The sequence below is a fragment of the Hyperolius riggenbachi genome, chromosome 5, assembly GCF_040937935.1.
Source record: "Hyperolius riggenbachi isolate aHypRig1 chromosome 5, aHypRig1.pri, whole genome shotgun sequence".
NCBI lineage: Eukaryota > Metazoa > Chordata > Amphibia > Anura > Hyperoliidae > Hyperolius > Hyperolius riggenbachi.
The window spans coordinates 35870115-36965114 of NC_090650.1; the positions used below are offsets into that span (position 1 = coordinate 35870115).

Here is a 1095000-nt window from a genome sequence, read left to right on the forward strand (position 1 = left end):
TTGTGGCCTGCAGGAAGGGAGCCAGCACTAAGCACACCTGCTGCATGTGCCTCCAGTCATCATCGGGGACGATGGACGGGAAGTTGCTGGTCTTGTCCCTTCTCTGAGCTGCGGAAACAGTGGCCAGGGCAAGGTACTGTTTGACAGCGCGCCTCTGTTCAACCAGACGCTCCAACATCGCCAGGGTGGAGTTCCAGCGAGTCGGAACGTCAAGGATCAGCCGATGGCGTGGCAGATCCAGCTCCTTTTGCACGTCTTCCAGGCTCGCACAGGCTGCAGCCAAGCGCCGGAAGTGACGCACAACATTCCTTGCCGTTTCCAGCAGTTCGCCCATCCCCTGGTAGGTGCGCAGGAACTTCTGCACCACCAGGTTCAGCACGTGGGCAAGACAGGGGATGTGGGTCAGGTTTCCCCTGTCTATTGCGGCAACCAGATTGGCCCCATTGTCGGCCACCACCTCTCCGACTCTGAGGCCTCTGGGGGTCAGCCAAATCCTCTCCTGCTCCTGGAGTTTGGCCAACACATGGGTTGCCGTCAGCTTGGTCTTCCCAAGGCTGACCAAGTGCAGCAGCGCTTGGCAGTGGCGGGCCTTCACGCTGCTGCTGAGGCGGGGGGTTTGGCCAGGTGTGCCGGAGGATGGCAGAGGATCGGAGGAACCTGCTGCAGTTCCCCTGAGCCTGCGGGGTGGCACCACCCACTGTGTTGCTGCTGCTGCTGTGCCCGCTGCTGCTCTCCCATCCTCACCCCCTTCCACCAAGCTGACCCAGTGGACAGTGAAGGACAGGTAGCGGCCTGTCCCGAAGCGGCTGCTCCAGGAGTCCATGGTGACGTGGACCCTTTCACCAACCGCGTGCTCCAGCCCTCGCTCCACATTGGCCATCACAAAGCGGTGCAGTGCAGGAATGGCCTTGCGGGCAAAGAAGTGTCTGCTGGGGAGCTGCCAGTCTGGGGCTGCGCAAGCAAGCAGCGCACGAATGTCGCTCCCCTCCTGCACGAGCGTGTACGGCAGGAGTTGGGAGCACATGGCCCGTGCCAGCAAGCCGTTCAGCTGCCGCACGCGACGGCTGCTGGGAGGCAGAGCCCTAACCACCCCCTGGAAGGACTCGCTCAAAAGGCTCTGGCGTGGCCTTTTGCTGACACGGGAATCAGCAGACACAGCAGAGGAGGCCACTGAGGACTGGCTGCCAGAACAGGCCTCAGTGTCGGCGGCAGGAGTTGCAGAGGGGGGAGGAGCAGTGCGTTTCCGCACTCCTGCTGGTGCTGCTGGAGGAGCAGGAGGGCGGGTGGCTGCTGTTGCTGCTGCTGCTGCTGAAGGCTGTGCAGTGATGGGTGTGGTGCCACTGCCAGCACCAGATGCCTTCAGCCTCTGGAACTCCTCATGCTGGTGGAAATGTTTAGCCGCAAGGTGGTTGATGAGCGAGCTGGTGCAGAACTTTAAGGGGTCTGCACCTCTGCTCAACTTCCGCTGACAGTGGTTGCAAGTGGCGTACTTGCTGTACACAGTGGGCATGGTGAAATATCGCCAGATTGGTGACTTAAACATCCCCCTACGGCATGGAAGCGCTGCTGCCTGTCTCCCTGTGGTGGTTGGGGGGGGGGGCTTGGGGGGCTTGGGTGCGGCTGGTGGTGGTACTGGCAGATGCTGCTGCTGCTGCTGCTGAGCCTGAGACACCAGCAGGCTGTGGGACCTGCCTACTGCTGCTGCCAATGCTTGCAATGATGCGCCTCCTTGCAAGGCCCACAAGAGCATCCTCCTCCTCCTCCTCAGAGCTGCTGAGGACGACATCCCCTGGAGGTGGTGGCACCCAGTCTCTGTCTGTCACCGGGTCATCATCATCCTCCCCCTCCTGAAACATGTCCTGCTGGGATGAGGACCCCCCAAACTCCTCTCCTGATGCATGGATGGGCTGCTTGACTGTCGCCACAGTCTTGCTGTCCAATCCCTCATCCCCCAAAGTGCCCATCAGCATCTCCTCCTCAAGATCGCCAACAACAGCAGACAATTTACTCATGATGCCTGGGGTCAAAAGACTGCTGAATGACAGGTCGGCGAGTGACGGTGAACTGGCCTCCTCCCCAGACCCTGCTGGGCGGCTGCTGCGAACAGGGGTGGTGGTGGTGGTGAGGGTGGAGGCCTCGGATGCAGAGCTGATGGCGGGCTGCTCATCCTCCGTCATGAGTTGCACCACAGTGTCTGCATCCTTTTCCTCAATGGGACGTTTCCGACCCGGCTGGAGGAAAATGGGAGCAGGTGCTACACGCTGCTGCTGCTGTGTCTCTGCAGCGTGAGTTGCAGATGCTCCTGCTGGGCGGCGCCCAAGGCGTCCACGGCCAGTGGCTATGGGAGGAATGTTAGCCACTGACGCTGCTGCTGCTGCTGCGGAACTGTGCATGGTGGCGCGCCCGCGGCCGCGGCTTGCCACAATGCTGCTCCCTCTCCTCCTGATTCCCTTGCTGCCCTTCCCCTTGCCCAAACCGCGCTGGCTGCCACTTCCAGACATCTTAAATGTTTTGGGCGTATAGACAAAAGTTTTGTAAAAGGGCGGGTGAAAAGTGGGGTACTTTAATGGAGTGGGTTGGTTGGTGAGGTGACTGAGTGAGTGTCCCCTAGTACAGTAAGTAAGTAGTAACAGTCAGGAAGTACAACTAGCAGTTACAATAATCAGTAGTAATCACAAGTAAATTTAGTGTGTGTACACTCAGACAGTGAGTGCACGCACGCAGGAGCTAGTAGCCTATGAACACAGTGACTGAGTGTCCTAGACTCCTAGTACAGTAAGAGTAAGTAGTAACAGTAAGTAGAACTAACTAATTACAATAATCAATCAGCGATCAGAAGGAAATGGAGTGTGGGTGTGTGTACACTCAGACAGTGAGTGCACGCACGCAGGAGCTAGTAGCCTATGAACACAGTGACTGAGTGTCCTAGACTCCTAGTACAGTAAGAGTAAGTAGTAACAGTAAGTACAACTAACTAATTACAATAATCAATCAGCGATCAGAAGGAAATGGAGTGTGGGTGTGTGTACACTCAGACAGTGAGTGCACGCACGCAGGAGCTAGTAGCCTATGAACACAGTGACTGAGTGTCCTAGACTCCTAGTACAGTAAGAGTAAGTAGTAACAGTAAGTAGAACTAACTAATTACAATAATCAATCAGCGATCAGAAGGAAATGGAGTGTGGGTGTGTGTACACTCAGACAGTGAGTGCACGCACGCAGGAGCTAGTAGCCTATGAACACAGTGACTGAGTGTCCTAGACTCCTAGTACAGTAAGAGTAAGTAGTAACAGTAAGTAGAACTAACTAATTACAATAATCAATCAGCGATCAGAAGGAAATGGAGTGTGGGTGTGTGTACACTCAGACAGTGAGTGCACGCACGCAGGAGCTAGTAGCCTATGAACACAGTGACTGAGTGTCCTAGACTCCTAGTACAGTAAGAGTAAGTAGTAACAGTAAGTAGAACTAACTAATTACAATAATCAATCAGCGATCAGAAGGAAATGGAGTGTGGGTGTGTGTACACTCAGACAGTGAGTGCACGCACGCAGGAGCTAGTAGCCTATGAACACAGTGACTGAGTGTCCTAGACTCCTAGTACAGTAAGAGTAAGTAGTAACAGTAAGTAGAACTAACTAATTACAATAATCAATCAGCGATCAGAAGGAAATGGAGTGTGGGTGTGTGTACACTCAGACAGTGAGTGCACGCACGCAGGAGCTAGTAGCCTATGAACACAGTGACTGAGTGTCCTAGACTCCTAGTACAGTAAGAGTAAGTAGTAACAGTAAGTAGAACTAACTAATTACAATAATCAATCAGCGATCAGAAGGAAATGGAGTGTGGGTGTGTGTACACTCAGACAGTGAGTGCACGCACGCAGGAGCTAGTAGCCTATGAACACAGTGACTGAGTGTCCTAGACTCCTAGTACAGTAAGAGTAAGTAGTAACAGTAAGTAGAACTAACTAATTACGATAATCAATCAGCGATCAGAAGGAAATGGAGTGTGGGTGTGTGTACACTCAGACAGTGAGTGCACGCACGCAGGAGCTAGTAGCCTATGAACACAGTGACTGAGTGTCCTAGACTCCTAGTACAGTAAGAGTAAGTAGTAACAGTAAGTAGAACTAACTAATTACAATAATCAATCAGCGATCAGAAGGAAATGGAGTGTGGGTGTGTGTACACTCAGACAGTGAGTGCACGCACGCAGGAGCTAGTAGCCTATGAACACAGTGACTGAGTGTCCTAGACTCCTAGTACAGTAAGAGTAAGTAGTAACAGTAAGTACAACTAACTAATTACGATAATCAATCAGCGATCAGAAGGAAATGGAGTGTGGGTGTGTGTACACTCAGACAGTGAGTGCACGCACGCAGGAGCTAGTAGCCTATGAACACAGTGACTGAGTGTCCTAGACTCCTAGTACAGTAAGAGTAAGTAGTAACAGTAAGTAGAACTAACTAATTACAATAATCAATCAGCGATCAGAAGGAAATGGAGTGTGGGTGTGTGTACACTCAGACAGTGAGTGCACGCACGCAGGAGCTAGTAGCCTATGAACACAGTGACTGAGTGTCCTAGACTCCTAGTACAGTAAGAGTAAGTAGTAACAGTAAGTAGAACTAACTAATTACAATAATCAATCAGCGATCAGAAGGAAATGGAGTGTGGGTGTGTGTACACTCAGACAGTGAGTGCACGCACGCAGGAGCTAGTAGCCTATGAACACAGTGACTGAGTGTCCTAGACTCCTAGTACAGTAAGAGTAAGTAGTAACAGTAAGTAGAACTAACTAATTACAATAATCAATCAGCGATCAGAAGGAAATGGAGTGTGGGTGTGTGTACACTCAGACAGTGAGTGCACGCACGCAGGAGCTAGTAGCCTATGAACACAGTGACTGAGTGTCCTAGACTCCTAGTACAGTAAGAGTAAGTAGTAACAGTAAGTAGAACTAACTAATTACAATAATCAATCAGCGATCAGAAGGAAATGGAGTGTGGGTGTGTGTACACTCAGACAGTGAGTGCACGCACGCAGGAGCTAGTAGCCTATGAACACAGTGACTGAGTGTCCTAGACTCCTAGTACAGTAAGAGTAAGTAGTAACAGTAAGTAGAACTAACTAATTACAATAATCAATCAGCGATCAGAAGGAAATGGAGTGTGGGTGTGTGTACACTCAGACAGTGAGTGCACGCACGCAGGAGCTAGTAGCCTATGAACACAGTGACTGAGTGTCCTAGACTCCTAGTACAGTAAGAGTAAGTAGTAACAGTAAGTAGAACTAACTAATTACGATAATCAATCAGCGATCAGAAGGAAATGGAGTGTGGGTGTGTGTACACTCAGACAGTGAGTGCACGCACGCAGGAGCTAGTAGCCTATGAACACAGTGACTGAGTGTCCTAGACTCCTAGTACAGTAAGAGTAAGTAGTAACAGTAAGTAGAACTAACTAATTACAATAATCAATCAGCGATCAGAAGGAAATGGAGTGTGGGTGTGTGTACACTCAGACAGTGAGTGCACGCACGCAGGAGCTAGTAGCCTATGAACACAGTGACTGAGTGTCCTAGACTCCTAGTACAGTAAGAGTAAGTAGTAACAGTAAGTAGAACTAACTAATTACAATAATCAATCAGCGATCAGAAGGAAATGGAGTGTGGGTGTGTGTACACTCAGACAGTGAGTGCACGCACGCAGGAGCTAGTAGCCTATGGACAGTGACTGAGTGTCCTAGACTCCTAGTACAGTAAGAGTAAGTAGTAACAGTAAGTAGAACTAACTAATTACGATAATCAATCAGCGATCAGAAGGAAATAGAGTGTGTGTTGTGTGTGTACACTCAGACAGTGAGTGCAGTGCGCACACGCAGGAGCTAGTAGCCTATATGAACAGTGACAGTGAGTGTCCCTACGGGTACAGTAAGAGTAAGTAGTAAGTAAGTACAACTAACTAACAATAATCTATCAGTAATCAGAAGGAAATAGAGTGTGTGTACACACAGACAGTGAGTGAGTGCACACACGCAGGAGCTAGCTAGTAGCCTATAAACAGTGACAGTCAGTGAGTGTCCTACTCCTAGTACAGTATAACTACAATACTATTAGTAAAGGACAGCAGAAATACTGGTATAGATGAGAGAAATAAACAGAGGACAGCTGCCCACAGAGGCAAGGCCCCCCTGAGGCCTAAACCTGTAAGCTTGCAGCAGCTGCCTGTCTCTAATGTAACACACAAGCTACTAACTAAAATACAATGTCTATCTAACTAACAACAATATAGGTGTATATGGCAGGTGTAGGTGAGCAAAAACGCTAGGTAAATGATCACAATAGAGCACTTGCTAAGCCAAAGCACAAAGGAGCAACTCTCTCTCTGTACAAGTCTCAGGCAAGCATGGAGAAACGGAACATGGCGGCCGCTATTTATAGGGTAGGGGCTGGCCAGGGTCCCCCTCTGTGATTGGCTGCCGTCAGAGGGCCTGGGAGCCCTCTGATTGGCTCTAAGGACATCAATCTGGGCTATGACGCTATTCGAGCTCGGTACCGAGCTCGAATAGCGCCGAGTTGCTCGAATAGCTCGAATAGTGAATGGGCTATTCGAGTGTACTCGGATAGCCCATTCGAATAGCTCCAGCTATTCGGAGCTCGAATACCGAGCTCGAATAGCTGAAAAAGAGCTCGAATATTCGAGCTACTCGAATATTCGAGCTCTGCTGAGCACCACTGATTAGGACTAGTACATGATTTGCATCTGATTTGCATTCAAGGCATGTATTTAGCCCTGTGGGGCTCTGCATGCCTCTGTTGGTCTACAATTCAGTTGCAGCCTATGAGCGCTGTCATTTGTTTGATGTCTGTTTAAGAGAAATGTGTAAACCATTTTATGACTAGCAGCACTAGGAAAAAAATATCGTGTTTTTATCGGTAGACTAGCGGTAGGTCTTCCCCGAGAGGACCTGTCATCGCCGTGGGGAAGTCTAGTAGGGAATAATTTGTGCACATATTATTTATACTGAAGCTAACGTCCTCCTTTGCTGTACCTGTTTTGAATGTTCTGTATTTATACTAAAGCTAACGTCCTCCTTTGCTGTACCTGTTTTGAATGTTCTGTATTTTAGTCCACAATTGTGGAGCTCTGCACATCTATTGCAGGTAGTCAACTCAGGTGCAGCCTCTGTTTGGAAGCGCTGCCAATGTCTCCTGCTGTACATAGCTAGTATAGTGACCAGTATAGCTAGTATCGTGCCCCAGTATAGCTAGTATAGTGCCCAGTATAGCTAGTATAGTGCCCCAGTATAGCTAGTATAGTACCCCAGTATAGCTAGTATGCCCCAGTATAGCTAGTATAGTGCCCCAGTATAGCTAGTATAGTACCCCAGTATAGCTAGTATGCCCCAGTATAGCTAGTATAGTGCCCCAGTATAGCTAGTATAGTGCCCCAGTGTCGCTAGTATAGTACCCCAGTATAGCTAGTATAGTGCCCAGTATAGCTAGTATAGTGCCCAGTATAACTAGTATTGTGCCCCAGTATAGCTAGTATAGTGCCCCAGTATAGCTAGTATAGTGCCCAGTATAACTAGTAAAGTGCCAGTATAGCTAGTATAGTGCCCAGTATAGCTAGTATTGTGCCCCAGTATAGCTAGTATAGTGCCCCAGTATAGCTAGTATAGTGCCCAGTATAGCTAGTATAGTGCCCCAGTATAGCTAGTATTGTGCCCCAGTATAGCTAGTATAGTGCCCCAGTATAGCTAGTATAGTGCCCAGTATAGCTAGTATAGTGCCCCAGTATAGCTAGTATAGTACCCCAGTATAGCTAGTATAGTGCCCAGTATAGCTAGTATAGTGCCCCAGTATAGCTAGTATAGTGCCCAGTATAACTAGTAAAGTGCCAGTATAGCTAGTATAGTGCCCAGTATAGCTAGTATAGTGCCCCAGTATAGCTAGTATAGTACCCCAGTATAGCTAGTATAGTGCCCAGTATAGCTAGTATAGTGCCCCAGTATAGCTAGTATAGTGCCCCAGTATAGCTAGTATAGTACCCCAGTATAGCTAGTATAGTGCCCAGTGTAGCTAGTATAGTGCCCCAGTATAGCTAGTATAGTGCCCAGTATAGCTAGTATAGTACCCCAGTATAGCTAGTATAGTGCCCAGTATAGCTAGTATAGTGCCCAGTATAGGTAGTACAGTACCCCAGTATGGGTAGGTAGTGCCCTAGTATAGCTTTCCCCTCCGCGGCCGACACTGCTGTTACCTTAGCCAGTGGCCGCTTCCTCTATATTCCCCTCTCATGCCGTGTAAATGATTCACAGCAGGGCGTCCCGCGGCTGCTGTGAGGAGACAGGAAGCAGGAGAGAGTTTCCTGTAGCGGTGATGTGTATCGCCTTTAGTATGGGAACCGTTCTCTCTCTCCTGCTTCCTGTCTCCTCACAGTAGCCGTGGGGTGCGCTGCTGTGAATCAGTTACACGGCATGAGAGGGGAATACAGAGGAAGCGGCCGCTGGCTAAGGTAACAGCAGTGGCGGCCACGCGGGGGGGGGGCTGTCTTCAGGGGGGCAAGAGGATAGTACCCCGGCCCAATTGCAAACATCCCACGGACCAGCAGTGGGCCGCGGACCGGTGGTTGGAGACCCCTGGTGTAAACCATCTAAACTTTAGATAAGATATATAGCCAAGTTTCTTGCTATAGTTATTTTTTTCATCTCAGATCCTCTTTAATGGAAAAAGTAATGTTTATTTATGCACGTAGACAACTCGCTTCACGGGTCTTGGCCCGCTTCCTCAGGTCAATACAAGTGTCTGTAGAATTTTCGGTCACGAATGTGAGCGCCTAAAAAAAACCCAAAAACTTAATTTTATCAAATCTGGTCCACAATGTTCATGCTTGGTAGAAGCGCACCTGCCTGCCATCCACGCGGTCTCCTTAAACCTAATTGATATCTGACTATTCCGCTGCGTGAATCTCTACACATTACATTCACAATTAGGGTTTTATCTCTTAAGCGGTTGCATATAGCGGCTGCTTCTTTGCATACCGTACAGAAACCGTTCCCGCTAATTTGCATGAAATATGCAGAGGAAAACAGTGACAGATCCGCAACGTATCTGTCGAAATGTGTCTCCGACCTAGAAGGCTTTTGTCGCTCTCTGTGCAATTAATTTTTTAACACACACAGACTTTGCTAAAATGATAAATGCTCTTTAATCCAGCTTAATTGTTGCATAACCAGCTGCTGCACGTTACACTGGAGACTCTTCACGATAATGGGAATGGGTAGATTCTGCATAAAAATGTGCATTTAAGGAATGTATTTGTCAATTTGCGCTGAATTAAGTAAGCAGAATATGTACTGTAACTCATTAAAGTTCTTTACTTAGTTAGGTTTATGGAATCCTTTTATGCAAATGGGCTTTTGTTCTATGCTCCCATTCGGGTGGCGGTAATACGGATGACTTTAAAGCCCAACTCTAGACGCAAATGTTTTGCTATTCATGTCTCTGTGAACTGACAACTGTCGCTGTAGGCTACAATGTGGTGGAGAGTTGAGTCTGTGCCCCGCCCCCTTTCTGTCTGAATGAACAGGATAAGGAGCCCAGCAGAAGTAGCGATCTTGCCTGCTGTTAAAGGACAACTGAAGTGAGAGGGATATGGAGGCTGCCATGTTTATTTCCTTTTAAACAATAACAGTTGCCTGGCAGTCCTGCTGATCTATTTGGTTGCAGTAGTGTCTGAATAACACCAGAAACAAGCATGCGGATAATCTTGTAAGATCTGACAGTAATGTCAGAAACACCTGGTCTGCTGCATGCTTGTTCAGGGGCCATGGCTAACAGTATTAGAGGCAGACAGGGACAGATGTACCATAAGGCCCTATACAGAGTCCTGAGTAGAGTGTAAATAAGAGGCTACACACCCAGCTCACTGCATTACACAGCTGAGATCTCCCTTCAGTCAGGGGAACCTCTAGCTTCTAAATACTGAGGGTACCTCTGGCTACGTAATACTACTAAGTGGCACCTAAGTGACGGCTGGGAGTCTGGGACAGCCAGCACACTTGTGCTGCGGTTTGATGGGATGAACTCTAAGGTTCCAGGACAGTGATCTGCAAACTTGGCTCTCCAGCTGGAAAGGAACTACAAGTCCCATAGTGCATTGCAGGAGTCTGACAGCCGCAGTCATGATTCATAAAGGCAAAATGCATTGTGGGACTTGTAGTTCCTTAACAGCTGGAGAGCCAAGTTTGCAGATCACTGTTCCAGGACATCATGGGCGTCCGCACATATGGCAAAACCGGGCATCTGCCCGAGCCTGGCCGCCCGCTGCCCCCCCCTGGCCGCGTGCCCGTGCAGCCAGCAGGAGGGGAACACGCAGAGAAGAGAGAGAGCGCTATGGGCACAGTGGGGAAGGGCGGACGTCTCCCCCCCCTTCCCTCACCTTAGGGGTCTCTCTCTCCCTCGCTGTCCCCTCCGGAATGAAGTGTGCAGCGGCTGGCAGCGGTGGGCGGAACTTACCTCCTCTCGCTCCTGCGCCGGAAGTTCTGGTGCCGCACTCTGGTCTGGATCAGGCCAGAGTAGCGGCTAATCCATCCGGCGCGTGCGACGAGAGGAGGTAAGTTCCGCCCACCGCTGCCAGCCGCTGCACACTTCATTCCGGACTCCGGAGGGGAGAGCGAGAGAGGGAGGGAGAGCCCCCTAAGGTGAGTGCCCATAGCTCTCCCTCTTCTCTCCGCTGCTCCCCTCCTCCTGCACACATGGCCACTTTTTCTGGGGACATATCCCCCTGGCTACATATACCGGGACATATACCCCTGCCTACATATACTGGGACATATACCCCTGCCTACATATACTGGGACATATACCCCTGCCTACATATACTGTCTGGGACATATACCCCTGCCTACATATACTGTCTGGGACATATACCCCTGCCTACATATACTGTCTGGGACATATACCCCTGCCTACATATACTGGGACATATACCCCTGCCTACATATACCCCTGCCTACATATACTGTCTGGGACATATACCCCTGCCTACATATACTGTCTGGGACATATACCCCTGCCTACATATACTGGGACATATACCCCTGCCTACATATACTGGGACATATACCCCTGCCTACATATACTGTCTGGGACATATACCCCTGCCTACATATACTGTCTGGGACATATACCCCTGCCTACATATACTGTCTGGGACATATACCCCTGCCTACATATACCCCTGCCTACATATACTGTCTGGGACATATACCCCTGCCTACATATACTGGGACATATACCCCTGCCTACATATACTGGGACATATACCCCTGCCTACATATACTGGGACATATACACCTGCCTACATATACTGGGACATATACCCCTTGCCTACATATACTGGGACATATACCCCTGCCTACATATACTGGGACATATACCCCCGCCTACATATACTGGGACATATACCCCTGGCTACATATACTGGGACATATACCCCTGCCTACATATACTGGGACATATCCCCCTGGCTACATATACTGGGACATATACCCCCTGCCTACATATACTGGGACATATACCCTTGCCTACATATACTGGGCACATATACCCCTGGCTACCTGTTCTGGGGACATCTCTACCCCTGGCTACCAGTTCTGGGGACATCTATACCGCTGGCCACCTATTCTGGGGACACCTATAGACCTGGGGCTACCTATTTTTGGGGAACCACTGCTGTCAGATTGAGTGTATTTTGGGGAACTGCTGCCAGGTGAGAGGTGTCTACATATTAAGGGGGCATTCTGCCTATTTATGTGAAAAGCTGTCTATTTATGTGCCTCATGACTGCTGAATTTGTCTTGTTGCGGGCCTCATGGTTACTGACTTTGTCTTGTTGGGGGCCTCATGATTTGTTGGGGGCCTCAAGATTGCTGAATTTGTCTTGTTGGGGGCCTCATGATTGCTGAATTTGTCTTGTTGGGGGCCTCATGATTGCTGAATTTGTCTTGTTGGGGGCCTCATGATTGCTGAGTTGGTCATGTTGGGGGCCTCATGATTGCTGAATTTGTCTTGATGGGGGGGGCCTCATGATTGCTGAATTTGTCTTGTTGGGGGTCACATGATTGCTAACTGCGAGACTATGGAAAAAGCTGAATCATCATCATATGAGACAATAGCATTAAACCTACTTTTTCTGCTTTTTAAAACAGAAAATGAAACTGGGAGGTTCTAAAAAAAATGAATAATTTTTTTCAGGAGTACGATGGATGAAATTGTTTATCTTCACAGTTTATTTTCAACTTAATTTTCCATAATGTTCATGTATGAGTTAAAACGTTTGTATTTAGTTTAAATTGCTGTTGGCACTTTGTGATAGTAAAGTGACTTTGCAGTTTGGACACTCGACCTCCAAAAGGTTCGCCACCACTGTCCTAATCTAATGTCCCACCATTGCTTAGTTCATGTAAACTTGTCTCCACCCACGACCACACCCACATTCTGGTTCATGACCACACCCATAGCTCCATTTTTTGGCGCGCGTAGCGCGCCACACAACACCAGCCCAAATTTTTAACTCCCCACTTTTTGCCCCCCCCTGGAAAATTTTCTGCGGACGCCCATGCAGGACATATGTGCCTATAGGATCCTGAGATGTAAATCCGGGGCTGGAGGCAGAGGATCAGCAGGACGGGTCCATTTGAAAATGGCGCCTGCGAATAATGGCGCACGGTGTTGCCGCTAATCCGTTTGACGCTTATCGCTATTTAACGTTAAAGCCTTATCACTATTTAACGTTAAAGCCTTATTGTTATTTAGCGTTAACACACAGAACCCTCTCTGTACCTATCCCTAACCCTAAGACCCCCTGGTGGTGCCTAACCCTAACCAACCCCCTCGTGGTGCCTAACCCTAACCACCCCCCTGGTGGTGCCTAACCCTAACCACCCCCCTGGTGGTGCCTAACCCTAACCACCCCCCTTGTGGTGCCTAACCCTAACCATCCCCCTGGAGGTGTCTAACCCTAAATCTCCCCTTGGTGGTGCCTAACCCTAACCACCCCCCTGGAGGTGCCTAACCCTATCCACACCCCTGGTGGTGCCTAACCCTAACCACACCCCTGGTGGTGCCTAACCCTAAGACCTCTTTGGTGGTGCCTAACCCTAAGACCTCCCTGGTGGTGCCTAACCCTAAATCTCCCCTGGTGGTGCCTAAGCCTAACCTTGACAGTGTTACATTAAATCCATTCACTGTTTTGCAGTTAAATAACGTCTGCAGTTTGGCTTATGTAGGGCGCTATTGATAAATAACGTTACTGTGCACAATAAAGTCTGCTGTTTGGCATATGAACGACACTATTGATAAATAACGTTAGTGTGTGCCGTTTTCCTTCTTTTTTCCCCTGTGCGCCATTATTATGCAGTACTAACGATAAATAGCGATTAGCGTATCTTTTTAATGCGGCGCCATTTTTATGCATAGGCGCTATGCGCCATTATTCACTGATCCGCAGCAGGACAGCCAGGCAACTGGTATTGCTTAAAAGGAAATAAATATGGCAGCCTCCATATCCCTCTCACTCCATTTGTCCTTTAACTCCTGATGGCCCTATTTACCTGGCCCAGTGACTAAGTTTTGTTAAATTGAACACCTGCTTTATCTTTCAAGTGCCAGATCTCCTGACTGCTCCCCAGGACAAATATTGGCCGTTTTGGGGCTCCAGGAAAGGCACCTTTTGTCTCCCTACCTTAATCTAGTGAACAGGGAGAGCATAACAACAACACATTTGTAACATACCATTCTCCCATAGGACCCAAAGCGTATAAGCTTGTCTCAGATCAGTACATAGTGATGTGTACAGGGGAAAAGTTAAGTGATCATAAATGTCAGACTAAACAGGTGGCTTTTCAGCTTGGCCAGGGTTGGAACTGTTTTGATTACGTTTGGCAGGGCATCCCCCAGGATAGGGGCAGCATGACAGAAAGCTCTGGCTACAAAGGTTTTTATTTGAACTCTATGGGCTTGATTCACAAAACGGTGCTAACTGTTAGCACGGCTTTTGTTTTCACGTGAAAAAACGATTTTCGCACACGAAAAAAAGTTATCGAGCGCAAAAATTCGGGTTCACGCGATAACACGCATTTATCGCGTGAACACGAATGTTAACGTGTGAAAAATTCACATTAATGCGTGAACGCAAATTTTTGCACGTGATAACCGTTATCACGTGAAATTTCACGCAAAGCACTTTTCACAGCGTGCTAACAGTTAGCACGTTTTGTGAATCAAGCTCCTTGGGTGGTCAAGCATAAACTGCATTAATTAGTTTTGTGGGTACCAATAAGAAATTGATTAATTGTTTATTAATTGATTACGCAGAAATAATGTTGTTTCTCAAAATACATTTGTAAAGGATACATAAATTATTACCAGGCCATATAAATCTCACTAGAGTTGGGCCGAACCTCCGATTTTAGGTTCGCGAACCGGGTTCGCGAACTTTCGCGGAACGTTCGGTTCGCGTTAAAGTTCGCGAACCGCAATAGACTTCAATGGGGATGCGAACTTTGAAAAAAAAAATAATTATGCTGGCCACAAAAGTGATGGAAAAGATGTTTCAAGGGGTCTAACACCTGGAGGGGGGCATGGCGGAGTGGGATACATGCCAAAAGTCCCCGGGAAAAATCTGGATTTGACGCAAAGCAGCGTTTTAAGGGCAGAAATCACATTGAATGCTAAATGACAGGCCTAAAGTGCTTTAAAACATCTTGCATGTGTATACATCAATCAGGTAGTGTAATTAAGGTACTGCTTCACACTGACACACCAAACTCACCGTGTAACGCACCGCAAACAGCTGTTTGTACTAGTGACGGCCGTGCTGGACTGGTGCGCACCATGGCGAGAGTGCAGGTTTTGGTGGCTTTACAGCCCATATGGTCGGCCTGGCTGATGTAGCTGAATGACAGAACAGTGACTGTCCAGCTGATCAAATTTGGTCTGACCACAATGAAGCAACGACCTTATTATCTTTTGTGTGCCCCCCGAGACACTCATCTAGGCGCCGGTCATTGCTTCATTGTGATACGCAAGCCCCTTCACCACGGCAAGGTAATGATCACGAAGGGGAATGGGCGCATGTACATGCCTTTTCTTTTGTTGTTGCAGCTGCCCTCAGTGCAGCCAGAAAAATTAGGCAGTCATGTACACGCACCATAAAAATTATTACAGCGGCCGCTGCTAGCAGCGGCCTAAAAAATTCAGCAATCCGCCTGGAGTCCCGGACCCTGTTGGTGGTGGCGGAGAAGGTAGTGAAGCGGCCTGCAGGCAGACATGCTGTGTGGAGGGACTGGGAGCGACTTAGTCTTTTTGGGGCAGGCCAGGCAGCCAGTCACACGGCGTGCAGGCAGAGATGCTGTGTGTGCGGGGACTGACTTAGTCTTGGGGCGGGCAGCAGCCCTCCGGGATCCATGCCTCATTCATTTTGATAAAGGTGAGGTACTTAACACTTTTGTGACTTAGGCGACTTCTCTTCTCTGTGACAATGCCTCCAGCTGCGCTGAAGGTCCTTTCTGAGAGGACGCTTGCGGCAGGGCAGGAGAGAAGTTGGATGGCAAATTGGGACAGCTCTGGCCACAGGTCAAGCCTGCGCACCCAGTAGTTCAAGGGTTCCTCATCGCTGTTCACAGCAGTGTCTACATCCACACTTAAGGCCAGGTAGTCGGCTACCTGCCGGTCGAGGCGTTGGTGGAGGGTGGATCCGGAAGGGCTACGGCGAGGCGTTGGACTAAAGAACGTCCGCATGTCCGACATCACCATGAGATCGCTGGAGCGTCCTGTCTTTGACTGCGTGGACACGGGAGGAGGATTAGTGGCAGTGGTACCTTGCTGGCGTTGTGCTGTCACATCACCCTTAAAGGCATTGTAAAGCATAGTTGACAGCTAGTTCTGCATGTGCTGCATCCTTTCCACCTTCCGGTGAGTTGGTAACAGGTCCGCCACTTTGTGCCTGTACCGAGGGTCTAGTAGTGTGGCCACCCAGTACAGCTCATTCCCCTTGAGGTTTTTTATACGGGGGTCCCTCAACAGGCAGGACAGCATAAAAGACGACATCTGCACAAAGTCGGATCCAGTACCCTCCATCTCCTCTTGCTCTTCCTCAGTGACGTCAGGTAAGTCAACCTCCTCCCCCCAGCTGCGAACAATACCACGGGAAGGTTGAGCAGCACAAGCCCCCTGCGACGCCTGCTGCGGTTGTTCTCCTGCCGCTGTCCCCTCCTCCTCCTCCTCCTCCTCCCCCAAAGAAACACCTTGCTCATCATCCTCTGAGTCTGACTCGTCTTCTGCACACGACCTCTCTTCTTCCTCCTCCTCCCCCCTCTGTGCTGCCGCAGGTGTTGAGGAAACAGCTGGGTCTGATGAAAATTGGTCCCATGCCTGTTCCTGCCGTAACGGTTCCTGGTCACGCTCATTCGCAGCTTCATCCGCCACTCTACGCACAGCACGCTCCAAGAAGTACGCGTAGGGAATTAAGTCGCTGATGGTGCCCTCACTGCGGCTCACCAGGTTGGTCACCTCCTCAAACGGCCGCATGAGCCTGCATGCATTTTTCATCAGTGTCCAGTTGTCGGGCCAGAACATCCCCATCTTCCCAGACTGTTTCGTTCTACTCCAGTTGTAGAGGTACTGGGTGACGGCTTTCTTCTGTTCTAGCAGGCGGGAGAACATGAGCAGGGTCGAGTTCCAGCGAGTGGGGCTATCGCAAATGAGGCGTCTCACCGGCATGTTGTTTTTACGCTGAATTTCTGCAAATCGTGCCATGGCTGTGTAAGAGCGCCTCAAATGCCCACAGAACTTCCTGGCCTGCTTCAGGACATCCGCTAAGCCAGGGTACTTTGCCACAAATCTTTGAACCACTAGATTCATGACATGTGCCATGCAGGGTATGTGTGTCAGCTTCCCCATATGCAAAGCGGCAAGCAGATTGCTGCCGTTGTCGCACACCACGTTGCCTATCTCCAGGTGGTGCGGGGTCAGCCACTCATCCACCTGTTTCTTAAGAGCAGCCAGGAGAGCTGCTCCAGTGTGACTCTCCGCTTTGAGACAAGCCATGTCTAAGATGGCGTGACACCGTCGTACCTGGCATGCAGCATAGGCCCTGCGGAGCTGGGGCTGTGTAGCTGGAGAGGAGAACTGCCACTCAGCCAAGGAGGAGGAGGAGGACAGCGAACAGCATGTAGCAGGAGGAGAGGAGGTGGCAGGAGGCCTGCCTGCAAGCCGTGGAGGTGTCACAATTTGGTCCGCCGCTTTCTGCTTGCCATCGTTCACCACCAGGTTCACCCAATGGGCTGTGTAGGTAATGTAGCGGCCCTGCCCGTGCTTGGCAGACCAGCCATCCGTGGTCAGGTGTACCCTTGACCCAACGCTCTTCGCAAGAGATGACACCACTTGCCTCTCAACTTCACGGTGCAGTTGGGGTATGGCCTTTCTCGAAAAATAAGTGCGGCCTGGCATCTTCCACTGCGGTGTTCCGATGGCCACAAATTTACGGAAGGCCTCAGAGTCCACCAGCCGGTATGGTAACAGCTGGCGAGCTAACAGTTCCACCACGCCAGCTGTCAGACGCCGGGCAAGGGGGTGACTGGCCAAAAGTGGCTTCTTCCGCTCAAACATTTCCTTCACGGACACCTGACTGCTGCTGTGGGCAGAGGAGCAGGAACCGCTCAAGGGCAGAGGCGGAGTGGAGGAGGGTGCCTGTGAAGGTGCAAGGGAGAAAGCGGCAGAAGCAGATGATGCACCTGAAGGAGGAAGAGGAGAAGGAGGGTGACTTTTCTTTTGTGTGCTGCTGCTGCTTTTGCTCAGGTGGCCATCCCATTGCTGTTTGTGCCTTTTCTCCAGGTGCCTTCGTAAGGCACTTGTCCCTACGTGAGTGTTGGCCTTTCCACGGCTCAATTTTTGTTGGCAGAGCGAACAGATGGCTTTGGTCCGATCTGAGGCACACACATTAAAAAATTTCCACACCGCTGAGCCACCCTGGGATGTGGGCACTATGGGGACCTCAGCAGCTGATGCTGAAGGGCAAGTTGGCTGGCTGTACATAGGTGGCGATACATGGTGCCGGACTCTGCCACCAGCTGTTTCTGACGAAGAGCTGCCCCAGCTTCTTTCAGCAACTTCTCTCCTCCTACTACTCTCTGACTCCCCCTCTGAACTGTCCCCCTCTTCATCTCCTCTATTGGGAACATACAGAGGATCCCTATTACCGTCATCATCGTAGTCATCCTGCCCAGCTTCGCTTGCCTCAGATAAATCCAAACTTGCACCATCAGTAGGTCCTTCATCCTCCTGACACGTTACATCCATAGTGTTGCCGCGTAACTCAGACATATTAGCTGGTGAAAATTCATCTGGCTGTAACAACAATGGCTGTGCATCAGTGATTTCAACACTAAATAATTCTTGCGAAGTGTCAAATGCAGCGGAAGTGGTGCTAGTAGTAGCGCTGGTGGCTGAGCAAGATGAGGTGTTCTGTGTCGCTAAATACTCAACCACGTCCTGACAATCTTGGGAGGTGATGGGACGTGCCTTCTTCCGAGCACTGTACTGTGGGCCAGGTCCACACGAAATTACATTTACACGACCTCGCGCAGACCTGCCGGGTGGCCTTCCTCTGCCTCTGCCACTACCTCTTCCTCTTCCTCTACCTGTTTTGTCCATATTGGGTATGCACGGAGTGGTATATCACACTGCGTGCACTCACGTAGGTAGGTGGGTTCACTTAACTGCACAGGTATGCGCACTGATGCGGTGGGTTCACTGAACAGTACAGGTATACAGTGGCAGGTTCACTGAACACAACAGGTATGCAGTGGCGGGTTCACTGAACAGGTATACAGTGGCGGGTCCACTGAACAGAACAGGTATACAGTGGCGGGTTCACAGAACAGGTATGCAGTGGCAGGATCACTGAACACAATAGGTATGCAGTGGCGTGTTCACTAAACAGGTATACAGTGGCGGGTCCACTGAACAGAACAGGTATACAGTGGCGGGTCCACTGAACAAAACAGGTATACAGTGGCGGGTCCACTGAACAGAACAGGTATACAGTGGCGGGTCCACTGAACAGAACAGGTATACAGTGGCGGGTTCACAGAACAGGTATGCAGTGGCAGGATCACTGAACACAATAGGTATGCAGTGGCGTGTTCACTAAACAGGTATACAGTGGCGGGTCCACTGAACAGAACAAGTATACAGTGGCGGGTTCACAGAACAGGTATACAGTGGCGGGTCCACTGAACAGAACAGGTATACAGTGGCGGGTCCACTGAACAGAACAGGTATACAGTGGCGGGTCCACTGAACAGAACAGGTATACAGTGGCGGGTCCACTGAACAGAACAGGTATACAGTGGCTAGTTCACAGAACAGGTATGCAGTGGCAGGATCACTGAACACAATAGGTATGCAGTGGCGTGTTCACTAAACAGGTATACAGTGGCGGGTCCACTGAACAGAACAGGTATAGAGTGGCGGGTCCACTGAACAGGTATACAGTGGCGGGTCCACTGAACAGAACAGGTATACAGTGGCGGGTCCACTGAACAGAACAGGTATACAGTGGCGGGTTCACAGAACAGGTATGCAGTGGCAGGATCACTGAACACAATAGGTATGCAGTGGCGTGTTCACTAAACAGGTATACAGTGGCGGGTCCACTGAACAGAACAGGTATACAGTGGCGGGTTCACAGAACAGGTATACAGTGGCGGGTCCACTGAACAGAACAGGTATACAGTGGCGGGTCCACTGAACAGAACAGGTATACAGTGGCGGGTCCACTGAACAGAACAGGTATACAGTGGCGGGTTCACAGAACAGGTATGCAGTGGCAGGATCACTGAACACAATAGGTATGCAGTGGCGTGTTCACTAAACAGGTATACAGTGGCGGGTCCACTGAACAGAACAGGTATACAGTGGCGGGTCCACTGAACAGGTATACAGTGGCGGGTCCACTGAACAGAACAGGTATACAGTGGCGGGTCCACTGAACAGAACAGGTATACAGTGGTGGGTTCACAGAACAGGTATGCAGTGGCAGGATCACTGAACACAATAGGTATGCAGTGGCGTGTTCACTAAACAGGTATACAGTGGCGGGTCCACTGAACAGAACAGGTATACAGTGGCGGGTCCACTGAACAGAACAGGTATACAGTGGCGGGTCCACTGAACAGAACAGGTATACAGTGGCGGGTCCACTGAACAGAACAGGTATACAGTGGCGGGTTCACAGAACAGGTATGCAGTGGCAGGATCACTGAACACAATAGGTATGCAGTGGCGTGTTCGCTAAACAGGTATACAGTGGCGGGTCCACTAAACAGAACAGGTATACAGTGGCGGGTCCACTGAACAGAACAGGTATACAGTGGCGGGTCCACTGAACAGAACAGGTATACAGTGGCGGGTTCACAGAACAGGTAAACAGTGGCGGGTCCACTGAACAGAACAGGTATACAGTGGCGGGTTCACAGAACAGGTATGCAGTGGCAGGATCACTGAACACAATAGGTATGCAGTGGCGTGTTCACTAAACAGGTATACAGTGGCGGGTCCACTGAACAGAACAGGTATACAGTGGCGGGTTCACTGAACAGGTATACAGTGGCGGGTCCACTGAACAGAACAGGTATACAGTGGCGGGTTCACAGAACAGGTATGCAGTGGCAGGTTCACTGAACAGGTATGCAGTGGCAGGTTCACTGAACACAACAGGTATGCAGTGGCGGGTTCACTGAACAGGTATACAGTGGCGGGTCCACTGAACAGAACAGGTATACAGTGGCGGGTCCACTGAACAGAACAGGTATACAGTGGCGGGTCCACTGAACAGAACAGGTATACAGTGGCGGGTTCACAGAACAGGTATACAGTGGCGGGTCCACTGAACAGAACAGGTATACAGTGGCGGGTTCACAGAACAGGTATGCAGTGGCAGGATCACTGAACAGGTATGCAGTGGCAGGATCACTGAACAGGTATGGAGTGGCAGGATCACAGTACAGGTATGCAGTGGGCTGAGGGCTCACTGAACAGAACAGGTATGCAGTGGCAGGATCACTGAACAGGTATGGAGTGGCAGGATCACAGTACAGGTATGCAGTGGGCTGAGGGCTCACTGAACAGAACAGGTATGCAGTGGCAGGATCACTGAACAGGTATGCAGTGGCAGGATCACTGAACAGGTATGCAGTGGCAGGATCACAGTACAGGTATGCAGTGGGCTGAGGGCTCACTGAACAGAACAGGTATGCAGCCAGGAAGAAGTTAAGCCTAACTAATCTTTCCCTATATGAGAGACTGCAGCAGCTCGCCCTACTCTCACTAATGCAGGCACACGAGTGGCCGTAATGGCCGCCGCTGCCTGCCTTATATAAGGGGGGGTGGGGCTCCAGGGGCTAGTGTAGCCTAATTGGCTACACTGGGCCTGCTGACTGTGATGTAGAGGGTCAAAGTTGACCCTCAGTGCATTATGGGGCGAACCGAACTTCTTCCGCAAAAGGTTCGCGTGCGGTACCCGCACGCGAACCACCTACGTTCGCGCGAACCACGTTCGCCGGCGAACCGTTCGGCCCAACTCTAAATCTCACTGATCCAAACTCTCTGAACCCATGTAACACACCCTTCCAATAATGGTTATGGAGGCTGTGTATCCACTTAATGAATATTATACTTAAGGACCAGGGGATTTTCTTCTGATCGGTGCTGCGTGGACTCTCCAGCCCGCAGCACCGATCAGGAAATAGCCAGGGCGATCAGACTTCCCCCCTTTTTTTCCCACTAGGGGGATGTCCTGCTGGGGGGGTCTGATCGCCGCCGGCTACCCGCACTTTCCGGGGGGGGGGGGGCTCTTCAAAGCCCCCCTCCGCAGCGCTTTCCGCTCTCCCCGGCTTTCCCTCCCCGGATATCCGTCCTGCGCCTGATAGGATAGGCTTCAGCCTATCATATGCCGGCGATCCCCGGCCAATCAGAGGCCGGGGATCGCCGATCTGCGTCACGGCGCTGCTGCGCAGCAGCGATGTGTGATGTAAACAGCTGGGATTTCTTCCCCACGTGTTTACATTTTGCTGGCGAGCCGCGATCGGCGGCTCTCCGGCTGTTCACGGAGACAGCCTCCGTGAACTGGCATGGAAAGGCCGCTCGATCGAGCGGCCGTTTCCATGCTATACCACTGTCGACCCGCCGACGCCTATCGGCGTTAGGCGGTCGTTAAGTGGTTAAGTACAGCCTGGGTCTTTTCATGTTGGAATATTGGAATTCAATATTATATTGAATATTGGATGCACCAATATTGGAATATTGGTCTTGGAATTCAATCAGAGTTGCAACATAGTGATGATTGTTAAAGTTGATCAACCACTTTGGGGTTAACTAAACTTCTTCAGGTTACAGTTGTTATTTTTAACTACATTATTTTTTTATGTAACGCTTTATTACTGTTTCTAAAAACACATATTTCTGCCACTACACCTGCAAAGTATTAGCAGGGGGACAGGGCATGACCTCTACACTGCCCAGGAGGCAGTCTTATATGTTTCTGTCCATTAGGGAGTGCTGGATATGTAAGAGTGGAGCTAGTACACCAGGAGGAGGCTGCTATGAAAGGAGGAAAGGGCTATATATGGCACGGTATATATATATATATATATATATATATTTTTTTTTCAGCAGGTAGGATAGATGAGGTTTTTCCCCACACTGTCAGGCTCTTGTCTTGCTGCTCTGCAAGGACGACCATGCTGAAATGTAATGTTAAGAGTTAAAGAGGAACTGTCGCGAAAATCTTAAAATTTTAAATACATACACATAAGAAGTACATTTCTCCTAGAGTAAAATGAGCCATAAATTACTTTTCTCCTATGTTGCTGTCACTTACAGTTAGTAGTAGAAATCTGACATTACCGACAGGTTTTGGACTAGCCCATCTTCTTATAGGGGGGTTCTCAGGGTTTTTTTTATTTTTAAAAGCACTTAGTGAATGGTAGTTGCTCTGTCCAACTGCCAAAATAGTGTGCAGCGAGCAGGGAGGCTGAACAACATCTTTGTATAAATCCTTTTCAGGGAATGGATTTATAAAGAATAAAGGCCATGCTGAGAATCCACCATGAAGAGATGGACTAGCCCAAAACCTGTCGGTAGTGTCAGATTTCTACTACCTACAGTACTACCTACTGTAAGTGACAGCAACATAGGAGAAAAATAATTTATGGCTTTTTACTCATTTTACTCTGGGAGCAATGTACTTCTTATATGTATGTGTTTTAAATTTTAAGATTTTTGTGACAGTTCCTCTTTAATTGTGCATTGTGCATATACGGACCACCTAGCCTTACTGAGTGGGGGCTTGGAAATAGATAGAAGTGCTACAGTCTAGTGTTGAGCCAAAATTTGCATCATTTAGTGTTTCCATAATTACGGACGAAAATTTTGCCACTACGTTGCGAATTTGTAATTTCGTAATTGCCATACAACAGTAATTCGGAATTCCATAAGTGAAATTTCCGTCATGTAATTTCGTGTTTCAGCACAAATTCGTGTTTAACCCAAAATTTTGTGTTTTCTATAGAAACAGTGATTTTAATTACGAAAATGGATTTAATTTAGTTTTTAATAATAATTGTGCAAATTTAAGTAATTACTAAACTCAGGAAATCCACTCGTTTATTGCAATTACTAATAATGCAAAGGCCCCTGCCTGTGCTGTCGCTTTAAATGCATCAGGAGGCTCTACCTGTAGCCACTTCTAAGACAGGTGCTCTTTGCCAAGCTGCACTTAGCTGTTATGCATGCTGAGACACTTGGTTTGGGCCTTGCAATATCTGATAATGCAAAGGTCCCTGCACGTGTTGTCACTTTAAATGTATCAGGAAGCTCTGGACTGGAACACAATTTCGAGAACGGCCGAATTTCCGCATTAAACACAAACTTTCGATTCATTTCCGCTATGAAAACGATTGTGATTACAAAAAATGATCGTAATTATGAAATGTCACCTAAACGCCAACTTTCGTGTTGTAATTTCACGAAATTACGAATTTTCGACTACAGTCAAAATTGTTATTTTGCGAATTACACGACACTTCACGTATTTGTAATTAGGTCATTACGCTCATCACTACTATGGTCTTAGCTTGGCTTGGGTGGAACAAGACAGCAGAAAAGAAGAGGTCTCACCTACCCTACCTATGGGAAATAGCAGCAGGAAGGTGGTGAAGTGGCAGAGGAATTCTGATTTAGCCAGCACTAGCCCTGCTATGAAGTTTTCTTGGCAAAGATACAGGAGTGCTTTGCCATTTCCTTCTCCATGGATTTGCGTTTTTGTCTTAACTCTCTGCTATGACCTGTCCGTGTTAAGTGGCCCTGTACAGCATAAGGCCCGGTTTACATCTGCGATTTTTTCCGCAACGTAAGCAGAACGTATACTGTACAAACTGAATGGATGTGAATGGATGCAATGTTAACCTATGGATCAATTCACATGCGTCCGTTGGTACGGGTACGTTCCGTACGTTCCGGCCCCCGGATCCCAAAAATGCCGCAGGCCCTAATTTTCCGGACCGTTCTGCCTAGCGAAACGGATCCGGAAAAAAATACTGCTGCATTGGGGGCAATGGGACACGAAACGTTTCTTCACACTAGTGAAGAAACGTACCGTGCCACGGGGATGGGGGCATGGGCCGACACGATCCTGAGCAACGGGAGGGTGAGGGGAGGGTGCAGCAGCCGGGTGGGTGGGCAAGCTTAATACATACCTAATCTTGGGCAGCAGCCGGCGGTAGAGGCTTCCGTCTTCTTCCGCGTCATGTGACTACATGACGCATCATGTGACTAGTCACATGACGCGCTGTGTAATCACAGCGGAAGAAGAGGAAGCCTCTACCGCTAGCTGCTGCCCAAGATTAGTTATGTATTTGCTGAGTTTAAACGTGCGTTTGCATTTTTCCTATACTTAACATTGGAGGCAGAAATGCCTCCGCAATCCAAAGAATGCCTCAGCCCGGGAGTATGCGTTTCTGCAAAACGCCTCCCGCTCTGGTGTGAACCACCCCATTGAAATACATTACCCTAGCATATCCACAGCCGCAAGCGGCTGCAAAAACGCGAGACAACCCGCTCGGTGTGCACCAGTCCATAGATCAGATTTCAGCAGCTTCTGCAGAGAGGTGAGGTGATTTATCTTCTATTTCCCTTCTCAGCATCGTGTCACACCGAACTGCCCTTAGCCAATCAGCAAGAAGGATGAATTTGGGAGGGGCGATAACATGGCTTTTTTATTTAGCTTCCCTCTACTCGGCAATGTATGAGAAAACAGCCAGGCTGACTGAGATAAGATTCATTACAGTAGACACATTTATGATTATATTGAAATGCTTGCAATGAAGGGTCAGATTGCAGACTACATAATAAACACAGATTAGTGGGAAATTGGAAATTGATTTTATGGCTGAATATCCCACTTGGAGGGGATTATGAGAAGGGGATAATGAGAATGAGAAGGCAGGACTCATTGGAGAATAACCTGATGTTGGGAAAATCGGAGGGCAAAAGTAGGAAAGGGCAGCAGAGGATGAGTTGGCTAGAGCCGCTAATCAATATCATGGAAGCAACGAACATTATTATTATTATTGATGTATAAAGCGCAAACATATCCCATGGCACTGTACAAAGTATGAAAAACAAACACAGGGTACAAAATAATACAGACAATGGTGTACACCAACATACAAAACACAGAATTAGTGACAAAATACAGAATCAATACAAAATACAGAATAGGAAATTACAGTGACAAAAGTAATACGATGAATAAAATGTATAATGAATTCCAAGTCACAAAAGCACGAGAGAGCCCTGCCCTTGGAGGTGGGGTAGTATACAATATTCATACCTAGAGGCAGTTTGTTTTAGCATATCTAGTAGGGATACAATTTAGCCTTAGGTCGGGGGGGATGACCTAAGGTAGAGTGTATGCTTGCCGGAAAAGTTTTTTAGAGAGCGTTTCAAGAAATCAAAAGTGGGGTGAAGCACATGAGAAATTTTGTATTCATGAATGCGAGGAGATGATTCTAGAGGAGGACATAATAAGTCCATGTCTGAGATTGCGGTTGGGTTGGTATCTGGAAACTAGTGAGGAGATGTACAGGGGAGAGCAGAGCGACTGTGGAGAGCTTTGTAGGTTAGGGCTTAGAGTTTGAACAGGACGTAACTAAAAATCATGCCCCCCACCTGCAAAACGTTGATTGGGGCCCTATTAAGGTTCACAAATCTTCCTTTGCCTCTTCTTGGTGACCCTCACAGCCATCTTAATAGAGTCATAAAACAAGTGTGGCCATCAGGATTTTCAAACCCATAACATGTGTATCCACAAAAAAAACTGATGTTGAGTATCAGAGGGTAGGAAGGTTATTAGTTGGGGCCCCTCTACACCTCTGGGCCCTCCTGCAGTCATAGGGGCTGCTTCCCTGTAGTTACACCCGAGTTTGAACTGGATCCTCTGGTTCATTGGTATCCAGTGAAGAGCTTGACCTAGAGGAGCAGCAGAGGAAGAGCGAGACAAGCTCCAGGAGGCAGTAGAGGATAGAGGGGCCTGACGTTCTGTGGTCCATAGGGTCAGATGCGACTAAATAGCGACAGAACAACAACAAGCCCTGCTATACTTGTTTTTTATCTTTAGAAGAGCTCCAAAGTTTTCTCCCCAGAAAGTTCCTCCGCCCAACACATATTGGTCTGTGTTCATTTTTGGGCGAACAGTCACAATCTAGAGGATCTACAGTGATTATAATTTTAACGATACACAGAGAGCAACTTATTTCTTGCTAGATTGAGCAAAATGGCTCCTCTCCAAGCCTCCGAAGTAATTACCAGGCTTCTGCCCCGAGACGCCAGGCTGCGATTTGACAAGGTGTGAAATGATCTTTATTTTTATACATAGCTGTAAAGAAAAACGTATTTTCTCAAAATCCTCGTTCTTTCTCTAGGTTTTGGCTTTATAGGTGATTTTCTCATTATATTTACATATAAATAGTTCAGGCAGTAAGTGGTGCTTCGGATTTGTCGGATGCTCCCACCGAGGTAGACGCTTCGCAGTAACTGCTGACAAGGACGATAGCTGGAAATGCAATCTATTCTCCGGATTTCCAATATGTGTTATGTGAATGGGGATGTGTTGTGGTCAGTGCCAGTTATCTGCCTCTGATCTGCTGTCGTTAGAGAAAGATTGTGAAATGGTGTCAGCAGAATGACGGGGAGTGAAAGGCGCTTTTGTCTTGCAGCGATAGAGTCCCAGGTTTGACTCTTAAAGCGGATCCGAGATGAAAAACGAACTATAACAAGTAACTTGTCTTTATATCTTATCTAAAGTTTGGATGGTTTACACAGCAAATCTAGCTGCAAACAGCTTTAATAGAATAATAATATTTCTTCCTGTGATACAATGACAGCAGCCATGTTGTTTGTAAACAATACACAGAGGCAGGCTTATCTGCATCTTGAGCCATCAGCCTAATCCCCTCTCCTCCTCCCTCCTCCCCTCTGCCTCTGAAATCAATGGCTAGTAACACCTCCCCCTCCTCCTGCCCAGACTGAGCTCCCATGAGCCCTTGCTACTGCCTTGGCTCTCTGAAAACCTGTGGGCGTGGCTTTTTTAGTTTATAGGGAATTAGAGTATTAAAACAAAAACAAAAAAAATATTTGGCTTGAGGAATGCCCTATAAACAATAGGAAAGGAACACAATTATGCAATGTGTAAAAGTTCACCTCGGATCCACTTTAAGTCAGGCTTGAGGTTACTGCTCTGAGCTGTGGTTTTCGGCCCCGAGCCTGACTCAGGGTTACCTCCAGGGAGTTTAAGAGAGATTCCCAATGTCCAGGAATCTTCCTATTCCCACCCACTATAATAAAGCATGATCCCGTAGAGATAACACTTCCCTCTTTCCCGAAACTAGAACAAGGTTCTAATTCTAGAGTCCTTTATCAGAACACACTGTAGGAGGTCTTAGTGAATGTTAAAAGCCAGACACATTTCGCTGTGTTGTATCCAGTGTGAAAAAAAATGACATTTCCTGTGATTGCAAGTGTTTATTTGTTCCCTTTTGTTTTTATTGATGTCTCCGTAATTCATAGGGGAACCCGCGGAGTGTGACGCAGCTCGCACTGAAATATTGCAATAAGAGTGTAACAAGATTTTCAGCCTCTCTTTGTAAAAAGTGAAAACTCATTTACTCACGTCTGCCATGTAAATCCAATATCAAAAATGCAATTTTGTTTTTTGTTCCCATCTGCGTTCCTGGTGAAGAAAAAAAAAAAAAAACGATACATTTTACAGCGAATCAAGACGGAGACGGCTTGATTGAATTTATTTTGCCAATATATTGTATGAGACTAATCTGGACAAGTAATCGGAAAGCATCTTTTGACCTTGGCCTTCCTGTGGTTTATGTAGGTTTTTTTTTTAATACTGTTGTATCAAACTGAGAAAGTCTTGGCTAAAGGCTCATATACACGTCCAACTCAATGCACAACCAACCGCACAAGTTGTTTACATGACAAGTACGTACACACATACCAATTAACTAAACAACCAACTCGGTTAACCACTTTAGCCGCAGTAACGTGAGCCTCATATCCATGGATGCTGCGGCTACAGTTTGGGGGGCTGCACGTGCGATTACACAGATGGAAGCCCGCGATCGCGATGGTCCTGGCGACAGGGGGGATTGGTGGCAGAAGACAAAAGTCCTTTGAGCCAATCCGTTCTTGTCCGGCGAGAATAATCACTGGTTTAGTTCAGAACCAGTGATCATTCTCAAATGATGCCGCCGCGCTGCCTCACGCTTGCTCGTTACCACCGCTCCCACCGCTGATCATTAGATTAATGAATGGGAACATTTTCCCATTCATTCATATCGCCTCTAGGCCCTCGTGATCGCAGACATCAATGAGGTGTCTGCATCACTACCGAAGTAACACAGCCACGCATTACTTACTATTGTACGCTAATAGAAAAAAATGCGCGAGGACATCTTATGGCCACATAGTAAAATAACACGTACATACAATAGGGAATTAAAAATGTTTAATATGTCGTCAAGAGAGTATATTACTATTAAATTATGGGCTTGTGATTAGTGATGGATGTAAAACTGAAAAAAATGCAACTTTATTTCCAAATTTTAAAATTCTTCTCATCCATAACGTGAAAACAACCCGCGGGCTAAAGTGGTTAAAGGAAACCTAAAGTAAAAAAAAAGTAATACGTAATATACAATGCTGAATAAGGAATCCAAGATGGCGGCCGCGATTTTGATGCGAAAATAGCGAAAACTAAAAGGCGTAGGGTAGCGGTTTATATATCATTGGAAAGAGGAGAAAGAGAGCTTCAAAATGGTATGCATCTTTCCATAGTTACTGCACTGCTTGGAGTCTCTTTAAAGGGATACTGTAGGGGGGTCGGGGGAAAATGAGCTGAACTTACCCGGGGCTTCTAATGGTCCCCCGCAGACATCCTGTGTTGGCGCAGCCACTCACCGATGCTCTGGCCCCGCCTCCGGTTCACTTCTGGAATTTCTGACTTTAAAGTCAGAAAACCACTGCGCGTGCATGCCCGTGTCCTCGCTCCCGCTGATGTCACCAGGAGTGTACTGCTCAGGCACAGACCATACTGGGCCTGTGCTGTGCGCTCTTGATGACATCAGCGGGATCGAGGACACGGCAACGCAGGCGCAGTGGTTTTCTGACTTTAAAGTCTGAAATTCCAGAAGTGAACCGGAGGCGGGGCCGGAGCATCGGTGAGTGGCTGCGCCAACACAGGATGTCTGCGGGGGACCATTAGAAGCCCCGGGTAAGTTTCCCCTGACCCCCCTACAGTATCCCTTTAAGCCTTGAGAACACGCTTCAACTAAAGTTGGCTGAGGTGACCGCTGCGGCAGCTGATAATCAACCATGTGTACTAAGGCTCGCGACACCCAAACCACAATGTGCAAGCGTTCCATCCTGCGGATCTACTCACCCCTAGAGACGTCACATACATTAAACTTTGGATTCAGGAACACAAACTTCTGCAAGTGGTCGGGAACATGCAAACCTGCCATAGACTTCAATGGGCAGGCGAATTTTAAGACATACAAGACTGTTTCTGCCCACAAAAGTGATGGAAAAGTTGTTTCAAGGGTCTAACACCTAGACTGTGACATTCTGGAGGGGGATTGATGCCAAAAGTCTCACCAAAAATTAAGAAGTTGATGTAGTCGTGTTTTAATTGCGAAAGGGCAGAAATCACATTACATTGCTACAAATAATGCACTGGAGTGGTACTCTGTGCCTGCAACTTAATGTGGCCACAATAGAAGTAGTGTGCACAGCTATGGGTGTCACTGGGCTGTGGAGTGTCACACACAAAATAAAAAACAGGAGACGGATGTACTAGCCCTCAAAAGTGCTTTTTTTTTTGGGGGGGGGGGGGGGGGGGGTTCAGCAAGCAGTCAGTGAGGAACAAGAACACAGGCCTAGCTAATGCTTTCCCTACCTATCTGCAGCAAGTCTGACCCTGCTCTCACTAACAGCAGCCAGCAGAGAATGAATCCAATATGGCACCGCAACTGCTTTTTAATAGGGGGGTGGGGATCAGGCAGCTGGATCCCTACTGTGGGCAAGTAGAATTGGGTCCCCCCTGTAGCCATGTGTCCCCCGTGTAGCTGGCAGCCTGTACTCACCTCCCAGGCTCCAGCGATGAGCAGCTGGGGACACCTCCGTTCTCTCCGGCATCTACGCTCGTACTGCCGCTAAGTTCCGGGTCACACTTGATGATGTCATCAAGCCTCGACCCCGGGACTTACGTCAGAGCGAGTGGGGATGCCGGCGAGAGGGGGGGGGGGGGGGCGCTGATCGTCGCGGAAACAACAGGGAGGTGAGTGGGTCCTATTCTTCCCGCCCTACCGCCGCATCACTAATGGTGATCACTACGATCCGCCGGTGATCGTAGTGATCACTTGATAAGAAGCCAAACGTGATGGCTTCTGATCACTGAGGGAAGATGTCAGCTGACATATGACAGCTTAATCTCCCCTCTTGCGTGCGCACGATCATGTCGGGAGCGAAAATGGCGGGTGGCATAGATCCTACGTCGCATCAGAGTTATGCGGCCACATGTGCGGTGTAGGATCTACGCCATTGGTCCTCAATAGGTTAATTGATTCACTATTACTACACCATTTGGGCTTCTTTTGTCTCTGTGTTTGTTTTTGAAGGTGTTAAGTCATCCCATCCCCCGGTTGCCTCTTGCAGACAAACACCAGAAAAATAGAATCTATACACTGCATAATATGCAGTGTTTCAGTAGGCATAAAATACCTGCAAATCTGCTTATAGCTACAGTGTAGCGCCAAGCCAGTGATCTATGCTGTTCATTTGTTGTCACTGAGAGGGCACACATGCCCATAGAGATGTTACTAATAGCACTTTAACACCACGGCAACCTTAGATTTACTGTTTCCTGGCCAATAAACAATCTCATTAATGACACAGCCGCTATTACACTGCTAGGCCTATGCTTTATTCATGCCTATGTGAGCGTGGAAGCTCTGCTTGGGAACCAGTCCAGATTTTCTACTGGGACATCATGTTTACAATTTTACTGTAAAAAGGGAAGCAACAAAATCAAACAGGTGACAACGTCAGTACAGTATAATCTCGTTATAATAAACTATAGTAAACATTAAGGTATAACAAACTACCTCTACAGGTCCCGTCTATGGGAGTAACACCCTGGTATAGTAAATCATGATATAATAAAAGCTCTGTTATAGTAAACATGTTTTTTGGCCCCTACCTGATGCTGACTCTGGATATAGTAAACAGTGGGCAGTGCCTGCGTCAGATGATGTCAGTGGGCAGTGCATGCGTTATATGTCAGTGGGCAGTGCATGCATCATTATTCAGTGGGAAATCCGTGGTCAGCTGCTCTCTTCAGGCTGTCTGCAAGTGAGTTGATAACAATTGTAGTGTGTGTGTGGGGGGGGAATAATGTGAATGTAAACAAAAGAAGATGCAGTGTGCGTGTGTGCGTTTGTGTGTGTGTGTGTGTCGCGATCACGCGAAAACGGCTTGACCGATTTGAACGAAACTTGGTATGCAGATACCTTACTACCTGGGATGATATGTTCTGGGGGTCTCGCGTCCCCCCTGCACATATGGGCGGAGCTACAAACAGCTAATCAGATTCCTCACATTCATGTCAATGGAAAAAATGTAAAAGGCTGCCATTCTCACAGTAATCAAGCCAGAGTCCCCACACTTGGCACAGGTGGTCACTTGGTGACCGAGGTTACAAATCCAGGAAAAGTGGGCGGAGCCTAAAACATCCAATCAAATTTCAGCCATTCATTTTGAATAGGAAAATGTAAACTGCAGCCATTCTTACACTGTTAATTGCAGGGTTCTCAAACTTGCCACAGTTGGTCACCTGGTGAATAAGATTAAGATTCAGGAAAGTAGGTGAAGCCTACAACAGCCAATCAAAATTCACCTATTGATTTTCAAGGGGAATATTGAAACTGCTGCCATTCTCACACTCTTTATGGCAGAGGCTTCAAACCTGCTACAGTCAGTCATTGGGTGACTGGGGTTTAAATTCACCAAAAGGGGCGGAGCCACAAACAGCCAATTAGATTTCCTTGCTAGATAAACAGCTTCCATTCACACATTTTTGATGCCAGGAACCTGAAAGCTCACAAACTTGGTTATTGAGTGACTGTGTGTCCAGGTTACAAAAAGTGGGTGGAGCCAAAACACATTCCACTGGGAAAATATAAACTGCAGCCATTCTTACACTGTTAATGGCAGGGTTCCCAAAATTTGCACAGTTGGGCATGGGGTGACTGGGATTAATATTCAGGAAAATGGGTGGAGCCTACAACAGCCAATCAAAATTCACCTGTTGTTTTTCATGGGGAATATTTAAATTGCCGTCTTTCTCACACTGTTAATAGCAGATGCCTCAAACCTGGTACAGTTGGTCACAGGGTGATTGGGGTTCAAATTCAGAAAGGGGGTGGAGCCACAAACAGCCAATCAGATTTGCTTAATTTCAATGGGAACATACAAATTATTGATACCAAGGACCCCAAAGCTCATAAACTTGGTAATTGAGTGACTGTATGTCAAGTTTAGAAAAAATGGGCAGTGCTAACAACTACATTTTTTACATGGGAAAATATATACTGCAACTATTCTTACACTGTTAATTGCAGGGTTCCCAAACTTGACACAGTTGGCCACTGGGTGACTAGGATTAATATTTAGAAAGTGGGGGGAGCCTGCAACAGCCAATCAAAATTCGCCTATTGATTTTTGAAGGGAATATTTACATTGCTACCATCCTTACACTGTTAATGGCAGAGGCCTCAAACCTGATACAGTTAGTCATTGGGTGACTGGGGTCCACATTCACTAAAGGGAGTGGAGCCACAAACAGACAATCACATTTGTTAGATCAATTTCAGAAATTCTGTCATTGGCAGGGTTCTCAAACTTGACACAGTTGGTCACTGGATGATAGGGATTAATATTCCGGAAAGTGGGGTGCCCGAATCAGAGCAGGAGGAGAAAGATATGTCACGCTTCCATGCGGAAGCTGAGGAAGATGAGGTGTTCTGTGTTAAATAGTCAACTACGTCCTGACAATATTGGGGGTTGATGGCACGTGCCTTCTTCTGAACACTATACTTTGGTCGAGGGCCGCACAAAATCACAACAGCGCGACCTCGAACAGACCTGCCAGGTGGCCTGCCTCTGGCTCTGCCTCTTGTTTTGTCTATATTGGGGGGGATGAAGTGAAAGGTATGCACTGACTTGGCTATTACAATGTGCAGTTACACAGGTGCAGTGAAAAGGTTGCAGTGACTGCTGGTACAACAATGTGTGGTTACACAGGTGCAGTGAACAGGTTGCAGTGACTGCTGGTACAACAATGTGCGGTTACACAGGTGCAGTGAACAGGTATGCACAGACTGGTATATAAAACAGCATGTGGTCACACAGGTGCAGTGAACAGGTATGCAGTGACTGGTATTACAAATGTGCAGCTGTCACACACAAAGGTACCCTGAACAGGTATGCAGTGACTAGTATTACAAATGTTCAGCTGTCACACACACAGATACAGTGAACAGGTATGCAGTGACTGGTATATAATATATCACTGCGTGCGGTCATGTAGGTGCACTGAACAGGTATGCAGTGACTGGTATCAATACAATGTGCAGCTGTCACACACACAGGTACCGTGAACAGGTGCAGTGACTGGTATATAACACTGCGTGATTCTGTACCGCAGGTGCAGTAAACATGAACAGGTATGCAGTGATTGGTATTGCAAATGTGCAGCTGTCACACACGTGCACTGAAAAGCCTGAATGTGCTGGGCCTGGCAGTGGCACAGTAGGAATTAGCAAGGGGCCAAGGGCCAGCTGCAACTGACTGACAGGGCTGTATATGTAAGTGTCAGTGGGACACACACAAAAAGTCTTTTTGGATACTTATGTATGTATTATTTGGGTGTATTGTATGTTATATATGCACAGGCTAAAAAGCAGCTATATTGTATATGCCATATGTTATATTTTATATACATGTTCTTAATATTCCTCATGTTATTTTATACTCATATTTTTTATATGGACATATATATATTTTTAACTTTTGCCACAAAAGCCTCCTCGATTCTATAGAATTCTTAAGCATATGGACTATTGATCCTACTCTACACAATATATATTATTTGTATTGTATTCAAAGACTCTTATACGCTGCATATATTGCATATGCAGAAATATATACCATCTCTAATTAGAAGTAATGATAATAAGCTCATTATGGATAAATAGTCCAGATCCTTAATATAACCTGTATTAACCTTTTAGCAGAGACTAATTCACTAATTGATCGATTGATCAAGCTAACAAATAAGTGACCCATTGGAATCCTGAATTAAAATCTAACCCTGAGTGATTGCACTGTTATGATACAATTGCATAACGCACAAATGTTTATTGTTGTATTATTACATAGCGTGGTCTATACTGTTATATTGAGGAGCCCTTTTACTATTGTAGGCACATTTTATTGGCCTGATGAAGCGGGCTGAGACCGGCGAAACGCGTTGCCTGTGCTAAATAAAAATCTTTTGTGATGTACAAGGATTTCGTCATTGAGGTAAGCCACCTCATACTTTCATTTTTAAGCTGTTTTTAGACGCTTTTATTCTACTAGGGCGCCTCTTTTACTCCTACTGTGCTTAGTATTACAAATGTTCAGCTGTCACACACACAGATACCGTGAACAGGTATGCAGTGACTGGTATATAATATAACACTGCGTGCGGTCACGTAGGTGCACTAAACAGGTATGCAGTGACTGGTATCAATACAATGTGCAGCTGTCACACACACAGGTACCATGAACAGGTGCAGTGACTGGTATATAACACTGCGTGATTCTGTCACGCAGGTGCAGTAAACATGAACAGGTATGCAGTGATTGGTATTACAAATGTGCAGCTGTCACACACGTGCACTGAAAAGGTAGGCACTGAATGTGCTGGGCCTGGCAGTGGCACAGTAGGAATTAGCAAGGGGCCGAGGGCCAGCTGCGACTGACTGACAGGGCTGTATATGTAAGTGTCAGTGGGACACACACACAAAAAAAAGATCACAAGAACAACATTAGCTCTCAAAAGAGCTGTTGAGGGGTGCTTTTTAGCAATAAATATTAGCAGGAGCAAGCTAACAAGCCTAACAAGAGCCTAACTAAGCTTTCCCTATGTCTACAGCAGGTTCCCCTCTAATTACTGCAGCCACACGAGTTAGTGAAATGGCCGACACTGCCTGCCTTTTATAAGGGGGGGGGGGGGGGGGGAGAGAGAGATTAATCATAAGATAATCAGATAAGGAGTGATAATTCATGAGATGAGTTTTGTGAATTAACCCTTTATTTACTTAGGATACAATTTTGGCCCACATGCGATTAGCATTTTATCCTGAGTTTTCTCCTTTAAACCAGCAGCAAGTAAGCGAATACCCAGAATCTACCTAACTATCTAACACCTACTTTTGGGAATTTTTTTCAATTGCACAATGCTGAAAGTTTTTTTTTTTAAGATAAGATGATAAATGATCTCCTAGGAGAAAACGCAGGAGAAAAAGTTAATTGCATATGGCATGCATTTTCCATAAGTGCTATTCACGAAGGTCTTCAGCACAAGTTTATTACTGGTCACATGCATTTGTGTCCCTTACAAATAAAGTTTCTTTAACCACTTCCTGTCCCTATGACGTGAATATAAGTCTCTCCTCCCTACAAAATCTTAGATAACACTGTTTATTTATCTCTGAGCTGATACAAACTCTATAGAGTTGAAAAGGAAGGACAGCAAACCCATCTCCTTCCCCCACGGATCTCAATAGCAGAGTTAATTAGTAAACAAGCGTAAAATACACATTTCAGGAGCAGACAGTAGCAAATTGTATTCATTACTTAATTGTTACATCTAGTACATTATCAAAACAAATAAACTGTTGAAATACACAGGAGGGATAGACAAATAAAATGTGTGGGTTTAATGTACAATAGAACTGTTTACAATAAAGCTTCAATGTATAAAAGTGGATAAATTGTGTATTTTTTCACTTTTTTCCTTATTTTCCTTTTAAAATGCATAGCAAATAAGGTAATTACTAAATACAAATATCAGCCACAAAAGCCTAATTTGTCCTGAAAAAAAACAACATATAGATCATTTAGTTGTGATAATTATTGATAAAGTTATTGACAAAGTAATCAGAGCTGAGCTGAACTGTGAAAATGACCAGGGTGAGGGAAGTGGAAAGTGTCATCCCCAAAATCAAATTCTATTTACCCACCGCTTTGTGTTTATTATGCAGCCTACAACCTGATAATGCATTGCAAGCATTCCAATATAATCATAAATGTTTCTGCTGTAATAAATATTTTCTCAGTCAGCCATTTGGTACATTGCAGATGAGAAGGAAGCTTGTTATCTTCCCTCCTACATTCCTGTTCCTCACTAAATAGCTGAGGGCAGTGCAGTGTGAAGCTGCTGAAATGCAATGTGTGTTGTGCTCACATGCACTTACAAAGCAAGCTAGATATGACAGTGCAGTTTTTAGGAGAAAAAAAAAGTAAGAGAGGAAATAACATCAGGATTGGCTTCAGTCAGAGGCAGTACAGGTGAAAAATGCCTGGAAAAGTTTTCTCGTAATTTATTATATAACATTCACTGAAATCAAAACGTGGACAGTTCAATGCATACAGTATGTTACACAAGTAGAACAAGTATTTATCTACATAAATATATTTTTTTCTGGGATATTATGGCTGTCCCTGCTGCTTTAAGTAACCCAAAGACTATTGGTAGGCGAGTGACAAGCCTCTGACCTTTTCCACATTCATCCTCAACCTTTTAATCATTTTATCTCCTGAGGTGTCTTCTGCTGCTTATAATAATTCATGCAGAAATGCACCTTCAAAACCTTGTCTCCCCCCAGAAATGAGATAATTACGGGATGTGTGCCGAATGGGAAAGGACATGTTGGCGGATTGCAGGGATTCTGCATAGATAAGCACAAGAGTGCTGAGAAAGTGATGGAATCCTGTAGAATAATAATGTATATCAGGCTCTAGTGATGTTTTTTCTTCTCCTCTGTGAAGGTTTCACATGTATATCGACTGGAACGACCTTAGCAGGAGGAACATTCATCTTCTCTAGTTGGGCTTGCTGGTGCCAGGCTGCGGTTATCTATAGAGCTCCTGCCATCAGCTAAGTAGCTGGAAGCTAGACGGTTTCATCAAAGACGTACATAAATCAATCTATGGGCCCTGAATGAAGCTGTTACCTTCTTATCTAGGTGATGAAGAATGCTGCAGTTTAGGTCGGCAGGATAGGCATTCATCTGGTACAAGACATCTTTCCAAGCACAATCAACGTAGGACAACTTGAGTTGTGGTGGAGACCAGGAGGAGCATGGTACTATGGCTAGGCATAAAGGGGCAGCTGTCTGTTGTTACAGAGAAGAAGCTTGGCCTGATGATGTCTCGTTTGGTAGTTTGGTATAGTTGGCATGTGCATATAGGTGCCACTATTAGAGGCTCTTGTCGAGAGGGACTACTGTTGGAGGTAGACCTGTTTCAAAGCCATCCAGCCATCCGATTGCTAACCAAACCAAAAGCCACTATTTCTGCAAGCACTGCTGCTGCCTTTTCATATTAATGCCACCTGCTAAAGATGATTTAATGTAAACATGGTGCCACAGTAAAATAAAACAGTAGATAGCCATTAGTAGAATCTTCAACTAGTTAAATCCGATCATAAAACTGTGACGGATTGCGGAATAACTGCAGCGCGTTCTGACAGTGAGGCGGCGGAATCCGCGCACAGAGCGGCGGTTTCCCCACAGCAACATGCTTCTGGTTTGCCTGGACCTAGTAGTGCACACAGATGGAGCGCTACGCGCGCGCGTGCTGCAAGACAGGCTCTTTATGCCAATAGGAGAAGGGTCAGCTGATCGAGGCGGTCAGCTGATCCCAGCTCAGCAGGTGATTGATTGATGGGAGCTGGGCAGCGCTGTGGAGCGCTTTACTATATATATCTCTTGCTGTTCAGTTGCTGGTTGTCTGGCGTTGCGAATACCTATGTGTTAGCACTCATACCTTAGTCAGATCCTTCAGTGTGGTGGAACCAGGAGGACCTGGGAATCCACACTTAGCCAGTTTACTGTGTATCATCTGTGTTATTCCTTAGACCAGTTCCAGGGTGTAGAGACCACGGACCTCACACCCCAGACTAGGAATACTGTGTATCATCTGTGTTATTCCTTAGACCAGTTCCAGGGTGTAGAGACCACGAACCTCACACCCAGACTAGGGAACTTGTGTTGTCATTCTGTTTACATCAGACTAGATCCAGGGTGTAGAGATCACGGACCTCACACCCAGACTAGGCATTGTTTGATATCTGTTATGACTTATTGCTTTCCTGACTTTCCCTCAGCCTTCTGATTTGGTACCTTGCATCTCTGATTACCTGTTGCCAAACCCTGCTTGCCTTGGATACCGAATCAGCTTCCTGTCTTTGTACTTTATCTGTCTGTGTATTGCCGACCCGGCCTGCCCAACCATTCTGGCTGTCACCCATCCCTTGGGTGCTCAGCCTTCCCACAGGGGTCCCCTGCTCCTCAGAGGGGGCACTGCTGCTTAATCAGTCAGGGTCTCCTTCTCCTGGAGTCCTTGACTGCAGTAGAGTCTGTCTCTACTCATTGGACCACCTGCTACCCCGGTGGTCCAATTTCTACTGTTACACCAAACACTTACACGCTTCAGGTGTCCAGAGGTTAGCAATATATCTGTATTATCGGTGATTCTGCAGATCATCAATAATCAGGTATATATCTGTATTCTTGGTGATACTGCAGATCACCAATAATCAGATTCTCTCTGCGTGCTGACACCGATCGTTACAAAAACATTGGTAAAATCTTTATCAATCTTTTACTATAACCTAATCTAACCTTACCTATTATAACCTAATCTAACCTTAACACGAGTCCTTCCTCTTGGTGCCTAACACTAACCAACCCCCTCTGGCGATGCCTAACCCCAAGGATCTACCTTGGCAGGGCATTTTTTAGGCATAGGCAAACCAAGCAGAGGCCTGGGGTGACAGCTCTGGTAGGGGGCACCACAGAGCTAGTCTTAGCACAGTCTTTGGCCTGGGGCACACCAAAACCGCTAGCAGATCCACAAAACGCTAGCGGTTTTGGGTGCGGATGACAGAGTTTAGTCCCAGGCAGATCTTGATGCGATCCGCCGGCCTCATCCGCCTGAGCATCCGCGTGGCTAATGTATCTCTATGGGCTGGTGCACATCGGCGGTTTGAGGTTTTAAGCAAACCGCAAACGTGCAGCAAGAGGTACGTTTGCGGTTTGCTAAAAACCTCAAACCGTCGGTGTGCACCAGCGCATAGAGATACATTAGCCACACGGATTTTTAGGCAGATGCGGCCGGCGGCTGCTGCCGGCGGATCCGCCCGGTGTGCACTGGGCCTTACTTTATGCAAATCTTATAGCCAATTGCTAGTTCCATTAAAGAGAATCTGTATTGTTAAAATTGCACAAAAGTAAATATACCAGTGCGTTAGGGGACATCTCCTATTACCCTCTGACACAATTTCGCCACTCCTCGCCGCATTAAAAGTGGTTAAAAACAGTTTGAAAAAGTTTGTTTATAAACAAACAAAATGGCCACCAAAACAGGAAGTAGGTTGATGTACAGTATGTCCACACATAGAAAATACATCCATACACAAGCAGGCTGTATACAGCCTTCCTTTTGAATCTCAAGAGATCATTTGTGTGTTTCTTTCCCCCTGCAGTTCTCATGCACTGAAGTTTCAGGCTACTTGTTTCTTCCTGCAAACAGCTTTGCCCTTGTCTGTAATTCTTCAGTATGTGAAAGCCCAGCCAGCTCAGAGGACGATTCATCCAGCTTGTAAAAGATGAGAGAGAAGAGAGAAGCTGCCCTAATCTAAATAATACACAGGCAGTGTGCAGAGAGGGGCCTGGAGGGGGGAGATGCATCACAGAACCACAACACTGAAGAACTTGGCAGCCTTCCAGACACAGGCTGACAAGTCTGACAAGAGAGAGATAAGTTGATTTATTACAGAGATGGTGATAGTAGAACGTGCTGCAGTAAGCCAGAACACATTAGAATAGCTTTTTGAACTTGTAGGATGATAAAAAACAGGATGCAATTTTTGTTACGGAGTCTCTTTAAGAAATGGAAAGATGGTTATTTTAACATCTAAACAGGAACTGTTGTGTTGATAGTTGCAACTCTGGTTGGAATTACCTGACAATATTCTATTCTGTAAAGACCCTGGCTGTACATACACAATATAATGTTTATAAACTGGATACACACCCCTCAAAACCATTACTGGAAGGGTTAGTTATATGAGTTCAGCAAATTTGGGCCAGTGAGATTTATATGGCCTGGTAATAATGTGTGTATCCTTTATAAACTTTTGAGAAACATTATTTCTATGAAGAAACTATCAATTTCTTATTGGTGCCCACAAAACAAATTGTTGTAGGCTATGATCTTCCTATTCTCTAGATTTAGGTAGGGAGACAAAAGGTGCCTTGCCGGTGGCGCCAATCTCTGCCCTGCCGCTTGGTGCTGTCTAACTGAGCCCACTCCCCTCTGGCACCTAATCCTGAAGAACTCCGCTATTTGTAATCCTTCTGGCAGGGTCCTCCTCCTTGTGTCTCCTACCTGTTCATGCACCTCCATTACCATATGCGAAATCCTTGTCACTAAAGATCTAGCATGCTGGATCTTTTGATGACATAAATGGGTTCCTTCTTACATGCTATTCTTGTCTGAGATGGTCCTTAATGGGCCACCTTGGCTAAGTCAGTGTCATTTAGTGAGAGAACCTGGGGCACCGCCCACGCCACGCCCCTTCCCCTTTATATGGCCTGCTGCTCCCAAGATTATGCTGCTAGCATGTTCCCATATCGCTGGGTGATTTAAAACATAGGTTAGGGTGGGGACCCCGAGAGAAGGCTGCACGAGCCATCCCTGCTGTTGAACTGATGTCTCTCTTAATAAGAGAGTAACCAAGCAGCTCAGGGTGACCCAAACTACTAGGAGTGTATAGGGGGATAAAAGGGACCAAAAAGCCCTCTTACTAAAAAAGCAAAGCTTGGTGTAATTGCCTTCTTAAAACAGAAGGAAATTTGCAATAATTCAGTTATAAATGAACATTTGTGGTTACCCACAATGCACTTCTACTAAATATGCAAATTATCCCTTTTCGCCCTTGTTAAGCCAAGCAAGCATCCAGAACCGCTGGTGTATAGCAAGCCTATAGCTTTAAGTTTTACACAGCCATATCAAACCCACATGTAGACAGCCTGTTTTGGACTTTTGGCCCTCATCAGTACATGGCAGGGATTGATAAGGCTGTATGAAATAGGGCTTGGACCACCAAATTCTCTCAATAAGAGAAGGGTTAGGACCCCTAATAAGTTAATAATGTTAATGCATAAGTTTGCTTCCATTATTTGTATTGTGAGATGCATTAGTTCTAATGCACCTGTTCTACTGCAATGAGCACAGTTGTGCCTTCGAGAGGCTTATCAGCCCTATGCAATGTCAGGCGCATCTTGGTTAGATGCGTAACCATTTTCACTTTCTTTTGTGTAAATATGAGTCAATGTCATTTAGCATGTGTACAGTGATGAGCAGAAATTACGCCCATGCGTAACTACGCATCATAATATGCAATTACGCAGCGTAATCAACATGAACATTTTCGGGGGAATAACGTAACTAATTTTGTAGTTAATTATTACCATTCGTAATTATGCATGAATTTACATGTAATTTACGCATAATTTTGTGCCGACTTTGGCGGTAAATAGCAAAGCCTCTATACATGCTATTGCTACCAAAATTTCTACATATATTAAGAAGGATAGTGGGTACAAGTTACAAAAAGAACTGTTCAAAAATACCTTGCCGTTTTTGAGAAAATCGATTTTAACTATACAAAAAAAGATTTTTAAACACATTTTTCTGGGTTTAAAAACCATTTTTCTTTGCATTTTTAAAAAAGATTTTCTCAAAAACTACAAGGTCTTTTTGAAAAATTATTTGTTTGACTTCTACCCACTATTCTCCTTAACATATGTAGCAATTTTGGTATCAATAGCATATATGGGGGCTTTGCAATTCACCACCAAATTCGACACGAAATTACGCGTAAAGAATGATTATACAAAGTCAATCGAGTTTAAAATTTGTATTACGTATAGGCGTAATTACGAAAATGTATGCATAATTTTGCGTAATCGTGTATAGCAGATTACGATCATCAGTAGGTACATAAAGTAAACCCAAGGCCCCTCTTGAAGTTCATGATCGCGCTCCTTATCATGCACAAGTGTGGCTGTGCTACACCAGCATGACTATGGCCACACCTACGCTCTTGTTTTAAATGGTGAAAATCATGATTGTTGCGTGTTTGTGTGCTAATCGCAGTTTCCAACGGAGAAGAGGCCTTATGGTGTATAATGTAAACATTACCTATTAACCTGTACAGCAAAGTCAACTTAGTGCCCAAAGTCCCCTGTACACTTAATCCAGGAATGCAGAACTGCAGCCTGTCGCAACATACAATGGTACCGTCTTATTTCCCATATAGTTTTTCTACCTGCCTTTGTCCCAGAGTAGTGTCAGGTGCTGGTAGGAGCCATTATGTCAAACTCAAAGCTACATTTTTCTAGTGCGAGAAGAAAGCCTGCTGTTCTTTATTATGAGTGCAGTTTTCATGTCACGCAGATAAGCTTCCACCTTTGTTTACTAAGCAAAGAGAAGTTTATCTCCTACTCTCTGTACACCAATGAAAAATCTCACAACAGTGAGAGGAGTTGAGTGCAGCACACTTCCTGGCAGTACAGTCACATGATCGGACTACAGGGTAACCGTAATCAACAAATTAACCGTTTCAAGCTCTTTATGCGGCTTGGATTCTGTTCTAGAACGTAATAATTCTGTTGCACATAATAGCTTTGCAGAACAAGACAAATGAGCATGACTTTCTGCATAACCCTCATATGTTTAGCAGTTGTTGTTATTGATGGCATTCTGGGAGACTCATGTTCGGGCGCAGAGGAGTAGGAGGTATTTGTCATGTCAATTAAACCCACATAGTGATGCATTGTTTGAGATTTCTCAAAACATACACACATTGTTAATAGAATTAGATTAAAACACACACACACACTCACACACACACACGCGCGCACACACTCACACACACATGCGCACACACACACACACGCGCACACACACACACACTCACACACACGCGCACACACACACACATACACTCACACACACACACACTTACACCCACACACATACACTCACACACACACACACACCCACACACACACTCACACACACACCCACACACACACTCTCACACACACATACACCACACACTCACACACACACGTGCTCACACACACACACACATACACTCACACACACGCACACACATACACTCACACACATGCTTACACACACACACACACACACACACACACACACACACACACACACACACACACACACACACACACATCACACATACAACACACACACATACATCACACACTCACTCACTCGCGCACACACACACTCACACATGCGCGCGCACACACACTTACACACGCGCGCACACATACACCTCACACACGTGCACACACACTCACACACACGTGCACACACACACACACACACATACTCTAACACACACACACTTACACACACCCACACGCTTAGAGATGAGCGTAATGACCTAATTACGATTTTGCGAAATTTCGCGTAATTAGTGTAATTACGATTATGGCCGTAAGTACATAATCGTAATGAAGAAGGATTTCGCGAAATTTCGCGTAAGCGTAATTTTCGCGTAATTTTCGCATTACAGTCGTATCATGCCGTAATTTCGCATTAAACGCTACCGTAATTTCGCGTTAAACCGTAACGCTCCGTATAATATAAAAAAGCCGCCGACTTTAAGGGTTAATAGCAAAGCCCCCTTAAATGCTAAGAGCCTCAAATTTGGAGAATATATTAAGGAGATCAGGAGGATTAAGAGGAAATTTTTTTTTTTCAAAAAGACCTTATAGTTTTTGAGAAAATCGATGTTAAAGTTTCAAAGGAAAAATGTAAACATTTAAAAACCCGCCGACTTTAACGGTTAATAGCAAAGCCTGCTTAAAGTTTAGGAACACCAAATTCCCAGGGTATATTAAGGGGATCAGTGGGAATAAGAGAAAAAAAATTTTTTTCAAAAAGACCTTATAGTTTTTGAGAAAATCGATTTTTAAGTTTCAAGGGCGAAAATGTCTTTTAAATGCGGAAAATGTCCGTTTTTTTTGCACAGGTAACAATAGTGTATTATTTTCATAGATTCCCCCAAGTGGGAAGAGTTTTACTTACTTCGTTCTGAGTGTGGGAAATAAAAAAAAAAAACGACGTGGGGTCCCCCCTCCCAGACCTCTTTAACCCCTTGTCCCCCATGCAGGCTGGGATAGCCAGAATGCGGAGCACCGGCCGCGTGGGGCTCCGCACCCTGACTATACCAGCCCGCATGGTCCATGGATTGGGGGGTCTCGGAAGGGGAGGGGCAGCCAAGCTTTCCCCTCCCCCTCCGAGCCCTTGTCCAATCCAAGGACAAGGGGCTCTTCTCCACCTCCGATGGGCGGTGGAGGTGGAGGCCGCGATTTCCTGGGTGGGGGGTTCATGGTGGAATCTGGGAGTCCCCTTTAAAAAGGGGTCCCCCAGATGCCCACCCCCCTCCCAGGATAAATGAGTATAGAGGTACTTGTAGTACCCCTTACCCATTTCCTTTAAGAGTTAAAAGTAAATAAACACACAAACACATAGAAAAAGTATTTTAATTGAACAAAAAACATAACCACGAAAAAAGTCCTTTAATATTCTTAATTAACCATTAATACTTACCTGTCCCTTTAAATAAATGATCCCACGCAATATCCTCGGAAATGTTCTATCAGTTACAATGTAACAAAGTTATTACAATATAACAACTTTGTTACATTGTAACTACGCCGCACCCGACGTCACTCACCGCCGCCGCCGCCGCCGCGTCTGCGATGCAGGACCCGACAGAGCTCTGAGCTATAGCTCAGAGCTCTCGAAAGCATCTTTGTATTTGGGCTCCAAGGAGCCCCATTGGTCCTTAGCAGACCAATGGGGTTCCTTCTGATTTGAAGGAACCCCATTGGTCTGCTAAGGACCAATGGGGCTCCTTGGAGCCCAAATACAAAGATGCTTCTCAGAGCTCTGAGCTATATAGCTCAGAGCTCTGTCGGGTCCGTGCAGGACGCTAAGTCCCCGCCGGCTCCGCTGCCCTCCCCGCCTCTCCCACATGTCACCCACATGTCACCCACATGTGGGTGACATGTGGGTGACAGATGTGGGCGGGGTGGACAGCGGGAGCTGCGGGGACTTAGCGGCGAGTGGCGTGGGGTGCGGCGTAGTTACAATGTAACAAAGTTGTTACATAATAACTTTGTTACATTGTAACTGATAGAACATTTCCGAGGATATTGCGTGGGATCATTTATTTAAAGGGACAGGTAAGTATTAATGGTTAATTAAGAATATTAAAGGACTTTTTTCGTGGTTATGTTTTTTGTTCAATTAAAATACTTTTTCTATGTGTTTGTGTGTTTATTTACTTTTAACTCTTAAAGGAAATGGGTAAGGGTACTACAAGTACCTCTATACTCATTTCTCCTGGGAGGGGGGTGGGCATCTGGGGGACCCCTTTTTAAAGGGGACTCCCAGATTCCACCATGAACCCCCCACCCAGGAAATCGCGGCCTCCACCTCCACCGCCCATCGGAGGTGGAGAAGAGCCCCTTGTCCTTGGATTGGACAAGGGCTCGGAGGGGGAGGGGAAAGCTTGGCTGCCCCTCCCCTTCCGAGACCCTCCAATCCATGGACCATGCGGGCTGGTATAGTCAGGGTGCGGAGCCCCACGCGGCCGGTGCTCCGCATTCTGGCTATCCCAGCCTGCATGGGGGACAAGGGGTTAAAGAGGTCTGGGAGGGGGGACCCCACGTCGTTTTTTTTTTATATTTCCCACACTCAGAACGAAGTAAGTAAAACTCTTCCCACTTGGGGGAATCTATGAAAATAAAACACTATTGTTACCTGTGCAAAAAAAACTGACATTTTCCGCATTTAAAAGACATTTTCGCCCTTGAAACTTAAAAATCGATTTTCTCAAAAACTATAAGGTCTTTTTGAAAAAAAAATTTTTCCTCTTATTCCCACTGATCCCCTTAATATACCCTGGGAATTTGGTGTTCCTAAACTTTAAGCAGGCTTTGCTATTAACCGTTAAAGTCGGCGGGTTTTTAAATGTTTACATTTTTCCTTTGAAACTTTAACATCGATTTTCTCAAAAACTATAAGGTCTTTTTGAAAAAAAATTTTTCCTCTTATTCCTCCTGATCTCCTTAATATATTCTCCAAATTTGAGGCTCTTAGCATTTAAGGGGGCTTTGCTATTAACCCTTAAAGTCGGCGGCTTTTTTATATTATACGGAGCGTTACGGTTTAACGCGAAATTACGGTAGCGTTTAATGCGAAATTACGGCATGAACGAAACGCGAAATTTCGCGTTGAAAATTACGCTTACGGTATTTTCAATTACGATTTTAATGGCAATTTCGCTACGCTAATTTCGCATCGTAATCGCAAATTTCGCATGCGTAATTATAGTAATGCGAAATTACGAAAATTTCAGCTCAACTCTACACACGCTTACACACACATACACATACACTCACACACACATACACATACACTCATACACACGCATACACACACAGGCACACTCACAGACACACTCACACACACACGCAGACACACATGCACCACACACACACCACACACACATACACCACACACACTCACACATGCGCACACATACACCACACACACACAGGCCCTTACCGTGAGGGCGTAGCACCTGAGTAAGGCGCGGCTATTGCAGCAATGCCATAGTCAGCGCCCCATGTACAAGTAATTTGGGAATCTTGTGATTGCAGGACCCTAAATTACTTCTCCCTCCAAGTTGCTACGAGGGTGAATAGTAATTAGCCCTGGCCGGAATATCTGCGGCCGCAGGGTGAGCCATCATTCGCCTCACCCTGCGCCAAAATGACATGTGGCCACAACAAATATATGCCCTTACCTTTGGGGTAGAAGCTTGCATGCCGGGTGTGGCTTTAGTTCTGAGGTGTAGGGATGATTTTCAAGTCATTTTCAACTCAAAACTTTCAGGGTAATATTATGGATTTTCAGTTTTTCACAAGACATGTATTTTTGTGATAATGAAAACCTTTTTGAATCTTTGTTTGCTCAGCCCCTATACTTTTGCAAATATTCTCATTGATGCAAAAATGGGAAAACATTTGTGGTATATTCACCCACCACTACTGAGGATAGAGCATGCTTTCATTGGGGTTGACTCACTATATAGTGTGCCTTATCAGAGTTAACATGCCTTATCAGAGTTAATGTGCCTTATCAGAGTCAGCGTGCCTCATCAGAGTTACAGGTTTTTTTGAATGCTTACACACTAAAATTACAACTTTCCCACAATTTACAGAACCTAACACTCAAAGAGCAAAATACATTCTCAAATAGGCACAACTATAAGTACATTGTCAGCTTCACACTTTTTGCAAAACTCTACACACAGTGATTTTCAAAACACTAAACACAATTTGTGTACATTTGACTCAAAAATCATTCATATAGACACTTCCTTGCAATATCAAAGCAAAGGCTCTCAAATGAACACTGAAATGAGCCAATTGGTTAAACACAGTCACCAGGTGTGCGCACACACAAGTGCATAATTATGCACACACCAATCAGGTTTTTAAACACTATAAAAAGGCAACAAGATGCCTATCTTCAACAAAAATGGATGGTGTCAGAGCAAGAGGGAGAGTGTGGATGGGAGGAAGCATCCAGACAGAACAAGGTGGAGGTAGATGGAGAGGAAGAGGGAGAGGAAGACCTGGAGGAGGCATAAGATGTGGACAAAGAAGGCAACAAAATCTTTCGAATGAAATTCGTACTACGCTTGTGGACCATGTAATAAACCATGGACTTACAATGAGGGAGGCTGGGTTAAGGCCCTGTTTAAACTATGCGGGTTTGCAGAACGCATAGAAATGCAAAGAAAACTCAAGTTGAAAAACGCATGCGTTTGCATTTGTTTTTCTTGCGTTCAAATGCGTTTTGTATTTTTTCACACAGGAAACAGGAAAGAAATATGGGAAACGCAGAGTGAAAGGTACGCAAAAAACGCAATAGTATGCGTTTTTGATACGCGTCCATAGACTTTCATTGCGTCCGTTTCTGTGCGTGACGCACAGAACTGCGTGCAGCAATGTGGATGAGAAACGTATGCGTCGCATACACATACATGTGAGCGAGGCCATTACAAAACATTAGTAGCCGTTTCTATGCGCAAAGTCTGCCCGTACGCGTTCTGTAAAAACGGCTAGGAACGTGCATAGTCTGAACGGGGCCTAAGAGTTCAGTCTAACCTAAGCAGGTACACAGTGGCATCAGTAGCCTGTGCATTTTGTCAAAAGAACAGGTGAGGAACCTATCTTCTGTCAGCAGTGTAGTAGTGTGTGTAGGAACCTTTTGTGAATACTTCACATAAATCGATACTACTCACACTGGGTGGTTGTCCAATTGCAACTGGATTTTTAGATTTTGAAGAAACCCATCACCACCCAGGTCTTTACTGTAAAGGTGGGTACACACATCAGATGAAAGTCTGTGGGAAATGAAAGATCACAGACCAATTTTACCCCCTACCATGTAGTATGAGAGCCAAACCTACACAGTCTATTCTATTGAGCTGAACTCCCCATCAGATAAAAATCTGTGCAAGATACTGTACACAAAGATCCGGTACACATGCAAAAGATCAGTTCCTGCAAAAGATCAGTTCCTGCAAATTGTATTCATAATCTAAGATATCTGCAGATCCCATACACACAGACATTCATCTGCAGATCAGACAATCATCTGCAGATCTGAAAATCCATTCTGGTGGATCTGATCTGCAGATGAATGTCCGTTACAGTAAACAAGGTGTGTATGAGATCTGCAGATATCATAGATGATAAATGCAATTTGCAGGAACTGATCTTTTGCAGATACTGATCTGTTGCGTGTGTACAGTATCTTTGTGTACAGCATGTTGCTAAGATTTTTATCTGATGGGGAGTTCAGCTCAATAGAATAGATTGTGTAGGTATGGCTCTCATACTACATGGAAGGGGGTAAAATTGGTCTGTGATCTTTCATTTTCCAAAGACTTTTATCTGATGTGTGTATCTAGCATTAGTCCTCTGGCTTCTCTGTACTGTAATATACATGTTTGGGTCAGCAGTAGAAGTAGAAGGAGGGGGGGGGGGGGGGGGTAATCTGCAAAGAAACTTGGATCTACAGTGTAAAATGATGAAAAAAGGAAATAAAATAAATTTTAAAAATTACAGTAAGGGCCTGTCTATGCTCATGCATTTTTACCATAAAGGTATATCAAACTGCTGTAAAATGTGCACATAAAAATGCATACAATTTGCTTGCATTTTTTCTGCTTCACAAGAAAAATGCATATTTATAACTACAGTATTCTGGGAGTGAAAAGGTGGTTACATTTATACATTGTCGGGCAGCGGTGTTGCGGATGCGGAATCGGCCTGTAGTGTATGGGTGGCTTCGATGAATAGACAAATTTATCTCTAATCAGATTAAATTAGAGATAAATTTGAGCCTATGTGGAATCTGTCGATAATTGTCAGGTCTATGGCCACCTTTAGTATTCCTTTTATATATATATATATATATATATATATATATATATATATATATATATATATATATATACATTCATATTCTATCTTTATCCAGAATGATTTGCCTGAGTTTATATTTTTTTCAGCCTTGAACTGAATTATTTATGTTTTTACAGTTAGCCTAAGAGTACAAAGGTATATTCAGCAAATACAGTATGATAAATGTAAAAAGTTTTTTGTTAACTGTAAAAGTTTTTTTTTTAATTGTCACAAACGAACTTGAATAGATGAAAAGCAATAAAAAATGTCATTGGTCTGAATAACTTGTACCATGTAGTGTTGAAGAATGTATTTTTACACTTTCTCTATGGAAATGCTAACAGTGTTTTAAGTTAAACACTGGAGTGTTTAAATGATTTAAACAGAATCTGCTCATATGATGACATGTTTATCTGTTTGACAAGAAAATAGGGTTTTGGCAAGAAAGTGTACAGTTTTGACTAATGTGGTCCATTTTGCACATAATCTGACGTGTTGTGCTACTTGTGTGTGGTGTTGTGAAAATTGTGTGAAGTGTTTTGAAAAATTTTACATTTTGTTGAAAATTGTGCTTAAAGAGGAACTCCAGTGAAAATAATTTAATATAAAAAGGTGCTTAATTTTTACAATAATTATGTATACATGATTTAGTCAGAGTTTGCTCATTGTAAAATCTTTCCTCTCCCAGATTCACATTCTGACATGTATTACATGGTGACATTGTTACTGTGGGCAGATTATGTAGCTGTTCTGGCTTTAACAGACAGCTATAAACAGCCATTTCCTGTGTGTGTCATTGTTACATTGTGGCAGTTTGCCCAGAGTACCGTACGGTACCAGAGCCTCTTGTGGGAGGGGTTTCAGCACAAAATCAGTCATACAGCGCCCCCTGATGGTCTGTTTGTGAAAATCATTATATTTTTCATGTAAAAGTGGGTATCAGCTACTGATTGGGATAAAGTTCAATTCTTGGTCGGAGTTTCTCTTTAAGCAATTGTAAAAAACTGTAACATGCCTTATCAGAGTCAGCAATATTTATTTTATTATTTTTAATTAAAATTCCATATTTTTTTATTATTTTAATTCCCCTCCCTCACGGATGGGGGGATTCACAGGAATTTCTTTATTTTCAAAATGCACTTAGTGAATGGCAGTTGCCGCGCCTGCTCGCGCATATCCCACTGCTTCACCTGAGATATCTGACATATCTGATAAGCATTGTCTTTGCTGAGTGGTGCTATTCTGTATTCATTTTGGTAGCCATGAATGTCTTGTTAATTTAAAGGTGTAGTGTACCTCCAAAGCCATGATTTTTGTTGGTTCATTTATGCTTGTTGTGTTTTATATATACTTGTTGGATATGTTATCATGGCTGGACTTCCCACTGTGTACGAGTGCAGCCGTAGTGCGGCAAAGTGAGTTCGGCTGTGCCTCCGCAGTAAGCCAGAGCACTCATCCATGAATGGTTCCATGTTCCTCGCTTGGGTGCAGCACAGCCACGCTTATACACGAGTCACGGACTTGCAGAGGATCACAGGCTGCAGTGGTGGTCTTGAGGTGGAAATGGGACACCTCTTGATTAACCTTAAGCTTTCCTCTTCATAGGTATCTTTTTTGTTAACATCTGCCTTGGGTTCTGTTTAAAGTTGCTCCTCTAAGAACTACTTCTGCTCACAGTTTCAATCAAGCATAGTCAGTCAGGAAAAGCAGAGGCCTGTCGTGGAGGTTCCTCTATAGCAGAGGTCCCCAAACCTTTTCGGTCAAGAGCCGGGTCAACATACTTCAGACTGCTGGGGTCCGGAACATACATAAAATTATGCTGAAAAACATTACATGGAAACTAGGTATTGATTCCCCCCAATCATACCTGGGGGAGAACTCTCAGCAGCAGCTATTCAGTCATGCGGCACTTGAAGAACGCCTTTGTGAAGCATACCCAGGTGACAACCAGTTTCAGTTGGACAGCAGTGTCACCTGATGAAGTATTGGATTGGAAGCCAGCAAATAACTGCTCACTGTGGCTTCTACAGTATGTGGATAGGTGATGCCAGCACTGTTATTCTATATGCGGGCAGCCGATATTTAAAGGTACATTTTGTGTTTGGGGGGCCAGTGGAAAAGCCTTGGTGGGCCGCATTCGGCCCACGGGCCTTAGTTTGAGGATCACTGCTCTATAGACATCAGTGGGCAAGAATGGATTTATATTTTTTCCACCCCTAGGCCAAGTGTGTTGGGGCTTCCCTTTCAAGTGCGTACATGAAAAAAGGGCACCAGGAAAAAGAGGGCCTGGCTGGATAATGAAATGGCGCTGGTGAATAACAAAATCTCAATAATGATAAACATTGTTAATGAAATTGGTTAACGATAAATAGTTCAAAAAAAGACGGGAGTTGATAATGAAAATATATTATCATTAAAAATCATAACGTAATTCAACAATACAGCTTAACCCAACCCTATTCTCACACAGAACCCTCCCCTGGTGGTGCCTAAGTCTAACCCCCCCCCCGGTGGTGCCTAACCCTAACCACCACCCCCCCGGTGGTGCCTAACCCTAACCACTCCCCCTGAAGAAACAGTCTAACCACCACCCCACTGGTGGTGCCTACCCCTAACCCACCCCTCCCCCCTGGTGTTGCTTAATCCTAACTGCCGCGCGGGTAGTGCCTAACCCTAACTACTCTCCTTGGTGGTGCCTAACCCTAACCACTCCCCCTGCAGAAACACCATTTTACACATAAAAACGATAATATCGTTGATAACGTAAAGTCTGTACATACAAACAGAATAATATGACAAAAGCTATAACTTTGCAAGCTTCTAAAACGATAAAATAATTCAAAAACTTTAATGTTCTAATGTTGTTAATGATATTTATCGGGCACCCTTTTTTCGGCTATTTTCGCCGTATTAACGAGAATCGCATTAGAGTCTATGGCGGCGCCCTTTTTGTCCACTAGCTGTGCCCCTCTTATGCCATGTGCAGCTCTTCCATGCATAACATCCATAAACTGCAGCCTCTATCTTTCATTTACAACTTTGTACATCAGTTTCCCTTTTCATGTGTTGCTCGCATCAGGGATGGTCGGAATTGATGATTTCCGATTCCGTGGAAATTCCGCCAATGTAGATTTCTGCTACCGCTGTATTTCGGTGGTATTTAGCAGCATTCTGACGGTATTCCGATTTCCATGGAAAATTCTGCCTATCGCTTACTGCACTACCATTCCTCATTCTCTGATTGGCTTATTCATTTCGAGTCTTATGATTGGCTTAAAATTACCGACTAGTATGGTGGATTTCCACTGAAATTTCCACTACCGCTTATCGTACTACAAATCCTCAATCTCTGATTGGCTGATTCATTCCGATGCAAAAATTAGATTTTTCCGATCGGAAATGCGGAAATTTCCATTCCGCGGAATCGGAATGAGCTTCCCTGCTCGCCATTTGCAGCCTTCTTTTTCATGAGTAACAACCCCTATTTAATGTCCAAGTACCACCTTGGTCTCCACCTGCCAAAGGCGCAGGCCTTTGTGGCCTGTCCAGAAATCTAGCCCTGTCAGTGCGAGCAATTGTGTTTTTTTTTGTGGTACAAATATATTTTTTCTTCTCCTCTATCTGTCCTAAGATAAATGAGAAAACCAGAGCAATGTGGCTACGCTGAACTCAATCACTCGAAACCTCCAAATGGGCATCCCGTCCCGGGTCTCATCAGGTCAGCATTGCTGCAGCTGAGTCTCCTCCGGCCAGTGATTGCAGGGAGGTGGACAGCTGGAGGAATCTAGAGGAACAGAATGTTCCATTCCACATTGCCTGTGGCTAACTAACTCCCACCAAAACAGAACGATGCATCTGGAAGCTACACTAAGTGATGCTTATGCACGACAGATTCTCCCAGCTCTCACGCTTTCTCACATTTCTGTCTTAAAGGACCGGAAAATCATTAAGTCTTATCTCAGTGAATATATTGAAATAATTTTAAAGGACAACAGAAGCAAGAGGGACATGGAGGCTGCCATGTGTATTTCCTTTTAAGCATTTTACAATGGGCAAACACTGACTAAATAATCTATAAATGAATATAGTAAAACATAATGAAGTTTATTCTTTATGTTATTTTCAGTACAGTTCCTCTAAACAATCATTTATATGATCGCTGCAAAACCGGCAAAAGTCCATGAGGATCGGAACGATCCTCCAAAATATTTGCAATGAGGATTACATGTAATTACGATGTCAAAGCACGGTGGTGTAGTGGTTAGTGCTCTCTCATCTTCCAGTGCTGGGTCCTTGGTTCGAATCCCGGGCAGGTTAACATCTGCAAGGATTTTGTATGTTCCCCCTGTGTCTGTGTGGGTTTCCTCCAGGCACACCGGTTTCCTCACACAATCCCCAAAACATACATGTATGTTAAATGGCTGCCCCCTAAATCGGGCGTAAACTATGATACATACACTACACGATACATACATAGACATATGACTATGGTAGGGAAGGATTAGATTGTGAGCTCCTTTGAGGGATAGTTAAGTGAAAAGACAATATACTCTGTACAGTGCTGCGGAAGATGTTGGCGGCGGCGCTATATAAATAATAAATAAATAAAATTTTACATGAAACATTCATAAATGTCCCATTTTGGGCATGATTCACTAAACAGTGATAACTCAAATATCACACCTTATTAACGATATCACACCGTATCAACGATATCACACCGTATCAAAGATATCACACCTTATCAACGATATCACACCTTATCAATGATATCACACCTTATCAACGATATCACACCTTATCAACGATATCACACCTTATCAAAGTTAACACACCTTGTCAGAGTAGCGTAGTGAGCGCTACGAACTCGCAGGGGCTCAGGGCAGGACGAGTGCCATTGCCAATTAGCAGGCATAAGTTTGTAGCGCTCACTATGCTACTCTGATAAGGAGTGATAACTTTGATAAGGTGTGATATTTGAGTTATCACGGTTTAGTGATTACAAACCTGGCAATTGTAAAGGATTTTTCATTTACATTTCTTTTTCAAAAAGACTGTAGTTTTCCAGAGAATCGATTTAAAAACAATCTGAAGAAAAAATGTTTTTTGAAACTCAGCAAAATACAGTTTTAGCACATTTTTTTTAACTTGTTACGACAGTATAACATTTTGCATTTTTGCGTAATTACGCATAATTGCAAAATTATGGAATATAATTATGGTTAGACGCAAAATGAATTACAAATTTTCCATTAAGATTTTGCACCGTAATTGCGATCTGAAATTACAAATACAGTATGCAAAATTTCAGCTCAGCGCAATTCTGCAGCTCTGACTGCAAGGTGAGCTGAAATTGTGAACTAGACAAACGATGTTATTTAGAAACTGGTTTAAGCGGCAGAAAGTTAAGTTCGGGTTTTGCTGTAATGACTGCGCACTGAAGTCTGTTCCGTCTGTATAATCACACTGTCCTGTTTATCTTCCCTTGCCGCAGACTTCACCGGCTGCTTTGTATAATGGGCCTAAAACCTGGCATGTTTTGGCAATACGCCACTTGGATTTTTAAAAGCTGTAAAGAACCCATTCTGGAGATTTATAGCGGCTGGCTCTGACATTTTCCCAGATAGACACACTTTTAAGTGAGTTTTAGTTTAGATATCGAATGGATTTCAGGGAAAAAATGGTTGGCGGGCTACATTTCTTCCCCGGCCGACACACACAAGCCGCTCGTCAAAGAGCATTTTGAAAATATGTCCTTTTAATGACGGAATAAAAGAAGCTGTAAAATCGATAAATCTACTTAATGCAAGTTTAAAGTGTGTGTAGGAAAGTTTAAGAAGTGAATGTGGCGACGCCAGTTATCTCGTGATTCAGATTCAGGATCTGTGCAGAACAGCAAAAGGCGATGCCCCTGAAAAAAGGATATTTGTCAGAATCCATTGCTTTTCAGGGCCTTGTGGTCTAGTTGGCCACTGGCCAGTTTCCTGCAAATTGTCCATCTGTTTGTCATGTGAGCTTCCCTATTGGTCAGTAGAGATGTCCCGAACGGTTCGCACGCGGACTTATTTTACAACGCGTGTTCATATGAAATCACGAACTTTATGCGAGTTCGACCCACCCCCTATACTACTTCATTGGGCTAAACTTTGACCCCTACATCACAGTCAGCAGACAAATGTCAGCCAATTAGGCTACACTCCCTCCTGGAGCCCCCCCCCCCCCCTTCCTTTATATAAGGCAGCAGCGTTGGCCATGTTCTCACTCTGTGTGCTGATGTATTAGTGAGTGAAGGTAGAGACATTGGAGAGATAGGGAAAGCGATAGTTAGGAGATCTGTTAGCTTGCTCCTTGCTGATATTTGTTGCTGAAAAACACCCCAAAACAGCTCTTTTGAGAGCTAATATTTTTGTGATGTGTTTTTTTTTTTTTGTGTGGCCCACTGACACTGCATATACAGCTCTGTCTTGTCGCAGCTGGTCCTTGCTAATTGCTATACTGTGCCAGGCCTAGCACATTCAGTCCCTAGTGTGACTGCTGCACATTGTATTGTAATACGAGTCACTGCATACCTTTTACTACACCTGTGTGACCGCACGCTGTTTTATATAGCAGTCACTGCATACCTTTCACTGCACTTGTGTGACCGCACGCTGTTTTATATAGCAGTCACTGCATACATTTCACTGCACCTGTGTGACCGCACACTGTTTTATATAGCAGTCACTGCATACATTTCACTGCATCTGTGTGACCGCACGCTGTTTTATATAGCAGTCACTGTATACCTTTCACTGCATCTGTGTGACTGCACACTGTTTTATATAGCAGTCACTGTATACCTTTCACTGCACCTGTGTGACCGCACACTGTTTTATATAGCAGTCACTGCATACATTTTACTGCATCTGTGTGACCGCACGCTGTTTTATATAGCAGTCACTGTATACCTTTCACTGCACTTGTGTGACCGCACGCTGTTTTATATAGCAGTCACTGCATACATTTCACTGCACCTGTGTGACCGCACACTGTTTTATATAGCAGTCACTGCATACATTTCACTGCATCTGTGTGACCGCACGCTGTTTTATATAGCAGTCCCTGTATACCTTTCACTGCATCTGTGTGACCGCACACTGTTTTATATAGCAGTCCCTGTATACCTTTCACTGCATCTGTGTGACCGCACACTGTTTTATATAGAAGTCACTGTATACCTTTCACTGCAACTGTGTGACTGCACAGTCACACCGACTATAGTCAAGTCAGTGCATACCTTTCACTTCATCCACTCCAATATGGACAAAACAACAGGCAGAGGCAGAGCCACTTGGCAGGTCTGTTCGAGGTCGTACTGTTGTGATTTTGTGCAGCCCTCGACCAAAGTACAGTGTTCAGAAGAAGGCACGTGGCACCCCACTTAACACTCCGTCGGCAGCCATCACCAAAGTGCCATCATCCCAGAGCTCAGTGGTGTGGAAAATTTTTAGCGTGTTTGCCTCAGATAAGAGCAATGCCATCTGTACTCTCTGCCACTGAAAATTGAGCCGTGGAAAGACCAAGACTCGCGTAGGGACAACTACCTTACAAAGGCACATGATGAAAAAGCACAAACTGCAATGGGATAACTATCTGAGGAAATGCAATGTGATTTCTGCCCTTTAGGGATTATAACCCTGCTGTGCGTCAAAATAATTTTCCCCGGGACTTTTGGCGTGTATCCCACTCCGCCATGCCCCCCTCCAGGTATTAGACCCCTTGAAATATCTTTTCCATTACTTTTGTGGCCAGAATAAGTGTTTGTAGTTTTGAAAGTTCGCCTCCCCATTGAAGTCTATTGCGGTTCGTGATGTTTGCCAGTTCACAAACTTTTTTGCAAGTTCGCGAACCAAAATCTGCGGGTTCATGACATCTCTATTGGTCAGCAAAGCCATACATCACATAAAAAGACCAATCAGAGCTTGATTTACACTTTGTGATTCCCCTCACCTTTTTGTACTGCCCTTTCTGCCAAGTACCGCCTATGGCCAGATTTCAGACAAGGCCAAAAAGGGTATTGCCTAGGACACCAGGAAAGCAAGGGGCTGGCTGTGAGCTGCAGGGTGGAAGTAGCACTAAGCCAGGCGAACATTCATCCTGCTACGCAGAGTTTGCACGTAGCGGTGGGAGGCTATGTGCAAACGTGTTTTGAGGGGCCTAACACCTGAAATGTTGCATGCCGGAGTTGTATTCCCAAATGTATGCAATTACGTGCTCTAAAACGTCCGACGTGCATCCATGTTCATCAGGTAGTGTAGGAGATAGACCTGGTTCACACTAACAGATGAAACACCTTGTTTAACACACCACAAACAACCGCAAAGAGCTTTAGTGACAATGTCAGGTGAGCAAATCATTGTTTTTGCTAGTTGACACCTCCAGGACATAAATGTTAGTCCTCTCTGCAGCAGTCTTTGTGTAGTGGTGTGTAGTGGCCGCCATGCTTGTGCACACATTTGTGGGAGTGCAGGCGATCGCGGTTCTCCAGTCTCTATGGTCAGGTTGAGGTAGTTCATTGACAGTTAAGTGACCAAAAAAACCCACTGATTATGCACCGAGGCCTTATAAAAGGGGCAGTAGTGGATACTAGATGCCAGTAGTGGTAGTGAAGGCGTATTGGGTTGTGGTCGGTGCACTACTTGGACCAGCAGTGCAGACTGGTCTCCAATAGCTAATTTGTGCACTGGAAACAGAGCAGCAATAACAAGAAAAACAATGTACCAGCCCTAAGACGGGCTTTGCTGTTCAGGACACAGTGGTAGCGGCAAGAATCTGCACTGAGGACACAGAACACAGGCCTACCTAACGCTCTCCCTGTCAGCAACACACTCTGCCTGATCTGCATAGCACAGAAGCCAAACACAGATGGCAAAATGACTGCTGTGCTGGTTTTCTGATAGGCGGGGGGCGGTCCAGGTGGGAGAGATAGCTGATTGGCTGCCATGTGTCTGCTGACTCTGGGGAAAGGGGTCAAAGTTTGGCTCCATTATAATGTATAGGGGGCGAATCTAACATGCCATGTGTTTGCCTGAAGGGGTGAACGCAAACACCCTATGTTCGCCGTGAACTATTCATCGGCAGAACAGTTCGGGCCATCTCTACAGAGGACTTCATCTGCATGCTTGTTCAGGGTATATGGCTTAAAGTATTAGAGGCAGAGGATCAGGAGGACAGACAGCCAACTTCTTTTGTTTATAAGAAATCAATATGGCAGCCCAGGGCATAGGCATAGGCAGTACAGGCCATTACCTGGAGTGCCATTGGTCCTGGGGGGCGCCACGTTGCAGAATTAAGCCCCACCCCCAAATTAAGCCCCACCCAAGATGAAGCCACACCCCTGTGGCTGTTCTATTACTTGCTTCTGCTGAATCAACTTAGCGTAAGTTGCAGGCAGCTGACACCTCTGTGCCTTGTGCATCCTTCTTTCCCTCTTTGTGCCATCTCTGCCTCCTTTTGTGCCCTTTGTGCCTCCTTCTGTCCCCCTGATCCCCCTTCTGTCCCCTTTGCCTTTATTTGTCCCCTTGTGCTACCTCTGCCCCGCTGTTCCTCCTTTAGTCCCACTCTACCTCCTTTTGTCCTCCTGTGCCTCCTTCTGTATCCCTTTGTGCCTCCTTCTGTCTCCATGTGCCTCCTTCTGTCCCTGTGTGCCTCCTTTAGTCCCTCTGTGACTCCTTCTGTCTCCCTTTGTGCCTCCTTCTGACCCATTGTAGAGGGTGCCAGGCCGACCAGGCGGGCATAAGTGCTGTGCAGGGGGGACATCGGTCACCCCCCGCCAGATGTTGTGTCCCCAGGTGGTGAACAGGCTTGCGGCGTCAAATAGACGCCGCTTCAGTTCACTGGCCCACAGCACATAGGCTACCTTCTGCAGCCTTACATTACGTGTATTTTCTGGTGAAACACTGCCCACATTGCAAATTTTCTGATGAAACGCTGCCGAATTATGATTATTTCTTGGTGAAATGTTGCAGCACTACAATTATTTTCATGGAAGGGCTCCATAGGGGTGGGGGGCGCCACAGATTTTCTCGCCTGGAGTGACAAAATGGCTAGAGGCGCCCCTGTGGCAGCCTCCAGTCCATATCACTCTCACTTTGGGTTTCCTTTAAGACAAGTAGCACTGTGCTGAAACTACAGTAATTGTTACTTATTTTTCTGACATTTATTGCATTGGTCGGTGCGAACAGCTCTGGTGCCGAAAACCCAGAGGGCCAATCAGTGCTGAGCCGAGACGCACGCCACCGAGAGGGAACATTTCTGCCTAAAGTTAGGCTTTGATACATCAACTGCTTTATGCCTTAGTGAAGTCTTTTTCTTAAAATACAATATAATTATAACCTGTTAGAATGATCAGGCTGGGTAATGTATTCATTTATTCAACAACTAGCAGAACATGTTTTTTTTTTCACAGACCTCACATCCCAATCACGCGATGAAGTTTAATTTGCGGTGTCACTCAAAGTGATAAAGGCATAAAAAATGTGACAGCTTGACACAAATGAGTGAGGAGCATTCAACAGAGGACGATGACAGCCCGGCCGGGATTCCTTTCAGCTTCAACAATTGTTTAGATTTTTTTTTTACCTTCCTTTGTAGGAATGACAGTTGTTCTGATTACGCCTATAAAATGTAATTTTTTATTTTTTTCCCTCCTAAATTAGCAGAGGTTGTCAAGATGACACCACCAAAACTACCTCATGTAATGAAATGCTGTGTTTCTCATACAGGTTTTAACCACTTCAGCCTGTGGGTTGTTTTTACCTTAAGGGTGGAAGCAATTTTCCCCAATCAGTGCTCCTCCCATTCATTCATCAATAACTTTATCACTACTTATTACACCTAAATGATATTACTTGTTTTTCTTTTTAGCCACAAATAAGGCTTTTGGGGGTGATACTTGATTTCAGTAATTACATTATTTTATATGCATGCAAGAGATCACCTCTAAAGGTGTGCACACACCTAACAACTGATGCCGCCTGTTGGGGATCAGGACCCGATCCCCTTGGGCAACATCGCTGGGCATTCTGCTATGCTATGTGGGTGGGGTGGGGGGGCATGGAGGGCTAACGGAGGGGCATGTGCATGACGTCACAGGGTTGGCGGGGAAACGGTGTCAAAGAAGTTGACTTTCCGGGGCTGACAGCAACACAACAGAAGGGACTCCCATGGCATCACAGGAGCATACAAACTACTTATACCTCCATACCCCTTATCCCATCTTCTCCACCATACACAAGATCTCCTCCTGCCTCTTGACTTTCTCCTCCTAGATGTCAGCCCAGTTCCTGACGCTTAGATTGGATAAAACTGAGCTCCTGATTTTTCCGCCCCACAGCACTTCCATCCGCCATACCTCCTAGGTCCGCTCAATGGGAATCACCATGGAATCTGCTCTCTTCTTCAGCCCCCACATCCAAAATGTCACTAGGACTTGCCATTTCCACCTTCACAACATCTCCAAAATCCACTCCTTCTTGACCCTGGACAATACCAAACTTCTCAGTCACTCCCTAATCATCGCCCACCTTGACTATTGCAATGCCCTGAACCTCTCTCCTTAAAGAGCATCCCCTCCCCTTCCAGGGCCGGCGCTGCCATAGAGGCAAAAGGGGGAAATTGCCCCAGGGCCCCGACCTCTGCAGGGGCCCCGTGCCACCGACCCTGCTGAATTCTGCCTGCTCGCCCGATCGCACTGCTCCTTGGTGTCCTTGCGTGACAAACCGCAACAGTAATTATTCACCTCCTGGTGGGTGGCAGCGGCACAGTCCAGGCACTATTTCCATGCAGTCCTTTTCCTTCTCTATGACATCTCGCGTGTTTACGCATAACATGCACCGGGTCATAGAGAAGGAAGAGGACAACGTAGAAAGAGTGTCTGGACTGTGACGCCGCCACCCGCCAGGACAGATGAACAATTACTGCTGCGGCCTGTCACACAGGGGCCCTGGGGAGCAGAGAGGAGAAGTAACTGCCATGTGCAGGGGGAGGGAGCTGCGGTTTGGGCAGGGGGCCCCCGATTCAGTTTGCCCCAGAGCCCCTTAAACCGGCCCTGCCTCCTTCAGTCATTAATGCAGACTTACCTGTTTTGCTTCCACGTCTCCCCTCTGCCCTACACTTGTTCCCTATACACTGCAGGATCAGTTTCTGTGCATGGCCCACAAACCTGTGCACAAGACTTGCTCAACCTACATCTCAAAGCTCGTCTACAGATATACATTGCCTGCCCCCTTTCGGACCTCCAATGACCATCACCCCCTCTGTTCCAAACATTTCTCACTCCTGTGCACACCTACGGAACTTATCAAGAGCTGCCCCCACCCTATTGAACTCTCCCCTCCCCCCCAACTTGCCCCTTAATTCAACACCTTTAAACCAGAAAAGTTTGCCCACCCATGATCTAAGCCAATCCCCTTCAACCTCTGGCCGAGTTTTGCTCCTTACCAAATAAAACTGTAATAGATTGTGGAGACGCCGCCGCAAAGACAGGCGGTATGGTGGCGGTATCCGCATATCAGCCGGCGGCGTCTGCCACGCGGCTTCATGATGCTGACATGCCTGGTCCTTCCTTTGCACATAGGCGGAGAGCTACGCGCCAGGAGACAGGACCTTTATGCTAGCAGAAGGGGAGTCAGCTGATCGGGCCGATCAGCTGACTCCAGCCGGACTCCAGATTGGCTGAGTGTCTGGGGCGGAGCTGGGCAGCGCTCTGACTATATATAGACTTGCTGGTCAGTTGCAAGTTGTCTGCTGTTGTGAATACTTATGTGTTAGCGCTCAGACCTTAGACTAGTTCCAGGTGTTGAAACCAAGGACTTCACACCTAAGAATAGGATTGTATATTGTATTATTATCTGTGTATGACTCTGGCTATTCCTGACTATCCCTTACTCTTTACGTTATTGTACTTCTGCCTATCTGATTCAAGTTGCCGACTCTGCCTGATATTGACACTGAATCAGTCTCCTGTCTTTGTACCTCATCTGTCCGGTTGTTGCTTACTCGGCTAGTCTGACCTCTCTATCCTCACCGGTGGGCATAGCCACTGGTGAGGGATCTGTAGCTTGCACCTGCTCCTCAGGTGAAGTTCTAGTGCAGTACAGTTTGTTACACCTGCACCTCAGGTGTCCACCGGCTGCAGTACTGTGTTAATCACCTGCTCCTCAGGAGATTAACTCTGATACTTCAGTATAGTATCTGTTCATCTAGTGTGCTTCCGCTATAGTTCAGCCGGGTTCACCTGTTCTTCAAGTGATTCCTGGCTGCAGTATTGTCTGAAAGTCACCCGCTCCTACATTCACCAAACACCTACATTCTTATCAGCCCCTTGTGTGTTTGCTATACTTGTATTATTGGTGATTCTGCAGATCATCACATAATCAGGTATAACATCTGTATTATTGGTGATACTGCAGATCCCCAATAATCAGAAACATCTGTTCTTGCTGACACGAATCGTTACAAAAACCTATAAACACATTGCCTTTAGGTCAACATATTGTATATCTTCCCACCTCTTGTTTCCTCCATCCATATACCTTTAGATTGTAAGCTCGCAAAGGCAGGACTCTGTCACACTTTGGTGATTTGGAATTTGCTATACATTTTGCTTATCTTGTTACATATACCAATTCTGTATTATGTACCAATGTCTATATTTTGTGTTCACCTTTGTCTGTATAATTATATGCCCCATGTTTGTTTCTTACTCTGTACAGCATTGCGGAATAAGGGAGAGAGGTACCGTTTCTTACACAGGCTTCCGTCTCATGCCCTTGTGTCACCAGGAAGCATGGTAGTCACATGATGCAACATGAGATGCAAAGGGAAGAAACCGAAGCCTGCGTAGGAAACCCTCCCTCCCTCTCTCCCTCTCCCACCCGCCCACTCAGAAGTTTAGCGTCCCCAGTCCCCACATCCCACCAGACCCCCAACCCCAGTGGAATGTCCCCACCTCCCCCCAGACCCCCACCCCCAGGTGAATGTCCCCACATCCCCCCCAGACCTCCACCCCTAGATGAATGTCCCAACATCCCACCAGACCCCCACCCCCAGTGGAATGTCCCCACATCCCCCCAAGACCCCCACGTCCCCACATTCCTCAGATCACCACCACCGTGGATTTTGCCCCTTAAGGGTTTGTTCCTTCACTAGTTTGAAGAAATGTTCCATTCTCTTAATGCCCCAATTGCAGCGTTAAAGCTTCCGTTTTCCAGTCCGCTGGGCTCAGTGGTCTGGAAAAATTGGTGCTGCAGCAAACTTGTGGTCCATTCAGCGGATCGTGTGGCACGGATCCATTTGAATGGAAGTGATTGAATCCATAGATTTACATTGGATCCATTCACATCCGTTCCGTTTGTGCCGTATCCGCTCTATTCCAATCCACGAACTAACCATTTTTTAATGCAGGTGTGAACCGAGCCTAACCCTAGACGACACAAAAACCCAAAGAGTCTGTATCGTTCCCATCATGCCAGACTCTGATGTATGTATTATAATTAAAAGTGTTGCGGTTGTGTCGTGTACGTTTTTTACATCACGAAGATTATAGACGACATTATGCAACATCCATTTTTTTTTCTTTGCCTGCTGAATATGCTTTTTGCTTCATCAAACGTCTTTGTCTCTGTGTATTGCAGCTAAGCTTACGCTCACAAACAGCTACTGGAGGGTGAAGTAGACCAAGTAATTATTCATTGGCTGCTGTATAATTATAAATACATGTTGTGTTGCTGAATACTATCCTTTTAATAAAAAACCATTTAAGTCACCTCTTTCACTCAGCTTCAGTTATTATCTTGTAAACAGACTCCCCGTGTTCCGGAACACTTGCGCCTTCATGTTCTGGAACACTCCACACTCGCAGCACAGTGTTCTGTCACTGCTTCAGCTTGCTAACTCTGTTAGAACTCTGGAATTTGATCAGATCTATTCACATTATTTTCTTTTCGTATCTCTTTCTTTCTCTCTTTCTTTCAGTTTACCTATCAATAGAGATGGGCCAAACTGTTCTGCCAGGCAAATAGTTTGCGGCGACAAAGGGGTGTTCGCGTTCACCCCCTCAAGCAAATACATGAAGTGTTCGATTTGCCCCCTATCTATATATATAATAGACTAAGTGCCTCAACCTTCAAACAAGAAGAAGAAGTACTTTGCATGAGAAAATTTATGCGTGCTCAAACACCAAGTTTAAGGCCTCTTTTCCACGGACTGTTGAGCTGTGTGCTCAGCAAGCAGTTACCAGGCAGCAGTGAGCAGATACCAGGCAGCAACAAGCAGTTACCAGGCAGCAGCAAGCAGTTATCAGTCAGCAGTGAGCAGATACCAGGCAGCAACAAGCAGTTACCAGGCAGCAGCAGGCAGTTACCAGGCAGCAGTGAGCAGATACCAGGCAGCAACAAGCAGTTACCAGGCAGCAGCAAGCAGTTACCAGGCAGCAGTGAGCAGATACCAGGCAGCAACAAGCAGTTACCAGGCAGCAACAAGCAGTTACCAGGCAGCAGTGAGCAGATACCAGGCAGCAGCAAGCAGTTACCAGGCAGCAGCAAGCAGTTACCAGGCAGCAGCAAGCAGTTACCAGGCAGCAGTGAGCAGTTACCAGGCAGCAGTGAGCAGTTGTGAGAGTTTGAGAGCCATTTCACTGCCTATTCACAGTCCATGGAAAAGAGGCCTTACCCTAGCAAGTCTGACATTGCAAATCTGGCCTAATTGGCTATTCATGAGGCAATGCTCATGCAAATGCATGCACAAACCAATACCACAAAGCAGTCACCCTGCTACATGCTACATTAGCACTATCCGGCTTAGTGCACACCAGAGCGGTTCGGCAGCATTTTACGATCCACTTGCGGCTGCGGATACGCTTGGGTAATGTATTTCAATGGGCTGGTGCACAACAGAACGGGAGGCGTTTTGCTGAAACGCATACTCCCGAGGTGAGGCATTTTTTGGATTGCGGAGGCGTTTCTGCCTCCAATGTAAAGTATAGAAAAAACGCAAACCGCTCTGAAAAACGGCAGTTCAGAGCGGTTTTGCAGGTGTTTTTGTTACAGAAGCTGTTCAGTAACAGCTTTACTGTAACAATATATGAAATCTACTACACCAAAAACGCTTTACAAAACCGCAAAATGCTAGGTGAAATGCTACAGAAAAATAAGAAAAAGCGTTTCAAAATCTGCTAGCATTTTGCGGATCTGCTAGCAGTTTTTGGTGTGCTCCAGGCCTCCAGGAGTGCCACGGGGAGGATTCCCAATGCCCCCTTTTTATACAACTGGGGGGACCGCAGGGTCCCAGGCTCTCTCACTGTCTGGAAACCACAGCGGCACTAGTGATGGGCGAACACCTGGATGTTCGGGTTCGGGAAAGTTCGCCGAACATGGCCGAGATGTTCGGCATGTTCGGGCCGAACCCCGAACTTTCCGAACATCCAGCTTTTGGGGGCCATATGGGGTCGCAGGCATAAGGGGGGAGCATGCCCCGATCGCGGGGGGGGGGGGTCGGAAATTCCCCCCACCCCCTCCGCTAGCGCTCCCCCCTCTGCCCGCTTCCCCATTCAAAAGTTTAAGCAAAGTACCTGTAGTGGATGGCCTGGCAGTGGGCGGCACTGTGGAGTGAGGAGGAGGAGTCCGGAGAGTGACGAGTTGAGGGAGGCCGGGCAGCGGGCGGTTCAGCGGAAGTACCCTTGTGGTACTTCCGCCCTTTCTCTGACCTCACGCCCGCTGCCCGGCCTCCCTCAACTTGTCACTCTCCGGACTCCTCCTCCTCACTCCACAGTGCCGCCCACTGCCAGGCCATCCACTACAGGTACTTTGCTTAAACTTTTGAATGGGGAAGCGGGCAGAGGGGGGAGCGCTAGCGGAGGGGGTGGGGGGAATTTCCGACCCCCCCCCCACGATCGGGGCATGCTCCCCCCTTATGCCTGCGACCCCATAGGGGGGCAGTATTCGGCCGAACAGGGGCCCTGTTCGGCCCTGTTCGGCGGCCATTAGAAGTTCGGGGCGAACCCGAACTTAAAAGGCCGAACACCATCAGGTGTTCGGCCGAACGCGAACATCACCCGAACAGGGTGATGTTCTGCAGAACCCCGAACAGTGGCGAACACTGTTCGCCCAACACTAAGCGGCACCCCGGAGGGGGATGCTGGGTGGCGTGGACGACCCCCCCCCCCCAAGTGTGGCCAGCACCGGGGAGAGCCGTCTGCACCCACCTCCCAATATTAAAAACAGGCACTTACCTTAACGTCCATTGCGTTCTGCTACATGCGCATTAATTTGGGGGCACCACATGAGAAAGGAGAGAAGCATGGGTCACCCCGAGCTTTAGAGCTCAGGGCTGGCTCACATACAGCACTCCAGAGGGGGGGGCAGGCGCACTCACTCCTGGGTTCACACCACCGGAGCAAGCCATCCACCACCTGCCTCCAAAGGATACAAACTGCACAAAATGCTTTCCATGAGAAAATTAATGCGCATGTAGCACAACCCAATGGACGTTAAGGTAAGTGGCTGTTTTTAATATTAGGAGGTGGGTGCGGATGGCTCTCCCCAGCGCTGGCCATGCTTGGGGGGGGCGCGGCTGCGCCACCCAGCCTCCCACTCCGGGGTGCCGCTGTGGTTCCCAGGCAGCGAGAGAGCACTTTGCAGTATTGGATTTTTTGACCCTGCATAGTTTGGCATGCGAAAGCAAATGCATATTTGCATGAGCATTGCCTCATGAATAGCCAATTAGGCCGGATTTGCAAAGCCAGACTTGCTAGGGTTAAACTTGGTGTTTGAGCACGCATACATTTTCTCATGGACAGCCTACTTCTTCTTGCTTCAAGGTTGAGGCACATACTCTATTAGATAGATAGATGCGGCGTATGCTACGACGCGGGTTGGCTAGTACATTATAATGGAGCCAAAATTTGACCCCTCATCCCAAGTCAGCAGACACATGGCAGCCAATCAGCTATCCCTCCCATTTGGACCGCCCTTCACCACCTATCAGAAAGCCAGCACAGAAGCCATTTTCCAGTCTGTGTTTGGCTTCTGTGCTAGGCATATAAGGGACAGTGTGTTGCTGACAGGAAAGGAGTTAGGTAGGCCTGTGTTCTGTGCTCTCAGTGCAGATTCTTGCTCTACCACATTGTCTTGAACAGCTAAGCCTTTTTTAGGGCTGGTACATTTTATGGTTTTTCTTGATATTGTATTGCTCTTCTGTGGCCAGTGCACAAGTTATCTGTTGGAGGCCGGTCTGCTGGTCCTTGTAGTGCACCGACCATAACCCAACAATCCTTCACACCACTACTGGCATCTTGTATCCACTACTACCCCCTGTATAAGGCCTCAGTGCAGAATCAGTGTTTTTTGGTCACTTAACTGTCACTGGAACTACCTCAGCAAGACCATAAAGGCTGGAAAACTGCGATCACCTGCACTCCCACGATTGTGCGCACAAGCATAGCACGGTGGCTACTACACACCACTACACAAAGATTGCTGCTGAGAGGGCTAACATTTATGTCCTGGAGGTGTCAACTAGTGAAAACAAAGATTTAAATGACATAATCATTAAAGGTCTTTGCGGTTGTTCGCGGACTGCAGTGCGTTAAGTGTGAAGCAGGCGTAACCCTCACGTTACCTGATGGATGTGTACACACGCCAGCACTTCATTCCAATAATTTAGGAATGTAATGTGATTTCTGCCCTTTAGCGATTAAAACACGACTCTGCGCCAAGTACGTAATTGTTGGTGGGAGTTTTGCCATGGATTCCCCTCCGGCATCCATGTGTCATGCCCCTTGAAACAACCTTCCATCACTTTTGTGGCCAGAAACAGTCCCTGTAGGTTTTAGAAATTGTCTGCCCATTGAAGTTTATGGCAATTCACAGATTCGGCAAATTTGAGAACTTTTGCGGAAATTCACATTCGCCGTTCGCAAATCTTAAATTTGATGTTCGGCCCATCACTACCTATCAATTCATTGCAAGGTGGGGTGACCAAACACCCAAAAAAAGAACACAGAGACAACGGGAGCCGAAATGGTGCAGTATGTCACAAGAAGAGTGATGGAAGACAAAAAGTATTAGGGCACTCACAAAGGAAGGTTGTACAAGTGGCAACCAACTGTCAAGAGCAGGTGGAGAACTATAAACCGGATTTCACTCGGGTATCTGGCTGGAGCTGGATGCGGTTGCACTATTGGGAGAAAAAACAAAATCTCCTATCTATGGCAAAGCCACTAGGTACCAACGTACCACCCTCCCAAAGGAGGGTGAAAAGCAGGTGCTCCGTACCTGGCTTTGATGCAACTCTGGAGCTTTATTTGGCCTGAGGAAGTGGGTGCACACTCACGAAATGTGTTGCCTGTGCTTATTATTAAAATTCATATTGTTCTGAACTCCGTTTTTACGCACACCCCCATCTTGTTTAGTGTGCCGCAGAACCGCAGTTTAAAGCAGCCATGGCAATGTTGCATGCCCCCACCCGCCCCAGTGCATGCCAAAAGATGTAGTCCATTAATGTAACTACATCTCCCAGTAACTACATTTGCATGATCTTGTTTTTTGTTGTGAGTTCTTTTTATGTCCTACCTTGAATGTTAACCACATTTATCTATTGTGCAGCGCAGTGCTATGTTGGAGCTTTATAAATACAATACATGATGAAAATCACGTTTGAAGCTTGACATAGGTATTTTGTCCACCACTTTGGTAATATTAACCACTTAAGCCCGAAGGGTTGTTTATTTTTTTGCATCTGAGCAACTTTCACCTCCCATTCATTTTCCAATAACTTTATCACTACTAATCACAATGAATTGATCTATATCTTGTTTTTTCCGCCACCAATTAAGCTTTCTTTGGGTGATACATTTTGCTAAGAATTTTATTATAAATCCATTTTAACAGGAATATTAAGAAAGAAATGGGAAAATATCATTATCTCTCAGTTTTTGGCCATTATAGTTTGAAATTAGTTTCAATAGGTTTTTATTGGGGTTTTCAAAAGATTGGTTAACAGCTTCATAAAAATAAAGCATAGTATCTTTAAAACAAACAAAGATATGCATTCAAGATACTTTTTACATAGATTCAAACAAATCACATAACATATAGGTCATAATAATATCTACATGTATTGTCCATTTTTCCATTTTTTCCACTCAGTAACTTTCCGCGTGGAGTAGGTCAACCTGGGAGCTGGGGGACTAAAACCACCCTAGTAAGTTCCCAAGGTCCCGTCCATCTCTTAGTATTAATTTTTATAGTTTGAAATTAATACATGCTACTGTAATTAAAACCCATGTATAATATTTGCCCATTTGTCCCGCTTATTACACCATTTAAATTACGTCCCTATCACAATTTATGGCGCCGATATTTTATATGGAAATAAAGGTGCATTTTTTCAATTTGCGTCCACCATCACCATTTACAACCCATAATTAAAAAAAATATATCAATATACTCCTTTGACATGCATATTGAAAAAGTTCAGACCCTTGGGTAACTATTTATGTTTTGTTTTTTTGTATAAAAAATTGTATGTGGGTAATTTTTGGTGTGGGAGGTAAACAGCTAATTATAAATGTAAAAAAAATGTATTTATTAAAAAAATGGAGGTGTGTGTAGTTTTACTATTTGGACACAAGATGGCCACAGTGAAAAAGTCCTGGAAGCGTGATGGTACGCTTCCAGGAAGAAGAATAAAGACGGAGAACTTTTTGAAACTCAGAAAAACCGCAGCGTCTGATGAGGCGCTGTTGGCTTTTTTGCGGGGGGCTTCGATCAATGAAAGGGATTTATAATCCCTTTCATTAATTGCTGGGCTAACGGCCGGTGGCAGGAGCGCGCACGGGAGCACGTGCGGCCTGCGGGAGTGCACACTGCCCAACTGGACGAGAATGTTCGTCCAGTTGGGCTTAAGTGGTTTTTATGTTCACTTATCATCCTGATTGCTATTAGAATGTATTAAGGGCTCTTTCACACTTGGACGTTGGGTTTGATGCGACGTTAAGGTTGCATAACGTGCCCCTAATGCAACGCATGTTAGCTTTGAAGTTGGGCATTACATTGCACTGCGTTATGCGTCTCTTGATGCGTACGTGATGCGTACTTTTTGACACATACGGATCGAAAGAAAACGGCGCATGCGGCACATTTTAAAACAAACAAATAAACATTACTAAGCATGTGCAAACAGGCTAACGCAGCCAAATACGAGTATTACGCACAGCACGCTGCACTTTCATTTAACGTGCAGCGTTATACTCCTATGCAACGTGTGCACTGTGAACAGCCCATTGATTTTTCATTACTGTGAGTTGGGCTGCGTTACAGGCTGCTGTAACGTGGGACTTTAAAGTCCCACTGTGAAAGCAGCCTTAGTCCAGTTTTACATCTAGCATGGGCTTTAAAGAGACTCTGAAGTCTCATAAAATTCAGGTTTTTATATAAAAAATCTCTTTAACATCATTGCCCTAACTAAAACGCTGCATCCCCGCAGCTGAACACTAACTAAATCCCCCCAAACTCCCCAGCAAACATTCACATCTTTCTTGGTTGTGTATTTTGCTGCTGGAGGAGGCAGAGCTTTCAGCTGTAGCTGTAGCTCTGCCTCCATGCGGTTCAATCCGCACGTATCTCCGCCTCTCCCCGGCCCCTCTCAGTGAAAGAAGACTGAGATGGGCGGGCGGAGGCGGCGATCCGCGCTGATGGACGCGTGGAGAGGCAAAGCTGCAGCCAAAAGACCTCTTCACTGAAGCGATCCCCGCAATGTGCCCCGGGGAGTTTGGGGGGATTTAGTTAGTGTGCAGCCGCAGAGATGCAGCGTTTTAGTTAGGGCATTGACGTTAAAGAGATTTTTTAAAATAAAAACCCAAATTTGAGACTTCAGAGTCTCTTAGTAGTGGTCTGAAAGTCAGCATTTCTACTTTGCTCTAAAAGATTCCTCACAGCTTGAAAGCTACTATCCCAGAAAAAAATTCTAGCAGAACATCACTGAATTGGTTAAACAAAGCACTTTCTCCTGCTATTCAGCTTCAAATCTGCATCCAAACTGGAGATAACAGTATCTTTCTACTTGTTAAACACCAATGTATCAACACTGGAATGTAAACAAACACTCTCTGAGAAACCGTCACACACAGTGTTCAGAATAGTTCATTAGAAGATTTTAATATATAATAAAAAGCAGTCATAATTGAAAAAGAATAAAATGCAATGCCAGCTTTCAGGGCAAGAAAAACTACACTTTGGAAACTTGTAATTTGTAAACAGACAATATTAGGTGTGCACAAAAGCAAATATGATAACTGTGAGTAATAAAAAGTAGGAAAACACATTTTTATTGAATGCTATGTCAGAGTTTCAGACCACTTTAAAAGCAATCTGAAGTGAAAATAAACTTATGATATAATGAATTGTATGTGTAGTACAGCTAAGAAATATAACATATCCAGTATACAGTAGTGTACTGGACTCATGTCCAGTACAGGAAGAGTTAGGAAACATCAATTGTTATCTATGCAAAAAAATCTTCTCTGAGCTCTCTGACTAATTTAATCAGAAAGAAATGCTATTTTCTGAAGCATATATATATATATCAAAGAAACAGTGAACGATAACTTCAGATAAGGTTTTACTGCAGATATGTTCAAAGGGTTGTTAGCTCTGCTCTGATTCATAGTTTAAAATGCAGAGTGTAGCGTTTAAAGTGCAAATATTAGAGAATGATACAATGTTATGAAAAAAAGCTATATAACTGAAAATTAAAATATGTGACTCTTTTCTTTGCTACTAATGTACTATTAATTATCCGTACTATGCATACAATGAATTATAGCGTAAGATTTTTTCGCCTCAGTGTCCCTTTAAGAGCCTTTTCACGCCTTTGTACTTTCTAATGCATATGCTTGTTTTTCGAGGCATTGTGCATGCATTTAAGACATGATCTTACATTAAAAGCTATGATTTATGTGCTTTGGGAGCAGGAAATTAATTTAGAAAGCACACATACGGCCTGATTTAATATGCTGAGGGACTGCAATTTACATTTGCTTGGCTTCATGCAGCCGCGATCACCAGCCTGGAGGCAGAGCAGCGATCGGCTGTGATGTGCGGAGACTGGATTTCTGCACATCAGCAGACACGAGGAACGCCACGGAAATGAATAAGTAAAAAGGGAAGGGCGGCGCTTGCACATTTACCTCTGCCTGGCCGGAGACTGCAGTGCTTGGTGTGCAGCAGACCCCTCACACTATTTATTAAATTCATGTGCTGCAGGCATGTGGTATGATGCCCAGAGATCAGGTTTTTCCCATACACTGGTCGATTTCAGCCATCGATTGATCGATTCTATATAATTGATCAATCAGAAATCGATTCTTTCAAATCTATCAATCGATTTGTGGCTAGGGTTGCCACCTTTAGGGTAAAAAAATACCGGCCTGTGGGTGTGGCCTGAGGGGTGTGGTCTAAAAGTGGGAGTGGTTTGTCGCGGACTTTTTAAAGGACAACTGACCTGAGAGGGATATGGAGGCTGCCATAATTTATTTACAAATGCACATTTCCTGGCTGTCCTGCTGATCCTCTGCCTCTAGCTATAGCCCCTGAACAAGCATGCAGATCAGATTTTTCTGACTAAAAGTCTGACAAGATTAGCTGCATGCTTGTTTCAGGTGTTTGATGCAAACATACTAATGCCAGAAAGCTTAGCTGGAGAGCCAGGCAACTGGCTTTGTTTAAAAGGAAATCAATATGGCAGCCTCCTTATCCCTCTCTCAGGTCAGTTGACCTTTAATGCTAGGTACACACTATACAATTTTCTGACTATTTCCAACAGGTCCGATCGATTTTCTGATTGATTTTCTGTTTATTTCTATGGAAAAAAATAGTCAGTCTGACAGTAAATCAGTCAGAAAATGGTATAGTATGTACCTAGCATTAGGCTAGATCTGGGTCTCTTAGAGGCAGCATTAAAGGGTACCTACACTAAGAAGGAAATGGCTTTTTCCTTTTAAAATAATACCAGTTGCCTGACTCTCCTGCTGATCCTGTGTCTCTAATACTTCTAGCCACAGCCCCTGAACAAGCATGCAGATCAGGTGCTCTGACTGAAGTCAGACTGGATTAGCTGCATGCTTGTTTCAGGCGTGTGATTCAGCCACTACTGCAGCCAAAGAGATCAGCAGGGTTGCCAGGCAACTGGTATTGTTTAAAAGGAAACATCCATATACATCTCAGTTTAGGTTCCCTTTAATGGGTGTATTTATATTTACCCGGGGAGCTTCCTCCAGCCCCATGAGGTGCCTGGGTTCCCTAGCCAGCTGCTTCATTCACTTGATATGCTCCCCCAGTAATATCTGGCTGGCCTCGCTCTTCTGTGTCATGCGTCTACCCCTGTAGTGCTCCCGCAGCGGAGAGCATTCTGCTCCTGTGCAGTAGCGGCCGGGTCGTGTATATGCAGAAGCACATGGCTGGCCGTGATTGTCCAGATTACCGGGGGAGGCGAGAATATCAAGTGAACAGAGAGGCTGCAAGCAAGCCCACACACCTCATGGGGCTGGAAAAAGCCCCCAGGTAAGTATAAATACACCCAATAATAACATTTCAAGCATCAAGTCCTGGGGGAGGACGCTGAATGATGGAGTGGAGTTCCGAGATTAGCCTGCCTGCTTGCGATCGTGGGCGGCAGGCTGTTACACATAAAAAAAAAAATTGTTTATTTACACAGGGGCGGGGGAAGCGGGAAGAGCAAAGTTTCAACTCACCTTCCTCATTCCCCACACACAGCCTCTATCTTCATCCTGTCCCGGCATCTGTTGCATTGGTAAGAGCTCCCCCTGTGATGACATGCTGTTACGTCATCACAGGGGGCACTGTTACCATCGCAAAAGATGCCGGGACAGGATGAAGATAGAGGCTGCTGTGCGGGGATCGAGGAAGGTGAGTTGAAGCTTCGCTCCGGCCGCTTCCCCCACCCCTCCTGCCCAGGGTCGGACTGGGACACTAAGGGTCCACCAGATAAGTTTAAGCCTGAGGCCCACATGCTCAGCCCCCTACCACCTCCCGATTTGGAGCTCACATACGGATTTTGAGCAGATGTCAGTGCTATATAAATACATAATTTGGTAGGACATCAGACTATGACAATGGTAGGGACAGGGGCGTAACTAGAAATCACTGGGCCCCCCTGCGAATATTTGGATGGGGCCCCCCCCCATAGGTGCCAAATAATCGTAATGGGGCAGCGTTTCACTGTAAATTAATTGTAAAGTGGGCAGCATTTTACCAGACAATCGTAATGTGGGCCAGAAAATCGTAATGTGGGCAGAGTTCACCAGAAAATCGTAATGTGGGCCTTTAGAAAATCATAATGTGGGCAGAGTTCACCAGAAAATCGTAATGTGGGCACCAGTCACCAGAAAATAGTAACGTGAGCAGCAGTCACCAGAAAATTGTAACGTGGGCAGCATTTACCAGACAATCGTAATGTGGGCAGCGTTCACCAGAATATCGTAATGTGGGACAGAAAATCGTAATGTGGGCAGAGTTCACCAGAAAATTGTAACATGGACAGCATTCACCAGACAATCGTAACTTGGGCAGTGTTCACCAGAAAATCGTAATGTGGGCCAGAAAATCGTAATGTGGGCAGCGTTCACCAGAAAATCGTAACGTGGACAGCATTCACCAGACAATCGTAACGTGGGCAGTGTTCACCAGAAAATCGTAATGTGGGCCAGAAAATCGCAATGTGGGCAGCAGTCACCAGAAAATCGCCATGTGGGCAGCAGTCACCAGAAAATTGCAATGTGGGCATCAGTCACCAGAAAATCCTAATGTGGGCAGCAGTCACCAGAATATCGTAATGTGGGCAGCAGTCATCAGAAAATCCTAATGTGGGCAGCAGTCAGTCACCAGAATGTCGTAATGTGGGCAGCAGACACCAGAAAATCCTAATGTGGGCAGCAGTCACCAGAAAATCGCAATGTGGGCAGCAGACACCAGAAAATCGCAATGTGGGCAGCAGTCACCAGAAAATCGCAATGTGGGCAGCAGTCACCAGAAAATCCTAATGTGGGCAGCATACACCAGAAAATCGTAATGTGGGCAGCAGACACCTGAAAATCGCAATGTGGGCAGCAGACACCTGAAAATCGCAATGTGGGCAGCAGACACCTGAAAATCGCAATGTGGGCAGCAGACACCTGAAAATCGTAATGTGGGCAGCAGACACCTGAAAATCGTAATGAGGGCAGCAGACACCTGAAAATCGTAATGAGGGCAGCAGACACCTGAAAATCGTAATGTGGGCAGCAGACACCTGAAAATCGTAATGTGGGCAGCAGACACCTGAAAATCGTAATGTGGGCAGCAGACACCAGAAAATCGTAATGAGGGCAGCAGACACCAGAAAATCGTAATGAGGGCAGCAGACACCAGAAAATCATAATGTGGGCAGCAGACACCTGAAAATCACAATGTGGGCAGCAGACACCTGAAAATCGTAATGAGGGCAGCAGACACCTGAAAATCGTAATGTGGGCAGCAGACACCTGAAAATCGTAATGTGGGCAGCAGACACCTGAAAATCGTAATGTGAGCAGCAGACACCAGAAAATCGTAATGAGGGCAGCAGACACCAGAAAATCGTAATGAGGGCAGCAGACACCAGAAAATCGTAATGTGGGCAGCAGACACCTGAAAATCACAATGTGGGCAGCAGACACCTGAAAATCGTAATGAGGGCAGCAGACACCTGAAAATCGTAATGAGGGCAGCAGACACCTGAAAATCGTAATGTGGGCAGCAGACACCTGAAAATCGTAATGTGGGCAGCAGACACCAGAAAATCGTAATGAGGGCAGCAGACACCAGAAAATCGTAATGAGGGCAGCAGACACCAGAAAATCGTAATGTGGGCAGCAGACACCAGAAAATCGCAATGTGGGCAGCAGACACCTGAAAATCGCAATGTGGGCAGCAGACACCTGAAAATCGTAATGAGGGCAGCAGACACCTGAAAATCGTAATGAGGGCAGCAGACACCTGAAAATCGTAATGTGGGCAGCAGACACCTGAAAATCGTAATGTGGGCAGCAGACACCAGAAAATCGTAATGAGGGCAGCAGACACCAGAAAATCGTAATGAGGGCAGCAGACACCAGAAAATCGTAATGTGGGCAGCAGACACCTGAAAATCACAATGTGGGCAGCAGACACCAGAAAATCGTAATGAGGGCAGCAGACACCTGAAAATCGTAATGAGGGCAGCAGACACCTGAAAATCGTAATGTGGGCAGCAGACACCTGAAAATCGTAATGTGGGCAGCAGACACCTGAAAATCGTAATGAGGGCAGCAGACACCTGAAAATCGTAATGAGGGCAGCAGACACCTGAAAATCGTAATGTGGGCAGCAGACACCTGAAAATCGTAATGAGGGCAGCAGACACCTGAAAATCGCAATGTGGGCAGCAGACACCTGAAAATCGTAATGTGGGCAGCAGACACCTGAAAATCGTAATGAGGGCAGCAGACACCTGAAAATCGTAATGAGGGCAGCAGACACCTGAAAATCGTAATGAGGGCAGCAGACACCTGAAAATCGTAATGAGGGCAGCAGACACCAGAAAATCGTAATGAGGGCAGCAGACACCAGAAAATCGTAATGTGGGCAGCAGACACCTGAAAATCACAATGTGGGCAGCAGACACCAGAAAATCGTAATGAGGGCAGCAGACACCTGAAAATCGTAATGAGGGCAGCAGACACCTGAAAATCGTAATGTGGGCAGCAGACACCTGAAAATCGTAATGTGGGCAGCAGACACCTGAAAATCGTAATGAGGGCAGCAGACACCTGAAAATCGTAATGAGGGCAGCAGACACCTGAAAATCGTAATGTGGGCAGCAGACACCTGAAAATCGTAATGTGGGCAGCAGACACCAGAAAATCGTAATGAGGGCAGCAGACACCAGAAAATCGTAATGTGGGCAGCAGACACCAGAAAATCGTAATATGCAAAGCCCCCCCCCCCCCTGGGGCCCGCTCGGAGTTTTGTGGGTGCTGGAGGGGTGGCAGCATGAGGGGAAAGCCTTGCCCACAGTCGGCGGGGAGAGGGGTAGTTCCCCCCTCTCCCTCACCTCGGGGCTCTCCCCTCTGTGCTCCCCTCCAGCTCGTAAGTGTCTGTGGGGCTGTGGTGGGCAGCGAGCGGCGGGCAGATACATACCTGCTTCCGTGCGTTCCATCGGAGACTTCTCCCTCTAGCGGCTGACGTCACCAAGTGACGTCAGCCGCTAGAGGGAGAAGTCTCCGATGGAACGCACGGAAGCAGGTATGTATCTGCCCGCCGCTCGCTGCCCACCACAGCCCCACAGACACTTACGAGCTGGAGGGGAGCACAGAGGGGAGAGCCCCGAGGTGAGGGAGAGGGGGGAACTACCCCTCTCCCCGCCGACTGTGGGCAAGGCTTTCCCCTCATGCTGCCACCCCTCCAGCACCCACAAAACGGCCCCAAGCGGGCCCCAGGGGGGGGCCGGGCCCCCCCACGGGCGCAGAGGCTGCAGGGCCTATTCCTACGCCCCTGGGTAGGGAATAGGTTGTGAGCTCTTCTGAGGACCGTCCATGACAAGGCTATGCAGGTGCTGGATTCACTGTCGTGGGATATGGTTACCTGCGGCGTGCACATGTAACCATCAGATTCATACCTCAGATCAGCAGCGACCAGAGAGAGGCAGAGTAGGGTGCACACTACCCACCTGGACCTAGTGCACTTCACATGCAGAAAGTGACCAATTACGTCACTTCCACATTTGAAGTGTCCACGTCCTGCACATAGTGTGCGCCCTGCTCTGCCTCTATCTGGTCGCCTGAAGTATAAAGAGAGGCAGTGGGGATTGGGAGCCACACTACGCGGGGGAGGCGCCATAAGAGAGCAGCGCTGGTGCTATGGCAACTGGCACCTGCACCATTTTTAAAGCATACCTCCCAACAGGACAGGAAAAAAGGGCCAAAAGTGCATACTAGCAGCGGTGACCGGGGGACTGGAGTCGCGCCGGCGGAGCAGGTAATGTGTGCCGCTCTATTGTGTCGGTCGTTGGGCACTTGAACGCCGCTAGCGACGTGTTCCCTACCCGCGGGGGATCGACGGTAATTTTCCGCACGGAGCGATCGGACGAAATGGATCGAAATCAAGCCTACCAATGGCTCGATTAGATGGATAAAGAGAGATAATATCAAACATGTTCGATCACTAGTCGTTCGTTTTTGGGGTCTATTAATCGAAACTATAAGGAGATTATGACTATTTTCACATACGTTTTCAACACTCGATTCGTTTACCGAACGAATCGAAGGTTTAAACGAAGGCAAAAACGAACCGTGTATTCCCAGCATTAGTGATAAAACAAGTTTGTGCCAGAGACATTGGAACACTTGATTGATGTGTATCCCATTCTCAAATTAGCTCACTGCAGGGGTTCCCTTTACAACAGGACCACAATGCTGATAACAAGCACTCTCCTCCATGCAACAACACATAATCTCACCCTGAAAAGCTATAAAAAAAAACCGGCAAAGCTTATCAGCTGCTGTTAATGAAAGCACCAGCACTTTGAAGGACTTTACCTACTTCCAGGCTCTCTCTACTCCAGAGTGACAGCAGCACATTGAGCCAGGCCAGATCACAGCAGGGACTGTGAAGTCTCCATTCAGAAGTCCTGCCCGGGCATGAAGGAGGAGGGGAGAGGGGAGGGCCCTCCTGAATCTGCATTCACTCCCACAGCTCACTCTCTGTCCTCATGTGAGAGAACTGCAAGCTAGTGTTGTCCGGATCATGAACGATTCGGATCTTTGATCTGAATCTATTTTATGAGTCGATCATCCGAATCATCAAAATGAACGATTCGGATCGCAAAAGGGGCGGGGCCAGGAGCGACACGCCCCCTCTCAGCGGGCAGCGGGGTCCTGGAAGCAGGGATCGCTCTGTTGGATGGGAGCCAGCCTTGCAGGGAGACAGGTAGATAAGAGAGAGGGGACATCGGTGCCACTGCCAGATATGTGTAGAGCACACATACTGGCTGCAATGTGCTGCCCATTATAGGCTGGCTGTTCCGTAGTGCTGCACAGTGACCACATTGGAAGCTTTTGGCACAGCTCAGTAACTTTGCAGGCACTGTGATTGAAAGGCAATATAATCCTCCTGCACTGGGCAGTAAACAGCTGCACTTATCTTCTGGGAATGCTTTCTTTCACTGTGCGACCTTTTCTTTCAAAGTGTACAGATGAACATATAGGTGAAATATATGTAAAGCATATGATTGCAGCATGTGGGTATTGTGTGCAAACATTTCTGCTCTCTGCTCGTCCCTCCTCCCTTCTCTGTCCACTCCCTGCCCTCTGTCCATCTTCTCCCCTTCTCTGTGTGTCCACTCCCTCCCCGTCTCCTGTCCACAGACCTGTCCTGCTGTTCATTTCACCCCGAATGCTTCCGGTAGTAAAATGATCCGAGATTCGGATCAAAGATCCGGATCTCTTCAATGATCCGATTCGAATCATCCGGATCATTGAAAAGATCCGAACTTCCCATCTCTACTGCAAGCAGTGCAGGGCAGAGGTGATCCCAGCTGACTTCTCTGCAGTGCACATGATTTCTGTAGTGCAGAACTGCGCGGGCTTCTTTGAAATGCTGCCCCTCCCTCCACTTCTTATTGGACATTTGGAGCCACAACAGCAACAGCATTGGCTAGTCCTAAGCTGCTGCTGCTGCTATTGGCCAAACTCCTGATCTGTGAGGAGAGGAGGGCGGGTCTAGTCTCTGCTCCGTGACAGGGAAAATGTGACATTTGTGCAGAAGAGAATTCTACCGCATCTTCAGCGTCTCCCCCTCTGCACTTGTGGAAGTTGGAACAGTCTGTCCAAATTACCGGGCAGATACATTGCCGGTAAAAACATTTTTCCGGCAGCGGCTTTTTAATTGATTTTACGGCTGGGCCGGGCAGATACCGGCTGGGTGGCAACCCTATTTGTGGCTGATTTTGATGCATTTGATCTATCTGACAGGATGGAAAATCTAGGTCGTCAGAGCGATGGCCCATAGAGTTGCATTGGATCTAATGGTCCAATAATGCATTTATATAGATTTCCAATAGATTTCATTCTGAAATCTATTGGAAATCTGTTCCTAGTGTGTGGCACACATCAGATAGATTCCTGTCAGATTCTACTTGACAGTCATCTGACAGAAATCTATCTGATGGTCAAATTTGCTGCAAATCTATAAGTGTATGGCCACCTTAAAGAGAATCTGTATTGTTAAAATCGCACAAAAGTAAACATACCAGTGCGTTAGGGGACATCTCCTATTACCCTCTGTCACAATTTCGCCACTCCTCGCCGCATTAAAAGTGGTTAAAAACAGTTTTAAAAAGTTTGTTTATAAACAAACAAAATGGCCACCAAAACAGGAAGTAGATTGATGTACTGTATGTCCACACATAGAAAATACAACCATACACAAGCAGGCTGTATACAGCCTTCCTTTTGAATCTCAAGAGATCATTTGTGTGTTTCTTTCACCCTGCAGTTCTCATGCACTGAAGTTTCAGGCTGCTCCTTTTTCTCCTGCAAACAGCTTTGCCCTTGTCTGTAATTCTTCAGTATGTGAAAGCCCAGCCAGGTCAGAGGACGATTTATCCAGCTTGTAAAAGATAAGAGAGAAGAGAGAAGCTGCTCTAATCTAAATAATACACAGGCAGTGTGCATAGAGGGGCCTGGAAGGGGGAATTCATAGCAGAACCACAACACTGAAGAACAGACACAGGCTGACAAGTCTGACAAGGGAAAGATACATTGATTTATTACAGAGACTGTGATAGCAGAAAATGCTGCAGTAAGCCAAAACACATTAGAATAGCTTTTGGAACTTGTAGGATGATAAAAAACAGGATGCAATTTTTGTTACGGAGTCTCTTTAAAGGGGCACTACGGTGAAAAATTGTAAAATGTAAAATATGTGCAAACATATACAAATAAGAAGGACATTTTGTCCAGAGTAAAATGAGCCATTAATTACTTTTCTCCTATGTTGCTGTCAGTTACAGAAGTTAGTAGAAATATGACAGAAGCGACAGGTTTTGGACTAGTCCATCTGTTCATAGGGGATTCTCAGTGATTTATTTCTTTTCAAAAGCACTTAGTGAATGGCAGTTGCTCTGTCCAACTGCCAAAAAACTGTGTAGCAAGCAGGGACGCTGGCCAGCATCATTGTTCAAATCCTTTTTAGGGAATATCTTTATAAAGAATAAAAGCATTGGTGAGAATCCCCTATGAAGAGATGGACTAGTCCAAAACCTTTTACTTCTGTCAGATTTCTACTACCTACTGTAAGTGACAGCAACATAGGAGAAAAGCAATTTATGGCTCATTTTACTCTTATTTGTTTGTTTGCACGTATTTTTAATTTTACAATTGTTCGCCATAGAGCCCCTTTAAGATCATACATGGACAGTTTGGGAAAAAAAATTGTTTTAGTTAACACCCTCCAACGCCAATCAGGCAGGTTGTGTGGCCATAAAGGCGGTGCCTGTAGGTATGGGGCTCCCCCTCCTACTCAATACCAACTGACACAGCTTTTAAAGTGCACCCAAGGCAATATATGGAAGTGACAGCTTCTGTCTTGTTGGCAGCTTGTCAAGAATATAGTAAACATCACTGATAAGCAAATAACAGCCATAAAAGTTTTTCAGGCAGAATACAACTTCTAAGAGCAGTGGAGAGATAGAAAAAGATCAATAGTTTATACATTTTCATTTAGGGACACTTAATAGGCTGCCACTTAGCAGAGACAACAAAACATTTAGTCTAGTTTATAAATGTTTAAATATAAAAAACCAAGGGATATCTAAAAGAATGTCATTTTTAGGATTAGAAGGATAAATACAATTGTTTATTTCTAACTCGGGTTCACTTTAACACCCTTCAACCCCAATCAGGCAGGTTGTGTGGCTATAAAGGCAGAGCCTGTTGGTATGGGGCTCCACCTCCTGCTCAATACCAACTTACACAGCTTTTAACATTGATGAGGAAATACCTTGTAAAGGAGATGGAGTAGCAAAATCTCCCTCTCTTTTAACCTTACTGGCGTTAATCCCGTGCTATGCTTGAGCTAGCCACCAGGAGCTCTATGCAGAGTATAGCGCGCAGCGAGCGTTTTTACTCACCTCCCGAGGGATCCAGACGTTGATAGCCGTTCTCCTTCCTGTCCTCGGAGGCTTTGAATCATTCTGGTGAGATCGCCATCATTGATCTCACCAAAGTGTTACATCGCCACCCGGAGGACAGAGGGAAAATTGCAGCACTGGAGCCCAGGGAGGTGAGTAAGAGCAGGGGCTGCTGCTGGCGTTCTGGCGGCATGATTTTTTCCTGGTTTTAATCAAACAAAATCCGCTTTACTTACCTGGGGCTTTCTCCAGCCCCTTGCAGCCGACTGTCCCACGCTGACTGCTCCGCTCTCCGCCGCTGTCCCGGGCTCCACCTATGGTGCAGAGGCTGACCTCGAGGTCGTCCTTACTGCGCCTGCATGAAACGCCGCTGTCAATCATGGCCACGTTGTCCGTGGCGTACTGCGCAGGCACAGAACTACCTCGAGGTCATCCTCTGCACCGTGCAGTGCCACGGGCCAGTGGCGGAGAGCTGAGCTGTCAGCATGGGGCAGTCAGCTGCAAGGGGCTGGAGAAATCCCCAGGTAAGTAAAACGGATTTTGTTTGATTTGGCTGATGATTCCTTTAAGTGCTTCCTCACAACTGACAAGCATATGCTCTAACTTAGGCCATTCCCTTTCAACCTCTGGCCAAGTTGTACTCTTTCTAAATATTACCTAAAATCACTGCCTCTAGGTGCACATTTTGTATATTACCCCACCTCTTGTTTCTTTCCTATTTCTTTAGATTGTAGCTTAAAACATTTTGTTTCCTCACGTTACATTTGTCATTGTAATTATAGGACAATTGGATAAAAACAATCGGTTGTACAGAAAAATTTAAAGCTTTTTTTTTTTTTCATTCATTCAAGAAATCTGATTGAATTTCCTGTTTTTATTCATCCCAATGCAAATGAAGAAGGCATCTTTCCCGACATAGTAGAACTCCAAAAGGCTCATACAATGAGGGGGTATCAAGGTGCTACGTAGGCATCTTAATAAGGTAAGGACAAAATATGCACCCCCAACTAAGAAAAAAATAGACTAAAAGGTCTAGAATCACCTCTTTGCAATCACATATGCAAGATTTCTCATGTGCCTCACCCGTCCTCTGGAATCCACTTCCAAAACACATCCGTCACTCTCCAGCCTTTGGAATGTTAGATTTTTCTGACCAATTTATATGAAAATTGAATGGTGTATGGTAAATTGACAATGTCTTTGACATCCAAGGTGAAAATAAACTCATGAGAAAAACAATTGTATCTATCCTCCTTCTCCTAAAAATGACTTTTTAGATATCCCACAGTTTCATTTTATATTTTAATCAACTTTTTAAGTTTTTACTGTTTCATTGTCTCTGCTCAATAACACCTTCATTGAAGCATGCCAGAGCTCAAATCTATTAATTATTGACCCTTTTTATCTCTTTCCTGCTCCAGGAATCCATTTAGTGACAGGAAAGTATTTTATGGCTGTAATTACTTATCAGTGAGGGTTATGCTATAGTCGGACCCAGTCCGACCCGGTCCCGACCCAGATAGAAACTGTCACTTGCATACCTGATGTTTAACTCTTTCAGGCAGAGAAAGGAAAAAAGTAACACAGTATAGTTATTTGTGTGCTTGGCACTGTACATACACATCTGTCTCATCATGTCACATGTCACCTCGGGTATCCTTTAAAGAGACACTGAAGCGAAAAAAAAATTATGATATTATGATTTGTATGTGTAGTACAGCTAAGAAATAAAACATTCAGATTAGATACATCAGTCTAATTGCTTCCAGTACAGGAAGAGTTAAGAAACCGTAGTTGTTATCTCTATGCAATAAAGCCATTAAGCTCTACAACTTTCAAAGTTGTGGAGAGGGCTGTTTTCTGACTTTTATTATCTCAACTGTTTTCTTTTTCTCTGGCAGAGGAGAGCAGTGGTGCTCAGCAGAGCTCGAATATTCGAGTAGCTCGAATATTCGAGCTCTTTTCCAGCTATTCGAGCTCGGTATTCGAGCTCCGAATAGCTGGAGCTATTCGAATGGGCTATCCGAGTACACTCGAATAGCCCATTCACTATTCGAGCTATTCGAGCAACCCGGCGCTATTCGAGCTCGGTACCGAGCTCGAATAGCGTCATAGCCCAGATTGATGTCCTTAGAGCCAATCAGAGGGCTCCCAGGCCCTCTGACGGCAGCCAATCACAGAGGGGGACCCTGGCCAGCCCCTACCCTATAAATAGCGGCCGCCATGTTCCGTTTCTCCATGCTTGCCTGAGACTTGTACAGAGAGAGAGTTGCTCCTTTGTGCGTTGGCTTAGCAAGTGCTCTATTGTGATCATTTACCTAGCGTTTTTGCTCACCTACACCTGCCATATACACCTATATTGTTGTTAGTTAGATAGACATTGTATTTTAGTTAGTAGCTTGTGTGTTACATTAGAGACAGGCAGCTGCTGCAAGCTTACAGGTTTAGGCCTCAGGGGGGCCTTGCCTCTGTGGGCAGCTGTCCTCTGTTTATTTCTCTCATCTATACCAGTATTTCTGCTGTCCTTTACTAATAGTATTGTAGTTATACTGTACTAGGAGTAGGACACTCACTGACTGTCACTGTTTATAGGCTACTAGCTAGCTCCTGCGTGTGTGCACTCACTCACTGTCTGTGTGTACACACACTCTATTTCCTTCTGATTACTGATAGATTATTGTTATTTAGTTGTACTTACTTACTACTTACTCTTACTGTACCCGTAGGGACACTCACTGTCACTGTTCATATAGGCTACTAGCTCCTGCGTGTGCGCACTGCACTCACTGTCTGAGTGTACACACACAACACACACTCTATTTCCTTCTGATCGCTGATTGATTATCGTAATTAGTTAGTTGTACTTACTGTTACTACTTACTCTTACTGTACTAGGAGTCTAGGACACTCGGTCACTGTCCATAGGCTACTAGCTCCTGCGTGCGTGCACTCACTGTCTGAGTGTACACACACCCACACTCCATTTCCTTCTGATCGCTGATTGATTATCGTAATTAGTTAGTTCTACTTACTGTTACTACTTACTCTTACTGTACTAGGAGTCTAGGACACTCAGTCACTGTGTTCATAGGCTACTAGCTCCTGCGTGCGGTCACTCACTGTCTGAGTGTACACACACCACCCACACTCTATTTCCTTCTGATCGCTGATTGATTATTGTAATTAGTTAGTTCTACTTACTGTTACTACTTACTCTTACTGTACTAGGAGTCTAGGACACTCAGTCACTGTGTTCATAGGCTACTAGCTCCTGCGTGCGTGCACTCACTGTCTGAGTGTACACACACCCACACTCCATTTCCTTCTGATCGCTGATTGATTATTGTAATTAGTTAGTTCTACTTACTGTTACTACTTACTCTTACTGTACTAGGAGTCTAGGACACTCAGTCACTGTGTTGATAGGCTACTAGCTCCTGCGTGCGTGCACTCACTGTCTGAGTGTACACACACCCACACTCCATTTCCTTCTGATCGCTGATTGATTATTGTAATTAGTTAGTTCTTCTTACTGTTACTACTTACTCTTACTGTACTAGGAGTCTAGGACACTCAGTCACTGTGTTCATAGGCTACTAGCTCCTGCGTGCGTGCACTCACTGTCTGAGTGTACACACACCCACACTCCATTTCCTTCTGATCGCTGATTGATTATTGTAATTAGTTAGTTCTACTTACTGTTACTAGTTACTCTTACTGTACTAGGAGTCTAGGACACTCAGTCACTGTCCATAGGCTACTAGCTCCTGCGTGCGGTCACTCACTGTCTGAGTGTACACACACCCACACTCCATTTCCTTCTGATCGCTGATTGATTATTGTAATTAGTTAGTTCTACTTACTGTTACTACTTACTCTTACTGTACTAGGAGTCTAGGACACTCAGTCACTGTGTTCATAGGCTACTAGCTCCTGCGTGCGTGCACTCACTGTCTGAGTGTACACACACCCACACTCCATTTCCTTCTGATCGCTGATTGATTATTGTAATTAGTTAGTTCTTCTTACTGTTACTACTTACTCTTACTGTACTAGGAGTCTAGGACACTCAGTCACTGTGTTCATAGGCTACTAGCTCCTGCGTGCGTGCACTCACTGTCTGAGTGTACACACACCCTTCTGATCGCTGATTGATTATTGTAATTAGTTAGTTCTACTTACTGTTACTACTTACTCTTACTGTACTAGGAGTCTAGGACACTCAGTCACTGTGTTCATAGGCTACTAGCTCCTGCGTGCGTGCACTCACTGTCTGAGTGTACACACACCCACACTCCATTTCCTTCTGATCGCTGATTGATTATTGTAATTAGTTAGTTCTTCTTACTGTTACTACTTACTCTTACTGTACTAGGAGTCTAGGACACTCAGTCACTGTGTTCATAGGCTACTAGCTCCTAAGTGCGTGCACTCACTGTCTGAGTGTACACACACCCACACTCCATTTCCTTCTGATCGCTGATTGATTATTGTAATTAGTTAGTTCTTCTTACTGTTACTACTTACTCTTACTGTACTAGGAGTCTAGGACACTCAGTCACTGTGTTCATAGGCTACTAGCTCCTGCGTGCGTGCACTCACTGTCTGAGTGTACACACACCCTTCTGATCGCTGATTGATTATTGTAATTAGTTAGTTCTACTTACTGTTACTACTTACTCTTACTGTACTAGGAGTCTAGGACACTCAGTCACTGTGTTCATAGGCTACTAGCTCCTGCGTGCGTGCACTCACTGTCTGAGTGTACACACACCCACACTCCATTTCCTTCTGATCGCTGATTGATTATTGTAATTAGTTAGTTCTTCTTACTGTTACTACTTACTCTTACTGTACTAGGAGTCTAGGACACTCAGTCACTGTGTTCATAGGCTACTAGCTCCTAAGTGCGTGCACTCACTGTCTGAGTGTACACACACCCACACTCCATTTCCTTCTGATCGCTGATTGATTATTGTAATTAGTTAGTTCTACTTACTGTTACTACTTACTCTTACTGTACTAGGAGTCTAGGACACTCAGTCACTGTGTTCATAGGCTACTAGCTCCTGCGTGCGTGCACTCACTGTCTGAGTGTACACACACCCACACTCCATTTCCTTCTGATCGCTGATTGATTATTGTAATTAGTTAGTTCTACTTACTGTTACTACTTACTCTTACTGTACTAGGAGTCTAGGACACTCAGTCACTGTGTTCATAGGCTACTAGCTCCTGCGTGCGTGCACTCACTGTCTGAGTGTACACACACAACACACACTCTATTTCCTTCTGATCGCTGATTGATTATCGTAATTAGTTAGTTCTACTTACTGTTACTACTTACTCTTACTGTACTAGGAGTCTAGGACACTCAGTCACTGTCCATAGGCTACTAGCTCCTGCGTGCGTGCACTCACTGTCTGAGTGTACACACACTAAATTTACTTGTGATTACTACTGATTATTGTAACTGCTAGTTGTACTTCCTGACTGTTACTACTTACTTACTGTACTAGGGGACACTCACTCAGTCACCTCACCAACCAACCCACTCCATTAAAGTACCCCACTTTTCAGCCGCCCTTTTAAAAAACTTTTCTCTATACGCCCAAAACATTGAAGATGTCTGGAAGTGGCAGCCAGCGCGGTTTGGGCAAGGGGAAGGGCAGCAAGGGAATCAGGAGGAGAGGGAGCAGCATTGTGGCAAGCCGCGGCCGCGGGCGCGCCACCATGCACAGTTCCGCAGCAGCAGCAGCAGCGTCAGTGGCTAACATTCCTCCCATAGCCACTGGCCGTGGACGCCTTGGGCGCCGCCCAGCAGGAGCATCTGCAACTCACGCTGCAGAGACACAGCAGCAGCAGCGTGTAGCACCTGCTCCCATTTTCCTCCAGCCGGGTCGGAAACGTCCCATTGAGGAAAAGGATGCAGACACTGTGGTGCAACTCATGACGGAGGATGAGCAGCCCGCCATCAGCTCTGCATCCGAGGCCTCCACCCTCACCACCACCACCACCCCTGTTCGCAGCAGCCGCCCAGCAGGGTCTGGGGAGGAGGCCAGTTCACCGTCACTCGCCGACCTGTCATTCAGCAGTCTTTTGACCCCAGGCATCATGAGTAAATTGTCTGCTGTTGTTGGCGATCTTGAGGAGGAGATGCTGATGGGCACTTTGGGGGATGAGGGATTGGACAGCAAGACTGTGGCGACAGTCAAGCAGCCCATCCATGCATCAGGAGAGGAGTTTGGGGGGTCCTCATCCCAGCAGGACATGTTTCAGGAGGGGGAGGATGATGATGACCCGGTGACAGACAGAGACTGGGTGCCACCACCTCCAGGGGATGTCGTCCTCAGCAGCTCTGAGGAGGAGGAGGAGGATGCTCTTGTGGGCCTTGCAAGGAGGCGCATCATTGCAAGCATTGGCAGCAGCAGTAGGCAGGTCCCACAGCCTGCTGGTGTCTCAGGCTCAGCAGCAGCAGCAGCAGCATCTGCCAGTACCACCACCAGCCGCACCCAAGCCCCCCAAGCCCCCCCCCCCAACCACCACAGGGAGACAGGCAGCAGCGCTTCCATGCCGTAGGGGGATGTTTAAGTCACCAATCTGGCGATATTTCACCATGCCCACTGTGTACAGCAAGTACGCCACTTGCAACCACTGTCAGCGGAAGTTGAGCAGAGGTGCAGACCCCTTAAAGTTCTGCACCAGCTCGCTCATCAACCACCTTGCGGCTAAACATTTCCACCAGCATGAGGAGTTCCAGAGGCTGAAGGCATCTGGTGCTGGCAGTGGCACCACACCCATCACTGCACAGCCTTCAGCAGCAGCAGCAGCAACAGCAGCCACCCGCCCTCCTGCTCCTCCAGCAGCACCAGCAGGAGTGCGGAAACGCACTGCTCCTCCCCCCTCTGCAACTCCTGCCGCCGACACTGAGGCCTGTTCTGGCAGCCAGTCCTCAGTGGCCTCCTCCGCTGTGTCTGCTGATTCCCGTGCCAGCAAAAGGCCACGCCAGAGCCTTTTGAGCGAGTCCTTCCAGGGGGTGGTTAGGGCTCTGCCTCCCAGCAGCCGTCGCGTGCGGCAGCTGAACGGCTTGCTGGCACGGGCCATGTGCTCCCAACTCCTGCCGTACACGCTCGTGCAGGAGGGGAGCGACATTCGTGCGCTGCTTGCTTGCGCAGCCCCAGACTGGCAGCTCCCCAGCAGACACTTCTTTGCCCGCAAGGCCATTCCTGCACTGCACCGCTTTGTGATGGCCAATGTGGAGCGAGGGCTGGAGCACGCGGTTGGTGAAAGGGTCCACGTCACCATGGACTCCTGGAGCAGCCGCTTCGGGACAGGCCGCTACCTGTCCTTCACTGTCCACTGGGTCAGCTTGGTGGAAGGGGGTGAGGATGGGAGAGCAGCAGCGGGCACAGCAGCAGCAGCAACACAGTGGGTGGTGCCACCCCGCAGGGTCAGGGGAACTGCAGCAGGTTCCTCCGATCCTCTGCCATCCTCCGGCACACCTGGCCAAACCCCCCGCCTCAGCAGCAGCGTGAAGGCCCGCCACTGCCAAGCGCTGCTGCACTTGGTCAGCCTTGGGAAGACCAAGCTGACGGCAACCCATGTGTTGGCCAAACTCCAGGAGCAGGAGAGGATTTGGCTGACCCCCAGAGGCCTCAGAGTCGGAGAGGTGGTGGCCGACAATGGGGCCAATCTGGTTGCCGCAATAGACAGGGGAAACCTGACCCACATCCCCTGTCTTGCCCACGTGCTGAACCTGGTGGTGCAGAAGTTCCTGCGCACCTACCAGGGGATGGGCGAACTGCTGGAAACGGCAAGGAATGTTGTGCGTCACTTCCGGCGCTCGGCTGCAGCCTGTGCGAGCCTGGAAGACGTGCAAAAGGAGCTGGATCTGCCACGCCATCGGCTGATCCTTGACGTTCCGACTCGCTGGAACTCCACCCTGGCGATGTTGGAGCGTCTGGTTGAACAGAGGCACGCTGTCAACCAGTACCTTGCCCTGGCCACTGTTTCCGCAGCTCAGAGAAGGGACAAGACCAGCAACATCCCGTCCATCGTCCCCGATGATGACTGGAGGCACATGCAGCAGGTGTGCTTTGTGCTGGCTCCCTTCCTGCAGGCCACAAACATGGTGAGCAGGGACCATGCTATGGTCTGCGAGTGGGTGCCCCTGGTTTCTCTGCTGAACAGGGCCCTCGATGCTTTGCTGGAACAGGGAGCGGCAGCCTTGGACCAGCAGGAGCGGCAACCAGCTGCGCAGTCCACCTCTGAGGGGGAGGAGGAGGAGGACTTTGTGGAGGTCCCTGACCTGGCTGCTGATGAGGGGGATCAGCACAGCGCAGCTGAGTTGGTGCGGGGGTGGAGAGAGGATGAGGCGGCAGAGGAGGAGGATGAGGACAGCACTGACGTCGATGTGCCAGCAGACGTGGCCCGCCTCTTCCCAATGGCAGCGCACATGCTGACGTGCCTGCGCAGGGACCCCAGGGTGATCCAGATGAAGCAGAGGGAGGACATCTGGATCAGCATGATGTTGGACCCACGCCTCAAGGGGAAGTTGAGCCAGTTCCTGCCGCCTGCAGGAGGAGACCCAGCGCAACAAATAAGGAGCTTGCAGCAGGCCCTTGTTGAGCGCTTGGAGGAAGCCTTCCCCCAGCCTTCCACCCCCACTGTCCAGCAGCCAGCACAGAGGCAGCAGCAGGTGCCTGCATCCAGCAGCAGCAAGCGCCCCACAGACCTGCTGTCTCTCAGCCACGAGCTCTACAGGACTGTAGAGGCTCCGGCAGCAGTGACTAGAGAGGAGATGCATGCAGCAGCATCCTCCTCCGGTCACAGCCAGCGCCTGACCCGCATGGTGGCTGACTACATGGGGTCGTACAGCGGGCTTGACAGCGATGCCCCTGTTGATCCCATGGAGTATTGGGTCAAGCGCATGGAGATCTGGAGCGAGCTGGCGCAGTACGCCCTGGAAGTGCTGTCCTGCCCCCCTTCCAGCGTGCTGTCCGAGCGCTGCTTCAGTGCAGCTGGTGGCGTGGTCACCGAGAAACGCTCACGTCTGTCTCACAAGTCTGTGGACAGACTGACGTTTCTCAAGATGAACCAGGCGTGGGTGGAAGGCGAGTTCCTGGCCCCTGTTGTCGGCGAGAGGGGGACATGAACTGGCTGCCGGAACCATCGTTAATGTGCCTTACCACCCTTTACCACCTCCTGGCTCCTGCTCACTAAGCCAGCCTGGTTCACTTTGACTATTACGTCGCCTGCAGCCACACATTTTACACCTACAGTGGGCTGCTGTGTACTGCCCTTCTGCTGTCTGTCTGTGTTTCCCACTGCCAGGGTACACAGAATTACCTTCTTCTGCTGCCACTCTGCCACCAGCTATTACGTCAAACAATAGCTATATTGGTTGCAAAACCAAAACCAAACAAACCATTAAAAAAAATAAAAGGTTTAATTTTTCGGAGGTGCCCGGGTTGAAAACTGTGTTGTCCCAGTTGTGTATTGGACACAATGTGGGCTGCACGACCGCTATCTGGGACCTCCTGTTGTGTTTATTTACAGCCCTGGTATCACCGCTAGGTACCAGGGCTATTATGTCACGCTGCCTACCTGCTGCCACACTCACACTGCTCCTCCACACCTCCTCCTGCTGCTGCTGCTGCTGTCTGTCTGTGTTTCCCACTGCCAGGGTACACAGATGATTTACCTTCTGCTGCCACTCTGCCACCAGCTATTACGTCAAACAATAGCTGCTCGCCTACTCCTCCATTCCTCCTCCTGCTGCTGCTGTCTGTCTGTGTTTCCCACTGCCAGGGTACACAGAATTACCTTCTTCTGCTGCCACTCTGCCACCAGCTATTACGTCAAACAATAGCTATATTGGTTGCAAAACCAAAACCCAAACAAACCATTAAAAAAAAAAAAAGGTTTAATTTTTCTGAGGTGCCCGGGTTGAAAACTGTGTTGTCCCAGTTGTGTATTGGACACAATGTGGGCTGCACGACCGCTGTCTGGGACCTCCTGTTGTGTTTATTTACAGCCCTGGTATCACCGCTAGGTACCAGGGCTATTATGTCACGCTGCCTACCTGCTGCCACACTCACACTGCTCCTCCACACCTCCTCCTGCTGCTGCTGCTGCTGTCTGTCTGTGTTTCCCACTGCCAGGGTACACAGATGATTTACCTTCTGCTGCCACTCTGCCACCAGCTATTACGTCAAACAATAGCTGCTCGCCTACTCCTCCATTCCTCCTCCTGCTGCTGCTGTCTGTCTGTGTTTCCCACTGCCAGGGTACACAGCATTACCTTCTTCTGCTGCCACTCTGCCACCAGCTATTACGTCAAACAATAGCTATATTGGTTGTAAAACCAAAAACCAAAAAACCATTAAAAAAAAAAAAAGGTTTAATTTTTCTGAGGTGCCCGGGTTGAAAACTGTGTTGTCCCAGTTGTGTATTGGACACAATGTGGGCTGCACGACCGCTGTCTGGGACCTCCTGTTGTGTTTATTTACAGCCCTGGTATCACCGCTAGGTACCAGGGCTATTATGTCACGGCGAGCTGCCTGCCTCATTGACTGCCTGCTGCCACACACTCATCCTCCTCCTCCTGCTGCTGAATTTACCTCCTGCTGTCTTTGTGTTTCCACTGCCAGGGAGCACATACAATGGCGCTTCCAACATGCGTGCGCCCACCAGCTATTTGTTACGCTCAAAAATAGCTGCATTTCTTTAAAAAAAATTGAAAAGAGAAATACGTGAAGATGATGAAGAAGAAGATGAAAAAGAAGAAGAAGATAAAGAAGAAGAAGATGAAGAAGATGAAGAAGAAGAAGATGAAGAAGAAGATGAAGAAGAAGATGAAAAAGAAGATGAAAAAGAAGAAGAAGATGAAGAAGATGAAGAAGAAGAAGATGAAGAAGAAGAAGATGAAGAAGAAGAAGAAGAAGATGAAGAAGATGAAGAAGAAGAAGAAGAAGAAGATGAAAAAGAAGAAGATGAAGAAGATGAAGAAGAAGATGAAGAAGAAGAAGAAGATGAAGAAGATGAAGATGAAGAAGAAGATGAAGATGAAGAAGAAGATGAAGAAGATGAAGAAGAAGATGATGAAGAAGAAGAAGAAGAAGAAGATGATGAAGAAGAAGAAGAAGAAGAAGAAGAAGAAGAATATCTAGAAGAAGAAGATCTAGAAGAAGAAGAAAGATAAAGAAGAAGAAGAACAAGTATATACAGTAACACTACTGAACAAAATTTAGGACACAACTTCTCTTTCCACATTTTTTTTTAAAGGAACATCCCCACATAATCACTTGCTGTTGTTACTTGGAAAAAAAGATGTTTCTTGCATCATTCACCCTCAAAACAAGTGTTGGAAGCTATTTAAGGCCAATTCGAATAGTCAGCTCGAATAGTGAGCTCGAATACCGACTCGAATAGTGAGCTCGAAGTCCGAGGTCGAATCGAATAGTAAAAATTATTCGACTCGAATATTCGACTGACCTCGAATAATTTACTATTCGAATTCGACCAAACTCGAATTTTAAAAAGGGGTATTTGAGCATCACTAGAGGAGAGGTCATTAGTTCACAGACTGCTCTGAAAGAATCATTTTGAATGCTGAGTGTTGTGTAATCTGCACATATTAGAGAATGATGCAATGTTAGAAAAAACACTATATACCTGAAAATAAAAATATGAGAATATTTTCTTTGCTGCTAATCTTCTAGTAATTATTCATAGTACACAACCAATTAATTATATCATATTTTTTTTCCGCCTCAGTGTCTCTTTAAGTATGGACCCAAGCAATTATTTTCTGCATTTTCGATCATTTGTTTTATAATTGGGGAAACATTGAACATGTGTGTGGTACATTGGTAAGATTATAGAAATGTTACAATGGGTCAGAAAAATTAATTTCAATTATTGAATTGAAAAGATATTTAAAGATAAACTGAAGTGAGAAGAGAGACTGCCATATTTATTTCCTGTTATACAATACCAGTTGCCTGGCTGCCCTGCTGGTCTATGTGGCTGCAGTAGTGTCTGAATAACACAAAAAAACAAGCATGCAGCTAATCTTGTCAGATCTGACAATAATGTCAGAAATACCTGATCTGCTGCATGCTTGTTCAGGGAATAAGGCTAAAAGTATTAGAGGCATAGGATCAGCAGGTCAGCCAGGCAATGTGTGTTGCTTAAACTGAAGTAAACTGACAGCCTCTATATGCCTCTTTCTTCAGTTGTACTTTAAAAAAAAATTGTATGGTGTGTGGCCATCTTTAGGGAATTCTGAAGATATCCACCAAACTTTTATCTGTTTAATGAAGCAATGGCACTTTTGTAACGTACGTGGGATCTCACTGTCATTTATAATAATATTTGCTGATCTTGGGCAGCACGGTGGTGTAGTGGTTAGCACTTTCACCTTGCGGCGCTGGGTACCCGGTTCAAATCCCAGCCAGGTCAACATCTGCAATGAGTTTGTATGTTCTCTCTGTGTCTGTGTGGGTTTCCTCCAGGCACTCCAGTTTCCTCCCACATCCCAAAAACATACAGATAAGTTAATTGGCTTCCCCCTAAAATTGGCCCTAGACTATGATAAATGCACTACACCATACATACATAGACATATGACTATGGTAGGAACTACATTGTGAGCTCCTCTGAGGGACAGTTAGTGACAAGACAATATACTCTGTACAGCGCTGCGTAATATGTTGGTGCTATAAAAAATAAATAAATCTTGTAGAGCCCCAGTGTGATTCTCCAGAGTAATGTGTGCCGCGGAGAACCGGATCCATTGTCTTTGTGCCGTTCAGCTTTTTGTGCACCCGCAACTTTCTCTACTGATGTTTTGATACAAGTCAAAACTGTGGAGAGAGAGAGCTTTGATGATCAAAACATGTTTCCCAGTGTTGTCTGGGATACCATTGTTTTAGTTATACAACTAGTTTAGATCCAAATCAATTCTGAATTCACTGAGGGAATATAATATCATTAGTACATGGCAAAGGAAAACAAAAAACAACAAAAACAACAAGCCTGGGGCTACCCAACGCTATGCTCTCCCTCGCCCCACCCCTGCCTCCACCACCAAGAGAAGAAAAAGCATAAACCAGCCCGTTATTCCGCTGAATACTCTCTCATCTATCCCTAAAGAGTAACCGAGCAGCTCGGGGTGACCGAAATCACTAAGGAAGTATAAAGGGCTAAAAGAGACCCAAAAGTCCTCCTACTAAAAATAAATGCTTGGTGTGATTTCCCTTCTTATTAAGGTACTTGCAATATCTTTCATCTTGAAAGCCTTGTTCACATTATAAATCGCCAGCGCTATCACAAGCGCTGAGCGATTTTTTGAGCTTTTTTTAAGAGCTTTTCTCTGCGTTTTGCACTTAAAAACTCGCTTTTGTAAGCGCTTTTGCTGAGCTATTCACTTTTTCACTTCCTGACGATAGTCAGGAAGTAACTCTTTTACCCAGAATGAGTAAATACAATGGCGCTTACCAGCGCTAAGTGTTAGCGCCGGAGTGAAAAGCCATTTAGTGCCCAAAAAGTAGCTTTGCGGGCACTAATGGCCGCGCAAAGCTACATCATGCACAGCCCCGAGCAGTGCGTGCGCAGCCGTCAATCAACGTTTACAGGGCAGCGGGTGCAACGTTATTGTCGCACCGCGCACTATTGACGGTTGCGCACGCACTGCACGGGGCTGTGCGCGATATTTGGGCGCAAACCACCTAACTCCATGGTTTGCGCCCACTAGCACTTTAGGCTCACTAACCAGCTTAGCGCCGGTTAGTGAATCAGGCTGAATGTATTTATTCATAAAAGCGCTCAGGAAATCGCTATAGAAAGCGCTTTTTCAAGTGCTTTGTGATTTCCCTGTACCTTCCATTGAGCCAAAGAACTTAGAAAATGGTACATGTAGCACGTTTGCGATTTCAAAGAAATCAAAATGCTCCCATGTGAACACTTTCATAAGAAAACATTTCAGATATTTCACCCAGATACTGCGCTCACAGCTTCAAACCGGCCTCATTTTGTATTATAGCTCAAAGAAAGAGGAAACACAAAGGACATAGCATAATACTGTTTTAACAGGCTTATTCCTTCCCACAACACCCAGTGCTGCAAGCAATGCTTTCGTGTGTTTCCACCCACAGGGTCTCACAGGTCCTCACCGTTTTACGTGGCTGCCAGATCACAGACAGCTTTATAAACCTTATGGTGTCACCAGGCACACAAGCGTGTCAGCAGACCAGATATCCCAACACCTTCACTCATGGACTCTCACCTGCTCAAAATGCCATCCAGATTATAAGACAGCCTTAGCGTTTTTCTTGATTGTCAAACCAGCACCTCACCCGCAGATGGATCTCCAGCACACCCTTTGCTCTTATTGCCTAATGAACTGAAGAGCCTCACATAGCGTAAAAAAGTACTTTAATTTAAAAATTTTAAAATCAGTGCACTCACATGATCCAAAAAGTTTTCAAGCATAAAACAAAGTTATCCACGCCAGCTCTGCACGTCTGTAGCTCCGCCCTACGCGTTTCGTGCATGCGCACTCATCAGGGGCTGGAGACGTGACTCAGGCCGGCGTCTTAAATATAATATCCTCCTCTATCTCGTCCAATGGGCTCCATTGCCCATACCCATAATGGCCACTACTTAACTTCCGCCCTTCCTTTCTCCACCTATCTTGTATCACAGCGCTCCGAGAGATCATTCCTCTTATGCCACGTCAGGGAAGGCGGGGCTGGAAGCCGTCCAGCCAACTTTCAACCTCCGCACTCCCACATGAGCGCATCCCGTCATCATTACGTGTGCGGCTCCGCCTTCCTGCATCATCTCGTGGACTATGCATCTCAGCTCAGCCATTGGCTATTACAACCAGCAGTGATTGGCTAACAGCAAGCCCATTGCTTACCACAGTATAAGTCTTACTAGTCACCTCTCAAACCCCCGATGTTAGCGATTAACATTATAACAAACCATAACATACATATTCAGACGATCTAAAACCATAGCGTACACAGGGCATTAGTCAACCATATTCCAAAAATGAATGTACATATAATCTTGATCATAGATATCCTTCTCCTAATGCATATATCAATTAAAACCTATATCGCAGAATCCACCTTCCAATACTACACATATTATCTTGCATAACAGTGTGTGCAGGGGGCGCAGCCCCACTCCATAACATTGGTGTGCGACCATTCCCACCACACACAGACCCCTCCCACCCACAAACCTCATTCTCTCATACCCACCTGTGCCCCCCCCCCCCCCTTCACCCCTCTCCCCAAATAGTAGTGGTTATGCCATTCATAGATTCACAAAATGCGGGGTACACCCATGTCCCAATAGGGGGGCATGCGTGTATCCCACCATCAGTCATCAGAAATGAAGCAATTTAAATCGAACTCAACGTTGAGTCCCCTAGGGTGCAGAGTTTTCAGCTCGTATATCCAGCGCGACTCCATCCTTGACAGTCCCTCATCTTGTTACATCCCCGCCATTTCGCCCGTAATCTATCAATACCACAGAATCTCATTAGTCCAGGGTCACAGTTGTGCTTCTCAGAGAAATGTCTAGACAAATTATGGCCACTATTACCTTTCTTAATGTTCCGGACATGCTCACCAATATGCTCCTTCAGCTTCCTAGTGGTTCTTCCAATATACTGGTATCCACACGGACACCAGCACATATAGACTATATGGCTCACGTTACAAGTTATGCAATCTCTGATCTCATAGTTTTTACTATTAACCACCCCTATAAACCCATTTCCCCTTACCGGCTCTGCCTCTCTGCATCCAACACAGTCACGGCAAGGAAAGAAACCCTTATTACCCCCTATATCCCCCCTACTAATCTTAGGCCCATCTATGAAGCTTGGGACCAAGATCTGTTGTAGATTCTTGGCTCTTCTATACAGGAATCGTGGCTGTGCCGGTATAACCTTCCCCAAAACCTTGTCAGCCCTCAGAACATTCCAATGCTTTCTAAAGGCCTTCTCTACCTCCATGTGCCTGCAGTTATAGTCCAGAGTTACTGCATAGTCATACCCGTCAACCTTTCCCCTTCTGCCACCACCCTGTGTCACCATTTGTCCTCTATCCTGTCTTTCAATATCATCACGTATCTGTGTAAGTGTCTCCCTCTCATACCCTTTCTCTACAAACCTATCAATCAGCATGTCCGTTTGCTCTCTATAGTCAGTGATCTCGGTGCAATTTCGTCGGATTCTATACATCTGTCCTTTGGGAATGTTTTTCAGCCATTTCTTATGGTGGCAGCTAGAATATGCAGGGGCGTAGGAATAGGCCCTGCAGCCCCTGCGCCCGCGGGGGGGCCCGGCCCCCCCCTGGGGCCCGCTCGGGGCCGTTTTGTGGGTGCTGGAGGGGTGGCAGCATGAGGGGAAAGCCTTGCCCACAGTTGGCGGGGAGAGGGGTAGTTCCCCCCTCTCCCTCACCTCGGGGCTCTCCCCTCTGCGCTCCCCTCCAGCTCGTAAGTGTGTGGGGCTGTGGTGGGCAGCGGGCAGCGGCGGGCAGATACATACCTGCTTCCGTGCGTTCCATCGGAGAGTTCTCCCTCTAGCGGCTGACGTCAGCCGCTAGAGGGAGAACTCTCCGATGGAACGCACGGAAGCAGGTATGTATCTGCCCGCCGCTGCCCGCTGCCCGCTGCCCACCACAGCCCCACACACTTACGAGCTGGAGGGGAGCGCAGAGGGGAGAGCCCCGAGGTGAGGGAGAGGGGGGAACTACCCCTCTCCCCGCCGACTGTGGGCAAGGCTTTCCCCTCATGCTGCCACCCCTCCAGCACCCACAAAACGGCCGCGAGCGGGCCCCAGGGGGGGGGGGGGGGGGGGGAGGGGGGGCCCGCTCTGAAAATCTGCAGGGGGGGCCCGGTGGGGCCTAGTTACGCCCCTGAGAATATGGTATATATCCGTTCCTGTCTGTTTTCTTGAAATGTGTCCTCATCTGCAACCTCTCCCCTCTTCTATATAGATCCAAATCCAAGAAGCAAATTCTGTCCATGTCACTCTCCGCAGTGAGTCTAATCCCTTTATGATTACAATTGAGCCACTGTATATATTCATCCAATTCCTTCTGATTACCTCTCCATATTATGCACAAATCATCTATGTAACGGAACCAGTGTTTCACTGGACTACTCTTATCGTCATCCAGAACACTTCTCTCCCACTCGTCCATAAAAATATTCGCCAAACTCGGGGCGAACTTTGCCCCCATGGCACATCCTGTGATCTGTCGGAAAAAATCCCCAGCGTACCAAAAATAGTTGTGCCGTAATACAAAATCCAGTAATCTAAGTATGAACAGAATTTGCTCCCTCTTTATGCTTCCCTCACTTTCTAAGGCTTTTTCAACTGCCCACACCCCCTGGTCATGTGGTATAATAGTATACAGTGACGCCACATCGGCTGTCACTAAAATATCACCTTCCTCCAGATATATTTTCTCCACTTCCTGGATCATCTGTTTGGTATCCTTTATTAGATATGGTAATTTCCTTACTATCGGCTGCAAAAACACATAAGAAAACATTGCACAGGCGCTTTTAAGGCAATTTCTAAAATTGCCAGCGCTTAAAAAAAAAACAGAGTGGCTCACAGTGTGCGAGCCCTAAGTGAACATATGTGGTTACCCACAATGCACTGCTACTGAATATGCAAATGATCTCTTTATGCCCCAGTAGCCAGGCTTGCATTCAGAGCCGCTAGTGTATAGCACGCCTATAGCTTTACATGTCAAGCTAGAGGCGTGCTATACATCAGCGGTTCTGGATGCAAGCCTGGCTACAGGGGCATAAAGAGATAGGTAGTGGTGCATTGTGGGTAACCACAGATGTTCACTTAAAGAGAGTCTGAAGCGAGAATAAATCTCGCTTCAGACCTCCTAGATAGCAGGGGCATGCGTGCCCCTGCTAAAACGCCGCTGTCCCGCGGCTTAACAGGGGTCCCTTCACCCCCAAATCCCCTCGGTGCAGCGGGGGAGCGATTCCTGGTTGGGGCAGGGCTAACCGCCGCAGCCCTGCCTCCCGTGCGTCTGTCAGCGCGTATCTCCGCCTCTCCCCCGCCCCTCTCAGTCTTCCTTCACTGAGAGGGGCGGGGGAGAGGCGGCGATGCGCCGCTGATAGACGCGACTGGAGGCAGGGCTGCAGCCGTTAGCCCTGCCTCCAGGAACGACCAAAGTTTGCGGGGGTGGGTTTGGGGTGAAGGGACCCCCGTTTAGCGGCGCGATAGTGGCGGTTTAGCAGGGGCACACATGCCCCTGCTAACTATGAGCTCTGAAGCGAGATTTATTCTCGCTTTAGAGTCTCTTTAAAGCTGAATTATTGCAAGTACCTTCTGTTTTAAGAAGGTAAATCACACCTATCCATAAAGTATAACGTCTCTATTGCAATGGTCTGTGCATACTGTCATGCTGCTCTGCAACCTGCAGGAATGCATTTTATAGCAAAGCTCAGCGCCTGTGTTGTTCTGTGCTGGGTGCTGTTGCTGGATGCTATTCCATCATACTGAATACTTGAAAGATGTTAGAGACAGACGGAAATGTCGATTTCTGATTCCACGGAAATTCTGGTTTCCACCAGTGGCGATTACCGAATTTCCGATTCTCGAGGAGTCTCTTTTTTTTCCATATTTTTTTGCATCCTCTGATTGGCCAAATACTTTCAAGTTGACTCTGGATTCTCTGATTGGTCCAATGCTTCAGAGTTCTGTGATTGGGCTAGCTGGATGTGGTCGCGCTCTGGATACAAAATGACTAAGGGCCCTTTTCCACTAGCGCGTTTGCGCTAGCTGAATCGCAAAACCGCAAACCGCTAGCGATTTTACAATCGCTACGGTTTGCTTTTTAACATAGGAATCGCGGTAGGTCATTTCCACTACCGCGATTCGTTTTTTACTTGATCGCGATCGCGCCGCGGAGCGACTTTTGCCGCGATTTTGCTATGCAGTGCATAGCATAGCAAAATCGCGGCCGCAAACGTCGGGAAAACGGCGGAATTGCGATTCAGCAATCGCTAGCGTTCAGCGCGAACGCTAGCGACTGCTAGTGGAAAAGGGCCCTAAATGTTTCCAAATCGTGACAGAGCCACTAATGAGCCAAATAGACCACCCCTCCAAAGGAGGGTGAGAAGTAGGGATGATCGGTAAGTGCAATTTCCGATTCAGTGGAATTGCGGAATTCCATCCGCGTTAAATTCCGTAACCGTTACATTCCGTCGGAATTTTGCATAATTCAGTGTAATTCCGCGTTCAGACGGAAAAATTTCAGTAACCTTAATTTAAACCTCGTTTTTGATAAATTGTAGGCCATGGGACCTAGTGGCTGTTCCACCGTTTTTTTTTTTTTTGTTTTTTGCAGGAGTTGTCGCGTAAGCCATGGGACCTAAAGGTGGTTCCGCGGCGGACATTATAAGTTTGGGATGGGGCAGCAGGAGTTGTCACGTAAGCCATGGGACCTAGAGGTGGTTCCACGGAGGTCATTATAAGTTTGGTTTGGAGCAGCAGGAGTTGTCGCGTAGGCTATGAGACCTAGAGGTGGTTCCACGGCGGTCATTATAAGTTTGGGATGGGGCAGCAGGAGTTGTCGCGTAAGCCATGGGACCTAGAGGTGGTTCCACGGAGGTCATTATAAGTTTGGTTTGGAGCAGCAGGAGTTGTGGCAATTTCCGATTCCGTTACATTCCGTTGGAATTTTGCGTAATTCAGCGGAATTCCGCGTTCAGACTGAAAAAATGCAGTAATCTCAATTTAAACCTCGTTTTTGATAAATCGTAGGCCATGGGACCTAGTGGCTGTTCCACCGGTCTTTTTTTTTTTTTTTTGCAGGAGTTGTCGCGTAAGCCATGGGACCTAAAGGTGGTTCCGCGGCGGTCATTATAAGTTTGGGATGGGGCAGCAGGAGTTGTCACGTAAGCCATGGAACCTAGAGGTGGTTCCACGGCGGTCATTATAAGTTTGGTTTGGAGCAGCAGGAGTTGTCGCGTTATGGGACCTAGAGGTGGTTCCACGGCGGTCATTATAAGTTTGGTCTGGAGCAGCAGGAGTTGTCGCGTAGGTTATGGGACCTAGAGGTGGTTCCACGGCGGTCATTACAATTACAATTGGTGCTGAAATAATTCTGATTTTTCATGCAGAAATCCTGTTGGTTGGTTTATGTTAAGCCTCTAATTGGTGCTGAAAATCCGATTTTCCTGCAGAAATCTTGTTGTTTTCACTTTAAGTTTCTTCTAGGGTCTTCCTTGTGATTGGCGTAAAAAAATCCGCATTCCGACGGAATTCCGTTGGAGCGGTAAAGCAATTCCATTCCGATGCGACGGAACGGAATCGCCAATTTCCGACCGGAATCGTGGAAAACGGAATTCCGCGGAATGCGGTGAGCATCCCTAGTGAGAAGCACAAATGGGGGAAAGAGGCATCCAGGGTATCAATAAAAGTAGGTTAAAAACACATACAATAGAAAAAAGTGAGGTAGCTTACCTCAATGAAGACAAATTCATGTAGATACTAGATAATGACTTTTAATATGCACTGGCAATGTCACCTCTAGACTCAACGCAGAGCACCCTTTAGCACTTTAGTCTTCATTCAGGTACAGGGCCGGATTTGTACTCTTTACCGCCCAAAGCCAATGTCACCAGCTGCCCGCCTTTAGTATAGGCAACGAGATGACCCCTCCCCCCTTCCCACTAGTATAGGTAGTGTCATGACTCTCCCAGTATAGGTAGCCAGATGACCCCTCCCCCTTCCCTCTAGTATAGGTATCCTGATGACCCTTCCAGTATAAGTAGCCAGTTAACCCTTCCTCCCTTCCCCTCCAATATAGGTAGCCAAATGACTCCATTAATCCCTCCCCTCCCTTCAGTATAAGTAGCCAGCTCACCTTCACACCGCAGCAGCCATCCGTGTCACTCATTTCTCCGCTCATCTCCAGTGCAGAAGCTTCTTCTTCCTTTCCATCTCCAATGCTGCCCAGGTCCATAGCCGCACAGAGAGTAACGTGGCTGCTGCGCAGGTGGCTAGCAGCAGAGTACCGCGGTCAGGCACTCTTCTGATGTCCCTGCATTGCATCATTTGCAAGCTGCACCAAATGCTGCACCAGTTCAGCCTGCTGACTTTGTGCCCTTGCTTCTGTGGTGCCCTAGGCCATGGCCTAGGCGGCATTGGCCTAAATCCGGCCCTGTTCAGGTAAGCTACCTGACTTTTTCTATTTTATGTGTTTTTAACCTACTTTTATTGATACCCTAGATGCCTCTTTCCCTTATTTGTGTCACAGATCTGAACTTAAAACTTTTTTGAGTTCAGTTTTATGCAGCATTGTATTATTTTCTGTGATTTAGCAGAGCTTAGCCCATCTCACACTTTGTAGCTTATAAGCCTGTGTGTGTGTTTTATTTTTCTTTCTTCTTGGACTTGTTCTGTTCAGAAAGATAAAACTCTGAGTGAAGCAATCACTATAAGCCCGGCATTGTCTGGCTAAACTCTCGGAACGCTGCCGCGTAAGCACAACCGCCTGATTGCAGCATTTGTAAATTAGAGATAACTTTAATCTTCTGCTGTGCAGATTTTATGAAATATTACTCTAAATGTAGGTTTCAGCTTCGGGAACAAATTGAGTTTTAGGAAACAAAGGCGACCGAGAGAGACCTATAGATTACCGCGGCCACCGCGTGGCATAAATTGGGTCTAATGCCTTCTTCTCGGCTAGGAAGGTTGAAATGTTTAAGGGAAATTTGCTTTACTTTGTCACATTAGAGCAGAATGCGTTCTCCTTCAGCAAAGCACATTAAAAGATTTGGCACTTTGCGCGGCCTACATTTTATGTATTACAAAGTCTGGGCTTTTCGCAAAAATAATTACTTAAAAAGGTTATGTTGAAACGGAGAATTTAAAGTGTGTCTTCGATTCCACAAAGAGGTCAGTATTGCTTTCAACGTTGCCATAGAAATCCCACAGCCTGTTATTATATGACTGAAATTACTGTACCGATATTATGTCTTCTACGTTTGACAACAATGTCTGCCCTTTGCTCCTATTGAATGAGCATGGTCAGAGAAATGCACTGCTGGCTCCACTTCTGATTGTTTGTATAAATATTATTCAATTTCTGGCTTCTTACCTGCTGCAAAAGACAGCTCACCCTGCTGCAGGAAAACTCCTGTGTAGTGTTAATGCTATTCCTCCTCTGAGTTGTCGCAACTCTGAAGGAATACGTAATTTGGGCAGCGGCTATTGCCAGCAGCCTAATTACCTTTTTTTTTCTAGTTTGTGCTCTGGCTGTCTGGCAATCACTGGCACCCAAATTTGCCACTGAGCGCGGCTATAGCCATAATTCTCATTATGGCCTATGGTGGTGCCCAAATGATCGAAGCAGGGCTTCCAAAATGAGCTGATTTGCTGTTGTGCACTGTAAATGCCCACTGTGTCACCACCTATATTTATTCTGAAAACCTCCCACCTATGCCCAAAGGGGGATAGAGGCACCCAATGATAGATAAAACAATATTAAAACAGCTAACATAATAAAGGGTGAGGTGGCTTACCTCAATAATGACACATTCATACACATAGGAAGTCCAATCATGCAAAGGCGTTTCGTGGCTCCAATTCCCACTTCCTCAGGGCAAATACAGTGCCAGAGATGTATCTAGAGCCAAGAACGGAGCTCTTCGCCCTCTTTGTGGTTTTCACCCTTTGTTGGAGGGGTGTACTCTGGTACCCAGTGGTTCTGCCATTGATAGGTCCTTTGTTGCTTTGCCAAGAGTGTATACGGATCCAGTTCAGGCCTCTTGCACACTACATGCGATTCCGAATTTTTATACAATCTGATTTCATTCTGATTAAAAAATGTAGCAGCATACAGTACTTTTTTTAATCGGAATCAAAAATCGGGTCGTATAAAAAATTGGAATTGCATGTAGTGTGCAAGAGGCCTCAAGCTGGTCACCCGAGTGGAAATCTTCACCTGCCTTCAGTGGTTGGTTTCCCCCTGTGCAATCTTTGTTTATGAGTACTGCAACCTTTTTTTTTTTTTTTTACAATTTATTTAATACTTTTATTTATAAAGCACCAACGTATTCACGCAGCGCTGGACATTAGTTAAAGAAGAACTTCAGCCTAAACAAACATTCTGTCATTAAGTTACATTAGTTATGTTAATTAAAATAGATAGGTAATATTATCTCTTACCCACCCTGTTTTAAAAGAACAGGAAAAGGTTTGTGATTTCATGAGGGCAGCCATCTTTTTGGTTGAAAGGAGATGACAGGGAGCATGAGACACAGTTCCAACTGTCCTGTGTCCTGATCACCCCTCCCAGTTGCTAGGAAACAAGAACATCAGAAATCCCATCATGCTTTGCATTGGAAAAATGCTCGCGCAGTTTTCTTTGATGGGGCGGAGCTTAGCTTCTAAGCAGCTACAAATTAGGCTTGGGTGTGAAAAACAAAGTTCTGATGCTATGAACCTGTTAAAGAAACACCAAGCCTTTTCAGTGCTGCTGAGTAGTTTTTTAGTCTGGAGGATCACTTTAAGGTTACAGACAATATTTAGGGGTGACATACAGCAATGAGACAATACTGGAATACATGCAAACCAGATCACACAGCACAGTACGAGTACAAGGTAATGCTTAGTCAGCCACTGGATGGGAGCATGGAGATTAGGCAAGTTGAGTTCACTCAGATGCATAGAATGGGTAAACAGTAATGGAGGTGCATGATCTGGTAGGACACAAAAGGATCAGGACCCTGCCCAAAGGCTTACAATCTAGAGGGAGAGGTAGGGACCCGAAAGGTAGGGGACCAGAGTTCAGCTGCGGGTTTAGAGCATTAGTGAGGGGTGGTAGGCCAGAGTGAAAAGGTAGGTGAGTTTTGAGGGCCATTTAACTTTAGACGTACTGCACCATTTGGATTGTTTCTGTGTTGTTCTTTTTTAGGGTGTTGAATTGATCACCCTCTACCACAGTTCCCACCAGGCCCGGATTTACATCACAAGAGTCTGTAGGCACAGAAGTCCCAGCACCCTAGTCTTTGCCCTCCATGAACCTACAGACACCCACCGAACTGCTGCGCAAGCTGGCTGGTCCAGCTGTCACTTCCCACTTACTTCCCTTTACTATAGGTAGCTACAGGTTTCCTATAGCATTAGGTAGCCAGCCAGACCTATTCTCAGTATTAGGAAGCTAGAGGTGCCCCCAAATGAAGGGAGATCCGGTAAGTGGAATGCCAAAACCCGGGTGAGTAACCGCTTACTATTTCTCTGTTTGGGACTCTGCATTGGCAAGGTGGGAGGGAGCCCTGGTTCCCACCTATGCTGGCTGGCTCGGATATTTAGTTGATTGAAAACAATTCATTCAATTCATTTTGTTATTTTGACTACGGTCATTCTATAAAAAGAACAAAAACGAAAAAAAAAGATTTAGGCAGCACAGATACATTTATAGCATTTTTTTGAAAGTGTCTCTTTAAATTGTCTTCTAAAAAAAAAAAAAAGCAATAATTCATATATTCGCTTAGAGATAATAGGATAGCCGTTCCTATTTCCCAGTATAAACCTGGGTCTCGCTCGTTTTCTAATTATTTATTTTGAAATCTTTGGCGGCCTTCCAGATTTTTCCGGCAATTTTTTATTTTATTTTTTTTACAAAGCAGTGTGTTGACAACATGCCAAAATATTTTATGTCATTCTCTTGTTATGCCATCTGGTGCCGGAGAAGCGATCAATGTAAAGCAAACCTCTGAAATAAATGAAATCTCGTCAGACAGACTTCCTCTCTTAATCCGAGCCTACTTGTCGCCGGGTAGGAATATTTGTGCAAGGAAAAGGCCAGCGTCTCTGGATATTACAATGAAAATTACCTGCAAATGTACTTTGCTCTATTCTTAATATAGCTGTGAAGAACGGAAAGGGAATACAGAAGGTATTTGCATATTATCCCTTACTTATAAACCCCAAGATCCAGCAATTTATTCAAGAGCTGCATAGACACATTTGAATTCTCTCTGAAGGAAATACAGTATGTTAAAGGGTGACTCTGCTTCAGGACAAAAATCTATAAAGCATATCATCACCATGGCCTCAATTCCTTAAAGAGAACCCGAGGTGGTTTGTGGGGGCGGGCAGATGGGACACAGATCCATGATCTCTGCCTAATGACATGCCTCTGTGTCCCCACACCGCCGCTCTCTGCCCCCCCCCCCCCCCCACCGCCGCGCCTTAGCCCCCTGAGATTGGTGACATTATTTGTCGCCATCTCAGAGGTTAACACAGGGGAGATGGATTCTCTGTTCAAAGCGCATTCCTAAAGGGTTTCCATTGGGCAGCTCTTTCTCCCTGGCCACGCCCCCGCCGCTCCCCCGCCTCCCTGCACGTTGTGAATGAGAGAATGAATCTCTCATTCCAACGTCGTGACCCAGAGGTCACAAAAGTGAAAGTGGGTGTTTTTTGCTGCTCGCTGATCCGCTCAGCCCCCGGATAAGGTAGCCTACTTTTTTGTTAATTTTATGAGCCCACCTCAGGCTCTCTTTAAGTATTACCGCATTCGATAATGCAGAAAACAGCTGATTTTACTGATCACCTTGCCAAATGCCAACTCACTAAACCTATTGCCGCACTAAAAAGTAAAATTACTGACTAGTGAAATAAATACCTCAAGAAATTGCAATTCACAAAGATTAAAATATTCGGTAAGTCAAATAAAATTGTTTGGTATTTATCTCCAGCTCTCTCCATGCAGTAACATTGATAGATGTAGCAGACAGCCAATAGGGAGAGACACACAGCCGTGCTTCTCACCCCATTTGATCTGATACTCTGGTGGGCAGGAATTCAGAAACGTAGAGCAAAAAAGGCTTTTCTGTATCCCTGTAGATGTGTTCATCTACATACTGGTATACAGAAGAGCTTCCTCTAGTGCAGGGGTGTCAAACTCAAATATAAAGTGGGCTGAAATTGAACACTGGGACCTAGTAGCAGGCCAACCTCAATGTCTGGTGGCCACCTCCCTCCCTTATAACGTTTTCTGGTGTCTAATGGCCCCCTCCAACCCATATACAGCTTCCTGGGGTCTAATGGCTCTAACCCCTATAGAGTTCCATGGTGTCTTGTGGTCCTCCTCCCTTCCCTATACAGTTCCCTAGTGTTTAGTACTTTTTCCCTACCTCCCCCATATGGCTTCCCTGGTGATTTAGGGATTTATCTCCAATACAACTTCCCTGGTGGTCTAGAGTGGGACAAACATAATGCAAAGCGGGAAACCACTTGGGGGAAAGGGGGGCAAAATTGAATGGCTCTGAGGGCCAGATTTGGCCCGTGGGCCAGAGTTTGACATGTATGATTTAGTGGCTGCAGCACATCTAAAGCACTGTCAAGCATGCACTGGACAGAAAACTCATGCACACCACTTGTGGGATGACTCCCAGCTTCCTGCCTGACCTGCTCCACAGCTGGTGAGACTTACCGAGCTTACCACCTGACTTACCACCTGTGATCAATTTCATTTAAATCAGGGTGAGGAAAGATTTTACAATGGGAAAACACTGACTAAATCATTTATAAATGAATATTCTACAAAATAAGCAATTTTATTCATAACACTATTTTCACTACATTTCCTCTTTAACCTTCTTAGCGGTAATCACGAGTTCAGCTCGGGGTGGAAAGAATATGTCAGGAGCGGTAACCCCGAGCTGAACTCGTTGTAGCCGCCTGGAGGTCTATGGGCGTTTTTACTCACCTCCCGGAGGATCCCGGCGTCAGCCGCCATTCTTCTTCCTCTCCTCCGAAGCTCTGCTTCCCCCTGGTGAGATCGCCATCTGTCGTCATGACGACATGCGGCAATCTCACTATAGGGTTACAGCGCCACCCGGAGGATAGAGGGAAAACTGCAGCGCTGTATCCCAGGGAGGTGAATGAGTGCTGAGCTGCTGCAGATCTCACTAGCAGCATGATTTTTTTTCCAAGTTTTAGGATCTAAAAGCCTGCAAAAAATTGCAACGCTTTTAGACCCTAAAACCCGGAAAGAACCATAATGCCAAAGGGGCTTAATCCAGCCTTACAATAAAAGAAAGAAACGGACCGAAACTCCCTCCCTGCTCTAAAGATAAACAACAGCATAATAACCTTTAAAGAAAACATTTATTTGTAATAGCTGATACAAATCCTGCAATAAATCTGCAGTTGTGATTAGACACAGATGAGGGGGAATTAGACAGGCTAAACTCTCTAAATACATACAGGGTGCATTTCTCAGGTAGGCCCAGGGCCGGTTCTCTCATGAAGCTAGGTGAAACATTTGCATCAGACGCAGAAATTACAGGGGCAGCATGTTTCTACCGTGTTTACGCTAACAGCATGCAGTCAGAGTAGGAGGAGAACCGAGAGGAGAGTGAGGTGCAGAGGTCATCAATTAGGGAAAATCAGCTTGTTGTGCTGTGTGAGGAGTCTGAGGATGGGGGATGCAGGAGAGCAGCAGTGTTTCATTTGACTTGCACAGCAGAAGGGAGGACGTGGTACTGTGCTGTCCTGACTAAAAAAAAAGGCTTTGTTCACATTGGCAAACGCGGACGGCCATTTGTTTGGAATGCAACGCGTACGAACGCATGCCATCCGCGTTTGTAAGCGTTGCGTGGCTGATCCCATTCACTGAAAGTGAATGGGAGAGCCGCGCGTTTTGGGAAAAATTGCGTGCAGCATGCGTTCCCGGACCGCACAGGTCCGGAACGCATGCAGTGTGAACATCAGACAGTGCAGTCTATGCACTGTCTGATGCCGTGCGTGTCGGCCTCCTGCACGCGTTCCCGAAACGCGGATGGGAACGTGTGCAGTGTGAACAGGTAGGAGGAATGGAGTATCTGAGGGTGAGCAGTTTGTTTGTCACTGTTGTGACTCACAGCCAGCCAGCCAGTGTGCTATTGTGTTGAGCTGCAGCATGTCATGTGAGAACATTAAATGAAGCAGAATAAATTGTCGGGTGCTGTGCGATCGATCATTCCAAATCGGGAGGGTGGGTGGGGGTGTCATCCTCAGACGTTTGCCTCAGGCAGCAAAAAGTCTAGAACCGGCGCTGGGTAGGCCTTTCGTTCGAATTATTTGCTAGGAGAGATATCTTTTCTTTTTTCTTTCTGCTTTGGTTTTCATCTATCAGTGCCAATGTGTAAACATGTGAACTGTATGCCTCTTGAGATTCAGGGGGCGACGCTGCAAGGTGCAAAATGATTTTGGGAATTTCACAAATGGCACAGGTATTAATCTACATGAGCAGCTCTCCCAGTCCCGCTACAAAAAGAAACACGACTCTGTTTATAAAATGTGATCCTCAAAGCGAACAGCTAGTCTATTATTTCCGCGCGGCAGTGGAGGGCCCGGCACGATTTATGCACATTTAAATGTCAGATTTGCATGCCCGCGGTTTTATTTGGGGGGGTCCCTCAGTCACATGGAGCGATATCCTTTTCTCCTCCTGACTAATGCTCTATGATAAAGTCATTTTCATTGACTAATGCTACATTAAGATTAATACCTCGCCTGCGACGGCTCTAAACCACTCCGATGGAGTTAAATGCAAATGAGGGAACCTGATACAAGCGTTTGCCGTTATTTGATATATATCACTTGAATAATCTGTTCCGTGCTCCGTCTCATGTTAAATATGAATTATGCAAACTTGTTACAAGCATTCCTGAATTCAGATTGCTTTGCTTGTTGTTTGTTTTTTATTTTTTTTTATTTTATTTCTAATGTAATGGAGGAATATCTGCTGGAGCTATATCAGGAAATACAATTAGAACATTATTTTGAAACAACGTTTATTAAAATAAAAACCGGAGCCGAAGCTCAGGTTCAAAATAGGTCATTACCAGGGGCGTCGCTAGCCCCAAAGATCAGTGGCACGTGCCCCAGATCTATTTTGTCCCACAGGTAGAGTAAGCAATGTTGCCTCAATGATGGGCATGCTGGGAGCTGTGGTGCATCAATCCAGGGTATGCTGGGTGCTGCGGTGGCTCAACGCGTGCATAATTGGCACTGTGGTGCCTTGCTGGGCACTGTGATTCCTTTGTAGGGGCATGGAGGGAGCTGTGGTTCTTCTATGGGGGCATGCTGGGAGTTGTGGTTCCTGAATGGGAGGCCCATGGGAGCATGTTGGGGTGAGGCTCCACTAGAAGGTCAGGGAATGCAATGGGGGACTGGCAGACAACCTGGCAGCAGGCCAGCCCACCCAGCAGAAAGCCAGACTAGCCAGCACAAAAGCCAGGTAACTCTGCCTAGTCATGTGGTTGTGACACTACTTATGTGATAAGCTGCATTTTTTTTTTATTAATGGAGAGGGGGGCTTCATTCAACATTTTGCTGGGCAGGACTACTTAGACAGATGTTAAAATTATGTAAATTTATATATAAACCACATTCTGGAGCATGCCCACACCTATTTTTGGCTGGAGTTCTCAAAAGTGCCCTGGATCTCTTTGGATCCTAGCAACACCCCTGGTCATCATTACTCTACAGAGAGGGAAGCTTCAGGATCCTATTTATGCTTCCCTCGGTGGTCCGCAGCAGTGGTGCTCAGCAGAGCTCGAATATTCGAGTAGCTCGAATATTCGAGCTCTTTTTCAGCTATTCGAGCTCGGTATTCGAGCTCCGAATAGCTGGAGCTATTCGAATGGGCTATTCGAGTGAACTCGAATAGCCCATTCACTATTCGCGCTATTTCGAATACCGAGCTCGAATAGCGTCATAGCCCAGATTGATGTCCTTAGAGCCAATCAGAGGGCTCCCAGGCCCTCTGACGGCAGCCAATCACAGAGGGGGACCCTGGCCAGCCCCTACCCTATAAATAGCGGCCGCCATGTTCCGTTTTTCCGTCCTTGCCTGACTTTGCACAGAGAGAGATCTGCTCCTTTGTGCTTTGGCTTAGCAAGAGCTTTATTGTGGTCAATCACCTAGCGTTTTTGCTCACATACACCTCCTATATACACCTATATTGTTGTTAGTTAGATAGACATTGTATTTTAGTTAGTAGCTTTTGTGTTACATAGAGAGAGACAGCTGCTGCAGGCTTACAGCTTTAGGCCTCAGGGCCTGCCTGTGTGGGCAGCTGTTCTCTCCTGTCCTCTGTTTATTTCTCATCTATACCAGTATTTCTGCTGTCCTTTACTACTGATTGATTGTATTTTGTATTGTAGTTATATACTGTAACTGTACTAGGACACTCACTGTCACTGTTCATAGGCTAGCTCCTGCGTGTGCGTGCACTCACTGTCTGTGTACACACACTCTATTTCCTTCTGATTACTACTGATTATTGTAACTGCTAGTTGTACTTCCTGACTGTTACTACTTACTTACTGTACTAGGGACACTCACTCAGTCACTGTTCATAGGCTAGCTCCTGCGCGTGTTTGCGCGTGCGTGCACTCACTGTCTGTAGTGTACACACACTCTATTTCCTTGTGATTACTACTTATTATTGTAACTTCTAGTTGTACTTCCTGACTGTTACTACTTACTTACTGTACTACGGACACTCACTTAGTCTCTGTTCATAGGCTAGCTCCTGCGCGTGTTTGCGCGTGCGTGCACTCACTGTCTGTAGTGTACACACACTCTATTTCCTTGTGATTACTACTTATTATTGTAACTTCTAGTTGTACTTCCTGACTGTTACTACTTACTTACTGTACTAGGGACACTCACTCAGTCTCTGTTCATAGGCTAGCTCCTGCGCGTGTTTGCGCGTGCGTGCACTCACTGTCTGTAGTGTACACACACTCTATTTCCTTGTGATTACTACTGATTATTGTAACTGCTAGTTGTACTTCCTGACTGTTACTACTTACTTACTGTACTAGACACTCACTCAGTCACCTCGCCCACCAACCCACTCCATTAAAGTACCCCACTTTTCACCCGCCCTTTTAAAAAACTTTTGTGTTTATGCCCAAAACATCGAAGATGTCTGGAAGTGGCAGCCAGCGCGGTTTGGGCAAGGGGAAGGGCAGCAAGGGAATCAGGAGGAGAGGGAGCAGCATTGTGGCAAGCCGCGGGCGCGGCCGCGCCACCATGCACAGTTCCGCAGCAGCAGCGTCAGTGGCTAACATTCCTCCTATAGCCACTGGCCGTGGACGCCTTGGGCGCCGCCCAGCAGGAGCATCTGCAACTCACGCTGCAGAGACACAGCAGCAGCAGCGTGTAGCACCTGCTCCGATTTTCCTCCAGCCGGGTCGGAAACGTCCCATTGAGGAAAAGGATGCAGACACTGTGGTGCAACTGATGACGGAGGATGAGCAGCCCGCCATCAGCTCTGCATCCGAGGCCTCCACCCTCACCACCACCCCTGTTCGCAGCAGCCGCCCAGCAGGGCCTGGGGAGGAGGCCAGTTTACCGTCAGTCGCCGACCTGTCACTCAGCAGTCTTTTTACCCCAGGCACCATCAGGGTATTGTCTGCTGTTGTTGGCGATTTTGAGGAGGAGATGCTGATGGGCACTTTGGGGGAGGAGGGATTGGACAGCAAGACTGTGGCGACAGTCAAGCAGCCCATCCATGCATCAGGAGAGGAGTTTGGGGGGTCATCATCCCAGCAGGACATGTTTCAGGAGGGGGAGGATGATGATGACACGGTGACAGACTGAGACTGGGTGCCACCAGCTCCAGGGGATGTCGTCATCAGCAGCTCTGAGGAGGAGGAGGAGGATGCGCTTGTGGGCCTTGAAAGGAGGCGCATCATTGCAAGCATTGGCAGCAGTAGGCAGGTCCCACAGCCTGCTGGTGTCTCAGGCTCAGTAGCAGCAGCAGCAGCATCTGCCAGTACCACCACCAGCCGCACCCAAGCCCCCCCCTCAACCACCACAGGGAGACAGGCAGCAGCGGTTCCATGCCGTAGGGGGTTGTTTTTGTCACCAATCTGGCGATTTTTCACCATGCCCACAGTGTACAGCAAGTACGCCACTTGCAACCACTGTCAGCGGAAGTTGAGCAGAGGTGCAGACCCCTTAAAGTTCAGCACCAGCTCGCTCATCAACCACCTTGCTGCGAAACATTTCCACCAGCATGAGGAGTTCCAGAGGCTGAAGGCATCTGGTGCTGGCAGTGGCACCACACCCATCACTGCACAGCCTTCAGCAGCAGCAGCAGCAGCAACAGCAGCCACCCGCCCTCCTGCTCCTCCAGCAGCACCAGCAGGAGTGCGGAAACGCACTGCTCCTCCCCCCTCTGCAACTCCTGCCGCCGACACTGAGGCCTGTTCTGGCAGCCAGTCCTCAGTGGCCTCCTCTGCTGTGTCCGCTGATTCCCGTGCCAGCAAAAGGCCACGCCAGAGCCTTTTGAGCGAGTCCTTCCAGGGGGTGGTTAGGGCTCTGCCTCCCAGCAGCCGTCGCGTGCGGCAGCTGAACGGCTTGCTGGCACGGGCCATGTGCTCCCAACTCCTGCCGTACACGCTCGTGCAGGAGGGGAGCGACATGCGTGCGCTGCTTGCTTGTGCAGCCCCAGACTGGCAGCTCCCCAGCAGACACTTCTTCGCCCGCAAGGCCATTCCTGCACTGCACCGCTTTGTGATGGCGAATGTGGAGCGAGGGCTGGAGCATGCGGTTGGTGAAAGGGTCCACGTCACCATGGACTCCTGGAGCAACCGCTTCGGGACAGGCCGCTACCTGTCCTTCACTGTCCACTGGGTCAGCTTGGTGGAAGGGGGTGAGGATGGGAGAGCAGCAGCGGGCACAGCAGCAGCAGCAACACAGTGGGTAGTGCCACCCCGCAGGGTCAGGGGAACTGCAGCAGGTTCCTCCGATCCTCTGCCATCCTCCGGCACACCTGGCCAAACCCCCCGCCTCAGCAGCAGCGTGAAGGCCCGCCACTGCCAAGCGCTGCTGCACTTGGTCAGCCTTGGGAAGACCAAGCTGACGGCAACCCATGTGTTGGCCAAACTCCAGGAGCAGGAGAGGATTTGGCTGACCCCCAGAGGCCTCAGAGTCGGAGAGGTGGTGGCCGACAATGGGGCCAATCTGGTTGCCGCAATAGACAGGGGAAACCTAACCCACATCCCCTGTCTTGCCCACGTGCTGAACCTGGTGGTGCAGAAGTTCTTGCGCACCTACCAGGGGATGGGCGAACTGCTGGAAATGGCAAGGAACGTTGTGCGTCACTTCCGGCGCTCGGCTGCAGCCTGTGCGAGCCTGGAAGACGTGCAAAAGGAGCTGGAGCTGCCACGCCATCGGCTGATCCTTGACGTTCCGACTCGCTGGAACTCCACCCTGGCGATGTTGGAGCGTCTGGTTGAACAGAAGCACGCTGTCAACCAGTACCTTGCCCTGGCCACTGTTTCCGCCGCTCAGAGAAGGGACAAGACCAGCAACATCCCGTCCATCGTCCCTGATGATGACTGGAGGCACATGCAGCAGGTGTGCTTAGTGCTGGCTCCCTTTCTGCAGGCCACTAACATGGTGAGCAGGGACCATGCTATGGTCTGCGAGTGGGTGCCCCTGGTTTGTCTGCTGAACAGGGCCCTCGATGCTTTGCTGGAACAGGGAGCGGCAGCCTTGGACCAGCAGGAGCGGCAAGCAGCTGCACAGTCCACCTCTGAGGGGGAGGAGGAGGAGGACTTGGTGGAGGTCCCTGACCTTGCTGCTGATGAGGGGGATCAGCACAGCGCAGCTGAGTTGGTGCGGGGGTGGAGAGAGGATGAGGCGGCAGAGGAGGAGGATGAGGACAGCAGCACTGCCATCGATGTGCCAGCACACGTGGCCCGCCTCTTCCCAATGGCAGCGCACATGCTGGCGTACCTGCGCAGGGACCCCAGAGTGATCCAGATGAAGCAGAGGGAGGAGATCTGGATCAGCATGATGTTGGACCCACGCCTCAAGGGGAAGTTGAGCCAGTTCCTGCCGCCTGCAGGAGGAGACCCAGCGCAACAAATAAGGAGCTTGCAGCAGGCCCTTGTTGAGCGCTTGGAGGAAGCCTTCCCTCAGCCTTCCACCCCCACTGTCCAGCCAGCACAGAGGCAGCAGCAGGTGCCTGCATCCAGCAGCAAGCGCCCCACAGACCTGCTGTCTCTCAGCAACGAGCTCTACAGGACTGTAGAGGCTCCGGCAGCAGTGACTAGAGAGGAGGTGCATGCAGCAGCATCCTCCTCCGGTCACAGCCAGCGCCTGACCCGAATGGTGGCTGACTACATGGGGTCCTACAGCGGGCTTGACAGCAATGCCCCTGTTGATCCCATGGAGTATTGGGTCAAGCGCCTGGAGATCTGGAGCGAGCTAGCGCAGTACGCCCTGGAAGTGCTGTCCTGTCCCCCTTCCAGCGTGCTGTCCGAGCGCTGCTTCAGTGCAGCTGGTGGCGTGGTCACCGAGAAACGCTCACGTCTGTCTCACAAGTCTGTGGACAGACTGACGTTTCTCAAGATGAACCAGGCTTGGGTGGAAGGAGAGTTCCTGGCCCCTGTTGTCGGCGAGAGGGGGACATGAACTGAAGAACCATCGTTAATGTGCCTTACCACCCTTTACCACCTCCTGGCTCCTGCTCACTAAGCCAGCCTGGTTCACTTTGACTATTACGTCGCCTGAAGCCACACATTTTACACCTACAGTGGGCTGCTGTGTACTGCCCTTCTGCTGTCTGTCTGTGTTTCCCACTGTCAGGGTACACAGATTTACCTTCTGCTGCCACTCTGCCACCAGCTGTTACGTCAAACAATAGCTGCTCACATAATTACTCCTCCATTCCTCCTGCTGCTGCTGCTGTCTGTCTGTGTTTCCCAACGCCAGGGTACACAGATTTACCTTCTGCTGCCACTATGCCACCAGCTATTACGTCAAACAATAGCTATATATCTGTGTAATTTGTTTTACAAACAAAACCAAAAAACCATAAAAAAAAAAGGTTTAATTTTTCTGAGGTGCCCGGGTTGAAAACTGTGTTGTCCCAGTTGTGTATTGGACACAATGTGGGCTGCACGACCGCTGTCTGGGACCTCCTGTTGTGTTTATTTATGCCCTGGTATCACCGCTAGGTACCAGGGCTATTATGTCACGCTGCCTGCCTGCTGCCACACTCACAATACTCCTCCATTCCTCCTGCTGCTGCTGCTGTCTGTCTGTGTTTCCCACTGCCAGGGTACACAGAATTACCTTCTGCTGCCACTCTGCCACCAGCTATTACGTCAAACAATAGCTGCTCACATAATTACTCCTCCATTCCTCCTGCTGCTGCTGCTGTCTGTCTGTGTTTCCCAACGCCAGGGTACACAGATTTACCTTCTGCTGCCACTATGCCACCAGCTATTACGTCAAACAATAGCTATATATCTGTGTAATTTGTTTTACAAACAAAACCATAAAACCATAAAAAAAAAGGTTTAATTTTTCTGAGGTGCCCGGGTTGAAAACTGTGTTGTCCCAGTTGTGTATTGGACACAATGTGGGCTGCATGAGACCGCTGTCTGGGACCTCCTGTTGTGTTTATTTACGCCCTGGTATCACCGCTAGGTACCAGGGCTATTATGTCACGCTGCCTGCCTGCTGCCACACTCACAATACTCCTCCATTCCTCCTGCTGCTGCTGCTGTCTGTCTGTGTTTCCCACTGCCAGGGTACACAGAATTACCTTCTGCTGCCACTCTGCCACCAGCTATTACGTCAAACAATAGCTGCTCACATAATTACTCCTCCATTCCTCCTGCTGCTGCTGCTGCTGTCTGTCTGTGTTTCCCAATGCCAGGGTACACAGATTTACCTTCTGCTGCCACTATGCCACCAGCTATTACGTCAAACAATAGCTATATATCTGTGTAATTTGTTTTACAAACAAAACCAAAAAACCATAAAAAAAAAGGTTTAATTTTTCTGAGGTGCCCGGGTTGAAAACTGTGTTGTCCCAGTTGTGTATTGGACACAATGTGGGCTGCACGACCGCTGTCTGGGACCTCCTGTTGTGTTTATTTACGCCCTGGTATCACCGCTAGGTACCAGGGCTATTATGTCACGCTGCCTGCCTGCTGCCACACTCACAATACTCCTCCATTCCTCCTGCTGCTGCTGCTGTCTGTCTGTGTTTCCCACTGCCAGGGTACACAGAATTACCTTCTGCTGCCACTATGCCACCAGCTATTACGTCAAACAATAGCTGCTCACATAATTACTCCTCCATTCCTCCTGCTGCTGCTGCTGTCTGTCTGTGTTTCCAAACGCCAGGGTACACAGATTTACCTTCTGCTGCCACTATGCCACCAGCTATTACGTCAAACAATAGCTATATATCTGTGTAATTTGTTTTACAAACAAAACCATAAAACCATAAAAAAAAAAAGTTTAATTTTTCTGAGGTGCCCGGGTTGAAAATTGTGTTGTCCCAGTTGTGTATTGGACATAATGTGGGCTGCACGAGTCCGCTGTCTGGGACCTCCTGTTGTGTTTATTTATGCCCTGGTATCACCGCTAGGTACCAGGGCTATTATGTCACGCTGCCTGCCTGCTGCCACACTCACAATACTCCTCCATTCCTCCTGCTGCTGCTGCTGTCTGTCTGTGTTTCCCACTGCCAGGGTACACAGAATTACCTTCTGCTGCCACTCTGCCACCAGCTATTACGTCAAACAATAGCTGCTCACATAATTACTCCTCCATTCCTCCTGCTGCTGCTGCTGTCTGTCTGTGTTTCCCAACGCCAGGGTACACAGATTTACCTTCTGCTGCCACTATGCCACCAGCTATTACGTCAAACAATAGCTATATATCTGTGTAATTTGTTTTACAAACAAAACCAAAAAACCATAAAAAAAAAAAGGTTTAATTTTTCTGAGGTGCCCGGGTTGAAAACTGTGTTATCCCAGTTGTGTATTGGACACAATGTGGGCTGCACGACCGCTGTCTGGGACCTCCTGTTGTGTTTATTTACGCCCTGGTATCACCGCTAGGTACCAGGGCTATTATGTCACGCTGCCTGCCTCATTGACTGCCTGCTGCCACACACTCATCCTCCTGCTGCTGAATTTACCTCCTGCTGTCTGTGTGTTTCCACTGCCAGGGAGCACATACAATGGCGCTTCCAACATGCGTGCGCCACCAGCTATTTGTTACGCTCAAAAATAGCTGCATTTCTTTAAAAAAACAAAAAAATTATATATACTTTTTATTAATACTGTGTGATATTATTTTTAGAGGTGTCCGGGTTGAAAACTGTGTTGTCCCAGTTGTGTATTGGACATGATGTGGGCTTCACGACCGCTGTCTGGAACCTCATGCTGTGTATTTACGGCCTGGTACCACCGCTAGGTACCACACAGCCTATTATGTCTCGCTGCCTGCCTCATTGACTGCCTGCTGCCACACAATCATCCGCCTCCTCCTGCTGCTGCTGCTGAATTTACCTCCTGCTGTCTGTGTGTTTCCACTGCCAGGTAGCACATACAATGGCGCTTCCAACATGCGTGCGCCACCAGCTATTTATTACGCTCAAAAATAGCTGCATTTCTTTAAAAAAAAAATATAAAAGAGAAATAAGTGAAGAAGAAGAAGACGATGAAGAAGAAGAAGAAGAAGAAGAAGAAGAAGAAAAAGAAGAAGAAGATACAGTACTGAACAAAATTCTGGACACAACTTCTCTTTCCACCTTTTTTTTTTAAAGGAACATCCCCACATAATCACTTGCTGTTGTTACTTGGAAAAAAAGATGTTTCTTGCATCATTCACCCTCAATACAAGTGTTGGAAGCTATTTAAGGCCAATTCGAATAGTCAGCTCGAATAATGAGCTCGAATACCGACTCGAATAGTGAGCTCGAAGTCCGAGGTCGAATCGAATAGTAAAAAATATTCGACTCGAATATTCGACTGAATTCGAATAATTTACTATTCGAATTCGACCAAACTCGAATAATAAAAAGGGGTATCCGAGCATCACTAGTCCGCAGTCCCCCTGTTGCTGTGTGCGGCACCTCCTCCACATCTGGGCCGCGCAGCTCCTCTTCTTGATTCATGGCTGCGCACAAGACGCACGAGCCCGCCCGCACATGTGCAGTAGCACAGAGCCCGCAGCTGTGGCTTACTGTGCATAAGTGGGCGGGCTTGCGTGTCTTCTGCACGGCTGTAAATCGGGAAGAGAAGCTCAGCTGCCCCGATATGATTAGAGACAATGCCTTGTCGCTAATCTTTGGGGGGGGGGGGGGAGCACTACGTGACATCAAAGCAATGAGGGCAGTCTCAATAGGATACTGAGGCGTCCCTCTCTTTAGGTAAGGATCTCAGCTCAGTTACACCTTAAAGGAGTCATCAGGCCAAATCATACAAAACGAGTGCTACTTACCGGCAGGGCCGGATTTGTACTTACCAGTGCCCTAGGCCTGCTGTCACCAAGCGCCCCCCCCCCCCCCCCCCGCAACCACCACCACCAAAAAACATTCTGGCCAACTATCTGACTAGCGATCACTAGTGTTGGGCGAACATCTAGATGTTCGGGTTCGGGCCGAACAGGCCGAACATGGCCGCGATGTTCGGGTGTTCGACCCGAACTCCGAACATAATGGAAGTCAATGGGGACCCGAACTTTTGTGCTTTGTAAAGCCTCCTTACATGCTACATACCCCAAATTTACAGGGTATGTGCACCTTGGGAGTGGGTACAAGAGGAAAAAAAAATTTAGCAAAAAGAGCTTATAGTTTTTGAGAAAATTGATTGTAAAGTTTCAAAGGAAAAATTGTCTTTTAAATGCTGAAAATGTCATGTTTCTTTGCACAGGTAACATGGTTTTTACCGCCAGGCAGTCATAAATGTAATAAAGATAAGAGGTTCAATAAACAGGGACCGGTAACGCTAACCCAGCAGCAGCAGCAGCACACGTGATGGAACAGGAGGAGGCGCAGGAGGAGAAGGCCACGCTTTTTGAGACACAACAACCCAGGCCTTGCATGAGGACAAGAAGCGTGCGGATAGCATGCTTTTTACCGCCATGCAGTCATAAATGTAATAAAGATAAGAGGTTCAATAAACAGGGACCGGTAACGCTAACCCAGCAGCAGCACAGAGCACACGTGATGGAACAGGAGGAGGCGCAGGAGGAGAAGGCCACGCTTTTTGAGACACAACAACCCAGGCCTTGCATGAGAACAAGAAGCGTGCGGATATAGCAGCAATGCTTTTTGCCGCCATGCAGTCATAAATGTAATAAAGAGAAGAGGTTCCATAAACAGGGACCGGTAACGCTAACCCAGCAGCAGCACAGAGCACACGTGATGGAACAGGAGGAGGCGCAGGAGGAGAAGGCCACGCTTTGAGACACAACAACCCAGGCCTTGCATGAGGACAAAAAGCGTGCGGATATAGCAATGCTTTTTGCCGCCATGCAGTCATAAATGTAATACAGATGAGAGGTTCAATAAACAGAGACTGGAAACGCTAACCCAGCAGCAGCACACATGATGGAACAGGAGGAGGCGCAGGAGGAGAAGGCCACGCTTTTTGAGACGCAACCCAGGCCTTGCATGAGGACAAAAAGCGTGCGGATATAGCAATGCTTTTTGCCGCCATGCAGTCATAAATGTAATACAGATGAGAGGTTCAATAAACAGGGACTGGAAATGCTAACCCAGCAGCAGCAGACGTGATGGAACAGGAGCAGGCGCAGGAGGAGAAGGCCAAGCTTTTTGAGACACAACAACACAGGCCTTGCATGAGGACAAAAAGCGTGCGGATATAGTGTGGCTGAACGAGCGGTGTACCACTATTCCCAGCAGACACAGAACAGTACACAGAATGCTATATAGTGTGGCTGAACGAGCGGTGTACTACTGTTCCCAGCAGACACAGAACAGTACACAGAATGCTATATAGTGTGGCTGAACGAGCGGTGTACTACTGTTCCCAGCAGACACAGAACAGTACACAGAATGCTATATAGTGTGGCTGAACGAGCGGTGTACTACTGTTCCCAGCAGACACAGAACAGTACACAGAATGCTATATAGTGTGGCTGAACGAGCGGTGTACTACTGTTCCCAGCAGACACAGAACAGTACACAGAATGCTATATAGTGTGGCTGAGCGAGGTACACAGTGGCAGTAAACAATGCTATATATAGTGTGGCTGAGCGAGCGGTGTACTACTGTTCCCAGCTGCGACACACAATGACTGGGGGGGACCCTGGCTAGCGTGGCTGGAGCGCGAACTACCCTGCCTGCCTACCCAAAGCTAAACCCACAGACAAATGGCGGAGATATGACGTGGTTCGGGTATTTATTTACCCGAACCACGTGACCGTTCGGCCAATCAGAGCGCGTTCGGGTCCGAACCACGTGACCCGTTCGGCCAATCACAGCGCTAGCCGAACGTTCGGGGAACGTTCGGCCATGCGCTCTTAGTTCGGCCATGTGGCCGAACGGTTTGGCCGAGCACCGTCAGGTGTTCGGCCGAACTCGAACATCACCCGAACAGGGTGATGTTCTGCAGAACCCGAACAGTGGCGAACACTGTTCGCCCAACACTAGCGATCACTGGTTTGAATGGGCCCATTTCAGTTGTGCTGCTGTGCCCCTCATTGAACAAAGAATCAGTGGATGCTCTCTGTCCTCTCACGATGGAAATTTGCGCTCCTGCCCGAATGTGCACAGCAGCCGATAGTGTTCTGGGCATGCATACTTGAGAAATTACGGTGATGTATGACCGGTACTTGTCAAGAATGCATAACACTATACTGGCCTCGGTTGCTGTGCACATCTGGGCAGGAGCAGGAAATTACAGGGAGCTCAAGTGGCCAGAGCATGCGCTGCTTCTTTATCCTCTGTGCAACTGGCAGCAGTCAGAGCCACAAACAGGTGACAGGGAGCGCAAGTGGCCAGAGCATGCGCTGCTTCTTTGTCCTCTGTGCGACTGGCTGCAGTCGGAGCCACAAATAAGTGGCAGGGCAGAGCAATGGAGAGAAGCCCATCCAAAACAGAGAACAGGTAAGTAGCAAGCATCCTGTCAAGACCCACTTTGGATGTTTGGTTGTAATTAGTGTGGACCTGAACTCAGAACTTCTTCTCTGCTCTAAAAGATATGCAACAACATAACCTTTACATAAAAACATTTTTGTTACAGCTGATACAAATCCTGCAATAAATAGACAGTGTGTCTAATTCCTACTTTCATGGAAGCAAATATATTAACATCTTGTGCTTTAAAATAAGCTTATATGCTGTGGCAGCCAGGTGACACAGGGAAGATATCAAATTTGTGATTAGACACAGATGTGGAAGAATTCGAAAGGCTCTCTAAATACATACAGAGTGCATTTCTCTGCATGGTTTCCTTCTGTCCTGTGCAAGAGTTCAGCTCCACTTTAAAGCATCTGAATGACATTTATTTATATTTGCTGAAAAATCTACGTATCACTTTTGAATGCTGAATGTACACAATAATAACATATTGGCAGTATACAGCAACATAGTATGAAGAAGGCTTATTAGCAGAAAGATTACTCTTTTTCTTTTAAGCCAATAAATGGTATCATCCTGATTCAAAACTCTCTGCTTTTGCTGATGGCTAAGATGGTACAATGCTCTAATGCTACAGGAAAGCAGAAGGATGCCAAACCATACACACTAGCATAGAGGTAGTAACAGCTCAGGTGACAGTGACAGTTTAGCAATGAAAGGGAAGCATACAGCATTTTTATTCCAGGCTGCAGCAGTTCTCATAGATGGTCGGAGCTGACGGACAGAAAATGAGTCAGGAAAGAGTTAACTTAAGCAGAGAAGTGATCACTGGCTAGGAAGAAAAAAAAGCAATAAATTACGGCTAGATAAGAAAAGTGTAATTTACAACTGCCGGGGTCAGTCAGTGTCACAGCTGTAAAAAAGAAGGCAAAGAAACTAGCAGAAATGTTTGTGAATGCCTGCATTAGAACTCAGCTGAACTTAGTTTTATCTGCTTTGTAATGTAAATCCCTGGTATTTCTTACATCCACTTGTACTGTATGTCGATCATAATTGGATCATCAGGTAACAGTTATGATTGATCCTGATTGTTATAACACATCAGGAAGTGAGAGGTGCAGGGATTGGGGAACTCTGGAATTCATCTATTAGTGCAGAGCAGGGCGCTGGGTGGCTGCGCTGTGGGAACAGAGGAGATGATTTACTTTGACATATGACCTCTTCTCTCTCCAAGTCCTGCCGCCCTTCTGATCTTATCTGATTTTATCGCCCTAGGCCGTGGCCTTTGTGGCCTTTGCAGAAATCCGGGCCTGCTTACCGGGGGCTTCCTCCAGCTCCAAGCTCCCAGGACGTCCCTTGCCGCAGCTCTGCAGCCAGCCGTTTGCCGGAGCTCCGACCCGGTCCCCGGTGATGACGTCAGAGCGAACTCGGGGTCGCTCTGTACTGCGCCTGCGCGAGCGGCGCTGTCAATCCCCACCACGTGGGCCGGAGCGGACATGCTGAAATCGATTCACAATTTGTTTGCAGTAAAGGCAGCCATACGATCCCTCTCTGATTAGATTCGATCAGAGAGGGATCTATCTGTTGGTCGAATCTGATGGCAAATCGACCAGTGTATGGCCACCTTAATACTTTTACCATAGACCCTAAACAAGCATGCAGATCATGTGCTCTGGTAGGGAGGCCTAGCTACCTTTTGAAGGAAGGGAGGTAGGGCTGCATATTATTTAATATAAGAGATATGTCATGGAGAGGGAAGGGTATTGTAACACTGGATTAGGCATACAGAGTGGAGCTAAACTAACTGTCATCTTTGTCCATCAGTCACATTGCATTGGGTTGACAGCTCAGAAGCCAAAGCTAACAACGATGAACTGTCAGTGCTAAATGTACACAAGTACAACGCAAGGTCAAGAATCAGTCACAGCATGGACTCCTATCGGAAAGCTCTGCGCAGAGAACGAGCAAGCAAAGGGCGCCAAAAACGAACTCACTCCAAGTCATCTTACTTTCAGAAAACCGACACCTCTCTGTTCTACATGCCCAGCTACATTTAGGACAAAACGCAGGTACGTTTCAACAACTGCTAACAATCTAACCCACAGGCGGCCGCTCAGAGTAATCCACAACAACAAGCACCTATTGATTCTTCTAACACTCCGGCAGAAGATGGGGCATTAGCATCCAGCGTTATATATTTGTAACCTCTCCCTTATTTTTAATAATCGCATCTTGTTCGCCGCTGTCATGCTTGTATCTCACGCCGCTGCATTAAATGTGGAATTTGCAGAAAGGTCAGCAAGTCTCCAGAGTTGTGATTACTTTTTCTTGTTGACATTTATTGATTTCATTACATTCACACTCATATTTCAAGGATTTTTTTTTTTTTTCATTTTGTTACCATTTCAGAAGATGACAGAAAAACTGCTCCGTTCGCTCTGCTAGATGGGGATGTAATTAAAATTTGTGCCATGGTTCACGTTTCATCAAAACCTCCCTGTCAGAGACATCAGCATGCGCTCTGTGTTTGCGCGGGAGGCCCCCGCTTCTACAGGGGGTGATTAGAAAAATGACTGTAGAAGACGTTTGGTGGGTTGGATTCTCCGGGCAGCTGTGTGGTTAGCTCTCATGCCTTGTGGTGCTACAGTGCCGAGATGACATTCAGGTCAAGACAGGCAATCTGCGAGTTTGCTTGTTCTCCAGCGTATGCAGGCCCGGATTTACATTACAGATGTTCTGGCACCCCAGACTTCAACCTCCATGAACCTACAACAAACCCCCACCGAACCACTAGTGTTGTCCGGATCATGAACGATTCGGATCTTTGATCCGAATCTATTTTGCAAGTCGAATCAGCCGAATCATCAAAATGAGTGATTCGGATTGCAAAGGGGGCGGGGCCAGGAGCGACACGCCCCCTCTCAGCGGGCAGCGGGGTCCTGGAAGCAGAGCAGAGATGGATCGCTCTGTTGGAGGGGACTCAGGGGAGCCAGCCTTGCAGGGACAGGTAGAGGGGACATGGGTGCCACTGCCAGATATGTGTAGAGCACACATACTGGCTATAACGTGCTGCTCATTATAGGCTGTCTGTTCCGTAGTTGTGCACAGTGAACACATTGAAAACTTTTGGCACAGCTCAGTAATGTTACAGGCAGCATGCTGGGCTAGGACAGGGCAGGCACTGTGATTGCTGTGCAATATGATCCTCCTGCACTGCTCTAAACAGGTGCACTTTACTTCTGGGAATGCTTTGGGGAATGGGAGTTGGGAGTATACAGATGAACATGTAGGTGAAATCTATGTAAAGCATATGATTGCAGCATGTGGGTATTGTGTGCAAACATTTCTGCTCTCTGTTCGTCCCTCCTCCCTTCTCTGTCCACACCCTGCCCTCTGTCCATCTTCTCCCCTTCTCTGTGTGTCCACCCCCCTCCCCTTCTCCTGTCCACAGCAGGGAAAGACCTGTCCTGCTGTTTATTTCACTCCCGAATGCTTCGGTAGTAAAATGATCCGAGATTCGGATCAAAGATCCGGATCTCTTCAATGATCCGATTCGAATCATCCGGATCATTGAAAAGATCCGAACTTCGCATCTCTACGAACCACACCACAAGTATTCTGGCTGTCCCCACTGTCACTTCACTCTTAGCTCCCTTGCCTGTCATAGGTCGCTACAAGTGCCCGATAGCATTAGGTAGCCAAAGCTGTCCTCGGTATTAAGTAGCTAGATAGAGGTGCCCCCATGTATTAGGTAGCTAGAGGTGCCCCCAGTGAAGGGTGATTTGGTCAGTGGAATGCCGAGATCTGGGTCAGTAACCTCTCATTTACACTTTGTTCTGGATTTGGCATAGGGAGGGTGGAAGGGAGGCACTTGGGGAGGGGAGTGATCCGCCTTTCCATCATTGGGCGCCTGTAGGCATCTGCCTACAGTCAGTCGCATAACAATAGGGGCTGCAGCCCCTGAACACATGGGGAGGGGGGCCCGCTCAGGGCTATTTTGGATGGGCAGGGGGGGAAGCGTGGCCACACATTGGCGGGCAGTGGGGGGAAGTCCCCCCCTCCCCTCGGGCTCTCCCCCCAGCGCGCTACCCTCCTGCATCAATTAGTGGCAGCAGGCGGCGGGCAGGAACACATATCTCCATCCAGAACTCAGGTTCTGATCTCTAAGTGTCTGACGCTACTTCCTGTTTAAGCAGGTAGTAGCGTGAGGCACACAGAGATTGGACCTTTGTGGAGGATGGAGATATGTGTTCCTGCCCGCCACCTGCTGCCACTGATTGATGCAGGAGGGTAGTGCACTGGGGGGGAGAGCCCGAGGTGAGTCAGGACTGAGTCAGCCACTTACATACCTGATATTTAACTCTTTCAGGCAGAGAAAGAAATAAAGGAACACAGCATAGTTATTAGTGTGCTAGGCACTGTACATACTCATGTCTATCGCATAATCTCACATGTCACCTCGGTTGTCCTTACGCTGTGTTGGTGTCGTTCCTGGTGTTTTCTGTCTTTTCTTTCCTATCTTTTCATTCCTCATGCAATTAGAGTGGCCATTATCTGCCACTACCCCATCCCTTCACACCCACACCAAGGGGGTCCACCTCTCTTTAGCCCCACCCTGTGCCATAATGTAGAGTGAACCGCAGCAGAAGCCAAAGAACTACCATATTCCCGCACCTGCGGCTGGATCCTCTCTCTGTTTCTCACTCATGCAGTCTTCCTGCATCACCGTTCCTCTGCCTCCCAGTGTCACGTGACATGCATTGGGAGCCGGAGGTATGCTGATACTCGCAGTCTAGTGTGAGTGAGAAACAGATGAGAGGGCCTGGGGCTGGAATAGGTATGACTGTGGCTTGTACTGCGGCTCACCCTTCATTAAAGGGAGAGAGAGGCGCCCATCCCCTTCCCTAATGACAAGAAATGTGGGTCTGACTCGTGTACAAGTCAACCCCTATACTTATATTTCATGAGTCAGACCTAAACAACAGTCAATCCCAGCCTTTGTCATTTTCAAAGCTGGATTTATACTTTTTTTTACCGCTAGGCCAAGTATATCGGGTCCTTCCTTCCAAATGCAGCAGAGCCCCTCTCATTCCATGTGCCGCCCTCTCTTCCATGTGTATCATCCATATACAGCAGGCCCTCTCTTTCCCGCACGGCTCTCTTGAGCATCAGCTTCCCTTGGTCTGCAGTCGCCCAAGACCCGGGCCTTTGTGGGCTTCTCAGAAATCTGGCCCTGGTCATTTTTGACTAACATATCATAAAGTGCAAAGGACTGGTGCTGATTCTTGTTGGCTGTAATCGCCTCCAAGTATCTGGATGGGAGAGACCAGGAGCTTAATGGTGCAGCATCGTCTGTCAAATTTGGATAAGTTGATATGTAAGTATTATGCTCACAAGGATGGGTTACACTGTACTGTCTGCAACAACCATTCAGGCTTGCGGGAAAATAACCATCCCTGCTCTGTATTCCAGGTCCACTTGGCCGGCTCTGCTCTGTCGCAATCCTTGGGTTAATTGGGAACGCAGTGTTCATAATATAAGGCCCTGAAGGGTAAAGCTAATCTATACACACTGTTGGAGGAACCCTAAGTTTCTGGTCATCAAGTAATATCTATAAGTATGTGATTCTTGTCTCATGTCCATGATTTACTGCTTTAAAGGCACTTTTGTATTGACCTGAGGAAGTAGGCTGGCACCCATGAAACATGTCTTTTGTTCATGAATAAAACGTATACAGGTAGTCCCTGGATAACAAACGAGATAGGGACTGTAGGTTCGTTCTTAACCTGAATCTGTTCTTAGAAACAAACACTGTATTGACAGAAATCAGAGCAAACAGAGGCACACAACGTTTCGGGCATAGCCCTTCATGGTTGTGTGCCTCTGTTTGCTCTGATTTCTGTCAATACAGTGATTGAACAAGCCTTCTGAGTGCGGTCTCTGTGTTTGTTTCTTGGCATTGGCTTAACACAGGAGTGGTGTACCTGTGAGGGACCAGCACTGGCACTCAGTTCCAGGAGCCCTGGGCTGATACAAGGGTGTGGAGGTGTGAATTTTCAAGTGAATCTGTTCTTAAGTTGGAGCACTGTGCCATCTCTGTCCCCTGTACCTCATCTGTGCCCCCCTGTGCCTCCAGTGTCCCCCTCTGTGTCACCTCTGCCCTCTGTACCTGCTTATACAAGTTTAAAAACCATTTTTTCTTTGAATTTTTTTAAAACGATTTTGTAACAAAAAAAAGTCCAATTTGAATTTTTTGGGGGGGGGCGGGGGGGGGGGGGGGCTTGTTTCCATGGAAACACAGAATCCATGCCGTTCGCATGAGCGGGTCGTTCATAAGTCGGACGTTCCTAAGTCGGGGACTACCTGTACTTACCCTACCTTTGTGGTTTGTCCTTAAAGTGAATGGGAACTGCATTTAAAAAAAATGAAGCAAATACTTACCTAAGGAGAGGGAAGGCTCTGGCTCCTATAGAGCCTTCCGGCTCCTCTCTCGATGCTCTCTATCCTGTGCTGGCTCCCCCCCCCCCCCGTTTCAATCCCCCACCGAAAGGGTATTTGGAAGTCTTCGCGAGCCGTGTCCTCCTGAAGACGTGCGGCTCCATACTGCACAGGCGTGAGCGTGTAAGAGAGCGTGCTTGCGCAGGCGCAGTACAGGGCCGCCATTTTTCAGGAGCACTTGGGCTCCCTGAAGACTTCTGAAGCCTCCATTGGCCGGGTAAAGCTGCTACCGGGCGAGCCAGCACCGGAACGAGGGGACCAGGAATGGAGGTGGAAGGCTCTATAGGACCCAGAGCCTTCCCTCTCCTTGGGTAAGTATCTGTCTCATTTTTTAAAATGCGGTTCCCATTCACTTGAAGGAGGTAAGATTGACACACTCCTAGATATTACTTGATGATCAGAAAGTGGAATGGCTGTTTTTGATATAGCCCCGTGTCCAGTCCTCAGTAAAGTAATCCCTGTGCAATTTCTGAACTTACACCAACCCTGGCACGTCCTGGGATGCCGATGCGTCGCTAGCAGAGACATTCCACTTTTCCACTTTTGCAAACATTCTGTAAAGACAAATTACCCAAGGACTACCCTTGTCTAGACTGATTTACCATCTACTGAAAAAGTAATTACCCAGCTTTTGGGCCAGCGGATTAATGGGACTTGTCCATGCTTAAGCTGTGCCCAGGGTGGTGGTGTCATTAAATGCGACACTTTCCTCTATCCTCATTTAGGATGGAGGGGTTTATTTCCACATTTTCACAGTTGTCACTCTCCATTTGTTATTTATGGGCACAAATGACATTTTCAGTGAGCAAAGTGGCGAGCGGGCCCGGCGATGAAGGATCGTCTCTCACAAGGAACATTAGGGATAATAGCGGGATCTTCTGCTGCACAAAAATGTTCAGCATAATGAAACATTACACACTTTATAACCAATATCTAAAGAGCTCGCTGGAAGGGCTCTGCGGAGGGCCGTATATATATCATGTGGGCAAACCAGACATGTGCCCGCTGAGGGGATCATGTGACGGGGCCGCAGCCTTGGTGCTGAGGGAGTGGAATTTGTTTAACCCTTTAGTAGCCAATTAATTTAGATTCTTGCAAGTGCTGCAGGCCATTTTATTTGAGCACTTTTTTTGTTCCTTATTTGTTACATTTCCTTGCTACTAATTAATACTGATGTAATGTGTATTTATGGCCACTTGTCACTAGGGGGCAGTGTGAGACAATAACAGAGGACTTCTGCTTTCAGTTTCTGTATCCTCTGCTAGCAGAGAGGCATCAAAGAATTCCAAGACTTTACAGCACAACATGTTCTGTCGGCTGAAGGTAAAAGCAGTTCACTTATCTCAAACAAGACAATTCCTTTGGCGCTGCTTAAAGGTTAAAGAGGCACTGTAGCAACATATAGTAGAATGCAGTCAATTATTCAGGATACCCAATTTTACATAAATTTTCCTGGTTTCAGCATCATAAACACTTCCAATATCTACAGTATATATTGCTGTATATTGGTATGTAGCCCCTCCCTCCCAGTGATACTTAGCTTAGGCTGTTTAGCTATGCTGAATTCTTCCCCCGTCCAAGAGAATTCTGGGAGACCAGGTATATTTTGTGTTGGCTTCTTAGCTCTCAGTACACAGGCATTACTGCAGGGATGCACTAGCCAGCAGTAAAGATGTCACCACTTGTGGTTTCAGAATGTAAATCAGCGTGAGGAAAGACTTTACAATGGGCAAACACTGACTAAATAATGTATAAATTGATATTGTAAAAACAAATATGAATAATTGTATTAATTATGTTATTTTGACTACATTTCATCTTCTAGTAAATTATCGTTACTGCAATTGTTTTAAAATAAGGCAACAGACTGAGTACACAGATATCCTGGTCACTATTGCTGAAACCTTGCACAGGAAAAAAAAGTATCTGATAATCAGTTTACTGGGGATTACCGGTGCCCGGAATTCCCCCTAATAGCGGGGCTGGTGCAGTGTCTGGGGACAGGCACAAGTTGAGACACCAAAATGTCTGCTGACGTCCTACTGCTGCTGTCTGCATTATCTGCCTCCACACCGCTTTTCTTTCCTGGCTTCAATTGACTGTGGATGTAGCAGCAGCGTGTGTACAGAGCATGGAGCAGCAGTGTGTGTGCAGAGCATGGAGCAGCAGTGTGTGTGCAGAGCATGGAGCAGCAGCGTGTGTACAGAGCATGGAGCAGCAGCGTGTGTGCAGAGCATGGAGCAGCAGTGTGTGTGCAGAGCATGGAGCAGCAGCGTGTGTGCAGAGCATGGCACAGTTCTGGGGAACATGACTGAGCACAGAGCCCGGTGTGAGCACAGCCCTGTGCCCCTGCTGTGTGCTAGCAATGCAATTCACTTTTCCCTTTATTACAGATGTTGGCTGTCCTCATTATTATCTGTGTCCACTGAATATGCTGCAGAGGCCAGTGAATACAGATAACAATGCGTATAATCAAAATTTTCAAAAGAGCTGCACACAAATGGCCCTGTAATCCAAACTCTGACTTCCTATAAGGGAAGTATAATAAGGCAAAGTCCAACTACGTTTTTTCCAGCTGGAGGCTATCCAACTTCCTGCTTCAGTAAGATACCACCATCACACGCCAAGCAGTGGGCACTCACCATTACTTTATGACCCTCAGCTAGATGGGTCCACGGCACCCATGGGGTTATCTGGCCGACCTCTGCCTCTCTGGAAAAACCGTACCTGCTGTCTCTTACCATATATACTGGACCATTACACCTCAAAGGTAAACATTTTTGGGGCCAAAGTAACGTAAAAATTGTAAAACCACTTTCATCATCGTGTTAAAAGAATTAAACACAAATGAGTCAGATGTAGCAAGCACACTGTTTTATTGGGCTCTAACCCGTGCGTTGACCACTGAGTCAGCTTAACCGCGTTGTTAGTTTTGCTGTCCCACTCCACATCAACGTCCACCCTAGGAGACTGTTAGATTGCGAAACTGCCGTCTTTTCACTCCGTACAGCGCTGCGATCTACGGCAGCGCTGAACTTGGGAACAGCCGTGTGACACAGCTGTCCCCTCCAGAGGATCAGGGGTGATCTGCTGTCATAGGCTGAAGCCTATGACAGCTGATCACAGTGATTGGCTGGCGGGGGGAGGCAGGTCAGGGTTGAAAAAAAAAACAAGGACATTTATTACAAAAATATTAACATAAATATTTGTAAAAAAAAAAAAAAAAAACACTGGGGGAGCGATCGGACCCCACCAACAGAAAGCTCTGTTGGTGGGGAGAAAAAGGGGGGGAGGAATCACTTGTGTGCCGAGTTGTGCGGCCCTGCAGCGAGCGCTTAAAGCTGCAGTGGCCTATTTAATGAAAAATGGCCTGGTCTTTAGGGGGGGTTTAACACTGCGGTCCTTTAACCACTTCGCATCCAGACCTTGTTTTCCCCTTATTGACCAGAGCAGTTTTGACGCTTTAGCGGTGTCCCTGTTTAATCACCAATAACTTAATCTGTACTCGTGCCACATAAATGATCTATATATCTTTTTTTTCAAGACAAACTAAGCTTTCATTGGGGGGTATTTGGTCCCAAGTAAAATGTTCCTCTCTATGCATGTTAATGGGAAAAAGGGGGGGGGGGGGAATAAAAAAATTTCACTATTTCTCAATTTTGACCAATTTCTGTTTAAAAATAAAAAGTGCGATTGACATAAAAACTGTGCCACCAGTTAAAGTCGCCCCAGTATAGATATCCAGATGTGTCCCCAGTATCACCCCACCCCCCAGTACAGCCAGATGTGTCCCCAATATTAGCCCCCCCAGCATAGCCAGATGTGTCCCGTGTTTGCTACCCCCAGAATAGATTGATAGATGCACCCCCAGGAATAGTGCCCCTCTTTATAGCCAGATGTGTCCCCAGATCAGGATTACCCCCATTATGGCCAGATGTACCCCCAGGATTAGCGCTGCCCCCCATTATAGCCAAACATGCCCCCAGTATTAAGTTATGGGCCCCCCCAGGTGCCCAGATGTGCAAAATTTGTAAACCCCCCTCCCCTTGGTTCCTCAGATGCCCCCCAGTAAACATGTATACCCCCCTTTGCATATTTGCTCCCCCCCCAGGAAACTATAGCCAGATGTCCCCCCCCCCCCATCAGGCAGCCCCCTCCGTGCACATATAGTTAATAAAAAGGCACAAACAAGCAGCCACACTCACCTTACCTCGGTCCTGCGACTGTCCTGAAGCCTGATCCTCCCATCCCCGCTCTGCAGTCAGCCGCATATTGCCGGTAACCCGGGTCCCGGCTTGATGAAGTCATCACTACTGCAGCGATCATTCATGGGAGGAGGGTGGACTAATTGGCCAAAAGGGAACATGTTCCCTTCCACCAATTAGCATTGCAGCTGACAGTGCCGGAGGGTGCGCTCTAAAGAGCACCCGACCGTGCACAGCAGGGCTGCAGCCAGGTCAGTATATCTACGTCGCTGTGGCTTGGAGGGTGCCACAGCTGACGTAGATATACTGTAGTGGAGGGGAAAGTGGTTAAATGGTTCAAATACAGAGTTTAATTTGTAAACTGCAAATATTATGAGAATAATGCAATAATATAAAAAAAGCTATATAACTGAAAATAAAAATATGAAACTCCTTTTCTTTGCTACAAATCATCTATTAATTATCTGTACTACAAATACAATTCATTATATCATAAGTTTTTTTTCCGCTGCAGTGTCACTTTAACAGGTCAACATGAACATGTAGGAAGCTTTACATGTACTTAGAATTTTTCTGCGAAGTAAACTTTGCAGGACCAGCTCCAGATATAAATAGTATTTTTCTTACCAGGCTTATCCATTTGCAATCCTTGAATCTGTTTATCTGCCTATATTTAGCACATTATCTGCACACGATATTATATCCATGAAGGAAATAGCAAGAACTCTAATTACTCACCCGCCGAACTTCTTCCCAAAGCTAAAATTAAATTATACATCGTGTGTTATTAAGCTTAATGTGCTTAAAGTGTTGGAGGAACAACCTCGACACGATGCCGTGAAGGAAAAAGCAGATTAAGAAATCACACAAATAAGCACATTGAAGACCTTGAACTGAAATAAAAAGAATTCAAGGAGTTCAACTCTGAGTCCGCTTACCCGATTTCCAATTCCTCCTGCAATCGTGAAAGATGAAATTTCAATTGTTTTGACTCTGAAGGACGTCCAATCTGAAGCAGCCATTTATGGGGAGCCGTACAGAGAAAATCAATGGCCTGTTTTGTATATTCATTTGAAAGCTCCGAGTCTGACTGGTCATTTTAATGTCTGTGTGATGGTTCCATGGTACACGATGTTCTGTTTTATGACCTACAACAATTTCTTATTTTAGTTTTTTGGTTTACTTGGAACATAAAACAGCCGGAATGTGGAATCCGTTTGCTTTACATTCATGTATTCACTGGTGATCTTTGGAGTTTTTTAAAGGGGTTCTGTGGGGGGTTGAAAATAAAAATGGTCACTTAACAGGGGCTTCTACTGGCCCCCTGCAGCTGTCCTGTCCCATGTCGTCCTTCAACGATCCTCCATTCTCCGCCGCTGGTCTAATTACAATTTCAATAAGACTGCAGCTGAGCACGCACGCGGCCACGCCTGCGCAGCCGCAGTCTTATTAAAATCGTAATTAGCCCGGGACTGGCAGCAGAGAACGGAGGATCGTAGGAGGACGGTGCGGGACATGACAGCTGCAGGGGGCCGGTAGGAGCCCCAGGTAAGTGTCCATTTTTATTTTCTAACCCCCCCCCCCCCAAAAAAAAAACCCTTTAACCACTAGGTACGTCCAGAAGGCCATGTGCGCTCCCACGTGCTCCCGCAGCCGATTGCACGTGTGCACGCTCTCCCAGCAGTGGATCGTTAGCCCAGGAATCAATGAATCGGGCCATGGTGCCCGATCACTGATTCCTCTCCCCCGCAGAAAAAGCGACAGCCTTGCTTTTTCTGCCTCCTACGTCCCCCTATGTCCCTCTAAACATACATGTTACGCTTAGAGTGACGTCTTGTCAACAAATCTAAGGTTGCCATCTTGTGGCCAAAAAGTAAAACTACATCTACATAAAAAAAAAAAAATAAACATATATTTACATTAAAAAAATTACTATTTACATCCCACCCTCCCAAAAATACCTGTCAGAATCCGCTCCGCTGGCCTTGATTCCCTGGACAGTTTGTTGCTTTCCTATGCAGGTTGCATAGTTCAGTCCAGGGAAAAGAGGCCTTTTTGTCAGTTTGCAAGATTCGGGAGGCTGGCTGCTGTAGTGACTGAGTTACATCCACTTATCTTGCAATCTGCTTGTCTGCTTATTTTGAAGGTTTTCAGTATAAATGTCACTTCCTCCCAGAATTCCTTGCTCGTCATAGTTTCTGTTTAGTGAGGCTAACCTTAGAGCCTCTGCCTTTTGGTATCTTGTTGCTAAAATATTCTAGCCAGGGATGCTCGGATGTGCCTCATCCACGAATTCGGAAATCCGCGTGGTTGCAAAAAAAAATCCGCATTCGGCCCCGCCGCATGCGGATTTTCGTCCGCGTCCACGCAACCACGCGGATTTTTTCCCGTGAATGGCGTAATCACGCGCGGATTCACGTCCGGAGGCGGATTTTCTTTTAACGTTAATAACAAAGCCCCCATACATGCTACAGTCCCCCAAATAGCATGGATTATCGAGGAGATAAGGGGCAACATAACTTCAACATAAAAAATTCCCCCCCAAATTTTTTTTCTAGAGAAAATGGATGTTAAAGTGAAATCAACACTTTAAATGGGGCTATTAATTGGTAATAAGTGGTTTTAAAAAGGGATATACGCGTTAAGCAGTCAAAGAGGTGAAGGTGAGTTCCAATGGCACTTGGCGGCGAAGGTACCGCTGGAGGAGGATGAGTGGCTGACGGCAAAAAGGCTCCAGAGAGGTTTTTGTAATTTTTGTTTTTGTTTTTTTTGCAGCAATTAGCAATGACATCGCAGCAGAGTTGTCAGTGGACACGGGCAGTGTGAACGCAGAGTGCAGTGGTGGTAGCGACTGAGTCAGGAGAAGGACTATGCAGGCGGTCAGTTCAGCAGCACAGAAGGACCACGGCAACATACTGGTGGTAGTAGTAGCAGCACAGCGTCATAGTGCTGGCCAAAAAATTAAATGCACCAGGCGACCCGGGCAGTGTGAACGCAGAGTGTAGTAGCGACTGAGTCAGGAGGACAAAGCGGGCGGTCATTTCAGCAGCAGCAGCACAGTAGTAGTAGCACAGCGTCATAGTGCTGGCCAAAAAATTAAATGCACCCGGCGACCCGGGCAGTGTGCACGCAGAGTGTAGTAGCGACTGAGTCAGGAGGACAAAGCGGGTGGTCAGTTCAGCAGCAGCAGCACAGTAGTAGTAGCACAGCGTCATAGTGCTGGCCAAAAAATTAAATGCACCCGGCGACCCGGGCAGTGTGAACGCAGAGTGTAGTAGCGACTGAGTCAGGAGGACAAAGCGGGCGGTCAGTTCAGCAGCAGCAGCACAGTAGTAGTAGCACAGCGTCATAGTGCTGGCCAAAAAATTAAATGCACCCGGTGACCCGGGCAGTGTGAACGCAGAGTGTAGTAGCGACTGAGTCAGGAGGACAAAGCGGGCGGTCAGTTCAGCAGCTCAGAAGGAGGACCATGGCAACTTACTGGTAGTAGTACCATAACACCAAAAAATTAACCAAGGTAGGCACTAGGCAGGTAGTAAATGTCTTTATAAAGGCAGGCATAGTTAACAACAGCACATGCAGCAGCCACTTCATGTCCCCCTCAGTGGTGCTCAGCAGAGCTCGAATATTCGAGTAGCTCGAATATTCGAGCTCTTTTCCAGCTATTCGAGCTCGGTATTCGAGCTCCGAATAGCTGGAGCTATTCGAATGGGCTATCCGAGTACACTCGAATAGCCCATTCACTATTCGAGCTATTCGAGCAACCCGGCGCTATTCGAGCTCGGTACCGAGCTCGAATAGCGTCATAGCCCAGATTGATGTCCTTAGAGCCAATCAGAGGGCTCCCAGGCCCTCTGACGGCAGCCAATCACAGAGGGGGACCCTGGCCAGCCCCTACCCTATAAATAGCGGCCGCCATGTTCCGTTTCTCCATGCTTGCCTGAGACTTGTACAGAGAGAGAGTTGCTCCTTTGTGCTTTGGCTTAGCAAGTGCTCTATTGTGATCATTTACCTAGCGTTTTTGCTCACCTACACCTGCCATATACACCTATATTGTTGTTAGTTAGATAGACATTGTATTTTAGTTAGTAGCTTGTGTGTTACATTAGAGACAGGCAGCTGCTGCAAGCTCAGGGACGGATCTAGGAGGGGGCAAGCGGGTCTCTTGCCCCAGGCGCAGTTTGTTGAATTCTTAAAAAGGCGGCAAAATTTGGATGGAGAATGACAGTTTAGGCGCCAAAACCTGACCTTGCCCCAGGCGCAATTTGAGGCAACTTGGTCTAGATCCGTCCCTGTGCAAGCTTACAGGTTTAGGCCTCAGGGGGGCCTTGCCTCTGTGGGCAGCTGTCCTCTGTTTATTTCTCTCATCTATACCAGTATTTCTGCTGTCCTTTACTAATAGTATTGTAGTTATACTGTACTAGGAGTAGGACACTCACTGACTGTCACTGTTTATAGGCTACTAGCTAGCTCCTGCGTGTGTGCACTCACTCACTGTCTGTGTGTACACACACTCTATTTCCTTCTGATTACTGATAGATTATTGTTATTTAGTTGTACTTACTTACTACTTACTCTTACTGTACCCGTAGGGACACTCACTGTCACTGTTCATATAGGCTACTAGCTCCTGCGTGTGCGCACTGCACTCACTGTCTGAGTGTACACACACAACACACACTCTATTTCCTTCTGATCGCTGATTGATTATCGTAATTAGTTAGTTGTACTTACTGTTACTACTTACTCTTACTGTACTAGGAGTCTAGGACACTCAGTCACTGTCCATAGGCTACTAGCTCCTGCGTGCGTGCACTCACTGTCTGAGTGTACACACACCCACACTCCATTTCCTTCTGATCGCTGATTGATTATCGTAATTAGTTAGTTCTACTTACTGTTACTACTTACTCTTACTGTACTAGGAGTCTAGGACACTCAGTCACTGTGTTCATAGGCTACTAGCTCCTGCGTGCGTGCACTCACTGTCTGAGTGTACACACACCCACACTCCATTTCCTTCTGATCGCTGATTGATTATCGTAATTAGTTAGTTGTACTTACTGTTAATACTTACTCTTACTGTACTAGGAGTCTAGGACACTCAGTCACTGTCCATAGGCTACTAGCTCCTGCGTGCGGTCACTCACTGTCTGAGTGTACACACACCACCCACACTCTATTTCCTTCTGATCGCTGATTGATTATTGTAATTAGTTAGTTCTACTTACTGTTACTACTTACTCTTACTGTACTAGGAGTCTAGGACACTCAGTCACTGTGTTCATAGGCTTCTAGCTCCTGCGTGCGTGCACTCACTGTCTGAGTGTACACACACCCACACTCCATTTCCTTCTGATCGCTGATTGATTATTGTAATTAGTTAGTTCTACTTACTGTTACTACTTACTCTTACTGTACTAGGAGTCTAGGACACTCAGTCACTGTGTTCATAGGCTACTAGCTCCTGCGTGCGTGCACTCACTGTCTGAGTGTACACACACCCACACTCCATTTCCTTCTGTTCGCTGATTGATTATTGTAATTAGTTAGTTCTACTTACTGTTACTACTTACTCTTACTGTACTAGGAGTCTAGGACACTCAGTCACTGTGTTCATAGGCTACTAGCTCCTGCATGCGGTCACTCACTGTCTGAGTGTACACACACCACCCACACTCTATTTCCTTCTGATCGCTGATTGATTATTGTAATTAGTTAGTTCTACTTACTGTTACTACTTACTCTTACTGTACTAGGAGTCTAGGACACTCAGTCACTGTGTTCATAGGCTACTAGCTCCTGCGTGCGTGCACTCACTGTCTGAGTGTACACACACCCACACTCCATTTCCTTCTGATCGCTGATTGATTATTGTAATTAGTTAGTTCTACTTACTGTTACTAGTTACTCTTACTGTACTAGGAGTCTAGGACACTCAGTCACTGTCCATAGGCTAGTAGCTCCTGCGTGCGGTCACTCACTGTCTGAGTGTACACACACCCACACTCCATTTCCTTCTGATCGCTGATTGATTATTGTAATTAGTTAGTTCTACTTACTGTTACTACTTACTCTTACTGTACTAGGAGTCTAGGACACTCAGTCACTGTGTTCATAGGCTACTAGCTCCTGCGTGCGTGCACTCACTGTCTGAGTGTACACACACCCACACTCCATTTCCTTCTGATCGCTGATTGATTATTGTAATTAGTTAGTTCTACTTACTGTTACTACTTACTCTTACTGTACTAGGAGTCTAGGACACTCAGTCACTGTGTTGATAGGCTACTAGCTCCTGCGTGCGTGCACTCACTGTCTGAGTGTACACACACCCACACTCCATTTCCTTCTGATCGCTGATTGATTATTGTAATTAGTTAGTTCTACTTACTGTTACTACTTACTCTTACTGTACTAGGAGTCTAGGACACTCAGTCACTGTGTTCATAGGCTACTAGCTCCTGCGTGCGTGCACTCACTGTCTGAGTGTACACACACCCACACTCCATTTCCTTCTGATCGCTGATTGATTATTGTAATTAGTTAGTTCTACTTACTGTTACTACTTACTCTTACTGTACTAGGAGTCTAGGACACTCAGTCACTGTGTTGATAGGCTACTAGCTCCTGCGTGCGTGCACTCACTGTCTGAGTGTACACACACCCACACTCCATTTCCTTCTGATCGCTGATTGATTATTGTAATTAGTTAGTTCTTCTTACTGTTACTACTTACTCTTACTGTACTAGGAGTCTAGGACACTCAGTCACTGTGTTCATAGGCTACTAGCTCCTGCGTGCGTGCACTCACTGTCTGAGTGTACACACACAACACACACTCTATTTCCTTCTGATCGCTGATTGATTATCGTAATTAGTTAGTTCTACTTACTGTTACTACTTACTCTTACTGTACTAGGAGTCTAGGACACTCAGTCACTGTCCATAGGCTACTAGCTCCTGCGTGCGTGCACTCACTGTCTGAGTGTACACACACTAAATTTACTTGTGATTACTACTGATTATTGTAACTGCTAGTTGTACTTCCTGACTGTTACTACTTACTTACTGTACTAGGGGACACTCACTCAGTCACCTCACCAACCAACCCACTCCATTAAAGTACCCCACTTTTCAGCCGCCCTTTTAAAAAACTTTTCTCTATACGCCCAAAACATTGAAGATGTCTGGAAGTGGCAGCCAGCGCGGTTTGGGCAAGGGGAAGGGCAGCAAGGGAATCAGGAGGAGAGGGAGCAGCATTGTGGCAAGCCGCGGCCGCGGGCGCGCCACCATGCACAGTTCCGCAGCAGCAGCGTCAGTGGCTAACATTCCTCCCATAGCCACTGGCCGTGGACGCCTTGGGCGCCGCCCAGCAGGAGCATCTGCAACTCACGCTGCAGAGACACAACAGCAGCAGCGTGTAGCACCTGCTCCCATTTTCCTCCAGCCGGGTCGGAAACGTCCCATTGAGGAAAAGGATGCAGACACTGTGGTGCAACTCATGACGGAGGATGAGCAGCCCGCCATCAGCTCTGCATCCGAGGCCTCCACCCTCACCACCACCACCACCACCACCCCTGTTCGCAGCAGCCGCCCAGCAGGGTCTGGGGAGGAGGCCAGTTCACCGTCACTCGCCGACCTGTCATTCAGCAGTCTTTTGACCCCAGGCATCATGAGTAAATTGTCTGCTGTTGTTGGCGATCTTGAGGAGGAGATGCTGATGGGCACTTTGGGGGATGAGGGATTGGACAGCAAGACTGTGGCGACAGTCAAGCAGCCCATCCATGCATCAGGAGAGGAGTTTGGGGGGTCCTCATCCCAGCAGGACATGTTTCAGGAGGGGGAGGATGATGATGACCCGGTGACAGACAGAGACTGGGTGCCACCACCTCCAGGGGATGTCGTCCTCAGCAGCTCTGAGGAGGAGGAGGAGGATGCTCTTGTGGGCCTTGCAAGGAGGCGCATCATTGCAAGCATTGGCAGCAGCAGTAGGCAGGTCCCACAGCCTGCTGGTGTCTCAGGCTCAGCAGCAGCAGCAGCAGCATCTGCCAGTACCACCACCAGCCGCACCCAAGCCCCCCAAGCCCCCCCCCCAACCACCACAGGGAGACAGGCAGCAGCGCTTCCATGCCGTAGGGGGATGTTTAAGTCACCAATCTGGCGATATTTCACCATGCCCACTGTGTACAGCAAGTACGCCACTTGCAACCACTGTCAGCGGAAGTTGAGCAGAGGTGCAGACCCCTTAAAGTTCTGCACCAGCTCGCTCATCAACCACCTTGCGGCTAAACATTTCCACCAGCATGAGGAGTTCCAGAGGCTGAAGGCATCTGGTGCTGGCAGTGGCACCACACCCATCACTGCACAGCCTTCAGCAGCAGCAGCAGCAACAGCAGCCACCCGCCCTCCTGCTCCTCCAGCAGCACCAGCAGGAGTGCGGAAACGCACTGCTCCTCCCCCCTCTGCAACTCCTGCCGCCGACACTGAGGCCTGTTCTGGCAGCCAGTCCTCAGTGGCCTCCTCTGCTGTGTCTGCTGATTCCCGTGTCAGCAAAAGGCCACGCCAGAGCCTTTTGAGCGAGTCCTTCCAGGGGGTGGTTAGGGCTCTGCCTCCCAGCAGCCGTCGCGTGCGGCAGCTGAACGGCTTGCTGGCACGGGCCATGTGCTCCCAACTCCTGCCGTACACGCTCGTGCAGGAGGGGAGCGACATTCGTGCGCTGCTTGCTTGCGCAGCCCCAGACTGGCAGCTCCCCAGCAGACACTTCTTTGCCCGCAAGGCCATTCCTGCACTGCACCGCTTTGTGATGGCCAATGTGGAGCGAGGGCTGGAGCACGCGGTTGGTGAAAGGGTCCACGTCACCATGGACTCCTGGAGCAGCCGCTTCGGGACAGGCCGCTACCTGTCCTTCACTGTCCACTGGGTCAGCTTGGTGGAAGGGGGTGAGGATGGGAGAGCAGCAGCGGGCACAGCAGCAGCAGCAACACAGTGGGTGGTGCCACCCCGCAGGGTCAGGGGAACTGCAGCAGGTTTTTCCGATCCTCTGCCATCCTCCGGCACACCTGGCCAAACCCCCCGCCTCAGCAGCAGCGTGAAGGCCCGCCACTGCCAAGCGCTGCTGCACTTGGTCAGCCTTGGGAAGACCAAGCTGACGGCAACCCATGTGTTGGCCAAACTCCAGGAGCAGGAGAGGATTTGGCTGACCCCCAGAGGCCTCAGAGTCGGAGAGGTGGTGGCCGACAATGGGGCCAATCTGGTTGCCGCAATAGACAGGGGAAACCTGACCCACATCCCCTGTCTTGCCCACGTGCTGAACCTGGTGGTGCAGAAGTTCCTGCGCACCTACCAGGGGATGGGCGAACTGCTGGAAACGGCAAGGAATGTTGTGCGTCACTTCCGGCGATCGGCTGCAGCCTGTGCGAGCCTGGAAGACGTGCAAAAGGAGCTGGATCTGCCACGCCATCGGCTGATCCTTGACGTTCCGACTCGCTGGAACTCCACCCTGGCGATGTTGGAGCGTCTGGTTGAACAGAGGCACGCTGTCAAACAGTACCTTGCCCTGGCCACTGTTTCCGCAGCTCAGAGAAGGGACAAGACCAGCAACATCCCGTCCATCGTCCCCGATGATGACTGGAGGCACATGCAGCAGGTGTGCTTTGTGCTGGCTCCCTTCCTGCAGGCCACAAACATGGTGAGCAGGGACCATGCTATGGTCTGCGAGTGGGTGCCCCTGGTTTCTCTGCTGAACAGGGCCCTCGATGCTTTGCTGGAACAGGGAGCGGCAGCCTTGGACCAGCAGGAGCGGCAACCAGCTGCGCAGTCCACCTCTGAGGGGGAGGAGGAGGAGGACTTGGTGGAGGTCCCTGACCTGGCTGCTGATGAGGGGGATCAGCACAGCGCAGCTGAGTTGGTGCGGGGGTGGAGAGAGGATGAGGCGGCAGAGGAGGAGGATGAGGACAGCACTGACGTCGATGTGCCAGCAGACGTGGCCCGCCTCTTCCCAATGGCAGCGCACATGCTGACGTGCCTGCGCAGGGACCCCAGGGTGATCCAGATGAAGCAGAGGGAGGAGATCTGGATCAGCATGATGTTGGACCCACGCCTCAAGGGGAAGTTGAGCCAGTTCCTGCCGCCTGCAGGAGGAGACCCAGCGCAACAAATAAGGAGCTTGCAGCAGGCCCTTGTTGAGCGCTTGGAGGAAGCCTTCCCCCAGCCTTCCACCCCCACTGTCCAGCAGCCAGCACAGAGGCAGCAGCAGGTGCCTGCATCCAGCAGCAGCAAGCGCCCCACAGACCTGCTGTCTCTCAGCCACGAGCTCTACAGGACTGTAGAGGCTCCGGCAGCAGTGACTAGAGAGGAGATGCATGCAGCAGCATCCTCCTCCGGTCACAGCCAGCGCCTGACCCGCATGGTGGCTGACTACATGGGGTCGTACAGCGGGCTTGACAGCGATGCCCCTGTTGATCTCATGGAGTATTGGGTCAAGCGCATGGAGATCTGGAGCGAGCTGGCGCAGTACGCCCTGGAAGTGCTGTCCTGCCCCCCTTCCAGCGTGCTGTCCGAGCGCTGCTTCAGTGCAGCTGGTGGCGTGGTCACCGAGAAACGCTCACGTCTGTCTCACAAGTCTGTGGACAGACTGACGTTTCTCAAGATGAACCAGGCGTGGGTGGAAGGCGAGTTCCTGGCCCCTGTTGTCGGCGAGAGGGGGACATGAACTGGCTGCCGGAACCATCGTTAATGTGCCTTACCACCCTTTACCACCTCCTGGCTCCTGCTCACTAAGCCAGCCTGGTTCACTTTGACTATTACGTCGCCTGCAGCCACACATTTTACACCTACAGTGGGCTGCTGTGTACTGCCCTTCTGCTGTCTGTCTGTGTTTCCCACTGCCAGGGTACACAGAATTACCTTCTTCTGCTGCCACTCTGCCACCAGCTATTACGTCAAACAATAGCTATATTGGTTGTAAAACCAAAAACCAAAAAACCATTAAAAAAAAAAAAAAGGTTTAATTTTTCTGAGGTGCCCGGTTTGAAAACTGTGTTGTCCCAGTTGTGTATTGGACACAATGTGGGCTGCACGACCGCTGTCTGGGACCTCCTGTTGTGTTTATTTACAGCCCTGGTATCACCGCTACGTACCAGGGCTATTATGTCACGCTGCCTACCTGCTGCCACACTCACACTGCTCCTCCATACCTCCTCCTGCTGCTGCTGCTGCTGTCTGTCTGTGTTTCCCACTGCCAGGGTACACAGATGATTTACCTTCTGCTGCCACTCTGCCACCAGCTATTACGTCAAACAATAGCTGCTCGCCTACTCCTCCATTCCTCCTCCTGCTGCTGCTGTCTGTCTGTGTTTCCCACTGCCAGGGTACACAGAATTACCTTCTTCTGCTGCCACTCTGCCACCAGCTATTACGTCAAACAATAGCTATATTGGTTGCAAAACCAAAAACCAAAAAACCATTAAAAAAAAAAAAAGGTTTAATTTTTCTGAGGTGCCCGGGTTGAAAACTGTGTTGTCCCAGTTGTGTATTGGACACAATGTGGGCTGCACGACCGCTGTCTGGGACCTCCTGTTGTGTTTATTTACAGCCCTGGTATCACCGCTAGGTACCAGGGCTATTATGTCACGGCGAGCTGCCTGCCTCATTGACTGCCTGCTGCCACACACTCATCCTCCTCCTCCTGCTGCTGAATTTACCTCCTGCTGTCTTTGTGTTTCCACTGCCAGGGAGCACATACAATGGCGCTTCCAACATGCGTGCGCCCACCAGCTATTTGTTACGCTCAAAAATAGCTGCATTTCTTTAAAAAAAAATTGAAAAGAGAAATACGTGAAGATGATGAAGAAGAAGATGAAAAAGAAGAAGAAGATAAAGAAGAAGAAGATGAAGAAGATGAAGAAGAAGAAGATGAAGAAGAAGATGAAGAAGAAGATGAAAAAGAAGATGAAAAAGAAGAAGAAGATGAAGAAGATGAAGAAGAAGAAGATGAAGAAGAAGAAGATGAAGAAGAAGAAGAAGAAGATGAAGAAGATGAAGAAGAAGAAGATGAAGAAGATGAAGAAGAAGAAGATGAAGAAGAAGAAGATGAAGAAGAAGAAGATGAAGAAGAAGAAGAAGAAGAAGAAGAAGATGAAGAAGAAGAAGATGAAGAAGATGAAGATGAAGAAGAAGAAGAAGATGAAGATGAAGATGAAGAAGAAGAAGATGAAGAAGAAGATGATGAAGAAGAAGAAGAAGAAGAAGAAGAAGATGATGATGAAGAAGAAGAAGAAGATGAAGAAGAAGAAGAAGAAGAAGAAGATATAGAAGAAGAAGATCTAGAAGAAGAAGAAAGATAAAGAAGAAGAAGAACAAGTATATACAGTAACACTACTGAACAAAATTTAGGACACAACTTCTCTTTCCACATTTTTTTTTAAAGGAACATCCCCACATAATCACTTGCTGTTGTTACTTGGAAAAAAAGATGTTTCTTGCATCATTCACCCTCAAAACAAGTGTTGGAAGCTATTTAAGGCCAATTCGAATAGTCAGCTCGAATAGTGAGCTCGAATACCGACTCGAATAGTGAGCTCGAAGTCCGAGGTCGAATCGAATAGTAAAAATTATTCGACTCGAATATTCGACTGACCTCGAATAATTTACTATTCGAATTCGACCAAACTCGAATTTTAAAAAGGGGTATTTGAGCATCACTAGTCCCCCTGTGTCCGACAATAGGGGCCAGAAACTCACCTTCCACCCAAGCCTGGTTGATTTTCAGGAAGGTGAGTTTGTCCACAGAGGCGTGGGAGAGCCGAGAGCGCTTCTCTGTGACCACGCCACCGGCCGCACTAAAGCATCTCTCTGAGAGGACACTGGAAGGAGGGCAGGATAGGAGTTCCAGGGCGTACTGGGAAAGCTCGCTCCAGATGTCCAGTCTCTTGACCCAGTACTCCAAGGGGTCCACGGGGCTGTCGGTGTCATTGAGCCCGCTGGATGACCCCATATAGTCAGACACCATGGTGGTCAGTCGTTGCTTGTGCTGGTTGGTGGTGGATGCTGTGGCGGGCACCTCTGTTCTGGGCTGCTGCACTGCATACAGGCTCTTGCTTAGGCTCTTCAGGTCTCCGGGGCGCCAGTTGCTGCTGCTGCTGCTGGTGGTTGTTGTTGTGCTGCTAGTGGCAATGGCAGGCACCTCTTGCTGGCTTGGCAGAGCAGTTACAGTGGGGGTGGAAGGCTGGGGGAATGCTTCCAGTAGTCTGCGCACAAGGGCCTCCTTCAACTCCCTTGTGCGTTGCTCGGTGGTGGATGGCGTCATTAAGTCTCCCAGCTTCCCCTTCAGACGGGGATCAAGCATCAAGGTAGTCCAGATGTCCTCCCTTGAACGCATCTGGATCACCCGGGGGTCCCTGCGAAGGCAGCGCAACATGTGCACAGCCATGGGAAACAAGTGGGCCCTGCCAGCAAGATCTTCCTCGTCCTCGCCATTGTCCCATAACGCATGCCTGTCCTCTTCCTGTGCCATGTCGTTGTCCTCCTCAAACCGCCATCCACGTACAACGCCTGCTGCACTCTGCTCCTCCTCCTCCTCCTCATTCAGGTTAGGGACCTCCAACTCTTCCACTACCTGCTGCGAGCCCTCCTCTGAGCTGGACTGTGCTGCCATCTGCTCCTGTTCTTCCAACTGCCTCAGGGCTTCATCCCCACGCTCAATTAAATTGTCCATTGCCTGCTCCAGTAGACAAACCAAGGGCACCCACTGGCACACAGAGGCCCGCTCCTCACTGACCATCTTGGTTGCCTCCAGGAAGGGACTCAGCACCAGGCATACTTGCTGCATCAGTGTCCACTGAGTGGCAGTAATCATGGGGACTTGCTGGTTGCTGGGGACACTTGGGTCTAGCATGTAGGCCCTAAGAGCCAGCCTGTGCTGACACAGCCGCTCCAACATGGCCAGAGTCGAATTCCAGCGAACTGGCATGTCGATGATCATCCGGTGTTGTGGCCTTCCATACTGCTGCTGTAAGGTGGACAAGAGTGCAGAGGCAGTGGCTGACAGGCGGTAAAAGCGTACCACCGCCCGGGCATCCTGCAGCAGCTCGCTCATCCCCTGGTAGGTGCGCAAGAAGCGCTGCACCACAAGATTGAGCACGTGGGCCAAGCAGGGGATGTGCTGGAGGTTTCCCTGCTGCACTGCTGCCACCAGGTTGGCCCCGTTATCGGCTGCCACATACCCCACTTCCAGGCCTCTGGGGGTCAGCCACCTCCGCTCCTGCTTCCTGAGGGCGGCCAGGACGTTGGTGGCCGTAAGCCTCTCCTTCCCCAGGGTCACCAATTTTAAAAGGGCTTGGCAGTGCCGAGGCTTGGCGCTGCTGCTGCCGAGGCGGGCTTGCTTTCCGGGTGCTGAGGGAGTGTCGTGACAGGACCCTTCTGCATCCCCCCTGATCCCGCGTGGTGGCACCACTAGCTGGGCTGATGCGCTCTTGTCCTCCCTCCCTTCCATCAGTGTCACCCAGTGGGCCGTAAAGGACAGGTAGCGACCTGTCCCAAATCTGCTACTCCACGAGTCCATGGTCACGTGGACCCGCTTGCCCACAGAGTAGTCCAGGGAACGGGCCACGTTTTCCACCGCAAACTTGTGGAGTGCTGGGATCGCGCTCCTGCTGAAATAGTGGCGACTGGGGACTTGCCACTCGGGGATGCCAAATTGGAGCAGCGTCCGCATGGCGCTCCCCTCCTGCACCAGGGAGTAGGGAAGCAGCTGTGATGCCATGGCCCGGGCCAGCAAGCCATTTAGTTTGTGGATCCGCCTGTGGCTTGGAGGCAGAGGCTTGGTCAGACCCTGAAAGGTGTCGCTCAGCAGGGTCTGACGACGCTGGGATGCAGGGGAGACAGAGGAGAGAGACGAACACTGGCTGCCAGCCTCAATGTCTGTGTCCTGAGCAGCCGAGGTGGAAGAGCGCTTGCGTGCTACTACTGCTGCTGCTGTGGGGGATTCACGACCCTGAGGGAGGGAGGATGCTGCTGCGCTGGTGGGCCTTCTGCTCTCAGGAACCCCTGCCAGCAGTGCCTGCCTGCTTCCTCTTAAAGTCCGCATACTCGCGGCAGTGGCGGCTTCTCAGGTGGCCCTGGAGGGATGAGGTACCCATCTTGCTCAGACTTTTCCCACGGCTCAATCTTTTGCTGCATAACCTGCACACCGCATACCTTTTGTCATCAGTACATTCCTCAAAGCAATCCCACACTGGTGACTTTAATTTACTGCGGCCCCCACTAGCAGAGGGTGCAGCGGAGCAATGTGTGGTAGTAGTTGCCGGGGGTTGCATGGTGGTGGTGCCGGCTGAAGCAGTGTCCTGTCTACTTCCTCCACGCCCACTGCTGCCGATGTCCCTGCCCCTGCCTGACATATGGCGATATCCTTGCCTAGGCCGAGGTGACTCGTCATCCTGCTCTGACCATTCTTCCACGGACTCAGCAGGCTGCACATAGTTAGGGTCCACAACGTCATCATCAGCAGCATCATCATAATCCAGCTCTTCCTCTGACTCCCCCGCCTCCTCTTCTGTCCCTACATCCCCAGACACAGACCCCTCTTCTTCATCACCAGAACTCAACAACGCTTGTGATTGTGGCCCGATCTCAATCTCTGCCACATCAGTCCCCAGTAAGTCCTGTGCTTCTTGCATCAGCAGGTTCCCAGATGCCGGACTGAGGGACAGAACGCTGTCATCCTGGGAGGGCTGCTGACCAGTGGGTGCTGGGGTGGATGTCACAACAAGCGTGGGATGTTGGCTGCTGCTGCTACTGCTTGGAGTGGTGCTCACAGTAGAGGTCTGGGAGGAAGTCATGATGTCCATGAGTACGTCAGGTTCCATTTGCTCAACCACCACACGGGGACCAGAAACTTTAAAATATTTGGACAATGGCGTCCGCTGACTCGGCCCAGGCATTGCTGCCCCCTTTTCTGCTGCATCACGACCACGTACAGCTGGGCGTCCTCTCCCTGGACGTGGAGCAGTCCCAGAAGTGGCTGAGGCAATTGAACTCCCTTTCCTCTCACCCCGCGAAACCCTGCCAGACATGTTGCTAGTAATGAATCACTGGATGCAGTGGGCACAGTACAAGGTCACTGAAGGATGCAGTGGGCACAGCACAAGGTCACTGAAGGATGCAGTGGCCACAGTACAAGGTCACTGAAGGATGCAGTGGGCACAGCAGTGGGCACTGGATATACAACTAGGTCACTGAAGGATGCAGTGGCCACAGTACAAGGTCACTGAAGGATGCAGTGGGCACAGCAGTGGGCACTGGATATACAACTAGGTCACTGAAGGATGCAGTGGCCACAGTACAAGGTCACTGAAGGATGCAGTGGGCACAGTACAAGGTCACTGAAGGATGCAGTGGGCACAGTACAAGGTCACTGAAGGATGCAGTGGCCACAGTACAAGGTCACTGAAGAATGCAGTGGGCACAGCAGTGGGCACTGGATATACAACTAGGTCACTGAAGGATGCAGTGGGCACAGTACAAGGTCACTGAAGGATGCAGTGGGCACAGCAGTGGGCACTGGATATACAACTAGGTCACTGAAGGATGCAGTGGCCACAGTACAAGGTCACTGAAGGATGCAGTGGGCACAGCAGTGGGCACTGGATATACAACTAGGTCACCGAAGGATGCAGTGGGCACAGTACAAGGTCACTGAAGGATGCAGTGGGCACAGCAGTGGGCACTGGATATACAACTAGGTCACTGAAGGATGCAGTGGCCACAGTACAAGGTCACTGAAGGATGCAGTGGGCACAGCAGTGGGCACTGGATATACAACTAGGTCACTGAAGGATGCAGTGGGCACACAAGGATGTCACACTGTGTAATGAGATGCTCATATGCCAGCGAGCGAGCGAGCAGTGGGCACTGGGCACGGCACAAGGTCACTGACAGAATGAATGAACAGCGCTGGCAGAGAGTGGCGGCGCCGGCGGTGTGACTGGCTGCCTGCAAATAGTACAAGTGTATAACTGTCACTGGAATATACAAGTGAACACTGCAGCTGCACTAACCTGCCTGCCTGCACTCTACACACAGATAATCCCCACTCCCACTACACTGCAGCACTGAACCTGCCTGCACAGCACTACACACAGTTAAATAATCACTAGACTCCCACACTCCCACTACACTACACTGACTACAACTAACTACAGCAATCACTCACTGACTAGCTAACTGTGTACAGTATAAGAGCAGTGTTAGCAAAAAAAACGCTTTGTTTTTAACACAATAAATGCACTTGCTCAAACAACAATGGCCTGGAGATAATCCTCTCAGCACCACAGTCTAGTAGCAAGGACAGAGCTTTTCCATTATGGCCGCTGCTTTATATTCAGGAGGGGAGGGCATAGCTCCCCTCCTGTGATTGGTTGCTAGGGCCTGGCTGGGGCACTCTGATTGGCCTGCAATGTGTCACTTCCGCATAGTTTGACGCATTTCCGCACACCACGACTTCAGCCCCGGGTTTCACGAGCGTGAATGCGGATTTCTGTCCGCATTCACGCGTAGCCGAAGCAGATTTTCATGGTTGAAAATCTATTCACGGCTTAGCGTGTCCGAGGCGGAATGCGTCAAAATGGTCGTGAATCCACGCGTAAGCGTGATCACGACCTGGCGGTGAGCTGAGCACCACTGATTCTAGCATAGTTAATTCTTTGGGAATGCATTTTGCACTCTTACTAGTGCAGTCAGTTTTGTGCGTATTATTTGTATTGCCTAGTCTTGTCTTGTCTTGTCCTTGCGATTGCACTATCTCCTGCGGTGGCTGATAGTGAATAGCTCAGGCCTGTTCCTAGATCGCATCTGCCCTAGCTCTAGAGGTGGTGGATCTTTCCTGTCTGTTTCTTGGAGTATAACCTTGGCAGTGGTTGCTACTGGTTACTCCTTCAGTGTATTTGGTCTGGAACGAACGCTTGCTGTTATCTGGTGTTAGACAACAGATTAGCAAGCGTTCCCGCTATCTGTTTGTCTTTATTTTCTGTGTTCATCTGTTAGTTAAGGTTGGTACGTTTTGTCACTGTTGCGCTTAACGTGTGGTGACCGTGTTATAACGCGCTTGTCACTGTTGCACATAACGTACGGTGACCAAGTTTAGTTAGTTCATTTGTTATTTTCCTTGGCGTTCGGATTGTGGTTGTTTGCTGTGTCTTCCATTACCCATTCATGCTCTGTCTTTGCTCAGTCTTGTGTTGCTGATAGCAATCGCCTCTCTTGCGATTGGCTTTCTCACTCTGGTCTGTTCTATTGTGATATGCCTACCGTCGCCAGGTGGCGACTAGATTGGTAGACATTCATATAGTCTGTCTCTGTTCTTACTCTCTTTTTAGTTGCTACCTTGTTTATATTGCCCTGTGTTGCTTCATTGTGCAATTTCAATCTGGCATCTGTGGATGTACAGAGGACTTGTTCCTCTGTACTCCACAGCTCCACCTGCTGGTTGGAATTCCCCTTTACAAATATATACTTGGTACTCTGCTTCTGTGATTGTGGGGATTTCAATCTGCTTCAGCGCACTTGGTGTGCGCTGACTGTGGAAATCGCCCCCACATCATTACAATGCCCAAATAAAATGTTTAATAATAAAAAAAAGACATTACAATAAAAAAAACACAAAATATTTACTTAAGGGTCTAAACTTTTTAAATATCTATGTAAAGATGAAATGTTTCTATTTTTTTAATTATAAGCTTGTAAATAGTGATGGATGCAAAATGGAAAAAATGCACTTTTATTTCCAAATAAAATATTGTCGCCATACATTGTGATAGGGACATAATTTAAATGGTGTAATAACCGGGACAAATGGGCAAATACAATACGTGGGTTTTAATTATGGAGGCATGTATTATTTTAAAACTATAATGGCCGAAAACTGAGAAATAATGCATTTTTTCAGTTTTTTTTCTTATTCTTCCTGTTAAAATGCATTTACAGTAAGGTAGCTCTTAGCAAAATGTACCACCCAAAGAAAGCCTAATTGGTGGCGGAAAAAACAAGGTGTAGATCAGTTCATTGTGATAAGTAGTGATAAAGTTATAGGCTAATAAATGGGAGGTGAACATTGCTCGGATGTATAAAGTGAAAATGACTGAGGGCTGAAGTGGTTAAGGACATGTTTATGGGGTTGGGCTGAATGCTAAAGGGAGCCATACATCTAGTGAAGTGACAGGGATATGGAGGCTGCCATATTTATTGCATTTTAAACAATACCAGTTGCCTGGCTATCCTGCTGATCCTCTGCTTCTAATACTTTTAGCCAAAGGGCCTGATTCACAAAGCGGTGATAACTCAGTTATCACGCCTAAAAGACTTTAGGCGTGATAAGCCGTGCACTGCTGAGTTAGCACCGCTTTTGCTCTTTATCGCGCGCAAAGTTTTGCGCGCGCAATCGCGCAATTCAGCGCGCAGCGCCCATAGGGTTTAATGGGCACATCGCGCGAAGTGCACCGTGCGCCAGGCAATTGCGCGCAAAAGTTTGCGCGCGGAATTTCGCGCGAGTTTCATTTTATCACGCCTAAACTGAGTTTAGGCGTGATAAAGGGCTTTTCACAGGCGTGCAAACACTTTGCACCGCTTTGGGAATCAAGCCCATAGTCCCTGAACAAGCATGCAGCAGATCAGGTGTTTCTGACATTATTGTCAGATCTGACAAGACTAGCTGCATGCTTGTTTCTGGTGTGATTCAGACACTACTGCAGCCAAATAGACCAGCAGGGCTGCCAGGCAACTGGTATTGCTTAAAAGGAAATAACTATGGCAGCCTTCATATCCTACTCACTTCAGGTGTCCTTTAACCACTTTCCCCACCACTACAGTATATCTACGTCAGCTGTGGCACCCTCCAAGCCACAGCCAAGCAGATATACTGACCTGCTTGCAGCCCTGTTGTGCAGGAACAGGTGCGCTGCAGAGCGGACCCCCCGGCACTGTCAACTGCCTTACTAATTGGCAAAAGGGAACATGTTCCCTTGTAGCCAATTAGTGACCCCCCCCCCCCCGCGGATGAATGATCATCGCTGTAGCAAACAGCGTGATCATTCATCTCTCCCCCTCCGTGGTCGGATCGTAAAAAAATGCCCCTGCAAGATGAATATCTCACCTTACCTGGTTCCTGCGATCATCCTGCAGCTCCAGCTTCCATTCACCGCTCTTCACTCAGCCCTGTGACGCTGAATATCCGGGTCCCCGCTTGATGACGTCAGGCGTAGTGGTAAGGGGGGGGGGGCACATCTGGCTGCCCATAACAGAGGGTGGGGGTTCTAAATCTGAAGGGGGGGGTGAAATTACTATTAGGGCCCATCTGATGGTCCTGAGGGACATAACTGAATGCTGGGGGCACATATGGCAATAATGGGGCGGGGGCGCTAATCCTGGGGGCACATCTGGCTACATTGGAGAACACTGATCCTGAGGACACATCTGGCTATAATGAGGGGTGCTTTATTGGGGTGCGCAGCTGTATATAAATATGTGGGGGTAGCAAATGCGGGGAATTATCTGGCTATAATGGAGGCTGGTATTGGGGGGCACATCTGGCTATACTGGGGGGGGGGGGTCTGATACTGGGCACACATCTGGCTATCTATCCTTGGGTTACTTAATATTGATGGCATGTCTTTTACCTACTGTAGCACTTTTTATTTTTTACTAGAATTGAAGAAAACCTGAGAAATAATGCAATTTTAACGGTTTTCCCTCTTTTTTCCCACTAAAATGCGCAGAATTTTTTTTTTTTATAGGGAAAAAATATACCCCAATAAAAGTCTAGTTTATCCTGAAAAAAACGATATCTAGATCATTTAGGTGTCGTGAGTAGGGATAAAGTTATTGCTGATTGAATAGGGACATAGCTATAAACGTCAAAACTGCTCTGGTCAATAAGGGGAAAACAAGGTCTGGATGCGAAGTGGTTAAAGCACACTAGTATATAATATTATAATTAAAGAGAACCAGAGACGAAGCACCCTCATGTATTTTACCATATATATCAATGGGAACATGATAGTGAACACCTACCCTGCTCTTTGTTTTATTCTTCTCTGCTAAATCTGCCTGTTATTAGCCGTGATAAGAATCCACGACTGAGCATTCAGTCTAGCTTTCACCGGAATGATTATAGCTGGGTCAGTATTCTGTGATGTCTTTTTAAGACCAGGTCTGCCCCTTTGTGGCTCTGCTTTCCTGCTATTTATCCTCGAAGCAGCAAAGCAGAGCCACAAGGGGGCAGACTTGGGCTTGAAAAGACATCACAGAAGACTCAGCTATAATCATTCCGGTGAAAGCTAGACTAAATGCTCAGTCGGGGATTCTTATCAGGGCTGATAACACATAGATTTAGCAGAGAAGAATGAAAAAAAGAGCAGGGTAGGTGTTCACTGTCATGTTCCCACTGATATATATGGTAAAATACATGAGGGTGCTTCGTCTCTGGTTCTCTTTAACCTTTTCGGGACCACGTGCATTAGATTCTACGCCGCACTTGTGGCTGTTCTAGCCTGATGCGGCGTAGAATCTACGCCGGCCTGCAGTTTCCGCTCCCGGCGCAATCGTGCGCACCCGGAGGGGGAGATTAAGTTGTCATATGACAGCCGACATCTCCCCCGAGTGATCAGCAGCCATCGCATATGGCTGCTGATCACGTGATCACTACGATCGCCGTCCGATCGTAGTGATCAGTTTGACAGCTGCGGCGGCAGGGGAAAAAAGAAGAGGATCCATTCACCTCCCTGCCGTTCCCGCGACGATCGGCACCCCCTCCGCTCTGGCCGGCATCTCTGCTCCGTCTGACGTCAGCGCCGGGTCCCGGCTTGATGACGTCATCAAGCCGCGACCCGGAACTGATCGTCAGACAGAACGGAGATGCCGGCCGGAGAAGAGGGTCCCGTGCGGCTCATCGCTGGAGCCTGGAAGGTAAGTGAAGGCTGCTGGCTGAAGGGGGGGCCCAGGCCACCATGGGGGGACAAAAATCTAGGCAGCCACAAACGGAATCCGGCCGCCTGACCCCCCCCCCAAACGTGCGCACCCCCTTCCCGCGCAAAATGCCTGGTCCTTAAGGGGGGTAGGTGGCCAGTCCCGAAAAGGTTAAATTATACCAAAAAAAAAAAACCAACAACAAAAAAACAAAGCTATGCTGCAGTGATTCCCCTTGCCAGCATACATTTTAGAAATGTAAGAATGTAAATCAGGATGGAGTAACATTTTACATTGGACAAACATGGATTAAATAATTTATAAATTAATATTGTAAAAAATAATCAGCTTTATTCATTACGTTATATTTAGTAAACATCCTCTTTAAATTAGTTGGCAATCAATTAACCAGCATCTGTTTAATTGGCTCAGTTTAAAAAAGAGAACCCAAGTCCAAAATGTATTAAAAAAAACAGATACCTAGGGCTCGATTCACAAAGCGGTGCTAACCCAGTTAGAGACTTTAGGCGTGATAATCATTGCACCACACTGGTGAAAAGCCAGTTTAGGCGTGATAAGTTTAGGTGTGATAAGTTTAGGCATGATAAGTTTAGGCATGCTAAATTTAGATGAGTTTAGATCGCGCACAAAGTCCAGCACGCAAAGCAGCGCCATTAAACTCTATGCGAAGTGCAACAGACTTTGCTAGCACAAAACTTTTAATCAGCTGTGCACTGCGGTGCTAACCCAGTTGGTGCTTAAACTTATCACGCCTAAACTTATCACACCTAAACTTATCATGCCTAAACTGAGTTTAGGCATGATAAAGGGCTTTTCACCAGCGTGCTCACTGTTAGCACCGCTTTGTGAATCAGGCCCCTAAGGTGAAGGAAGCCTCTGGACCCTAGTGAAGCTTCCCTCGCTGTCCTCAGGTTCCCCGTTGCAACTCGCGGTCCCTCCAGCTGATCGGGGTGGCACTCCTCTTCAAGCACGAGAGTGGCTGCACTGCGCCTGCACAAGTACGACCACGCCTGTGCAGTAACACGGTACCGCTCATGCACTAGAGTCTTACTTCGCAGGTGCAGCCGGACTCACACAGGCACAGTACGGCTGCAGTCCTGCATGAAGAGGAGTGCGCCCCAATCAGATTACCAACAAACTCTTGTCAGTAATCTTTGAAGGGTCCATGGCGCTCGGTGATGGAGGACCAAAGGAGAGCAAGGGGGGGCATGGCGGAGTGGGATAGACGCCAAAAGTCCCGGGGGAAAATCCGGATTGGACGCAAAGCAGCGTTTTAGGGGCAGAAATCACATTGAATGCTAAATTGCAGGCTTAAAGTGCTTTAAAACATCTTGCATGTGTATACATCAATCATGGAGTGTAATTAGAGTACTGCTTCACACTGACACACCAAACTCACTGTGTAACGCACTGCAAACAGCTGTTTGCATTGTGACGGCCGTGCTGGACTGGTGCGCACCATGGCGAGATTGCTCTTCCTCAGTGATGTCAGGTAATGTCTGACTGCCTTATCAACTTTCAATGGTTCTTTCTCTACCATTGTTAAAGCTTACATCTATTTTTTTAAATACATGTTCTGCTTGCTGTTCAGTACCTGCAAGTGCAATGAGAATCTTTTATCGAGGGCAAGTCTGCCATTGTGAGTGACCACTGGTAATGGCCGGGGAATCCTGGTTCGATTCCGGTCCGGAGTGGGAGCCTAAGAAACGGCTACCACCACCACACATCCAAGGAAGGCAGCAGGCATGCTGTGGGCAAAGGAGCAGGAACGGCTACCACACATCCAAAGAAGGCAGCTGGCATGGCATGCACATCCCGAGGTAGTGACCAAAAGGAGGACTTTCGAGGCCCTGCTGTAATACTGAGAGACTGTACTACCTGTAACGAGAATCTGTTATGGAGGGCAATTCTGCCATCCATTCAAGTGAAAGGTATGCACTGACTGCCAGGTATAATACAATGTGCAGTCACAGATGCAGTGAAAGGTATGCAGTGACTGCAAACAGCTGTATTACAATACAATGTGCAGCTGTCACAAAGGTGCAGTTAACAGCCAGGTATGCTCGGAGTGGTATATTACACAGAGTGTGGTCACACAGGTACTGTGAACAATTATGCAATGACTGGTATTACAAATGTGCACCTGTCTCACACACACACACACACACACAGGTACCGGGCAGGCACAGCAATAAGAATCAGCAAGGAGCAAGCTAAGAAGCCTACAAGAGCCTATCTAAGCTTTCCCTAAGAGAGTCTGCAGCAGCTTTCCCTTCTCTAATTAATTCTGGCACACGAGTGAGTGAAAAGCCTGACGCTGCCTGCCTTTTATAAGGGGGGAGTGGCTCCAGGAGGGAGTGTAGCTTGATTGGATACAATGTGCCTGCTGACTGTGATGTAGAGGGTCAAAGTTGACCCTCATGATGCACTACAGGGGCGAACCGAACTTCCGGAAAAGTTTACAGTTCTCCATGATCGCGAACCCCGGAAATTCGCCGGGCTATGCCGCCGGAAGGCACCGCTCACTTTGCTAGCTGCGTGTGCTATGCGATCGCCGCCGCTACCCGCCGATCTGCCGCTATTCGTCGTGCCGCGGCCGCCCGCCCCCCCCAAACCCCGTGCGCTGCCTGGCCAATCAGTGCCAGGCAGCGCTGTGGGGTGGATCGGAGTCCCCTTCGACGTCACGACGTCGGTGACGTCATCCCGCCCATCGCCATGGCGATGGGGGAAGCCCTCCAGGAGATCCCGTTCTTTGAACGGGATCTCCGATCGCCGGAGGCGATCGGAGGGGCTGGGGGGATGCCGCTGAGCAGCGGCTATCATGTAGCGAGACCTTGTCTCGCTACATGAAAAAGAATTTTTTATTTTTTTTAAAAACGGATTTGCTGCCCCTTGGCGGATTTTTAGCAAACCGCCAGGAGGGTTAAACAACAATTAAAGAAACAAACATTGCACAGGCCAACGCAGGCAAAGTTATTGTGTAATTTTGTAAAAGTAAGAAATATTCAAACTTGCCTCACAAGAATGTTTTAATTTAAACAAATAATAATAATTCCATTTATTCAATTGAACAGCAGTAACAAAAAAATTAATTAAAAAGAGAAAAAAATGACACCAAAAGCTGTCACAGGTTATTACAGTGTCACTGTGTTACTGGATGCATTGATCTTATAAAAAATATTCTAGTCTTAAGAAATATTTAAATTTGGACAGCATTAAGATGAACAAATGAAAAAAAAAAGTCACCAAAAGCAGCGCTAGCGAAGAGAATTTGTCAAAACAAATGGAAGGCCACTACATTGCCTTGACTTTAAAATTATAATAATAATTCAAAGAGCAGTACATTTTTGCAAAGTAATGACAATGACAGTGGCGTTAAATAAAACATTCTTCGGAAACAAGCTTACTAATAGCAAAAAGGTAATTGAAGAAATCCAACCGCATAAAAAAAAAAAAAAATCAATGACACTGTAAGGCCTGGCAGTAGAGATGGCACGAACGGTTCCTGGCGAACTTCGGTGGTTCGCGTTCGCGGAGAACCGCAAACTTTTCCGGAAGTTTGATTCGCCCCCATAGTGCATCATGAGGGTCTTTGACCCTCTACATCACAGTCAGCAGGCACATTGTAGCCAATCAGGCTACACTCCCTCCTGGAGCTCCACCCCCTCACTCACTCGTGTGCCTGCAGTAATTAGAGAAGGGAGAGCTGCTGTGCAGAGACCTATGGGGAAAGCTTAATTAGGCTCTTGTAGGCTTCTTAGCTTGCTCCTTGCTGATTCTTATTGCTAAGAAAGCACCCCTCAACAGCTCTTTTGAGAGTAAATCTTGTTCTTGTGATCTATTTATTTTTTGTGTGTGTGTGTGTGGCCCACTTGCATTATATACAGCTCTGTCAGCCAGTCGCAGCTGGCCTTTGGCCCCTTAGTGGTATAACTATTACTACTGTGCCAGGTGCACATTGTAATACCCATCACTGCATATACCTACCTGTTGTTCACAGTGCACCCACCTACCTACGTGAGCACATGCAGTGTCACTGTGCCTGTCTGGTATCTGTCTGTGTGTGACAGGTGAACATTTTATTACCCATCACTGCATATACCTACCTGTTGTTCACTTCAGTGCACCCACCCAGGGCCGGATTACCGACCAGGCAACAGAAACAGTCCCTTGGGGCCCCATTCAGAGTCAAAGGGGCCCCATCAGCACATAATCCAGCCCTCGCTATCCTGTCAAAGGACGCCGCCCGCTGCTGACTGTCTTCAGAGCCGGGCTCTCCTCCTGGGTCCCTCTCCTGCTACTGTGCGCTCTGCTGCTGCCCGCTCCTCCCTTCCTTCCCACAGAGAACCACAGCTGCAGCGGGCAGGAATGATAGCAGCAGATGACAAACGCCCACTCACCTATCTGTGATACAAGCGATAGAGGTCCCATCATTCGAAACCCATCTGTCTCCTCTACGGTGCCGCCACTTGCTCTGAACTTCCTGATTCTCAGATCAGACAGGAAGTAGGAAGTAGTAATAGTAGTAGTAATAGAGCAGCGGCACTCTAGTGGAGACAGATGGGCTCCGGATGACGGGACCTCTATTGCTTGGATCGCAATAGGTGAATGCGAGTCATCTGGTGCTGTCATTTTCCCCTACTGCAGCTGCCCTTCTCTGCAGGACTACCGTATTCACGGGGGTGGAGGCTGCATGGTGGATGTGGCTGTCTAGTTTGGGAGGAAATTGGTTGTTCGGTGGTGGTGGGGGGGTTATGTAATTCTGTCTGGGGAGGGGGGGGGCGGCTTCAAGTTTGGCGGAGTCCAGAGCTTTTTGTTATTGCAAGGCTGGAGATGCAGGGGGAAAGTGCTGCTGCTGTGATATCTGGCACCCTCTTTACAGGAGTGCCCCGAGTGACAACGTCCCGGCCATTCAGCTCTCCCTCTGCATGTAGGTGCTGCTATTCTGTGCATTGTGCACCTGCAGAGGAAAGCGGGCTGTTGCCCATAGCAACCAATAGAGCGACTGCCCCGGTGTGTCTGGCGTGTTACTGTGCACACAGCAGCTGCATCTTCCCATTCTAATATGGGGGGGGGGGGGGGCAAATCAGTTACTTTGCTTAGGGCCCCATTTAGCCTTAATCTGGCTCTGCACCCACCTACCCACATGAGCGCATGCAGTGTCACTGTGCCTGTCCGGTACCTGTCTGTGTGTGAAAGGTGCACATTGTAATACCCATCACTGAATATACCTACTACCTGTTGTTCACTTCAGTGCACCCACCTACCTACGTGAGCGCACGCAGTGTCACTGTGCCTGTCCGGTACCTGTCTGTGTGTGACAGGTGCACATTGTAATACCCATCACTGCATATATCTACCTGTTGTTCACAGTGCACCCACCTACCTACATGTGCACACGCAGTGTCATTGCGCCTGTCCGGTACCTGTCTGTGTGTGACAGGTGCACATTGTAATACCCATCACTGCATATACCTACTGGTTGTGTTCAGTGCACTCACCTACCTACGTGAGCGCACGCAGTGTCACTGTGCCTGTCTGTTACCTATCTGTGTGTGACAGGTGCACATTGTAACACCCATCACTGCATATACCTACCTGTTGTTCACAGTGCACCCACTTACCTACGTGAGCGTACGCAGTGTAATATTTAATACCACCAGTCACTATACCTGTTCACGGTACGTGTGTGTAACAGCTGCACATTTAATACCCATAACTGCATATACCTACCTGTTGTTCAGTGCACCCACCTACCTACGTGAGTGCACGGAGTGTGATATACCACTCCGTGCATACCTGTTAACTGCACCTGTGTGAGTGCACATTGCATTAGTCAAGTCAGTGCATACTTTTCACTTCATCTCCCCCCCCCCTCCCCCCGATATGGACAAAATGGACAAAACAGGTACAGGCAGAGGTAGAGGCAGACCCAGAGGAAGGCCACCCGGCAGATCTGTGTGAGGTCGTGCTGATGTGATTTTGTGCGGCCCTGGACCAAAGTACAGTGCTCAAAATAAGGCACGTCCTATCAACTCCCAAGATTGTCAAGACGTGGCTGACTATTTAACACAGAACACCTCATCTTCCGCAGCCACCAGCGCTACTACCACATCCGCTGCATTTGAAAGTTTGCAGGAGTTATTTGGTGGGGACATCACTGATGCACAACCATTATTGTTACAACCAGATGAAGGCGCTAAGCAAGTTACACCACCTCATATGTCTGAGTTAGGCGACACTATGGGCGTAAAGTGTGAGGAGGAGGATGATGAAGTACCTGCTGTTTTGGAGGTGTCTAAGGCAAGCGAAGCTGGGCAGGATGATTATGATGATGACGATGATACGGATGCCACGTGGGTTCCTAAGAGACGAGATGACCAAGGGGACAGTTCAGAGGGGTAGTCAGAGAGGAGTAGGAGGAGACGAGTTGCTGAAAGAAGCAGGGGGAGCTCATCGTCAGAAGCAGCTGGTGGCAGTATCCGGCGCCATGTATCGCCACCTATGGACAGCCAGTCAACATGCCCTTCAACGTCAGCTGCTGATGACACCATAGTACCATCACCCCAGTGGGGCTCAGCGGTGTGGACATTTTTTTATGTGTCTGCCTCAGATTGGAGCAATGCCATCTGTTCTCTCTGCCTCCAAAAATTGAGCCGTGGAAAGGCCAACACCCCTGTAGGGACAAGTGACTTATGAAGGCACCTGGAGAAAAGGCACAGACTGCAATGGGAAGAGCACCTGAGGAAAAGCAGCACACAAAAGAAAAGCCACCCTCCTTCTCCTCTTCCTCCTTCAGGTGCAGCGTCTTCAGCCGCTTTCTCCCTTTCACCTTCACAGCCACCCTCCTCCACTCCACCTCTGACCTTGAGCGGTTCCTACTCCTCTGCCCCCAGCAGCCAGGTGTCTATGAAGGAAATCTTTGAACGGAAGAATTTCTGCCAGTCAACCTCTTGCCCGCCGTCTGATAGCTAGCTTGGTGAAACTGTTAGCTGTTACCATACCAGCTGGTGGACTCTGGGGCCTTCCGTAAATGTGTGGCATTGGGACACCACAGTGGAAGATACCAGGCCGTAATTATTTCTCTAAAAAGGCGATACCTAAACTGTAACGTGAACTTGAGAGGCAAGTAGTGTCATCTCTGGCACACAGCGCTGGGTCAAGGGTCCACCTGACCACGGATGCCTGCTCTGCCAAGCGTGGTCAGGCTCAGGGCCACTACATTACTTACACAGCTCATTGGGTCAACCTAGTGACTGATGGAAAGCAGGAAGTACGTGGCTGTGCAGCGGACCAACTTGTGACACCTCCACGGCTTGCAGGCAGGCCTCCTGCCACCCCCTTTTCTCCTGCTACACCCTCTTTGCTGTCGTCATCCTCCTCCTCCTTGGCTGAGTGGCAGTTCAACTCTACTGGTGCTGCGATCTCCTCTCCAGCTACACAGCCCCAGCTCTCCAAGGTCTATGCTGCATGCCAGGTACGACGGTGTCACGCCATCTTAGACATGTCTTGCCTCAAAGCGGAGAGTCACACTGGAGCAGCTCTCCTGGCTGCTCTTAACAACCAGGTGGATCAGTGGCTTACCCCGCACAAGCTGGAGATCAGCAACGTGGTGTGTGACAATGGCAGCAATCTCATTTCCGCGTTGAATTTGGGAAAGCTGACACATGTACCCTGCTACCCTACATGGCACATGTGCTGAATCTATTCATTCAAAGATTTGTGTCAAAGTACCCAGGCTTAGTGGATGTCCTGAAGCAGGCCAGGAAGTTGTGTGGGCATTTCAGGAGGTCTGACACGGCCATGGCACACTTTGCCGATACTCAGCAGAGAAACAAGTTGCCGGTGAGACGCCTCATTTGCGATAGCCCGACTCACTGGAATTCGACCCTCGTTATGTTCTCTCGTCACACAGTCTGGGGAGATGGGGATGTTCTGGTCCAACAACTGGACACTCATGCGAAATGCATGCAGGCTCATGAGGTAGTTTGAGGAGGTGACCAACCTGGTGAGTCGCAGTGAAGGCACCATTAGCGGCTTGATCACGTACACTTAGTTCCTGGAGCGTGCCATGTGTAGAGTGGTGGATCAAGCTGTGGAGGAGCATGAACAGGAACAGTTACAGGAGGAAGCGTTGTGGGATCAATTCTTATCAGAACCAGATGTTTCCTCAACACCTGCGGCAGCACAGAGGGGGGAGGAGGAGAAAGAGTTGTGTGGGGAGGAGGAGTCAGACTCAGATGATGAGGAAGGTGTTTCTTTGGAGGAGGAGGAGGTGGCGGCAGAAGAACAACCGCAGCAGGCGTCGGAGGGGTCTGGTGCTGCTCATTGTACCCGTGGTATTGTTCATGGCTGGGGAGAGGAGGAGGACTTACCTGACATCACTGAGGAAGAGCAAGAGGAGATGGATAGTACGTCTGGATCCAACTTTGTGCAGATGGCGTCTTTCATGCTGTCCAGCCTGTTGAGGGGCGCCGTAAAAAAAACTCAAGGGGAATGACAATTACTACTAGACCCTCGGTATAGGCACAAAGTGGCGGAGATGTTTCCAAATCACCAGATGGCAGAAAGGATGCAGCACTTGCAGAACAAGCTGGAAACTATGCTTTACAATGCGTTTAAGGGTACCACTGCCAGTAATCCTTCTCCCATGTCCACGCAGGCAAGGACAGGACGCTCCAGCGATCTCATGGTGATGTCGGACATGCAGACATTCTTTAGTCCAACGCCTCGCCTTGGCCCTTCCGGATCCACTCTCCACCAATGCCTGGACCGGCAGGTAGCCGTCTACCTGGCCATAAGTGTGGATGAAGACACTGTGAGCAGCGATGACTACTGGGTGCGCAGGCTTGACCTGTGGCCAGAGCTGTCCCAATTTGCTATCCAACTTCTGTCTGGCCCTGCCTCAAACATAATGTCAGAAAGGACCTTCATCACAGCTGGAGGCATTGTCACTGAGAAGAGAAGTTGCCTAAGCCACAAAAGTGTTCAGTACCTCACCTTTATCTAAATGAATGAGGCATGGATCCCGGAGGGCTACAGCCTGCCTGAAGACTAAGTCAGTCCCCACACATAGCATCTCTGCCTGCACGCCATGTGACTGCCTGCCCCAAGACTAAGTCACTCCCCGCACAGCACCTTTGCCCGCAGGCCGCTTGACTGCTTTCTCCGCCACCCCCAACAGGGTCCAGGACTCCAGGTGGATTCCTAAGTTTTTAATACCGCTTTTTAAGGCTGGGGGGGAGGGGCATACCCAAGATAATAAGGTCGTTGCTTCATTGTGGACAGACCAAATTTGATCAGCTGGACAGTCACTGTTCTGTCATTCAGCGACCATATGGGCTGAAAGCCGCCATCACCTGCACTCTCGTCATGGTGCGCACAAGTCCAGCACGGCCGTCACTACACAAACAGCTGTTTGCAGTCACTTCATACCTTTCACTGCATCTTTGACTGCACATTGTATTATACCTGTCAGTGCATACCTTTCACTTGAATAGATGGCAGACTTGCCCTCCATAACAGATTCTCGGTAAAGGATTTAAAGTTGATTCATCTCATATACAGCAGGGCCTCAAAAGTCCTCCTGTATTGTTATTTTTGGTCACTACCTCGGGACGTGCATGCCATGCCTGCTGCCTTCCTTGGATGTGTGGTGGTGGTAGCCGTTTCTTAGGCTCCCACTCCAGACCGGAATCGAACCAGGATTCCCCGGCCATTACCCATGGTCACCATGCTACTAAGAAAGTACCATTGAAAGTTTCACACAGTTGAATGAATGGCAGACTTGCCCTCCATAACAGATTCTCGTTAAAGGCAAGTGGTGTCCTCTCTGGCACACAGCATTGGGTCAAGGGTCCATCTGACCACAGATGCCTGGTCTGCAAAGCGCGGTCAGGGCAGGTACATTACTTATACAGCAAATGGGTCCTTACTTGGATGTGTGGTGGTGGTAGCTAGTTCTCAGGCTCCCACTCCAGACCGGAATCGAACCCTGATTCCCCGGCCATTACCCGTGGTCACTCACAATGGCAGACTTGCCCTCCGTAACAGATTCTTGTTGCAGGTACTGAACAGCCAGCAGAAAATGTAATTTAAAAAAAATAGATGTAAGCTTTAACAATGGTAGAGAAAGAACCATCGAAAGTTGATAAGGCAGTCAAACATTACCTGATATCACTGAGGAAGAGCAATCTCGCCATGGTGTGCACCAGTCCAACACGGCCATCACTACACAAACAGCTGTTTGCGGTGCGTTACACAGTGAGTTTGGTGTGTCAGTGTGAAGCAGTACTCTAATTACACTCTCTGATTGATGTATACACATGCAAGATGTTTTAAAGCACTTTAGGCCTGCAATTTAGCATTCAATGTGATTTCTGCCCTTAAAACGCTGCTGTGCATCAAATCCAGATTCTTCCCCGGGACTTTTAGCGTGTATGCCACTCCTCCATGCAAAAACTCAGATGTTAGACCCCTTGAAACATCTTTTCCATCACTTTTGTGGCCAGCATAAGTGTTTCTAGTTTTCAAAGTTCGCCTCCCCATTAAAGTCTATTGCGGTTCACGAAAGTTCGCGTGAACCGGATTTTTGCGGAAGTTCGCGTTCGCGTTTTGCGAACCGAAAATCGGAGGTTCGGGCCTACTCTACCTGGCAGATGCATACTTTTATATACACCACAGGTGAGCTTGGGGCAGGGTGATTCGGATGACAGTCCATAGACTGTATGCTTGCACCTTGTGTGTCGCTCAGAAACGCACTGCAGACAGTGCACTGTTCTGTCGGTACTCGTATCACCGAACACAAAACTACTAGTCTGGAATGTCCTATTGAAATATAAATATATAGCATTTTGATGTGATTATATTGTCCGAGGCGCCGCAACGCAATGGTCATAGTGTGAAAGGAACCTAAAAGTGAAGAACAGAAGCCCCACTGACCTGTATGGAAGAAGACAAAAAAAGCTGATAACCAGAATTAGGCCTGGTGCACACCGAACGTTTTTTGAAGCGTTTCGCAAACTGCTTCCGTCTGTGAAAACGCTTGGCTAATGTATCTTAATGGGATGGTGCACACTAGCGGTTTGAGGTTTTGAGAAAACCGCAAATGTGGCTCCTGCAGCATTTTTGCGGCTTGCAGAAGCGTTTCTGCCTCGATGTAAAGTATAGGAAAAGAAAAAAACACTCAGAAAAACGCTAGATCAAAGCTGCTTTCCAGGCATTTTTGTTACAGAAGCTGTTCAGTAACAGCTTTTACTGAAACAATATTTGTAATCTTCTACACAAAAACGCTCCAGAACACGCTAGGCATGTTTAGAAAACCTCTCCAAACATGCCTAGTATTGCTCTGAAATCTGCTTCAAAAACCTCTAGCGTTTTGTGGATCGTGTCTAGTGAAAAATGGCGCCGACAAAATACTCATTTCTCCTGGGAGGGGGGCAGGCATCTGGGTTCCCCTTCTTAAAGCGGACTCCCGGATGCCACCATGAACCCCCCCAGGGAGTCGTCGCCCCCACCTCCTCCTGGGGCACCGGAGGTGGGGAAGAGCTCCTTGTCCATGGATTGGACAAGGGCTCCGGGGGGGAGGGGAAGACTTGGCCGCCCCTCCCCCCCCCCCCCCCCCCCGAAGCCCCCCCATACCATGGACCATGCGGGCTGGTATAGCTCAGGGTGCGAAGCCCCAGTCGGCCGGGGCTCCGCATTCTGGCTATCCCAGCCTGCATGGGGGACAAGGGGTTACAGAGGCTCGGGAGGGGGGACCCCACGTCATTTCAAAAAAATTCCCACACTCTGAACATAACCCAAAAATTTAAATTAAAAAAAAAAATTAAATAACATTTTTCAATTTTTTAAAAAAAATATTGTTTCCCAGTATCTTTTTAACATATCCTGCAAATTTGGTGTTGCTAGGATTTAAGGGGACTTTGCTATTAACTGCTAAAGTCGGCGGGAATTGTTTCCGCCGCGGAAATGTCAGTACGCGATTTAAATAGATACATTTTCCTCTTTGAAGATTTAAAATCGATTTTCTCAAAAACTATAAGGTATTTTTGAAAAAAAAAATTTCCTCTTGTTCACAATTTTCTTCTTAACATTCTCTACACATTTGGTGTTTCTGGCATTTAAAGGGGCTTTGCTATTAACCGCTAAAGTCGGCGGGCGTTTAATTTTCCCACGGTCAGAAGAAGAATATTCAAAATCGATTTTCTCAAAAACTATAAGGTCTTTTTGAAAAATTGTTTTTTCCTCTTGTTCACAATTTACTTCTTAACATTCCCTGCAAATTTGGTGTTTTTAGCTTTTAAGGGGGCTTTGCTATTAAACATTAAAGCCAGCGGGCAGATATTTTCCAAACGGCAGCAAAGCAAGGGTGAAAACGAAAAATATCGTTTGGGAGCAATACAAATATAAATATAAACAATAAATTTCGTTTTTAAAGCCGGCGCCGTTTTTTAGCTGTCAACCACTTCACCACTGAGGGGTTTTACCCCCTGACCACCAGAGCAATTTTCACCTTTCAGCGCTCCTTCCATTCATTCGTCTATAACTTTATTATTACTTATCCCAATGAAATTAACTATATCTTGTTTTTTTCACCACCAATTAGGCGTTCTTTAGGTGGGACATTATGCCAAGAATTATTTTATTCTAAATGTGTTTTAATGGGGAAATAGGAAAAAATGTGGGGAAAAATTATTATTTTTCAGTTTTCGGCCATTATAGTTTTTAAATAAAGCATGCTACTGTAATTAAAACCCATGAAATGTATTAACCCATATGTCCCGGTTATAAAACCATTTAAATTATGTCCCTATCACAATGTTTGGCGACAATATTTTATTTGGAAATAAAGGTGCATTTTTTTCAGTTTTGCATCCATCCCTAATTACAAGCCCGCAGTTTATAAAGTAACAGTGTTATACCCTCTTGACATAAATATTTAAAAAGTTCAGTCCCTAAGGTAACTATTTATGTTTTTTTTTTATTGTATTTTTTTTTTTTTAATTACAAAAAAAAAAAAAATTGGGGAGTGTGGGAGGTAATGAGTTAATTTATTGTGTAAATGTAATGTTTGTATATGTAAAATGCTTTTAGGGTGTAGTTTACTATTTGGCCACAAGATGGCCACAGAGTGTTTGTTTACATGCGACCTGTAAGCGTCCGGAAGGACGCTTACAGGAAGCAGTAGGAGGCTGGGAGACGCACAATGATCTCGCTGTTTCTGAAAGAAGCAGCAGATCATTGCGGGGGCTAGATCAACGAACGGGAATGGATTTTCCCGTTCATTGATCTCCGGGCGAGCGGGCGGCGACGTGCACGAGCGGCGGGTGCACGCGCACGAGCGGCGGGAGCGTGGACAGCGGCGGTAGCGCGGAAGGTACGGATTTCTCCGTCCCTGGTTTTTTAGGAGGGAAAAAAGGGGCGGAGAAATTCGTACCGCTGGGGGTAAAGTGGTTAAAAACGAAAAATAACTAGCGATAGTGGTTCTCTATGGGGCGCCGTTTTTTGACTACGGTAACTGGCGCTATTTTTAACGGACCCCGTGAATCTGCTAGAGGTTTTGGTGTGAACTGGGCCTAAAAGCGCTTTTGCCGTTTTCACTATCAAAGTGCTAAAAAAAAATTATTTTATACAGAAGGAGATATGGAGATATTCTCAAAACTGGAGAACTTTGAATTAAAAACGGAAAGAAAAGAACGGAGGAATAGGATGTCTGTTACCATAAATAAGGTTTCTGGAGTCCATGTGGAGTCCATGTTTTCTCCCACATAAGATTCCATGCTCCTACTGGTCAATTAACCCATAAAGCCAAAGGCATTATGGGTTACCATTAACCTCCTGAGCGATAATCCCGAGCAGGGCCGGCCCTAGACTTTTTGCCGCCTGAGGCAAATTTTGATAAAATTGACGCCCCCGCCGCCCCCCCCGGGGGGGGGGGGGCGCTCTGGGGGGCCGCTGAGTTGGAGGGGTAGCTGGCAGGACGGGGGTATTGGGCCTAGCGGCGGGGAGGGGGTCTGACCCCCCTCCCTCGCCTGGGTCCCCCGATCTGCGCTCCCCTCCAGCCTTAAATCGAAGCAGCCGCTATTAGTAGGCACGGGCGGGGAGGACTCAAGACTCACCTCTTCCCAGCGTGCGTTCCACTGACGGCACTTCCTGCAGCGTTGCAGGAAGTGACGTCAGTGGAGCGCACGCTGGAACGAGTAAGAGGTGAGTCCTCCCCGCCCGTGCCTCTTACAAATAGCGGCTGCTTCGATTTAAGGCTGGAGGGGAGCGCAGATTGGGGGACCCAGGCGAGGGAGGGGGGGTCCGACCCCCCTCCCCGCCGCTAGGCCCAATACCCCCGTCCTGCCAGCTACCCCTCCAGCTTGCCGGCCGGCTCCCTGCACCCACGGACGGGCGGGTGCCGCCCCTGGAAATTTGCCGCCTGAGGCAAAAGTTTCACCCCGCCTCATGAGCGGGCCGGGCCTGATCCCGAGCTGAGCTCGGGGTATATCGCGCAGGAGGATTTCTCAGGCCCTGGTGGGCCGATTTGCATAATTTTTTTTTGTTACACGCAGCTAGCATTTTGCTAGCTGCGTGTAACTTCCGATCGCCGCCGATCCGCCGCCGCTCGCTGTGCCGCGCAGCCCCCTCCTCCCCGACCCCTTGCGCAGCCTGGCCAATCAGGCCAGGCAGCGCTGAGGGGTGGATCGGGACTCCCTCTGACGTCACGTCGTCCAAGACGTCGGTGACGTCATCCCGCCCCGTCGCCATGGCGACCGGGGAAGCCCAGCAGGAAATCCCGTTCTGAACGGGATTTCCTGCTTACTCTGATCGCCGAAGGCGATCGGAGTGGGTGGGGGGATGCCGCTGCGCTGCGGCTATCATGTAGCGAGCCCTGGGCTCGCTACATGATTTAAAAAACAAAAAATTTAAAAAAATAGTGCTGCGCCACCTCCTGGGTGATATAATTGTATCGCCCAGAGGGTTAAAACAATATCAGTACCCTCAGGTTGCGCTCCACAATCTTTTGGGTCAAAGGTTATTACACAATCCAATTATTCAACTTCCACGTGGTGCGCACTATTTAGACAACCACGTCCATATATTCCAATATTCCCTTTAGTTGTGCTCAATCCTTCGATCCTTCACATCCAGATTCCCAGGACCAAACTGAATTTGCACCTTAATGAACAAAAAGTATATATAGTGTAACCTGTTTCGACAACCAAATAGATTAGCACCCTTTTAGCGACAGACACACTCTGGGAGCAGTGTACATGCATAGACCAGGGTTAGATGTCCAACACCACCTAAATCAGGCACTCCCCCCCCCCCCCCCCGTAGTTATCCCTGCTCACCAGCAGCAAAATTACAGCAGGCTTCACATCAAGTCCACCACACTGCTAGATGCCCCGTATTGTAGTCACCATGGGTTATGAGCTTTGGACATAATCTAGGGCTCAAACAAGAAGGATCATGTGTAAAACCGTATTTTTAATAAAACATTAAAATTAGTAATGCCCGTACATGAAATCACAAGTAAACAGCTTAAAGAGAGTCTGAAGCGAGAATAAATCTCGCTTCAGACCTCATAGTTAGCAGGGGCATGTGTGCCCCTGCTAAAACGCTGCTATCCCGCTGCTAAACGGGGGTCCCTTCACCCCCAAATCCCCTCGGTGCAGCGGGGAACGCTTCCTGGTTGGGGCAGGGCTAACCACCGCAGCCCTGCCCCATGCGCGTCTGTCAGCGCGTATCTCCGCCTCTCCCCCGCCCCTCTCAGTCTTCCTTCACTGAGAGGGGCTGGGGAGAGGCGGCGATGCGCCGCTGATAGACGCGACTGGAGGCAGGGCTGCAGCCGTTAGCCCTGCCTCCAGGAGCGACCAAGTCTGCGACCAAGTGTTGCGGGGGTGGGTTTGGGGGTGAAGGGACCCCCGTTTAGCGGCGCAATAGCGGCGCTTTAGCAGGGGCACACATGCCCCTGCTAACTATGAGCTCTGAAGCGAGATTTATTCCCACTTCAGAGTCTCTTTAAATATCACCATCTCTGGGTCAGGAAGATAGCAGCGCCCCGCATCCCCTCTCCGTGTATCCCGCTTGGTGTGTAGGCCTTGGCTCCGGCCTTGCTGTAATTTTGCTGCTGGTGAGCAGGGATAACTAGGGGGGGAGTGCCTGATTTAGGTGGTGTTGGACATCTAACCCTGGTCTATGCATGTACACTGCTCCCAGAGTGTGTCTGTTACTAAAAGGGTGCTAATCTATTTGGTTGTTGAAACAGGTTACACTATATATACTTTTTGTTCATTAAGGTGCAAATTCAGTTTGGTCCTGGGAATCCGGATGTGAAGGATCGAAGGATTGAGCGCAACTAAAGGGAATATTGGAATTATGGGTTACCATGCCTGATTTTCCCACAAATCGTGCAGTTGTTCAAGTGCTACCAAATCGAGCACACAGTATTCAAAGAGATTTTTAATGTCACCTTGAACTTAGACCGTGACCAGCAACACTAGTGCTAATTTCTGTGAACTATTTGGAATTTAAAAAAATGTACAAAAAAGTGCCAAAAGGGTAGCTACCTAATTGGAGGGAAGCCATGGTGCTGAGACCCCTGAAACTCGTCTACAAAGGCTTGCAGACTGCACTGCGCAGGTACACACGGCCCACACCTGCGCAGTGGCACGCAGCAAACAGGCTTGGCTTTTCCCACAAAGCTTGAGTGGTGGCTCCATGCTATTCTGCAGGCTGCGCTTGTGTACATAGGAGAGCATGGCCGCGGCTTTGGGGGATTCCAGCATTGGAACAGGGAAGTGGAGGAAGACGGTCAGGCCTGGATTTACCTCACAGGAGCCTATAGGCACAAATGTCCTGGCACTTTAGACTTTGCCCTCCATGAACCTACAAATCCCCACCAAACTGCACCGCAAGTGTGCTGGCTGTCCCAGCTGTCACTTCTCCCTTACTTCCCTTGCCTGTCTTAGGTAGCTACAGGCGTCCCTTAGTAGCCAGAAGTACCCTAAATATTAAGCAGCTAGAGGTGCCCTCAAGTATTTGGTAGCTAGAGTAACCTCAGTATTAAGTAGCTAGTGATGCCCCCGAATGAAGAGAGATCTCGTCAGTGGAATGCAGAGCAGGGTGAGTAATTTCTCATTTACGCTCTGCTCAGGACTCTGTATAGGGAAGGAGGGAGGGAGGCAATTGGGGAGGAGACTGACCCGCCTTTCCATCATCAGGTGCCTGTAGGCTTGTGCCTACAGTGCCCTATGGTACATCCCTGGAGACAGGGAAAGTGTCTGTAAGATCAGGGACGGATCTAGACCAAGTTGCGCCTGGGGCAAGGTCAGGGTTTGGCGCCTAAAGGTCAGGTTTTGGTGCCTAAAGGTCAGGTTTTGGCGCCTAAACTGCCACTCCCCATCCAAATTTTGCCGCCTTTTTAAGAATTCAACAAACTGCGCCTGGGGCAAGAGACCCGTCTGCCCCCCCCCCCCCCCCCCCCTTAGATCCGTCCCTGTGTAAGATCCATAGGCTTATCTCTACTGAGGTAAGTATGTGACTCTTTTTTTTTAACCTCACAGGTTTCCTTTAACTGATTTGCGTGCTTTATCTGAATATATCATAGGAATTCAATGGTTGCAAAAAAACGAGAAGCCGAATGTTTACCCAAATGCAAAACTGCCTGGCTCTACAGCAGACGCTGTTCTCACACAATGTTCTGAAAACGTGGGAGATGCGAGGAACAAATAAGCAAGAGGATAAGCACTGACAACTCCAATGGAGAAACAATATGCTCAGGAAGAGGCGCTGGAAATATGAAGCGCGCAGAACAAAGTATTACAGCTGGGAACAGATTAAAAAAAAATAAACAGAATGACATAGGTGAAACAAGATCAGCATTATCGCAAGATATTCCATATTACAGCTCCCTGCTCAGACACATCTGCTACATGCATTCCACAGAACATTGTTCACAAATGAATTACTCATAGATAAATGTTTTGTAAGAAATAATATAGCTTTAGCAAAAGAAAAATGAGAATATCTGCTGAAACATTATAGAGATCCTCGTCTTCTCCTCAGTGACTTACAGCTCCCCGCTCACACTCGGTCAGTCTGGACCACACCCCTTTTAGTTACAGGGGTTTGTGGGTAAAGACGAAGTTTTAAATTAGGATGATACCATTTATTGGCTAACTTAGAGGTAAATAAAAAGTAAGTATTCCAAAAAGTTCTCCCCACTCCTTCCATAAGTTAAAATCACAAGTCCTTTAATATCATCATAGAAAATGTAGCAAAAAATATGGCACCATGCAAGCTGACACGTTTCTGACCTAACCGGGTCCTTAGTTGTGAAATAAAAAGTACGCTTTTGGCTAATAAGCCTTTATCGGATTTAGTTCCTGCATATTGACAAGATGTTAAGAAACAGCTTATATACACTGGACATTCAAAGAAGATATATACTTTTGCAAACATAAATAAATCTAAATAGATGCCTTAGAGTGGATTTGAGATTCACTTTTACTCATTGCATAATTGTGTTCCTTTCCTATTGTTTACAGGGCATTCCTCAAGCCAAATACTTTTTTGCTTTTGTTTTAATACTCTTATTCCCTATAAACTAAACAAGCCTCGCCCACAGGTTTTCAGAGAGCCTTGGCATTTTCAGACAGTAGCAAGGGCTTATGGGAGCTCAGTCTGGGCAGGAGGAGGGGGAGGTATTACTAGCCAGAGATTTTTGAGGCAGAGGGGAGGAGGGAGGAGGAGGGGGATTAGGTTTTTTCACAGGTTGAGTGCTGAATATGCAGATAAGCTTGGCTGTGTGTAATGTTTACAAACAACATGGCTGCTGTCATTGTATCACAAGAAGAAATAATCATATTCTATTGACGCTGTTTGCAGCTAGATTTGCTGTGTAAACTATCTAAACTTTTGGTAAGATGTATAGACAAGTTACTTGTTATAGTTAGTTTTTTTTATCTCGGATCCGCTTTAATTGCCATTTCAGGAGGGTCTTACAACAGGTATGCTGTCCAATTTATGATAGATGAGACCACTAGTTTGCTAAACCACTACATACCACAGATGGGGAGACATCATAAATCCAGAGTTCAAACGTGACTGAGCAGAGTACATACACCAAACACCATTTGTTCTCTTTAGCTTATAACAAATAGTGTATGTACTCTGCCCAGCCATGTTTGAACTCTGGATTTACAATGCCTCCCCATCACCCACAGTCTGTGGTATGTAATGGTTTAGCAAACTACTGATCTTATCTGTCATAAATTATCTAGCATGCCAGTGAAACCCTCCTAGCAATTAAGGCATTTATTTACATTTATTTATGTTTGCAAAAGAATGTTTCCCCTTTAAATGTCCAGTGTATACAGTAAAAGCTGTTTAACATCTTGTCAATATGCAGGATCCAAGTCCAATGAAGGCCAAAAGCTTACTTTTTATTTACCTCTAAGGCCCAGTTCACACTTGCATTACAGTGGCAAACAGATACGTGAAAACGAATGTGATCACCCATTGATCTGATCCGTTTTCACTCATTTCGGTTCCGCTGCTTCTGTTCCGTAGCCCCACCCCTAAAGTGGATTTTGCCCTTTCGAATTGTAGAAACATTCTAATTTCTCATTTCCTACAATGCAGTGTTTCAGCTTTCATTTCCATTCCGCTGGGCTCAGCGGTCTGGAAAAATTGGTGCAGCAGGAAACTTGCATTCTGTTCAGCGGATCAAGCGGAACGGATCCGTTTGCACAGACGAATGTGAATGGATCCATAGGTTAACATTGGATCTATTTGCATCCGTTAGGATCTGTTCCCTTCTGATCCAGGAACGGACTGTTTTTTAATGCTAGTGTAACCCGGGCCTAAGTTAGCCAATAAATGGTATCATCCTGATTCAAAACTTCTTGTTTTTACTGATAGCGAACACGGTACAACACTCTACCGGGTAAAGATGGAAAGGTTAGCCATGGGGGGTGGGTAGTTAAGGTTAGGCATTCGTAGTGGAATTGTTCAGTGTGAGAATGGGCTTAGGTTTAGCTGTAGTGAAAAAAAAAAAGATATAGATCATTTAGGTGTGATGAGCAGTGAGAAAGTTATGGCCAAATGAATGGGAGGAGCACAAGTTGAAAATGGCTTTTGGCAGTAAGGGTAGGGTGAACTTGGTTAATATCTATATTTTACTATCATTTTTTTTTTCACTTTAATAGTAAAATCTTGGTGAATTTACTGCTTTTCATGGCAGCCTTTTTTGATGTGTGTGCAAAGATTGGCCATGCTCCCATGTGATCACTAATGGTCTATTTCAGGCAAAAAACAAGCTTTATTAGGAAGAACTCCTAATATAGCTTCTTTTTATTTTCTTGCCTGAAATTTGTGTCTTCTGTTTGGAGGTAAGTCCACCGTTCTACCAATTTCTACATTACCTATTGTCCACCATCAGTGGAGAGGTGTTACCCCGTGCTTCCAACTACTGCAGAGAGTGACTTCTTAACCCGAGTGGGGTCAGGTTTGATCTCCCCAGCTGCTCTTACAGTGGTCTATTTTGGGTGCTGGAGGCACCAGGGTAAAAAAGGCATCACCATAGGCACCCATATTCATAGCCACCTATGGTGGTGCCTATATTATCGTCAGAAGGAGACCAGAGATAGGCATCAGAAGAGGTTAGGCATCGGAGGGGGGTTTTAGAGTCAGGCATCTGTGGAGGGGGTGGTAAGGTTTAGGAATCGGAGGGGGAGGGTGGTTAGGTTAGGCATCAGCAATTCAGACTGAGAGGAATACAGTGAGAAGAGAGGACAGTGACACCTAGTGGCTGCAGTGGGTGCACCAGAGAGACCCGACAGGGAAAAAGGTAAGCCCTGTCACTGCAGTCGTGCTTATCTGTAGGTCTGGATGGCAGAGGGAGGGGAGCGTACCAGAGTGTCCAATGGAGGAAGGAAGGCTGCCCCCCCTCCCAACTGGGCATGGGGGTAAAAGGGGGAGGGGTTTAAGAAGGGTGATCCCGTCAGGGGTATTTACACCCCTGAAGAGGCACTTGCTGATGTTGCCTATGTTTGTTTGAGAAAACAAGCTTTTCATTATTATGGACAAAGTTTCTGTAGATGTCAAAGTGAGCAGAATTACTTCTATTACTAAATTATAATAATAATTGTAATAAAACTGATAATATTGGGGGAGTCTGGAAACTGCATATGATTGTAGTAATACTTTAAAACCTCATACCCATGCTAGATCATCTTCAGCAGAGTCAGTCTTTCTGTGCCATGTGTGCCAAAATTCTGGTGTGGGTACATCTGTCCCCCGACTTCCTTTAGCCAACCGTCCCACTGAAATGCTAATTGATGAGCGAAGAATTAGTGGCACTTATGTATTATCCCATTTGGAAAGATTGGCAGCTTATTATTAAAGTTCTGTTTGATCCCCTAGCCAGATCTAACCATTTTTGGAAAGCGGAAAGTCACTGCTTTCCTTTGCACTGGGTCCCGAGTCATTGTGATGCCCCATTCCCAAGTTAGGTGGGGTTTGGGGGACGGGTGTCCCTTGCACTTTGCTGCAGAGAGCACAGTGGAATTGAGTCTCTTGCCCAGGCCAGTAAGACAGAGAGGTGACGAGGGTGCATAGCTGTGCTGCTCCTTCATCTGTAATGAGAGACCCAGGCCCTTTGATATAAGTTTTGAAGACACAGATTTATGCTGCAAAGAAAGAAGAAGATCTACCGAGTGTGCTGATTATCATCATGTCGGGTTCGTCCCGAACTTCTGTAATTGCACTTTCTGCAGCCAAGTTCAGGGGACAACCCTCCTTCAAAACCCCATAACTTGGGAACTGAGCATACCGACTCAAGACTGCAACAGAAAGCCGGGACTTTCAGCTTTCCAAAAATGGTCAGATCTTCCTGTGGAGCAAACAGAACTTTAACAAACCAAACTTTCCAGACGGGATAATACGTAAGAACTGAATTAGCCCATTGAGTTCATACTGACCTGACCTCTGCAAGCTACTCCCTTGAGCTCTGCCCCATTGCCCGCCGCCCCTCTCCTTTGACAAGACTCCCTGCTTGGCTATTCTGCTAACAGGCTGGTTCATAAACCTAAACCCTTTAGCTAAACCTGTACAGGATTGTATCTTCTCGATCTGACAGTAGGACTCATTGGAACATTGTTTTTTAAGAACAAATATGCAAGCTTACGCTCAGGTTAATATTCTTTTGCCACTTCAGGCAGGATTTAAATCATGAATGAAAAGACAAGTGCCAAAAATCTATGATAAAACAAACAACATAATTTATGTAGTTATATCCGCATCACCCAGACCTTCAATGTTCCCTCTCAAAATCTCATCTTGTCAACATCCCTCCATAACTAATTCTTGATAGGAAACAAAAAAATATATTACCTATAAATGAATTAACCACTGGGGATTGTTTTCTGGATAAGACTCAATCTAATTTACGGTATGAAGTGCCGGGGATATTGTTACTTGCACAAGGCTGCGCAAATTGTGAGAACTCGGGCTGCTCTGAGAGTCATTTATTAATAGATAGGCTGGGATTCGCTGCGAGCAAGTCTGCACAGGCAACTTTTGTTTAAAGGGAAACGGGCAAATTTCCAGTGGCTGCAACTGATCTTTTTTGTTATCTACTGTCTTCTGGACTGATTGTGTGTAGCTATTATCATGGCAGTAAAAGTGGCCCTGAACTCTTACGCAGGACAGCAGGAAGAAAGCCTAGAGAAATGCACGCTGTATGTGTTTAGAGACTTTAGCCTGTCTAATCCTCCCTCATCTGTGACTCATCACAACTGTAATTTGATCTCTCAGCTGTGTCAGCTCAGGAATCTCTGCTGCCTCGGCAGAGCAGCTAATTTGTAAACACAGGGTATTAACACTATGTCTGCAGAGGCTGCCATCTTCCAAGTACAGACGTATCTTCGTTCCCTTATAAACAATGTGAGTTGCCTGGATGTCATGCTGAGCTTTTGGCTTTAGTTGTTTTGGAGTCAATCACCTCCAACAAGCATGCAGCCAGTGGAGTCAGACCATGTGATCTGCATGCTCATTTTGGGGGAAACAGAAAATGTGGGCGCCCACTAGTGGCAAAAGTTTCAGCTCCACCATAGGCCCCCATAGAAATGTTGGCAATGCGGGAAAGCGTCCGCTATTTGTAGGCATCATTTGCATTGCAGGCGGCACTGGCACCTAATATAAATCATGTGGCACAGTCACCCAAACTTTTCCTCATAGCCATTATTTCCTCTTTGGGCGCCCATGGCGGCATCTGAAAATTTGCACTTTTGTGTATTTTTTCCCGGTGGAATGGTGACAGTGGGTTGCGGTTAAGGTTAGCTGGGAGGGGGTGGTTAAGGTTAACCGTGATGTTGGTTAAGGTTAGACATGGGTGAGGGTGGATACCGTTAGCTGTGGAGGTGGGGGGTAGTTAAGGTTAGCCATGGGTGGTAGTTAAAGAGACTCTGTAACATGAAAAACATCCCCTGGGGGGTACTCACCTCGGGTGGGGGAAGCCTCGGGATCCTAATGAGGCTTCCCACGCCGTCCTCTGTCCCACGGGGGTCTCGCCGCAGCCCTCCGAACAGCCGGCGACTGTGCCGACTGTCAGTTTAATATTTACCTTTGCTGGCTCCAGCGGGGGCGCTGTGGCGACTTTCGGCACGGAAATAGACGGAAATACCCGATCTCCGTCGGGTCCGCTCTACTGCACAGGCGCCGGAAACTTGCGCCTGCGCAGTAGCGCAGACCCGACGGCGATCGGGTATTTCCGCCTACTTCGGCGCCGACAGCCATCAGAGCGCCTGCGCAGGAGCCAGGAAGGTAAATATTGCGTCACCGCTGTACGGAGGGCTCAGTGAGACCCCCGAGGGACGCAGGACGGCGTGGGAAGCCTCATTAGGATCCTGAGGCTTCCCCCACCCGAGGTGAGTACCCCCCAGGGGCCGTTTTGTCGTTACAGTTCCTCTTTAAGGTTAGCCATGGGGGAATGGTTAAGGTTACTTGTGGGTGTGGTGGTCAAGGTTAGCCTTTGCAGAGTGGTTAAGGTAAGCCATGGAGGAGGGAGGTTAAGGTTACCCGTGGGGAGTGATTAAGGTTAGTTGTGGGTGGGGTGGTCAAGGTTAGCCTTTGAGGAGTGATTAAGATTAGCCATGGGGGAGGGTGGTTAAGCTTAGCCGTGGGTGGCATGGTTAAGGTTTGGCATGGGTGTATAAGGTTAGCTGTGGGGGCATGGTTAAGGTTAGCTGTGGGTGGAGTGGTCAAGGTTAGCCATGGGGAGTGGTTAAGGTTAGCTGTGGGGGGGTGTTCATGGTTAGACATCGGTAGTGCGTGGGTTTAGTGTGAGAATAGTTTCACTGTAGTAAAATATTGGTATCTATTACCGATATTTTGCTATCATAATTTTCACCGTAACAGTAGAATATTTGGTAAATGTACTGATATTCTATTATCTGCTTTTCTGAGCACCCAGAATCCCTGGCCCCCTCTTTTTATATACGCCATTGTGGGTCAATGATTTGTTGTATTAGAGGCAAAGCATCAACACAAAAGTCAGGCAACTGGAAGTCTTTATTAGAGAATGAACATGGCAGCCTCCATATTCCTTCTCTTTTAAGGTTTAACAGTTGTCTGTTCACAGAAATAATACTGTACTGCTCAAGAGCCTGGTTTACAAACCTCTAGGCTCTGGAATTACCTCCTTACCCCCCTTCTCCTGACACCCCCACCCCCCAAATATACCTTTTCTGCCCATTGCCCGCTAGCATTGCACGGTTCTTGCAGGGGCGTACCTAGAAATCCCCGGGCCCCCCTGCAAAAAAAAAATCTGGGCCCTCCCACCTCCCTAGGGCCCACTCAGGGACTTTTGTGGGGCAGGAGGGGTCGCAGCATAAGAGGAGAGCGTGGCCGCAGATCCCCCCTCCCACCTCCCTCACCTCAGGCTCTCCTCTCAGCGTTTTCCCTCCTGCAATCATTGGTAACAGCGGCGGCGGCAGGCAGGCTGAGCACATACCTCCTTCTCGCCGGAGGTCTTCCGATCACTAAGTGCTTCATGTAACTTCCTGTGTAAACAGGAAGTAGCATGAAGCTCTTAGAGATCGGAAGATCTCCGGCGAGAAGGAGGTAATGTGTTCAGCCTGCCGCCGGGCCTCCCCACGGTGGCAGGGATCGCATCCCCTATTGTTACGCCAGTGCGCTCTTGGCTGTTTCTTCCAAGAACATTGCGGGGGTAGCATACTTCAGGAGACATACACAATTGAAGTGGTGCCTGGCCTTGAGGGGATCTAGTATTAAGCTCTGGTAATCAAGAGGCCCTTATTCAATTAATTTCTTCTCCGCTGTTTGTGGTGAAGGCGAACATATGGCGTGTTTGACCCGCCCCCTACACATCATCATGGAGCCAAACTTACCCTTTACCTCACAGTCAGCAGACAGCAGACACATGGCCGCCAATCAGCTAGCACCCCCTACTGGAACCCCCACCCCCCTAAAACTTACCCTTTACCTCACAGTCAGCAGACACATGGCCGCCAATCAGCTAGCACCCCCTACTGGAACCCCCACCCCCCCTATTAGAAAGCAGTTGTGGTGGCCATATTGGATTCATTATCTGCTGGCTGCTGACAGTTAGTGAGAGCAGGGTCAGACTTGCTGCAGATAGGTAGGGAAAGCATTAGCTAGGCCTGTGTTCATGTTCCTCACTTGCTGAGGAAATAGCCCTTTTGAGGGCTAGTACATCAGTCTCCTGTGGGTTTTTTTTGTGTGTGACACTCCACAGCCCACTGACTCCCAGAGCTGTGCACAGTACTACTGCTATTGCTACATTAAGTTGCAGGCACATTATCACTCCAGTGCATCCAGTGCAGGCACATTCCCACTCCAGTGCATTATTTTTAGGAATCTAATGTGATTTCTGCCCTTTAGGAATTAAAACCCGACTTTGTGTCAACTCTGTAATTTTTGCTGGGACTTTTGGCATGGATCCCGGTCCAGCATTCCCCTGTCCAGGTGTTAGACCCCTTGAAACAACTTTTCCATCACTTTTGTGGCCAGAAATTTGCCTGCCCATTGAAGTCTATGGTGGTTCGCATGTTTGCTAACATTTGCGGAAGTTCGCTGTTTGCGAATGGAAAATTTGAAGTTTGCGGCATCTCTACTGATTGGCTGTTGCTGTCCAGAACAATTTGTCCTTTGAAATGTATATAAAACAAGTCTGTTTTGTGGTTTCTTTAAAAACAAATTCTCCGCTCTCTACACCCCACCCCTTTAAATCCACTGATTATTTATCACGCTTATCTAATTAAAGTATAAAATGATCATGGAGTTCTCCATCACCACGATAGAGAATTTATAAGATTGATTGATTACGAAGTGAAATATTATAGAAGAAGCAGACAGTGACGGATGACTTGTATTGAGTCATAAAAGATATATTAATATGTTTAGATGATGGGAGGAGCAGTTTCCTCTGTCATTTATTTCCATAGCTAATAAAGTTGTTAATTTTGTTTTAATAGACACTACAGGGGTCCTTTTAGAGATGTGTTATAAAAAAAAAAAAACATTTTAGAATCTGCAAGAGGTTATTTTTGACTCTTGTCTTGGCCCATATTCTATTAACTTTTCTCCTGATTTTTCTCCAATGAGATATTTTCAAACCTTACCAATTTTTTTTACACCTTCCACCAAGCAGGGACATAGTCAAATAAGTTTTATATTTGTTTTAGCTTATTCTTAGTACTTTTTCAATTGCTTGGGGCTGAAAAAAAATATTTTTTAGATAAGACAAAATTATCTTCTTGGAAAAAACTCAGGAGAAAAAGTTAAATTGGATAAGGGCTAATGGGCCTATATGCAATTAACTTTTTCTTCTGAGTTTTCCTCTAGAAGATACATTTTCATCCGACATCTCACTAATATTATACACTAGCTGGACGCCCAACGTTGCCCGGGTATGTATTTGGCTGGTGTTGGATCTGCCCATTTTTTCTAACCCTAACACACAATTACTTAAAAGTATGTGAGCTTTGCGGTCTTTGGCATCAATAATTTGCAATGAAATAAAATTAATCTGATTGGATGTGGCTCCACCCCTTTTCTGAATTTTAACCCCAATCACCCAATGGCCAACTGTACCAGGTACAGGTGATTAACAGTGTGTGAGAGATCGCGGAAAAGCCGCCACATGTGCTACTGAGCAGACGGCTGATTCCGCGTCCAGTGCGGCGGTTTGCATGCGGAAGCGTGTGTTTGGTAGCAGGGCACAATGTGGAAAAGCCGCCGCATGCAACAACAGTAAGGCGGCTGGTTCTGCGTCCAGCGCGGTGGTTTGCACGCGGCAGCGTGTGTCTGGAGTGGCTGAGTCTGTTAGTGCACATAGACTTAGGAAGACACGCGTGCGCGCGCGCTGAGAGGCAGAATTCTTATACTAAGCAGGAAGAGTCAGCTGACCACGCCGATCAGCTGACTCCTGAGTGGGATACTATTGGTTGAGCAATTAGGGGTGGTGCTGGAGACTACTCCATATATAGTTCCTGCTGGTCACTTGCAAGTTGTCTGCCATTGCGATCACTACATGGAAGCACTCAGACCTAATCAGATCCTTCAGTGTGTTTGAACCAGGTGGACCTGCGAATTCACACTTAGCTAGATTATTTGAATTGTATTCTGTTTATGCTTAAGCTAGTTCCAGGGTGTAGAGACCAAGGACCTCACACCCAGCTTAGGGAACTGTGTTATCATCTGTGTTATACTTCAAGCTAGTTCCAGGGTGCTGAGACTACGGACCTTGCACTCAGTCTAGGGAACTGTATTATCATCTGTGTATCTTTCAGACTAGTTCCAGGGTGCTGAGACTACGGACCTCGCACTCAGTCTAGGGAACTGTATTATCATCTGTGTATATTTCAGACTAGTTCTGGGGTAAGAAGGGACTTTATCCCTACATCATGAGCAAGTTAATACACTTCTTATTTAGCTCACTCAACATTATTTGTAAGGACTTACTGTGCAAGTAGATCTATCTCTGTCTCCAGGATCAGAAGAGGATCCTTATTAGAACGCTGATCCACTGCCTAGACACGCTGGCTGCAAGGATGTCAGTGAGCCGGCGGAGGGACTACACTTCCGGGTATGACGTCACTGCCCTGTCTACTGAGGGCGGAAGTGACGTGTCTAAATAAATTTGCTGCTAAAGGGATAAAAGTTGGACAGATTGATTGTATGTGGCCTCTATAACAGTTAAAGTGCCCATTAATGGTACAATTTTTCAACAAATGTGATCTTTCGATACGATTTGAACGATCATAACTAATCAGAAGGCAATTATCAATTGTTCACATTTACTGAAAAATTCTTTCTTCAAATTCAATCATAAAATTCAGCTTTCGTATTGATTTTATCCTACTTAGCAATCGACCAAAGAATCGTTACTTATCTATTGCCTTCATAAACGGCAAATTTTCTATACAATTCGATGATTAAAATAACATCAAAAGATTGCATTTGGTGAAAAAATGTTACCGTTAATGGGGACTTTTAGATAGTTTGGTTGGAAAAAGACAACCGTCCATCAAGTCCAAAAGTAAAATTAAAAAAACAAAAACATAGAGCAGAAATAAAATGATACTTTTTCTACAAGATGCAATATTTCTTTGCTAAACAAAGCATTTAGGCACCAGCAGGCAACGGCATCATATTATTGCAGTAATTTTGAAGTCTTAAGCTCTGCCTAAGGCAATTTCCTCCATGGACTAGGCCTTGGCCCTGCCCTCCGCTTTGCTTATTTGTAATAAGTTCTAGTGCTTGAATCTTACATTGTCGATTCCTCGCATGTTTTTCCTGCTGACGTTAATCTTTCGCTTTTATATGATTTCCACTTATTAGATTTGCTCAGTGTCTTGCTCCGTTAATCTTTAATCTCTCTTCCTATTTGCTTTACGTCTATTTGTTTACTCTTCTCCTTCTTTATCGGTGCTCTGTTTTGTCACGCTTTCCTTCGCTCTCACGTCGCACATTTCATATTCATTTTTATCCAGTTGGCGCGGTGACATCTGTTGTTAAAGTTTTAGGTGTAAGCAATCACTGGCAGGTGAATATGGGGGGGGAGGCGATGTCAGCGGGCGAGACTTTCTCTATGACAATCTATAGGCTATAGATGAGTTTTATGCTCCGCCGCCTTATGTCACAGGGCTGTGTCAAACTTACATTATCTATAAATACAGAATGTGGAAGAGAAATCGTGCTTACATGAATTACATTACACAACAGCGGAGGCCTGTTACAACATATGGAACATGGGATAATATACAGTTTATATCAGTATACAAGGTTACCTAGATAAAGATTAGATCTAATCTTCAGTAGGTGGTTAATAAAACCCGTGTATGAAAAAGAGGCACCCAAGTTCGGCCAGTGGAATGTCCCATATTCTACTTTATAAATTGGCAATTACTATAGTAATATATTGGTAAATAATACTGGTGGGGAACGCCTGATGCCAGATACATGTGCTTGAGCAACTGGCCAAAAAAACCCACACACCTCCCCCCTTACTCACCGAGTGTCCAGCGCCGTCTTCCAGCCTTCCTATAGCTCCTAATGGGCTTTTAACAGCTTTCCGGCATCTGTGTACGGCTCCCGGCATGTCACCTGACCTGCGTTGGGTCACATGACACACTGGGAGCCGTGCACAGATACCGGAAAGCCGCTAGGAGCTACAGGAAGGCTAGAAGACGGCGCTGGACACTCGGTGAGTATTTTTTGCCCTGCAAAACCCTCAAAGCACTGTTCCCGTTATCCCGTCAGGCATGCCAGTTAGTTGAGACTTCCAGTTGCTTGAGTTCTGGATAACGGAGATTAATTAATTGCTTTACAACTAAATCTAACCCTATTCTCACACAGAACCCTCACTCTACTTTTGCCTAACCTTAACCCGTCCCCTACCGATGCCTAACCCTTAATCTCCCCCCTAAAGCGTAACCTTAACCGACCCCCCATGCCTAACCCTAAAGACTCCCCCATGCCCACTGGCGTAACAATAGGGGATGCGGGGTCGCAGCACAAGAGGAGAGCTGTGGCCGCAGATCGGTGGGGAGGGGGGAAATTCCCCCCCCCCCTCCCTCACCTCAGGCTCTCCTCTCAGCGCTCCCCTCCTGCAAGCAATCATTGGTGGTGCTCGTGGCAGCCGCGGCGGCGGCGGCAGGCAAGCTGAGCACATACCTCCTTCTGGCCTCCGATCACTAAGTGCTTTGTGGATGAAGCACTTAGTGATCGGAGACCTCCAGCCTGAAGGAGGTATGTGCTCAGCTTGCCTGCCGCCGCCGCTGCTGCCACGAGCACCCCCAATGATTGCTTGCAGGAGGGGAGCACTGAGAGGAGAGCCCGAGGTGAGGAAGGGGGGGGGAATTTCCCCCCTCCGCACCGATCTGCGGCCACAGCTCTCCTCTTATGTTGCGACCTCTCCTGCCCCCAAAAAGTCCCTGAGCGGGCCCTGGGGGGGGGGGGGCTTTCTAGGTACGCCCCTGCCCATGCCTATAATTATAGACCCTCCCCCCCCCCCCCCCCACACACACACACATAACCTTAAAAATTTCCACCCACGCCTAACTTTAAGACTCCTCCTACTTATCAGATGCCGCAGGCGTCCAAATGTCATAATACGTAAGGTGAGATCATTCAAAAGAAAAGCTTTGTGAATCAGTCTCATTGGTGGTTATGACCAGGGATGGTCATTGAGATGCAAATAATGTTGAGTTAATGCAGGATTATGCAAATTTTATATGCAACTTAATGCAGCTTGAAAATGGACCAATCCAATTTTACCTCAGCATGATTTGATTGGTTCATTTTCAAGCTAAATAAATGTACATACAACATTTACATAATCCTGCCTCAACTGGAAATTATTTGCATCTCATTGACCATTCCTACTTACCGGTATGCCACCATGGTCCTGATGCTATAAGGGCTCATATGCAAATAACATTTTCTTCTTTGTTTTCTCCAAGTGGATATTTTTACACCTTGTTATTGTTAATAAAATGCCCTTTAAAGAGAACCCGCCCTCTGCACCCCCCCCCCCGCACTTTAGCCCCCGGGTTTTGCGACATTGTTTGTTTCTATCGTGAAGGTAAACACCGGGGAGAGGGATTCCCTGTTCAAGAAGCCCGCCAAGGGCGTTCCTACAGGGGGCCATATGCAATTCAGTTTTTCACCTGAGTTTTCTCCTAGGTGATATTTTGAAACTTGTCAATAAAATGCGTTTTAAACCCCCAACAAGCAAAAAAATACTCAAAATAATTTTGATAGTACCTTTTCTCCTACTTTGTGGTACTTTTTCCTTTGCAATTTGCTGAAAACGTATTCTAAATTGAAGATGAAAAATTATCTCCTAGGAGAAAAGTCAGGTGAAAAAGTGAATTGCATATGGGCCTGGGTCTCCAGAGCTGCCATTGGGCAGCTCTCTCTCCCTAGCCGCGCCTCCTACCACTCCCCTGCCTCTCTGTGCGCTGGTGAGAGAATGAGGCTCTCGTTCCAACGTTGTGACCCAGAGGTTACGAAAGTGAAGGTGGACCAGTGCGGCCCACAGGAGAGGTGATTTTTTGAGGGAACTTGATCGATCAGCCACCAGGATCAAGTAGCCTACTTTTTTTTTTCTTTATGAGCCCACCTCCGGCTCTTTAAACCACCAGCGAGAAAAAAAAATACTCTGAATAATTTTGAGTACTTTTTCACCTTCTTTTGATACTTTTATCACAAATTACTAAAAAGCTATTTTAAAGAGAAGATGGAAAATTCTCTCCTAGGAGAGAACTTAGGAGAAAAGGATACTTGTATATGGGCCAATGAAGTAAACTTAAACTTTGCTTGTTTTCATGTCAAATAAACAGCCAGATTCATGAAAATATTTAAACAGTTTTTACCTCTCCGCAATATCCGGCTTATTATTTTTTTCACATAACATCTACATAACACCTTTTCAGCACACAGCAAGCAAAACACACACAGAATATATTGCACCTGATTCACCAATACTATACCAATACCAATCCTTCTCCTAAAAATGACTTTTTAAGATATTCCAGTGTTTTAATTTATATTTAAATCTACTTTTTAAGTTTTTACTGTTTTATTGTTTTTGCTCAATGACACAGCGTGCTTGGCACTGTACATACACATGTCTATCTCATCATGTCACATGTCACCTCGGGTATCCTTTAATGCATTTCCTCTATTTACTTTGTTAATTAAAATGTGATATTCAGCCACATTTACAGCACTGCGTTGCAGTGTAACGACTGCTGCGTAACGCAGGTAACCGCAACTGCAATGCACCACCACACTTACAGTGTGGCAGGCACGTTGTGGTATAACGAGTTACAGAATCGTACCCTTCATCATGCAGTAAATTACCGGTAAATCCGCACGTTTAACAGTAAAAATTAAGAATACTTTTCATTAACTGTATGCTTCACCGTACCTCAAGCAATACGAGTGTGGGCAGGAGTCCTCATGCTTACCACGCCTCTTGTTCCTTGATGCCCTCCTCGATTCGTCTGTACAAAGTCCAAGCTAGTGTGCATAACTTAGCCAAGTTGCGCACTGGCGCGGGTCCTTGTTCACGCTCCCACGGCTGGAAGCACTCTGTGCATGCATGGTTATGTGGCTTAAAGGGAATCTGAAGTGATTAAAAAAAAAAACAGATACTCACCTAAGGAGAGGGTCCTATTATCCTATAGTGCCTTCCTGTTACGCACGTTCCCCTCGTTCCAGTCCTGGATCCCCCCTTAGCAGTCTACACTGCCCTTTGACACTGTGGGAGGATTTGGCAGTCTTCGGGAGCCTGAGTTCTTTTGCAGTTGCGCACGCGCAGTACGGAACCACTCATCTTTGGGAGCACTCACGGTCCCGAAGACTGCTGAAGCCTCCTGCGGCAGGGACTTGAACGGGGAAACCTGTGCTGGAACGAGCGGACCAAGAGAGGTACGCTCTATAGGACCCAGAGCCTTCCCTCTCCTTAGGTGAGTATCTTTTTTTTTTTCAGTCGCTTCAGACTCACGTTAATGTAGTTTGCATGCACAGAGAGAGGCAGGACCATTTCTAGACTTTTTGCTGCCTGAGGCAAACATTTGAGGTCCCCTCCCCCCCGAATTGGAATGATCGCACAGCACTCGACAATTTTCACCGCACGTTATAGCTGCGGTGAGCCCCACAAAAAACACCCTCAGTATAGGTAGGTAGCCAGGTATAGGTGCCCCCAGTATTGGTAGCTAGGTACAGTTGCCCCCAGTATAGGTTAGCCAGTTACATTTGCCCCCAGTATAGGTTGGCCAGGCACTCTCTTCACTTTCTGTTTCTGCCTGGTGCTGCCCCCAGACTTCTGTTGCCTGAGGAAGTTGCTTCACTTGGCGCGGATGGCGTCCTCCATGGATCTGGATTTTGAAAAGGTATTTAACTTTTTTCACATTTGTGGCTTCGGAAGTCCTTTAAATATTGTTTCCTGCTACCTTTTTAACATATCCTGCAAATTTGGTGTTGCTAGGATGTAAGGGGCCTTTGGTATTAACTGCTAAAGTCGGCGGGTGATGATAACCAACCAGAATTATAGGGGTGCAAAAGTGCTGAATTCTGCCATAGGCTTCCATTAGGCTCCCTATTTCACTTTCAAAAATCTCAAATCTTTTCAAAGGGCAATTGCTCAGCAGTGGCAAATTTTCTAGCATTGTAGGAACTGTTAGGGGAATCATAACTGGTGAGTTTCGGGCCCCTAGGCCAAAGAGGTCATGTGGACCGGACCTGACCCTAGACATCTCATTAGGAAGGCCTGTCACAACCATTTCCTCTTCGGTATGCTTTCACTATTTTTGTCAGCTAGATAAACACACTTTTCACTGTACATATATCGTAGCCTTGGCATTGCGTGCACAGGAAAGTAGAGGTGGTGCGGATCCCATTGTTTGTTTTGGATGGTGGGAGTTAATCTGAGGACTCCTCTAGTCACTGCATTTAATTGGTCTGTGTTCTTCTATTCATCATGATAAATAAATTAGATATTGTGAAGAGGTCTGTCATCCTTCAGGCAGCAATTACATAAGTCTGCCTAATGTATTTTTATTTTTACAGATTCATTTTTAATTGGGACTCCCCAATTGGGAAGTGAGACAGTTTCACCTTCTAGCAAATATTTATATCTCTATTGTTTACCAGAATAATAACGGAAGAATAATGGAAACGTGATATACAGTGGTATGGATCGTCGGAAATGGCGTTTTTCTGATTCCACGGAAATCACGATTTCTGCCAATACCGATTACCCATTTCACGCATTTCCATTTTTGGAGGAGTGGTTTTTTTTGGGTCATTTTTTGCATTCTCTGATTGGCCAAATACTTCCGAGTTGACTCTGCATTTTCTGAGTGGTCCAATGCTTCCGAGTTCTACGATTGGGCTAAAATGACCGAGTTGCGGTAATGTAGTATTTCCGATGAAATCGATTTCTGGTTTCCGATCAGAAATGCAGAGAGTTCAATTCTGGGGAATCCGAATGAGCAACCCTATACCGTAGTTACGTTAAGGGCCCATATACACATTTGCAAAAAGCGCGAAACGGTAGTGATTTGCATGGGTGATTTTCGAGATAAAATCACTGTACACTTCCACGATTCAGAGCAATTGCGATCATCGCTTTATTAAGCACTGTATTGTGAAAAAATACTGTAAACATTATTTTGAGTATTTGTTTGCTTGCTGGCAGTTTAAATGGCTAAAATTATCACCTAGGAGAAAACTGAGGTGAAAAAGTTAATTGCATATGGACCAGAGAGAGAAAACTGGACCAACTAAGTGTAGTATAGTGAAAGAAAAATGTATAAGTAGCTATCGTACTAACAAAATTGGGTTGCCAACCACCATAAGGGCAAACTGAGAAAATTGCCAACCCTGGTCTTATTGCTATTGCAAGCAGTAATACTAACTACACACTATCTATCTATAGTATAAACTGGAAGTTGCTTACAAAATTGGGAGAATGTAAAAAAAGGGGAATCAGTGCACACTTATCTTTATCACAATCATAAGGACCACACTGGTAAAATATGGTGCTTCTAAGCTAAGAATAAAATGCAGAATCCAATCTTGAAAGTGTAAGGATAAGCACTTGTTGGAACTGCAACCCAGGACTGAATTTCATCCCAATCAGTAGCTGATACCCCCAGGGCCGGCCTTAGGTTTCACAGCGCCCTGAGCGAACCAGATTTTGGTGCCCCCCCCCCCCCATTCATCCTCTTCACGCATGCAGACACAGATTGCACACATGCAGATCACACAGACACATGCAGATCTCGCACACACACATACACACACTCACAAATGCAGATCTCATACAAGCAGATCACACACACACGCAGATCTCGCTCTCGCGCGCACGCGCGCGCACACACACACACACACACACAGATCTCGTACACACACATGCAGATCACACACACACATATACACACTCACACACATATACATATATATATATATATATATATATATATATATATATATATATATATATATATATATATATATATATACACACTCACACATGCTGATCACATACAAGCAGATCTCGCGCACACACACATGCGGATCTCACACATAGACATATACACACTCATACATGCAGATCACATACAAGCAGATCGCACACACACACAGATCACATACAAGCAGCACACACACACACGCAGATCACATACAAGCAGCACACACACACGCAGATCACATACAAGCAGCACACACACACACACGCAGATCGCATACAAGCAGCACACACACACACACACACGCAGATCACATACAAGCAGCACACACACACGGGCAGATCACATACAAGCAGCACACACACACGGGCAGATCACATACAAGCAGCACACACACACGCGCAGATCACATACAAGCAGCACACACACATGCGCAGATCACATACAAGCAGATCGCACATACGCAGAACACAAACACACACACACACACACACACCACACACACACTACACACACACACACACACACACACACAAATAAGAAGCCCCCTGGCACTCAGCTTCCCTCCCTCCAATAAAAGTATCTTTCCCCGGCACACAGCTTCCCTCCTTCCCTTTGATTAATGCGCCCCGCTCTGAGCACCTGTCATTTCCCTTCCTTCCTTCCCTCCCTCCCTCATAGAGAATGGTGCAGGCAGTGTCACTTACCATCCATCTCGCAAACAGCAGCTCTGGTCAGCTCCCGGGACATAAGGGCTTTGCTTGATGACCTCATCAAGCGAGCACCCTTAAAGCCACAATGCAGAAGAATGTCCCGGGAGCTCAGCTGAGCAAAGCTGCTGTTTGTTTGCGAGATAGACGGTGAGTCAGAGCCACTGCCTGCACCGTTCTCTAGGAGGGAGGGAAGGAAGGAAGGGAAATAAGAGGTGCTCAGAGCGGGCGCATAGGGAAAGAGGGAAGCTGTGCGGCGGCCGGCGGGGAAGATACTTTTATCTTAGGGAGGGAAGCGTTCGCCCCCCTGAAAGCAGGCGCCCTGAGCGACCGCTCCGGTCGCTCAGGTCAAAGGCCGGCCGTGGATACCCCCTTTCCCACAAGAAATAAGCCCATAAATGTATGATAAAGTATACACTAAATATTTTGTTTCTTGCTGCCCAGGGCCAAGACACTAAGGGCCCTTTTCCACCTGCAGTCGCTAGCGTTCACGCTGAACGCTAGCGATTGCCGAAACGCAAAACCGGCGATTCCCCGACGTTTTGCGGCCGCGATTTTGCTATGCTATGCACTGCATAGCAAAATCGCGGCAAATATCGCTCCGCCTCGCGTTCGGGTAAAAAACGAATCGCGGTAGTGGAAATGACCTACCGCGATTCCTATGTTAAAAAGCAAACCGTAGCGATTGTAAAATCGCTAGCGGTTTGCGACTTTGCGATTCAGCCAGCGCAAACGCGCTGATGGAAAAGGGCCTTTTATGGACATACAGGGTTAACATACATTTTGTAAATAGCAACATACTTTATCAAGTATGTTGCCACAGGAAGTCATTATGGCAAACTCTATACCTGCATTTAAAGGGGGCTTAGATGCTTTCCTTGCGTTGAAAGACATCCATGGCTACAATTACTAGGTAATTATTACTATTATTTATATAGCGCCGACATATTACGCAGCGCTGTACAGTGTATATATATATCTTGTCACTAACTGTCCCTCAAAGGAGCTCACAGTCTAATCCCTGCCATTGCCATATGTCTATATTATGTAGTGTAAGTACTGTAGTCTAGGGCCAATTTTAGGGGGAGCCAATTAACTTATCCGTATGTTTTTGGAATGTGGGAGGAAACCGGAGTCCCCGGAGGAAACCCACGCAGACACGGAGAGAACATACAAACTCTTTGCAGATAATGCCCTGGCTGGGATTCGAACCAGGGATCCAGCGCTTCAAGGCGAGAGTGCTAACCACTACGCCACAGTGCTGCCCTAATGATGTTGATACAGGGATTTTATCTGATTGCCATCTGGAGTCGGGAAGGAATTTTTACCTTTTGGGGCTAATTGGACCATGCCTTGTAAGGGTTTTTTCGCCTTCCTCTGGATCAACAGGGATATGTGAGGGAGCCGGCTGGTGTTGTACTTTGTACTGGTTGAACTCGATGTAACTATGTAAGTATTTAAACAATGGTGGACCTGTCAAAGAATTAAGCAATTAAAATATAGAAAGGGTAAAACAATTAACAATACTTTCCTTCCACTAATCGATTCATTCTTTGGCACCTTCACCATTGTATAGTTCAAGCAATTTAATTACTTATCCTTCAGAAAGGCTCATTATCTCCTGCCCCCACCACATAAGCCATACACCCTGAACAAGCATGCAGCAGATCAGGTGTTTCTGACATTATTGTCAGATCTGACAAGATTAGCTGCATGCTTGTTTCTGTTGTTATTCAGACACTACTGCAACCAAATAGATCAGCAGGGCTGCCAGGCAACTGGCATTGTTTAACAGGAAACAAATATTGCAGTCTCCAGATACAAGTGGTGTGAAAAACTATTTGCCCCCTTCCTGATTTCTTATTCTTTTGCATGTTTGCCACACTTAAGGGCTCGTTTCCACTGTTGCGACGCGATTTCGCCGGCATTCTGACGCTTGTAAAAACGCATGCGGATGCGTTTCCGCATGCGTTTTTACCCGCGATTTCGCATGCGATTTCGCATGGCAGGGTGCCATGCGAAATTAACCATGACACTGCCAGGGCAAAATAACATTGAAAAAGGTGCAAAATCGCACGCGAAATTGCGGGTAAAAACGCATGTAACAAACGCATGCGTTTTTACTATTAAATACATTAGCGGTGATTCGCACAGATTCCCGACGCAGGCGAATTCGGTGGGTCCCGTCGTGCAGATTTGGCCCGCCGCCAAATCGCTCCCGCACGCCGCACATGTGGAAACAGCCCCGGCCACTTCAGTGTAACAAGCGAATCCGCATCTCGTCGCCGCATGCGGATTCGCTATGGTGGAAACGAGCCCTAAATGTTTCTGCTCATCAAAAAACGTTAACTATTAGTCAAAGATAACATAATTGAACACAAAATGCAGTTTTAAATGATGGTTTTTATTAGTTAGTGAGAAAAAAACCTCAAAATCTACATGGCTCTGTTTGAAAAAGAAATTGCCCCCTGAACCTAATAACTGGTTGGGCCACCCTTAGCAGCAATAACTGCAATCAAGCGTTTGCGATAACTTGCAACGAGTCTTTTACAGCGCAGCGCTCTGGAGGAATTTTGGCCCACTCATCTTTGCAGAATTGTTGTAATTCAGCTTTATTTGAGGGTTTTCTAGCATGAACCGCCTTTTTAAGGTCATGCCACAACATCTCAATAGGATTCAGGTCAGGACTTTGACTAGGCCACTCCAAAGTCTTCCTTTTGTTTTTCTTCAGCCATTCAGAGGTGGATTTGCTGGTGTGTTTTGGGTCATTGTCCTGCTGCAGCACCCAAGATCGCTTCAGCTTGAGTTGACGAACAGATGGCCGGACATTCTCCTTCAGGATTTTTTGGTAGACAGTAGAATTCATGGTTCCATCTATCACAGCAAGCCTTCCAGGTCCTGAAGCAGCAAAACAACCCCAGACCATTACACTACCACCACCATATTTTACTGTTGGTATGATGTTCTTTTGCTGAAGTGCTGTGTTACTTCTACGCCAGATGTAACGGGACACGCACCTTCCAAAAAGTTCAACTTTTGTCTCGTCGGTCCACAAGGTATTTTCCTAAAAGTCTTGGCAATCATTGAGATGTTTTTTTAGCAAAATTGAGACGAGCCTTAATGTTCTTTTTGCTTAAAAGTGGTTTGCGCCTTGGATATCTGCCATGCAGCCGGTTTTTGCCCAGTCTCTTTCTTATGGTGGAGTCGTGAACACTGACCTTAATTGAGGCAAGTTAGGCCTGCAGTTCTTTAGATGTTGTCCTGGGGTCTTTTGTGGCCTCTCTCATGAGTTTTCTCTGCGCTCTTGGGGTAATTTTGGTCGGCCGGCCACTCCTGGGAAGGTTCATCACTGTTCCATGTTTTTGCCATTTGTGGATAATGGCTCTCACTGTGGTTCGCTGGAGTCCCAAAGCTTTAGAAATGGCTTTATAACCTTTACCAATCTGATAGATCTCAATTACTTTTGTTTTCTCATTTGTTCCTGAATTTCTTTGGATCTTGGCATGATGTCTAGCTTTTGAGGTGCTTTTGGTCTACTTCTCTGCGTCAGATAGCTCCTATTTAAGTGAATTCTTGATTGAAACAGGTGTGGCAGTAATCAGGCCGGGGGGAGGGGGGGGGGTGACTACAGAAATTGAACTCAGGTGTAATAAACCACAGTTATTTTTTAACAAGGGGGGCAATCACTTTTTCACACTGGGCCATGTAGATTTGGAGTTATTTTTCTCACTAAATAATAAAAACCGTCATTTAAAATTGCATTTTGTGTTCAATTATGTTATCTTTGACTAATAGTTAATGGTTTTTGATGAGCAGAAACATTTAAGTGTGACAAACATGCAAAAGAATAAGAAATCAGGAAGGGGGCAAATAGTTTTTCACACCACTGTACCTCTCACCTGCAGTTCGCTTTAAGTTTTTGGGTTGTGAAAAACTAGATCAAGCACATGGAGAATGTACAAACTTAATTGTATCTGCGGTAGGAGCTGAACCCAACATGCCAGTGCTGCGAATCCAGTGCTCTGTCTAATTTAAAAACCATAATTAACAATAATTACACTCATGCAATATTCTAGCAAAATTATGATTGTACTTTTTTAATTATCATCCTTATTTTTGTTGTTCTTGCATACATCCTCATCTTCTTTCTGTTATTGCCTCTATCCCCTATAGGCGGCAGTATAGCAATGCTGAATGGCTATAGTCATTATTTTATGTCAGTATTTTTCCCTGTTAGCAAAACACAAATGTAATATTTTCTTGGCCTTTCCAGCATCTCTCCAACAAGGAGGAGAGGATCTGAGGATAATTATTCCGTTCACTTTTTAGTCAAAAGATATAAAATTATATTTTTTTGTCAAAGTGTTCAATTTAATGTGAATGAACTAATCCGCCACCTAATTAAAATGTCGCTTTCGCGCAGATGCGCTTGTTTTACTCACATGCATGAAGAACAGTTCTACAATTATTTCAGACCAAATGGTTCCATATTCTAATACAAGTCAATTTAACCACTTCCTAATCCCTACTAAGGGTTTTTTTACCTTATGGACCAGAGCTAATTTTACCTATCAGCGCTCCTCCCTTTTTATTGGCCAATAACTTTATCAATACTTATCACAACAAAATGATCTAAACCTTGGTTTTTTTGCACCAATTAGGCTTTCTTTGGGTGCTAAATTATGCTCAGAATTATTTTATTCCAAATGCATTTTAACAGGAAAAAAAAAATGAAAAAAAAAATAGAAAAAAAAATCATTTTACTCCGTTTACCGCTATTATAGTTTTAAAATATGATGTGCTACAGTAATTAAAACCCACATATTTTGTTTGCCCATTTTATTATTATTATTTAGTATTTATATAGCGCCGACATCTTCTGCAGCGCTGTACAGAGTATATAGTCTTGTCACTAACTGTCCCTCAGAAGAGCTCACAATCTAATCCCTACCATAGTCATATGTCTATGTTGGTATTGTGTAGTGTATGTATTGCAGTCTAGGGCCAATTTAAGGTGGAGCCAATTAACCTATCTGTATGGTATTGGGGTGTGGGAGGAAACCGGAGTGCATGGAGGAAACCCACACAGACACGGGGAGAACATACAAACTCCTTGCAGATAATGATCTGGCTGGGACTCGAACTGGGGACCCAGTGCTGCAAGGCGAGAGCGCTAACCACTACGCCACCGTGCTGCCCCCGGTATTACACGGATTAAATTATGTCCCTAGCACAATGTATGACAACAATATTTTATTTGGAAATAAAGGTGTATTTTTTCAGTTTTGCATCTGTCACTAATTACAATCACTTTTTTACCAAAAAAAAAAAATGTAATATACTCTCGTGACACACATATTTAAAAAGTTTAGTCCCTAAATTAACTATTTATTTGTTTTATATATATATATGTGTCAATCAAGTCCACGTGATACGCTGCGTACTGCGCAGGCGCACAACTACTGTGCCTGCGCTGTACACATGTGGACTTGATTGACAGCGGCACTCGCGCAGGTGCAGTAGAGGAGATCGGCCTCTGCACACGGCATGGACCCCAGGCCGGCGGCTGCGAGCGGAGATGCTGCGAGGGACATGTCGGATTCTAGGGGCTGGAGGAAGCCCCAGGTAAGTATATCATGGTGCAGGAAAATGTAATTGATGCTTCTTTTAACCACTTTACCCCCACCCGTACGAATTTCTCTGTCCCTTTTTCCATCCTTTTACCACCAGGGACGGAGAAATCCATACTTCCCGCACTCCCGCTGCTGCCCGCGCTCCCGCTCGCTTATGCGCGCACTCCCGCTCACATGCACGCCGCCGCCCGCTCGCCCGGAGATCAATGAACGTGAAAATCCAATTCCATTAGTTGATCTAAGCCCCGCAATGATCCGCTGCTTCTCCGATAAGCAGCGGGATCATTGTGGAAAAAAAAAAGTTCCCAGCCTCTTTGTACTTCCTGCAAGCGTTCTTCCGGACGCTTGCAGGTCGCATAAACAAAATGTTACTGTGGCCATCTTGTGGCCAAATAGTAAAACTTCACCCTAAAGCATTTTTCACATACAAATACATTACTTATACACAAAAAATTAACTCATTACCTCCCAAAATTTAAAAATGTACAATTAAAAAAAAATACATAAATAGTTACCTTAGGGACTGAACTTTTTAAATATTTATGTGAGGAGGGTATAACACTGTTACTTTATAAACTATGGGCTTGTAATTAGGGATGGACGCAAAACTGAAAAAAAATGCACCTTTATTTCCAAATAAACTATTGGCGCCAAACATTGTGATAGGGACATAATTTAAACGGTTTTATAATCGGGACAAATGGGCAAATACATTTCATGGGTTTTAATTACAGTAGCATGCATTATTTAAAAACTATAATGGCTGAAAACTGAAAAATAATGAATTTTTTCCCACATTTTTCCTATTTTCCCATTAAAACATATTTAGAATAAAATAATTCTTGTCATAATGTCCCACCTAAAGAAAGCCTAATTAGTTGCGGAAAAAAACAAGATATAGTTAATTTCATTGTGATAAGTAATGATAAAGTTATAGACGATTGAATGGAAGGAGCGCTAAAAGGTGAAAATTGTTCTGGTGCTCAAGGGGTAAAACCCCTCAGTGGTAAAGTGGTTAAAATAGCATTGAAGTTGTAATTTTACTTTTTGGCCACTAGATGTCCCCCACACTTTATTTTGTATTAACTTTTGATGGCATACACGCGTTACAAGAAGCAACATGTGTACGCTATACATTGATTTTTGTCAGTGAACGCTGACAACTCATTGATGCTGGTTTTCATTGATATCAGGCAATTAGATCAGTGAATAGTAACTGTGTTCCCGTTCACTGATCTGTATACAAACGGATTGTAATGAGGACAGCGCCTGGGAGCCAACAGGAGCACACAGAGGGGCGACCCCGGCGAAAGACTAATATTTATGTCCCTGGGACTTAAGATGAAGTCCTGCGGGACGTAGTTATACCGCCTGCAGCGCAATAAGTAGTTAATTTTACTATATGTTTATATTAGGGACAACAGCGAAAAACTGTACAATTTAAAATATGTGCAAACATATACAAATAAGAAGTACATATTTTCCAGGGTAAAATGAGCCATAAATTACTTTTCTCCTATGTTGCTGTCACTTACAGTAGGTAGTAGAAATCTGACAGAAGTGACAGGTTTTGGACTAGTCCATCTCTCCATAGGGGATTCTCAGCAAGGCTTTTATTCTTTATAAAGATATTCCTGAAAAAGGATTTAAACAATGATGCTGGCCAGCTTCCCTGCTCTCTAGTCTCTACACAGTTTTTTGGCAGATGGACAGAGCAACTGCCATTCACTAAGTGCTTTTGAAAATAAATATATCCCTGAGAATCCCCTATAAAGAGTTGGACTAGTCCAAAACCTGTCGCTTCTGTCAGATTTCTACAACCTACTGTAAGTGACAGCAACATAGGAAAAAAGCAATTGATGGCTCATTTTACTCTGGAAAAGATGTACTTCTTATTTGTATATGTTTGTAGATATTTTACAGTTTTTCGCTGTAGTGCCACTTTGGTGTTAATTAACTAATCCACCACTTAATTAATATGTCGCTTTTGCACAGATGCCCTTGTTTTCCTCAAACACCTAAAGAACAGTTCTACAATTATTTCAGACCAAATGGTTCCACATTCTAATACAAGTCCATTTAATACACTTTTTCCCCTTTTAACTTGTGCAAAAAAAAATTATAAAATGCAAATCATTTACATTGCAGAAGAAAAAAAAAAGATTGATGAATCAAATATTTATGCAAACATTAAAATTTGCCGGCAAACGCGAGAGCGGCCTTTCCACGTTTTATCTTTCTGACAAGAACTTAATTGCGGCAGGAATGGGATAGGACATTACTGCGATATTTATGCAAGCTCCTCAATCTTTATAACAATGGTCACTTTGCCATTGTCACCAAACTGCTGATTCTGTTCCCATAAAAAGGCAAACCTACAATGGCTTCAGATAAATAACCAGCCAAAGTCATATTGGAAATCCTTAAACTATTTTATTATTGTTGTAATTGAAAGAGAACCTGTCTTAAAAGTGAGAGCAAGCAAACCGTCTTTTAAAAGGTACCCATAGACTAGTTCAACTTCCCGTCGATATACGGCAGATTTAATCAATGTGATTGAATCCGCTGTGAAATCGTTAATGCAAACGTTGACCAATCGATCGATTTCCAGCTGACATCAATCGATTCAATAGATCGGAAAATTGTGCTCGATGCCGGCAGGTTGGGAGCATGTCGCTAGTGGCATTCGATGCCGTGACGACGACACAACATAGCGGCAGCAATAATCTCACCTGTCCACTGGCATGAGTGCACGGGAGTCCGTGCTGTCACTTCTTCCGTCTGGCCTTCTTCTCCATGTTCTAGTCACTTCCTGTCCTGTCCTGTGACAAGCCAAAGTTCAAACAGAAGAGCGCCCTCTACTGCTTGCCACAGGATGGGACAGGAAGTGAAGAGGACAGGGTGATGGCGTGGACCCCAGGGACTCACGCCGGGGGCTTGCGCAGGCGGACAGATGATGTTATAGCAGGCGGTGGCTCCACAGGTTTTGTGGAAATTCATGCTGAAATCGATTCAAAATCTGTGTGCAGTGTATGGGCAGCCAATAGATCCCTCTGTGATCACATTCGATCGGAGGGGGATCTATCTGTTCTGTCTGATCTGTCGATCTGGTGGCTATCAATCATTGTTCTTCTGCAGAAAAAACAGAGGTGTGTGTGTGTGTGTTTGTTTATTTGTTGTGATCATGGAAAATAGGAGACATTGGCCTTGAGGTTTAATTTTTTTTCCTTATGGACTATTTCATATGATTTTTTTTATTAATCTATGCTATACTATTGCGGTACCTGGCAAGCAAAACAATTCCAAGAGATAATTTGAGAAAAGTAATATAAAAGCCAGTAAAAAACAACTTATTTTGAGCGCTTTCTGGCTTGACTTACAGTAGGTGCTAAAAATTTTTTTTACAGAAAACAAAAATAGGGAGGGGTGTGTTTATTTTGTTGTGATATGAGTTATATTTTTTCCCATGGGCTATTTAACCTGATCTATTTTTTATCTATATAATACCTTTTCCGCCCCTAGCAAGCAGACATTTGTAAGAAATTATTTGAGAAAAGGAGAAAAGTAACATAAAAGCCAATAAAAATCATTTTTGTTGAGTGTTCTTTCTTTTGTATGTGTTATTTGCTAAAAAAGTTATTTTTATAGAAAAGTTCAAAAAACAGATACGAAACATCTTGGATGAGTTTTCACCTTTTTATCTTATCTTATCACTTCTTATATTCACCTCACCTAATGCTGGGAATACACGGTGGTTCGTTTTTGAGCCAGATAGATGGCTCGATAGATAATTTCCGACAAGTCTGATCTCCCGTTCGATTGTTTCGCCGCTTGATTTGTGATAGAAGTGAATGAAAAAAGATAAGAAAAACGAGCGGAAGATAAGAGAATCAACTGCGGAATCGAGCGGCGAAATGATCGAATGGGAGAATCGAGCGGCAGAAACAAACTGTGTATGCCCCAGCATAAGACCTCTTACCACAGGAGGCTGAACTACATGCTTGTTGGGCTGGTCAGCCTCCTGGCCACAAGCTCCATTAGGCTGCATTTATATGCAGCCGAATGGCAGTATTTGGTAGCACCGCGTGTGTCACATTTGGCACATGTTGACATTACATGCTTTCCATGAGAAAATGTATGCGTGCTCTAACACCAAGTTTAACCCTAGCAAGTCTGGCTTTGCCAATCTGGCCTCATTGGCTATTCATGAGGCAATGCTCATGCAAATATGCATTTGCTTTCGCACGCCAAACTATGCAGGGTCAAAAAACCAATACGGCAAAGCGGTCGCCCTGCGGCAATTAGTTCATGCTACATTAGCACTATCCAGGAGCACCACGGGGAGGCTTCCCAATGGCCCCAGACAACCGGGGGGGACCGTGGGGTCCCAGGCGCTCTCACTGCCTGGGAACCACAGCGGCACCCCGGAGGGGGAGGGCGCGCAGCCGACCCCCCCTCCCCCCCCCCCAGTGTGGTCAGCGCCGGGGAGAGCCGTCCGCACCCACCTCCCAATATTAAAAACAGGCACTTACCTTAACGTCCATTGCGTTCTGCTACATGCACATTACCTTGGGGGCACCACATGAGAAAGGAGTGAAGCATGGGTCACCCCAAGCTTTGGAGCTCAGGGCTGGCTCACACACAATACTCCAGAGGGGGGGGGAGAGGGGGGGGGACAGGCGCAGACAACTTACTCCATGTTGACATTACCCAGCAGCCAAATACCATCTCATGTCGCGTCTGAGGACAACAATATGTGTGTGTGAGGCACCAGTCCACTATCCAAGGCAAGTGCTAGCAAGCTTTAAGCCAACGTCCAGGAGCAACTGACAGGCAGGGCCGGGCCGAGGCAGAGGCTGAAGAGGCTCCAGCCTCAGGGCGCAGTGTAGGAGGGGGCGCACAATTCATTCAGCTGTCATTCCCAATTGTGTTTGAAGCACAAAGAAATAAGAAAAGGGCATACATAGCAGTGACTGCAAGGCAGATAACTAGAGATTAAGGTGTTGGGGGCCCTGGGGCGCCTCTTACTCTAATAGCAATTAGTGTGTGATGGCTGGGGTGGGAGGGATGGAGGGGCGCACTTTTCTGTCTCAGCCTTGGGTGCTGGAGGACCTTGTCCCGGCTCTGCTGACAGGTGGCGAATTATTGCCTTCAGCTGCTCCTGAAAAAAAGGCCTTATTTGTGCAATACCTTTTCAAGCAGAAAATACTTAAACATGGTCAAAAACGTAATCTCAGACTTCATCTGAGGCAGTTTATTCTTAGCAACATTTTGTTTGCTGTTGTTGTCATTGTGTACTGTGAATGTTGTGAGAAAAGGGAAATAACTGGAAAGAGTAGTGCATCCGTGCTAACATTGGATTATGCATGAGGTCTGATTTACTAAAGCATATCTACAGCCCTCAAACCATCCCCAGTGGGGAAATCATAAATAACCCAACATACTGGGCTGAGTTTCTTAGAAATCATAAACGTATCTGCTGTGCCGTAGCAGCTGGATCGTACCAATAAAAAGCAAGGAGGGGGAAGCACACATGTATCAGGGAGCTATTGTGCGTAGGCTTGCAGTCACAGCACTGCCAGGACTGTAGCAGCAAAACAGATGTGCAGGTCAGTTCCATTGTGTACTAGAAAAAACTCTACCAAATGGTCAAAAAGACAGTTTATAGCTTACACAGGGACAGCTGTTTCAGGCCACATGCTCCATTCTTATCAGAATATCAGGAGAAATCATTCCCCATTTATGTGTATTATATTGAACTCTTCACCCAAGTAAACAAAACAAAACAACCACAAACTCAACTACTTGATTTTATCATCTTTCTCTACTTGTGGGAGGAGTTGAGTCTCTTTGATCAAGTTCCTCATTGGGTCCTCTCCTTGCACACTAGACTGTGATTGGCTTATGTTTTTTTTTAGTTTGATTATTGCTCTTGTATTGGATATATAGGGCTTGATTCACTAAGACAAATAGCATGCCTTATCAAAGTTAGCACGCCTTATCAGAGTTAACATGCCTTATCGGAGTAGAATAGCGAACTTATGCCTGCTAATTGGCAATGACAAGAGCTTCACTCGTCCTGCCCTGAGCCCCTGCGGTTTCGTAATGCTCGCTGTGCTGCTCTGATAAGGCATGTTAACTTTGGTAAGGCATGCTAACTTTGATAAGTCATGCTATTTGTCTCAGTGAATCAAGCCCATAGGGTGAATGCTTTCTCCTTTGACACTTTGATTTGCTTCTCAGGGCCATATGCAATTCTCTTTTTCACCTGCGTTTTCTCCTAGGAGATAATTTTTCATCTTCAATTTTAAATATCTGTACACCATTTTCAATTTAAAAAGTACCAAAAAGTACATGAAAAGGTATTATCAAAATTATTTTGAGTATTATTTTACTTTCTGGAAGCTTAAAAGGCATTTTATTCACGAGTTTAAAAATAGGGTGTGGAGCCCAAACAGCTGTCTGTCCCTATGTACGCTATATAAATGTTATGCCTTTTTAACCATTCAATAAACCACTTTTTACAACTCGCTGGTGCCAGCCTACATATCTACTTTGGTTCATACCAATATGCATCGGGGGTGCTACAAGGTTTGTAAATTAGCAATTTATTGGCCTTTACTCTCATCTGATATGACCTAGGCTAAGATGGCAAACACCAACCAATTAAAAGCAAGGTATTTTTGATTAATCCAGGTTGTATTTGCTAAAATATCCTCAATGGGGGGGGTGCTTGGAGACCTACAGCGATGCCTTTGCAAATTAGTCTCACATACATTTTATGCACAAGGGCCCTATTTTCTCATATATTTTCAGCACCTGTACAACAAAACAGCTCAAAACAAACATCCCTGAGAGTATAAAGACTACTGTGAACACACAATGGGCCTGATCCCACTCACTTTTTTTAAGTTTTCTCCTAGGAGATAATTTTTCATCTATTGTTTAAAATAATCTTTCAGCGCTCTATAAATGAAAAAGTACCAAAAATTAGGTGAAAAAGTACTATTAAAAATAATTTCTTTATTGGTTTGCTGGTGGCTTAAAGAGAACCCGAGGTGGGGTACTAAGAATGATATCTGCACACAGAGGCTTGGTCTGCCTATGCAGCCCAGCCTTTGTTGCTATGTAGTGTCCGCCCATGCCCCCCTGCGCTCTGTTATGCCCCCATAAATCCCAGCCATGCTGTCGACACGCAGCGTGTCGCAGCGGGCTGTGTTTACCTATGTAGTGTCACTCTCGCTGCTCCCCCGCCTCCTGCATTGCTCCGGTCCCCGCCCGCATCCCTTCCCTCCAATCAGCGGGAAGGGATGTGAGCGGGGACTGGAGCTATGCAGGAGGCGGGGGGAGCGGCAAGAGTGACACTACATAGGTAAACACAGCCCGCTGTGTGTCGACAGCGCGGCTGTGATTTATGGGGGCATAGCACAGTGCAGGGGGGCCTGGCCAGACACTACATAGCAACAGAGGCAGGGCAGTATAGGCAGACCCAGCCTCTGTGTGCAGATATCATTCTTAGAACCCCACCTTGGGTTCTCTTTAAAAGGAGTTTTATTGATAAGATGTGAAAATATCACCTGTATACTTGAAGTAAAAGTATGTTGGATTGGGCTCAATTATTTTTTTTAATTTGACATACATAAATAAGTGTTTGAAAGTAAAAGAAGTTGTCTCTAATTAATTTAAAGCAAACTGGTAGAAAAAAGAAACGGATGAAATAAAGAATTGTATAGGGCTGAAACGTTGCTGTGATTTTCTTGAAAAGAGAACATTTGTCACTGCAATCGTTTTTGTATGCTAGGGGCTTAATAATAGGCCCCAGGGCCCAGGGGGCTCAGGGGAATGGGGTCCTGCTTGTCCCTGCCACTAGCCTTGCAGAGCTTTAGTGCAGCGAAGCTATGTGACTATACTTACCATTATCCTGCTACCTTGTATCTCCTCTTCCTCCTGTGAGCCACTCATGACTCCTGATCTTGTGTCAGCCACGCCCGTTGAAAGAGGGGGGCCCAGGATAGTTTTGTTTGCTGGGAGCCGGGGCCAGTTTAAGAGGCTACGGGGCAAACTTAAAGTGGTATGAAACCCAGAATTTCTTCTTTGCTCTAAAACATTATTTACAGCATATAATATATTACCACTATTATTATTATTTCTAGCAAAACAGCATTCAAATTCAAACAGTTAAACACATAACTTAAGGGGCCCATACATTTATATGATTTCCCGCCAATATGCAACAGATGCGATCACTGTGATCGAATATGCTGTGAAATTGTTGCGCAAACGCTGACCGAATGATCGATTTCTGTCCAAAATCGATCGTTCCTATCGATCTGTCCGCGTCGATAGCCGCGATCTAATGTCCGATGACCGACGCTAGCGGCAATATATCACCTGTTCCGCCAGCGCGTGTTCCCGCTCTCCCCGCTGTCTCTTCTCCGCTGGGTTCCGGCAGGCTTCACTTACTTCCTGTCCCGACAGGAAGTTTAAACAGTAGAGCGCCCTCTACTGTTTAAACTTCCCCCGACAGGAAGTAAAGTGAAGCTGGAGTCCTGGAGTCCAGAGTGGAGAAGAGACAGCGGAGAACAGGGTACTCGCGCCAGCTGGATCAGGTAATGTATGTTTAGAGGCGGCATCGGTAGCTCCACAGATTGTGAATCGGTTTCATAGTGAAATCAATTCAAAATCTGTTTGCAGTGTAGGAAGCCAATAGATCCCTCTTTGATCAGATTCGATCACAGAGGGATCTATCTGCTGGTCGATCTGGTGGCAATTGACCAGTGTATGGCAGCCTTTACTTTTTCAATAGAAATCTCTCTGCAGTGAGAGTCACACAGTGCTGGGCCGAAATTACGCATTAGCGTAATTACGCATCGTAATTCACTACAAATGCACCGTAAGCATTACGTGTAAGGTTACGGTATTACGCGTAATTAATTACGCGTAGATCGCATGGTTACGTTTTACGCGTAACAAATTACGCGTAAGACAGTAAACTCCCATTGAAATTACACAGTCTGCCGTAATCGCGTAATATTACGCTCCCGTATAATATAAAAAAGCCGCCGACTTTAAGGGTTAATAGCAAAGCCCCCTTAAGTGCTAAGAGCCTCAAATTTGGAGAATATATTAAGGAGATCAGAAGGAATAAGAGGAAAAAAATTTTTTTCAAAAAGACCTTATAGTTTTTGAGAAAATCGATGTTAAAGTTTCAAAGGAAAAATATATACATTTAAAAACCCGCCGACTTTAACGGTTAATAGCAAAGCCTGCTTAAAATTTAGGAACACCAAATTCACAGGGTATATTAAGGGGATCAGTGGGAATAAGAGGAAAAAATTTTTTTTCAAAAAGACCTTATAGTTTTTGAGAAAATCGATTTTTAAGTTTCAAGGGCGAAAATGTCTTTTAAATGCGGAAAATGTCAGTTTTTTTTGCACAGGTAACAATAGTGTTTTATTTTCATAGATTCCCCCAAGTGGGAAGAGTTTTACTTACTTCGTTCTGAGTGTGGGAAATATAAAAAAAAAACGACGTGGGGTCCCCCCTCCCAGACCTCTTTAACCCCTTGTCCCCCATGCAGACTGGGATAGCCTGAATGCGGAGCACCGGCCGCGTGGGGCTCCACACCCTGACTATACCAGCCCGCATGGTCCATGGATTGGGGGGTCTCGGAAGGGGAGGGGCAGCCAAGCTTTCCCCTCCCCCTCCGAGCCCTTGTCCAATCCAAGGACAAGGGGCTCTTCTCCACCTCCGATGGGCGGTGGAGGTGGAGGCCGCGATTTCCTGGGGAGGGGTTCATGGTGGCATCTGGGAGTCCCCTTTAAAAAGGGGTCCCCCAGATGCCCACCCCCCTCCCAGGAGAAATGAGTATAGAGGTACTTGTAGTACCCCTTACCCATTTCCTTTAAGAGTTAAAAGTAAATAAACACACAAACACATAGAAAAAGTATTTTAATTGAACAAAAAACATAACCACGAAAAAAGTCCTTTAATATTCTTAATTAACCATTAATACTTACCTGTCCCTTTAAAAGCCAGTTCCCACGCAATATCCTCGGAAATATACTAATCAGTTACAATGTAACAAAGTTATTACAATGTAACAACTTTGTTACTTTGTAACACCACCGCACCCGACGTCACTCGCCGCTCACCCGCCGGCCGCCGCATACACTCTAAGTCCCCGCCGGCTCCCGCCGTCCACTCCGCCCACACCTGTCACCCATATACATGCTGGCACCCATGGGTGCCAGCATGTATATAGGTGACATGTGGGAGAGGCGGGAAGGGCAGCGGAGCCGGCGGGGACTTAGCGTCCCTTCACCCGACAGAGCTCTGAGCTATATTAGCTCAGAGCTCTCCAAAGCATCTTTGTATTTGGGCTCCAAGGAGCCCCATTGGTCCTTAGCAGACCAATGGGGTTCCTTCAAATCAGAAGGAACCCCATTGGTCTGCTAAGGACCAATGGGGCTCCTTGGAGCCCAAATACAAAGATGCTTAGAGAGCTCTGAGCTATAGCTCAGAGCTCTGTCGGGTCCTGCAGCGCAGACGTGGCGGCGGCGGCGGCGGTGAGTGACGTCGGGTGCGGTGGTGTTACAAAGTAACAAAGTTGTTACATTGTAATAACTTTGTTACATTGTAACTGATTAGTATATTTCCGAGGATATTGCGTGGGAACTGGCTTTTAAAGGGACAGGTAAGTATTAATGGTTAATTAAGAATATTAAAGGACTTTTTTCGTGGTTATGTTTTTTGTTCAATTAAAATACTTTTTCTATGTGTTTGTGTGTTTATTTACTTTTAACTCTTAAAGGAAATGGGTAAGGGGTACTACAAGTACCTCTATACTCATTTCTCCTGGGAGGGGGGTGGGCATCTGGGGGACCCCTTTTTAAAGGGGACTCCCAGATGCCACCATGAACCCCTCCCCAGGAAATCGCGGCCTCCACCTCCACCGCCCATCGGAGGTGGAGAAGAGCCCCTTGTCCTTGGATTGGACAAGGGCTCGGAGGGGGAGGGGAAAGCTTGGCTGCCCCTCCCCTTCCGAGACCCCCCAATCCATGGACCATGCGGGCTGGTATAGTCAGGGTGCGGAGCCCCACGCGGCCGGTGCTCCGCATTCTGGCTATCCCAGTCTGCATGGGGGACAAGGGGTTAAAGAGGTCTGGGAGGGGGGACCCCACGTCGTTTTTTTTTTATATTTCCCACACTCAGAACGAAGTAAGTAAAACTCTTCCCACTTGGGGGAATCTATGAAAATAAAACACTATTGTTACCTGTGCAAAAAAAACTGACATTTTCCGCATTTAAAAGACATTTTCGCCCTTGAAACTTAAAAATCGATTTTCTCAAAAACTATAAGGTCTTTTTGAAAAAAAAAATTTTCCTCTTATTCCCACTGATCCCCTTAATATACCCTGTGAATTTGGTGTTCCTAAATTTTAAGCAGGCTTTGCTATTAACCGTTAAAGTCGGCGGGTTTTTAAATGTATATATTTTTCCTTTGAAACTTTAACATCGATTTTCTCAAAAACTATAAGGTCTTTTTGAAAAAAATTTTTTTCCTCTTATTCCTTCTGATCTCCTTAATATATTCTCCAAATTTGAGGCTCTTAGCACTTAAGGGGGCTTTGCTATTAACCCTTAAAGTCGGCGGCTACCTAACATTGATCCATGCGTCAACTTTTCCGCTTGGCAGCATGACCTTACGCATTAATTGCTAGCAGGATTTTACGCGTAAGCCTATAACGTAATAACCTGCACTACGGTATACTTACGCGTAATTGCGTAAGTGCTATGCGTAATTATGGACATGTACCGAAATTTACTGTCTATGCCGTAAGCGTAATTTCGTAATGCGTAATAGCGTAAAATTACGCGTAATGATCCGTAAGCGTAGCTTTCTCCATTACGACCAGCACTGGAGTCACATCCGAACTGGTGATAATATTTTTTTGTGTTTACTTAATTGTAGCAAGTGAAGAATGTAAACATCCCTTGCCAGTGCAGAAACGCCTTCTAATTCAGGGGTGTTAAACTCAAATAGACGGAGGGCCGAAATGTAAAACTTAGACCAGATCGAAGGCCGACAAGTATTATTTATCCCCCCCCCCCCCATTTGGAATGACCGCACAACACCCCACAATTTGCACCGCTTGTTGTAGCTGCGGTGCATTTGTCTCCGCCCACTTTTTGGTTATGGTAATAAAAAGAATACTATGTTATTCCAATTAATGTATTCCAAGCTGTGTTATTCCAGGTAATGTACTATGCGTGTGCCAAATTTCATTCAAATCCGTTCAGCCATTGTTGCGTGATGGAGTAACAAACATCCAAACTTTCACACTTATAATATTAGTGAGGTATCATAACCTGAAAGGCTACTTACCATCGAAGAAACTGTCATCTTCAGTATGAATTTCACAGGATAGTTTCCCATGATACTCACCTGAAAATCATGCCCTGTGGGAGATTCATGGTCTAGCGGCCCAGACTAATGCCTGTCAGCTATTGTCCTCTGGGATTTTCATGGGCTAGTAGCTCAGGCTGGGCAGCATAGAGTTCTGTCCCTCTGGAGATTTCATGATCCTGTGACATGGGTTGGTTACCAGCGGGCTATCCTCTGAGAATAATTACATCGACTAGTAATTCAGGCTTGAAACCAGAAACATCTATGCTGGAATCTTATTTCATTTTAGTAATTGAGACGGGTTAATTGAGAGTGATGCCCTTTATGAATTCCTGCCTGGGATTTTCATAGATGAGTAACTTAGGCTGATTCTCTGTGAATGGTGTCCTCTAAAAATATCAGAAACCAGCAACCCAAACTGATTAACTAAGACTGCAGTGCTACCTCCTGAAATTTCCTTTAAAGAGACACTGAAGCAAAAAATAATAATTATATAATGAGTTGGTTATGTAGTACAGCTAAGAAATAAAACATTAGGAGCAGAGACATAAGTCTAATATTATTTCCAGTACAGGAAGGGTTAAGAAACTCCAGTTGTTATGTATGCAAATAAGCCATTGAGCTCCACGACTTTCAAAGTCGCAGAGAGCTCTGTTTTCTGAAGGTTGTTATCTGAACTGTGTTTTTTCTTTTGCAGAGAACAGTTCAGGACAGATCAAAAGTTCACTGCCTGTTCTGTAAAAATATTTAGGGCTTGATTCACTAACCGGCGCTAAGTGATAACGCCAGAGTGAAAAGCCACTTAGTGCCTGAGAAGTAGCTTTGCAGGCACTAATAGCCACGCAAAGCTACATCACGCATAGCCTAGCGTAGTGCACGCGCAGCTGTTAATAGTGCGCGGTGCGACGATAATGTCGCAGCCGCTTCTCTGTAAATGTTGTACCGGGTGCACCGTTTAGAGGACAGCGTTATCGTCGCACCGCGCACTATTAACGGCTGCGCGCGCACTACGCTAGGCTATGCACAATATATGGGCGTAAACCACCTAACTCCGTGGTTTGCGCCCACGAGGTATTAAGGCACACTGGTTAGTGAATCAGGGCCATAGAATGCTGAGTAGTGTGTAAACTGCAAATATTAGAGATTGATGCAATGTTATAAAAGCTGTATAACTAAAAATAAAAATATGAGTATATTTTCTTTGCTACTAATGTTCTAGTAATTATCCGTACTACACAACCAATTTATTATATCATACATTTTTTTCGTTTCAGTGTCTCTTTAAAAGGGGACAACATCCAGCTCTAGTCTGAATTATATCAGAACAATAGAGAAGTAAGGACCGAAGATGGCACCTAGGAGATATAACACTCTGTATGAAGACAATCTGTCCTCTGCAATGAATCCGACAATAATGCTTCCGATTCCAAATTCCAAGGGTCTTTTTATTGGTAATTTTTCACATTCTGTGTTTGGCCTAACAATTCTGAATTGATTCTGCATTTTCTGATTGGTCCAATGCTTCGGTGATTAGGCTAAAATTACTAAGTTGCAGTAATGCGGTATTTCCACAGAAATACGTTTTCCGATTTCCGGTAGGAAATGCATAAATGTGACTTCCATGGAATGTGAATGAACATCCCTAACAGGGATATACACCCAGGTGCTTGATAGTTAGTTCAGGTGATGTCAGTAAGTAGACTCTGCACTGCCTAGCCCAGACTGATTACCTGGGACTGCTGTCCTCTGGGAATCCAGTAATACTTGCTGATGAACCGAGAATGCTCTCCTTCGAGTATTTCACTTCTTAGCTCTGAATACCCTGAAGTGTTCCTTCAATAGAATCCCCCTCATAGTATTTTTTAACTTGAGAAGCTTTCATTATATGTCATAAATTGTGCTTGCCGTACTTGCATCTGAAGGTTTCTCTATAATGTGAGGAGCTGCATGGGAAATTGCGGATAGTCGCCATTCAGATCTAGATGGGGAAATTGACTATAGCACACGGTTTATAGCAGAAATCCCATTTAGATATTGTTCAGAGAAGTCTTGTGTACAATAGAGAAAGAAATTGGAACATTTTCAAAATGGCCACTCTGGAGAAGAAAGGGAGATTGCAGGAACGGGAAAGAGGCTTGCGGTTAAATTAGAAGTATACTTCATCGTCGTGTATCCTGCGTTATTAGACACAGTGAAGTCATTCTTGTGATATATGTGATACAGACGAGAACTGGCCGCTTAATTGAACGGGGGAAGGAGGATTCCGTATTGCATTGACAAATTCATTCTTTATATTCTTTGACTAATTAGAGAATGGTTGACAGGTTGATATGTGCAATGCATCCATATTTTTCAGGCACATTCAGTTAAAAAAGATTTAAAGAGGAACCGTAACAATATAGTAGAATGAATATCCTGTTTCAGCATCAGAAACACTTCCTATAGCTATAGCTAGACACTGAGTGGCCAAAAAAATTAAAGACACCCTCTAATAACTGTTATAAACTGTTCTTATCACCTTGCTTCGACACCAGTAACTTCTTACAGTTACGTCTCACAGACTATTGAGATCACTTGACTCTCCACACAGCAAGCAGGAGATAGACTTCCTCAGGCTTCTTCAAGGTTTACGTTATTTATTCAAGTAACAGAAATACAGATAGATACAGTTTATCATCTCCTGGCAAAGCAGACTTCCATGTTGCGTTACAGCGGCGTGAGTATCTTCCTACTGAAGATACCCAGGTCTTCTTGTATCTACTCTATGTTACATCTAGACTACCTATGTACAGCAGACATTATATCAGATTACAGAAAAGAAGAACATACTTAGAGGTCCCAGTCAGCCTTGCTAGCTAGTGTGAAAGTAAAGAGCAGAATGCTCTCTCCATCGCTCACTCCGGGTTTAATACCGACTAGGAAAGAGTTAAATATGACATCATCTTCGCCACCCCCTAGCTCAGATTATTTGTGGACCCACTCGTGGTGTCATCATACACACCTACTTGATTAATAATCAATGAGGCATTTGACCTATATGCAGGAATGTGGATGTTTAGTAAATATGGCTGATGTTTACTGTTCCTGTGGTGTACGTGTGGAGGTCAGAATAGGCCGATGGCCTTCTTTTAGGAACATGTTCTCAGTATCTGCGTGTATCCTCTGCTACACGCAGACCCTGAGATGCCTCTGCCTGCATCACAAAACCTCTATTTATTTTAAAGGCATACACTGCGGACAAGCCTTTTACATAAAACTCAGGCCAAGTAACTGAGGCCTACTTAAATTATAACAATGAGTTGGTCCACCTTTGTCTCTGATCACAGCCTATACTCTTCTTGGCATGGACTCAACAAGATGCTGATACCGTTGCTGAGGAATGTTGGCCCATGCTGACCTAATGGCAGCTCTCAGTCGGGTCAGATTGGATGGTGGCATTTCCAAGCTTTTAAGTGATCTTTCGACTTCATCCTACAAATGCTCAATAGGATGGAGGTCAGGGCCAGGGGCCTGAGCTGGCCATGGAAGCAGGTTAAACAACTGATTGATATTTGCCAAATCAGTTTTATACCGATCGAGCATGGTGGCAAGGGCCCACAACAGGCGTCTTTTCCCATATAGGGATGACCAATGAGATGCAAAAAATTTGCATACATTTGGGCACCTGTTTAAAATGGGGCAGGATAGTAGTAGAAGAATATCAGTAAATTTACAGATATTTCACTACTTCATTCATATAGTAAAATATTGGTAATAAAACATTTATTTTTTTAGCGCAAATGTTTGCAAAAAAAATGTAAAAAAAATTACAATATTAGTTGAAAATTATTTTCAATGGCATTTTTGCTTTAAAGTTGAATTTAACATTTTTTTTTTACAAAAAAAATGTGAAAAGAATATCAGCATTTTCGCTCATCACTGCTGAACTCTATACAAATACATTGCTATGGAGGGAGGTGGAGAGATAATGTGATCAGGGGCTGTTTGGAAGTCAGGAGTTTCCGTGTCTTTAACCACTCTGCGACCGCCTAAAGCAGGATGGCGGCAGCAGAGTGGCTCTCTAATTCTTCGGTCACGCTAGTTGGCGTGACCTCGGGAAAGCCAAGACTTGCATGGAACGAGCGCTCGCACCTTCCGTGCACTGCACACATCGGCACACAGAGATCAGCCTGCCAGCCACGATCGGAGCTGGCAGGCTGTAATTTAACCAAAAAAGCAAGTAAATATGTGTACAGCGCTGCGATCTAGTGCAGAGCTGTACAGGGGACAGCCTTGTCACTTAACTGTACCTCCTAATGGCTCACAATCTAATCCCTATCATAGGCTAATGTGTGTGTAATATGGTGTATGCATCGCAGTCTAGGGCTAATTTGTTTTTTTTTTTGGGGGGGGGGGGGGATAAAAGAAATTGTTGTTTTTATTAAAAAAAAAAATTATTAATAAAAAAAAAAAAAAACTGCCAATCGCAGCAGCAGCAATCAGAGACCACCAAGAGAAAGCTCTATTGGTAGGAAGAAAAGGAAGTAAAATTCATTTGGGTGCTAAGTTGTATGACTGAGCAATAAACCATTAAAGTTGTGAAGTGCTGAATTGTAAAAAATGGCCTGGTCACAAGGGGATATAAACCTTTGGTCCTCAAGTGGTTTAGCTACACTGGGCAGCTGCTGCACACACACTACATATCTACATGATCCTCGCCCAGGCAGTCTATTGGTTGCCTCAGCTGAGCTTAATCTAGTGTGTTCATGTAGCTTTACTCATAGGCATTGTTTACTTTTTTTTCAATTAAACTTTTCCAATCCTATGTCGGACTTTATGTCGGACTCTGTCTTTTCCAGTATAGGCCCAATGACAGACATGATCATGTCTGACATAGGAAAAATGTCTGCCGCTAGGTGGCGCTGTATCTGGATGAAATTCGACACAGGTTCAGCCTCTTCAGATGGCCGCCACCCCAACTTGTGCCGATGTGCCACGTAATGTAAATATTACATGGGCGCGTTCGGTCTTGCCGTAGGAGTGCCGTAGCTGGATCTGGTCCAACAAAGCATCACCCTATGTAGGTTAAAGTGCCAGACAAAATCCTAGCACCACTCTGCACCATGTAATAATGGAATTACGCAGGCACCCATGCAAGGGCGGCCGAGTTGGCACCCAACCTCCCTCCCCACGGACACAGACACACTGATGGCGGGTTGCCTCTAGAGCAAGCAAGTTCAAATCCTCTGAATCATATCACATCCCTTCCTTTCCCCCCAGCACAATGGAAAAAAAATAAGTGCTGGGGGGTGGGCATACATATATGTTTGCCGCCGGTGAGCTGGGCACAGGGAGAGCTGAATGACGGCTCCCCCTGCTGAAGCTCAAAACCATGGTGTCGTTAAATACTAGGGTGAAAAAATTACCTTCACCTTCCCCACACACTATAGCATTACTGCTATGGCAGTGCCTAGCTTCGATGCTGAGCGCCAAGCTCCACAACTATCTGCTTCTCTGGGGGGATATGGGTGATCACAAAAATAGATTACAAAGGGTAAAATATATTATACATAAACGCAATTTCCATCATTTATGACTGAAATGAAAAGGTATGGCAAGTCTTACTCACATGTAATGTGCTAGTAAATAGAAGTAAACCCTCATCTGAAATATTTGTTCATTGTCTCAAACCGCAGCGCCACCAGCGCACATTATGCTCACCTGACCTGTGTTTTTCAACAACCAATGATATTGACACCTATCTGGACCTCCAGCTCTGCTCAGTAATTGTCCTTGCTCTTTATCCAATTCCTCTATGACCTTCAGCTGTTTCATAATCCATCATAGTTTACAGTGAGATAAACATAGCCCAAACAAAACCAAAAAACAAAAGTATTATACAAACGCTAGTTTTAAGTTTAATGTTTATAAATGGAGTGGAAATGGCTCTTAGATAGTGATGGTCATGTCCAGGAGAACTCATGAAAAAGCATATGATAAATTTGGTCAGGTGATATGCAAGTATCTTTGCATTATCATTGCATTAGTCTCAATATCTATGATTTGCAAAAATAACAATAATATGCCATCATGGCATACATATTTAAAAAGCCAAGTTCCTAAGGTAACAATATATGTATTTTCCTTTATATACTGTCACTTTGTTTTCATTTTACAAGTCTTTTATAGAAATGGCCCGAACTGTTCGCCGGCGAACGGTTCCCGGAGAACTTCCGTGGTTCGCGAACGCGGAGAAATGCGAACTTTTGCGGAAGTTCGATTTGCCCCATAGTGCATCATTAGGGTCAACTTTGACCCTCTACATCACAGTCAGCAGGCACATTGTAGCCAATCAGGCTACACTCCCTCCTGGAGCCCCCCCCTCTTATAAAAAGCAGGCAGCGTCAGGCATTGGACTCACTTGTGTGCCTGCAGTAATTAGAGAAGGGAGAGGTTGCTGCAGAGACATTAGGGAAAGCTTAGTTAGGCTCTTGTAGGCTTGTTAGCTTGCTCTTTGCTGATTCTTATTGCTAAGAAAGCACCCCTCAACAGCTCTTTTGAAAGCTAATGTTGTTCTTGTGATCTATTTTTTTTGTGTGTGGCCCACTTGCATTATATACAGCCCTGTCAGTCAGTCGCAGCTGGCCTTTGGCACCTTTATTCCTACTGTGCCACTGCCAGGCCCAGCACATTCAGTGACTACCTGTGTGTGTGACAGGCAGCTGCAAATTTGTAATCCCAACAACTGCACCTGTTCACTGTTCAGTGCACCTACCTACCTATACCTACGTGAGCGCACGCATTGTTAATACCACCAGTCATTGTACCTGTTAAGGGTACCTGTGTGTGTGTGACAGGCAGCTGCACATTTGTAATACCAGTCACTGCAACCTGTTCACTGCACCTGTGTAACCGTACATTGTTGTACCAGCAGTCACTGCATACCTGTTCACTGCACCTGTGTAACTGTACATTGTTTTAGTCAAGTCAGTGCATACCTTTCACTTTATCCCCCCAATATGGACAAAACAAAAGGCAGAGCCAGAGGCAGGCCACCTGGCAAGTCTGTTCAAGGTCGCGCTGTCGTGATTTTGGGCGGCTGACCAAAGTACAGTGTTCAGAAGAAGGCACGTGCCATCAACCCCCAATATTGTCAGGACGAAGTTGACTATTTAACACAGAGCACCTCATCTTTCTAAGCTTCCGCACGGAAGCGTGACATATCTTCCTCCTCCTGCTCTGATTCTGGCACTCCACTTAACACTCAGTTGGCCGCCATCACCAAAGTGCCATCACCCCAGGGCTCAGTGGAAATTTTTTTGTGTGTCTGCCTCAAATGAGAGCAATGCCATCTGTACTCTCTGCCACCGAAAATTGAGCCGTGGAAAGACCAAGACCTGCGTAGGGACAACTACCTTACGAAGGCACATGTTTACAAAGCACAAACTGCAATGGGATGACCACCTGAGGAAAAGCAGCACACAAAAGCAAAGCCACACACCACAGTGGAAGATACCAGGCCGCATTTTTTTCTCAAAAAATGTGATACCTAAACTGTACCGTGATGTTGAAAGGCAAGTGATGACATCTCTGGCACACAGCGTTGGGTCAAGGGTCCATCTGACCACGGATGCCTGGTCTGTAAAGCACGCTCGGGCCTGCCCGAAGACTAAGTCAGTCCCCACACACAGCATCTCTGCTTGCACACCATGTGACTGCCTGCCCCAAGAGTAAGTCGGTCCCCACACAGCATCTCTGCCTGCAGGCCGCTTGACTGCCTTCTCCGCCACCACCAACAGGGTCCACCAGGACTCCAGGCGGATTCCTGAATTTTTAAGGAAAAAAATATTGTCCATCACTTTTGTGGCCAGCATAAATGTTTCTAGTTTTCAAAGTTCACCTCCCCATTGAAGTCTATTGCGGTTCGCGGAAGTTCGTGAACGTTTGCAGAAGTTCGCGAATGCGGTTCGCGAACGGAAAATCGGTGGTTCGGGCCATCTCTAGTCTTTTACTTTTGTACAGAATATACAAAAAAATATACAAAAATGTTATTGCTTTTGATTCAGTTTGTCACTAAAAAGAATACAAAAACATATGCCTAAACCCTAAAACACACTAAAATTGATTCCCCTACTTATCAGCGTTAAAATGTTACCACATACTGACCCATATGCAATTCATTTTTTCACCTGAGTTATCTCCTAGGAGATAATTTTCAACTTCTTTGCATTTTACAATTGAAAAAGCACCCAAAAGTTGGTGAGAAAATACTATCAAATTTATTTTGAGTATTTTCTTGCTTGCAGCTTAACCACTTAAGCTCTCAGTCGTTTTCACTTTTTGCATCCGAGCAATGTTCACCTCCCATTCATTCGCCTATAACTTTATCGCTACTTATCACAATGAACTGATCTATATCTTGTTTTTTCCGCCACCAATTAGGCTTTCATTGGGGGGGGGGGGGGGAGGTACATTTTGCTAAGAGCTACCTTACTGTAAATGCATTTTAACAGTAAGAATAAGAAAAAAACAGAAAAAAATCATTATTTCTCAGTTTTTGCCCATTATAGTTTTAAAATAATACATGCCTCCATAATTAAAACCCACGTATTGTAATTGCCCATTTGTCCTGGTTATTTCACTGTTTAAATTATGTCCCTATCACAATGTATGGCGACAATATTTTATTTGGAAATAAAGGAGCATTTTTTTCCGTTTTGCATCCATCACTATTTACAAACTTATAAAAAAAAATATATAGAAATATTTAATCTTTACATAGATATTTAAATAGTTTAGACCCTTAGGTAAATATTTATGTGTTTTTTTTTATTGTAAAGTTTTTTTTTTTTTTATTAAACATTTTATGTGGGTATTTTTGGGAGGGTGGGAAGTAAATAGTGTTTTATTTAGGGAAATATTTGTGTAGTGTAATTTTTTTTTTACTTTTTAAATGTAGTTTTACTCTTTGGCAACAAGTTGAGTTTGTTTACATGAAGTCACTCTAAGAGTACAATGTACGCTTAGAGGGACATAGAGTCAGAAAAAGCGAAGCTTCCGAAAGAAGCTGTCGCTTTTTCTGCAGGGGAGAGGAATCAGTGATCGGGCACCATAGCCCGATTCATTGATACCTGGGCTACCGAATCCACGGCCGGGAGTGCGCGGGAGCGCGCATGTCCTCCTTGAAGTTTTTATACGTCAAGGAGGACAGAGTGGTTAACCCTCCTGGCGGTTTGCTAAAAATCCGCCAGGGGGCAGCAAATCCTTTTTTAAAAAAAAAAAATATTTTTCATGTAGCGAGACAAGGTCTCGCTACATGATAGCTGCTGCTCAGTGGCATCCCCCCAGCCCCAAAGAACGGGATCTACTGGAGGGCTTTCCCTGTCGCCATGGTGACAGGCGGGATGACGTCATCGACGTCGTGACGTCAGAGGGGACTCCGATCCACCCCACAGCGCTGCCTGGCACTGATTGGCCAGGCAGCGCACGGGTCTGGGGGGGGCGGCCGCGGTGCGTCGAATAGCGGCGGATCGGCGGGTAGCGGCGGCGATCGCATTGCACACACAGCTAGAAAAAATTATGCAAATCGGCCCAGCGGGGCCTGAGCGGTGCCTTCCGGCGGCATAGCCCGAGCTCAGCTCGGGCTTACCGCCAGGAAGATTAAAAAGCATTTTATGACAAATTGTAAAAATATCACCTAGGAGAAAACTCAGGAGAAAATGTGAATTGCATATGGCCCCGTATGTCTTATGTAGTGTTGCTATAATAATTTTACAAAAAATTAAAAAACTACTTTTTATGTTGGATTGAGTTTGTCCCTCCCTATTTTTATCTGATGTGGGTCCAAGCTTTTAAACACACCAAAATGTATTCTACAACTCGTCACAGTTGAAATGATACCACATGTCCCTCATTTAGTAACAAACTGGTGGTGCATCCACCACAACCACACTGGACGTATATACAGTATACATCCAGTTTAAGAGACTGGGTTCCACGACTCTCTCAAGGTTAATATACTTTCAATTACTGTATTTAACCTATTTTGGTTCCTGGACGTAGAAACTACGCCCAGGAACCATGCGCGCTACTGTGCGCTCCCGTGGCCGATTGCGCACGTGCACGCGCACTCCCGGCCGCGGATTCGGTAGCCACGGAATCAATGTATCGGGCTATGGTACCCGATCACTGATTCCTCTCCCCCGCTGAAAAAGCGACATCTTCTCTCGGAAGCTGTGCTTTTTCTGGCCGTTGCCTCCCCACTGCGTCACTCTAAGCGTGTGTTACGCTTAGAGTGACGTCATGTAAACAAACTCATGGCCGCCATCTTGTGGCCAAAAAGTAAAACTAAAAGTAAAAAAAATTGAAAACAACACACAATTACATTATAAAAGTATAGTTTACATCCCACCCTCCCAAAAATACCCAAATAAAATGTCTTAATATAAAAAAAACAACCATTACAATAAAAAACAACAACGTGTAAATATTTACCTAAGGGTCTAAACTTTTTAAATATCAATGTAAAGATGAAATATTTCTATATTTTTTTTATTTTAAACTTGTAAATAGTGATAGATGCAAAACGGAAAAAATGCACCTTTATTTCCAAATAATATATTGTCGCCATACATTGTGATAGAGACATAATTTTAACGGTGTAATAACCGGGACATATGGGCAAATACAATACGTGAGTTTTAATTATGGAGGCATGTATTATTTTAAAACTATAATGGCTGAAAACTGAGAAATAATGATTTTTTCCGTTTTTTTCTTATTCTTCCTGTTAAAATGCATTTACAGTAAAGTGGCTCTTAGCAAAATGTACCCCCCAAAGAAAGCCTAATTGGTGGCAGAATAAACAAGATATAGATCAATTCATTGTGATGTGTGAGTAGTGATTGTGATGTGTGAGTAGTGATAAAGTTATAGGCTAATGAATGGGAGGTGAACATTTCTCAAGTGAAAACGACGGAACGCGAATGGGTTAAAGAGAGATTGTAAACCACAAAATCAAATTCCATTTACCCACTGCACTGTGTTCAATGTGCAGCCTGGAACCTCGCCCTGCATTACAGGTACTCCAGGTCTATTCAAAAATGTTTCTGCTGTAATAAATCTTATCTCAATCAGCCTTGTTCTGTTTTTGCCATTGCCGATTAGAGGAAAGCTTGTAATCACCCCTCCTACATTCCTGGTCCTCACTGATTGACTGAGGGCAATTTAGTATGATGTTGCTGCAATGTGATCTTGCTGTGCTTGCATGTTTTCGAAGCAAGCTAGTTATTTAAAAAAAAGTAAGGGAGGAAATGACATCAGGATTGGCTTCAGTCAGAGGGAATCAAGATGGCAAAGGCCAGTAACAGAATTCTCTTTATTTACTATATAAAATTTACTGAAATCAAAATGTGGACAGTACAATACATCAGTTATGTAAGTAGAAGAAGTCGTTATCTACTTATATATGTTTTTTTTCCTGGCATAGTATGGCTGACCCTTCTGCTTTAACATTTATTACAGAGTGCATGATATGTATGTAGAGTGGAGTATAGAGCAGAACTACAGTATATACTCGAGTATAAGCCGATCCACGTATAAGCCGACCCCCAACTTTTCCATAAAAAACTGGGGAAAATGACTGACTTGTGTATAAGCCGAGAGTACGAAATGCACCAGCTACTGACCCATCTGCACAACATTACACCTTTAAATATCTATTAAAAAGCCCATTTTAAAAACCCACTAAGACAATATTGAAAACATTTTATGGAATTGTTAAGTATACTGTGCAGGTGTTAACAGAGGCGTATCTATAGGGGTGCACATAGGGCACCTGCCATGGGCACCCCTTGTCACTCACCTGGGGGGGGGCGCATCCCCTGTAGGCAATAAATCACCCCTTTTAGGTCCGCCAAGAGAGCGGAACTGTCTGTGTGTGTGCGCCGCGCTTGGCCGCCTATTCACTTCCGCTCCTCCCCGCTGCTCTGCCCCCAGCTTCAGTGGTCGCCATAGCAACGTCGGCAACTGTTCTGCCTCGCGCCTCCACTTGCTGCCTTCCATCCCCGGCGATTCTCCTCTCCTCCTGATCGGCTTACTTCACCGCCGGTCCACGGGTCAAGACATTGCTGCTTCCCGCTGCTCGGCCCCTGCGTCTGGTCACCATAACAACGTCGGCGACTCGCCTCCAGGCTCCTCTTGCTGACTCGATCGCATCCTCCTCCTAATCGGCCGGGCGCCAGTCCAGACTGTCTTCCTCCCCGCTGCCCCGGCGGCTCCTGGCCACTTTGTTGCTTCTCATTCCCGGTGAACCCCCTTCCTGATTGGCTGCCTCCGTGCCGCTAGGGCTGATGGGTGTGGGAGAGGAAACCGTGCGTAGCTACAGGCGGTCAGGTGTGACAGTGCACATAGAGTGACTGTCTGAAGCGGCTAGCGGGAAGCACAGGCAGCAGAGAGAAATCAACTGGGTCTGGCTGCTGGTGAAAGTTACACAGATGGGGACGCAGCGGTGGGGAAGAGGTTTGCACCAGGATACAGGTACAGCACGCAGCCTGCACCCAGAGACCATTCACCCTGCTCAGCCATCCTGCTCTGCACCCAGGCAGCCACCCTTTACCTAGACTCAGCCACCCTTCATCTACCCACCCACCCTGCACCCTAACCCAGCCACCCTTCAACCTGCCTCAGCCACCCTGTACTCTGACCCAGCCGCCCTGCACCCTGACCCAGCCACCCTGACCCAGCCGCCCTACACCCTGACCCAGCCACCCTGCCTGCACCCTGACCCAGCCACCCTGCACCCAGACCCAGCCACCCTGCACCCTGACCCAGCCGCCCTGCACCCTGACTTAGCCATCCTGCCTGCACCCTGACCAAGCCACCCTGCCTGCACCCAGACCCAGCCACCCTGACCTAGCCACCCTGCCTGCACCCTGACTCAGCCGCCCTGCACCCTGACCTAGCCATCCTGCCTGCACCCTGACCCAGCCACCCTGCCTGCACCCAGACTCACCCTGACCCAGCCACCCTGTCCCAACCACTCTGCACCCAGACTCACCCTGACCCAGCCATCCTGCACCCTAATTCAGCCACCCTGCACCCAGACTCACCCAAACCCAGACACCCTGTCCCAGCCACTCTGCACCTAGACTCACCCTAACCCAGCCACCCTTCAACCTGCCAAAGCCACCCTGCACCCAGTCACCCTGCACTCTGTCCCAGCCGCTCTGCACCCAGACCCAGCCACTCCGCACCTAGACTCACCCTGACCCAGCCACCCTGCACCCTAACCCAGCCGCCCTTCAACCTGCCCAAGCCACCCTGCATCCAGACTCACCCTGCAGTCAGTACCAGTCACCCTGCACCCTGACCCAGCCACCCTGCACCCACACCCACCCTGCAGCCGGTCCCAGTCACCCTGCACCCTGACTCAGCCACCCTTCATCCAGACCCAGCCACCCTGTCCCAGCTACCCTGCACCCACCCTGCAGTTGGACCCAGCTACCCTTCATATAGCCACCCACCCGGCACCCTAACCTAGCCACCCTTCAAGGGAAAAAAGGTGTGTGTGTGTGGGGGGGGGCGCACTTTCAGTGTTTGCCATAGGCGCCATATTACCCAGATACGCCCCTGGGTGTTAATACTATTTACATTCAATCAGGGACTTCATTTAAACATCAAGTTTAGAAAGCCATAGGCGACATGTAGGCATCTTATATAATATTTAAAGGCTTGTTTAATTATATTATAGAGCCACTTGTACTTGCCTGGATGTTTGCATTAGACTCATGTCCTTTTGACTGTATTGATCCCTCTCTGTGTGCCTTCTCCCTGCACCAATGGCACAGGAGAGCAGTGTGGGGACAGTAGTAACAGCTGTGTGCACTTTGTGGCATGCCGCTTCCCCCCTCCATGATAGAGCGCATGCTAATTTACACAGTGAGGTGATGCCTTCTCATGCTGCTCTCACTTCTGTCTGGTCCCCATTCCCTTTTTCCTTTAGTTTTTCTAGCTCTTCCGTCCCCTTGTACCGGTCTTTCTCTTTCGCGCTGTCAGCAGCACGGAGATCCGTGTCGTCAGGACACAGTGCGCATCCAGGAACATCATAGTCTCGTTGCTATGACGCCATCTAGTGGCGCCTCTAACAACGTGCAGCAACGATACTATGACGTTTCTGGCTGTGCACTGTCCCGACGAGACCGGATTTCCGTGCTGCTGACGGCATGGCACGAAGTGCACACAGCTGTTACTACTGTCCCCACACTGCTCCGCTGTGCCATTGACACGGGGAGAGGGCACCTGAAGTGGGCACTCAGAGGGAGGGGGGGTAACAGTAACTTGTATATGACTCAAGTATAAGCCAAAAACCTCACTTTTGGGCCACTTTTTTGGGCCCAAAAATTCGGCTTATACTCGAGTATATACGGTAAATTAGCTAGGCCTATTTTTACAACTGAGTCTTAAGCAATCAATAAGCACACTTATTCAAGATCAGCCTCTTCCCGTCAGTGCCAGATACCCGAGACTCTACTGTACATTCCTACTGAATTATGGCTCATTTTATACTCCTCCTTACGGTATGAACTGCCCAGCTATCAAAGACTCTTTCCTACAGATAAATATTCCAGGCCGGCTATCTTTGATTTGTTTCAGCTAAAATTGCACTAAGTGCAAAATAAATTAAAAACAAAATTCTCCCAGCATCTATCTTCTCGATGGTAAATTTCCGGTTCCAGGCAGATTTATTTGATTCTGAGCAAATCTGAAGCGATCATGAGCACAGCAAGGGAGTCATAAGGTCAGCTGCGCTAAATAATTTCATCTTCTATTTTTTTTTTTTTTTAATTTTCCACTTTGTTAATTAAGCAGCCATTCAGCTGTTAAAAAGGGAATTACTGGCTGATCACATGAAAGGTCACTGAGAAATGTAGCCTGGTGTAAAAATATATGTGCACTTACTGAGCCGGCTTATTTCATCACACATTAATAAAGAAAAAAGCGCCACCGAAGATGCGCTGAGATTTAAAGGGGAACTGAAGTAAGAGGTATTAGGAGGCTGCCATATTTATTTCCTTTTAATCAATACCAGTTGCCTGGCAGCCCTGCTGGTCTATTTCTCTGCAGTAGTATCTGAATAACACCAGAAACAAGCATGCAGCTAGTCTTGTCAGATCTGACTTTAAAGTCTGAAACGCCTGATCCGCTGCATGCTTGTTCAGGGGCTATGGCTAATAGTATTAGAGGCAGAGGATCAGCAGGGCTGCCAGGCAACTGGTATTGCTTAAAAGGAAAGAAACATGGCAGCCTCCATATACCTCTCTCTTCAGTTCCCCTTTAAAGCAAACCTGAACTGAAAATAACAATGCAAGAGATAGTTATTTTTATGTGTCGTAGCAATGGTGTATAAAACATTCCTTATGTCTCACATTGTCATGTTTAATCTAAGGAGTTAACTTTAACCCATTAGTATCTTCCATAGAGTTGTCTCCTTTGAGATAAGTGCACAGCTTTTGACCTCATCCGGTAGAACTCGCTGTGCTGTAAATTCTTGGAATGCTTTGATGTCTCTCTGCTAGCAGAAAATATAGAAACTGAAAGCAGAGGTCCTCTGCTATTGTCTCACACTGCCCCCTAGTGACAAGTGGCCATAAATACACATTACAGCAGTACTAATTAAAAGCAAGGAAATGTAACAAATAATAAATAAATAAAAATGTGCAAAATAAATTGGCCTGGAGCACTAGCAAGCCTCTAAATAAATTGGCTGCTAAATGATCACAAAACAGCCCCCTGTAGTCTGTCTGAATCTCTTGTCACCATCCAATCCTCTCGTTCTGCAGCTGGGATGTCTGTAATCTAGCTGGGCTATGGGCCATTGAGCATGTGCTGTTCCAGGCCACACCTCCTACATTGCGCTTCTCAATGCAGAGAACACTCCTCGCCACGAAAGGGCAATCGAGTGGTGCACACCTCCAGGACCGTACATGCGCAGTAGTCCACAACTGAGTCGAATCTTGGACTTTTCAGGGCTGAAAGCAGCACAACTAAGGGGACCAGCCTGAAAGTGAGGGAGAAGACCGACTACATGAGGCTGGAAGAAGCCTCAGGTAAGTGGGAAATCCTTGTATCCATTTGTCGCAGGTACTCTTTAAGACTCTGTTCTCAGTGGGAGCTGCGTTGCGATCCCTGTAAAAACAGGCTGCATTACACTGTCTCATCTGCATACATAAAGTACTAGTTTGTTAACCCTTGCACTGAAAAAAAATAGAAAAAGAACACATATAAACTCTATTGGTACTTTATATAACTATCTCATCATGTCACATGTCACTTCAGGTATGCTTTAAAGAGAAACTCCGACCAAAAATTGAACTTTATCCCAATCAGTCGCTGATACACCCTTTTACATGAGAAATCTATTCCTTTTCACAAACGGATCATCAGGAGGCGCTGTATGACTGATATTGTGGTGAAACCCCTCCCACAAGTAACCCCTCCCACAAGAACAGTTCAAACTTTTGGCAGTTTCCTGTCTGTGAACCTTGTTGCACTGTGGGAAATAGCTGTTTCCAGCTGTTTCCAACTGCCAAAAACCATGCCGTAGCTACATCACCTGACAACAGTAAAATGTTCACTGGAGTTCCTCTTTAAGGTTCCATTTTGCAACCTACAAAACAACTGAACAGCCTTGTTCTCTGGGACCAAAGGAATAAGTGCCATCAGCTTGCCCCTGTGGCCACAGTATCCGTTTGCATCATTGTCTAGTTACTGTATCTATTCATTAAAGAGGAACTCCAGCCTCAACAAACATACTGTCATTAAGTTACATTAGTTACGGTATGTTAATTCAATTAGATAGGTAATATAATCTCTTACCCACACTGTTTTAAAAAAAACAGGCAAATGTTTGATCTTTTTGGTTGAAAGGAGGTGACAGGGAGCATGAGACACAGTTCCAACTGTCCTTTGTCCTGAGCACCTCTCCCGGTTGCTAGGCAACGTGAATAACAACATAGGAAATCCCATCATGCTCTGCACAGCATCAGGGAAAAAAAGCCCGGGCTTTTTTTCTTTGATGGGTGGAGCTAAGCTAAAAATGCAGCTAAAAATGTAAAATATATAAAAAAAGAATATGATACATGTTTTAGATATTTTTTTCTATTTCTTTTCCCCTCCATTCTCCCCCCCCCCCCTTCCTTTTGCTTTCTTTATAAGACATAGTTACATAATTACATACTTATTTGGGTTGAAAAAAGACATGCATCCAATCGAGTTCAACCAGAAAATAAAGTACAACACCAGCCTGCTCCCTCACATATCCCTGCTGATCCAGAGGAAGATGAAAAACCCTTACAAGGCATGGTCCAATTAGCCCCAAAAGGGATAAAATTCCTTCCCGACTCCAGATGGTAATCAGATAAAATCCCTGGATCAACATCATTGGGCATTACCTAGTAACTGTGGCCATGGATGTCTGACATGTTTAGATTATATTATTGTTTTGTCTCTTTATGTTTGCATTATTGAAAGCCATTTATTTTTAGCTGCATCCATTAAAAGGGACATCAGGGATTTTACATCTTACCCACATTCTAGATCCATCAGTCTCATTACTGTATCATGTCCCTCCTGCAATGTTGGCACTTCTTTTCCTGGCAATTGTTCACTAGAAGTTTTTTTGAACGATCCTGTAATCATGTAAATGAGTGAGTTACTTTTCCTATCTAATGAGCCTTGCTTTTCACCCATAATTGCTGTCCTTGCATCCAAGTTAGCTGTTGGTTCTATATGGTCTTTTATGAAGCCATTTATTTTTCCCCAATTTGTATTTTTTTGTCACAACACCATAATATGTGCATGTAGGTCCCTTGATTTTGGCATCCCCAGCACCTACTGCATAGCTCCCCTTTTTTTGGAAGGACAGTCCCTTTTTGGGAAACAAATTCCCCTGTCCCTCTTTCTTCCTAATTTGTCCCTCTTTCAAGACTAAAGCTCAACACACACCATACAATCTTGGTTGTACAGATTTACCATATCTATGTAGTATAAGGGCCAACAGATTGAAAATATCTTGAAAGATTGATTGGATAAGCTCTTATACTACATGAAAGTGGTAAGATTGAACAACCAAGATTGTATGGTGTGTGTTGACCCTTATATACAGATCTGTGTACATATGTGTATTTTTCTACTAAAAAAAAAATGTTGAATTGACTTTAAACTTTATGCCTATCATTTAAATTGATATATTTTTTTATTTTCAAATGTTCAAATGAAGGAAAACACTGATGATAGAAAGGACCAGTGTGGTTCGATTGATAAAAGTACATCTATTGCCTCTGAATTTTTTCTGATATGCATGACTAGGGGTGTGGTTGGGCGTGGATACAAGTAACACTATTTAAAATAAACACATAAATATTACATACTTACCTTACCGTCAGTTCACCTCTCAGAAGCTCACCATTTTCTTCTAACAATGATCCCTTCCAGGTCTGACAAGATTTTGTCAGAAGTGAAATATACCAGTTGCTCTCAGTTATATCTAAAAGGACAACTGATGTGCACTGAGGATAGGTAATTCTACAGATATTGAATACTATGAGCAGATTGTGTCGGTAAACCCTCATACTAAATGGAGATAGTAAAATTTGTCAGTTTATTGGCCAATCATAATTTAAAGTATGTGCCGGGCTTTAAAGTGGATCTGAGGTGAACTTTTACTCATTGCATAATTGTGTTCCTTTCCTATTGTTTACAGGGCATTCCTCAAGCCAAACACTTTTTGTTTTAATACTCTATTTTCCTATAAACTAAATAAACCATGCCCACAGGTTTTCAGAGAGCCTTGGCAGTAGCAAGGGCTCATGGGAGCTCAGTCTGGGCAGGAGGAGAAGGAGGTGTTACTGGCCATTGATTTCAGAGGCAGAGGGGAGGAGGGAGGAGGGGGGATTAGGTTTTTTTCACAGGCTGAGTACTCAAGATACAGATAAGCCTGCCTCTGTGTAACATTTACAAACAACATGGCTGCTGTCATTGTATTACAGGAAGAAATAATCATATTCTATTAAAACTGTTTGCAGCTAGATTTGCTGTTTAAACTCTAAACTTTAGATAATATATATAGACAAGTTACTCGTTATAGTTAGTTTTTCATCTCGGATATGCTTTAAGTACACACTTTCAATTATAATTGGCCAATCACTGACCAGTTTTACCAGCTCCGTGTAGTATGAGGGCCAGGGGTACACACAAGATAAAAATCCCTAAAAAATAAAAAATCAAAGTTAGCAGATAATGTTTGTAAAAAGGTTTTCAAAAAACCTCAAAAGATACCAACAAAAGATATTTATCTCTTGATCTTTCAGATCCAGCCTGGTGGATCTGATCTGCAGAAGATTGTTTATTAAACAAGGTGTGTATGTACGAGATCTGCAGATATTTCTTAATTTTTGTGTGCACAGGCATGAGTGAGAAAAAGTCAGCATCAGTAATTTCGCCAAGCGTAACAGGGTCATGCCCGAAATTGGATTTGGCACAATACGTAGCTCAAGAATAAGACATAGATAGATGAGTGCACAAGCATGCAAAAGTCATCAAAGGACATCAATAACATTTTACATTGTTTGTTGTACATATCAGATCCTCCTGTAATTTCTATCTACATACAGTTCCAGTCTGACATAGAGATGACCATTCAGTTAGTCCTGTGGTTTGATCGATGAATTGGTGGGGTCACAGCCCAGGCCATGGCATGTTGGGGGGAAGAGCACTGATGGGAGCATATGTAGGGAGTTTAAAAGGCTGACAGCCGAGGGGAATAATGAATTCATGTGTCTAGAGGTCCTTGTGGAGATGGCCTGAAGCCTCCGGCATAAGTGAGGGGAGGGGTCTCCTAATGATCCTCTCCGCCGACCTGATGACCCTCTGTAGTTTGTGTCTATCGCTGAGATTGGGACAACACATACATTTGGGGTTAGAATGACTGAGGGTACATCGCTCATCAGGAAAACAAGCACTGTTATCGCGACACACGATCGAGCAGGAATGGATTAAGATGAAATGGAGCCCTAGGCAAAATAGCAGTTGTTGCCCACCACTGATGGACACATGCCTTTTTTGGTAAGATTTGGTGGGGGCTAGCAACCACCTGGCCCCTAGACTCTCTCCAGGCCCTAGGTAACTGCCTATAAGTGCCTTGTGGATGAATTCAATCAATCCTTTTGACAGATTTTGATCAATCGATCGGGTGGCCATTTTGCAACATCGATATCTGCCAAGTTTGAGCATTATGAGTGAATCGGCCAGATATGGATGCTGAAAATCAAGTTATGCTTGGGCACCTTTAGGCTGGTTCCACACTTCTAACCGGCGTGAAATGTGCACTGCAGTGCAATGATTGCACCGCAGTGCTAAAAATAGCCTTAGGAGATTACCGCGGCAATGCGCGGTAATCTCCCTTCTGGATGCAAGCCAAGCAGGAAGTGAGGCTCTCTAGCGCTCACTTCCTGTGGCTAAAATTAGAATTGCACAGAAGTGTATTGACAAAATATGCTTCCCCGCATGCGCACCGCACTGTTGTTGTTGCGTTGAATTCGATATTTCCGGCGCATCGGTATAAAAAGGCCACTAGGTTTTCATTGCTATAATCTGCAGTAAAAAAAAAAGGGAAACGCCACCCAATGAAAATGGGCCAGTGTGAAAGAGTACTTATTGTAGCAGCTTGCTACAAATAAACTCGTGGTAAAAGCGACAGACATTGGGAGACACCTGTACTAACGCTAGACTGTCAGCTGAAACACTACTAATGATTCTTTTTGTCCTGCGGGAGGCCGCCATGGCAACAGCTGTTGGGCTCGCAGATTGGGCTAGACCGCAGCCTCCCGAACATGCTGTTGGGAGATCTGACAGGATGAGCTCCCATGGCTCTCACTGTCAATACGAGATCTCACACCAAGCGCTGATTTTTTTCAGTTACTGTTGCGGCAAAAGGGATTGAGACTTTCCCTGTGTAAAATCCCCGCACAATCATATTCGCTATTTAAATAATTTGCGGTGTGTCTTTGTTTTCTTCACACGAAGAAAGGCTTTTTCTAGAGTACACAGCATACATAAATTTCACTGCCATTTATGCAAGCAACAGGCATTGAGAAAATAATGCAACTCACGTTAAGTACAGAAACTTCTTGAACAATAATTACATTATTTGAGTAAAGAGTGTTATAATAGCAAAGTGTATGCTGTGTACATAACGCAAGTCGTACACACTGACCACATTTACAACCTCTATGTAATATGAGAGCTTACCCCACACACTCTGCTAATAGTATTCAATATCTGTTGACACTGAGGCTGGTCTCACACCAGGATTCAACTTTCCAAGTAAAGACTCACAGATGCAGGGGAACAGAGGCGCCAAAAGGATAAAATGAAGCTAAATGAGCTTAAAAACCAAATTCTTGGTAAATAGAGGAGGTAGTGGTGGACTTACCTTCTCCAAGTAGACACACAACGACTGTAGTAAAGACAGTCAATATATTTTATTTATGAACTCCAAATATGCAACGCGTTTCGCAGGTTTGATCCCACTTCTTCAGGCAATAACAACGAAGCATATGTGGTCAGTAGAAGAGCCAGGCACCTCACAGAGGTGCCTGGCTCTTCTACTTACCACTTATGCTATTGCTCCGGTGTTATTGCCTGATGAAGCAGGATCAAACCTGCGAAACGCGTTGCATATTTGGAGTTCATAAATAAAATATATTGACTGTCTTTACTACAGTCATTGTGTGTCTTCTTGGAGGAGGTAAGTCCACCACTACCTCCTCTATTTACCAAGAATTTGTTTTTTAAGCTCATTTAGCTTCCTTTTATCCTTTTGGCGCCTCTGTTCTCCTGCATAATATTGAGTCCACCCTGGGTGGAGGGTTGAACCCCCTTTTTTCTCATCTACAGAGAGCGACTTCTTATTCCTGAGTGGGGTCAGGAAAATCTCCCCACCTGCCTTTACAGTGGTTGCCTATTGGTAACCCTGGTTTGTGAGTATTAATATTTACTCTATCTAGTAACCATTTATCAGTACATATTACACTATTGGGGCTCTTGGTGTTCCTGGTTTTTATTTTTAAAGACTCAAAGATAGTCTGGCCCTAATATAGGGCCTGAGCCCAATTATTATAAATGCCCCACCTCCCTGTTAATTTTGATTACAGTAAATAAGTCTTTGGGAGTTTATTGGGGACCAGTATATTGAGTAAACATAAAGTCACATGCCATTGCTCAGTGTATAAAAAATATTATTTATTTAAACATCTCTAAAATCACATAAAAACAAACATGTATAAAAGAGAAAAAATCTAGCACACCCAGATCCAGAAAGTTCAATAGACGTTATATCCAAACCCTGTTGATCAAATAGGACAGATTGCCAATAAATCTAATTGGACATGTTTCACTATTTGAATGACTAAGACTATAAATGCCTCAAACTATCATCAGAAGTTGAGTAGTAGGAATAACTAAGTAGATCAAGGCCAAGCTTGTGGCTCGATGCGTTTCGTGAAGGACAAAGCTTCACTTCTTCAGTAATCGTTTGGCTCTTGATAAGCATATAGTAATTTTCATTTGAGATGCCCCAAACAGGTGGAATTCCAAATTACTTGTTTGTAAAGATGATAAATCACAGTATTCTATATATCACAGTTTGTTTAAAAAGAAACTCTAACCAAGAATTGACCTTTATCCCAATCAGTAGCTGATATTCCCTTTTACATGAGAAATCTATTCCTTTTCACAAACAGGCCATTGGGGGTGTTGTATGACTGATATTGTGGTGAAACCCCTCTCACAAGAAACTCTGAGGTACTCCTGGCAGTTTCCTGTCTGGGAACCTTGTTGCATTGTGGGAAATAGCTGTTTGCAGCTGTTTCCAACTGCCAAAAAAGCAAGCAGCAGCTACATTACCTGCCAACAGTAAAAATGTCACCATGTAATAAATGTCAGAATGTAAATCAGGGATTTAAAAGATTTTACAATGGGCAAACACTGACTAAATCATTTATACATAATTATTGTAAAAATGAAGCACTTTTTTATCACATTATTTTCACTGGAGTTCCTCTTTAAGTTTATAGACATCCTCCATAATAAAGCTGTATGATTTGTTAAGAATCAATACATAACAAGAGGTCTAGCATCAGACAAATAGTGGTCCTCTCCCTCCCTTCTCTACTCTCCCCTTATAGCTGTAGTTGATACATTGAAAAAACTTAAAATATGTGGTAAAGTAGTGGAGCACTGAGAAAGATGGCACCTGGGATGATGTAACAGGGTGATGTATAAAGACTGCAGTGACCCACAGAGAGATCGATGTAGTGGTTTCACACCAGCAACCAGCGTTTTGGATTCCCATCTCACTGCACCGCGACAATAAAAACCGGCTTGGGAAATAAGGGCGGTAATGGGCGGTATTCTCCCCTCTGGCTGCAAGCCAAACTATCAGTGAAGCTCTCTAGCTAGGGTTGAGCCGAAATTTTCGAAATTTCGCGTTACTATAATTTTATGGTAGCGTAATTGCCATTAAAATCGTAATTGATAATACCGTAAGCGTAATTTCCAACGCGTAATTTCGCGTTTCGTTCATAACGTAATTTTACGTACAACTATACCGTAATTTCACGTTAAACCATAACGTAATTTCGCATTTCTTTATAATTTCGCAAATTTTGTAATTACTTGTTAGATATAAAAAGAAATACATTTTCTTCCTGCTCAACTTCCTGTTGTTTTTGTTCGCATTAGCCAATCAGAAGCGAATCAGCGGTAGCCAGACGAACACTAACAAATTTTCGCATATGAACGCTTTTTCGCGTTAAATAATGTAAAAACTAAGCATGCGCAGTTCAAGGGTGTATTGACAAGAATGTTTCTACGCATAGAGCAAGCTTTTTCGCAATAATTACACTGTGATCAATGAGAGTAATATGAACTATCGCGAAATTACGTTACGTAACTACGCTTACAAACGTTTGCATGCAAGGCAAACGTAATTTCGCGATACCCACTGTAATGCGAAAGCTACGCGAAAATTACGCTTACGCGGAATTTCGCGAAATCCTTCTTCATTACGATTATGTACTTACGGCCATAATCGTACTTACACTAATAACGCGAAATTTCGCGAAATCGTAATTAAGTCATTACGCTAATCTCTATCTCTAGCACTCACTTCCTGTGGCAGAAATACAAATTACATGGAAGTGTACTTAAAAAATATGCTATCCCGCATGTGCACCGCAAGGCAAAAAATGTAAAAACATCTGCCGAGCCATTGACTTCAGGCCAATGCACGTCACTGCGGATGTTGACTGGAAACGCGCTGATGCTTTCGCATACACCACCGTATGTGGAGTGCGGCGGAGACGGACAGGTAAAGTATAGTGCACCGGTGGTACATTTGCCATTGGGGGGGGGGGGGGCAGCGCTGCGCATTTCATCGCATTCGTCACTTGTCCCGCTATCGCTCGCCATAACCACCGCACACCTGATCAACCACGACAGCCCGACATCTTGCGGCATGTGTGATCGACATGCTCAGCCCGAAATTGGTGGCATCGTCCATCGGACATGCAATTGCTACATGTATGAGTACCTTTACTGTGTGCACCAGATTATTCCGGGGATGTTTACACAGCATACAGCTGATTGCTGTTGTAGCTATGTGCAGCAAATATTTTTTTGTAGGTAAAATACCTCATGAGGTATTTTCCTATTTTTTTAAGCAATTGTGAAAGATCTTTCTCCATTTCAGAACATGAGGTAAAACATGAGGTAAAGGCATAAAGTGTAATAAAAAAATAGAGGTATTTCAGTGGTAAGCCTGCAGTAAATAAATAATAGTAGTCTTTAATTGTCTTCCATAAGTTAGGATAGTCTTTGGAAGAGTTTTTTTTTATTTTTTTTGAGGGGGGGAAGGGGTATTTGATTATGTAGCAGCCTATGAAAAGTATATTTATTGACATCCCTTATTAAAAAAAATCCAGTAAATATTTGGAGTTTTATTTCTACTATTCTTCTCTATTACACAGCCTTAATAGGAACTACACTAAACAGTGGCGTAGCTATGGAGCTTTGGGCCCCGATGCGAGTCTTACATTGCGCCCTCCCCCCAGCACTCTATATGTAACAATTGATATGGCACATCAAAACCTGCCACCAAGGTCATCTACTGTACTAGAGATGCAAGAAGGGGATGGGAAACAGTTTGTTAATGATTACTACTATTCAAAGCATCTATAGAAGTGATTATTACTACCACAGGACCAATAAACAGCTTATACTGTGATTTAGGACCAAGGGCCCCGATGCGGTGGCTACCTATGCAACCCCAATTGCTACGCCACTGACACTAAAACAGCTATTAAAACTCCACTAAAAACTGCAAAATGCGTACAAATTGACTTTACCTCCAGGTACAGGTAGGTCTTGGGGAATTGATTGGTAAATTATGTGCTAACGTGTCCTCTAATTTCCATGAGAATGGCCATTTTCGGTAAAATGAATGTCAATTACCTCATGAATTACCTCATAATTTACCTCATGAGGTAAAACATGACTAAAACCTACCAGAATTGCTAAATGTAATTACCTCATGAGGTAAATTAACTCACATGAGGTAATTTGTTTGATAACCCTATCAGATTTTAGGCCATTATCGTGCTGATTCTCTTCTGACCCCTTTTGGCGTTTTTTTACGTAACTCAAAGGAGAATTAGAACACAGGATACACATCGTCCGTTGCTGAGATGGTATGTGCAGTCTTGTAACTGTTATTACTCCTAGGAATACAGACAATTGTTGTGATCGCAGCCCGCCTAACTGCATTTTTATAAAGATGATAATGCCGGCACTATCCGCTTACAGCAATTCAAAGTTTAATTATAGCTCTTTATGTGTAAAACATTGCTATTGCTCAATGCTCAATTACAGAGGCTGAAATAGCAGAGATGTTTTGGGATGCAGATCTCTTTTTTAAGCTTGGGCCACTGTAATTACTTGATATTACAGCCTTTTGTATATCTGGTAACAGCCAATCAATAAAGAGTTTAACAAAAGTATCTATCAGGAGCTAAATAACAACGGAGCATTCACTATCACACAATACAGCATATTAACAAATGTTTATAAATATCTGCAACATCAATCTGTAGTCAGTCTGTATGTAAACTGTGGTTTCTGTACCTTACATTTTCCCCTTTCCCAACTACCCTCTACTTGTTTCTTGTTCCCCCCTCCCCCAACTTTTTTTTGTACCACCCTTTTTCTTCCTCCCTCCACAACCCCCACCCACCTTGTTTCTGTACCAACCTACCTCATTCACCTTCCAATCCCCTCATTACCCCTGCCCCTGGTTTCTGTACAACCTCACTTCTTTCATTCCAATCCCCCCTTGTTTGTATTTGTATATAACTCCCTCTCTTCTCCCCCCCCCCCCTCGTTTCTGTACCACCCCTTTTCTTTTTCCCTCCCAATCCCCCTCCCCCAACCAATGTTTCTCCCTCCAAATCCTCTCATTTACCCTCCCCCTTATTTCTGTACCACTCTACTTCCTTCTTCACCCCCCCCCCTCCTTTGTTTCTGCACCACCCTTCCTTGCCTTTCCTCCTAACTCCCCACCCCTTACTTGTTTTTGAACCACACTACCACTTCCTCCCTCTCTATCCTTCTACTTGTTTCTGTACCAGCGTATCTCTTTCTCATCCACATCCCCCACTTTCACCCTCGCTCTTGTTTGTGTACCACTCTACCTCTTCCTTTTCCCCCTCCCCCCCCCCCCCCCCGCCCCGTTTCAGTACCACCTTCTCTCTTTCTCCTTCCTAATCTCCCATCCCCCTACTTATTTCTCTTCCAATGTATAATGTTCACACTTCACAAACTTTCAACGCCTAGAGATATTAGATCTTAATGCGGGTGCTTACACAAATGCACACACAAATGGCTTCAGCAATTCAAAACTGTATGTACACAATACAGTTGTACACAACTGTATTGTGTACAATACAGTTGTACACAATACAACTGTACACAATACACACAGTACATAATACAGTTGTACACAATACACACTGTACACAATACAGTTGTACACAATACACACTGTACATAATACAGTTGTACACAATACACACTGTACACAATACACACTGTACACAATACACACTGTAAACAATACAGTTGTACACAATACACACTGTACACAATACAGTTGTACACAATACACACTGTACACAATACACTTGTACACAATACACACTGTACACAATACAGTTGTACACAATACACACTGTACACAATACAGTTGTACACAATACACACTGTACACAATACAGTTGTACACAATACACACTGTACACAATACAGTTGTACACAATACACACTGTACACAATACACTTGTACACAATACACACTGTACACAATACAGTTGTACACAATACACACTGTACACAATACAGTTGTACACAATACACACTGTACACAATACAGTTGTACACAATACACACTGTACACAATACAGTTGTACACAATACACACTGTACACAATACACTTGTACACAATACACACTGTACACAATACAGTTGTACACAATACACACTGTACACAATACAGTTGTACACAATACACACTGTACACAATACAGTTGTACACAATACACACTGTACACAATACACACTGTACACAATACAGTTGTACACAATACACACTGTACACAATACAGTTGTACACAATACACACTGTACACAATACACACTGTACATAATACAGTTGTACACAATACACACTGTACACAATACAGTTGTACACAATACACACTGTACACAATACAGTTGTACACAATACACACTGTACATAATACAGTTGTACACAATACACACTGTACACAATACACTTGTACACAATACACACTGTACATAATACAGTTGTACACAATACACACTGTACACAATACAGTTGTACACAATACACACTGTACACAATACACTTGAATTGCTGAAGCCATTTGTGTGCCGTCTCCATTCTGTTATTTCTCTGCCACCCCATCTCTACTATTTGGAAGCAGGAAATTTGGGCGCATGAGGCAAGTGGACAAAAAGGGCGCTGCCATTGACTCTCATGTTAAATATCGTTTGATGGGCGCCCGCCTAACGGGAATTGTGGGTGCCCAGTGAATAATAATGTTTACAAACATACTTACAAGGGATGCTCATTCGGATTCCATCAGAATTCGGAAATCGGTAATACAAGTGTGGCAGACGTATTTTCACGGAAATCGCAGACATTTTTGCGGAAATTTTAGCTGACTTTAACATTGATTTTCCCGAAAAGTACACAGTCTTTTTAAAAGATTTTTTTTGCCTCTTGTTCCCACTCTTCTACTTAACATATACTGAACATTTTTAGGGTATGTTAAGTAGAAGAGTGGGAAGAAGAGGCAAAAATCTTTCAAAAAGACCTTGTACTTTTTGAGAAAATCAATGTTAAAGTCGGTGGAAATTTCCGCAAAAATCCGCATAGGAATGCGGAAATCGGTAGCGGAAAACGGTAGCAGTAATTGGCAATGGCGGAAAGTGGAATTTCCACGAAATCGGAAATTGGCAATTCCGACCACCCCTATAATGTTTACAAACGTACTAACTAGTGTTGACCGAACAGTGCTCGGCCAGGGGCGTCGCTAGCCCTGTTTTAGGGGGGCACGTGCCCCCAATCTTTCCTGGGGTGCCACGGATCTCCCGGCCGCCGCTGCCCCCTCTGTCAGCGGCTCCCTCCAGCCGCCGCCGCCGCGTCTCAGACCTCAGGATCAGGCGGCGAGCCGGCGACCAATCGTGCGGGCGCTAGGACCCAGCGCCCGCACTGATATGCGGAAGTGACATCACTTCCGCATATCGAGCGGGTGCGTCTAGCGCCCGCTCGTACATCTGGTCGCCGCTGATCCTGAGGTCTGCTGAGAGGTAGGGGGGGGAGCGGCGGCGGCTAGAGAGGGGGCCTCCCTGTCACTCACTCAATCACTCACTCACTCCCTAAAGGGGCTCCCTGGCACGCACTCACTCCCTAAAGGGGCTCCCTGGCACTCACTCACTCCCTAAAGGGGCTCCCTGGCACTCACTCACTCCCTAAAGGGGCTCCCTGGCACTCACTCACTCCCTAAAGGGGCTCCCTGTCACTCACTCACTCCCTAAAGGGGCTACCTGTCACTCACTCACTCCCTAAAGGGGCTACCTGTCACTCACTCACTCCCTAAAGGGGCTCCCTGTCACTCACTCACTCCCTAAAGGGGCTCCCCTGGCACTCACTCACTCCCTAAAGGGGCTCCCCTGGCACTCACTCACTCCCTAAAGGGGCTCCCCTGGCACGCACCCACTCCCTAAAGGGGCTCCCTGGCACGCACCCACTCCCTAAAGGGGCTCCCTGGCACGCACTCACTAAAGGGGCTCCCTGGCACGCACTCACTCACTAAAGGGGCTCCCTGGCACGCACTCACTCACTAAAGGGGCTCCCTGGCACGCACTCACTCCCTAAAGGGGCTCCCTGTCACTCACTCACTCCCTAAAGGGGCTCCCTGGCACTCACTCACTGCCTAAAGGGGCTTCCTGTCACTCACTCACTGCCTAAAGGGGCTTCCTGTCACTCACTCACTGCCTAAAGGGGCTCCCTGGCACTCACTCACTGCCTAAAGGGGCTTCCTGGCACTCACTCACTGCCTAAAGGGGCTTCCTGGCACTCACTCACTGCCTAAAGGGGCTTCCTGGCACTCACTCACTGCCTAAAGGGGCTTCCTGGCACTCACTCACTGCCTAAAGGGGCTCCCTGGCACTCACTCACTACCTAAAGGTGCTCCCTGTCACTCACTATCGGGGTCCCTGTCACTCACTACCTAACTGGAGGCGCCTGTCACTCACTAGCTAACCTGGGGGTCCCTGTCACTCACTACCTAACTTGGGGGGGCTACCATATTAAGGGGGCATTCTGCCTATTTATGTGAAATGCTGTCTATTTATGTGCCTCATGACTGCTGAATGTGTCTTGTTGGGAGCCTTATGATTTGTTGGGGGCCTCATGATTGCTGAATTTGTCTTGTTGGGGGCCTCATGATTTGTTGGGGGCCTCATGATTGCTGAATTTGTCTTGTTGGGGGCCTCATGATTGCTGAATTTGTCTTGTTGGGGGCCTCATGATTTGTTGGAGGCCTCATGATTGCTGAATTTATCTTGTTGGGGGCCTCCTGATTTGTTGGGGGCCTCATGATTGCTGAATATGTCTTGTTGGGGGTCACATGATTGCTAACTGTGAGACTATGGGAAAAGCTGAATCCTTATCATATGAGACAATAGCATTAAACCTACTTTTTTAGCGTTTTAAAACAGAAAATAAAACTGGGAGGTTCTAAAAAATTGAATACATTTTTCAGGAGTAGGATGGATGAAATTGTTTATCTTCACAGTTTATTTTCAACTTGGATTTTCCATAATGTTCATGTATGAGTTAAAACGTTTGTACAGTATTTAGTTTAAATTGCTGTTGCCACTTTGCGATAGATACCGGTAAGTGACTTTTGGGTTGCAGTTTGGGCACTCGGCCTCCAAAAGGTTCGCCACCACTGTCCTAATCTGATGTCCCACCATTGCTAGGTTCATGTAAATTTGTCTCCACCCGTTACCACACCTATATTCTGGTCCATGGCCCACCCATTTTTTTGGTGCGGCGCGATAAGCACGCCACACAACGTGATCGTCATATTTTTGGCACGCTAGCTGCAGTGTGCTGAATTCTGCTGCCTACAGTATGTACAGTATACGCTGTTCTCTAGTGCTTGCACTGTGTGCTGATTTACCTCCAGTGTGTACAGTGTAAGGTGTTACTCTGTGCCTTTATTGATTGTAAACCAGCTGTATTGTATGCTGATCCCTGCTACTTTCAGTATGTACAGTATTAGCTGTAAAGCCTGGTACACACATACAATTTTGATTAGCCAATTTTAGCTCTGTTCATAAAATTCATTGTCTGTTGGCCCACTTACTGCACGGGGGTGGGAAATTGGGGGTCAGTGATTGACCAATCAAAATTGTATGTGCGTATACATCTTTGATCTATGCCTATACTGATTGTAAATGATCGAAATAAAGGACAGGGGGCTCCGTCCAATATTTCGATGGACAGGCCCGTTATCCGTAGCTTACACCGCTGCTAAGTTCATGTACATTTGGCCCCACCCATGGCCACGCCCACTCACCACATGGCCACGCCCATTTTTTGCCGCGGCGCGCCCCTCCCGGTGCCCACAGGTGCCACTGATCTCCAGGGACCCTAGAAACGCCCCTGTGCTCGGCACTGTTCGTTATTCCCTGAACATTCGTGTGTTCGGGTTCGGGTCGAGCACAGCCCGTGCTCGCCGACGCTGTTCGGTCTCCTCCCCTCGCTTATTGATGCCTTTGCAGGCAGCCAATAAGTGGCGACTATGCTTTTTCCACAGCTATGGTCACACAGCCTAGCTGGCTGTGACCATAGCTGTGATTGGCCGAGCGGGTCAGGTGGTTCGGGTATATAAATACCTGAACGCGCGACTGACTCTGCCATTTACATTTGGGTTTAACTTGGGGTAGGTAGGAGCTAGCGGTTAGGTGCCAGCACTGCCAGCCAGGCCAGCCACAGTGCCCCAGCCTCACCACCACTGCCAGCAGCAGCCACAGTGCTCCAGCCTCACCACTGCCAGCAGCAGCCACAGAGCCCCTGCCTCACCACTGCCAGGCATTGGCAGCAGCCACAGTGCCCCTGCCTCACCACTGCAAGCAGCCACTAGATCTATGTGTAAATGCTCTCCACCCCCCCCCCCCCCCACTAATTCCAGGCATGCTCGGATCCCCATTGACTTCAATTAGGCTCAGTGTTTGGCCGAATATCCCGAACATCTGGACCATGTTCGGCCGACCCGAGCCTGAATAACTGGGTGTTCGATCAACACTAGTACTTACCATAGTTATCGTTTCAATCTACATAAAGTTTCATAACTAAAATTATATTCTCTGGAAAATAAGAAATCTATATATATATAAAATCGGATGTATGTATGTATGTGTGTGTGTATGTGTGTGTGTATGTGCCGCGATCACGCCAAAACGGCTTGACCGATTTGAACGAAACTTGGTACACAGATCCCTTACTACCTGGGATGATATGTTCTGGGGGTCTCGCGGCCCCCCCTGCACACCTGGGCGGAGCTACAAACAGCAAATCAGATTCCACCCATTCAAGTCAATGGAAAAAATGTAAAAGGCTGCCATTCTCACAGTAATCAAGCCAGAGTCCCCACACATGGCACAGTTGGTCACTTGGTGACCGAGGTTACAAATCCAGGAAAAGTGGGTGGATCATAAAACAGCCAATCAAATTTCAGCCGTTCATTTTAAATGGGAAAATGTAAACTGCAGCCATTCTTAGACTGTTAATCACAGAGTTCTCAAACTTGCCACACTTGGTCACTGGGTGAATGCGATTTGGATTCAAGAAAATGGGTGGAGCCTACAACAGCCAATCAAAATTCACCTATTGATTTTCAAGGGGAATATTTAAACTGCTGCTATTCTTACACTTTTAATTGCAGAGGCTTCAAACTTGCTACAGCCGGTCATTGGGTGACTGGGGTCCAAATTCACTGAAGGGGCGGGGCCACATACAGCCAATCAGATTTCCTTGGTGGATAAACTGCTTCCATTCACACATTTTTGATGCCAGGAACCTGACAGCTCACAAACTTGGTCATTGAGTGACTGTGTGTTGAGGTTACAAAAAGTGGGCGGAGCCAAAACAACTTTTACTGGGAAAATATAAACTGCAGCCATTCTTACACCGTTAATGGCAGGGTTCTCAAACTTTGCACAGTTGGTCATTGGGTGACAGATTAAGATTTTGGAAGGTGGGTGGAGCCTACAACAGCCAATAAAAATTCCCCATTTTTTCAAAGGGAATATTTCATCTGCTACCATTCTCTTATACTGGTAAAAGCAGATGCCTCAAACCTGGTACAGTTGGTCACTGGGTGACTGGGGCCCACATTCAGGAAGGGGGCAGAGCCACAAACAGCCAGATTTGTTTATTTTTCAATGGGAATATACAAAGTATTGATACTGTCAGGAACCTTGTATTGCCACTTTCTGCCTGCTGGTGGCAACATGGAACAGGACTGTCCTGGACTTCTTTTATTCCACCAGCAGAGGGCTCTGAGGACTTTGAATTGTCCTGAACCTCCACCATCCACCAGCAGGGGGCCTGTGAATACTATTTTAAGGACTTGCAGTTCCTTGTTTGGCCTCCGGGTGGTTTCAAGTGAACTCTCACCACCAGCTGCATCCTGTTTGCTATCACATGGACTATTTAAGGACTGCCTCTTCCCCCTGCTAATCGCCAGAACTTTATGTTCCCAGGTCTGAGTTCTGGACACCCTGGTTCCTGGTCCTTGCCCTGATTCCTATGTATGCCTTCCTGTTGCCAAACCTGTTTATGCTGTCTGAGACCTTGCTTTTGTCTAATCCCTCGTACTGTGCTTTCTGATAACCTGTTGCTGACTTTGCTCTCCTGTTTGACTCTGATATTCTGCCTGATCCCTGTCTGTACTGCGATTGTGAATATATTTCCTGTATATATTATTGTGCACTTTAGATAGATAGATAGTCAGGTGTTACATATATTTGTCACTGCTTCCCGGGTTATTCGTATATATTGTGTGCTGTACATATGTTTGTGTGATATTTGCATTACGCTTGCATGTATGCGTGCTCTATTGCATTTGCAATAACTCATTATTTTTGCACCTTAATTCCTGGTTCCAGTGTCTGTGTACTGCAAACTGTGGTCAAACCCTGTTTCTCCGCTCAGGCCCCTGACAGAAAGTTCTGGCCATACATTTACTGACCACTGCAGTTATACAGGATACTGAGAATCTGTTGTCTGTCAGAATGAGTCCGCAAGATCTGGATTATTATGCATTATTGGCTGAGGATGCAGAGGATGAATGTCGTGATTTCTTTGCAAACTACCCCAGAGAAGAGTTGCTAAAGTTTATTAGCCAAGTGTATGGTTATATTAAAGATGGAGCTTTTTATGCACCTGATTTTGAATGCATAATCAAACTGTGGTATGATCTTGCATTCCCCACTCCAGGAGACCACTACCTGCCTCCATTTACCAATAAAAAGATAACAGTTCTGATTAATTTGTTTGAGAGTGACCGAGCAGGATTTCTTGATTATTATTCAAACAAAAACAAGCAGACTGTTCAAGCTTGCATAGATTCCCTCCAGACTCTGATCAATCAGGGAATATGCAAGTATGGGAAAGCCTCCTTCTTGCTGACTGCATGGCAGAGAATTGTCTCTGCATCATGTTCTGTAGCTTCTGCTTTACCTGCTAAAAACCCAGTTAATGTTGATTTCACATCTGAACAGGTAGATATGTACTATAGATATCTGAAGAGGGATAGAAGTGCTTTCTTTGAATTCTATTCCAGACAATCTACTGATTTTGTCTCAGGTTGTAAGAATAGCGTGGAAAAGTTAATGCATAAGAAATGTTGTAAGCATGAACCAGCTGCTGCCTTAATTGCTGCCTATTCAGAGATCCTGCCCTTAGATATTCCTTCTGTTAACCCTCTGAATACCACTCACTCCCAGTCCACTGCAGTTAAACAGCTCCAATGTCAGTCTCCCAGCAAGGAAGAATTTAATTTTATTTTTGACTCTGAACTGATTGATGATTTGTTTGATTTTCTGAGAAAGGATAGAGAAGGATTTATTAATTATTACTGTGAGAAAAGTGAAGGTTTTGTGTCTGCCTGTATACAATACATGCAACTGAGTCACTGATGCTGCATAAGCTCTGTAAGCGTGACTTTGCTTCTATGTTGGTTACTGTCTGGCGTGAGATCCTTTCTTCCTGTTTCCACTCTCCTCCTTCTGCTCTCCCTCCATATACCTCCAACCATGTACAGAGCTCAGAACCTGTAAAAAGCCTGTAAAATTACAAACCGCCATCAAATCCACACCTTGGTCATGGCAATTTCCGGTTACTTCACAAGAACCTGTTCCTGTTTCCAGATTGGTTCATAAAACAAAACGCAAATACTTTCCAACAGCATCCATTACTCCAGTCAGTTCCTGTCTGGTGCAACCTCCAGCCGACTCCTGTCTGGTGCAGCCTCCAGCCGACTCCTGTCTGGTGCAGCCTCCAGCCGACTCCTGTCTGGTGCAGCCTCCAGCCAATGTTCCTGTGACACAAGTTATACAGACTCTAGCCTTCATTTCACAACTCTTGCAGATTTTACATACACCAGAAACCAATCCAACCGTTTTTTCCGCAGAATCATGCATCCAGTCTACAGAATTTTCTCTCCAGCCCGCACAGGCTCCGCTCCAGCCCGCACAGACTGTATCGGGGTGCTCAGCCAACGGCCCAGCCAGGTGCTCAGCCAACGGCCCAGCCAGGTGCTCAGCCAACGGCCCAGACCCCGGAGGTTCTCCAGCCTGTTGCCACCCTGTCTGAAGTTATCCAGCCTGTTGCTACACGGCCTGCTACCCAGCCGTCACAGACTTCTGCTGCTGCCCAGCCGTCACAGACTTCTGCTGCTGCCCAGCCTCCACAGACTTCTGCTGCTGCCCAGCCTCCACAGACTTCTGCTGCTGCCCAGCCTCCACAGACTTCTGCTGCTGCCCAGCCTCCACAGACTTCTGCTGCTGCCCAGCCTCCACAGACTTCTGCTGCTGCCCAGCCTCCACAGACTTCTGCTGCTGCCCAGCCTCCACAGACTTCTGCTGCTGCCGCCCAGCCTCCACAGACTTCTGCTGCTGCCCAGCCTCCACAGACTTCTGCTCCTGCCCAGCCTTCACAGACTTCTGCTCCTGCCCAGCCTCCGCAAACTTCTGCTGCTGCCCAGCCTCCGCAGACTCTTGTTACCAACGCTCCTGATGGTGCCAAAACTGTTGTCTGCCCTGTTGGTGCCAAGCCTGTTGGTGCCTGCCAGTCTCCTGCTCATCTTGATGATGCATGCCAGTCTCCTGTTCAGCCTGATCTTGCTCAGTTTCCTGCCAAGCCTGATGATCTTATCCAGTCTCCTGTCTTGCCTGATGTCTGCCAGTCTCCTGCTCAGCCTGATGATCCTCTTCAGTCGCCTGCTCAGCCTGATGATGCATGCCAGTTTCCGGCCAAGCATGTTGGTGCCTGCCAGTTTTCCGTTCAGCCTGAGCCTGTCCAGTTTTCTGCTCAGTCTGGTGATCCTGTCCAGCCTCCTGCTCAGCCTGATGATCCTTTCCAGTCTCCTGCTCAGCCTGATGATCCTTTCCAGTCTCCTGCTCAGCCTGATGATCCTCTCCAGTCTCCTGCTCAGCCTGATGATCCTCTCCAGTCTCCTGCTCAGCCTGATGATCCTCTCCAGTCTCCTGCTCAGCCTGATGATCCTCTCCAGTCTCCTGCTCAGCCTGATGATCCTCTCCAGTCTCCTGCTCAGCCTGATGATCCTCTCCAGTCTCCTGCTCAGCCTGATGATCCTCTCCAGTCTCCTGCTCAGTCTGATGATCCTCTCCAGTCTCCTGCTCAGTCTGATGATCCTCTCCAGTTTCCTGCTCTGCCTGAAACCTGCCAACCCGTTTTCAAGCCTGATGCCTGCCAGTCCGCTATGTTGCCTGAGACCTGCCAACCTGATACCTTGCCTAAAGTCCTCCAGTCTCCTGTTTTATCTGCTTCCTTGTCTGATGATTTCCAATCCATGTTCCAGCTTCCTGAGGTCCAAGTTTTGAAACTTTTCATTGCACAGCTGGTCCAGTTCATGTTTTATTTTTTCAGATTGTTTCCCTCCCTGCCCGCCCAGTTTTGGTATCCACTATCCAGTGTTCTGTTTGCTTTTTTTTGGATCCTGCCTGATACCTACCAGCCTGCTGTTATGTTTGATATTTTTGTTTTCCAGTTTCTGTTCCAGTTTCTTGCAAACCAAGTTGCAAAGTTTTATTTTTTGTTTCCCTCCCTGCCCACCCAGCATTGGCACCTGTTATCCATTCTGCCAAGGTGTTTGCTGCCTGCCACCTCTTGGGACCCTGGTGGTAAGGTTAATAGATCATGGTGGAGCGTCCTGAGGCCGCTCCTTAAGGGGGGGGGGATATGTCAGGAACCTTGTATTGCCACTTTCTGCCTGCTGGTGGCAACATGGAACAGGACTGTCCTGGACTTCTTTTATTCCACCAGCAGAGGGCTCTGAGGACTTTGAATTGTCCCGAACCTCCACCATCCACCAGCAGGGGGCCTGTGAATACTATTTTAAGAACTTGCAGTTCCTTGTTTGGCCTCCGGGTGGTTTCAAGTGAACTCTCACCACCAGCTGCATCCTGTTTGCTATCACATGGACTATTTAAGGACTGCCTCTTCCCCCTGCTAATTGCCAGAACTTTATGTTCCCAGGTCTGCGTTCTGGACACCCTGGTTCCTGGTCCTTGCCCTGATTCCTATGTATGCCTTCCTGTTGCCAAACCTGTTTATGCTGTCTGAGACCTTGCTTTTGTCTAATCCCTGGTACTGTGCTTTCTGATAACCTGTTGCTGACTTTGCTCTCCTGTTTGACTCTGATATTCTGCCTGATCCCTGTCTGTACTGCGATTGTGAATATATTTCCTGTATATATTATTGTGCACTTTAGATAGATAGATAGTCAGGTGTTACATATATTTGTCACTGCTTCCCGGGTTATTCGTATATATTGTGTGCTGTACATATGTTTGTGTGATATTTGCATTACGCTTGCATGTATGCGTGCTCTATTGCATTTGCAATAAATCATTATTTTTGCACCTTAATTCCTGGTTCCAGTGTCTGTGTACTGCAAACTGTGGTCAAACCCTGTTTCTCCGCTCAGGCCCCTGACAGATACCAAGGAACCCAAAGCTGATAAACTTGATAATTGAGTGACTGTATGTCAAGGTTAGAAAAAGTGGCCAGTGCCAACAACTTCATTTTTTTTACATTGCAGGGTTCTCATACTTTACACAATTGGCCACTGGGTGACTGGGATGAACATTCAGAAATGTGGGTGGAGCCTACAACAGCCAATCAAAATGTACCTATTGATTTTCAAGGGGAATATTCACATTGCTACCATTCTTACACTGTTAGTGGCAGAGGCCTCAAACCTGATACAGTCAGTCATTGGGTGACTGGGGTCCAAATGCACTAAAGGGGTGGAGCCACAAACAGCCAATCAGATTTGTTAGATTGATTTCAGCCATTCTGTTATTGGCAGGGTTCTCAACCGTGACACAGTTGGCCACTGGGTGGCTGGGACTAATGTTCAGAAAAGTGGGTGGAGCCTACAGCAGCCAATCAAAATTAACCTTTTAATTTTCAAGGGGAATATTTACATTGCTGCCATTCATACACTCTTAATAGCAGAGGCCTAACATTTGCTACAGTCAGTCACTGGGAGACTGGGATTTAAATTCTGAAGGGAGCGGGCCAAAAACAGCCAATCAGATTTGTTTAATTTCAAAGGTAAAATGCAACTTATTGATGCCAAAGACCCCAAAGCTCATAAACTTGGTCATTAAGTGACTGTATGTCAAGATTAGAAATAGTGGGCGGAGCCAAAAACAACTAACTTTTTACATGGGGAAATGTAAACTGCAGCTTTTCTTACACTGTTAATGGCCGGGTCCTCAAACTTCACACAGTTGGTCACTGGGTGACTAGGATTAATATTCGGAAAAGTAGGTGGAGCCTACAAGAGCCAATCAAAATTCACCTATTGATTTTCAAGGGGAATATTGAAACTGCAGCCATTCTCACACTGTTAATAGCAGAGGCCTCAAACCTGCTACAGTCGGTTGTTAAGTGTTTGGGGTTCAAATTCAGTAAAAGGGCGGAGCCAAAAAGAACCAGATTTCTTTGCTGGATAAACTGCTTCCATTAGCACAATTTTGATGCCAGGAACCCAAAAGCTCACAAACTTGGTCATTGAGTAGTGACTGTGTCAAGGTTATAAAAAGTGGGTGGAGTTAAAAACAGATTTTTCTGGGAAATTGTAAACTGCAGCCCTTCTTCACTGTTAATGGCAGGGTTCTCAAACTTAGCATAGCTGGTTACTGGGTGACTGGGATTAATATTCAGAAAAGTGGGTGGAGCCTAAAAATGCCAATCAAAAATCACATGTCACTTTTCAAGGAGAATATTAAAATTGCTGCAATTCTTGCACTGTTAATGGCACAAGCCTAAAACCTGGTACAGTTGGTCATTGGGTCACTGAGGTTCAAATTCAGAAAAGGGGACAGAGCCACAAACAGTGAATCAGATTTGTTTCATTTCATGGGAAAGTACAAATTATCGATGCCAAGGACCCCAAAGCTCACAAAAGTGGTCATTGAGTGACTGTGTGTCTAGGTTACAAATAGTGGGCGGAACCAAAACCAAATTTCACTGGGAAAATATAAACTGCAGCCATTCTTACACTGTTAATGGCAGGGTTCTCAAACTTTGCCCAGATGGTCACTGGGTGATTGAGATTAATATTCAGGGAAGTGGGTGGAGCCTATAATAGCCAATCAAAATTCGCCTGTTGATTTTCAAGTGGAATATTTAAATTGCTGCCATTTTTACACTGTTAATAGCAGATGCCTCAAACCTGCTACAGTTGGTCATTGGGTGACTGGGGTTTGAATGCTGGAGAGGGGCGGAGCCACAAACAGCCTATCTGATTTGTTTCATTTCTATGGGAATATGCAAATTATTGATGACAAGGACCCCAAAGCTCACAAACTTGGTCATTGAGTGTTTGTGCGTTAGGGTTAGAAAGTGGCCGGAGCCAACACCAGTCAAATACATTCCCGGGCAACGCCGGATCATCAGTGGTTGGAGACAAATACACATTTCACTGGGAAAATGTAAACTGCAGCCATTCTTACACTGTTAATGCCAGGGTTTTTAAACTTTGCACAGTTGGTTACTGGGATTAATATTCAGAAAAGTGGGTGGAGCCTACAAAAGTGAATCAAACTTCATCTGTTGCTTTCAAGGGGAATATTTAATTGCTACCATTCTTGAACTGTTAATGGCACAGGCCTCAAACCTGGTACAGTTGGTTATTGTGTGACTGGGGTTCAAATTCAGAAAAGGGGTGGAGCCACACACAGCCAATCAGATTTGTTTCATTTCAAAGCAGATTATTGATACCAAAGACCGCAAAGCTCACAAACTTGGTCGGTGAGTAATTGGGCCTGATGCAATTGTCAGACTCGCCAGTGTTAAACACTGGTGAGTCCGATAATCAGGCTACTATAAAGTCGCCTGATTCAATTGCATTTAGCCCTAAGCAGGGTGCTAAAAGAACTCGCTTGGGCGATATTATCGCCCAGCAAGTTCCTTACACCCTATCCTATTACACTTTGCATGCCTCCGGGAAGCGATGCTTCCCGGCAGACATGAGCGTTAGCTTAGACCTGCAAAAAGCAGGTCTAAACATGCTAACGCACGACATCGCCGCTGCATCTGTCTGGGGGTCTCCTTTAATAAGGAGACCCCCAGAGCTCCCTGCCGGCCGCCGCTCGTCTCCGCAACCCCCCACAAAGTTGCAAAGTTACAAATTGCTTAAATACCTTACCGCCGCTTTACACCCGTCGGCCGCCGCATCTCGCCGCAAGTCCCCGCTGTGTAATTACAGTGTACGAGGTACTGTAATTACACTCGCTAAGAACAGAGTCCCGGCAAAGCATCTTTGATTCAGCCGCCGGGGCTCCCCATTGGTTCACAGGCTGAGCCATTTTCATTGGCTCAGCCTGTGAACCAATGGGGAGCCCGGTGGCTGATTCAAAGATGCTTTGCCGGGACTCTGTTCTTAGTGAGTGTAATTACAGTAACTCATACACTGTAATTACACAGCGGGGACTTGCGTCGAGATGCGGCGGCCGACGGGTGTAAAGCGGCGGTAAGGTGTTTAAGCAATTTGTAACTTTGCAACTTTGTGGGGGGTTGCGGAGACGAGCGGTGGCCGGCGGGGAGCTCTGGGGGTCTCCTTATTAAAGGAGACCCCCAGATGCAGCGGCGGAAGATGGCGGCGGATGTGCGGCGGGTTGTGCGCATGTGTGGGGAGAGAGGCCGTGGTGCTGATGGACAGCACCACAGGGTAAGCCTCGCTCCCCATCGCCCGGTAATAGGGAGCATCGCTCAGGCTTTCGCCTGAGTAATGCTCCCTAACGATCGGCCATCGCACGAGTGAAACTGGCAATAGGATTTGCCGGTAATCCTCGTGCGATGGCAAGGTGATAAGTAGCTCGCATCTGCAAGCTACTTATCACCTGGAATAGCATCAGGCCCATTATGTGTTAGGGTTAGAAAAAGTAGGCGGAGCCAACACCAGCCAAATACATACCCGGGCAACGCCGGGCAATCAGCTAGTACTCAAATAACTAAATATATCGATTTAAAAAATAATTTGATAAATTATATGGGAGTTTTAGGGTTAGGCACTACTAGGGGAGTTTTAAGGTTTATGCACCACTACGGGGGTCTTAGGGTTAGTCACCACCAGGGAAGTCTTAGGGTTAGGCATCACCAGGAGGGGGGGGGGGGGGTTAGGGCTAGGTAACACCAGGGGAGTTTCTGTACAACCCCTTATCTTCCTCCCTCCTAATCTCCATATCCCCCTACCCGGAAATGGATTAAGATGAAATGGTGCCCTAGGCAAGATCCTGTTTTTTCCCCACTACTGATGATCACCTGGCTTATTTAGTACGATTTGGTGGGGGCTCCTAGACGCTCTCCAGGCCCTAGGCAACTGCCTAGGTTTGCCTTGTAGATGATCCAGCTCAGCCCATACCTCTTCCTCTGTCACAATCCCCCCTCCCTTCTCCTTTATCTTTTTTATTCTTCTCATATTGTTTCTTCACATTCTCATTTGACTGAATTCACAATTCTTTATTTTGTTTTATGCATTCTAATTTGTTGCTTTTGTTGTTTCTTTGTTTTTAACTTGTTCTCTTGTCTTCAAATCAATGTCACAATTTAACATCACCACAATGGAGCTGCTAAGAGATATTGGATGTGCTGAAATCCGACCGAAACATCTTATAGAATTATAGAAGTCATTCTTACTTTTTCTCTACATTCAAGATGGTAATGATTGTAAACATTGTTCTAATTAACAATAGTATGTTTTTTTATCCGCAAATTGTCTTGGATTTCGAGTGCATTATTAATACACAAGATGTTGGGCCCATAAAGATGATTTTTTTAATCGGTTTAGAAATATTGTAAAACATTATTGTTCTGTTATGTATCTATCTATGTCTATTTTTAAATTCTTTTTTTATATGGATTTCATATTTATTTTTTTCTTCTTGTTTAAATATTTGTAAAAAGTTAAACATAAACTTATAAGATCATTAATAGAGATGGCCCGAACCTCCGATTTTCGGTTCGCGAAACGTGTTCGCAAACCTCCGCAAACGTATGCGAACTTCCGCGAACCGCAATAGACTTCAATGGGGAGGCGAACTTTGAAAGCTAGAAACATTTATGCTGGCCACAAAAGTGATGGAAAAGATGTTTCAAGGGGTCTAACATCTGAGTTTTTGCATGGATGAGTGGGATAGACGCCAAAAGTTCTTGGGAAAAATCTGGATTTGATGGAAAGCAGCGTTTTAAGGGCAGAAATCTCATTGCATGCTAAATTGGAGGCCTAAAGTGCTTTAAAACATCTTGCATGTGTATACATCAATCAGGGAGTGTAATTAGAGTGCTGCTTCACACTGACAGACCAAACTCACTGTGTTACGCACCGCAAACAGCTGTTTGTGTTGCGACGGCCGTGCTGGACTAGTGCGCACCATGGCGAGAGTGCAGGCGATGGCGGTTTTCAAGCCCATATGGTCGCCGGGCTGAGGTGATTGTCCAGCTGATCGAATTTGGTCTGTCCACAGTGAAGCACCAACCTTATTATCTTGGGTGTAGCCCCCCCCCCGAGACACTCATATAGCCGGCGGTCATTGCTTCATTGTGATACGCAAGCCCCTTCACCGCGGCAAGGTAATGATCGCGAAGGGGAATTGGCACATGTATATGCCTTTTGTTTTGTTGTTGCAGCCACAGTGCAGCCAGAAAAATTAGGCAGGCATGTATACGCACCAGAACAATCAGTATAGCGGCCGCTGCTAGCAGCGGCCTTAAAAATTCAGGAATCCACCTGGAGTCCTGAACCCTGTTGGTGGTGGCGGAGAAGGCAGTCAAGCGGCCTGCAGACAGAGATGCTGTGTGGGGAGCGACTTAGTCTTGGGGCAGGCAGTCACACGGCGTGCAGGCAGAGATGCTGTGTGTGGGGACTGACTTAGTCTTCGGGAAGGCCTGACCGTGCTTTGCAGACGTCACGTGGTCAGATGGTCCCTTGACCCAACGCAGTGTGCCAGAGATGACACCACTTGCCTTTCAACATCACGGTACAGTTTGGGTATCGCCTCTTTTGAGAAATAATTGCATATCTTCCACTGCGGTGTGTGGATTTGCTTTTGTGTGCTGCTTTACCTCAGGTGGTCATCCCATTGCAGTTTGTGCTTTGTAATCATGTGCCTTCGTAATGTAGTTGTCCCTACACGGGTCTTGGTCTTTCCACGGCTCAATTTTCGGTGGCAGAGAGTACAGATGGCATTTCTCTCATCTGAGGCAGACACACAAAATAATTTCCACACCGCTGAGCCTTGGGGTGATGGCACTTTGGTGGTGGTGGCCGACTGAGTGTTAAGTGGGATGCCAGAATCAGAGCAGGAGGAGGAAGAAATGTCACGCTTCCATGCGGAAGCTGAGAAAGATGAGGTGTTTTGTGTTAAATAGTCAAGTAGGTCCTGACAATATTGGGGGTTGATGGCACGTGCCTTCTTCTGAACACTGTACTTTGGTCGCGGGCCGCACAAAATTATGACAGCGCGACCTTGAACTGACCTGCCAGGTGGCCTGCCTCTGCCTCTGCCTTTTGTTTTGTCCATACAATGTGCAGTCAGTCATACAGGTGTAGTTAACAGGTATGCACGGAGTGGTATAACACACTGCGTGTGCTCACGTAGGTAGGTGGGTGCCAGGGCCGGCCCGCTCATGAGGGGTGAAACATTTGCCTCAGGCGGCAAACTTCAAAGGGCGGCACCCTCCCGGGGGGCCGGCCGCCGAGCTGGAGGGGTAGCGGGCAGGTCGGGGGTATTTGGCCTAGCGGTGGGGAGGGGGTTGGACCCCCCCCCTCCCTCGCCTGGGTCCCCCGATCTGCGCTCCCCTCCAGCCTGTAATTAGTAAGCTGCTGCCAGATCGTAAGAGGCACGGGCGGGGAGGACTCACCTTTTCCGCGTTCCAGCGAGCACTCCACTGACGTCACTTCCTGCATCGCCGCCCACTGTATTGTAAGTGGACGGCGATGCAGGAAGTGACGTCAATGGAGCGCACGATGGAACGCGGAAAAGGTGAGTCCTCCCCGCCCGTGCCTCTTACGATCTGGCAGCAGCTTACTAATTACAGGCTGGAGGGGAGCGCAGATCGGGGGACCCAGGCAAGGGAGGGGGGGGTCCAACCCCCCTCCCCACCGCTAGGCCCAATACCCCCGACCTGCCCGCTACCCCTCCGGCTCGGCGGCCGCCCCCACCCCCGGACGGCGGCGGCAGCAGCTCTGCTAAATTTGCCTCAGGCGGCAAAAAGTGACGGGCCGGCCCTGGTGGGTGCACTGTGAACAACAGGTAGTAGGTATATGCAGTACTGGGTATTACAATGTGCACCTGTCACACACACAGGTAGTCACTGAATGTGCTGGGCCTGGCAGTGGCACACACACAGTATGGATTATCAAAGCTGTCTATGCAACACAAGTGTCAGTGGGACACACAGAAAAAAAAATAGCTCACAAGAACAAGATTAGCTCTCAAAAGAGCTGTTGTGGGGTGCTATTTTAGCAATAAGAATCAGCAAGGAGCAAGCTAACAAGCCTACAAGAGCCTAACTAATCTTTCCCTATTAGAGAGTCTGCACTGCAGCAGCTGTCCCTTCTCTATTTACTGCAGGCACAAGAGTGAGTATAATGGCCGGCAGGGCCTGCCGTTTATAAGGGGGGGAGTGGCTCCAGGAGGGAGTGTAGCCTTATTGGCTACAATGTGCCTGCTGACTGTGATGTAGAGGGTCAAAGTTGATCCTAATGGCGCACTATGGGGGCAAACCAAACTTCCGGAAAAGTTCCCGGTTCACCGCGATCGCGAACCACGGAAGGTTCACCGGGAACCGTTGACCGGCGAACCATTTGGGCCATCTCTACTGTTTGCCTGAAGTTCCACTGAAAGGAATATAGGTTTATATGAACAATGATATTACTTTAAATAATAAGTAGCACATGTACATTTTCAGAAAATTGTTAAATACATTTTCATATTTTTTGCATAATACGGGATTTTATTTTTTATTTTTTTTTAGTATTGAATTGGTGTGCTAAGCACACAAGGCGTGAGTTGTTATATAATGATATTTGTGCTTTATAGAGTAAGTAAAGTCAAGTCATTTCAGCAATGACCAGTGGCGTAGCTACAAACCTCTGGGCCCCGATGCGGAATCTGGATGTGGGCCCCCCCCCCGGCAACAACAGCCCCCCCTCCCCCGGCAACACCCGACGGATGCACACACATATCAAAATCCCTATAGCCAGCTATAGGTACCCCCAGTATAGGTAGTCAGGCATAGGTAAGCCAGTATAGTTGCCCCCGGTATAGGTGAGATAGGCAGGCGCCGCCGGTATAAGTTAGATAGATAGGTGCCCCCAGTACAGGTTAGCTAGGTGGGTGCCTCTAATATAGGTAGCCAGAATAGTTGCCCCCAGCGTAGGTTAGATAGGTAGGTGCCCCCAGTATAGGTTAGTTAGGTAGGTGCCTCCAATATAGGTAGCCAGTTTAGTTGCCACCTGTATAGGCTAGCTAGGTGCCCCCAATACAGGTTAGATAAGTAAGTGCCCCCAGTATAGGTTAGATAGGTAGGTGCCCCCAGTATAAATTAGATTAGGTCGGTGCCCCCCAGTATAGGTTAGATTAGGTAGGTGCCCCCCAGTATAGGTTAGATTAGGTAGCTGCCCCCCCAGGATAGATTAGGTAGCTGCCCCCAGGATAGATTAGGTAGGTGCCCCCCAGTATAGGTTAGATTAGGTAGCTGCCCCCCAGGATAGATTAGGTAGCTTCCCCCCAGGATAGATTAGGTAGCTGCCCCCCAGGATTAGGTTAGATTAGGTAGCTGCCCCCCAGGATTAGGTTAGGTAGCTGCCCCCCAGGATAGATTAGGTAGCTGCCCCCAGGATAGATTAGGTAGCTGCCCCCCCAGGATAGATTAGGTAGCTGCCCCCCAGGATAGGGCAGGTAGGTAGGTGCCCCGTCCCCATAATGGAGGGGGGGGGCCGCAGCCGCGGGGAGGGCAGCCCGACCTCTCCCTCCCTTCCTCTCCCCGGGGGCCCCCCCTCAGATGCAGAGTGAGCGGCTCACGGAAGCGCTGTAGGCAGAACTCACCTCCGTCCCTGGTTCCAATCGCCGCTGATCTCCTCTCTGGCTGGCTCTGCATAGATGCTTACACACGCAGCTTCCTGTTTAGCCGGAAGCTGCGTGTGTAACAGCATCTATGCAGAGCCAGCCAGAGAGGAGATCAGCGGCGAGTGGAACGCAGGGAGGTGAGTTCTGCCTACAGCGCTTCCGTGAGCCGCTCACTCTGCATCTGAAGGGGGGCCCCGGGGAGAGGAAGGGAGGGAGAGGTCGGGCTGCCCTCCCCGCGGCTGCGGCTCCCCCCTACCAGCGCGCACGGGCCGCATGGCCCTCCAAACGGAGATGGGCCCCCCGGGCCCCTCCCCCGCCTCCTCAGGAGCCGGGCCCGGTCGCCAAGGCGACCGCTGCGACCACAGGCCCTACGCCCTTGGCAATGACAAATTGTTTGGATTTGGTTTTGGAAATGTAAAGCTAAATTTCAGGATCATAAGTTGACAAATAATCTTTACATTAAACCATGTTTAGATACTTGGCCCTGATTCATTAAGTTCTTATCCCGAGTTTTCTCATTGGAGAGATGTTTATACACCTTTTCTATTGAATAACATCTTCCAGTACGCATGAAAAGCACAAAAACTAGTTGTCCTAAATTCATATTACTTTCCCTACCTACCGACGCTACCGTATTTTTCAGACCATAAGAAGCTCTATAATAAACAAATAGTGGGAGTGCTAAACGCTATGTAGCAGGACATACGATACCAGAAATAAATCTGATGTAATAACTGCAATAAACCCATATATATGCAAAAATATCAAAATGTATTGAATAGTGTAACGATAATAAAATCAATAAAAAAATCCATGGGATGGCCACCCCGTCACTACACGCCAACTTCTGCAGCCAAACACACTGACACCCATACGCCGGCAAACTACTGAGGGACAGTCAAATAGCAAGAGTCACAATTCCATAGGATCCTGATTGGTATCCACATCAACCACAGTAAAGGTCCCAGCAATATATCCCATGCAGACAGTGTGGCGGCTCCCCGACAGTTTCGCCACATTCCGGCTTCCTCAAGGGGGCGTAGTGGAAAAAATAGTAAGTGTCCATGGTACAAGGGCATCTTGTGGATCTTCTCTCCCCAAATATTAATATTAAACCCCTCTTGTACCTCATGTCCCCCTAGTACACATGTGTCAAACTCCAGGCCTGGAGGGCCAGATCCATGCCAGTGTTTAGCATGGACTGAGAAAGAAAGGAATGTGTTCTACCTGGTGGACCGCACCTTTCCTGATTCAGACCCATCAATTAATTTGAGCTGTGTCAAAATGTCCTCCTCTGTCCTCCTCTGTCCTCCTCTGTCCCCGATTCCCCCTTTCTGTCCCCTTGTGTCCTCCTTTGTCCCCCACCTGTGTCCTCTGTGTTCTCTTCTGTCACCATATTTCCTCATCTGTCCCCGTGTCCTCCTTTGCCCCCCTATGTCCTCCTCTGTCCCCGATTCCCCCTTTCTGTCCCCTTGTGTACTCTTCGGTCCCCACTTCCAATGTGTCCTTCTCTTGTGTCCTCTTCTGCCACCCTATTTCCTCCTCTGTCACTGTGTTATTCTCTGTCCCCTTATGTCCTCCTCCTGTGCCCTCATGTTTCCCTCTGTGTCCTCTTCTGTCCCCATGTGTCCTCCTCTTGTGTCCTCCACTGTCCCTCTGTGTCCTCTTCTGTCCTCACAGTGTGGCTAATTGGTTGGAACTGAGCAGGAAAATGTGTAGTTTTGCTTTATCTCTAGGATCAACAACTGACACACCATTAAAGCACTTCATAACTCTTCCCAGTGCAGTTTCTCAGAGTTTTCATCCCATCCCTGCTTTCAACTTTGTCTAGTTGCTAGTTTGTCCTATCTGCTGCCTTCCACGACCTGCAGAACAACTGCATATTACTCTGTCTGCCACTTAACCTGACCTCTGGCTTTTCCCCAATATAATTCGTCTTAATGATTCCGTGCATTGATCCGGTTCTCTGCTGGTTGCCAGCTGTTGACATAAAAATATAAATAAAAAATAAAAAGTAGACAATGCTGGCGTTCCTCCAGTCCACAGCTATTAAACTGCTGAAGTCAGTGCATCAGAGGAAGGCAGAACATATCTTGAATGGGGATAATGGAAAAAAATAAAGAAATGAATAAAAGTAGATGCAAAGGTGAGAAGAGGATGTTGCAAACATCTAAAACTTTCTCCTTTTGGGGGTTGGATAATGCTGCATTACGTAAGCAATCAAGGAGAAATGGGATGGAATTTTTTCAAAGAGACCCTGTAGAGGGACAAATCAGTTTCACAGCAATAAGGGCTTGTTCACACCTGTTTTTTTTACACGCCGGCTTGTGCAATGATTCCCTATGAGAGAGTTTACATCTGAGCGGTTTGTTTCCGATCCACTCAGCAAAGCGGTGCTTGTACATTTTTAGGGTGATTTTGCTACAATGGAAGGTATAGGAAAAACGCAAAACACTCACAAAATCGCTGTGTGCGGCGATGGCGTTTGCGCTTTTAAGAATAAATTCATTGTGCAATAAGGGATTGCAATAAGGTTTTAGGGATGCGCAACCCCCCTTTTCCTAATTTTGCTAGTATGTAACTACCAGGTTAGCTGCTCCCAGGCAGCCCGCACTCCTGAGTTTCCTGTTTGCATGGTAAGTAATAGTAGTTATGCATATGTTTTGCATCTGATTTGGATGCAAAGTGTGCAGATAGCTTAAAGAGGTGCTGCACATGTGAGCTGTTGGTCGTTTCAGATGCAGCCTGTTGTGGTATGCGCTGGCCCTCTCCTCGCAATAAATACATTGTATTTATTATTTTCCGGGTCAAAGAGTTCACTTCCTGAGTCAGGAAGTGAAAAAACAAATCGCTCTGCAAAAACGCTTAGAAAAGTGCTTTACACAAAATCGTAGCGCGGAGGTAAGCACAGGGAGGGGGGGAAATCACTCACAAAATCGCAAAACGCTGGCCACAGAGATTGCGATTTTAGATGTGAACAACGGCTCAGAGTTGCAAATCGGGATGGTAAGAAATGCCGATTTCTGGTTCTGCGGAAATTCAGATTTCCACCAGTGCCAATTACCGATTCTGGCGATTTCTGATTTTCGAGGAGTCTTTTTTTTTGTTGTTGTCATTTTTTGCATTCTGAGTTGACTCAGAAGTATTGGACTAATCAGAGAGTGCAGAATACCATGGAAATTTTAGGCCAATCATAAGACTCATTAATACTCCATGGTTTCTAAATCTTGTGATTTGTCTAAAATTACAGCGGCAATCAGATTTTCACTGAAAAATTCTGCATTCTCTGTTTGGTTCAATGTTTCAGAATTCTGGGACTTGGCTAAAGTTACAGAGTTGCAGTAAATCAGATCTCTGCAGAAATCCTATTTCTGTTTTCCGGAAATTTAAATCCCACAGACTCCAAATGAGCATCCCTAGTTGTAACTACACCAGAGCCCCCGGACCTGAGGGACCCACATAGGACCCCCTCTAGTTGATGCATTAACTCTCTATTGTTGCTATTGTAGTAGTAACGATCACCTCTGTGCATCAAAAGGTAATGAGTAACTAACGTAACTAATAAAGGTAAGGGGTTTGGCTAAACTATAGCTGAGATCACAAAGTAGCGGGGACCGAAAAATCTTACTCCAAAACGAGGACTGATATAGGATACAAAATAATTTATTCCAAGTTAATTCACTCTTACCTTGAGACATTATTTTATTGACCTGAGGAAGCGGGTGGATGCTGCAAAATGCATTTTCCATTGTTTTTTTAGGTGAAGCAGATTATTTCAGCGTGCGCTCTTCCCCGCGCTGCCCCTGACCTGGGCACCGCCATAGACATAATGTTATTATGTCTATGGCCTTGCTGTGGTGTAATTCGAGTGCTGGTGATCACCGGATCCCAAATGACTTCTCCTATTTAGTTAATACAACTCGGAGGGGGAATAATAATTAACCCCACCCAGGATTTGTGCGTCAGCAGGGTGGGCCGCCCGTCATTCGGCTCACCCTGCGCCAAAATGACGAGTAGCGAGTATCCCCAAACGCATTTTTAAGGGGTAGGAGTGGGGAAGGAGGCGGTTAAAGTTAGGTGTGGGGGCCTTTTTTTTAAAAAAGAGGAGCTGTCAGCCATACTATCTCAGGAAAAAAACACATATACAAGTAGATAAATACTTGCTCTACTTACATGTATTGCACTGTCCACATTTTGATTTTAGTCATTTTTCTACAGTAAAAAAGAGAAAATCCTTCTTAACATTTCCCATTTTAAGTGTGGCTATTTTGAAGCCAATCCTGATGTAATTTCCTCCCTTACTCTCCTCTGCCTGATTTGCCTGCCCTCATTGTCTCAGCATGAGACATATTGGCCAATCAGAGAAGAACAGATGTGTGGGAGGGGAAAACAGGAGGGAAAGAGGCTTCAGCCAATCACACTGCTTTAGTTAAGTCTGAGGGGAAAGTAGAGAAGCAAAAAAAAGGACAACCCAGCATGCTGCACCGCCCACCCAAGTTGCATTTTGTTAAAAGCGCTTTTCTAAGCGCTTTTCCAAAGCGTTTTATTAATTCACTAACTGACACAAGTCAGGAAGTGAATTATTTGACCCGGGAAAGAATAAATACAATGGGCTTGATTCACTAACCGGCGCTAAGTTGGTTAGTGTGCCTTATCTGGGGTTAGTGTGCCTTATCTGAGTTAGTGTGCCTTATCTGAGGTTAGTGTGCCTTATCTGAGGTTAGTGTGCCTTATCTGAGGTTAGTGTGCCTTATCTGAGGTTAGTGTGCTTTATCTGAGGTTAGTGTGCTTTATCTGAGTTAGTGTGCCGTATCTGAGGTTAGTGTGCCTTATCTGAGTTAGTGTGCCTTATCTGAGTTAGTGTGCCTTATCTGAGTTTAGTGTGCCTTATCTGAGGTTAGTGTGCCTTATCTGAGGTTAGTGTGCCGTATCTGAGGTTAGTGTGCCGTATCTGAGGTTAGTGTGCCTTATCTGAGTTAGTGTGCCTTATCTGAGGTTAGTGTGCCCTATCTGAGGTTAGTGTGCCTTATCTGAGGTTAGTGTGCCTTATCTGAGTTAGTGTGCCTTATCTGAGGTTAGTGTGCCTTATCTGAACTTAGTGCCCCTTAAGTAGCTTTGTGCACACTAAAAGATGCACCCGCTATACTGTACATGATGCGACCTTAAGGTCGCATAGGATGCGACCTAAATGGCGCATCAGTGCATCGTTATCGTCGTATCCTATGCGACCTCATGGTCGCATCATATACAGTATAGCGGGTGCGACATTATCGCCGCACCGCGTGCAAAGATCGACGCATTACGCTGTGCGTGCTGTGCGCAGTGCAGTGCACGATGTAGCTTTGTGAATCTTTTAGTGTGCACAAAGATACTTAAGGGGCACTAAGTTCAGATAAGGCACACTAACCTCAGATAAGGCACACTAACCTCAGATAAGGTTAGCGCTGTAGTTTGTGCCCACACCGGCTTAGTGCCGGTTAGTGAATCAAGGCCAATGTGTTTATTCTTAAAAACGTGAACGCAATCGCTGCGCAAAACGATTTTGTGAGCGTTTGCATTTTTCCTATACCTTCCAGTGAGGTAAAATTGGCTCAAAAATCAGAAACGAACCGCTCAGATGTGAACTCTCTCATAGGGAATCATTGCACATGCGTTTTTTTGGGCGATTTTAAAAATCGTCTGTGTTAGAAAAAAGGGCAAAAACGCCCCTAGTGTGAACGGGCCCTAATTTACTATGATGATTTACATTTTTAAAACTTAGAATATCTGTAAGTTTCACCGATATTCTATTAGTCGAAATTTGGTGCCCAATTTTCCTTGCGCCCTTTTTTTGTGCACGCCTCCAGACCCCCTTCAGGGGGATTTCTTTAGCTCTCTTGAAAAACATCCATTCATGGCAATCTGTACATTTAAGGAGAAACTGTATTTAAAATAACATAATGAATAAAATTGCTTATTGTTTACAATATTCATTTATAGATGATTTAGTCAGTGTTTCCCCATTGTAAAACCTTTCCTCTCCCTGATTTACATTCTAAAATTTATCACTGGTGGTGACATCACAATATGATTCTTTGTACGATTCGATTACGATTCTATTTACGATCCAATTAAATCCGACATGTCCGATTGGTATTCGATTCGATTCAATTTGATTTGTCATTACAACAATGGCAAATCGAATTGAATCAAATCGAATTCTGTCTGGTGATCTGTACGGAATGTTTGTTACTGAGAGTTCTATGCACAGAGGGAGAAAATGATTGCTTGGCAGTTGGAAAAAGCTGTTATTTCCCACGATGCAACGAGGTTCACAGACAGCAAATTGTCAGGACCATGGTCATGACCTCACACTGGGCTTGATTCACAAAACAGTGATAACTGAGTTATCACGCCTAAAAGCTTTGCACGTGCAAACGTGCGTGCAAGCCATTTTGCTTGCAAAGTTTTAGCACTCACGCGGTAACTTTAACCGCGCGTGCGGCGTAATGTCGTACGCGCTATAAGTCCGCTTTGCACGTGAAGACTACGGCGCTTCGCGTGCTAACCTTTTAGAGTGCATGCTTAGCATGCCCATGCTAAGCTGGTTTGCACGTGATGTAATCCGCGCAAAATTTTACATGCGCAAACTATTGACTTCACGCAAAGTCATTAGTTTGCACATGGAAAGCTTTACGCGCATGATATCACGTGCAAAGCAGCTTTGCACTGGCGTGCTAATTGTTAGCACTCTTTTGTGAATTAAGGCCTCTGAGGGAGGGGTTTTACCACAATATCAGCCATACAGACCCCCCTGATGATCCGTTTGAGAAGAGGAAAAGATTTCTCATGGGAAAGGGGGTATCAGTTGGCTGATGGTGTAATGGTTAAGGGCTCTGCCTCTGACACAGGAGACCAGGGTTCGAATCTCGGCTCTGCCTGTTCAGTAAGCCAGCACTAATTCAGTAGGAGACCTTTGGCAAGTCTCCCTTACACTGCTACTGCCAATAGAGCTCGCCCTAGTGGCTGCTGCTCTGCTCTGGCGCTTTGAGTCCGCAAGGAGAAAAGCGCAATATAAATGTTATTTGTCTTGTCTTTGTCTATCAGCTACTGATTGGGAGGAAGTCCAATCCCTCGTTTGAGTTTCTCTTTAATAATTAAAATAGTTAAACACGTTTATATTATACACTAAAACGTGGCTATGCAATTAGCCATTTTTGTCTAATTTGTAATTGTACATTGGTGCTAAATATCACACTCGGGTATGTCACAGCTGTGATCAGACTCAGCAGGGGCCGTGTGTGTGTGTGTATCTGATTCTGCGGTTTCTCTGTGGTTGAATAAGCTGCCTGTTCACTCCGCTGCTATGTGAGAAATAATGACTTGTATTGATTAATTTAGAGAAAGAGGCCAAGATTGAGGATCGACAAAGAAGGTTGCATTTCAAACCTATCTGCTGTAACAATCTCCTTTCTGCTGGATTACTTGACCTCTTACTCAGCGATGGGAATATGATTGCCAGATAACGTTTGTTGCAAGGTATTCATTGCCCCGAACGCCATAGATCTTGTTTAACACAGGACAGCTGGGCTGGAGATTGTGCATGTGAAGAGACAGAACCAATTATACCTTCAGCACCATCTTGTGGTCTTTAGTCATTCTGAACTTTTTTTTTTCTTCCCAGCACCGTAGCAGGATGACACTTAAAGTGGATCCGAGGTGAACTTTTACTCATTGCATAATTGTGTTCCTTTCCTATTGTTTATAGGGCATTCCTCAAGCCAAATACTTTTTTTGTTTTTGCTTTAATACTCTAATTCCCTATACACTAAAAAAGCCACAACCACAGATTTTCAGAGAGCCAAGGCAGTAGCAAGGGCTCATGGGAGCTCAGTCTGGGCAGGAGGAGGGGGAGGTGTTACTAGCCATTGATTTCAGAGGCAGAGGGGAGGAGGGAGGAGGAGAGGGGATTAGGCTGATTGGTCAAGATACAGATAAGCCTGCCTCTGTGTATTGTTTACAAACAACATGGCTGCTGTCATTGTATCACAGGAATAAATAATCATATTCTATTAAAACTGTTTGCAGCTATATTTGCTGTGTAAACCATCTAAATTTTAGATAAGATATATAGACAAGTTACTTGTTATAGTTAGTTTTTCATCTCGGATCCGCTTTAAGCTGAAAGGTCTGGCCTTAAAAAGCCGCAGTAGCGTCCAAGCGGGGTTGACCACCAGGGTGTGACTACAAGCAGAGTGGCAGGAGCAGAGCAGAATTATCCACCAGGCAACCTAGGCAGGTGCTTGGGGCCTAGTCGGTGTCAAGGGGCCCAAATGACACCTTCTTTGACCACCACTTCAGCTTACCAAAAGGACTACAAGGGGGGCCCCAAATCATCTACTTTGCCCAGGACCCCATAATATTTTAATCCATCTGTGGGCAGGGGCGTAACTTGCACAGCCCGGGCTCCCTAGCAAAATCGGCAGGTGGCCCCCCTCCTGAGTCCCGAACATTTGACTCCTGATCACCTCTTTCCCCCACCTCTACTCCCTTCATCTCCTGAACACGGGCCTCCCATATCACCCCCCCCCCCCCGTGATCGTGCAAAAGCAGCCACAACAGAGCATATTCTTACCGAATTCAGGCAGGACAGGTCCTCTTCACTACTCTGTGTACACAGGACATGCAGCCTTTTAGCTTGTGGCTGCCCTGACACTGCATGTCATGTGATTGGAAGTAATAGACTGCACGGCATGGCCACACAGAGTGGTGAAGAGGACCTGTCTCACATTAGGTTAAGGATGCGCTCTGCTTTGGCTGCTGCTGCTCTACACAGTCTTGGAGGTACAGGGAGGAGAAAAAGAGTTCTGGGTGGGTGCTACTTTGGATGATGAATAGATGATTCCCCATTTATTCCAGTTGAGAATGTTACTTTAGAAGGAGTTGCTGTATTTGGGTAGGTGGAGGGATGCCACTAAAGAAGGGCATTATAATGGGAGGGGCACTATAATAAAAGGGCAAAATTCATAGGCATAGAGTATAGGGTAGACGCAGAGTTTCTGCAGGAACAATAGTAGCAGTAGAGTACAGTAAAATACGCATGCAAAATCGCACCCGCATGCGATTTCGTCAGAGAGGGATCCGCGGCGATTCAGTACTGCACAAGTGGAAACGGGCTCTTAGTTAAACAGTTATGGTAACATTCTCTCCGGAAGGCAGGATTCTTTGCCCAGGATATTCAGAACAAGCACTTAGATAAACCATTCTGAATCATTCATTTTATAATAAAATAAATGCAGAAAAATGAATACAGAAAAATGACAAAAATTAACAATGAAAAGGATTGATATAGTAAAATAATAGGGATAAAAAGTGAAAATGATAACTGGATAAAATCGGAGCACTCTATGGAATTACCATGTCCAAGAATGTTGGTAGAAAGTCCTTTATTAATAGTTCAAAGATAAAGCCTCAGGTCCAATTGGGCTAGCAAATCCGAGATGGTATGGATTGGCATTGAAGGACAATATGATTTGCAGTAGTAGGTAACATTTGTAAAGCAGTTGACATTATTTGGCCTGAGGAAGTGGATGCAGTCCCAAGAAACGTGTTGCCATCGCACATTACAAGTCAATCATCGTATGATTGTGTCTGCATTTCAGGGCAGCCTCCTCAGCTTTTTTCTTTTAAACTGGTTTTAAAGAGGAACTCCAGTGAAAATAACGTAATAAAAAAGTGTTTCATTTTTACAATAATGATGTATAAATGATTTAGTTAGTATTTGACCATTGTAAAATCTTTTCAATCCCTGATTTACATTCTGACATTTATCACATGGTGACATTTTTACTGTAGGCAGGTGATGTAGCTGCTGCATGCTTTTTTTGGCAGTTGGAAACAGCTGTAAACAGCTATTTCCCACAATGCAACAAGGTTCACAGACAGGAAACTGCCAGGAGTACCTCGGTCCTCAGAGTTTCTTGTGGGAGGGGTTTCACCACAATATCAGTCATACAGCGCCCCCTGATGGTCTGTTTGTGAAAGGGAATAGATTTCTCATGTAAAAGGGGGTATCAGCTACTGATTGGGATAAAGTTCAATTCTTGGTCGGAGTTTCTCTTTAACTTTGTTTTATCGAACCCTGGATGCCTCTTTTCCTCTTAAAACAGGAAGTGCTCACAGCAAATCAGAACCTTACAAATGTATCAGCAGATGAATCTAATAACATACTTGTCCATGAGTGCTGCTTCGCTTGTGCCTCTCCAGTCTGGGATTGCCCCTTTTTCTCATTTTCAAATATTGACAGGTATGATATGCAAATACCGTAATTCCAAGCTGATGCAGAATGAGGCAAACTATGTGTGCAAATGTATGCAGCTTAAAAATGAACAAATCAAATTCCACCTTGGCAGGATTGGATTTGTCCACTTTCAAACTGCATACAATTGCATACATAATTTGCATAACTCTGCACAGACTCCAAATTCTTTGCATCTGGTTGACCATCCCCAATGATAGGGACGTTTATTTATCTTCTTTCTGGTTGCTCCCACTGGCCACAAGATGGAGCTCTATTGCCAAACAGATGGGTAGCTTCACATGTATCCCAGCTCAGATGTGTCTATCCAGTTATGTCCATCTATCAGTGCTGGGGGGAGCAGCTGCAGGAAATATACACAAACCTTCTACCAGCTGCTTCCATTGGTTATGCTTTCTCTCTAGTGGTTGAATATCAGCTGCAAGAAAACACGTAAACATCCATAGGATGGGCAGGGGAGTTTAAAGGGCACACGTTTCATTACATAAGTACTCAAATCATTTATAAAATGTAATTAAAGATGCCTATAAACATCTGATGTCAGCCAGCCTGGGAATGTTCCGCTCCAGCCAGCAAAAGTGCTTTTACAAGAAGACCTTTACTTAAAGGTAACCTAAGCTGAGAGGGATATGGATTTTTCCTTTTAAACAATACCAGTTGCCTGGCAGTCCTGCTGATCTCTTTAGCTGCAGTAGTGGCTGAATCACACACCTGAAACAAGTATGCAGCTAATCCAGTCTGAGGCCTAGTGCACACCAAAAACCGCTAGCAGATCCGCAAAACGCTAGCGATTTTTGAAGCGTTTTTTCTTATGAAGCGTTTTGCGGATTTGTGTAGCGTTTTTTTGTGTAGCAGTTTACAGATATTGTTGCAGTAAAGCAGTTACTGAACAGCTACTGTAACAAAAACGCCTGGAAAACCGCTCTGATCTGGCGTTCTATCAAGCATTTTGCGTTTTTCCTATCCTTAACATTGGAGGCAGAAATGCCTCCGAAATCCAAAAAATGCTGCAGCCCGGGAGTTTGCGTTTCAGCTAAAACTGACCCGCTCTGGTGTGCACCAGCCCATTGAAATACATTACTCAAGCGTTTCCTCAGCCGCAAGCGTCCCTAAAAACGCGACCGAACCGCTCTGGTGTGTACTAGTCCTAACTTCAGTCAGAACACCTGATCTGCATGCTTGTTCAGGGGCTGTGGTTGAAAGTATTAGAGACACAGGATCAGCAGGAGAGTCAGGCAGCTGTTTCACTTACCTGGAGCTTCTGCCAGCGTCCAGCAGCCGTCCTGTACTGGCGCCATTTCCAAACGATCCTCCATTGCCCCTGGCCATTGCCCTGGCCACGCACATCCTTGTAGGTGCTCCCGCGGCCAGGAGTGTCCTACGCAGGCACGGTACGTCAAAATCTTTACTGCGCCTGCGCAGTATGCTCCCGACGACGGAAGCGCAAACGAGGACACGTGCAGCCAGGGCCGAGCAAGCGCAGTGGACGGAGACTTCAAGAAGGGAACGTGAGCCGCGGCGGGGGATAGGAGGATTGTTTGTTACTGTTGCGGGCACGGAGTGGCTGCAGGGGGCTGGCAGAAGCCCTAGGTAAGTGGAACTCTTTTTTTTTATTTCATCGTCAGATCCACTTTAACCAAGGCTTGAACTTCATTCCAATCAGTAGCTGATACCCCCTTCCCCCAAGACATCTTTCCCTGTTCTCTAATAGATCATCAGAGGGGTCTGTATGGCTGATATTGTGGTGAGACCCCTCCCACAGTGTGATGTCATGACCTTGGTCCTGACAGTTTGCTGTCCGTGAACCTCATTGCATTGTGGGGAATAACGGCTTTTTTCAAGCAAGCAAGCAGTACCTCCCTCAGTGAATAGAATTCTCAGTAACGAACATTCCATACAGATCACCTGGCAGAAGATGCCACCACCAGTGATACATTTCAGAATGTAAATCAGGGAGAGGAAAGATTTTACAATGGGCAAACACTGACTAAATAATCTATAAATGAATATTTTAAAAAGTAAGCAATTTTGTTCATTATGTTCTTGTCACTACATTTACTCTTTAATGCTCAGGCAGGTTTCTCCTTCGGACGCAACCCCCAGACGTGAGGCTGTGTTGTCTAAACACTGTGTCACCCTCTGCGCCCAGGACGAGAGAACCGTGCACAGCTCCTATAAATAAAGCATTGTGCTTCCTCTACCGACTCCTCGGATTGTATACTAACGCTGTAGAAGATTATTTACACTCTGTAGATCAGGTGTTCTGATTTACGGCGTGATTGCCGCTGCGGGAAGAGATTGAGCCATTTGTCTTGTTATGGAAAAAAAAAACGTTATTATGAAGTTTTTACGAGAATGCGTGTGCGCAGAGGCGTTCTGCCTTCCTATTGGGCCTCTTCAGGGTGAGCAATGCCAGGCAGGCTGCGGCTTTAAGCTGAACAGGGGGCTTTTTAATACTACATTTAATCACACTAGTGAAAAACATTGCTTGATGTAAATATTCATTAAAGCTCTTCTTCAGGTATAAACATTTTCCTAGTCCCATGCTGCAGAGCTTGCTTCTATCCGCGTAGGTTCTCTTTGATTAACTGTCAAATGCGTCAGTTTTAAAGTGAACCATAGGAATCCCTCCGCTGATGCCTAACCCCAAATATCCCCCCAGCGATGCCTAACCATAAGGACGCCCCCACTGATGTCTAAACGTAAGGACCTCCCGTGCTGATGCCTAACCCTAAGAACCCTCCCCCCCAGCCAATGCCTAACCCTAACCGATACCCCTGGCAATGCTTAAAGTGAACCTCCAGACTAAAAATCTACTCAGCAGCACTGAAAAGGCTTGGTGTTTCTTTAACAGTTTCACAGCATCAGAACTTTGTTTTTCTTACCCAAGCCTCATATTTAGCTGCACAGAAGCTAAGCTCCACCCCATCAAAGAAATCTGCAGGGGCATTTTTCTCCTGATGCTGTGCAAAGCATGATGGGATTCCTGATGTTGTTGTTGCCTAGGGCGTGCAGCTGGGTGGGGTGATCAGGACACAGGACAGTTGGAACTGTGTGTCATGCTCACTGTCACCTCCTTTCAACCAAAAAAGATGGCTGCCCCCATGAAATCACACACATTTGCCTGTTCTTTTAAAACAAGGTGGGTAAGAGATTATATTACCTACTATTTTAATTAACATAACTAATGTAACTTAAAAGAGTTATCAGGCATTATTAGTCAAAATAAGTGCTACTTACCCGGGGCTTCGTCCAGCCCCAAGCTCCCAGCACGTCCCTCGCCGCAGCTCTGCCCACAGCCTGTAGGCACGTGCTCATCAGGCGCCTGTAGGCACGTGCCTACAGTGCCTTATGGTAATTCCAGTCCTGTCAGATATAGTAAACTACCTCTCCAGGTTACGGCCAATTTCCATTATAAATCTATGGGAGCAATGCCTGGTATAGTAAACTCTGATATAATAAAACTTCTGTTATAGTAAACATGTTTTTCGGCCCCTACGTGAGGCTGACTCTGGATACAGTAAACAGTGGGCGGTGCCTGCATCATATATCAGTGTAAAACCCATGATCTGCTCTCACTCTTCTACTCGCTGCAAAACTAAGGAGAGAGCAGAGCGCTAATCCCCCCCCCCCTACACACACAGGAAGCCAGTGGCTGCCTCTTTTCAGTGACGGCTGCAATCTTTAAGGAGCCCTGGATACTGTACTAGTGATTTCTCCAGCCTGGCTATACAGGCCTAAGGTATACTTAACCTTGTAGTCCACCAAATGTGCAAGTGCTTGTACTGTACAAATGATGAGCAAACATGGCGATATTTTTTCGCATTAATTTTCATGAAAATAATGTTCAATTTGACTGTTGAGTGAAAAATGCCATCGGAAATTATTTTAAATAAAATTGTGACTTTTCACATTTTTGCTAAACAATCAAATTTCTTTGCGTTTTAGCGAATTTTTGCATTTTCAATGCAAAAATAACTTTTGGCAAAAATTTGCGAGCAACACTGGATGTAACACACTATAGAAAAAACAGAATACCCAGATACCTTATGGTGACCCAGAACCACTATGAAAGTAAAGGGAACTAAACAAGACTGAACAACCCTCCTACTAAAAAGCAGCACTTAGTGCACCATCATTTTCGGACTATAAGATGCTCCAGACTATAAGACGCACCTAGGATTAGAGGACAAAACCAGGGTAAAGCAAATACTGTATATTCTAAACCTCTTGCATCCATGGTGAAGGCACATCTTGTGGATTATGCCCCCTTTGTACCTCTTGTGTCTCCCTGTGTCCTTGTATGTCCCCCTTGTGTCCTCCTGTGTCCCCCTCTGTCCTCCTTGTGTCCTCTATGCCCCCCTCGTGTCCTTATATATGTCCCTTTGTGTCCCCATTGTGTCCTCATCTATGTCCCTTTGTGTCCCCATTGTGTCCTCCTCATTGCCCCTTTGTGTCCCTCAAGTGTCCTCTCTGCCCCTTTGGGTCCCCCTTCCCTTGTGTCCTCCTCTTTGCCCCTTTGTGTCCACCTGTGTCCTCCTTTTGGCCCTATACCTATTTGTGCCCCCCATGTCCTCTGTTTGTCCCCCATGTCCTTCTCTGCATGGGCACAGTACAGGGAGTCCCCGACATTGCGGCGGGTTGGAGGTTCGTATTGGTAGGAGTTCACAAGTCAGGAACTCCCTGCATTTGGGCTATAAGACGCAGTGACTTTTTCCCCCACTTTTGGGGGAGAAAAAGTTAGTCTTATAGTCCAAAAAATACATTAAATGCTTTCTTAAAGCAGATTTCCAGCCTAATATTAAAATATAGTAGCCTTCCTGTAAAACAAAGTTATAGTTACCTGCGCTGCCTTCTCCCTCAAAGCCTCCGAAGACCCTGAATCCCCCGACTTCTGGAGCATGGCCCCGCCTCCTCTACCTGGAGAAAACGCCAAGATGTTTACTCCAGTAAACTTCTTGATGGTTTTTCTTCGGGGTGGAGGGGACACGCTCCAGAAGTCAGGGGATATGGGGTCTTCGGAAGGCTTTGAGGGAGAAGGCAGCGCAGGTAACTATAAATTTCCTTTACAGGAAGGCTACTAGATTTTAATTTTAGGCTGGAGATCCACTTTAAAACAGAAGGTATTTGTGATAATTCAGCTGTAAGTGAGCAACTGTGGTTTCCCATGATGCATCACTCCTGAATAGGAAATGATGTCTTTATGCCCCTGAAGCCAGGCTTACATCCAGAGCTGCTGGCGTATAACAAGCCTATAGCTTATACATTTTACAGAGCCACGTCAACCCAACATGTAGACAGCCTGTTTAGGACTTTCTAGTATTCATCAGTGCATGTCTCTATATAAAAATTGTAAGCTATAGGCTTGCTATACATCAGCGTCTCTGGATGCGAGCCTGGCTTCAGGGACATAAAGGAATCAGAGGTGTCAGAGTAAATAAACCTATTGTGAGTGACAGTGACATAGGAAAAAATCATTTGCAGTGCATTTTTCTCTGGAACAAGTTATCTATTAAATGTACTGCAACCTCCAGAAAAGCCACTAGATGGCACTGTTATAGTTATTCACAGTTCTTTTCAGTATGCATACTGCTTTTTTTTTCCTTGTTCCTCTCTGTCTCTAAGATTCAGCATAGTGTTAAAGGGAATCTGAATTGAAAATAAACTTATAATATAATGATTTGTATGTGTAGTTCAGTTAAAGCGGAATGACACCCAGCATTTCTTCTTTGCTCTAAAAGATTATTTACAGCATATTATATACCACCACCATTTCTTTTTTTTACTAGAACAGCATTCAAAGGGTTAAACACAGGAGTTACAAGCTCAGTGCAGAGAAAGCAGGACGCATCCGAACTGGAGATAATGTTATCTTGTTTTTTATTAATTGTATCAAGCGTGGAATGGGACACATTCTCTGACTGTGCAGACTCTCCTGAACACAGACAGACACTCAGAAAGCATTTCTGCTTAAAATAAAAGATGAATAAACCTGTTATGAATAAAATGCAAAGTCAGCTTTAAGAGCAATAAAAATGTACTTTGGGAACTTGTAATTTCTAAATGAATAATAATACGTATGCGCAAAAGCAAATATGGTAACCATATGGCATATAAAAAGTAGGAAATCATGTTTTTATTGATTATTATGTCAGGATTTTATACCGCTTTAAGAAATAAAACATTAGCAGCAGAGATATGAGTCTAATATTGTTTCTAGTACAGGAAGAGTTAAGAAACTCTAGTTGTTATCTATGCAAAAGAGCGTCTCCGATCTCTCCAAAAGTCGCAGAGAGCTCTGTCTTCTGAAGCTTATTATTTCAAGTGTCTATTACTGTATTTTTTTTTCTGCAGAGAAAAGTTCAAAAGTCATTATCCTGCTCTGTGAAATCATTTAGAATGCTGAGTGTAATGTGTAAACTGCAAATATTAGAGAATGATGCAATGTTATAAAAAAAACAAAAAATACTATATAACTGAAAATAAAAATATGAGACTATTTTCTTTCTGACTAATGTTCTATTAATTATCAGTATTACACAACCAATTCATTATATTATTTATTTTTTTTCGCTTCAGTGTCACTTTAATGGCTGATAAAGTTTTTATTCTTTATTTATCTAGGGCCAACATCTCTCATAGGGATGTACATAGCCAAAAACAAATAGTGGGTAGCATAGATACATGAGACATTTAATATGCTACGCTGTACAATCAAGACACCCAGCAATACACATATTTACATTGTTGATGTGTGGTTTGAGACATCCCCAATACTGGTGCTGGTCTTCCTACACCGAAATAGCGTGTGGCCAATTAATCATAGAGCTTAAAGGGATACTGTAGGGGGGTCGGGGGAAAATGAGTTGAACTTACCCGGGGCTTCTAACTGTCCCCCACAGACATCCTGTGCCCGCTCAGCCACTCACCGATGCTCCGGCCCCGCCTTCGGTTCACTTCTGGAATTTCAGACTTTAAAGTCTGAAAACCACTGCGCCTGCGTTGCAGTGTCCTCACTCCCGCTGATGTCACCAGGAGTGTATAGCACAAGCCCAGTATGGTCTGTGCCTGCGCTGTGTGCTCCTGGTGACATCAGGGGAAGCAAGGACACGGCAACGCAGGCACAGTGGTTTTCAGACTGTAAAGTCGGAAATTCCAGAAGTGAACCGGAGGCGGGGCCGGAGCATCTGTCAGTGGCTGCGCGGACACCCTAGTCTGCACCCAAGCACACTGATTTCCCCCCCCTGCCCCCTGATCGCCCACAGCACCCCTCAGACCCCCCCCCCTGCCCACCCCCCAGACCACTGTTTGCACCCAATCACCCCCCTAATCACCCATCAATCACTCCCTGTCACTATCTGTCAACGCTATTTTTTTTTTACTCCCTAAACTGCCCCCTGCTCCCTCCTGATCACCCCCCTCATATTCTCCCCAGACCCCCCCCCCCCAGACCCCTCCCCCTGTGTACTGTATGCATCTATCCCCCTGATCACCTGTCAATCACCTGTCAATCACCTATCAATCACCCCCTGTCACTGCCACCCATCAATCAGCCCCTAACCTGCCCCTTGCGGGCAATCTGATCACCCACCCACACCAATAGATCGCCCAAAGATCCGACGTCAGATCACTTCCCAAGTGCAGTGTTTACATCTGTTCTCTACCCTAAACACCCACTAATTACCCATCAATCACCCATCAATCACCCCCTATCACCACCTGTCACTGTTACCCATCAGATCAGACCCTAATCTGCCCCTTGCGGGCACCCAATCACCCGCCTACACGCTCAGATTGCCCTCAGACCCCCCCTTATCAATTCGCCAGTGCAATATTTACATCTGTTCTTCCCTGTAATAACCCACTGATCCCCTGTCAATCACCTGTCAATCACCCATCAATCACCCCCCTTCACTGCCACCCATCAATCACCCCCTGTCACTGCCACCCATCAATCAGCCCCTAACCTGCCCCTTGCGGGCAATCTGATCACCCACCCACACCAATAGATCGCCCGCAGATCCGACGTCAGATCACCTCCCAAGTGCAGTGTTTACATCTGTTCTCTACCCTAAACACCCACTAATTACCCATCAATTGCCCCCTGTCACTGCTACCTATCAGATTAGACCCCTATCTGCCCCTAGGGCACTCAATCACCCGCCCACACCCTCAGAACGCCCTCAGACCCCAGCCCTGATCACCTCGCCAGTGCATTGCTTTCATCTATTCCCCCCTCTAATCACACCTTGAGACACCCATCAATCACCTCCTGTCACCCCCTAGCACACCTACCCATCAGATCAGGCCCTAATTTGCCCCGTGTGGGCTCCTAATCACTCGGCCAAACCCTCAGATCCCTCTCACACCCCCTTCTGATCACCTCCCCAGTGCATTGATTGCATCTATTTTCCCCTCTAACCACCCCCTGAGACACCCATCAATCACCTCCTGTCACCCCCCTAGCACTCCTATCCATCAGATCAGGCCCAATACAACCTGTCATCTAAAAGGCCACCCTGCTTATGACCGGTTCCACAAAATTCGCCCCCTCATAGACCACCTGTCATCAAAATTTGCAGATGCTTATACCCCTGAACAGTCATTTTGAGACATTTGGTTTCCAGACTACTCACGGTTTTGGGCCCGTAAAATGCCAGGGTGGTATAGGAACCCCACAAGTGACCCCATTTTAGAAAAAAAGACACCCCAAGGTATTCCGTTAGGTGTATGACAAGTTCATAGAAGATTTTATTTTTTGTCAAAAGTTAGCGGAAATTGATTTTTATTGTTTTTTTTTTCACAAAGTGTCATTTTTCACTAACTTGTGACAAAAAATAAAATCTTCTATGAACTCGCCATACACCTAACGGAATACCTTGGTGTGTCTTCTTTCTAAAATGGGGTCACTTGTGGGGTTCCTATACTGCCCTGGCATTTTAGGGGCCCTATACCGTGAGGAGTAGTCTAGAAAACAAATGCCTCAAAATGACCTGTGAATAGGACGTTGGGCCCCTTAGCGCACCTAGGCTGCAAAAAAGTGTCACACATGTGGTACCGCCGTACTCAGGAAAAGTAGTATAATGTGTTTTGGGGTGTATTTTTACACATACCCATACTGGGTGGGAGAAATATCTCTGCAAATGGACAATTGTGTGTAAAAAAAAATCAAACAATTGTCATTTACAGAGATATTTCTCCCACCCAGCATGGGTATGTGTAAAAATACACCCTCAAACACATTATACTACTTCTCCTGAGTACGGCGGTACCACATGTGTGGCACTTTTTTACACCCTAAGTACGCTAAGGGGCCCAAAGTCCAATGAGTACCTTTAGGATTTCACAGGTCATTTTGCGACATTTGGTTTCAAGACTACTCCTCACGGTTTAGGGCCCCTAAAATGCCAGGGCAGTATAGGAACCAGTGTTGCTCGGATACCCCCCAATCACGGATCCGCATGCGGCCGTGATTATTGGAGCCGCATCCGTATCAACCCGTGATCGGGTCCCGTATTTTTTTCCGCAACCGGCTCGACCCGTCTTTACCCGTGATCAGTATTGTAAAATCCGCACAGTCGTGTCGTGGTCAGTAGGAACCCATAATGTTTAATGCGTATCGCCATGCCGCCATGCGTAGAAATGTACGTATTAAAAAACTGAGATTGCGCAAGCGCATGCATAGCAATAGGCCATGCGACTCACTGACTGCGCATGCGCATCTGTATCAGTAAGCCATGCGGTTATAAAATCCGTGAGTAGTCGTCTAGAAAACAAATGCCTCAAAATGACCTGTGAATAGGACGTTGGGCCTCTTAGCGCAGTTAGGGTGCAAAAAAGTGCCACACATGTGGTATTGCCGTACTCGGGAGAAGTAGTATAATGTGTTTTGGGGTGTATTTTTACACATACCCATGCTGAGTGGGAGAAATCTCTCTGTAAATGGACAATTGTGTGTAAAAAAAAATCAAACAATTGTCATTTACAGAGATATTTCTCCCACCCAGCATGGGTATGTGTAAAAATACACCCCAAAACACATTATACTACTTCTCCCGAGTACGGCAATACCACACGTGTGGCACTTTTTTGCAGCCTAACTGCGCTAAGGGGCCCAAAGTCCAATGAGCACCTTTAGGCTTTACAGGGGTGCTTACAATTTAGCACCCCCCAAAATGTCAGGACAGTAAACACACCCCACAAATGACCCCATTTTGGAAAGTAGACACTTCAAGGTATTCAGAGAGGGGCATGGTGAGTCCGTGGCAGATTTCATTTTTTTTTGTTGCAAGTTAGAAGAAATGCAAACTTTTTTTTTTTTGTCACAAAATGTCATTTTCCGCTTACTTGTGACAAAAAATAATATCTTCTATGAACTCACTATGCCTCTCAGTGAATACTTTGCGATGTCTTCTTTCCAAAATGGGGTCATTTGGGGGGTATTTATACTATCCTGGAATTCTAGCCCCTCATGAAACATGTCAGGTGGTCAGAAAAGGCAGAGATGCTGGAAAATGGGAAAATTCACTTTTTGCACCATAGTTTGTAAACGCTATAACTTTTACCCAAACCAATCAATATAGGCTGAATGGGTTTTTTTTAATCAAAAACATGTTTGTCCACATTTTTTGCGCTGCATGTATACAGAAATTTTACTTTACTTGAAAAATGTCAGCACAGAAAGTTAAAAAAATCATTTTTTTTTTGCCAAAATTCATGTCTTTTTTGATGAATATAATAAAAAGTAAAAATCGCAGCAGCAATCAAATAGCACCAAAAGAAAGCTTTATTAGTGACAAGAAAAGGAGCCAAAATTCATTTAGGTGGAGCAATAAACCGTGAAAGCTGCAGTGGTCTGAATGGAAAAAAAATGCCTGGTCCTTAAGGGGGGTAAAGCCCACGGTCCTCAAGTGGTTAAAGGGAACCTAAACTGAGAGGGATATGGATGTTTTCTTTTAAACCATACCAGTTGCCTGGTAGTCCTGCTGATCTCTATGGCTGCAGTAGTGGTTGAATCACACACCTGAAACAAGCATGCAGCTAATCCAGTCTGACTTCAGTCAGAGCACCTGATCTGCATGCTTGTTCAGGGGCTGTGGCTGAAAGTATTAGAGACACATGGTCAGCAGGAGAGTCAGGCAACTGGTATTATTTTAAAAGGAAAAATCCAGATCCTTCTCAGTCTAGTGTTCCTGAGATGTAATGCTATAAAAGTTTTATACATACCTGGGGCTTCCTCCAGCCACACCGCACTAATCCGTCTTCCTTTACCTCGTTTGCCCAGTAGAAGCCCTGTTAGCTTGGCCAGTCATTGCCAGTCGGTGCAGGCACAGTTCGCCCGCACACCCCGTCTCGCTCTTATAGTACTGTGCAGGCTGCTCCTGGGATTGGGAGCGCGGCGGGGACCACGCACGTCGCCGGGCCATGCATGCACAGTGCGCTCTAACTGGCCAACCTAACGGGCTTCTCCCGAGCCAACATGGAGGTGGAGGAAGATGGCGTGGGAGCGATCGGAGCAGAGAGGGCTGGAGGAAGCCCCAGGTATGCATAAAACTTTTAGGCTGGGTTCACATATGACATAGCGTCAAAAAAGTAGCATTTTAGGAACGTGCGTTTGCGTTTTTGTAATGCGTTTTTGGTACGTTTTGCGTTTGCGGTTTTTTTTTTTTTGCACAGATGCGTTTTTCATGCGTTTTGCATGCGTTCAATTGCATTTGCGGTTCGTTTATACAAAACGCATACGCGTTTGTATGTGTTTTTAAATTTAAATATATGCAAATATATATATAAATATATTTTTTAATGAAAAACGCATAAAAAATACAAGCACAACGCAATGCATATGCGTTTCCATAGACTTTCATTATGTGTGTTTTGGAAACCATCCTGCATAATATGCAACACTACCAGCGTTTTCGGAATGCGTACTGTACAATCGCAGTGCTCCGCAGCTTCTTACGCATCCTATAGACTAACATTGTGTAAATTTCACGCAACGCTAGCGTTTCTGCTATGGGTACACCCAGCCTTATAGCTTTACATGTCAGGTACACTTTAACCTCCCTGGCGGAAAGCCGGAACTTAGCTCGGGCTAAGTCGCCGCGGAGGATTTCTCAGGCCCTAATGGGCTGATTTGCATCATTTTTATTGTTACACGCAGCTAGCACTTTGCTAGCTGCATGTACATACCGATTCGCCGTGTCTGGCCATGTTACATTGCAAGCACACGGGAACTCACAGTGTACAGTAACATGAACATCCATAGATCACCATGCTTGTCGCACAAAGGGTGCAGTGCATCATAACATAGTATGAATGAGCCCTAACTGATATTCTGCTATCACTTTACTTAAAGAGACTCTGAAGCGAGAATAATTCTCGCTTCAGAGCTCATAGTTAGCAGGGGCACGTGTGCCCCTGCTAAACCGCCGCTATCGAGCCGCTAAACGGGGTCCCTTCACCCCCAAATCCACCCACCCACAAGACTTGGTCGTGGATTTGGTCGTTCCTGGAGGCAGGGCTAACGGCTGCAGCCCTGCCTCCAGTCGCGTCTATCAGCGGTGCATCGCCGCCTCTCCCCCGCCCCTCTCAGTGAAGGAAGACTGAGAGGGGCGGGGGAGAGGCGGAGATACGCGCTGACAGACGCGCGTGGGGCAGAAGCTGCGGCGGTTAGCCCTGCCCCAACCAGGAAGTGCTCCCCCGCTGCACCGAGGGGATTTGGGGGATCAGGGACCCCCGTTAAGCCGCGGGATAGCGGCGTTTTAGCAGGGGCACACATGCCCCTGCTATCTATGAGGTCTGAAGCGAGATTTATTCTCGCTTCAGACTCTCTTTAAAAGAAACCCGAAGTGAGAGGGATGCGGAGGCTGACATGTTTATTTCCTTTTAAATAATGCTCATTGCCTGGCTGTCCTGCTGATCCTCTGCCTCTAATACTTTAAGCCATAGACCCTGAGCAAGCATGCAGATCATATTTTTATGACATTAGTGTCAGATCTGACAAGATAAGCTGCATGCTTGTTTGAGGTGTGTGATTTAGACCCTACTGACCAGAAAGATCAGCTGGACTGGCAGGTAACGGGTATTGTTTAATAGGAAATAAATAGGTCTCACACCTCGGGTTCCTTTTAAAGTGTACCCGACCCTAAGCTCGGGTACAGAATGAGCGATAGTCACCTAAAGAGCGGGAAGCTTAAGGATTCTATGGAGGCCTGCCTAAGTGCTTTGATCTCCCCCTCGCTGAGCGTGGCCCCCCAAAAGATTGGCACAAGTCATTGTCATGTAAGGGCTACACACCTGTCATCAGTGCAGCCACGCAGTAGCTGGGTGAGCACGCCCACGCAGTAAGCGGGAGCTGCTTGTGTACAAGTGGCTCCGTGCTGCAGCACATGCACGCCCATGCTTGCACAGCAGCGCTCGGAGCAGGAGGAGAGTGCGGCCCCGATGTGCAGGTGGTGTGCGCTGAGTAAGGAGGGACATCGGAGCTCGGAGAGAAGCCTCAGTAGAGAAGGGAAGCCTCAGTAGAGGAGGGAAGGCTCAGTAGAGGAGGGAAGGCTCAGTAGAGGAGGGAAGCCTCAGTAGAGGAGGGAAGTCTCAGTATAGGAGGGAAGCGGGAAGCCTCAGTAGAGGAGGGAAGGCTCAGTAGAGGAGGGAAGCCTCAGTAGAGGAGGGAACAAGGCTCAGTAGAGGAGGGAAGGCTCAGTAGAGGAAGGAAGGCTCAGTAGAGGAGGGAAGCCTCAGTAGAGGAGGGAAGCCTCAGTAGAGGAGGGCTCAGTAGAGGAGGGAAGCCTCAGTAGAGGAGGGAAGGCTCAGTAGAGGAGGGAAGCCTCAGTAGAGGAGGGAAGCCTCAGTAGAGGAAGGAAGGCTCAGTAGAGGAGGGAAGCCTCAGTAGAGGAGGGAAGGCTCAGTAGAGGAGGGAAGCCTCAGTAGAGGAGGGAAGCCTCAGTAGAGGAGGGAAGCCTCAGTAGAGGAGGGAAGGCTCAGTAGAGGAGGGAAGGCTCAGTAGAGGAGGGAAGCCTCAGTAGAGGAGGGAAGCCTCAGTAGAGGAGGGAAGGCTCAGTAGAGGAGGGAAGGCTCAGTAGAAACCTGATGATTCCCTCTGTTTAGGTAAATATCTCTTTTTGAACCCCTTAAACAATCTTCTTATGCTAACCCACCCTCTACCTCAGTCTTTCTCTACCAGGGTTCCTTGAGTACTCTGCAGGGGTTCCTTGGCACCCCCCCCCCTCATGGGAGAAGTATAATAGAGCACATCATAATAGGGGGTACTGTACAAAAAGGAACACATTAATAAAAAGCATTAGGATAAGGAGACAGTTTGCCCCCACATCCCAAAAACATAGATAACTTATTTGGCTCCCCCCCAAAAAAAAAATTGGCCCCAGACTGCGATACATACACTACACGATACATACGTAGACATATGACTATGGTAGGGATTAGATTGTGAGCACCTCTGAGGGACAGTTAGTGACAAGACTATATACTCTGTACAGCGCTGCGTAATATGTCAGCACCATACAAATACTAATAATACCAGCTTACCACTAATAAAGCTGTTAAAGGAGTCAGGGGCGTAGCAATAGGGGGTGCAGAGGTTGCGCATTGGGGTCCTTGGGCTAGAGGGGCCCCAAGTGGCCTTCCTCAATGGCAGTATTAGCTTCCTATTGGTCCTGTGCTCATAATAATCACTTCTATAGATGAATAGTGGTAATCATTAACAAACTGTTCCACATCCCCTTCTTGCACCTCTGACACTGTAGTTGCCATTGGCAGGTTTCGGTGCATCACATCAATTGTTATGTATAGAGTGCATGGGGGGCCCCGCCCCCAATGTAAAACTTGCATCGGGGCCCATAGCTCCTTAGCTACGCCACTGAAAGGAGGGGGTCCCTTTGGTCCAGGGGCCCTGGTGCAGTCGCCACCTCTGCACCACCCTATTGCTACACCACTGCACACCCACACACAATGCCTAGCCATTTACTTCCCACTGCCCTGTACAAGGTGTGCTGTTTTGCAATCTAAAAGCCATTGATTCCAGGTCCCTTATTATTTTTTTTTCACTTCCTTTCCATGCTATTTAGGGCTGAATTGATCAATGCACCGGCCAGCTGGGAGCTACTGCTGCCGCCATGCCTGCCTACTGCTTACTACTGAGCAGGAGCTGAAACTGGCAGGTAGCAGAGACAGGCAGAGAGAGGGAGAGGAGAGAGAGGGAGAGGAATGACTGGGGGTGGAGTATGAAGCCCAGTCACAAAGCTTCAGCATAGCGACACACAGAGAGAGAGAGAGCAGCATATGGAAGCACGCAGACACACACATAGAAAGTTAACACAGCAAATTAGTGTCATTGAATGCTAGGAGGATGTCTACGTGAGGCTGCTGCAGCCGGAGAGGCAGAGAAAAGGGCAGCAGCACGTTGCTGGATCAGCGCTGATTCTGCCGGAGGAGAGGCTTGGATATCCCCCCTCTCTGCACTGAGGCTCGGCAGAGAGAGAGAGAGAGATGAGCGGCGCCTGGCGCTGACATTCCGGCAGAGCGAGAGGCGTTCAGGATGCGCTGCCTGTTTCAGCACCGCGGACAGCAGCCGGAGCACCGCCGCATGGGAGCCCAGGCAGGCTAGGCAGCACCACTACCACTGGGCTGAAGCCTGGACTGGCTCTTCTGCTTTTTTTGGATTGTGCTTTCCTCAAACTCACAGCTGGAGAATTAACAACAGTGAGTGAGAGACAGAGACACTTGTAAAGCCTTTATTTATTTATTATTATTATTATTATTATTATTAATCATTAGCACTAACATTCTATGCCGTGCTAGGGGGCTCCAAAACACCGAGCACTACAAACTATGACACAGAAGGTAAACAGGAACCTTCCCAATTCAGCTTAGAGGATCTCTGGTCCTTCTATGGAATCTGAGCTCTGGAGGACCTGAAGAGGCTGTTTTATGCACTTAGCAGCCACTGCCAGTGCTAACCTGGCCCTCGTATGCCCTACCTGGCCACCTATGGGAGACTGTGGACCGTATGGCTTGCTACTACCTTGTGATCAGCTCCACTCATCTCAGCAATGGGCACTTCCGTAGCATCAAGGGAGTCTTCAGAGGACCTCTGTGCAAGACGGGCACCACCTTAACGGTAGGGTTACCCACTCTTAATATCTAGTGGTGGTGGGCTGCTGCTGTTATTGTGTTGCTGGGGGCAAGGCTTGCCCGATGCTCCACCTGAGCCTTATGCTGTTGCTGCATGCCCAGCTGGCACTTTTTTTGGAGGTGGGAGGGGGGGGGGGGGGTAGATGACTGTTTTTCATGCTCACAGAGTTTCCCCCCCTCCAATGAAGGGATTTGTGAATTCCCAAAAAGGCTGCACTGTGTGGCATTGGTGCATATGCTCAGAAATATATATATATATATATATATATATATATATATATATATATATATATATATATATATATATATAGCCATGGGCAGGATACAGAAGCATATCGTGTTTGAACTACTTAGTGGCGCTTGCAGACAAAAGTAATTTTCCTGAATGAATATTCTAATGGAGTTTCCTGTGTATAGGAAGGGAGGCATTTTCATTTTTTTTTTCCTTCAGAAAAAGCACAAAATCAATGGAAATTGATATTACAGCTGTATTGATCCACATCCTGGCTTGCCAGCAAGCTACCTGGATCCCATTATTAATGGATCCAGGCATGCACTTTCTTGATAAATACTTAAACTGACTCTTTCAATCACTTGCCCCGTAATCAAAGCCAGTCAGATTTGTTAAACAAGATACATGTGCTTAGTTTTTTTAGCTGGCGGTTCTACGTCAGAGCTTGGCGCCTGTTCTTAAATGTGGGGGCTTGGAGATAAGCGGCGTTGCTAGTTGCTACTTCTTAAAACTCTTTGTGCTCATCTTCAAGTGAACAAGCATTATTTTCTGCCGTATCATATGAAGCCTGACAGAGTAAGTCCAATGCATGTGTTTATTAAGCTGAAGACGTGTGACAAACACTCTCTCTCTCGTTCGCTCTCTCTTGCTTTCTCCGACCCAAATTTTTAAGCAACTGCCCATATCTCAGCAGTGACCCATTACTTTGACATGCGGAAAATATCCAAACTAATATCTCTCTGTTTTCGGAAATCCTACCTCCTTTCACCATATGGGAACAAGCGTTCAGAGTCATTCTAAAATCTGCTAGTGGGTATGTCTGTAAAATGTTGTTCTCTTTGCAAACAAAATTGAGATAGCAATTGAAAAAAAAAAAAAGATACAGTCAGGACTTCCGGAGATTAGTTATGGTTTTATTTTGGAAGGTGATAGGTGTGGTTAATTCTGATGTTACTTACTTTAAAAGGAACCTGAAGCTGCCATATTTATTTCCTTTTAACTACTGGTAATACCAGTTGCTTGGCAGTCCTGCTGATCTTTCTGGTCAGTAGGGTCTAAATCACACACCTGAAACAAGTATACAGCTAATATCATCAGATCTGCATGCTTGTTCTGGGTCTATTGCTTAAAGTTGTAGAGGCAGAGGATCAGCAGGACAGCCAGGCAATGTGCGTTATTTAAAAAGAAATAAACATGTCAGCCTCCATATCCCTCCCACCTTTTAAGTTCCCTTTAAATACGTGATTCAAAAAGATCACCTATACTTTTTGACCTTGAGAAGCTAAACCGTGTCTTTACATTTGTTTAAAACTGCCGCCTGTAGCATTTGCAAAAACTCAGCCATCACTCAATAATTTCAGTAGACTTTTAGTGGGTTTGACTTACTCTGGCTAGCTGACAACCTGGCAGGTTACCCTGTCCGATTCAGCTGTCAGCCTGCACTCACTGGCTCTGAAAACCTTTTATTCTGAGTTATGGGTTGGCGACTGCATTGGGGGTGCAATGGGGGATGTTCAATGACAGTATGACAACGATAAGATAAATGAGACAATATATTATTACCCAATGAGCAAGCAGTCTACACTTTTAGTGGTGTTATTCCCTTTGGTGTGTTTAGAATTCTAACACCACCAAAATGCAATTTATTTTTTGGCCAAGTTCACAATTTAAACAAGAGCAGCACAATAATCAACTTTGTAAATTGGATTCATTACTTATTTTGTTCCCCAATGCTTTTATATAGAAACTTGTAACTTTACCAATGCCGGTGTTCCAACATCCTAGCATACTTATCAAAGCAGCATTCATTTACACAGTTATACGTGGCCTCCCGGGGGATGGGGGGTATTAATTTCCTCAAGGTTGTTATTAGCTCCCTCCAGGTCGGGGTTTTTTAGTTGCCCACCAAGCGGGGGTTATTAGTTCTCTCCAGGGGGGCTATTAGTTGCCAAGTAAGGGGGGTTATTAGTTCCCTCCAGGGAGGCTATTAGTTGCCCAGTAGGGGGGGTTATTAGTTCGCTCCAGGGGGGCTATTAGCTGCCCACGAAGCGGGGGTTATTTGTTCCCTCCAGGGGGGCTATTAGTTGCCCAGTAAGGGGGGGGGGTTATTAGTTCCCCCAGAGGGGCTATTAGTTGCCCACGAAGCGGGGGTTATTTGTTCCCTCCAGGGGGGCTATTAGTTGCCCAGTAAGGGGGGGTTATTAGTTTTCTCCAGGGGGGCTATTAGTTGCCCAGTAAGGGGGGGTTATTAGTTCCCTCCAGGGGAGCTATTAGTTGCCCATTAAGAGGGGGGTTATTAGTTCTCTCCAGCGGGGTTATTAGTTGCCCAACAAGAGGGGAGAGGTTATTAGTTACCAACCAAGGGGGGTTATTAGTTCCCTCCGGTAGGTGGAAGTTATTAGTTGCCCACCAAATGGGGTTATTAGTTCCCTCAGGAGGGTTGCTAGTACCTTCCAGTGGGGTTATTAGTTGCTCACAAGGGGGGCTATTAGTTCCCTCCAGGGGGGAGTTATTAGTTGCCCAGCAAGGGTGGAGGGTTATTAGTTCCCTCCGGGAGGGGGAGGGGTTAATTGCCCAGCAAGGGAGGGGGGTTATTAGTTCCTTCCAGTGGGGTTATTAGTTGCCCACCAAGGCAGGGTGGCATTTTCCTGGCTGCCATGTGAGGAGTACAGTAAAAACGATAAAAACACGATGAGGTTTGTATGTGGATATTCGGCAGCTATTTGTGGCTGGTTCGTAGCTTCGCCCACATGGCTCATGTAAAATTTAAATGGCGTCGTTGATACTTCCAAATCCTGTACAGGCAATTTTTGTTTTTCACCGATCTGCTTTGAAATGAGCAAATTTGTAACAAAAAAGGCACTTTAAGGCTTCAAGCAGGTAGCATACACTTTGACCACTCTTTACAAAGTGCCGTGCGCCACTCCAACCGAAACTGCTCCCAATGTAAAGGCTGAAAATTGAAAGTTGATTGGCTGCTGCAGCTTGTTGTTGAAGATTCCTCACGCTGTGTAATGGCTTAAGCCCCCAGCTAAAGCCGAGATTCTGAGTACTGGAAGCAAACTCTTTCGGGTTAGACTAAGATTAACCTAAATTTACTGATGCCAAGTCACAATACAGTAATCTGCTGTTGATGTTAGCATATGCTGCCTGCATGGCAGGACTTGGCAGGGGCAGACGTACAGATGTTGAGGAACAACATAGACCAGCATGCCCTGCCAGTTCCTATCCTGGCCAGTTGGGAGCTCAGTGATGCCCAATCCAAGTCATTTCTGCCATTATGCTTGTAAATAAGCTGCCTCTGCACTTTTGCCTTATTTGCTATTTTTACCCATTTAAAATTGTTATATGGAATTCTTGTGTTTAGGTCAATTATATTTCAAGTGTAGGGCTTAGGAAATAATAGAACCACAAGGGTTATGCGCACGCACCGCCTATCTAGTTCAGACGTAAAGATTGATTAAAACATATTTTCATCTTTTTTATAAAGCAATCTGGAGCACAGCCTGCTTGTAGACCTGGTAGACCTGGTATGGGCGACTCAGACTGCATTGCAAGTAGCAATATAATGCCCCTTAAAGGAACCCTATAGTGACCCCAAACTAAATAAATGAAACCCAACCCCACATAGGGTGCTGACTGTCTCATCGTTTACCCAATTCACATTAGTCCAGTAGAGTATTTACCAGTGTCAACTTTGTGCCAATCTGACCATCAGATGGGGCAGGAGAGGAAGGTTGGCAAGGAATGATGGCATAGTGTGCATGGAGAGGGGTGAAGTTGACCACTACATAGTTCTAGCTATGTGTGACCATTTTTATTTATTTATTTAAGTATTTATATAGCGCCGACATGTTCCGCAGCGCTGTACAGAGTATATTGTCTTGTCACTAACCGTCCCTCAGAGGGGCTCACAGTCTAATCCCTACCATAGTCCTATTTGTCTATATCGTGTAGTGTATGTATCATAGTCTAGGGCCAATTTAGGGTGAAGCCAATTAACTTATCTGTATGTTTTTGGGATGTGGGAGGAAACTGGAGTGCCCGGAGGAAACCCACGCAGACACAGGGAGAACATACAAACTCCTTGCAGATGTTGACCTGGCTGGGATTCAAACCGGGGACCCAGCGCTGCAAGGCAAGAGCGCTAACCACTATGCCACCGTGCTGCCCATGCTGATGGTTGGATGTACATGGAACTTGACACCAGAGATGCTACAATTGCTGATTAGGTAGAACACAGCATTTGATGTAAGTATATATCTTAAGTTTAGGGTCATTACAGGGTCCCTCTAAACTCTCAAAACCTTAAAGGGAACCAAGCATTACTTGTTTTCCCTGGTTTCTAGTAGCTATACAAGCTGCCAGCCCCTCCCTCCCCATCTATCTACCCATTATTTATCCAGGGGAAGGTGTGAAGTAAGCATCTGTAACTTCTGTAAACTCTTTGAAGCACAGTGTCCGATCTAGCCCCACACACACACACACACACACACACTATTGTTTGTTTTCTCTCTGCTAATGTGTGCAATAAAATAATTACACCAGTCCTTATCTGCCTGATATTAGGTAATAAAACCCTCTGCCAAAACTTTAAATGTAAAAAGAAGAGTTAAAATTGAAGTTTTTTTTTAAATTAATGAACCTCATTGTTGGCATGCATATCTAAATGGTTTGGTTCACTTTAAGAAGTCGTGTCTGGAAACCACACAAAGCTACCCCCAACATAGAGTTCCAAGACAGGAAGGAAAAAGGGTCATGTGATCACAGTTTTGGGTTATGGATTTAACTACAACTCTGAACAGTATAATAAAACCACCCAATACCTGAATAAGTTATGCAATACAAATATGGAATCCTGATGGTAGTTGGGTGTTCAGCCACTCATTTAACAGCACATTTGTTTCTTTGAGAAGAGGGGGGTGTGGCAGAGACCTAAGCAGCAGAACATCTTGTACATTAGTCTGCAGTACCGGGAGAATGAGATGAACAATCCAAAAGGCTTAAGTGCCATTTTCAATTGTCAGTCTATACAAGGATCACTGACAATGTCAAATTAAACTTTAGCCTTTTGGGCTGTTTGTCTCATAGGTTAGGAAAATGTAATTATTTTTTGCTCCTGGTATTGAATTTTAAAGTCTTTGAGTACTCAGGAGGATGAAGCTCAAATGTCATCTATAGTTTAAAGCATTAATCACAGTATAAAACTAATAGGTAAATAAAAAAAAGTATACAGTAAATGGTTTTTAAGCTTATGGAAGGGTTAATACTTAATCCTCTGTTTCATTCATAAGCTAATTGATAACATTGCCATTGCCCTACTTAAATGACTGCTCCAGAAGGAGCAGAGAACTTTTTCTACTTTGTTTGCTCATGAATTACTTAATTACAAGACAATCTGCTAATTTGTCCTGCAACCAGTAATGTTATCAATAAGCTGCTATGAAATGTTGGAATGACATCGGACCAATCTTTTTATGTTTCTGATTTATGTTTTTTTGTTCTGTTCAATGCTTTTTGAACTAAAATGTAATATTGAGTTTTATACCACTTTACGTAAGATAAAATGTCTTAAAAGGGGATGTAACCAAAAAGTTCACTATATTTATGTTAGTGAATTTGACCCTGTTTTAAAATTCAAGCACACAATGTGAAATTACTCATAAGTTGTTCTTACTACCCTGTACTCAGTATTTGCTGAAGTGATAATTGGATCTCAACAAACACGGAGAAGAAGGCAAAGATAGAAAAAAAAACAGCACTTTTGAAGCAGATTTTTCCAACAGAGATCAGCACACACTGCGGCTAATTTTCTATCAGTATAGACACAGGTCATACTGTGCTGGGGAAGGTGACAGATCAGTTTTATAAATGGGAGTGTGGGTCAGCACAGCAAACTTACAGTATTGGAGTTGCATTGTTGATAAGGGCTCTATTTTAAGACATTTCAAGCACAAGTAAGGTGTACCTGTAAATTAAAAAAACAAACAGAAAGAAAAGAAAAGATAGATGCTTTATTAGCAGGAACCTTTTGGATAACCCAGAGGCTTACCCAGCCTCCTTGCCCCACGCATTAGACATCAACCCTGGAGTCTGGACCCCTATGTCAGAGGTGGTGCCCTTAAAGAGACTCCGTAACAAAAATTGCATCCTGTTTTTTATCATCCTACAAGTTCCAAAAGCTATTCTAATGTGTTCTGGCTTACTGCAGCACGTTCTACTATCACCGTCTCTGTAATAAATCAACTTATCTCTCTCTTGTCAGACTTGTCAGCCTGTGTCTGGAAGGCTGCCAAGTTCTTCAGTGTTGTGGTTCTGTGATGCATCTCCCCCCTCCTGGCCCCTCTCTGCACACTGCCTGTGTGTTATTTAGATTATGGCAGGTTCTCTCTGCTCTATTATCTTTTACAATCTGGATAAATCCTCCTCTGAGCTGGCTGGGCTTTCACATACTGAGTAATTACATACAGGCAGAGCTGTCTGCACTCTGCAGGAAGAAACAGCCTGACACTTCAGTGGAAGATAGCTGCAGGGGGAAAGAAACACACAAATGATCTCTTGAGATTAAAAAGGAAGGCTGTATACAGCCTGCTTGTGTATGGATGTATTTTCTATGTGTGGACATACTGTACATCAACCTACTTCCTGTTTTGGTGGCCATTTTGTTTGTTTATAAACAAACTTTTTAAAACTGTTTTTAACCACTTTTAATGCGGCGAAGAGCGGCGAAATTGTGACAGAGGGTAATAGGAGATGTCCCCTAACGCACTGGTATGTTTACTTTTGTGCGATTTTAACAATACAGATTCTCTTTAAAGCAGGAGTGTCACCATAAAAATCTAATTTCAACAGCAACTGGTCTGAGTGTATTAAGTGATAAAGATGCTAATCCTGCATTCAAATCTTTCAAAACGTTTTCTGCTGTTATGATTTGGAGTTATCACATACTTAAGGAGCACTGGCCCTTTAGTAGTCAGTTCCAAACAGTTGCATGCTGGGGGTTCTTTTTATCTATAATATATTTCTTCTCTTCCATTTATTTCCCTGCTTAGCTGCTTATCTGAAACACGATCCCCTGCTCACTTGTGTTTACAAGCAAGGCTGAGGTGACTCAGCGATTGGTGGAGAAAAGAAAAAAAAGTAAAGGGCAGAAATGACATCAGGATTTAGCCTCAAACTGTGGGCAAAAGACATGGCCCCCACCAGGAACACAATTCTCTTCATTTACTATATAAAATTCACTGAAATCAAAACGTGGACAGTACAATACACCTGTTATGTAAGTAGATCAAGTATTTACCTACTTATATATGTGTTTTTTCCCCCTGGCATAAAATGGCTAATCCTACTGCTTTAACCAGTACTCTATTCAGCTGCCATCCACTAGGCATCCTAGGCAGGTGCTTGGGACCTAGTGGGAGTCAAGGGGCGCACCTGCCATTTTCGTTTGCTCTTCCTTCCCTGCAGCTTACCAAAAGGACCTGGATCCACCTTGTCTGGGGTTCCATTACATCTTATTCCATCTCTGGGCAGTTCTCCTTTGAAATGATGAAAAGACATAAAATCTATTGTTTCCTAAATAAAATAATAACACCCCAGCTTCCATCACTTCGGTTTCCTCTCCAGCTGCTTCTCTTTCACCTCCTGTCTCGAGAGTTAACTTGCTTTCGGGAATCTATCCCTCAGGAACCTTATTTAAAATGACTGTCACTCCTGCACTTAGACCACAGTACTGTAAAACAAGGGGCCTGATTTAATAATGTTCGGTTCAGCTTCACGCTGCCAGAGGAAGTCAGAACTCTTCACTCTCTCCCGACGCTAATTTCAGACCGGCTTTCTTATACATCTGTCCGCCCATGCATGCGCGATGGCACGGGGGAAGCGCGGCTATGCTAATGGACCATCGCTGGGATGTAGCCTATTATGCAGGATCAGTTACTAAAAAAAAACCTCAGAAAAATGTTCAACCTACAGAACTTCCAGCACTAAACTAGAACATGTTCATAGCATTAGTGTAGTGATGCTTAAAGGAGCACTATGGCGAAAAATTGTAACATTTAAAATATGTGCAAACGTAGACAAATAAGAAATACTGTATATACTCCCGTATAAGCCTAATTTTTAGGCACAAACAATGTGCTAAAAAGTTACCTCCTCTGCTTATATGCGACTCAGTGGAGCAGAACGGATGGGAGTCAGTGGAGCAGAATGGGTAGGAGTCAGTGGAGCAGAACAGATGGTGGAGCGGGTTTTGTTACTAGCAGAGGAGTGTAAGGATTGTGCACTAGTAATCCTGCTCTTGCCAGCTGGCTCTCTGCTGTGTCCCCTGGCTTGTGGAGCGGAGTGTGCAAGCAACGTGTCAGCGGTGCAATGATCTGGGATTCTTCCTGTGTGGCAATCGTTGTGTCTCATACCTATGATGCCATCTAGTGGCATCCTGAGACACAGCTGTATCATCCTTGGGACACATCTAGCTATGGGGAGGAGGGCTGACTTGTACTGGGGGAACATCACGCTACTGTGGAGGGGGCTATACTGGGGTGGAGGCTTATATGCGAGTCAATAACTTTTTCCCGGTCTCTAAGGGAAAAGTGGGTGGGTCGGTTTATATGCGAGTATATACGGTAGGTTTTTTTTCCAGAGTAAAATGAGCCATGAATTGCTTTTCCCCTATGTTGCTGTCACTTACAGTAGGTAGTAGAAATCTGACAGAAGCGACAGATTTTTCGGACTAGTCCATCTCTTCATAGGGGATTCTCAGCAAGGCTTTTATTCTTTATAAAGATATTCCCTAAAAAGGATTTAAACAATGATGCTGGCCAACTTTCCTGCTCGCTACACAGTTTTTTGGCAGTTGGACTGAGCAACTGCCATTCACTAAGTGCTTTTGAAAATCAATAAATCCCTGAGAATTCCCCATGAAGAGATGGACTAGTCCAAAACCTGTTGCTTCTGTCAGATTTCTACTACTTACTGTAAGTGACAGCAACATAGGAGAAAAGTAATTTATGGCTCAATTTACTCTGGAAAAAAACGTACTTCTTATTTGTTTATGTTTGCTGTTTGCTAAAGCAGCGCAGCTTAATGACAGGAGCGCGAGCTAAGCGCACGCTATGCTGCAATAGCCTGCGCTGGTAATTTACGCTCGCTCCTTCTAATTAATGGCTTCTCCACTGAGCCCGCCCTGAGCCCCGGCTGGACCAGCAGTTTTAATGGACGTGATCCCGTACTTTGATTGACTCAGTAGGCTGCCTGACACAGGCAGCCTACTAGGCCAATCAAAGTGCTGGGAGCGAGTGTAAGCTACCAGCGCACGCTACCACAGCATAGCGTGCGCTGAGCTTGCGCTCCTGTCATTAAGCTGTGCTGCTTTAGCAGCCCAGCTTGATGACTCAAAAATCAACCCATATGTTTTTGTTTTTTTTCTTTTTTAATATTTGATAAACCGTTGTTGAGTAATTAGCAGTGGAATATCCTCGTTTTCTGTCACCTCTTCCCAGCACGAAGCTGCAGGGATCCCCGGCGTGCAGACACTGCTATGAACCTGGCGACCACACACAATTATTCACAATGACCACGTTCACGCTGGATTTACCGGTGCATGAAATGAATGTGGACAGGTACGGGCTCTGCGGCCTGTCCTTTCATCTAGCCAGTGAACTGAAACAGATGGAGGGTTTGCCTTGTTTTCTGTGGAGGAGGGTGGAAGTGCAAATGTACAATATAGAAGTCTGACCAGTGCACACCAAAAAGCGCTAGCGTAATCGCAAACACTCAGAGCTTTTTGAAGTGATTTTTCAAGACGATTTCAGGCATGTGCCTATCGATTTTCTATTTATATCTAGTGTTTTTGGAGCGTTTTTGTGTAGCATTTTTTTTAATGTACAGTACAGCTTTTAGTGTACTGGTTGTGTCACAAAAACGCTTGCAAAATCGCTGTGTTCTAGCTCTTTTTAGAGCGATTTTCCACTTTTCCTTTACTTAACATTAAAGTGGTCTAAAACTCAGCATTTCTACTTTGCTCTAAAAGATTCCTCACAGCTTGAAAGCTACTATCCCAGAATTTTTTTTAACAGAACATCACTGAAAAGGTTAAACAAAGCACTTTGCCCTGCTATTCAGCTTCAAATCTGCATCCAAACTGGAGATAACAGTATCCTGGTTTGCATTCCAATGTTGATACATGTGTGTAAACGCAGTGTAACAAGTGAAAAGGAGCTCTCTGTGAAGCTCTCTGTGGTACACACACAGACACACACACACAGACACACACACACACACACACACACACAGTTCAAAATAGCTCATTAGAAGATGTTAATATATAATAAAAAACAGTTTGCATAAAATGCAATGACAGCTTTTAGGGCACAATAAACTACACTTTGGAAACTTGTAATTTGACAAAACAGACAATATTACGTATGCACAAAAGCAAATATGAAAATATGATAACTGTATGAGTAATAAAGTAGGAAAACACATTTTTATTGAATGTTATGTCGGAGTTTCAGACAACTTTAAGGCTGTATCTCCTCAGAAATGCTGCAGGACCCGCGTTTGGGAAAAAAAATCACATCACGTTATTACGCACTGTTCTTTTTTAGCTGCCTTAGATGATTTGACAGATTCTGATCAGTGAATTATCTGATGATTCTAAAACACATCAAAGGAAAAGTTCTAGAAACATGAGAAATAAAAAAAATAAAAAAAAATCAATCCAGGAACTTTAGAAGACAAAAGAGTACCGTCATTTAAAGTGAAAGATACCTACTATTGAAAACATAAGCCAACCCTTTTAGTTAATGATCTGTCCATTGCTAGAATTATTGGCAAATATTATTTCAGCTGCCTTAAGGTGGCCACACACAATACAACAAAATTATCCGATTTTACGCCAATTCGATAAAAACCGATCTCCCGAAAAAATCGAAAACTTTTTTTTCATTCGACTGAAAAATCCGATCGGATTTTCCGTTTTCTTTGATTTTTATTGATCCGGAATGCCAGATATTTTACTTCAATCTTCCTAAAGATTGTATGGTGTGTGTTAGATTGTCAAATTATTTATATACAGACCCTAGCAATTTTGTCAGTTTCCAATAATTTTTATCATAATTGAGGAAAACATTGAACATAGGTGTGTGGTACATTGGTCATATTTTTGAAATGTTACAATCAGTCAGAAAAATTGATTGCAATTCTTAAATTGAACAGATATTTAAAAAATTGTATGGTGTGTGGCCACCTTTAGGCCTTGTTCACATTGTGTTCCGTTCGCGTGTTTGTCCGCGTTGGCCTTCTTTTGAGGCAATTTTTTTTCCTTTCCTGACGCTTGGGTGGACGATGCGTTTTTGTTAAAAGTACTTTTTGTAAGTGCTTTTCCCGAGCTTTTATTCTAATTCACTCCCTGACGCAAGTCATGAAGTGAACTATTTGACCCGGAAACCTTCTCATAGACCTTCATTGCACCAGCATTCGGAGAAGGGGGGGGGGGGGGCGTTATTAAAAAGCACACGTACGTGAAAAAAGTAAGAAAACGCCTGCAGTGTGAATAAGCCCTTACTTTGTTTTCTGGGCATACGAAAATGTATCTGTTAGGGCTGAGACCCACTGGGATTCTCAAAAACACTTTGCCAAAGAAAGTGAGTGGTGGGTAACCCAGTAGTGCGATTGCGATTAGGGCTAGTCAAAACAGCAGGACATGCCGCATTTTGCGCTCAATGCTGTGTATAGTAGTGCTGCAAAATCCCTTTGAGACGCAATATTGCAGCAATTTGGGGGTGAGTGATTGAAAATTTGAATAAAGATAGTTATGCTTACTTTGTACGTATTCCCAGTTTTTGTCCGTAGCCCTTTTCTACTTTAAGAAATTTTAGAAGAAATGGAGTAAGCTATCGGCTGTGAAGCCTTACGGCTTGAACCCACTAGGGTGATTTTGGCAGCATATTTGGATCGTTGACAATTGCTGGCGATTCCAAAAAACACTTTGCCAATGTATCTTAAAGGGATACTTAAGTCTGGCCAAAAAAATGAGTTTAACTCACCTGGGGCGTCCCTCAGCCCCCTGCAGCTGATCGGTGCCCTCGCAGCTCCACTCCGATGCTCCTGGACCCGCCGGTGATGACTTCCGGTTTCGTTCCCAGCCACAATAGCACCCCTATGCGACTATTGAGGCAAGAAGGCCGCAATAGTCGCATAGGGGGTGCTATTGTGGCTGGGAACGCGAACAATCACTCGCGTTCCCATGCCTGTCGGCCGGTGACGGCGAAACCGGAAGTTGTCACCGGCGGGTCCAGGAGCAGCGGAACGGAGCTGCGAGGGCACCGATCAGCTGCAGGGGGCTGAGGGACGCCCCAGGTGAGTTAAACTCATTTTTTTGGCCAGACTTAAGTATCCCTTTAATGGTGGGGAACACACCAGTGCAATTACGATCAGGGTTAATTGCAGTCGCAGGACATGCAGCATTTTGAGAGTGTTTGCACTGAATGTTGTGTATCGAAGTGTTGCAAAACTGCTTTAAAAAACGATTTTGCAGCAATTTGGGGAGCGAGCATTTGGAGTTTTAAATAAAGTTAATTATACTTAACGGTGTCCCGATGTCCGGCTTTCTTTTGTAGCCCCGCCTCCTAGCAGAACAGGTCACAGGCACTTCTCTGATTGGTCCTAGAGAAGCACCTATGGCCTCCTACTTTAAGGGTGGAGCTATGGAGGTAAGCATTATTAAAAAAAAAAAAACACTATTCAGAAATGCTGTACAGTTTACTATACAGCACTTCAAATCGCAATCACCCTAGCATTTGCTGCACACAGCGCTGGCGTTATTTAAAAGCGCTGCCGTAATTCCTAGTGGGTTCCAGGCCTTAGTCTGAAGAAGGCTTCATAGCCGAAAGCTTACTCCTTTGCTTCTAAGTTAGCCAATAAATGGTATCATCCTGATTCAAAACTTCTTGCTTTTACTAATGGCTATGAAAGTACAATACTCCACTGCTGCTGCTTTACCCCTCTGGGCGATACAATTGCATCGCCCAGGAGGGGGCGCAGCACTTTTTTAATTTTTTTTTATTTTTTAAATCATGTAGCGAGCCCTGGGCTCGCTACATGATAGCCGCTGCGCAGCGGCATCCCCCCACCCACTCCGATCGCCTTCGGCGATCAGAGTAAGCAGGAAATCCCGTTCAGAACGGGATTTCCTGCTGGGCTTCCCCGATCGCCATGGCGACGGGGTGAGATGACGTCACTGACGTCATGGACGTCGTGACGTCAGAGGGAATCCCGATCCACCCCTCAGCGCTGCCTGGCACTGATTGGCCAGGCTGCACAAGGGGTCTGGTGGGGGTGGGGGCTGCGCGGCATGGCGGGTAGCGGTGGATCGGCGGCGAGCGGCGGTGATCGAAAGTTACACACAGCTAGCAAAGTGCAAGCTGTGTGTAACAAAAAAAAATTATGCAAATCGGCAAACCAGGGCCTGAGAAATCCTCCTGCGCGATATACCCCGAGCTCAGCTCGGGATTATCGCCCAGGAGATTAAAGTGTACCAGAGCCAAGGAAAAAAAAAAAAAACGTTTTATACATACTTGGGGCTTACTTCAGCTCCATGCACTTGGATCGCTACCACGCTGCTGTCCTCAGTCTTCTCTGTCTTCTGTACCGGGTCCTGTAACTTCCTCCGGTCGCGGCCAGTCTGCGCTAGAGAAGTACGCCCTCTACTTATCTCACTGGTGGCTGCTGGAGAGATTTGTTAATAGCGCACTTCACTTGCGTCAGACTGTCCACGACTGGAGGAAGTTACGGGACCCGGTACAGAAAACGGAGAAGACTGAGGACGGTGGTGTGGGAGGGATCTGAGCGCATGGGGCTGGAGGAAGCCACAGGTATGTATACATTTTTTTTTCCTCAGCTCTGCTTTCCTTTAAGAAGTAATATAATTATTATTATTTTTTTTCAAAAGAAAGGTCTCAATTCAGGACTAATCTCGGGAATCGCCAGCGAGAACACAGATTCAATCAATTCATAATTACGCCAAGCGGGATGATGGCAGCGATGAAATGAAACGGAGATCCTGCGGGATTTCCCCCTGTAAAACAGCTGATTATTACACAAATGAACAGGCCGCTGCCTACACCGCGGCAAAAGTGGACGTACAGCAGACCTCCCTATTAATTCTCTAAGCAATATTTGCTGGCGCTCGAGCTTTGGTGGCATTAAAACAGCGTGACATTATAACGCCAAAGATTTCCTGTTATCGCTAAAGGTTAATATAAAACATTTCAGGGAAAAAGATGAATATTATTAGGTTTAGTATTTTTATAGCACCGACATCTTCCGCAGCACTGTACAGAGTATAACAGGAGGAGATGGCAAAACTTCCAAAACGCAACTCGCATTCAACACAAATGGAAGGCGTTAGCTTTCAATAAACAGTTTGCACTCTGTTAAATTGCTAGCGTGCTGTTTGTTGCTACTTGTGGCTAGCTGCATCCATTTGTATCAGTTTACATTCAATTTTATCTAGTTTAGGCTGCTTTCACAGTGAGACGTTAAAGTCCCACGTTAGAGCAGCCTGTAACGCAGAGTAACGCACAACAATGAAAAATCAATGGGCTGTTCACAGTGCCCACGTTGCGTAACATTGTAACGCTGCACGTTATTGGAAAGTACAGCTTGCTGTGCGTTATACGGTTAGACTGTGTGCACATGCTCAGTAATGGCCTTTTTTGTATATTTTGCTGCAGGAGAGGAGGCGGGGAGAGTCCGCTAATGTAGCCAGCCACATGGCTACTTAATATTCACTGCACTTGCAGTGTTATCTTCCTGAAGCGGTGGCTGATTGGCTGGCGGGACCACGTGATGCAGAGTGGAACACTCCGAATCACGTGGTCCCGCCAGCCAATCAGTGCCACGGAGACCACGTGATCGGAACAATCACGTGGTCTCCGCAGTCTGTACTGCGCAGAGCACATAAAGAGCTGCATAACACGGCTCACTCTGGCTTCCTCCTCCAACACCACCAAGCGTTGCGTTAGGGGCACGTTATGCGACCTATAACGTCCCCTAAAATGCAACGTCTTGGTGAGAAAGAGGCCTCAGGGTTTAGTGCATAGTTTGCATCTGTTTTAAATTTAAGGCGTTTATTTAAGTCTCGAAGGGGGGGGGGGGGGGCATTGCACATCTCTGTTGGTAGTCATTTCAGTGTCATTTCAGTTGTAGCCTAAATAGGAGCACTGCCATTTCCTTCACTTTACAGAGTACAGGATCTTCTCAAAAAATTAGCATATTGTGATAAAGTTCATTATTTTCTATAATGTACTGATAAACATTAGACTTTCATATATTTTAGATTCATTACACACAACTGAAGTAGTTCCAAGCCTTTTATTGTTTTAATATTGATGATTTTGGCATACAGCTCATGAAAACCCAAAATTCATATCTCAAAAAATTAGCATATTTCATTCGACCAATAAAAGAAAAGTGTTTTTAAAACAAAAAAAGTCAAACTTCAAATAATTATGTTCAGTTATGCGCTCAATACTTGGTCGGGAATCCTTTTGCAGAAATGACTGATTCAATGTGGCGTGGCATGGAGGCAATCAGCCTGTGGCACTGCTCAGGTGTTATGGAGGCACAGGATGCTTCGATAGCGGCCTTAAGCTCATCCAGAGTGTTGGGTCTTGCGTCTCTCAACTTTCTTTTCACCATATCCCACAGATTCTCTATGGGGTTCAGGTCAGGAGAGTTGGCAGGCCAATTGAGCACAGTAATACCATGGTCAGTAAGCCATTTACCAGTGGTTTGGGCACTGTGAGCAGGTGCCAGGTCGTGCTGAAAAATGAAATCTTCATCACCATAAAGCTTTTCAGCAGATGGAAGCATGAACCCACTTTTGAACCAGAAACAGCGGCAGAGGCGCCTGACCTGTGCTACAGGGAAGCAGCACTGGACTGTTGCTTAGTGGTCCAAAGTACTTTTTTCGGATAAAAGCAACTTTTACATGTCATTCAGAAATCAAGGTGCCAGAGTCTGGAGGAAGGCTGGGGAGAGGGAAATGCCAAAATGCCTGAAGTCCAGTGTCAAGTACCCACAGTCAGTGATGGTCTGGGGTGCCATATCAGCTGCTGGTGTTGGTCCACTGTGTTTTATCAAGGGCAGGGTCAATGCAGCTAGCTATCAGGAGATTTTGGAGCATTTCATGCTTCCATCTGCTGAAAAGCTTTATGGAGATGAAGATTTCATTTTTCAGCAGGACCTGGCACCTGCTCACAGTGCCAAAACCACTGGTAAATGGTTTACTGACCATGGTATTACTGTGCTCAATTGGCCTGCCAACTTTCCTGACCTGAACCCCATAGAGAATCTGTGGGATATTGTGAAGAGAAAGTTGAGAGACGCAAGACCCAACACTCTGGATCAGCTTAAGACCGCTATCGAAGCATCCTGGGCCTCCATAACACCTGAGCAGTGCCGCAGGCTGATTGCCTCCATGCCACGCCGCATTGATGCAGTCATTTCTGCAAAAGGATTCCCGACCAAGTATTGAGTGCATAACTGAACATAATTATTTGAAGGTTGACTTTTTTTGTTTTAAAAACACTTTTCTTTTATTGGTCGGATGAAATATGCTAATTTTTTGAGATAGGAATTTTGAGTTTTCATGAGCTGTATGCCAAACTCATCAATATTAAAACAATAAAAGGCTTGAACTACTTCAGTTGTGTGTAATGAATCTAAAATATATGAAAGTCTAATGTTTATCAGTACATTACAGAAAATAATGAACTTTATCACAATATGCTAATTTTTTGAGAAGATTCTGTATATCATCTTATCACTTAAAGAGGAACTCCATTGAAAATGACGTTTTCTCTTTAACTGTCCCTCAGAAGGGCTCACAATCCAATCCCTACCACAGTCATATGTCTATGTACGTATTGTGTAGTGTATATATCCAATTTAGGGGGACACCAATTAACGTATCTGTATGTTTTGGGGATGTGGAAACCAGAGTGCCTGGAGGAAACCCACACAGAGACGGGAAGAACATTCAAACGCCATGCAGACAGTGCCCTGGCTGGGATTGTAACCTGGGGCCCAGTGCTGCAAGGCAAGAGCACTAATCACTACACCACGGTATGGGCTTAAATTAAAAAAAACAAACTATGGCGCTATGCTAGGTGGGCGCCTTTATAGGAGTACATTTGGTGTAAAAGTCTGGCTAACAGCTTTTGCATTTTTTACGGTAAACAAGCATCAACGTCGTTCTATGAATCACGGCTTTCTGTGAGTCAGGATGACCCAGGGCTGAGGGACATTGACCAATTAATTGCGGTGTGCCTTCTACAGCGCTCGACAGACAATGACTATCAGTAAAGCCTAATGGCATCCTTTATTCTGCGCTGTTTGTATTTTGTGCACTTCAATGTCCAGAGAAGTGTTGATTAGATCAAACAATGTGTCCTCAGCCTTTTCTATTTTTGCAGGTAAATGAGTTAATCGGAGAATAGATGCAGCTGCTTCTGCATGACATTCCGTCACTAGGTGGCAGTGTTGAGCACCTGTGACTGATCAGGAAAGGAAAGAGAGCCGCTATATCAGGAATGGGGAGAGAAAGGAATATGCTTGTTTGTTGACAAAAAATAAGAAGGCCATGATTTTCCTGAAAAGCAAAGAGCATTGGGAAAAACATCATTTTTTTTTTTTTTTGCAAACATAGAAGCCTTATAGAGAAATAAGGCTTTTTAACAGCAATCAGCCATATCATTAAAATACCTGCCTAATGCTGCATAAGGGCCCATTCATACTTGAGGTGGCAAAACCAGTAGGGCTTAGCGCTACCATTTTGTGCGAGTGTTTGTACCGTAATTAGTGCGGTAAAATCACTGTACACTCTGGCGATACCCGACGATCGCAATCAGCACTTTTTTAAGCACTGTATAGCGATCACTCCAGAATCGCTGGAAAAGGCTGCAGGCAACACGTTTTGTGATTGCCGCTAATCGCAAAACGCCTGGCAACAATCGCGGCTGTGAGATCACTGCTATATAATTACAATTGCGCTAGCGCTTCAGCGATTAGCGAGAATCACCCACTAACCGCCCTAGTGTGAATGGGCCCTAAGTCCCCCTTGTGCCAACAAAACAGCTCTCACCATTCAACATGGATTTCATCTGGCCTCTGAAGCTGCCCTGTGATATTTGGTGTCACCAAGACGTTAGCAGCAGGTCCTTTAACCACTTCAGCCTAACTGGACGAAAATTTTCGTCCAGTTAGGCTGCGCGCACTCCCGAGGGTCGCGCGCGCTCCCGCGCCCCCCTCCCCCCCGTGCGTGCTCCCGCTGGGGGCAGTTTGCCCAGCGATCAATTAAACGGGATTATAAATCCCTTTCACTGATCGGACCCCCCCCCCCCCCGGAGAAAAGCCGACAGCGTCTCTTCAGACGCTGCGGCTTTTCTGAGATCAAAAAGTTCCCCTGCTTCTATCTTCTTCCTGGGAGCGAGCTCGATCGCTCCCAGGACTTTTTGACTGTGGCCATCTTGTGGCCAAATAGCAAACTACACCAAAAATCACCGTACATTGAATAAAATTAATTTTTACACATGTAAAATCCCCTGTTTACCTCCCACACCAAAAAATACCCACATACAAGTTTTAATAAAAAATAAAATAAAAAATTCCAATAAAAAAAAAATACATAAATAGTTACCTAAGGGTCTAAACTTTTTAAATATTCATGTCAAAGGAGTATATCAATATGATTTATTAAATTATGGGCTTCTAAATAGTGATGGACGCAAATTGAAAAAATGCACCTTTATTTCCACATAAAATATTGTCGCCATACATTGTGATAGGGACATAATTTTAACGATGTGATACCCAGGACATATGGGCAAATACAATACGTGAGTTTTAATTATGGAGGCATGTATTATTTTAAAACTATAATGGCTGAAAACTGAGAAATAATTATTTTTTTCCGTTTTTTTCTTATTCTTCCTATTAAAATGCATTTACATTAAAGTGGCTCTTAGCAAAATGTACCACCCACAGAAAGCCTAATTGGTGGCGTAAAAAAAACAAGATATAGATCAATTCATTGTGATGAGTAGTGATAAAGTTATTGGCAAATGAATGGGAGGTGAAAGTTGCTCAGATGTAAAAAATTCTCAACCCTGTAGGCTGAAGTAGTTAAATAGGACCTTTTCCCCAGGATTGAATTTCATCCCAATCAATAGCTGATACCCGCTTTCCCCCAAGAAATCTTTACTTTTTCTCAAAGAGATCATCAGGGACCTCTGTATGGCTAATATTGTGGTGAAACCCCTCCCACAGCATGATGTCGTTGACTTGGCCCTGACAGTTTCCTGACTGTGAACCTCATTGCATTGTGGGAGTTGCAATATATATTTATATATATATATGTATGTATATATATATATATATATATATATATATATATATATATGCCTGCCTAATAAACACATGCTAGGCCACAGCCGCGACCCCACCTCGCAACGCACGCATGCCCGTAACCTGCACCTGTCCTTCACTGCTGTCAGAAGACCGCCCACGTCCTGCACATGCATGCCAGACAGACACATGTGCCACATGGACCCGGGGGGGGGGGGGGGGGGGAGGGGGGTTGGAGGTGTTATTTTATAGAATGAAGTGTAGACTTTCATATTTAATTCGGCGGGGTAAACAAAACGATTGCATAGAAATGTGAGGCAACTAAAGTACTTTTTTTTTTAATAAGTTCCAGTTAAAACTAACTGGGGGTTTATTTGGAGATATCAGGGTTAATTCCCAATTTAAATATCTTTATGCGAAAGTCATACACCAGTAATATTGACAACAAAAGTTGACACGCCTCTTGGCCTATAGCAGTCCCATGCAGGGGCATAAAGGAGGAGTCCCTTCCACCGCGAGGGGGCAGCGCTGTAAGGGGGGACCAACTATTACTTCACTCCCTCTGATAAAGGGGTCCATCGTTCAGATTAGGTGGTTTGCGGCTACACTTATTATAGATGTGCGATTATGATGGCCACACTTGTCTTATGACCTTTACAAGATGCACCCCCAGGCTGCGAGGGTCACACAGGCAAGAAAAGGCTGTGAACACAGGGGGGCCGCTTCAAAGCTTTGCTGGGGGACCCCATGTTTTGTAGTTACGACCCAGGTCAGTCACATGATCCACAATGGTTTCACCAGTCACATGGCCTGCATAAGACACCACTGCTGTCAGGTAAAGTGATTTGTGATTGGCTGATGCTCCTTTTTTTAATTAGAATGAGTGCCTTTCACCAGCAGGCAGGGAGGAGGGCTTTGAGTGACAACTAGTCAATTAAAGATCATCTCTTTCTGGGGTCGCAAAGTTCGCTTCACTCAGCCGCGGCTCCATTAATCTGCCTGCGAAGCCAAATCGCCCCCATCTATGTATAGAAAAATAATAACTCATTATTACTGCGTCTGATTATTGCTGTGAGCGGCTGGAATAGCGGCTGAAATAGGCCACTTAGTCTAAAAGCTTGTTTTACCGCCGCAGCGCAGCCTGCTTGGTGGACTTCGCTTTCAAATTAAACCCGAGTACACAAGATGAATGCCTGTAAATATGTTCTTTAAAGGCTGTATGCTGCAACTCTTCAGTCTGGGAGGGTCAGGAGTCTGACTGAGGCCTCTCGGGCTGAAACGGCGATGCTGCTTGACGAGGCCAAAAGTGACATCGCAGGGCTTATTTCTCTTATCATCCCCCGCCTATCTGGAAATTCTCCTTAAAGAGAACCCGAGGTGGGGTTCTAAAAATGATATCTGCACACAGAGGCTAGGTCTGCCTATACTACCCAGCCTCTGTTGCTATCTCAATCCCCCCTAAGTTCCCCCTGCGCTATGCTGTCCCCCATGTACTGTCACTCTCACCGCTCCCCCCGCCTCCTGCCTAGCTCCGGTCCCCGCCGTGTCCCTTCCCTCCCCGCTGATTGGAGGGAAGGGATGTGGGCGGGGACCGGAGCTATGCCGGAGGCGGAGGGAGCGGTGAGAGTGACAATACAGAGGTAAACACAGCCTGCTGCGTGTCGACAGCGCGGCTGTGATTTATAAGGGCATAGCAGAGCGCAGGGGGAACCTAGGGGGGATTGAGATAGCAACAGAGGCTGGGCTGTATAGGCAGACCCAGCCTCTGTGTGCAGATATCATTCTTAGAACCCCACCTCGGGTTCTCTTTAAAGGACCACTATCGCAAAAAATGTAAAATACATGTAAACACATACAAATAAGAAGTATGTTTCTTCCAGAGTTAAATGAGCCAAAAATTACTTCTCTCCTATGTTGCTGTCACTTACAGTAGGTAGTAGAAATCTGACAGCACCGACATGTTTTGGACTAGTCCATCTCTTCATGGGGGATTCTCAGCAAGGCACTTATTCTTTATTAAAACATTCCCTGAAAAGGATTTATACAATGATGCTGGCCAGCCTCCCTGCTCACCATAGAATTTTTTGACAGTTGGATAGAGCATCTGCCATTCACTAAGTGCTTTTGAAACTAAACAAAACCCTGAGAATCCCCCATGAGAAGATGGGCTAGTCCAAAATCAGTCAGTTCTGTCCAATTTCTACTACCTACTGTACAGCAACATAGGAGAAAAGTAATTTATGGCTCATTTTACTCTGCGAGAAACGTACTTCTTATTTGTATGCGTGTACTTGACAATTTTCACGATTGTGATCCTTTAAAGTGAGAGGGCAAACTCTCACACTGTGTGCATTTTTTATGAGGGATGGTCGGAAAAGCCCGTTTGCGATTGTGGGGAAATTCCAATGTCTGCCAATGCCAATTAATGTTTTTTTTTCCAATTTCCCATTTTTCGGATATCCGAGGAGTATTTTATTAGTCATTTTTTTGCATCACAAATGCAAAAAAACGAAAGACAAAAAAATCGGAAAAATAGAAAATCAATCATCGGGGTGATCCGATTTTTGCTGAAAAATTATGTATTCTCTGATTGGTCCATTGCTTCCCACTTCCGTGATTGGGCTAAAATGAACGAGTTGCGGTAAATGGGATTTCTGTGGATTTCTGTTTTCCGATTTCTGAATTCTGATCGTGAATGATGACATTTCAATCCCGCGGAATCTGAATGTGCATCCCTATTTTCATATAATGTACACATATTTTTGCATAGAGTTCCATAAACTCCTCCGCACGACGAGACACACTGCATCCGCATTTTAAAAAATTGTCTATATATGCCATTTTTGTTTTCTAGAACACAAGCGACGCAGTTTTCCCATGAGAAATCTTTTCCTTTTTTCAAACAGATAATCAGGGGGCGCTGTATGGCTGATATTGTGGTGAAACCCCTCCCACAGCGTGCGGGGCCGGATTTAGGCCAAGGCCTCCTAGGCCATGGCCTGGGGCACCACAGGAGCAAGGGCACCAAAGCAGGAGGCTAAACTGGTGCAGCATTGGCAAGCTTAAAAATGCTGCAATGCAGGGAAATCAGGCGAGCGCCTGACCACGGTACTCTGCTGCCAGCCGCCTGTGCAGCAGCCACCTTGCTCTCTGTGCATGTTTGCATTGTAGCCAGCGGCTCTGGACTTGGGTAGCATTGGAGACAGAAAGGAAGAGGAAGCTTCTGCACTGGAGACGAGCAATGAGTGACACTGATGGCTGCTGTGGCTACCTATACTGAAAGAAGGGGTGGGAAAAGGAGGAATTAAGGGAGTCATCGGGCTACCTATACTGGACGGGAGGGGTCATCTCGCTACCTATACCGAAGGGGGGCGGCTGGTGACAGTGGCCTTGGGCGTTAAAGAGTACAAAACCGGCCCTGACAGCGTGATGTCAGCGCCTCACAGCACTGAGGTACTGACATGACACTGTGGGAGCCTTGTTGCATTGTGGGAAATAACAGCTGTTTACAGCTATTTCCAACTGCCAAAAAAAAAGCAAGCAGCATCTCCTTCCACTGACATCACCTGCCAGCAGTAAAAATGTCACCATGTGATAAATGGCAGAATGTAAATCAGGGAGAGGAAAGATTTTACAATGGACAAACACTGACTAAATCATTTATACATAATTATTGTAAAAAATAAGCACTTTTGTATTACATTATTTTCACCGGAGTTCCTCTTTAAATGATATGCTTTGAAGTAAAATAAACAGTCCTCCAAAAAATTGAATGCAGAGAAAATAAATAAAATTGTAAAACAACCTAAAATCTGACATCATTTCACTTTATGGTGTTTCCATGCTCTATCAGCATACACTAGATAGCTGATAAATAGAATAAAAAAAAAAAAGTCTTGGAATTCCCATTTTACGGCCAATCAAAGTATTGAAGGCTGGGAAGGTGGCTAAATATATACATGTCTGTTGAGCTGATTTAGAAGCCTTGTTCCTGTCAATACCCATTCAGGGAACGCACCGGCCACCAGTGTTCATTCGCCATGCAGTCTGAGCCCCGGACGCTAATACCAATTAAGCCAATTCCATTAATTTCTGAGAAGTGACAGTATGAGATAATAATCAGTGGATTGTGCAGAGCCGAGTGCAGAGGAGAAACCAGCATGGTAATTAGACAGATCATGACTTTAATCAGAAAGCCAAAAATATCGACTGGGCCGTTATTGAGATTCCTGGGTGAGGCAGGACTGCTTAGAAGTGAAGAAATCAAGCATTTTATTGAATATAGATTCCCCCTCGCTTGTGCTGACCCAGGATACCTTTTGCTGACTCCGTCATAAAGTTCAGGAAAAAAAGCTAAATATACACTGAGGCCTAGTGCACACCAGAGCGGTTTGGCAGCGTTTTACGATCCGCTTGCGGATGTGGAAACGCTTGGGTAATGTATTTAAATGGGCTGGTGCACACCAGAGCGGGAGGCGTTTTGCAGAAACACATACTCCCGGGCTTCTGCAGATTTTGGATTGCGGAGGCGTTTCTGCCTCCAATGTTAAGTATAGGAAAAACGCAAACCGCTCTGAAAAACGGCACTTCAGAGCGGTTTGCCAGGCGTTTTTGTTACAGTAGCTGTTCAGTAACAGCTTTACTGTAACAATACATGAAATCTACTACACCAAAAACGCTTCACAAAACCGCAAAATGCTAGGTGAAATGCTACAGAAAAATAAGAAAAAGCGTTTCAAAATCTGCTAGCATTTTGCGGATCTGCTAGCGGTTTTTGGTGTGCACCAGGCCTTAAAGCGGATGAAAAACTAACTATAACAAGTAACTTGTCTATATATCTTATCTAAAGTTTAGATAGTTTACACAGCAAATCTAGCTGCAAACAGATTTAATAGAAAATGGTTATGTCGTCCTGTGATACAATGACAGCAGCCATGTTGTTTGTAAACATTACACAGAGGCAGGCTTACCTGCACCATCAGCACTCAGACTGTGAAAAAAACCTTATCCCCCCTCCTCCTTCCTCCCCTCTGCCTCTGAAATCAATGGCTAGTAACACCTCCCCCTCCCCCTGCCCAGACTGAGCTCCCATGAGCCCTTGCTACTGCCAAGGCTCTCTGAAAACCTGTGGGTGTGGTTTATTTAGTTTATAGGGAATTAGAGTATTAAAACAAAAACAAAAAAGTATTTGGCTTGAGGAATGCCCTATAAACAATAGGAAAGGAACACAATTATGCAATGTGTAAAAGTTCACCTCGGGTCCACTTTAAATGGAATCCGAAGTGAAAACAAATGTATGATATAATGAATTGTATGTGTAGTACAACTAAGAAGTAGAACATTAGATGCAAAGAAAAGAGTCTCATAGTGTTTCCAGTACAGGAAGAGTTAGGAAACTTCTCTTGTTATTGACGCAAAAGAGCTTCTCTGAACTCTCTGACCAAGCTTGGTCGGCTGCAGTGCTGTTTTCTGAAGCACCTATCTCAACCTGTCTCTCACTGCTTCTTGTTTGTTGAAGGCTTTGCTGCAGGAGAGTTCTAAGGATCATTAGCTCTGCTCTGTTTCATAGTTTAAAATACAGAGTGTAGTTTGTAAACTGCAAATATTAGAGACTGATGCGATGTTATAAAAAAAAAGGCTATATAACTGAAAATAAAATTATGAGGCTCTTTTATTTGCTACTCATGTTCTATTCATTATCCGTACTATAAATACAATTCATTATATTATAAGATACAGTGCTGTGAAAAACTATTTGCCCCCTTCCTGATTTCTTATTCTTTTGCATGTTTGTCACACTTAAATGTTTCTGCTCATCAAAAAACATTAACTATTAGTCGAAGATAACCTAATTGAACACAAAATGCAGTTTTAAATGATGGTTTTTATAATTTAGTGATAAAAAAAACTCCAAATCTACATGGCCCTGTGTGAAAAAAGTGATTGCCCCCCCTTGTTAAAAAATAACTTAAAGGTGGTTTATTACACCTGAGTTCAATTTCTGTAGTCACCCCCAGGCCTGATTACTGCCACACCTGTTTCAATTAAGAAATCACTTAAATATGAGCTATCTGACTCAAAGAAGTAGACCAAAAGCACCTCAAAAGCTAGACATCATGCCAAGATCCAAAGAAATTCAGGAACAAATGAGAACAAAAGTACTGTAATTGAGATCTATCAGTCTGGTAAAGGTTATAAAGCCATTTCTCAAGCTTTGGGACTCCAGCAAACCACAGTGAGAGCCATTATCCACAAATGGCAAACACATGGAACAGTGATTAACCTTCCCAGGAGTGGCCGGCCGACCAAAATTACCCCAAGAGCGCAGAGAAAACTTATCCGAGAGGCCACAAAAGACCCCAGGACAACATCTAAAGAACTGCAGGTCTCACTTGCCTCAATTAAGGTCAGTGTTCACGACTCCACCATAAGAAAGAGACTGGGCAAAAACGGCCTGCATGGAAGATATCCAAGGCGCAAACCACTTTTAAGCAAAAAGAACATTAAGGCTCGTCTCAATTTTGCTAAAAAAACATTTCAATGATTGCCAAGACTTTTGGGAAAATACCTTGTGGACCGACGAGACAAAAGTTGAACTTTTGGAAGGTGCGTGTCCCATTACATCTGGCGTAGAAGTAACACAGCATTTCAGCAGTAGAACATCATACCAACAGTAAAATATGGTGGTGGTAGTGTGATGGTCTGGGGTTGGTTTGCTGCTTCAGGACCTGGAAGGCATGCTGTGATAGATGGAACCATGAATTCTACTGTCTGCCAAAAAATCCTGAAGGAGAATGTCCGACCATCTGTTCGTCAACTCAAGCTGAAGCAATCTTGGGTGCTGCAGCAGGACAATGACCCAAAACACACCAGCAAATTCACCTCTGAATGGCTGTAGAAAAATAAAATGAAGACTTTGGAGAGGCCTAGTCAAAGTCCTGACCTGAATCCTATTGAGATGTTGTGGCATGACCTTAACAAGGCGGTTCATGCTAGAAAACCCTCAAATAAAGCTGAATTACAACAATTCTGCAAAGATGAGTGGGCCAAAATTCCTCCAGAGTGCTGTAAAAGACTCGTTGCAAGTTATCGCAAATGCTTGATTGCAGTTATTGCTGCTAAGGGTGGCCCAACCAGTTATTAGGTTCAGGGGGCAATTTCTTTTTCACACAGGGCCATGTAGGTTTTGAGGTTTTTTTCTCACTAAATAATAAAAAAAATCTTTTAAAACCTGCATTTTGTGTTCAATTATGTTATCTTTGACTAATAGTTAACGGTTTTTGATGAGCAGAAACATTTAAGTGTGACAAACATGCAAAATAATAAGAAATCAGGAAGGGGGCAAATAGTTTTTCACACCACTGTATATTTATAAGATTTTTTTTTTTTGCTTTAGTGTCACTTTAAAATACCACTATGGCAGAAGATTTCAAAATGTAAACTATATATGTAAACAAATATAAGAGAAAAGCAGGGGCGTAACAATAGATCCTGCAAGGGATGCAGCCGCAGGGGGGGCCAGAAGCCACAGGGGGCCCTGTCCTGAGAGACTGCCAACTGAGAAGGAGAGACTCCATCTGCTCAGCCACTGATAAGGAATCATACAAAGTTTTGCAGACACAGAGTTGTAGACATTCCCTATTCAGTGTGCAGCAGGCTCTTGTGTACAGCACCCCTCCCTAAGTGCTGTATTCTGTACTGTACTGATGCTGGAGGAGTCTGCAGAGCCAGTTCTGCTTCATCAGAGATGGACAGAGTGAGCGTAATAAGCTGAGGCTTGGAGCAGTTTGGCGAGAGGGGGCCCCATCCAAAGTTTCGCAGGGGGGCCCAGTGATTTCTAGTTACGCCACTGGACAAAAGTAAAATGCCCTGAAAATCAGTTTTTTTTCTTATAGGACTGTCACGGTGCACTGAAAATAATTTTTTTCCTATGTGACTGTCACTTGTGGTATTTATCAGACAGCTTCATTTGATATAATAGTTGATTCATTTTGACTGTATACCATTCCATTCACTACTTTTAACTGGCTGTCCCCTATCAAGTCCAGGAGTAAAATATCTTACAATTGATGTTTCTAGGGATAAGCCCTGTACATACACTACATGGTTTTGGGCTGAGGCGGTTAGTCTGAATGGGAACGTAACATGAGTTTGGCAGCCCCAATGCATTACTGAGAACCCTGGGGGGGCTGATTGCACTGTCCCTCCTTCTCACAGTGTCTGCCTGAAGTCGTTTCATCCTATGCTACGGCATTGTCTCTTCTCTACTTACCATTATACAGCAATCTATAGATATACCCTCTTTCCCCGAAATTAAGACATCCCCTGAAAGTAAGCCCTAGTAGGAATTTTTAGCTTACTTGAAATATAAGCCCTACCCTGAAAGTAGGTAGGGAGGGCTTCTGGTGCTAAAACAAGGAAAATTGCTAAATATTTTACTGCATTCTACTGTATGTCACTACAGTGCCTCTTTAACCTGTTAGCATCTTCAAACAAAATAATCAATTTTAACCTCGTCTGGCAGAACTCGTCAGGACCTTGGTCATGACATCACACTGTGGGAGGGGTTTCACTACAATATCAACCATACAGAACCCCCTGATGGAAAGGTAATGATTTCTCATGTGAAAGGGGGTATCAGCTACTGATGGTGATGACGTTCAATCCTTGGTTACAGTTCCTCTTTAAAGAGACGCTGAAGCGAAAAAAAATAATACGATACAATCATTTGTATGTAGTACAGCTAAGAAATAAAACATTAGGAGCAGAGACATCAGTCTAATATTGTTTCCTGTACAGGAGGAGTTAAGAAACTCCAGTTGTTATCTATGCAAAAGAACCATTGAGCTCCACGACTTTCAAAGTCGCAGAGAGCTCTGTCTTCTGAAGCTTGTTATCTCAACTGTCAGTCACTGTATTTTCTTTTTCTCTCCAGAGGACAGGTCAATAGTTTATTGTCCTGCTCTGTAAAAACATTTAGAATGCTGATTAGTGTACAAACTGCAAATATTAGAGAAGGATGCAATGTTGTAAAAACACTATATAACTGAAAATAAAGATATGAGAATATTTCCTTTGCTACTAATGTTCTAGTAATGATCAGTACTACACGACCAATTCATTATATCATAATTTATTTTTTTTGCTTCAGTGTCTCTTTAAGTACATCAGGCTTTTTTGCTAATGAGTTTCTAGCCTGCACTCTTCTTCTCTACTAACTGGATTTAGAGGAATCTTCTCTTTCATTTGATATTTTTCTTTCCTTTTCTCCCCGGCCAGCGAGTCTGCCTGCTAGGTAATTTCGCACTCAGCCTGGTAAATATTCCTTCTGCGTTCCATTTTAGTCTATCTAGCACATCTTAAATTCTATTTTTGCTTTCCGGAAATAGACTCTGGCTTTCTGGCAAAACTTCTTAATAGCCTGCGATGTGCATAATTTCTGGCAGATCCCATCCAAACTTCCCTCGCACGGCTTTCACCCTAGAATGATTCGCACATATTTTAACAGTAGCTCAATTTCCTGGAATTTAAGTGGTTTGAGGTGAAAGGAGTTGGTGATGAATTGGAGAGGATAGATTACAGCGCAGCAATGAAGGCCCATGCAGGCCCGCTGTATTTCATTTACAGAATTGCTCCAGACTCCGCTAGGTGACAAATTAATTGCAAACCACGTGTCCGTATTGATGGAGCAGAGTGGGCTGTGCACGCAGATAGGCACCCGATATAACAAGTTAGAACTCTTTACTGAAGAAAAACATGCAGAGATTAAAATCTTGAAGAAAGTTTTTTACCGTGATTTTAACATAAGTCAATAGGAGCATTTTTAAACGTTCAGAAAGCCCTGAGAGTCAGAAAAGCACTCAGAAGGCACTCACAGTGTGTCTATAGCCTTAGTGGGTGTTGGGAGACTGTCAGCTGAAGCAATCAGGAATAATCATTTAGTTTGGCTACAGTCTACCAGCGCAGTGGTTCCCAACCGTGACACATCACACCAAATGCTCAGATCTCCGTGACACATCACCCTCTCCGATTTGGAATGCTCGCACAGCGCCGACAATTTGCACTGCGTGTTTTTATCCCAGCCCCCCCCCCCAAACAAAAAAACCCTCAGACTCAGTATAAGTAGGTAGTTAGCCAAGCATAGGTGCCCCCAGTAAAGGAAGTCAGGTGTAGATTCCCTCAATATAGGTAGCCAAGCATAGGTGCCCCTAGTATAGGAAGTCAGATGTAGGTGCCCTCAGTATAGGTATGTAGATGCCTGCAGTACAGGTATGTAAGTGCCCACAATATAGGTATGAAGGTGCCCTCAGTATAAGTATGTAGGGTGCCATAGGTAGCCAAGCATAGGTGTCCCCAGTTTAGGAAGTCAGATGTAGGTAGCCAACCATAGGTATCGGTGCCCCCCCAAGTAACATGAGCAGGCGGCAGCCGCGGCTCACTCATCCAACTCCTTGGATTCCAGCGTTGACGTCTCTTTTCCGTTTATAAATAGAGCATGGCTACAACAAAATGGTTGCCGACATCCATGTCTGTGGACATCGGCAGCCATTTTCTTGTAGCCCTGCTCTAATTAAATGGAGCGGAGGCAGAGAGCGGATGAGGGAGAGAGCATGGCGGCGACACATACCTGAGGTTGCCGCGACACATGAATGTGTCACGGCACATGGGTTGGGAAACGCTGTACTAGCGCCTTCCCTTACTTACCTCTTACCCTAACCCTTCTTTATGTATGCCTGCTGCGTAGCCTTCGCATTAAGCTTCCCCCCAACATGCCCACCACAAGGGTTGCACACTAAATTGATGTGACACAGCGCGCCTGAAGTATCCAAACTGCCGCATTCCCCACGCAAGCAGGAAGTGTGAACGACAGGATCTCGAAGCGGCACACATGCCTGGACAGACGGGAATCCCAATGATGTACTTCCTGCCCAGCAGGAAGTATGTCACTAGCAGGGGGGCGAGCCTCTGCATATGACAATGTTGCAGCCCCGAAGCGCAAGGTCATGTGAAGGCTGATTTCTGCGTGCACCGCTAACCTTAGGTGTGAAACCAGCCTTAAGCTTTTCAGGCCAGCTCCAGCAAATGCAAGATGACCAAAAGCACAGTAAAGTAATCAGCTGAAACGTAAAAATATACGGCGAAGCTGTGAATTTAAACAGTTTATAGCTTGAGATAAACGGGTCAGCTGGCATCGGCCAGGAATATTGGCAGCTGTAAGTGACACAAAAGTCTTTTCTAAATCGCTGCTGAAATACAGCGGGCAAAATCTAATGATACAAATAACTGAGGAATATTTTCTCCCCTCCTATTTTCCGCTGTTGCTGCTTATTCTAATTACCATCAAGGAAATTATTCTAATTACACAAATATGGACATATTTATCAATCCTTTTGATAAAGGATAGCAAAGGGCCTTACAAACTGCTGGCAAGTTTGTGACTGCTGGAGCAGAATACAGAATAGATACAGTATGTTCCTTTGCGCTATGCCCAGATTTTGGAGGGCACTGAATGGTATTTGAAGTGTACCGGAGGCAATATGTTACATGATGAGATAAACATGTGTATGTAAAGTGCAAAACATATTAATAACCAGGCTGTTGTACTTTGCTGTCTAAAAGAGTTAAGGGGCCCATACACCTAACAATTTTGCCGCCGATATACAGCCGTTTTGATGACAGTGATCGAAACGGCTGTAAAATCGCCGCACACACCGCTGACAGAATGATCGATTTCCGTCCGAAATCGATCGTTCCCGTCGACCCATCTGTGCGGAAGATTTTTCTCGGTCGCCGGCAGGTCGGGAGTGCGTCGTTAGCCGCGTTCGAATGCCCGACGACCGATGCAATACATCGGTAATACATTACCTGCACCAGCCGGCGCGAGTCCCCGCTGTCTTCTTCTCCGCTCCGGCTCCGCTCCGGGGGGGGGGGGGGGGGGGAGCGTATGCAGCGGCAGCTCCACAGATTGTGATCGGTTCCAGGCTGAAATCGATTCACAATCTGTTTGCAGTAAAGGTGGCCATACGATCCCTCTCTGATCAGATTCGATCAGAGAGGGATCCATCTGTTGGTCGAATCTGATGGCAAATCGACCGGTGTATGGCCACCTTTAATTTCTAAGCATTGAAGTGACAGCTTCTTTCTTGTCTGTACCTTGTTGGGAATATAGTAAACATCACTGATAATAATACAACTTCTGAGGACAGGGAGAGATAAAATACATGAACTATTGACCTTTTTCTAACTCCGGGACACTTAATAGGCTGCCACTGAATAGAGCCACTAAAACATTCAACCGACTTTGTAAATGTTTAAATACAAAATAAAACCATGAGATATCTAAGAGAAAGCCATTTTAGGAATAGAAAGATAAATATAATTTTTTATCTCATCAGTTTATTTTCACCTTGGATTCACTTTAATGTGAAGTTGCAATGGGGAACTAAAGGCCATCATGCATTATTCAATCAGGTAAACAATCGCTATCTATCTATCTATCTATCTATCTATCTATCTATCTATCGATAGTGTATCTGCTTGCCACTTTGGACCACTTGATTTTAGGCCTTGCATTACTCTACGTACCATAGTTTAAAGGTAAAGCAGCCATCCATCATCCACAGTGCCAGCCGAGGCTAATTCAAGCTGCCACTAAATACAAAGAAAGAATTCCCAGACTTAAAACACATGAACTATTGACCTTTTTATATCTCTCCCCTGAGCTCAGAAGTTGTATTCTGCCAAGAAAACTTTTATGGCTGTAACTTGCTCATCAGGGATTTGTACTATATTCCCGACAAGGTACCGACAAGAAGACAGAAGCTGTCACTTTGATGGCTAGAAATTTACTCTTTCAGGCAGCAAAATAAAACAAGTAAAACAAACAAACAAAAAAAGCCTGGATATTAATAGGTTTTGTACTGTACATACACATGTTTATCTCATCATGTCACCTGTCGTCTCCGTACACTTTAAGCTAGTGATTTGAACTTTGAGTTCTCCAGTGATGCCACCATCATCGGGAGCCTGTGTAACACGATTAGGAGACATTCCCGTGGCTGTGAATAACGTAACATTGCAATTAACCAATCATAGCCGCCAGAATGATACTACTTTGCGGTGTTGCCAAACAATGGAAACACTGTATCCGCCTCTCTGTCTTACTGCGGTTTTTGCACTAGGAGAAGAAACATGCAGATAGTGGGCTTGGGACATATGTTTGTATTATCAAAAGCCCCATCTGTCCTCTTGACTAAAAACAATATATAGAGGACTACAAAGCCAAAGTCGATTATAAAAAATAAAGTACATCTCTCTAGCTTGAAAAATAGTCTAATCCTACAGAGTATTAAAGAGGAACCGTAACCAAGGATGAAACTTCATCCCAATCAGTAGCTGATACCCCCTTTCCCATGAAAAATCTTTACTTTTTCTCAGAGAGATCATCAGGGGGGTCTGTATGGCTGATATTGTGGTGAAACCCCTCCCACAGTGTGATGTCAGGACCTAGGTCCTGACAGTTTCCTGTCTGTGAACCTAGTTGCATTGTAGAAAATAACAGCGGTTTTCAAATGCCAAGCAACCAGTATCTCCCTCTGTGCATGTGTACAGTGCTGCCCATAATTATTCATACCCCTGGCAAATTTTGAAATAAGTGTCCAAGCTAAAAAAAGAAAGATCCACTTACCTGGGACTTCCTCCAGCCCGAGGCAGCCGTCCTGTACCCTCGCAGAACTACTGCGCCTGGGCAGTGCCCTCCTGATGATGTCGGCCGGACTATGTGAGCTGCACGGTGGAGCGCAGAAGACGCCGACCCGGAACCCCACCTGGCAAGGTCGGGTTCTGCAACGGAGAAGACCGGGGCCTCCAGAGCTGTGGCGAGGGCACAGGACGGCTGCCACAGGCTGGAGGAAGCCCCAGGTAAGTGGATCCTTTTTTTTAATATCCTTGGATGTTTACTTTAAAGTTACTTTTTATTCAACCAGCAATTCATTTTTTGACAGGAAATTACAGAGGTGTCTCACAAAAGATAATAAGACAATGTACGAGAGGCATTATTGTGGAAAAAAAAATACTTCTCAGCTTTTATTTACATTTAAGCAAAAAGTGCCCAGTCCAAAATTATTCATACCCTTCTCAATAATTAATAGAAAAGCCTTTATTGGCTATTGCAGCAATCAAATGCTTCTAATAATTGCAGATCAGCTTTTTGCATGTCTCCACAGGTATTTTTGCCCATTCATCTTTAGCAATGAGCTCCAAATCTTTCAGGTTGAAGGGTCTTCCTGCCAACACCCTGATCTTTAGCTCCCTCCACAGATTCTCACTTGGATTCAAGTCAGGACTCACGTTAATGTTGTTGTCTGTTAACCATTTCTTAACCACTTTTGCTGTGGGTTTTGGGTCATTGCCACGCTGAAATGTCCACTGGTGCCCAAGGCCAAGTTTCTCTGCAGACTGCCTGATGTTGTCGTTGAGAATTCTGTATGTGTATGTGTATGTGTATAGAACTTTGGATTTCCCCACAAACCGCGACAGCTTGAGAAGGGTATGAATAATTTTGGACTGGACACTTTTTGCTCAAATATAAATAAAAGCTGAGAAATGGTTTTTTTTTTGTTTTCTTCACAATAATGCCTCTTGTACATCATCATATTATCTTTTGGGAGACACCTATGTCATTTCCAGCACAAAAATTACTTGCTGGTTGAATAATAGTAATTTTAAGTCAAAATTTCCTGGGGTATGAATATTTACCGGCAGCACTGTATATCTATAAAAAATAGCCTTTTAGCCTATCACATTGTTAGGGGGTGTTGTTATAGATAATGGCAGTTGGAGCTCTCTGCTTTTTTGTTTTTTTTCATGTCTCCCAGTAGTAAAGATGATGTTGTGCAGGCTGATTGTGGATCAAACAACATGAACAAATTACATGGCGAATATCAATCATTTCTTGATCTCTCTTCTATTTTGTAACTTCTCACATTGCAATGTTTTGAGTTATTTCCCCCCCTTTTCGCTACAGTTCCACTTTAAAAATTCAGAAAGCTTAGTAGTTAAGTAAGGTAGTTAAAGGGACACTTAAGTCAAACAAAAAAAATGAGTTTTACTCACCTAGGGCTTCCAATAGCCCCCTGCAGCTGTCCGGTGCCCTCGCCCTCTCCCTCCGATCCTCCTGGCCCCGCCGGCAGCCACTTCCTGTTTCGGTGACAGGAGCTGACAGGCTGGGGACGCGAGTGATTCTTCGCGCTCCCAGACACATTAGCACCCTCTATGCTGCTATATGGTATATGATATATGCTATAGCAGCATAGATGGCGCTATTGTGGCCAGGAATGCGAAGAATCACTCGCGTCCCCAGCCTGTCAGCTCCTGTCACCGAAACAGGAAGTGGCTGACGGCGGGGCCAGGAGGATCGGAGGGAGACGGCGAGGGCACCGGACAGCTGCAGGGGGCTATTGGAAGCCCCAGGTGAGTAAAACTCATTTTTTTTTTTACTTAAGTGTCCCTTTAAGTAAAAAAAATAAAATGTACTTTGTATTTTGCTTTATTTTTGGAATGCGGGGAATGTGGGACCATGTTAGGGCGAGAGATGTGAGAGGTGCTGTTGTGCGGTACGGGAGGGGACCTGACTTCTGAGCTTGCATCTTTATGGCTGCCAAAACTGGTCTCATACATTTGGAAGTCTGATCATGAGATGTAATTAAACCTACAGTAATCCTCCTATCCTAAATTGCTTGGCAGATGGCAATTTGGTGGCCAGATGGACCCGACTGAATCCTCGTTCGCTGTGTGCGTGTAACTGATACGCGATAAGGGCATCAGGAGCTTTCAAGCCTGTCAATACCATTTTAATTCCAAACGGCAATGAAACGGAAAGAAAAAAAGTATTTTATTGATTATTTTTCATTGAAAGTGGTGGTATACTGTTATCCCATCAATTTTCCATTATTATGTTTAATATCCTAAATAAAACTTTTATGTTTTATCAAGTTAATATGAAATATGACGTATGAATACTTCACTTTGGCCACATGAAGCCAGCAGATGGCACTCTGGGCAAGATCAGATGCTTTATATGGACACATGACGGTCACTGTTCTGTAGTAGAGCCAAAGTGCTAGAGAGATCAAATTACACACTATAAAGTAGATGATCAATTTATCCAGTGGAAATTTTGCTGGAGGACAGTTCATGGAAAAGTGAGTGATCACATGATTGATCACATGATTAGTTTTTTGGTTTCTAATTGGCTGGTGACAATCGTGTCTCACTTTCCCTTTGTGGCAACATTCACAGTGACGGTTAAGTTGCATTTCCTTTGACCATCATGCTCGCGTTGCGTCAGGTACAGTGAAGCATACAGTTGATGAAAAGTATGCTTCAGGGCTCTTTTTAACGCTACATGCGATTTCCATTTTTAATGCAATTCTACATGCGATTCTGATTTTTGATGATGTAAAAAAAAGTCCAGGATGTTTTTTTTTTTCCTGTATTTTTCTACTTTTGTTGTTATCACACTGTGAAAAGTGCTTTGCACAAAAATTCACGTGAAAACGGTTATCGCGCGTTAACGTTTGGGTTCGCGCGGAAATGCGAAAATTTTTGGCCGTTAACATTCTGTGTTCACACGATAAATTTGCGTTATCGTGCGAACGCGAACATTAACACGAGAAAAGAGTTCCATTAATTTCAATAGAAGTCAATATCTATGTTAAAACTATGTCTGTGCCAAACTGAACTGTGTTGCACCTAATTCTGCCCATTGCGGCACTGGTTCCTGATGACCTCGGCACAGCGGGTTTTGGTGCTGGACTTTTTTATTTCTTCTTGACTGTCAACCTCTTGAACTCCCTCCACACCGCCCTTTACCCCCTTTAGGGTTTTGTTCATTGGGCACTGGTATTGACAAATTGTATATTCAGTTACTTCCTCTTGAATGTGTCTTGTTTACAATGCTGTCTATTGTGTTTACTTTTCTGTATTGTTTTTCCTATCTCTTGTCTTCTACTAAATTCCTGTCATGTGCCAAATCCATTGCCGAGTACAACCCAGTCATGCTTCGTGAATAAAATGAATCTGATTGTCATTCTGACTTGGGGATTTGTTTATTTAGGTTTTGGAGATGGAGGAGGTTAGGGTTAGGCGTTGAGGGATGTGGGGCTTGGGGCAAGGGTTGTTAGGGTTTGGTTTTGGTATACCCGGTGGAATTATGGCTATATTATCGAAAAGGGAAATACAGTATTTATGTTGTGGTTGAGGTCATAGCTAGGTTACAGAGGAGTAATTGACATTGAAGCTGGTTATGGCTTTATTAGGGAGGAAAGAATGGTATTTCATGTTGGAGAGAGTTGTAGTCAGGTTATGGTAGACATATTAGTAATTTATGGTGGAGGAGAGGTCATAGTTCGGTTCTGGAGAGAGGAAGTTGTTTTTTTGCATGGAAGGGGGGTTGGCTGTTATGAAGGGATCATCAATAAGATACATTAGAGCGGGTTGTAGCTAGGTTAGAAAAGACAACATTAATTAGCATTAGGGTGGGTTATACTTAGGTTATGGAGAAATACATATATATGGGGACGGGGTCGGGGATTGTAAGGATAGAGGAAGGGCTTCATAGTATTTTATGTTAGGGGTAGGGTATTGCAAGGATGTAAATGAGTAATGGTTTTAAATGTTGGGGGTTATGGCTAGGTCATGGTGCATGATGAGTAACTAATTATTTATTTTGCTTAGGGACAGGGGCATAACTAGAAATCACTGGGTTCCCCTGCAAAACTTTGGATAGAGCCCCCCCCCCCCCCCGCCAGCACAGAACAGCGCTGTACACAAGACTCTGCTGAATACTGAATAGGGACGGTCTACAAATCTTTGTCTGCCAAACTTTGCATGATTCTTGATCAGTGGCTGAGCAGATGGAGTCATTAGAACAAATGCGCAGAGAGCAGAACGTGTTTTCTCTCCTTGCCCTTAGTTTCAGTCTCTCAGGATGGGGCCCCCTGTGGCTTCTGGGCCCCCCTGTGACTGCATCCCTTGCAGGGTATATTGTTACGCCTCTGCTTAGGGAGGCAGCACACTTGCAAAAAAAAAAAAGAAGAAGAAGAAGAAGAAGAAAGGGGTCTATTGCCAGTGTTTACACTACTGTGCCCTTGGGATGATCAATGAGATGCAAATATTTCAGAGTTTATGCAAATGTATGTACATTTTTATGCAAATATACGCAGCTTGAAAATGGACTAATCAAGTCCTATCCAGGTTTCATTTGATTGGTCCAATTTCAAGCTGCATATATTTGCATACACATTTACATAATTTTGTATAAACTCGGAACTATTTGCATGTCATTGATCATCTCTACTCTGCACCAACACTGCCAAGCTGTCAGCGCCGAAACCAAACTTACGGATCAGAGTGGGCGTGTCCTCGACCTCACAAGGAATTATAATAAGGCTGTCACTAACTTCTCTATCCAGCGGATAAAGGAGTTTATTTTCCAACAATCCTCACCAACAACATCTCAGAAGAAAAAAAAAAAGGGAAGAGCAGATTTGATTCACGGCGCTTCGCTCTCGGTGCCAAGAATGCTTTCATAATTTTGTCAAAAGGAAAGATAATTCTTCTTTATATGGCGCTGCAGTGGAGATGCTACAAAGTGGGACAGGTTTAAGTAAACTATTAAATCAAATCTCAATTAAGTAATTAAACTGAATATTTAATCCATAAAAACCCTCTTAAGGTGACAGCTTGCACTGAAGGGGCTCAAGCGAGGTTTCAAGATGATAAAATTCACTTAATAACGCCGAGACATCATTTCAGCCGCTAATTATCCGGCGTCTGCAGAATCCACAGCGTTATATTTAGAACTTGCGCTGTCTAGATTAATAAGGGAGCGGGGAAGGGGGAAAGGTGCTGTGCTTGGCAAATCGATCTACCAAGCTCTACGTCCAACCAAGACTGACCGATCTCAGCTGAATGAATCTTAACTGCTCTGTTGGCTCACCCACCAGTGTGTGTACCAGAGACGGCAGATACTTACCTTTTTATACATACCTGGGGCTTCCTACAGCCACATGGGCCCGGACCGCTCCCACCCCGTTGTCCTCCGCTGCCTGTAGCTCCGGTACCGGGTCCCATAACTTCCTCCAGTCGCGGCCAGTATTGAAGTGCGCTATACACGTAAAGACTAAAGAGTGCACTTCTTCTTGTGCAGACTTACTGTGACTGGGCGAAGTTATGGGACCCGGTACTGGCAATAGAGAAAGCTGAGGACGGCGGCATGGGAGCGATCCGTGCCCATGGGGCTGGAACCCCAGGTATGTATAAAAAGGTAAGTATCGGTCATCTCTGGTTGCCTTTAATATATATTATTTTTTATAGTAATAGAAAATATATATAAAAATGAATAATAAACTAGGGATGATCCGAAATGCCAATTTCTGATTCTGCAAAAATGACAATTTCCGTTTTTCACATTTCTGTTTTTCTGATTTTCAAGAGTATTTTATTAGTCACGTTTGCATCACAAAAAGAAAAAAATCTAAAAAATTTGAAAAATAGGAATCAGAAAGATTCAGAATCAGAAAGTCTTGCGATTGGTCTAAAATTTCTGCGGTGATCTGATTTTTGCTGAAAAATTCTGCATTCTCTTATTGGTCCAGTGCTTCCTAGTTCTGTGATTGGGCTAAAATGACTGAGTTGCAGTAATTGGATTTCTGCAGAATTCAGTTTTCTGAATTTCTGTTTTCCAATTTCTGATCGCAAATGCGGAAATTTAAATTCCACGGAATCCGAATGATCATCTCTATAATAAACAAAAAAGATAATGAGTGTTATTTTAGGGCCCCATTTTTGTTACAAAAAGTAGAAAACAAAACATGATGGACATATGGCTCTTTTTGGATTTTCACATTGGATATTTTTGAAATGGATGATTTCATTTGTTAAATAAGTTTTTTTTTTTTAACTAGACTTATGCTGGTTGTTGTACTGACCCAATTGGGTGATTAAATACTGAATGGCTACCTTGAGCATTTCTATGTGGATGTGGTTGGTAATTATTTTTGTTTAAAGAGACACTGAAGCGAAAAAAAATTATGATATTATGATTTGTATGTATAGTACAGATAAGAAATAAAACATTAAGATCAGATACATCAGTCTAATTGTTTCCAGTACAGGAAGAGTTAAGAAACTCCAGTTGTTATCTCTATGCAAAAAATCCATTAAGCTCTACGACTTTCAAAGTCGTGGAGAGGGCTGTTTTCTGACTTTTATTTTCTCAACTGTTAGTGAACAATTTTCTTTTTCTCTGCCAGAGGAATCATTTTGAATGCTGAGTGTTGTGTAATCTGCACATATTATAGAATGATGCAATGTTAGAAAAAACACTATATACCTGAAAATAAAAGTACGAGAATATTTTCTTTGCTGCTAATCTTCTAGTAATTATTCATAGTACACAACCAATTCATTATATCATATATCTTTTTTTCGCTTCAGTGTCTCTTTGAGATTGTATAGGTAGTTTATGGTTATATGAGATTTTTAAAGGATTTTATTTCTTGATGTATAGGTACTGCTCTTTAATACATATTGTTATGACTGTTGAGCTGCAATTTCTTGCCTCTGAAGAAGCGGCTGTCATAGGGTCGCAAAACATGTGTTAGGCTGCACATTGTATATTAACAATTACATGACATACTGCGATATTGTTGTTTGTTTAGCTATCTGACAAGTTTACAGTACAATAAAAATTATGTTTTATACTGTTTGAAAAAAAACTTGAACCCTAAAACCTAATTATCTTTTCTTTTATTTTTTGTTTATTATTCATTTACTTTTGATTTAAGGGGTGGACATTTTTCTATGAATTTAGTAAGATAGAGTCTGTTCTAGTCAATCAAGCTGGAAACCCTAAGGGGGAGTTCCCACAGATGTTATTGGTTGTGTAGAAAAATATATATGCTCTTTTCACTTAATGCTACCAGCCCAGCTCTCTGTACCTTTGGTCCCCATTAATGACCTTCGAATACAGTAGTTCTTAATTAACCAACGAGATAGGGACTGTTGGTTTGTTCTTATCCTGAATCTATCCATAAGTCGAAACACTGTTCCATCTATACACTGTGCCATCTCTGTCCCCATACCTCCTCTATGCCCCTTTGTGGCCCCAATGTCCCCCTTTGTCCCACATTTACCTCCCACTGTGTCGCCTCTGTCCTCCTGAGCCCTCAGTGTATCACAGCAAATTATAATTTTACCAGTTAAAAAATCTTTTTTTTCCTGTCAATTTTTAAAATCAATTTTCTCAAAAACTGCAAGGTCTATTTGAAAAAAATGTTTTTGACTTGTCCCACAGATGCAAATTACACATTTCTGGGCCTTTTGAATCGCCAAATTGTTTGTAAGATGTTCAACTGGGCACCCTCTTAACAGATGCACCTATAGTGTCTCTACCCCACACTGTAGATTGTAAGCCTATGGCAAGGCCCTCCCCCTTAGTGTTTCCAGCTTGATTGACTAGAACAGACTCTATCTATATCGAACTACTGTTATCAAAGATATTTCCATGATCTTGTTTTTTTGTGAGCTTCTTGTATGCCCTACCTACCAATTTTTACATATACATACATACATACATACTTGATATATTGTATGCTTCCACTCTACTACTCTCCCCAGATTCTTGCTTCATTGTGGGAACCAAGTATCAAATGGCCTAGACACTCAAACAGCAATATTTTTCAAGCATAAAATTTTTACTTTTTACTGCTCTTACAAAACACAGATAGCCCAGCAATGACCCAGGAACCCAGGAACTCTCTTTTTTTCTGTCTATGTAATTAGCTGCATGCAGCAGATTGCATTGTAACTCTAGAAAAGTAAACCTGCACTAGTCAGAAAACGTATATTCACTTTGTTGGCAAAAACACTGAGCTTATAAGCGAGGCTTAAAAAGATATAAAAAGAGAGATAATGGAGAGCCCTTGATAATGTAAGCTAGTACTAGAGGGTGTCTATACAAATAACGAAAGAGAGGTACTCACAAAGGTGGGTTACCACTAAGGCAACCACTGTGGTGGCAGGTGGTGGGGGGATTAAATCTGAGTCAACTTGGGTAAAAAAGTTTCTCTCTGTAGACAGGAAAAATAGCAGGGTGACACCCCTCCACCAACTTTTAACTAGATTGTAGACTTAATATTTTAACACAGACACCATAAACATAGTAAAATGTTTAAAATCAGTTTAAGAAGGGAGGTAATGGTGGACCTACTTCCCCAAATGGAACCTAAACAGTCATTTATCAGCAGTAAAAAAACCTTAATTTGTAACTCCAACATTTGCAACACGTTTCACAGGTCTATGCCCACTTCATCAGGCTCTAACAGGAGCAACTGTTATTGAAATCCAAGCCAGCAAAAGATTGATTTTAAAGTGGATCCGAGATAAACTTTTACTCATTGTATAATTGTGTGCCTTTCATATAGTTTATGGGGCATTCCTCAAGCCAAATACTTTTTTTGTTTAAACACTCCCTATAAACTAAACAAGCCTCGCCCACAGCTTCACTAGAGTGCCTTGGCACTCTCAGCCTTAGTAGCAAGGCCTTATGGGAGCTCAGTCTGGGCATGAGGAGGAGGAGGTGTTACCAGCCAGAGATTTCCAAGGCAGAGGGGAGGAGGGAGGAGGAGGGGGGAGTGAAGTTTTCACAGGATGAGAGATGGAGAGACAGATCAGCTTGCCTGTGTAATGTGACAGAACATGGCCGCTCTCATTGTATCACAGGAATAAATAATCATAAACTGTTGAAGCTGTTTGCAGCTAGATTTGCTGTGTAAACTATCTAAACTTTAGATAAGATATATAGACAAGTGACATGTTATAGTTAGTTTTTCATCTCAGAGCCGCTTTAAACATTTTTTCTCGGTTTCTGGCGCCTCTGTTAAAATACCAGGTATACTGTTTCAGCAGGTATAACCAAACTAACTGATTTCAAATATTTGAAAAATCACCTCTAAAACTCCAGAACTAATCTTGATTTTTTTTTTTCGCTCAAAAGAAGCAAAATATAATTTTAAGAAAGGTCATAATGAGTTTGTTTCCTAGCTCTCTTAAGATACCCTCGGCGGAGATGCTAAGATCTCCAGAGAGTAAATCATATTGACAAAGTTGACACAGAGTAGAACATTTCTTTGCAAAACTGAAATGCCCCTTTATACATTTTGCTGTAAGCGAGAGTTGGAAATAATTGACAAAGGTTCAATGCATGTCTGTTCTTCCCTTATCTCCAAGCACCTTTTTACACGGACTCGGTGTGCGCCCATCCCTTTGTGAGTAATCCAGTATTCAATGGCGGATTAGATCACCGCATCTCCTTGCGTGTTCCCGTCACGTTGGGGAGGTAATCCAGCATTACAGGCGGATTAGGTTCCGGTATTCTTCACATATAATGTTTAGAGCCGGGATTTATCTAAGTGAAGAATGACTATTGAGATTGACTTTCTGTCTTTAAAATAGTGTTTATCCTCCTTTTTTCAGAAAAAAAAATTAACCCCTTCATGAAAGCCTGATAGTTAAATTAGATTCTACAATGTGCGTTGGGGTGCGTTACAGGCTGCTCTAACGTGCGCCTGTAACGTCCCACTGTGAAAGCAGCCTAAAAGTAGATAAATCACCCAACTCTCTAACACATTTTGCAGCAATTTTACATAACAGGTGCTATTACTATTATTAATGTTGATTTATATAGCGCCAGCATCCTCCCTAGTGCTGTATAACAGCATACAGGGTATAACAATACAAAATCAACAATACAAAAGTAAACAATACAAGACAATGGTGGAGTTGAATGAATACAGTGAACAAAACTACATATTTTTACACAGGAGTGGAAGATATGTAGACACATTACACAGAATTGTGAGATAAAAGGGGAAGAGATCCCTAGCCAAAAGGCCTTATAGTCTAAAGGTTTAAGGGATAGGACAGTAGGTCCCATAGGGAAGCTGTGTATGAGATAGTAGAAATGGTGGTCAGTGGCCGAAGTGTCCTAGGTAGGTGTGTATGCTTGCTTAAAGAGGTGAGTTTTCAGATTGTGCCTAAAAAGGGTAAGTGTGGGTGAGTGGTGGATGTGTTGAGGGAGAGTGTTCTAGAGGAGGGGAGATGATCAAGAGAAGTCTTGTAAGCCGGAATGAGAAGAGGTGACCAGAGAGGAAGGGTATTGTTAGTAGAGTGGAGTTTGCGTGTAGGATGGTGTCTGGAATTACGTTTATTTACTGTATATTCTGGCATATAAAACTAATTTTTATTTTTAACCCTTGAAAATCACCTGAAAGGCCAGGGGTCGTCTTATACGCCGGGTGTCACTGATGTCGGGTGATACGCCCTATCCTGTTACCGCCTCTCAGATCTCGCTGCTGAGGACTGTAGTGCAGCAGCGCATGCGCACATGTGCGAGACCTGAGAGGCAAAGAAGAAGGTAAATAGGATACAAGGGTGGGTCAGAAGGGTGAAAGAGGCGTGTTTTATGGGCACAGTGCAATCTATTCTTCCATACTGCTCTGATATACAGAGAGACAGGTAGAGTTGACCAATCCACTTAGGGAGAGGGTGAGTTTAGAGATGAGCGTAATGACATAATTACGATTCCGCGAAATTTTGCGTAATTAGTGTAATTACGATTATGGCCGTAAGTACATAATCGTAATGAAGAAGGATTTCGCTAAATTCCGCGTAAGCGTAATTTTCGCATTACAGTGGGTATCGCGAAATTACGTTTGCCTTGCATGCAACCGTTTGTAAGTGTAGTTACATAACGTAATTTCGCGATAGTTCATATTACTGTAAGTGTTAATTTTCGCGTTGTTTTCGCGTTACGGAATGCTGAGTTGTTTTTCGAGACTTCGAGAAGCGAAAAACTCGGCGAATATCTTCGCGTTAATTTTCGCATTACGAGGAGTATCGCAAATTTACGTTTGCCTTGCATGCAAACGTTTGTACGCGTAGTTACGTACGTAATATCGCGATAGTTGCCCCTGATACTGTCTACATGTGCTATTTCGCATATAAAATTCACCATGTAGTGATATTTCGCATCAAAATTCGCCATGCAAACGAAAATGCGAAAAAATTAAGCTAAATTTCGTGAAAATTAAGCGAACTCGAAAATGGCATTTTCACATCGAAAATGCCTTTGGCGAAAATTCGCGAGCAACCCTGCTAACAAGTAATTACGAAATTCGCGAAATTACGAAGAAATGCGAAATTACGTTATGGTTTAACGCGAAAATACGTTATGGTTTAACGCGAAATTACGTTATGACCGAAACGCGAAATTACGCGTTGAAAATTACGCTTACGGTATTTTCAATTACGATTTTAATGGCAATTACGCTACCATAATTTCGCATCGTAATAGCAAATTTCGCATGCGTAATTATAGTAACGCGAAATTTTGAAAATTTCGGCTCAACACTAGGTGAGTTGACCAATCCAACCAATCATTCCCCTGTGTACTACTGGTTACCTCATACAGTACAGCACCAGTATCTATTCATACATAGCACCGGTATATGATTAATTAAATTTTTATTTGGTGTGCGTTGGAAGAGGGGTAGTCTTATACGGCGAGTATATCCCAAACTCTATATTTTATCTGGAAAAGTTGGGGGGGGGGTCGTCTTTTACACCCAGTTGTCTTATACGCCGGAATATACAGTAGATGTGAAGGAGCTAGGTTGTGGAGAGCTTTGTAGGTGATTTTTAAATACTAATTAATTTAGTAGGCTTGTAGGTGCTATATAAATACTAAATAATAATAATTGGGCTTCAGACTACAAATATGTATTTTTCTCCATTGCGAAAGAGCTACATTCATTTAAATATGGACACATTTTCCCTCTTATTTTTTCTTGCCTAATAAAAATAGCAGCGATATGACTAACTACAGGGTATGTGTAAATCAGTCCCAGAGAGACCCGTCAGGAAGCAGAAATCCGGATTTCTATATATAAAAGAGAACATGTTGATTTTTTGCGCACAGAAAACGCTCCTTGTCTTGGTTTGATTCATCGTAGTACGGGGATGTCCGTGGTGGTCTTTACGTACTGCTCACCTTCGTAGAGTGGATTGATTGCTTTGTTCTCCGGTCGATGTATGGACTCCTCAGTATGCACAAGTGGTTGCTTGCGGCACATAGACCACAGCACATTCGCGGATCTCCTCTGCATAAATAAAGATGCTGCTTGTATTTATAACTCCCCCGCATAATGCCAGGAAAACATCCCCACTTCAGACGTCCTCTTATGTCCAGCTTGTGTATTTTTACTCTGTGAGCTAAACTTTGATTTTGCATGTTTTGGAGTCATTTAAATCTCAAGGCCTTAACCACTTAAAGACAACTGGATGGATGTATTTGTCCAGTGTATTTGTGGAGAGTGCACCACCGGTTTGTTACCAAATGAGGCACATGTGGTATCATTTTAATCATGACAAATTGTCGAATACAATTTGGTGTGTCTTAAAGCTTGGATTCACGTCACATAAAAAATAGTGAGGGACAAACTCAATGAAACATAAAAAAGTCATTTTCAAAATTATGATCAAATTTGGAAAAGTTTTAGCAAAACTACAATATTTTAACGATGATAAGTAGTAGAATAGAATTCAGAGAGTTTTAGGGGTGAGGCCCATGTCTTGTGTATTCTTTTTAGCCACAAAGTGAATCAAAAGCAATTCAATTTTCGCATATTGTGAATCAAAATAAAAAACTCGTAAAATGAGAACAAAGTGACAGATTATAAAAGAAAAAAACTTATATTGTTACCTTAGTTACCTTAGGAACTTGGCTTTTTAAATATATATGCCATGAAGGTATGTTACTATTATTTTTGCAAATAAGGTCTGGTAATCAATGATAATGTACTATGAGAAAGCAAAAAACAAAAAAGAGAAAAAAAGACACCTTTATTTCCAAATACAATATTGTCGTCATACATTGTACTAGGAACATAATCTAAATGTTGTAATAACCAGGATGGACACGTAAATAACATTTGTGGGTTTAGTTTATAGTTGGCACTAATTATTGTAAAGTTATAATGGATGTAAATGGAGAAAAAGTGTGTTTTTTCTATTTTGTTTTCACTTATCTTCCCACTAAAATGCATAGAAAATAAGGTAATTACTAAACAAAATTATAACACACTAAAAGCCCAATTTGTCCAGAAAAAAATCACATTGGGAAGTATTCTGTTCCCTAGTCTGTTTTCAACCGGTTCTCAACGTCCATGTTGGTTAAACCACCTCAGGTTCTTATAGGTGCAATTTTTCGACCTGCAACTACTGTGTTGTTCAGAGACCTACACGTTCTGTTGTATCCTTTTCTAACGGAAATATTTTTTCTATGAAGCAATACATTAATTGCGATACTAAATCCGTGGTTTACCTTATTTCATGTTCCTCATGCCAATTACAGTATGTCGGGTGTACTACCCGACATCTTAGGCAGCGAATAGGTGAACATTATAGGGGTGCCGGGTGGGTGACCATGGAGGTATCAAATGTAGCCAAACACTTTAAATCTGTCCATCTGGGCGATATGTCCTCTTTTTCATTCCAGGGTATTGAGCGTGTCCATAAGCCAGTGAGAGGAGGGGATGTGTACAAACGACTTCTCACTCGAGAGGCATATTGGATCTTTAAACTAGGGACACGCTCACCGAGTGGCCTTAATGCCAGATGGGACCTGAATTCGGTTATCTAATGTGGATTTACTGTCCTTGGCTGTAACCAGTGCAATATCATAATAACAATAATAGCTGTCTGTTTATGTTATTTTTTGTGATGATTATTTGCCTGTTGCTGCGTAATATTGTGCCATGTATAATCATATGTATTTACATTTTTACTGTGTACTATATGTTTTTATCTATTTGATTATATAATTGAGGTTGTTTCTCAGTTTTTTAATGTATACACCTCTTTGTGGGTGGGGTCTGTGAACATGTGACTTTGGGTGTGGCGCCTTTCTATTTAAGGGTCATCCCTGTTCACTTGCACCTATGTTATGATTAAGGACGTGTAACGTCCGAAACATGTCAGCATGTGGTGATGGATTTTAGCCTGTCATGTACGTGATTGAATAAAGCAAAGTTTGTTTCTACCGACCTAGTGCGGAATCTACTCTCTACTGTACTGGACTTGGGGTTCGAGCAGCCCGTTTTTACTGCACTGTTGGTAGACGGAGTTGTGAGCGGAGTTCCACCTACATCACAAATAAAGTCTGGTAATCAATGATAATGTACTATGAGAAAGCAAAAAACAAAAAAAAGAGAAAAAAAGACACCTTTATTTCCAAATACAATATTGTCATCATACATTGTACTAGGAACATAATCTAAATGTTGTAATAACCAGGACGGACACGTAAATAACATTTGTGGGTTTAGTTTATAGTTAGCACTAATTATTGTAAAGTTATAATGGATGTAAATGGAGAAAAAGTGTGTTTTTTCTATTTTTTTTCACTTATCTTCCCACTAAAATGCATAGAAAATAAGGTAATTACTAAACAAAATTATAACACACTAAAAGCCCAATTTGTCCAGAAAAAAAACCCAAAACAATAGATAGATGATCTAGGTGTGATAAGTAGTAACATTCTTATTGGTGAATGAATGGGAGGAACGCTGATATGCAAAAATTGCTCTCGTCCTAAAGTGGTTGAAGTACTCCTGAACTCGCAGTTTTAGATCTGTAAAAAAAAGCAGTGCCACACAACTCACTCCTGGATCTGATCCTTGTCTTTTCTGCGCTGTCATTTCTCCCGTTCTGCTGCCTTGTCCACCATATCTGCCGGCATCTTTACTGCTATGGCAGTGACCTGGAAATAACCTGAAAGTACGGCAGAACAGGAGGGCTGACAAGGGGCAAAAGGCAGCGATCCAGGAGTAGGTGAGTTGTGTGGTGGTGCTTTCTTTTTTTTTTCGGGTCTTTATAGCATGACAGCTCATTAAACTCTGGATGTGTGTAGGCACCTGCAGCCTGATATACACATCCAATTTTGATTGGCCAATCTTCCATGTAGTATGAGAGCTGTTGAAAGTACTGTATTCAAAATCTGTTGGACCTCATACTACATGGACCCAAATTAAAAATACAAGTGGACCCAAATTAAAAATACAAGATTTCAGAAATAAAATCTATTTTCTAAATTATAATAATAAATAGCAGCATTTTTCCAGCTGCATGATGACAAATATAAAATATTTTACATTTATTGGAGGAACCCCTCCCTCCTTTCATGTTGCCGGGACAGAATCCGGCAGACTGGTGGAGGAGATGAAAAAAAAACACAGGCTGCTACTGATGATGTCACAGGGGAGGTGATCTCAGCTTGTGTGAGATTTCACGTAGATGACGCCCCTGTGAGGGAGGGTAGCTGATGACAAACACACCCATGATCTAAAACCTCCTACTAAGCTCAGAAGTAATGGCTGCCACCTGTATAACGCTAATTATGAAAAGAGAAGGGTGAAAAGCATGCACTGAATTGCTCATACTCTTGAAGGAGTGTTTTTTTATCTTTGTATGTGTCAGAGTGGTGCAATTAAATATTTTGAATTAAAAAAATGTTTGGGTTGGGTCCACTTGAAGGTGGCCATGCATCAAGCAATTTATCTCAGTAGGGGAAAGCCACTATATGATCCAGAGGCTTCCCCCATCCCCCTCGCCTCCACCAATCCAGCGTGTTGGACGGCCACGCCCCTGTCCGTGAACGAGTGCTGCTTCACAGCGCAGTGGCAGAGAGCCGATCGGGCTCAGCCTTTTTTTTGCCCGTGTTACTGTACATGTGGAGGCTGCAGTGTGGCTCCCCTCGCTCATGGATAGAAGCATGGCTGTAAACTTCCAGAGGGGCCAGTGCTGGATTGGTAGTCTCAAGCAGGGTGTGGGAAGCCTCTTGAGGTTTTAGTGGCTTCCCTTTACCAAGGTAAGTATTACATATTACATTTTTTTCCCCACCTGAGCTCACAGGTTTGCTTTAAAGAGTACTTTAAGGGGACCTTAACTGAGAGGGATATGGATGTTTCCTTTCACACAATACCAGTTGCCTGGCAGTCCTGCTGAGCTCTTTGGCTGCAGTAGTGTCTGAATCACACACCTGAAACAAGCATGCAGCTAATCCAGTCTGACTTCAGTCAGAGCACCGGATCTGCATGCTTGTTCAGGGGCTGTGGCTAAAAGTATTAGACACAGGATCAGCAGGAGAGTCAGGCAACTGGTATTATTTTAAAAGGAAAAACACATATCCTTCTCTGTTTAGGTTTCCTTTAAGATTAAAATGACAGGCTCTGTCTGAATGAGAACGGATGGGGGTTGCGGGGTTAAATACACACTTGTCCTGATGTCTTTGGGTCACTGGAGACACTCCGCCTCCCTCCTCTGCAGTGCAGTAGCCATGTTTCCGAAGACTGCTGAAGCTCTTTGGGCACCTCCAACTGTGTGGCCGTGGCCCGCCCCCAGCTCGGCAGCCTCCAATCAATCCGCAACTGCCAAGCTGGGAAAGGGACATGGGCACGCAAGTGGGCATTGCCAAAGACCTTGCCAGGGCTCGTCCCTGAGAGGGGCGGAGCTGTCACCTGCCTGGAGGGACGGCGTCAGCACAGGTGAGATTTTAGCCCGTGACACTTCCCCCCTCACCCTCCATCATTTAGACAGAAAAGTGTCATGACAGGCTGTCATTTTTATTTCAAGCACTCTTTAACCCCCTCCCGACTGCCTAATGCCTATTGGCGGTGGGAGGGTGGCACCTACAAGACTGTCTAATGCATATTGGCATCAGGTCCTGTAGGCTCCGCACCGTAAACAGCCTGCCAACCACGATTGGAGCTGAAGTTTGAAATTACTTGTACAGCTCTACGATCTAGTGCTGCACTGGACAGGGCACTTTAAATACACATTTTTTGTTTTTACAAAATTGTTAAGAGGAACTTTATCAAAAGGGGGGGGGGGGGGGGGGATCAATACATTGCAAAGTGAGAAGTAAAAAACTAGAGGAGAGATCAAGAAATGATTGATATTCAGCATGTAATTTTATCATATTGTTTGATCCACAATCAGCCTGCAGGTCATCATCTTTACTACACCACACCCCCAACCAATGCCATAGGCTTAAAGGTTGTTTTTTTAAAGACATACATATGCAGAGAGAGAGAGAGATACTGGTTGCTTGGCAGTTGGAAACAGCTGTTATTTCCCACAATGCAACTAGGCTCACAGACAGGAAACAGTCATGGCCATGACATCACACTGTGGGAGGGGTTTCAGCACAATATCAGCCATACAGACCCCCCTGATGATCTATTCGAGAAAAATGAAAGATTTCTGGTGGGAAAGGGGGTGTCAGCTACTGATTGGGATGAAATGCAATCCTTGGTTACAGTTCCTCTTTAAGGATAGGTATAAAACGCAATCTACTTGAAGCCTCCTTGTTTTTTTTTCCCACTGATGTAAGGTGTATCTGCCTTTGTCGTAGCATAAAATGTGCAGGTAATACAGAAATGCACATAAACAAGATCTTATTAGTGTTAAGATGGAAACATATAAACATTCTATGAAGCATCCTCTCTCCTCTAGTCTCTGTTATGCATGAGCTCCTATTGTGAGCAATGTAAGACAAAAGGATGGCTGATTGGGTAATAATAGTTTCTCAGAATGCCTACAAAAAAAAAATAGATTGCAGAGGAGAAGTTGGGGCTGTTTTGACGTCAGTGCATATATCACCAGAGGAAATGAGTGCATTATCTTTTATCATCTGTAATCGGCCCCCTAAAGGACACCATTGTCTCCATAATTTATCAGTGAATTGCAGTCAGCGCTGAGCAGTCATTCACAGGCCTGATTCCACCTAACATCCAAACTCTAAACTCTCTGGAATTAAAAAGCCTGTATTCTCGCTGAAATCATCTATTTCACTAAAGTGTCAGTGAACTTATCCTGATGTCTGCCTAGAATTTCTAAAAAACAATGGTGCCCTGGTAAAGGAAGCAACACTGAGTCTAGCCTTTTTTTCTAATACTTGCATGTCAATCCCCCAAACTCCCCCCTCCCCCCCTAACTCATGGATACATGAACAAATGATACATGAACAAATGAACTATAGATAATAGAAAGTAATTCATGCCAATATTTTACTACAGATAAACCAAAACCTATTCTCAAGACAGAGGCGCTAAGCATTCTATGTAGAGACCCAACTTAGTAGCTCTTTTAATGCCTGGTGAAGCAGAATTACACCTACGAAATGCATTGCATCGTGGAGTAGTTAATGAAAGTGTTTATTTTTTTTGTTTTTTTTTTACTGAAACCCTATTTATGTCTTTGAATGGGGAGGTAAGTCCACCACTACCTCCCATTTTATATATTTTTAGCAAAAGTTGTTTTTATCCTTTTGGCGCCTTTGTTCAAGTTTACCGTGCACTGTACATACACATGTCTATCTCATCATGTCACATGTCACATGTCACCTCGGGTATCCTTTAACCATTTCTCCCCACAGCTAACCTTAACATCCCCCCCCATGCCTAATCTTAATTGCCCCCCCCCACCCAGGCTAACCTTAACCTTTCCCCCCATGCCTAACCTTCTTAACTTTAACCCTCCCCCCCTCCCCCACATGCCTAACCTTAACTTCTACCCCTGCTGCCAATCCGCCAGAAAAAAAAACGCTAACTTTCAGGACGCCGTCATATGCACCCATTTAAATACCGGCAATGTGGGAACATTTGACCAATAAATATTGGGCACCAAAACTGCCCGCAATGCAAAATAAGGCTATAAGTATCATGTGCTAAATGGGTGCCTATGGCAGTGCCCAAATTTCCAGCAATAGCAGGTGTCCAAGCTTTCTGCCGCCCCCTCACCCCACCTCAATATGTTCCCATTGCTTATAGAGTGTGCAGTGCTTTCTCATGCGGTAAATTGCCCATCTCTGCTTCTTCTTAGCATCTCTGTGCAGATCTTATACTGTAAGCTGTTCAGTAAAGTACAGTTAGGAATGAGTCATTTATTTTGATCCATAATCACAGTAGTCGTCGAATATGTTTGTGTGATTTGCTATACTGAGGGCATACCATATTTTTTGGAATATAAGATGCACCTAGGTTTAGAGGACAAAAACAAGGGGAAAAAAATATACTAAACCTGGTGCGTCTGTGGTGCAAGGGTGTCTTATGGACCTTTTCCTCTCAAGTTATCTTTATCTAAACTACACTGTCCAGCTATACCTCTGTAGATAGAAGAATCTAGACAAATCCAGGATATTCTTTTTACTGTACAGCGCTAATAAGGTGTTTCGTGGCTATTACGGAACTTCATCAGGTATTGTGCCACTAGAAGTATACAGTCACTTGGCTAATGCCTTCATGCCATTTTTTGCACTTACAAAATTATACACAATTAATTCTATACTTCGGTGAAACAGACGTTTTTTTTGTTTAAAGTCCCTAAACTAGTCCTTTAAGACGGCAGTAGTGCATCATTTTATCCAGAGAAATACATTTGAATAATATGCAGATTGGGAATAGTGTCTGTGCATTTTGTAAATAGTAGCATACTATAATAGAAGGTAATATTTTTAGCACAGAGCAGTGTATATTTTACCATTTTGAGAATAAAAATATGAGAAAGAATTGTCTCTATTTAGCAAAAGCCAGGTAAGTGCCCAGTTTTCAGCCTCGGTAAATGGTATAAATATCTGGCAACAAGCCTTGCAGTATTTTTAGAATCTGTGAGGTCTATGCATAGAGCACATATGGCTTGTATTGATTTGGATCTGCCCCTCCCCCCATCATCCCTCCCCCCGCCGTAATGCATATCTAGTGGAGATTAGGGTTCTCCGTATCATAAAAGGGATTTAAATCAGCAGAGTGCTTATCTAAGGCATGGCTGTGATGATAGCCACTCACTGTATTGCTGGCAAAGGTCGCTACACTCCGGATATCGACTTTATTGACGTGATTGATTAAATGAAACAAATTGTCAGCACAGCAGGTCGCTTACTCCATTCTATCGAAATAAACACACTTTTTAAAGCGGAATTCAAGTCTAACTGAGAAATGAGCGTTCCCTTCCTTTTCACTAGCAGTCAATATGCGTGTATAAAAAAGGGGCGGAGGGGAAAATGGGCCCAGGTTTCGTTAATAAAAATACAGTTAATATCCATTTACTTAATAAAAACATTGTTAATTTCTACCAATGTTCCTCACTTTAAAAAGTGTAGATGGTGTATATTACTGTAATATTATTGCTTAATAAAAATTGTTAATAACGATAATAGAACAGTATAAAATCTTACCAATATTTTACTACAGCTTAATCTAACCCTCTCAGCCTAACCCTAAGACCCCCCTGGTGGTGCCTAACCCTAACCCTAAGACCGGGGGGGGGGGTGTCTAACCATAAGACCCCCCTGGTGGTGCCTAACCCTAAACCTTCCCTAGTGGTGCCTAAGTCTAAAAACCCCCTTGGTCTGCCTAACCTTATCTACAGATGGGCCGAAATATTCAAGCAGCAATTTTTTTTGCGGCAAACAAGGGGTGTTCACGTTCGCCCCTCAGGTGAATACATGCTGTATTTGACCCGCCCCCTATACATCATCCTTCAGCTAAACTTTGGCCCCATACCTCACAGTCATCAGGCACATGGCAGCCAATCAGCTATCCCTCCCACCTGGACCACACCCACCTATCAGAAAGCCAGCACAGAAGCCGTTTTGCAGTCTGTGTTTGGCTTCTGTGCTAGGCAGATGAGGGACAATGTGTTGTGACAGGGAGAGAGTTAGGTAGGCCTGTGTTCTGTGTCCTCAGTGCAGATTCTTGCTGCTACCACATTGTCCTGAACAGCTAAACCCTTCTTAGGGCTGATACATTGTTTTTCTTGCTATTGTATTACTCTTCTGTAGCCAGTGTACAAGTTAGCTGTTGGAGTGGAGACAGGTCTGCTGGTCCTTGTAGTGCACCGACCATAACCCAATAATCCTTCACACCAATACTGGCATCTAGTATCCACTACAGCCCCCTGTATAAGGCCTCAGTGCAGAATCAGTGTTTTTTTTGGGTCACTTAATTGTCATTGAACTACCTCAACCTGACCATAGAGGCTGGAAAACCGCGATCACTTGCACTCCCACGATTGTGCACACAAGCACGGCGGCCACTACACACCACTACTCAAAGATTGCCGCTGAGATGCAGTATTAATCTGAGAAATGTGACAGGTTTTGGAGTAGTCCTTCTGCTTCCAGGGGATTCTCAGTATTTTCCTTATTCTTGAGAAAAGCACTCTGTGGAAAGAACCTATATAAGGATGTCAGCCAGCTTCCCTTCTCACTTGCGTGATATTTTGGCAGTTGGGGTGAGCACCTGCCTTTCAAGAAGTGCTTCTGAAAAAAAAAAGAAAACCCTGAGAATCCCCTGTGAGGAGATGGACTAGTCCAAAAAAACCAAAAGTCAGATTCTTACTGGCTACTGGAAGTGACAGCAACATGGGAAAACTAAAGTAATTTCAAATTCATTTTATTCTGAAGCAAAAAAGTTATTATTATTTTTTTTTTGTTTTTTAAGGTCCCTAAACTAGTCCTTTAAAGAGAACCCGAGGTGTGTTTAAAGAATGTTATCTGCATACAGAGACTGGATCTGCCTATACAGCCCAGCCTCTGTTGCTATCCCAAACCCCACTAAGGTCCCCCTGCACTCTGCAATCCCTCATAAATCCCAGCCATGCTGTTAGGCTGTGTTTACATCTGTAGTGTCAGTCTCAGCTGCTCCCCCCGCCTCCTGCATAGCTCCGGTCCCTGCCCCCGTCCCTTCCCTCCAATCAGCAGGGAGGGAAGGGATGCAGGCGGGGACTGGAGTTCTGCAGGAGGCGGGGAGAGCAGCAGACTGACACTATAGAGATAAACACAGCCAGCTCTGACAAGCTGTTTGTCAGCAGCGTGGCTGTGATTTATGAGGGATTGCAGAGTGCAGGGGGGCCTTAGGGGGGTTTGGGATAGCAACTAAGGCTGGGCTGTATAGGCAGATACAGCCTCTGTATGCAGATAATATTCTTCAAACCCACCTCGGGTTCTCTTTAAGACAGCAGTAGTGCATCATTTTATCCAGAGAAATACATTTGAATAATATGCAGATTGGGAATAGTGTCTGTGCATTTTGTAAATAGTAGCATACTATAATAGAAGGTAATATTTTTAGCACAGAGCAGTGTATATTTTACCATTTTGGGAATGAACATCTAGAAAGAATCGTCTCTATTTAGCAAAAGCCAGGTAAGTGCCCAGTTTTCAGCCTCGGTGAATGGTACAAATATCTGGCAACAAGCCTTGGAGTATTTTTAGAATCTGTGAGGTCTATGCATAGAACACATATGGCTTGTATTGATTTGGATCTGCCCCTCCCCCATCATCCCTCCCCCCGCCGTAATGCATATTTGGTAGAGATTAGTGTTTTCTGTATCATAAAAGGGATTTAAAGCAGCAGATTGCTTATCTAAGGCATGGCTGTAATGATAGCCATTTACCGTATTGATGGCAAAGGTCGCTACACTCCAGGTATCAACTTTATTGACGTGATTGATTAAATGAAACAAATTGTTGTCAGCACAGCAGGTCGCTTACTCCATTCTATCGAGAAGTTTTAAATCAGGATGATACCATTAAAAATGAATAAGAATAAGTAAGCTTTCGGCCTTGCAGCCTTGGTCGGGCTTACATCCTGTTAGTTTGCAGGCTGGTGGTACAGACAGCTATATACATGCAACATCAAAAGGGAAAACAGATTTTTTTTCAAGCATAAATACATGTCATTGAGATGACTTAAAGAGGAACTCCAGTGAAAATATTGTAGTAAAAAAAGTGCTTTATGTTTTACCATAATTATGTATAAATGATTTAGTCAGTGTTTGCTCATTGTAAAATCTTTCCTCTCCCCGATTTACATTCTGACATTTATTACATGGTGACATTTTTACTGTGGGCAGGTTATGTAGCTGCTCCTAGCTGTTTTGGCTGTTGCTGGAAGTGACAGCAACATGGGAAAACTAAAGTCATTTCAAATTCATTTTATTCTGAAGCAAATGCACATTTTATACGTATGTATACATGTAGTGTACATTTTACAATTTTTTTTTACTATAGTGGTACTTTATTTTTTTATTTTTACCTTAGATGAGAATTCATTTGACATTTGTACCGTAAGAGGGATGATCTCTGAGTCATTTAACTATTGCGGCACCTTGTTAGCGGCCGGCGAGATTGTGCGCCGCCGCTGAAGGTTATCTCAGCATGATCCGGTGTTAACCGTCATTCAATCCGAGTCAGCTAATGCGAGATCAGGGACAGATAGACGCCCCTCAGGAGTAGGTAATCCTGCCTCCGCCTTTGTGTCCCTCTATAGTCAGATTTCAAGTAATGGAATTCTGAGATAAGCAGCCAAAGAGCTCAGCGTACTCCCGGCCGAGTCCCTTTCTCTTTAGAAGGAATTAGCTTCGAATTATTAAGTCTTTCACAACAAAGGTAAGGGTGATGCCATTCTCCGCAAGACAAATAAGCCTAAGAAATAGTAGTAATAATAAAAGGCAAACAATACCCGAAAGCAAAGCAATAACATCATAGATGCCTTTTGGAGAGATAAACGCTATTGTGTAACCATATTTCCACTCCCTTTTCCTGGAGGCAGCTGATTTCGGTGGAGTGCTGCATTCCTGATGTTACTAGTCTGGCTGATGCTGCACAAATTAGTAATAAAAAGAGTAATTCGGCCGCAATAGCTGGTGCCCGAATTTCATGTCCCCCCGAGTTGCTACAACAAGGACTCCGTTGAGTGGACGTGCTGCCGTTGTTCACACTGGAAACTGCGGTTGCGTCGCTGCCCATCTGCTATCCCATCTGATGGTACTTCCACCACTTTTCTCGTTGTCTGTGCCACCCCCGTTCGCTGGCACTCATCCGCCGCTCCCCCAAAGACCAGGAAGCATGGGGAAGCTTCCTCTTGTTTTTTCTTTAAAAATTTTTTGAATCCTACCTAGCAACAGGATTCTCATTGGTCCACATAAACCAATGATAATTTTCTCTGTTGCAGGAGGATTCCCATGGGTTCTTTTGCAAACCAACAGGAAGCCCTATACTTCTTGGTCTCAGGGCCGGAACAAGCCGGGACAGGGTGCCGAATTTCTACAGGTTAAGTAGTGATGGAAAGACTATTGGGAATGGACTCTGTCCATTCTCATAGGTTTGCATTGCGTAGGATTTGTGCTTGCAGTTAGCGTATTGCGGCTGTGGAAGAATGCAGCAGGTTGGCATTTTGCATTTTGGGCAGGTAAGTCATGCATATGAATTACATTCATCAGTATAAACACATCCTATTGATAGCAAAGGATGCATTTACCATCTGCTTGTGCGTTGTTTACAATGATCGAACCTGCCGGTAAAAATCATTGCGTTTATGTCCTGCTTTATTTAACACTGTAGAAGTGGTGGGGACAGATTTTTATTTATTTTTAATTTTTTCTGACCTGGGAGTCAAACTCATGACCTTATGCTTCACAGTCAGAGGCAGTACCTCATGTCCATATCAGCTGACTGGTGGGGACAGCTTTAGAGTGCATTAACTTTTCAAGCACTGTGTAATAGCTTATTCAGTACATACTGCAGGTGATAAGCCTGTATCTTAAAGGAGTTCTGTGGGGGGTTGTGGAAGAGAAAAACGGACACTTACCTTGGGCTTCTATCAGCCCCGTGCAGCGGTAATGTCCCACGCCGTCCTCCTCCCATCTGCCATTCTCCGCCGCCGGCCCCGGTCTAAGCGGCATGGGATCCAACTGCGGCTGCGCTAGAGTGGCCGCGCACCCGCTCGCTTCCGCCTGCGTCATGGGAAGCTTACTGCGCAAGTGCAGTACAAGGCTCCGTTGTACTGCGCCTGCGCAGTAAGCCTCAGATGACGCGAGCGGAGGCACGGCAACGCGCATTATTCGTCTGTATGTCAGACGAAAAATAGCCCGGTGCCGGCTGCGGGGAACGGCGGATGGGAGCAAGACGGCGTGGGACATTACCGCTGCATGGGGCTCATAGAAGCCCAAGGTAAGTGGCAGTTTTTCTCTTCAGAAACCCCCACAGAACCCCTTTAAGATTAGGCTAAAATGAATAAGGCAAATATATAAAATTATTGATCAGGGCCTTGTTTTATTGTTTTTCCTGTTTTTAGCAATACAGCTTACAAAATAAAAATAAGTTGGGTCAAAACAAAGAAAACTCTCCGAAGCTTTGCTCTTTAAATGTCACTTTTGGCTGAAATTTTAAGAGTGACCGGAGTAGAATGGGTATTGCTAAAGTAAAGTGAAAGTAAGTCAAAGTGAGAGGCTAAAACCCGTTTAGGAAGAATGGCCTTTACATGTCACTTTTGGCAGCAATACAACAGCGGGATGAATCTGCAACGAGAAATAATGTTCTGAGGTGCGGAGTGACAGCTAAAGATTTACACTGAACACTATTTCCAAGGCAGCACACAGAACAAGAGTCAGGCTGACATCCAGGCAAACAACTACATCTAATGTTTAACCCCCTTAGCGGTAAACCCAAGTCAGGCTCGGGATGGAAATCTACAGTTCAGAGCAGTAATCCCAAATCCATCGGAGGTTTGGAATGTGTAGGGCTGCCGCAGATCTATCAAGCAGTATGAATTTTAGGGTCTGAAAGCTTGTGAAAAAATTGCACCTCTTTTAGAAAGAAAATCTGGAAATAATCATACCGCCAGGGAGGTTAAAGAGGCCCTGTAGTGATATGTAGTAGAAGGTAGTACATCATTCAGGGTAGGGACGTTTCTAGGCTGTATTGCACTCTGGGCAAGGGTGTAAAAAATCACTAGGCACATGCCTTGAATCGCCTAGAAAAATCACTTCAAAAAGCACTTGCGATTACGCTAGTGCTTTTTGGTGTTCACTGGCTCTAACTAGAATAAATATGATAGTGAGTGATAGCATTAACAATTGTCGGGTAGCCAACTCTCAAGGCAATCACTTATGGGGTTTCTGTAGGTAATGGGAAGAGGAGACACCCAATAATATAAAAACAATTAAAAACAGCCTAAAATGTAGAGGCAGTGGTGAGACTCACCTCTCCCGAAGAAAGAAGCCTTTGGTGACTCTATTTGCACAAGATGATTTATTTATATCGAAAAACAGACCCTTGCTTTTGGGTATAAATACATTGGGCTTGATTCAGTAAACGGTGCTAACCTACTTAGCATGCCTAAAGACTTTAGGCGTGTTAACCAGGGTGCTAAGTAGGTTAGCACTGTTTCTAAAGACCCGTGCACAAAAGTTTGCGCGCACAGCGCGGTGCGCGCAAAACATCGCATACATGTGAATGGGCACTTCGCGCGGACTTTGCGCGCGGATCTTTGCACGTGATCTGATTTTAACACGCCCAAACTGAGTTAAGGCATGATAATGGCCTTTCAGAAGCATGCTAACAGTTAGCACTGCTTACTGAATCAAGCCCATTGTCTTTTTTAACCCATTCAGCGGTAGAGAACAGCTGGGATAAAACTACAAATCCCAGCATGCATTTGCCTTTATTAATCATGACTGCAATTGTGGGACTTGTAGTTCCTTAACAGCTGGAGAGCTAAGGTTTCCTACCCCTGCATAATTAGCAGCTTGAACAGAGTGATCTTGTTTGAGATAAGTGCACTGCTTTTTACCTCAGCCGGCAAAACTCATTGGGCTGTAAGTTCTTGGAATGCTCTGATCTCTCTCTGCTAGCAGAGGATATAGAAATTGAAAGCAGAAGTCATCTGTTATTGTCTCACACTGCCCCCTAGTGACAAGTGGTCATAAATACATTTTACAGCAGAACTAATTAGAGGCATGGAAAATGTAACTAAATAAATAAATAAAGGTGCTTAATAATAATAATAATAATAATAATAATAATAAATAATAATAAACTGGCCTGGAGCACTTGCAAGCCTCTAAATAAATTGGCTGCTAAAGGGTTAAATAAAGTTGCCATTTGCTTTTTTCTTCAGAAGAGGTGGGTCTCACCGCTGCCTCTCCATTTTAAGCTGTTTTTAATTGTTTTATATTTGGTTGCCTCCGCCGTCTTCTCATAACAATTTACGACTCCATCGGATGTTTGTTGTCTTTATCAGTCTGGTCTCCTCTCGGGGACTTTGCTTATAACCAGAAGTGCGACCTGTGAGGACCTTCTCATACCCGAGCAGTGACGGGAATTCCCCCGTATGCCCAACTGGTGCTTGCAATCAGCTTGCAACCTGAAACATGTAAGCCAATCTCCTTACACACATCATTACTCGATGCTTTGATATATTGCACTATTGGCTGCTGTTTTTCTCTTTTGTGTATCCTTCCATTCCTGGATTGTCCGAGTCCAACTCCCTCTTCATTTCTAGGGGTAAAGAGTCTTTGGACTGCCCACTATGTCAGTCAGAGTATCTTGATGTATCTCTCGTTGGCACACTTTTACTCTCATGATAGGTGACAAAGATGGTAAACCCCCATTGTGGGGACAGTGTGTCAAAGCCCTAGAAACTAGGGAAACTTAAACTGTTACTGAAAACTGAACATGATGCCTCCTAATGTAGTAATTAACAATGTAGTAATCAACAAAGAAGGGTAACTTGCCTGATGAAGCCAGGTTTTTTGGGCGAAACATGATGTAACAAATAAAGACTTCCTACTTCAAACCACCCAGCCAACAACCATTATTGCTTACTTCATTTGGGCCCCTTTTGTTAAATTTTCAGTACCAGTTGTCACCACTTTGCTGTCATCTACCGGGTCTGTACTTAGTTTCAAAGATTGACTTTTGAGCAGAGCCCTTTTTCGCCCACACAAGCGCTCAGGAAAGAGAAGAACGCACAAACAACATTATTTTGTCAGCCGAGGAGAGCGATCGCAGCTCACCTCCACCAGCGGAGAGAGTTCATCTTTAGTAAATCTGGCCTGCAGTGTTGGGTCTTTGTGAGCGACTAATTACCTGCTAACAAAGACAGCTGCATTGTTCTCCCCATAATACAGTGAGTTGTTATTTTGCTTCTGGAATTAGCCTAGCCTGGCAGGATTTAATGAAATCACTTTTTCTCCCATGCCTGGGCTTTTAATGTGTCTGCCTGCGAAATAATTTGTTGTTTAAAATACCCTCAGCCTATGAAACAATGGGTGGACTTTTATAGTCATGCAGCAATGTATTATAATTAATTCAAAGTAATAATGCTTGTTCTGCATGGCGCCCTGGCTTTTGTTACTGGCGGTACACAAGTGCAAAGGTGGCGGTACCCTGTTATCCGGATGTGACAGCTCGAGAACCAGCGGCAATTAAAAGAAATTGTTTGAACCTGCACCTATTCTCCTACTAAATTGGATATTGGTTTTCACGCCTGTACAGTTCGTAACAGCAGCAGAAAAAAATTAAAAGAACTTTTGGGGGTGACATACAAACAGTGATTCTCAAACTTTTTGACAAAGGTGCTTTATGGAAGGTCAGTCCAGAGTTCAGGAATCCAATCAAGGGACGGGTACAAGCTCAGGGATTTCAACTAGAGAATGTACCAAACTCAAGAATCCCAACAGGGACCATTTCCAAGCTCAGATATTACACCAGGGGTTAGTTTCTAGTTCAGGTATACCATGAAAAGCTGCAAACAAGCTCAGATACCCCATCGAGAGTTAGTTCCAAGCTTAGGTACCTCATCATCAAAAGTTTGCTCGAAGCTTAGGTACCCCATCAAGAGTTAGCTCCAAGCTCAGGTACCTCATCATGCCTTCCTTCCAAAGCTACAGACAATTTCAAGCTCAGATACGCTCTAAGATTTCAATCTCAAATACTCCATCAAGACTTAGGTACTTCGTAAAGGGTCAATTTCAAGTTAGAGACGCCATCAAGGGTCAAGTCCAAGTTATGGTACTCCATCATTATTTAACTCTAAGTTCAGGGACTTCTTCAAGGTTCAGTCAGGAGCTCAGGTACCACATTAGGGGGTCAGTTCCAAGCTGAGATATCTGTCAAGGTTCAGTTGTAAAATGTAGGGGCCACGCTAGGGATCATTTCCAAATCAAGATTCCCATCAAGGTTCAGTTGTAAAATGTAAGTGCCACATTAAAGGTCAGTTCCAAGTTGAGATACCAATAAAGGGTTACTCCTGAGCTCAAGTACCACATTTGAGGATCTTTTCCAAGCTCAAGTACTTTATTTGCTAGAAATACTGTGTTGCGATGTTCATTTTTGTACCTATTTATTTTGAAAAACCCGAAGACAGAATATAATCACTTAAAAAAGTATTTATTTTTAACTCGTACACTCCTATTCTCACTCCTCCTTTAGCCATGCCTAACAGTGCTGGTATATTTGGGGGTTAAAGTGGACCTGGATCTAGCACGGGACAGAAGCGAAGCGTAGAGAAATGCACCCTGTATGTATTTAGTGAGTTTAGCCTGTCAGCTGGCTGCCTTGGCAGAGCAGCTAATTAGTAAACAGAGGATGTTAACCCTATGTTTGCTTCCATGAAAGCAGGAAGTAGACACACTGCAGGTTTATTGCAGGATATGTATCAGCTGTAACAAATTAATGTTTTTCTTTAAAGGTTATCATGCTGTTGCTTATCTTTTAGAGCAGAGAGGAAGTTCCAAGTTCAGGTCCTATTTAATAACGGGATAGGGCAAAGTTATTTTTCCCTGGACTTCCACTCCAATCAAAGGCTCTTTTTCTATTGCTACATTTGTTAATCAGAATCAGAATCAAGAATCAATTTTATTTCGCCAAGTAAGTTTGCACCTACAAGGAATTTGTCTTGGCAGTTTCTTAACAAATACAAACAAAAACAATACAAGGACAGACAGTATGTATATTACAAGTCAAGGACATTATAAGTATAGTGGCAGTAAGCAAGGTAAGAATTGTTCATGTTTAGTTCTGTGCTGATTACTTTCAGTCCTAGCAGCTCTAGCGGGGTTCAGCATTAAGTATGGCTACCGCTTGAGGAAAAAAGCTGTTCCTGTGTCTGGAGGTTTTGGAAGCGATTGACCAGAATCTTACTCCTGAAGGCATGCGCTGGGAGATGGAGTGAGCTGGGTCAGAGGGGTCAGAGGCAATTTTGCTTGTTCACTTTCTGCACCTGCTAGCATAAAGATCCTGCAGGGAAGTTAAGCTACAGCCAATTATCCTTTCCGCTGTTCGGATGATGCGATGCAGCCTCCCCTTTTCTAATGTTGAGCAGGAGCCGAACCATACAGTCATAGATGATGTTATGGTGGATCCGATGATTGCAGTGTAGAACTGCACCATTAGATTTTGAGGTAGGCCAAACTTTTTCAGCTGCAGTAGATGGTACATCCTATGTTGCGCTTTCTTGACAATAGTGGCCGTATTGTTATCCCATTTTAGGTTGTGTGAGATCGTGGACCCAAGTAGTGTTGGGCGAACACCTGGATGTTCGGGTTCGGGCCGAACAGGCCGAACATGGGCCAGATGTTCGGCATGTTCGGCCCGAACGCCGAACTCAATGGGAGTCAATGGGACCCCCGAACATGCCCATTTTGGGGGCCCTATGGGGTCGCAGGCATAAGGGGGGAGCATGCCCCGGTCGCGGGGGGGGGTCGGAAATTCCCCCCACCCCCTCCGCTAGCGCTCCCCCCTCCGCCCGCTTCCCCATAAAAAAAGTTTAAAGCAAGTTCAATAGTACCTGGGCTGGTGGCACTGGCTGGCAGTGGAGTGAGGAGGAGGAGGAGTCCGAGTAGCAGAGTGACGTTGAGGCCGGGCAGCGGGCGGTTCAGCGCTAGTACCCTTGTGGTACTTCCGCCCTTTCTCTGACCTCACGTCCTCTGCGTGATGACGCATACGAGGACGTGAGGTCAGAGAAAGGGCGGAAGTACCACAAGGGTACTAGCGCTGAACCGCCCGCTGCCCGGCCTCAACGTCACTCTGCTACTCGGACTCCTCCTCCTCCTCACTCCACTGCCAGCCAGTGCTAGTGTTGGGCGAACATCTAGATGTTCGGGTTCGGGCCGAACAGGCCGAACATGTCCGCGATGTTCGGGTGTTCGACCCGAACTCCGAACATAATGGAAGTCAATGGGGACCCGAACTTTTGTGCTTTGTAAAGCCTCCTTACATGCTACATACCCCAAATTTACAGGGTATGTGCACCTTGGGAGTGGGTACAAGAGGAAAAAAAAATTTAGCAAAAAGAGCTTATAGTTTTTGAGAAAATCGATTTTAAAGTTTCAAAGGGAAAACTGTCTTTTAAATGCGGGAAATGTCTGTTTTCTTTGCACAGGTAACATGCTTTTTGTCGGCATGCAGTCATAAATGTAATACATATAAGAGGTTCCAGGAAAAGGGACCGGTAATGCTAACCCAGCAGCAGCACACGTGATGGAACAGGAGGAGGGTGGCGCAGGAGGAGAAGGCCACGCTTTGAGACACAACAACCCAGGCCTTGCATGAGGACAAGAAGCGTGCGGATAGCATGCTTTGTACCACCATGCAGTCATAAATGTAATAAAGATAAGTGGTTCAATAAACAGGGACCACGCGGCAACGCTAACCCAGCAGCAGCACACGTGATGGAACAGGAGGAGGCGCAGGAGGAGAAGGCCACGCTTTGTGAGACACAACAACCCAGGCCTTGCATGAGGACAAAAAGCGTGCGGAGAGCATGCTTTGTACCGCCATGTAGTCATAAATGTAATAAAGATAAGAGGTTCAATAAACAGGGACCACGCGGCAACGCTAACCCAGCAGCAGCAGCAGCAGCAGCACACGTGATGGAACAGGAGGAGGCGCAGGAGGAGAAGGCCACGCTTTGTGAGACACAACAACCCAGGCCTTGCATGAGGACAAAAAGCGTGCGGATAGCATGCTTTGTACCGCCATGTAGTCATAAATGTAATAAAGATAAGAGGTTCCATAAACAGGGACCGGCAACGCTAACCCAGCAGCAGCAGCAGCAGCAGCACACGTGATGGAACAGGAGGAGGCGCAGGAGGAGAAGGCCACGCTTTGTGAGACACAACAACCCAGGCCTTGCATGAGGACAAAAAGCGTGCGGATAGCATGCTTTGTACCGCCATGTAGTCATAAATGTAATAAAGATAAGAGGTTCCATAAACAGGGACCACGCGGCAACGGTAACCCAGCAGCAGCAGCAGCAGCAGCAGCACACGTGATGGAACAGGAGGAGGCGCAGGAGGAGAAGGCCACGCTTTGTGAGACACAACAACCCAGGCCTTGCATGAGGACAAAAAGCGTGCGGATATAGCAGCAATGCTTTTTGCCGCCATGCAGTCATAAATGTAATACAGATGAGAGGTTCAATAAACAGGGACCGGAAACGCTAAACCATCCCAGATGTTCATCGGTCATGTTACTTGGTTGGGGTCCAGGAGTGTTGCGTAGTCGTTTCCAATCCAGGATTGATTCATTTTAATTTGAGTCAGACGGTCTGCATTTTCTGTGGAGAGGCGGATACGCCGATCTGTGATGATGCCTCCGGCAGCACTGAAACAGCGTTCCGACATAACGCTGGCTGCCGGGCAAGCCAGCACCTCTATTGCGTACATTGCCAGTTCGTGCCAGGTGTCTAGCTTCATGCCCGGTTTCAGGTCCAGCGGTGCCAGCCACAAATCCGTCTGTTCCTTTATTCCCCTCCAAATTTCCTCCCCTGTGTGCTGCTTATCCCCAAGGCAGATCAGCTTCAGCAACGCTTGCTGACGCATGCCAACAGCTGTGCTGCACTGCTTCCACGATCCTACTGCTGCTGGTGCTGGGTTAGCATTTCCGGATGAGGTACAGCTTTGAGATGCGTTGGAGGAGAAGGAGTCAGAGAGGTAGGTGCTGCTGTTGTTATCCAGCTGTTTGCGGCGTGGGCAACACCCGCGCCGTAGCAGGTGAGGAATCGCTGCCAGGCTCCACAAGGTTCACCCAGTGCGCGGTAAGGGAGATGTATCGACCCTGGCCGAACGCACTCGTCCAGGTGTCAGTGGTGAGGTGAACCTTGCAGGCAACGGCATTCTTCAAGCTTCGGGTTATTTAGCTGACCACGTGCTCATGCAACTCAGGCACTGCAGAGCGCGCAAAGTGGTAGCGGCTGGGAACAACGTAACGTGGGATGGCCACTGACATCATGCCCTTGAAGCTGTTTGTCTCCACCACTCGATATGGCAGCATTTCGCAGGCCAGAAGCTTGGCTATGCTGGCTGGCTGTTACTGCCACGGCCCGGGGGTCATTTGCTGGCAATTTCCTCTTGTGCTCAAACATCTCAGAGACAGACAACTCAACCGTAGCGCTGCACACCGAAGGGCTGTTGGTTGTTGTGTTTGATGAACACTGGGAGACCTCAAGAGCACTAGTCCGGAAAGTGACAGTGTCAGCATCGTCTGATGTTTGTGAATGTTGTGAACCACGCAATGGCTGGGCTACTGCTGCTGCTGAGGCGGGTCTGGTGGTGAGTCTGGTGAACCCAAGGGAGGCAGTGTTGCTGGTGGTACCCTGTCCTGCCGCGTTTGCCCACAGAGTGGGATGTTTGGATAGAATGTGGCGGCTCATGCTGGTGGTGGAGAGGTTGTTAATACTTTTCCCCCTGCTCAGGCGGGTCTTGCACACCTTGCAAATCGCCATGGTAACATCCTCAGTGCAGTCTTCAAAGAAAGCCCAGACTTTAACTGGCTGAGGACTCGGACCTCGTGCGTGATGTGCTGGTGCTGCTTAACCCACTGCTGGACGCTTGAGAGGTCATCCAAGTAATTATCTGGTCCTGTTCTTTTGGATCTGTGAGGGTTGTTGTCCTGGACAACATGGGCAGTATTGAGTGGGTTTTCTTGGGTGCTCCCCTGTGGCCTGTACGTGAACCGTCAGGGGAAACACCTCTTCCCTTGCCCCTCCCTCTTTCACCGGATTTCTTCCTCATTTCACTTATCCTTAAAGTACACGCTGACTGGCAGCAGTACAGTGGCAGTACAGAAATGCTATACAGTGGTGGGTGAGCGGTGTACCACTATTGTCAGCAGTGACACAGAGCACAATGCTATACAGTGGCGGGTGAGCGGTGTACTACTGTTCCCAGCAGACACAGAGTGGAAGTAAACACAATGCTATATAGTGTGGCTGAGCCGTGTACACAGAGTGGCATTAAACACAATGCTATATAGTCTGCTATATAGTCACACCGAACAGGGTGATGTTCTGCAGAACCCGAACAGTGGCAAACACTGTTCGCCCAACACTACTGGGAGGGAACGCAGATTTTAGTACCTAAACACACGATACAACATGTTTTCCGGGGTCGGACTCTGAGGCACATACAGATGGTCCCGATCATCATCCTCATCATACAACTCTTCTCCTGAGTCTGACCCACCCACCACCTCTGCCACCCCAACATCCCCAGACACAGACCCCTCATCGTCCTCAACATTAACTTGGGATGCTGGCCTGAGCCAGACCTCCTCCTCCACATCAGGCCCCATCATCTCCTCAATGGCAGCCCTCATTAATCGCTCTGGCGACGGACTGATGGACACAACGTTCTCCTCCGGGGAGGGCTGCTGCTGACCACTGGCTGCTGGGGTGGATGTTATAGCTTGCGTGGGGCGTTGGCTGTTGCTGTTGTTGGGAGTGCTGCTCACAGCGGAGGTCTCTGGGGAACTCATGTTGAGCTCATATAGTGGTTGACGGTGAGTGGAGTATTACTGATCCCAGCAATATACACACTGACTGGCAGAGTACGCAATGCTATATAGTGTGGCTGAGCGGTGTACACAGAGTGGCAGTAAACACAATGCTATATAGTCTGGCTGAGCGAGCGGTGTACTACTGTTCCCAGCAGAATCAGAGTGGCAGTAAACAATGGTATATAGTCTGGCTGAGCGGTGTACACAGAGTTTCAGTAAACAATGGTATATAGTCTGGCTGAGCGGTGTACACAGAGTGTCAGTAAACAATGGTATATAGTCTGGCTGAGCGGTGTACACAGAGTGGCAGTAAACACAATGCTATATAGTCTGGCTGAGCGAGCGGTGTACTACTGTTCCCAGCAGAATCAGAGTGGCAGTAAACAATGGTATATAGTCTGGCTGAGCGGTGTACACAGAGTGTCAGTAAACAATGGTATATAGTCTGGCTGAGCGGTGTACACAGAGTGTCAGTAAACAATGGTATATAGTCTGGCTGAGCGGTGTACACAGAGTGGCAGTAAACACAATGCTATATACTCTGGCTGAGCGAGCGGTGTACTACTGTTCCCAGCAGACACAGAACAGTGAACAGAATGCTATATAGTGTGGCTGAGCGAGCGGTGTACCACTATTCCCAGCAGACACAGAACAGTGAACAGAATGCTATATAGTGTGGCTGAGCGGGCGGTGTACCACTATTCCCAGCAGACACAGAACAGTGAACAGAATGCTATATAGTGTGGATGAGCGAGCGGTGTACCACTATTCCCAGCAGACACAGAACAGTAAACAGAATGCTATATAGTGTGGCTGAGCGAGCGGTGTACCACTATTCCCAGCAGACACAGAACAGTGAACAGAATGCTATATAGTGTGGCTGAGCGAGCGGTGTACCACTATTCCCAGCAGACACAGAACAGTGCACAGAATGCTATATAGTGTGGCTGAGCGAGCGGTGTACCACTATTCCCAGCAGACACAGAACAGTAAACAGAATGCTATATAGTGTGGCTGAGCGAGCGGTGTACCACTATTCCCAGCAGACACAGAACAGTAAACAGAATGCTATATAGTGTGGCTGAGCGAGCGGTGTACCACTATTCCAAGCAGACACAGAACAGTGAACAGAATGCTATATAGTGTGGCTGAGCGAGCGGTGTACCACTATTCCCAGCAGACACAGAGTGGCAGTAAACAGAATGCTATATAGTGTGGCTGAGCGAGGTACACAGAGTGGCAGTAAACAGAATGCTATATAGTGTGGCTGAGCAAGCGGTGTACTACTATTCCCAGCAGACACAGAGTGGCAGTAAACAGAATGCTATATAGTGTGGCTGAGCGAGGTACACAGAGTGGCAGTAAACAGAATGCTATATAGTGTGGCTGAGCAAGCGGTGTACTACTGTTCCCAGCAGTGACACAATGACAGGGGGGACCCTGGCTAGCGTGGCTGGAGCGCGAACTACCCTGCCTGCCTACCCAAAGCTAAACCCACAGACAAATGGCGGAGATATGACGTGGTTCGGGTATTTATTTACCCGAACCACGTGACCGTTCGGCCAATCAGAGCGCGTTCGGGTCCGAACCACGTGACCCGTTCGGCCAATCACAGCGCTAGCCGAACGTTCGGGGAACGTTCGGCCATGCGCTCTTAGTTCGGCCATATGGCCGAACGGTTTGGCCGAGCACCGTCAGGTGTTCGGCCGAACTCGAACATCACCCGAACAGGGTGATGTTCTGCAGAACCCGAACAGTGGCGAACACTGTTCGCCCAACACTAGCCAGTGCCACCAGGTACTATTGAACTTGCTTTAAACTTTTTGTATGGGGAAGCGGGCAGAGGGGGGAGCGCTAGCGGAGGGGGTGGGGGGAATTTCCGACCCCCCCCCCGCGATCGGGGCATGCTCCCCCCTTATGCCTGCGACCCCATGGGGGGCAGTATTCGGCCGAACAGGGCCCTGTTCGGCCGAACAGGGGCCCTGTTCGGCCATGCATTCAGCAGTTCGGCGAACCCCGAACAGTTTGGCCGAACACCACCAGGTGTTCGGCCGAACTCGAACATCACCCGAACAGGGTGATGTTCTGCAGAACCCGAACAGTGGCGAACACTGTTCGCCCAACACTAGACCCAAGAAACTTGAATGACTCTACCTGGGTTATTGTGGATCCATTTATGGTTAAGGGGAGGTGCTTGGGGGGAGATTTCCTAAAGTCTATTATCATCTCCATAGTTTTGAGAGCGTTTAGTTCCAAGTTGTTGCTGCTGCACCATTTGTCCACCATGCCATGTCCAGGAAGTTTAATAGTAAATATGGCGTCATCATTGACCAACACAGAGTTCTTCCATGGCGCTAAATCTAGGAATTAATGCCAATTACAACTACCCTTTTTTTCCCTTCGATAATTGAGAAGGCATAATTATTTTTTGTTAATGCCAGTTTTATTTTCCGCATAATAAGATGGTAATTCCTCTGCATTTTTTTGCCTCTTTTTTTTTCCGTGATTACCGCCATAGTCTGGAAGCAACCCGCTGTGCTGGGCATACAGTCAGGTAATTTCAAAATTAGGGTTCTGTACGGCGAGTTAATAAAACTGATAATGCGATTTAATTACCGTCATACAGAGCGGCTCGGGATAAATATGTTTGAAGACTGCATGTAAGAGATTAGAAGATTAGTTTGCTTGAATAAGCAGTCAAAATAGCAAAATACATAATTACCAGGCACCACATATACTCTATCAGTGATTTTAATAGCCTATAGAAAGACTTCCTCATTAGTTAGTAACTACTTATTATAGTTTTTTTTGTTGTATTGTATTTTTTATGGCAGTTTTCCCACGTCCCATATTTTAATCTGGGCTTCATTTTTTTTGTAAAGTACTCAACGGAATTTTTTTTTTACTGTAATTAGTCAGGCTATATTCTTTCCTTTTTGAATGGAATCACTGAACCAGATTCGGAACAACAGGAAGACTGAGGGATCTTGGGAGGCTTTTGTGATGATGAGCCACCGGTGAGGTTATCGAGAAACGACTTTTTAATTGGCCGCCGGAGCAGCACTGTGCTGGCTGCATTTTGGGACTTGAGAAGCTGTTTGTTACATGATTAGCATTGAAAAGAGGTGCTTGCCTATTTCTCTAAGTGGCTGATCCCAGAATCAATCAAATATGGCAGAGGGTTTGATTCGCTATAACAAATAGCGTGCCTTATCAGAGTCAATACGCCTTATCAAGTTTCCTGTCAAGTGACAGGCAGTCTATTGGGCCAATCAAAGTGCGGGGATAATGTCCTTTAAAGTGATTGAACCCGCAGGGGCTCAGGGCAGGACGAGTGGAGCTCTCGTCATTGCCAATTAGCAGGCATAAGTTCGTAGTGCTCGCTATGCTACTCTGATAAGGCATGTTGACACTGAAAAGGCATGCTAACTCTGATAAGGCTGTTAACTCTTATATGGCACACTATTTTTTATAGTGAATCAACCCCAATGTGTGGAACGGTAAAGAAGAACCCCGGAACTGTGGCCTCCGATATTTAATCACCTATACACAGGAGATGGCAATATATAAAATAATAAAATAAAATATGCAACAAGAAATGCGAAAAGAGCGGGGCCTTAAGTCAAAGCAGGATCATCCACAAGGCAACCTAGGCAGGTGCCTGGGGCCCAGTGGTTGTCAAGGGGCCCAGATGTCACCTTTTTTTGTACCCCTTTCTCACATCACTCTCAGGTGCTTTTCAGCACTTTGCTGATCGCCGTTGATCATCAGAGCGCTGTAGCTAATGTATACGTGTGGGATCATTCTCACTGCAGCATTTGTGATTTGCATAAATTGCAAATGTACTGCATGCAGCGCTTTGGAGGCTAGTGAGAAGTGAATCTCGTTCTGTTGAATGGGAATCACAATGCAAATCGTGGCAAAATTGCAGCCCAAAATTTGCGTCCATAGTGTGGCCACGCACAACGGTTGCACGCGTCTGCTCCCGTTGGGAAAATTGCAGCCCAAAATTTACGTCCATAGTGTGGCCACGCACAACGGTTGCACGCGTCCGCTCCTGTGGGGAAAATTGCAGCCCAAAATTTGCGTCCATAGTGTGGCCACGCACAGCCGTTGCACGCGTCCACTCCTGTTGGCGTGCTACGCATGCGCAGTATTAGAAATTTCATACTGGGCATGTGCAAAACAGCGATGGCGGCTGGAGCACGATCTAGGAAGCGCGCAGCCAGGGCGGTGCAGGTGCAGAGGCTCGGCGCCTGGCCAGTCACCGAAAACTAAACTGGTTTGCTGCGGGGGACCGAAGGATCGGTTTGTTTTGGCACAGGACATCTGCAGAGGGCCCAGAAAAGTGAAACTCTAACCCCCCCCCCCCCCCCAGTTAAGGTTCCTTTTAAATACAGTTTAATGTTAATGACCTTCATTTATAAATATGGAAAAATATCAAAAAGAGGATTTCATTACAAACGCACTGAAAAATGGCCGATTTGAAGGCAAATTATTCATGCATGCGGAAAATCTCATGCAGAAAACGCCATGACAAGTGTGAAAGGCCCCTAAGCCACATGTACGCTTTCGGAGGTTAAAAACTTTCTATTTGGGTTAAGTTAACCTTTTTAGATAGCATCTCTGGTAGTCAGCACTGGCGTTATTGTGTGATTAGTCTTATGTCACTTTAGTAAGGCTTTTACAGTCATCAGCAGTATGGGTGATGGTGCTGCCATTGCCATTATCAGAGTGACTGTTACAACAGGCATAATTGTAGCTCCATAAGTTCGCGCTGTTCCTGTGTTCCAGTTAAACTGCTCACCGCAGGCTCTGAGTCTGCCGGCCTTGGTTGCTGAGGATGAGCAGTTTCTGCTCTGACAGCTGTGTCAGCTGGCAACTCAGAGACAAAATACAAGCTGGGACCAATGGGCTGCTTTGATTTACCATTTACAGCTCAGCTCCACTCAACCCTAGCCTGCTACAATCCACAGAAAACTCTGCAGCTGCTTTTTGTGCTGTATTTCTCCAGCCCCCGCAGGAGTGCTCTGCCTTTGGTTTGCCCTGAGCTTGACAGAGCGGAGTATTATTCCTTTGTAATAAGAATGACGACAGAATATGGTTATTGCAGATTGTGAGCACTAGAACTCCCTTTTTTAAAGCCACTGCTCAGTGTGCCATACTTAGGCGCCATCATAGCAGCAATGCTGAACACCGCCTGCACAAGAGTAATTTGGGGCTACAGCGTTAGCCAGACCCCAAATTTCTTCTCCCTCCGAGTTGCTACAAGTATTTAACGCTGTATTGCTAGTATTTAACACTGCAGGGGAGTTTAGCGGTAGCATGGGGAGCCGTCATTCGGCTCGCCCTGCGCCCAACTTACTGGTGGCCGAACTATAAGTGCGCCTGCTCAGGGCCGCTTATAGACTTTTTGCCGCCTGAAGCAATACATTGAGAACAGAGCCAGGATGAGGTCCTCCAGCACGCAAGGCCGAGACACCAAAGTGCGCCCCTCCATCCCTCCCACCCCAGCCGTCACACACTGATTGCTATTAGACTAAGAGGCACCCCAGGGGCCCCCAACACCTTAATCTCTAGTTATCTGGATTGCAGCCACTGTCATGTACCCCCTTTTCTTATTTCTCTCTGCTTCAAACACAATAGAAGAATGATAGCGTAAGTGAGTGAGTTGTGCGCCCCCTCCTACACTGCGCCCTGAGGCTGGAGCCTCTCTTGCCTCTGCCTCGGCCCAGCCCTGATTGAGAGGGCAACCCCCCTTGTGTGTGTGCAAAGCCGGACCAGAGAGGAGAGATGCATTGGGCTGTGCATTGCAGGCTAGTTGGCATATGTTTCAAGAACCTCGGCTATGTCCTGATATGACTCAGGCCAGGGCTTCGAATATTTGCCACCTAATAACAGAGACAGAGAGATAGAAAAAGAAGAAAAAGCCAGTCCAGATTTGCTGATCTTCTCACTGTTCCCCTGTTTTTTGCTCTGATGTGATTGGCAGTTACTTGGCTTGCTTAGTGCACTGTGCAGCCATAAAAACCCGTACAATAAAATATACAGACCTTCCAGAGACAGTAAATGCAAGAAAGGTTCATCTCGCGTTAGATCTTGGTGTTGACTGTCAGGACAATGAAGCTAAAATGTCACTGTTTGGCATCAGTCTTTGGTAATCGGATATCTGTTAACATAGGTCAGCAGTAATAATGAAATTGGGGATAGTGATTGAAATGTAAATGCTTCATCCAGCGATCGTCTATTGGTGAGTGATTTATTAGGAGAACACACTGGACTGCCAATCAATACTCTTCAGCCACACTCACTAAGCTCCTTCTGAAGAGATCTTAAATGACAACCTGACATCAGCCCAAGATAAAATTACATTGGAGCTTCCCCCCTCTCTCATCTGTCTTCTCTTTCTGCCATTCAAATTTAAATTGAGCTTTATTGGCAGGACCAAGATACATATTAGGATTGCCAGAACAAAAGTAAAATGGGATTGGGAAATAGGAAAAAGGTTAAATCCTCCTGGCCTGGGAGGGATAGTGTAATGATCAGTGTCAGCATGCAGAGAGAATCTGATTATTGGCGATCTGCAGTATCACCAAGAATGCAGATATATACCTGATTATTGATGATCTGCAGAATCACCAATAATACAGATATAGTACTAACCTCTGGACACCCAGCAAGGAAACACAATAAAGACAGTAATATGTCACGGTAATGTGGAAATATCCACCACACGGCAATTCCTCAGAGGTGTGGTTACCTCTGAATAGGAACCCCGTGAGTGAGATCCTCTAACCAGGCAGAGTGAGGAATCTCGACCCCCAGCAGCAATCGTCTGCTTAGGGCAGGCGTCTCGGAGAGGCAAGCCTCAGAGATAACCCTCCAGTGGGAGACGTTCCACTGAAGGGAGAAAGGTCAGACAGGCAAGGGTTCAGCAACAGAGATGGCGGCAGCGGTACAGGAGCGGAAGGCTGAAGAGTAATCGGTAATCAGGCAGAGGTCGGCAACAAGAATCAGATAGGCAAAAGTACAATAGCGTAGAGAGAGAGAGTAGTCAAGGATAGCCGAAGTCAAAACACAGATACAATATCAAAATACAATCCTAACTAAGGTGTGAATTCCTTAGTATCAACACCAGGGCACTGAGCTAAGGTCTGAGCGCTAACACAGAAGTGTATTCACGACAGCAGACAAGGAGCAACTTAACACAGGCTCCTTATATGCTGGGAGCGCATCTACAGCGCCACCCAGCCGCCCAACCAATCAGAAGGCCTCCTGAGGTCAGCTGAGTGGAGAGTCAGCTGACCCTCCTACGTAGGAGGTAAAAGTCCTGCCTCCTTGTGCGCGCGTGCTACCCTCTGCCTCTGTGTGCTGGAGAGGCCAGGCTTGGGGTCCGCGTACGAATGCGGACCGAGGTCCGCCAACTGCGCTGCAAGACCCGCCGTCGTGCCACCAGCCGCGGCGGCGGTATCCCCACGCACTTGCGCCGGTGATTCCGCCTGTGACGCGGAACCCGCCGGCTGGGAAGCGGAGACCGCCGCCATGTTGCTCTGCGGCAAGAAAAAACTAGTTCCTGGAACTCACAGGTATTGAGCTATGAATACCACAAAATAGTGGGAGCATGGGACTGGCAATGGCTAAACCAGAAACAACAATCGAAAGGACAGACCCTGCTTCACATTCAGTAGAAAAAGTTTATTAAAGCATGAAAACATCACTACATAAGCACCATAGTGTTACTGTAGTAACACTATGGTGCTTATGCAGTGATGTTTTCATGCTTTAATAAACTTTTCCTTTCGATTGATGTTGCTCTGCGGGGCGGCGTTGTCTCCGCAACTTATTACAGATAGAAGGATAATGGGTGGCTGTCTGGGGATGTTATCAGATTAGACTGATATAGGATAAACAGAGGTGCCAGAAAGAATAAAATACACTAAAAATAGTTTAAAAGTGGGGGACAGTGGGGGACTTACCCCCCAACAGATGACACAGTGGGTCTATATCAGCATAGAATGCAATTTTATTGGAATTTTACTCCACTTTGTTGCAACACGTTTCGCAGGTTGAGCCCGCTTCTTCAGACAATAGGGGAGTTACTGCAAGAAGTTTTTCAGTGCATGGGCGCCCATGTACTTAGAGACGTCTCATGGTAACTGTATCTGTCTAGTTGTTGTCCACCCTTAGTCGAAGGGTGTCGCCCCTTTCTTACTACTACAGAGAGTGGCTTCTTAACCTGAGTGGGGTCAGGTCTCCCACCTGCATTTACAGTGGTTGCCGAAGTGGTAACCCACACTTGTGAGTATTATTTCAGCTATCAAAGTTTTGTTTCCTGCCTCCTCCTGTGACCTGTCTCACATCTTCTGTTCTCTCTCGCGCTCTCTCTCTCTTCTGTTCTCTTTCTACCACTCTCTATCATCTTCTTCTCTCTCTCTCTCTCTCTCTCTCTCTCTTCTGTTCTCTCTCTACCACTGTCTATCAACTTCTGTTTTCTCTCTCTCTCCTGTTCTCTCTCTACCACTCTATATCAGCTTCTGTTTTCTCTCTCTCCCCTCTTTTGTGTTTTCTCTACCACTTTCTATCAACTTCTTTTCTCTCTCCCTCTCTCTCTTCTGTTCTCTCTCTACCACTCTTTATCATCTTCTGCTTTCTCTCTCTTCTGTTCTCTCTCTACTACACTCACTATCAACTTCTGTTTTTTCTCTCTTTCCTGTTCTCTCTCTACCACTCTCTATCATCTTCGGTTCTCTCTCTCTCTCTCTCTCTCCTGTTCTCTCTCTACCACTCTTTATTATTGTCTGCTTTCTCTCTCTTCTGTTCTCTCTCTACCACTCTATCATCTTTGGTGACCTCTCTCTCCTGTTCTCTCTCTACCATTCTTTATCATCTTCTGCTTTCTCTCTATTCTGTTCTCTATCTACCACTCTCTATCATGTTTTGCTCTCTCTCTCTTCTGTTCTCTCTCTACCACTCTATCATCTTTCGTTCCGCCTCTCTCTCTCTCCTGTTCTCTCTCTACCACTCTTTATCATCTTCTGCTTTCTCTCTCTTCTGTTCTCTCTCTACCACTCTAGATCAGCATCTGCTTTCTCTCTCTTCTATTCTCACTCTACCACTCTTTATCATCTTCTGCTTTCTCTCTCTTCTGTTCTCTCTCTACCACTCTATCATCTTTGGTGACCTCTCTCTCCTGTTCTCTCTCTTCCACTCTTTATCATCTTCTCTCTCTCTCTCTTCTGTTCTCTCTCTACCACTGTCTCACATCTTCTGTTCTCTCTCTACCACTCTCTATCATCTTCTCTCTCTCTCTCTTCTGTTCTCTCTCTACCACTGTCTCACATATTCTGTTCTCTCTCTACCACTCTTTCACTTCTTCTGTTCTCTCTCTCTATCACTCTCTCTCTTCTATGACCCATTGCTGCGCATTCTAGGTTGCATTTCTGGATAAGGCATGTAAAAAAAACGTTTTCCCGCAGAGTCGACGTTGTGCAATGCCTGCACTGTACGACGGTCGATGCGCAGCGTACATCACTTGAACATAACCCTTCCTGTATAGAAAGCTGAACTGAAGGGCTTGCACTCTTCTCAGAATCAGATTTTCCTTTAAAGGGAACCTAAACTGAGAAGGATACAGATTTTTCCTTTTAAAATAATACCAGTTCCCTGGCAGTCCTGCTGATCCTGTGTCTCTAATACTTTTAGCCACAGCCCCTCAACAAGGATGCAGAGCAGGTGCTCTGACTGAAGCCAGACTGGATTAGCTGCATGTTTGTTTCTGGTGTGATTCTGCCACTACTGCAGCCAAGGAGATCAGCAGGACTGCCAGGCAACTGGTATTGTTTAAAAGGAAACAGCCAGTCATATCCCTCTCAGTTAAAGTGGATCCGAGATGAAAAACTAACTATAACAAGTAACTTGTCTAAATATCTTATCTAAAGTTTAGATAGTTTACGCAGAAAAACTAGCTGCAAACAGCTTCAAAAGAAAATGATTATATCTTCCTGTGATACAATGACAGCGGCCGTGTTCTGTTTGTAAACATTACACACAGGCAAGCTGATCTGCATCTCCAGTGCTCAGCCTGTGAAAACCTAATTCCCCCTCCTCCTCCCCTCTGCCTCTGAAATCTCTGGCTAGTAACACCTCCCCCTCCTGCTGCCCAGAGTGAGCTCCCATAAGCCCTTGCTACTGTCTGAAAATGCCAAGGCACTCTGAAAAACTGTAGGTGAGGCTTGTTTAGTTTATAGGGAATTGGAGTATTAAAACAAAAAATAAAAAAAGTATTTGGCTCGAGGAATGCCCTATAAACTATATGAAAGGAACACAATTATGCAATGAGTAAAAGTTTATCTCGGATCCACTTTAAGGTTCCCTTTAAGGGCAGGCAGACGGTTGTGAGGGCGGCCATGTCTTGCCTGCAGCGCTCTTGTCATTGTTGGACAGTTGTTTGTGTGTGTCTAAACAGAAATGCGTCTTATTTGTGCGCTGTTGTTCCCATTATGCTAATATTTGCTCCAGATTAGACAGTCCGCCCACACTGTCATTTTATCCAAAACGAGCGTCTCGCTATGTGAAATGGTGTGTGAAGCGGCAGCAATCTGTGGGACTCCTTCATGCAGACGCTGCATTATCTCCGGCGTATACCGCGACTGTTCAATGCTCCTGCGTTATGACAATTAATGTAATTAGAGTTTATGATGAAGCGTGGCTGACTCGCTGATGTTATCGGGCAGATTCCGCAACACTAATTCTCTCGCTGCTGTATGTTCTGCCACTGGCAGCACGGTCTTTAATGCTGTGTTAGGGCTTGTGTACACGGCCACTCAGTGCAGTTTTCTGAAGGCATAATGTTTTTGCTGTGTTCAGGAACACACACAATGTAATACAACTGCTTTAGTGCAATACAAATCAATGCATTCATATATGGAGGTAGCGGTGTGTTTGTACTGTAATTTGCATACACCAGCCCATATGTGACCTTAAAGCTTTTTTTTTTTTTTTAATAAAATTGCATCATACTGCCACAGTTGCAGTTTTAAAACTACACTCTGTATTTAAATCACTTCAGCCTTCAGTGTTTTTTCACCTTATGCATCCGAGCAACATTCACCTCCCATTCATTCGCCAATAACGTTATCACTACTTATCACAACAAAATGATCTATATCTTTTTTTCGCCACCATTTAGGCTATCTTTGGCTGGTACATTTTGCTAAGAATTATTTTATCCTTAATGCATTTTAATGGGAAAATTAAGAAAAAAAATGGAAAAAATACATTATTTCTCAGTTTTCGGCCATTATGGTTTTAAAATAATACATGCTACCATAATTAAAACCCACGTGTTTCGTTTGCCCATGTGTCCCAGTTATTACACTGTTTAAATTATGTCCCTATCACAATGTATAGCGACAATATTTTATTTGGAAATAAAAGTGCATTTTTTTCAGTTTTGCGTCCATCACTATTTACAAGCGCATATTTCAAAAAAAAAAAAAAAAATAACATTAATATAGCCTCTTGACATACATATTAACCACTTCAGGATCACAGGTTTTCTTCCCTTAAAACCAAAACAACTTTTACATTTCAGCGCTCCTCCCATTCATTCACTGATAACTTTATTGCTACTCATCACATGTGAATGATCTATAGGTTGTTTTTTTCGCCACAAATTAGGCTTTTCAAGGGTGATATTTTATTTTAGTAATAATGTTATTCTCTATGCATTTTAAAAAGAAAAAAGAGAAAAAAATGAAAAGATACACTATTTCTATATTTCCAACCATAAAAAAAAAGCAAGGGAGGCTAGGATTAGATCAGGGTTGATCAGGGTTAATCAGGGTTGATCAGGGGTATATAGTCCTGGTATATTTATTTATAAGTCCTGGTATATTTATAAAATCCTCTAGGTGGCAGTCAGACTACAAGAAAAGAAGATCCAGTTACCTTGTAATCCTCTCAGGAGTGATTACAAGGTAACTGTATCTTCTTAAGTGCTGGCAACATTGTTTGTAAACCTCACAAATGAATGAGCACTGCTATTGGCTTATAGCAGTGCTCATTCATGGTTACAGGCATCTGATTGGTGATGGGAGTAATTACTCCCATTCATCAATCCCACCCAGAAATAAATGAAGCTGGTGCACGTGCACGTGCACGCACGGGGGCGCGCACCCGCGGGCGGGAGCGCGCGGGAGCGGGGGCGCGCGGGGGCGCGCGGGAGCGCGCGCGTGCACGCGCGCGATCGCGCCCGCACAGCACAATAGCGGCAGGGGCGTTTATAAACGCCCCTGATCCGCTAATTAAGTCAATAGGGGCGTAGTTAAGCGTCTGGGAAATCCGAAAGTGGTTAAAGAAGTTCAGTCCTTAACTATTTATGTATTTTTTTGTCATTTAAAAAAAAAAAACATTTTAAATGGTACTATAGGAGAGTGTGGGAGGGAAGCAAATAATTGTACATGTAAGTGTGTGTATTTTTATTAAATGAAATGTGCTTAGATGTAATTTTACTATTTGGCAAAAAAATGGCCTCAGTCATTTTTTTTTACTGTCCTTTAAGCGTGCGATCACACTTACAGGAAGTGAGGGGAGGACGTGAAACTTTTTTTTTCTTCAGAATGATCGCGGCTTCTCATAGAAGCTGTCGCTTTTTCTAACGGGGACTTAGATCAATGGGTGGGAACTGCGTTCCCATTAATTGATCTCTGGGCTAACGGGCGGCGGCGCGGGAGCACACATGATCGCCCACAAGAGCGTGCAGCAGCGGGGAAGCAGCTTTTTGGACGTAGCAGCTACATCCAAAAGGCTTAAATGGTTATGCTATAAAACAAAGCAGAAAGAATGACCCTTTGAACTTTCCTGTAGTAAAACCTTATCTCAAGCTTTCTCTCACTGTGTTTTTGCAGTTTAAGTGCTTCAGAAAACAGGACCGTATTCTACCCAGTGGAAGAGCTCAGAGAAGCTCTTCCGTATAGATAACAACTGAAGATTTTTAACTCTACCTGTACTGGAAAACAACATGAGACTTTTCTTTGCTACTAATGTTCTATTTCTTAGATGCACTACACTTACAATTCATTATATCGTAAGTTTATGTTTGCTTCAAGTTTGTTTTAAAGAGCAACTGAAGTGAGGGATTTATGGAGGCTGCCATATTAATTTCCTTCTAAAGAATACCAGTTGCCTGGCAGCCTTGCTGATCTATTTGGCTGCAGTAGTCTCTGAATCACATCAGAGACAAGCATATAGCTAATCTTGTCAGATTTTACATACCTGTTGGAAACATCTGATCTGCTGCATGCTTGTTTGGGCTCTATGGATACAATTATTAGATGCAGAGGATTAGCAGGATGCCAGACAGCTGGTATTGTTTATTAAAGAGGCTCTGTAACAACATTTTCAGCCTTATTTCTTCTATCCTACAAGTTCCTATACCTGTTCTAATGTGGTCTGGCTTACTGCAGCCTTTTCTAGTTGCACCGTCTCTGTAACATATCTTATCTTCTTTTCTTTGTCAAGCTTTGTCGACCCAGGGCTGCCTTTGTTGTAATGGGGACAAGTTATGCACGCCCCTTCCACGCCCCCTCTAGACTCGCTCCTGTGTGCTTTTTTTATTCCTCACAGGCAGCGTCCCTGTTCTCAGTTTCAGCTTGTCTGTGATGCAGTCTGTGAGGCTGAGGGAGGAGGGAGCTGCCTGTCACATGCTGAGAAACTATTAAAAATGTTCCCCCCAAAAAATAACAAATACTTTGGTTATAAAATCAATCTTCAGTAGTATACATTTTCAAAATATTGATTTGCCACTTGCCTCTCTTGATGTCTAGCTGCAATACTTGTGAGCTCAGAATGAATGAGCTTTATATTGCTTCCAGCTCAGTGCACTAGCGCTGTGCATGTTCATGCAAAACGAGAGGACATACAGCACATGCTCTAATTTGCGCTCCTTGACTCATGGACGCGGCCACTACACGCGTGCACACTGCTCCGCCCGACATGACTTCCTGGTTAGCGGCCATGTTTGTTGTTTGTAAACACTGCCTAAAACTGGCGAGTAAAAGCCAGGATAGCGGCGGGGAGCGGTGGAAACGGGAAAAAAGAGACAATGAGGGACCCAGGAGATCACAGTGACTCGATTGGAAAATTCTTGGGCGCCACTATAGGAACCTAAAAATATTGTCATTTGGGCATCCATGGTGCCAATATATAGCGGGTGCTCCCTATTTAACAGTCTCCCAAATACCGATATTTTACATTGTGTGTAATATTCTGAGCAGAAGGCCTGTCCGTGAAAAGAAGGGGATGCTGAAATGTACATCACTCCATTCTAATGCAATCTCTGCATGTCGTACACATTCCGCCGCAGCACTAAACAGCATCCCGCCGCCGCTGCTGCACCCCCCATCTCAGCTTGTCAATGCGCATTGGCTTGTTATCTGCAACAGATTTGTATTCGATTAACTTTATTGATCATCACTCTCCCTTTTATAAACCTATAAATGTGTGGCAAGGTCAGGCGGGACGACAGAATGAGTATAAAGAACAAGGAGGAATAAAAATTTCGGGGAAGAGTTAATTTCTTTATTGCTGCCTGATAGTAACTCTGCTAGACGCCAAGCTCCTTCTTTTTCCAGAATTACATTGAATTACGGAGAAGCCAGGCCACTAGATCCACATTTAACCTGTCCCAGGGGGCCGGAGGGGCCAGGGCTGCGTGCGGATAAATGCAATCATTTTTTCTGTTGTGTAAGGGAAAAAGAACAGCCATATTCCCATTTTCCTCTCCCTCAATATAATTATGCCCCAGCCCTTCTATATTGGAAATAAAGGTTGATTTAAACCTCAGAGATTGCTGAGAGTCGCCGCTGGTGGACTGGTTCAATATATGCATACATTGGTATTTTTATTTTTGCAGCGCTTTGCATTTTTTCCATATTGCTTTCCTATTTATTTATTTTTTTGATTGTCACGACATAAAATTAGTTTTATTATAGTTATTTATATTAAAGGAGAAGTACCAGAAAAGTAATATTTTAGTTTTGGATGTTGCGAAAAGGAGTTAGGAAAACGGTTGGAATTTTGAGGCCCCTTTTACGCTAAGCCTGTTTCATTGCGTTGCGTTACTGGGAATCCCAGTGATGTACTTCCTCTCCAGCAGGAAGTATTTCATGGGACGAGGGGCGTCGACGGGTGGTGAAGGTCTGTGGGGAGCGTGTGGGGGCGTGCACAAGGGGGGGAGGGCGTCGCTATGCATATGACCCTGTCAGCGCACTCTCCGGCAGGGTCATATGAAAGTAGTTTTTGGTGTTGCGGTGTGATGCAGTTGGGGCAGAGCATTGCACCGCAGTGCTTCGGCCAGGTGCTAAACCAACCTAAAGGAAAACTCTACACAATGGTAAACAAATGTACTTGGTATTCTGATTATACACTATTATACTTTTGGACAGAGGAAGGGAGGCTCAGAACCTCAGTCAGACAAAGCCAGGCATGATACAGGGTCTCTGCGCTTGGGGTGGATACAGGGGCGTAACTACAAAGTACTGGGCCCCCCAACAAAAGATCTGTTTGGCTGGGGCCCCAGCCACCATCCTTCACCCGGTACCCAGTGCTAAAGCCCCTGTCAGCCAATGTAGAGTTATATGCAGAGTGGTGGCAGCAGAGCCTTATGCAGTACTGGCTTTGGGCGGCGGGACAGGTCTTCTTTGCTCCCCTCTTCAGTGCACTATACAGCCAATCACCACGCAGGTCATGTGAAAGGCATCATGAGCCACATAGTGATTGGCTGCCAGGCACACGGTTACGCTGAAGAGGAGTGAGGAGGACCTGTCACATCGCCGGAACAGGTAACGTAGAACTCTCTGCTGCTGCCACTCTGCATTTAAGTCTCCATACGCTGACAAGCGCAGTCCCGCTTAGACCCCAGGCAGGGGTCACGGGTGCTATTGTTATGCCCCTGGGTGGATACTATTGTATGCAAACAGCACCCCCACTAGGGGACATAAATCTGAATGGACAAAAAGCTAACACTGTTGCTCGCTATAGATACCCATGTGGCCTCACCCAGCTCTTGAGATTAGCCAAGCGGCTTACTGGGGAGGGAATATGCTCAACTAGGCGTTTTGGTTGCAAGGGCCTTCCAAACTGAATTGCACACAACCACCTCCCCTTTGCTACTCTTAAAGGGAACTAAGTTCCACCTTTTTTTCCCCTGTGGTTTGTCCTGTTTTCTAACAGCTATAGGAGCTACTATATTTCCCCCTTCTAGCTGCTCATTATTTATCAAGGTGGGAAGGTGTGAAGATAGCATCTGTGGCTTCTCTAAACTATTTGAAGCACAGTGTCCTATCTCTCCATCCCCCTTACTGGTGAATGCTTTTGTTTGCTCTCTGCTAATGTGTACAATAAAATAATTACATCAGTCCTTATCTGCCTGAAATTTCTGAGGTCAGGCCTTGGAAGTCGGGTAATAAAAGCCTCTGCTAAACTTTAACATTTAAAAAGAAGAAGTGAAATTGAAGTTGTTTTTGTATAATGAGCCACATTGTTGGCATGCATATTTAATGTGCTATTGAGATGCTGTGGGTGCTAAAAATGATGCTAGATTCACTTTAATCTCTCAGCATGCATCATGGTAGGCATAATCACATGATCACATGTCTGGCTAGAGGTTTTAAAGGGAACCTTAACTGAGAGGGATATGGATGTTTCCTTTTAAACAATACCAGTTGCTGGTCAGTCCTGCTGATCTTTTTTGCTGCAGTATTGGCGGAATCACACACCTGAAACAAGAATGCAGCTAATCCAGTCTGACTTCAGTCAGAGCACCTGACCTGCATGCTTGTTCAGGGGCTGTGGCTGAAAGTATTAGAGACACAGGATCAGCGGGAGAATCAGGCAACTGGTATTATTTTAAAAGGGAAAATCCATATCCTTCTCAGTTTAGGCTCCCTTTAAGGTTTTTCCATTTTTTTTTACAGTAAAAAGTAAGAAAAACATACAAACAAAGGCCTGCTGATGATGCAAAGTACAGATCCGGTTTATAGGTCTCCTTTGAACTCACTTAACAGATCTAAAAATACCACTTTAAGAACAAATAATAGAAGACATCAGCCTGCAGAAGGCAGATTACAGCCCAGCTACGCATTCTATTCCGCAGCCAAATGCAACCCGCGCCGATCGCTTTACAACTTGTGAGCGGTGCGGTCTTCCTGGCCATCACAGGCGCAAATGGAAAATAGTAATCACAGCATTTAAAAGAAGCCTCCATTCTCTTTAAATTAATCATTTTTTCTCCCGCATGTGGGCAGATGACGAGCCGCCATGAGCTGCCAGGCTTCTCATATTCCTGCAGCTGATTAAACAGGGGGAACATTCTAATGCCAGTGGAGCTGTAATAACGCGCTCCCAGGCATTGTTTATCCAACACGTTTTACAGTCATTATTAATTTCATTCTGCTGTTTCCTCTGCTGACTCAGCTGAAATATAGGCAGAGCCGCATGCGCCACTGATGAGAGGGAGTTCACAAGTCGGAGTCTATAGGCTGATAGCAGGTGGCTGGCTTGGCAATAGTCAGTATTTAATCCAGACAACCAGTAGACGGTTTATTCCTCCTTAAAGAGAAACCGTAACCAAGAATTGAACTTCATCCCAATCAGTAGCTGATACCCTCTTTCCCAGGAGAAATCTATTCCTTTTCTCAAACGGATCAACAGGGGGCTCTGTATGGCTGATATTGAGGTGAAACCCCTCCCACAATGTGATGTCAGGACCACGGATCTGACATCACACTGTGGGGAGCCTTGTTGCATTGTGGGAAATAGCTGTTTACCGCTGTTTCCAACTGCCAAAAACGCAGGCAGCATCTCCTTCCACTTACATCACCTGCCAGCAGTAAAAATGTCCCCATGTTATAAATGTCAGAATGAATATCAAAAAGAGGAAAGATTTTACAATGGGCATACACTGACTAAATCAATTTATACGTAATTATTGTAAAAATGAAGCACTTTTTTATTATATTATTTTCACTGGAGTTCCTCTTTAAAGAGAAATTTTAACCAAGGATTGAATTTCATCCCAGTCAGTAGTTGACACCCCATTTCCCACAATAAATCTATACCTTTTATCAAATTATTTATCAGGGGGTCTGTATGGCTGATAGGGTGGTGAAACTCCTCCCACATTATGATGTCATGACCATGGTCATCACAGTTTCCTTTCTGTAAACCTTGTTGCATTGTGGGAAATAAGGGCTGTTTTCAGCTGCCAAGCAACCAGTATTTCACTTTGTCCATATGTATATCTATATAAAAAACCTTTTAGCCTATTGTATTGTTAGTGGGTGTGGTTATGCATAATGGCAGCTGGTGCTGTCTGTATTTTTTTTCATGTCTGCCAGTAGTAAAGATGTTTACATGCAGGTTGAAGGTGGATCAAACAATATGAACAAATGACATGGTGAATATCAATATTTTCTTGATCTCTCTATTTTTTAATTTCTCACTTTGCAATGTTTTGATTTATTTTCCCCTCTTTTTGCTACAGTTCCTCTTTAACGCCCCTTTTACACTTGCGGGAGAAACCTGCATTGCGGTATCCTTTTTAACGCAAGTGGCTGCAAAAGCAATGCAAGCCTATGGAGCCTTGCATAGTTGTTGCGGTCCTTTCCAGAGTGCTGTAAAGCTTCTGATCCGATGCAAGGGCTGCAGTGCGATACATCAAGCATTGCGCTTAATGCACAGAGCTTGTTCTAATGAAAGTCGATGCCCGACGCACATAGTGTAAACGGCGAAGCGCAGTGTGTCGCGCATGCGTGGACCATTGGGAATCTCAGTGACGTACTTCCTGCCCAGTGACCAAAGAGAGAGAGAGGGTGCGCAGTACCTGCGCGAGACGTTTTTACATGTGGGAAGTGACCAATGACGTTCCTTTTCCGAATCTGAAGTGCTCTGCGTCTGTTGTCACTGTGCACCCTCTCTGAGAGAGGTGCCGGGGCAGGTATGGTGGCGCAGCACAGGGGAAGGCTGTGACGCCCATGACAAGAGGCATGCCAGCACCCCACTAGATACGCCCCTGATGGTGCCTCTTTACTGTACACTTTGGGGACGTTTTTCTTTCTCTCTGGAGCTTTAGTGATGAGATTTCCGCCCTCCTTTTTCCCAGTTTTTGGAAGCTATTTAAACAGAACATCCTACTCTGTATGTCCTTCTGGTAATGCATTTTATATTACGGAGGATGTGGTAATATCCCAGCCATAGTAGGAGGAACGGGTCAACAAGATAAATTGTAATAAAGCCGGCAGTCATGGCAGGAAGATACTTCAACCCTCCGGACGCCAATTATGAGTGAAATATGGCTGCCGGGTGGCCGGTCCCTTCCACTCCCGCGCTTGCCTGTGTGTTAGTCACTGCCGTGATTACGGAAATGTGCTGGGCGTGTTGACAGCAGACATCATGCCAAAGCATTGCATGGGAGCCATTTAGGAGGTCACAAGTAATCCCTTCAAGCTGGCCACAGACTTGCAACTAAAAGCCCAAATACAGACAAAATGAAACAAGACAAATTCTCAGAGCAATTATGTTAATTATACACAAAAGAGTTTGTCAGCACCCCAAGTAATATTGACTGCGTGTGATGGGGTAGAACATGTATACATAATACTATAAGAGAAAAGATACCCCTATAAACAGCACCACTGCAGACCATATGTGTCAATCAAAAAATATCTTTATTACAAGCTTTGCAAACACATATCAATGATACACAAAATTAATTAAAAACATCTAAAAACAGCATAATATTGTATTTCCAGCCATATTCAATATAATGAGCCTGCTAGATATAATAATCTATTATGTTCAATCTCAGTGGATGTACAACCTGTAAGTAACCACTGGGGGCTCAGAGATTGAGCCCCCTTGTGGATGAACCCGGGTTCAGTAGGAGTTATAAAGTGCAAAAAAATCTGTGTATAACAGTGCATATCAGCCCTACTTGGAACCATGAAAGTGCATATAGTGCTATATTTACACAAACAAACAATCATTCAGCATATGCAATGAACTGTGCAACCTATCAGACTAAAAGTGCACTTTAAATACTGTCAGAGTCACTAATGACCAAGGGAAAGCAGCCTATAGGGTCTGCAAGGAAGTGAATAAGTAGAAGATATACTTAGCCGGGTATAAAAAAGAGAGGCAGGCGCAGACTGGCTTGGAAAGACGGAAATATCCCCTCAGGACATAGCCCACATGCTCTGCGGTCGTCACTCCGCTTTGAAAGGTGAGGTGGATAGCCGTCTCTCCATTTATTATGCTGTTTTTAGATGTTTTTAATTAATTGTGTGTATCATTGATATGTGTTTGCAAAGCTTGTAATAAAAATATTTTTTGATTGATACATATGGTCTGCAGTGGTGCTGTTTATAGGGGTATCTTTTCTCTTACAGTATTATGAATTATGTTAATTATGTTACGATTAATGGAAATCTGCAAGAAGTTTTGAATCAGGATGATAACATTTATTGGCTAACTTAAAAATATATAATAGTTAGCTTTCTGTTATTGTGCCTTCATCAGACTGAATCCGGTATGTTTACAAGATATTAGAACAGATAGCTACAGTATATACATACAACATCAAAAGGGGATACATGGTTTTTTTTGGAAACATAAATACATGTCATTACAATGCCTTCATTGAAACAAAACATCCAAATACGGTTTTGAGAGGATGTAAGCTGATTTATGACAAACAGATAAGACCACTTGTTTACTCATTCTTCACGTAACTGAGACTTTGCCTGGCCCAGAGGCATTGTAAACTCAGAGTTCAATAGTTAGTTACAAGCAGAATGAATGCAATTAGTCTGGGCTGAAAAAGTATTATGACATTATCATCAACCTCATACCAATTTAAAGGACTATTGTCGCGGCTCACTCCCTACCCTAGTAGCTCCCTCCCTCTTACTATGCAGAGTCCTGATGAGAGTGTTAATGAGAGATTACTCACCCTGCTCTTGGCAAAATCTCCCTTCAGTCACGGGCACCTCTAGCTACTTAATATTGAGGTTCCTCTAGCTACCTAATATTTGGGTGCACCTCTAGCTACTTAGTATTAGGTAGCCAGAAGTACGCTCAATAATAAGGGGCACTACCTTTGACGGGCAAATGGAGAAGTGATGGCTGGGACAGCCAGCACACCTGCTCTGAAGTTTAATGGAGGTTTGTAGGTTCATGGAGGGTGAGGTCTAAGGTGCCAGGACATCTATGCCTATAGGCTCCTGCAAGGTAAATCTGGGACTGGATAAGGGGATAGCAGAAATGCTGCACACAACTGACATTACTATGGTTAATTTTCAACGCAGTTTTCAGATGGCTGGAAGAGGAACGTTTTTACGGGGTTGGAGACAGCAGCGGTTCAGTTTAGTAACCTCTTCTCCTTCCGGATATAGTTGTGGATTCATAGACTTGGAGAGGGGAGCTAGGGCAGCGGGGAGTCCGGCGGTGATAACTGCACAGGTGTTAAATCAATTTAAAGAAGTCTTGGAATGCATTCAGCATAATGAAAAGTAAAGGCTGAACTACACCGGAGATTAATCTAGCAGGAGAACTGGAATAACAGGGAAATTAATCCCCACAAATTAATTGCATGGCCAAGTAAGGCCAAATGGGCTATCCGTCTAATTAAAAAAAAAAAATCAGAATCTGGATACAACCAGTGGAGAATTTTGCAGACTTGCAAACGGGCGTAACTACAATTCTTGGGGTCCCTCAGCAAAACTTTGATGGAGCCCCCCAATGTTCACATCCCTTGCCTGGCCTCTGCTTGGGGCCCTTCACAGCCTGGAGGCCCATCTCACAAGGGTCATAAAACAAGTGTGGCCATCCTGATCTTCACACCCATAACAAGTGCAGCCACAAAAACACCTGATCTGAAGTATAGTCCCCTGTATCGGAGGAAGGGAAGGTTAGTAGAAGGGGCCCCCCACAGCTCTGGGCCCCTCTGTGAACGCCGGGGCTGCTCCCCTCTAGTTACACCCCTGCTTGCAAAGATAAAACACAAACCTGTTGAAAAAAACGAGTTGTTCAGCTGCCATTCTAATATTTTGGTTTCCGTCATTTTGGGGAGACGCCAGTAACAGGCAACAGTTATTGGTGTCAGGCAGAGCCGGTTCTAGATTCTCTGCTGCCTGAAGCAAACTTTGGAGGATGCACCCCCCCCCCCCCCCCTCGCCAATAAATACTGTATTTTTGGGACCATAAGACGCACCTAGGTTCAGAGGACAAAAACTAGGGGAAAAATATATACTAAACCTGGGGCATCCATGGTGAAGGGGCATCTTGTGGATTATGCCCCCTATGTACCTCATGCCCCCTTGTACCTCTTGTGTCTTCCTGTGTCCTCCTCTGCCCTCCTTGTGTCCTCCTATGTTCCCCATGTGTCCGCATCTGTCCTCCTTATGTCCTCCTCTATGTACCTGTGTCCCCCCCTTGTGTCCTCCTCTATGCCTCTTTGTGTCCCACTGTGTCCTCCTCTATGCCCCTTTGTGTCCACCTTGTGTCCTCCTCTATGTACCTGTCCCCCCCCCTTGTGTCCTCCTCTATGCCTCTTTGTGTCCCACTGTGTCCTCCTCTATGCCCCTTTGTGTCCACCTTGTGTCCTCCTCTATGCCCCTGTGTCCCCCTTGTGTCCTCCTGTGTCTCTCATGTGTCCTCCTTGTGTCTTCCTCTGTGCCCCATTGTGTCCCCCTTGTGTCCTCCTGTGTCTCTCATGTGTCCTCCTTGTGTCTTCCTCTGTGCCCCATTGTGTCCCCCTTGTGTCCTCCTGTGTCTCTCATGTGTCCTCCTTGTGTCTTCCTCTGTGCCCCATTGTGTCTCCCTTGTGTCCTCCACTATGCCCCTTTGTGTCTCCCTGTGTCCTCCATGCACCTTTGTGTCCCTGTGTCCTCCATTTGTCCCCGTGTCCTCCTCTGCATGGACACAGTTCAGGGAGTCCCCGCCATTGCGGCGGTTGGAGGTTCTTATTGGCCGGCGTTCACAAGTCAGGAACTCCCTGCATTTGGACTATAAAACGCAGTGACTTTATTCCCCCACTTTTGGGGGAGAAAAAGTGAGTCTTATAGTCCAAAAAATACTATATTTTATATATATATCTCCACCATTATATATTTTTATGTAGCATGCCTCGATATCGCTGTGCCTAGTGGTCGGTCCTCTCCAGTCTTGTCATTGGAATTGGCTTGCAGCGGTTAGATATATTTAAACTACATTTAGTTCTTCCTGGCAGAAGGTAAAAGAAAAAAGTCTCCTAATTATCAGTATTACATGTTTGGTATGACTTCAGCAGGTATACACAGTATTTATTTACCCCCATGTTGGTTGTCAGTACATTTCTGTTGCTGCCCATCTCATTAACATCAGGACCCTGGAGAGGGAATGTGCAAATATCACAGCTGATTAAAAGCATGTCATTGTGTGGTCTTCCCAGCAGTTTGACAAGACCACATCTACTCATCCGGATCAGCATAGGTCTCTGAGGCCTGAATAACAAAAAGCAAAGAAGGAGTTAAAATACAAGGTATATACAGTATAATCCAATATAACTAGGGATGGTCAGAAATGCAGATTTTCGTGGATTTCCGATTTGTTTTCCGATTTCCAAGGATTCTTTTTGGTAATTTGTTGCATTGTTTGATTGGCCAAATACTTTCAAGTGAACTCTGCATTCTCTGATTGGTCCAGCGCCTCCGAGTTCTGTGATTGGGCTAAAATGACAGAGTTGTGGTAATGCTGTATTTCTGCAGAAATCTGATTGCCCAGTTCTGATGAGAAATTTCATTTCCGAGGAATTCGAACACGCATCCCTAAATATAACTAACATATACTTAAAGGATACCCGAAGTGACATGTGACATGATGAGATAGACATGGATATGTACAGTGCCTAGCAAACACATAACTCTGCTGTGTTCCTTTTTTTTCTTTCTATGCCTGAAAGAGTTAAATATCAGGTATGCAAGTGGCTGACTCAGTCCTGACTCAGACAGGAAGTGACTACAGTGTGACCCTCACTGATAAGAAATTCCCCTTTTTACCTCTTTCTTGCTCTCAGAAGCAATTTTCTGCTAGGAAAGTGTTTTATAGTTGGAATTTCTTATCAATGATATCAATGAAGGTCACACTGTAGTCACTTCATGTCTGAGTCAGGACTGACTCAGCCACTTACATACCTGATATTTAACTCTTTCAGGCAGAGAAAGAAAAAAAGGAGCACAGCATAGTTATTTGTATGCTAGGCACTGTACATACACATGTCTATCTTATCATGTCACATGTCAGTTCGAGTATCGTTTAATTTACTGATTTGAAATTTTTGGCCTTTGATGGACTTTAAAGGGAAATTTAAATCACACAACACCACGGCTCTGTCTAAAGGTGTCCATACATTTACCGATATTGTGGGCCGATCGACCATTAGATTGAACAATTTTATTGAATTTAATAAAAGTCAGTGCTGCAGCTTGTCCGCCTGATCGATGATTTGATTGATTGTGGGCCAAAATTGGGCGAATGATTTGACCGGACATGCTGTAAAATCTCGGTTGAAAGTGCTTGATCAGATGCTTGGCGGTAACGGTGTTTGATATCGCAATGACCATTATAAGCGACTGACCATCGGTTGATGTCCGTCCAAGTGAAAAAAGTTTCTCTTCGACACTGTGCTCTGTAAATTCTCACCTGCTCCGTTGGCGTGACTCCCAGCATCCTCTGCTGTCACCCTGTTACCGCAAGTACCCATACCACATGGCACAAAGCGAATGTACAGGCCACATGGTGCAGGCACTCCTGGCAATGGGGGCAGCCAGGCAGGTGGCGAAGGAGGGTACGCCAGGCCGATTTCTGATAGATGTCATTCTAAAATCTATCAGACATCATTCTGCAGTATATGGGCAGGCAATAGATCTCTCTCTGATCAGATTTAACCAGAGAGAGGTCTGTCTCATGGTTAATCTGCTCATATATTGCCTGATGTATGGTACACTTAAAAGTATGCGTTCCTATCACCATATGAACAGATAGTAGCAAGGCCGGATTTATACTTTTTGTGCCCCTAGGCCAAGTATGTTGTGCCATGTGCAGCAGTGCCCCTCCCATTCCATGTGCAGCCCCTCCTCCATGTGTAACATCCATATACAGCAGCCCCCTCCCATTCCATGTGCAGCCCCACCTCCATATCTATTATCTATGTACAGAAGCCCCTCTGTTTTACAAACAGCTTTCTTAGGCATCAGTTTCCCTTTTTCACGTGTTGCTCCCCATTTTCACCCTTCTCTTTCATATGTAGCAATTCCTATTACATATGCAGGTGCCCCTTTGAACTGCAGCCGCCCAAGGCCTGGGCCTTAGGAGCCTTTCTAGAAATCCGGCCTTGGATAGGAGACCAGTGACAATTATGTGGGAGACTTACAGGCTGCCCATGTGCATCCCTGCAACGTCCATACACAGTACTGTGCTTCTGCAAACTTGGCAGTGAATTCCTCCGAGCTGCAGTGAAATGAAGCGGTGGGCGTGCGGAGACAAAACAGCAGCTCCCACACAGGGACTTTCATTAAAAATGATTTTCACAAAGTGCTGCTGAGTAAAAATATCTTCTACGTTGTACCAGTTATTGCGATTCAGGATTATTCATTATCCCCAAATTTATAATCCACATTAAAAGAAAATGTACATCTGCCTTTTCTGCTCCTGAAAAGTTTGACTACCTTGGTTTAAAGTTTTTCCAGGCAGAGTCTATTGTACCTAAGGTGGAAAACATAGAGAAATGCACAGTGTATTTATTGAGAGAGTTTACTGGCTAATTCCCCCTCATCTGTGACTAATAACAAGTGTAATTTGATCCCTCAGCTGTGTTAACTGGTTATGTTGATTGAGCAGCTAATTTGTTAACACAGGATGTTCACATGTCTGATTCCATAAAAGCAGGAAGTAGACACACTGCAGATTTGTTGCAGGATTTGTATCAGCTGTAACAAAGAAATGTTTTTCTTTAAAGTGAACCTGAGATGGGTGATTATAAGGAAAATATACATACCTGGGCCTTCCTCCAGCCCTCTCCGGTCTGATTGTACCCACGCCGTCCTCTTCTGCTTCTCCGTTCGCCTGCAACTGGCCCCGGAAAATCCTCCAGTCAGGTCCAGTTGACGCAGATGCAGTCTGGCCAGGCGCATTCCTCTGTGCAGAACGCTCCTGGCGAGTGGCGATGTGAATGCAGCGGGAGTGCGCCGCCGGGCATGCGCAATTAGTTTAGGATCAAAGGACTTTCCGGGCCCAATAATGGGCGAATGGAGAGGCAGAAGAGGATGGAGTGGGTACGATCAGACCGGAGGAGGCTGGAGGAAAGCCAGGTATGTATATTTTCTTTATAATCTCCCATCCTAGGTTCCCTTTAAAGTGAATGGGAACCGCATTGGAGGTGTGTTTAGCTTCTAAGGGTACAATGGTTAATTTGCATATATTCAGCAGTGTTGCTCTGGGAGACATCTCAAGCTCACTCCAACCTGAATTATCGCAAATTCTTTCTGTTTTAGGAAAGCAAACTTTTGTTTTTCTTAACATCTTAGTAAGGGGGCTTTTAGGACCATTGTAGTCCCTTACACACTCCAATGAGTTCTGGGTCACCATGAGCTGCTGGTTAGTCTGTACCTCTCGCTTTTAAAAAAAATGAGACAGATACTAACCCAAGGAGAGGGAAGGCTCTGGGTCCTATAGAGCCTTCCGGCTCCTCTCCTAGTCCCCTCGTTTCAGTGCTGGCTCGCCCGGTAGCAGTATTTGACTAAATTAGTCAAATACTGCTTTACCCGGGCCGAAGGAGGCTTCAGAAGTCTTTAGGGAGCCCGAGTGCTCCTGAAGAAGGGCGGCCCTGTACTGCACCTGCGCAAGCACGCTCTCTTGCACACTCACGCCTGTGCAGTATGGAGTCGCACGGCTCCCGAAGACTTCCAAATACCCTTTCGGTGGGGGATTGAAATGGGGGGGGGGGCAGCAAGGATAGAGAGCACAGAGAGAGGAGACGGAAGGCTCTATACAACCCAGAGCCTTCCCTCACCTTAGGTAAGTATTTGTTTCATTTTTTTTTTAAATGCGGTTCCCATTCACTTTTAAGGTTATTATGCTGCTTAGAGCAGAGAGGAAGTTCTGAGTTCAGATCCGCTTTAATTTTTCTTTTATTTGCCGGAAAGTGAACTTTCGCTTATAAGGTTAGAAGTTCACTTGCCTTTAATAATCATATCACAATACTATTTGGAATTCATTGCTAAATTCTGAAGGTACAAGTAAACGAGTGGTGAAGATAATAGCATTTCGGGAAAGCCTAGAGCTATGCAGAAGAAAGATCTCCGCCGTCGATCAGACAATCCGATTCCTCGTCCCGCTGTCACTCTGCCGCTTTGTGTTACCGTTATTCCTTTTCTTCTCACGTTCTTCCCTATCCTTTTTCCCTCCCTTTATAATTAAAGGTGAATTATCCATGGCAATAGGCTACTATGCAAACGCTCCGCTTCCTTTAATTCCAGCTGACAGTTGCCGTGCCAGGAGCAGCCGGCACAAATAATACTACGAAATCGCATGGATTTTTTAGACTTTTTTTGCAGATCTTTTTTTACTGTAGGAATGAATGGCAGCCTGATTATGGTGTGGGTCAAATACCTATTTATAGAGAAGCTCTGTAGCCTTGAAGGCGCCTTTGACATATAATCCTTACGTTCCATTCGGTGCATTGTACCCGGGTATTAAACTTGTACAGAGAGCAATCAAACTTTCTATTGTCTAGTTTTGTAGCTTACGAAAAAAAGAAAAATAGTCATATATAGAAAAAATGCATTTCTTCTTCCTCAAAGAGGACCTGTCATAGGTATGAAAGTGGAATGCCAGACAAAATGTTTTGCTTTTATGCTGGCCAAGCATGGGGCCTCATGTACCTTCACCCGGTGCTCATTGACGAGTCTGCGGTATCCAGGGTACCATGCATTTGGTTCATAGGCACAACCATTACTAAGAACCTAAGATGGGGGAAGAACACCACCAAAATTCAGGAGAAGGCGCAGAAGAGGCTATTCTTCCTGCGCCAACTGAAAACATTTGGAATGCCACAAAACCGGATGACCAGCTTCTACTCCACTACTATCGAATCCAAACTCTGCTCCTCTGTCAGTGTGAGGTGTGCAGGTGCTACCGCCAGTGACAAGTACAAACTCCAAAGAGTGAGTAACGTAACGGAAAGTATCAAAAATGTACACAAAATTTTGTGCCATCATAATTAGCAGGCTTCGATCATTAGTACTTACAAAGTACACTGGTTATGGAAAAACACAAAAGGGGGGGACGACGAGAGCCCACTATAGTGTAGTAAGTACTGGTAAAAGGAAGGATAGTGTAAAGTAAGTAAATTTATGCTCACAAACCAGGGTCACCAACAGGCAACCACTGTAAATGCAAGTGAAGAGATTAGACCTGACCCCACTCAGGATTAATAAGATGTTGCTCTCTGTAGATATAAAGAAAAAGGGGGTAATACCCCTTCACCCTGATATTGTATAAGGAGAAGAGAGACGCCAAAAGGATAAAATTACCTAAAATGGTTAAAAGTTTCTGATGAGGTAGTGGTGGACTTACCTCCTATAGGTAGTGGCACTGAATTTTTCACTGTGAGAATTCAATGCCTGGCATTTACATGAATTATTATTGTTATTTGCTCCATGTTTTATTGCCTGATGAAGCAAGATTATGCCTGTGAAACGCGTTGCACTGTTTTTGGAGTAGATCAATACATTTTTCTTTGACATTGAATTTGCACAGTGACTGTGTGTCTACCTATAGGAGGTAAGTCAACCGCTACCTCCTCAGCAACTTCTAACCATTTTAGCTAATTTTATCCTTTTGACGCCTCTGTTCTCCTTATATGGTTTTGGAAAAAGAAAGCGCTTTCTGTTGTACATGCTTTGCCTTTGAGACATCCTAGCCACTAGAGGCAGACTACTTTTTTCCCTAAGTCTCTCCTGTGTAAGATGTTTTGAGTGTGAGCAGTCTGATTTCCCTGCTATTCAGTTGTACATCTGCTATAAGAGCCTACAAAGATGTTCCAGTGTTACCACCTGCTGGCTTTCAGAAATACTTTGAAATGAAATGAAATATTCATATTCGATGATAACTTGAGTCTTTTGTTTGGCATCAAACCCAACAAATAAAGAAAAATATATATCAAATAAATCCACATTCGCTTTTAATCAGCTTGACACCACTCCATTTCATTAGCCGCGCAGCAGAAGTCGACGTTGTGAGTTTTCCGAGGTATAAATATTGCATAGTTTTATGGAGATAAATATAGATATAATAGACATAATGTTACAGTCTGACACTGAACAGCTTGCTGAGGGATGCATTATGCTGCTCTGCTGATGTAATAGTAATGAGAATGTACCCGATGGCACCGGGAGCGTGTTGTGAGAGCAGGTCTCACCGGGAACTATGACATTTACAGGGTCTGCATCGCCTGGCATGGGAACAGACTGAATAAAGTTTATGTATACCTATGATGTGTACATAAGTCAGTGCTGACCCCCTTTTCCACATACAGTCAGGTCCATAAATATTGGGACATCTACACAATTCTAACGTTTTTGGGCTCTATACACAACCACAATGGATTTGAAATTTGAAATGAAACAAACACGATGTGCTTTAAAGGATACCCGAGGTGACATGACATGATGAGATAGACATGTGTAGGTACAGTGCCTAGCACACAAATAACTATGCTGTGTTCCTTTTTTCCTTTCTCTGCCTGAAAGAGTTAAACATCAGGTATGTAAGTGGCAGTTCCTGCCTGAGTCAGGACTAGGTCAGGGTACAGTGTGACCCTCACTGATATGAAATTACAACTATAAAACACTTTCCTAGCAGAAAATGGCTTCTGAGAGCAGGAAAGAGATAAAAAGGGCCAATAGTTCATAGATTTTAGCTCTGGCATACTTCATGAATGTGTCATTGAGCAAAAACCATAAAACAGTAAAAACTTGAAAAGTAGATTTAAATATAAAATAAAACTGTGGAATATCTTAAAAAGTAATTTTTAGGAGAAGGAAGAGAGATACAATTGTTTATTTCATTTGTTTGTTTTCACCTCGGGTGTGCTTTAACTGCAGACTGTCAGCTTTAACTTGAGGGTATTTACATCCAAATCAGGTGAAGGAATTACAACAGTTTGCATATGTGCCTCCCACTTGTTAAAGAGAAACTTCGACCAAGAATTGAACTTTATCCCAGTCAGTAGCTGATACCCCCTTTTACATGAGAAATCTATTCCTTTTCACAAACAGACCATCAGGGGGCGCTGTATGACTGATATTGTGGTGAAACCCCTCCCACAAGAAACTGAGTACCGTGGTACTTCTGTCAGTTTCCTGTCTGTGAACCTTGTTACATTGTGGGAAATAGCGGTTTACAGCTGCTTCCAACTGCCAAAACAGCAAGCAGCAGGTACATCACTTGCCAGCAGTAAAAATGTCACCATGTAATTAATGTCAGAATATAAATCAGGGATTTAAAAGATTTTACAATGGGCAAACACTAACTAAATCATTTATACATAATTATTGTTAAAATGAAGCACTTTTTTATTACATTATTTTCACTGGAGCTCCTCTTTAAGACAGCAAAAGTAATGGGACAATAGGCTTCTCAGCTGTTCCATGGCCAGGTGTGTGTTATTCCATCATTATCACAATCATAATGACCAGAAAAAAGGTACAGAGTTTCACAGACATAGCTCAGCTTCTACTGATGCCCAGAATTCACGCTAGTTTAGGAAATTAGCTATTCTATAAATGATAGCCTAGTATTTCCACTACACACGGATTCTGGATGCAGAAAACTGACTCCAGTGAATGCCTATGGGAAATCTGCATCAGAAAAATCACGTTTTGTGGAAGCTGGCCTATAGACGGCAGTCAATCTTCTAAACTCCCTTCACGTTCTACCATCAAAGCGAGCGTCAACGAGCGGCGAGGCCGGCAGCGCTACGGCTGCACAGCCAACCAGCCCACAAGACTAACTGACTATGGACATTGGAGGGACACACTAGGACTGTGATGTCTTTTTACAATGTTGTGTTAATCTGATTTTGCCTTCCATGCACTCTCTCTCTTTTTCCTTCCTTCTCTTTCTATGCACTCTTCCGGAGCCACTGTACTGTATTGTATTGTATTGTGCCAAAAACAATTCCGGGCATGTCCCCTCATGCTTGGCGAAATAAATTCTGATTCTTCTTCTGATTCTTCTTCTTCTGACATTCATTGGAGTTTTTCTGCATCCAGAATCTGCGTGTAGTTATAAGCGCTCTTCTAAGCGCTTGTGATTGATTAGCGCTTTCTGAGCAAAAATCGCAGTGATCGTGTACCCGTACAATCGTGGCGATTTTTGCACGATTTTTACCGTGATTTTAATGAAAGTAAATGGGAGCGATTTTTAAAAAGCGCTCAGAAATTGCTCAGCAATCGCAGTGGCGTAGCAATAGGGGATGCAGAGGTTGTGACCGCTTCTCGGGGCCCGCCAGAGGGGCCCCAAGGAGCCCTCCTTCAATAGCAGTATTAGCTGTTTATTGGTCCTGTGGTGGTAATAATCACTTCTATAGATACTTTGAATAGTAGTAATCATTAACAAACTGTTCCCCATCCCCTTCTTGCGCCTCTGACACTGTGGATGTCTTTGGCCGGTTTTGGTGCACCATATCAATTGTTATGTATAGAGTGCTTGGGGGCCCCAATGTAAAACTTGTACTGGGGCCCATAGCGCCTCAGCTACGCCACTGCACCTGGGGCTTCTACCAGCCCCTGCAGCCGTCCTGTGCCCTCGCAGTCACTCGCAGATCCTCCTGTCCCCCGCCACCAGATAGTTTCGTTTCGCCGACAGGTCTGGTCACACGTAGTCTTCTTCGCATTCCCGTTCTGCGCCTGTGCAGGGCTCTATTGGGGACGGGAACGCGCAGAAGGAGACACGTGGCCAGGCCTGCACAGGCGCAGTGAGCCTGACGGCCGAAAACGGTACTAGCAGGGGGCGGGGGACCGGAGGATCCGTGAGTGACTGCGAGGACACAGATGAGTAAAACTGATTCTTTTTACAAGGCTTAAGTAACCCTTTAAAGGACCCTCACAGTCCCCCCGGTCCTCCTCGGTGTCCTCACTGGCTGGCCATAAGGATCCCGCCAGCAGGCTCTTCTGGGCCTGCGCTGTAGTTGTGCGCAGGCGCAGTATACGCCAGATGACATGGACACGCAGGCACAGAAGAGACAACCACGCCGGCTGTTCTCCATCATTGCGGGTGGCCAGCGGGGACACCGAAGAGGACCAGTGCTGCGGTGAGGAACTGAGACTGCTGCTGGGGCTGGAAGCAGCCCCAGGTGAGTACAAAATATATTTTTAAATTTACATCGGAAGTCCTTTAAACAAAAAAAAAAGAAAGTTTTATTTAGAAGCCAGAGCAGTTTTGCGACTTGAAGCCATAAAACGCATAAACACATTTGGGTGCGCTTATGCTTTAAGTAAGACACATGTGCAATCCTGGCTTCCTCTTTTCGATATTGGACATAATGGCGCCTGTGCATCCACTGATAAATCGCACTCTCCCCCCATGATCTCTGGTCTATTTGTCTCTGTGACATAGCTGTGTCATGAACGCCTCTTACCCAGCTCCGCGGCCTATCATATATCATTACCATTGTCCCCTAAGGTCCGTCCAGTGTGCGCCTTCATCTGCCCCCTTCATTATCAAATTTCTTCATTACTTCTGCCTGACAACTGTATGCACACACATCCACTGCGCTGTGTCTGCCCATCCATCTCAATGCACATTAACCTGCTGTATGGCCCGGCCAAGGGCTGCGAGGAAAACAGTCTGCTGGGTCACATGTATGCGCATATAATATCACGATTCATTGCATAGACTGCCAGAGGGAGAGAGAGAGACAGGGGAAGAGTGAGTGATGTAGGGAGGGAGACAGAAACAATGGAGAGACAGAGGAAGAATGAGTGAGAGAGGGAGGGAGACGGAAACAATGGAGAGACAGAGGAAGAGAGGGAGGACAGAGGGAGCAAAGCAGAGGAGGAGTTAGTGAAAGAGAGAGGGAGCGAGACAGAAACAACAGAGAGACAGAGGAAGAGTGAGTGAGGTAGGGAGGGAGACACAAACAATGGAGAGACAGAGGAAGAGTGAGTAAGAGAGAGAGGGAGGGAGACAGAAACATCAGAGAGACAGAGAAAGAGAGGCAGGACAGAGGGAGCAAGACAGAGGAAGAGTGAGTGAAAGAAGAGAGAGGGAGCAAGACAGAAACAATGGAGAGAAAGAGGAAGAGAGGGAGGAGAGAGGGAGAGAGGAGCAAGAGGAAGAGAAACATAAGAAGAAAAGAGAGGGAGGTTGAGAGATAGAGGGAAGTAGACAGACAGAAATAAGAGAAAGAGGCAGAGGCCGAAATTGGAAGTGGGGGACACTGAGGGAATGCGGGGGACACTGGGAATGCGGGGGATACTGTGGGAATGCGGGGGACACTGGGAATGCGGGGGACACTGTGGGAATGCGGGGGACACTGGGAATGCAGGGGACACTGGGAATGTGGGGGACACTGGGAATGCGGGGGATACTTTGGGAATGCGGGGGAAGGGGAATGCAGGGGACACTGGGAATGTGGGGGACACTGTGGGAATGCGGGGATACTGTGGGAATGCGGGGGACACTAAGGGGAATGCGGGGGACACTGTGGGAATGCGGGGGACACTGTGGGAATGTGGGGGACACTGTGGGAATGCGGGGGACACTGGGAATGCGGGGGATACTGTGGGAATGCGGGGGACACTGGGAATGCGGGGGATACTGTGGGAATGCGGGGGACACTAAGGGGAATGCGGGGACACTGTGGGAATGCGGGGGGCACTGAGGGAATGCGGAGGACACTGGGAATGCAGGGGACACTGTGGGAATGCGGGGGATACTGTGGGAATGCGGGGGACACTAAGGGAAATGCGGAGGACACTGGGAATGCAGGGGACACTGTGGGAATGCGGGGGATACTGTGGGAATGCGAGGGACACTAAGGGGAATGCGGGGACACTGTGAGAATGCGGGGGACACTGGGAATGCAGGGGACACTGTGAGATTGCGGGGGATACTGTGGGAATGGGGGGGACACTAAGGGGAATGCGGGGGACACTGAGGGAATGCGGGGACACTGTGGGAATGCGGGGGACACTGGGAATGCAGGGGACACTGTGAGATTGCGGGGGACACTGGGAATGCAGGGGACACTGTGAGAATGCGGGGGACACTGGGAATGCAGGGGACACTGTGAGATTGCGGGGGATACTGTGGGAATGCGGGGGACACTAAGGGGAATGCGGGGGACACTGAGGGAATGCGGGGACACTGTGGGAATGCGGGGACACTGTGAGAATGCGGGGGACACTGGGAATGCAGGGGACACTGTGAGATTGCGGGGGATACTGTGGGAATGCGGGGGACACTAAGGGGAATGCGGGGGACACTGTGGGAATGCGGGGGGTACTGTGGGAATGCGGGGGACACTAAAGGGAATGCGGAGGACACTGGGAATGCAGGGGACACTGTGGGAATGCGGGGGATACTGTGGGAATGCGGGGGACACTAAGGGGAATGCGGGGACACTGTGGGAATGTGGGGGACACTGGGAATGTGGGGGACACTGTGGGAATGCGGGGGACACTGGTAATGCAGGGGACACTGTGGGAATGCGGGGGACACTGTGGGAATGTGGGGGACACTGTGGGAATGTGGGGGATACTGTGGGAATGTGGGGACACTGTGGGAATGCGGGGGACACTGTGGGAATGCGGGGACACTGTGGGAATGCGGGGGACACTGAGGGAACGCGGGGATACTGTGGGAATGTGGGGGACACTGGGAATGCGGGGGATACTGTGGGAATGCGGGGGACACTAAGGGGAATGCGGGGGACACTGGGAATGCAGGGGACACTGTGGGAATGCGGGGACACTGTGGGAATGCAGGGGACACTAAGGGGAATGCGGGGACACTGTGGGAATGTGGGGGACACTGGGAATGCGGGGGACACTGTGGGAATGCGGGGACACTGTGGGAATGCAGGGGACACTAAGGGGAATGCGGGGACACTGTGGGAATGTGGGGGACACTGGGAATGCAGGGGACACTGTGGGAATGCGGGGACACTGTGGGAATGTGGGGGACACTGGGAATGCGGGGGACACTGTGGGAATGCGGGGGACACTGTGGGAACGTGGGGGACACTGTGGGAATGTGGTTGTGACACAGATAACAAGCATTTGCAAGGATAAACATTTCAGGTCTGTTTTCATTGTGTGCGTTTGATTTTCGGAGCGCTAGGAGTTCACTTTCAACATTAGCGGAGTTCCTCTTTATTAGAAAAACATTCTATTTGTTGATATATCTCATAGACTCCCATCCATCAGAGTACGTCCAGATGTTGACGCTGCTCCTGCCAGCAGAAGGTGAGCCTGCCCAGCAATAGGATGACATATTAGTGAGAATTCCGCTCTGTTTCTCTGGTAAGCAGTTAATCCGGTTATGGCCCCTTTTCTATCCCACAAACGGCTTTAAAAATGCATGCAAGCTGCCGCGGCACATTGATATTAATATTCCCTGCTAAAAAAGAACGGCTTTAATTTCAAATCAAAAACGCTGGAGTTGGAAGCCGGCCCAAAGTGTTCCCTTCTTGATGTAATAAGAGGCGAAGCTAATGCAATAAGGGAGAGAGGCGCTCTTAAAATTTAACAAGCACCTGCAGCATTTTCTTTTACACTGTACCAATCTCATTTGTCATAATGAACATTATTTCCCCCCGCGATATAAATCATGTACTCGCGGTTATTGATGGCACCGTGGTTGAAAGAGTAGCCATCGAGAGCCTCCTGGGTGCAACCATCTCCACTGACCTGAGCTGGAAGGCAAACATCGTCTCCACTCAGGGCAAAGCCCAGCAGAGACTGTACTTCCTCCTCAACTGAAGAAGTTTGGAATGGCCCAGGAACTGCTGACGACGAGCTTCTATACTGCTGCCATTAAGTCCGTCCTCTGATCCTGTATGTAAGTAGAAAAGAAGATCTGAGCACCAGATGAGTTTTCACCTTTTTATTTCATCCTCAAAGTAGACAGAATACACACACAAAAAAAGCAATGATCTGACAGCTGTTTTTCGTAAGCAGCCGTTTGCTTCCTCTGATCTCTTCCTTCCTGGATCTCTGAGGAAGCAAGTGGCTGCTTGCGAAACAGCTGTCAGATCGTTGCTTTTTTGTGTGTGTATCTTGTCTACTTTGGGGGTGAAATAAAACGGTGGAATTCTTGCAAACTCATCTGGTGCCCGGATTTCCTTTTCTTACTGAATACAGTTTACACTACTCCGGAGGCACAGTAAGTTATCCATTAAATCCCCTGAGGTCTGCTGGTGAAGCATCTAGTGCTGATCATTCTTCCTCTAGTATTGTCCTCTGTTCCTCCTTCCTGGTCTGGTACGCTGGCTCCACCACCAGGGACAGATACAAACTACTGAGGGTCATCAGGTCATCAGGAGACCCCTACCCTTACTGGAACTTCTCCACAACTCCAGATCGCACTCCAGAGCGTTGAGGATTGTCACACCCTGGCCACCTTTATTTCACTTGGCTACCATCAGGCCGCAGGTTTCAGACCATCTCCACCATTGCTAAAAACAAGTATCAACCTTAAAAAGCCTAATTTTTCACAGAAAATAAAACAAGATATAGCTCATTTAGGTGTGATAAGTAGTAATTAAGTTATTGTCGAATGAATGGGAGGAGCCCTGACAGGGGAAAATTGCTTCTGTGCATAAGGTGAAAACAGCCCACAGGCTGAAGTGGTTAATGCGTGTTGACTTAGCAATGCTCGTGTTACCCATATAACGTTGGTTGCGCTAACTGCGCAATGTACGGTTCTCTTCTGGGGCTAATACCAGCTGTCTGCGCACGGCAATATCACTTGAGGTTTGTGCATCAGGCCCAAAGTCTGGTCTTTGAGGACCAGTTGATCTCCTTTTATCAAATCAGATACCGCAGATAGGCACATGAGACTGAATACTGTACAGCTTGTCACTTCATTTTATTTGTCTTAGCATAGTACATCTGTGTTAATGTTCCACGTTAACACGACTAACCAGGGGCGTAACTAGAAATCACTGGGCCCCCCTGCAAAACTTTGAGTAGGGCCCCCTCCCCTTCACACTGAATAGGGACTGCCTACAAATATTTGTCTACAAAACTTTGTATGATTCATTATCAGTGGCTGAGCAGATGCAGTCATTAGAACAGTTGTGCAGAGAGCAGAAAGTTTTTTCTCTCCATGCCCTCACTTGTCAGTATTTCAGGATGGGGCCTCCTGTGGCTTCTGGGCCCCCCTGCGGCTGCATCCCTTGCAGGGTCTATTGTTATGCCCCAGCGACTAACAAAAAAAGGATTTTTTTTTAAAATCCATTTTTTTAAGTATTGCACACAATGAATCAAGATATTAAAAATGTTATGTATTCCTTTTTAAGCCTTTCATAAAAGTCAATCCACAGATGCTGTGCTAATAGATTATACACTGAATACCCTCAGAGGTTTAACAGAAGTTAATTTAGCTCCTGTGAATGCTGAATAGATGCTGAGGAAGTGTTTTTCCGCGACAGTTCCAGTTGTAACTGACTGTGAATTATTCAAAGAGAAACACTGTCAGAGTCAGATGGACTTCTACGCATTCCGTGAAAGCAAACCTTTACTAAACACACACATCAAAAACAATTAAGTGACATTATCTGAATCTTGTAGACAGTTATGCTAGTATGGGAAACACATTAGAGGGATGACACTTGACTGTTAACAACCATCTCGGCAGGGGATCTAGCAGCCACCCACCTGAAGACGATCTGACACACCGGTTCTTTAGCGAACTCTAAGTACATTATTTCACTCACTCTGCTAGTCAGGATCCACTCTGTCATGTGATGTGCATAGTTCCTCGTCCCTACTCCATAGAAACCAATGCAAGGCTAGGCAGGGAAGCTTGTGTACAGTACTGGGCCTCCTTAAAGGACATCCGAGGTGAAAAACAAAAAAGATGAAATGAACAATTGCATCTATTATCTTTCTCCTAAAAAGGACTTTTTTAGGTATCCCGCAGTTTTTTTTTATATTTCAATCTAATTTTTAAGATGTTGCTGTTTCATGGCCTCTTCTCAATGACACATTCATTAAAGTATGCCAGAGCTAAAATCCATGAACCATTGCCCCTGTTTATCTCTTTTCTGTCCTCAGAAACCATTTACTGCCAGGAAAGTGTTCTATGGCTTTATCAGTGAGGTTTATGCTGTAGTCTGACCCGGTCAGACACCTGCATACCTGATTTTTAATGCTTTCATGCATAGATTGTAAAAAAAGAACACAGCATAGTTATTTGTGTGCTTGGCACTGTACATACACATGTCTATCTCCTCATGTCACATGTCACCTCGGGTATCCTTTAAAGAGGCCCTTTAGTGACATAAAGTAGAATGCAAAAAAGTATTCAGGATGCTGTCTTTACATAAATATCCTGTTTCAACACTAGTAACACTTTCTTTATCTATATATTACTGTATATTGGCATGTAACCTGGCACTCCCAAGTAACCTGTTTAGCCTAGGCTGTTTATTATGTGGATTTTTCCTTCCAGAGAATTCTGGAAAATAAGGTATATTTTCTACTGGCTTTAGAACTTTCAGTAAACAGACATTCTGCAGAGATCCCCAGACAGCAGCAGTATACAGAGTATAGTGTCTTAACTGTCCCTCAGAGGGGCTCACAATCTAATCCCTACCATAGTTATAAGTCTTTGTGTGAATTGTGTAGTGTATGCATCATAGCCTAGGGACAATTTTAGCGGGAAGCTAATTAAAGAGCAACTGTAGGGAGAGGTACGTGGAGGCTGCCATATTTATTTCCTTTTAAACAATACTAGTTGCCTGGCAGCCCTTCTGATCTATTTGGCTGCAGTGGTGTCTGAATCCCACCAGAAACAAGCATGCAGCTAATCTTGTCAGATCTGACAGTAATGTCAAAAACACCCGATATGCTGCACACTTGTTCAGGGTCTATGGCTAAAAGTATTAGAGGCAGAAGATCAGCAGGGCTGCCAGGCAACTGGTATTGCTTAAAAAGAAAAAGATATGGCAGCCTCCATATCCCTCATACTACAGTTGTCCCTTAACTTATCTGTATGTTTTTTTAGAATGTACGAGAAAACTAGAAGTGCACAGAGTAACACAGACAAACTCCATGCAGATAGCGCCCTGACTGGGATTCAAACTGGGGAAAAAGCACTGAGAGGCAAGAGAGCTAACCACTACACCACCGTGCTGCTCATAAAAGGTTCAGTTAGGGTAGGCAGTGAACAAAAGGAGCTGCATTGAAGTTGACTTATCCTGTAAACCATACGTGTCAAACTCCAGCCCTCGGGCCAGATATTGCCCTCAGAGCCATTACATTTGGCCCTCAAGGGGGTTCCCCCACTTTGCATTATGTTTGGCCCACTTTAGACCACCAGGGAAGCTATATTGGAGGTAAAGCCCTAGATCACCAGGGAAGCCATATTGGGAGGTAGGGGGAAAGCACTAATTACTAGGAAACTGTATAGTGGAGGGCGAGGGCTACTAGACACCAGGGAACTATATAGGGGAGGATGGGGGCCAGTAGACACCAGGGAACTGTAGAAGATAGGGAGGAGTCTATAGACACCAGGGGACTTTATAAGCTAGACAGTAGACATTGAGGTTGGCCCATGGATAAGTCACAGTGTTCAATTTCGTCCCACTTTGAATTTGAGATTGACACCCCTGCTGTAAACATATGCTTATCTGAACAATGTGTTCTTGCAGGAGACCCATCCTGTGCGGTTTCAAGTGCACATCACAAGCAATCCACTGGTACTGGTGGAACAGACCGGGATGGACGCTGTATTACGTTGGGTTAATACATTACTCCAGAGTTCTTCATTCTCTTGGCACAGAATCCTTTGGAGCCAAGGTTTGCCCACTGGAAGCAGTCAAAATAATTAATTGATTGCCTCCAGGTGCCCCTAAATTATTCAGCAGGATGAAGTGAGATTTAAGACTCGGCACTCAGCCTTGCTGGGGGAATCTGCCGTCTACCTGTGACAGCCAGAGCCGCAAGTCACCACATTAGACCACTCAAGTCTTACTTCGCAATCTATTGCTGATGTCTAATTACCCCGCGCTTCTCTCTCTGCTAATCAATATGCCAATTTGAGGGACGATGGAAAACGGCTTAGCTGAACTCAGGTGGACAGGCCGTGTCAATCACATGCAGATTTGTCCAAGGCCATCGGGACCTTCTTTTAATTGCAAATTTGAAGGGAAAAAAAAAATAGGACAATTTGTGTATTTTAATTCATTCACAAAGTGACGAGCAGAGCCACCGATGGTTAATATGAAGGGCCGATTGATATAAATGATGGCGAGAGTGTCACTAGCTGCATAGCCCCAAATTCAGTCATTCTGTTTTGATCCACGTCACTAGCATCATTTCTCCAAAAGTGGCCCTTTTTTTTTGGATCATAAAACGCACCCTCCTCCCCCACTCAAAAGTGGAGTTAAAAAGTCAGTGCATGTTTCATAGTCCGAATAATACATATTCAGACCAACACCACTGTCCCTACAGCAACTGAAGAGCACACAGTAGGGGTACAAGTATCCTCCTGGTGACCCCCTATGTCCTCCAGTGTTCTCTGTCCTCCAGTTCCTGCCGCTGTATCCTTTTGTCCTCTGGTACCTGCCTCTGTCCCCCTCTGGCCTCCGGTATCCGCCTCTGATCCTCTCTGTCTTCTGGTACCTGCCTCTGTCCCCCTCTGTGCTCCGGTGTCCGCCTCTGATCCCCTCTGTCCTCTGGTACCTGCCTCTGTCCTCCGGTGCCTGCCTCTGTCCCCCTCTGTGCTCCGGTGTCCGCCTCTGATCCCCTCTGTCCTCTGGTACCTGCCTCTGTCGCCCTCTGTCCTCTGGGGTCTGCCTCTATCTCCCTCTGTATTCCGGTGCCTGCCTCTGTCCTCCGGTGCCGGCTTCTGTCCTCCTGTGCCTGCCTATGTCCCCCTCTCTCTGTCCTCCGGGGTCCGCCTCTGACCCCCTCTGTCTTTTGGTGCCTGCCTCTGTCCTCCGGTGTCCGACACAAACATGTCAATATAAGATTTAGTCTTTACACTTTTTGTAATCAAAATACCTAACTTATGCATTTTTTATAGACTAGATGGGAATTTCTTTTGATAGTGGAATGCTTGCTCTCTCTCTCTCGCGCTCTTTATTAATAAAGTCTACAATAATCCACAATACAATGATACAGGTGGAAAAAATACACTTTGACACAATTTTAGTATACATTCATTTTGGCCATACGCAATGACATGTGGTTCACTGTAAAAAGGTTTTTGCCATGGAACTGAAGGTAACACTGATAAATATAAACTTAACTTCTATAATAATGAAATAAATAAAATAACAACTCCAGGCTGTCATTTTAAAGGCCGTGGCCGTCTTTATTGCTTAAAATAATAAAAAGGTTGAGACCCATAAATAACTTTATTTAAAACATAAACTTTATTAATCAAAATATATATAACACCAACATTATATGATCCACCAATACGGTTCGGACCACACAGACTTGAAACAACTTCCAGTAGGACCCCAACATGAAGCTCGTCCACACCTGTATGGCGTGGCCTCGAACAAAAAAGACTTGACCACGATGCTATCTTCTGAAAGAAAAGGGAGTGGTGGGCGGTGAGCTCACCCAGACTGCTCAGGTAGAAAAGGCAGAGATACTGCCGATGGACCCTTCTTTTATACACACAAGGTGCTTCTCATTGGCTGCTGCAACATAGTTTCCCCCCAGCAACACCTGGCGTAAATTCACCTGCCACTACTGCCGACCAGTAGTCGTCGTGAGGGTATACTGCATAAAGGTGGTGTCTAGCTGGAGGATTACTCCAGCTAGACACCACCTTTATGCAGTATACCCTCAGCGAATCAGCTTCTCAGCTACCTCACAGAGGGAAAAATAAACAGCCCAGGTTACCACAGTCCCATGTAGGGCCTATTATTATTCATTGCGGCCCTTTACATTCCTACTACTCCACTTTAAAATGCACAGAATTCTGCCCCGTTTTGTATAATTACAAAGCTTCTGTAAAATGCCACACAAAAATACATACAGAAATACATAGTGGGGAACAGGTCTTCCATGTTGTTTTTGCATAAAATAAACCTTCAGATCCCAACTACACAAATCTTTTTCTTTTCACCCCTTCCCACTTCGCACACCTTTGACTCTTTCTTTTGAGGACAGAGGAGCAAGAAGATACTTTGTACTTCCACAGCGTACATTACAAACTCTTTAGAGAGAACAGGCTCTAATTGTTTAAACAAATATAAACTTACATCTTAATAGCCTACTAAAACTTATAGAGAAACTGTAACCAAGGTTTGAACTTCATCCCAATCAGTAGCTGATAACTCCTTTCCCACGAGAAATCTTTACCTTTTCTCAAATAGATCATCAGGGGGGCCTGTATGGCTGATATTGTGGGGAAACCCCTCCCACGGTGTGATGTCAGGACCATGGTCATGACATCACACTGTGGGAGTCTTGTTGCATTGTGGGAAATAACGTCTGTTCACAGCTGCCTAGCAACCAGAGTATTTCTCTCCATCCATATATATATATCTATAAATAAACAACCTTTTAGCCTATCGCATTGTTAGGGGGTGTGGTTATAGATTATGGCAATTAGTGGTCTGTTTTTTTCTTGTCTGCCAGTAGTAAAGATGATTACATGCAGGTTGATTGTGGATCAAACCATATGAACAAATTACATACCAGTCATCTCTCATCTATTTTTTAACTTCTCACTTTCCAATGTATTCATTTATTTTTTTCCCCCTTTTCGCTAAAGTTCCTCTTTAAAATAGAGAATTTACAGTGAAATTCCTTATTCTTTTTTTTCAGTGCTACGTTGGGTATTGGGCGGCAAGCACGGTGGCGGCATATTGCAGCTTTCTGGAAAATAAGCAAATCAGCTAAGGGCGAGTGACAAGGGGCCGCGTAATTATTGTAGATGATGGAGGGCGGCGTGGAGGCACAGCGGTACGCAGCACACGGTGACAGGCCTGGCGATTATACCAACCTTCGCATGAGCCATTGCTTTCCAGGGACTTTAAATCCCATTTAATTCTTCTCTTAACTTGGCAGCCACCACTGTTACTCATGAACCTCATCCCGGGGCCATCTCTTCTTCCCGCCCGCTTTACATTTAGCCAACTGCGCCATCGAAATCCATATTGCCTTTCAATTTGCAGGCAGTTTCTCTGGCTTCCCCGATGAAATCACGCTGACAGAGCAACACGACGCCATCGCCTTTAAACACACTTTGTTGTATCAGGGAGAAAAAAAAGAAAACGCACATAAAACCGAAGACAAACAACAAACAGCCACAAACGCCGAGACACGCATGTTGTTGTGGGAGGCTGCTGTAAAAATAGTCGTTATGTTGTCTTAATAGGATGATCTGGCATCGTGTCTGTAAACGAGGATTAGGCGGTAAACATGTTCTTTGTGAATGTCATCAGATCTCTTGTCAATGGCAATATATATATATATATATATATATATATATATATATATATATATATATATATATATATATATATATAAATATATATATGTATAGCCGTTGACAAGAGATCTATATATATATAATTTTATTTATTTTTTTCAATTTCAACCAGGGCTATTTCTGGCCATTTTGGCACACAAGGCAAAGCAGCTTGTATAACTGACCTCGGATTTTGATTTACCGTATTTTTGGACTGTAAGACACTCCTGACCATGAGACTCACCCAGGACAAAAAAATCAAGAAAAAATATACACTCACCTAAAGGATTATTAGGAACACTATACTAATGCAGTGTTTGACCCCCTTTCGCCTTCAGAACTGCCTTAATTCTACGTGGCATTGATTCAACAAGGTGCTGAAAGCATTCTTTAGAAATGTTGGCCCATACTGATAGGATAGCATCTTGCAGTTGATGGAGATTTGTGGGATGCACATCCAGGGCACGAAGCTCTCGTTCCATCACATCCAAAAGATGCTCTATTGGATTGAGATCTGGTGACTGTGGGGGCCATTTTAGTACAGTGAACTCATTGTCATGTTCAAGAAACCAATTTGAAATGATTCGAGCTTTGTGACATGGTGTATTATCCTGCTGGAAGTAGCCATTAGAGGATGGGTCCATGGTGGTCATGAAGGGATGGACATGGTCAGAAACAATGCTCAGGTAGCCCGTGGCATTTAAACGCTGCCCAATTGGCACTAAGGGGCCTTAAGTGTGCCAAGAAAACATCCCCCACACCATTACACCACCAGCCTGCGCAGTGGTAACAAAGCATGATGGATCCATGTTCTCATTCTGTTTATGCAAAATTCTGACTCTATCGAGACTCATCAGACCAGGCAACATTTTTCCAGTTTTCAACTGTCCAATTTTGGTGAGCTCATGCAAATTGTAGCCTTTTTTTCCCATTTGTAGTGGAGATGAGTGGTACCCGTTGGGGTCTTCTGCTGTTGTAGCCCATCCGCCTCAAGGTTGTGCGTGTTGTGGCTTCACAAATGCTTTGCTGCATACCTCGGTTGTAACGAGTGTTTTTTTCAGTCAACGTTGGTCTTCTATCAGCTTGAATCAGTCGGCCCATTCTCCTCTGACCTCTAGCATCAACAAGGCATTTTCGCCCACAGGACTGCCGCATACTGGATGTTTTTCCCTTTTCACACCATTCTTTGTAAACCCTAGAAATGGTTGTGCGTGAAAATCCTAGTTACTGAGCAGATTGTGAAATACTCAGACCGGCCCATCTGGCACCAACAACCATGCCACGCTCAAAATTGCCTAAAACACCTTTCTTTCCCATTCTGACATTCAGTTTGGAGTTCAGGAGATTGTCTTGACCAGGACCACACCCCTAAATGCATTGAAGCAACTGCCATGTGATTGGTTGATTAGATAACTGCATTAATGATAAATTGAACAGGTGTTCCTAATAATCCTTTAGGTGAGTGTATATACTAAACCTGGTGCATCCATGGCATTTTGTGGATTATGCCCCCTTTGTACCTTATTCCCTTGTGCCTCTTGTGTCTCCCTGTGTCTTGACCTGTCCCCCTTGTGTCCTCATGTGTTCTCCTTGTGTTTTCCTCTGTGCCCCTTTGTATCCCCCTTGTGTCCCCCACTATGCCCCTTTGTGTTCTCCATTTTTCCTCCTCTGCATCGGCACGGTACAGGAAGTCCCCAACATTGCGGCGGGTTGGAGGTTCGTATTGTCAGGTGTTCACCAGTCAGGAATTCCCTGCATTTGGACTATAAGACGCAGTGACTTTTTCCCCCCACGTTTGAGGGAGAAAAAGTGAGTCATTTAGTGAGGAATGTGTGCATTTTGGCACAGCAACCTAGATTGAAGCATCTACTGGACAGGGTGAAACATGGCAGAACTAGGCTAGTATTTGTGATAACTAACTTTACCTTTGACTGACTGGTTGGTAGGGATGGTTGTAAAATACCGATGTCCAAATTTCCAATCGGTAATGGGAAATCCGTATTCTATGGAAATGCCGCATTACGACAGCTTGAAAATGTCAGCCCAATCACAGAGCTCGGAATCATTGGACAAATCACAGGATGCAGAATTTTTCTGTGGAATTTGGGATACCCCAGAAATGTTAGACCAATCCCAAAATTCAGGTTCTACTAAGTCTTTCTGAGTCTTTTGATTGGCCTAAAAATGTCCATGGTATTCCATTTTCCGCAATAAGCCCCTGTATTCTCTGACTGGTCCAGTACTATCAAATATTTCCAAATTCCAAGTCTTTTAGGCCAACCACAAGACTCAGTAGTATTGGACCAATCAGAGAATGTGGAGGTTTACATCGTAAATCGTAATACCTTGGAAATTTTAGAACAATCATGAGACTTGCAAAAACTTAGTATTGTGATTTCAGCTGCAAACTTTTGCATTCTCTGATTGGTCCAATATTTCCACCTGGAAAGTATTTGGCCAATCAGTGAATTTGGTAGTGTATCAAGGATGTCCGCATAATAGCAGACATCCACAAAATATAGCCGATTCCCCCCAAAAAAACAAACTTTAAAAAAAATTTAGATAAACAAAAAAGGCAAAAAAAAAATCACGGAGTAGGTAATCGGCATTTGTGGAAATCAGAATTTTCGCTGAATCAGAAATCGGCATTTCCGACCATCCGTACTGGTTGCCAGAAATGTTGCCGAGCAGAATTTTGTTTTGATGTTGCTGGATTTTCAAATGGTATACTAACTACCGTGAATTGTATTTAAAGTGGTCTGAAACTCTGACATAACATTCAATAAAAATGTGTTTCCTACTTTTATTACCCATACAGTTATCTTATTTGCTTTTGTGCACATGTAATATTGTCTGTCAACAAATAACAAAATTGTACAGTTTATCTGCTCTGAATGCTGCTATTGCATTTTATTGCTTAGCTGCTGTATTTATATATTAAAATCCATCTAGTGATCACTTCTCAGTTGCACACATACTAGAAGCAGAGAGAGCTCACTCTCTGCACTTTGCTAATGTTTGCTAAATGTACCTGACAAAGGAATGTAAACAAAAGATAATGTTATAACCTCTTTGGATGCGGCCGTAAGCTTTCCACTGAAGCAAGGAGCTTTCCACTGAAGAACAAAGTGCTGTGCTTAACTGTTTGAATACTGTTCTGCTACATTTTTTTTGTAGTAGTAGATTCCATGCTTTAAATAATCTTTTAGAGCAAAGAGGAAATGCTGAGTTTCATATCACGTCAAACTGTTAAAATTGAAATAATTTGCCAAAGAACCCATTTACCATTTTTTATTGGTTTCTTTTCTTCAAACGGAGCTGATTCCGGTTTCTATTTGGCATCGGTCCTGCTCCTCAGGTTCTAAACCCCCCTTCTTTTTCAGAGAGGCTTCATAAAATTCCTACCAGTCATTTGTAAGGAGATGAAACACAAAGCCAGTGCAGCGAAATTAGCTGCTGAATCAAGGCGGTGTAATTTTCCGGGATTGAAAGGGAAAATAAGTAACATTATGGCGGGGAATTGGTTTATTGAAGGAGACAAGATGTAATAAGAAATGGGACGTACAGATGAGATATCACACTAATGTTTTATTATGGAGAAGTTCTGCTGCTTCGGAGTGTTGAGGAAACGTAATGCCGGTATTAGCTTCTCGGAATTTATTGACATTATCCCAGCCGGAATTGAAGGACTTAGATAATTAGACAAGATGTGATGCGTACAATAACTTTAAAGTGGACTTAAAGTGAGAGGAATATGGAAGTTGCCATTTTTCTTTTTCCACTGTATACATGGGTGTAACTACAGTGGGCCCATAGCTGTAAGTGGGCTCCAACTACTACTTCACTCCCTCCAATCCAGCCTTCAGATCAGGTGTTTTTGTGGCTACACTTGTTATGGATGTGTGGATTATGATGGCCACACTTGTTTTCTGAGCTGTGCAAAATGGGCCGTCAGGCTGTGAGGGTCACCAGGGGTAGGCGGTGGAAAGGGTGTGAACATCGAGAAGGCCCCATCAACGTTTTGCTGGGGATCTCCATGATTTCTAGTTATGCCCTGTCTGTATATAATACTTTCTGAATGAATAACCCATAAGCAAAGGTGGAGGTGTAGCTGTAGCGGAAGCAGACCCTGTAGCCATTGGGGGGCCCCCAGCTTCTTAACATTCCTCCCTCCTTCCAATACAAGTGTTGTTGTGGCCACATTTGTAATGCAGGAGGAAGTTATGGTCGCCACACTTGTTACCTGATTCCTAGTTGGGGAAGTATCACCATTATGGTTGTGAACTTTGGGGGCTCATAAACATTTTTGTAGGGGGGGGGGGGGGGGGCACCATGACTTGTAGCCACACCCCTTGTCCATTTAAAGAGATCAGGTGTAGCAACTTGGGGGTGACACGTAATTCAGGGACTAGCTATTGCCTGCACCCAAATTACCGTTACGTGGCCTTGGACTATAGCATTGCAGCTGTAGCCACACCGATACCAGGTGCAACACGGTGCACAGTGTGCATCAAGCTGAGCTGCTTTGTAGTAGGCTCGGCTGTATGACTCAACTGCCTAGTTGCTCAGGTTGATCCAGGGCGGTACAGCTTTGGGCTCAATTCTGGTAGCTATGTGAGGTAAATATTTTTTTGTTGGTAAAATACCTCATGAGGTATTTTTCTCTTTTTTTAGCAATTCTGAAAGATTTTTCTCCATTTCCGAACATGAGGTAAAACATGCAATAAATGCATGAAGTGCAGTAAAACGTGTGATATTTCAGCGGTAAGCATGCAGTAAATAAATAATAGCAGTGTTTAAATGTCTTCCATAAGTTAGGGCAGTCTTTGGAAGATGTTTTTTTTTTTTGAGGTAGGAAGTTGTATTTGATTGTGTAGCAACCTATGAAAAGTATATTTATAGGCATTCCCTATAAAAAAAAATCCAGTAAATATTTGGAGTTTTATTTCTACCATTCTTCTCTATTACACAGCCTGAGTAGGAACTCCACTAAAACAGCAATAGGTTCTCCACTAAAAACTGCAAAATGCATTCAAATTAACATTACCACCAACTGGGTTCGTAAATTATGTGCTAACATGCCCCCTAATTTCCATGAGAATTCCAAATTTCGGTAAAATTAATGCAAATTACCACATAATTTATTGCATGAGGTAATTCATGACTAAAATTTACCGCCTGAGGTAAAACATGACTAAAACCTACCAGAATTGCTACATGTTATTACCTCATTAGGTAAATTACCGTACGTGAGGTAATTTGTTTGAGAATCCTACCAGTTGAGCCAAACTCTGTTTAGATGTTACTGTAGCGGAGGAATTACAGTAGTCAGGCTCTCAGTGTCGTACTTGACCTTGAAACAAGTGTCCTCCTGAAGAAAGGAATCAATTTCTATCACGAAACATGTTGAGATAATAATAGCGTGTTTCATGTGCACTGTTATCTGTCATTTAACTTTATAAATATATCTCTGATTTCTTAAGAGTCTGCCCACTATTGATCTCTTCCTATACAGCCTGGAAAGTCTTTTGGGAGATGTCACTTACCTGGTGCTTTCTAAGTCATAAACAAGTCTTCCTGCACGTAACCAATTGCAAGAAGGCCGATATACATTTTATTTTCTTCAGTTATTGGATACGGATACAGAGTGTGACCCTCTGCCTCTTTTCATTAGGATAACTTAAAGGGAACCTGAAGTGAGAGGTATATGGAGGCTGACATATTTATTTTATTTTAAAGTGTACCTGAGATAGGGGGATTTGAAAAAATGAGACATACCTGGGTCTTCCTCCAGCCCCCTCCAGGCTGATCGCTCCATTGCCATCCTCCTCTACCTCCTGAGTCCTCTGCAATTTGGCCCCGAAAGTCCTTCTGCAAGTATAGTCGGGCCGCACATTCTCCCCCCGTCATGCTCCCATGGCTAGGAGCATTCTGCGTAGGTGATGGCGACGGGAGCAGGATGGAGGCATGTGCATGGCCAGGCTGTGCATGCTCAGAACACCCCAGGCTGAAGGACTTTCAAGCCCAAATCGCAGAGGATGCAGGAGGTGGAGGAGGACAGCTTGGGAGCGATCAGCCTAGAGGGGCTGGAGCAGGGGCGTAACTAGGAGTCACCGGGTCCCCCTGCAGAGATTCTGATGGCCCCCCCCTGGGGCCCGCTCAGGGCCATTTGGGGGGGGGGCTGGAGGGGATGCAGCATGAGGGGAAAGCTATGGCCACACTCGGCGGGGAGGGGGGCGGTCCCCCCCTCCCTCACCTCAGGCTCTCCCCTCTGCGCTCCCCTCCAGCTTAAATTAGTGTCTGGGCAGCGGCAGGCAGTGGGCAGATACATACCTTCCTTATGTTCCACCGCGGATACTCCTTGCTCTAGTGTCTGACGCTACTTCCTGTTTATACAGGAAGTGACGTCAGACGCTACAAAGAGGAACATTCCCAGTGGAATGCATGGAAGGTATGTATCTGCCCGCTGCCTGACGCTGCCTAGACACTAATTTAAGCTGGAGGGGAGCACAGAGGGGAGAGCACGAGGTGTGGGAGGGGGGGACCGTCCCCCCTCCCCGCCGAGTCCCCCCCCCACCCGGCAAGAGCAGGGGCTGCAGGCCCTATTGTTACGCCCATGGGCTGGAGGAAGCCCCATGTATGTATATTTTTTATTTTTTTTTAAACTCTCAGATTTCCTTTTAAACAATACCAGTTGCCTGGCAGTCCTGATGATCCTCTGCCTTTAAAATTTTAATCCATAGTCCCTGAACAAGCATGCCGCAGATCAGGTGTTTCTGACATTCCTGTCAAATCTGACAAGATTAGATGCATGCTTGTTTCAAGTTTGATTCAAACACTACTGCAACCAGATAGACCATCAGGGCTGCCAGGCAACCGGTATTGTTTAAAAGTCAGCGTTCATAATCTTGGACTTCTGCATCCCTGTGGAATCCTTTGGGCCATTAAATCAGAGTGGTAATTATACCAGCTATTGCAAGCCTTTGAACATTGATGATGCATGCACAGGTTGCTATGTGATTGGGTGAAATCCTGTGTTTTCTCCATGGATGTTCAAGTCATTTTAAAATTGCCGAGGAGCGGTTCGGTCCAGCTGACACTAGTGCTGCCACACATTAGACCAGCCACATATGACTACCACATTTGGTGTCTTACAACTGATAATCTGGAGTGTGCTGTGATTGGGCACAATCAGAGTTCTTCACATATGGACATCATGCATTTGGTTTGCCAGTAATCATCTGGATTGTTCTGTGATTGGGTACAATTGGGTTCAGGCCGAGCCTACATGAGCCTATAGGCACAGATCTCCTGGCACCCTAGACTTTGTCCTTCATGGACCTACAAACCCCCACCAAACTGCACCGCAAGTGTGCTGGCTGACCCAGCTGTCACTCCTCCCTTACTTCCCTTGACCGTCATACGTAATTACAGATGTCCCTCAGTATTAGGTATCTAGAGGAACCTTAATATTAAGTAGCTAGAGGTGCTCCTGACTGGAGGGAGATCTCGTCAGTGGAATGCAGAGAGCTGGGTGAGTAACCTCTCATTTACACCCTCATCAGGATTCTGCATAGGGAAGGAGGGAGGTGCTCTGAGAGGGGAGTGAGCCGCCTTTCCTTCATTAGACGCCTGTAGACACATGCTTACAGTGCGTTATGGTAAATCGGTTTGATTTAATTATGGACGTTGTGCATGTTAAACTCTATAAGAGTTTGCAGGCCCTATCCAAGTACTTCTATCAACATTGAGTCATGCATGCAGGGGATCATGGTGCACATTGCAGATGTTGTGAGGGCTAAAAACCTTACTTTATTAGGCAGGCAGCAATTTGGGCTTTTATGGGGGTTTCTGGCGGTCATGTATAGTTGGTTTGTGCAGTTTGTCTGAGAATGTGCATTCTTACTACTTTTTTGAGGATCAGTTTCGATAAAATAATGTTTTTGATTATAATCACATGCACCCAAAAGTCACATTTGTAACTAATTTGTTTGCCTATATTCTCGTTGTCATGGTGCAATGTGGATAAAGGATCTTATAGTATATAATGCTGAAGAGTATGGTAAATTATACTATTTAGATTTTATGTAATGCTGAAATATTTAGCAGCGTTGTGTAGAGTATTTTGTCTTGTCACTTAAATGATATATGAGCCCATTTGAGCACTGGGCTACTAGCTTAGGGCGAGTTTTGTGATATTTGTCCTTTTAATTTAAACAGACACTAAAGCAAAAAAAAAAAAAAAAAAAAATATGATATAATGAATTGGTTGTGTAGCACGGATAATTGCTAGAATATTAGTAGCAAAGAAAATACTCTCATAATTTTATTTTTAGTTATGTAGTTTTTTTTATAGCATTGCATTATTCTTTAATATTTGCCGTTTACACACTACTCAGCATCCTTAAAGAGAAACTCCAACCTAGAATTGAACTTTATCCCAATCAGTAGCTGATACCCCCTTTTACAAGAGAAATATAATGCTTTTCACAAACAGACCATCAGGGGGCGCTGTATGACTGATTTTGTGCTGAAACCCCTCCCAAAAGAAGCTCTGAGTATCGCGGTACTCTGGGCAAACTGCCACAATGTAACAATGTTCACAGACAGGAATTAGCTGTTTACAGCTGTCTCTAACAGCCAAAACAGCTAGGAGCAGCTACATAACCTGCCCACAGTAACAATGTCACCATGTAATACATGTCAGAATGTGAATCTGGGAGAGGAAAGATTTTACAATGAGCAAACACTGACTAAATCATTTATACATAATTATGGTAAAAAATGAAGCATTTTTTTTACTACATTATTTTCACTGGAGTTCCTCTTTAATGACTGTATAGAGCAGGACAGTAAACTATTGAACTATCCTCAGATAGAGAAAAAGAACATACAGTGACTGACAGTTGAGATAACAAGCTTAAAAAGAGCTCTCTGCGACTTTGAAAATTGTGGAGCTCAATGGCTCTTTTGCATAGATAACAACTGGAGTTTCGTAACTCTTCCTGTCCTGGAAACAATATAAGACTTATGTCTCTGCTCCTAATGTTTCATTTCTTAGCTGTACTACACATACAAATAATTATATCATAATTTTTTTGCAGTGTCTCTTTAGGAGCACCTGAATTGTGCTCAACAATATTCATGCACAGTATAATAACAATGAAGAATTGGCAATTGAAAATGTGCATTACTTAACTGCTTTCCCTAAAACCAGCTAAGTGCCTAATGCCCAAACACCCCTCTCCCTCCCCACTTATTGGTTTTGCCCGAAGCCTTGCCCAATCAGCCTCCGGCTCTGTTGCCTCGCCCACCCCCAACTTTTCTGACAAATAATGCAGAATGAAATATTTTCCCCTGCTGCTGCAAAAAAGAAAGTTTATTTGATAAGTTCTGCAATACCTCCTTTTTTTAAATTCCTTAGAATGAAATTGCTGAAACCATTTTCTATGTTGAAAAGTTAAAGAGTGAGAAAAACCCTTAAAAGTACCTTTTAACCTATATTACATTATTTTTACCTTTTACTTTGTTCTTTTTTTGACTTATTTTTACCCTGATAAAGGCCATTAGCAGAATTGCAGTGAGTGTTCTGATCTGTCTGACACAGCTCCTTTTTCTCTCTCTCTCTCCAATAATCTCATCTTTTCGGGGGGGTTTTGCCACTGTTCAGGCATATCACTCATACATGCGGAGTAAAGCCATTATCTGTGCGCAGGAATGTCTCGAATAACGACAGCATAAATGCTTTTTCCTTCACCAACAATTGAGTAAGAAATGACACATGGACGCCTGGTCATCTAATGTGCCACTGGTTGACTTGGGAAAGTCAACAAGTGCATAGAGGGCACCTTAAAGAGAACCAGAGATGAAGCAACCTCATGTATTTTACCTTATAAATCAGTGGGAACATGACAGTAAACACCTAATCTGCTCTTTGTTACATTGTTCTCTGTTTAATTTGCCTGTTATCACCTCTAAGATAAGAATCCCGACTAAGCAGTCGGTCTGGCTTTGCTACAGAATAATTATAGCTGAGACTGTGTTCTTTGCTGTCTTCAAGTCCAAGCCTGCCCCCTGCTGGCTTTGCTCAGGAATCATTATAGCTGAGTCATTATAGCAAAGCCAGACTCAATGCTCAGTCCGGGATTCTTATCTCAGCTAGATAACAGACACTTTTAGCAGTGAGGATGGAACAGAGAGCATGGTAAATGTTTTCTCTAATGTTCCCACTGATTTCTATGGTAAAATACACAAGGGGGCTTCGTCTCTGGTTCACTTTAAAGAGACACTGAAGCGAAAAAAAAAACTATGATATTATAATTTGTATGTGTAGTACAGCTAAGAACTAAAACATTAAGGTCAGATACATCAGTCTAATTGTTTCCAGTACAGGAAGAGTTAAGAAACTCCAGTTGTTATCTCTATACAAAAAAGCCATTATCTCTACGACTTTCAAAGTCGTGGAGAGGGCTGTTTTCTGACTTTTATTATCTCAACTGTTAGTTAACTATTTACTTTTCCTCTGCCAGAGGAGAGGTCATTAGTTCGCAGACTGCTCTGAAAGAATCATTTTGAATGCTGAGTGTTGTGTAATCTGCACATATTAGAGAATGATGCAATGTTAGAAAAAACACTATATACCTGAAAATAAAAATATGAGAATATTTTATTTGCTGCTAATCTTCTAGTAATTATTCATAGTACACAACCAATTCATTATATCATATTTTTTTTGCTTCAGTGTCTCTTTAAAACCTTGTTTTTATATTTAATTTACTCATCTTTACTTCCAAAAATACAGTCTTGTCTGTGAATTGGAGTTTTAAACTCTAACTCAACTGTTTTTTATAAAATTACTAGCTGATGGCCCTGCGTTGCCCGGGTATGTATTTGGCTGGGGTTGGCTCCGCCCACTTTTTCTAACCCTAACACACAATTACTCAATGACCAAGTTTGTGAGCTTTGCAGTCTTTGGCATGAAATAATTTGCATTAAAATTAAACTAATCTGAATGGCTTTGGCTCCACTCCCTTTTCTGAATTTGAACCCCAGTCACCCAATGACCAGCTGTACCAGGTTTTAGGCTTGTGCCATTAACAGTGCAAGAATGGCAGCAATTAAATATTCCCCTTGAAAATCAATAGGTGAATTTTGATTGACTTTTGTAGGTGCCACCCATAGAGGTAGACGATCAATTTGCACTTCACTGATTGGTTGGCCATGATCATGTGATGAGGTCTCATTTTTGCTTCCTGTGCAAGTCACTCATCATCCGCCCACCAGAGAGGTAGAGATGGATCATTTGATAAATCAATCACTTCAGTGATTGGTTGGCCATGATCATGTGATAAGGTCTCACTTTTGCTTCCTGTGTAAGCTACTCATCATCTGCCAACCAGAGAGGTTGAGATGGCTCATTTGAAAATCAATCACTTCATTGATTGGTTGGCCATGATCATGTGATAAGTTCTCACTTTTGCTTCCTGTACAAGCTGCTCATCATTGGCTATTTCTCAAGGAAAATAAAAATCACGGTCTGCAGTAGCAGAACTTCTGAATCTGTGATTTGTTGATATGTTTGTGGAGTGTTTGTTGGATCAGTGATTGTATGTGTATGAGTTTATCCACATAGCTCGAAATAAAAGGCAGAGGTGGTTTAATCCTTTGCTGCTTTATCTCATACACCATCCATCTAGAAAAGTTGACTTAGGTGGAAAAACAAATTTCACCTGATCAAAGAAATCATTGATTGGTTTTACATTCTGCGTGCAGCTTGCGGACTCTGAGATTAGCGTCTGCAGGGAAACATCCAGGGATGAAATCCACTGTCACCTAATTAACATTCCTGCAGGAGGAGGTACTAATTTAACATGCAGCTGCGAGAAGGGGTTAAGTGAGGATACCCCAATCATCTCAGGTAGTGGTTGGTCCATATTACCCCGTTTCTTACTTATGAAAACTGAATTCATTCTTTAATTTAAGACTTCCACTTTTTGCCGTTGGCATCAGAATATTGAAACGCTCACTTATTAAAAAATGATTCATTATTCACCAGTTAAGGAAAACGTTTTTTTTTCTTTTAACCCTTTCCGTACCAGCAGTCTCTGGCCCCTTATAGGGGCACTATGGCGAAAAACTGTAAAAATGTAAAATATGTGCAAACATATACAAATAAGAAATATGTTTTTTTTTTCCAGAGTAAAATGACCCATAAATTACTTTTCTCCTATGTTGCTGTCACTTACAGTAGGTAGTAGAAATCTGACAGAAGTGATAGGTTTTGGACTAGTCCATCTCTTCATAGGGGCTTCTCAGGGATTTAATTATTTACAGAAGCACTTAGTAAATGGCAGTTGCTCTGTCCAACTGCCAAAAAACTGTGTAGCGAGCAGGTAGACTGGCCAGCATCATTGTTTAAATCCTTTTTAGGGAATAGCTTTATAAAGAATAAAAGCCTTGCTGAGAATCCCCTATAAAGAATAGGAATAGTCCAAAACCTGTCACTTATGTCAGATTTCTACTACCTGCTGTAAGTGACAGCAACATAGGAGAAAAGTAATTGATGGCTCATTTTACGCTAGAAAAAAACGTACTTCTTAATTGTCTGTTTGCACATATTTGAATTTTACAATTTTTCGCCATAGTGCCTCTTTAAGGACCAGAGACTGCTGGTTTGAACAAACAGCTCTCACAGACTTCATAACTGACCTGCCGCTACTGCTATTCACACCGTTCTCCCACCACTGTAGTCCCCTTGCTCTGCCATCCCTATGACGCCAGAGCTACCTGATGGAGATGGCTCGAACCTCCGATTTTAGGTTCGTGGACCTCGAACTCGAACTTCTGAAAAAGTTTGCGAACCTGCAAACTTTTCGAACTGCATTAGACTTCAATGGGCAGGCGAACTTGAAAAACTACAAACACTTTTTCTGGCCACAAAAGTGATGGAAAACATGTTTCAAGGGGTCTAACACATGGAGGGGGGCATGGTGGAGTAGGATACATGCCAAAAGTCCTGGGGAAAATTACGGATTTGACGCACAGCATGGTTATAATCTCTAAAAGACAGAAATAACATTGCATTGCTAAATTGGAGGCTTAAAGTGCTTGAAAACATCTTGTGTGTGTATACATGGATCAGCAGTTAGTGTAAGTAGTTTACTACTTCACACTGACAGACCAAACTCACTGTGTAATGCACTGCAAACAGCTGTTTGTGTAGTGATGGCCATGCTGGACTGGTGCGCACTATGGCGAGAGTGCAGGCGATGGCGTTTTTTTAAGCCCTTATGGTCGGGCTGAGGTAGCTCAATGACATAACAATGTCCATAATGAAGCAATGACCTTATTATCTTGGGTCAGGTGTGCCCCCCAACACACTAATATAGCCGGTCATTGCTTCATTGTGATACGCAAGCCCCTTCACCACAGCAAGGTAACGATTATGAAGGGGAATTGACACATGTACATGCCTTTTGTTTTGTTGTTGCAGCCGCAGTGCAGCAAGAAAAATTAGGCATGTACACGCACCAGAACAAATATTAGCTAGTAGCAGCGGCCATAAAAATTCAGGAATCCACCTGGAGTCCTGGACCCTGTTGGTGGTGGCAGAGAAGGCAGTCAAGCGGCCTGCAGGCAGAAATGCTGTGTGGGGACTGATTTAGTCTTGAGGCAGGCAGCAGCGGCCGGCAGGCAGAGATGCTGTGTGGGGACTGACTTAGTCTTGGGGCAGGCAGTCACATGGCGTGCAGGAAGAGATGCTGTGTGTGGGGACTGACTTAGTCTTCGGGCAGGCAGTAGATCTCCCGGAACCATACCTCATTCATTTTGATAAAAGGTGAGGTACTTAACACTTTTTTGACCTGACTGCTGGTGGTATAATACAATGTGCAGTTACATAGGTGCAGTGAAAAGGTATGTAGTGAGTGCTGGTGGTATAATACAATGTGCAGTTACACAGGTGCAGTGAAAAGGTATGCACTGACTGCCGCTATAATACAATTGTGCAGTCACACAGGTGCATTGAAAAGGTATGCAGTGACTGCTGCTATACAATGTGCAGTCACACAGGTGCAGTTAAAAGGTATGTAGTGACTGCTGGTGGTATAATACAATGTGCAGTTACACAGGTGCAGTAAAAAGGTATGCGCTGACTGCTGCTATAATACAATTGTGCAGTCACACAGGTGCAGGGAAAAGGTATGCACTGACTAGTGGTGGTATTGTATAATACAAAGTGCAGACACACAGAGGCAGTAAAAGGTATGCACTGAATGTGCCGGGCCTGGCACAGTACAGAAATTAGCAAGGGCCCGCTGCGACAGACAGGCTGTATATGCAGTGTCAGTGGCACACACACAAAAGAAAAAACACATCATAAGAACATTAGCTATTGAAAGACCTGTTTTGGGGTGCTTTTCATCAACAAATATCAGCAAGGGGCAAGCTAACAGACCTTCTAACTATCACTTTCCCTATCTCTCCAATGTCTTTCCCTTCTCTCACTAATACAGCAGCACACAGAGTGAGAACATGGCCGAGACTGCTGCCTTTTATAAGAGGGGGGTGGGGGGCTCCAGGAGGGAGTGCAGCCTGATTGGCTGCCGTGTGTCTGCTGACTGACTGTGATGTAGAGGGTCAAAGTTTAGCCCAATGATGTAGTATGGGGGCGGGTCGAACTCGCTAAGTGTTCACTGCGAACTCGAACCAGCTAAGTTCGCGTGAACACGTTCTCCAGCGAACTGTTCGGGACATCTCTACTCCCTGAGCCGGTCAGGAGCCCATTTCATCGACCCCATGATTGCTGTGAGGCATTCACATTGAAATACACCTCCCAGCAGGAATAGCAGGTTCCAAACGGCGTAGACTTCAATCAGCGTGGTTCGGAAGTGGTTAAAGCCACATGGCAGATTCAACAAAAGAGAGGTCTCCGCTAGCACTTGGACTACCAAGTAGAGTTTCCGTGCCGTAAAACAGCTGCTACTAAAATGGATGTTCAAAATACTGTAACCTTCCTGATGTATTTGCCATAATTTGTTTTTGATTTATAGACCTCCGAGTCTTTCAATTTGTGCAAAATGTTTTAGTTCAGAGCTGGCCAAAAAGCCGGCCTCCGATAGATCTTCTGAATAAGAGCAATCAGGAGTTCTACAAAATCATATCACGTAAAAAAAAAGTGTCCTTTCTATTTCACACATCGAGATAATGGAGGAGAGTTTCATATGTGCCATCCCAAGTTTTAAGGGACAATCAGTCTAAAGTACATTGCGGCCGGTGCTGTGTTTTCCAGAAGGTATTTATAAGTCAGGGACTGCAGAGGATGGGTAATAGGAGGCAGCTGCAATACGTGACGCTCATGTGTAACTCTCAAAAAGAAGAAAAAGGTATGGTGGAAAGAGACTGAGAGCCCGCCAATATAGGCCACAATTCACTAAGATCATTCTGGTGAAAATAAGGCAAGTGAAAACTTATCAGCACACATCAATCAGTATTTTAAGTGTTAAGTCACTAAAGAAGCTTTCCTTATTAATAGGGATGCTCATTCGGATTTTGCGGAATTGAAATTTCTGAATTTCAGATTTTACCAAGAAAATCCGTGAAATCAGTAATCGGCATTGGCAGAAATTGGAATTTCTGCAGAATCGGAAATCGACATTTCCGAACATCCCTGTAGTGATAGGTTTTCACAGTGAAAATATTTTCTTATCACACCAATCCTTAAGTTATTAACTCCGTAGTTATTTTCACATGCAGCAGATAGGGAGGGGAGGAGCACACACAGGCAGGATGTAGCGCCACCCCTCCTGCTGCCAGGAAAAATACAGCTAGCCTGTGTAGAACAGCAAGAGAAGGAGAGACGGAAGCTATGGCTGTGTGTGGCTAGGTCTGTGTCTGTTTCTGTGTCTCTATGTGTGGATTTGTGAGAGTGTGTGTGTGTGAGAGAGAGAGAGTGTGTGTGTGTGTGTGTGTATGTGTATGCTTGGTGTCTCTCACTCCCTCTCTGTGTGCCTGCTGTGTATATTACTCTCTATACAGAGTCCCCTCATAAACTGGTAAAAAAAAAAAAAGCAGACAGCTCAGACTGCTGCACTTTACATTGCAATCTGTAGTAACACTCCACTTAATGACAGCTCAGGCCAGGTGATAACACCTCACACACTTTACATTTGCATTGCTCTCTGTGAATTAACATCCTGTATTTAACTTAAAGGACCACTATTGCAAAAATCATAAAATTTACATGTAAACACATACAAATAAGAAGTACGTTTCTTCCAGTGTAAAATTAGCCATCTCCTACTTTTCTCCTATATTGCTGTCACTTACAGTAGGTAATAGAAATCTGACAGTACCGACAGGTTTTGGACTAGCCCATCTCCTCCTGGGGGACTCCCAGGGCTTTCTTTATTTTCAAAAGCTTTAGCGAATGGTGATTGTTCCGTCCAACTGCCAAAAAAGTGTGTAGTGAGCAGAGTGGCTGGCTCCTTGCATCTGCTCCCAGCATCTTTGTATAACTCCTTTTCAGGTAGTGTCTTTTTAAAGAATAAAGGCCATGCTGAGTATCCCCATAAAGAGATAGACTAGCCCAAATAACATGTCGTTTGTGTCAGATTTCTACTACCTACTGTAAGTGACAGCAACATAAGAGAAAAGTAATTTATGGCTCAGTTTACTTTGGGAGAAACGTACTTCCTATTTGTATTTGTTTACATGTATTTTAAATTTTACATTTTTTTCCACGATAGTGGTCCTTTAAGAATTCTGTCATTATTTTAAGGACTGAAACCTTAACTTCAGAAATAATTTTTTTAACTTAAAGACAGAATCCTTATTTTAAGGTTTGCCTGAGGAAAATTGCTTAGTGAATACTACATGCTTTATCACCATGGTGATAACAGTAAAAACAGCACAGAATGGGTTTTAAAGACAGGAGATGAGCTTAGTGTATTGAAGCCATAGTGTAGTATGTTAATTAACCACAGGAAGGAGATAGATGTGAACAATATTAATCACAATAGTGTGCCACAAGCAGTGGCCAAGCAGTAGGCAGGTGAGGAAAACAAACCCGGCCACTTGGGTTAAAAAGTTGCTCTCAGTAGAATAGGACAAAATCCAGGGGAAAACAGTCCTCCACTCCTAGTGGTAAAAAACTGATACGTAAAGAGGAATTTTACCAAAAAAAATAGTAGTAGAGGGAAAAAAAATAAAGCAATATGTTGCAAAGTGAGAAGTTAAGAAATGGAAGATTCCAGATTCTTAAACATGCACATTGTTAGTTTTTGGTATGGTTCCATGTGGGCGAAAGAGTGGCTAGCACTGTAGGCACGTGCCTACAGGCACCTGAAGATGGAAAGGCGGCTCACTCCCCTCCCCGAGTGCCTCCCTCCCACCTTGCCTATACAGAGTCCTGATGAAAATGTAAATGAGAGGTTACTCACCCTGCTCCTGGCATTCCACTGATGAGATCTCCCTTCAGTCAGGGGCACCTAATACCCAATACTTGGGGGAACCTCTAGCTACTTACTATTGAGGTTCCTCTTGCTACCCAATACTAAGGTGCAACTGTAGCTACATATGACGGAAAAGGGAACTAAGGGAGAAGTGACAGCTGGGCCAGCTAGCACACAAGGTGTGCGGTTCGGCGGGAGGTTTGTAGGTTCAATGAGGGAGAAGTCCAAAGTGCCAGGATATCTGTGCCTATAGGCTCCTGTGAGATAAATCCGGGCCTGGGTTAGGTGGGTTTTTTTGGTTGGGGTGGGGATTTTTTAGTAATTAATGCATGACTTTCTTTTATACGCTGCCATGTGGGCGATAAGATGTACCTGACACTGTGTTGTAATAGTCATACTCTGCTTGAAACTCTGTTGGGTAAAATGTTGAAAATTCTATGCAATAAAAAAAAAATAGACAGCACCAACTGCCAGCAGGGGGAATAACATAATCAGCAAGCTCAGGATGAGCTGTTTTTCAGCTTTACCCTGCGCCAAAAATTGGTCATGCTACTTTTAAATGTACGCCCCCCCCTTCCCCGTCCCTGCTCACAGGCCCCATAGCAACTGCTGTGGTTGCTATGGTGATCCCTGCACCACTACATCTTAAAAAACGTTACAGCTGATCACTTCTGAAGATATTAATTGCAATTGTTTATTCTGTTTAATAGTCAATCTCCTTTTAGGAGATATGTGCACAACGGGTTAATGCTTTGACACTTGTAGAGAAAGCAGTTATGAGGTTTTTTTTGTGTGCGTATAAGAAAGCCAATGGCATGATATGCCTGGGGGCTGCATACAAATAATTCTCTTGTATAATAGAATAAGGAGCGGGGAACAATAGAACAATACCTCTGTAGTAGGGATGGTCGGAATGCCAATTTCCGATTCCGCGGTAAATCCGCATTCCGCCATTGCCAAATTACCGATTCCGCCTTCCGCTATCAATTTCCGCATTCCAATGCGGAATTTCCGCCGGAAATCGCGGAAATTCCGCCCGACTTTAACATCGATTTTCTCAAAAACTATAAGGTCTTTTTGAAAACTTTTTTTTGCATCTTGTTCAGAAGATTCTGTTTAATAAACCCTAAAAAATTTGGTGTTTCTAGGACTTACGGGGGCTTTGCTATTAACTGCTAAAGTCGGCGGATTTTTACTGTAATGTAAAATGCAGAAAATAGGCAGATGCAGATTTTCTGCATTTTACATTACAGTAAAAATCCACTGACTTTAGCGGTTAATAGAAAATCCCCCTTAAGTCCTAGAAACACCAAATTTTCAGGGTTTATTAAACTGAATCTTGTGAACAAGATGCAAAAAAAAGTTTTCAAAAAGACTTTATAGTTTTTGAGAAAATCGATGTTAAAGTCGGGTGGAATTTCCGCGATTTCCGGCGGAAATTTCCGCGATTTCCGGCGGAAATCCGCCTCCTGCACTAGAATTACCGATTTCCGCATTCCGATGCGGAAATGCAATTTCCGATCGGAATTTCGGAAATTGCATTTCCGCGGAATCCGAATGAGCATCCCTACTCTGTAGCCATGAATCAGACCTCATCTATTGTTTTTTTCTCACTCTCTATGAATTGTCTTCCTTGGAATGAAACTCCTGGAATTTAATCATGAGGAGTTTATTACATTTTAGTTCACAGTTTCGGCTCCTGAAGCTGGTTTCCATATAGAACACTTTGTTCTGGGGAAGAAAGGTTAGGTGTTACGCTATAGCTATGAATATATTACAGCCCTTCCAGGAGCTGCCACAGACTCCGCGGGTCACCCGGCTCCCGGATCGATGGTTTAGGGGCTTCGGCTTTGAAGGTTCTGTTTAAACACAAAGGAAGGCAACCTTCTCAAATGTTGTTTAAGGTTCACTCCAGTCAGAATAGAAGATGAGGTATTAAGGAGCCTCCAGGAGAAGCAGGCTGGATGCCCACGGCTGCTGGTTGTCACGTGGGCATAGCCATGGTGCCACAAGTCATTCCACTTCGTAGAGTGCTCTTGTTACTAGGAAACTCTCCTGGGTTTCTTAGAAGCTCCCGCGTGTGAAAATACAGGTCAGGTATTCCCAGTCTCATCTTCTATAAACTTCATTCTTCCTTTTACACTGAGAAGGGAAGTTTTTGTACTAGGGAACTGTGTGATGATGAACACTTTTTCCCTTGTCAACTTTTCCTTCCATTCCATTTCCTTCCCATCTCTACCTTCACTCTATTGTCTCCTCCTCTCCTTTTCTTTCTCTCCTCCTGTCCTCCCCTCTGCTTTCCTCTTTTATCTCCTCTTTTCCCTCTACTTTCCTCTCTCTCCTCTGCTTCCCTCTCCTTTTCTTTCCTTACCTTTCTCTAACTTTATGCCCCCCCCCCCTCCACCCTCCATTTCCATCCCAATTTTGTCCCTTTCTTACCTATCCTTTCTCATCTCCCTTTCTTTCCTTACCTCACCTTTCTTACACTTTATTTCCCTTTCCTCTACCCTCTTTCCTTCCCCATCGTGTCCCTTTCTTTTTCATCCTATCTCCTTCTCTTTCCTTTCTTGATATTTTTCTCCCTTCTCTTCTGTTTCTTTTCTTCCCATCCTTTGCCTTTCTTTCTCTTCCCATCTCTATCTTTTCTTTCCTCTTCTCCCATCCTTCCTCTTGTTTCCTCTGCTTTCATCCTCTTAACTTTTCATCCTGCCCTTCTCTTCCTTTTCTTCTCTTCTCTTCCCTTCCTTCCCTTTCCCTATCCACTCTCTCGCTTCTCTTTTCCTTTATTTTCTTCGGATTCCTTACTTCTTTCTTTATACCTTGCTATCTTCTGTAGCCTGAGCATAAAGTTCCTTTTACATTTCTTTATGTGTTTTTACAATATGTAAAAGTACACCTGAAGAAAACACATACATGTAAAAAAAAAAATATGCCAGCCCCAAACAGACAGCGATCATGGTGGACAGAAGGTGGATACTTCAGCTATAGCTCCTGCCACAGCTTTTAATGATCTAATGGACATTTGCTGGCATGGAACCCAGGACTATGGAGTCGGTACAAAATACATCGGACTTCTAAGCTTATGAAACCACAGACTCAAGGTGCCAAAAATAGCTCTGACTCCGACTCCTCGACTCCAACTCTTTAGTCTAATACTCACTAGATCTGTGAAGTTGGTACAAAAATTCATCCGACTCCTCAGTTTATTAAACCACCGGCTCCAGGTACCTAAAAATGGCTCCGACTCCACAGCCCTGGTGGAACTACATTGACTTAGATCCAAGCTAGTATAGTACATGAAAGCATGCAACCATATCTGGCACAGGTAGGATTCATCTTCTTTGATCACAAAGACAAGGGCTATATAATTTCCCACAAATGACCCTTTAGCTTAGACACACATGCTGCAGAGATTGCAGCTATTTTTCCTCTCTGTTCTCTGCAGAACAGGGCCGAGCAGACCAATAGGAGTGTGTGGCCATGCGTGAATGGATGTGAGTCCGTAGAAGTTTAACTTTTCATAAGTCTCTTACACATATCAGGGCAGACAGAAAAATAAGCCTCTTGCACAACTTTCCCCTGTGTGCGCCAACACATTGTTACTACGAAATAGCCAGATTAAGGCCTTGTTTTGTCAAAAGTCTTTTGTGTATAGAAATTAGTTTTTTTCCCCCTTCCAATTTCGGCGACGCTGTGATCATTTGTGTTCTAGAAGAGAGTTCAGAATTCAATTGTGTCAGCTAATCTTTTACACCAAATATCATCACCCGTATTTCTTAAGTAGTAAGGATTCCCGCTGTTAGGCTGATAGGGTGATTTCTTTCTGTGCTGAATGGAAGCCAGTTCAATCGCTCTTATTTTGTAAAATATGATTATAAGCGAAGAATAAATCCTGTCCTATAAGAAAAGCAATGAAATTAGTCTTTGGGGAAGTATGTTCTTTTCCAAAAGTGGGGACATTATTGCAAAGTTTGATGGGAGTTTCCATCTGACGGATGTATATAAGTAGGTCATTGAATCCAGTAACACAGTTGTTCAAACTTCCGACTAACCAGACACTTTAAAGTGAATCTGAAGAAGCGTATGACATGATGAGATAAACATATTCACATATGATACTAGCCCTACTAAGAAATGATGTAAAGTCCCTTCTCTTTTTCAGTATAGGAAGAGTTAAAAAAAACTTGAGTTGTTATCTACGCAAAAGAGCTTCTCTGAACTAGTCAACCAGTGTTAGTTGACCAACTTGGTTGAACACAGTTCTGTTTTCTGAAGAGCTTATACAGTTAAGAAACAGTGAGAGACAGCGTGGGATAGGGTTTTGCTGCAGAGAAGTTAAAAGGGTCATTACTCCTGCTTTGCTTTACAGCTTAAAATACAGAGGACCATATGCAATTCACTTTTTCTCCTGAGTTTTCTCCTAGGCAATATTTTCATATGCTGTCATTAAAATGTCCTTTAAATAACCAACAAGCAAGATAGTGCTCAGAATAATTTTGATAGTACTTTTTTGCCTACTTTTTAATCCTTGCTCAAATACAAAAATAGTGAAAAGTTATTTTAACATAAAGAAGAAAAAATATCTCCTAGTAGAAAACTCAGAAGAAACAGTTAATTGCATATGGGCCTGAGTGTGGATTCTAAACTGCAATTGGGACAGACCGATACAGTGTTATAAATAAGGCTATATAACTGAAAATAAAAGTATAAGACTCTTTTCTTTACTACTAATGTTCTAATTATTATCCATACTACATATACAATTCATTATCTCATAAGTTTATTTTCACTTCAGGTTTGCTTTAAGCCTTACTTTTAATGATTCTTACACATTGTTCACCAGACTCATTTTATGATGGAAATATATTTGATATCATGTAAAACAATTTTTTTGTGAATACACATTGAACATTTACGTTATGTTTCGTAACTTTCAAAAAGATTCAAAATCAAAGTATTCAACATTGCTGCAAGTGAATTATTTAGTAAATGTTCTTGTTTTAAATACAAATGTTCATAAAAAAGGTAATTTTTGTGGAAATGTGTTTTTTTGCACAGATTTGGTGACACAAAATTGGGCATATTCTCTAATGACTGCTGACAGTGGGAGCTGGCTCTATCCTTGACGTTGGCCCTGGACTCCATGTTTTTCAGACTGTTTTTGGCCGACTGTGTTCCCTTTAGCAACTAATCAGATACCAGCTTTAAAAACACTTTATGTTTCATATTTTTATATTAGTTTGATATGCATGGTGTGCAAGAGCCAGAGTTCAATTGGAGTCCTATGGTTGTCTGAATTTCACGTTATTCCTGTTTCGGCAAGAAGTGTAAACGCTACTTCCAGTCATACCTGTTATGACAATAATCCATCTCACTGCTAGTCTTCCTCCATCCCACTGTCTTTTCACCTTCCTTTGGCATAGCTGATGGCTCCAGAGACAGGTGGATTGTCTAAGTCCCCATGGTTTGAAAGTTTCACCCATGTGAGTTGAGATTCTATAGATGTCTAGGTTATATTATGAGCAACAGTTCACCTGTTTGTTTACTCTGCTGTCTAAGTTGTCTAAGACATCTGCAAAAGTCTTCTCTAACGCCACAACTTATAGGAATCATTATGGTTTCTATCTAGTTTTTTTTACCGTCCAGAGTTCACAGGCTTAGATTGTCACTGGAAAGACCAAAGCCTCCACAAACCAAACCTTTACCTGCTTAGAGACATCATCTAAACATTTCATTGCAGACCTGCCAATCTGTAGCCTTTGTCATAATTCTTGACTGCTGCCTCCTATATTATTTATGACTGACCGCAAAAGGCAGAAACTTTCTACAACTTCAATGTCCTCCTCTGCAGTACTGACAGTTGATGTTGTGTCTGTTGTCCTGATCTTAGTTTCATTGCATTCGTTTTCCAACATTGTTGGACTATGATACAGTGTGGGAAAGAGTTAAAACCCGTTTTAAGTTTTTATTGTGGCCTACATCACCACTTTCCAAAAATATCCCCTATTTCCTTTCCTGGCAAAAAGTAAACACATGTCTCCAACAAGGACCTCTTTCTAGAGTGAGAAAGAGTTAGAGACCATCGTTCCATCTCCTTTGACCCCTAGCATGTTTGCACACTATGTTGCACCGCGTTACTCTTCCCTGCCGCATCCCCACCGCTAGGGCCATGCAAGTCTATGGCGACTTGCACATTTCATATGATGTGACCTGGTGCACCAGATGTATCCAAATCGCTGCAATGCCAACGCAAAGGCTGCAGCAGTTCAATGGGCAACGCAATAAGTGTTCGCCGACAGGAGTGAGGTGTGACATGGCGTGCATACATGGATCAACGGGAAGCCCAATGACATACTTCCTGCCCAATAGGTCGTACGTCACTAGCAGAGAGGCGGCACTATGCATATTACCCAGTTGTCACACCGCATTGCACCGCTAATATTATCTGTGCAATCGGCCTTTAAGTTTTTATTGGTGTTGCTCATTTTCTTGTCCTCTAGACTTCCTCTAGACTTCCCAAATAGAACCAGGCACATCACTAAAAAGCCATTCAAGTTTTTGCTGGCTTGCAGCTTCCAATATGATCCTGTCATATTTCAAAAACAAAATCACCAAAACTTCTGCAAGGCATTCTTGATGTCTGGGCTTCTGTCACTTCCTTTTTTTCCTAGTGGCATTTGTCATCATTATCGAGTGTCATTAATTTGGTAACGGCAAGATAGGTCATCTACACACAAGGACTTCAGTTTGTTTTCTTCATATCCAGTAGTGATGTTCTTATCATACTTGTGATGGAATTGTCCATCTCATTAGTAGTCCTCCTCATCTTCTCTATCCCGACATCCACCCAGGTACAGCTGACAACAGAGATGGGGACCCATATGCGATTAACTTTTTCTCTTAGTTTATATTTTTACAACTTGTCAATTAAATGCCTTTTAACTACCTGCCGACTGCTCCACGCCAATTGGGGTAAACGCGGCTGCAGCCCCAGGACCACTGTAGGCCGTTTAGCGTGAATGGCTTCCTATGGGGCTTGCAGGAGAGCGCGTGTGCTGATGCGCGTGCATCTCCGCTCCGCCTTCAGTCTCCCAGTGGCGATCGGCGCTCGGAGACTGTTAGATGGCGAAACCGCCGTCTAATAACTATGTGCAGCGCTGCGATCTAAGGCAGCCCTGTACTGGGGACAACCGTGTGATACAGCTGTCCCCCTGGGGGACACAGGAGCAATCCGCTGTGATAGGCTGACGGGGGGAGGGAGGGACCGTGGGAGGGAAAATAAATTAGAAAATAAGAAAATTTATTTTTTAAAAAAGAAAGAAAAACATCTATTAAAAAATATAAACTTTGGGGGAGCGATCACACCCCACCAACAGAAAGCTCTGTTGGCGGGAGAAAAGGAAGGGGGGGTCACTTGTGTGCTGAGTTGCGTGGCCCTGTGACGAGGCCTTAAAGTTGCAGTGGCCCATTTAGTAAAAAAATGGCCTGGGGGGGGGGGGGGGGGGTTTAAAACTGCTGCTGTCTTAAAGTGGTTAAACTCCAAGCAAGCAGGAAAAAAAATACAAAAAATAATTTCAATAGAACATTTTCACCTAATTTTTGGTAGTTTTTCAAATCACCAAGTGCTGAAATATTATTTTAAAGAGAAAATGATCTCCTAGGAGAAAACCTAGGAGAAAAGGTGAATTGTCCCATAGTATTCAAACCTCATCTGTGTTGCTTGTGCTTTTACAGAGAAGTCTGGGTTAATATGGTCCACGATCAGTTTGTTTTCTTGGCAGTCCAAAAAGTCCACATAAGTCATCTAGCTACACAGTCCATTGGCATCAATAGGAATTCTATCTAGCCTTCTTTTTTCTTTACTGTACAGAGTTCACAGACTTAGAATGTCACTGGAAAGACCAAAGCCTCCACAAGTCTAGATTTTTCTTGCTCACACATCATCTAAAGCTTTCATTGCAGACCTGCCAATCTTTAGTCGTTGTCACATTTCTTGACTGCTGCCTCCTATATTATTCATAAACTGAACCCAAAAGGAAGAAACTTTTTACTCCCTCTCCAGTACTGACAGTTGATGTTGTGACTTGTCGATCTTAGATTTCTTTACGTTCATTTCAAAACCTTCTTTACTACGTTCGTTAACTTTAAGGATCTGACTTGTGAGTCCTCTCCATTTTTATCTATAAGTGTAGACTTGTCTGTTTAGTGGATGCAGCCCTATGACAGATGAAAAGGTGATGGGAACATGGAACAGGGAATACATCTCTAGATTCTGAGTGTGTTGACTATCTTTCCCAACTTCGTCTAAAATGAAATAAAGCATTTGGCTGAAAATCCATGTTAAATCTGTTTCATCTCATGCATTGTCAACATTTTTGTACTAATAACATATAACCCTTTAAACACATGCATGAAAAAAGGGCGCGAGGAAAAAGGGCCCGGCTGGATAACAAAGTCTTAATAATGCTAAACATTGTTGACAGACTTGGTTAACGATAAATACCGTTTTAAAAACAGAAGGGAGATAATAAAGAAAAGATATTAAAGAGTAACTGTTAGCCCAAAAAATCAAATTTAAATCTCTATTGCAATGTGTTAAATAGTTTGTAAGGGAGCCAAAAAGGCAATGCTGAAGTTAAAAAGCAATCTAATTTTTTTACTGTGTGGCTATCATTCAGCCTTTTCCCCAAGCTCCTAAGGAGGACGCAAGGCCGCATAACAGATACTGCAGAGCATGCAGAGCATGCCCATGTCTGCCCGACCCCCCTCTCCCCCCCAGGACCAGGTGCCGATGTCTGCCCGACCCCCTCTCCCCCCCAGGACCAGGTGCCGATGTATGTCCGCTCCCCCCCCCCCAAACCCGCCCCCCCCCAAGAGCCGATGTCTGTCCGACCCCCCAGGACCGGGTGCCGATATCTTCTCACCCCAAAAAGCTGACATGGAGAGAGAGCGGGGGAGCGGAGTACATCTACACACTTCCAGCGCCGCCACCGCAGCTCAGCCGCCGAGTCACATGTGAGAGAATCACGAGCAGGAGAGAGAGATGCACGGCGACAGGGCAAACTTGCGGTGGCGGCGCTGGAAGTGTGTAGATGTACTCCGCTCCCGCTCTCTCTCGGTGTCAGCTTTTTGGGGTGAGAAGATATCGGCACCTGGTCCTGAGGGGTCGGACAGACATCGGCTTTTGGGGGGGCGGGTTGGGGGGGGGAGCGGACAGACATCGGCACCTGGTCCTGGGGGGGGAGAGGGGGTCGGGCAGACATCGGCACCTGGTCCTGGGGGGGAGAGGGGGGTCGGGCAGACATGGGCATGCTCTGCATGTTCTGCAGTATCTGTTATGCGGCCTTGCGGCCTCCTTAGGAGCTTGGGGAAAAGGCTGAATGATAGTCACACAGTAAAAAAATTGGATTGCTTTTTAACTTCAACATTGACTTTTTGGCTCCCTTACAAACTATTTAACACATTGCAATAGAGATTTAAATTTGATTTTTTTGGGCTAACAGTTACTCTTTAATGTGAAAAATCATTACGTACTTCAACAATACAGCTTAACGTAACTCTACTCTCACACAGAACCCTCCCCTGGTGGTGCCTAACCCTAACCAATCCCCTGGTGGTGCCTAGCCTCCCTCCAGTTGGTGCCTAACCCTAAACACCGCCATGGTGGTGCCTAACCCTAACCACCAACCAATGGTGTTGCCTAAAACTATCCCCCTACCCGGGTGGTGCCTAACCACTCCCCCTGGTGGTGCCTAAACCTAAACAATCCCTCTGCAGAAACACCCTTTTACACATAGAAACGATAATATCTTTGATAATGTAAAATCTTTATATACAAACAAAATAATATGATAAAAACTATAACGTTGCAAGCTTCAAAAACGATAACATACTTCAAACACTGTAATGTCCTAATGTTGTTAACGTTATTTATCGGGCGCCCTTTTTTTCTGCTTTTTTCACCGTTTTAACGATAATTACATTAGAGTCTATGGCGGCGACCTTTTCGCCCATTCTCAGCCAGCGCCCTTTTTTCCTGCTACCCTTTAATCATCTTTGTCGGTTTGTGCTTCCTCTCACAGAGTGTGTGGTCTCACCCTGCCCATTTACCTGTTATAGTCTGATTTGTACAGACCAATTAATGTGAAATGTTGCCCTAGGTAAGGTAGTCGTTCTGGCTTGCTCTGCTTTGATTCTGGCCTTTTTGGTAGGCTGATATGGGGACAGAAACCGGGAGTAGATAGCCCTTTGACATTTAAGGGGCCCTAGGCACTTGCCTAGGTTGCCTTGTGCATAATCCGGCTCTTGGTTACTCTCAGTAGTGCTTCTCACTGACTATGGGGTTTGTAGTAGTTTTGCCTTGCAGCTAATCCTGTAGTGGATCGTTACAAACTTGTGGCAATACCGGATACTGCAACCTTAGCACCTCAGCAGCACCTCTAGCTGTCAGTACCAGAACTCATCTGAAGCCACTGAGCTCCTCCTGATATCAAATGAAAATCGGATACCACCCTCACCTGACATTGCATTTCATTTTCAGTTGCATGTACTGTATGTCCAGGAAGTCCTTGAAGAAATACTGTATACAATCTGTATTTTGAGTTTTGCATTCCATGCATGTGTGTAGGCGACAGGAGTGATGGGAGGTAGACTTTCAAACTCCGTTATAAATGCATTTGGCAAGACTGCTACTATCCTGTTAATAATATGAGCAGTATTTTTCATTGACAACATTGCACTGACAAGCAGGCACCTGTGCCCATCTTTTTAATGGGCAGGGGAATCAAAATCTGAATTTTGAATAGCTATTTTTTTAATAGCTCTGTGCTGTCCTACCCTGTACTGTTCTGCCCTGTATTCCAGTACTTGCAGCATAATTGTTACTACTGGCAAAATGTATGCAGGGAACACACTTACAGGGGAGTTTTTCCCTGCGATTCCCTGGTCTCTGCCACAGTGCGTTTACTTTTGTGATCGCATTTCCATAAATTTTTGCCACGTTTGTTCTGTGATTTTTTCTTTTCAGCGGGATAGGCTGTTATTGCAAACATCGCATCGTGCGGGAAAAAGCAGAGAACTGTACGATTTAAAAAATACATGGAAATACGAGAACACAAAATGTGAATGAGTGGTAACAAATAAATTTCACGAGCAAGGCTATTGACTTCAATAGCCTGTGCAGCCATTCACGTTTTTCAGACTGCAGTAAAACACGCACAATCCCACTATGGGCTTGATTCACAAAGCGGTGTAACTGTTAGCACGCCTGTGAAAAACCCCTTAGCACGCCTAAAACAGTTGTTCGTGCGGTAAATCGCGTGCAAAACGCATCACACGCAAAGTTATGTGCACAAAGTTTTGCGCGGCACGGTGCGTGTGAAACGTCGCACTGTTCCCGCATATTTAGCGCGCGAACATCGCAACATTTTGTGCGCATAACTTAGCGCATGATTGTTAAAAGCTTTGCGCATGCTAACTACTTAGCACCCTAGTTAGCACACCCAAAGCCTTTAGGCGTGCTAACTAGGTTAGCACCACTTTGTGAATCAAGGCCTATGTGTGTTTCCTGCCTAAGCAGAGTGACTGCCTGGATGAAAAAAAGAAATTAGTTTTAAGGTGGCCACTAACTGTCCAATTTCTAGCGCAAAATCATTCGAGCGAACCGAAATTCTGATCGGATTGGTTGTAAATAATCTCCATTGATGGGCATAATTAATTATGAATGATAATAAAAATAGACATCCAATTGGATTTTGTTCAAACCAAAATTTGGATTTTCTTGTTCGTTGATTGTGTAGTTGATGGTGTAGTAAATGATTTTTCTTCCGGTCAGAATTACCTGATCGCTTATACATTTCTTTGCTAGAAATTGAATCGTTAGTTAGTGGCCACCTTTAGTGTCTGGGATTTTTGTCAGTGACACCACCCTCCTCCTCCTAAGCCAAGCCTGGAAAGCCTGAGGTCATAATGGGCTCCAGACAGAAATGCCTGTTGAGGACAGGTTAGTATTTGCCAATGGCATCACAAGGGGGGTGTGGTAGGTGCGAACCGCACCAGGCGTCACCAGCAGAGGGGGTGACACCAAGCTCCAGGCTAAGGGAGAGTGGAGTAGGCTATGTAAATACAAACCAGCCTAGAACATGATGTACTGCTCCCTCCTGCTCTTCAAAATTCTGGCTGCTCCATGCTGAGCTGATAACAGAGTTCAGAGGCCACCAGTATCACATGGTGATCATATCAACATCCCCCTATAGCGAAGAATGTTACTACACGATGTAGTTGGAGGTTCTTGGGGTAAGAGGGTGTGACACCATGCGTTTCTACTGCTGGTGACACCAACCCTTGTAATGTCTCTGGTATTTGCATTTACTGTACGGAGTTATTGACTCTATGCTCTCCAGGATAAAAGGGAAGAGACACCCAAATAAGATAAAAACTATTAAAACTAAAAAAGTGAGGTGGCTTACCTAAAAGAAGACCAATTCATATATGAGATTCATTTATATTATAAAGCAGAAGCAACGCGTTTCATGGGAACTCGCCCACTTCTTCAGGCCAAGTACAAGTGCCCACAGCCATCAAACAAGGCGCTTAGTGCTATAGTAACAGCATATGTAGATACATAAATATATGCATATATATGTATACACCCATATAAATATACATGTATAAAAAAGGATTATAACCCCATTTATAAACCACTATTGTGACATACTGCACCATTTAGGCTCCCATCGTCTCTGTGTTTTTTCCTTTTAAAGAGACTCTGTAACAAAATTTTCATCCTTATTTCTTCTATCCTATAAGTTCCTATACCTGTTTTAATGTGCTCTGTCTAACTGCAGCCTTTTCTAGTTGCACAGTGGCTGTATTATCTCTGTTATATAATCTAATCTCCTCTCCTCTGTCGGCTCTGTTGGACTGAGGCAGTCAGGCTGGAATGTGCAGGGCTGCTTGTAATTGCATAGAAGCTATACACACCCTCTCCAGGCCCCCTGCACACTCTGTATGACTCACACACTGAGCTACTCTCAGCCTATCACTTACTATGTCTTTTGTTTGTAAACACTGTAAAAATGGCAATTACAAGCCAGGATTGCAGCCGGGAGTGGCAGGAACAGCACAGAGGGGCTCAGGAGAACATAATGAATAGACTGGTATGCTTTTTATTGTAAGAATTTTAGAGTACAGATTATCTTTAAGCTGGGAATACACAATGCGTTTTTGGAGCAGATAGATGGGTTTCGATAGATCATTTCCGACATGTCCGATCTCACATTCCATCGTTTCGACGCTCAATTTCTGATAGAAGTGAATGGAAAAAGATAAGAAAAACGAGCGGAAGATAATTAAGTGGAGAATCGAGCGGCAACAATGATCGAGCGGAAAATCGAGTGGCAGAAACGCATCGTGTATTCCCAGCATTAGGGTGTAAGTTTTCACCGCCAACTATTGCTCTATGCTCTCTAGCAATGGAGATAGTCAAAAGCATGCTGTCCACTTCAGGGATTGTTTGAAGTCTGCAGTGCTGAAAACCTGTCTGAAATAATACTCAAAACAAAGAGGCACAAAATGTACAGAATACGCTCATACACATAATCCATACGTCAGAATGCATGTCAATGTATAGATTTCTCAGGGGAACATTAGATCCTAGACTCTGTCCATACTACACAAGGACACCCCCCTGGAGACCACAGAGGAGAACTGCTGACAGATGCACTAAATGCACTTAGGATGGTTGGAGGAGGCTATTAGGATGGAGACCTATGAAGATGGATTAGGAGTTATTGTAGCTAGTGTGGATGGATCTGGTCAGAGAGGAATCTCTGGGGATAATATTCTAGAATTCTAGGCTCCCAAAATGACCTGCTGCTGTGTACGGCTGTCATCGGTCACAATAGGGATGTCACAGCTGGGGTATCCATGACTAAACCATTCGATCTCTCGTGTGTTGTGAAGATGTTGGGTTAAGTATAATACAGCATAGTCCCTCGTATCCGGCATCAGTGAGAATCCCCTGGTGTCGGACACATGTGCTTGCCGCCCTAAAAGGCACAACTTCCCCCCCATGTAGCAATACTTACCGAACCTCCAGCGCCAACGTTCTTCTAGGCTTCCTGTAGCTCCCAGCAGCTTTCAAGTGTCCTCCGTGTATAGCTCCCGTTGTGTCACCTACCTATGTCAGGTCATGTGACACAATGGGTGGGAACTGTGCACGGACATCGGAAAGCCGGTAGGAGCTACAGGAAGTTTAGAAGATAGCGCTGGAGGCTTGGTAAGTATGTTAATCCGTGCAAACCCACCTACAAAACCCCCAAAACACAGTCCCTGTTATCCCCTCAGGCATGCCGGTTAGTTGAGACTTCCAGTTGCCTGGGTTCAGATAACATGGATTGTGCTGTAGTATTATCTGGTTAAGAGACAATATTGGGGATGGTGGTAAATATACTATTATTACTTACAATACTAATAAAAACAATAATATAACTCTCCTTATCACTATATTTAGTTCTCACAGCAAGTTTTTTAAAACATTTCAAGTCTTTTTTTAAAGATTTCAAATTGTCCAGTGCCCAAATTAAGGTGTAGCCGCTAAATGAAGGTGCTCATGAAAAAGAGGGGCTACAATACATGGATGATACACACGGAAGAGGGGGCGGCACAAGGAATGGGAGGGGCTGATGTACATGGATGATACACACGGAAGAGGGGGCGGAACATGGAATGGGAGGGGCTGCTGTACATGGATGATACACCTGGAAGAGGGAGCCACACATGAATGGGAGGGGCTACTGTACATGGATGATACACACAGAAGAGGGGGCTGCACAAGGAATGGGAGGGGCTGCTGTACATGGATGATACACACTGAAGAGGGGGCTGCACAAGGAATGGGAGGGGCTGCTGTATATGGATGATACACATGGAAGAGGGGGCTGCACATGGAATGGGAGGGGCTGCTGTACATGGATGATGATACACATGGAAGAGGGAGCTACACATGGAATGGAAGGGGCTGCTGTACATGGATGATACACATGGAAGAGGGGGCTGCATATGAAATGGGAGGGGCCTTGCCTTGCAGCACTAGAGTCACAGTTAGTGACATTACTATATACTCTGTAAAGTGCTTTGGAAGATGTCAGAACCATATAAATGCACAAAAGGTATCCAAATAAACAACACTACTACTACTAATAATAATACTTACCTTCACATTATATGTTTTCTTGGAGGTGTTTTTAGCACCTAAAGTGCTATCCAAGTCACTTTTTTCGCCTAAGTTTCTCTGTTCAAAATAACTTTTCCATGCATTGCAATGGGAAAAAAAAAATACCAAAAAGTAGGTGAAAAAGTACTATAAAAATTGTTCTGTTCTGAATATTTGCTTTGCTTGTTGGTGACTTTAAAGACGCTTTATTGGTAAGATGTGAACATATCAGCTAGGAGAACACTTTGAGACAAAATGAATTGAATTGAGCCCATTGTTTCTTGCAATTCTGTCTCCTCAGGCAGGTTGCACATTTGCCAAATTTGGTGCTGGTTTTTGCATATTGCAAAACCTGAACTGACACTCTGCAATGTTTACCAATGGGTGGTTCACAGCAGTTTACATCTCAAGTGATTTTTTTTTTATTTATTTATTTGCCTTGTACACACTGAAAATTTTCAGACAGTTTTTTTTCTTTCCTTTTTTGCCACGCTCGCTCTAATTGGTAGAAGATAGAGCTGCTATTTAAATAAATCACACTAATTAATTATGATTATAAATCAGAACTTTGCATTCTATTTGACAAATCATCATCACAAAAAAAGTACGGGTGCCTGTGCTTGTCTGTCTTTCTATTTATTAACCAACATCTCCTACTGCACAGATGGCCATAAGAGAATCTTAGAGAGGGATTTACATATCTTTCCCCTTAAAGAGGAACTGTAACATAAAAATATCCCCTGGGGGGTACTCACCTCGGGTGGGGGAAGCCTCCGGATCCTAATGAGGCTTCCCACGCCGTCCTCCATCCGTCAGGGGTCTCGCTGCAGCCCTCCGTGGAGTCCGGGCAGCGGTGACGTCATTATTTACCTTCCTGGCTCCTGCGCAGGCGCTCTGACGGCTGTCGGCTCCGAACTACACGGAAATACCCGATCGCCGTCGGGTCCGCTCTACTGCGCAGGCGCAAGTTTCCTGCGCCTGCGCAGTAGAGCGGACCCGAATGAGATCGGGTATTTCCGTGTAGTTCGGAATGGAAAGCCGCCACAGCGCCCCCGCTGGAGCCAGCAAAGGTAAATATTGAAATGACAGTCGGCACAGTCGCCGGCTGTTCGGAGGGCTGCGGAGAGACCCCCGTGGGACAGAGGACGGCGTGGGAAGCCTCATTAGGATCCGGAGGCTTCCCCCACCCGAGGTGAGTACCCCCCAGGGGATGTTTTGAATGTTACAGAGTCTCTTTAAGCTAGGATTATACATGTTTTTTTCCCAATTCTGAAAGGTAGTTATAATAATATACAGGACTTTAGATACCATCTGCTACTGCAGAGGCCTTGATCAAGGACAGAGCTGGTCTTTCTACCTGTTTGTGCAATTTATCCAGGTGACCAGGATGTAGAAGATCCAAATAAGCAGACAGAGACGTCAAATGAATAATATTTTCTACAAATGTTATAATGAGAGCAGGCAGAGGTGGACTTACCTCCCCCAAGCAGACACAAAAGACTTTTGTATATATTAAGAACAACAAGGATTTATTTGTATACTCCAGAAAGTGCAAGTGCAACACGTTTCACGGGCATCTCCTGCTTCATCAGGCAATAAAAATGGAGCATATACTCATACAGGTCTGGTGCAAAGCTCAGCGCCTCTGGCTGCGGGTGGTAACCTGGATATAGTGGTTACAAGACAAGACAAATAGCATTTATATCGTGCTTTTCTCTTGGCGGACTCAAAGCGCCAGAGCTGCAACCACTAGGACGCGCTCTATAGGCAGTAGCAGTATTAGGGAGACTTGCCTAAGGTCTCCTACTGAATACGCCTGGCTTACTGAACAGGCAGAGCCGAGATTCGAACCCTGGTCTCCTGTGTCAGAGGCAGTCCTGTCCTGTACGGTAACCCTTGTTTGTGAGTATATCTACATACTTACCTCTACACATTCACTCTGCCAGTACATACTACACTGTATTGCGCGCTCAGTGTCTCTATCTTTGTGAGGATGTAGAAGATAGTTGTAGTGTGGGTTCCAGATTCCTCAAATTAGGAGTCCTGGTACTTATGAAATGAAGGGAAAACCAGGAGCCAAATGGTGCAGTATCGTTAGTTTGTAAAGTAGACAGAAATCATGGCTATTAGATGCTCACAATAGTAGGTTGCAAGCTGCAACCGCCATATTCACATGCGGGGCAATAACCGTCCCTGCTTGGTACTCCAGATCCTCCGCCCTGGTCGGTTGCTCTCTCAGGTTTTTCCTCCTTGTAGGTTAGAACAATATTTCAAAGAAGAACGATCACTACTAACTAGACACATTTTTTTTTTTAGGAGGCGCCAAATCTGCCTACGATTTAATTCTGAATCAGACTTGATAAGAAATTAAGGTAAAAACAGATACTTCAGTGTTTCTTTAAGCTTGATCTTTTTTACTAATAACACTTCTTTTCTATATTTTGGCTTCAAGATACCTCTTTTCTTAATTATTAATTTGTAAGTCGTACAAAACATATAGCACCTAACAATACACTCCGGACTCAATTCATCATTCGCATTGTGATAATTAGTTTGAATTTGTTAAATTACCAAATTCAATGTTTATCTTTTTTTTGTTGTATTCATCAATATTTTTTCACATTTGGTCTGCCTTGGATAAACTATCGTTGTCATTCGATAGTGATGCGTTAGCCTTGCAGCACCGCGTAGTGATTTATGGATGTCAGCGGTACTTTTACGCAAGCAGAATAGTTTGCCGCAGCAGTGTGGGTAAGAAAGCAATCCTTCAATCCCATGTGATCAGCTTTTTTTGACACCACTGGAGCTGTTGAATTCCGTAAAGACAGGAAATGAAGAAGAGAGGTGAACAGAAGCGCAATGGCGGGGGGATGGAAAGCATTCATCTACAGCCTTTTACAGGCTTGTGTAAGTAAGTATGCCTATTCTTTTTTTTTCTTATGCAATAGATGTAATAGTCGTAGCAAGACGTAGAAATGTTTATCGGGTGTGGGTACGAAGTAATTTTGAGTAGTAACGCAGTGCGCCACTTAAAGAACAAGAGATACGAATGCTAACCTAGAAATAAAAAACACATATATGAGTAGATAAATACTATTTCTACTTACATAACAGATGTATTGCACTGTCCACGTTATGATTTCTGTGAATTTTATAAAGGAAAAGCAGAGAATCCTATTCTAGACAGTTTCCATCTTGGCTACCTTTGAATGAAGCTAATCCTGACATCATTTCCTCCCTCATTTATTTTTCTCCTCTTGCTAATTGTGTATTCAGACACTCCCACTGGAGTCTATACTAGGAAGTGCATTATATTATGTCATTAGAAGGAGCAGAGGCATAGCAATAGGGGGTGCAGAGGTTACGACTGCATCAGGGCCCTTGAGCCAGAGGGGCCCAGAGGGGCCCTCCCTCAACTACAGTATTAGCTGACTATTTGTCCTGTGCTCATAATAATCACGTTGAATAGTGATAATCATTAACAAACTGTTCCCCACCCCCTTCTTGCACCTCAGACACTGTAGTTGCAATTGCCAGGTTTTGGTATGCCGTATCAATTGTTATGTATAGAGCGCTTGGGGGCCCCATGTAAAACTTGCATCGGGGCCCACAGCTCCTTAGCTACGCCACTGAGAAGGAGGGCGAAATAAAGGGAAGAGGAGCCAATTGCAATGGCAATTAAAGGGCCAGTGCTCCTAAGGTATGTGATAACTCCAAACCATAACAACAGAAAAAGTTTTGAAAGTTTTGAATGCAGGATTAGCATCTTTATCACTTAATACACTCAGACCAGTTGCTGTTGAAATTTTTATGGTGACAGTGCCGTTTTAAAAGGCGTGTTCAGCGTGTCTCACTATGGGGTGGATTCACTTGAAGCTGGTAAATTTGGCATGGCAAGTTTACCAGTGCTTATGCCATTTGAGTAGCGTGCATTTTGCAATTATTTTAACAATGTTAGAAATTGTGTACATTCTGTGAATAATTAAGGCTGCTTTCACAGTGAGACGTTACAGGCGCACGTTAGAGCAGCCTGTAACGCACCCCACCGCACAGCATTGAAAAATCAATGGGCTGTTCACAGTGCCCACGTTGCGTTACACAGTAACGCTGCACGTTCTTTTGAAGTGCAGCATACTGTGCGTTCTAGCGGCTTAAGCCGGGTTAGACAGTTTGCACATGCTCAGTATGGGTGAATTTTTTTTTATTTTATGGGCGGAGAGGAGGCGGGGAGAGGCCGCTACGTAGCCAGGCACATGGCTACTTGTTATTCACTGCATTTGCAGTGTTTACTTCCAGGAGCGGCCGCTGATTGGCTGGCGGGACCACGTGATGCGGAGAGCTCCGCTCACGTGGTCTCTGCAGCTTATCTGACAGAGCAGGCGCACCAAGAGCTGCTTTTAACGCGTCTCTTGGTAGCGTCCTGCTCCAACACCACCAGGCGTTGCGTTAGGGGCACGTTATGCGACCTTAACGGGTCATCTAACGCAACGTCTTAGTGGGAAAAAAGGAGGAGCGCAGCATCACTGATGACGCTGCGCAGCAAGGACACCTGTAGCGAAGCTGGCAATGAAACGGACACCTATTGTTGTCCGTTTCTATGGTTACCTTTACATTTATATTTCAGGGGTCCTTGCTGCGCAGCGTCATCAGTGATGCTGCGCTCCTCCTCACACGGCAGTTGCGTCCCACCGAGGAGGGATGATGTACTCCAGTCTGCGCAGCAGATTAAATTCTGCTCTTTACGGCGGTTGGGGGATTTCTGTAACTGCACGATTGTGCGGTTGAGATTAGGGACAATCCAAACAGCGCAGCACAGAGGGGTAACCAGTTACGGCAGGGACAGCTGCCTCCTACAACTAAATGGATTGCTCTGAGTCGCGTCGGTAAGTTAAATCTGCCGACGTGACTCTAAAGGTAAACAAGCAGTATGTCTGTGTAAAAAAAAATGTCACCTGCCTCATTACATGTAACTTACTATGCTCTACATACACCTACAAATATTACAGTGACTAAAAAACAAAGAATTTAACCATAGTGCCCCTTTAAAGAGGAACGTTAGTGAAAATAATGTAATAAAAAAGTGGTTTATTTTTTACGATAATTATGTATAAATGATTTAGCCAGTGTTTGCTCATTGTAAAATCTTTCCTCTTCCAGATTTACACTGATAGCTCCACCACACTAGGCTCAGGCTTGCGGCCTAGTCACTACTCTGTTATAGTCCTCTGCTGTATATTATTTGCACTGTGGGCTTATTGGTCTCCCGTCAGCCTCCTCATTGTAATTCTCACATACTTGTTCCGCCGCTTCCACCCCTGAATCAAGTTTATTTTCCTCAGCAGGTACACAATAACTTACCGTTATGCCTGTACAGCTTCATTAAATCCCGGGCCCTTGAAGAAGTCATGCAAATGAAAGAAAAACAAAGCATCTGGCCTGCGCCTGTTTTCATTTACCGAGAGAACGCCGGTGTGTTGTTTTAATCGCCGCGGTAATGTATGGCAGGCATAGGCAGCGCTGTCAGGCAGATAGGTATGTTTAAGAGCCTTCCCGATGCATGAGTAATTTTTTTTGTCAGGCAATTATCTTATGAACAACTCGCATTAAGAACAACATAAATTGATTGACTTCGGGGTGGACCTTATCCAAGAAACAGTTTAATATATGACAATTCAATCAATGTTTCCCTGCGCAGTCAGAGCTCTGAGGCGGCCGCACGAGGAGCGGGAGAGTCGGGCATTCGCAATCATGTAACTGTCACAGCCTCCGAAAGATGTTGAAGCACGACTGCGTTATAACATAATCGAGTGTGTTGTTTTGCTTGGAGGTTAAGCAAAGTATGAAATACACGGCACTCTTATGAGGCTGATAGATGCCTCCCTATCATGTTAGGTCCTAGCATGGCGCGTTAATGCTATTCTTTGCTCCCCGGACCGCGCTGATGATGGGGGTGCTGCGGGTCCTTTTTCTGTAAGGACAAATATAAAAATATATTCAAATCACTTTTCCTCCCAAGTCTTCTAATAGATGAGATTTTTAAAACTTATCAATAAGAAAAATCCTTTTAAAATCGGACCTGAACTCGGAATTCCTCTCTGCTGTAAAAGACACACAACAGCATAATAACCTTTAAACAAAAAACATTTCTTTGCTACAGCTGATACAAATCCTAAAATAAATCTGCACCGTTTCTACTTCCTGATTCATGGAAGCAGACAATGGGCTCGATTCACAAAACGGTGCTAACCCATTTAGAGACTTTAGGCATGATAACCATTGCACCACGCTGGTAAAAAGCCAGTTTAGGCGTGATAAGTTTAGGCATGATAAGTTTAGGCATGCTAAGTTTAGATAAGTTTAGATCGCGCGCATAGTCCCGCACGCAAAGCAGCGCCATTAAACTCTATGCGAAGTGCAGGGGTGTTTCTAGCCATTTTGTCACTCCAGGCAAGAAAACCTGTGGCGCCCCTACCCCTCTGTGCCGCCCCCCCCCCACCACATAGCGCCAATCCTTATTCAACCCCCACCACCATGCCCCCCACCACTCACACACAAGCCATTTACCGGAGCTGATTGTGGACAAACTGAAGGCAATGGGATGACGGCGAGGGACTGGAGGAAGCTCCGGGGAAAGTAAAACAAAGTTGTAGTGTACCGTCTCTGGGTCTCTCTGTCTCTGACTGAGGCTAAGATTCAGCAGCAGCAGCAATGCTGCAGCATCACCTCAGACAACATGATTGCTCGCTGCTGATATCATCATCAGTGGTGCTGCAGCAGCTGCTGCGTCACTCAAACTTAAAGGGAACCTAAACTGAGATGCATATGGATGTTTCCTTTTAAACCATACCAGTTGCTTTGCATTCCTGCTGATCTCTTTGGCTGCAGTAGTGGCTGAATCACACACCTGAAACAAGCATGCAGCTAATCCCGTCTGACCTCAGTCAGAGCACCTGATGTGCATGCTTGTTGAGGGGCTGTGGCTAAAAGTATTAGAGACACAGTATCAGCAGGGAGAGTCAGGCAACTGGTATTATTTTAAAAGGAAAAATCCATCCTTTTCAGTTTAGGTTCCCTTTAGGACCCTTTTCCACTAGCAAATGCAGGCGACTTGCGTTTGCAATCTTGCAAGCTCCATCTTCCACTATCCGCGTTCCGCTTTACCATTGTCGGGAACAAGAATTGTGATGAGCATTGCATTGGCCGGCGATCGCATTTCGGCAAAAACCGAAACAAGATTGAAGGGTTGTAGTGGAAAATGAGCACCAGAATTTACATGCGGTGCTCTAGCAACTAAAAAAACGGCTGTGATCCGCTTCTTGAATTGGTTCGCAGGCAGTGGAAAAGGGCCCTAACAACTCTGCCCAGAGTGGCCAGCATAGCTTGCTTCACCCACCTAGTGACAGTCCAACTCAACAACCCCCCCCCCCACACACACACACACACACACACTGAAATCTATGCACAGTCTCAGTGTACTGAATAGATCAAGGCTTACTTTGGAGATGCTCAGCATTACACAATTTGCATAAAACACATACACACAATGCTTACATTACTTGTTTAACATGTGTTGCTATTTGTGTAGTGCATTACACAAGCAATGTGCCCAGTGTGTAGGTAACATTTACATGCACGTCGTACGCACATATATTTTTACCATCCAGTAATAAATATACCGCAACAGTTAAAGTAAACCTGAGCCGAAGCTCTGGTTCAGAAAGAGATACCTAGAGAGAGGGAAGCCTCTGGAACCTGTTGAGGCTTCCCTTGCTGTCCTATAGTCCCCTGCCGCTGAGCGCGGACCCCCTTCCTGCACATTGGGGCTGTGCTCCTCTTTGTTACCAGCACAGTCATGCTGGTAGCTGCACAGGTACAGCTGCACTTGGTGACAAAAGAGGACTGTGACCCCAATTAGATGACAAACTAGCCCTTGTCAGCAATTGTCCGGGGGTCTGCGCTCAGCTACAAGGGACCAGAGGATCTAGAGGCTTCCCTATCTTTAGGTAAGTATCTTTGGCTCAGGAGTACTGTAGGGAGGGTCGGTGGAAAATGAGTTGAACTTACTTGGGGCTTCTAATGGTCCCCCACAGACATCCTGTGCCCGCGCAGCCACTCACCGATGCTCCGGCCCCGCCTCCGGTTCACTTCTGGAATTTCAGACTTTAAAGTCGGAAAACCACAGGGCCTGCTTTGCTGTGTCCTCGCTCCCGCTGATGTCACCAGGAGTGTATTGTGCAGGTCCAGTATGGTCTGTGCCTGCGCAGTACGCTCCTGGTGACGTCAGCAGGAGCGAGGACACGGCGGCGCAGGCACAGTGGTTTTCCGACATTAAAGTCGGAAATTCCAGAAGTGAACCGGAGCATCGGTGAGTGGCTGCGCGGGCACAGGACGTCTGCGGGTGATCACTAGAAGCCCTAGGTAGGTCTAACTGTTTTTTTCCCCCCTACAGTAGTCCCTTAAAATGGGCTCCTGACATGCCCGGTTATTAGGGTGCTCCACAGGCTGCAATGCAACATCCCGCTATGGCGGCACTGAGTGCGTAATTTAGGTGCCAGCATTCTGCCATTGTATTGCCAATCTCAGACTAGTTGTATGGGGATTCCAGAGCGGCACAGCAAAGATTTTATCTGTAATAAGCCCTCTGCTATATTATAGCCAAGCAATGTTCGGTGGTGTCAGTTTGGCAATCAGTATTGGGTGCTCAGCTATACTATAAATGAGCGTCGGGTTAGTTTGGGCTGGGAATGTGTGATAGGCTATAGTAAAGCCAAGCACTTTTTGGCTGCATCGGTTTGGAGATCAGGGATTAGCATACACAGATAAAAAGCTTGGTGTGCATGTGTGTGTGTGTGTACTCTGTGCATGTGTGTGCACATGTGTGTGTCTGTATACTATGCAAATGTGTTTGTATGTGTGCTGTGCGTGTGCATCCCATACAATGCCCTGCATACCTCTAAACTGTCTGCTTCCGAATGATCTCTGCAGGCTGTTGGTGGACTGTACTAGAGTAATCAGATGAGAGGCTTTTAGTTTGTCTTCTGCTATCGCCAGACCTGGGCTGGCATATCACCTCTGGCTTCCCTTCAGTAGCAATACTTCCGTGGTGGGGGGAGTCGGCTCAGGACAGGCACACACAGGGGTCAATAGTTCAGGTAGAGCAGAGACATGACAGCAGTATGTGTGTCTTCTGCATCCACAATGTTTCCTGTAGTTCTATCAGTGTTTAGGACAGGGCAAGTGACCCACAGGGAGGAGGGAGGGCGGTGGGGGGTGCTGGAGACTACAGCTATTTAATGAACTACTGCTAGTGCCAGGCAGCCGTGCAGTGAGTGGAGGCATGTGAGCAGCGCCCCCCCCAGATGCTGTACCTGAGGACAGATGGAATCTCCCCCACCTTATGCCTCTGCATGTCTGGCAGCAGCAGCAGATCTCCTCCTGTAGTTTTAAACCTGGCGCTGGGCTGAGCAATGAGAAAGAGGCTGTGTGTGTATGTGTCATGTGACACAGCCGGGGAGAGACAGGGGGCGGGGCAGCCAAGTGCCGAGCTCTGCAGCTGCTAATACATAGCAGAGACGGCCTTTCCTAGTAAAGTATAGCATCGGTTTCACTGCCGAAGCGCTCCCCAAGATGCTGTGCCTGCAGACAGATGTCCCCCCCTCCCTATGCCTCTGTCGCTCTGAGTGGAGAGGGGAGGGGGCGGTCCAGTAGGCGGCACAGCTGAGCTGAGCTGCCTGTCATAGAGGCGGCCAGCATGATGGAAAAAAAACACACACTGGCTGCATTAGCAGCCGCGGCGAGTGCCCCCCCCCCCTGCTTTGCGCCCTTCCCCCACCCACGGCGCTCCAGGCAAATATTTATAGTTGCCTGATGACTGAGACGGCTCTGGCGAAGTGCACCAGACTTTTGATCAGCTGTGCACTGCGGTGCTAACCCAGTTGGTGCTTAAACTTATCGGGCCTGATTCACAAAGCGGTGCTAACAGTTAGCACGCTGGTGAAAAGCCCTTAATCATGCTTAAACTCAGTTTAGGTGTGATAAGTTTAGGTGTGATAAGTTTAGGTGTGATAAGTTTAGGTGTGATAAGTTTAGGCATGATAAGTTTAAGCGCCAACTGGGTTAGCACCGCAGTGCACAGCTGATCAAAAGTTTTGCGCTAGCAAATTCTGGTGCACTTCGAATAAAGTTTAATGGCGCTGCTTTGCGTGCGGGACTTTGCAAGTTATCTAAACTTATCATGCCTAAACTTATCACACCTAAACTTATCATGCCTAAACTGGCTTTTCACCAGCGTGGTGCAATGGTTATCATGCCTAAAGTCTCTAACTGGGTTAGCACCGCTTTGTGAATCGAGCCCATCATGCCTAAACTTATCACACCTAAACTTATCATGCCTAAACTGAGTTTAGGCGTGATAAAGGGCTTTTCACCAGCGTGCTAACTGTTAGCACCGCTTTGTGAATCAGGCCCATATTGTTTACATCCAGTGCTTTCCAAATGTGACACAGGGGATATATCAGATTACATTTTGTGATTAGACACAAATGAGGGGGAATTAAACAGGCTAAACTCTCTAAATACATACAGGGGGCATTTCTCTCTGCTTTCCTTCTGTCCCGTGCAAGAGTTCAGATCCACTTTAAGCGACCAGCAAGCAAGAACATACTTTTACTAGTACTTTTTTACCTGCTTTTTGGTACCTTTACAATTGCAGAGTGCTGAAAAGTTAATTAAACAGAAAATAAAACATTGGCCTCAATTCACTAAACTTATCTCCTGTCTTTAATAACTCTTCTAGAGTTGTTACCATGGTGATAAGGCATGTAGTATTCAGGAAACATTTTACCTCAGGCAAGCCTAAAGTTAACTCTTCTGTCTTTAAATTAACTCTCCAATCCTTAAAATAACTCCAGAGTTAAAGACAAGCTGTTAATTAGCTGCATGTGAAAATAACTACAGAGGAGGTAAATTAACTACAGAGGAGGTCAATTAACTACAGAGGAGGTAAATTAACTACAGGAGAGGTAACTTAAGGAATGAAGAGATAAGATAACTCTCTCACGTGTGGAGGTAAGTTTTCTCTTGCCTTATTATCTCTAGCATGATCTTAGTGAATTGAGGCCATTGGTCAGTGGGGTCCCTTGCCGTCCTCCCCAGCCGCATGTTATCTTCTAATTCCACCCGGTATAGGCCCATACACACGTCTGATTTTTGTGAACAACGGGTCATTTGAACGTCCCGTCGTTCAGTCGTCCGCATGCCAAATCAGGCGTGTGTACAGACTGTCGTTCGCGCGATGAGTTTGAGCGATCCGCCCGGCGTGCGGACGACTGAACGACGGGACGTTCAAACGACCCGTCGTTTGCAAAAATCAGACGTGTGAATGGGCCTTAATCTGGTAGGCTGGATTGTTTTACGCATGTGCAGCTCTGCCACATGCACACCTTTGAAACAGTACTTTTGTCTGCTTCATCCAGGACACTGTCTGCACTTAAATACACTCTGGCTGGAAGGCGGTTAACCTCCTTAGCGGTAACCCCGTGCTACACATGGGGTAGCGGCCGCGGAGGATCACATGGCCCCAGGACTTTTTTTTTTTCTTTTTTAAAACTGGTGCAATACGCTTTAGCTAGCGGTTCGCTAGCTAAGCGTATGCACAAAGTTGCTCTGGTCCCCCGCAATTACTTCCGGTATACGTACCCCCCAGCGTTCCCAAGCTGGCGCAGCCGCCCAATCGGCTTCAGGCTTCGCGATGACAGCGATCGGGATTGCGGCTGACATCAAGACGTCATCTCCGATCGTCGCCATAGCAACGCCGGAAGCCGATCGGGGAACTGCGCTTTTTTCGTGGGATCAAGGTGAGGTACGTATAGCCGGCAGCGATCGGCGGGTATGGGGGGGGACCGGAGCAACCTCGTACATACGCTTAGCTAGCGAAATGCTAGCTAAAGCGTTTAAAAAAAAATTTGGGGACAAAAAACCTCCTGGCGAACGCAGCCTCAGAAACTGCGTACCGCCAAGGGGGTTAAGCTAAGTACACACATGCAAGAATTGTCACCCATTGGGGATCGAGAAACGATTCCTTAAGTAACGATCTGTGCAACGATACTGTACAGACACATCACTAACTTTGAGGCTATCAATGTATTTTTTTGCTATGGAGCCCCCCTCTGGAGGTACGACGATCAGCAGACGACAGACTGGCTTCAGTCGGTCGGTCGGGCTAATAAAAAGCATTGCAAACGGTCATGATGCTCGACCATTGAGGATGGTTAAAGATCCGACAGGACGGATCTTTAACGATGCCCAAGAAATACCAAACGGTGGCCGCTGTACACACAACGATTGGCCGCTGAAATGGTCGTTATCAGCCGTTTTAGACAATCGCTATCGCACGTGTGTACGTAGCTTTAGTCTACTACAAGCTGGTTTTTAGGTTGTGGGAACATCAAATACTTGAGTATTGTAGTGGATCCCATTTAGTTATTTTTGTATTATTTATTTATTTACACTATCGTTCCCTTTTTCTGTTTTTTCAGCATAAGCTTCCAGCGCTATTTCCGCCTTTCTCCAGATCCACTCTCACAATGAGTCACATCAGAGTTGTTTATAAGAGCATTTTCTAGCACTTAAAGCAAGCTTGTCTGTTACCATCCTGCAAAAAAAATCAATGTTCCTGACATATCTGACCACTTACTCTGAGTGGAATCATGGCCTCTGCTCCGCTAATCAATTGTTCTAGTAGAAACAGTGTAATTTTGAAAAATGTGTTGCCAGATGCCTCCTTCTTTCTTTGACATCATGCATCATGGGGTACGGACAGGGAGACTCCGCTGGTATAAGCGCATGCCGCTATGGCAGTGCTGCCAAAGAGGAGAGATGGTCTGTGAAATGGCAATCATTTCCAGAAACTTTATTTGAAAGAGACCCTGTAACAAAAAAAACGTCCCCTGGGGGGTACTCACCTCGGTAGGGGGAAGCGTCAGGGTCCCAATGAGGCTTCCCCCTCCCCTGCAGCTGCAGGCAATCCAGCTCTGGCTCCCCCAAAGTGTCCGAAATCCTCCCTCAACAAGGCTGATAAGCGCTGATTTATTAGGTAAATAAATCAGCGCTTATCAGCCTTGTCGAGGGAGGATTTGGGACACTTCGGGGGAGCCAGAGCTGGCTCCAGCGGGGGCGCTGTTGCGGCTCGGGCGAGCCAGAGCTGGCTCCAGCGGGGGCGCTGTTGCAGCTCTCCGCACAGAGATAGGCAAAAATAGCCGATCTCCGTCGGTTCCGCTTTACTGCGTAGGCACAGGAGACTTGCACCTATGCAGTAGAGCGGCCCGTCAGCGATCAGCTTTTTCCGCCTATCTCCGAGCAGAGAGCCGATACTGCGCCTGCGCTGGAGCCCGGGAGGTAAATATTTACATCGCCCCCACTCCAGGAGGATTTTCGCTGCCGCTGTGGGCCCGCGGAGGACGGGGGAAGCCTCAATAGGATCTGGAGGCTTCCCCCACCCGAGGTGACTACCATCCAGGGGAGGTTTTTCTCATTACAGGTTTTCTTTAATTATATGCAAATTCAGGGCAGTTTCTAGGCTATACTTCTCCCAGGACGAGGGTGTAAAAATTGCGCCCCCCCCCCCCCCATCCCCTGGGCTTTAACAATATTTGCAATGCAGTACAGTATTTCAACCCCCGGGATAGGTAGCCAAGGGTAACAGTAAAAAGGGCGCAGGTGGCTCGTGGACAAATCGGGCGCCGCCATTCACTTCCATAATAATTATCGTTTACTGGGCGCCGAACAGGAAAAAAGGGCGCCTGAGAATAATAACGTTTACCAACGGCGCCCGAAGATTTTTCATGTTTTATAACTGCTTGTGATGATTTACGTTTCCTATTTCAATAAAACATTATTTTAAAAGTTATCCCTTAGTGTTTGTAAAACATTATTATTCACGAAACAAAGCGATCAGTACGTAACGTAAATTGTACTATATTTTATCCCTTACTGTTTTTAAAACATTATTCTACACACAATACAGTGATCTCTAAGGAGGGTCTAAGGTTTAGGCACCATCAGGGGGGTCTTAGGTTTAGGCACCAACAGGGGGGTCTTAGATTTAGGTAGTGTTGGCCAGATGTTCGGCATGTTCGGCCCGAACGCCGAACTCAATGGAAGTCAATGGGACCCCCGAACATGCTCATTTTGGGGGCCCTATGGGGTCGCAGGCATAAGGGGGGAGCATGCCCCGATCGCGGGGGGGGGGTCAGAAATTCCCCCCACCCCCTCCGCTAGCGCTCCCCCCTCTGCCCGCTTCCCCATAAAAAAAGTTTAAGGCAAGTTAAATAGTACTTGGTGGCTGGCCTGGCACTGGCAGTGGAGTGAGGAGGAGGAGGAGTCCGAGTAGCAGAGTGACGCGTTGAGGCCGGGCAGCGGGCGGTTCAGCGGTAGTACCCTTGTGGTACTTCCGCCCTTTCTCTGACCTCACGTCCTCTACGTGATGATGCATACGAGGGTACGCGTGACGCGTACCCTCGTATGCAGAGGACATGAGGTCAGAGAAAGGGCAGAAGTACCACAAGGGTACTACCGCTGAACCGCCCGCTGCCCGGCCTCAACGCGTTACTCTGCTACTCGGACTCCTCCTCCTCCTCACTCCACTGCCAGTGCCAGCCACCAAGTACTATTTAACTTGCCTTAAACTTTTGTATGGGGAAGCGGGCAGAGGGGGGAGCGCTAGCGGAGGGGGTGGGGGGAGTTTCCGACCCCCCCCCGCGATCGGGGCATGCTCCCCCCTTATGCCTGCGACCCTATAGGGGGGCCGTATTGCGGCATGTTCGGGCGAACAGGGCCCTGTTCGGCGGCCATTCAGTAGTTCGGGACGCACCCGAACTAAAAAGGCACCCGAACAGGGTGATGTTCTGCAGAACCCGAACAGTGGCGAACACTGTTCGCCCAACACTAGATTTAGGCACCAACAGGGGGGTCTTAGGTTTAGGCACCAACAGGGGGTCTTAGGTTTAGGCACCAACAGGGGGGTCTTAGGTTTAGGCACCAACAGGGGGGTCTTAGGTTTAGGCACCAACAGGGGGTCTTAGGTTTAGGCACCAACAGGGTCTTAGGTTTAGGCACCAACAGGGGGGTCTTAGGTTTAGGCACCAACAGGGGGGGTCTAGGGGTTAGGGGTAGGTACAGGGAGGGTTAGTTAGTTAGTTTTTTTTAAAACGTTATTATACGTTTCACTATTTAAACGAAGATTATCGTTTTTACAATTGCCGATTTCATGCACAATATTTAATGATTTATAACTTTATAAAACATTAATTTTAAACGAAATACAGTACAATTCATTTTTAAACGTTATCCATGCTTATCGTTTAAAACCCTGCGCCTTTTTTTCCCAGCGCCCCTTTTTACCGTACGCGGTAGCCAAGTGTCCCCTTAGTATAAGCCAGGTATAGGTTAGGGTGTTAAAAAGCACAATTTTATTGGACACTTAAAAGGACAACACATTTCCTGGGTCTTATCACCTTTTTCAAGGTCACAGTGTCTTTGTGTGGAACACCAAGAACTTAGTAGTGCTCTGAGCCCCTGGTATTCCACACAAAGATATTGTGACCCTAATCTGAAGAAGCTGGTAATACTAGGGAAACGTATCGTCCTTTTAAGTGTCTGATAAAATGGTGTTTTTTGACACCCTACCACTTGTTCAAGGTCAAGGTGGCCACACACCATACAATTTTTAAAATCTCTTTTCAATTTAAGAATTGCAATCAATTTTTCTGACTGATTGCAACATTTTAAAAATCTGGCCAATGTACTACACACATGTGGTACATTTTTACCCAATTATGACAAACATGATTGAAAACTCTGAAAAATTACATACATTGGCAATCTACCACACACCATTGTGTGTGAAAAATCCAGCACTCCCGATAGACTTTTATTGCATAATAATGGGAAATCCAATCTGATTTCTTGCTCGAATACAAAAAAAATTTGATTTGTTCGGAAAATCTGATCACTTTTATCGAATTGCCATAAAATTGGATCATTTTATTGTATCGTGTGTGGCCACCATTAGTGTTGAGCCGAAATTTTCGAAATTTCGCGTTACTATAATTACGCATGCGAAATTTGCTATTACGATGCGAAATTATGGTAGCGTAATTGCCATTAAAATCGTAATTGAAAATACTGTAAGAGTAATTTTCAACGCGTAATTTCGCGTTTCGTTCATAACGTAATTTCGCGTTAAACCATAACGTAATTTCGGGTTCGCTTAATTTCCTTTTCGTCTGCATGGCGAATTTTGATGCGAAATATCACTACATGGCGAATTTTATATGCGTAACGCGAAAACGACGCGAAAATTAACACTTACAGTAATATGAACTATCGCGAAATTACGTTATGTAACTACGCTTACAAACGGTTGCATGCAAGGCAAACGTAATTTCGCGATACCCACTGCAATGCGAAAATTACGCTTACGCGGAATTTCGCGAAATCCTTCTTCATTACGATTATGTACTTACGACCATAATCGTAATTACACTAATAACGCAAAATTTCGCGAAATCGTAATTAAGTCATTACGCTCATCTCTAGCCACCATAAGGTTGATTAACAGTTTATATTACAATTTTTCATTGGAGTGCCTCCTCCCACCCATTCTAATGTACTCCAGAGTGCTGCTGCCATGGTGACAGACAAGCGCCATGAGAGCCTAAGCACCAACATATGACGCAGCACTGGACAATAGATAATTAGATTAACATACAATGCAGGACATACAAGGAGCTCACAACGAAACAAGATCATGTAAATGTCTTTAATATCAGTCAGTTGTTCAGTGTCTTTGTTCAAAATAGAGTCTGTTTTTGTCCACTAGAGGGGTGTCAGACAGTGAGGTTGCATAATCAAGCTGGAAACACTAGGGGGGGGGGGGGAAACCCTGCAAGAGGCTTACAATCTAAATGGTGGGGGTAGGTGGGAATAAGTTCGTCTGTTGAGAGGGTGCTCAGCAGAACGTACTATGGTACTGATGGAAGAGGGGGTGGGCGAGCATGAAAAGGTGAGCCTTGAGGGCTCATCTGAGGGTATTAAAGGTGGGGCGAGTCTGATGGCTGGTGGGAGTGAGTTCCAGAGAGTGGGGGCAGCCCTAGTAAAGTCCTGCATTCGTGCTTGGAAATGAGAAGTGCGCAGTGCAAACAGGTGCAGGCCGTTGGAGGATCGGAGGGGGCGGTCTAGTACGTGCCTCGATTTGTAGGCCAGCCATTTAACGTAAACGGAATGGCCCCATTAATGCTTCCAGTAAGACAATTTCATCTTAGAGCCTGGCCGGTTATTCCAAAATAATTTTCTAATGTTGTTTTTTAGGAAACACCATTATAATTTAACGAGGGAAGGTTAACGCTAATTCCACATGATTTCTTTTTATAATCATAGTTAAACGCTTTATGTTTTCCCCCATTGAGGGAAAGGCCCTCACAGTTAAGATTAGTGGTAATAGACAGGCGACGCGTTCATATAGCATCCACAAATGGAGGCGAGTATTAAAATGTCCAGAGAGCGCTCGTTCCATTAGTGTTAATTCCTCGGCGTTAACTGAGCATGGTCGTGCTGCTTAAGTGCAATCAATAAAAACAATAAAGATGTTTTTTCGTGATATGATCATTCTTCCGCAGCTTTGAAAAAAGCATGTTTACCAGCGGAACATGGAAGACACATCTGCTCTGGCTCCAAGGAGTTTGCTTTGATTATGATTCTTTTTTTTTATATCATTTTCACTGTATATACCCATTGGAATACCATTGTTTTTTGTTTTTTTTTAAACCGGATAAATGGGCTAAAATTGGGAGTTGGCTTATGTGTGAGTTAATGTAAGTTTTAAAGGACACATCTGAGGACTGCAAAAATAAAAAATCCATTTACCTGGGGCTTCCTCCAGCCCCTGCTAGCCGTCCTGTTCCCACGCCACAGCTCTGCTCCACGCTGGTGATCCGGGGTCCCCTCTGGCGCAACACGCTAAATGCGCCTGCGCGAGCGGCTATCAGAGTCGTGCTGACGTCATCTAGACTGTACTACGCAGGCGCAGTAGTTCTGTGCCTGGGCAGAACAGCCCGGATGACGTCAGTGCGACTCAGTGAACCGCACAGTGAAACCCACGAAGATTCAGGAAGATGCCGACCTGGCGAGGTTGGCCTCTGCACCGGAGGGGACCAGGGGCCACCAGAGCTGCAGCAAGGGCACAGAACGGCTGCCAGGGGCTGGAGGAAGCCCGAGGTAAGTAGATTTTTTTTTTTTTTTTTTTTATTTATTTTTTTTTTTCTCTGACCTTCCCTTTAAGTTTGGGTTATGGGTGGGTCCTCTCTCCATTCCTCTTCTATGCAGAGTTTGTGGGTGGGTGCAGTGATTGTGTGGGGTGGAGAGTGTGCTTTGAATCCCTGTTAAGGGCGCACATTGGAAGCATGTGTGGGGTGCAGAGTGCACATTGGACGCATGCGCATTTCCACAAGCCTACATATGAAGCTTAAATTATTAGCCTCTTATTGGCCTTCTCTACTATACAGAAAAATACGTGTCAGGGTATGTGTGAAATGATGTTACTATACAGCAGGCAGTACTTGGCAACAGGGTCGTTTCTTGGGCAGTGCGGTCAGGGCAAGTAGAAGAAGGGGGGAGCAGGAGGACATAACCGCTAGGGAGCTGGTGATGCACGGTGCAGCCAAATGGAAGAAGAAAGAAGATTACCAGCGCCATCACCTTCCTTGACTCCTCCTGGGCTGCCTGCATCAGATGTTAAGTCATCATCACGTCACCACCCCCTGATGACACCTGCTGTCCTGTAACGGTACTGCAGGCTGTCAGTGCGCGGCGCCTATGGAGGAGTCGGCTTTCCAGGCTCTCTTGGCCTGGGTGTTTTCCTGGTCCCTGCTTCCTCCTGGATGAGCAGCTGGTCAATAGTAAGCAGGCAGATCTACTTGTGACCTGTGGCTGTGTGACTGTCCCTAAAGAGAAAGGTTTCGCGAGTCCACGGGGTGGGGGCACGATTTTTACTCCCTCGGTGCAATTTAGCCTAGAAACTGCCCTGCTTGGCAAACGTGGTGTTCCATTAAGTGACATAAACAGTAGTAATATTGAGAATCAGTAATCTAGAAAAAGGTGCCTCCTCTGTGTGTGTTTGTGTCTTACTGACAGACCGTGTGCTGACATTCCTAATGAGCGCTGCTGGTAATTTTCACCCCCTCCCCGCCGCGTTACCTCTGCCCTCCCACGCGTCTCGTGTCCGAATGGCGCAGACGGTACTTTTGTTTGCCGTCTAATGACATCTCGGTGTCACATCCCTGAAAATAGGCCGGAATAAGCGGCTATCTCGCATGAGTGATGGCAGACAGGTGGCAAAGGAAACGGCTAGATAACCCTTCAGGGCAAAGAGGCATCAATCATACAACATAACAATTCAATTTTCTGTCAGTAAATCTGCAGGATGGGATTATACACATCTCACCTCAAACAGGCAGACGCTCAGAGAGGAGAAAAACAAATAAACAAACAAATAAAAAAAAAAAAATACAAAACAGTACGAGAAAACCAAAGAAAAAAAAAAAAGGATAAAAAAATCAAGAAGTGATCCAATACCAACCAATCGGATAACAGCTGATCAAAACAAAGCAAACAGCTAATTTATGCAAAATTTGCAGCCAAAAATCATGCTGCCAGGGAGATCTGCAGCAGTTCCAGCAATCAGTCACCTCCCTGGGCTCCAGCGCTGCAGTTAGGCCTCCATCCTCCAGATGGCACTGCAACTCTAAAGTGAGATTGCCGGCTGTCGTCATGATGACAGCCGGCGATCTCACCAGCAGGAAGCAGAGCCCCGGAGGAGAGGAAGAAGAATGACAGCCGACATTGGGATCCCCAGAAGGTATGTAGAACTGCTTCTGCTGTGTCCCCCGCTCCCCGACCCTAGTTTGGTATAACCGCCAAGGAGGTTAAAGAAAAATGCAGTTTTGGATGTGTACAGGTTAATGTGAAGATGAATCCTTTAGCAGCCGATGTATTTAAAAGCTTGCAAGAGCTCCTTGCCAATTTATTTTAGCATGTTTTTTATTTTGTTTAATGTTTTTTTATTTCTTATTTATTAGATTTCCACGCTTCTTATTAGTACTGCTGTAATGTGTATTTATGGCCACTTGTCACTAGGGGGCAGTGTGAGACAATAACAAAGGACTTCCGCTCTCAGTTTCTATATGTTCTGCTAGTAGAGAAAAGTCAAAGCATTCCAAGATTTTACAGCACAACTGAGGTCAAAAGCAGTAGACGTATCTCAAACAAAATATCTCAAACGAAACGGGTTAATGGCAAGGTGAATTTTAGCATGCTTACTTTTTTATGAGCATATAAAACAGCCAATGCATAGAGTTTGAGACAGACATTTATTTATTACATTGCTGTAGTAGAAAGGAGTGTGCAATGAAAAGAAAACATAAAATACAAGGAGAGTAAGTACAGAGCTGGATCATCCATAAGGAAACCTAGGCAAGTGCCTAGGGCTTGTATGGTACCTAGGGGCTTGATTTCCAACTCCTCTGATCTTTTCTGCTACCATGTAACACCGTGTTAAGCTAGAAGAGCCAAACCTGCTATCTTGCCTAGGGCCCCATTTAACTGTAATCTGTCTCTGAACAAAACTAAGGCACACATGATACAATTAAAAATATTATCTGATTTTACAACAATTTGATAAAAACGAGCATTGTTACAAAAATAATGAACCTTTTTTTATTTGCTTTTGAAAACAAAAGAAATGCTTTTGAAATCAAAGAAAACTCTGAGAATCCCCCATGAGGACATGGGCTAGTCTAACACCTGTTGGTTCTGTCAAGATTTTAACTGCTTACTATTTTTCACTATAGTGGTCCTTTAAGGGGGGAAGGGTCAAAAAATGGTTCCATGTTAAAGTACATAAACTTCCTGTAAAATGTACGTTAAATGCAAACAGCAAATTTGTTGTTGTTCGCCACGAACTGTCTGTCGACGAATATGTTCGTCTATCATTATTAACACATGACGGCTTCATCAAGGCACTTCATCAACAACAGTTACTGAAATGAAAGAGATCCCACTCATACTTCTCCATAGGACTGGACACAATCTTCTTTTACTCTTCTTCTAATCTTCATAGTGAAGAAAGGACTTCATAGTGAAGATTTTAAAGGGACTCTGTAACAAAAATGTCATTGTGTTTTCTACCATCCTACAGGTTCCTAAACCTATTATAATGTGCTCTGGCTTACTGCAGCACTTTATACTATCACCATCTCTGTAATAAATCAGCTTATCTTTCCCCTGTCGGACTTGCCGTCCTGTGTCTGGAAGGCTGCCAACTCTTCAGTGTGATCTGCTATGCACGCCCCCTCTATGCACACTCGCCTGTGTGTGTGTGTTCTTTACATTAGCCAGCTTTTCACTGCTCTCTTATCTTTTACAAGCTGGATAAATCCTCTGTTCACATACTGATGAGTCACATACTGCAGAATTACAGACAACTGGGCAGAGCTGTCTGCAAGAAGAAACAAGCAATCAGCTTGTAACTCTTCAGTGAGCTGCAGGGGGAAACACACAAATGATCTCTTGAGATTCAAAAGGAAGGATGTATACAGCCTGCTTGTGTATGGATGTATTTTCTATGTGTGGACATACTGTACATCAACCTACTTCCTGTTTTGGTGGCCATTTTGTTTGTTTACAAACAAACTTTTTAAAACTGTTTTTGACTGCTTTTGATGCGGTGGGGAGCTGCGAAATTGTGACAGGGGGCAATAGGAGATGTCCCCTAACGCACTGGTATGTTTACTTTTGTGCGATTTTAACAATACAGATTCTCTTTAACCTCCTTGCCGGTTATCCCGAGCTCAGCTCGGGGTAACCTGCGCAGGAGGATATCTCAGGCCCCGCTGGGCCAATTTGCATAATTTTTTTTTTGTTACAAGCAGCTAGCACTTTGCTAGCTGCTTGTAACTTCCGATCGCCGCCGCTCGCCGCCGATCCGCCGCGATCCGCCGCGCCGAGTCGCTCCCCCCAGCCCCAGAGCCCTGCGCTGCCTGGCCAATCAGTGCCAGGCAGCGTTGAGGGGCGGATCGGGATTCCCTATGACGTCCCGACGTCCATGACGTCGGTGACGTCATCCCGCCCCGTCGCCATGGCGACCGGGGAAGCCCTGCAGGAAATCCCGTTCTCAACGGGATTCCCTGCATACTCTGATCGCCGAAGGCGATCGGAGTGGGTGGGGGGATGCCGCCGCTTAGCGGCTATCATGTAGCGAGCCCTTGGCTCGCTACATGATTTAAAGAAAAAAAAAATGTGCGGCGCTGCCTCCTTGCCGGATTTTTTAGACCGGCAAGGAGGTTAAAGGACCACTATCTCAAAAAATTGTAAAATTTAAAATACATGTTAACACATAGAAGTAAGAAGTATGTTTCCTCCAGATTAAAATGAGCCATAAATTACATTTCTCCTGTGTTGCTGTCACCTACAGTATGTAGTAGAAATCTGACAGAACTGCCAGATTTTGGGCCAGCCTATCTCTTCATGGGGGATTCTCAGCATGGCCTTTTCTTTATACAGACACTCCTTGAAAAGGATTAATATAAAGATGCTGGCCATCCTCCCTGCTTACTGCACACTTTGTTTTAGCAATTGGATGGAGCAACTGCCATTCACTAAGTCTTTTTGAAAATAAAGAAAACCCTGAGAATCCCACATGATGAGATGGGCTAGTCCAAAACCAGTTTTGTCTGATTTCTACTACTTACTGTAAGTGACAGCAACATAGGAGAAAAGTAATTTATGGATCATTTTATTCTGGAAGAAATGTACTTCTTTCTGTATGCGTTTAGATGGATTTCAAAATTTTAAAAAAATGTTTGTGATAGTGGTCCTTTGAGCACCAGTACAGTGATCAGGGGGTTAGTTTTTACCTTAAAAGATCACAAAATATTATTTTAGGGTACATTTGTCCGGCAGGTATACGTAGCTTTCTAAGAAAGGTTGGTTATTATCATTTCTCCAGCCTGCCGCAGGAAATGACAGAGAGCGAGCGGTTTCCGCAGATGCCCCCTCCCCCACTCTGAGAAATACGCTATATCTTGAAGACCGCAACTGTTGTTGCCTTTTCGCATTGACTTCTGAAAAAATATTATTTGTCCTGTAAAATTATTGCGAAATGGTTTTCCTTTCTTCCTCGCCCCGAGTGTTGGAGTTATTTCTGTGTCAGCAGCAATCATTTCGTCTATTAGTTTTGCCGTGTTGTGCCTCGACGCTGGTGGCGAGAAAACAAGCGCTGTATTATCATGCCATTAGATGTTCTCCAGGTAACCTGAGGATACGTGTTGCAGCCTCTCCACGTTGGGGACGTTACGGTGATTCGCCAGGAGAGGCACCTCTGGCAGTCCACCTCTAAAACCATAAATTACATTTTATTTCTTCCTTCAATCCTATCACTCGAAATCGTAGTGACAGCAGTGAACCGAAGGGTCTGTACCTCCTCGCTCTGGATCGGGGGTGTCAAACTCAAATACGAAGTGGGCCGAAATTGAACGATGGGACCAAATTGTGGGCCAACTTCAATGTCCAGTGGCCCTCTCCTTCCCTTATACCAGTTCCCTGGTGTTTAATGACCCTCATCCCTCACCTATACAGTTCCCTGGTGTCTTGTAGTCCTCTCTCCCCTATACAGTTGCCTGGTATCTAGTGGCCCCCTCCCTCCCCTATACACTTTCTTGGGGTCTAGTGATCCCCCCCTTTACAGTTTCCTGGTGTCTGGTGCTCTCCTCCCTTCCCTATACAGTTCCCTGGTATCTAGTGGTCTCCCTCCTACCCAAAAATAGTCTCCTGTTGTGTAGTGACCGCCCCCCCTCCCCTTAATCATTCCCTGGTGTCTAGTGACCACCCCTCAACCCCCTATACAGTTCCCTGGTGTGTAGTGCATCAGGAGTGATCAGCTGTCATAGTCTGATGCTTATGACAGCTGATCACGGTGATTGGCCGCCCGGGGGAGGTAGGGCGGGCTGGGAAAAAAAATATAAACAAGAAGGTAAAATGTAATTAGAAAATAATCATATACATATTTATAAAAAAATATAAACATTGGGGGAGTGATCATTGCCCACCAACAGAGAGCTCTGTTGGTGGGCAGAAAAGGAGGGGGGAAATCACTTGTGTGCTGAGTTGTACGGCCCTGCAGTGCGGCCTTAAAGCTGCATTGGCCTATTTAGTGAAAATTGGCCTGGTCTTTAGGGGGTTTAACACTGCGGTCCTTAAGTGGTTAAGGAAAAGGGTAGAAAAAGATCTCATAGTTTTTGAGAAAATTGATTTTATAAATGCAAAGGAAAAAAATGTAACTGTCATTTTTCTGAACTTAAAAAAAAAATTTTCTTTGCATTTTTTGAAATCGATAGCGTAGGGGGGCTTTGCTATTAACCTCTAAAGTCAGCACAAAATTAAGCGAAAACTATGTAAAATTACGAAACGTTTACATAAAATCAGTTGTATGTCCACATGAGAAAATTACATTTTCTAAAAAAAAAATATCAGGAATACAGTATATAGAAAAACTGACATAGCAAAAAAAAAAAAAAAAAAACCATTAAAGCCGTATTGTCACCATAAGAATCAGATTTCAACAGCAACTGGTCTAAGTGTATTAAGTGGTAAAGATGCTAATCCTGCATTCACAACTTGCAAAACTTTTTCTGCTGTTATGGTTTGTAGTTATCACATACTTTAGGAGCACTGGCCCTAGTGCCAAACAGTGCCAAAGAGTTGAATGCTGGGAGTTCTTCTTATCTATAATATGTTCCTCCTCTTCCATTTATTTCCCTATCTAGCTGCTTATCAGAAACACCCTCTGATCACTTGTGTTTACAAGCAAGGCTGAGGTGACTCAGTGATTGGAGGATAAGACAGTGCAGTTCCTAGTATACACCTCAGTGGGAGTGTCTGAAGACTCTGGGAGGAGGGCAGGTAATGAATACACAATGAGCAAGAGAAGGAAGGGGGGAAAACAAGAGTCAGGGAGGATATGATGTCAGCATTAGTTTGGCAAGATGGCCACTGCCTAGAATAGCATTTTCTGCTTTTCCTTTGTAAAATTCACAGGAACCAGTACGTGGATAGCACAATACATCTGTTATGTAAGTAGAAGTAGTATTTATCTACTTATATATGTGTTTTTTATTTCTAGGCTAGCATGGGTGTCGCTTGTTCTTTAAAGAGTACAACTTGTGGTTTCTAAACTAGCTACGTTCATATCTATAAAAATGTTGGTACCACACCGATCGACCATTACTTGACAGAGAGGATTGATAATGTGAACATTCTTGGTTTTCATACAATACCACCTGAATAATCTGATTCAAAATATGATTGTTCACTAAAACACATACCATTAATTGGCACCTTAAAGAAAACCTGAACTGAAAATTAAAAGTCAAAATAAACATACACAAGTCATACTTACCTCCTGTGTAGTCTACTCCTCAATCTCTTTCTCCTCTCCCGCGTCCTGTTTGTCCACTGTGATCAAGGGAATTCTCCGTCATCCATTTTGAAAATGGCCATTACCCCATAACAGCTTTCTGGTCAGCACACTGTTAAACTGTAACATCGACCACTTGAGCCATAGGGAAACATGGACATTACCTGGTACATCAGTTGTCCTCTCAGCTATAACTGACAGCAACTGATAAATAACTGACAGCAACTGATATATTTCAGTTCTGACAAAATGTTGTCCGAACTGGAAGGGATTATTGTTAGAAGAAAATGGCGAGCTTCTGAAAGGAACTGATGGCAAGGTAACTATGTAATGTTCATGTTTATTTTAAATAATTTTACTCAGTACAGGTTCTCTTTAAGGGTTTGTTCACACTATGAGCGTTTGAATATTTTTTTTAATTGCCCTGAAAGTGCTTGTGCAATGTTTTCCTATGAGAATGTTCACATGTCTGCGTTTCTATTTTTGACAAATCGCAAACGCATTACATGTACCATTTTCTGAGTATTTTTGCTCAGTGCAAGGTATAGGGAAACCGCAAAACGCTTGCAAGAGCGTTTTGTATTGTGATTTCCCGAGCGCTTTTAAAGAAAACCTGAACTGAAAATGAAAAGTCAAAAAAAGCATACACAAGTCATACTTACTTTCCATGTAGTCTACTCCTCAGTGTCTCTCTCCTGTCCCGCGTCCTGTTTGTTCACGGTGATCAAGGGAATTTTCAGTCCTCCATTTTGAAAATGGCCAGTACCCATAACAGCTTTCTGGTCAGCACACAGTTAAACTGTAACATCGCCCACTTGAGCCATAGGGAAACATGGACATTACCTGGTACATCAGTTTTCCTCTCAGCTATAACTGACAGCAACTGATATTTTATTGACAGCAACTGATATATTTCAGATCTGACAAAATATTGTCAGAACTGGAAGGGATTATTGTCAGAAGAAAATGGCGAGCTTCTGAGAGGAACTGATGGCAAGGTAACTATGCAATGTTCATTTGAAGTTACCTCATGTGTTCATTTTAAATATTTTTACTCAGTACAGGTTTTCTTTAAGAATAAAAACACTGGGCCATATGCAATTTACTTTTTCTCCTGAAATTACTCCTATATTTACACAACTTGTTAATGAAATGCCTTTTAAAGAGGAACTGAAGAGAGAGGTATATAGAGGCTGTCATGTTTATTTCCTTTTAATCAATACCAGTTGCCTGGCAGCCCTGCTGATCTATTTCTCTGCAGTAGTATCTGATTAAAACCAGAAACAAGCATGCAGCTAGTCTTGTCAGATCAGACTTATAAGTCTGAACCACTGAAACACCTGATCTGCTGCATGCTTGTTCAGGGGCTATGGCTAATAGTATTAGAGGCAGAGGATCAGCAGGGCTGCCAGGCAACTGGTATTGTCTAAAAGGAAATAAACATGACAGCCTCCATATACCTCTCTCTTCAGTTCCCCTTTAAGCCACCAGCAAGCAAGACAGTTCTTAAAATAAGTTTGACTTCAATAGTGCGCCTCAAAATGCCAGATATAACCAGTTGTAACTTCTCGGTGGAACCGGCCATGATACTCTTTGTGTTCTTGCTTTGTGTTTTCTTTTTATATTGTTCTGCATATTTGTTCCGATTATCCTAGAGCGTAATCGCAATTTATACTCTATGTAATTTTAAATATCTGTGGCCCATGTTGGGCAGATACAGATTCTTTGTACAACGTTACCATGTTCTTTTGTCTATGCAACTTTGGCACTTAAAGTGGAATATAACCCTGCATTTCAACTTTGCTCTAAAACATTATTTACAGCATATTATATGCAACCAGCATTTTTTTTTACTAGACCAGCATTGGAAGGGTTAAACACAGAGGTTTAAAGTGCCATGGAGAGATATGCAGACGTTCAAATAGATACATTTAACTAAATAGAATGTAACAATTGAGAAATGTTACACACTCTTTGGCTGTCCTTCAGCTCCTGCACAGTCAGAGAAATGAGTCACATTCAACACTTAGTTACATTTATGTAAACAAAATGTATCTATGTCAGCTTCGGATGCGTCTTCAGTTCTGTCCAGGAACTTTAAAGCTCTATGTAACCCTTCCAATGCTGGTCTAGTAAAAAAAAAATGCTGGTTGCATATAATATACTGTAAATAATGTTTTAGAGCAAAGTTGAAATGCAGGGTTATATTCCGCTTTAAGTGCCCAATTAAAGTTTGTTGAAACTAAAATAAGTTTGATAGTAGTTTTTCACCTACTTTTTGGTACTTTTTCAATTGCAAACTGCTAAAAAGTTATTTTAAGAAAAGATGAAAAATGATCTCCTAGGAGATAACTCAGGTGAAAAAGTGCAGTTAGGACACAGGGCCGGATCTGACAGTTTGCTGTGTGTGGTTCACAGAGGTTCTCATTGCATTGTGGGAAATAACAGCTTTTTTCAACTGCCAAGCAAGCAGCTCTCTGTGTGCCCATACTTCAGACAGTGGTGGGGAACGAGCAAGCGGGGCGCGTTTGTGCGCGCATTGCGGGGGGTAGCAGCTGTGACCTAGCGCCTGTTTTTTAATGGGCGGGCCTTTTCACTAGTTTGTTCATATTGTTTTAGCCAAAATCAGCCTGCACATAATCATCTTTACTGCTGGCAGACATGAAAAAAACCAGACAACAACAACTACCATTATCTATAACCACACCCCCTAACAATGTGACAGGCTGAAAGGTTTGTTTTTGTTTGTTTGTTTGTTAGTTAGTTTTTCATAGATATACATATGCACAGAGGTGAGATACTGATTGCTTGGCAGTTGCAACAAGGCTTACAGGCCAGGAACTGTCAGGACCTAGGCCGTGACATCACACTGTGGGAGGAGTTTCACCACAGTATCAGCCACACAGACCCCCCTGATGATGTATTTGAAAAATGATAAAGATTTCTCATGGGAAGGGGGGTATCAGTTACTGATTGATTGGTTACGCTTCCTCTTATCTCCCACAATCCACTAGCACTTTTAAATACCTAACCCTAATGATATCCCTAATCGATAATCGCCTTTTGGCATCTTTACCTTGGGGTGGGAGAGTGTAATTTTTGACTTACAGAAATCCTAGTCCTTTCCCAAACCCATATCACACACAGAACTACGATTTCATCGATTCTTTAACAGCTGGGACAGTTTGCCAAAGCAGACTAATTTACAGCTCTCGTCGAATGTGTTTTATTATCCAGCTGTGGTGATTTATGAAAAACGACAACTCCTCTCAAAACATCACATTTATCAGAGCAGACGGCAGTATTTCAAAGGTTCCAGCCAAAATAGAGCGCTCACCACTCAAAAGCTGACTGCATTTTATTTTTTTATTTTTGTTTTCCGCTGTTGAGAAATGTATACTTACACCCGGCAACCGGCGGCGGCCCAAGCCAAGAATCAATTTTGTTTTTTTTTGTTTTTTCTGTGATTGATAAAAATGATCTATTTTCCCAGTGACATGATAATAGTAATATGTGGCATCCTGTTTCGGAGTGTGTTACTGAAGCGAGAGGGAAAAAGCTTTTAGGCATTTTTAGGCTTTTTATGCGTGGATCGCCATGAGAATGTCCCGCGTCAGAATGTAAGAGGACGACTGGCGAGGCTGTGATCAGCTGCTGGATGCAGCTCCTGGCCAACTGAGCCGTGTAACCTGCTGTAATGGTAGAAAGTACGGTAGTTCCAAGGTGTACAAAAGTTAAAGGGAAACTGAACGGAGTAAAATTATTTTAAATAAACACATGATGCAGCTGCAAATTAATATTACATACTTGCCTCACCGTCCGTTCCTCTCAGAAGCTCATCGTTTTCTTCTTACAGTGATCCTTTCCAGTTCTGACAATATTTTGTCAGAACTGAAATACAGCATAATTAAAATAAATCACAGTGGACAAACGGGACACAGGAGAGGAGGAAGAGATTGATGAGTAGACTACACAGGAGGTATGGATGATGTTTTTATGTTTATTTTGAATTTTAAATTGAAGCTGAATAGCAGGACAAAGTGCTTTTGTTTAACCATTTTAGTGATGTTCTGCTACAAAAAAAAATCTGGGATAGTAGCTTTTAAAGAGACACTGAAGCGAAAAAAAAAATATATGATATAATGAATTGGTTGTGTACTATGAATAATTACTAGAAGATTAGCAGCAAAGAAAATATTCTCATATTTTTATTTTCAGGTATATAGTGTTTTTTCTAACATTGCATCATTCTCTAATATGTGCAGATTACACAACACTCAGCATTCAAAATGATTCTTTCAGAGCAGTCTGTGAACTAATAACCTCTCCTCTGGCAGAGGAAAAGTAAATAGTTAACTAACAGTTGAGATAATAAAAGTCAGAAAACAGCCCTCTCCACGACATTGAAAGTCGTAGAGATAATGGCTTTTTTGTATAGAGATAACAACTGGAGTTTCTTAACTCTTCCTGTACTGGAATCAATTACACTGATGTATCTGATCTTAATGTTTTATTTCTTAGCTGTACTACACATACAAATCATAATATCATAGTTTTTTTTTCGCTTCAGTGTCTCTTTAAAGAGATACTGAAGCGAAAAAAAAATGATGATATTATGATTTGTATGTGTAGTACAGCTAAGAAAAAAAACATTAAGATCAGATACATCAGTCTAATTGTTTCCAGTACAGGAAGAGTTGAGAAACTCCAGTTGTTATCTCTATGCAAAAAAGCTATTAAGCTCTCTGACTAACTTAGTCGTGGAGAGGGCTCTTATCTGACTTTTATTATCTCAACTGTTCCTGGACTATTTACTTTTCCTCTGCTAGAGGAGAGGTCATTACTTCACAGACTGCTCTGAAAGACTCATTTTGAATGCTGAGTGTTGTGTAATCTGCACATATTATAGAATAATGCAATGTTAGAAAAAACACTATATATCTGAAAATAAAAATATGAGAATATTTTCTTTGCTGCTAATCTTCTAGTAATTATTCATAGTACACAACCAATTCATTATATCATATATTTTTTTCCGCTTCAGTGTCTCTTTAAGCTGTGAGGAATCTTTTAGAGTAAAGTAGAAATGCTGACTTTAAGTGCACTTTAAGTTCTATTTCTTAGCTGTACTACACATACAATTCATTGGCCCATATGCAATTAATCTTTTCTCCTGATTTCCACACCTTGCCAAATAAAATGTGTTGTTTTTTTTAAAACCAGTAGCTAGTGAGAAAATACTCTAAATAGTTTTGAAAGTACAGTACTTCTCCCTCTTCTTTTGGTACTTTTAAATTGCAAAGTGCAGAAAAGTTATTTTAAAAATAAGTTCAGAAATTATTAATTCTGGTTTGCTTTAAAGACAGAAGAGTTATAAAGGTGACCATTAACATGCTACCTTTTATTCATTTTCTATTCCTATTTTTTTTACCGTTGTCCCAGAACACTTTCTTCAGTCTCCACCAACTTAATACTTAACACAGGCAGATCTTGTTCAGGCTTCCCAGCTGCCTATTACACGCTTCTCAGATATCTCTGACTGTGATCTCAACATATTTCATATCTAAGCCACACTTGGAAGAAAAAGAAAAAAAGAAGGGATTCTCAACATAACACCGGTTTATTAATACTGCATGTGATGTTATAGATCTTTGTGTTGAGAGTAAGAAACTTACGTATGCCTTCAGATCTCTCGTAGTCTTGTGAGTCCACCGCGACCCGGCATCGTTTTCTGCATAACTTCAATAGCCGGCATCCGCTCTTCAAAGTGACCAGCGGGGCTGGAAGGCAAAAATATAACTCAGCCTCCAAGGCCACTTCGTTTTTCACTTTGTACCTTTACTCAAATGTACAAAAGACATTAAAGAGAACCAGTCAGGAATGAACTTGTGCAAGGATTTGAGCATATGTGCCTGATTTATTATAACTGTCCAGGCTACCTTGTGAAAGATTTACCTTTGAATATATACTTCTACTTAGCTTTGCTGTGTATGAGAGTTACAGATTACCCAGCAAGCGTATGGTGAACCAGAACTCCTGTGAAAGAGAGAGATTCTGGAGCTAAGAACAAACCTTTCAGCTGGGACAGCTGCCGCCCTGTGACACACCTGCGCTCATACTGCATTCAGTACTTTTCAGCTGGGACAGCTGCCGCCCTGTGACACACCTGTGCTCATACTGCATTCAGTACTTTTCAGCTGGGACAGCTGCCACCCTGTGACACACCTGTGCTCATACTGCATTCAGTACTTTTCAGCTGGGACAGCTGCTGCCCTGTGACACACCTGCGCTCATACTGCATTCAGTACTTTTCAGCTGGGACAGCTGCTGCCCTGTGACACACCTGCGCCCTACTGCATTCAGTACTTTTCAGTTGGGACAGCTGCCGCCCTGTGAAACACCTGTGCTCATACTGCATTCAGTACTTTTCAGCTAGGACAGTTGCTGCACTATGAAACACATGTGCTCATACTGCATTCCATACTTTTCAGCTAGGGCAGCTACCGCCCTTTGACATGCCAGCGCTTATACTGCATTCAGTACTTTTCAGCTAGGGCAGCTGCTGCCCTTTGACACCCCTGCACTTATACTGCATTCAGTACTTTTCAGCTGGGACAGCTTCTGCCCTGTAAAACACCTGTGCTCATACTGCATTCAGTACTTTTCAGCTGGGACAGCTGCTGCCCTGTGACACACCTGTGCTCATACTGCATTCAGTACTTTTCAGCTGGGACAGCTTTTGCCCCGTGAAACACCTGTGCTCATACTGCATTCAGTACTTTTCAGCTGGGACAGCTGCTGCCCTGTGACACATCTGTGCTCATACTGCATTCAGTACTTTTCAGCTGGGACAGCTTTTGCCCGTGAAACACCTGTGCTCATACTGCATTCAGTACTTTTTATCTGGGACAGCTGCTGCCCTGTGACACACCTGTGCTCATACTGCATTCAGTATTTTTTAGCTGGGACAGCTGCTGCTCCGTGAAACACCTGTGCTCATACTGCATTCAGTACTTTTCAGCTGGGATAGCTTTTGCTCTGTGAAACACCTGTGCTCATACTGCATTCAGTACTTTTCAGCTGGGATAGCTTTTGCTCTGTGAAACACCTGTGCTCATACTGCATTCAGTACTTTTCAGCTGGGACAGCTGCTGCCCTGTGAAACACCTGTGCTCATACTGCATTCAATACTGTCTAAAGTCTTCTGAAAATGCATTACCATATTGGATAACAGGCCTGCAGGAGGATTACTCTATACTTTATCTACACCTCATCCTGTGGCGGCTCCAGGATTTTTTTTGGGGGGGGTGCTATGCCGGTGCTGGACCAATTTCGGGGGTAGCTGATGACCCGCGGCACGCTTCGCGCGCTGTGGCAAAAAATGGGTGTGGCTACAACATGTGGCACGCTAAGCGCACCACGGCAAAAAAATGGGTGTGACCATGACCGGATGAGTGCGGAGCTAACTGTAATTTAAAGTGAACCCGGAGTGAAAGTGATATGGAGGCTGCCATATTTATTTCCTTTTAAACAATACTAGTTGCCTGGCAGCCCTGCTGATGTATTTGGCTGCAGTAGTGAACTGAATTACACCAGAAACAAGCATGCAGCTAATCTTGTCAGTTCTGACAATACTGTCAGAAACCCCTGACCTGCTGCATGCTTGTTCAGGGTCTATGGTTGAAAAAATTAGAGGCAGAGGACCAGCACGGCAGCCAGGCTACTGGTATTGCTTAAAAGGAGATAAATATGGCAGCCTCAATATTATTCTCACCTCGGGTTCCCTTTAAAAGTGCAACGCAAAGACAGTGGGCCCAAGTTTTGGTGACTCTTTCCCCAGAAAATTCACATAATTGTGCAGGTTTTCTCAAGAAAATACACGTAATGTGAGAAGATTTGCCCAGAAAATACATGCAATCATGTGGCAGATTTGACCAGAAAATACGTGCAATCATGTGGCAGATTTGACCAGAAAATACATGCAATCATGTGGCAGATTTGACCAAAAAATACATGCAATCATGTGGCAGATTTGACCAGAAAATACGTTCAATCATGTGGCAGATTTGACTAGAAAATACGTTCAATCATGTCAGCAGATTTGACTAGAAAATACGTGCAATCATGTCGGCAGATGTGCTCAGAAAATACATGCAATCATGTAGCAGATTTGACCAGAAAATACATGCAATCATGTAGCAGATTTGACCAGAAAATATGTGTAATTATGTGTCAGATTTGACCAGAAAATATGTGCAATCATGTAGCAGATTTGACCAGAAAATACATTCAATCATGTGGCAGATTTAACCAGAAAATATGTTCAAACATGTCAGCAGATTTGACCAGAAAATACGTTAAATTATGTCAGCAGATTCGACCAGAAAATAGTTAAATCATGTCAGGAGATTTGACTAGAAAATATGTGCAATCATGTCGGCAGATTTGCCCAGAAAATACATGCAATCATGTAGCAGATTTGACCAGAAAATACATGCAATCTTGTAGCAGATTTGATCAGAAAATACATGGAATCATGTAGCAGATTTGCCCAGAATATACATGCAATCATGTAGCAGATTTGACCAGAAAATACGTGCAATCTTGTCAGCAGATTTGCCTAGAAAATACATGCCATCATGTTGGCAGATTTGCCCAGAAAATACATGCAATCATGTAGCAGATTTGACCAGAAAATACATGCAATCATGTCGGCAGATTTGACCAGAAAATACATGCAATCATGTCGCAGATTTGACCAGAAAATACATGCAATCATGTAGCAAATTTGACCAGAAAACACTTCAATCATGTAGCAGACCTGGCCAGAACATATACGATACACCTGGCTGCTAATATAAATTAAAAAAACAAAAAACATTTACTCACCTGAAGCAGAGAGATTTAGGCCTAGGCCTCCTAGGCCATGGCCTAGGGCACCACAGGAGGAAGGGCACCAAAGCAGCAGGCTAAACTGGTGCAGCATTTGCAAGCTTGCAAATGCTGCAATACAGGAAGATCAGGCGAGCACCTGTTTGCAGTACTCTGCTGCTAGCTGCCTGTGCAGCAGCCACCTTGCTCTCTGTGCACGTTTGTATTGTGGCCAGCGGCTATGGATTTGGGCAGCATTGGAGACGGAAAGGAAGAGGAAGCTTCTGCACTGGAGATGAGCGGAGAAATTAGTGACACAGATGGCTGATGTGAAGGTGAGCTGGCTACCTATAATATACTAAAAGGTGGGGGTGGGAAAAGGAGGAATTAAGTGAGTCATCTGGCTACCTATACTGGAGGGAAAGGAGCAAGAATCATCTGGCTACATTTACTAGAGGGAAGGGGGAGGGGTCATCTGGCTACCTATACTGGAGGGAAAGGGGGGAGGAGTCATCTGGCTACCTATACTTGGGGGGTCATCTGCCTACCTATACTGAAGGAGGGCAGCTGGTGACAGTGGCCTAGGGCGGTAAAGAGTACAAATCCGGCCAAATCCGGCCCTGCCCGCGCTGAGAGCAGGGCTACGGGAAAATGGCGCCCGAAGCCCTGCACTGCAGACTCAAAGTCTCCAGAGCAGGGTTTTGAACGCCATTTTACCGTAGCCCTGCTCTGCCGATGCCGGAGCTGTTGCTGTGGTGAACTGACACGACGGCTATTAGACGCCGAAAGTCTGTTCACGCTGGGGGATGCTTTGGGGTGCTTGAAGAATTTTAGGGAGTGCTTCAGCACCCAAAGCACCCCCCTGGAGCCACCACTGCTTATACTTCTTCTCCTTATGCCTCTCCTCCTCATCCTTCTTCTCCTCATGATACTCCTCATACTTCTTTTCTTCAGTAGTCCTTCTCTTCATGCTTCTCATCCTTCTTCTTTTTAATTCCTCTTCTTCTCATTCTTCTCCTCCTCACCACACTTCTCAACTCCATTTTCATTAATACTCCTTCTTCTCCTCCCTTTTCTCCTTTTTTATCAGTTCCCTCACTATCCTCACACTGCTTCTCCATATAATCTTTTCCCACCTCTCTACTCGTTTATAATCCTCTTAAAGAGGAACTCCAGTGAAAATAATGTAGTAAAAAAAGTGCTTCATTTTTTACCATAATTATGTATAAAGGATTTAGTCAGTGTTTGCTCATTGTAAAATCTTTCCTCTCCCAGATTCACGTTCTGACATGTATTACATGGTGACATTTGTACTGTGGGCAGGTTATGTAGCTGCTCCTAGCTGTTTTGGCTGTTAGAGACAGCTGTAAACAGCTAATTCCTGTCTGTGAACATTGTTACATTGTGGCAGTTTGCCCAGAGTACCGCGGTACTCAGAGCTTCTTGTGGGAGGGGTTTCAGCACAAAATCAGCCATACAGCGCCCCCTGATGGTCTGTTTGTGAAAAGCATTATATTTCTCATGTAAAAGGGGGTATCAGCTACTGATTGGGATAAAGTTCAATTCTAGGTTGGAGTTTCTCTTTAAGTGTGATGTCAGCACCTTGGTCCTGACAGTTTCCTGACTGTGAACAGTATTGCATTGTGGGAACTAACAGCTATTTTCAACTGCCAAGCAACCAGTATCTAACTCTGTACATTTGTATATCTATAAAAAAAAACAACCTTTTAGCATATCTCAATGTTAGGGGGTGTGGTTATAGATAATGACAGTTGGTGTTGTCTTTTTTTTTCATGTCTGCCAGCAGTAAAGATGATAACCTGCAGGCTGATTGTGGCTCAAGCAATATGAAGAAATGACATGGCAATTATCAATCGTTTCTTGATCTCACTTTTTTCCATTTTCTTAAATAGGAACTGTAGTTAAACGGGGAAAAATTAAATCAATGCAATACAAAGTGAGAAGTTAAAAAATACTATTTTTCAACTTCTCACTGTACATTGCATTGATTTAATTTTTTTAAAGAAAATGAAAAAAAAAAAGTAATTCAAACAGAAAGCTTATTTAAAATAAACGCGAGGTGAAAATATACTGATGAGATAAACTATTGTATCTATCCTTCTTCTCCTAAAATGACTTTTTTTTTGTAAATATCACAGTTCTATTTTATATTTAAATCTGCTTTTAAAGTCTTTACTCTTTCATTGTCTCTGCTCAATGACACATTCATTAAAGTATGCCAGAGCTACAATCTACCAAGTATTGACCCTTTTTATCTCCTTCCTGCTCTCAGAGGCCATTTTTTCCCAGGAAAGTGTTTTATGGCTGTAGTTCCTTATCAGTAAGGGTTACGCTATAGTCTGACCAAGTCTGACCCGGACAGAAACTGTCAATTGCATACCTGAATAATATCTCTTTCGGGCAAAGAAAGAAAAAAAGGAACACAGCATAGTTATGTGTGTGCTTGGCACTGTACATACACATGTCTATCTCATCATGTCACATGTCACCTCGGGTATCCTTTAAACCCAGAGGTCTTTTGCAAAGTTGCTCTTCTCAACCCTAGGGGATGTCCCATTATTGGATCCTTTATAAAATGATCATATTTTAATTTATTGCTGAACAAATCGAGAGAGTGAGAGAGAGATAAGGATGACAACAGGTGCCAAAGATTTAGAGCATGTAGAAAAAGGATTTAAAGGGTTTAAGTAAAAAAACATGACAGCAGAGGAATTGGAAATTGTTATTTCAATAAAGTATTTGCCCCCTGCTTGAAGCCGGCCTATCAGATTAATTTCAGTAAACTCCGCCACAATTTTTTCATCATCGTTAATCTGGTTTCCTGTTGCTTGGCCTATTTTCCTGATTGCTACCGTGTTGATTGATTTATGATTCTGGAAAGTGCTGAAAAGATGAAGGTTTAATGCATATTTCAAGAGCAATTGTTCTGACAGATTTTCACAGCGAACCGCGGCGTAAATATTTACAGATGCCGCTAACTGTTCATTTCATTGTCTTTGACGGATTTAATGTTCTTTTTTTTAGTTTTTAAAGCTCAAGTGTAAGGATTTTTCTTGGAGCTTTTGATAGTGTTAAAAAGGGGATACAGTCTCTGTTGGGGGTTTTACTGCTGTCTGAGTTGTTAAAGTGGAATTATCAGCCATAAAATCAAATTCCATTTACCCACTGCTCTGTGTTTATTATGCTGTCTACAACCTGACCCTGCATTGCAAGCATTCCAATATAATCACAAATGTTTCTGCTGTAATAAATCTTATCTCAGTCAACCTGGCTCTATTTGGTATATTGTCGAGGAGAGGGATGCTTGTTATCTCACTTCCTACATTTCTGCTCCCCACTGATTAACTAAGGGCAGTTCAGTGTGAAGCTGCTGAAATATGATCTATACTGTGCCCACATATGTTTACAAAGCAAGCTAGATAGGACAGTGCAGTTTCTAGTAGAGAAAAAAGAGTAAGGGAAGAAATGAAATCAGGCTTGGCTTCAGTCAGAGACAGTAAAGATGGAAACTGCCTAAAAACAGTTTTCTCTTTTTTTTACTATATCAAATTCACTGAAATCAAAATGTGGACAGTACAATACATATGTAAGTAGAACAAGTATTTATCTACTTATAGATGTTTATTTGTTTTTTCTCTGGGATAGTATGGCTGTCCCTGCTACTTTAACAGGGACAGTTTAACTGACTTCCCATACTGACAAGAAAGGAATCAGCCTCTCGAACCGAAACACTGATAGCAACAAATAAAAATGTTTCTGTGCAGTGAGGAAGTGTTAAGCTTTGCAAACACATACGATTTTCTTTGGCTGTCAGATCTCTTGAAAATCTAAGCTGTCCCAGCAATAAACAGTAAATATTCCCCACTAGTGGAAAAACATGTAATATTTACTGATACTAAAGGATTTACCAGACACAGGTGATGAGGAGTAAAGGAAATTGTTTAACCCCTGAGCAGCCAATGCATTTAGAGGCTTGCAAGGGCTTCAGGACAATTTATTTTAACACATTTTCTATTTCATATTTGTTACATTTCCTTGCTTGTGATTAGTACTGCTTTAATGTGTATCTATAAAATAACAGAAGAAATTTGCTTTCAGGTTCTATATTTTCTGCTAGTGGAGAGAGATCAAAGCATTCCAAGAATTTACAGTACACGAAGTTCTGCAGACTGAGGTCAAAAGCAGAAAACTTATCTCAAACAAGATAACTCTATTGAAGTTGCTAATGGGTAAAGCTAGACATTCAGAGGTAGAGATGGCCAGTGAGATGTGAATAACTCTAGATTACAAGCAAATTTAGGTAGAATTGCACTGCCTGCTGTTTTTGATGAGCTTGATTTCAAGCTGCCAACAGTTTGGATTATATTTACATGCAAGCCATCATACATGGGAAAACGACGCAAGGAAAAATGGGCGCCAGTAATGCTGATAATAGAATATCGGTAATTTTTCTACTATCCCCTAATTATACCAACATTGTACAGATGCCCATTAACATTACAATTTTTCACTAAATGCGATCTTTCAATGCGATTTTAATGATCATACATAATCTGAAGGCAATTATTGAATTTTGACATTTACTGAACGATTCTTTCTTCAAAAGCGATCATATTTTTCAACTTCCGGATCGATTTTTTTATCCCATATAAAGCAATTGATCAAAGAATTGTTCATTATCGACTGCCTTCATAAACGGCAATTTTTTTAAATACAATTTGATCGTAAAAAATCGAATCGAAACAGCCCATTTGGTGAAAAAATGGTACCGTTAATGGGCATCTTACCAGGCCTGGGCCAAGTTTATGGACCAAATGTCTCATTCCTAAAATATTTTCCCTCCTCCCTTTTTCCTTGCGGAGTCGCGACAGGGCAACGGGGCGTCATGTGATACGCAATCAGGACGTACCAGCGAGTAATACGCTGTGATGCCCTGTTGCCATGGAGACGTGACGCTGGAAGCAGCAATTGAGTGGTAACCCACTCATATCTCTGTAGGGAGGAGGGGAATCCGGACGGCTAGCGGCGGGCTGGATTTACAGTGCATGTGGTTTGCCCAGCGCTGAACTAGCCCTCTGTACCTTTCTATAACAGCATGCACTGGGGTCCATGGCTACACAGCCGCAGCACTGGTTAAAAGTTTACAAAACCTTCTTGTAATTTTTTTATTTAATGTCCCTGTCTATCCCCCCCCCCCCCCCCCTACATAGCTCCCCTCCTGTTACTTCCGTCCCATTCTGCATTATCTCAGCCTCAGCGCCGATGCTCACACAGAAAAGATGTGTTTGTAATGCATATTTCCAAAGGCCGCAAAAGTAAAGCTTATTGTATTAAAGATACCAACACTGCAATATTTAAATTACATTCCTTTTGATTCCCTTGCCTAAGCCTTTTTCTCCTGCACGACAATACCCAGCATATTATTTGATAAGACTTTGTTTGCAGTACATCAAAAAATAAATTGCATTCATAAGGGGAAAAAAAAGGAGAGGAAAAAAAATGTTTTATTTTTATTATCGGTGTTTCCTTTGCTTTTTGCCAGCGAGAATATATCGGCTTTCCGGATGAACGGCGACGTAGGTTTAATTATTGCGTTTAACTAAAAAAAATAAAATAATAAAGTACATTTGGATCTTGGTAGTTATTTGCTACTTCATTTAAGCTGGCGAGAGAAGAGTATTAGTATTACATGGAAATTGTATGACACAGAGAGCAGAAATACATCTTCCCACTGAAATGTTATTAATACAATATAACAAGGTTTCATTTTTAATTTTTTAGGGAAAAAATGGCAGAGTTCTGAAAAACTACCGGGATAATGCAACTGTTACTTTTAAGAAATGTTTTTTATTTTGCTTCAAATGAAGTTAATTTTTTTTTCTTAAGGGATTTTAAAAAGATTGAATTTTTAGGAGGAATTGGCGAAGGGTGCACCTGGGGTGATAAGTAAGAAGGGATTTAGTCAAGTCAATTCTTATGTGAAAACTGCTGCTTTTAACCACTTTATCCACCACTACAGTATATCTCCATCCTCTGTGACTTAATCTAAGCCACGAGTCAGTAGATATACGTCTTGTAGCAGAAGCAGTGCTGCGCAGGATTGGGCTTGCTCCTGTGCACATTTCTGGCACTTTCTAACGCAGCGCTAATTGGTGAACGGGAATATATGTTCCCTAAGCTAATGAGATTGATTTTTACCATTAAAAATACTTTTATTTTCTCATTTCATAGTGAAAAATACACTCTGTAGCATTATTTCAGAATCAAATATCTTCACCATAAATTGTGAAAGTAACATGACAGGAACATAATCTAAGTTTTGTGATAAGCGGTAAGAATAGCCAAACAAAATTTGTGTTTTTTATCTACAGTAGCACTTTTCTATTTTTAAACTGGAATTGGTAAAACTGAGAAATAATGTGTTTTTTCTATTTTTTGTTTTCCCATTAAAATTCCTAGAAAACAAAATTGGCCGAGGGCAAAAAATGGCATACAATGAAAGCCTAGTTTGTCTTGAAAAAAAAACCAAAACAACATATATTTCATTTCTGTGTCATAAGTGGGGATAAAGTTATTGCTGATTAAATAAGGACATAGCTAAACTGTCAAAACTGCTCTGGTCAATAAGTGAGAAACAAGGTTTGGATGCGAAGTGGTTTAACCTCCTGAGCGATAATCCCGAGCTGAGCTCGGGGTATATCGCGCAGGAGGATTTCTCAGGCCCTGGTGGGCCGAATTGCATAATTTTTTTTTGTTACACGCAGCTAGCACTTTGCTAGCTGCGTGTAACTTCCGATCGCCGCCGCTCGCCGCCGATCCGCCGCCGCTCGCCGTGCCGTGCAGTCCCCCCCCTCCCCGACCCCTTGCGCAGCCTGGCCAATCAGTGCCAGGCAGCGCTGAGGGGTGGATCTGGACTCCCTCCGACGTCACGACGTCCATGACGTCGGTGACGTCATCCCGCCCCGTCGCCATGGCGACCGGGGAAGCCCAGCAGGAAATCCCGTTCTGAACGGGATTTCCTGCTTACTCTGATCGCCGAAGGCGATCAGAGTGGGTGGAGTGGGTGGGGGGATGCGCTGCGGCTATCATGTAGCGAGCCCTGGGCTCGCTACATGATTTAAAAAATAAAAAAAAAATAGTGCTGCGCCACCTCCTGGGCGATATAATTGTATCGCCCAGAGGGTTAAGGACAACTATAATGAGAGGTTTATGGAGTCTGCCATATGTTTTTCCTTGTAAGCAATACCAGTTGCATGGCTGTCCTGCTGATCCTCTGCCTCTAATACTTTTAGCCATAGACCCTGAACAAGCATGCAGCAAAATAAGGTTAAGGGACGAGATAGGAACCGTAGGTTCGTTTTTAACCTGAATCTTTCCATAAGTCGAAACACTAGTCCATTTCTGTCCCCTGTACCCTCCCCTCCCCCCACACACACACACTCTCCCCGTCCCTTCAGTGTCCCTCTCCCTGCCATAGACTGTTGCCATGGATTCCAACAAGTTTCTAACTAACAAAAAAAGTGTTTGCAGCTTTGGAAGATGAAAGATAAATAATATTTAATGACATTCAGTTACAAAATGGCTTTTGTAGATGTAGCATTTGTTATGTAAATGTACTGATGTGTACCAAGAAGCCCTTTTGTTAATATTACATGAAAACACATAAATTAGCTCTAACTTGTTGTCTCTTCTCTTAATGTACCAAACATTTGTCTGGTTGCAAGCAGTCATTCTGCATAATGGTTTAATTGATTACTGTTTCCGAGCTATACAAGTGAACAAGCAGGGCTATCCAGGGCCGGGCCGAGGCAGAGGTAAGAGAGAGCCCCAGCCTCAGGGCGCAGTGTAGGAGGGGGGTGCACAACTCACTCAGCTATCATTCCCCTATTGTGTTTGAAGCAAAGAGAAATAAGAAAAGAGCATTAGAGTTGGGCCGAACGGTTCGCCTGCGAACGGTTCCATGCGAACTTCAGTGGTTCGCGTTCGCGTCCCGCAGGCGAACTTTTGCGGAAGTTCGGTTTGCCCCATAATGCACCATGAGGGTCAACTTTGACCCTCTACATCACAGTCAGCAGGCCCAGTGTAGCCAATTAGGCTACACTAGCCCCTGGAGTCACTCCCCCCCCTTATAAAAGGCATGCAGCGGCGGCCATTACGCTCACTCGTGTGCCTGCGTTAGTGAGAGTAGGGCGAGCTGCTGCAGACTGTCTCTCATAGGGAAAGATTAGTTAGGCTTAGCTTGTTCCTGACTGCATACCTGTTCTGTTCAGTGAACCTGCCACTGCATACCTGTTCTGTGAACCCACCACTGCATACCTGTTCTGTGAACCCACCACTGCATACCTGTTCTGTGAACCCACCACTGCATACCTGTTCTGTGAACCCACCACTGCATACCTGTTCTGTGAACCTACCACTGCATACCTGTTCTGTGAACCCACCACTGCATATCTGTTCTGTGAACCCACCACTGCATACCTGTACTGTGAACCCACCACTGCATACCTGTTCTGTGAACCCACCACTGCATACCTGTTCTGTGAACCCACCACTGCATACCTGTTCTGTGAACCCACCACTGCATACCTGTTCAGTGAACCTGCCACTGCATACCTGTACTGTGAACCCACCACTGCATACCTGTACTGTGAACCCACCACTGCATACCTGTTCTGTGAACCCACCACTGCATACCTGTTCTGTGAACCCACCACTGCATACCTGTTCAGTGAACCTGCCACTGCATACCTGTTCTGTGAACCCACCACTGCATACCTGTTCTGTGAACCCGCCACTGTATACCTGTTCTGTTCAGTGAACCCACCACTGTATACCTGTTCTGTTCAGTGAACCTGCCACTGCATACCTGTTCTGTGAACCCGCCACTGCATACCTGTTGTGTTCAGTGAACCCGCCACTGTATACCTGTTCAGTGAACCTACCACTGCATACCTGTTCTGTGAACCCACCACTGCATATCTGTTCTGTGAACCCACCACTGCATACCTGTACTGTGAACCCACCACTGCATACCTGTTCTGTGAACCCACCACTGCATACCTGTTCTGTGAACCCACCACTGCATACCTGTTCAGTGAACCTGCCACTGCATACCTGTACTGTGAACCCACCACTGCATACCTGTTCTGTGAACCCACCACTGCATACCTGTTCTGTGAACCCACCACTGCATACCTGTTCAGTGAACCTGCCACTGCATACCTGTTCTGTGAACCCACCACTGCATACCTGTTCTGTGAACCCGCCACTGTATACCTGTTCTGTTCAGTGAACCCGCCACTGCATACCTGTTCTGTTCAGTGAACCTGCCACTGCATACCTGTTCTGTGAACCCGCCACTGCATACCTGTTGTGTTCAGTGAACCCGCCACTGTATACCTGTTCAGTGAACATGCCACTGCATACCTGTTCTGTGATCCCACCACTGTATTCCTGTTCAGTGAACCCGCCACTGCCGTCACTACACAAACAGCTGTTTGCGGTGCATTACACAGTGAGTTTGGTGTGTCGGTGTGAAGCAGTACCTTAATTACACTACCTGATTGATGTATACACATGCAAGATGTTTTAAAGCACTTTAGGCCTGTCATTTAGCATTCAATGTGATTTCTGCCCTTAAAACGCTGCTTTGCGTCAAATCCAGATTTTTCCCGGGGAATTTTGGCGTGTATCCCACTCCGCCATGCCCCCCTCCAGGTGTTAGACCCCTTGAAACATCTTTTCCATCACTTTTGTGGCCAGCATAATTTTTTTTTTTCAAAGTTTGCATCCCCATTGAAGTCTATTGCGGTTCGCGAACTTTAACGCGAACCGAACCTTCCGCGGAAGTTCGCGAACCCGGTTCGCGAACCTAAAATCGGAGGTTCGGCCCAACTCTAAAGAGCATACATGGCAGTTACTGCAAGCCAGATAACTAGAGATGAAGATGTTGGAGGGGTTGTGGGCCCTGTGGTGCCTCTTAGTCTCATAGTAATCAGTGTGTGACGGCTGGGGTGGGAGGGATGGAGGGGCGCACTTTGGTGTCTCAGCCTTGGGTGCTGGAGGACCTTGTCCTGGCTCTGGGGCTGTCCAACTTCAGTCCTCATGGGGCCGAGGTCTTCACACATTTCTGCCACAGCTCAAATTAATTGATGGGACTGAATCAGGAAAGGTGCGGTTCATCCAGTAGAACCCATTTCTCCTTTTTTTGTGCATCCTAAACCCTGGCATGGATCTGGCCCTCAAGGACTGGAGTTTGACTCCGGGATCTAGAGTGTGGCTGGTATGGCAGGTATGGCATGAGCCCTGGGCAATATCCCTCTGAGTAACCATTTGGAAAGGTCAAGTCTTCATCATGTACTGCTACTTAGATGCACTGCTGCTGTACTGTCTCCTCCCTCTCTACCACAAACTTAACCTCAACCCCTCACCACCAAACCTTCATACTAAACTCTGAGGATTTTCTTGATTTGGGGTCACATAACTCCAGCATCTGGTCTGACTGTCCATGGAGGCAATGGGCCTTGCGTATTGGCGCTGTCCTGACTTCTCCTGCTAGTCTCAATGCCACACTGTAAGAACCCTCACTTAATTCCCACACTACCAACCCCCTTCTCGTTTCACAATACTGTAACCACACCTCCATATAGAGGTGGGGCTGGGGCGGTCTATTTATATGATGGTCATACCTCCCTTCTAATTAGCAGTTCAGGGATTGGTGAGTAGCGGGAGCACCACGCCCCCTCCAAGATACTGCAGCAAGGGGGGCTGGGCCACTGAGATCAAATTTGGGAAAAGAGGCGCCCCAGTATGGATAAAACTGGATTAAGAACCAATAAAATGAAAAAAGTGAGGTGACTTACCACAATGAAGAGATCTTTGCGTGAACAAAGAAATGTTTATTAAGCTTAAAGGGGAACTGAAGAGAGAGGTATATGGAGGCTGTCATGTTTATTTCCTTTTAGACAATACCAGTTGCCTGGCAGCCCTGCTGATCCTCTGCCTCTAATACTATTAGCCATAGCCCCTGAACAAGCATGCAGCAGATCAGGTGTTTCAGTGGTTTAGATTTATAAGTCTAATCTGACAAGACTAGCTGCATGCTTGTTTCTGGTAATATTCAGATATTACTGCAGAGAAATAGACCAGCAGGGCTGCCAGGCAACTGGTATTGATTAAAAGGAAATAAACATGACAGCCTCCATATACCTCTCTCTTCAGTTCCCCTTTAACAAACATTTATTTGCTCAAGCAAAGCTCTCTTCATTGAGGTAAGCCACCTCACTTTTTTCATTGTATTGGTTCTTAATCCAGTTTTATCCATACTGGGGCACCACTTTTTCCAAATTTGTGCTCAATTACTTTCCAATGTATCCCGCTGGAGGGGTCTAGGCAGACCCCATATGGGGCTTGGTTCACAAAAGAGTGCTAACTGTTAGCACGGCCGTTTTCGCACGAATTTTCGCATTGCGCGCGTTCGCGAATTTTCACGCGAAACGATAACATTTTCGCGCGCAAACGCGAATTTTACAGCAAAATCGATATCGTTTTCGCGCGATGCGATTGTGAATCAAGCCCATGGTCTCTACCATAGTGATGACCTGTCCCTTTTACCAAGGAAGGAGAGCGACCACACCCAGGTTCGGTTGGGCCACCCCGAGTGGAGTCGGGTTCACTTTCTCCACCTGCTTCCTGTTGTCGTTTGCCCCTCTGCAACCTGCTTCTGTGATCTCTTGATTGAGACAGACATACTGCACCATTGGGCTCCCGTTCTTTTGTCTCCCGTGTCCTTTTTCTGCAGGGTGTCAAGACCAGTGTACGGGTCGCTGAGATGACTTGGTGGCCCACCTCAAAAAGCTGACTAACACCCAAATAGGAGCCCCAGAGTGATGTAATTGGTGGAACTTGTGGGGTTCCTTCTAAGTATAATGTTTGTTTGGGGGGTTGGGAACTGGGAGGAAGGGAACAAAATTGCCCGATGCTTAAGTTGGCAGCTTTTGGCAGCTTTTCCACTTGCTGCAATCCACTCAAAATAGCAGATTGCAATTGTTTTGCCGATCAAAACAGTAAAGCTGTAAATCCCAGTGCTCCTTTCCCATCATCACGATTTGTTTTTGCTCATTTTTTTTTTAAAAAATGCAATTGTATGCCTGCAAGATTTTTTGGTGCATTTCGTTTGGCACAATCACAGGAATGGAAAAAGCAGGTTTTGTGATCGCAAACACAGCGCATTTGCCACTTGTGATCCACTTGGAAGTGGATAAGCAGCTTCATGGCCTATTTACACTGGGACAATTTACAATCGTTTTCTGCAGTTTTCCAAATTGCCGGCAATCGCTAGCACTTTGAAAAGCGCTAGTGTCATATATGGCAGTCATATCACTGCAGCAATTGCTGGCGATTCACGGAAAATGTGAAAGTGGCGCATGCATTACTTTTCTGCAATTTTGGGGGAAATCGCAGTTCAAATGTTAAAGAAATCATAAATTGTGATTGCTCAAAAATTGCGGAAATGTCCAGTAAAACAACGGGAAAAAAAAAACCTCTGCAAAAGCACTAGTGTTTTGCGATCTGCAGTGTGAATGGGAGATCAGAGACACCTCCAGTGGTTTTCACAGACGTTTTTATACAAGCAATATTCGCTGCAAATCAGAAAAAAAATTTAACTATATGAAAAAACTTTTTCTCCTTCGCTTTCTCAGTTGGGGAACGACGCATCAACAGCAGCGCGCATCCAACGAAGTGCTCGACCTCAACCGCTAAATCATGTTCTTTCCCTCCAGATAACGTTTCTAGAAGATATCATCTAGTTTTTATCCCGACCAGAGATCTCTCAGTTCTCTCCTGTCCTGATGAATTGCAGCTCCCACAATGCTTTGCCGACCTCTGTCCCCGCCGTGCCTTCCCACGACAATGGCCATTGTCACCTTACAGAACCGTGGAGGGAATTCCGCAGCAGGAGGAAACACGGTGTCTCTTCGCAGGTTCAGCTCTAAACAAACTGTTTCCGCAGGCCCTGTTGCTAATGTTGTTACACGGTGTCAAAATGAATAAATTTTGTTTAACAATGGCAATCTGGTGTTTGCATGGGGGACTTGCGGAGTTATGAGAGCTGGGACTTTGAACATTCCTCCGGTTGTAAATTGATAAAACGCAATGCGAGCTGTGCACAGGCCTAACTCGATTACGGAGAGATGGAGACAGCTGATGCCACAACTGCAGTTTGCCTCTTTTATTTGTCTGTTCCAACAAAATACGGTTTGCAAGGCGAAGAACGCGTAGATAGGAGGAGAGGTTTATGTGGGTGTTCTACCCTTGTCTGATCTCAGATCTGCAGATGCCGTTTACAGAACGATAGCGGTCTGTAATCGTTTCATGCGTATTACATGCACACTTGCTGAGCACTTTATTATCCCTTAAAGGGACCCTGAGCTGTGTCTTAAAAAGAAAACGGGACTTACCATGGGCTTCCTCCAGCCCACCGTTGCCCGCGAGGTCCCCGGCATCCTCCTGGCCCCCTCCGTGGCGCTGTCCCACTGGCGGCTCCGGTAATACTATATGCATAAGGTTATCGCGCTGCAGGCTTACAGTCCCAAATGGATGCAACACAGTTCACTGAGAGGGTATCTCATCCAAAGGCCACCAGAAGCACACACTTTAAAAGAAGACAAAACAACTTCATAGGGCAATACTGTAGGTTTCAATAATTCCCGTCACCACTTTCACCAGTGAGACCAATAACTTTCTCCTACGAATACAACACCTTATGAGTGACAGGCACCCCCCCCCCCCACATAGCCCGCACTCACCCAGAGGACCTCTAAGATTAGAGGTATATGAATCGCTTTTGGGGGGTTATATATTCACTGGCAGCACAGGTTTCCCAGCCTTTTCATGAGCCGCATGTATATCCGCAGAGTCCCTGATAGACCAGCCACACACTAGAACTCACAAAGGGGGCGACCATAGTGTGAAACTATTTATTAAAAGGAATTTTAAAAACAATTTTTGCACTCACAATGTTTCAGAAGATACAAGCGTGTAGCATATGGTGTTCCCGGGACACACCGCTCCCACTGCGTCAGCCTCTGCAAACATAGAAGACGCCAATCCGCGCCACCATTCAACCCAGCGTTCCTTGCACCGCCGTAGGCTTCACCCTACGCGTTTCGTCTCTCGAAAGACTAATATTTTTCCATTTGTAACTTTGTGTAGTCTAAGCGCGGTATCTTATTGGAATATTGGCTCTGGTAATACGCCAACTTTGGATGAAGTCACGCGTGCTTGCCCCTGTTGCATCATCATGCCGAACGCTGTAAGAGCCCTGCGTATGCGCTGTTCATTTATAATGGCCCCTATGGCGGCGCTCAAATTCTTACAAAAGAGGGCACCCAAATTTCTTGCTTCGTTTAATACAGTATTTTGTTTTCTTTGTGCACAAACTTTAAAGGGATACTTAAAGCAGGTCCGAGATGAAAAACTAACTATAACAAGTAACTTGTCTATATATCTTATCTAAAGTTTCAGGGGTCGGCAACCCGCGGCTCCGGAGCCGCATGCGGCTCTTTCACCTTCGCCGCGGCTCCTAGGCGGCTCCGGTGCCAGTGGCTGCGGCGCGCGTGTGACGTGTGTTGTCGCTGGCCTGCAGCCTATCAGAGAGGCCAGTGCAGTGCAGGGCTTCAGGCGGCCATTTTCCCGTAGCCCTGCAGTGTAATGCAGGCAGGACGTGACGTAGGAAGAGGATCGTGGGAGTTGCGCGCTACAAGGTCGGGACCGGAGGTCGGGACAGGAGGAGATCGTGACAGGGGGTCTTCTGACTAGGTGAGTAAATGGGTTTTTCTTTTCAGATCTGCTGAAGGATTGTGCATATGGGGGTCAGATCTGCTGAAGGATTGTGCATATGGGGGTCATATCTGCTAATGATTTGTGCATATGGGGGTCATATCTGCTGAAGGATTGTGCATATGGGGTCATATCTGCTAACGATTTGTGCATATGGGGGTCATATCTGCTAACGATTTGTGCATATGGGGGTCATATCTGCTAACGATTTGTGCATATGGGGGTTATATCTGCTAACGATTTGTGCATATGGGGGTCATATCTGCTAACGATTTGTGCATATGGGGGTCATATCTGCTAACGATTTGTGCATATGGGGGTCATATCTGCTAACGATTTGTGCATATGGGGATCATATCTGCTAACGATTTGTGCATATGGGGGTCAGATCTGCTAACGATTTGTGCATATGGGGGTCATATCTGCTAACGATTTGTGCATATGGGGGTCATATCTGCTAACGATTTGTGCATATGGGGGTCATATCTGCTAACGATTTGTGCATATGGGGGTCAAATCTGCTAACGATTTGTGCATATGGGGGTCATATCTGCTAACGATTTGTGCATATGGGGGTCATATCTGCTAACGATTTGTGCATATGGGGGTCATATCTGCTAACGATTTGTGCATATGGGGGTCATATCTGCTAACGATTTGTGCATATGGGGGGTCATATCTGCTAACGCTTTGTGCATATGGGGGTCATATCTGCTAACGATTTGTGCATATGGGGGTCATATCTGCTAACGATTTGTGCATATGGGGGTCATATCTGCTAACGATTTGTGCATATGGGGGTCATATCTGCTAACGATTTGTGCATATGGGGGTCATATCTGCTAACGATTTGTGCATATGGGGGGTCATATCTGCTAACGCTTTGTGCATATGGGGGTCATATCTGCTAACGATTTGTGCATATGGGGGTCATATCTGCTAACGATTTGTGCATATGGGGGTCATATCTGCTAATGATTTGTGCATATGGGGGTCATATCTGCTAACGATTTGTGCATATGGAGGTCATATCTGCTAACGATTTGTGCATATGGGGGTCATATCTGCTAACGATTTGTGCATATGGGGGTCATATCTGCTAACGATTTGTGCATATGGGGGTCATATCTGCTAACGATTTGTTTTACAATGGTTTTGCGGCTCCCAGTTTTTTTCTCTTTTCGGAAAGGGGTCCAAGTGGCTCTTTATGTCTTAAAGGTTGCAGACCCCTGGTTTAGATAGTTTACACAGCAAATCTAGCTGCAAACAGCTTTAATAGAATATGATTGATTATTCCTGTGATACAATGACAGCAGCCATGTTGTTTGTAAACATTACACAGAAGCAGGCTTATCTGCATCTTGAGCAAAAAAAACCTAATCCCCCTCCTCCCCTCTGCCTCTGAAATCTCGGGCTAGTAATACCTCCGCTTCCTCCTGCCCAGACTGACCTCCCATGAGCCCTTGCTACTGTCTGAAAGTGCCTTGGCTCTCTGAAAACCTGTGGGTGTGGCTTGTTTCGTTTATAAGGAATTAGAGTATTAAGACAAAAACAAAAAAGTATTTGGCTTGAGGAATGCCCTATAAACAATAGGAAAGGAACACAATTAAGCAATGAGTAAACGTTCATCTCGGATCCACTTTAAGCCAGTATTAAAAAATTAGTTTCACTTACCTGGGGCTTCTACTAGTCCCCTGCAACCATCCCATGCCCGTTTTCACCGACAGGCCTGGCCATGCGTAGCCTTCTTTGCGTTCCTGTCCGCAATAGCGTCCTGCGCCTACATGGGATAGCTGCAGGGGGCTGGTAGAAGCCTCAGGTAAGTAAAACTGATTTTTTAATACTGGCTTAAGTATCACTTTAACCACTTGAGGACCACAGTGGTAAACCCCCCTAAAGACCAGGCTGTTATTTTCATAATTGGCCACTGCAGCTTTAAGACCAAGCTGTAAGGCCGCACAACACAGCACACGAGTGATCCCCCCCCCCCTTTTCTCCCCACCAACAGAGCTCTCTGTTGGTTGGGTCTGATCGCCCCCCCCCCCCCCCCCAGTGTTTATTTTTTTTTTAATAAATATTTGTGTTTTTTTATTATTATTATGTTTTACTATTTTTTATTTATTTATAACCCTCCCTCCCCCCAGCCAGCCAACCATAGCGATCAGCTCTCATAGGCTTCACCCTATGAGAGCCGATCGCTCTCTTCTCTTGTCCCAGTGACACGGCTGTCCCCAGTACAGTGCTGCTGCTGATCGCAGCGCTGTACATGTAAATAGACGGCGATAACGCCGTCTAACAGTCTCGGAGACTGTGGAGGGGGCAAAACTCCGCCCCCGAGAAGGAGATGCCGGCTCCAGGACCTGACGTCAATTGGCGTTAGGCAGTCCTGGTGCTGCCACCGCGGCCATGCCCATTGGTGTGGAGCGGTCTTCGAATAGTTAAAGGAGTACTGTAGGGGGTAGGGGAAAAAAAGAGTTGAACTTACCTGGGAATCTAACGGTCCCCCGCAGACGACCTGTGCTCACGCAGCCGCTCACCGATGCTCCGGTACCCGCCTCTGGTTAACTTCCGGAATTTGCAACTTTAAAGTCTGAAAACCACTGCGCCAGCGCGGCTGCACCCTCCCTCCCGCTGACATCACCAGGAGTGTATTGCGCAGACCCAGTACGGTCTGCGTCTGCACAGTACGCTCCTGGTGACGTCAACAGGAGCGAGGACATGGCAGGCACAGTGGTTTTCCAAGTCAGAAATTTCAGAAGTGAACCAGAGGCAGGGACAGGAGCATCGGTGAGTGGCTGCACGGGCACACGTCGTGTGCAGGGGACCATTAGAAGCCCCAGGTAAGTTCTACTCTTTTTCCCCCTACCGCCTACAGTACTCTTTTAAGATCCTAATGAAGTATGTGGACTAATGTCATACTTTTTTTCTCCAAGTTTTGTTTTAATATTAATCAGCTGCTCTTAAGGGTCGTAAGCTGGATGGCTGGAGTTATTGCCCTGCAGAGCCCCAAGGGTAGATGTAAAAGGAGGCTATAGGTTTTGGCAGTATTGCTTTATATTGCGTGTTCACAATAATACACTAACCCACACCACTGTGCAGATTCCCAGGAGACCTCTAGACTGCCTGGGCTACAGCACAGAGCATTGTCTCCGATTCATAAATCCCAATTGCAACAATTGATTTTCTTCTTTTTTTTTTTAAATTCAAGGATGTCTTTAAGGTCATTATCACCCTGAAATAGCCATTAACTTTAATAGGGGTTTGCAAGCGGCTAATGGCCCACACAACTAATTTAAGTTCTTTCCACTATTTACTTGACAATAAAGATTTCCTGGAGGGTGGCCAGGGAGGGTTGGAGTGATTCTCTTCTCGTTGCTGTTGTTATTTTTTTTATGGAGTACATTTTTATGGGTGAAAAACAGACGATTGGTACGTCGCTTAACCAGTCTTCAGTCTAGGTGCTAAAAATATTTCATAAATGCAATTTATGGCTCCAATTAAAGCCACAGCTCAGCCATGAATAACTAAGTGTTTTGTGCCTTTGAAATATTTTATTTTTTATTTTTTTGGATTTAATTTAAAAAAACTTTCATATTAAAACATGTGGAAGTGGAAGCCCTATTAAAGGTGAAAATAAACTTAAAGCTAAACAATTATATCTATCTTCCTTCTCCTAAAAATTACTTTTTTTTAGCTATATTACAGTTTTATTTTAAATTTAAATCTACTTTTTACGTTTTTACTGTTTCATGGCCTCTTCTCAATGACACATTCATTGACGTATGCCAGAGCTAAAATCTTTGAACTATTGACCCCTGTTTATTTCTTTCCTGCTCTCTGAAGCCATTTTCTGCCAGGAAAGTGTTTACGGCTTTAATCTCTTGTCTGTGAGGGTTGCGCTATAGTTCGACTCGGTCCCGACCCAGACAGAAACTGTCACTTGCATACCTGATTTTTAACTCTATCAGGCAGATACATAAAAAAGGAACACAGCATAGTTATGTGTGTGCTAGGCACTGTACATACACATGTCTATCTCATCATGTCACATGTCACCTCGGGTATCCTTTAACTGTCCATTGCTGGGTCCTCTTCTGCACTGTGCCTGTCCTGCCATTGGGCGGCAGCATTTCTCCCTAGGCTCCAGATACATGTCATGTGACATCAGGAGCCTACAGGGAGACACTGCCACATGGGGATAGGAGAAGCAAACTGCAGAAGAGGACACATCAATAGACCAGGCATCAGGTCCGGATTACCGACCAGGCAACAAAAGCAGTCGCTTGGGGCCCCATTCAGAGTCAAAGGGGCCCCATCAGCACATAAACCAGCCCTCGCCATCCTGTCAGCAGTGGCTGGATGGTTATAATGGTTAAAGAGACTCTGAGCAGTGCAGTAACTATGGAAAGATGCATATCATTTTAAAGCTCTCGTTCTCCTCTTTCCAATGATATATAAACCGCCGCCCTAGGCCTTTTAGTTTTTGCTATTTTCGTGATCGAAATCGCGGCCGCGGCAATTTTGATGGCGAAAATTGCGAAAACTAGGGTGGCAGTTCATCTATCATTGGAAAGAGGAGAAAGAAAGCTTCAAAATGATATGCATCTTTCCATAGTTACATTGTATTACACAGGACGACTTTTCTTCAAAGTCGACAGCTCGATTTAGCACAATGCAATGAAATATAAAGAACCCAGGGGGATATAATTACAAACATCATGCTGGTAGGTGTGAGGATGTAATTAATTAGTTGTGGGTATGCTTAAAGGCATACCCACAGGCACTGCTCGGAGTCCCTTTAAGGGCTGGAGACCAGGGTTCGAATCTCGGCTCTGCCTGTTCAGTAAGCCAGCACCTATTCAGTAGGAGACCTTAGGCAAGTCTCTCTAACACTGCTACTGCCTATAGGGCGCGTCCAAGTGGCTGCAGCTCTGGCGCTTTGAGTCTGCCAGGAGAAAAGCGCAATATAAATGTTTTTTATCTTGTCAAATGATGCCGTGCGCTGCTGATTGTCTTCAGAGCCAGGCTCTTCTCCTAGGTCCCCCTCCTGCTACTGTGCGCTCTGCCGCTGCCCACTCCTCCCTCCCTTCCCACAGAGAACCACAGCTGCAGCAAGAATGATAGCAGCAGATGGCAAACGCTCACTCACCTATCCATGATCCAAGCGATAGAGATCCCGTCATCTGAAACCCATCTGTCTCTTCTACAGTGCAGCAACTCGCTCTGAACTTCCTGATTCTCAGATCAGACAGGAAGTAGGAAGTAGTAATAACAGAGCGGCAGCACTCTAGAGGAGACAGATGGGCTCCGGATGACGGGACCTCTATTGCTTGGATCGCAATAGGTGAATGTGAGTCATCTGGTGCTGTCATTCTCCCCGCTGCCTTCTCTGCTGGACTATAGTATTCACTGGGATGGAGGCTGCATGGTGGCTGTCTAGTTTGGGAGGAAATCGGTTGTTCGGTGGTGGGGGTGGTTATGTAATTCTGTCTGGGGAGCGGCTTCTGGTTTGGCGGTGTCCAGAGCTTTCTGCTATTGCCAGGCTGGAGATGCAGGGGGAAAGTGCTGCTTCTGTGATATCTGGCACCCTCTTCACAGGGGTTTTCCAGCCCCTGAGTGCAAATGTCCCAGCCATTCATCTCTCACTCTGCATTTTGCTGCTGCTATTCCCTGCATTGTGCATTCACAGAGGAAAGCGGGCTGTTGCCCATAGCAACCAGTAGCTCGGCTGCCCCGGTGTGTGCGGCATGTTGCTGTGCAGCTGCATCTTCTGATTCTATTACATGATGAGGGGGCCCAAATCAGTTACTTTGCTTAGGGCCCCATTTAGCCTTAATCCGGCTCTGCCAGGCATAATATAATTGCCCATGGCTCCGACTGTACATGCCTCAATTTCCCTTCGAAGATCAGATTGTTGACCAATTTTGTGAATGGTGGAACATTTCCATGCTGTCCGCACTCAGGACTGCATAGTTGAATTAAAGGGTACCTGACATGAGCCCCAAAAAAGGTTTTATCCATACCTGGGGCTTCCTCCAGCCTCCTTCAAGAACAAGGAGGCTAACCTAGAAATAAAAAAAAAACACATATATAAACCACATATATAAGTAAATAAATACTAGTTCTACTTACATAAGAGATTTATTGCACTGTCCACATTATGATTCCTGTGAATTTTATAAAGGAAAAGCAGAGTAGCCTATTCTAGACAGTTTCAATCTTAGTTACCTTTGAATGAAGCTAATCCTGACATCATTTCCTCCCTCACTGTTTTTTTTCCTCTTGCTAATTTTCATTGAAGTGTGTATTCGTTACCTCCCACTGAGGTCTATACTAGGAAGTGCACTGTCTTATGTCATTAGAAAGAGAGGGGTAAAAAGGGAAAAGGAGGAATATATTATCGATAAAAAGACCCCCCAGCATGCAACTGTTTGACAGTGACAATTAAAGGGCCAGTGCTCATAAGTTATGTGATAACTCCAAACCATAACAGCAGAAAAAGTTTTGAAAGTTTTGAATGCAGGATTAGCATCTTTATCACTTAATACATTCAGACCAGTTGCTGTTGGAATTTGATTGTTTTGGTGACCATCCCGCTTTCAGGCTGGTCGGCCCCTCGCCATCCTCCTCCGCTGCCTGGTGTGACGGATTGCGGAGAAGCCGCCGCGGGTTCTGGTAGGGAGGTGGCGGAATCCGCGCACAGAGCGGCGGAATCCGCGCACAGAGCGGCGGTTTCCCCGCAGCAACATGCTTCTGGTTTCTCTGGACCTAGTAGTGCACACAGATGGAGAGCTACGCGCGCACGCGCCGCAAGACAGGCTCTTTATGCCAATAGGAGAAGGGTCAGCTGATCGAAGCGGTCAGCTGATCCCAGCTCAGCAGGTGATTGGTTGATGGGAGCTGGGCGGCGCTGTGGAGCGCTTTACTATATATATCTCTTGCTGTTCAGTTGCTGGTTGTCTGGCATTGCGAATACCTATGTGTTAGCACTCAGACCTTAGTCAGATCCTTTAGTGTGGTGGAACCAGGAGGACCTGGGAATCCACACTTAGCCAGTTCACTGTATTATTATCTGTGTTATTCTCTAGCATAGTTCCAGGGTGTAGAGACCACGGACCTCACACTCCAGACTAGGAATATTGTATCTCATCTGTGTTATTCCTTAGACCAGTTCCAGGGTGTAGAGACCACGGACCTCACACCCCAGACTAGGAATATTGTATATCATCTGTGTTATTCCTTAGACCAGTTCCAGGGTGTAGAGACCATGGACCTCACACCCCAGACTAGGAATTGTATATCATCTGTGTTATTCTTTAGACCAGTTCCAGGGTGTAGAGACAACGGACCTCACACCCCAGACTAGGAATACTGTATATCATCTGTGTTATTCCTTAGACCAGTTCCAGGGTGTGAGACCACGGACCTCACACTCAAGACTAGGCATTATTGGATATCTGTTTATGAATTGTATCTCTCCTGACTTCTCTTCTGTTTTTTGATTCGGTACCTTCGCACATCTGATCTACTGTTGCCGACCCTGCCTGTCCCTGGTTACCGAATCTGTCTCCTGTCTCTGTACTTTATTTGCCTGTGTGTTGCCGACCCGGCCTGCCCGACCCTTCTGGCTGTCACCCAACCTTTGGGTGCTCAGTCCTCCTGCAGGGGTCCCCTGCTCCTCAGAGGGTGGCCCTGCTGCAAGACCAGTCGGGGACTCTCCCTCCTGGAGCCCTTGACTGCAGTAGAGTCTTCTCTACTAATTGGACCACCTGCTACCCTGGTGGTTCAATTCCTACTGTTACACCAAACACTTACACGCTTCAGGTGTCTAGAGGTTAGTACTATATCTGTATTATTGGTGATTCTGCAGATCATCCATAATCAGGTATAGATCTGTATTCTTGGTGATACTGCAGATCACCAATAATCAGATTCTCTCTGGTTGCTGACACCTATCGTTACACCTGGATCCTCTGCTATGGGTCTCAGTCATTTCCCAGGTCAGGACTTACAGCGCAGACGCAGAACACTTCCGGCCGTCGGAGCACGACGGGGGAGCACATGCAGCTGGACTGCGCCTGCGCCGACTATCTTGGGAAGGTACCGGGACCCATAACAGAGGATTCAGGCAGCGGAGGATGTCATGGGAACTATCAGCCTTAAGGGGGCTGGAGAAAGCCCCAGGTATGTGTAAAACTATTTTTTGGCTCATCTCAGGTTCTCTTTAAAGAGAATCTGTATTGTTAAAATCGCACAAAAGTAAACATACCAGTGCGTTAGGGGACATCTCCTATTACCCTCTGTCACAATTTCGCCGCTCCTCGCCGCATTAAAAGTGGTTAAAAACAGTTTTAAAAAGTTTGATTATAAACAAACAAAATGGCCACCAAAACAGGAAGTAGGTTGATGTACAGTATGTCCACACATAGACATACTGTACATCAACGACACATTCATTGACGTATGCCAGAGCTAAAATCTTTGAACTATTGACCCCTGTTTATTTCTTTCCTGCTCTCTGAAGCCATTTTCTGCCAGGAAAGTGTTTACGGCTTTAATCTCTTGTCTGTGAGGGTTGCGCTATAGTTCGACTCGGTCCCGACCCAGACAGAAACTGTCACTTGCATACCTGATTTTTAACTCTATCAGGCAGATACATAAAAAAGGAACACAGCATAGTTATGTGTGTGCTAGGCACTGTACATACACATGTCTATCTCATCATGTCACATGTCACCTCGGGTATCCTTTAACTGTCCATTGCTGGGTCCTCTTCTGCACTGTGCCTGTCCTGCCATTGGGCGGCAGCATTTCTCCCTAGGCTCCAGATACATGTCATGTGACATCAGGAGCCTACAGGGAGACACTGCCACATGGGGATAGGAGAAGCAAACTGCAGAAGAGGACACATCAATAGACCAGGCATCAGGTCCGGATTACCGACCAGGCAACAAAAGCAGTCGCTTGGGGCCCCATTCAGAGTCAAAGGGGCCCCATCAGCACATAAACCAGCCCTCGCCATCCTGTCAGCAGTGGCTGGATGGTTATAATGGTTAAAGAGACTCTGAGCAGTGCAGTAACTATGGAAAGATGCATATCATTTTAAAGCTCTCGTTCTCCTCTTTCCAATGATATATAAACCGCCGCCCTAGGCCTTTTAGTTTTTGCTATTTTCGTGATCGAAATCGCGGCCGCGGCAATTTTGATGGCGAAAATTGCGAAAACTAGGGTGGCAGTTCATCTATCATTGGAAAGAGGAGAAAGAAAGCTTCAAAATGATATGCATCTTTCCATAGTTACATTGTATTACACAGGACGACTTTTCTTCAAAGTCGACAGCTCGATTTAGCACAATGCAATGAAATATAAAGAACCCAGGGGGATATAATTACAAACATCATGCTGGTAGGTGTGAGGATGTAATTAATTAGTTGTGGGTATGCTTAAAGGCATACCCACAGGCACTGCTCGGAGTCCCTTTAAGGGCTGGAGACCAGGGTTCGAATCTCGGCTCTGCCTGTTCAGTAAGCCAGCACCTATTCAGTAGGAGACCTTAGGCAAGTCTCTCTAACACTGCTACTGCCTATAGGGCGCGTCCAAGTGGCTGCAGCTCTGGCGCTTTGAGTCTGCCAGGAGAAAAGCGCAATATAAATGTTATTTATCTTGTCAAATGATGCCGTGCGCTGCTGATTGTCTTCAGAGCCAGGCTCTTCTCCTAGGTCCCCCTCCTGCTACTGTGCGCTCTGCCGCTGCCCACTCCTCCCTCCCTTCCCACAGAGAACCACAGCTGCAGCAAGAATGATAGCAGCAGATGGCAAACGCTCACTCACCTATCCATGATCCAAGCGATAGAGATCCCGTCATCTGAAACCCATCTGTCTCTTCTACAGTGCAGCAACTCGCTCTGAACTTCCTGATTCTCAGATCAGACAGGAAGTAGGAAGTAGTAATAACAGAGCGGCAGCACTCTAGAGGAGACAGATGGGCTCCGGATGACGGGACCTCTATTGCTTGGATCGCAATAGGTGAATGTGAGTCATCTGGTGCTGTCATTCTCCCCGCTGCCTTCTCTGCTGGACTATAGTATTCACTGGGATGGAGGCTGCATGGTGGCTGTCTAGTTTGGGAGGAAATCGGTTGTTCGGTGGTGGGGGTGGTTATGTAATTCTGTCTGGGGAGCGGCTTCTGGTTTGGCGGTGTCCAGAGCTTTCTGCTATTGCCAGGCTGGAGATGCAGGGGGAAAGTGCTGCTTCTGTGATATCTGGCACCCTCTTCACAGGGGTTTTCCAGCCCCTGAGTGCAAATGTCCCAGCCATTCATCTCTCACTCTGCATTTTGCTGCTGCTATTCCCTGCATTGTGCATTCACAGAGGAAAGCGGGCTGTTGCCCATAGCAACCAGTAGCTCGGCTGCCCCGGTGTGTGCGGCATGTTGCTGTGCAGCTGCATCTTCTGATTCTATTACATGATGAGGGGGCCCAAATCAGTTACTTTGCTTAGGGCCCCATTTAGCCTTAATCCGGCTCTGCCAGGCATAATATAATTGCCCATGGCTCCGACTGTACATGCCTTAATTTCCCTTCGAAGATCAGATTGTTGACCAATTTTGTGAATGGTGGAACATTTCCATGCTGTCCGCACTCAGGACTGCATAGTTGAATTAAAGGGTACCTGACATGAGCCCCAAAAAAGGTTTTATCCATACCTGGGGCTTCCTCCAGCCTCCTTCAAGAACAAGGAGGCTAACCTAGAAATAAAAAAAAAACACATATATAAACCACATATATAAGTAAATAAATACTAGTTCTACTTACATAACAGATTTATTGCACTGTCCACATTATGATTCCTGTGAATTTTATAAAGGAAAAGCAGAGTAGCCTATTCTAGACAGTTTCAATCTTAGTTACCTTTGAATGAAGCTAATCCTGACATCATTTCCTCCCTCACTGTTTTTTTTCCTCTTGCTAATTTTCATTGAAGTGTGTATTCGTTACCTCCCACTGAGGTCTATACTAGGAAGTGCACTGTCTTATGTCATTAGAAAGAGAGGGGTAAAAAGGGAAAAGGAGGAATATATTATCGATAAAAAGACCCCCCAGCATGCAACTGTTTGACAGTGACAATTAAAGGGCCAGTGCTCATAAGTTATGTGATAACTCCAAACCATAACAGCAGAAAAAGTTTTGAAAGTTTTGAATGCAGGATTAGCATCTTTATCACTTAATACATTCAGACCAGTTGCTGTTGGAATTTGATTGTTTTGGTGACCATCCCGCTTTCAGGCTGGTCGGCCCCTCGCCATCCTCCTCCGCTGCCTGGTGTGACGGATTGCGGAGAAGCCGCCGCGGGTTCTGGTAGGGAGGTGGCGGAATCCGCGCACAGAGCGGCGGAATCCGCGCACAGAGCGGCGGTTTCCCCGCAGCAACATGCTTCTGGTTTCTCTGGACCTAGTAGTGCACACAGATGGAGAGCTACGCGCGCACGCGCCGCAAGACAGGCTCTTTATGCCAATAGGAGAAGGGTCAGCTGATCGAAGCGGTCAGCTGATCCCAGCTCAGCAGGTGATTGGTTGATGGGAGCTGGGCGGCGCTGTGGAGCGCTTTACTATATATATCTCTTGCTGTTCAGTTGCTGGTTGTCTGGCATTGCGAATACCTATGTGTTAGCACTCAGACCTTAGTCAGATCCTTTAGTGTGGTGGAACCAGGAGGACCTGGGAATCCACACTTAGCCAGTTCACTGTATTATTATCTGTGTTATTCTCTAGCATAGTTCCAGGGTGTAGAGACCACGGACCTCACACTCCAGACTAGGAATATTGTATCTCATCTGTGTTATTCCTTAGACCAGTTCCAGGGTGTAGAGACCACGGACCTCACACCCCAGACTAGGAATATTGTATATCATCTGTGTTATTCCTTAGACCAGTTCCAGGGTGTAGAGACCATGGACCTCACACCCCAGACTAGGAATTGTATATCATCTGTGTTATTCTTTAGACCAGTTCCAGGGTGTAGAGACAACGGACCTCACACCCCAGACTAGGAATACTGTATATCATCTGTGTTATTCCTTAGACCAGTTCCAGGGTGTGAGACCACGGACCTCACACTCAAGACTAGGCATTATTGGATATCTGTTTATGAATTGTATCTCTCCTGACTTCTCTTCTGTTTTTTGATTCGGTACCTTCGCACATCTGATCTACTGTTGCCGACCCTGCCTGTCCCTGGTTACCGAATCTGTCTCCTGTCTCTGTACTTTATTTGCCTGTGTGTTGCCGACCCGGCCTGCCCGACCCTTCTGGCTGTCACCCAACCTTTGGGTGCTCAGTCCTCCTGCAGGGGTCCCCTGCTCCTCAGAGGGTGGCCCTGCTGCAAGACCAGTCGGGGACTCTCCCTCCTGGAGCCCTTGACTGCAGTAGAGTCTTCTCTACTAATTGGACCACCTGCTACCCTGGTGGTTCAATTCCTACTGTTACACCAAACACTTACACGCTTCAGGTGTCTAGAGGTTAGTACTATATCTGTATTATTGGTGATTCTGCAGATCATCCATAATCAGGTATAGATCTGTATTCTTGGTGATACTGCAGATCACCAATAATCAGATTCTCTCTGGTTGCTGACACCTATCGTTACACCTGGATCCTCTGCTATGGGTCTCAGTCATTTCCCAGGTCAGGACTTACAGCGCAGACGCAGAACACTTCCGGCCGTCGGAGCACGACGGGGGAGCACATGCAGCTGGACTGCGCCTGCGCCGACTATCTTGGGAAGGTACCGGGACCCATAACAGAGGATTCAGGCAGCGGAGGATGTCATGGGAACTATCAGCCTTAAGGGGGCTGGAGAAAGCCCCAGGTATGTGTAAAACTATTTTTTGGCTCATCTCAGGTTCTCTTTAAAGAGAATCTGTATTGTTAAAATCGCACAAAAGTAAACATACCAGTGCGTTAGGGGACATCTCCTATTACCCTCTGTCACAATTTCGCCGCTCCTCGCCGCATTAAAAGTGGTTAAAAACAGTTCTAAAAAGTTTGATTATAAACAAACAAAATGGCCACCAAAACAGGAAGTAGGTTGATGTACAGTATGTCCACACATAGAAAATACATCCATACACAAGCAGGCTGTATACACCCTTCCTTTTGTATCTCAAGAGATCATTATACACAGGCAGTGTGCATAGAGGGGCCAGAAGGGGGGAGATGCATCACAGAACCACAACACTGAAGAACTTGGCAGCCTTCCAGACACAGGCTGACAAGTCTGACAAGTGAGAGATAAGTTGATTTATTACAGAGACTGTGATAGTAGAAAGTGCTGCAGTAAGCCAGAACACATTAGAATAGCTTTTGGAACTTGTAGGATGATAAAAAACAGGATGTAATTTTTGTTACGGAGTCTCTTTAAGGTGCCGCAAAGAACTGACACCAAGTGTGATTCCGGGGGAAAGTTTTCACAGTTACTTTCATCCAAGGTCAGCAGGATGCATTATTGATGACGGTGGCATCTCTGTTTTCAATAAAGTAATTATAAGTTGTTAGCTGTTGATAATTGCTACAGTATCTGCGCATTATTTATTTATACAAAATAGGTTATACTATCGATCAGGATGGATGGAGAGGCTCCGTCAAGCAGCGCAGACAGGACTGATGCATGAGCTTTCTCTAAAAGGACTCTCTTGTCATCTTTTATTGCTGTAGTATATGGAGATGTGATCAGCTGAATGTAAATAATCTTATCAATGTGCCTTTTAGAAGCCTTGCTTCCTTGTATGGTCATTTTATTTTAATTACATACATCTAGAGGCTGCCTTATATTTACTTGGCATTTATATAGTGCTAAAATCTTCTGCAGCACTTTACAGAGTACATAGCTATGTCACAAAGGCTGCATTCACACTGCATTCTCTTTGCTTTTTGAAGCCTATTCGTTTTGCCAATCGCAAGGGTAATGTGATTAACACTGCATGCCGTTTTCTCACTGGTGCGATTTGTTTTTCACTCAAGTGTAGTGCAAGTAGCATTTTTCCTGCGTCCAGGGCTGGATTTCTGGAAACGCCACAAAGGCCCGGGCCTTGGGCAGCTGGTGGCCAAGGGGCGGCTGGGCATGGAAAAGGGATTGCTGCATATAGAAGAAGAGGTTGCAAATGGAATATAGATATGCTTACCAAAGGATCTACATGTCTGTCATGTATATCTCATTATGCCACATGTCACCTCAGGCACACTTTAACCCCCACTTTGATTGAGGGCATGTTTCACTGTCCAGTCTGCTCTCCCCCAAATGACAGATTTGGTGTTTAAAACTGCTTTAAAGTGAACCTGAGATTCTCTGAAAGTTATATTGCAATATTTGTTGGTGACCTCAATAAAATGTTCTTGTTGAGCAAAAAAAAAGTGAACCTGAGATGGTTCACTAGGGTTCACTAGCCCTTATTTATACCTACCTGGGGCTTCCTCCAGCCCTATGAGCACCATGGCCTCTCTAGCCATCCTCCTTGACCCTCTGTTATGCTGCTATGACTCCCGGTAATCCAGGCAGTCACGGCCTTCTGCGCACAGAGTGCTCCAGGGGACAGGAGCATGGCGGGGTAACATCCGGCTGAACCGCGCATGTGCAGAAGCCCACGACTGGTGGCGACTGACTGGATTACTGGGAGTCATATCGGCACAACGGAAGGGCCGAGGAGGATGGCGAGGGAGGCCATGGGGCTAGAGGAAGCCCCAGGTAAGTGTAAATCAATGTTTTTTGTATTAAGATATACAGTACATTCCATGCCCTTCAAATTAGTCCCTGTAACGGCATGTCACAGGTGATCTGCATCGGTCATTTATCACTATGATGTATTAGACCGTATTTGTCACCCGCGTGGCCCCGGCTTGGGCCCATATTGACATTTTGAAGGCCCACATTGACATTTTGAAGGAACATCTCTCTCCGCAGCTGAGATACCCTCTCGGAGGAGCCAATCGATGGGGCTTTCGCAGAGTCCCGGAATCCAATTCTTTATGGTATGTTGGCCACAAGCACCGTAAATCTGTCAAGAGAACACGGCGTATGCAATAGATGTAACTCATCTAATATCATAAAATAATGCAATCATTTTTATCATCGCGGTCGATCGCGGTGCCCTAACGGCTCGCTTTATAAACTGCGCGGGATGTTTGATGGTAAAGGTCACGGCCATGTGCGGTGTATGGAAACACACGCAGCGGGAGGCGGCTGTTGGGTGTTGCCGGTCGGATTTCTGCATTATGATGATCTACTTATTCTGCTCATAAAATCACACGTTTCTCGTGTCGCCGAAATGCCACGGCTTAAAGGTCGATGCAAGTAGGAGGCTTTCTCAGCACCATCAAAGGCTGCCTTCCTTATTAAGTTGCTTTAATGCGAAAGCTCCAGAAGAAAAATGATATATCATCAGTTTAGACTCACTTGATATTTCTCTCTCTCCTTGTGAGGCCCCTGCATGGAAGGTTACCCATAATTCCCAGCAGAGAGCAAATGTCTTATTAAAGGAGAAGATTATCAACTTTCTTTGGTTTAAGCATTCAGTAAGGCATTGTTCACATCTAGAATCAAAATCGCTGACGGCCACATTTTGCGTTTTTTTGCACAATTTTTTCTCCCTCCCAGTGCTCCACTGCGCACTACCATTTTGTACAAAGCGCTTTGTAAGCGCTTTTGCAGAGTGATTCAATTTTTTCACTTCCTGACGTTAGTCAGGAAGTGAACTCTTTCACCCGGAAATGAATAAATTCAATGTATTTATTCATAACAGCGCAAATGCAATCGCCGGATAATTGCCGGATAAAGCGATTTGTGAGTGTTTTGCGAATTTCCTATACCTTCCATTGTAGAAAAATCGCCCCGAAAATGGTACATGCAGCGTTTCTGTGAACGGAAGGCAGACGAAACGCACTGAAACTATATTCCCCACACGGTGACAGAAGCTGTCACTTCCGTGCCTAGAAATTAACTCTTTCAGGCAGCAAAATTAAACAAGTAAAACAGCCCCGTTATTAAAGTGGACCTGAACTCTTGCACAGGGCAGAAGGAAAACAGAAAGAGAGGCACCCTGTATGTTTTTAGAGAGTTTAGCCTATCTAATTCCCCCTCATTTGTGTATAATCACAAATTGTAATCTGATCTCTCCCCAGTGTCACATGACTGCCTATGGCAGATAAGCAGATAAGCCCATTTCAAAGTACTGGCTGTAAACAATATGTCTGCTTCCATGAATCAAGAAGTAGAAACGGTGCAGATTTATTTTAGGAGTTGTATCAGCTGTTACAGAAGAAATGTTTTTTTGTTTAAAGTGAACCAGAGATGAAGCACCCTCATGTATTTTACCATAAAGATCAGGAACATTAGAGAAAACACCTACCGTGCTCTCTGTTTCATTCTGCACTGCACAGCTTGCTTCTAATCAGCCCTGATAAAATCCCCCACTGAGCATTCAGTCTGGCTTTGCTATAATGACTCAGCTATAATGATTCCTGAGCAGAGCCAGCAAGGGGCACGCTTGGGCTTGAAAAGACATGACGGAACATAGACTCAGCTATAATGATTCCTGAGCAAAGCCAGACTGAATGCTCAGTCGGGGATTTTATTAGGGCTGATTAGAAGCAGGCTGAGCAGTGAAGGATGAAACAGAGAGCAGGGTAGGTATTTTCTCTAATGTCCCCACTGATATATATATATATATATATATATATATATATATATATATATATATATATATATGGTAAAATACATGAGGGTGCTTCGTCTCTGGTTCACTTTAAAGAGAAACTCCAACCTAGAATTGAACTTTATCCTAATCAGTAGCTAATACCCCTTTTACATGAGAAATATAATGATTTTCACAAACAGACCATCAGGGGGCACTGTATGACTGATTTTGTGCTGAAACCCCTCCCACAAGAAGCTCTGAGTACTGCGGTACTCTGGGCAAACTACCACAATGTAACAATGTTCACAGACAGGAATTAGCTGTTTACAGCTGTCTCTAACAGCTAAAACAGCTAGGAGCAGCTACATAACCTGCCCACAGTAACAATGTCACCATGTAATACATGTCAGAATGTGAATCTGGGAGAGGAAAGATTTTACAATGAGCAAACACTGACTAAATCATTTATACATAATTATGGTAAAAAATGAAGCACTTTTTTTACTACATTATTTTCACTGGAGTTCCTCTTTAAAGGTTATTATGCTGTCGTGTAGCTCTTAGAACAGAGAGGACGTTTTGAGTTCAGGTCCGCTTTAACGTGACACTGAAGAACAAAAACAAAACAACTTATAGTATAATACATTGTATGTGTAGTACGAATAATGAATAGAACATTAGTAGCATATAAGTCTTATATTTTTATTGTCAGTTGTATAGCTTTTTTATACCATTGTATCATTCTCTAATATTTGCAGTTTACAAACTATACTGTATTTTAAACTATGATACAGAGCAGGAAAGTTCAAAGGGTCATTAGCTCTGCAGTAAAACCTTAAACAAACAAGAAAAGGTGAGAGGCAGGTTGAGATACAGCAATTGCTTCAGAAAAGAGAACCATAGATGACTAAATTAGTCTGAGAGCTCAGAGAAGCTCTTTTGCATGGATAACAACTGAAGTTTCTTAAATCTTCCTGTACTGGAAACAATATGAGACTCTTTTGTTTTATTCTAGTGTTCTATTTCTTAGTTATACTACACATACAAATCATTATATCATAACTTTATTGTCACTTCAAATTCCCTTTAGGCTGCTTTCACAGTAAGACGTTACAGGAGCACGTTAGTGCAGCCTGTAACGCAGCCCAACTCACAGCAATGATTCATCAATGGGCTGTTCACAGTGCCCACGTTGCGTTACATTGTAACGCAGCACGTAAGTTGAAAGTGCTGTATGCTGTACGTCATACTTGGCTAAGCCACGTTAGACTGTTTGCACATGCTCAGTAGTGTTGGAGGAGGAGGTCTCCCCTCCTCCTCCTCGGCCAGGCACAAGACTAATTAATATTCACTGAACTGTGTGACGTGCAGCGTTTACTTCCTGGAGCGGCCGCTCTGTGCGGCGATTGGCCGGGCGGGACCACGTGATGCCGCATGCGTCCAAGAGTACGCATCGCGGCATCACGGACGCCAGAGTGAGCTGCACAACGCGGCTCACTCTGACGTCCACATCCGGGAGCACCAAGCGTTGCGTTAGGGGCACGTTATGTGACCATAACGTCCTCTAAAACGCAACGTCTTGGTGTGAAAGTAGCCTTAATATGCTTTGCACTGTACATACACCTGTTTATCTCATCATGTCACTCACATGTTGCCCCAAGTACACTTTAAATTCAATAGTTTTATTACATTTATTGTCTAATCTACTAAAAATGTCTAACAGCGGATGTAGGTTTTCTTGGAACAGGTTAGGGCTTTCTGATTTGAACACTGAGTAGTAATAATCACCGAATGTGTTTTTTCCCCCCTCGCAGGTCCTGGGGCCGTTCTTTAATTATTTACCCACGCGTTTAACCTTTTCCATTTGCCGCCTGCCCAATCTCAGTGCCAAGAGCTCAACGTGTAAACTTCCTGACCCAAACTCACTTAGTGACTGTCGTTTGCATTAAGGCAGGTTCCCGCTAGGGAAATTAAGCCGCTCATGAATCCCGGGCTCTATTCATTGGCCCTGCACATTGGAAAGACCCACCAGAGAGCGTTATTCAACATGCAATGGCTCCTCGGTGTAAAGACAAGAGTTTGGTACAGCTCCAACATCTGCTTTAAAAGTCTTTCTTCTTTTTTTTTTTCCTTGTTGATTTTAATTACAAAAATTGGTCCAAGAAAGCAATAATGAACAGTACATTAAGTGCGAGTAAAGAGCGAAAATTATAAATAAATGCCGTCAGATAATTATTGGACAAACATTGGGATTCAAATGTGATGTAAAACAGTAATAACCTCATGGATCCTGAATTAGAGGCCACTTCCCCAAAAAAGGAGGAAAAAAAACCCACAAAAGAAATGTAACAGCCATACCAGCAGCATCCGGTCAGAAGCATTCTATGATTTTGCTTCCTACACTGACAAAAATAATAGTTTCCTACTATGAGTATCTCTCTTACATTTCTTTACACTGAGCTTTCTTAAAGGATATCCGAGGTAAAAATATACTGATGAGAAAAACAATTGTATCTATTCTCACTCTCCTAAAAATGACTTTTTTAGATATCCCACAGTTTTATTTTATATTTAAATCTACTTTTTAAGTTTTTACTGTTTCATTGTCTCTGCTCAATGACACCTTCATTGAAGTATGCCAGAGCTCAAATCTATGAATTTTTGACACTTTTTATCTCTTTCTTGCTCCAGGAAGCCATTTACTGACAGGAAAGTGTTTTATGGTTGTAATTACTTATCAGTGAGGGTTATGCTATAATCTGACCCAGTCCCGACCCAAGCAGAAACTGTCACTTTCATACCTGATGTTTAACTCTTTCAGGTAGAGAAAGAAGAAAAGGAACACAGCATAGTTATTAGTGTGCTAGGCACTGTACATACACATGTCTATCTCATCATGTCACATGCCACCTCGGTTGTCATTTAAAGGTAAGTTAGAATCATTTTTTTTCCCCATAGTTTTAGATGGAGTAGGTGAAGGCTAGAAGATCGGCTGTCTAGTTTTTGATAAAGTGGTATACATCCCCCATTCCTTCTTTGCTCTGAAAGATTATTTACATCATATAATATACTACCACATTTTTTTAGCAGAACATCATTCAAAGGGTTAAAACACAGGACTTACTTTTTCAATAGAATGCTCCCTGCAGGGAGATCGCATCCGAACTGGTGATAACATTATCTTGTGTTTACTTAATTGTAGCAGAGAGGAATGTAAACATTCCCTGGCTGTGTGCAGAAACTTCTTCTAATGTGCCCACAACTGATACACTGCTCAGAAACAGTGATGAGCGAAAATGCAAAATTTCTTTTCGCCGAAAAAAAGCACTAATTTCTTTTTGACAGGAGAATTTTCGATCAAATATTTTCACGTTAATTTTCGCCTAATTTCCGTTATTTTGCGTTAAAGTCGTAGTTTATCTCGTACGTATTTCTGCGTAGTCGTAGTACCGCTATGCGAAGCTTCGCCCGCTTCGTGTAGTTGACGTATATGTATTGCGAAGTCAACTACGCGTGCGGTAACTGCGTCTATATGGATCATTGCGCATGCGCAGAAATATTATTGCCCTTCTATACGTATACAATTCCGCATTGGAAGGTGGAATGTATGCATGTATTAGTTCACCCATGCGCATATTTAGCGGATTATTGCGGACATTTTTCCGCATAAGGGCATAAGCGTCCGCATACAGCGAAGTTTCTTTAATTTTCGCGGCTGGTCGAAAACGTGAATATTTCTGAAGATTTTCGTGAAAATTTGCCAAATTCGAAAATGGGATTTTCGATGCGAAAATGACTTGGGCGAAAATTTGCAAGCAACACTACTCAGAAATCATTACTGGGTACATTACAATATAAATTCACCCGTTATGAATAAAATGCAATGGCAGCTTTCAAAGCAAATACAACTGTACTTTGGGAACTTGTAATTTTTAAATGAATAATATCACTTTCGCACAGAAGCAAATATGATAACTGTATGGGATATAAAAAGCAGGAAAACAAATTTTTATTTATTATTATGTCAGCGTTTAATGGCTGTGTCCCCTCCAGATTTCCCTTACATTGACAGATTTCAATATTCTTGGATGTGAAACACCAGAGCAATTTTCACCTTTCAGCGCTCCTTCCATTCATCGTCTATAACTTTATCATTACTTATCGCAATGAAATGAACTATATCTTGTTTTTTTCGCCACCAATTAGGCTTTCTTTAGGTGGGACATTATGCCAAGAATTCTTTTATTCTAAATGTGTTTTAATGGGAAAATAGGAAAAAATGGCGCCAATATTTTATTTGGAAATAAAGGTGCATTTTTTTCAGATTTGCATCCATCCCTAATTACAAGCCCATAGTTTATAAAGTAACAGTGTTATACCCTCTTGACATAAATATTTAAAGAGTTTAAAGAGTTCAGTCCCTAAGGTAACTATTTATGTATTTTTTATTGTAATTTTTTTTTCTTTTTATTACAAAAAAAAATAAAAAAAATTGGGGAGTGTGGGAGGTAATGAGTTAATTTATAATGTAAAACTATATATTTATATATGAAAAATGTTTTGGGGTGTAGTTTTACTATTTGGCCACAAGATGGCCACAGTAATTTTTTGTGCATGCGTCCTGTAAGCGTAGGAAGTACGCTTACAGGAAGTGCAATGAGGCTGGGAAACTGTTTTTTTTTTCCACAATGATCGCACTGCTTCTCATAGAAGCAGCCGATCTTTGCTGGAGGGCAGAGATCAACGAACGGGAACATTTTTTTCCCGTTCATTGATCTCCGAGCAAGCAGGCGGTGGCGTGCACGAGCGCGGGAGTGAGCGGGAGCGCAGTCAGCGGCGGTGGTGCGTGTATCTACGCTCCTGGTGGCGAAAGGATGTTAAAAGGAGCGTAGATACACGCTACTGCGGTGGTAAAGTGGTTAAACTCTGACATAATATTCAATAAAAAATGTGTTTTCTTACTTTTTATATCCCATACAGTCAGGGCCGGTTCTAGACTTTTTTCTGCCTTAGGCAAACTTGTGAGGATGTGCCCCTCCCCCCCTGAATTGGAATGATTACACAGCACCCGGCAATTTGCATTGCACGTTATACCTGATGTGAGCCCCCCAAAAAAACACACTCAGTATAGGTAGGTAGCCAGGTATAGGTGCCCCAGTGTTGGTAGCTAGGTACAGTCGCCCCCAATATAGGTTGGCCAGGCACTCTCTTCACTTCCTGTTCCTACCTGGTGCTGCCCCCAGACTTCTGCCTCCTGATGAAGTCACCTTACTTGGCCTCATGGGCGGACCGGGCCTGCATACAGTTATCATATTTGCTTTTGTGCATAAGTATTATTATTCATTTAGAAATTACAAGATCCCAAAGTACCCTTTTATTTGCTCTGAAAACTGCCATTGCATTTTATTCATAACTGGTGTATTTATATTGTAATGTACCCAGTAATGATGTTTTGAGCAGTGTGTCTGTGCAGAAACTTATTTTAATGTGTCCAGAACTGTCAGGGGATGTTTACATTCCTCTCTGCTACAATTAAGTAAACACAAGATAATGTTATCACCAGTTCGGATGCAGATCTCCCTGCAGGGAGCTTTCTACTGCAAAAATAAATCCTGTGTTTTAACCCTTTGAATGCTGTTCTGCTAAAAAAAAAAAAAAAAAAAATGTGGTAGTATATTATATGCTGTAAATAATCTTCCCCTGGTGACCATCACGGCCTGGGGGTCCCATCTCACAAGGGTCATGAAACAAGTGTGGCCATCAGGGGCATAGCAATAGGGGTTGCAGAGGTAGCGGCCTCATCAGGGCCCTTGGGCCAGAGGGTCCCCATGGTGCCCTTCTTCAACCAAAGTATTATCTGTTTATTAGTCCTGTGGCAGTAATAAGCACTTATATAGATGATTTAAATAGTAGTTATCATTAACAAATTGTCCCCCGCCCCCTTCTTGCACCTCTAATACAGTGGATGACCTTGGCAGGTTTCGTTGCGCCGTAACAAGTGTTACATACAGTATAGAGTGCGGGGGGGGGGGCATGCAAAACTTGCAGCAGGGCCCATAACTCCATAGCTACGCCACTGGTGGCCATCATGATCTTTACACCCATAACAAGTGTAGCCACAAAAACACTTGCACTAATGGACCCCTTTATCAGAGGTAGTAAGGTAGTAGTTAGGGCACTCTTACAGCTCTGGGCCTGCCTGCAGTCACGGGGGCTCCTCCCCTGTAGTTACGCACCTGCCCCCAACCCCCGCACCCCAAAAATTTTTTTAAAAAATGCTGCTCAGTGCACTTTAAGAAAGTACAGTAAATTAGGGGAAAATTGTACAATGGGCAAACGCTGACTAAATAATTTAATAAGTCATATTGTAAAAAAAAAAAAAAATATTCAATACATTTCCTCTTTAAAGAGAAACTCCAACCAAGAATTGAACTTTATCCCAATCAGTAGCTGATACCCCCTTTTACATGAGAAATAGAATGATTTTCACAAACAGACCATCAGGGGGCGCTGTGTGACTAATTTTGTGCTGAAACCCCTCCCACAAGAGGCTCTGAATACCGCGGTACTCTGGGCAAACTGCCACAATGTAACAATGTTCACAGACAGGAAATGGCTGTTTAAAGCTGCCTGTAACAGCCAGAGCAGCTAGAAACAGCTACATAACTTGCCCACAGTAAGAATGTCACCATGTAATACATGTCAGAATGTGAATCTGGGAGAGGAAAGATTTTACAATGAGCAAACACTGACTAAATCATTTATACATAATTATTGTAAAAATGAAGCACTTTTTTTATTAAATAATTTTCACTGGAGTTCCTCTTTAAGGCTGTTGCTATATTTTGGCATTTTTTTCTGCAAACTTCCAAGCTGAAACCAAACTGAAGCTGGCATCGCGCAGACACATCTGTTATTAATTGTTGGAATTATGAACTCCGCGGCAACTAATTGCCTTCCCGTTCCACCGTACCGACCGAGCGCGCTTTTTGTGAGGGTTTTTTTTTTTTGTCTTCTTTTTCTTTTCTATTGGTGTTCTGCATGTAATCCTCTTAATTCTGTTTACAATGTATTGTCAGCAGCACTTACAAATTCTGAACTAGTTAGAGCGGCAGATTAAATGAAGCTGCAGATGGCGCGTTCTTTTGTTGCGCTTAAATCACATTAGAACATTCTGATAGACGCAAGCAGGAAATCAAAGGTGTTTACCAAACACAAATTTCTGCCAAGAGAAAACGGTCGGGGTGGAATCAGCCAACCGGAACATGCAGGGAACTCGTGTATGTCGTCCACCGATAGACTGCATCGTAACATTCATGTATGACGCTACACATTCAGTTCATCCTACATATTGACTGATGGTTGTAAGTATGCATGAGAACGTGGGTGTTGGCTTCATGTGGGTGGAGCAGTTGTGGGCAGTGGCTTAGTGTGGGCGGTACAGTTGTGGGTGGTGGCTTAGTGTGGGCGGTAGCCGGCAGAGAGATACATAGAGAGCGCACTTCTCTTGTGCAGGCTGGCTGCGACTGGCCGAAGTTACGGGAACCGGTACCGGTGATACAGAAGGCTGAGGACGATGATGTGGGAGGGATCTGTGCGCAGGGGGCTGTAGGAAGCGCCAGGTATGTATAAAACTGTTCTTTTATGTCATCTCTGGTACACTTTAAATTGATTGGTCGGCACGATAATATACAAAAACTATGCAAAGATATGCAAAATTAATGAATGGATTACAGGAAATCAATTATATTTACAAATCGTAATTACATATGGGCATAGTTGTCTTTATTTTCCTATGTTTATTTTTATTACATGATCGTCTGCTTCGCCTTCTTTGCAAAGTCACTGATATATCCCATACGGAGCGACCCCTCTGCTATCTTCCCCCGCCTGACTGGTGGCAAGCGACGTCTCCTGTCTGCGACGTGGCCTTAGGGTCAACAGGGATGGAAGAAATTAACCGAGATGATAAAAGTTTCTTTTTGCTTATCAGCCACCTTGGAACAGGAAGCATCTAAGAAGAAAGCGTATTAAAAGCTCAGATAACAAACGCCTGAGCGCCCCAGGATGTACTTTCGCTCACTCCCGGCCTAAACAGAGCTGTTTTCCTCCCGTCACTCACAGTCGGGGAAAAAACTGTGTTTGAAAAGTAATTTGCAGTTTGCCCAGATAAGGTCTGAAATCTCTTTTAATATTCCTGACATAAAACAAGGACAGAGCCCTGTGTGTATTCGGCAGAGAGGCCTGTTTTCATATTCCGGCACGCCGCTGTTTGCTGTTCTCTTCGGGGCGCGGAATACGCAGGACTCTTTGTATTATCAATGCGGAGTTTTGTAGTGTAAACACCAGAGCTTGTTTCATGGCTGTACTGGAAGCAGGAAAAAAGGCACAGGAGTCCTTTTGGGAAAAAAAAAAGGTGCCACCATGGGTGCCTATATTAAAAGCCGTATTTTGCAGCGTGGCAGGGAAATTTGGGCGTAAGGAGTCGGATGCTATCGGCCAACTCCATTTACCTTCTTTGCCGCATATCGCGGTTTTAAGAATGGCGGCAATATGCAGCAAAAAAGGTTAACTTCGGCACTCAGAGGTGCCCGGTTAGTGGCAAGAGGCGAAAATAAGGTCAAGTTTTGCACCCAGAGGCGCCTGATTAGTGGCAAGAGGGGCCATTTTCGGCGGCCAGAGGCACCCAGTAAAATCGCCACCGTAGGGGGGGGGGGGTTAGATATAGAGGGAGGTGGGTGCTATGGATGTCTTAGGCCCCATTTACACTTAATCAGTTGCTCTCAGCCTCTCAGTTATAACTGGAAGAAAACTGATTTTCAAAGTAATGTCCATGTTTTCCTATGGCACCTTTCACACTTAACGCGTTTTAACTGAAATTTTTCCAATGCATTGCTATGGAAAAAACGCGCACCAACACACACTAATGCATAAAAACGGATTACGTGTAAACGGGGCCTTAGGGTTAGGGTCAGGCACCACGGGAAGTGGGAGTCTTGGTGTTAGTCATCACCGGGGGGTGGTCTAAGGGTTAGGCACCACCAGGAAGGGGTTCTGTGTGAGAGTAGGGTTAGGTTTAGCTATAGTAAAATATTGGTACATATTACTAATATTTTACTATCAAAACCCAGTAGTAGAATATCACTAATTGTAGCCATATTTTACTGTATAAATATACAGATTGTAAGCTAGCAAGGGAATAGCTCTCTCACCCTTATGTGTCTTGGAATTTGAAATACATTTTATTCATCGTGTTACTTTTTTCACTGTTATTACTCATTCTGTTTTCTGTACAAATTCTGTATTATGTACCAGTTCTGTATCGTGTATTTTGTATATTGGTATATAACATTGTCTTCATTATTATGCAGCCCATACACACACACACACACACACACACACACACACACACATTATACACACACACACACACACACACACTATACACACACACACACACACACACACACACACACACACACACACAGAGACACACACACACACACACACACACACACACACACACACACACATTATACACACACACACACACACACACACACACACACACACACACACACACAGAGACACACACACACACACACACACACATTATACACACACACACACACACACACTCACACACACACACACACACACACACAGAGACACACACACACACACACACACACATTATACACACACACACACACACACACACACACACACACACACTCACACACACACACACACACACACACACATTATATACACACACACACACACACACACTATACACACACACACACACAAACACACTATACACACACACACTATACACACACACACACACACTATACACACGCACACGCACACGCACACCACACACATCATACCACACACACACACTATACACACACACACTATACACACACACATGCACACCACACACATCATAACACACACACACACACACACACACACACACACACACACACACACACACACACACACCACATACCACACACCCCACACCCCACACCCCACACCACACACACCACACACACTACAAAAGTTAATATAGACATGTGGATGTAGATAGATTAGGGAAAGGTATGCTAAAACCTTTCTAAATTTATTCTGATTTCTGTATTAGCTATAAGGAAAATTTGGTAAAAAGCAAACATCATTGCATGCATTATCTATCATTATCTATTCCCTGAGGCTGCTGTCAGCTGCACTGTACATAACCTGTTGTACCAGGACTGGAGTGGGATCTATACTCCTCATCCTGCAATATCTCCAGTCTATAGAAAACATTCACCGGGGTTTAGCTGTCACTAGAGAGTTTCGGCTTCTAAAATGACTTATTTCTGAATGCAGATTATTTTATGGTGTGCTCAGCATTTTTTAAAATAGGACCTATACTGTAGTTATGATTTTACCACTGTCAAATTACCCTTCAATCTAATGTAGATACTTTAATAATGCAATAGTTCAGGCACAGTTCAATGTCATAATGGTAAATGAATTAAGCATGAACGTTATGTAAAAAAGTTTTAAAAGTTTCAGCTTTTGCGAAATAAAAAAAAAAAGAAGCTTCCTGCTCTGAAATTTCAGAGATACTCATGGACTGATATGTGTCCCCATTCAGCTATCAAAGTGGCCGTAATCAATGATCATCAGCATCAGTGAGATGCTGGTGGTCATTCACTTCCCGTGAACTGTTCACAGTACACAGGAAAAAGGAGGGTGAGAACAGGTGGCCAAGTAGTAAAAATAAACACACACAATACATATAATTATATAAAAATAAATAGATCCTTTATTAATTAACCCCTTACCTTGCCTCACTCTCCCATAGTTACTAAAACACTTGAGGAAAAAAAATGACATTAAAAAAATACATAAATAGTTACCATAAGGCTTGTAATCAGTGCTGTAGTGTGAACGATTTCAAAGCTGAAAAATTACACCTTTATTTCCAAATAAAACATTGTCGCCATACATTGTACTACGGGCAAAATTTAAAAGATACCCGAGGTGACATGTGACATGATGAGATAGACATAGGTATGTACAGTGCCAAGCACACAAATAACTATGCTGTGTTCCTTTTTTTTCTTTCTCTGCCTGAAAGAGTTAAATATCAGGTATGTAAGTGGCTGACTCAGTCAGGAAGTGACTACAGTGTGACCCTTACTGATAAGAAATTCCAACTATAAAACGCTTTCCTAGCAGAAAATGGCTTCTGAGAGCAGGAAGGAGATAAAAAGGGTCAATAGTTCATAGATTTTAGCTCTGGCATACTTCTATGAATGTGTCATTGAGCAAAAACAATAAAAGAGTTACAATTTAAAAAATAGATATGAACATAAAATAAAACCGTGGAATATCTTAAAAAGCCATTTTTAGGAGAAAGAAGAGAGATACAATGGTTTATTTCATTCGTTTATTTTCAGCTCGGGAGTCCTTTAAACGTTGTAATAACTGAGACAAATGGGCAAATAAAATATGTAGGTTTAATTCACAGGAGCATGTTTTATCCTAATGGATCAGCTCTCCATGTTTATCAGAGGGGTATGGAAGAATAGATTGCGCTGTGTCCATAAAACAAGCCTCTTTCACCCATCTGGCCTTGCCTGCGCCGCTTCACTACAGTCCTCAACAGCGATACCTGAGTTGCGGGAACAGGATAGGGCGGGCCAGATGGGTAGAAGAGGCGTGTTTTATAGGCACAGCACAATCTCCTTCTTCCATACCCTGGGTGTCCCAGACCTTGCAGCGTGAGCAATTAGCTCTCCAAACACTGAATCTCCAGCACATGGTAATTAGTCATTAGCATGTCCCGTATGCGCTTCATGTATCAGCATCATGTTTTACCCGGCATCAAAGACACGCGACGTATAAGAAGACCCCCCACTTTTCAGAAGATTTTCATTGGTTAAAAAGTAGTCTTATACGCCAGAATATACAGTATTTGCAAAAAAGACTACCCAAAGAAAGCCTAATTAGTAGCATAAAAAACAAGCTATAGATCATTTTGGTTTGATAAGTAGCGATTAAGTTATTGGTGAATGATGAATGGGAGGAGCGCTGAAAGGTGAAAACTGCTCTGGCCCATAAGGGGAACACAACCTGCAGTGGTCAAGTGCTTAAGGGAACCCGAGGGGTACCTTGTGTAAAAAAGACATACTTACCTAAGAGGAAGGAAGCCTCCGGATCCTGTAGAGGCTTCCCGTGTCCTGCTCGCTGCTGTCATCACTTGCCAGGACCCTCTGTAAGATCCAGGCCGCCCCCCTCTGCTTGATGCCTAAAAGCTATGAGTTCCCCTCACAAAGACAACTCCACACATACCTTTTGTTTTCCCACCACATACTGTTTAGTAGAGAAGATACTCTGTTTTTGCTGCAGTGAAGAGCTGTAAATATTGGCAGTGGTGACTCGATGCTTAATCTCGCGGTGACACCTCTGATGTAAAACACTTTCATTTGCAAAACATCAGACATGACATCAGACTCTCGGGCCAGGCAGATCTTCAGGTAGTATCATTCTCAGTGTTTAATGAAAGCGAGAGGGCAGCCCCCATGCAGCAGAGAGAACAGATTCTGTATCTCCCTCCAGCAAGGTGAGACCGCTCTGTGCATTAGTAATGCAATCTTATTTATGTATGTAGAGCGCAGTACACTGAATCAGCCCTTCTGACATCTGAGCACTGAGTTATGTGACCATCAGAGCGCTCAGCACATGCTGCACTAACACCAGGGCTGGATTTCTTGAAAGGGCCCAGGCATTTGGCGGCAGCCAGCAGCCCAAGGGGGCACCTGCTCATGAAAGAGGGGTTGTGATTTATAAAAGAGGAAGCTAAAATGGGGAGCAACACATAAAAATGGAAAACTGATGCCCAAGGAAGCTGTTCAAAAAGAAGAGAAGCTACAGTACATAGGTGATACACATGGAAGAGGGGACTGCACATGGAATGGGATGGGCTGCTGTACATGGATGATACACCTGGAAGAGGGGGCTGCACGTGGAATGGGAGGGGCTCCAGTACATGGATGATACACATGGAAGAGGGGGCTTCACATGGAATGGGAGGGGGCTGCTGTATATGGATGATACACATGGAAGAGGGGGCTGCGCATGAAATGGGAGGGGCTGCTGTACATGGATGATACACATGGAAGAGGGGGCTGCACGTGGAATGGGAGGGGCTCCAGTACATGGATGATACACATGGAAGAGGGGGCTTCACATGGAATGGGAGGGGGCTGCTGTATATGGATGATACACATGGAAGAGGGGGCTGCGCATGAAATGGGAGGGGCTGCTGTACATGGATGATACACGTGGAAGAGAGGTCTGCACATGGAATGGGAGGGGCTGCAGTACATGGATGATACACAGAAGAGGGGGCCGCGCATGGAATGGGAGGGGCTGCAGTACATGGATGATACACATGGAAGAGGGGGCTGCACGTGGAATGGGAGGGGCTCCAGTACATGGATGATACACGTGGAAGAGGGGGCCGCTCATGGAATGGGAGGGGCGCTGCTGCACATGGAAGTGGAGCCCAACATACCTGGCTTAGGGGGGGGGGGGGGGGAGGCAAAAAGTATAAATCTGGGCTTGATTATAACAGCCTGCAACTAGTTTCCCCTTCCTTACTAAAGGCTGCCAGACAGACACTGGTCGATTGCCAAAAGATCAACCAACAGATCCTTCTGTGATCGAATCTGATCAGAGAGGGATCTGTTGGCTGCCCATACACTGCACACAGATTTTGAATCGATTTCAGCATGAAATCAATTCATAGCATGTGGAGCTGTTGCTGTCACCTGCCTCGCTGCCCCAATGATATCACCTGTCCGCCGGCGCAAGTCCCCGGGTCCTTGCAGTCTCTCACTTCTTCCAGCGTCCTCCTCCGTTCTCCCCTTCACTTCATGCCCCGTCCTGTGACAAGTGTAAGGTAAAACAGTAGAGGACACCTTACTGTTTACACTTCAACCTTCCCACAGGACGGGATAGGAAGTGAGAGACTGCAGGGACTTGCAGCTGTGGATAGGTGACTGCGTCGGTCGTCGCTGTATCGAACGCCGCTAACGATGCGGTCCCACCCACTGGCGATTGAACCACATTTTTCGCCTGGACAGATCGACTGAATTGATCGATTTTGGATGGAAATAGGTCGATCAGTTAACATCTGCATTAGCGATTGACCAGCAGATTCGATCACAGCGATCGAATCTGCTGTATTTCGACGGTAAATTAACGTTGTGTATGAGTACATTTATTCACATTCACATGCTATTCTTATTCTGTGCCCTATAAGTCCCCTTCCCCCCAACAATATGAAACTAGCATCAAACTATATCCTAGGATCATATATTACTAGAATCGTAAAAGCTTCTAGCATGATACATTTAAAAAATGATAATTTATGTAATTATAATTTGCAAAACAAATTTTAAAACACTTTTTTTCAAAACACTTTTGGTTGGATGGGCCCGGCGCCCGCTATTTATTAAAGAGACACTGAAGCAAAAAAAAAAAAAAAATGATATAGTGAATTGGTTGTGTACTATGAATAATTTCTAGAAGATTAGCAGCAAAGAAAATATTCTCATACTTTTATTTTCAGGTATATAGTGTTTTTTCTAACATTGTATTATTCTATAATATGTGCAGATTACACAACACTCAGCATTCAAAATGAGTCTTTCAGAGCAGTCTGTGAAGTAATGACCTCTCCTCTAGCAGAGACAAAGTAAACAGTTCACTTAGTTGAGATAATAAAAGTCAGATAACAGCCCTCTCCAGGACTAACTTAGTCGGATAGCTTAATGGCTTGTTTGCATAGAGATAACAACTGGAGTTTCTCAACTCTTCCTGTACTGGAAACAATTAGACTGATGTATATGATCTTAATGTTTTATTTCTTAGCTGTACTACACATACAAATCATAATATCATCATTTTTTTCGCTTCAGTGTCTCTTTAAGGGCCCAAATGTCATTCTTTGGTGGCCAATAGTTGATACTTTGCCTGCTATAGGGCACCCAAATAGTCCATTAGCCCCAGGCACCCACATTTGATTCTGGGCTCGATTATCTGATGGTGAGATGAATCTGCACATCTCCAATGTTATGGACGGCATACAATGAGGCCAAAGTCTCTTTCGACGTATCTGACGCACATATGACTGCCGCCCCCAATCATTCAGCCTTCCATTATTATTACGTGGATGAGAAATGTTAACCTTCTACTTGAGAGCTGCTCTTCTGTACGAGACCCGGGCTGCCCTGCAAGAGGTAAATTGAAGATAAATAGCAGCGCTTGTGGAATTCCACTTGTCTTTTTTACTCCTCACAGTGCAGAGTGATAAAGCTGATGCATTTATCCTGCTTCATAGCTTTCAGCCCATCTCCAGGAAGAGAAGAAAGAATGGCCTTCTGATAGCCTCCCCTCTCTGTGACTGCCTGCTGTGTGCAAGGTGATACCTGTTTACCATTATACCCTTATATAAACAGATATGGACGAAGATCAGGTTCAGCAGGATAAAGTGGAGCAGTCTGATATTTTTTCTGCCTTTTATAGAGACATACAATTATAGCTGATGGGAGAAAACAGAGCAGTAACTGAAGTCTTTAAACTTTTAAGCCTCTGTCTGCCCTCACATATTTTTATATCCGCTCTACCCCAACATCAGTCTCGTAAAAAGAACACCTCAAGTGACTTATATAAAAAAAGTTTGATATTTCATCTACCTCAGCAGTGGGAAACCTGGATGGTCCAGAAGCTTCCCAGATCTTCATTTAGTGGGCATGTGTGGGCCTTGCATGTCTAATCTTTAGGCACTAGTCCATGGCCAAGCGTGCAGAAGATGAAGACATCCTGCACTGGAACGGTGGGCTGTATGTGGAGTCGGGAAGTCTCTGGACCCTCTGAGGCTTCCAACTACTGAAGTTAAAATCTAACTTCTTCCCAACTTCCCACTTCAGGTGTCCTTCAGGCTAGGAGCACACTTGCACACTAGTGGACACGTGTCAGTGCTTTGTGATGTCCTCCAGCCTCACTGTTTGCAAGCTGCATTGTGTTTCGGGAGGGGAGCTGCCACATCTCCTCCCAGGCAGGATGCAGGAGGAGAGGCATGGATGAGCTGCCACATCTCCTGCCAGTCAGGATGCAGGAGGAGAGGCATGGATGAGCTGCCACATCTTCCTCTAGTTAGGATGCAGGAGGGGAGGCATGGCTGAGCTGCCACATCTCCTGCCAGGCAGGATGCAGGAGGAGAGGCATGGCTGAGCTGCCACATCTCCTGCCAGTCAGGATGCAGGAGGAGAGGCATGGATGAGCTGCCACATCTTCCTCTAGTTAGGATGCAGGAGGGGAGGTGTGGATGAGCTGCCACTTTACCTTCCAGATGGAGGATGCAGGAGGGGAGGTGTGGAGGTGTGGCTGAGCTGCCACATCTCCTGCCAGTCAAGATGCAGGAGGGGAGGCGTGACTGAGCTGCCACATCTCCTGCTCGTCAGGATGCAGGAGGGGAGATGTGGCTGACCTGCCACATCTCCTGCCAGTCAGGATGCAGGAGGGGAGGCGTGGCTGAGCTGCCACATCTCCTGCTCGTCAGGATGCAGGAGGGGAGATGTGGCTGAGCTGCCACATCTCCTGCTCGTCAGGATGCAGGAGGGGAGATGTGGCTGACCTGCCACATCTCCTGCCAGTCAGGATGCAGGAGGGGAGGTGTGGCTGAGCTGCTACATCTTCTGCCAGTCAGGACGCAGAAGGGGAGGCGTGGCTGAGCAGCCACATCTCCTGCTGGTCAGGATGCAGGAGGGGAGGCGCGGCTGAGCAGCCACATCTCCTGCCATTCAGGATGCAGGAAGAGAGGCGTGACTAAGTTGCCACATTCCAGTCAGCATGCAGGTGGGTAGGCATGCCTGAGTTGCAACTTTTCTCTGTCAGGATGCCAGAGCCGAGGCGTGGCTGAGCTTCCACTTCTTTTTCCCAGTCAGGAGGCAGGAAGGGAGGCGTGGCTGAGTTTCTACTTCTTTTCTCAGTCTGGAGGCAGGAAGGGAGGCGTGGCTGAGCTGCCACTTCTTTTTCCCAGTCAGGAGGCAGGAAGGGAGGCGTGGCTGAGCTTCTGCTTCTTTTCTCAGTCAGGAGGCAGGAAGGGAGGCGTGGCTGAGCTTCCACTTCTTTTCTCAGTCAGGATGCAGGGAGGGAGGTGTGGCTGAGCTTCCGCTTCTTTTCTCAGTCAGGAGACAGGAAGGGAGGCGTGGCTGAGCTTCCGCTTCTTTTCTCAGTCAGGATGCAGGAAGGGAGGCGTGGCTGAGCTTCCACTTCTTTTCTCAGTCAGGATGCAGGAAGGGAGGCGTGGCTGAGCTTCCACTTCTTTTCTCAGTCAGGAGGCAGTAAGGGAGGCGTGGCTAAGCTTCCGCTTGTTTTCTCAGTCAGGATGCAGGATGGGAGGCGTGGCTGAGCTGCTCTGTCTCCTCCCAATAAGCATACAGGATGAGGGCGTTTATAAGTTGCCACTCAGCACCTCAATGGGAAGGGGGTAGTGCAGAAGCACGTGTGCAGTAGTTTGACTCTTTAAATTCTTCAAATGACAGCCAAGTTGAGACTAGGAAAGCCCAAGGAGCAAAAAAAAAAAAAGGAAAATATTTAGTTTTTTTTTTTTTTTAAAGCTATTTAGTTTACTGAAGAAAACTAATTTGAAGGAGAGGGAGGGCTGGATATTTGCAAAAATATGCAGGAGTGGACAGGGGCTTTAGCACAAGAATTAGCACTGCATTAATTTTCTATGGATTCACAGGAACCAGCACGAAGCACCAGCTGTCTCTCTTCCTAACTACAAAGTTGCAGTTTGGTCTCTGGCGAATACTTCAAGCAGTTTTCTCCCACTTTTTAAAATAGAGTGAGTTTGCATAGCAACAGCCTGTCCATGCTGTGTGGCTCGCACCCTTCCCGAATCCGAGCAGCTGCTGATCTGTCTGTCGGCGTCATTCATCTCTAGGATGGCCGATGTTGACACGCAGGGAGTTTATCTTCCACAAGGGTTGTTTCAAGTGTACTTGAGGCAACATGTGCAGGGGCGTACCTAGAAATCCCCGGGCCCCCCTGCAAAAAAAAGAATCCGCCCTCCCACTCCTAGGGCCCCGCTCAGGGACTTTTGGGGGGCAGGAGGGGTCGCAGCATAAGAGAAGAGTGTGGCAGATCGTGGGGAGGGGGGAAATCCCCCCCTCCCTCACCTCGGGCTCTCCTCTCAGCGCTCCCCTCCTGCAATCATTGGTGGTGTTCGTGGCAGCAGCGGCGGTGGCGGCAGGATGACTCATTACCTCCTTCTCGCTGAAGAGAGGGCTTCTGTTCTCTAAGTACTTCATGCAACTTCCTGTGTAAACAGGAAGTTGCACTTAGAGAACGGAAGTCCTCCAGTAAGAAGAAGGTAATGAGTCATCCTGCCGCCACCGCCGCTGCTGCCACGAACACCACCAATGATTGCAGGAGGGGGAGCGCTGAGAGGAGAGCCCGAGGTGAGGAATGGGGGGGGGGGAATTTCCCCCCTCCCCACCAATCTGCCACACTCTCCTCTTATGCTGCGACCCCTCCTGCCCCCCAAAAAGTCCCTGAGCAGGCCCTAGGGGGGCCCCGGGCCCCCCACAACGGCAGGGGTCGCATCCCCTATTTTTACGCCAGTGGACATGTGACATGATGAGATAAACATGAGTATGTACCATGCAAAACATTTTAATAACCAGGCTGTTTTACTTTTTTATTTTGCTGCCTGAAAGAGTTCATTTCCAGGCATGGAAGTGACAGCTTCTGTGTTGTTAAGTTAAACACTGATAAGCAAAGTACAGCCATAAAAGTTTTCCTGGCAGAATACAACTTCTGAGAGTAGAGGAAGATAGAAAAAGGTCATCCAGCCGGGCCCTTTTTTATGGTGCCCTTTTTTCATGCATGCGACAGCCGGGTGCTCACCAAAATTAGCCGGATGGAGCACCTGGCTAAAATAGCCTGGGGAGAACACTGTGGCTGTCTGGCCATTGTACCTGCTTTACTGTATAGAGATATTTTTGATGCTGTCTGTCTATTAAAAAAGCTGTTGGAGACTTTCTATGGAAAGGAAAACAATGCTTGGATCTAATCCATACAGACTGAGGAAGCCGTGCTCAGACTCCTCATATCACCCCCCTCGTATTTACAGAGGTGGAAAAGTCATGATTATTCTTTTACTGTCATTCAAATAAGTGGCCGTTAATTACTAATGGCGGTGAGAACAATTTATTGAACCGACCCATTAATCATCGATTTTCTGACATAATTGTCTGCCGCCATTGAAGTCCTGCTGGGAAAGCTCTTTACAGTGTTCCCACTGTCATTCGGTTTGAAGAGAAAATAATGAACTTCGTTTGGGGCAGTTTTAATGACGGACCTCAGAGAAGTGCAGTTTGGAAAAATAATTAGATAGACTCTCCGGTGTCACGGCTTCAAGCTGAGGCTCGCTGAGAGATGCCAGGAACTGCTGGATCAATTGTTTTAAAGCGACCCTGTAGTGACTCACAGTGCTGAAAACAGTAACTTCCTCACAGGAGGGCCATAGTTTGCTGCCGCTCAGTACATTAGCTCAGGCGTGAACGGCAATGGTTCCTGCTGTGTGCAGCTAATAACTCATAGAACAAGGTGACAGTTTCTGTGCTCTTAAAAGAGTACTGTTGTCATGGCTGGCTGCAAAAAAAAGTAGTAGTAGTGTAGTGTAAGCTTATAGTGGGGTTGTCAGCCATAAAATCAAAAACCATTTACCCACTTCTCTGTGTTTATTATGCAGTCTATAACCTGACCCTGCATTGTAAGCATTCCAGTATAATCATAGATGTGCCTGCTGTAATGAATCTTTGAGTCTATTTGGTACATTGTGGAGGAGAGGGAAGCTTGTTATCTCCCCTCCCACATTCCTGCTCCTCACTGATTGGCTGAGGGTAGTTCAGTGTGACATGAGTATACGAGTATACACCTCACCCCTCTGCAGAACACTGTGAATACTATGCTCACATGTGTTTACAAAGCAAGCTAGATATGACAATGCAGTTTTGAGCACAGAGCTCAGTGGGGTGAAGGTCTGGCAATGCATACACCATTTTGGGCAGGAGAAAGAAAGTAAGGGAGGAAATGACATCAGGGTTGGCTTCAGCCAGAGGCAGTTAAGATGGAAAATGCCTGGAACAGTTTTCTCTTTATTTACTGTACACAATTCATGGAAGTCAAAACATGGACAGTACAATGCATATGTTATTTAAAGGGACACTTAAGGCAAAAAAAATGAGGTTTACTCACCTGGGGCCCCCTGCAGGTGTCCAGTGCCCATGCAGTCTCGCTCCGATGCTCCCGTCCCCCGCCGGCAGCCACTTACGTTTTCGGTGACTGGCGCTGACAGGCCTGGGAACGCGAGTGATTCTTCGCGTTCCTGGCCACAATAGCACCCTGTATACTGCTATTGCGGCCAGGAACGCGAAGAATCACTTGCGTGCCTGTCGGCGCCTGACGCCGAAAATGGAAGTAGCTGCCGGCGGGGGACAGGAGCTTCTGATGGAGACTGCATGGGCACCGGACACCTGCAGGGGACTGGTAGAAGCCCCAGATGAGTAAAACTCATTTTTTTTTTGTTGCCTTAAGTAAATACTTTCTCTTTAAGTAGAACAAGTATTTATCTACTTCTTATCTCAAAAAGTTGAGAGGTTTGATATATACAGGTATATATGTATATATATATATATATATATATATATATATATATATATATATATATATACTGCATTTGTTTCTGCTGTTGTCTATTGGATGTACATTATTTATCCCTCGTAGCGGTAATTTTGATCACACTGCGTCTCGGGGAGCGCTCTCATACATTTCTGAGCAGGCGTTTGTACTTTGAGACGATGAAACACTCCAATAATGGCTTATAACATACGAGGAATACTTATTGAATTACAGTCTCAGTCTCCTGTTATCTGGACCCCTCTTAGTTTCTCAGCTGTTCTGATCCTGTCGGTCGATGATCATGAATATTACAGGAACATAATGAAAACAGCTCAGAGGGATTAGTGACCTGCACCATTTACATTTATCAGCCGCTGCGCCATCTTTGAGAAAACAGGTATGTACAACGCTGCGTTTTCCTATAGATTATGTGTGTGTGTGTGTGTGTGTGGGGGGGGGGGGGGATTGCCCTGCAGTGCCAGCTCACTGCTCTGCCCCCTGTTTAGCAATGCAGCTCATTCCCTGTAGAACGCTAGCGTGAAATGAACTCAGCTGCAACTAAAAGATTTCTAAGTATTCAGGCATTCATAGTATTCAGATATCCCAGCCACACCTCTGTAAAAAAACTTCCCCTTCGGAAAGCGCCAGCCTTAAAGGATACCCGAAGTGATATGTGACATGATGAGATTGACATGTGTATGTACAGTGCCTAGCACACAAATAACTATGCTGTGTTCCTTTTTTTCTTTCTCTATCTGAAAGAGTTAAATATCAGGTATGTAAGTGGCTGACTCAGTCCTGACTTTAGACAGGAAGTGACTACAGTGTGACCCTCACTGACAAGAAATTCCAACTATAAAACACTTTCCTAGCAGAAAAAGGCTTCTGAGAGCAAGAAAGAGATAAAAAGAGAGGAATTTCTTATCAGTGAGGGTCCCACTGTAGTCACTTCCTGTCTGAGTCGGGACTGAGTCCGCCACTCACATACCTGATATTTAACTCTTTCAGACAGAGAAAGAAAAAAAAAGGGAAACAGCATAGTTATTTGTGTGCTAGGCACTGTACAAACCCATGTCTGTCTCATCATGTCACATGTCACTTCGGGTATCCTTTAACCTCCTTGCCTGTTATCCCAAGCTCAGCTCAGGGTAACCTGCGCAGGAGGATTTCTCAGGCCCCGCTGGGCCGATTTGCATAATTTTTTTTTGTTACAAGCAGCTAGCACTTTGCTAGCTGCTTGTAACTTCCAATCACCGCCGCTCGCCGCCGATCCGCCGCAATCCGCCACGCCGAGCCGCCCCCCCCCCCTTCCCAGACCCCTGCGCAGCCTGGCCAATCAGGGCCAGGCAGCGCTGAGGGGTGGATCGGGATTCCCTATGACGTCCCGACGTCGATGACGTCGGTGACGTCATCCCGCCCCGTCGCCATGGCGACCGGGGAAGCCCAGCAGGAAGCGATCGGAGTGGCTGCGGAGTTGCTGCGGAGCTGCTGCTGCTCAGCGGCTATCATGTAGCGAGTCCTGGGCTCGCTACATGATTTAAAAAAAAATAAAAAAAAATGTGCTGCGCTGCCTCCTTGCCGGGGGAATTACACCAGCAAGGAGGTTAAGCTCACCACACACTCTACAATCTTGGTTGTACCAAATCTATGCAACGCAGGTTGTTTACTATCTACTTATAACACACATATCAGTAGATAAATATTTGCTCTACTTACATAAGATATGTATTGCACTGTCCACGTTTTGATTGTAGTGATTTTACTATAGTGAAAAAAAAAAAAACAAATAGAAAATCGTTCTCAGGGTTTTCCATTTTGACTCTTTCTATCTTGAAGTCAATCCTGACATAATTTCATCCCTTACTCTGTGTGTGTATCATTGCCCCCCCCCCCCCCCCAGTCTTTTTATGTACAGTGCCTAGCACACAAATAACTATGCTGTGTTCCTTTTTTTCTTTCTCTATCTGAAAGAGTTAAATATCAGGTATGTAAGTGGCTGACTCAGTCCTGACTTTAGACAGGAAGTGACTACAGTGTGACCCTCACTGATAAGAAATTCCAACTATAAAACACTTTCCTAGCAGAAAAAGGCTTCTGAGAGCAAGAAAGAGATAAAAAGAGGGGAATTTCTTATCAGTGAGGGTCCCACTGTAGTCACTTCCTGTCTGAGTCGGGACTGAGTCCGCCACTCACATACCTGATATTTAACTCTTTCAGACAGAGAAAGAAAAAAAAAGGGAAACAGCATAGTTATTTGTGTGCTAGGCACTGTACAAACCCATGTCTATCTCATCATGTCACATGTCACTTCGGGTATCCTTTAACCTCCTTGCCTGTTATCCCAAGCTCAGCTCAGGGTAACCTGCGCAGGAGGATTTCTCAGGCCCCGCTGGGCCGATTTGCATAATTTTTTTTTGTTACAAGCAGCTAGCACTTTGCTAGCTGCTTGTAACTTCCAATCACCGCCGCTCGCCGCCGATCCGCCGCAATCCGCCACGCCGAGCCGCCCCCCCCCCCCCCCCTTCCCAGACCCCTGCGCAGCCTGGCCAATCAGGGCCAGGCAGCGCTGAGGGGTGGATCGGGATTCCCTATGACGTCATCCCGCCCCGTCGCCATGGCGACCGGGGAAGCCCAGCAGGAAGCAATCGGAGTGGCTGCGGAGCTGCTGCTGCTCAGCGGCTATCATGTAGCGAGCCCTGGGCTCGCTACATGATTTAAAAAAAAAAATCAAAAAAAATGTGCTGCGCTGCCTCCTTGCCGGGGGAATTACACCGGCAAGGAGGTTAAGCTCACCACACACTCTACAATCTTGGTTGTACAAAATCTATGCAACGCAGGTTGTTTACTATCTACTTATAACACACATATCAGTAGATAAATATTTGCTCTACTTACATAACATATGTATTGCACTGTCCACGTTTTGATTGTAGTGATTTTACTATAGTGAAAAAAACAAACAAATAGAAAATCGTTCTCAGGGTTTTCCATTTTGACTCTTTCTATCTTGAAGTCAATCCTGACATAATTTCATCCCTTACTCTGTGTGTGTATCATTGCCCCCCCCCCCCCCCCCCAGTCTTTAGACACTCCCACCCAGGTCTGCAGTAGAAAGTGCATTGAGAAATATTGGCCAATCAGAGAGGAACAGAGATGTGGGAGGGGAAAACAGGAGGGAAAAAGGCTTCAGCTAGTCAGGCTGCATTAGTTAAAGGAGAACTGTAGTGAGAGGGATATGAAGGCTGCCATATTTATTTCCTTTTAAGCAATACCAGTTGCCTGGCAGCCCTGATGGTCTATTTGCCTAAAGAAGTGTCTGAATCACACCAGAAACAAGCATGCAGCTAATCTTGTCATATCTGTCTGAATTTGTCAGAAACACCTGATCTGCTGCATGCTTGTTCAGGGCCTGTGGCTGAAAGTATTAGAGGCAGAGGATTAGCTGAATAGCCAGGCAACTGGTATTGCTTAAAAGGAAATAAATATGGCAGCCTCCATACACCTCTCACTACAGTTCTCCTTTAAGGCTGAGGGGAAAGTAAAGAAGAAAAAAAGAAAACCCAGCATGCCCTGCAACTTCCTTTGTGCGTCAGATGTACCAAATAAGAGTCAGGGAAACTGGGGAACGATGTTTTATGGAGAGGAAAAATAAGAGTGATTTTTAACTTTTGGATTGCCTGCTTAGCATCCTTATTACTTCTTTACCAGATAAAAATAAAGAATTGATTTTTGTTTTTATGCCCGACAGTTACACTTAACCAGCTTTATACACAGCGTGGTTTGATAACACACACATGCACACATTCAAATATACACATATCTGCATCTAGAGATGAGCGTAATGACCTAATTACGATTTTGCGAAATTTCGCGTAATTAGTGTAATTACGATTATGGCCGTAAGTACATAATCGTAATGAAGAAGGATTTCGCGAAATTTCGCGTAAGCGTAATTTTCGCGTAATTTTCGCATTACAGTCGTATCATGCCGTAATTTCGCATTAAACGCTACCGTAATTTCGCGTTAAACCGTAACGCTCCGTATAATATAAAAAAGCCGCCGACTTTAAGGGTTAATAGCAAAGCCCCCTTAAATGCTAAGAGCCTCAAATTTGGAGAATATATTAAGGAGATCATTTTTCAAAAAGACCTTATAGTTTTTGAGAAAATCGATGTTAAAGTTTCAAAGGAAAAATGTAAACATTTAAAAACCCGCCGACTTTAACGGTTAATAGCAAAGCCTGCTTAAAGTTTAGGAACACCAAATTCCCAGGGTATATTAAGGGGATCAGTGGGAATAAGAGGAAAAAAATTTTTTTCAAAAAGACCTTATAGTTTTTGAGAAAATCGATTTTTAAGTTTCAAGGGCGAAAATGTCTTTTAAATGCGGAAAATGTCAGTTTTTTTTGCACAGGTAACAATAGTGTATTATTTTCATAGATTCCCCCAAGTGGGAAGAGTTTTACTTACTTCGTTCTGAGTGTGGGAAATATAAAAAAAAAAACGACGTGGGGTCCCCCCTCCCAGACCTCTTTAACCCCTTGTCCCCCATGCAGGCTGGGATAGCCAGAATGCGGAGCACCGGCCGCGTGGGGCTCCGCACCCTGACTATACCAGCCCGCATGGTCCATGGATTGGGGGGTCTCGGAAGGGGAGGGGCAGCCAAGCTTTCCCCTCCCCCTCCGAGCCCTTGTCCAATCCAAGGACAAGGGGCTCTTCTCCACCTCCGATGGGCGGTGGAGGTGGAGGCCGCGATTTCCTGGGTGGGGGGTTCATGGTGGAATCTGGGAGTCCCCTTTAAAAAGGGGTCCCCCAGATGCCCACCCCCCTCCCAGGAGAAATGAGTATAGAGGTACTTGTAGTACCCCTTACCCATTTCCTTTAAGAGTTAAAAGTAAATAAACACACAAACGCATAGAAAAAGTATTTTAATTGAACAAAAAACATAACCACGAAAAAAGTCCTTTAATATTCTTAATTAACCATTAATACTTACCTGTCCCTTTAAATAAATGATCCCACGCAATATCCTCGGAAATGTTCTATCAGTTACAATGTAACAAAGTTATTACAATATAACAACTTTGTTACATTGTAACTACGCCGCACCCGACGTCACTCACCGCCGCCGCCGCCGCCGCGTCTGCGCTGCAGGACCCGACAGAGCTCTGAGCTATAGCTCAGAGCTCTCGAAAGCATCTTTGTATTTGGGCTCCAAGGAGCCCCATTGGTCCTTAGCAGACCAATGGGGTTCCTTCTGATTTGAAGGAACCCCATTGGTCTGCTAAGGACCAATGGGGCTCCTTGGAGCCCAAATACAAAGATGCTTCTCAGAGCTCTGAGCTATATAGCTCAGAGCTCTGTCGGGTCCGTGCAGGACGCTAAGTCCCCGCCGGCTCCGCTGCCCTCCCCGCCTCTCCCACATGTCACCCACATGTCACCCACATGTGGGTGACATGTGGGTGACAGATGTGGGCGGGGTGGACAGCGGGAGCTGCGGGGACTTAGCGTCCTGCACGGACGCGTATGCGGTGGCTGAGCGGCGAGTGGCGTCGGGTGCGGCGTAGTTACAATGTAACAAAGTTGTTACATAATAACTTTGTTACATTGTAACTGATAGAACATTTCCGAGGATATTGCGTGGGATCATTTATTTAAAGGGACAGGTAAGTATTAATGGTTAATTAAGAATATTAAAGGACTTTTTTCGTGGTTATGTTTTTTGTTCAATTAAAATACTTTTTCTATGCGTTTGTGTGTTTATTTACTTTTAACTCTTAAAGGAAATGGGTAAGGGGTACTACAAGTACCTCTATACTCATTTCTCCTGGGAGGGGGGTGGGCATCTGGGGGACCCCTTTTTAAAGGGGACTCCCAGATTCCACCATGAACCCCCCACCCAGGAAATCGCGGCCTCCACCTCCACCGCCCATCGGAGGTGGAGAAGAGCCCCTTGTCCTTGGATTGGACAAGGGCTCGGAGGGGGAGGGGAAAGCTTGGCTGCCCCTCCCCTTCCGAGACCCCCCAATCCATGGACCATGCGGGCTGGTATAGTCAGGGTGCGGAGCCCCACGCGGCCGGTGCTCCGCATTCTGGCTATCCCAGCCTGCATGGGGGACAAGGGGTTAAAGAGGTCTGGGAGGGGGGACCCCACGTCGTTTTTTTTTTATATTTCCCACACTCAGAACGAAGTAAGTAAAACTCTTCCCACTTGGGGGAATCTATGAAAATAATACACTATTGTTACCTGTGCAAAAAAAACTGACATTTTCCGCATTTAAAAGACATTTTTGCCCTTGAAACTTAAAAATCGATTTTCTCAAAAACTATAAGGTGTTTTTGAAAAAATGTTTTTTCCTCTTATTCCCACTGATCCCCTTAATATACCCTAGGAATTTGGTGTTCCTAAACTTTAAGCAGGCTTTGCTATTAACCGTTAAAGTCGGCGGGTTTTTAAATGTATACATTTTTACTTTGAAACTTTAACATCGATTTTCTCAAAAACTATAAGGTCTTTTTGAAAAAAAAATTTTTCCTCTTATTCCTCCTGATCTCCTTAATATATTCTCCAAATTTGAGGCTCTTAGCATTTAAGGGGGCTTTGCTATTAACCCTTAAAGTCGGCGGCTTTTTTATATTATACGGAGCGTTACGGCTTAACGCGAAATTACGGTAGCGTTTAATGCGAAATTACGGCATGAACGAAACGCGAAATTTCGCGTTGAAAATTACGCTTACGGTATTTTCAATTACGATTTTAATGGCAATTTCGCTACGCTAATTTCGCATCGTAATCGCAAATTTCGCATGCGTAATTATAGTAATGCGAAATTACGAAAATTTCAGATCAACTCTATCTGCATCATTAAGCCAGCATCATCGGCTTCCATTTCCCAGCTCCCTCATACACAAGTAAATTCCTTAGCAGGCAGGAAGCGAGAGGGGGGTTAATTCAATTGCTCCTTTTTAGAAGAGAGTGTTAATGATCACGCTAGTATATCATCTAATGGCAATTAAATGGAGCTGACATTAGCGCTGTAGGTGTGACTTGTCTGATTACTACTGTGTTTTTACAGTGGCAATGTATATGTCACCGTATAGCTCTCAGCGCAAGCCGCACAGCACTTGCACATATACTGATAGGGTGTGAATAGAAGGGGGCAGAGCTCGCAGCTAATGGAGCTGTCTGATTCTCACATGCCTTGTTCAGCAGTTTCCCATCTGAAGATGACACCCCGCTGCTCATATCTGCAGCCAAGTAACAAAATTACACACATGCTTAAAGTGAAACTTTGTGAAATAATTCATTGTGTACAGCAAGGCGGAGCAATCGAAAAAAATAAAAAAAAATAAAATGGGCCTAACTTTTTTAAAGAATGGCTATCATGAAAAAAATAAGTAAAAATGACTGAATGTTGCTGAAATTATTTCCCGCAGTATGTGCACATTGGCCTCAATTCACTAACCATTACGCCATTCGCTAATGCAATGCAGAAAACAGCTTATTTTACCACTCAGCTTGCCAAATGACAATTCACTAATCCTATTACCGACTAGTAAGGTAAATTACCGAAATTGCAATTCTCAAAGATTAAAGCATTCGGCAAATCAAGTAAAAGTGTTCTGTATATATCTTCAGCTTTTACTACTACTGGTGCTCCTAGACCTAGCAATAATCTTCCAACCTCTACACCTAACACTTACTTTCCTACCGCTACACCTAACACTAACCTTCCTACCGCTATACTTAGTACAGCTGCTCCTAACACTAACCTTTCTACCGCTACATCTAACACTAACCTTCGTACCACTACACCTAACAGTAACCTTCCTACCGCTACACCTAACAGTAACCTTTTTGCCACTACACTTACTAAAGCTGCTCTTAACACTAACCTTCCTACCGCTACACCTAACACTAACCTCTCTAACGCTACACCTAAAACTAACCTTCCTACCACTTCACCTAACACTAACCTTTCTACTGCTACACCTAACACTAACCTTTCTACTGCTACACCTAACACTAACCTTTCTACCACTACACCTAACACTAACCTTTTTTACAGCTACACCTAACACTAACCTTCCTAGCGCTACACCTAACACTAACCTTCCTACCGCTACACCTAACACTAACCTTCCTACCACAAAACCTAACACTAACCTTTCTACTGCTACACCTAACACTAACCTTTCTACTGCTACACCTAACACTAACCTTTCTACCACTACACCTAACACTAACCTTTTTTACAGCTACACCTAACACTAACCTTCCTAGCGCTACACCTAACAGTAACCTTCCTGCCACTACACTTACTAAAGCTACACCTAACACTAACCTTTCTACCGCTACACCTAACACTAACCTTCCTACCACAAAACCTAACACTAACCTTTCTACTGCTACACCTAACACTAACCTTTCTACTGCTACACCTAACACTAACCTTTCTACTGCTACACCTAACACTAACCTTTTTTACAGCTACACCTAGCGCTAACTTTTCTACCGCTACACCTAACACTAACCTTTCTACCGCTTCACCTAACACTAACCTTTCTACCACTACCTTCCTACCACTACACCTAGCACTAACTTTTCTACTGCTACACCTAACACTAACCTTCCTACCGCTACACCTAACACTAACCTTTCCATTATATTGAAGTGCTGAATTTGGGTGCAACACCCAAATTAAGAGTTTCGTTATTAAAGCTCCATTGGTTTTGTACTGTTTATCTTATGTCTACATAACTAACCTAACTCTCCAGACATGAGTAGACAGATTCGATGTAGGAAGTAGGTTAATAGCCAGTTAATATTTTCTTTTGCGGATACTAAAGCCCTTTAAATAACGGTAAAAAAAACAACAAGCCGCAAAAAATAAAAAAAAGAAAACATAAAAACATACAAGCTGCCTGTTTTCCATGACAAGAGATAAAGGCCATATCTCAGCCTGTGTATAATTAATGTTAGGGAAGTGCGATCTTAGCACAACATAAGCTGCATTACCGGGAGCAGAAGGTAAAGAGCGCGATGCTGATTGCTCAGCGATTTGCCGCGCAGAATGAGAAGGAAAGTCATTGTAAATTAATGCTTGGGAGGCCTTGATGTTGTCTGCTACATTTCATAAATCTTTTTCTGAAATATGAAAGGGGGACTTTGGGCTCGCCGGGGGAATTCCACGCTGTAAATTTTTCAGAAGTCTGTATTTAAAAATCAGCATCTCGGCGCATGATGATGAGACCGCCCTTCTAATGGAAAGACAGACGCACTCTTTAATGCATCTTTGGGAGTCGGTGAAGGCGGCGTCGGGGGGAGGAAGGGTGGGTGGCGTATTGACTAGAGAAGGGTGACGACTCTTCGCCGGTGAGATGAGCCATCGTTATATCAGGCTCAGACGGAACTTAAAGTGGAGGTGAACTTACCAAACCTAATTGCTCCCCAGGTAGTCGGTCTTCCGTTAGAGCAGACTGTAATGGGAAAAAAAGCATTATAAATCCCCCCCTTACGGGACTCGTTTCATTCCCAGTAGCTTTACATTAAAGCAAGACTTCACTTAATGCACACTTAAAATAAATGTGACATTATTTGCATCTTGAAGAGAGGGATGTGTTTACCACAGTATGGGGTGGATTCAAAAACACTTCTGTAAGCTGTGATATATCCTTGCGAACACATTGGGTACCGCAGCTTAATGCATGCCTAAATAAAACCTGAGCTGATGGGTTATAAATAAGAGCAGCTCACCTTATGCCACAAGCTTTCTAAGGTGCGGAATATATCCAACTCTGTGGAAGGGAAGCATAATATGAGTTGAGTAGGCCTTTCTTACCCTTTAAAGTGTACCCGAGGTGGTGCAGGTAGGGCAGATGGGACACATAGGCATCTTCTCTGCTCCATGACATGTCTCTGTGTCCCCCCTCCCGGTGCTGCTTTCTTTCCCCCCAGCGTTGGGCTGTCACCCACCCCGAAAGTGGTGACGAGCAGCTTGTCAGCTGCTAACGGGGAAGGGGCATCCATTGTAGGAGAGGTACTCCTGCAAAACGTCCTCTCTCCAGCTCTGATTGGTCAGCTCTGCCTCTCCACCGCCCCTTTTACCTTCTGACACGCCCTTTCCCGCCTCCCTGTTGAGACACACAGAGCTAGGGTTGCGGACATGTTTGTTTTTTTTGTCTTTTTTTGACTGAAAGTTGGTGACTGGGGACATAGGAGCGTCAGGGAGCTAGCCCCCTGAATCAGGTAGAATGGGGTTTACTTTAACCTCCTTAGCGGTAACCCCGTGTGTGACACGGGGTAAGCCGCCGGAGGGTGCCGCTCAGGCCCTGCTGGGCCGATTTTCATAATTTTTTTTTTGCTGGACGCAGCTAGCACTTTGCTAGCTGCGCCAGCACCCCGATCGCCGCCGCCGCGCGCCCGATCGCCGCTATCCGGTGCGGCGCGCCCCCCCCCCCCCCCCAGACCCCTGCGCTGCCTGGCCAATCAGTGCCAGGCAGCGACAAGGGGTGGATCGGGTCTCCCAATGACGTCCCGACGTCGCTGACGTCGGTGAAGTCATCCCGCCCCGTCGCCATGTCGACGGGGGAAGCCCTCCAGGAAATCCCGTTCTTTGAACGGGATTTCCTGATCGCCTATCGCCGGAGGCGATCGGCGGGGCTGGGGGGATGCTGCTGAGCAGCGGCTATCATGTAGCGAACCCTGGGCTCGCTACATGATTTAAAAAAAAAATATCAAAAAAAAACTGCTGCGCTGCCCCCTGGCGGTATTTTTCATACCGCCAAGGGGGTTAAAGGACTTACGAGTCCAAATTAAAAAAAAAAAACAGACAGCCTGTAGCGTGGATCGGGGGAAGGCCCTAGAGCTGTGCAGCCGAACTCACATCTATGCAGGCTGTGCAGCTGCGGCCAGCTCCGGTGGCCATTTTAGTGGAGGCAGGAGAGCCTGGCCCGGGCTGTGGGGTCGTGAGCGGCCCGAGGGGACTATGGAGCTGCGGGGACCCGGCGGAACGTCGCAGAGGGTGCGGATGGTGTCCTCCGTGCATTCAAATTCAATTCAGGTACAACTTTTTTTGTTTGGACTCGTAAGTCCTTTAAGGCTCAGGTTTACTTTAAAGGGAACCTGAAGCGATAAAAATTATTTAAAATAAACACATGACCGAGCTGAAAATGAATATTACATAATAACCTCACCGTCAGTTCCTCTCAGAAGCTCACCATTTTCTTCTTACCATTTTGTCAGAACTGAAATATACCAGTTGCTGTCAGTTATATATCAGCAGCTGTCAGTTACAACTGAATGTGCAAGGTAATGTCCATGTTTCCCTATGGCTCAAGTGGGCAATATTACAGTTTAACAGGGTGCTGACCAGGAAGCTGTTATGGGGTAATGACCAATTTCAAAATGGAGGGAAGTATGACCTGTGTATAGTTATTTTGACTTTTTATTTTCAGTTCAGGTTCTATATTGGTTCCCAGATGTGGTTACTAAACAGAAAATCTATTCTAGTGAGTATAGCTTCAGTGTTTTGGCAATCACAGCGCTGATTGCAAGGCAATAAAATATGATCACCCTAAAAGGTCTCAGAACATCAATTTCATAGTCGAAGATTTCAGTGCGCAAAGATTCCAGACAACCTCTCTGAACAATCTATTGGCCATGGTCCAAGGAAACTATCAGGTCCTACAAGGAGTTTAGCATTTAGTGTGGACTCTGAATAAGCTGCAAATACATCCCATTGGGCCACTGCTTGGAGAAACACTGTGGTTTCCATGGATACCTCACTAAATGTCATATCGTTATATTGATCCAATGTTTCAGTCGTATCAACTTCAACAGTCCAATAAAATAATGAGGATAGAAAGATAATGCAGTAATTAAACACATTGCTCTATTGTCCCTCCGCTCCTCTGACTCCATGATTTATCTAACGCTCTGACCTTGGATGGTGCTGTTGACTTGACGTGACCTGCAGAGCTGAGGAGGCACAGGACAATACAACCTCGTCATTGCCTCCCTTCCACAATCAGCTCCTGGCATAAGAATCATTCTCAACCTGATGTGGACCTCTGAACCTAAAAATGGATCATCTGGAGATAAACACCGGACATATATTAAATTATTTGTTTAGAGCCTAGTTCCATATTTATTTATTGTTTTAGTTTGGAGTAATGTGGAAAGAAGTATGAAGTATTGCACACACAGCACTTGTGAATGTGCACTAAGGCCTGGAACCCACTGAAATCAGCAAACGCGAAACGCAACCGCTAGCGTTTTGTCTGAGCAGTTTGCAAGCGGATTCATGCACGTTTTCGGTCGCGGTTTGTAACATTGTATTTTTTTGCTCAGCAGTTGTGTAGCGTTTTGCGTTTTGTGCTTTTGTCCAGTGAATTATTTTTCATTTTGTTACAGTGTGCTGAACCGCAAAACGCTAGCAAAACCGCTCAGTTTAGGTTTTGTTGAGCGTTTCCGCTAGCGTTTCCCAAAATGCGGCACGTCCTGCGTTTGCATTTCTGGGAAACGCAAACACTTCTGTGTAAGTTGCCCCATCCATTAACAATAACAACAATAACAATAATATTTATATAGCGCTTTTCTCCCTGGGGACTCAAAGCGCTGTGACCCTGCATTATGCAGTCTCAAAGGCTAGGGAAAAGAGGTGAGTTTTTAGCCTTTTTTTAAAGCTGTCCAGAGAAGGAGCCTCTCGTACTGATTGTGGAAGTGAGTTCCATAGAGTAGGGGCTGCATAGGAAAAGGCCCGAGCACCAAATGTTAAGTGTATCCTGGGAATAACCAGCTTCATCTTGTTGGCAGAGCGGAGGGTGCGTGGAGGGGCATAAAGTTCCAATAGATCCACTATGTATTTGGGTCCCATGTGGTGTAGAGCCTTGAATGTCAGCAGGCAGATCTTAAAATTGATTCTCCATTTTACTGGCAACCAGTGAAGAGTTTGCAGTACTGGGGTGATGTGTGAGCTGCGGGGGGCATTGGCTAGGAGTCTGGCTGCAGCATTCTGTACTAGCTGTAAGGGGCGCAGAACCTGTAGATCCGATTAACAGGGCGTTGCAGTAGTCTAGGCGGGAGGATACAAATGCGTGAACCAGGGCAGGTAGGTGTTCAGCTGGGATAAGGTGTTTTATTTTCGCTATATTTCTTAGATGGAAGAAGGAAGACTTGACGACAGCTGATACCTGCTGTCTGAGTTTTAGATTTCCATCCAGGATCACCCCAAGGTTTCGCACAGAGTCTTTATACTGCACAGTATCTCCCCCAATTGCTAGTTTGAGGTGGTGAGCGTTTTGAACTTTATCCATCATGTGTGGACCACCTACCACCAACACCTCTGTTTTGTCAGAGTTCAGCCTCAGCCAGCTGGTGTTCATCCAATTTTGTAAATCCACTAGACACGCATTTATGGATGCTGATGGGTCTTGGGTGCCAGGCTTGAAGGACAGATACATTTGTGTGTCATCTGCATAACAATGGTATCCTAAACCATAGTTCTGGATTATTTTGCCCAGTGGGAGCATGTAGACTGCAAAGAGTAATGGTGATAGTACAGAACCCTGTGGAACTCCATAGGCAAGTGGCACTGGATTAGAGTAGTGTGTGCCCAGCCAGACATACTTGCTGTGTCCTGCCAGATAGGAAGGTCTGAAACCAGCTAAGAACAGTACCCCTTAGGCCACAGTAATTCTTCAGTCGCTGGATTAGTATTTCATGGTCCACAGTATCAAATGCTGCTGACAAGTCAAGAAGAATCAGAATTGAGCAATCACCCTTGTCCCTTGCAGTAAGTAGATCATTCATTACTCGGACTAATGCTGTTTCAGTGCTGTGCCTTTTCCTGAATCCTGACTGAAAAGTATCAAAGATGTTGTTATCTGTAAGCCTGGCTTCTAGCTGGTTGGCGACTGCTTTCTCGATAACTTTTGATAGGAATGGTAAGTTCGCCACAGGTCTGTAGTTGGTTACAGAATCAGGATCTAGTGATGGTTTCTTCAGGAGGGGTTTTATGATTGCTTTCTTTAGTTCTTCTGGGAAAAGTCCACTTTGCAAGGAGCACTGAGTGATTTTGTGAAGTGCTGGCCTGAACAGCGCTGGGCACTGCATTAAGGATCCAGTTGGGCCAGGATCCAGGTCGCAGGTAGTGGGGCGGAGACTTTGAATGAGAATTCCAAAATCTTCTACACTCAGAGTGTCAAAGACTTGCCATTAACATTAGCCCAGCGTTTTGGCAAAGTGCTAGCATATCGCAGCGCTGCCAAAACGCTGCCAAAAGCGCTCCTGTGGGTTCCAGCCCTGAAGGAGGTTTTCCAGGGTGCACACGCAATGAGATGTGCATGCAACCCAGTCACCTCCAGATAGACAATCTATAACAGAGGAGAAATCTCTCTAATGGGGACAACAACAGAAACGTTGTAACACTGAACCTGTAACACCTTTTCCTCTGTCCAAAGCATGGCACCATGGTAAATGCCGCTTATCCTCGAATATAAGTCAACCTTGTGTATAAGTCGACTCCAATATTTGAATCTTAAACTTGATTTTTTAATAACTCAAATATAAGTCTACCCAGCAAAGTTAATGGCTGCACTTGGGGACCAGGAGGGGTTAATAACTGCAATGCATACAGTATTGCAGCCATTAACCCCATCTGTTCCTTAAAGGGAACCTAAACTGAAAAGGATGTGGACTTTTCATTTTAAAATAATACTAGTTGCCTGACTCTCCTGCTGATACTGTGTCTCTAATACTTTTAGCCACAGCCCCTGAACAAGCATGCAGATCAGGTGCTCTGACTGAAGTCAGACTGGATTAGCCGCATGCTTGTTTCAGGTGTGTGATTCAGCTACCACTGCAGTCAAAGAGATCAACAGGACTGCCAGGCAACTGGTATTGTTTAAAAGGAAACATCCATATCCCTCTCAGCTTAGGTTCCCTTTAAATACAGCCAATATCTCCACCAGGCTCCCAAGTGCAGCAATTACCCCCTCTCCCTCCTGAAGCCCAGTATCTTTCCCCTTGCCCTTTCCTTGTTAATTGTGGTGGCCATGACTCTTACACCTATGTTTTCTCAGCATTTCCTTTAGCAAGAAAGTGTCACTTACCACTGGGTAAATTGCTGCAAATGAGTATGGGCAGCACGGTGGCGCAGTAGTTAGCGGTCTCACCTTGCAATGCTGGGTCCTGGGTTCGAATCCCAGCCAGGTGAACACCTGCATTTGGTGTTTGTAAGTTCTCCCTGTGTCTGTGTGGGTTTTCTCTGGGCACTCTGGTTTCCCCCCACATCCCAAAAACATACAGATACGTTAATTAGCTGAATTGGCCCTAGACTATAAAAAATATACTACACAATATAGATATACGACAATGGTAGGGATTAGATTGTGAGCTCCTCTGAGGGACAGTTTGTGGCAAGACTATATTTGCTGCAGAAGATGTTGGTGCTATATAAATACTAAATAATAATAATAACTAATACTACACACATTACTCAGTATACATAGTGCGTATGACTCGAGTATAAGCCGACCCCTATATTTTTATTTAAAGAGTCAGGCCTAAATTTCTAGACATATAGTCGAGTCTATACGTTACTTCTCTTCTCTTTATATTCATCTGAAATGAGCATCCATATTGAGCTCACTTCTGCATGAAAAAGACAATTGCTCCAAAGTGGCAATCTCTGTGGGGCTACCACAATATCAGCCATACATACGTGATGATCTTTTTGAGAAAAGGTAAAGATTTCTCGTGGGAAAGGGGGTATCAACTACTGATTGGGATGAAGTCCAATCCTTGGTTAAAATGGACCTGAGTTCTTGCACAGGACGGAAGGAAAAGATAGATAAATGTCCCAGTATGTATTTAGAGAGTTTAGCTTGTTGAATTCCCCCTCATCTATGACTAATCACAAATGTAATGTGAGCTCTCAGCTGTTTCAGCAGGCTGCCTCAGCAGAGCAGCTAATTTGCAAACACAGGATGTTAACCTTATGTCTACTTCTATGAAAGAAGGAAGTAGATACTCTGCAGATTTATTGTGGGATTTCTATCAGCTGTAACAAAGAATTTCTTTTTCTTGAAAGGATACCTGAAGCGACATGTGACATGATGAGATAGACGTGTAAGTACAGTGCCAAGCACACAAATAACTAGGCTGTGTGCCTTTTTTTTCTTTCTCTGCCTGAAAGAGTTAAATATGTGAGGGTCACACTGTAGTCACTTCCTGTCTGAGTCAGGACTGAGTCAGCCACTTACATACCTGATATTTAACTCTTTCAGGCAGAGAAAGAAAAAAAGGAACACAGCATAGTTATTTGTGTGCTAGGCATTGTACATACACGTCTATCTTATCATGTCACATGTCACTTCGGGTATCTTTTAAAGGTTAATATGCTGCTGCTTATCTTTTAGAGCAGAGAGGAAGTTCTGAGCTCAGTTCCTCTTTAATCCCGCTTTAAACGATTGACAGCAGCCCAGGGAGATCCGGGATTCCCCATGCTGCATTGTAATTGTGCTTTTTCTTCCATGCGCTTCAAGTCTGCTACACTCAGTATGAATCAGCAGCCATATATCTCTATATCTCTGCCTATAAAGCCAGCACAGCACAGATTCCCAGCTCCTAACATTGCAGGAATAGGTTTCACTCCAGCCTCCCACTGATCAGGATCTCCAGCTTCCCCGGCCTCCCGATCTGCATGCCATCCTCGCTGTAAATTTTCATAAAATGCAGCGGATCAATCACGCCAATCCTGCCTCTACCTGGGCACATCAGCGTCTAGCCTGATCTAATTTAAAAAAGCAGCGGACGGGCCCAGCCAGCTGTTCTTCTATCTCAGCAGTGGCGGCTATCATTATGTATTGATTTTCAGTTGCTCTTTTCTCTTATTCTTTTTTTTTTTTTGTTCTATATGAAGAAGAGAAGAGATTGGAGAGGAGCATCTGCACCTCTTCCTCATCAGTGCCCGTTCCCGGCACATTGTAGATTTTATGAGACCGCCCCAGGCACAGTACAAACTGCTCATCTCCAGCTCTCCCTGCTCGCTGTCAGAGATGTACATCAGCTAATGCGTGCAGCTGAGTCTCCCACACAGGCGCAGAGCCGCCGACGTGTCCTGCGAGAGACATTATCACACCTGTGCGCGCCTCTCCTGGCTGCCTGTGACAGGAAGAACAAATGCGGCCGCCGCGTGACGCCAGCTTAGGCTGTTAACGGCTGGTCATTGCTAAACCTACGCAGGAGGCGGGAAGCCGAGCTGAAGTCTGGTGAAGGAAGCAGCCCGATGAGGCCAATATGCAAAGAACTTGCTCCTTTTGGACGCTGGCCGGACAGGACGTGTCGTATGTACTGTATATATATATATATATGAGCTGGGCTCATGGTAACCTGAATGACAGCTGACTCCATGTCGGCGTTAAATGCTATTTCCCATCTAAATTGTCGCAGCTTGGAGGAAGATGTAATTTGGGGTCTAGCGATCACTGGATCCCCGAATTACCCTTCCGTAGGGCGTGTAGCATAGCACTATTGCTATGGCGGCACCCAGTTTGGGCGTTTGGCGCTGAGGGCTGTGCACCAAAACTACTTGCTTGGAGAACGTGACCTGACCAGAGCTGGCCAGCCAAGTCCCGAAGGAAGGAGCCAATCAGCGGAGGCTGTGGCGGTATCTGCCAGTAAGGCAGCCAATCCCAGTAGGCCTGTGGTTGGTTTCCCAGGCCTTTTATTGCAGCACTTGCTCCATATGGGCAGCAGAGTTTTCATATGGCAATGAATACTGGCAACGCAGGGGTTGCAATAAAAAGCCAGAGAGGCCACACAGACACACTACTGGGGGCGCTGCCTGTTGAATAATTTACTTCATTTTACTATATGTCACCACAGCGTCTCTTTAATTTTGCTGTCAGAACATTTTTATGTTGAAATTTTGCTGTGCCCTAATGTATGTTAGTGAACAAAACCCGGGCCCACCGCCCTGATGCCAAATTCACTGTGGCCAATTTATAAAAAAAAAGTCTAATGGGATATCTAGAGGGCATGTTATCATTAGTGAAACATTATTTTAAACAAAATACAACACGATATTTTTATAAACGCTATTACCGCTTATCACTTACACCACGTGCCCGTTTTTACCTGACGCCCTTTTTGCATGGACGTGTAACTAGAAATTATGGGGCCCCCAGCAAAACGTTGATGGGGACCCTCAATGCTTACACCCTTTCCCTTGCCTTCTCCTGGTGACCCTCACGGCCTGGGGGCCCATCTCACAAGGGTCATAAAACAAGCGTAGCCATCATGGTCTCCACACCCATAACAAGTGTATACCTCCCAACATTTGGAAATGAGAAAGCGGGACATTTAGGCCACACCCCTGGCACACCCCCAACCACACCCCTGACACACCCCTAGTCATGCAAACATTTTATATGATTTTTTTTTTTTTTTTATTAAACCCGCAATGGTCTCTTTTACATTGAGAAAAAAAAATTAGCCAATGTACCCTGCCCGTGGGTGGGAAGAAGGGTGTGGGTGCCAATGGGTGAGGGGGCGAAAAAATAATCAAGGCGCCAGCCGACGGATGTGGTGTGTGGGATGCGGGTCCGGGATAATATTCTCCCTCCCTCCCTCCGAATGTGCCCGCCAGTGTCCCCCTGTTTGCAGAGTTAAGTGCGCAGCGGAGCGGCCTGTCTTACCATTCATTCTCACGTACGGGCATTCTCGCGTACACCACATCCGCTGGCTGGCGCCTCGATCATTTTTTTTCACATCTGACCCCCCAGCCAGCCGGGACACTGGGGGTTATAACAGGACAGCGGGAGAGACCCCCCAAATCGGGACAGTCTCGCAGGATTCGGGACAGTTTGGGGGGCATGCAAGTGTAGCCACTTGTTAAAGGACCATTATCTCATGTAAATACATACAAATAAGAAGTACATTTCTTCCAGAGTAAAATGAGCCGTAAATTACTTTTCTCTTCTGTTGCTGTCACTTACAGTGGGTAGTATTAATCTGACAGAAGTGACAGGTTGTGGACTAGTCCATCTCTTCATGGTGGATTCTCAACATAGCCTTTATTCTTTATAAAGACACTCTCTGAAAAGGATTTATACATAGATGCTGGACAGCCTCCCTGTTTTCTGCACACGTCTTTGGCAGTTGGACAGAGCAACTGTCATTCACTAAGTGCTTTTGAAAATAACACCAGGACCGCATAACGCCGAAAGACGTCAAATCCTGGGGTGGGGTTTTGCTGGAGGTCGCGCACGCTCCGCTCTGTCATCAGTCTACCAGCGGCAAAACCGTTGTCTATTTGCATTGTACTGCGCTGCGATTTATCATTGGCTGGTGGGGGGAGAGAGGGAAAAAAATAAATAGGTAATTTTATTTAAAAAAGACAAACAAATAAATAAACATCGTAGCAGCGATCAGAGCCCACCAACGGGAAGCTTTGTTGGTGGGAAGAAAAGGGGAGGGGAGATTCACTTGTGTGCTGCGTTGTATGGCTCTGCAGCAAGCTTTTAAAGGGACTCCGAGCACTTCTCATGGGCATGCCTTTGAGCCAGACGACTTCCAACAAAGTCGTGCTATGACCCCTCTAGAGGAGCCTTTTGCAATGGCCATGCGTGTCACTTCCTCTTCCTGCTTCATTCAGTGATGCACTTCTCTAACAGAGAAGACAGGGGTGACCCGGAAGTTATAACATAGCCAAGATTGCAGCCACGATTTTTAAATTGAAATCGAACGAAAACTATTTGGTGTAGAACGGCGGTTCAGGCATCAAATGAAAGAGGAGAACACAAGCTACAGAAGGGTATGCATCTAAGTACTTTGCAGTACTGGTTGGAGTCTTAAAGTGGATCCGAGATGAAAAACTAACTATAACAAGTAACTTGTCTATATATCTTATCTAAAGTTTAGATGGTTTACACAGCAAATCTAGCTGCAAACAGCTTTAATAGAATATAATTATTTTTTCCTGTGATACAATGACAGCAGCCATGTTGTTTGTAAACATTACACAGAGGCAGGCTTATCTGCATCTTGAGCAAAAAAACCTAATCCCCTCTCCTCCTCCCCTCTGCCTCTGAAATCTCTGGCTAGTAATACCTCACGCTCCTCCTGAGCTCCCATGAGCCCTTGCTACTATCTGAAAGTGCCTTGGCTCTCTGAAAACCTGTGGGCGTGGCTTGTTTAGTTTATTGGGAATTAGAGTATTAAAACAAAAACAAAAAAGTTTTTGGCTTGAGGAATGCCCTATAAACAATAGGAAAGGAACACAATTATGCAATGAGTAAAAGTTCATCTCGGATCCACTTTAGAGGCATACCCATGAAAGGTGCAAGGAGCCCCTTTAAAGCTGCAGAGCCCTAAATTGTAAAAAAAAATAGCCTGGTCACTAGGGGGATGGGGGGGGGGGGTGTAAGCCTATAGTCCTTAACCTCCTGGGCGATACAATAATATCGCCAGGGGGCGGCGCAGCACATTTTTTTTTTATTATAATTTTTTTTAATCATGTAGCTAGCCTAGCGCTAGCTACATGATAGCCGCTGTGCAGCGGCATCCCCCACCCCCTCCGATCGCCTCCGGCAATCAAAGCAAACAGGAAATCCCGTTTAGAACTGGATTTCCTGTTTGGCTTCTCCCGTCGCCATGGCGACGATCGGGATGACGTCATCGACGTCAACGACGTCGTGACGTCAGAGGGAGTCCCGATCCACCCCTCAGCGCTGCCTGGCACTGATTGGCCAGGCTGCGCACGGGGTCTTGGGGGTGGGAGCGGCGCGGCGGGTAGTGGCGAATCAGCGCGGAGCTGCGGCGATCGGTATATACACGCAGCTAGCAAAGTGCTAGCTGCGTGCAACAAAAAAAAATTATGCAAATCGGCCCACCAGGGCCTGAGAAATCCTCTGTGGCGGCTTACCCCGAGCTCAGCTCGGGATTATCCCCCAGAGGGTTAAAGCAGAATATAACCCTGCATTTCAACTTTGCTCTAAAACATTATTTACAGCATATTATATGCAACCAGCATTTTTTTTACTAGACCAGCATTGGAAGGGTTACACACAGAGGTTTAAAGTTCCGTGGAGAGATTTGCAGACGTTCAGATAGATACATTTAACTAAATAGAATGTAACAAGTGATAAATGTTACACACTCTTTGGCTGTCCTCCAGCTCCTGCACAGTCAGAGAGAATGAGTCACATTCCACACTTAGATACATTTATGTAAACAAAATGTATCTATGTAAGCTTCGGATGCGTCTACAGTTCTGTCCAGGAACTTTAAAGCTCTGTGTAACCCTTCCAATGCTGGTCTAGTAAAAAAAAAAAAAAAATGCTGGTTGCATATAATATACTGTAAATAATGTTTTAGAGCAAAGTTGAAATGCAGGGTTATATTCCGCTTTAAGTGCTTAAGATGGACCCCTTTATTGGAGAGTGTGAAGTAGCAGTTGGCGCTTCCTTTCAGCTCTTGCCCCCCCACAGTCGCAGGGGCTGCTCCCCTCTGTAGTTACGCCTCTGAAGCCAACGGAAATGAAAGGGCAAATGCTTTATTTTCACTTCAGGTTTACTTTATGTAAATTAGGGACTCATGATCAAGTACGTGGAATATTTCATCTCACCCCTCGAGCCAACACTTATCATAGAATCCCTGATTGGTTTATCATGATGGATGGGAGCCATTTTGTCAGGCCTTTGATGATACAGCCTCAGTGGCATGGAGTCCGTTCAGAACGTAACGCTAAGTTCTCTGGGAGGTGTAAACGCGGTAATCGCACTTTGCATTGTGGGGAAATTGAGCCGCTCTGGCATGTGACATTAATGGATGGCGGCTTCCTACTCTATGTGACATGAATGAGAAGCTGTCGTCGCTAGAATGCAGAGAATTAAACTCAATTTAGCTGCAAATCTGTGCAAAATTGGTGGTAATGGGCATGTGTGGGATACCGATTTCTACTTCTCAAAAGCCAATCGTGAATAAATACCTGTTAAATTGTTCTCTCTGAGGGTGGAAGTTTTATTCAGCCCATTGTGTTAATGTAAATTGTTGGATTTGCAGGATGGATAGGCTGTATGTTGTAAATGTAGCCCATCTCTTCTTAAAGTGGAATTCATCTCTAAAAAAATTAAATCTAACAAAACCACTGCATTGCGCTAATTAAAGTAATATCTATAAGGCACTGCCTTTAAAAAAAAAAATTTAAATTGTACAAGGGTAAAAAATGTTACACTGTACTTTTTACACAGGTTATTTTTTGCCTTTGCTGATAGCAGAGAAAGAGGCTGCTGCTATCTTCATTGTGCTGCTGATTAGAGATGTCGCGAACCTCCGATTTTCGGTTCGCGAACCCCGTTCGCGAACCTTCGCGGAAGGTTCGGTTCGCCGAAAAGTTCGCAAACCGCAATAGACTTCAATGGGGATGCGAACTTTGAAAAATAGAAAAAATTATGCTGGCCACAAAAGTGATGGAAAAGATGTTTCAAGGGGTCTAACACCTGGAGGGGGGCATGGCGGAGTGGGATACATGCCCAAAGTCCCGGGGAAAAATCTGGATTTGACGCAAAGCAGCGTTTTAAGGGCAGAAATCACATTGAATGCTAAATTGCAGGCCTAAAGTGCTTTCAAACATCTTGCATGTATATACATCAATCAGGTAGTGTAATTAGAGTTCTGCTTCACACTGACACACCAAACTCACTGTGTAACGCACCGCAAACAGCTGTTTGCATTGTGATGGCCATGCTGGACTGGTGCGCACCGTGGCGAGAGTGTAGGCCGTGGCGGTTTTCAAGCCCATATGGTCGCCGGGCTGTGGTAGCTCAATGATAGAAAAACAGTGACTGTCCAGCTGATCAAATTTGGTCTGTCCACAATGAAGCAACGACCTTATTATCTTCTTGTATGTAGGTAGGCATAGGTAGGTGCCTCAGTAGTTAGCTAGACATAGGTAGGAGACCCAGTATAGGTAGGTAGGCATAGGTAGGTCCCCTAGTATAGGTAGGTAAGTAGGTGTCCCCATATAGGTAAGTAGGTGCCCCAGTAGTTAGGTAGGCATAGGTAGGTGTCCCAGTATAGATAGTTAGGCAGTGCCTAGCTGGCACAGTAATAACAATTACCAAGGTCCAGCTGCAACAGATAGGGCTGTATAATGTCAGTGTCAGTGAGCAACACACACACAAAAAAAAACACATCAGGAAAACATTAGAGCTCTCAAAAGAGCTGTTGAGGAGTGCTATTTTAGCAATAACAATCAGCCAGGAGCAAGCCAAGAGCCTAACTAATCTTTCCCTAGGAGAACAAGTCTGCAGCAGCTGTCCCTAGTCTGTCTCTAGCAGGCACACGAGTGGGTGTAATACAATACAATACAATAACATTTCTATAGCGCTTTTCTCCCATAGGACTCAAAGCGCTTAGGCTCTCTCAGATTCAGTAATTAGTAGGATGAAGTATTCACACAACAAAAGTTATATTTCTGCAAATGGCTGGCAAACCTGCCTTATATTAGGGGGGGGTGGGGCTCCAGGGCTTAGTGTAGCCTGAATGGCTACAATGTGCCTGCTGATTGTGATGCAGAGGGTCAAAGTTGACCCTCATAGTGCATTATGGGGCGAATCAAACTTCCGCAAAAGTTTGCTTGGTCCAGGCGAACGTGAACCCCCAAAGTTCGCCTGGAACCGTTCGCCGGCGAACCGTTCGCTACATCTCTACTGCTGATGAGATTGAGATATAATTACAGTCACTGCATGGAGGGAGGAGCGTAATGCTGGGAGTACACATTTCATTTTTTGCGGTCGATTTTGCGGTCGCTCCATTCTCTTATCTTCCGCTCGTTTTTCTTATCTTTTTTCCTTTCACTTCAATGAGAAATCGAGTGGAGAATCGGACATGACGGAATTTATCTATCGAAGGCATCTATCGGAACAATTCTACCGCAAAAACGAAACAAGTGTTCCCAGCATTAAGCAGGGCCACCCTGATACAATCTTTCCAGGAGTCAGCAGCAGAATGGCCCTAGTTTGTCATTTGAAAACATATGCTCCTTCCTCCATGCAGTGACTGTGAGACCATTCTTATTCTCAAGCTGCTTCAGGCATAGCATCAGGTCTCAGACACACCCCTGTAGTTGAGGAGAGTGTGATGATGTCACTACATCACCCCCTCCCCTGTTGAAGTCTAATCATATTTTTTTTTCTTTAAAAACAGATTGCCTATAAATAAGTGCTGAGGTAAAGAATAATAATTTAATCCGTTGAACTGGAGATCAGGTTTATAAAATACTTCAACAGCACACAGCAGCAGATGGTCGATCATCTACATACCATCACCATCGGAATGGTATGAAATATATGTACATTGCAGGGATTTACTTATGATTCACTTTCCCCCTTCTGCGAGAAGCTGACTCAGGGAATATCTTTGCATATATCTAATCCATAATTTTATTACGCTCGCCTGAGACACGAATAAGATTACACGCTGGTGGGGTTGCCGGCTCCGTGGAATCTGTGCATGATTTTACCACTCTATACGCTGTTTTTGACGCGGCGCAGAAAAAGCTATTTGCTCCTGGGCTCTGGAGAACTTATAAAATCATGACACTCGCGTTACAGCTCTGCGAATCATGTGAAGGCCGCTGTGCATTTCAATGTCTACGCAGACACTGCAGTTATTGGGGGGGGGGGGCACGTGTGGGGACAGCTTGGAGCGGGGATCTGCTTTAAAGCATTCGCTGAGCCAATTTAGTGATTTATTTCCTCTTCACAGACGAGGGAATCAAGTGACTTGATAATTTTGTGTACGTCAGATAAATCATCCCAATAGAGTATTTCAGTCTCAGGGAAAGGCAGCAGCCTGTCACTGTGTTCCGCTAATAGCCCAGCAGAGATGAATTCTTACAGTGCGACTCTATCCTATGAAAATGAGGCAATTGTTCGAGGAAGAGCCCAGCCTGTAGCAAAGTAACAGCGCCCATGATGGTTAAAGGACCACTGTCGCAAAAAAAAATTATAAAATTTAAAATACATGAAAACACATAAATAAAAAGTGCATTGCTGCCACAGTAAAATGTGCCATAAATTATTTTTCTCCTATGTTCCTGTCACTTACAGTAGGCTGTAGAAATGTGACAGAACTGACGGGCTTTGGACTGGCCCATTTCCTCATGGGGGGATTCTCAGGGTTTTCTTTATCTTCAAAAGCACTTGGTGAATGGCAGTTGCTCAATTTGGGAGCCAGAATAGTGTGCAAACAGGTAGGCATCTTTGTATAGATCCTATCCAGGGAGTGCTTTTGTAAAGGTTAAATGAAATACTGAGACTCCATCGTGAGGAGATGAACTAGTCAAAAACCTGTCAGTTCCATCAGATTTCAACTAACAAGTAGTAAAACATAGGAGAAACAGTAGTTTATAGGTCATTTTCATGGAAGAAATATACTTTTAATTTGGTTTATATTTGAGGCCCATTTCATTTATCAATATTTATTAAACGTTAACTTTTAATGTTTAGCTCTTAAAGGCCATCTCTGCTGGACTCTTTAGCAACAGTGTATGGACCGCTCAGAATTCTCATGTACTACCCAAACTTCTGCAGATATCAGGAGCCTAAATTTCCAACATTCAGTATATCAGAGTCTCCAGGATTTCCTGCAGTGAGTCATTTGTTAGGGAAAATCCTTAGAAGCTGTTTTTGGGGTGCTCCATTGCTCCAGTCTACTGGGGGAGGGAGGGGGGGTAATTACAGTGACAAAAGTAACATGATGAATAAAATCTATAACACATTCCAAGGCACAAAAGGGTGAGAGAGCCCTGTCCTTGTGAGCTTACAATCTATAGGAATAGGGGTAAAACAAGAGGTGGGGTAGTATACAATATTCATACGAATAGGCAGTGGTTTTTTTTAGGATGTCTAGTAGGAGTGCAACTTGGCTTTAGGTCAAAGGGGAATGGCCTAAGGTAGCGCGTATGCTTGTCAGAAAATGTGAGTTTTGAGGGAGTGTATATCAAAGGTTGGAGAGTGACGGATGTGTTGTGGAAGGGCATTCCAGAGTAGGGGTGTAGCACGTGTAAAATCTTGCATATGTGAATGTGAGAAGGTAATACATTGGGCTTATTGCGATGCATGGCAGCAAAACAGTCTACTGCTGGAAATGGACACACAAGCAGCAGAACTGGACCGCTTAGCAATTAAAGTAAATGGCCTGATGGATTACATTATCATTGCCCCTGAAATTCCCCAGACCCCACACTGAGCATCTGTGAGATGTGCTGGAAAAACCAAATCTGACTAATGGAAGCCCCATTCTCACAGGGTTTAAAGGATCCCCTGCTAACGTCTTAGTGACACCAGATCTCAGCACACCTCCAGTGGTCTTGTGATGTCCATGCCTCGAATGGTCAGAGGCTGTTTTGGTGGCACAAGGGGGACCTCCAGAAGATTAGCCAGGTGCGTTTAATGTCACGCTTGATCAGGGGATATACTGGAAGAGTCTCTTTTCTGGAGAGCGCCATTGGCAGATTCCGTAGGTAGCATATACATGAATTCATGGACACAAAAATAGCCAGATGCTAACGTTGGCCCACGTTATGTGGAGGCTGTTAGCCGGCTGGGCACAACATCAGTAATACAGAAGGTGATTGTTTTCTAAATGTGTGGAAACAGACTACAGAAACACGCCGGGCCCTACTCACTGGCAGCTAAACTAGGAGAAACGACAGCTGGAATCTGATTGGATGCTGTAGCAGACATTTTTTTAGATGCTTTCTGTACCTATGGAGTTAAGGGGGAAGGGAGAAAGACCCTTACCTAACCTTAGGAACCGACCTGCTGCCTAAAATGTAACCACTCCACCCCCGCTGCCTAACCTTAACTACTCCACCCCATTGCTTGACCATAACCCCTCCACCTCACTGCCTAAGATTAACTACCCCCTGTCTAAGACTAAACTAGCTACCCCACCATCAAAAAAGTAAAAGCTGCAATTAGCATCAAGGAAGTTGAATTATGGTGTCATAATTTTGCTTCCTTGCCGATTATCGCAGCTTTTACTATTGCCACCTAAAGTGGGGCAATTTTATCAGCGCTCGTCCTGCGTCACTTTTATCTGCTCTGAGCCTCTGGGTACGTAATCTTCTCCCCGCCATTTGATATGGACGTCTCCCACAGGTCCGCTCACCCCTCCCCACTGGATGATAAACCTTATCCATCATCCAGCCCAGTTTGTGGCCTCACTTATGTTCTTTGCTGTTTTCAGCCTTCAGGAACATTAGTAAATCAGACCCAGAGGTCCATATGCCAAAAACGTATTTTACCTTAGATTTCTTTCCCCCGCATCTATAAAATATGTTTTCATCCCGTAGCGAGCAAACAGGTGCTGAAATAACGTGAAGAAAAATGTACTGTATGAAAGTTAAGCTGTTAAGTTATGAGTAATGACGACCTATTCAGAGTGCATTTTGTGCTAGTTACGTGCTAGAAAATTATATAGAAAGTGAGAAAAAAAATAAGGTGTCTGTTTATGAAGCTGTAATCAGCCTGATGGCAAGAAAAGTTCCTGCAGAAATAATGGAACTTTGCAGATTGATGTGTTTTTGTTTTTTTTAAATTGGCAATGAACTTAAATGATCGCCACTTTGTTTTTGATTGTCAATTTTAGCAGAAATCTACAATTTCCATATTTAAAAAGGTGGATCAGCTGATGACCATTCTAGAACGCATTATTTGGTGTTTTGTTTCTGTTGCTATGGAGGGGCGGAGTCAACGACGATCAACGGGGTGGTAGGGGTGAGTGAGCGGTAGGGTTGGGTGAGAGAACAATCCCCCTGACCCGAACTCTGCTAAAATAAACCGCTAACGCAAATTACGCAATGAGGGAGAAAGTGGCCCACTGTACACAACCTATATTCTTGGCAAAGGTGGCCCCGACTGACCGTCTGATCCAAGAATCACCTAGAATGCCTCAAAGGCTTTAGACTACACATCTCTCAAAAGGATTACCTGGAATACACATGGTACCACACCTTACTGCAGTCTATTTGTATTTACTCCATGTGTCCTGTATGTAAGGAGGCGGGACTTGTAGGTAAAAAGAAGCAGGTGGTAAGAACTTGTAAGACCTCAATCTGATAACAGGGAGCTAGTCAAGCACGAGAGGTCTTGAAAGGTACCAGAGTAGTAGTCCTTTGTACGAGTGAAGGCTCCATCCATGTATTATTATTATTATTTATTGTATTTATAAAGCGCCAACATATTACGCAGCGCTGGACAATAAATATATACAATGATACAAGGATGACATACATAGGGTTATACACATAGAACAAAGTTATACATACAAATTGTACAAAATACATGATCATGCAATATGGGCTGGTTAGGTAGGCCCAGTAATACAAGTACAGGCTGTCATAGGACAGGAGCACATGATCCTGTAGATTACACTAGGGAGTGGAGGACCCTGCCAGAGGCTTACAATCTAAAGGGAGGGGTGGAAACACTAGGGGGGGCTGTTAAATATTCCTTAGAGAGTTACTGTGTGGTAGGAGGTGGGTAGGCCATCATAAAGAGGTGGGTTTTGAGGGCTTGCTTGAATGTGTTGAAAGAGGGAGCAAGTCTGATGGGTGGTGGAAGGGCATTCCAGAGGGTGGGGGCAGCTCTTGAGAAATCCTGCAGGCGGGCATGGGAGTGTGAAATGCGCGGGGTGGTGAGGCGAAGGTCGTTGGAGGAACGGAGGGGGCGACCTGGTGTATACTTGTGAACAAGCTGCGAGATGTAGGTAGGGCATGTTTTGTGCACAGATTTATACGCCAGGCATGTATGAGCAGAAGTCCTCGTGTCCACTGCTCCCACGCGTTCACCTCCCTACCCCTCCTTTACAGTGAAGAAGCCCCTGTACATATGCCAAGTCAGCCAGGTTGCATACCATTGTACAAGCGCAGGCCCAGCGGCACGCATCCTTGCTCTCACTACCGTGGCCTGGAGCACTCTGCGCATGTGCCCTACTTATGACTAGTAGTGCACATGCCAGAGGAGCATGATCAAGGGGGCGTGCCACCTGGCCCAGCGCTTGGATTTTTTTAAATTCCCTTTGGACATTAGAGGTGCCTACATGCTATCCCCTATGCTATTAAGGCATTTTGTATTGACCTGAGGAAGAAGGCCATGACCCGTGAAACGCATTGTCAGATTGCTTTTTTAATAAAAACTTTTTTCCAGTTGAACTGGTGTCTATATCTTCTTTCCAGTTGAACTGGTGTCTATAACCTCTCTTTTTATTATATAATTTTTTTATTTGCATTTAAAAACACCAAAATAGAACATACATTGGGCACCTCCATCCTACCCACTACCAGTCAGACCTCCTTTGAAGGGAATAGCTTTGTAGTTTTTCTGGAAAGTCTATCGTACTACAGGAGAGCGACCATCCAGTATCCAGCAGGACCTGGAGTACCGAGCAGGACTACAGGAGAGCGACCATCCAGTATCCAGCAGGACCTGGAGTACCGAGTAGGACTACAGGAGAGCGACCATCCAGTATCCAGCAGGACCTGGAGTACCGAGCAGGACTACAGGAGAGCGACCATCCAGTATCCAGCAGGACCTGGAGTACCGAGCAGGACTACAGGAGAGCGACCATCCAGTATCCAGCAGGACCTGGAGTACCGAGCAGGACTACAGGAGAGCGACCATCCAGTATCCAGCAGGACCTGGAGTACCAAGCAGGACTACAGGAGATCGACTATCCAGCACCAGCAGGACCTGGAGTATGGAGCAGGGACGGTTAATGCACTGCAGGCCTATACGGTGGTTACAGGAACTGCAACCCACCTTTGTGAGTATATATCTTTATGATTTTATCCTCCCTATACCTAATGATGCTGTACCATTGGGCTCCCAGTCTCTCCCTACTTCTCACCTAGGTATTCTTGGCCCTTACAAAAATCACCAAAGGGAAAAAAAGCCTTATCCCTTTGGAGAAGTCAGTCACATGACCTTGAGATCTGTGTAGAAAGTATATAGCCACCAGCAGAGTGTGAGTTTTCTCCTCTGCACAGAACAATCACCTGACCACGCCCATCTCCTCCCGATGGTTGCATCTTCCTGTGGGCGGGGTCAGCGCTCGGTTCACATGAAAAGACTGCTTGATCCTCTTTCTCAGCTCCTTCCTGAATACCTCTTATGGGTGATAATGGGATGGGGGGAGTTTTGGCAGCTGTTAAAGAGAAACTCCGACCAAGAATTTATCCCAATCAGTAGCTGATACCACCTTTTACATGAGAAATCTATTCCTTTTCACAAACGGATCATCAGGGGGCGCTGTATGGCTGATATTGTGGTGAAACCCCTCCCACAAAGAAATTCTGAGTACGTACTCTTGGCAGCTTCCTGTCTGTGAACCTTGTTGCATTGTGGGAAATGGCTGTTTACAGCGGTTTCCAACTGCCAAAAAAGCAAGCAGCAGCTACATCACCTGCCAGCAGTAAAAATTTCACCATGTAATAAATGTCAGAATGTAAATCAGGGATTTAAAAGAGTTTACAATGGGCGAACACTGACTAAATCATTTATACATAATTATTGTAAAAATTAAGCACTTTTTATTACATTATTTTCACTGGAGTTCCTCTTTAAGTCCACTTATGCAGTATCGGACATTAGCAAAAGCTTACAATCTAAAGGAGCTATACCTTACACTCACTTTTAGAGTCTAAATATTTCCATTGATACAGACATTTTCACACTTGTGTTTATTTCCCTTTCTGAAGGTAGAAGGACATTAAAAGTTAACATTGTTCAGTAGGCCGAGCAGCTTCCTTTATTTGGCTTCAGTCCCGTTTAAACATCGCCGCCCACCATTGCCCAGTTGAACAATCCATCCGAAAAATACCGCCTGACCCAAATATTCCCTGGATGCCTCTCGTTGGATGTTAAACTATGAAACACAGTCATTATGTATTTTCATAATTCCTCCTCCATATGTCTACAATTTTCGCTTGGATGCCCCTTATTGCCATTTCACTTGTAACATCTGTGACATCAACCATTGCCATGGAGATGATTGGAATGTCAACAAAGCCTTCACCATCCGGCATTCAGACCCGCATTGCAAAGTTGCGTCGATCTGCGGGCGCGTTATTTAACCATTTCGTTGTGAACGGGGGTTTCATCCGTGTAAAACAGCACAGGGTTTTCTTCACAGTGTGGAAAGCTGGGAGTAAACAGGCTGCGTAGTCAGCATGGAAATTGTTAGCCTTGACAAAACAAAGTTGGCAGAACGCGTGCCCTTTTATTCATAAATGATCTGCTGAGGCAGCAAACGTAACTTAAGGAATGCGCTATGTTTGTTACAGGGACACAATACAATGTTTTTCTATGTGATTGGGAGAATTTGCAGAGGAAAGGATGGAGACAATGAACAATATGCTATTGAACTGTGACAATATGACAATGAACTGAAATATGTCCATTAAAGAGGAGCTGTTAGGTATAAGGTCTCAGAGAAAAAAAAAACACATATATCTGTAGCTAAAGATTGGCTGTACTTACATTACATAAGCATTTCACTGTCCACGTTTGTACTTCACAGAATGTTTATATAGTATTTGCAGAGAATGATGCTCCTGACAGCTCATGGCAGGTTCCATGTTTGTCTGTCTCCTATGAAGCCAATTGTGTCGTCATGTCCTCCCTGCTTCCTGATGATTCCACTCACAGAAAATATCTTAATAGACAACACTACTGTGCAGTGAATATTAATTAGCCATGTGGCTAGGAACAATAGCGGACTCATGCAGTATACTCTGCCCTGTGTTTTTTCAGTGCTGTTAGCTGGGCTGCATTACAAGCTGCTGTAAAATGAGCCTGTAACTTCTCACTAGCAGCCGAGGGGAGGACCCAAGGTGGGAAGAAGCAGCCCCAGAATGCTTTGCAGTATGTTATGCGGCCTCTCATCCATTTAAGAGCTTGGGAATAACAGCCTTGCTGTTCAGCACACATCAAAAGTAAGAGAGATTTTTAACTTCAGTATTGCCTTTTTGGCTTCCTTCTAAACTGTTTAACACAGGAGAAAAGAGGTTTAAATTAGCTTTTGCAGCCTGACAGTTACTCTTTAAGTGTCAATTTGAGACATATTTGTCATGAAACGATCCTTCAGTTCTTGGAACACCTCCTCCAGTGGTCAGAGGTGGTATTGCACCTTCTCAAATGGCTTTCGGCGGCGCTTGTTTCATCATGCAACATTTTGCAAAAAGTTTGCCGATTTAGTTCATGTTGAAATCACGCAGATACGTTTTTAAGCATTTAAGTGTATCTCTGGGCAAAAACTAATTTCCTTTTTCTCCACATGATATTTATGTATTTAATGTATAGTTTACATGTGCTGGTCTTTTCATTGACTCATAACTGTGTCAGCTTCTGTAGCAGAGGTTTCCTGTCGCTGATCAGGGTGGGAGAGAGGATGGATGATCTGCAATGATGATGGAGGAAGTGAAAAACTTTTTCCCTTTAATTTATTTGTTCCACTAAAGGACACCGCCAGAGTGCAGAGAAGCACGGCTTACAGAACAGAAGTATATTATTTATTATCATTTCAGCAGGAAATTTAAAGTGAATACTCCGACACCGGTGGTCTCTCCTTTAAGAGTACAGTTAGGCCAGATCCACACTATAAGCGCTTTTGTGAGCACTTGCGTTTGATTAGCGCTTGCTGAGCACTTGTTAAAAAATCGCTCCCATTCACGTTCATTAAAATTGCGGTAAAAATCGGTGCAATTGCCGCAATCGCATACTCAAAAAAACGTACGTGGTTGTGGCGATTTTTACGTGATTTTAATGAAAGTGAATGGGAGCGATCTTTTAACAAGCGCTAAGCATGCGCTAATCAAACACAAGCACTCACAAAAGCGCTTATGGTGTGGATCCGGCCTTATTGTTTCTCTATTAGTGATGTACAAAAAAAATTCGGTACTTATCCGTTAGCCGGGTGCATCCGGCAGGTGGCGACAAAACTCCACCAGAGTTACATCTTTCCCTACTATCCATGGGGGAATAGTATCCTGGAGGGGGATAGTAATTAATGCCACCTGCCAGGTGCGCCCGGCTAACGGATAAGTACCAAAATTTCTACATTGCAAATTTTCATTAAGATTAAGTCCATCAAGCTGGTTAGCTTCAAAACTCTTGCACAGCAGACAAGAAAAACACCTATAGTTACTGAGAAATTCACTCTGTGTGTGTTTAGAGAGATGAGCCTCGTAATTCTTTATCAAGTGTAAATCAGGGCTGTCAGCTGTGTGGTGGTGTGCCTTTGTTCTGGGCTAATATGTAAACACTGAAGGTTAACCCTTTTGTGCTCCCAGGAATGCCCAGGAAATACATACTGCAGGTTTATTGTAGAAGTTGTAATGAATACATGTTTTTTTTCTATTATGCTGTTGCTTATCTTTTAGAGCAGAGAGGAAGTTCTGAGTTTAGGTCCACTTTAACCATCATCTAAAGGATTTTATTGGTTGGCTTGAACTCCGCCCTTGAATCATTGGAGATTTGCATGGAGAGATGATCAACAAGATGCAATTTCTCCTAACTAATTCAAATGTGTACTTTTATTTGGAAAAGTCAAATACAGCAGGTGTTGGTGTTAGGCCACATACACACATCAGACTATAGTCTTTTGAAAATGAAAGATCACAGACCAAATTTACTCCATTCCATGTAGTATGAGAGCCATACTCTACACAGTCTTTTCTATGGAGCTGAACTCCCCATCAGAAAAAAATCTTTGCAAGATGCTTCACACACAGATGCTGTACAGACACAAAAGATCAGTATCTGCAAAAGATCTGTTCCTGCCAAAGATCCATTCCTGCAAATTGCAATGATAGTCTATGAGATCTGCAGATCATCATACACACATGATTTAACTGACATTTATCTGCAGATCAGATCCACCAGAATGGATTTTCAGATCTGCGGATGATTGCTTGATCTGCAGATGAATGTCAGTTAAATCATGTGTGTATGATGATCTGCAGATCTCATAGACTATCATTGCAATTTGCAAGAATGGATTTTTGGCAGGAACAGATCTTTTGCAGATACTGATCTATTGTGTCTGTACAGCATCTGTGTGTGCAGCATCTTGCAAAGATTTTTTTCTGATGGGGAGTTCAGCTCCATAGAAAAGACTGTGTAGAGTATGGCTCTCATACTACATGAAGGGTGGTAAGATTGGTCTGTGATCTTTCATTTTCCAAAGACTATAGTCTGATGTGTGTATGCACCTTCAGTTGGTCCATTTCCAAACTGCATACATTTGCATCATTTCTTAAAGAGGAACTCCAGTGAAAATAATGTAATAAAAAAGTGCTTCATTTTTACAATAATTATGTATAAATGAGTTGGTCAGTGATTGCCCATTGTAAAATCTTTTAAATCCCTGATTTATATTCTGACATTTATCACATGGTGCCATTTTTACTGCTGGCAGGTGATGTAGCTGCTGCTTGCTGTTTTGGCAGTTGGAAACAGCTGTAAACAGCTATTTCCCACAATGCAACAGGGCTCACAGACAGGAAACTGCCAGAAGTACCTTGGTACTCAGAGCTTCTTGTGGGAGGGGTTTCACCACAATATCAGTCATACAGCGCCCCCTGATGGTCTGTTTGTGAAAAGGAATAGATTTCTTATGTAAAAGGGGGTATCAGCTACTGTTTGGGATGAAGATCAATTCTTGGTTGGAGTTTCTCTTTAAGTATTAGCATGAAACCTCACTGTGCTCCTATGTTAGTGACAGTGGCCATCACCTTTTTATAGTGGAAGCTCCTAGCCATAGCGCCACCAAAAATTGTACGTTTTTTATGTCGTTTTTTTTTATGTTCTTTTATTAAAGCTGACCTGAACTCAAAATTTCCTCTCTGCTCTTAAAGATAAGCAACAGCATAATAACCTTTAAAGAAAATCATTTCTTTGTTACAGCTGATACAAATCCTACAATAAATCTGTAGTGTGTCTACTTCCTGCTTTCATGGAAGCAGACATAAGGTTAACATCCTGTGTTTACAAATTAGCTGCCCTACCGAGGACTTCTGAGATTCCTGAGCTGACACCGCTGAGAGATCAAATTACAGTGGTGATTAGTCACGGATGAGGGGAATTAGACTGGCTAAACCAGGATTGGGCAAACTTGGCCCTCAAGCTGTTACGGAACTACAAGTCCCACAATGCATTTGCCTTTATGAGTCTTGACTGTGGCTGTCAGACTCCTGCAATGCATTGTGGCACTTGTAGTTCCGTAACAGCTGGAGGGCCAAGTTTGCCCATGCCTGGGCTAAACTCTCTCAATACATACAGGCTACATTTCTCTCCGTTTTCTGTCCTGTGCAAGAGTTCAGGTCCACTTTATTATTTGTTCCTTGTAGGATGTGGAAAGCTTTCTTACGCTTCCTCTCCTATCTTCTGTCTTTTTATACATCTGACTCTTGCCATGTCTGCGCTCTCAGATCGTAGAGGAACTAGACGGTTAGAACCGCAGAGTTTACAAAGAGCAGATGGTTGGTGCATTAATGCAACGTACAGTACACAAACTACACCCAGAAGGGACACAAAGACCTAATTAGACGCTAGTAATGCAATGATAAACACTTATTAGATCCCCCTTTCTATGTTCATTATATTGAATAGAAAAAATTCCACCATACAGGAAGTAATGCTTAGCTTATCTATTCTACAAGTTGTTCTGAAAAACTTCTTCACAGCTGGAAGCAGGGGCGTAACTAGAAATCACCAGGCCCCCCTGCCAAACTTTGAATGCCCCCCCCCCCCCCCCCCCCTCTCCTGCTTTCTGCACAGATAAACTGAGAAACAATATTATTCAATTGGCTAGTGCACACTTGACTGTGTTTTCCTCATGCAGATAAAAACAGACAGCAGTGAAGCACTGCATGCATTTTCTCTATCAATTAAGTTAGTTCTGTGATAAAACGTGCATGTTTTCACACATATAGACACACATGGTGTGCAGAAAACGCATACAGGAAACCATCAGACAAGTGTGCTCCCAGCCTCAGCTCATTACACTGGCTCTGCACCATCACTACAGTACACAGCACTTGGGGAGGGGTAGAGAGGCTGGGGACAGGGCACTGTACAGAAGACCCTGCTTCACACGAATTAGGGAATGTCTACAAATCTTTGTCTACAAAACTTTGTATGATTCCTTATCAGTGGCTGACCAGACGCAGTCATTAGAAAAACTGTGCAGATAGCAGAAGGTTTTTTTTTTTACTTCTGTGCCATTTAGTTGTCAGTCTCTCAGAACAGGGAAAAAAACCTCTTCCCCCAATGGGCCCCCTGGGGCTTCTGGGCCTCCCTGCGGATGCATCCCTTGCAGGGTCTATTGTTACGCCCCTGGATGTAAGAAGGAACTACCGGGAACAGAAGAGGGGCGTATATTGGCAGAATGTAAAAGGGCGTGGAGCACTGCGCCAGAGGTGGCAACCAACATGGGTTATCCCCCACTGCTACGGCTAACGTCCACAAATGCTCTGTTTCACTTTTGCTCGGCTCGCTCATCCTTAATTGTAATAAATGTGGATTTCACAATGGAACATTATAGGGACATTCGCACACAGCATTTTAGCTTTCCTTTAACATTCAAGTAATCTGGGCCTACAGTTCCAGTGGTGATGCCATCATGCCATATGTACTTCCAATAACAAGGTGAAGCCAGCACTGACCTCCTATGGCAGCGCCCTCTGGTTTCCAGAGATCAAAACTACTCCTGACATCACAACCAGGCATTCCTGTAATTAAGGCGTCAGAAAATTTGGGGCGCAGGGTAAAGCCTACAAACGATTCACCTTGCTCCTGTAAAAGTCCTGGCGTTGTTACCTACTATTCCCCCTCCAAGCATGGACTACCGGGGTAAGACGTAATTCGACCTATGGAGGTGCATGGTGCGCCAAAATTGCCTGCGCTGTTTCAGCCTTGAGCCAGACCAACGGCCATTGCATTGAGTTTCATAAATACGGAACCCCAAAATACTGAAGAAAGAAATCCCCATCTTGCATCTCCCTCTTACTTGCTGCCAATGGAACTTTGGAACAAGATGGGGGGAAGGACAACCCCATCTTGCTCCGGCGATGACACCGTGGGCAGCTCGAAAAGTATCATTCCATCCCTAGAATCCTGCAGGAAAGCTGATGCAGCAGATTGTGATATATGACCACGTAATTCGCTTAAAAGAGGACAAAGGAGACGTAATTTAATTGAGGCGCTGTCAAGCTCTGCAAACGGATGACCCTCATAAAAGCCATCCAGACGCGCTCGTTGTGTACTGTTTTTAAATGGAGAATTAAAACCGGGGGACAACAAATGTCTCTATCCGGGACATGTTTGAATACTGACGAGGTCTGGTGTTTGGAGTGTATTGTATATCTCATCGAGAAACCGATTCGCTAGCAGAAGCTTCAGGAAGGAGAGCTGGGAATCCGCCACGATGTCAATTAGGCAGCTCCGATGCCAACCGAGGAGCAACTCTCTGCCAAGCGCCACAACATGTTCATTCACAGCACTCAGCTAATTAAACGAGAAAGGGGGAGGGGGGTGGAATACAGTTTTTTTTTCCAGCTGTATAGAAATGAAATAAATACCATTAATAATTCAAAATTGTAATTTCGTGTGCGATCTGTTGCAAGGTAAATGGCTAATTATATAATTACACGTTGGTAACGAGAGATGAATGGGGTCAGAAAACAGATGCCATATTTTCATTAGTCAAATGAGGCCCGTAGGGGATATAACAACGCCTGAGGAAAAAAAAAAAAAATAATAAGCCGAGCAATGCTGCAATTTACCAGTTGGACATAATTCAACTTTTTTTATATAAATCTACTTGTGCAGTATTATTAAACATAATGTTGTGAAGGAGGAGGAGGCGGGAGGAGGAGGAGGGAGGAGGTAGATATTGTGCTTGGTTGTGGTAATGATGATGGTTCTAGTACACAATGAATGTTGTCATGTGTTAGGCACTCCGCATTGCCATGTTGTGTCAAAAATTTCTTGCCGCTTCATTGGCTGTGTCCGCGGACCACCGCGAGTGAGGTGTGTCAGGTAAAGCCATCATAAACCATCTCTCATAACCATCTCATAACGTCCCATTTTATTAAAGCAAACTTGAAGCAAAAATAAACTAATGAGATAGTGACTTGGATGTGTAGTATGTCTAAGAAATAGAATATTAGTAGCAAAGAAAAAAGTCTCATGTTCCAGTTTAGGAAGGGTTCAAAAAAGCTTCAGTTTTTATCTATGCAGAGAGCTTCTCTGAGCTACTCCACCCACCTTGTTGAATACAGTCCTGTTTTCTAAAGCACTTTGGGCCTGATTCACAAAGCGGTGCAAACACTTTGCACGCCTGTGAAAAGCCCTTTATCACGCCTAAACTTAGTTTAGGCGTGATGTGAAGAAACTCGCGCGAAGCTCTTGCGCGCAAAGTTTTGCGCAGCACCCATTAAGCCCTATGGGACTTTGCGCACGCGCGTACGCGTCTGTGTGCGCAAAACTTTGCGCGCGGGAGCTTCGCGCGAGTTAGATCACAAAGCGGTGATAACTTTGCTAGTGCAAAGGTTATCACGCCTAAAGTCTTTTAGGCGTGATAACTGAGTTATCACCGCTTAGTGAATCAGGCCCTTAAAACGGTATAAAACCCTGACATAATATTCAATGAAAACATGTTTTCCAACTTTTTATATGCCATACGGTTATCATATTTGCATTTGTACATAGGTATTATTATTCATTTAGAATTTATACATTCCCAGAAGTACAGTTTTTGCTTTGAGAGCTGACTTTGCATTTTATTCATAACTGGTTGTATTCATTACGTATTGAAGGCAGAAATGCTTTCAGTGTCTGTCTGTGTCCAGGAGCTTCTGCACAGTCAGAGAATGTGTCACATTCCTCACTTGATGCAATTAAGTAAATACAAGATAACATTATCTACACTTCTGATGTGTGCAAATTTATCTGCACTGAACTTTCCAGTCCTGTGTGTAACCCTTTAAATGCTGTTCTAGTAAAAAGCTGGTTGTATATAATATGCTGTAAATTATTTTTTAGAGCAAAGAGGAAATGCTGGGTTTCATTCCACTTTAAATAGCAAAGAAACAGTGAAAGACAGCTTGAAATAAGGTTTTACTACAGGAAAGTTAAAGGTATCATTATTTCTGCTTTGTTTTATAGCTTAAAAGACAGAGTGTGGTTTAGAACAGCAACTGTGACGGAATGATGCAATGTTATTAAAAAAAAAAAAGTATATAACTGAAAATAAAAAAATAGACTCTTTTCTTTGCTACTGATGTTCTTTTTGTTATCCGTACTACACATATAATACATTATATCTTATGTTTTCATATATGAAAATATGTTATCATAGGTTTTTTTGGCTTTAGGTTTAGGTTTGCTTTAAAACTCAGTCTTAGGATTTTTTATTTTATTTTTTATTTTTTACTTAAGCTTTCTTTTAGGGAATATCTTTAGAAAGAATAAAAGCCTTGCTGAGTATCCCCTATGAAGAGATGGACTAGTTCAAAACCTGTCACTTCTGTCAGATTTCTACTACCTACTGTAAGTGACAGCAACATAGGAGAAAAGTAATTTATGGCTCATTTTACTCTGGAAGAAACGTACTTCTTTTTTGTATGTGTTTGCACATATTTTAAATTTTACAGTTTTTCGCTGTAGTGCCCCTTTAAGTCAATGTTACAATTGCCTTAGTACCCCTTTAACAGAAGAGTTATGGATACACTCCATAAATTATTTGCTACCCTTGCCAATACTTTCTCTCCAACCCTTGCTAATACTTACTACACTAGATTGGGCTCTCGTGTCTTTAATTGTTTTGCCTTTTTCAATAAGTATCTGCTAGTATTTGTCCATCCTTGGTGGAGGAGTGTCTCCCCTCATTTACTAGAGAGAGACAGACATGGAAGCCCCGGGAGGAGAGACTGTGCAGGCAATGTGACCAGGGGGTCCTGGAGGATGAGGCCCTCTTCCTGCTACACTGCAGGAAATCAACACCTGTGAGGACCACCCACTTCCATAGACTGCTCACATCCCAGATTTCACCTCCACAGATGAGGAGAGGAAACTCTACATCCTACTGGGGGAGGAGGAAACAACCGTGCAAATAGCTGCCCGATATGTCACAGCCTGTCACCAACTGAGAGGAACATGATACCACATGGACTGTATAACCCCATACTCCCCTCCCCTATGGACTGTATACCTTTACCCCCCCTCCCATATGGACTATATATCTCATCCCCCCATACCATCCATTACATCCTCCACACACCTATGGACTATATACCCCAACCCCCTACATCCTTCCCTTATCCCCACAATCCCCCCTCCCCCTATATTAATGTTTTGTTTTGCTTTGGCAATGCTACATGTATTTGGTCCTGCCAATAAAGCTTTTTGGGATTTGGATTTGGACTTCTTATCCGAGTGGTATGGGGTTTGTTCTCCTCCCCACCCATTACAACAGTAGTGGCTGGATAGTGTAATGGGTAAAGGCTCTGCCTCTGACACAGGAGACCAGGGTTCAAATCTCAGCTCTGCTTGTTCAGTAAGCCAGCACCTATTCAGTAGGAGACCTTAGGCAAGTCTCCCTAACACTGCTACTGCCTATAGAGCGCGTCCTAGTGGCTGCAGCTCTGGAGCTTTGAGTCCGCCAGGAGAAAAGCGCAATATAAATGTTCTGTGTTTGTTGCCTTTGTGCCTTTGCCTTTTTTCTCCACTTCAGGGGCATAACCAAAAAAGAGCATCCCCTGCAACCCCCGGAGCTGTAAGAGGACCCCAACTACTATTCCCGCCCTCCTATAAAGGGGTCCATCATTCACATCAGGTGTTTTATGTGGCTACACTTGTTATGGCTATATACCAGGGATGAGCAGCACAAACCAAATTATATGCAATACTATGCAAAGCATGCACGCAGCACTGGAGACCCCCAGTCTCCATAAGAAGTGTATGAATACAGCCCGCAGCACACAACAGGAAAACAGTGACAGGGGCTCTTGGTTACGCTTTAACACATTTAGGGCCCGTTTCCACTATTGCACATTTGCATGCGTTTGCCGCATGCAAATTCGCACAGCCAACACAAGTGAATGGGACTGTTTCCACTTGTCAGGATTCCTTTGCGTTTTTCTGTGCAGAAAAAAATCTGCACGGCAGAGCCATCAGAATTCGCATACAGCATACCGCTATGCGAATCGCATACCATGTATTTTAGGGCCCATTTCCACTATCGCGAATTCGCATGCGTTTTTCGCGTGCAAATTCGCATAGCAATACAAGTGAATGGGACTGTTTCCACTTGTCAGGATTCCTTTGCATTTTTCTGTTCGGAAAAAATTTGCATGGCAGAGCCATCAGAATTCGCATACCGCTATGCGAATCGCATACAATGTATTTAATAGGAAATTCGCATGAGGTTTGTGTATGCGAATTTTCATGCGAACTCGCATGCGAATTCGCATAGAAACAATGGAAAAGCACACCAGCACTGCCATGGTTAAATTCGCATACATCGTCATCCATGGAAATTCGCATAGACGCGCATGCGACATTCGCATCCGCATGCGAATTTTTACCGCGGCGATTCGCACCGCACAAGTGGAAATGCAGCCTAATAGGGAATTCGCATGCGGTATTGGTATGCAAATTTTCATGCAAATTCACATACGATTTCGCATGGAATCAATGGAAAAGCATACAGGCACTGCCCAATGTTAAATTTGCATACATCGTCATCCATGTGAAATCGTATGCGAATTCGTATGAAAATTCGCATATAACCGCATGCGAATTCGCATCCGCATGCAAATTTTTACCGCATCGATACCCACCGCACAAGTGGAAACGGGCCCTTAAGCTCACCAACTGCGCCAAAGTGTCACCAATCTGGTGAGTCCTACTCTAACCAGGCAAAAATGCTAATTTTTATTAGCGTTCTAGTGGGAACCATTCCAATAGCCCAGGGGTCAACTAAATGGGAATGGTTCGCACTAGAACGCTAATAAAAACTGGCATTTTTGTCTGGTTAGAGTAGGACTCACCAGATTGGGACACTTTGGCGCAGTTGGTGAGCTTAAGCACGTTAAAGCGTAACCAAGAGCCCCTGTCACTGTTTTCCTGTTGTGTGCTGCAGTCCCTCTGTATTTATACACTTGTTATGGATGTGAGGATTATGATGGCCACACTTGTTGTATGACCCCTGCAAGATGGAGCCCCCAGGCTGTGAGGGTCCCCAGGGGATGGCAAGGGAAAAGGTTTGAACATTGGATGAACCCATCAAAGTTTTGCTGGGGCCCCCATGAATTGTAGTTATGCTCCTGCTCCATTTCGTACAACTTTCTCCCATCATATTAACCTACTACACCAACCTCAGTTGTTTCTCTGTTTGTTTTTTAACAAATATGGATTGTTTTCATTAACTTTTTCAGTTCTCAAAAGAGTAAGGAATGGAAGTTTTTCTAAGCAGGTCCTCTTTAACAGAAACAAAACAACTTTCGGATGCCTGATTTACAGCCACACAGCACGTTATAGCTGCGGTGAGCCCCCCAAACAACACCCTCAGTATAGGTCGGTAGCCAGTTATAGGTGCCCCCAGTGTTAGTAGCTAGGTACAGTTGCCCCCTCGTATTGGTAGCTAGGTACAGTTGCCCCCAGTATAGGTTGGCCAGGCACTCTTTACTTCCTGTTTCTGCCTGGTGCTGTCCCCAGACTTCTGCCGCCTGAGGAAGTTGCCTCACTTGGCATCATGGCCGGACCGGGCCTGCAGCCACGTCCATACTCCTCCTTGATGCGCCGTCTATCCATGTCGGGTATTGCAAGAGCCGTCAATATGGCAGCTACTTCCACTGATCTCATTGGAATAGACAATTAGTGAGTTATCTTTAAACATGGCTGTATAATGGTGTAATTTATGCTGTCATTACTTATTTATAAACTACATTGCTGACTACAGGGCAATTATCATAATGATGAGATAATCATGATACTTATAATGAGAGCAGATGAACAGATATTTACTATGTACCCAGTTCCATTAACTAATACTGAATGTTTATTTAACGCTGATTAAAAGAACATTAATCCGCCACGACAAAACATGTACGCACGGATTAGCGCTCATTTTTGTTGCGTGGGGACCAGTTCGGGCGATGGGTAGAATGATTGTGTGTGCAGGAGAGCGGGGGAGGCGCAGCTGCTTGCGCATCACACGTGTTTGGCTTACGGGATTCCGCGCGGATCTTTCAGCAGACTGTAACTGGCGAATGGATTTAAAGAACGACTATCACAAAAAAAGTAGGCAGTTAAAATCTGACAGAACCGACAGGTTTTGGGCCAGTCCATCTCCTAATGGGGGATTCTCCGGGTTTTCTTTGTTTTCAACAGCATTTTCTGAGCAGAAGTTTAACTGCCAAAATAGCAAGATAGCAGCCGGCCTCCCTGCTCACTTACACACTATTTTGTCAGTTAGACTTTGCAACTGCTGTTCAGGAAATGCTGTTGAAAACAAAGAAAATCCTGAGAATCCCCCATGAGGAGATGGACTTGCCCAAAACCTGTTAGTTCTGTCAGATTTTAACTGCCTACTTTTTTTGCGATACTGGACCTTTAAAGGCTAGTTTCACACTGGGGTGCTGCCTGCATTGCCTGGCGTTATAACGCACATATAATGCAGCCAAAAGTAGCTTGTGAAGTATGCACCTTCGTTGATTAGCATTGCACGTCACAACTTGAGAAGCATCAACCATACTGGCACATGTATGTATAAACTAGCCCAGGCCTGCTGCCAATGTGATGGAAATAATTTGCCATTCCTTCCTTCCTTCCTTCATTCCTTTCCTCACCTTCCTTCCTTTTCCTCCATGTCCCTCTTTTCTTCTCTCTCTCTCTCGTACCCATTCCGTGTCTTTCTCTCTCCCCCTCCTTCCTTCTCTCTTCCTGCCTCACTCTACCACTCCCCCTCTTCTTATCTCCCTCTTTCTCTCTCTGCCTGCCCCCTTCCCCCTCCCTCATTCTCCCTCTTCTTACTTCCCTAACTCTCTTCCCCCCTCCCTTCCCCCCACCCTCACTCCCACTCTTCTTACTTCCCCTTCCTCACTTCCTGCCTCCCTCTCTCTCTTCCTGCCTCCCTTCCTCCCACCCTCACTCCCACTCTTCTTACTTCCCCTCCCTCACTTCCTGCCTCCCTCTACCTGCCTCCCTTCCAACTTCCCTTACTCCCCCTCTTCTTACTTCCCCTCCCTCACTTCCTGCCTCCCTCTCCCTCTTCCTGCCTCCCTTCCAACTTCCCTTACTCCCCCTCTTCTTACTTCTTCTCCCTCACTTCCTGCCTCCCTCTCCCTCTTCCTGCCTCCCTTCCAACCTCCCTTACTCCCCCTCTTCTTACATCCCTCTCTCTCCCTTCCTACCACCCCCTCCCTTTCCCTTACCACCACTTCTTCTTTCTTGTCCTCTCTTTTTCTCCTATACTCTCCCCTTCCCCTCTTGTTCTGCATCCCCTCTGTTTCTCCTCTCTGCCCCCTTTTTCTTAGTCCCCACCTCCCCAGCCCCCTTCCAGCTCTTGTTCTCACACCCTCACCACTACTTACTTTCTCCCCTCCTCCCCATCATTTCTCCATAGCTCCCAACTGTCCCTTTTTCGGAGGGACAGTCCCTTTTTGGGAGCCCTGTCCCTCTTTCCTCCTCATTTGTCCCTCTTTCAGGACTTTGTCCCTCTTTCTATGTAAATATATGTATTTATCTACTAAAAATGTGTTTGATTGACTCTAAACTTTATTCCCAACCTTTAAATTGATGTATTACTAATTGTAAAATGTTACTATGAAGGAAAATGAACCAGGATAGAAAGGACCAGTGTGGTTTGAATTATAAAACAACATATGTTTCTTATGAAATCTTTGTGGTATGCATGACTAGAGGCGTGGTAAGGGCGTGGCCAGGGGTGTGGCTTAAGTGTCCCTTTTTCCCATCTCAAAAAGTTGGGAGGTATGTTTCTCCTCCTCTCTTCCAACCTCTTCCTCAGTCCTTGCCCCTCCACCTCCGTTCCTGCTCTTGTTCTCACACCCACACCACTACTCTCTTTCTCCCCTTCTCCAACCCATCACTCTTCCCCCTCCCCCTCTCTTCCACCCTTTTTCTTACTCCCTGGCTGCCCCTACATCCCACCCCCCTTCCAGCCCTTAAACTCACACCCGCACCACTACTCTCTCCCCTACCCCCCCCCCCCCCCCCCCCTCCTCATCCCTCTTTCTCTGCAATTCTACTGTATTCATGCTTGAATTGTATCCCGGCTGGTTGCTGAGCTGTAGTTTAGCTTTTTTTTTTTCATTTCCTCCCTATATATTCCCCATGGTTCTTAAAGACTTTTCACATTTCCATCAAGTCAAGAAAAATACATTTACAAACTTCCCCTGAGAACAAAAAACATGACAACTGGGGAGAATGTGTGAAATTTAGGGGAAAATTGGACCTATTCTGAGGCTTGCTTCTTGTAAATGCATTTGATATGCTCTTTGGAAAATGTTAGCGTCTAACAGGCTCTCCTCCCGAATGAAGGAACACTCGAGCGATTCCCCCTTTATGTCTGGCTGCATCTTGCTTATCTCCCTCCAAACACGGCTACATTTGTTTCAGCCAGTTAAGGAGACTAGCGTGGGTGTGTGTAATATATATATATACAGTATATCTTCCAGTTATAGTAAGGAGCATTGTAAATGGTCAGACCTAAATTTAGCATGACCATGTTAATATGATGATATTGCCCATAGTACAGTAATAGTGTAATAACTTTTTCATTGCACTATTATTAACAATGCTCAGGGCCGGATATCTGGAAAGATCATGCTCATGTTCACAGTGTACTGAATACAATAGATAGACAAGACACAGAACATTTATATTGTGCTTATCTACTGGCCAGAGCTGCAGCCACTTAGGGTGGACTCCACGGGCGACCAGGAGGGAGGGAGCCTTGACCAAAGACAACGTGTTTCGTGGCCTGAAGCCACTTCGTCAGGTAAATTTAAAAGCTCGGGTACAAAAATAGAACACTTACCTAAAGAAAGGGAAGCCTCAGGATTTGATTGCTCTGATGTCCCCCGTCGCTGAGCATGGCCCCCTGGAAGATTAGCGACAAGAGATTGTCGCTAATAATATCGGGGCTGTGCACCATTTCTTCCTTCAGCATGCCTACGCAGTAGCCATGCGAGCCCGCCCGCTCATGCGCAGTAAAGCAGAGCCGTGGGCCCTCGCACGTAACAGAGTTGGAGGGCGGCCGTGCTCAACGACGACGGACGTCAGAGCACCGAGAGAAGCCTCAATAGGATCCTGAGGCTTCCCTCTCTTCAGGTCAATATCTTATTTTGAACCCGAGATTCGGCTCGGGATCGCTTTAACTCAATAGGCTATTTCCACTTCAGGTTTACGTTAAAAAATACAATTGGTATTATTTGCTTCTTATTGACCATCCCTATTCCTCAGATTAAATCTCACACCTCATTCTACCAAACCAGGTGGCAAGCAGGGGGTATCAAAGCAGCTATGTTGCCTGTGCCCCACTTTGCCTTAAAGTGTACCCGAGGTGGCACAGGGAGGGCAGATGGGACACAGCGGCATGTTCCCTGCTCCATGATAGGCCTCTGTGTTCACCACGCGCCGCTTTCTCCCCCCACCCCCTGCGCCCCACTGTGAGCCCCTGAAATTGCCGACATGCAGCTTGTCGGCAATCTTGAGGGGAAGGGGCGGTTTATGCAGGAGAGGCACTCTTGCAAAACGCCTACTGGGGGCGTTCCTAGCGCTCCTTCCACAGCTGCCATTGGGTAGCTCTGCCTCTCCCCGGCCACTCCCCCACCTCCCTGCGCACAGACACGCATATAGAGCAGAGCTTGCAGCGTCGTACCCCAGGGGTCATGGAAAACATAACCACTGTATATCTAGCAGCAGAGAGCGACAGGGATTGAGGCTACCTGATCTGGCTTTTTTTACAGCAATTCACTTTAATTTATCTCTGCGTGGGTTACTGCAGGATGGCTGGAGATTAAATGTCAGCCATCGGCACCTGAAGGGTTATCGACACTCCTTCCTAGAAGTAAACAAGCCAGGATGACAGACCATTATTACTTGTCTGCTTTTACTCGTCTTGTTTCTTTGCGGCAACCAATTTCGTTCTCGTTTTTTTTCCCATGGCTGGCTGCGAGAGATCTTTATTCCTTTTTATGCGTTTAAAAAAAGCCTTGATTTCCAAGGTGGAATTTATATTTGTTATACCATATGGCCAGTGGCTCTATTATGAAAATAAAATCAGGCATTATTTATTTTTTTCCTTTTGCTTCACGCATTTTATTGACACAGTGCGCAGAGAGCGGCGTGTAAACAGCCCCTCTTCCTGGAGAGCCGCGTTCACGCGCACATCAATAACGCAGTTCAGCATCAGAAGGAGCTTTTGCAATTCCTGCGCGAGGTTTAATTTAAGATGCTGAAAAGGGCCGAAAGCAGGAGGTGAATGCCAAAAGGCACGGAGGAGGGAATTAGCAGTTGGGTCAGGTGCGGACAACTGCTCTGGCGATGGGAAAGTCAGAAATACGAAAAATTATTTAAAATGCGGTGCTTCTGCATACCTGCAGGAATTGGGCAAAGAAAATTAAGTCAAAGAACTTAAAGCTCAACTCTGGGCAAGTTATGAGAAAAAGAAAAAATCTAACTTAAAGAGCAACTTTAGTGAAAAGGGGAAAAAAATATATCAATACATTGCAAAGTGAGACGTTAAAGAATAGAAAAGTGATCATGATTGACAGGGCCATTTCTTGGGTAGGGCCAGGGCCGGTTCAAGTAACAATTGGGCCCTAGGGCAAAATTAGTCTGGGGGGCCCCCCAACAGACACCCCCTGGCCAAAAAGCGTCATTAGGGGCCCTTTGTTGCAGCCAAACTTTCCTCCTGGGCCCCTGAGCTGTCTGCTGACCCTCCCCCAATCACCTCCCAACTTAACTGTGCTCCCTAGGACCTTTGCAGTGTCTATGTCAGTGTAGTGTCTCACCTGCCTGCCAGCACAGATGAGACACTACTCTGCCAAAGACTCTGCAAAGTCCCTGGGGAGCAACAGTTAAGATTGGGGAGGGACACATTTGGGGCCCCTACAGGCTCTTGGGCCCTAGGGCAATTGCCTATTTTTTCCTATGGTAGCTCCGGCCCTGGGCAGGGCGACCGCCCTGGGCGCAGACTGGCTGGTCGAAGAAGGGAGGCACAGGCAGAAGAAGGGCATAACCGCTAGGGAGCTCGTGACACACGGTGCAGCCAAATGGAAGTAGAAAGAAGATTACCAGCACAATCACCTTCCTTGACTCCTCTTGGGCTGCCTCGTCTGATATCAAGTCATCATCACGACACCACCGCGTGATGACACCTGATGTCCTGTAGCGGTACTGCAGGCTGTCAGTGCGCGGCGCCCATGGAGGAGTTGGCTTTCTGGGCTCTCTCCACCTGTGTGTTCTCCTGGTCCCTGCTTCCTCCTGGATGAGCGGCTGGTTGCTAGTAAGTAGGCAGATCTACTTGTGACCTGTGGCTGTGTGACTGTCCCTAAAGAGTAAGGGTTTGCTAAGTCCATGGGGGTGGGGGGGGGAGGGTGCACAATTTTTACACCATCGCCCGGGTGCAATTTAGCCTAGAAACTGCCCTGATGATTGATATTAGCCATGTAATTTGTTCATATTGTTTGATCCACAATCAGCCTGCACGTAATCATCTTTGCTACTAGCAGACAAGAAAAAAAAAACAGACAGCACCAACTGCCACTATCTATAACCACACCCACTAACCAGGGGGCGTAACGATAGCCCCTGCAAGGGATGCAGTTGCAGGGGGCCCTTAGAGGGAGAGGCCAAAGAGGGGGGTCTGGCTCTGGGGCCCTCCAGGGCCATTCTTTGGGGCAGGAGGGGGTGCAGCACAGGAAGGGGGCAAAGCAGGAACAAATAGCAGCGGGGAGGGTGGCCCGACACCCCCCTCCCTCACCTCGGGCTACCATCAGCGCTCCTTCTTCCAGCAACGACATTTGAGAGGGGCCCCCATCTAAAAGTTTTGCAGGGGGGCCCAGTGATTTCTAGTTACGCCCCTGCCACTAACAATGCAATAGGCTAAAAGGTTATATTTTTATAGATATGCATATGCACAGAGGGAGATACTGGTTGCTTGGCAGTTGTAAAAAGCCGTTATTTCCCACAGTCTAACAAGGCCCCCACAAATGTTACAGAGGTTACCATCTAGACTCATGATACACAGACATGCTGCTACTCTTAAAGGAAACCTGAGACAGGGGATTATCAAAAATGTATACATACCTGGGGCTTCCTCCAGGCCCCTCCAGCCAAGTCACTCCCACGCCGCCGTCCTCCACTGCCCGCTGCCTCAGCAAATTGCCCCGGAAAGTCCTCCAGTCCGGGGCATGCTGCGCAGGCTGGCTGTGCGCGCTCCCCATCGCAGGATGGGAGAACGTGGACAGCCCGACTGTGCCTGCGCCAACTAACCCCAACTGGACGACTTACCGGGACCAGTTGCAGAGGCTGCGGGCAGTGGAGGACGGCGGCGTGGGAGTGATCTGGCCGGAGGGGCCTGGAGGAAGCCCCAGGTATGTATACATTTTTTGATATCCCGCTGTCTCAGGTACACTTTAAAGGGATACTGTAGGGGGGTCAGGGGAAAATGAGTTGAACTTACCGGGGGCTTCTAACGGTCCCCCGCAGACATCCTGTGTTGGCGCAGCCACTCACCGATGCTCCAGCCCCGCCTCCGGTTCACTTCTGGAATTTCAGACTTTAAAGTCTGAAAACCACTGCGCCTGCGTTGCCGTGTCCTCGATCCCGCTGATGTCATCAAGAGCGCACAGCGCAGGCCCAGTATGGTCTGTGTCTGCGCAGTACACTCCTGGTGACATCAGCGGGAGCGAGGACACGGGCGTGCAGGCGCAGTGGATTTATGACTTTAAAGTCAGAAATTCCAGAAGTGAACTGGAGGCGGGGCCGGAGCATCGGTGAGTGGCTGCGTCAACACAGGATGTCTGCAGGGGACCATTAGAAGCCCCGGGTAAGTTCAGCTCATTTTCCCCCGACCCCCCTACAGTGTTCCTTTAAAGATGGTATATTTGGAACCCTACTTGGAATGATGTAAACTAAGATGAGTGAGGAGGTTATGAGAAGCCCGAGTAGCAGAGAGGGGGGGGGGGGGAGCATTTGTATGCCAGTAACCTCAGCTCACCTTCCAACTGGCGGATCATTTCCTCAGGACTGGAAGGACTTTGCCGTGATGGTGTACAAACAGATTCTAAGATCAGAAAGAATCCCAGGTATCTATTGACTGACACAGTGGCCATCACACCACGAAACATAACTGTTTCTGATCTCCCAAACCTATTCCTGGCGGTCTGCCTGCTAAAGGGCATACAAAATCAATAGCAGAGTTACAGAAGAGGCAACGTCAACCTGTCCTTGCCTTATTTTACAACTGTTTACCATTTCTTAGAAGAACAAATGGACCGCCGAATCTATGACCTCTCAGCGTGAGCCTGGGTTGTTCCTCTGCTGCATAGCATAACTATAGCATAGCTCCCAACTGTCCATCTTTTGGAGGGACAGTCCCTCTTTGGAAACCCTGTCCCACTGTCCCTCTTACCTCCTCATTTGTCCCTCTTTCAGGACTTTGTCCCTCTTTCTATGTAAATATTTAAATTTCTCTACTAGAACATGTGTTTGATCGACTCTAAACTTTATTCCCATCCTTTAAATTGATATATTACTAATTTTAAAATGTTAATATGAAGGAAAATGAACCAGGATAGAAAGGACCAGTGTGCTTTGAATTATAAAACAACATATTTTTATTCTGAAATCTTTATGGTATGCGAGACTAGAGGTGCTGGGGGCGTGATCAGGGGCGTGGCTTAAGTGTCCCTCTTTCTCACCTCAAAAAGTTGGGAGGTATGCTATAGACATAGCAGACTACACAGCTACTGGGGGGCCCTTAACAGGGAAGGCCATGTGACCAGCTGCCCAAGCTAGTGTACTATTCTATGCAGTACAATGTGTTTATGCAGTATACAAGGGTTGTGGGAAGGGTTAAATGCTATTTTACACAGGGAGCAGAGGGGAAACTCCTAAACTACTGTTGCAGTGCCAGTGCTGGTCACAAAGCGTTGTGACTGACTATGGTAGGAATTAGTGAGCGCCTCTGAGGACAACTGACTATGTACTTAGTAAAGTGCTGCAGAAGATGTCAGTGCTATAGACACTCATAATAAGCTATTCACTGTACATACATAATAATATGGTAGGACATCAGACTATGACTGTGGTAGGATTAGATTGTGAATTCCTCTAAAGACAATCAGCGACATGACTATGTACTCTGTAATGTGCTGCAGGAGATGTCAGTGCTATATACATACATAATAAGCTATATACATACATAATAATGTGGTAGGACATCAGACTATGACTATGGTAGGATTAGATTGTGAGCAGCCCGTGACATGACTATGTACTCTGTAAAGTGCTGCAGAAGATCTCAGTGCTATATAGATACATAATTATAATATGGTTGACATTAGACTATGACTATGGTAGGATTAGATAAAGTGCTACAGAAGATGTCAGTACTGTATAAATACATAATAATAATAATAATATGATAGGACATCAGACTATGACTATGGTAGGATTACATTGTGAGCTCCACTGAGGACAGTCAGTGACATGACTATGTACTCTATAAAGTGCTACAGAAGATGTCAGTACTGTATAAATACATAATAATAATAATAATAATAATAATAATAATAATAATAATAATAATAATAATAATAACATGATAGAACATCAGACTATGACTATGGTAGGATTAGATTGTGAGCAGCCTGTGACATGACTATGTACTCTGTAAAGTGCTGCAGATGTCAGTGCTATATAGATACATAATTATAATATGGTTTGCATTAGACTATGACTATGGTAGGATTAGATTGTGAGCTCCTCTGAGGACAGTCAGTGACATGACTATGTACTCTATAAAGTGCTACAGAGGATGTCAGTACTGTATAAATACATAATAATAATAATAATATGATAGGACAGCAGACTATGACTATGGTAGGATAACATTGTGAGCTCTTCTGAGGACAGTTGGTGACATGACTATGTACTCTGTAAAGTGCTGCAGAAGATGTCAGTGCTTATGCAATAAAATAATAATAATAAAAATGGAAAGCCAAACTGTTTTTCTTGTAATGCTAGTAAAGTTACACACAGATATTGGGTTATTAAAAGATTAAGCGATGTCACATATCACACACATCCAGTCCTGTTTCATTTTAATAAGTTGTGGCTTTTTAATGAACCCTTCTAAAAATAGAGATGAACAGATGAAGCCTATTTTTCGAGATGCTGAAAGTGGTATTTTGCAAATGCCAAGTTGAGGAGCCCACTGTGTGTGATGTCATACAGGAACAGAGCCAGCTACCAGGGAACGCTGTACCATGTGCAAAAAGTCATGCACAGGGCCTGCCGCAAAGACTTTCATTTCATTTTACTGTGGTTCACTGGCTACTAGTACACATTGCATCTGAATTACTAAGGGGCATTCAAACAAAACAGAACTTATTCTAATAAGAGCCCAATCTCCAGGATTCAGCTTCTAGGTGATCATCACAGCAGCCTTGCCTATCATGGTCGCTTGTGGTCTGTGCAAATCACCCCTTTTCTGTGCTGGTAATTAGATACAGTGACCAGATGTACCAGTTTACCTGGGAGATGTCCCAAAATTAGAGTTCCCCCATTCCAGGCACAAATACCGTATTTTTTGGACTATAAGATGCATCTGGCCATAGGGTGCACCTGGGTTTAGAGAACAAAAACACCAGGGGAAAAATATATATATATACTAAGCCTGGTGCATCCATGGTGAAGGGGCATCCTGTGGATTATGCCCCCTTTGTACCTCCTGTGTCTCCCTGTGTCCACCTCTGTCCCCCTTGTGTCCTCCTCTATACCCATTTGCGCCCCCCATGTCCTCTGTTTGTCCCCCTGTGTCCTCCTCTGCATGGGCACAGTACAGGGAGTCCCCAACATTGAGATGGGTTGGAGGATCGTATGGGCAGGCATTCACAAGTCAGGAACTCCCTGCATTTGGATTATAAGACGCAGTGACTTTTTTCACCAATTTTTGGTGAGAAAAAGTGAGTCTTATAGTCCAAAAAGTGTAAGCAGTGCGCGCGAAAGTTGCACTGGTGCGCGCGAAACATCGTACCGTTCGCGTACTTAGCACATGAACAGTGTGACATTTCGCACGCGATCAGTACCATCTTTAGATGTGCAAACTACTTAGCACCCTAGTTTGCATGTCCAAAGCTTTTAGGCTTGCTAACTAGGTTAGCACCCTTTAGTGAATCGATGCCTATGCTACTTATCTGGTAACTATAACTATAAGCTGTCAATTAGCATGTGACTTTAACTATATGGTATGAAACATCTTTATTGTAACCTCTTAAAGAGACACTGAAGCGGAAAAAAATTATGATATTATGATTTGTATGTGTAGTACAGCTAAGAAATAAAACATTAAGATCAGATACATCAGTCTAATTGTTTCCAGTACAGGGAGAGTTAAGAAACTCCAGTTGTTATCTCTATGCAAAAAAGCCATTAAGCTTTACGACTTTCAAAGTGGTGGTGAGGGCTGTCTTCTGATTTTATTATCTCAACTTTTAGTGAGCAAATTTTTTTTCTCTGCCAGAGGAGAGGTCATTACTTCACAGACTGCTCTGAAAGAATCATTTTGAATGCTGAGTGTTGTGTAATCTGCACATATTATAGAATGATGTAATGTTAGGAGAAACACTATATACCTGAACATAAAAATATGAGAATATTTTCTTTGCTGCTAATCTTCTAGTAATTATTCATAGTACACAACCAATTCATTATATAATTTTTTTTTTTTCGCTTCAGTGTCTCTTTAAGCCAGATCACTTACCAACTCACTGTGAATACCAGTACATATATATCTTTCTTGACTTTTCTCACCCCCTCTACTAGCGGAATATCTAGATTTATAGATCCCTAATTTACTCTCTAACTTTCCGCATGACTCTATGTTAGTAGTTGTTCTCTCCCTGCATGCATGCAGGATTGTTATGTTTTTGTATAAGCCAATTGTACTTTACAGCTGTTCATCAATTGTACATTTTATGCATTGTTGGCAATTAAAATCTATGTTAAAAAAAAAACAACTGTAATTTTATTGATCCAAATAAACAAAACTCTCATAGATTGCAATGCGTTTCACTGGCCTAGATCCCTGCTTCTTCAGGCATATAAAGAGAGAAAAACCTCCAATGAGCCATAGTAGAGTTTAGCGCCTGAGTGAGTCATAGCAATAATCAACAATGGCCAGCAACCCCCCCCCCCCCCCCTCCCCCACACACACCTCTCAAAAACATCTACCTGAACTCAGGGACAGCCCTGGGGGGGAGGGGGGGGGGCAGGCGGGTATCTTGCCCCAGGCGCAGTTTGTTGAATTCTTAAAAAGGCGGCAAAATGAATGTCAGTTTAGGCTCCAAAACCTGACCTCTAGGCGCCAAAACCTGACCTTGCCCCAGGCGCAACTTGGTCTAGATCCGTCCCTGCCTGAACTATAAAACAACATTTGATCCACAAAAAAAAAAAAACAAGAAATTCTGGAGGAGTAGATAATTGTAACTCGGGTGTAGTGCTAAATTACAGTCTGTGACTTTTATGTTTTCTTTAGTGACAGATCCATTTATCAGGCAGATATTTCTAATGGCGGCAACAGCTTCAAAGCAACCAAAGCGGCAAATTTGAGCTTAAGTTTATTACCTTCTGCAGCTTCTGAAATTGGTTTGTGACGCAGTCTGGGCGAGCAGCTTTACATCTGTCAGCTAGTCTCTATAAAGTGTTGGTGTACTCTGGCTGCGCTGATACTAATCAGCATGGGTGGCCTCATGTTATACGTCAACGCACGTCTATCTACACTGCTGTGCGCTGTAACGCCGGCTCTGCTCAGAAATCATTATAGCTGAGTCATTATAGCAGAGCCAAAAGGGGGCAGGCTTGGGCTTGAAAAGACACCAGAGAAGACAGACTCAGCTATAATGATTCCTGAGCAAAGCCAGACTGAATGCTCAGTCAGGGATTTTATCAGGGCTGATTAGAAGCAGGCTGAGCAGTGAAGAATGAAACAGAAAGCAAGGTAGGGGTTTTCTCTAATGTTCCCACTGATATATATGGTAAAATACATGAGGGTGCTTCTCTGGTTCACTTTAACAGAAGGGTGCTGGAGTGAAGGCAGCCAGCCTTAGAGCAGTACAAATGTTCAATAATCCTCTGCATTACTTTCAAAATAAAAACATAAATCCTTTTGTTTGGCCATCATAGAAAAATAGCAAAATAGGGCAGCGTGCAAGCTGGCATGTTTTCATGATGCCCTATTTTGCTATTTTTCTATGATGACCAAATAAAATGATTTATGTTTTTACTCAATGAAAGGAGTGCGGAGGATTTTTGAACACTTTTTTTTTTGGTTATGTTTTAATACGCTAATTCCCTATAAAACTAAACAAGCCTCGCCCACACCTTCTCCAGTGCCTTGGCACTTTCAGACTCATGTAGCAAGGGCTTATGAGAGCTCAGTCTGGGCAGAAGGAGGAGGAGGTTACTATCCAGAGATTTCAGAGGCAGAGGGGAGGAAGGGACTGAAGTTTTCACAGGCTGAGGGCTGGAGATGCTATCAGCTTGCATGTGTGTATTGTGACAAACTGAAAATGGCTGTTCTCATTGTATCACAGGAAGAAATAATCATATACTGTTGAAGCTGTTTGCAGCTAGATTTGCTGTGTAAACTATCTAAACTTTAGACAAGATATACAGACAAGTTACTTGTTATAGTTAGTTTTTCATCTGGTATCCGACAGGACAGATATTAAAGTACATTTGTACCAAAAAAGAAAGTACTTACCTACTTACCCATCTTTCCTCTCACTGATTTACATTCTGACATTTATCACTAGTGGGGACATCTTTAGTTCTGCCAGGTGATGTGTACTGAATGTTCGTTTACTGAGAGCTCTATGCACAGAGGAAGATACTGCTTGCTTGGCAGTTGGAAAAAGCTGTTATTTCCCACAATGCAAAAAAGCTCACAGACAGCAAACTGTCACGACCATAGTCATGTCATCACATGGTTAGAGGGGTCCCACCACATTATCAGCCATACAGACCTCCCTATTTGTGAAAAAGTAAAGATTTCTAATGGGAAAGGGGGTATCGGCTACTGATTGGGATGAAGTTCAATCCTGGGTTACGGTTCCTCTTTAAAGAGAACCCGAGGTGTGTTTAAAGAATGTTATCTGCATACAGAGGCTGGATCTGCCTGTACAGCCCAGCCTCTGTTGCTATCCCAAACCCCAATAAGGTCCCCCTGCACTCTGCAATCCCTCATAAATCACAGCCGTGCTGTGAGGCTGTGTTTACATCTGTAGTGCCAGTCTCAGCTGCTCCCCCGCCTCCTGCCTAGCTCCGGTCCCTGCCCCGTCCCTTCCCTCCAATCAGCAAGGAGGGAAGGGATGCAGGCGGGGACCGGAGTTTTGCAGGAGGCGGGGAGAGCAGCAGACTGACACTATAGAGATAAACACAGCCAGCTCTGACAAGCTGTTTGTCAGCAGCGTGGCTGTGATTTATGAGGGATTGCAGAGTGCAGGGGGACCTTAGGGGGGTTTGGGATAGCAACAGAGGCTGGGCTGTATAGGCAGATCCAGCCTCTGTATGCAGATAACATTCTTCAAACCCACCTCGGGTTCTCTTTAAGGCTGGAATAAAGGATGATGTTTAGCTAATCGAGGGGCAGAGTGCGGGGGCAAATATGTTCAGCCACAGGTAATTTCTATTTTATTTTATTTTTTGCCATAAGAGGGGCTGGGAAAGAATGCTCAATTGCAGCTGACATTTCTCCCGCTTAATGCCAGTGCTCATTGAGGAATAATAATGGGATAAACAAAGAACAAATTGAATTTCTGAACTGCAATCAGGCGCGGCTTTAGTGCAATGAGCAAGAAAGTTTAACCCCTTCCTCTCCCAGTATTATCGCACCTGTTGGGCGTTCCCGGCATAGCCGCTTGTCTTACGCTTATGCTTACAGTAGTGTTGACAGAGCCGGGTTTCTAAGAAAGGCCACAAAGGCAGAGGCCTTGGGCAGCTGCAGTACAAGGGGGCACCTGGACATGAAATAGCAGTTGCTACATATGAAAGAGAAGGCTGCAAATGGGGAGCAACATATGGAAACGTAAGCTGATGTCCAAGGGAGCTGTGCATGAAAGAGAGTGGCTGCAGTACAGGGATGATACACATGGAAGAGGGCGTGGCACACATAATGGGAGGGGCACTGCTGCACATGGAAGCAGAGCCACAACATACTTGGCCTAGGCCAGGGGCAGGAACCTGTTTTGCTGAGAGAGCCATAAACGCCACATATTTAAAATGTAATTCCATGAGAGCCATACGATGTTTCAAACTGGGACAGTAGGGCTCACGTCACTGTTGCCATGGTGATGTGTATACAGTTGATCCGCTGAGCAGCGGAAGTGTCAGACACGTCTTCAGCTTCTCTTGGGTTTCAGCAACATCAGCAATTTCCCAGACAGGAGAAATACCGACTAACAGCTTGTACAATTAGCTAGCTGACTTGGGGGTTGATTCACTTTGTAGAATGAGATCCCCGCACTTTGGCCCAATAGGCTGCCTGTCAAGTGACAGGCAGCCTATAGGGCCAATCAAAGTGCAGGGATCTCATCCTGCAAAGCCACTGACAGGATCCAGAGTGAGACAATTGGAGCAGCTGTTCGTTTTGGGGTAGCGCAAGTAAGTTAGCAGTGCAGGCTACAGCAGTAGTGTGCCTACTTTGAAAATCTTACTTGCCCTACCACACTAAGCTGTGCTGCTTGAGCAGTGTAGCTTAGTGAATCAAAGCCTACTGATTTGTCTGTGAGCCAGATGTAGCCATCAAAAGAGACACATCTGGCTCCCGAGCCATAGGTTCCCTACCCCTGGCCTAGGGGTTGAAAAAGTATAAATCTGCCCTTGAGTGTTGTATGATACTGCAATTTCCCACTGCAAATCGCAATTGCAAACAACAACAACGAAATATTTGGAAAGCGATTTTCTCCCATAGGACCCACAGCGCATACATTTTTCTCAGATCAGTACATAGTGATGTGTACAGGGTAAAAAGTTATGTGACCATAAATACCAGACTAACCAGGTGGCTTTTCAGTTTTAGTTTAAACATGTCCAGGGTTGGAGCTGTCTTGATTAAGTTTGGCAAGGCATTCCACAGGGTAGGGGCAGCATGACAAAAAGCTCTGGCGCCAAAGGTTTTTAGTTGGACTGTGGGGGTGGTCAAGTTATTGGATCCATTTGATCTGAGGTTATGGGAGGCGTGACGTAGCTGCAACAAATCCTTCAGGTGTCCAGGGCCTAGGTAATGTAGGGATTTGAATGTTAGTATGCCAGTTTTGAAAAGGATTCTCCATTGTATGGGTAGCCAGTGTAGTGAGCAAAGCATTGGTGTTATGTGCCAATGGCGGGGTTGCATGGCTAATTATTTTTACCGTTAATTTTAACACGATTCTTGTGCAGTTTTTCTGGTTTTAACTGAGATTAAGTTTGAGTTTTTCAAAGGACTGTTTGATAAAAAAAGGAAATCAGAAGAGTTTTGAAAAGCGCAGAATTTTTTTCTGTGATTTTCCTGCGCTTCAATTTTTTTTAAAAACAAGTCCAAAAGTTTAACTTTTGCGTTTGGGCCTAAATAGGATCAAACTAAGGTCAAGTTCAAATGGCTGTTGCATTGCGTTCCCTGAGACAGCAGAAATGCAACGCAGCGGATTGGGAAAGTGGTGCAGCACATTATCCGGGTGTTGTGTCAGGTACAGTGAAGCATACAGTCAATGCCGCTTATGTTTCACCCTTAGTGTTAACACGCATGTTTAGCACTACCACACTACATGCAGTGCTTTACAGTGCCGCAACCCGTTATGCCGCAACACTCCGGCCACGCTGTGAACGTGACATAGGTGGTGCATTGCATTGTGGTTTGCGGCGTTACAACGCGACCTTTACACTATAATGAACCACTGTGAACTTGGCCTAATGCAAACCTGTTACCATGATTTACTGGCATTTTGCGCCAACGTTCGACCAGTGGAAAAACAAGGGTTTTCCTAAGCTTGTGTAGATTGTACAATCAAAGTCTGACATATGTGGCCAGTAGGAATGGGCATCAATTTCTAATAAATTGCTTCTACAGTACAAAGTACAAAGAGAATCGATCGGCCAGTAAATCTGCCGAAAAAAAAGTCATTGGGCTTGATTCACAAAGCGGTGCTAATCTACTTAGCACGTCTAAAGTCTTCGTGCTAACCAGGGTGCTAAGTAGGTTAGCACCGGATTTCTCAATCAGATCGCGAGCGCTAACTTTGCGCGCGCAAAGTTTTACGCGCGCAAAGTCTTATGCGCGCTAAGTCCCATAGGCTTTAATAGGCACTTCGCACGGAGCGCCCTGTGCTCTGTGCAGTGCGCGCGTAAAGTTTTACGCGCGAAAACTCGTTTAGACGTGCTAAGGAGGTTTTTACAGGTGTGCTAACAGTTAGCACCGCTTTGTGAATCAAGCCCCTTGTGTATTGCTCAAGGTCTTCTTACTGAATAGGTGTAGCTTTCTGAAGAGAAAGAGCTGAGATTCAAACCCTAGTCTCCTGTCAGAGCCCTTAACCAGTACACTATCCAGCCACTTTAAAGGATACCCAAAGTGACATGTGACATCCATGATGAGATAGACATGTGTATGTACAGTGCCTAGCACACAAATAACTTTGCTGTGTTCCTTTTTTCTTTCTCTGCCTGAAAGAGTTAAATATCAGGTATGTAAGTGGCTGACTCAGTCCTGACTCAGACAGGAAGTGACTACAGTGTGACCCTCACTGATAAGAAATTCCAACTATAAAACCCTTTCCTAGCAGAAAATGGCTTCTGAGAACAAGAAAAGGATAAACGGGAATTTCTTATCAGTGAGGGTCACACTGTAGTCACATCCTGTCTGAGTCAGGACTGAGTCAGCCACTTACATACCTGATATTTAACTCTTTCAGGCAGAGAAAGAAAAAAGGAACACAGCATAGTTATTTGTGTGCTAGGCACTGTACATACAAATGTAAATCTCATCATGTCACATGTCACTTCGGGTATCCTTTAAGTTATATTTATTACAGCTCCCCTTTGTGTCTTGCTCAGTAGAAGTAGAGACGGAAGGAGTTGGTTCCGTGTGACAGAGAATGGTATTGTTGTTCAGCACAATGGCAGCTCCTTGTGGTTCTATAGAAGCTGACACTTCACCTTTGTGACATCACAGCATATGGTACAGATCGCCGGTGGGAGCGCAGCCTTGCCGCAGCGGCTAAACCTTCTCTATTAGACGTGTTCTCGGCGATGACAAGAGGCAGCGGCTTCTAAGAATGAGAACTATATATGGAAACCCACATACGTGCTTCCGTGAAAGGTGTCTCACAGAGACATATTGTTAATTTTAACTAATGATTCTCAGCTTTGTGTTCTTTTTTTTTTTTTCTTCCCTTTTAAAGTCAATATTTATAAAATCTGTGTTTTCAACAAATTGTTTTCTTCACCAGCATATGTTAGTAATGTTTAAGAAGGCGGCAGATTCTTTTCATTCCGGCGCAGTTTACTTCATAGATAATCATAGCTAAGGGAGAACGCACATTCGTTTAAAATGTGTTATATTTGTAAGAGCTGTATTATGTAGACACCATTTTATTATTTAACCACTTCAGCCTTCAGTCGTATTTCACCCTATGCATCCAAGCAATGTTCACCTCCCATTCATTCACCAATAACTTTATCACTAATTATCACAATGAATTGATCTATATCTTGTTTTTTTCCGCCACCATTTAGGCTTTCTTTGGGTGGTACATTTTGCGAAGAATTTTTTTCTAAATGCATTTTTAACGGGAATATTAGGAAAAAATGGAAAAAAAAAACATTATTTCTCACTTTTCGTCCATTATAGCTTTGAAATAATTAAAACCTATGTATTTTATTTGCCCATTTGTCCCGGTTATTACACCATTTAAATGATGTCCCTATCACAATGTATGGTGCCGATATTTTATTTGGAAATAAAGGTGCATTTTTTCAGTTTTGCGTCCATCACTATTTACAAGCTTATAATTTTAAAAAAATATAATATCCCCTCTTCACATGCATAGTAAAAAAGTTCAGACCCTTAGGTAACTATGTTTTGTTTTGTTTTTTTTAATTGTATTTTTTTTTTTTATTAAAAATTTTATTTGGGTAATTTTTGGTGTGGGAAGTAAACAGTTAATCTAAATGTAATAATGTGTGTTTATTTCATAAAAAAATATATGTAGATGTATTTTTACTATTTGGCCACAAGAAGGCCACATTCATTTTTTTTCAGCCCTGGATGCGAGGACTTGCTTCCAGGAAGTATAAGGAGGACGGGATTTTTTTTTCTTCATAAAGATTGCGGCTTCTCAAAGAAGCCATCCGTCTTTCTACCGGGGACTTAGATCAATGAATGGAAACTATGATCTCCGGGCTACCGGGGGGAGGGGGGGTGGGGGAGCATGGGAGTGCGCAGCAGCACAGCTGCAGCTTTTTGTACGTGACAGTCACGTCAAAAAGGCTAAATGGTTATTAAAGGATAGCCGAGGTGACATGTGACATAATGAGATAGACATGTATGTATGTATAGTGCCAAGCACACAAATAACAATGCTGTGTTCTTTTTTTTCTTTCTCTGACTGAAAGAGTTAAAAATCAGGTATGCATGTGACAGTTTCTGTCTGGGTAAAGACCAGGTGGGACTATAGCAGAACCCTCACTAATAAGGAATTACAGCCATAAAACACTTTCCTGACAGTAAATGGCTTCTGAGAGCGGAAAAGAGATAAAAAGGTCAATGTTTCATAGATTTTAGCTATGGCATACTGCAATGCATGTATCACTGAGCAGAGACAATTAAACAGTAAATTACTTAAAATGCAGATATAAAAATAAAAAATCATCTTTAGGAGAAGAAGGATCGATACAATAGATAGATACAGTATGCGGTTTGCATCAGGGGTGCTGAATAGGTCAATCGCGATCTACCGGTAGATCATGACCGCCTGCTCGGTGGATCGCGGCCCATCAAGTTTTGCTGCCAGCTGCTGGCCAATAGGGATGCAGGTGAGTAGAGAGGCAGCGCAGCCATGACGTCATGCATGGGGGCGGCGCCAGGCACTATACATCCACGCACGTTGCCCACTGCCCCTTTGCTCGCCAGATCGCTCCCTCAGCCACCGGTTTGCACATCTGCCCTAGAGGCAGCCGCGGCTGAGGGAGTGGAGACCAGGACAAGCTGCAGACACCACCACTGGAGCTGGAGGTAGGTAAGTGATAACTAGTACCTATCAAGCTAACCTATACTGAAGGCACATATGCCTAGCTTACCTATACTGATGGCACATATACCTAGCTAACCTATACTGATGGCACATATACCTAGCTAACCTATACTGATGGCACATATACCTAGCTAACCTATACTGATGGCACATATACCTAGCTAACCTATACTGATGGCACATATACCTAGCTAACCTATACTGAGGGCACATATACTAGCTAACCTATACTGATCTGATGGCACATATACCTAGCTAACCTATCCTGAAGGCACATATACCTAGCTAACCTGTATGGGGGGTAAGCTTAGCATTTGAAACATTGGTAGATTTCCTGGCTTCAGCAAATTTTAAAGTAGTTAGCAAGCCGAAAAAGTGTGAGCAACCCTGGTTTGCCACTGGCGCACGGAAGGGGTTGTTCCGGGTGTCTGGAACCACCCCCTTGCACCTAGACCGGAAGTGCCTCCGGAATCTGAGCAGCGGCAGCCACTGAATGTAATAGTGCAGCTGCCGCTTGCTCATTTGTGTGCGCAGTAGGGGGGCCCGGGGCCCGCTAGCCGTGTGGGGGGGGAGCGCTGTCACCCTCCCTATTGAGGGACCCCCCAGCCAGATATGCTGCTTCTTCCCCGCAGCCCCGCAGTCTCCCGGAGGCAGATCAGGGCTACGGCAAGATGGCTGCCGAAGCCCTGCTCTGGAGACTGTGTCTCCAGTACAGGGCTTCGGGAGCCATCTTGCCGTAGCCCTGCACTCTGCCTGTCAGCGCGGGAGATGTGCTGCAGGAGGATCATCGGGGAGCTGGTGCCAGATGCCAGGAGAGGAGAAGACTTCTGTCAGGTAAGTGATTTGTTTTTTTTTCACAGGTGCATTTTTTTTCTAGTTTCTGCTGCCCACATTACGATTTTCAGGTGTCTGCTGCCCACATTACGATTTTCAGGTGTCTGCTGCCCACATTACGATTTTCAGGTGTCTGCTGCCCACATTACGATTTTCAGGTGTCTGCTGCCCACATTACGATTTTCTGGTCACTGCTGCCCACATTGCGATTTTCAGGTGTCTGCTGCCCACATTACGATTTTCTGGTCACTGCTGCCCACATTGCGATTTTTAGTTGTCTGCTGCCCACATTATGATTTTCAGGTGTCTGCTGCCCACATTGCGATTTTCAGGTGTCTGCTGCCCACATTACGATTTTCAGGTGTCTGCTGCCCACATTACGATTTTCATGTGACTGCTGCCCACATTACGATTTTCTGGTCACTGCTGCCCACATTGCGATTTTCAAGTGTCTGCTGCCAACATTACGATTTTCATGTGACTGCTGCCCACATTACGATTTTCTGGTCACTGCTGCCCACATTACGATTTTCTGGTCACTGCTGCCCACATAGCGATTTTCAGGTGTCTGCTGCCCACATTACGATTTTCAGGTGACTGCTGCCCACATTGCGATTTTCAGGTGTCTGCTGCCCACATTGCGATTTTCAGGTGTCTGCTGCCCACATTACGATTTTCTGGTCACTGCTGCCCACATTGCGATTTTCTGATGACTGCTGCCCACATTGCGATTTTCAGGTGTCTGCTGCCTACATTGCGATTTTCAGGTGTCTGCTGCCCACATTACGATTTTCTGGTCACTGCTGCCCACACATTGCGATTTTCTGGTGCCTGCTGCCCACATTGTGATTTTCTGGTCACTGCTGCCCACTTTACGATTATTTTCTGATGACTGCTGGCTGCTGCCCACATTACGATTATTTTCTGATGGCTGCTGCCCACATTACGATTATATATATACACTGGCTGTATGCAGGGGGAACTGGCTATATACACTGGCTATATGCAGGGGGATCTGGCTATATACACTGGCTATATGCAGGGGGAGGCATCTGGCTGCATACAGTGGGTATATGGGTATATACAGGGGGGGGATCTCTGGCTATATATACAGGGGATCTGACTATATACACTGGCCATATATACTAGGGGGATCTGGCGAAATAAAAGGGGGAATGTACTGAACGGGGAGTTATCTGGCTATATACTATAAATGGGGATCATATGGTTACTTATCCTAACTGGGGGGGGCCTCATCTGGCTACCTGTGTGATAAATGGGGGTCATCTGGTCACCTATACTAAAGAGGGGTGGGGTAATTTCGTTATCCATAATAAAGGGGGGTTATCTGGCTACTTAATCACTGCCACATTATATATATTTTGGCGAAACGCTACTGCATCATGTGTATTTTGTAGGGAAACACTGCGCATTGTGTGTATTTTGTGGAGAAATTGCCAAAAGAGACCTATCAGGAACCCCCCCCCCCCCCCTTGAAAATCCTGGATTTGCCCCTGTTTGCATTAAAGAATTGAGCATACAAATGTGAGGGAGAGAGCCAAAAACATCAGTGAAAAGCTGACAGATTTTCTCACTTTTTCCAAATCCACAAAAACTAAAACAATAAATAAAATAAAAGTGTTTTTATTTGCTGTGTTATGGTGGTGAGTCAGTACATCTAGAGCAGTGTTTCTCAACATTTTATCGGTATGTACCCCTTTTAAAACCCTGTACTCACCAAGTACCCCCTAGCATAGTAATCATTAACACAAGTACCCCTTGACAAATATATATTTATTCGTAGCACATGAAAATTGGTTCTAAACAATTTCCAAGCATTTACTATTGCTTTTAATTAGCTAAAACACTAATTTGGTGTTGTTTAAATAATATTTATCATTTTCTAAAACTCTAAATTTGTTGTTCTTAAGTATATCAAGCCCGAGTACCCCCTGGAACCATCAGAAGTACCCCCTGTGGTACGCGTACCACACGTTGAGAACCTAGGATCTAGAGAACATGGAGAACAGAATGCTTAAACTGGAACTCTCACAACTTGACATAAACCCAATGCTATTACTTTGCCTGAAGAAAACCTATTGACAACAAACACAGCTTTATTCAACTCCTCCACGCGACACTCACAGCTCATACATCAGTGACGACTCGTATGAAGCGCTGTTATTATTACTGTGCTACGGTGGCTCTGGGTAGGTTATTACCGCTCAGTGTGCTGGAACTAAATTCACGGAGAGCCTCAAGCACTGTTCTGCTTGGCATCAATATAAAGATTATGTACATCAAACATTGATATAAATAAAACGCTAATAATTAAAAAAACAATATAAGGAACTGGAAGAGTGAATTCCAGAGGGAACAGGCCACAAGAGCGCATTGATCTTCTGTGATCTTAAAGGCTTCAGGCGACATAGACTAGTGCTGGGAAACCAAAATAAATAAATAAAACATACAAATATGATATTATGAGTCTTAAGCAGATACAGGTAAATTCCAGCTCTAGTAAATCATTTTTGAGCATGTATGGAAAGGCTGTTTGAATTATGTAGACAGGATGTTTTTTATTTTTAAAGAACTGAAAAGATAAGCTGCCTGCTTGTTTCTGGTGTGATTCAGACACCACTGCAGCCAAATAGATCAGCAGGGCTGCCAGGGAACTAGTAGTATTGTTTAAAAGGAAATAAATATGGCAGCCTCCATATCACTCTCACCTCAGGTTCACTTTAACCTCCCTGGCTTTCTGGGTAATGGGTACATAAGTACGCATTACCCATTTTGGTAAATCATTTTTTTCCCGCTTGCTGTAGCTAGCGTATTGCTACCTACAGCAGTATGTCTCGCCGTCCGCGTCCACCCTCCTAATTCCCATCGGCCATACTTATGTGTCCGAGATCCCGCGAGAAGCGTGACTTCTTATCGTTGCTTCTCCCCTCACCATGGAGATGATCGGACATGACGTCATGATGTCATCGACGTCATGACATCATGGGGAGCTCAAAATCTTCCCATTGCGCAGCCTGGCGGTGATTCGCCAGGCTGCACTAGGCATTTCGGGGGGGTGACAGCCCCTTTAGCGGTGCATTGCGGGTAGTGGCGGCGATCGGACAGACCCTGTAGCTAGCAAAATGCTAGCTACATGTTCTGAAAAAAAAAAAGTAAGTAAAAAGACCCTCCAGGGGCTGAGCAATCCTCATTGGCGTGCATGGACGAGCTGAGCTCGTCCATACCGCCAAGGAGCTTAAAGTGTGCCAGAGCTGTTAGAATACAAAGAACCGATACTTACCCATGGCTTCCTCCAGCCCCATAAACACGTGCAAGTCCTTCGCCATCCTCCCGCGGTCTGCCGTTTAGCCGCAATCAGCCCCGGCAACTTTCTCAGTCACGTCAGTCAGTGCCTCGGACCTCCCGCATGTGCAGAAGACCCCAACTGATGCGCCTGAACCAGTTACTGGGGCTGATCGCAGCTGAACGACAGACCGCTGGAGGATGACGAGGTACTCTCACCTGATTATGGGGCTGGGGAAGACAAGTAAGTATCGATTTTTTTTGTATTCTAACAGCTCTGGTTATCTTTAAGTGTTTTTTATGGTGGGAGGTAATAGTATAGAAAGAAAATAAAAGGGGTTAGTCTACACGCAGAAACAGGCTGGTGTGGTAGTGTGGACTCTGGATTACACTGATGGTGTTATGGTCCTAAGTCAGACAGGCGACCAAAGTCAGACAGGCGATCAAAGTAGAAGTCCTAAGTCAGACAGGCGACCAAAGTAGAAGTCCTAAGTCAGACAGGCGACCAAAGTAGAAGTCCTAAGTCAGACAGGCGACCAAAGTAGAAGTCCTAAGTCAGACAGGCGACCAAAGTAGAAGTCCTAAGTCAGACAGGCGACCAAAGTAGAAGTCCTAAGTCAGACAGGCGACCAAAGTAGAAGTTAAATCATGTGAGTGACCATGTTTAAGTTTTAATAAATGTTTGAAAAGGTTTTATGCTATGGAGGGATGCATTTTTTTTCTTTGAGGTGCTGTGTGTTAGAAGCAGTACAGTGCATCCTGTTACTGAGCATCATGACAGGCAGAGGGTGTCCTTTTAACAACCCTGAAAGCGCTGCTGACCCAATCCAACAGAGGGTCTCATGATAAGGTTGAGTGTCCCCTTCTAGGGGTGAGGCAGTACCTTCAGGAATATGCACAGAGTGGATTTTGAGAGACTTTGTATATTCTACTCTTATCTTTGGACTTTCAACACTGAGCACTGTTCTTGTGTTTATTTTTATGCATTTTTATTGTAATTTTGGAAGCGCTCCATGAGTTTGTTGCCAGCACAGTGTTTTTCTTCATTGGAGGTAATATGTTTGCCTATCCAGTTAAATCAGTTCGCTATGTTCTCCTGCTAAATGAGTTCAAAAGAAATAGGTAGATTTTACCACCAGACATAGAAGAGGTAGGTTGATACTTTAGTCTATCATGCCAGGAAGTCCCACAGTGGATGGGTGGCTTTGTGTGCTTGGTTGAGCATTTTCCATGAGAATGCCAAAGTGGAACTTTAGTAGTAGGGGAAAATCAGAATACTCATCATGTAATTCGTTCATGTTGTTTGATCCACTAACTATGAGATACGCTAAAAAAGCTGTGTACTTGCTTGGCAGTTAACAGCCATTATCTCCCACAATGCATTGAGGTTCACAGACAGGAAACTGTCATGGCCTTGGCCCTGACATCACACAGTGGGAGGGGTTTCATCACAATATCAGCCACCCAGACATCCCTGATGATCTATTCAAGAAAAGGTAAAGATTAAGTTGCTGACTGGGATGACGTTTCATCCTTGGTTAAGGTTCCCCTTTAAGTGGTCTGGTAGACCTATGTCACAAAATGCGTAGAGAGCCAGTTATTAATAATTTTTTTTAATAAAGTTCAATTAATAAAAATAACTTAAACATTCTGATCCAGCCCCTTGTTAAGATCTTCTGGGATTATATCCACTTTATTTATTGGGCTTTTGAAAACTGTTGTGGGCTTAGTAGAGTTTCGTTAGCACAGTAGTTGGATTTAGTGGACTTCAAAGTAGCCTTCCAGTATTTATTCATCTGAAGGAAATCTTATATCAAAAGATCTGAATGCTGAAGCCAGATATGAAAGAGCCAGACATTTTGCAATCTAGTTGAACCTCAGATCTTGCATCCTACAAAGGAGAATGTATAGCATACCTGAGTTCTCTGGCAGAGAAGGTCATAATATCACCGTATGTTCACTTTGGAATCATAGATATGTGATCATTGCTAGTCAGATATCACTTAGCTGCCCGATTCTTTTTCATCTGCCTCTTCTACTGTGATGACTGACCAACGTCTGTTGAAAACCTCAAATTGGACCTATGCTGAGATATTATGAATAACTAACTTTAGTGACCTTATTCTAAAACATCAATTGCTTGAAAGTCATACCAGGCTCGAGCCTTTAAAGTGAACCTGAGGCGGACATTGGTTTAAAACGCAGATACATGCCTATGGATCCAGTAAATGCTTCCCTTTTCCTCCTCTCCTCTGCTGCCACTTGCCGGGACCCACTGGAAGATCGGGCCCATGCTCCGCTGTACCAGCGTGGTTGTGCTGCACCCACGCAAGTGTGCCTGAGCAGCAGCATGGAGCCGCTCATGCAGGGCCGGCTCTAGACTTTTTGGCACCTGAAGCAGTACATTGTGAGGACGCCCCCCCCCCCTTTCTCTGATGTGTGTGTACAAAGCCAGCCAAAGAGTACAGACAGATTGGGCTGTGCGCTGAATTACGTGCTTCAGGGTGAAAACAATTAGAAGGCGACAAGAGGAGGCTCTCCTCCCTAAATATCCTCCTCCTCGCTTCATTCACCTGCTGTGAGCATTCCAGCAATGGGATCTTAATCCGCCCGTCTCGCTTCCTGCATCCATGGCTACAGCGCTGCCTCAGGTGACCTGTTTTTTGCTGCCGGGTCACTTGAGGTGCCACTATAGTCAGAGAAGAAGCAGGATTTTACATGTGGGCATGGCTGATCAAGCAGAGGGAGGTAAGTGTTATGCTTCCTCCAAGACAACATCTCCTCCCTGCTGGCCCACAGCATCTGATCTCCAGAATGCCGGGTATGTGCTGCATCGGCACCACATTACTCACCTGCTCCGAGCAGATTAGCGATCTGATGGGATTATCAGCCATGCCCACATGTAAAGTCCTGCTTCTTCTCTGACTATAGGGACACCTAATGTGACCTGGCTGCACAAAACAGGTCACCTGATGCCTAGCCCTAACACCCCCTGGTGGTGCCTAACCTTAAGGGCCCCTCCCCCCCCCCGGTGGTGTCTAACGCTAAGACTCCCTTTGTGGTGCCTAACCCTAAGACCTCCCTAGTGGTTCCTAACCCTAAGACCTCCCTAGTGGTTCCTAACCCTAAGACCTCCCTAGTGGTTCCTAACCCTAAGACCGCCCCCCCCCCCCCCCCCCGGTTGCACTTACACCTACACCTCTTCCTAAACCTTTACTCCCTCTGCTGCAAAGCCAAGATATGCAGCAAAGAATGTAAATTTTTCTCCCAGTGGTGTTAAATAATTGGCAAGAAAGGTACATTTCGGTGCCCGGAGGCTTGTGGAAATGCAAATTGCGGCACTGCATATCGGTTGCCACCGGGCACCAACATTTACCTTCTTTGCTGCAAATCTATTATAAAAGCCACAATTTGCGACAAATTTGTGGTAAATTTGGTTGCCCACAGGCACCAGATAGTGTCCACCGCCATGCGCCCAAATTTCTGATCCTTGACGCTAATCACCGCTTTTATAATAGGCACCTATGAAGGCCCCGTTTTATCCATTAGGGCTTCTGACCCCTTTTTTCCTGATTCGGGGTGGGTGATCTCCTGGCAGGATGCTGGCACAGACCCCCTCCTTCCACAGCAGATGTTACCAACACACACATCCGTTCCGCCAACATGGACTTGTGCCGCCCCAGATTCCTCTGCCAGCTGCAATCCGACGTGCCATTTGGCTTGCGACTTGAACTTGACATTTCCACATGAAAGGAATGTTTAAATCAGCAATTATAATTGGATTTATTAAAGATATACTAAAGAGAATTCAGTCATTAATATCAAACCGAGCTTTTCAGAGCGCTGGGGAGCCGTCAAGCCGCCGTTCAGATCTTTGCAGAATAGCCAGGTAGCCTTGATATTAATGGATGAATATTCAAAAATAAATCGAATTTAATTGCGCTAGTGAAAATTAGAGAATGACACCAGGTGGGAAAGGGAAAAAAACACAACTGACAGATTTAGCGAGCTTTATAGTTCTGGGGGGAAACTGCCGCCTCTCGTCAAAGAGAAATCACATGTCAGAGTGTGTGAATGACGCTGCAGTGGATTCAGGTATGGCTGGAGCCAAGGAAGACAATGGCTGCAGTTTTCAATGCTTAAAGGGAACCAAGCGCCATTTTTTTCTGCAGTTTTTCCTGGTTTGTAATAGCTATAAGAGCTGCCATGCCCCCCAGGGTCGGACTGGGCCACAATAGTACAGTTTTTTCCCTCGGTGGGCCCTGCCTCCAGGTCTCTGGTGTGCCCCCCTCCTTGTCTGACAGAGCTCCAATTGCTGCCTGCAGCACAAAAATTCTGTTCTCAGTGCTGTAATCACTCATGCTGAGAGCAGTGGCGTAGCTAAGGAGCTGTGGGCCTCGATGCAAATTTTACAGTGGGGCCCCCCAAGCACTCTACACATAACAATTGATACGACGCACCAAAACCTGCCAATGGCAACTACAGTGTCAGAGGTGCAAGAAGGGGATGGGGAATAGCTTGTTAATGATTACCACTGTTCAAAGTATCTATAGAAGTGATTATTATGTGCACAGGACCTATAGAGAGGTAATACTGTAGTTGAGGGAGCGCCCTTCGGGGCCCCTTTGGCCCAAGGGCCCCGATGCGGTTGCAACCTCTGCAAAGTAGGACATTACTTTATATTGAAGGAGGGGACACTATGCAAAGTTTTACTGGGCAGCAGTGTCTCTGAATTACAATGCTGCTAAGATCATGTACATTTGGCCCTGTCCATTATACATCATGGCCACGCCCACCGTCCGGTGCATGGTCACGCCCTTTTTTCACCGCAATCATGGGATGTGTGGGCCCCAGGTTGAAATTTCTTTGGTGGGCCCCCAGTGTCCCAGTCCGACTTGGATGCCCCCCCTTCCCCTTCTAGCTGCCCATTGTTTATCCAGGGGAAGGTATGAATATAGCATTTGTGACTTGTCTAAACTCCTTGAAGCATAGTGTCCAGGGCCAGATTTGTACTTTTTACCGCCCAAGGCCACTATCACCAGCTGCCCCAGCTCTGACAGCATCCTAAACTCCCCCCCCCCCCCCCCCCAACTCCGCAGGGATTAGATTGTGGGCTCCGCTGAGAACAGTTAGTGAAGAGATGGCTGTGATTAGATTATAAGATCATCTGAGGACAGTTAGTGGCACGATGGCTGGAATTAGATTGTAAGCTCCTTGGCGAATGGCACATTTGGTGAGTGACAGGCAGCTCAGAGATCACTGTCAGTGCCCGTTCACTGCCCTTCATCCCCCGAGTGCCAGATCTGGCTGTTGGTAGCTGCAAACTGCTATGTGCAAACTCTGTGTAGCAGACTAAGTGCCACTGCTGCCCACTGCCCGCCCCTTGCTTTCCTGGTGCCCTAGGCCATGGCCTATGGGGCCTTGCCTGAAATCCAGTGTCCTATCTCCCCGCCTCCCTGCTGATGTAGGGTTTTTTTTGTTCTCTGCTACTGTGTCTGTGCAATAAAATAATGATAACAGTCCTTACCTACCTGAAATCTCTGTGGTCGGACAGGCTTTGGAAATAGGAGAAAGTAGGATAACAAAGCCTCTGCTAAACTTTTAAATGTACAAAAAAAAAGAGGTAAAATTGTTTTTTTTTTTATTGAGACACATTGATGGCATGCATGTTTAATGTGCTTTTGAGATGCACTAGGTGCTAAAAACGGCTCACTGAAGCCAAAATAAACTTATAAGACAATGAATTGTACCTGTAGCACAGCTAAGAAATATAACAATATTAGCAAAGAAAAGAGTCTCATATTGTTTTACAATACAATGTGAGCTCCTGCACAGTCAGAGTGTGTGTCACATTCCACACTTGTTACATTGTGTTTACTTAAATGTATCTATCTAAACTTCGGATGCGGCAGCATTTCTCTCCACGGAACTTTAAAGCTCTGCGTGTAACCTTTCCAATGCTGGTCTAGTAAAAAATGCTGGTTCCATATAATATGCTGTAAATAATGTTTTAAAACAAAGTTGAAATGGTGGGTTATACTCCGCTTTAATTGGATCGGGCCCAGAGTGTGGATTTAAAACTACAACTGTGACAGTATAATGCAATGTTATAAAAAAAAAGCTTATTTACTGTATCTATTGTGCAGTGCTACGTAATATGTTGTCACTTTATAAATTCAAAAAATAATAATAACTGAAAATAAATTTACGAGACTTTTTTATTTGCTACTAATGTTATCCATACTACGCATACAATTCATTTTATCATAAGTTTATTTTCACTTCAGATTTGCTTTAAAAGGAAATAAACATGGCAGCCTCCATATACCTCTCACTTCAGTTGTCCTTTAGGCTTCTTGCACACAGGGACGTTACAGACGCACGTTAGTGCAGCCTGTAATGCTCCCCCAATGCACAGCAATGTAACACTAGTGGGCTGTTCACACTGCCCACGTTGTGTTACATTGTAACGCAGCAAAGTGCTGCACGCTGTGCATTCTATGCGGCTAAGCCGTGTTAGACTGTTAGCACATGCTCAGTCATGTTGGGGAGGAGGGGAGAGCGGCCAGGCACATGGCTAATTAATATTCACTGCACTCAGTGACGTGCAGTGTTTACTTCCTGGAGCGGCCGCTCTGTGCGGCGATTGGCCGGGCGGGACCATGTGATGCCGCATGCGTCCAAGAGTACGCATCACGGCATCACGGACGCCAGAGTGAGCTGCAAAACGCGGCTCACTCTGACGTCCAAAGCAGAGAGCACCAGGCATTGCGTTAGGGGCACAATATGTGCCCTATAACGTCCCCTAAATGCAACGTCCTGGTGTGTCACTAGCCTTAAAGAGGAACTCCAGTGAAAATAATGTAGTAAAAAAAGTGCTTCATTTTTTACCATAATTATGTATAAATGGTTTAGTCAGTGTTTGCTCATTGTAAAATCTTTCCTCTCCAAGATTCACATTCTGACATTTATTACATGGTGACATTGTTACTGTGGGCAGGTTATTTAGCTGTTTCTAGCTGCTCTGTCTGTTAGAGACAGCTAATAACAGCTATTTCCTGTCTCTGAACATTGTTACATTGTGGCAGTTTGCCAGCAGTACCGCGGTATTCAGAGCCTCTTGTGGGAGGGGTTTCAGCACAAAATCAGTCACACAGCGCCCCCTGATGGTCTGTTTGTGAAAATCATTGTCTTTCTCATGTAAAATGGGGTATCAGCTACTGATTGGGAAAAAGTTCAATTCTTGGTTGGAGTTTCTCTTTAAGGCATGGGAAGAAATTCCTGCAGCAAGCAAGCTGTCACTGTGTCACTGTTTTAGGTACATTCAGCTCTATAGCTCACTCTTAGCTGCAGTTCTTGCCCTGGTTAGTTATGTACAGCTCCAATGTAACTGTCTTAAATGACATGCAGGTCTCATTTATTATCAAGATGACTATTTTTAAATAAATGTATTCCAGTTATGTTATATGAATACTAAGAATAAGGAAATAGTTTTGCTGAGGTACCAGCGCTCTCCAACCGCCCTCAGGGCCCCTGATCGTCTGGGGAGGTTCTGTGGAAGAATAATTGGGTTGGCTCATTCCTGTTGTCACTAAGAAACAGGAAGATGGGGGAGTCACTTATAGACACCATCGCTGCTGTCTTACCAAGAGTGGCCGGGGCCCTAATTCAATTCCTCTTTTCTCCTAAATGTGGCCCTACACTTATTATAATTACTGTTATTTAGTGCTGACATCTTCCACAGCGCAGTACAGAGTATATTGTCAATAACTGTCCCTCAGAGGGGCTCACAATCTAGTCCCTACCATAGTCATATGTCTATGTATGTATCGTGTAGTGTATATTCTTTTCACATTCATTTTCACAAAAATAATGTTAAATTCGATTTTCTAGGGAAATTCCATCAAAAATTAGTTTTTGGGGTTTTTTTTGGCATTTTTTGGTAAAAATATCAATTTTGCACATTTAACACAATTTCACAGTAAAATTGTCGGATCTGAGGTCTGAGTGATGGGGAGGCACGGAGCCAGGCATGGCAACGCAACACAGGAGCAGGCATAGCACCCATGGTGCTGTGGCGCCCATGGAATGAGCCAGTCTAATGTCCTATCATATTATTGTTATGCATTTTTATAGCACTGACATCTTCTGCAGCACTTTACAGAGTACATAGTCATGTCACTGTCCTCAGTGGAGTTCACAATCTAATCCTACCATAGCCAATAGCCTAATGTTCTATCACATTATTATTATGTATATACTGTAGCATTGACATAATCTGTTTCACCAAAAATATATGTCCATATACAGCTTTGCTATTAACCGCTAAAGTTGGCACTAAATATTGCAAAAATTATGCAAAATTACAAATGATTACAATTACGGACGAAATTAACTACACTTCGTCCCGAAATTTTACATTCCGATTTTGCATCGTCATTGGAAATTTTGAACCGAAATTACGTCTATGGGAAATGTGTGCTCATCACTACACCCCATTAAATCCACATCATCATTTGCAGCTGTTCATCACTTGTTTGTAGATCCACCACTATTTCCGTGACAACCTGCATACGTTGAACCAGGGGCGTAACTAAAAGCCCCCGGGCCCCCCTGCAGAAATTGTTAGTGGGCCCCCCTCTCCCCAGGCCCCCCTACCCCTGGGCTGTTTAGGGGGGCTGGAGGGGTCGCAGCATGAGGGGAAAGCTATGGCCACACTCGGCGGGGAGGGGGGACGGTCCCCCCCCCTCCCTCACCTCGGGCTTTCTGCTAGTGCAGCGGAGCGGTGGGCAGCGGCAGGTAAACATACCTTCCATGCGTCCGGACGCTTCTCGCTCTAGTGACTGACGCTACTTCCTGTTTTATACAGGAAGACTCGTCAGTCACTAGAGCGAGAAGTGTCCGCGCTGGAACGCACGGAAGGTATGTTTGCCTGCTGCTGCCACTGCCCGCCACACTTATATAGCTATTGAAGCTGGAGGTGAGTGCAGAGGGAAAAGCCCAAGGTGAGGGAGGGGGGGGGGACCTTCCCCCCTCCCCGCCGAGTGTGGCCATAGCTTTCCCCTCATGCTGAGACGCCTCCAGCACCCCAAAACGGTCACGAGCAGGCCCCCCGCGGGAGCATGGGCTGCATCCCCTATTGGTATGCCCATGCGTTGAACTTGTCTGGCTGTTCCAGTAGGCCTCAGTAATGATGGACAGAGAAATGCCACCAATCCGATTACTTCCTGTTTATGAAGGCCTCATCAGTAGAGGGACACATGATTGATTGCTCAGAATTCCTGCACCTGGTATGAGCTCTCCTCCTTATTAAACCAGTCGGGTGAGCTGGTCTATTGCAGAATATTTCTTCCCTGCCCGCCTGGGATTATAACATAAAAAGGGAATATTTTATCCGTCAGCATTTCCTCTTCCAGGAGTTCCCCCCTTCGGGGCATCACCATCTGAGAAAGCGCCACTGCCAAGATCAGCGCCGCACCAAACATGTGCAACTTATTACGAATTTATTACGACAACATTAAGCCATCTTTAAACATGTGCATATATTCCCTTTGATATTCCATAATGCTTGGCGCCCTTGATTGATATTACCCGTAAAATTCCCCTTGTAATGAATTCAGCGAGGGCGAATTTACGGAAGTGACAAGAGTCTTTTTTTCTTTTTTTTATATAGTTAAGTATTAAGGGTGAAATAATTAACCTTTGATTAGAGTGCCAAGCACTCAATCAATTATTAAATGCCACCGAAGTCAATAATTCTCTATTAAAAGGACTTTCTTTGTATGATAATTCAGGAGAACTGATTCACACACGAGTGAACCGCGCCGATCGCTGATGGGCGAATCGTCGGCGTCTGTCAACGGGTCCTTTCCCCTCATTAAAATGGATAAGGGTGACTGGAAAGGGTTAATGAAAGACAGAATTTAGGTGAACCGTGACAACGGGTGCAAGAGATGGGACGAGGGCCGGCATGCAGATTTTATTTTCTAGCCGGCGTCTATAAGTTCTGAACGGCGTAGCGCTGCTTAAAGAAAAATGTACCCTTTAATTATGCATGAGCTATCTGAACTTGCCCTGCAGCCACTGCGCGAATGCAAATAGGTTGCAGTAACTCCAATGAAAATAACCGCAGGTCTGACACCTGCTTGCAGACTCTTGGGGGGGGTCTATTTTTATCGTCTTGCCGCACGCAACAGCTGCTCGCGAACACCACTAGGGAGGAGCGCCGGTTCTTGCCGGGATGGATCTTGCAACCAAAATGGCGTTTTTGTTTGTGGATAAGGCTGGATTATTGATAAATCCCACACGGCGCCCTCAGGTGGCCTACCCCCAGCTTGCACGCCTTTTTCCACGAGTTGGTACCTTTTTATCTTTATCAGGAGGGCTTTCTGAGGAAAGGAAAGTTTTGATTGGCCTCTGGAAAAATGCCTAAGGCAGTGATGGGTCTGGAAGGATCTGCCCTACCTCTTCAAGGCCGCCTTTTTACTATAGGTACAGCGATATTCAGTTATATGTTTCTGTGTATTTATAGTATTATGTGAAATTTAAAGATGAACCTTAATACCATATATATAATGACACTAAATTATTAACCCACTTTTACAATAAATATCCTGACTTCAGCATCAGAACACACTTCCTATATCTATATTTTGCTGTATATTGGTATATAGCCTCACTCTGCCACTGAGGCTTAGCCTAGGCTATTTATAATGCCAAATTCTCACCCAGAGCCTTCTGGGAGACTATAGATCTTTTCTACTGGCTTTAGAACTCTCATGGGAGGGTGTGCACATATATGTGCACCTACGGGTGGTCGGGCAGTGGTTAAACTGCAAAATAACGTGTCTGACATTGTTAAATGCTGTAGCCATTTTTAAAGGGACTCCGAGCACCTCTCATGGGCATGCCTTTAAGCCAGACGACTTCGAGTTATGCTTTAACCCTTCTGGAGGAGCCTCTTGCAATGGCCCTGCGTGTCACTTCCTCTTCCTGCTTCATTCAGTGATGCACTTCTCTAGCAGAGAAGACAGGGGTGACCCGGAAGTTATAACATAGCCAAGATGGCAGCCGCGATTTCAAAATTGAAATCAAATGAAAACTATTTGGTGTAGAACGGCGGTTCAGGCATCAAATGAAAGAGGACAGCACAGGCTACAGAAATGTATGCATCTTTAACCCTTTCGGGAACCGGCCGCCTAACCCCCCCTTAAGGACCAGGCGTTTTTGCTGAAAGGGGGGGGTTGGGGCGCTTTTTGGGGGTTAGGGCTTGCTGGGCTGTGTCCTCCTGTGTGGCCAGGTGTCCCTCGTTCAGCAGCTGCTTTCACTTACCTTCCAGGCTCCAGCTACGAGCCGCAGCAAACCCCTCTGCTCCGGCCGGCATCTCTGCTCCTACTGCCGCTCAGTTCCGGGTCGTGGCTTCATGGCGTCATCAAGCCGGGACCCGGCGCTGACGTCAGAAGAAGCAGAGATGCTGGCCAGAGCGGTGGGGAGCGCCGATCGTCGCGCCAATGGCAGGGAGGTGAGTGGATCCTCTTCTTTCTCCCCTACCGCCGCAGCTGTCAAAGTGATCACTACGATCCGCCGGCCATCATAGTGATTACTGAGGGGAGATGCCCTCTCCGTTGCGCCCAGTCGCGTTGGGGCGGTTCGTTAGCGCGGACATTGAATCAACGTCCAGTTAGGGCGGCAGCACCACCTGCTGGACGTAGATTCAACCTACAGGTACGTCGGTCCCCAAATGGTTAAAGAGGAACTCCAATGAAAATAATGTACTAAAAAAAGTGCTTCATTTTTACAATAATTATGTATAAATGATTTAGTCAGTGTTTGCCCATTGTAAAATATTTTAAATCCCTGATCTATATTTTGACATTAATCACATGGTGACATTTTTACTGCTGGCAAGTGATGTAGCTGCTGCTTGTTGTTTTGGCAGTTGGAAACAGCGGTAAACAGCTATTTCCCACAATGCAACAAGGTTCACAGACAGGAAACTGCCAAGAGTACGTACTCAGAATTTCTTTGTGGGAGGGGTTTCACCACAATATCAGTCATACAGCGCCCCCTGATGGTCTGTTTTTGAAAAGGAATAGATTTCTCATGTAAAAGGGGATATCAGCTATCGATTGGGATAAAGTTCAATTCTTGGTCGGAGTTTCTCTTTAAGTACTTTGCAGTACTGGTCGGAGTCTTAAAGGCATGCCCATGAGAGGTGCTCGGAGTCCCTTTAATGAAAGCAGAATGGCAAGATGAATCCATGTAAATAAATCCAATGCAAGTATTTGACATCGGCGAAAGCCGTTTCTATTTATACATATGTAAAAAAAAACGAATGTGACGTGAAACATATGTTTCATTAGTCTATTCCATCTGTGTGTCCGTATGCAGCAAGAAGCAGGACTCAACCTTTCAGGCAACACTCCCCCACAAGCTAGCAGCAGTATCCTGGCCTCTAGGTGCCCCCCACCCCCAAAGACTCATATCCCAGTGTACTGAGGAATTCTGGGTAACATGTGAAAATAGATGAGTTTTGCCCACATATGTGTAATCTAAAATGAACATATTCCTAAAGCTTTGCTTGTCTGTTAACTCATGTGTTTTGCTGCAAAATTGGCTGAAAAATCATTATGGTCTCACTCACTGTTAGGATTGTTGAAGCTTAGGGTTCTTTGCACGCAGATAGGCACCCAATCTAACAAGTTAGAACTCTTTACTGAAGAAAAACATGCAGAGATATATCCTACACAAGCATCAGGAAATGCAGCTTACTTAGAGAGAGAATGCAGAGCGAATACAGGAAATGACAAGCCCATGAAGATTACCATCAGGTTTTACACACAGTGACAACTTGTGGTTGTTTTACTATACTGCAGTTTTAAGGTAATAATCCTGTTGATACTTCCAACAAGGATGACTACTGGAGTAATTTAATAGTAATTATCCTAGTTAAGGGGGCCCAGCAGGAAACCTCATAGACTTCCAATTTGGATGCAACCTCTAAAGTAAGAAATACACTCTCAGGCCCCTTTCACACTAGCACGTTGCATTACCCTATTTTGCAGCAGGGTAATGCTACACCAATGTAAGTCTATGGGGCATTTTGCACCGGCGTGGTGCGATGCCCTGGAAGTTGCAAATTTGACACATGGGCAACCATAGACTTATATGACTTCTGATCGCTGTGCAAAGCCGCCCCATAATGCTCTGTTAGATGCCAGGTTTGCCCAGAGATCACTAGTCATATAAGTCTATGGTGACCCAACTTTTTAAAATTTTTCTGCATTCCCATGGCAGCCCACATGTGCAGAAGTGTATTTTTTCAAAACACTTCCATGCGATTCTAATTCTGGCCACAGGAAGTGAGCGCTAGAGAGCCACACTTCCTGCTTGGCTTGCAGCTTGCAGCCAAAAGGGAGATTTCCGATCTTACCTTAATCTCCAAAGGCTATTTTTAGCGGTTTTGCCACTGCCGGACCGGTTAGAAGTGTGAAACCTGCCTAAGGCCTGGGGCCCACAGGATATCACAAGATATCAGCTGCCCTTTGGGATCACCAACAAAAAAGGCTATGCTAATGAAAGTGCCTGGAGGAGAACCCACAGAAGTGATCGCTATTTGGCCAATTGCAGAGCCGGGAGAAGTTTGTGAGCATTTGCAAACTGAAATATTGCAATGCTGCAAAATTGCTTTTGAATCGCTGTTCAGAAGCGATGTTACAGTGATTTTGTGAGCAGAGATCCTGTTTTAAATCAAGTTTTAACTACCTGCTAGGTCTTTAACCCCTCCCCCAGGTCCATGTTTGCTAGCTTCCAGTGCGTAGCCCCGGCCCTTGAAAAAAAACTGTCATCGGTGCTTCTCTATATGGAGATAGAGAAGTGCCGATGACCTCTATTGCAAAGGGGTGGGGCTACACGTGGGAAGTCAACAGACGCAAAGAGATCCAGCCGGTAGTTTAAATTTTATTTAAAAGACAGATTGAAAAAAAATGCAAATCACAAGCACTGTACAATTTCAGGCGGTACATTGTACAGCACTTGAAAAAAATGCAGCAAACACACCACACAAAGAACAAGGGCTGCTTAAAGTGGGCCTCAGGCCTAAAATTGCACACTCCGACCCTCGCTCACTGCGTTTGCTCCAGCGTTTGCTCCAGCTACCGCCTCGACTCACACAACGTTACTAAACTTATTAGGTTGGTGGCATGAATAGTGTTTCCTGCTGGGACCCTTCGACTAAACTAGCTCCATTTACTGTATTGTACTCCTTCTGTTATCACTTTATCCAGCAGAACTGTAAACTGTCGCCAGTCTTCGGAAATTAATGTCAGGTGAATAGCAGCAATTATAAGTTACCTCTAAGGATGAAGGGAAGTGTAGTCCGGAAGCAGGATATTTGGGGGCATGGTAGTGGCAGAAGTCTGGGTGGCACTTTAGGCGTTCAATGAAATAGTGGTAGGGAGGAGAAATTTGGGCGCCCGCCGAGCCTGATAAATTGTGGGCGCTGGCACTTTTGGAGCTTTGGATGAGCACATCCCGACTGGGCATGTGTGAGTAAAGTCCGAGCATGCCCGGTAAAATGACGTACATGTGCACAGAGGAAAACAGGTGTGTCCTTCATTGTGCTGAGCATGTGCAGACCCAAAAGAAACTGGCACAAGTCAACAGGGCCGGTGCTTCCATAGAGGCAAATGGGTCAAGTCACAAGTGTCCCAGGGCCCCAAAGCTTGTAGGGGCCTCCAAGGAGTGTGTCCCCTCCCCTCCAGCCATGGAGAGGAGCCATAGGGGAGAAGTCCGTAGTGTAGAGCGTGGTGCTGCCTCCCGTGTCATGCCTGGATTAGGGAAGACCCCTTTGTTTGTACACTCTGGATTTGTAAGGGAAAGGAGGAGGGGAAGAATGGGGACATATGATGGACACCTAATGATTTTGTGTGGCTGGGAGTGTGGTGAGATGGGTCCTGGGAGTTGCCTCAGAGGTTGTGAAGGGGGGGAAGGGATTGCTAAAAGGGGCCCCCACGTTACTTTTGACTCATGGGTCCATTGTAGCTAGAACTGCAAGTGAAATAGGTATACAGAGGGCAGTGGTGTAGTTAAGGAGCTGTGGGCCCCGATGCAAGTTGTACATTGGGCCCCCCCCAAACAATCTATACGAAACAATTGGTACGGCACACCAAAACCTGCCAAGGACAACAACAGTGTCAGTGGTGCAAGAAGGGGATGGGGAGCAGTTTGTTAATGATTATCACTAATCAAAGTATCTGTAGAAGTCATTATTATGAGCACAGGACCAATAGAGAGCTAATACTACAGTTGAGGGAGGACCCCGATGTAGTCGCAACCTTTGCAACCCCTATTGCTACCCCCTGACGGAGGGACCATGTGCTGGAACTGTCGGCTGCAGGAAAGAGGCGCTATTGATGTAGGCATGTCAATTTTTGTTTGTTGTTTTACAGTTCAGGTGTCCTTTGAAGTATCTGCTAGCTTTATTTTATTTTTTTCTCTTTTGAAATTTTTTAAATGAACCTAATCAGAAAAGGGTCAGGAATGTTTACCGGGAGATTTTTCAGTTCCTCTTTAAGCCTCGGTTTCATCCGACGCTTCAATAAGTACGGCGTTTCTACTAGATGGAAAATAACATCAAGGCAAATGAAGATAAATGATGTTTGATAACCAGCTAGTGTTTGTTTTGCGGCTGATAGACGTCAGGTAATTTGTGGTTTGTGTAACAAAATCTGACCTGCCAAAGCCTCACCGTAGAAACAGCAGTCGATGGTCACAAGCCATTTTCCCTCCGCATCAGCGGAAAAGTACAGCATTAAAAATAGATGCACAGAAACTCCAGATTTGACAGCTGCTAACATAACTACCAAATGCATAAAATAATTCACTGAATTAAAGACCAAAATAAAAACAGAAAGATGGTAAGGGCAAGGCTGTGTCTACTGCGTATGTATGGTAATTGCCGCGTGTTTCGTTAAACACTGTCTGTGTTAAAGGGAACCAGAGACGAACGTTCTCTAAAAAATGAAAAAAGATGTCATACATACCTGGGGCTTCCTCTAGCCCCATAAGCCTGGATCGCTCCCCCGCCGCCATCTTCCACTGCTTCTATCGCCGGTACCGGGTCCCGTCACTTCTGCCGGGCGCAACCAGTCTTCCGCATGCCCAGGGGCTCCCTCTGGCTCTGTACGCATGCGCCTGCGCAGTACAGAGGGAGCGCACTGTGCACACAAAATGACGGGACCCGGTACCGGTGGACAGAGGCAGCGGAGAAAGGCAGCGTGGGAGTGATCCAGGCTTATGGGGCTGGAGGAAGCCCCAGGTATGTATAACATCTTTTTATCTTGGTCTCTGGTTCTCTTTAAGCCCTGTATGCATGCTAGAGAAAACTCATCTGAGACAATCGTTTTAGGCCATTGCAACTGAGAATTCAACCATGTGTTGGATTTCTAAATGACCAACAACAAGTGAGCACGTTGTTAAAGAGCACGTTGTTTGCCTGTTTTGAGTGCTAGGTGTGTTGTCCAGTTCCTGGAGCTCTGCACATCCATGCAGATAGATCATTCAGGTATAACTTCTGTTTGAAAGCATTGCCATGTCTCCCGCTGTACAAATTGATCGTAAGTATACTAGTGTCTAGCTGCATTCATTGTTTCAAATCTACATTCAAAATTTGAGATTAGAATTAGTACATCATTTGCATCTGTTTTGAAATCAAGGCATGTATTTAGCCCCAGTGGGGCTCTGCATTACCTCTGTTAGTTTTCATTGCAGGTGCAGCCTTGAGCGCTGTCATTTGTCTGCCTGATTGCTTGTTAAAGAGAAACTGTAACCAAGGATTGAACTTCATCCCAATTAGTAGCTGATCAGATCATCTGATATTGTGGTGAAACCCCTCCCACAGTGTGATGTCATGACCATGGTCCTGACAGTTTCCTGTCTGTGAGCCATGCTGCTCCCTGTGTGCATATCTATCTATCTATCTATCTATCTATCTATCTATCTATCTATCTATCTATCTATAACCATCTATCGATCTACAACCTTTTACCCTATTACATTGTTAGTGGGTGTGGTTATAGATAGTGGCAGTTGGTGCTTTCTGTCTTTTTTTCATGTCTAGGGGCCCCGGACCTCTCTCACTGGCCGGGGCCCCAAGGCCAATGCGCGATACCTGGAGGGGAGTGCAGGTGGGCCTGGACCTCTCACACCCAGGCTCTGGACCTCTCACATCCAGAAAACCCACCAACACTGCCTCCATACTGAATGCTAAATTCGACACACACAAGCAATAGAACACAGCAATACATGCATCCAGCTACATATAAGTGGCCAGCAGGTGCTCGTCAGTCAATCAGGATGCACTGTCATACACCCTTTACCTGCCATACCACATCTAGCAGCCATTAGCATTCAGGTGGGAGGCTTCAGTTGGACGCAAATCGTGCGATTTTTAAACGTTTTTTTTCAGCTCTAGGACATGGCAGACAGGTGAGCGGTTAGGGAGGGACCCCTGTGGGAGGAATGCCTGCACGGGGCGGTCCTGCTAGCGACGCAATCTTGCGATTTGCGTCCAACTGAAGCCTCCCACCTGAATGCTAATGGCTGCTAGATGTGGTATGGCAGATAAAGGGTGTATGACAGTGCATCCTGATTGGCTGACGAGCACCTGCTGACGACTTAAATGTAGCTGCATGCATGTATTGCTGTGTTCTATTGCTTGTGTGTGTCGTCTTTTTTTCATGTCTGCCAGTAGTAAAGATGATGACCGCAGGCTGAATGTGGATCAAACAATATGAACAAATTACATGGTGAATATCAGTCATCTATTACATGGTGAATAGCAATCATTTTTTGATCTCTCTTCTATTTGTTTTACTTCTCGCTTTGCAAAGTATACATTTATTTTTTCCCCTTTTTGCTTAAGTTCCTCTTTAATCGTCTATTGTCCCTTCTTCCCTCTCTACTAACCAGTACACACCGAGGCCAGATTTATACTTGTTGCACCCTAGGCCAGCTTTTGTGTCCTGTTTCCTTTCCATTTGTAGCTCCCCCACCATGCCGCTTCCATTTGTCTCTCCCCATTGCCAGCCTCCTCTTCCATATATAGCAAACCCTCCATTTATGTCCATCCACCCCTTGGGCTGCAGCCGCCCAATGTCCGGGCCTTTGAGGCATTTCCAGAAATCAAGCTATGGCACGCAGTGTAGCCTAACATCCTATCTATACAGCACTTGTTCCCTAAACTGACAAAATGAGCTGCTTGCTTGTTTTTGGTGTGATTCAGACACTACTGCAGGATCAGCAGGATGCCAGGCAACTGGTATTGTTTAAAAGGAAATAAATAGGGCAGCCTCCATATACACTTCAGCTGTCACTTAAAGGGACTCCGAGCACCTCTCATGTGCATGCCTTTATAGGAGAACTGTAGTGAGAGGTATATGGAGGCTGCCATATTGGTTTCCTTTTAAGCAATACCAGTTGCCTGGCAGCCCTGCTGAGCTATCTGCCTGCATTAGTGTGAATCACACCAGGAACAAGCATGCAGCTAATCTTGTCAGATCTGACAAAAATGTCAAGCACCTGATCTGCTGCATGCTTGTTCAGGGTCTATGGCTAGAAGTATTAGAGACAGAGGATCGGCAGGATAGCCAAGCAACTGGTATTGCTTAAAAGGAAATAAATATGGCAGCCTCCATATACTTCTCACTACAGTTCTACTTTAAGACTGTACTAAGACTGACCAGTACTGCAAAGTATGTAAAGATGCATACTTTTCTGTAGCTTGTGCTCTCCTCTTTCATTTGATGCCGTTTTACACCAAATATTTTTCAATTTAAAAATCGTGGCTGCCATCTTGGCTATGTTATAACTTCCGGGTCACCCCCGTCTTCTCTATTAGAGAAGTGCATCACTGAGTGAAGCAGGAAAAGGAAGTGACACGCATGGCCATTGCAAGAGGCTCCTCCAGAGGGGTCATAGCATGACTTTGTTGGAAGTCATCTGGCTTAAAGGCATGCCCATCAGCGGTGCTCGGAGTCCCTTTAATTTCCAAGGTCAGATCTACAAAGTGGTCTCTAGAAATCAGATTGCTTCAGCGGTATTTGCATATTCCCCACCCATCACGGCCAATCAGATTGTTTTTTTTTTTCTTTTTTTTTTTCTGTAACCTACACTTTAAAATAAGAGCCTTTGATGATGGCTGAAGGCAACACATTTTCCTTTCCTGCTATTTTCACATAAGACACTCAGCAGTCTGTAATGTGATATGTGACACAATAAAAATTGTTTTCCGGAGAAAATCATATGTTGCACGCATCTCGCCACGTTCGCCGGGTCTCAAGGAAAATACGCCTGACATTTCAACGTATTAAGACGGTAAGGTTACTTCTAATGGGAAAAGGGATCGCTTTTAAGCTTTCACAATAAACCGCCAAAGTACGGCTAGTCACCCCTTTTAACCTGGATTTTAAAAAACCCACACAGCTCACTAAAGCCAACGCTTAATCCCCAGAAAACTATACCTTAACGTTGTTTCTATTTCTTGTCCTGCTGGAAATTGAGAGATAAACAGACGCTACAAGTGTAGGTCCGAAACCCCTGAGTGTTAAACCTACCCAAAGTATAAATTATCTCAACAGCGTTTTGCAGCATGTTTCATTTAAAATGTTTGGAGAGTTTTGCAAAGTTTTTCCGCCTACCTACTTCCTGAAATTGGCAACTGACGCAAAGGCGGGGGGAAAAAAACGTGGGTATAAAATTAGACATCCCCTTTTTAATTTGCGACCAGTCCACGACACATCATGTATGCAAAAGTGATAAGTGAAAAAACAACAATTTTGCTGGAATGGTTTTCAATCTAATAAAATTATTTTTATTTAAGTACTGCAATTTTTTTTATAGCTTTGAATACAGTTGGTCATCTCAAAACATGTGACCAGTCTATATATTATGATGAATTTGGATTACAGTCAACAGTTTGAGAAGACTACATTAAAATCTACAAATGAGCGGAAAGTATAAGTGAGGTCTGTGATTACTTAATTACTCTTGCGGTATTAGTTCTCTTTACTGAAAGAGGAACTTCAGTGAAAATAATGTAATTAAAAAAAAGTCCTTCATTTTTACAATAATTACGGTATGTATAAATGATTGATTCAGTGTTTGCCCATTGTAAAACTATTCCTCTCCCTGATTTACATTCTGACATTTATCACATGGTGACATTTTTACTGCTGGCAGATGCTGTCAGTGGAAGGAGATTCTACTTGCTTTTTTGACAGTTGGAACCAGCTGTAAGCAGCTATTTCCCACAATGGCAATGAGGTTCACAGATAGGAAACTGTCAAGACCATGGTCCTGACATCATTTGTGGGAGGGGTTTCTCCACAATATCAGAATACAGAGCCTCCTGATGAACCGTTTGAGAAAAGGAAAGGATTTCTCATGGGAAAGGGGGTATCAGCTACTGATTGGGATGAAGTTCAATTCTTGGTTACGGTTTCTCTTTAAACAGACACTGTAATAAAAAAAATGCACCTGGGGGATACTTACTTTGAGAGAATAGGATATGGGTGCCTCTGAGAGTCTGTCAGAAGTGCCCATATCCTATTAATCTTGCTGCAAGGCACTGTGTATTGACCTGAGGAAGTGGGCCAGTACCCGTGAAACGCGTTGTCTATTTTGTGTTTTGAATAAATACTTTTCCAGTACTGCTGGTGTTTTTTGTCATCAGTAGAGGAAAGAGATTACCTCTCTTTCTAATTTTAACTATTAGAAATGTATACATATTTTTATACATGGGTGCCTCCGTCCTTACAAGTAGCTATAATCCTACTCTAAGTATCCAACAGTAACATTACCTCTAACTGCAAAAGTAAAACTTTCCTGATCATTTTGGGTGACAGAATCCTAATATCTCTGTAGCAGGGGCGTTTCTAGGGTCCTTGGAGATCAGGGGCACCTGTGCGGCAAAAATGGTCATGGCCATGAGGTGAGTGGGCGTGGCCATGGGTGGGGCCAAATGTACATGAACTTAGCAGCGGTGTAAGCTACAGATATCGGGCCTGCCCATAGAAATATTGGATGGACCCCCCTGTCCTTTATTTAGATAATTTACAATCAGTATAGGCATAGATCAAAGATGTATACGCACATACAATTTTGAATGGTCAATCACTGACCCCCAATTTTACCACCCCCGTGCAGTAAGTGGGCCAACAGATAATGAATTTTATGAACAGAGCTAAAATTGGCTAATCAAAATTGTATGTGTGTACCAGGCTTTACAGCTAATACTGTACATACTGAAAGTAGCAGGGATCAGCATACAAAACAGCTGGTTTACAATCAGTAAAAGCACAGAGTAACACCTTACACTGTACACACTGGAGGTAAATCAGCACACAGTGCAGGCACTAGAGAACAGCGTATACTGTACATACTGTAGGCAGCAGAATTCAGCACACTGCAGCTAGCGTGCCAAAAATATGACGATCACATTGTGCGGCGTGCTTATCGCGCCGCACCAAAAAATGGGTGGGCCATGGACCAGAATATAGGTGTGGTAACGGGTGGAGACAAATTTACATGAACCTAGCAATGGTGGGACATCAGATTAGGACAGTGGTGGCGAACCTTTTGGAGGCCGAGTGCCCAAACTGCAACCCAAAAGTCACTTACCGGTATCTATCGCAAAGTGGCAACAGCGATTTAAACTAAATACTGTACAAACGTTTTAACTCATACATGAACATTATGGAAAATCCAAGTTGAAAATAAACTGTGAAGATAAACAATTTCATCCATCCTACTCCTGAAAGAACCTCCCAGTTTTATTTTCTGTTTTAAAAAGCTAAAAAAGTAGGTTTAATGCTATTGTCTCATATGATAAGGATTCAGCTTTTCCCATAGTCTCGCAGTTAGCAATCATGTGACCCAAAACAAGACAAATTCTGCAATCATGAGGCCCCTGGCAAGACAAATTCAGCAATCGTGAGGCCCTCGACATGACAGATTCAGCAATCGTGAGGTCCTCAACAAGACAAATTCAGCAATCGTGAGGCCTCCAACAAATCATGAGGCCCCCAACAAGACAAATTCAGCAGTCATGAGGCACATAAATAGACAGCATTTCACACAAATAGGCAGAATGCCCCCTTAATATGGTAGCCCCCCAAGTTAGGTAGTGAGTGACAGGGATCCCCAGGTTAGCTAGTGAGTGACAGGCGCCTCCAGTTAGGTAGTGAGTGACAGGGACCCCGATAGTGAGTGACAGGGAGCCCCTTTAGGTAGTGAGTGAGTGACAGGGAGCCCCTTTAGGTAGTGAGTGAGTGACGGGGAGCCCCTTTAGGCAGTGAGTGAGTGACGGGGAGCCCCTTTAGGTAGTGAGTGAGTGCCAGGGAGCCCCTTTAGGTAGTGAGTGAGTGCCAGGGAGCCCCTTTAGGTAGTGAGTAAGTGCCAGGGAGCCCATTTAGGTAGTGAGTGAGTGCCAGGGAGCCCCTTTAGGTAGTGAGTGAGTGCCAGGGAGCCCCTTTAGGTAGTGAGTGAGTGCCAGGGAGCCCCTTTAGGTAGTGAGTGAGTGCCAGGGAGCCCCTTTAGGTAGTGAGTGAGTGACAGGGAACCCCTTTAGGTAGTGAGTGAGTGCCAGGGAGCCCCTTTAGGCAGTGAGTGAGTGCCAGGGAGCCCCTTTAGGTAGTGAATGAGTGACAGGGAGTCCCTTTAGGCAGTGAGTGAGTGACAGGGAGCCCCTTTAGGCAGTGAGTGAGTGCCAGGGAGCCCTTTTAGGCAGTGAGTGAGTGCCAGGGAGCCCCTTTAGGTAGTGAGTGAGTGACAGGGAGCCCCTTTAGGCAGTGAGTGAGTGACAGGGAGCCCCCGCCGCCGCTCCCCCCTTAACTCGCACTGGCAGCCAGCAGACCTCAGGATCAGCAGCGACCCGACCAATACGAGCGGGCGCCGGACGCACCCGCTCTATATGTGGAAGTGATGTCACTTCCGCATATCAGTGCGGGCGCTGGGTCCTAGCGCCCGCACGATTGGTCGCCGCCTGATCGAGGTCTGAGTGACGCGGCGGCTGGAGGGAGCCACGGACAGAGGGGGTGAGCGGCGGCGCCTGTCAGAGACAGGCGCCTGGGTGCAATGCACCCGCCCAGGTGTGGCCCTGCGGGCACCCCTGGGGAAGAGATCCGTGGCTCCCCAGGACAGATTGGGGGCACGTGCCCCCCAAAATAGGGCTAGCGACGCCCCTGCTCTGTAGTATGTAGCGCTGGAGTAGCTGCAGATTAAAGAGGAACTTCAGCCTAAACAAACATACTGCCATTAAGTTACATTAGTTATGTTAATTAAAATACATAGGTAATATAATCTCTTACCCACCCTGTTTTAAAAGAACAGGCAAATGTTTGTGATTTCATGGGGGCAGCCATCTTTTTGTTTGAACGGAGGTGACAGGGAGGATGAGACACAGTTCCAACTGTCCTGTGTCCTGATTACCCCTCCCAGCTGCGGGTGCTAGGCTACAAATCTCCAATTCAAAAAAAAAAAAATTTGCACCAAAACAGCAGAATGAAAGCAACAACATCAGAAATCCCATCATGCTTTGCACAGCACCGGGGGAAAAATGCCCGGGGAGTTTTCTTCTGTGCACCTAAAAATGAGGCTTGGGTAAGAAAAACAAAGTTCTGATCCTGTGCAACTGTTAAAGAAACACCAAGCCTTTTCAGTACTGCTGAGTAGATTTTTAGTCTGGAGGTTCACTTTAACTGAAGTCATACACATAACAAAAGTTATGGGGAGGGGGCAATTAGATGTCATAGCAGGACCTATTTGATAAGCCGGGCCTCAGCAGTACATTACTTAGGAAAAAGGCAGCCCGCTGTTTGAGTACTTACCTGCTTTTGATGTAAATACGGGCGTGGCGCTCTGCTGTTCCGGCTAATGATGGTGCCAGAATGAATAGTGCACATATACTGCATTATCCATCAAAGCCTCCTATAAACTCATTTCACCTCCACACAGTTATTATGACCGCCGTTAGACTTTCACTGAACTTCCGCTACAACTTTGTAGATTAATTTCGGTGGCCACCAGACTGCAGTTGCCCCAGATCTGCTTCTTTCTACCCCTTCCCAAAATTCATAATCTGCTTTAATAAACCCGCGAGGCTTCCAGCTCGGATACATAATTTATAAGTCTCCGTGCCGCCAAACTCATTTCCAACCCTTCCCCGTACTTTAAACTTTTCTACAAAGAAGAGTCCGCTCGGCTTGACTTGTTAACAGGTCTTCTGTCCTTTGTTTAATGATCTGTTTCACATCTCCGATTGCTTCTTAAGCTGAAATAATTTTACTTTTTAAACCTCTTAAACTACTTCTTATAATGCCGATGAATATTCATGAGGAGTCTGGGAAGCGTAAAATGGCTTAGATTTTGCAGATGAGATAAAAGGTTTTCGGGGAGTTTGGTTTGCACCAGAACAATGTGTCAGCGTAGTGCTGGATGAGTTGTACAACCGTGAGTTCCCAGTTCTTAGTCATACAGTCCATAAATGCAGTATTGTAGTAAAGGGGAGACTGGTTAAATTAGAATATCATGCAAAAGTCCATTTATTTCAGTAATTTAACTTAAAAGGTAAAACTAATACATGAAATAGGACAGAGGCGCTATTTGTGACCTTGAGACTATACTGTGTAATCCTATCTGTTTATTGCCTGAGGAATCGGGAACATACCTGTGAAACGTGTTGCACTGTTTGTTTTGGAGTATATTAATAAACCTGTTGTCATAAAACTGACTGTATCTTGTCTGCTTTGGGGAGGCGAGGTTGCCACCACTTCCTGAGCAATTTTAAGCCTTTTAGAACCTTTTATCTTGCTGGCGCCTCTGTCCACTCTTACATGAAATAGGAACCCTTTGCAGGTGTTTTGGATGAATTAGCTGATTAGAGTCTGACACTTAGATTCTAGACTATTGAACATTCTCACAATATTCTAATGGTCTTAGATTTTGATTTTGGGGTTCTCATAACCCGTATGCCATAATCATCAAAATTATAGCAAATAAAGGCCTAAAATATCTCATTTAGCATGTAGTGAGTCTATTTCATATCTTAGTTTCACTTTTTAAGTGAAGGAACCTGCCCCACGTCACACCTGCAGGAACGGTTCCCGACTGGGGGTTTGACCAGATCGCAAGGGGAAGCAGCTTTATTCAAGCTAACACAAGGCTGTCACCTCTCAAAAACACTTCTCACCGCCACCACTAGCTGCTGCTAGACACTCCAACAATTCCCACTCTGCTGTCGAGTAGCCTGCACTCACTCCAGCGTTTTCGTATTTGGGTCAGCTTTGCGCTTTAGGACAAATATGGGAACGCCACACACACACACAATACAATCACGCAGTAGCAAGGCACAATCAGGCACTGAACTTGTAACACAAGTTACACTGGAGTCTTTTCCCAGACTATGAGTTTTTGCAAGTACATCAGAAGTCAAGTTTATTAAATAAATATTTAATATTCCAGAAAAAAAAGTGGAACAGTACAGAAAGATAAATATACAAAAGATTTACAAAAACAAAGTAAAAAATACAAAGACACACAACAAGACAGTTTGCTCATAAATAAAAATGGGAATAAAACGTTACCAGCATGAACAGAGCGTTGTGACTAGACTATATACTATGTACAGCGCTGCGGAAGAAGTCAGCGCTATATAAATACTAAATAATAATAATAATGATAATTACTGAAATAAATGGACTTTTGCACAATACAGGCCTCAATTCACTAAGCTTTATCAAACACTTTTACAAACGTTTGATAATTTACCTCATGAGTAAAATCTGATTTTGAATTCACTAAGGTGTTATGCTGTAGATGTTTTATTGATAAAACGTTCAATAAATCTATAACACCTTAGTGAATTCAAAATTAGATTTTATTCATGAGGGAAATTATCAAACGTTTAATAAAGCTTAGTGAATTGAGGCCCATGTGACACACACAACTACGTAGTGGGCATACGTGCGGCGGGGTCCTGGCTGCAGGTGCGTGATCAAGAACACGCGTTGTTGGGTAGTGTCTGCGCACATTTCACCGACCCTTCCAAACAGGAAGTAACTTCGAAGGGTCATTACATCGTAACGGAGGGGGACAGAGGAGAATGGGGAGAGCGGTGGGCATGAGGAGTGCCTCTTACACATGCCTGCTCCCCCCGTTTTTAAATGTGCATATGGACTAAGGTATCCTTTAACTTTCACCTGTACTTCCAGAGATCTTTGAGGGGGTATCCAATTGTGTATATGCTATTGTTATAGAGGCCTTGTAGTGACATATAGCCAAATGCAGTGAATTATCCAGTATACCCATTTTTATGTTATTCTGGTTTCAGCATCAGAAACACTTCCTATAGCCATATATTTGTGTACATTGGTATGTAGCTCCACCCTCCCAGTGAGGCTTAGCCTAGGCTGTTTATTATGCCAAATGTTCCCCTCCCCCAGAGCATTTCTACTGGCTTTAGAACCCACATTAAACGAACATTCTACAGAGATCACTTGCTAGTGCTAAAGATGTTGCTGCCTGTGATACATTCCAGAAAGCAAATCAGGGAGAAGAAAGCTTGTTTAATGGGCAAACACTGACTAAATAATTTATAAATTAATTTAGTAAAAAAAAAATTAAAAAAAATTATTCATATTATTTAGAATGCAGGTCCTCTTTAATCTGTTGTGTAACATTTTTCTGCAAAAGAGTTACATATGAGACCCAGAAAGTGATTTATTCTGAAACACTGATCCACGATTACTGACTATCTAGATGACCGTCTTATGAGCTCCCAGCTCTGATAATAATCATCTTATGTAAGAAATGATTATCTTATGCAATGTCTGTAGTACTAAATATCTTATGCATTATTGGCAGTAAGGATAATCTTATGCATTATCCGTTATACTGGTTATCTTATGCATTATCAGTAGTATTGGACATTTTACGTACTGTATTAACGGCAGTACAGATTATCTTATGCACTATCGGCTGTACTGCTTATCTTATGCACTATTGGCAGTATGGATTTTTTTTGATGCATTATTTGTAATACTGGTTATCTTATCCAATATCAGTAATACTGGTTATCTTACGTATTATGGGCAGTACAAATTGTCTTATACATTATTGGTAGTACTGATCTTCTTAAAGCGGACCCAAACCAAACATTTTTTAAATTCAAAATATTTAGTTGCACCACTCTGACACATACAAAGATAAATAAACCCTCCTTCAAGCCTATGAGCATTTCAGTGCATGCTTTTCACCTTCTCTTTTCATAACTAGGGTTATACTGGGGGCAGCCATTAGCAATTCCTCCATTGCCGGACACCTCCTACTCCACCAGTCTGCCGGATTCTGTCCCGGCAATATGAAAGGAAGGGAGGGGTTCCTCCAATAAATGTAAAATATTTTATATTTGTCATCATGCAGCTGAAAAAATGCTGCTATTTATTATTATAATTTAGAAAATCGATTTTATTTCTAAAATCTTGTATTTTTAATTTGGGTCCACTTTAAGGTGCCCACTAATGATACACTCTTGATTATACAATCTTACCACTTCTATGTAAAATAGGGACTACCTAAAGTTGAGAGTAGACCATTAAATCATGCGTTGCGCGGTGCCCACAACTTGGGTGCCTCATAGGCTGAAGTCACACTGGGGCATTTCAGCCCGTATTTCATGCTTTCTGCAGCACAAGTAATCCTATGGGATTACTCACACTGTGGCCATTGCAGCACATTTGTGATTTTCGAAGATTGCAATGTAGATAAAAATCGTAAAACACGATTGCTGAACAATCATGGAACACAGTATATCTGGCTGTTATTCTGGGGGGGCATATTGGGGGAGGCACATCTGGTTATTATATAGGGGGAAGGGGCTGCCTAATTGCATATGGGGGGACACATCTGGCTCTTACACTGAGGTTGGGAGCTAATACTGGGGGCACGTTTGCTACCTATACTGGGGTGGGCACAGTTCTGGGGGGGGGGGGGGTTTACCTTAGTTAGCTCTGCTTACATCTTGTCATTGCCACACCCATTTCTTCAGAAATTTTGCTCCACCCCCCCCCCCCCCCCTCTCCGACCATCAAAAAAAAATTGCGTGGAGGGAGGATGTCTGGGTGTCTGTAAATAATCAGCAGCAGGTGTCAAATACCCCAGGTATGCGACTGCACTAATCATAATACTGTGCATTGTTGGTAGTACTTATCTTATGCATATACAGCAGTAACAGTTCTCTTAGGCAGCATTTACAATACTGGATATATCAGGAGCTGCTCATAGTTTTTTTTATTATCATATGCCCCGTCCATATTACTGGATTTCTCATACATTGTGTATAGTGCTGAATATTACATAGAGTAAACCATAAGATCATAAACTATGCAGACCAGAATGTGTATCCTATAGCTTAACTTTGTATTGTATATAAGACTATGTATAGCTCCAATTACCTTTTTTTATTTATTATATTTATAAAGGGCCAGATTATTACGCAGCGCTGGACAACCAATAGGGATCCATACGATGTAAACAAGGGGTGACAGACAGAAAGGTAGCACATGGTTATACAACATAGCACAAGGTTGTCCATGCAAACAGGGTATGAGATGCATGATCATGTGATTTTACAGAGACCCAGCCAGTGCCAGATTTACCATAAGGCACTGTAGGCACATGCCTACAGGCGCCTGATGATGGAAAGGCGGCTCAGTCCCCTCCTTGAGTGCCTCCCTCCCTCTTTCCCTATGCAAAGTCCCAAGCAGAGCGTACATGAAAGGTTAGGTTCCCAGCTCTTGGCATTCCACTGACCAGATCCCCCTTCAGTCTGAGGCACTAGTAGCTACCACTTAATACTGAGGGTAACTCTGGCTACTTCATGCTAAGGGGCACCTGTAACTGCCTATAAAGGGCAAAGGAAGTAAGAGAGAAGTGACAGCTGGGACAGCCAGCACACTTGTGGTGAGGTTTGGTGGGGGTTTGCAGGTTCATGGAGGGCAAAGTCTAAGCCAGGACATCTTTTTTCCCTTTAGGCTCCTGTGATGTAAATCTGGGCCTGGACCCAGCAATTCAAGTCCGTGTTGGTCCATGGGGAGGATGTCATCGCTGGGGTTGCAAGTTCAAGAAGGACACACTAAGGGGGGGGGGGGGGGGGAGGAGACCCAGGCAAAGGCTTACAATCTAAGGGGGAGGCAAACAGTAGGTAGTGCTGCAGAAAAGCTGCTTGGCTAAGAGAGTTAAAGTGTGGTAGATGGGAGGTAGGCCATTTTACCATTTTAAAAAGGTGTGTTTTGAGAACTTGTTTGGAGGTGTTGAAGGAAGGAGGGAGTCTGACTGTTTATTGTTTATGGTACTGAACCCATATGAACTATCTATAGTCCTAATTATGTGACACATCATCTATGGTATTAAATTGCTCATGCACGGTTTGTAGCACTGTTTACCTTATGCGCTGTCCTTTGCACCAGATAATTCATGTAAGCATACTACCGGCTGTTATGCACTGTCTATGTTACTGAATCACTTATACACTGTCTGTAGTACTAACTATATTATGCCTATGTTTATATAGCCTATGTTTTTTAACACATGGCATGTGTAGTGCTGCGGCCATTTGTGTTGGGCTTGGCACAGTCAATGCACCATGTTAATTTTTAAGAGTTCCCCTAACAAGTGTGTGAAAGTGCCCATGTGTGTCAGTGGGTACTTGGATGATATTACCCACAACAAGGGGTACTTGGCAGAACAACCTTTATTAAAGGAATACATGCTATTATAGTGTCGAGAAACCTTGGTATAAAGTACCTATTGTGCATTGCGCTATTCATCGCACTGAATCATCCATGTGCTGTCAATATACTACTAATTACCTTAAGCTCTATCCATGGATATGAATCTTTTGTACTACTGATTGCCTTACGCTCTGTCCGTGGTGCTGAATCTGTCATGCACAGTGTACAGTATAGACAGCTTTATGTGCTGTCCAAGGTCCTGAATCTTCCATCCACTGTCTGAATGACTGATTACCCTGCACCCTGTCCATAGTGCTGAATCAGCACAGACTATCTCATGCACTGGTCTTAGGGCCCATTTTCACAAGCTATAGATACGCAGCGTTTTCTGCATGCAAGTTTCACAGGAAAACGCTCCCTATCTGTAACACGGCTTGCCGTTTAGGCCACACTTCGGTGCAAATCTGGACAGCATGCTGCACATGATTAGCCACATGCTTGTTTCAGAGCAATTGAAAAGGTCAAACAGGAAACTGGTATTAGGAAGTAAATATGGCAGCCTCCATATCTACCATCACTTAAAGAGAAACCGTAACCAAGAATTGAACTTCATCCCAATCGGTAGCTGAGACTCCCTTTCCCGTGTGAAATCTTTTCCTTTTCTTGCATAGATCATCAGGAGGCTCTGTATGACTGATATTGTGGTGAAACCCCTCCCACAGTGTGAGGTCAGTGCCTCACAGCACTGAGGTCTTGACATCACACTGTGGGAGCCGTGTTGCATTGTGGGAAATAACAGCTGTTTTCAACTGCCGAAACAGCAAGCAGCATCTCCTTCCAGTGACATCACCTGCCAGTAGTAAAAATGTCACCATGTGATGTCAGAATCTAAATCAGGGAGAGGAAAGAATTTTACAATGAGCAAACACTGACTAAATCAATTCTAAATAATTATTGTAAAAATTAAGCACGTTTTTCTTACATTATTTTCACTGGAGTTCCTCTTTAAGGTGTCCTCTAAATAGTAATGCTGCATTTTCATAAAATTGGCATTGGATGGGTTAATGCTCTTCTCTTTTTTCAATCTTGATGTACAAATTTGTGTCTGAAAACAACATGGGAGAAGCAAAATTTCCCCTTTAGTATTAACAACTCCAGTCCTGCTACGAGACACCTTCAGCAAATGCTCCCTTTCATTGCTGTATCTAGACAGCTCCACTGCCTGACAGTGTGTGTGACTCTGTCAGCCATCTCCTATTTACTCTGTAATATGGTAACCAGCTGTCAAATGCTTTGGCTGTCAACAGTCTGTGAGAGAGGAATTATGCTGGTGAAACCGAGCCTCTGATAGATTTATCCTGTGAACCTGCATAGAAACATCAGCTGTAATTAATAATAACAGCTATGCCACTAATATCCGGATGGGGACAGAGGACACTGGAGCGGTGTAACTATAATTCATGTAACCTCACTGCATCTTCTTATAGCAGAGAACACCTTAGCGTTAAATCTCAAGGCAGCATTATGATGTTATGATGAGATAGACATGTGTATGAACAGTGCCAAGCACACAAATATCTAGGCTGTTTTCCTTTTTTTCTTTCTCTGCCTGAAAGAGTTAAATATCAGGTATGCAAGTGACAGTTTCGTTCCAGGTCGGAACCGGGTCAGACTGGGTCAGGCTATAGCATAACCCTCACTGATAAGTAATTACAGCCATAAGACACTTTCCTGTCAGTAAATAGCTTCCGAGAGCAGGAAAGAGGTAAAAAGGCTCAATAATTCACTGAAGTATGCCAGAGCTGAAATCTATGAAGGTGTCATTGAGCAGAGACAATGAAACAGTAAAAACGTAATAGCTAGATTTAAATATAAAATAAAACCATGGGATAGCTTAAAAAGTCATTTTTAGGAGAAGGAGGACAGATACAATAGTTTTTCTCATCAGTTTATTTTCACCTTGAATATCCTTTCAGGAACTTAAATTGATAAGATAACATTATGTACCATATATTCTGGCATATACGACGACTGGGCATATAAGACTACCCCCCCCCCACAACTTTTCCACCTAAAATACAGAGTTTGGGATATACTCACTGTATTAGACTACCCCTCTTCCAACGCACACCAAATAAAAGTTAAAAAAAATCATATACTTGTGCTATGTATGAACAGATACTGGTGCTGTACTGTATGAGGTACCCAGTATATAACAGTATATAGGTGATTGACTGGTTGGATTGGTCAACCCTCCCTCTCCCTAAGTGGATTGGTCAGCTTTCCCTGTTTCCCTGTTTATCAGAGCGATATGGAGGAATAGATCCCGTTGTGCCCATAAAGCACGCCTCTTTCACCCTTCTGGCCCACCCTTGTATCCTGCTTACCTCCTCTGCCTCTCAGATCTCGCACATGTGCACCTGCACCGCTTCACTACAGTCCTCAGCAGCGAGACCTGAGAGGCGGTAACAGGATAGGGCGTATCACCCGGCATCAATGACACCCGTCGTATAAGGTGAGCCCTGACTCCTCAGAAGATTTTCAAGGGTATGTAGTCTTATACGCAGGAATATACAGTATTTGTATTAACAAGACTCCGAAATGACTAATAGTAGTATGTACCACCTTATTCAGGAATGTTCCATTAATTATCCTAGTTTCAGCCTCAGAAACACTTATGGGATGTTAAAGGAATCTGAGCAGCTTTACACCCCCTACATTGGTGCGTTGCGTTACCAATGAAAGTCTATGGGGCATTTGATAGCTGGTGCGGTGTGTGATGCCATCCGTCCGATGTTCCCCAATTCGCCGCAAAAGCAGCAGTGCAGTGAACTGGAAGTCATCTAAGTCTATGGGGACACTGCTTTTTTAATTTGTTGGCATTTGGGTTGTGGTGCGCAGGCGTGGTATCGTATTTTTCCAATACACCTCCTCATAATCTGATTTTCGGCCACAGGAAGCGAGTGCTAGAGAGCCTCACTTCCTGCTTGGCTCGCAGTCAGAACCCCCCCCCCCCACATACAAACACACGCATTGCCACAGTCGGTAATCCCCGTAGGCTATCTTTAGCTGTGTGATGTGTTCATCACATGGCATCACTTTATTAAAACTGGTTAACAGTGTAAAACCTGCCATTAAAGTACAATATATAAAATAAACCTCACCTTAAGGTTCATAAATGGTATAGGATATTCGGAGAGTGTTGGCAAGAATGGATTAGCTCTGGGGGGCTCCCCAACCCCCCCACGTATGTGCAGTCCTCCATCATCTGCTTCATTGCCGCAGTTGAAATTACCTGTGGTCATAGCAGGCAACCTTCGACCGCCGCATGCACGTTCTTTCAGGGTCACTTCCTGGATCCACTGTATCATTTGCGATGCTTACCATTATCGCCTCTCCCCCAAAAAACCCTCCTTGGTGCCCCCAATAAACATTGTTATCTGTAGGATAACCAAAAGTGGCAGTTGCCATGGTGCTAAAATGGACGGCTTCACACCTTTTGGCTATTTTGGCCCTCACCACAACTACTTCTGTAGAAAAAAATCTAGAAAAATGTGTACCAAGCAACAACACTCAATGACAAGGGACAGCTGTATGATCTACTCAGATGTATCCGACTCTTGGCAATTCTTTGGGTTAGCTCTCTCCATGTTGTCCGATTTTGTACCATTTCTGTCAGTTGTCTTAAACTCAATCCTGTGTCCAGCTTTGATGGTGTCAAGCCAACGTGTTCTCTGGCGTCCTTGTCACCTTTTGCCACTAATCAGTCCTAGCATTAGGTCTTTCTTTAAAGTGAATGGGAACCACATTTAAAAAAATGAGACAGACACTTACCCAAGGAGAGGGAAGGCTCTGGGTCTTATAGAGCCTTCCGGCTCCTCTCCTGGTCCCCTCGTTCCAGTGCTGGGTCACCCGGTAGCAGTATTTGACTAAATTAGTCAAATACTGCTTTACCCGGCCGAAGGAGGCTTCAGAAGTCTTCAGGGAGCCCGAGTGCTCCTGAAGAAGGGCGGCCCTGTACTGCACCTGCGCAAGCACGCTCTCTTGCACGCTCATGCCTGTGCAGTATGGAGCCGCACGTCTTCGGGAGGACACGGCTCCCGAAGATTTCCAAATACCCTTTTGGCGGGGATTGAAAGAGGGGGGAGCCAGCACAGGATAGAAAGCACCGAGAGAGAAGACGGAAGGCTCTATACGACCCAGAGCCTTCCCTCTCCTTAGGTAAGTATTTGCTTCTTCTTTTTTTTAATGTGGTTCCCATTCACTTTAAGGAATTTGGTCGCATCACGTGGCCAATCAAATGTGTGACAGCTGTATAAGTAGATATTAGAAAGTAGTCAGATCAAAGATTTTATGTGATAATACAATTCTACCATCATGTGAGGCCGTATACAGAAAAACAATGATGGTAAAAATGCACCCCGTCTGTTTATCTAATTATCAGCTGGCGCTATGAACCATCTTTGAGGCTTGACGCATTATCACGACGAGTGGCCCAGCCAGGTAATGACCGGTTAGCACTTTGAAGAGACACGGAACAGCCATTAGCACCCTGACAACTTAATATGCAATGTGCAGAGGCCAAAATAAGAAGACACTTCGGGTGGATTATAAAAATAGAAACGCGGCTATTAATCGACAACGCAAGTAATAATCCTTTGATTACAGCCACTAAAGACCATCCTTTAATGGACTTTACTTGTTGCTTTTAATTCTTACTAATCTTAGCCTGCGTTCATTAAATAGCTTTGTCATCCCGATAGCCTCTCTGTCATCGGCTAAATGGACGGCGGTGGCAGGAGGCCAGGAAGACCAAAATAAAAATGTCGGAAGAAAAAGAAATAAATCTTGGATTTTTTAATTATTATTATTATTATTTACTAGCTGATGGCCCGGCGTTGCCGGGGTATGTACAGTATTTGGCTTCTGTGGGCTCTGCCCACTTTTTCTAACCCCAACGCACAATTACTCAATGACTCAATGACCTAGTTTGTGAGCTTTGCGGTCTTTGGCATCAATAATTTGCACTGAAATAAAACAAATCTGATTGGAAGTGGCCCCACCCCCTTTTCTGAATTTGAACCCAGTCACCCAATGACCAACTGTACCAGGCTTGAGGCTTGTACCATTAACAGTGCAACTATAGCAACAATTAAATATTCCCCTTGAAATTCAATAGGTGAATTTTGATTGGCTTTTATAGACTCCACCCACCTTTCTGAATATTAATCCCAGTCACCCAACGACCAACTGTGCAAAGTTTGATAACCCTACCATTAACAGTGTAAGAATGGCTGCAGTTTACATTTTCCCAGTGAAATTTGTATTTGTCTCCGCCCCCTTTTCGGTTATGGGAATAAAAAATATCCTATACTTTATTCCAGGTAATGTACTATGTGTGTGCCAAATTTCATTCAAATCCGTTTAGCCATTGTTGCGTGATTGAGTAACAAACATCCAAACATGCACACATCCAAACTTTAGAATTTATAATATTAGTACAATATTATTATTATTATTATTATTTTAAAGTAGCAGGGACAGCCATACTATCCCAGGAAAAAAACAACAATGCATATATAAGTAGATAAATACTTGTTCTACTTACATAACATATGTATTGTACTGCCCACGTTTTGATTTCAGTGAATTTTATATAGTAAATAAAGAGAAAGTAAGTATATGTTTATAAACATTTTAAGTTTTATGATTTTTGCGACAGTGGTCCTTTATCTCCCTCTGACTAAAGCCAATCCTGATTTCCTCCCTTACGGTCTCTTTTCTCCTAGAATCTGCACTGTCATAGCTAGCTTGCTTTGTAAACACATGTGAGCACAGCATAGATGAGATTTCAGCAGCTCACTGAACTGCCCTCAGCCAATCAGTGAGCAGCAGGAAGTGGGAGGGGTGATGACAAGCTTCTTTCTCATTGACAATGTACCAAATAGAGCCAGACTGACTGAGATAATATTTATTACAGCAGAAACATTTCTGAGGAGGTTGGAATGCTTGCAATGCAGGGCCAGGTTGCAGGGTGCATAATAAACACAGAGCAGTGGGTAATTGGAATTTGATTTTGTGGCTGAGAATCCCACTTTAAGGACAATGTGGAATTTGCCTCCTCCACCCGCCGTCTCTTTCCATGAGGTGCACTATGTAACGACGCTTAAAGATTAAATTCATTTTCTGTTGTTGGGTAGAAGCAGCCAGCAAAGCCTTCCTTTAATCTCCGGCGATTTAATCCAACTAGTGGAGGCAGCAAACAGTTGGAGTGTCAGACAGCACAAGAGTCTGGCTATTCTACATACAACTCTTCAGCTGGGAATCTGATTTAGGAGGAGATGAGGTGACGCCACATCTGACAAATGACAGAGGTATGAATTTTCTCGTTACCGGGGAAGGATTAGACAAGGGGACGCTTACTTCCTGCTATGGAGGAGCCGGTACTTTCTGCAAAAATCAATTCCGTATTTTTTTGAAAATGTATTTTTCTTTGTGTGCTGTCGTTGTTTTCATGCTGGATGTAATAATGGATCTTTACAGGGAGTCTTTCAGTCCTCTTCAGTGAGGTTGCTACTTGCACTGGAATAGAGATTCAGTAATGTCAGGTCTTCTAGTATGAAAAAAGGATGTCAGAAGCTCCGATTGGCTAGAAACACTGGCCAATCAAAACCGGAGTATGGTCCAAACATCATTAGCTTGAATAGAGGGGGCGAGGGCATAGCACGCAACTGTCCCACTTTTGGATTGACAGTCCCTTTTTTGGAGCCCTGTCCCTCTGTCCCTCTTTCCTCCTCATTTGTCCCTATTTCAGGACTTTGTCCCTCTTTCTATGTAAATATATATATTTCTCTACTAAAAAATGTGTTTGATCGACTCTAAACTTTATTCTTTATACTTTTTGCAAAGGTTGGTAGGAATTAATGGACCACCCCAGTGAAAAAAGTAAGTAGTTAAAATCTGACAAAACTGACAGGTTTTGGACTAGTCCATCTCCTTGCAGGGAATGCATCGGATTTTCTTTTTTTTTCAAAAACTTTTCCTGAACCTCAGTTTAACTGCCAAAATAGTAAATACCAGCCAGCCTCCCTACCCACTATTTTGGCAGTTAGACTTTGCAACTACCATTTAGGAAATGGTTCTAAAATCAAAGTAAACACTGAGAATCCGAGAATGCCCCATGAGGAGATGGACTAGCCCAAAACCTTTTGGTTCAGTCAGATTTTACTTGTTTCGCTGGAGTGGTCCTTTGAGGTAGAGAAAAGGTGGTTTAGTGACTCTGGTTTGTGACAGGCCCTCTTTGATGGAAGGCAGCGGTACTATGAGCCATTATATTGTTGTGTCTCCTGCGTTTCCGCCAGGCCTCCTGTGACAGATGTTATCGCACCGGCTGGGGAAGGTGTGTGATGCACATTTGGAGATGTGTTGTTCTATAATTAAGGTTTCTGGGTTTAGTAGTAATGCGGGAGACATGGAGCACACCGCCGTCTCAGATTTACCGCGTTGTGCAATTTCACATCCAAGGCAGAAACAATTTCGTCTCCTATAAAAATGTAATTTGTTTTCTCCTTCAGGAAGCAGAGTAATAGCACCTGGATGGGAATTGTCAAGCTTCTCCCCTTCCTGCCATCGTCTGGAATGTAAATCCAAAATTTTGCTTTTCCATTTCTTTTATCTGTTTTGTTTTGTGCACTGACCAAAAAGGAATCGCAGAGATCAGGCGGAAAGGGGAAGGCAGGCTGGCGGAGTGCTGTCGCCCATAGCAACCAGGTAATGGAACTAGAGACAAAAACTCATAATAGATTTATACATATCTGGGGCTTCTACCAGCCCCATCAGCATGGATCGCTCCAACGCCGCCGTCCTCCGCTGCGTCTATCGCCGGTACCGGGTCCTGTCACTTCCGCCAGTTGTACGCATCCGCAGGGACTCCCTCCGTCTCGCCTACGCATGTGCCTATGCAGCACGGAGGGAGCGCACTGCGCTTGCGTTGACTGGCCGTGACTGGCTGAAGTGACAGGACCCGGTACTGGTGATAGTGGCGGCGGAGGACGGCGGAGTGGGAGCGATCCGTGCTGATGGGGCTGGTGGAAGCCCCAGGTATGTATAAATCTATTATGTTGTTCGTCTCTGCTTCTCTTTAAGGTGCCATACATTAGACGATGTATTGGCAGATCGACCAAGAGACAGATCTCTCTCTGTTCAAATCTGATCTGAGAGATATCGGTTACCTGCTCAAACACCACAGGCCAATTCCAAATCAATTTATGCTGAAATCAGTCTGGAATTGGCCTTGTGATGCCACATTCTAACTAATGGTCAATGCCCCCCCCCCCCCCCCCCCCAGTGCCCAGTGCACTATCCATTACCTGTTTACGTCTGCTGCTTGTCCGCCATTGGCTCTGGACTCCTCTGTCCATACACACGCCCCACATGGTTGCCAGAGTAACTCTTGTAGGTGATGTCATGTGTGAAGACAACGCCCGGAGGCAGTGGCGGCTGCCGGCAGGTAATATATAGTACATTGGGCACCAGGAGGAGCACATTGACCATTGGGGGGACAGCGTCGGGGTTTTAGTCGTGTTCATCACTTGTCCTGATATTGCTTGCTGTTACTGCCGAGCACCTGGCCAACCACAAAGGCCCGACATCTTGCAGCATGTCCGACTGATAAATGCAACCAATTTCGGCCCGAAATTAGTCCCATCGTCGATCGGGCATGCACTTGGTGGCACCGATTTTCATCTGATTCGATTGATGCGGCCATATTTATTACCTTTTAAGCAAGACATGTTGCCTGGCTGTCCTGCTGATCCTCTGCCTCTAATACTTTTAGCCAAAGTAAATGGTAAACAAACAGGCGCTATAATAGTATACCAATGAGTGCTATTTATCCGGCGCCATAATTTAACCTCCTTGCCACTGACCATGGCTTATACTATTGCCGTCTGTCAGTGGCAAGGACAGGCGGCACCATTTTTATTGGCGCTTATCCTGTGCCATTTTTATCGGCCCCGGGGTGGAGTGTTAGGTTAATGATAGGAAACCAAAATGCCCCCAAAAAAACGTCACTAAAAACAAGGCATTGAAATCAAGAACTGATCCCAAACCTCGTAGCTGAAAAGTATTGCTGCCGCCAAAACCACCAGTGCCAAATCAATGTATACGTTCCTGAGGCATCCTAGCCTCAGAGAAATGTTATCATTTGCATCCCCAGCTCCTCCTCCCTTAGGCTAGGGAAAGCCACTCCTACCACTGCACTCTCTACAAAGTATAAATGACCGATCCATAATTTTTTCTGATCTCTTTCTCTCAAACCTCTGTGAGATAAGATGATCTGACCTCTAATTCAACCCAGCATTGAACAAGTCGTCCTACTACCATTGACTGAGGCATAAAATAGAATCGGGTGGTTTGACCTTTAACCCAAATTTACTTTGAAAAATGCAATCAATCCAAATGAGAGCACAGAGAGCCAAGTTAGCTGTGCTGCTTTTAGGGATTACATTTCCCACACACATTTACATCGAACGGTTACAGTATATGGATGCACAGATTCTACTATTAGTGGCAATAACAACCAATCTGCAGTCAGGTGACCTCTCTCTTTCATTTCCTGCCTAGCAGGCGGCCCATCCTCCATTTTGTTATGCCAGATGATGACATATTCTTCCTCCCCTCGCTCAGCTCTTCCCTGCGCTGAGCAATAAGCGCGAGAAGCAGAATATTTATGTCTGGCCTGCTAATTAAAGCTGCCTCTATTCCCTGGCTCTGTGTTGATGGTAGATTTCTGCTGAGGCATTCACTCATAAAGCCTGGCTGCCGTGATAAATAATGGATGCCTTCTTATTGCTGGCTATTCACAAAGCCCTGTATGGCTCCCCAGTCCATTCACAACAGCCACTCACAACGCCAGGCTTTAACAATAGTAATTGCTTTTCTGAAAGTACACGTGTTGCTTACAGGAGTCGGAGCAGAGCGGGCCACAGATCAGCGGCTTCAGGAAAATGATGTCTTGTTAACCAGATTAACCAATCGGATCAAAGCTTCTAAAGCAGACCTGAACTCAGAACTTTCACTCTGCTCTAAAAGATACACAACAGCACACTAACGTTTAAAGAAAAATATTTCTTTGTTACAGCTGACACAAATCCTGCAATAAATCTGCAGTGTGTCTACTTCCTGCTTTCATGGAAGCAGATATACTGTTAACATCCTGTGCTTTCAAATGAGCTTATCTGCCATAGCAGTCAGGTGACACAGGGGAGCATGGGCATCCACAGATAATTTTCCGGGGGGGGGGGGGGGGCGCCAATTCAGTAGTACTACGCAGGTGCAGAATACTCCCGGCCATGGGAGCAGCGCATGCATGCACAGTACGCGCCAACTAGCTAAATTACTGGGCTGAATTTGCAGACTATGACTATGATAGGATTAGATTGTGAGCTTCTCTGAGGACAGTCGGTGACATGACTATGTACTCTGTAATGTGCTGCAGTAGATGTCAGTGATATATAAATACATAATAATATGGTAGGACATCACACAATGACTCTGGCGGGGATTAGATTGTGAGCTCCCCTGAGGACAGTCGGTGACATGACTATGTACTCTGTAATGTGCTGCAGAAGATGTGAGTGCTATATAAATACATAATGATAATATGGTAGGACATTAGACTATGACTATGGTAGGATTAGATTGTGAGCTCTTCTGAAGACAGTCAGTGACATGACTATGTACTCTGTAATGTGCTGCAGAAGGTGTCAGCAGGGGCGTCTCTAGCCATTTTGTCACTCTAGGCGAGAAAACCTGAGGCGCCCCCCCCCCCCCCCCCCCCGGTGGGGTGCCCCCTGATGAAAATAATCGTAACGCAGCAATGTTTCACCATACGATAAAAGTAATGCGGCAATCTTTCACCAGAAAATAACCATAACGCAGAAATGATTCACCATAAAATAATCATAACGCAGTAATGATTCACCATAAAATAATCGTAATGTGGGCAGCGTTCACCAGGAAATAATCTTAACGTGGCCAGTGTTCACCAGGAAATAATCGTAACGTGGCCAGTGTTTACCAGGAAATAATCGTAATGTGGCCAGCATTCACCAGGAAATAATCGCAATGTGGCCAGCGTTCACCAGGAAATAATCGTAATGTGGCCAGCGTTCACCAGGAAATAATCGTAATGTGGCCAGCGTTCACCAGGAAATAATCGTAATGTGGCCAGCGTTTCCCAGGAAATAATCGTAATGTGGCCAGCGTTCACCATGAAATAATCGTAATGTGGCAGCATTCACCAGGAAATAATCGTAATGTGGCCAGCGTTCACCAGGAAATAATCGTAATGTGGCAGCGTTCACCAGGAAATAATCGTAATGTGACAGCGTTCACCAGGAAATAATCGTAACGTGGCCAGTGTTCACCAGGAAATAATCGTAATGTGGCAGTGTTCACCAGGAAATAATCATAATGTGGCAGCGTTCACCGGGAAATAATCGTAGTGTGGCAGTGTTCACCAGGAAATAATCGTAATGTGGCAGCGTTCACCAGGAAATAATCGTAATGTGGCAGCGTTCACCAGGAAATAATCGTAATGTGGCAGCGTTCACCGGGAAATAATCGTAATGTGGCAGCGTTCACCAGGAAATAATCGTAATGTGGCAGCGTTCACCGGGAAATAATCGTAATGTGGCCAGCGTTCACCAGGAAATAATCGTAATGTGGCAGCGTTCACCAGGAAATAATCGTAATGTGGCAGCGTTTACCAGGAAATAATCATAATGTGGCAGCGTTCACCGGGAAATAATCGTAATGTGGCCAGCGTTCACCAGGAAATAATCGTAATGTGGCAGCGTTCACCAGGAAATAATCGTAATGTGGCAGTGTTCACCGGGAAATAATCGTAATGTGGCCAGCGTTCCCCAGGAAATAATCGTAATGTGGCAGTGTTCACCGGGAAATAATCGTAATGTGGCAGCGTTCACCAGGAAATAATCGTAATGTGGCAGCGTTCACCGGGAAATAATCGTAATGTGGCAGCGTTCACCAGGAAATAATCGTAATGTGGCCAGCGTGACTCCTTCCAACTTAAAAAAAAAAGGGATAGTTGGGAGCTGTGGGTGATGCTGCTCTCCCATATACCTAGCTGAAGCACTGCTTACATTATAACTGATGCTGACAGAAGAACATTCTTCCACCGCTGCTTGAAGTGTCATGGGTCTGCTGCTGTAGAGAAAATCAGCTGCTTCACAGTACACAATCAGCCTTCTTCACCAAATATACACACAGGATATGCTGTATAATCTATAGTAGAACTACTATGCCCTCTTCTAGGGGCAGCAACGGCTGTACCTTGTGACTTCACTTCTCTGATGCAAGAATGAAAGTCAAACCTCTCTTTACCTGAGCAGCTTCTCTTTCTGGACTACACGTCCTTGGCTATGAACTGAACTACACTTCCCACAATGCAACACGATACAGGAAGTACTACGTAAGTGTGTATGGAGCACGCTCTAATACACCAAAGAAAATCATAGTGGCTTTTGACTTTGTCTTGCTGGGAATTAGGTGATAACAGCAGGAGTATGTCTTGCTCGAATACTTTTATGTTCTACTGTGCAGATCTTTCTCAAACACGTGGTAGTCAAATAATAGGAATAGAAAAAAGCACCTGGTGGTACTGTCTGAGTTCTGAACACAGGCTGACTGCACTGCACCGTCACACACACTCTCAGTCACACGCATCGTTCTAGCGTGTGTGACAGGCGGGGGGCGGAGTTAGGGGCGGCGCCGCACATATAAACAAACTAGCGTGCGGCCGCTTGCTCTGCAGGGAGAGGGGGGCGGACTAGTAGGCGGCGGCACCGCACGTAAAAGCTGACTAGCGTGCGGCTGCTCGCTCTGGGAGAGGGAGGGGGTGGATCATAAGGTCGGACAGGCTGAGCTGCCTGTCAGCCAGCTGCGTGACCTGATAATAATAAAAAAAAAAAACCACCGCGGCGAGAGAGCGCCCACGCCCACACATGGCGCTCTAGGCCAAAATCTATTGTTGCCTAGTGACAGCGACGCCCCTGGGTGTCAGAGCTATATACATACATAATGATAATATAGTAGGACATCACACAATGACTCTGGCAGAGATTAGATTGTGAGCTCCTCTGAGAACAGTCGGTGACATGACTATGTACTCTGTAAAGTGCTGCAGGAGATGTCAGTGCTACATAAATACATAATAATAATATAGTAGGACATCACACAATGACTCTGGCAGAGATTAGATTGTGAGCTCCTCTGAGGACAGTCGGTGACATGACTATGTAATCTATAAAGCGCTGTGGAAAATGTCAGTGTTATACAAATACAAAACAAATACAAAAGATGGAAATTGTGTTTTAGATACATTTCAGATAAAAAAAATGTAAATGTGCAAACAGACTACTGTTTCTACTAGTAAAGTTGTGCATAACACAGACTATTAATCTGTGGCAGAAGCCTTAATTGAATATCAATAGGCCCTGAAGGATTGTATCCATATTCTTCACATCTTTATATAGCGTTTGCCAGTAAAAGTGGCCGGCACAGTCTAGACTCTCACAGGTTACACCGGCGCCAGCAAAGGTCTGAATTCCAGCGACTAACAGTAATAGTGACGGTACGGAAAAGGTAGCATTAACCTAAGTAAAATATTGATCAGGCCACTGCGGCAGATCACCGGACGTCTCCAATACGAGAGTGAAAGCGCTGGGGGGAAATGCAGGGAAGAAAGCCGGTATTTTCCATCATTATCACTTTTGTCTGGAGAAGAGAGTACATTCCAGTACGGACATCTCCCTGTGATTCCAGGTTATTGGAATAAAGGCTCTGTATACAGGCCGTGCAATTCTCTTTAGTCTGCTCTTATGTCTCATTAGGTATTGGTAAGTAGATATTCTCCTAAATTGCAATTTGCCAGAGCCCAGGAAAGTAAGAAACTGATTCAATCACGGCATCTATCATCAGGGCTGGTTCTCTCACGAAGCAAGGTGAAACATTTGCATCAGGCGGCAGATATTACAGGGGCAGCCTTTTTATACTGTGTTCACACTTACAGCATGCAGTCAGAGTAGGAGGAGAAGTGAGAGGAGAGCAAGCGAGGTGAAGAGGTCATTATTGGGGAAAAGCAGCTTGTTGTGCTGTGTGAGGAGTCTGACAGTGAGTGAGGAGGGGGGAGGCAGGAGAGCAGCAGTGTGTCATTTGACTTGCACAGCAGAAGGGAGGAGGTGGCACTGCTGTCCTGACTGAGGAGGAATGGAATGGCTGAGACTGAGCAGTTTGTTTTTCACAGACTCACAGCCAGCCAGTGTGCTATTAAGTTGAGCTGCAGCATGTTTTGTGAGAACATTAAATGAAACAGAGTAAATTGTGGGATGATGTGCGATCATTCCAAATCGGGGAAGGGGGTGCATCCTCACAAGTTTGCTTCAGGCAGCCAAAGGCTAGAGCCGGCCCTGTCTATCATACATTACCTGGTCCCAGCGATCGCATCTCCACTACTTCCCTGTTAGTTTGCAGGAGTCCTGCAGCCAGCCAATCACCATACAAGGACTGAAACCGCATTGCGATTGGCTGGCTGCAGGACACATGTAAACTAACTGGGAAGTGGAGGAGATTTGACCAGGTAATGTATTATACCTACACTCCTGCCTACTCTCACACTGAACCCTCCCTCTACTTATGCCTGACCATAAGACCCCCCCAAGTGCCTAATCCTAACCACTCCACCCCCACTGCCTAACACTCGGTCCGCTCCACCCCATGCCTAATCCTACCCCTCCCTGCCTAAGTGTACCTACTCCCTGCTGCCATAGGCAATTAGTGGCAAGGAGGTTTAATTATGGTCCCCGATAGCGCCCGCTACAGGCAGGCCAATTTGGTACCCAAGGCACAATAACCTTTGACCTTCCTCTCTTCCCCAGATACACACGTACGCTGTATGGAGAGAATGACTGAGGTGACTGGGGTAGCGCCAGTCAAGGATTACACTAGGGCTGTAGCACAACAGGTGCACTGCAAAAGTTGTAATATACAGTTCTGTGCAGTGTCCACTGCAGGCTGCCTAAAACGTAATATCATGAATACAGAGGATGTAGTTTTCCACCTTGCCCACTAGAGTGCATCCCAAACCTCTGCCTAGACAGCCTGTGTCCAGAAACAGCCTTGATCACAAGTATGTCTGTGGCATAGAGCTTGTTTGTAATATATAGAGATTGTTATTTTTCTTATGGGAAGTGGAGATACACTTGAAAGAGACTATGTAACAAAATTTTGAGCCTTATTTCTTCTATCCTATAAGTTCCTATAGCTGTTCTAATGTGCTCTGTCTTACTGCAGCCTTTCCTAGTTGCACAGTGGCTGTGTTATCTCTGTTACATGATCTAATCTTCTCTCCTCTGTCGGGTCTGTCGGGCTGAGGCAGTCAGGCTGGAATATGCTGTGCTGCTTGTGATTGGATAGAAGCTATACACACCCTCTCCAGGCCCGCTGCACACTCTGTATGACTCACACACTGAGCTACTCTCAGCCTATCACTTGCTATGTATTTTGTTTGTAAACACTGCCTAAAACTGACAATTACAAGCCAGGATTGCAGCAGAGAGAGGCAGAAAGAGCACAGAGGGGCCCAGGAGAACATAAGGAATAGAATGGTATGCTTTTTATTGTAAGAATTTTACAGTACAGATTCTCTTTAAGCTTAGAACATATCTCTTGGCAAACCTTAAAAGACTGCAGGGGTAATGCCATCACAGAAACTAAAACTATTGTAAATCTATCCACTATTCTGTGGGATATTCGCGATGGTCTTGGAGGGGCTCTTGTATATATTTTACAGATCCCATAACCCATATTGATGATTTTTATGGCAGAACTTTTTTTTGGGTCGATATTGTAATAAAAATACCTTCACGAGTATAGATAAAATATAAAAAGCCTAGCCATAAACTTAAACTGCTTTACATTCTACTATGAGTGGCTTCAAATAGAAAAAGAAATAAAACGATTGCGGTGGAGTTGAACAGTCGACTGTCTCCAGAACTCCGGTTATTCATGAGAGGTATTTTTACCATTTCTGCTGGATTTATTGCAAATGTGATTCTGTTATGAGAGGAATGAGTGGAGAAGTCATGTGTCACTCTCAGCAACCAATAAGATTATTTGCATGAGCTAAATATAAAATGACATGAATTTTAAGAGGAACTTAAAGGGACACTTAAGTCAAACAAAAAAAATGAGTTTTACTCACCTAGGGCTTCCAATAGCCCCCTGCAGCTGTCCGGTGCCCTCGCCGTCTCCCTCTGATCCTCTTGGCCCCGCCGGCAGCCACTTCCTGTTTCGGTGACAGGAGCTGACAGGCTGGGGACGCGAGTGATTCTTCGCGTTCCCAGACACATTAGCACCCTCTATGCTGCTATATGGTATCTGATATATGCTATAGCAGCATAGATGGCGCTATTGTGGCCAGGAACGCGAAGAATCACTCGCGTCCCCAGCCTGTCAGCTCCTGTCGACGAAACAGGAAGTGGCTGCCGGCGGGGCCAGGAGGATCGGAGGGAGACGGCGAGGGCACCGGACAGCTGCAGGGGGCTATTGGAAGCCCCAGGTGAGTAAAACTCTTTTTTTTTTTTGACTTAAGTGTCCCTTTAACCCAAGATAAAACTGCATCCTAATTAGTAGCTGATAACACATGAGAAATATTTACCTTTTCTTGAATAGATCACTAGAGACATCTGGATAGCTGATATTGAGGTGAAACCTCTCCCACAGTGTGATGTCATGACCATGGTCCTGGCAGTTTCTTGTCTGTCAAACTTGTTGCATTGTGGGAAATAAGAACTGTTTCCAACTGCCAAATGTTTTTGTTGTTTTGCTCTGTTTGGTTGGAGTGACTGGTTGTTGAGTATGGGAATGGAATGAGTGAATGGTGGTGAAGTGGAGAGATCCCTCTCTTAGTATCCTTGGTAAAAGAAGGCAGTCAGAGACAAGTAGGATAATGGTTGTTGGGAACTTGGAAGTTATGCGAGAATTGCAATTTGTAATGGTTATTTAGTTGATTATAATAGAATAAAGTATTTCTACCAAGAAAGGGATATCACATTGTTAGTGGGTGGTCTTATAGATTATGGCAGTTGGTGCTGCCCGCTTTTTTTTTTTCTTGTGTGCCAGCAGTAAAGATGCTGAGCTGCAGACTCACAGTGGTTCAAAAAACATGAATTACACAGCAAGTATCAATTATTTATTGATCTACAGTATCCCGCTGCCAGCCTTCTAGTGATCTCTGACACTAAGGGTTAACGTCTTATGCACACATGCCCTGATCGTGCTCCCATCATCGGGTGCCCACCACGCAGGCACACAAAACACTCACCCGGCTGGGTTGAGATCCTTAGGAGGCTGGCAGCGGGACCCTCCAGAAGGCTAGAATTACTGTGAGGGACCAGACAGGCTTCTAGGGGCTGGAAATAGCCCCAGGTAAGTAAAATTTTATATTCAACTTTCACCTTGAAACCCCTTGAACCAATCCCAGGCTGGATGGGTAATATGCAGGCTGGATCTGCCCGTGTTCTCTGCAGAGAAGTGTTCCGGTAGATTGGGGTAATTGGTAGCATTGTGCAGTGCATACTGTAAAGGTAAAAATGTATTTCACACAGTTGCATTATTGCAGGTGATTTTGGGCCCACTAAGAATACCTACTGAACAACAAGCCCCCAGTGCAAAGCTGAATAGGGACTAGTGATGATTGTAATACAGACTAACCAGCAAGCTCATGGTGACCCAGAACTCATTGGAGTGTGTGAGGGGCTACAATGGTCCTAAAAGCCCCCTTACTAAAATACTAAGAAAAACAAAAAATTTCCTTTCTTAAAACAGAAAGAATTTGCGATAATTCAGGTTGGAGTGAACTTGAGATGTCTCCCAGAGCATCACTGCTGAATATATGCAAATTAACCATTGTTACCCTTAGAAGCTAAACACACCTCCAGAACCGCTGGAGTGCAATGATGTGTCAGCTTGTTAATTTGTACAGAGCCATAATAATCCAACATGCATACAGACTGCTGTTTCGGATTGTTTGATCCTCATTATTATGGCTCTGTACAAATTAACAAGCTGACACATCATTGCATTCCAGCGGTTCTGGGGGTGTGTTTAGCTTCTAAGGGTACAATGGTTAATTTGCATATATTCAGCAGTGACGCCCTGGGAGACATCTCGAGCTCACTCCAACCTGAATTATCGCAAATTCTTTCTGTTTTAGGAAAGCAAACTTTTGATTGTAATACCTAATTATGATTACGCGAAATGACACATTCATTTTCGCAATTACGCCAATACGTAATTACTAGTTGTTAATCCAACTGACTTTGTATATTCATTCGTAATTATGCATGAATTTACGCATCATTTCGTAGCGAATTTGGCGGTGACTAGCAATGCCCCCATACATGCTATTGTTACCAAAATTTCTACATATATGTAGTAAGTACAAATAATACAAAAAAATTTAAAAAGACCTTGTAGTTTTTGAGAAAAATTGTAAAAATGCAAAGAAAAATGGTTTTTGAAACTCAGAAAAATGACAGTTTAACCACTTAGCGACCAGCTAATGCCGATAGGCGGCGGCTGGTCATTTGTGGTTTTACATGGAAACGGCCGCTCAGTTCACGGAGGGTGTCTCCATGGATAGCCTGCGAGCCTCCGATCGCGGCTCACAGGCTAATTGTAAACATGCAGGGAAGAAATCCCCGCTGTTTACATACATATGGCGCTGCTGCGCAGCAGCGCAGTAAAGGAGATCAGAGATCCCCGACCTCTGATTGGCCGGGGATCACCGGCATTTGATAGGCTGAAGCCTATCCTAGGCGGCGCAGGATGGATTTCCGTCCTGCACAGCCCATAGGGAAAGGAAGAGGGAGGGAGAAGAAGGGAGGGCGGAAATCGCTGCGGAGGGGGGCCTTGAGGAGACCCCCGCTCAGCCACACGGAGCGGCGGCGATCAGACCCCCCCCCCAGCAGGTCATCCCCCTAGTGGGGAGAAAAAGGGGGAAGTCTGGTCGCCCTGCGTGGTTCCCGATCTGTGCTGTGGGCTGGAGAGCCCACGCAGCACAGAATCCTCTGCCCGGTTCGTAAGTGGCTAAAAACATTTTTAAAATTGCTTTTCTCAAAAACCCCAAGGTCTTTTTGAACAATTGTTTTTTATCTTGTACTTACTATTCTCCTTAATGTTGGTAGTAATAGCATGTATGGAAGCTTTTTTCTATTCCCCACCAAATTCAGTATGAAGTTTCTAGAAAATTACGTATAAATTCATGCGTAATTCCGAATGCTTACAATTACCTAGGAAATTAATTATGCTTTTCTCTGAAATTCTGCTTTAGGATTACAATGCGTAATTGCGAATTATGATGCATACTCACACATAGAAGTAATTTCTGCTCATCACTAATAGGGACTCTACAAGGTACAGTCTCTACATTTTTTATATATGTCTTTAACCTCTAGTTGTTAATCCTCCCATTTATTTTTTTATTTTCTCTTTGTATATTTTCATTCGAGTTTTTCACAGTTGGAAATCAACCTTTAAAGGGAAAAAAAGACAGTATATTTTATTTCCATATACAATGTTTGAACTGTGAGTTGACTTGACAAAGAAACCTAGAAAATCTCTTAATTACATCCATATCTCTGTGACGTTAAAGAGGAACGCCAGCCTAAACAAACATACTGTCATTAAGTTACATTATTTACGTTAATGAAATTAGATAGGTAATAAATCTCTTACCCACCCTGCTTTAAAAGAACAGGCAAAGGTTTGTGATTTCATAAGGGCAGCCATCTTTTTGGTTGAAAGAAGGTGACAGGGAGCATGAGACACAGTTCCAACTGTCCTGTGTCCTGATCACCCCTCCCAGTTGCTAGGGGCAGTTTTCTTTGATGGGCGGAGCTTAGTTAAAAATGCAGCTAAAAATGAGAATCCTATAAGAAAAACAAAGTTCTGATGCTGTGAAACTGTTAAAGAAACACAAAGCCTTTTCAGTGCTGCTGAGTAGATTTTTAGTATGGAGCAGGGGCGTGTCTGGGTAATATAGCGCCTATAGCAAACAATGAAATTGCGCCCCCCCCCCCCCCTCCACAGTCAGAGCCCCCTTCCCCTCTAAAAATAGCATCATTTCTCATGTACATGTGTTATGGTTGCTTTTGTGTTTTGGCTCAGGATATTGCTGAGGTTACTTTTTTGGAAATAGCTCTTGTTATTCACTCTCTGTCCTCTGTTCTAACACTAAGCCAAGTGCGCCCTACATGCATATATTAAGTAGCCATGTTCCCCAGATAACAGCATTAATCTGATCTGAGGTCTGAATGACAGGGAGGCATGGAGACAGGCAGGCTGGTGCAGCACAGGGGCAGGCATGGCGCCCATTGTTCTGTGGCGCCCGTGGCACAAGCCATCCCTGCACCCCTCTAGATACGCCTCTGGTATGGAGGTTCACTTTAAGGTCTTATCTTAAATATCGCTGTGACTTTTGTCACAAGGGATCAGCATTTTGGGGAGGACAATGAGGCTGACTGGTATATTCAACTAGTTGGTCACGTAAAGCTAAATTATCGCAAATACCTTCTGTTTTAAAGTAAACCTGAGACAGCGGTGAGGACAGCATGGAGGGGGCTGGATGGAGGCCCAAATATGTATAAACTTTTCAACCTTTTCGCATCAGATTTATTTTAATAAGGCAAATTGCACTTAGCGTTGGCTTTTTAGTAGCAGGGCTTTTCTGTCTCTTTCAGTCCCCTTTACTTTCCTAGAGGAATGGCTGAGGGAGGCAACTTATGCAGTGTTGCACAATGGCAGGCAAGAAAAATGAATTCAGATCATTCTATGGTACATATTACTTTCTGTGGTCAAATGCGGTTTTCAGCAGTTTTTCAACGCGTATTATAAGCAGGGTGAATCCAGCAGTCAAAATTTAATGCAATAACTGATAGGATAGGAAGGTACTTTAAAGAGAAACTGTGACCAAGAACTGAACATCATACCAATCAGTAGGTACAGACTAACCAGCCAGCTCGTGGTGAACCAGAACTCATTGGAGTGTGTTAGGGGCTAAAATGGTCCTAAAAGCCCCCTTACTAAAATGCTAAGAAAAACAAAAGCTTGCTTTCTTAATACAGAAAGAATTTGCAATAATGCAGGTTGGCGTGAGCTTGAGATGTCTCCCAAGCACCACTGCTGAATATATGCAAATTAACCATTGTTGCCCTTAGAAGCTAAACACACCTCCAGAACCGCTGGAATGCAATGATGTGTCAGCTTGTTAATTTGTACAGAGCCATAATAACCCAACATGCATACAGACTGTTTCAGATTGTTTGATCCTCATCAGTGCATGGTATATATTAATTTGCCTTTATGGAGTAGCTGTATCTGATACCCCCTTTCCCATGAGAAATCTGTTCCCTTTCACTGATCATCAGGGGGCTCTGTATGGCTGATATTGGGGTGAAACCCCTCCCACAGGAAACTGTGAGGACCATGGTCCTGGCAGTTTCCTGTCTGTGAACCTCATTGCATTGTGGGAAATAACTGTTTACAGCTGTTTCCAACTACCAAAAAAGTAAGCAGCTTCACCTTCCAGTGACATCACCTGCCAGCAGTAAAAATGTCACCACGTGGTAAATGTCAGAATGTAAATCGGGGAGAGGAAAGATTTTACAATGGGCAAACACTGACTAAATCATTTATACATAATTATTGTGGAACACTTTTTTATTACATTATTTTCACTGGAGTTCCTCTTTAACACATTCCGGAGTTCTCCTTTAAGGCTGAGCATTGTTGCTGTGGGCCCCGTGACTTGTAGTTCCGCCTCTGCTATTAGGAGCCTTGTAGTGTCACAATGTATGGTGAAGAGAGAAGCGGTTATCTGTCAGTGAGGATAATTGGGGGAGAATTTGTGCTGGAATCTGATAGTGAGTCACCTGCAGCGGCCCCCAGCCTATTACTGCAGCTGAAGCCGTGTCTCCCCTGGATGTACAAGGAGTTGGACAGGTCCTGTTCTGTCACACAGGTCCTCTGTAGGGCAGCACTTAGATAGTGCAGTGGAAGAATCTACCATTTATTATTATTATTATTATATTTATTTTTGCCAATGGATGAATTTGCTGCTTTGCAGACCTCAGCAATACGAGGCTGATCCAGCTGTCCTGAGCCACAGTGTTCAATTAATATTATCATTATTATAACAGTAATACTGTATATACTCGAATACAAGTTGACCTTGTGTATAAGTTGACTCCAATATTCAACCCCCTTAGCTGGAATTTTTTATTGACTCAAGTATAAGTCTACCCAGCAAAGTTAATGGCTGCACTTAGGAAGAATTAACAGCTGCACATGGGGCTCAGGAGGGGTTAATGACTGCACTGCATACAGTATTGCAGCCATTAACCCCTCCTGTCCCTTAAAGAGAACCCGAGGTGTGTTTAAAGAATGTTATCTGCATACAGAGGCTGGATCTGCCTATACAGCCCAGCCTCTGTTGCTATCCCAAACCCCACTAAGGTCCTCCTGCACTCTGCAATCCCTCATAAATCACAGCCGTGCTGTGAGGCTGTGTTTACATCTGTAGTGTCAGTCTCAGCTGCTCCCCCGCCTCCTGCATAGATCCGGTCCCTGCCCTTGTCCCTTCCCTCCAATCAGCAGGGAGGGAAGGGATGCAGGCGGGGACCGGAGTTCTGCAGGAGGCGGGGAGAGCAGCAGCAGACTGACACTATAGAGATAAACACAGCCAGCTTTGACAAGCTGTTTGTCAGCAGCGTGGCTGTGATTTATGAGGGATTGCAGAGTGCAGGGGGACCTTAGGGGGGTTTGGGATAGCAACAGAGGCTGGGCTGTATAGGCAGATCCATCCTCTGTATGCAGATAATATTCTTCAAACCCACCTCGGGTTCTCTTTAAGTGCAGCCAACACCTCCTCCAGGCCCCCAAGTGCTGCAATTATTCACTCACTTGTATGCAGCCCAGTAATTCCCCCCTGCCCCTTTCCTTGTTAATTGTTGTGGCCAGGACTTTCTTGGCATTTCCTTTCCTCAAAGTATCATTTACCACTGGGTAAATTGCTGCAAATGGGATTGCCACTATTAGTACACACATAACGACACACATGAACTCAGTGTTGCTGGTGACTACTGTATAAGTCGACCCCTAAATAATGAAGTGAATCAGACCTACATTTCTAGACTTATACTCGAGTATATACAGTAATAAAAATAATCCAAACATTTGTATAGTGCTTCTCCCCTGTTGAATGCAAAGCACTCAAGAACTGCTGCCATTGGAACACGCTCAAGAGGCCACCCTGCAGCGTCAGGGGGTCTTGCCCAAGGACTCCTAACTGAATAGGTACTGACCCTAGCCTGGATTTAAACCCTGGTCTCCCAGGTCAGAGGCGGTGCCCTTAACCAGTACACTACCCAGCCACTACAGTATGTGCCAATGTACTGTATTACACAGTGCTGTGCACAGTGGTGTAGTTACACTTAGCCCCACAGTGCCCCCCCCCCCCAGCATCATATATTACCCCCTTCTGGCAGTGGGACAGATCCTCTTCACTCTTCAGCGTACAAGGGGCGTACGGCTAATCACCATGTGGTTCTAGTCTCTTCCTGTCATGCGACAAATGACAGAAGCTGAATAGTGATTGGCCGTATGCCAGTTGTACACTGGAGAGTAAAGAGGCCCTGTCATGCTGCCAGGAGCAGATAATGAATAATGATCTGTGTTCCTCACAGGAGTGGGCCGTTACCCTCCCCCTGCCCCACCAGCATTCTCTGCCATGCTTAGGCCACAAATGCATGCTACATTAAACTCGGCTGCCAATAAAGGCCGCCTCTGCTGAATCTAGCATGTGTACAGCTGCTCTCTCAAGGGTGGACCAATAAGAATCTTTCCTGTTGCTATGTAGGTTTCCCATTGATCTTTTACAATCCAGTGGGAGCCATATGCTTATTCCTGGCCTCCTGGCTCTTGTCCCTTAGCCCAACAGCGTCTCAGCAGAGCAGGGGACCCGATTGGCGGTGGTGGACCCGAATGGCAGCGATGACAATGGCAGCAGCTGACCAGATGCACAAAATGGTGGTGAGTTTGAACATCATCTCACCAGATGCTGTGACAGGACACAGCATATTATTATTATTTAATATTAATATAGCGCTGACATTTTCCGCAGCACTGTACAGAGTATATTGTCTTGTCACTTAACTGTCCCTCAGAGGAGTTCTCAATCTAATCCCTACAAGAGTCATATGTCTATATCATGTAGTATCGCAGCCTAGGGTCAATTTAGGGGGGGGGGGGCAATTTACTTATCTGTATAGTTTTGGGATGTGGGAGGAAACTGGAGCGCTCAGAGGAAACTCACCAAAGAGAACATACAAACTTTGAGCAGGTAGTGCCCTGGCTGGTAATCAAACCGGCAGGGGCGTAACTAGAAATCACTGGGCCCCCCTGCAAAACTTTGGATTTTGGCCAAACACCACTAACCCACTTGCCCCAACACCCCACCCCCCCCCCCCCCAGCAGTGAAGCAATGGGAGAATTTTCCCTATCAATTACATTGGCTGCATGTTTTCACACATACAGACACACATGGTGTACAGAAAATGCATACAGAAAACTGACAGACCAGGGTGCTCCCAGCCTCAGCTTATCACACTCACTCTGTCCATCTCTGATTGAGCAGAACTGGCTCTGCAGACTTCTCCAGCATTACTACAGTACTGTACACTTGGGGAGGGGTAGAGAGGTTGGGGGATGGGTGCTGTACAGAAGAGCCTACTGCATACTGACTAGGGACAGTCTACAAATCTTTGTCTGCAAAACTTTGTATTATTCCTTATCAGTGGTTGAGCAGATACACTCATTAGAACAACTGTGCAGAGAGCAGAAAGTTTTTTTCTTGCCTTGCCCTTAGTTGTCAGCCTCTCAGGACAGGGCCCCCTGTGGCTTCTGGGCACCCCTGCTGCTGCAACCCTTGCAGGGACTATAGTTACGCCCCTGCAAACCGGGGATTCATCACACCACCGTGCTGCCAGCTGTGAATGTATCGTTGTGCATCCGGCATAGTGTGGACCTAGTCTAAGGGTGCATACACACAGGCAGTTTTGATTGGCTAATGACTCATCAATTTTTACACCTCTATGTAGTATGAGGTCCAACAGATATTATGAACAGTTTATAGTATGAAGCTCTCACACTACATGTGGAGGTAAAATTAGCCAATCAGAAGTAGATGTGTGTACCAGACTTCATACTCTCCTAGTGGTTCTGGGTCACCATGAGCTATCTAGGAATTCTGTACCCTTTTTACAGAAGTTTCTCCTGATCTTTAATTTTCTACAGCATTTTCCGTACGGGTTCACTTTAACACGTTATTCCAGAAAAAACAAACAAAAAAAAAAAAAAACTGAGAAGCTCAATTTTCAAAGATCAACTTTAACTAATGTGACTGGAATAGGCAGCGCTGCACATCGTAGCGGCACTACATTATCATCCCAGCAGTAATCTGCATTAACCTAAAGCCTGCTGAGATACCAGCGCTGCCTTGTTTACTTGGATATTTGACTCTGAGTAATTGGCCAAAGTCTTCTGCCGAGTTCAAAAGAATCTAAAGCAAACCTCTGTTCATCCAATTAAGGCGCAGCGAAACGACGCGCAGGGCGAGGCCACGCAGATCACACAGACTTTTAAACATCACTAAAAAATTAACTCTAATGATGCATTGCCAAGCATCCACTGTCTGAGAATCACTTTCTGTTGTTTGTCCTGGGCTTGCTTCTTTTTTCTTCCTTGAATTCAGAATTATTGAATGGCAGGATACAACGATTACCGAATGTAGTTCATAATTCATATCAAGTCATTATAAAGGAATATTAGAGGGACTGTAGTAAAAATAATACAATTGCTTATTTTTTTTATATATTAATTTATAAATTACTGTATTTTTCTAAATATAAAATGCTCTTTTTCTCCCCCAAAAATGAGGAGAAAAGGTCACTGCATCATATTCCAAATACAAGGAGTCCCCGACTTATGAACGCCCACCAATCCGAACCGCCAACCTGCCGCAGTGTCGGGGACTCCATGTTCTATCCCTGTGTCCTCCTCTGCTCCCCCGTGTACAGATAAAAACTACTCTCACCTCATCCATCAGAGCCCACGGTGATCAGAGACCTCTCCTATGCCTCACTGCTCCCCTAGTGCCAGCTTCTGTTGTGTGCATTACTCTAAATGACCAGCGCTAGGTGAGCAGTGAGGGAGAAGAGGGTCTCTGAGGCACATTTATCAAGAGTGTCCGACACAAAAGATTGGTAGGTTTTTAGAAATCCGTGCAGAACTGTCTCAGACATCTTAAAAAATCACTAGATAGTGCAGATTCTTTCTAAAACTGTTGTAAAATAGGAAGAGTTAGGAAGATCTCTCAGACAGTACAGTATGTGGGGGAAATTGCCGAAAAATGGGTGTGGTCATGAACCAGAATGTGGGTGTGGTCATGGGTGGAGACAAGTTTACATGAACTAAGCAATGGTGGGACATTAGATTAGGACAGTGGTGGCGAACCTTTTGGAGGTTGAGTGTCCAAACTGCAAAGTCACTTTACTATCACAAAGTGCCAACAGCAATTTAAACTAAATACAAACGTTTTAACTCATACATGAACATTATGGAAAATTAAGTTGAAAATAAACTGTGAAGATAAACAATTTCATCCATCGTACTCCTGAAAAAATTATTCTTTTTTTTTAGAACCTCCCAGTTTCATTTTCTGTTTTAAAAAGCGGAAAAAGTAGGTTTAATGCTATTGTCTCATATGATGATGATTCAGCTTTTTCCATAGTCTCGCAGTTAGCAATCATGTGACCCCCAACAAGACAAATTCAGCAATCATGAGCCCCCCCCCCCCCCATCAAGACAAATTCAGCAATCATGAGGCCCCCAACATGACCAACTCAGCAATCATGAGGCCCCCAACAAGACAAATTCAGCAATCGTGAGGCCCCCAACAAGACATATTCAGCAATTATGAGGCCCCCAACAAGACAAATTCAGCAATCTTGAGGCCCTCAACAAATAATGAGACCCCCAACAAGACAAAGTCAGTAACCATGAGGCCCGCAACAAGACAAATTCAGCAGTCATGAGGCACATAAATAGACAGCTTTTCACATAAATAGGCAGAATGCCCCCTTAATATGTAGACACCTCTCACCTGGCAGAAGTTCCCCAAAATACACTCAATCTGACAGCAGTGGCTGTCAGATTGAGTGTATTTAGTATATGTAGGCAGGGGTATATGTCCCAGTATATGTAGGCAGGGGGTATATGTCCCAGTATATGTAGGCAGGGGTATATGTCCCAGTATATGTAGCCAGGGTGATATGTCCCAGTATATGTAGGCAGGGGGTATATGTCCCAGTATATGTAGGCAGGGGGTATATGTCCCAGTATATGTAGCCAGGGGGATATGTCCCAGTATATGTAGGCAGGGGTATATGTCCCCAGAAAAAGTAGCCAGGGGGATATGTCCCAGTATATGTAGCCAGGGGGATATGTCCCAGTATATGTAGGCAGGGGGTATATGTCCCAGTATATGTAGGCAGGGGGTATATGTCCCAGTATATGTAGGCAGGGGTATATGTCCCCAGAAAAAGTAGCCAGGGGGATATGTCCCAGTATATGTAGCCAGGGGGATATGTCCCAGTATATGTAGCCAGGGGGATATGTCCCAGTATATGTAGGCAGGGGGTATATGTCCCAGTATATGTAGGCAGGGGGTATATGTCCCAGTATATGTAGGCAGGGGGTATATGTCCCAGTATATGTAGCCAGGGGGATATGTCCCAGTATATGTAGGCAGGGGTATATGTCCCCAGAAAAAGTAGCCAGGGGGATATGTCCCAGTATATGTAGGAAGGGGGTATATGTCCCAGTATATGTAGCCAGGGGGATATGTCCCAGTATATGTAGGCAGGGGTATATGTCCCAGTATATGTAGGCAGGGGTATATGTCCCAGTATATGTAGCCAGGGGTATATGTCCCAGTATATGTAGCCAGGGGGATATGTCCCCAGAAAAAGTGGCCATGTGTGCCCCAGCAGGAGGGGAGCAGCGCAGAGAAGAGGGAGAGCTATGGGCACTCACCTTAGGGGGCTCTCCCTCCCTCTCTCGCTCTCCCCTCCAGAGTCCGGAATGAAGTGTGCAGCGGCTGGGCAGCGGGCGGAACTTACCTCCTCTCGTCGCACGCGCCGGATGGATTAGCCACTACTCTGGTCTGATTCAGACCAGAGTGCGGCACCAGAACTTCCGGCGCAGGAGCGAGACGAGGTAAGTTCCGCCTGCTGCCCAGCCACTGCACACTTCATTCCGAAGGGGACAGCGAGGGAGAAAGAGCCCCCTAAGGTGAGGGAAGGGGGGGGAGACGTCCGCCCTTCCCCACTGTGCCCATATAGCTCTCTCTCTTCTCTGCGCTGCTCCCCTCCTGCTGGCCGCAAGGGCACGCGGCCAGGGGGGGGGGGCAGCGGGCGGCCAGGCTCGGGCAGATGCCCGGTTTTGCCGTATGTGCGGACGCCCATGATCTCCTGTATTGCATCAATGCCCAGCACTGGAAGGGTTAAGCACAGAACAGTTTCACAGGATTCAGCAAGGGGGAGGAGCATTTCATTAATCATGCCTAGTTCACACTGCTGCACTACCTGTAGAACTACTATTAAGCACTTCTTAATCTGCAGCAGTTTAGGAATGGATTTGCACTTTTCTTAACTGTAGTGCAGTTCTAGAAATTCACACTAAACTGCAACTATTAAAGGGACTCCGAGCATCTCTCATGGGCATGCCTTTAAGCCAGATGACTTCCAACGGTAACAGTAAAAAAGGGCGCAGGAGGCTAGTGGACAAATCGGGCGCCGCCATTCACTCTTATAATAATTATCGTTTAATGGGCGCCGAACAGGAAAAAAGGGCGCCCGAGAATAATAACGTTTTCCAACGGCGCCCGAAGATTTTTCATGTTTTATAACTGCTTGTGATGATTTACGTTTCTTATTTCAATAAAACATTATTTTAAATGTTATCCCTTACTGTTTGTAAAACATTATTATTCACGAAACAAAGCGATCAGTACGTAATGTAAATTGTAATATATTTTATCCCTTACTGTTTTTAAAACATTATTCTACACACAATACAGTGAGCACTAAGGAGGGTCTTAGGTTTAGGCACCAACAGGGTGGTCTTAGGTTTAGGCACCAACAGGGGGGTCTTAGGTTTAGGCACCAACAGGGGGGTCTTAGGTTTAGGCACCAACAGGGGGGTCTTAGGTTTAGGCACCAACAGGGGGTCTTAGGTTTAGGCACCAACATGGGGGGTCTTAGGTTTAGGCACCAACAGGGGGGTCTTAGGTTTAGGCACCAACAGGGGGGTCTTAGGTTTAGGCACCAAGAGGGGGGTCTTAGGTTTAGGCACTAACAGGGGGGTCTAGGGGTTAGGGGTAGGTACAGGGAGGGTTACTTAGGCACCAACAGGGGGGGGTCTTAGGTTTAGGCATCAACAGGGGGGTCTAGGGGTTAGGGGTAGGTACAGGGAGGGTTACTTAGTAAAAAAATTTTTTAACGTTATTATACGTTTCACTATTTAAACGAAAGATTACCGTTTTTACAATTGCCGATTTAATGCACATTATTTAATGATTTATAACTTTATAAAACATTAATTTTAAACGAAATACAGTACAATACATTTTTAAACGTTATCCATGCTTATTGTTTAAAACCCCGCGCCCTTTTTTCCCAGCGCCCCTTTTTAACGTACGCCTTCCAACAAAGTCGTGCTATGACTCCTCTGGAGGAGCCTCTTGCAATGGCCATGCATGTCACTTCCTCTTCCTGCTTCATTCAGTGATGCACTTCTCTAACAGAGAAGACACGGGTGACTCGGAAGTTATAGCATAGCCAAGATGGCAGCCGCGATTTTTAAATTGAAATCGAACGAAAACTATTTGGTGTAGAATGGCGGTTCAGGCATCAAATGAAAGAGGAGAGCACAAGCTAGAGAAATGTATGCATCTTTAAGTACTGCAGTACTGGTCGGAGTCTCTTTAAAGGCATGCTCATGAGAGGTGCTCGGAGTCCCTTTAAGTAGGATTTATGACGTTTCCTGTTATCACGTAGAACAGTTCTCCTGCTGGTCAGAGCTTTTTAAGAAGAAAAAACTGTGTGTAATGTTTTGATAAATCTGGCCCTCTGATTGCTGTGGGCTCTGATGAGGCGAGAGACGTGCTGTCACTGCTTTTATCTATACACGGGGAGCAGAAGACACAGCAAGAGGGCCCACGGACACATGGGGGACACAATCATTGGAGGGAGAACTTCTACAAGACACTCCTAGACCATGGATGCACCAGGCTTAGTATAATTTTTTTTACTCTAGTTTTAGGGCCCGTTCACACTGCACGCGTTTCCATATGTGTTTTGGAAACGCGTGCGGGGGGGCCGACACGCAGGACATCAGACATTGCATAGAGTGCAATGTCTGATGTTCACACAGCATGCGTTCCGGACCTGTGCGGTCCGGGAACGCATGCTGCACGCAGATTTTACAAAAACGCGCGGCTGTCCCATTCACTTTTCAGTGATGGGATCAGCCACGCAACGCATACGAACGCGGATGGCATGCGTTCGTACGCGTTGCGGTCCGCACGCGTTGCGGTCCGCACTTTGTAGTCTGAACGGGCCCTTAGGCCTCTAAACCTAGCTGAATCTTAGCGTCTTATATTCCAAAAAATATGGTATTTAGTCAGTGTTTGCCTATTGTGGAATCTTTCCGCACCTTGAATTATATTTGGAAACGTATCACAGGTGTATCCCAGAATGCTCTAGGAGACAATTCTGCATACCTAAATAGCCTAGGTCAGTGATGGCTAACCTTGGCACTCCAGCTGTGGTGGAACTACAAGTCCCATGAGGCATTGCAATACTCTGACAGCTCTAAGTATAACTCGGTGAGGCAGAGGCATGATGGGATTTGTAGTTTTGTCTCAGCTGGAGTGCCAAGGTTAGCCATCACTGGCCTAGGCTAAGCATCACTGAGAGGGCGTGGTTACAAACCAATACATAGATAAAGGAAGCATTACTGATGCTGAAACCAGGATCATTATCATAAAATGGGTATCCTGAATACTTTACTGCATACAGCAGTACTATGTGTCACTACAGGGCCTCTTTAAAGTGTACCAGAACTGACATGGGAATGTTTTATTGTTACTTATGCCAACAAGGTAGTGGACATTGTGCAGTTAGTGCAACATGCATTCCGTAGCTAATGCGACCATTGTTAGGGTAGCTTGTGTTACGCTACTTAATGTTACTCAATCAGCACTCTGGTTTATTTACATGCTACATATATTTACACTAGTAGACCCAAGCCCTATTAAAAACGGGCTCTAGGTCTTTCTTTTTAGCCGCGGCCACCAGTGCGCATGCTCGTGCCCGCCCGCCCACCGCACTCCCTGGTCCCATCCAGCGGTCCGTGTCCATTACTGCGCAGAGGGCCGGATTTGTACTCTTTACCGCCCAAGGCCACTGTCACCAGCTGCCCCCCTTCAGTATGGGTAGCGAGATGATCCCTCCCCCCTTCCCTCCAGTATAGGTAGCCAGATGACCCCGCCCCCTTTCCCTCCAGTATAGCTAGCCTGATGGCTCCCTTAATCCCTCCTTTTCTCACCCCCCTTCAGTATAGGCAGCCAGCTCACCTTCACACCGCAGCAGCCATCAGTGTCACTAATTTCTCCGCTCATCTCCAGTGCAGAAGCTTCCTCTTCCTTTCCGTCTCCAATGCTGCCCAACTCCATAGCCACCGGCCACAATGCAAACATGCACAGAGAGCAAGGTGGCTGCTGCACAGGCGGCTAGCAGCAGAGTACCGCGGTCAGGTACTCGCCAAATCTCCCTGCATTGCAGCATTTGCAAGCTTGAAAATTCTGCACCGATTTAGTCTGCTGCTTTGGTGCCCTTGCTCCTGTGGTGCCCTAGGCCATGGCCTAGGTGGCCTTGGCCTAAATCAGGCCCTGACTGCGCACATGCGCAGTAGGCAAATAACAGGGACACAGGGACAAACGCTGGATGCAGCGACACAGGGGTTTTATAGTGTAGGATACAGAATTTGCATAATCGTGCATCAGCTCAGAATTATTTGAATGTCACTGATCCTCCTTAGTAGTGATGAGCAGAAATTTCGCATAATCGTAATATCGCATTGTCATTCGTAGTAACCATGCAAAATTGTAATGCGAAATTTCAGGTAAAATCACAATTCATTTCATTTGTAAACGTAATTAGGAATTGTAATTTTGGAGTTTCGCATAATTTTCCACAGCATTTTGTGCCAACTCTAGCGGTTAATAGCAAAGTACTCATACATGGTGGGGACTAAATTGGTAGAGAGGTCCTGAAAGTGAAAGTGGGCCAATGTTGCCCACAGGAGCGGCTTGGAGCGGTGGCTTTGCGGCTACTTGATCCGAACAGCCCCAAAGATCAGGTAGCCTCCTTTTTTTGATTTTATGAGCCCATCTCGGGCTCTCTTTAAAGGAGTCATCAGGGCACAGAGAGTAAAATGAGTGGTACTTACCGGGGGCTTCCTCCAGCCCCAAGCTCCCAGGACCTCCTTCGCCGCAGTTCTGCTCGCAGCCGTTCGCCGCAGCTCCGACCCGGTCCCCGGCGATGACGTCAGAGCAACCTGGAGGTCGCTCTGTACTGCGACTGCACAATCGGCGCTGTCAATCACCGCCACGTGGGCCTGAGCGGACTGCGCAGGCGCAGAACTACTTGCGGTATCTGATGCCGCATGCCGAACATCGTGTGAACATCACTAAGGTATTAGATATCATGCAACGTTTTTAGCATTACAATGTGGCCGTTACGTCATTCCGCAGCGCCCCACTGTAAACGAAGCTTTACTGCAAAGCAATAGTGCTGCTTCAACAACAAGCAAAACGATTCTGGATTGTTTATTTATATTTAGAAACAAAATAAATAAATAAATATAAGATCATGTCATGCAAAATGAATAAAACTTTGCACTAATTAAATCATAAGCGTTCATACTGCGTTATTATTCACAATACTTAAAATAGATCTCGATGAAACTTCATAAGGCTGGGCACCTAGTTTTGATAAGTATAATTTGTGTCTTTTCTTATATTTATTTATTACTTTTATGGTTCATTAAAAGTTATGAGCTGAAAAAGTTTTACATGATATAATTTCTCTCAATTCCCCGGACACTAAAGGATTTTTGCACATAATGAAGCCAAGTCAGGTAGACTAAGAAATTTTTGTTTAGCTTGACTGTAGTGCTCATGTCAAAGCACTCAGCCTAAAGCTATGTACACACATGTGAGAATTGTCCTTTCTATCAGTCTATTTTCCCTCATAGTAACAATTGAAAATAAGAAGTATATCCATCTAAAGGGACTCCGAGCAGTGCGTGAAATTAAAAGAGTACACTTACCTGGGGCTTCTTCCAGCTCACCGTAGGCAGCGAGGTCCCCCGGCGTCCTCCTGGCTCCTCTCCTTCTGCCTCTGCCGGCCCCCGCGCATGCCTGTCATGCCAGCCACCGTGATGACGCTAAGCAGCTGGCGTGATGACACCATGCGTCATTAACCAGGAAGAGCCGGCCTGACACCCACGCCGGGTGTCACCGGGTGACGGCGGTAACAGGGTCCGGCGGAGGCAGAAGGAGAGGAGCCAGGAGGACGCCGGGGGGCCTCGCCACTTATGGTGAGCTGGAAGAAACCCCAGGTAAGTGTACTCTTTTAAGTTCACCCACTGCTCGGAGTTCCTTTAAAGGATGGGAATAAAGTTTAGTCAATTAAACACATTTTCCAGTATAAAAATACATATATTTACATAGAGCTGTAAATCAGTCCTGAAAGAGGGACAAATGAGGGAGCAATAAGGATAGGGGGATATGCTTCCCAAAGAGGGACTGTCCATCCAAAAGAGGGACAGCTGGGAGCTGTGTGTGTGTGTGTGTGTGTGTGTGTGTGTGTGTGTGTGTGTGTGTGTGTGTGTGTGTATGGTGTGTGTGTGTGTGTGTGTGTATGGTGTGTGTGTGTGTGTGTGCGTGCGTGCGTGCGTGCGTGCGTGCGTGTGTGTGTGTGTATGGTGTGTGTGTGCGTGTATGGTGTGTGTGTGTGTGTGTGTGCGTGCGTGCGTGTGTGTGTGTGTGTGTGTGTGTATGGTGTGTGTGTGTGTGTGTGTGTGTGTGTGTGTGTGTGTGTGTGTGTATGGTGTGTGTGTGTGTGTATGGTGTGTGTGTGTGTGTGTGTGTATGGTGTGTGTGTGTGTGCATGGTGTGCATGGTGTGTGTGTGTGTGTGTGTGTGTGTGTGTGTGTGTGTGTGTGTGTGTGTGTTCTTACTGTAAATCTGTCAAAAAGACTTGAGATAACTCAAAATTACTTGGTAATGGTCCTGATGGCATCATCATTCTGACCCCTCTGCATTCTCCTAGCAGCAGGGCTATTATTTTAAATTGTAACTGTCATAACTGGCATACAATTAAAAATCAATTCCTAATTTTTATCTGGTAAACAAGTATTAAGGATGCTGTCCAAGGCAATCCAGAAGTTAAAATCACTATTACATTCCTTTTTGATAAATGATCATTTTCCAGTTTACCTGACTCTTATTTGGTACATTGCCGCACAAAGGAAGTTGCAGGGCATGCTGGGTTGTCCTTTTTTGCTTCTCTACTTTCCCCTCAGACTTAACTAATCCTGTTTTCCCCTCCCACACCTCTGTTCCTCTCTGACTGGCCAATATTTCTTATGCTGAGAAAATGCACTTTCTATAGTAGAGTGTGGGCAATGCATACGCAATCAGGCGGAGGAGAGTAAGAGAGGAAATGACATCAGGATTGGTTTCAAAATAGGCACAGTTAAAATGGGAAGTGCTAAGAAGGATTTTATCTATTTTTTACTGTAGAAAAAACACTAAAATCAAAACGTGGACAGTACAATACATCTGTTATGTAAGTAGAGCAAGTATTTATCTACTTATATATGTGTTGTTTTTTTCTGAGACAGTATGGCTGACAGCTCCTCTTTAAGGTTTTAACACCACCTCCTGCACCAACTTCCTGTTGAACACAGAATTACACTTCCCATGATCCCTAGCGGTGGCTGTCAGGTGCTGATATCCTGCTCTCTTGGAGGCGTGTCAATGAGCAATCAAGGCCTGACTTATCAGTGATGCTGAGTGGATATTGCGGTTGGAGATGCAGAATAACAATGCTGGATTCATATGGCTGATGCCAGTTGGAAGTTCTGCTGGCCATTAGGTGATGAAAGGATCAGAATGACAATAACTTACTCCCGCTGTCTTCTCAGCACAGGAAGTGCAATCATATTGATTTTTTCAGCAATTTCTGCAGTAAACTGCAACAGATGACAGATGAGCCAAAGTACAATAACATCTCTACATACGCATATATATGTCTTCAACTACAAGTTATTTTTTTATTTCTACTTTTTAAAAAATTATTTTCTTTATTGCTAGGCCTGCATCTACTAAAATCGATTACAATTTAGCAAGATGGCTCTAATCAGTGCATACATTTTAGAACTGATTGGGGTGTGCAAATGGAACTTTAACCAAGCATTGAACTTCATCCCAATCAGTAATTGATACCCTCTTTCATCCGAGAAATCTTTACCTTTTCTTGAATAGATCATTAGGGGGGTCTGTATGGCTGATATTGTGGTGAAACCCCTCCCACAGTGTGATGTCATGGCCATGGCCCTGATAGTTTCCTGTCTGTGGACCTCATTGCATTGTGGGAAAAACAGTTTGCTGCTGTGTGTGCACCTCGTTGCATTGTGGGAAACAACATTTTTCCAACTGCCAAGCAAGCAGTATCTCCCTCTGTGCATAGAACTCTAAGTCACAAACATTCTGTACAGATCACCTGGCAAAACTAAAGATGTCACCACCAGTGTTACATTTCAGAATGTAAATCAGGGAGAGGAAAGATTTTACAATGGGGAAACACTGACGAAACAATCTATAAATGAATATTGTAAAAAATAAGCAATTTTATTCATGATATTATTTGCACTACACTTCCTCTTGAACCTTCCTGGCGGTAAGCCCGAGCAGGAGGATTTCTCAGGCCCTGCTGGGCCAATTTGCATAATTTATTTTTTGTACACGCAGCTAGCACTTTGCTAGCTGCGTGTACTGCCCGATCGCCGCCGCTCCGCGCCGATTTGCCGCGCTTCCCCCCTCCACCCAGACCACATGCGCTGCCTGGCCAATCAGTGCCAGGCAGCGCTGAGGGGTGGATCGGGACTCCCTTTGACGTCACGACGTCAACGATGTCATCCCGCCCATCGCCATGGCGATGGGGGAAGCCCTAATGGAAATCCCGTTTAGAACAGGATTTCCAGACGGGCTTGATCGCCAGAGGCGATCAAAGAGGGTAGGGAGATGCCGATGCTCTGCGGCTATTATGTAGCTAGCGCTAGGCTAGCTACATGATTTAAAAAAAAAATAATAGTGCTGCGCTGCCCCCTGGCGGTTTTAATTAACCGCCAGGAGGATTAAGCTCAATATGTTACAATGCTGCATGTATGAGCAAGTCAATTAGAGTGCAGGAGATTTGGGCTCAGCTGGTGCCACCATAGACCATAATAGGAATTACGGCAGTAGCGGTGCACAGTGAGTAACTTCAGCGCTGTCAGAAGATGGAGCTGAAGTTACTTTTAAAACATTGTAATTTGGCCGCCAGCAATAGTTGGAAGCTGAATTACACGTTTCCCCACCATCCACGTGGACCTGGAGGGGGAATAGTAATTACCGCCCCCGGGACTTGTGCATAAGAGTTCTCTCATACTCACATGTGGGCATTACTGCAAGGTGTATAGCGTGAACAAAGTCCACCACATTGGAGCTTAAAAGCAGTCGTGAGTCATTCAGTAATACCGAATCAAGCTACTGTATGTGCAATTTTGCATGCAGGAGTAAATGTCTGCACCTGATAAGCTGCTAAATGAATATCATTTTTTTTATATTTATTTTCCATGGATACTTATTACTTAATGCTAGCGAAGTATTAAATTCTGGATCTGCTGCCGGAACTGCGCACATAAAGCCAGTGAATGCACCAATCTGAGGCCAATTAGGAATTGTTACCTTGATAAAGAGACCCAAAGTGATCTTGAAACATTGCCAGTGTTATTGTGCATCTGTGAGTCTCTGTACCTTGGTGATGTTATCCGCCACCTGAGTCTCCCCACCCACCACTTTGGTGGCCAGTAGGGCCTGAAGAGAATTTAGGGGCCTGGTGGATGCTAACACACAACAAATCTTACTAAACAAAAGCTAGATTTCCATCAGTGGTGGGCAAAAACTGCTAGCTTGTCTAGGCCCTTATTATTTCATCTTAATGCATTTCTGCCCTGTACTGGCCGTAACGTATTTGTCTAAAAGGGGAACTTCAGCCTAAACAAACATACTGGGCTTGATTCACAAAGCAGTGCTAACCTACTTAGCACGTCTAAAGTCTTTAGACGCGCTAACCAGGGTGCTAAGTAGGTTAGCACCGGATTTCTCAATCAGATCGCGCGCTAACTTTGCGCGCATAAAGTTTTACGCGAGCAAAGTTTTACGCGCGCTAAGTCCCATAGGCTTTAATGGGCACTTCGCACGGAGCGCCCTGCGCTCTGTGCAGTACGCGCGTAAAGTTTTATGCGCATAAAGTTTTGCGCGCGTAAAGTTTTATGCGCGAAAAGCTTGTTTAGACGTGCTAAGGGGGTTTTCACAGGCGTGCTAACAGTTAGCACCGCTTTGTGAATCAAGCCCACTGTCGTTACGTTAAGTTACATTATTTATGTTAATTAAAATAGATAAGTAATATAATCTCTTTCCCACCTTGTTTTAAAAGAATAGGCAAATGTTTGTGATTTCATGGGGGCAGCCATCTTTTTCATGGGGCAGCAATCTTTTTCATGGGGGCAGTTATCTTTTTGGTTGAAAGGAGGTGACAGGGAGCATGAGACAGAGTTCCAACTGTCCTGTGTCCTAAACACCCCTCACAGCTGCACATGCTAGGCTTCAAGTCTCAAATTCAAAATTTAAAACAACAAATTTGTGCCAAGACAGCAGAAGGAGAACAACAACATCAGAAATGCAGAAATCCCATCATGCTTTGCACAGCATCAGGGGAAAAATGCCCGGGCAGTTTCCTTCTATGCAGCTAAAAATGAAGCTTGGGTAAGAAAAACAAAGTTCTGATACTGTGAAACTGTTAAAGAAACACTAAGCTTTTTCAGTGCTGATGAGTAGATTTTTAGTCTGGAGGTTCACTTTAATGTACTTTCATTTGCTCTCATTTTTTTTACTATGTTTGAGGTTACATCTACACAGATTGCTGGATGTTTGTAACTTTGTATTTTCAGGTTTTCAAAATGAAAAACTTTAGTGTTACAAAAATGTTTTTGCCTGGACACTGGCATTGAGGATTTGGGGACAGTGAAGGTGAAAGGACACTTTTTAATGAATGAACGCATTTATAATAGAATACTTGGGTATCCCCTACATCCTAGAAGATCTTTTCTGCCGCTGTACATTCTGTAGAGATACGATTAATTATATCAGCCTTCCTAGCCTTTTGCATTTTTGGCTATTTGCTCTAAAAGATTATTTACAGCATAAAATCTACTACTACTACAAAAAAACTTTGTAGCAGAACAGCATTCAAACAGTTAAACACAGCACTTTGTTCTTCTGTGGAAAGCTCCTTGCTTCAGTAGGCAGCTTCTGGCCACATCTGAAGAGTAGAGATGGCCCGAACCGTTCGCGGGTGAACCTCTATGGAACCGCTACTACTTCCGGGTCGCAATGACCCGGAGTAGTACGGCTGCGCTGGGCCAGCGGTGCTCGTCTTTGATCGCGCGACCGTTGCCAGCCACTCTCTGCGCATGAGCGTGACGTCACTCGTGACGTCATGCACATGCGCAGAAAGTGCCCGGCAATAGGAGCGCGATCTAGGACGCGCACCGCTGGGAGTGGGCCAGCACAGGCGTACTACTCTGGGTCATTGCAACCTGGAAGTAGTACAGGTGAGGAGTTCGCCGGTGAACTGTTCGGGAACCGTTCGCCGACATCTCTACTGAAGAGGTGATAACATTATTTTTTGTTTACATTCCTTTGTCAGGTACACTTAATAAACATTAGCAAACTGACGAATTTGAGCTGTACTGAGCTGAGGAGCAGAAAGGCCTAGTGCACACCAAAAACCGCTAGCAGATCCGCAAAATGCTAGCAGATTTTGAAACGCTTTTTCTTATTTTTCTGCAGCGTTTCAGCTAGCGTTTTGCGTTTTTGTGTAGCGTTTTTGGTGTAGTAGATTTCATGTATTGTTACAGTAAAGCTGTTACTGAACAGCTACTGTAACAAAAAACGCCTGGCAAACCGCTCTGAAGTGCCGTTTTTCAGAGCGGTTTGCGTTTTTCCTATACTTAACATTGAGGCAGAAACGCATCTGCAATCCAAAATCTGCAGCAGCCCGGGAGTATGCGTTTCTGCAAAACGCCTCCCGCTCTGGTGTGCTCCAGCCCATTGAAATACATTACCCTAGCGGATCCGCACCCGCAAGCGGATCACAAACTGCAGCCGAAACGCTCTGGTGTGCACTAGGCCAAAGAGCTGAGAAGAGATCACTAGATACATTTTAATCTTTAATACAGCAGCTATGCAGTAAAATGCAATAGCAGCTTTCAGAGCAGATAAACGGTACTTTGGGAATTTGTAGTTTGTAGACAGACAATATTACTAGTGTACAAAAGCAAATATGATACCTGTATGGGTAATACAAAGTAGAAAAACACATTTTTATTGATTTTTTTTTTTTGTCAGAGTTTTATCCCACTTTATGCAAATGATTTAAAAGCCGCAATCAAGTATGAGACTGGGCCATGCTCAGGCAATTAGATGGCAGTCATTGTTCTTTATGGAAACCTCAGCAGGGTTGATCTTTGCACTTTAATGATCTGGCCCAGGTTGTTAGTGGCCAAATGACTGAAAGGCAGGAGTCACCTTTCTGTTTATTGTGCAGCTAATTAATTTGTTAAATACCACTTGCAGTTGGAAGTAAAATTAGCATAATCTAATTAGTATGTATAATCTAATTATCATGATAGGCAGTGTTGATCTGCCTCTGGAAGTGTGCTGGGACCATGCTAGAGTCAATTCTATTGCTGATCGGGGTTTTTTTTTTATTTTTCGTGTTTTCACTAAACTATGTTAGTACATACTTAAAGGGATACTGTCGGGGGGTCGGGGGAAAATGAGTTGAACTTACCCGGGGCTTCTAATGGTCCCCCGCAGACATCCTGTGTTGGCGCAGCCACTCACCAATGCTCCGGCCCCGCCTCCAGTTCACTTCTGGAATTTCAGACTTTAAAGTCAGAAAACCACTGCGCCTGCGTTGCCATGTCCTCACTCCCGCTGATGTCACCAGGAGTGTACTGCGCAGACACAGACCATACTGGGCCTGCTCTGTGCGCTCTTGGTGACATCAGCGGGATCGAGGACACGGCAATGCAGGCGCAGTGGTTTTCAGACTTTAAAGTTGAAATTCCAGAAGTGAACCGGAGGCGGGGCCGGAGCATCGGTGAGTGGCTGCGCCAACACAGGATGTCTGCGGGGGACCATTAGAAGCCCCGGGTAAGTTCAACTCATTTTCCCCTGACCCCCCTACAGTATGCCTTTAAGGTGGCCATACATCTCTCTAAAGCCTTGTACACTGACTTAAGCCCTTGTTGATGGTTCGTGCAGGTGTAACAGTAACAACTGCTGGATGGAGGTGTCCCAAAAAATACAAAACACTTAAAAACAGTTTAAAAAGAAGCGGCAGTTGTTGGCTTACCTCCTCTGTAAAAACATAGCAAACATAGCATACAAAAAAACATACGATGTGGCAACCCGTTTTGCGGATGTTCCCCACTTCCTCAGGGTGGCACTCTATTAGTGGTTGACCTGAGGAAGTGGGATCACACCGTGAAACGTGTTATCAGAACTTATATTAATTTGTATGCAGTAAAAACTTGAATTATACAGTTAAAATGGCTGCTATGTTTTCACAGAGGAGGTAACCCAACAACTACCCCTCCTGTTTTATCTTTTTTGGGTGCCTCTATTCCACCAATTGTTTCGAGATAATCATTGTTATTCAGTGGCTTTTATGTGGTGCATTGTTTGTAAAGGAAAGACGATACAGCAATTTCCAGAATTAGCATTTGCCGTTTTTATTGTGAAATCGCATAAACACCGTCACGCTAAATGATGCTTACGACGAGAGGCCTCCTAGAGAGCAAGTGCACTTCTTTATAAAAGGATCAAGGCTTTCTCATCGGAATATTGGCAGCATCCAGGCAATCTCTTTTACATTTCCAGCGGTGCCTGAAGTTCAAGGAAATCTCCTCGTCAGCGAGCACTAATGCTTTCTATCCGCGCTGGGCCCACTCAGGGGCCAATGGAAAGAGGCGAAACGCGAAGGCTTATTCTGCAGCCTCCGCACAATTCTTTGTGGCTTCTGCTAGCTTGCAATTCATAAAGGAAACATAATATTAAGTGGCAGGAAATTATGTTTATCATTGTTAAAGGAACGCACACACGTGGACGCTTGTCCTCTGATACGCCTGCGGCAACTATGTATCGCCGGCCTGGTGTGTTATGTATGAAAATGAGGGGACGTTGTGACTCTGCTACACCTGTCATTTATCAATATTTTAGGTGTATTTGGCAGAACATGATTATCCTCAATGATGCAGCAATTAAATTTGTGCGTCGGCTGCCCTCCAGACTGGAGCAGTTGGAGGAATTCTGATTTCTGTTTTCCGATCTCCAAGTGCTGATTTCGGAGGAGTCTTTTTTTTTTTTGGTAATGTTTTGCACTCTCTGATTGGCCAAATACTTCCGAGTTGACTCTGCATTCTCTGATTGGTCCAATGCTTCCGAGTTCTGTAATTGGGCAAAAATGACCTAGTGGTAATGCTGTATTTACGCAGAAATTTCGATTTCTGTTTTCTGAGGAGTCTTTTTTGTGGTCATTTTTTTCTATTGTCTCATTGGCCAAATACTTCTAAGTTGACTCTGCCATCCACCTAGTTAAATTGGGTGTTGTAATAAATCTTTGAATATATTTTTTTGGACTATAAGACTCACTTTTCCTCTCCCAAAACTGGGGAAAAAAATCACTGCGTCTTATAGTCCAAATGCAGGGAGTTCCTGACTTGTGAATGCCTGCCAATACGAATCTCCAACCTGCCGCAATGTCGGGAACTCCCTGTACTGTGGCCATGCAGAGGAGGACACGGGGACAAATGGAGGACACAGGGGGACACAAAGGGGCATAGAGGAGGACACAGGGGGACACAAAGGGACATAGAGGAGGACACAAGGTTTACAGAGGTGGACACATGGGGGACACAGGAGGAACCAAGGAGGGCAGAGGAGGACACAAGGAGACACAAGAGGTAGAAGGGGGCATGAGGTACAAAGGGGGCATACTCCATAGGATGTCCCTTCACCATGAATGCAGCAGGTTTAGTATATATTTTTCCCCCCTGTTTTTGTCCTCTAAACGTAGTTGCGTCTTGTGGTCAGGAGCGTCTTATAGTCCGAAAAATACGGTAGTTTTCTCTTGTTTATAAAAAGTTCTAAAAACTGCATTTTTGCTCATTCTGAATTTGCGGAATTGAAATTTCCGCATTTCCTATCAGAAATCCGCATTCCCATAATCCTATTTACCGCAACTCTGTAATTTTAGCACAATCACAGAACTCTGAAGCATTGGACCAATGAGAGAATACATTTTTTTTACTGCAAAATTTTAATTTTAAACCAATCAGAAGACTTATTTTACATTTTTCCGATTTCCTGTTTTCCGATTTTTATTTTTATTTATTTTTTTTTTTTTTTACATTTTTGTTTTCCCTGATGCAAAAAACGACTTCTAAAATTCTCCTTAAAAAATCGGAAAAAGCTGAAAATCGGTCATTTGGAAAAACGGAAATTGTAAGAAAACGTAAAATCGAAGAACAGAAAATCGCAAATTTGAATTTCTGCAGAATCGGAAATGGGGATTCCCGACCATCCTGAATTTCTGCTATTAAAAATACCGTGAATCGTGGAGCGAGTTTCACTGAACTTTCAGAAGATTTCCCACACTGAGGCCTGGTGCACACCAAAAACCGCTAGCAGATCCGCAAAATGCTAGCAGATTTTGCAACGCTTTTTCTTATTTTACTGCAGCGTTTCAGCTAGCGTTTTGCAGTTTTGTGTAGCGGTTTTGGTGTAGTAGATTTCATATATTGTTACAGTAAAGCTGTTACTGAACAGCTTCTGTAACAAAAACGCCGGCAAAACCGCTCTGAACAGGCGTTTTTCAGAGCGGTTTGCGTTTTTCCTATACTTAACACTGAGGCAGAAACGCATCCGCAATCCAAAAAATGCCTCACCCCGGGAGTATGCGTTTCTGCAAAACGCCTCCCGCTCTGGTGTGCACCAGCCCATTGAGATACATTGACCAAGCGTATCCGCAGCCGCAAGCGGCTGCAGGAAACGCTGAAAAAGCCGCTAGGTGTGCACCAGCCCTTACTGCTGTGTCAAAAAACCATAAACATCAGTTTGTTTGTTTTTTCTCAGCAAAAGTGGAATTTCCCTTTAAATCCATTGTCTCACTTTGCATAACAATACCACAATAAAGCCTGCTGTGCCTGTCTGGCGGGAGTAATGAATTAGGGAGCGTCTGAGATAAATAATGAGTGGTGTTTGTGTTGAAATGTCACTATGTTTATATATCACCATAAAATATTCAGCAAAGTTTGCCTAGGCACTTCCAAATTCTAATCCATCCGGGACATGGAAAGCGTCATCTGTTTTTATTTATTCAATATCTGATCACTGAATATTGCAGCTACCGCATTGCTCCGAGCCTTTATTATTGTTGTTAGTGGAGGGGTTTTGCAAAGCACTGAATAAATAGTGACTCAGCATTATTCTTTACAGAAACAACTTATGTTCTTCAGCATTGCTGTGTCCTTGAAGTCAGACTTATAGGATACCCAAAGTGACATTAGATAGACATGTGTATGTACAGTGCCTAGCACACAAATAACTATGCTGTGTTCCTTTTTTTCTTTCTCTGCCTGAAAGAGTTAAATATCAGGTATGTACGTTGCTGACTCAGTCCCGACTCCCCTTTTTATCTCTTTCTTGCTCTCAGAAGCCATTTTCTGCTAGGAAAGTGTTTTATAGTTGGAATTTCTTATCAGTGAGGGTCACACTGTAGTCACTTCCTGTCTGAGTCAGGACTGAGTCAGCCACTTACATACCTGATACTTAACTCTTTCAGACAGAGAAAGAAAAAAAGGAACACAGCATAGTTATTTGTGTGCTAGGCACTGTACATACCCATGTCTATCTCATCATGTCACTTTGGGTATCCTTTAAAGAGAACCTGTGATGAGAAGCATCTCAAGTTCCACACTTACCTGGGTCTTCCTTAACCTCCCTGGTGGTCAATTAAATCTGCCAGGGAGGCAGCGCAGCACTATTTTAATTTTTTTTTCTATATCATGTAGCTAGCCTAGCGCTAGCTACATGACAGCCGCTGAGCAGCGGCATCCCCCCACCCCCTCCGATCGCCTCCGGCGATCAGGCCTGTCAGGAAATCCTGTTCTGAACGGGATTTCCATTAGGCCTTCCCCCGTCGCTATGGCAACGGGCACGATGACGTCATCGACGTCGTGACATCAGAGGGAGTCCCGATGCACCCCTCAGCGCTGCCTGCCACTGATTGGCCAGGCAGCACAAGGGATCTCGGGGGCCGAGTGGCGGCGATCAAAGGTAACACGCAGCTAGCTAAGTGCTAGCTGTGTGTATAAAAAAAAACGCTAAGGAGGTTAAGTCGCCTTAAGGCCGCTCCTCCCTTGCCGTCTCCCCAGGTGGCTCCTTTCCCCTGCAATGCAGCCCCAAAAGCCTGTGTGCTTCATCACGTATGGGCGGACCGGCACTCTCCCTGTTGCGCTCCTGTCTCTGGGAGCATTTTAAAAGTTAAAAACGTGAATTTAGACTCGCTTTAGAGTCTCTTTAACATCCGTGCATGTAGTGACGTCACTCTATGTGCTTCGTCACCTAGCACCGGTGTTTGCAGTTATGGGAGACCCCAGAGGAGGCCGGGAGTCATGGCGGCATGACAGGTGAGCATGCATATCTCTATAGCAAAACCAGTGGGAAACTGGAGATTTGGCATTTGTCGACTGAAACTGTGTGGATTTCTAGTGTACTTGTCATATGATATGCTGTGTTTAACCCTGTTGCAAGGGCCCTCGATGTGAGTACATGTATACTGTTTTATTATTGCTGGAAATAAACTGCTGTGTTTTTTGGAACATCTGACTACCGCTTCCTTATTTGGCCTTTGTGACGGTCACCTATATATGTTGTACACTTATCAGGTGATTGCAGGCAGCTCAAGCACTGAGGATTTGAGATATGGTTTTGATTACATCAAAGTGGTAGCCTTAGCAGCTGACTGTGACTGGTTCTCTTTCCTTTGGTTTTGGTTGGAAAGCACTGGTATTTCTTACATCTGAATATGCTATTATGCCTATGCTACCTCATCATGGAGTTTCAGAAATGCCCCCCCCCCCGGTATCTGGCTCATTGACGCAGAGGCCAGAGTATAGTCACATTGGAAGGGGGCAGGGCTTACATCACTAAAACTCTCCCACTCTCTATTTCACTTGGTGGACCCACAAGCTCAGCAGCGGTAGAGCCATTGCCAGATTCCAGGCAAGGTCAAAAAGGCCATGGCCTAGGGCACCAGGAAAGCAAGGGGCGGGCTGTGGTTATCAGGGTGGCAGTAGCAGTTAGACTGCCAAACATTCATCCTGCTACACAGAGTTCACACATAGCGACGGCGGCTACCGACAGCCGGATCTGGCACTCAGGGTAGCAAATGGGCACTTACAGTGATCTCTGAGCTGTCACTCATGGAATGTGGCGCTCGCCAAGGAGCTTACAATCTAATCCCTGCCGTCATGTCACTTACTGTCATAGTTACATAGTTACATAGTTATTTGGGTTGAAAAAAGACATACGTCCATCGAGTTCAACCAGAGAACAAAGTACTCCAGCCTGCTCCCTCACATATCCCTGTTGATCCAGAGGAAGGCGAAAAACCCTTACAAGGCATGGTCCAAATAGCCCCAAAAGGGAAAAAATCCTTCCTGACTCCAGATGGCAATCAGATAAAATCCCTGGATCAACATCATTAGGCATTACCTAGTAGTTGTAGCCATGGATGTCTTTAAACGCAAGGAAAGCATCTAAGCCCCCTTTAAATGCAGGTATAGAGTTTGCCATAACTACTTCCTGTGGCAATGCATTCCACATCTTAATCACTCTTACTGTAAAGAACCCTTTCCTAAATAAATGGCTAAAACCTTTATTCCTCCATGAGCAAATCATGTCTTCTAGTCCTTTGAGAAGGCCTAGGGACAAAAGCTCATCCACCTAGCTATTATATTGCCCTCTGATATATTTATACATGTTAATTAGATCCCCTCTTCTCTAGACTAAATAAACTCAGTTTATCTAACCTTTCTTGGTAAGTGAGACCTTCCATCCCACGTATCAATATTGTTGCTCGTCTCTGCACCTGCTCTAAAACTGCAATATCTTTCCTGTAATGTGGTGCCCAGAACTGAATTCCATATTCCAGATGTGGCCTTACTAGAGAGTTAAACAGAGGCAATATTATGCTAGCATCTCGAGTTTTTATTTCCCTTTTAATGCATCCCAAAATTTTGTTAGCTTTAGCTGCAGCGGCTTGGCATTGAGTGCGATTATTTAACTTGTTGTCCATGAGTACTCCTAAGACCTTCTCCAAGTTTGATGTCCCCAACTGTATCCCATTTATTTTGTATGGTGCTAGACCATTGGTACAACCAAAATGCATGACTTTACAATTTTCAACATTGAATTTTATCTGCCATTTATGTGCCCATATAGCCATCCTATCCAGATCCTGTTGCAATATGACACTATCTTCCTGAGAGTTGATGATTCTGCACAATTTTGTAGCATCTGCAAAAATAGCAACATTGCTCACTACTGCATCTACTAGGTCATTAATAAATAAATTGTCCTCAGAGGAGCTTATCATGTAATCCCTGACATGTTGGTGGGAAGTTTAGGATGCTGTCGGCCCGGGGGCAGCTGGTGATAGTGGGCCTTGGGGCGGTAAAAACTACAAATCCGGCCCTGTGTAGACTGTAGAGCAGCAATCTTTCGACACCGAGCGCTGTGCATGATGAAGTCTCACTGTTAGTTTCATTTTTATATTAGACATTTCATGTGCACTTTAAGCATAACGTGTGCCCATTTTTCTTTTAAAGCCATAGCTTGCGCCGAGCAGCTGGAAGCAGCTATCCGTATGCAGACAAAAGAATATCTGTGGCTTTTAATACTCCCTTCTGCACATATTTAAAATGGAACCTGTGTGTCTCAAATAACCATTTTCACAGCATGCCAGATTATATCTCCATTATGCTTTTGTATTTTTATACTGTCTGTAATCTTTTTCCCACTGCTGAAAATTGAAATACAATTGCATGCCTGTGAGGTCCATCGGTTGTTATGGGTGATAAATCACAGTTTGTGGCAACAATAAAATAAGTAGTGTAATGCGGCCATTTACTTCTTTTGTCATTAGGAAATGGGGGGGGGGGGTTATTTATGGGGCTCACAGATTGCCTAGGTATATATGGGGAAAACTCTTATGGGAAAATGCTATGCAACTACTATATTCTATTCAAATAAATCAATATTAAAGAAAGAGCTATATGGTAAAGCATTCCTAATCAAATACGTTACCATGGGTGGAGCTCATGCTGGGGCACTGCCCCTCCTCCCCCTACCCCCCGGAATCACTGTACCCCCTGAGTACTCCCCCTGCTCAGCAAAAAACAGTTAACAGCGTACAGTGAATAGGATAGGGTCTCTAAAAAAACTCCATGTCAGCCTGAGTCTTTGTAGGCATAAAGTTAACCAAGGGGCTTATCTATTTGCCATAAATACCTCACAATCCTTGCAAGATCCCTCGTAATTAATGGATCTCGAGGACATTTATATTTGCACAAAAAAAACTCTCTACCTCCTTCTGATTGTATGTTCTAACATTGTCAGTCAACAGGAATAGAGTCTGAAGAAGGCTTACAAGCTGAATGCTTATAGTTTTCTTTTAAACACTTAAGGACCACGGGCTTAAACCCCCCTAGTGACCAGGCTATTTTTTACAATTAAGGCCACTGTTAGGGCTCGCTACAACTCAACACACAAGGGATTCCACCTCCCCCCCTTTTCTGCCCACCAACAGAGATTTCTGTTGGTGGGCTGTGATCGCTCCTGGGATGTTAGGTTTTTTTGAAAAGTGATCATCAGCCTATGAGAGCCAATCACTTCCTGAGCCTCCAAAGGGGACAACCGTGTCACACGGCTGTCCCCAGTACAGTGCTACCTTAGATTGCAGCGCTGTACGGCGTAAACAGACCATGGTTTCGCCGTCTAACAGTCCCCTAGTGGCAATCACTGCTGGTAGACTGATGGCAGAGCGGAGCTCCGTCATTCAAGCGGAGATGTGCGACTCCTGCAAAACCCCGCCCCAGGACTTCATGCCAACTGGCGTGGAGCAGTCGGCAAGAGGTTAAATTATCCAGTAAACTAGAGCTTATATTTTACAGACAGGAAGTTTTGAATCAGGATAATATTCTTGGTTCAAAACTTCCTGTCTGTAAAATACAAGCTCTAGTCTCCAGCAATGCTTAGCTACTAAGATAAGGAATTACACACAGAGTGTTTCTCTCCCTCCTGCCTTTTCCTCTCCCCTTGCTTGTAGAGTCATCAGACACAGGCTGGAATGATTTGTCTGTGATCTATCCACACAGGAGCAGCTTGCTAGCAAGTAAGGATTAAAGCATGCCAGCCAACAAGTACATCTGTAGGTAACTTTTCTTTTATAATAGTACCATCATGTGGACAATCTGCTCTGCTCAAAAGCCTCTGAGTTCTGTTTGTGATGTTCACATTTGGTTCCTATTATTGCTATTCATTTTCTCACCTGAGTTAGGCAAAAAATATCTTAAGCTCGCTATAAAAACTTTGATTTTGATCACCGAAATTGGCTCCACCAACCAGACATCGTGCTTACTTTGTGCCCCCCACCAAATGTTCACGCTTAAGCCACCACTGTATGTTACATGTTTTCAGAAGTAAGATATAGCCATATTTATGTTCATGGGTGTACATAAAAAAATTTGCCAGTGGCCAGAGTTTGTTTCCATTAGCCACAAAATCAAAGCCTTTTACACACAACAGATAATCTTTCGTCGAGACATATCGTTTTGAGCATTTTTGTCTGAGAACCTAGCGTGTCTACAGCTACCCCACCATGTTGTGAACCGATCCTTTTCAGCAGTTTTTTTCTTAGCTGCACCACAGGGCATTGCTCGCTCGTGCACTGTCCATTGTCCATCTCATAGTGTATGGTGGGCTTTAGATAAGAGAAAGGAGAGACATTTTTTTTTATAAAAGTTTACTGAACCAGAACCCTTATCGTTTTCTTGCATAACTATATGATACATTTTCAGCATTCAGTAGGCAAGAACTCAATTAAAATAAGTTCTAATCCACTAAAGTTTTGTATTACTTTTTTATTCTGTAAAACTTTTTACTTTTTGCTTCTCAGTTGCGAATAGTATTATATAGACAAGTAGAGGAGAATGTGATTAAATTTCAGATTAAAAAAGTAGGAAAGGGGTTATATAATATGGGGCCTTATAAGTTTCTCATCTGTTTAATACTTTATTTTTTACTACCTAGCCTGTAAGAAAAGAAATCACTTCTCCAGAAACGTATTTGTATATACTGTGGAGGGGGCTTATATGTGAGTCAATCACTTTTTCCTGGTTTCTGAGGGAAAAGTGGGTACCTCGGCTTATACACAGGTCGGCTTATATGCGAGTATATATGGTACTTGGTGCTGTAATAGAAAGCATGCATTTTTGGTATGGGTCCGGCAGTGGTACGGGGTGTATTTTTTGTCTTTACTATTGTTAAGGATAAGTTTTAATTTTTGGTCTTTGGGTTAACATTTTCTTCAATGGATTTAAGCAAGCCCTCAAAATCAGCATCTTCTAGGCTACTACCACCACCAACAACAACAACAACAACACCACCACACAGTAACTCTCTACTAAATACTTATACTACAGCCCTACCTTGTCGTACACAGCCATTCAGTGGATTTGTGTCCTGGTACGTTTGAAGAGTGGTGCCGTCTTCTGCTCGGTCTGTTTTTGGCTCCAGGACTGAGCTGTATGTGCGAGGACTTCATAAGAAATAATAGCATCAAGGTATTAGTCCGTAATTAAGTCTAAGGCCTTTGATTAGTAATTTAATTGACTTCTTTACAACAGTAAAGCCTTGTACACGAACTAGATGGTCTACATGCACTAGTTAGTCTTGGCCAAGAATATAGCGTTTATACAGCTGCCATTGTGCTCTACGTACCTCTAGGCATGGTCAGTTAGAAATAATTCCCAGATTGATGGAGGAATATTTAAAATTTGAATGCAAATTTATGTAGCTTGAAAATGGACCTCAGCGGGATTCGTTTGGTCCACTTTAAAGCTGCATAAAATACTTGTGTAACACTGCATCAACTCAGAATTACGTGCATGTCATTGACCATTCATTCTTACCAGAGCTGCAGGATGCCACTCCCTTGTGCACCACTTTGCTGTCCCATTCCCCATTCTCCATTGATGGTTCATGCTGCTCAGCAGAATTTCTATAACAATTGCTACCAGCCATGTTGCATTAAATCAAGTTGTGGTTGTTAAAGCGATATTATTAGAGTGCTCAAAGCGCAACCTCTATTGCATATAAAACAATTTTGAGACAAGGTTGAGGTGCAAAATATTTGTAGTACTTTATGCTTCAAATTAAGTAAAATGTTTTTGACAACAACAATAAAAAAATCCCTTTAAATTAAACAAATTTTACTTTTAATGAAAAAGCAGATTTATCCCACAAGACTTTTCGATTTTTGTGGTTCCTACTTTGGTAGTTTATTTGTCTCTATTCCATATGGTTGCCACTTGCCAACAGCTAGCAATCAGCCAAAGCAATTCTCTATTCTAATTAGCCCCACCCAGGGGGCAGAGGTTGGCATTAGCAAACCAAACCTCTCTAGCAGCTGTTCCATTTAACCAGCAGCTGTGCTAATTAATCTGTTCTATTCTAGTCCCATCATTTGCCTCCTGGGTGAAGCTAACTAGCCAGTTAGTAGAAAGTTTTATGCATCACTATTTACCGATAAAAATCTGATGGGTGTGTCAGTTTTCTTGACTATTTCGGGTGTCTAGGATGAGTTGTAAGGTTTACTGCTCTGTGCAGGCTGACTGCTCATTTAGGAAGAATAGAACGTATAGTAACCATGAAGTTAGGCTCAGTTCACAGAAAATTAAACTGTTTTCCACAGCGGAGATAGGCAGATAAACAGCCATATCAACAAATTATTTTGGTGCTGCTCAGACACAACCGTTTTTTGTTGTCTCTGGTGAAGTATAAGCTTGCAAAGTCCTCTCCTGCACAACTTCTCCATAAAATGGACATGTCAACCCCCCCTCCCCCCATGGACACCAGTGGCATAGGGATCACCATTGCGGCCACTATGGGGTCCACAGCCAAAGCGGGACCTAGTGGCAATGGCCAAAAGCAACAATGGGGTCTGCAGTGGGCCTCCTGAAGTGCAGAGTTATGTGAGTGGAACAAGGGAGACTGGGGCTACCTAATACTGGGGGCCCCTTTGGCTACCTATACTGGGGTGCTATCTAATACTGGAGGACCTTCTGACTACCCATGCTGAGCGGCTACCTGACACTTGGGGCACCTCTGACTACCTTCGGTGGGGAGCACTTCTGGCTACCTATAAAGGGGGGCTACCTAATACTTGGCGGTACATCTGTCTACCGATAGTGGGGGTTGTCTAATTATTGGGGGCATCTCTGGCTACCTAAAACCAGGCGTCTATTCCTGGGAAAAGAGGTGAGTGGACTCAACCGAAAAACCCCTGCGCCGCGCACAGCGCGGTGCGCCAAACATGGGTGTGGTCAAGCATATTGTGGGTGTGGACATGGGTGGGGCCAAATATACATGACCTTAACAGTGTTGTAAAAGGTCTGCCGGGGAAGTTTGAGCTCTGCCGTAGCGTATCCCCCAAAATTAGATTTAATCTGACAGCATTTCACCAAAAAGACAGTAATCTGGCAGAAGTTTCTCCAAAATACAGATATGGCAGTGGTTCCCCCAAAACAGACAATGTGGCAGCAGCAGTTCCCCCAACATACACACAATCTGGAAGCAGTTCCCCAAAATATGCGAAACCTGGCAACGGATCACCCAAAATACACGTAACACTTAAAATACATGTAATCTGGCAGCTGTGGTCCCCAAACATACACAATCTGACAGCAGTTCCCCAAAATACACGTAATCTGGCAGCAGCCATTCCCCTAACATACACATAATCTGGCAGCTGTTCCCCAAAATACACTTAATCTAGCAGCAGCGGTTCCTCAAAAATACAGATAATCTGACAGCAGTTCCCCCAAAATAGGTACCCCCAGCATAGGTAGCCAGGTCTATAGTTGTCCCCAGTATAAGTAGCTATGAGTATAGTTGTCCCTAGAATAGGTAGCCAGGTGTATAATGTCCCCAGAAAAGGTGGCCAGGTGTATAGATGTGCTCAGTATATGTAGCCAGGTGTATTGGTGTCCCCAGTATATGTAGCCAGGTCTATAGGTGCCCCCAGTATAGCCAGGTCTATAGGTGCCCCCAGAATAAGTAGCCAGATGTCCCCACAAGGAGGGGAGGCAGCGCAGAGAAGAGGGATTGGTGAGCACAGCTGGAAACATCTTCTCCCCCCCTCAGGGCTCCCCCTTCCTCCCTCTCCCCCTCCAGAACTAAAGTTTGCAAGTGGCTGGCAGCGGCAAGACTTTCCTCCTTCCTCCTTCGCTGGGTAAGTAGCGATGTCCGGTTCATTTGAGCCGGTTCTTTCCTGCGAGTTGAGTGATCCGGCTCATCACACTGAACTGAATCAGTTCAGTGGATAAGACAGGAACTGCTGCTGCATCCTATGTTCAGCTGCAGTTCCTTTCTCATCCACTGAACTGATTCGGTTCAGTGTAATGAGCCGGATCACTCAACTCAAATGAAAGAACCGGCTCAAATGAACCGGACATTACTACTTACCCAGCACTTGGAACGAGATGGAGGTAAGTTCCGACTCCCGTCTGCTGCCAGCCGCCCGCAAATTTTAGTTCTGGGGAGGAGAGAGTGAGGAAGGGGGAGCCCCAAGGTGAGGGAGGGGGAAATGTCCCCTCTTCCCCGCTGTGCCCACCTATCCCTCTTCTCTGTGCTTTCTCCCTCCACACATGCTAGGGTGGACGTAGTCCACCCTCTGAAAATAGCAGGTGGACGTTGTCCACCCGCATCCACGCCCCACTCAACCCCTGCCTAAAACTGATGTGTGTGGGGGGAGAGGCAAAAAGTGCCATATCATTTTTTTTTAGGGAGCCCCAACCATAATGTTACTATAGGGCCCCAGTGATTTCTAGCTCAGCCCCTGATGGACATCAAAGGATACCAGAACATAGTGGACAGACATTGGATCATACGTTGGATCCGCATAACGTGGACCTTTCTGTGCCGAAAACATCAAGAAAGAACTGATTTCATTGTGGGGGAATAAAAGATGCTAGTTAAGCTTCCAGGCAATTTTAGACAACCATAGCAGGCTATAAATTGGAATGGAAAGATCATTTGTTATAACATTAAATTACAAAATGACTTGTGTAGTGCTGATATATATTAAGGCATTTTCTTTTAATAGGGTTGTATTTTAAACTTTACTTTATTATGTGGCACTGCATTAGCGCAAAATCTATTTAACATATATCATCGCTTTCCAGGCCTTTTGTAGCTGAATGCTAATAAATAGTATTCTTCAACTTCAGTCTGTGGCTGCTATTATTTTATTTTAGCAAACTTGCTGAAGACTGTGGAAACTGTATACTATTTGGGCCCTTAGTCAGTTTACGTTTTCTCCTAAGTTTTCTTAGGAGGAGGCATAAGAGAAAAAAATGAATCTTGATATCAGCATCATTTGCACAGCTTGATAAAAGTGTTTTGTTCCTGTTTACTTTTCAGGTGAGCTTGGGCTGAATTTGACTTGCTTTTTAGCTGCCTTATTTGCATAAAAGAGACTTCAGACACATTAGTAGGACTATTACTCTATATACCCATGTTTATCTCATCATGGAGTTGATTCGCAAAGCTCACTTATTTTTCACTTTAAAGTGTACTTGAGATGTGAGGAAAAAAAATGTATATGTACCTGGGGCTCCCCTCGCTGTCCACCTGGGCCTCTAAGATCCTCCGCAAGCTGGTTCGGTAAATCCTTCAGTCGATTTGAGTCAAAGCATGCACAGTCCGTCTGCGCGCCTGCCCCCATTGTGCTCCAATTGCCGAAAGTGCTCTGTGTCTGCGTAGTATTACCGACAGGCCACGCATGCTCTGTATGCGGCGTCTACAGGAAATACCAGGCCGGCTAGTTGAGGATTGAGGTGGCCCGGATGGATGGTGAGGAAAGTCAACAACCTGAAGGGGGCTGGAGGAAGCCCCGGATAGGTTTTGTTTTCCTTTCATCTCATGTCTCCTTTAGCTATAAGGAGAGTTAATGGACAAGATAAACAAATAAAGAGAGTTACAGGTAATCCATGAGCTAAACAGATGAGGAGATATAAGTCTTGAGTTAGGTCAAATTAGGAGACATAAACCATGAGTAGTTAAGAAGAGATAAACCATAAGTAGTAATGATCGTAAAAAGCTAATTGCGATTACGCAAAATTTCGCGCAAATATTTGCAATTACACCTATACGTAATTACGATTTGTAAATTCAATTGATTTTGTATATTCATTCATAATTTTGCTTGAATCGACTTTAGCAGTGAATAGCAAATACGTGCTATTGACACCAAAATTGCTACGTATGTTAAGGAGAATCATGGGTACAAGTCACAAAAAAGAATTTTTCAAAAAGACCTTGTAGTTTCTGAGAAAATCGATTTTAAAAATGCAAACAAAAAAATCGTTTTTAAAACTCTGAATAATGAGTTTAAAAACTATTTTTCTTTGCATTTTTAAAATGGATTTTCTCAAAGACTACAAGGTCTTTTTTAAAAATTATTTTTTCTCTTGTACTTACTGTTCTCCTTAATATATGTAGCAATTTTGGTAGTAATAGCATGTATGGTGGTATTGCTAGTAAAATTATTAATTATTACTATTACATACAAAATTAATTACAACTTTCTCTGAAATTTCGTATTACGATTACGATGCGTAATTGCAAATTCCAATGCTAAATTTCGGCCCATCACTGATCATGAGTTAGGCCATTTAAGGAGAGATATATTGTGAGTTAAAAAGTAAGGCGAGATAATGAAATGAAAAAGCTTTGAGAATCAGCCCCTATGCCATATGCCAGTTCAGGTATGCTTAAATGACTCACTGTGAACCAAAACGTGAGATCAGAGAAACACTAAAGTAATCACATACGTGGCCAAGTAATAATAAGTAATGCATTTTGATAAAATAATTGAAATACATGGGTTTGATAAGGAAAATATCTTTCTTGTTTGCAGGACACTACACTAGTTGCATGGCTCAGAACGCCAAAAGTGAATTTAAAGTGGACCCAAATTAAAAATACAAGATTTCAGAAATAAAATCTATTTTCTAAATTATAATAATAAATAGCAGCCTTTTTTCAGCTGCATGATGACAAATATAAAATATTTTACATTTATTGGAGGAACCCCTCCCCTTCCTTTCAAATTGCCGGGATTTTTCCGGCAAACTGGTGGAGTAGATGGAGTCCAGCAATGGAGGAATTGCTAATGGCTGCCCCCAGTATAACCCTAGTTATGAAAAGAGAAGGGTGAAAAGCATGCACTGAAATGCTCATAGGCTTGAAGGAGTGTTTATTTATCTTTGTATGTGTCAACTAAATATTTTTAATTAAAAAAATGTTTGGTTTGGGTCCGCTTTAAATAATAAAACACATCATGAATTCAGGTAGCAAAAGTTCACATAGACCTTTTGAAATTGCCAATGTTCTCTCTGGGCGCCCTTGAGATTCAAATTTTTGTTTGCTATTAGCTTTGTCTTATGGCGCTTGCCAAAAGTTACTGGTCTGGGACCAACACTGTTGCGTAACGCTGTAAATTTGCTTTCATGGTGACCATAAGATCTGTCTGTAATAACTGAAGTGCTTTAGAGTTCACACATTCAGTCGCTTGCGTTGACAATTCTTAAAGGGCCGCTATCACTAAAAACTGTAACATTGAAATCACAAGTAAACACATATATTGAAGTATGTTTCTTTCATCGTAAAATAAGCTATAAATTACTTTTCTCCTATGTTGCGGTCACTTACAGTAGCTACTAGAAATCTGATGGAACCGACAGGTTTTTGACTAGTCCATCTCCTCATGGGGGCTTCTCAGTATTTAATTTATTCTTTACAAAAGCACTACCTGGAAAGGATCTATACAAAGATGCAGAATGCCAGTTCTACCTGTTTGAACACCATTCTGGCAGTTGGTCTGAGCAACAGCCATTCACTAAGTGCTTTTGAAAATAAAGAAAACCCTGAGAATCCCCATGAAGAGATGGGCTAGTCCAAAACCTGTCAGTTCTGTAAAATTTCTACTACCTACTGTAAGTGACAGCAACATAGAAAAGTAATTTATAACACATTTTACTGTGGGAGTAATTTACTTTTTATTTATGTGTTTTAATGTATTTTAAAATGTAAATGTTTTAGCGGTAGTGGACCTTTAAAGAGGAACTGTATTGAAAATAATGTAATGAATAAATTTTTTTTTTATTATTTTATTTTATTTTTACAACATTGATTTATAAATTATTTCTCAGTGTTTGCCAATTGTAAAACTTTTTCTCACTGTTGGCGACACCTTTAGTCCTGCCAGGTGATCTCTGCGGAATGTTTGTTACTGAGAGTTCTATGTACAGAGGAAGATACTTCTCGCTTGGCATTTGGAAGAAAAAACCTTATTTCTAACAATGGCAGCAAACTGTTAGGATCATGGCCATGACATCACACTGTGGGAGAGATTTTACTACAATATAAGCCATACAGACCTACCTCGTGATCTATTAGAGAAAAGCAATAGATTTGTCATGGGAAAGAGGGTATCAGCTATTGATTGGGATGGAGTCCAACCCTGGGTTGAAGTTCCTCTTGAAAGCAAAGCAAACAAAGCAAGCCTGGAGTATTGGAATACATCAATTAAGTATAACAATTGCCAATGATATATCTCCTCAGTTTCTACTTCCTCTTCCATGCTGTAGACACAGGAAGTAGAATTATAGAAAGAATGGGTTTTTTTTTCAATCATCAACAAATAGTGCATTTTTTTCCTCCATGAAATAACGGTTTGGTAATACTGTACTGAGGTTTGTCTTGTTGGATTATTGTATAGTAATTTTGGCTGCAGGAGACTTTTATGTTAATTATTTTTGGACTTTTACTATTTATTGTCCAAAAAAAAAACATTTTACAACAATCAGATTGCATCTTTGAAATGATGATTGCTGAAACATCTACATTTGCATTCATCACAGCTTTGCACAATATTTTAATGAGGGCGTCCTCCACACAGATGTCAAGTACAGACATCTGGCATGCGTAACAGTAGCACCCGGAGCGCACAGCAGATTCATGGCTGTAAACTAGTTTAACTACTGTGTGCAGGCAGTAGTGTGACCGGAAGCAGTAGAGCGCTCGGCACATGCACCTTCCATGCCAAATATGAGGGTTCTACTACCTCCCATGCCAAATATAAGGGTTTTACTACCTTCCATGCCAAAGGTAAGGGTTTTATTACCTTCCTGTGAGAGAACGCGGAAAAGCCACTGCGTGTACTGGCGGTCAGGCGGCTGATTCCACGTCCAGCGCGGCGGTTTGTCCGCAGAAGCTTGCGTCTGGTGTGGCTGGGTCTGTTAGTTCACACAGATGGAGGAATACGCGCGCTGAGAGGCAGAACCTTTATGACAAACAAGGAGGGATCAGCTGACCAGGTCGGTCAGCTGACCTCAAGGCAAGTGGCTATTCGTTGATCGCTGATGGGTGGCGCTGGAGAGCGCTGCCCTATATATAGTAACTGCTGGTCAGTCACAAGTTGTCTGCCGTTGCGAACACTACGTGGAAGCACTCAGACCTTAGTCAGATCCTACAGTGTATTTGAACCAGGAGGACCTGGGAATTCACACTGAGCCAGATTACTGCTGTATTGTATTCTGTTATACTTCAGACTAGTTCCAGGGTGTAGAGACCACGGACCTCACACCCAAGACTAGGGAACTTGTGTTATCATTCTGTTATACTTCAGACTAGTTCCAGGGAGTAGAGACCACGGACCTCACACCCAAGACTAGGGAACTTGTGTTATCATTCTGTTATACTTCAGACTAGTTCCAGGGAGTAGAGACCACGGACCTCACACCCAAGACTAGGGAACGTGTGTTATCATTCTGTTATACTTCAGACTAGTTCCAGGGTGTAGAGACCACGGACCTCACACCCAAGACTAGGGAACTTGTGTTATCATTCTGTTATACTTCAGACTAGTTCCAGGGAGTAGAGACCACGGACCTCACACCCAAGACTAGGGAACTTGTGTTATCATTCTGTTATACTTCAGACTAGTTCCAGGGTGTAGAGACCACGGACCTCACACCCAAGACTAGGGAACTTGTGTTATCATTCTGTTATACTTCAGACTAGTTCCAGGGTGTAGAGACCACGGACCTCACACCCAAGACTAGGGAACTTGTGTTATCATTCTGTTATACTTCAGACTAGTTCCAGGGTGTAGAGACCACGGACCTCACACCCAAGATTAGGGAACTTGTGTCATCATTCTGTTTTACATCAGACTAGTTCCAGGGTGTAGAGACCACGTACCTCACACCCAAGACTAGGGAATGTGTGTTATCATTCTGTTATACTTCAGACTAGTTCCAGGGTGTAGAGACCACGGACCTCACACCCAAGACTAGGGAACTTGTGTTATCATTCTGTTATACTTCAGACTAGTTCCAGGGTGTAGAGACCACGGACTTTACACCCAAGACTAGGGAACTTGTGTTATCATTCTGTTATACTTCAGACTAGTTCCAGGGAGTAGAGACCACGGACCTCACACCCAAGACTAGGGAACGTGTGTTATCATTCTGTTATACTTCAGACTAGTTCCAGGGTGTAGAAACCACGGACCTCACACCTAAGACTAGGGAACTTGTGTTATCATTCTGTTATACTTCAGACTAGTTCCAGGGTGTAGAGACCACGGACCTCACACCCAAGATTAGGGAACTTGTGTCATCATTCTGTTTTACATCAGACTAGTTCCAGGGTGTAGAGACCACGGACCTCACACCCAAGATTAGGGAACTTGTGTCATCATTCTGTTTTACATCAGACTAGTTCCAGGGTGTAGAGACCACGTACCTCACACCCAAGACTAGGGAATGTGTGTTATCATTCTGTTATACTTCAGACTAGTTCCAGGGTGTAGAGACCACGGACCTCACACCCAAGACTAGGGAACTTGTGTTATCATTCTGTTATACTTCAGACTAGTTCCAGGGTGTAGAGACCACGGACTTTACACCCAAGACTAGGGAACTTGTGTTATCATTCTGTTATACTTCAGACTAGTTCCAGGGAGTAGAGACCACGGACCTCACACCCAAGACTAGGGAACGTGTGTTATCATTCTGTTATACTTCAGACTAGTTCCAGGGTGTAGAAACCACGGACCTCACACCTAAGACTAGGGAACTTGTGTTATCATTCTGTTATACTTCAGACTAGTTCCAGGGTGTAGAGACCACGGACCTCACACCCAAGATTAGGGAACTTGTGTCATCATTCTGTTTTACATCAGACTAGTTCCAGGGTGTAGAGACCACGGACCTCACACCCAAGACTAGGCATTGTTTGATATCTGTTATGACCTATTGCTTTCCTGACTATCCCTCTGCTCGCTCATTCGGTACCACGCATATCTGATTATCTGTTGCCAACCCTGCCTGTCTTGGATACCGAACTAGCCTTCTGTCTTTGTACTTTATTTGTCCGTGTGTTGCCGACCCGGCTTGCCCGACCTCGAGAGCTATCTCCCCTCTTTAGGAGGTAGTCTCCAGATCAGTTAGTGACATCTACCTTCAGGTGTCACTCACTCTCTGGCCCTTCCTACTTCAGCCTGAGACTCCACCCCTTGGAAGATCTCAGGCTGCGGGAGGGTTCTCGTGTTTCTCTAAAGAGCAGTGTTGCCCACACTGCCAAGGACCACCTGCTCATCAGGTGGATTACTCAAAGTATACTGTTGCACCAAACACTCACGATATATACAGGTGTCCAGAGGTTAGTACTATATGTGTATTATTGGTGATTCTGCAGATCATGAATAATCAGGTATATATCTGTATTCTTGGTGATACTGCAGATCACCAATAATCAGATTCTCTCTGTGTGCTGACACCGATCGTTACACTTCCATGCCAAATATAATGGTTTTACTACCCTCCATGCCAAATATAAGGGTTTTATTACCTTCCATGCCAAATATCAGGGCTTTTCTACCTTCCATGCCAAATAGCGGCTTTATTACCTTCCATGCCAAATATCAGGGCTTTACTGCATTGTTTGTCTGTTTTCATTATTAACCTGCAATCTTAATGGTTTTTTATAGTCACGGTAAATTTATGGCCTGTAAATCGTTTTTTAGGAGATTTGCCAGGGCATTCGACTACTTACTCAAATGCTTTAGCCAGGGGAGTAGCTAGAAACTATGTGGCCCTATAGCAAAATTTTGGTTGGACCCCCCCACTAGTGTTGGGCGAACAGTGTTCGCCACTGTTCGGGTTCTGCAGAACATCACCCTGTTCGGGTGATGTTCGAGTTCGGCCGAACACCTGACGGTGCTCGGCCAAACCGTTCGGCCACATGGCCGAACTAAGAGCGCATGGCCGAACGTTCCCCGAACGTTCGGCTAGCGCTGTGATTGGCCGAACGGGTCACGTGGTTCGGACCCGAACGCGCTCTGATTGGCCGAACGGTCACGTGGTTCGGGTAAATAAATACCCGAACCACGTCATATCTCCGCCATTTGTCTGTGGGTTTAGCTTTGGGTAGGCAGGCAGGGTAGTTCGCGCTCCAGCCACGCTAGCCAGGGTCCCCCCTGTCATTGTGTCACTGCTGGGAACAGTAGTACACCGCTTGCTCAGCCACACTATATAGCATTCTGTTTACTGCCACTCTGTGTACCTCGCTCAGCCACACTATATAGCATTCTGTTTACTGCCACTCTGTGTCTGCTGGGAATAGTAGTACACCGCTTGCTCAGCCACACTATATAGCATTCTGTTTACTGCCACTCTGTGTACCTCGCTCAGCCACACTATATAGCATTCTGTTTACTGCCACTCTGTGTCTGCTGGGAATAGTGGTACACCGCTCGCTCAGCCACACTATATAGCATTCTGTTCACTGTTCTGTGTCTGTTTGGAATAGTGGTACACCGCTCGCTCAGCCACACTATATAGCATTCTGTTTACTGTTCTGTGTCTGCTGGGAATAGTGGTACACCGCTCGCTCAGCCACACTATATAGCATTCTGTTTACTGTTCTGTGTCTGCTGGGAATAGTGGTACACCGCTCGCTCAGCCACACTATATAGCATTCTGTTTACTGTTCTGTGTCTGCTGACAATAGTGGTACACCGCTCACCCACCACTGTATAGCATTTCTGTACTGCCACTGTACTGCTGCCAGTCAGCGTGTACTTTAAGGATAAGTGAAATGAGGAAGAAATCCGGTGAAAGAGGGAGGGGCAAGGGAAGAGGTGTTTCCCCTGACGGTTCACGTACAGGCCACAGGGGAGCACCCAAGAAAACCCACTCAATACTGCCCATGTTGTCCAGGACAACAACCCTCACAGATCCAAAAGAACAGGACCAGATAATTACTTGGATGACCTCTCAAGCGTCCAGCAGTGGGTTAAGCAGCACCAGCACATCACGCACGAGGTCCGAGTCCTCAGCCAGTTAAAGTCTGGGCTTTCTTTGAAGACTGCACTGAGGATGTTACCATGGCGATTTGCAAGGTGTGCAAGACCCGCCTGAGCAGGGGGAAAAGTATTAACAACCTCTCCACCACCAGCATGAGCCGCCACATTCTATCCAAACATCCCACTCTGTGGGCAAACGCGGCAGGACAGGGTACCACCAGCAACACTGCCTCCCTTGGGTTCACCAGACTCACCACCAGACCCGCCTCAGCAGCAGCAGTAGCCCAGCCATTGCGTGGTTCACAACATTCACAAACATCAGACGATGCTGACACTGTCACTTTCCGGACTAGTGCTCTTGAGGTCTCCCAGTGTTCATCAAACACAACAACCAACAGCCCTTCGGTGTGCAGCGCTACGGTTGAGTTGTCTGTCTCTGAGATGTTTGAGCACAAGAGGAAATTGCCAGCAAATGACCCCCGGGCCGTGGCAGTAACAGCCAGCCAGCATAGCCAAGCTTCTGGCCTGCGAAATGCTGCCATATCGAGTGGTGGAGACAAACAGCTTCAAGGGCATGATGTCAGTGGCCATCCCACGTTACGTGGTTCCCAGCCGCTACCACTTTGCGCGCTCTGCAGTGCCTGAGTTGCATGAGCACGTGGTCAGCTAAATAACCCGAAGCTTGAAGAATGCCGTTGCCTGCAAGGTTCACCTCACCACTGACACCTGGACGAGTGCGTTCGGCCAGGGTCGATACATCTCCCTTACCGCGCACTGGGTGAACCTTGTGGAGCCTGGCAGCGATTCCTCACCTGCTACGGCGCGGGTGTTGCCCACGCCGCAAACAGCTGGATAACAACAGCAGCACCTACCTCTCTGACTCCTTCTCCTCCAACGCATCTCAAAGCTGTACCTCATCCGGAAATGCTAACCCAGCACCAGCAGCAGTAGGATCGTGGAAGCAGTGCAGCACAGCTGTTGGCATGCGTCAGCAAGCGTTGCTGAAGCTGATCTGCCTTGGGGATAAGCAGCACACAGGGGAGGAAATTTGGAGGGGAATAAAGGAACAGACGGATTTGTGGCTGGCACCGCTGGACCTGAAACCGGGCATGAAGCTAGACACCTGGCACGAACTGGCAATGTGCGCAATAGAGGTGCTGGCTTGCCCGGCAGCCAGCGTTATGTCGGAACGCTGTTTCAGTGCTGCCGGAGGCATCATCACAGATCGGCGTATCCGCCTCTCCACAGAAAATGCAGACCGTCTGACTCAAATTAAAATGAATCAATCCTGGATTGGAAACGACTACGCAACACTCCTGGACCCCAACCAAGTAACATGACCGATGAACATCTGGGATGGTTTAGCGTTTCCGGTCCCTGTTTATTGAACCTCTCATCTGTATTACATTTATGACTGCATGGCGGCAAAAAGCATTGCTGCTATATCCGCACGCTTTTTGTCCTCATGCAAGGCCTGGGTTGTTGTGTCTCACAAAGCGTGGCCTTCTCCTCCTGCGCCTCCTCCTGTTCCATCACGTGTGCTGCTGCTGCTGCTGCTGCTGCTGCTGGGTTACCGTTGCCGGTCCCTGTTTATGGAACCTCTTATCTTTATTACATTTATGACTACATGGCGGTACAAACCATGCTGTCCGCACGCTTTTTGTCCTCATGCAAGGCCTGGGTTGTTGTGTCTCACAAAGCGTGGCCTTCTCCTCCTGCGCCTCCTCCTGTTCCATCACGTGTGCTGCTGCTGCTGCTGCTGCTGCTGGGTTACCGTTGCCGGTCCCTGTTTATGGAACCTCTTATCTTTATTACATTTATGACTACATGGCGGTACAAAGCATGCTATCCGCACGCTTTTTGTCCTCATGCAAGGCCTGGGTTGTTGTGTCTCACAAAGCGTGGCCTTCTCCTCCTGCGCCTCCTCCTGTTCCATCACGTGTGCTGCTGCTGCTGCTGCTGCTGCTGGGTTACCGTTGCCGGTCCCTGTTTATGGAACCTCTTATCTTTATTACATTTATGACTACATGGCGGTACAAAGCATGCTATCCGCACGCTTTTTGTCCTCATGCAAGGCCTGGGTTGTTGTGTCTCACAAAGCGTGGCCTTCTCCTCCTGCGCCTCCTCCTGTTCCATCACGTGTGCTGCTGCTGCTGCTGCTGCTGGGTTAGCGTTGCCGCGTGGTCCCTGTTTATTGAACCTCTTATCTTTATTACATTTATGACTACATGGCGGTACAAAGCATGCTATCCGCACGCTTTTTGTCCTCATGCAAGGCCTGGGTTGTTGTGTCTCACAAAGCGTGGCCTTCTCCTCCTGCGCCTCCTCCTGTTCCATCACGTGTGCTGCTGCTGGGTTAGCGTTGCCGCGTGGTCCCTGTTTATTGAACCACTTATCTTTATTACATTTATGACTGCATGGTGGTACAAAGCATGCTATCCGCACGCTTCTTGTCCTCATGCAAGGCCTGGGTTGTTGTGTCTCAAAGCGTGGCCTTCTCCTCCTGCGCCACCCTCCTCCTGTTCCATCACGTGTGCTGCTGCTGGGTTAGCATTACCGGTCCCTTTTCCTGGAACCTCTTATATGTATTACATTTATGACTGCATGCCGACAAAAAGCATGTTACCTGTGCAAAGAAAACAGACATTTCCCGCATTTAAAAGACAGTTTTCCCTTTGAAACTTTAAAATCGATTTTCTCAAAAACTATAAGCTCTTTTTGCTAAATTTTTTTTCCTCTTGTACCCACTCCCAAGGTGCACATACCCTGTAAATTTGGGGTATGTAGCATGTAAGGAGGCTTTACAAACCACAAAAGTTCGGGTCCCCATTGACTTCCATTATGTTCGGAGTTCGGGTCGAACACCCGAACATCGCGGCCATGTTCGGCCTGTTCGGCCCGAACCCGAACATCTAGATGTTCGCCCAACACTACCCCCCACACACACACACACACAAAATGTAAAAGCAAATTTGTGCCGTCCCACACATGCTACTTTTAGGTAGCCAGAGGTGCCCCCCAGAATTGGACGACCCCCCAGTATTGGTAGCCAAATGTACTCCCAGTATTAAGGATTTTGCAATGATTTGGAGGGCGTGAGCGCTAACAAATTTAAATAAAGTTATTTATACTTCATGGATGTCTCTATTTCTGGCTTCCATCCATAGCCCTGCCCCCTAGCAGAATTGATCACAGGCGCTTCTCTGATTGGTCCTAGAGAAGCACCTATGACCTCTTCCTTTAAGAGGGTGGGGGGGCTACGGAATGAAGCCAGACATCTGCCATTCGGTAAGTATAATAAAGTTTAATTTAAAAACAAAAGGAAATCGCTAATTGATATTACTGTACAGTTTACTGTACAGCACTTCTAAGAGCTTCTCCCTGCGATTTTCACTTAGAAAAGCGCTTTTCTAAGCACTTTTGTGGTGCGATGATTTTTTTATACTTCCGGACGTCAGTCAGGAAGCGAACTCTTTGACCTGGAAATGAACAAATACATTGTATTTATTCACTGCGCTCGGGAAATCACAACTCAAAGTGCTTTTTCAAGCGCTTTGCGATTTCCTTATACTTTCTATTGAACACAAACGCTCAGAAAATGGTGCAGGAGCCATGTTCACGATTCAATAGAAAGCAGGTCACTTGTGAGAACACTCACATAAGCGACCATTGCACTAGCGCTTTCAAGGCAGTTTTTAAAATTGCCAGCGCTTAACTTTCCTGGCGGTAACCCCGAACGTAGTTCGGGGTAAGCCGCGCAGAAGGTTTTCTCAGGCCCTGCTGGGCCGATTTGAATAATTTTTTTTTTGCTGAGCGCAGCTAGCACTTTGCTAGCTGCGTCAGCAGTTCGATCGCCGCCGCCCCGCGCTCGATCACCGCTATCCGCGTCGCAAGACAGCCCCCCCCCCTAGACCCCTGCGCTGCCTGGCCTATCAGCGCCAGGCAGCGGCAAGGGGTGGATCGGGACTCCCTTAGACGTCACGACGTCCATGGCGACGGGGGAAGCCCTCGAGGAAATCCCGTTCTTTGAACGGGATTTCCTGATCGCCTATCGCCGGAGGCGATCAGCGGGGCTGGGGGGATGCCGCTAAGCAGCGGCTATCATGTAGCGAGCCCTAGGCTCGCTACATGATTTAAAAAAAAAAATAAATCAAAAAAACGGCTGCGCTGCCCCCTGGCGGTTTTTAATAGACCGCCAGGAGGGTTAAAAAAAGAGCAAAATCGCTCTTAGTGTGAACCAGCACTTAGTGTCAGTGCTTCCCACAAAGTCCGCCATTTGACTATGCATGTTGGTTAGTGTGAGTGTTTTAAGTCATTTTCTGTACTGAAAAAAATCAATAGTTTCCATGATTTTCATGGTAAACAACGAACGCAGTAACACACACCAAAGACTCGCGCTCGGTTTAATGACTGACATGCAATCATATTGTATAAACAGTTTCCTTGCTCAGTAATTTATTGTCACAACAGTTGTGTATAATTAGGAGATGCCACTTGTGATGTGGAATAAAGAGTCGGTTGATGGATACGTTTGAAGGGATTGATTTGCAGAGGAACCCCCTCGGAGTGTATATCATGAAGCTCTGATGAATTAATGATTTATTTTGCCTTGAGCTAGTGGATTGTGCTGTTCTGGTAATGATCCGGCTTCCGGCTCTCGTAGATTGATAATGGAGGTGCAAATCTTTACGTTGTTTTTTCTGCTTTAGCGTAAGTGGCCTCAATATCATTTCTGCACCTGCTGCTAAGTTCAGGTCTTGTGGTGCTTTACGGTGAGATTAGACTTCCAGAATCAAAATCGCTCCGCGGGTGGTCAATCCTCTGCCGAAGCGGACTGTGAGATCACTCTGCCGACAAGACTTGCACTGATAGGCTATGGCAGTGCTGGGCAAACCTTGCGCGGCCTGGGAAGGATTCTGCGGACCGCGGGCTGCATCCCTTAAATTCCTCCCACCCACCCTCCCCTGCTCCCTATCTCTCTCCCTGCAGACTTTCGAGCTGGTGGAAAGAGGGGTACTTAAAGAGAAACTCCGACCAAGAATTGAACTTTATCCCAATCAGTAGCTGATACCCCCTTTTACATGACAAATCTATTGCATTTCACAAACAGACCATCAGGGGGCGCTGTATGACTGATTTTGTGATGTAACCCCTCCCAAAAGAAACTCTGGTACCGCGGTACTCTGGGCAAACTGCCACAATGTAACAATGTTCACAGACAGGAAATGGCTGTTTACAGCTGTCTGTAACATCCAAAACAGCTAGGAGCAGCTACATAACCTGCCCACAGTAAAAATGTCACCATGTGATAAATGTCAGAATGTAAATCTGGGAGAGGAAAGATTTTACAATGAGCAAACACTGACTAAATCATTTATACATAATTATTGTAAAAACGAAGCACTTTTTTTATTACATTATTTTCACTGGAGTTCCTCTTTAAAGAGGAACTCCAGTGAATATTTTACTGTTGGCAGGTGATGTAGCTGCTGCATGGTTTTTGGCAGTTGGAAACAGCTGTAAACAGCTATTTCCTACAATGCAACAAGGTTCACAGACAGTGAACTGCCAAAAGTTTGAACTTTTCTTGTGGGAGGGGTTTCTTGTGGGAGGGGTTTCCCCACAATATCAGTCATACAGCGCCCCCTGATGGTCTCTTTGTGAAAAGGAATAGATTCCTCATGTAAAAGGGGGTATCGGCTACTGATTGGGACAAAGTTACATTTTTGGTCAGAGTTTCTCTTTAAAACTCACTTGATCGCTGAATTCAACATCCATGGCAACAGGGCGTCACATGATATGGCAGCCAGCGTGTAATACGTTGGCAAGTCCAGATGTCATGTGACACCCTGTTGCCATGGAGACACGATTCAGCTATCAGGTGAGTTTTATGTTCCCCCCTTTCCACCCGCTGGCGATTCTGCAGGGAGGGAGGAGAGGGCTGGTCAGTGGGCTGGAATAGCAGCACAATGCGGGTCGTATTTGGCATGGGGGCCATTGAAGTCTCAGCGCTGGGCTATGGTGAAGCTTATAATGGTTCTAGGGTGGTAAAATGTGGGGTTGCTGACTTTTTCCACTCCTACGTCTACTTGGGAAACAAAAAGTCCTATAGACGTCTGCTGCAGGTGGAAGTAGTTTTGTACTAAAATGCTTTCAGGCGCCCGTGGTGCATGGATGAGAAAACACAGAACCCCTATAGATGTCCACAGCAGTCGAAAGGTTAAAAGCCCTTTTGACCTGTTATTTCAGCAGTTATATCAGCTGCAGTTTGTCATATAGCATAACACGGTAAGGAGCATTTCAGACAACCATTGCAGGATGTAATAGTAATAATAATTTCAATATTTGTATAGCGCTTTTCTCCTGTCGGACTCAAAGTGCTTGTGAGGCAGCCACTAGAGCGCAGGTAGAGCCGAGATTTGAACCCAGGTCTCCTATACCAGAGGCAGAGCCATTAACAGATTCACGAGGTGACATGTGACAGGATGAGATAGACATGTGTATGTACAGTGCCTAGCCTACAGCTAATTATGCTCTATTCCTTTTTTTTTCTTTTCTTTCTGAAAGAGTCAAACAAGTATGCAAGTGACAATTATATCACCGGGTCAGGAGTGGAATATAGAGTAACCCTCGCTGATAAGGAATTACAGCCATAACACACTTTCCTGACAGAAAATGGATACTGAGAGCAGGAACGAGATAAGAAGGGTCAATAGTTCATAGATTTTAGCTCTGGCATACTTCAATGAATGTGTCATTGAGCAGAGACAACGAAACGGTAATAAAGTAGATTTAGGTATAAAATAAGTCATAATAGTATAAAAGTCATAATAATATAAAATAAAAGAATAGTTTAACTACCTGCCGGCTGCCGACCTCTCCGCGCCAATTGGCGAGGACATGGCGGCAGCCCCAGGATCACTCCACGCCGATTGGCGTGAATGGCTTCTTATGGGGCTTGCAGGAGAGCGCATCTCCGCTCTGATGACGGAGCTCCGCCTTCAGTCTCCCAGCCCACCGCCCAGAGACCGTTAGATGGCCGTCTAATAACTATGTACAGCACTGCGATCTACAGTAGGGCTGTACTGGGGACTGCCGTGTGACACATCTGTTCCCCCGGGGGACACAGGAGCGATCTGTTGTGATAGGCTGACTGGGGGAGGGAGGGAAAAATATATATTTTTTTAAAAATGCTCAATTTTATTAAAGGGGTTCTTCCGCGAATGAGGAAAAAAAATCAAAATGGTTTATGCATGTTCTATTAAAAATCCTTCTAAAATAGTGTGAAAATTTTTTCAAAAAAATGAATGGTTTCACCAATACAACATGTAATGTATACAGTGACGGCTGACGGGACTGTGAGGCTAATCCATTTGTTAGGGGTGTTTTTTTTGTTACTTTCACTTCATAAGCTGCTCCCTACCTAGTTTTCATTGCTGTAATGCAGGGCTATGATGAAGTGCTGTGCAATGGCAGTTACAGCTATTAAAATAACGGCTGTGCTGCTCTGTAGTTTCTGCTTGTACTTCCTCACAGAGCTGACCCCCCTCCCCCCGCCTCTCCCTGTAGGCAGAGGTCGGGCAGCTCTTCGGAGCAAATCACGTGTTTACCTCGTTGCCGGGCAACCAGACTTCAGCGTCTGTGCAGAGGACTTCCTATCCATTGCACGGCAAGTTAGCTGCCTGAGCTACAGTTCAGTACAGTACAGTACAGAGGGGGGGGGAGGGGGGTCAGCTCTGTAAGGAAGTACAAGCAGAAACTACAGAGCAGCACAGCCGTTATTCAGCTGTAACTGCCATTGCACAGCACTTCATCATAGCCCTGCATTACAGCAATGAAAACTAGGTAGGGAGCAGCTTGTGAAATGACAGTAACAAAAAAACCACCCCTAACAAATGGATTAGCCTCACAGTCACCTCAGCCGTCACTGTATACATTACATGTTGTATTGGTGAAACCATTCATTTTTTTAAAAAACTTTTCACACTATTTTAGAAGGATTTTTAATAGATTATGCATAAACCATTTTGATTTTTTTCCCTCATTCGCGGAAGAACCCCTTTAAAGAAAAAAAATAACAAAAATATTTGTAAAAAAATTAAAAACAAACACTGGGGGGATCAGACACAACCAACAGAAAGCCCTGTTGGTGGGGAGAAGGGGGGGAAGGGAAATCACTTATGTGCTGAGTTGTGCGGCCCTGCAGCGAGCCCTTAAAGCTGCAGTGGCCCATTTAGTAAAAAATGGCCTGGTCACTAGGGGGGTTTAACACCGCGGTCCTCAAGTGGTTAAAGGCATTTTTTTTTTTTTTAGGAAAAGCAGGATAGATACAATTGTTCATCTCAGCTCTTTATTTTTACCTTGTGTTTCCTTTAACCAATATACTATCCACCTACAAAGTCTGTTGGTTATAATAGGCTGCTGGATTTTGGACTGTCTGCATTGAAGGCGGCATAGTCTTGCCTCTGTGGCAGGAGATACTCTTTAGCAAAATGATTCCCTCTAGACATCCTTCTTGACTTTGTGGCTATGGAAAGTGGGTAATGCTGCGCTTCAGACAGGCAGGTACAGACTCCCTGCCACGAGGATGCCTGGAGCAACATCAAAGAGGGCTGCTACCAGCGCAGATCACAGGCTGCTGGCTGCAGAGCACTGGGCTTCCTCGGGAACCTACAGCATCCCTGGACTCCCGGGTGTCAAATCTCCAACATTATTATCTATGAAAAGAAACTGAACCACTACAGAAGAAATTCAGTCATATTAAAAAAAAATCATCAGCAACCTTAAAGTGCACTCGAGCAAAGGGAACTTGAACAATTGTACAATTAGGATAAAGGGGAAAGAGGCGGCCAGAAAAGATAAAACGAGTTAAAAACAAATAAAATGAAGAAAGTGAGGTGGCTTACCTCAATGAAGACAACTTCACATATTAATAGAATTTTATTGCACTGGCAACGCGTTTCGTGGGTGCATACCCACTTCCTCAGGCCTAATGGCAGTGCCTAATAGTGCTTGTAGCAACAAATACAGTGTCTCTTTGAGGCCTAATAGTGTTTGTAGCCACACATAAGGCGCCTCTTTGAGAGGCGCCTTATGTGTGGCTACAAGCACTGTTGTTTTAACGTATTTTATCTGCTCTGGGCGCCTCTTCCCCCTTTACCTTGTGCCTTCACCCTCCTTTTGGAGGGGGATCAACCCTCTTTGACCAATTTAGGTCATTTGAGGTTTGCTTTTTATGAAGAGTGCGACCATCACCAGCTCCATCTGGTCACCCGAGTGGAGTCGGGGTTATACATCTCCACCTGCTTCTAGTGGTCGGTTGCCCTTCTGCAACCCACCTTTGTGAGTATAATTCATCTGCATATTTTATATACTTCTGGTACTGTGACATACTGCGCCATTTGGGCTCCTGTTGTCTTTGTGTTTTCTTTCTGCAGGGTGCAATTTTTATTATCCCTTCTTTTTGTCCAATTGTACAATTAGAATATATACTGTAGGTGAGCTTCAGGGCTGGTTGCAGACTTTCTTCAGAAGCAGAAGGATGCGCTGAACCCCCCCCCCCCCCCCTCCCCTTAGCTAACTGGTGCTGATGGTCTTGCGGGTGGGACCACAGCACCATCATGAAGCCAATCACTGCACTCAATCAGTATCAATGACCTATCAGATGTCACTGCTGCTGATTGAGTGCAGTGATTGGCCCAATGACAGCCGGTGCCACCGGTCGAATGAAGACTGGGATTCAGGGATGCATGGATGAGGAGGGTAGTGTATGTGCCAGGGAGGCGGGCGGGAGAGCGGAGGGGAGGCAGGCAGGGCCAAGGCAGAGGCAAGAGAGGCTCCAGCCTCAGGTCGCAGTGTGGGAGGGGGTGCACAACTCACTCAGCCTTCATTCCCCTATTGTGTTTGAAGCAGGGAGATATAAGAAAAGGGGATACATAGCAGTGACTGCAAGCCAGATAACTAGAGATTAAGGTGTTGTGTGGGCCCTGGGACGCTCTTAGTCTAATAGCAATCAGTGTGTGACGGCTGGTGTGAAAAGGATGGGGGATGCACTTTGGTGTCTCAGCCTTGGGTGCTGAAGGACCCTGTCCCGGCTCTGGAGGCAGGCACCAGGTGGCCCAAACTGTTTGTGCAAACGCCGCCCCCTAGATTTTGCCACTTGAATCCCATGATTCTGGTGGCTTCAGGGTAGGTCCTCCCCTACCTCTGGCGTTAGGAATGCCCTTTCCCCTGCTCTTAAACGCCCAACTCTGCCCCACTCCCCACCTCTCCCACACTCTGCGCCTGTGATAAGAGACACAGAGCCATAGCTGCAGCGTTGTGACCCCGGAGTCGCGGCCATTTTTTATTTCCTAAAACGAAACTTGGCCATTGCGGGACACGGGAGCGGCAGTGATGTATGCTACCTGATCCAGCTGTCCCTGTGGATCGCATACATGCAAAAAGGGCATCTGTAAAGAAGGGCGCGGGAAATCTAAAATCAAGTGTAAATATGTTGAAATAATGGTAATAAAATCGGAAAATTTTATTTATAACAATAAAACGGTATTTACACTTGTATTAAGCATAGGAAAGAAATTGTAAATATTACAGATATTTTACTGCAACTATACATAACCCTACTCTCACACAGAACCCTCCCTGTACCTATCCCTAACCCTTAGACCTCCCCTGGTGTTGCCTAATCCTAAAAACCCCCTGGTGGTGCCTAAGCCTACGACCCCCCTGGTGGTGGATAACCTTAAGAGCACCCTGGTGGTGGCTAACCCTGAGACCCCCCTGGTAGTGGCTAACCCTAAGAACCCTGTGGTGGTGCTGAACCCTAAGACCCCCCTGGTGGTGCCTAACCCTAAAAATCCACCTACTTTGCTGCAAATAACGTGAATATAAAAATATATATATTCTGAATAGTATAAAAAGTCTTACAATAACATAAATAATTAAAAAAGCGATATATTTGTAAGATAATAAGCAGTGGTGCTCATCCGGATTCCGGATATCCGACCACCCAGATAATCCGAACTTTTTCCACTATCCGAACTCTGAATAGCAATTCAGATATTTTTTAAAATCCGAATTGACTATCCGAGTAAACTTGGATTTCCATCTGAAATCCGAAATCCGGGCGGATGGTTAGTTCAGCTATCCGAGCAAAAGCCAAAATCACCTTCAATGGCAGAAATCCCTTTCGAAGGCATCCAGGCCGAGAGAGAGAGAGAGAGAGAGAAAGAGAGAGAGAGAAAGAGAGTCAGAGAGAAAGAGAGAGAGAGAGAGAGAAAGAGAGAGAGAGAGAGAGAGAGAGAGAGAGAGAGAAAGAGAGAAAGAGAGAGAGAGAGAGAGAGAGAGTCAGAGAGAAAGAGAGAGACCTGCGAAAGGTTTTTTTTGCCATTTGCAGGTCACTTCCGGTTGTTTATCCGGATATCTGAATCTGGCCGGATACTGGGTTTGGATATCCAATTCGGATCCGGATTGGAAAATGTTAAACTCGGATATCCGACCCGGATGGCTTCAGGGTATCCGGATACGAATTAGATCCAGATAGTGAAAAGTGGTATCCGAGCAGCACAGATAATAAGCTTCTAAGATAATTTAAAATAAGTTAAACCGATAGTCAAAATGAATTTCTAAATGATATGTTACAAAACGTATTTTGTAAACAAAAGATTTTGATTACACAGTCCCGGCAACCGCTATTTAATGGGCGCCCTAATTTCTTCTTTGGCACCCAATAGCCAATATTTTTGCATTGGAGCATATGGTGCGCCCTTTTAGTCCATTAGTCATACGGGCCCTTTTTTCCTCTTCCCCCTTGGATCAGGTACCATTTACCCCAAAAATTCCAACTCAGGTTTTCTTGAAGAGTTGCCAAAAATGCATCTCCCCTGTGTAAATGCAAAATATTAATTACACCTAATTGCCCGCTTGCTTTAGCATAGCACAAAGTATTCTAAAGCCACAAAAAAACAGCCTTTAAATGTCACCGGCTCTTAGATTACAGGGAGGAGAATATACAAGGAGGAATTACAAAGCGTAATACCAGTAACCTTGTTTTATTAGCTGCAGAAATATATTATTGCTAATTGATGGTGGGATCATAAACACCTTTTTCCGACAGACGGGAGCGGTCGGGGATCATCTTTGGGGGGACTGGGAGCTCGCAGGCTGCCATTTATTACAGGTGCTCTTGGTAAATAAGAGCGGGATGGGATGCGCTGGCAGGATTAATTGATGCCCCAGGAGGGCTTGGGAAACAGCATCAAACTGAAAGCAGCTCCTTGAATTGTTGTTTCAGGACGGCTCGTGTCTCTGCGGCGCCCTCACAAGTGCTCATTACTGTCTCCATAATGTATTCCCAACAAGTATTTGTAATGGAATTAGCCATACATTTTGTACTTTATGCATTTGAGGTTAGCAGTGGCTAGAACAGACTTGCTTTTAAGTAGCTCGCCTTTTCAGATAGGCATGTATACATAATAAGTAGTTTAAAGTGGTATAACCACTTTTCAAAATCACAATTTTACAAACCAATGTAATGTGTTTACTAAACTTACTTCTATATGACCTGCCTTTCAATGTTCTTATGTTATAAGTAGTATAAGCAGGTACGTAGTATAAGCAGGACCGGCCTTAGCTCAGGGCGTCACAACATTCTTTTTTGAAGGGGGTGCCAGGACCGCCCCCCAAACCAGCACAGGAAACTCCACCCCCAGACATGGGAAGCTCCGCCCCCACAGGCACATGCCTTCTTCTTTGACAAAGGAGGAAGGACAGAGGAAACCTGGGCTGTGATTCTTTATGGGTTGCACGATACCTGGGTGGTCCTACTCCCTGTTTTTCTTCGGCTATGTAAATCTGCCCGGGTTGAAATGGTCTATTTAAGATACACTTCTTAACATTCAGTCATTGGGTAAAATGCTTTGACCAACTAACAAAGATACTTACCAAAAAAACTACAGCACTGCCCTGCCAAACTCCTCCCCACTGCTTTTTTAGTGGTGTTGTGAGGGAAAGCACTTGGCAGGAGGAGAAGACTGATGCCAGGCATAGCGAGGAGACTGCACACACCACTCACTTTACTACAGAAAAGGCATGGAGTGGTGACAATAGTAGGCAGTGTTGAACTAGTCAAAATGAACCCTGCTATTTTTTTTTATTTTTTTATTTTTTAAATTTTTCAAGTTAGTAGTGATTTAATTACTAACAGTTATCTAGACTAAGCAAATCCTTTTTTTTTTTAATTTTTCATTCTTTAAAGCAAACCTGAAAATACACTTAGGGCCCGTTTCCACTAGCGCGGAAACCGGGCCGAATCCGCAGAGTTTCCCTGCAGGCAAATCTGCCATAGGAAATAATGGCGCCGCCGGCCGAATCGCTTGCCCTAGCGATTCGCCCGGCATTGCCCACAGTTTTCACACGGGAGGCAGCGAATCCCATAGCAATGCATGGCACGGCTTCTGGGATTCGTCTGCGTTCCCGCGTCTCCCAGGCGCGCGCGGTGGCTAGTGGAAACGGGCCCTTATGAGCTAATAAATTGTATGTGTAGTACAGCTAAGAAATAGAACAAAGAAAAGTCTCATATTGTTTTCCAGTACAGGAAGAGTTAAAAAAAAAACTTCAGTTATTTATGCAAAAGAGCTTCTCTGAGCTCATCCACCCACTTGGTCCAAATACAGTCCTGTTTTCTGAAGCTCTTAAACAGCCAAGAAACAGTGAGAGGCAGCTTGAGTGCAAGAGGCAGCTTGTTTTAGTGCAAGAAAGTTCAAAGAGTATTTTTTTTCAGCTTAAAAGACAGTGTGGTTTCTAAACTGCAAATATGACAGAATGATGCAATGTTCTATAAAAAAAAAACTAATGTTCTATCCATTATTCGTACTACACATACAATTCATTATGTAATACTTTTTTTTTCGCTTCACCTTTGCTTTAAACCTTTTTGGAAATACTAAGAAACCTAAAATAATCCCCATCATCGTCCTATAAAATATACAGTATAATGTACACAGCACTCTACCGAACATCTCAGCTTTTTTTCTTTATCAGAACATTGTGCATTCTCTGTCTTCTTATTTATTGCAAATTTTCCTGAGATTTTTACACCACCTCTAATTAATTAAGCCGGTAATGATGCACTGCTACTACTGTGAATTATATCTCCATTGCTAATAAATGAAGTAATTATTCTTAATTATCGCTATTTAAGTAACCTACTGCATTGTAAATTGAGCGAAGGAATTGTTGAAACGCTCCTTTCCATAATGGGAGAGTTTTAATGGTACAAGAATAGTATCTACATTTGTGCTAATTGATTAACATTCTCGGCTACCCTCAGTCATTAGGAGGGAGAACTCGTCCCTTATGGATTAAGATAAGTACACCGGCAGCGTAGGAGAGAGATAACACCCACACTCGCTAAACAGGAACTTCTTCTTCTACTGCTTTTCTTACTCTTTGTTATGCAACTTTTTTTTTCTACGAGACGAGAGTTTTTTTTAGGATTCATTGCATTGGGCCTCATACATATGCTAGATCAAACTCTGCTCAGGAGCGTAACTATAGGAGAGCAGATCAGGGGCGTAGCTAGACTTACAAGGGCCCCCCTGCAAAAATGATAGCATGGGGCCCCCTTTGACCCCGAACCCCACAGGATTGCGTGCCTGGGTAATGGCAGCAGAGAGTGTTCTGCTGTGAAGCAGCCTCTGGAAGCAGGAAAACAATTGCACACCTCCTGTACACGGTTTTTTGTGAGTGAGTGAGTGAGTGAGTGGGTACGTTTCTTTGCTGATTGGCTGCACTTAAAGGAATACTGTAGGAGGGTTGGGTAAAAAAAGAGTTGAACTTACCCGGGGCTTCTAACGGCCCCCCGCAGACGTCCTGTGCCCGTGCAGCCACTCACCGATGCTCCGATCCCCGCCTCCGTTTCAATTTTGGAATTTGCGACTTTAACCACTTCAGCCCTCAGTCGTTTTCACTTTATGCATCCGAGCAATGTTCATCTCCCATTCATTAACCTATAACTTTATCACTACTTATCACAATTAACTGATCGATATCTTATTTATTCCGCCACCAATTGGGCTTTCTTTCGGTGGTACATTTTGCTAAGAGCTACCTTACTGTAAATGCATTTTAACAGTAAGAATAAGAAAAAAAACGGAAAAAAATCATTATTTCTCAGTTTTCGGCCATTATAGTTTTAAAATAATACATGCCTCCATAATTAAAACCCATGTATTGTATTTGCCCATTTGTCCTGGTTATTACACCATTTAAATTACGTCCCTATCACAATGTATGGCTACAATATTTTATTTGGAAATAAAAGTGCATTTTATCCGTTTTGCATCCATCACTATTTACAAGCTTATAATAAAAAAAAAATAGAAATATTTCATCTTTACATAGATATTTAAAACATTTAGACCCTTAGGTAAATATTTATGTGGGTTTTTTTGTATTGTAATGCTTTTTTTTTTTTTTTTATTATTAAGCATTTTATTTAGGTATTTTTGGGAGGGTGGGATGTAAATAGTCATTTTTGTAATGTAAATATATGTTTATTTATTTATTTATTTTTTTATGTAGATGTAGTTTCACTTTTTGGCCACAAGATGGCAACCTTAGGTTTGTTTACATGACGTCACTCTAAGCGTAATGTACGCTTAGAGGGACGTAGGGGGGATGTAGGAAGCAGAAAAAGCAAAGCTTCCGAGAGAAGCTGTTGCTTTTTCTGCGGGGGAGAGGAATCAGTGATCGGGCACCATGGCCCGATTCACTGATTCCCTGGCTAACGAGCCACGGGCCAGGAGCGCGCGTGCACACGCGCGATCGGCCGCGGGAGTGTACATGGCCTCCTGGACGTAGCTTCTACGTCCAGGAGGCAAATGCAGTTACAGTCAGAAAAACCACTGCCATGCGCGCGCGCGCGTCCTCGCCACCGCTGACGTCACCAGGAGCATACTGCGCAGGGCCAGACTGTCACCGGGAGCGAGGACGTGGCCGGGCAGGCACAGTGGTTTTTCAACTTTAAAGTCACATATTCCGGAAGTGAACCAGAGGTGGGGACCAGAGCATCGGTGTGTGGCTGTGCGGGTACAGGACGTCTGTGGGGGACCGTTAGAAGCCCCGGGTAAGTTCCAATTTTTCCTGCTACAGTAGACCTTTAAGGTTGGGGAGAGGGAGGTTGTGGGCCCCCAAAGCCTCTGGGCCCCCCTGCTATGGCAGGGGTTGCAGGGGTGATTGCTACACCCATGGGAGCAGCCTGTGAGATTGCAGGGGGTGCCAGAGCTGTAAGGGGGCCCCTCTACTAACCTTCCCTTCCGCATACCTATGAAAGCACCTGCATGTAGAAACTAGCACCGCAAAATAACGTCAATAGAATCTCAGTAATTTTGGTAAATTCTGTTATCCAGTAGCAGTAATAATAGTAGAATATCTGTTACTTTTTGTTTTGTTTTTAGATAGAAGAGCCTGTCTAATTCCCCCTCAAGTAATCACAAGTGTAATTTGATCTCTCAGCTGTGTCAGCAGCACAGAATTCAGCAGTCTTTGGCAGACACAAGTTAATATGTAAACACAGGATGTTAATCTTTTGTTTGCTTTCATGAAAGCAGGAAGTAGACACACTGCAGTTTTATTGCAGGAGTTATGTAAGCTGTAACAAAGAAATGTTTTTTTCTTTTAAGGTTATTTTACTGTTGCTTATCTTTTAGAGCAGAGAGGAAGTTCTGGGTTCAGGTCATAGGTTGTACACTTATTAGAAAGGCCAAGATCAGTGGCCAAAGTCCCGAATGTCAAATTCCGATGCAAAACCCGTAGTTTGGTAATCCGCAGAGTTTGATTGCTCATCCTTAGTAGAGGGTGGGCACCTGCAACACTTCAGTCTGATGAGAGGAAATCAAGCAGGCAGGAGAGGTCTTAAAGGGAATCTGTACCCTAAAATTCTTACAATAAAAAGCATACCATTCTATTCCTTATGTTCTCCTTGGCCCCTCTGTGCTGTTTCTGCCACTCCCTGCTGCAATCCTGGCTTGTTTTATGCAGTGTTTACAAACAAAAAACATGGATTCTAACCAGAGTGAGAACAGCTCACTGTGTGACTCATGCAGAGCTTGGAGAGGGTGTGTAAAGCCTCTGCCAATGACAAGCAGTGCTGCACATTGCACACATTCCAGCCTCAGCCTGACAGACCCGTCAGAGGAGAGAAGATAAGAGTTAATACAGAGACAGCGCAACTACAAAAGGCTACAGTATGCCAGAGCACATTAGAACAGGTGTAGGAACTTATAGGATAGAAGAAATATGGCTCAACATTTTGTTACAGAGTCTCTTTAAGTTTGTATGGATAAGTACATGGCCACAGGCAAGCACAGCTGCACAGTGTGTTTTTAACAGTTCAGCTTTAAAGGTTATACTTAATACTTATAAATTACACTAATTATTTACACTAATCACCACCATGATTGCTTTGGGAATTTACCTAGTTTTGCTGGGCTTTGATGTTTTCAAGCAAATACAGTCTTGGTTTAATTTGTATTCGTGTTTTCAGCCCATCACTGATCAGAAAGTAAAGGGGTTGTGTGGAAGAATAGGAGTTGATGGCAGGAAAGAGGGTGAGGCATAGAGAAGCAGTCAGAGTTAAAGTAAACCTCCAGACTAAAAATCTACTCAGTAGCACTGAAAAGGCTTGGTGTTTCTTTAACAGTTTCACAGCATCAGAACTTTGTTTTTCTTACCCAAGCCTCATTTTTAGCTGCACAGAAGAAAACTGCCCAGGCATTTTTCCCCTGATGCTGTGCAAAGCATGATGGGATTTCTGATGTTGTTGTTCTCAAACTGCTGTTTTGGAGCAATTTTTTTTTTCAATTTTGAACTTAAGATTTACAGCCTAGCACACGCAGCTGGAAGGGGTGATCAGGACAGTTGGAACTGTGTCTCATGCTCCCTGTCACCTCTTTTCAACCAAAAAGATGGCTGCCCCCATGAAAAAGATGGCCGCCCCCGTGAAATCACAAACATTTGCCTGTTCTTTTAAAACAGGGTGGGTAAGAAATGATATTACCTATTTATTTTAATTAATATAACTAATGTAACTTAATGACAGTATGTTTGTTTAGGCTGAAGTTCCCCTATTAGAAGCAGCAGTTCTAGGTGTACAGAGAACACTCAGGGACAGATTTATCAATGAATTACAGACAGTTTTTTTCTTCTTAAACAGTTCTAACCAGCAGAGGAACTGTTTTGCATGATAATAAGAAACTTCTTAAATCCTACTTAATAGTGGCAGTTTAGCGTGGATTTCTAGAGCTGCACTACAGTTAAGAAAAGTGCAAATCCATCCCTAAACTGCTGCAGATTAAAAAGTGCTTAATAGCAATCCTACAGAGGCATTGCAGGCTAGGATTATAGATAATGGCAGTTGGTGTTGTCTAATTTTGTTCATGTCTGCCAGTAGTAAAGATAATTACATTTAGGCTGATTGTGGATCAAACAATAGGAACAAATTACATGGCAAATACCAATCATTTCTTGATTTATTTTTTAACTTCTCACTTTGCACTGTATTTATTTGTTTATTTTTTTTCCCCTTTTCACTAAAGTTCCTCTTTAAATCCAAACTTTGCAAAAATATTTATGTGTCCTCTGATTTCCAGTCTGGGGAGGGGCCATTCATAAACCCAGGACCTCTATAGTAACACACAGAGCTAATACCTTTTATTACACAAGGAGAATCCATTAATATAGTAGCAATATTCTGAATAATGTATCCTTTAGATATTGATAGCATTGAACCTGTTTGTTTCAGACACATATGGATCAATAGATGTACGTCTGGCAAGCCGACCGGCCAGTCACCTCTAACCGCATTGATAAAAACTGCTACCTGATACATTTCTGGGCTGTCTGCAGCCAGTCAGTGCAAAATCCTGCTTAGCCTGGCAGTGAGTCACTGAGTAATTTCATGCTCTCTCAGGGCTGGTGCACACCAAAACCCGCTAGCAGATCCGCAAAATGCTAGCAGATTTTTAAACGCTTTTTTTTATTTTTCTATGGCGTTTTGCTAGCGTTTTGCGGATTGCTGCTGCGGTTTTCAGTATAGTAGATTTCATATATTGTTACAGTAAAGCTGTTACTGAACAGCTTCTGTAACAAAAACGCCTGCAAAACCGCTCTGAAGTGCCGTTTTTCAGAGCGGTTTGCGTTTTTCCTATACTTAATATTGAGGCAGAAACGCACCCGCAATCCAAAAAATGCCTCACCCAGGCATTTTTCGTTTCTGCAAAACGCCCCCCGCTCTGGTGTGCACCACCCCATTGAGATACATTGACCAAGCAGATCCGCAGCCGCAAGCGGATCTGAAAACGCCCAAAAAGCCGCTCGGTGTGCACCAGCCCTTACTGGTCGTCTCTCTAGCAAGAGGTCAAAGAGGAACTTTTACGAAAGTAAAAAAAGAGTAAAAAAATGAATCAATATACTGCGAATAGATCAAGAACTAATTGATACTCACTGTGTAATTCGTCCATGTTGTTTGATCCACCGTGAGCCTGCCGGTCATAATCTTTACTGCTGGCAGGTGATTTATAACATGGGAGCATTTTTACTGCTGGCAGGTGATGTCAGTGGAAGGAGAAGCTGCTTGCTTTTTTGGCAGTTGGAAACAGCTGTAAACAGCTGTTATTTCCCACAATGCAACAAGGCTCCCAATGTGTGATGCCAGAACCATGGTCCTGACATCACAATGTGGGAGAGGTGGCACCACAATATCAGCCATTCAGAGCCCTATGATGATCCGTTTGTGAAAATAAATAGATTTCTCATGGGAAAGGGGGTATCAGCTACAGATTGGGATGAAGATCAATTCTTGGTTACGGTTTCTCTTTAAGCTTTGGAACTCGAACAGCCATCTTTTGTGCTTGGCTCTTAGTCTCATACATACATATTACATTGTACATAAGAGATGATGGTGATGATAGCAGCTGGTCATAGATTCCTTTCGATAGAACAGTTTCGTGTACCTGCAGCAGAAGCTCTGCACTTTCCACCTCTCCATGTTTCATTCGAACATTAAAATTGACAAAACGTCAGTTGCAGTTACAGAGAATTACTGGCCAAATTTCCAAACTGGTTTGTTCAATGTAAAATATGTTGGCATGAACCAGCAGGAGATAAACACATGACACCTCCAGCCAGGAAGGGGAGAGTAACTTATAATAGTTTGTTCACCTTTTATCTGCGGGAGTATTTCAAGAAAATAAAGAGGATTCTGCAGTCAGTGTGCTAAGCCATAAACCAACCTGTGAATGTAAAGAGGAGGGTGCTGAAGGAATATGAACCCTTCTGGGTACAATTGGGAAAATGTAAAACGGTAAAAAAAAAGGTGAAGGAGATAGCCGGTAAAATTACTGATAATCGACTTGTTAATTCAAACAGCGAAATATCAGTAATCTTTACTGATATTTTACCATACTATCTTCCAAAGGACCGGCACCACACTTGAATGTAGTTAAAGCTCTTTTATTGCATCAAAAGTGACAGCAAGACAGACGCTGTTTCGGGCTGAGCCCTTCTTCCAATTGCACAAGCCACTTGTGCAATTGGAAGAAGGGCTCAGTTTATTGAAAAAAAGGTCTTTTATTCAAGCACCTAAAATTGATAACGCGTTTCACGGGTGTGTGCCCGCTACCTCAGGTCAGTGAAAAAAACAGGTGCCTTAACTGCTATGGCTGTGTAGCAAGCATGAGCGCCTCTCATGCTTGCTAAGGGAGAGGCGCTCATGCTTGCTACACAGCCATAGCAGTTAAGGCACCTGTTTTTTCACTGACCTGAGGTAGCGGGCACACACCCGCAAAACGCGTTATCAATTTTAGGTGCTCGAATAAAAGACCTTTTTTCAATAAACTAGTCAAAATTCTTCAAGAGAGGTAAGATTCCCTCTCTGTTTATAAGATGAATAGCTTATTAGCCTATCTTGTATGCATTGGGCGTCTCCACCCCTGTTTTAAGTATCTTGCTTAGCGCCCCATTTCATTTAATCCTTTTCTGACTAAGGCCCGTGGCTGTGTAGCTCCTCCCCACCGCTGACAGCTATGTGTCAAGATGATGGATGCAGAGGATATATATTTCACTGTATACATTAAAAAAAACCTTCTATATACTGTAAATATATATGAATCCTAATATTTAGTGTATCTGAGTAAGAAGCACCCTTGGATAGTGAGGTAATGAGGAAAGAAAACAGAGGCAAATAGAGATCTCTCACAAAAATTAATGTGCTGTGTAATTATGCCTAAATATTATGTACGAAGCTTCTGTAAAAATTATTGTTTGATATAGACCATTACTGCAGAGTTTACACCACAACGCTTTCCTAATGGCGACAATGAGGCAAGGATCACATTCTGTGCTAATGGATTAATCAAATAATTTCTCTCCCACTAATCTCTAAAAGGCGAAAAAAACACCCTATGGGGGAAAAAAAGAAGGAAAAAAAAAGACACATCATTGATATGTTGCTATTTGCAGACATATGTTCCAAACGCTCTAAAAGCAATCTGTAGCATCTTATTAGCATATGTATCACTCCTGCTGCGTCTAGGTTTTTTTTTACGCTTTTTTATCAGGGCTCTTTCACATTAGGGCAGATTTTCTGCGTTTCAACGCAAAGGATAAAGTTTGCGTTACCCAAGGTGAAATGAAAGTCCATAGACTTTCATTTTAGCTTTCACATATAACGCAGCCTTTTTGTGCGTTGCGTTCCACTGCACCCAGGCGCAGTTTTTTGGCCAACGCTAGCTTTATGCGTTACAATGTTAGTCAATGTAAAACGCACACTATGCGCGTTTTTAATCCGTTAACGCAGATAATCAGTCCCAGAATGCAACAGAGGAACAATGTAGAAAGTTGACAACTAAAAGAAAAAAAAATTACCTGCGTTTTTCTATGTGCAGTAACGCATTGAAAACGGATTAAAAACGCACACTCACTGCAGTGCAACGCATATCAAAACGCAGTAAAAGGCATACAACAAAACGTATGCTTTGAGCGTTCTCCAACGCAAGCTCTGATGTGAAAGAGCCCTCAGTATGCCTTCCTATAGAGAAGCTGAAATCAAAGCTACTGTAAGCTAAAAATACTCAATAAAAAAACATGTAACAGAATTTCGGTAATGCTCTTAAAACTTTCATGGTGTAGCTCTTTTGACGCCGAAGCACAAATACCTCTGCTCGATGCACAAAATTGCGGGACCAGGGACCGCGTCGTGCTTGCACCCACTATTTGTAGCCGCAGTTCGTACAGTGGGTGGCCCCAACAATATTTGTATAGGCGTCTGTGTTGGTGCCTGATATTTGGTGTTTTTTTGCGGTGGGGGCGGTTAAGGTCAGGATGGGGGTTTGCTCAGGCAAGACGGTTAACCTTAGGCATCAGGAAGGGAATTTGTAGCAGAGAGGGGTGTTAAGGTTAGGTGTCAGAAAGGGGTATTTAAAGTGGACCCAAACTAAAAATACAAGATTTCAGAAATAAAATCTATTTTCTAAAGTATAATAATAAATAGCATCCTTTTTTCAGCTGCATGATGACAAATAAAAAATATTTTACATTTATTGGAGAAACCCCTCCCTTCATTTCATATTGCCGGCAAAAAATCCGGCAAACTGGTGGAGTAGAAGGTGTCCAGCAAAGGAGGGATTGCTAATGGCTGCCACCTGTATAATCCTAGTTATGCAAAGAGGAGGGTGAAAAGCATGCACTGAAATGCTCATAGGCTTGAAGGAGTGTTTATTTATATTTGTATGTGTCAGAGTGGTGCAACAAAATATTTTGAATAAAAAAAATGTTTGGTTTGGGTCCGCTTTAAGGTTAGGCATCAGGAGAAGGGGGGGAAGGGTTTGTTAGGATTAGGCAGTGGATGGGGAGGGTTTTGTGTGATAGATAGTAAGGTTAGGTTTCTCTGTAATAAAATATAAGTAACACCACTGTAAAATAATAAAATATCAGTAAATCTTACCGATATTCTAGTATCGACTATTTCCCGGCACCCAAATTTCTTGGTGCCTTTATTTTTTGTAAGCCCTCTGCTGGACATTCTACTAATATTACATATTCTGTGCACTGCTGCTCATCCTGCACCTGCGTAGCAGGATGGTGCCACCAGTGCAGGGAGGTAAAAGCTGTGCTCAAGGTGCTCATTGCTGGGTTCAGAGGTTCCGAGGGTCCCAGCACTCAACTTGGGGTTTCTGTGTGCTGCCTACAGTCCCATGAGTATTTCAACTTCCCAGCATTAAAATGTTATCAGCATTGTTTACTCAGCCAGATAAAAGTGTTTTGAGAGTCCCAAGCAGAAGGCAGTCAATGGGGTTAGATTATCTGATCTCACCAGCAGCAGGCAGCTAATGGGGCTAGGATATCTAAACACCATCCTCATTCTTGGTCATTGATTCAGATGGTATTAGAATCAGAGGCTCAGTGCAATGGCCAAAGAATTTACCAGAAGCACCTCCCACATTTCCCCACTTGGTTTTCCTACTGCAGTGGTGTGGCTGTTTGTAAGCAACTAGGCCCTTTTCAGGAACATATTTATGCATCAGAGAGGCCACCTCTGCAAGCTGCCACAACAATTTATACTCTTTAAAGTCGCTCTTTGCATTTCAGCTGCTTTTGTAAGCTGGTTTGGCTTTCTGTCTCAAAGTGCTCATCCATATTTCATGACGCCTATTCCCGTGGCAATCACTGTCACATTCTTCTGCCCTTTTAGCTGACCACAGACTGCCCACAGACTACTTTCACGGGCAATCGATGCCCATCAGCCGCAGCTACCAGGAGCAAGATGGAGAAAAGGCAAAACAAAGAGCTGTAATTTAAACAAGGCGTTGTAGGCAGAAGACTGGAGATCTCGGGCATAAAACCTCTGCTGAGGATTGCAGTGCAAATCTCTCCCAACTGTTTATTTTGTTTTGGAAGTTGGAAAAAGTGGATTCCCATCAACCTGCAGCAGCCAGCGAGCAAGCAGCTATGGGGAGGGAGAGCCCAGCACAGCTCTGGGCAAACAATGGAAAAACACCTAATCACACAGAGGTTACATTCAGTAAAAATTGTGTGTGGGAAGTGGGAACTATCAGTAGAGCACAAACAGCTAAAATAATGGACAAGTCTAGATTTTGTTCTGCCTGGTCCTGTCTATCCAACCTCATAAAACTCACAGTGTATGTAATATCATACTGTACCTATACTTTACTATTTTTCTTCTTTAGTATTTATATAGTGCAAATATTGTATCTTCTGCAGCGCTATATAGAGTATATATCATTTCACTATTCCTCAGAGGAGATCACAATCTAATCCCTCCCTAACATATCCATACGTCTATTGTAGTCTGAGGCCAATGTAGGGGAAAGACAGTTAACTTATCTGTATGTTTTTGGGCTGTGAGGGGAAACCGGAGGACCCAGAGAAAACCCATGCAGACACAGGGGGAACATATACACTCCTTGCAGATGTTTACCTGGCTGGGATTCGAACTGGGGACCCAGCGCTGCAAGGCGAGAGTGCTAACCACTACGCCAACATGCTGCCCACTATAATACAGCTTTCCTTATGCTATTCTGCTAGACTTTACCATCTACCTTTCTATACTGTATATTATGCTGTACTGTTATATACTATAGCTTTCCTTACGAGAAAAAGAGAGAACACCAAGAGCCCAATATAGTGTAGTATGTACTGGTAATGTATAATTGGAAGAGTAATAATATAAATTTAATACTCACAAAGGCTACAACAGGATAAAAAACAGTAAAAGAACTTAAAAACCCTTCTTGGTAATAGAGAAGGTAGTAGTGGACTCACCTCCTACAAGCAGAACATACGACTGTGGATTCTCAGTCAAAACTATTTTATTGGATACTCCAAATAAAGTGCAACGCGTTTCGCGGGATACAAACCCGCTTCATCAGGCAATAACAGATAGGAGTAAACATCATCTGCCAGTATCATCAACACCGAGCGCCTCTGTCTAGCCTTCCTTATGCTAGACTTTACTATGCTCTACCTTTCTATACTGTACTATACTATGCTGTACTGTTATATATTATAGCTTTTCTTATGATAGTCTACTAGACCATATCAGACATACTATACCATTCTATACTGTTCTGTACCATAATATACTATAGCGTTCCTTATGCTAGTCCACTAGACCCCACCATACACTGTACAGCTGAAACTCGAAAAATTAGAATATTGTGCAAAAGTCCATTTATTTCTGTAATTCAACATAAAAGGTGAAACAAATGTATGATATACTGTATATAACCCTTTGCAGGTGTTTCGGATTAATTAGCTGATTAGAGTCCAACACTTTGAGCCTAGGCTATTGAACATTTTCCCAATATTCTCATTTTCCGAGATGTTGATCTTGGGGTTCTCATAAGCTGTAAGCCATAATAATCACATTTTTAACATATAAGGGCTTGAAATATCTCGCTTTCCATGTAATGAGTCTATTTCAGATATTAGTTTCACCTTTTCAGTTGAATTACTGAAATAAATAAACTTTTGCATGGTATTATAATTTTTAAGTTTAACCTGTACTAAACTATGCCGTACACTAATACATTATAACTTTTCTTATGATCGTCTGCTAGACTATACCATGCTCTATCATTCTATACTGTACGATACTATGCTGTGCTGTTATATATTATAGCTTTTCTTATGACCAGGGGCGTAACAATAACCCCTGCAAGGGATGCAGCCACAGGGGGGTCCTTAGGGGGAGAAGCCTGAGGGGGGCCTTCCAGTGCCATTTTTAGGGGCAGGAGGGTGGCGCTGCGCAGGAAGGGGGAGCAGCAGGCAAAAAAAGCAGCGGATCGATGGGCTCCCCCCTCACCTTGGGCTACCATCAGCGCTCCCCCTCCTGCAAAGACAGCTGGGGGGGGGGGGCCCATCCAAAGTTTTGCAGGGGGCCCACTGATTTCTAGTTACGCCCCTGCTTATGATAGTCTACTAGACCATACCATTCTATACTGTACTGTAAATTACTGTTCTATATTGTACTATAGCTTACTTTATGCTAATCTGCTACTCTACCATAATATACTATTCTATGTGTACTGTACTATACTATAGCTTTCCTTATACTTGTCTACTAGACTATACCATACTATAGCATTGTATACTGTACTATAATCAGTGGTGTTCGGATACCCTCAATCACGGATTTGAGTAAACCCGATCGCGGCAGTATCCAAATCCGGTAATGCTGTGTTTGTGATCCGGACTTGATGCCTAATTCCGAATTCGACTCTATGGACGAGCTCAGTTCGCCCATTACCGCCAGAGGGATAGCATGGCCAAGGGAGATTTTTTTTTTAAAAAAACTTTTTGTACATCATGCAGCTAGCACCTGGCTAGCTACATGTGTTGTCCGATTGCCGACGCTCCCCCCAATCACCGCGTTTGGCAGCGTTATACATACCCCTCGCCGGAGCCCGCGCTGGCGCAGCCTCTTTCATCACCACCAGTCGTCGCTATGTCGAGGATCGGAACTGCGCATGACGTCATGACGTCGATGATGTCAGATGTCATGTCCGATCATCGCCATAGCGACGACCGTAGCTGAATGAAGAAGTTACGGCTCTCGCAGGATCCCGGAGTGGTAAATATAGCCGGCGGCGATCGGGGGCGGGACACTGCACTGGGGCAATCAGGGTACACATGTAGCTAGCATAGTGCTAGCTACATGATTTAAAACAAGTTTTTTTTTTAAATAACCCTCCCACGGGTGAAAGTCCACAGCAGTTGAACGCCAGGGAGGTTAAAAGTGATATCCGTGATCACGATTTGACTTTAACGGTTAATAACAAAGCCCCCTTTCATGCTAGAAATACCACATTTGCCATATGTGTTAAGAACAGTGGGAACAAGAGGAAAAAAAAATATCAAAAAGACCATATAGTTTTGGAGAAAATCGATTTTAAAGTTTAAAAGGAAAAAAGTATACATTTAAATGCGGCAAATACAATAACTGTCACTTACTTTTTTCCTCATGGCCGGATTTACCATAAGGCATTGTAGGCCTACAGGCACCTTATGTAGGAGAGGCGGTTCTCCTCCAAAAATGTCCCCTTACCTATTGAGTGGTGTGGAGCTACTTAATATTATGGTGGGGGCACATCTGGGTCCCTATATTTGGACGGGGGGGGGGGGGCACACATCTACCACCAAGATAAATGGGGTTACTAAACACTGGGGAAAATCAGACTACCTAGTCGGGGAGGAGTGAAGCCTGCCTAATATGGGGGTGTGGCCTGAGTTGACGGGCAGAGTTGAGGGTGCCAGAAGGACTGTGCCTACAACTCCTGAGTTCTAAATCCGGCACTGTCTTGTTCCCACTGTTCTTCTTAGCATACATGGCAAATTTGTTTTTTCTAGCATGTAAGGGGGCTTTGAGTTGGGTCGTGATCACGAGGCCGTGACAAGCACCACTGACTATAATATACTATAGCTTCCCTTATGCTAGTCTACTAGACCAGGCATGGGCAAACTCGGCCCTCCAGCTGTTATGGAACTACAAGTCCCACAATGCATTGCAGGAGTCTGGCAACCACAGTCATGACTCATAAAGGCAAATGCATTGTGGGACTTGTAGTTCCGTAACAGCTGGAGGGCCGAGTTTGCCCATGCCTGTACTAGACCCTACCATTCTATACCATACTATGATATACTATAAATTCTCTAAGCTCCCTTATGCTAGGCTACCATACCATACTATACTGTGCACTATAATATACTATAGCTTTCCTTATGCTTGTCTACTAGACCCTACCATACTATACCATTCTATGCTATACTATTCCATGCTGTACTATAAAGTACTATACCTTATGCTACTCTACTACACCGTACCATACTACAATTTCCATGCCGTATACAATACTGTATCTTACACTACTCTGCTCTACTATGCTACTTTAGTTTACGTAAAGTCTACTGAAGAAACATGGATAAAATTAATATTTTCTATAATTTATAAACTTTACCTGAGCTAAACTTTCACATCATTGCTTAGGATGTAAAACCTGCGGCCTAAAATGACATCATAGGTAGCGAAACTGCGATACTCAGCCTGCAAATGAACACCCTTCAAACTCGACGTTAACGCCATTTCTTTCTGTTTTGTTTCAGGGCTATGCGGAGAAAGGGAAAAGCATTGCGAATGCTCTGGAGGATCTGAAGGCTAATTTCTATTGTGAATTATGTGACAAGCAATACCACAAACACCAGGAGTTTGACAACCATATTAATTCTTATGACCACGCTCACAAACAGGTAAGCCTAGACCGACGCGTGTTCGGCTACCCGTACCCCATTAATATCTCTGCTGAAATAAAGCGCCGAGGCAGCCCGCTGAAAAAGAGCGCCGAGGCAGCCCGCTGGGACGGGTCAAAGCCACGCCGACAGAATCCATTTTTTAATTTTAATTAATCATTGCCCCGGAATACTTCCTCAAGTTCATCCTCCTATCTGCAACCTGCTGCAGACTAATTCACTAGGAAAAAAAAATCTTTTTATATTAAACAGAAAAAAGATGAAGCCTTAGGCTTGCAGCGGAGATGTGAACTTTGGCGGTATGTGTGTGTGTGAGTATAATTAGATCAAGTCTCTCTTAGATAAACTGTTAAATTGCAAATCTCAATCGCTGGAAGAAAAATGGCTACTTATTTAAATTACTGGGAAAAGCGAACTAAATGTATCAGTTCCCTAAGTAAAGAAAAAAAATGGGGAGATGACCAAGAATATTAATTTTCCATTATTGCCTGTTGAATTTTTTAAAACGATAAGAGAAATGAGTGGGGCTATAGGAAGGGTCTCATCGTAATATAAAGGAAGTTTCTGAGTAGTTGTGGAAATGGTATTAACCTGTTAACAGCTTCAATAGAGTTCCCTCGTCTGAGATAAGTGCCCTGCTTTTAACTTCACTCATTGTGCTTTAAATTTTGTGAATGCTTTGATCTCTCTCTACTAGCAGAAACTATAGAAACTGAAAGCAGAAGCACTCTGTTATTGTCTCATGCTGCCCCCTAGTGACAAGTGGCCATAAATACACACTATGACAGTACTTAAGTAATTAGCAGCAAGAAAATGTTACAAACAACATTTGTAAATAAATAAATATATACCGGTAAATAAATTGGCAGCTAAAGGTTTAAAGGGAAATGTCACCCTTGTTAAAAAAAAAATAAATAGTAAATTAAAATCGCCATTTACATAGATAGGTGCTGCACAGTTCGTTTTACAAAAAAACAATAATAAAAAAAAAACATATGAAACAGCACTTCCAGAGTTAAAGTGATCCTTAAAGCGGAATATAACCCTGCATTTCAACTTTGCTCTAAAACATTATTTACAGTATATTATATGCAACCAGCATTTTTTTTTTACTAGACCAGCATTGGAAGGGTTACACAGGGCTTTAAAGTTCCTGGAGATTTCTGCAGACGCATCCGAAGCTGAAATAGATACATTTTGCTTACATAAATGTATCTAAGTGTTGAATGTGACTCACTCTCTCTCACTGAGAAGGAGCTGGAGGACAGCCAAAGAGTGTGTAACATTTCTCAATAGATACATTTGACTAAATAGAATGTATCTATCTGAACTTCTGCATATGTCTCCACGACTTTAAACCTCTGTGTTTAACCCTTCCAATGCTGGTCTAGTAAAAAAAAAATTCTAGTTGCATATAATATGCTGTAGATAATGTTTTAGAGCAAAGTTGAAATGCAGGGTTATATTCCGCTTTAAGTAAAAAAAATGACTTTTACTCACCTGGGGCTTCCAATAGCCCGCTGCTGCTGTCCGGTGCCCTCGCTGTGTCCCTCCGATCCTCGTGTCCCCGCCAGCAGCCACTTCCGGTTTCACCGTCAGGAGCCGACAGATAGCATATAGCATGAAGCATATAGCAGCATAGAGGGCACAATTGTGGCTGGGAATGCGAAGAATTACTCGTGTTCCCAGCCTGTCGGCTCCTGACGGCGAAACCGGAAGTGGCTGCCTGCGGGGACAGGAGGATCGGAGGGACACGGCGAGGGCACCGGACAGCTGCAGGGGCTATTGGAAGCCCCAGGTGAGTAAAAGTCATTTTTTTTTTACTTAAGGTTCACTTTAAGACAGAGCCTGTCATGTCAGTCTCTGTCTTAACTACCTAGGGGCCAATGGGCGTGACTGCGGCAGCAGCCTCGGGACCACCAAACGACAATTGGACTGTTAGGCGAAACTGACGTATTTTTACTAAGTACAGCGCTGCGATCTGGGGACTAAGTACAGTGCAGCGCTGTACTGGGGACAGCCGTATGACACGGCTGTCCCCCTGGCACACAGGAGAGTGATCGGCTCTCATAGGCTGAAGCCTATGAGAGACGATCACGTTATTGGCCGGCTGAGGGGAGGGAGAATTTTCAGGGGGGAACAAATAGTAAATTTTATTTAAAAAAAATAACAATAACATAATTATTTATAAACAAAAAAAAAACAATGGGGGGGGGGGGGGGGGCGGCTATCAGACCCCACCAACAGAGAGCTGTGTTGGTGGGGAGAAAGTGTGGTGGGGGGGGGGGGGATCACTTGTGTGCTGAGTTGTGTGGCCCTGCAGTGAGCCCTTAAAGCTGCAGTGGCCAATTTAGTGAAAAGTAGCCTGGTCTTTAGGGGAGTTTAACACTGCGATCCTCAAGTGGTTAATGCTGCAGGATTGGGGGTGTTGGGGTTAATAACTTGAATACGTGTAACCATAAAAACCTTTGAACGCCTCCTGCTGCTGTCTAACCCTAAATACCCCCTAGTGGTGCCTAACCTAAGGACTCCCCCTGCTACTGCCTAACCCTAAATACCCCCTAGTGGTGCCTAACCCTAGAACTCCACCTGCTGCTACCTAATCCTAAATACCCCCTATCGGTGCCTAACCTTAGGACTTCCACTGCTGCTGCCTAATCCTAAATACCCCCTAGTGGTGCCTAACCTTAGGACTGTCCCTGATGCTGCCTAATCCTAAATACCCCCTAGTGGTGCCTAACCTCAGGACTCCCCCTGCTACTGCCTAACCCTAAATCCCCCTAGTGGTGCCTACCCCTAGAACTCCACCTGCTGCTACCTAATCCTAAATACGCCCTAGTGGTGCCTAACCTTAGGACTGTCCTTGCTGCTGCCTGATCCCAAATACCCCTTAATGGTGCCTAACCTTAGGACTCCCCTTGCTGTTGCCTCACCCTAAATATCCCCTGGTGGTGCCTAACCTTAGGAAACCCCCCCTGCTGCTGCCTAACCCTAAATCCCCCATAGTGGTGCCTAACCTTAGGACAGTCCCCTGCTACTGACTAACCCTAAATACCCCCTGGTGGGGCCTAATCTTAACTCTCCCTCCTCCTAACTCAATGAAACCCCTTCTGCTCTGTAAACTGGCGCTTTTCTTGATTCCATCGGCTTCCATTTGGTTGGCATCTATATCTGCAAATATGGTGAACTTGCTTTCTGCTCATTGGAATACAATGAACAGATTCATTATGAACGGACGTATGTGAACGGATAATATCGCTTTGCATAAGATCCGTTTACATGTCTGCCGATCCGTTTCGCTCCGCTTCATCAAGCAGAAGGTTTTTTTTATGCCAGTGTGAACCCCTCCTATTGAGATGCAAATAATCCCAACTTGATGGAGATATTTTTTGCAAAGTTATGCAGCATTAAAATGGACCAATCAAATCTCGCAGTATGGCTTCATTCCATTGATCCATTTCTAAGCTGCAAATTTGCAATGAGGTCAGCATCAACTCTGGCTCAAAGAATCAGTCTGTTCCTTGAAACTCAAGTCAGTTTCTAAACTCTTGTGTTAGCTGCAGAAACCTCATTTCATACAAAACGGTTAACATTTGAGAGCTCTGATTACTAAGCTATTACAGGATATATTTAGATGCGTACCTGAAGATGAGATTTGAGGAAATGTACAAAATGTAATCCTTTATTGCCTGAAGCAATCTTTGCAGATTGTTTCAGGCGGCAGCGCTGTAATGATCACCTCGTCAGTGTACCCTTTGGTCACAAGTCAAACCTAGGCAGTTGCCTATGGCCCGGAGAGAGTCTAGGGGCCTGGCGGATGCTAGCCCCACCAACTCTTACTAAAAAAAAGCCAGATGATCATCAGCAGTGGGCAAAAACTGCTGTCTTGCCTGCGGCCCTATTTCTTCTTAATCCTTTACTGCCTATGGCTCCGTTCTGCTCTATGGAGAAAAGAAGTGGGAGGATAAGCAGGAACTTTTCTAGCATGCCTATTTTCAAATGAATTCTTGGTGGACATGTAGCGATACCTGTACACACCCATAAATGGTGCCTGAAATGATCTTGAATAATTGTTTTAGGCAACTTATGGTACAAGTGTGTACAGTTCTCAAGTCATTTTCTGCCTGTCTGTTTGCCTGCCTGTCCATCTGTAGGCCTGTCTTCCTGTCTGTCTGGTTGTCTGACAATCTCTGTCTGCTTATCTGCCTATATGTCTCATTATCTGTCTGTCTGCTTGCCTATATGTGTGTCTGTCTGCCTGCCTTCTTTTCTGCTTGTCTAATTGTTTGTCTGCTTGTCTTCCTGCCTTTGTGTTGGTCTGCCTGATTTTCTGTCTGCCTGCCAGGTCTGCCTGCCTGCTTGTCTGTATGCCTATTTATCACTGTCTGCTTGAATACCTGTCTGTCCCATGCCATTGTCTGTCTGTCTGACTGCTTTCTTGTCTGTCTGCTTACCTGTGGTTCTGTCTGCCTTTTTGTCTTATAGGCTGTCTGCCTGCTTTTCTGCCTGTCTAAATGTCTGTCTGATTGTTTGTCTGTATACTTCTCTGTCTGTCTGCTTGCCTAATGCCTATGTGTCTGTTTGCCTTCTTGCCGAATTGTCTGCTTGCATGGTTGTCTGCCTGCTTGTCTGTCTGTCTAATTGTCTGTCTATCTACCTGTCTGATTGTCAATCTGTCTGCAGGCTTGCTTGTCTACCTGTCTGCTTACCTATGTGTCTGTTTGCCTTCTTTTTTAATTGTTTGCTTGCGTGCTTGTCTGCCTGTCTGATTGTCTGTCTGTATGCTTGTCTATCTGTCTGCTTGCCTGCTTGTCTGCCTTCTTGTCTGTCTGATTGTCAATCTGCCGACCTGCTTATCTGTCTGTATGCTTGTCTGTATGTCTGCCTGTCTACTTAAAGATAAAAATAATTAAGTGAGAGATAGATAGATAGATAGATAGATAGATAGATAGATAGATAGATAGATTTCCATCCCTGTTCATCACAATATATGGCACAACATATATTCGCAAAGGAAGATAAACCTATCAGCCTCGCCACCCTTCCTCCTCCTTTTCACCTGGGGGATTTTCCAGCCCAGTGCACCAGATCTTACATGGTCCTTTCCGTTTACCTCCCAGGCACTGAGCAGTAACACAGGCTGGAAGCTCGCACAGGCAGCAGCCGCTGTGTAACAAGTGCTCATGTGGGAATAGCGCACCGCTCTGCATGCTGGTATTATAGAAGATGCTGTATTAGGAAGACGTTTGGAATACAGTCAAGGAAGGAAAGTGTCAGGAGTCTCTCACTGGCTGTATTTCTACACAACCCCCTTGTGTGGCCTCACTACAATACAGTGTGTAGATTCTTGTGATACGATGATGTCACAGATCATAGTGAGTGTGTTGCTGTGTTACATATAGTGGTACCTCTGGAAGATGGCAATCTCCATCAGATTTGTAAATGGCAACAGTTCTCCTTTTTTTAAATAAGGGATATTACAGAAGCCCAGAGAATAAAGTAGTTAAAGCAAATCTGAATCGAAAAAAAAAAAACGTATGATTTAATGAGTTGTATGTATAGTATGTATACAAATAGAACATTAGAAGTAAAGAAAAGAGTCTCATATTTTTTATCTTCAGTTATATAGCTTTTGTTTTTATAAAATTGCATTATACTGTCACAGTTGCAGTTTTAAAACCACACACACACAATAATTACCCTTTGAACCTTCCTGCAGTAAAACCTTCTATCAAGCTGTCTCTCACTGTTTCTTGGCTGTTTAAAGAGACACTAAAGCGAGAGAAAAAAATATGATGATTTGTATGTGTAGTACAGCTAAGAAATAAAACATTAGGAGCAAAGACATAAGTCTAATATTGTTTCCATTACAGGAAGAGTTAAAAAACTCCATTTGTTATCTATGCAAAAGAGCCATTGAGCTCCACGACTTTCAAAGTGGCAGAGAGCTCTGTCTTCTGAAGCTTGTTATTTCAACTTTCAGTCATTGTATTTTTTATTCTCTGCAAAGAAGGGTTCAAAAGTTTTGTAGGCTGCTCTATAAAAACATTTAGAATGTTGAGTAGTGTGTGAACTGCAAATGATACAATGTTATACAAAAAAAACTATATAACCGAAAATAAAAATATGAGAATATTTTCTTTGCTACTAATGTTCTAGTAATTATCCATACTACACAACCATTTCATTATTATATCATAATTTTTGATTTTTGCTTCAGTGTCTCTTTAACCATTTCAGCCCGTGGGGATTTTTCACCTCATGCATCAGAGCAATTTTCACCTCCCATTCATTCGCTAATAACTTTATCACTACTTATCACAATTTATTGATCTATATCTTGTTTTTCCCGCCACTAATTAGGCTTTCTTTGGGTAGTACATTTTGCTAAGAATTATTTTTTTATAAATGCATTTTAACAGGATTAATAAGAAAAAAATGAAAAACAGATGCATTATTTCTCAGTTTTTCGGCCATTAAAGCTTTAAAATAATCCATGCTACTATAATTAAAACCTATGTATTTTATTTGCCCGTTTGTCTCGGTTATTATACCATTTAAATTTTGTCCCTATCACAATGTATGGCGCCAATATTCTATTTGGAAATAAAGGTGCATTGTTTCCGTTTTGCACAGTGGGAGACATGGCAGCGCTTTCAAACAACCTCATACCTGAATGGTTTAACTGCAATGGTGAGCAGAGCTCCAGAAACTGGACTAAATTACACACCCAGCATACACTGCAGGCAAAGAGAGGGAGGGGGAATTAGTGATTAAGCTGCATCAGTGGGCAGAGCTCCAGAAACTGGACTATATTACATACCCTGCATCACTATAGACCAAGGGGGGGTGTTAGCTTCAGTGATAATTAGTGCACAAATTATGACCTAATAGACTTCCCCACGGCGGTGACGTACCCCCTTGGGGAAGACCTACCTCTAACCTAGCAATAAAAACATAATTCCTCGTGCTGCTATTCATAAATGGTATACACATTTCATAAGACAAGCAAAACAGACAAATGATAAGCGCTCAAGGATGCAGTGTATGCTGGGTGTGTAATTTAGTCCAGTTTCTGGAGCTCTGCTCACCATTGCAGTTAAACCATTCAGGTATGAGGTTGTTTGAAAGCGCTGCCATGTCTCCCACTGTGCAAAATGAAATGTAAGTATACTAGTGGCTAGCTGCCTTCACTGTTTTAAATTCACTCTCAAATTTTTAGATTAGAGTTAGCACATAATTTTGCATCTGTTTTGCATTAGAGGCATGTATTCAGCCCTAGGGGGCTCTGCATTGCCGCTGATGGCTCACAATTCAGGTGCATCCTTGAGCGCTTATCATTTGTCTGTTTTGATTGTTTCCGTTTTGCGTCCATCACTATTTACAAGCTTATAATTTAAAAAAATGTTTGTAGTATACCCCCTTCACATGCATATTTAAAAAGTTTAGACCCTTAGGTAACTATTTATGTCTTTTTTTGTACTGTGCACCTTTTGAATTCAGTAAATATTTTATTGCAAATGAAGAGAAAACTGTTTCAATCACTTTCCATCTTTACTTCCTCTGACGGAAGCCAAACCTGATGTAATTTCCTCTATTACTCTTTTTTTTCTCTCCTAGAAACTGCAATATTTAAAGGAACACTATCAATTAACCTGTTTTTTATATTGATATAGGAATTGTTTGGGAAGTGCTGTTAAGTACGGGTGTATACATTTGACTGCTAATCTGTTCGTTTACTTTTATCAAATTCCTTTCACACTTCTTTGACGCTGATTCTGACCTGATTCTGACGGACCAGAGAACCTTGAGAGGTGGGGGGATTCCCTCACACTCCATCTGTTAACTCGGTGTGTGAGAGAAAGCTCTTATCAGCTGCAGCTGCCTATCTCTGAGAGCTGTCTGCAGAAAGCAGAGGAAATATATCTTAGGCTCCCTGCACACTGCATGCGATTCCGATTTTTAAACGATTTTTAGATCCGATTCCGATTTGTAATCGTTACTGTGTGTTTTCCTCCGTTTTTCTGTTGATTGCATTCAGGGAAAAATCGGAATTGCAAATCGGAAACAGAATCAGAATTGCAAAACGGATTTGCAGTGTGCAGGGAGCCTTTTGTGCAATATAAACATTTGTAATAGTGTGTGAAACCTGACACCAGAGGCATTTTATATAACTCTGCTTCAATATTACACTGTTCTTAGCATGTCAGACAGCAGAGATTCACCTATGCAAATGAGACATTCTAAACGTAGCTAAAATCTACACACAGTGAATTACAGCTTTTGCTTCTGATATTTAACACGAAAAGAAGGAAAATGTTTACACAGCTACTTAGACATTATTTGTACATTGTTATTTTAGAACACTTGATTTGATAGAGTTCCTTTAACTTGCTTTGTAAACACATGTGAGCACTGCATAGATTGTATTTCAGCAGCTTCTGCAGAGAGGTGAGGTGTATTTCCCTTCTCAGCCACCTGTCACACTGAACTACCCTCAGACAATCATTGAGGAGCAGGAATGTGGGAGGGGAGATAACAAGCTTCCCTCTACCCGGCAAAGTACTAAATAGAGCCAGGCTGATTGAGATAATATTTATCACACCAGAAACATATATGATTATATGCAGACTGCATGTAGACTACATAATAAACACAGAGCAGTGGGTAAATGGAATTTGATTTTGTGACTGCCAATCCCAAATTTAATTGGTGCAGCAAGTTTTTTTTACCTTTTACTTTAACAGAAACTGAGGTACAGTTTTTTTGTTTTTAGCCCAAAAATATTTGTATGCATAATAAAGAAAAATAATTAATTGCATAAAACGTGCGGTTTTTCGATGTCTCTGTATTCCGCCTCGTGTCTGGGTTTTGTTAGCGCTGCCTCTCTGTCTGCCATTCTAAGAATGCCTCATAAATTAGGGAGCTGAAAGCACAACAGTTTTACAACCAATTATTTCCAAACAGCGTCACTTGAAAGCCTTACAATAGGCATCGATGATACACACGCCACTGATGCCAGCTTAGGAGACAAAAACATTGGATTGTCAAATGCCACTGAACGCAGCTTGGTGACTGTGTGCGTCTCCAGGCTGCAGATTCCAGATTTAAATGTCAATTGCTACAACGGTTCCTATTCAGCTCGGGGTCTACAGGGCCTAATCTGCCTCACTGGAGAGCACCACACCTGCTGCTCCGATCCGCCATCAAAACCTTGTAATATGGACAATGCCAGGCAGACAGGAATGCCAGTGTAAGCCCTATCAGAATATCCACTCACAAATCAGCGCCAATGTCCCAATCTATCTCCACAGTCTTCACCTTATGTGGTGCGACCCGGCTTGAACAGGAGGTGAGGTGACCACACCTGCCTGACTTCGGTTACACCCAGGCTTTTGAAGTACAAGGTATTGGAGCTGAATGCAGGGTGAGAAAACAAACTTCTAGGCCAAACAAGGCACATGAGCAAGAGATAAAGTCCAGGAACAGTTCAGGGTCATACACGTTAGATCAGATACAAGGTACAAAGGGTTAGGCAAAGGCAAGGTCAAGGCAATCCGAGGTCAATCCAGGGGGCAATCAAGCAAGGTCATTATCCAGGCAAGGGTCGGTTCAGGCAGCAAACAAGAATGGTCAAGATACGAGCAGTGGTCAAATACCGGAAGTTCCAACAGACAAGCAATGCAACAGCACCCAGCGAGAAGCCAAAGCTAATGCTATCATGGGCAATGTGTGACTGACACAGCAAGCTTTAAATACAGGTATACAACCAATCATTGGCCGGCCACTCACACAGCAACCAATCATGCATCAGTATGCCTGCCTATGAGTCAGCTGATAGAGGTTCAGCTGACCATATACACAACCCTGCCTAAGTGTCAGCTGACTAACATGTCAGCTGACACTAAACCCTACATCTCCTAGCTGCGTAGGAGACGCGTCTAATCGGCCGCGTCCACCTACCTGTACGCGCATGCACACACCCCTGTTGGCAAGGACGCTGGGATCACCGTGCACGAGAGAGAGCTGCACCAACCCGGAAGTGCCAGGATGCGGCTTCTCACCTTCTCAAGTTTACTGTGCAGACAAAATCTTGCTACCACTATGACCCACTGTTGTAAAATTACAACATAGAAATAATCATCTCTAAATCTCTCAATATCAGTATATTTGATGATGTCACACAATCTGCATGATCTACACATATTAATTATCACAGAAAAAAATATTTCAAACTTTTTATTTACTTGAGTCTTGATGTATCCCGTCCAAAACAACAAGATGATATACTCCAAAGCAGGCAACAGGGTTGTATGACTTCATGGCCAAATAAACAGACCTAATTATACATTCAATCATCCAATAGTGTTGCAGAACTGAACAATAGGTCCTATTAGTAATGTACATGAGGTTTTAAAAAGAAGAGAATGGGGGAGGTTTTTTTTTTTAGCCTTAAATGTGATGTTGTAATATTACAACACTGGGAGAGGGACCAGCACGTGGTATTGGAGCAGTGCTGCTGCACATAAAAGGGGCGCTACATACTTGGTCAAGGGCAGGGGTATCGAACTAAAAAAAGTGGGAAGAAATTGTACACTAGGACCTAGTTGCGTGCCGAAATTGTACACTGGGACCTAGGCATGGCCGAAATCTTACACTGGGACCTAGGCACGGCCGAAATCTTACACTGGGACCTTGTTCCAGGCCAACCTCAATGTTTACTTGCCACCTTCCTCCCTTATAAAGTTCTCTGGTGTCTAGTGATCCAACCTCCCCTATACAGTTCCCTGGTGTCTAGAAATCCCCACCCTCCCCTATACAGTTCTTGAGTGTTTAGGACTTTCCCTCTACCTCCCCATATGGCTGGCTTCCCTAGCGTTCTAGGGCTTCACCTCCAATATAGCTTCCCTGGTGGTCTAGAGTGGGCCATACATAATGCAAGGTGGGGAAAGCACTTGAGGGCCAAATTTAATGGCTCTGAGGGCCAAATTTGGCTTGGGGGCCGGAGTTTGACATGTATGGTCTAGGGGCACAAAAAAGTATAAATCCGGCCTTGTCATCATTCCAAGGACTTCATCGGCAAGCACTGGACACATGTGGTCCTAGCATCCCCCTTTATCTTTGCTGTTCTCGGAGGCTGCACTTAAAATGCATAGGATTCCTTTGAATGACATGGTGAGATAAGCAAAATTTCTCTTTCAGTTAAACTATGAAATCGAATTCACCATCACTCCTAAATTAGGGCTAATTAATATGTAAATGGCCTATTTAACCTCTTTTGGAATGGAAACCCGAGGGACTCTTAATTTCATAGTTGTTAATGTTTGGCCAGTGCTGGCTGCCTGGTGATTGCACGGCACAGTAGTGGGCCACGAATTCAAGATCTCTCTTATCAAACGTTCGTAATTAGGAGTCAAAACACTATTCACACAGAGAGGAAGAGCGAGGGGAGATAATAAGGGCGCTTTATCGCATTTTACAGAAGAGTTTTTTCTCTTTTAAGCCTTTAAAAAAGTAGTTTTGTGGCTTCCCAGAACGGATTAGAGATTCAGCAAAGTAGACAGTTTGTTCTGTTCCTTCCAGGGAAGAAGACTGTCTGGATGTTGTAATCATATTGCAGTCAGGATCCCCTAGAGATTTAATATTATAGAATAGAATAGATGTCTATCTATCTATCCATCTTTCTATTTATCTATGTACCATATGTAATGGTGCCCACACCGGAATCAGGAAATTTGGCGCCTGGGGCTAATGGACTCTTTGGGCGCTAATGCAAAATATTGTCTATTGGGTGCCAAAGAAGAAATGTTGGTGCCTGATTAATAGCGGGCACCAGGCCGTCCAACCAAAATGTTTGTGTTTTGCGAAATAGTGTTTGGAAAAATATCATTTTGAAATTAGTTTTCGCAGTTATAATTTCATAAATTATCATTTTGGAATGTATAATCTTAGAAATGTGTCGCTCTTTGTATTAACGTTATTTGCAGCAAAAAAAGGGCGTTTTAGGGTTAGGCATCAGGAAAGGGGGGTTTAGAGTTATGTGTCCGGAAGGGTTTTTTTAGGGTTAGGCAGTAACACCATCGGGGGATTTAGCATTAGGCACCACCAGGGGAGTCTTAGGGTTAGGTACCACCAGGGTGGGTCTTATGGTTAGGAACCACCAGGGTGGGTCTTGGGTTAGGCATCACCAGGGGGGTCTTAGGGTTAGTCACCACCAGGGGAGGGTTCTATGTGTAAGTAGAATAAGGTTTAGTTGTAGTAAAATATCAGTAATGTTAACCAATGTTTTACTATGCTCATTATGACTGTAAATATATATTTTTTTCATTGTTATAGACGCTATTTTGCTCTTTTTAATACCATTCTTTTAACATATTTATTATTCTATCTAAGATAACGATGAGGAAACAGTAAAAAAAATTGTTATAGACAATTTCCTCAATTCACTAAACTTATCTCCTGTCTTTAATAACGTTTCTGAGCTGTTTCTAGTGTTATCACTATGGTGATAAGCCATGTAGTAAACTTAACTCTTTAGTCTTTAAGTTAAGGAGAGATCTCTAAAGTTAACATTTCAATCCTTAAAATAACTACAGAATTCTAAAGTAAAGACAGGTTGAGCCATATGCAATTCTCTTCTTCACCTGGGTTTTCTCCTAGGAGATCATTTTTAACCTTCGATTTTAAATAACTTTCCAGCACTTTTCAACTAAAAAAGTACCAAAAAGAAGGTGAAAAATTACTACCAAAATAATTTTGTGTATTTTCTTGCTTTCTGGTGGCTTAAAAGACATTTTATTAACGAGTTTAAAAATATCACCTAGGAGAAAACTCAGGAGAAAAAGTGAATTAGATATGGGCCGTTGTCACTTAACTGCATGTGAAAATAACTACAGAGGAGGTAACTTAAGTACAGAAATGATAAGATAACTCTCTCAGGGCCATATGCAATTAATAATTTTCACCTGAGTTTTCTCCTAGGTGATATTTTTACAACTGGTAAATAAAATACCTTTTACACCACCAGTAAGCAAACAAATACTCAAAATAATTTTGGCAGTACTTATTTGCCTACTTTTTGGTACTTTTTCCATTGCAAAGTGCTAAAAAGTTAATATAAATTGATGATGAAAAATTATCTCATAGGAGAAAACTCAGGAGAAAAAGTAAATTACATATGGGCCTCACTGTGAAAACTTATCTCTACACCTTAATAAGTCAAGCTTCTTTAGTAAATTAATACCATCACGGTGTGGAGGTAAGTTTTCTCTTGCCTTGTTATCTCAAGCCTGATCTTAGTGAATTGAGGCCAATATCTTAAAATGTCAGCTGTACCCTGCGCACTTTTTTCCTGGTGGCCTTATTCGATGTATGATTCCACACCACACACAATTATGGAAGCAATTTTGCTCATTTTTGATATCACTGATGGAGAGTGGTTATATTGCCATCAAAAGCAATTGCACACAAATGTTGCAATTCATCTACAAGTGACATAATCAATTTGTATTCATTCCAGTCAGCTCTCCCTCAACAAGAGGTACAAATGTAGACTGGATTGAATGAAAGAAAAACATAATCATTTTATTTTTTTTCTTGGAAATCAAACCGTTGAGTGTACTGCAAAAGTCAGATGTTCAGATTGCCACATGTGTGGGGGCATCTCATAGAGGCCCATATGCAATTCACTTTTTTCACCTAAGTTTTCTCCTAGGTGATATTTTTGCACCTTGCCATAAAATGCCTCTTAAACCACCAGGAAGCATAAAACACTCAAAATAAATTTGAATTTGATAATACTAAGTTTTTGGTATTTTTTTAATTGTAAATTTTTTTTAATTGTAAAATGCTGAAAAGTTGAGAAGATGAAAATTATCACCTAGGAGAAATTTCAGGTGAAAAAGTTAATTGCATATGGGCCATAGGGCCAATTAACTTTTTCTCCTGAGTTTTCTCCTAGGTGTTATTTTTAAATTTGTCATATACAATGCCTTCTAAGCCACCAGAAAGCAAGAAGATACTCAAAATAATTTTTATAGTACTTTTTCACCTACTTTTTAGTACTTTTTCAGTTTAAAAGTGCTGGAAAGAAAAATTATCACCTAGGAGAAAAGTCAGGAGAAAAAGGGAATTGCATATGGGTCATAGTATGTATTTATCTACTGCATATGGATCCATTCATACTAACCCTTCCTTGGCACATCACATATGCAATTAACCTTTTCTCCTCGGTTTTCTCCTAGGTGGTATTTCTTAACTTGTCAATAAAATTACTTTTAAGCCGCCAGAAAGCAAGGAAATACTCAAAATAATTTTGATTGTACTTTTTCATTTACTTTTAGGTACTTTTTTAGTTGAAAAGTGCTGGAAAGATATTTTAAATAGAAGATGAAAAATGATCTCCTAGGTGAAAACTCAGGTGAAAAAGTGAATTGCATACGGCCCCTTGTCTCCCGTGTTATCTCCTAGGATATCATATTTCATTTATTTATAACTTTTCAGCACTTTGCAATTGAAAAAGAACCAAAAAGTAGGTGACAAAATACTTCCTTAATTATTTGGTGTATTTTCTTGCCTGCTGGTGGTTTGAAAGGCATTTTATTGAGAAGGTGTGAACATATATCCTGGGAGAAAACTAAGGAGAAAATGTGAATTGTATATGGGCCATATGGGCCAATAACTCTTTTTTTCCTTTTCTCTCCTAGAAGATAATTTTCATATGATTTCAAATAACTTTTACATTTTTTTACAATTGAAAAAGTACCCAAAACTTGTTGAAAAGGTATTATCACATTTATTTTGAGTATGGTCTTGCAGCATGCATGGTTTAAAAGGCATGGTGGTTTAAAAGGCATTTTATGACAAGGGCCAATATACCATTCACTTTTTCTCCTGCGTTTTCTCCTCGGTGATATTTTCACAACTTGACAATAAAATACTTTTTAAACCACCAGCAAGTAGTGATGGGCGAACACCTGGATGTTCGGGTTCGGGAAAGTTCGCCGAACATGGCTGAGATGTTCGGCATGTTCGGGCCGAACCCCGAACTTTCCGAACATCCAGCTTTTGGGGGCCCTATGGGGTCGCAGGCATAAGGGGGGAGCATGCCCCGATCGCGGGGGGGGGGTCGGAAATTCCCCCCACCCCCTCCGCTAGCGCTCCCCCCTCTGCCCGCTTCCCCATAACAAAGTTTCAAGAAGTACCTGCTGTGTCCGGTGGTAGTGTGGGTGGCTGGCAGTGGGCGGCACTATGCAGTGACTGAATGAGGAGGAGGAGTCCGGAGAGTGACGCGTTGAGGGAGGCCGGGCAGCGGGCGGTTCAGCAGTGAACCGCCCGCTGCCCGGCCTCCCTCAACGCGTCACTCTCCGGACTCCTCCTCCTCATTCAGTCACTGCATAGTGCTGCCCACTGCCAGCCACCCACACTACCACCGGACACAGCAGGTACTTCTTGAAACTTTGTTATGGGGAAGCGGGCAGAGGGGGGAGCGCTAGCGGAGGGGGTGGGGGGAATTTCCGACCCCCCCCGCGATCGGGGCATGCTCCCCCCTTATGCCTGCGACCCCATAGGGGGGCCGTATTCGGCCGAACAGGGCCCTGTTCGGCCGAACAGGGGCCCTGTTCGGCCCTGTTCGGCGGCCATTAGAAGTTCGGGGCGAACCCGAACTTAAAAGGCCGAACACCATCAGGTGTTCGGCCGAACGCGAACATCACCCGAACAGGGTGATGTTCTGCAGAACCCGAACAGTGGCGAACACTGTTCGCCCAACACTACCAGCAAGCAAGAAAATACTTAGAATAAATTTGCTAGTACTTTTTCACTTACTTTTTAATACTTTTTGCAGTTGAAAGAGAAGAAAAAAAATATTATCTTAGAAGTAAACTCAGGAGAAAAAAATGAATTGCATATGGGGCCTCGGCCCTTATTCTCTCCTAAGAAGATAGAGAATAAAGTTGCATGTAGAGTGGATGCTGCCGTTAGGATGCCATCAGGAAATGAGTGTGCATCTGCATGGAGGCAGAACATTGTGCACATCTTTGTAAACTCACATTAAAGCTTAAAGCTGACAATCTGAATACATGGCAGGCAGTGAAGAACTTGGCAAAGAGGAGCAACAGTTGAGGACGGAGTGAGAAGAGAAATTAATGAATCAAACATCAGTATGAAACGGAAAGATGCTTTTCAGTGAGTTGGTGGGCCAGAGGAGGATAATGCAATAATCAAGGTGGGATATGATCAGGGCATGCACTAGCATGTTAGTAGTGTCCTGCATGAAGAGGGGTCCGATGTGAAATGTTTTTGAGGTGGACATTATTTATTTATTGTATTTATAAAGTGCCAACATATTACGCAGCGCTGGACATTAGTTAGGGTTACAGACAATATTTAGGGGTGACATACAGCAATAAGACAATACAGGAATACATGCAAACCAGATCACACAGCACCGTATGAGTACCAGGTAATGCTTAGTCAGTCACTGGAGGGGAGCATGGAGATTAGGCAAGTTGAGTTCACTCAGATGCATAGCATGGGTACACAGTAATGGAGGTGCATGATCAGGTAGGACACAAAAGGAGGAGGACCCTGCCCGAAGGCTTACAATCTAGAGGGAGAGGTAAGGACACGAAAGGTAGGGGACCAAAGTTCAGCTGCGGGTTTAGAGCACTAGTGAGGGGAGGTAGGCCAGAGTGAAAAGGTGAGTTTTGAGGGCCTTCTTGAAGCAGGGGGGAAACCTTATTAGTGGAGGTAGGGAGTTCCATAGTGTTGGAGCAGCTCTTGAAAAGTTCTGGAGGTGAGCATGGGTTTGGGTGATGCGGGGAGATGATAAGAGTTGGTAAGTGTGTGGATGTGGTATAAATGAAAGAATCAGATATTACTCCTAAGCAGCTTGCTTGAGGAGCTGAATTTATGGGGCTGTTGTCAACATTTATAGTTATTTCAGGCAGAGAAATGAATGGAGACATTGGAGGCATAATCAGCTTTGTTTTAGTCATGTTTATTTTTAAGAAATGAGAGGTCATGAAAGAAGACACAGCAGAGAGACATTCGGGGACTTGTGATAGGAGGGAATTAAGGTCTGGAGCTGAGAGGTATAGTCGTGTATCATCTGCATATAAATGGTGTTCAAGTCCAAAGTAATGTATTAAATTCAAGAGGCCATGTGTGCATATGGAGAAGAGTAGCTAACCAAGGGCAGAGCTCCACTGACAGAGGACAAGAAGAGGAGCCGTGGTTTGAATAAGGGACAGTAAAATTTCAGAGACATAGGAAGCAATCCAAGCAAGAGTGTGATGGTTTCTTAAATCTAATAATGAGAGCAGTGACATAACTACAATTCATTCCCATCCCCCCCCCCCCCCCCCGAGCAAAACTTTGATTGGGTCCCCCAGTGTTCACAGTAGTTCCCTGGCTTCTCCTTGGTGCCCTTCATGGCCTTGGGGCCCATCTAACAAGGGTCGTAAAACAAGTGTGGCCATCATGATCTTCAAACCCATAACAAGAGTAGCCAGAAAAACACCTGATCTGAAGTATGGTTCCCTGTATCGGAGAAAGGGTCCTCCTGTAATTGCAGGTTCTGCTCCCATCTAGGTGCCCCTGAGGGAGAGTTGTAATTATGGGGGAGCACCCTCTTCTTCTTCTTAACCTAAAAGAAGCAGAAATAAGGTCATGATTAATATTTTGGGGTTTAAAAAAGCATAAGGGTAATTCTCAGGTTATGAATGCCACAGCTAAAAAATAACCCATTGTCCGAACGTTGTGTCTGGCACTGTGAGTGACGTCACTTTTACACCAAAGGACAGGGAAAACAGAGACCACTGTGATCTTCCTGGAGTGGCAAAGGACATTTTAGGTTGATTCACTAAGCTGTGCTGCTAACTTAAATTGAGCACTGCAGTGCAAGTTAAAAATCCTGTGCGCATGCTATGCATGTTAGTGCTGCATAACATACGCTGCTAACTTATGCATGTTCCTTTTGAAAGTATGGCCGCTCCTTTAATCCCACCCTGAGCCCTGTCGGGTCCAGTGGCTTTGTAGGACGTGATCCCCCGCACCTTGATTGGCGCAATAGGCTGCCTGTCACATGAATCAATATGTTTGTCAGAGGGGAGCAAGGCAGGCACTGGGAGCACAGGGGGACATAGAATGAGACTGGAGACACGGGGAGATAGAGGGGGACACTGGAGGCAAAGTAGAGACATAGGGGGTCACGCGAGGCACAGGGGGGCATTGGAGGCACATAGAGGGACATTGAAGGTAAAGTGGAGGCACAGGAGGATACCGTAGGCACAGGGGAACAGATGTGACCCAGAGGGGGACACTGGAGATACAGGGGGACATTGGAGGCACAGAGAATGACATTGAAGGTAAAGTGGAGGCACAGGGGAACAGAGGTGACCAAGAGGGGTACACTGGAGGCACAGGGGGACCGAGGAGAACACTGGAGGCACAAGGGGGCATTGGAGACACAGAGAGTGACATTGTAGGTACAGTGGAGACACAGGGGGACACTGGAGACACAGGAGGGCACAGTGTTCTGACTTAGATAAATATTAAACTAAAGAACAAACCTACAGTCCCTATCTCGTTCATTAACTGAGGACTACCAGTATACTGCAGATGGGCAAATATGCAGAAGGAAGGGGAGCTGATGTACAAAAAGCCCTGGACACGGTCCGTACATTTTAAACTTCCCAATCAGATGGATCAGCTAATTATGACCAGGTTATAACTGAGCGGAGGCTTTTTTCCCGCGTACGTTAAAAAGGGGCGCTGGGAAAAAAGGGCGCCGGGTTTTTAACGATAAGCATGGATAACGTTTAAAAATGTATTGTACTGTATTTCGTTTAAAATTAATGTTTTATAAAGTTATAAATCATTAAATAATGTGCATTAAATCGGCAATTGTAAAAACGTTAATCTTTCGTTTAAATAGTGAAACGTATAATAACGTTTAAAAAAAAAATTACTAAGTAACCCTCCCTGTACCTACCCCTAACCCCTAGACCCCCCTGTTGATGCCTAAACCTAAGACCCCCCCTGTTGGTGCCTAAGTAACCCTCCCTGTACCTACCCCTAACCCCAAGACCCCCCTGTTGGTGCCTAAACCTAAGACCCCCCTGTTGGTGCCTAAACCTAAGACCCCCCTGTTGGTGCCTAAACCTAAGATCCCCTGTTGGTGCCTAAACCTAAGACCCCCCTGTTGGTGCCTAAACCTAAGACCCCCCTTTTGGTGCCTAAACCTAAGACCCCCTGTTGGTGCCTAAACCTAAGACCCCCCTGTTGGTGCCTAAACCTAAGACCCCCTGTTGGTGCCTAAACCTAAGACCCCCCTGTTGGTGCCTAAACCTAAGACCCCCCTTTTGGTGCCTAAACCTAAGACCCCCTGTTGGTGCCTAAACCTAAGACCCCCCTGTTGGTGCCTAAACCTAAGACCCCCCTGTTGGTTTTTTCGTTTAAAAATAATGTAAAAAAAAAAAAAAAAAAAAAAAAATGTACTGTTTTTGTTTAAAAATAATATTTAAAAATGTATAAATCATTAAATAATGTGTAATCATGAGAAGCAGTAATAAAACATTAAGTCTCCGGGCGCCGCTTTTAAAACGTTATTTTTCTCCGGCGCCCTTTTTTCCTATCGGGCGCCCATTAAACGATATTTATTATAGGAGTGAATGGCGGCGCCCGATTTGTCCACTAGCCTCAGGCGCCCGAATTTACTGTTACCTTTTTTCCCTGTGATATTTCTATAAAGTAACTAACTAAACTTTGCCAACAAGATGTTCTTCATCTGCCAAGTCTGGAATACATTTCCCACCTCTTCTTATTCTCTGTTTCAGCGGTAATGTATTATGACGATGGCTGTGCTGAGTTTATCCCGCATTTCAGACATTTATATCATAACTGTGCAGGTTGGCGTTGTCATATGTGACACGAAGCCTTGACAACAGGTGTGTTATTTTAAGGCCTAATTAACACGTTAAGTAAGGAATGGCAAGTGGAAAATAAATCTTCCTGGGAGCGGATTCACAAGTTTTCTATTCCCCCTGTTACAGCGCCGGCGTGTCTTCACATACAATGGAGTCTGATTTTTAAACAAAACAGACAATGTGAGCAAAGGTACAAGACACAGGTTTGAAGCATTTATTTAAATCGTAATTGAAGATTTTAATAAAACAAAGTGTTTCACTTACATGGGGCTTCTGCCAGCCCCATGCAGCCTTCCTGTCCCGCACCGGCCCTCCATGATCTTCCGTTCTCCTGCCGCCAGATACTTTCGTTACCGTTGACTTGCAAGTCGACGGCAACTGCACCTGAGCATATCTTTTTCTGCATTCCAGAGCACAATAGCATCCTGTGCTATTAGCGCAGGACACTATTGCGGGCTGGAACCCAGTAAAAGATATTTATGGCTCGAGGCGCGCAGGTGCAGTTGCCGGGTCGGCGGTAAAGAAAGTAGCTGGCGGCGGGAAAACGGAGGATGGTGGAGGACCGGCGTGGGACAGGAAGGCTGCATGGTAAGTGAAACACTTTGATTTATTATAATCTTCAGTTCCGCTTTAAAGCAAACATGAAATGACAATAAACCTTTGAGATAAGTCATTGTATCTATACAACGTACTCTAAATAGAATTTCCCTGGAGTCTTTTATTCATATTTTCATTCTAACCACTTCACCACTAAGGGTTTTTTCCTTCAACATCCAGAGCAATTTTCACCTTTCAACGATGCTTCCTTTAATTCGGCAATAACTTTATCACTACTTATGACACCTAAATGATCTATACATTTTTTTTTCACCACAAATTAAACTTTCTTTGGGTGGTACTTTTTTCTAAGAATTATTTTATTTTAGATGCAATTTTTTTGTCATAAATACATTATTTCTCAGCTTTCAGTCATACTCATTTTAAGATAAAATGTGCCACAGTAGATAAAACACCATTTAAATGATGTCCCTAGTACAATGTATGGCAACAATATTTTATTTGGAAATAAAGGTGTATTTTTTCCATTTTGTGTTTTTGTACCCTATCAATATTTACAAGCCCTTATTTGCAAAAAATAACAGTAATACACCCTCATGGCATACATATTTAAAAAGCTAAGTCCTTAAGGAAACACAATTAAATTCTGTCACTTAAAGGGAATCTGAAGTGAAATAAATTTATGATATAATGATTTGTATGTGTAGTACTGAAGGATACTGAAGCGTTTCAACTAGGGATGACAATGCCTAGGAGAACTCACGGAGAAGTATGTGATCAGTTTGATCAGCTGATAGATCTGTAAGCCTCTGATTTGCCGTGATGACTTCCTGGTTTATTACATGATCATGACCAGCAAATCAGAACCTTACAAATCTATCAGCTGATCAAACTGATCACATGCCTCTCCATGCGTTCTCCTAGTTTCAGCATGTTATGAGATCATGGGGAAAGTAAGCAGAGTATGAAAATGAATAGGGAAGAGAAAAGTGGCCACTGCTGGATTTACAAGTCATTAATACATTTTCATTGATTGCAAACGGCTTGTTTGGATGACTGAGCTCTGCCGAGCAGCAAACCAACCTCCTGACGCAAATTCAATACGTTATTCCAGTAAAACAGATTCATCAGACACATACATGGCTGGAGAGCATTTCTTATCCAATCCATAACGCTGCAGTGAGGTGTTCTGCAAACATTGCGTACAATTATTGTTATCTATCCTCCACAATCATTGTCAAGGACTCACCACAAAGGCCCTCTGCTCAAGGCCAGATTTACACTTTTTGTGCCCCTAGGCCAAGTATTTTTGGCTTCCCTTCCATATGCAGCAGCTCCCCTCCTATTCCATGTGCAGCAGCTCCCCTCCTATTCCATGTGCAGCAGTGCTCCTCCTATTCCATGTGCAGCAGTGCTCCTCTCATTCCATGTGCAGAAGTGCTCCTCTCATTCCATGTGCAGCAGTGCTCCTCTCATTCCATGTGCAGAAGTGCTCCTCTCATTCCATGTGCAGCAGTGCTCCTCTCATTCCATGTGCAGCAGCTCCTCTCCTATTCCATGTGCAGCAGTGCTCCTCTCATTCCATGTGCAGCAGTGCTCCTCCTATTCCATGTGCAGCAGTGCTCCTCTCCTATTCCATGTGCAGCAGTGCTCCTCTCATTCCATGTACAGAAGTGCTCCTCTCATTCCATGTGCAGCAGTGCTCCTCTCATTCCATGTGCAGCAGCTCCTCTCCTATTCCATGTGCAGCAGTGCTCCTCTCATTCCATGTGCAGCAGTGCTCCTCCTATTCCATGTGCAGCAGTGCTCCTCTCCTATTCCATGTGCAGAAGTGCTCCTCTCATTCCATGTGCAGCAGTGCTCCTCCTATTCCTTGTGCAGCAGCTCCTCTCCTATTCCATGTGCAGCAGTGCTCCTCTCATTCCATGTGCAGCAGTGCTCCTCCTATTCCATGTGCAGCAGTGCTCCTCTCATTCCATGTGCAGCAGCTCCTCTCCTTTTCCATGTGCAGCAGTGCTCCTCTCATTCCATGTGCAGCAGTGCTCCTCCTATTCCATGTGCAGCAGTGTTCCTCTCCTATTCCATGTGCAGCAGTGCTCCTCTCATTCCATGTGCAGAAGTGCTCCTCTCATTCCATGTGCAGCAGTGCTCCTCCTATTCCATGTGCAGCAGCTCCTCTCCTATTCCATGTGCAGCAGTGCTCCTCTCATTCCATGTGCAGCAGTGCTCCTCCTATTCCATGTGCAGCAGTGCTCCTCTCATTCCATGTGCAGCAGTGCTCCTCTCATTCCATGTGCAGCAGTGCTCCTCTCATTCCATGTGCAGCAGCTCCCCTCCTATTCCATGTGCAGCAGCTCCCCTCCTATTCCATGTGCAGCAGCTCCCCTCCTATTCCATGTGCAGCAGCTCCCCTCCTATTCCATGTGCAGCAGCTCCCCTCCTATTCCATGTGCAGCAGCTCCCCTCCTATTCCATGTGCAACAGTGCTCTTCTCGTTCCATGCGTAGCCCCCACTTCCAAGTGTAGCATCCATTTACTGCAGCCCCTCTCTTTTACATACAACACTCTTGGGCATCATCTCCCCTTTGTCATGTGTTGCTCCACCTTCTCTTTCATGTGTAGCAACGCCTATTCCACACCCAGGGGCTGCAGCTGCCCAAGGCTCAAGCCTCTGTGGCCTTTACAGAAATCCAGCCCTGGCCATGCACATGCAGGGAGCAAAGCTACTACCTTGCCTACGGCCTCATCTCATCTTAAAGAGGATCTGTAATGGAAAAAAATCCCTCTGGGGGATACTTACCTCAGGAGGGGGAACCCGTTGGATCTTGATGAGGCTTCCCCGTCCTTCTCTGTCCCTCGGTTCAATTGCACAGGTCCCCCGAAGTGCGGAGAGGTAAATATTTACCTACCGCGATCCTGCGCAGGTGCACTAGCGGCTTTCTGTTCAGGTTATGGTGGAAATAGCCGAACCCGATCGGATCCACTCTACTGCGCAAGCACGAGTCCTTTGCGCCTGCGCAGTGGAGCGGATACAACCGGGTTTGGCTATTTCCGCCTTACCCGAAGGAAGAGCCGCTACTGTGCCTGCAATGGATCTCGGATAGGTAAATAAATCTTAGCTTGTCGGGAGGAGGATTCGGAGGAGCCAGCACTGGATTCCTGCTGTCTTCAGAGGTCAGGGAAGCCTCATTGGGACCCAGAGGCTTCCCCTTCCCAAGGTAAGTATCCCCCAGAGTTTTTTTTTTTAAATTACAGTCTCTTAACCTACTGAGCGTTCTGGAGGAGCTGAGCTCGTCCAGAGGCGCCGGAGGGTGCCGCTCAGGCCCTGGTGGGCGGATTTTAATACTTTTTATTTAAAACACGCAGCAATCACTTTGCTTGCTGTGTGTTGTAGACGATTGCCGCCGCACGCCGCCGATGCGCCGCTATCCGCCGCGTAACGAGTGCCCTCCCCCCCCAGACCCCATGCGCTGCCTGGCCAATCAGTGCCAGGCAGCGCTGAGGGGTGGATCGGGACTCCCTATGACGTCACGACGTCGATGACGTCATTCCGGCCATCGCTATGGCGACAGGGGAAGCCCTGACGGAGATCCCGTTCATAACGGGATCTCCTGAAGGCCATAATCGCCGGCGGTGATCGGAAGGGTGGGTGGGATTCCGCTGGGAGGGGGGTATCATGTAGCTAGCGCTAGGCTAGCTACATGATTAAAAAAAAAATCACGTGTAAAAAAAATGCGCAGCCGTGCGGCTGCACATAATCAGAACGCCAGGGAGGTTAAACCATTTCTGCCACGTGGGCGTGAGCTTCACGTCCGCAGCGGCAGGTGCTAGAGCCGCAGGGACGCGCTAGTCACGTCCCTGCAGTTTGGGGGGTCTGCAAGCGATCCTGCGGGCAGATGCCTGTGATCGCGCTGCTGCTAGCAGGGGGGATTGGCTGCAGGGGACAAAAGTCCCGTGCCAATCCGTACATGTCCGCCGTGAATAAACACTGTTTTTGTTCAAGAACAGTGTTTATTCTGTAAATGGAGCTGCTGCGCTATCTCCCGCCGCGATTTCCACCCGTTTCCCGCTGCCTGATCGTTAAATTTATGAAAGGAATCAATGTTTCCATTCATAATCTCCCCGCCGCCGCTGTGATCGGAGGCTTCCGATGGAAGCCTACGTCACTTCCCTGGTTACAATGTAGTGATACATTGTATCCCAATTAGCGTACATTGTACGCTAATGGGATTTTTGCTCAGTAGGGACATCTTGTGGCCAAATAGTAAAACACTCCTACTGACTTTGGGGAGTAAAAATAAATGATTATTTATATCAAGGGGACATAAAACTAATGAATAATGGGCTGAAAATTTGTGATGGATGTAAAACTGAAAAAATGCACCTTTATTTCCAAATAAAATATTGTCACCATACATTACACTAGGGGTATAACTTTAACGTTGCAATAACCGGAACAAATGGGCAAATAAAATGTGTGGATTTTAATTATGGTAGCGTTAATTATTTTAAAGAGGAGCTGTTAGGTATAAGGTCTCAGAGAAAATAAACACATATATCAGTAGCTAAATATTGGCTGTACTTACATTACATATGCATTTCACTGTCCACGTTTGTACTTCACATAATTTTTATATAGTATTTGCAGAGAATGATGCTCCTGACAGCTCATGGCAAGTTCCATGTTTGTCTGTCTCCTATGAAGCCAAATGTGTCGTCATGTCCTGCCTGCTTCCTGATGATTCCACTCACAGAAAAGCCCGTACTGAATAACAGTACTGTGCAGTGAATATTAATTAGCCATGTGGCTAGGAACAATAGTGGACTCCTGCAGTGTACTCTGCCTGGAGATTTATCAGTGCTATTAGCTGGACATGCTGTTGTAACTTGAGCCTACTTCTCACTAGCATCCGAGGGGAGGGCCCCAGAATGCTTTGCTGTATGGTATGCGTCCTCTCGTCCTTTTTATGGGCTTGGGAATACAGAGCCTTGCTGTCAGCACACATCACAGTAAGAGAGATTTTTAACTTCAGTATTGCCTTTTTGACTTCCTTCTAAACTGTTTAACACAGGAGAATAGAGGTTTAAATCAGCTTTTGCAGCCTGACAGTTACTCTTTAAAACTGTAATGGCTGAAAACTGAAAAATAATGCAATTTTTCCATTTTTTTTCTTATTATTCCCATTATAATACATTTAGATTAAAATAATTCTTAGCATAATTTACCACTCAAAGAAAGCCTAATTGCTGGTGGAGAAACAAGGTATAGATCATTTTGCTGTGATAAGTACTGATAAAGCTATTGGGGAATGAAAGGGAGAAGCGCTGACAGGTGAAAACTCCTCTCGTTCATAAGGTGAAAAATCCCCGCGGGCTGAAATGGTTAATCCATCTCTGGCTATGGGATTCAGATACGGCCAGTGAACAACTGCAGCCAGCGCTATTTTTTTTAGACACAGGTGATTTCAGATGAAGCCTCTGTAATTTAGTACACAGCGGATCTGCCTGCAAAATCGCCATTGGAAAACTCCCGCAATTTGCGGCTAGTGGAAATAGGCCCAAACTACTTATTGTTTATACTACAGCATTTATCTATCCAGTTTCTGTCTATAGATCTGTCTATCTGCGTGTGTCTAGCTCATCTGTCTGGCTCACTGTCTCTAAATGTTTATGAAACATTCTATAAATTAAAATGTAATCTCTTTTATAATTAATTTGCAGCTAGGTAACAGAATTACAGTCGGCATATGGCGCTGAATATAGAAGTAGTATTGATACAACAGTAATTATTATTTGTCTCGGGTTTGCGTATACTGTGTTTTCCCCATGGCCACATAACTCATTATAGCTTATAATGATACGGTAATTAAAAAACATCTCCACAAATCTATCCAAAATGCAGTTGTGTGAATTAAGTTGCTGGTTTGCTGCACACGGAGCTGGCTGGTGACTCAACCTGATACAGGCATCAAGGAGAGAGGCAAGGGTGTGCGCAGAGAGGGCCCCAATGCCTTAAAGGACCACTCTCGCGAAAATCTTAAAATTTAAAATATATGTAAACACATCCAAATAAGAAGTATGTTTCAAAATGAGTTTCTGTATGTTTTCAAAATGAGCCATAAATTACTTTTCTCCTATTTTGATGTGACTTACAGTAGGTAGTAGAAATCTGACATTACCGACAAGTTTTGGGTTAGTCCATCTCTCCATAGGGGATTCTCAGCATGGACTTTATTCTTTATAAAGACACGCTCTGAGAATGATTTATATAAAAATGCTGGCTAACCTCCCTGCTCACCATACACTTTTTTGGCAGTTGGGTGGAGCAACTGGCATTTACTAAGTGCTTTTGAAAATAAAGAGAACCCTGACAAGACCCCTTCCTTCCCGCGTGGAGATGGGCTAGTCCAAAACCTGTCAGTTCTGTCAGATTTCTACGACCTACTGTAAGTGACAGCAACATAGGAGAAAAGTAATGTATGGCTCATTTTACTCTGGAAGAGACATACTTTTATCTGTATATGTTTACATATATTTTAAGATTTTCGTGGCAGTGCTCCTTTAAGGTCAGTACCCATGCTAGATGGATGTCACCTGACCCCTTGAGCAACATTGCTTGGCTGAGGTTCCCTTAACCGCAGTATTAGCTCTTTATTGGTCCTGTGCTTGTAATAAGCACTTTTATAGATGCTTTGAATGATAATAATCATTAACAAACTGTTCCCCATCCCCTTCTTGCACCTGTGACACTGTGGTCGTCCTTGACAGGTTTTGGAGTTGGCTTGGGAGGCCCAATGTAAAGCTCGCACTGGGGCCCATAGCTCCTTAGCTACACCACTGCTAAAGATGTGTTCTGCTGCAATGGGGGGGGGGGGGGGGGGGTTATTTGGAGAAATCCTCAATGCTTGGAAAAATTGAGGGCAAAAGAAGAGAGGGCCACGGAGGCTTAAGATGGATGGACAGCATATGCAAAGCTATGAACATGCCTTTGCAACAGCTAAAAGAAGCAGCGATTGACAGACACATCTGGCGTTCAGGGGTACAAATGGTCACAAAGAGGCGACTGAATGAATGAGAAGGAGGAGGAAATATGGCAGCATCCATATCCGTCTCACTTAGTTGTCCATTAAGTAAAGTGTAGAGAGTCTTACAATTCTTGTTGCTTTCCCGCCCCAACAATAGTACAGTAGCAAGCTACAAGACGGACTTTGGCCATGAGATGATAAACAATAAGGGCCTGTTCAGACTATGCGCGTTCCTAGCCGTTTTCAGGGAACGCGTACGGGTACCAAAAACGCATAGGAACGGCTCCTAATGCTTTTGAATGGGCTAGTTCACATGTATGCGTATGAGACGCATACGTTTCTTACCCGCATTTTTGCATGCAGTTCTGTGCGTCACGCATAGAAACGGACGCAATGAAAGTCTATGGACGCATATCAAAACGCGTACTATTGCGTTTTTAGCGTACGTTTTCCTTTGCGGTTCCCATAATTCTTTTTTTCCCCCTGGGTCACGTGTGTGTGCAAAACGCAATAGAAAATGCATTAGAACGCAAGAAAAACGCATGCATTTTTCAACTTGCGTTTCTTTGATTTTATACGCATTCTTCATACGCTGACAGTCTGAACAGGCCCTTAGGCCTCGTTCACATCATACGCACTTCCGTGTGCATTTGGAAGTGCATATGACATGTCACACACAAGAACGGCAGAAGGGCATACACAGCCCTTCTGCCGTTCACATCAAATGCTGCGCAGCAGTACGATGCACTATGATGCGCTTGCGTACTGCTGCATGCATTCTGCCCGCAACCGCAAAGCTGACCCATTCACTGTCAATGGATGGGATCAGCAGCACAGCAGGTAGCGGCGCAGATGGCGTGCGATGGTACGCGCTGCCATCTACACAACATAGATGTGTACGAGGCCCAAGGCCTCATTTCCACTTGTGCACTTCTGTCCGCTTTTCAGCAGCATGTCTCAATCTGTAACATTGATCTGCTGATAAAAAGCAGACAGAAACTGATAGCAGCGCGAGTAGAAATGAGGCCTACTTTCTATTTGCTGCCATAAACACATCGGCTTATTATATCTAATGGTGGCCACTAATGATCCAATCTTTTTCATCCAATCTTACCATTTCTATGTAATATAAGGTAACTGCCTGAAGTATCCGTTCAGTATATTTACTCAATTTACCCTTATACTACATAGATTTGGTAAGATTGGATGAAAAAGATTGGATCATTAGTGGCCACCATAAGTGCATATTAACAATTCCTTTCCTCTGACTCTGGCCAGGCAGCAGTTGACTCTCTTTTATAAAGGGTATTAACACCTGCGCAGATGACTAACAAGAATGTGTCCTCTTGTACTGTGCTGAGCCAAGGACAGTTCATATACGCATGGCACACAAGTTCTACATTCCGTAGTGAAGGCATCACTGCGTCTGGTTAAAGAAAAGACACACGTGAAATACATACACAATAACAAGCATTCCACCTTGTTCATTTTTGTTTGTGTGTACAGGTAGTCCCCGGTTAACTAACCAGATAGGTACTGTAGGTTCGTTCTTAACCTGAATCTATTCTTAATTTGGAACACGGCGCCATCTCTGTCCCCTGTACCTCCTCTGTGCCCCCCTGGGCCTCCAGTGTCCCCCTCTGTGTCACCATTGCCACCTGTACCTGCTTATACAAGTTTAAAAGGCATTTTTTATTTTTTTGACTTGTTCCCATGGAAACACAGAATCCATGCTATTCGTATCGGTGGGTCGTTCGTAAGTCGGGCATTCGGAAGTCGGGGACTACCTGTATTTAACCCTCCTGGCGGTCTATTAAAAACCGCCAGTGGGCAGCGCTGCCGGTTTTTTGATTTTTTTTTTAAAATCATGTAGCGAGCCTAGGGCTCACTACATGATAGCCGCTGCTCAGCGGCATCCCCCAAGCCCCTCCGATCGCCTCCGGCGATAGGCGATAAGGAAATCCCGTTCAAAGAACGGATTGATGTCACCGAGGTCATGGACGCCGTAACGTCTAAGGGAGACCCGATCCGCCCCTTAGCGCTGCCTGGCCCTGATAGGCCAGGCAGCGCAGGGGTCTAGGGGGGGTTTCTGCGGCGGCGCGGATAGTGACGAATCGGTGCGAGGCGGCGGCGATCGGTGAGCTGACGCAGCTAGCAAAGTGCTAGCTGCGTTCAGCAAAAAAAAATTACGCAGATCTGCCCAGCAGGGCCTGAGAAAACCTCTTGCGCGGCTTACCCCGAACTACGTTCGGGGTTACCGCCAGGAAGGTTGAAGTAGACCTGGACTCTTGTACAGGACAGAAGTAAAGCATAGAGTGTATTTAGAGTTGAGCCTGTCTAATTCCCTATCATCTGTGAGTAATCACAACTGTAATTTGATCTCTCAGTCGTGTCAGCTGACTGCCACGGCAGAGCAGCTAATTTGTAAACACGGGATGTTAACTCTATGTCTGCTTCCATGAAAGCAGGAAGTAGACACACTACAGATTTATTGCAGGATTTGTATCAGCTGTAACAAAGAAATGTTTTTCTTTGAAGGTTATTATGCCGTTGCTTATCTTTTAAAGCAGATAGGAAGTGCTGAGTTCAGGTCCGCTTTAACAGAGAAAAAGCAATTGATATATGGAGAGGGAACAGGAGAATCCCAGGGCTGTTGCTTCCGCCTTGCGGAGTGCCGCCATAAGGTGCAATGTAAATGATATACCCGTAACCAGCAAAGGTTGTTTAATTTGGGTTCTGGCTGTTGTGAAATAGCTGGTATCCGGCACTTGGATATTCAACAATGAAGGCGCCAAAATTATATACCTGTGCCCAAATTAAATGGAAGGTAACAGTTAAAGGGAACCTAAACTGAGAGGGATATGGATGTTTCCTTTTAAACAATACCAGTTGCCTGACTCTCCTGCTGATCTCTTTGGCTGCAGTATTGGCTGAATCACACACCTGAAACAAGCATGCAGCTAATCCAGTCTGGCTTCAGTCAGAGCACCTGATCTGCATGCTTGTTCAGGGGCTTTGGATAAAAATATTAAAGACAAACGATCAGCAGGAAAGTCAGGCAACTGGTATTATTTTAAAAGGAAAATATATATCCTTCTCAGTTTAGGTTCCCTTTAAAGTAAGAGATAGGGGTTACCTAAAGGAATTTGTTGCAACTGTGTCACACCTCCCACATCCTCTGATCAACAGGTGCAACACAAAACCTTTGGCGCCTTCAGTCATGCTGCCCCTACCCTTTGTAACGTCTTACCACACAAAATCAAAACCGATCCCACCCTGTGGGTATTTCAATCTAAACTGAAAATCTACCTTTTTAGTCTGGCATTTATGACCACATAACGTTTTCCTCTGTAACACATCTCAAACCGCAACTATGTACTGATCTGCAGTGGTGCTCATCACAACCTCGTGATCACGACATAGTCGCGATTCATGAGCATTTTCCCACCCTTCAACGTCCAGATCCAAATCTGCGATCAATTCTGGATCACGGAATTCAATTACAGATCTTCTTTGATTACTAATATTCAGACTGTGATCACGGAAAAATAGCCGTGATTAAACCAGCTGACTTTAAAGAGAAACTCCAACCAAGAATTGAACTTCATCCCAATCGGTAGCTGATACCCCCTTTTACATGAGAAATCTATTCCTTTTCACAAACAGACCATCAGGGGGTGCTGTATGGCTGATATTGTGGTGAAACCCCTCCCACAAAGAAATTCTGAGTACGCACTCTTGGCAGTTTCCTGTCTGTGAACCTTGCTGCATTGTGGGAAATAGCTGTTTACAGCGGTTTCTAACTGCCAAAAAAGCATGCAGAAGCTACATCACCTGCCAACAGTAAAAATGTCACCGTGTGATAAATGTCAGAGTGTAAATCAGGGATTTAAAAGATTTTACAATGGGCAAACACTGACTAAATCATTTATACATAGTTATTATAAAAATGAAGCACTTTTAATTACATTATTTTCACTGGAGTTCCTCTTTAAAGGTCAATAGCAAAGCCCCCCTTACATGTTATAAACACCAAATTTCCAGGATGTGTTAAGTCGTTTTTCAAAAAGACCTTATAGTTTTTGAGATAATCGATTTTAAAGGTTCAAAGGAAATTTCAAAGGAAAAAAGTAATACATGCGCTAAATACTTTAACTGTCATTACCGCATTTAAATGTATACTATTTTCCTTTGAACCTTTAAAAATCGATTATCTCAAAAACTATAAGGTCTTTTTGGAATTTTTTTTCTCCTTGTTCCCACTGTTCTACTTAATATACTCTGCAAGTGTGGTGTTTCTATCATGTAAGGGGGCTTTGCTATTAACCGCTAAAGTCGGCGGGATTTAGTCACCAGTACTTTTTCACTGGAAACTTTAAATTCGATTTTCTCAAACACTTTAAAGAGAATCTGTACTCTAAAATTCTTACAATAAAAAGCATACCATTCTATTCATTATGTTCTCCTGGGCCCCTCTGTGCTGTTTCTGCCACTCCCTGCTGCAATCCTGGCTTGTAATGAACAGTTTTAGGCAGTGTTTACAAACAAAAGACATGGCTTCTAACTAGAGTGTGATAGGCTTGAGAGTAGCTCAGTCTCTGACTCATAGAGAGCTAGGAGAGGGTGTGTATAGCTTCTGCCAATGACAAGCAGTGCAGCACATTCCACACATTCCAGCCTCAGCCCGACAGACCCGAAAGAAGAGAGAAGATTAGATCATGTATCAGAGATAACACAGCCACTGTGCAACTAGAAAAGGCTGCGGTAACACAGACCACATTAGAACAGGTATAGGAACTTATAGGATAGAAGAAATAAGGCTGAACATTTTGTTACAGAGTCTCTTTAAGGTCTTTTTGAAAAGTTGTAGCCACTGATCACCTTTATAATCCATGCAATTTTGTGGACTGTAGCATGTATAGGGGCTAATCCGTGATCACAGCCGTGATTCCAGATATTGGAGGCAATCACGGAAAAACTCGAGTTAAATTCGTAAGTCAGTTTCAAACATGGATACGGATTTTTTTTTAATTCACGGCCAAATAAGTCGAATCCGTGATCGGGGGTATCCGAGCATCACTACTGATCTGAGAAAAGCTTATGCATTTTGGGTCCTACTGGAGAAAAGTGCTTTACAAATGTTTTGCTGTTGTTGGGTACTAGATTAGCAGAACTAGTTTTAGAGGATATTATAAAATTAATAATAAGGGTTAGGGAATAAGGGTTTGGCACCAGGAAGGTCTATGTATTTTAGGAAGAAGGCTGGAGTGGGTTATAGTAGGGCTTTACTTTAGTGGGAAATATGGTTGCCAAATCATCCTTTGATATACTGACACATTTAAGTTATGCAGGCTCTGGGGCTGCTTACACATAATCAGTGCCTAAGCTGAATCTATCTAGCCCCAAGACCTGTATAATTTATATGCGTCTGTATTTAAAGGGATGAGTTGGCAACACTGGTGGGAAGGTGAGGGATAGGTACTAGAAAGAATTGAACTTTACGGAAGGGCACGTTAGGGTTAAGCATTAGGAAGGAGTTTACTTGAGGAGGAGGTTAGGGTTAGCTGTTAGGATTGAGAAGGCCAACATGTTGTGACAATCAAGTGACAAGGAGAAGCACCACAAGTGCTGAAGAAGGGATTGTCACAAAGCTGATTGTACAATATCGGTAACCATTCTTCTATTAGACGCCATTCTATTAAAGAGGGTCTGTAGTGACTTATAGGAGAATTCAGAAAAATATTCAGGATTCCCACTTCTTTTTCTCCTATGTTGCCGTCACTTACAGTAGAAAGTGGAAATCTGACAGAATTGACAGGTTTTGGACTAGCCCATCTCTTCATGGGGGATTCTCAATGTTTTCTTTAATTTCAAAAGCACTTAGTGAACGGCAGTTGCTCAGTTCAACTGCCAGAATAGTGTACAAGCAGGTGTGTGTGTGTTTGGGGTGGAGAGGGGGGGGGGATTAGGGGGTGGCCTGCATCTTTGTATATAAATCCTTTATAGGGAATGCTTTTGTAAAGAATACATGAAATATTCAGAATCATCCATGAAGAGATGGACTAGTCATATACCTGGCAGTTCTATCAGACTTCTACTAACTTCTGTAAGTGACAGCAACATAGGAGAACGATAATTTATAGCACATTTTATTTTGGAAGAAACATACCGGTACTTCTTATTTGTATGCGTTTACATGTATTTTACAATTTTTCACGATAGTGGTCTTTTAAGCAGCAGCCGTAGCAAATGTACTACAGACAGCAACCAATCAGAAACCATATTCCACTGCTGTGACAGCTGGGAAATGATGGCGGGTGAAACGTGATTGGCTGCTGTGTATCCTTTCCGTCTTCTCATTACATTAGACATGTACTTGTTTACTCTGTTTGGATGGAACACTTTAATCTAATTTACAAGGCCGTTTTATCAGTGTTATAAAGCGAGATATATTATTTGCTACGTCCATAAACAGCCGTGCTTGTAGCCTGCGCGATAGGCGCAGCCAGGCCGGAGCGCGGTCCGATAATGATTTTGTGTTTATGATGTTGGACACATTTCATAGCAGCGCAGCGCCGCTCTGTTAAGAGACTCTCTTCAGATTGATTATATTACAGAAGCGTTGCTGCAGGCTACCTGGAGCTGGCATGCAGAATTATATATAATTTAGTCTTAATTGACACGTCTGAACAAGGTGTCACAGAGCAAATTGCCTGAGAACATGGATCTCTGCACTGCTGCATCAAATCAGCTTAACGTCTGTTCCTCTGCATCTTCCTGCAACCTATCCTGAACTGCAGGCTTAAAGAAGAACTCTGCTGTATATCACACTTCTCTACCCTGGTCATTTTCACAGTTCAGCTCAGCTCTGATTACTTTGGCAATAACTTTATCAATAATGATCACAACTAAATGATCTATATTTTTTTTTTAGGAAAAATTAGGCTTTTTTGTGGCTGATATTTGTATTCAGTGATTACCTTATTTTCAATGCATTTTATAGCTTTAAGGTAAACAGTTTTATTGTACATTCAACCCACACATTTTATTTGTCTCGCCTGTTTATTTAAACAGTTCATTTGTGTTCATAATGTATTAGTAACAGATTGTATACCCTACTCAATTGTTAGAGCTGTCTTCTCCTGGAATGTTTATTTTACACTTGTTTGCTCATTAGCCCTGCCATTGAATTCCCTGGAAGTTATTATCAGCTCAGAGATAAATAAACAGTGTTATCTAGGATTTTGTAGGGAGGAGAGCGCAATGACTTATTTTCACGTCATGGGGCAGGCACTGGTTAAAGCAAACCTGAAGCGATAAAACCTTAGTAGCAAAGAAATGAGTCTCATATTTTTATTTTCAATTATATACAGTAGTTTTTTTTATAACATTGCATCACTCTGTCATATTTGTAATTTACAAACCACACTCTGTATTTTAAGTTATAAAAAAAGCAGAAATAATTACTCTTTGAACTTTCCTGCAGCAAAACCTTATCTTACTGTTTCTTGACTGTTTGAGCGCTTCAGAAAACAGGACTGTGTTCGGCCCAGTGGATCAATGTGCTCAGAGAAACTCTTTTGCATAGAGAACAACTGTAGTTTTTTTGTTGACTTCTTCCTGTGCTGAAAAACAATATGAGACTCTTTTCTTTGCTATACAATTCATTATATCATAATTTAACTATAAGAAGCATTTCTGATGCTTAATCCAGAATAATTAAAGTGAAAATGACTATCCTGAATAATTTAGTACATTCTATTATATAACATTATAGTTCTTCTGAGCACTTTAGCAACAATGTAGCGTCTGCTTCTCTTACAGTTAGGAAAAATAAAATGATTAAAATACTTTGTGTAAAACATTTTCAATATCTGACATTTCACCTGCCAACGGAGCTCCTGAAGTGGACCCCCCTCTTCACTTGTAGTGTTGATTGTAATCTGCTTATGATTATGCAAAATTTGCATACATTTTCGCAATTATGGCCATACGTAATTACGATTTTGGCATTTGATTGAATTTGTGCAATCCATTCGTATTTTTGCGTAATTTGTGCATAATTTTGTGCTGACTTTAGCAGTTAAAGCGGACCCAAACCAAACATTTTTTTTAATTCAAAAATATTTAGTTGCACCACTCTGACACATACAAAGATAAATAAACACTCCTTCAGGGCCCTTTTCCATTAGCAATTGCTAGCGTTCCCGCTGAACGCTAGCGATTGCTGAATCGCAAAAGGTAAAAAATTCCCGGCGATTTCCCGATGTTTGCGATCGCGATTTTGCTTTGCTATGCGCTGCATAGCAAAATCGCGGCAAAAGGTAAAAAACGAATCGCGGTAGTGGAAATGACCTACCGCGATTCCTATGTTAAAAGCAAACTGTAGCGGTTTGCGGTTTTGCGATTCAGCCATCGCAAATGCCTTAGTGGAAAAGGGCCCTCAAGCCTATGAGCATTTCAGTGCATGCTTTTCACCCACCTCTTTGCATAACTAGGGTTATACAGGTGGCAGCCATTAGCAATTCCTCCTTTGCCGGACACCTCCTACTCCACCAGTTTGCCGGATTCTGACCCGGCAATATGAAAGGAAGGGAGGGGTTCCTCCAATAAATGTAAAATATTTTATATTTGTCATCATGCAGCTGAAAAAATGCTGCTATTTATTATTATAATTTAGAAAATAGATTTTATTCCTGAAATCTTGTATTTTTAATTTGGGTCCACTTTAATAGCAAAGCCCTTATACATGCTAGTGTCGCCCAAAAGAGAATAGTGGGAATAAGTTAAAAAAAAAAATTGTCAAAAAGACCATGTCATTTTTGAGAAAATCGATAAAAAAAATTCAAAGAATTTAATTAGACTTCTGTCTACATCTCTCAGCAGTAAGTGTGTTACAAGAAAGGAGATGACTCCTGATGTTTGTCCCTCCAACCGTCAAGGTTCTGAAATGAGAGGAACCAGGAGCCCGATGGTGCAGTATCGTTAGGGGAATGGATAGGCGTAGAGTAGTACAATATACTCACAAGCGTGGGCGGCACTCCTGCAACCACCGACATAAGCCTACGGGAAATTAACCGTTCCCGTTCGGAATTCCAGATCCACTGGGCAGGTGCTGGCTGGTCGCTCTCCTTGGATGATTGGACATGTAGTGTACAATGCACTACCCCGAAGGGTTAACTATGAACTAGGAGGCAGCCAAAGAGTATATTAACTTTAAATCATAAGGTATAGTAATAATTCTTACCTCTATCAATGAACAAACCATATAGGTAGCGATGCACAAAAAGACAACGCGTTTCACGGGTACTGGCCCGCTTCCTCAGGTCAATAATAAAGTGCCTAAGTCAGAAGCAGTAGTAGAGGTAAGAATTATATCTATACCTTATGATTTAAAGTTAAGATACTCTTTGGGTGCTTCCCAAAAGTTTCTCCCAGTTCAATTGTGTTACAAAGTACTCAGGTTGCTCACAGAGGATCAGAAGAATTAGGATTTCTATACAGGGCCAAAATGATCCAAAAATACCACCACCCCCATCCAATGTAAAAAAAAACAATGCTAAGTACAGTTTTTGTTTCCTAAGAGCTAATTCACATGGACAGCTGAACAGCACACTTGGCGCATGGTTCAGCTGCTGATTGGCTGGAGTACAGGTGCCATCTGGTTGCTACATTATGCAGATGAATTTGTAACCGCACGTGTGTCAATGGTTGACACATGGTCCAATTACTGCACAGTGGGAAAGTGCCAATTGTAATGTCTCCTGGGCTGCTACCACCCACTGCTGAATGAAAAAAGGTTTAATGTCACCTCTGAGCACAGCAACCGCCATTCTCAGATGCAACTACATGGGGGAGCTGCATACCTCCTAACTTTTTGAGATGAGAAGAAGGGACATTTTAAGACACGCCCCTGCCACATCACTAATCACACCCCTGCCACCCTCTAACCACACATACTACTACAAATTCATAAGCAAAAGTTGTCATTTTTTTTATAATTTTAATTTATATTTTTTTTATATATTAAAGGACCACTGTCGCAAAAATCATAACATTTAAAATATACATAAACATACATACAGTATATAAGAAGTGATTTTCTTCCAGAGTAAAATGAGCCATAAATTGCTTTTCTCCCATGTTGCTGTCACTTACAGTAAGTAGTAGAAATCTGACAGAACCAACAGGTTTTGGACTAGCCCATCTCCTCATGGGGGATTCATGGGGGATTTTCAGGATTTTCTTTATTTTCAAAAGCACTTAGTGAATGGCAGTTGCTCTGTCCAACTGCCAAAAAACTGCCAAAACTGCCAAAAAAGTTTGCAGTGAGCAGGGAGGCTGGCCACCATCTTTGTATTAATATTTTTCAGGGAGTGTCTTTATAAAGAATAAAGGCCTTGCTGAGAATCACCTATGAATAGATGGACTAGTCCAAAACCTGTCAGTTCTGTCAGATTTCTACTACCTACTGTAAGTGACAGCAACTTAGGAGAAAAGTAATCTATGGCTCATTTTACTCAGGAAGAAACATACTTCTTATTTGTATATGTTTACATGTATGTTAAATTGTAAGATTTTCACATAGTGGTCCTTTAACATTTGGCATTAAGAATTATATCAGTTTAAAGGATGGGACTAAAGTTTAAAGTCAATTATACACATTTTGAGGGAGAAAGAGGGACAGAGGGACTGGGTTCCCAAAGAGGGACTGTTCCTATGAAAAAAGGGACAGTTGGAAACTATGTACACGTCCACCACCTGGGCAGAGCCCTAGCCTTAAAGGGACATTGTAGGGGGGTCGGGAGAAAATGAGTTGAACTTACCCGGGGCTTCTAATGGTCCCCCGCAGACATCCTGTGCCCGCACAGCCACTCACCGATGCTCCGGCCCGCCTCTGATTCACTTCTGGAATTTCAGACTTTAAAGTCTGAGAACCACTGCGCCTGCATTGCCGTGTCCTCGATCCCGCTGATGTCACCAGGAGCGTACTGCACAGGCCCAGTATGGTCTTGTGTCTGCGCAGTATGCTCTGGGTGACATCAGTGGGATTGAGGACATGGCAAAGCAGGTGCAGTGGTTTTCAGACTTAAAAGTCTGAAATTCCAGAACTGAACCGGAGGCGGGGCCAGAGCATCAGTGAGTGGCTGCGTGGGCACAGGACGTCTGCGGGGGACAATTAGAAGCCCCGGGTAACTTCAACTCATTTTCCCCGACCCCCCTACAGTATCCCCTTTAAGCTGTTCGTTGGAAAGAGGCCTAGGGGTTTGATTTGCTGCTTCTGCATTCTGCTTTATGCCACAGAGGAAACATTAGTGACCCATGATCATGAGCAGTGAATCAGAATCTTGCAAATCCTTCACCTGTCATCATGTGATCACATGGCGTTATCACATGATGCTCCATGAGTTCTGATACACACAAGCAACTCTAGATACAACAGTAATAACCATGCTGTATGCATTTTCTTTCTCTCCTCAGAGATTAAAGGAGTTAAAGCAAAGAGAATACGCTCGGAATGTAGCTTCGAAGTCCTGGAAAGATGAAAAAAAGCAGGAGAAGGCACTTAAACGTCTCCACCAACTCGCGGAGCTACGCAAGCAAACCGACGGGCAAGTATCTCGCATTAAGGGCTTTTCAGCGCGAAGCCGCTTAGACTTCATCAAACAATGCCGCCTGATTGCAGTGTTTTTCCTATTTCACTTCTGGAATAATTAAGTTATGTCAAAAGTATTTTTCACACTGCGTGACATAACTTGGATTAGCTCGGTATATCCTCTGCAATTAAAACCGCATTCACTGAGCCTGGAGATTTGTTTAAAAAAAGTGTATATGTAATATACCGGGGGGGGGGGGGGGGCAGGAATGTCACACGGGATTTTTAAACATCAGAGTTAACTTCAGCTGGATTTACTAATAGTGCAGCAATATTTTTTTTAAAGGAGAACTTTATGGTAATAATCAGTGTTGCCGGCAAATTTTCGCTGAAGTCAAAGTCAGAGATTTTGTTGCGATAATACAATGTATTTTCGCAATATGGTGATAATTTGCAAAAACACTTAAAAAAATTATTTTTACCGCTAAAAATCATTTAATTTAGCACAAAAATTCGCGAAAAATGCAAAAAAACCCCACAAACTTATTACAAAAGGATTTTCGATAGCATTTTGTAACAACATTATTTTCACAAAAATGTATGCAAAAAGAATATATTTTTCGCGTATCACTTTTTTAGAAAAGAAAATATGCATTAAAAACTATTAGTTACAAAAGTTTGCTGTGAAGTTCTGTTGATGCGCTTACTTACCTTCTTGCATTTTTTTTATTGTTAGTGGAGGTGAAAAGTGGACTGACTATACCATTACTAACATCATTTACATACCTGGTGCAGCTTTCTAGAGAAATCCCCCTTTGGAAATGTAAGTCGTGACCAGATAGCACCTTGGCAACCCTGGAGCTAGCAGCAAAAGAGGTGTGCCCCAGTTACAGGGATATCCAGAGCAGTTCTTACCACGCCCGGATTTACATCACAGGAGCCTATAGGCACAGATGTCCTGGCACCCTAGACTCCACCCTCCATGCATGCAGGCCCAGATTTACATCACAGGAGCCTATAGGCACAGATGTCCTGGCACCCTAGACTTTGACCTCCATGAACCTACAAACCCCCGCCGAACCGCACCATAGTGTGCTGGCTGGCCCAGCTGTCAACCCCTCCCTTATTCCCTTGCCCGTCATAGGTAGCTATAGGTGCCACTTAGCACTATCAAAGAAACAGTTTTTCTATAAACCCCACATACCTATAGAGCTTTTAGCCAGCAGTGATGAGCGAAAGTGCCAATATTCTTTTCGCATTCATTTCCGCAAAAATAATGTCAAATTCGAAGTTTGAGCAAAAATTCCATCAAAAATTAGTTTTATTTTTTGCGTTTTTCATGGTAAAATATCGTTTTTGCAGGAAAATAGTCGCGGTAAAGATATCATCTTTTCTCGGTAAAAAATATTGTTTTTTCGCTGTAAAAATATAGATTTTCCGTGATTTTGCAGTAAAAATATTGTTTTCAAGCACTTTATTGGAAAAAATTTTCACTAATCAAAAATAAGATTTTCCATGTGAAGATTTGCAAGCAACACTACTAGCCAGCAACACTAAAATGCTTTTCAGAGGTCTCTCAGCACAGACTGTGTGAAAAAAAATCCATGTTTACCAACTGTTTGTAACGATTTTGTGTCGTCATTGGGAGGGGGGGGGGGGGGAGGAAAGGCAGAGCTGAACTGTAACCTGGCTGTAACTGTTTATTTTACACTTCGAGGCAGAGAGAGAGAGAGAGAGAGAGAGGAACACACAGACAGAGCTGCAGCTAATGATTATTTACACACATTTGAAACTAAATTTCTGCTTTCTATCATTCTGAACAGATTCCAGTCACAGTATTAGAGCCAGTGAAGATTGTTTCTGTATGCTGGATGTGCTGGGCACAGTCCTCCATAGTAATGCCCACATTGAGAATTGTTCTCTTTAGATGTCATTTTCTTTATATAAAACATGAAAAGATGAAAAAAAAAGGGGCTTTGTATTGCTATTTGCTAGCAATGACTAGAAATATATTTGGCATTTACAATTTTAGTTAACTTTGAGAGCTGTCCAGCAATCCATAACCATAAAATCAATTAAAACACAGAGTCCCTGGGGCTCCCCAGTCATCCACACAGCTCACTTCCCAATCACACAGACCACACACTGACCAATCTTCACTGCACTTCTGCGGCAATCCTCTAATAAAAGGTTAGATCTAGATGGCAATGCATGAATACATCACTTCTCTATGTAGGTTGCTCCACTGCAATAATCTCAGCTTTATCGATAACTGGACAGTTAAGAATGCATTTAATTCCAAGGCTGAAGGAGCTGAACTACATAACACTTTCCTAACAGAAAATGGCTTCTGAGAGCAGGAAAGAGATAAAACGAGTCAATAGTTCATAGATTTTAGCTCTGGCGTACTTCAATGAATGTGTCATTGAGCAAAATCAATAAAGCAGTAAAAACTTGAAAAGTAGATTTAAATATAAAATAAAACTGTGTAATATCTTAAAAATTCATTTTTAGGAGAAGAAAGATAGATACAATAGTTTATTTTAGTCATTTATTTTCACCTTAGGTGTCCTTTAAAAGTTGAAAGGGGAAGGCTTTCCTCTTAACACTGGGAGTCTTCCTCTTGACACTCAACAACAACACTAAGGCCTTGATTCACTAACCGGCACTAAGCCGGTTAGTGTGCCTTATCACTTAGTGGGCACAAACTACAGCGCTAACCTTATCTGAGGCTAGTGTGCCTTATCTGAGGCTAGTGTGCCTTATCTGAGGCTAGTGTGCCTTATCTGAGGTTAGTGTGCCTTATCTGAGGTTAGTGTGCCTTATTTGAGGTTAGTGTGCCTTATCTGAGGTTAGTGTGCCTTATCTGAGGCTAGTGTGCCTTATCTGAGGTTAGTGTGCCTTATCTGAGGTTAGTGTGCCTTATTTGAGGTTAGTGTGCCTTATCTGAACTTAGTGACCCTTAAGTAGCTTTGTGCACAGTAAAAGATGCACAAAGCTACATCACGCACTGCACTGCGCACAGCGTAATGCGTTGATCTTTGCGTGCGGTGCGACAATAACGTCGCACCCACTATTCTGTATATGATGGGACCATAAGGTCGCATAGGATGTGACGATAACGGTGCACTGATGCGCCGTTTAGGTTGCATTTTATGCGACCTTAAGGTCGCATCATGAACAGTATAGCGGGTGCGATGTTATTGTGCAGTGCGCAATGTAGCTTTGTGCATCTTTTAGTGTGCACAAAGCTACTTAAGGGTCACTAAGTTCAAATAAGGCACACTAACCTCAGATAAGGCACACTAACTCAGATAGGGCACACTAACCTCAGATAAGGCACACTGGGCTTGATTCACTAACAGGTACTAAGTCGGTTAGTGTGCCTTATCACTTAGTGGGCACAAACTACAGTGCTAACCTTATCTGAGTTAGTGTGCCTTATCTGAGGTTAGTGTGCCTTATCTGCAGTGTGCGATGTAGCTTTGTGCATCTTTTAGTGTGTACAAAGCTATTTAGTGTGCACAAAGCTACTTAAGGGGCACTAAGCTCAGATAAGGCACACTAACTCAGATAAGGCACACTAACCTCAGATAAGGCACACTAACCGGCTTAGCGTCTGAAAACTCTTTTTTACTCCAGCGCTATCACCTAGTGAATCAAGCCCACTGACTCAGAAAAGGCACACTAACTCAGATAAGGCACACGAACCTCAGATAAGGCACACTAACTCAGATAAGTAGAAGCAGTAAAGTGTTGTACCGTGTTAGCCATGAGTAAAAGCAAGAAGTTTTGAATCAGGATGATACCATTTATTGGCTAACTTAGAGATGGATAAACAGTGAGCTTTCGACTTATAACTCAGATAAGGCACACTAACCTCAGATAAGGCACACTAACCTCAGATAAGGCACACTAACTCAGATAAGGCACACTAACCTCAGATAAGGCACACTAACTCAGATAAGGCACACTAACTCAGATAAGGCACACTAACTCAGATAAGGCACACTAACTCAGATAAGGCACACTAACCTCAGATAAGGCACACTAACCTCAGATAAGGCACACTAACTCAGATAAGGCACACTAACTCAGATAAGGCACACTAACCTCAGATAAGGCACAGCGCCGGTTAGTGAATCAAGCCCTAACTTGCTAAAATCTTTGTTAAACTATTTTTACTGTAGCATTTGATTGAGAGCTTTATTATCATGTGATTTGCTTATTTTGCCCAATTTTACCCTGGTGTCATTTTTTTCTGATCAGTCTCATTTTGGGCATTAGAAGAAAAAAAAAAGTTAAAAAGGACAAAAAAAAAAATCTTTAAGAAGAGGATATTTTACTTACGCCCAGGTAAATAGACAAGTGGGATTAACATAAGTACAGTACTTCTAATTCAAATTCCCCTTTGAAAATGATAAAATTCCCTCCTTGAAATGAAGTGCGATTGTCTGCATTAAACAAACACTTCTTGACAGCCGTAATTAAGCAAGCCATCAGCTCTGAAGAGTTAATCTCTTTACCGGTAATGAGAATTACTCATAGAGCGAGTTACTAAGATGAGCCCCTCGGAACGGTGACCCCGGTAATCACACTAATTACCTGCTTGTAGTTGTTTCTGCTTTGCCAGATGTTCTCATAACACGACGCTTGTTTGTGCAGCCTTCTTACCTGTATTTATAATTACATGTCGATTCTGACAATGACCGACCCCTCCCTCCCACTCTCAGATAATTGCTTTATAATTATCTGGTTCTGTTACCCAGCGCAGATTGATGACCTCACGCATGCCTCTATTTAGATATGTATCTAAAACTTACAAACAAGTAGAAAGTTCTGTTTCTTGGTTTTTCCATTTTCCCTGTGGTGTGTATGAGGATTTACACCCCAGGAGCCTAAAAGCACCGCAATTGTGCTGTCTGGCCCAGCTGTCACTTCTCCCTTACTTCCCTTGCCCGTCATAGACAGCTACAGGTGCCTCTTAGTATTAGGCAGCCAGAGGTACCCTCAATATTAAGTAGCTAGAGGTGCCTCTGACTGAAGGGAGATCTGGTCAGTGGGATGCAGAGAGCCGGGTGAGTAACCTGTCATTTACGCCCTGCTCGGGACTCTGCATAGGGAAGGAGGGAGTGAGGCACTTGGAAAGGGAAGTGAGCCATCTTTCCATCATCAGGAGCCTGTAGGCACAAGCCTACAGTGCCTTATGGTAAATCCGACACTGATATGAGGACTGGAGAGAGCTGGCTGCAAACTCCATCAGCGTCTGCTCATGCAAAAATATGAATTCCGCTCCGTTTTGCGTACTTTGCAATTCACTATGAATTTAAAGAGAAACCGTGACCAAGAATTGAACTTCATCCCAATCAGTAGCTGATACCCCCTTTCCCATGAGAAATATATTCCTTTTCACAAACGGATCATCAGGGGAGTCTGTGTGGCTGATATTGTGGTGAAACCCCTCCCACAGTGTGATGTCAGGACCATGGTCCTGACAGTTTCCTGTCTGTGAACCTCATTGCATTGTGGGACATAACAGCTGTTTGCAGCTGGGTCCAACTGCCAAAAAAGCAAGCAGCAGCTACTTCTAGTGACATCATCTACCAGCAGTAAAAATGTCACTATGTGGTAAATGTCAGAATGTAAATCAGGGAGAGGAAAGTTTTTACAACACTGACTAAATCATTTATACATAACTATTGTAAAAATGAAGCATTTTTTTATTACATTATTTTCACTGGAGTTCCTCTTTAAGCAAACCTGATGTGAAAAAATAACCTTATGAGATAATGAATTATATGTGTATTACGGATAATAAATAGAACATTAGTAGCAAAGAAATAGAGATGCATAGTTATATAGCTTTTTTTATTTTTTATAATACTCATCATACTGTCACAGTTGCCGTTTTTAAAACTACACTCTGTCTTTTAAGAAAACTACACTCTGTCCCAGGTGGAGAGTCATCCCCCTCATGCAGTTGCATTTTATAGAAACATGACAGAAATAAGGATCCTTTCTGCAGTAAAACCTTACTTTATGCTTTTTTTTGTTTTGCCTATTTAAGTGCTTCAGAAAACAGGACTGTATTCCACCCAGTAGGTGAAAGTGTTCAGAGAAGCTCTTTTGCATAGATAACAGCTGAAGTTTTTTTTTTAACTCTTCCTGTGCTGGAAAACAATATGCGACTCTTTTCTTTGCTACCGATATTATATTTCTTAGCTAGTTAATACGCCTTATAAGAGTTAACATGTCTTATCATAGTTAACACGCCTTATCAGAGTTAACATGGCTTATCAGAGTAGCATAGCGAGCGCTACAAACTTATGCCTGCTATTTGGCAATGACGAGAGCTCCACTCGTCCTGCCCTGAGCCCCTGCGGGTCCAATCATTTTAATGCTTCTTGCACACTGCAAGCGATTCCGATTCCGCTTTTTAATCGTTTTTTACATCCGATCCCGATTCCGATTTTCAGTTTGCTCCCTGCACACTGCAAATCAGAATCTGAATCGGATGTAAAAACCGACTAAAAAGCAGAATCTGAATCGGAATCACTTGCAGTGTGCAAGAGGCCTAAAGGACATTATCCCCGCACTTTGATTGGCCCAATAGGCTGCCTGTCAAGTTTCCTGTCAAGTGACAGGCAGTCTATTGGGCCAATCAAAGTGCAGGGATAATGTCCTTTAAAGTGATTGGAACCGTAGGCGCTCACGGCAGGACGAGTAGAGCTCTCTTCACTGCCAATTAGCAGACATAAATTCATAGCGCTCCCTATGCTACCCTATGTTACAGCTTACAGAACTCCTGCAATAAATCTGCAGTGTGCCTACTCCCTGCTTTGATGGATGTAGAGAAAGGGTTAACACCCTGTGCTTGCATATTATCTGTGTCTGCTGAGGAATGTCGAATTCCTGTACTGACACAGCTGAAAGATCAGATTAAACTTGTGATTACTTGAAGAGGAGGGGAAATTAGACATGCTCTTCTCTCTAATAACACACATTTCTCTCTATGTTCCTTGTGTCCTGTGCAAGAGTTCAGGTCCACTTCAAGAGTTTAGATAGATCTTTAATTACAAAACGGCTTGTGTGACACTGAAATATGGAGCTGCAATCACTTCTTATTGCACTTGGGGTTTTCACTTGAAGCAGCAGCCGCCGTAGAATGCAGACCGGGGCACCCAGACCGCAGGAGGAAGGAATGGAAGCGCAATCTCATGCAAACCCTGAGAGATATCTTCACTTGGCAACATCTCAGCTAATAGCCCTTTTTCCAGGAGTGAATGAGAAAAAAAACAAAGCTTCTCCATTGAGAATTTCTGCTGCTTGGTTTTTAGAATCACATAGAAACACTGAATGAGAGATCCACAACCACAAATAAGGGGATTCAGGTGACCCTCCACCCTGACCGTCACTGGCTTCCAGTCCATAAACCTTCGCCCTATACTTTTCATTATAACCTAACAGGGCACCTGAGATCAGCATTTACGGAAAATCCCAATCCTACGCAGAGCTAGCCTGTGCTGTTTTTTATTTTTATTTTTCTCACTCAGAACACTAAATGACAAGAGGCCCATTGTGGGAAATAACTGCTTTTTCCAACTGCCAAGCAAGCACTATCTCCCTCTGTGCATAGAACTCTCAGATCACCTGGGAAGACTAAAAATGTCACTATCAGTGATAATAAGTGTCAGAATGTAAATCTGGGTGAGGAAAGATGCAAAAGTGGTTATGGATCCTCTTTAAATTTATGTAAACTAAAGATGCCTAATACATTTTTCCTGTTCAGTTCCCGCCAGAATCACTTTGATCAAATGTTCTGGAAATTCACTTCCGCACAATGCCCAATTGATCGACTTTAGATAGATTTTGACCAAAAACGTTGATCAGACAGGTAAGAATACCTAGTTCGACAACCGGGTGGGACAGGAGGGCAGTAGATTGATGATTCACAGTGTTGTACTGCATAAAGCATGGCCAGGGCTGGATTTCTGGGAAGGCCTCAGAGGCCATGGCCTAGGGCTATAAAAATCAGCAGGGCGCAGGACTTGGAGAGATAAGAGGTCACATGTCAAAGTAAATCACCTCTCCTGCTTTGCTCTGGTCTTCCTGAATTCCAGAGATCCCTGCATCTCTCTCACTTGTGCAAAGTGCGTCTTATGGCAGTTAGCATCTGCTGTCACCTGTATGATGAGAGGGGACAAACAATCTGCTGTGAGAAGAAAAATATATGGGCTCAAGTAGCAGATCTCTTGAGTTCCGATTAGTATTTTTCATGCAGCACGCATTCATGGGCAGAAATTAGAAGCTCTCCCCCTCCCTGACTGATGTTAGTTTATTACTAGTAGGTCAGTGCTGTTAAAGACCTCAGATCTGTTAAATTTATGTCTTGTTTTTTTTTCTCCTAGAGAATGACAGCAACACTCTTTGTGCTACAGTTTAACTCTTTCTTGGCTTTTTTTTTGCCAGCAAAGTACTGTGTTAACTATTAGTGAAAGCAGGATGTTTTGAAACAGAATGACAACTGTGTTACATTTATTTATATTTACAAAACAATCAATGCATCTCCTGCTGACTGTATATATAGCTGTGTGCCCTAACATCTTGTATACAGGAACAAAGTCTGAAGATGGCTCATTAGCCAAAGGCTCAATGTTTTTCTTTTGGTTAGCCAATAAAAAGTGTTATTCTGTTACAAAACTTCCTGCTGGCTGATTTTAAGATCTGTCTTGAGTGCTAAATTGCCACTGTGTAAAGTTCACCTGAGCTTATGCTGGGTACACACGATGCAATTTTCTGACAGATTTAGTATCAGATCGACTATTTCCAACACCTCCTATCTGCTTTCCAATCAAATTTCTGAATGATTTTTCATAGATGTGAACAGCAAATTGATCAAAAAATTGATCGGAAATCAGATCAGACGTGATGGAAATAATCGACCTGACAGTAAAGAAAATTGCATCATGTGTACCTAGCATTACACTACATCTAAGCTGGTGTGTGTAGTGTCAGATCCTACTACTTACCTGTTCTCTGTTTTGGATGGACTTCTCTGCATTGAGCTGCCGTCACATGTTTGTGGCTCTGACTGCAGCAAGTTGCACAGAGGACAAAGAAGCAGCGTTGTCCACTGGGGCTCCCTGTAATTTTGCACTCCCGTACAGATGTGCACAGGAGTCGAGGGAGTGTTATGGGTATGTGTACTTGACAAGTGCTGCTCATACATGAGCATCATTTTTGAAGTAGGCAAGCCCAGAACACTATTGCCGGCCTGCTGTGCATGCAGACAGGAGCACAAAATTACATGGAGTGGACAGAGCATGCGCTGCTTCTTTGGGGCAGAGGGCAAAGCAGCAAAACAGAGGGGAGCCCATTCAAACTAGTCAGAGTTGGACAGAATGGGGGGAGGTTGGTGACAGCTGGCCTAGGGTGCTGGAAGGTACAAAGGGCAATATTGTAGTTTGATCGATTTTTGATAGAGTTACTGCAGGAATCTATCCATAGCTATATGGCGTATAGTGGACATATTGTGGACCTGAACTCTTGAACGGGACAGATGGAAAACATATAAAAATGCACCCTGTATGTCAGTGTCGGACTGGGAGCTGGAAAAACTAAGGAAATCCACCTGCTGGCCAAGCAGCGGTAACCCTGTGTTATTACTCCCAATGGAAACCTGCAGCAAGTCTTCACTGTGAGCAGCAACACCTGATGACTGCTGCTTGGCCAGCAAGGGGATTTCCTCAGCTTCTCCAGCTCCTAGTCCAACACTGCTGTATGCATTTAGAGAGTTTAGCCTGTCTAATTTCCCATCATCTGTGACTAATTACAAGTGTAATTTTATCTCTCAGCGTTGTCAGTTGCCTACCTTGGCAGAGCAGCTAATTGGTAAACACAGGATGTTAACCCTATGTCTGCTTCCATGAAAGCAGGAAGTGGACACACTGCGGTTTTATTGCAGAATTTGTAGCAGCAGCTGTAACAAAGAAATGTTTTTTCTTTAAAAGTTATTATGCTGTTGCTTATCTTTTAGAGCAGAGAGGAAGTTCTGAGTTTAGGTTCGCTTTACCACTACAGGCCTGAATGCCACTTAATACACCAACAGAAATACATGTAAATACAAATGGAATAAATGAAAATAAATTGGTAACTAAAAATAACCCTCCTTTACAAAGGCTACTCCACCAGCAGCAGGGATTGATCACAAAGCTCCACGTTATAACAGGTGTGATTCTTGGCAAGCAGTGGGAATATATTCAGGGATATGTTTTAGGTGGTGGGCGCACTTCATTATTTTTGCGCACACAAGTAGTGTAACTCTGGCCAAACCTCTAATGGAGCCAGTTTTATTTTTAAACTATGCAATTAACACAACATTAACCACTTCCTACCAGAAGACGTGAAAATAAAGTTGGCCATAAAGTCATCAATTTTCTCATTCGATTTCTTACAGGTTGAATTCATCTGCTGGGAACTGATTCCCCAAAATGTCAGATTGATCGATTTTTTTTTATTGATTTTGTCTAAAAATTGATCAAAAGTATCGATTGGACAGGATGGAAAATGTAAAACAATCGGGCACTGGCAAGAGCATTAGCAAATCGATGGCCTATAGTCTGCACTACATCGAACAGTGCGACTCTGCAGTTCGATCGGTTTTCAAAAGATGCCCTGCTAGAATCTATTGGAAATTGATGTGCAGTGTATGGTAGGACTGGATTCCTTCTCAATTGATTATTTTCAGAAAGGAACCAATTGTTTTGGAACATTGGGTGGAAATCTATATGTGTATGGCCCTCTACAAAATCCTAGATAACACTGTGCATTCATGTTTGAGCTTATAAAAAGGCTACAAAAAGTAAAAATAAAAAACTACTGCACCAATTCCTAAAACCATCTCTTCCTTCTGCCCACTCGTAGTCTGTCTGATCCACTCCATTTTAGGTCACCTGGACATGTAGTGCTGTCCACAAAGAGTTAATTCTTTAGCAGCAGTAAGAGGAAGTTGGCCAGCACTGGGTGGTCTCTCTTCCCAATAGAGTAATGGCCCATACTCACGGGGCAGCAAATGTTGCCTGTCGCATGTGGGCGACAGGCCGGCGACAGCTCCGCGCCAGGTCCCCCGCGTACACACGCGGAAGAGGGACCAGCGGCATGACGGAAGCTGTCGCCGACGTTCCTCCTCCCCCCGCCGGAAGCTCGCCGGAAGCTCTGTGTACCTCAATGGAGGTTGCTGTCGCTAGTCCGCGTACTCACGCGGACTAGCGACAGCTGCGGCGGAGTTGCGGCGGCGACTGTCGCCAGGCGATTGAACTTTTCAATCGCCTGGCGACATCAGCGACGGGCGACAGTTCGGGGTGCGCGCCCCCGTTGCGGGCGACAGCGCCGCGTGTTGAGGCGACAAAAGTACCTCGTGAGTATGGGCCATAACATTTCCATTATCCGGCTCAGACAGGAACTCTACTTTCCAGTTGCAAGTCTCTTCCACAGCTATGCAGAGCGGCTGCCAGCCAACAGCAGAGTGTGTTAAGTCACAGCAGGGTGACAGCGCAGGGCTCTGTCCTCCTTTCCTTTGCTGCTGCATCCTCTACATGCATAGGGTCACATGACACGCACCTACAGTGGATTCAGCAGAGCAGCCAGCAGCTGTAAGGAGCAAGGAGGACGACGTTGCCTGGGTTCCCTGGTAAGTCACTGCTCTGCATAGCTGGGGAAGAGACAGAGAGGTCCACACCCCCTGTGGCATCCAGGGAATCCAGTTGCTTGAGGGAGTGCCAGTTTCTCGGGTTTCGGATAGCAGTGGTTATACTGTACCTCCTTGACTACTTCCTGTGGGAAATAATGGGAGAGGGGGTATTAGTACAGACAGCTCAAACTGCTGTCTGAGAGACTTTGAGACTAAGGCGTTGATTCACTATAACAAATAGTGCCTTATCAGAGTTAACACACCTTATCAGAGTTAACACGCCTTATCAGAATTAACACACATTAGTTAACACGCCTTATCAGAGTTAACATGCCTTATCAGAGTAGCATAACACATGCTACGAACTTATGCCTGCTAATTGGCAATGACGAGAGCACCACTCATCCTTCCCTGAGCCCCTGCGGGTCCAATCACTTTAAAGGACATTATCCACGCACTTTGATTGGCTCAATATTGGGCTATGCTACTCGGATAAGACATGTTAGCTCTGATAAGGCACGCTATTTGTTATAGTAAATCAACCCCTAATTGCGGTCATTTGATCACTGGTACCGACGGTAACCAAGGGCAACCACACAAAAAATTACACTGTTTATTCTGAACAACCTGCATGTGGCATTCACTCAGGAAGGCCCAGTGCACACCGAGCAGTTTTAGGAGCGATCCGCCAACCGCATCTGCCAGTGAAAACGCCTGAGTAATGTATTTCAATGGGATGGTGCACACCAGTGGTTAGCAAACCGCAAACGTGCCTCCTGCTGCATGTTTGCAGTTTGCAGAAGCGTTTCTGCCTCAATGTAAAGTATAGGAAAAATGCAAACCGCTGTGGAAAACGCTAGATCAGAGTTGTTTTCCAGGTGTTTTTGTTACAGAAGCTGTTCAGTAACAGCTTTTACTGTAACAGTATTTGTAATCTGCTACACAAAAACGCTCCCAAAAACGCTAGGCATGTTTAGAAAACGTCTATAAACATGCCTAGAATCGCTCTGAAATCAGCTCCAAAAACCGCTAGCGTTTTGACGATCTGCTAGCAGTTTTGGTGTGCACTGGACTGAAGTCAGCTTTGAAAATCCACCCAACCATAGAATAAAAAACGAATAATGCCAAAAAAACAAACCTAAACCTGAAGCAGGGCTTTAAAATGTGTTAATTTATGTTATGTTTTCCTTTGCAGATCTGCTGATGATGGGCCACTCTTTAAAGCCCCCAGACTGAAAGGCCCACAAGAAGATACAACGACAAATAAAGACGAGAGAACAGCCAGCGTGAGATGTGCTATCGTGTGCAGCAGAGATGCCTTCACCAGCCTCGCGGAAGAGTCTAAACAAGACGTTCCCAATGAGCAAGATATGCAGAAGAGCAGCGGTTGCTGCTTTCCGGGAAATCAAACCCAACCACCTCCCTCCAACGGCAGCAGTGTCAACAGCAGAGCAGGAGTCTCCTTCTGCTTCTCAAAGAAAGCGTTGCTTAAGCTGGATTCCTCAGCCTCCGTTTTCAATGAGAGCATCGAAGAGGCAAACGAAAGCAGCCAATTCCTCCACCACAAAGAGAAGCAAATGCCTGTAAGTTTTAGACACCACGTACACGTCAGCGAAACAGCGGCGGAAAGCAATGCCTGCTCTCAGCCAGATGAAACAGACGCAGCCCCGCCAGACGGCACGGCTGAAAACATTGAGAAGTTTAAAGATGACAAAGGCAGCCTGGAAAACACAAAGGAACTGAGCAAGATTGCCCAATCAAACGCAACACTTGAAATGCAATCTCTAGATTCCACTTGCACAGATCAACAGAGTCCAAAAGAAGTTAATGTGACTTCAGAGACTGAGCTTCCTTGCAAAGCTCCAACCGAGGTCCACAGCCAAGCTGAGAGCTCGGTACAAGAGACTTGTTCCAACAAGCACACCGTAGCGGATGCAATACTAATCGAGCATTTGTCCAATTTACTGTCTCAAAAAAGTGTCGCGGCACAGCAAATCGGGAACTCAAATGAAGGAAACTCAACAGCGTCTAATGATGCTCTTCAAAATGCCACTGAATCCATAGAGCACTCATCAAGCGAATCTTTAAATACCAATAATCAAGCCAAACCACTATCTTTTCTTAGTGTTTTGAGCAAAGATGGCAATACGATCCTCCAGTGGCCCACAGAACTTGTTTCATATACGAAAACCCAGCCTTCGATCTCGTATGCTTGCAACCCCCTCTACTTCGATTTCAAATGTTCTCAAAAAAATAAATCAAGGACATCAAAAGAAAAAGATGCAAACAATGTTGGGTGTAAGAATGATTCTATTAACAGAACCTCAGGTACCAATGCAGAGAAGGGCACGGGGAGTGAAACAGATGACCAGTTGCCAAAGAGGGAAAGACTTAACTTGGAAGGTTTGGCAAAAAAAGAGCCTGAACCTTCTAAAAATTATGGAGCCACCACAGAGACTGAGCACAAAGCCCAGTACAGTCATCTGCAAGAACACAGACCTCAGAGTTCCTCCTATTTTAATAGTCTACACAGTTGTGTTGTTAGGGAAAGCCGTTTTTTGAGAAAGCAGAAGATCCTGTCTCATGGACTGCATGATAATACAAAAATAATTCCAAACTACAGCAGCACGGCCAAAAGTTCTGAAGGGGATCTGAAAAGAAAGAGGTTTGTTCATGAAGAACCACAGGACTTCAAGGACAAGTGGTACAATAAATCCAAGACGAGAAAACGAAAGCGTCACCATGAAAAGTTATTTTCTCCAGATAACAGTGATAGTAGTAGAGATTCTGAAAGCGATTCAAGTTCAAGCATGTCTACAAAATCATCTTTTTCGCAGCAGTCCTCTTCTAGTTCTTCCATGAGCAGCAGTTCAACCTGTAGGCATGAAGATACGGCCAGCACACGATCAACTTGTGAAGCTTCTTCAGAAAACAGATGCTATACAGACAGAGAGCACAAGAGTGATGCCTCTTTGGAAAGTGACTGTCCTTCCGAAGCAGCAACAAAACCGATATGTAGATGCAGAAATGACAAGCACAAAACATCGGACATATCAAGAAGTGGAGCTTTGGAACATTATGTCTGTTCTAGGTGCCATGGCTTGAAGACACAGAGGGACGTAGAGACAGATCAGACTGTAGATAGATCACATTCAGTACAAATTAACAGCAGTGAGAACTTTCCTAGCAAAACATCTTCCTCAGACAAATCCATTGCTTCATCACCCCTCCTCAAAAGTCCACAAAGTACAGAAGATGTTAAAGATTATACTGAAAAAGAGTGCTTATATAAAGATCATTTCCAAAATATACCTCTTGCTATGAACTGTAAAAGCAGTCCTTCAGAGAATGATGTACAACATGAATTGCTGAAACAGACATTGGTTTCACATTTGCCAGAGAATGGACTTTCTACAAAACAATCAAAAGACAATAACACAGAGCATGGTGTACAATTAAGTAATAACCCTCAGAATTATTTTGATATAAGCCTCCCTTTAGCAGATCCCATAGAGATAACCCTACCTTTGCATGATGCTACCAAACCTGTAACCGGTAATGGTGCAGAATCCCTAATTGCAAACTTGGTGAATAATATTGAATCCAAAGGCCTAGGACATAGACATTTAACCACACAGTATAAAGACTCTTTGGGTGACATACAACAAATAAATACAGAGTGCAGGACAGAGGTTCCTTTTGGGGAAGCACCAGGACAGTTTGTCAGCCAAGTACAAACATTTATGCAAAACCCTGACCCAGTTCACCTTAACTTTCCCTATGGGTGGCCCTCCCTCAGACACCCTGGTGAAATTGACTCACCTGACGCCAAAGAACACCAAAAGAGACCGGGCCATCCGGATATAAATATGAGGCCGGGTCCTGTTGATGGTAATTTTAAATGCTGTTACGAGAGTACTATGCAGGACTTAAGAAAAATGGACAACAACCGATGGTTGCATCATAAGCCGTCTCCTCCACTAGCACAACAACCCGTAACGTTTGCACCTGATGAGGTTGATAAGTATAAACTATTACAACTTCAGGCACAACAGCATATGCAGAAGCAGTTACTGACAAAGCATTTCAAAGCTTTGCCAACAAATGGATCCCCCGTCTTCTCCAGTGCTCCACCCGTCCAACCGGTAGCTGTCCAACACCAGCCGTCCATCACCACCATACACCATGCTTTCATGCAGCGGTATGCTGTCACATCTCCCGTGCATCCCCATGTTGGTCATTTCCCATTGCCACATTTGAACTCATTGCCTCCATCCCAGTTCCCATCCATCAGTCTTCCCTCTTTACCGCCAGCCTTGTTCACGGCACACCCTCAACTCATTGCCGCCGGTCATCCTTTGGCACACCCATTGCATCTAGTCTCAGCAGCTTCCATCCACCCAGCCCACTTGACTATCCAAGCCATTCCACATGGCACCCTCATCCCAACCCTCTTAGCACCCCACCCCAGCACAGGAATGCACCCTACGTTACAACTGCACCCTTTGATCCACCCGTTGTTCCAAGGACAAGACTTTCATCACCTCACCGGACCTAATCACCCTCATTAATATTTGCAAGGATTAAATATACTTGTCATTTAGAGTATGATATGTTCAGGATTAGATCCTTTTTTAGTTCTTTTCTTAGTTATATTTTTCCCCTCTCAATAAGTTTCTTTTTTTATAAACCTTTTTTTAATGTTTTTATCACTGACTGTTTTAAGTTAACCCCTTCCAATCTAGTTTCAGGCATTTAAAAGTTTATGTTTGTTGTACTGCTTGGTTGTTCATTTGATATGGTATATGATGTGAACATTTACTATGATGAAAATGCAATTATTTTTAATAAAACAAAAAAAAAAAAACAAGACAAATAGTTGAGTTGTCTAGAGAACAGCAGAGAATAGAAAAAAAAAACGGACACACACGCAAAACTTTTTGCGTAGAACTCCCTTGTGGTTTGATATCCACTGACAACTGTGCTATGTACCATATCTATTTTATTTCCAGGTCGCTAGCTGGTCTTTAGCCCTTTATCAGCCAATCTATTTAGAGGCTTAGAATTTCTCCAGGATTTATTTTAGCACTTTTTTATTTCTTATTTGTTACATTTCCTTACACCTAATTAGTACTGCTGTAATGCATATTTATGGCCATTTGTCACTACGGAGACATTAACATACGGCTTCTTTGATTTTCTATATTTTCTGCCAGTACAGAGAGATCAAATCATTCCAAGAATTTACAGCACAATGAGTTCTACTGACTGAGGTCAAAAGCAGAGCACTTATCTCAAATGAGATCCTGTAACTCTATTAAAGCTGCTAATGGGTTAAGTATTAACTAAGTACCGTTCTTCTATGATGATGTAGCAACATATTTTATTTCTGTCTACATCTACAACTTCACATCCCCGCTTTTATTACTTTAGGAAAAAACCTAACAGGGCGGACACGTAAAATTGTGCGTGAGGCACCAGGCTGATGTAGACACCCCCATGGGCCACAATATAAATTGGGGCTATGGTGGTGCACACTGTGTGATTTGGGTTCTGGAGGTGCCATAGTGGCGGGTTCACACTTATTATTGTTATTGATTTATATAGTGCCAGCATCTTTCGTGCCACTGTACAATGGATTACATGATATAACAATACAATATAAACAATACAACAGTTAACCGTACAAGGCATTGGTGGATTACAGCTTATACAGCGAAGACATTAATTACAGATTTTTACATAATGTTGGAAGATGTGCGTACACATTACAAAGTAAGCCCTGGCCAATTGGCCTTACAGTCTAGAGGAAGACAGGAGAATATTGTTGGAAGAGCGGAGATTGCAGATGGTTGATGGTTGTAACTGGCAGCCAGTGAAGGGACTGACAGAATGGGGTAAGGCTGGAGAATCAAGAGGAGTGGTAGATGAGGTGTGAATGGCAGCCATTGAAGGCAGTGACAGATTGGGATAGGGCTGGAAAAGTGGGAGGAGAGGTGGATGAGGTGTGACTAGCAGACAGTGAAGGGACTGACAGAGGGGGATTGGGCTGGAGAAGCGGGAGGAGAGGTGGATGCGGTGTGACTAGCAGACAGTGAAGGGACTGACAGAGGGAGGATTGGGCTCGAGAAGCGGGAGGAGAGGTGAATGAGGTGTGACTAGCAGACAGTGAAGGGACTGACAGAGGGAGGATTGGGCTGGAGAATCAGGAGGAGAGGTGAATGAGGTGTGACTAGCAGACAGTGAAGGGAGTGACAGAGGGGGATAGGGCTGGAGAAGCGGGAGGAGAGGTGAATGAGGTGTGATTGGCAGCCAGTGAAAGGACTGACAGAGGGGGATTGGGCTGGAGAAGCGGGAGGAGAGGTGGATGCGGTGTGACTAGCAGACAGTAAAAGGACTGACAGAGGGAGGATTGGGCTGGAGAATGGGAAGAGAGGTGGATGAGGTGTGATTGGCAGCCAGTGAAGGGAGTGACAGAGGGGGATAGGGTTGGAGAAGCAGGAGAAGAGGTGGATGAGTTGTGATTGGCAGCCAGTGAAGGGAGTGACAGAGGAGGATAGGGCTGGAGAAGCGGGAGGAGAGGTGAATGAGGTGTGACTAGCAGACAGTGAAGGGACTGACAGAGGGAGGATTGGGCTGGAGAAGCGGGAGGAGAGGTGAATGAGGTGTGACTAGCAGACAGTGAAGGGACTGACAGAGGGGGATTGGGCTGGAGAAGCGGGAGGAGAGATGAATGAGGTGTGACTAGCACACAGTGAAGGGACTGACAGAGGGGGATTGGGCTGGAGAAGCGGGAGGAGAGTTGAATGAGGTGTGACTAGCAGACAGTGAAGGGACTGACAGAGGGGGATTGGGCTGGAGAATCGGGAGGAGAGGTGAATGAGGTGTGACTAGCAGACAGTTAAGGGACTGACAGAGGGGGATTGGGCTGGAGAAGCGGGAGGAGAAGTGGATGCGGTGTGACTGGCAAACAGTGAAGGGACTGACAGAGGGGGATTGGGCTGGAGAAGCGGGAGGAGAGGTGGATGCGGTGTGACTAGCAGACAGTGAAGGGACTGACAGAGGGGGATTGGGCTGGAGAAGCGGGAGGAGAGGTGAATGAGGTGTGACTAGCAGACAGTTAAGGGACTGACAGAGGGGGATTGGGCTGGAGAAGCGGGAGGAGAGGTGGATGAGGTGTGACTAGCAGACAGTGAAGGGACTGACAGAGGGGGATTGGGCTGGAGAAGCGGGAGGAGAGGTGGATGCGGTGTGACTGGCAACCAGTGAAGAGACTGACAGAGGGGGATTGGGCTGGAGAATCAGGGGGAGAGGTGGATGGGTCATGCAGCAGAGTTCAGGATAGACTGTTGTGTGGTTAGCGAGTAGGCCACAGAGAATAGAGTTTCAATAGTCTAGACATGAGATAATCAGGGCATGCATGCACCAATGGTTTGGTTGAGTCCTGTGTGAGGAAAGGGTGCAGGAGATGTTTTTTAGATGAAGAAAACAAGAGGAAGATAGTTTGTCAATGTGTGTGGTTTGAATAAGAGAGTTGAGTCCAGTACTATACCTAGGCAGTGCTTGGGGACTTGCGATTGATGTACCACCAACAGATATTGTGATGTCAGTCAGGGGCATTGGGTTGGGTGGTGGGGTGAAAAAATAATTTATAATGTGCAGGAAAACATACTCATTGTTACCTGCCATGCAGCCTTGCTTTGATCAGTCATTGTAACAATGTTAACACCCTCCCATTTTTTTGTGGATTGAAGTCCCAGGACTAAGAGCTACTACCTGAAGACATGAGGCAACAGGTGATGCCTTTACAGTTCCATCCTTGATATCCTCACCGATGATACAAAATTAGGAGAAACTATGAACACTTAGCAGGATACTTGGCAGGATACAGACATACTAAAGAAGGATTATGGCTATCTGGTCAGGCATATGGCATTTTGAAATTAAAGGTTGACAAATGTAAGGTGAGGCATCCTGAAAGTGCCAGTGGTCGAGTGCCATATTAATTAAATGGCTTCTGGGAACATCAGACTTGGAGAAGGAATACTGGCTGATAACAAGTTGAACAACCTTAGTCAATGCCAAGCAGTGGCTGCTAAAGCAAATAAAATTTTGAGATGCATAAAATGGGAAATAATATCGCAAGATGCTAGTATACCATTTCCTCTGTAAAAATATCTTGTCAGGTCACATCTGGAGTATGGGATACACATTTAACACCACATTACAGGAGGGATTTGAAATGTTTAAACAAATACAAAAAAAAAAAACGTGTAACTAAATGACTCAAAGGAATGGAAGGTCTCATCAAGAAATGTTTGATAAACTTGGCTTCTTTAGCTTGGAACCCAGACAAGGCTATCTAAGTAACGTTTTAGATCCAGTGGCTGGATAGTGTACTGACACAGGAGACCAGGATTCAAATCTCGACTCTACCTGTGTTCAGTAAGCTGAATGTATTCAGAGACATCTTTGGCAATATTTCCTAACACTGCTACTGCCTGTAGAGTGTGCCCTAGTGGCTGCAGCTCTGATGCTTTGAGTCGCCAGGAGAAGAGTGCAATATAAATGCTTTGTGTCTTGTCTACAGTTTGCATACGTTTCAAACAGGGAAGAGCAGAAACTATGCCAGTGCGAATTTACGCATTGCAGTTTGCATCTATGCATCGTAGTTCATAGGTGAAGTTTCAAAACTACGCTTACGAATTTACGCGTAGTGAAATACCGCTACGCGTAGCTTACGCCCACTGTGCGTAGTTAACATGTGTATTGCGTAGTGAACTACGAATGTGTTACTAGCGTCTAATTTTCTGCGTGTGATTGTATGCTTACAAATTTAAGCATTGGAAAGGGGAACGTACGCATAGAAGAGTTCCCAGTACAAGCATTTACAGAAGAATTAATGCGTAAAATTTTCTGCATGCGGGCATAAGCATCCGCATACACTACGGTTCGCACTACGCGTAATTGCGTATTTTAACACGTAGTCTACAAAATGCATACGAAATGAATATTTAATATCGAAAGTCGTAGTTTGGCGAAGCGTAATTGCGTAAAACCAATTCCAGCGTAGCAAAGTTGGCTGAGTACGACCATCCCTGGTTTCAAAAGTCTGTCTTCTAGACCAGTGTTTCTCAATCTCAACATTATTTTGGTATTTACACCTTTATAAACGGCTATGCTTGCTGCCTATCAAGTGCCACCGATATGGGTCAAACTATCTCAAGTATCCCTTGTACCCCTAAATACTTACACATTTCTACTTACACCCAAAGTGTATACATATGATTTCTAGTCATTCTCCTATTGTCTACAATTAACAAAACAACTTTCCTGATTTTGTTTATAAAAGTAAGTATAATTCTCTAAAAAAATTCAAACTTTCCTAAATATAATTAAATTTACCAGGCCCTTGCATTCCCAGAACCCTCCAGAAGTTCAACCCGGGGTTGCGCCTTCCAACTGCTAAGAACCTAGAATCTAGTCAACTAAAGCCATCGAGGAAGAAAACAGAATGCATCACATGGCAGTGATCAGGTAAATTAGTGGACTTGAAGCTGGTCTAGTTTGAAGCACATCCACTAAATCCACTGGAGTTTGCCACCACACGTGTCCAGTCTTTTTCTTCCTAGCCAGATCCACTTGTATGTGCAACACTCTCAAAAAGTTAATGTGAAAAAAGAAAAAGAAAATCATATCATGGTACTGTATAACAACACTTAATAATAATATTGGTAAAGCGCTTTTCTCCTGTTGGACTCAAAGCACTCAAGAGCTGCAGCCACTAAGGGGGCGCTCAAGAGGCCACCCTGCAGTGTTAGGGAGTCTTGCTCAAGGAATTCTTACTGACTATGTACTGATCCTAGCCAGAATTTGAACCCTTGTCTCAAATGTCGAAGGCAGAGACCTTAACCAGTACACTACCCAGCCATCCACTTGACACCCTGTGCTCTCTTCCAAGCTGGGATTGCACTACCCTTCCTGCATGCATGCAGGTATTACAAACAGCCCCTCATCCTTTTGCGAAGCTGCCACACCATAGACAGAAAACAACACTTAGTGCTCGATTCACAAAAAGGCACCCTAAAAGCTTTGGGCGTGCTAACTATGGTGCTAAGCAATTAGCACGCGCGCAAAGTTTAGCGCTGTGCAGTGTGTGCTAAATGCGATCAAACCGTTGCACTGGGTGCGCCTAAAACGTTGCACCGGGTGCGCCCAAAACGTTGCACGGTGCAAAACTTTGCGCATTATAAAGGGCTTTAGGCGTGCTAAGCAGGGCTGTGGAGTCGGTCCAAAAATCCACCGACTCCTCAGTTTAGGATTCCACCGACTCCGACTCCTCAGTTTAGGATTCCACGACTCCGACTCCTCGACTAACGTGAAATTCGTCTCTTAACTGCCAAAGCTTAGGAATTTTACAAGACAACTTAAGTGAGAAGAATATGTAGACTACTATATTTATTCCCTTTAGACTAAAACTAGTCCTTGTTAAGAGTACTTGTAAAAGGTACAAACCGGAACAAAGAACATCTATCAGGCCCTAGGCAATGTAACTGTGGGTACATGTAAGAATGATGTGCAGGTACTCTGCAGGGGAATAAGGAGATTCTTCCTCTATTACACATTCTTCATGTACAATCTGAACCAGGTTTATGGGTGATAGACAACACCTCTGTGTTCGATGTGCACAACATTCTCAGTGGATTCCCTGAAGCTCTGTAGGGAGTGCATATGTAGAGTATAGTACTACTACAAAGTAAACCTGAGACAGATGAAATTAAAGTTTTGTACATACCTGGTACTTCTTCCAGCCCCCTTCAGGCTAATCAGTCCCTCGCTGTCCTCCTCCGCCACCTGGATCTTCTGCTATGAGTCCAGGTACTTGAGCCAGTCTGGCGTAGTGCACATGCACACACTCCGCTGCCGGGAGCGTACTACACCTGCGCAGCACTATTACGCAGGTGCAGAACGCTCCTGGCTGTAGGAGCGGCACGTGGCTGGACTGCGCTGACTGGCTGAATTACCAGGACTCATAGCAGAAGATCCAGGTGGCGGAGGACAGCGAGGGACTGATTGGCCTGAAGGGGGCTGGAGGAAGCCCCAGGTATGTATAAAACTTTACTTTTCATCCGTCTCAGGTACCCTTTAATCTGTAGTCACCAAACCAAATTTTAACAAAATATCAAATTATTTGATTTCATGAGCAAAGAAAGTGCATACATTTGCATAAATCAGAATTAACGCAGAATTATTTCCATCTCATTGACGATCTCTATTAGTGACACGGCTACACATCAGGCTTTATTCTTACAGCATAGATGTTATTTAGTATATACAGTATAAGAGATTCCTGTGTACATATCATATATACAGTCACAATCAGATATGTATATCTGACTAAAAATACGGGGACTGCTTTATTGAAGCAGCACAAGTAACTAATTTTGATTGGTTTATTTCATTTTTGTGGACTGAGCACAGCTATTACTGTATATATACTGTATATATATATTATTTTTAATGACTATTATGTGAGAAATAGAACATTTTATCATATTTTCTATTTTAATTACAGTTACAAATTCATTAGGAGTCGAAGTCGGTGCATTTTTACCAGACTCCGACTCCAGGCACCCAAAATTGCTCCGACTCCGACTCCACGACTCAGACTCCACAGCCCTGGTGCTAAGGGGCTTTTAGTTAGCACCCTTTTGTGAACACCCTTAGTGTGACCACCGCTGATATCATCAAACCAATACTCCACTAGTACTCAGCACAAATTTTGCGTAGGCTAAAACATAAAGTGAAATTTCAGGAAAAATCGTAATTCATTTTTTCAGTAATTGTAATTATTTTTAATTTTGCGTAAATTTTTATGTAATTTTCAAGTAACTTTGTGCCAAATTTAGCGGTGAATAGCAAAGGCCACATACATACTATTGCCACCAATTTGCTATATATGTTAAAAATAAAACTTTTTTTTTTTCAAAAATACCTTGTAGTTTTTGAGAAAATCGATTTTAAAAATGCAAAGAAAAATGGGTTTTAAACTATATTTTTTCTGAGTTTAAAAACCTTTTTTCTTTGCATTTTTTAAAATCAATTTTCTTTTTTTATTGACTTGTACCCGCTATTGTCCTTAACATATATATGTAGCAATTTGGGTGACAATAGCTTGTATAAAGGGGGCTTTTTTATTAACCGCCAAAGTCGTCATGAAATTACACTAAAATTACATTAAAATGTATGCGAAATTAGAAAGGATTACAATTACGATTTTTCCTGAAATTTCACATTTCGATTTTGCATCGTAATTGTGAATTTCAATGAGAAATTAGGCTTATGTGAAACTTGTGCTCAGCCCTAGTGGAGTATTGGTTTGAGGATATCAGCGGTGGTCACACTAAGTGCTGTTTTCTGTCTATGGTGTGGCAGCATCGCAAAAGGATGAGGGGCTGCCTGCGATACCTGTATGCGTACAGGAAGGGGAGTGAAATCACAGCTTGGAAGAGAGCGCAGGGTGTCAAGTGGGTGGCTCTGGATAGTGTACTGTGTATATTTTATTCATGTAGGCCTCCTTTGTTACCTAAGGGCGGAGGCGCCCACAAACTATAAATCTGTTAAGAACACTTTAAGAAGGATTATACCAACCATACCTGGCTTACTTCTTCTGAAGGTCTTCAAGTAGTCAAAGTGACTCTTTATTCTTTTAAAATATTTATTGAACAGAGTGGGTTTTAGACGCCTCTACCCTCAAATATTGTTCTTACACCTCTGTTGGCGTTGGGAGGTTGTCATTTTAGTATTTCTTGCTTAATTGGGATCCTCAGAAATCCTCCGCAAGACTGATTGGTGGTAGCTGGATTCTTGCAACCTGAAATTTGTGATCGACACCCTTAACTTACCATATTTTTTGAACTATAAGACGCACATTTTCCCCCAAAAAAGTAGGGGGGAAAGTCAGTGCGTCTCATAGTGCAAATGTATGACCAGGTGAGCAGAATGTCATTACATCAGCTGGAAATGGACAAGACGGAGGACTCTGAACAGCCGTAAGTCATTACAGCGGCTGGAGATGGAGAAGGAGACAGAAGACTTGGAGCGCCGTCTTGAAAGATGAGGGCATACGATCTGCTTAGATATTAGTTAGCATAGCTGGTAGTATAATTAGTGGTTAGTTAGTGTAGCTGGTGGAGGCAGAAAGGGTTAGGGGGAGAAGTTCCACAGGAAGCCCCTGCACAATGGGCGCACACAGATTTAGTATATATATTTTTCCCTGGTTTTTGTCTTCTAAACCTAGGTTTAGGTCAGGAGAGTTTTATGGTCCAAAAAATTCAGTATATACTTTTCAGTGTTTTATCATACTACACTATTGGCTCCTGGTTTTCTTGACTCCCTTGTGTCATTTCAATTTAATTCTGAAAATCAATAAAAATTTTAAATAATAAAAAAAATTCTTCTAGTACATATTGGCAGCTACAGGAAGCCATCATTTCATTTGTTACGATAGCAAGCTTTGGAAGTTAAAATACCAATCTTCGGAAGGCTTTTCCATCAATGAGTTAGCTTTCCAGAGGCGCCAATAGAATAAAAGTGTATTGGCGCCTCAGTGTGGTTTTGATGCTGATAAGCTGCATGCTCCTTTTTGATTGGCCTGATGAAGCAGGATAGAGCCAGTAAAACGCGTTGCCTATTTTTACTGTGGAGTATAAATAAATTGTTGTTTGACTGTTGATGCCACAGTCCTTCCTTTGTTTGCTTTGTCCGCATGGATGGGATAGGTCCATCACTGCCCCATCGGTTTTAAGCTTGATTAAGTGACTTTTATTCTATCGGCGCCTCTGGAAAGCTTCTACATATTGCTAAGTCAACCCTTGGTGGAGGGTTGTACCCATCTTCTTCCCATCTACAGAGAGCGACTTTTAATCCTGAGTGGGGTCAGGTTAATCTCCCCACCTGCCTTCACAGTGGTTGCCTAATGGTAACCCTGGTTTGTGAGTATTAAATTGTTATATTACTCATTATTCATTTTCATCTATACAATATTGGGCTCTTGGTGCCCCCCCTCCCTTTATCAATGTGTTAGCGGTGGTGGGGGCGGCAGGCTGATCAGACCAGACCACGCTTCCCATTTCCCGCCTGCAGACTTCCACATTTTCTGAGGACGTTCACGTGTTTCTTGGCCAGATGAAAATTATAATTTGCTAGTGTGCTACGGGGCTGCCTCAAGGCCCCCTGCCAGATGGATGTGATTTATGGACACTAATTAGCAGTGGATTGTCTGTCAACAGCACTCTAGACTCGGGCAGTCTAAGGCAAAACACCGTCATTCTACTGCAGCAAATTCTGCAGCGTTTCTGTATCTTTCTTCCATACTGCTTAAAGGACAACTGAAGTGAATGGTATATGTAGGCTGCCATGTCTATTTCCGTTTAAACAATGCCAGTTGTCTAGCATCCTGCTGATCTTTCATGCATCAGTAGTGTCTGAATCACAACCCGGAAACAAGCATGAGTTGAAACTATCGACACAGCAGAGCATATTTGTGTGCTAAAATTGCCATTCATCTCCTAATGGAATTAACAGTTGGCTATAAGAATTCCACAAAGTACAGTGCGCTAAGACTTGCTCTGTGGTGCTCCCTTTCTCCACTTGTCACCTCAGGCATCTGCCTGGTTTGTCAATGCCTAAAATCGGCCCTAATTATGGAGGATCACAATATCAATGTACAGTATGCTAAAACCAGGGCCGGCGGTAAATGTCACTTTTAGTACCTAACGGTAGTGTAATTTTACATGTATCAAAAGAAAGAGCAATACATTTCCTGACGGGGTTTCCAGGGGGTCCATACGCAGCCGCAGCCCTTTGGCCAGGGATCGCTATACAGCCGCAATATGGCTGTATGCAGATCCCTGGCATTTTTTTCCTATTTTCCCAAATTTTTTTTATGTTTAGAGTGTGGGATTTTTTTTTTAAATTATGTGGGGTCCCCCCTCCTGAAACGTTTTAACCCCTTGTCCCCCATGCAGGCTGGGGTAGCCAGAATGTGGAGCTCCGACCGATTGGGGCTTCACACCCTGACTATACCAGCTGCAAAAAAGGTCCCTTACTGTCGATTTTTGCTCCGGGGTATCTGTTGGGGGGGGGGGGAGGGCAGGTTTATTTTGCTCTGGGGCCCCATTGTTGCCTAAACCGGCCCTGGCTAAAACTCTATGCTAATAGGTGCCTTATCAATGTACTGTTGCATATATGAAGAAAACAAAATCATTATGACATAGTCAGACTGGTATCAGGAAAAAACGGTGCCGGCTGAGAGTAGACTCTAATGCAATTATCGTTAATATGGCAAAAAAATAAGAAAAAAGGGTGCCGTTATAAATATCGCTAACAACATTAGAACATTTAAGTTTTTGAAGTATGTTATCATTTTAGAAGCTTGCAGCATTATAGTTTTTGTCATATTATTTTGTTTGTATGTACAGATTTTTATGTTATCAAAGATATTATCATTTCTAAGTGTAAAAGGGTGTGTCTGCAGAGAAAGTGGTTAGGGTTAGGCACCACCAGGGGGAGTGGTTAGGGTTAGGCACCACCTGGGTGTCGGTTAGTTTTAGGCAACACCAGGGGGGGGGAGTTAGGGTTAGGCCCCGCCAGGGGGTAGTTAGGGTTAGGCAACACCGGGGGGGGGGGGGGAGTTAAGGTTGGGCACCACCAGGGGGTGGTTAGGGCTAGGCACCATCAGGGAAGTGGTTAGTTTTAGGCACCACAAGGGGAGGGTTCTGTGTGAGAGTAGGGTTGGGTTAAGCTGTATTGTTGAATTATGTAGCTATTTTTAATGGTTATATCTTTTCGTTACTTCCCGTCGGTTTTTACAACGGTATTTATCATTAACCAAGTTTGATAACGATGTTTATCGTTATCAGATTTCGTTCACCAGCGCCATTTCATTATCCAACTGGTTCGTATTTTATGAGAAGAGGTTAAAGAAAAAATCGGCACAAGATGTTGATCTGGCAGGTCATGAGATGCAGGTGCTATATGCAATTGTGCCTCCAGCAAGAGATTTAACTGATCAAGGCAAAAGGAAGAGAGATTTACCGGGCACCAGTTGCTGATAAGTCACCTATTTATTGTTCCCAACACCTTCAATGATACATGCAAAAAATCTAGCCTTACAGCTGTTTCACGGGAGAAGCCGCTTCTTCAGAGGCAGCAGATACAAAGATCTGCTGCCTCTGAAGAAGCGGGTTCTCCCGTGAAACAGCTGTAAGGCTAGATTTTTTGCATGTATTATTGAAGGTGTTGGGAGCAATAAATAGGTGACTTATCAGCAACTGGTGCCCGGTAAATCTCTCTTCCTTTTGCCTTGATCATTATCCAACTGGGCCCCTTTTCACGGCGCCCTTTTTCATGCTCACTCAAAAACTGAATATCCAAAAATTTGGATTATGGCCATGCGAGGCACACTTTAGTGAAGGTAGGTAAATGAATCAAGGTGTTGGTGGTCTAATTTAAGCATGAAAATTACATATAAAAACTAAAAAGATACAGAAAAACTAGCTCAGTGCTTGGTTAAGTGGATGGCCTCAACCTACCCCATATAAATCTAGGAAACACTGTTGGAGGCACCCTTAAAGGGACTCCGAGCTCTAAATAAAAACGAAATTGGTACTCACCTGGGGCTTTCTGCAGCCCAGTGTAGTGGCTCTTCTCCCAGGGCCTGGCCAGAAATGGCTCCCCGGCGACACTGGGCCCGAGTGTCGGGCTCCTTCTTCCTGAAACGTTACGTCTGTCGTCACCACGCCGGCCGTCTGAATTTACTTCTAGGCAGGGGTCTAGTCCTGGGAAAAGAAGTGAGTGGACTCACTTGGAGAACTCCTGCGCGCCCAAAAATGGGCGTGGTCAAGCACACCGTGGGCGTGGTCATGGGTGGGGCCAAATATACATGACCTTAGCAGTGATGTAAAAGGTCTGCCGAGGAAGTTTGAGCTCTGCCGTAGTGTATCCCCCAAAAATAGATGTAATCTGACAGCATTTCACCAAAAAGACACATAATCTGGTAGAAATTCCTCCAAAATACAGATAATATGGAAGTGGTTCCCCCAAAATAGACAATGTGGCAGCAGCAGTTCCACCAACATACACATAATTTGGAAGCAGTTCCCCAAAATACGCGAAACCTGGCAGCGGATCACCCAAAATACACGTAACACCCAAAGGACATATAATCTGGCAGTAGTTGTCCTCCATACATACACAATCTGGCAGCAGTTCCCCAAAATACACGTAATCTGGCAGCAGCCGTTCCCCTAACATACACATAATCTGGCAGCTGTTCCCCAAAATACATAACAGCGGTTCCACAAAAATGCAGATAATCTGACAGCAGTTTCCCCAAAATAGGTACCCCCAGTTAGCCAGGTCTATAGGTGTCCCCAGTATAAGTAGCCTTGAGTATAGTAGTCCCCAGTATATGTAGCCAGAGGTATAGTTGCCTAGAATATGTAGCCAGAGGTATATGTGTCCAGTATATGTAGCCAGTGGGATATGTGCCCAGTATATATAGGCAGGGGTATATGTGCGCAGTATATGTAGGCAGGGGTATATATGCCCAGTATATGTCACCAGGGGTATATATGCCCAGTATATGTAGCCAGGGGTATATATGCCCAGTATATGTCGCCAGGGGTATATATGCCCAGTATATGTCGCCAGGGGTATATATGCCCAGTATATGTAGCCAGGGGCATATATGCCCAGTATATGTAGCCAGGGGCATATATGCCCAGTATATGTAGCCAGGGGTATATATACACAGTATATGTAGGCAGGGGTATATGTGCCCAGTATATGTAGGCAGGGGATTATGTGCCCAGGTAGCCAGGTGTGCCCCCAGCAGGAGGGGAGCAGCGCAGAGAAGGAGAGCTATGGGGACAGCGGGGATGGGCGGACATCTCCCCCCCCCCCATCCCTCACCTTCGTGCTCCCCTTTCTGCCTCTCACCTCCAGTGTTTTGAAGTGTCGGCCCGGCGGCGAAAGTGGGCGGAGACTTACCGCGTTCCAGTCGCATGGGACGCTCCGCTCTGTGTGCGGCTAGTCTGGTCTTCTAGCCGCACACAGAGTGGAGCGTCCCATGCGACTGGAACGCGGAAAGTCTCCGCCCACTTTCGCCGCCGGGCCCGACACTTCAAAACACTGGAGGGGAGAGGCAGGAAGGGGAGCACGAAGGTGAGGGATGGGGGGGGGAGATGTCCGCCCATTCCCACTGTCCCCATAGCTCTCCTTCTCTGCTCTGCTCCCCTCCACACAAGCCAGGGTGAACGGCGTCCACGCTGAAGAAAAAGTGGATGGACGCCGTTCACCCGCGTCCACGCAGGACTCGACCCCTGCTCCTAGGTGCTATTTTTAAAATTGTCAAAAACAAGGACTTTTAAGCCACCAGAAAGCAAGAAAATCCTTAAAATAATTTTGATAGTACTTTTTCACCTACTTTTTGGTACATTTTCAGTTGAAAAGTCCTGGAAAGTTGTTTTAAATCAACGAAGATGAAAAATTATCTCCTAGGAGAAAACTCAGGTGAAAAAGTGAATTGCATATGGCCCCTTGTGTCCTCAAAAATTATAAAGCAGCAAGACCAATCAAACCAGCATCTGCACCAAAAGACCTGCGACACCGAGAGGGGACGGTTATCTTCCCACAGGACCTGACGGTGGTTGGAAGTTTTTGCAACCCTCCTTTGTGAGTATATATACACACATTTCTCAATATATTCACTCACCTTATTTTTCCCCTTATAAGATGCACCCAAAAATGCCCCTTTTCTATGCATTTTTGCGTTGCAATTGTGTAAACACGTATGTGTATGCACATTTTTTGGCAATTGATCCAAAAATTGCAGTGACTTTTCCCCCACTTTGGGGATGAAAAACTCAGTTTTATAAGGCGAAAAATACGGTATACAGTGATATCAGACCATTGGGCTCCTGGTCTCTCTCATTTTACAGAAACTTGGAGGTTACGAATAACCATCATGAGTAGAAACCACTCTCCTCCCCATACAAGTTATTCATATAACACTACTGGCTGTGTTAGTCTAAACCAGCAGACATTTTAAATGAGAATTCCACAAAGTGTCATTGGACTGGTAATTAAAAAGAAATATGATGCGTCATTCATACTTATTATTCTTTTCTTGCCCTTCAAAAAATAGAATCGGCAAAACTTCTGAACACTGTTGAGACTCTGTCTTTTAGTCAGAATTTAGACTTATGCCTGCAAATTAGTCTAGGGAGACAGACAGTCTGACTGACAGAACCAAAGATAACGGTCACCTCGAGAACCATAGACTCTGCCTGAGAGAATGTCCTCATCTTTGTTAGTGCAGCGAGAGGTATGGGACTGCCTTCTGGTATATCAAACTGTGGCCAAGAAAATCCATATTTAGGTTAAAGTGAACCTCCAGACTAAAAATCTACTCAGCAGCACTGAAGAGGCTTGGTGTGTCTATAACAGTTTCACAGCATCAGAAATTTGTTTTTCTTACCCAAGCCTCATTTTTAGCTGCACAGAAGAAAACTGTCTGGGCATTTTTCCCCTGATGCTGTGCAAAGCATGATGGGATTTCTGATGTCGTTGTACTCGTTCTGCTGTTTCGGTGCACATTTTTTTTTTATTTTGAATTTGAGATTTGAAGCCTAGCGTGTGCAACTGGGAGGGGTGATTAGGACACAGAACAGTTGGAACTGTGTCTAATGTTCCCTGTCTCCTCCTTTTACCCAAAAAGATGGCTGCCCTCAAGAAAAAGATGGTTGCCCCATGAAAAAGATGTCTGCCCCCATGAAATCACAAACATTTGCCTGTTCTTTTAAAACAGAGTGGGTAAGAAGAGATTATATTACCTATCTCAGGGCAGCCATCAGGGGGGGGAGCAACTGACACTGCAGTGAGGGGCCCAGGGCTTCCAGGGGCCCTGTCCCCCCCCCCCAAAAGCGATGGAAGGGCTGGCTGCGGGCCTGTGGCTCACTAACCAGCACACCACGTTCCATCACTGAGAGAAGAGAGACATCAGCGCTTGAACGTGGGGAGCAGATGAGTGCACCCGCTACAGCTGACTTTCTATACTGGGACACCACCTATATCTGGCTACCTATACTGGGTCACCACCTATACCTGGCTACCTATACAGGGGCTGGAACCGCCTATACCTTGCTACCTATACTGGGGCACCACCTATACATGGTTTCTTAACCGGGGCCTACAAGTATTTTGCTAGTATTTGGCTCCACCCACAACATGCTATGGTCACTCCCACTTTTTTCTGCATCACGCTGTGCATGCCGCTTTCTTCAGTGTCAGAGCCAAGCACATTTTTCGCCGCAGCGCACTTCACCCACGGACACGGATATTGAGATTGATATTTTGAGAGATATTTTTGTTTCATGTTTCGTGGATTTTTTCTTTCATTGATTTACATTTTGAATCAATTAAATATATTATTAAACTGAATTAAAATTGTTTAAAAACGAGAGCCTTTCATATCTGATTCTAAATTTCTTGCCAAATTGAGTGAGCACTCCTTGGTTGTATACTGGTCAATTTTATCTCCTCCATGTAGTATGAGGGCCCACAGATTTTAAACACAGGTAGTCCCTGGCTAATGAACGAGATAGGGGCCCATATGCAGGGCCATACAACTCAGCACACAAGTAACCCCTCCCCTTTTCTGCCCACCAACAGAGATTTCTGTTGGTGGGCTCTGATCCCTGCAGGCATGTTTGTTTATTTGTGTGGTTATCAGGTATTTTTTAATTAAATGTTGCTGTCTTTTTTCCTTAGTTTTTTTAACAGCTCCCTCCCACCCCTTGCTGCCAGCCAATCCTAGCAATCCTCTCTCATAGGCATCAGCCTATGAGAGAGGATTGCTCTGTGAGTCTCCCCATGAGACAGCCATGTGACACGGCTGTCCCCAGTACAGTGCTGCCGTAGATCGCAGCGCTGTACACTGAAAACAGAAGGCGGTTTTAGCCGTCTAACAGTCTCCTAGCGGCGATCTCCTGCAAAACCCCGCCCCAGGACTTCATGTCAATTGGCGTTGAGCGGTCTTGGGGCTGCTGCCACTAGTGTTGGACGAACACCTGGATGTTCGGGTTCGGGCCGAACAGGCTGAACATGGGCCAGATGTTCGGCATGTTCGGCCCGAACCCCGAACTCAATGGAAGTCAATGGGACCCCCGAACATGCCAATTTTGAGGGCCCTATGGGGTCGCAGGCATAAGGGGGTAGCATGCCCCGATCGCGGGGGGGGTCGGAAATTCCCCCCACCCCTTCCGCTAGCGCTCCCCCCTCTGCCCGCTTCCCCATAAAAAAAGTTGAATGCAAGTTAAATAGTACCGGTGGCTGGCAGTGGAGTGAGGAGGAGGAGTCCGAGTAGGAGAGTGACGCGTTGAGGCCGGGCAGCGGGCGGTTCAGCGGTAGTACCCTTGTGGTACTTCCGCCCTTTCTCTGACCTCACGTCCTCTGCATACGAGGGTACGCGTCACGCGTACCCTCGTATGCGTCATCACGTAGAGGACGTGAGGTCAGAGAAAGGGCGGAAGTACCACAAGGGTACTACCGCTGAACCGCCCGCTGCCCGGCCTCAACGCGTCACTCTCCTTCTCTGACTCCTCCTCCTCACTCCACTGCCAGCCACCGGTACTATTTAACTTGCATTAAACTTTTTTTATGGGGAAGCGGGCAGAGGGGGGAGCGCTAGCGGAGGGGGTGGGGGGAATTTCTGACCCCCCCGCGATCGGGGCATGCTCCCCCCTTATGCCTGCGACCCCATAGGTAGGCCGTATTCGGCCGAACAGGGCCCTGTTCGGCCGAACAGGGGCCCTGTTTGGCCGGCCATTGAGCAGTTCGGGCGAACCCGAACAGTTTGGCCGAACACCATTAGGTGTTCGGCCGAACTCGAACATCACCCGAACAGGGTGATGTTCTGCAGAACCCGAACAGTGGCGAACACTGTTCGCCCAACACTAGCTGCCACGTTCACGCCAATTGGCGTGGAATGGTCAGCAAGGGGTTAAAGAGAATATGAATTATTTCCTAGGAGATAACTCAGGAAAAAAAAAGTTATTTGCATATGGGCTAGGGACTGTAGATTAATTCTTAAAGAGGAAGTCCGAGGGGAAAAAAAAGATCTACTTACCCAGGGCCTCCTCCAGCCCCTGCTAGCTATCCTGTGCCCCCGTCGCAGCTCCACTCCCAGCAGGTGGCCCGGGATCTCCTCCGTTGCAGATCGCGCTGACGTGGTCTGGAGTGTTCTGCGCAGGCGCAGTAGATGCATTTGGCATCTGTAATGGAGGGAACCCAGGGCCACCGGCTGGGAGCGGACCCAGGAACTACTTCCTGGGTCGAGGCTTAGCTTCCTATTGGAGGAAGCTTACGAAGGCGGGGAGTGAGGGGACACAGGCAATACAGGAGGTGGGAGAGCGGCAATGATTGACAATATGCAGGTAAATAGCAGTCTAGCGACAGGCAGATTGTCGCTAGCTTGGTACAATTTTTTTTTAAGGGGGGAGGGGGGCTAGAGGCAGCAATAGAAGGACACAGAGACATGTCATTGTGCACAGCACATGCCCCTGTGTCCTATTAAGATTTGAAAAACACACCTCAGTTTCTCTTTAAGTGGATGTAGAGGGACTGTGCAAACAAAAGTTCAAACAATTTGAATGATACACCAATGAATTCAACTGAAAGTAAAAGCAGCATATTGCATTATCCTCACTGTCTGTTTTATCCTGAAATACAATTTCAGAAAGAGTTATTTCGCTGGCTTTTATGAGTCTTCTGGAACGTCAGTAATCGCTTCCCTCCGTGTATCTCAGGGCCGCTGCAAACTTTAATCACCCTTTGTACCGCGCCTTTAGAATAAATTCGCTCTCCGCAGAGGGCCGGGCTGGAGACGCAGTGCCAAAATTACATTTTCACCTCTCATCTGAAAGACTGCTGCTTATGTCCGCCACTGAGGCATGACTGTGAGATGAAGCCTCTGGCCAATGGCGCCTTCTCCCAGCGTCTAAACTGCTCTGCATTCACCGCCGGCGCCTGACCACTTAATTATGCCGCTCTGAAGTCGCCCGTGAAAGTAAATTGATAGCAGCTCCCTATCAGGGAGTGAACAGTGAGACGTGCAGCCCTCGCGTTTAACTCAGCTGGAAGGAGGCCACTAATTAAATAAGAAGAGTTCATTAATTAATAGCAAAATGTTATGGTAACAGCCATGTCAATAGACAAAAATTCAAATCTGATACCAAGAGCACGCTGTAATGTGACATTTAATCGCTGTGGTTTCCTTAGGAAGGAAGGAGACTGAGTTTGGTTAAAGGGGAACTCTGGTAGATAAGCGGGACAATGGCCTGAGGTCAGGGATAAGAATTGGCCGGGATTTTGCAGCTTTATTTACCTTCAGGCCAAAAATAAAATCTGGCAGCAAGCAGCTCTCATCAAGGCCGGGTTTCTGGAAAGGCCAAAATGGCCCAGGCATTGGGTGTTAGTGGCCATGGGGGCATCTGCACATGGAGAATGTGTTACAGGGATACAGAGGTGCCAGAAGAATAAAAATGTCTAAAAAGTTTAAAATTTGTGGAGGCAGTGGTGGATTTACCATCTACAAACAGACACAAGATATGCCAACAAAGTTTAGTAAAACATATTTATTTACATACTCCAGGGTAAAATGCAACGCGTTTCGCAGATATGACCCCGCTTCATCAGGCAATAGGTAGGAGTAGGTACGGTGCAGGTCTGCAACTAGGCCAAGCGCCTTTCTCTACAAATTTTAAACTTTTTAGATGTTTTTATCCTTCTGGCGCCTCTGTATCCCTGTTACTTTGTTCTAAGTCCACCCTTGGTGGAGGGGTAACATCTCCTTTTTTCCTGAACTACGGAGAGCGACTTCTTAATTCTGAGTGGGGTCAGGTCTAATCTCCCCATCTCCCTATACAGAGGTTGCCTTTGAAATAACCCTGCTTTGTGAGTAATTTGTATTTACCTTACCAATTTCATCCCATATTACCTGTACATACTACCCTATATGTGGCTCTTGGTGTCCCTATCTGCGTATGGAGAAGGTGTTGGTGGATATGAAAAAGAAGGCTGGTGTTGAGGAGTGACACATGGAAGAGGGGTGCTGCTGCCCAAGGGAGCTGTACATGAAAGAGAGGGGCTGCTGTACATGGATGTGCTCATGAAATGAGGGGCTACACATGGAATGGGGGATGCTGCTGCTAATGGATGAGGACCAACAAGAAAGTCGGCCTAGGGGCACAAAAAGTATAAATCCGACCTTGGCACTGACATATAGATATATATCAAAGACTTTTCTCCCTTTGCAGGGCACCCATGTCCACAATTATGGAAAAGGGGCTCATTCCCACCTTGTGCTCGAGGAAGTAGGGGTAAATAATGTGGCAACTAAATACTGCTGCAACAGCAGAGAAAGTGTGTATGGTGCCTAGTACACTAACCATGTTATCCGGAAGCTTCCGATTTGCCGCTGACCTGCGGAAAAGTCAACAGCCCGTTACCGCGCAACTTCCATAGCAACACAGCAGCAGTGAAATGCATGGAAGCCAATGTGCGACCCAGAAATGTTAAATTTGTTGGTGGTGGTGCGCATGCGTGGAACAGCGCAAATATGAGAGGAAGCTGGGGATCCCAGTGATGTACTTCCTGTCCAGCAGGGAGTATGTCACTGGGTGAGGGGCTGTGATGGGCATGAAGAGGACATGCAAGTGGTGTGCACCGGGGGGGGGGGGGGGGGGGCTATGGCGCTATGCATAGTACCCTGTCAGCGCACTCTGCCGCAGGGTCATATGAATCAATTGTTTGGCGTTGCAGTGCGATGCGAGGAGGCGGAGCATAGCACTGCAACACTTGCCTTGTGTATAAAACCGGCCTAACGGAACCATCAGATATCTCCTTCCCCTGGTAAAATGAGCAGGCCCCATTTTTAGGGGCCGTTGAGACAGGTCACTGCCCTAGGAGAAGTGACAGAGGGGAGAGAAGCAGACACATGTACCAGCAGATTATGATGACAGAAACTGCTGCAGCCATGGAGATCAAGATGTACAAATCAGGGATGCTCAGATACCCCTTTTTAAAATCCGAATTGATTCTGATCTGGATACCCAGATATCCAGATCCGAAATCGGATATCCGAATCTGAACGTACCCGAATAGAATCGGATAACCGAACCCATTATCCGGAAAATCCGAATTGATTCGTATATCCGGATAGAAAACCAGAAGTGGCCTTTAAATTGCTTCCAAAACGTTTTTTAGGGTAAATGATGCATGTTGTAGCATCATGTTTTTTTTTTTAAGAGAAACACTAATTGATTATGTGGGGAGTTAAAATACCCCCCCAAAAAAATACCCAAAAAAATGGCTGTAAATTAACATCAGGACTAGGTTCCAGACAGCGGTCGTGCAGCCCACATTGTGTCCAAAGTCCAACCGCACATCTGGGACATGACAGTTTTCAGCCCAGACACCTCCAAAAAATTATGCAGCAATTGTGTTTTGGGTTAAATATAGGTGGTATCAGTGGCCTGTGGCACCATGGCAGTGGGAGCAGCACAGGTAGCAGGAGCAGGGCAATGCAGCAGCAGCAGGTGTAACGTGTGCCAGGAGCCTGCCGGTGATTGTACCGTGGCACGTAGCATTGGTACCACGGCTGTAAAAAAATTGTGAACCAGGTGGCTTAGTTAGTAATAGTTAATCAGGAGGAGCCAGGATGTTGTGGTGGTGGTGGTAAAGGTTGGTAAGGCAGGCATAGTGATTCCCAGCCACTTCATGTCCCCCTCTTGCCAACAACAGGGAAAGACTCGCCCAACAGGGTCTGGCGGTGTTTTTTCCTTGCACAGGAAGCAGTGGAGGGAGCAGAGGAAGCCACTGAGGACTGGCTGCCTGAACAGGCCTCAGTGTCGGCAGGAGTGGCAGAGGGGGTTCTGGTGCTCTGAGTCTGACCACTGCTAGCGCCAGCTTGCTGCAAACAGGAGTGCTGGTGGTGGTGGAGGTCTCAGTTGTAGAGCTGGTGGTGGCCTGCTCATCCACCATCAGCTGGAAAATGGCCACTACACGCTGCTGTGCATCTGCAGCGTGACTACTCCTAACAGCTGGACGGCCAGTGGCTAGCGGCGGAATGGACACTGTCATGGCTGAACTGCTCATGGTGGCGCAATGTTGCACCTTCTCCTTTTGGCCTTGCTGCCTCTCCCCCAGCTGCCAGTGCCAGCAGACATAGTACAACTTATATGCGATGATGTCACCAGATGATGTGGGGTACTTGTATTTTATTAAAATTGGGCTTGGACTTTAAAGCAAATCAGCACGGAGTGACAGACAGCAGAGTAGAAGACAGTGCACACTAACTGTCTAACTGTCACACTGACACTGCTCAGCACAGCAGCACTGCAGTAATCTGTAATAAGCTAACACAGTACTACTCTAACAACTAACTAGCACTGCAGTACTAACTACACAATAACACAGTAATCCTATTCCCTAACCTATACTGTAGCTAAGGCTAATAGCAGGCCAGCAGCAGGCCTGGTCTGTGCACAGCACACACAGACACAAGACCTAACTAGCAGCTGCTGCAGCACAGAGTCTGACTGTCACTGAATGAAATCAAGCTAGCTAACTAATAAACAATAGAACAATAGTGTACTGAAGGTGTTTAGCACTGAAAAGCTTTAGGCTTATCACTGTATACTGCACTTGCTAGGTCAGCAGCACTGGAGCATGTCTCTCAGTGAGCAGTCACAAGCAAGGACGAGATTTCTCATCATGGCACCCCTCCTTAATATACAAGGGGGGCTGGCCAGGGTTCCCTTCTGTGACTGGGTGCTAGGGCTTAGGCTGGGAGCCCTCTGGCTCAATGAGGTCAGGAGGGGCTGGCCAGGGTTCCCTTCTGTGATTGGTTGCTAGGGCTTAAGCTGGGAGCCCTCTGGCTCAATGACGTCATGGACGTCATCTCCATAGTTACAGTATGCGTATTCGGATATCCGAACTCAGTATCCGACTGGATTCCGGATTTCAGATAGATATCCGAGTTAACTTGGATAGCGCTATTCGGATTTGCACAGATATCCGGAATTCGAATCCGAGTTTGGATAGTTGAAAAAGTTCTGATTATCTGGGTAGTTCGGGTATCCGGAATCCGGATGAGCATCCCTGGTGCAAATCCAAATTGAAAAAAGCTTCATTATCAGGACCAAATACATGAGGCAAAACATAAGTATTAGCATGGGAGGGGGTGGTTGTGGGATTATAGGGAAGGGCAATAGTGTAACAATGGGGGTGCAGATGTTGCAACCACACCGTGGCCCCTGGAACAAAGGGGCCCTCCTTCATCCATCTAACTAGCTGTTCATTGGTGCTATGTTGGTAATGAACACCTCTATATATGCATTACATAGTGGTAATCCTTAAGGGGCCCATACACCTAACGATTTTCCTGCCGATATACAGCAGATTCGATCACTGTGATCGAATCTGCTGTGAAATCGTTGCCCAAACGCTGACAGAACGATCGATTTCTATCCGCAATCAATCAGTCCCGTCGATTCTCGTCGATTCCCGTCGATCCGTCCGTGCGGAAGATTTTTATCGATCGCTGGCGGGTCAGGAGTGCGTCGATAGCGGCGTTTGAATGCCCGACGATTGACGGAATACAGCAGAGATACATTACCTGTTCCGGCCGGCGCGACTCCCCGGTCTCCGCTGTCTTCTTCTTCAGGCTCCAGGGCGGCAGCCTCCTTGAACTTCCTGTCACGGCAGGAAGTTTAAACAGTAGTGCGCCATCTACTGTTTAAACTTCCCCTGGACAGGAATTTCAGTGAAACAAGCCAGCCGGACCAGAGACCAGCGCGGAGAAGAATACAGCGGAGACCGGGGGAGTCGCGCCAGCCAGATCAGGTAATGTATGCAGGGGGGCCGGCAGCAGCGGCAACTTCACAGATTGTGATCGGTTTCATGCTGAAATCGATTCACAATCTGTTTGCAGTAAAGGCAACCATACGATCCCTCTCTGATCAGATTCGATCAGAGAGGGATCTGTCTGTTGGTCGAATCTGATTGCAAATCGACCAGTGTATGGCTACCTTTACTCTAAAATTCACCTCTCTGAGTTTGTTTACATTGCGTCACTCTAAGCATACAATGTACGCTTAGAGGGACATGGGAGTTAGAAAAAGTGAAGCTTCCGAAAGAAGTTGTCGCTTTTTCTGCGGGGGAGAGGAATCAGTGATCGGACACCATAGCCCGATTCACTGATTCCTGGACTACCGAATCCGTGGCCGGGAGCGCGCGTGCACGCGCGTGATCGGCTGCAGGAGCGCGCGGGAGCTCGCCTGTCCTCCTTGAGGGATAAATACATCAAGGAGGACAAAGTGGTTAATTAATATTATTAATATTACTCCCTTTTACTCCCGAAAGGTGGGGGGGAGCCTGAGGGTGCCCGTGGGTGGGGGGGCGCATGAGGGTGCTTGTGGGTGGGGAGGAGGCGAGAAAAAAAACTGATCCAGGCACCAGCCCCGGGGATGCGTATGCGGGATGGATGGCCGCCGCCATTTCTCCCTCCCTCCTAATGTGCCCCCCAGTGTCGTTCCCCCCCCCCCCCCCGCCTGCAGAGTTAAATGCGCAGCGGAGCGGGCTGTCATTTAATCTTACCATTGCCGTGCGTTACAGGTGGTCTTCTCGGCTTCCTGCTTCCTGTGACGTCACAGGAGGCAGGAAGCCGAGAAGACCAGCTGAAACGCACGGCACTGGTAAGATTAAATGACAGCCCGCACCGCTGCGCATTTTTTACTCTGCAGGTGGAGGGGGGGGGGGAACAAACTGGGGGGCACATTAGGAGGGAGGGAGGGAGAAATGGTGGCGGCCATCCATCCCGCATACGCATCCCCGGGGCAGGTGCCTCGATCAGTTTTTTCCCCTCTCTGCCCAGCGGCCTGGACCTAAGGGGGGGCAGCGTGGGATGGCGGGATGGCCCCCTAAAACGGGACAGTCCCGATGAAAACGGGACTGTTGGGGACTATGGTCTAGCACGAAGATGAATCATGTGGGTCCGGCGCTGGATCCTAGAGATCACCCTTTCTCACTGCTGCGCACTATGCATGATGGGGATTTCTCTTGCTACTTTTACTGTTGACCATACTATAAAAAAAATCACATCATGATGGGGGGGGGGGGAGGGGGGGAATCAGCCAAATAAATAAAAGTGGGGTGAATCCTCTTGGGCTGTTTCTTTTTTTTTCTTTTTGACTGATCAATCAATGTCCATCTGAAATGGATCTATTCAGTCAATCACACAGAACAGAACATTTTGGTGGATTAGCAGTGGGTCTGGAGCCCACTGCTAACCGCGTTCGGTTAGGGGACGTGGGATGGGGATTAACAGCAGTACTCTCACCTGTCTGACTGGCGCATGTCCTCCCTGGTCTGGTGGTTTAACTTCATGCTGCTGGACTATTCCTCCCAGCATCCTCTTCTCTTTCATGTCATGTGACACAAGCCAAAGTTCAAACACTAGAGGTCCAGCAGCATACATGGCGGAACTCTAGTGTTAGCTTCTGTCACATGACATGGAAGAGAGACGGAGGAGGTGACCCGCCACAATAAGTACTTCTGTGCTTGCGCAGAATGCTCCAGACCACGTGAGCGTGATTGACATCGGTGTTCGCGCAGGTGCAGGAGGTGCCAACCTGGCGATGTCGGTATCTATTCTGCACCAGGGGAAAAACCTGGAGCCACCAGAGCTGCGGGGAGGGCACAGGATAGCTTTCAGGGGCTGGAGGAAGCCCCGGGTAAGTAAAGCTCATTTTTTCCCTGATGGTTCCTCATATGCTTCATCTTATTTTTTATTGTTTTATCTTTATTTTCTAATTAAGTTAGTACTTGCACTAGTTTTTCTGCAACGTCACGTGTAGATCAGGCAAATGATCAGAAGCTCTGAAATTCACACTCACAGCCTCATACCTTATACAATAGCAATTTACAAGTGCTAACAAGGTATCATCCTACCGCAGGCACTACGGGAAGCAGGCAACTCAGCAAAAAAGCTTCTCAAATACTCAGCATCTGTTGTTGAATCTGATGACTTCCTTCCCAGGAAGAAAGGTGTGAATTGCAATAATTAAGCACAGTCTAAACCGAAACTAATGTCTAGTTTGTTTGTTTGTTTAAAATGGTTTCATTAATTTCTTACGTGTAAAACTAACAATTGATCTTAAAGAGGAACTTCAGCCTAAACAAAAATACTGTCATTAAGTTACATTAGTTATGTTAATTAAAATAGATAGGCAATATAATCTCTTACCCAACCCGTTTTAAAAGAACAGGCAAATGTTTGATTTCATGACGGCAGCCATCTTATTGGTTGAAAGGAGGTGACAGGGAGTATGAGACACAGCTCCAACTGTCCTGTGTGCTGATCATCCCTCCCAGTTGCTAGGTAATGTGGATAAAAACATAGGAAATCCCATCATGCTTTGCACAGCATCAAGGAAAAACTGATGGGTGGAGCTTAGCTAAAAATGCAGCTAAAAATGATGCTTTGGTAAGAAAAACAAAGTGATGATGCTGTGAAACTGTTAAAGAAACACCAAGCCTTTTCAGTTCTGCTGAGTAGATTTTTAGTCCGGAGGTTCACTTTAACTACTTGCCGACTGCATCACGCCGATGGACGTGGACGCGGTGGCAGCCCCTGGACCGCCTAACGCAGATTGGCGTTAGGTCCTACGGGCCTGTTTTGCAGGAGATAGCACACGCTGATGCTTGGTATGCGGAGCTCCACCCCACCTTCACTCTCCCACCTTCACTCTCCCAGCGGCGATCGCCGCTAGGAGACTGTTAGATGGCGAAACCGCCGTCCTTTCACTTCGTACAGCTCTGTGATCTAAGGCAGCACTGTACTGGGGACTGGTAGGCTCAGGGGTGATCCGCTGTTATAGGCTGAAGCCTATGACAGCCGATCACAGTGATTGGCTGATGGGGGAAAGGAGGGAGGGGGTACATAAAATAAAAAAAATGTACATTTTTATTTAAAAAATAATAAAATATTTACAAAAAAATAAAACATGAGGGGGGGGGCGATCAGACCCTACCAACAGGAAGCTCTGTTGGTGGGGAGAAAAGGGGGGGGGGGAATCACTTGTGTGCTGACTTGTGCGGCCCTGCAGCAAGGCCTTAAAGCTGCAATGGCCTATTTATTGAAAAATGGGCTGGTCTTTAGGGGGGTTTAACACTGTGGTCCTCTTTAAAGAGTCAAAAAAGTAAAGATAAAAAAAGCTAACTACCTGATCCGGAGGGTTGACCAGAAATCAGGTAGCGTCCATTACCGCCTCTCCCCTCTGCTCCTATGTGCTGTATTACAGCACTTTTGGTTCTGTGACCTTTGGGGTCACGACTCTGCAAATAAATGCAGCTCTGTGCTCTCCTCGTATATACGGCCTCCGATGAAGTGTCTGGGGAGCCGTGAAACGCACGTCAGACGAATGTTTACTACATCCATCCTGCAACTGAAAATGTTAGGTGCATAATGAACATTCATTTTTTTATGTGCATGATATTATAAGTCTGACCGTAACCATTTTTTAATATACTTTTATCTTCTTGGACTCTGGTATATTCTTTTGTCTGGAACATTATTAAAAGTTATGCTTTAGATGATTTAGACTTTATGATTTCCTCCTAAAAACACCATTTATATTGAACTATGTGTCCCTTTATTAGCCTAATAGGCTTCGATACCTCTTTGTGTTCATTCTCTAATGGGCTCACTGCTTTTATTTCTTTTTAGCAATATATTATAATTATTTATATTGCACCTACATATTCTGTAGCGGTGTACAATGAGCAAAACATACAATGGGGAGCGTAGATACAGGAGCAGTTCAACATACTGAACAATCAGGAAAACCGGTGACACAAGAACTGATGTATTCAATTGATGTGTCGTTTGAAAAACATCACCAATACTGATAGATTTTCATTTGATAAATTGCACAGAAATAGGAAACAAAAGGGGGAGGTCCGTACCCTTGCAAGCTTACAATCTAGAGGGTAGTGGGGTTGAGATGCTGGGGGAGTAGACAAAGGGGCTAGCAGATGAGGCATGTGAGCTTTAAATTCTAGCTATAGGCCTATAGCAAATAATACGCTTGTCTGAAAAGGTGTGTCCTGAGAGTAAAAACTCCAGGCTTGGAGCATGACAGATAGGCTGTGGTAGAGAGAGTTCCAAAGGAAAGGTGACACTTGTGAGAAGTCCTGGCAGGGCCGGCCCTAGACTTTTTGCCGCCTGAGGAAAAGTTATAAAAAAAATTGACTATATGCTTCACTGTAAGCGACACAAGGCGCGGATTATGTGTGTGAAGACTGTTCCATTCTGTTGCGTTCCTGCTTTTTGCACACACAACACACCGCCTACTATGAACCTAGTCCAGGCATGGGCAAACTTGGCACTCCAGCTGTTAAGGAACTACAAGTCCCACAATGCATTGCAGGAGTCTGACAGCCACAATCATGACTCATAAAGGCAAATGCATTGTGGGACTTGTAGTTCCGTAACAGCTGGAGGGCCGAGTTTGCCCATGCCTGACCTAGCCTAAAGGGAACCTGAAGTGAGAGGGATGTGGAGGCTGCCATATTTATTTCCTTTAAACAATACCAGTTGCCTGGCCGTCCTGCTGATCTTTCATGCATCGGTAGTATCAGCTGTAACTAGTACATGTTTTTTGTTTAAAGGTTATTATGCGGTTGTGTATCTTTTAGAGCAGAGAGCAGTTCCGAGTTCAGGTCTGCCTAAACGAGAGGGAAGCAGCACCTGCAATTGCAAGGGGTCCCAGAGGCCAGATCTGTGGGGTCCCCAAATACTGACCTCCCCTTCCACCTATACAGGGCACTATACTTCAGATCAGGTGTTTTTGTTATGGGTGTGAACATCATAATGGCCACATTTGTTTTATGGCCCTTGTGAGGTGGTGAGGGTACCAACGGGAGGCAAGGGAAGGGGTGGGAACATTGGGGCAGCCCATCAAAGTTTCACGGGGTAGGGGGGCATGAATTGGAGTTACGCCACTGTTTGGAGGACATTGGTGAACATAGTCGTATTTCGAGAAGGAAAGGAGGCGCCCTCGTAGTATATTCGATGTTCCCTTGTATAAGTAGACTTCACTTGGTAGTTTTTATTAACAAAAGCACTTTAGACAACGCGTTTCGTGGTTCAAACCGCTTCCTCAGGTCAAGTTAAGGTGCTTAGACTTAAGAAAAATGAGTGCTGGGGCGCCAAACTTCTTTTTCTTAAGTCTAAGCACCTTAACTTGACCTGAGGAAGCGGTTTGAACCGCGAAACGCGTTGTCTAAAGTGCTTTTGTTAATAAAACAACCTAATTTTGTACCAAGTGAAGTCTCCTTATGCAAGGGAACATCGAATGTACTACGAGGGCGCCTCCTTTCCTTCTCGAAATACGACTTTGTATCACCCCACCTGTGGGGTTCTTCACGACTACCCAGGAGTGAAGCTTTTTTTCTAAAGGAGCAGCGACCAATCCTCAAAAAGTCTGAGTAGGGACAGGACTTCCCTACATGCCATACAGAGTGGTTGCTTCTACAGCAACCTACACTTGTGAGTATAATTACTACTCTTACTTCTAAGCCATTTACCTGAAGATAATACGCCATAAGGGCTCCTGGTACCCCTGCGTTTTTTTTCTCTTTCTCTCCTTTCTGTACTTGTTACAGCCCCTGAATTGGAGAACATACAGTAGGTAATCCAACAGAACTGGACTTTTTGTGCATCTGTGCGAGTGTCTGTTATTAGCTGGGAAAAGCTTGCAGCAAGTATTTATTATACCAGAATACAGTGAGTATCCCACAGATTAGTGAAGTAGACTTTGAGCAGTTCCCACAGAAAGGACGTATGTCTAATAAATCTGAGACACCCTGCATTTCATGAAAAAAAAAAAAAAGTTCTCGTTGTAGGTGGGGGAACAGTTTCTGCTTTGGCATCTGTCAGCTTTAAATCACTCACTTTAAACTTGCAGATCAGATATTAAGAAAGCAACAAGGTATGCTGACTGTAACGCTTTTGCTGTTGGAATGCTTTTCACATTATATTCATAAATACTGTGTGTGAAGGGGATTTTTGTTATTTTCATGTTTTCTTCAGAGAAGAGGATAAACAGGCTGGAGCAGATAAAAATGGTGCAGAGCAAGCGGTTATAAAAATGGCACCGCCATAGGCGGCAATAGTGAAAGCCAGGATTAGCATTAGCAGGATTAGCATTAGCAGGATTAGCAGGATTAGGATTAGGATTAACAATTAAGTTACCATATTTTTCAGACTATAAGACGCTCCTGACCATAAGACGCACCTAGGTTTTGAAGACAAAAAACAGGGGAAAAATATATTTGTATTATACCTGGTGCATCCATGCTGAAGGAGCATCTTGTGGATTGTGCCCCCTTTGTACTTCTTGTGTCTTCCTGTGTCCTCCTGTGCCCCCCTTGTGTCCTCCTGTGTCCCCCATGTGTCCTCCTCTGTCCTTCTTGTGTCCTCCTTTATGTACCTGTGCCCCCCCCCTTGTGTCCTCCTCTATGCCCCTTCGTGGCCCCCTTGCGTCCTCCTCTATGCCCCTTTGTGTCCCCCTTGTGTCCTCTTCTACGCCCCTTTGTGTCCCTCTATGTCTTCCGTTTGTCCCCCTGTGTCCTCCTCTGCATGGGCACAATACAGGGAGTCACTGACATTCCGGTGGGTTGGAGGTTCGTGTTGGCAGGTGTTCACAAGTCAGGAACTCCCTGCATTTGGACTATAAGACACAGTGACTTTTTTCCCCCACTTTTGGGGGAAAAAAGTGAGTCTTATAGTCCAGAAAATACCATATATTATACAGTATTTCACACCTTGTCAATAAAATGCCCTTAAAACCACGAGCAAGAAAATTGTCAAAATAATTTTGACAGTACTTTTTCATCTGCTTTTTGGTACTTTTTCAATTGAAAAGTGCTAAAAAGTTATTTTAAAAGAAGTTAAAAAATGATCAAACTCATGAGAAAACGTTAATTGCATATGGGCTCTCATCGTCTCATGTAACAAACAAGAGAAGAACACTTGATCAGAGTGACTTAGAGAACTTTATACAGTAGAGTCCCGATTATTTGAAATTCTTTAGGCTGTTTGTGGGGTCTGCTGTGCTTGAAGCTGGGTTGTCATCCGAAAAAATTGAATTCCTATTACCCACTGCTTTGTGTTTATAATGCAGTCTACATCCTGACCTTGCATTGCAAGCATTCCAATATAATCATAAATTTGTCTGCTGTAAAGAGTCTTATCTCAGTAAGCCTGGCTGTATTTGGTACATTGCCGAGGAGAGGGAAGCTTGTTATCTCCTACTCCTCACTTTTTGGCTGGGGGCAGTTTAGTGTGACAGGCTGAGAAGGGAAATACACCTCACTACTCTGCAGAAGCTGTTGAAATACAATGTATGCTGTGCGCACAGGGGTTTACAAAGCAAGCTAGATATGACAATGCACAAAAAAGTAAGGTAGGAAATGACATCAGGATTGACTTCAGTCAAATGAAGTAAAGATGCAAAATGCCTGAAACCATTTTCTCTTTATTTAATATATAAAATTCACTGAAATTAAAAAGTGGACAGTACAATACATCTGTTATGTAAGTAAAACAAGTATTTATCTACGTATTTACATTTACATTCCTGGGTTAGTATGGCTGTCCCTGTTGATTTAAAGACTAGGTTCCATGGCTGTCCCAAGGTTCATCTACCTTCAGCTACTGTATTTTAACATTTAATACAGAGTTCATGGTGTGTATATAGGGTGGGGTATAGTACTGTATTAGCTAACACCGATCCCCGTCGGTGCCGTATAACAGAAACTCTACTGTAGCTAGGAGATGTTACTGCCAGTGGTGCTCATCCGGATCCCGGATATCCGAACTATCCAGATAATCCGAACTTTTTCCACTATCCGAACTTTGAACAGCAATTTGGATATTTTTTAAAATCTGAATAGCACTATCGGATTTCCCATCTGAAATCTGAAATCCGGGAGGGTAGTTAGTTCAGATATCTGAGCAGAAGCCAAAATCACCTTCAATGGCAAATTTCCTCTCGAAGGCAGGCAGAGAGAGAGAGAGAGAGAGAGAGAGAGAGAGAGAGAAAGACCTCTGAAAGGGATTTTGACCATTGGAAGAGACTTTTGGAAGCATTTTAAGCCATTTTCAGGTCACTTCCGTTTTTCTATCCGGATATTGGGTTCGGATATCCGAGTTTACTTGGATAACAAAAAGTTCGGATTCGGATATCCGATTTGGATCCGGATATCTGGGTATCCGGATCCGGATCAATTCGGATTTTAAAAAGGGGTATCCGAGCACCCCTGGTTACTGCAGACAGAAAATTGGTAAGCAGATCAAGGTGACAGCCACCCTCCACAGCTCTCTAGTCCTCGATGTACTTTAGAATAAAAAGGCTTGTGTGAGAAAACGCAGAAAAGCCGCCGCGTGTACTGACAGCAAGGCGGCTGGCTCCGCGTCCAGCGTGGCGGTTTGTACGCAGCAGCATGCGTCTGACACTATGATAGATCGCGGAAAAGCCGCCGCATGTACTGGCAGCAAGGCAGCTGTTTCCGCGTCCAACGCGGCGGTTTGCACGCAGCAGTGTGTGTCTGGTGTGTCTGGGTCTGTTAGTGCACCTGCATGGAGAGCTACGCACGCGTGCGCCCGCCAGAAGTCAGGACCTTTGTACCAGCTGGAGATGGATCAGCTGATCAGGACGATCAGCTGATTCCTGCTGGACTCCTGATTGGCTGAGTGGCTCGGGCGGGGCGGCAGAGTCCTGCATCTATATATACAGCTTGCTTGCCAGTTGCTGGTTGTCTGCCATTGCAAACACTTACGTGGAAGCATACAGACCTTAGTCAGACCCTACAGTGTGTTTGAACCAGGAGGACCTGGGAATTCACACTGAGCCAGATTACTTCTATTTATTATTGTATTATTATTCAGACTAGTTCCAGGGTGTAGAGACCAAGGACCTCACACCCAAAGACTAGGGAACTGTATTGTCTTTGTGTTGTATTATTCAGACTGGTTCCAGGGTGTAGAGACCAAGGACCTCACACCCAAAGACTAGGGAACTGTATTATCATTTGTGTTATATTCCAGACTAGTTCCAGAGTGCTGAGACCACGGACCTCGCACCCAAGACTAGGGAACTGCATTATCATTTGTGTTATATTCCAGACTAGTTCCAGGGTGCTGAGACCACGGATCTCGCACCCAAGACTAGGGAATTGTATTATCATTTGTGTCATTCTCATGACCTGCTTGTGACGCCCATCTTCCAGGGGTCACTAGTCACCAGGTTTTCTAGCTATTCAGCCTGAGACTCCGCCCCTTGGAGGTCTCAGGCTGCTGCACTTTCAAAGGGAGGTATTTCTCATACTGCCAAGGACCACCTGCTCCTCGGGTGGTCCTCACTCAAAGTTATTACTGTTGCACCAAACATTCACACTATATAGGTGTCCAGAGGTTAGTAATATACAGTATCTGTATTATTGGTGATTCTGCAGATCATCAATAATCGGGTATATATCTGTATTCTTGGTGATACTGCAGATCGCCAATAATCAGATTCTCTCTGCGTGCTGACACCGATCGTTACAGAATGGCAGACCCAAACCAAATGGACGCACTGTATAGGCATGTTGAAGTCCTGACTGCCGCGGTAAACAATCTTTCCGGGGTAGTTTTGAACCAACAGACCCAGATCAGCCAGCTATTTGGGGCTAATCAGGAACTTCAATCAGCCATAAACTCAGTGCGATCTCCTCCTAGCACAGACATACGTATGCATGTACCCGAAAGGTTTTCTGGTCACAGATTTGACATTCAGAACTTTAGAAATAGAGTGTTATCATACTTTGAGTTGAGGCCTAATTCATCTGGAACCGTGGCACAGAGAATTACGTTTATTAAGACTCTGTTGTCAGGGGATTCCCAGACCTGGGCATATAATCTTCAGCCAGGAGATGGGGCTTTGGCCTCGGTTGAGGAATTTTTTAAAGCTATGGCTATAATTTATGATGATCCGGACATTGCCTCTACTGCTGAGCGGAAGCTCAAGACGTTGCGGCAAGGCAAGGATCCGGTTGAAAATTACGCAGCTGAGTTCAGGAAATGGGCAGTATCTGCAAGATGGGACTCATTTGCACTGTTGGACTGTTTTTTGGCAGGGTTGTCAGATACAGTTTATGATGTGATGATTGGATATCCTCAGACCAAATCTGTAGACGAGGCAATTTCGTTGGCCGTACAGATAGATCGCCGTTTGCGCTAACAGAGACAGGTTCGTGGTAGGAATGCTAGAAGGTCTGTCTTACACGACTCTTCTCGGTCTCCATCACCCGCAGACGAGCCGATGCAACTCGGGTGTTCAGGGTTGAGTCAGGAGAAAGAGAGTCACAGAGGGCCAAGAAAACGCAGTCTAGATGGTGATAAGGCGCCAGGAGAATGCTGCCGTCTGGGGTTGGTCAACACCATAGGCGAGCAGTCTTCACCCCTAAACAATGATCGTCTGCTCCTGCCCTGCTCTATTACATGGGAGGGTCAGACGAGTTCGGCAGAAGCCGTTGTGGACTCCGGTTCTGCCGCAAACCTCATCGATTACGATTTCGTTAAAGGATTAGGGATACCAGCAGATTCTGGTCACTGCAGTGGATGACTTGCTGCTGCAGAGTAGTCAATCTCTTTTTCAAACCCCCTTGTTGTCATGTCATTTAGGGGCATCACATGAAGAGAGATTACAGTTCCTGGTTATGCCCATGGCAACCTCCACCATTGTTCTTGGTATGCCCTTGTTGCAACTCCACTCCCCACAGATTGACTGGGCTTCAGGTCAGCTGCTGGAATGGTCAGCCTATTGCCATCAGCATTGCTTGGGCAGAGTGGCAGTTCGTGCTACCAAGATACGGGTTGGAGGAGTGGTAGTGCACGTTAAGGCAGAAGCTGTGGTTAAAGATGCCAAGCCTGAGACCGTCATACCTCGAAGGGTGGTCAGGGCACCTGCGGAGACGGTGGAGGACTGGATGCCTAGTATGGGCCCTTGCCAGCGAGACATTCTAGGGGGTAAAACATCTTGTCAGACTTCACCGGGTACATTACAAGATTTACCAGTGTCAAGTAAAACCCAGACTCTGAAAAATCAGACTAGTAAAAGAAAGTCTGTAGAGTGGGAGTTTTCTCCAGGGGACATAGTGTACGTGTCCTCTCGGCATAGGGCCCCGAAGCGATTATCAACCAAAGTGGGTCCTACATTCATAGGACCATTCCCAGTGATCAGGAGGGTTAGTTTTGCCACCTATGCTGTCGATCTCCCAGCCAGTATGAGAGGTGTAAGATCAGTCCATGTGTCTCTGTTGAAGCCAGCAGTGCACGTGGACTTCCCTCCCTCCCAGTGCTGGGCCGAAATTACGCATTAGCGTAATTACGCATCGTAATTCACTACAAATGCACCGTAAGCGTTACGTGTAAGGTTACGGTACTACACGTAAGTAGACCGCAAGTTACGTTATTACGCGTATCAAATTACGTGTAAGACCGTAAACTCCTATTGAAATTACACAGTCTGCTGTAATCGCGTAATATTACGCTCCCGTATAATATAAAAAAAACGCCGACTTTAAGGATTAATAGCAAAGCCCCCTTAAATGCTAAGAGCCTCAAATTTGGAGAATATATTAAGGAGATCAGAAGGAATAAGAGGAAATTTTTTTTTTTCAAAAAGACCTTATAGTTTTTCAGAAAATCGATTTTAAAGTTTCAAAGGAAAAATGTATACATTTAAAAACCCGCCGACTTTAACGGTTAATAGCAAAGCCTGCTTAAAATTTAGGAACACCAAATTCCCAGGGTATATTAAGGGGATCAGTGGGAATAAGAGGAAATTTTTTTTTTCAAAAAGACCTTATTGTTTTTGAAAAAAATCGATTTTTAAGTTTCAAGGGCAAAAATGTCTTTTAAATGCGGAAAATGTCCGTTTTTTTTGCACAGGTAACAATAGTGTATTATTTTCATAGATTCCCCCACGTGGGAAGAGTTTTACTTACTTCGTTCTGAGAGTGGGAAATATTAAAAAAAACGACGTGGGGTCCCCCCTCCCAGACCTCTTTAACCCCTTGTCCCCCATGCAGGCTGGGATAGCTAGAATGCGGAGCACCGGCCGCGTGGGGCTCCGCACCCTGACTATACCAGCCCGCATGGTCCATGGATTGGGGGGTCTCGGAAGGGGAGGGGCAGCCAAGCTTTCCCCTCCCCCTCCGAGCCCTTGTCCAATCCAATTGTAATAACTTTGTTACATTGTAACTGATAGAACATTTCCGAGGCTATTGCGAGGGATCATTTATTTAAAGGGACAGGTAAGTATTAATGGTTAATTAAGAATATTAAAGGACTTTTTTCGTGGTTATGTTTTTTGTTCAATTAAAATACTTTTTCTAAGTGTTTGTGTGTTTATTTACTTTTAACTCTTAAAGGAAATGGGTAAGGGGTACAAGTACCCCTATACTCATTTCTCCTGGGACGGGGGGTGGGCATCTGGGGGACCCCTTTTTAAAGGGGACTCCCAGATGCCACCATGAACACCCCCCCCCCCCCCCAGGAAATCGCGGCCTCCACCTCCACCGCCCATCGGAGGTGGAGAAGAGCCCCTTGTCCTTGGATTGGACAAGGGCTCAGAGGGGGAGGGGAAAGCTTGGCTGCCCCTCCCCTTCCGAGACCCCCCAATCCATGTACCATGCGGGCTGGTATAGTCAGGGTGCGGAGCCCCACGCGGCCGGTGCTCCGCATTCTGGCTATCCCAGCCTGCATGGGGGACAAGGGGTTAAAGAGGTCTGGGAGGGGGGACCCCACGTCGTTTTTTTTTTATATTTCCCACACTCAGAACAAAGTAAGTAAAACTCTTCCCACATGGGGGAATCTATGAAAATAATACACTATTGTTACCTGTGCAAAAAAAACTGACATTTTCCGCATTTAAAAGACATTTTTGCCCTTGAAACTTAAAAATCGATTTTCTCAAAAACTATAAGGTCTTTTTGAAAAAAAAAAAATTCGTCTTATTCCCACTGATCCCCTTAATATACCCTGGGAATTTGGTGTTCCTAAATTTTAAGCAGGCTTTACTATTAACCGTTAAAGTCGGCGGGTTTTTAAATGTATACATTTTTCCTTTGAAACTTTAAAATCGATTTTCTGAAAAACTATAAGGTCTTTTTGAAAAAAAAAATTTCCTCTTATTCCTTCTGATCTCCTTAATATATTCTACAAATTTGAGGCTCTTAGCATTTAAGGGGGCTTTGCTATTAACCCTTAAAGTCGGCGGCTACCTAACATTGATCCATGCGTCAACTTTTCCGCTTGGGAGCATTGCCTTACGCATTAATTGCTAGTAGGAAAATTACGCGTAAGACTGTTTCGTAACAACCTTTATTACGGTATTCTTACGCGTAATTGCATAAGGACCATGCGTAATTGCAGACATGAACCGTAGATAAATGTCTACGCCGTAACCGTAATTCCGTAATGCGTAATAGCGTAAAATTACGCGTAATGATCCGTAAGCGTAGTTTTTTCCATTACGCCCAGCACTACTCCCTCCCTCCCTGTGATGGTAAAAGATCAATCGGAATGTGAGACCGAAAAGATTCTAGACCCACATTCTGAAAGACCTGGTGGGAAGTGTCCGGAGTCCACTCCTCGGGGGGGGGTACTGTGAGAAAACGCGGAAAAGCCGCCGCGTGTACTGACAGCAAGGCGGCTGGCTCCGCGTCCAGTGCGGCGGTTTGTACGCAGCAGCATGCATCTGACACTATGATAGATAGCGGAAAAGCCGCCGCATGTACTGCCAGCAAGGTGGCTGTTTCCGCGTCCAACGCGGCGGTTTGCACGCAGCAGTGTGTGTCTGGTGTGGCTGGGTCTGTTAGTGCACCTGCATGGAGAGCTACGCGCGCAGCCGCCAGGAGTCAGGACCTTTATACCAGCTGGAGGTGGATCAGCTGATCAGGACGATCAGCTGATTTCTGCTGGACTCCTGATTGGCTGAGTGGCTCGGGCGGGGTGGCAGAGTCCTGCAACTATATATACAGTTTGCTTGCCAGTTGCTGGTTGTCTGCCATTGCGAACACTTACGTGGAAGCATACAGACCTTAGTCAGACGCTACAGTGTGTTTGAACCAGGAGGACCTGGGAATTCACACTGAGCCAGATTACTTCTATTTATCATTGTATTATTATTCAGACTAGTTCCAGGGTGTAGAGACCAAGGACCTCACACCCAAAGACTAGGGAACTGTATTATCATTTGTGTTATATTCCAGACTAGTTCCAGGGTGCTGAGACCACAGACCTCGCACCCAAGACTAGGGAACTGCATTATCATTTGTGTTATATTCCAGACTAGTTCCAGGGTGCTGAGACCACGGATCTCGCACCCAAGACTAGGGAATTGTATTATCATTTGTGTCATTCTCATGACCTGCTTGTGACGCCCATCTTCCAGGGGTCACTAGTCACCAGGTTTTCTAGCTATTCAGCCTGAGACTCCGCCCCTTGGAGGTCTCAGGCTGCTGCACTTTCAAAGGGAGGTATTTCTCATACTGCCAAGGACCACCTGCTCCTCGGGTGGTCCTCACTCAAAGTTATTACTGTTGCACCAAACATTCACACTATATAGGTGTCCAGAGGTTAGTAATATACAGTATCTGTATTATTGGTGATTCTGCAGATCATCAATAATCGGGTATATATCTGTATTCTTGGTGATACTGCAGATCGCCAATAATCAGATTCTCTCTGCGTGCTGACACCGATCGTTACAGAATGGCAGACCCAAACCAAATGGACGCACTGTATAGGCATGTTGAAGTCCTGACTGCCGCGGTAAACAATCTTTCCGGGGTAGTTTTGAACCAACAGACCCAGATCAGCCAGCTATTTGGGGCTAATCAGGAACTTCAATCAGCCATAAACTCAGTGCGATCTCCTCCTAGCACAGACATACGTATGCATGTACCCGAAAGGTTTTCTGGTCACAGATTTGACATTCAGAACTTTAGAAATAGAGTGTTATCATACTTTGAGTTGAGGCCTAATTCATCTGGAACCGTGGCACAGAGAATTACGTTTATTAAGACTCTGTTGTCAGGGGATTCCCAGACCTGGGCATATAATCTTCAGCCAGGAGATGGGGCTTTGGCCTCGGTTGAGGAATTTTTTAAAGCTATGGCTATAATTTATGATGATCCGGACATTGCCTCTACTGCTGAGCGGAAGCTCAAGACGTTGCGGCAAGGCAAGGATCCGGTTGAAAATTACGCAGCTGAGTTCAGGAAATGGGCAGTATCTGCAAGATGGGACTCATTTGCACTGTTGGACTGTTTTTTGGCAGGGTTGTCAGATACAGTTTATGATGTGATGATTGGATATCCTCAGACCAAATCTGTAGACGAGGCAATTTCGTTGGCCGTACAGATAGATCGCCGTTTGCGCTAACAGAGACAGGTTCGTGGTAGGAATGCTAGAAGGTCTGTCTTACACGACTCTTCTCGGTCTCCATCACCCGCAGACGAGCCGATGCAACTCGGGTGTTCAGGGTTGAGTCAGGAGAAAGAGAGTCACAGAGGGCCAAGAAAACGCAGTCTAGATGGTGATAAGGCGCCAGGAGAATGCTGCCGTCTGGGGTTGGTCAACACCATAGGCGAGCAGTCTTCACCCCTAAACAATGATCGTCTGCTCCTGCCCTGCTCTATTACATGGGAGGGTCAGACGAGTTCGGCAGAAGCCGTTGTGGACTCCGGTTCTGCCGCAAACCTCATCGATTACGATTTCGTTAAAGGATTAGGGATACCAGCAGATTCTGGTCACTGCAGTGGATGACTTGCTGCTGCAGAGTAGTCAATCTCTTTTTCAAACCCCCTTGTTGTCATGTCATTTAGGGGCATCACATGAAGAGAGATTACAGTTCCTGGTTATGCCCATGGCAACCTCCACCATTGTTCTTGGTATGCCCTTGTTGCAACTCCACTCCCCACAGATTGACTGGGCTTCAGGTCAGCTGCTGGAATGGTCAGCCTATTGCCATCAGCATTGCTTGGGCAGAGTGGCAGTTCGTGCTACCAAGATACGGGTTGGAGGAGTGGTAGTGCACGTTAAGGCAGAAGCTGTGGTTAAAGATGCCAAGCCTGAGACCGTCATACCTCGAAGGGTGGTCAGGGCACCTGCGGAGACGGTGGAGGACTGGATGCCTAGTATGGGCCCTTGCCAGCGAGACATTCTAGGGGGTAAAACATCTTGTCAGACTTCACCGGGTACATTACAAGATTTACCAGTGTCAAGTAAAACCCAGACTCTGAAAAATCAGACTAGTAAAAGAAAGTCTGTAGAGTGGGAGTTTTCTCCAGGGGACATAGTGTACGTGTCCTCTCGGCATAGGGCCCCGAAGCGATTATCAACCAAAGTGGGTCCTACATTCATAGGACCATTCCCAGTGATCAGGAGGGTTAGTTTTGCCACCTATGCTGTCGATCTCCCAGCCAGTATGAGAGGTGTAAGATCAGTCCATGTGTCTCTGTTGAAGCCAGCAGTGCACGTGGACTTCCCTCCCTCCCAGTGCTGGGCCGAAATTACGCATTAGCGTAATTACGCATCGTAATTCACTACAAATGCACCGTAAGCGTTACGTGTAAGGTTACGGTACTACACGTAAGTAGACCGCAAGTTACGTTATTACGCGTATCAAATTACGTGTAAGACCGTAAACTCCTATTGAAATTACACAGTCTGCTGTAATCGCGTAATATTACGCTCCCGTATAATATAAAAAAAACGCCGACTTTAAGGATTAATAGCAAAGCCCCCTTAAATGCTAAGAGCCTCAAATTTGGAGAATATATTAAGGAGATCAGAAGGAATAAGAGGAAATTTTTTTTTTTCAAAAAGACCTTATAGTTTTTCAGAAAATCGATTTTAAAGTTTCAAAGGAAAAATGTATACATTTAAAAACCCGCCGACTTTAACGGTTAATAGCAAAGCCTGCTTAAAATTTAGGAACACCAAATTCCCAGGGTATATTAAGGGGATCAGTGGGAATAAGAGGAAATTTTTTTTTTCAAAAAGACCTTATTGTTTTTGAAAAAAATCGATTTTTAAGTTTCAAGGGCAAAAATGTCTTTTAAATGCGGAAAATGTCCGTTTTTTTTGCACAGGTAACAATAGTGTATTATTTTCATAGATTCCCCCACGTGGGAAGAGTTTTACTTACTTCGTTCTGAGAGTGGGAAATATTAAAAAAAACGACGTGGGGTCCCCCCTCCCAGACCTCTTTAACCCCTTGTCCCCCATGCAGGCTGGGATAGCTAGAATGCGGAGCACCGGCCGCGTGGGGCTCCGCACCCTGACTATACCAGCCCGCATGGTCCATGGATTGGGGGGTCTCGGAAGGGGAGGGGCAGCCAAGCTTTCCCCTCCCCCTCCGAGCCCTTGTCCAATCCAATTGTAATAACTTTGTTACATTGTAACTGATAGAACATTTCCGAGGCTATTGCGAGGGATCATTTATTTAAAGGGACAGGTAAGTATTAATGGTTAATTAAGAATATTAAAGGACTTTTTTCGTGGTTATGTTTTTTGTTCAATTAAAATACTTTTTCTAAGTGTTTGTGTGTTTATTTACTTTTAACTCTTAAAGGAAATGGGTAAGGGGTACAAGTACCCCTATACTCATTTCTCCTGGGACGGGGGGTGGGCATCTGGGGGACCCCTTTTTAAAGGGGACTCCCAGATGCCACCATGAACACCCCCCCCCCCCCCAGGAAATCGCGGCCTCCACCTCCACCGCCCATCGGAGGTGGAGAAGAGCCCCTTGTCCTTGGATTGGACAAGGGCTCAGAGGGGGAGGGGAAAGCTTGGCTGCCCCTCCCCTTCCGAGACCCCCCAATCCATGTACCATGCGGGCTGGTATAGTCAGGGTGCGGAGCCCCACGCGGCCGGTGCTCCGCATTCTGGCTATCCCAGCCTGCATGGGGGACAAGGGGTTAAAGAGGTCTGGGAGGGGGGACCCCACGTCGTTTTTTTTTTATATTTCCCACACTCAGAACAAAGTAAGTAAAACTCTTCCCACATGGGGGAATCTATGAAAATAATACACTATTGTTACCTGTGCAAAAAAAACTGACATTTTCCGCATTTAAAAGACATTTTTGCCCTTGAAACTTAAAAATCGATTTTCTCAAAAACTATAAGGTCTTTTTGAAAAAAAAAAAATTCGTCTTATTCCCACTGATCCCCTTAATATACCCTGGGAATTTGGTGTTCCTAAATTTTAAGCAGGCTTTACTATTAACCGTTAAAGTCGGCGGGTTTTTAAATGTATACATTTTTCCTTTGAAACTTTAAAATCGATTTTCTGAAAAACTATAAGGTCTTTTTGAAAAAAAAAATTTCCTCTTATTCCTTCTGATCTCCTTAATATATTCTACAAATTTGAGGCTCTTAGCATTTAAGGGGGCTTTGCTATTAACCCTTAAAGTCGGCGGCTACCTAACATTGATCCATGCGTCAACTTTTCCGCTTGGGAGCATTGCCTTACGCATTAATTGCTAGTAGGAAAATTACGCGTAAGACTGTTTCGTAACAACCTTTATTACGGTATTCTTACGCGTAATTGCATAAGGACCATGCGTAATTGCAGACATGAACCGTAGATAAATGTCTACGCCGTAACCGTAATTCCGTAATGCGTAATAGCGTAAAATTACGCGTAATGATCCGTAAGCGTAGTTTTTTCCATTACGCCCAGCACTACTCCCTCCCTCCCTGTGATGGTAAAAGATCAATCGGAATGTGAGACCGAAAAGATTCTAGACCCACATTCTGAAAGACCTGGTGGGAAGTGTCCGGAGTCCACTCCTCGGGGGGGGGTACTGTGAGAAAACGCGGAAAAGCCGCCGCGTGTACTGACAGCAAGGCGGCTGGCTCCGCGTCCAGTGCGGCGGTTTGTACGCAGCAGCATGCATCTGACACTATGATAGATAGCGGAAAAGCCGCCGCATGTACTGCCAGCAAGGTGGCTGTTTCCGCGTCCAACGCGGCGGTTTGCACGCAGCAGTGTGTGTCTGGTGTGGCTGGGTCTGTTAGTGCACCTGCATGGAGAGCTACGCGCGCAGCCGCCAGGAGTCAGGACCTTTATACCAGCTGGAGGTGGATCAGCTGATCAGGACGATCAGCTGATTTCTGCTGGACTCCTGATTGGCTGAGTGGCTCGGGCGGGGTGGCAGAGTCCTGCAACTATATATACAGTTTGCTTGCCAGTTGCTGGTTGTCTGCCATTGCGAACACTTACGTGGAAGCATACAGACCTTAGTCAGACGCTACAGTGTGTTTGAACCAGGAGGACCTGGGAATTCACACTGAGCCAGATTACTTCTATTTATCATTGTATTATTATTCAGACTAGTTCCAGGGTGTAGAGACCAAGGACCTCACACCCAAAGACTAGGGAACTGTATTATCATTTGTGTTATATTCCAGACTAGTTCCAGGGTGCTGAGACCACAGACCTCGCACCCAAGACTAGGGAACTGCATTATCATTTGTGTTATATTCCAGACTAGTTCCAGGGTGCTGAGACCACGGATCTCGCACCCAAGACTAGGGAATTGTATTATCATTTGTGTTATTCTCCGGACCTGCTTGTGACGCCCATCTTCCAGGGGTCACTAGTCACCGGGTTTTCTAGCTATTCAGCCTGAGACTCCGCCCCTTGGAGGTCTCAGGCTGCTGCGCTTTCAAAGGGAAGTATTTCTCATACTGCCAAGGACCACCTGCTCCTCGGGTGGTCCTCACTCAAAGTTATTACTGTTGCACCAAACACTCACACTATATAGGCGTCCAGAGGTTAGTAATATATCTGTATTATCGGTGATTCTGCAGATCATCAATAATCGGGTATATATCTGTATTCTTGGTGATACTGCAGATCGCCAATAATCAGATTCTCTCTGCGTGCTGACACCAATCGTTACAGCTTGAATTTATTTCGAGAAACTAAAGGTTTCCTGATATCTCAGTCCTCTTTTCTATCCCACTCATAGCTTTATTGTGATATCTTCAAGAGCCTTAAGAGTCATTTATAATAACACACTTGCCACGACAAGCAACTTTTGTAACTCTTGCCCTCGCTCAGGTTCTTTATGTTCCACCGCTGCTTAGTGACTGTAATGATACAAATCATATGGATTAAGCCTGGCGCATTGTACACACAAACTGTTCCTTTGCTTTGCAACAATCCAAGCTGCAAGAACAGCTCTTCCAAATAGGTACTTATTAAATTAACCATAGGGGGAAAAAAGTGTTCCATGATTGCCTGCATCTATTTGATTGCGATGGCTATCAACGAGATGCTGTTGGCGTGGCGCGTTGGCAGGCGAGAGAAAAAAGGGGTTTTGTATGAGTCGAGGATTACCACATTTCAAGTAGGGTCTGAAGTTCTTAAATGTAATAATTATGACGGATTTCTCTTTGAGTCGATGGCCTTTGTGTTATAAATACGCAGTGACTAAGTGCTCGCTATTCTATGTTCTATAATGATCGGGGGGGGAAAGGAAAGATCATCCTCGCAAAAGAAGAACGAGTACATTTGGCTAGACTTACTTTTGACACGACCGAAGGGGGCCTGTTTATAATACATTGCTGCTGACATAATACTAATGAGAAGGTTCTGTACTGTGACAGTATGTGGGGTGGAGCCGTGTTAGCCAGAGATAGCAGGGGATGAAGATCATTGTAGGCGAGGCCTTTTATTCACAAAACTAATGAAACCTAATTTCAAAGACTCCATTGTATTTCTCTAACAGGCAGGAACAGTTTAAAGATTGTAATACTCTACCGATGGTAAAGTTCCAATCCATATATAACTGCAAGCTGATAAACCTTTATACTGATGAGTGAAGAGAAAATCTTATCCTGAAAGCAGGGATTAAAGTTCCCCTGAAAAGGGATTGGGGTGGGGGTTGGCTTCCACTGCGATGAGGCCATCCTTTTGGAAGGGGTTAGAGGTTAGGGTCCCTTCCAAAAAAATGGCCTCATCGCAGTGGAAGCATCCAGTATGGAATACTTTGCATGCAAACTGTTTTGGAAGCTAACATTAATGTTAATTTGGTGCATCTGCCTATTATGATATAGATACAGGCGGCCACACTGAAAACACTTCTCAGTAAGGCACAGCATTCGACCTGATGAAGCGGTTATCACTGCAAAACTCATTGTTTTTTTTAAGTGCTCACTAAAAAGTTTTTTTTATGATTACAGATGGACTGCTTGTTTTAAAGTAGGACCAATTTACTATCAATTATAGAGTTACGAATATTGAATAGCCATATGGTCACACACCTCATTGTTTGATCTACCCCGGGCGCCTCCTACCATACTGTGTCTGCCTGCCTATAATTAGGCTCTGCACACATATGCTGGTAGTCGTGAGCAGAAACAACACCTTGCCCCATATGCAATTAACTTTTTCTCTTGTGTTTTCTCCTAGGTGATATTTTTAGATTTGTCAATAAAAATGCCTTTTAAGCCACCAGAAAGCAAGAAAATACTAAAAATAATTTTGGCAGTACTCTTCACCTACTTTTCGGTATCTTTTCAGCTTAAAAGTGCTGGAAAGTCATTTTAAATAGAAGATGAAAATGTACCTCCTAGGAGCAAACTCAGGAGAAAACATTAATTGCATATGGGCCCTGATCTCCCAGAGTGCTCTGGGGAAGAAGGTTGCAAAACTAAATAGCCTAGGCTAAACATCACTGGGCTACAAACCAATATACAACATCATATACATATTGGAAGTGTTTCTGGTGCTGAAACCAAGATAATTCATGTAAAATTGGGTATTCTTCTGTATGTACTTGTCGTGCCTCTTTAAGTATCAGGAAACAAAATAATTTTATATTGAATTCTACTACTATATTTTCTATGATGCTAAAAACACTATCTCAGTTTCAAACGATTGCCCTGAAGTATGAATATGTTATTACAGGTTAAACTAGTGCAGTGCTGCCACCGCTAACATGCAGAAAATTGCTCTGGTGCTGAAGTGGAATTTAACATACGGAACATCAAGAGTAATGGGGGTGACTCCACTCTCCCCTCCACCTCTCCTGAAATAGGTCTGAGAGTGGGACATCATTTTTTTGGAATTCTTTATAAGTAGAGTCGAATCATGTAAGTCCTACGGTATTCTAAACTGCATTATTTGCTAAAAATGGCCTTTTTCTGAGCCGTACATCAACCTTTCCATAGATAGGGTTGGCCTGACGCGATGTGAGCGTTGAGAATGTCTTACAGAATGTCTATTTCAGGATTTCTTGGCTGTATTTCTTCTGCTGCTACAGCTTCTTAAAGGGCAACTGAAGCAAGGATATGGGGGCTGCCATATTTATTTCCTTTTAAGCAATATCAGTTGCCTGGCACCCCTGCTGGTCTATCTGGCTGCAGCGGTGTCTGAATAACACTAGGAACAAACATGCAGCTAACCTTGTCAGATCTGACAATAATGTCAGAAACACTTGATCTGTTGCATGCTTGTTCAGGGTCTATGGCTAAACGAATTAGTGGTAGGGGATCAGCAGGACAGCCAGGCAACTGGTATTACTTAAAAGGAAATAAATATGGCAGCCTCCATAACCTTCTTACATCAGTTGTCCTTTAATAAAACCAAACTTTCTCCTGCATGCAATCTTACTTACCACAGTATCTGTCACAAATAGGTATTCCGAACTTTCCTGAATATAGATAAATACATAAAATTGCTTATTTTTAGCAAATAGTACTTTATAAATGATTTAGTGACTGGTTGCCCATTGTAAAAGCCTTCTTCTCCCCTATTTACAGTGCGTTTTTCAGTTTATCACAATTGGCAAAATCTTGCTGGCAGGTGCATTACTGTGGAACGTTTCTTTGTGGTGTGTTCTAAAGTGAGCAGAAACAACATCTGGGCAACATCTGGGCAGAAACAACATCTGGGCGACCTCCTGGCCGCAATAGCAGCATAGGGGGGCGATATACAGGCTGGGAACGCGAACAATCACTCGCGTTCCCATGCCTGTCGGCCGGTGACGGCGAAACCGGAAGTCATCGCCGGCGGGTCCAGAGGCATCGGAGCGGAGCTGCGAGGGCACCGATCGGCTGCAGGGGGCTGAGGGAAGCCCCAAGTGAGTTAATCTCATTTTTTTTAACTGGCTTTAGGTTCACTTTAACATTAGCAGCAAATGAGTGGGACAAATAAAATATTAAACTTGAATATAAGCATAAGGGGTAAGAATTATCAGTGCGCTATCAATAAAAAATTGTAATGCCTAGTAAGGGGCTTCATTTGGAGGTGGAAAGATAATAATTATCATTTTCCCATAGGTAGTTTAAAAAATAAGAGCTCATGCGGGATGATATGTAATTTAGATGTAGTCAAAGCAATATATTAGCAAAGCAGGACGACAAGGAGAAATTGGCTTGCAGCATATTACAGAAACCTTAAGCATAATTTCCTTGACTAATACCATGGGTACACATAAAGAGAAAAGAAGGGGTCTGAAAACTGAGCCTTGAGGGAGCACATGAACAGAACGTAGGTGAGAGGACAATACATCGGCAAAGCAGGATGAGAAGAAGAGATTGACTTGCAACATATTTCTGAAACCTAAAGCATAATTTAGGTGATGGAGACCATAGGTACAGATAAGGAAGTGAATGGGTCTGAATGCTGAGCCTTGGGGAGGCACATGAACAGAAAGTAGGTGAGGGGGACAATATGCTGTAGGTGTAAGTGGTGCTGGAAGTCCTTATAACTTAAAATTAAAGCCAAGATAGTAAAGCCTTGGATGTCTAGAGAGAGACCAACTCGTTTCCAGACACCAGACCATAAGACCTGAACCGCTCCCTGGAAATCAGTGATAGTTAGCAACTCTCAACAACTTTCTTTGACAACCCAGCACTTTATTCTTCTACATTTCTATTTTCTTTTCAGCTGTGATGGGCGCCGGTGTGAAATTGTGCTGTCTGTTCTCTGTTTAGAAGTGCATAGACTGTCACCCTGCTGGGAAGATGAAGATGAGGGAATGAAAGATGTGAAAAAAAAGTTTCTTTCTTTCCTCCTCTGTGGTATTTCGGTCTTGTGCTGACAACGCGTTTCGCTCTTTCACAGGAGGTTCCAGCTGCTCAACTTATCTCTGTCCAACAGCAGGAAATGAAAACGTGGTGTAAAATCATCTGATGGAAAGCAGATTTTCTACAGAGTTTCTATGGCTACATCCCCGGCAACAACAAATGGCTGGAGGAGCCAGGAAATGGCATTACGTTTGTTCCCTAGCTAGGAGTCCAGATAAACCGCTTGAAATAAAGATCTGAATATTTACGATTAGGTGGAGGAGCCAGGCATCACTGCTTCTGTATATCATTCGCATTCATCATCTTTTCAAATTTTTTTTTTTTTGCCTCCTCGGAGGCTGTGCGGCCTTTTCTTGTTTCTCGATGCTAAAGAGGACCTGTACCCAGTAGCGATGATGGGGATTGGAGCATCTGAGTAGGTGCAGTTCCCCATCAGCTCCTCTCCACAAGGGGGATTGATTTTGTGACAAGTTTTAAAGGTATTGGTCGGCAGCAGTGCGCCCTGGTCATTTTTGATTGGCTCCTTTGTGGAGCTACCACTATATAAGGCTGCTTTATTTGTTTGTATTCAGAGGGCACGTTGACTTGATAAAGAGAGGAGCTCCTCTCGAAACGTCAGCACTACGTGCCTTATTTGCTGTATCCTGATGCCTTAATAAAAGAGCTTGAATTACTGAAGTGCTGGGTCCATTCTCTTTGAATCCTTACTGCTATTCCTGGAACAGAAGGACAACAACCATAGCATGTCGCTCTTGGATGGTTGGGTGCTGCATAATACTCTTCGGTTACCCATCCACATAACAGACATCCAATCAGTCTCCAGTTTGAACCTAAAGGTGGACACGTTACCATTTTTCTATTCGGATTCACCACAATTCAATTAAAGAAAATCTGTAATTACATGAAAAAAAAAACCCTGGAGGATACTTACCTTGGGAAAGGGAAGCCTCTGAAACCTATTGAGGCTTCCTCCATCCTCCTCACACTCTGGGATCCAGCACTGGCAGTGGCAGCCCTGGAGCACCGGAGAGGTAAATATTTACGTACCATCATAGGGGCAGTAGCAGCTTTCTGATCAGGCTCAGGCGGAAACAGCCTACCTTAGGAGAATGAGGGAAGCCGTGAAAGGATCCAGAGGCTTCCCACTCCCTAGATGAGTATCTCCCGTGTGTGGGGAAGGGGATGCTATTATTACAGTTTCTCTTTAAAGAGAGTCTGAAGCCATATAAATTAGTTCTTTTTTTACCCACTTATGGTAAGCATTAAGATCAAAGCTGATTCACAGCATTCCCATGGCAGAACGAGGTATTTACCCCCTGAAATCCCCAGGGCAAAAGTCTTGGATCACTTCCTGGAGGAGGCAGAGCTTTGCGCAGTGGCTCTGCCTCAGCTCCAGTCAAACTCCACTGATCTCCGCCTCTGCCCGCCACTCTCAGTCTTCTTTCACTGAGAGGGGCGGGGAGAGGCGGAGATCAGGGGAGATTGACTAGACCGGAGGCAGAGCTACAGCGTAAAGCTCTGCCTCCCCCGGGCAGCAAAATCCATGACCTGGAAAGTTGTGGAATTTTGTTCCGTGATTTTGGGAGGATAAATACATAGTTCTGCAGTGCTGTTGCAGTGAATCAGCTTTGATCTTACTGTTTAACATAAGTAGGCAATAAAAAGTGCTAATTTATTTGGCTTCAGATTAAAATGATCATTTGTACAGAAAAATCTATTTTTTGTTTTATTTGACCTAGAAATCTGATCGAATTTCTCGTTTTCTCAATTTTTTCAAGATTGGACATGTTAGAAAGTCCAGACCAACTTTACAGAGATTTGTATGGTGTGTGATAGAATCAGAATCAGAAATCTTTATTTCGCCAAGCATGACATGGATCCATGCCCGGAATTGGTTTTGGCACAGTACAGATGGCTCGAGAAAAGAAGAACAAGACATAGATAGAAAAAACAATCTAGCAGACATCATCAGTTACATTATACATCAGCTACATTATACATCACAATCCCAATATGACACTAGATTCCACCAATTAGTCACATTGGCCAGTTGCCTGGTTTTCCGTGACTCTGCCTGGGCTGCAGCTCATTGTGGATTGCCCTGATGGGAGTATGTGGAGGGAATTAAGGAGGCTGAGTGACAGCCGAGGGGAAGAATGAGTTGTCGTGTCTAGTGGTCTTTGTGGCAATGGCACGTAGCCTCCGCCCCAGTGGAATCAGCCTGAAGTAACGGTGGCCTGGGTGTGAGGGGTCATTAGCAATCCTCAGTGCCCTAGATCGCAGTCTATTTTTATGTAAGATGGCAAGTGAGGGGAGGGAGCACCCAATGATCCTCTCCGCCGACATGATGACTCTCTGTAGTCTGTTCCTGTCGCATGGCGGTGGCGCCAGCATACAAGACTAAGATGGAAGAGCAGAGGATCGATTCGATGGAGGCGGAGTAGAAACTAGTCAGAATCTCTTTAAACATGCCAAACTTCTTCAGCTGGCGGAGGAAATTTGGCATGTCCCACAGACATGGTTTGATAGATTGTCTAACTGTACTCAACCTGAATAAATTGTATGTAACTATTCAGTAAATAGCAACAAGCATTTATGGTTTGTATAACCATATACATATATACGTGTATAACCATATACATATACACGTGTGCGTGTATACTGTATGTATACCTAAAAAAAGGATAATATATTTATTTATTTTAATTAATGAACAGAAATCAATGAGTGGCTGCAGGGAGAAAAGTGTGTTAAACGAAGGTTTAAAGAGGAACGTTAGCGAAAAGGTGGAGAAAATAAATCGATACTTTGCAAATTGAAAGGTTAAAAAATGAGAAGAGAGATCAAGAAATGATTGATATTGGTTATGTCAATTATTCATGTTGTTTGATCCACAATGAGCCTGCAGGTCATCACCTTTACTACTGGCAGACAAGAAAAAAAACAGACAGCATCCACTGACATTATCTATAACCACACCCCTTAACAATGCGAAAGGCTATAAGGTAGATTTTTATTGATATGCATATGCGAGATACTGGTTGTTTAGTAGTTGAAAACAGACATTAGTTTCCCACAATGCAACAAGGCTCAAAGACAGGAAAATATCAGAACCATGGTCATGACATCACACTGTGGGAGGGGTTTCACCACAATATCAGCCATACAGACCCCCTTGAAGATCTATTTCAGAAAAAGTAAAGATTTCTCATTGGAAAGGGGGTATCAGCTACTGATTGGGATGAAGTTTAATCCTTGGTTACGGTTCCTCTTTAAATAACAATGTGGTGTTCAGTGGTAGTTGTAATGCTAAAAAGAGAATGATGATGGCATGAGATATTAATAGATGAACAGAGATGTTACATTTGTAAAATCCCTATTAAAACATGTATTCATATTAAAATCAAAAAGTTCACTAGTTGATTATTGAGTGAAATGTTGATTAAGACAACCAACTATTTTGAGATCTACAATTTTTTTGTAACAAAATCATGTAAATCTTGAACACTGGGGCCCAAATCCTGTCTTTTCTTCTAGGAGATATTTTTTTTTAATTTATTAAATTTTTATTAAAGGGTAAAACCGTACAGAATAAATTGGTGGACATTTAACAACCACAAGGGTTGAGAACATAGAAGTCAACAGTACAAATATTACAATACAATCTGAAGCTAAAAGAGAAAGGAATACCTTGATATTCAACAAGTAACATACTACAGACCACGCTGGTGGTGAGTAGGACTCTCAGAAACTGTACAGCATAGTTATCTCTGCGGTAATGATAAATGAATGATACCAGGGGTGAGAGACCACATAAGCAATAGACTATAGGAAAGAAGAAATAGGAAAAGAGAAAGAAAAAGAAAACTTCTAGAGACTACGAGAGCAGAGTCGGGGACTAATCAAGCCAATTTGAATGACTTCTAGAGTATATCAGAAGTGGTTACTGAGCTATACAACACATTCGTTAATTGAAAGAAAAAAAAGTAGAGGCTTCCCAAACCTTATCAAACAAATAGCGCTTATCTGATAGTCCAATGAGTTCTGGTTCACCATGACACACTCCAATGAGTTCTGGTTCACCATGACACACTCCAATGAGTTCTGGTTCACCATGAAACACTACAATGAGTTCTGGTTCACCATGACGCACTCCAATGAGTTCTGGTTCACCATGACGCGCTCCAATGAGTTCTGGTTCACCATGACACACTCCAATGAGTTCTGGTTCACCATGACACACTCCAATGAGTTCTGGTTCACCATGACGCGCTCCAATGAGTTCTGGTTCACCATGACGCACTCCAATGAGTTCTGGTTCACCATGACACACTCCAATGAGCTCTGGTTCACCATGACGCACTCCAATGAGTTCTGGTTCACCATGACACACTCCAATGAGCTCTGGTTCACAATGACACACTCTAATGAGTTCTCGTTCACCATGAGCTTGCTAGGTAGTCTGTTATCCGATAGCTTAGCTGTGAGCAACTCTATTTTATAAATGTGAGACAACTTAGCCAAGAACTCCAAAATAGTAGGAACATTATAATCTCTCCAGTGTGAAGATCATTTTTCATCTTCTATTTAGAATAACTTTTTAGCACTTTACAATTGAAAGAAATATCAAAGGGTAGGTGGAAAAGGACTATGAAAAAACAACTTTAAGTATTTTATTGCTTTCTAGTGATTTAAAAGGCATTGCAATGCTGGGTATTAGATGTAATCACAGAATAGATAAATCGTGGTCAGATCGTCAGCTAAAGTCATACACGTGTAGTCAGAAATTCTGTGGTACAAAAGGACTGAGGCAAGGCTAGGTCAATAACAGGCTGAGTTCATACACAGGTGGTCAGATGGCTATAGTACCGAAGGCTGAGAAAAAGACTAAGGCCTCGATTCATCATTGTCTTTGAGATAACTTTTTCCAGTTTGTTAAATTACCGAATTCGAAGTTTAGCGATTTCTAGTTGTATTCATCAAGGTTTTTCGGCATTCGGTGTGAATTCGATAACAATTCGGTAACCATTCGGTAACGTGTCGATATTTCCATTTTACAGCGGTAATTTAACACAAGGCCATAAGATTCCCATGGAATTGTGGGTAAAAGGCAGTCCTTTGAGCACTACGTAGCAACATTCTGAATAGGGCTTAACACCTGGACCAGGATTCTGGAAGTGGCTTGGGACAATCCCACAATTTGATAGGAGCCTTTTCTAAAAAAAATTATAGTGCAGCTAGCAAAATTAGTTAACCCTGGCACTGCCTGTGTTCTCTTACAAGATGATTCAAGAGAAATGCAGATGTCCTGTTATAGCAAATAAATCTATTCTCTTACAAATTTATATGGTTGCAGACCTTATTCTTGCCCTTCTGCCCCTTTGAATCACTCTCAGCTGATACATAACCACTTCAAATGGCTCCATCTTCTCTGTCAGCAATGATCTGACAGGAATAACGTCAGAGCAGTGAAGGAGATAACTAATCCTAAATGTAACGCTAAACCACGCCCACTTTCTTTTTCATGAATTGCACTTTCTTCCATTTTAGCGAATCGTTACCGAATCGTTAACGAATGTTCGCTAACAGCTGTAGATAACTTTGATGAATCCTGAAATGAAGTTAACAAATTCGGTATTTTACCAAACTGTTGTTAACAAATTTGCTAAGTGTTGATGAATCGAGTACTAAGTCGTTAAACAGGCTGAGGTCATACACATAGATCAGATGGCTGAGGTACAGACAAGGAAGAGACAGAATCAGAGTGAGGGTTCAGCTGGGTCATACACAGAATAACAATCAGAATAAAAAACAATTTACAATATATATATATATATATATATATATATATATATATATATATATATATATATATATATATATATATATATAAAACTGGTCTAACTAGAGTGCATATATATCGTCAGTGTCTGCATATATATATATATATATATATATATATATATATATATATATATATATATATATATATATATATATATATATATATATTAAAATTAGCTGACTAGGCACAGTAGCAAGACAAGGTCCAGCGCTCAGCGAACTGATAGCTATAACTGAATGCCCAGGGCTTATATAGCAGGAATTGAGCACAGACCAAGCCCCCAGGAAAATCAGACCAATCAGCAACATCCCTGCAGCAAGTGTCAGCTGACCGCAGGGATCAGCTGACACACCTCAGACACACCTTCTTAACCTATAAAGGCAGCTCTGAGTTGCGCGCGTCCTCCTAGGGAGACTGCCAGAAACAACACTCTGACCCACATCTACAGGGGAGCCAGGGATGCGAACATGCTGATTCTTGTCTACAGGGGAGCCGGGGATGCGACTGACCAAAGAGGAAGAGGAAGCTTCCTCCAGCTGCTCCACACTATCAGAGCAGTCTCCAGAGACCAAGTTTGTTACAGGCATTTAATTGACAGCAGGTTTGTGAATATCACTTAGGAGAAAACTCAAGAGAAAAGTGAACTGAATATGGGCCAGTGTGTAGTACCTTGAACATCTTCCTCAGATTTTTAATCAACTGAAAAATTGGATCAGATTAATAAAATTTAAAAACACAATTTAAAAAATTGCATTGTGTGTGGCCACCTTTATAGTGAACTAGATATGTACAGTTTATCTATAGGTGCGTACAAACACACAATTTCACCGCAATCTGTGTTGCCCGCAGGATCGAATCCCGATCCTGGCAGACAACACATATTGTGGTGAAATTGTGCATCTGTACGCACCTTTAGACTAGTGGCTGGATAGTTTACTGGTTAAGGGCTCTGCCTTTGACATGGGAGACCAGGCTAGGTCTAAATCCTGGCTAAGGTCAGTACCTATTCAGTAAGGAGTTCAAGGCAAGACTCCCTAACACTGCAGAGTGGCCTCTTGAACTGCGTCCCAGTGGCTGCAGCTCTTGAGCACTTTGAATCCAGCAGGAGCAAAGAGCTATGCAAATGTTCGGATTATTATTATCATTACCTATATATCTAGTGCCCCTCTCAAGCCCCAATGCTGAACAGACGTTTTCTTTGTCTATAAGGTAGGGAGGATAGATGATGGAAAGACAGAGTGTCTTCAGCGGGAGAGGTAAGGAGGAAACCAAAAGACCTGGCCGCCTATTGTTTATTAAAGACCCATCATGCCGGATCATTAAGCGACCTTGGCAGACCTTGTGGTACACCTGTACACATGCTAGATTCTCAGTTCCTACCGGCATTCTCAGTTGAAAAAAATCTAGCGTGTGTATGAGGCTCAAGCTAGATTGTCACCAAAGAAGACCACAAATAATTGAAAGGGGTGGGAGGAGGCACCCCAGAAATGTGAAAAGATTTAACCCTCCTGGCGGTATATTAAAAACCGCCAGGGGGCAGCGCAGCCGGTTTTTATTATTATTTTTTTTTTTATATCATGTAGCGAGCCGAGGGCTCGCTACATGATAGCCGCTGCTCAGCGGCATCCTCCCAGCCCCGCCGATCGCCTCAGGCGATAGGCGATCAGGAAATCCCGTTCAAAGAACGGGATTTCCTGGAGGGCTTCCCCCGTCGCCATGGCGACGGGGCGGGATGACGTCACTGACGTCATGGACGTCGTGACGTCTAAGGGAGTCCCGATCCACCCCTTGCCGCTGCCTGGCGCTGATAGGCCAGGCAGCGCAGGGGTCTAGGGGGGGGCTGTCTTGCGACGCGGAAAGCGGCGATCGAGCGCGGGGCGGCAGCGATCGAAGTGCTGACACAGCTAGCAAAGTGCTAGCTGCGTTCAGCAAAAAAAAAAATTATTCAAATCGGCCCAGCAGGGCCTGAGAAAACCTCCTGCGCGGCTTACCCCGAACTACGTTCGGGGTTACCGCCAGGAAGGTTTAAAAAGGAAAAAAATGGCTCACCTCAAAGAAGTCAACCAATAGCAAAGAGAACATTAGTGATGACGCGTTTCATGGGCTGGGTCCCGCTTCTTCAGTTCAAAATGAGTGTCTTTGTGTAGCAAGCTGAGATCTCTGAGAAATTCCTAGTAGATCACCTGTGCTCAGAGTAGAGACAGACCAGAAATGTATGGGGATGGAGGCGCCCAGAGTAATTAATAATAGTTTTCTATTGGCATAAAAATCATAAAAAAGAGAGGTATTATCTCATCTCTTCAGAGGATAGGGCACCAGTTCAACTGGATTTTTTTTTTTTACCCAAAACACAGATAGACAACACATTTCAGGGGTACTAGTCCGCTTCCTCAGGTAAATACACAGTGCCTTGTAACAGTGTGCGTAGAGTGCACCCCTACTCTGTGAACAATGTTACAAGGCACTGCGTCTTGTCCTGAGGAAGCATGATCGTACCAGTGAAACAAATTGTCTCAGTTTTAAATTTAAAAAATATTCCAGTTGAACTGGTGTCCTATCTTCTGAAGAAAAACTATATTTAGGAGAGCGACCATCTAGTATCCAGCAGGACCTGGAAAGCCGAGCAGGGACGGACTACCCGCAAGCCTACAGGGATCTGAAACCCATTCTTGGGAGTCTAAAATGATATACTTACAATTACCCCTAAACTAACAGTACTGCACCATTGGACTCCTGACCTCTCTGTGCTTAGCACCTAGGTGTCCCAGGAGAGCGAACCTACTACGTAAAACACTGAAACCTTTCTGGAGATGAACTAGTTCACTAGTCCACAAGCATGTTGCTATGGTTACCATTGTTGCCACCCGGATTTGTGTGTGTATTAGTTTACATCACAGTCGTTCAACTTACCTGACCTACTACACTTACGTGACATATTACACTCTGCTTTTTGTTTCCATTTCTGGAAGTCCCATCCTCCAGACCACACACATATCACAAATGATAGGTTTGTCAGAGACTCACAAAGCAATACGGAGATGTTTTGTGATTTCCACTCTTTTAAAACTTTGAAACTAAATATTGCAACTTACAACAATGGAGTTGTGCTATAAAATGTTTAACGAAGTACACATTTATGTAAAAGTCATTGGCCGTGAATGATTCTCTGTGAAAGACACAATCTGCAATTGATGTGATGCACAATAATTCTGAAGAAGAAAGAAAAAGACAAAAGAAGATCCATCCTAAGGTACAGACGCCCACAAACAGTACGGTATAATGTTAGTTCATCACATTTTATTAAAGGAGCTTACCCCTGTAAGCCTTTAAATACACTTAAAGTGAATGGGAACCGCATTTTAAAAAAAATGAAGCAAATACTTACCTAAGGAGAGGGAAGGCTCTGGGTCGTATAGAGCCTTCTGTCTCCTCTCTCTGTGCTCTCTATCCTGTGCTGGCTCCCCCCTGTTTCAATCCCCCACCGAAAGGGTATTTGGAAGTCTTCGGGAGGCGTGCTCCATACTGCACTGGCGTGAGCGTGCAAGAGAGCGTGCTTGCGCAGGTGCAGTACAGGGCTGCCCTTCTTCAGGAGCACTCGGGCTCCCTGAAGACTTCTGAAGCCTCCTTCGGCCGGGTAAAGCAGTATTGGACTAATTTAGTCAAATACTGCTACCGGGCGAGCCAGCACTGGAACGAGGGGACCAGGAGAGGAGCCGGAAGGCTCTATAGGACCCAGAGCCTTCCCTCTCCTTGGGTCTCATTTTTTCTGTCTCATTTTTTTTTAATGCGGTTCCCATTCACTTTAAGGGATAAACAAATTAATTAATAATAATAATGATTAATAATTAAATTTATCTTTACTTACCTGGGGCTTCTTACAGCCCATAGAAGTAATTTGTGTCCCTCGCCGCAGCTCCCGTCTTCTCCAGTGTCCTGCTGCAGCCTCTAAGAATCACCGACCCCTGACGGGCCGGCATCTTCTGTGCATGTGGGGGCGTGTGCCCTACATGAACGCACCCACCTCACCGGGAGTGTACTGCACATGCACAGAAGACGGCAATCCTGAGAGGCTGCCAACTGGACTGAGGAGAACACCGGAGCTGCGGCGAGGGACCCAAATTACTTCTAGCGGCTGGAAGAAGCCCCAGGCAGGTAAAGATAAATGTAATTGCTTGCTTTGCTTATCCTTCAAAATAAAAAAACACAGCATGGGTGCAACGATGGATAAACTTTACCTGTCAGCAGAGCGACATGTCCTCTTCACTCTTCTCTTCAAGAGACACTGAAAAAAATAATGATATAATGATTTGTAGGTGTAGTACAGCTAAGAAATAAAACATTAGGAGCAGAGACATAAGTCTAATATTGTTTCCAGTACAGGAAGAGTTAAGAAACTCCAGTTGTTATCTATGCAAAAGAGCCATTGAGCTCCATGACTTTCAAAGTCGCAGTAAGCTCTGTCTTCTGAAGCTTATCATCTCAACTGTCAGACACTGTATTTTCTTTTTCTCTCCAGAGGACATATCAATAGTTCACTAGCCTGCTCTGTAAAATAATTTAGAATGCTGAGTAGTGTGTAAACTGCAAATATTGGAAAATGATGCAATGTTGTAAAAAACACTATATAACTGAAAATAAAAATATGAAAATATTTTCTTTGCTACTAATGTTCTAGTAATTATCTATACCCAACTAATTTATTATATCATACATTTTTTTCCGCTTCAGTGTCTCTTTAAGCTGTGTCATACAGTGTAACTCCTTGTTCCCCCTCCTCCACCCCAGTTTTAACAGTTAAGGGTCCGTATGCAATTAACTTTCTCTTAAGAGATAATTTTTCAACCATTTAGAATTCCTTCGTACCACTTTGCAATTGAAAAAGCAACAAAAAGTAGGTGAACAAGTACAATTAGTTTGAGTATTTTCTTGCTTGCTTGTAGTGTAAAAGGCATTTTGTTGTTTACTAATTTGAAAAAAATCTAAGGCCCGCATTTATACTTTGTGTACCCCTAGGCCAAGTATGTTGTGGCCCCCCTTCCATATGCAGCAGCACCCCTCCCATTCCGCGTGTAGCCCTCTTCCATGTGTATCATCCATGTACAGCAGCCACTCTCTTTCATGAACAGCCGCCTTGGGCATCAGCTTTCCTTTTCCATGTATTGCTCTCCATTTTCAGCCTTCTCTTTCATATGTAGCAACCCCTCTTTCATGTCCAGATGCCCCTTGTGCTGCAGCCACCCAAGGACCAGAAATCTGGAACTGAAAATATCACCTACTGTAAGAGTAGGGGCAAAAATAGAAATCACCGGGCACCCTTGCAAAAATTTGGATGGATCCCACCCCTGGGCCAAACCAGGGCCGTTTTGGGGGGCAGGAGGGGTTGCAGCATGAGGGGAGAGCATGGCCACACATCGGCGGGGAGGGGGGACAGTCCCCCCCTCACCTCATGTTCTCCCCTCAGCGCTCCTCTCCAGCATCAATCAGTGGCAGCAGGTGGCGGGCAGGAACACATACCTCCATCCACAGCGGAGGTCCGATCTTTAAGTGTCTCACGCTACTTCCTGTTTAAACAGGAAGTAGCATCAGACACTTAGAGAGCGGAACCTCCGGCGTGAGGAACGCATGAAGGTATGTGTTCCTGCCCACTGCCTGCTGCCACTGATTGATGCTGGAGAGGAGCGCTAGGGGAGAGCCCGAGGTGAGGGGGGACTGTCCTCCCTCCCCGCCGATGTGTGGCCACGCTCCTCCCTCATGCTGCGACCACTCCTGCCCCCCAAATTGGCCCTGAGTGGGCCTCGAAGTACCCCCCCTCTCCCCCACGCAGGTGCAGGGGCTGCATTCCCTATTGTGACTCCACTGCCTAGGAGTAAACTCAAGAGAAAAAGTTAATTGCATATGGGCCATGGTGTCAGTTCAGACATGCAGTACATTAAGACCCTAAGAGGTGAGTGTGTTTGTGGAAGGTGGGGGGGGGGGAGATACAGGTTAGTTTGGGAAAAAGTTAGTCACCATTTTAATATTACTGCCAATGTGCTTTAGAAACAGCCTTTCAACATCAAAAGCAGCAGCTAAGGTAGTTTAATTTTGTTTATGCTCAATAAAGGGGGAAAATATTAGAGGAGCTGCAGAACTTGTGAAAAAGAACAGTCATTTCAATCATAAATAAAACATACCCTATTTGAATTCAAGCTGCAATCAAGCCGCAATGTATGTATGAATGTTAAGCAAACACTGTCAGCAGGTCCCCCACTTGACCTTTATCTCTAAACTTAACAAAACCGCCAAGAAGTGTCTTAAGTGGCTCGGAGGGGAATTATTATTACAGTCATCAGGAATGGTTGAGTTGTGAGGGCTGGAGCAGGTACTCATACACTCACGCGTCTATGGAAAGCCTCTTCCCCCCTCCTCTATCATAAATACATGATTCACACACATGTATGCGCCTTTTGTTTGCTCTGAGAGAGGATGCTTATGTATAAGTGAATAGAGAAGAATGTAACGGAGCAGGTTGCCATGGGGACAGCATCCAGGAATATATACAAGCCGTGAATTGGCACTGATTGATGCATGAATACTACTGTTTACAAAATCAAAAAGACTGCTAAATAAAAGGGTGGAAATAAATACATGAAAATTTGTATTTTTTTTTAATGGTGTGTTTTTTCCTTTTCCATGTCTCTCTCTCTCTCCTGTTCTTTTATATATTTTTACCTCCTTTTATTCAATTATCTGGAGGTGTGAATAAAAAGGTTGACCTGGCCATCCAGATCAATATTCAGCCTTCCTACGCTCATCTGTTGATGCTCACTTATGTACATACCATCTATTGTTATATCGGTATGTAGCTCATAGTCCATAGTTGTGAATAGGGCAGCACGGTGGCGTAGTGGTTAGCTCTCTCGCCTTGCAGCGCTGGGTCCCTGGTTCGAATCCCAGCCAGGGCACTATCTGCAAAGAGTTTGTATGTTCTCTCTGTGTCTAAGTGGGGTTCCTCCGGGCACTCCGGTTTCCTCCCACATTCCAAAAACATACGGATAAGTTAATTGGCTACCCCTAAATTGGCCCTAGACTTCAGTACTTACACTACATAATATAGACATATGGCAATGGTAGGGATTAGATTGTGAGCTCCTTTGAGTTAGTGACAATATATATATATATATATATATATATATACACTGTACAGCGCTGTGTAATATGTCGGCACTATATAAATAATAATAAATAATAATAATAGGGAGGATACCATTTATTGGCAGAGATTACATGTAGGCATACACGAAAATGTCAATATTCTTTTCACATTCATTTATGTGAAAATATTGTTAAATAAATTTTTCGAGCGAAACTGCCATTGAAAAAAGGTTTTGCATTTTTCATGCTTTTTGGCAAATTTTCGAGGTAAAAATATAGATTTTTTGTTTTGCGTTAAAAAATTTGTTTTTTTACTGGTTTTTGTGTTTTTCGTGGTATAAAGGAGTTTTTGTGCATTTCGTGAAAAACTTGAAAATTCAAACTATTTTCACAAAAATGTTCACAAAATTGACAGTACCTTATTTGATGTGAAAACATGCTAAAAGAAAAGTAACGAAAACTAAAAGGTGAAGGGTGGTGGTTTATATATCATTGGAAAGAGGAGAAAAAGAGCTTCACAATGATATGCATCTTTCCATAGTTACTGCACGGCTCGGAGTCCCTTTAAAGATGTCCAGGTTTGGAGCATGACATACAGGCTGTGAAAGAGAGTTCCAGATGAGGGGTGATGCTCGTGTAAAGTCCTGGATGCGAGCACGAGAGGAGAGGAGGTGATCAGCTTAGAGGCCAGGAGAATGTTTTGGGAGAAGCGAAGGTTGCGGGAGGGACAATATCTAGAGATTAGTGAGGAGATGTATGAAGGGGACAACTCGTGAAGGGCTTTGTATGTTCAGGTGTGTACACACGCACTACGGAAGCCAACGACGGGTCTGTCAGACCCTCCTGCTGGGCGGACTTTCAGCAGACAGTAGCGCGTGTGTATGCACTGTCGGTGGACTGATAATGCTGTTCCTGAACGATCTGCTGAGCAGCCAGTGGAGGGAACGGCACAGTGGGGCTACATCAGAGTTGCGTGTGGAGGGGTGAATGAGGCGGGCCGCTGAATTTAGAAGGGACATGCTTCTGTATCTTTTTTAATTCCTTTGTGCCCCAATGGACGGTTGAAACAAACTGACAAACTTCAGGGCCCCTCCCTGCGCTTCTCCTTTATCCCCCCTCGTAACTCTTATCACAGGATAGACTATAATCTGCTGGTAATGTTTTCAACTGCCGCAGCGCGTTTTTATTATAGCTATAATATCATTAATCTCCGCATTATTGTCATTAGTGCTTCTCGGCAGGTATACCTTTTTTTTTTTTTTAAATAAACCTGCGCTAAGCTCTTAGGGAAGTAATGATATTATTATAATGGTAATTGGGTTTTTGAAAACTCCTCTTGATAAACCCTCAGCAAGGGGTAATTTGATAATATGCTTTCTTAATTCTGTCACCGATTCAAAGAGGTGTAACTTAATTCGCAAACACAATATACGGAACAGCGTGTGATGGCATCGCCATGGGAAATTGGATTATCTCAATCCTTGGCTTTTAAAGGAAACTAAGCACAGCCCTCCCTTTTTATGCCACGTTTTTGTGTTTAAAGACCAACCAAACCCAAAACAGAAAAAAGGAACTCCGCAAAGCAACCCCGCTGATGAGCGTAAATCATAAGTATTACCATCAGAGCTAATTTTTTTTCTATTTCAAAATGAATTGTGTGCAGGGCTGGAATTTTGGCAAGGCCACACAGGCCATGGCCTAGGGCACCAGAAATTCAGCCTTGTTCAGGGGCGGCTGAGTGAGGGGTAGTAAAGCTGTTCTATGCAGCCATACCTATCTACAAGGAAAGCTTTAACCTTGTAACTCTTTGTCCTGTACTTGTGTCATCCTTGCAAGACATGTAAGCTCTATCCTTCAGGTACAATTCTCCTGGTGACACAATGGGTCCATCCAGGGCTGGATTTATACTCTTTGCCGCCCAAGGCCACTGTCACCAGCCGCCCCCTTTCAGCATAGGTAGCCAGATGACCCCTCCCCCCTTTCCCTCCAGTATAGGTAGCTAGATGACTCCCTTAATCCCTCCCCTTCCTTCAGTATAGGTAGCCAGCTCACCTTCACACCACAGCAGCCATCAGTGTCACTCATTTCTCCGCTCGTCTTCAGTGCAGAAGCATCCTCTTCCTTTCCGTCTCCAATGCTGCCCAAGTCCATAGCCGCCCGCCACAATGCAAACATGTACAGAGAGCAAGGTGGCTGCTGCACAGGCAGCTAGCAGCAGAGTACTGCAGTCAGGCCTGATCTCCCTGCATTGCAGCATTTGAAAGCTTTCAAATGCTGCACCATTTTAGCCTGCTGCTTTGGTGTCCTTGCTTCTGCAGTGCCCTAGGCCATGGCCTAGGTGGCCTTTGCCTAAATCCATCCCTGGGTCCATCATTAACGAGATGGCAAGCATTACATAAAAGTTCTTAAGGAAAACATAACTTATAATGTACATGTGTATTTCTAAACATGCTACTGTCTGTGACACCAAGGATGGAAAGTAAGGAGAATTCTCAGACATGTAGAGATAACCATACAGACGGTATAGTTGGCCTTGGATGCCAAAACTTACAAATCCCGTTCTGACCGTGTGGCAGTGTTTGCTTGCAGACGTGCACCTATCTTTACCTGCTTGAAGTTTACAACTACTGATAAGAAATACTAAGGGGATAAACATGCAATATGTGTTCCCATAGGGGCAGGGCCCTAAAGCACACTAAAACATAATCTTTATTAGTTTGTACATAATAGAGCAGCTACACACATAGACAACAAGACTAAACTAAACATCAACAAGACAAGACACCTAGACTGTGTCCATCGATTGTGACACAGTGTAGGTGTGGCCTACACAGTAACTGAATAGAGCAGGGGTGTCAAACTCAAATACATAGAGGGACGAAATTGAACATTGGGACCAAGTCGCGGGCCAACCTCAATTTCTAGTGGGCACCTCCCTCACTTATAAAGTTCCCTAGTGTCTAATAACACCCCCTACATCCCCTATACAGTTCCCTGGCATCCCTGTTGTCCCTGCTTTCCCTCTCCCTTCAATATATAGCTTCCCCGTTGATCTAAGGCTTCACCTGCAAAATAGTTTCTCTGGTGGCCTACAGTGGGACAAACATAATACAACCTGGGGAAACCACTTGGGGGTCAAATTTGATGGTCCGCGGGCCTGAGTTTGACATGTATGGGGTAAAGGTAATGTGCTTGTAGTACATGCAAATGACGAGGTTATTCAAAGGGTGAATGGCTATGCATACAATACGGAGTTACTAACTCTCCGACACCCCACCTATATAGGTATAACCACCAGGTTTCTGAGGGTCATTCTACAGCTCACACCCCAGCAGACAGTTTGGTGAAAAAGCTAAACAACCCCCTAAAGAAAAAAACTGAACATGTTTCAAAATTGCGCAAAAGGTGTATCAGCGCATCACCAGGCCGCTTCCGAATGGCCTCCAATCAGAGGTGTGCTGAGCCCCCCCAGAGACTGCAAACGCACCTTGAACCCAAACAGAAGCTCTGCATATACACCAAAAGCATGGCTGTTAAGTGGGAGCAGCTGGCCAAAAATGAATTAAGTTAGTACATGGCAAGGAAATGAGCAGCGCTACTTAAAAACAGATAAGTGCCTACCTGCAAAAGAGTGCAAGCCCCACTTGTGGGGTCGAATACACACCGAGCATACACATGACCTGTCTACCACTGGAGGATGTTGGTTTCCTGTAACAGCTTGCATGTAACTTGTTAAGTACTCGTCCCTCCCACTGCGAAGAAGTCATCCTCGATGGGAGGGGACCTAACACTAACTAAACCCTAACCTATGCATATGCATAGCCTGGGTGCGCGCACCAAGTAAAATTGAAAATTGCGCAAAAGGCGGATCAGCGCAATTTTCAATTTTACTTGGTGGCGCACCCAGGTTATGCATATGCCAGATGGACGCTGTGAGACCTCCCAACCTATGGTGGGCTGCAGAAAGCCACAGGTGAGTACCAATTTCACTTTTATTTAGAGCTTGGAGTCCCTTTAAGTACAAATAGCTGGCTGTCAAAGATAACAGATAGGGAACAAATTGGGTTCACTTACTGCTCCTGGGCCCTATAACACTTGCCTTTGCTGCAGTGGCTCTTCCTAAACTCCTGCTGTAACTACTTCTGAATCAAAAGAGCTTCCACAGCAGTTACATAACTAGACCCTGAGATCATTATTATTATTTTTTTTCTTTAAAGCGGACCTGAATTTAGAACGTCCTCTCTGCTGTAAAAGATAAGCAACTGCATAAAAACCTTTAAACAAAAACATTTCTTTATTACAGCGGGTACAAATCCTAAAATAAATCTGCAGCGTTTCAACTTCCTGATTCATGGAAGCAGACATATTGTTAACAGCCTGTGCTTTCAAATGAGCTTATCTGCTTATCATCATGTCATGTGACACAGGGGGGAAATCAAATTACAACTTGTGACTACACACAAATGAGGGGGAATTAAACAGGCTAAACTCTCTAAGTACAAACAGGGTGCATTTCTCTATGGTTTCCTTCTGTCTTGTGCAAGAGTTCAGGTCCACTTTAAACTAGAGTTGCAGTTAATGGTGCATGCAAACTTTCCTGCTAATATTCTTGTTGCCCCAAAGGATTCTGGGAAGAGCAGCACCTTCTCATGATCATGGGTAATTATCACTGACAGCTGAGCAAAGTAGAAGAGACAGGGCACTACCAGCAACCCCGCCTCGCTCCCCAGGTCCCCAGACCTCCGGCCACACGCAATTACATCCAGCGCTATTTCCTCTTATCAAATTCCCAGAAAGGTGAGTGTCGAAAGAAAATATTTAAATTCACAGGGCCGACTCTATTAGCGGAAAGCGAAGAGCCACAGAGAAGCCCGGCTATCCTTTATCGTCTGTGTCCAATTCTGTTTGTCACATTTCATGCGTGTGAAGCCAATTTCTTAATCAGAAAGGATTACAGCACTTCATAGCTGCCAGTTTTTATTTTGCCATTAAACATGAAGAAAACGGAAACTTGCGTGGAGCCCTAATGCGACCTGGGAAGCTGCTCCTCGCAGGCGCTGGAAGATCTCGTACAGCTTTTTCCTCTTACCAAATGTATTATTTATCACCCTAAATGCTATTTTTACCTGAACAATGGGGAAAAGTACAGGAGCTTAGGTGAAAGTGCAGAGCAGGTAAAAACACAGCTTGACTATAAAGTTCTCTCCAACTCTCTAAAAAAGAAAATGATGTCTGGAGGATAGTGGGAAAAGGCATAAGAAGCTTTTTTTCCTTTCTATTGCTCTACGCCACCCCCCCCCCCCCCCACACACACACACACACATACACACACACACTGGAATCTTCAAGGTTTTAACTATTTAAGTCTATCTGGATGACCATAGTCGTCCATATACACACTGCTTAAGTCTAACAGGAGGCATATAGGCGCCCAGTGTTACAGTGGCGGGTGCGTGTGCATGCGTGTGACCGTTGCTCGTTCCCAGCAATGTTTCTGTGTCGGCAACTAGGGAAGGAGAACAAGGGTTCCCCGAACCAGTTGCAGTGCCTGGTCAGGGGCCATGTCCGTTCATAATAATGAATGTAAAGAAAAGTAAAAAAAAAATGAACACTTCCTGATAAACCAGGATAGTTTTTCTAGCAACATCTAGTGGCGAAAAAGTAAATCGCAGACACTCTGCCTTTTTAATAATAATAAAAAAAATACAGTTAATCCCTTCCAAAGGCCACTCCGCGTCCCACCAACAAAACATGTAAAAAGAAAATAAATGCCTAAGGACTAATCTTTTTTAATATGTATGTCTTGAGGGTATATTACTGTTATTTCAGTACATAAGAGCTTGAAATTGACCGGACTCAACCCCCCCCCCCCCCCCCCAAAAAAAAAAACAACTGAAAATATACACCTTTATTTCCAAATAATATATTGGCACCATTCATTATACTAGGGACATACAGTGGGATATGAAAGTTTGGGCAACCTTGTTAATTGTCATGATTTTCCTGTATACATCATGGGTTGTTATGATATAAATGTCAGTTAAATATATCATATAGGAGACCCACACAGTGATATTTGAGAAGTGAAATGAAGTTTATTGGATTTACAGAAAGTGCGCAATAATTGTTTAAACAAAATTAGGTAGGTGCCTAAATTTGGGCACCACAAAAAAGAAATGAAATCAATATTTAGTAGATCCCCCTTTTACAGAAATGACAGCCTCTAAACGCTTCCTGTAGGTTCCAATAAGAGTCTGGATTCTGGTTGAAGGTGTTATGGACCATTCCTCTAAACATCTCTAGTTCATTCAGGTTTTATGTCTTCCGAGCATGGACATGTAACGATCGGTGTCAGCACACAGAGAGAATCTGATTATTGGTGATCTGCAGGATCACCAAGAATACAGATGTATACCTGATTATTGATGATCTGCAGAATCACCAATAATACAAGTATAATTAACCTCTGGACACCTGATAGAGTGTAAGTGTTTTGGTGCAACAGTAGGCTGTCTCCCGTGGGGCGGGAGACACAGATAACAATGAGCATGGACCACCTGAGGAGCAGGTGGCCCTTGGCTGTATTAGGACTATCTCCTAGCAAAGGGGATAGAGATAACGTGAGAACCAGTGATTCCCTGTAATGCTGGGAATCAGACTATACTGCAGCCAAAGGACTCCTAAGGGATAGAGCCCCTGACTGGACTGCAGAGAGGCCCCTCTGAGGAACAGGGAGTCTCTGCAGCTACCTGACACCTAGCAGGGCAGTGTCACAGGTAGTACAGACAGACTGAACACTCAAGGAATGAGTGACAGCCAGAAAGGTCGGTCAGGCCAGGTCGGCAACACACGAGCAGATGAGGTACAGAGACAGAAGGCTGATTCGGTAACCAGGTACAGGCAGGGTTTGGCAACAGGTAGTCAGATATGCATAGGTACCGAATCAGAAAGCAGGAGAGAGGTCAAGAGAGCAATTGGTCATAACAGGTATAAAGCAGAGGCCTAGTCTAGAGTGTGAGGTCCGTGGTCTCAACACCCAGGAACTGGTCTAAAGAATAACACAGCACTGACGCAGTATCCCTAAGCTTGGGTGTGAGGTCCTTGATCACAACACCCTGCAACTGGTCTAAAGTATAGCACAGCAATAACACAGTATTCCTAAGCTTGGGTGTGTGGTCCTTAGTCACAACACCCTGGAACTGGTCTAAAGTATAACACAGCAATAACACAGTATTCCTAAGCTTGGGTGTGTGATCCTTGGTCACAACACCCTGGAACTGGTCTAAAGTATAACACAGCAATAACACAGTATTCCTAAGCTTGGGTGTGTGGTCCTTGGTCACAACACCCTGGAACTGGTCTAAAGTATAACACAAGCGTAATCTGGCTAAGTGTGAATTCCCAGGTCCACCTGGTTCTAACACACTGTGGGATCTGACTATGGTCTAAGTGCTCACACGTATGTATTCGCAACGGCAGACAACCTGAGACTGACCAGCGAGATCTACATATACTGCAGCGCTCCTCAGCGCCACCCAGCACTACTCAGCCAATGACATTCTGCGCTGGGATCAGCTGACCAACCTGATCAGCTGATCTCTCTCCTCTTGGCATAAAAGTCCTGCCTCCCAGCGCGCGCGCGTAGCTCTCCATCTGTGTGCACTAGAAGGCTCAGACACACCAGACGCATGCTCTTGTGCGGAAATCGCCAGTCTGAACGCGGAGACAGCTGCCCCGCCGCCAGACCGTGCGGCGGCATCTCCGCAATCTTTTAAAGGACAGCTCTCTTTAACTCACACCACAGATTTTCAATTATATTCAGGTCTGGGGACTGAGATGGCCATTCCAGAATGTTGTACTTGTTCCTCTGCATGAATGCCTTAGTGGATTTTGAGCAGTGTTTAGGGTCTAGTTGAAAGACCCAGCCCTAGCGCAGCTTCAGCTTTGTCACTGATTCCTGGACATTGGTCTCCAGAATCTGCTGATACTGAGTGGAATCCATGCGTCCCTCAACTTTGACAATATTCCCTGTCCCTGCACTGGCCACACAGCCCCCAAGCATGATGGAACCACCACCATATTTTACTGTAGGTAGCAGGTGTTTTTCTTGGCATGCTATGTTCTTTTTCCTCCATGCATAATGCCCCTTGTTATGCCCAAATAAATACATTTTCATTTTATCGGTCCACAGCACCTTATTCCAAAATGAACCTGGCTTGTCCAAATGTGCTTTAGCATACCTCAAGCAGCTCTGTTTGTGCTGTGGGCAGAGAAAAGTCTTCCTCTGCATCACTCTCGCATACAGCATCTCCTTGTGTAAAATGCGCCGAATGGTTAAACGATGCACAGTGACTCCATCTGCAGCAAGATGATGTTGCAGGTCTTTGGTGCTGGTCTGTGGGTTGACCCTGACTGTTCCCACCATTCGTCGCTTCTGTTTATCCGAGATTCTTCTTGGTCTACCACTTCGAGCCTTAACTTGAACTGAGCCTGTGGTCTTCCATTTCTTCAATATGCTCCTAACTGTGGAAACAGACAGCTGAAATCTCTGAGACAGCTTTCTGTATCCCTTCCCCTAAACCATGATGGTGAACAATTTTTTGTCTTCAGGTCATTTGAGACTCGAGTTGTTTTGAGACCCGCATGTTGCTACTCTTCAGAGAAAATTAAAAGAGGAGAGAAACTTACAATTGACCCCCTTGAATAATCTCTCATAATTGGATTCACCTGTGTATGTAGGTCAGGGGTCACTCAGCTTACCAAGCCAATTTAAATTCCAATAATTAGTTCTAAAGGTTTTAAAATCAATAAAATGACAACAGTGCCCAAATGTATGCACCTGCCTAATTTTATTTAAACAATTATTGTTCACTATCTGTAAATCCAATAAGCTTCATTTCACTTCTCAAATATCACTGTGTGTGTCTCCCATATGCTATATTTAATTGACATTTTTTATCATAACAACCAACGATTTATACAGGAAAATCATGACGATTAATAAGGTTGCCCAAACGTTTGCAACCCACTGTAACTTAAATGTTGTGATAGCCGGGACTAATGGGCAAATAAAATGGGTGAGTTTTATTTATAGTAGCACTAATGTTTCTATTCATTATCTGTACTACATATACAATGTATTTATTTTTCGCTTCAGGTTTGTTTTAAGACTGTTGTAAGTGTGGTCCTTTTCTTCATATCCTTAAAACCAATAATTATAAAAAATCTCTGATTACTGATACCAGAGACCTTTCTTTCTTTCTTTCTTTCTTTCTTTTCTTTTTTTTTTTTTTTTTTGCAAATGGGGAGAACAAACTTGGCTTCAGGCTTTTACAGAGACCACATACTTTCCCGGCTCTGGCTGGAATCTAATCCAAGGCAGTGTTATTTGCTCCCGACCTCCGTGGCGCGCAGCAGGGCTCCGTTCTGTTCAGCGCAAAGCCCTCTCGGCCTGAGACGCGGCAGCTCACTCTGTAACACCTGGCTGCAGTTTCTCCAGAGGTGGCCTCCTATTCACAGAAAAGGCAAAAAGAAAGACACACCGTGATATACTTTCATTTGCATATGGAATGTGAGCTCCAACAATGTTCTCAGGATGGAAGAATAATTGAAAATCCCTCCAATGGAAGTGAATGAATGAATGTTTTAAGCTTGATCTGCTTCTGTATTTTTCGATAATAGAAATCTCAGTGAAATGGATTTGTATAAAGGGAGGGGGGGAACCCTGTTTTTTTTTTTTTGCCATAAAGCACTTTTTACGGAGACCATAAATACCGTTATTAACAGACCTTTAAATGGAACTCTGAAATAACTTGTAATAATCATCAGTGTAGAAATGCAGGTTTTTGTGCTTGTGGTAGAAATATGGCTAGGTTTTATTAGTTTCATTATTTGAAGAAAATAAAGAAGAAGAAAAAAGCAGTGTGCCTTTCACTCTGAGAGGTAATATGACCTCGGCACAATATTGGAGGCGGGTGTTTTATAAAGGGTATGCACGATGTTGGCGTGGGTAGGATTGGAACAAGAATCTGAGAAGCAGAGTATTGGTGAACAGTGTTGCTTGAGAGTGTTTGCCAAAGTCATTTTCACATCGAAAATGCAATTTTCGATTTCGAGAAAATATTTGTGAAAGTATGTTGTATTTTTGCAATATGGGAAATTTGCAGAAAATGTGAAGTGAAAAACGTTGTTTTCACTGCAAAAAAATAAAACAAAACCCAAAAATGTGAAAATCACAAATGAAAATCACAAACGTATTGCAAAATGATCTTCAACGGCATTTTCGCAAGAAAGTCAAATTTTACAATATTCTCGCAAAAATGAATACGAAAAGAAAATCTGCATTTTCGCTCATCACTGTTGGTGAAATGCTGCCGCCATTTACCATCTACAATGGGTTTTTAGGGTTGCAAACATTAATATACCAGAGGTACCAACAATACTGCTTAAAAAGCAGGTAACAGTGGACTTACCTCTCGTTTGATGACCAAAAAAGTCTGTTTAAAACAAAACAAAAAAACGTTTGTTGATCACTTAGAAGACTCAAAACCTGTGACGCATTTTGGGGGATGCACCCAGCCTTAGGCACATATAAAGGTGGCCACTAACAGTCCAATTTCTAGTTTAACATTGTTTGAGCTATTAGATAATTCTGATCGGAATAAAAATAGTTCACTACACCATCAACAAAACAATCTTTGTTCCTATCTATCACAACCAACAAGAAAATCCAAGTTTTGGTTTGACGAAAATCCATTCGGACGACTATTTTTATACTCATTTGTAATCGATTGTGCCCATCAACTAAGATTATTTACAAGCAATCCGATCAGAATTTCTGATCGCTCTAACGATTTTTCGCTAGAAATTGGACCGTTAGAGGCCAGCTTTAGAGTATCTGCAAGGAATGTATGACGGAGGTGCCAAGCGCTCAGAGATACATTGCAGATATTTCTATATTTGCCCCAAGGAAGTGGTAAGTCCATCATTACTTCCTTTTTAACCAGTTTTAAATGTATTTTATCCTTGTTGGTACGTCTGGAATATTAACCTTTGCTGCCATTTGTCCACTCTCTTGGTGGAGGGGGGGAGGTTAACTCTTTATTCACTACAGAGAGAGAGAGTTCTTAACCTCAGTGGGGTCAGGTTTATTCTCCCCACCTGCTTCCTTAGTGGTTGCCCTGGTTTGTGAGTATTACTTAACTTACTCTTGATCTCCTGGTGTAGTGATCTACAACTACACTAAATTGGGCTTTTGATTTTCTCCTCCATTTTTTTTATGAGTTTATAGGATTGTTTTTATTTATGCGCTTTGAGTCTTTACAAATGTTATTTGTTGTTGTTTTTATTAGTAATTTTGATGCATCACCAGACCAGGATTGACAACCTAACCCTAACCTCTCCCCTTAACATTAACCACCTGCTGATACCTAACCCTAAACTTCATCCATCATTAGTTTCCTCCTGATGCCAGGTCTTTACCTCACCTCTTAGGGCTCCTTCATACCAGAGCCCACTTCTGGCGTTTTAACGCAAAGTCTATACTTTGTGTTAACCAAGGTAAAAGGAAAGTCCATAGACTTTACTTTTACCTTTCACACCCGACGCTGCGTTTCGATACGTTGCGGTACGACGCGTCCCGGTGCATTTTATCGTCGGGAATCGCCATTTCCCCTTCGGGGTAATTAACTACCACCGCCGCTACTCAGCGTCGCACCGGAGTTTCCCAACGACACGCCGCAACGCGTGCAGGATCCGTTCTCCTGCACGATTTTGGTGTGTAACGAGCCTAAGGGCCTGTTCTCACTTGGGTGATTTCCGCTAATTGCCGAAGCGCAAGCGCTTTTTAAAGCACTAGCGCTTTTTAAAGCACTAGCGCAATTTTTACCTACGGCACAGTGGCGTAGCTAGGGTATTTGACACCCGGTGCTGCCTATTCTCATCCACTTGCATCCCCCACTCAAGCAATTTTTGTGTGGTGTGCGTGTGTGTGTGTGTGTGTGTGGGGGGGGGGGGGGGATGGCATGCTGTGTTGCAGCTGGAGTTTGGGGAAAAGCAGTGGGTGCACAGAAGGAAAATGGCTGTGGCCAAGGCAGGGTGTGTGCTGAGCCAACTGTAATATAGCAGTGTAACTCGAAGGCAGCGGGCCTGCATTTCCTCCTAAAACACAGCAAGCAAAATAACCCTTAAAGGATACCCGAACTGAAATGTGACATAATGAGATAGACATGTGTATGTACAGTGCCTAGCACACAAATAACTATGCTGTGTTCCTTTTTTCTTTCTCTGCCTGAAAGAGTTAAATATAAGGTATGCAAGTGGCTGACTCAGTCCTGACAGGACGTGACTACAGTGTGACCCTCACTGATAAGACATTCCAACAATCAAACACTTTCCTAGCAGAAAATGGCTTCTGAGAGCAAGAAAGAGGTAAAAAAAGGGAAATTTCTTATCAGTGAGGGTCACACTGTAGTCACTTCCTGTCTGAGTTAGGACTGAGTCAGCCACTTACATACCTGATATTTAACTCTTTCAGACAGAGAAAGAAAAAAAAGGAACACAGCATAGTTATTTGTGTGCCTGGCACTGTACATACACATGTCTATCTCATTAGGTCAAATTTCAGTTCGGGTATCCTTTAAGGTAATTACCATGACCCTAAAGGAATGTCATGAAGAATTAAGGCAATTCTGAAGGCAAAAAGGGGTCAAACTCAGTATTAGCAAAACATACTTAATAAAGTGGCCAGTGCAATATATAAATTTTGGTGGTGGTTTAGCGGTTAGCACTCTCGCCTGTGCTTGGTCCTCGGGTCTCATCCCAGCCAGGGCACTTTCTGCACAGAGTTTGTATGTTCTCCCCGTCTCTGTGTGGGGTTCCTTGGGGCACCCTGGTTTCCTCCCACATCCCAAAAACATACAAATAAGTTAATTGGCTTCCCCCTAAATTGGCCCTAAACTGTAATATATCCACTATTATTATTATTTTTTTTTATTTTTTATTATTACAACAAATAATGGGGAACAAATATACATAAGAAATACAAGACACTGTACAGTCATGACATTGAATAGAATAAATACAGATACATACATAGTTGATGTGTAGTTGGTACATGTACATATGCTAAAATAACAGCAGTATGAGAAACACTAGGAGGAGGTCCCTGCCCTTGCGAGCTTACAATCTAGAGGGTAGTGGGGAGGAAACAAAAGGGAAGGAAACACGAGGATTAGTGGGTGAGCCAGTGTGCCTTCAGTGCTGCCTATAGCAAATTATAGGCTTGTCTGAACAGGTGTGTTTTCAGAGTACATTTGAAGGTTTCCAGACTCGTGGCATGACAAACCAGCTGAGGGAGAGAGTTCCAAAGGAGAGGGACAGCCCGTGAGAAGTCTTGGATGCGAGAGTGAGAGGAGGTGACTAGGCTGGAGGACAAAAGGGTCTCCTGTGAGGAACGGAGGGTCCGGGAGGGGTCCACTACACGATACATACATAGATATAGGACTATGTAATACTAAATAAAGTCAATACTAGGGAAAAGTAAAGATGACCATACATCAGGTCACCTGATAGATGGCATACATCTCCCACGGCAGACCGCGAGGGACGTGCTTATGAGGCTGGACGAAGTCCTGGGTAAGTATCGATTCTTTACACTGTGTAATCTCGGGTACACTTTAAAGTAGAACTGAGTTGAAGGAGAAAGTTGAGTTTTCTTACCTGAGGTTCTATCAGCCCCTTGGTCTGTTAAGTCCCTCACCGGTTTTCTCCCATTTCCCTTCATAAAAAGATAATAGGGTTAATTTTTGCATTTTTTTAATCTGTTTTAGCTTTCATAAGGTTCTGCTTTCAGCTCACAGAGCAAACAGGGAAGAAAAATGACGCCATTTCCAGAACGGCTCCTCTAAACTGTTTTAAGTCCAATTAGTCTTTATGTAAGCTAATGTGTTATTTTTACACCCTTGCCTCAATCATGAGAATTTAGCTTTCCATTTTTGTACAGGCAGAGCATTAAAAAAAAAACAACACTATAATTGTTTTCATTACTTTTCTTCCCTCCATTAAGATGCTTCATGGATTATATAACAGAGCATCTTCTGGCCAAAAATATCATCACAACAATTCATGGAATAGGCAAAGATAGGCAAGGCGATCATTCATCTGTAGGATTAGGGTACCTCGGGCTATTAATGGTGCCAGTAAAATCTCAACACACTGCCATAATTAAGCTAAGCATATATTAGTAATTGGGCGTATGAGGGGAAAAATATTACACACTATATATTGCTTGTGGTCCGCCGTCCGGTATTAGTCATGGCGAGAATCCGAAGACATAACAAAAAGTTCATCTGGATCTGATCCAGTTCTGTAACATAACTGAAGAAGAATCTTAAAGCTGCGTAAGCTTGCAAACAAATCTTGTAGTTAGTCATTAAAGGTATCACCTAAATAACTTTTGTTGTTATTATGTCTTCACCACTATATACTGAAACAGGAAAAAGGCCCTTACTGAAAAAACTGTGTCACAATAGGCACCTATTGTAAAAGCTATGTTTTGCAGCAAAGCATGGAAATTTGGGCCCGAATCTGCTATGGGGCCAGAACGGCCGCAATATGTGGCAAGGAAGGTACATTTCAGGACCTGAGGCATCTGATTGGCGGAGCTACCGCTGCAATGCCACCATTAGCTTTTCACTGGCACTAATCAAATGCCCCCGGGCACAAACATTTTCCCTCCTTACCACATATTGCGGCTTTGTGGCACTGGGGGGTTAGGCACGGGGGGTCTAAGGGTTAGGCACCACCGGGGGTGTCTTAGTGTTAGGCAACACCAAGGAGGTCTTAGGGTTAGGCACCAAGGTGGTTTTAGGATTAGGCACCACCAAGGGGGTCTTAGGGTTAGGCACCACTGGGGGGATTAGGTTTAGGCACCACCAAGGGGGGTTAGTGTTAGGCAACACCAAGGGGGTCTTAGGGTCAGGCACCACTGGGGGAGTTAGGTTTAGGCGCCTCCAAGGGGGGTTAGGGTTAGGCACCACCGGGGGAGGTCTTAAGGTTAGGCACCACCACTGGACTGGTCTTAGCATTAGGCACCACCTGTGGAGGTTAGTTTATAGTAAAATATACGTAAGTATTGACGGAATACTGTAGGGGGGTCGAGGGAAAAGAGTTGAACTTACCCGGGGCTTCTAATGGTCCCCCACAGACATCCTGTGCCCGGCCAGCTACTCACCGATGCTCTGGCCCCGCCTCCGGTTCACTTCTGGAATTTAAGACTTTAAAGTCTGAAAACCACTGCGCCTGCGTTTCCGTGTCCTCGCTCCCGCTGATGTCACCAGGAGCATACTGCGCAGGCCCAATGTGGCCTGTGCCTGCGCAGTATGCTCCTGGTGACATCAGCAGGAGCGAGGACACAGCAACAGAGGCGCAGTGGTTTTCAGACTTTAAAGTCTGAAATTCCAGAAGTGAACTGGAGGCGGGGCCGGAGCATCGGTGAGTAGCTGCGCGGGCACAGGATGTCTCTGGGGGACCATTAGAAGCCCCGGGTAAGTTCTACTCATTTTCCCCCCACCCCCTACAGTATTCCTTTAAAGATATTTTACTATATAAATTAAGTAGCACACTATTGGTAAATTAAACAATATTTTATCACTTTTACTGGTACTCATTTCAGTAAATCTAAAAATTGAGGTTACAGTGGTAGAATAGAAGTATTATAAATGATATTTTACATCATATCCTGGCACCCATTTTACTAAATGATAACTTTCATATTGTTTATATCTGGCACCCTTTTTAACTGGTGCCTTATTATATGCATGTGATAAAAGGGAGGGAGTGACTAGTCAGAGAGGAAAGTTGGGAGAAGGAGAAACGAGGAGGGGAGAGAAGGAGAGAAAAAGAAGGCGAGGATAGAAAGGAAAAGGCTAGAAATGTGAAGAGGCGGGCATAGAAACAATCTCCAGCCACCCTATCCTTTTCTTGGTCATTTGGATAGGAAATGGAAAATACAAAGTTATCACAAATAATAAGCAATGCAACCACAATATATACAGTATATAAAAAATCTCTGTTTTCATTTGTTTTTCTTCCTGGTTTGAACACCCAGAGCTGTTATCAGAATCATGTTTGAACTCAGAAGCCCCTTCCAGGTAGTAGACCAGCCATTACGCCACATGTTGCTTTATTCTAGCAGGTTTATCATTCAGATGAAGAGACGGCCCAGCATGCATTGTGGCATGTCGGAAAGCAGAGCACAATGAGCCACTTATAGCGGAGTTACTACGTTTTTTTATTTCAGATCTCGTTGGGAGGTCACACAGAGGCTCCATCAGAACAAATCAGGGTGCCATCTGCGCTACATGAAAACTTGCTGCTTGCCCCCACGAGGTTCCTTTCAAGCATTGTGCTCCAGGACGCCACCAGACTAATGTAGAGGAAAAATACCTATGCTTCGATACAAAATGAGCGACACATTATTGACTTCCTGTGACTTTTACAATAAACTCAACTCTCGGCTATTCTTTCCAGAAATACGTTGAATCGCTGAGGAAAGAATCATCCAGGCTACCTTTTATTTAGCGGCACAAAGCACATATCGCAGATGTTATTCTATGATTGCCGTAGCACCAGGAATAACTACGAAGATCACCTCTTACTTCAGAAGAAAAAAAATAGGTTAAAGTAACGGAGCTGCCGGGTGCCTGCTTGTTTCTATGATACAATTCATGGATCCTCTAGGCGAAAAATGAAAAGTAGCTCCTGCTGGGGTTTTTATTTTATTTTTTTGTTAAGTTTTTTTTTTTTCAGATTTGGGTGCATTTTCTGAGTACAAAAAAAAAAAAAAAGAATTACATTGGGGATGAGTGCAAGGATTTTCGTAGCATAATTTTGCAATTTCAGGTTAAATGACAAAATTCAAGATTGTTGTTGAGATGTTGCTGTCATTTACACTACGTAGTAGAAATCTGACAGAACTGACAGGTTTTGGGCTAGTCCATCTCTCCATAGGGGATACTCAGCTTGGACTTCCTTCTTTACAGGGATGGTCGTAGTCAGCCAACTTCGCTACGCTGGAACTACGCGTAGTTTTATGTAATTAAGCTTCGTCAAACTATGGCTTCGAAATCAAATATTCGCTTTGCATGCATTTTGTAGACTATGTGTTAAAATACGCAATTACGCGTAGTGTAAAGCGTAGTGTATGCGGATGCTTATGCCCGTATGCAGAAAATTTTATGCATTGGTTCCTTTGTAAATACTTATACCGGGAACTCTTCTATGCGTACATTCCCCTTTCCAATGCGTAAATTTGTAAGCATACAATCGCACGCGGAAAAAGACGCGAGTACCGCATTCGTAGTTCACTACGCAATACACATGATACCTACGCATAGTGGGTGTAAGCTACTTCGCTACTCGTAAATTCATACGCGTAGTTTTCAAACTTCACCTACGAACTACGATGCGTAGATGCTCATCCCTGATTCTTTATAAAGACATTCCCTGAAAAGCAGTGGCGTAGCAATAGGGGGTGCAGAGGTAGCGACCGCATCAGGGCCCTTGGCCTAGAGGGGTCCCATGGGGCCCACTCTCAACCTCAGTATTATCTCTTTATTGGTCTTGTGCTTGTAATAAATCACGTCTACAGATGCTTTGAACAGTAGTAATCATTAACACATTGCTCCCCATCCCCTCCTTGCACCTCTGACACTGTGGTTGTCCTTGATTGGTTTTGGTGTGCCGTATCAATTGTTATGTAAAGCATGCTTGGGGGGCCCACACCTTCTTAGCTATGCCACTGCTGAAAAGGATTTATATAAAGATGCTGGCCAGTCTCACCGCTCGCTGCACACATTTTTGGCAGTTGGACGGAGCAACTGCCATTTACTGAGTGCTTTTGAAAATATAGAAAACCCTGAGAACCTACGAGGAGATAGGCTAGCCTAAAACCTGTCAGTTCTGTTAGATTTCTACTACTTACTGTAAGTGACAGTAACACAGGAGAAAAGTCATTTATGGCTCATTTTACTCTGAAAGAAACGTACTTCTTATTTGTATATGCATGCATTTTAAATTTTAAGATTTTTGCGACAGAGGTCCTTTAAAGGGAAACTAAAGTGAATATGAAAAAGGAAAGAGTTTCAATTACCTGGGGCTTCTACCAGCCCCAGGTTAGTGATTTTCTCATACTGCGCATGCACAGGACACTCCTAGCGGCAGGAGTGAGATCGAGGACGCGTGCGGCCAGGGCTGTGCAGGTGCAGTGGGCGGCGACTGGCTCTGTTACCGAAATTTAAACTTAGTCACTGCAGTTGACCGGAGGACGGCGCAGGCACAGGGCAGCTGCAGGGGGCTGATAGAAACCCCAGGTAAGTGAAACTCTTTTTTTTATATGCACTGTAGGTTCCCTTTGAACGTCATGTCTTAACGTTACATAAAATTTCTTTTGTGATTTGTGCAAATATTTTTTTCCACATAAATAATGAAAAAAGTGTAAAGAGAATGCCCAAAGGACATGGGTAAGAAAATTGTAAGTGAAAATGCAAAAATTCTAAGCTAAATTTGTAACCTGTTGTGAACATATTTTCGCCACTTCCCACTAACCATAACAATCTCATGGTTAGCACAAAAGTATATATGCAATGAATTACAATTTTGTGTTTTTTTAAATGCAGGCTCAGAATATCAAAACCAATGTGGAATTCTGTAAAAAAAAAAATTTAGGATTCAAAATTTGGCAATCCCAACCATCCCTACTGCACATAATTTTACACTTGTTAGAGTAAAATAACAGCTCACCCTGCTCCATGGACTCAGGGAGAAAGTCATAATTCAGTTGTTCGCTATTGCTGGTGGCTGAATTACACTGTTTTCAAAGAAATTTGGGCTCCGTCATTTGATGGTGCCAAAATTAATGTCTCATGCCGCTATAGCCATAATTCATTTCACGGCCTATGGTGTGCCCAAATTTCCCAGTTTCTCTGTTTCTATTAAAGGACACATGAGGCCATATGCAATTCACTTTTTCACCTGAGTTTTCCCAAAGGAGATCATTTTTTATTTTTTATTTAAAATAATTTCCAGCACTTTTCAACTAAAAAAAGTACCAAAAAGTAGGTGAAAATGTACTACCAAAATTATTGTATTTTCTTGCTTTTTGGTGGCTTAAAGGGCATTTTATTAACAAGTTTAAAAATATCACCTAGGAGAAAACTCAGGGGAAAAAGTTAATAGCATATGGGCCTTGTGGGCCCATTTGCAATTCCCTTTTTCTCCAGTGTTGACTCGTCCTTTATAATAGAACCCCTGTCCCTGTGTCCCTGCGTCACGCTGTCCCTGTGAGGCTGGGTCCGTGCTTTTTTGCTACTGCGCATGTGCGCAGCACGGACCCAGCCTCACAGAGGGTGGCGTGTGAGCGGGTGGCCGGGTGTGCGGCGGGTGAGCGGGCGGCCGGCTGTGCTCAGGGTGGGCAGTGGGCGGCGGAGGCGGGTGGCGGATGCGCGCGGCGGCGGCGAGAAACACAGACCTAGGCCCGGTGCACACCAAAACCCACTTGCAGATCCGCAAAATGCTAGCAGATTTTTAAACGCTTTTTTAAAGTTTTTATGAGGCGTTTTGCGGATTGCTGCTGCGGATTTCAGTGTAGCATATTTCATATATTGTTACAGTAAAGCTGTTACTGAACAGCTTCTGTAACAAAACCGCCTGCAAAACCGCTCTGATCTGCCATTTTTCAGAGCGGTTTGCATTTTTCCTAAACTTAACAAAAAAATCCTCACCCCGGGAGGATTCGTTTCTGCAAAACGCCTCCCGCTGTGGTGTGCACACCCCCATTGAAATACATCACCCTAGCGTATCCGCAGCCGCAAGCGGCTGCAAAAACGCTCAAAAAGCCGCTCGGTGTGCCCCAGCCCCTAGAGCCCGTTTTTAAACGGGCTTAGGTTTACTAGTAGGAAATATTTTTTAATCTTCTGTTTAAAATAACTTTTTAGCACTTTCCAATTAAAAAAGTACCAAAAAGTAGGTGAAGAGTACTGTCAAAATTATTTATAGTATTTTCTTGCTTGGTGGGGGTTTCAAAGGCATTTTATTGACAAGATGTAAAAATATCACCTAGGAGAAAAGTCAGGAGCAAAAGTGAATTGCATATGGGCCATTATTTTTTTCTCCTGAGTTTTCTCCCAAGAGATAATTTTTCATTTTCAATTACAAATTTTCCAATTTTTAATCTTCAAGTAACAAAAAGGAGGTGAAAAGGTATTTTCAAAATTAGTTTGAGTATTTTCTTGCTTGCTGAAGTTGCTGGTGGTTTAAAATGCATTTTATTGACAAGTTTGAAAATATCACCTAGGAGAAAACTAATGGAGAAAAAGTTAATTGCATATGGACCCTGAAGTGAGAGGGCATTGCGCTCTCTTAGTTAGTGGCCCCTATTTGATTAACTTTTTTCTATTTCCACAAAACATATTATCAACAAAATATGTTTTATGGGCACAGGAAGTGAGGAAATACTTACCTTGTATGGCCAGGTGAGGTGCACAGCTGCAGCAAACACAGCTCCACAAAGGAGATTTTTCAGTCTGCTTCTGGTGCAAAGGTACGGTAATATTCATAATTAACACTAAGCAATGTGAGTCAGGGTGGAGTCAGCATGCAGTGATGCCGTAACAAGGAACTAGCTGACCTTGATCGCAACAGGCTGATTGTGCTCTGCTTTCCGACATGCCACAATGCATGCTGGGCCGATACTGAAGGAGGGCAGCTGGTTACAGTGGCCTAGGGCGGTAAAGAGTACAAATCCGGCCATGGCTGCTGTAGATTGCAGCTCTGTACAGTGTTATTAGACGGCGGTTTCGCTGTCTAATAGTCTCCTAGCGGCGATTACCGCTGGGAGACTGATGACAATCGGAGCTCCATCACTCAAGCGGAGATGCACAGCACATCGCGCACGCGATCTCCTGCAAAACCCCGCCCCAGGACTTCACGATAATTGGCGTTACGCGGTCGGCAACCGGTTAAATGTTCCTGTTTGGCTTCAGTTTGAATTTACCGATAAAGCATTATCCAGGCAACCTCCAATGCACGATACATACATGGCTTGAGAAGTCGATGGCAATCTTCCTTAGGGGTTGGCTGTAGGATTCCGTATTTCATACGTGGGCCTGAATTCCATCAGGTGATCAATCCATAATTTCATCAATAGTTGCTATTTATTATATGGAATGTAATTAATGATGAAAGCTGCTCTGAGATGTAGCAGCGCCATTGATCGAGAACAGAAAACAAATCATTTGCTCTATGATCCGGCGTAATTGCTGATCCTTCTCCGGGTCTCCCTGGTCCGTTATTGACCATCGTGAACTTTAATGGTACTACTTTTAATGGGTTCTGGGCTGGTGGGCCGCTCGGATGTTGCGCATAAATAAATGCAAAGCGTTTTGCTTCTCTGGCTGTTTTACACAGATTAGCTTTATGCTGCAGATTGCAGGCTTTGTAATGAAAATCTATTTGGGCGACTTTGCAGAGTGTTTTGTCCCTGCACTCTTATATAAGCTGTGGACGTTGCCATGGATTGTGTGGTTCATTGTAATGCTGTTTATGCTGATTTATTGTAAGGGTCTCTGGTCCACTTGGTTCTGTCTGAGCCCTCCTGCGTCTCACTGTTCTGTTGATCTCGTCACTGGTGATAGATATGGGCACTACCAGGGTGTGGGGTCAGGGCCAGGCTGAGTCAGAGGCGAGAAAGGCTCCAGCCTCTGGGCACAGTGTAGGAGGGGGCACACAACTCGCTCAGCTATTATTCCCCTATTGTGTTTGAAGCAGAGAGAAATGAGAAAAGGGGATACATAGCAGTGACTGCAAGCCAGATAACTAGAGATTAAGGTGTTGGGGGCCCTGTGGCCCTCTTAGTCTAATGGCAATCAGTGTGTGGCTGCTGGGGTGTGAGGGATGGAGGGGCGCACTTTGGTGTCTCAGCCTTGGGTGCTGGAGGACCTCGTCCTGGCTCTCTGCGGGATCTAAGGCTTTGTTCACATCTAAAAACGAAATAGCTGACAGCAACGATTTTCGATTTTTTGTGTGTTTTTTTTCCCCCTCCAGCGCTACGTTTTTGTACAAAGCGCTTTTGCAGAGCGATTCCGTTTTGTCACTTCCTGACGTCAGTCAGGAAGTGAACTCTTTCACCCGGAAAAGAATAAATACAGTGTATTTATTCTTAAAAACACAAACGCAATCGCCGCATAAAATGATTTTGTGAGCGTTTAACTTTTTCTTCCTATACCTTCCATTAGACCAAAATCTCCCCAAAAACGGTACAGGCACCACTTTGCGGAGCGCAAAGCGGACGAAACGCACTGATTTGAACCTTCTCATAGAGAATCATTGCACAGGGGTTTTGTGGGGGATTTTGAAAATCGCCTGCGCTTGAAAAAAGGTCGAAAACGCCCTAGATGTGAACGAGCCCTAAAGGTGGCCACACACCATACAATTTTTCAAATTTTGTTGATTCGAGCATTCCGATCCAATTATCTAATTATCAGGGGTTTCGATCAGAACATTTGATGTACCACACACATATAATCGAGATTGCCTCAATTTCGGGATAAACAATTGAAAGCTCCAAAAAATTGATTGGTTTAAATAATCGAGAGAAAAATGGATTAGTTAAATATGTTTTTTTTCTGGATGAATACAATTTCACAATCCATCACACACTATACAATTCTTAATAAAGTTGGTCTGAATATTCCAACATGTCCAATCTCCAAAAACAGAAATTAAACGGTAAATTTGATTACATTTATCGATCGAAAACAAAGAAAAGCTCTTGATTTTTCGGGACAACTGATTCGAAATGATCGAATTGGAGAAAAATTGGATCTTTTAATTGTATGATGTGTGGCCACCTTAACCACTTCACCCCCCCAGTGCTAAATTTCTCCGTCCCTCTGCGCACCGCTTCACCCCCAGGGACGGAGAAAGGCGCACTTGTTTATTTACTTGCTGGGAGTGGGCGGGGAACTCTCGCGCGCACTCCAGCCAGCCCGCACAGCAGGTGACTAATTGGATGTTAGGAACGAGCGTTCCTAAATCCAATTAGCCTCGCCGATTGCGAGTAGAATGAAGACGGCTTTAAACAAAAGCCGTCTTCATTCAAAACAATGTAATGTAAACAAATGTGCAGCGCGCGATCGCGCGCCCCCGCGACCCGCGCGCGCACACACACCCCGGCTCTGCAGTACAATGATTGGTTATGGAGACTCTCCAGTCCCCAATAACCAATCATAGTACATAAATACTACAATGGAGGCAGCGCTGAAAGGTAAAAATAGCGCTGGTGTTTCAGGGGTAAAACCCCTCAGTTGTGAAATGGTTAAAGGGGAACTTCAGCCTAAACAAACATACTGTCATGAAGTTACATAAGTTATGTTAACTATAATAGATAGGTAATATAATCTCTTACCCACCCGGTTTTAAAAGAACAGGCAAATGTTTGTGATTTCATGGGGGACAGCCATCTTTTTCATGGGGGCAGCCATCTTTTTGGTTGAAATGAGGTGACAGGGAACCTGGGACACAGTTCCAATTGTCCTGTGTGCTGATCACTCCTCCCAGCAGCGCACGCTAGGCTTCAAATCTCATATTCAAAATGTAAAAATAAAAAAATTGCACCAAAACAGCAGAATGAGAACAACAACATCAGAAATCCCATCATGCTTTGCACAGCATCAGAAGAAAAATGCCCGGGCAGTTTTTTTTTCGGTGCACCGAAAAATGAGGCTTGGGTAAGAAAAACAAAGTTCTGATGCTGTGAAACTGCTAAAGAATCACCAAGCCTTTTCAGTGCTGCTGAGTAGATTTTTAGTCTGGAGGTTCACTTTAAGGCCAGGGCCGGATTTACCATAAGGCACTGTAGGCACGTGCCTACAGGTGCCTGATGATGAAGAGGCGGCTTCCTCATTCCCTAGTCAGAGTCCTGATCAGAGCGTAAATGAGAAGTTACTTACCCGACTGTCAGCATTCCATTGACTAGATCTCCCTTCAGTCGCGGGTACCTCTAGCTACTTAATACTGATGTTCCTCTGGCTACCTATTACTAAAGGGCACCTGTCAGTACAAAAATCATGTGACTCCAACTCCTCAGTTTATAAAACCCCCTACTCCAGGTACCCAAAATTGCGCAGACTCCTCGACTGACTCCACAGCCCTGCGGGCATGGTAAGTAAGGAAGAAGTGACAGCTGGGCAAGCCAGCGCACTTGGGGTGTGGTTTGGTGGGGGTTTGCAGAATCATGGAGAGTGAAGTCTAGGGTGCAAGGACATCAGTGCCTATAGGCTGCTGTGATGTAAGTCCGGGCCTGCTTCAAGAGGAACTGTAGCGAAAATCTTAAACTTTAAAACACATACAAATGAGAAGTATGTTTCTTCCAGAGTAAAATGAGCCATAAATTACTTTTCTCCTATGTTGCTGTCACTTACAGGAAGTAGTAGAAATCGGACATTACTGGTTTTGGGCTAGTCCATCTCTTCATGGGGGATTCTCAGCATGGCCTTTATAAAGACATTCCCTGAAAATGATTAAGATGCTGGCCAGCCTCCCTGCTTGCTGCACACTATTTTGGCAGTTGGATGGAGCAACTGCCATTCACTAAGGCCTAGTGCACACCAGAACGGTTCTGCAGCGGTTTACGATCCGCTTGTGGCTGCGGATCTGCTAGGGTAATGTATTTCAATGGGCTGGTGCACACCAGAGCGGGAGGCGTTTTGCAGAAACGCATACTCCCGGGCTGCTGCAGATTTTGGATTGCGGATGCGTTTCTGCCTCAATGTTAAGTATAGGAAGAACGCAAACCGCTCTGAAAAACGGCACTTCAGAGCGGTTTGCCAGGCGTTTTTTGTTACAGTAGCTGTTCAGTAACAGCTTTACTGTAACAATACATGAAATCTACTACACCAAAACCGCTTCACAAAACCGCAAAATGCTAGGTGAAACGCTACAGAAAAAGAAGAAAAAGCGTTTCAAAATCTGCGAGCATTTTGCGGATCTGCTAGCGGTTTTTGGTGTGCACCAGGACTAAGTGCTTTTAAAATAAAGAAAACTCTGAAAACCCCCTATGAGAAAAAGGGCTAGTCCAAAATCTGTCAGTAATGTCAGATTTCTACTACTTGCTGTAAGTGACTGCAGCATAGGAGAAAAGTAATTTATGGCTCATTTTACTCTGGGAGAAATGTACTTCTTATTTATATGTGTTTTAAATTTTAAGATTTCTGCGACAGTTCCTCTTTAAAGAAAACCTGAACTGAAAATTAAAAGTCAAAATAAACATACACAAATCATACTTCCCTCCTGTGTAGTCTACTCCTCAATCTATTTTTCCTCTCCTGCGTCCTGTTTGTCCTCTGTGATCAATGGAATTCTCCATCCTCCATTTTGAAAATGGCTATTACCCCATAACAGCTTCCTGGTCAGCACACTGTTAAACTGTAACATCACCCACTTGAGCCATAGGGAAACATGGACACATCAGTTCTCCTCTCAGCTGTAACTGACAGCAACTGATATATAACTGACAGCAACTGATATATTTCAGTTCTGACAAAATGTTGTCAGAGCTGGAAGGGATCATTGTCAGAACAAAATGATGAGCTTCTGAGAGGAACTGATGGCAAGGTAACTATGTAATGTTCATTTGAAGTTACCTCATGTGTTTATTTTAAATAATTTTACTCAGTACAGGTTCTCTTTAAGGCCTTGATTCATTAAAGAGGAACTGAAGTAAGAGGTATACAGAGGCTGCCATATTTATTTCCTTTTAATCAATACCAGTTGCCTGGCAGCCTTGTTGGTCTATTTCTCTGCAGTAGTATCTGAATAACACCAGAAACAAGCATGCAGCTAGACTTGTCAGATCTGGCTTTAAAGTCAGAAACACCTGATCTGCTGCATGCTTGTTCAGGGGCTATGGCTAATAGTATTAGAGGCAGAGGATCAGCAGGGCTGCCAGGCAACTGGTATTGCTTAAATGGAAATAAACATGGCAGCCTCCGTATACCTCTCTCTTCAGTTGTCCTTTAAGCTGCACTGCTAAAGCAGCGCAGCTTAAGGTGAGGGAGTGCTCGTTAACAAGAAGAGCGGCCGCTGTGCACATCTTACATAGCAGCGCTTGCCACTGTGTAAGCAACGTGCTTTCCTTAGTTATGCACATCGCTTACATAGCTACGCGCATAACTTTAAGGAGAATCTGTACTCTAAAATTCTTACAACAAATAGCATACCATTCTATTTATTATGTTCTCCTGGGTCCCTCTTTGCTGTTTCTGCCACTCTCTGCTGCAAACCTGGCTTGTAATTGCCAGTTTTAGGCAGTGTTTACAAACAAACTAACCAGCTTGTGATAGGCTCACATAAGCAGAGTGTGTGAGTCATACAGAGCCTGCAGGGGGCCTGGAGGGGGTGTATATAGCTTCTACCAATCACAAGCAGCCCTGCACATTCCACACATTCCAGCCTTAGCCGGACTGTGCCGACAGAAGAAAACAGATTAAATCATATAACAGAGATAACACAGCCACTGTGCAATTAGGAAAAGCTGCAGTAAGCCAGAGCACATTAGAACAGGCAAAGGAACTTATAGGATAGAAGAACTAAGGCTGAAAATTTTGTTACAGAGTCTCTTTAAATACGAGTGGTCCTGGGAAGTATGCAGCAAATACTTTTTTGGCTATATACACTACACAGGCAATAGGCAAGCAATCATTGCCATTGCTAAAACATCATGCATATTGTGCACATTTGAACATAATTTTCTGTTACAACTGCCAGGCCTGGATTTACCTCACAGGAGCCTATAGGCACATATGTCCTGGCATTTTAGACGTTGCCCTCTGTGAACCTATAGACCCCCACCAAACTACACTGCAAGTGTGCCTGTTGTCCCAGCTGTCACTTCTCCCTTACTTCCCTTGCCCATCATAAGTAGCTAAAGGTGTCCCTCTGTATTAGTTAGCCAGAAGTACCCTCAATATCAACCTTCCTGGCTATGCCGCGCAGGAGGATTTCTCAGGCCCTGCCGGGCCGATTTGCATATTTTTTTTTTTCGGTACACGCAGCTAGCACTTTGCTAGCTGCGTGTACTGCCCGATCGCCGCTGCTCCGCGCCGATTTGCCGCTACCCGTCGCGGCGGGCCCCCCCCCCCCCCCCCCCAGACCCAATGCGCTGCCTGGCCAATCAGTGCCAGGCAGCGCTGAGGGGTGGATCGGGACTCCCTTTGACGTCACGACATTGGTGACGTCATCCCGCCCGTTGTCATGGCGACGGGGGAAGCCCTAATGGAAATCCCATTCAGAACGGGATTTCTGGACGGGCTTGATCGCCGGAGGCGATCGAAGAGGGTGGGGTGATGCCGCTGCGCAGCGGCTGTCATGTAGCTAGCGCTAGGTTAGCTACATGATTTTAACAAAAAATTTAAAATAGTTCTGCGCTGCCCCCTGGCGGTTTTAATTGACCGCCAGGAGGGTTAAGCAGCTAGAGGTATCTCCAAGTATTGAGTAGCTAGAGGTGCCCCTGGCTGAAGGGAGATGTGGTCAGTGGAATGCCTAGAGCAGGGTGAGTAACCTGTCATTTACACTCTCATCAGGACTCTGCATAGGGAAGGAGGGAGGGAGGCGCTAGGGGAAGGGAGTGAGCCGCCCTTCAATCATCAGGCGCCTGAAGGCACGTGCCTACAGTGCCTTATGGTAAATCCGGCCCTGGCTACTGCTATCATAAAGCTTAATATTGTGCACATTATTTTCTGTTACTATTGCTATCATAAAGCTTAATATTGTGCAATGTGCACATTTGTACATAACTTTCTGTTACCACTGCTATCAGAAAGATTAGTAAAGTGCACATTTGTACAGTACAGTACATATTTTTGTGTTACTACTGCTATCATAAAGTGTAATATTGTGCACATTTGTCAATCATTTTGTTTTACTACTATTATCATATAGGTTAATATTGTGTACATTTACACATAATGCCGTGTTACTTCTGTTAATGCAGTTAAAGGAACTCTATCACACCAGGGGCTTGATTCACAAAGCGGTGCTAAATGTTAGCACGCCTGTGAAAACCCCCTTAGCACGTCTAAACGAGCTTTTCGCGCGTAAAACTTTACGCGCGCAAAACTTTATGCGCGTAAAACTTTACGCGCGCACTGCACAGAGCACAGGGCGCTCCGCGCGAAGTGCCCATTAGAGCCTATGGGACTTAGCGCGCATAAGACTTTGCGCGCGTAAAACTTTACGCGCGCAAAGTTAGCGCGCGATCTGATTGAGAGATCCGGTGCTAACCTACTTAGCACCCTGGTTAGCGCGTCTAAAGACTTTAGACTTGCTAAGTAGGTTAGCATTGGTTTGTGAATCAAGCCCCATGTGTTCTAAAATGACAATGTACAAATAATGTCTAAGTAGCTGTGTAAACATTTTCCTACTTTCCATGTTAAATATCAGAGGCAAAAGCTTTAATATATTGTGTGTAGATTTTAGCTACGTTTGGAATTTCTAATTTGCAGAGGTATGAATCTGTAAGAATCTCTGCAACCTGAAATGCTAAGCACAGCGTAATATTGAAGCAGATTACCTGACAGGCTTTTGTTTTCATATATCAGGTTTCACACACACAATTACAAATGTTTATGTTGCACATAAGATACATTTCCTCTGCTCTCTGTGAGAGAAAGCTTTGCCTGTCTCTGACTGAGCTCTCTGCACGCATAGGGCTTGATTCACAAAGCAGTGATAACTGTTATCATGCTGTGAAAAGTGGTTAGCAAAATTTTGCGTGAAAATGGTTATCGCATGCAAAAATTCACATTCACGCGAGAACGCAAATTTTTCATGTGGTAACGTTCCGCATTTGCGCGATAAAAACGGGCGCAAAGCACGTTTTCACAGGCGTGTTAACAGTTATCAGGGCTTTGTGAATCAAGCCCTTAGAGTTAATGATGCACTGTGAAGGGAATCCCCCCTCCCCTCATGGCTGAGTCTACCGTCAGAATTTCAGCAGACTGGCGTCAGAAAGGTGTGAAAGGAATTAGATAACAGTAAACAGAAAGATAAGGATTCAGATGTATACATCAGTACTTAGCAGCACTTCTGTAATAAACATGGAGGAAGCAGCTGCGGGCAGTCTGGCGTCCTCCGCAGCTGCCTCTATTCCTCTGCCTAGCGTGTCACCCGTGCCTCCGGCGTCTAGCATGCTGAGGACGGGTTTGTCAGCCGCACATAGGGTTGCATTGTCGCGTGCACGCGCGCGCACTGACAGGACCTTTTTGCGGGGAGGAGGTGCATCATCTGACCAGCTGGTCGGCTGACGTCAGAAGAGACGTCCGCCGCTCCTCATTGGCTCAGAGTAGTGGGCGTGCCTATTGGGTCTCCTCTGCTTCTTAAGCCTCTCGGATTCACTCGCAACCTGTCTGCTGTTGGGAATACTACGTGTTAGCGCTCAGACCTTAGATAGATCCGGTGTGCTTTGATCCGGGAGGAAACCGGGGATTTCACACTAGATAGGAATATTGTTGTTTATATTACTCTTTATTGATACCTGTGTATTACTCTGGCTTGCTTCTGACCTCTCTCTCGTTTACTGACTCTGTACTTCTGCCCAACTGATCCTGTTGCCGACTTTGCCTGTATTACCTCCTTCCTATTGCTATCCGATTCTGTACTGTTACTACCTGTCTGTTGTCGACCTTGCCTGTCTGACCTCGCCTCCCCACCAGAGAGCCTGATCTCTGATAGTACCCACCAGCTCCTCTGGTGAGGGCCTCTGTACTGATAGTACCCACCAGCTCCTCTGGTGAGGTATAGCTGAATCTATCAAGTACTACTGTTGCACCAAGCACTATACATTGTATACCTTCTGTGTGTTGCTATACTTGTATTATTGGTGATTCTGCAGATCACTACATAATCAGGTATAGAGTCTGGATTATTGGTGATACTGCAGTTTACTCAATAATCAGACATCTGTTTTGCTGACACCAATCGTTACAACTTCCCAAACATTTCCTGTCTCAATTAAAAAAAAACATGTCAATCAATAGTGTCCCTTTAAATATTGTGCACATTTCTACATAACTGTGCATTATTTCCTGCTATCAAAATGGTCGGTCTTGTGCCTATTTCCACTCAGTTCAGCCTCATACTTATTTCACTTTGAGAAAAGCTTCACAAATCTGTTTTCGGCACATTCGCTCATCCCTATCACACAGTGCTCTACCTTTATCAGTGCTACAAGCGCACTAATTGGGCTACAGTCATCTTACTCCGATACTGAGAAATAATTCTATAGATGGCAATATTATTTAAGACGTGAGCAGACTTTAATGAGTGTTGCAGGGCTGTTCTGAAGCCTAAGCTGAACTCAAGAGGGGTGGGGGGCTTGCAGCTTCGTATGCCAGATGTTTGAATTTGGCATCCATGTGCATGAGGCCTTAATTAAAATACTGAGCGGAGCAGCGGTGCATGCAGCTTCAGCTAACATTACAATGCCGAACGTTACAAAGTTGTTCTGGATAACAGAAAGCAGAGTTTTGCCAAGTAATTACCTTGGGCCTCATTGTCTACTTGTTTACCAAGTTTAAGTTCAGCGCCTGCCATTGCCAAAGAATAGAGTTCTAAATAATTTCAATGCCTCCCAAGAGCCGGAGTTCTAGATTGAGAAGAGAAATGCGGTATTAGTGTTTCTTACGCTCTGCAAGTTTAAAGGGAATGCTTAGTGTTTTTAGAAAATTTGTTTTATATATTGACTGAGTGAAGCAAAAAAACAAAAAATATCTTTAAAATACTGGGTTTTTTTTGTAAAGGACAACTGACCGAAGAGGGATATGGAGGCTGCTGTATTGATTTCCTTTTAGACAATACACATTGCCTGACCATCCTGCTGGCATACATGTAATTAGGGCACTTGGATATTTGGGCACAGGGTAAAGCTAAAAAAAAGGCTGACCCTGCTCCTGCAGAAGACCCAGTGGCGTTAATTACTATTCCCCCTCCAGGCTGCCATTGACACTGGGCAAAGACATAATTTGACTTACAGATGCTGCTAATGGCTGAAATATGTTGTTTTTATCACCATTTGGGCTCCGTCTCTTGATTGCGCCCCAATAACTGACTGAGCATCGCAATAGCTGCAATTCACATTACGGTCTATGGCGGCCATAACACCCAACTGGCCCTCTTTTGAAGGGACAGTCCCTCTTTGGGAGCCCTGTCCCTCTTTCCTCCTCATTTGTCTCTCTATCAGGACTCATTTACATATCTATGTAAATATATGTATTTTTCTACTGAAAATTTGTCTTTAAAGAGGAGCTGTTAGGTATAAGGTCTCAGAGAAAATAAACACATATATCAGTAGCTAAATATAGGCTGTACTTACATTACATATGCATTTCACTGTCCACGTTTGGATTTCACAGAATTTTTATATAGTATATGCAGAGAATGATCCTCCTGACAGCTCATGGCAGGTTCCATGTTTGTCTGTATTGTATGAAGCCAATTGTGTCGTCATGTCCTGCCTGCTTCCTGATCACAGAAAAGCTCGTACTGAATAACACTAGTGTGCAGTGAATATTAATTAGCCATGTGGCTAGGAACAATAGCGGATTCCTGCAGTGTACTCTGCCTGGAGATTTATCAGTGCTGTGCACTGGACTGAGTTAAATGCTATTGTTACTTGACCCTGTAACTTCTCATTAGCAGCCGAGGGGAGAGCCCCAGAATGCTTTGCAGTATGGTATGCGGCTTGCGTCTTCTTAAGAGCTTGGGAATAACAGCTTTGCTGATAAGCACACATGAAATGTAAGAGAGATTTTTATCTTCAGTAATGCCTTTTTGGCTTCCTTCTAAACTGTTTAACACAGGAGAATAGAGGTTTAAATTAGCTTTTGTAGCCTGACAGTTACTCTTTAATATACTCTAAATGCTATTTATATCCTTTAGATTGCTATATTTCTTATTTTTAAAATGTTAATATGAAGGAACATTAACCAGGCAAGAAAGGCCCAGTGTGGTTTTAAATTATAAAACAACATATTTTTCCTATGAAATCTACAAAGCATGCGTGACTTGGGGTGTGCCCGGGCGTGATTAGGGGTGTGGCAGGGGTGTGGCCTAAGTGTCCCTCTTTCTTATCTCACAATGTTGGGAGGTATGATGGCGGCAGCCAAATTTCCAGCACTGTTTTTGTCTGACTTGGTCCTGCTGATCATCTGCCTAATACTTTTAGTCATAGACCCTGAACAAGCATGCAGCAGATCAGGTGTTTGACAGAATTTGCTGCATGCTTATTTTAGGTGTGTGATTCAGACACTACTGGAAGATAAGCAAAATGCCAGGCAACTGGTATAGTTAAAGGAGCAATAAATATGGCAGCCTCCATATTCCTCTCAAGTCAGGCTTCCTTTAACCACACGCACATGAAACATAACAAATAAAAGTTTCATTATTCAAAGAGGAACTACAGTGAAAATAATGTAATACAAAAAGTGCTTCATTTTTACAATAATTATGTATAAATGATTTAGTCAGTGTTTGCCCATTGTAAAATCTTTTAAATCCCTGACTTACATTGTGACATTTATTACATGGTGACAATTTTACTGTTGGCAGGTGATGTAGCTGCTGCATGCTTTTTTGGCAGTTGGAAACAGCTGTAAACAGCTATTTCCCACAATGCAACAAGGTTCACAGACAGGAAACTGCCAGAAGTACCACGGTCCTCAGAGCTTCTTGTGGGGAGGGTTTCACCACAATATCAGTCTGTTTGTAAAAAGGAATAGATTTCTCATGTAAAAGGGGGTATAAGCTACTGATTGGGATATAGTTTAATTCTTGGTCAGAGTTTCTTTTTAAGGTGAAGCTCTTCTTCCGGTACTGTTGGTTGGGGCACATAATGTTGGGATATATTTAGCATGAATCAAGGGTGTCAAACTCTTGTCCTCCAGGGCCATATCCATGTCAGTATTTAGGATGGATAGGGAAATTAATTAATTAATTGTTCTACTTGATGAACCACACCCATTAGGCCTCAAGTTGCATACATTTGCATAAACAATTTGCATAATCCTGCCTCATCTCTGAACCATTTACATCTCATTGATCATCCCTGTTTTCCACCAGAGATCATCCATAACATGAAAATAATTTAGCCTTGCATTCAAATATCCTGTTTATCGTTTGCAGCTTGAAGTTAGAGACAAATAATTGCCTTGGAAATAAATCAAGCAAATCCCACTAAGGTGGAAAGTGATTGGTCTATCTTCACGCTGCATAAATTTGCCTACAACATTTGCATCATCCTTTATCAACTCAGAATTGTTTCAATCGCATGATCATCCTTACTTGAAATGGCACCAATAAAGATTGTCAGGAAGCTATTTTTGACTGGGTCAATCTCCAGCTACATACAACTGAATAGAAATATGAATGCAAATTATAATATATCTTCGGCACAAGTCATCAGTGATCATCACACTTCGTCTCTTATCAGTTGAAGCTCCTACAGCATTCTGCAGATTTCACACAGAACCTTCAGACGTTCTGAGCAGTTACGAGTTTAATCATATCAAGAAATGATACACAGTGACATCTTGGTTACAGAAGCAAGAATATCATGACATATCTTGGAAGCAGCATCAAAGTAGCATCCAAGGTAGCAACACGTACATCAACTTTATACAAACTAAGTCAAGCGAACATAAAACAAGAAGTAGAGTGAGCTAAGCTAAGACTAATGCGCTAGCTATAAAACTATGGATACATCTTATATATAGAAGCCTCTCCAGCTTAAAGTGTAACTGTCAGGCATAAAATCAAAAATCAATTCTTTATTTTTATCTGGTAAATAAGTAATAAGTGGAAAAAGTGTAGTGTGGAAACCGCTCAATTCCAGTAGTAACAAATAATAAGGATGCTAACCACGCAATTCAAAAGTTAAAATCACTATTACTTTTCTTGTTAATAAATGATCATTCCCCAGTTTACCTGACTCTTACTTGGTACACGCAAAATTTGGAACACAAAAAGGAAGTTGCAGGGCATGCTGGGTTGTCCTTGCAACGATTGGTGTCAGCTTAACAGATTTTCTGATTATTGGTGATCTGCAGTATCACCAATAATACAGATACTATACCTGATTATGTGGTGATCTGCAGAAACACCAATAATGCCAGTATAGCTAGACACAGGACAACCAATGTGTGATTGTGTTTTGGTGCAACAGTAATGAGAAGAGGAGATCTCCCGAGGTGCGGGAGATTCAGACAATACTGCAGCCAAGGATCCCCTGAGGAGCAGGGGATTCAGAGTGTACTGTAGCCAGTGGACACCTGAGGAGCAGGGACCACTTGACTGGGCTGCAAGGATATTTACCTGAGGAGCAGGTGATTAAGACTACACTGCAGCCAAGGATCCCCTAAGGAGCAGGGGATTCAGACTGTACTGTAGCCAGTGGACACCTGAGGAGCACGGACCACTTGACTGTGCTGCAAGGATGATCACCTGAGGAGCAGGTGATTAAGACTACACTGCAGCCAAGGATCCCCTGAGGAGCAGGGGATTCAGACTGTACTGCAGCCAGTGGACACTTGAGGAGCGGGGACCACTGACTGTGCTGCAAGGATGATCGCCTGAGGAGCAGGTGATTAAGACTATACTGCAGCCAAGGATCCCCTGAGGAGCAGGGGATTCAGACTGTACTGCAGCCAAAGGACACTTGAGGAGCAAGTGTTACAGACAGTGCTGCAGGGGCTGATCACTTAAGGAGTAGGTGACAGCTATAGAGATTCCTCACTAATGACAAGACCCACTAGTGAGGACAGGAAGGTCAGACAAGCAGAGTAGGCAATGTACGGACAGATAAAGTACAAAGACAGAAGGCTGATTCAATGTTAGGTTCAGGCAGAGTCGGCAACAGTAATCAGATAGGCAGAGGTACCGAATCAGCAACCAGGAGAGTAGTCAAGAAAGCAGAAGGTCATAACAGATAAACAATAGCAATATAGCAATATCCTAGTCTAGGTGTGAAGTCCTTGGTTTTAACACCTGGGATCTAGACTAAGGTCTAATACACAGATAACACAATGCAATTAGTACTTTAAGCTATCAACGGAAACTGGCTAAGTGTGGATCCCCATCTCCAGCTGGTTTTAGCACACTGTAGGATCTGACTAGGGTCTGAGCGCTAACACGTTAGCATTTGCAACAGCAGACAACCAGTAACTGACAGGCAGGTCCTATATATACTTAGAGCGCTCCACAGCGCCGCCCCAGTCACTCAGCCAATCCGGAGCACTACTGGAGTCAGCTGACCAGCTGATCAGCTGACTCCCCTTTTACTTGCATAAAGGTCCTGTCGCCTGGCGCGCGCGCGCGTAGCTCTCATTCTATGTGCACCAGAAGGACCAGGCAAAGCTGCAGCATGTAACTGCATGGCAGAGGCCGCCGGCTTATACACGGAGATAGCCGCCATGCCGCTTGCCCCTGCGACGGTATCTCCGCTATCCTTTACAGTCCTTTTTTGCTTCAGACTCAGACTTAACTAATGCAGCATGATTGGCTGAAGTCTCTTTCTCTCCTGTTTTCCCCTCCCACACCTCTGCAAATCAGGCAGAGGAAAGTAGGGCAGGAAATGACATCAGAATTGGCTTTAAAATAGCCACACTAAAAATGAGTGGACAGTGCAATACATATATTACTTCTCTAATTATATATGTGGTGTTTTTCTGAGATTGTATGGCTGGCAGCTCCTCTTAAACAAGTGTTAGACACACCCCTCTGTAGGTGGGCTGTAGGTGGATTATAGGTGTCAACCCCATTATGAGCTTTCTATTGGTTCCCACAATTCTTTGTCTTACAGCCTACACTGCACAGGTCTGGAACTCCAGACTAAACTTGTGAGTTTTCTCAGCCTCTCTCTCTCTCCCTCTCAGATGGGAAATCTGAGTTTGCTCGGATAGTGCTATTCGGATTTTAAAAAATATACGAATTGCTATTCAAAGTTCGGATAGTGGAAAAGTTCACTTATTTGGGTAATTCGGATACCAGAATATTGGATGAGCACCACTGTCCACAAGATTAAAAAAAAAAATTCTGATTAAAGCAGTATTAAACACTGACATAATATTCTATAACGATGTGTTTTCCTACGTTTTATAACCCTACAATTAACATATTTGCTTTTGTGCACAAGTAATATTATTCATTTAGAAATTACAAGTACCCAAAGTATAGTTTATTTGCTCTGAAAGCTGCCATTGCATTGTATTCATAACTGGTATTTATATTTTAATGTACCCAGTAAGGATTTCTGAGCTGCTTCCTCTGTTCTCGATACATTAGAAGAAGTTTCAGAACTGACACGGAATGTTTACATTCTTCTCTTGTTGCTACAAAAACACCATCAAACCAAGTGTCCTAAAAGGACAATGTACAATGTACAAATAATGTATACAGTAAGTAGCTGTGGAAACATTTTACTATTTTTCATGGTAAATATCAGAGGCAAAAGCTGTAATTCATTGTGTGTAGATTTTAGCTACATTTGGAATGTCTCATTTGCAAAAGGTATGAATGTCTGCAGTCTGACATGCTAAAAACTGTGTAATATTGAAGCAGAGTTATATGAAAACAAAAGCCTATCAGGTATCAGGTTTAACACACACAATTACAAATGTTTATGATGCACATAAGATTCCTTTCCTCTGCTTTCTGTGAGAAAAAGTTCTGCCTGTCTCTGACTGAGCTCTCTGCACACACAAGGTTAACAGATGCACAGTGAGGGGATTCCCCCCTCCCCTCATGGCTCACTCTGCCATCAGATTTAAGCAGACTGCCATCAGAAAAGTGTGAAAGGAATTAGATAGCAGTAAACAAAGAGATAAGGATTCAAATGTATACACTGCCGCAATCGCCGTCACCGCCACACGTCGGGAACATTGGGCCACCCACTCTGCCATTTCTATGACGGCAGAGTTCCTGTGAGCCGGTCAGGAGCTGATTTCATTGGCTCCTGACCCTGCCTATAAATGTAAGCCAATGGGAGCTGCTTACGTTGATAGACAGGTTCAGGAGCCAATGAAATCGGCTCCTGACCCGCTCACGAGTGAGCTGCGGCGGGGAGACAGCAGTGAAATTGTCAGGTGCCACGAGAACGTCCGGCGTTGGTGTATTGATATTTACGCCCTGGCAGCCAGGTAGCCATCAAAACAGGGCGTAGATTTCAATCATCAAGGTCCTTAAAGAGACACTGAAGTGAACAAATTTTCCCAATTTTACCTTATAATTCACTTCAGTGCTCTCAAGCCAAGTAATCTGCCGTGTTCCCACCGCAAAACGAGCACTGCAGAGCCCCCAAATCCCCGCGGGGGCATTTCCTGGAAGGGGCAGAGCTTTCAGCTTCAGCTCTGCCCCTCCTGACGTCAATCGCGGCGCATCGCCGCCTCTCCCCGCCCCTCTCACTCTTCCTTCACAGAGAGGGGCAGGGAGAGGCGGCGATCCGTGTGGCAATTGACGTCAGGAGGGGCAGAGCTACAGCTGGAAGCTCTGCCCCTCAGCGCAGCAAAATCCACAACCAAGTTGGTTGTGGATATTTGCGGATGGATTTGGGGGCTCTGCAGCGCTTGCTTAGAGCCGGGGACACGGCGTATTACTTAGCTTGAGAGAACTGAAGCGACTTACAAGGTAAAATGGGGAAAATAAGTTTGCTTCAGTGTCTCTTTAAGTAGTTAAATAGGTAAAATCATAAAAAATGCAGAGAGGAAAACATAATCCAATTTTTTATCTCTTAATTTGTGATGTGGCATGGAAGCCACATCAGAATGATAATAATGGCATTTAATGCTCCGGCAGAACAAGCAGGTGGTGTGTAAGTGGGCCAGGGAGAGAGATTTCAGGCCTGGATGTATACATTTCACAAGACGTATCATGGCCTCACCTCTCCCCCGATCTCTCAGGCATCACTGGCTGAAGCAGGAAGTTACCATTATGGATAGATGATGGGGTGTAATTATGGCTTCCTGAACAGCCCCAGCGCACACTTCTCCTCATTTATCATCCCGCAGAAGCCTTGTAAGACAGAGCGTGACTTTTTTTTAGTGCACCTTGTTTAATTGACTCCGCTGGTGATTTTTAGGAGCCAGACTAGCAAATATGGAGGCTGTAAACTCAAAGCAGGTCGCCTGTAAAATCATTCAATTCATGTAAACAAAAGAAACCAGGCATGGATCTAAATAATATACCATCTGATAGCTTAGTAAGCAGATTGCCCAAATGTTAATTATTTCTAGTCTAAATCAGTTCAGCCTTCTGCACTCGAAAAGCTTGATTTAAAATCTAGTGATGTTATGAGCAGTGGTGTCGTGTTCGGTCTACAAATTCAGAAACTCATATGCTGACAGCTGCAGGCAGTGCTGTAAGTAAGGAGCTTGGGGCCCCAGTGCGAACTTTACATCGGGCCCAAGCGCTCTATTGATAAGGGGCCCTAAAACAGCGTGCATGAAAAAAGGGCACAGTGAAAAAAGGGCCCATGCTTGATAACGAAATGGCGCCAGTGGATAACGAAATCTGATAACGATAAACATCGTTGTCAAACTTGGTTAGCGATAAATACCGTTGTAAAAATACATGGGACATATTAACGAAAAGATATTAACGTTAAAAATCATTACGTAATTCAACAATACAGCTTAACCCAACTCTACTCTCACACAGAACCCTCCCTTGGTGGTTCCACAAAACTAACCACTCCCTTGGTGCCGCCTATCCCTAACCCCCTCCCCAGTGGTGCCTAACCCTTTACTTAATTTATGGGCTTGTAATTAGTGATGGACGCAAAACTGAAAAAATACACCTTTATTTCCAAATAAAATATTGGCGGCATACATTGTACTAGTGAAATATTTTAAACTTTGCAATAACCGGGACAAATGGGCAAATAAATGTGTGGGTTTTATCCAGAGTAGAATGTTTTATTTGAACACTATAATGGAAGAAAACTAAGAAATATTATTCCATTTTTCTTATTATTCCAATTAAAATGTGCTTAGAATAAAATAATTCTTAGCATAATGTACCTCCCAAAGAAAGCTTAATTGGTGGCAAAAAAACAAAGTATAGATCATTTTGTTGTGATTAGTAGTGATTAAGTTATTGGTGAAAAAATGGAAGGGGCGCTGACAGGTGAAAATTGCTCTGGTCCTAATGGGATAAAAACCCCTCAGTGGTCAAGTGGTTAAAGATAATAATTTTATTGGACCCTGGAAAAGACGTGTGCATTTCGTGGGACCTGCACGCTTCCTCAGGTCTACAGTAAAGTTTCTTAAGCAGTTGATGGACACACAAAGTAGGTGCTCCCAGTCCATGTGTAAGATACTGTATTGTAGACCTGAGGTAGCAGGCAGGTCCCGCAAAACATGCCGTCTTTTTCTGTGTCCAATCAAATGATTATCTTTAAATCTCCCACCTGAGGTAAGACTGTCTCATTACCCAAGTTTACCCATTGCATACTGTACTATATAGGGGTGCCTCCTCCCATTTTGATTACAGGGAGTAGAAGAAAACAAGGAGAGGACAACACTCAGAGGAATGTGTAGGCCAATATGGTGCTTTAACCTCCCTGGCGGTACAATTCCCGCGGCTGCGCAGCCGCGGGAGGGTTTTTTTCACTTTTTTTTTTTAGCATGTAGCTAGCCTAGCGCTAGCTACATGCTTCCCCCCTCCCCGCGGCGTCCGCCTGTCCCCTCCGATCGCCGCCGGCGCCGCTTGCCCATAAGGAAATCCCGTTCTGAACGGGATTTCCTTGAGGGCTTCCCCCGTCGCCATGGCGACGAACTGAGTGATGTCATCGACGTCATGGATGTCGTGACATCACAGGGAGTCCCGATCCACCCCATAGCGCAGCCTGGCGGCGATTGGCCAAGCTGCGCAAGGGGTATGCGGGGGGGGCTGTATCCGCGGCGGGTAGCGGCGATCAGACCAAACACGCAGCTAGCAAAGTGCTAGCTGCGTGTTTGAAAAAAAAAATTATGTAATTCGGCCCAGCAGGGCCTGAGCGGCACCCTCCGGCGGCTTACCCCGTGTCACACACGGGGTTACCGCCAAGGAGGTTAAGGCCCATCTTTTCAGGCATCCATAAACAATGGCATTAGCAGTTACCCCCATTATTTTTTTTTTTATTTTGCTTTTACCTTATTTTATACAAATGTATCTCTCACACTATAAAATAATGTCAAAAGATATTTCACCTGTTCTCCTAGTAGTAATACATGTACGGTGGCTAGGATGTCTACAAAGCCACAGTGCACTTATCAGATATTTACAGCGGATCTACAAAATCTTCAAAGCCTGAAAAATTGTCCTTCAGGGAAGCAGGAGTTTAACCACTTAAGTACCAGCGGTCTCTGCCCCCTTAAGGACCAGAGACCGTGGTGCAATATCGACGGAATCCCGACAAATCACCGCGCATACCCACTGCAATCGCCATCACCGCAGCACGCTGGGATCCTTCTGACATAGACTCTGTCGTCTCTATGACGGCAGAATCATGTGAGCAGGACAGGAGCCGCTTTCATTGGCTCCTGACTGTGTCTATCAATGTAAGCCAATGGGAGCGGCTTACATTGATAGACACGGCCAGGAGCCAATGAAATTGGCTCTTGACCAGCTCACTTGGCTCTGCCGTCATAAAGACAGGCAGAGCCAGTGAGTTGCGGCAAGAGACGTTGGGTTTGAGCGGCAAGATCGGCGGGGAGCGACGGAAACAGCGGATGCACGCAGCAATAGCAGTGATTGAAATCCACACCCTGCCACCTAGGAGCCCACCAAAACAGGGTGTAGATTTCAATCACCACAGTCCTTAAGTAGTTAAAGAAGAACTGTAACTCAGGTTTGAACTTCATCCCAATAAGTAGCCAATAGCCCCTTTCCCATGAGAAAATGTTACCTATTCTCAAATAGATCATCAGGGGGGTCTGTATGGCTGATATTGTGGTGAAACCCCTCCCACAGCGTGATGTCATGACCATGGTCCTGACAGTTTCTTGTCTTTGAGCCTTGTTGCATTGTGGGAAATAACAGCTATTTCCAACTGCCAAGCAACCAGTTTCTCCCTCTGTGTAGGTGTATATCTATGCAAATCAACCTTTTGGCCTATTGCAATGTTAGTGGGTGTGGTTATAGATAATAGCAGTTGGTGCTGTCTACTTTTTTCATGTCTGCCAGCAGTAAACATGATGACATGCAGGCTGATTGACGATCAAACAGCTTGAACAAATTACATGGCGATATCAATCATTTCTTGATCTCTCTTCTATTTTCTAACGTCCCACTTTGCACTGTATTGATGATTTATTTTTCCCCCTTTTTGCTAAAGTTCCTCTTCAAACAGCTTAGGTCTGAGATGGTTAAGTACGTATTTGGGACATCTGCCCTAAATTCCGCTCCTTTGTGCCTATGGGGTAAATTATTAGGCCTGTTCCGCCGGTAACGTATCACCTTGATAGCCTTGGCCAGCGCTAAGCAGCCCACCACAACCGGCAGTGCCGCAAAGTTGTGCTTTCTGCTTCCACAAAAGTAATATTTTGTTGTCAGAAATGGAAAATGGTTTGCCTTGTACAATAAAGTATTAATCAATAAAAAAGAAGGCAAGTTATTTTACGAGCCGGCATAATAAAGCGCTGGCGTTAGACTAGGAAATGCAGTTTTTATACCAACATCAATAATATTGTCAGAGCGCATTCGTGACGAAAAGGTGGAAATGCACTAAATTATAGCGGGAGCTAAAATTTAAATTTTAATGGCGCCATAAAGAATATTGCTGCCACATGATCATGCTTTGCTGCGAATTCTAAATACAGTCTTGGATGTAATGGAGAGAGGCTGCCGAAACAAAGCAATAAGTGAGTAGATTTTATTATTAACCCTCCAGGTAATTCTGAAGAGCTAGTCATTCCGGTGTAGTTTGTCCTAAGAAGCGCTGCCTTTCTCTGCTGTGTACAAAAACGTATGTATATTCTACGGCCAGTTGCTCCCATTCATCCGCATACATTTAAAAAAAAGTTGCTCGCTAATTTAGATGCAAACCATAAATAACAATTTACTTGTGGTAGTGCAATAAATAACAATTTAATTGCGGGTGGTAGAATATTTGTAGATTTACAAATATTATACAACCTGGTTCATATTGTGAAATATCGGTAATGTTTGCCAATATTTCACTATAACCTAACCCTACTCTAACACAGATCCCTTCCCAGGTGGTGCCTAACCCTAAGACCCCCTGGTGCTGCCTAACCTTAAGACCCCCTGGTGCTGCCTAACCTTAAGACCCCTCTGGTGGTGACTAACCCTAAGGCACCTTGGTGGTGCCTAACCCTGAGACCCCCCCTGGTGGTTCCTAGCTCTCAGACTCCCACTGATGGTGCCTAACCCTAATCAGAGGTGGCCTAGCAATGAGCTGATTTTTCCCTTCTTGAATGTTTAAAACTTTCACATCTAGCCACACCCAGGTTTTGCATATGCGTGTGTTTTATTTTAGTTAGAGGTTAGCGCCCCTACCGCAGAGGCTGACCTCATTGTGGTGGGATGGTCAAGTACTTAGTCATTTGCATGCAAACTATTTTGGAAACTAACCAACTCGAATAATGGTAATTTGTTGCATTTGGTTTGAATGCAAGGTGTGCACATTGCCTATAAGTAGACTCTACACACTTTTGCAGCAAGTAATTCCAATGTAGTTTGTCCTAAGAAGCGCTGCTTTTCTCTGCTGTGTACAAAAATGTAAGTATATTCTGCTCCCATTCATAGGCTTGCAGCTAGTGCACATGCAGAACTTCTGTTTTGGAAACAAGGTGTGTTTTTTGTCTCTGGGGGGCTCAGCAGTCAGCACATGTCTGTAGGTACCCATTTAGAGGAAGCCTGGTGATGCGCTGATTTTTCCCTTTTTGAAGGTTTAAAACTTTCACGTCTAACCACACCCTGGTTATGCATATGCATGTGCTTTAATTTAGTTAGAGGTTAGGGACCCTCCCAGAGAGGATGACCTCATCGTGGTAGGATGGTCAAGTACCTAGTCATTTGCAGGCAAACTATGTTGGAAACTAACATCCTCCAATAATAGTAATTTGGTTTGAATGCAAGGTGTGCACATTGCCTATAAGTAGGCTCTACACACTTACGGTATGCAGCTAGTCATTCGGAGGAAGTTTGTCCTAAGAAGCGCTGCCTTTCTCTGCTGTGTACAAAAAAAATTCTGGAGGGTTGTCAAGAATAAAAATAAATAAATAATAATGTTCGTAGCCCAAGTTATTACATTCCTGAGTTTCCCGCGCCTTGTTCTCGGGATATGACTTTCTGGATGTCACATCCATCATGAACTCATGATTACTGATTACTTCTAAGACTTTAATTCTCTAGAAGGGATTCTTGATTAAAGATATGCAAATGTTTGGCAGATAAGCTCATAAATGTTTGTACAGGAGAACATTCCGAGGTTTGATAGAACATCTCATTTCCTGCCAGGGATTAAAGTGCATCTTTTTCTCCACTTTGATCTACAGGCAGTGCTGGAATCCTAGTCATGTTATTGTGTTTATGCTGATATATAATTTAAAAAAATACTAAGAGAGCTTGAAGTGAGGGAGATATGGGGGCTGCCATATTTAATTATTTCTGTTCTGTACAATAGTGTCTGAATCACACACCTGAAACAAGCATGCAGCTAATCCGATCAGAAACATATGGCCAGGGTCTATGGCTAAAAGTATTAGAAGCAGATGATCAGGAAATCAGGAAGAGGTGGCAGCGCTTCCCAAAGCAAGCTGCATCTGAATGACTACCAGCATAAGTGTGCAGAGCCAAATTATAGACAGGGTACACATCTTGCATTCAAAGCAGATGCACCAAACTAACATTAATGGAGGATGTTAGCTTCCAAAACAGTTTGCCTGCAGATTATTCCATACTGGACCCTTCCACCGCGATGAGGCCATCCTTTTGGAAGCGACTCTAGCCTCTAACTAATTAAAAACAAACATATGTATACCTGGGAGAGCCTGGCCATAAAATGGTTCACTTTTTTTGTAGACAACAGAGGGGAGAAATGGCAGCGTTTCTTAAGACCAGGCTGCATCTGAATGACTACCATGGAGACGTGCAGAGCCCTCTACAGGCAACATACGCACCTTGTATTCAAAACAGATGCTGCAATTATTGACTAAAGCCCTAACCTCTGATAGAAACGGAATGCAAACATAAAATTCAAATGGGAGCAGCTAGCCATGAGGTGGCAGCTCTTCCCAAAGCAGGCTGCATGTGAATGACTACCGGCAGAGGTGTGCAGAGCCTAATTATCGGCAGGGAACACATCTTGCCTTCGAAACGGATGCACCAAATTGACAATAAAGGGGCACTATGGCGAAAAACAGTAAAATTTAAAATATGTGCAAACATAGACAAATAAGAAGTATGTTTTTTCCAGAGTAAATTGAGCCATACATTACTTTTCTCCTATGTTGCTGTCACTTACAGTAGGTAGTAGAATTCTGACAGAAGCGACAAGTTTTGGACTAGTCCATCTCTCCATAGGGGATTCTCAGCAAGGCTTTTATTCTTTATCAAGATTAGTGCTGCTAGGATACCCCTTTTCAAAATACAGATCCGATTCGGATCTGGATGCCCAGATATCCGATCCGGGTCGGATATCCGATTTCAAAATTTTCCAATCCGAATCCGAATCGGATATCTGACCTCAGTATCCGAGGTATCCGGCCGGATTCAGATATCAGGATAGAAAAAACGGAAGTGGCCTTTACATTGCTTTAAAACCGTTTTTTAGGGTAAATGAGGCATGTAGCATCATTATTTTTTAAAGGGAAACACTAATTGATGATGTGGGGACTTAAACCCCCCCCCCCCCCCCAAAAAAAATGGCTGTCAATTAACATTAGGACTAGGTTCCAGACAGCGGTCGTGCAGCCCACATTGTGTCAAAAGTCCAACCGCACAACTGGGACATGACTGTTTTCAGCCAAGACACCTCCAAAAAATTACGCAGCAATTGTGTTTTGGGTTAAACATAGGTGGTATCAGTGGCCTGTGGCACTGTCACGTGGCACTTGGCATGTGTAATGTGGCACATGTCACGTGGCACATGACACGTGTCAAGTGCCACTTGCCAAGTGCCATGGGACACGTGCCAAGTGCCACGTGACACGTGCCACGTGACAAGTGCCACATGCCAATTGCCACGTGACACGTACCACGTGATACGTGTCAATTGCCACTTGACACGGGCCAAGTGCCACGTACAATTGCCATGTGACACGTGCCAAGTGCCACATGACACGTGCCAAGTGCCACATGCCAATCACCAAGTGCCACGTGCCAAGTGCCGAGTGACAGTCAGACAGCAGAGGAGAAGACACTAGTGCATACTAACTGTCACACAGGCACTGCTCACTGCACAGCAGTTCTGTAGAAAGCTAACACAGTAGTATTACTACTCTAACAACTACTAGCACTGACTGGAGTACTACAGTACTAACTACACAATTACATAGTAATCCTATTCCCTAATCCCTAACCTAACCTAAAGTGTAGCTAGCTAAGGCTAATAGCTGGCCAGCAGGCAGCAGCTGGCCTGGTCTGTGCACAGCACACACACAGACACATAGCAGCTGCAGCAGCACAGCACACACTCTGACTGTCACACAATGAAATCAAGCTAATTAACAGTATAACAATAGTGTAGTGATAGTGAAGGGGTTAATCACTGAACAGCTTTGGGTTTATCACTGTATACAGCATTGTTATGCCAGCAGCACTGCAGCATGTCTCTCAGTGACTGAGCAGTCACACAGGACGAGATTTCTCATCATGGCACCCACAGGGGGGCTGGCCAGGGTTCCCTTCTGTGATTGGGTGCCAGGGTTTAGGCTGGGAGGCCTCTGATTGGCTCAATAAGGTCAGGTGGGGCTGGCCAAGGATCCCTTCTGTGAGTGGTTGCTAGGGCCTCTGCTGGGAGCGCTCTGATTGGCTCAATGATGTCTCCATAGTTACAGTATTCGGATCCGGATATCCGCCTAATATCCACAGATATCCGCGTTATGCGCCCAAATATCCGCAGATAGCTATCCAGATTTGGGCCCAGGTATCCAGAATCCGAATCCGGTCGGATAGCTGAAAATAGGTTGGATATCCGGGTTACCCGGATATCCGGAATCTGGATGAGCACAACTGATAAAGATATTCCCTAAAAAGCATTTAAACAAAGATGCTGGCGAGCTTTCCTGCTCGCTACACAGTTTTTTGGCAGTTGGACGGAGTAATTGCCATTCATTAAGTGCTTTTGAAAATAAATAAATCCCTGAGAATCCCCCCATGAAGAAATGGACTAGTCCACAACCTGTCGCTTCTGTCAGAATTCTAATTCCTAGTGTAAGTGACAGCAACATAGGAGAAAAGAAAGTAATTCATGGCTCATTTTACTCTGGAAAAAACGTACTTCTTATTTGTTTATGTTTGCACGTATTTTGAATTTCACAATTTTTCGCTTTAGTGCCCCATTGATGGAGGATGTTTGCTTCCAAAACAGTTTGCATGCAAATTATTCCATACTGGACCCTTCAACCGCAATGAGGCCATCCTTTTGGAAGGGACCCACTCATTCAGATGTGGCCTGGTTTTAAGATGATCAGGATAGTCAGGCAATTGACATTGTTTATGCTCCTTTCACACTACAGCCGAGGCAATGTGGCGCAATGGACCAAATAATCAATATAAATTATATTTAAAGGGAAACTGAAGACAGAGGTATATGGAGGCTGCCATGTTTATTTCCTTTTAAGCAATACCAGTTACCTGACAGCCCTGCTGATCCTCTGCCTCTAATACTATTAGCCATAGCCCCTGAACAAGCCTGCAGCAGATCAGGTGTTTTAGACTTTAAAGTCAGAGCTGACAAGACTAGCTGCATGCTGGTTTCTGGTGTTATTCAGATACTACTGCAGAGAAATAGACCAGCAGGGCTGCCAGGCAACTGGTATTGATTAAAAGGAAATAAATATGGCAGCCTCCGTATACCTCTTACTTCAGTTCCCCTTTAAGTGGGTACAACAATTCCCGATTGGTATAACACACTGCATGCAGTGAGTCACTGAGTGATAGCGGGTGGTGCAAACATAAAATGTATGGATCGCACGGGTTGCATCGCTGCGGCAGGCTGTCCTTCAATCCAGGGTATGGGCAGAGGAACTGCTGAGCCACGAGGTTTAGGATGCATGCAAAGCAACACACATGTCATAGTGCCTATGCAAAGCAATTATGTTGTGCCTGTTCTCTGACAGTGTGACTTTTCTCCCCCAGGACACCAGTTTCAGCACTGCCTGGCAACGCGTATGCTTGAGGGAGCTATAGTGGCATAGCCGCTTAACCAATTTTTCCTCTGCTTCTGGCCTTACAGGAGGAGTGCCAAAAGGTGTGTATGTATGTGAGTGTGTATGTGTGTGTGTGTGTGTGTGTGTGGGGGGGGGGGGGGGGGGTTAATAGAAGTAATGCAGGAGGAGGGAGTGAAGTGCTTTCCCAACACACACTTTGGAGGGGGTACCAGGTGTTTTAGTGCCTCTTGCAGATTGCTGCCCACATTGTGAGCGGTAAAGGACACATAGCATCCCACTCAGAGCCTGGTTGTCCATCTGCTCATGATGATGTGTATTTGCCTAGACACAGAGATTCCCAATTCCTGGGAGAAGTTCTCCATAACACGCTCATGCAACATGGGCACAGCTGTGTGGTAAAAGTAATGCCTGCTTGGGCAAAGAAGGGAACTGAGTCCACAGTGCTAAATGGCAGCAGCTGTAAGGCAAGTACATTAGTTTGGCTAGACGTCAATTGAGGTAAATCATTTTTTGGATTTGTTGCAACCATAGTGAGTTTCCTTGCGCAGACCTCTGGTGTCTGGTGCAGTCAGTGATGCTGCATTGTTATCCAACACATCAGTGTCTTTAACAGGGAAATAAATGAATGTACAATGTTTTTGTTACATCTATCTGGTGCAATCAGTTATGCTGCAACATTGTACAACATATCGGTGTCTTAACCCTCCTGGCGGTATAAAAAATTCCGCCAGGAGGCAGAGCAGCAGTTTTTTTTTTTTTTTTTTAAATCATGTAGTGAGCCCAGGGCTCGCTACATGATAGCCGCTGCTCAGCGGCATCCCCCTGCCCTCTTCAATCGCCTTCGGCGATCTCCAATCAGGAAATCCCATTCAAAGAACGGGATTTCCTAGAGGGCTTCCCCCGTCACCATGGCGACGGCGCTGGATGACGTCACCGACGTCGTGACGTCATTGGGAGTCCCGGCCCACCCCTCAGCGCTGCCTGGCACTGATTGGTCAGGCAGCGCAGGGGGTCTGGAGGGGGGGGGGGCGGCACGGCACGACGGATAGTGGCGATCGAGCGCGGGGCGGCAGCGATCGGTATGCTGACGCAGCTAGCAAAGTGCTATCTGCGTCCAGCAAAAAAAAAATTCGCGAATCGGCCCAGCAGGGCCTGAGAAAACCTCCTGCGCGGCTTACCCCAAACTACGTTCGGGGTTATCGCCAGGAAGGTTAAACAGTGAGATAAATTAATGTACAACACAGTTATCACTGGGGTAATGCACACATTGCTATGGTAACACACAGTGGCGGACAAAGCCAAGAGTGGGCCCCTGTTCAGAATAAATGAAGGGGGCCCCATGTGAGTGGCCATGGTCATAACAGATCATGGTTGGATCCTAATAATGCCAAGATTCAGTGTGGGAACATTTGGTGGCCAAATAGTCAAATTACACTTACATACATTACACACATACTGTACATTACAATAAAAAATACAGAAAATACACTATTAAGTAGTTGACAAAATAAAACCCTTTTATAAAAAATAATTAAAATGTAACATTTAAAAAAAAATACATAAATAGTTACCTTAGGGACTTAACTTTTTTAACATGTATGTCATGAGGGTATATTACTGTTATTTTTGCAAATATGGGCTTGTGATTAGTGGCGGATGCAAAACTGAAAAAAAAATGCACCTTTATTTCCAAATAAAATATTGTCGCCATACATTGTACTAGGGATATGCTTTAAATGTTGTAATTACCGGGACAAATGAGCAAATAAAATGGGTGGGTTTTATCCATAGTAGCATGTTTTATTTTAAAACTAAAATGGCCGAAAACTGAGAAATAATGTATTTTTTCCATTTTTTCCTTATTATTCCCGATCAAATGCATTTAGAATAAAATAATCCTTAGCAAAAAAAAAAACACCCAAAGAAAGCCTATTTGGTGGCAAAAAAAAAAGATACACTGTAGATCTATTAGTAGTGATGGAGTTATTGGCAAATGAATGGGAGGAGTGCTGCAAGGGGAAAATTGCTCTGATCCATAAGGGGAAAAACCCCTCAGTAGTGAACTGGTTAAAGTACAGGCTGGCCTTAATTTATTAGCCATCTCACCCACAAGAGAGACGCCTTCTGCTTAGGCTTATTACTACTTCGGCACTGTACTCAGCCTGAGGAAGAGGGCGCAGACCCAGGAAATGCGTTGCTAGTGCAAATTTAAGTTTGTTGAATATTATACGAATTTGTCTTCATAAAGGTAAGCCACCTCACACTTTTTTAACTTTAGTTGTTTTGAATGCAATTTTATCATACCTCTTTTCCTCTTTATATTACCAACAAGGCATACTAGATAGAGTGCTTAGGGTCTGGTGGATGTCCAGGGGCCACCTTCTCTGAGCCCCACCCCAATCTCAACTTATCAATAAGCCCAGGGGAACAAGAAGGGACAGCTAAAATTTTGCTTTATCTAGAGCCCCCGTTCCCTCTTAAAGTGGACCAGAACTCTTGCACAGGACAGAAGGAAAACACTACTTATTCCACCCCATATGTATTTAGAGAGTTTAGCCTATCTAAAACCCCCTCATCTGGGACTAATCATAACTGTAATTTGATCCCTCAGCTGTGTCAGCACAGGAATCTTGGCGGTCCTTGGCAGAGCAGCTAATTTGTAAACACAGGATGTTTACCCTATGTGTGCTTCCATGAAAGTTGGAGGTAAACACACTGTAGATTTATTGCAGAATTTCTATCATCTGTAACAAATAAATGTTTTTCTGTGAAGCTGGGAACATATTAGGTGATACGTGAAAGGTTGTGTTTTGCTGCATATGGGTTTGTGCTTTTGTTGTCATAATGAAGTGCGTTTTGAGTGCGTTTGCATTTCGCCCATGCGTTTTGCTTGCGTTTCGCACATATGAATCGCAAGTGCGTTTTTGTGCTTTTTGTATGCATTTCTGATATGCATTTTGGGGTATGTGGCCAGTATAAAAACACATTTTTGATGTCCTCTCTTGCTCATCACTAGGAAGTCAACATGAAGCGGAAATACATTACCAAACGTGTTTTTTTTATACAAAAACGCATAAAAAAAATGCAATAAAACGCTATACCTCTGCATCACCATTACATCATGTGCGTTTTTAGTTGCGTTTGGGAAAAATATGCAGCAAGTTCAGTGTTTCAAAAACGCACATTGCAGGACGCAAACAAATGTGTTTTTTCCTGTTGCAGCCCATTGACTTACATTATAAATATTGTATAAAACACTGCCAAGTGTCAGGGCCGTTTCATGGGCAGTGCGGAAAGGGCGACCGCCCTGGGCGCAGATCGGCAAATAGAAGAAGGGGGCGCAGGCAGAAGGACATAACCGCTAGGGAGCTGGTGAAGCGCGGTGCAGCCAAATGATAGAAGAAAGAAGATTACCAGCGCGATCACCTTCCTTGACTCCTCCTTGGCTGCCTGCGTCAGATGTCAAGTCATCATCACGTCACCACCGCGTGATGACACCTGATGTCCTGTAGCGGTACTGCAGGCTGTCAGTGCGCGGCGCCCATGGAGGAGTCGGCTTTCCAGGCTCTCTTCGCCTGTGTGTTATCCTGGTCCCTGCTTCCTCCTGGATGAGCGGCTGTCCACTAGTAAGTAGGCAAATCTACTTGTGATCTGTGGCCGTGTGACTGTCCCTAAAGAGTAAGGGTTTGCGAGGCCACGTGGGAAGGGGGGGGGCACAATTTTTACTCCCTTGCCCTGGGTGCAATTTAGCCTAGAAACTGCCCTGCCAAGTGTATTCCTACCCTGAAGGTTATTATGCTGTTGCTTATCTTTTAGAGCAGAGAAGAAGTTCTGAGTTCAGGTCCACTTCAATCAGTTCCTGTCGCCTAAGTGGAGAGTACTTTTCAATGTAATTCCTTCTCAGCAAACAACATGACAGTGATGTGACAGAGGATGAAACACCAGTAAAAGCCTAAACACTTCGAATGAGATTTATTTAACCGTCGGCTGTAAAGTTCGGATCTGAAATATGTTTCCCATGAAAAAGTGGCCATTTAAAAGCCATCATAACTGCTACGTTATTGCAAGCAATAAATTTGCGCTCACCCTAATCCACCGACAGAGATTAATATCTAATGCAATATAGTCTGATTAATTCTTCCATCCGCAGATTGCTTTATAATGCATCTGAAATATTAATGCGCATTTAGTCGTTTTACATCGCGCACGCTCGAAATATTTATTATCTCCAGTATGCTCGAAAGTATTCCGACTAAGTGAGGCCGGTATTATGTCCTAATATAAAGCGTTTTTGTGTATATCGCATTAGGGCATATATCATTCTATTTTCTATAATGCTGCATGGAAAGGAGATTGTAGATAATACTTGTCAGGATTCTCTGATATGCGGCGAGGGAGATAATGAACGTAAGGAAAGAACCAGATGAGAATATCGTTGTTTTTTTCCCCCATTACTATGTGGAGAGGAGGATTATAATAAGAAAATAAGCTAAAGAAGGATTTTGAAGAACACCTGTCAATTTCTTTAAAGAGACTCTGTAACAAAATGTTGAGCCTTATTTCTTCTATCCTATAAGTTCCTTTGCCTGTTCTAATGTGCTCTGGCTTACTGCAGCATTTCCTAGTTGCACAGTGGCTGTGTTATCTATGTTATATGATCTAATCTTCTCCCCTCTGTCGGCTCTGGGCAGTCAGGTTGGAATGTGCTGTGCTGCTTGTAATTGGATAGAAGCTATACACACCCTCTCCAGGCCCCCTGCACACTCTGTATGACTCACACACTGTGCTCCTCTCAGCCTATTACTTGCTATGTCTTTTGTTTGTAAACACTGCCTAAAAATGGCAATTACAAGCCAGGATTGCAGCAGGGATAGGCAGAAACAGCACAGAGTGTACCTGTGGCTAACCTTGGGTTACGAAAGACATACAGCACTTACCTCAGAAGAGGGAAACCTCTGGACTCTACAGAGGCTTCCCCTGCCTTCCTCCTGTCCCCCATTGCTGCTGAGTGCAGACCCCTCCCAAAGAAAACTGACAACAGATTGTCGGTAACAAGATTGGGCCACGCTTGTGCCTGAGTGAGTATGGCCGCACTTGAGCAGTAAGCTGGAGCCGCTCATGCGCTTACTGTGCAGCACAGCCGTGTGCAAACTCCAATGTTCCAGAGGGTCCAGCAACAGTGGCCAGGAGGACACAGGAAGCCTTGACAGGGTCCAGAGGCTTCCCACTAGAGGCGTATCTAAAGGGATGCAAGTAGGGCATTTGCCGTGGGTGCCTCTTACGGAGGGAGCTGCTCTGTAGCATCCTTGGTGTTCTCTAGACCAGAGCTGGGACAAGGTCCTCCAGCACCCAAGGCTGAGACACCAAAGTGCGCCCCTCCATCCCTCCCACTCCAGCTGTCACACACTGATTGCTATTAGACTAAGAGGTGCCCCAGGGCCCACAACCTCCCCACCACCTTAATATCTATTTATCTGGCTTGCAGTCACTGCTATGTATCCCCTTTTCTTATTTATTTCTGCTTCAAACACAATTAGGAATGACAGATGAATGAATTGTGCGCCCCCTCCTACTCTGCGCCCTGAGCCTGGAGCCTCTCCAGCCTATGCCTCGGCCCGGCCCTGCTCCAGACAGATTCTAGTTTTTATCTGGGGACATTCTGTTTCCTGGTTAAACCTTTTGGGGCTACAAGTTGCCTAACTATTATTTGGGGGATATGTACAGGCTGACCTATTGGGATATTCCATTGCTATAGGCCATGCTTCACTTGAACTTGGGCACAACTCATTCAACTGAGATTACACATTAAAATATTTGGAGGGTCACCCCAACCCCCCCCTCCCCTCCCTGGGGGCAGATTTTAATGTTTTCCATAGACGCAGTTTTTTCCAGATATGCCTCTGCTTCCCACTTTTTAGGTAAGTATGTCATTTTTTACCAGAGTTCATTTCGGGTTCCCTTCAAAATAGATATTCTGCATATAATACATAATATTCAACGGATCCTCTTCTCCTGTGAAGTTATAATTGAATCAGTCCCAGGACTCTGTGCCCGCCTACTTCTGGTGTCCACCCCCCTTCCTTCCCCCACTGACGAATACCATGATGTTCTCTCTACTTGAGACACGACGCCCCTGTCAGGAAGACCACGCAGGTAATTATAACTTTACAGGAGACGAGGATCCATTGAATACGTGTTATATGCTGAATTTCCACTTTAAATATGGTCACTAGTGTAATATAGTTAAATGCAGTTATGCCTCGCTGCATTTATAATTTAACTTCAGATTTGCTGTAACTACTGTCAAGTCTAACATTAGCGTCTGATTATTTATAACCCAGTCAGGATGTTCTTACGAAAGCGTCGTTCCCGATGGAGTTCTGGATGGGATACTTCCTGTAAACAACAGCTGTACTCCTCATTGGGATTGTGTTTAGCGAGAGGCCCAGTCTGATCATTTAGGCTTTGCTGCAATGCAGACCCCATTAGAGCAGCAGCCAAACTCAGAGAGGATCATCTGGAGCGCACAGCAGACAATGGACATTTGTTAGACTTTGAAACTCACTGGGCTGGTGCTTAAAATTCTGTGCAATATGTTATTTAGCATGGTCCAACCTCTTTTTTTTCCCTCTCTCTATTGCTCTTATTAATTTTTTTTTGGGGGGGATTAAGTTATTACAAACCAATAATATGAAAGTGCACTTTTGCTGAGAGCATTTATAAAATAAAAGATCTGCACTAATATAATTGGAGGTGCTCATCACTCCCATGTGTGCATACAGTATACACTAACGGGACTATTTTAAAACCAGGCAATTAGCACAGAAAAAAAACCTTACTTTCTTTTTGTTCATCAGCGCAAATGATTTCCACTTTTATAAAGGACTGCCACTTAATAGACCTGCGTGCATGAAATAGAGGTGCCAGAAAAAATGGGCGCTGGGTGAAGCCGATATAAGTCTAAACAATAAATACTGTCGTGAATTGGGCGCCAAATGAAAAGGAGAAAATATTTACAATGGTAATGACGATAGCAAAATATTGGTAAATGTTACCGATTTCTTTTACTACAGCTAAACCTAACCCTACACTCATACAGAAACCTCCTCCCTCCAATGCCTAACCTTAATCTTTTGGGGACCACCACAAGTCTAAGCCTGATGCGGTGTAGGATTTACGCCACCTGCTTTTCCTCTCCTGCCATGATCGTGCGCACCTGAGAGGGGAGATTAAGTTGTCATATGACAGCTGATATCTCCCCTCAGTGATCAGGAGCCATCGCGATTGGCTCCTGATCATGTGATCACTACGATCGCAGGCCGATCATCAGGGTCGGATTTGTACTTTTTACCGCCCAAGGCCAACTATACCTTCTGTATGGTTGTTACCTCTATGTGTCCCCCAATGAGAATTCTCCTTACTTTCCATCATTGGTGTCACAGACAATAACATTTTTAGTAATACACATATCAATTATAAGTTATGTTTTCCTTAATAACTTTTATGTTATGCTTGCCATCTCGTTAATGAAGGACCCATTGTATCATCATGAGAGTTAGGCTGAAGTATACCTGCAGGATAGAGCTTAAAGGTCTTGCAAGGACGACACAAGTACAGGACAGAGAGTTAAAAGTTTAAAGCTGTCCTTGTAGATAGGGATGGCTACATAGAACAGCTCACTCAGCCACCCCTAAACAAGATTGCATTTCTGGTGCCCCAGGCCATGGCCTATGTGGCCTAGCCAGAAATCCGGCCCTGCCGATCATAGTGATCACTGTTGCGCAGTGGCGGTAGGAGGGAAATAAGAGGATACACTCACCTTCCTGATGTACCCCCGGCAATCATCACTCTCTTCCACTCTGCCCGGTCTCCCTGATTGCTCTGCTTTTAATGTCAGGTCCTGGCTTGATGACGTCATCAAGCCGGGTCCCGGAACTTCGTGTTAGTATGAGCGGGGATGTAGGGGGCAGAGCTGCTCATCACAGGACCCTGGGAGGTAAGTAATGGCTGCTGGCTATACTGGGGACACCTGGCTATACTGGCAACACTTATGCCTAGCTAGCTATACTGGGGATATGGGATATGTGAAAAGAGGCGCCCAGAGAAGATAAAATACGTTAAAAATGAATAAAATGTAACAAAGTGAGGTGGCCTACCTCAATGAAGACAAATTCACGTATTAAATGAATTTTATTGCACTGGCAACGTGTTTCGTAGGTGCATACCCACTTCCTCAAGCCAAATACCAGTGCCTAGTAGTGCTTGGAGCCACAATTAAGGCGCCTCTCAATTCTACTTTTATACTCGTGATATGGCTGCCTGGTTATCGAAACGTGACCCCCCCCCCCCATGTAAATTGCTCTCCCTAAGGGGGGTTGGGCAGCCGTTCCCCAGAAGGTTAAAATTCCCCTTCCTTAAAACCTCTTTCCTGATTTGTCTAACTTTAAAGAAACTCTGTGACAAAAAAAGTTCCCCTGGGGGGTACTCACCTCGGGTAGGGGAAGCCTCCGGATCCTACCGAGGCTTCCCCCATCCTCCTGTGTCCCACGGAGGTCTCACTGTGCCCCTCCAAACAGCGGGGATGTAAATATTTACCTTCCCGGCTCCAGTGCAGGCGCAGTATCGGCTCTCCACTCGGAGATAGACAGAAATATCTAGAAAATAACAAGAAAAGTAATAGAGATTTCAACTTTTGGATTGCCTGGTTAGCATCCTTATTACTTGTTTACCAGATAAAATAAAGAATTGATTTTTGATTTTATGCTCGACAGTTACACTTTAAGATCCCCCTTACTGATGCCAAAACTTAACCGCTTCCCCACATTCCTTCCCCCGCCACCAAAAATACCTGACAATACATTTTAAAAATGATACATTTCAAAAACTAGACATTTAAAAATGGTAACTTTCAAAAATGAAAAATTGTGGTTGGACAGGCCTAATAGCCGATATTTGCACTAGCACCTAAGGGGCACCCAAATTGTTAATTAGCCACAGGTGCCCAAATTTCCTGCTTCCATAGAAGGAAATTTCCCCCTCCCCTACTACTTCAACTCTTGAAATGCTGGGCCCATAAGAACACTTTCTAAGATGCATAGATAGATAGATATGTTGGTTGATAAAAGACATTTGTCCTTCAAGTCCAACCAGAATTAAAATAACAGTAATTAAATAAGTAAGCATTACGTAACTTTCTTTCCTGTACCCTCACTTATCCCAATTGATCCAGGGGAAGGCAAAAAACAACCTATTAAGGCTAGGGCCAATTACTCTTTAAGGGCAGAAAATTCCTTCCTGGTACCTGATTAACTCTGCGGGGAATTAACTAGTAATTGTAGCTACAGATTTCCTTCAAATTAAGGGAAGCATCAAAACTTATTTTTAATGCAGATATAGAATTTTTCATAACTACTTCATGTGGTAAGATATGTCCTTTCACATTTGAACAGCTCTTACTGTTAAGAACCCCTTCCTAAATAGATGGCAAAACCTATTTTTCTCCATGTACAGATCATGTGCCCTTGTCCTTTGTACAAGCCTAGGGATAAAAAATCTGATCTGCCAAGCTTTTGCTCTCTGTTGTATTCATACATGTTAATCAGGTCACCCCTTGAGCCCTTAGCCATCTTTTTTCTAAGCTAAATAAACCTAGTTTGTCCACCCCTTTTTGGTCAGTGAGACCTTCCATCCCCCTGATTAATTGAGTTGTTCTAGTACAGGCATGGGCAAACTTGACCCTCCGGCTATTAAGGAACTACAAGTCCCACAATGCATTTGCCTTTATGAGTCATGACTGTGGCTGTAAGTCTTCTGTATTGCATTGTGGGACTTGTAGTTCCTTAACAGCTGGAGGACCAAGTTTGCCCATGCCTGTTCTAGTATGTTATTGTCCTTCCTATAGTGTGGTGCGCAAAACTGTATCCCATACTCCGAATGTGGCCTTTCAAGTTATTTATACAGAGGGAGTAGTAGTATTCTAGCATTCCATGATTGTATTTCCAGTTTTAAGCATCCCAGGAATGTATTTACTTTTACTGCATTCTACCATATGTCACTACAGTACCTCATTAAATGAACCCCTGTAGACTTGATTTGCTAAGGGCCCCAGTTATGACACCCAATTCAAAAAAGTAAATAAAAAAAAAAACAGGGCAAGTTTTCTGGCCCCATGATGATAGTAATAAAAATGTTTCAGTACCGTGTTAGCCACACAAATTATGTAGGTAGAAAAAAAAGTCTTGTAAAAGTAATACATTTTAATGGCTAACTGATAAAGTTAAATTATGCAAGCTTTCTGGCATCTAGTCCCCTTCGTCAGGCATAAAGTAGAAGTAAAACACTGAGGCAGGTAAATAGTAAACATGTATACATGGCAGTTGTGCTGGTTACTGTAGGGGGGAGGTGTAATAAAAATACCTCAGCACTTTCCATAAAATACTAAAAAATATGTGAATACTATACAACCAAATGCAGCAGAAATAATGAACTAGCTGTCCGCTGTGCCTCGATGCTAGACCTGCTTTCTTCGACCCTTCTGCTCGTATGGAACTAAACTATATTGATTTATACAACGGGATTCCAGTTTGCATTAAGGAATTAATCTTACATTAATCATTTCAGTATGATTTACATTAGCTAAAACCAGTCTGGTCAATAGGTTCTGCATTGTACATCTTCGTACATGACCCTTCCTTTGTAAAGTAGCTCTTACATGGATTGGGATATTAGAACTCCATAAAAATTTCCATTATGGTGGTTTTTTTTCCATCCATATTATCTATCAGGATCATTTTTCTTGGACTGTGGTTGAATTATGTCTGCAGAGCAAAATTATATTTCTGGGATAGAGATGGGCCAATTGTCATGCTTCAGCAAACAGGAAGTACTGTATTTTTTGCACTATAAGACTCACTTTTTCACCCCCAAAAGTGTTGGAAAAAAAAGTCACTGCATCTGTCCAAATGCAGGGACTTCCTGACTAGTGAAAGCCTGCCAAAACGAACCTCCAACTCTCCGCAATGTCGAGGACTCCTTGTACTGTGCCCATGCAGAGGAGGACATGGGGACACATGAAGGACACAGGGGGACGCAATGGGGCACAGGAGGACAGAGGCGGACACATGGTGGCCACAAAAGGACACAAGGGGGACAGAGGAGGACACAGGGAGACACAAGAGGTACAAGGGAGCATGAGGTACAAAGGGGACATAATACACAACATGCCCCTGCACCATGGATGCACCAGCTTCAGTATATATATTTTCCCTTGATTTTTTGTCCTCTAATCCTAGTTGCGTTTTATGGTCAGGAAAAATACGGTATGTATCTGAGCCTACCTCTCTGTGGGATGTTCTGCTGGGATCTGGGAGCCATACGCCTCATACCAGGGATGCTCATTTGGATTCAGCGTGATTGATATTGCCGCATTTCAGAAAATTGAATGTGGAAAATGGAAATTGGAATTCTGCAGAAATCAGGGATGAGCAGAAACTACGCCAGTGGGAAATTACGCATTGTAGTTCGCATCTATGCATCGTAGTTCGTAGAAGAAGTTTCAATATGTGTATTGCGTAGTGAACTACAAATGCGTTACTCGCGTCTAATTTTCCGCGTGCGATTCTATGCTTACAAATTTACGCATTGGAAAGGGGAATGTACGCATAGAGTTCCCGGTATAACCATTTAAATAAATTAATGCATACAATTTTCTGCATACGGGCATAAGTATCCGCATACACAACGCTTCGCACTATGCGTAATTGCGTATTTTAACGCTAAGTCTACAAAATGCATACGAAGCGAATATTTTATTTTGAAGCCGTAGTTTGGCAAAGCCTAATTGCGTAAAACTATGTGTAGTTCCAGCGTAGCGAAGTTGGCTGACTACGACCATCCCTGCCAGAAAACCCAATTGACCGCAACGTAATTTTAGCCCAATCACAGAACTCAGAAGCAATGGACCAATCAGAGGATGCAGAATTTTTCTGCAAAAATCGGATCACCGCAGTAAATTTAGACCGATTACAAGACTGGTTTTCTATTTTTTCCCCCGTTTTTTTTTTCCATTCTCCCTGGATTCTCTGATGAGAAAAATGACTAATAAAATAATCCTCAAAAATGCGGAAATCGGAAAATTGGAATTTGGGAAAAACAAAAAATGGAAGTCAGAAAAACAAACTTGGCATTGGCATACATTGGAAATTCCATGGAATGGGAAATGGGCATTGCTGACCATTGATCCATGAACAACTCATCTTTCAGATTTGACAGATAGGAGGTGCCCAATTGGAGAATTTGTGTGATTAAAAGGAGAATACGCTCTATAGACACGTATTCTTTATAGATTAGAATATAGTCAAAACGAGATTGAATATAATTTCATTTGTTAAATGCAAACAGCACTGTGACAACGCGTTTCTCGGCGTAAGCCGCTTCCTCAGGTCAAGTAAGTGCCGGCAATTAGAGCGAGCGATGGTCAGGAGCGCCTGTATGTTTTGTTTGTGTTTTTGCTTGTGTTTTGTTTGTGTTTCTTCAGCTTCATCTTTTAGATGTCGTTTGAAAATCCAAAGCACAAATGACGGTTTACAGGGAATGATAAATGAATGGTACAAGATGGTGCTTGGGCATTTTGAACGACTGACATTGTCAGCATTGTGCACATTAAGCTATGAATGATTTATAAATAATGTGTCCGCAAAGTTCCCAGCACCCTCCCTTACATCCAGCATCGTTTAACGATTCTGTTGGTTAACAATCACTTGGCATTTCAGTTGCAATCTTCTGGTGTCATTCAAATCACATCGCTGAACTTTTTCTGATCTTGGGCTGTCATCGGCCATTTTACATGGCTTCATTTCGTGCACATAGCTTTAATTCAATCTCTCAGTTGTGTTTTTTATGGCAAAATATGACAGTAAATTTGCATTAATAAACAACACATCATGTTTTAGTGCATTGCACACACATCAGTACTTTTTGCAATAAATATCTTGAAAGTTCCCAACTGGCAGTATCCAATCACTCCTTATTGGCAGAAGAGTGGGAGTTTCCTCTCCAGATCACCTGACCCAGCCAACCTCCTCCTATTACAGCATTACTTTTCTGCAGTTCCTACTTGCTTACTGTATAAAGAAGCATCCTCTCAGTGTGACTATAAAAGCCATATGTATATCTCAGTACTCTGGCATGTTTGCAATAAGAAACCATTTCTTACTAGTCTTTATTAATTGATCGCACAATGTGTGCAATTGCAGCTGTCCATCCATATTCCTAAAGCCTCTGTTTCCCCGTAATGGAGAGTGTCCAGTGCTTGCAACGCAGACCGTAGCCTGGGCTTTGTTTGCACTGCACTGCTGTGATCATTACAGAGATAGCCCCCTAGTGGGGCATTATTTATTTTTATTTTAACTTTAGAGAGCTTTTTGTTGGTATTAATTAGGGAGCAGCGATGTTCCCCGACATGAAAGATTTTTTTCTCCAGGAAAAATCAACCATTGGGAATGGATAATAATAAATAATAATAATAGTGGTACTAAGGGAACGGCAATAAGAAAAAATAAATGAATGGTTTGCAAAGTCTAGAAAAAAAAAAGCTCAAAGGGATCTCAGAAACGACTAGGATGGGAAGCAAAAATTCTGTTTGATTATATGGCTGACTTTTTTTCAATTGCAGCCACATAAACTCATTTATAAAATGAATAATTAGACCATATGAGGTAATGCTGAGCAGTGCGTAAGGCTTTTTAAAGAACTGATAAAATATGTTCTCAGGGAACCCATTGTGACTAATCACTGGCGTTAGTGAAAGGAAAGGAAATATCTGGCCTATTGCAGCAAATGGGCAAAAGAGTCCTTAGCAGTGATAAGCAAAAATGCAGATATTTTTATCGCGTTTATTTTCTCAAAAATAATTTAAAATTCAACTTTCGAGCGAAAATGCCTTTGAAAATCATTTTGTAATATGTTTATGATTTTTCCCATTTTTTAGCAATTTTTCGCTTCAAGAGGTGTGATTTTTCAAGGGGTTTTTTTTGCTATTTTTAGCTTTAAAAGGTAATTTGCTTTTAATTCATCAATGGCAATTTTGGCAAAAATTTACAGAGGTTGTAAAAAAAAAAAATTGGCATTGCAAAATTACAATGTATTTTCGTGAATATAAAAAAATTTTCCGCAAAAATCAGATCAGTGCAGTAATTTTAGAGCAATAGCAAGACGGATTTTTCCACTTTTTCCAATTTCCGTTTTTACCGATTTTATTTTTAGTTTATTGCATTCTCTGTTGAGAAAAAAATCACTTATAAAATACTCCTTTGAATATCGGAAAATTGTAAATCGGAGAAATGGAAAATCCGAAATCCCTAAAAATGGAAAATCAGAAGAACAGAATTTGGCATTGACAGAAATCGAAATTGGGATTAAAAATGGACATTTACAATCTCCCTAATGCGGAAGATGTTTAGAGCCCTATTCTCTAGTTTTCTAAAATACAATTTGCAAAAATGAATTCCTTAGAATGAACCTCCAGACTAAAAATCGACTCAGCAGCACTGAAAAGGCTTGGTGTTTCTTTAACAGTTTCACAGCATCAGAACTTTGTTTCTCTTATACAAACCTCATTTTTAGATGCACAGAAGAAAACTGCCCGGGCATTTTTCCCCTGATGCTGTGCAAAGCATGATGGGATTTCTCATGTTGTTGCTCTCGTTCTGCTGTTTTGGTGCAATTTTTTTTTCTTACATTTTGAACTTGACATTTGAAGCCTAGGGTGCGCAGCTGGGAGGGGTGATCAGGACACAGGACAGTTGGAACTGTGTCTCCTGCTCCCTGTCACCTCCTTTCAACCAAAAAGATGGCTGCTCCCATGACAAAGATGGCAGCCCCCATAAATCACAAACATTTGCCTGTTCTTTAAAAACAGGGCGAGTAAGAGATTATGTTACCAATCTATTCTAATTAACATAACTAATGTAACTTAATGACAGTATGTTTGTTTAGGCTGAAGTTCCCCTTTAGGCTGCTTTCACAGTGGGACGTTACAGGCGCACGTTAGAGCAGCCTGTAACGCACCCCCACCGCACAGCAATGAAAAATCAATGGGCTGTTCACAGTGCCCAAGTTGCGTTACACAGTAACGCTTCACGTCAAGACAACGTACTGTATGCAGTACCTTATACGCTGCTAAGCCGCATTAGACTGTTTGCACATGCTCAGTACGGGTGGTTTTTTAAATTTTAGGGACGGAGAGGAGGCGGGGAGAGGCCACTACGTAGCCAGGCACATGGCTACTTGCCATTCACTGCACTTGCAGTGTTTACTCTTTGGAGCGGCCGCTGATTGGCTGGCGAGACCACGTGATGTGGAGAGCTCCACTCACGTGGTCTACGCAGCGCCTCCGACAGAGCAGGCGCACCAAGAGCTGCTTGTAACGTGGCTCTTGGTAGCGTCCTGCTCCAACACCACCAGGCGTTGCGTTAGGGGCACGTTATGTGCCCTATAACGTCCCCTAAACACAACATCCTGGTGTGTAAGTAGTCTAAATTTACTTTTAATCTATTTGTAAATGGTTTAGTCTTTGAAGGATAACAATTCAATTTCGAAAACGTAGCTCCACTTTAAGCCGCGATCAATGCAGATGCCTTTTAGAAGTTTTGGGAACAAGTAGCATGGTGAACTCTAATTCCCAAAACAACTGAAATTCTTGCTGAAAAGACGTATTTAAGTAAAAAAAAAATCTGGCAGCTGGGATTCCACACAGAGCAATAAACAAATCAAAGCATTGATCACTGGAATGTAATACATGAAGCACCTGTGGCAGCTGTTGCCTCTGACTTTCCTGAAAGTCACCTCGGCACGTTTCCTACCAAGCCGCTGCTAACTCCTTTAAAAGTTTTGTCTCCTCAGATCGTGGCGAAGGCAGCCTGTGGCTCACCAGCTGTTGTTCAACTGTAACTCCCAGCAGGTTCCTCCAACTCCCAGGAAGGCCGAACTTACGGAAACGTTCTATGGATAGAACATTAACATAACGTCCATCCTGACAAAATCTCTGCCAAAGTGATTTCTGAGAAAAAATGTATATACATGTATTTACAGTACTTTTCTAAGCATGTATTGCCTTCTTTAATCATGTCGTTTAGGCTACTTTCACAGTGGGACGTTGCGTTTTGATGCGACGTTAAAGTCGCCACGCAAACTAACAATGCAACGTCCTACAAATGTCACAACGCAACTCTATGCCCTGCTATCGTCGCATACAGTAGGCATACAGGCAATGAAAAGTATGCTTCCAGGTCATTACTGAGCATGTGCAAGCAGTCCAACACAGTTAATAGCGTGTATATCACACAGCATGCAGCACTTTCTAATAATGCTACACGTTACACACAAACGCAAGGTGTGCACTGTGAATGTTGCACAGACTTAGTATTGCTATGCGTTAGTCCACGTTAAAACATTTTCTAACGTGCGACTTTAACTGTGCACTGTGAAAGAGGCCTAAAACATGACGCCCAGCCTGGCAAAGTCCCTTTCATAATGTTTTTTGGGGAAATTTTGTATATAAATTCATTGACTGTACTTTTACGAGCATTTATTATATTATCTAAAGCTTTATTTAACTATCTCACCACTAAGGGATTTTCCCCTTATGGACCAGAGCAATTTTCATATTTCAGCACCCCTCCCTTTCATTCATCAATAACTTAATCACTACTTATCACAGCAAAAGGATCTATATCTTTTTTTGCCACCAATAAGGCTATTTTTGGGATGGGTTTCCTAAGAATTAATTTATTCTAAAAGCATTTTCATGTGCATAATAACAAAAAATTGAAAAAAATCATTTTTCCTCAGTATTTATAGTTTTAAAATAAACGTGCGACTGTGGATAAAACCCCCACATTTTATTTGCCCATTTGTCCCGGTTATTAAAATGTTTAAAATATGTCCCTATTATAGTGTTGCTCTCCACGGCTTCGTGATCACGGGTTATTCAAGTAAGGCTTAATTGGTGCAGCTGTGTGGCGGGGATACAAGGGGGTTATTTACACATAATTCCACCGTCCGCCCTGCTTTCCAAACCGCTTGCACATGTCCTATTGGTCGCGACCAATAGGACGTGTGCAAGCGGTTTGGAAAGCAAGGCGGACGGTGGAATTATGGGTACCCCTTGTATTCCCGCCGCACATTTGCGCCAATTAGCCTCATTTGATAATCACTCATGATTACTTGTGAGAGCATCTCTGGTTAAGAAGATCATTTTTAATAATTCTATCCATGCTGTGTAGGATCATTTGTGACCTCTAGCGATCTCTCCTGTCATCTCCATCCCTCAGGAGTCCACGCCTCTGGTGGCATGATGAGTCCTCCACAAACTATGACGTGACATCTGCCAACACACACCATATAAACCCGAGCACTCTATCACTGTGCAGGTCAGAGACAAATGGAAAATAACTCATACAGTTTATGAGATTAAGTCTGTTAAAGGTTTTAAAGGAAAACATTGTCAGCAATTATAGGGAAGCACGCCAATAAAGTGACTGACAACGTACGTTTATGGCTGTATGAATCCATCACAGCAGCGTAATGAAATATATGTATACACCGCTGCAGCGAATAATTATATCACAGCCATGACATGAATGGAAATGTCACATGCACTTCAGATAACCGCATTAGGAATCGCTCATATTCCGAGGATGGATCTTGTAGGACTGCCAGATGAAATGTAATTGTAATTAAAAATGTGATTTTCTATACCCGTCTCTGTAAAGGGTGGAAGGGATGCAGAAGATGTGAGAGCTGAGATGCGAAGAGGGATACAAAGAAAACATCACAAGCAGTGGCGTAGCTACGGAGATTTGTGCCCCGGTGCAAGCTTAACAATGGGCACCCCCCCAGCACTTTATACATAACTTTACTTTTACGCAGTGAGGCACTCCGAACCTTTTCCTCAGTCCTAGAGAAAGAGAGAGTGAGGGAGAGAGAGAGAGAGATTTGAAAGCAATCTAAGCCATTTTCAGGCCACTTCCGGTTTCTATCCGGATATATCCGATTCCGACTGTCCAGCTGATCAAATTTGGTCTGTCCACAATGAAGCAACAACCTTATTATCTTCTTGTATGTAGGTAGGCATAGGTAGGTGTCCCAGTATAGGTAGGTAGGCATAGGTAGGAGTCCCAGTATAGGTAGGTAGGCATAGGTAGGTGTCCCAGTATAGGTAAATAGGCATAGGTAGGTGCCCCAGTAGTTAGCTAGGCATAGGTAGGAGTCCCAGTATAGGTAGGTAGGCATAGGTAGGTGTCCCAGTAGTTAGCTAGGCAAAGGTAGGAGTCCCAGTATAGGTAGGTAGGCATAGGCAGGGGTCCCCGTATAGGTAAGTAGGTGCCCCAGTAGTTAGGTAGGCATAGGTAGGTGTCCCAGTATAGGTAGGTAGGCATAGGCAGGGGTCCCCGTATAGGTAAGTAGGTGCCCCAGTAGTTAGGTAGGCATAGGTAGGTGTCCCAGTATAGGTAGGTAGGCATAGGTACGTCCCCTAGTATAGGTAGGTAGGTAGGTGTCACCGTATAGGTAAGTAGGTGCCCCAGTAGTTAGCTAGGCATAGGTAGGTGTCCCAGTATAGATAGTTAGGCAGGGCCTGGCTGGCACAGTAATAACAATTACCAAGGTCCAGCTGCAACAGATAGGGCTGTATAATGCAGTGTCAGTGGGCAACACAAAAAAAACACATCAGGAGAACATTAGCTGTCAAAAGAGCTTTTGAGGGGTGCTATTTTAGCTATAACAATCAGCCAGGAGCAAGCTAACAAACCTACAAGAGCCTGACTAATCTTTCCCTATGAGAGTCTGCCAGCAGCTGTCCCTTCACTAATTACTGCAGACACACGAGTGAGTGTAAAAGCCAGCGCTGCCTGCCTTTTATAAGGGGGGAGTGGTTCCAGGAGAGATTGTAGCCTGATTGGCTACAATGTGCCTGCTGACTGTGATGTAGAGGGTCAAAGTTGACCCTAATAGCGCACTATGGGGGCGAATCAAACTTCCGCAAAAGCTCGCCTTCGCTGGCGAACCCGAACCACCGAAAGTTCGCCTGGAACCGTTCACAGGTGAACCATTAGCTACATCTCTAATAGTGATCCGTCCCAGTTCTGACAATATTTTGTCAGAACTGAAATATACCAGTTGCTGTCAGTTATATATCAGCAGCAGTCAGTTACAACTGAATGTGCAAGGTAATGTCCATGTTTCCCTATGGCTCAAGTGGGTGAATTACAGTTTAACAGTGTGCTGAGCAGGAAGCTGTTAGGGAGTAATGGCCATTTTTAAAATGGAGGACGGAGAATTCCATTGATCATAGTAGACAAATGGGACGCAGGAGAGGAGAAAGAGATTGAGGAGTAGATACACAGGGGGGAAGTATGACCCGTGTATGGTTACTTTGACTTTTTAATTTTAGATCAGGTTCTCTTTAAGTACCAGCGGCCTCTGCCTCCTTAAGAACCAGAGACCGATGGTACAAGAAACAGAGAAATACCCACTGTAACCGCCATCCACTCCGCACGTCGAGAACCTCAGCCACACACTATGGCGGCAGAGTTCCTGTGAGGCTGTCAGGAGCCGCTTTCATTGGCCAATGGGAGTTGCTTACATTGATTGACAGGGTCAGGAGCCAATGAAAGCGGCTCCTGACCTGATCACAAGGCTCTGCTGTTATAGAGACGACAGAGCGAGTGAGCTGCGGCGGGCAGAGAGCAACACGATCAATGAGAGTGGCGAGAACATTAATCATCAGTGAGTTGAAATCTATACCCTGCCAGCCAAATCAGCATCAAAACAGGGCGTAGATTTCAATTAGCATTGTCCTTAAATGGTTTTTACCAAGGATTCTTCATTCCAATCAGTAGCTGATACCCCCTTTCCAATGAGAAATCATAAGGTTTCCTTTAATAGATCATCCGGGGGGTTATGTATGGCTGATATTGTGATGGACCCCTCCCACAGTGTGATGTCGTGCCCACCACTGCCCTGATTTTGCTGTCTGTGAACCTTGTTGCATTGTGGGAAATGGCGGCTTTTTCCAACTGCCAAGCAACCAGTATCTCCCTCTGTGCATAGAACTCTCTAACATTCTGTACAGATCACCTAGCAGGACTAAAGATGTCACCACCAGTGATACATTTCTGAATGTAAATCAGGGAGAAGAAATATTTTACAATGGGCAAACATTGACTAAATAATCTACAAATAAATATTGTAAGCTAAAAGCAGTTTTGTGATTTTTTTTTATTACAGTTCAACTGTATACCTATATATAATTTGTCTAAAAGGTGTCCCTCTTTCCTGTTTCATCATTTTGGAACATTATGTTCCTCTTGGCTGTAAGTGAGAAGCAGACATCTCAGCCGCATGCGGTGGCGGGCTAATATGACGCAGCGGGGACCTGTCAGGCAGCCTCTTTAACCTGTAAATAGTGAGATTACGATACATTTGTCTCTGTCACAGAAATAGGACAGTAATGCCTTTTAAGTGGCTAAGCTGAAATTCAGCTTATTATTATCTGAATTCTGAAATGCTTCCCATTACAACCTGCAATTATTGCCCACAAACCGCTGTGTACATCTCCTATTGTCAGCTCTCTGATACACGTATAGCATATCCTGGCGATTGGACAGCAGGGAGGGTCAGAAGTGGCCAGTTCTGAATCCGATTAACCTACCGAGCATTAAGGACGAGTCTTACTTAACCTTAAAAAAATAGCTAGTAATGGTAAGGACGAGTCAGGCTCCTCCAGCAATTACTATTACTTACCTACAGCATCGATGCCATGCGGGATCCCTCGCCAGCACCTCGTGGCTAACCCTGCGAGCGCATTTTTGATGCAGTTTCGGCGATTCCCAGTGGATCTCTTTTCTTTCGTGTTCGGCGTTTCCTGTCCCTCGGCGATCACATGTCCCCAGGTGTGTTTATCTAATGATGCTGCGTGCGCCCCCTGGTGTCGCGCGTCATTAAATCAGGCGGCAAATTCAAACGTATTGTGTTGGATGCAATACAAACATATGTACTGCATTCAGGACAAAATCATTTCTAAGAGTAAAAAAAAAAAAGTTAGATTTTTAAAAAAAATATTTTTTTTATATTGTGAGCATGCTTGTGTACAGCTTGCAAGACCGCATCTGGCAAGTCGTCTGCAAAAATGCTTACATTATAAAGAAACTTAAAAAAATTGTACCTTTTCTGGTACAAAAATCTTCTGTTAACTAAATGCTGGGGAGGCTAAACGTGTACAGAATCCCCAAATAATTCTGAATATTTAGGTTTCTGAGTTTTTATTGAAATATTGCGAAGGTGTTATTTATTGTGAATATATTTTCGCATTAGTCCTAAGATGAAAGCGCACTTGAAATTATGTGACATGATAAGATAAAAATATAGCCATTACTATTTCTTCCCTACAAATAAATTATCAGAAGTGCCTTTCTGTTTTCCAGATACGGCAAGTGTGAAAAAATCTTGAGTTGTTATCTATGCAAAAGAGCTTGCCGACAGCTTGTCAAATTCACTCTAGTTTCCTGAACAATGAATAGAAGCCAAATCAGCCGAGAAACAGTGAGATAAGGATTCTAATGAGGTTTTACTGCAAGAAAGTACAAAAGGTTGCTTCTGTTTAGAATCCACACTCTGCTTTGTTTTGCTGGAAAGGATGCGATTCTAAACAGCAGCAGTGACAGTCTGATGTAATCTTAAAATAAAGTCATAAAGCAAAAACAAAAAATATATATATGGGACTCTTTCCTTTGATACTAATGTTCTATTTATCATCCATACTACACATTTAATTGAATGGGCTTGATTCACTAAAGCGTGCTAACAGTTAGCACGCTGGTGAAAAGCCCAGTATCACACCTAAACTCAGTTTAGGCGTGATCATTATCACACCTAAACTTAGTTTAGGCGTGATAAAATAAACTCGCGCGCAAAGTCCCGCGCACAAAACTGCGCAGCGCCCATTAAACCCTATGCAATGTTGCACGCGCACCGGACTTTGCGCGTGCAAAAACTTTGCGCGCAGGACTTTGCACGCTAGTTTATTCCTCAAAACGGTGCTAACCTACTTAGTGCAATGGTTATCACGCCCAAAAGTCTTTAGGCGTGCTAAGTAGGTTAGCACCACTTTGTGAACCAAGCCCATTATCTCATAACGTTATTTGCACTTCAGGTTCACTTTAAGTATTCATTATGTTTACAGTAGGTAAAAATTTCACTTATAATTTTCTCTTTTTTTCATAGAATTTTTTGCATGTTCACATAGACGCCAATTCGGCAGAAGCTGTACGATAAAAAAACTACAAACACTGGTTCGCACGACAGCCAGGGGCCCCAGGCTCTCTTACTGGCCGGGGCCCACAAACCACCATGCGACACCTAGAGGGAAGTGCGGGTGGGCCCTGGACCTCTCACCCCCAGGGAATTCACCCCCACTGCCTCTGAACTGAATGCTAACTGCAACACACACAATTGCTCACTCCCAGCTAAACGTAGGAAATTGCTTTAGCTGAGAGTGAGCAATTGTGTGTGTTGCGATAAAAAAAAACTAGTCAGGAAAATACCTACCACATTTGGTATTTTAGATTTTGTTTGCTAATTGATCAATATTTTCACAGGTGCAGTAGAAGTTCGGTAATTTACCAAAATAAGTTGCTTTAAAGAGAACCCAAGGCCGGGTTCTCACAACGAAATCCCAATACAGAGGCTGGGTTTGCCTATAGAGCATGGAGCATAGAGAATCTGTATGGGGATTTCATTGTGAGAAAGCACAGAATGTTAACAATATGTGTAATTGGTGGCGAAAAAACGAGGTATAGATCATTTTCTTGTGATAAGTAGTAATAAAGTTATTAGGGAATAAATGGGAGGACCACTGACAGGTGAGAATTGCTCTGGTCTGTTAGGGTAAAAAACCTTGGGGTTGAACTGGTTAATAGAAAGTGATAAGACTGCTGGGCTGCACTGCTGAAAAAAAGTTATTTTCTATCAGTAGAGGATGTGGGTGTGGTCAAGTGATCTGCTCTGGGATGGGGAAGCAACTCCTACTGTATTGACAGCAAGGAACTAGAGGACCAATCTAGCCTGGTGCTTTCAATATATTTACTGCATAAAGTACTGAATGCAAAACTTTGTGCATTGCTAATTAATGCAAATGTACTTTTATATGCATTAAAAATTGAAATGCTGAAACTAATCCCCTAAAGCCTCTAATCCCCATCATTATCTCCCTGGATTTTACTGCAGTATAGTTAAATGCAATTTCATCATTAAAATAGATTTACTGCTGTTCCCATTCACATGCATGCCTCTATCTTTGAGCATTTAGTACACCATTCAACCTCTCTCACTTAAAGGAATACTGTAAGGGGGTCAGGGGAAAGAGAGTTGAACTTACCCATGGCTTCTAATGGTCCCCCGCAGATGTCCTGTGCACTGCCCGCGCAGCCACTCTCCGATGCTCCAGGCCCCGCCTCCGGTTAACTTCTGGAATTTCCGACCTTAAAGTCTGAAAACCACTGTACCTGTGTTGCCGTGTCCTCGCTCCCGCTGACGTCACCAGGAACGTACTGCGCAGGCGCAGTACAGTCTGCGACTGCGCAGTACATTCCTGGTGACATCAGCAGGAGCGAGGACACGGCAACACAGGCGCAGTGGTTTTCAGACTTTAAAGTCGGAAATTCCAGAAGTGAACTGGAGGCGGGGCCGGAGCATCGATGAGTGGCTGCGTGGACACAGGACATCTGCGGGGGACCATTAGGAGCCCCCGGTAATTTCAACTCTTCCCCCCCACCCCCTAGTAGTCCTTTAATGGTAAGTAAAGTTTATAAAGATCTTCTATATTAAGAAGGTAAAGATGTGTTTGATAAAAATGGCCATTCAGAAGTTGCTACAAATGGTATGGACAAATCAAGCTTGTCCAGCACTTCCCCATACTCACCACTGCGATTGCAGGCACCTCTGCTACTGCCTGTTCCCAAAGTCTCTCCTTGGGCCTCTGTCCCATGGTGTCCACAATGGATCCTCGGTGTATGTAAGATGGCATCCCCCAGAAAGACAGGAAGTGAGATTGGTGCATCCCCTACTTCCTGTTCATGCCCCCCTACTGGCGGGCGAACAAATGACACCGAAAAAAATGCAGCACCTGTATTGAACCTAATACAGTATAAATAGCTTGTTTTTTATTTTTATTATGATGATTATTATTTTGTATTATTATTATTATTATTATTATGCTTTGTATTATTATTATTATTATTATTATTATTATTATTATGGTTTTCTTTTAACAATTAGTTTTTTTTTTCTCTTTTGAGGCAGACCTTTTGGTGACCTTGACCTTTGGGTGACCTTTTCCCTTCGGGTGTATACTAGACCCTTGCTTGACACATTTTGGTAACTTGCTGGCAAACATTTCAAGAACATTAATTGAACCACTTTTTGCACATAAATCCAGCAGAAATTGAACACCTGGTAGGTTAATAGCAATTGTAGACTCACACTCGCCTTTCTGTATAGATGTTGCAAAGCATCTTGGGTATTCGTGATGACCCGCAGGAAGAAGGGGAGCCTCCGCAGCCTCCAAAGTATTCATCATATTGTTGAAACCACGAGTTCCCTGGGTAACGTTTCCCGGAGACGTCTCTGTTTCACTGTCAGCCTGATCATAATTCCACATTTGCAGATGTAATAAAGTCTCATCTGCTTTTTTAATTACAGCATGCGATGAAACGTTATATTTATTGGTTGTTATATTGCGATTTGGCGCTCGCTTTAGTTTTACAAGAATCCCTTATGTCTGGAAGCATTTTACTTGGCTGCTATTTTATAACATTGGTTGTGTGTGCTGTTTAATAAGTCTGTGCTGGCAGAAGGTGAATGTTCTTCTTCCTTATTAGTAGCATATCTCAGCAACCAACTAACATGGTTTGACATGGCACCAGCAGAAAAGGTTCTGGCACAGGGCACATAGGCACAAGTCTATAGGCAGAGGCAGGCACGGATTAAAATCACAGGAGCCTATGGGCACAGATGTCCTGGCACCCTAGACTTTGCCCTCCATCAACCTAAAACTCTGAACCATACTGCAAGTGTGCTGGCTGGCTCCGCTTTCCCTTACTTCCCTTACCCATCACAGGTAGCTAGCTACCCTTAGCATTAGTTAACCAGAGGTACCCTTAGTATTAAGTAGCTAGTGGTACCCCTGAGTAAAGGGATCATCAGTGGCATGCCGAGAGTTGGGTGAGTACCTCTCATTTACGGAAAGGTGGGGGGAAAGGCTGCGCATCCCTAAACACATGTTGCAATTGAATGGTTAATCGCACAGGCATACACCGCCTCTGCCAGACTGAAAAATGCATGCCCTGCATCCAAGACAAATGCTAACATTTATTAAACTAGGAGGAACTTTAGCTTCCAATATGGTTTGCATGCAAAGTATATTATACTAGACACTTGCGCCACGGTGAGACAAACCTCCGGGCAAGTGACCTAATCTAAATTTAAAACCTTGGGAGCAGCTAAGCAAAAAAAATGTGTAACTTACATTTGGTTGAACAGCGAGGAGAACGCCAGCGCATACCATTAAGGCTGCATCTGAAGTGACCACCAGCTCAGTGTGCAGCACCTAAATAGATTTTCTGCACACTTCGCATTCAATTCAGATGCAAATCATATGCAAATCTGCTACTACTTATCATGCAAACAGGAAACTCCGGAGGAGGGGCAGGGAGCAGCTAACCTGACAGTTACATAGTTACACAGTTAAGGAAAGGTGGGGGGAAAGGCTGCGCATCCCTAAACACATGTTGCAATTGAATGGTTAATCGCACAGGCATACTACGCCTCTGCCAGACTGAAAAATGCATGCCCTGCATCCAAGACAAGTGCTAACATTTATTAAACTAGGAGGAACTTTAGCTTCCAATATGGTTTTCATGCAAAGTATATTATACTAGACACTTGCGCTACGGTGAGGCAAACCTCCGGGCAAGTGACCTAACCTGAATTTAAAACCTTGGGAGCAGCTAAGCAAAAAAAATGTGTAATTTACATGTTTGCATGATAAGTAGTAGCAGATTTTCATATGATTTGCATATGAATTGAATGCGAAGTGTGCAGAAAACCTCTCATTTACGCTCTGCTCAGGACTGTGCATAGGGAAGGAGGGAGGGAGGCACTAGGGGAGGGGAGTGAGCCACCTTTCCATCATCAGGCGCCTGTAGGCACCTTCCTACAGTGCCTTATGGCAAATACAGCCCTGGGCAGAGGTGTGGCTACAGGGGGAGCAGCCATTGCAGGACCCCACCTCTGGTACATAGAAGACCTATTGTGGCCAAAGCTGTTATAGGAGGGGATCATGGTGGCCACACTTGTGAAATGATCCTCAGCTTATGGTGTGTCTCAGCTGTGGTGGTCACTATAGTGGGAAAGGGTGTGAACATTAGTGTGGGGGCTACAATCATCGCTAGTTATTCCCCTGCCTATAGGTGTCATTAACGTGTACTTGAGATAAAGAATAGATAAGGATTTATACAGGGGTGCAGCTAAGGTTTTTGTGGCCCCAAGCGGACTGTAGAAAGTGGCCAGCAAAAAATGGGTGGGGCTATCCTGCACAAGTGGGTGTGGCCATGTCATGTGGGTGGAGCGGGAGGGCGGATTGGGGCGGGGCTGTTTGAGGGGGAAAATGAATGTGGGAGTGATTGCGGCGCGCCCAGCGCGCCGCGCCGGAGGATGGACGTGGCCATGACATTGTATGGGCGGAGCTTAACCGTAGCACAGCAAATATAGCCAACTATGACCATTAAATAATAAATGCAGCAACAGTTACCCCAGACACCAGAAAATAAAAACGCAATTTGTGCAACATTTCAGCAGAAATCAAACGCAATTTGGGCCACATTTCAGCAGAAATCAAACGCAATTTGGGCCACATTTCAGCAGAAATTAAACGCAATTTGGGCCACATTTCAGCAGAAATCAAATGCAATTAGGGCACATTTTCAGCAGAAATCAAACGCAATTTTGGCACATTTTCAGCAGAAATTAAATGCAATTTGTGCCACATTTCAACAGAAAACAAACAGAATTTAGGCCACATTTCAGCAGAAAGCAAACGCAATTTGGCCCACATTTCAGCAGAAATCAAACGCAATTTGGGCCACATTTCAGCAGAAATCAAACGCCATTTGGGCCACATTTCAACAGAAATCAAATGCAATTTGGCCCACATTTCAGCAGAAATCAAACGCAATTAGGGCACATTTTCAGCAGAAATCAAAAGCAATAAGGGCACATTTTCAGCAGAAATCAAACGCAATTTGGGCACATTTTCATCAGAAATCAAAAGCAATTAGGGCACATTTTCAGCAGAAATCAAATACAATTTGGGCCACATTTTCAGCAGAAATCAAACGCAATTTGGGCACATTTTCAGCAGAAATCAAACGCAATTTGGGCACATTTTCAGCAGAAATCAACAGCAATTTGGGCCACATTTCAGCAGAAATCAAACGCAATTAGGGTACATTTTCAGCAGAAATCAAATGCAATTAGGGCACATTTTCAGCAGAAATCAAACGCAATTAGGGCACAGTTCAGCAGAAATCAAACGCAATTAGGGCACAGTTCAGCAGAAATCAAACGCAATTAGGGCACAGCTCAGCAGAAATCAAATGCAATTAGGGCACATTTTTAGCAGAAATCAAATGCAATTAGGGCACATTTTCAGCAGAAATCAAATGCAATTAGGGCACATTTTCAGCAGATATCAAACGCAATAAGGGCACATTTTCAGCAGATATCAAACGCAATTAGGGCTGCAAAAAGAAAATAATTTACTCACCTGGCACTGTCAGAAGTCTTCTCTCCCCATCTCCCGGCCGGCTCCTCAGGCGCGCAGTTCCCACGGAGCTCCCTCCCTCCTCCAATCTCCCGCACTGATTAAATGCAGGGCTACGGGAAGATGGCCACCCGAAGCCCTGCACTGGAGACATAAATAGTCTTCGGCAGCGGCCATCTTCCCGTAGCCCTGCTCTGCACAGCCAGCCCCTCGGGGCTGCGGGAAAACAGTAACATCACACCAACGTCACGGAGCCGCCGAGGCCCCTAAGACCATGAGGCCCCAAGCGGCCGCTTGGTCTGCTTGGTGCCTCGCGGCGCCCTTGGATTTATACTTACCTGGGACTTCTTCCAATCCCGTGTAGACGGTCTGCTTGATCGCCCTCTTCCCGATCTCCTCTATTCTCCTGCAGTGTGCCCAGTAGATATCCTGACAGGCCCAGACGTGGGCCACTGGATGCATGCTCGGTCTTACCCCATTATGCACCTGTGGCCAGGAGCTTTCTGTGCATGCGCAGTTCACAAAGGCTGTAACAGCGATTGCAGAGAATGCTCCCAACAATGGGAGCGTGATCAGGAGAAAGCACAGTATGCATGCGAGCATGTATAGTGGCCCGCAATCTGACCGGATCGCGGACTCCACTGCATGAGAACGGAGTGGATCGGGAGAACGGCAGCTGAGCAGATGGACTACAGGCGGCTGGAGGAGGCCCCAGGTAAGTATATACAGCAGAATCTTGTTATAGTAAACTCTTATATAGTGAACACTAGGCTATAGTAAACTTAGTCCCCAGGTCCCGACCATGCACTTTATATTAATATACAATGTATGACCAATCCTGATATAGTAAACGTCTGATATAGTAAACTGCTTTTCCTGGTCCCTTGGAGTTTACTATAAAGGGATTCTACTGTATCCTTATTTATTCTTAAGTTTCCATTAATGATGGGCTCTCCCAACATCACTTCCAAGTCCCGTCATGTGCCTTTATCTCCAAACCTACATGGCCTTCTGAAAAACAAGTAATTGCTTCCTAAACCCAATAACTGGTTGTGCCACTCTTAGCAGCAACAACTGCAATCAAGTGTTCACAATAACTGGCAATGAGTCTTTAACATCGCTATGGAGGAATTTTGACATTCTTTGCAAAATTGTTTAAACTTAGCCATATTGGAGGGTTGCTAAACATAAACCACCTTTTTAAGGTCATGTCACAGCAGGTCAATTGGATTTAAGTCCAGACTTTGACCAGTCATATAAGACATGACCACCTCTGGTCACAGAAGATATCTGAGGAGAGTGAAACACCAGTCATGTGAGACATGACCACTGCTGGCCACGGCAGATACCCAAAGAGAGTGGAACACCAGTCATGTGAGACATGTCCACCGCTGGCCACGGCAGATGTCCGAGGAGAGTGGAATACCAGTCATGTGAGATATGTCCACTGCTGGCCACGGCAGATATCCGAGGAGAGTGGAATACCAGTCATGTGAGACCTGTCCACCGCTCGCCACGGCAGATATCCGAAGAGAGTGGAACACCAGTCATGTGAGATATGTCCACTGCTGGCCACGACAGGTATCCAAGGAGAGTGGAATACCAGTCATGTGAGATATGTTCACCGCTGGCCATGGTAGATATCCGAGGAGAGTGGAATACCAGTCATGTGAGACATGTCCACCGCTGGCCACGGCAGATATCCGAGGAGAGTGGAACACCAGTCATGTGAGATATGTCCACCACTGGCCACAGCAGATATCCGAGGAGAGTGGAATACCAGTCATGTGAGATATGTCCACCACTTGGCACGGCAGACAGATATCGGAGGACAGTGTGACACCAGTCATGTGAGACATGCTTACATTTACTACTATCTTAGTATTGCACCGTAGAAGCGGTTTCTCTCTTTCTTTTTCTGCTACAGATGCAAGCCAAAATCCCAATTACAAGAGAGCAGCTCTGGAAGATATCGGTTCGCTATCCATTGCCAAAGAACACCTTGGGAAGATTGCACACATTTAACAATATACAGTGGCTTGCAAAGGTATTCGGCCCCTTTGAAGTTTTCCACATATAATTGTCACATTACTGCCACAAACATGAATCCATTTTATTGGCATTCCACGTGAAAGACCAATACAAAGTGGTGTACATGTGAGAAGTGGAACAAAAATCACACATGATTCCAAACATTTTTACAAATAAATAACTGCAAAGTAGGGTGTGCATAATTATTCAGCCCCCCTAAGTCAATACTTTGTAGAAGCACCTGTCAGTCTTTTAGGGTATGTCTCTACCAGCTTTGCACATCTAGAGACTGAAATCCTTGCCCATTCTTCTTTGCAAAACAGCTCCAGCTCAGTCAGATTAGATGGTCAGCGTTTGTGAACAGCAGTTTTCAGATCTTGCCACAGATTCTCGATTGGATTTAGATCTGGACTTTGACTGGGCCATTCTAACACATGGATATGTTTTGTTTTAAACCATTCCATTGTTGCCCTGGCTTTATGTTTAGGGTAGTTGTCCTGCTGGAAGGTGAACCTCCGCCCCAGTCTCAAGTCTTTTGCAGACTCCAAGAGGTTTTCTTCCAATATTGCCCTGTATTTGGCTCCATCCATCTTCCCATCAACCCTGACCAGCTTCCCTGTCCCTGCTGAAGAGAAGCACCCCCAGAGCATGATACTGCCACCACCATATTTGACAGTGGGGATGGTGTGTTCAGAGTGAAGTGCAGTGTTAGTTTTCTGCCACACATAGCGTTTTGCATTTTGGCCAAAAGGTTCCGTTTTGGTCCATCTGACCAGAGCACCTTCTTCCACATGTTTGCTGTGTCTCTCACATGGTTGTGGCAAACTGCAAACGGGACTTCTTATGCTTTTCTGTTAACAATGGCTTTTTCTTGCCACTCTTCCATAAAGGCCAATTTTGTGCAGTGCATGACTAATAGTTGTCCTATGGACAGATTCCTCCACCTGAGCTGTAGATCTCTGCAGTTCGTCCAGAGTCACCATGGGCCTCTCAACTGCATTTCTGATCAGCGCTCTCCTTGTTCGGCCTGTGAGTTTAGGTGGATGGCCTTGTCTTGGTAGGTTTACAGTTGCGCCATACCCCTTCCATTTCTGAATGATTGTTTGAACACTGCTCCGTGGGATGTTCAAGGCTTTGGAAATCTTTTTGTAGCCTAAGCCTGCTTTAAATTTCTCAATAACTTTATCCCTGACCTGTCTGATGTGTTCTTAGGACTTCATGGTGTTGTTGCTCCCAATATTCTCTTAGACAACCTCTGAGGTCGTCACAGAGCAGCTGTATATGTACTGACATTAGATTACACACCGGTGCACTCTATTTAGCCATTAGCACTCATCAGGCAATGTCTATAGGCAACTGACTGCACTCAGACCAAAGGGGGCTGAATAATTACGCACACCCCACTTTGCAGTTATTGATTTGTAAAAAATGTTTGGAATCATGTATGATTTTCGTTCCACTTCTCACGTGTACACCACTTTGTATTGGTCTTTCATGTGGAATTCCAATAAAATTGATTCATGTTTGTGGCAGTAATGTAACAAAATGTGGAATACTTCAAGTGATAATTTTGCAAGCCACTGTATCCTTTGTTTTCTGGTTGTGCACAACGTGCGCATAAGTCTTGTTCTTAGTTGTCGAAAATGAGCCGAGACTTTATGTTCTTTTTGATAAGCAGTAGTTTCCACCTTGGAACTCTGCCATTTTTGCCCACTGTCTATGGTTTAATATGTTCCTCAGTTGTTCTGGGTTCTTTTGTGATGTCTTGGATTAGTCGCCCCTGCACTCTTGGTGTAATTTTTGTAGGCCGGCCACTCTTAACCTCTCCGGCGGTAATCCTGAGTAGAGTTGGGCCGAACGGTTCGCCTGCGAACGGTTCCATGCGAACTTCAGTGGTTCGCGTTCGCGTCCCGCAGGCGAACCTTTGCGGAAGTTCGGTTCGCCCCATAATGCACATGGAGGGTCAACTTTGACCCTCTACATCACAGTCAGCAGGCCCAGTGTAGCCAATTAGGCTACACTAGCCCCTGGAGCCCCACCCCCCCTTATATAAGGCAGGCAGCGGCGGCCATTACGGCCACTCGTGTGCCTGCATTAGTCAGAGTAGGGCGAGCTGCTGCAGACTGTCTCTCAGGGAAAGATTAGTTAGGCTTAGCTTGTTCCTGTCTGGCTGCATACCTGTTCTGTGAACCCACCACTGCATACCTGTGCTGTGAATCCACCACTGCATACCTGTGCTGTGAACCCACCACTGCATACCTGTTCTGTTCAGTGGACCCGCCACTGTATACCTGTTCATTGAACCCACCACTGCATACCTGTGCTGTGAACCCACCACTGCATACCTGTGCTGTGAACCCACCACTGCATACCTGTGCTGTGAACCCACCACTGCATACCTGTTCTGTTCAGTGGACCCGCCACTGCATACCTGTTCTGTTTAGTGAACCGCCACTGCATACCTGTTCTGTTCAGTGGACCCGCCACTGCATACCTGTTCTGTTTAGTGAACCGCCACTGTATACCTGTTCTGTTTAGTGAACCCGCCACTGCATACCTGTTCTGTTCAGTGAACCCACCGCATCAGTGCGCATACCTGTGCAGTTAAGTAAACCCGCCACTGCATACCTGTTCTGTTCAGTGGACCCGCCACTGCATACCTGTTCTGTTTAGTGAACCGCCACTGTATACCTGTTCTGTTTAGTGAACCCGCCACTGCATACCTGTTCTGTTCAGTGGACCCACCGCATCAGTGCGCATACCTGTGCAGTTAAGTGAACCCGCCACTGCATACCTGTTCTGTTCAGTGGACCCGCCACTGCATACCTGTTCTGTTTAGTGAACCGCCACTGCATACCTGTTCTGTTCAGTGGACCCGCCACTGCATACCTGTTCTGTTTAGTGAACCGCCACTGTATACCTGTTCTGTTTAGTGAACCCGCCACTGCATACCTGTTCTGTTCAGTGAACCCACCGCATCAGTGCGCATACCTGTGCAGTTAAGTGAACCCGCCACTGCATACCTGTTCTGTTTAGTGAACCGCCACTGTATACCTGTTCTGTTTAGTGAACCCGCCACTGCATACATGTTCTGTTCAGTGAACCCACCGCATCAGTGCGCATACCTGTGCAGTTAAGTGAACCCGCCACTGCATACCTGTTCTGTTCAGTGGACCCGCCACTGCATACCTGTTCTGTTTAGTGAACCGCCACTGTATACCTGTTCTGTTTAGTGAACCCGCCACTGCATACCTGTTCTGTTCAGTGGACCCGCCACTGCATACCTGTTCTGTTTAGTGAACCCGCCACTGCATACCTGTTCTGTTCAGTGGACCCGCCACTGCATACCTGTTCTGTTTAGTGAACCCACCACTGCATACGTGTTCTGTTCAGTGGACCCGCCACTGCATACCTGTTCTGTTTAGTGAACCCGCCACTGCATACCTGTTCTGTTCAGTGGACCCGCCACTGCATACCTGTTCTGTTTAGTGAACCGCCACTGTATACCTGTTCTGTTTAGTGAACCCGCCACTGCATACCTGTTCTGTTCAGTGGACCCGCCACTGCATACCTGTTCTGTTTAGTGAACCCGCCACTGCATACCTGTTCTGTTCAGTGGACCCGCCACTGCATACCTGTTCTGTTTAGTGAACCCACCACTGCATACGTGTTCTGTTCAGTGGACCCGCCACTGCATACCTGTTCTGTTTAGTGAACCCGCCACTGCATACCTGTTCTGTTCAGTGGACCCGCCACTGCATACCTGTTCTGTTTAGTGAACCGCCACTGTATACCTGTTCTGTTTAGTGAACCCGCCACTGCATACCTGTTCTGTTCAGTGAACCCACCGCATCAGTGCGCATACCTGTGCAGTTAAGTGAACCCGCCACTGCATACCTGTTCTGTTCAGTGGACCCGCCACTGCATACCTGTTCTGTTTAGTGAACCGCCACTGTATACCTGTTCTGTTTAGTGAACCCGCCCCTGCATACCTGTTCTGTTCAGTGGACCCGCCACTGCATACCTGTTCTGTGAACCCGCCACTGTATACCTGTTCTGTTCAGTGAACCCACCGCATCAGTGTGCATACCTGTGCAGTTAAGTGAACCCACCTACCTACGTGAGTGCACGCAGTGTGATATACCACTCCGTGCATACCCGATATGGACAAAACAGGTAGAGGAAGAGGTAGTGGCAGAGCCAGAGGAAGGCCACCCGGCAGGTCTGCGCGAGGTCGTGTAAATGTAATTTCGTGTGGACCTGGCCCACAGTACAGTGCTCGGAAGAAGGCACGTCCCATCACCTCCCAAGATTGTCAGGACGTGGTTGAGTATTTAGCGACACAGAACACCTCATCTTGCTCAGCCACCAGCGCTACTACTAGCACCACTTCCGCTGCATTTGACACTTCGCAAGAATTATTTAGTGGTGAAATCACTGATGCACAGCCATTGTTGTTACAGCCAGATGAATTTTCACCAGCTCATATGTCTGAGTTACGCGGCAACATTATGGATGTAACGTGTAAGGAGGATGAAGGACCTACTGATGTTGGTGCATGTTTGGATTTGTCTGAGGCAAGCGAAGCTGGGCAGGATGATTACGATGATGACGATGATAGGGATCCTCTGTATGTACCCAATAGAGGAGATGAAGAGGGGGACAGTTCAGAGGGGGAGTCAGAGAGTAGGAGGAGGAGAGAAGTTGCTGAAAGAAGCTGGGGCAGCTCTTCGTCAGAAACAGCTGGTGGCAGTGTCCGGCACCATGTATTGCCACCTATGTACAGCCAGCCAACTTGCCCTTCAGCATCAGCTGCTGAGGTCCCCATAGTGCCCACATCCCAGGGTGGCTCAGCGGTGTGGAAATTTTTTCATGTGTGTGCCTCAGATCGGAGCAAAGCCATCTGTTCGCTCTGCCAACAAAAATTGAGCCGTGGAAAGGCCAACACTCACGTAGGGACAAGTGCCTTACGAAGGCACCTGGAGAAAAGGCACAAACAGCAATGGGATGGCCACCTGAGCAAAAGCAGCAGCAGCACACAAAAGCAAAGCCACCCTCCTTCTCCTCTTCCTCCTCCATCAGGTGCATTATCTGCTTCTGCCGCTTTCTCCCTTCCACCTTCACAGGCACCCTCCTCCACTCCGCCTCTGCCCTTGAGCGGTTCCTGCTCCTCTGCCCACAGCAGCAGTCAGGTGTCCGTGAAGGAAATGTTTGAGCGGAAGAAGCCAATTTCGGCCAGTCACCCCCTTGCCCGGCGTCTGACAGCTGGCGTGGCGGAACTGTTATCTCGGCAGCTGTTACCATACCGGCTGGTGGACTCTGAGGCCTTCCGTAAATTTGTGGCCATCGGAACACCGCAGTGGAAGATGCCAGGCCGCACTTATTTTTCGAGAAAGGCCATACCCCAACTGCACCGTGAAGTTGAGAGGCAAGTGGTGTCATCTCTTGCGAAGAGCGTTGGGTCAAGGGTACACCTGACCACGGATGCCTGGTCTGCCAAGCACGGGCAGGGCCGCTACATTACCTACACAGCCCATTGGGTGAACCTGGTGGTGAACGATGGCAAGCAGGGCGCAGCGGACCAAATTGTGACACCTCCACGGCTTGCAGGCAGGCCTCCTGCCACCTCCTCTCCTCCTGCTACATGCTCTTCGCTGTCCTCCTCCTCCTTGGCTGAGTGGCAGTTCTCCTCTCCAGCTACACAGCCCCAGCTCCGCAGGGCCTATGCTGCATGCCAGGTACGACGGTGTCACGCCATCTTAGACATGGCTTGTCTCAAAGCGGAGAGTCACACTGGAGCAGCTCTCCTGGCTGCTCTTAAGAAACAGGTGGATGAGTGGCTGACCCCGCACCACCTGGAGATAGGCAACGTGGTGTGCGACAACGGCAGCAATCTGCTTGCCGCTTTGCATATGGGGAAGCTGACACACATACCCTGCATGGCACATGTCATGAATCTAGTGGTTCAAAGATTTGTGGCAAAGTACCCTGGCTTAGCGAATGTCCTGAAGCAGGCCAGGAAGTTCTGTGGGCATTTGAGGCGGTCTTACACAGCCATGGCACGCTTTGCGGAAATTCAGCGCAAAAACAACATGCCGGTGAGACGCCTCATTTGCGATAGCCCGACTCGCTGGAACTCGACCCTGCTCATGTTCTCCCGCCTGCTAGAACAGAAGAAAGCCGTGACCCACTACCTCTACAACTACAGTAGAATGAAACAGTCTGGGAAGATGGGGATGTTCTGGCCCGACAACTGGACACTGATGGAGAATGCATGCAGGCTCATGCGGCCGTTTGAGGAGGTGACCAACCTGGTGAGCCGCAGTGAGGGCACCATCAGCGACTTAATTCCCTACGCTTACTTCTTGGAGCGTGCTGTGCGTAGAGTGGCGGATGAAGCTGTGAATGAGCGTGACCAGGAACCGTTACGGCAGGAACAGGCATGGGACCAATTTTCATCAGACCCAGCTGTTTCCTCAACACCTGCGGCAGCACAGAGGGGGGAGGAGGAGGAAGAAGAGAAGTCGTGTGCAGAAGACGAATCAGACTCAGAGGATGATGAGCAAGGTGTTTCTTTGGGGGAGGAGGAGGAGGAGGAGGAGGGGACAGCGGCAGGAGAACAACCTCAGCAGGCATCGCAAGGGGCTTGTGCTGCTCAACCTTCCCGTGGTATTGTTCGCGGCTGGGGGGAGGAGGTTGACTTACCTGACGTCACTGAGGAAGAGCAAGAGGAGATGGAGGGTACTGGATCCGACTTTGTGCAGATGTCGTCTTTTATGCTGTCCTGCCTGTTGAGGGACCCCCGTATAAAAAACCTCAAGGGGAATGAGCTGTACTGGGTGGCCACACTACTAGACCCTCGGTACAGGCACAAAGTGGCGGACCTGTTACCAACTCACCGGAAGGTGGAAAGGATGCAGCACATGCAGAACCAGCTGTCAACTATGCTTTACAATGCCTTTAAGGGTGATGTGACGGCACAACGCCAGCAAGGTACCACTGCCACTAATCCTCCTCCCGTGTCCACGCAGTCAAAGACAGGACGCTCCAGCGATCTCATGGTGATGTCGGACATGCGGACGTTCTTTAGTCCAACGCCTCGCCGTAGCCCTTCCGGATCCACCCTCCACCAACGCCTGGAACGGCAGGTAGCCGACTACCTGGCCTTAAGTGTGGATGTAGACACTGCTGTGAACAGCGATGAGGAACCCTTGAACTACTGGGTGCGCAGGCTTGACCTGTGGCCAGAGCTGTCCCAATTTGCCATCCAACTTCTCTCCTGCCCTGCCGCAAGCGTCCTCTCAGAAAGGACCTTCAGCGCAGCTGGAGGCATTGTCACAGAGAAGAGAAGTCGCCTAAGTCACAAAAGTGTTAAGTACCTCACCTTTATCAAAATGAATGAGGCATGGATCCCGGAGGGCTGCTGCCCGCCCCAAGACTAAGTCAGTCCCCGCACATACAGCATCTCTGCCTGCACGCCGTGTGACTGGCTGCCTGGCCTGCCCCAAGAAGACTAAGTCGCTCCCAGTCCCTCCACACAGCATGTCTGCCTGCAGGCCGCTTGACTACCTTCTCCGCCACCACCAACAGGGTCCGGGACTCCAGGCGGATTGCTGAATTTTTTAGGCCGCTGCTAGCAGCGGCCGCTGTAATAATTTTTCGGGTGCGTGTACATGACTGCCTAATTTTTCTGGCTGCACTGCGGGCAGCTGCAACAACAAAAGAAAAGGCATGTACATGCGCCCATTCCCCTTCGTGATCATTACCTTGCCGTGGTGAAGGGGCTTGCGTATCACAATGGAGCAATGACCGGCGCCTAGATGAGTGTCTCGGGGGGCACACCCACGATAATAAGGTCGTTGCCTCATTGTGGTCAGACCAAATTTGATCAGCTGGACAGTCACTGTTCTGTCATTCAGCTACATCAGCCAGGTGACCATATGGGTTGTAAAGCCACCAAAACCTGCACTCTCGCCATGGTGCGCACCAGTAAAGCACGGCCGTCACTACACAAACAGCTGTTTGCGGTGCGTTACACGATGAGTTTGGTGTGTCAGTGTGAAGCAGTACCTTAATTACACTACCTGATTGATGTATACACATGCAAGATGTTTTAAAGCACTTTAGGCCTGTCATTTAGCATTCAATGTGATTTCTGCCCTTAAAACGCTGCTTTGCGTCAAATCCAGATTTTTCCCGGGGACTTTTGGCATGTATCCCACTCCGCCATCCCCCCCTCCAGGTGTTAGACCCCTTGAAACATCTTTTCCATCACTTTTGTGGCCAGCATAATTATTATTTTTTTTCAAAGTTCGCATCCCCATTGAAGTCTATTGCGGTTCGCGAACTTTAACGCGAACCGAACCTTTCGCGAAAGTTCGCGAACCCGGTTCGCGAACCGAAAATCGGAGGTTCGGCCCAACTCTAATCCTGAGTGTAGCTTGGGCTAGCCGACGGGAGCTCAGTGCAGAGTATAGCGCGCAGCGGGCGCGTTTACTCACCTCCCGGGGGATCCAGACGTTGGTAGCCATTCTCCTTCCTGTCCTCCGAGGCTCTGAATCACTCTGGTGAGATCGCCATCAGTGATCTCACTACAGAGTTACAGCGCCACCCGGAGGACGGAGGTAAAATTGCAGCGCTGGAGCCCAGGGAGGTGAGTGAGAGCAGGGGCTGCTGCAGAGATAATTAATGAAACATTAGTAGCAAAGAAAAGAGTCTGATATTTTTATTTTCAGCTATATAGCAGTTTTTCTATAACATGGCATCATTCTCTAATATTTGCAGTTTGCAAACTACACTCTGTATTTTAAATGATGAAATGGAGCAGAGCTAATGACCCTTTGAACTTCCTGGCAGATTAACCTTAAACAAAACAAGAAACAGTTGACAGATTGGCATAAGTACTTCAGAAAATAGCATTGCTTGCTGACTAAATGAGTCGGAGAGCTCAGAGAAGCTCTTTTGCATAGATAACAACTGAAGTTTCTTTATTCTTCCTGCACTAGAAACAATATGAGACTGGTTTTTGTGCTAATAATGTTCTATTTCTTAGCTGTACTACACAAACAGATCATTATCTCATGAGTTTATTTTCACTTCAAATTCCCTTAAGGCTGCTTACACACCAAGACGTTACAGGCGCACCTTAGTGCGCCTGTAACGCTCCCCCAACGCACAGCAATGTAACACAAGTGGGCTGTACACACAGCCCACGTTGCGTTACATGTAACGCTGCACGTTCTGTGCAAAGTGCAGCATGCTACGGCGTTGGAGCGGCTATAGCCACGTTAGACTGTTTGCACATGCGCAGTGGGGGGCGGAGAGGAGGCGGGGAGAGCCAGCTACAGTAGCCGCGCACATGGCTACTTAATATTCACTGCACTGGAGGGCGCTGATTGGCCGGCGGGACCACGTGATGCAGAGTGTCTCGCTCCGCATCACGTGGTCCCGCTGGCCAATCAGCGCCACTCTGGGAGACATTATAGGACTCGAGCCGCCTAACGCGGCTCACTCTACCGTCGGCTCTTGCAGCACCATACGTTGTGTTAGGTGCACGTCATGCGACCTTAACGTGGCACCTAATGCCACGTCTTGGTGTGCAAGAAGCCTTAATTGTGACAAAAATAAACAATAAGGAAGGCAGCAAATATTCTTTCATAGCATTGTATTATTAAGAATAGCACTTTGACTTTAAAATCCTAGTGTACATGGGCCAAGATTAGTTTTGTGAAAAATTAGGGAAGGGGGGAGCAGGCCAAAAAGAGGGGTGTATAAGCCTTTAGAGTCATAAGATTTATTTTATTTATTTATGTATTTTTTATATAGCACCAACATATTAGGGCCTATACACACTGCTGCGCTTTTCAAATCGCATGCGTTTTTTAATCGCAAGGTCTTTTGGAAAATAATGGAAATCGTATAGACCTGTACACACTGGTGCGATGCGCTTGGTCTATTCTCATGAAGGCTTGCGATTTAAAAATCACATGCAATTTTAAAAACGCTGCGCAAGTGCAGCAGTGTGTACAGGCCCTTAGGCAGCGCTGCACAGAGTATATATTGTCTCGTCAGTAACTGTCCCTCAGAGGGGCTCACAATCTAGGCACTACCATAACCATATATCTATGTATGTATCGAGTTTGTGTTATGTGTTTATCATAGTCTATGGCAGGGCCGGCCTTTGACCTGAGCGACCGGTGCGACCGCTCAGGGCGCCGGCTTCCAGGGGGCGCTCCTGCCACCCTGGCCGAATATGTTATGGAGCTGGCTGCAGCCTCCAGGCTCCGGCTGGGTCCTTCTCGCATGGTAGCTCCGCCCCCTGGTGCCGCTGGGGGTGATGGGGGCGAAGACCAGGAAGAGAATTGGTGACACTCATTAGATACATTGGACGCACCACCACGCCCCCTTTCTTCCCGGCTGCTTTTGAAAGTAGCAGCATTCTGCGACTTCCCAGGCCAGGCTGCTAGAAGGAGAGTTTACAGCTTGGTGAGTGTTCTTATCTGTATAGGCATCGGGACCTGCTGCAGAGTGTGTCATCTCTAGACACTGCACAGAGTATCAGATTTCATCATGTCCAGTGACTGCTGCAGCCATACTATCTGTATTGCAGCCTGTCACGGATAATGATGATGACTGCCCATACTTGGAGACAGCAGGAGTCCTGATGCCTATTTAGATAAGTTGATTTGCTACAGTTGCAGCCAGCTAGATGCTCCTTGTCCTGCGGACACCCCATGTGATTGCTGTAACTATCTCTCTCCTCTCCCTCCCTTCCTCTTGTTTTTTTCCCTAGTGCAGGTTGTCTGCCTGTTGTGTGTCTGATATGACCCTGCTGCCCCTGCACAGTAAAGCTAACTACAACTAAATTCATGTTGCTGTTGCTAAATTTCTCTCACCTGCCTCCCCACCACAACACTCTCTCTCCCAATCCTCTCTCTTTGTCCTCCCTTCTCTGTCCCATTTCCCTGTCCTCTCCTTTCCATAGCTCTGTGTGTCTCTATCTTCTTTCATCTCATGGTTTACTTCCTCCTTTCTTTCCCTCCCTCCCTCTCTATTCTGCCTTTCTGCCACACAGTCACTCTTCCCTTTACATTCTCTGCTTTCCTCCCATCTTTATTTTCCTACCATCTCCTTTCCATCCTTCTCTTGCACTCTCTCCTTTATTCCTCTCTTTAGCACTCTTTTACCTTTCCACCCTCTCTCCTTTCTTGCTCTCTCCTCCTCCTTGCTCCACTCTCTAGCTTTTGCCTTCAGATCTGCCTAAAAGCGGACCTGAACTCAGAACTTCCTAGCATAACCAGCTTTACAGAAAAACATTTCTTTGTTACAGCTGATACACAAATTCTGCAATAAATCTGCAGTCTGTGTACTTCCTGCTTTAATGGAAGCAGTAATAATGGTAATATCCTGTGTTTTGAAATGAGATTATCTCAACTGTGAGATCAAATTACAACTTGTCATTACAATTGTGTTTGCGTTGGGGTTTTTTTTTACGCTTTTTTCCCCCCTTCCCGGCGATTTGTCTTTGATCCGGAAAAGAATAAATACAATTTATTTATTCTTAAAAACACAATCGCCGCATAAATCGATTTTGTGAGCGTCTTGCGTTTTTCCTATACCTTCCATTGAGGCGGAATCACCTCAAAAATGGTCCAATGCAGCATTTCTCTGAGCAGATTGGAAACGAACTGTCTCAGAGAGAATCATTACACAAACGATTTCAGGGCGATTTTAAAAAATCGCCAGCGTTTAAAAAGTCCAAAAGCGCCTCCAGTGTGAACGAGCCCTAAAGGGGATCAGACTATATGGGGGGGGGCACCAAAATTTGGTTACGCTCAGGGCGCTGTGAAACCTAAGGCCGGCCCTGGTCTATGGCCAATTTTAGAGGGAGGCCAATTAACCTATCTTTATGTTTTTGGGATGTGGGAGGAAACCAGAGCACCCAGAGGAAACCCACGCAGACATCGGGAGAACAAACAAACTCATTGCAGATGTTGACCTGGCTGGGATTCAAACTGGGGAACCAGCACTGTAAGGCGAGAGTGCTAACCACTACGCCACCATGCTGCCCATAGGATCAGTAGGATGCCAGGCAACTGATATTGTTTAAAGAGAATCTGTACTCTAACATTCTTACAATAAAAAGCATACCATTCTATTCATTATGTTCTCCTGGGCCCCTCTGTGCTGTTTCTGCCACTCCCTGCTGCAATCCTGGCTTATATTAGCCAGTTTTAGGCAGTGTTTACAAATAAAAGACATGGCTGCTAACCAGAGAGTGATAGGCTGAGAGGAAAGCTTGGAGAGGGTGTGTAAAGCTTCTGCCTATCACAAGCAGTGCTGCACATTCCACACATTCCAGCCTGAGCCCGACAGAGCCGACAGAGGAAAAAAGATAAGATTTATTACAGAGACAGTGCAACTAGAAAAGGCTGCAGTATGCCAGAGCACATTAGAACAGGTATAAGGAACTTATAGGATAGAAGAAATAAGGCTCAACATTTTGTTACAGAGTCTCTTTAAAAGGAAATAAGTATGGCAGCATACTGTACATATCCCTCTCACTACAACGTCACTTTAAAGAGAACCCGAGGTGGGAATTACTTTTACTATTGGGGCACAGAGGCTGGTTGTGCGCACTAAGACCAGCCTCTGTTGCCCCATCGTGTGTCTCCATGTCCCCCCTGCTCGCCGCTATACCCCCCGCATTGTTGGCGACACGCAGCGTGTCGCCAGCTCAATGTTTACCTTGCGCTGTCAGTCAGCGCCGCTCCCCTGCCTCCTCCGCATCGGCGCACCCGCCCGTGTCCCTTCCCTCCCGCTGATAGGAGGGAAGTGACGCGGCGGGTGGCGCCGATGCGGAGGAGGCGGGGGAGCAGCGCTGACTGACAGCGCAAGGTAAACATTGAGCTGGCGACACAGCCAGCAATGCGGGGGGTATAGCGGCGAGCAGGGGGGACATGGAGGCACACGATGGGGCAACAGAGGCTGGTCTTAGTGCGCACAACCAGCCTCTGTGCCCCAATAGTAAAAGTAATTCCCACCTCGGGTTCTCTTTAATGAACAATATTTAGCGCCTTGTCTAGTGGTCAGCAGTAAATATCCCCTATTGATAATTATAACGTCTGTAATGCTGAATTCTCACCTGAAGATGGATAGGGGAACCTCACAGTGACGCCTCCAGGCGAACAAGGTACCTACACGCAGGAACACATGACGTTATGCAATGGCACACGAACGGGAGGTCAAACGATCACGTTACTTTGTGCAGGAGTCGTCGGGGATGTGTTGTGGCGGTGGTTATTGCCGTGCATCACCAAATGTCGTTTGTGAAATCACGCCCAAAAAAATCACTCATTGCTTAAAAAAATCATCGGTCTTCATAAAAATCGTGTATCCGGTCCTCCAACGACTTTCTTCTAACTGCCCCGCGCATTTCACACTCTAATGCGTGCCTGCAGGATTTCTCAAGAACCTTCCCCACCTTTTGGAATTCCCCTATCCTACCCGTCAGACTTGCTCCCTCCTTCAATACATTCAAGCAAGCACTCAAAACCCTCATCTTTATGATGGCCTACCCCACCCCCTACCACACAGCAACTCTCTACTGAATACTTATTCTACAGTCCTACCTACTGTGTCCACCTCCCCTTAGATTGTAAGCCTCTGGCAGGGTCCTCCCTTCCCTAGTGTATTCTACATGACCGTGTGCTCCTTCCCTATGACAGCCTGTACTTGTATTAATGGACCTACCTAACCAGCTCAAATCGCATGATCATGTATTTTATACCATGTTTGCCTTGTATAGCTTTGTCCTATGATATATAACCTTGTTACATCTGTCATCCTTTGTATCATTGTATGTATTTATTGTCCAGTGCTGCATATTATGTTGGCACTTTATAATTACAAAGGGGTTAATTCACCATAACAAATAACGTGCCTTATCAGAGTTAACATGCCTTATCAGAGTTAGCGTGCCTTATCAGAGTAGCATAGCGAATGCTATGAACTTATGCCTGCTAATTGGCAATGACAAGAGCTTCACTCGTCCTGGCCTGAGCCCCTGCGGGTCCAATCACTTAAAGGACATTAACACTTTGATTGGCCCAATAGGCTGCCTCTCACTTGAAACTTGACAGGTAGCCTATTGGGCCAATCAAAGTGCTCTCGTCATTGCCAATTAGCAGGCACAATTTCGTAGCGCTCGCTATGCTACTCTGATAAGGCATGCTAGCTCTGATAAGGCATGTTAACTCTGATAAGGCATGCCAACTATGATAGGGCATGTTAACTCTGATAAAGCATGTTAACTCTGATAAGGCACACTATTTGTTATAGTAAATCAACCACTAAAAATGATAATAGTGGCTATTAAAGAGGAACTCCAATGAAAACAATGTAATAAAAAAGTGCTTCATTTTTACAATAATTATGTATAAATGATTTAGTCAGTGTTTGCCCATTGTAAAATATTTTAAATCCCTGATAAATATTCTGACATTAATCACCTGGTGACATTTTTACTACTGGGAGGTGATGTAGCTGCTGCTTGCTGTTTTGGCAGTTGGAAACAGCTGTAAATAGCTATTTCCCACAATGCAACAGGGTTCACAGACAGGAAACTGCCAAGAGTACGTACTCAGAATTTCTTTGTGGGAGGGGTTTCACCACAATATCAGCCATACAGCGCCCCCTGATGGTATGTTTGTGAAAAGGAATAGATTTCTCATGTAAAAGGGGGTATCAGCTACTGATTGGGATAAAGTTCAATTCATGGTTGGAGTTTCTCTTTAAAGTAGTTATCAGGGCATATAAAGTAAACTGAGTGGTACTTACCGGGGGCTTCCTCCAGCCCCAAGCTCCCAGGACCTCCCTCGCAGCAGCTCTGCCTTCAGCCGTTTGCCGGAGCTCTGACCCGGTCCCCGGCGATGACGTCAGAGCGACCTGTAGTTCTGCTCCTGCGCAGTCCGCTCCGGCCCACGTGGCGGTGATTGACAGCACCAATCGCGCAGGCGCAGTACAGAGCGACCTCCAGGTCGCTCTGACGTCATCACCGGGGACCGGGTCAGAGCTCCAGCAAACGGCTGAAGGCAGAGCTGCGGCGAGGGAGGTCCTGGGAGCTTGGGGCTGGAGGAAGCCCCCGGTAAGTACCACTCAGTTTACTTTATATGCTCTGATAACTCCTTTAAGACTTCAGAAGGAAGCTGGACTGTTAACTGGAGCTGAAAATACAGCAGATCTTTTCTTTAGACTTTAAGTTTCACTAGTCCTTCTCCTCTCTGACCCCTGTTGAGCCTTCGCTGTCACCATGCCACTCGCCATCCCTATCTTACTTTGCAGCATCCTAAATCGACTCTTTTAAGTGCTCATTTGCTCCGCAAGGTTTAACATTTTAGGGCTTTCAGAGACGTTCCAATTAATTTTCATTTATATTCATGTTGACACCGGCTTCCTACTGAACATCACCTTCTTCTACTCCTTCTTACATTTCCAGCCTATTCTTTACGTTTCATGAAGGTAAAATAAAATATCTGGATGGGGCAACGTAGAGGTTAGTGTTTCTATTCATTTTAATATTCTCTTTTTTCCCATTTATATTCCCCGCTCTAACCTTTACCATTTTATGATTTCCTGTAGTGTTGAAGCGACAAGTTTGTAGCTTAAGGAAAAAAGTATTCAAGTATTCATTTTGTAGCATTAAGGTCATATTTTTTTCTGAATTCACATTCTTGTATCATTCCTTTCATAATTGTACTGCATAAAGTTTCATTACCAGTAGAGGACAATACTGTAATTATGGCATGATAGAGTTTGCATTCTGGCTACACAAGTGCTATATCTAACAAGTAATCAAGTAAAAAAGAAAAAAAAATCACTTGGCCCCACCAAAACTTTGCATTGACCCAACCCTGAGGTATATAGGTATTAGTGTTAGGTAGCCTGTGTGCAGGGGCAGTTCTTCTATAAAACAACTTGAATCACCTGCTTCACATGCTTCTCCCTCCCTAGATGCACAGCACTGCTTCACCCACCTGCTCTCAACGTTCTAGTGGTGGGATCTGCATCTGCCTGTCCAGCATCCTGTATCCATGGCTACAGCGGTGCCTCATGTGACCTGTTACATGCAGCCGGGTCACATGAGGCACCGCTGTAGTCAGAGAGGAAGCAGGACTTCACCTGTGGCTGGTGATCCCATTAATAATCTGCTGAAAGCGGGTGAGTGATCCTGCTGGTTTTTTGAATTATTTCAGTATATAGGGATGGTCGAAAATGTCGATTTCCGATTCTGCAGAAATTCCGATTTCTGCCAATACCCATTACCGATTTCACGGATTTCCGATTTCCAAGTTTGGATTTCCGAGTAGTGTTTTTTTTTTGGTCATTTTTTGCATTCTCTGTTTGGCCAAATACTTCCGAGTTGACTCTGCATTCTCTGATTGGTCCATTGATTTTGAGTTCTGTGATTGGGCTAAAATTATCGAATTGCAGTAATGCAGCATTTCTGCAGAAATCCGTCTTCCGAGTTCCGTTTTCCGATCGGAAATTCAGATTTCCGATCGCAAATTCGGAAATTTCAATCCCGCAAAATCCAAATGAGCATCCCTAATAGTAAATACATTTACAATCTTGTAGGTGGTTTTACCTGGCTTCATCTTGCCCAGATGTTTCTTTCGATCATGCATTAACTATACAGGTACCCTGTTGCCCTCCCTCTCAGTCTAGACGAGTCTGCTACTTTGGTTGGTGGCAATTGGTGTTGACCATTCTTTCTAGTACTTTGGATCTCTTCTTTCTCTGTTCTTTCTCACAGTAATGGTATGGTTTCCTCTACTAATTCACACTAATAGTATCCTATATAACTGTTTATATACTTTACATTGCTCATTTTCTATGCACCAGCATCTTCCATGGTTCACGGCTTCACTAAATCCTTCCTTGGTTGGATCCAACTGTCATATGGTCCTAATGGTTTTATATTGTTTTTAGACTTGCCTTGATATGTGGAGGTCTGATGAAGGGTCTATCCCGAAACAAGTCAACATTGCTGCCTCAATATTTACAATTGCACTAATCTTGATGTCAATCACTACTGCATGTTCGCCATTCTCTGCTATGGAATATGCTCTTTGAAGGATACCTTTTATGAATCTCTTTGCACAAGTGTTGTCTTCAATAAAGGTGTAAGGCTTGGAGGTGTATTCTCCACAGTCAGCATGCAACGCATGAGCTGGCGTGGAGGAGGTACACACACTAGCACAAGGAAACAGGCTATCCCTAGTATAGTGGAGGGGAGGACTGACTCCAATAGGAGATTGTGGCGCACAGAGCCGGTGCAGATCTGACAGCCACAAACAATGCTTTCGTTATAACGTCTCAGCGCAAAGTAGCGCTGAGCGCATAAACCAGAACTGAGGAGATCAGGACAGGTAGACAGAATGAACGCTTGCTAGCTAGCGGCTACTTAGCGATAGCAAGCGTCCAAAACAAGACAGACTGGAATGAGGCAGCCAATGCGATTGCAGCGATGGCGTGCCTCACAAAGACAGGACAGGATAGTCAGGAAATAGCAGGATTAAGATAGATGAACGTAACACAGATAAATATACAATAAGTATGTTTTCCTAGCGTATTACAATTACAGCTATCAATGAAACCATTTGTAACGTCTGACTAACATATGTATATATCGGCAATGAACCGATATATGACATAAGCAGGAACGCTGACTAGGACTGGAGTAATACAGGGAACAGGACTCAGAAGGATTCGCTATCTCTTCACAGAGATGAACGCAATCCACAAACGGTAACAGAACAGGATTCAGAAGGATTCGTTATCTCTTCGCAGAGATGAACGCAATCCACAAACAGTAACAGAACAGGATTCAGAAGGATTCGTTATCTCTTCGCAGAGATGAACGCAATCCACAAACGGTAACAGGACAGGATTCAGAAGGATTCGTTATCTCCTCGCAGAGATGAACGCAATCCACAAACGGTAACAGAACAGGATTCAGAAGGATTCGTTATCTCTTCGCAGAGATGAACGCAATCCACAAACAGAACCAGGAGCAGGGTAACTACCTCAGCACGGGTGGTCACGGTACGCGCAACCTACCAAAACGTGCTGGAAAGCAGACTAACTGCACACAGGATATAAACAGTTCGTGTACGTATACATCAGCGACACTGATGTATCAACGTAACACAAATACAAGGAAAATAATAAACATGCTGGTATGCATATATATTGGCAATGAACCAATATATGATGCAAAGACCAGCAAAGTATCTTTAGAACAAGAAACACGATCGAGGGCTGAAGCGACAGCAAGACAGGCTTAAACTGAAGCTATGAAAACCCAAGGAAACCCTGCAGGAAGCAGATCTTTATACTGAGGTCATCCAATGGGAGCAGACATGCAGATTCCCACACAGGTGAATGATAATCAGTCACAAGCTGACAGCAGGGAAAGACAGACAAAGCTATGCAGCTTGCATGGAAAGACATCAGAACTGCCTGAGCTGCAGCACTACTACTTCCAGCAACACCTGCTGCAGCAGCGATCATTACAGTACCCCCGCCCTTAAAAGCGGATTCCAGACGCTTTTCAAAACTGAAATTCCCAACAAAACAGTCTGACTGATAATTCATGATGACTGGGACAGCCCGGCAAGACCGAATTCCAGAATCAGTCCCCACAAGACTGGACCCATTAGAACCAGAACCTACAGAACCATGCCCATCAGTACTACAAGCCCCAGCGCGACACCCATCAGAACCATGATTTCCAGAAGAAGGCCCTCCGAAACTCCCTGAGCGATACCCACCGCCTTCCAGGAACCGTTCAAAAACGCCAAAGCCTTTGCAATGCCCACCGGGACTGTCTTTACCAACACAAAACCCACTGTTGAACCAGTCCAAGGCACCAGGACAAGTTTTCTCAGAGACCTCCCAGAACACCTTGAAGCTCCAAAGAGATCCCCATAGGTCAGAATGCCCCTGAGGCTCACATGGAGAACCATCAAGAACCCCCATGGAACCTAGGGCAATTCCCGAGTCAGGGCCACAAGGACAAACATCAAAATCAGGGCTTTCAGGAACCAGAACCATCTCTGGGCATGCAGGCAGACTGGCAACATCAGAACATGTTCCCACTAAGGAAGCATCAGAGCACGCTAACACCTTAGACACACTTGGGCATTCTGGCACACAAAGAACATCTGGGCACACTGGCACAAGAGAAACCTCTGGGCATGTCAAGGAACTGTGAGCCTCAGGGTCAGCCAAGACAGGACCAAAACCAGTACTGGCCAAAAAAAAATCATCATGACTAGACTTCGCAACTACTGGACTTTTACACGAGAATGCAGGATCAGACTTAGATGTCGCTGATTCCAGCAAAGTCAGTAACAAATCAGATTCAGGGGCACTAACAAGACAGGACAAATCTTCTGATGTATGCACTGAACCAGATAGGGACTCCACAACTACCTCTGGACTGGACAGAGACTCATCTAATACACTGGATTGGAGCTCATGAGGCGCTGCAGAACAAGTCAGTATTGCAGCAGCCCCCACCGGACTAGGCAAAACTGAGGAAATCCCTGGACAGGAAGGGGACTCTGGAACCTCTACCACAGCGGCCAGAGAACCAGAATCTTTCAGGATACAGGGCTGGGTTTCAGGAACACTCATCAGACCGGACTGAAATTCTGAGATTTCTATTATTTTGACCAGAGAATCAGAATTATCCATGTTACAGGGCAAGACTTCTGAAACATTCAGAGGACAGGGCTGGAGTTCCTCGGCTGTTACAACACTGGAGAGGGACTCAACAACATTGGTTAAATCAGACTGTGTACAGGGCAAGGCATCTAACACACTTGCTGAGGAGGACAATATTTCAATGGCTTCTGCTTTGCTGGGCAGAAATTCATCAAGTTTTATTAGAGCAGACTGTAATTCCAAAACAGCTGCTAGACAAGTGAATATTACTGCAACACCAACTGAGGTAAGCAGTGCCTCAGACTCCTCTGCTAGAGGGTCTGAAGTATCCAAAGTACTGGGTGAAGCATAAGACTCTGCGACCACAGCTTCACTGGACAGGATCACTGAACAGTCCATATTGCAGGGCAAAACCATGGAAGCATCTGCTGGACAGCATAATGATTCTGTGACCTGAGTTTCATTGGAGAGATCTACTGCACAATTCATGGTACAGGGCAAATTTATTGGAACATTTTCTGAACAAGGTAATAATTCTGCAATTTCAGGTTCACATAGCAGATGCTCTGAGCTATTCACGAAACTAGAGCGAGGTGTAGAAACAGGAAGATCAAGACACAATGTTTGCGCATCTGAATCACCATTCAATTGGAAAATTGGAAAATTCAGATGCTGGGGTTCTGAGGTTTCTGGACAGGATTGCTGGGACTCGGAAACTGATGTAGTGCATCTATTGGCATCTGCTGGATCAGACAGGAGTTGAACTTTATTAACACAGGTAATTTCTGCAGAAGTGTTTGCAGAGACAGGCAAGATTTTTCTGGTGTCTGTTTCACTGAACAAAGAGTCATGAGTACTGGCTAGGCTGGACTCGGAAGTCAGCAGGACCTCTGGATTCTCTGCTGAGAAATTTGCGCAGGGCAAGGTTAAGAATGTATCAGTGGCTTCTGTTTTACTGGTAAGTAACACTGAGTTATCCATGGTACAGGGTGGAATTGCAGGAACTTCAATTTCACACAAAAAGAGCTCCGAATCACCTGCTGAATCAGCCAAAGGTGCTGAAGCAGGCGGGTCAGAACGCCAAATTTGCGAATTCGGAGTCACATAAAAATCATCCAAAATCAGTTCCCACACATCAATCAATGGAGCCACAAAGTCATACTCACACACACCAGTTTTTATTAGGTTATAGGCAGACTTAATGCATGCATTCAATACCAATTCACTTTTTGCACTGTAAAATTGACAAAATGAACTTGAATCATTCTTCCATTCATTGACCAGAGCTTCCATCTCTCCTTTCTCAAATGGAGGATTCCAAGCATACTTAACAGGCAGATCATGGTTTGCAGATATGATTGTAGCAGGGACATATATTGGGTTAATTAGCAGGTGATTGGCAGATTCCTTATTCCTAAGAATCTCCAGTACCTGTAGCAAGTGCTGAACTGTAGTGTATGCAAACTTTCCTTGCTTCACAAATAAGTTGATTTGTTCAATACTCTGTAATATCTCCTCATAATCATACTCAGATAATTCTTTTAAACAAAAATCTTTATTTTCCCTAGCCAGGGAGGAAAGTTCATTAGTAGTTTCATAGGTCCATTTAACTCCCCTGAAAGACAATTGCATTTCATTATCTGTTAATGGCAGAATCTCATTATAGGTCTCAGTCGCTAAGGATAACGACTCTGCAGATCGGACACGTTTCTTAGAACGTTTGCGTTTTGCCTTAGACCCTGCTGTTTTTGGTGATTCATTCAAGGCTGCAGGAAAATTATCAGTAACACTTTCTGCTTGCTGAACATTTTTGCAAGCAATTGAAGGAGAAGCTGATTGGCCTGCTGCCAGGAGTTCATTAAGAGGAAAAGGCAATGGATCTATGCGCAACCAGTTATGGATCACAAACGCTAGAAATTCCAGCGGTCTCTCTTTCAAATCGGAATGATTGAGAACATCAAATGCCCACTGGAATAATTCCCCTTTAAACAAAATATAACTTAGTTGGAGTGCCCAGGTTGAAACAGGAGTCGCTTGGAGATCGGGATTGGCCAGGAACCTGGCACATTCAGAGAAAAACTCATTTTCTGTTTCAGAGTTAAGTTCTTCAAATTTCTTAAAGGAACAGGAACCATAATTAACAGTGTCATACTTTCTGGGAATCCCCCCCACAATGGGGATTGGTAATGGGGTTTTCATAATGTAAGGCTTGGAGGTGTATTCTCGACAGTCAGCATGCAACGCATGAGCTGGCGTGGAGGAGGTACACACACTAGCACAAGGAAACAGGCTATCCCTAGTATAGTGGAGGGGAGGACTGACTCCAATAGGAGATTGTGGCGCACAGAGCCGGTGCAGATCTGACAGCCACAAACAATGCTTTCGTTATAACGTCTCAGCGCAAAGTAGCGCTGAGCGCATAAACCAGAACTGAGGAGATCAGGACAGGTAGACAGAATGAACGCTTGCTAGCTAGCGGCTACTTAGCGATAGCAAGCGTCCAAAACAAGACAGACTGGAATGAGGCAGCCAATGCGATTGCAGCGATGGCGTGCCTCACAAAGACAGGACAGGATAGTCAGGAAATAGCAGGATTAAGATAGATGAACGTAACACAGATAAATATACAATAAGTATGTTTTCCTAACGTATTACAATTACAGCTATCAATGAAACTATTTGTAACGTCTGACTAACATATGTATATATCGGCAATGAACCGATATATGACATAAGCAGGAACGCTGACTAGGACTGGAGTAATACAGGGAACAGGACTCAGAAGGATTCGCTATCTCTTCACAGAGATGAACGCAATCCACAAACGGTAACAGAACAGGATTCAGAAGGATTCGTTATCTCTTCGCAGAGATGAACGCAATCCACAAACAGTAACAGAACAGGATTCAGAAGGATTCGTTACTCCAGGCATGCTACAGATAAGTGGTGGAGGACGCGGGATTAGCCTACGAAGGCGCGAGCCTCTGGCTGCTTGACGTTCATCATTTTCTCACTTATATTTAATTATGTCTCAGAATAGCGTTCTGGCTGGCTAGACTTGTCCAACATCCTCATTTACAGCATGAAGGTCAGCGGCGTGTGATCCCGCCAGACCCCACTGGAAATATTTCCTGTATTATTTGGTAAATGACAGGCTGTTATCTTCTAAGGATCTGGATGTCTTAATGGCGACTCCTCTCTTTAAAGAGCAGGAGATAAGCGCCAACGCGATAAAATGACACAGGCTTTACAGATCTTACAAATTAGAGGTGACTTACAGAGGCTGGAGCACGTCAGGGAAACATTCATCATCCAGCAAACCTTACAATAGGCATTTTCAATACGAGTTATTATCCGCCCTCGCTTGGGTTATATCAGATCATAGAGGGGGTTTCTGAACAAGTAGTGAATTAGGGTTTCAAGCATTCACATAAAGAAATTGTCTTTAAAGTGACACTGAAGCAAAAAAATAAATAAATGATGATATAATGAATTGATTGTGTAGTACGATAATTAATAGAACATTAGTGGCAAAGAAATTAGTCTCATATTTTTATGTTCAGTTATATAGCTTTTTTTTTTTTTTAATGTTTCATCATTCTCTAATATTTGCAGTTTACACACTACTCAGCATTCTAAAGGATTTCACAGTGCCGGCTAATTAACTTTTGAACTCTCCTCTGAAGATAAAAACTAAATACAGTGACAGACAGTTGAGATAATAAGCTTCAGAAGACAGAGCTCTCTGCCACTTTGAAAGTGGGAGAGATCAGTGAAGCTCTTTTGCATAGATAACAACTGAAGTTTCTTAACTCTTCCTGTACTGGAAACAATATGAGACTTAAATCTCTGCTGCTAATGTTCTATTTCTTAGCTGTACTACACATACAAGTCATTATATCATAAGTTTATTTTCACTTCAGATTCCCTTTTAGGACTGGTTCACACTTGGGACCTTTCAGCGCTTTGCTGATCTCTGGCGATCAGCAAACTGCTGTGAGTAATGTGTTCTTATGGGATCATTCTCACTGCAGCGTTTGCTATTTGCATAAGTCGCAAACTCGCTGCATGCAACATTTTGCGTTGTAATTCTTGTCCTATTGAACAGAAATCGCTGTAAAAAAAACCAAATTTTGTGCTGCAAAATCGCAAGCACGTTTGGTTGGTTGGAGGTTGTTTGGTAGTTAGTATAAAATGTGGGGAGGAATGAATGCTGCAGGGTCATGGTCGCCAGGTAGTGCATAAGAAAATATCAGTAACCAAAACTACTGATATTTTGTAGGTAGTGGCCCCACCCACATCTAACTGATGCAGCGGTGCAGCAATACGTGTTGTACCCTACAATGTACTTAACTACTTATCTCAAAGTGGATACATATATGTCAATCTAGACGTACCGGCGGGTCCAGTGTTGTGGCATGCACGCGCTCCCGCCACTTGCTCACAGTGGGATTTACATGACGGCGATTTGTGAAGGGGAACCTTGTGTTCCCCGAGCCAATCCAAGTGTCTGTAAATGAATAAACATGCCTCAAATTGCAAGGCACATTTATTAATAAAAGTGAAAGTAGTAAATGTAGTTGAAAAACTACTGAACACCTGCTGGTAACTTCCAGGATAGTGTATAATGCACCCCCCCCCCCCCCCCTCAGGGTACACGAAACACAAAACACGTAAATATTTTGATAGCCGGGACGAATGTGCAAGTAAAATGTGTGGGTTTTATATGCAGTATTTTATGATTTATTTTATTATTTAGTACTTATATAGCACCAACATCTTACGCTCAGTTGTACAGGGTATATATTATCTTGTCACTTACCTGTCCCTCAGAGGGGCTCACAATCTAATCCCTACCATAGTCATATGTCTATGTATTATGTAGTGCATGTATTAACTTATCTGTATGTTTTTGGGACGTGGAAGGAAACCGGAGTGCCCAGAGGAAACCCACACTGACACGGGGAGAATACACAAACTCCTTGCAAATGTTGACCTGGCTGGGATTCGAACCCAGCGCTGCAAGGCGAGAGCGCTAACCACTACGCCACCGTGCTAGAAAACCGTGTCGAAAATAAAGTAATTACTGAAAACAAGTATCACCCCCCCCAAAAACCTAATTTGTGGTGAAACCCCCCCCCCCCAAGATATAGATCATTTAGGTGTTATAGGCAGTGATAAAGTTATTGGCGAATGAATGGGAGGGGCGATGAAATGTGAATATTGCTTCCGTCCTTAATGTGAAGAGTGGTTAATTAAAGGACCACTATCGCGAAAAAAGTAGACAGTTAAAATCTGACAGAACTGACAGCTTTTGGCCCAGTCCATCTCTTCATGGGGGATTCTCAGGCTTTTCTTTGTTTTCAACAGCATTTCCTGAACAGCAGTTTAACTGCCAAAATAGTACGATACCAGCCAGCCTCCCTACTCACTTGCGCACTATTCTGTCAGTTAGACTTAGCAACTGCTGTTCAGGAAATGCCGTTGAAAATAAAGAAAATCCTCAGAATCCCACATGAGAAGATGGACTAGTCCAAAACGTGTCAGTTCTGTCAGATTTTAACTGCCTAATTTTTTCGCGATAGTGGTCCTTTAAATGAAACATGAGAACAATATGGAGGCTGATGATTTATTTCCTTTGCAAATTGCACAGCTGTCTTGATGATCCTCTGACTCTAGGACTCTGGGCCTGCACCGACTGGCCTCGACTGCAGGGACGGATCTAGACCAAGTTGCCCTAAGTTGCGCCTGGGGCAAGGTCAGGTTTTGGCGCCTAAACTGCCATTCCCCATCCACATTTTGCCGCCTTTTTAAGAATTCAACAAACTGCGCCTGGGGCAAGAGACCCGCTTGCCCCCCCCTAGATCCGTCCCTGCTCGACTGGAGGACTTTTTGGGGCCAATTGCAGAAGATCCAGGAGGCGGAGAAGGGCGACGAGGGAGAGATTGTTCAGTTTTAGGTTTAATTTGGCTTTAAAAAGTGATCTATGGGACATACAATAAACAAGAAGATAAACACAGCTCTGAGTGCTGTAACAACACTGGGAACATATTTATACTATCTTTAACCACTTTCCCACCGCGTCACGCCGATGGGCAGCCCCAGGACCGCCTAACGCCGATCGGCGTAAAGTCCTGGGGCTGGGATTTGCAGGAGATCGCGCGCAGGCTACGCGCGCATCTCCTGCTTGAGGGGCGGAGCTATTGCCGCTCGGGAGACTGTTAGAAGGCGTGATCGCCGTCTATTTACTCTGTGCAGCGCTGCGATCAGCAGCAGCGCTGCACTGGGGACAGCCGTGTGACACGGCTGTCCCCCTGGGGGACAAGAGAGCGATCGGCTGTCATAGGCAGAAGCCTATGACAGCCGATCGCCGTAATTGGCTGGCTGTGGGGTGGGAGGGAGGGAGGGAGGGAAGGGGTTTAAAGCAACAGTTTGTTTTTTTAAAAAAAGCAGCAACTCAAATATTGATAAAAAAAAAATAAACATGGGGGGAGCGATCAGACCCCACCAACAGAGAGCTCTGTTGGTGGGGAGAAAAGGGGGGGGGGGGGGGGGGAATCACTCCTGTGCTGTGTTGTGCGGCCCTGCAGCTTGGCCTTAAAGCTGCAGTGGCCAATTTCACTAACAATGGCCTGGTCACTAGGGGGGTTTAGCCCTGCAGTCCTCAAGAGGTTAAAGAGGACCTGAACTCAGATCATCCTCCCTGCTCTAAAAGATAAGCAAACATTTCTTTGTTGCATCTGATACAAATCCTACAATAAATCCGCACTGTTTCTACTTCCTGCTTTCATGAAAGCAGACATATTGCTAACATCCTGTACTTTCAAATTAGCTTTTCTGCCTTATCTGCTGTGGCAGTTAGGTGACATAGGAGAGAGATTATAACGGTAAAGTGGACCTGAACTCAGAACCTCCTCGCTGCTCTAAAAGATAAGCAACAGCATAATAACCGTGAAAGGAAAAAACATTATTTGCTACAACTGATAAAAATCCTGCAATAAATCTGCACTGTGTCTACTTCCTGCTTTCATGGAGGCAGACAGATTGTTAACAGCTTGTGTTTACAAATAAGCAGTTCTCCCGAGGCAACCAGCTGACACAGTTGAGAAATTAAATTACAACTTGTGAGTAGTCACAGATGTGGGGGAATTAGACAGGCTAAACTCTTTAAATACATACAGAGCGAACTTCTCTATGCTTTCCTTTTGTCCTTTGCAAGAGTTCAGGTCCACTTTAAAAGCCGTGTAGTCAGGGCCGGATTTGTACTCTTTACCGCCCAAGGCCGCTGTCACCAGCCGACCACCTTCAGTATAGGTAGATGACCCCTCCCCTCTTCCCTCTAATATAGGTAACCTGATGACTCCCTTAATCCCTCCTTTTCCCCTCCCCCTTTCTGTATAGGTAGCCAGCTCGCCTTCACACTGCAGCAGCCATCAGTGTCTTTCATTTCTCAGCTTATCTCCAGTGCAGAAGGTTCCTTTTCCCCTTGTCTCCAATGCTGCCGAAGTCCATAGCTGCCAGCCACAATGCAAGCGTGCACAGAGAGCAAGGTGGTGCTGCACAGGTGGCTAGCAGTAGAGTACCGCGGTCAGGCACTCACCTGATCCCTGCATTGCAGCATTTGCAAGATTGCAAATGCTGCATAAGTTCAGCCTGCTGCTTTGGTGCCCTTGCTCCTGTGGTGCCCTAGACCATGGCCTAGCCTAGCTAGATGGTCCTAAATCCGGCCCTGCGTGTAGCGCACCCTTCTAATTTCTATTCACGCCGTTGTTTTCGTTATGTAATAGCATGAGACTGGACGTCCGAGCGGCACACTTTTGTGATCATTGCAGACTTGCGGTGTGTTGCTTGGCCGCTTAACCTGCCTAACAGCTAAAGAGTCTCTTGCTACATTGCTTTCTGTCAACGTTGCTATTCTTTTGTGGGAAAATGACTGTAGTGTCGGCGGTGGCATTAATATTTTATAGGAAAATTCTATGCTTGACTACAAATTGGGTCAAATGTTTTTACTCAGTCAGCTCGCACTTATTTTTATTGCTGTTTAGGCCTCGTTTCTGAAGAGGACTTCCTGCTGGAAGACTGGCAGTTTTTTTTAAAAAGGTGATCAATAACGCATTACTTTATAATGTAAGGTCATTCTTTGTTATTTATTTTCCAATACGTTATGACTTTGTCTGAGTAGCAGATGAGGCTCTGCTGTAGGATTGTCTAGACCTTTTGTATGAGGGGTTGTGTTCTGTTGTTTAGGGCCAGCTCTAGCTAGCTACAACGGAACCCTGGGGGCAAAAGTAACTTCGGGGGCTCCCGGATGGCCCCTTTCCAAACGAGTCACCCCCAGAGCCGGCTGCACGGCCCAATCCGATCCCCCCAGCCTGTCACACAATATCATTAGGTGTCCATCATATGTCCCCCTACAAGCATTTTTGGGGTTCCCATTATTCACCTCCTCCTTTTCCTATATGGAGTGTACACACAGCAACCCTACTGTCATGGGTCACTATAGCTGGAGGGGAGAGGACACACACCTTGGGGGGCCTCCCACAGGCTCTGGGGCAATGGGGTAATTGCCTTCTTTGCCTCTATGGAAGAAACGGCCCTGCTGTTGTTGTAGCACTTGTTCAGTGAGGCCAGCGGGGTCTGGACTGTAGTGAGGACTCGGAGTAGTGATGATCCGAACTTTCACATTTTCGTAATTACATCCAGTGTTGTTCTCCACGGCCTCGTGATTATGGGTAACCCATGATCACGAGCTGTTTTTCCTGATCACAAGGTCGGATTCCGAATTCATGATTGCCTCTCGATCACGAATTCAGTTTCCGAATGCACTCGTGATCGTGGTCCAAATCCGGCTCGTGATCACGGATTTAGCCGTGATGCGGCCGTGATTATAATCTGAAAACCCGCCAACTTTAGCGGTTAATAGCAAAGCCCCCTTACATGATATAAACACCAAATTTGCAGGATATGTTAAAGGGACACTGTAGGGGGGTTAGGGGAAAATGAGTTGAAGTTACCCAAGGCTTCTAATGGTCCCCCACAGATATCCGGTACCTGTGCAGCCACTCCCCAATGCTCCGGCCCTGCCTCTGGTTCACTTCTGGAATTTTAGACTTTAAAGTCTGAAAACCACTGCGCCTGTATTGCCGTGTTCTCGCTCCCGCTGATGTCACCAGGAGCGTACTGCGCAGGCTCAAGACCATACTGGGCCTGCGCCATGCGCTCCTGGTGCCTCCCTGATGCGCTCCCAGTGGGAGCGGGGACACAGCCGTGCAGGCCCAGTGGTTTTCAGACTTTAAAATCTGAAATTCCAGAAGTGAACCGGAGGCGGGGCCGGAGCATCGGTGAGTGGCTATGCGGGCACAGGATGTCTGTGGGGGACCATTAGAAGCCCCGGGTAACTTCAACTCATTTTCCTCTGACCCCCCCTACAGTGTCCCTTTAAGTAGAACAGTGGGAACAAGGAAATTCTTTTTCAAAAGACCTTATAGTTTTTGAGAAAATCGATTTTAAAGTTTCAAAGGAAAAACGTATAAATTTAAATGCAGTAAATGACAGTTAATGTATTTACCGCATTTACATGTATACTTTTTAAATTTGAAACTTCCTTTTAAACTTCGATTTTCTCAAAAACTATAAAGTCTTTTTGAATTTTTTTTTTAAGTTGTAGCCACCTTTATAATCTATGCAAATTTGGTGATTGTAGCATGTATGGGGGCTTTGCTATTAACGTTAAAGTCAAATCCGAGATCACGGCTGTCATCACGGATTCTACATGTAATCACAGAGTCAAATTCGGAGCTCAGATTCAAATCCGGATCACAATCACGCCGTATCCGGATTTCAACTCTGCCATGGCCGGATTTACGCTAATTCGGGATTGGGGGTATCCGAGCACCACTGTTTACATCACGAAATTGTAATTTGTAATTATCAGAGACTTTGTAATTTCATCATACTTTCGTGTCATAATTTTGTGTTAAATCGCAATTTCGTGTTTAGTTTCGTGTTACTTGTAATTTTCGTAATTTCTTGTAAAACAATAAAATCACCCAAAATAATGAAATTACATTTACTTGTAACATGAAATTGTGATTTCATGTTTCACAAGAAAATTCATCCAGAAAAATACTCATATTTCCAAAAAATTTCGTAATTCCAAAAATTTCATCATGAAAACGATCATAATTATGAAAATTATAAAAATGGTGGAAATTACGTGATATTTCACTTGATTCTTTGGGATTACGATTTATACATTACGATCGTAATCATAATTACAAAAATGTGCGAAATTCTAATTAGCATATAACGATTATCACTAGTGGGGAGCTCAAGTTATGACACATGACCCTCTTAGGTTCAGGAGCTTATAGACGAATGTACTGTGGCCTTCAGGCAGCTCTCCAAGGCAAGCCATGTCACATGGGCCTCCACTCATACTTTTACAATATGCAGTGAGAAAAGAAATATTTGATCCTTCTAATTTGACTTGTTTGCCCTCTGACCAAGAAATGACCAATCTGTAATTGAAATGGTAGGATTTTGGCCCACTCCTCTTTGCAGGTCCTCTCCAAGTCCGTTAGGTTTCGAGGCTGATGTTGGCAACTTGAATCTGCAGCTCTTTCCACATATTTTCTATTGGATTAAGGTCTAGAGCCTGGCTAGGCCACTCCAAGACCTTCATTGGCTTCTTCTTGTGCCACGCCTTTGCCATATGTTTTGGGTCATTTTCATGGTGAAATATCGACCCACAACCCATTTTCAGTGCCCTGGCTCACCCAAGATTTGATGGTACACGGCCCCGTCCATTGTCCCTTCAATGCAGTGGTGTCTTGTCCCCTTTGCAGAAAAACATCCCCAAAGCATAATGTTTCCACCTCCATGTTTGACGGTGGGGATAATGGTCTTGGGAGCATTCCTCCTCCTCCAAACATGGTGAGTTGAGTTGATGTCAAAGAGCTTAATTTTGGTCTCATCTGACCACAACGCTTTCTCCCGGTTCTCCTCTGGATCATTAAGGTGTACAGTGGAAAACTGCAGGCAGGCCTGTACATGTGCTGTTTTGAGGAAGGGGACTTTCACAGCGTAGTTTGTTACCGATTGTTTTCTTGTTGACTATGGTCCCAGCTGCCCTCAGATCATTGACAAATTCCTCCGTGTAGTTCTGGGCTGCTTGGTCAGTGTTTGATAATTGCAACTGCCTAAGGTGAGATAATGCAAGGTTTTCCCGACCGTGGGAGTTTGCCGGTTATTGGGTTTTTCTTCCAGTTGCAACTTGCGAATTATTGCTCCAACTGTTGTCACCGTCTCACTAAACTGCTTGGCGATAGTCTTGTAGCCCAGTCCAGCTTGTGCCATGGTGGCTTTGGAATATGATTTATTGATTGCTTTTGTGGGCAGGTGTCTTTTATACAGGTCCTGTAACTAGCTGAAATTAGGAGCACACCTTACAGAGCAGCATAGGTTCTGGCAATGACACATAGAGGGGGTACCATGATAATTTTGCTGGGGGGCCTGGGCAACTAATGTTATTTTGCCTCTGTATGGAAGCCTCCATATACCTCTTGCTTCAGGTTCTCTTTAGATTAAACCTCAACCGAGTAAAACTATTTAAAATAAATACATGATGTACCTGCAAATGAATATCACATACTTACCTCAACGTCAGTTCCTCTCAGAAGCTCACCATTTTCTTCTAAGGTGCTCAATAATGGTACAATTTTTCACTAAATACGATCTTTCCATGTGTTTTAAATGATTGTAAGTAATTGGAAGGCAATTATCGATTGATTACATTTACTGAACGATTCTTTCTTCAGGGCGATCATAAAATCCAACTTTCGGATCGATTTTATCTTATTTAGTAATCAACCAAAGAAACCTTACTTATGGATTGCCTTCATAAACGGCAAATTTTCTTTGCAATTCAATCGTAAAAATGCCAGTTATCAAAAGATTGCATGTGGGGAAAAAATTGTACCCTTAATTGGCACCACAATGATTCCTTCCAATTCTGACAAGATGTAGTCACATTTGCCTCTCAGGAAACTGAAATCCTTAACTGTCAGCAACTACATCAGTTGCAGTCAGTTATAACTGAAAGGACAACTGATGTGCAAGGTAATGTCCATTTTTCCTTATGGCTCATGCAATATTACTGGTTAACAGTGTGCTTACCTGGGAGTTGTTATGGGGCCATCACCATTTTCAAAATGGAGGACATAGAATTCCATTGATCACAGTGAACCAACAGGACGCAGGAGAGAAGAAAGAGAATGAAGAGTAGACCACACGGGGCTAAGTATGGCGTGTGTACGTTTATTTTCACTATTATTATTCAGTTCAGTTTTGCTTTAAAAGAACCCAACATATCTAACAATATCATCTTAGTCATGCCTGGTTACAGCTTCCTTTGAACGACCATTCATGCACACGAGCTGGAATCCATATTTGATATGCATTTCCTTGTCTCTCTGCAATCGTAGCCTATCTTTTGTTAGAGATGCACAAAGCGGCGTTAGACTACAGCACCAGCACTTTCATTTTCACATAATAATCAGGCACGAGCCAGAGGAGGCCGTTCTTAGCATAGCAGAGCGCTCACCACTCACGCACACATCACTTCAATAGCTCAAGAAGCCTGTAAACTCACCTGTAGGCAAAACTCCCACTGAGGTGTTTCAGATGAGGCGGATGGCAGTGCCGTTCTTTCGCGGCTTCGGAATAAGAAAGCTTTCTCAGCTGAATCAAACTGTTGTTCACGCCAGATAAGGCTAGAAAAGAGAAGAGAGAGAGAGAGAGAGAGAGAGAGAGAGAGAGAGAGAGAGAAAATCTCTGGAAATGATTTCTCTTCACAGCGTCGGCCTCCATGATGCGCGAGATATGAGATGTCTCTACTTCCAGCTGACATAAACATGGAATTTCACATTCTTGGATCTAGAAGCTTCTCTTTAAATAAACAGAGATAGGTGTGCGGGTTTAAAGGGAACTTATAAGAAAGCAATTAACCTGCGAGCGGGCCTCAGACGGAGGCTGACATCCTGTGATACCCAGCTGTGTACTAGAGCCGAGGCGCAGATGCTGAACAGGTTTAGTTTGGTTGTACGGGAAACCTTGATGTGGCTTAGAAGGCATGATAACAGCAGCTTCCGTTGGAGGCTGCTCATGAGGGCATCACACATTGCGAGGGATGACTTTCTACGTAAACAGCAACAAATCCAAAGAAGAAAATATAGGATTGCCTCTGCTGGACATTTTGCTGCTATAACAAGCAACTTGTACCATTCAAGCATGGGGGAAAGGGGGGGGGGGGGCAACCTAACATGCTTTATTTGGAACTGTTTAAAGCTTGGCAAATGCTTGGCCAATGATATTGCTCAGAAGGCACCAGATCGGCCAGTCACAGCTGCCCACCTCTCCTTTTGCTCAATTAATAGCAGTGGCCTATCAGATGTCATTGCTACTGATCGAGTGCAGTGATTTGCCCAGTGACTTTGCCGTGGTCCTGCCTGCAAAACTAGGGTTGCTCATCGGATTCTGCAGAATTAAGATTTCCGCGATTCCGGTCGGAAATTGGAAGTTCCGTTGAGCCGGAACGGAACATCTATAGCGGTAATCGGTAAATAGTGGAATTTCTATGCGGAATTTCGTTGGAATTTAGAGCCATCGGAGCCATTGCAGCAGCAATTTCCTGTGACTCCTAAAAGAAAATGGAGTGATGGTGGTGTTGGTGGATCACGTCAAGTACGTGATCAGGTTGAGGGTGGCAGCAGCAGCAAGAAGCGTTCCCCCCTGATCAGAGATGTCCTCCCTATGTTCGCACGCAGGAAAGTTTTAACAGAGCAGCAGGCGAACAGAGTTGTTGATTATTTCGATCAGGAATCCTCTACCCAGTCTGAGGAACTTGAAGCTAGTTGCAGCAGCACCAGTAGTGGCCAGGTTCCTCATGACCAGAACACAACCGCAGCTGCTTATCTTGACGAGGTTTCTTCCTCCCAGTGCTCTCCTCCAGAAATAAAGCACACCTATGTCGATGAGAGAGATGTACAGAAGGATTGGGATGAGGCATTGGAGGAGACCATGGGACCAAGCTCTCAGTAAGTGGTGGGTTCTGTGGTGATAGACACCGGTGTAACCACCGGGGATGCAACCCCCCCAGCCGCAGGGGGGCCTGGGGCCACTCCAGGGCCCGCCAGCCATGTGCGGGGGGGGGGGGGGAGCGCTGCCGCCCGCCCGATTCTAGGACCCCCCAGCCAGGTGTGGAACTGGCCGCAGCGTCTATTAGACGCCGGGCCAGTTCATTCCCCGCATCCGCAGTCTGTCTCCCGGGAGGCAGAGCAGGGCTACGGCAAGATAGCTGCCGAAGCCCTGCTCTGGAGACTATTTGTGTCTCCAGTACAGGGCTTCGGGAGCCATCTTGCCGTAGCCCTGCACTCTGCCTGTCAGTGCGAGAGATGTGCAGGAGGATCATCGGGGGATCTGAGGCCAGGAGAGGAGACTTCTGCCAGGTGAGTGAATTGTTTTTTTTTTTTTTTTTTTTTACAGGTGCTTCCCACGGTACTATTTTCTGTTGACTGCTGCCCACATTGCGATTTTCTGGTGCCTGCTGCCCACATTGCGATTTTCTGGTGCCTGCTGCCCACATTGCGATTTTCTGGTGACTGCTGCCCACATTGCGATTTTCTGGTGACTGCTGCCCACATTGCGATTTTTCTGGTGAATGCTGCCCACTGTACGATTTTCTGGTGACTACTGCCCACATTGCGATTTTCTGGTGACTGCTGCCCACTTTACGATTAGTTTATGGTGAAATGCTGTCCACTTTACGATTATTTTATGGTGAAATGCTCCCCACTTTGTGATTATTTTATGGTGAAATGCTGCCCACTTTACGATTAGTTTATGGTGAAATGCTGCCCACTTTACGATTAATTTCTGGTGAAATGCTGCCCACTTTACGATTAATTTCTGGTGCATTACAATTATTTAATGGTGAAACGCTGCCCCATTACAATTATTTTATAGTGAAACGCTGCCCCATTACAATTGTTTGGTACCTATGGGGGGGGGGCATCCAAATTTTCGCAGGGGGGCCCAGTGATTTCTAGTTATGCCCCTGGTGATGGAAATGGCCCCTGTGTTTTCTTCATCCAGTAATCCATCACAACTGGGAGCTTGTGTCACCACCAATCAACATCACCAGTCAACTACAGAGGTATTTCGTGGCCAGGTGGAGGGTCCAGAAGAGTCACTTATGGGTTCCAGAGCTTTGGTTGAACTGGATGATGTTTTGGATGATCCAACGTGGTCGCCATCTGGTGGGTTAGGCACTAGCAGGCGTGAGCAGCATGGAGAAACAGAGCAGATGGTTGGCCAGCAGCCTGCAAGTGCTTTCCCATCTGTCAGTACCCACCAGTCCAATGCTGAGCATCGATGTGCTAGAACAGGTCGCACCACTGTTCCACGTGCACGCACGTCCCCATCATGGAAATTTTACTGTTCTGGAAGAAGGCGCTAAATCCAGGGCAGTCTGTTCTGTGTGCCATAAATCGGGGAGCAGAAGCAAATCGGGAAGCAGGTTCGGCACTTCAGGGCTGATAAGCCATCTGCGCAACCACCACAGACAGGAGTTCGAATATGTAAAGAATTACAATAAGATAGGTGGACGAAAAGCAGCAGCAACAGGCCCCTCCTCTTCTTTTTCTAGTCATCCTGTCCCTATCCAACCTGCTGACTCACATTCCACTTCAAATCCATCTGCATACCAGGCTGGAAGAGGGCTCCAGACCTCGGCAAGCACCTCATCATCACCCTTGTTGGTTTCCTCTGAATCACCAGTGTTACAGCCTCTGTGCCAGAAATGTTGCAGAGGAAGCGGATGCTCCCTGCAACTGATATGTTTGTTATGAAAAATATTGCACTCCTGGCAAGGCTGTTGGGCCAACAGCTGCTGCCCTACCAGTTTGTAGACTGTGTCCCCTTCCGCAGACTGATGAACAGTGTTGCTCCACAATGGCGGATCCCCAGCCACCATTATTTTGACAGGAATGCTATCCCTGCCCTTCACCAGCACATTGTGGAGTGTGTCGGCCGGTCTATGGATCATGCTGTCGGTGGCAAGGTGCACTTCACTATGGATGGCTGGAGCAGCAGGCATGGGCAGGGAAAGTAACTTTTACCGCCCATTGGGTCACCCTACATGGTGCTGAGGAGGGTGCAAGATCTGGGGCATCTCAGCTGGTGGTGCCACCACGTCACATGGGTTGAAGGGGAGGCCTGTTCTACTTCCCTCTGCTACCTGTTCTGTCCAAGGCCAGTCCGTCGTTGCTGAGCCTCCCAGCAAGTGATCCCACTCCTACACTAGTCTGCAGCACCATCGATGCCAAGCTGTGCTGAAACTTGAATCCATGGACGAGAACAGGCAAACCGGATCTGTAATCCTTGCAGCCTTACAGGATCAGATTCGACAGTGGCTTTTCCCCAAAAAATTGGACACAGGTGTAGTGGTGTCTGATAATGGTGCCAACATGCTGGCTGCTATTTCTGAAGGTGGCTACACCCACTTACCTTGCTTGCCCACGTCTTCAACCTTGTAGTCCAGAAGTTCTTACGCACTTTTGATGGGTTGAAGGATGCTTTGGACTTAGTACGAAAAGGTGTCATCCCACATCCGTCGCTCCGCAACCGCCACTGCGGCCTTGAAACTGCTGCAGCGCCGCCATAGCCTTCCGCAGTACAGGCTTATTTCTGATTGTCAGACGCAGTAGAACTCTACATGCTGGAGAGGTTGTGGGAGCAGCGCATGGCGGTCAGGCTATACCTGTCTCAGACATCTTCCTCCAGAACAGGGCCACTGGAATACATTACTGGGGACCAGTGGCAGCTGACTGGACTGGTGTGTAAAGTCTTGGAGCCATTTGAGCAGGCAACAAAATTTGTCAGTGAGGAGCACTGCAGCATATCAGAGGCGCTCCCTCTTGTCTTCATGCTGGACAAGGCTGCTCGGACAGGGGGAGGAAGCCCTACTGAACAGTGGTCAGTCAAGTGGGGGAGTAAGTGAGCATGCTCAAGTCCTGGATGAGGAGGCAGAGCATGTGGAAGCGGAAGAGCTCATTGTCCTGGGGTGGGAAGAAGATTCTGATGTGGAGCTGGAGCATGCCGACAGTTCTGACAGCCAGGAAGAGGTGATTAGTGGCAGACATCTCTTCCCTATGGCTGCGCATATGCTCCAGTGCCTCCGTAAGGACCCCCAGATTAAAACTTTAAAATCAAGGCTCGACATGTTGGTGGCCACCATCTTAGATCCCCGGTGCAAGGGCAAAATGCGGCAGTTCATACCCCCCTCCCAAGCATACACCAGGATCAGCCACATCTGGGATGCCCTTCTTTGTTGGGTAGAAGATGCGTTTCCTGAACCTGTATCCCGGGCCCAAGCTTCCAAGCCTCATCATACTTAGCAAAGGTCTGGTGGTCCCACTCCCAGCAGCAGCACCATTAGCCAATCTGTGAACCTGCTGAGTATGTTCAAGGAATTTTATCGGCCAATGCCAGATACTCCTTGTAGCAGCAGCACCACCAGCGGGCAAAGTAGTCACCGCCAGCGGCTGGCCCGTATGGTGAATGATTACTTGGGGTCGGCCAATGCTCCAGACAATATGGAGAGTAGTGATGACCCCATGGAGTATTGGACAAAACAACTGCATACCTGAACTTGCTCAGTATGCACTTGAGGTTCTCACATGCCCCGCCGCCACTGTTCTTTCTGAGCTAGTATTTAGTGCTGCAGGTGGCGTGGTCACCGACCAACGGACTCGTCTGTCCACAGACAATGTGGACATACTAACGTTCATTAAAATGAATAAGTCATGGATCAGTGACAATTACAAGGCCTCTCTCACTGATTCATGATGAAGATTAGACAGACTATATTAAAATGTTGCTGTTTTTCAAGCCTCAAATGGTCTCCCTCTCAAACTCTGCTGTGAAACCACCTCGAGGTCCCATGGCCTACGACAACTCCTGCTGCTCCAAAAAAAATTGTAATGACTGCCATGGAAACACCTCTAGGTCCCATGGCCTACGACAACTCCTGCTGCTCCAAAAAAATTGTAATGACTGCCGTGAAACCACCTCGAGGTCCCATGGCCTACCACAACTCCTGCTGCTCCAAAAAAATTGTAATGACTGCTGTGAACCCACCTCTAGGTCCCATGGCCTACGACAACTCCTGCTGCTACAAGAAAAAAATTGTGATGACCGCCGTGGAACAACCTCTAGGTCCCATGCTACGATGTTTCAAAAACGATGTTTCAAATGAGCCTGTCATAATACCTCAGGAATTTATTGAAATCCTTTTAAAGGGAGCCTAAATTGTGAAGGATATGGATTTTTCCTTTTAAAATAATACCAGCTGCCTGACTCTCCTGCTGATCCTGTGTCTCTAATACTTTTTGCCACAGCCCCTCAACAAGCATGCAGATCAGGTGCTCTGACTGATGTCAGACTGGATTAGCTGCATGCTTGTTTCAGGTGTGTGATTCAGCCACCACTAAAGCCAAAGTTATCAGCAGGACTGCCAGGGAACTGGTATTTGTTTAAAAGGAAACATCCATTAGGTTCCCTTTAACATTGCGGAAATTGTACCGCCGGAATGTGGAATTCCGCGGGAAACCGCCGGAATGTATCGGAATTTCGATATAGCGGTAGGCGGAATTACCGCGATATCGGAAATCGCCTCTTTCGATCATCCCTATGCAAGACCATTGGCACCAGTTATCAAAAGGAGAAGTGGGCAGCTGTGATTGGCCGATCTGGTGCCAGCAACCCTGTCTGATTGGTCACGTGCCAAAGCTTCCCTTCTGACTGGCTATGATGATCTCTCACCAGTGATGAAGTTTTACCTTAGCATGCCTCAATAAGAGGCATATATCGACACCTCACCTGCTTACGATGTTATACGGAAGGGTGGCAGGTGCCACCGGGCGAATACAGGTTAGATAGGTAGGTGCCCCAGTATAGGTTAGATAGTTAGGTGCCCCCAGTATAGGTTAGATAGGTAGGTGCCTCCAGTATAGGTTAGATAGGTAGGTTCCTCCAGTATAGGTTAGGTAGGTAGGTAGGTAGGTGCCCCCAGTATAGGTTAGATAGGTAGGTTCTCCCATTATAGGTTAGATACTGTAGGTAGGTGCCCCCAGTATAGGTTAAATAGGTAGGTGCCCAGTATAGGTTAGATAGGTAGGTGCCCCAGTATAGGTTAGATAGGTAAGTGCCCCCAGTATAGGTTACATAGGTAGGTGCCCCGAGTATAGTTAGATAGGCACAGCGGCGGGGGGAGTGGGTATAGCGTAGTTACAACTCACCTTCTGCAATCTCCCACAGCCTCTGTCTCCTTCCTGTCCCAGGCGTCTGTCACATTGGTAACAGCACCCACTGTGATGATGCTCTTCTATTGGTTCTGATATCTCTAACATAGAGACCAAAGTAGGGGAAGTTACTTGATTTAACCTTTGCTAACAGCTAATTAGAAGGAGCTCCCAACCTTTAGTCACAAGGAGTCATGTCTCTCTAATAATCAACAACTCATCATAGTTTGAACTGAGCTGGAGGAAGGAACGGGTAGCTGTACTTTGCCTAGAAGGAAATATGGAGGTATAATTGTTGCAACCGGTACCTGTTTTATTTTTTATTTTTTTTGCAAAAACTGCACAACTTACACAACTGTACTTTTTGAACTATGTATGGTTCATACGAAACAATGCTCTACTGGATGGCGACAGAAGCTGTACCTTAAAAAGAGTAATGAATAAAATTGCTTATTTTTTACAACTTTCATTTACAAAGTTAGTCAGTGTTTGCCCATTGTAAAATCGTTCCTCACCCCGATTTACATTCTGAAATGTATCACTGGTGGTGACATCTCTATTGCTGACAGGGTGTATCACTGTGGTATGTTTGTTTACTGTGTATTCCAAAGTCAGCAGAAATAACACCTGGTCTCCCAGAGTGCACTGGGAGAAGAATTATGCATAATAAACAGCCTAGGCTGGGATATCACAAGGATTACATAGCAATATGCAGCAACATATAGATAGACAAAGTATTTCTGATGCTGAAACAAGGATAATGAATGTAAAATAGGTTTCCTGAATCATTTACTACATTCTACTATATGTCACTAGAGTTCCACTTTAACTTGGGCTTCAACCACTACTGGACCGCGGTAATTGAAATCTACCCCCTGTTTGTGACTGCTTATTCCTGCCATGGCAAAGATCTCAATAAATGCGCTCTGTGCGAGCCTGCTGCTACCGCCAATCACGCCACTCTCCCATCTACACAGGCCCCTCGCTCTGATGTCGCTATGACGGCAGAGATCTTTGAGCCGGTCAGGAGACAATTTCATTGGCTCCTGATCCTGTGATCACTGTGAGCCAATATCATTGGCTCCCAATGACCACAGAGTCAGTAGCCAATGAAATCAGCTCCTCCCCGGCTCACAGAGCTCTGCCGTCATAGCGACATCAGAGCAAGGGGCCTGCGGCAATGGGTAAGCATCGTGAGCGGCAGGTCCGGGCAGCGATTCGTCAAAAGGAGACGTTTTTTGGTACCAGCAGTCTCTGCTCCTTAACCACTTTAGAATCCTTGGTACGCATATCCACGCCCCTTTAAACTTCACGTGCGGATCAGCGGCGTAGATATGCGTACTGCTGCCTTACCGTCGCATTCACGATCCCCCCGCTGTTTTCCGCCGATTCACCGTCGCAGCCCCCTCCATCTGTGATCAGGATGTGAGAATCTTTTGATTCTCAATCCCGATCACCGTTCCGTGTCTTCGCAGAGCTTTTTAACGTCCCATAAGCTCTGAGACCCGACACTTCATGTTCGGCTGTGTTCTATTAATAGAAACATGGTCTCAATAGCACCATCTTGTGGCCAAAAAGTAAAATACACCTATTTATGCCACTATACTGTTTTCCATAGCAAGTTTATTATTATTTTATTTTATTACTTTTAACCCCTTCCATCCCTGCCCCACAGTTACAGAAATAAAACACTTGTTAAAATTTTTTTAAAAAAATTACATCATTGAATTTTTTTTTACATAAATAGTTACCTTAGGGACTTTTGTAATACGGATGTCATGAGTATATTTTTTCAAAAAAAGTTCTTGTAATAAGTGAAAAAGTATTAAAAATCCCTAAATGGAAAAATGCTCCTTCATTTCCAGTTAAAATATTATCACCATACATTGTACTAGGGACACAATTTAAACGTTGTAATAAACCGGACAAATGGGCAAATAACATCTGTGGGTTTTATGTACCAAAGCACATTTTATTTTAAAACTATAATGGCTGCAAACTGAGAAATAATCATTTTTTTTCTTTTTTCCTTATTATTCCCTTTACAATGCATATAAAATAAAATAATTCAGAACAAAAACTACCACCCAAAGAAAGCATAATTTGTGGCGAAAAAAACAATATATAGATCATTTCAGTGTGATAAGTAACAATAAAGTTATCACTGAATGAATGGGAGGCGCGCTGAAATGTGAAAGTTGTTTTGGTTTTTAAGGGTGAAAACCTGTGATCCTGAAGTGGTTAAAGTGGTCTAAAAACTCTGACATAACATTCAATAAAAAATTGGTTTCCTACTTTTTATTACTTATACAGTTATCATATTTGCTTTTGTGCATAAATAGTATTGTCTGTTTACAAATTACAAGTTTCCAAAGTGTATTTTATCTTACCCTGAAAGCTGGCATTGCATTTTATTTATACTGCTTTTTATTATATATTAACATCTTCTAATGAGCTTTTCTGAACTCTGTGTATGTCTGAAGCACAAAGAGCTTCTTTTCACTTGTTAGACTGTGTTTACACACATTGTAACAACATTGGAATGTAAATAAATATACTGTTATCTACAGTTTGGATGTGGATTGAAGCTGAATAGCAGGACAAAGTTCTATGTTTAACCATTTCAGTGATGTTCTGCTAAAAAAAAAATATTCTGGGATGGTAGCTTTCAAGCTGTGAGGAATCTTTTAGAGCAAAGTAGAAATGCTGACTTTCAAACCACTTTAACGGGCCAGAGAATGCTGGTACGCAAGTGGTTAACAAACCCTTTTTTGTTTTCTGGCTATAATTCTACATTAACAATATTCTATTACAGAATGTCTTCAATAGCTATTGTTGAATCAAATAAAACTTTTTTTTTAAACCAAACTTAAGAGTTCCTTTAAATGTTACTGAATGGAGGCACAGCGGGACATTATGTAAGTTTAACTTTTCTTATTGGTATCTAGCCTGGACTTTTTCTTTTAACTGGAAAATATGACTCGGAATAACAAAGCGAGAGAATCTCTGTGCGCAGATTTATCCTGGAGTAATGGAAAAATTTCCGCGATACGGAGAACACTGAAGGATGTCACAAGGGGCAGCGAGTTTCTGTCTATCAGCACGAATAATACTCTTCCTCAGATTGCGGCCCGGGCCTGTGGGACGCCAACTTTCAAACTGTTCTGATGCTGGCCCTTGTGATGGATCAAGTGTCATTTTTTTTAATCCCGGCCCGAGTCCCCCATTTTTTCCCCTCCACTATTTATTACTTACAGCGTGCAGCGAAGAGCCTGCAGAGGAGGCCAAACTTTATCCGTGGACGGACGTGCGTTTCACGAGGCTGGGATCCCGGCCTGCACTGATATCGAAAGTGACAGCCCTGCGGCTCTGAGCAATTCTCTGGCATCTGTCACTCGTAACCCTGCACATAAGTCAGTGTGCCGAGCTGTGAATTCAATATCTGGCTTTAGTTTTCCAGGACGCACAGCAAAAGAAAATACATTAAAGAAACAGACTGCGAGGGATGAGCCGGCCGTCACGCCAAATTGATTTTTTTCTTTTTCATTAAAAAGTTGCTGTTTGCTGATGAGTAACACATTTAATACTATAGAGGTCTCACAACCCCCCTCAACATTGCAAGATTATTTCCCCTTCTACATCCGAGGTGTAGGAGGTCTACAGAACCTCCATTTCTGCACATGGCCTCACATAGTTATGCTAAATAATTGAAATTGAAATCCTGTTCCTTGCAACTATGGGGCTTGATTCATAAAGCGGTGCAAACTGTTTAGCACGGGCTTGCTAAACAGTTAGCACGTGAAGTGCTTTTCGCGGACTTTTGCGTGCGCAAAGTGCCGCGATTCGCGCGATCGCGGAATTTTGCGCGTGCAATTTGCCGCAAAATTCCGCGAAAAGCACTTGGTGATATAGATAGATAACTAACACTGGTAGATAAAAAGTCCCCAAACTCTCATTTATCTCATCTCGTAGTTTTGAGGTGTTCCAGTCTTGCTAAACATGGGCATACTCATGCGACGATCTGCTTGGTCTCTTTCACCCAAGGGATCAGGTAACAATCCATGCAGTGGGACAAAGCACTAAAGACAATGTACGTACGCGTCATCAGCCTCTGGCTGACGACGCGTATGTTGCTATGGAGGTGGACAGAGGGACAATGAGTGCGTGCAATGGAGCAGCTTCCATGGGACGGGGGAGCAGCAAGAACAATGTGATCGTGTAATCCGCGAGTGTCAGGCATCACTAAAGATCCAACATGCCGGATCTTTAGCGATTGTCGTTGGACTGCTGTACCCACATTGGTCTGACTGCCTGATCCTGTGCTTGTAGGCACATCCTATTGGCCTGAGGAAGTAGTTCTTGGACCACGAAACACGTTGTCTGTTTCATGTGCTTCTTCAATAAATTTTGTTGAATCCATCATCATATTAATCACGAAGTTAATCCAACACTTACTTCTTTTAAAAACTGATTTAAAATATTTTATATTAAATTGAGCACTTCCTACTCTTGCACGGATATATTGCTCCCAAACATGCAAATCCTCTATGTATACCCCTAAGTCAGGCATGATTTGCATATTTGGGAGTGATGCATCACGGGTAACTGGGTATTCTTAAATACTGGTTAAAGCCATATCCCATAAAGTCATATTAAAGAGATTCTAAAGTCTCTTTTTTACCTGCTTTTCTTATTTAGTCTTCTTCAGCATTATATTCTAAGTAGATTTGCCACCGCATTCCCGCAGCAGGGCGAGTGTTTTAAAGCACAGAAATAGCTCAGCAAAGTTCCTGGGTTTCTCTATCCTGCTTACGTGTAGAGGCAGAGCTGTAAGCTGTAGCTCTGCCTCTACTCCAGGCAATCTCCGTGGATATCTGCCTCTCCCCGCCCCTCTCAGTCTACTTTCACTGAGCGGGGCTGGGAGGAGGCGGAGATCGGCGGAGATTGATTGCGGAGAAGGCAGCGCTACAGCGTAAAACTCTGCCTCCCCAGGGCAGCACAATCTGCGACCTGCAAAGTTGTGGAACTTTGCAGGTCAATTTCTCTGTTATAAATCACTGTTCTGCCGTGCGAATGCGGCGATGGCAAATCTACTTAGACTATAATGCTGAAGAAGACTTAATAAGCAGTCTCTTTAATGCCTTGCAATGCACTGATGAGAACCATAACAGTCCAAAACAGCCTGTTTGGTTAATGTGGCTCTGTAAAACTCAACAGCTATAGGCTCACTATACACCAGTGGTTCTGGATGTGAGCCTGGCTAAAGAGATGATTTGCATATCTGGGAGTGATGCATCATGGAAAACCACAGTTGCTCATTTAAAGGATATCCGAGGCATCCAATGAGCAAAGAGCTGTGACACAATGGCGCTCAGTGTGGTTTTGATGCTGATAAGCTGTATGCTTCTTTTTTATTGGCCTTATAAAGCGGGATTGAGCCAGTGAAACGCGTTGCCTATTTTTACTGTGGAGAATGAATAAATTGTTGTTTGACTGTTGATGCCACAGTCCTTCCTTTGTTTGCTTTGTCTGCATGGATGGGATAGGCCCACCACTGCCCCATCGATTTTAAGCTCGTTTAAGTGACTTTTATTCTATTGGCGCCTCTGGAAAGCTTCTACATAAGGAAGCTCTGAAGAGCAGGACTCATCACTGTATCCCTTGCGAGATAAGTTTGTAACTGTCCTGTTTGTGGATTTGACCCCCCAGTTTTTCGCTTGCAGCTACCGAGCTGAGGCAGAGGCTGGATAGGCTCAAGTCTCTGGGCGCAGAGCTGCGAGGTCATGTGGAGGAGAGGCCAGACATCTGCCTTCTCTCTACCCACGGCCCCTCCATCTTTGTGCTCCCCCCTCCTCCAATATGCAGAGTTACCATGCTCAGTGTGCATGCCACAAGACACCAAGAAAATCTGTAAGGGACGGGGCCAGTAGACACCAGGGAAATCTAAAGGGGGGGGGGGGAGTGAACACCAGGAAACTGTATATAAAAGGGAGGAGGGCCACTAGACCCCAGAGAAATGTATACGATAGGGACGAAACCTCTAGCAATTAGGTAAGTGTCTGGGGCAGAGGGAGCCATCAGAAACCAGGGAAATGTATAGTGGATGTAGGGGGCCTCTAGACACCAAGGAACTGTACAGAGAAGGAAGGGAGCCCATAGACAACAGGGAACTGTATAGGGAAAGGGGCATCACTAGGGTATGCTGTATAGGGAAGGAGGGACCAAAAACCACCAGGGAATGCTTTATAGAGGAGGGGGGACCAATCTACCCACTCTGGTATCTGCTTATGGAGAACCTTGTCCAGGCCCTGACAGCTACCTATACAGTTGCTTTGCACACAGCTTATAATTTACCACAAGTTGCTTTAAATCCTTTACAACACACTGAGAAAGCTATTTTTATGGATCTATATCACAGCTGCAATGATGTGTTCTCTCTTACCAGATGTTTGCAAAGGTTGCTAGAGGAATGTAGCACAAAAAAGGATAAAGCAAAGCAGTCAAAATAACATGAAAAACATCTAGTAAAATAATTGCATTTATTTTTAAAATCTCCGACTGGAAAATAAAAGAGCGAGTGTCTCAGTGTAAACGCATACATAATGTCCCCAATTTCATCTTAAATTCAACAGACTATATATAATGCAAATAATCATCCGATTCACGCTGCTAAAAGTGTTTTATCATTTCGTTTCTGTTCTTTCTTTTTTTTTTTTTTTTTTTCAAAAACAGGATTTGTGTTTTAAAGCAGGGAAGGGTAAGATCCAGGGAGGCAGATAATACAAGCTTCTGTAATAAGTCATTGAAAGTACATTTCTTACTTTTATCTGGATTTTTAGAAGGTAGTACTTAAAAAGATAAGTGCATTAATAACATTAATTAAAAGACGGAATTACCGCCAGATGGGCCCTGATCAATAAGGAAATTATAGAGAATTACCTCGTTTGAGTCCATAAAAAGACAAAAGAACTCCCCGATTGCCTATTATTTTTAGTTTTACCTATTTTAACGACAGCCTGGCCTCAGAGGCGTAGCTATGGGTGGGCAAGGGGGAACACATGCCCCCGGGCGCAGCATTATAAGGGGGTGCAGAGCATGGCCACCGCTCCCCCAAGTGAGTGAAAAGCAGCTCGCTGGTTACCCGACGTGCCCCTGCTTCTCTCCCTTCCTCTGCAGAGGAGTGCAGAAGTGTTTAGAGCAGCAGAACAAAGGGGGCACATCTAGCTAACTGTAGGGGGCACATCTGGCTATTTAAATGAGGGGAAGGGAGGCACATCTGGCTATCTAAAGGGGGGTACATTTGGCAATCTAAACAGCATTTTTACATTTGGCTCCACCCATGACCACACCCACAGTCTGATGCATGGCCATGCCCAATTTGTCCAGAGGGGGGGGGGCGCAAAAACTTTGTCCCTGGGTGATGAAAAGCCTAGAGCTACGCCTCTGCCTGGCCTTGTACATTGGCGCTGGCTAGCTGCAGCCTGCTGGTCTGACAGCTGACCCATGGTAGCTCACTACAAACCTGCACCCCTCAGTTCTTCTTATTTTGTGCTCATAGGATGTAAAACATGTATAGGCATGGCAGTGTTTCAGGCAATGCCACAAACGCCATGCCCTAGGGCACCTGGAAAGCAAGGGGGGGAGGGCATGCCAAACTAGTGTTGAGCTGAAATTTTCAAAATTATGCGTCTCCTTAATTACGGGCGCGAATTTTGCCGCTATGACACAAATTCGTAATTTTGTAATTGCCATACAAGCCGTAAGTCGGAATTCCATAAGCAAAATTTCGGTTTCGTAATTTCACGTTTCGTCTCGCAAATTCGTGTTTAATGCGACATTTAGTAATTTTATGTTTTCTATAGAAACAAAGTTATTTTAGTAAGAAAATGTACGCAATTTCGTTTCTAATAGTAATTATGCGCATTTAGGTAATGACTAAACTCAAGAAAGTCACTCATTGATTGCAATTACTGATAATGAAAAGACCCCTGCACATGCTGTCGCTTTAAATGTATCAGGAGGCTCTATCTGCAGCCACTTCTAAGACAGGTGCTCTTTGGCATGATGCACATAGCTGTCATGTAGAGACACTTGGTTTTGGACCTTGCAATATCTGATAATGTAAAGGCCCCTGCACTTGCTGTCACTTTAAATGCTTCAGGAGGCTCTACCTGCAACCACTTCTAAGACAGGTGCTCTTTGTCAAGGTGCACTTAGCAGTTACTCATGCTGAGACACTTGGTTTTGGGCCTTGCAATATCTGATAATGCAAAAGTCCCTGCACATGCTGTTGCTTTAAATGTATCAGGAGGCTTTACCTCCAGCCACTTCTAAGACAGGTGCTCTTTGTCAAGATGCACTTAGTGGTCATGCATGTATCAGGAGCCTCTGGTCTGGAACACAATTTTGAGAAAGGTCGAATTTGCGTGTTAAACACGAAATTCTGATTTGTTTGTGTTATGTAAATGATCGCAATTAAGAAAAAGATCGTAATTACGAAATTCCCCATAAACACGAAATTTCGTGTAATTTTGTGAAATTCGTAAAATTTCTATTACGGCCATAATTGTAATTTCGCGAATTACGAAATGTCATGTAATCATAATTGGGTCATTACGCTCATCACTATGCCAAACATTCATCCTGCTACACAGAGCTTGCACATAGCGGTGGGTGGCTACCAAAGGCCGGATCTGGCCAGGGGCGCCGCGAGGCACCAAGCAGACCACACGGCCGCTTGGGGCCTCAAGGTCTTAGGGGCCTCGGCGGCTCTGTGACGTCGGTGTTTTCCCGCAGCCCGCGGGGCTGTCAGAGCAGAACTATTTATGTCTCCAGTACAGGGCTTCGGGTGGCCATCTTCCCGTAGCCCTGCATTCAATCAGTGCGGGAGATTGGAGGAGGGAGGGAGCTCCGTGGGAACTGCGCGCCTGAGGAGCCGGCCAGGAGACGGGGAGAGAAGACTTCTGCCAGTGCCAGGTGAGTAAATTATTTTCTTTTTGCAGCCCTAATTGCGTTTATCTGCTGAAAATGTGCCCTAATTACGTTTATCTGCTGAAAATGTGCCTTAATTACGTTTGATATCTGCTGAAGATGTGCCCTAATTGCGTTTGATTTCTGCTGAAAATGTGCCCTAATTGCGTTTGATTTCTGCTGAAAATGTGCCCTAATTGCGTTTGATTTCTGCTGAAAATGTGCCCAAATTGCATTTGATTTCTGCTGAAAATGTGCCAAAATTGCATTTGTTTTCTGTTGAAATGTTGCACAAATTGTGTTTGTTTTCTGCTGAAATGTTGCACAAATTGCGTTTTTATTTTCTGGTGTCTGGGGTAACTGTTGCTGCATTTAATATTTAATGGTCATAGTTGGCTATATTTGCTGTGCTGCGGTTAAGCTCCGTCCATACAATGTCATGGCCACGCACATCTTTCGGCGCGGCGTGCTGCGCGCGCCTCAATCACCCCCACATCCATTTTTACCCGCAAACAGCCCCACCCCAATCCGCCCTCCTGCTCCACCCACATGTCATGGCCACGCCCACTTGTGCGGGATAGCCACACCTATTTTTAGGGCCACTTCCTACAGTCCGCTTGGGGCCACAAAAACCTTAGCTGCACCCCTGGATCTGGCACTCGGGGGATGAAGGGACAGCGAACGGGCACTGACAGTGATTGCTGAGCTGCCTGTCACTCACCGAATGTGCTGCTCGCCAAGAAGCTTACAATCTAATCCCTGCCATTGTGCCACTAACTGTCCTCAGAGGAGCTTACAATGTAGTCCCTGCCATCATGTCAGTAACTGTCCTCAGAGGAGCTTATAATGTAGTCACTGCCATCATGTCACTAACTGTTCTCAGAGGAGCCTACAATCTAATCCCTGCCATCATGTCACTAACTGTTCTCAGAGGAGCCTACAATCTAATCCCTGCCATCATGTCACTAACTGTCCTCAGAGGAGCCTACAATCTAATCCCTGCCATCATGTCACTAACTGTCCTCAGAGGAGCCTATTAGCCAATCTAATCCCTGGCATGGGGGGGGGGGGGGGGAGGGGGGAGAGACCTCCAGCACTAAAAAGGGAACCTAAACTGAGAAGGATATTGATTTTTTCCTTTTAAAATAATACCAGTTGCCTGACTCTCCTGCTGATCCTGTGTCTCTAATACCTTTTGCCACAGCCCCTGAACAAGCATGCAGATCAGGTGCTCTGACTGTATTAGCTGCATGCTTGTTTCAGGTGTGTGATTCAGCCACTACTGCAGCCAAATAGATCAGCAGGACTGACAAGGAACTGGTATTGTTTAATCCATATCCCTCTCAGTTTAGGTTCCCTTTAAGAAAGAGAGTGTGTGTGTAGGGGGGGTGAGCATCATAAACCAGGGAATTGTATAGAGGAGGGAGGGGGGCCACTAAACACCAGGAACTGTATATGGGCGGGAGGGAGCTACTGGACACCCGGGAACTGTATAGGGAAAGGGGGACCACTAAGGTATGCTGTATAGGGAAGTGTGGAGTCTGGGGACCACTAGACCACCAGGGAATGCTTTATAGGGGAGGGGGGACCAATCTACTCACTCTGGTATCTGCTTATTGAAAACCTTGTCCAGGCCCTGACAGCTACCTAGACAGTTGCTTCGCACACAGCTTCTATTTTGCCATGAGTCGCTTTAAAACCTTTACAACACACTAAGAAAGCTATTTTTATGGATCTCATGGGATGCTTGTGGTATTTAAAACTTGTGTATCAACAAAGATCAGGATAGCTGGAGCTCATACCGGTAGTAGGAAAAAAAGGGCACTTGTAAGATTATCTGGGCATTCATGGCGGCGTAACGCCGAGACCCGGGCTGAGGTGCAAACTTCCGGGTCTTAGCAGACCGCTGACGTCACTGGAGCAAAGCCTGGCGCTCAGCTCCCATTTGATTGGCGGCGGACGCACTCCCAGTACGCCCTCTGCCACTGTAAACAGTAACCACGTGTGTGTGTTGCGTGTCAGCGGATCAGCTGACCCACTGAGTCTCTCTATTGGTTGTTTTCAATTCTGTTTGTTACTGATTGGTTACTCCTTGTATTTAAGCATGGTGAGAGCCCCCAGACATCTCCTGTGATAGCATTGGCTTTTGGCGCTTGTTGCTGGGTATGCGCTCACAAAACCTTTTGACTCCTGTTGCTGATTCTGCCTTGTAACTTGACCAAGCTTATTCTAGATCAGGTATGTCAAACCGGTCCTACGAGGGCCGAGGTCCTCACACATTTTGATACAGCTCAAATGAATTGATGGGACTGAATCAGGAAAGGTGTGGTCCATCAGGTAGAACACATTCCTCTCTTTCTCAGTCCATCCTAAACACTGGCATGAATCTGGCCCTCCAGGACTGGAGTTCGACACATGTGCTCTAGATTGATTCCCTGGTGCTGACTCTGCCTGTATCCTGACCACGCTCTATTGGATTACCTGTTGCCAACACTGGTATTGTACCGGGACTGTGTCTGTTTGCTGCCTGGATCGACCTCTGCCTGGATAAGGACTTGCAAGTACCCTGCCTGGACTGACATCTGGCTAGTACTGACCATGCTATCTCTAAGGTCCCTGATCTGCATGCCATTACTCCTGTTTGCAGTCATCTGACTCTCACCTTGACTGCCTCATTCTCCAGGCCTCAGGTGACTATTATTATTATTATTATTATTAATATTTAGTATTTATATAGCGCCGACATATTACGCAGCGCAGTACAGTGCATATATATATCTTGTCACTAACTGTCCCTCAAAGGAGCTCACAATCTAATCCCTACCATTGCCATATGTCTATATTATGTAGTGTAAGTACTGTAGTCTAGGGCCAATCTTTTTCTTTTTTTAGGGGGAGCCAATTAACTTATCTGTATGTTTTTGGAATGTAGGAGGAAACCTGAGTGCCCGGAGGAAACCCACGCAGACACGGAGAGAACATACAAACTCTTTGCAGATAGTGCCCTGGCTGGGATTCAATCCAGGGACCCAGCGCTGCAAGGCGAGAGAGCTAACCACTACGCCACCATGCTGCCCATACTTGTGATACTGTGCCTTGTATGATTGTTATTGGTTCTGTTTGGTGGATACTCTCTGTTAGTCTGTATGCTCATCTACCTGCAGGGTTATTGTAGTTCTGTGCTAGGTAGGAGATTGTGCAGGTGATACGGGCTGGGCTATGGGTCAGTCATATGGGCATACAGCCTGACCTATAGTCATGGACCAGACAAGCCTGACGGCACCGGCTGAGGGTGGACGAAAAGGGTGCCGCCATAAATGCATTAATGCAATTATCGTTAACACGGTGAAAAAAGCAGAAGAAAGGGCGCCCGATAAATATCGCTAACAACATTAGAACATTAAAATTTTTGAAGTATGTTATCGTTTTAGAAGCTTGCAGCGTTATACTTTTTATCACATTATTTTGTTTTTATGTACAGATTTTACGTTAACAAAGATATTATCATTTCTATGTGGAAGAGGGTGATTCTGCAGAGGGAGTGGTTAGGGTTAGGCAACACCAGGGGGATTGGTTAGGGTTAGGCACCACCCAGGCGGTTAGTTTTAGGCAACACCAGGGGGTGGTTAGGGTTAGGCACCACCAGGGGGGTGGTTAGGGTTAGGCACCACCAGGGGGGTGGTTAGGGTTAGGCACCACTGAGGGGGGGAGGGGTTAGGGTTAGGCACCACCAGGGGAGCGTCTGTGTGGGAGTAGGGTTTAGTTAAAGGGATACTGTAGGGGGGTCGGGGGAAAATGAGTTGAACTTACCCTGGGCTTCTAACAGTTCCCCGCAGACATCCTGTGCCAGCGCAGCCACTCACTGATGTTCTGGCCCCGCCTCCAGATCACTTCTGGAATTTCAGACTTTAAAATCTGAAAACCACTGCGCCTGCGTTGCCATGTCTTCAATCCCGCTGATGTCACCAGGAGCGTACTGCGCAGACACAGACCATACTGGGCCTGTGGGGGACAATTAGAAGCCCCGGGTAAGTTCAACTCATTTTCCCCCGACCCCCTACAGTGTCCCTTTAAGCTGTATTGTTGAAATACAAAAGTTTGCTTTCCTAAAACAGAAAGAATTTGCGAAAATTCAGGTTGGAGTGAGCTTGAGATGTCTCCCAGAGCAACACTGCTGAATACATGCAAATTAACCATTGTACCCTTAGAAGCTAAACACACTTCCAGAACCGCTGGAATGCAATGATGTGTCAACTTGTTAATTTGTACAGAGCCATAATAATCCAACATGCATACAGACTGTTTCGGATTGTTTGATCCTCATCAGTGCATGGCATGGATTAATTTGGCTCTATGGAGTAGGGCTTGTGAATCCGAGAGGCACAGACTAACCAGCAAGCTCATGGTGACCCAGAACTCATTGGAGTGTGTAAGGGACTACAATGGTCCTAAAAGCCCCCTTACTAAGATGTTAAGAAAAACAAAAGTTTGCTTTCCTAAAACAGAAAAAACTTGCGATAATTCAGGTTGGAGTGAGCTTGAGATGTCTCCCAGAGCAACACTGCTGAATATATGCAAATTAACCATTGTACCCTTAGAAGCTAAACACACCTCCAGAACCGCTGGAATGCAATGATGTGTCAGCTTGGTAATTTGTACAGAGCCAAGTAGGGCTTGTGAATCCGAGAGAGAGTTTTTCTTAACATCTTAGTAAGGGGGCTTTTAGGACCATTGTAGTCCCTTACACACTCCAATTAGTTCTGGGTCACCATGAGCTTGCTGGTTAGTCTGTGCCTTGTTGAAATACGTAAGGGTTTTTAACGCTAATATCTTTTCATTATTAGTTCCTATCTGTTTTAACAACGGTATTTCCCCGGCCTTTTGGCTAGGGAGAGTGCGGAATTTTTATCACTCCGGCCACAAGGTCGGGGCCAGCTTGCTGGCACCGGGGACTTGTCCCCTGGGGACTTCGGTTCCCACCTGACTCCCTCTCGGGGGAGCCACGGACCATGTGGATGGCCACGTGGCCCAGGCCCTGTGGGCAACCACAGGGCTGTCCAGGGTCCTCCAGCCCTTCGGGTGTTGGAGGATGCCGCCAGTGTCCTCCAACCCTCGGGTTGGAGGATGCTTAGTACCCCCTGCGCCGATGGCAAAGGGGGATAAGTTCCCTTCGGGGAACACCGGAAGGGCCCTGCTGTATTGTGGGGCCTGTGGCTACTCATGCACGTTTTGTGGGGGTGCTTTAGGGCACTCACGCTTTTTTCGTGCATGGGGCTAATAGCCTTGCTTACCCGGGACTCCTGTTGCATGCAACAGGAGCCAAGGAAAAAAAAATTATCGTTAACCAAGTTTAACAACGATGTTTATCGTTATCAGATATTATTATCCACTGGTGCCATTTCGTTATCCAGCCGGGCCCTGGACTGCCAGAAGATCTAACCAGTCAATACTTAAAGAGATAATTTAGCCTCATATTGAGAAGCCTGGATTGGTTCGAGAAATCCTTGATGCTTGGAAAAATTATGGAACCTGTAGCGGCTCCAATAGCAGTGTGTATACCGGAAGAATATTTCCGGTATATGGGCTGCTATGGGAGCTGCTGCGGTCCAGCGGATCTGAGGTCTACTAGAAGCAGGGCAGGCGAGGGGGAGCCTATCCTGCTGCAGGAGGAGGCCGCTAGTTTTTTCAACAAGGTAAGCGCCTAGCTACCTATACTGGGGTTACTATACTACCTATACTTGGGGCTATACTACCTATACTGTGGCAACTATACTAGCTACCTAACCTGGGCAACTATACTACTTATACCGGGGGCAACTAGACTAACTACCTATACTGGGGCAACTATACTAGCTACCTATAGCGGGGTAACTATACTACCTATACTGGGGCAACTATACTAACTACCTATAATGGGGCTACTATACTACCTATAATGGGGGCAACTATAGTAACCACCTATACTGGGGGCAACTATACTACCTATACTGGGGCAACTATACTACCTATACTAGGGGCAACTATACTAGCTACCTATAATGCGGCTACTATACCACCTATAATGGGGGCAACTATAGTAACCACCTATACTGGGAGCAACTATACTACCTATACTGGGGCAACTATACTACCTATACTGGGGGCAACTATACTAGCTACCTATAATGGGGCTACTATACCACCTATAATGGGGGCAACTGTAGTAACCACCTATACTGGGGGCAACTATACTAGCTACCTATACTGGGGCATCTATACTGAGGGCAACTTTACTAGCTACCTATACTGGAGCAACTATACTACCTATACTTAGGGCAACTATATTAGCTACTGTAACGATTGGTGTCAGCACAGAGAGAATCTGATTATTGATGATCTGCAGAATTATCAACACTACAGATGTATACCTGATTATGGATGATCTGCAGAATCACCAATAATGCAAGTATGACTAACCTCTGGACACCTAATGAAGTGTAAGTGTTTGGTGCAACTGTAGGCTATCTCCCGTGAGGCGGGAGACACAGATAACTTTAGCCAGCGACCACCTGAGGAGCAGGTGGCCCTCGGCTGTGCAGGGACTATCTCCTAATAGATATAATCTGGCAGCCAGTGATTCCCTGGTAAACCGGTAATCAGACTGTACTGCAGCCAGGGGACTCCTATGGGGTAGAGGCCACTGGCTGCACTGCAGGAAGGACTCTCTGAGGAGCAAGAGTCCTTGCAGCTAACCGACACTTGGTAGAATAGTGTCACGGGTAGTACAGACAGACTGAACACTCGGAGAAAGTGACAGGCACAGCCAGGAAGGTCGGGCAGGCCAGGTCGGCAACACATGAGCAGATAAGGTACAAAGACAGAAGGCTAATTCGGTAACCGGGTACAGGCAAAGTTTGGCAACTGGTAGACAGATAGGCAGTGGTACCGAATCAGAAAGCATGAGAGAGGTCGACAGAGCAAATGGTCATAACAGATATAAAGCACAATCCTAGTCTGGGGTGTGAGGTCCTTGGTCTCGACACCCTGGGACTAGTCTAAGGAATAACACAGTATCCTATGCTTGGGTGTGAGGTCCATGGTCTCAACACCCTGGAACTGGTCTAAAGTATAACACAGCAATGACACAGTAATCCTAAACTTGGGTGTGAGGTCCATGGTCTCAACACCATGGAACTGGTCTAAAGTATAACACATCAATGACACAGTAATCCTAAGAGCGTAATCTGGCTAAGTGTGAATTCCCAGGTCCACCTGGTTCTAACACACTGTGGGATCTGACTGAAGTCTGAGTGCTCACACGTAAGTATTCGCAACGGCAGACAACCAGCAACTGACAGGCAAGATGTATATATACTCCAGCGCTCCTCAGCGCCGCCCTCAGCCACTCAGCCAATCAGGAATTCCGCTGGAATCAGCTGATCGGCCTGATCAGCTGATACCTCTCCTGCTGGCATAAAGGTCCTGCCTTCTAGCGCGCGTAGCTCTCCATCTGTGTGCACTAGAAGGTCCAGGCAAACCAGACGCATGCTGTAGTACGGAAACTGCCGGTCTGAACGCGGAGACAGCCGCCCCGCCGCCAGACCGCGCAGCAGCATCTCCGCTATTCATTACAGCTACCTATACTGGGGCAACTATACTGGCTACCTATACAGGGGACAAAAATATGAGCTACCTATACTTTGCCTCAGGCAGCAAAAAGTCTAGAACCGGCCCTGTTTGTAACATGTTGTCTCATAATTATGATCTATGCCCGTAACTTGTAATTACTTAAAAATACATAATAATAACGACAATAGCACTTTTCATGTTCAGTAATCTGCTGTAATGTGAAGAATGCCATTTCTCTTGCTTGCTTTCTATTCACTTACATGCCTGTCACTTCTGCACACGCGTCGGAACAAGACAAGGAAGCCGTTTGGAGATGTAGCTGCTATTCTACAAAAGAAAGAGACTTCCGTGTCCTCTTCTCAGCTTGCAGCCGGACACTTCTCTCACGCCGCTCTCTGCTCTGAAATAATATCTGATGACAGCTTATTCATGGCTTGTCTTCACACATTAAACCTATTTACGCTTGTATTGCTCTTCTGTGTTTTTTTTTTATCCCTTAAAGAATGTGTATTTTTAGTCTAAACTGCATTTGTCATGCAAAGTCATCCAGATTAAAGGACGTCTCCAGACAAACTGTGGAACACATACTTGAAAACCATATAGAAAAATAAAAACAGTTTTACCCATCAAAAAGATTAGTAAAGCCAGGCATCTAGTGTTATTCATCCACCCACGCAGTGTTATATGGATGTATAGCATAAGGAAGGCCGACAACTCTATTCCTGAGGCGTTTTATGGGAAGGAGAAGGAATGTAAATTGATCAAACAAAAAACAGTCACATGATGTGCAGATGCATGGCCCACAATGCATAGAGGAGTCCACAAAATGTTTCCTATACTGGGGCAACTATACTGGCTACCTATACTGTGGGCAACTATACCTAGCTACCCTATACAGGGGGCATCTATATCAGTTAGGAGCTGTTTCCAGTAGGGATGGTTGGAAGTGCAGATTTCCGATTCCGTGGAAATTCGGATTTACGCAAATGCCGATTTCCGTTACTGTGGTGTACCGATGCTAATGCGATTTTTGATTTTCCGAATTTTCAAATTTTCATGGTAAAACGGGAAAATTAGAAACATTATAATATTGGACCAATCCGAGAATGCAGTCGATTTTCCGTTTTACCATAAAAATTCAGAAAATCAAAAATACACGGCAATATTGGACCAGTCAGAGCATGCGGTAATTAACCATGAAAATTGAGGATTTCTGATTTTCCGTTTTACTGTAAAAAGTGGGAAAATTTAGAAATACTCGGTAGTACTGGACCAATCGGAGAATGCAGTGACTTACTGCAAAATTTGGAAAAACGTGAAATGATAGGCCAATCACAAGACTTGGTAGTATCCAAGTTTTTTGCTTGGCCTATAATTACCACAGCAAACCAATTTCTGCTTTAAAAATCCTGCATTCTCTGATTGGTGGAATGCTTCCGAGGGCTGTGATTGCCCTAAAATTACCAAGTTGCGCTAAATCGAATTTCTGCATAAAAAAGCCTAACTAAGATTTGTTTATCAATTTTCTCCTGTAGGGATAACAGTGGTTGGAACAACTGAAGAAAGCCTCAACCAACTTGTGAAGCAGACAAAGTAAGCTGCCACAGTCATAGTCTAATCATGGTTGCCACCAATGGTCGAATCTTTTTTGTCCAATCTTACCAAATCTATGTAATAGAAGGGTATACTGGTTGGATATATTATATATCTACTTTAGGCAGTCCCATATATTACATATAGAAATGGTTAGATTGGACTAAAAAGATCGGATCATTAGTGGCCACTATGAAACCGCCATTATTAATGGCCAATTTGTTGGTAGGAAAAAGGCAAGCAACCTACCTTAGGTCAATTTTGGAAAGAAGATATTTAACCTACTGGTATGTTTTGGGATGAAACCCATGCAAACACGAAAACTCAAACTCCACATAAATATTATCACTAGCCGGGATTTTAATCTGGTACTTCAGCACTTTAAAGCTAAAATATTAGCCACTAGACCGCCATGTAGGGATGGTCGTAGTCAGCCAACTTCGCTACGCTGAAACTACGCGTAGTTTTACGCAATTACGCTTCACCAAACTACGGCTTCGAAATCAAATATTTGCTTCGTATGCATTTTGTAGACTACGCGTTAAAATACGCAATTACGCGTAGAGCGGATGCTTAGGCTCGTATGCAGAAAATATTACGCATTAATAACCGGGAACTCTTCTATGCGTACATTCCCCTTTCCAAATGCGTAAATTTGTAAGCATACAATCGCACACGGAAAATTAGCCGTGAGTAACGCATTCGTAGTTCACTACGCAATACACATGTGTTAACTACGCCTAGTGGGCGTACGTGCAACAGTACTTTGCTACGCGTAAATTCGTAAGCGTACATTCCCCTTTCCAATGCGTAAATTTGTAAGCATACAATCGCACACGGAAAATTAGCCGTGAGTAACGCAATCGTAGTTCACTACGCAATACACATGTGTTAACTACGCCTAGTGGGCGTACGTCCAACAGTACTTTGCTACGCGTAAATTCGTAAGCGTAGTTTTGAAACTTCACCTACGAACTATGATGGGTAGATGCGAACTACGATGCGTAAATTCGCACTGGCGTAGTTTCTGCTCATCCCTGCCGCCATGTTCACTATTTTTATCTAATTAGTATTCATTGTATATTTATCAACTTGCAGTTACCTATGCAAGTAGCACTTTTTGTGGAATGTGCGCTGTTACTGGCACAAGAACAGGCACAATGGGCATGGCAATTTTACCGCAGTTGAATTTAGGGGGAGGTTAGGACTAGGCATTATGGAGGGGTTTACTACATGTGTGTGTGAGGGAAGGTGGTTGGGTTCACACTATGAAGGAGTTGCATTAGCAGAGTTTAAAGCTAGGCATCAGGAGAGTGTGTATGGTGGGCGAAGGTTAGGGTTAGACAACAGAAAGTGGTTTATGTCAAGGGAAAACTTAGTATTAGGTGTCAAGAAGGAGTTTATGTTGTGGAGGATGTTAAGGGCTAGACATCATGAATGGGTTTACATTGGGGAGGTGGTAGTCATTATAAAGTGTTTTATGGTAAGCGAAACGTTAGGGTTAAGTGTCAAGAAGGGTTTTATGATATGGAGGAGGTTAGAGCTATAAATCCAGATGGTAGAGGTTTACATTGGGGAGGTTAGGGTTGGTCATAACTAATTGGTATATGTTATGAGGCAGTTAGGGTTAGATGACAAGAAAGGGTTTCTGATCAGTGGTGCTCATCCAATATTCAAGTATCCGAACAACCCAGATAATCCGAACTTTTTCCACTATCCGCACTTTGAATAGGAATTCGTTTTTTTTTAAAATAAAATCCGAATAGCACAATCCGCGCAAACTCTGATTTCACATCTGAAATCCGGGCGGATAGTTAGTTCAGATATCCGAGCAGAAGCCAAAATCCCCTTCAGTGGCAAGAGAGAGAGAGAGAGAGAGAGAGAGAGAGAGACCTCCGAAAGGGATTTTTTTTCCATTTGAAGAAACTTTTGGAAGCATTTTAAGCCATTTTCAGGTCACTTCTGGGTTTCTATCCAGATATCCGAATCCAACTGGATATCCAGGATGTTGGATTTGGATATCCAAGTTTACTTGGATACCTAAAAGTTCAGATTCGGATATCCGATTCGGTTCCGGATATCTGGGTATCCGGATCCAAATTCAATTCGGAAAGAAAAGGGGTATCCGAGCAGCACTGTTTCTGATATGGAGGAGGTTAGGGTTAGAAATCAGGATAGAAAAAGGTTCACATTGGGGAGGTGAGGGTTGGTATATGTTTTAGGGCATTAAGAGTTAGATGGGTAGAAGGGGTTTATGTTACGGAGGAGGTAAGGACAGACATCAGGATAGAAGAGGATAGAAGAGGTTTACATTGGGGGAGGTCTGGGTTGGCCATCACTTATGGGGCGGTTAGGGTTAGGTATCAAGAAAAGGTTTATGTTATTGAAGGATGTTAGGGCAGACATCAGGTAGGGGTTTAGGTGGTGTGGTGGGGCTAGGTTTAGTCATCATGGGGATGATTTAGCATTGGGGATAAATTAGGGTTGGGTGGTCAATGGGGGAAGTAATGATGAAGCATATATGAGGAAAATGTCACACTGCCAAAGCACGGAGTATCAGGAATACTATTCCCTATCTTTGTGCCGCACCAAATCCACAGGCACTATACCCGTAGGCACCCTGAAAGGTATCCTCCACGTTAATCTGCTGTAATAATTTTACATTGCAGTCACAATTAAGAAAGAGGCACCCAGCCAGTGCATATTAAAAGTCATTGCTCATATGAGTTTGTCTTGATTGAGGTAATCCACCTCATCCTTTTTCTCTTTAACTGCTTTTAACATAGTATTATTACACCATCTTTCCCTGTGTGCTTTTCCCACTCCTTCGAAGGGGTGTGCTGTTTTGTCCCTATGTGGCTTAGCCATCTCTAAGGGCCCATTCCCACTTGTAATCCCAAAACGCTAGCGATGAGTGCTAGTGTTTTGTGCTGGTGATTTTACCGCGAACAATGCGGTAAAATCACCATAAACTCCTGGGATTTTTGAGCGATCGTGATTAGCACTTTTTACCAGTCTAATCATTATCACTCTAGAATCGTGGAAAAATGCTGCATGTGGAGTGTTCTGCGATTGCCGCTAATTGAGAATCACTGACGATCGGCAGCAATCACGGCAGTGAGATCACTGTCATATAGTTAGTATTGTGCTGGCGCTTTAAAAAGCACTAGGGATCGCGATGATTTGGCGATTAGCGGTTATCGCCCACTAATCATCCCAGGGAGAACAGGCCCTAAGACCATCCAATTGTCTAGGTATCAAGAGTGCGACCACACCCAGCTTGCCTGGCCATCCGAGTGGAGTCGGGTTTTCACATCTCCGCCTGCCTGCAGTGGTTGGTTGCCCTTCTGCAACCTCCCTTTATGATTACGCACTTTGTTTTATACTTTCCTACTTCTGTTGTGACTTACTGCACCATCGGGGCTCCCGTTTGTCTCTGAGCTTGTTTCGTTCCAGGGGGTCATTTGACCTTCCCCTTACCTGAATTTCTATTACTGCAGTGGAAATACAGGTAAGGGGGGGGGGGGGCAAACGACCCCCTGTAATGAAACAAGCACAGAGACAAACAGGAGCCCCGATGGTGCAGTAAGTCATGGCAGAAGTACTTGTATGTTGGTGTAGAGCAAGAACCTTGACTGTGCACTGAAACCACACCTCATTTATGTGGCTTCATGTGTCTGTAGACCTCTATGTTCCTACTGATGATGTCAGTAAGGTATTCTTGCACACCTTATGGCAGTGACCCACAGTTTTCATCTGGAACATGGGCCTAGCCATACCTGATGCTAATCCCGTTTTGGAACAAAAGAAGAACAATTCAGCACCGGATACAATGCCGTCATGAAGAATCCTGAAAAAGTTGGAGATAAACGAAATCAAACATATATAGGAGGAGTAAATAAAAAATGCACAGCAAATATTTCAGAGGCAGAAGATGAGAACGAGGTGAAGAGGGCATTAAACGGAAGGATTATTGTAACATCTTGGACCCCTGTCCTACTTTTATTGCATTGAAGTTTACCTTTTTTGTTCTTTAGAGAAAGATGATCATTAAAATCTCCAGATCTCGGGAAGGTAACAGCCTGCCATTTATAAAGTGATACATAAAACATTTCCTGTGGGGTCTGCCAGGTTCATTTGTAGCTGACCTTCTCGCTGTAATGAGGAGGATGCTGCATATGTCTTGCCAGCTTGATTGTTATTCAAGGGCTCTTCCTCCTCGTACCGGCAAATTCCACCGTGGACTTCAAATATTAAGCTTGCTGGGCAAAAACAAAAAAAAAATTAAGACTGAATATTCCCCTTGCGCTTTATTCTTAACGCTACTATCCAAACTCGTAAAAAAATAAGTTCTATACAGAAGAAAAGATAATGCACAATGTGCACGACTGCTTTAACCACTTCCCCACTCCGTGTTATTTTTACCCTTATCCCTTACCAGAGGACTGTATTCCACTCAAGTTGGGTTGAATAGCTCAGAGAAGCTCTTTTGCATAAATAACAACTATGTTTTTTAACTCTTCCTGTACTGGAAAATGATATGTGACTCTTTTCTTTGCCACTAAAGTTCTATTTCTTTGCTGTACTATTCATACAATTCATTTTCTCATAAGTTTATTTTAACTTCAAGTTTGCTTTAACCCTTTGGGGACCGGCTCCCTAACCCCCTTTTAAGGACCAGACTATTTTACATGTGGGGGGGTGCATTTGGGGGGGTCAGGCAGCCGGATCCCCAATATAGCTAGCTGGGCATGGTGTTCCCAGTGTAGCTCGGTGTCCTCTGAAATGCCAGCAGCTTTTACTCACCTCCCAGGCTCCAGCGATGAGCAGCTCTAGCCCCCTCCGCTCTGGCCGGCATCCTCGCTCACACTGCCGTTAAGTTCCAGGTCACGGCTTGATGACGTCATCAAGCCATGAACCGACACTTCTGTCAGAGCGAGCAGCGATGCCGGGCAGAGCAGAGGGGAGCAACGTTCGTTGGGGGAACGTTCCTTCCTACTGCGGCTGCTCTAATAGTGGTCACAACGATTGGCCGGCGATCGTAGTGATCATGTGATCAGGAGCCAATCGCGATGGCTCCTGATCATTGGGGGGAGATGCAACACGGGAGTCAAGATCTGACTCAAGGTTCCTACAAATGTACTAGAGTGGTGTCGTAGTTCACACCACCTTGTTGTCACAGGTCTACTAAAAGACTACTACATCCTTTATTTGCAATACTTATAGGTTTTAAAATATATGTTGGTGCATAGATTGCAGACCAAAGCGGGTGTCTTTGCCTATCCCCCCCACAGTTCACTGTCAGAATGTGCGAACAGTTAGCTGGTCTGAGCGCACAAGCTGTGGGGTGTGGCTAACCCTGAAGACTTTGGTTGCACAGCACTATTATTTCTTTTATAAAATCAAAACAGTATTGTGTGGGGTGTACAATTGAACCACCCTGCAGCGGCGTATGCAAGTACAATAGATATGCAAAAAAGCTGTCCAGAATGCTCAAATATGGAAGCTCTTTGCATCTACAGAGTCGCTGCAGGTCTCCCTCACACAATTACTGAAAACAAGCCAGGGGAATAGTACAAGGATTAGGGAGTGCAATACATATATACAGTGCTAACAGTGCTCGACAAGTTTCATCTTAGGGCCCGTTTCCACTATCACGAATTCGCATGCGTTGCCCGCATGCGAATTCGCATAGCCAGTGCAAGTGGATGGGACTGTTTCCACTTGTGCGTTTCCCCGCGTGTTTTTCCGTGACAACAAGGTGGTGTGAACTACGACACCACTCTAGTACATTTGTAGGAACCTTGAGTCAGATCTTGACTCCCGTGTTGCATGATTCATTTTTCCTGTACGAATACCGGCCTTGTTCATTGGGGGGAGATGTCAGCTGTCATGTGACAGCTTAATCTCCCCTCTCGGGTGCGCACAATCGCGTCGGGAGCGAAAATGGCAGGTGGCGTAAATCCTACACCACATCAGGCTTAGACAGACAAGTATAGAGAGAAAGAAACGAAAACCTGAACAAGGCGTGGGACGCCGAAACCGGTAGTGACGTAGAGGCTTACACGTGTGACGCTCACGCCCCCTCATCCCCTCCTCGCCACAACGCGTTCGGCGCAGATCCATCGGAGCGGCCGCTTGTCCTGGCCAGACAGCGGCGGAGGAGTTGATCGTTGGGCGGCCTTAAACGTTTAATGCACTATAGGAGCGCTTTTTGTTTCTTTCTCTCTTTACATGTTACAAACACTGGCTCCACCCAGAGAGAAGCGGCTCCATAGTGCACCAACGAAAGAATAATTGAATATACAGCCTGTAGTTAGATAGACAAAGCTGTTTCTTTTAGACAGACAAGTGCAGCGTAGAATTTACCATCAGCGGTCCCCAAACAAGCACTATTCACTGCAGTGCTTTACAAACACTGCATTCTGCTCACAGCATGTAATGTGTCTTGGAAGAAACTGCCAGAAGGCACAAAATCCCAGCTTCCAGATACCAGAGACGCTGCACTGCTTTTTGTTATGCACTGAAACGTATCTATTAGAATTAAAGTGCAAGTCTTTACAATACTATTTCATTGGCCAGCTTAAATAGAATAAACAATGTTTTTTTTTTTTTTTTTATTAATATGTAATTACCAATTTAGCAATCATCTTTTTATCCCCATTGGCTGGATAGTGTAATGGTTAAGGGCTCTACCTCTGACACAGGAGACCTGGGTTCGATTCTTCGCTCTTTCTGTTCAGTAAGCCAGTTACCTATTCAGCAAGAATTAGACTCCCTAATACTGCTACTCCCTAGTGGCTCCAGCTCTGGTACTTTAAAGAGAATCTGTACTGTGACAATCTTCCATGAATAAAGGTACCAGCCTTTTTGTAGTCTTCTCCTAGCCCCCTCTGTGACATTTTCACTGCTTCTGCTGCTTTCTTGGGGATAAAATCACTGTTTTATTCATTGTTTTGTAAACAATGAAGATGGCCGCCAACCAGGAAATACATCATCAGAGCAGGTGCCTGTATGCAGAGGCTCCTCTCAAACGTGACTTCACGGCTGTAATATTTCTCCCACTTGTTGCCTCGGCTGCTTATCTGGGCTTTGAACTGATCTTTCTGCACTCACAGCTGCTCACAAGGTCACAGACAGGCTGGCTGTGAACAGAGACACTGGTTGGGACTTATACACACATCACACACACAGAGCCTGCAGGGGGCGTGGGGGAGGTGTGCATAACTTCTCCCTATCACAGCACATTCCTCTCTGGGCTGACAAGGCTCGACAAAGGAAAGAAGATTAGATATATTACAGAGACAGTGCAACTAGAACAGGCTGCAGTAAGCCAGACCACATTACAACAGGTATAGGAACTTATAGGATAGAAGAAATAAGGCTGAACATTTTGTTACAGAGTCTCTTTAAATCCATCAGAAGAAAAGCACTACATAAATGGTCTGTGTCTTCTCTTGTTATACTGTATGCTTTGAAAGGTTGCTTAAAGCATACATGAGGTTACATATGATGTGATAAGATAAACATGGTTATAAATACAGTAGAATTGTGTTACAGTAAACACCGATATAGTAAACCTCTGGCTATAGTAAACTCCCAGCTTCCATAAATATATAATGTATTGCAAACTCTGATACAGTACACATTTAATATAGTATGCTACTTTACTGGTCCCTTTAACCAGTTCACCCCCAAGGGTTTTTATCCTAACGGACCAGAGCAATTTTCAGTTGTCAGTGCTCCTCCCTTTTATTCCCTAATAACTTTATTACTACTTATCACAAGAAAATTATCTATACCTTGTTTTTTTCGCCACCAATTAGGCTTTCTGTGGATAGTACATTTTGCTAAGAATTTTTTTATTCTAAATGCGTTTTAATGAGAAAAACAGAAAAAAAATAAAAAAAATCATTATTTCTCAGTTTTCAACCATTATAGTTTTAAAATTAAACATTCTCCTGTGGATAAAACAAACACGTTTTATTTGCCAAGTTGTCCCGATTATTAAACATTTTAAATGATGTCCCTATCACAATGTATGGCGACAGTATATTATTTTGAAATATAAGTGTTATTTTTCTGTTGTGTTTTTTTTATTCTGGCCATAATTACAAGCCCCTATGTAATAAATTAAAATTAATTTCCCCCCATAAAATATAAATTAACAAAGCTGAGTCCCTGAGGCAACTATTTATTTATTTATTTTTAGATGATTTTTTTTTTTACAAATGTTTTTTTTTTGGGGGGGTGGGGGGGGGGAGGGTTGGAAGTGTAATTTTATTAAGATCTGTATGTACTTGAAAATGAATGAATTTTGTAGGTGTAATATACTTTTTGGCCACAAGATGGCGCTAGTGAACACTCATAGGAAATGTTCACTTTTTTTTTTTTTCTTCACTTTATTTAATTGTTACATTTCCTGTTATTGTGAATGGACGTAGCCGCTGTTCGCGGTCACGTCCATTCACTCCAGGCACTGCGATTGGGTAGAGGACCGTTCGGTCCTCTTCCCCAATCACCCAGCACGGAAGCCCGACGGAAACAGCGGCGGTAGCGGCGCACACACGGCGGTAGCATCGGCGGGAACGTGGGACGTATTAAAACGTCATGTTGCTGTTAATAGCGGTAAGCATGACGTTTTAATACGTTAGGATGTCAGTAAATGGTTAAGTAAGCTATAAGTGGATTTCACTGTATTACCAATCCTACTTGCCTGTGCTTTATTTTTTTCAGCAAACAGGTTTTTTTATAGCAAATAGTTAATAAACCAATGCTTTATGTCGAATTGCAGTTAAATGCAGCAGCTTCTCTCTTGATAAGTAAATAGAAGCCAAAAACACTTTTATCTGGCAGAGTAAACAATCCTGATAACTGAATAGGATCGCAAGGTATAAACGCAAATCATTTCTATGTAGCTGCTGGCCACAATTCAGATCTTAAAATGTAACCCCTTAATTTGAAAATAAGAATTTGAAAAAACAGGAAAACGCTATATACTTTTTTCTACTATAAATACAATGAATTATTTTATACGTTTATTTTCAGTTCAAGTTTGATTTAAAACAGGATTTTCTGTCTCTAAATCGTATGAGTCCCAGTTCTGCGTCCGATCGATGGGTGATCTGACGGGAAGTAGTATCGTGTGTACAAGTCCAACTTTTTCTCATTATAACTTTGCAAAATCGATCCATTTATTGATCAGAAACAGATGGGACAGGTTGGAAAGAGTCATCCGATTCCCGTCAATCTTACTGGAAGTTGCACAGTGTGTTGCTAGCATTAAGGTGACGCTATTGTCTTGTATCTGTCAATCAAGCAATAAGTCTGTTTAGTTATCTGAATCAATCCTTGTACGCCGCTTGATGGATCTCGAATGTGGGAGGGGGGCCACCTCTGCCAAGAATCTTGCATGTTTTTGGCAGCCACTGATCCCTCCCAATGCGTCATTGAGAGATCAGTCTGGCGGAAGGCGTTGCAGGTCGAAGGCGTTCTCCTAATCACCTCAATTGCTCCGTGCTGCTCCGTCTTGTGCCGCATCGTCTGCCCTACTCATCTCCATAGCAACAAAAGGTGTAGCTAGCCTGCAGAACAGCAACCTGTCTGTACAGAACTTGGCCCCAGGCTGTTACTTGAGGGATCTAGTCCCGATCCCTGTGGGTGCCAGGCCTTGTATTTAAAATGTTTGCTGCTGATTATTAGTGTCGCTTGCAAATTTTCGCCAAAGTAATTTTCGCATTGAAAATGCTAAATTCAATTTTGAAAATATATTCCCAAAAAATATATTGTATTTTTGCATTGTGAATTTTCCCCCAAAACTGCAAATTGTCGTTCAGGAGTTCAAAATATACCTTTAAAAGTTATAAGTTGCAAAGTGCAAAAAAATCACACCTTTTACAGTGATCCTGAGCCAAAGCTCAGGATCAAAATGAGATACTTACCTGAAGAGAGGGGAGCCTCGGGCGCTGCAATCTACAGCAGTACTGTACTGGGGACAGCCGTGTGACACGGCTGTCCCACTGGCAGGCTCAGGAGTGATCCGCTGTCATAGGCGGGAGGGAGGGAGGGAATAGAATAATTAAAAAAAAAAATGTAGCAAAATGTATTTAAAAATGTATTTAAAACATAAATAAAGATCCCAGCAGGGATCAAAGCCCACCAACAGAGAGCTCTGTTGGTGGGCAGAAAAGAGGGGGGGGGATCACTTGTGCTGAGTTGTGCGTCCCTGCAATGAGGCCTTAAAGCTGCAGTAGCCTAATTTGTTAAAAATGGTGTGGTCACTAGGGGGGTTTAAGCCTGTGGTTGAAGCAAAAACAAAATTGCAAAAAACTTGAAAAATCACAAACGCACTACAAAAGGGATTTTCAAAAGCATTTTTGCTCAAAAGTCAAATGTTACATTATTTTTTAGTGAAAATTAGAATTAAAAAGAATATTGGCATTTAAGCTCATCAAAACTGAATATCTTTAAAGGCCATAAAATTAATTTCAAAGGCTAATCCATGCACTCCAATTCCACTTCACGTTGTTTTACTTTAATTATTACAATGGAAAAAACAATGGCCGCCCACATATCACTTCTATTGCAACAAGCTTTGAGTATTGATTTTGAGTGTTTTATGTTTTTTTACTTTCTATTATGCTTTTTTCTTTTTGACCTTGTACAAGTTCTATTTTAGCTCTTGCAAAAATCCCGCAGCAAAGTGCATGAAAACCTCCACTGCTGGGATAAATAGCTAGCTGCCTTTTCTTTGGTTAGTTTATCATTCTCCGGGCGACATTATTGCCACTGCCATCATTACAGGCAGCGTCCTGCAAGGATAATCATGTTTTTTTGTTCTGCACTTAGCCACACTCCCTGAACCTGCGCATTTGTTTCTGAATTACAAGAGTCCTGGGAACTCTCCCACTGGCTGCTCGTGGCTGTTTGTCTCCGAGCTGCTTTTTTTTTCACGAGTTCCTCAATTAGATGCTTTCTGTTGTTAGCCTTCCCCATGCTGTATAATTACGTTATGGCGTGTTGCTGTTAGTAAGTTTCAACAAAAATAAATGGGGGATAGCATGCAGCCGAACACCGAGTAGTAAAATATATTGGGAGAATAACTGTACAATTTACAGTGTTTATTGAATCGTGTGTTCACTTAAAAGGGATGGCTCATAGCAGAACATAAAACATTATTCAGGATACTAATGTTTATGTTAATGAGGCACTGTAACAACATATACTATAATGCAGTAAATTAGTCAGGATACCCACATTTTTAGTAGAGAAATATATATAATTACATAGAAAGAGGGACAAAGTCCTGAAAGGGGGACACATGAGGAGGAAAGAGGGACAGGGCTCCCAAAGAGGGACTGAGGGACAGTTGGGGGATATGTAATTAATCCAAAACACCTACAAAGGGTTCCTATCTCATATATAAGCTTCATCTTTTGAGTTGAATCATTTTTTGAGTTTCGTATGTATGTATGTATGTATGTATATATACATACATATATATATCTGAGTGAACCTAACTTGCCTAATCTCCATGCTCCCCTCCAGTGACTGACTAAGCATTACCTGGCACTCATACTGTGCTGCGTGATCTGCTTTTCTATTATTCCTGTATTGTCATATTGCTGTATGTCACCCCTAAATATTGTCTGTAACCTAAACTAATGTTCAGCGCTGCGTAATATGTTGGAGCTTTATAAATACAATAACTAAATAAATAAATAAATATATATATATATATATATATATATATATATATATATATATATATGTACATATACAGTACTGCCCATAATTATTCATTCCCCTGGCAAATGTTGACTTAAAGTAACTAAACTAAACATTTCTCAGCTTTTATTTACATTTGAGCAAAATTTGTCCATTTCAAAATTATTCATACCTTTCTCAGTAATCAATAGAAAAGCCTTTATTGGCTATTACAGCAAACAAACGCTTCCTATTCATCTTTAGCAATGAACTCCAAATCTTTCAGGTTGGAGGGTGTTCTTGCCATCATTTGTTTGCCATCCGTTTAGGAAATACATTTGAGAACAAAGGAAACCATAATAATCCCCCATGAGGCGATGGATTAGTCCAAAACCTGTTGGTTCTGTCAGATTTTAACTGTTTACTTTTTTTGCTATAGTGGTCCTTTAACCACTTTACCCCCCACGGTACGCATTTCTCTGTCCCTTTTCACCCCTAAAAAACCAGGGACGGAGAAATCCGTACCTTCCATGCTCCCGCCGCTGTCCGCACTCCCACCGCTTGTGCACGCGCTCCCGCCGCTCATGCACGCTGCCGCCCGCTCGCCCGGAGATCAATGAACGGGAAAATCCTTTCCCATTCGTTGATCTAAGCCCCCGCAATGATCTGCTGCTTCTATTAGAAACAGCGCGAACATTGTGATCTTCCCAGCCTTGTACTGCTCCCTGTAAGCGTCCTTACAGGTCGCATGTAAACAAACACACTGTGGCCATCTTGTGGCCAAATAGTAAAACTACACGCTAAAGCATTTTACATATACAAACACATAAGTTTTACACAATACATTAACTCATTACCTCCCACACTCCCCGATTTTTTTTTTTGTAATAATAAAAAAAAATACAATAAAAAAAAACATAAATAGTTACCTTAGGGACTGAACTTTTAAAATATTTATGTCAAGAGGGTATAACACTGTTACTTTATAAACTACAGGCTTGTAATTAGGGATGGATGCAAAACTGAAAAAAATGCACCTTTATTTCCAAATAAAATATTGGCGCCAAACATTGTGATAGGGACATAATTTAAACAGTTTTATAACCGGGACAAATGGGCAAATACATTTCATGGGCTTTAATTACAGTAGCATGTATTATTTAAAAACTATAATAGCCGAAAAATGAAAATTAATAATTTTTTCCTATTTTCCCATTAAAACACATTTAGAATAAAATAATTCTTGGCATAATGTCCCACCTAAAGAAAGCCTAATTGGTGGCGAAAAAAACAAGATATAGTTCATTTCATTGCGATAAGTAATAATAAAGTTATAGACGAATGAATGGAAGGAGCGCTGAAAGGTGAAAATTGCTCTGGTGTTCAAGGGTAAAACCGCTCAGTGGTGAAGTGTTTAATATGTATTTAGCTCCCATACAGAGTAAGGATGACCTTTGGAACATGTCATCTTTATGCTGCCAACAACAGAGTTGGTAACAATCAAACAGCAGTTTTATGAACTCTTGGTAGTTATTAGGAAGAATTGTATGTTTCTACTTTCCCTGCCTGCAGAGAAGCTGTGATATACTGTATAGCCATGGATTATTACAGAGAAGTATTAAAGAGACTCTGTAACAAAAATGTCAGCCTTATTTGTTCTATCCTATAAGTTCCTATACCTGTTCTAATGTGCTCTGGCTTACTTCAGCCTTTTCTAGTTGCACTGTCTCTGTACTATATCTAATCTTCTTTTCTTTGTCAAGCCTGGAAGGAATGGGCTGCCTCTGCTGTGATAGGGAGAAGTTATGCACGCCCCCTGCAGGCTCTGTGTGTGTGCTTTGTTTCTCTCTCACAGACAGGAGTCTGCTCCCAGCCAGCCCGTCTGTGACCTTGTGAACAGCTGTGAGTGCAGAAAGATCAGTTCAAAGCCCAGACAAGCAGCTAAGGCAACAAGTGGGAGAAACATTACAGCAGTCAAGTCATGTTTGAGAGAGGAGCCTCTGTAAACAGGCACCTGCTCTCATGACGTATTTCCTGTTTGGCGGCCATCTTCATTGTTTACAAAACAATGAATAAAACAGGGATTGTATCACCAAGATAGCAGCGGGGAGCTGCGAAAATGTCACAGAGGGGGCTAGGAGAAGACAACAAACAGGCTGGTACCTTTATTTATGTAATATTTTCACAGTAAAGATTTTCTTTAAGATGTAATGGGGTCCTGGGCAAGGTAGTAGATTTGTGGCCCACTTGTGGTCCTTTTAGTAAGCTGAAGTGGAAAGATAAGGTGGCATGTGGACCAGGGGCGTAACTAGGTGCCACCGGGCCCCCCTGCAGAAATACTGAGCAACCCCCCCCCCCCTCCCGGGGCCCGCTCGGGGCTCTTTTGGGGTGCTGGAGGGGAAAGCCATGCCGCACTTCGGCGGGGAGGGAAGCCTCCCCCCCTCACCTCGGGCTCTCTCCTCTGTGCTCCCCTCCAGCATAAATACGATTGTGTATGCAGGCGGTGGGGCAGCGGCAGATACATACCTTCCGTGCGCTCCAGCATGGATGTTCCTCTCTAGCTTCTGACGCGACTTCGTGTATAAACAGGAAGTCGCGTTAGACACTAGAGGGAGAAACGTCCACGCTGGAGCGCACGGAAGTTATGTATCTGCCACTGCCCCGCCGCCTGCATACACCATCGTATTGATGCTGGAGGGGAGCGCAGAGGGGAGAGCCTGAGGTGAGGGAGGGGAGGGACCGTCCCCCCTCCCCGCCGAAGTGCAGCATGGCTTTCCCCTCATGCTGCGACCCCTCCAGCCAGCCCAAAATGGCCCGAGCGGGCCCCAGGGGGGGGGGGGGCGGGCCTCCCCCGCGGGGCCAGGGCTGCGGGCCCTATTGTTACGCCAGTGATGTGGACCCCTTGACTGCCACTAAGCCCCTGTGAGAATCCGCTCAGCTGCCTGCGCAGCCTTTTGACCATTGTTTAGGTTTGCATGCTGCAGGACTCTGGAACAGAGACCTGTCTTTCCATTGCAAGTTCTGGTCTGTTCTCTTGCTGGGGAATTTGCATACATTCGTTATGCAAATCCCCTACCTGCCTTTTTTGATGACTGGCACTATAAGAGCTTTATGTTTCCCAGAAGGCTTTGCTGGTCATTTCCCTTCCATGGTCTGTTCCTGATGGACACTGCTGGAGTGTCAGCCATTGCTATCTAGTATAGTTAATTCCTGGGGGTTGCTTTAGGCTCCCCTTCTAGCCCAGTCAGGTTGTATTATCTGTATTGCCTGTTCTGTCTTGTCTTGCCTGTTGCCATTGTCCTGTCCCAACGGTGGTGGACAGGAAATGGTTCTGATCTCTGTTCTTGGAGTATAGCTGGTGCAGCGGTTGCTACCAGCTATCTCTTCTGTTCTGTCTCCTGGGATCGCGCTAGCTACTTTTCGCTAGCGCTGGGGATCCTTCTGTTCTGTTTTCTGGGATCGCGCTAGCTACTTTTCGCTAGCGCTGGGGATCCTTCTGTTCTGCTACTCTGTACCTGGATCGTGCTAGCCACTTTTCGCTAGTGCTGTGGATCCTATCTCTCGCTTGTCCCTGTTTTCGTGTGTCTGTCTTGTCTGCTACGCTTGCTGGAGGCTCGGTGATGTAACCGTTAAGCAATCGCTCGCGTCCTCTGTTTCATGTTTGTCTGTTAATGGTTAGTTAGGCGTGCTTGTCTCTATTGTGCTTATCACGTGGAGATCGCGCATAACTGCGTGCACTGTTGCGAATGAGTGCGGTGTTCACGGTTAGCTAGCGTTTGTTATTTTCCATATCTCCTTATTGTATTATTTGCTGTGCCTTTGCTACCCTCGTATTCTATTCTGATCTGCCTTGTGTCACGTCTGGCGATCGCACCTCTCGCGATCGCGTTCCTATTTCATATCTGCTGTTGTGTGTGCACGGTCGCGGGGTGGCGACTGGATTGGCGCACACACATTCAACCTGTCCCTTTGCTCAATCTCATTCGCAATCGCCTCTCTTGCGATTGCGTTCTGCGCTTCGTACAATTCCTGTCTGGCATTTGTGGAGGTACAGAGGATTGGTTCCTCTGCACTCCTCAGCGCCATCTGCCGACAGGAATTTCCCTCTACAGGTGCGTAGCACCTTTTGCTGGGTGCCTGCAATTATACGCTTGTGGAGGATTCCCGCCGTGTCAGCGCACGCGTTGTGCGCTGATCACGGAGAAAGTTCCACAATCGTTACAGCCCCAATCACCTGCCAAGGTTGCCTGGTGAAAAAAGGACGTAACATAGAATTGGTACTACATATATACGCATATGGGTGAAACAAACATGACATAAATGATGCAGTCGTCAACAAGTAGTTTAATCTCCTGATCTCTGTGTCAAGCAATGAAAATTGTATCTCTCGTCCGAGACCGTCCTGAATCAATATTGGATTACACAACTGAAACATGTTCTTAAATGATTTTATGGTGACTAAAGATGGATGATATAGTCCATTTTAGTCTCGCACACGTTTTCATGAAAATGAAATTTTTTGTCCGTGAAACTGAAATGTATTAAAATCAACGAGGGATGCAAAAATTTAGATTTAAAGGGATACTGTAGGGGGGTCGGGGGAAAATGAGTTGAACTTACCCGGGGCTTCTAACGGTTCCCCGCAGACATCCTGTGTTGGCGCAGCCACTCACCCATGCTCCGGCCCCGCCTCCGGTTCACTTCTGGAATTTCAGACTTAAAAGTCTGAAAACCACTGCTCCTGCGTTGCCGTGTCCTCGATCCCGCTGATGTCATCAAGAGCGCACAGCGCAGGCCCAGTATGGTCTGTGTCTGCGCAGTACACTCCTGGTGACATCAGCGGGAGCGAGGACACGGGCGTGCAGGCGCAGTGGTTTTCTGACTTTAAAGTCAGAAATTCCAGAAGTGAACTGGAGGCGGGGCCGGAGCATCGGTGAGTGGCTGCGCCAACACAGGATGTCTGCGGGGGACCATTAGAAGCCCCGGGTAAGTTCAGCTCATTTTCCCCCGACCCCCCTACAGTATCCCTTTAAAGTGAATATATGGTGTTTCTTTTTAGCATATTTTGTTTTTATTTACTTGTTGTACCTTTTTTCATTTCCTTCCTTCATTTACATAATGCAGTGCTATGCAATAAACTAATAAGTACATTACAAATGCGAGACTGTCACAAAAGCCTGACAAAGGAACAAAAAACAAACAAGGTACAATTACTGCAGTAAATATTAAAACGAAATATACTTACGGTACATTTGGTGAGACGCATGACGACTTGTGTGTATGGATACATACATAGACAAATGACTATGATAGGATTCGATTGTGAGCCACTCTGAGGGACAGTTAAAGAGAAACCATAACCAAGAATTGAGCTTCATTCCAATCAGTAGCTGATACCCCCTTTCCCATGAGAACTCTATTCCTTTTCACAAACGGTTCATCAGGAGGCTCTGTATGGCTGATACTGTACTCCACTGTATGTTATGATGACATCTCTATATGTTCTACTGTATTCTACTGTATGCCGTTACTGTACCATCACCGACCCTGTTTGTGCCAAAAATAATTCTGGGTACAACCCTGTTGTACTTGGCGAAATAAACGATTCTGATTCTGATATTGTGGTGAAACCCCTCCCACAGTGTGATGTCAGAACCATGGTTCTGACATCACACTGTGGGAGCCTTGTTGCATTGTGGGACATAACAGCTATTTACAGCTGTTTCCAACTGCCAACAAAAGCAAGCAGCATCTCCTTCCACTAACACCCCTGCTAGCAGTAAAAATGTCACCATGTGATAAATGTCAGAATGTAAATCAGGGAGAGGTTAAGATTTTACTATGGGCAAACATTGACTAAACCATTTATACGTAACTAGTAGACCTAGAGCCCATTTAAAAACGGTCTCTAGGTCTCTCTCACCGCCGCATGTCAGTACGCACCCGCCCAATGGCTTCACATGCGCAGTAGCCAAAAAACACTAACACAGGGACAGGAGGTTGACGCAGAAACAGTTAGGGTTTTATTATATAGGATTATTGTAAAAATGAAGCACTTTTTTAATTACATTTTTTCACTGGAGTTCCTCTTTAAAGAAAACGTGAACTGAAAATTAAAAGTCAAAATAAACGTACACAAGTCATACTTACCTCCCATGTAGTCTACTCCTCATTCTCTTTCTCCTCTCCCTCATCCTGTTTGCCTACTGTGTTTAAGGGAATTCTCCGTCCTCCATTTTGAAAATGGCCACTACCCCACAACAGCTTTCTGGTCAGCACACTGTTAAACTGTAACATCGCCCACTTGAGCCATAGGGAAACATGGACATTACCCGCCACATCAGTTGTTCTCTCAGCTATAACTGACAGCAACTGATATATAACTGACAGCAACTGATATATTTCAGTTCTGACAACATTTTGTCAGAACTGGAAGGGATTATTGTCAGAAGAAAATGCCATGGTGAGCTTCTGAGAGGAACTGATGGCAAGGTAACTATGTAATGTTCATTTGAAGTTACCTCATGTGTTTATTTTAAATATTTTTACTCAGTTCAGGTTCCCTTTAAGTGACAGTATACTCTATACAGTGCTGTGGAAGATGTCAGTGCTATATAAATACAAAATAATAATAATACTAAATATCAATGATAATAATATGTAGGAAGATGGGCCAGTGGATTGGCACATGTGAGAGCGGGTGTGGAATTGGAAAGAACATTATCCTTGCTTGTCGATCAACCACAGACGCAACAAGGGGGGGGGGGGGGGGTTCAAGGGCCGCTGTACACATGCTAGATCTGACCTAAGTAAACTACAGCCTGATAGGGAGCTGCATTCCCCTCTTCTTCCCTTTTCCCTCCTGCCATTTTTTCTTTATTTTTTCTTTATTCTGAGAAAGGCGTGGTAACGCCGAAACCGGTAGTGACGCAAGAGGCATCATCGTGACCGTGACACGCCCCCTTCTCCTCCGGCTACGCCGCACGGACATCGCAGACTTGTCTTCGGCCATTCCCGGGACCTGGCCAGACCACGGCAAGGAGGAAATGCTAATGGGCGGCCACTCTCACGCGCTATTAACACCATCATTGATGTAAGTGCAACTATTTGTGCGCATATACAGTAAAGGAAGTTATAGCACTATAGAAGCGCTCTTGTCTCTCCTGTTTTCTTCCCTTTTCCCTCCTGCCATTTTTTCTTTATTTTTTTTCTTTATTCAAATATACTTGCAGAACACGTACAAGACGTAATGTTATCCAAGTGGCAATGTCCATGGCAATGGCAGGGTCGTGTGGCCTGCTGTCTTTATGTACCAGCTAAATATAGTAAGGTAACCGTGCGCTCCTCACTTTCCTGCCAGCGTGATAAAACCGCCTAAGATTTGATATCAGCTAAATATTGTTCTGGATCGCTTCCTGCAAAGAGTGTGTGCTGCACTCACTATTATATAAATGATTCACAAGCAGAGCGCTCAACAGATTCCAGATACACGAGTAAAAGAATATATAAAAGATGAAAATATATATAAAAGAGGGATTGTTCATCCAATATGACACTATAATCATTATAGGCAAAAGTCCACTTATATTTCCGCAAAACAACTCCTCCACTCAATACTGTCTCAGTATGTGGTCTTCATAAACTTGCATGAGGATAAATGTAGTAACACTATACGCTCACCAGATAAAGGGGCCAATCAGTCCTTCCAGATCAGCAAAACAGGTTTTTGGCCTTGCCAGTAAATCTCCTGCATGTGTCACTACAAGCTCCTCAGGCACCCATGTACATGAAACAGAAACAGGCGGGCAGCAATAGTGTAATACCGTTTTAACATATAACTTATATGGTCACCAGTGCTCCCAGCTTCCAGCTATAACACCCAGGCTTACGTTAAAAAGGGGCGCTGGGAAAAAAGGGCGCTGGGTTTTAAACGATAAACATGGATAACGTTTAAAAATATAATGTACTATATTTCTTTTAAATATTCGTTTTTATAAAGTTATAAATCATTAAATAATGTTCATGAAATCGGCAATTGTGAAAACGTTAATCTTCCGTTTAAAAAGTGAAATGTATAATAACGTTTAAAAAAAATAGTAAGTAACCCTCCCTGTACCTACCCCTAACCCCTAGACCCCCGTATTGGTGCCTAAAAATAAGACCCCCCTGGTGGTGCCTAAACCTAAGACCCCCCTGGTGGTGCCTAAACCTAAGACCCCCCTGGTGGTGCCTAAACCTAAGACCCCCCTGGTGGTGCCTAAACCTAAGACCCCCCTGGTGGTGCCTAAACCTAAGACTCCCCTGATGGTGCCTAAACCTAAGACCCCCCTGATGGTGCCTAAACCTAAGACCCCCCTGATGGTGCCTAAACCTAAGACCCCCCTGGTGGTGCCTAAACCTAAGACCCTCCTTAGTGATCACTGTATTGTGTGTAGAATAATGTTTTAGAAACAGTAAGGGATAAAATATATTACAATTTACGTTACGTGCTGATCGCTTTATTTTGTGAATAATAATGTTTTACAAACAGTAAGGGATGACATTTAAAATAATGTTTTATTGAAATAGGAAACGTAAATCATCACAAGCAGTTATAAAACATTAAAAATCTTCGGGCGCCCTTGGAAAACGTTATTATTCTCGGGCGCCCTTTTTTCCCGTTCGGCGCCCAGTAAACGATATTTATTATGGGAGTGAATGGCGGCGCCCGATTTGTCCACTAGCCTCCTGCGCCCTTTTTTACTGTTACCAACACCCAGTGTGCCTCCTTCACCACATAAGTACACAGGCCTCTCACCAGATGCGGGCGCCGACCCGTAACAGACCAGCAGTTCAGCGTATTCTATGTCAACAATTCCAGTTCTCCTGAAGTAATGTTCCTTAAGGCTCATACACATGAGCCACAGCGGTGGCTTGCGCCATTAAAAAAAAAAAAAAAAAAGCAGCGACAGCTCGTCGCCATATCCCTCTGTGCAACAGCCGTACACACGGCGCACAGAGAGACACAGATTCGGCGGAAGCTGTCGCTGAAGGTTCCTCCCCCCGCCGGATGCTCCATACATTGTGTATGGAGTTGCTGTCGCTAGTCCGCATATGCACGGCGGACTAGCGACAGTTGCGTCGATGTTGTGGCGAAGTTGCGGCGACAGCTTTTGTCGGCGACAGCAGCGACGAGCGACGGTTCGGGGTGAGCGCCTCATAAACACGTGCATGCCACGTGGTTGCGGCGACAGTTGTAGCCTGTGTGTATGGGCCATAAGACTCAAACAAGGTTGCCCATAGCGTAATTCCGTTTTATTAGTAACACGTATAAAAAGTAGTGCACTTACACATTTCCATATAAAATGCGCATGTAAAAGTTAAATCTCAAGATCCTTCAGCGTCTCACCGCCTCCTTAAGCTCCGCCCTACTAGTTTCGTCGAATGACTCATCGGGGCTTGGCCAATCAGAGCCAAGAGACACTATATGTGTCCTCCCCGGAATCACATGATCCATTGCATAAGCTATCTTCACTCTCCGCTTCTGCTGCCATTCAATCTTGCGGCTAATCGTATTGGCTGCTGTTCCACATTAGCCTACACTACCCATAAGTCTAGGTTCGCTTCTCACATCTGATCCTATTGGCTTCCATCCCGCCTATGGACTACAGTTCCCATAATGCTCAACTGCATTGCGCGCATGCTTCCTATAGGCCTCTTATGGACTATAGTCCCCATAATGCTCAGCTTCATTGCGCGTGTACTTCCTATGGGACTACATTGCCCAGAGTGCCATGTGCAGTCAGCAGCAATGTGTACTTAATACCAGACGGACTACAGAGACAAGAATGTCTACTGCACCGTCATAGCTTTCAAGTGCAGTCAAGCTCGTTCTCTTCAGAGGGGGTATATATATGAATAAAAATTACTAAAACTTATGTTAAACATATGACCAACTCTAAGAGTAAAATAAATAAAAATAAAATTATATAATATAGCACAATGGGAGTTTATTTAGCCAACACAATTTGCAACGCGCTACATCTGAGAGACAGAGGGAGCTTAGGGAGTTAAATAAGTGGCTGAGAAATTGGTGTAGGAAGGAAGGGTTTGGGTTCCTGGAGAACTGGGCAGACTTTGCTGTCGGCTACAGGTTCTACAGCAGGGATGGGCTGCACCTTAATGGGGAGGGTGCAGCTGCATTGGGGGAGAAGATGGCTAAATGGTTGGAGGAGATTTTAAACTAGGATCTGGGGGGAGGCGGGAGGATAAAGTCTCAATATGTAGACAAGATAAGGTAAAAAGACAGTGGGAACCTATCATTATGGAGGGTGGAGAGGGGGGTGGGGACAGTGTAAAGATTAAGGAGGTTGGTAAAAATTCAAGTAGCCAATTTCATGTAAACAAAATTGGTAAATGTGGTGGTAAAAATATAAAGTGCATGGTAACCAATGCTCGGAGCCTTGCAAATAAAATAGACGAACTAGAGTTCATTCTGAATGACAAAGGCTATGACATTGTGGGAATAACCGAGACATGGATGGATGAAAGCCATGACTGGATAGCTAATTTAAAAGGATACAATGTGTTTAGGAGGGGTAGAACAGGGAAAAAAGGTGGAGGGGTTTGTCTCTTTGTTAAGAATTCTTTTACAGCTGTCCTCAACGATGAGATGGAGGAAGATTGCGAAGATGTGGAGTCCGTTTGGGTAAATATTCATGGTGGAAATAAAAGTTGCCAATTGCTTATTGGGGTATGCTACAGACCACCTCTTATTAATGAAGCTGCAGAACTGCTATTACTACAGCAGATTGAAAAAGCTGCAAGTAAAAACGAGGTCATAATTATGGGCGACTTCAACTTTCCAGACATTGACTGGGGTATTGAGGCTACCCATTCTGGTAAAAGCAGCAGATTTCTTGCAGCAGTACAGGACAATTACTTGACTCAAATGGTAACGGAACCAACTAGGGGGAATGCGTTACTGGATCTGATCATTTCTAATAGACCAGATAATGTATCAAATGTGCAGGTTCAAGAACATTTGGGAAATAGTGATCACAACATGATAACGTTTGATCTGGTGACTGATAGGCCACGGGGCAGCGGGACCACTAAAACTATGAATTTTAGAAAAGCAAAGTTCAATCAAATTAGGCAGGCACTAAGTTTGGTGAACTGGGATAATGTACTACAAGGGGACGACACTGAAGGGAAATGGCAAGCTTTTAAACGTATTCTCAATCAATATTGTAGTATGTATATCCCATATGGAAACAAAATGTCTAGGAATAAAAAAAGGCCTCTATGGATGAATAGAAAGGTTAGGGATAAAATGAAGAGGAAAAAGAATGCCTATAAGGTCCTAAAACAGGAGGGGACTGAGGCTGCACTAAGCAATTATAAGGAGTGCAATAAAAATTGTAAAAAAGAAATTAGGCTGGCAAAGATCGAAGCTGAAAATCAAATCGCTAGGGATATCAAATCTAACCCAAAAAAGTTTTACAAGTACATCAACTCTAAAAAAAGAAAGGTTGACTGTATAGGAATCCTAAAGGATGAGGGTGGGAACTCAATGGTGGACGACCAAGGTAAGGCAGAGTTATTAAATGCTTTCTTTGCTTCTGTCTTCACAAAGGAAACAGCACTGTTGCAAATTACAGAGGCAGAAGAGTCTCAATCTTCTAACTGTAATATTAAATACTTAACGCAGGAAGAAGTAAAGGCAAGACTAAATAAATTAAAAATAGACAAGGCACCTGGCCCGGATGGCATGCATCCTCGGGTCCTAAGAGAATTAAGTTCAGTTATAGCTAAGCCCCTTTATCTTATCTTTTGTGACTCTCTTGCAACTAGCAGAGTCCCAGTGGATTGGCGTACAGCCCACGTTTTCCCATTATTTAAGAAGGGCAAAAAATCTGATCCAGGAAATTATAGACCTGTAAGCTTAACATCAGTTGTATGCAAACTATTTGAGGGGTTACTAAGAGATACTATACATGACTTCATAGTAGAAAATAATCTTATTTCTCAGCATCAACATGGGTTTACTAAAGACAGGTCCTGTTTGACTAACATGCTCAGCTTTTATGAGGTAGTGAATGCTAATATGGATATTGGGAATGCTGTAGATGTGATATACTTGGACTTTGCAAAGGCCTTCGACACTGTTCCCCACAGAAGTCTGGTGCAAAAGTTGAGGATGCAAGGACTGGGGAAGAGTTTGTGTGCATGGATAGGGAACTGGCTAATGGACAGAAAACAAAGAGTTGTGGTCAATGGATCGTACTCAAAATGGGAGACTGTTAGCAGTGGGGTCCCACAGGGGTCTGTACTGGGTCCAGTGCTCTTCAATTTATTTATTAATGACCTAGTAGATGCAGTAGTGAGCAATGTTGCTATTTTTGCAGATGATACAAAATTGTGCAGAATCATCAACTCTCAGGAAGATAGTGTCATATTGCAACAGGATCTGGATAGGATGGCTATATGGGCACATACATGGCAGATGAAATTCAATGTTGACAAATGTAAAGTCATGCATTTTGGTCGTACCAATGGTCTAGCACCATATAAAATAAATGGGATACAGTTGGGAACATCAAACTTGGAGAAGGACTTAGGAGTACTCATCGACAACAAGTTAAATAATCGTACTCAATGCCAAGCCGCTGCAGCTAAAGCGAACAAAATTTTGGGATGCATTAAAAGGGAAATAAAAACTCGAGATGCTAGCATAATATTGCCCCTGTTTAACTCTCTAGTAAGGCCACATTTGGAATATGGAATTCAGTTCTGGGCACCACATTACAAAAAAGATATTGCAGTTTTAGAGCAGGTGCAGAGACGAGCTACAAAATTGATACGTGGGATGGAAGGTCTCGCTTACCAAGAAAGGTTAGATAAACTGGGTTTATTTAGTCTAGAGAAAAGACGCCTTAGAGGAGATCTAATTAACATGTATAAATACATTAGAGGGCAATATAATAGCTTGGCGGATGAGCTTTTTGTCCCTAGGCCTTCTCAAAGGACTAGAGGACATGAGCTGCGCATGGAGGAAAAACGTTTTAGCCGTTTATTTAGGAAAGGGTTCTTTACAGTAAGAGTGGTTAAGATGTGGAATGCATTGCCACAGGAAGTCGTTATGGCAAACTCTATACCTGCATTTAAAGGGGGCTTAGATGCTTTCCTTGCATTGAAAGACATCCATGGCTACAATTACTAGGTTATGCCTAATGATGTTGATCCAGGGATTTTATCTGATTGCCATCTGGAGTCAGGAAGGAATTTTTCCCATTTGGGGCTAATTGGACCATGCCTGGTGGGGTTTTTTTCGCCTTCCTCTGGATCAACAGGGGTATGTGGGGGACGGGCTGGAGTTGTACTTTGTACTGGTTGAACTCGATGGACGTATGTCTTTTTTCAGCCAAAATAACTATGTAACTATGTAACTATGTAACATTCCTAGAGGGTGGCTTCCATCCTAGAAGTGAGTACTCTAATCTTCATCCGCTGTCTGTGTCCCTCTCGGCTGAAGCCCGCTACAGCAACCATCTATGACAACTCACATTTACATATATAAATTTATATAACACATTCTACCCCCTATGTCCTAAATCAGACAGCACATCACCAGGCCGCCTCTGAATGGCCTCCAATCAGAGGTGCGCTAAGCTCCCCCCAGAAACGGCAAACGCACCTTGAACCCAAACAGAAGCTCTGCATATACACCAAAAGCAAAGCTGTTAAGTGGCAGCAGCTGATCAAAAATTAATTGAATTAGTACATGGCAAGGAAATGAACAGCGCTACTTAAAAACAGATAAGTGCCTACCTGCAAGAGAGTGCAAGCCCCACTTCTGGGATATAATACACACCGAGCATACACATGATCTGTCTACCACTGGAGGATGTTTGTTTCCTGTAACAGCTTGCATGCAACTTGTTAAGTACTCGTCCCTCCCACTGCGAAAAAGTCATCCTCGATGGGAGGGGACCTAACACTAACTAAATCCTAACCTATGCATATGCGTAGCCTGGGTGCGCCACCAAGTAAAATTGAAATTGAAAATTGCGCAAAAGGTGGATCAGCGCATCACCAGCGCAACATCAAACAATTTAGGCATGATTCTTCAGATTGTACAAAAATTCTAAAATAATATAAAAATAATAATATGAAAAGTCACCATAGTGTGCCCATATTTATATTCACCCTATAGCTCACATTAGTCTAAACATTACATGTGCTATAACGTAGTTTCTCCTCAATCATCAGATATGAAACAATTTATGTCAAGTTCCACATTCAAACCACCAGGGGTCAGTGTTTTTAATTCATAAATCCATCTAGTTTCAAATTTGGAAATTTCCCTGATTTTGTGACAGCCCCTCCACCTTGTACTTAATTTCTGTACCCCACAAAATGTTTGCAACCCCAGGTTTTTATTATGTTTCTCTGCAAAATGTTTAGAGACACTATGTCCCCCAAATCCCTTAGCAATGCTATTGATGTGCTCCCCAATACGCCTCTTTAGTGTCCTTTTTGTGCGACCCACGTATTATAGCCCGCATGGGCACCAGAGAAGATATACTACATATGTGCTACTGCAGTGAATAAATTCCCTTATTTTGTGACTCCTCTCCTACTAGTCTGTAATGATATAACCTACTGCATCCTAGTTCCTTGTGTACTTTCACACGCCACACATTGATGACATGGATAGAATCCCACATTACCCCACGCATCAGTCCTGTTTCTCACTACAGGGCCATCCACATATGTTTTAAGCAGTTTTTGTAGTAGATTTCTTGCTCATCTATAAATAAACTAAAGACACTGGCGCCCGAATCTAGGGGTTATCAGCTTATAGGCACGATACACGACCTGATGAAGCGGTCTCGAACCGCGAAACGCGTAGTCATATTTTAAGTGCTCCAATAAAGATTGTTTTCTCTTACAACCATTACGGAATGACTACTTACTAAGGTAGGATCGTTCCAGATGATATTGATTGCTATAATGAACTACCAATTAAATCACTTGAACAGATACTAATATCCTCTGTATTAGGAGCACATACCATTTTCGAACAGTATATTTATTGATTTGACCATTGGTCTATCCGCTAAATTGCCCATCTCAGACGAAAGTGCGGTGCTGATAGTACCCAATAGGGCGCCTCCTACCCCCCGCGTTGCATAAAACCCCCTCCTCCAAGGAGTAGGGGTCACCATCTGGCAGGTGGCATTCTTTTTCAGAGGAGCTGCGACCACTGAGAGTACCTCACAAGGCCGAGTGGGGACGGTACTTCCCCACATGCGCGTGTAGACTGGTTGCCCTATACGCAACCCAGCTTTGTGAGTATATTTTGATCATCCTTTACTATCCGAAGTAACCACACGTAAGATACTACACCAGATTGGGCTCCCGGTGTCTCCCCGCCCCCCTTTTTTTCTACCCTCCAGCACAGATATAAATAAACTTTAGCTTTTCCGGGTGTGACTTCCCCAAGATAGGATCATTTCTTAAAAGACACCAATATTTCTTATAAATATTTTCAACCTATTTATACTGTGAATTGTAGTCCATCATAACAGCATATTCAAAGGCACTGGATCTGCTATTAGTTTCTTTATTATCCTGTAGAAAATAATCTCTCTGTTTACCCAAAACTTCAGCTGATACCTGTTCAAGTTATGATCTACCGTACCCCTTTTCCACAAATCTCTCAATGAGCATCTCAGCTTGTATGACATAGTCTGTTTCAGTAGTACAATTTCTCAGTATTCTGCTCAGCCTGCATCTGGTGAGAGGCCTGTGTACTTATGTGGTGGAGGCACGCTGGGTGCTATAGCTAGTAGCTGGGAGCACTGGTGACCATATAAGTTATATGTTACAATGGTATTACACTATTGCTGCCTGCCTGTTTTTATTTCATGTACATGGGTGCCTGAGGAGCTTGGAGTGACACATGCAGGAGATTAGTACATAGCAAGGAAATGAGCAGCGCTACTTAAAAACAGACTAGTGCCTACCTGCAAAAGAGTGCAAGCCCCACTTGTGGGGTCGAATACACACCGAGCATACACATGACCTGTCTACCACTGGAGGATGTTGGTTTCCTGTAACAGCTTGCATGCAACCTATTAAGTACTCGTCCCTCCCACTGCGAAGAAGTCAATCCTCCATGGGAGGGGCCTAACACTAACTAAATCCTAACCTATGTATATACATAGCCTGGGTGCGCTACCAAGTAAAATTGAAAAATTGAAAATTGCGCAAAAGGTGGATCAGCGCAACACCAGGCCACCTCCGAATGGCCTCCAATCAGAGATGCGCTGAGCCCCCCCCCCCCCAGGAACTATAAACGCACCTTGAACCCAAACAGAAGCTCTGCATATACACCAAAGCATGGCTGTTAAGTGGGAGCAGCTGACCAAAAACGAATTAAATTAGTACTAATTGAATTCATTTTTGGTCAGCTGCTCCCATTTAACAGCCATGCTTTTGGTGTATATGCAGAGCTTCTGTTTGGGTTCAAGGGCCATTCGGAGGCGGCCTGGTGTTGCGCTGATCCACCTTTTGCGCAACATGCAGGAGATTCACTGGCAAGGCCAAAAACGTGTTTGGCTGATCTGGAAGGATTGGCCCCTTTATCCGGTGAGCGTATAGTGTTACTACATTTAACCTCATGCAAGTTAATGAAGACCGCATACTGAGACAGTATTGAGTATAGGAGTTGTTTTGCAGAAATATAAGTGGACTTTTGCTTAAAGGATACCCGAACTGACATGTGACATGATGAGATAGACGTGTGTATATACAGTGCCTAGCACACAAATAACTATGCTGTGTTCCTTTTTCCTTTCTCTGCCTGAAAGAGTTAAATATCAGATATGTAAGTGTCTGACTCAGTCCTGCTCATGTATCTGGAATCTGTTGAGCGCTCTGCTTGTAAATCATTTACATTATGTACCAGCGCATCACATGACGCTGCCGTTGCCATGGAGATCACCGCTACAACGATTGATTGGGTGAGTTACACCCAATCACTCCTTGGCCATACAATTGTGGTGGAAGGGAGGGAGGGAGCGAGAAAGAGCAGGCAGCATTCAAGAGGAATGCAGCCCGATTGCAAAAAAGTTAGCCCACCCCGGGCTAGATTCCAGGGGCATAGCAACAGGGACGGATCTAGGGGGGGGGGGGGGGGCAGAAGGGTCTCTTGCCCCAGGCGCAGTTTGTTGAATTCTTAAAAAGGCGGCAAAATTTGGATGGGGAATGGCAGTTTAGGCGCCAAAACCTGACCTTTAGGCACTAAAACCTGACCTTTAGGCGCCAAAACTGGATGGGGAATGGCAGCCTAGGCGCCAAAACCTGACCTTTAGACGCCAAAACCTGACCTTGCCCCAGGCGCAACTTGGTCTAGATCCGTCCCTGCATAGCAATAGCCATAGCAGCTGGAAAGATGGGCCAGTGGGTTTTTTATGTCTTCACTATTAACTTTCTTGTGTTTCTTCACCCTCTGACTTTTTCTCTGTGCAAATTTATTTATTATTTAAGTATTTCTATAGCGCTGACATCTTATGCAGTGCTGTACAGGGTATATATTGTCTTGTCACTAACTGTCCCTCAGAGGGGCTCACGATCTAATCTATCTATGTATGTATGGTGTAGTTGATGTATCATAGTTTAGGGCCAATTTAGGAGGAAGCCAGTTAACTTATCTGTATTTGTGTTTTTGGTGATGTTGGAGGAAACCCGGAGTGCCTGGAGGAAACCCACACAGAGATGGGGAGAACATACAAACTCCTTGCAGATGTTGACCTGGCTGGGATTCGAACTGGGGACCCACCGTTGAATACATGATAATGTAAATTACCCAATTAACTCATATCCACAGGGTAGGGGCAGGTGGCATTGCTTAAAGTGAACCTCCGGACTAAAAATCGACTCAGCAGCACTGAAAAGGCTTGGTGTTTCTTTAACAGTTTCATAGCATCAGAAGTTTGTTTCTCTTATACAAGACTCATTTTTTTAGCTGCACAGAAGAAAACTGCCCGGGCATTTTTCCCCTGATGCTGTGCAAAGCATGATGGGATTTCTGATGATGTTGTTCTTGTTCTGCTGTTTTGGTGCAATTTTTTTTACATTTTGAATTTGACATTTGAAGCCTAGCACGTGCAGCTGGGAGGGCTAATCAGCACACAGGACAGTTGGAACTGTGTCTTATGCTCTCTGTCACCTCCTTTAAACCAAAAAGATGGCTGCCCCCATGACAAAGATGGCAGCCCCCATGAATCACAAACATTTGCCTGTTCTTTTAAAACGAGGTGGGTAAAAATGTATACTACCTATCTATTATAATTAACATAACTAATGTAACTTAATGACAGTATGTTTGTTTAGGCTGAAGTTCCCCTTTAAGAGTTCCTCCATCTGAGGGCCCCAAGTTTTGCTTTGTGTCCCCATGATCTCTAGCTATGCCACTGCTAGATTCTCAGCCAAAGCGCCACCCACGGTCCTGTGGACCGCCTCTGCTGAAATCCGCCGTGCTAGTGTATGCAGGTTTAGTGTGGAGACATATTCCTGATATTGATGCTACTGTAACTTTTTACTATAAGGCATACTTTTTTTTTTCTTTTTAACTTATACTCCCCTCGGCATGATAAATGAGCCCATTAGTATTTAAATTACCTTGCCAAGGCGCACGCTGTTTTCAGGAGTGCTGTAGCTGTGCAGTGCAGTTACATGTGGGAGGATTTCCATATTGCCACCTTTTCAATGCATAAAAAAAGAAAGGAAAAATGGCTGCTTCTGTTTTTCTTTTAGCGAAGGATGGAAATGTAATATTTACAGAATGACAATGGAACCTGCAGACGAGCGCTTGATAAAAGGAGAACATTAACTCTCTGGTCTTTTCATTTATTTCACAGGAATGAAATGTGTGTCATTCTGTTCCTTATGTAAACCTTTCTCCCAAGCGATTTCACCTATAGCTGGTTATCTGGCTATACATGGGCTATTGTATTCTGCCCCGCTCTGTCTTCTCCATGTTCCTGTCTCTTTTCCTACCTAATCCCTTTCAAATCCATATTTATAATGGCACTTAAAGGGTTTGTAACCTCCAAAATTCTTTAGCTACAGTAGCTAGCCTGACAGGTCCGACAGGCCTGGCGACACATAGTCTTCTTAACATTCCTGTCCGTAATAGCGCTATTGCAGATGGGAACGCGAAGAAGGAGATGCGTGGCCAGGCCTGTGCAGGCGCAGTGAGCCTGTCGGCCGAAATCAAAATTAGCTGGTGGCGTGGGATCTTGGTCTTTCCACGACTCAATTTTTGATAGCAGAGAGTACAGATGGCATCGCTGTCATATGATTCAGACACACAAAAAATGTCCACACCACTGAGCCCTGGGATGATGGCACTTTGGTGGTGGCGGCAGCAGCTGACCTTGAAGATATGTCATGGTTCTGTGTGGAAGCTGAGAAAGAGGAGGTGTTCTGTGTTAAATAGTCAACTATGTCTTGACAATCTTGGGAGTTGATGGCATGTGCCTTCTGAACACTGTACTTTGGTCGAGGGCCGCACAAAATCACGCCAGCACGATCTCGAACAGACCTGCCGGGTGGCCTGCCTCTGGTTCTGCCTCTGCCTCTGCCTGTTGTTTTGTCCATATTGGGGGGGATGAAGTGAAAGGTATGCATTGACTGGACTAATACAATGTGCAGTCACAGAGATGCAGTGAAAGGTATGCAGTGACTGGTGGTATAATACAATATGCAGTCACACAGATGCAGTGAAAAGTATGCACTGACTGGTATAATAATACAATTTGCAGTCACACAGATGCAGTGAAAGGTATGCACTGACTGGTATAATACAATGTGCAGTCACAGATGCAGTGAGGACTCTTTCGAGGCCCTGCTGTATAATTATGAGACAAATACACTTGAAATACTTTAATGAGAATCTGTTATGGAGGGCAAGTCTGCCATTCATTCAACTGTGTGTGATAAACTGGGTGGTATGCACTGACTGGTATAATACAATGTGCAGTCACAGAGACGCAGTGAAAGGTATGCAGTGACTGGTGGTATAATACAATGTGCAGTCACACAGATGCAGTGAAAGGTATGCAGTGACTGCTGGTGGTATAATACAGTGTGCAGTCACACAGGTGCAGTGAAAAGGTATGCACTGACTGGTATATTAAACAGTGTGCAGTCACACAGATGCAGTGAAAGGTATGCAGTGACTGGTGGTATAATACAATGTGCAGTCACACAGGTGCAGTGAAAAGGTATGCACTGAATGTGCTGGGCCTGGCACAGTATAGCAATTAGCAAGGGCCAGCTGCGACAGACAGGGCTGTATATGCAGTGTCAATGGCAACACACACAAAAAAAAAACACATCACAAGAACATTAGCTCTAAAAACAACTTTTTTGGTGGTGCTTTGCAGCAACAAATATAAGCAAGGAGCAAGCTAACAACACCTAACTAAAGCTTTCCCTATCTGCTGCCTTTTATAAGGGAAGGGGGGGGGGGGGGGGGGGCTCCAGGAGGGAGTGCAGCCTGATTAGCTGAATGGTAATCACTCAATCCTGTGCTAGTCTGATTGAAGGCTGCAAGCTGACAGCAGAAGGAAAGGATTCTCATTACAAATGCAAGCATTATTATGCAACAATATGCATGCAGGAAATTCAGAACTGCCTGGTTGCAGTGGAACTGCAACCAACAGGGCAGGCTACAGAAGGGATTCTGACAGATATAATGAATGGTTATGTAGTACGGAAAAATTAGTAGCAAAGAAAATATTCTCATATTTTTATTTTCAGTTATATAGTGTTTTTTTTTTTTATAACATTGTATCATTGCAGTTTACACACTGTTTAGCATTCTAAATGATTTTGCAGTGCAGGCCAGTGAACTAATCCCTTTCAAATCCATATTTATAATGGCACTTAAAGGGTTTGTAACGTCCAAAATTCTTTAGCTACAGTAGCTAGCCTGACAGGTCCTGTTCTCTGGAGAGAAAAAGAAAATACAGTCCCAGACACTCGAGATAATAAGCTTCAGAAGACAGAGCTCTCTGTGACTTTGAAAGTCGTGGAGCTTAATGGCTCTTTTGCATAGATAACAACTGAAGTTTCTAAACTCTTCCTGTACTGGAAACAATAGTAGACTTATGTCTCTGCTCCTAATGTTTTATTTCTTAGCCATACTACACATACAAATCATTATATCATGGTTTTGTTTTTTTTTGCTTCAGTGTCTCTTTAAGTTTCGCTTGTATATCAAGTCAAAATTTCACAAAAATTTAAGCTTGTATTGCAAAGCACTCTCAAACCAGGTTACTCTCAATCCAAGGCTTTAATGTATTTAACGTCGCGGGGGAGTCTTGTGGCAGTGGGGAGAGCCATCTTCGGCTCACCCTGCGTCCAACTCACCTGCGGCGTACCAATATGGACGTATAAAAACACCATTTCCATTTTGAGTAGCAAAAAAATTCAAAACTAAAACTTTTTTTTTAGTCTGGAATGGGCTTTAGATTCATTTTTTCTGTCCTTTAAATTGCACTGAATCGTGAAAAAAAATGGCTCCGGCAATTACTATTTTGTCATCTTTAGCTTGGCTATAATTTCATAACCCGGTAAGTGTGATGTATTATATTCATCTATGTAAGGTCACATTTTTCACTCCTCTAAGAAGAGCGGAATGGAGACCTTTTTAAACGGTGTCGGCGTAAGATATTGCTAAGCGGTTGACCTTGCCTTTCGGGAAGACAAATTAAACCGCAGCCTGCCACCCCTGAATGCTTTTAGCTCCATCCTTACACCCACTCCATCCTTGTCTACGGTTTTTAATTGATCTCCTGAATCATTAGTGAATTAGAGCAACCTAATGGCACTTAGGAAGATGAACAGCGGAGTTGCGTTTCAGACCTATGGGAAACCGGCTGTACATCTCTCTCTTCCCTTCTCTGAAATGGGAGCCGACGACGGACACACCGCCGCTACGAGCCGCCGCTAACAACAATATCCTTCGTAATTAACAAACGCGAGGAATAAAAAGAGACAATGACGGTATTACTCATTGAACTGCCATCCGTAACAATCATCCTATATTCAATAAAGGTGGCAGAAAGGGTTTGGGTTTTAATTTGTAATCGGCAGCCAATTATCATAAGTGTTTTTTTTTTTTTCGTAAATAATTAATCCGGCTGGGGCCAGGTGGTAATATGATACAGATGCATCGTGGGTGATTAACCAATGGAGAAAAATGTTATACGTAATAAATGACGGTAACGGTTTGACATTTTAATCTAAACAAAAACAATTTATCCGTTTTCCAGTTTCGGGGGCCCGCCGCGTGACCGGGCTGGCGGCGCTCAGATGACAATTAGCAGGCTGAGATTAAACAGAGGACGAAGGTTTGTTAATAAACAAAAGGCGATGGGGAGGGCGGCATATGCGGCCCAAATCTGGCATTTAGATGTGTTGGTATTTAAACATGATTAAATCATAATGAATTTGTTGTTTGAAAAGTTATTGAAATTGTTTGCTGCTGCTATGCCTTTCATGAGAAAACTGAACTTCAAGGAAAAATAATTAAAATTTTAGGGAATTGAATAAAGGAGTCAGAAACTTTGTGTGTGTGTGTGTGTGTGTGTGTGTGTGTGTGTGGCACAATATTCATCGGATGTCTCTGACGCACAAATTCTCACCTATAAACAATGCTCGTATGGGCGTCTATGTAGGCACCCACACTACTGCGGCTTCTCTGGAATTTTTCTTTTTTTGAAAGATGCGGGGGCTTTTAAGGTTAGGCATCAAGAAGGGGGGTTAAGGTTAGGTGTCAGGAAGGGGGATTAACTATTTTGGCCTCCTGGACGTACTAGCTACGGCCAGGAGGCCATGTGCATGTCCGCGCGCTCCCGTTGCCGATCGCGCGTGTGCATGCGTGCTCCCGGCCGCGGATCGTTAGCCCACGAATCAGTGAATCGGGCTATGGTGCCCGATCACTGATTCCTCTCCCCCGCAGAAAAAGCGACAGCTACTCTCAGAAGCTCCGCTTTTTCTGGCTGTTGCGTCCCCCATGCATCCCTCTAAGCGTATGTCACGCTTAGAGTGAAGTCATGTAAACAAACTCATGGCCGCCATCTTGTGGCCAAAAAGTAAAACTACAACTAAAAGTAAAAAAAAATAAAACATAACATCCCACCCTCCCAAAAAATACCCATATAAAATGTTTAATATAAAAAATAAAACTTAACATCCCACCCTCCCAAAAAATACCCATATAAAATGTTTAATATAAAAAAAAAAATTACAATAATAAAAAAAAACATGTAAATATTTACCTAAGGGTTTAAACTTTTTAAATATCAATGTAAAGATGAAATATTTCTATATTTTTTTTTCTAAACTTGTAAATAGTGTTAGGTGCAAAACGGAAAAAAATGCACCTTTATTTCCAAATAAAATATTGTCGCCATACATTGTGATAGGGACATAATTTTAACGATGTAATAACCGGGACATATGGGCAAATACAATACATGAGTTTTAATTATGGAGGCATGTATTATTTTAAAACTATAATGGCTGAAAACTGAGAAATAATGAATTTTTTCCGTTTTTCTTATTCTTCCTGTTAAAATGCATTTACAGTAAAGTGGCTCTTAGCAAAATGTACCCCCCAAAGAAAGCCTAATTGGTGGCTGAAAAAACAAGATATAGATCAGTTCATTGTGATAAGTAGTGATAAAGTTATAGGCTAATGAATGGGAGGTGAACATTGCTAGGATGCATAAAGTGAAAACGACTGAAGGCTGAAGTGGTTAAGGTTAGGCATCAGTAACAGGGGTTAAGGTTAGGTTCAGGAAGGGGGTTGAGGCTAGGTGCCAGGTAGGGGGGTTAAGGGTAGGTGTCAAGAAGGGAGTTAAAGGGAACCAGAGATGAACGATTCACACAAAATAAACATATCAGTTGATAGCTTGTAAGGAATAAATGCTCTACCTGATAATTTCGCCACTCTGGTGTGCCTTTTTGGGTGTTTTTTTATCCATTATTGCTCCAGGAAATATCCAATATGGCCGCCGGCTCATACCTGTTCTGCTTCCGGGTTATAAGTTGTTCTGGATGTGCTGTCTATCCTCTATGAGACTATAGACAAGCAGGGCTGCTACAGCATTTCATCTGTCTGTTTTCAACTATTATTCTGGAATTCTGTGTGGCTGCCTGTAGGAAGTGTCTCTCATAGAAATGAAACTGCATACAGTAGATAATGACAGGCTGCACAGTGCACACAGATACACTGTTTCAGAGCTTCTTTCTCGGCAGCAGCAGCCCCTCTCATGTCAACAGCTCTGAGTATGAAATCTGATCCAGGAGGTGGCAGGCTTGGGCTTGAAAAGACTCCACAGAAGAGTGACTCAGCTATAATGAGTCCAGGTCAAACCTCGACTGAATAGTCGGTGAATTCTTATCACAGTTGATAACAGATAGATTAGACTGAGAAGAATAAAACTAAAAGCAGGGTAGGTGTTTACTGTCATGTTCCCACTGATAAATGTAATAAAATGCATGAGGGTGCTTTGTCTCTGGTTCTCTTTAAGTTTAAAAAGTAACTGTCAGGCTGCAGAAGCTAATTTAAACCTCTAGTCTCCTGTGTTAAACAGTTTAGAAGGAAGCCAAAAAGACATTACTGAAGATAAAGATCTATCTTACCTTTGATGTATGCTTATCAGCAATGCTTAGACCTAAGCAAGCCGCAAGCCGCATAACATACTGCAAAGCATTCTGGGGCCCTCCCCTCGGCTGCTAAGGAGAAGACGGGATCAAGTTTCAGCAGCTTCTAAAACTCAGTCCAGCCACAGCACAGATAAATCTCCTGGGCAGAGTACACTGCAGGAGTCAGCTATTGTTCCTAGCCACATGGCTCATTAATATTCACTGCAAACTAGTGTTATTCAGAATGAGCTGTTCTGTGATCAGAAGCAGGCAGGACATGACGACACATTTGGCTTCACAAACATGGAACCTGCCATGAGCTGTCAGGAGCATCATTCTCTGCATATACTATATACAAATTCTGTGAAATCCAAACGTGGACAGTGAAATGCATATGTAATGTAAGTACAGCCAATCTTTAGCTACTGATATATGTGTTTATTTTCTCTGAGACCCTATACCTAACAGCTCCTCTTTAAGCACTAGGAAGGGGAGTTAAGAGTAGGTGTCAGGAAGGGGGGTTCTTAAGGTCAGGCATCAGAAAGGGAGATTTTGAAGTGGACCTCAGTAGTGCTTCGAAATTTCGCATGCACGAAATTTTGCATCGTAATTCGCCGTTTTCCATTGTAATCGTAATGCGAAATTTACGGGAGGATGCGTAATAAATTATGTGTGGACCGTAATTATGTATCGTAATTTCGTATGACTTCGTAACTTCGCGCAATTACGGTTCATTACAATATTAGTCATTTTGCATTGATGCATGCTTACAAATTTCCGCATGCGGACATGTTATGTTAGCGACGCGCATGCGCTGTTTAATGCGTATGTTTATACGCATCATAAGCATGATTGTACGCATTAAAATATAGTATGCGAATGCGCACTGGCTACTTAAGTGATGCGTAACTACGTTACGTAATTTCGTTTACACGCGTAGTATCGTAGCCGTAACTAAGCTGTACCCGTAACTTCGTAAAATACTACGCGAAGCTTAATGCAAAGTTTTTACGATGCGGAAAACTTCGCGAAATTTGTGAAACAAAGTTTTTTGGTCATTACGAGCACCACTGGTGGACCTGAACTCTTGCACAGGCCAGAAGGAAAACTTAGAGAAATGCATTCTGTATTTTTTGCCTCATCTGTGTCTAATCACAAATTGTAATTTAATCTCTCCCCTGTGTCACCTGACAGCTAATTGTGTCGTGGGCAGTGTTAGAGTTAGGCATTGGCGGGTGGTGGGGTTCAGTGTGAGAATAGGGTTAAGTTTAGTTGTAGTAAAATATTACCATTATATTACCATTATATAGTAATATTTTACAATTGCAAATGAGACCATGTCAATGGGAGCAGGCCCAGTATGCTCCTAGTGATGTGGGAAGAACAGAGATGCGGCAAGAGGCCCAAATGACTTCTAGGGATTGAAAGGGGGGGTAATTAAAACTGCATGCAGAGGGCAGGTATGTAACGCACCTGTTCTGCTTGTGTATTTGTAAAGGATAGCGGAGAGGCCGCCGCATGGGCAAGCGGCAGGGCGGCCATCTCCGCGTTCCAGCTGGTGGCTTCTGCCATGCAGCTACATGCTGCTGGTTGGCCTGGTCCTTCTAGTGCACACAGATTAAGAGCTACGCGTGTGCGCGCCAGGCGACAGGACCTTTATGCAAGTAGAAGGGGAGTCAGCTGATCAGGCCGATCAGCTGACTCCAGCTATGCTCCGGATTGGCTGAGTGACTGGGGCGGCGCTGTGGAGCGCTCTGGGTATATATAGGGCTTGCCTGTCAGTTGCAAGTTGTCTGCTGTTGCGAATGCTAACGTGTGAGCGCTCAGACCCTAGTCAAATCTTACAGTGTGTTAGAACCAGCCGGAGCTGGGAATTCACACTTAGTCAGATTCTGTTGATAGCTTTAAGTACTATTATATTGATAGACTTGTGTACCATTCTTTAGTCTAGTTCCCAGGTGTTGAAACCAAGGACTTCACACCTAGACTAGGTTATTGCTATATCGGTATTGTACATCTGTTAGTCTAGTTCCCAGGTGTTGAAACCAAGGACTTCACACCTAGACTAGGTTATTGCTATATCGCTATTGTACATCTGTTAGTCTAGTTCCCAGGTGTTGAAACCAAGGACTTCACACCTAGACTAGGATTGTTATATTACTACTGTAATATCTGTTATGATCTCTCACTCTCATGACTACTCTCTTGGTTGCTGATTCGGTACTTCTCTCTATCTGTCTACTGTTGCCGACTCTGCCTGTACCTGGATACCGAATTAGTCTTTCCGCCTCTGTACTGTATCTGTCCGTTTGTTGCTGACCTTGCTTGTCTGACCTTTCTATCCCCACTAGTGGGTCTACCACTAGTAAGGGAAATCTTAAGGGCTGTCACCTAACCCTTAGGTGATCAGTCTTACTGTACTATCTGTGACACTTGTTCCTCAGGTGTCTGTTAGCTGAAAATAGTGTCTGTTGATCACCTGCCCCTCAGGAGATCATCTTGCAGCACAGTCAGAGGTCCCTGCTCCTCAGGGGTCCACTGGCTGCAGTACAGTCTGGTTCCCTGCTCCTCAGGGAATCCTTGGCTGTAGTAAAGTCTTAATCACTCATTCAACCTGTGACCTCACTTGCAGCACAGTCAGTGGTCCCTGCTCCTCAGGTGTCCACTCGCTGCAGTACTATCTGAATTCCCTGCACCTCAGGGAATTCTTGGCTGCAGTATAGTCTGTATTACCTGCTCCTCATGGAATCCTAGGCTATTGTTTAGCCTGGGTCACCTGCCCTTCAGGTGATCATTCTCTTTATCACCGCCAGTGGTCCCTGCTGCTCAGGCGTCCACTGGCTGCAGTACAGTCTGAAGCCCTGCCCCTCAGGGGATCCTTGGCTGCAATATTGTCTGTGTCTCCCCCTCTTCGGGAGATAACTTCTCTTATTACTGTTGCACCAAACACAATACCACATTAGGTGTCCTGTGTCTAGCTATACTTGTATTATTGGTGATTCTGCAGATCACCACATAATCAGGTATAGCATCTGTATTATTGGTGATACTGCAGATCACCAATCAGAAAAATCTGTGTTGCTGACACCAATCGTTACAGAACAGCAGACCAAAAACAATATGGACGCACTGCGCAGCCAAGTTGAAGGAGCAGCCACTTAGGTGGATAACCTCATAAGGGTACTTGATTCCCAACAGACTCAGATCACACAACTGTCTGGGTCAGTACAGGTCCTTCAAACGGCTGTGAATTCAGTGTGATCCCCTCCAGTTACAGACCTTCGCATGTCTGTACCTGAAAAGTTTTCTGGACATAGATCTGACTTTCAGAACTTCAGAAATCGAGTTCTATCATATTTTGAGTTGAGGCCTACCCTGTCAGGAACTGAGCCTCAGAGAGTTACATTTATAAAGACCCTTTTGTCAGGAGATTCACAAACATGGGCATATAGTCTTCATGCAGGACATGAGGCGTTATCATCAGTTGAGGAATTTTTTAAGGCCATGGCCATTATATATGATGATCCGGATATTGCTTCCACCGCTGAACGGAAGCTAAAGACCCTGAGGCAGGGTCGGGATCCGGTGGAAGTTTACGTGGCAGAGTTCAGGAAGTGGGCTGTTTCAGCTAGATGGGGAACGTATGCACTGTTAGACTGTTCTCTGTCAGGGTTATCTGATGCAGTTTCTGATTTGATGTTAGGACATCCTGAGCCCAAGTCCATAGACGAGGCAATATCTTTAGCAGTACGGGTAGATCGCCGCTTACGCTATCAAAGACAGACCCGGAGTAGAAATGCTGTAAGATATGTCTCCTACGCCTCCTCTCCACCTTCATCACCTGAGCCGATGCAAATTGGACACTCTAGATTGACGCAGGTGGAAAAGAATCGCAGGAAATCAGAAAGACTCTGTTTATACGGTGCTCAGGAGGGTCACAAGGTTCAGAATTGTCCTAAGAAGTCGGGAAACGCTGCCGCCTAGGTGTAGTCAGAGGTAATACCCTAGGCGAGCAGTCTTTACCTCTAAACAATAATCGTCTGCTCCTTCCCTGCTCCATTACGTGGGAAGGTCAGACTATTTCCGCAGAGGCCTTTGTGGACTCTGGCTCTGCGGCCAACTTCATAGATTATGATTTTGCAAAAAGATTGGGGATTCCCTTACTCTCGCTAGACCGGCAGATTTTGATCACTGCAGTAGATGACTCTCTGTTACAGGATAAACAACCTCTTTCTCAGACCCCCCTCTTGGTGTGTAATATAGGGGTGTTACATAAAGAGAGTTTGCAATTCCTGGTCCTGCAAATGGCAACCTCCACCATTATCCTTGGTATGCCTTGGTTGCAACTTCACTCCCCTCAGATTGACTGGGCTTCTGGTCAGCTAAAGAGCTGGTCGACCCATTGTCATCATCATTGTTTGGAGAAAGTTACTGTTTGTACTACCAAGATTCAGGTTAAAGGAGTGCCAGTGCAGTATGTGGAATTCACTGATGTGTTCTGTCCGAAATCTGCAGATAAACTCCCACCTCACCGTAGCTTCGATTGTCCCATTGATTTAAGATCCGGTTGTATGCCTCCCAGGGGTCACCTTTATAATCTATCAGGACCTGAGAAAGTGGCAATGCAGGAGTACATTAAGGAGAACTTGGCCAAAGGCTTCATCCGCCCATCCCGGTCACCAGCTGGGGCAGATTTTTTTTTTCGTACAGAAAAAAGACGGTGGCCTCCGACCGAGGGTTAAATAAGATTACGGTAAAAAATTGTTACCCATTGCCTTTGATTGACGATTTATTCGCTCAGGTGACCAATTCCAGTATCTTCTCCAAGTTGGACTTACGAGGTGCATACAACCTGGTACGGATTAGAGACGGTGCCGAATGGAAGACGGCGTTCAACACGCCCGACGGGCACTACGAGTATTTGGTTATGCCCTTCGGGTTGTGTATTGCCCCTGCCGTCTTCCAGGAGTTGATCAATGAGGTTTTTAGGGAGGTACTGGGTAAATTCGTGCTAGTGTATCTAGACGACATATTGATCTTTTCCCCTAATCTAACGGAACATCGTAAACATGTCAGGTTTGTTTTAAAGAAATTAAGACAGAACTCACTGTATGCCAAATTAGAAAAGTGCCTTTTCGAGGTCACCTCAGTTCCGTTTTTAGGATATATTATCTCTACGACTGGTCTCTCCATGGATCCAGAGAAAGTTTCTGCTGTTTTGGAGTGGCCACAACCTGTGGGATTGAAGGCACTCCAAAGATTTTTGGGTTTTGCCAATTACTACAGAAGATTCATCAAGGGGTTCTCCTTGGTAGTATAACCCCTCACCAGTCTTACCAAGAAAGGGGCTGATACTTACCACTGGTCTGCATGCAGAGGCACATTCTGCCTTTTCCACACTGAAAAAACTGTTCTGTTCTGCTCCCATTTTGAGACATGTAGATGTCAATAATCAATAAAGTGGCAGTGAAATTGGTGAGAGCAGGACATATGTTGCCCAGGAAAAACCACAAAACTATCAATAAACACTAGTCAATGCAATGATATTCCAAATAATCATGTCCAAATTTATTAAGAAAATCATTAGAAACATTAAAAACACATGGGATGGCCACCCCGTCACAACTCACCCACTTAGGCAGTCCACATGCAGTCACATCCATACGCCGGCATCTAACTTTCCGATGGAAGATAGTAATCCAATAAAGCATCAGCATAGGGGGGAAAACATCAGTGCTTCAAAGAACAGGTATGGACCTGTTGTCATCAGAAGGGAGTGAGGGCTGACAACCATGTACAGTCTGGTGTGAGGCAGTGACAATGTCAGCAGCAGAGCATAGTACAGCGGCAGCGTGAGCATAGGCAGCACATATAGCAAGCATCGAGCATCAAAAGCCCCCACTGTAATGGCGCATCAAAGCGCAGCAGACAAACAGTGTGATACTGTCAAGCTTAGCTCACCACATCCATGGACGCTCACTGTGGACAGACTGTCCGCTCAGATGAACCTGAAGGTTTGACAAGCTCCTGGTGTCAGCCGAAGGTCGTTGCTGGATGATGTAAAGTATCCTCGTGTGCTTCGTGGATGGGAAGAGCACATCTGTACTCAAAGTCCAAGCCGTGTAGTTGGTGGTTGGCTCACCCGGGCAGCATGCATGACAGAGTGGCCCTCGGACAGACCAGTGGATACTGGCTGAATGGAGATTGGGACGGCGTGGCGTCCCATGCAGGAAACGTGCGGCTCCCATTTTGAGACATGTAGATGTCACCTTCCCCTTCATAGTTGAGGTTGATGCGTCAGAAGTTGAGGTTGGGGCTGTACTGTCTCAACGCTCCGGTTTGCAAGGCAAACTTCACCCGTGTGCCTTATTTTCCCGTAGGTTCTCTCCTACTGAGAAGAACTACGATATTGGCAACTGAGAGCTTTTGGCCATTAAACTAGCCTTCGAAGAATGGCGACATTGGCTAGAAGGGGCAGAGCATACTATTACAGTCTATACAGATCATAGGAACCAGGAGTACATAGAAGGGGCCAAAAGACTTAGTCTTCGACAGGCCCGTTGGTCCTTATTCTTTTCAAGATTCAGATTTGTAATAACGTATACACCAGGTAGTAAGAACGTCAAAGCAGACGCACTATCTAGGTGTTTTGAGCCTGAGACAGTACAGCCTTCAACCCCTGAGACCATTCTACCTCAGAAAGTAGTCTTGGCAGCTACTAAGACCTGGGAGGACTGGACGGCTACTCTGGGCCCTTACCAACAGGATGTTCCTGAAGGGAAGCCTGAGGGGGTTTTGTTTTTTACCACTTCCTTTCCGCCTACAACTCCTACAATTGTTCCACTCCCATAAGAATGCAGGGCATCCTGGGGCTGCCCGAACCCAGGATTTGGTGACCAGATGCGCTTGGTGGCCTACGCTGGCACTAGATTGTAAGGAGTTTGTTAGAGAGTGCTCCGTTTGTGCCAGAATCAAGCCCTCTCGCCAGGCACCAGTGAGTACTTCACAACCCCTACCTGTGCCAAATGAACCCTGGACTCATTTGTCAATGGACATTGTAGGAGAACTCCCCAGGTCTGAGGGTAAGACAGTCATTTGGGTGGTAGTTGATAGGTTCAGTAAGATGGCCCATTTTGTCCCTCTGAAAGGACTCCCCTCGGCCCAGGAGTTAGCTGATCTCTTCATTCAGCACATTTTCCGGCTGCATGGCATTCCGGAGAATGTAGTGTCAGATCGGGGAGTCCAGTTTGTGTCAAAATTTTGGAGAGCCTTTTGCCATCAGTTAGGAATGGACCTTTCATTTTCGTCAGGCTACCACCCACAGACCAATGGTCAGACCGAAAGAGTTAACCAGTCTCTTGAGCAGTTTTTCAGATGTTATGTGGCAGATGCACAGTCCGATTGGGTAAAGTTTTTACCGTTCGCGGAATTCGCACATAACTTTGGGGCACAATATCTGAAGGCTAAGAGGCTACCTACTACTGATATCTTGGGGGAAGGGAGCTTGCACCAAGGCTACCTAATATGGTAAAGTCCCGGTTATCTGACTGCGACTCAACCAACCAGGTGTTGCAACCAATCATCACATATCGTGGGCAGTACTCACAGTGGTGAAGGCCAACTTCTTAGGCTGTTTGTTGGGTCTGCTGTGCTTAGACTGGGTTCCATGGCTCACCCAAGGTTAATATTCTTTCAATTGCTTTATTTTACCATTCAATACCTAGTTTGTGGTATGAACATAGAGTTGGGTATAGTGCTATACTATTTAGGCCTATTTTTAACATTGAGTCTCAAGCAACCAAAAAATACACTTATCTGGCATCAGCCGATCCCTGCTGGTGTGGTATAACTGAGACTCTACTGTACTAATCTCTGGGGAAGCAGCGGAGGCATATTCAATATAGAGGGAAATATAGAGAGCAATACCCTTAGAGGTGTGCCGCAAACACCCATGTAAAAGTTATACCAGTACAAGGATACTGTATGCATCAAAACTGTTGAAGAAACTCAAAAAGTTTATATGCAGAAATGCAAAAGGCCTTTTGTAATGATCGCTGCTGCAGCAGGTGTTGCTGGAAGTAGTAGTGCTGCAGCTCAGGCAGTTCTGATGTCTTTCCATGCAAGCTGCATAGCTTTGTCTGTCTTTCCCTGCTTTCAGCTTGTGACTGATTATCATTCACCTGTGTGGGAATCTGCATGTCTGCTCCCATTGGATGACCTCAGTATAAAGATCTGCTTCCTGCAGGGTTTCCTTGGGTTTTCATAGCTTCAGTTTAAGCCTGTCTTGCTGTCGCTTCAGCCCTCGATTGTGTTTCTTGTTCTAAAGATACTTTGCTGGTCTTTGCATCATATATTGGTTCATTGCCAATATATATGCATACCAGCACGTTTATTATTTTCCTTGTATTTGTGTTACGTTGATACATCAGTGTCGCTGATGTATACGTACACGAACTGTTTATATCCTGTGTGCAGTTAGTCAGCTTTCCAGCACGTTTTGGTAGGTTGCGCGTACCGTGACCACCCGTGCTGAGGTAGTTACCCTGCTCCTGGTTCTGTTTGTGGATTGCGTTCATCTCTGCGAAGAGATAACGAATCCTTCTGAATCCTGTTCTGTTACCGTTTGTGGATTGCGTTCATCTCTGCGAGGAGATAACGAATCCTTCTGAATCCTGTCCTGTTACCGTTTGTGGATTGCGTTCATCTCTGCGAAGAGATAACGAACAGTGGTGCTCACCGCCAGGTCGTGATCACGCTTACGCGTGGATTCACGACCATTTTGACGCATTCCGCCTCGGACACGCTAAGCCGTGAATAGATTTTCAACCACGAAAATCTACTTCGGCTTCGCGTGAATGCGGACAGAAATCCGCATTCACGCTCGTGAAACCCGGGGCTGAAGTCGTGGTTTGCGGAAATGCGTCAAACTATGCGGAAGTGACACATTGCAGGCCAATCAGAGTGCCCCAGCCAGGCCCTAGCAACCAATCACAGGAGGGGAGCTATGCCCTCCCCTCCTGAATATAAAGCGGCGGCCATGATGGAAAAGCTCTGTCCTTGCTACTAGACTGTGGTGCTGAGAGGATTATCTCCAGGCCATTGTTGTTTGAGCAAGTGCATTTATTGTGTTAAAAACAAAGCGTTTTTTTTGCTAACACTGCTCTTATACTGTACACAGTTAGCTAGTCAGTGAGTGATTGCTGTAGTTAGTTGTAGTCAGTGTAGTGTAGTGGGAGTGTGGGAGTCTAGTGATTATTTAACTGTGTGTAGTGCTGTGCAGGCAGGTTCAGTGCTGCAGTGTAGTGGGAGTGGGGATTATCTGTGTGTAGAGTGCAGGCAGGCAGGTTAGTGCAGCTGCAGTGTTCACTTGTATATTCCAGTGACAGTTATACACTTGTACTATTTGCAGGCAGCCAGTCACACCGCCAGCGCCGCCACTCTCTGCCAGCGCTGTTCATTCATTCTGTCAGTGACCTTGTGCCGTGCCCAGTGCCCACTGCTCGCTCGCTCGCTGGCATATGAGCATCTCATTACACAGTGTGACATCCTTGTGTGCCCACTGCATCCTTCAGTGACCTAGTTGTATATCCAGTGCCCACTGCTGTGCCCACTGCATTCTTCAGTGACCTTGTACTGTGGCCACTGCATCCTTCAGTGACCTTGTACTGTGCCCACTGCATCCTTCAGTGACCTTGTACTGTGCCCACTGCATCCTTCAGTGACCTAGTTGTATATCCAGTGCCCACTGCTGTGCCCACTGCATTCTTCAGTGACCTTGTACTGTGGCCACTGCATCCTTCAGTGACCTTGTACTGTGCCCACTGCATCCTTCAGTGACCTTGTACTGTGCCCACTGCATCCTTCAGTGACCTAGTTGTATATCCAGTGCCCACTGCTGTGCCCACTGCATCCTTCAGTGACCTTCTACTGTGCCCACTGCATCCTTCAGTGACCTAGTTGTATATCCAGTGCCCACTGCTGTGCCCACTGCATCCTTCAGTGACCTTGTACTGTGGCCACGTCATCCTTCAGTGACCTTGTGCTGTGCCCACTGCATCCTTCAGTGACCTTGTACTGTGCCCACTGCATCCAGTGATTCATTACTAGCAACATGTCTGGCAGGGTTTCGCGGGGTGAGAGGAAAGGGAGTTCAATTGCCTCAGCCACTTCTGGGACTGCTCCACGTCCAGGGAGAGGACGCCCAGCTGTACGTGGTCGTGATGCAGCAGAAAAGGGGGCAGCAAAGCCTGGGCCGAGTCAGCGGACGCCATTGTCCAAATATTTTAAAGTTTCTGGTCCCCGTGTGGTGGTTGAGCAAATGGAACCTGACGTACTCATGGACATCATGACTTCCTCCCAGACCTCTACTGTGAGCACCACTCCAAGCAGTAGCAGCAGCAGCCAACATCCCACGCTTGTTGTGACATCCACCCCAGCACCCACTGGTCAGCAGCCCTCCCAGGATGACAGAGTTCTGTCCCTCAGTCCGGCATCTGGGAACCTGCTGATGCAAGAAGCACAGGACTTACTGGGGACTGATGTGGCAGAGATTGAGATCGGGCCACAATCACAAGCGTTGTTGAGTTCTGGTGATGAAGAAGAGGGGTCTGTGTCTGGGGATGTAGGGACAGAAGAGGAGGCGGGGGAGTCAGAGGAAGAGCTGGATTATGATGATGCTGCTGATGATGACGTTGTGGACCCTAACTATGTGCAGCCTGCTGAGTCCGTGGAAGAATGGTCAGAGCAGGATGACGAGTCACCTCATATCGCCATATGTCAGGCAGGGGCATCGGCAGCAGTGGGCGTGGAGGAAGTAGACAGGACACTGCTTCAGCCGGCACCACCACCATGCAACCCCCGGCAACTACTACCACACATTGCTCCGCTGCACCCTCTGCTAGTGGGGGCCGCAGTAAATTAAAGTCACCAGTGTGGGATTGCTTTGAGGAATGTACTGATGACAAAAGGTATGCGGTGTGCAGGTTATGCAGCAAAAGATTGAGCCGTGGGAAAAGTCTGAGCAAGATGGGTACCTCATCCCTCCAGGGCCACCTGAGAAGCCGCCACTGCCGCGAGTATGCGGACTTTAAGAGGAAGCAGGCACTGCTGGCAGGGGTTCCTGAGAGCAGAAGGCCCACCAGCGCAGCAGCATCCTCCCTCCCTCAGGGTCGTGAATCCCCCACAGCAGCAGCAGCAGTAGTAGCACGCAAGCGCTCTTCCACCTCGGCTGCTCAGGACACAGACATTGAGGCTGGCAGCCAGTGTTCGTCTCTCTCCTCTGTCTCCCCTGCATCCCAGCGTCGTCAGACCCTGCTGAGCGACACCTTTCAGGGTCTGACCAAGCCTCTGCCTCCAAGCCACAGGCGGATCCGCAAACTAAATGGCTTGCTGGCCCGGGCCATGGCATCACAGCTGCTTCCCTACTCCCTGGTGCAGGAGGGGAGCGCCATGCGGACGCTGCTCCAATTTGGCATCCCCGAGTGGCAAGTCCCCAGTCGCCACTATTTCAGCAGGAGCGCGATCCCAGCACTCCACAAGTTTGCGGTGGAAAACGTGGCCCGTTCCCTGGACTACTCTGTGGGCAAGCGGGTCCACGTGACCATGGACTCGTGGAGTAGCAGATTTGGGACAGGTCGCTACCTGTCCTTTACGGCCCACTGGGTGACACTGTTGGAAGGGAGGGAGGACAAGAGCGCATCAGCCCAGCTAGTGGTGCCACCATGCGGGATCAGGGGGGATGCAGAAGGGTCCTGTCACGACACTCCCTCAGCACCCGGAAAGCAAGCCCGCCTTGGCAGCAGCAGCGCTAAGCCTCGGCACTGCCAAGCCCTTTTAAAATTGGTGACCCTGGGGAAGGAGAGGCTTACGGCCACCAACGTCCTGGCCGCCCTCAGGAAGCAGGAGCGGAGGTGGCTGACCCCCAGAGGCCTGGAAGTGGGGTATGTGGCAGCCGATAACGGGGCCAACCTGGTGGCAGCAGTGCAGCAGGGAAACCTCCAGCACATCCCCTGCTTGGCCCACGTGCTCAATCTTGTGGTGCAGCGCTTCTTGCGCACCTACCAGGGGATGAGCGAGCTGCTGCAGGATGCCCGGGCGGTGGTACGCTTTTTCCGCCTGTCAGCCACTGCCTCTGCACTCTTGTCCACCTTACAGCAGCAGTATGGAAGGCCACAACACCGGATGATCATCGACATGCCAGTTCGCTGGAATTCGACTCTGGCCATGTTGGAGCGGCTGTGTCAGCACAGGCTGGCTCTTAGGGCCTACATGCTAGACCCAAGTGTCCCCAGCAACCAGCAAGTCCCCATGATTACTGCCACTCAGTGGACACTGATGCAGCAAGTATGCCTGGTGCTGAGTCCCTTCCTGGAGGCAACCAAGATGGTCAGTGAGGAGCGGGCCTCTGTGTGCCAGTGGGTGCCCTTGGTTTGTCTACTGGAGCAGGCAATGGACAATTTAATTGAGCGTGGGGATGAAGCCCTGAGGCAGTTGGAAGAACAGGAGCAGATGGCAGCACAGTCCAGCTCAGAGGAGGGCTCACAGCAGGTAGTGGAAGAGTTGGAGGTCCCTAACCTGAATGAGGAGGAGGAGGAGGAGCAGAGTGCAGCATGCGTTGTACGTGGATGGCGGTTTGAGGAGGACAACGACATGGCACAGGAAGAGGACAGGCATGCGTTATGGGACAATGGCGAGGACGAGGGAGATCTTGCTGGCAGGGCCCACTTGTTTCCCATGGCTGTGCACATGTTGCGCTGCCTTCGCAGGGACCCCCGGGTGATCCAGATGCGTTCAAGGGAGGACATCTGGATTACCTTGATGCTTGATCCCCGTCTGAAGGGGAAGCTGGGAGACTTAATGACGCCATCCACCACCGAGCAACGCACAAGGGAGTTGAAGGAGGCCCTTGTGCGCAGACTACTGGAAGCATTCCCCCAGCCTTCCACCCCCACTGTAACTGCTCTGCCAAGCCAGCAAGAGGTGCCTGCCATTGCCACTAGCAGCACAACAACAACCACCAGCAGCAGCAGCAGCAACTGGCGCCCCGGAGACCTGAAGAGCCTAAGCAAGAGCCTGTATGCAGTGCAGCAGCCCAGAACAGAGGTGCCCGCCACAGCATCCACCACCAACCAGCACAAGCAACGACTGACCACCATGGTGTCTGACTATATGGGGTCATCCAACGGGCTCAATGACACCGACAGCCCCGTGGACCCCTTGGAGTACTGGGTCAAGAGACTGGACATCTGGAGCGAGCTTTCCCAGTACGCCCTGGAACTCCTATCCTGCCCTCCTTCCAGTGTCCTCTCAGAGAGATGCTTTAGTGCGGCCGGTGGCGTGGTCACAGAGAAGCGCTCTCGGCTCTCCCACGCCTCTGTGGACAAACTCACCTTCCTGAAAATCAACCAGGCTTGGGTGGAAGGTGAGTTCCTGGCCCCTATTGTCGGACACAGGGGGACATGAAGTGGCTGCTGCATGTGCTGTTGTTAACTATGCCTGCCTTTATAAAGACATTTACTACCTGCCTAGTGCCTACCTTGGTTAATTTTTTGGTGTTATGGTACTACTACCAGTAAGTTGCCATGGTCCTCCTTCTGAGCTGCTGAACTGACCGCCCGCTTTGTCCTCCTGACTCAGTCGCTACTACACTCTGCGTTCACACTGCCCGGGTCACCGGGTGCATTTAATTTTTTGGCCAGCACTATGACGCTGTGCTACTACTACTGTGCTGCTGCTGCTGAACTGACCGCCCGCTTTGTCCTCCTGACTCAGTCGCTACTACACTCTGCGTTCACACTGCCCGGGTCACCGGGTGCATTTAATTTTTTGGCCAGCACTATGACGCTGTGCTACTACTACTGTGCTGCTGCTGCTGAACTGACCGCCCGCTTTGTCCTCCTGACTCAGTCGCTACTACACTCTGCGTTCACACTGCCCGGGTCGCCGGGTGCATTTAATTTTTTGGCCAGCACTATGACGCTGTGCTACTACTACTGTGCTGCTGTTGCTGCTGAACTGACCGCCCGCTTTGTCCTCCTGACTCAGTCGCTACTACACTCTGCGTTCACACTGCCCGGGTCACCGGGTGCATTTAATTTTTTGGCCAGCACTATGACGCTGTGCTACTACTACTGTGCTGCTGCTGCTGAACTGACCGCCCGCTTTGTCCTCCTGACTCAGTCGCTACTACACTCTGCGTTCACACTGCCCGGGTCGCCGGGTGCATTTAATTTTTTGGCCAGCACTATGACGCTGTGCTACTACTACTGTGCTGCTGCTGCTGCTGAACTGACCGCCCGCTTTGTCCTCCTGACTCAGTCGCTACTACACTCTGCGTTCACACTGCCCGGGTCACCGGGTGCATTTAATTTTTTGGCCTGCACTATGACGCTGTGCTGCTACTACTACCACCAGTATGTTGCCGTGGTCCTTCTGTGCTGCTGAACTGACCGCCCGCATAGTCCTTCTCCTGACTCAGTCGCTACCACCACTGCACTCTGCGTTCACACTGCCCGTGTCCACTGACAACTCTGCTGCGATGTCATTGCTAATTGCTGCAAAAAAAAAAAAAAAAATTTACAAAAACCTCTCTGGAGCCTTTTTGCCGTCAGCCACTCATCCTCCTCCAGCGGTACCTTCGCCGCCAAGTGCCATTGGAACTCGCCTTCACCTCTTTGACTGCTTAACGGCGCGTATATCCCTTTTTAAAACCACTTATTACCAATTAATAGCCCCATTTAAAGTGTTGATTTCACTTTAAAATCCATTTTCTCTAGAAAAAAATTTTTGGGGGGAATTTTTTATGTTGAAGTTATGTTGCCCCTTATCACCTCGATAATCCATGCTATTTGGGGGACTGTAGCATGTATGGGGGCTTTGTTATTAACGTTAAAAGAAAATCCGCCTTCGGGCGTGAATCCGCGCGTGATTACGCCATTCACGGGAAAAAATCCGCGTGGTTGCGTGGACGCGGACGAAAATCCGCAAGCGGCGGGGCCGAATGCGGATTTTTTTTTGCAACCACGCGGATTTCCGAATTCGTGGATGAGGCACATCCGAGCATCCCTGCTGGAGTGTAATGCTGGCACCTTACACACAACTATGTACAGTATATTCGGGTCAGAGAAAAATGGCCCTTGTTTAAAAATGGCGCCGCATTGAAAACATAGCCTTAGGGCTAGTTCACACTTGCTTTAAAAACGTATACGTAGCTACGTTTTTTGTCTCGGACAAAAAACTGAACCATGGATACCAATGTTAAAAATAGGAACAGTACACACTCAAGTTAAAAACGTATCCGCATGCGATCCGCGGAATACATTTTTAAACCCGGAACGCAAAGTCCGGACTTGCAGCATTTTTCACGGACCCGTATACACGTACAGGTAGTGAAAATCAATGGAGAAACGGGCCTCCCTCTTCACTGACATTTTGGGACACTGGAAACGGGTCAGTTTCCAGTGTCCCTTGGTGAAGGATGGGGCCGCCATGCTGGAGGGGGTAGCAGCCAGGACGGGGGCTGCGGGGAAAGCGGCGGCCAGGGGGGTCACACACCCCCCCCCTTGCTCACCTGGGTGCCCCTGTCCCCGCTCCCCCTCGCACATAATGTAATAAATTGTACCTAAGGAGGTTCGGCGAGCCGGGCACTTCTGCCCACACCGCTCGAGTCACTTCCTGCGATGCCGCCCACTGAAATACAGAGGGCGGCATTGCAGGAAGTGACTCGAGCGGTGTGGGCGGAAGTGCCCGGCTCGCCGAACCTCCTTAGGTACAATTTATTACATTATTTGCGAGCTGGAGGGGGAACGGGGACCGGGGGCACCCAGGTGAGCAAGGGGGGGGGGGTGTGACCCCCCCTGGCCCCCGCTTTGCCCGCAGCTCCCTATTGTGGCTACAACCCCCTCTAGCAAAAAAAAAACAAAAAAACACGCAAACGGATCCAGAACGTGTGCTGCAAAAAAGGCAGCACGGATCCGTTTGCATTCCGGTTTTTGAAAATCGGAGCCCGGACCGCGGATGCGTCCCGCACCCGGAGCTAGTGTGGCCCTAGCCTTAACGTTATTTAGCAATATCAATGTTTAATTATGGCGCACAGACGAAAAAGGAATTAAAAGGTTAAATTGTTAAGCGGCATATCGCTAATTATCATTTTATTGTCTTAAACGTTAATTAACTCACCATGAGGAGGACGAGGAGGAGTGAGGAATGGACGGGTGGAGAGCAGACACGTTAGCCCTGCCACCTCTGCCATCTAGGAAAAGCAGATCCCGGGATGAGGATGGTTGGCACAGCGCAGGGATGATGCTGGCAGGAGGAAAGCGCACAGGCAGCAGTGAGCTGGGTCACCCACATGGGATCGGCTGCTTGACCACCTCCAGCACAACTAGACAACGGGCACTGCCAGCCAGCCGCATCATGCACAGGGTAAGGCCCAATTTACATTTGCGTCTTTTTGCGGATCGGAACCGGACCGTATACTGTACAAACGGAATGGACGCAAACGGATCCAATGCTAATCTATGCGGCTGTACATATCCGTCCGACCGGATACGTTACCTACGTTCCAGTCCTTGGATCGAAAAAATGCTGCAGGCCCTTCTGAACCGTTGCACCCAGTCCCTGCGGACCTGAAACAGAAGGTTTTGCAGGGCAATAGGAACCAATAGAAAACGGAACTTAACAACACACTGGCTATAAAAACGGACCTTTCTAGCCGCTTCCTTTGTACTCTCTATGGTACAGCGGCCATCTTGGCTTGTTTGGCACATGAGCCTAGAAGTGCTGCAGGAGTGGGATCCATATCAGTTCATTGATTTCTGGAAAGAGATGGAAGACATCAGGCCATACAGCATCTAGTACCTGATTGTCCAAGTGCAGGGGCAACCTTTCAAGGAGTAGAGGGTGCACCCACCATCTCCTGCGAAGAGCAGGCCTCCGTCCCACATAATAGTAGGTGGAAATTAAAAATGAGGCTATTCCAAGCCAGAAGCTGTAGAAATACATTGGATCCATTATCCAAACAGCAAGCTCTCTCCTCAACAATGACCACAATGTATTTACAGATCATTCAGAGCTCTGGTGTATATATAGCTATCTTTAATGGTAATTTTAGAACTTCCCCTTTAAAACGGAAACTGACACAAAACGTATGCAAATCGGATATAAACGGAAATTGAAACGGACCAGAAACGGATTTAAACCGGTCTGCAACAGATCCGTTCGAACGGAAAACGGATCCGCTGGAACTGACAGTCTTGGCACAAAACGCTAATGTAGGCACATGCCTACAGGCGCTTGCTGATTGAAAGGCTGCTTACTCCCCTCCCCTAGTTCCTCCTTCCTTCCCTATGCAGAGTTCTGAGCACAGCGTAAATGAATGGGTACTCACCCTGTTCTCAGCAATCCACTGATGAGATCTTCCTCCAGTCGGACCACCACTACCTACTTAATACGGAGGGTACCTCTGGCTACCTAATGCTAAGGGACACCTGTAGCTACTTATGATGGGAAACTGAAGTAAGGGAGAAGTGACAGCTGGACCAGCCAACACACTTGCAGTGTAGTTTGGTTGAGGTTTGGAGATTCATGGAGCGGGAGGTCTGGGGCGCCAGGACATCTGTGCCTATAGGCTCCTGTGATGTAAATCCGGGGCGGGCCTGCACAGTACACTGCATATAATGTAGGCTTGATTGACAGCGACGCAGGCACAGGAGAGACGACCTCGAGGTCGGCCTCTGCACCGGAGGGGTTCCCGGGCCAACGGCTGAGCGCGGAGTTGCGGCTTGGGACATGTCAGCTGCAAGGGGCTGGAGGAAGCCCCGGGTAAGTAGAATGGGGAGGGGTGCTTTTTTTGATAGATGACTCCTTTACGTTGCGGTACACTGATGGCGATAGTAACGGTACTTGGAGAACATGCAATCTAAGCAGGATAATAAAAAAAAATTCTCATTTGCAGTGGGGTCTATCAGCGCAATACAGGTATCAGTGTAACCACTGGGATCACACTTATACTTATCTCCATATTGTCCTAATGTAATTCAGTTCCACCTCTATTGTCTGCAAGGTTGCATGTCTTACCCACCTCTACTACACCCTGCCTGCCCTCTGTCCTGCCCATCTGACTCCTATTGAACCCCCAACTCATCATAAACACACACATATACTATTTGCTCCCACTGCTTTGCTCACCAACCAGACCTACCTACCTCACTATCACAATTGCCTATCCTTCATTCACCACCATAATCTGATGCTACGCACCCCTCTTCCCTGTCTTATTTTCTCATTAGATGGGTGGAAGCATCCCTAGTGTAATAAAACCCTTAAAACAAAAAAAACGTAAGAAAAGACAAGAAAGTAGCATTAACATGATACTTACTATCGATACAAACAACAACGCGTTTCTCAGGTATACCAGCTTAAAGAGGAACTCCAGCCTAAACAAACATACTGTTATTAAGTTACATTAGTTATGTTAATTAAAATATATGGGTAATATAATCTCTTACCCACCCTGTTTTAGAAGAACAGGCAAATGTTTGATTTCACGAGGGCAGCCATCGTTTTGGTTGAAAGGAGGTGACAGGGAGCATGAGACACAATTCCAACAGTCCTGTGTCCTGATCACCCCTCCCAGTTGCTAGGCAACGAGAACAACAACATAGGAAATCCCATCATGCTTTGCACAGCATCAGGGGAAAAATGCCCTGGCAGTTTTCTTTGATGGGGCGGAGCTTAGCTTCTGTGCAGCTAAAAATAAAGTAGGAAAAATAAAGTTCTGATACTGTGAAACTGTTAAAGAAACACCAAGCCTTTTCAGTGCTGCTTGTAACGCTCGGTGAAGCACAGAGAGATCTGATTACCGGTGACCTGCAGCGTCACGGGGAATACAGACGTATACCAGATTATATGTGATCTGCAGTATCACCGATAATCCAATATACCAGCTAACCTCTGTTCACCGGAGTAGAGTGTAGTGTTTAGGTGTAACAGTAACACTTAGAGGACTAGGCCTCAGTACAGTAAGACGTACTGTACAGATTACTTCCGCAACCCTGAGCTCTCCAAGACGGGAGGAGTCAGACTGCAAGCAGGAAGTATCTTCTGAAAGTCACCCTCAGGCGGAAGGGTTACCAACAGAACGAAGAACCTCCTCCAATGATGAGGTCGGTTCTCGAGGTCGGACAAGCCAGGTCGTACACACACAGACAGATAAAGTACAAGATCGAGAGGCAGAGGCGGAGTCAAAGTACAGGCAGGGTTCGGCAACGGGGTATCAGATATATCGGGGTACAGAATCAGGAGGCAGAAACAGAGTCTAGGAGCGAGCCGGGGTTCGGCAACGGTGTATCAGAAATAACGAGGTACAAGATCAAAGTTCAGAAGAGTAGTCAAGGCAGGCAAGAAGTCATAACAAATAATCACAATCAAACTAGTACTTTAAGCTATCAACAAATCTAGCTTTAGTGTAGGATTACAGCTCCAGCTGGTCCCGGCACACTAACGGATCTGACTAACGGATCTGGGTGCTCCCACGTATGTGAACGCAACGCCAGACACCAGAGAAGTGAACTGCCGGCAGTATATATACTCAATCGTGACCCCCAGCACCTCCCTGATTGCTGGACCAATGGGGAGCGGAATCAGGGTCAGCTGACCAGCCTGGTCAGCTGACTCCCCTCAGACTATCATAAATCTTCCTTGAGTGCGCGCGCGCGCGTCACTCTAAACACTGAGGGACTACGAGTCCCAGCCCTGCTCTGTGGTGCAGCGGAGAGATGTGCACCAGCCGCCGCGTCTAACGCGGCGGCTTCTTCGCGTTCCGTCCGCCTCTCCACGGGGACAGCCGCCTCACGCTGGGAGGAGGCGGCTGCCTCCCCGTGTGAGCGGGCACTGCACGCGGGAAGAGCCGCCGACCGCTGGCTCATGGCGGCGGCTCTTCCACGCTTCCTCACAGTACCCCCCCCCCAAGGAGTGGACTCCGGACAGCTCCCACCAGGTTTCTCGGGATGTAAGGCATGAAACTCCCTCCTTAACTCGTCCGCATGCATGCGGTTCCCAGGTACCCATTGCCTCTCCTCAATGCCATACCCTTTCCAGTGTACGAGATACTGTACCGAGTTCTGTACAGTACGTGAATCAATTATCTTCTCCACCTCGTATTCAGGTTGGGCATCTACCAACACAGGAGGGGGAGGAGTGGGACCCACCTGGACCGCTGGTTTAAGAAGGGAAACATGGAAAGACCTTACCCCCCGCATGCTAGTGGGAAGTTCGACAGTATAAGTGACATTGTTGATCTTTTTGGTTATTGGGAATGGACCCACAAACCTGGGACCAAGCTTACTAGAAGGTTGTTTTAGGGCCAAGTGACGTGTGGACACCCAGACCGGGTCTCCTGGTCGGAATCTCCACTCCACCGACCGTCTCTTGTCGGCTTGACCCTTCTGACTCAAAAAAGCCTTCTCCAGGTTATTTCTTACTGTCCCCCACAGGTCCTTGAATGACCTTTGCCAGACCTCCAGGGCTGGGAATGGAGTGGAAGCTATAGGCAATGGGGAAAATTTGGGTGATCTTCCCGTCACTACTTGAAAAGGAGAAAAACCGGAGGACGAGTTTTTTAAATTATTTTGGGCAAATTCTGCAAACGGCAGAAATCTGACCCAATCGTCCTGTGCTTCAGCTACATAACACCTTAAGAACTGTTCTAACGATTGATTTATTCTCTCAGTCTGGCCGTTGGTCTGTGGGTGATAGCCAGACGAGAAAGACAATTTTATGTCCATGAGCTGGCAAAAAGCTTTCCAAAAACGTGAGACGAATTGGACTCCCCTGTCTGAGACTATGTCTTCGGGAATACCGTGCAAACGAAAAACATGCGTGATAAACAACTCGGCCAGTTCTCGAGCGGAGGGGAGTCCTTTCAAAGGTACAAAATGGGCCATCTTGCTAAATCGGTCGACCACGACCCAAATGACCGTCATCCCCTCAGATCTGGGAAGCTCGCCCACAAAATCCATGGACAGGTGGGTCCACGGTTCAGTCGGGGTGGGCAATGACTGCAAGGTACCGACAGGTGCCAGTCGGGAGGGTTTACTCCTGGCACATGTCACACACTCCTTCACATATTCCTTGCAATCTGCTGCCAAGGAAGGCCACCAGGCGCATCTGGCTACTAAATCCTGTGTTCTGGATGCCCCAGGATGTCCCGCATTCTTATGTGTATGGAACATCTCTAGAACCTGAAGGCGAAACGGCAGAGGAACGAACAGAACCCCTGCGGGCTTCCCTTCCGGGATGTCCTGTTGAAAGGGAATCAGCGTCTCCGCCCAATCCTCCCAGGTTCCAGTGGCTGCCAGTATCAACCTCTGAGGAATAATGGTCTCTGGAACGGAGGGCTGTGCTGTCTCTGACTCAAAGCATCTGGACAAGGCATCTGCCTTAACATTCTTGCTTCCCGGGGTGTATGTAATGATAAACGTGAACCTGGAGAAGAATAGCGACCATCGAGCCTGACGAGGGCTCAATCTCTTAGCCCCCTCGATGTATTCTAAGTTCTTATGATCGGTGTAAACCGTGATGGTATGCTCAGCTCCTTCTAACCAGTGTCGCCATTCCTCGAAAGCTAATTTGATGGCTAGGAGCTCCCTATTACCAATATCATAATTCCTCTCTGCAGGGGAAAACCTGCGAGAGAAGTAAGCGCATGGGTGCATTCTACCCTGCAAGCCTGACCGCTGAGACAGCACAGCCCCCACCCCTACCTCCGAAGCATCCACCTCCACAATGAACGGGAAGGATGTATCCACATGTCTGAGGATGGGTGCTGAACAGAATAGGCCCTTCAGAGTGGAAAAAGCATGTAAAGCCTCAGGAGACCAGTGAGTTGTATCTGCCCCTTTCTTGGTGAGACTCGTAAGGGGAGAAATGACCGTGGAGTACCCCTTTATAAATCGTCTATAATAATTGGCAAAGCCAAGAAAGCGCTGAAGAGATTTCAACCCCACCGGCTGTGGCCACTCCAGCACAGCCGAGACCTTGGCAGGATCCATCGACAGGCCTGTGGTGGAAATTATATACCCCAAGAAGGCGACAGATGTTACTTCAAAGATGCATTTTTCAAGTTTTGCATATAAAGAGTTCTGCCTTAACAGATTCAAAACAAACCTCACATGGTCTCTATGTTCAGAGAGGTTGTTGGAGAAGATGAGAATATCATCAAGATAGACCAAAACAAACTTCCCCAACACCTCTCTGAATACCTCGTTAATGAGTTCCTGAAAGACGGCCGGGGCATTACACAGCCCGAAGGGCATCACCAGGTACTCATAATGCCCGTCTGGTGTATTAAAGGCCGTCTTCCACTCATCGCCCTTTCTTATGCGTATCAGGTTATACGCGCCCCGCAAATCTAATTTAGAAAAGATTTTAGCGTCTGTAATTTGTGTGAATAAATCGTCTATCAGTGGCAAGGGATAGCGATTTTTGACTGTAATCTTGTTAAGGCCGCGATAATCGATGCAGGGTCGCAGGCCTCCGTCTTTTTTCTTAACAAAAAAGAAACCAGCTCCAGCAGGTGACCGGGACGGCCGAATGAAACCTTTGGCCAAGTTTTCACGGATATAATCCTGCATGGCTACCTTTTCGGGTCCCGACAGATTGTACAAATGACCCCGGGGAGGTACACATCCCGAACGGAGGTCAATGGGACAATCGAAAGGGCGATGTGGGGGCAACTTGTCTGCTGCTTTGGGACAGAACACGTCGGAATACTCGGAGTACTGGTCGGGTACCCCTTCTACCTGAACTTTGGTTTGTCCCAGGGTCAATTTTCCCAAACACTGTTGAAAACAACGAGGTGACCAAGTGGTTAGCTGACCTGTGGCCCAGTCTATTTGAGGTGAGTGGAGTTGCAACCATGGCATGCCTAGGATGATAGTGGAGGTTGACATGTGCAATACAAAAAATGATAATTGTTCCCCATGTAGTACCCCGATGGTGACCTTCACCTCCGGAGTCTGAGACAGTGCGTGATTCCGTTGTAGCGGGGAATCGTCTACTGCCGTGACCTGAATGGGGGGACTCACAGGAGTGAGGGGGATACCCAACTCTTGTGCGAACTCAAAATTCATAAAATTGGCCGCTGAGCCTGAGTCAATAAATGCCTCAGTGGCCATAGACTTATTTTCCCATGTAACCGTACAAGGGAGCAAAAATTTCTTTTCCTTAAGGGGTGCAATTTGTGTACCTAGGGTGTCACCCCCCACTACTCCTAGGCAAACTCGTTTCCCGACCTGTTAGGGCAGTTTCGTACCCTATGCCCTGCTGCTGCACAGTACAGGCACAGCTGTTCTGTCATTCTCCGCCTTCGCTCCACCTGGGTCAGTCTCGACCGACCAATCTGCATTGGTTCGGGCGGCGGTAAAGCCGGGGAGGGTGAGACAGGCGGCGAAGGTGTTACTAGAGGTGTAGCGGACGGTGCCGCGTACGATGTCACCCTGACACGGTGACTGCCTCTAGCCTGCCTCTGATGGCGCAACCTGCGGTCCACTCGAATGGCCGATGATATGGCCTCATCAACTGTCTTGGGCTCGGGTACCGTCAACATTAGATCGGAAACTTCTTCCGACAACCCAGACAGGAAGTAGTCCATGAGGGCAAAATTATCAAATCTTGAGGTGACTGACCACCTACGGAACTCTGCCGCATAATCCTCGACTGACCCTCTGCCTTGCCGTAAGAGTTTGAGCTTCCGCTCTGAGGATGCGGCAAGGTCAGGGTCGTCGTAGATTATGGCCATGGCCTTAAAAAATTCCTCCACTGAGGTCAAAGCAATATCGGTAGTGGGCAGGTTGTAAGCCCACGACTGGGAGTCTCCAGTCAACAAAGTTTTAATGAAAATGACCCGTTGGGTCTCAGTCCCCGAGGATCGGGGCCTTAATTCAAAATATGACAACACTCTACTCCTGAAATTCCGGAAGTCAGACTTGTGGCCGGAAAATTTATCAGGGACAGGCATGCGGATGTCGTCACTAGGAGGGGATCGCACTGAATCAACTGATGTCTGGAGGGTTCTCACAGAGCCAGATAAAGCATCAATTAAGGCTTTGTGCTGGCCTAATGCTTGATGAATGCTATCCACCGAAGTGGCAAGCACAGTCAGAGGATCAGTGCGTTCCATCAGTATTTTTGGTCTGGCGTTCTGTAACGCTCGGTGAAGCACAGAGAGATCTGATTACCGGTGACCTGCAGCGTCACGGGGAATACAGACGTATACCAGATTATATGTGATCTGCAGTATCACCGATAATCCAATATACCAGCTAACCTCTGTTCACCGGAGTAGAGTGTAGTGTTTAGGTGTAACAGTAACACTTAGAGGACTAGGCCTCAGTACAGTAAGACGTACTGTACAGATTACTTCCGCAACCCTGAGCTCTCCAAGACGGGAGGAGTCAGACTGCAAGCAGGAAGTATCTTCTGAAAGTCACCCTCAGGCGGAAGGGTTACCAACAGAACGAAGAACCTCCTCCAATGATGAGGTCGGTTCTCGAGGTCGGACAAGCCAGGTCGTACACACACAGACAGATAAAGTACAAGATCGAGAGGCAGAGGCGGAGTCAAAGTACAGGCAGGGTTCGGCAACGGGGTATCAGATATATCGGGGTACAGAATCAGGAGGCAGAAACAGAGTCTAGGAGCGAGCCGGGGTTCGGCAACGGTGTATCAGAAATAACGAGGTACAAGATCAAAGTTCAGAAGAGTAGTCAAGGCAGGCAAGAAGTCATAACAAATAATCACAATCAAACTAGTACTTTAAGCTATCAACAAATCTAGCTTTAGTGTAGGATTACAGCTCCAGCTGGTCCCGGCACACTAACGGATCTGACTAACGGATCTGGGTGCTCCCACGTATGTGAACGCAACGCCAGACACCAGAGAAGTGAACTGCCGGCAGTATATATACTCAATCGTGACCCCCAGCACCTCCCTGATTGCTGGACCAATGGGGAGCGGAATCAGGGTCAGCTGACCAGCCTGGTCAGCTGACTCCCCTCAGACTATCATAAATCTTCCTTGAGTGCGCGCGCGCGCGTCACTCTAAACACTGAGGGACTACGAGTCCCAGCCCTGCTCTGTGGTGCAGCGGAGAGATGTGCACCAGCCGCCGCGTCTAACGCGGCGGCTTCTTCGCGTTCCGTCCGCCTCTCCACGGGGACAGCCGCCTCACGCTGGGAGGAGGCGGCTGCCTCCCCGTGTGAGCGGGCACTGCACGCGGGAAGAGCCGCCGACCGCTGGCTCATGGCGGCGGCTCTTCCACGCTTCCTCACACTGCTCAATTTAATTGCTTCTTCACTTTAATTAGGTCAGGTCAATACTGCATCAAAACTAGCGATATGATTTGGCTTAGGAGTGCCTATAATGTAGTATTAACCTGAAGAAGCAGGAATAACTTGAGAAACGTGTTGTTGTTTTTATCTGCAACAAATACTAATAGTATATATAATATAGTATAATAGTGTATATATATATATATATACATATATATATATATATATATATATATATATATATATACTGTATATATTAGTAATAATAATTATAGTGATAAGAAATAGCAAGGTGTACCTAAGAAGGATGCCCTCAGAGGCTTCCCATGTCCTCTTGGAGACCACTGCCGCTGCCTGGGAACCTTTTGAAGACCACAACCAAGCTCTTCATCCACGAGCTCGGCTCTGCTGCACCCAGCTTACTGCACAGGCACGGCCGTCTCCCACAGGTGTAGTATGGCCATGCTTGTGCATGAATAAGAGTGTGGCCACCAGGGGCGTATCTGGGTCATATATAGACTATGGCAAACACAGATATTGCGCGCCCCTCCCCAGTCAGAGCCCAATTTCCCTCTAAAAACAGCATCCTGTCTTGTGTACATTTAGGCCACATTCACACCTGAGCTGGAATCGCGTGATTCCCACTCACCGCAAACCGCTGGCGGTTTTTAAAACCATGTAGCAAATTTTATTCAATGGCAGTGTTCTCATGTTTTGCGTCTCTCGCGTTTAGCGATAATCGCAAATGCGTTTCGTGCAGCGATTTTGGCGGCGATTCTTGAGCTATCGCGACTAGCATGTATAGAAACACTAATCGATATCGCTCCCAAAACACTACTGTGTCCAGTGATTTTTCCACGTTAATCGCGGAAAAATCACTCCCGCAAAACCCCGCTACCAACTTGCGATTTTAAATGTGATCAGGGGGGCCATATATTATGGTTGTCTGTGTTTTTTGGCTTGGATTGGAATGTTGCTGAAGTTACTTTTCTGGGAATATCTCTTCTTGTTCCCTCTCTGTCCTCTTTTTTTAAGAATAGGTCAAGTGCGCCCTACATACATAAGTAGCCATGTTCTCCAGATGACAGAATTAATCTGATCTGATGTCCGAGTGACGGGGAGGCATGGGGCAGGCAAGGAGGCGCAGCACAGGGGCAGGCATGGGGACGCAGCACAGGAGCAGGCATGGGGACGCAGCACAGGAGCAGGCAAGGGGGTGCAGCACAGGGGTTAGTATGGCGGCGCAGCACAGGAGCAGGCATGGCGCCCATGGCATGAGCCATGCCTGCACCCCGCTAGATACGCCTCTGTAACATATCTGACAACCTTTTGTCAGATATGTTCCGGGAGACATGAATGCTAACCGTGGGAGCCAGGAGGTCTTGGAAAGCCTTTGCAAGATCGAGAGGCTTCCCTCTTATTAGGTAGGAATCTATTTTTTTTCTATTTTATCTTGCCTCGAGTACATTTTAACACTTAAAGTGAACCTCCGGACTAAAAATCAACTCAGCAGCACTGAAAAGGCTTGGTGTTTCTTTAACAGTTTCACAGCATCAGAACTTTGTTTCTCTTATACAAGCCTTATTTTTAGCTGCACAGAAGAAAACTGCCTGGGCTTTTTTCCCTTGATGCTGTGCAAAGCATGATGGGATTTCTGATTTTGTTGTTCTCGTTCTGCTGTTTTGGTGCAATTTTTTTTTTTTTTTTACATTTTGAATTTGACATTTGAAGCCTAGCGTGTGAAGCTGGGAGGGGTTATCAGGGCACAGGACAGTTGGAACTGTGTCTCCTGCTCCTTGTCACCTCCTTTCAACCAAAAAGATGGCTGCCCCCATGAATCACAAACATTTGCCTGTTCTTTTAAAACAGGGTGGGTAAGAGATTATATTACTTATCTATTCTAATTAACATAACTAATGTAACTTGATGACAGTATGTTTGTTTAGGCTGAAGTTCCCCTTTAACTCACTAAGCCTACTCATTAGATTATAGCATGGATTGAGTGATGGATGGGAGTAGGGTGCTCCTTGGCAAAATACTGCACAACCAGCCCTGATTAGCTACTTGAAAATGACATATGTATAGTGTACGTTATTTTAATGACTGGTTAGGGCGCCTTATTTGGAAACTAACTTACTTATGGAATGAAAAAGGTAAGAAAAAAAATGCCAATCGCTGTGTCTTTATCCAGCGTGGAGGATCAAGCATCAAGTCAAACACTCCGCCATTGATTGTGGCAAGATGAAAAGAATATTTGACATCAGCTATTTTAATAAGCCTGCAAAAAAATGTTCTATACAGTGTGTGAGGGAGAGAAACGGGGGGTAGGGGGTCGTATGTACATCAAAGGCTGCGTAGCTGCTAGGAAGTGGGATGTGGGCTGTGCACAATTGGCGTGCTACAAAGAGATACAATATAACCATATTCCGCTAAGGATTATTGGAACAGCAGCACTGCTAACCTATGGAAAGCCCTTTTGACAATGCATTAAGTTTGCACATGTCACGCAATTCCATTGTTACATTTGTCAGATCCATAATCAATTTCTTCAAAGATTTTCAACTAGTTATTCTATATGGGGCATTTCACAGTCATATTCTGAAAATCTAGGGTTTTCACAGGGAATTGAAAAAAGGGTAATTGTACTCTTAGGGACTCACTTTCAATCAACCAATATATTTTAATCACCTTCTATTGTCGATCGCTCGATTCCAAGTCGATAGATGTATGGGCACCTTTAGCCGGAAAAACGGCTTTTGATTTTCTCCTTTGCAGGACGGACCTTGGACATTCTGCAGGAGTGCCTTGGACATTCTGCAGGAGTTCCTTGGACAATCTGCAGGAGCTCCTTGGACAATCTGCAGGAGTTCCTTGGAAAATCTGCAGGAGCTCCTTGGACAATCTGCAGGAGTTCCTTGGACAATCTGCGCGAGCTCCTTGGACAATCTGCAGGAGTACCTTGGACAATCTGCAGGAGCTCCTTGGACATTCTGCAGGAGCTCCTTGGACAATCTGCAGGAGTTCCTTGGACAATCTGCAGGAGGACCTTGGACAATCTGCAGGAGTTCCTTGGACAATCTGCCGGAGTTCCTTGGACAATCAGCAGAAGTACCTTGGGCTTGGACAATCTATTGGAATTTTTTGGACAATCTGCAGAAGTACCTTGGGCAATCTGCCGGAGTTACTTGGACAATCTGCAGGAGTTCATTGGACAATCTGCAGGAGGACCTTGGACAATCTGTAGGAGCTCCTTGGACAATCTGCAGGAGGACGTTGGACAATCTGCAGGAGTTCCTTGGACAATTTGCCGGAGTTCCTTGGACAATCAGCAGGAGTTCCTTGGACAATCTATTGGAATTTTTGGACAATCTGCAGAAGTACCTTGGGCAATCTGCCGGAGTTACTTGGACAATCTGCCGGAGTACCTTGGGCAATCTGCAGGAGTACCTTGGGCAATCTGCAGGAGTACCTTGGACAATCTGCAGGAGTACCTTGGACCATCTGCAGGAGTACCTTGGACAATCTGCAGGAGTTCCTTGGGCAATCTGCAGGAGTTTCTTGGGCAATCTGCAGGAGTTCCTTTGGCAATCTGTAGGAGTACCTTGGACAATCTGCAGGAGTACCTTGCACAATCTTCAGGTGTACCTTGGACAATCTTCAGGAGGAGTACCTTGGGCAATCTGCCGGAGTTCCTTATGCAATCTGCAGGAATACATGATGGGATAATTGGTCAAAGGAAGGGGCAGGACATGATTTTAAAATAGAGACTTTAAGCCTACACTAGAAATATTCAGTGAACCTCTTACATTTTAGGCACCTGATCCCACAACCTGGTACACAGCAGCACACATATCCTGATTGATAGATCTGAGGAACAGGCAAGCATTGTTCTGCCACCAAAGAGCTCTGTTTTTCTCCTACTGTGCACCAAAGAAAACTATATTTGTATGCATATTATGATGACGATGATGATGGTATGAATACAGCAGGCTTGCCTTTGTTCTACGCCATTGTCTCAGAGGTTTAAGAACACCTACAGACTCTAATCAGCGCTCCCTGCACCTCTTGTCAGTTTTCTCACCCAAAACTTCTCAGGCAAATATAACAAAAGTTTGCTCCTCCGGTGGAGATTGTCTCTGTATGACTCTTAATTCACATCAAAGGAGTTCTATAAACACTTCTGTGCCGCAGACAATTACAAACAAGAGATTTCTTGTCTCCGGCAAACAAAAAAGAGGGTTATGTAAGCGTAATAAGTGGAAAATATCTTTGTGTGAAATAATTGCAGTACAGCTTAATGTCATCTTAACAAGAAGGAATATTTATATTGCAGTTTTAATAAGAGTTTAAAGCAAAAACTCTCGAAAAGCTGTAAGAATAAGGATAATAATGATTGTGAAGAAATGTGTGTTATTCTAGATCCTTTTGGGTTTCCTACTTTTGATTGGCACTTGAAATGTTATAGTTTTTGTCATAGTATTTTGTTTGTATGTACGTTATCAAATATGTAATTGTTTCTACGTTTGTAAGGGTGTTTGTGCAAAGGGGGTGTGGGTAAAGTTAGGAGTCAGAAAGGGTGTTTGTGCTGGTGGGGTGGTTAGAGTTAGGCACCACCAGTGATGACCGTAATCAGCTAATTACGATTACGCTAAAATTTTGCATACATTTTCGCAACTACGCCTATACGTAATTACGATTTGTAAATTCAATTGATTTTGTTTATTCTTCTTTTTTTTTTTTTTTATTATATCATGTAGCGAGCCTAGGGCTCGCTACATGATAGCCGCTGCTCAGCGGCATCCCCCCGCCTGCTTTGATCACCTTCGGCAATCTCCGATCAGAAAATCCCGTTCAAAGAACGGGATTTCCTTGAGGGCTTCCCCGTCGCCATGGCGACGGGGCGGGAGGACGTCACCGACGTCGGGACGTCATTGGGAGTCCCGATCCACCCCACAGCGCTGCCTGGCACTGATTGGCCAGGCAGCGCGGATAGCGAATAGCGGCGATCGAGGGCGGGGCGGTGGCGATCGGTGTGCTGACGCAGCTAGCAAAAAAAATTTAACAAATCGGCCCAGCAGGGCCAGAGAAAACCTCCTGCGCAGCTTTACCGCCAAGGAGGTTAAATGTGAAAAGAAAACATGGTTTTTAAACTCAGAAAAAAGGCAGTTTAAAAATATTTTTCTTAATTCTCTCTAAATTATTTTTTTGACTTGTACCCAATATTCTGCTTAACATATGTAGCACTTTTGGTAGCAATATATAGGGGCTTTGCTATTAACCGCTAAAGTCATAGTGAAATTATGCGAAATTTCACAAAAATTACGCATAATGCACACGAAATTATTAAATATTACAATTACATACAAAATTAATTACGATTTTCTCAGACGATGCATAATTGTGAATTTCAATGCAAAATTTCGCCCCACCACTGGGCACCACCAGAGGGGGTTCTTAGGTTTAGGCACCTCCGGGGGGGTCTTAGGGTTAGGAACCTCCAGGGGGGTCTTAGATATAGGCACCACCAGGGGGGTCTTAGGACTAGGCACCATCAGGGTGGGTTAGGCACCACCGGGGGGGGGGGTCTTAGGGTTAGGTACCACCGGGGGGGGTTAGGGTTAGGCACCACCAGTGGGGGTCCGAGGATTAGGCACCACCAGAGGGTGTTAGGGTTAGACACCACCAGGGGAGGGCTCTGTGTGAAAGTAGGGTTAGGTTAAGCTGTATTTTTGAATAGTGAAACGTTTTTAAAATAAATATCTTTTCATTTTCATTTTTGTGTCCGTTTCAAAATACTTATTTTTTACATTTTCGGCTTCACTTCCTGACTAGTTGAAAACGATCTTTATCATTTATTACAATTTTTTTATCCACCCACGCCCATTTTTCCTCACTGCCTATCCTCTCCTTGAAAAAGCGGGGTAACGCCCACGATACTAGTGGGGTCGTTTTGAGGGTGCTCCTCGTCACACCAAACCATGCTGATGCTAGTGTTGGGCGAACAGTGTTCGCCACTGTTCGGGTTCTGCAGAACATCACCCTGTTCGGGTGATGTTCGCGTTCGGCCGAACACCTGATGGTGTTCGGCCTTTTAAGTTCGGGTTCGCCCCGAACTTCTAATGGCCGCCGAACAGGGCCGAACAGGGCCCCTGTTCGGCCGAACAGGGCCCTGTTCGGCCGAATACTGCCCCCCTATGGGGTCGCAGGCATAAGGGGGGAGCATGTCCCGATCGCGGGGGGGGTCGGAAATTCCCCCCACCCCCTCCGCTAGCGCTCCCCCCTCTGCCCGCTTCCCCATTCAAAAGTTTAAGCAAAGTACCTGTAGTGGATGGCCTGGCAGTGGGCGGCACTGTGGAGTGAGGAGGAGGAGTCCGGAGAGTGACGAGTTGAGGGAGGCCGGGCAGCGGGCGGTTCAGCGGAAGTACCCTTGTGGTACTTCCGCCCTTTCTCTGACCTCACGCCCGCTGCCCGGCCTCCCTCAACTCGTCACTCTCCGGACTCCTCCTCTTCACTCCACAGTGCCGCCCACTGCCAGGCCATCCACTACAGGTACTTTGCTTAAACTTTTGAATGGGGAAGCGGGCAGAGGGGGGAGCGCTAGCGGAGGGGGTGGGGGGAATTTCCGACCCCCCCCCGCGATCGGGGCATGCTCCCCCCTTATGCCTGCGACCCCATATGGCCCCCAAAAGCTGGATGTTCGGAAAGTTCGGGGTTCGGCCCGAACATGCCGAACATCTCGGCCATGTTCGGCGAACTTTCCCGAACCCGAACATCCAGGTGTTCGCCCATCACTAGCTGATGCCACCATAGTTGTACCTGGGCTAAGTATCTTATTTATGTTACACTATGCACTTCATCTAGTGGTTGTTTCCACCATCCGTTGCACTTTGCCTGATATTCTTTGTTTGACACTTCCAGATCTGGATTGTCCAGACCTGTTTTTTTCATGGTTTGCACTTATTTTATGACATTTATTATATGTTTATTGTTCGCCTATAGATATTTGTGTACTAGGCACCAGGTCACTGCTCATACTGATTCAAGGGTTCAAGGGTTGCACAGGGAACTTTTGGTCCCGTGTGTAACTGCAACTTTAGATAAGCTATGGGTAATTTTAAATGTTTTACATTTTTGTTGTTACTTGTGATAATACACTGTGAGACTTTGTAATAAAGATTTGTTATCATTTTTCTATCATATACACCTGTATTTGTCATATTTTTTGAGTGGTGCTGCTTTTTAAAGAACAAGCGACACCCATGCTAACCTAGAAATAAAAAACACATATAGAAGTAGATAAATACTAGTTCTACTTACATAACAGATGTATTGCACTGTCCACGTAATAATTCCTGTGAATTTTATAAAGTAAAAGCAGAAATCCTATTCTAGGTGCTCCTAAAGTATGTGATAACTACAAACCATAACAGAAGAAAAAGTTTTGCAAGTTTTGAATGCAGGATTAGCATCTTTATCACTTAATACACTCAGACCAGTTGCTGTTGAAATTAGATTTTTATGGTGACGATACCGCTTTAAAGGGGAACTGAAGAGAGAGGTATATGGAGGCTGTCATGTTCATTTCCTTTTAAGCAATACCAGTTGCCTGGCAGCCCTGCTGGTCTATTTCTCTGCAGTAGTATCTGAATAAAACCAGAAACAAGCATGCAGCTAGTCTTGTCTGATCTGACTTTAAAGTCTGAGCCACTGAAACACCTGATCTGCTGCATGCTTGTTCAGGGTCTATGGCTAATAGTATTAGAGGCAGAGGATTAGCAGGGCTGACATGCAACTGGTATTACTTAAAAGGAAATAAACATGACGGCCTCCATATCCCTCTCTCTTCAGTTCCCCTTTAAGGGTTTATTTTCTTCTCAAGTGCAAAACACTCCTCTTTTTCATGCATGTTGTCTGATCACATTATACGTATACGTTAACCATACTTTTTTTTAGAGGTGTTTAATAAATAGTTGAGTTGTTTAATCTCATAAATACAGTAGAGTCTCTGTGACTGTCATCTTGAACTCAATTAACCAGCAGTGCCAACGAACCCGTACAAGGCTGGTGCTAAACTTTCTGCTGCCTGAAACAAACATTTAAAATAGACTATCAACACCAGTTAGCAAGAGGAGCCAGTGCGGTGCTGTAACTAATAATCAGAATCAGAATCAATTTTATTTCACCAAGTAAGTTTGCACCTACAAGGAATTTGTCTTGGCAGTTGCTTAACAAACACAAACACAAACAAAAACAATACAAGGACAGACAGTATGTATATTACAAGTCAAGGACATCATAAGTATAGTGGCAGTAAGCAGTGTGTGAAATGTTCATTTTCAGTTCTGTGCTGATTACTTTCAAGTCCTAGCTGCTCTAGTGTGGTTCAGCATTAAGTATGGCTACCGCTTGAGGAAAAAAGATGTTCCTGTGTCTGGAGGTTTTGGTAGCGATTGACCGGAATCTTACTCCTGAAGGCATGCGCTGGAAGATGAAGTGAGCTGGGTGAGAGGGGTCAGAGGCAATTTTGGTTGCTCTTTTTCTGCACCTGCTAGCGTAAAGATCCTGCAGGGAAGGTAAGCTACAGCCAATTATCCTTTCCGCTGTTCGGATGATGCGCTGCAGCCTCCCCTTTTCTAATGCTGAGCAGGAGCTGAACCATACAGTCATAGATGATGTTATGGTGGATTCAATAATTGCAGTGTAGAACTGCACCATTAAATTTTGAGGTAGGCCAAACTTTTTCAGCTGCCGTAGATGGTACATCCTCTGTTGCACTTTCTTGACAATAGTGACCGTATTGTTATCCCATTTTAGGTTGTGTGAGATCGTGGACCCAAGAAACTTGAATGACTCTACCTGGGTTATTGTGGATCCATTTATGGTTAAGGGGAGGTGCTGGGGGGGAGATCTCCTAAAGTCCATTATCATCTCCATGGTTTTGAGAGCGTTTAGTTTCAAGTTGTTGCTGCTGCACCAGGAGGAAAGAAGTCCCACCACATGCCTGTATGCAGATTCATCCCCGTTTTGTATGAGACCAACTACTGTTGTGTCATCTGCAAACTTCAGAACCTTAACAGATGGATCTGTGGAGATGCAGTCATTGGTGTACAGTGAGTAGAGCAGTGGGGAAAGCACACAGCCCTGGGGTGCACCAGTACTGATGGTCAGAGAGCTTGATGTGTGTTTACCAAGTCTAACACGCTGTCTCCTATCGGTTAGGAAATCGGTTATCCATTTGCAGATGGATTCAGGTATGTGTAGCTGGGAGAGCTTGCTGTGTAGCAGAGATGGCATTATGGTATTAAATGCAGAGCTGTAATCTATAAATAAAATCCTTGTGTAGGTTCCTGGGGTGTCTAGATGCTGTAGTACATAATGCATACACATGTTCACGGCATCATCTGCGGATCTATTAGGCCTGTAGGCAAATTGCAGAGAGTCCAGCAGGGGATCTGTGTAGATTTCAGATAAGCCATTAACAGTTTTTCGAATGCTTTCATGACCAATGATGTCAGGGCAACAGGCCTGTAATCATTTAAACATGTAGGTTTTTAATTTTTTGGGATTGGTACAATAGTTGAGCATTTAAAACAGGCCGGAACAATTGAGAGTTTGAGAGATGCTTTGGATATGTCTGTGAATACAGGAGCTAATTGATCGGCACAGAGTTTCAGGCATTTCGCAGAGATAGAGTCTGGCCCCATTGCTTTCTTAGTGTTTTGTCTTTTGAAGAGTCTGCTTACATCTGATTGGCATATTGTTAGAGCATGCACATCTGGGGACAGGTCAATAGATTGTCTGGCCTCCTGTGTTGTGTAGCTGCTGAGGCACCGCAAGGGGTGGAGACGTTGGCTGGCAGGAAAAGTGTTCAGTTTGCCTGCTGCAGAGATGGAAATTATGCGAATTGACTTGGTGTGTTTGGCTTTTGTTGCTAGTGTCAAACCTGCAATAAAATGTATTCAGTTCATTTGCAAGCTGCAGATTGTGTAGTGAGGGCGGAGATTTCTTCCTGTAGCTGGTAATTTCATGCAGAGATTTCCATATTGTGAATGAGTCAGCGTTTGAACATTGTTTCTCAAGTTTTTTAGAATAATCTTTTTTTGCGTCAGTAATGGCTCTCTGCAGTTTGTATTTCGCAGCTTTGTAGAGGACTTTATCGCCTGTACGATATGCCCTTTCTTTATCGAGGCGCAGCTTCCTAAGATGTGATGTGAACCAGGGTTTATCGTTATTGTACCTGGTGCACTTTCTTGTGGGGATGCAGGACTCTTCACAAAAGGTAATATATGATGTCACAGCGTCAGTGTATTCATTTAGGTCACTAGAGGATTCTTTAAAGAGACACTGAAGCGAAAAAAAATATATGATATAATGAATTGGTTGTGTACTATGAATAATTACTAGAAGATTAGCAGCAAAGAAAATAATTCTCATATTTTTATTTTCAGGTATATAGTGTTTTTTCTAACATTGCATCGTTCTATAATATGTGCAGGTTACACAACACTCAGCATTCAAAATGATTCTTTCAGAGCAGTCTGTGAACTAATGACCTCTCCTCCAGCAGAGGAAAAGTAAACAGTTCAATTACAGTTGAGATAATAAAAGTCAGATAACAGCCCTCTTCACGACTAAGTTAGTCGGAGAGCTTAATAGCTTTTTTGCATAGAGATAACAACTGGAGTTTCTCAACTCTTCCTGTACTGGAAACAATTAGACTGATGTATCTGATCTTAATGTTTTTTTTCTTAGCTGTACTACACATACAAATCATAATATCATCATTTTTTTTTCGCTTCAGTGTCTCTTTAAATATATTCCAGTTTAATAAATCAAAGCAGCTCTGCAGTTTTTCTACAGCTTCACTCGTCCATTTCTTAACTGTGGTCACTACAGGTTTGGCAGTTTTTAGTCTTTGGATGTATGGTGGGATAAGCTGTATAACAGCATGATCAGAGTTCCCCAAAGCTGCCCTGCTGACAGAGTGATACAAGTCCTTAGTCGTAGTGTAACAGTGATCAAGTGTCTTACCTTCTCTAGTTGCACTTGTGACGTGTTGCCTGTATTTGGGGAGTTCTTTGGAAAGATTAGCACTGTTGAAATCCCCTAGTGTGATGAAAAAAGAATCTGGGTACTCCCTTTCCACCTCAGTGATTTGATCTGCGAGATCTTGGAGCGCAGGCTGCATACATACTTAGTCGTAGTGTAACAGTGATCAAGTGTCTTACCTTCTCTAGTTGCACTTGTGACGTGTTGCCTGTATTTGGGGAGTTCTTTGGAAAGATTAGCACTGTTGAAATCCCCTAGTGTGATGAAAAAAGAATCTGGGTACTCCCTTTCCACCTCAGTGATTTGATCTGCGAGATCTTGGAGCGCAGGCTGCATACATGTTTGTGGAGGGATGTACACAGCAGCCAAAATAAATGAAGAAAACTCACGGGGTGAATAGTAGGGTCTGCAGTTTATGAAGAGTGTTTCCAGCCCAGCCGAGCATGTCCTCTTAATAACTGTAACATCCATGCACCATCTATCATTAATATAGAAGCAGAGTCCTCCACCTTTGGTTTTGCCAGAAGTAAGTGTGTCCCGGTCAGACCTGTAGAGTGTAAATCCATTAATCTGCAGAGCGTTGTCTGGAATAAGCTCAGATAGCCAAGTCTCTGTGAAGCAAATGGCCGCAGAGAGATAAAAGTCCTTCTTTGTTCTGATCAGTAGTTGAAGCTCGTCCAGTTTGTTATATATGGACCTGACATTAGAGAGTATGATTCCAGGTAGTGGAGAGAGCAGTCCTCTGCGTCGAAAGCGAGTCTGGATCCCGGAGCACTTGCCTCTTCTTCTAATCCTCACTGCCTGGTTCAGCACTGTAGCTCCACTGGTCAGAATTAGTGTTGGGCGAACAGTGTTCGCCACTGTTCAGGTTCTGCAGAACATCACCCTGTTCGGGTGATGTTCGAGTTCGGCCGAACACCTGACGGTGCTCGGCCAAACCGTTCGGCCACATGGCCGAACTAAGAGCGCATGGCCGAACGTTCCCCGAACGTTCGGCTAGCGCTGTGATTGGCCGAACGGGTCACGTGGTTCGGGCCCGAACGCGCTCTGATTGGCCGAACGGTCACGCGGTTCGGGTAAATAAATACCCGAACCACGTCATATCTCCGCCATTTCTCTGTGGGTTTAGCTTTGGGTAGGCAGGCAGGGTAGTTCGCTCTCCAGCCACGCTAGCCAGGGTCCCCCCCAGTCATTGTGTGTCGCTGCTGGGAACAGTAGTACACCGCTCGCTCAGCCACACTATATATATAGCATTGTTTACTGCCACTGTGTACCTCGCTCAGCCACGCTATATATAGCATTGTGTTTTCTGACACTCTGTGTACACGGCTTAGCCTGGCTATATAGCATTGTGTGTACTGCCACTGTGCACCTCGCTCAGCCACGCTATATATAGCATTGTGTTTTCTGACACTCTGTGTACACGGCTTAGCCTGGCTATATAGCATTGTGTGTACTGCCACTGTGCACCTCGCTCAGCCACGCTATATATAGCATTGTGTTTTCTGACACTCTGTGTACACGGCTTAGCCTGACTATATAGCATTGTGTGTACTGCCACTGTGCACCTCGCTCAGCCACGCTATATATAGCATTGTGTTTACTGCCACTCTGTGTACACCGCTCAGCCAGACTATATACCATTGTTTACTGACACTCTGTGTACACGGCTCAGCCTGACTATATAGCATTGTGTGTACTGCCACTGTGCACCTCGCTCAGCCACGCTATATAAAGCATTGTGTTTTCTGACACTCTGTGTACATGGCTTAGCCTGACTATATAGCATTGTGTGTACTGCCACTGTGCACCTCGCTCAGCCACGCTACATATAGCATTGTGTTTACTGCCACTCTGTGTACACCGCTCAGCCAGACTATATACCATTGTTTACTGACACTCTGTGTACACCGCTCAGCCAGACTATATACCATTGTTTACTGACACTCTGTGTACACGGCTCAGCCTGACTATATAGCATTGTGTGTACTGCCACTGTGTACCTCGCTCAGCCACGCTATATATAGCATTGTTTACTGACACTCTGTGTACACGGCTCAGCCAGACTATATAGCATTGTGTGTACTGCCACTCTGTGTACACTGCTCAGCCAGACTATATATCATTGTGTGTACTGCCACTCTGTGTACACCGCTCAGCCAGACTATATAGCATTGTGTGTACTGCCACTCTGTGTACACCGCTCAGCCAGACTATATAGCATTGTGTGTACTGCCACTCTGTGTACACCGCTCAGCCAGACTATATAGCATTGTGTGTACTGCCACTCTGTGTACACCGCTCAGCCAGACTATATAGCATTGTGTTTACTTCCACTCTGTGTCTGCTGGGCCTGGGAACAGTAGTACACCGCTCACCCACCACTGTATAGCATTGTGCTCTGTGTCGCTGCTGGGAATAGTGGTACACCGCTCACCCGCCACTGTATAGCATTGTGCTCTGTGTCGCTGCTGGGAATAGTGGTACTGTATAGCATTTCTGTACTGCCACTGTACTGCTGCCAGTCAGCGTGTACTGTAAGGATAAGTGAAATGAGGAAGAAATCCGGTGAAAGAGGAAGGGGCAAGGGAAGAGGTGTTTCCCCTGACGGTTCACGTACAGGCCACAGGGGAGCACCCAAGAAAACCCACTCAATACCGCCCATGTTGTCCAGGACAACAACCCTCACAGATCCAAAAGAACAGGACCAGATAATTACTTGGATGACCTCTCAAGCGTCCAGCAGTGGGTTAAGCAGCACCAGCACATCACGCACGAGGTCCGAGTCCTCAGCCAGTTACAAGGAGCCAGTGGGCACAAAGCTGACACAACCGGCAGCGACACCACGCACACAACTGCCAGATAACCAGTCCGATGAATTACCTCAGGACACAATGGGGTATTCGCAGGAGCTATTCCCAGCCCAACAAACTTCCACCTTTCAAAGGTCAATGGAGGAACAGCCAGAAATGTTGTGCCCGGATTCACAACCATTAACTGTGGGAAATGCACCGCGCACTGAACTACAAGGCGAGTCCGAGGAGGACTCGGAAACCCAAATCCCAGAGCAAGTTGGGCAGGAGGGGTTGCAATTGCAGGAGGTCGGCCGACAAGATCTGGAAGACGACGTTGGAGTGAGCTGCGCAGAGGTTGTTCTGGGGAGCTCTACTCCACGGCGGCGGCCCCCCACAATGACATATGACGAGTTTGAGGAGATGGAAGAGGAGGGTATGGACAATGTGGACATAGACCCAGATTTTGTTTGTGAACGAGAACATCGCCGTCGTAGCAGCAGCACAGATGAGTCTGTTGAAGAACCCACTGCTGCACGAGTTCGCCTTGTGCCACAAGGTAGGCGGCGCGCAATTTCAGGCACCACAAGCGTGGAAGTTCAAGTGAGAGGCAAAAGAGGAGCAAACAGAAATCGCCAGCATGGAGGCAGGTGCTCCAAAGTCTGGGCTTTCTTTGAAGACTGCACTGAGGATGTTACCATGGCAATTTGCAAGGTGTGCAAGACCCGCCTGAGCAGGGGGAAAAGTATTAACAACCTCTCCACCACCAGCATGAGCCGCCACATGCTATCCAAACATCCCACTCTGTGGGCAAACGCGGCAGGACAGGGTACCAGCAACACTGCCTCCCTTGGGTTCACCAGACTCACCACCAGACCCGCCTCAGCAGCAGCAGTAGCCCAGCCATTGCGTGGTTCACAACATTCACAAACATCAGACGACGCTGACACTGTCACTTTCCGGAGTAGTGCTCTTGAGGTCTCCCAGTGTTCATCAAACACAACAACCAACAGCCCTTCCGTGTGCAGTGCTACGGTTCAGTTGTCTGTGTCAGAGATGTTTGAGCGCAAGAGGAAGTTGCCAGCAAATGACCCCCGGGCCGTGGCAGTAACAGCCAGCATAGCCAAGCTTCTGGCCTGCAAAATGCTGCCATATCGAGTGGTGGAGACAAACAGCTTCAAGGGCATGATGTCAGTGGCCATCCCACGTTACGTGGTTCCCAGCCGCTACCACTTTGCGCGCTCTGCAGTGCCTGAGTTGCATGAGCACGTGGTCAGCAAAATAACCCGAAGCTTGAAGAATGCCGTTGCCTGCAAGGTTCACCTCACCACTGACACTTGGACGAGTGCGTTCGGACAGGGTCGATACATCTCCCTTACCGCGCACTGGGTGAACCTTGTGGAGCCTGGCAGCGATTCCTCACCTGCTACGGCGCGGGTGTTGCCCACGCCGCAAACAGCTGCACCGCCGTCCCTCCCACTGGATAACAACAGCAGCACCTACCTCTCTGACTCCTTCTCCTCCAACGCATCTCAAAGCTGTACCTCATCCGGAAACGCTAACCCAGCAGCAGTAGGATCGTGGAAGCAGTGCAGCACAGCTGTTGGCATGCGTCAGCAAGCGTTGCTGAAGCTGATCTGCCTTGGGGATAAGCAGCACACAGGGGAGGAAATTTGGAAGGGAATAAAGAAACAGACGGATTTTTGGCTGGCACCGCTGGACCTGAAACCGGGCATGGTTGTGTGTGATAATGGGAGTAATCTCATTCGCGCTTTAAGGTTGGCTAAGCTGACACACATCCCTTGCCTGGCGCACGTGATGAACCTAGTAGTTCAGCGGTTCCTGAGGACATACCCAGGCGTGGCCGATCTTCTGTTGAAGGTGCGTCGAGTGGCCAAACATTGTAGAAATTCCAGTACTGCTTCGGGGGCACTCGCCAAGATGCAGGAGCGCTTCAATCTCCCCCACCATCGCTTGCTGTGTGATGTCCCTACGCGCTGGAATTCTACGCTGCACATGCTAGCACGCTTTTGTGAGCAGAAGAGTGCAGTGGTCCAGTACATGACGGCGCAGTACCGAGGCGCATCCGGACAGCTGCCAAGCTTCTGTGGATCCGATTGGGCCAACATGTTGGACCTCTGCCAAGTCCTCCAAAATTTTGAGCAGTGAAAACTCTTCAGTCAGCATTACCATACCACTGCTGTGTTTACTGAAGAGGTCAATGTTGAAAATCAAGGAAACAGCTGTCATGATGCAACTGGGGGAATCTGAAGGAGAAAACGATCAGCGTGATGGTACCAACTTCAGGCCATCCGCCTCAGGGAACGCTGGCCCCAGCAGCTATGACGAAGAAGAGGAGGAGGAACAGCTGGAGTTGGAGCAGGAATTTCATGCCACCACTGATAAGGGCCAGAGCGGTGCACGTTGGACTTCCACAATTCAGCGCGAATGGTCAGCAGAAGCAGACCAGGAGGAAGGTGACGACTATGATGCATCACAACAACTATCACAACGCTCACAAGAGGATGATGAGGATTCTGGTAGGACTCTGGCACACATGGCTCAATTCATGCTAGACTGCATTGAACGCGACCCACGCATTGTGCGCATTCTGGACAACACCAATTACTGGGTTTATACCCTTCTGGATCCACGGTACAAACACAATGTTCCAAAACTGCTTGAAGAAAGAGTCAGACAGGTCAAAATGGAAGAATACCAGCAGGCCCTTGTGGAGACTTTAGAGAGGAGATTGACATCCTCCCCCTCCTCTAGCCAGTTGTACGCCGACAGACTGACTTCCGCAAACCCAGGACAACCAGGAGGGCAGCAAACAACGCAAGCCGCAGCTAGTGCCCAAAAGGGAATGGTATCGGCAGTGTCCTTGGAGTGGGAAAATTTTCTGACACCCATGCAGCAGCAGCCCACTGAACAGCAAGCGTGCAGATCCACCTCCAACACCGATCGCCTGGAGAAGATGGTCAAGGACTACATGTCAGATGACGTAGCTGTGTCGAACAATCCATCTGCACCCTTCAACTATTGGGTATCGAAGCTAGACACCTGGCACGAACTGGCAATGTACGCAATAGAGGTGCTGGCTTGCCCGGCAGCCAGCGTTATGTCGGAACGCTGTTTCAGTGCTGCCGGAGGCATCGTCACAGATCGGCGTATCCGCCTCTCCACAGAAAATGCAGACCCTCTGACTCAAATTAAAATGAATCAATCCTGGATTGGAAATGACTACGCAACACTCCAGGACCCCAACCAAGTAACATGACCAATGAACATCTGGGATGGTGTAGCGTTTCCGGTCCCTGTTTATTGAACCTCTCATCTGTATTACATTTATGACTGCATGGCGGCAAAAAGCATTGCTGCTATATCCGCACGCTTTTTGTCCTCATGCAAGGCCGGGGTTGTTGTGTCTCACAAAGCGTAGCCTTCTCCTCCTGCGCCACCCTCCTCCTGTTCCATCACGTGTGCTGCTGCTGGGTTAGCGTTACCGGTCCCTTTTCCTGGAACCTCTTATATGTATTACATTTATGACTGCATGCCGACAAAAAGCATGTTACCTGTGCAAAGAAAACAGACATTTCCCGCATTTAAAAGACAGTTTTCCCTTTGAAACTTTAAAATCGATTTTCTCAAAAACTATAAGCTCTTTTTGCTAATTTTTTTTGCCTCTTGTACCCACTCCCAAGGTGCACATACCCTGTAAATTTGGGGTATGTAGCATGTAAGGAGGCTTTACAAAGCACAAAAGTTCGGGTCCCCATTGACTTCCATTATGTTCGGAGTTCGGGTCGAACACCCGAACATCGCGGCCATGTTCAGCCTGTTCGGCCCGAACATCTAGATGTTCGCCCAACACTAGTCAGAATCCCCAGAAGATCAAGAGTAGATGAAATATCCAGGGGTAGATTATATTTGTCGAAGTTCCGAATGCTCAGTAGTTGTTCACTGGTGAAGGTTATCTGGGTTGGGTTGCACAAGGCAATGTTGAAAAATAAAAATACATAAAACAAACATAAAAAGACAGAGCAAGCTGCCGAGGCTGCCATCCTCCAGGCGCCTCCATTGTGGGACATGGTCAACATTGCAATGTGAATTATTGGCCCACTCCTTTAGCTCCACTTGGCCCTGTGTGACACATACAGTACTTGTACTCCTTCACTGCACCTTGTGTCCAGGGCTGTTCTTCCATGAAGCAATCTGAATCAGGTGTTTCAGGGCGGCAACCATTAGAGGACAGCAAGAGGCTATTCCCCTACCCAAATGCCCCCCTCCTCGTACTCCCCGTCTCCCCCCTCCCTAGATCTGCAGTGCCACTTCAGTGTTCCAGCAATGGGATCTCCATCCACTTGTATCCATGGCTACAGCGGTGCCTCATGTGACCTGTTACATGCTGCCAGGTCACACGAGGCGCCGCTGTAGTCAGAGAGGAAGCAGGACTTCATGTGTGGCTGTTGATCCCATCGCTAATCTGCTGAGCAGGTGAGTAATGTCGCACCGGCGCAGCACATACCCGGCATCTTGAGCATCAGATACTGCGGGCCACCAGGAAGGAGATGCTGTCTTGGAGGAAGCAGAAGGAGTGTAGTGCCAGTGCCTGTAATGCACAGCCCGATGTGTCTCTCCTCTCCGTTTCAGCTTTGCACACACACGTCGCGGTAGGGGGAGGGGTGTTGTCCTTACAATGGACGCTTTCATTGGCAAAAAGTCTAGAACTGGTTCTGCTTGTGTCATGTTGTAATAAATAATAAATGAATAACTCATCATACTCGCTGAACACGCATTATAATTCCAATGTGCGCTAGTTGCTATGCTAATCTCGCTTTGCCCCTCAGCTTGTATATTCCATAAGACCAGATGGATGTTGCTACAGGCTGGCCAATAAAAAACAAAACATCAGGAACACACACAACGTAACACGAAGCTGCTCTTGTGCGTGGCTGGGCCTCCCCAGCGCTGCTGCAGGCGCCACTCTCCCGTGGCGAGCGCAGCCGCCAGTATTAGCAAGCTGACCATTGAAAATTGATGGCTCTATTAATTGCAAAGATCTTGAATTGTCATAGTTGATCATCCTTTATTGCTGTAAAGCTAGGTTGAGATTTTATCTTAACCTTGAGGGGAATTCTCATCCACTTCATCCAATTAATCATAATTGAGAGGATTCCCATCTGGAGCGTGTGCCATTTCCTTCAGCGTTTCACATTCGATATCAGCAGCGCTGGCCCTAAATAAACTCCTGATCACCAGTGCCTCTGCAAAGCTGTCCTTTTTATTTTCACCTTACCTGTTGTATATTCCCTGCACGTTACTTCTGAATTTAAAGACATAAATACATGTAAAAACATACAACTAAGAAGAACGCTTCTTCCAGAGTAAAATGAGCCCTAAGTTACTTTTCTCCTATGTTGCTGCCACTTACAGTTGGTAATAGAAATCTGACAGAACTGACAGGTTTTGGACTAGCCCATTTCCTCATGGGGATTCTCAGGGTTTTGTTTATTTTCAAAAGCACTTAGGGAATAGCAGTTTCTCTGTCCAACTGCCAAAAAAGTGTGCAGCGAGCAGCTGGCCAGCTTCATTGTATAAATCCTTTTTAGGGAATGTTTTTATACAGAATAAAAGCCTTGCTGAGAATCCCCTATTAAGAGATGGACTAGTCCAAAACCTGTAGTTTCTGTCAGATTTCTACTACCCCTTGCTGATGAATGATCATTCCCCAGTTTAGCTGACTCTTATTTGGTACGTTGCCGCACAAAGGAAGTTGCAGGGCATGCTGGGCTGTCCTTTTTTGCTTCTGTACATTAGTTTAGTCTGAGAGGAAATAAAGAAGCAAAAAAAAAGACAACCCAGAATGCCCTGCAACTTCCTTTTTTTTGCGGCAACGTACCAAATAAGTGTCAGGTAAACTGGGGAATGATCATTTATAAACAAGAAAAGTAATAGAGATTTTAACTTTTGGATTGCCTGGTTAGCATCCATATTACTTGTTTACCAGATAAAAATAAAGAATTGATTTTTGATTTTATGCCCGACAGTTACACTTCAAAAACTAAACAGAAAAAATAATTTCTGGATTTCTGTAAATTCCTCTATCAGCACGCCAGTCATATATCAATAAATCGTTATCGTTTAATTCCATCTCTTCCTGTTTAGCATATTAATAGTATCACGATCGCCCGTCCCCGATTCTTCCTATTAACGAGTGTCGTTATTAAACGCATCTCTGTTTTTTACACCTTAGCGTTTGATACTGTCACTGATAATTTGGAGATGGTGAAAATGGTAACTGGCTGGCAGTATCTGAGGATGCAATATGTCAAGATGCTTATCATCCTCTGTCATTGCCTTTCCTGTCTGATCAGCTATATAGGAGGCGACACCAACCCACCGGCTAAAAGATTTAGGTCAAATTTGAATAACAAATTCCGTTCGGTTTGGCAGATCGGAGGCGACAGCGCGGTAAAAGTGACATGTGTCATCGCCGCTCTGCGCGCTTCCTCGAGCTCTACAAGGGATACTTTACTGACTCCATTCAGGCTCGCAGAATAACAAATCTTATGGCCCAAAACATGGTAGGCACTGGGGTTAGAAATTATTTTTTATTATGTATTTATGAACTACTGACATAGTTTGCAGCACTTTACAGAGTACATCGAATATGCGCATCATAATTTAATGTCCCTATCACAGTCAGTGTTTTATGTCTCCGCACTATGTGAGACCCATCCAGCAAACCATGATGATCAAAAATCAGTCAGGGAGTAGTGATCGTTTTACGACCCCGCATCACTCAATTTTGGACACATTTCAGAACAGGTACCTTCAAAAATGGATCAAAATGCCTCTACAACTAGCTCTGCACCAATCTACACAGAGTAAACCTATGTGGCTATAGAGCCCGTGCTATTCCTTCACATTCCTTCCTTAAAGAGGACCCAAATTCAAAATACAAGATTTCAGAAATAAAATCTATTTTCTAAATTATAATAATAAATAGCAGCCTTTTTTCAGCTGCATGATGACAAATATAAAATATTTTACATTCATTGGAGGAACCCCTCCCTTCCTTTCATATTGCTGGGACAGAATCCGGCAAACTGGTGAAGTAGGTGGTGTCCGGCAATGGAGGAATTGCTAATGCTTGCCCCCAGTATAACCCTAGTTATGAAAAGAGAAGGGTGAAAAGCATGCACTGAAATGCTCATAGGCTTGAAGGAGTGTTTATTTATCTTTGTATGTGTCAGAGTGGTGCAACTACATATTTTTAATTTAAAAAAATGTTTGGTATGGGTCCGCTTTAAAGAGGAACTGTCGCGAAAAATCTTCAAATATAAAACACATACAAATAGGAAGTAGATTTCTCCCAGAGTAAAATGATCCATAAATTACTTTTCTCCTATGTTGCTGTCACTTACAGTAAGTAGTAGAAATCTGACATTACCGACAGATTTTGGACTAGCCCATCTTCTCATAGGGGCGTTCTCGGGGTTTTCTTTATTTTTAAAAGCACTTAGTCAATGGCAGTTGCTCCATCCAAGTGCCAAAAAAGTGTGCAGCGAGCAGAAAGTTACATAGTTACGTCGTTATTTGGGTTGAAAAAAGACATACGTCCATCGAGTTCAACCAGAGAACAGAGTACGACACCAGCCTGCTCCCTCACATATCCCTGTTGGCTGGCCAGCATATTTGTATTACTCATTTTCAGGGAATGTCTTTGTAAAGAATAAAGGCCATGCTGAGAATCCCCCATGAAGAGATGGACTAGCCCAAAACCTGTGGGTAATGTCAGATTCTACTACCTACTGTAAGTGACAGCAACCCTAGGAGAAAAGTAATTTATGGCTCATTTTACTCTGGGAGAAACGTACTTCCTATTTGTATGTGTTTTAAATTTTAAGATTTTTGCGACAGTTCCTCTTTAACCTCCTGAGCGGTATGGACGAGCTCAGCTCGTCCATCACCGCCGGAGGCTGCCGCTCAGGCCCTGCTGGGCCGATTTGCTTCAAATAAAAAGCAGCACACGCAGCCGGCACTTTGCCAGCCGCGTGTGCTGCCTGATCGCCGCCGCTCTGCGGCGATCCGCCGCGAGCAGCGGCGAAAGAGGGTCCCCCCAGCCGCCCGAGCCCTGCGCAGCCGGACCAATCAGTTCCGGCCAGCGCTAAGGGCTGGATCGGAGGCGGCTGACGTCAGGACGTCGGCTGACGTCCATGACGTCACTCCGCTCGTCGCCATGGCGACGAGGAAAGCCAAACAAGGAAGGCTGCTCATTGCGGCCTTCCTTGTTTGTTCTGGGCGCCGGAGGCGATCGGAAGAACGCCTCCGGAGCGCCCTCTAGTGGGCTTTCATGCAGCCAACTTTCAGTTGGCTGCATGAAATAGTTTTTTTTTAATTGAAAAAAAACCCTCCCGCAGCCTCCCTGGCGATCTCAATAGAACGCCGGGGAGGTTAAACAAAGAGGGACACAGAGCTCAAGGACCTAAAAGATTTATACATAAGCCACAGGTATATATAAATCTTTTTAGGTCCCTGAGCTCTGGTACACTTTAACCACTTCACCACTGAGGGGTTTTTACCCTAACGGACTAGAGCAATTTTCACCTGTCAGCGATCCTACCTTTCATTCACCAATAACTTCATCAATATTTGTCACAACAAAATGATCTATATCTTGCTTTTTTCACCACCAATTAGACTTTATTTAGGTGGTATATTATGCTAAGAATCATTTTATTCTAAATGCATTTTAACAGGAATAATAAGAAAAACTGTGGAAAAAAATCATTATTTCTCAGTTTTCAGCCATTGTAGTTTTAAAATAAAATGTGCTACTGTGAATAAAACCCACATATGTTATTTGCCCATTTGTTCTGGTTGTTACAATGTTTAAAATGATGTCCCTAGTACAATGTCTGGCGACAATATTTTATTTGGAAATAAAAAGTGCATTTTTTCAGTTTTTATGTCCATCACTAATTACAAGCCCATATATGCAAATATAACAGTAATATACCCTCATGCCATACATAGTAAAAAAAAAATGAGGAGTCCCTAACTTAACTATTTCTGTATTTTTTTTAAATGCTGACATTTTTTTTATTTTGGTAAGGCAGGGGAGGAGGGAAGGAGGTTTTAATTTATCTTTATTTTTTTCATAAAGTGTAAAATGTTTTTTTTTTTTTACTTTTTTTTTTTTTTACCATTAGATGACCTCATAGAACTAGCACAGAGACAGTGCTGTTTATTTATTTATTGAATGTATAAAGAACCAACATATTACGCAGTGCTGGACATTAGTTTAGGTTACAGACAATATTTAGGCGTGACATACAGCAATACGACAATACAGGAATATAAAAAAAACAGATCACGCAGCACAGTAAGGGCTTGATTAAAAAAAGAGTGATAACTGATAGCACAGCAGTTATCACGTGATCTGCCGCGCGCTAAGGTTTGCACGCGTAAAGGATTACATATGTGTGTAAACAAAGGTTAGTGCGACATCACGTGCGCATTTGCCTTCGCATGTGGCAGATCACGTGATAACTGCTGTGCTATCAGTTATCACACTTTTGTAAATCAAGCCCTATGAGTACAAGGTAATGCTTAGTCAGTCACTGGATGGGAGCATCTAGATTAGAGTTGGGACGAACCTCCGATTTTAGGTTCGCGAACCGGGTTCGCGAACTTCCGCGGAAGGTTCGGTTCGCGTTAAAGTTCGCGAACCGCAATAGACTTCAATGGGGATGCGAACTTTAAAAAAAAAATAATTATGCTGGCCACAAAAGTGATGGAAAAGATGTTTCAAGGGGTCTAACACCTGGAGGGGGGCATGGAGGAGTGGGATACACGCCAAAAGTCCCCGGGAAAAATCTGGATTTGACGAAAAGCAGCGTTTTAAGGGCAGAAATCACATTGAATGCTAAATGACAGGCCTAAAGTGCTTTAAAACATCTTGCATGTGTATACATCAATCAGGTAGTGTAATTAAGGTACTGCTTCACACTGACACACCAAACTCCACTGAACAGAACAGGTATGCAGTGGCGGGTTCACTAAACAGGTATACAGTGGCGGGTCCACTGAACAGAACAGGTATGCAGTGGCGGGTTCACTGAACAGGTATGCAGTGGCAGCAGGATCACTGAACAGGTATGCAGTGGTGGGTGGGTTCACAGAACAGGTATGCAGTGGTGGGTTCACAGAACAGGTATGCAGTGGCAGGATCACTGAACAGGTATGCAGTGGTGGTGGGTGGGTTCACAGAACAAGTATGCAGTGGCAGGATCACTGAACAGGTATGCAGTGGTGGGTGGGTTCACAGAACAGGTATGCAGTGGCAGCAGGATCACTGAACAGGTATGCAGTGGTGGGTGGGTTCACAGAACAGGTATGCAGTGGCAGGATCACTGAACAGGTATGCAGTGGTGGTGGGTGGGTTCACAGAACAGGTATGCAGTGGCAGGATCACTGAACAGGTATGCAGTGGCAGGATCACTGAACAGGTATGCAGTGGTGGGTGGGTTCACAGAACAGGTATGCAGTGGCAGCAGGATCACTGAACAGGTATGCAGTGGTGGGTGGGTTCACAGAACAGGTATGCAGTGGTGGTGGGTGGGTTCACAGAACAGGTATGCAGTGGCAGGATCACTGAACAGGTATGCAGTGGCAGGATCACTGAACAGGTATGCAGTGGTGGGTGGGTTCACAGAACAGGTATGCAGTGGCAGCAGGATCACTGAACAGGTATGCAGTGGTGGGTGGGTTCACAGAACAGGTATGCAGTGGCAGGATCACTGAACAGGTATGCAGTGGTGGTGGGTGGGTTCACAGAACAAGTATGCAGTGGCAGGATCACTGAACAGGTATGCAGTGGTGGGTGGGTTCACAGAACAGGTATGCAGTGGCAGCAGGATCACTGAACAGGTATGCAGTGGTGGGTGGGTTCACAGAACAGGTATGCAGTGGCAGGATCACTGAACAGGTATGCAGTGGTGGTGGGTGGGTTCACAGAACAGGTATGCAGTGGCAGGATCACTGAACAGGTATGCAGTGGCAGGATCACTGAACAGGTATGCAGTGGTGGGTGGGTTCACAGAACAGGTATGCAGTGGCAGCAGGATCACTGAACAGGTATGCAGTGGTGGGTGGGTTCACAGAACAGGTATGCAGTGGTGGTGGGTGGGTTCACAGAACAGGTATGCAGTGGCAGGATCACTGAACAGGTATGCAGTGGCAGGATCACTGAACAGGTATGCAGTGGTGGGTGGGTTCACAGAACAGGTATGCAGTGGCAGCAGGATCACTGAACAGGTATGCAGTGGTGGGTGGGTTCACAGAACAGGTATGCAGTGGCAGGATCACTGAACAGGTATGCAGTGGTGGTGGGTGGGTTCACAGAACAAGTATGCAGTGGCAGGATCACTGAACAGGTATGCAGTGGTGGGTGGGTTCACAGAACAGGTATGCAGTGGCAGCAGGATCACTGAACAGGTATGCAGTGGTGGGTGGGTTCACAGAACAGGTATGCAGTGGCAGGATCACTGAACAGGTATGCAGTGGTGGTGGGTGGGTTCACAGAACAGGTATGCAGTGGCAGGATCACTGAACAGGTATGCAGTGGCAGGATCACTGAACAGGTATGCAGTGGTGGGTGGGTTCACAGAACAGGTATGCAGTGGCAGCAGGATCACTGAACAGGTATGCAGTGGTGGGTGGGTTCACAGAACAGGTATGCAGTGGCAGGATCACTGAACAGGTATGCAGTGGTGGTGGGTGGGTTCACAGAACAGGTATGCAGTGGCAGGATCACTGAACAGGTATGCAGTGGCAGGATCACAGTACAGGTATGCAGTGGGCTGAGGGCTCACTGAACAGAACAGGTATGCAGCCAGGAAGAAGTTAAGCCTAACTAATCTTTCCCTATATGAGAGACTACAGCAGCTCGCCCTACTCTCACTAATGCAGGCACACGAGTGGCCGTAATGGCCGCCGCTGCCTGCCTTATATAAGGGGGGTGGGGCTCCAGGGGCTAGTGTAGCCTAATTGGCTACACTGGGCCTGCTGACTGTGATGTAGAGGGTCAAAGTTGACCCTCAGGTGCATTATGGGGCGAACCGAACTTCTTCCGCAAAACGTTCGCGTGCGGTACCCGCACGCGAACCACCTAAGTTCGCGCGAACCACGTTCGCCGGCGAACCGTTCGGCCCAACTCTAATCTAGATTAGGCAAGTTGTGTTGCTGTTACAACAAAGTTCATTGGCTTCTTGTTGAAGCCACGATCTTTGCCTTATGGGCGCTTTGATTGGTTTAGGGAAGACTTCTTCCCTTTTCACCAATCACGGTGGTTCAAGACCTGAATTGTACCCGCGGCTGGGGGGCGCGCACTCTATCATGGTAGCGGCGGTGGGGGAGGATGTTTTAAAACATCTGGTGAACTGTCAAGAGGGACCAACAGAACGTTTTTGAAAGGTCGGGTGAGCGAGTAGTGGTTAAAGGACTCCGGAGGTGAAAAATGGAATCTTTACTTTCCTGGCACTTCTTCCAGCCCGTAGAAGTCTTCTGGGTTCCTTGCCACAGCTCCGGTGCTCTCCGGTGTCCCGCCTGCACAGCTCGCCAACCCATCAGCGGGTCAGCACTTCTGCGCACACATGGCCTCCTCACCACGCGAGCACTAAGTTTAATCATTCGGTTTCTCAGTTCTACATCAAATGTCTTGTTTAAAAACTTGCCGTAGTCGAGGCTCAATTTCTGAGAAGAAATCAGTGACTCTGCTGACTTGTTTTCAGCTGGAATAGCTTGCAAAATCCCATGGAATATCTTTCTCTTCCCAGCTAGTCGTACATAACAGTCTGATACGACCAGCGATCCATACCACCTGGGTCAGAAATTAATTGGGTGGTGAGTCATTCTCCCCACACTGCCCACTCCATCTTAGTTACATCTCAGCGGCAATACATCCAGAATGATTTGAGCCACTTGCATTGTTCTGTTAGATGCTGCCCAGGAGACGTCAGTCACTCCCGCTTTCTCCTCCCCCACCATCTCGAAGAAAAATTTTCTGACATGTTAGATCAACTGTCAATAATAACCTAGTAATTATAGCCAATTGTTACATTAAATTGTAAATAATCGACTTGAAAACATTTTCTTCAAAGAAATAATTGTATCTATTGATACAATTTTCTACTTGATCAGAACAGAATTGATTAAAAAAAAATCTATCACGAGCAACTGCTCATTCTTTTTCAGACAATTCAGTCTGATTTACCTCACTGAACTATAAAAAAAAAGTCATAAAAATGGTATCATTCATTTGCCTTACCCCTTGCAGTTTGATCAACGGGATGATGCAATCTGAGCAGCAGCAGAAGCTCCGCCCACAGAGACTGCAGATCAGGTTCCGGTACTCTGTGACTTCTGGTGGTCATGTGATCAAAAAGACTGCATTTTTAGCTTCAGGAAAAAGGTAACATTTGACCTGCCTGTCTACTAAGCTATTAGATGATATTTTTACATCACTGCCTGGTGCCTGGTGATGGTTTTTAAAATACGGTAATTGTAGGGTCACTATTTTAAAATAATGTTATGATAGATACACCTGATACAATTTTCTGACAGATTTATTGTCAGATTAATTATTTCTAAAACTTCTGATCTGATTTTCCACAGAAGTAAATGGAAAATTGATCAGAAAATCGTTCGGAAATCAGATCGGTTCGGCTGAAAATAATCCGTCTGACAGGAAATCTGTCAGAGAATTGTGTTGTGTGTACCTAGCATCGGAAAGTATAAATGTATAACTTTTAACATAAGTTATCTACTTTTTTCTTTCATTCTTTCTTTTTTGTATCTGCAGTTTTTACTATTTTGCAAGCATGCATAATTTTACATCTATATATTTTAATTCCTTATTAACAAGCAAAAAATGTTTGACTAATGTATGCAATATTTTTTTTATTTGTTCTTGTAAAAATAGTTATAGGATTAGCTGTTGGGAGTCTCATACCGTTTGTCATAATGTAGGAGTCAGAGCGGAATTTAAGGGGGAATCACTTATAATACTCAGTATTTTACAAGTGCGCTAATATGGTTACAATCATCTTTATCTTTACGAACCAAACACAGTCTCATTTTTCTATTTAGAAGGAATATGTGAGTTGTTTTTCTTTGTGTGCACTAATAAAGATTTTAGTTTGTTTTTAATAAAAAAATATTAATTCAATAAAGATTGGCAGAGTGAATATGAGATGTATTAGATCATCAGTTTTATATTTTAATACTGTAGTGTGTCTGTTTTTTAGAATATACATGTTTAGGGGATCCTCTATGAATTTTCAAAACTTTATTGTGTTTTCTTAGGGTATGGAAGAAATGCAAATAGAGACTAGTGCTGAGGTGCAAAATTGATCTTGATGGTGACAAGGGCTACAGACGGTTTTGATCCCTGTGAATTCAGAAGGTGGGGGAATCTGAATTTCTTTTAGTATGTCATATCACCAGATTTACACTTCTCATTCTCAATATTCTTAGATGAGAAAGAGGGGCACCTTTTAGCATGCACATATCTGAACAAGAGACAAGCCCCCCTTGTTGTGCCTTCAGTAGTGATGGTCATGTCTAAGGGAACTCATGGAGAAGCATGTGACTTATTTGATCAGCTGACAGATCTGCAAAGCTCTGATTTCCTGTGATCACATCCTGCTTTCGCATATGATCATGACTAACAAATCTGAGACTTACACCTGACCAAACTGATCACATGCTTCTCCATGACTTCTCCTAAACATGACCATCACTAGTCTTCAGCAAAGCGCAACCATGTGCCCAATTTAAGACCCATCTTATCTCCAGTCACACCCCCACCATATTTCTAGTGTTACCTTTACCACAACTCCTCCTTTGAAAAAAAATGCATGCACTGTTAACCCTGTAGGGCGGTGGAATTCCCCCCGGGGTCAAGTGTATGGATCTCCCCTAACTGAAAAGTGTGTGTGTGTGGGGGGGGGGGGGGGTTAAGACACAGAAAGGAGGGAAAGAGGCGCCCAATGGTGTAAATTACTCTAAAAACAGTAAAAATAGGAAAAATTGAGGTTGCTTACCTCACAGATGACAACTCACTTTAAGTAGAACTATTTAAATAATATCAAGCACAGGCAACGCATTTCGTGGGATTGTGCCCACTTCCTCAGGCCAAATAAAGTGCCGCAGGATCCCACAAAACGCGTTGCCTGTGCTTGATCCAATTAAATAGTTCTACCACTTGTAGTGGTCAAGTGCAGTGGCATAGCTAGAGGTTATGGGGCCCTATAGCAAAACCCTTTATGGGGACATCAGATATAGGCAATCTTGAGCATGGCTACCTGCCCCTACCCTATGAATAAAAGTTAATTAAACAATTTACATTCTTATGCAATGTACACTGCATACAGTTTAGTCAATGAGACAAAGCCAGAGGGTTGAGGAACACAAAAGAGTTAATAGTAAATATATCAAGTATCACCTGGGCCCCCTCTGTTCTAGGGCCCCATAACAGCTGCTATGGCTGCTATGGCTATTTCTAGTATGCCCCTGGACAAGTGGTTAAAACCAAACTATCTATAGAAGTGATCCTTACCAGCATAATTCCTATTCCACACAATGCAATTTTCCATCAGATTGATGGTCGAATTGATTATTAACAACAGGTCCGATCTGATTTCCAATCATTTTCGTGATCAATTCTGTATAGAAGTAATCGTAAAAACAATCAAAAACCAGATCGGACCTGTCGGAAATAATCAATCTGATGGAAAATGACATTATGTGTACTAGGCAATAGACCAAAGAAGAGCTAAAACATTAATTGAAGGAAGGATCTTGATGGGCCCCTCTGGCCCAAGAGCCCTGGTGTTGTTGCCACCTCTCCATCCCCTATTGCTACACCAGTTTTGATGTAATAAAAAGAAAAAAAAAAACTGGTTTAAGAAAAAAGTAAGGAAAAATTGGATCGTTCCTTGATGGGGAGAGAAGGGGACGGTCATCAAGCTTGATCCCAAGATGTCCAATTTCCTGCTGACGCCTCTGCAATAACCTTCATTCAGTATCTGGCCTGTTGCAACTCTTACAGGCAGAAAAAAATATCTATAATTTCAAAACTAGCACAGTTTCGACTATTTTTGTGGACACTGAATTGCTTCAGATTTTTTTTTTTATCTTTTCTTTTATAAGCCTGTCCAACTTTCCTCCTCTTTATTAACCCATCGTCTTTAATGTGTTTGTTTACTTCATTTTGTGCCGTAATGTCTTCTTAGAGACACAGATGTATGTTGGCGTCTCACAGAGGCTCTTATAAGCCCCGGCGAGGAGAGAGGAAGATGGATTGCCGCAATGACCTAAACATATGGCTGGAAGATCACTTTTTGCCGAGCTTATGAGAAATCTTCCATTTGCCGTCTCCAGGCGAAAAGAATCGTCAGTAAATACAGAGCGGGGGGACGCAGACTTCATCTAATGTCAGCACTCTGGGCGGCCGTGCAATCGCTCTTTCTCACACTTAATTTACTGCGTTTGCCTGATGATTTTACCATTTTGTAATGATAGTTATTTTGCTTTCTGCACTGCTTTTTTTTAAGATGAAAGTGGAAAAAGTTTGGCCTGGTAGGATGTGAGAACAGCTAAATAGACTTGACCACCAGCTTCCCATCAATCACTTTTAACATGACTTATTTGGCATCAGTTAATGAAGGAACGGTAGACATTGAGGCTGGTTTCAGACTGCATAGCAACTAGTGACGATCGTAATCAGCTCATTACAATTACGCGAAATTACGCGTGCATTTTTGCAATTACGCCCATACGTAATTACAAATTGTTAATTCAATTGACTTTGTACAAGCATTCGTAATTACGCATGAATTTCCATGTAATTTACGTGCAATTTTGTGCCGAATTTGGCAGTTAATAGCAAAGTCCCCATACATGCTATTGCTACTTAAGTTGCATATCCACATATGTTAAAGGACTTCCGAGGTGAAAAGAAACTGATGAGAAAAACAATTGCATCTATCCTCCTTCACCTAAAAATGACTTTTTTTTAGATAACCCACAGCTTTATTTTATATTTAAATTGAGCTTTTACTTTTTTACAGTTTCATTGTCTCTGCTCAATGACACCTTCAAAGAAGCATGCTAGAGCTAAAATCTATGAATTATTGAGCCTTTTTATCTCTTTCCTGCTCCAGGAAGCCATTTACTGACAGGAAAGTATGTTATGGCTGTAATTACTTATCAGTGAGGGTTATGCTATAGTCTGACCTAGTCCGACCCGATCACGACCCAGACAGAAACTGTCACACCCGATGTTTAACTCTTTTAGGCAGAGAAAGAGAAAAAGGAACATAGCCTAGCTATTTGTGTGCTTGGCACTATACATACACATGTCTATCTCATCATGTCTCATGTCACCTCGGTTGTCCTTTAAGGATAGAATAGTGGATACAAGTCCAGACTGCTAACCAACCAACCCTGTCACTGCCACATAACGCCAGTCCTGCACTCCCTTCACTGGCTAGCTATAGAATGGAGGGTCCTATTCAAGATTGGCCTACTGACATTTAAATCACTGAATATTCTTAGCCCAGGATACTTGAAAGAAATGTTACAGCTGCGTAGCAATCCCCACATTCTCAGATCCACAGGTTCTAATAATCCAGTCATACCCAGAGTCCACTTGGAAATGTTTGGTCCCAGAGCCTTCTGTCATGCTGCCCCTACGTTTTGGAACTCCTTACCTCAACAGATCAGGAAAGCTCCATCCCTGGACGTGTTTAAATCCAGACTGAAAACCCACCTGTTCAGTTTGGCATTTGCAGAAATATAACTTTTGTTGTGTGAATACTTCATCCTACTACCAATTACTGAATCTGAGAGAGCCTAAGCGCTTTGAGTCCTATGGGAGAAAAGCGCTATAGAAATGTTATTGTATATTGTATTGTATTGTAAGTCACAAACATTTTTTTCAAAAAGACCTTGTAGTTTTTGAGAAAATCAATTTTAAAAATGTGAAGAAAAATAGTTTTTAATCTCAGAAAAATGAGTTTAAAAAAACATTTTCTTTGTATTTTTAAAATCGATTTTCTCAAAAACTACAAGGTCTTTATGAAAAATTATTTTTTAACTTGTTCTTACTATGTGTAGCAATTTTGGTAGCAATATCATGTATGGGGGCTTTGATATTCATTGCCAAAGTCGGCACGAAACTAATTCATGCTTAATTACACATGCATACAATTAACCACTAAATTCATTACGCTTTTCCCTGAAATTTTGCATTTACGATTACGATGAGCAATTGCGAATTATGATGCGTAATTACGCCTAACTAATTACCGAAGAAAGAAAACCATGGGCATAGGCGTAATTTCTGCTCATCACTAATAGCAGCGTTGCAGTGTCATGATCGCATCGCACTGCAACACTGAAAATAGCCTTCGAGGGTTACCGCGGCAATACGCGGTAATCCAAATATTACAGATTCTGTGCGCTGTCCTACAGTCCACTCAAAAGTCCACCAATGAGCCTTATACCAGCTGCGTTGTCCAATCTTCAAATGCAGCTCAAAAAATAAAGAATGACAGTTCATCGCATAGGATAAATTGGTTTAAAGAGGTGCCCTGGTGTGTGATCAAAGCGTTTAAAAACAGTTTAAAATTGATAAAGAAATGAGGTAGCTTACCTCAATGACAGTGCCAAACTAAATGAAACGCCTCCCTACGCTGGACTTTTCATTTAGTTTGGCACTGTTAATGGCCTGTGGAAGCGGGCTCAGACCCGCAAAACGCGTTGCCTGTGCTATTTCTAATAAAATCTTTTGTACCATAAAGATTTTTCATCATTGAGGTAAGCGACCTCATTTCTTTATCGATTTTAAACAGTTTTTAAATGCTTTTATCACACACCAGGGCGCCTCTTTAACCACTTCTGTACCACGTGGTTTTTTGCTGATCGGTGCTGCGTGGGCTCTCCAGCCCGCAGCACCGATCAGATAGCAGCCAGGCCGATCAGACTTCCCCCCTTTTTTCCCCACTAGGGGGATGTCCTGCTAGGGGGGGGGGGGTCTGATCGCCACCGGCTGCTTGCGCTTGCGGGGAGGGGGCTCTTCAAAGCCCCCCTCCGCAGCGCTTCCTGGCCTCCTTCCCCTTCCATCCCTCTCCCTCCTCCTGTGAGCGGCGCAGGACGGATTTCCATCCTGCGCCTGATGGGATAGGCTTTAGCCTATCAGATGCCGGCGATCCCCGGCCAATCAGAGGCCGGGGATCGCCGATCTCCTCTACGGCGCTGCTGCGCAGCAGCGCCGTATATATGTAAACACCGGGGAAGGTCTTCCCTGTGTGTTTACATTTACCCTGCGAGCCGCGATCGGCGGCTCGCAAGGGTGTTCACGGAGACACCCTCCGTGAACTGACATGGAACGGTTTCCATGGAATCCACTTCAGGATTCAGGGGCGTACTGAAGCGTACGCAGAATCCTGAAGTGGTTAAACCAATTTGTGCTTTGTATACCCTCACACCAATGTTGCTTGCGAATTTTCGCCAAAGCCATTTTCGCATCGAAAATCCCATTTTCGATTTCGTCGAATTTTCGTGAAAATAAGTACTATTTTCGCTTCAAAAGGCGAAATTTCATTTTCGCATTAATTTTCGCCTAAAGTCAGTTTTTTCGCATTGAATATCTAAGCCCCCTTAAAAGCTAGAATCACCAAATTTGCAGGGTATATTAAAGAGATATGTGGGTACAAGAGGAAAAAAGAATTTTTTCAAAAAGACCTTATAGTTTTTGAGAAAATCAATTTTAAAGTTTCAAAGGAAAAAAGTATAAATTTAAATGCAGTAAATGACAGTTACTTAAGCAAACCTAGAGGTAGTGTAAATGTACTAATAGCAAAAGAAAGGGCCAAGTGCCAAGTGCAAACTGCCAAGTGCAAAGGGCAAAGTGCAAGGGCAAAGGGCCAAGTGCAAAGGGCCAAGTGCAAGTGCAAAGGGCCAAGTGCAAAGGGCCAAGTGCAAAGGGCCAAGTGCAAAGGGCCAAGTGCAAGTGCAAAGGGCCAAGTGCAAAGGACCTAGTGCAAAGGCAAAGTGCAAAGGCAAAGGGCCAAGTGCAAAGGCAAAGGGCCAAGTGCAAAGGCAAAGGGCCAAGTGCAAAGGACCAAGTGCAGGTTCAAAGGGCCAAGTGCAAGTGCAAAGGGCCAAGTGCAAGTGCAAAGGGCCAAGTGCAAAGGCAAAGGGCCAAGTGCAAAGGGCCAAGTGCAAAGGGCCAAGTGCAAAGGGCCAAGTGCAAAAGCAAAGTGCAAAAGCAAAGTGCAAAGGGCCAAGTGCAAAGGCAAAGGACCAATTGCAAGTGCAAAGGGCCAAGTGCAAAGGCAAAGGGCCAAGTGCAAGTGCAATGGGCCAAGTGCAAAGGGCCAAGTGCAAGGGCAAAGTGCAAAGGCAAAGGGCCAAGTGCAAGTGCAAAGGGCCAAGTGTCAAATGAAAAGGGCCAAGTGCAAAGGCAAAGGGCCAAGAGCAAAAGGGCCCTTTGCATGTGGCCCTTTGCACTTGGCCCTTTTCATTTGACCCTTGGCCCTTTGCACTTGCACTTGGCCCTTGGCACTTGGCCCTTGGCACTTAGCCCATGGCACTTACACTTGGCCCTTTCTTTTGATATTAGTAAATTTACACTACTGCTAGGTTTGCTACAGTAACTGTCATTTACTGCATTTAAATGTATACTTTTTTCCTTTGACACTTTAAAATCGATTTTCTCAAAAACTATAAGGTCTTTTTGAAACATTTCTTTTTCCTCTTGTACCCACATATCTCCTTAATATACCCTGCAAATTTGGTGATTCTAGCTTGTAAGGGGGCTTAGATATTTAACGCGAAAAATGGACTTTAGGCATTTGCATTTTCGCTCATCACTGCCCCACACTCCACCTGTCTGAGGGGTGGAAGCAGAGTACCCGTGGTTTTACCATGGTCGAGATCTGTTTCCTATCTTTCTTCAAAGCGAGCGACCTCATCCAGGTCCCCGGTGACGATTGATTTCGTCATTACGCGACGCTAGGGAAGCCGCTGGGAGGATCATTGACGGGAGAGAGGACGTCGCTGATTGGCCCGGGGCCACCATGGATGAGGTGAGATTTGTAGTCGCATACTCTGCATTAGGAAAGGGGGCACAAGAGGTAGTCCCCGGGCTGCATGACATCATGGCGGCAGGTGTTCGTATCGGCGGGTCATTCGTGAGTCGGCGTTCGTAACCCGGGGACTACCTGTATTGGAAAAATATGCTTCCGCGCATGAGCACCACAACAGGAACGCCAAAAATAAAAAAAAAGGTGTGTCACCACAGATTTACATGACTTCCAGTCACCACACGTCACTGTGCATGTTGCCCGACAATGTGCTGTTGCCCGTGCATAAAATTTGCATCTATGGGTGCATCGCATCGCACCGCACCAGGTATGAAATGCTCCATAGACTTAAATTGGTGTAGCGTTACCCTGCGGCAAAACAGGGTAACGTACCACGCTAGTGTGAAAGGGGCCCATCTGTATGGCTGATATTGTGGTGAAACCCCTCATACAGTGTGATGTCAGGGCCATGGCCCCGACAGTGTTCCGCCTGTGAACCTCGTTGCATTGTTGTAAATAACGGCTGTTTCCAACTGCCAAGCAAGCAGTATCTCCCTCTGTGCATAGAACTCTCAGTAAGCAAAAATTACGCAGAGATCACCTGACAGAGGTAAAGGTGTTTCCGTATGCGATAAATGTCAGAATGTAAATCATGGAGAGGAAAGATTTTACAATGGACCAACACAGACTAGATAATTTATAAATAAATAGCGTAAAAAAGAATCAATTTTATTCATTATGTTATTTTCACGATAGTTCCTCTTTAAAGTGGAATGAAACTGACATAACATCCAGTAAAAATTTGTTTTTCTACTCTTTGTTACCCATACAGTTACCATATTTATTTTTGTGCACAAGTAATATTGCCTGTTTACAAATTACAAGTTCCCAAAATACAGTTTATCTGCTCTGAAAGCTGCCATTGCATTTTATTGCATAGCTGCTGTATTTATATAATATTTCTATAATACAGTCTATCTAGTAATCACTTCTCAGCTTTCTGCTTCTACAGCAGAGAGAGTTCATTTACAGTACAGCTGAGAATGTAGCAGATAAAGGAATGTAAACAAAAGATAATGTTCTCACCTCTTTAGATGCGGCCAGAAGCTGCCCACTGAAGCAAGGAGCTTTCCAGCGAAGAATAAAGTGCTGTGTTTAATTGTTTGAATGCTGTTCTGCTACATTTTTGTTGTTGTGGCAGTAGATTTTATGCTGTAAATAACCTTTCAGAGAAAAGAAGCAAGGCTGAGTTTCATACCATTTCAAGTACTTTTTAAATGTGTTTTTATTATTTATATAGCGCTGACATCTTCCGCATCGCTGTACAGAGTATATTGTCTTGCCGCTTAACTGTCCCTCAGAGGAGCTCACAATCTTATCCATACCATAATCATATGTCTATGTATGCATTGTGTAGCGTCTCTATCGTATGGCCAATTCAGGGGGAAGCCAATTAACTTATCTGTATGTTTTTGGGATGTGGGAGGAAACTGGAGTGCCCAGAGGAATCCCATGCAGACACGGGGAGAACATACAAACTGTGTAGATAGTGCCCTGGCTGGGATTTGAACCGGGGACCAAGCACTGTAAGGAGAGAGAGCTAACTACTACGGTGTACAAGTGGAATTGCCGCTGGGAGACTTGGGCGCAGGATACAGCCGATATACGGCTTAGCCTGCTCCTGCACAAGTCCCGGCGGCGGTAATTACTATTCCCCCTCCAGGTCCATGTGGATGGTGGGGAATGATGTAATTTGGCTTCTAGCTATTGCTGGAGTCCGAATTACAGTGTTTGAAAAGTAACTTCAGCTCCATCTTCTGACAGTGCTGAAGTTACTCACTGTGCGCCGCTATAGTCGTAATTCCTATTACGGTGTATGGTGGCGCCGGCTGCGGCAAAATTTCCTGCGCTGGATTTGACGTGATCGACCACTGCTGCCCCATGCTGCAAAGACAGGTTGGAAAGTCGCCATAAAAAAGTGGGTGGGGCAAGACTGCACCCTCCCTGAACGTATGTCTCAGAGAGGTAACACGTAGTCTCAGTAAAAGGCAGCATGGGAATACAGAACTGCGCATGGTATAGGATCTTCTGGTTTATTATTGCAAAAATGCTGACGTTGTGAGATGAAACAAACGTAATTACCTCGATAACAGAATTTTTTGCATTGCATTTACACTGAGCCAGGACTTCAGCCTGAACATTATAAAAAAACGCTCTGCCGTTTTTTTATTTTATTATTTTTTTTCTCTGAAAGCCTATGCTGAAGTCAGACTGGCCCCTTTGAGAAATGTGAATTGTAATGAACTCTCTGTTCCGATTCCCTTTACTCATTGTGAGAGTCTATAAAGTTTCTCGGGAGCCAAAAAGCAAGTGTAATTCAAGATAAATTTGAGAAGCCCTGACAATGGGATATACAGCGCTGCGGGTTTTCTTCGCCATTAACATTTTCTTTGTGTCCTTTTATTTATTCAGCATAGGACTTACATATGATTTACAATGATAGCTAACAGAAATATAACAAGCAATTACGGGCTTCAGCGCTTGTACGGAGACGCGTCAAGCCGAGCGGATTTTAATGACTTGCGACTTTATGCATTAAAATTGATGAGCTGAAAATGAAAGGCCTTTACTTTTCTGAGGTATTACCTTTAAATTAGGAAGCAATTTACATGCGTAATCATTATTTAAATTAGCACGGCCCACATTCCGTCCAAAAAGCGTCTTCTTCATTGTCAGCGGTGGGTGACGTCATCTCCTTTGGGGACTTTGTAAAAAAAAAAAATATGGGATTGTGTGATGTTTGTCTACAATAAAATTGTATTTAAAGGGCAAATCCCCTCAAAAAATGATACAGTGCTTCAGAAGCTGCTTTGTAACTTAATGTTATTAAAAAAGACCTTTCCATTTCAAACGGCAGCCAACTATGATTTGTTAAAATTCCTAAAAGATTTCATTTCCAATTCTTTGCAGTCATGGCAACAGTACCCTGATTATCATACAAAACACTCTCCTTTTGGTGCACAGAACACTCCAGATAAGAATTGAACGTAAGGTTCTTATAGTGCATGTCCATTTCTAGAACAGGAGGCTGGGGGGCAGCGTTTGCTGTGACACCCATGCTAACCTAGAAATGAAAAACACATACAGTATGTAAGTAGATAAATACTAGTTCTACTTAAACACTAGTTCTGCTTACATAACAAATGTGTTGCACTGTCCACGTTATGATTCCTGTGATTCCTTTTATAAAGTAAAAACAGAGAATCCTATTCTAGACAGTTTCCATCTTGGTTACCTTTGACCTCCTGACATAATTTCCTCCTTCACGCTTTTTTTTTCCCTCTTGCTAATTGTGTATTCATTACCCACCCTCCTCCCAGGATAAAGGGAAGAGAAGGAATGTATTATAGATAAAAAGACCCCCCAGCATGCAACTGTTTGGCAATGGCAATTAAAGGGCCAGTGCTCTTAAGGTATGTGATAACTCCAAACCATAACAGCAGAAAAAGTTTTGAAAGTTGTGAATGCAGGATTAGAATCTTTATCACTTAATACACTCTGACCAGTTGCTGTTGAAATTAGATTTTTATGGTGACAATCCTGCTTTAAGCCCTCTACACGCGCTAGATGAAATATGGGCGTTAACAACCACCTCTACCGAGAATCCAGCATGTGTAAAGTAGCTCCAAGCCCTGTTTGGCCAGCGATTTCCATGTCAGATCAAATCAGTCATGTGTTGGCTGAGGGCATTGTTCTCTCCACTTAACCTGCCCACCAAGTAACGTCACTCCTGTGCTGCTCCACCAAGTCTCCACCCCCTCAGGGGCATATATGGGTAATATAGCACCTATGGTAAGCACTGAAATAATCAAATAGCCAGGTGCCTTATGATAAACAAATTAAATAGCCAGGTATGTTAACATAAAATTATGAAATAGTCAGATGTGCCCTATATACATAAATTAAGCAGCCATGTAACAGAATTAATCTGCTGTGAGCTCTGAGCTCTGAGTGGCATGGCATGGGGCAGCCATGGCATAGCAGCACAGGGGCAGGCATGGCAAAGCAGCACAGGGGCAGGCATGGAAGCGAAACACAGGGGCAGGCATGATGCACATGGTGCTGTGGCGCCCATGGCATGAGCCATGCTTGTACCCATCTAGGTATGCCTCTGGCACCCCTCCCTTCCCCCAGCATAGCAACTGAATGTATTGTTTAACTGCAGGCTAGCAACACATCTGTACAGTTTCGGCCCTACAGTGCTGCACAAGTGTACGAGTACCAATCCCTGTCAGGAAATATGCCTCATACGTCTGTATGAGGCCTTAGTTACCATCTAAACTTCTTAGCTTCACTTCTTCATCTTCACATTCGAAGTATTGTCTCGCACTTACTAATGGATCAAACCCATAGTCTTTAAGGGGAGTGCGAAAGCTGAAAAGAGGGATGACGCCCTCTATGCAGTATTCAACAAGGGAGAAAGCTGGCACATCCAAAATCAATCTTTATTAGTTCCATGTAAAAATATGGCCAACGTTTCGGAGCCACGTAGGACCCCTTTATCAAGGCAATATCTGCTCTGAGGCAAAGATCTGTTTGCTGCTGTGCAAAAAATTCTGCATAGGAATTCGGGAGTCTGGCTCCTCTAAAACACTCGCTGTCAGCGATGTGTATTCATCTGAGGTCAGCAGCAGCCTCGGCTCCGAAACGTTGGCCATATTTTTACATGGAACTAATAAAGATTGATTTTGGTTGTGCCAGCTTTCTCCCTTGTTCTTCATCTTCAGCCTGCTGAAGTCACACATGCCTGATCCCTTTCAGTTTATTGGTCTCACCCATCCACCCCCCACATGACTTGATCTTGGTCCTTTCCCTCCCCCATATGACCAATCACCAGTCCTCTGCACCACATCACTGCACACATTTGTGTCTGAACTGTGAACTTTAAAGGACAACTGTAGTGAGAAGTATATGGAGGCTGCCCTATTTATTTCCTTTTAAACAATACCAGTTGCCTGGCAGCCCTGCTGGTCGATTTGGCTGCAGTGGTGCCTGAATTACACCAGAAATAAGCATGCAGCTAATCTTGTCAGATCTGACAATAATGTCAGAAACGCCTGATCTGCTGCATGTTTGTTCAGGGTCTTAGTATTTGTGGCAAAGGCAGACAGCCAGGTAACTGGTATTGCTTAAAAGGAAATAAGTATGGCAAGCCTCCATATCCCTCTTGCTACAGTTGTACTTTAAAACTGTGTATTAAAGGATATATTTGAGGTGACATGTGACATGATGAGATAGACATGTGTATGTACAGTGCCAAGCACACAGCCAACTATGCTGTGTTCCTTATTTTCATTCTTTACCTGAAAGAGCTAAACATCAGTAGAGATGTGGCGAACGGTTCTCTGAACCGTACGCTGGCGAACATCTCCAAATCCGGGGGAGCGCATCCTAGATCGCGCTCCTGTTGCCGGGCACTTCCTGCGCGTGTGCGTGACGTCATGAACGTCATGAACGACGTCACGCTCATGCGCAGACAGTGCCCGGCAACAGGAGCGCGAACTAGGACGCGCTCTGCCGGGCAGCTCAGGTGTACTACTCCGGGTCAGAGCGACCCGGAAGTAGTAAAAGCCCCAGAGATGTTCGCCGAGCGAACAGTTCGCAACATCCCTACCAGGCAGCAGTGAGCAGATACCAGGCAGCAACAAGCAGTTATCAGTCAGCAGTGAGCAGATACCAGGCAGCAACAAGCAGTTACCAGGCAGCAGCAAGCAGTTACCAGGCAGCAGTGAGCAGATACCAGGCAGCAACAAGCAGTTACCAGGCAGCAGCAAGCAGTTACCAGGCAGCAACAAGCAGTTACCAGGCAGCAACAAGCAGTTACCAGGCAGCAACAAGCAGTTACCAGGCAGCAACAAGCAGTTACCAGGCAGCAACAAGCAGTTACCAGGCAGCAGTGAGCAGATACCAGGCAGCAGCAAGCAGATACCAGGCAGCAGCAAGCAGATACCAGGCAGCAACAAGCAGTTACCAGGCAGCAGCAAGCAGTTACCAGGCAGCAGCAAGCAGTTACCAGGCAGCAGCAAGCAGTTACCAGGCAGCAGCAAGCAGTTACCAGGCAGCAGCGAGCAGTTACCAGGCAGCAGTGAGCAGTTACCAGGCAGCAGTGAGCAGTTGTGAGAGTTTGAGAGCCATTTCACTGCCTATTCACAGTCCATGGAAAAGAGGCCTTACCCTAGCAAGTCTGACATTGCAAATCTGGCCTAATTGGCTATTCATGAGGCAATGCTCATGCAAATGCATTCACAAACCAATACCACAAAGCAGTCACCCTGCTACATGCTACATTAGCACTATCCGGCTTAGTGCACACCAGAGCGGTTCGGCAGCGTTTTGCGATCCACTTGCGGCTGCGGATACGCTTGGGTAATGTATTTCAATGGGCTGGTGCACACCAGAGCGGGAGGCGTTTTGCTGAAACGCATACTCCCGAGGTGAGGCATTTTTTGGATTGCGGAGGCGTTCCTGCCTCCAATGTAAAGTATAGGAAAAACGCAAACCGCTCTGAAAAACGGCAGTTCAGAGCGGTTTTGCAGGCGTTTTTGTTACAGAAGCTGTTCAGTAACAGCTTTACTGTAACAATATATGAAATCTACTACACCAAAAACGCTTTACAAAACCGCAAAATGCTACGTGAAATGCTACAGAAAAATAAGAAAAAGCGTTTCAAAATCTGCTAGCATTTTGCGGATCTGCTAGCAGTTTTTGGTGTGCTCCAGGCCTCCAGGAGCGCCACGGGGAGGATTCCCAATGCCCCCTTTTTATACAACTGGGGGGACCGCAGGGTCCCAGGCTCTCTCACTGCCTGGAAACCACAGCGGCACCCCGGAGGGGGAGGCTGGGTGGCGTGGACGACCCCCTCCCCCCCAAGTGTGGCCAGCGCCGGGGAGAGCCGTCTGCACCCACCTCCCAATATTAAAAACAGGCACTTACCTTAACGTCCATTGCGTTCTGCTACATGCGCATTAATTTGGGGGCACCACATGAGAAAGGAGAGAAGCATGTGTCACCCCGAGCTTTAGAGCTCAGGGCTGGCTCACATACAGCACTCCAGAGAGGGGGGGGGGGGAGGACAGGCGCACTCACTCCAGGGTTCACACCACCGGAGCAAGCCATCCACCACCTGCCTCCAAAGGATACAAACTGCACAAAATGCTTTCCATGAGAAAATGAATGCGCATGTAGCAGAACCCAATGGACGTTAAGGTAAGTGGCTGTTTTTAATATTAGGAGGTGGGTGCGGACGGCTCTCCCCAGCGCTGGCCACGCTTGGGGGGGGGGGGGGTAGGGCGGCTGCGCCACCCAGCCTCCCACTCCGGGGAGCCGCTGTGGTTCCCAGGCAGCGAGAAAGCACTTTGCAGTATTGGTTTTTTGACCCTGCATAGTTTGGCATGCGAAAGCAAATGCATATTTGCATGAGCATTGCCTCATGAATAGCCAATTAGGCCGGATTTGCAGAGCCAGACTTGCTAGGGTTAAACTTGGTGTTTGAGCACGCATACATTTTCTCATGGAAAGCCTACTTCTTCTTGCATCAAGGTTGAGGCACGTACTCTATTAGATAGATAGATGCGGCGTATGCTACGACGCGGGTAGGCTAGTTGTTTTTAATTTTGTAGTTGGCATTCAATAAAGATTTTTGCATCTACTTTGCATCCTGATTTTTACAACTATAATCTTTGCTCATCTTTGTATATATAGCTACCGGGGGGATTTCAGGTATCCAAGCAGAAGCCAAAATCACCTTCAATGGGAAAAATGAGAGAGAGAGAGAGAGAGACCTGTGCCCCTCCTTCTCTATTCCTTCCTTCAGCCTGTGGCCCCTCCTTCTCTATTCCTACCTTCAGCCTGTGCCCCCTCCTTCTCTATTCCTTTCTTCAGCCTGTGCCCCTCCTTCTCTATTCCTTTCTTCAGCCTGTGCCCCTCCTTCTCTATTCCTACCTTCAGCCTGTGTCTCCTCCTTCTCTATTCCTTCCTTCAGCCTGTGTCTCCTCCTTCTCTATTCCTACCTTCAGCCTGTGCCCCTCCTTCTCTATTCCTACCTTCAGCCTGTGCCCCTCCTTCTCTATTCCTTCCTTCAGCCTGTGCCCCTCCTTCTCTATTCCTTCCTTCAGCCTGTGCCCCTCCTTCTCTATTCCTTTCTTCAGCCTGTGCCCCTCCTTCTCTATTCCTACCTTCAGCCTGTGCCCCCTGCTTCTCTATTCCTTTCTTCAGCCTGTGCCCCTCCTTCTCTATTCCTTTCCTTAGCCTGTTCCCCTCCTTCTCTATTCTTTTCTTCAGCCTGTGATCCTCCTTCTCTATTCCTTCTTTCAGCCTGTGCTCCTCCTTCTCTATTCCTTCCTTCAGCCTGTGCCCCTCCTTCTCTATTCCTTCCTTTAGCCTTTGGCCCTCCTTCTCTATTCCTTCCTTCAGCCTATGCTCCTCCTTCTCTATACCTTCCTTCAGCCTATGCCCATCCTTCTCTATTCCTTCATTCAACTTGTGCCCCTCCTTCTCTATTCCTACCTTCAGCCTGTGCCCCCTCCTTCTCTATTCCTTCCTTCAGCCTGTGCCCCTCCTTCTCTATTCCTTCCTTCAGCCTGTACCCCTCCTTCTCTATTCCTTCCTTCAGCCTGTGCCCCTCCTTCTTTATTCCTTCCTTCAGCCTGTGCCCCTCCTTCTCTATTCCTTCCTTCAGCCTGTGCCCCTCCTTCTTTATTCCTTCCTTCAGCCTGTGCCCCTCCTTCTTTATTCCTTCCTTCAGCCTGTGCCCCTCCTTCTCTATTCCTTCCGTCAGCCTGTACCCCTCCTTCTCTATTCCTTCATTCAGCCTGTGCCCCTCCTTCTCTATTTCTTCCTTCAGCCTGTGCCCCCTCCTTCTCTATTCCTTCCGTCAGCCTTTACCCCTCCTTCTCTATTCTGTCCTTCAGCCTGTGCCCCTCCTTCCCTATTCCTTTCTTCAGCCTGTGTCTCCTCCTTCTCTATTCCTTCCTTCAGCCTGTGCCCCTCCTTCTCTATTCCTTCCTTCAGCCTGTGCCCCTCCTTCTCTATTCCTTCCTTCAGCCTGTACCCCTCCTTCTCTATTCCTTCCTTCAGCCTGTGCCCCTCCTTCTTTATTCCTTCCTTCAGCCTGTGCCCCTCCTTCTCTATTCCTTCCGTCAGCCTGTGCCCCTCCTTCTTTATTCCTTCCTTCAGCCTGTTCCCCTCCTTCTCTATTCCTTCCTTCAGCCTGTGTCTCCTCCTTCTCTATTCCTTCTTTCAGCCTGTGCTCCTCCTTCTCTATTCCTTCCTTCAGCCTGTGCCCCTCCTTCTCTATTCCTTCCTTTAGCCTTTGGCCCTCCTTCTCTATTCCTTCCTTCAGCCTATGCTCCTCCTTCCCTATTCCTTCCTTCAGCCTGTGTCTCCTCCTTCTCTATTCCTTCTTTCAGCCTGTGCTCCTCCTTCTCTATTCCTTCCTTCAGCCTGTGCCCCTCCTTCTCTATTCCTTCCTTTAGCCTTTGGCCCTCCTTCTCTATTCCTTCCTTCAGCCTATGCTCCTCCTTCTCTATACCTTCCTTCAGCCTATGCCCATCCTTCTCTATTCCTTCATTCAACTTGTGCCCCTCCTTCTCTATTCCTACCTTCAGCCTGTGCCCCCTCCTTCTCTATTCCTTCCTTCAGCCTGTGCCCCTCCTTCTCTATTCCATCCTTCAGCCTGTTGCCCCTCCTTCTCTATTCCTTCCTTCAGCCTGTACCCCTCCTTCTCTATTCCTTCCTTCAGCCTGTGCCCCTCCTTCTTTATTCCTTCTTTCAGCCTGTGCCCCTCCTTCTCTATTCCTTCCTTCAGCCTGTGCCCCTCCTTCTTTATTCCTTCCTTCAGCCTGTGCCCCTCCTTCTTTATTCCTTCCTTCAGCCTGTGCCCCTCCTTCTCTATTCCTTCCGTCAGCCTGTACCCCTCCTTCTCTATTCCTTCATTCAGCCTGTGCCCCTCCTTCTCTATTTCTTCCTTCAGCCTGTGCCCCCTCCTTCTCTATTCCTTCCGTCAGCCTTTACCCCTCCTTCTCTATTCTGTCCTTCAGCCTGTGCCCCTCCTTCCCTATTCCTTTCTTCAGCCTGTGTCTCCTCCTTCTCTATTCCTTCCTTCAGCCTGTGCCCCTCCTTCTCTATTCCTTCCTTCAGCCTGTGCCCCTCCTTCTCTATTCCTTCCTTCAGCCTGTACCCCTCCTTCCTATTCCTTCCTTCAGCCTGTGCCCCTCCTTCTTTATTCCTTCCTTCAGCCTGTGCCCCTCCTTCTCTATTCCTTCCGTCAGCCTGTGCCCCTCCTTCTTTATTCCTTCCTTCAGCCTGTGGCCCTCCTTCTCTATTCCTTCCTTCAGCCTATGCTCCTCCTTCTCTATTCCTTCCTTCAGCCTGTGCCCCTCCTTCTCTATTCCTTCCTTCAGCCTGTGCCCCTCCTTCTCTATTCCTTCCTTCAGCCTGTGCCCCTCCTTCTCTATTCCTTCCTTTAGCCTGCGCCCCTCCTTCTCTATTCTTTCCCTCAGCTTGTGGCCCTTTGCCTTCTTCCTCCTGTATTAGTTCTACAGTCTGTGCCCAACCTTCTATATTCTATCCATCAGTCTGTGTCCCCTGGTTTTCTTCAGCCTGTGCTCTCTGTCCCTCCTTCTCTAGGCCATCCCTTGGTCTGTGCCCTTTAACTCATAATTCTTTGTTTGAAGAAGCAAAAAAAAGCATAATAGTTTTCCAATCTGAGACAATAAAATAAAAAGTTTTAACTTCTACATTTGTTGATGACTTTCTCTAAACTTATGTGGATCTCATATAAAACTAGAAGAGGGCAAATGAGTCAGGAACAAATAAAAAGAAAAAAAAACAACATAAGCTGAAACTCATCCTGGAGGCATGCAGTAATGTACATGAAATGATCTGGCCGGCAATGAAAGATAGAACGTTGCTACTGTGGCCATGGATGGGGCTTTGTGCGAGCTGCAGCTGCTGTTGCATACATAATGACTTTTAAATGCAGTGACATTAGAGGAAACAAATGTAAGCGACTATGTCATTTACTAAAGCACAGATCACAGCACAAATTACACATTCTCCGCAGCCAGGGACGGCGCCTCATCCGCTGATTGGGGCAGAGGATATATCCCACTTATTTGTGTATATGTGTTTAATTTTCCCTATGCGTTCTAGCCAGACTCTTCAGCCTACAGTGACACATGTGCGGGAGGAGACCACCGCTCATTGCAGAAGCTGACCCATAATTCTTAGTAGCTCGCTGAACGCCAACGTTCATATTTAAAGCTCAGTTCATATACAGATTTTATATGCAATAAAGCCACAGTTTTAAAGGACACTTGACTTGACTTCATGACGTCACGCACATGCGCAGAGAGCGCCCGGCAACAGGAGCGCGATCTAGGACGCGCTTTGCCGGGCAGCGCAGGCGTACTACTCCGGGTCAGAGCGACCCGGAAGTAGTAAAAGCCCCATGCTTTCAGAGATGTTCGCCAGCGAACGGTTCGGGAACCGTTCGCTACATCTCTACTGCCTGGTAACTGCTTGCTGAGCACACAGCTCAACAGTCCGTGGAAAAGAGGCCTTAAACTTGGTGTTTGAGCACGCATACATTTTCTCATGCAAAGTACTTCTTCTTCTTGTTTGAAGGTTGAGGCACTCAGTCTATTATATATATAGATTAAAAACAATGCAGCCAAACCTGGGCCATAGGCCCCTAATTACACAAACATGAACTCAGAGCCCTGTACTTATACAGAGTATAGATGAAATGATGGCTCACCCAGGAGTCTCTGCGACCTAATAATATTTAACAGTGCCACTGCCACAGATAAATAATAATCAGTTTGTAATACAGTGGCACTGCGCCGCAGAGATAATCCCCCAGAGAGGCATACAAATATAAATTGTTAATACCTTCAATAAGCTGCTGCTAATTGATAAATTGGGCCAGTGCTCCAAAGAACAAACTAACATATAAGTTATATTCAAAAATTCAGGATTCCATATAGTGAAAATACATACTGTAACTATGAGGTAGTAAACTAAGTGTTGAGGTAGATAAGAGTGAGATAGAACCGTACAGGTAAATAGCAGCGTATAGAGAAAGATGGTCTCATAAAGCGCACACAATGAGGTGAATAAGTGTAAGGAAGGAAGAACCGATAGCAGCGGGATAAGAAGTGTATTAGCACAAGGCTCACCTAATGGGATCGGTAAAAGGTCTCAAGAATGTCTGCAGCAGCGCACAGCCACAGCAGTTAAGGCACCTGTGTTTTCACTGACCTGAGGAAGCACCAGCGAAACACGTTGTCAATTTTATGTGTCCGAATAAAAAGACCTTTTTTCAATCAACTGTGTCCAAATTCTTAAAATGAGGTAAGATTACCTCTCTGTTCATAAGATTAACAGTTTATTAGCCCATCTTTAATGCATTTGGCGCCTCCACCCCTGTTTTAAGTGTCTTGTCGTCATACCTCTTTTAGAGGTGATAGCTTTTTAGTTGTTCTAAAGAACTTGCAGAGTGCGTGGTGAATTATATGTGAATTATATGTGAGGTTGGGCTGTATTTGGTAACACTTGATAAAGGCCATGAGGCTGAAACATTGTGTGTGCTACTATGGTGTAAAAAAAGACACAGCTATAACTGTATAAATCCAGGTGGAGACCCAGTCATCTTTTTTTCCTTGTGGTATTTCCCTGCACCCCTGGTGGATCCGGGAGCTGAATTCCAGCAGTTGATCCTGGGGACTGCTGCTTTTGTGCACGGTTAATTTCCCGCCTGCTCTGACGGTTGTTGCAGGGATTTGCAACCCACCTTTGTGAGTATATACATCCAGGCCTAGATTTACGACACAGAAGCCTATAGTCACAAATGTCTTAGAACCCTAGACTTCGCCCTCCATGAGCCTACAAACCCCCACCGAACTACATCTCAAGTGTGCTCAGAGGTGTAGCTAGAGTTTTCAGCACTTGGGGACAAAGACAGTGTTTGCGCCCCCCCCTCCAAACACACACACACAAAATGGGTGTGGCCACACATCAGAATGTGGTCGTAGTCATGGGTGGAGTCAAATGTTATTAAAATAGCCATTTGTGCCCCCTTACCTTTTCAGAAAGCCAAATGTGCCCCCCGTTCCTCTGTTTACATAGCCACATGTGCCCCCCTTTAAATAACCTTTTTCTGCTGCTAACGCTTCTGCGCTCTTCTACAGAGGGAGAGAGAGAAGCAGGGGCACTTCGGGCAGCCAGCAAGCCGCCTCTCATGCATGTGGGGGTGCAACGGCCGCACTGAGCGCACTAACAGTGCTTCGCCCGGTGACACATGTCCGCCCTTGCCCACCCATAGCTATGCCTCTCAGTGGGCTGGCTGGTCCAGTTGTTACTTCTACCTTACTTCCCCTTGCCCATCATAGGTAACTGCAGGTGACCCTTAGTATTAGGTAGCCAAAGGTACCCTCAGTATTAAGTTGCATAGGGAAGGAGGGAAGAAGGCACTCAAGGAGCAAAGTGAGCTGACTTTCTATCATCAGGCTCCTGTAGACGCAAGCCTACAGTGCCTTATCATAAATCCGCCCCTGTATACATCCTTAGCCATTTGCTTTTCTGAATCCTACACGATTCTGCACCATTGGGCGCTGGTCTCCTTTTGTCTTTTAGATGAACCTGGGATTGTTACAATCACAGGAACCAGCCACATAAGCTATCATAGTCATTCATATTCATTTTTGAATAATCTGTGTTTTAGAGGAGAAAAATAAAACATTTTTTTATGACAATAACACTTTAAAACCTAGTCAGAAATGGCCGTCCCCCTCTTATATTCCTGTCAGCTTCCCTTTTCAGATATTTAACAAAGCCCCATTCAGCAGCCTCAGTGATTTCGCTATCAGTAGATGAGCAGATAGTCTTCTGTGCGTCTGTAGCCCCTTCAGTCTGTTGTATAGAACTCAGCTGCTGTTAAATCACGTCGTATCTCTTTATTGAGCAATAACAAAAAATCAGCAGTCAGCCTTTTTTTTTCTCACCGCCGCTGCGGAGAAGAGAACTGAAGGCTGTGCGGCTGTAATTCCGGATCTTCTTACCAGACGCGGCTGCAGTCGTACATTTCTGTTTAGTGAGTGTGTTAAGGTTTAACTTTTTGCTCCAGGACGTGCGATTTAACATTTATCTAAATTGAACTGGGCTTACTGAGTTTTGCCGCAGGATGCCATACAAACTAATTTCTCCTGCTGTAGTTTGCAGTCTGTTTTAACAGCTCGGAGTGGATTGAGCAGAGTAAACGACTTATCTGTTGTTGTTTCTCCAATTTACTGAAGACCTAGCACTGAAATACCCATTTATAATGGTTCCTGGCTAATATTAGCCTTCCTGCTGCGTTAAAGAGGAACTCCAGTGAAAATAATTTAATAAAAAAAAGTGCTTCATTTTTACAATAATTATGTATAAATGATTTAGTCAGTGTTTGCCCGTTGTAAAGTCTTTCCTCTCCCTAATTTACATTCTGACATTTATCACATGGTGACATTTTTACTGCTAGCAGGTGATATCAGTGAAAGGAGATGCTGCTTGTTTTTTTTTGGCAGTTGAAAACAGCTGTAAACAGCTGTTATTTCCAACAATGCAACAAGGCTCCCACAGTATGATGTCAGAACCATGGTCCTGACATCACACTGTGAGAGGGTTTTCACCACAAGATCAGCCATACAGAGCCCCTTGATGATCTGTTTAACTACAAGTCCAATTTAAAAAAAAAAAAAAACATTTTTGACTTGTTTCCATGGAAACACAGAATCCATGCTGTTCGCATTGGCGGGTTGTTCGTAAGTTGGACGTTCATGAGTTGGACGTCTCTAATTAACCATTATACTGTACACTGTTTTTCCCTTGTTCATAAATAGAGATGTGATCTCAAATTTGACTTTGCAATTTTTTAGACTTTGGGGAGGCTAGATCGGAACTTTGCAAGTGGCTAATCCGATTCTGGGAGTAAATGATTATTTAACTGAAAAATGTATTAATACTTTAAACACTCATTCTAGGGGTATAGCTCGAAATAATGGGGCCCCAGAGTAAAATTTTGGTTGAGGCCCCCTTCCCATCATTACACAAGCATGCCTAGTAGGAAGGTAAATCATCGGTGGAGCCTGGGGACATATGTCAGTTCTCACCTGCAAGCTACACGCTATTCTGCAATTCAAGCGACCCACCAAGGGTCTCTATGAGACCCATTGCAAATACCATAGTCCTGGCCAATGAGACTAATAGACCTCATTTGGCTATGGGACCCATAGCAGCCGCTTTAGCTGCCATGATGATCCCTACGCCACTGACTGAATACGATTAGCTACTTAAAAGGTTCTGGTCTAGTCATTCTGTTCCCAACGGTCAATCATCTATGGGAAGGTTGAATTAAAGTGTATCAAAGGCAAAAATGTAATGCTTACTTAAGTAACACTAGCCACAGAGGTGCTAAGCTTGGTAACGGACTGATTGAGGTGAGTGACTGCTTTTTATTTTTTATTATTTATATGACACTTATGACTCCTGTCTCGTTTTATGCTCAGACATTTGCACTATAATAAGTCTTCAAGGTCCCTCTTCCACAATGTTTATACGACACCAAGAACCCCATGTATAGTTAGTCACACATGCGCTATAGGAATTGTAAAGGATCGCGGAGACACCGCCGCGCGGTCTGGCAGCGGGGCGGCTGTTTCCGCGTTCAGACCGGTGGTTTCCGCACAACAGCATGCGTCTGGTGTGTCTGAGCCTAGTAGTGCACACAGATGGAGAGCTACGCGCGTGCGCGCTAGGAGGCAGGACTTTTATGCCAATAGGAGAGGGATCAGCTGATCAGGGCTGTCAGCTGATCCCAGCGTAGGGAGTGATTGGCTGAGTGGGGCTGGGCGGCGTTGAGGAGCGCTGCACTATATATACTTCTTGCCTGTCAGTTGCTGGTTGTCTGCCGTTGCGAATACTTACGTGTGAGAACTCAGACCAGTCAGATCCCACAGTGTGTTAGAACCAGGAGGACCTGGGAATTCACACTGAGACAGATTACTATTGTGTTATATGTTAGAACAGTTCCAGGGTGTTGACACCACGGACCTCACACCCAAGCTTAGGAATATTGTGACATTACCGTGTTATACTTTAGACCAGTTCTAAGGTGTCGAGACCACGAACCTCACACCCAAGCTTAGGGATACTGTGTCATTGCTGTGTTATACTTTAGACCAGTTCCAGGGTGTTGAGACCACGGACCTCACACCCAATCTTAGGGATACTGTGTCATTGCTGTGTTATACCTTAGACCAGTTCCAGGGTGTTGTGACCAAGGACCTCACACCCAAGCTTAGGGACTCTGTGTTAATACTGTGTTATACTCTAGACTAGTTCCCGGGTGTCGAGATCAAGGAGCTCACATCCCAGTCTAGGACACTGTTATATTTATATGTTATGACTATTTGCTCTGTCGACCTTTCTCTTGCTTTCTGATTCGGTACCTCTGCATATCTGTCTATCTGTTGCCAGACCCTGCCTGTACCCAGTTACCGAATCAGTCTTCTGTCTCTGTACCTCATCTGCTCGTGTGTTGCCGACCTGGCCTGCCCGACCATCCTAGCTGTCACTCTCTCTGAGTGTTCAGTTTATCAGTATTAGCTGTGACATCATTCCACCAGGTGTCAGCTGCAACCAGGACTCCCGCACCTCAGGGAGCCCGGCCTGTTAGCAGCCAGTGGTCACCTCCTTTGGCTGCAGTACAGTTCACCATCTAATACTGTTATCCCTGGTTACCAGGTCCTCACTATCTAAGAGACAGTTTCTGCACCGCCCAGGGCCACCTGCCCCTCAGGTGGCTCTTGGCCGAGTTACTTATATCTCCCGCTCCTTGGGAGATAGCCTACAGTTCATCAGTCACATTACTCATTAGGTGTCCAGAGGTTAGTCATACCTGTATTATTGGTGATTCTGCAGATCATCCATAATCAGGTATACATCTGTATTTTATTTATTTTATTTATTGTATTTATAAAGCGCCAACATATTACGTAGCACTGTATTGTTGATGATTCTGCAGATCATCAACAATCAGATTCTCTCTGTGTGCTGACACCGATCATTACAGAACGGCAGACCTGAAAAACAAAATGGACGCACTTAACAGCCGTCTTGATGCACTCACCACCTCGGTGGAAAATTTCATCAGGGTGCTGGACGGTCATCAGACCCAGATCACAGCATTGTCTAGGTCCATACATGTCCTTCAGATGGCTGTAAACACAGTGCGATCTCCTCCAGTTACAGACTTACGCATGTCTGTACCCGAAAGGTTTTCTGGCCATAGATCTGACTTTCAGAACTTTAAAAATCGAGTAATGTCGTATTTTGAACCGAGACCCAATTCATCAGGAACTGAGGCACAGAGAGTTACTTTTATTAAAGCCCTTCTGTCAGGAGATTCTCAGACTTGGGCATATAGCCTGCAGGAAGGGCATGAGGCTTTAACGTCAGTTGAGGAATTTTTCAAGGCCATGGCCATAATTTATGATGATCCAGACATTGCCTCTACTGCTGAGCGGAAGCTCAAGACTTTGCGTCAAGGCAAGGATCCGGTAGAAGTCTATGCAGCTGAATTCAGGAAGTAGTCTGTGTCAGCCAGATGGGGGTCATTTGCATTATTAGAGTGTTTTTTTTCAGGGTTGTCAGACGCAATCTCAGATTTGATGTTGGGAAACCCTGAACCTAAAACTATTGATGAGGCTATCGCGTTAGCAGTATGGGTTGATCGCCGATTACGCTATCACAAACAAACCCGCGGTAAGAACACTGTAAGATATGTCTCCTACGCCTCTCCTCCACCTGTCTCATCTCCGCCAGAGCCAATGCAAATTGGACAGTCCAAATTGACATGGGTGGAGAGGAATTGCAGGAAAACAGAACAACTCTGTTTATACTGTGCAGAGGAGGGTCATAAGGTGCAGAATTGTCCCAAGAAGTCGGGAAACGCTGCCGCCTAGGTGTAGTGAGAGGTAATACCCTAGGCGCGCAGTCTTTACCTCTAAACAACAATCGTTTGCTCCTTCCCTGTTCAGTCACATGGGAGGGCCAGACTGTTACCACTGAAGCTTTCATAGACTCTGGTTCTGCAGCTAACTTTATAGATTACGAGTTTGCAAAAAACTTGGGGATTCCTATACTCCCATTAGACCAACAGGTTTTGGTCACTGCTGTAGATGACTCTCCTCTGCAAAGTAGACACCCTCTGTCTTGAACCCCGAATTTGAGGTTCAGTGTTGGGGTGCTACATAAGGAGAATCTGCAGTTTTTGGTTCTGCGTATGGCAACCTCTACCGTCATTCTTGGCATGCCATGGTTACAACTTCACTCTCCTCAGATAGATTGGGTTTCAGGTCAGCTAACGAGCTGGTCTACCCATTGTTATCATCATTGTTTAGCGAAAGTAACCGTGGGTAACACCAAGATTATGATTAAAGGTGTGCCAAAACAATACGCAGAATTTGATGACGTGTTCTGTTCCAAATCAGCAGATAAATTCCCCCCCCCACCGTACCTTCAACTGTCCCATCGATTTGAGATCTGGTTGTATGCCTCCCAGGGGTCACCTCTATAATCTGTCTGGGCCTGAGAAGCTAGCTATGCAGGAATACATCAGAGAAAACTTGGCTGAAGGGTTCATCCGTCCCTCTCGTTCACCAGCAGGGGCAAGATTCTTTTTTGTAAAGAAAAAAGATGGAGGCCTCCGTCCCTGCATTGACTATCGAGGCTTAAACAAGATCACAGTGAAAAATCGTTATCCGTTACCCTTGATTGTCGATTTATTCACCCAGGTGACCAACGCCAAGATTTTCTCAAAGCTAGATCTGAGAGGTGCTTACAACCTAGTTCGTATTAGGGATGGTGACGAATGGAAGACGGCCTTTAACACCCCCGACGGGCATTACGAGTATCTGGTGATGCCCTTCGGGTTGTGTAACGCCCCGGCCATCTTCCAGGAGTTGACTAATGAGGTATTCAGGGAGGTGTTGGGGAAGTTCGTCCTAGTCTATCTGGACGATATACTGATTTTTTCATCCAATCTCTCGGAACACCGCAAGCATGTTAGGTTTGTTCTAGAGAAGTTAAGACAGAATCTGCTTTATGCCAAACTAGAGAAATGCCTCTTCGAGGTGACCTTGGTTGCCTTCCTGGGGTACATTATCTCTACATCCGGCCTCTCTATGGATCCAGGGAAGGTTTCTGCTGTCCTGGAGTGGTCTCAGCCTGTAGAACTGAAGGCACTCCAGAGATTTCTGGGTTTCGCCAACTACTACAGGAGGTTCATAAAGGGGTACTCTACCATAGTCTCGTCCCTCACCAGTCTCACCAAGAAAAGGGCTGATACTCACCACTGGTCAGCAGAGACCCATGCTGCCTTTTCTACACTGAAAAAACTGTTCTGTTCCGCACCTATATTGAGACATGTTGATGTCACCTTTCCTTTTATCGTGGAGGTTGATGCTTCAGAGGTGGGGGTGGGAGCTGTATTGTCTCAGAGTTCAGGTTTACAGGGCAAACTCCACCCATGTGCCTACTTTTCTCATAGGTTTTCACCCGCAGAGAAAAACTACGACATAGGCAATCGGGAGCTTTTAGCCATCAAATTAGCTTTTGAGGAATGGCGACGCTGGCTAGAAGGTGCAGAACATAATATCACAGTTTACACTGATCATAAGAATTTGGAGTACATAGAGGGTGCCAACTGCCAAGAGACTTAGCCCCCGTCAGGCCCGATGGTCCCTGTTCTTTGCAAGATTCAGATTTGTAATTACGTATACTCCTGGTAGTAAAAACATCAAGGCCGACGCCTTGTCCAGGTGTTTCGAGCCCGAAAAAATACAGCCCTCAGCCCCTGAGACCATTCTACCTCAGAAGGTAGTTCTGGCAGCCACTGAGACTTGGAAGGATTGGACAGTCACTCTGAGTCCTTACCAACAGGATGTTCCAGAGGGGAAGCCTGATGGGGTCATATTTGTACCACTGCCCTTCCGTCTACAACTCTTGCAACTGTTTCATTCCCATAAAAATGCTGGTCATCCCGGGGCCACCAGAACTCAGGATTTACTGGGCAGATGTGCTTGGTGGCCTTCACTGGCAACAGATTGTAAGGAGTTTGTAAGAGAGTGTGCAGTGTGTGCTAGGAGTAAACCCTCTCGTCGGGCCCCTGTTGGTACTTTGCAACCCTTGCTAGTCCCAAGTGAACCATGGACCCATGTGTCCATGGATTTTGTGCGTGAACTCCCCAGGTCTGCGGGCAAGACGGTCATTTGGGTGGTAGTGGACAGATTCAGTAAGATGGCTCATTTTATTCATTTGAAAGGACTCCCCTCGGCCCAGGAATTGGCTGATCTCTTCATCCAGCATATTTTCCGGCTGCATGGCATTCCGGAAAACATAGTGTCAGATCGAGGAGTCTAATTTGTTTCTAAGTTTTGGAGAGCCTTTTGCCATCAACTGGGTATGGACCTTGCTTTCTCATCAGGCTACCACCCACAGACCAATGGCCAGACCGAGAGAGTTAACCAATCCCTAGAACAGTTCCTCAGATGTTATGTTGCGGATGCGCAATCTGATTGGGTAAAATTGTTGCCGTTCGCAGAATTTGCGCACAACAACCTGAAAAGCTCCTCTTCAGGATTTTCCCCATTTCAGGTGGTCTCGGGAAGATCACCGAAGTTTGCTCCATTGCCGGTGGCATCCACACCATTCCCGGCTCTGGAGATTGGCAGAGAGCTTTAAAGGAAATTTGGGGAATGGTTAAGAGGAACCTAGGGAAAGCTTTCCAAACCCAGAAAAAGCAGGTACATAAGAGGCGGTCTGTAGAGTGGAAGTTTTCTCCAGGAGATCTAGTGTGGGTATCCACTCGGCATTTGGCCTTGAAGCAGCTGTCACCCAAACTGGGTCCTAGATTTATAGGACCATTCCCAGTGTCCAAGAAAATTAATAATGTCACTTATGCGATTGATCTCCCAGCCAGTATGAGAGGTGTGAGATCATTCCATGTGTCTCTATTGAAGCCAGCAGTGCACGTGGATTCCTCTCTCCCCCCCCCCCCCCCCTGTGTTGGTTGATGACCAACCAGAATATGCGATTGAAAAGATCCTGGACTCTCGCTTAGTGCAGAATTCCATACAGTATCTGGTCCACTGGAAAGGATATGCTGTGGAGGAAAGAACTTGGGTGCCAGATTGTCGCATGCATGCGGAGGAATTAAAGAAAGAATTTCATGACTCACATCCTGGGAAGCCTGGTGGGAAGATGCTGAGTTATACTTTAGACCAGTTCCAGGGTGTTGTGACCAAGGACCTCACACCCAAGCTTAGGGATACTGTGTCATTGCTGTGTTATACCTTAGACCAGTTCCAGGGTGTTGTGACCAAGGACCTCACACCCAAGCTTAGGGACTCTGTGTTAATACTGTGTTATACTCTAGACTAGTTCCCGGGTGTCGAGATCAAGGAGCTCACATCCCAGTCTAGTCTATTTGCTCTGTCGACCTTTCTCTTGCTTTTTGATTCGGTACCTCTGCATATCTGTCTATCTGTTGCCAGACCCTGCCTGTACCCGGTTACCGAATCAGTCTTCTGTCTCTGTACCTCATCTGCTCGTGTGTTGCCGACCTGGCCTGCCCGACCATCCTAGCTGTCACTCTCTCTGAGTGTTCAGTTTATCAGTATTAGCAGTGACATCATTCCACCAGGTGTCAGCTGCAACCAGGACTCCTGCACCTCAGGGAGCCCGGCCTGTTAGCAGCCAGTGGTCACCTCCTTTGGCTGCAGTACAGTTCACCATCTAAATTCTGTTATCCCTGGTTACCAGGTCCTCACTATCTAAGAGATAGTGTCTGCAACGCCCAGGGCCACCTGCCCCTCAGGTGGCTCTTAGCCGAGTTACTTATATCTCCCGCTCCTCGGGAGATAGCCTACAGTTCATCAGTCACATTACTCATTAGGTGTCCAGAGGTTAGTCATACTTGTATTATTGGTGATTCTGCAGATCATCCATAATCAGGTATACATCTGTATTCTTGGTGATACTGCAGATCATCAACAATCAGATTCTCTCTGTGTGCTGACACCGATCATTACAGGAATATTTTTATCCAACCAATCAATGTTGATAACATAGGGTCCCATACGGAACTCAACACATTGTTCACCCTTTTTTTCCCTCCCCTCCCCCCTCTCTTAATACAGACCACTGTACATTTTTGCATGCGCTTTTATGTACACTTATGTGCATGCTTAATCACCGCACATGTGGTATGTGTGTATATGTATTTATGTTTGTGTGTATATATATTTGTTTATATTTATGTATAGATATAGTATAAACTAAGGAACCAGGATGGATTTATTCATAATTTTTTAGAAAAAGTTGAATATGTATGTCTGCTTATAGATATGTACACTCCAATCATATTGTTATTTGTTACTTAGCCTTAGTTTTTTTCTGTCATACAGTTATATGCTCCCTTGTATTGCCTGAGGAAGTGGGATATACCCGCGAAATGCGTTGCACCCATCTGGTGTATGTAAATAAACTTTTTGTTGTTGAAATTAGCAACTTTTCTTGTCAGCTTTGGAGGGATAAGTCCAACACAACCCACTTCATTTTAAACCTTTTTAAAGTAATTGTTTTGCTCTTCTGGCGCCTCTGTACAACTGTATCGTTATTTTACCGAGGATTGAACTTCATTCCAATCAATATTTGATACCCTCTCCCCTACGAGAAGTCTTTACCTTTTCTCAAATAGAGCATCAGTGGGGTCTGTATGGCTGATATTGTGGTGAATCCCCTCCCACAAGTGTGATGTCATGACCATGGTCATGACAGTTTGCTGCCTGTGAACCTCGATGCATTGTGAGAAATAATGGCTTTTGCCAAATGCCAAGCAAGCAACAGCTCCCTCTGTTCATAGAACTCTCATTAACGAACATTTTGTACAGATTACCTGGCAGAATTAAAGATGTCACCACCAGTGATACATTTCAAAATGTAAATCAGGGAGAGGAAAAAAATTACACTGGGCAAACTCTGGCTAAATAATCTATAAATGAATAGTGTAAAAAAGAAGCAATTTTATTCATTACGTTATTTTTACTACAGTTCCTCTTTAAATTTTCAGACAAAATACAGAAGCTACAGACCATTTTCCATGTCATCATTTAAGCATTCACAACGCCTGACTCTCTCACTTCAGTTCTGATCCTATCCTTGAGATAAAATAGTGCACATAAAGGCAAAAAGACAAATGGAGGGTATTACCTTGTGCAATGCGAACACAATGGCTTCAACGGGCTGCTAACTTTTACAGGCGCTGTTCAAAGCTTTAGCTACACAAGTTATGTACTGCTGGGTTTGTAAGCTGGACAAGTCGTCAGATCTACAATATATGCTCATCCGGGTCATCTTATTTCATCTGCAAGAGACAGGAATACGCAGCTAAGTTTTAGGTGAGAACTTGAAATAAAAAAGGGGACTGGAGTTAACGCACAAATGGCTATGCAGTCAAAACAGTTTAGGCTGGAAAAAAAACTGAATCCTCCATTTTAACCTTAAAGAACAAGGAAACATAGCTGACTCCATTATGAACAGTGATGAGCGAAAATGCCAATATTCTTTTCACATTAATTCTCGCAAAAATAATGTTGAATTCGATTTTTTTGCAAAAAATCCAACCAAAATAGGTTTTGTTGTTTTCGAGTATATTGCAAATTTTCACAGTACAAAATATTGTAGCGTATAAATATTGTTTTTTGCAGTTTTCGTGGGCAAATATCGATTTTTTGCATTTTTGCAGGAAAAATCTGGATTTTTTTCCTCAAATCGAAATTAGGATTTTCAATGCGAAAATTTACAAACAACACCGATTAAGAACCAAAACAAATTTAGGTCTTGTGCGCCCACCCCTAACCCCGCCCCTCTCCCCCTTCACCAAACCCTGCCCCTCCCCAATCCCTGGGTCTCTACTGCTCTTGCTTTCGCTCTTGTCCTTTTTCCCGCTGCTGATGTTCCAAACTTTTTGAGTCTGTTATCCCCTATGCACGCTGGTATTGCCCACTAGGGATGATCAGAAATGCCTATTTCCAATTCCGCGGCAATTCCGTTTTGCGCCATTGCCTATTTCCGTCTTCCGATTGCTGTTTTTCTGATTTTTCTAATTTCCGATGAGTATTTTATTTGTCCTTTCTTTTTGCATCAGAGAATGCAAATAAAAAAAAAAAAAATAATTAAGAAAAAAATCAGAAAACTGGAATCTTGTGATTTGTCTAAAATGACAGCGGTAATGCGATTTTTGAGAAAAAATTCTACATTCGCTGATTGGTGTAATGCTTCCGAGTTCTGTGAGTGGGCTAAAATGCCCAAGTTGCGGTAAATCAGATTTCCCCGGAATTCCTAAATTCCGATCTGAAATGCCAATTTCCGATTGGAAATGCAGAAATTTCAACTCCACGTAATCCGAACGAGCATCCCTATTGCCCAATGCCCACTCTGACTGAGCCCTCAAGGAGGCTTGCCAGCCTGAACAATACTACCTCACATAATTCTTGACATCAGGGGGTGCACTGCAAGAGGGGAGCGGAAACCCCCGTCGCTACAAATTAGATTCCAAATCTAAATCTTGGTCCACAGGCTCTGACCACTAATAATCCTTTCTTGCCAAAAATTATCATCGGTCTAGATCAGTGATGGCTAACCTTGGCACTCCATCTGTGACAAAACTACAAATCCCATCATGCCTCTGCCTCCCTTAGTTATGCTTAGAGCTGTCAGAGTATTGCAATGCCTCATGGGACTTGTAGTTCCACTACAGCTCGAGTGCCAAGGTTAGCCATCACTGGTCTAGATAAAAAGACCAATGGGGATCTCAGCATATGTAGATGCTTTTGCTGTAAATTTCAGATCGGCATAGTAGCACTTGGCCTGATGAATGAGAGGATGGTAATTTTGCTGTGCGCAGGTAGTGCCAGGGCCGGATTTACCATAAGGCACTGTAGGCAAGTGCCTATTGGCGCCTGATAATGGAAAGGTGGCTCACTCCTCTCCCCTAGCATCTCCCTCCCTCCCTGCTTCCCTATGCAAAGTCCTGAGCAGAGCGGAAATGAAAGGTTACTCTCCCAGCTCTTGGCATTCCACTGCCCACATCTCCCTTTAGTCAGGGGCACCTCTAGTTACTTAATACTGAGGGAATCTCTGGCTACCTCATACTAAGGGACACCTGTAGCTACCTATGACAGGCTAGGCAAGTAAGGCAGAAGTGACAGCTGGGCCAGCCAGCACACTTGTGGTGCAGTTCGGTGGGGGTTTGTAGATACATTTAAGGTGAAGTCTAGGGTACCAGGACATCTGTGCCTATAGGCTCCTGTGATGTAACGCCAAGCCTGGGTAGTGCACAACAATTGTACCAGTCCTAACGATAGGAGAACACAGTCCCACTACTCAATTTGCACCATGCACAATTAACCCTCTGCACTCACTCACATCAGGCAGTAACCTCTAGTAATGATAAAAATAATTTGCACTCAGTTGCACTATTTTGCATGAAATTTAAATTCAGTTGCACTTATGGAGGATGTTCGCTTCCAAAATGGTTTGCATGCAAAGGATTTCTTGCTAGACCCTTTCACCGTGATGAGGTCCTCCTATCAAAAGGAACCTACACTACCCACACCAGTCAGCCAATCAAGCAAACAAACATCCCATGCTCCTCTCAAACTGGAAATTCACACTGAGGCCTGTCAGGTCCTATCACTCTAGGGAACTACCCTACTATGTGTCAGCAGTCCAGACTGGGGTGGTTGGAGATGTAGTAAATCCAGAGATACCTAGCATAAGTGTACAGCTGATGAACCTTGGGACAGGTGGGGTGCCAGGACACCCTATTGGAGAAAAAGACACAAACACAACGGGAGCCCAAATAGCGTAGCAAGTTTTGATATAAGCAAAGAAAGGTAAATGGCTGTTCATAAAAGAGGGTTGCAATGGGGCAACCAACCACTGGAAGCAGGTATAGACAATAAACCCGACTCCACTCGGAGTGGCCAGATGGAACTGGATGCGGTCACTCTCCTTGTTGCAAAAGGGAGTGGCTACAATTAGACAAAGGTTTGCACACCTACAAGTACATCAATTATCAAAGATAGCCAAGGGCGCTAGGTCTGGTAAATCGAGCACACAGCCCTAGTAAATCAATGTAAAAGAATAGGACCTGCACACCAGTTGTAAGTTTGCAAAAATGGAGGGTATATTGAAGAAACACTATGTAAAAAATCAGGAACAGTGCATACACTACAGAAGTATAAGCTCACAGAACAAAGAGACTCTGATATGATGGAATGGCTCTCACACTCGTGTCAACCAAGCGAGGCCAGGAGGGACCCTTCCAACCATGATGGGGTGGGGCATATATACAGGACAAAGCTGTGGTTAGCCGATAGCAATGACTGCCTCAATGCTATTGGCTAAACACAGCTTTGGCACTTCTATTGGCCTGAGGAAGTGGGAACTGGACCCACAAAACACGTTGCATGTGCTAAATAAATCTTTTCTCTTATGAGACTGTCATAATTGAGGTAAGCTACCAAACTCTTAATGATTTTAGTGCATTTAACCTAGTTTTATTAATACCTGTGCGCCTCTGTACCCCTTTAACCTGATGAACCTGCAGAACTTGCATCACCCCATCGTGTACCGAAATCTCAAAGAAAAGAGTCAGAATATTGTGGAAACCAGGCCAGGAAGAGGTGACGCTGCTTTGCGAGAAAAGGAGGCTCTACTCAGTATTATTATAATGTTCCTCATAAAGTTCTCAGTACGGTATATACCAATACAAGGAAATTTTGAAACAAAATAAACAGTTATTTTCTGAATTGTTTTGCACACAACACCTGTCCTTATTGTGTACTTTCCTTCCTAACAAACTGGCTATATTTTTTTAATCATTACCATAAATTTTTCTTTTATTGCCGTATTATTGTAAACCTTCATCATTTCTACCTCTTTTCTCTGCCAAGATAAAGAAAAGGAGCGCATTGAATTTACTAGGTTTGAAGCAGAAATATTCCCCATCTGTCTGTCTGAGAGGAACCTGGGAATGAGAGATTGCGCTTTCCACCTCACAAATAATTCATATCCAGCCCAGTGGAGGAGAATCTGCCTTTCCAAGACTATTGATTCTTTCTGGAAGAAAAGATGCATTCCCAGACGTGCAGGGTCAGTTCAAGACTTTCTGCTGCCTGAGACAAACCTTGGAGGATGCCACTGCTACTGATCGAGGGCAGTCATCATTGGCCCAATGACGGTGCTGTGGTCCCGCCCGCGAGACCATCAGCACCAGTGAGCAAAAGGAGCATCGGGCGGCTGTGATTGGGCGGTCTGGTGCCAGCACTCCCGCCTCTTTGGTTGCGTGCCAAAGCTTCCCCTCTGACTGGCCATGATGATCTCTGGCCAGTGATGGGCTTTTACCATTACATGCCTCAATAAGAGGCAACACCTTGCCTGCTTATGATGTCATAGGGAAGCGCGGTAGGTGCCATCAGTCGAATGAGGACGGGGATTCAGTGAAGCGTGGATGAGAAGGGTAGAGTGTGTACCAGGAAGGGGGGCAGGAGAGAGTAGAAGAGGTAGGCACTAGGGATGGTCGCTGGATTCCGCGGAATTGTAAATTCCGCAATTTCAGCCGGAATTTGGTGATTCCGGTTCCGATATGACGGAACGGAATTGATATAGCTGTAAAACGGAATTCCGCGGAATTTTACGGAATTCAAATTTATTTCCCCACCTAACTAATTTCTGCCTGATAACCTGTCTGTCTGTCTCCCTTCCTCCCTCCTTTCCTCCTCCTTCCTCCCTCCTTCCGGAGGGAGGAGGGTCTCATCTTCCATGGAATTGTAGTATTTCAAAAGCCAGCTTACATACCTTGGCTGGGAATTGAACCCAGGTCTGAGTGTGTGGTAGGTAGCTCACTTCACCACTATACCACCACCAACACTACATGCTGAAGTCAGCCTAGCATGTACCATTATGATCAATCCAAGAGAAAAATGAGCTTGCTTAAAGGGATACTGTAAGGGCGTTGGGGGAAAATGAGTTGAACTTACCCAGGGCTTCTAATGGTCCCCCGCAGACATCCTGTACCCACGGAGCCACTCACCGATGCTCCGGCCCCGCCTCCGGTTCACTTCTGGAATTTCTGACTTTAAAGTCTGAAAACCACTGCGCCTGTGTGGCCGTGTCCTCGCTCCCGCTGATGTCACCAGGAGCGTACTGCACAGGCCCAGTATGATCTGTGCCTGCACCGTACGCTCCTAGTGACATCAGGGGGAGTGAGGACATGACAACGCAGGCGCAGTGGTTTTCAGACTTTAAAGTCTGAAATTCCAGAAGTGAACCGGAGGCGGGGCCGGAGCATCGGTGAGTGGCTGCGCGGGCACAGGATGTCTGCGGGGGACCATTAGAAGCCCCAGGTAAGTTCAGCTCATTTTCCCCCGACCCCCCCTACAGTATCCCTTTAAGGATTTGTAGCATGTCAAAAGCCAACTCACATTGGCCGGGAATAGAACCCAGGTCTAGTGCTCGGTAGGCTGCTATCCTAACCATTATACCACCAACACAACACACTACAACAATGCTACATGCTGAAGCCAGTCTAGCATGTACCATTGCTAATGCCACCCCCTGGATTTTGCCACCTGAAACACGTGATTCAAGTGGCTTTCTGGTAGGACCGCCCCTGCAGACGTGGCTTTCCTGTGACTCTCCATCCCCAGGTGTTACTGGACTGCAGCTTACCTGAGATTACAGCGAATGCCATTGCCGGGATTGCAATTTCCCAACTCAAGCTGTTGTAGATCAATAGGGAAATATTGTAAACAGGGAAACACGTTCACACACCTTGACAGGGCCCTGGGGCTAGGTGGGTCTGCTCTTTGGTTAACATGCAGAACAGTAGTAGAACATTATACATTACCTGCTGCCAGGGGCAGGGCAGGTGCTCCTCCCTCCTCTTCAGCGTAGTTCATTAGCAGCACCATGCAGCTTATCACCATGTGGCTTTTGATGACAGGCTCTACCTAATGGCAGGGTAGTGATGAGCACGAATTTCTCATAATTGTAATTTAGCATCATAATTCGCAATTAAGATGCAGAATTGTAATGTGTAATTTTGGGAAAAAATGTAATACATTTTGTATTTACATGTAACCAAGAACAGTAATTTTGCAATTTCGCATAATTTTCACATCATTTTGTGCCGACTTTAGCGGTTTATAGCAAGGCCCCCATATATGCCATTGTCACCAAAAGTGCCAGTTATGTTAAAGCGAACCTTAAGTCAGGAAAAATTTACTTTTACTCACCTGGGGCATCCAATAGCCCCCTGCAGCTGTCTGGTGCCCTTGCCGTGTCCCTCCGATCCTCCTGTCCCCGCCGGCAGCCACTTCCGGTTTCGCCGTCAGGAGCCGACAGGCTGGGAACGCAAGTGATTCTTCGCATTCCCAGCCACAACTGCTCCCTCTATGCTGCTATATGCTTCATGCTATATGCTATAGCAGCATAGAGGGCGCAATTGTGGCAGGGAACGTGAAGAATCACTCACGTTCCCAGCCTGTCGGCTCATGACGGCGAAACCGGAAGTGGCTGCCGGCAGGGACAGGAGGATCGAAGGGACACGGCAAGGGCACCGGTCAGCTGCAGGGGGCTATTGGAAGCCCCAGGGGAGTAAAACTCTTTTTTTCTGACTTAAGAATCATTTTAAGGGGAATAGCGGAAACAAGTTCAAAGAAAATAATTTTTCAAAATTACCTTGTAGTTTTTTGAGATTGCTGTTAACTGCTAAAGTCGGCATAAAATGATGCAAAATTTCAGGTCACTATGAATGGATTACGCAAAATCAATCGAATGTCCAAATCGTAATTTAGCGTAATCATAATTAGCAGATTATGATCAAACTTACCATTGTCACCTTATACTGTGACTTTTGGGGAAGGAAGGAAGGAATTGGAAGCTACTGTCACCTGTGAGGGAGAATTAGAAGCCACTGGGGGAGGGGGGGGGGGGGAGGGGGGCTCAACCAGCAGATTTTTGCTGAGGGCCTGGAGAGGACCGTAGTTATGCCCCCTGTACTTGGAACAATTAAAATGCCTTGTTTGAAGTTCCTGTACAAAGATTGTTTTTATCTCATGTTTTACTCCCCCCCCCCCCCCTTCCTCAGAAACAATGTACTTTCACGTCACAAACTCCCTTCTCATAGGGGTGTATCTGGGTAATATAGAGCCTATGGCAAACACTGAAATTGTGCCCTACCCCATTAAAAAAACAGCATCCTTTCTCACGTACATGTGTTATGGTTGTCTGTGTTTTTTGGCTTTGGGTATTGCTGAAGTTACTTTTTTAGAACGGTTTCTTCTTATCCCCTCTCTGTCCTCTTTTCTAACACTAAGCCATGTGGGCCCTACATACATGAATTAAGTAGCATGTTCCCCAGATAACAGAATTAATCTGATACAAGATCTGGGTGAAGGGGAGGTACGGGTATAGGCATGCCGGTGCAGCACAGGGGCAGGCATAGAACACAGCACAGGGATGGGCAGCCCAGCACTGGAGCAGGCATAGCACCCATGCCTGCACCCAGCCCTGCCTGCACCCCTCTAGATACGCCTCTGCCTTCTCACTATACAGGGGTCCTCCTTTTCCTGGTAGTTAAAGCCCTGATAATAAAAGTAGTACAAAGTAACAGGTGATGTAGGAAGGTAGATGTGAATGCTCATTGTGGTATTCATGTGAATGAGTCCTAAGTCTATAAAGCATTATATACAAAAGAAGTCTTCTAAATCTTAGTGACATGGTCTAGCACAGTTTATCAGTAAGTGGTTATAGCTCAGAGACAACTGATGGAATTTGGAAGAGGATTGTAGTTACACCGAGGCTAATACCTCCAGGATAATAATAGAGACTTTAGGCCGCCTATGTGAAAAAGTTAAAATGACCCTTTAACAACTTCAATTTAACCTTCAGAAACTAAGAGATCCAAAGCTGGATAAAAAGACGAAAGTCTTGGATTTCAGTAGGGGCTGTGAAAATCTATGTTTCACATTTATTTGGCCATGGGCTAGCTATACTTTTTATCTGCAGAAAGCACAAGGACGAAGAATAATGTACGCTCTATCTATGAAAACTCCAGAAGCCTTCAGAGAAATATCTCGCTGTGAGAGTCGCTCTTCATCATCCTATCTGCAGAAGCCATCACTGATTGCATCATGGGTAATGAGGAGCGGGGTAGAACACAATGGGAGCTGAGGGCCCACAGCACGAAGGCACGGCCGATCTGCTCATCACGGCTTTGAAAATTAACCAATTTCTCAAGAGAAACACCATTGTGTTGTGACTGAATTCTAGCACTGACCAAAATAACTCAACGCACAATGAAAATCAATTGTCCTCTTATCTGCAGAGTGAGACAAAGAATGAACCTGGAAAATACATACACAACAGGACAGGCTGGTAATTTATTAGTAAGGTATGCTGTGGTCGAAAACTGGAAATTTAGACTGGCGAGAGGTAAACACAAAACGTTCCTGTGCTGGTTACTCTTTTCATTTCTAAAAGAAAATTTTGGGACAAGGAAACGTTTGGTATGATTTGGGACCATCATTCTCTGCTGTGGCATCTAGGGAAGCTTATTCGGATTCCACGGAACTGAAAATTCTGGAAAACGGAAATCCGAATTTATCACAACTCAGCAATTTTAGCCCAATCACAGCACTCGGAAGCATTGGCCAAAACAGCGCAGAATTTTTCTACAAAAATTAGATCACCACGGTAATTTTAAAACAAGACTTTCAGATTTTTTCCGTTTTTTGGATTTTCTCCTCTGATGCAAAATATGACAAATAAAATATTCCTTGAAAATCGGAAAATCAGAAATCTGTAAAACGGAAATGGACATTTCTGACCATCCCTAGTGGCATCTTGCAAGGGACTTTTGAAATAATATTGAAGCCAAATACATTGTTAACCTTCCTGGCGGTAACCACGAACGTAGTTCGGGGTAAGCCGCGCAGGAGGTTTTCTCAGGTCCTGCTGGGCCGATCTGCGTAATTTTTTTTTTGCTGAACACAGCTAGCACCTGGCCTATCAGCGCCAGGCAGCGCTAAGGGGTGGATTGGGTCTCCCTTAGACGTCACAACATCCATGACGTCGGTGACGTCATCCAGCCATGGCGACGGGGGAAGCCCTCCAGGAAATCCCGTTCTTTGAACGGGATTTCCTGATCGCCTATCGCCGGAGGCGATCGGAGGGGCTGGGGGGATGCCGCTGAGCAGCGTAGGGCTCGCTACATGATTTAAAAAAAAAATATCAAAAAAACGGCAGCGCTGCTCCCTGGCGGTTTTTAATAGACCGCTAGGAGGGTTAAAGCATATGGGAAGGGACATTTCCATGGTGGAACTGGTATTTGGAAATCGTTTATCTTTAGACCAATCAAAATACTTTAATCACACCATGAAATACAGAGGCAAGCAGTGTTTGTTGCAAATTTTCATCATTATCGCATCAAAAATGCTATTTTTGATTTTGAGAAAAAATTCCTGAAAATACATAGTATTTTCCCAACATGGTAAAAAAAAAAAAAAAAAAAAAATATTTTTTCTGATGCAAACATTCACAAAAAACGCAAGAAATTGAGGAAACACAAAAAATTTGAAAAAAGTGCAAAAAGCGGTAATTTTTTAGGGAGAAAACTTGCAAGAAATCACAAACAATTTGCAAAAATTATTTTTTGATAGCATTTTCGTTCCAAAAGTAAAATTTTACATTATTTTCGAATAACTAATGCGAAAAGAATATTGGCATTTCCGCTCATCACTAGAGGCAACCCATAGTTTAATCCCAATATAAATGAATAGGGGAAGAAAAATAACCTTAATATTGCGTAAGTAACAGAAGTAATTTAATGACACACAAAATTCCTCTGAAGCAAGCCATACATCTAGTGATTCTAATTCAATCGACAAAGGAATCGACTTCAGTATGGTTGATCGAAAGACTAGTGACCCACACATTACAAACGATATCATATCATATGCGATTCACTTTCACATTCGATCTGTCCGATGTTGTATCTCCATGCTCTGAATGCAAAAATCAATTCAGAGTCGATCGAATGACATGTGAACATGTTATTCCTGTGCGATCAGCCAATATCTTCCATCCTGCTCAATCGACTAAGTTGGTTGATTCGACATGAAATCAACCACTTTTCATCGGGAATTCAGGAACACACTCAATTCTCTCTCGATCCTATAAAATGATTGAATCGAATGATTGATCATACAGCCAAATCGCAACATCTATGGCCACCTTTACTGTATGAGCTATCTCTTCTTATAAGTTATAACTCTCTCTTAAGGTGACCACACACAATACAATAAAATGATCCGATTTTACGGCAATTTGATAAAAACGATCGGATCTCCCGAAAAAAGAAAGCCTTTTCATACGACTGAAAAATCCGATCGGATTTCCTGTTTTCTTCGATTTTTATCGATTCGGAATGCCAGATATTTTTTTAATCTTTCTAAAGATTGTATGGTGTGTGTTAGATTGTCAATTTATTAATATACACCCCCTAGCAATTTTGTCAGAGTTTCCAATCATTTTTATGGTGTCAGAGTGGTGCAACTAAATATTTTTAATTAAAAAAATGTTTGGCTTGGGTCCGCTTTAACTAATGCAGCCTGATTGGCTGAAGCCTCTTTCCCTCCTGTTTTCCTCTCCCACAACTCTGTTCCTCTCTGATTGGACAATATTTCTCATGCTGAGACAATGCACTTTCTATTGCAGAGCTGAGTGGGAGTGCCTGAAGACTGGGAGGAGGGCGGGCAATGCATACACAATCAGGCGAGGAGAGTAAGGGAGGAAATGACATCAGGATTGGCATCAAGATAGACACAGTTAAAATCCTCCTAAGAAGGATTTTCTCTTTTTACTTTTACTATAGAAAAATCACTAAAATCAAAACGTGGACAGTGCAATACAGATGTTATGTAAGTAGAGCAAGTATTTATCTACTTATATATGTGGGGTTTTTTTCTTCTGAGATTGCACCTCTTTAAAATTGGGGAGTTCAATTTTTGTCCACCCCATGCAAGGTTCTCTGTGATTTTTGCTCCTGGAACTGAACCAGCCATTATGGCCTCAATTCACTAAGCTTTATCAAACACTTTATCAAACGTTTGATAATTTACCTCATGGGTAAAATCTAATTTTGAATTCAATAAGGTGTTATATATTTATCGAATGCTTTATTGATAAAATGTTCAATATATCTATAACACCTCTGTGAATTCAAAATGAGATTTTACCCATGAGGTAAATTATCAAACGTTTGATAAAGTGTTTGATAAAGCTTAGTGAATTGAGGCCACTGTCTGTATTATCCGTGATAAATACAGAACCACAATATCAAATATTGCCTGAGAGTTAATGCTCTTCAGGTTTGCTAAATATACATTCCGTAGACAGGAATTAGGTCAGCGTCCAATGGCGGCCTAGAGAAAATTCCCTGTGAAGTTCCAACTTCAAAAGTTCTCATCCGCAGGCAGGGGGGAAAATAAGAAAAACTATTTTTCCTGCTAATAATTTTTATTTTCCCTTTAAGTTTTGCCGTTTGTTTACGAAATCCACCCGCGCCCATCGAATCTTCATTACATCTTTTTGGTTTGGGGCGTAGAGAGTGCAGCGATAGGAGCAACCGCTGCGCACAGCAAGACTGTGTCAAATCTCATTCCGCTATCTTTACAAAAACATTATACAGTCTCTATATCTCCTGCTGCTACAAATGACAATATTTTAAGATACATTTCATAATATTTCACTCGTGCGGCAGACATGTGAATTAAAGTTAAACGCGCAGATGCTGTTTCTCGGTTTCCTAGCTTGGAATCTTGCCCGTCCTGCTGATCGACTCAGCAAACCGGTAAAATTAATGAGCTCTCTTAATGAATTTTACATGCGAGTCTATAACTTATTGTTTTGTGACCAGCAATGCTTTTGATTTATGCTCCAATATCGCCGAAGGCCAAATTCGAAGCCCCCCCTCTTAAAAGTTTTACTTTTATTTTCCGTCTCTGAGCGGGGTAATTAGTGGCGGCGTCACAGATTTCATCTCATTTGTTAAACACAGTTCATTGAGCACTGAAGCGGGTCTGGCGAGGGCAGTAGAGGAATACGTAATTACACGCACACAGAGAACGAGGACCTTCCTAAGCCAGCCAATCAACTCCTCTTTTTGACTTAAAGCAGACGGGAGATCTTTAGGCACGTTTTTAATGTATTCTAGAAACATTCCGTATTATTAATACTAATATAAAATCATTTCAGTCTTCTGACCCCTCTTCTAAGGCCAGAAACCGTCTTTTTTTACACAGATTTATGTTCTGCCTCATGATTATGGATGGAGCCTTGTTGAATTCTAACAGTTTAACCGAGTAGCTGCAACTTAAAGGGGACTCGAGGTGAGTATATGAAGACTGCCATATTTGTTTCCTCTTAGAGAGAATCTGTACTGTGAAAATCTTACATAAATAAATGTACCGGCCTGTTTGTTGTCTTCTCTTAGCCCCCTTCATTCATTCATTCAACAATTCATTGTTTTTGTAAACAATGAAGATGGCCACCAAACAGGAAATACATCATCAGAGCAGGTGCCTGTTTGCTGAGGCTCCTCTCAAATGTGATTTGATTGCTGGAATGTTACACCACTTGTTGCCTTAGCTGCTTGTCTGAGCTCTGAACTGATCTTTCTGCACTCCCACCTGTTCACAAGGTCACAGCTCCTGAGCCTGCAGAAGCTGGCTGTGAGCAGAGACCTTGTCGGACTCATGCACACAGCACACACACAGAGCATGCAGGGGGCGTGGAGTAGGTGTGTATAACTTCTCCCTATCACAGCAGAGCAGTGCATTCCTCTCTGCCTCAACAAGGCTTGACAAAGAAAAGAAGATTAGAATTATTACAGAGACAGTGCAACTAGAAAAGGCTGCAGCAAGCCAGACCACATTAGAACAGGTGTAGGAACTTATAGGATAGAAGAAATAAGGCTGAAAATGTTGTTACAGAGTCTCTTTAAATGATGCAAGTTGCCTGGATGCCTTGCTGATCCTCTGATACTAATCCTCTAACACTTTTAGACATAGACCCTGAACAACCATGTAGATCAGGTGCTCTGACTCAAATCTGACTGGATTAGCTACATGCTTGTTGTCAAGGCTGTGATTCAGACACTACTGAAGCCAAAAGATCAGCAGGACTGCCAGGCAACTGGTATTGTATAAAAGGAGTTAAATATGGCAGCCTTCATATAACTCTTACCTCTGGTTCACTTTAAAGTGTACCCGAGTTGGAATGTGTTTAGGTCTTTAACGATTTGGACACAGAGGCTTGTTAGTGATACCATTACATGCCTCTGTATCCTTCCTACTCTCCTGTTTTTTAACCAAGCTAAATAAGTCCAGTTTGTCCAACATTTTTTGGTAAGTGAGCTCTTCCATCTCTCTGATTAATTTAGTTGCCCGTCTTTGTACCCGTTATAGAAGGTCAATGTCCTTTCTATAGTATGGTACCCAGAACTGTATCCCATACTCCAGATGTGTCCTCACAAGTGATTTATACAGAGGGAGTAGTATACTAGCATCTTGAGATATTATTTCCCTTTTTATGCATCCCAGAATTGTATTTGCTTTAGCTACCGCTGCTTGACATTGTATACGATTACCTAACTTGTTATCAACCAGTATTCCTAGGTACTTCTCCAAGTCTGATGTTCCCAGCTGTACAACATTTATTTTATATGATGATCTGCTATTGGTACATCCAAGGTGCATGACATTTATCAACATTACATTTCATCTGCCATGTGCCTGCCCATATGTTGTCAAGATCCTGTTGTAGTATGTCACTATGGGCTTGATTCACTAACCTGCACTAAGCTGGTTAGTGTGCCTTATCACTTAGTGGGCACAAACTACAGCGCTAACCTTATCTGAGGTTAGTAAACCTTATCTGAGGTTAGTGTGCCTCATCTGAGGTAAGTGTGCCTTATCTGCAGTTTGCGATGTAGCTTTGTCCATCTTTTAGTGTGCACAAAGCTATTTAGCGTGCACAAAGCTACTTAAAGAGACACTGAAGCGAAAAAAATATATGATATAATGAATTGGTTGTGTACTATGAATAATTACTAGAAGTTTAGCAGCAAAGAAAATATTCTCATATTTTTATTTTCAGGTATATAGTGTTTTTTCTAACATTGCATCATTCTATAATATGTGCAGATTACACAACACTCAGCATTCAAAATTATTCTTTCAGAGCAGTCTGTGAACTAATGACCTCTCCTCTGGAAGAGAAAAAGTAAATAGTTCAATAACACTTGAGATAATAAAAGTCAGATAACAGCCCTCTCCACGACTTTGAAAGTCACAGAGCTTAATTGCTTTTTTGCATAGAGATAACAACTGGAGTTTCTTAACTCCTCCTGTACTGGAAACAGTTAGACTGATGTATCTGATCTTAATGTTTTATTTCTTAGCTGTACTACACATACAAATCATAATATCATAATTTTTTTTTCGCTTCAGTGTCTCTTTAAGGCACACTAACTCAGATAAGGCACACTAACCGGCTTAGCGCCGGAAAACTCTTTTTTACTCCGGCGCTAACACTTAGTGCCGGTTAGTGAATCAAGCCCTATGCGTCTTAGTGTTGAAAATTCAGCCTAAATCATTATTGAATAAATTGAAAAGAATTGGACCCCTGCGGTTCCCACTTTGATTATGACCCGTTTGCCTTCTATTAGTGATGAGTGTAATGACCTAATTACAATTAGACAGAGGAGCTCAGTGTGGTTTTGATGCTGATAAGCTGTATGCTCCTTTTTGATTGGCCTGATGAAGCGGGATTGAGCCCGTGAAACGCGTTGCCTATTTTTACTGTGGAGTATAAATATGTTGTTGTTTGACTGTTGATGCCACAGTCCTTCCTTTGTTTGCTTTGTCTGCATGGATGGGATAGGCCCACCACTGCCCCATCGGTTTTAAGCTCATTTAAGTGACTTTTATTCTATTGGCGCCTCTGGAAAGCTTCTACATAATTACAATTACGCAAAATTTCACGTAATTCACGAAATTACGATTGAGGTCGTAATTGAAATTTCTTGAATTTCGCAAAATTATGCGCACATTTTATTTCGCAAAATTTATTTTCGTAATAACGAAACGTCAGCAAGCAGTTGCCAGGCAGCAGTGAGCAGTTACCAGGCAGCAACAAGCAGTTACCAGGCAGCAGTGAGCAGTTGTGAGAGTTTGAGAGGCATTTCACTGCCTATCAACAGTGGAAAAGAGGCCTTAGAAGTGGTTGCAGGTAGAGCTTCTTGATCCATTTAAAGTGACAGCATGTGCAGGGACCTTTGCATTATCAAATATTGCAAGGTCCAAAACCAAGTGTCTCAACACGACGGCTAAGTGCACCATGACAAAGAGCACCTGTCTTAGAAGTGGCTGCAGATAGAGCCTCCTGATACATTTAAAGCGACAGCATGTGCAGGGGTCTTTGTATTATCAGTAATTACAATCAATGAGTGATTTTCCTGAGTTTAGTCATTACTTAAATGTGCATAATTACTATTACAAATGAAATTACATCCATTTTCGTAACTAAAATAACTGTTTCTATAGAAAACATGAAATTACTAAAATTTGTGTTAAACACGAATTTGCGGCGAAACGCGAAATTACGAAACCGAAATTTTGCTTACGAGGTTCCGAATTACGGTTTGTATGGCAATTACGAATTAGTGTAGTACCGTCCGTAATTAACCCCCTTGCCGTTACAATTCTGGCGGCAAGGGGGCAGCGCAACACTTTTTTTAAATTTATTTTTTTTTGTACATCATGTAGCGAGCCCAGGGCTCGCTACATGATAGCCGCTGACAAGCGTCATCCCCCTATCCACTCTGATCGCCTTCGGCGATCAGAGTAAGCAGGAAATCCCGTTCAGAATAGGATTTGCTGCTGGGCTTCCCCGGTCGCCATGGCGACCAGGCGGGATGACGTCACCAATGTCATGGACGTCGGGACGTCAGAGGGAATCCCGATCCACCCCTCAGCGCTGCCTGGCACTGATTGGCCAGGCTGCGCAAGGGGTCTGGAGGGGAGGGCGGCGCGGCGGGTAGCGCCGAATCGGCGGCGAGCGGCGGTGATCGGAAACTACACGCAGCTAGCAAAGTGCTAGCTGCGTGCAGAAAAAAAGTTTTTACATCGGCCCAGCGGGGCCTGAGAAATCCTCCTACGCAGGTTACCCCAAGCTGAGCTCAGGATAACCGGCAAGGAGGTTAAGGAAATGCAAAATTACAAAAATTTTGGCTCAACACACCTTCTATCCAGTAACCAGTTCTCTATCCACATACACACAGTTTCTCCTAGTTCCTGTATCCTTAGCTTTTGCACCAGGCTATTGTGGCCAGGGCCGGATTTACCATAAGGCACTGTAGGCACGGGCCTACAGGCGCCTGATGATGGAAAGGCGGCTTACTCCCCTCCCCTAGCGCCCTGAGCGGAGCATAAATGAGACGTTACTCACCCTGCTCTCTGCATTCCACTGCTGAGATCTACCTTCAGTCAGGGGCACCACTAGCTACTTAATTCTTGCTCTAGCTACCTAATACTTGGGGGCACCTCTAGCTACTTAATATTGAGGGTACTTCAGGCTTCCTAATGCTAAGGAGTACCTGTAGCTACCTATGTTGGGCAAGATAAGTAAGGCAGAAGTGACAGCTGGGACAGCCAGCACACTTGCGGTGCGGTTCGGCCAGGGTTTGTGGGTTCATGGAGGGCGGAGTCTAGGGTGCAAGAACATCTGTGCCTATAACCTTTGCAAAGTCCAAGTACACTACATCTATAGCTTTCCCAAGATCTACATTTTCATTCACCACTTTGTAAAAGCTGAGCATGTTGTGAGACAGGACCTGTCTTTAGTAAAATGATGCTGTCGAACTGAAAGAACAAAGAGCATGTGTTCTAGTATTAGTCATTATTACAGTGTATGGTGATTTGTGCCATCTATTGTGTGCCTATTAAGGTAAAGGTGGCCCAGGGGTGGCACCAGGGGGGTGCTTTGGGGTGCTGAAGCACCCCCTAAAATTCTCCAAGCACCCTATTAGCACCCCCTGGCGTGAACTGACTTTTGGCATCTAATAGACGCCATGGTCAGTTCACCAGCAGCAGGAGCCTGCAGCGGCAGAGCAGGGCTACGGGAAAATGGCATCTGAAGCCCTTTTCTGGAGACTTCAAGTCTGCAGTGCAGAGCTTCGGGCGCCATTTTCCTGTAGCCCTGCTCAGCGCGGGAGTTTCAGTTGCTGGCTGCAGAGGATCGTGGGAGCTGCGCGCCGGACGGAGGCGGGGCGGGACAGGAGTTCCTCAAGTGAGTAAATAATTTTTTTTCTATAATTTACAGGCAGCCAGCCAGGTGTATGTTCTAGGCAACTCTGCTACATGATTGAAGTGTTTTCTGGCCAGGTCTGCCTGCCACGTGATTGTACGTATTTCTACTCAAACCTGCTGACATTATTACATGTATTACTATTTCTAGTCAAATCTGCCAAGTGCCAACATGATTGCATGTATTTTCTGGGCAAATCTGCTGACATAATTGCACGTATTTTCTGGGCAAATGTGCCAAAATCTGATTACATGTATTTTCTAGTCAAATCTGCCGACATGATTGAACATGTTCTCTGGTCAAATCTGCCACGATTGAAAGTGTTTTTTGGTCAAATCTGCCGACAGGACTGAACGTATTTTCCGGGCAAATCTGCCGACATGGTTGAACATGTTCTCTGGGCAAATCTGCCGACATGATTGAACATGTTTTCTGGTCAAATCTGCCGACAGGATTGAACGTATTTTCTGGGAAAATCTGCTAACATTACGTGTATTTTCTTGAGAAAACCTGCCCAATTATGTGAATTTTCTGGGGAAAGAGTGACCAAAACTTGGGCCCACTGTGTTTTTGTTGCACTTTTAAAAGGAACCTGAGGTGAGAATAATATTGAGGCTGCCATATTTATCTTCTTTTAAGCAATACCAGTTGTCTGGCTGCTGTGCTGATCCTCTTCTTCGAATTCTTTCAACCATAGACCCTGAACAAGCATGCAGCAGGTCAGGGGTTTCTGACAATATTGTCAGAACTGACAAGATTAGCTGCATGCTTATTTCTGGTGTAATTCAGTTCACTACTGCAGCCAAATAGATCAGCAGGGCTGCCAGGCAACTAGTATTGTGTAAAAGGAAATACATATGGCAGCCTCCATATCACTCTCACCTCGGGTTCACTTTAAATTACAGTTAGCTCCGCCCTCATTTGGCCATGGCCATGCCCATTTTTTGCCAAGTTTGCTGCGGCGCGCTTAGCACGCCACAGGTCATCAACTACCCCTGGAAATTGGTCCAGCACCTGCATAGCACCCCCTAAAAAAAATTCCTGTAGCTGCCACTGAGGTGGCCATGCATAATTCAACCAAAGTGATAGATTTAGCCATGTTACATTTTAGAGGTTTTGTGTGTGGACCTGTTTTGTTTTATTTGGGGGTGTGAAGGTTTTTGTATATGATTTTTTTTTTCATTGTGTATTTTCAGCATTAGCCATTTGCTTTGTTGTATTCCGGTGATTGCTAGGAGATTACTGTGACATGTTGTGTGTGTGGATCGTGACTGAGACATGGCCAATCAGCTTTGCAGCCATAATGATTGGCTACTTTTGTTGGACGCAGCTTCGCCAGATTCCCGTTTTTGTTGCCATTTGAACTGTGTGTTTCATTTATACGTGTCAGTGATCACACAGCTACAGGGAATTTGTTATGCCAGTTTCCAAGTGTGTGCTCACAGCTACAGGGAAATGATTATGCTAAACATCTGCCCACAACTCATGCATGGATTCATCTAGTTCCTTTTAACCTGGGGCTGCAGGGTGAGACACAGCAAAGTAGGTAATGTTGAAAAAATACTTGATTAAATCTTCGCAGTGCTTTTACTTATCCTGAAGGAAATTGCTTTTATTTTTTGATGACATATGGGAGCTACACTTTAAAGCGGACCTGAACTCAGAACTTCCTCTCTGCTCTAAAAAATAAGCAACAGCACAATAACCTTTAACCAGGCCCATATTTACATTACAGGAGCCTATAGGCAGAGATGTCCTGGCACCTTAGACTTTGCTCTCCAAACCCCCTCTGAACCACAAGTGTGCTGGCTGTCCCAGCTGTCACTTCTCCCTTACTTTCCGTGTCCCTTAGTATTTGGTAACCAGAAGTACCCTCAATATTAAGTAGCCAGAGGTATTCTCAGTATTAAGCAGTAGAGGTGCCCCCGACTGAAGGGAGGTTTCATCATGCGGAGAGCAGGGTGAGTAACCTCTCATTTACACTTTCATCAGGACTCTGCATAGAGAAGGAGGGAGGGAGGCGCTCGGGGGAGGGGAGTATTTCGCCTATCCATCATCAGGTGCCTGTAGGAACGTGCCTACAGTGCCTTATGGGAAATCCAGCGCTGCCTTTAACAGCTTGAGGACCCCGTTGGTTGAAATCTACGTCCGGTAGGTGGCTGAGGACGTAGATTTCAACTTGTTTGCCGCACGCTCCCGCTGCTACCGGCTATCGCACCGCTCTGCACCCGCCACGGCAGGCCCCTCTCTCTGCCATCTCTATGATGGCAGAGCTCTGTAAGGCAATCATGAGCCACTTTCATTGGCTACTGACCGCGTGATCACTTAGAGCCAATCACATTGACCCACATTGATGGACTTTCTCATTACATAACACTTTTCAGGCACCCATCCAAAAAGCCATGAAAATAAGGAAAGAAAAGTAATACTAACAAGGAACACCTTACTTTAGGTGGAATGTGCTAAAATGAGCAGCACAGTTTGGTAATGGATAGCACTCTCGCGTTGCAGTGCTGGGTTCAAATCCCAGTCAGGGCACTATCTACAAGGAGTTTGTATGTTCTGCCCGTGTCTGCCTGGGTTTCCTTCAGGCAGTCCGGTTTCCTCCCGAATCCCAAAAACATATAGATAAATTAATTGGCTTCCTCCTAAGGGCTGGTTCAGACGGACATTTGGAGGCGTCGCGTTCGTTGGCGTCGCGGCAGCAATGCGTTCGGGCTTCCAGCAGTGTTCGCATTGCGTTCGGATGCTGTCGCATTTTTTCTTCCCCTAGGGGGACATTACCCGTCGCGGTTAACCGCCCCTGGAAGCAACATGTAGCTTCCAGGGGCTCCTTAAACGGCAGTGAAAATCGGGACCCGAACGCCGCGTTCGTGCAAATGCGCGTAAAAGCTTGGTACAAACGCTCCCATTCACTTGAATGGGAGCGTTTAACGCCAAGCCCCGAACGCTGGCAGTAAATGCTCTGCAAGCGTCCGTCTGAACCAGCCCTAAAATTGGCTTTAGACTACAATGGATGGCTGGATAGTGTAATGGTTAAGGGCTCTGCCTCTGACACAGGAGACCCGGGTTCAAATCTCAGCTCTGCCTGCTCAGTAAGCTAGCACCTATTCAGTAGGAGACCTTGGGCAAGTCTCCCTAACACTGCTACTGCCTACAGAGCACGCCCTAGTGGCTGCTGCTCTGGCGCTTTGAGTCCGCCAGGAGAAAAGCGCAATATAAAGGTTCTGTGTCTGACAGTATGACTATGGTAGGGATTAGATTGTGAGCTCCTTGCACCCAGCAAGGAAAAAAATGCTCAGAATATTTTCAACACTACTTTTTTCACCTACTTTTTGGAACTATTTCAATTGCAGAGTGTTAAAAAGTTATTTAAAACAGAAGATGACAATTATCTTCTAGAAGAAAATGTTCGAGAATAAGTGAATTGAATAA

At 44.9% G+C, this 1095000-nt stretch overlaps 1 protein-coding gene and 4 long non-coding RNA genes across 9 annotated transcripts in view; 2 read left to right on the plus strand and 3 right to left on the minus strand.

Annotated features, from left to right (window-relative positions):
- The first annotated feature begins 35195 nt into the window (after window positions 1-35195).
- Window positions 35196-127052, plus strand: LOC137519587 (uncharacterized). 2 transcript variants are annotated; one of them, XR_011021020.1, is made up of 3 exons: window positions 35196-35282; window positions 84724-84854; window positions 126635-127052. It is a non-coding gene; the product is annotated as an uncharacterized lncRNA (long non-coding RNA). The 2 variants fall into 2 exon arrangements; XR_011021021.1 differs by lacking the exon at window positions 35196-35282 and adding an exon at window positions 81488-81595 and having other exon boundaries at window positions 84771-84854.
- A 156857-nt stretch (window positions 127053-283909) lies between these two features.
- ZNF804B (zinc finger protein 804B) lies at window positions 283910-759092 on the plus strand. 2 transcript variants are annotated; one of them, XM_068235488.1, is made up of 4 exons: window positions 283910-284773; window positions 703407-703550; window positions 742543-742673; window positions 755542-759092. In XM_068235488.1, exons 1-4 carry the CDS (start codon window positions 284663-284665, stop codon window positions 758915-758917), a joined length of 3762 nt encoding a protein of 1253 aa, XP_068091589.1. In that variant the 5' UTR covers window positions 283910-284662; the 3' UTR covers window positions 758918-759092. The 2 variants fall into 2 exon arrangements, with proteins under 2 accessions (XP_068091589.1, XP_068091590.1); XM_068235489.1 differs by lacking the exon at window positions 283910-284773 and adding an exon at window positions 619127-619217.
- Window positions 435228-439048, minus strand: LOC137519588 (uncharacterized). Its single transcript, XR_011021022.1, has 2 exons — window positions 438551-439048; window positions 435228-435567 (listed from the first exon to the last, which is right to left on the minus strand). It is a non-coding gene; the product is annotated as an uncharacterized lncRNA (long non-coding RNA).
- Window positions 720944-844202, minus strand: LOC137518123 (uncharacterized). Of its 2 annotated transcripts, XR_011020740.1 has the most exons (5): window positions 844090-844202; window positions 833330-833387; window positions 828958-829119; window positions 816712-816758; window positions 720944-721197 (listed from the first exon to the last, which is right to left on the minus strand). It is a non-coding gene; the product is annotated as an uncharacterized lncRNA (long non-coding RNA). The 2 variants fall into 2 exon arrangements; XR_011020739.1 differs by lacking the exons at window positions 720944-721197; window positions 816712-816758 and having other exon boundaries at window positions 828912-829119.
- A 114015-nt stretch (window positions 844203-958217) lies between these two features.
- The window catches only part of LOC137518128 (uncharacterized), a 210746-nt gene continuing 73963 nt past the window's right edge, over window positions 958218-1095000 (minus strand). For both annotated transcript variants that reach the window (XR_011020747.1, XR_011020746.1), the window contains 4 exons: window positions 1074340-1074493; window positions 1052059-1052195; window positions 1018659-1019672; window positions 958218-958484 (listed from right to left, as the gene is read on the minus strand). This is a non-coding gene — a long non-coding RNA (uncharacterized lncRNA). The remainder of the gene's footprint in view (window positions 958485-1018658; window positions 1019673-1052058; window positions 1052196-1074339; window positions 1074494-1095000) is intronic.

Bases quoted from the DNA above. Each gene is read 5' to 3' on its own strand.
- ZNF804B (XM_068235488.1), top strand. From the start codon at position 284,663: ATGGCTTGCTACTACCTTGTGATCAGCTCCACTCATCTCAGCAATGGG. The intron at 703,551-742,542 runs GTAAGCCTAGAC...TTCTCTCCTCAG, and splicing joins ATGACCACGCTCACAAACAG to AGATTAAAGGAGTTAAAGCA. The intron at 742,674-755,541 runs GCAAGTATCTCG...TTTCCTTTGCAG, and splicing joins CTACGCAAGCAAACCGACGG to ATCTGCTGATGATGGGCCAC.